This window comes from Ambystoma mexicanum, chromosome 13 (assembly GCF_040938575.1).
Source record: "Ambystoma mexicanum isolate Mex_15411 chromosome 13, UKY_AmexF1_1, whole genome shotgun sequence".
Taxonomy (NCBI): Eukaryota; Metazoa; Chordata; class Amphibia; order Caudata; family Ambystomatidae; genus Ambystoma; species Ambystoma mexicanum.
The window spans coordinates 257,848,115-259,001,547 of NC_090938.1; the positions used below are offsets into that span (position 1 = coordinate 257,848,115).

Consider the following 1,153,433-nt stretch of genomic DNA (forward strand, 5'->3'; position numbering starts at 1 on the left):
GGGGTTTACTGCTGGGTTGTAAATAATTCAGGTGGCAGGCCGTGGCCTTGGGCGCTGCGGGGGAATGTGAATGTTTGAAGCGGCTCCAGCCGAATTGGGGGAGGTGGAGCAGAGCAGCACAGGCCTCTGCTTTTTCATCTGGCAGGCTTCACTGGGGGAAGGGGGAATGGCCTTGCATGTGCTTCACAAAGGTATTTTCCTCGTGTGTTGCAGATTTAGGTGGAAGAGACATAAACATTCACATAATATACAATACTCATTGAGTCTTTTCAAAGCTCACGTTTTTGACATTGCTAGTGCCATCCATATGGCCAATTCGAACATATTACTTATACGCTAAGTATTTAACAACCACAACATTTTGTTACATGTCTATACATGTGCGGTAAGTGAGGTAGTAGTAAGGTTGGTGGAGCGCGCAGGAACAACCCGCCAATAAGACTGACGGCAGTGACACATGGTGAGCTTGGACATACATATGGTGCATTTTCATGCACCCCTTACGTGAGCTCCCAATTGGGTTGCATTTGTCTTCCCTTGCACTCTAGCAGCATTAGTTCAGTTATGGCATGGGACCTTGGGGTGCAGGCTTCTTGGTAGAACACAAAACATGAAAAACCCCCGGGACACTTTTACTGTTTGCGCATAGCTACAGGGCTGTGGGTGCTTCATCCCTAATGTCATATAAGCACACATTCTGCCATTCTTATGGAGGTTACAGGTTTTTAGTCAGAGAGGTCGTGGAGAGAAAAGTTTCATCACAGGTGGTTTGCTCATTAGTATTTGGGGACTCTGCTTTTGTCAGGGGACCATTTTACAGTTCTTTTCCACCCCGGCCCCGCTGGCCGGGTCATACTGGAAACAGCGATACACTGCGGAAGGTGAAATGTTACAGTGTTGGTATCTAACACTAGCTCATGTCCGTCTGTTCATGGGAACGGGCTCTCAGCGGATCTGCCAGAGAGCTGCGGCCACAGGGATAATTGAAACTCTCCAAGGGTGGGGGCCGTGCTGTGGTGCACAGGGCTCAAACCATCTTTATTTCACAAAATGGTTTCCAGGGCCTAGCTAAATTCAGCAGGTTTGGTCAATGTCTTCAGCCAGTGGCCCACCCACCACCTGGGCCCTGGTGGCAGGGGGGACCCCTGACGAGCCATGGACTTCACTGGGGGGGGGGAGGATGAAGGGGAGGGGGGTCTCCTGGACCAATCCTCCCATACACAAGGAAGGAACTTTTTCTGTACATACATACTTTCCTCCTCGTCATCCTCATTCTGCAACTTTTCTAACCCCTTTCTATACCCAAATAACCTCTCGACATGCTCATTTACTTTCTCCACAGTGTCTCTAGAAAACGCTAAAGTATTTAGATCCCTTAACTCTTGCGGGAGATCTGTATTATTTAACTTTCCCCACATTACACATAACTGAATCCCTAAACCTTCAATAAAAACATTTTTCTCAGGAAAATTATCCATATTACAAAGTGTGGCAAAAACATTAGCTTGATCATCCTTCTCCATACAATACTTAGCCCATGCAATTAACTCACGTTTCTTCTCCGGTAGTACAGTATTGCGAGTGACAACCTTTGACCCTGCACCTCGATCGATTACAAGCGGCTCAGGACCACTTGGAAGAGAGGGAGCAGGCAAATTCAATGGAGGTACTGTAACTGGTGCGATAAGAAGAGGTGGAGGAGCTGGAGGAAGGGGAACATTAGGTGGAGCAGGAACAACGGGAACAACAGCAGGTAGAGCAGGAATAACAGGAGGAAGAGGCAAAGCAGCAGGAAGAGGAACATACGAAAGTGGCGCAGAGGCACCAGGCCTTCGTTCATTTAGCAATTTATCCATAAATTCATCGGAAGCATGGAGGTCTTTGGAAGGATGTATTTTTTGAATTCCAAGTGAGAAAGCCCTATCCATATTCCTAGTCGATTCAGAATGCTTATCTTGGTCATACACAATGCTTTTTCGGCGTTCGTCTTATGACGGCACGCATGCTTTTCTCTACTTTTAAGTTGTTGTAACGCTTCTTTTTTCCAATTATGCAAAACATCAAATGCTGCAGGTCTATCCTTTTTCTTTAATAGAATTGACTCTAAATACTCAATACGAGGGATTTCAAAACTACCATTGATTGGCCACTGAAGTTTCGGAGGCATGTCTGGTTTGTCTGTGCCAAATGTCATTAAATACTATACTTCCAATGCCATGCTTACAGTACATAGTACATGCCGGCGACCCCTCCTGTGGTGCCGGACGGCTAAATTCCAAAGATTGTCTATTGCTGCGGAACAACGCCCTTAAGCAGGTAGACAATTTCCCAGGCATATCAAATTATTGGTGTTACCTGGTCAATAATTGTGTCTGCAGATACAATGCGCCAAATTCAAATTTTCAGGGTTGAATTAAGAGTCGGGTCACGACTCACCTGAACAAACCTAAGGAGGTCCGATCGGATTTTAAAGAATCTTACCTAACTAATCTTACCTCGTGTATGGTGATTTCGGCAAATCTGCCTGCCTCGATAAGTGGACCCTCGTCAAGATGCCGTCTCGGACCACAAGCTAATGGTCAAGGGATCGGGTCGTTCAGCGCTGCTGAGGTGTCGCGTCTCATTCAGTGGGGCCCCTTTTTGTCACACCGTCCGATCCCGGTCCGATAGCGTGTGTCAACCTTCAACAATCCGGCATCAATCTTGAGGGTCCCTATTCGGGCGTCAACTGTGAAAACAAAATCAAAATATCGAGGCTGAGTACCCCAAAAGGAAATACACCGAACACGGGTTACAAAGGAACATACAAAGTACTTTATTTTATACTGAATCCAGTTACAAAAACAGAGCAAAATCAGATAGCTATCGGCCCTCAGTACAACACAACGAACTCCCGCGTGGTCCAGTGTGTTCAGTGAGAGACGCTGTACATTAGAATGCATTGGCTTTTTATACACTTTGTGAGCACGATGTCCAGCCCCACTTCGGGTTAATATTCCACTGAATACATCACCAATCTAGGGTTCATGCCAAGTCTCGAACAACCGCACATAACTGGTTCGCTTTTAATACATGTATCAACAAGCCTATACAGCAACTGTGTATTCTGGGATTTTCCATGTTAGTCTTCTGAAACATTAATACAATGTGGTTAAACAGGTGTTCTATGCTCAGTATTTCAATACATTGTTTTTATAGTATACTTGTGGATTAGTTTCTTTACACAAGTAATCCCTTACACATAAGTCAACGAAGGACAAGGTCTCAGTTCACAACCTCAACAAGTGGCCTGCAGGCAAGTTACATATTAGCTATGTACAGAGGTAAAGACGGCCATGTTGTATTTTGGAATGACATCGCCTACCATTTTAACTCACAGGATGACTTTACAAAGCAAATCCTAAAATGGCGGATTGACCTAAAATGGCGGCTTACATTGATTTTAAGTTCAGGACCTTGCAACACGGATTCTTTCGTAAGCGACTTTCGAGCAGCTTGGTGTAGGCCAATATACATATATTTATTGCAATAGGAGGCACGATATAATTTCTCTTTTGACAGTCTGACTGCGAATTCGTCATCCGGGAAGTCTCAGCCGATGGCCATCTCTCGCACGGACCATTGAAGTCGTCAATGCTTTCCTGTGGGTGTTGTCTGGCTTGGCTCATTTTGAACCGCTCAAAGTCCACGCTTATCTGGGGCTTGAATTTTCTCGTGAGGACAGCCTTCGCCGTCTTGTAGTTCCTCATGACAGTTTCAGACCCTCGCATGGCTGTGGCTAGGCCATGCTCTCTATGGGTGATGATCCAAGGAAGGGACTCATAGGCGAGGGCGTACGGTTCTTAACTAGGCCGTGTCTCTTACTTGGAACTGACTGGGTGTCGCTCTTCTTGAGTTATCCACCCTTGCATTGTGTTCTTGTCTCCTTTGTTCCATTTGCTCCAGCTCCACTTGTGAGGGGTGCCACAAGTGGTGAAGGGGAATGCTGCTTGGATGGGTACCCTGAACATCAGGGCTGCAGGGCTGGCCTGGTGGCTGAATGAGGCGTTTGCCGATAGGACCGAAGAAACCGGTATAGTCCCGGTAGCCATGGTCTTTTTTTGTCCTTGGCGATCCTCACACACTTGTTGATAGACGCCATAAATCTTTCTTCGAGGCCGTTAGCCTGGGACCAGTATGGTTTAGGCACCATGTATCTGCCATTTTATTGACTCTGCACTTCTATGCTGCTGCCCCCGTGCAACTTGGGCTAGGCACCATGTATGTTTTTGCAAGCACTTATATAACTAAGTAAGCCTTCTGAAACAGCGCCACGATGCCCAAGGGCTGCTTGTGCGCTTTATAAATGCAAATAAATGGTGTAATATGGTGGTGACGCATTCCCATGTCATCAGTGAAGTGTTTGAACTCTTTGCTTGTGAGTGGAGGACCATTGTCGATCTTTATTCACGATGGAATGCCGTGGACAACAAACATTTTCTCCAGCCCTGTCATGGCAGAGGCCGCGTCAGTGGAGTTGACCGGCTCCACTTCCGGGTATCTTGTGTATTCATCTACCCCTACCAGTAGGTAGGCCTCGTTGGTGATAGTGCAAAAGTCTAGGCTCACGGTGTCCCAGCGGCGCTCACTTCTCGGGGGACAGGCCATGGGCTCTGGAAGTCCTGGTCTGCGGGTGGCTAGGCAAGGCAATCTGTACAGGTCTCGACAAGACCTATGACATTCTATTGCGGCATCCACACTCATGACTTGAAGAAGGCTTGTGTCTTTAAGATGACCTGGTGCCCCTCGTGCGCTAGCTGGAGTACTCTCTCGTCAAGGTTGGTGGGCATTACGATGCAGTGTTCCTTGAGGATCAGGCCTTCCAGAGACACAGACAGCTCATGTTGTATCCCGAACAAGGCTTGCATCATCTCCTGCGCCTGGGGTGTCCGGTGCGTGACAGCAGTGTGGAACGTTTCCCACTCCCCAGTTAGTATCGCTTCTTTGGTCTTTTGCAGGCAGGGGTCTCTGTCTGTCTCTTCTGTGATTTCATCTAGCTGCATTGCCTTTGCTTTGGCACAGGCATGATCTGGCATACGTGCTCCTCTGCCTTCTTGGCCGCTTCACATTCCATTGCCATGGCTAGTCGGGCCGTAGGGCATTGATGGTAGTCATGCTGTTGCGGGGTGTTTCCATGTGTAGTCGTAAGCAGCTAATCATCTGCTCCATTTCTGCCACATGCTCGTCTGTCCTCTCTCATTGTAGTCCCATAGTTAGGATGGTGTCAAGCGGCAGCTTTGACTCTGATAGGATGGATCTCCAGAGCTTCTCGGAGGAGAGGCCTTTTATGACCTGCTGTCTGACTGCGAATTTGTCGCCTGGGAAGTCACAGCCGATGGCCATCTCTCGCAGCCAACCATGGAAGTGGTTGATGCTTTCCTGTGGGTGTTGTCTGGCTTGGCTCATTTTGAACCGCTCAAAGTCCACGCTTATGTGGGGCTTGAATTTTCGCGTGAGGACAGCCTTCGCCGTCTCGTAGTCGTCTTCTGTGCCGTGATTTGGGAGGGTTTTGAAAAGTCTCTGCGCCATCATGCCGAGGTTGAGCATGAGGAATGTCCTCTTCTTTTCGTCGGCAATGATGTCGCATGCTTTTAGGCTCAGTTTGAATTGCTGGACCCATAGCTCCCAGTAGTACCCTGCACGGGGACCAAAAGGCTTGAACATCTTCATAAAGGCATAAAGCCATACATGCCAACCGATTTAGGCGGGAGACTCCCGATTTTGTCATTAAAAACAGTGCTATTTTTTACTGTCTCATGCCTAAAAATAAGACTATATCCCCAATGCATTCCTTTGGGGAAAATGCATTCTCCCGATTTCGGTGCTGAAATCTCCCTCCCAGGGACTTCAGAATGTTGGCATGTCTGTAAAGGTGCCCTGCATGGTATCTAGCCACGTGCTGGTGTCTGGGTTTTGGTACTGCTGCCTGGGAGGCGACGTTGTGGGTTCTTCTGCCATGGCGTGGCTTCTGGCAGGCGTCTGGGTGTGTGGCGCTCAGAGAGGCACATCCAGGTGTACCTGGGGCTGTTCTTTGCAGGGTTTATCTGTGTGGCCCTTGCACTGGGCTGAGCACCGCCTTTGGTGTCCTTGCCGGTTTGTTGCTGGGCCGGGTCACTGATGGGGGTTTGGGGCTGGTTGCAGCACTGTCTGTGGTTGCTGGCTTGCAGGCCGCCAGAGTTCTGTGTTATGGCCTGTAGCCAGGCAAATGGTGCAGTTCAGGTGTGGTTTGTGGGCAGCCAGAGTTCGACATACACTGCTGTGATAGTGTTATGGCCTCTAGGCAGGCAAATGGTGCAGTTCAGGTGTGCCAGTGCCTGAGGATGGCCTGGTTATGAGGGTATGTGGGGCAAATCTGCTTCCTTTGGCCTTGGGTGTCCTGTGAGCACAAGACAGTGCTTGTCGCCGTGGGATTGGCCTGGAGAGTGAGGGATGTGCTCCTCGCGAGCATGTGGCACCTTTCCCCACTTACTTGTGTGCTCTGGTGTACTCTGTCTTCTCCCAGGCACTGTGTTAGGGAAGGCGCAACTCTGCAGTGAATCTGCGGGCCCTGCGGTGTCTGGAGCTCAGGAATCAGCTGATGCCGCATTGCTGGGATTGGAGGGTGCTGCCGCAGGGGGGCTCTGGTTCTCTGCCTCATCGCCATTGTGAGTTGTGACAACCAAGGGGATGGCGGGCCTGCATGCAGGGCACGCCACGCAGCAAAGAATTGAGTTGCTGTGTCAGAGCGGAGACTGCCTTGGCGTGCTTTCTCGCTCTCTTTTATTCTTATCACCTCACGTGATCTATCCTCACTCCATCATCACGTATTACGTGGACATCACAGCCACGGGGAAAGGTCCTTGTGAGACACACTACAAATCAAGCTGCCCCTGCATAGCAACACCAACTCACATCCCCATAAAGCAAAACGACCCGTGACAACCAACAGTACACCAACCCCAAAGGACCCAACCCTTGGGCCGCTCATGGACAATCCGCAAAACCCAACCAAAATGACCTGAACAGCCCAAGTGGCAGCCCCACATAACTCCCGCCAAGTCACCCCCAGAGAGTCTGCCCAGGACACTGCCAATCCCCGATCAGGAAGACCCAAGAATGGTCACTAGGTGCAGTGGCATGAAACTGCAGACCAGACTGATGGAAGAAAGGAGGGTCCCAACGCAAGGCAACTGCCACTGGGAGTACACGCAGAACAGTGGATGACACAGGAAAACTCCAACCAACCCAACTCTGGGGCTAAGGCAACAAGGGACAAAGGCATAAAAGGAGCATCCCACAGGAGCAGGGACCACACTTGATCTCCCCAGCAGAGAATGCCCTCCAGAGCACCCTAAACGTCTCAAATAAGAGGCAGAAAAGCCTCCAACCGGGAGCTCAGAGGACACTGCCATCCCTGTCACAACCCCCTCCAGGAATGCAGACCACAAAGGAGAGGAGATGCAGACGATCCCCAACATCACACAAGAAACCCCTACAGTGCCACAAACAGGTACCCAAGAGGAACCTGCCCCTTGCAAGGAGGACAGCCAACCACCACTGAAAAACCACCCAAGGGACATATTGGGCCCCAAACCCGTGACCTGCCGAAAGAGGGCAAGGGCCCCCCGGGAACTTGCACGTTCCCAGACACCGAAATCCCAGAAGAAAAGGAACTCTCTCATCCAGTGACAAAGGGGAACCACAAGAAGCCAATCACCGCTCCACCAAACCACCGCACCAGCCAGGGGAAGAGGGAAATGGTGGGAAAGCCCACAGCAGACTCTGGGGTCATTCCAGAGTCAGGGCACCTAACCCCCCCAGATGTGATGTTTTCAGGTGACAGACAGAGCGTCATGACGACCGGCGCCATGAGGCGTGTACCCGAAAGGTAATAAATATGGGTAAAAGCCTGGCAAGCGGACTCAGTGACTTCCAGCCCCTAAACATTGTGTGCGCCTCCATTATTCACTAAGGTGTCAGCGAGGCGCACTTCACGCACATCACACAGGTGACGTGGCGGTAAAGGACGCATGCCTGTCACCTCACGAGCACTGCTAACACTACTGCAGCTGCATCCTTGCTCTCAATGCTCTGACGGAGCTAGAAACTGCCAATGCCCCCAAGCATCGGCGTATTACGCACCGCCGCGCAGAAGAGTGGAGTGCCGCTGGAACCTAAAGAAAGGCCGGAAGGAAAAGACAGATAATTTTCCATGGGTTAAGCTTGCCAGGACGAAATAGTGTACTCGGCCTCCTGCACAGCAGGTGCAGCGCAACGCAGAACAGGTCAGCTGTGCTGACTACTTGGCAGTGTGGTCCCCGGTCCCATTCTAGAGCGGGCAGCAGGACGGGCCACGAACACGCAAGGGCCTGACATAACCCTGGAAGGGGAATAAGAAGCGCATGCTGCAAGCGACGTGAGCTCAAAGTGCAGAGAAACGAAAAGTCAAACTCTAACCTGCTATCTGTTGTGTGGTGGTCTAGTGTTTTCTTCTACGTGAGCGTCATGACTGTGCATTAAGCTCCTTTAATAAAAGGGGCTCTGCTGGCACGCGGAGGGCAGTGCAGTAGAGCCCCAGAACGCGGCAACTTGTGTCTGTGGTCATTTCTATATCTGTGATTGACTGCCGTGTGATCACGGCCTAGGCGAGCTGCCTCCGCTTGGTGCCCCCAGCAGTGCAGCAGCCTTGTGTTGTGTGCCCCCAACAGTCCCAGAGATGCTCGGTGATCCGGGCCCCGCAGGGCGCCCCTGCGGTCCAAACACGGTGAGAGCGCCGTGTTCCTGTCCGTGTCGGTGGACCCGACATCTGGTGTGGCACCAACTGATAACCACATTCCAAGGGTAGCGGCTCCCCATGGAGCGCTTGTGCGCCCGCCAAAACATCCATAAAGGGATAGGCACCCCAAGACCCACCTCTGTTTGCCACGTAGGGTATCCGACCAGTGGTCATCATGGCGTACGACGACAATGAAGGGGTATGTTGGGGACAGCTTGCGCCACTACAGCACTTTGACATGGTGGCCAGTCTGGGACCCCGGTGGACAGCCTGGGTAGAGAACCTGGAGCTGTACTTCGAGGCGGTAGAGATGAAGGACACCGCCAAGCGCCTGACCCTCCTGTACTCTGCCGGATTCACTGTTCAAAGGCTATTTAAGACATTAAGGCACGCTGATCAGTCCTATTATGCAGCCATCACCGTCCTGAACGAATACTTCCGTCCCATGGTCAACAGGGACTACGAACAGTTCCGGATGAGGTGCACGAAGCAAGAAGAGGGGGAGAGCCTCGATGCGTTCCATGGGAAGCTGCGCGGCATTGCACTGTCCTGTGCTCTGGGTAGTTTTGAGGAGGACGAAATCAGGGCGCAGATCATCTACGGCTGCAATTCCTCGAAGCTGAGTAAGCAGGTCCTGAGGGACCCAGGGTTGACCCTCGAATGGATCCTAGACCAGGGCCGTGCCCAGGAGCTGGCAGAGGTACGGGACTCTGTCATGGACTCGTCCAGACAACACCTCAAATTGGAGGCCCCCCTGCAGCGGGTTAAGCTGGAGGAGGTGTCGGCCATCGGCAAGTGGCAAGGAGAAAAGCTGGTAAGGCGGGGAGACTGGCCCAGGAGAGACCCCAATGCCACACTGTGCCATCAGTGCGAGTGGGATCTTCCACACCCGCAGGACTGCCCGGCGAAAGGACACATCTGTGGGAGGTGTGGGAAGGTGGATCACTTTGCTCGGGTCTGCCTCGCCCCGACACCAGCCAGCATGGCGGGGACTTCGCAGGGGAGTGAGTCGAGGGGGAAAAGGACCCCTAGAGTGGCTGCAGTCCAAGAGGCTGAGGATCAAGGGAGAAGGCAGTATGATGTGGGAGAGGAGGCAGATGAAGAGAACATATTCTTTCTGTCCTGCAGCAGCGCCACAGGCCAATTCGATCCCGGGATCTTCTGAACTTCAACTGCTCGCTGTTGGGCCTGTGGTGTGCGGACTGAAACACACCTTGTTGTTTTGAAGTGTTAAACAGTGAAGTTTATGTGTAGATATTAGGTGGTGCGTGGACTGGAATGCACCCTATGTTTGCAGTGATGATTTAAGAGCCCAAGGGGTGCTCAGACTAGAATTCACCAAGTTAGACCCTGTTGAGGGTCACGGTTTGTTTGCAGAGGGTAGTGTTTTTTTCTTTGTTATAATAAAGGAGGGATGTTGTGTGGTGGTATAGTGTTTTCTTGTACGTGAGCGTCATGACTGTGTAATGACGCTCCTTTAATAAAAGAGGCTCTGCTGGCACGCGGAGGGCAGTGCAGCAGAGCCCCAGGAAGCGGCAACTCGTGCCTGTGGTCATTTGTGTATCTGTGATTGACTGCCGTGTGATCACAGCCTAGGCGAGCTGCCTCGGCTGGGTGCCCCCAGCAGCGCAGCAGCCTTGTGTTGGGTGCCCCCAACAGTCCCAAAGATGCCCGGTGATCCGGGGCCCACAGGGCGCCCCTGCGGTCCGAACACGGTGAGAGCGCTGTGTTCCTGTCCATGTCGGTGGACCCGACATCTGGTGTGGCCCGCCCCGATGACCGGAGGCGGGCCACCACACTATCCAAATGCTCACCCCGAGCCAAATGAACAGAAGTCTGGGAAAGTCACTGCCAATGAGCAGAGCAGGAATGAGCAGAGCAGGCACCAGGGTAAGAGGTGCACCACCCCAGGACTCAGGTTGTGTAAGTAAATGTGAACAAGATGCATCCAACAAACAAACCAGCAAACCATGCGGTGTGGGCAGTTAGTACATCTGGGAATACCCCTATGCAGCACAAACAAGTAAGCAAATCCGCGGACAGTAAAGCGGAGCTATAGAACACACAGCAATCCCGATGCCGCCCTACAAGAACAACAGAGCAAACTTGACAGATGACGCCATAGCATCACCAGTAAAGGCAGGCGCCCAGGGACCAGCCCCCAAAAGCAACACATGGCTAGACTCGTTCCAAGGGACTTTCATGAAGTCGTCTGCGCTCAGGTGGGAATTATGGCTGCAGTAGTTCGAATTGCACATCAAATCATGGAAAGTAACAGACCATGAAGACAAAAGAACCGTCCTGATGCTCAACCTAGGGATATTGGCCCTCAGATTGTTCAAAGCCTTACCCAAACGGGTTACATAGGACGACAACGACACAGCCAAAGCAGTGGTGACCAACACATTCAAACGCAATGAAATCCCAATTTCAAATGATTCCAAATGGGCCAAGCACGACAGCGGCCCAATGAGAAAATTGACGATTTTCACAGCTTACTAAGAGAGATGGCCATAAAATGTAATTTTCCTGGTGAGGAATTTGCAGTATGCCAACAGGTGATCCATGGACTCTAATCAGAGACGTTACACAGGGCGATACTGTCTGAGAGGAACCTGGCACTAGAGTGCATAATCAGCATGGGACACCAGAGAGAACAGATGGATGCGCATATCGCTGAGATGGAAAAAGTCATGAGCCGGCTACCACTAAACTCAGAGAAATCTGAAAGCACCATTGCAGTAATAACCACCCGGGACAAGAGTCGGAAGTAAGCTCTCTCAGCACCAAGATGGCAAGAAAACTGCAAATGGTGCGGAGGCAGCTGGCACAGGGAGAAACAATGCCCAGCATTAGGAGTTGTCTGTCGAAAGTGTGGTGAACTGAACCACTATGCATCGGTCTGCCTCAGCTCAGGGCCACACAGATTTTCCGAGATCAAGTACCCAGGAGCACAAGAAAATAGGAACACTGACAATCACTGAGACAACAGGAACAGTAACACAAACTGCGGCAGGTACCCCACCAAGTCTTACCAACGACAGGGTAGAGGGCGAGCTTGGGCAGTATTAGCGAAGGACGGTCTAGATGACAGCGACGACAGCAAGCAATCCAGAGATGACTCCTCCCCTGAACAATCGTCATGTCAGCAGAAGACAATAAGAGAGAGGGTATACCGAATATAAGCCATCAAGCTACGGCATGGGAAATGGAAGTCCAGGAAGCACTCACAACCACGCAGATGGCGCCCCAACAAAAATGATGATCACCACCGGGGCCACGGTAAACATGATGCCGGTAATGTGCTATGTAAAACTGTCCCCCGTTCAGCGCTGCAGCACATAAGTACAACTGTATGCATACAGAGCCAAAAAAGCATTGACGGGCGAAAGGCTCATTCAAGTCAGAGCTGGTGTACAATGGAGAGAAATGCAACATCTGAATCTAAGTAGTATATGCAGGCATAGAAACGCTCCTTAGCTGTAAAACTGCAGAGCGCCTGAAGTTATTCGTTTTGCATTTAGTCTACACTATGTGAACCCTGAGTGTATTCTCACTCCTGAACATCTTGGATTCTCTGCACAGGTGGCCAAGGAAACGCCATGGCTATTGGAGCCAGACCCTGACGAGGGAAGATCACCTGGGTGGAGGATCATTGTGAACTGGTAGTGTGGTGCCCTTTTGCGAGACATGGTATGCTCCTTTCCCCAGTGACAACCAACCCAACCCCTCCCCAACCTTTATGGGATATTGTAAGCCAGCTTCCCACATTTCTCCACAATTGACACTTGACAGTACTGGGACGAAGAAGAGACAACAACGAGCAATGAAGACTATGCTCTTTTACCACTGTAGTACTGGGAAGACGAAGATGCCTGCTAAGAGAAGTAAAGGTTAGGCATATCCCCTTAATGGGGGAATAATCATTCGCACCTGCAGCCTTCCAAGGTGATGCATGTGTATAAATGGAGCCCAACCCAGTGGCAGAGAGAATTGACAAGAGAAGGTCCAGGATGTTGGCGCAGGCAGCAGAGGACCAGACAGCATGGCATGGGAGTGGAGACTCCCTCGAGCAGATTAGGAAAGCTGAAGGGAGCCGTGCAGAAAGGCTGACCCGTTCCTTTCCATTTAACATGCTCATTCCCCTGGGTGGTGGACCACCCCAAGAGTGTCTGAAGGGTAGGAACTGGAGCCCCGACACAGAAGGAAGAATGTTGTGTGATCCACGCTGCAGCACAAGCATGCAAAGTGACCAGTGAGTTTCTAGTGCTTGAGAGACCCGGTGCACGTGTGTGTACTGAAGTACTTCCTGAAATACATTGTATCGGTGTGGTCGTGTGTAGCAAGAAAAACACATTTTCAAAAAGGTCTCTGAACATTAATTGAATGGCTCAATTAAAGGGAAACAAATAACTATATCTGTTAGCAATACAACAAAAGGAAATACTTTGGATCAGAGTGGTTGTGTGTGGCAAGGAACACGTTTTTGAAAGTCTCTGAACACCAAACTATTCAATTAAAGTACAATGAACAGTTGCATTTCTTCAATATTAAATAAAAGGGAATATCTTGCATCAGAGTGGTCACGTGTGGCAAGAAGCATGTTTTCGAAGGTCTCCGCACATGCATTTAAAGTGAAATTAACAGTTATTGAACTCCATATTTAGGGAAAACAAACCCTATGCCAGAGGTTTAATTATTGAACACTGAATTGACTCAAGACTTTGCTGTTAAAGACTTTGATACTAAAAATAGTTGAGATCTAAAGCAGGAATGTAAGTTTAAATCCACACAAATCATCATATATATTGAAGCGCTATAAAGTAACCACTGTATGCTGCAATATAACAAGAGGTGTAAAGAACAGGCAAACAAATGATACTGAAGTCTGATTTACAATGTCATTATCAAAAGGTGGAAAGATAAGGACATTTTGTGTTTCTTTTGAAATTGTGCCACTTGGAACTTGGGGAAGGGAACCCTGAGTCCTGACTAGAAGCTTTTCATTTCAAGGTCATTTAAATTGTTTGATTTGGAACTTGGGGAAGGGAAACCCGAGTCCTAACTTGGGGAAGTATACCCTGAGACCTGAAGAGACTATTACCTTCTAATTCTCAAAAATGGCACTTTGAGAATGTATTTGTTTATTTGTTGTTGAACAGTTTTATACTTGTGCAAAGGAGCTGAAAGAGAGCTGTGAGCTGGAAGAAGCTCAGAACTTTGTGTTGAACACTTCTCATTTTGGGTGGTGACATTGGGTGGTGACAGCCCTTCACATTGTATAGTTATAGTTGTGAGGGAAAGTATAGGCTTTTGACACAGACAGATTTCTAAGTTGAACTCCTTGACTCAGACTTTCCTTAGTTTTATTTAGGTAGGGAAAGCCAACCTTCGTGTAGGGCAAGTTAGGCCTTTTTCCATCCTGACATTTAAGTTAATAAAATTGATTATTTTGAATCTGGAATTTGTTGTCTGTGTCCTTCTCCATGATGCCTTCACAACACACCCAGGAGATGGAACGGCTGATGGAGAAACACTCCAACTGGCCCAGGGTATCGGGTGCCTGAAGAACTGAACCATCAAAAGACACATTGAACCGACAGTGGAACCTCGGGTGGTGAGGCACAGGAGAGTCCAGTCCCACATGAGAGCGGCAGTAGAGACCGAGCTAAAGACATTGGAAGACCTCTATATTATTGGAAAATGTAAGGGCCCACGCTGTAGGTATCATCCATAGTAGTAATTGCCAAACCCAAGCAGACGCATGCAGTCTGCATATGCATCGACATGTGACTACCCAATGTAGCCATCGTCAGAGAGTGACACATTACCCCTACCATAGATGAACTCATTGTGGACCTAACAGGAGCAACCAACTTTAGCACACTAGATCTACGATCTGGGCACCACCAGATCAAGCTTGCAAAATAATCACGATACATCACAACCTTTTTCCTCACACCTAGGCCTGCAGAGGTATCAACGGCTCAACTTCAGAATTTCCTCTGCCGCTAAAGTGTTTCAGTCTGAAATCAGAAAGGTACTCCAGGATCTGCCTGGCGTAACAAACATCAGTGATGTAAACAAGAAATGCCAGAGGACCGAGGTTCGTGCTACACTGTCACCATTCAGAGGGGCCCAGGCCCAACAAACCCTCCCCTGGCAATGACAGAGCAATCAGCCACGGGCAAGTTAGAACTGTCCTTCTTCGCCATAATAGACAGGGATCATACAAGAAAACACATTTCTAGCAATCACAGCTGCTGAGCTGTGTTAGCAAAAGTCATCACAACTTAGAACTATTCCCCCAAAACCTATGAGCCCATTCTATTGGGTGGCTGGAGTGGTAGTGCCTATAGAAGGCACCTATAGGTGTTAGCTAACTGGCCCTTCCATGTCAGGTGGTCTAGCCTGAGATTTCCCCAAAAACAATTACATTGATGCAGGATCACAAGACTACCACTGGCCCTTGCCCATTACCCTCCACCCTAGGATTTGTGCTCCCTCATTGGCTGGAGCGGGTCTCCTCAGGCCTATGAACCTGCTGTTATGTCTCATTATGGCCGCTGGTCATGGTGGCGCCGTGGCCATATTCGATACGCTGGTGCATTGTAGAATTCCAACATGGCCGCCAGAATTCGCCGGGTTTGTGCAGCAAGTCTGTCCGCTCCTGCCTTTGGGAGAACTCTGCTTGCCTGGGATCATGTGATGCATTATATTCCACTGGTTAAGTTCGCTACCTAGGAAAACGTATCTTCCTATCCCTTGTGCCTTTCCATGCTTACCTGTCTTTCTTGTTACAGATCTCTCGACTCTGCGGTTACGTCCACTCCTGGTTTCCGTATCTCTCACTGGTCTGTCACCTCTTCCTGGTCCGCTTCTCCAACACAGAAGTGCTACTACCGCTTTCTGTCTTTGGTCACTCATCGAGACGTAATTACTTGTTAGGAATATTTACAAGGATTACATCTTTCGTAGTCTTGACCGAAGAGCTAACCCTTCTCTTCCTGCAGGTAATCCGCAGAAGGAGTTTTTCCCTTTGTTTGTTTGTTTGTTTATTCATTTTTTATGCGCGCCAGACCGAAGGGTAGCAGGGCGCAGTGGCAAGAGAATGCAGAGTTTACACGTTACATCATAGCATCACATACAGTATAAAGTACAATAAGGTCCCTGGAACACAGATCATTTCAAAATATACAAAATTCAAGAAAGGTCAATCAACTTACAGGTTACATCATGGCAAAATGTACAGTAGAAAAAACCGTAAGGTCATGGAACACAGATAATTACAAAATATACAGAGTTCAAAGTGAGGACAATCATGGTTGTAGGTGACATTGTTCAACTAAGGTCAGCTGAGGTCAGTCGAGGTGAGGAATTGGATGACATTTTTTCTAAAGCGAGGGTAGGGCAGGTCCACTCTCATGTCTTGTGGTAGTGAGTTACAGATTTTTGCGGCCTTTACCAGAAAGCTATTTCCTCCGATCGTTTTGAGTCTAAAGTTCGGTATTGTCAGGCAATTAGAATTGACAGCTCTGGTCGGTCTGAGGGATGTTCTCCTGTGGAATTTGTCAATCAGATATCTGGGGGCGGAATTATTAAGGGCTTTGTGGGTCAGGGATAACATCTTGAGTGTTAGTTTGTTCTCAGTGGTCAACCAGTTGTGATAGCGTCTGGAGGCAGAGATATCGGATCTTTTGTTTATGCCTAGTGCTGCTCTCAGGGCATTATTTTGTAATATTTGCAGTCTTTGAGTTATAGTTTTATTCGCTCCGGAGTAAAGAGCGTTGCAGTAGTCAATTCTAGAGAGTATTAAAGCTCTAGCCAGGATTAAGCAGCTCTTATTGGAAAGGAACGGTTTACCAGCTCTTATCAATTTGCACGTGTAAGCCGTGGAGGAGGTAAGGGATTTTAGCTGTTTATCAAGGGATAGGGTAGAATCAAGATAGAATCCCAGGGTTTTTACATCCTTGGACACTTGGATGATATTCCCGTCTATGTTAAATGAGGAAAATGCCTGACCTAGTTTTTTGATATTAGCTTGGGTGCCCAGGATAATCAACTCTGTCTTGTCATCGTTCAGACAGAGGCCATGAGTGGCCATCCATGCCTGGATTATAAGATATACCTTGTTCACCAATTCCGTGTCTTTGGCATGATCCCCAGAAAGCGGGAGGAGGATCTGTGTATCATCTGCATAGTTAGTGTAGGTGATACCGAGATGGTCCAAATCATCAAACAAGGGCTTGGTGAAGATATTGTATAGAGTTGGGGAGACGCAGGAGCCCTGGGGGACTCCGCATGAGATAGGGGTGGGATCTGCCGCTGCTGAAGGGGAGAAGACTCTCATCGTTCTTTCACTCAGAAATGACTTAATCCATCTGATGGCTTCCGGGGAGAAATGGGCGGCAGAATCCAGGTGACTACAGAGGACTTTATGATCCACCAAATCAAAGGCGGCTGAGAGGTCCAAGAGTAGCAAGAGTACTGTTCACCCTTTGTCTCTCAGCTCGTCGATTTGGGAATTCAAGTCGATAAGGGCAGTTTCAGTTCCATGTAAGGGACGGAAGCCCGATTGTCTCTCTCCTAGGAGGTTGTGTAGTTCTAGATGCTTTTGAATTTGGTTATAAGCGGCTTTGTCCAGAATCTTGAGAAGAAACGGTACCGTAGTAATGGGGCGGTAATTAGTGGGGATGAGGGGGTCTAATGTCTGCTTTTTAAGGAGGGGGAGTACCCAAGACTGTTTAAGGCTGGCAGGGATGGTAGCTGAGTCAAAGGAGGCGTTAATCAGTTTAGTGATAAAAGGCGATAATTCTCTGGCAGCGTCTTTTATTAACTGTGCTGGGCAGAGGTCACCTTTACAATTAGATGGTTTAAGCGACAGGATAATTTTTTCTACTTCCAAGGTGGTCATTTTAGAGAAGTGGAAGGAATTACTGTGCGCCAATAAATTATTGGTGTTGGGCATTTTAGGCGAATCCTGAATTTTAAGTACTTCTTTTTTTTGCTGGATTTTATTTTGAAGAGTGATAATTTTATTTGTTAGGGCTTGCTGGATATCTGTGCACCAAGGTTTGTCCTTGGTGCAGGCGTCCGGTGTGGCAATAGGAGACTCAAGTTCCTTTAGAATAGAAAAAAGCTCTTTCATACTGGAGTTGGAGTTGGCTATGCGATCATCATACGAGTTACGTTTTGCCTGGCAAACTTCTTTTTTGTAGAGTGAGGAGAGAGAAGTTAGTTTGGCTTTGTTATTGACTGAGGGGCAGAGCCTCCAGGTAGTTTCACTTTTTCTTTTCAGGATGCGTAAGTCTCTTAGCTGTGGAGTAAACCATTTGTTTAGATGAGCTTTTGGTTTGCTTGATCTGAGTTTGAGAGGTGCCAGTTTATCTAGAGTGATGAGCATGATGTTATTGAATTCTTGTACTAGGGTGCTGGGGTTTAGATTAGCTGATAATGCATTGAGGGTTGGTAATATAGCTGGGATCATTTTCTCTACCGTAATGCATTTTTTATTTCTTGTTAAGCAAGGCGGTGCTATTGGAAGGACCGTGGGGTGAGGTCTGGAAGTAGCTAAATTAAAGGACACTAAAGAATGGTCTGTCCAAGGTAGGGGTTTTATGGATAAAATAGTGGCTGTGCAATTGCAGTCGGCTATCCAATCTAAGGTTCTTCCCTTCAGGTGCGTAGGTTTGTCGACTCTTTGAGTTAGGCCTAGTGCGTGGATAGTGTTGGCTACCACTGTAGCATTAGTATCCGTGGTGTCATGGAAACCTAAGTTAAAGTCCCCAAGGAGGATTAGTTGAGAACAAGGTTTGAGGTTATTAGTGAGAAGGTTGTGGAGATCCTCTTCCAAGGTGCCTAGGGGGTCTGGGGGTCTATATAAGAGGTGGATGGTGAGAGTTTGATTATTATTTATCTGGAATTTAGCAGATAAGGTCTCGCAAGATTGGATCGATTGGGTGGGTACTAGTCTGAGTGAGAGGCTCGTTTTGGAGATTATGGCGATGCCGCCACCTCTTGCACCTACTCGGTCATTTCTGATTATCGTATAGCCGTCCGGGATGGCTAGCATGAGCGAGGGTCCTTCTGCTTTGTGTAGCCACGTCTCTGTAATAGCGAGAAAGTCAAAGTTGCCTTCTGAGATTAAGTCGGCAATGTCTAGGGCATGGGCAACAAGCAATCTCACATTCAGGAGTGCTCCAACGATAGTTGGGGTCTTAGATACGTCTATGGCTTTGGGGGATGGAGTGGTGGGTGTATTAGGTGTAGTGGGCTTATTGTTCTGAGTTGGGCCGGTATTGGAGTTGGGTAGAGGAGGTGGTCCAATATATCGAGGACTACAGATCTGCTGGAAGTTGGTTTTGATGTTGAAAGGGGGAAGAGACCTACGGGGAGGTTCATACAGTTTAGTTAGTCTGGCACGGAGTCTAAGGTTTCTACTAAGTGTATCACATGGAAGTGATACAGAAGTGGCTGTCTCGGGGGATCCATATCTAGGATATAGGAGTTGGCCATGAGAGTTACCAGGAAAGTTGCAGTTCATATGTATTACCGATGTCAAAGGAGGCAGGATGGTAGGTAGGTTAACATCTAGCATGATGAGTAGATGTAGGATGGCCCTCAGTAGGACTGTGTAAATAGCTGGTAGATACATAGTTATATAAAGGAGGCCTATCTAGAGTACCACATTAGTAGTCAGTGGGAGCCGTTGGCAACAAGTACAAGGCACAATGCATGTAGGAGAAATTTGGTAGCAGGAGTCACCTAAATACTTGGTGCTAATGTGAACAGTGACAGTTGACTCAAATCCAATGGGGCAACAACTTGGTTCAGGGTAGAAGCATTAGACTTAAATGCAAATGCAATGGGGCAGCACCTAGGTATGAAGTACAACAGTTGGCTCAAATGCAGTGGGCGACATTCAAATGCAATGGGTGACACAGATTCAGAATAGTAACAGTTGACTCGAATGCAGTGGGCGACACTCAAATGCAATGTGTGACACAGATTCAAAAATAGTGCCAGTTGACTCAAAAGCAATAGGCGACACTCAAATGCCATGTAGGACTAATGAGCCGATATGCATGGGCAGCCTCTGGGTTGGGCAATGCAGATACACTCAGGCTAGCAGTGCATGTGGTAATATCTTGGCAGAGAGCACTGTGGTGTACATGGGCATAAATCAAATGTGTGGCGCAACCACAACCACGTAGACGGCACGGAAGTTCTAAGCTTTGGCTACTGTTACGCTCACCTGGTTCCCACAGGGGCGTCAATAGGACCCGGACAGCTGCGGTCTCCACCAACGTGATGCGTAGTGAAGAGATGACAGTCTGGACTGGCCCACCTAATCTTGTCTGCTGGACTCGTAGAAGTATTCTCCTGCAAGTGGAGAAAGGGATTTAGCAACCCATGGACTTTAGTGATGGCCCACCAGCAGTTCTCGTTCTCCCCACTAATCACCTCCGATATTCCCTTTTGGTAACCTCACCTTATGTTTTTAAATGATGAGCTCTCCATCCTGCATGGCATGCAGGGGTGCGTACATACCAGTTACTTCACTGGGTTGAAGGTACTGGAGGTGTTCTGGAGGAATATTGACTCCAGTGTCTATAAAGTTCAAAGATTTCAATATGTCCGATGTTCACTCTTGTTCTATTCCCTTGTTAGGTTGCAGCTGGGTCCAAAAGAATATTGCCTGGAGGCAGCTGATGGCATTCAGGTAAGAGTCTGTATTACCAAACACTGTCCGGTAAAAGTTGCATGAGTTTAACTTGCTGTTTTCTCTCCCTTTATAGGTGCTGCATAGGAAGATGCGGCGAATTAAAGAATAATACCTCTGGTGGTAAAGCAGGTAAGCCTATGGTGGCAAAGAGATTGTCCTTGTTGGTTTTCTCCGCTCACCTTGTTATTCCTTTTGTTTTCCCCCCAGGTGCTGGGTTTCGACGAAGAAAATGATGGAGGCAGCGCCGAGTCGAAAGATGCGGTGGACTGGTGAGTATAACGCGGCGCTGGTGCTGGCGAAGCGACGCGTGCTGAAATAATGTCCTTTCCAGGTTCGGAGATGTGCTGGGTCCGGAATCAGGTAAGGAATCAAATAATGTCTGTGATCTAACCTCTTCTCCTTTCTTTGCCTTTTGTCTAGGAGCTCCGGATTCGAGGCGGGCGTGGCAGAAGACTGGATGCGGATTTGCAGACACAGTGAGCGTCACGCTGCTGGATGCAGAATAACGCAAAGCATGGGCTGCTGTTCAGGCGTGGTTTAAATAGCCTGCAAAGTAGTCCCAGGTAAGAAGTTCCCCAGAACCACACTCGAGTGAAAAATAGTCCCTGTAATAAAATAGTCCCATCCAGGCCTCACGTTGGCTTGGACTCATTTGCAGCATGGTCTGCATAAGGTAAGTAAAGTCTATGAGCCTGGCGCCTATGGCGCCAGGACTGATTTCTATGATGAGCCTGGCGCCTAAGGTGCCAGGACTGAATCCAAACAGCCCCCAGCCGGGGCTGTTGGGTTTATAATGAGTATCTGGATGCCTGCTCCCGGGGCTGATGGACTCGATCCGGATGCCCGGGGGTAGGCATCATGACGCACTTCCCCCCAAGGCCCCTCCTAAAGTTTTCTTCCCCTTGGCCCTGGCTTGTCTGGGAAGTCTCGATGGAATTTTTTCACCAATCGAGGAGCATGAACGTGGTCACTAGGTTCCCATGACCTTTCTTGTGGTCCGTAACCCTTCCAGTCGATTAAATAAAAAAGTCTTGATTTTACCATTTTAGAGTGCAGGATGTTTTTTACCTCGAATTCAGGTTCTCCATCTATTAGGATGGGGTCAGGTGGTTTGGTTAATCTTGTCCCGGGTTGAACTGGTTTTAGAGGTGAAACATGAAAGACAGGATGAATCTGCATATTAGAGGGTAATTCCAATTTGACGGCCACCGGGTTGATAATGGCCTTAATGGTGTAAGGTCCCAAATATCTAGGATTAAAAGTCTGAGTTCCTTTCAGAGGAATATGTCTTGTAGGCAGCCAAACTTGGTCTCCGATTCGATATGGTGGGGTCTCACTTCTATGTTGATCAGCATTTTTCTTATATTTCTCTTTTGCTTGTTTCAAATATTTTGTTGCCTCTTTAAAGGCTTGTGTATTATATGGTCTTATATTTCTTGTGAAACAATGTGATTTCCAACATCCTATCTTGTTGACTACTTGTGCCCCCCATGCCTCCACGCTATGCTGATGTGGCTACGACTATCCTCAAACAATGCGTCCCATATTATGTGATATCCATTGTCCACATGGCCAGGCCAGACCCAGTGTCTCCAGATTCCCCTCTTCAAGACCGCGTCCCTACAATCAACATATGTTTTTGTCCATTGCGCAGTGTTTTGAGCCTTTTGCGCTCACCTCATCCCCCTCCATCCTCCTCTCTAGTATAAATGGCAGTTGGCACCTATGAACAAGGTCGTACTGGGCCACAAGATTGCCTCGGGCATCAATGAAAACATGGCCCACAGTTCGAAGTCGCTATTCATTCCTTCGCAGACACTGTTTGAATATTACCCAAAGGGGAGTATTTGATGAAAAGGTGATGCAAATTGTACATTAAAAAAATATGTGTTCTCTACTACTAGCTGCATATTGAAGTAACTCATCAAACTGGCCCACATTGCCCAAACAACTTGACTACTTTGATTTAAAAAAAGGCCCAAACAAGCATTTTGCGTTTGTGGTTCAACCCTGGCCCTATTGCCCTGTAGGCAGTACGAGCAGGCCTATGCATGTGCGCTCGCAAGGGTTCTGGGTGGGTAGGTGTGGCAGATGTGAAACATTGGCATTCAGACTGAGTGGGTGTCAACGAACACATCACACATTCACATACACACGCACTTTTCTAAGCCTTTATAAACACCTTGACATTTTCCAGGAGAACATCCATCGAGCTACCTGTTCTCCGGATACCTGTTCCATGGCTACTTGTTGCCCGGCTTGCTGAATCGGCTCATTTATTTGTCTGTGTAAGGGTAGGTCACCTATTTGGTTCTGTATGTTCATAGATCGCTGCTCTGAAAGTTTCTATCGATTTTCACCTAATGTACACAGTATTCTAAGTTTCATTTATCTCAAAGACTTCTCCATTATCTAATGTTTGATGTATTTTGATCTCGGTAAAGAGCATATTGCACATTGCATCACTGTACATTGTAACAGAATGGAATATTTTGTGGTCCATGTTTAAAAGCATGTTTTCTTTTGGTGCTTGAAAGTTCATTCAATGGTCGAGTAATATGTTACAATTTGCGGGATAACAATTCTGTAAGTAAGTGATTGCTGTGTTAATTCGACTAGGGTACACAGGTATTCTTTCTTTCTTTAAAACAAACTTTACAGACAAAGCTGTGTAATTTTTGCTTCATTCACATTCATATATCATTATTTGTAATAATTAATTATATTTTTGTATACAGATCTTACAGACTTTTCAAAAATTCCTTCCTGTATCATTATCGGTTGCCCTTCTGTGAACCTTGTAAAAACTCAGGGTACAGTCCTGAATATATTCCCTAAGGATATTAATTTAATAAGAAGATGCATTACACATTGTGGTTTTCCAGTCGACAAAATTGAAAGTAGAGCCCAGGATGTCTTGGGAGACAGGAGGGCCAATCAATTCCGTGTCTGCAGCCTGCACTTTATCGACGATATGTACGAACAATAAAAGTACACAAAGAAGCATCGACCCAGGGTTCTTCGTAAATTGCTTCCAAATGCAATTCTGACTCAATTTCAGCACACGCTGGCTCAGGTGAGTAGTGGACGATGAATCTGTTACATTTGTTGGTATGTAGGACAGTGGTCTGTATAAATATGTCTTCTCAATGATCAATCGATTATTTAAAATAGTGTATTGAAAAGGTAACTTCATGAACGGTTTAGAGTTTTCTATGTTTATTTCCATCAATTTTGTATTACTCAAGTTTCCCTAGTTACCAGAATCACCCACATTTTAAAGCTATTCACTTAGACTACTTTCTCCAGTAGAAACGTCCATAGTGCCTTTTAAAAGTCACCTAATGTTTTCTAAATGTGTTGGTTGACATGTCCTTTACGTAGAGCTCACTGATGGAAGCACGGACCCTCACCAGTGACGAAACCACTGTCATATCTAGTATCCCAATGGTGAGCCTTAGCGACATGCACAAAGTGATGTTTTAGAGTGTTCGATGTGGCCACATTTCTAATACTAATGTACCTTTTCCATTGTACTCTTTTCTGACAATGTACTGAAAATCAAGGAGCAAGATTCTTCATCAATTACTTTTCCGGAGTCAACATCAACCTCACTCTCCTATCAAGTAATTATAATGTACTAGTCCTTTAGATGCAAATGAACAATACCTGCATGTGTTAAACTTGGAATTTAAACATATTGAAAATTATTATTTATAGCATTGGTTATTTACACAAAGTGACATGTATGGGTGTCTCTCAGTATGTACCATCGTCTGCATCTCATGTTTTCAGTTTAATTTAGCCTTTTCATCTGTATTAAAACAAGTACTATGTTATAGGCGGATGCTCGAACTTCGACTACAAACACTTCCTCCTTTGCAACAGGTCCAGAGTATGAGGTATGCGTACTTACAGTTTCCTTGCGAGAATGAAAGTAAATCCTACAAAGGATAAACTTAGAGATTGAAATGCATGTAACCTTGCACTGTTTCAAACTTTTCTGATTTTGGTTCTAACATAACACTTCCTCCATAATGCAGAATAGATTAGAAAGGAAACATTACAAAGCAAAATACTTTTGAAGGCAACATTCTAAACACTATGTTTTGCAGGGTGATCTCAGATCAAGTCCATGTATCATCTCTGAAGATTATCAGGTGAAATCTGAAATGTATATTATGACCAAATCACGGATACAGTTATCAAGGGTATGCTCATACAAATGTTCTGTTTGCGCTGCAACAACAAACCTTATAGTATAATGTTCGCAATCATTTTAAACTACTTTGTGAGGAGGTGCTCTGTGCGATGAAAGATTTTACATTTCAGTTCGATTGACATTTAACTTTTTTTTAAATTGTTTCTTCTCTTCAAGGAATGTACTCAAGACATCCAATTAGAAGAGGCACATGGACCAGAGGTATACATAACCTAATATGAAATACAATTCAGCATCACATTGGTTTGGGAAAACATTTTTATAATATTGTAATGATTTGAAGTCTGTCAAGTTGGTTCTGTTTGTAGATATGTACATATGTTTGAGTCAAAAGAAATTTGTTTGATTTAAACCATATAAAAACACACTTTTTTCAGCTTGATGTTGCAGTCAGAAAAGCGAAGGCCACGTTTTCAAAGCCAATTAAGAAACCAAGGGTAAAGAACAAACCTGTTTGTTTTGGAGATGTTTTTAAGTGAATGTTTTATTCATATTATGTTTTAGGTTGCAAAACTGTATCTTCTGTATGTGTGCTATAAATTGAGCATGTTTTTCTATAAATCTGTTAGGGGCCCAGAAGGAAGAGGAGTATAAAGACTCAGACAACAACTGAAACTAAAGATGTCTCTTGCCAAATGGATTTCACAATGGAGCAACTACTATTTGAGGCACAGCGTGGTGCAGTCAATATCCAGACATGTGATGCATATGTCCAGGGGCCATAAAATTAATGGAATCTCACCTGCGAACCATACAAACTTACCATGGACCATTACTACATTGTTTAAAATCTCCCAGATGAAACTGAATACAATGAAGATTCATTGCAATTGCTTGCAGACCCTTTGATACAACCTACACCCTCTAAAAATGTTCCAACCTCCAAACAGTCGATGCTACCTGTTTCTCCAATTCATGCGGAAATATCACACCCTGAACTAACAGAGGCTGAAGCTTCAATGCAATTGATTGAAGAATTGGCTCAATATCTCGACTTCAGTATGCCCATTTTGGAGGAATTGTCCACCATTGTCGAGTCGCAAAACTCAGTACTGCAGGATGATTGGCCATTAAAGGAGCAAAAATACATTGTATTGACTGCTGCCTGCTAGAGATTGTACAAATCATTAAATGTGATCATAAATGAAGTGGCAGCCATTGGTGGATTTCGCTCATGTATTACAAGGCACCAACCTGAAAATCCAGGTCAGCTGTGTCCATCTCAATAACCTATTTTCATGTTCTGCTCAACCGATGCTCGGCAAAGTTCCTGTTGGAAATGTACTTTGTTCAGCATCTTTACTGTTTAGTGGATCGGCTTTCAGTAAGATTTCCAGTTTCTGTCAATTTGTGGGACTTGAGTTCCTTGCTAAAAACTTTAATACAAATATCAGGGGGAATTCTTATTCCCCGCTATTATTCTTGCCTGGAAACTCAAACAGATATCAATGGACAGTGCATTGTTTGGCACAAGTGTGAGGCTAGCTGGGGACGGACAGTGTGACAGTCCAGGATGTTCCTCTAAGTACTGCACTTACCACTTTCTAGACATGGAAAGTAAAACAATTGTGAGTTCGGGCATTGTGCAGGTGTATGAATGTACAACGCCTGTGGCCATGCAGAAACAGGGTTTCATTAAATCCATCAAAAATCTGGAATACAGGGGACAGTAAATAGACCTGATAGTCACTGACAGGCATGTTTCAATAGCCAAGGCCATGCATGAGCAGTTCCCACACATTCGGCATCAATATGATGTATGGCACACTGCCAAATCAATCAATAAACAAATTACAGCTACTGGTGGAAAAAAGGTTCAGAAAACCTTTTAAAGTGGTCTGAGTCTATCAGCAACCATCTTTGGTGGAGCTCCAAAACGTGTGATGGATCAGTAGAAATTCTACTTGAAAAATGGCATTCATTGATACACCATTGTTCCAATATACACTCATGGAGAGAAAACAAACATTTCGACGAATGTGCACATGGACCTTTTTCGAAGGAACAGGAACGCAAGAAGAAGTGGTTGGTGCCATGTTCCCCTACACACAAAGCACTTGAGAAGATTGTGTATGATAAAACACTTTCAAGGGACCTGAAGGGACTCACTGAATTCTGTCATCCTGGAGATTTGGAGGTGTTCCATAATACGTGCCTGAAGTACAGGCCCAAAACGTTGCATTTCGGCCTAGACGGTATAGAGGCCAGAGCAAGACTTGAAGTACTTGCGCACAATGAGTACGTTGGGAGGGAACAAGCGAAAACTGCAGGAACTTTCAGGATGCTTCGTTACCTCATGGCCTTTACAAAACAAAGCAAACAATGGGTGGCCAAGCCAATCTACCAGGAAATTGAGTTTGAATTTGTGAAAGATCTGACATTGACTGTGTGGGCCATGCATACTCATGGAATGGCTCCTGATTCTGTTCCCAGGACACATACAATGCCACAGAACATTGCAAACAAGCCTTGTCCTCCAAAATTGGAACTTGTTCAAAAGTTGACTTCCAGATTTAAATGATGTGTAGCTGTCTTCAAAATCTGCTCACAATCAAATTTTCCATATGCTCCCCGATGTCTGGACATTGTACAGAAACAATCTAATGGTATTACACTTGCAATTTCAATGCTAGATAATGTACTAAAAAGTATTTATTTACTGTTTAGAAAAGACACAGCCTTCTTCACATACTTGGCACACCATTAGTAAATACTCAACAGAAGATGAGTTTATATCGACATATATTTTAATGCCCTTTATGAGACACATGTTTCGGCAACTTCTATGCCTTTTTCAATCATGGCTTAGAATATTTTTTATATCACAAATGGAAAGAAAAACAACATAATAAACAAAAAGCATGAAAATGAAAGATGAGTAACGTAAAAATACCACATCCAATGCCGAAATAGCATTTGTACAGTTTGTTATAATGATATATGCGTTAATATCACAGAGAAAAAGGGGGGGAAGGGTGGATGTTTTAGGAATCGGGTGCCATATTTTAGGACCCAGGAGTCCTATTAACCGTTTCCAAATGCCTGTGCTCACTAGGAATGTTCTACTACTGATAATAACAAGATATACGGGGTATATTAATTAAAATGCGATATTTAGTAAATGTGAGGCTGATAAATACTCGCGCAAGAAGTAAAGAAGCATTTATTCATGCCAATATAATCGGGTTTATGATGCATTAATGTACATCTTTTACTTTTCCCTCATTTATATTGCTTACCCTCTGTCTAGAAGACAGGTGTCTGGGGTTGCTATTGGTACTCTTCTTCAGAAGAGAATTGCCCTAGCATTTTGGTGCTGGACTGCCCATTTGGGTGGGAGAAAGACTGATATGCAAATTAATATTTCCCATCTGTGAAAGGTACACTGAGGCGTGGGGTCTATCAAACCCACTGCTAGACCCAAACCCCATGCACACATGCAATCCATGGCACTTGCGCTGATTGCCTCCCCTTAGCAGATGCAATAAGTCATTCGAATAAGGGATATGTTTTTTACATGGACGAAGTGGAGGTGCGCCCGTCAACACTATATGTTTGCTGAAATGGCAATGGAAATGGGTAAGCAAGATTTCATCGCAGACATAAAATCTATGCCATGACTCCAGTTGGCTACATAGATGAAAATGAAGACCCTCAGCAACAATCACAAACCGTTCTTGGTACTGAGACCATGCAATCTCCTACTTTCCTTCCCTAAATAGAACCTTCATGCATCTGCATGCTCCTCTAATTCCAACTCCATGACAGTCTGAGAGTGGGTGGTAGGTGTGATGCTGGAAATGCATCGGAGGGACAGAGCCTCCGTATCCTTGTCCTTTACTGTTTTTTTATTGTGTGTTCTGTTGTGTTTTCCGTGCAGGAGTTCATGTGGGACTCCTGGCGGTGCAGCTCTCTCTCTCTTGGTTTGGTGAACAGACCCATGGATACCCTTATGGCACCCATGGGAAGGGGTACAACCCTGTGCCCCAAGTGTATGTTTTTGGGCACCTGTTTGTGACCCACAGAGCAGGGTATGGGCTGGTGGCAGCTCCATGCTGAAATGACTGGTGCCCTGAGCGTCCTCCATTTTGGGATGCCCAGGCCCTGTCATTGGAATCGGTAGATTCCTGATGGAGACAAAATGGCCCCCATGGCCTCTCTCCTTCCATCACCTGTTACCTTGATCTTCCCGACATCCCGGGAAGCCCTGCCTCTGTCCCTTCCCCCTGACCGGCTGTTGGGTGGAAGTTCCGTAAATGGTAGTGTGGAGAAGTGCCGCCCAGACTGGCTGGGGCCTTCTCAACAACCATATTTTGTGGGTGGGACTTGGGTGAATGGAGTGTGTGAAGAATACGCATTCTATGTCGTGGCTGTCTAGTATCTGGTGTTTGACACAATGGTTGAGACAGTCCTGCCCGAAACGGGAATGAATGCAGCTTGGAGTGTTGAATGGCTTGATACTTGTCCCAATGCGCATAATTTGTCGTGAGTGTCTGGAGAGAAGTGAATGGCCTGAATGCCCTGTGTACCTGATTGGCTGCCTGCCTGCATGAATGACGTTAGTCGTGATTGGATGATTGAGTGTGATCCAGCGGAATGAATGGGAGATACACAGTATATCTGGGGACCTCTCACTGCTAGGAATCGTGTTCAGAAGCTGAAGTCCACTACGACAAGTAACTGGAGTAACTGAAGCTTAATCTTGAAGCCCTGCTGGACGAGAAGAATTGCTGTTGCTCTCCTTCGCAATCTGAAAGCTGCTGTGCCTCAAGGACTGACCCAGAGAGGACCTGGTAAGGTGCCCTCTTCCCAAGCTACGAAGGACCATCGTTTACAGCTGATCTTTGCCTAAGCTCCCTGGTAGACAGACCTTCGACAGGCTGCCGACCAGATACGGGGATTGCTGCGGAACTCCAAGGAGAAGCGCCCGGACTGTTGTCCGCCACTGTCGACGACTGCCGTCGCCGACTGGAGCCGCCATGCTCCCGTTGCCTAAGAACTTCATTGATCCAAGGACGCTCTCGTCGGCATCGTCACCGCTGTATCCTGCTGGAGAAGGCCTGACCGTCGACGTGCCGAGGAGCATCCACCGGTGGGTTTCCCAGCACCCAAAGACCTGTTACGCTCACCTGGATCCCACAGGGGTGTCGATCGGACCGGGACAGCTACGGTCTCCTTCAACGTGATGCGTAGTGCAGAGATGACTGTCTGGACTGGCCCGCCTACTCTTGTCTGCTGGACCCGAAGAAGTATGTTCCTGCAAGTGGAGACAGGGATTAACCACCTGTGGGTTTTAGTGATGGCCTCCCAACTGTTCTCGCTCTCCCCCACTAATCACCTCCAATATCCCCTTAGTAACCTCATCTTCTGTTCGTAAAAGATGAGCTCTCCATCCTGCGTGTCTTGCAGGGGCGCGTAGATACCAGTTACTTCACTGGTTTGAAGGCGTTGGGAGAGTTCTGGTAAGTATTGACTCTGAAGTCCCTGGCGGGATTGGTAAGTATCAAGTTCAAAGAGTTCAATGTGCCCGATGTTCACTCTTGTCCCCTTCCTTCCTTAAGTTGCAACTGAGTTTGTGAGAAGAAGGTCTCGTAGCTGCTGCTGGCGTTCGGGTAAGAGTCTGTGTTACCCAACGCTGTCCGGTAACTATTGCATGCGTTAACGTGTTGTTTTTCTCCCTCTTTACAGATGCGGCATATGAAAATGTGGAGAGTTATGGAATAATACTGCCGGTGGTAAATCAGGTAAGTCTATGGTGGTAAGAGGTTGTATTTGTTGATTCCCTTGGCTCACCTTGTTTTTTCTTGTGTCCCCCAGGTGCCGGATTACGGCGAAGAAATGATGGAGACAGTGCCGGATCGAAAGATGCTGTGAGAACTGGTGAGTATGGCGCCACGCTGGAGCTGGCGAAGCGACGCGTGCAGGACTGATGTACTTTCCAGGTCCGGAGATGAAATGGTTCCGGAGTTAAATGAGGAATTTGAAATAAGTTTGTTTTCTAACCTTGTCCTTTTCTTCTTCTTTATTCTAGGAGCTCTGGATTCGAGGCGGGTGTGGCAGAAGACTGGATGCTGGCTGCAGACACGGTGAGCGTCGCGCTGCTGGATGCAGAATAACGCAAAGCATGTGCTGCTGTTCGGGTGTGGTTTAAATAGCCTCCAAAGTAGTTCCAGGTAAGAAGTTCCCTAGAGCCACGCCCGAGTAAAAAATAGTCCCTGTAACAAAATAGTCCCATCCAGGCCTCATGTAGGCTTGGACTCTTTTGCAGCATGGTCTGCATCAGGTAAGTAAAGTCTATGAGTTAAACTATGCAGAACCCAGGACTGAACCCAGCCAGCCCCTAGCCGGGTCTGCTGAGGTATAAACAAATGTCTGGATGCCTGCTCCCGGAGCTGAGGGCCTTGGTCCTGATGCCCGGGGGTAGGCATCATGACAGCACTCCCCCTTAATGCCCCTCCTAAAGTTGTTCTTCCCCCTGGCCCCGGTTTGTCTGGGAAGTTCCGATGGAATCTTTTCACCAACCGAGGTGCATGAACGTGGTTGCTAGGCTCCCATGATCTTTCTTGTGGTCCGTAGCCCTTCCAATCGATCAAATAAAAAAGTTTTGATTTAATCATCTTGGATTCCAGGATATTTTTTACCTCGAATTCAGGTTCTCCATCTATCAAGATGGGGTCAGGTGGTTTGGTTAATCTTGTCCCTGGTTGAACTGGTTTTAGAAGTGAAACATGAAAGACAGGATGAATTTGCATATTAGAGGGTAATTCCAATTTGACGGTCACCGGGTTGATAATGGCCTTAATGGTGTAAGGTCCCAAATATCTAGGATTAAAAGTTTGAGTTCCCTTCAGAGGTATGTGTTTTGTAGCCAGCCAAACTTGATCCCCAATCTGGTATTGTGGAGTCTCACTTCTATGTTGATCAGCATTTTTCTTGTATTTCTCTTTTGCTTGTTTCAAATGTTCTGTGGCTTCCTTAAAGGCTTGTGTAATGGTAGAGTGCAAATGACTAACTGCGGCCATTCTAAGTGCTGAGGCAAATCGGGATCTGAGGTTCGAGGGTGATGTCCATATATGGTATAAAAAGGGCTTTGTCCGGTTCCTGAATGTACAGAGTTATTGTATGCGTACTCGGAAATCCATAAAATATCTTTCCAATTGCTTTTCGGTCTGGTGTAGCATGCAGCATAGGTACTGTTCAAGGGTCTGGTTGGTCCTTTCCGTCTGACCATAGGTCTGGGGATGGTGACTTGTTGATAGCCTCACGTCGATCTGTGCCCGTTGACAACATTTCTTCCAAAAATGCGAGATAAATTGACTACCTCGGTCAGAAACCAATACGAAAGGGAATCCGTGTAATCGAACAATGTTTTCGAGGAACTCCTTGGCCAGAATCTAAGCAGAAGATAACCCCTTTAAAGGAATAAAGTGGGCCATCTTGGAAAAAAGATCCACAATAACTAAGATGGTGTTAAATCCATTACACGGAGGTATATCTGTAATAAAGTCTAAAGACAACGTGTGCCATGGTGTAGGTGGAATATCCAAAGGTTGTAAAAGGCCAGCAGGTTTTTTCTTCTGGCTTTTGTTTTGGGCGCAAATGCCACAAGACATCACAAATGACTTTACATCTTTTCGCCAAGTGGGCCACCAGAACTGTCTCTTAATTTTCGCTTCAGTTTTTGCGATACCTGGGTGCCCTTCCATCAGTGTGTCATGGTAATTGGAGATGACTAGTTCTTGTATTTCCTTGTGTGGTAGAAATAATCGTCCTTGATAGTAAGGTAGGTCATTGACGACTGAGTAGTCCGGGCCTTTCTTTACCCAGTCCTGCAGGGTTGCTGGATCGAAGAGTTGTTGGATTTTTGAATGAATATCTTCTAGTGTATGTAAAGTAGTTATGCCAAGAATTCTTTGCTCTGGAATTATTGGCACCGGTTTCAGGTTTGCATATGCTTCTCCCATCCCTATTCGGGATAAGGCATCTGCTTTGCCATTTTTGCAGCCTGGTCGATAAGTGATCACGAAATCGAATTCGGCAAAGAACAATGCCCATCGAAGTTGTCGCGATGATTGGGCTTTGGCTGTTTTTAAATACTGCAGGTTCCGGTGATCGGTGATTACGGTAATAGTATGCCTGGCACCAAGAAGATAGTGCCGCCAAGCCTTAAAGGCAGATTTGATGGCTAATAGCTCTTTATCGGTAACCGCATAGTTTAACTCAGGTGCTGAGAACTTTCGGGACCAAAACGCTACTGGGTGAAGTTGACCGGTTTCAGGATCCTTCTGGGACAGGACAGCTCCCATGGCTAAACTGGATGCATCAGTTTATACTATGTATGGAAGCTCAGGGCGAGGATGCTTTAAGACAGGTGCTGATGTGAATTTCGCTTTCAGCTCTTGGAAGGCCTTTTCAGCCTCTTCGGTCCACAAGAAGTGTTTGTTTTTTCGCAAAAGTGCTGTGATGGGGTGTACAACATGGGAGAAGTCCGGAATGAATCTGCGGTAGAAATTAGCAAATCCGAGCATGCTTTGTACCCCTTTGACTGAACTGGGTGATGGCTACTTGAGAATTGCGTCCACCTTTCGAGAGTCCATTCGGACTCCTTTTGGAGTCAGGATAAATCCAAGAAATTCAACTTCTGTAGCATGAAAAACACATTTTTCCAATTTTGCATATAACGTGTGCTGGCGTAGTTTCTCAAGGACTGCATGCACGTGCTTAACATGGTCTGATTCTGAGGAGGAGTACACTAGAATATCATCTATGTACACAACGACACAGACGTCAATGAGTTCACGAAGGACATCGTTCATAAAATACTGGAAGACTGCTGGTGCATTTCACAATCCGAAGGGCATCACCTGATATTCGAATAATCCGTACTTGGTGCGAAAGGCAGTGTTCCATTCGTAGCCTTTCTTGACACGTACCAGATGGTATGCCCCTCGGAGATCTAACTTAGTGTAGATACAAGCATCCTTTACTTGGTCTAGTAATTCGGGGATCAGAGGCAATGGGTATCGTTTTTTAACCGTAATCTGATTTAATGCGCGGTAATATATGCACGTTCTAAGGTCACCTTCCTTTTTTGGCACGAAGAATAAAGCTGAGGATGCAGGAGACTTGGAAGGACGAATAAAGCCATTAGCAGGGTATTGGTCCAAGTATTGCCGTAGGTGACGAATTTCAAGTTCCGTGAGGGCGTAGATTCTACTGCATGGGGGTTGTGTACCGGGTAGTAGCTCGATTTGACAATCGTATGATATGTGAGGAGGTAATGTATTGGCCTGTTCTTTTTGAAAAACTTCCTGAAATTCTTGGTATTCCTGAGGTAACTGCACGATTGGGTTAACGACTGTAGCCAGGCCTTTGTTCAAAGTTTTCTCCGGGTAACAGGTGTGTGCACAATCCGGGAAGGTTATTCCCTTCTCTTGCCAATCTATACAAGGATTATGTGTTTCCAACCATGGCATCCCCAGTATTATCTGGAACTGTGGGGCTTTGATTAGATCAAACACAATAGTCTCTCGATGCCCATCTTGACTCAACAGTGTCATCTCTGTAGTGGAATGTGTTACAGGCCCCAAGGCAATCTCAGTTCCATCAACTGTGATGATGACATTCAAAGTGGTCTTTTTGCAAAGAGGTAGATTCATCCTTGACACCAATTCGTGGTCCATATAGTTTCCTACGGCCCGCTATCTATGTATGCCCTTACTGCGTGCATGCGTGATGGCTGCGTGGGATCAAGTAGGACCATTGGGATGATCAGATGCGAGGTCTGAGTGTCCTTATTTAAGCTCGGCAAGTGGACCTCTACGCTTGTCGGGCGTGGTCATTTCCCGAATCAGGCTGTCATGATGCCTACTCCCGGAGAACCAGTCCAGGACCATCGTCCCCGGAAGCAGACATCATGTTCCCGGGGAAAAGGCCAGCAACCCCTAGTAGGGGCCCTTTGGACACTGTCCTGGCGCCTTTGGCGCCAGGCTCATTTTGGACCTCAGTCCTGGCGCCATAGGCGCCAGGCTCATAAAGGGAGTGTTTATGTGAACTTACCTGATGCAGACCGTGCTGCCAGATCCAGACCTCTTTGAGGCCTGAAAGGGACTATTTTACCTGTGGGACTATTTTGCCACTCGGGCGTGGCCGGGGAAGAATACGTACCTGGAACTACTTTGGGGGCTATTTAAGCCACGCCCAGACAGCAGCTCACGCTTCGCGTTGTTCTGCACCTAGCAGCTGGACGCTCACCGTGTCTGCTCCTGCATCCTGACTCCAGCCACACCCGCCTCCATCCTGGAACACCTGAAAGGAAAGAAGAGAAGGGAAAAGGTGAACAGAAGAACATTACCTGCTTCTACCCGGAGTCCGGAGTCATCACGCCGGCGATCCTAAGGGAAGACATTTATTTTAAAGACGCATCGCGTTGCTCGCTGCAGCGCCGCGTTCCACTCACCTGTTCACGAGGCATCTCCATGCTCCTTAGCGACCATCTGCACGATCCGCCGCATACCTGCGCCTAAGGGGGAAGAGAAGAACAAAAGGTGAGCAAAAGGAACATATTGAGGAAAGCCAGATTTTCGCCATAAGACTTACCTGATTATTGTTGGGAGAATCTTTCTTCATCTCGGGTCGGCGCCGCTTCTTCGGCAGTACCGTACCCCGTCCCCTATGGGGAAAAAAGACACACGCATTAGTGGGTGAATATAAGGACATTAAAGGACCCACCCATCATAAACTCACCTGAGTTTTCCTTCGGCAAATTGTTTCCTCTACGCGAAATCTTCACTCAGCACCTGTGATAAAAGGGATAAGAGACGGACTACTGAATATAAAGGCAAATAGAAAAGGAGGCCAACTCTTGAACTTTTACAACAGTATACTTACGGCATCTTGCCAGGAAAGTCAAGTAAGCTTGGATCGTCACCAATCCGAACACCAGTGAAGTAACTGGATATAATCGCACCCCTGCACCAGAAGCAGGATGGAGAGCTCGTCCTTTCTAACCTTAAGGTGAGAGTTAACGGGGTGGTCTGAGGAGAGTGAAAGAGGAAAGTGGGAGGCCGACGTGCTACTCCGCAGGTAGTTAATCCCCTTTCTCCATCTGCAGAAGGATTCTCCTGCGAGTCAGACAAGCGAGATTTGGGGGTCCTGTCCAGTCGGTCTTCCGAGTTCTGCGCATCACCTTAGAAGAGGCCGCAGCAGTCCAGACCTGGTCAGCGTCTCCGTGGGAGTCAAGTGAGCGTTACAGAACGCGAAGCCTTCCTACAATTTCCCATCCAGGCGCTATGGAGACTTCCGAGACTGATCAGTTGGCCCACCTATTGGAGGAATTACGGGCTGAAGTGCATTCCGCTCGTCAGGAGACTAACCCTCTCAGGAGAGAACTAATTGTATCTAAGGAACGAACTGATGACCTTGCCAGGCAGCTATTGCAAGGTCAGGCTGGACAAACTCCCCTACCAGGTTCAGGGGGTATTCCCGCCCCAGTGGTTTCAAGTAACCCAGTGCAAATGAATCTACCTGGAAATATGCCGTTGGCCCCACCAGAACGTTTTGTCGGGTACCCCAAAAGATTCGCCGTATTCATGAATCAATGCCGATTGCACTTCCTCTGCAGACCTGGGGCCTTTCCTAACAACCAAACCAAGGTAGCTTTTGTATTATCATATCTCAGCGGCTGTGCTGCCGATTGGTCAGTTCCACTGGTTACTCAAGATGACCCAATACTCCGGGATTTTCAAGGCTTTCAGACACGCATGGAAAGATTATTTGCTCGGCACTCTCAGGGACAGGCCCTGGACAACGAACTTCTGTCCCTACGACAGGGTAACCAGAATCTCTTAGCCTATATCGCAACCTTCAATAGGTTGGTTGTGAAGACCGGGTGGCCAGAGGATAAAAGAATCACGTTGTTTCATCGAGATCTACGTGGAGAACTTAAGGATGTCCTGGCCCAAGTTGTAAATCCGCCCCAAGACTGCATGGAATATATAGACTTAGTGGACCAATTAGATCACAGGCTTCAAAACAGAAAGGCAGATCGGTCCAAGTTTGAGACACAGGTGTTGGTCAAGACTCACGTTAACCCCAAGGGTGCCGATGTTTCTGAACCTATGCAAATTGGAGGCGTTAAAGGACCTTTAACTCAAAAAGAACGTGAAAGAATACGGCAGATGCAATTATGTCTTTATTGTGGGGCTTCTGGACACTTTTTACGAGATTGCCCAGTAAAACCGCCCAAGAAGGCGGTAGGAGCCGCCGATAAGAACCATATGGAACCTGATTCGGGAAACGACCACGCCCGACAAGCGTAGGGGTCCGCTTGCCGAGCCTGAAAACTAACTCTCAGACCTCGCACTTCATCATGCCAATGGTCCTCGTAGATCCGGAACAGCCTGGGCGGTTGCATGCAATAAAGGCATACATCGATAGTGGGGCTATAGGAAACTATGTGGATCGTGAATTGGCTTCCAGGATCAACCTCCCTCTTCGTCCTAAAACCAGTAAAGAGGTTATCACCACAGTAGATGGAACCGAAATCGCCTCTGGGTCGGTATCACATTCCACTGCAGAGGTGACACTAGTGGGTCAGGACGGGCATCGGGAAGCTGTTGTGTTTGACGTAATCAAAGCTCCACAGTTTCAGGTAATTCTAGGAATCCCTTGGTTAGAAACACATAATCCTCGAATTGACTGGCGAGCGAAGAGGATAACCTTTCCGGATTGTGCACAAACCTGTTATCCAGGAAATCCAAATATAGGCCTGGCTACAGTAACCTCTGCCACTTTGCAAATACCGCCGGAATACCAAGAATTTCAAGACGTCTTCCAAAAGAAACAGGCCAACACGATACCCTCTCACAGGTCGTACGATTGCCAAATCGATCTGATGCCCGGTGCACAACCCCCTTGTAGCAGGATTTATGCTCTTACTGAACCCGAGAATCTTCATTTGCGACAATATTTAGATCAGTACCTAGCCAATGGTTTCATTCGCCCGTCAAAGTCTCCTGCATCCTCGGCTTTGTTCTTCGTGCCAAAAAAAGAAGGCGACCTCAGAACTTGTATCGACTACTGCGTATTGAACCAGATAACTGTTAAAAACCGTTACCCTTTGCCTCTGATCCCTGAACTTCTTGACCAGGTGAAGGATGCCTGCATATACACCAAGTTAGATCTCCGGGGGGCTTACCATCTGGTGCGAGTAAAGGAAGGCGACGAATGGAAAACTGCCTTCCGCACCAAATATGGACTATTTGAGTACCAGGTGATGCCTTTCGGATTGTGCAACGCACCTGCTGCCTTCCAAAACTTCATGAACGATGTCCTTCGGGAACTCATCGATGTTTGTGTTGTCGTATATATCGATGACATTCTTGTGTCCTCCTCTTCGGAATCTGATCACAAAAAGCACGTCAGGGCAGTTCTTGAGAAATTGCACCAACACAAACTGTTAGCAAAACTTGAAAAGTGTGTTTTCCATACCACAGAAGTCGAGTTTCTTGGTTTCATCCTGACACCTAAAGGAGTCCGAATGGACTCGCAAAAAGTGGATGCCATCCTCAAATGGCCATCGCCCAGCTCTGTGAAAGGCGTTCAAAGCATGCTTGGCTTTGCCAATTTCTATCGCAGATTTATCCCGGAATTTTCACGTATTGTACAACCCATCACTGCACTGTTGAGGAAAAATAAACGCTTCGAATGGTCTGAGGGAGCCGAACAGGTCTTTCAGGAATTAAAAGCTAAATTTACCTCCGCACCTGTATTGAAACACCCGCGTCCAGATCTCCCATACATAGTCGAAACTGACGCATCCAGCTTAGCCATGGGAGCTGTCCTGTCTCAAAGAGATCCCGAAACTAACCAACTGCACCCCGTAGCATTTTGGTCCAGAAAATTCTCGGCACCTGAGGTCAATTATGCAATCACCGACAAAGAGTTATTAGCCATTAAGTCCGCTTTTAAGGCTTGGAGGCATTATCTTCTTGGCTCTAGACATACCATTGCAGTGATCACTGACCACCGGAACTTACAATATTTGAAAACTGCCAAAGCTCAATCATCACGTCAGCTCCGATGGGCTTTGTTTTTTGCTGAATTCGATTTTGTAATTACCTAACGTCCTGGCAGCAAGAATGGCAAAGCGTACGCTCTATCCCGAACAGGAATGGGAGAAACAGATACAAACTCAGAACCTGTACCAATAATTCCCGAACAAAGAATGCTGGGCATGACCTCTTTACAAACACTGGAAGACATTCAAGCTAGAGTTAAACAACTCCTGGACCCTACAGCCTTGCAGGATTGGATTCAAAAGGGGTCTTACTTTACTGTCAATGATGATCTACCTTACTTCCAAGGGCGCTTATTTCTGTCACACAAAGAATTACAAGAACTGGTTATTTCTCGTTATCATGATACTCTAATAGAGGGGCACCCAGGTATTGCCAAGACGGAAGAAAAGGTTAAACGACAGTTCTGGTGGCCCTCTTGGCGAAAGGACATTAAATCCTTTGTGATGTCCTGTGGTGTTTGTGCCCAAAATAAAGGTAAAAAAAAAAGACCAGCCGGCCTTCTTCAACCCTTAGACATTCCTCCGGCACCTTGGCACACCTTGTCACTGGATTTTATTAAGGACCTGCCTCCTTGTTATGGATATAACACTATTCTTGTTATTGTGGATTTATTTTCTAAAATGGCCCACTTCATTCCATTAAAAGGTTTACCTTCAGCTTCTGTCCTAGCCAAGGAATTCCTTGAAAATATTGTTTGTTTACATGGATTCCCGTCCATACTAGTCTCTGACCGGGGAAGCCAATTCATTTCCCATTTTTGGAGAAAGTGTTGTCAGCTGGCACAAATCGATGTAAGATTATCAACCAGCCACCACCCTCAGACCGATGGTCAAACAGAGAGGACTAACCAGACCCTTGAACAATATTTACGGTGTGTGTTGCATCAATCTGAAAGTAATTGGAAGGATATTCTTTGGATTCCCGAATATGCATACAATAATTCGGTACATTCTGGAACTGGGCAAAGTCCTTTTTATACCTTATATGGGCGTCACCCTCGAACCTCAGATCTTGACTCGCCTCAAAGCCTCGAAATGCCCGCAGTAGACCATCTGCATTCTACAATAACTCAAGCTTTCAAAGAAGCAACTACACATTTACAGCAAGCCAAGAGAAAATACAAGAAGAATGCTGATCTCCATCGAAGTGAGGCATCTCTATACCAAATAGGAGACCAAGTATGGCTGGCTACCAGACACTTATCGCTCAAAGGACCTCGAACTTTTAACCCAAAATATTTGGGGCCTTACTCAATTACAGCCATAATCAACCAGGTGGCCGTCAAACTCGACCTACCTGCGAATATACGGATTCACCCTGTTTTTCATGTATCACTTTTGAAACCAGTACAACCTGGAACCCGATTAATCAAGTCACCAGAACCTATCCAAATAAACGGAGAACCTTAATTCGAGGTGAAGAACATTTTAGATTCCAAGGTGTCAAAGTCAAAACTTTTCTATCTAATAGATTGGAAAGGATACGGGCCTCAAGAAAGGTCTTGCGAACCTAGTGACCATGTACATGCACCTCGGTTAATAAAAAAATTCCACCGGAATTTCCCGAACAAACCGAAACCCCCTGAGAGAACAATCTTGGGAGGGGCCTTGGGGGGGAGTGCTGTCATGATGCCTACTCCCGGAGAACCAGTCCAGGACCAGCGTCCCCGGAAGCAGACATCATGTTCCCGGGGAAAAGGCCAGCAACCCCTAGTAGGGGCCCTTTGGACACTGTCCTGGCGCCTTTGGTGCCAGGCTCATTTTGGACCTCAGTCCTGGCGCCATAGGCGCCAGGCTCATAAAGGGAGTGTTTATGTGAACTTATCTGATGCAGACCGTGCTGCCAGATCCAGACCTCTTTGAGGCCTGAAAGGGACTATTTTACCTGTGGGACTATTTTGCCACTCGGGCGTGGCCGGGGAAGAATACGTACCTGGAACTACTTTGGGGGCTATTTAAGCCACGCCCAGACAGCAGCTCACGCTTCGCGTTGTTCTGCACCTAGCAGCTGGACGCTCACCGTGTCTGCTCCTGCATCCTGACTCCAGCCACGCCCGCCTCCATCCTGGAACACCTGAAAGGAAAGAAGAGAAGGGAAAAGGTGACCAGAAGAACATTACTTGCTTCTACCCGGAGTCCGGAGTCATCACCCCGGCGATCCTAAGGGAAGACATTTATTTTAAAGACGCATCGCGTTGCTCGCTGCAGCGCCGCGTTCCACTCACCTGTTCACGAGGCATCTCCGTGCTCCTTAGCGACCATCTGCAAGATCCGCCGCATACCTGCGCCTAAGGGGGAAGAGAAGAACAAAAGGTGAGCAAAAGAAACATATTGAGGAAAGCCAGATTTTCGTCATAAGACTTACCTGATTATTGTTGGGAGAATCTTTCTTCATCTCGGGTCGGCGCCGCTTCTTCGGCAGTACCGTACCCCAGCCCCTGTGGGGAAAAAAGACACACGCATTAGTGGGTGAATATAAGGACATTAAAGGACCCACCCATCATAAACTCACCTGAGTTTACCTTCAGCAAATTGTTTCCTCTACGCGAAATCTTCACTCAGCACCTGTGATAAAAGGGATAAGAGACGGACTACTGAATATAAAGGCAAATAGAAAAGGAGGCCAACTCTTGAACTTTTACAACAGTATACTTACGGCATCTTACCAGGAAAGTCAAGTAAGCTTGGATCCTCACCAATCCGAACACCAGTGAAGTAACTGGATATAATAGCACCCCTGCACCAGAAGCAGGATGGAGAGCTCGTCCTTTCTAACCTTAAGGTGAGAGTTAACGGGGAATTTCGGAGGTGGTCTGAGGAGAGTGAAAGAGGGAAGTGGGAGGCCGACGCGCTACTCTGCAGGTAGTTAATCCCCTTTCTCCATCTGCAGAAGGATTCTCCTGCGAGTCAGACAAGCGAGATTTGGGGGTCCTGTCCAGTCGGTCTTCCGAGTTCTGCGCATCACCTTTGAAGAGGCCGCAGCAATCCAGACCTGGTCAGCGTCTCCGTGGGAGTCAGGTGAGCGTTACAAAGGCTCTATGTGGCTTTTATCAGCAACTCCTACCACCTTCTTGGGTGGTTTTGTAGGGCAATCCCGTAGAAAATGTCCTGAGGTTCCACAGTACAGACACAACTGCATCTGTCGTCTTCTTTCTCTTTCCTTTTGAGTTAAGGGTCCTTTAACCCCCCCGATCTGCATAGGTTCAGATGCATCTGTTCCTTTGGGGGCAACGTTGGGTTTAACAATACCCGGTTCTCGAACTTAGCTCGATCAGTCTTTCGGTTCTGAAGTCGGTGGTCTAGCTGGACCACTAAGTCTATAAATTCTGTGCAATCCTGAGGTGGGTCCACAACTTGAGCCAAGACATCTTTGAGTTCTCCCCGAAGTCCACGATGAAACAATGTAATTCATTTTTCCTCCGCCCACCCGGTTTCCACCACCAACCTATTGAAGGTTTCAATATAGGTTAGCAGATCCTGGTTACCTTGTCGTAAGGATAAAATTTAGTTGTCCAGGGATTGACCCTGTGAGTGTCTGGCGAATAGTTTTTCCATGCTCCTTTGAAAACCCTGAAAATCCCGGAGAAGAGGATCATCCTGGTTGACTAATGGAATGGACCAATCCGCTGCGCTGCCACTAAGATGACAATACAAAGGCTACTTTGGCTTGGTCATTTGGAAAGTCTCCCGGTCTGCATAAAAAGTGCAAGCGGCATTGGTTCATAAACACGGCAAACCTTTTGGGGTCCCCAGCAAAGCGTTCGGGTGGAGCTAACAGAATATTTCCTGGTAAAACCACTTGCACAGGATTGCTTGATGAAACAGGGGTTGGGTTTCCCCCATATCCAGGTAGGGGCATTTGCCCAGCCTGGTTTTGCAGTAGTTGCCTAGCCACATCATCCGTGCGCTCCTTTGAGACAATCAGTTCTCTCCTGAGGGCATTAGTCTTTTGGCGAGCAGCATGTACTTCCGCCCTAAGTTCCCCCAATAATTGGGCCAGTTGGTCAGTTTCTGAGGTTTTCATAACACCCGGGTGGGTATTTGTAGAGAAGCTTCGCGTTCCGTTACACTCACCTGGACCCCACAGGGGTGTCGATCGGACCCGGACAGCTGCAGTCTCCTTCAACGTGATGCCTAGTGCAGAGATGACTGTCTGGACTGGCCCGCCTAGTCTTGTCTGCTGGACCCGAAGAAGTATTTTCCTGCAAGTGGAGACAGGGATTAACCACCTGTGGGTTTTAGTGATGGCCTCCCAACTGTTCTCGCTCTCCCCCACTAATCACCTCCGATATCCCCTTAGTAACCTCACCTTATGTTCGTAAAAGATGAGCTGTCCATCCTGCGTGTCTTGCAGGGGCGCGTAGATACCAGTTACTTCACTGGTTTGAAGGTGTTGGGAGAGTTCCGGTAAGTATTGACTCTGAAGTCCCTGGCGGGATTGGTAAGTATCAAGTTCAAAGAGTTCAATGTGCCCGATGTTTACTCTTGTCCCCTTCCTTCCTTAAGTTGCAACTGAGTTTGTGAGAAGAAGGGCTCGTAGCTGCTGCTGGCGTTCAGGTAAGAGTCTGTGTTACCCAATGCTGTCCGGGAGCTATTGCATGCGTTAACGTGTTGTTTTTCTCCCTCTTTACAGATGCGGCATATGAAAATGTGGAGAGTTATGGAATAATACCACCGGTGGTAAATCAGGTAAGTCTATGGTGATAAGAGGTTGTATTTGTTGATTCCCTTGGCTCACCTTGTTTTTTCTTGTGTCCCCTAGGTGCCGGATTACGGCGAAGAAATGATGGAGACAGTGCCGGATCGAAAGATGCTGTGAGAACTGGTGAGTATGGCGCCGAGCTGGAGCTGGCGAAGCGACGCGTGCAGGACTGATGTACTTTCCAGGTCCGGAGATGAAATGGTTCCGGAATTAGGTGAGGAATTTGAAATAAGTTTGTTTTCTAACCTTGTCCTTTTCTTCTTCTTTATTCTAGGAGCTCCGGATTCGAGGCGGGCGTGGCAGAAGACTGGATGCTGGCTGCAGGCACGGTGAGCGTCGCGCTGCTGGATGCAGAATAACGCGAAGCATGTGCTGCTGTTCGGGTGTGGTTTAAATAGCCTCCAAAGTAGTTCCAGGTAAGAAGTTCCCTAGAGCCACGCCTGAGTAAAAAATAGTCCCTGTAACAAAATAGTCCCATCCAGGCCTCATGTAAGCTTGGACGCTTTTGCAGCATGGTCTGCATCAGGTAAGTAAAGTCTATGAGTTAAACTATGCGGAACCCAGGACTGAACCCAGACAGCCCCTAGCCGGGGCTGCTGAGGTTTAAACAAATGTCTGGATGCCTGCTCCCGGAGCTGAGGGCCTTGGTCCTGATGCCCGGGGGTAGGCATCATGACAGCACCACAGAGACGCGGACGACTCAACGCCCTTGCTGGGCCACAGTTCTTCAACTGTTTGCGGTCCAGAACTATTGACATTCAGGTGCCCCGCACGCCTCTTCTTTGCAGGACATTTACGCTTCCCCGTCAACGAGCACCGCTAGGAATGACGCGGCCACTTCACCGTCATAGCTCGACCTGGTCTTCGTCGGACGTTCGACGACCCGTGTCTCCTGCCTGAAAGGGAGGACACTCAAGAAGGGCCGTCGATTCCCCGACGCGGAACGCTACAATGCCAAGGTACTTTGGGGTTGCAGAACTATTGGGAAAGTCTACTGTGAACAATATATGGACTGGGCTTGTATCTTTCGTCTATAGGTTGCCCAGGTGGGGGGAACTCCAAACAGAACTGTGTTTAACTATAGTTACCAGTATTCTGCCAATTGCTCAACCATCTTGCTTTCCTTCCTCTCTCTACTGCTGGTTAACTCTTTATTTTGATCTGTGTGTCATTCTGACCGTATGCACTTTAATAAGATCTAATAACGTTAGTGGTACCACTTTAGAATTGTACATATTTACCATTGTTGATTTTCGGAGTACAAAGTGAGTTATCGTAATCGTGTATATGACCTTGAATATTAATTATATAAAGACTGTGTTTTAACCGATACAGTGTGTGGACATTCCTTTGTGGGTGCTTGGGGACAACACTGTACTTAAGAACCAGCTCGCATCACTTCCTGAGAAGCTAGGCCTCGATTGCTCTTCCATTGCTACCGTAATAGAGAATCTTGGCAGGGGTCTCTGTGTCTCTCCTCTACCAAATAGAGAGTGGAAGTACAGACCCCCCCTCCGGTCTTTACAGCTGGTGGCAGCGGTGGGATGCTTATGGTTTTAAGACTCAGTGTATAACCGTGCCACTTACGAAGGATATCTGCACTTTGTTAAATTAAGGTTTAGTTGTGTACAAGATAACTGCATTACAAGCAATGGAATCTATTGCGAATGGTAAATTGACTTGGGTGAGCTTAGAGGCTCTTCACAGTTGTTGTGATCCAGGGAATTAGGCTTTGTGGATAAGTCTAGGGCTGAGCTGATAGCTGCCCTGGTGGACTATCAGATCGATTGTGAAACTCTTGAAGGGGGGGATGCAACCAATGAGGAATCTACCCCGGGGGTTATTGCTGAGTCCGATTCTGGGAATGCCACCATTCCTGCTGCCTCTGTTCCGAACACCAGCAGTTCTTTAGAGCTTGAGTTATTAAGGAAGGATGAAGTTGGCCTTTGGAACTCGGTGCTGATCTTAAGAAAGAGGAGTTGGCACAGCAAGTGGAACTCAATAATAGGGATCTTGAATTCAAAGACAAGGACACTGAATGTCAGTGGATCCAGTTGGAGAAAGCTCGAGTGGAGACTTCAGTGAAACCATTTGAGACTGTCAGGTCCCCAGCAACCAAGTTTATGAAAGATTTGGTTGGTGTGTATGCAGAGGGTTCTGATATCCTCCAATGGATTGAAGCGTTTGAAATGGCTTGTGCAATTCACGATGTTGACAAGAGAGATTGGGCTAAGTGTTTGTTAGGCAGAGTGCCTCAAACTGGATATGACTGTATTCTGAAACTGAGTGTGGAAGAAAGGGGTCAGTATGAGTGCATGAAGTCTGCTTTAATTGCCAAGTTTGGCAAAATGCCTGCCCAATATCTTAAACGGTTCAGGGATTTTAAGAAATGAGAGAATGTGTCTTGGGTTGACTGGGTGAGTGCTGCGCACATGAACATGATGGGGTGGATTGATGGATACAAAGTGAAAACGTTAGTTGAACTGTCTCACCTCCTGTTTTTTGAGCATTTTTCGGAAGCCTGTTCACCAGAGCTGCGTCAATATGTTGCTGACCAGAACATTTTGGACCCCTTCAAGCTAGCTAGGTTGGCTAACAAGTGGGTCTCCCACCGGTGTCCCCTAAGGACTCCAGTGGGAAGGATAAGGACAAAGAAAAGGGGGCCTCTCAGAAAGCTGAGGAGTTCCAAAAGCAATCACAGTCGGGTAAACCAAAACCTTCCTCTCCGAAGACCCAAAAACCTAGTGGGGATAAGTCTGTTGTGGGTGGGAGTAAGAGTAGTGGTCCGCCTGCTGCAAAGCAGGGTCTCAGTGGCTCCAGTACCGTACCTCGCACTCCTGGCATTTGTTGGGATTGTGGGGCTCTGGACCACCGAAGGGGTGACCCCAAGTGTAAGGGTAAGGTACTTGGAGTCCAGGCTGCCAGCCTGACCTACCCCTACTCCGTACCTGAGGTGGAGGCCACCGTCCTCCCCTCCTCTACTGGTGCTCCCGTAGAGATTTCCTTAGTGTCCCTTGGGGCCTGGGACCAGTACTATCCCACAAAACACTCGTAGGTTTTTGAGAAGTGTCCTCTTGAATGGCCAGCCTTCTACTGGTTTGAGAGACACTGGGGCAAGCATGACAGTGGTGGAGAGGACCCTGCTCAAGTCAGAGGACTATTTAGGTGCTCCTCTGAGAACCACAAGGTTAGCTGGTGGGCCTCCCAAATTATCGCCTGTAGCCTTAGTCAACATTACGATCAGTGGTCGAAGTGTACAAAAAGAAGTAGTGGAGCTATGTTCCCTGCTGCCCTGCCCCCACTCCCCACAAACCACATCACCACACGCCCTCCTACACACAATCCAAATCCCCAAACTCTTGCACCTGCTGTTTTTAGGGAACGTTCAGTGCAGTGCACTAAAAGTGCAAGCTGCAATGTCTTCCTACACTTTTGTTTTAAAACGAAACCATTCCGGAACGGTTTCTTTTTAAAATAAAAGTATAGGAGCTGTAAAACATAATTAAAAAAAGTAGAGGAGCACCGCTCCCGACCGCTCCCGCTCACTTCGACCACTGATTACGATTAGAGACAAGACAGCAAAGCTTCCGGTCCTGGTTCAGGACAACGTGCCTGTGAACATTTTGTTGGGCAACGATTTGGTCCAGTTGGGGATGATCGCGGATGGTCTACCCATGGCTGCTGTGGCGGTCACCCAATTGCAGGTCACACAGGGTCCGGCTGCGAGCCCGGTACCCTTGCCGACGGGGAAACCCAAGGCACGAGGGAAACGGAAAAGTAAGAAGGCCACCTCTGTGGAGGGAGCCCCTGCTCTTCCCGCTGTTCCGACAGCACCCATTGGGATCCATGCTCCGGACGGGCTGGGTCCAGTGGTAAATCCCATCTCAACTCCTGTGGGAGACGAGCCAGAAGACTTTCCTGTGGGAGAGGCTCTTAACCCAGAGGATCATCCCAACCTTCAATGCTTGTTAGCTGAAGATGGACCCTCCCGGGCAGACTTCTGTAAGGGACAGAGAGAGTGCCGCCCTCTCGTGGGACTGAGGACACAGGCCCTGTCCCAGGCACAAGGAGAAGTGCCTAGGAAATTTCAGATTTATTGGGAGGGTGAGCTCCTTGTTAGTGAGCCCACTAAGCCTGAACCTGGGCCCTCAAGAGGTTGGTGGTACCCCAGGTTTACAGGCCCTTCCTACTGCAGTTGGCGCATGAGGTGCCCTTGGCTGGTCATCTTGGTACCAAGAAGACTAAGCAGAGGCTCTCTGCCCATTTCTACTGGCCCCGGATGGGAGTAGAAGTGGAGTCCCAATGCAGGACCTGCCCAACTTGTCAGTTATCTGGTAAGACTGGAGGCAGAGCCATCGCCCCACTGCAACCATTGCCAGTGGTTGGCACACCATTTGAGAGGGTGGGCATCAACATCGTCGGTACCCTTGACCCTCCCACGTCGGGTGGACATCGGTTCATCCTGGTCTTGGTAGATCATGCCACCAGGTACTCTGAGTCTATACCCCTTCGGACGGTTACGGCCAAGGTAGTTGCCAGGGTGCTCCTGGGCATTTTCACCCGTGTTGTATTCCCATAGGAGGTTGTCTCCGACAGAGGATCCAACTTCATGTTGAGTTACAAGAAAACCATGTGTAAAGAATGCGGAGTAACCTACAACTTTTCCACCTCTTACCATCCCCAGACCAACGGTTTGGTTGAGAGATTTAACAAAACTCTCAAGGGCATGTTAGGCGCTTTGGATGAGCCCCTCAGGAAGAAGTGGGATCTTCTCCTGCCATGCCTGCTGTTTGCCTACAGAGAGGTACCTCAAGAGGGTGTTGGTTTCAGCCCCTTTGAGTTACTCTTTGGGCATCCCATGAGGGGGCCCCTTGCCTTGATCCGAGAAGGTTGGGAGGCCACCCTTCCAGGTCCCGCTAAGCAAGTGGGGGACTATGTGTTAGGCCTCTGACAGAGGATGACACAGATGATGGGTCAGGCAACAGCGAATCATAAGGCCAAACAGGAATTTATTGAGTACTGGCATGACCTTAAAGCATCGCAAGTGGATTGGACTCTGGGACAGGAGGTCCTCGTGATGGAGCCTACCAAGCCTCAGGCTTTGGCAGATAAATGCAGTGGACCCTTCAGGATCATCTCCAAGATGGGCAAGGTCAATTATCTGGTTGACATGGGAGCCTCGGGTTCGCCCCTCAGGTATTCCATGTCAACAGGCTCAAGCCTTTCCACAGGTGAGCCGAAGTCTCATATCTCTTGCTAGCTTCAGGGCAAGAAGAGGTTGAGAGTGAGCCCCTTCCTGATTTGCTGCATAGCAACCCTCAGGATGGCTCTGTGGAGGGAGTAGATCTCTCTCCCGATCTGACAGAAGAGCAGCAGAGGGCCTGCAGGGCTTTGCTTCGGCAGTACACCTCTCTGTTTTCACTGACACCAGGCCTTACACCGTGGTGTAGGCACGAGATTGACACTGGTGACAGTGTGCCTGTCAAAAGCAGGTGCTACCGTATGTCAGATACTTTTAAGAACCACATCCAGGCTGAGGTCGCCAAGATGTTGGATCTGTGTGTTTTTGAACAACCAGTCCCTGGTCCAGTCCCGTGGTCCTTGTCCCCAAGGCAAGTTCCCAGGCAGGTAGCAAGGATTGGAGGTTCTGTGTGGACTACCGAGGAGTCAATGCTGTCACCAAAACTGACGCGCACCCATTGCCCCGGGCTGATGAGCTCATGGACATGATAGGTGCTGCCAAATTTGTGAGCAACTTCGACCTTACCTCAGGCTATTGGCAAATAGCTATGACTGACCATTCCAAGGAAAAGACGGCGTTCTCAACACCAGAGGGACTCTACCAGTTTAGAGTCATGCCTTTCGGGTTGAAGAACGCCCCTGCCACTTTCCAGAGATTAGTCAACCATGCACTTAGTGGGCTGGAAGCCTTTTGTGTGGCGTACTTAGACGACATTGCCGTCTACAGTTCCTCTTGGGAAGAGCATTTGACGCAACTGGATAAAGTGTTGCAGGCGTTACAAAGGGCTAACCTCACTATCAAGGCCACCAAGTGCCAGATAGCTCAGGGGAAAGTCACGTATCTTGGTCATGAGGTAGGAGGGGAGTCAAATCCAACCTCTCCCCAGTAAAGTACAAGACGTACATGACTGGGAGACTCCCACCACTCAAACCCAGGTGAAAGCCTTTTTGGGCCTCACGGGGTATTATCGCAATTTCATGGCAGACTATGGAACCATAGCTGCAACCCTGACAGCTCTGACTTCGCCCAAACAACAGAGGAAAGTTAATTGGACGGAAGACTGTCAGAGGGCCTTTGATGGCTTGAAAGAAAGTCTGTGTAGTGCACCCGTGTTGTGTGCGCCTGATCACAGCAAGCCCTTTATCATTCAAATTGACGCCTGCGACACCGGAATTGGAGCTGTCTTATCCCAGTTAGATGACAAAGGAAGAGAACATCCGATCATATTCAACAGTAGACAACTCAAGGGTAGGGAACTTAGGTGGGCTACTGTTGAAAACAAATGTTTTAGTATAGTTTGGAGCCTTAGGCGTTTTAGGCCCTACCTTACTGGGTCTACCTTCAAAAACCCAAAACTGCTCCGGTGGTCCATTAGTCTACAAGGGCTAGACTTTACCATTGAGCACAGACCAGGGAAGAGTCACAATAATGCAGATGGCCTTTCCAGAAGGTATGTTGACCGTCTGGATGAGGTTGTCTATCTCGTGGGAGGTTAGGCACCCTAACCTCAGTCTGGGGGGGGGTGACTGTGATGCTGGAAATGCATCGGAGGGACAGAGCCTCCATATCCTTGTCCTTTACTGTTTTTTATCGTGTGTTCTGTCGTGTTTTCCGTGCAGGAGTTCATGTGGGACTCCTGGTGGTGCAGCTCTCTCTCTTGGTTTGGTGAACAGACCCATGGGATACCCTTATGGTACCCATGGGTAGGGGTACAACCCTGTGCCCCTAGTGTATGTTTTTGGGCACCTGTGTGTGACCCACAGAGCAGGGAACGGGCTGGTGGCAGCTCCGTGCTGAAATGACTGGTGCCCTGAGTGTCCTCCATTTTGGGATGCCCAGGCCCTGTCATTGGAATCGGTAGATTCCTGATGGAGACAAAATGGCCCCCATGGCCTCTTGCCTTCCATCACCTGTTACCTTGATATTCCCGACGTCCCGGGAAGCCCTGCCTCTACCCTTCTCCCTGACTGGCTGTTGGGTGGAAGTTCCGTATATAGTAGTGTGGAGAAGTGCCGACCAGACTGGCTGGGGCCTTCTCAACCACCGTATTTTGTGGGTATGCATGTGGTGGGACCTGTGTGAATGGAGTGTGTGACGAATACGCATTCTATGTCGTGGCTGTCTAGTATATGGTGTTTGACACAATGGTTGAGACAGCCCTGCCCGAAACCGGTATGAATGCAGCTTGGAGTGTTGAATGGCTCGGTACTTGTCCCAATGCGCATAACTTGTCGTGACTGTCTGGAGAGAAGTGAATGGCCTGAATGCCCCGTGTGCCTGATTGGCTGCCTGCCTGCATGAATGACCTCAGTCCTGATTGGATGCTTGAGTGTGACCCATCGGAATGAATGGGAGATCAACAGTATATCTGGGGACCTCTCACTGCTAAGAATCGTGTTCAGAAGCTGAAGTCAACTACGACGAGTAACTGGAGTAACTGAAGCTTAATCTTTAAGCCCTGCTGGACGAGAAGAATTGCTGTTGCTCTCCTTTGCAATCTGAAAGCTGCTGTGCCTCAAGGACTGACCCAGAGAGGACCTGGTAAGGCACCCTCTTCCCGAGCTACGAGGGACCATCGTGCACAGCTGATCTTTGCCTAAGCTCCCTGGTAGACAGACCTTCGACAGGCTGCCGACCCGATACGGGGATTGCTGCGGAACTCCAAGGAGAAGCGCCCGGACTGTTGTCCGCCACTGTCGACGACTGCTGTCGCCGACTGGAGCCGCCGTGCTGCCCTTGCCTAAGAACTTAATTGATTCAAGGAAGCTTTCGTCGGCATCGTCGCCGCTGTATCCTGCTGGAGAAGGCCTGACCGTCGACGTGCCGAGGAGCATCCACCGGTGGGTTTCCCGCCACCCAAAGACCACAGAGACACCGACGACTCAACGCCCTTGCTGGGCCACAGTTCTTCAACTCTTTGCGGTCCAGAACTATTGACATCGAGGTGCCCTGCACGCCTCTTCCTTGCAGGACGTTTACGCTTCCACATCAACGAGCACCGCTAGGAATGACACGGCCACTTCACCGTCATAGCTCGACCTGTTCTTCGTCGGACGTTCGACAACCCGTGACTCCTGCCTGAAATGGAGGACACTCAAGAAGATTCCCCGACGCAGAACGCTACAATGCCAAGGTACTTTGGGGTTGCAGAACTATTGGGAAAGTCTAGTGTTATCAATATATGGACTGGGCTTGTATCTTTCATCTACAGGTTGCCCAGGTGGGGGGATCTCCACACAGAACTGTGTTTAACGGTAGTTACCAGTCTTCTGCCAATTGCTCAACCATCTTGCTTTCCTTCCTCTCTCTACTGCTGGTTTCCTCTTTATTTTGATCTATGTGTCATTCTGACCGTATGCACTTTAATGAGATCTAAAAACGTTAGTGGTACCACTTTAGAATTGTACATATTTACCATTGTTGATTTTCGGAGTACAAAGTAAGTTATCGTGATCGTGTATATGACCTTGAATATTCATTATATAAAGACTGTGTTTTAACCGATACAGTGTGTGGACATTCCTTTGTGGGTGCTTGGGGACTACACTGTAGTTAAGAACCTGCTCGCATCACCTCCTGAGAAGCTAGGCCTTGATTGCTCGTCCATTGCTACCGTAATAGAGAATCTTGGCAGGGGTCTCTGTGTCTCTCCTCTACTAAATAGAGAGCGGAAGTACAGACCCCCCCTCCGGTCTTTACAGTAGGTCTCTCTCCCCACAGGTGCCTGCCTTCCCTAAAGTATCCATGCCCCTGTCAGACCTCTGGAGCCCCCTCTACAGTTCTGCAAACTGGTAAATAATGTACCCTTCTACACCGATTTCCCTTCACCGGAAATGACCCAACCGCTGGTCTGATCCTCATGATTCCCACGGGTACCCTGCCCCATCCTCAGAGTCAACACTACTCAAACCTACTAGCAACCTCGACTAAACTGGCAGAGTTTGGTCTGGACTGTGCCGAGGGTCGGTAAGTACTTGCATCACTTGCCAGTTTACCCATAGCACAACCAATCCCTTTTACGCACAAATATCTCACAAAGGTATTCGATCTTGGCTGGGTTAGCCTGTGCTTCCAAGCTATTCTCACCTTTTGAAAACTGTTCTGCTGCCAAGGGCACATCCTACTCGAAAAGTTGGAACCAATTCTTCATCGCCTCAAGCCCCTTCCTGACTTGCTACAGCCTTCTCAGGAAGACCTGCCTTTTGCTTCACCTGTGCGATCGTGCGATTTTACGCACAACTGTACTGTTGAGCACAAGGCTCCCCGCTTCTTAGGGCTGGACTAGAAAGTAAGGGAATTACTCCGAAGAATGGTATAATGCTCGTAGTGTGTTAACCAACTCTTCTCTTTACAGGTTGTGGCTGTGTTTTCCTCATTTGTCGCATTAGGAAACCTATTGTATATATGCTGTATAGTAGAGTATTGTGGCCCTAATTTATGGAATGATTTGTGTGGAAACTAGGGGGCTTGCACGTGAAATCACCCGCAAGCGCCAGTTTGTGTATTCATGGAAAACAATGCGCTGGGCTTACCTGGTACTTGCGAGGAATCCGCGCCGGTCCAACACGTCACTGCAACACCACGAACGCCTTGCGTGGGCATCGTAGCGAAGGGGCGTTGGGTTCTGCGCAGTCACCTAAAAAGTGTCAGAAACCGTGGAATGGGGAACAACAAGCAAAAATATGGGCGTAACGAGGGATGTACCAAAGTAAAATCCTTGCAACGCCCATGCATGCTAAAAACCGTCATTCATGGAATTGAACAGGGCACGCTGTAAAATACGTGCAAATCCTGAAACACGTACGCCATGCGATAGCTGGAGGATACGTCAACGTGCACAAAAACAAATGCATAAAAAGCCTGCACGATCAATAAACGATGTATACAGCTACGATGAATGTACCATTTGTCGCAACAGTGATCGTGGGATACTGCAGGAGGAGGAGGATGGCCAGATCCATGATTTTTCTACCTAGGACCAGCATTATTGGGATTCCTGATGACCAGGTCTATGGCAGGTATAGGTTTCCACCTCATATCATATTAGACCTGGTCACGGAGTGGGAGGATGACTGTACATCACCCACCTGAGTCCTTTGGAAAAGCTGCTCAATGTAATGCATTTTTTGGCCACTGGGTCATTTCAGCAGACAACTGCCATATTTGGGGGCATTTCACAGCCCACACAGTCACGCTGCCTACACCAGGTGTTGGCAATAATGACTGCCCGCCCCTCAGTCTGCAGGCACATCTACATGCCCAGAACACCTGCAGAAAGACAAGCCGTGGTCCAGGATTTTTATGGGGTGGCGCACTTCGCTAGTGTGCTTGGTGCCATCGAGTGCACCCATGTGGCTCTACATCCACCTAGGGCTACAGAACACATATATCTCAATCACAAGCACTGGCATTCCATCAACATGCAGGTTTTATGTGATGCCAAGGGTATCATTACATCTGTATATGCAAACTATCTAGGGTCCACCCATGATAGTTTCATATTCAGAATGTTACCCCTACACCGGGCCCTGGAAGCTGGGAGGCATGGCAACACATGGCTCATTGGTGAGTATAAATGCCTGTGCACATGCATGCATGTCACACAAATACACACCAATCACAAAATGTTCGCCTGTAAAGGGGACAGTGTCTACCCTCTGAGCACCTACATGATGACACCAATACGGAACTCTGCCACACCACCCCATATTGCAACGCGGGCATGGTGGAGCACACATTTGGAGTGCTCAAGTCATGTCTCCGCTCTTTTGACCACTCTGGTGGTGAGTTGCTATATGCACCACCACTAGTGTGCAGGATCATTGTGGCAGCATGTGTCCTACACAATGTTGCAACACAGAGTGGCATACCGGTGGACATGGTGGTGCCCCCACACCTGCAACCACATGCACGCCGCTTGCGCACGGCAGGTCAATGGGCACATGCCCTTTGGTTACATGCTAGTGGCTACATTTTTCACCTAAAATCCAACCCCTGTGGAGTGCACACAGCCCTGGCACATTCCAGTTGCCACTCAATGATGACAAAGGGCCAATCATCTGGACCCACCAAACCACCCTGGGAATGTGTCCTTGGAAGTGCAACATTGTGTGCATCCCTTAGAACTAAAACTAATTTCATTTTGTGTTTCCATAAGAAAAACATACAAGAGGGACCATGCCACTACCACCATGCCAAACTAGACATCCAATCACCTGTGTGTCACATAAACTGTCCCATATGTCATGTTAAATAATCACCAGACTGTGCTATGCTATGCAATGTCAAAGGAGACAGAGAAATGGCCAATACATAATACAGGTGTCGTAATGCACTCAACGATGCATGGAACAAGTACAACAATAACACCCTCTCATAGAGATCCATAATACTCTGAACAGGAACAGTAATTTCATACTAAATCTATCAACAGTGCCTGTAACAGTGAATCTGTCGGACAGTGATTCATCATATTTTCACAAGTGCATCAATATGCCATCATGCAGAGACCGAGGACAGGGTGGAACAGACAGACACTGTACCTGCATGGTGCAAACGGAAGGATCAAATGTACATATTTTCAGATGGGTGTGGTATTTGGAGGGTGGTAACAAGTTCAGGGGTGGTTCAAGTACAACCGTCAGTGAATGCTTGGCTAAGTGCAGAAAGATGAACTCTCTTTGGTCATTCCCCAAGTGCAGTGATGATGACACTAGTCCACATCACAGAGGCAACTGCCCCACAAATTGCTGGGGTTGACAGGGGCGTGTGAGACCTTGAGGCACATCAAGCAGACAGTCATCAAGCATCCAGGAGAAAAGGAATGGAGAGAGTGGAGAATGGAGAGAGTGAGAGAGCAGATGGATTGCTTAGCAGGGAAGAGGGAAAGAATTTAATTGATTGTTCATTTGTATAGCGCCTACACGCGTGTTTCAAAGCGCATTCAAGGAGGGAGTGAACATGGGGGAATACAGTTACATTCTTACAAGTCCTTGAAACAATTCAGAATGTGAATAAAAACTATCTTAATCAGCCTGGCAACATTTCAGATAGTGCAAGTGCAAGGAACAATAAGGGAGGTGCAGAGGGGTGTGGGGAGGAAAAATGAGACAAAACAAGCGGTTACATTACTATGCCTGATGACAATTAGATGTAGTGCCGGAATATTAACAAGTGTAGGGGGTATGGCGTGAGGGAGAAGGAGAGGAACAACATAAGCGACTAACATACTAGGTCTGATGACGATTCAGAATAGTGCTGGAGGGCGAAATATTGGGAGGAGAAGACAAGGAGGGAAGTGGGGGAGAGACAGGCAACTATCATACAAGTCAGGAGGCAGGTATGAATATCAAAGTGCCAGAGAACAGATAGGGGGAGAAAAAGGGGGGTAGCAACACACCATCAAGGGAGACCAGAGGGAGGTGGGGGCACAAACAACCATCATGGGGGAAAGGAGGGTTGAGGGGAACACACACAGCCATCACAGGGGTAAGGGGGTGAGGGCCACACACACATCCATCACAGGGGTAAGGGGGGTGAGGGCTACACACACAGTGCCCCATTCCCATGCAAACACCATCAAAGTGTCAGCAAATGCCATGCACTCACTTGTCTGTGGAACTCACCTGCCTTGTATACGATGCACACCACCGGGAGACGCTCTACCTATATGGAATGCAATGCAGAGTAACACCACGGAATACATGCACATACATGATCCCAGTTGACACCAGAAAGAAAATATGCATACAAAGCAGAGTTCAGGAGCAACACAGGGTGAATGGCCATTGACATTGATATGTACAGGAGTACAGTGTCCCACAACCAGGAAAGAGCAAAACAAAATATGACATGCCAACATCTGGCATGGGGGGGGTGGAAAAAAAGAAGAAAAAAGTCTGTCTTGGACCGGGGGAAGGGGTCCACCCAGGAGGGGGTAAGGGCAGGGTGCACGTCAACACCCCATGTGTGGATGTTGATAAAAACAATTCCCTCCATGGGTACATGGACCGCACAGCTATCATGGGTTGGGATGGCTGTCATTGCTGTCACCACCTTCCTGTGTAGAATGCGAAGGTGGTAGTGGTAAGGGAGGTTGACCACAAATGGCCCTGGCCTGATCTTCCTGAATGTCTTCATGAATGCATCTGCAACATGAAGACACTGAGGTCCGTATGTGACACCTCACGGGATGCACAGAGTTCCTCTGAGATGATATGAGTCAACAGTTGCATCTGCTGTTCATACTGTGTACTACAGGCTGCCTCTAGCACTTCCATTGAAGCTCTGAGGGACAGATACTCTTGCCTCAGGGCTTCCCTGTGGGCCAGACCCTCTGCAAGCAGGGATGCCTGCAGAGACCTCAGTTCGGCCCGTCGGCTCCTGCTGCTGGCCTCCATGTGCAGCCTGCGTGAGCGGCATGTGGACCACAATGCCTGCAGCTGGTGCTCTACCTTTGTTTGGTGGGAGAACATGGAATTGGCCACCCTATCCATGCCCTGAGCCAACATCTCATAGGAAGCACCCTGTTGCTGTGCAACACGCAACATTGACTGCTCCCACACTGTCTCCCCAGATGCAACACGTTCACCTCGTGTGCGTGCCCCACGCATGCAGGACCCAAGGGAGCATGGCACTTGATGTCTGCGGCTGCAGTATTGCATCCCTCCGTTGGTCATCCTTCCCAGGACCGGAAGCCAATAGAGTGGAACATGGCCTTGCAGCCATAACCACCACAGAAGGACGTGGCAACACTGACTGGCCCTGTGAGGGGACGTTACCCCCTGCAGATGCACAGGCTCCATCAGCACCATCACTTGATGAACTCACCTACGACAGCGTAGCGGAATGGATGTCTGGTTCACCACCAGAGCCACTGGTATCATTGGAGGTGGACTCATACTGAGTCATTCCCCGGATGGACTGTAGCACAAGTGGATTCTCATGGGCTGCTACAACACGTCCTCCACTGGTACTCTGTTGGGGGTCAGCCTCCTGTTCCTCCTCTACATCCTCCCTGAATCTGGTGGCTCATCACCTGTACATGGACACATAAAGACATGAAGAATCATGTTAATTGCATCTAATACATGCATTCTCATCACAATGTTGTCCTGCAAAACATTTACATGCATGTTAACATGCCACAATTTGCATTCACACACTATGTACGAAAATCCCTGAAATCATGGCATATGCAGACTTGCCAACACATCCCATCTCTCTGACCATGTAAGCAATTCAGACATTGCCAACAGACATGTGTGGTGTCCCAGGTGTGTGATGTGGAGAGAGTGAGGACATGTGCTGGGAGATAGGAAGAGGGGACAGTGACACACAAGAGGGACAGGGTCATGCACCCATGTTCAGTGTGGCAGGTCAACATGTATGACTCCAGACACATTTCTTACAAGGGGCTCAGTGCCATAGCTGCAGCAGGGATTTGCATGGTGTAGTAAAATTCTATGTCACTTATGGCACAATGTCCCACCCGCTGACATTGTTCATGGAAGGTATGTGTAGCATGAAACCACCTATGGACATGTGTGTATGGAACTTCTACTACATGCAGTGCATGATGAATATCATGCACTTCAGACAAAAGCACTTGACTGGCATAGCTGAGCCACTAACATCACTGATGTACATAGCCAGATGCCACGTTGTGTAGGCATGCTGTAAATGTGTATTAGTATCTGACGGTTGTGGATAACTACTGTCCTAAAGCCATGTTCAACCGATGTGCAGCACATGTGTTGTATGCACTCTGCAGTACACTAAGCACGAGTCAGTAGACCATGGCAGTCATACAAATGCAGGCAGAAGTGTCACACAATCATGCCAATTCATTCAATCTACATACACATATTCAGGTTGCACCCACTTCATCACTCACCGGACGTTTCCTCATAATTTGGCAGGTCTCCCACGCTGTGCAGCTGATCCACATCAATCAACTCGCTCATGGCCTCTTCATGTGGAGTGAAGCTCCTCCACCTGTGGTGACCCACCTCCCGTTACCAGATCACAAGCAAGGTTGGCACCCAGATTTTGTTTGGTTCGATGGTGGATCTCATTCCCCCACTTCATGACCTCATGAGTGGTGCGCCTCATTTATGCCATCCATGACTCGTTGCCAGAAGACCATATGCTGAGCAGGTGTATGTGTGCTCCCTGGCCACATGCACATGTCACAGTGGTGGTCGCGCATGTAGTCCACGAGGATCATGAGTTCGTCATCATTGAAGCTCCTCTTCCTCGACGTGGCAGTCTCCTTTGCCATGCTTTGGGATTGAGCCTTTCCCTGTTCTGCATGCTTATGCCTCTTGGAAGGTGGTGCAGACACTGTGTAGCTGGGACTACTAAATGCATTAGGGGCTGGACCACTAGTGGCCTGGGCCTTGCCATCACCCACTGATGTTGGGTCAGCTACTGGCCCTGCAGGTCCCTCAACGTGGGAGCTGGGTCCAGGTGTTTTGCGGTGACGTACCTTCCCCGTGGACACACAGGCATCATCTGCCCCTGCGTGTCCATGTCCCTGGGGGAGACGACTACAGATACTGCTGTTGCTCCCTGACACTGGTTGTTGGGGATAGAAGCTGCCACTGCAGGTGCCTTAACCTGGGAGCAGTGGAGAGCAGATGACCCTGCAGCTCCCTGACCCTGGGTACACAGGACAACAGCATCACTTGCACATCCCTGGCCCTGTTGGGGGTGGTGCAAAGCTCTCCCTGCACGTCCCCAACCTTGGCCACCTCGGCCATCTTTCCCTCTTGGGGCCTTCCCAACCATGGTACAGATGGATTTGTACACTGGGAGGCCCAACAAGCACTTGTCCTGGGCAATAGGAGTGAGGGGGCAGGGTACGTGATGTAAAACGTGCCAGTGTGGTCCTGAAAGGCTCAATATTACCCTTGGTGAAAAAATGAACGGGTCGCGTAACGCACAGGCATCCCAAATATGAAAGATGCGTGTAAGCGACCCCTTGGTAGCTCCCGTGAAAAGAAAAAGCGTTACACGATATGCTGTGGCACCCAGCAACACAAAAAATGTGTATGCGAAGCCCACGAAAGCCACTGTGATGTTAACAATGGGGTACGCGATACACAGGGGCACCCAGAGAATGTATAATGCGTACACAACTCACTATTAGCCTAAAAAAAACAAAAATACACATGCTGCAGGCAAATCCCCCACCAAAATATGAAGTTCGCACTGTCACAGTAGTGAACAAAATGCGTGGCACCCCAAAAATCTCCAAAGCCCACACTTCTGTCCGTTCTCCTACGCACCTACGCACTCCTTTATCCCGAATCTGAATACCAACGGCCAGCGCGTGTCACGTAACTTACGCGATTAGGCCCTTTCCTCCGATTTCACGTGTACGTGCTAATTTTAAACACGCAAAGTAACCATCACTCTGTTTCCGGCTGCACATGCGTTTAACACAGAAGACCCACTCGCCCTTGCCACAAGCCTTTTTACCTGCCTCCTACTGCCCTGAGCATCCTCCTGCGAGCCATCTGCTGCTGCCTGACCACTGTGTGTGCCTGCTGCCCACCTGCCCTGTGACCACCTCAGCTGATTTAGAAGACTCACAACGTGCCAGGACATCACCACCGCTCCACAGCCCAGCCCAAGGACCACCTTGCCCACCCACACCTGCCTCGGGGGTTGCCATGTCTGAAACAACATCTTCTGAGGTAAGTGGCAACCCCATGGCAGTGAGTCAGAGGGCTGGCAACTTCACAGCCAGGGAAGTTGACATCCTGGTTTAACATGTCCTGGGGCATTATGATGCCCTCTTCCACGGACCAATGCGTGTTGGTAAGGAAGGATGGAAGCTGATCTGGGACCAGATCATGGGTGCCATCAATGCGAAGGGGGTGACACCCCATGACTACCACCACGTGCACAAGTACTGGGAGGACCTCAAATCCAGGACCCACAGCAAGGCCCTGCACTTCCTCCAGACTGGTGCCAAACAGGGGGGTGCAGGGGCCAGATTAACACCACTAACATGCGGATCGTGGGGAAATTCTATCTGGCACTGCACACCCAGATCAGCGAGTTACATGTCTGGAGTCGTCAGGTGAGTGCCCATGTGTTGCTGCCCTCCACAGTGCATGTGCATGTTGATGCATCTTGGGAGTGTGCACCTTGGCCTTACCGCAAGTATGCCTCTTGTATGGATGTCTGTGTGCATGTCCCAGACAGTGCTCTTCATGTGTCATATGAACCATGTGTAATTTCAATGTTCTTACTTTTGCATTGTGTGTTGTACTGCAGCATTTCACGACATGCACATGGTTTGTCACATGTGTCTGAATGTGCCTGTGTGAGAGGTTTGACAGATGGGTGGTGTGGTCAACATCATGTGCATGCATGGTGTTCATGTGTATGTGTCTAAAGATGTGAATGTGTGACTGGCCATCACTCCTAGATGCATTTCAGTGTGTGACCTAGTCTTGTTGCGTGATTGCTGTTGAGGGGCCTCTGATGTGATAGATCAGTGCACTGCTTGAGGACTGTCAGGTGATGTGTGTGCATGACATGTGTATGGCCCATGGTGCATGTGTGTGTAGCATGCGCAATGGATAGGTTCTGACAGTGCCATGTCCATGGATGTGATTGTCTGTTATGAAGGACAGACATGTATGTGTATGTATGTACACTGCATGTACCTGTGTGTTGTGGAGGGTAATGATGGTTGTAACCTTTAGCAGTGTACTTCATGCGCATATTTCTTGTGCCAAACACACATCGGTGCAGTACCCTGATGTTTGTGTTCTGTGACTCCTTACCCACAGTTGTTTTGGAAGAAGAGGGCGGAGAAAGTGCTGTGGAGCAAGGCAGCGGTGATGCCTCCACCGGGCAGAGACGCAGGGCTCAGTCACGCCCCCTGGACACAACATCTTTGGGGAGCTAGGAGTCTAGTGCCGCGTCTCAAACATCGGCCACGGCTGCTTAGGGGAAGTCCAAGAGTGTGAAGGTGGATGTGGACTCCTCTGCAGCGGGGGCGGGGGGGGCAGGTGAGAAAAGACAGGGGCCATCCAGGGCGGAAGATGCTGGGGAGGCATCCAGGTTGGCGGGAGAGGAAGATGAGGAGGGAGCGTATTAGCCAGTCCATGGGACCCGGCGGGGGTGGTGAGGTGGGTGTGACTGGTGCAGTCCTGACTCAGGGGCATGAGGTAGTGCAGGACAAATCCTGTCCCTGTGCCAGCGCCTGCATCAGTATGCACCTGCCAGAATGCCTCAGGACAGACCCATCCGCAGGTGTCAGTTGTTTCCACCCAAATCGACACCCCACTGCCTGTGGATGTTGCCATTCGAGACAGAGTGGAACCCCTGTTGGCCGCTATTGCGAGGCATACAGCCATCATTCATGAAGCCTGCACACTTGCAACCGTGGCCTTTCACATCATCACAATGACGTCTGGCATCTCCTGAACTGGCTAGCAGCATTGCTGGACTCGAATTGGATGATTGGATGCATGGGCTGGCCACTTATGCGACCCCCTCCTCATCTTGCTCCTCTGTGCGCAAGTTGTCCTCCCGGGCGCCTTCCGGCCCAGATACCACTAGGGCCCCCCGTGCACCAGTCCCAACCATGTCGGCCCGTCTGGTGCAGCTAACATACCTGCATGAGTTGGGAGTCGCCAGTGGAACAGCTGAGGTGGTCACCACGCTGATCCAGGGAACCACAGGAGTCATGGCAATGGAGGGAGAGCAGGCACCCAGGAGTAGGGCACGGGCCTGACAGCGCCGGGTGATTTCATCAGCCTGGAAGGTGTCCTCACGAAGCAGGCACCGGGCGATTTGGCAGCAACAGGCTCAGAGCAGGAGGCTATTGTACTCAGGGCATCCTATCGCAAGGAGGCAGGTATCCGGCGTCAGGCAGAACTCAAATGCGGACCTCAGAATGACAATGTCTTCTGTGTTCGTGCGATACAGGCAGCGAGTCCGGGTAGAGAGGCAGCGGGCTCTGGAGGCGAGAGTTGCCATCGCCAGGGCAGAGATTGTACTGCGTCGGGCAGAGAGGTGGGCTGACATCCTTGACGATACTTCCAGGGAGTGGGAGGGGATGGAGAGTGCCATGCTGGAGTCCCTGCAAGCCCTCGAGGAGAGAGCAGAGGCCCGACTAGGGGAAATGGACGCAGTTTTCGATGATGCCCTGGCCGAGACAATGAGTGACAAGGAGGACTAGCCTGCTGCCTGTGTACATAGTTTTGTAGATATAAGTTTCCTTGCATTTTTACTTATTATTTGGAGCTCAGATCATGGACATTACTCAATTTTTTTGTACATAGTTCTGTAGGTGTAAGTTTCCTTTAATTTTTTTTTTGTTTTGGAGTGGTGTAACGCTCACCTGACTCCCACGGAGGCGCTGGCCTGGTTCGCGCTGCTGTGACCTCTTCTAAGGTGATGCGCAGGGTTCAGAAGACGGACTGGACCGGGCCCCCAAATCTGGCTTGTCTGGCTCGCAGAAGTATCCTTCTGTAGGCGAAAATAGGGGATTAACTGTCTGCAGGGTAATGCAATCGGCCTCCCACTTTCCCCTCTCACCCTCCTCGAAACCCTTCTGTGATTCCTCGTAGCGTCTCACCTTAGGGTCTGGAAGGACGAGCTCTCCATCCTGCTTCTGATGCAGGGGCGCGTTGGTATCCAGTTACTTCACTGGATTTTCGGATTGGTGAGAACCAAACTTGCTTGGCTTCCAGGTACGTTTTTTGATAAGAGGTTCCCCTTGTGTCCATGGATTAATGTACTACTGCTAGTGTCTTTTTCCCCATAGGGGCCGGGGCACAGAATGCCGGGGAACAGGCACCGACCCGAGATGAGAGGTGAAATCCTTGTAGAAATCAGGTAAGTCTTTAATGAGCGTTTTTTGGTAATGTCTTTTCATTCGCTCATTAACGCTGATGTCTCTTTTTCCCCTTAGGGGCCGGGGTTCGGAAATGCCAGGATGCGGTGCGGACCCGAAATGAAGAGGGAATGAATCAACTGGTAAGTCTTAACATGGAGATTTAGCTTTCCTTATTTCCTTCTCTCTCTCACCTTTTGTTCTGGTCTTTTTCTCCCTAGGCGCTGGGGCGTGACTGCGAATCCGGATGATCGCTGCTGAACATGGAGGTGCCCTGAAAAGGTGAGTGGAATGCGGCGCTGCAGCGATCGACGCGATGAGCTTTTAAATAAAAGTCTTCCTTTTCAGGATTGTCGGCGAGATGTCTCCGGGATGCGGATTTAACAGGTAAGGACTTTTCCTTCTTCTGTTCTCTTCTTCTCTTCCTTTGCAGGTGATCCAGGATGCTGGCAGGCGTGGCAGAAGTCAGGATGCAGGAGCAGACACGGTGAGCATCCAGCTGCTAGATGCAGAACAACGCGAAGCACGTGTGGCTGCTCGGGTGGGGTTTAAATAGCCTTGGAAGAAGTTCCAGGTATGTATCCTTCCTCCAATCAGGTATGTATCCTTCCCGACCACACCCGGATGGTAAATTAGTCCCACAGGTAAAGTAATTCCTTTCAGGCCTCAAGGAGGCCGTGATCCTGCAGCATGGTCTGCATCAGGTAAGTGCACCCAAGCACTCCCATAATGAGCCGGGTGCCTATGGCGCCAGGACTGATGTCTTTTATGAGTCTGGTGCAATAGGCGCCAGGACACTGTCCAAAGGGCCCCTATATGGGGTTGCTGGGTCCTTCCTTGAGGACTGGATGTCCGCTTTCGGGGACGCAGGGCTTGAACCGGCTCCCCGGGAGCGGGCATCATGACAAGTGGACTATCCTCCATATTTTCTTGTAGTGATTTTATCGATGTTTTAGTGTAAATATTTTTGATGCATATGGACTTTTATTTTATCTTCTATTTTTACGTGGGCATATTTTGAGATTATGATTTATGAATCATTTTTATTTTTACAGTATGTATGAATCAAATACAACTGTTAAATATCTTTATTTTTAACTCTCATAGTCATTGTCGGTCACAGTTATTTTTGCACTGTGCCTGTTTGGTAGTCCATTTAGTAGCCAAGATCCTGCCTATTGTTGGTCATGTGTGTGGTTGCTTACTTGCATGTGTTATGTTGGTGGCTTATTTGCGTAGTGAGCACACATGGGGCGGACCGTTGGTGGTGTTTGTGAGGTGGGATTTTGTGTGTGCACAGGCAAATGACATTTCCTTTCACATGTGCAGCATGACTGTGTATTTGTCCTCACTGTGTTTGTGAGTGAGGTGGGTGGGGTAACTGTGGGAGTGTTTCATGTTCAGGACATTTGCAAATTATTTGCTTGATGCTGTGTAACACACAGGTGGTGCTTTCCCCTTTAACAGCACGTGTTTTTGCCGTTATCATCGTCTCTGGTGTTGGTCAACCTCTTGCACTGGGATACACTATTGCCATGTCATGTTATTTACACATTGGCTGCCAATTGCAGCTGTCTGGGTGCGTGGTGCACTGTCTGATTGCCATGTCCTTCACACATGGGCATACCAGTGATGAGTTTATTAAGGATTCTCTCCTAGGAATGGCAGCTCAATGAAGGTCAGGCTGTGGGACACCTGGCCAGTGTTTGTGCATGTGACACACATTGAGGGTGGTTTGGATTCTGTAATTGGTACACAATTTGTGCCTGGGTATTGATGCCATGACATTGTCACATGGCCAGCAGGCACTCACTGTTACATTCAGTTGCTACATGTGTGTGTTGGGGTGTTAGTTGAGGACAGCTATTCTGTTTTCCCAGCTGACACACTCATCGATGTGACCCGGTTGTATGCATTCATTTTCGTTTGCAGGATACATGTTCTGGTGGATATTCTGGCTGGTGTCACTACATGGCAGTCAGGGTGCACGACACACAATGGATGGAGTGATGATGTGTCACTATGTCAGGGTTCATCATGCAGGTGATGTCCCATGTGGAGGGGGCTGCCTGCAGGGTGGGGGCATGGGTGATGGGGGCTGGGGTGACCCATGTAGAGGGGGCTGCCTGCAGGGTGGGGGCATGGATGATGGGTGCTGGGGTATCCTATGTGGAGGGGGCTGCCTGCAGGGGGGTGGCACGGGTGATGGGGGCTGGGGTGGGGGTGTCCCATGTGGAGGGACTGCCTGCAGGGTGAGGGCACGGGTGATGGTGGCTGGGGTGTCTTATGTGGAGGGGGTGGCCTGCAAAGTGGGGTCACGGGTGATAGGGGCTGGAGTGGGAGTGTCCCATGTGGAGGGGGCTGCCTGCAGGGTGGGGGCACGTGTGATGGGGGCTGGGGTGGGGGTGTCCCATCAGGAGGGGGCTGCTTGCCATGCATTGGGAGGTGCAGAAGCACAATTTGACTGTGGTGCAGCCGGGGATCGCAGGGTGTTTCCTCACGATTACGCTGGGGTGCGGCCAGGAATTGCGAGGTAATTTAGCGGAATTATGCTGGGGTGCAGGCTGGAATTGCGAGGTGTTTACGCGTGATTATGCTAGGGTGCGACCGGGGATCGCTAGGGGGGCTGTATGCAGCCCCACGGATGGCGCAGAAGCTTGTGCCTTATTAGGCATTTCACTTGATTTTTACTGTGCTTGGGGGCATGTTGGGGGCGTTACACGTGCAGTTGCTGTTCCTTGCGCCACGGCTATTGATGCCTCTGAAAATCCATGAATATGCGTGCCGCGCAAACATTTCTCTGCGCCACGGCTGGCGCAGACTCCTTCTCGGTACGCGGCCCTTGTGCCTTTTCTGCACCAGATTCGATGAATCGGGCCCGTGTGGTAACTGTTTTCACATAACTAAAGTTTACTTGCATCTATTGGTCCAGTCGACAATAAATGTATAGATATCTTTCGTATACACTTATCTAAGAGCAATTTGTGGTTCATTGCTGTGTGTGCTCATTGTGGGCTTCCGATGACTCTCACCCCTCCCGAGACTTATTCTTGACCACCTGCAAAGCTACCTAGATTGGTCTGGCTTGTCCAGAAAGTTCCCCTGTTTCATTAAACCGAGGGTGGCCTCCTAAACTTCTGCCCATCAAGTCAGAGTTTAGAAATCTATCTTAACACCCTGCTCAAGCACTTGTACACCAATAGGCTCCTCCTTCCATCCCCTATGCACTAGCACAGCCGATTGGCACAAGTCCTAGTCGGAGCATAAATGTAACTTACCATTTCAGAATTATTTTTCACCAACCCGCGTTCCCATTTCAGCTTGTGTCGCTGTGAAATAGAATTTTGTTGTAGAATGCGCGGTGCAAATGTTCACCGTTTGCGTTGTGTGGCAACTTGACATGATAATGAACACACCAGAGACCTATTTATTATGAGCATGCAATGTCACCCCGTCTCTCATGATGGTAAAGAGGGCTGCTTCAGGGGCGCAAAGGAGCAGGAACGGACATGCTTGAATTATAGTAAGGGCCATACAATATATGCCAGAAGTGTAAGAATCAAACAAATGATTCAAGAGTAGAATAGAGACATAGTAATGATGGGTGGTTGGTATATAGCACACTAGGAGTAGGGGTATGCTTTGTGCCATGAAAATGTACTGGACGAGGGAGAGGTGGGGTTTTGATTTAATTTTCTTACAGAGACGATATATCCCCAGAGGTAACAGCAACACAGAATTTTCTGGATTGTCGTTCCTGTGAAGAAACATATTTTACATAGCTGTTTGTAACTGTCCTTGGTTTTCTAAACCACTTGCCCGAAGCAGCGTGTTGTCCATTATTATTATTTTTTGTGGCATTTATTTGGTGGCATTCTTTCACAAAATCAAAAACTACCTGTCTCTTGCTTCAATCACTGAAAACAGCTGCTTTTGTTATTTGGCCTTTAGCGAAAGTCAGCAACTGTTCGAAGGACGCAATGTGTCGAAAGCCCACAAAAAATGATAACATTTACTATATTGAATATGGACACACGAAAATGTATTTTCCATTTCTGCAAGCTGTTGTTCGAATCGGTTACTCAGCGTGACAACGAGAGAATGGAACTTCCTGAAATTATGTAAGCTCAACTATACATAATATTTGTGCGATTAAAAATGGCATTTGTGCTGTATGCACAATGACTAATTCAGCGACTTGCTAATGTGTGATTTCACCAAAAGAATTGACACAGTACGTTATGTTATGTTGAATGATACTTATACCGCGCACTATAAAAAAGCACGTGCGTAACTCACGGTTTATTTATGTGTCTAGTAATGATTGTTATTTGTGTATAGTTTAAAGAGGAGTGAATAGACGTATGATTTGTTGGGACGTATTGCTTACTGCCCTTGCACACCAATATATTCTGTACAGAGTTATGGGTTGTTGAATGGACCATATTGTGTGATTATTCCGCAAAGACCCACAACCACAACCGGTATGCAGGCTAATGATATCTAAACTGCTTTGTCCAGTGGATATCCCGGTGTGCTGTCACCGTTGCATCCTTGTGCATCCTAAAGTGGCAGTTGGGTGGGGTTTGGGGGATGAACCTTTTCCGTGGGCGCTTGGTTCTCTTTTTAACAGTAATCTTACCATACCCATTAAAATGCCAGCAGTCTGTGGTTCAACTTAAAATGTTACTATCTCTGTCCTTATTTTCTGGGAGAGCCTGCTATGTGAAGCGGGTGCATCTGGTTCTCCATCCCATTGGGAGCTATACCTACTTCACAGCTCTAACCTTTGATGCACATTGTGGTCTCAACTACACCCCCTCCCTATGTTGTCATGTCTGTGTTCATTCTGTGTGGTTTATGTTTATGATGAGGTTTTATCTGGTTCTGAATTATATGGTAACTTGTTATATTCCATTACAGAACAGCTCCTAAAATATATTATTTTATTCTGTCATCTACATGGCTATATTGTACCGTTCTGCACATGCCTTAGTTTCCAGCTACCATCGGATGGATTCTTCATTCAACATTGGCGGATAATCATAAATGGTAGTTATTTGATTTTGGTTATGTGGGATAACCGAAAGGGACCAATCTGCCCTTTGGCGGTAAAAGATATAAGAGGCAACCTGTCATTGTTCAGCAGAGCATGCTGAAGCGAAAACGTTGTGCTTGAAAGTTCAAGAATCCATATCTTCTCACAAACGAAACACCATGTGTGACATTGAACGTTTTGCTGATGTAACATAAGGACACACAAGAATTGGAGCACTGGCATTGATCGATCGGTGATCGCAATCGGCGTATCATGAGGAAGTTATAAAGAATATTCGCAGCATGCGATGTTCGCTAGCTATAACTTGTATTCCAAAAAGATATTGTTCATTTCGTGGACTTAATCTTCTCTTGTGAGCGTTCTTTGCAAAATAAAAGCACTTGTTACATTGCAGACTATTGATGATTTTTTTAAAAGAAATGTTTTGCTCTCTTATTTTACTGGTTCTGCGTAAAGTAACGTTATGGCGTGGGTGATGATGGGGCAAGTTTGGCTACGCTGGCCACGAATGTCATGAAAAATAGTTGGAGCATATCGTTTGGACTAGTGAGGTCAGTTTGAGGGGCGGGCAATCTGTATTCTTGCCGCAAGGGCACTTGAATTTAGGGAGATACTTCAACTGATAAGATTAGCACAAGTTAGCAGCGCCCAAGCCGTTGTTTTCGCATTTGTAAAAGTGAGGAAAACAAAGGTAAGATGCATAGGAAAAAATGTTAACACCGATTACAGCATGCTTAAAAATACATGCCCGAATGATCGGAACAATACATTTTTAGCAAACATCCTCTTTAACGCTACAAAGCATAGTTCGGTTTAGGACACATGTCCATTGCTCACCAGGAAGGTATCAGAAAACATTGGTAACATCCATTTACTTGTCGCTGGACATGGTGATCGTGAAGGGTTTATTCATGCCATTCTCCTCCTTGTGCATGGTGCTGGGTAGCAGTTTCTCTGTCTCTTGCGAGTCAGTGGGCTGGGCATTATGATATGATATTGCATTTATAACGCGCCTGTACTCAAGGTTTTCTAGGCGCCACAAGACAAGGGAGGGAAGACAGTGGGAAGACAAGACAAACAATCCTGCTAGGTCTTGTATCATGGGGATCGTGCAAGTGTGACAACACGAGTTGCAGGGGGAAGGGAGCGGGGGAAATGCAGGGGAGAGGGAATGGGGAAGTGCAATTAGGTCAGCAAGCTCTGAGTAAGTGCAGCCAGGGCAGCTTACCTCTGGGTAAGTGCAGGATGCAGATGGCCTGTAGGGGTTACACTTACAGCCCCTAAGTGCGCAGTAGGCCCAGAGGTAGTGCAGGGAAGACTGGTCATGGAGGAGCCTGGTACCCAGTGAACAGCTGAACAGGTAGGTTAGCAAGGAAACGAGAGAGTGAAGGCCGAGGAGGAAAGGAAGGTCTTGAGCTGCTTCCCGAACTTTAGGTGGTGCAGCTCAAGTCTGGGAGGGGCAGGAAGGCCATTCCAGAGAAAGTTACTCGCACAGGAGAGATATCCACCCACCGCTCTCTACTTGGAGAAGCCTCTGACCCTCAGAGAGTTGGTGGTAGCTGAGCGAAGGGCTCAAAAAGGAAGGTATTTTGGAAGAGAGAGTTGGATGTAGCACGGGCGTCAGCCCCAGAAACCCTTGTCGACAATGCAAAGGGTCTTGGACTTGATCCTTGCAGTTACCAGAAGCCAGTGAAGAGATTTCAGGGCTGTAGAGACATGGTCCCTGGGCTTGAGGCCAAGGATAAGTCTTGCAGTCCTGTTCTGGATTAGTTGCAGAGGTAGGCAGATTGAGAATGAGGCTGTGGCAGTAGTCCAGCTTGGAGAGAACCAAGTCTCTGGAGCCGGTTATCTTCTGGGGGAAATTGAGAAAAGGTAGAATACCTCTGAGGAGGTGCAGCTGGAAGTGAGCCTTGTTGACAAGGTCCGTGATGTGAGGAGAGAAGGAGAGAGTGGAGTCGAAGATGACACAATGTTTTTTTGCATCGCAGGAAGGCAAAGGTAGAGGGCCCAACGAGGGTCACAAGAGTAAGAGAGGGAAAGCGGGAGAATGGGTCCCAATGAGAAGCATCTCCGTCTTACTGGCATTAAGGCAAAGAACATTGGAGGCTCACCAGTCCTGAATCACGGATAGTCAGCTAGGGATGAGCAAGGGAGGAGAGGAGGCTGAGGGAAGCCTGAAAGAGAGCTGCGTGTCATCCACATAACACTGAAAGTTAGAGGAGAAGGTGGAGATCAAGCGGACCAAAGGGGCCAGATAGACATTGAAGAGCCAGGGTGAGAGTATAGAGCCCTGGGGGACACCACACGTGGAGAGGGTGGTTGCAGAGAGAAAGCCCCCAAGTTGGATCTGTGAGAGGCGGTCCAGGAGGAAGGAGGTCAGCCATGGCAGGGCCTGGTCTGTGATGCCCAGGTTCTCACAGAGAAATCGGGCGATAGTTTGCCGGACAGGTAGGATAGTCAGAAGGTGTAACGCTCACCTGATTCTCGCAGAGGCGCCGGTCTTGACTGGGCGACTACCGTATCTTCAAAGGTGATGTGTAGCACCCGGTTGGCTCTTTGGGCTGGACCTCTGTGCACTGTATGCCTGACGTGTAGAGTAAGATGTCTGCAGATAGAAAATATGGGGTTAATAAACTGGGGTTATTGGGGTGTCCCTATCTCTTTCCTCTTCTCCTCTCCTGTAGACCCCCAAAGGTTAACGCTCTCACCTTAGGTAAGTGAATGCCGAGCTCTCCATCTGCCTCGGGGCAGGGTGCTGTAACCAGTTTCTTCACTGGATAGGTAGCGCAGGCCTCTTGACTTCAGAGGACTGCTGTCCGTCGTTTACTGCACGAACGGTAAGTTTCGAGTCATTCAAATGTCTTTAAAGTCTTTAGTAATGATGTCTCTTGTTTTGCAGGGTTCCGGCGATGGCGGATGACGGGCTGAAGTGAGTTGAAGATGGAGCCCGTGTGATGAATAGAAGCGCCTGGAAGCACGTAAGTAAGCGCTTGTTGCCTGCTTCACTATGCGCTCTAACTGTCTTTTTATTTTGCAGGTACGAGTTCGGAGCGGCTGCAGGGTGCCGGAATACCCACTGGATTAGATGTGGAAAGGAGTAATGGCACGTGAGTATTAAAGTTCCCCAATGTCTTTAAACGCACCTTGTTTTGTCTTTCAGATGCGGGATGCAGCGCCGAAGGCCTCCGGAGCGTGCGAAGAGTTGGTAAACTTTTGTCTTTCAGATGCCGGAATGCAGTGTGAAGACCTCCGGAGCGCACGAAGAGTAGGTAAGCCTTTGCCTTTCAGATGCCGGAATGCTAACCTGTTCTTTCTTGTCTTTATAGGTGTTGCTGAAGACTGGATTCAGGATGGTAAGCCTTTTTCCTTAGGCCCAGGACCGGATGCAGAAGACACGATGAGCGTTCTGCTGCAGAGGTTGCAGAATAACGCAAAGCAAGATTCATCCACCGGGTGTGGTTTAAATAGCCTCCTGTAGTGCTTAGGTGTCTCCTTCCACAGCCACACCTAAGTAAGAAAAGAGTTCCTGGTAAGAAAAGAGTTCCTGCCTTCCAGAAGAGTTCCAGTGTTCTGAATCTAGGGAGTGGCTCCAGCCCCACCCAACAGGAAAAGTAGTTCCAAACAGAAGAGGATCAGAGGCTCAACTGGCAGGCAAGTAAGCAGCATGGTCTGCTGAAGGTAAGTCCACCCAAGCATTATGAGCCCGGCGCTTCCAGCGCTGGGACTGGGCATATTTATGAGCCTGGTGCCACTGGCGCCAGGACTGGGTCCAAAAGGTCCCAATTGGGACTGGTTGGCACTCGGAACCTGGGTTATGGATCTGCTTCCAAGGGAGTTGGGAAAACCCTGACCTTTTGGAAGCAGAGATCTTGACAGTACCCCCCCTCATGGCCCCTCCCAAACCGGGCTTCTCCGGGGGTTTTGGCTTGTCAGGAAATGTTCGGTGAAATCTTTTGATTAGGCGAGGAGCGTGGACATATTCAGCAGGTTCCCAGGATCTCTCTTGGGGGCCATAGCCTTTCCAGTCAATTAGGTAGAATAGTTTAGATTTGGAGATCTTGGAGTCCAGAATGCTTTTGACTTCAAACTCGAGTTCTCCATCCACTAGGATAGGTTTTGGAGATTTGGTTAGTCGGGTTTGAGGTTGCACGGGTTTTAATAGAGAGACGTGGAAGACCGGATGTATCTTCATGTGCGGGGGCAAGTCCAACTTGACCGCTACTGGGTTTACTATGGTAGTGATGGAATAGGGACCAAGGTATCTTGGGTTGAATGTGCGTGGCCCTTTTAGAGATAGATATTTGGTGGATAACCAGACTTGATCCCCTACTTGATAGTGAGGGGCTTCCTTCCGATGTTGATCTGCTCCTTTCTTGTATTGTTCTTTAGCCCTTTGAAGGTGAGAAACAGCTTCCTTAAAGGCTTGGGTGATTGTAGAATGCAGGTAGTCTACTGCTGGTGTTTCAAGATCTTGGAGGGGATCCAACTCCGAGGTTCGAGGGTGACTGCCGTACAAAAGAAAAAACGGGGTTTTCCCAGTTCCCGAAAGGACAGAGTTATTGTAGGCATACTCGGCTATCCAAAGGATATCTTTCCAAGTTTTTTCAGTTTGTTGCAGCATGCAGCGTAAATACTGTTCCAGAGTTTGATTGGTCCTCTCGGTTTGTCCGTCGGTCTGAGGGTGGTGACTGGTCGATAGTCTCACATCAATTTGAGCCGACCGACAGCAACTTCGCCAAAAATGAGAAATAAATTGACTACCTCGATCCGAAATTAGAACCGAAGGAAAACCGTGCAGTCGGACAATGTTTTCGAGAAATTCTCGGGCCAGAGTTGCTGCTGTTGGCAAGCCTTTGAGCAGAATGAAATGCGCCATCTTGGAGAATAAGTCCACGATTACTAGAATCGTATTGTATCCGGAGCATGGAGGTAGATCGGTGATGAAGTCCATAGAAAGCGTATGCCAAGGGCGAGGTGGGATGTCAATAGGGCGTAAGAGGCCTGCTGGTCTTTCCTTTTGACTCTTGTTTTGGGCGCATACTCCACAGGACATTATAAAGTCTCTGATATCTTTTTTCCAAGACGGCCACCAGAAGTAGCGCTTGATCTTTTCTGAGGTCTTGGCTATACCGGGATGACCTTCCATTAAAGAGTCGTGATAACAAGAGATTACTTTTTTCTGTAAATCTGTGCTGGGTAGGTATAATCGTTCTTGGAAATACAATAAGTTGTCCTTTACTGCAAAGTCCTTTCCCTGCAGATGCCAATTCTGTATGTCTGCTGGAGTTACAAGTTGCCTGGCTTTATCCTTAACTTCCTCTATGGATTCTGTGGCGATTACACCCAGAATTCTTTGTTCGGGAATGATTGGTACAGGTTTAGGGTTGACCAAGTGTTCTTCCACTCCCATCCGAGAAAGGGCATCGGCTTTACCGTTCTTTGTACCAGGTCGAAAGGTAATTATGAAGTCAAACTCGGCAAAGAATAATGCCCAACGGAGTTGTCTAGAGGATTGGGCTTTTGCGGTCTTCAAATATTGCAGGTTTCGGTGATCTGTAATCACAGTAACGGTGTGTCGGGCCCCCAGCAGATAATGCCGCCAAGCCTTAAAGGCAGACTTGATAGCCAGAAGTTACTTGTCAGTAATCGTGTAATTGATTTCAGGAGGAGAGAATTTGCGGGATCAAAATGCCACGGGATGCAACTGATTGGTTACCGGGTCCTTTTGTGATAGAACTGCCCCCATGGCAAGGCTTGAAGCATCAGTTTCCACGATGTAGGGGAGTTCGGGGCGAGGGTGTTTTAAGATTGGTGCAGAGATAAATTTAGTCTTCAAATCCTGGAAAGCTTGTTCCGCCTCGGTAGACCATTCAAAACGTTTGTTTTTCTTTAACAAGGCAGTGATGGGCTGGACTATTCGAGAGAATTCGGGGATAAACCTGCGGTAAAAGTTAGCGAAGCCTAACATGCTTTGCACACCTTTTACGGAGGATGGTGATGGCCATTTGAGAACTGCATCGACCTTCTTTGAATCCATACGCACTCCGCCAGGTGATAATATGAATCCCAAGAATTCAACTTCAGTCACGTTGAAAACACATTTTTCCAACTTAGCGAAAAGTTTGTGTTGACGCAATCTTTCGAGGACCATTTTCACGTGTTTCCGATGTTCAGATTCCGATGAAGAATAAACGAGGATGTCGTCAATGTAAACAACAACACATACATCTATGACCTCTCTGAGGACATCGTTCATAAAATATTGAAAGGCGGCCGGGGCATTGCAAAGTCCGAAGGGCATGACCTGATATTCAAATAGCCCATACTTGGTGCGGAAGGCCGTCTTCCATTCATCGCCCTCTTTTACTCGTACCAAGTGGTAAGCTCCTCTAAGATCCAGCTTTGTATATATGCATGCTTTTCTGACTTGGTCCAGGAGTTCAGGGATCAAAGGTAACGGATATCTATTCTTAACGGTGATCTGGTTCAGGGAGCGATAATCGATACAAGTTCTAAGGTCTCCTTCCTTTTTTGGAACGAAGAACAAAGCTGAAGAAGCAGGGGACTTGGAAGGACGAATAAACCCATTTGCCAGGTATTGATCCAGGTATTGTCGAAGGTGAAGGTTCTCAGGCTCGGTGAGGGCATAAATTCTACTACAAGGAGGAGTAGATCCAGGTATCAGGTCTATCTGGCAGTCATAAGACCTATGAGGAGGTAGAGAGTTAGCCTGATCCTTCCGGAAAACATCTTGGTATTCTAGGTATTCGGGAGGTAACTGGGGAGTCTCTGAAGAAATTGCGGCCAGTGCAACACCAGGTGGAGGGTGACAAGTAGAGACACATTCTGGAAACTGGACCGTTCTTGCTCGCCAATCGATCAGAGGATTGTGTTTCTCTAACCAAGGTATTCCTAGAATAATCTGAAACTGAGGGGCCTTGATCACATCGAACACGATCTTCTCATGGTGTCCATCTTGACTTACTAGCGTCACCTCTTGAGTGGTATGCGTTACTGGCCCGGAGGCTATCTCCGTACCATCCACCGTAGTAATGACGTCCTTTACAGCCTTGGGACAAAGAGTTAGATTCATCCTCCAAACCATTTCATGATCCACATAATTGCCGATGGCACCGCTGTCGACGTAAGCTTCAATTGCATGTAATCGATCCGGATTATCAGGGCTAATGAGGACCATAGGTATCACGAAATGCGAGGTCACGGAACTGGTTTTCACGCTCGGCAAGAGGACCTCTATTCTTGTCGGGCGAGGTCGTTTCCCTGCTCAGAGTTTGTAACTTTGGTAACTGCAGCTCCTACTGCCTTCTTGGCAGGTTTCACCGGACAGTCTCGAAGAAAGTGCCCTGAGTTTCCGCAATATAGGCATAATTGCAACTGTTTCCTCCTTTCCCGCTCCCTTTGTGTTAGAGGACCTTTCAGACCCCCTATTTGCATGGGTTCCCCGGAGTCTACTCCTTTGGAAGGAGTTGGCGGTTTGGAAAATACTCGAGCATCAAACTTGGAACGATCGGCCTTCCTGTTCTGCAGCCTGTGATCTATTTGAACGACCAAGTCTATATAATCCGAACAGTCTTGTGGGGGATTCACTACTTGGGCTAAAACGTCTTTGAGCTCTCCACGTAGACCTCTATAAAACAGCGTAATCCTTTTGTCCTCAGGCCATTGAGTTTCCACTATTAGTCTATTGAAAGATGCAATATAAGCCAAAAGGTCTTGATTACCCTGTCGCAACGAAAGAAGCTCATTGTCCAAGGCCTGCCCCTGTGAATGTCTTGCGAACAGTTTTTCCATACTAAGCTGAAAGGCTTGAAAATCATGGAGAACCGGATCATCTTGATTAACTAGAGGGATCGACCAGTCTGCCGCATTGCCACTAAGGTACGAAAGTACAAAAGCTACTTTTGCTTGATCAGTTGGAAAGGCTGCTGGCCGGCATAAGAAGTGCAACCGGCACTGATTGATAAATACTGCAAACCTCTTTGGGTCACCAGAAAATCGTTCGGGCGGAGCCAGAGGTACATTCCCAGGTAGGTTGATCTGCACTGGATTCATAGAGGATGTTGAAGGAAGATTTGCCCCTGATGCGGGTAACGGGGTCTGTCCGGCTTGTGACTGTAGCACTTGTCTAGCAAGATTGTCTGTTCTCTCCTTGGAAATAATTAGTTCCCTTCTTAGAGCATTTGTTTCCTGACGAGCTGCATGCACTTCTGCCCTTAGTTCCCCAAGTAACCGGGCTAGGGGGTCAGTATCCGAGGTTTCCATAGCACCTGGGCGAGAGTTTTGCGGTAGGCTTTGCGTTCTGTAACGCTCACCTGATTCTCGCAGAGGCGCCGGTCTTGACTGGGCGACTACCGTATCTTCAAAGGTGATGTGTAGCACCCGGTTGGCTCTTTGGGCTGGACCTCTGTGCACTGTATGCCTGACGTGTAGAGTAAGATGTCTGCAGATAGAAAATATGGGGTTAATAAACTGGGGTTATTGGGGTGTCCCTATCTCTTTCCTCTTCTCCTCTCCTGTAGACCCCCAAAGGTTAACGCTCTCACCTTAGGTAAGTGAATGCCGAGCTCTCCATCTGCCTCGGGGCAGGGTGCTGTAACCAGTTTCTTCACTGGATAGGTAGCGCAGGCCTCTTGACTTCAGAGGACTGCTGTCCGTCGTTTACTGCACGAACGGTAAGTTTCGAGTCATTCAAATGTCTTTAAAGTCTTTAGTAATGATGTCTCTTGTTTTGCAGGGTTCCGGCGATGGCGGATGACGGGCTGAAGTGAGTTGAAGATGGAGCCAGTGTGATGAATAGAAGCGCCTGGAAGCACGTAAGTAAGCGCTTGTTGCCTGCTTCACTATGCGCTCTAACTGTCTTTTTATTTTGCAGGTACGAGTTCGGAGCGGCTGCAGGGTGCCGGAATACCCACTGGATTAGATGTGGAAAGGAGTAATGGCACGTGAGTATTAAAGTTCCCCAATGTCTTTAAACGCACCTTGTTTTGTCTTTCAGATGCGGGATGCAGCGCCGAAGGCCTCCGGAGCGTGCGAAGAGTTGGTAAACTTTTGTCTTTCAGATGCCGGAATGCAGTGTGAAGACCTCCGGAGCGCACGAAGAGTAGGTAAGCCTTTGCCTTTCAGATGCCGGAATGCTAACCTGTTCTTTCTTGTCTTTATAGGTGTTGCTGAAGACTGGATTCAGGATGGTAAGCCTTTTTCCTTAGGCCCAGGACCGGATGCAGAAGACACGATGAGCGTTCTGCTGCAGAGGTTGCAGAATAACGCAAAGCAAGATTCATCCACCGGGTGTGGTTTAAATAGCCTCCTGTAGTGCTTAGGTGTCTCCTTCCACAGCCACGCCTAAGTAAGAAAAGAGTTCCTGGTAAGAAAAGAGTTCCTGCCTTCCAGAAGAGTTCCAGTGTTCTGAATCTAGGGAGTGGCTCCAGCCCCACCCAACAGGAAAAGTAGTTCCAAACAAAAGAGGATCAGAGGCTCAACTGGCAGGCAAGTAAGCAGCATGGTCTGCTGAAGGTAAGTCCACCCAAGCATTATGAGCCCGGCGCTTCCAGCGCTGGGACTGGGCATATTTATGAGCCTGGTGCCACTGGCACCAGGACTGGGTCCAAAAGGTCCCAATTGGGACTGGTTGGCACTCGGAACCTGGGTTATGGATCTGCTTCCAAGGGAGTTGGGAAAACCCTGACCTTTTGGAAGCAGAGATCTTGACAGAAGGCTTTTTTAGGAGGGGTGCACATGGGAGTGCTTGAGGCGAGGGGAAAGATCCAGTGGCGAAAGTGATTGCAGAAATTAGCTAAGTCTGGAGCGAGGGTGGCAATGTGGTCCTTGATTGCTCTGGAAGAACAGGGGAGCACCTGTTTAGACAAGACTTTTATAGATGGGACTTGTCTAGAAACATCATCAGGTGTTTTCGGTGAGAAGGAGGAAAAAGAAGGAAGCGAGTGAGAGGCGGCCAAAGGGGGCCTGAGCTGGGTAGAGGGAGAGGAAGAGGAGAGTGAGGACATGATGTCCTGAGTTTTAGTGGTGAAATGAGAAGCCAGAGCCGTATAGAGAGTCTAGGAGGCAACAGGAGAGGTGGAGACTGCATTAGCATTGGCCAGCTCCTTGCAGATTTTAAAGAGTTGGTCCATGTTGTTAGGGTCTGTAGAGATGCAGGCTTGGATGTGGACCCTCTTCTTGAAGAGGACAGAGAGTCTGTATTGTCTTTGGAGCAGGTGGAGGCCAATTTATCAGAGGATGCACCCGAAGCCCTCCACTTCCTCTCAGCCACCCTGAACTTGCGTTTCAGGGCGGCAAGTTCAGAGTCATTCCAAGAGTTGCACTGCGAGGTAGGCATCAGACGGATTCTCAAGACAGGGGCAAGGGGGTCCAGAGTGTTCGAGATAGAAAGATGCAGGTTGGAGAGTGCTGCGTCAGAGTGTGAGTCAGCCAAAGGAGGATGAGGAGCAGAGAAGGTAGAGGCAAAGGCATCCACTGACACTCGCTTCATGGGCTGAATGGCCGAGAAGGAAGGGGGCAGTGCTGGGGTAGACTTTGCATGAGGGACATGAAGTTTCAGGTCAGAGGAGAGCAGAAAGTGGTCAGTCCAAGAGAGAGGAGTGGTGAGAGGGTTAGGGAGGGGAATGCCTGAGGAGATTAGAACATCCAGGGTGTGTCCAGCAGAGTGTGTTGGACCAGAAGGAAGAATTGAGAGGGTGACAGATCGTCCCACAGGTTGTGGAAGCCCAGAGGAGGGATTAGAGGCATCCAGGTGGCTATTAGGATCTCAGAGAAGGAAAGGTTGAGGGGTAGAGGCAAGTAGAGAGGAGCAGATGTCAGCCCACTCTGAGAGAAAGAGGGCAACCTGGCGAGGTTGCTTGTAGATGGTGCCCACAGTCAGAGAGAGACCGGGAGAGACAGAGAGCCTGCAGACAAGGCATTCAAAGGAGGAGTAGGCCTGATTGGGAATGACAGATGCAGGGACTCACTCTGGAAAGATCAAGGGCCTCTACCTCTCTGGGCCGGTGTGTTCTGGGCTCGGAGAGGATCTTATAGCACTCAGGGAGGAGAGTGTCAAAACTTGTGACAGAGCTGGCCATGAACCAGGCCTCTGTGATAGCGAGGACATTAAAGTCAAGGTCTTCTAGGAGGTGACAGATGTCAGAGGAGTGTTTGACAGCGGAGCAAGAAATGAGAGTAGCGATGTGGAGGGGTACAGGAGTGAGGTACACCCAGCAGAAGCGGTGGAGGGGCCTGAGAGTGGGGGGGGGGGCAGTAGCAGGAGGTGGCATATGGGCCAGAGAAGTGGTAGCGGGTGCAAGGGAGGCGATGGAGGGGGAAGGAGGTGGCAGAGGAGCAGAGAGGTGTTAGAAGGAGTAGCAGGCAAAGGGAGGAACTGGATAAGATATGGGAGACATCTATCAAGAAGGAGGAGGTTGGGCTGAGAGCCCTGGACCATGATGGTGCCATTTAGATAGAAATTGATGATGGTCTTGGAGGAATGGAAGGAGGCCAAGAGGACCTCCCACCGGGTACCACCATTAATAGGACAGGAGGAGAAAGAAGAGAGAACGTAGATCATATGAGGAGTCTATAGGTCTGGAGAGGGAACGACAAAGAGGATGTCGGTGAGAGTCTGTCTGGAGGAAGTACTGATGTAGGTAACAGCAATAGTGAGACCTGGGTTGGAGACTAGGATAACCCTCTTGAACTTTTCCCTTCCAGACTTACTGAGAAGGATAGGATGTGATATAGAGGAGCAGTTAGAGAAGATGGGAGAAATGGAGAGCACCATAGAGGTTGCAATGAGGAGTGTTGGAGTAGGAGAGACAGAGGAGAGAGGAGCACAGCCAGTGCCGCTCAACATAGGATGCACAGGGAAGGGGGGATGCAGGTCACACAGTAGGGACACACCAGTAGAAGCACACGCAAGAACACCTAACAAGGGGAACACAGCGAGGACTAAGAACTAGGGTGGGGACACAGAGATCAACCTAGAAGGGGGGAAACCAAGTAGCCACAGGAGTAACCAACAATAACCAGTAGTAGAAGTGGGAACCTAGAGAGTGGGAGAGAGCCTAGCGGAACAGCAGAAACACAGTAACCAGCAAAAAACAACAGTAGTGGGTGAATCTAGAACCGGGGAATAAAACAGACCTAGAGAGCACAGCATCAACCAGCAGTAACCAGCAGTAGAGTGGGAACCTAGAGGGGGTGGCAAAACAGACCTAGAAAGCACAACAGTTAACAGTGTGAAGGCACAGCAGCCTCAGAATACAACCACGACTCACAAAACACAAAGTAATGTTAACGCCAAAAGGGGAAAGCCTAAGGTTGTGCAGAGACAGAGCACGTTAAGCACAGACAGTAAGTAGACGTACGCACAAAGGCTGGGCAGTTTAGTAGAGAGCAGTAGTGGCTATACCCACTGGCTACGCCTTTCTTACATTACGGTTGCTGCTGGTGGACGGCTGGACAGCATGCTCGCACTATGTGCCGCTACCTCTTCTGTCGCCAAACACTGGCAGCACACAACACTGTGGCCTTGTCCTGTGTGGGCTTTGCCACGGAAGGTCCGAGTTGCAGCTCTTAAATGATCAGTAGTGTGTACGTAGCGCAACGTGCTACATGTCAACGGGCAGCGTCTCCTGCGGACCTGTGGCACACAAAACCATGGCCTTGCCATGTGCAGTCTTTGTTGCAGATGGTCCAATCCTCAGCTCTTAATGGATCGGTACCATTTATGTAGCGCAATGTGCTACGTGGCAATAGGCAGCGTTTCCTGTGGATCTGCAGCGCACAACACTGCGGCCTTGGCCTGCGCAAGCTTTGCCGCAGAAGTTCTGATCCACAGCTCTTAAAGGATCGGTAGCATGTATGTAACGCAATGTGCTACGTGTCGATGGGCAATGTCTCTTGAGGACCTGCAGTGCACAGCACTGCAGTCTTGTCCTGCGCAGCCTTGTCTTAGAGCAGAGACACAGTCCGGCAGGCAAGGCTTACTATAAGTAATTTGTCAACAAAGTACTTTGTAAAGGAATACCAGGATTACCATTGAACTATAAATATTCTGTTTTCCCTGAAGCTTACTGATTGGCATTTGTTTAGAGAAGAATAGCAAACTGGTAACTTAATTTAACATTTTTAATGTATCCAAGTTCAGTTGTTCATTTTTTTAATTTTTATTTGTTTATTTATTAATCAGCACAGAGCAGAGCATATACATTAACATTGTTTGTAGCTTCCCACAACATATAAGGCACAATAGCCCCTCCTCCCGCCCCTTGTGTTCCCCAGCGGGCATTGTTCTCAGTCCACATACGGCCTGATCCGGCAGCGGGGGATTGCTCATAGAGTGGAGGGCTCTCACGATCAGGTGTGGTTTATATGTCAGGGCCAGGTAGTTCTGATCATAGTCTAGCACAGGTGCCCAAATATCAGTAAACCGGTGAAGCAGTCCCGCTTTAGCTGCCGTGACCTTTTCGGCTATCAGGATGTCCCAGAGTTTAACCCAGCAGAGGGTCATCAAGGGCCCTCCGCTGATTTCCAGATGCGGGCCACCGTGATTTTGGCTGCCAGTAAAAATTGGGATATTAGCATCGCCCTCCTCCCTGATCTCGGGTAAGCACCTGGGAGCGGGATCCCTAGGAGGAATTGTTCGGGCGTTAGTGGAATGGACACCTGAGTGACGTCCTTTATTATGGCCAAGCATTGGATCCACAACTCCTTCACCCTGGGGCAGGTCCACCACATGTGGAAGTAAGATCCTGGGAGGCCGCAGAGACGCCAGCAGTGAGGATCCAGGGCCTGCTGGAAGTGGTGAAGGCGCAGGGGGGGTAGTACCAGCTCAGGAGCAGTTTGTGGGCGCATTCCCGATTAGTGATGCAGCGGGATGCTGTGCGCGTTCTTGTCCACATGTCCACCCATGTGTGATCCTCTATGGCGTGACCCAGGTCCATCTCCCATTGGGACATATAGGAGGGCTTAGCCTGAAAGGGGTCTTCTTGAAATAATCTATAGAGGGCCGAAATCTTTCCCTGGGCTGGCAGGTCATTCACTGTTAGCTCTAGTGGGGTGAGGGTGTCGCGTTGCCGCTGCTCGGGTCTGGGGGTGGGAGCACCAGTGCCTTAGTTGGGCATAGGTAAATCTGTCAGTTTCCGCTAGCCGGAATGTCATTTTACAGCGTTCGAAGGTTAGGGGATTGTCCCCTTCCCAGAGCTGCCCGAGCATTTCAAGACCTCCTGCGACCCAATTCCTGAAGTTCTTTGGGTAGGCTCCCGGGGAGAAAGCTGGGTTGAGGAAGATTGGGGATAATGCACTCAGGTCTCCCGGGATACCTCCCATTCTGCGGGCCCATTCCCATGTCTTTATCGATTGTTTTGTAGCGGTCAATAGTCCTGGCCAATTCCTGTGTAGGGCAGCGGGAATGAACGGGAGAAAGCGAAGGGGCGAGCCCCCATGCCTGAAGGTGGGCCAGCTGTGCTGCTATTTGGTATTTTTGGAGATCCGGAACCCCTAGTCCACCCAGTCTCGTGCTGGCCATTCATTGTTCTTCGGGGGATCTGTGCTTTCCTGCCCTTCCAGATGAAGTTGATCATCTTCCTTTGGAGCTGCTGTATGGGGGGAAGCGGGATTAAGATTGGGAGAGAGGCGCAGACGTAGAGAAAGCGAGGGAGGAGGCTCATCTTGCATGTCGTGATGCGACCCAACAAAGAGATTTCCTGTGCCTGCCAACGGGTGAGGTCCTTTTCCAGTTCTTCGAAGAGTGAGGGAAAGTTAGCCTGGTAAACTTTGGTTGGGTGAGCAGGGATCTGCACCCCCAGGTATGGGATCGATTGGGTGCTCCAGTGAGAAAAGTCTGCTGGGATTAAATACATTTCCTGCAGGAAAGCGACTGAGGTCCCATCATTTTGTAGCCTTTGCAGAATGGATTTTCTCTTGGGGGGGGGGAGTTCAAGCCCCTAACGTTCAGAGTGGTGAACTTCAGTTGTAGATGCAGGGACTGGCTCACCGAGCACGCTTGCTAGTTCGGGGGAGGGTTGGGGGGGAGTTAAGTCAGCCATAGCCGTGTGGGATTAGGTGCTTTGGGCTCTCCTGTGGCTGAAGGTTTTAAAAGTAATCTCCAACGGGAAATGTGAACTTCCAACATCGGCCTCCAACGGGAGGTCCAAACTGTGGCCAGGGGGACCGATTTTTGAACTATCGGCACCTCCCCTAGCCATCCAGGCTGTCATTCGACAGCATAACCAGCATGGTTGAAAATCTCTCCACGGGTAACATGGTGACATCCACCTTGGAGGAGCGTATGGACCGCATGGGGTCCGTAGGCATGCTTAAAGGGTTTTAGGTGGTTCCCACGCTATGTGTTGAGTCCTCCCACATTATTTGGGCTTGCGGCTCCTCTGCACCCTTGACTAGGGGGCCCGTTTCGGCTTGGGGGAGGTCGTGTTCGGAGCAGGGCTTGCTCGGCCCGGGAGGGTGGGTCTGTGCCCCCGGGGGAGTTCGGGTACAGAATTGATGTTGCGTCGTCAAGGTGGCTGATGGTGCGGGGTACCCTTGTATGAAAATTGTAGTGCCGTGGGAAACAGCCACCGGTAGCGAATCTGCTGATCTCGGAGGAAGAGCGAGAGTGGATGGAGCATTCTGCGCTTCTGGAGCATTAGAGGGGAGAGGTCCTGAAAGATCTGTAGAGGGGAGCTCTGGAAAGTGAGTTAATCTCTTGAGCGGCCTATTGCTGAAATGGACTCCTTAGTGGTGTAAAAGTGGGCTCTTGTGATTACGTCTGGAGGGGGGTTTGTGTCAGTTCCCCTGCGGGGCGCAATCTGTGGGTACGATCAAGTAGGAGCTGAGCCTCAACCAGATCTGGCAGCAGAGATTGGAAGAAGGTGCTTATGTATTCGGGGAGCTCCTTATCGAAGATTGAGGAGGGCACACTTCGGATGCGCAGCTTATTGCGTCGGGAGCGATTTTCCATGTCTTCCTGTTTAAATTCCAGGATTTCGGTTCTCTCCATTAGTGTCTGGACGGTGCGTTGCATCTTCGTTAGTGAGTTGGTGTGATCCATAGCTAGGTCCTCGGCCTCTCCCATCCTTTGCTCGATACTGCTGACCCGTTGCTCCGTTTGCTCCAATTTGGCCGTAAATTCAGTCATACAGGATCTAAATTCCGATTTGATATCGGACATGAAGTCCTGGAGGTCCTCCTTGGTTGCAAGCGTCCCTCTGTCTTCGGTGGTTTTCTGAGGTGTGAGTTTAGGGGGGGTCAGTTTTCTTCCCCTTCTCCGGTGCCAGCAGCATGGTGGAGATGTCTGCAGATTTAGAGGGTTTCAGTGCTTTGGTCATGGCTCTAAAGCGGGGGGCCGGCTCCTGGGGAGATGGCCCAATGACAGAGTGTGGTGATTCCGGCCAGTATCCGCGGGATCCGGAGATGACAGTGGCCGTGGCGGTAGGGTGGGCCGGGGCGCCACAGGAGGTTGTGCGAGCGGGGAGTGATCTACTCCTTCCAGGGGAGATGAGGTTACCCTAGTGGAGAAGAAACGCAGGGTAGAAAGACTGCGGACACGTTACTCGCCCTCTGCCATAGGGCTCCAGGTTGCAGGTGCTGTGGGCCGGCTCTCTCCAGCAGGTGATGGTGGGAGATGGGCAGGGGCGCCCCAGGAAGCTGATGGCGTGGCTTAGTTAACAGGGGGGGCGCACCAGCGGGAGGCCGATGGCAGATTGGGCTGTGGCAGGGAGCAGGAGGACTCTGCAGCAAAGCAAGCCAGGAGGCGAAACCCTTGGGCCCACCAGACTCCGGGGGCGCGTTGTAGGGACTGGCCAGGAGTCCCCCTCCAGGGGGGCACACAGTGGTCGCAAGTTGTCACCACCACTACCAACGGTGGAGGCGCGGTGGCCTCGTTAGTGGGGCCTGGTAGACTCAGGCTTCAATCGGGAGACTTACTTCCAAGGAGGCAAAGGGCCTGGAGGAGCCACAGCAAGATCCCTCAGATCGGGAGGTCCCAGTGGGAGGCAGGGCCGGAGCGTTCCAGCTCAAGCAGGCAGGCCAGACCAGGTGGGGAGCGCTAATGAGGAGGGGCCCACCCAGCGGCCCCTGTAGGTGGACGAGCTCGGGTGGGGGAGTGCTGGTAATGCGGGGCCTCTCCCTCGGCTCCTTCAGGCAGGCGTGTCTGGGCAGTGAGTGCCAGCAATGTGGAGCTATCCAGCAGCTCCCACGGCTCGAGAGATCAGGCCAGATGGAAGTGCAGGCGGCCCCCACACGGATGCTAGATGTGGCTGGCGAGCGAGAGGGAGCGGGTGATGACAGCGCACCGATAGTGTGTGCTAGAGGAGATCCATTCTCCAGAGATGGATCCAGGCAAGCAGGACGAGGCTGGCGGGCTGCGGGGGTGGGGACTCACAGTTGCGGGTGCCATTTTGGGTTGCGGAGCGGGGCCCCGGGGGAGCTTTCCAAGCTGCGTTTTTCATGATCCTGGGGGAGTTAAGCTCCCAGGTTGCAGCCGAGGGTGAAGTAAGAGCCGCGGACCTACACGGAGGCCATCAACGGAGCTGCCGCATCGGTGGTGCTCCAGGCCACGCCCCCGTTGTTCATTTTTTTAAATTGAATATAATTTATTTGTATGTAACTTCAGAATTTTTTGTAGATTGGAAAAGTGGTTTATGAAGCTGTAGTAGTGATTCAAGTGGGATACAAAGCCATGGCAGGAGGGCTAAACGCCCTGGGGCATTGCGAGGGCAAAGACCATAGGGTATTCACAGCCCTATCACGGGACACACAGGATGATGTCATAAAATGATTAGGTTGATGTCCTATTGTTTACAATGATGTTGACTGTGGTTGATAAGTAAAAGTAGTGCTCGGTCGTAGATTCTGACAAGCTGTTAAAAGTTCACTGACTCCTTCACTGTAACATGGCTTCAGACTGATTCTGTGATATGCAATGATATTGCGCATATCAATGATCACAGGCAACTGCTTTCCTCTTTACGTAATACCTGCAACAGGTGAATTTTTAAGGCAATATGACCGAATGTTTTCTCTGAATTCTGAATTCATACAAGTGGTCAAGTGTTGCAAAGAATGCCAAACCAAATGAGGAGGATCTGCCCACCAGAGCATCTTTAAAATAAATGTTTGAAGCAGTGAATTTGTACAGCACAATATTTGTGAAAAATTGTGAACAATCAATACAGTTCAACAACCGTACACAGGAACATTCTACAACACATTTTCATGATGCATGTGCCCACTATATACGCCTATATCAACAAATAGGTGCACTCCCCATCCTCCAGTAGCAACTGAGTATATGAAAGCCGAACAACAACAAATGTGTTCGTCTTTGGTGGGTGATTATTCCTTTTCAAAGTTCCGACAAAACAGTTCCTCAAAGAGGTATGAATCAAAAACTAAGCACATTTTGACATAGACCGTCTTCAGAAAAACCATCAGACTGTAGCAACAGCTTTCAATAAGGAAAGTTATTACAAATGTTATTATATATAAAACAAGAAAGATTTTTTTTCTTCTAATAATTCCTTACATATTTTTCTTTGCACAAATATGTATTTAAAAAAATAAGGAAAAATGAAAATGTCTGCAAACTCATGCATAGCATTATTTCAGTGGTAACATTTTATCATGATTTCCAGGGCAAGTGCTGCCACTGTAAATCACATGTTTATGATGCATGTCTCTACAATGCACGCCAGCATAGCACTGTAAAAAATGTTTTAGGATGTCCCCACAATAAAAGCCAGCAATGCCACGCTAACAAACGTTTTTGTGGTGCCTGTGACACCAAGATTATATGTCATTATTGTCATGTAAAATGTGTTTTCATGCTACAGTGTCAAAATAACAAGCCAGCCTAAACCCAGGCAAAAAAATGCACACACATACAAAAACACAAACACACCAATTATTTGTTTAACTCTACAAGGCATTGTTCGGTTAATGACACATGTTCATTGAACACTGTTATGTCGAGGGCCCGCGGCCTACGCGCGGGGGCTGGCGTCATGCAATTAGGCCGCGCGGCCGGTGGCGCAGCTCCAGCGGGAGCTGCAATAAACACACACCCACGCCGATGTTAGGTCTGCCCCGGAACTGCCTCCCGAACGCGGGGGCGGGGCTTTTATTAGGATGCCCTGCGTCACCGCGTAGCGGGACGCAGGGCGGAACGTAACATTCCTCCTTTATTATAAAACAAAACAAAACACATAGCTATAACTGCCAAACAACGGCGAAGTCCAACAAAAGCTGTCACTCTTCAACACTCAGCCGCCCTGCCATTGGGGTTCATGGCCCCAGTGTACCAGCTACCACACATAGTCACTTAGCTTAGCTGGCGGTCTTGTTGTTGTTCTCAGTCTGTATCGTCCTTCGCGGGGGTCATCCGCCCTTGCTTCCGGCTCTGTTCCGTCTTCGCTGTTCGGGCCCTCGAGGCCGGGTTCATCCACCGGCTCCCAGTCTCCATCCCGCGCTCCATTCTCCTCAGGGATGGCCTCCGGCTCTTCTTCACTGGGAGGAGTGTCCTCGCCTTCCCAATGGCCCTCCTTATCGGTCCACAGTGTACGTGGTACGGCCTTGAACCATGACGCATTCCTCGTCACTTGGCGGCTTCCTCGTGTCACAGTTACCATGGTTCCATGCCGGTTGCTGACGGCCCATGGAAGTTCCTCGTACCTGGTGTCAAGTTTAGACTTGGAGGGGTTTCGTAGCATAATGACCTGGTCACCCACTTGATGATGGGACGGCCTCGCTCTCCGCTTGCCACTCATGTGTTCGTTGGCATCCCTTCTCCTTCTCTCTGTGCGTTCCTCGTCCACCGTGTCCGGGGTTCTGCTTGGGTGATGCGGGATTGAGGATCTGATAACGGTGCCGAACATGAGGTCCGCTGGCGGAACGCCGGTTGTGCTGTGAGGCGTGACCCGGTAATTTCGGAGGAATCGGAAGAGGTCAACCTTCCAGGGGCTGGCGTTAGCCTTAGATACTCTGAGCACCTTATTGATAGTCCTCATAAATCGTTCTACGTCCCCGTTTGCCTGGGGGTGTCTTGGAGTGATGTGATGATACTTCACATTGAGTTCCTGTAGATACTTTTTGAAGTCCTCCCCTGTAAACGGCGGCCCATTGTCGCTTTTGATTGAGATAGGAAGTCCGTGAGTTGCGAACATTTTCTCTAGTGCCGGAATGACCACTTCAGCTGCTGTGGACTCAACTACCTCAACTTCCGGGTATCGAGAGTGATCATCGACGGCCACCAACAGGTGGAGGCCCTCTCGGAGCTTGCAGAAGTCAATGCTGATGGCCTCCCAGCGAGAGCGGCCCCGTTCTGCTGATATGATGGGTTCCGGGTCTGGCGGGGCCCCCGTGATCTGACAGGGTAGGCACGTGGCAACGAGTGTCTCGACCCGCTCCTCGATCTGGGGAAACCATACTCGGTGCCGAATGCGGGCTTTCGTCCTTACCAGTCCTTGGTGTCCTTCATGTGCTAGGGCCACTATCCTGTCCTGTAGTTTGAGAGGGATCACGATGCGGTTTCCCCGTAGTAACAGTCCACCTTCCGTGACTGATAAGTCTTGCCGCACTGTGAATATGCCGGACAAAAACCCTTTTGCTTCCGCTGTTCTGTTGTGTGTGTGTCTCATGAAAGTCTTCCAATCACCGGAAAGGATGGCATTTTTCACTAAGTCACAACACGGGTCCTGGTGCGTTTCCGCCTCGATTTCCTCGATGCTCATCGCCTTGGGCCTCATTGCGCGCACTACTTGGCATATGTGTTCCTCTGTCTCTGCCGCTACTTGGATCTCTTGTTGAGTGGCCTCTCGCGGATGCCTGGAGAGATAGTCCGCTGGGTTTCCGCTGCCTGGTTGATAGACGAGATTAAAGTCATATTGCTGGAGGTGCAGTAACCACTTGGTGATTCGTGCCGGAGGGTGTGCAGATGTTCCCATGAAGATTGGTAGTAGGGTCTTGTGGTCCGTGATCGTCGTGAAATGACGCCCATATAGGTAGAGGTGAAAATGTCGGCACCCCCACAGCACGGCGATGGCCTCCTTTTCGATGTGTGAGTACCTTTGTTCGGTCTCTGTGAGAGCTCTCGATGCATACGCAATCGGTCTCTTCTCCCCTTCCCTCGTGACTTGCATTAGGATGGCTCCGAGCCCTACGGGGCTGGCATCTACGAATAGTTCTGTGGGCAGTTCAGTGTTGTAGTAGGCCATCTTAGTGTCAGCTGAGAGTGAGTCCTTTATGCTCTCGAACGAGTCCTGGCATGTTGGCCCCCATTCCCACTTGACGTTGGCCTTCGTGAGTTCCCGCAGCGGCTCAGATAGTGTGGCCAGGTTTCGGATGAACCTCCCGCAGTAGGTGGCCATGCCTAAGAAACTGCGCACTTCTGTGGGGGTCATCGGTGGGCTTGCCGCCTGGATGTCTGCGACCTTCTGCGGGTCAGGGGAGATGCCTGTGCTGCCAAACTTGTATCCGAAAAAAGTGATCTCGGATTTGAGGAACTCGCACTTTTCCCGGTGTATTGTGAGCCTGACCTCTTGTAGTCGGCCCAGTAGGGCGTGAAGCCTCTTGACGTGTGTTTCTTTGTCGGGGGCGTGAATCAGAATATCATCGCTCACGTTGAGGACACCGGGGATGCCCCGGATGACCTCCTGGATGGTTTGCTGGAACACCTCCGCGGCAGACGATATTCCGAAACTTAGGCGTTTGTATCTCCGTAGCCCCAAATGTGTAGAGAACGTTGTTATGTATCGAGAGTCTCTGTGGAGTTTGAGTTGGTGATACCCCGCCTTGAGATCAATCTTTGAGAATATACTCGACCCTGTGAGGTCAGCCACAATCTCGTCGATTGTTGGGGTTATGTGGCGTTCCCTTTTGATGGCAGTGTTGGGGAGGCGCATGTCTATGCAGATCCGTACCTTTCCAGGCTGCTTGGGCTTCCGTGTTACCACCATTGGAGAGACCCAGGGTGTGGGCCCTGTGACTTCCTCAATGATACCCGCTTCTTCCAGTGCCTTGAGTTCCTGCTCCACTTGTTCTCTCATGTGGAAAGGCGTTCTCCGGTGCCGGACGGCTTTCGGCTGCACTGTCTCATCAATATGAAGTTTGATGGTTTTGCCTTTTAGACAGCCTATGCCTTCTTGCAAGTCAGGGTATTGGTTCAGCATCTGCTCCACTTCCTTTTCATCGTTGACATGGCAGATGAATTGGACCACTCCCAAGTCCTCCGCTGCGTCCCCGCTCAGGAGGCTCTCGACACCTGCCTTCACAACATAGACTTTGGACCATAGTCTGTTTTTTCCGTGTTCCAGCGTGGTGCGGAACCTGCCAATGACCGGCAGGGGCTTTCGACAGCCGTATGCATATAACAGAGTGTCGGTGCTTTTCAGCTCTGGTGTAGGACTTAGAGTCAGGAAAATGCTTTCAGGCATGACGTTCACCGAAGCGCCTGTGTCGATGGTCATCAGAATGCACTGGTTTTGGATGGTTACCATGCATTTGCGCCTTCGGGCGGCTTTTCTGCGAGGTCCTCGGTCTTGGCATAGTGCAGACACCAGGTATACCTTCCTTCCTTTCCTGTCTGTGTCCTTGGAGGGGGCCTGCAGCATCGCCGAGATATCATCCCCTTCATCCTCCGTGGAAGAGCTGGCCACTGCGACCCTTCTGGCACTGGCTTGCTTCTTTTTCTTAGTCGCGGCCTTCTCCGGCTGGTTCTGCGGGGGCTGTATGGGGGTGTCCGTTGATCGGCATACCTTCGCGTAATGGTCCTTCCGGCCACATGCTCCACATGTGGTGCCTTGAGCAGGACAGTTGCGACGGCCATGTCGTGGGCCACCGCACCAGCCACACTCTGTGGGTCCCGGAATGCGCGGTTGCCACCTGTTTTGGCCGTATCCACCACTGTTGTCATCTCTCGAGGATTGTTTGTTGGTGATGCGGGCCACCATAGCCGTGTTGAGAGCAGGTTGCAGCCTGTGTAGCGTAGCCTCCATGTTGGCCGCTCTGGTGTGTGCCAGTTCCCTCTGACGTCCTAGTTCAAGGATCCGCTGTAGGGGAATACCCTTCTCACTAAGTATCAGGCGCCTCAATTTTTCCGAATGAATCCCGTTGATGATCTGCCTCCTGATTTCCCTCTCCACGTTCGTGAATTCACAGGACATGGCTAACTTTCTCATGCGGGTGTGGTACGCATCAAGGGTTTCCTCCGCTGCCTGTAAGGTGGTGCAGAAGAGAAACGTCTCATAGTCTGGGTTTAGTTGAGGGAGGAAGTGATCGGTGAGGGCGTCTTTCGCGCTTCGGTACCCATCCTGGCCATCATCAACGTTGAGGGAATTGAAAATGCGCAGTACCTCGTCACCCACGCTGAGTAGAAGGTGTGCCTTCAGTTTCCTGGGCGCCGTGATCTCTTTGCACTCCATCGCCATCTCGAACTTCTGGATCCACAGCTGCCATCTGGGTCCGCATGACGACGGATCCGTGAAAGGGTCAAACGGCTGGACCAGTGTCGACGAAGTGCCTTGTGTTCGAGGTGGAGGTGGCGTCATGGACAGGTTTGCTGCAATTCTGGACGGCGTGGAGGGCCCAGGCGTGGATGTGCCGGCCGCCATGTTGGCGTGGACCTGATCCGTGTTGTCGTAGGTGCCTCTGACGGCCACCAATGCAGCGACGTTGGGCCTACCTTGGAGGTGCCGCCGTATCCAGGCACTGTGTTACGACTCAGGGCCTGGCATTCCCCACACGCCGTGATGCTGCTCTCTTGTGTTGGATGTCCGATGCCACCTGGTTCTCCCGTTTCTGGAGGGAAGAAGTGTGGTCTTAGTGGCAGAGAGCATGAATGGATGAGGTAGAAAGAGAAAAAAAAAAAATATTTTTTTTTTTTTTTGGGGTGGGGGGGTCACGTGTGTGATGGCACCCCCACCGGGTGTCCAAAAATTTAGCCGCGATGGCTGTGTAGCGTTATTGTGCTTTCCGAGCACCGAGCCTTTCGTGGAGTTCGTCTCTCCTCGTCGCCATTGTTATGTCGAGGGCCCGCGGCCTACGCGCGGGGGCTGGCGTCATGCAATTAGGCCGCGCGGCCGGTGGCGCAGCTCCAGCGGGAGCTGCAATAAACACACACCCACGCCGATGTTAGGTCTGCCCCGGAACTGCCTCCCGAACGCGGGGGCGGGGCTTTTATTAGGATGCCCTGCGTCACCGCGTAGCGGGACGCAGGGCGGAACGTAACAAACACCAGGAAGGTATCAGAAAACATTGGTAGCATCACATGTCGAAGTACATAGACACTGTCCATGAAAGTGATCTGAAACCTTTGTTGTAGGTGGAACATAAGGGATCCACCTTAAATGAAGGACGACTTTAAGAGGCTGAGGGAAGGAGGCATCACGGGAACTGAAGGAGGAAGAAGAGGGGCTACTCCAGCTGGGAGAAAGAACTGTAGAGGGGAATAAAGATGGTTGCACATTTCCGTGGCTCTGTGTCTCTGTCACAAGTGTGGCTATGAGGGTGAGAGGGGTGAGGAGACTGGGCCTCATGCCCCCAACATAGGATATAACAAATGGTGACAAACGGAAACGGCCTTGTGTGCACAAGTATGGCGCAGAGGGCAATCCGGCTGTATTGAAAAGGGCAGTCCCCCCAGGCCAGGATGCCGATCCCGGCCACAGTAAAGTAACAAGGGCACTCTGCCCGTGAAGAGAAGGGGAGTCCGCCCAGTACAGGATACCGATCCCGGCCACATTAAAGTAAGAAGTGCACCCCGCCCTTGAAGAGAAGGGCAGTCCGCACAGTTCAGGATGCCGATCCCGGCCACAGTTAAATTATAAAGGCAATCCGTAGTGAAGAGAAGGGGGGCACCGGGGGGAACGCAAAGCTTTTCCCCCCGGGGAGTTTATGGCGCTGCACACGGCCAGCGAGTGGCCGTGGGGGATGCAGAGCGCCTCCCTGGGGGGTATTTAAGGGCTCAGGGAAGGTTCGGGAGGCAGGCGACGGTTAGGACGTGGCGATTGTCAGTCCCGTTGCCTGCTATCGATGCCTTCCCTGTAGTAGCTGGGCCTAGGAGTGTGCAAGGTAGATCAGGTGAGTTAGGGGAGTGTTAGTATAGTGTTAGTATATTGGGCGGTTAGGTAGTTTGTTAGTCGGTTAGTATAAAAAATAAAAAAAAATATATAGATATATTTATATTGTGTGAATTGGTATTTAGGGGTGCCGTAGATAAGACACCCCCTGCTATTTACCGTATCTCCTGGTCCGCATTGTTAGGGAAGGGAAGGAAGTCGTTGGCGCGAGGGCGCGGGGGTGCCGTGGGCGAGTAACAGAGCCTTTTTTAGCAGGCACATCCTTTCTCCGTTCGCTTGCCGGCGGGGTGCTGGGGCTGTGGGAGAAACGTCGTGCTGCCACGAAGCGAATCCGCACTGGAGCGGGCGGGGGACAGCACATTTTACTGTGCATACGGCATTGCCGTCCCGTGTTGTTCGGCGGGGAGAGGGGAATCGTGTGTGCGGTGTCCGTCGTGGGACAGAGGGGGCAGTGCGCTCCCATTTAAAGGGGCCTCGTCCATTTGTTGGTTGGAGGTGTGGTGGTGCTTACTCGCCGCCAGGGGGCAGTGTGACAGGGAAGAATCTCTGCCTTTATATTAGTTAGGTTTTTTGTTGTTGGGGATTTTCTTTTTCTGGTGGCACTTCTTTGCCAGGGCAGGGGGCTACAGGAGCTAGGGCAGTATCTAGGAGGTAATTAGAGGAGGCAAATTAAAAAAAAAAAAAAAAAAAAAAATACCTAGTTTCAAAGTTATTAGTTGCCAACTGTGGGTTAGGTCCACGGGTAGTTTTCGGCTCGGGGGCTTAGGTTTGCTAGGTTCATTTTCAGGGGGCATATATATCGTGGTGCAAAACCAATTTAGTAGTGCACGATGGTGGGCCAGGGAGCCAACAGGAAGGGGATGGTTGATGCTAAGGCTCTTAGGGAGGCGTTGGAAATTATTAGTATGGCAACTAGGGCCCAGTTAGAGGGGGCAGTGGGGGAGGTCACTGGTGTAGGGGGCACGAGGGAAGGGGAGATAAGTGATGGTAGGCCGCAGCGTAGAGCAGCGGCAGATGGGGCTCTCGCGGCAGTGTTGGCTTGCACCCCATCGGTGGGAAAAGGGGAGGTTTGGGAAAATAGGGGTAGGAAATTGAGGAGGGAGATAGACAGGAGGGCGTCAGGGGGAGAAATGATCTCGGGTGGACAGCCATGGAGGGAGGGAGCGTGTCATAGTGCTAGGGAAGATAGGAATTTTCAGATGGAGGGGGCTCAAAGAAATCACAGTGGAGCCGGTGAAGGGGTGAGAGGGGGGTGACAGGGCAAAGGGGAACAGGGGGTAAATACCTGCGGAAGAGTGCAGGTGGGAAAAGAAGGGAGAGGTCACCGTCACTTGAGGAAGTAGGAGCGGGGCGCGGAACGGCCCCCCTGGGTAGGAGGAGTGAGGGCGGAGGGCGCTGCGCAGCCCCCGCTGGCCAGGTGGAGGTTGAGGGTTTCAGTACGGCCCCTCCTCGGTCAACGCAAGGAGAGCTTAGAGGGCTCAGCACAGCCCCTAGCAATGAGGATTCCAGGGTGGAGGTCGGAACGCCTCGCCCGAGAGAAGAGGACCAGGCAGGGGTTTCCACAACCCCGCCGAGAAGACGTCAAAGGAGTGGCGGGGCGGACGCCCCAGGCTCGCAAGAAGATCATCAACTCAACTCGGGCATGAGCTCGCATCCGCAATGGTATTTAAGGGGTGATGAAGTTGGATGGGAGGAATATGTGGGGCAATGGGAATTGGAAGATTACAGGGCGGAAAGGGAAATGGGGGAGGAGAGAAGAAGGTCAATGTGGGACATGGAAAGGGAAGGGCAGGGGGGACGGGGGGAAGGGGTCAAGGGAACTATTGGCTGGGTGAGTGTGCTGCACCCCATCGGCGGGAAAAGGGGAGGTTTGGGAAAATAGGGGTAGGAAATTGAGGAGGGAGATAGACAGGAGGGCGTCAGGGGGAGAAATGATCTCGGGTGGACAGCCATGGAGGGAGGGAGCGTGTCATAGTGCTAGGGAAGATAGGAATTTTCAGATGGAGGGGGCTCAAAGAAATCAGAGTGGAGCCGGTGAAGGGGTGCAGAGGGGGGTGACAGGGCAAAGGGGAAGAGGGGGTAAATACCTGCGGAAGAGTGCAGGTGGGAAAAGAAGGGAGAGGTCACCGTCACTTGAGGAAGTAGGAGCGGGGTGCGGAACGGCCCCCCTGGGTAGGAGGAGTGAGGGCGGAGGGCGCTGCGCAGCCCCCGCTGGCCAGGTGGAGGTTGAGGGTTTCAGTACGGCCCCTCCTCGGTCAACGCAAGGAGAGCCTAGAGGGCTCAGCACAGCGCCTAGCAATGAGGATTCCAGGGTGGAGGTCGGAACGCCTCGCCCGAGAGAAGAGGACCAGGCAGGGGTTTCCACAACCCCGCCGAGAAGACGTCAAAGGAGTTGGGGGGCGGACGCCCCAGGCTCGCAAGAAGATCATCAACTCAACTCAGGCATGAGCTTGCATCCGCAATGGTATTTAAGGGGTGATGAAGTTGGATGGGAGGAATATGTGGGGCAATGGGAATTGGAAGATTACAGGGCGGAAAGGGAAATGGGGGAGGAGAGAAGAAGGTCAATGTGGGACATGGAAAGGGAAGGGCAGGGGGGACGGGGGGAAGAGGTCAAGGGAACTATTGGCTGGGTGAGTGTGCTGACATGTTTTGTCCCCGCAGTAGGAGCCCTCTAAGAAAGGAGAGGAGGAGCATCGGTGTGGACGCCAGACCGCAAGTGGCAGGTGTGGAAAGAGGTGAGCGGGAAAGGGAATGGTCATATGCATGGCAGAGAGGGATCTCAGGAAGGGGGACAGAGGAGGAAGGGTCTGGACTGCGAGATGTAAGGAAAGAAGTTGGTGTGCAGGCCATTGGAGCCACAGGGGTTGAGAAGAGCATTTGCTCGGTGGAGGTCCAAACGGACAAGGTGGTGGAGCCATTGGTGCTCGGAGTGCAAGCTGGGAAAGATAAGGAGGTTGAAGTGAAGGGAAAGGAGAAAAAATTGCCATACATGGGGTTAACAAAACCATTGGGGGCGCACTTGATGGCAGCGACCAAGGAGAAGATTCAGGCGGGGGAATTTGTCGATGTCTTTAAACTGCTACAGAGAGAAGTGAGAGCAAAAGAGGGGTCTAAGGAGGAAGAGAGGGAACTGGCTTCACGCCCAAGGGTCCCGGTGACTATTGAGAATTGGACGTCAGCTTTTATCATTTATGCCAGTGTGTATTGTGAAAAATTCCCGGAGCGTTGCATGGCCCTGCTTAAATATATGGATGTAATAAGGAAGGCTTTCACGAGTTTTGGGGGCTTTGCCTGGGTAAGGTACGATGAGGAATTCAGAGCGAGAATGGCAGAGGACAGTCAGGCGGTCTGGGGGGAGATAGACATGGATCTTTGGCTGCAATGGATGGCCCCAACGAGGCCTGCCCCGACATTGCACACAGCAAGTGGGCTGCCTGTGCCTTTCCGGCCCTTTCTTGGTCGCCCCGCCCACGAGGGGGCGGGGGGAGGAGGCAGGGGTCAGTCCTCAGCAGCGTGCTGGGGGTATAATAAGGACGGATGCACAAGGACCATGTGTAGGTTCAGGCACGAGTGTAGCAAGTGTGGTGGAAAACACCCTCTCACTCAGTGTTTCCAACAGGGAGACAGGGGGAGGGGGAGAGGTTCAGGAAAAGGGGTTGTGGGGAAAGGCTTTTACTCCAATTAAAGTGGGTGTGTTGGAAAAATGGTTGCAATTTTATCCGGTAGGGAAGGGGCTAAGATCTTGAGTGAAGGGTTTTGTCAGGGGTTCAGACTAGGTTACCAGGGCCCAAGGGTGCAGCGGTGGGCTGAAAATTTGAAGTCGGCGAGAGAGAATGTTGAGGTGGTAAGACAAAAATTGAGCAAGGAAATAGCGGCAGGGAGGATAGTGGGCCCATTTGATGACATGCCAGGTGATTTAGTGATATCCCCATTGGGGGTGGTGCCCAAGAAAGCTCCGGGGGAGTTCAGACTGATTCATCACTTGTCCTGGCCTGAGGGTATGTCAGTTAATGATTTCATTGCCCCGGGAGAATGTGGGGTTGTGTATGCGAGTGTTGACCAGGCGGTTGAGCTGATAAGGAAGGAAGGGCGAGGGGCCTTCATGGCCAAGTGCGACATCAAGGCGGCTTTCAGGTTATTGCCAGTGCACCCGGAGGATTTTTGGTTGTTGGGTTTGCAGTTTGAGGACCGCATTTTTATAGACAAAGCCTTGCCAATGGGGTGCGCAATTTCCTGTGCTTTGTTTGAACGGTTCAGCTCCTTTTTACAGTGGGTTTTCTCATTTAGCTCGGGTTGGGAGAGTGTGCTGCACTATCTGGATGATTTTCTGTTCATTAGCGGGGCAGAAAGAGAGGAGGATTGCAAAGAAATGCTAAGGTTGTTCCAAGAACTGATGGAGGAGCTGGGCGTACCCTTAGCCGAAGACAAAATGGAAGGGCCGGCTGTGGTGTTAACATTTCTAGGAATTGAACTGGATTCAGTGGCCATGACCTCACGCTTGCCGCACGACAAGGTGAGCAAATTGGTGGCACTGTTGGAAAAAGCGGTGGGGGCCAAGAAAATGATGCTGGTGGAGATGCAGAGATTGGTTGGGCACCTGAATTTTGCATGTAAGGTGGTGGCCCCAGGGCGGACGTTTTTCAGGAACATGGCAAGGGCCATGGCGGGAGCAAAGTGCCCACATCATCAGATAAGAGTATCGGGGGCAGTGAGGGAGGATTGCAGAATTTGGCTGCGCTTCTTGGAGAGTTTCAATGGAGTGTCAATGTGGTTGCAGGGAGACCCGGTGACATGGGAAGTTCAGTTACTCTCGGATGCAGCGGGGGCCGGTGGTTTTGGAGTGTTTTGGGGGGGAAAATGGTGTGCGGAAAAGTGGCCAGCGAGGTGGTTGAAGGAAGGGAGGAGTATAGCATTTCTTGAATTTTTTCCATTACTACTGGCATTGGAGTTGTGGGGGAAGGAGTTGCAAAACAAGAAGGTGAACTTCAATGTCGACAACGAATGCGTGGTCCATGTGGTGAACAGACAGTCAGCTAGGGATCAGAGGGTGGCAAGACTGATGAGAGAATTTGTCCTGCGTTGCATGGAATGGAATGTGGTGTTTAAGGCAACACATGTGCCGGGGAAGGATAATGGCATCGCTGATGCATTATCTCGTTTTCAATGGCAGAGATTCCGTGGATTGGCTCCAGATGCAGATCAGGAGGGGCAGCAGATTCCGGAGGAGCTGTGGAAGATAGGAAGATGAGAGCGCTTGCTCTGGTGGAGGGTTCATTGGCCGCGGCATCTAAGAAGTCATACAGGAGGGCCTGGGAGGATTTTATTAGAGGAGGAGCTTGTAGTTGGAAGGGTAGATGGGATGCGGAAGAGCGGAGGAGGGATGATGTCACAAATTTCCTTCTGAGGTGCATGGACAGGGGCTGGTCAAGGGCAACGATAGCAGGAAAGCTAGCAGGGATGGCCTTTTACGGGAAATGGTTTTGGGGTTTTCAACCAAGTGTGGGGGAGATGGCGAGTAGGATGTTGGAAGGATGGGCAAGGGAGAGTAAGAGGGACAAGGATAAGAGGAGGCCGATATTGGCGGAATTGCTGCAGAGGTTGATTGAGGTGGTGGGGGGAGTTTTCTGGTCGGTATGGGAAGGGGAACTGTTTGCGACTTGTTTTACATGGTTATATTTCGGGGCTTTCAGGGTTTCTGAGTTGGTCGGGGGAAAAGGGGGGGTAGGGGGACTGCAATGGGAAGATGTTCAAATTACAGAAGAAGGTTTAGACATCAAGATTAAAAGGTCCAAGACGTATCAGAAGGGAAGGGGCTCTTGGGTTCTGCTGGGTCGAGGGAGCGAGGTTTTATGCCCAGTTCAGGTAGGCAAGGTGTGGAAGGAGCGCTGTGAGGGTAAGTCAGGCTTGGTTTTTCAGCATGCGGATGGATCGCCGGTTTCAGCGGCACAGGTGCTAGGGGTATTGCGGAAGGCGCTGGTGACGGTGGGAGAGAAGGCTGAGGATTTTGGGACTCATTCTTTTAGGATGGGCGCAGCATCTGAGGGTACCAGACTGGTTTTTTCGGAAGATAAGGTGAAAAGATTGGGGCGTTGGAGGTCGGGAAAATACAAGGGGTACGTCAGGGATTTTGAAAAAGGGGAATGTTGAAGAAGGGTAGAGGACTTTGTGGGCAAAATGTTGTTGTTGTAATAATTTTGACTTGTCAGTAATTTGTGTAATTTCTGTTTCAGATGCTGCGCAAAAGAAGGGGGAGTTGGCGCAAGTTTGGATTGTTGGCCATTCAATTGTGAAGTGGGCTGGGAAAGAGGCGGAGAAAAGGGTGTTTGGAAGGCAGTTGGGGTGCAGTTACAAGGAAGTGGTGGTGAGATGGCACAGTGTGGGGGGCCTGCGGTGGGATCAGCTGCTGCCCATATTGGCAGGGATGAGGGAACGCTATGGGGTTCCAGAGGTGGTGATGCTGCATGCTGGGGAGAATGACCTGGTGAGAGATACGGGGGTGGCTCTGCTAAAGAAAATGAAGAGGGACGTAGTGTGGGTGCGGGATATGTGGCCTCAAGCGGTGGTGGTGTGGACTAAGTTGTTGCCGCGAAGAGTTTGGAGGGGAGCGAGAAGTGAGGGAGCAATAGAGCGGGCCAGGAAGGGGATAAACAGGGAAATGGTAAAATGTTGTGCCTCGGTGGCGGTGCAGGTCATGGACTATAAGGAAATAACATATGAGGGTTTCCTTATATTTAGAGAGGATGGGGTACACTTGTCCGTGTATGGGAATAATCACTACCTGGCGGACTTGGGTTCTTGGCTGGGAGACTGGGTAAAAAGTTTGAGGTAGGAAAATTTGGGTGGGGTTGGGGCAGAAAGAACTCCTCGGGGGAGGGTTTTTCTGGTGCCGGGGGCATGGCCCCTTTTGATGTGGGGGGAGGGAAGCACAATGGGGGAATGACACGGGAAAGGAGGGGGTGGCGCTGTTTGCAAAAGAAGGTCACCCAGGGGGAACAGGTATTGAGCCTGGAGGGGCATGGCCCCTGGGAGAAAGCGGGACGCCTGGAAAAGGGGCAAGGAGACGGTAGGATCCAAGGGATCATTAGGGAGGAAATTGGTTATTTAATTATTTAATTGTTGGGGGAAAATGAAAATGAAAATGTTTAAGCTATTTAATTGATTGTTCAAATATCTCTTTAGTTTGTTAGGCCATGGAGCCAGTTAAGCGTTTTGATTGTAAGCTTTGGCCTGTCACATTAAAGCGACCTTTTCCACTTTTAAATGAGTCTGGGTTTTTGTGCAGTAAGCCAAAAGGGGGGGCCCGGGGGGAACGCGAAGCGTTTCCCCCCGGGGAGTTTTTGGAGCTGCACACGGCCAGCTACTATTGGAAGTTTGAGTTTAATTTTGGTGCCTTTTACAAGGACATTGAGTTTATGTATATTTCACACAGAGCTTTAGCTCGACAAGAGTGTACGAGGGAGTTCCTGTTGGCAACCACTGGCGTTGGGGTTTGGATGTCCATAGTGAAGTATACATTTGTTAGGGAGAATTCTCTGTTAAAGCTAATTTCCCAAACCTAGTGAGTGCCCCACCAGCTTTGCTGGATTTTTGGGGTTTATTTTTTTCTCCTGCTAAGAGTGAGACTCTTTTTCTCCCACTCTTATACATGATTTGAGATATCCTTTGATTTTGTAAGGTGTTTAATGGGCTATGGGGTCTTTTACTCCATAGTGTTTCATGTATTTTTGGTAAGTGTGTTAACACAGGGGTGTCATAGTGACCCCCAAACATAGACTCTATACCCTGGGGCTGACTTCTGTCTCCCAGGGCATGTAAAGTCACCATTGACTTTACTAGTCCTAAATTGGGAACAGAACCAGTACAAACCATCATATTGTGGAAGTACTGGTAGGGGTAATTGGATTGCCCCTGGGTCTGTTTTTCAAGGGGGCACTGTGCAGTCCCCCCTCGTCGAGTTTCTGGCTGGTGGCAGTGGTTACCACGCAAAATATTCCACCGGAATATTTCCTATGGGATTTTCCCATTCATTTTAAACGCACCACTTTTTTGGTGCAATGTTAAAGATACCGCCGGGTTATTTATTTAATATTTATTCCCCGGTTGGGTCTTTTTGCCAGGACTTGGTTTTAAAATGGCGTTTGTGTTCGCCTCTGCAACTCCAACCCAAGTCGAGCCCTTTGTTCCACTTTTTGGCAGGCTTCTCCACAGAACCCCCAAAAGTGGTGCCACTCTGTCTGGGTCTACAGGATGTGTGGGAGGGGGGTTTAGGCACCCTGGACTGAGTTGCCTCGGCAACTGAAGTCGCACTCTTGTGTGATGGGCCCAGTGGTGAGCCGCCGGCTCACCACTTAGCATGTTTGAGTGACAGCTAGGACTGATGAATGGGGGTTTTCTGCATAAACGCAGGGCTTTGGGGACTGGAACTTCAGAAGTTGCCACAGGACCAAAGAATCCGAAGAGGGAGAAGCTGAGCTGACCTGCAACGACGACATCACCGGTGGAGCCCTGCTGAACCGTCTCACCACTTTCCAACGACAGAGAAGATATTCATCCCGGAGAGTCTTCTTCCTTTGAGCTGGTGGGAATAACCAGTTCGCCCTCTTTTTCACCTTCCTGGATTGTCTCGTGGTCGAATCGCCCGTGCCAAGCACCCCGGCGGCCGAATAGCCACGCTTCACCACTACCGCAAATAAAAGGGTACTACCTTTTAACCGGGAAACTCTGCGGCTGGTTTCTTCCCTGGCAGTGCAACGACCTCCAGCTTTCCTCCACGCCGAGATCTCCTCTTCCCCTGGACGAAGCACTGACTTGCACCCGCTGCCAGGAACAACTGCCCCCGCTGGAGCTTTCTCACCATTTCAGGTACTGAGTCCCGCCTGTTCTCCCTTGCAACAGACTGTTCAAGGTGTCCCGTAAATCCTTGACTTTCTATCCTGGGGTGACTTGGGACCTACTAACTAACTTTTCCTGACTTGAGCCAACCCTTTTTGAACTCTTTGCAACGACTCTTTAAAAGTACTATTCAACTGTGTGATCTTGGACACATTGCGCCTTGCTCTCTTCAAGAGTGGGCCTGGCCGATGACTTTCTTGCTCCTCAGTAGATTCTGCCTTTTCTGACTTGCTCTGATTCTCCTAAAGTGTCGGTATTGTGTATGTTCCTAATTCTGCCTTTTCCCCTCCCTTTTTAATTAACTTATTGGAGTGCCATCTTAGGTTAAGCGCTCACCTCTGTCTGAAAATAAGTGGTGTTTTAACTAAGACTTGTTCAATAAGTGATCAGGGATGTATATATATTAATAGTGACTGTGTTTGAACATGCTTGCCATATTAGTGTTATTGTATTTTACAAAGTGTGTTTATAAATAAATAATTATATACTTTTATACCCAAGCTCTGGTCAGTGTTTGCTTGTACTACTGTATTTTGGTACCTATCTTGTATACTCTATTAACTGTCTAACACTTCTTGAGAGAAGTCTGGCTGCTCAGCCACAGCTACCAGGTAAATCTGGGTGGTACAGACTGCTACCAATTGGGTTTACTGCCAACACCTGTAGTCTTAAGCCTTTTGCAGTGGTCCCTAAGGGAACTGCACAGGTTTCTGCCTAACACTGGTGTTCAGCGGTGGGATTTGTATTGAGTATACATTTTAGTGTCCTTATAGATACCCTAGTGCAACTAACCACAAAGCTTAGCACTAAAAAGTTTATTTTCTAACCTGTCAACTATGGAAAGTTATAGTCAAGAGTCCCTTTCTACAAAAACTGCTGATTGTTTAAGAGTTCTCTGTAAGCATAACATTCTCCTGACTAAAGGCAAGAAAATGGAGCTAATAGAAAGGTTGTTAGCAAACCAAAGTCTGGATAGTGGTTCAGAGGAACCTACCACTCCAGCAAATGTAGATAACAGTAATGATATTGATATTGATCCTAGTATTGATAATCTGGAGTCAGAACCAGAAGAGGAGGGTGAGGATGATGTAGTTGTCCCCCCTAGGCCTCTACCTGCCCTACCAGCTGTACCTACTGGACCTTTGCCAGGTCGCACATTTAGTCCTCAATATCTGGAACTAGAGAAAATGAAACTTGAATTGGAGTTTAAGAAACTTAATACTCAAGCAGAACAAAGACACCAAGAACTGAATCAAGAACTAAGGCTCAGGGAAATGGAGCTCAAGCATGATCTAGAGATGAAGAAATTGTCTGTTGAAAATGCTTCTCTCTCCGGATCCTCTAGGAGTTCCAGTCCCAAAAGACCCCGGATGCCTAAAGAACTTGTGGGTATGTATGAGCCTAAATTGGATGTGTTGGATTGGTTGAGTTTGTTTGAGTATAATCATGGGCTCCAGAACATTACAGGAAATGATTTACTTTCCTGGTTGTTCTCTAGGCTCCCCCCTGTTGCAACTGATGTGGTAATGGAGTTGGGGGAGGAGGATGAGAAGGATTATGAATGTGATAAGCTAGCTTTGATAGCTAGATTTGGGAAGATCTCTTCCCAGTACCTTAAGAGGTTTAGGACCCTCAAAAAGCATGATGGTACCCCTTGGGCTACCTGGGTGAGTGAAAGTTTGAAGAACTTAGAGGGATGGATTAAGGGTTACAAGGTGAACACCTATGAGGGAATGAAGAATCTTGTGATGTTGGAGTCAATTTATGATGCCTTTTCTCCTGAGCTCAGACAGCACTTGGCTGATTCAAAGGAATTAGATTCCAGAAAACTAGCTAAAGCTGCTGACTTGTGGGTTGCCAACAGGGCTACTCACAAGGACTCTGGGGTAACTCAGAAAAAAGATGAGGGGAAACAGCCAAAAAAGGACTCCAAAGAGAATTCTAATAATTCCAATCTCAAAGAGGGCCCCAAACAAAACAATAAGGGTAAGCCACAAGGGAAACCGAATCAGGCTAGTGTACCTTCTGGTGCCAAACCAGAAGGAGGTCAGAGCAAGTAACCATTCCAGAAAGCATTTGGTAAATGCTGTTTGTGGCTCGCCTGACCATGTGAAAGGGGATCCCAGATGCCAGGGTAAACATTCAGGGGTCCACACTGTCTCCTTAGCCTTCGCTCCAGAGGAGGAAGTACAGATGGCCAGTGGAAACTTTCTGTTACTAGCTGATGAACCCATTGGAGTCTCAGCTAGTGTTTCTTTAGTGTCTCTGGGGTTGTGGGAACAACAGAATTTAGATGTCTATAATTCTATCCCAGATAATACTAAAGAGTATTATAAGGACAGTGTCCAGGTAAATGGTCAGGAGACGCCTGCCATAAGGGACACTGGGGCCAGCATAACTGTGGTGGATAAATCATTTTTTCAGGCAGAGGATGTTGCTAAGGCACCCAAACGCCTCACCAAGTTAGCTGGAGGGCTTGTGCAGATGCTTCCCCAGTTACCAGTTCTCATCCAGTCTAATGACATGGACATGACTGTGAAGATACCTGTCAGCATACAAAGTGAGGTACCAGGAAGGGTTCTGTTGGGTAATGACCTGAAGACTCTTGGAGTAGTGTCACATACCCCCAGACCTAGTAAAAGGTTACAGGAGCTCACCAGACCTGCAAGGGAGAGAACCATGAGAGGTACTCTCAAGGAGATGATGAAGAAGGATATCACTCCTACTCCAGACCTGCAAGGGAGAGAACCATGAGAGGTACTCCCAAGGAGATGATGAAGAAGGATATCACTCCTGCTCCACTGGAGTTACAACTTGCTATCTCGGAAAAACAAGAAGCAAAGGGGAAACCCAAGACTTCTCGGAAACAGCCAGCAGCAAGCACTCCAGTGCTTCCAACAAGGACTTCCCCTAGGTTGTCCAAAGTTACACCTGTAACTCCACCTCTAGCTGAGGCTGAGAGGGAGGTACAACCCTGTGTGGTGGAGCTAGACTGTGAAGAGGAGCTAGTGGAAGGCCAAGAACTCATTGGCGATCTGGATCCTGTTGACCATCCTGAGCTGCAGTCTTTACTGGCAGAAGGTGGACCCAACAGGGCAGACTTCAGTAAGGGACAGTGAGAATGTCCAACTCTGGAAGGTCTTTCGCCAACAGGCAGCTTCTCAGGCTGATGGGCAAGAGCTTGGGAAGTATAGGTTGCACTGGGAAGATGGCCTCTTCTACAGTGAACCGAATGAGTCTGCACCTGGAGACTACAAGCGGCTTGTAGTACCTGAAGAAAACAGACAACAGTTCTTGCAATTGGCCCATGAGATTCCTTTGGCTGGTCACTTGAGTTTCAAGAGGACCAAGGAAAAGCTCTCACTCTACTTTTATTGGCCAAAGATGGGGGCTGAGGTAGATAAGTTTTGCAAGAGCTGCCACACCTGCCAAACTTCTGGTAAAGTTGGTTCCAAGAATGTGGCACCTTTAGTGCCCCTCCCAGTTGTGGGAGTCCCATTTGAGAGGGTAGGGATTGACATTGATGGTCCCCTTGATCCCCCAACCTCCACAGGCAACAGGTATATCCTTGTTGTAGTAGACCATGCTACTAGGTACCCTGAGGCAATTCCTATGAGGACTGTTACAGCTCAGGCTTTGGCTAAGGCGCTCCTTGGTATTTTTACCAGGGTTGGGTTTCCTAAGGAAGTAATCTCTGACAGGGGGTCAAATTTTATGTCCCACTACATGAAAGCCATGTGGAAAACCTGTGGAGTTACTTACAAGTTCTCTACCGCCTACCACCCTCAGACAAACGGGTTGGTAGAAACGTTCAACAGAACCATGAAGAGCATGATAGGTGCTTTAGAAGACCCCCTTAAAAGAAAGTGGGACCTTCTATTGCCATGCCTTCTCTTTGCTTAGAGAGAAGTCCCTCAGGAGGGAGTAGGTTATTCTCCCTTTGAACTTCTTTATGGCCATCCAGTCAGAGGTCCATTGGCCCTGATTATGGAGGGGTTGGAGAGTGCTCCTTCCCCCAAGCCAGTCAGAGTGACTGACTATGTGATAGGTCTCCGGAGGAGAATGTCACACATGATGGCAGAAGCTAGTGATAACCTGAAAGCTGGGCAAGCTTTGGTCAAGCATTGGCATGACCAAAAGGCTAACATGGTTGAGTTCACTGAAGACCAGCTAGTTCTAGTTATGATCCCCACAAAGCAGAGGGCCTTGCAAGATACATGGATGGGACCCTTCAAGGTTGTGGGTAAACTTGGAGAGGTAAACTATCTGGTGGACTTGGGCAATCCCAAGGAGGCTCCCAGAGTCTTCCACACCAACCGGCTAAAGGCGTATGTCTCCAGGCCTGAAGTAGGAGCCTTGCTTCTAGCTTCAACAGAAGAGCAAGAAGAGAGTGAAGCTCTCCCTGATCTCCTCAGAGGGTTACCCTTGGATGAAAAGATTGAAGGAGTAAATCTCTCTTCAAATCTGGCACCTGAGCAACAAGAAGAGTGCAAATCTATGTTAAATCAGTTTGCCTCCTTGTTCTCACTTTCACCAGGCTTGACCCCTTGGGGCCAGCATGATATACTGACTGGTGACTGTCTGCCAGTCAAAAGCAGAGGATATAGAATGTCAGAAAATGTAAGGACCCACATCAAAGGGGAGGCCAAGAAGATGCTTGATCTCGGGGTAATAGAGCCCTCTACTAGTCCATGGTCTAGCCCAGTTGTGTTAGTACCAAAGGCAGGATCCAAAGAATTGAGATTATGTGTGGATTATAGAGCTCTTAATGCAGTCACCAAGAATGATGCCCACCCTTTGCCAAGGACAGATGAGTTGGTGGATAGACTTGGTTCAGCCAAGTTCCTCAGCACATTTGACCTTACGTCAGGCTATTGGCAAATAGCCCTGAAAGACCATGCCAAGGAGAAAACTGCATTTTCTACCCCAGTTGGCTTATACCAATTTAAGGTTATGCCTTTTGGACTGAAAAAGGCACCTGCAACATTCCAAAGGATGGTAAATCAGGTTCTGGCTGGGATGAAGGACTTCTGCATGGCATACTTGGATGACATTGCAGTATTCAGCTAATCCTGGCAAGAGCATGTTAACCACCCAGGACATGTTTTGCAGGCTCTTGGACAGGTCAATCTGACCATAAAGGCAGATAAATGCCAGATTGGTCAGAGTAAGGTGGTCTACCTTGGGCATGAGGTAGGAGGTGGAGAAATAAGGCCTTTGCTCAGTAAGATTGAACCTGTGCAAAATTGCACAACACCTACTACTCAAACCCAGGTGAGAGCCTTCCTAGGCCTCACTGGGTATTACAGGAATTTCATAGAGAACTATGGGACCATAGCTTCTCCACTGAATGTAATCTTCTCTCAAAAATTCCCTAAGAAGTTCAAATGGAATGAGGAGTGCAATCAGGCCTTTTAAAATCTGAAGAAAGCTCTGTGCCAAGCACCAGTATTGAGAGCTCTTGACTATCACCAAACTTTCATTGTGCAGACAGATGCTTCTAATGTAGGTATAGGTGCAGTCCTTAGCCAATTGGACGAGAAAGGTAGGGAGCACCCCATTTGCTTCCTCAGCAGAAAGCTGAAGGATCCTGAGACAAGGTGGGCAACAATTGAAAGAGAATGTTTTGCTATTGTGTGGGCACTGAAGAAGTTTAGGCCATACTTGTATTGTTCTACTTTTGTCATTCAGACTGACCACCACCCCTTGAGATGGTTGATGCAAATGAAGGGGGAAAACCCAAAACTATTGAGATGGTCAATCTGCCTGCAAGGGTTTGATTTCACCATTGAGCACAGGTCAGGGTGTCGCCACCAAAATGCTGATGGTCTCTCTAGGATGTATGTCATCGACTAGAGGTATGAGATTCATCCAGGAGTGGATTAAATCCTCCTGTCCCTTAGTCTGGGGGAGGTGAGTCTTAGGGAGAATTCTTTGTCAAAGCCAATTTCCCAAACCTAGTGAGTCCCCCAGCAGCTTTGCTGGATTTTTGGGGTTTATTTTTTTCTCCTGCTAAGAGTGAGACTCTTTTTCTCCCACTCTTAGACATGATTTGAGATATCCTTTGACTTTGTAAGGTGTTTAATGGGCTATGGGGTCTTTTACTCCATAGGGTTTCATGTATTTTTGGTAAGTGTGTTACACAGCACCCTCAGTGCAGTAACACAGGGGTGTCATAGTGACCCCCAAACATAGACTCCATACCCAGGGATGACTACTGTCTCCCAGGGCATGTAAAGTCACCATTGACTCTACTAGTCTTAAATTGGGAACAGAACCAGTACAAACCATCATATTGTGGAAGTACTGGTAGGGGTAATTAGATTGCCCCTGGGTCTGTTTTTCGAGGGTGCACTGTGCAGTCCCCCCTCGTCGAGTTTCTGGCTGGTGGCAGTGGTTACCACGCGAAATATTCCACCATGCCAAGGAGAAAACTGCATTTTCTACCCCAGTTGGCTTATACCAATTTAAGGTTATGCCTTTTGGACTGAAAAATGCACCTGCAACATTCCAAAGGATGGTAAATCAGGTTCTGGCTGGGATGAAGGACTTCTGCATGGCATACTTGGATGACATTGCAGTATTCACGCAATCCTGGGAAGAGCATGTTAACCACCCAGGACATGTTTTGCAGGCTCTTGGACAGGTCAATCTGACCATGAAGGCAGATAAATGCCAGATTGGTCAGAGTAAGGTGGTCTACCTTGGGCATGAGGTAGGAGGTGGAGAAATAAGGCCTTTGCTCAGTAAGATTGAAACTGTGCAAAATTGCACAACACCTACTACTCAAACCCAGGTGAGAGCCTTCCTAGGCCTCACTGGGTATTACAGGAATTTCATAGAGAACTATGGGACCATAGCTTCTCCACTGAATGTAATCTTCTCTCAAAAATTCCCTAAGAAGTTTAAATGGAATGAGGAGTGCAATCAGGCCTTTGAAAACCTGAAGAAAGCTCTGTGCCAAGAACCAGTATTGAGAGCTCTTGACTATCACCAAACTTTCATTGTGCAGACAGATGCTTCTAATGTAGGTATAGGTGCAGTCCTTAGCCAACTGGATGAGAAAGGTAGGGAGCACCCCATTTGCTTCCTCAGCAGAAAGCTGAAGGATCCTGAGACAAGGTGGGCAACAATTGAAAGAGAATGTTTTGCTATTGTGTGGGCACTGAAGAAGTTTAGGCCATACTTGTATTGTTCTACTTTTGTCATTCAGACTGACCACCACCCCTTGAGATGGTTGATGCAAATGAAGGGGGAAAACCCAAAACTACTGAGATGGTCAATCTGCCTGCAAGGGTTTGATTTCACCATTGAGCACAGACTAGAGGTATGAGATTCATCCAGGAGTGGATTAAATCCTTCTGTCCCTTAGTCTGGGGGGGGGGGTGAGTCTTAGGGAGAATTCTTTGTCAAAGCTAATTTCCCAAACCTAGTGAGTCCCCCAGCAGCTTTGCTGGATTTTTGGGGTTTATTTATTTCTCCTGCTAAGAGTGAGACTCTTTTTCTCCCACTCTTAGACATGATTTGAGATATCCTTTGACTTTGTAAGGTGTTTAATGGGCTATGGGGTCTTTTACTCCATAGGGTTTCATGTATTTTTGGTAAGTGTGTTACACAGCACCCTCAGTGCAGTAACACAGGGGTGTCATAGTGACCCCCAAACATAGACTCCATACCCAGGGATGACTACTGTCTCCCAGGGCATGTAAAGTCACCATTGACTTTACTAGTCTTAAATTGGGAACAGAACCAGTACAAACCATCATATTGTGGAAGTACTGGTAGGGGTAATTAGATTGCCCCTGGGTCTGTTTTTCGAGGGTGCACTGTGCAGTCCCCCCTCGTCGAGTTTCTGGCTGGTGGCAGTGGTTACCACACAAAATATTCCACCGGAATATTTCCTATGGGATTTTCCCATTCATTTTAAACGCACCACTTTTTTGGTGCAATGTTAAAGATACTGCTGGGCTATTTATTTAATATTTATTCCCCGGTTGGGTATTTTTGCAGGACTCGGTTTTAAAATGGCGTTTGTGTTCGCCTCTGTAACTCCAACCTAAGTCGATCCCTTTGTTCCACTTTTTGGCGGGCTTCTCCACAGAAGCCTCCAAAAGTGGTGCCACTCTGTCTGGGTCTACAGGATGTGTGGGAGGGGGGTTTAGGCACCCTGGACTGAGTTGCCTCGGCAACTCAAGTCGCACTCTTGTGTGATTGGCCCAGTGGTGAGCCGCCCGGCTCACCACTTAGCATGTTTGAGTGACAGCTAGGACTGATAAATGGGGTTTTTCTGCATAAAAGCAGGGCTTTGGGGACTGGAACTTCAGAAGTCGCCACAGGACCAAAGAATCCGAAGAGGGAGAAGCTGAGCCAACCTGCAATGATGACACCACTGGTGGAGCCCTGCTGAACCATCTCACCACTTCCCAACGACAGAGAAGATCTTCATCCCGGAGAGTCTTCTTCCTCTGAGCTGGTGGGGATAACCAGTTTGCCCTCTTTTTCGCCTTCGTGGATCTTCTCGTGGTCGAATCGCCCGTGCCAAGCACCCCGACGGCCGGAGAGCCACGCTTCACCACTACCGCAAATAAAAGGGTAGTACCTTTTAACCGGGAAACTCCACGGCTGGTTTCTTCCCTGGCAGTGCAACAACCTCCAGCTTTCCTGCACGTCGAGAACTCCTCTTCCCCTGGATGAAGCACTGACTTGCACCCGCTGCCAGGAACAACTGCCCCCGCTGGAGCTTTCTCACCATTTCAGGTACTGAGTCCTGCCTGGTCTCCCTTGCAACAGACTGTTCAAGGTGTCCTGTAAATCCTTGACTTTCTATCCTGGGGTGACTTGGGACCTACTAACTAACTTTTCCTGACTTGAGCCAACCCTTTTTGAACTCTTTGCAACGACTCTTTAAAAGTACTATTCAACTGTGTGATCTTGGACACATTCTGCCTTGCTCTCTTCAAGAGTGGGCCTGGCCTATGACTTTCTTGCTCCTCAGTAGATTCTGCCTTTTCTGACTTGCTCTGGTTCTCCTAAAGTGTTGGTATTGTGTATGTTCCTAATTCTGCCTTTTTCCCTCCCTTTTTAATTAACTTATTGGAGTGCCATCTTTGGTTAAGCGCTAACCTCTGTCTGAAAATAAGTGGTGTTTTAACTAAGACTTGTTCAATAAGTGATCAGGGATGTATATATATTAATAGTGATAGGGTAAACAGAATCTGTAAGGAATCCAAATAAAAATATATGGTGAAATAATTAATTGAAAACTTGAGCATCCAATGTTAATGTAAATTATCTAAAAGGGTATCAGCTTACCCTATAGTAATCATAGCAATGTAGAACATTCTAATTTAGTAAAGTGGAGGTAATCAGGCAAAGTCTGTAATGACAAGAAATTGGATAAAACCTGTTAGGTTTCTCTGCTACAGTGTTGTGGTGAAAAATAGCACGAGTTACATATGAAAGGGCATACCTGTATATGTTGGTGAATCCCAGATGTCAGTGGTCGGGGCTCAATCCCCAATACTGTAATAGTTCTGGCAGTGTTGTGTCCGTGTATGCAAACTGGCGGCGAATCGATATGACAAAGTGAGGGGTAAGCATTGCCACGTCAGACGCGAGCCGCGCATACGTCGTGGGCCGCACGCACAACGCGAGCCACGCGCATGACGAGAACTTCGTGCATGACGCCAGGCACACAGATGCATGCGCGTGACGTCACGCGTACGTACCCTGCGCCCGTGTTAGCCAATAGTGTGAGAGTGTAATTGGAAGTGGCAGAATAAAAATAACAATGTCAATTAACACTTAAGTCCAAGAAAAAAGGGAATAGACAAAGGAAAAAGTCATAAATTGGATTGGTGTAAGGATATAATGATAGTGGTAACTAATCATAGGGAATAGGATCAAAGTAAATAAGTTTATGGTTGGGGCAAATGGGATGCTCTCATTAGCTATAATAGAATTTAATTTACTGTTAGAACTGCTAGTAGCAATTGAGTGACAAGAAGGGAGGCAGGATAAATTCCAAATAATTGATAGCTAATCCATGTTGAAAAATGCTACTACAGTTAACAAAGAAATTGGTTCACATGTTAACAAATTATACTACTTCTGCTCACAATTGAGTAATGTGCTTGAGGACATTGTAATACGATAATAATAGACATAAATAGATAGTTTTTCTAAATTACATAGATGATCCATTTTTTTGGCGCTGTAATTTATCATGATAATTATGGTGATCATTGTCATATTCAACGGAACAAAAATTACAAAGTATGTTGATTACAAATAACTGAATAGAGATATGTAAAGGAAATGTAATAATGAGATACAAGTACAAGAACAATATAGTACAACAATTGATGATACATCAGAAGTTTGCACAGTGATTCACCAATAATGAATTAGATAGATATTGCTCAAAATATAAAAATACGTGCATTTCATGGTCTCTGTTAAGACCTGTACTAGTACATCGGAAACGACAGATACATTTGGATTCCAGTTGTCTAAGTTTGAGGCTGATATTGCCCCCTCGTTTACCGCACTTAGCTCTGATCAGACCAATAAAGCATATGTCTGCTAAGTTATCCATTTGATGTGTGGTTTGCCAATGCTGCGCCAAAGGCAGGTTGGTATCCTGTTTCCTGAGACTCAAAAGGTGTTCTCTAATATGCACCCTTAGTTGCCTAATAGTACTGCCTATATATATTTTCTGACACACACAGATGATGGCATACACCACCTATTTGGATTTGCAGTTGATAAACAGGCCGATTCATGGAATTAATGTGCGCTGAAAATTCCTGCGCAAGCGTGCGAAACCGTGCGAATCGCAGTGCAAGTGCGAAAATCGCAGTGCAATGGTGTGAGAATCGCAGCGAAACCCGTGCACATCGATTCATGGAAGTCCGTGCCCGAGTAAAATCTGGGATGTGCTCTGAAAATCTGCGTGGTGCACGCCGGCGCACAGGTCATCTAACGGCGTGCGCTACGACCACAGTGAAAGCGCACATAGCGCGGCGCACATATATATTTTTTTTTTCCGGCGTTCCAGTACACTAAGGTACATCTTTTAGGAAATTCTTTTTGCACAAGGAAATGCTATGTCAAGCGATTGTATAGCAGCAATGCTGATCAATATTTTTCTTGCGCTGAAAATTTCACACCATATTTCATCATAGGATCGACTAACATGTTGCCATGTCATTTCTTTTATCAGTTTGAATCGATGTGGAGCAAAAGCATTACATTGGATAATGATATGAGCAAGTGTTTCTGTTTGAGATTTATCATTACAAAACCGACAATAGCTCTGCTTCTTTGTGACCATACCACGTCTTAACAAGATTTCATTGACTGGCCATAGATTAAAAAGCAAACGCAAAATTTTCCATCTTAAATTTACAGACGGACATTTAATGAGATAGTCAGACATACTACCAAATTCCTTGTGACCAAAAAGAAGTCTATTAAAATCTTTTAATCATAGGCACTTTTCTTGAATGGCTAGCCAATCGGTCTGGTACATTTTAGTCTTAGCTCGATTTGGATTTGTAATCAAAAGATCAATTGATATGTGTGCGTCAGCAAGGGCATTCATAACATGTGTCCTCCATTTTTGTGGAAATGAGTGAGTGGAGAACAAAAGGTAGTTTGCTAAAATGGCGAGGCTATCTCGCTTACTTATCCCCATAAGACATTTTCTTAGAAGACTGCACATTTTCCATGTAACTTGAGCGTGAATGGACAGCAAGCCAAGTTCAAATCTCAGTAACATGTTAGATGTGCACTTAGGCAGTCCAAGTATAGGTTTCCAAAATTTTGCTTCAATGCCATTCCAGAACTTGAAGGTTCTTGGGAGCAGAGATTCCAAACCATATATGAGAACAGGTATTACCTTTTGTTGGTAAAATTTCATGATCGGAATGCAAGTAAACTTACCAAATCTTGCACGAATTATTCTGGCCTGCGAAATTAATCCTGCTAATTTGATTTGAATTGTTGTCTCAAGTGCATTTTCTGAGGCAAAGTTGTTAAAACATACTCCTAGATATTTATATTCGTCTACGATCTGTAGTTTTTTATTACATATCGACCATGTATGTTTAGTCCGTAGAGACGATTTTGGTTTCCCAAGAGTAATAATTTGCGTCTTATGTTCATTCACTGTGAGATTATTTTTTGCTACATAAAGATCAAGGACATTCAGTAAGTGTTGGAGCCCACTAGGAGTTTGAGAAATAAGGACTAAGTCGTCAGCATAAAGAAGCCAGGCAACAGCTTGATTTCCCAACTTTGGGGGATCAGATTGAGCCACAGCAAGGTCATCCTGCCAACACCTGTAGTCTTAAGCCTTTTGCAGTGGTCCCTAAGGGAACTGCACAGGTTTCTGCCTAACACTGGTGTTCAGCGGTGGGATTTGTATTGAGTATACATTTTAGTGTCCTTATAGATACCCTAGTGCAACTAACCACAAAGCTTAGCACTAAAAAGTTTATTTTCTAACCTGTCAACTATGGAAAGTTATAGTCAAGAGTCCCTTTCTACAAAAACTGCTGATTGTTTAAGAGTTCTCTGTAAGCATAACATTCTCCTGACTAAAGGCAAGAAAATGGAGCTAATAGAAAGGTTGTTAGCAAACCAAAGTCTGGATAGTGGTTCAGAGGAACCTACCACTCCAGCAAATGTAGATAACAGTAATGATATTGATATTGATCCTAGTATTGATAATCCAGAGTCAGAACCAGAAGAGGAGGGTGAGGATGATGTAGTTGTCCCCCCTAGGCCTCTACCTGCCCTACCAGCTGTACCTACTGGACCTTTGCCAGGTCGCACATTTAGTCCTCAATATCTGGAACTAGAGAAAATGAAACTTGAATTGGAGTTTAAGAAACTTAATACTCAAGCAGAACAAAGACACCAAGAACTGAATCAAGAACTTAGGCTCAGGGAAATGGAGCTCAAGCATGAGCTAGAGATGAAGAAATTGTCTGTTGAAAATGCTTCTCTCTCCGGATCCTCTAGGAGTTCCAGTCCCAAAAGACCCCGGATGCCTAAAGAACTTGTGGGTATGTATGAGCCTAAATTGGATGTGTTGGATTGGTTGAGTTTGTTTGAGTATAATCATGGGCTCCAGAACATTACAGGAAATGATTTACTTTCCTGGTTGTTCTCTAGGCTCCCCCCTGTTGCAACTGATGTGGTAATGGAGTTGGGGGAGGAGGATGAGAAGGATTATGAATGTGATAAGCTAGCTTTGATAGCTAGATTTGGGAAGATCCCTTCCCAGTACCTTAAGAGGTTTAGGACCCTCAAAGAGCATGATGGTACCCCTTGGGCTACCTGGGTGAGTGAAAGTTTGAAGAACTTAGAGGGATGGATTAAGGGTTACAAGGTGAACACCTATGAGGGAATGAAGAATCTTGTGATGTTGGAGTCAATTTATGATGCCTTTTCTCCTGAGCTCAGACAGCACTTGGCTGATTCAAAGGAATTAGATTCCAGAAAACTAGCTAAAGCTGCTGACTTGTGGGTTGCCAACAGGGCTACTCACAAGGACTCTGGGGTAACTCAGAAAAAAGATGAGGGGAAACAGCCAAAAAAGGACTCCAAAGAGAATTCTAATAATTCCAATCTCAAAGAGGGCCCCAAACAAAACAATAAGGGTAAGCCACAAGGGAAACCGAATCAGGCTAGTGTACCTTCTGGTGCCAAACCAGAAGGAGGTCAGAGCAAGTAACCATTCCAGAAAGCATTTGGTAAATGCTGTTTGTGGCTCGCCTGACCATGTGAAAGGGGATCCCAGATGCCAGGGTAAACATTCAGGGGTCCACACTGTCTCCTTAGCCTTCGCTCCAGAGGAGGAAGTACAGATGGCCAGTGGAAACTTTCTGTTACTAGCTGATGAACCCATTGGAGTCTCAGCTAGTGTTTCTTTAGTGTCTCTGGGGTTGTGGGAACAACAGAATTTAGATGTCTATAATTCTATCCCAGATAATACTAAAGAGTATTATAAGGACAGTGTCCAGGTAAATGGTCAGGAGACGCCTGCCATAAGGGACACTGGGGCCAGCATAACTGTGGTGGATAAATCATTTTTTCAGGCAGAGGATGTTGCTAAGGCACCCAAACGCCTCACCAAGTTAGCTGGAGGGCTTGTGCAGATGCTTCCCCAGTTACCAGTTCTCATCCAGTCTAATGACATGGACATGACTGTGAAGATACCTGTCAGCATACAAAGTGAGGTACCAGGAAGGGTTCTGTTGGGTAATGACCTGAAGACTCTTGGAGTAGTGTCACATACCCCCAGACCTAGTAAAAGGTTACAGGAGCTCACCAGACCTGCAAGGGAGAGAACCATGAGAGGTACTCTCAAGGAGATGATGAAGAAGGATATCACTCCTACTCCAGACCTGCAAGGGAGGGAACCATGAGAGGTACTCCCAAGGAGATGATGAAGAAGGATATCACTCCTGCTCCACTGGAGTTACAACTTGCTATCTCGGAAAAACAAGAAGCAAAGGGGAAACCCAAGACTTCTCGGAAACAGCCAGCAGCAAGCACTCCAGTGCTTCCAACAAGGACTTCCCCTAGGTTGTCCAAAGTTACACCTGTAACTCCACCTCTAGCTGAGGCTGAGAGGGAGGTACAACCCTGTGTGGTGGAGCTAGACTGTGAAGAGGAGCTAGTGGAAGGCCAAGAACTCATTGGCGATCTGGATCCTGTTGACCATCCTGAGCTGCAGTCTTTACTGGCAGAAGGTGGACCCAACAGGGCAGACTTCAGTAAGGGACAGTGAGAATGTCCAACTCTGGAAGGTCTTTCGCCAACAGGCAGCTTCTCAGGCTGATGGGCAAGAGCTTGGGAAGTATAGGTTGCACTGGGAAGATGGCCTCTTCTACAGTGAACCGACTGAGTCTGCACCTGGAGACTACAAGCGGCTTGTAGTACCTGAAGAAAACAGACAACAGTTCTTGCAACTGGCCCATGAGATTCCTTTGGCTGGTCACTTGAGTTTCAAGAGGACCAAGGAAAGGCTCTCACTCTACTTTTATTGGCCAAAGATGGGGGCTGAGGTAGATAAGTTTTGCAAGAGCTGCCACACCTGCCAAACATCTGGTAAAGTTGGTTCCAAGAATGTGGCACCTTTAGTGCCCCTCCCAGTTGTGGGAGTCCCATTTGAGAGGGTAGGGATTGACATTGATGGTCCCCTTGACCCCCCAACCTCCACAGGCAACAGGTTTATCCTTGTTGTAGTAGACCATGCTACTAGGTACCCTGAGGCAATTCCTATGAGGACTGTTACAGCTCAGGCTTTGGCTAAGGCGCTCCTTGGTATTTTTACCAGGGTTGGGTTTCCTAAGGAAGTAATCTCTGACAGGGGGTCAAATTTTATGTCCCACTACATGAAAGCCATGTGGAAAACCTGTGGAGTTACTTACAAGTTCTCTACCGCCTACCACCCTCAGACAAACGGGTTGGTAGAAACGTTCAACAGAACCATGAAGAGCATGATAGGTGCTTTAGAAGACCCCCTTAAAAGAAAGTGGGACCTTCTATTGCCATGCCTTCTCTTTGCTTATAGAGAAGTCCCTTAGGAGGGAGTAGGTTATTCTCCCTTTGAACTTCTTTATGGCCATCCAGTCAGAGGTCCATTGGCCCTGATTATGGAGGGGTTGGAGAGTGCTCCTTCCCCCAAGCCAGTCAGAGTGACTGACTATGTGATAGGTCTCCGGAGGAGAATGTCACACATGATGGCAGAAGCTAGTGATAACCTGAAAGCTGGGCAAGCTTTGGTCAAGCATTGGCATGACCAAAAGGCTAACATGGTTGAGTTCACTGAAGACCAGCTAGTTCTAGTTATGATCCCCACAAAGCAGAGGGCCTTGCAAGATACATGGATGGGACCCTTCAAGGTTGTGGGTAAACTTGGAGAGGTAAACTATCTGGTGGACTTGGGCAATCCCAAGGAGGCTCCCAGAGTCTTCCACACCAACCGGCTAAAGGCGTATGTCTCCAGGCCTGAAGTAGGAGCCTTGCTTCTAGCTTCAACAGAAGAGCAAGAAGAGAGTGAAGCTCTCCCTGATCTCCTCAGAGGGTTACCCTTGGATGAAAAGATTGAAGGAGTAAATCTCTCTTCAAATCTGGCACCTGAGCAACAAGAAGAGTGCAAATCTATGTTAAATCAGTTTGCCCCCTTGTTCTCACTTTCACCAGGCTTGACCCCTTGGGGCCAGCATGATATACTCACTGGTGACTGTCTGCCAGTCAAAAGCAGAGGATATAGAATGTCAGAAAATGTAAGGACCCACATCAAAGGGGAGGCCAAGAAGATGCTTGATCTCGGGGTAATAGAGCCCTCTACTAGTCCATGGTCTAGCCCAGTTGTGTTAGTACCAAAGGCAGGATCCAAAGAATTGAGATTATGTTTGGATTATAGCGCTCTTAATGCAGTCACCAAGAATGATGCCCACCCTTTGCCAAGGACAGATGAGTTGGTGGATAGACTTGGTTCAGCCAAGTTCCTCAGCACATTTGACCTTACGTCAGGCTATTGGCAAATAGCCCTGACAGACCATGCCAAGGAGAAAACTGCATTTTCTACCCCAGTTGGCTTATACCAATTTAAGGTTATGCCTTTTGAACTGAAAAAGGCACCTGCAACATTCCAAAGGATGGTAAATCAGGTTCTGGCTGGGATGAAGGACTTCTGCGTGGCATACTTGGATGACATTGCAGTATTCAGCTAATCCTGGCAAGAGCATGTTAACCACCCAGGACATGTTTTGCAGGCTCTTGGACAGGTCAATCTGACCATAAAGGCAGATAAATGCCAGATTGGTCAGAGTAAGGTGGTCTACCTTGGGCATGAGGCAGGAGGTGGAGAAATAAGGCCTTTGCTCAGTAAGATTGAACCTGTGCAAAATTGCACAACACCTACTACTCAAACCCAGGTGAGAGCCTTCCTAGGCCTCACTGGGTATTACAGGAATTTCATAGAGAACTATGGGACCATAGCTTCTCCACTGAATGTAATCTTCTCTCAAAAATTCCCTAAGAAGTTCAAATGGAATGAGGAGTGCAATCAGGCCTTTTAAAATCTGAAGAAAGCTCTGTGCCAAGCACCAGTATTGAGAGCTCTTGACTATCACCAAACTTTCATTGTGCAGACAGATGCTTCTAATGTAGGTATAGGTGCAGTCCTTAGCCAATTGGACGAGAAAGGTAGGGAGCACCCCATTTGCTTCCTCAGCAGAAAGCTGAAGGATCCTGAGACAAGGTGGGCAACAATTGAAAGAGAATGTTTTGCTATTGTGTGGGCACTGAAGAAGTTTAGGCCATACTTGTATTGTTCTACTTTTGTCATTCAGACTGACCACCACCCCTTGAGATGGTTGATGCAAATGAAGGGGGAAAACCCAAAACTATTGAGATGGTCAATCTGCCTGCAAGGGTTTGATTTCACCATTGAGCACAGGTCAGGGTGTCGCCACCAAAATGCTGATGGTCTCTCTAGGATGTATGCCATCGACTAGAGGTATGAGATTCATCCAGGAGTGGATTAAATCCTCCTGTCCCTTAGTCTGGGGGGGGTGAGTCTTAGGGAGAATTCTTTGTCAAAGCCAATTTCCCAAACCTAGTGAGTCCCCCAGCAGCTTTGCTGGATTTTTGGGGTTTATTTTTTTCTCCTGCTAAGAGTGAGACTCTTTTTCTCCCACTCTTAGACATGATTTGAGATATCCTTTGACTTTGTAAGGTGTTTAATGGGCTATGGGGTCTTTTACTCCATAGGGTTTCATGTATTTTTGGTAAGTGTGTTACACAGCACCCTCAGTGCAGTAACACAGGGGTGTCATAGTGACCCCCAAACATAGACTCCATACCCAGGGATGACTACTGTCTCCCAGGGCATGTAAAGTCACCATTGACTTTACTAGTCTTAAATTGGGAACAGAACCAGTACAAACCATCATATTCTGGAAGTACTGGTAGGGGTAATTAGATTGCCCCTGGGTCTGTTTTTCGAGGGGGCACTGTGCAGTCCCCCCTCGTCGAGTTTCTGGCTGGTGGCAGTGGTTACCACGCGAAATATTCCACCATGCCAAGGAGAAAACTGCATTTTCTACCCCAGTTGGTTTATACCAATTTAAGGTTATGCCTTTTGGACTGAAAAATGCACCTGCAACATTCCAAAGGATGGTAAATCAGGTTCTGGCTGGGATGAAGGACTTCTGCATGGCATACTTGGATGACATTGCAGTATTCACGCAATCCTGGGAAGAGCATGTTAACCACCCAGGACATGTTTTGCAGGCTCTTGGACAGGTCAATCTGACCATGAAGGCAGATAAATGCCAGATTGGTCAGAGTAAGGTGGTCTACCTTGGGCATGAGGTAGGAGGTGGAGAAATAAGGCCTTTGCTCAGTAAGATTGAAACTGTGCAAAATTGCACAACACCTACTACTCAAACCCAGGTGAGAGCCTTCCTAGGCCTCACTGGGTATTACAGGAATTTCATAGAGAACTATGGGACCATAGCTTCTCCACTGAATGTAATCTTCTCTCAAAAATTCCCTAAGAAGTTTAAATGGAATGAGGAGTGCAATCAGGCCTTTGAAAACCTGAAGAAAGCTCTGTGCCAAGAACCAGTATTGAGAGCTCTTGACTATCACCAAACTTTCATTGTGCAGACAGATGCTTCTAATGTAGGTATAGGTGCAGTCCTTAGCCAACTGGATGAGAAAGGTAGGGAGCACCCCATTTGCTTCCTCAGCAGAAAGCTGAAGGATCCTGAGACAAGGTGGGCAACAATTGAAAGTGAATGTTTTGCTATTGTGTGGGCACTGAAGAAGTTTAGGCCATACTTGTATTGTTCTACTTTTGTCATTCAGACTGACCACCACCCCTTGAGATGGTTGATGCAAATGAAGGGGGAAAACCCAAAACTACGGAGATGGTCAATCTGCCTGCAAGGGTTTGATTTCACCATTGAGCACAGACTAGAGGTATGAGATTCATCCAGGAGTGGATTAAATCCTTCTGTCCCTTAGTCTAGGGGGTGGGGGGTGAGTCTTAGGGAGAATTCTTTGTCAAAGCTAATTTCCCAAACCTAGTGAGTCCCCCAGCAGCTTTGCTGGATTTTTGGGGTTTATTTTTTTCTCCTGCTAAGAGTGAGACTCTTTTTCTCCCACTCTTAGACATGATTTGAGATATCCTTTGACTTTGTAAGGTGTTTAATGGGCTATGGGGTCTTTTACTCCCTAGGGTTTCATGTATTTTTGGTAAGTGTGTTACACAGCACCCTCAGTGCAGTAACACAGGGGTGTCATAGTGACCCCCAAACATAGACTCCATACCCAGGGATGACTACTGTCTCCCAGGGCATGTAAAGTCACCATTGACTTTACTAGTCTTAAATTGGGAACAGAACCAGTACAAATCATCATATTGTGGAAGTACTGGTAGGGGTAATTAGATTGCCCCTGGGTCTGTTTTTCGAGGGTGCACTGTGCAGTCCCCCCTCGTCGAGTTTCTGGCTGGTGGCAGTGGTTACCACACAAAATATTCCACCGGAATATTTCCTATGGGATTTTCCCATTCATTTTAAACGCACCACTTTTTTGGTGCAATGTTAAAGATACTGCTGGGCTATTTATTTAATATTTATTCCCCGGTTGGGTATTTTTGCAGGACTCGGTTTTAAAATGGCGTTTGTGTTCGCCTCTGTAACTCCAACCTAAGTCGATCCCTTTGTTCCACTTTTTGGCGGGCTTCTCCACAGAAGCCTCCAAAAGTGGTGCCACTCTGTCTGGGTCTACAGGATGTGTGGGAGGGGGGTTTAGGCACCCTGGACTGAGTTGCCTCGGCAACTCAAGTCGCACTCTTGTGTGATTGGCCCAGTGGTGAGCCGCCCGGCTCACCACTTAGCATGTTTGAGTGACAGCTAGGACTGATAAATGGGGTTTTTCTGCATTTTTAATTTATAAAATGAAGTGCCCTGTTACCCTGGATTCCCAGCCTGACTAAATATTCATATAGCATGTGAATCTATGAAAGATACCAATGCTGGAGAACAGGAGTTTGGGGTAAGTAGCATATAACCATTCTTACCACACCCCACGCTTACTCTCTCCTTTACATCACCACTCAACTAGAACACAGAGATACTATGACACCATTCGGTATAACTGTTCCCATACGAACATCCACCGCTTACTCCACATCATTCTATGTAAACACTGCTGGTCTCACACCCCCAGCCAGGCGTTCTCCTCAGGCCTAACGCAGCCACATACGTTCCGGATAAATCCTGCCAGAACGAACACATTCTCCTGATCTCTCAACCACCACACCTACCAATAAGAATCAGCTATTACTTTGTGTACCGCACGAGCTGCACACATATCCGGTGCACACACGCACCTTTTGACTCTCCCTACTCTCTCTACTGATCTGAACTTCGGTTCCCAAGGGCGTTCAACCTACCAGCGCCTTCAGACCATACCAATGGTATATAAGGCGCTATATAAGTGCAAAATAACAATAACAATAACAATAAAAGCAGGGCTTTGGGGACTGGAACTTCAGAAGTCGCCACAGGACCAAAGAATCCGAAGAGGGAGAAGCTGAGCCAACCTGCAATGATGACACCACTGGTGGAGCCCTGCTGAACCATCTCACCACTTCCCAACGACAGAGAAGATCTTCATCCCGGAGAGTCTTCTTCCTCTGAGCTGGTGGGGATAACCAGTTTGCCCTCTTTTTCGCCTTCGTGGATCTTCTCGTGGTCGAATCGCCCGTGCCAAGCACCCCGACGGCCGGAGAGCCACTCTTCACCACTACCGCAAATAAAAGGGTAGTACCTTTTAACCGGGAAACTCCACGGCTGGTTTCTTCCCTGGCAGTGCAACGACCTCCAGCTTTCCTCCACGTCGAGAACTCCTCTTCCCCTGGATGAAGCACTGACTTGCACCCGCTGCCAGGAACAACTGCCCCCGCTGGAGCTTTCTCACCATTTCAGGTACTGAGTCCTGCCTGGTCTCCCTTGCAACAGACTGTTCAAGGTGTCCTGTAAATCCTTGACTTTCTATCCTGGGGTGACTTGGGACCTACTAACTAACTTTTCCTTACTTGAGCCAACCCTTTTTGAACTCTTTGCAACGACTCTTTAAAAGTACTATTCAACTGTGTGATCTTGGACACATTCTGCCTTGCTCTCTTCAAGAGTGGGCCTGGCCTATGACTTTCTTGCTCCTCAGTAGATTCTGCCTTTTCTGACTTGCTCTGGTTCTCCTAAAGTGTTGGTATTGTGTATGTTCCTAATTCTGCCTTTTTCCCTCCCTTTTTAATTAACTTATTGGAGTGCCATCTTTGGTTAAGCGCTAACCTCTGTCTGAAAATAAGTGGTGTTTTAACTAAGACTTGTTCAATAAGTGATCAGGGATGTATATATATTAATAGTGATAGGGTAAACAGAATCTGTAAGGAATCCAAATAAAAATATATGGTGAAATAATTAATTGAAAACTTGAGCATCCAATGTTAATGTAAATTATCTAAAAGGGTATCAGCTTACCCTATAGTAATCATAGCAATGTAGAACGTTCTAATTTAGTAAAGTGGAGGTAATCAGGCAAAGTCTGTAATGACAAGAAATTGGATAAAACCTGTTAGGTTTCTCTGCTACAGTGTTGTGGTGAAAAATAGCACGAGTTACATATGAAAGGGTATACCTGTATATGTTGGTGAATCCCAGATGTCAGTGGTCAGGGCTCAATCCCCAATACTGTAATAGTTCTGGCAGTATTGTGTCCGTGTATGCAAACTGGCGGCGAATCGATATGACAAAGTGAGGGGTAAGCGTTGCCACGTCAGACGCGAGCCGCGCATACGTCGTGGGCCGCACGCACAACGCGAGCCACGCGCATGACGAGAACTTCGTGCATGACGCCAGGCACACAGATGCATGCGCGTGACGTCACGCGTACGTACCCTGCGCCCGTGTTAGCCAATAGTGTGAGAGTGTAATTGGAAGTGGCAGAATAAAAATAACAATGTCAATTAACACTTAAGTCCAAGAAAAAAGGGAATAGACAAAGGAAAAAGTCATAACTTGGATTGGTGTAAGGATATAATGATAGTGGTAACTAATCATAGGGAATAGGATCAAAGTAAATAAGTTTATGGTTGGGGCAAATGGGATGCTCTCATTAGCTATAATAGAATTTAATTTACTGTTAGAACTGCTAGTAGCAATTGAGTGACAAGATGGGAGGCAGGATAAATTCCAAATAATTGATAGCTAATCCATGTTGAAAAATGCTACTACAGTTAACAAAGAAATTGGTTCACATGTTAACAAATTATACTACTTCTGCTCACAATTGAGTAATGTGCTTGAGGACATTGTAATACGATAATAATAGACATAAATAGATAGTTTTTCTAAATTACATAGATGATCCATTTTTTTGGCGCTGTAATTTATCATGATAATTATGGTGATCATTGTCATATTCAACAGAACAAAAATTACAAAGTATGTTGATTACAAATAACTGAATAGAGATATGTAAAGGAAATGTAATAATGAGATACAAGTACAAGAACAATATAGTACAACAATTGATGATACATCAGAAGTTTGCACAGTGATTCACCAATAATGAATTAGATAGATATTGCTCAAAATATTATAAAAATACGTGCATTTCATGGTCTCTGTTAAGACCTGTACTAGTACATCGGAAACGACAGATACATTTGGATTCCAGTTGTCTGAGTTTGAGGCTGATATTGCCCCCTCGTTTACCGCACTTAGCTCTGATCAGACCAATAAAGCATATGTCTGCTAAGTTATCCATTTGATGTGTGGTTTGCCAATGCTGCGCCAAAGGCAGGTTGGTATCCTGTTTCCTGAGACTCAAAAGGTGTTCTCTAATATGCACCCTTAGTTGCCTAATAGTACTGCCTATATATATTTTCTGACACACACAGATGATGGCATACACCACCTATTTGGATTTGCAGTTGATAAACAGGCCGATTCATGGAATTAATGTGCGCTGAAAATTCCTGCGCAAGCGTGCGAAACCGTGCGAATCGCAGTGCAAGTGCGAAAATCGCAGTGCAATGGTGTGAGAATCGCAGCGAAACCCGTGCACATCGATTCATGGAAGTCCGTGCCCGAGTAAAATCTGGGATGTGCTCTGAAAATCTGCGTGGTGCACGCCGGCGCACAGGTCATCTAACGGCGTGCGCTACGACCACAGTGAAAGCGCACATAGCGCGGCGCACATATATATTTTTTTTTTCCGGCGTTCCAGTACACTAAGGTACATCTTTTAGGAAATTCTTTTTGCACAAGGAAATGCTATGTCAAGCGATTGTATAGCAGCAATGCTGATCAATATTTTTCTTGCGCTGAAAATTTCACACCATATTTCATCATAGGATCGACTAACATGTTGCCATGTCATTTCTTTTATCAGTTTGAATCGATGTGGAGCAAAAGCATTACATTGGATAATGATATGAGCAAGTGTTTCTGTTTGAGATTTATCATTACAAAACCGACAATAGCTCTGCTTCTTTGTGACCATACCACGTCTTAACAAGATTTCATTGACTGGCCATAGATTAAAAAGCAAACGCAAAATTTTCCATCTTAAATTTACAGACGGACATTTAATGAGATAGTCAGACATACTACCAAATTCCTTGTGACCAAAAAGAAGTCTATTAAAATCTTTTAATCATAGGCACTTTTCTTGAATGGCTAGCCAATCGGTCTGGTACATTTTAGTCTTAGCTCGATTTGGATTTGTAATCAAAAGATCAATTGATATGTGTGCATCAGCAAGGGCATTCATAACATGTGTCCTCCATTTTTGTGGAAATGAGTGAGTGGAGAACAAAAGGTAGTTTGCTAAAATGGCGAGGCTATCTCGCTTACTTATCCCCATAAGACATTTTCTTAGAAGACTGCACATTTTCCATGTAACTTGAGCGTGAATGGACAGCAAGCCAAGTTCAAATCTCAGTAACATGTTAGATGTGCACTTAGGCAGTCCAAGTATAGGTTTCCAAAATTTTGCTTCAATGCCATTCCAGAACTTGAAGGTTCTTGGGAGCAGAGATTCCAAACCATATATGAGAACAGGTATTACCTTTTGTTGGTAAAATTTCATGATCGGAATGCAAGTAAACTTACCAAATCTTGCATGAATTATTCTGGCCTGCGAAATTAATCCTGCTAATTTGATTTGAATTGTTGTCTCAAGTGCATTTTCTGAGGCAAAGTTGTTAAAACATACTCCTAGATATTTATATTCGTCTACGATCTGTAGTTTTTTATTACATATCGACCATGTATGTTTAGATTTTGGTTTCCCAAGAGTAATAAGAGACGACATTATTACTGTCGAGTAATAGAGATCTCTCTCCGGATCCTCTAGGAGTTCCAGTCCCAAAAGACCCCGGATGCCTAAAGAACTTGTGGGTATGTATGAGCCTAAATTGGATGTGTTGGATTGGTTGAGTTTGTTTGAGTATAATCATGGGCTCCAGAACATTACAGGAAATGATTTACTTTCCTGGTTGTTCTCTAGGCTCTCCCCTGTTGCAACTGATGTGGTAATGGAGTTGGGGGAGGAGGATGAGAAGGATTATGAATGTGATAAGCTAGCTTTGATAGCTAGATTTGGGAAGATCCCTTCCCAGTACCTTAAGAGGTTTAGGACCCTCAAAAAGCATGATGGTACCCCTTGGGCTACCTGGGTGAGTGAAAGTTTGAAGAACTTAGAGGGATGGATTAAGGGTTACAAGGTGAACACCTATGAGGGAATGAAGAATCTTGTGATGTTGGAGTCAATTTATGATGCCTTTTCTCCTGAGCTCAGACAGCACTTGGCTGATTCAAAGGAATTAGATTCCAGAAAACTAGCTAAAGCTGCTGACTTGTGGGTTGCCAACAGGGCTACTCACAAGGACTCTGGGGTAACTCAGAAAAAAGATGAGGGGAAACAGCCAAAAAAGGACTCCAAAGAGAATTCTAATAATTCCAATCTCAAAGAGGGCCCCAAACAAAACAATAAGGGTAAGCCACAAGGGAAACCGAATCAGGCTAGTGTACCTTCTGGTGCCAAACCAGAAGGAGGTCAGAGCAAGTAACCATTCCAGAAAGCATTTGGTAAATGCTGTTTGTGGCTCGCCTGACCATGTGAAAGGGGATCCCAGATGCCAGGGTAAACATTCAGGGGTCCACACTGTCTCCTTAGCCTTCGCTCCAGAGGAGGAAGTACAGATGGCCAGTGGAAACTTTCTGTTACTAGCTGATGAACCCATTGGAGTCTCAGCTAGTGTTTCTTTAGTGTCTCTGGGGTTGTGGGAACAACAGAATTTAGATGTCTATAATTCTATCCCAGATAATACTAAAGAGTATTATAAGGACAGTGTCCAGGTAAATGGTCAGGAGACGCCTGCCATAAGGGACACTGGGGCCAGCATAACTGTGGTGGATAAATCATTTTTTCAGGCAGAGGATGTTGCTAAGGCACCCAAACGCCTCACCAAGTTAGCTGGAGGGCTTGTGCAGATGCTTCCCCAGTTACCAGTTCTCATCCAGTCTAATGACATGGACATGACTGTGAAGATACCTGTCAGCATACAAAGTGAGGTACCAGGAAGGGTTCTGTTGGGTAATGACCTGAAGACTCTTGGAGTAGTGTCGCATACCCCCAGACCTAGTAAAAGGTTACAGGAGCTCACCAGACCTGCAAGGGAGAGAACCATGAGAGGTACTCTCAAGGAGATGATGAAGAAGGATATCACTCCTACTCCAGACCTGCAAGGGAGAGAACCATGAGAGGTACTCCCAAGGAGATGATGAAGAAGGATATCACTCCTGCTCCACTGGAGTTACAACTTGCTATCTCGGAAAAACAAGAAGCAAAGGGGAAACCCAAGACTTCTCGGAAACAGCCAGCAGCAAGCACTCCAGTGCTTCCAACAAGGACTTCCCCTAGGTTGTCCAAAGTTACACCTGTAACTCCACCTCTAGCTGAGGCTGAGAGGGAGGTACAACCCTGTGTGGTGGAGCTAGACTGTGAAGAGGAGCTAGTGGAAGGCCAAGAACTCATTGGCGATCTGGATCCTGTTGACCATCCTGAGCTGCAGTCTTTACTGGCAGAAGGTGGACCCAACAGGGCAGACTTCAGTAAGGGACAGTGAGAATGTCCAACTCTGGAAGGTCTTTCGCCAACAGGCAGCTTCTCAGGCTGATGGGCAAGAGCTTGGGAAGTATAGGTTGCACTGGGAAGATGGCCTCTTCTACAGTGAACCGACTGAGTCTGCACCTGGAGACTACAAGCGGCTTGTAGTACCTGAAGAAAACAGACAACAGTTCTTGCAACTGGCCCATGAGATTCCTTTGGCTGGTCACTTGAGTTTCAAGAGGACCAAGGAAAGGCTCTCACTCTACTTTTATTGGCCAAAGATGGGGGCTGAGGTAGATAAGTTTTGCAAGAGCTGCCACACCTGCCAAACTTCTGGTAAAGTTGGTTCCAAGAATGTGGCACCTTTAGTGCCCCTCCCAGTTGTGGGAGTCCCATTTGAGAGGGTAGGGATTGACATTGATGGTCCCCTTGATCCCCCAACCTCCACAGGCAACAGGTTTATCCTTGTTGTAGTAGACCATGCTACTAGGTACCCTGAGGCAATTCCTATGAGGACTGTTACAGCTCAGGCTTTGGCTAAGGCGCTCCTTGGTATTTTTACCAGGGTTGGGTTTCCTAAGGAAGTAATCTCTGACAGGGGGTCAAATTTTATGTCCCACTACATGAAAGCCATGTGGAAAACCTGTGGAGTTACTTACAAGTTCTCTACCGCCTACCACCCTCAGACAAACGGGTTGGTAGAAACGTTCAACAGAACCATGAAGAGCATGATAGGTGCTTTAGAAGACCCCCTTAAAAGAAAGTGGGACCTTCTATTGCCATGCCTTCTCTTTGCTTATAGAGAAGTCCCTCAGGAGGGAGTAGGTTATTCTCCCTTTGAACTTCTTTATGGCCATCCAGTCAGAGGTCCATTGGCCCTGATTATGGAGGGGTTGGAGAGTGCTCCTTCCCCCAAGCCAGTCAGAGTGACTGACTATGTGATAGGTCTCCGGAGGAGAATGTCACACATGATGGCAGAAGCTAGTGATAACCTGAAAGCTGGGCAAGCTTTGGTCAAGCATTGGCATGACCAAAAGGCTAACATGGTTGAGTTCACTGAAGACCAGCTAGTTCTAGTTATGATCCCCACAAAGCAGAGGGCCTTGCAAGATACATGGATGGGACCCTTCAAGGTTGTGGGTAAACTTGGAGAGGTAAACTATCTGGTGGACTTGGGCAATCCCAAGGAGGCTCCCAGAGTCTTCCACACCAACCGGCTAAAGGCGTATGTCTCCAGGCCTGAAGTAGGAGCCTTGCTTCTAGCTTCAACAGAAGAGCAAGAAGAGAGTGAAGCTCTCCCTGATCTCCTCAGAGGGTTACCCTTGGATGAAAAGATTGAAGGAGTAAATCTCTCTTCAAATCTGGCACCTGAGCAACAAGAAGAGTGCAAATCTATGTTAAATCAGTTTGCCCCCTTGTTCTCACTTTCACCAAGCTTGACCCCTTGGGGCCAGCATGATATACTCACTGGTGACTGTCTGCCAGTCAAAAGCAGAGGATATAGAATGTCAGAAAATGTAAGGACCCACATCAAAGGGGAGGCCAAGAAGATGCTTGATCTCGGGGTAATAGAGCCCTCTACTAGTCCATGGTCTAGCCCAGTTGTGTTAGTACCAAAGGCAGGATCCAAAGAATTGAGATTATGTGTGGATTATAGAGCTCTTAATGCAGTCACCAAGAATGATGCCCACCCTTTGCCAAGGACAGATGAGTTGGTGGATAGACTTGGTTCAGCCAAGTTCCTCAGCACATTTGACCTTACGTCAGGCTATTGGCAAATAGCCCTGACAGACCATGCCAAGGAGAAAACTGCATTTTCTACCCCAGTTGGCTTATACCAATTTAAGGTTATGCCTTTTGGACTGAAAAAGGCACCTGCAACATTCCAAAGGATGGTAAATCAGGTTCTGGCTGGGATGAAGGACTTCTGCATGGCATACTTGGATGACATTGCAGTATTCAGCTAATCCTGGCAAGAGCATGTTAACCACCCAGGACATGTTTTGCAGGCTCTTGGACAGGTCAATCTGACCATAAAGGCAGATAAATGCCAGATTGGTCAGAGTAAGGTGGTCTACCTTGGGCATGAGGTAGGAGGTGGAGAAATAAGGCCTTTGCTCAGTAAGATTGAACCTGTGCAAAATTGCACAACACCTACTACTCAAACCCAGGTGAGAGCCTTCCTAGGCCTCACTGGGTATTACAGGAATTTCATAGAGAACTATGGGACCATAGCTTCTCCACTGAATGTAATCTTCTCTCAAAAATTCCCTAAGAAGTTCAAATGGAATGAGGACTTTTAAAATCTGAAGAAAGCTCTGTGCCAAGCACCAGTATTGAGAGCTCTTGACTATCACCAAACTTTCATTGTGCAGACAGATGCTTCTAATGTAGGTATAGGTGCAGTCCTTAGCCAATTGGACGAGAAAGGTAGGGAGCACCCCATTTGCTTCCTCAGCAGAAAGCTGAAGGATCCTGAGACAAGGTGGGCAACAATTGAAAGAGAATGTTTTGCTATTGTGTGGGCACTGAAGAAGTTTAGGCCATACTTGTATTGTTCTACTTTTGTCATTCAGACTGACCACCACCCCTTGAGATGGTTGATGCAAATGAAGGGGGAAAACCCAAAACTATTGAGATGGTCAATCTGCCTGCAAGGGTTTGATTTCACCATTGAGCACAGGTCAGGGTGTCGCCACCAAAATGCTGATGGTCTCTCTAGGATGTATGTCATCGACTAGAGGTATGAGATTCATCCAGGAGTGGATTAAATCCTCCTGTCCCTTAGTCTGGGGGGGGTGAGTCTTAGGGAGAATTCTTTGTCAAAGCCAATTTCCCAAACCTAGTGAGTCCCCCAGCAGCTTTGCTGGATTTTTGGGGTTTATTTTTTTCTCCTGCTAAGAGTGAGACTCTTTTTCTCCCACTCTTAGACATGATTTGAGATATCCTTTGACTTTGTAAGGTGTTTAATGGGCTATGGGGTCTTTTACTCCATAGGGTTTCATGTATTTTTGGTAAGTGTGTTACACAGCACCCTCAGTGCAGTAACACAGGGGTGTCATAGTGACCCCCAAACATAGACTCCATACCCAGGGATGACTACTGTCTCCCAGGGCATGTAAAGTCACCATTGACTTTACTAGTCTTAAATTGGGAACAGAACCAGTACAAACCATCATATTGTGGAAGTACTGGTAGGGGTAATTAGATTGCCCCTGGGTCTGTTTTTCGAGGGGGCACTGTGCAGTCCCCCCTCGTCGAGTTTCTGGCTGGTGGCAGTGGTTACCACGCGAAATATTCCACCATGCCAAGGAGAAAACTGCATTTTCTACTCCAGTTGGCTTATACCAATTTAAGGTTATGCCTTTTGGACTGAAAAATGCACCTGCAACATTCCAAAGGATGGTAAATCAGGTTCTGGCTGGGATGAAGGACTTCTGCATGGCATACTTGGATGACATTGCAGTATTCACGCAATCCTGGGAAGAGCATGTTAACCACCCAGGACATGTTTTGCAGGCTCTTGGACAGGTCAATCTGACCATGAAGGCAGATAAATGCCAGATTGGTCAGAGTAAGGTGGTCTACCTTGGGCATGAGGTAGGAGGTGGAGAAATAAGGCCTTTGCTCAGTAAGATTGAAACTGTGCAAAATTGCACAACACCTACTACTCAAACCCAGGTGAGAGCCTTCCTAGGCCTCACTGGGTATTACAGGAATTTCATAGAGAACTATGGGACCATAGCTTCTCCACTGAATGTAATCTTCTCTCAAAAATTCCCTAAGAAGTTTAAATGGAATGAGGAGTGCAATCAGGCCTTTGAAAACCTGAAGAAAGCTCTGTGCCAAGAACCAGTATTGAGAGCTCTTGACTATCACCAAACTTTCATTGTGCAGACAGATGCTTCTAATGTAGGTATAGGTGCAGTCCTTAGCCAACTGGATGAGAAAGGTAGGGAGCACCCCATTTGCTTCCTCAGCAGAAAGCTGAAGGATCCTGAGACAAGGTGGGCAACAATTGAAAGAGAATGTTTTGCTATTGTGTGGGCACTGAAGAAGTTTAGGCCATACTTGTATTGTTCTACTTTTGTCATTCAGACTGACCACCACCCCTTGAGATGGTTGATGCAAATGAAGGGGGAAAACCCAAAACTACTGAGATGGTCAATCTGCCTGCAAGGGTTTGATTTCACCATTGAGCACAGACTAGAGGTATGAGATTCATCCAGGAGTGGATTAAATCCTTCTGTCCCTTAGTCTGGGGGGGGAGGGGGGGAGTCTTAGGGAGAATTCTTTGTCAAAGCTAATTTCCCAAACCTAGTGAGTCCCCCAGCAGCTTTGCTGGATTTTTGGGGTTTATTTTTTTCTCCTGCTAAGAGTGAGACTCTTTTTCTCCCACTCTTAGACATGATTTGAGATATCCTTTGACTTTGTAAGGTGTTTAATGGGCTATGGGGTCTTTTACTCCCTAGGGTTTCATGTATTTTTGGTAAGTGTGTTACACAGCACCCTCAGTGCAGTAACACAGGGGTGTCATAGTGACCCCCAAACATAGACTCCATACCCAGGGATGACTACTGTCTCCCAGGGCATGTAAAGTCACCATTGACTTTACTAGTCTTAAATTGGGAACAGAACCAGTACAAACCATCATATTGTGGAAGTACTGGTAGGGGTAATTAGATTGCCCCTGGGTCTGTTTTTCGAGGGTGCACTGCGCAGTCCCCCCTCGTCGAGTTTCTGGCTGGTGGCAGTGGTTACCACACAAAATATTCCACCGGAATATTTCCTATGGGATTTTCCCATTCATTTTAAACGCACCACTTTTTTGGTGCAATGTTAAAGATACTGCTGGGCTATTTATTTAATATTTATTCCCCGGTTGGGTATTTTTGCAGGACTCGGTTTTAAAATGGCGTTTGTGTTCGCCTCTGTAACTCCAACCTAAGTCGATCCCTTTGTTCCACTTTTTGGCGGGCTTCTCCACAGAAGCCTCCAAAAGTGGTGCCACTCTGTCTGGGTCTACAGGATGTGTGGGAGGGGGGTTTAGGCACCCTGGACTGAGTTGCCTCGGCAACTCAAGTCGCACTCTTGTGTGATTGGCCCAGTGGTGAGCCGCCCGGCTCACCACTTAGCATGTTTGAGTGACAGCTAGGACTGATAAATGGGGTTTTTCTGCATAAAAGCAGGGCTTTGGGGACTGGAACTTCAGAAGTCGCCACAGGACCAAAGAATCCGAAGAGGTAGAAGCTGAGCCAACCTGCAATGATGACACCACTGGTGGAGCCCTGCTGAACCATCTCACCACTTCCCAACGACAGAGAAGATCTTCATCCCGGAGAGTCTTCTTCCTCTGAGCTGGTGGGGATAACCAGTTTGCCCTCTTTTTCGCCTTCGTGGATCTTCTCGTGGTCGAATCGCCCGTGCCAAGCACCCCGACGGCCGGAGAGCCACGCTTCACCACTACCGCAAATAAAAGGGTAGTACCTTTTAACCGGGAAACTCCACGGCTGGTTTCTTCCCTGGCAGTGCAACGACCTCCAGCTTTCCTCCACGTCGAGAACTCCTCTTCCCCTGGATGAAGCACTGACTTGCACCCGCTGCCAGGAACAACTGCCCCCGCTGGAGCTTTCTCACCATTTCAGGTACTGAGTCCTGCCTGGTCTCCCTTGCAACAGACTGTTCAAGGTGTCCTGTAAATCCTTGACTTTCTATCCTGGGGTGACTTGGGACCTACTAACTAACTTTTCCTTACTTGAGCCAACCCTTTTTGAACTCTTTGCAACGACTCTTTAAAAGTACTATTCAACTGTGTGATCTTGGACACATTCTGCCTTGCTCTCTTCAAGAGTGGGCCTGGCCTATGACTTTCTTGCTCCTCAGTAGATTCTGCCTTTTCTGACTTGCTCTGGTTCTCCTAAAGTGTTGGTATTGTGTATGTTCCTAACTCTGCCTTTTTCCCTCCCTTTTTAATTAACTTATTGGAGTGCCATCTTTGGTTAAGCGCTAACCTCTGTCTGAAAATAAGTGGTGTTTTAACTAAGACTTGTTCAATAAGTGATCAGGGATGTATATATATTAATAGTGATAGGGTAAACAGAATCTGTAAGAAATCCAAATAAAAATATATGGTGAAATAATTAATTGAAAACTTGAGCATCCAATGTTAATGTAAATTATCTAAAAGGGTATCAGCTTACCCTATAGTAATCATAGCAATGTAGAACGTTCTAATTTAGTAAAGTGGAGGTAATCAGGCAAAGTCTGTAATGACAAGAAATTGGATAAAACCTGTTAGGTTTCTCTGCTACAGTGTTGTGGTGAAAAATAGCACGAGTTACATATGAAAGGGCATACCTGTATATGTTGGTGAATCCCAGATGTCAGTGGTCGGGGCTCAATCCCCAATACTGTAATAGTTCTGGCAGTGTTGTGTCCGTGTATGCAAACTGGCGGCGAATCGATATGACAAAGTGAGGGGTAAGCGTTGCCACGTCAGACGCGAGCCGCGCATTCGTCGTGGGCCGCACGCACAACGCGAGCCACGCGCATGACGAGAACTTCGTGCATGACGCCAGGCACACAGATGCATGCGCGTGACGTCACGCGTACGTACCCTGCGCCCGTGTTAGCCAATAGTGTGAGAGTGTAATTGGAAGTGGCAGAATAAAAATAACAATGTCAATTAACACTTAAGTCCAAGATAAAAGGGAATAGACAAAGGAAAAAGTCATAAATTGGATTGGTGTAAGGATATAATGATAGTGGTAACTAATCATAGGGAATAGGATCAAAGTAAATAAGTTTATGGTTGGGGCAAATGGGATGCTCTCATTAGCTATAATAGAATTTAATTTACTGTTAGAACTGCTAGTAGCAATTGAGTGACAAGAAGGGAGGCAGGATAAATTCCAAATAATTGATAGCTAATCCATGTTGAAAAATGCTACTACAGTTAACAAAGAAATTGGTTCACATGTTAACAAATTATACTACTTCTGCTCACAATTGAGTAATGTGCTGAGGACATTGTAATACGATAATAATAGACATAAATAGATAGTTTTTCTAAATTACATAGATGATCCATTTTTTGGCGCTGTAATTTATCATGATAATTATGGTGATCATTGTCATATTCAACGGAACAAAAATTACAAAGTATGTTGATTACAAATAACTGAATAGAGATATGTAAAGGAAATGTAATAATGAGATACAAGTACAAGAACAATATAGTACAACAATTGATGATACATCAGAAGTTTGCACAGTGATTCACCAATAATGAATTAGATAGATATTGCTCAAAATATTATAAAAATACGTGCATTTCATGGTCTCTGTTAAGACCTGTACTAGTACATCGGAAACGACAGATACATTTGGATTCCAGTTGTCTGAGTTTGAGGCTGATATTGCCCCCTCGTTTACCGCACTTAGCTCTGATCAGACCAATAAAGCATATGTCTGCTAAGTTATCCATTTGATGTGTGGTTTGCCAATGCTGCGCCAAAGGCAGGTTGGTATCCTGTTTCCTGAGACTCAAAAGGTGTTCTCTAATATGCACCCTTAGTTGCCTAATAGTACTGCCTATATATATTTTCTGACACACACAGATGATGGCATACACCACCTATTTGGATTTGCAGTTGATAAACAGGCCGATTCATGGAATTAATGTGCGCTGAAAATTCCTGCGCAAGCGTGCGAAACCGTGCGAATCGCAGTGCAAGTGCGAAAATCGCAGTGCAATGGTGTGAGAATCGCAGCGAAACCCGTGCACATCGATTCATGGAAGTCCGTGCCCGAGTAAAATCTGGGATGTGCTCTGAAAATCTGCGTGGTGCACGCCGGCGCACAGGTCATCTAACGGCGTGCGCTACGACCACAGTGAAAGCGCACATAGCGCAGCGCACATATATATTTTTTTTTCCGGCGTTCCAGTACACTAAGGTACATCTTTTAGGAAATTCTTTTTGCACAAGGAAATGCTATGTCAAGCGATTGTATAGCAGCAATGCTGATCAATATTTTTCTTGCGCTGAAAATTTCACACCATATTTCATCATAGGATCGACTAACATGTTGCCATGTCATTTCTTTTATCAGTTTGAATCGATGTGGAGCAAAAGCATTACATTGGATAATGATATGAGCAAGTGTTTCTGTTTGAGATTTATCATTACAAAACCGACAATAGCTCTGCTTCTTTGTGACCATACCACGTCTTAACAAGATTTCATTGACTGGCCATAGATTAAAAAGCAAACGCAAAATTTTCCATCTTAAATTTACAGACGGACATTTAATGAGATAGTCAGACATACTACCAAATTCCTTGTGACCAAAAAGAAGTCTATTAAAATCTTTTAATCATAGGCACTTTTCTTGAATGGCTAGCCAATCGGTCTGGTACATTTTAGTCTTAGCTCGATTTGGATTTGTAATCAAAAGATCAATTGATATGTGTGCGTCAGCAAGGGCATTCATAACATGTGTCCTCCATTTTTGTGGAAATGAGTGAGTGGAGAACAAAAGGTAGTTTGCTAAAATGGCGAGGCTATCTCGCTTACTTATCCCCATAAGACATTTTCTTAGAAGACTGCACATTTTCCATGTAACTTGAGCGTGAATGGACAGCAAGCCAAGTTCAAATCTCAGTAACATGTTAGATGTGCACTTAGGCAGTCCAAGTATAGGTTTCCAAAATTTTGCTTCAATGCCATTCTAGAACTTGAAGGTTCTTGGGAGCAGAGATTCCAAACCATATATGAGAACAGGTATTACCTTTTGTTGGTAAAATTTCATGATCGGAATGCAAGTAAACTTACCAAATCTTGCATGAATTATTCTGGCCTGCGAAATTAATCCTGCTAATTTGATTTGAATTGTTGTCTCAAGTGCATTTTCTGAGGCAAAGTTGTTAAAACATACTCCTAGATATTTATATTCGTCTACGATCTGTAGTTTTTTATTACATATCGACCATGTATGTTTAGTCCGTAGAGACGATTTTGGTTTCCCAAGAGTAATAATTTGCGTCTTATGTTCATTCACTGTGAGATTATTTTTTGCTACATAAAGATCAAGGACATTCAGTAAGTGTTGGAGCCCACTAGGAGTTTGAGAAATAAGGACTAAGTCGTCAGCATAAAGAAGCCAGGCAACAGCTTGATTTCCCAACTTTGGGGGATCAGATTGAGCCACAGCAAGGTCATCCGCCAAATCAAGCAAAAATAGATTGAAGAGAGTAGAGGTGAGTATGCATCCTTGCTTGCGTCCCCTCTCAGTTGGGATTGTTTTAGATAAAAGGCCCTCTAAATTAAGCTTCACCTGGACGGAAGTGTTAGAGTGTAGCAAACTCACAATTTTTAACAAACTCCCTGGGCAGCCATAATGCGCCAATTTCCTCAAAAGTCGCACTCGGTCAACAGAATCAAATGCCATGCGAAAGTCCACAAATGCGACATATAAGGGTTGCTTTCGCATGGCATAAGATAGTTTAATTGCATTAAGAATGGTCAGATTAATAGCTGTCCCGAGTCCTGCTACAAAACCGGATTGAAACGGGTCTCTTCGCTTACAATAAAGAGACCAATTATTTAGATCACGTAAAACCAGCCTGCAGAAATGTTTTCCCGGAACATCTAATAAGGCTATAGGTCAATAGCTCAAGGGATTTTGCCTATCTCCCTTTTTATAAATAGGGACGATGATGGAGTGTGTCCAGGAGCTTGGAATTTTTTGAAGGTAAATGATCAATTGAAAAAGTGAGTACAAAATTGGAGCCCACATGTCGATGTGTTTCTTTAAGACCGCGTTCGAGAGTCCATCAGGACCTGGGGCTCGCGACATGCTTGTTTTATTAATATAATAAAAAATGTCATCTTGATCAAATTTTAGAGTAAAGGGTGACGATATCATGTCCGAGGTCTCACTCAAGGTTGGAGCAACATATATGGATGAAAAATGGTTGCACCAATCGTTTTCCGACACTCCATTTATATGAGATGATACTTGCGATGCATTAGTAACTGAATTAAGAAATTGCCAAATTTGTGCTGTATTTTTGTTCTTAATTTGGTCTATCATAGCTTCTCCTTCTTTTTGTTGTTTTGTTATTTTGTATTCTTTTATCCTGTTTCTATATGCAGTTCTAATAGCTCTTAATGTTTGAATCTTTAAAAGTGGAGACAATTTGAGAGCTTGTCTCTTTTGTGTTTTAAACAGAGCTTTCCTAGTGCGAATTGCAGTATCATATGGTTGAGCTGACTTTAATTTGATGTTTTGTTTTGTGGCATATAATTGCATAAGATCAAAAGGGACCATTTTGTATGATTCTACTGACATTTGGGAGATTTCTGCATAAGATCTTATATGGTCACGATAGCATATTAAGGACTCGTGAGACCATTTTAATCGGTTTAAAGAGTTATTGGTTTCATATTGGCCCATAAGAGATTGACTTTCTACATTTGGTACTGGGGACAACATGACCTTAAATGTTAATGGGCAGTGATCACTATATTGTGATGACTTGATGGCAAAATCGGTGGTGTGTGCAAAGAGATTTCTGGAAACAAAAATAAAATCAATAATTACTGACTGTTTTTGGCTATGCCATGTCGGTAATGGAGGAGAGTCCGCTGCACTTGTGCCATTCAGCCTAATTAGATTCCATGACTTCATGAATTTGTTCCATAATCTTATACGCTCAAGATCTTTTGAGGTTGCTTTGTTGAGAAGATGCAAATTCAAGTCACCCGCAATAATAAAATGTACAATTTCCCGCACAAGCATAGCATTTTCCAGGACAGCTGTTAGATCTTTCAAAAGTTTGGCAGTTGTAATGCCCATTGGATTCCAATATACATTAATGCAAGCAATTTTAAGAGAACTGACAGAAATATAGGAGCATTGGATAAACGGATTGCTGAAAGGCAAGGGAGAGAGATGAATATTTGCTAGAGAATTAGATGCCATAAGTAGACCTGATATGGGTCTACCTCTCATAGCATTTTCCAGGACAGCTGTTAGATCTTTCAAAAGTTTGGCAGTTGTAATGCCCATTGGATTCCAATATACATTAATGCAAGCAATTTTAAGAGAACTGACAGAAATATAGGAGCATTGGATAAACGGATTGCTGAAAGGCAAGGGAGAGAGATGAATATTTGCTAGAGAATTAGATGCCATAAGCAGACCTGACATGGGTCTACCTCTCAAAGCACGCAATGCTGGTTCAAGTAATATATCGTAATTATTCCAAATTGGTGCAATGGACAGCCAAGTCTCTTGTAGAAAAACCAAATCATAATCGCCCAGTATGCTTTCAGAGTTATTAATAAAATGAGAGAAACCTCGAGTGTTCCAATTTAGCACCGACAAACCCACCTGCTCCTTATTACGATCTAGTTATACTCTAGTAATGACATTTTGACTCTTGTACATGGGTGTATTTGTTTCATTTCTGTGTTTAGGGATATACGGTTGGAATCCATGGGTAGATTTCAGGCAGGACTTAATAGGACCTTCGTTACGTGAGAGCACAAATCCCAATTCAAACAGCTCGTCCCGGGCAGCCCAAATAATGTTATGAATAATTAAAGACCGACACCATATAAGGACTGTTGTTAGATCCTCATTGCTAGGGAATTCAATCTGATCAATATCATTAGAATCAATCTCCCGCAAGGATTTCACATCCGAGAAGAGTTTGAGAATACTCTGTCGATTCATGTTGTATGATGTAGCTAAATCTTCTCGTGCTGTTAAGAGAAAGGAGTGTCTGTTTTCTACTTTTATTTGCTGTTTTCTACCAGACTTCGTTGATTTATCAGAAGAAGGCTTTGGGTCTGCCACTGCTTGGTTATCAAATTGATGTGAACTTGGATGTTTTTTGAGTCTTTCATCTTTCGGATGGTTTTGCATTTGCGGTTTGCAATTTAGCATCCTTAGGCGCGCAATGGACTCTTTGTGTGCAATTTAGCATCCTTAGGCGCGCGATGGACTCTTTAATTTCATTTAAATCTGTTTGTGACATGTTATTATTAACAAACCCCTACCTTGTTGTTTTCTCATCGGCGTATGACATTGAGTCAGCAAACGATACTCGTTTTACTGATGGCTTTATTAGTTTACTAGGCATCACGTGTGATACAAGATCAGGTGAATTGACAGTCGAATATTTGGCTGGACCATTAGTTATGATCGGAAAAACTGGAGGTTCAAATCTACGTGTCTCCAGATATAAGTCAATTTCCTCCCTTAGTGCTTTTCTTGATGATGCAATATCTTCTGTCACTTTTGTAATTGGGTCACTCACTGCGTTTACTTTTCCAGCAGTGGTTCTCAAAGGCACACAAGCGTGTTTATTTGGAGTTCTAAAAGACAGGCTTTCAGCCACTGAGCTAAGATCATTGCTAGATTTAATGGGCGGGACAGAAGATAGTGCACTACAAGCTTTATTTTTGACTGAGGTCTGTTGTCCCTCGGCCAGTTTGATCAAATCATTCAATGGAGGATGATCCATAATCATTCCCACTGATTGAGTGCTGGTGATGTCTTTTAATTTCTTAGATTTTGCTAGAGCAACATATTTTTTAGTTATGAGGCTCGCTGCTGTTGCCGATCTAGAATTCGCCCTTGTAATATTATTGACGAATTGTTTAGCAGATGGAGAGGCTGTCACTTTTACAGTTTTCATATTTTTTGTTTTTTTACAGCCGTTTGTTTGGAACCCTTCTTTTTTGAAGCATTCTCACTCACTTCATTGGTAGCTTTTTTGTCAAAAACAGGGTAGATCGATTTATGTGTTTGAGCCCACTCCAATTTTTTATTATTTTCTGTTTGTACCAAAGAACGTTCAATAGGGGGCAATAGAACGGGCTCTTGGGGTCCAATTTTTTCTACTATGATACCTGGTACAAAGGGAACCGCTGTCTTGGAGATGTGTGAGACACTGGACTCACGTGATTCGAGACAAATTTGAGAGTCCATAATGATTTCTACGATTTGACAGTCTGGGTCTTCGATGGTTTGAGTGCTTGTGCAGGTCCCAGTCACACTTTCTTTTAATGTACAACTCGGCTTCTGGGCCAGAGACTCGGCTATTTTTTGTTGTAAATGAGTAACATTATTTATTTTTTGCATTAATGTCATCATGTAAAAAGGACACCTCTGAAGACAATTTAATTTGATTATTTTCAAGAGTTTTAACATTTGCAGTAAGGCACTTTAAGGTGCTGTCCACTGATTCAAAGAGCTTCGCAAGAGCCATTAGTGCTATATTCATGACTTCCAAAGTCAATTTTTCAGATTTGGGATTGCCAGAATATCTTTCAAGGCTCGTAAGAATATTATTCGATCTTCGTGGAGTTGGTGGTATATATGATACCCCCAAAGTCGATATGTCGCAATCAGGACGATTGAACTTATCTGGGGATTGTGATAGTTTGGAGCCTTCTGCTCTGGCCGAGCAATACGAGTTGTTAGTCTCTAGAACATTTGTTATTTCACTTGTTTTTTCTATAGCCGCAGCAGCTCCAGGCTGCACAACGCCAGACAACGCATTTTTCAAAAGCATACTGTCTGACATTGAGGCAGGCGTTTTAGAAGTTTCCAGATTCTCTTTTAAGTTTAAGTTGTCATCTGATATAAGCACCGGCTCAACCCCACTACCTGTTTCAGAGTTAGCCGGCACAATATCAATAACATCACTAACATGAGCAGCTGCTACCGTCTGATTAGTAGGGAGAGCTGGAGTGCTCGTTCCACTCTGCGCCCCAAAACCATATTTCCGAATGTCAACATTGTCCATTGGCAGCTTTTTCTTTTTATCCTTTGTTTTGAATTTGGATCGAGCAGAGTGTTGAACAGGCGTTGAGCAGGTATTTACTGCAGGACTTGATGGAAGTCTTTCATCCGCCGTCGGGATCAGCATAGACTGCGTTTCCAACATAATTTGTAGCCGTGTGTTCGTGGGCATACCAGTTGTAAGACAATAAATGTTGTTTCTTTTAGTAGACATGTTTTATAAATAACACTATGGGCCAAAAGTTTAGTGGGCAAAACAGACTATGCAATAAAACGCTCTGCCGTTTGAGAGCAGATTTAGAAGTCCCATGGAGCCCGGACGCCGCGGCGAAGCGGCAAAGCAGGGACTCCACGGGGACTCGCGCGCTGTGCGCGGCTCCAGCCTTATAAAGGCCCGCCTCCAACAGGGACCAGCGCAAAGCCTAAATAAATATAAACAAACTATAGTTACTATAGTTCACCTTCTATGTAAGGTAAAGAGAGCTTTCTTGATAGTTGGTTTCACCTGCTGGTAGTTGTAGTCACGTCCACAAAAGTTTTGTATGTCCAAAGAGCAGGAGCAGAGCAGACTGAAGCAGAGTGAAGCGGCAAAGCGGGGACTCCACGTGGACTCGCTCGGGTGCGCGCGCGCGGTGCGCGCGGCTCCAACCTTATAAAGGCCCGCCTCCAACAGGGACCAGCGCAAAGCCTGCTGGTAGTTGTAGTCACGTCCACAAAAGTTTTGTATGTCCAAAGAGCAGGAGCAGAGCAGACTGAAGCAGAGTGAAGCGGCAAAGCGGGGACTTCACGGGGACTAACAAAAGTAGGCGTAACACGGGGCATGACACGCGGAATGGGGAACAAGGCGTGAAAATGTGGGCGTCATAGGGGAAGTACAGGAGGCAAGTGCGCGGAACGCCCACACGCTCACCTACAACACGTATTCATCGAATCGAATAGGGCAAACCAGCGCACGGGCAAAGACGCACACAGGCCTAAACACGTCCGCCACACGAAGGCAGGCGGTAGCGCCCCTGCGCATGAAAAAAATGTGTGCCAAAATGTGCGCTAACAAAAAGCACGTATATACAGCTCTGATGAATGTCCCATACTGTGGCCCTCTTGGACAAAGGACGTGCAAAGGGGTACGTGACAAACACGGACACCCGCTGTGTCAAAAATAGCGTGTGCATGTATTTCGGGGGTGCGTGGGAAGTTTCACACGCGATTGGCCTTGGGCGAGCAGGGTAAGTGTAAATCTGGGGTCCGCAGGAAGTTTCACACGCGATAGGCCCTGTGCGAGTGGGGTGTGTGTATTTCTGGGGTTTGCGTGAAGTTTCACACGCGATTGGCCTGGGTACGTGTAAATCTGGGCTTCGCAGGCAGTTTCACACGCGATAGGCCCTGTGCGAGTGGGGTGCGTGTATTTCTGGGGTTCACGTGAAGTTTCACACGCGATTGGCCTGGGTACGTGTAAATCTGGGGTTCGCGGGAAGTTTCACACGCGATAGGCCCTGTGCGAGTGGGGTGCTTGTATTCCTGGGGTTCGCATGAAGTTTCACACGCGATTGGCCTGGGTACGTGTAAATCTGGGGTTTGCGGGAAGTCTCACATGCGAATTCAGCAGGGTACGTGTATTTCGGGGGTGCCATGGAGTCCTACACGTCAATTGGCAGTGTGGCTCCTCCCAGGTGTTCTCTCTACAACCTCCTCGGCCCCTGCAGGCAGCCCACACCACAGGGGACTACCCTGCACCCCTGGTCATGTCCCGCAGGCAGCCCATCCACCATGGGCATGCCCCCCAGGCAAGCCACATGTCAGCTTGCACTACTGATCACCAATGCATGACCCCCTCCACCCGCAACCCCCAGCACTGAGGGGCACCTGCCAGCAGGCCCCAACTCATGTCCCCTGCACCCCCACCCCCCAGCACTGAGGGTCACCTGCCAGCAGGCCCCCACTCATGTCCCCCAGCACCCCCACCCCCCAGCAGTGCAGGGCACCTGCCAGCAGGCCCCCACTCATGTCCCACTCATGTCCCCTTGCACCCCCACCCCCAGCAGTGCAGGGCACCTGCCAGCATGCCCCCACTCATGTCCCCCAGCACCCCCACCCCCCAGCAGTGAGGGGTACCTGCCAGCAGGCCCCCACTCATGTCCCCAGCACCCCACCCCCCAGCAGTGCAGGGCACCTGCCAGCAGGCCCCCACTCATGTCCCACTCATGTCCCACTCATGTCCCCTTGCACCCCCACCCCCCAGCAGTGCAGGGCACCTGCCAACAGGCCCCCACTCATGTCCCCCAGCACCCCCACCCCCCAGCACTGAGGGGCACCTGCCAGCAGGCCCCCACTCATGTCCCTAGCACCCCCACCCCCCAGCAGTGCAGGGCACCTGCCAGCAGGCCCCCACTCATGTCCCACTCATGTCCCCTTGCACCCCCACCCCCCAGCAGTACAGGGCACCTGCCAGCAGGCCCCCACTCATGTCCCCCAGGACCCCCAACCCCCAGCAGTGAGGGGCACCTGCCAGCAGGCCCCCACTCATGTCCCCCAGAGCCCCTACCCCCCATCAGTGCAGGGCACTTGCCAGCAGGCCCCCACTCATGTCCCACTCATGTCCCCTTGTACCCCCAACCCCCAGCAGTTCAGGGCACCTGCCAGCAGACCCCCACTCATGTCCCCTTGCACCCCCACCCCCAGCACTGAGGGGCACCTGCCAGCAGGCCCCCACTCATGTCCCCCAGCACCCCCACCCCCAGCAGTCAGGGGCACCTGCCAGCAGGCCCCCACTCATGTCCCCCAGAGCCCCTACCCCCCATCAGTGCAGGGCACTTGCCAGCAGGCCCCCACTCATGTCCCACTCATGTCCCCTTGTACCCCCACCCCCCAGCAGTTTAGGGCACCTGCCAGCAGACCCCCACTCATGTCCCCTTGCACCCCCACCCCCCAGCACTGAGGGGCACCTGCCAGCAGGCCCCCACTCATGTCCCCCAGCACCCCTACCCCCAGCAGTCAGGGGCACCTGCCAGCAGGCCCCCACTCATGTCCTCCAGAGCCCCTCCCCCCATCAGTGCAGGGCACTTGCCAGCAGGCCCCCACTCATGTCCCCTTGTACCCCCACCCCCCAGCAGTTCAGGGCACCTGCCAGCAGACCCCCACTCATGTCCCCTTGCACCCCCACCCCCCAGCACTGAGGGGCACCTGCCAGCAGGCCACCACTCATGTCCCCCAGCACCCCCACCCCCAGCAGTCAGGGGCACCTGCCAGCAGGCCCCCACTCATGTCCCCCAGAGCCCCTACCCCCCATCATTGCAGGGCACTTGCCAGCAGGCCCCCACTCATGTCCCACTCATGTCCCCTTGTACCCCCACCCCCCAGCAGTTCAGGGCACCTGCCAGCAGACCCCCACTCATGTCCCCCAGCACCCCCACCCCCCAGCAGTGAGGGGCACCTGCCAGCAGGCCCCCACTCATGTCCCCCAGAGCCCCTACCCCCCATCAGTGCAGGGCACTTGCCAGCAGGCCCCCACTCATGTCCCACTCATGTCCCCTTGTACCCCCACCCCCCAGCAGTTCAGGGCACCTGCCAGCAGACCCCCACTCATGTCCCCCAGCACCCCCACCCCCCAGCAGTGCAGGGCACCTGCCAGCAGGCCCCCACTCATGTCCCCCAGCACCCCCACCCCCAGCAGTCAGGGGCACCTGCCAGCAGGCCCCCACTCATGTCCCCCAGCACCCCCACCCCCCAGCAGTGCAGGGCACCTGCCAGCAGGCCCCCACTCATGTCCCACTCATGTCCCCTTGCACCCCCACCCCCCAGCAGTGCAGGGCACCTGCCAGCAGGCCCCCACTCATGTCTCCCAGCACCCCCACACCCCAGCAGTCAGGGGCAGCTGCCAGCAGATACCCACTCATGTCCCCCAGCACCCCCACCCCCTAGCAGTGCAGGGCACCTGCAAGCAGGCCCCCACTCATGTCCCACTCATGTCCCCTTGCACCCCCAACCCCCTAGCACTGAGGGGCACCTGCCAGCAGGCCCCCCACTCATGTCCCACTCATTTCCCCTTGCACCCCCACCCCCCAGCAGTGCAGGGCACCTGCCAGCAGGCCCCCACTCATGTCCCACTCATGTCCCGTTGCACCCCCACCCCCCAGCAGTGCAGGGCACCTGCCAGCAGGCCCCCACTCATGTCCCCCAGCACCCCCACCCCCGAGCAGTGCAGGGCACCTGCCAGCAGGCCCCCACTCATGTCCTCCAGCACCCCCACCCCCCAGCAGTGAGGGACACCTACCAGCAGGCCCCCACTCATGTCCCCCAGCAACCCCACCCCCCACCAGTGAAATGGTGATCTCATGACACAAACCAAAAGTCAACTATGTACATGAACACACGTCTGCCACATGAAGGCAGGCGGTAGCGTCCCTGCGCATTAACAAAATGTGCGCTAACAAAAAGCACGTATATACAGCTCGGATGAATGTCCCATACTGTGGCCCTCTAGGACAAATGATGTGCAAAGGGGTACGCGACAAACACAGACACCCGCTGTGTCAAAAATAGCGTGTGCGTGTATTTCGGGGTGCGTGGGAAGTTTCACACGCGATTGGGCCTGGGCGAGCGGGTATGTGTATTACTGGGGTGGGCGGGGAAGTACAGGAGGCAAGTGCACGGAATGGCCACACGCTCGCCTACAACACGTATTAATGGAACCGAAGGGGGCTAAGGCATGCGCCAAAAAAGACGCGCCAATCCGGAAAGACGTACGCCAGCAGGAAGCAGGCGTACGTCGACCCGCGCAGCATAAAAGTGCGCGCAAACAAACAAGCTCAGACGCCAGGATGAATATATTGTTCCTAGCAGCAGTGGCCGTGGGATACCGCAGGAGGAGTAGGAGGATAGTCAGGGCCAGAATTTTTACACCCAGAACAAGCCTTTTTGGGATGCCTGATGACCAGGTGTATGGGAGGTACAGGTTTCCACCTCACATAATACTCGACCTGGTCAGTGAGTGGGAGGATGACCTCACATCACCCACTCTGTGCTCCCAAGCACTCAGCCCCCTGGAGAAGGTCCTTAATGTACTGCACTTTTTGGCCACTGGATCATTTCAGCGGACAAGTGCCATAGTGGGGGGGGTGTCACAGGCCACGCAGTCACGCTGTCTACACCAGGTCTTGGCCATCATCACTGCACGCCCCTCAGTCCGCAGGCACATATACCTGCCCAGAACACCTGCAGAAAGGCAGGCTGCCATCCAGGATTTCTACGGGGTGGCACAATTTCCCAAAGTGCTAGGTGCCATTGATTGCACCCATGTGGCTCTACGTCCCCCCAGGGCATCTGACCACATCTATAAAAACCGGAAGCCCTGGCATTCCATCAGCGTGCAGGTAGTATGTGATGCCAAGGGAATCATCACCTCAGTGTATGCCAACTATCCAGGGTCCACCCTCGACAGTTTCATCTACAGAATGTCAACCCTAAAACAGGACCTAGAAACTGGGCGGCATGGCGACACATGGCTGCTTGGTGAGTATAAATGCCACAGCACATGCATGCATGTCTGATACTGAGCAATGTCACAACCCCACTAATGATACCCATCACCACCTCCCCAGGTGACAGTGCCTACCCTCTGAGCACCCACATGATGACGCCAATTCAGAACCCCACCACGCCACCCCACATTGCAACCCGGGGCATTGTGGAGCGCACATTCGGAGTGCTCAAGTCACGCTTTCGCTCCCCTGACCATTCTGGCGGGCAGCTGTTATACGCTCCCCCAGTAGTGTGCAGGATCATAGTGGCAGCATGTGTCCTGCAGAACGTTGCAACATGCCGGGGCCTGCCCGTGGACATGGTGGTGCCCCCACATCCCCAACCACAAGCACACCCGCTGCGCATGGGAGGTGAAAGGGCACGGGGTGAGGCAGCCCATACACAGCTGGTGGATAATTACTTCACCTAAAATCACACCCCTGTGGAGTGCACACAGCCCTGGCACATGCCAGCTGACAATCAATGATGATGACATAAGGGACAGTCAACTGTCACAACCATACCAGCCTGAGATTGGTCACCTGGAAGTGTTACATTGTGTGCCCTACCTACACAAACTCCACCAATGCTGTGTCATCAAAAGACACACTTCTATGCTGCAAAAATCATTACCCCCTTGCAAAATACAACATGATAACAGTGCCATGTCACCCAACCCCTCCCCAGCACCGCCACCCAACACACCATGGCATGTCATGCTATGTGAGAGCAAACAAAGCAATCCCCAAAACATCACACAAGTGTCAAAGTACAGTGTCCTCAATGGAAACTGCCCACACACAATATGCTCCCAGTAATGTAGAACTAACAACACACATGACCAAATACTTACCAACAATACAATGCAGCTACACAACCTCAAACATAGCATAAACATGACAGTACTAAGTTAAAGTAGTGGCAGTCTTACAACCTGATCATGCCAGCACATCAGCCACTTCCAACTGTACAGTGCTGCTGCCACGCAAATGTCCAAATGCACTGCTTACAACATGAACTCCATCTCCAAAGTAGACGGCCTTGTGAAGACATGAGGAATTAACCTGCAAATTAGGCGAAAGACATGGATGCACAAGCACATAGCAATACACCATGCAGTGTACAATTCAACAACAATATCCACTAGGAATGTATACACAGTATTGACTACAGACTGCCCACACAGCTCATGGGAGTCCTACGTCACCGTGTAAGTCAATGTCACTTGGGCACACCCTTTGCAAGCCCATGGAAACGGGAAGCAGGACGGGTGTGTGTCTCATGAACCCAAGCACCTAACCCAAACTCAGGACAAGCCTGCATGTGCACAGCCGGAATACAGTGGATGCCCACGGGAGCCACACAAGGCAACACACTGCAACAAAAAAATAAAATAATCAAAAATCAAAAATGGCCATGTGGGGGACAGGGGGGGGAGGCCACCCAGGAGGTCCGAGGACAGGATGCGCACCAACACCCACCTGTGTGGATGTTGGGGAAAAAAAACACCTCCATGGGCTCATGGCCTGCACGGCTATGCCAATGTGGGAGAACTGCTGCTGTCGCTATCATCACCCTCTGCTGCTGCCACAGGAGGTGGTGCTGCCACAGGAGGTGGTGGTGCAATGGGAGGCAGCCCACGCAAAGCCCTGGTATGGTCCTCCATGGCAGCAAGCATGCGGGTGTGGAAGGTCTCGTTTTGGAGGATTATAGTGCAGAAATCCCCATGCAGCACCTGACGTGATGCACAGATCTCCTCCCGAGTTGCCTGCATCTCAGCTGAGAGCGAACGTGTGAGCCGCTCCAGCTGCTGTTCTGTCCTCAAGTTAGTGGAAGCCTCAAGGTCAACAAGAGTCTCCCTGAGGTGATGGAGTTCTACCCTCAGGGCTTCCCTGTGGCCCTGGGACTCTATTGATATCGATTGGTGTAGAGTCTCCAGTGCCGCCCGTCTGTCCCTGTTGGACGCCAACATGTCCTCCCTGTGTGATTGGCAAATGGAGTCTGTTGCCTGCTGTAGTAGCTCCATCTGCCTTTCAGGGGGGACAATGGAAGTGGCCACCCTCTCCATTGCTTGAGCCATCATCTCAACTGATGCTGCCTGTTGGGTTGCCATACCGTAAATGGATTGTTCCCATGCGGTATTGCCTGGTGGCGTATGGCCACCGCGCCGGCGGGCACCACACCTGGTTGGGGCAAGGCGATCTGCGCCTTGCTGTGCCGGCACTGCCTGAGGCTGCGGGACTGCATTCCCCCTCTGATCTGCTGGCCCAGGAACAGGATCAGATGTTGTGGAGTGTGACCCTGCATCCGTAAACGCCAAAGGCGGACTTACCAACACTGACATCCCCATAGAGGGTTCTACCCCTGGTACAGGTGGGTTGGACAGAACAGAATCCCTGCCAAAAACACTTACCTGCGACGCCACATAGGTCTCATCATCCGAATCAGCACCTGAATAGAGGTCTGGGGAGGTGCACCGAGAGGCACCCCTCGATCGAATGTTCTGCAGCAAGATTGGGTTCTCAGCCACCACCACACCACGTCCCCCACTGGTGCCCGGTCCTGCCTGAGATTCCTCCTGGGTCTGCACCATCTCCTCAACCTCTACAGCATCAAGTGCGTCATCCCCTGCAAAAACATGAAAGACAAAAAATGGAAAGAGGCATTAGCACCATAGCACACAAATAGGCCTGACAAGCTACATAACCAGTACATGATTTACACGATTTACACATGTCCCACGGGACTATAACCCTCCCATTCATGCACTGTCACTGAGTTTGAGGGGGACCCAAAAGGCAGACACTGATGAAACCTACATGGAAGAGCAACACATTTGCTGCATGCTGGGTAGCACTGCCACTACACATTGGCCTGTGAGTGGCATGTCCAATACACATACATGACACATGCCATCACACAGATGGCATGTACCATAGCCATGGTAAATTCCACATGTCAGTGAATGAATACTGTCAGCCATCCATGTGAGATGGACATGATGAGATGAAAAATGCTACATAGTGTGACAAAATAGGCATGTGCCACACACTGCAACACATCCAGTGTACAAAAATACAGTAATTGCAGGCCGATGTACACATCAATGGTTTGTCACTTCAACATGATAGGAAACAACTATCATGTCCCACATTCAAACAGGCCTCATAAATTCCTGTGATCAGGCCAATACTCAATTAGCCTGAATGGTCAAATCAATTATCTAACAAGGTAACACATGTGGTCCAATGTGGGGTTCATCAATGACAGAAGCATGTCACAAATGTGACAATAGGGCTGAGGAATGCGTAGCCAAAGTGGGAGAATTGAAACAATCAGCCTGAACGAACACTGAAAAATACAAACAATGTTGTTGCAAGATGTCACTGCCGTAATGTTGATCCAAATTACTAATGTGGGCAGAAGGGATACTGTCACACCCAAATCCAAGGCCGCTGAATGTTTTGGATGAAGCACATGGGTGACCCATACCACTCAGGCACACACACCCTCACCTGCCACTCAATCAGAACCCGTCACCCAAACAACATACACATGCATTACACACACATGCATGGGCACTCACCGGACAATGCTTCATAATCAGGTAGTCCTCCCACACCTTGGATCTGTTCCTCTGTGACGAAGGCCCCAGCAACAGACTCATGTTCAGTGAGTTTGTTGTCCTCTTGTGGAGACCCACCGCCAGTCATCAGAGTAGCGGCATAATTTGAGGCCAGCTTGTTCTTTGCTCTGCGTTTCAGGTCATTCCTCACAAATCCAAGGGCACTTATGTGGTCGGCGATGGTCTGCCAGTGTACCTTACGTTGACCAGGTGTGGTCTTGCACCCTGCAGTCACCACCAATTCGTGTCTATGTGCCGACACATAGCGCACAAGTACATCAAGTTCCGGATCATTGAAGCAAGGCTTCCTTGAGGTACCGGAGTGTGTAGCCGTGTCTGGGGTCTCAGCCTGTCGTGTCAGAGCACCCTTCTTCCTCTTCTTTAAAGGTGGAGCAGAGCCAGAGTGGCTTACGCCGCTCTGGTCAGTAGGGGCAGAATAACCGGTGGACTGGGTAGTAGGAGTTTGGGAATGCACAATGACCATAGTTCTTGATGCAGGCATTGGTTGCAGGGTAATGTTGGCAGGGGGAATGTCAGTTTGATGGACTGGGAGTGACACTGCCCTGGCTGGGAGAGTCATAGCTGGGGCAGATGGAGCTGCAGCTGCCCTTGCAGCTTCCCCACCCTGCATACTTGGGGCAGCAGATGACATAGCTGCCCCAGATCCACGTGGATTGGTGACAACAACTTGCACCGCCACACGTGACCTAGACTTGCTGACCTGGAAGTCAGCCAGGGAGTCATCCTGTGCCAGGTCAGGTGCCACAATGGGCTGGTCCAACAGGGGCTGAGCTTGGATGGTGTCAGCCACGTTTCCCTCAACCATGGGGGGGGGGCATGGGTGCCCCTGATTGTTCCTCCAAACATGGGGGCATAGGGGCACTCTGCAAATCCCGGCCACGTCCCCTACTGCGCCCACCACGCCCACCTTTTGAGGGTCGGCCACCTTTGCCTCCCTTACCGCTTGGTCGCCTCCCAGCCATGGCACTGATTTTGTTGTGCGTATGGGAATTGCAGTGAACTATTGTCCTGGGAAATTGAGGCTCAAAGGGGTAGGATACCAGATGGAATTCGTACCCTAGTGCTCTAACAAGGCTATAAAATAAAATAAAAAATAAACGTGCACGCAACCCCTCGTAGACCACATGCGTGAAAAAATGAACTCGCACTACGCTGTGGCACCCAGAAACACAAAAATAAGCATACGCGTAATACACGCAGCCTACAATGACCTCTGAAGGGGAACGCGAGACACGGGGCAAGCACAGTTGCTAAGTACGCGCGGAACTCACCGTCTGCCTGGAAAAAGAACGTGAAAAATACGCGCGTGTGCGCGTTGGCAACACCCCCGCCAAAAGAAGAATTGTACGCTGTCTGAGGAGACAGGACAAAAGGAGAAGTGAACTCTGTTTGAGGAAACAGGCCCAACAAAAAATCAGAAAAGAGCTGTAACAGGGAGTACGAACTAGAAACGCTGTGAAGTAATCGCGTGTGAACCGACAAGAAGTACAGATTTCACCCACTCGCTCTCCGCGAAAAGCACGTACAAGGAAATGGCGTCCTACACGCAGCTTTTAAACCGGCCCACACGTACACGTCAGAGACGCGTGTACGCGGGCCTTTCATCCAATTACACGCAATGACACTCGGACATGCAGTTTTTCCACGTGTGCTCTGTTATCACGTGCTATGAGGGAAACGCCCACGCGCGTAATGTAACTTACGCGCCTACGCGCTAAGGGCCTTTGGTCCAATGGAATCGCATGCGTGCGCTGACGCGCTTACGCGCTAAGGCCCTTTCCCCGAATTACACGCTGAGGTGCAAGATTTTCACGTGCCAAATCACTCTGGCCCTCATTACGACCCTGGCGGAAATCGAAAAACGATGGCGGAAATGCAATACCGCCATCGAATAGCGCTCGGTGCGATTATTACCCGTCACCGTAAAGTACGATGCCATTAGCGACACCGTAGTGAACGCCAACGCTAACTGCACCAAGTACGCGCACGCGCGCCATGCAAAACCGTAATTACCACCATGGCGCAACGGTACGCGAATTCTGACCCTAGCGGACATTTACCTAACGCCATCAAGCATGGCGGAAAGTACCATTCCGCCATGGTGAGAAGAACGGCATCGCGAACCAACCGTAAATGGCCCTACTGAGTGCCTGTACACCACTCCCTGGCCACATTGCACAACGCCTCGTAGGTGCAATGAAGTCACACAATGCAACCAGTGAAATGTACAAGTCACCCATGCATGCCAACGAACAAATGAATGTAGGGGCTCCAAGTGCCTTGTGAGTGGCCATCCATATTTGCCATGTCACCATTGCCGTACTGATGCAGCACAGGCATGTGAAGGTTCAAGTACAGCAATATGAACTGAAATATGAGACAAAACAACAACAGGCCCCCATCGCTTGACACCAGTGCAAGGCAACATTCAAAGCAGTATCCTGAGGGAGACTGCACCAGCCCTGTACTCTTGCCAGTTTACAAACCAACCATCAGCATAAGCATGTACCACACAAGTTGGCAGAGTGACTGAGCAGCCAGGCTCATCTCAAGAGGGGCCAATGGGAGCTGCAGGGCACAGATGGCACGAATACAGAAGCTATTCCAATGGACATGACCTCAGTCTCCCTCCAAGAAACGCACGCAAACACAGGCACCTGTGACCAGCCATATTCTGATAATCACATAATTCCACCAATCCACCTGGCTGACCGGCATCTGTTACACAAAAGCTAATCCCCCGCCCCTGAGCATGACATCATTAAAACAGTCATAATGGCAGCCCCTATCCCTGACCTCACTGGGCTTCGTAGGCAAATGCGCCCAGTACAGTACCACGCAACTATACTCAGAAGCCGGAACCCAATGCAGATCTTCTCACAATGCATCGCTCCACAAATAGGAATATGCTACATTACTTGCAAAGAATAACGCTACACGGTTAATATCATAATAGAAATTTAATGCACAACAAAATCACCAAGCCCATACAGCTATTAGGTCATGAACTCCAAAATATATTTCATTATTGTGGGCTGCATCCGCAATAAATGACCAGCTTCTTCTTGTGTGACGCCCTGTTCCTTCATGGTACACAGGGGCTACATTCACGTTCAAAAAGGCAACATGGAAGCGCCTAGAACCGCAGGGCCGTCCCATTAGGTAGGCACTAGTCCAGCTGAAAGGTTGATATGTTGCTCCTAGCCACTAGTACTGCGTAAGGGCATGTGGCCCATTGGCGATCGTCCCATAAGATCGTAATGGTGCTCCACTGATTAACACGAAGCAGCAGGTGTCGGGAGTAAAAGCCATCTGCAGGAGTGGCATACAGATGGCAGCGGCAAAAGGGGAGGAGATACCTGTCACCCAAATGAAATGAAAAAGAATAGTATGGGCATCAGAACTTCATTTGAATTACTCACTTCAATGATCACACTAAATCTACAGCCATATGCATGCTAGCCCACTCAAAAGGATTATTCCCACCCAAAAATCACTTGCGAATCATAACTATATAAATCGAGGTGAAAACACTATTACAAACAAGTCTTTGTGTGCATGCGTCTGTTAAAACAGAATCCATTAGATGGGATTAGTAACGTGCATAGACACAAGTGTTTGAAGGCGCGTCGAGACAGGGAGGGTTCAACAAGGGCAGATAGACGATGGTCCCACTATGGCAGCTCTGCATCACATAGCGCAGGGGAAGGGGATAGATTCCAAAAAGCCATGTACATGGCAAACTCTCAATTAAATCATCTGTCCATGCATCCATACATCATTCCCTCATCCCGGTATGAAAACGCCTGATTATTAACTCACATAACATGTGAAATTTCCATTGAGTCTGTGCGTAATGCAGTCTGCAAAATCCACTGTGCTCCAGCCCGGAATTCCAGTGTTGTGAAGTAACATGTATTTGGGAACGTCCGGCCTTATCGTCCACTACGCTATTGCGCATCCCATACTATTCATATCAATCATTGCATTCTCGCCATGGCCCCTGTCCGAAGGACAGTAAACAATAGAACTTTATATCTGCAGTCAGACCTGTGGGCGTCTCCTCGCCGCTAGCTGAAAACCGAAAGCGCTGTCCTTCGAATTCCTCATTTGCAACATCACGTCGAAAAGGCATCTGTGACCGCCTGAAATCACAAATTCATCCATGTAGTGCGGCAGTGTGTGAAAATGGCAACTGGCTTCACTCACAAATGGGACGCCCCACCCGTCGGTGAACCTCGGTTCAGTGCTGCATGAGGGTCCACCGTTAATCGAGTACTACATTCCACTGACCCTTCACAAGTTTGTTCGCGACTGTAAAGATAGTATGTGAAACAATGGGACCATAGCAGAATGAACATATGAACCAATATTTCACTGCCATCGGGATTAAATACATGATTGTAATAGCAAGATGCCATGCGTCAAATTGCAGCGTTGTGTGCGGGACGTGCTTGCCCAAAGGGGATTGCAGCTTGCACAGGTGGAATGAATCACCACAGGTGGAGGCTATACTGCCTGAAAACACATAAATTGCACACCCAACCCCCTCCCACAACCACACCCACTCCAAAATGCTACCGACAGGACTAGCGATGTTGGCCCTGGGGGACCTGATAGCACTGCAAGTACTCCAACTTCAAGAAGAAGACAAACACCAACTACTACAACAACCGGCCGCACAGAGGAGACGCAGGAGGAGGAGGAGGGCAAGGCAGGGCCAGCAAGGCCCACCAGCACAGCCACTACCACCACGCAGGCAGCCCGCAATCCCACGCCTCCGAGCTCATCCGTTCAACCTCACTGATGAGCAGATCCACACCCTCTACCGTTTGGACCGGGACACCATAACCGCCATTGTGGACATGACACACGCTGACCTTGTCAGCATGATAGATAGCCCAATCGCCATCCCACCCCTACTGAAGGTGGTGTCTGTACTACACTTCCTGGCCACAGGCACCTACCAGCACACAGTCGGACAGTTGCATGGCATTTCACAGCCACTGTTGTCACGGACACTATTGCAAGTGCTCGATGCCCTCCTGAAGCACGCAGACGACTACATCTCTCTACCACGCTCGGAGCAGGAAATTACGAACACAAAAGTGGGATTCCATGCACTTGCCGGCATACCGGGTTGCATTGGTGCCATCGACTGCACCCATGTGGAATTGGTTGTCCCACATGCCATGGAGGTCCAGTACCGCAACCGAAAACAATATCATTCTCTTAATGTACAAATGGTGTGTGACTCCAACAGGATCATTACACATTGTTGTGCCCGATTTCCTGGATCAACCCATGATTCTATGGTCTTGAGGAACTCTACAATACCACGCTACATGGAGCGACACGCAGGGAACAGATCCTGGCTACTCGGTGAGTCTCATTTCATGCATGATAATGTGGGGTATGTGATGCGGCAATGACCTGGCAGGAAGGGGGGGGGGATGCGTACGTAGCAATGTCATTCCACAAACATCCTTTATTGTCCACATACAGGTGATGCCGGGTATCCACTGAAGAGATGGCTCCTTACACCACTCCGGAACCCACAGAACCAGCATGAGGAGGACTACAACCATGCCCACTCACGTACCCGTGTAGTCATAGAACAGGCATTCGGCCTACTGAAGGCTCGTTTCCGCTGCCTCAGCAGGTCTGGCGGGGCACTCCTGTACCGCCATGAGAAGGTTGCAAAGATGGTCATGGCATGTGTCATGCTACACAACATGTGCGTACGTAGAAATGTGCCCATGCCCCCTGACGCAGAACTGCAAGCACCTGAAGATGGTCATGATGAGGGTGGGGATGTGGCAGCACCTCAAGGAGTCCGCGAGGCACAGGAGGGCCGTGAAATTCGTCAGATTATCATAGATTCATGCTTCTAGCACTCACGCCTGGTGGCTGATACATGGACACGGGACTTGTGGCACTGTGTGTGTCTGGAACATGCACAATATGGACTGTACGCCTATAAAGGCCTCGTACACAAAGATCAATGTCCACACATCTCATTGGATGATTGTGAAATGTTTATAGCATATGTGAAATTATGTTACACACCCCATCGACCCGCCACCAAAGAAAGCCCAACACACCCCCTCCACCCTCCTACCTCCCCCCCAAACACCAGTGTCCAAAGATGCTCATTGTCAGTGGGCAGACGCTGTTGCAAGCCCCCTCTCCGGGTATCAGGGGCACCCCTGCCTGTGGAGCGCAGGTTCCTCCCAGATCTACGTTGGGGGCTGCCCTGGACGGAACTTGCAACGGATGATGTCTCTGCCTGCTCACGTCCATGCATGTCCCTAAGGGTTTGTGAGAGCTCAGTGAGCACACGGCGCACAGCGGCAAGTTCAGCACATACGTCTTTGGACGTCGCATGCAGTTCCCCCCTCAGGCTCTCGGTGCTTCTCTCCATTTGTACCCTCAGGCTCTCGGTGCTTCTCTCCATTTGTACCCTCAGGCTCTCGGTGCTTCTCTCCATTTGTGCCCTTAGTGTCTCTGTACTTCTCTCCATTTCTGCCCTTAGTGTCTCAGTAGATGTTTCTATGGCTGCCTTAGTACCCCCACATTCATCAGCATGCTCCTTGAGGAGCGTGGCCAGTTGCTGCTGTTGCACGATCACCTGGTCGAGGGACTGTTGCCTCTGCTGGGCCATGCCCATTTGCGGTGGTGTCACAGAGGGGCTGATCACCTCATGTTGCCTTGCCACAGGGCTTGTGGGGGATGGCCAGTCGTCGTCTTGTGGGTGCCCCTGCGTGGTATCCTCATGGTGTACGGGATGAAACAAACAGGGGGATTGAGACAGGTCATGGATGGATCCTACATCGACAGCACCGTTTTCTGTGTCGGAGCATGCTGCCATTAATGCAGTGTCACCTATGGTGCTGCTGCCACCAGAAGCAGTGCCTTCTGTGGCATCCATTGGGGGGACCTGTGGTGCTGCTGTTGTGGGCATGCTGGCTGCTGGGGTGCCTGTTGAAGTCCCCTCCTGTGTGCTGCCACTTGATTTGTGCTGCTGCCGTGTCTTGATCCGTGCAGCTGAGGTGGAGGGTCTTTGGCCGTTGGTCTTGGCCCTCTTTGCAAGTGTGCTGGTAGGGGTGTCCTGAAGCTCGTCGTTTGAATCGGACCCTGTGTTGGAGTAAAGGAGGGCGAGCGTTATTTATGGGTCTGTGGAAATTGGAATGGCAATGTATCACATGCATTGGGGTGGTACCTGAGGGTTATTTGGGTCAGGGCCTTGGAGGTGGTTTCATTTTTGTGTGGATTGAGGATGCAGTTGTTTTGCAGCCTGCAGTTAGGGTGTGCATGCTGCACGTGTAGAGGGTGTTTTTAGGATTTTTAATTATTTATGTATTTAATGTGACTTTTAAAGTGCGCTATCAGGCCAATGTATGTGGACGTTCTCCTGGACATGTGTTTCTGTTGCACTATGTGGACACATGGTACTTCACATGATTGGACATTGTGGATTTAGCATTGTTTTATTTGGCCCACCTACCTGATTCTTCGGATGTCTGCACTCCTTTCTCCATCCCTCCGACTCCCTCTATACTCTCCATTCCAATGGTGGAGGCACAGATTTCTTCCCAGGGGGTCAACTTGATGGGTGATTCCGATCCTCCCCCGGTAGCTGTGGCAATGTTACGGTTGGCTGATAGTATGCTCCGTACGCGTATCCGCAAGTCGTCCCATCGCTTTCTGCATTGCTGTGGGTTGCGGGGTGCGGTCCCCACCGCACTTACCCGCTGTGCCACCAGGGCCCATATGGCCTTCTTGTTCGCAAGTGCCGTCCTGGTCATTTGCGTCGAGAAGACGACGGCAGCATTCTCCTGGAGGGTCTCTGTGAGCACGGTGAGTTCCTCATGGGAGAAGTGGACCTGCCGCTTGCGGTCGCACGCTTTTTTCGCAACTTTTCCCATTTTTATTGTTTTCACTAGGGTGGCTAACGGGTTGGGATGTGTCTCAGGGTAGGATTTTTAATGGTTGTGTTGGGATTCTGATTTTATAGGTGTACGGCGTGCTGTTTCCCGTTCCGGGACCATGTTTTTACTTCCGTTTCCGTATATTTACGGTCACCGTATTTTGCGATTACCGCTCATTACGGTGACCGCTATGATGGGTGGCGGAATTGCACCTAGGGCGCCGTACGACGGCGGTGAGGGGCGTTTTGGGGACATTTCCGCCATCGCGGACTTTGCACTTCCGCCATGGCGTAGTGCTCGTGCCCGATGGGTCAGAATTAGCCGCACTTTACTCCGTCGTGCAATGGCGGAAATGCTATTTACGCTATGGCGGTCAGGTCAGTTACTTTCCGCAAGGGTCGTAATGAGGGCCTCTGTATCAAGCTAGCCACGTGAAAACACACGGAAGACCACGCTCCTGCCCTGAAGGCCATTTTCCTGCCCCCAAGAGCCCCGAGCACGCTCCCACCTGCCATCTGCTGCTGCCTGCCTGCCTGCTGCCTACGTGCCCTGCTATTTGCTGCCTGCACATCAGCCATCTGCAGGGGTGCAGTTGCTGTGACCACCCCTGCTGGAACTGAAGACTCCCGACTGGGATACCATCGCTCCACAGCCCAGCCCCAGGACCCAGTTGCCCACCCACGCCTGCCTCTGGGGTTGCCATGTCAGGCACACCACCATCTGAGACCACTGGCAACCCCCAGCCAGAGAGGAAGAGGGCCACCAGCTTCACTGCCACTGAAGTTGGTGTCCTGGTGGAGCAAGTCCTGGGGCAAGGAAGGACAGACCAGGATCTGGACGGACATCGTGACTGCCATCAACGTGGAGGGGGTGGCAGTCCGAAAATTCCAACATGTCAAGAAGCGCTGGGAGGACTTCAGGTCCAGGACCCTCAACAAGGTCCGGGGCCTCTTAAAGGCAGCGGATGCTAAGGGGCGCCGGGGCCACCTGTCGGAACATCAAATGAGGGCCACCTGTCGGAACATCAAATGAGGGTCCTGGAACGCATATCCCCAGTGCTGCATGTCCATTTCCTTGAGAGGCAGACCCATCTGTTTTTGTAGGGCCATGTATGGATGTGTATGTACAGGGCCGTGAGGCTCACACATGCAAGTCCTCTCATGTGTGAGACACATGGATTGTGCATGTGTGTGTAAGCTTGCATGCCAAATGCAGATGTGTGAACACACATGCTTGAATGACTGTGTATGTAAGTTGGCATGGTTGTGGTGTCACACATGGATGTCGGTTCCAGCTGCATGTATCTGCACCGTGTACATGTGCATGTGTGTGTATTTCACAAGGGTGCAACAGTGATGCAACATGGATGCTTGGGACACTGATATGTAGAAGACTGATTGCCAGATGTGACATGGATGCCGATCTCATCACTGCGACAGTTGGTGGAGGTGTACACATGCATGTAAGTGTGGTGGCGTGTGTGCATGTCTAGTGCACTCCCTGTGTTTCATGTGATGTCTGGCTCACCTTTGGCTGCTCATGCTGTTGTATGTGTATGGATGGTGCTGGCTGTTGCCATATGGCTGTGGAATTGCTCAGGTGTGTGAGTTGACATGCCATGTGTGTTGGGGATTGTGATGCCATGTCTGAAGTTTGACACTGCCACTCATGTGCAACTGGCATGTGTGTATCAGTCCATTGTACAGTGTCCTGATGCCTGTCTCCTATCTCTCCCTGTCTGCAGCATCAACTGATGAAGAGGGCGGAGAGGGTGCTGTGGAGCACAGCGGCGGGGATCACACCACCAGCCGGAGACGCAAGGCCTGGCTCCCCTCCCAGGTTGTGATCTCGTCAGGGAGTGAGGAGTCCGGCGCCGCGTCCCAGGCCGCAGCTGCCGAGGGTAGGTCCAAGAGGCGGAGGTCGGAGTTGGACTCCTCGGCAGCAGAAGGGGCAGCTGAGACCCCACAGGGTCCGACGAAGGAAGATGGCACAGAGTCATCCAGGTTGGTGGGGGGTTTGGTGGAGGAGGAGGCCGCGCAAGGGACAGAGACGGGGTCTGGAGATGGGGATTCCACTGGTGCCAGTGGTGCAGTGCAGGGGCAGGGACAGGAGGCAGCACAGGCCGCCACGGAGGTGCCTGTGTGTAATCCTGTCCCCGATCCTGTGACTGCATCATCCCGCACCAGCAGGGATGCCTACGTCAGACCCGTTTTCAGTGAGGGGATCCGCTTACAACAACTGGCCTTCCTCTCCCTGTGGACGTGGCTATCCGGGACCGGGTTGAGCCTGTCCTGGGTGGGGTGGCATTGTGTCAACGAGACATGCGAGGTGACCTGCAGTCTTTTCATGGGGAGACTGCACGTCATCTCGAATGGCTCGTTGACCACGTCAGCCTACTGGGACAGGTCACCCAGGCCGGATTCCTCTGTTTGCTGAACCTTGCTTCAACCCCCTCCTCACCTGAACCCCCTATGCGCCAGTCGTCCTCCGTGCCATCTTCCCACCCATGTATCACCTGGGTACCCTGCGGCCAGGCTGGTGGAGGACACATCCCTGCCACAGTCGGGAGTCGGACGTCCAGCAGGGGTGGCCACCTCAACAACGGCACCCCAGCCGGAGGAGGATGTGCAGGCAGCAGGAGCCAGGACACGGGCACAGGCACAGCAGCAGCAGCAACAAGGAGGGGCAGGCATCGGCCGGAAGGCAGGAGGACCCAGGACGGGAAGTGTCTTCCGTGTGGCAGCGGTTAGGCCATGCTATAGATGCGGAGCGGCAGCGGGAAGAAGAGGCACGGCTCACGATGGTCAGGGTGGAGAACTCCATGCAAAGGGCTCTGAGGCGGGCCGAGTGCCTCGAGGCAATTCGCAGGGACCTGGAGGTCCGGATGTCATTGTCCCCGGGAACCCTCGGGGCCTTAGAAGAGGACCGCCTCCGGGACATCGAGCAGGAGTTCGATGATGCCCTGGCCCGGGAAATCAGGAAGTTAGCCGTCGGACTAGCCCGCTGCCATTGTATATAGTTAATTAGTGTTAGGTTTTCATTTCATTTGGGGAGCTTGGACAATGCCCCACCTTTTTGTATATAGTTGTTCATTAGGTAGGGTTTTTGTAGGTTTCCTTTCAATGGTTGGGCTCATGGACCCTGGATTTGTACTTTGTGTATAGTTCTACACTGGATTTCACTTAATTTAAGTTTCTTTTTTACCATGGATCAATGGATGTGTCTTATTTTTACACTTTGGATTTGGTTGGACGGACAAACTCTTTGGACCCATTTGCTTTTGGATTGATTTGGATTCTGCTTTCACACATTTTTTTTTAAATATTTTGGACATGCAGCTTTTTCTTCATTATTTCCATTATTGTGTGTTTTTTTTAATTCATTTGGTTAATTATTGAATAACCATTTATTATATACTTTACTGATGTGGTCTTATCTCTTTTGTTTTGTGCATGTCACAATGTTGATCTTTTCACAGTCATGTGTCCCCATTGCGTGGGTCTGAGGGACACTGATTCATGGCCATGCTTGTTATGTATTCAATGTGGGGTGTTTGGACTGGGGTGGGATTTGGGTGGCCATGAGGGGCATGGGTCTGGAGTGTGATGACCTGTCCGGGGGGACATGTGTGGGGGCTGGGGGTGCTGGGGGACATGAGTGGGGGCCTGCTGGCAGGTGCCCCTGACTGCTGGGGGGTGGGGGTGCAGAGGGACATGTGTGGGTGTTAGGGAGAATTCTCTGTTTAGGCTCAATTTCCTAACCTAGTGAGTCCCCCAGCAGCTTTGCTGGATTTCTGGAGTTTGTTTTTTCCATCCTGCCAAGAGTGGGACTCTTTTCCTCCCACTCTTGGACATGAATGTGTGTAATTCCTTTGAATGTCAATGTGTTCTATGGGCTATGGGGTCTTTTACTCCATAGGGTCGCATATGTTTTGCTATGTGTGTTACACTGCACCCTACGTGCCGTAACACTGGGGCATCCTAGCGGACCTCCATCATAGACTCCATACCCGGGGACTGACTACTGTCTCCCCGGGCATGTAAAGTCACCATTGGCTTTACTAGACCTACATTTACTAACAGAACTAGTACCAACCATCCTATTGTGGACGTACTAGTAGGGGTAATTCGATTACTCCTGGATCTGTTATTCGAGGGGGCACTGTCCCGTCCCCCCTCGTCGAGTTTTGGCTGGTGGCAGTGGAAACTACTTGTTATGTTCGACCCCGAACATAACCCTATGGGACTCTTCCCATTGTTGGAGATTGATACTGTTCCTCGTTAATCTCTAACATACCACCGGTCTACTTATCTTAAATAAGTTTATCGGATGGTATTTTCTGCCAGAACTCGGTTTTTAAAATGGCATCTGTGTTCGTCTCTGTGACTCCTAAACCAAAGGTTGAGCCCTTTGTTCCACTTTTGGCGGGCCTCGGTACAGAGACCCTCCAAAGTGGTTCCATTCTGTCAGGGTTACCACATGGGTGTGGGAGGGGGTTTAGGCACCCTGGACCGAGTTGCTTTGCCAACTCCGGTCGCACTCTGGTGTGATTGGCCCAAGTGGTGAGCCTCCCCGCTCACCACTTAGCGTGTGTTGATTGACAGGTAGGCTGAATGAATGGGGGTTTTCTGCATAAAAGCAGGGCTTTTGGGACTGGATCTTCAGAAGTCGCCACAGGACCTAAGAATCCGACGAGGGTAACGCTGAGCCGACCTGCACGACGACACTCCCGGTGGAGCCCTGCAGAACCGACTCACCACTTCCCGATGACAGAGGAGATCTCCCTGCCGGAGAGTCTCTTCCCCTGACTGGTGGGAACAACCAGTCCCCTTTGCTTTTTCTTCGCCTCAGGACGCAGTGGTCGAATTGCCCGTGCAGAGCACCTCGGCAACCGGATAGCCACTACCCTTGTACCGCGACCAAAAGGTGTTGCCTTGTGACGGAGCACTCCGCGGCTGGTCTCTTCCCTGGTGGTGCACCGGACTTCACTTTTCTTCGACGACGAGTTCATCTCTACTCTTGGCAAAGACCCGACGTGCATCCACCACCATGAACAACTGCCCCTGCCGGAGCTGTTTCTCCACAAACAAGGTACCTTGTCCGCCTGGCTTCCCTTGTGATCGGTTCGAGTGAGGTGTCTTAATCCTCTCCTTTCCGTTGGGTCGCCTACAAGCTTTCTCACGTATTGTTCTGAACTGGTTCAATCTGGCGATAACAATTTGCTACAAAGACTCAAACGCATTTCCACTAATAGACTTTTTGGGACATATCGCCTTGCCTCTCTCCAAGTGGGCCTGGCCTCTGAACTTTATGATCTATTGTGGTTCTTGCCTTGCATTTTTCCGTGAAGTATTGAACTGTGTTGATTTCGTAACCTGCTTATTTTTCTCTCCCATCCTAACTAATATTAGAGTGCCATCTAGGTTGAGGCATACAACTCTGTCTGAAAATAAGTGATGCTGGTAGAACCTAGACTTGTCGAAATATTGTTAGGGGGATTGATCGTTTCTTCATCGTAGAGTAATTGTGATTGAAGTGTTTGCCGTGATTGTGCCATAGTGTTTTCCATAGATGTTCCGTTATAAATAAATACCTTAATATCTTTACACTGAGCCTTGTTGCGTGTTTGCTTGTCTTACTGTGAAGAATTGCCCTATATTGTATACTCCACATACTGCTTAACTCTTCTTGAGGGAAGTCTGACTGCTCAGCCACAGCTACCAAGTGAATTTGTGTTGTACAGACTGCTACCAAGTGGGTTTACTGCCAAACACCTGTAGTCCTAAATCTTTTGCAGTGCACAGGTTTCCACCTAACACTGGTGTACAGCGGTGGGATTTGTATCGAGTATAGAGTTTAAAGTGCTTTTTGACACTTTAGGATAACTAACCGCAAAGCTTAGCACTAAAAAGCAACTCTCAAAAACATGTCTACGATGGAAACTTACAGTCAAGAATCCTTGTCAGGTGAAAATACTGAGAGTTTGCGAGCTCTCTGTAGGCAAGAGAATTTTTCTGTAAGAGGCAAGAAGTTAGAACTAATAGAGAGATTGCTGGCGAACCAAAGTCTGGGTACTGGTTCAGAGGAACCAAGTGCTCCAGCAACTGTAGATAACAGTGATGGTGTTGATCTAAATCGTAATTCTGATGATAGCGATGAAGAGGCTGACGAGGACGGAGAGGCTAACGAAACTGTCTCCCCTGCTCTTCTACCTGCCTTACCAGCTGTGCCTACGGGGCCCATACCAGGTCCCACAAGTAACCCTGCTTATTTTGAACTTGAAAAAATGAAGCTCGAATTAGAATACAAACGGTTCTTGGCTCAATCTGAACGAAACCAAGAGCTCGAGTTCAGACGGATGAATGCCCAGGCTGAGCAGAAGCAAGCTGAGTTAAGACTCAGAGAAATAGAACTTAATCACGAGTTAGAGATGAAAAAGTTGTCTATAGAAAATGCTTCTCTCTCCTCTGGTTCCTCTAGGAGCTCCAGTCCCAAAAGACCCCGGATGCCGAAGGAATTAGTGGGTATGTATGAACCGAGATTGGATGTGTTGGATTGGTTAAAACTGTTTGAGTACAATCATGGGCTCCAAGACATCACCGGGAATGATTTGCTTCCCTGGTTGTTCTCTAGGCTCCCTCCTGTTGTGACTGATGTGGTAATGGAGTTGGGGGAGGCGGATAAGATGGATTACGAAAGTGTGAAACTAGCTTTGATAGCTAGATTCGGGAAGACCCCTTCCCAGTATCGTAAGAGGTTTAGAACCCTCAAAAAGCATGATGGTACCCCTTGGGCTACCTGGGTGAGTGAAGGGTTGAAAAACTTAGAGGGATGGATTAAGGGTTACAAAGTGAACACTTATGAGGGTATGAAGAATCTTTTTATGTTGGAGTCGATTTATGATGCCTGTTCTCCTGAGCTCAGACAGCACTTGGCTTATTCGAAGGAATTGGATTCCCGGAAGCTAGCTAAAGCTGCTGACTTGTGGGTTGCCAACAGGGCCATCACAAGGATTCTGGGGCAACTCAGAAAAAGGATGAGGGAAAACAGCCTAAAAAAGACTCAAAAGAGAATTCGAATAACTCATATTCCAAAGAGGGCCCCAAACAAAACCAGAAGGGTAAGCCATCGGGAAAACCACAGCAGCATAGTGTGTCTTCTGGTGCCAAACCGGAAGGAGGTCAGAACAAGCAGTCATTCCAAAAAGCATTCGGTAAATGCTTTGTTTGTGGCTCGACTGACCACGTGAAAGGAGATCCCAGATGTAAGGGTAAACCTTCAGGGGTCCAGCTTGTCTCCTTAGCCTTCGCTCCAGAGGAGGAAGTCCAAATGGCAAGTGGAAACTTTCTACTGCTAGCTTACGAACCCATTGGAGTCTCAGCCAGCGTTTCTTTAGTATCTCTGGGGTTGTGGGAACAACAGAATTTAGATGTCTATAATTCTATCCCCGATAATACTAAAGAGTATTATAAGGACAGTGTCCAGGTGAATGGTCAGGAGACTCCTGCCATTAGGGACACTTGGGCCAGCATAACTGTGGTGGATAAATCGTTTTTTCAGGCCGAGGATGTTGCTAAGGCACCCAAACGCCTCACCAAGTTAGCTGGAGGGCCTGTGCAGATGCTTCCCCAATTACCAGTTCTCATCCAGTGTAACAACATGACTTTGAAGATGCCTGTCAGCATACAGAGTGAGGTACCAGGACGCGTACTGTTGGGTAACGATTTGAAAACTCTCGGAGTTGTATCGCATACTCCCAGACCTCCTAGTAAACGGTTACAGGAGCTAACCAGACCCGCAAGAGAGAGGACCATGCGCGGTTCTCTCCAGGAGATGATGAAGAAAGAGATCACTCCTGCTCCACTGGAATTGTCGGCAGCTGTCTCCAAGACATCAGAAGCGAAAGGGAAACCTAAGACTTCTATCCCGAAACCAGCAGCCAGCATTTCAGTGCAGCCAACACGGACTTCCCCGCGGTTGTCCAAAGTTACACCCGTAACTCCACCTCCAGCTGAGGCTGAGAGGGAGGTACAACCCTGTGTGGTAGAATTAGACTCTGAGGAAGAGCTAATGGAAGGCCAGGAACTCATTGGAGATCTGGATCCTGTTGACTATCCTGAGCTGCAGTCTTTAGTGGCAGAAGGTGGACCCAGCAGGGCAGACTTCAGTAAGGGACAGAGAGAATGTCCAACTCTGGAAGGTCTTCGCCACCAGGAAGAAGCTCAGGCTGAAGGGCAAGAGCCTGGGAAATACAAGTTGCACTGGGAAGATGGCCTCTTCTACAGTGAACCGACCGAGTCTGCACCTGGCGACTACAAACGACTTGTAGTACCCCAAGAGAACAGACCACAGTTCTTGCAGTTAGCCCACGAGATTCCTTTGGCTGGTCACTTGAGTTTCAAGAAGACTAAGGAAAGGCTCTCTCTCTACTTCTATTGGCCGAAGATGGGGGCCGAAGTAGAAAAACACTGCAGGAGCTGCCACACCTGCCAGACCTTTGGTAAGGTTGGCTCCAAGAATGTGGCACCTTTAGTGCCTCTCCCAGTTGTGGGAGTCCCGTTTGAGAGAGTAGGGATTGACATTGTTGGTCCCCTTGATCCTCCAACCTCCTCAGGCAACAGGTTTATACTTGTTGTAGTAGACCATGCTACTAGGTATCCTGAGGCAATTCCTATGAGGACTGTTACAGCTCAAGCTGTGGCTAAGGCCCTCCTTGGTATTTTTACTAGGGTCGGGTTTCCTAAGGAAGTAATCTCTGACAGGGGGTCAAACTTTATGTCCCACTACATGAAAGCCATGTGGAAAACCTGTGGAGTTACTTACAAGTTCTCAACAGCTTACCACCCACAAACCAATGGGTTGGTAGAACGGTTCAACCGAACCATGAAGAGCATGATAGGTGCTTTAGAAGAAACCCTTAAGCATAAGTGGGACCTTCTACTCCCATGCCTTCTCTTTGCTTATAGAGAAGTCCCTCAGGAGGGAGTAGGTTACTCTCCCTTCGAACTTCTCTATGGTCATCCCGTCAGAGGTCCATTGGCCCTGATTAAGGAGGGGTTGGAGAGTGCTCCTTCCCCCAAGCCAGTCAGAGTGACTGACTACGTGATAGGTCTCCGGAGGAGAATGTCGCACATGATGACGGAAGCAAGCGATAACTTGAAAGCTGGACAAGCATTGGTCAAGCACTGGCACGATCAAAAGGCTAACATGGTTGAGTTCGCTCAAGACCAGCTCGTTCTCGTTATGATCCCAACAAGGCAGAGGGCCTTGCAAGATAAGTGGATGGGACCCTTCAGAGTTGTGGGTAAACTCAGAGAGGTCAACTATCTGGTGGACTTGGGCAATCCCAAGGAGGCTCCGACAGTCTTTCACACCAACCCACTCAAAGCGTATGTCTCAGGACCCGATGTAGGAGCGTTACTTCTAGCATCATCCGAGGAAGAAGAAGAGAGTGAAGCTCTTCTGGATCTCCTCAGAGGCTTACCTTTAGACGAAAAAATGGAAGGAGTAAATCTCTCCACCAATCTGACACCCGAGCAACAAGAAGAGTGAAAATCCATGTTGAATCAGTTTACCTCTCTGTTCTCTCTTTCGCCAGGCTTGACCCCTTTGGGCCAGCACAACATACTCACTGGTGACTGTCTGCCAGTCAAAAGCAGAGGATACAGAATGTCAGAAAAAGTACAAACCCACATGAAAGGTGAGGTCAGCAAGATGCTTGATCTCGGGGTAATAGAGCCCTCTACTAGTCCATGGTCTAGCCCAGTTGTGTAGTACCAAAGGCCGGATCTAAAGAGCTTAGATTCTGCGTGGATTATAGAGCTCTTAATGCAGTCACCAAGACTGATGCCCACCCTTTGCCAAGAACAGATGAGTTGGTGGATAAACTTGGCGCCGCCAAGTTCCTCAGCACATTTGACTTGACGTCAGGCTATTGGCAAATAGCCCTGACAAACCATGCCAAGGAGAAAACTGCATTTTCTACCCCCGTTGGCTTATACCAGTTTAAGGTAATGCCTTTCGGATTGAAGAATGCACCTGCTACGTTTCAACGGATGGTAAACCAGGTTCTGAATGGGATGGAGGACTTCTGCATGGCATACTTGGATGACATTGCAGTGTTCAGCAATTCCTGGGAAGAACATGTAACCCACCTGAGAGATGTTTTGCAGGCTCTTGGACGAGCCAATCTGACCATAAAGGCGAGTAAATACCAAATTGGACAGAGTAAGGTAGTCTATCTTGGACATGAGGTAGGAGGTGGAGAAATAAGGCCTTTGCTCAGTAAGATTGAAGCTGTGCAAAATTGGACAACACCTACTACTCAAACCCAAGTGAGAGCCTTCCTAGGCCTCACTGGGTATTACAGGAATTTCATAGAGAACTATGGGACCATAGCTTCTCCACTGAATGTCATCTCCTCGCCCAAATTTCCTAAAAAGGTTAAATGGAACGAGGAGTGCAATCAGGCTTTTGAAAACCTGAAAAAGGCTCTTTGCCAAGCCCCAGTACTCAGAGCTCCTGCTAACCGCCAACACTTCATTGTGCAGATAGATACTTCAAATGTAGGAATAGGTGCCGTAATCAGTCAACTGGATGGGAAAGGTAGGGAGCACCCTGTTTGCTTCATCAGCCGCAAGCTGAAGGATCCTGAAACAAGGTGGGCAACAATCGAAAGAGAGTGCTTTGCTATTGTGTGGGCTCTGAAGAAGTTTAGGCCGTACTTGTATGGTTCTACTTTTGTACTTCAGACTGACCACCAACCCTTGAGATGGTTAATGCAAATGAAAGGGGAAAACCCAAAACTATTGAGATAGTCGATCTCCTGCAAGGGTTTGATTTCACCATTGAGCACAGGTCAGGATGTCACCACCAAAATGCTGATGGTCTCTCTAGGATGTATGTCATCGACTAGAGGTATGAGATTCATCCAGGAGTGGATTAAATCCTCCTGTCCCTTAGTCTGGGGGTGGCGAGTGTTAGGGACAATTCTCTGTTTAGGCTGAATTTTCTAACCTAGTGAGTCCCCCAGCAGCTTTGCTGGATTTCTGGAGTTTGTTTTTTCCATCCTGCCAAGAGTGGGACTCTTTTCCTCCCACTCTTGGACATGAATGTGTGTAATTCCTTTGAATGTCAATGTGTTCTATGGGCTATGGGGTCTTTTACTCCATACGGTCTCATATGTCTGCTATGTGTGTTACACCGCACCCTACGTGCCGCAACACTGGGGCATCCTAGCGGACCTCCATCATAGACTCCATACCCGGGGACTGACTACTGTCTCCCCGGGCATGTAAAGTCACCATTGGCTTTACTAGACCTAAATTTACTAACAGAACTAGTACCAACCATCCTATTGTGGACGTACTAGTAGGGGTAATTCGATTACTCCTGGATCTGTTATTCGAGGGGGCACTATCCCGTCCCCCCTCGTCGAGTTTTGGCTGGTGGCAGTGGAAACTACTTGTTATGTTCGACCCCGAACATAACCCTATGGGACTCTTCCCATTGTTGGAGATTGATACTTTTCCTCGTTAATCTCTAACATACCACCGGTCTACTTATCTTAAATAAGTTTATCGGATGGTATTTTCTGCCAGAACTCGGTTTTTAAAATGGCATCTGTGTTCGTCTCTGTGACTCCTAAACCAAAGGTTGAGCCCTTTGTTCCACTTTTGGCGGGCCTCTGTACAGAGACCCTCCAAAGTGGTGCCATTCTGTCTGGGTTACCACAGGGGTGTGGGAGGGGGTTTAGGCACCCTGGACCGAGTTGCCTTGCCAACTCCGGTCGCACTCTGGTGTGATTGGCCCAAGTGGTGAGCCTCCCCGCTCACCACTTAGCATGTGTTGATTGACAGCTAGGCTGAATGAATGGCGGTTTTCTGCATAAAAGCAGGGCTTTTGGGACTGGATCTTCAGAAGTCGCCACAGGACCTAAGAATCCGATGAGGGTAACGCTGAGCCGACCTGCACGACGACACTCCCGGTGGAGCCCTGCAGATCCGACTCACCACTTCCCGACGACAGAGGAGATCTCCCTGCCGGAGAGTCTCTCCCCCTGACTGGTGGGAACAACCAGTCCCCTTTGCTTTTTCTTCGCCTCAGGACGCAGTGGTCGAATTGCCCGTGCAGAGCACCTCGGCAACCGGATAGCCACTACCCCTGTACTGCGACCAAAATGTGGTGCCTTGTGACGGAGCACTCCGCGGCTGGTCTCTTCCCTGGTGGTGCACCGGACTTCACTTTCCTTCGACGACGAGATCATCTCTACTCTTGGCAAAGACCCGACGTGCATCCACCACTAGGAACAACTGCCCCCGCCGGAGCTGTCTCTCCACAAACAAGGTACCGTGTCCGCCTGGCTTCCCTTTTGATCGGTTCGAGTGAGGTGTCTTAATCCTCTCCTTTCCATTGGGTCGCCTACAAGCTTTCTCACGTATTGTTCTGAACTGGTTCAATCTGGCGATAACAATTTGCTACAAAGAATCGAACGCATTTCCACTAAGAGACTTTTTGGAACATATCGCCTTGCCTCTCTCCGAGTGGGCCTGGCCTCTGAACTTTATGATCTATTGTGGTTCTTGCCTTCTTGCCTTGCATTTTTCCCGTGAAGTATTGAACTGTGTTGATTTCGTAACCTGCTTATTTTTCTCTCCCATCCTAACTAATATTAGAGTGCCATCTAGGTTGAGGCATACACCTCTGCCTGAAAATAAGTGATGCTGGTAGAACCTAGACTTGTCGAAATATTGTTAGGGGGATTGATTGTTTCTTCTTCGTAGAGTAATTGTGATTGAAGTGTTTGCCGTGATAGTGCCATAGTGTTTTCCATAGATGTTCCGTTATAAATAAATACCTTAATATCTTTACACTGAGCCTCGTTGCATGTTTGCTTGTCTTACTGTGAAGAATTGCCCTATATTGTATACTCCACATACTGCTTAACTTTTCTTGAGGGAAGTCTGACTGCTCAGCCACAGCTACCAAGTGAATCTGTGTGGTACAGACTGCTACCAAGTGGGTTTACTGCCAAACACCTGTAGTCCTAAATCTTTTGCAGTGGTCCCAGAGGGAACTGCACAGGTTTCTGCCTAACAGTGGGGGCCTGCTGGCAGGTGCCCCTGCACTGCTGGGGGGTGGGGGTGCTGGGGGACATGAGTGGGGGCCTGCTGGCAGGTGCCTTTGACTGCTGGGGGGTGGGGGTGCTGGGGGACATGTGTGGGGGCCTGCTGGCAGGTGCCCCTGACTGCTGTGGGGTGGGGGTGCAGGAGGACATGTGTGGGGGCCTGCTGGCAGGTCCCCCTGACTGCTGGGGGGTGGGGGTGCTGGGGGACATGTGTGGGGGCCTGCTGGCAGGTGCCCCTGACTGCTGGGGGTGGGGGTGCTGGGGGACATGTGTGGGGGCCTGCTGCCAGGTGCCCTGCACTGCTGGGGGTGGGGGAGCTGGGGGACATGTGTGGGGGCCTGCTGGCAGATGCCCCTGACTGCTGCGGGGTGGGGGTGCTAGGGGACATGTGTGGGGGCCTGCTGGCAGGTGCCCCTGCACTGCTGGGGGGTTTGGGTGCTGGGGGACATGAGTGGGGGCCTGTTGGCAGGTGCCCCTGACTGCTGGGGGGTGGGGGTGCAGGGGGACATGTGTGGGGGCCTGCAGGCAGGTACCCCTGACTGCTGGGGGTGGGGGTGCGGGGGACATGTGTGGGGGCCTGCTGGCAGGTGCCCCTGACTGCTGGGGGCGCAGGGGAACATGTGTGGGACATGAGTGGGGGCCTGCTGGCAGGTGCCCCTGGCTGCTGGGGGGTGGGGGTGCAGGGGGGCATGTGTGGGACATGAGTGGGGGCCTGCTGGCAGGTGCCCTGCACTGCTGGGGTGTGGGGGTGCTGGGGGACATGTGTGGGAGCCTGCTGGCAGGTGCCCCTGACTGCTGGGGGGTGGCGGTGCTGGGGGACATGTGTGGGGGCCTGCTGGAAGGTGCCCCTGCACTGCTGGGGGGTGGGGGTGATGGGGCACATGAGTGGGGGCCTGCTGGCAGGTGCCCCTGACTGCTGGGGGTGGGGGTGCTCGGGGACATGTGTGGGGGCCTGCTGGCAGGTGCCCCTGACTGCTGGGGGGCAGAGGTGCAGGGGGACATGTGTGGGACATGAGTGGGGGCCTGCTGGCAGGTGCCCTACACTGCTGGGGGTGGGGGTGCTGGGAGACATGAGTTGGTGATCATATTGCAACGTGACATGTGGCATGCCTGGGGGGCATGCCAATGGTGGATGGGCTGCCTGCGGGACATGACCAGGGGTGCAGGGTAGTCCCCTGTGGTGTGGGCTGCCTGCAGGGGCCGTGGAAGGGGTAGAGGGAACAACTGGGGGAACCCACACTGCCAATTCACGTGTAGGACTCCCCGTGCACCCCCGAAATACACATTCCCCGCTCTGATAGCAAAATCGCGTGTGAAACTTCATGCGCAGCCCAGTAATACACGTACCCTACTCCAATCGCGTGTGAAACTTCCTGCGCACCCCTGAAATACACGTACCCAGCCCAATCGCGTGTGAAACTTCCCGCGCACCCCTGAAATACACGTACCCAGGCCAATCGCGTGTGAAACTTCCCGCGCACCCCTGTAATACACGTACCCCACTCGCACAGGCCCTTTCGCGTGTGAAAGTTCCTGCGAACCCTGTAATACACGTACCCTGCTGAATCACGTGTAATTGTACAAGAATTGCATTCTCTTATCAATGAATGGCATACCTCAGGGCATTTAACAGATGACAAGAAAGCTTTCCTTTCCATTACTCACCCTACAATGCCCACCTTATATTTCCTACCCAAAATTCATAAAGACTTTGTTGAACTACCTGAAGTTAGACCCATTATGAGTGGGATTGGGTGGGTAACGGAAGGAATCTCAAAATACTTGGATCAAATATTCCAACCGTTGGTTCTACAGATGACCACATATCTTAGAGATAGTACACATGTTCTGCAGATATTACAAGATATTACTTGGCAACCCAATTTCAGGTTAGCAATGTTGCATGTTACAGCACTTTACTCCAATATTAAACATGATCTAGCTATACGGGCAGTGGTTTATGTTTTTCGTAATTCATCTGTGTCATATTACCAACATATCCAGATGAGCAAATCCTTTCTCAGATTCGCTTTAAAAAACAATGTTCGCCTCTTTAACCAAGTATATTATTTACAATAGAAAGGTGTAGCGATGGGCGCCAAATTCGCGCCATCATTGGCCAATCTTTTCATGTCACATTATGAAGAAACCCATATACTCAAGAACAAAACATTTCATAATCAACTGATTTGTTGGAAGAGGTATATAGATGACATTTTGATCATTTGGAATGGCACTGGTTCCCACTTTGATTAATTTGTGACATATGCCAATAATAATAACTTTTTTATTGCTCTGACAGGACATTCTAATCCCATGACAATCACTTTTTTGGATTTAGAAATCTTTGTCCACCATAACACCTTAAATACTAGGGGCCTCATTACGACCCAGGTGGTAAGGGGTTTACGGCAGCGTAAACAGCGCCGACCCTTACCGCCTGAGTACGAGGTCCCTTAGCGCCATGGAGCTTTTAACACCTGCTTTTAGAAAAACTATCTATTTATGTCTATTATTATCGTATTATAATGTTCTCATGCACATTACTCAATTGTGAGCAGCAGTAGTATAATTTGTTAACATGTGAACCAATGTCTTTATTAACTGTGACATAGTAGCATTTTTCAATATGGATTAGCTATCAATTATTTGTAATTTATCCTGCCTTCCCTCTTGTCACTCATTTGCTACTAGCAGTTCTAACAGTAAATTAAATTATATCATAGCTCATGAGAGCATCCCATTTGCCCCCAACCATAAACTTATTTACTTTGATCCTATTCCCTATGAATAGATACCACTATCATTATATCCTTACACCAATCCACTTTTTGACTTTTTCCTTTGTCTATTCCCTTTTTTCTTGGACTTAAGTGTTAATTGACATCTTTATTTTTATTCTGCCACTTCCAATTACACTCTCACACTATTGGCTAACACGGGCGCAGGGTAGGTACGCGTGACGTCACACGCACGCATCTGTGCGCTTGGCGTCATGCACGCAGTTCTCGTCATGTGCGTAGCTCGCGTTGTGCGTGCGGCCCGCGACGTACGCGCACTTCGCGTCTGACATGGCAACGCTTACCGCTCACTTTTTCATATCGATTTGCCGCCAGTTTGCATACACGGACACAACACTGCCAGAACTATTACAGTATTGGGGATTGAGCCCCGACCACTGACACCTGGGATTCACCCACATATACAGGTATGCCCTTTCATATGTAACTTGTGGTATTTTTCACCGCAGCACTTGTAGCAGAGAAACCTAACAGGTTTTATCCAATTTCTTGTCATTACAGACTTTGCCTGATGACCTCCACTTTACTAAATTAGAACGTTCTACATTGCTATGATTACTATAGGGTAAGCTGATACCCTTTTAGATAATTTACATTAACATTGGATGCTCGAGTTTTCAATTAATTATTTCACCATATATTTTTATTTGGATTCCTTACAGATTCTGTTTACCCTATCACTACTGAGATACTCTTATATATCTCTAGCAACATTGGTATGTTATTTGTTGGCTTTTTTCTGCATTAATTTTTTTAACACCAATTTAATTACCTTTGTTACTAGGCTCACCACTTATTTTTCACCTCACTTTGGAGTCGTACTTTCTATTTTTCATAGGACATTTGGCCTGTCTCTGGCAGCACATTAATATATATCCTGTTCAACCATGGGTGACCCATGAGATGCTCTCATTGTTTATTATCATCATTGTTTCCAAGATAATTTTCTAACAACAATCTTTCAACTTATTTTTCACTTTTATTATACCTATTCTACAATTTTGGATTGATGCCAACACCATCTTTTGTTGACAACTTTCTGCGTTCAACTGAAACATGGTATGGTTATTTACCTAATACAATTTTTTCAAATGGCATGTGAAAATCACGTAATGATTGAACTTTTATTTTATTTTTATTTTTGTTTAACAATTCAAACCACCTTATTTTCATATTTCTCATTGGACGTTTCTAAATTACCTGATTATTTTTGCAATTTCCTGTTTTGTGTTATTGGATATGGATATACTTAAAGCCTTGACAACGACCCAGGGGGTTGAAACACGTGTCGGCTGATTCGTCTATGAGTACAATACATTTCAAGACGTATTACAGACACCAGATCTACTGTGGATTTATATGGAACAATTCAGACCTTTTTTAATACTTTAGATTTGCACGTTGAATATACCTTCTTCCAGCCATACACCTGTAGTCTTAAGCCTTTTGCAGTGATCCCTAAGGGAACTGCACAGGTTTCTGCCTAACAACATTCTGCACCACTCTGCCCGTCTTCTGTCTCTGCATCTATCAGTTTTAAATTCTGTGACAGAGAGTTTTACTGAAGATCCCGACATGGGACAGTTGTTGGAGTGATGCAAAGGACAAGGGGACATCCACAGACAAATCAGATGACAATGCAATGTACCTAGGAAAATTAGCGTTTCGAGGGCTACCTTAGGAGTTAATGGGATGCACATGGTATAGCTCTGGCGTCAGTGAGTCACATGGGGCTATTCATGGGGTAATGGGAGGTGAGATGGAGGCAGTTCTGGTAGAAACGTAGATGCCAGCTTGACTATGTTCTTCAGTGGGACAACACTAGCATGACCTTGTTTCCTGGGGTATGTAGCTGTGTCCACATTTCCTCCCAGAAAATGGTAATTCCACAAAAAAAAAAAAAAAGAGATTTCAGTGTTTCACTAGTAAAACTCATTGGACCTCATTAGTTCTGCATCAATGTACATTTTTGGAAGTAAATCCATATCTGTCACTCTATTCGGCAGTACGGAATTGCCGTCAATTGTACCACACAGCCAAATTCTGAGATTGAAGGTGACGTTAAGGAGCAACTTCACCATACAGCTGGAGCTGATTCTTCAACTTCTCCAAAAACCATTAGATGCACCAGGGAAGAAATACAGCTCACTGTAAATTCGCAAAAATCCACAGCGGCTCCGCAAATGGTGAGCAACACTGACCTACTGTTACTAGTGATCTGGCAGTAAGCACACCGGACCAAGTAGTGGTAAGAGCAAACGAATTTGGCAGTAATTCTGCAGAAAGGTCATGGAATTAACGGGTAATGGGGTAAATTATAATGCATACATGCAGATGTGTTGTACTGCTGCAGGTGGCATTGCTTTGATCAGACTGTATGTCATAACAATTGTCATGGGCTAATTTTGAAACCAGCAAGATAATGTATATTACCCAGGCAACATTGGCTTAACATCATCATTGATAAGACTCATTTTCTTGGAACATTTCAGACATAGCACGAGGATGTGTTTTTGTAGTCTTCAATAGCATGGAATTTGAAGAGACTGGCATCACAATGTTCCATTGGCAACGTAGAGGGCATAGCAATTTATCTTACAGCATGATATTGTGCTTTAAAGTGGCAATAAGGGTATGCATGGCAGTGTTAAAACGGGAATGATGATGACAATCTGTAATTAACTGGATACATTTGAAACAGTCTTGGATATGTTCAACTGACAAGCTCGCATAGTGAGCTGGACCTTGACATATTTCATAGCCTGGCATGTTGGCAAAAACCTAGATTCGAATATTTTCTGGCGGTCCTGCTATTATATTTCTTAACTCCCCTAGGAAAAATGATGTGCATTAAATGACAAATCTCATGCCATGATGATTAAAACTGATAGGAGTATGACTGACATATGACTGGCATTTTCCAGAAGTAGGACACTTTATTAGGCACTGCTGTAAAAATGTGCTTCAGAAATATATTTTTAATGTACACTTTTATCAGTTGCACAATTTTCTGATGCGTGTGCCTATGATTTGCTGCAGTACAATAGTCCTGTGTAGTGTTGTTGAATTTTGCACTTTTTTCACATCATGAATAAGCACCATAGGAACACACATATCCCAGTGTGAAGAACGACCGGAAAATAAACTTGCAAGTCAGGACAAATTAGAGACAGGACCATCTCTGCTTAGTCCCCCCCACAAATTGGGCAATTGGACATAGGTGAGATGACTCCTTTAAAATGGGACAAGAAGTAGAAGAGCACTCGACTCCGATGAACAACAGCTCAACAAACTGACATGCCACTGAACAACAGACTGGAACTAAAATGTAGCATTCTAGGCTTGACACTTAAAGGAAGAGCGTCTACTCACATCTTCTCCTACCATCTCATACTACTCACAGTCAACATTTGCACAAGGCAGGGAGAAAAGTTCACACTAACTGATGATTGACACATCTCTAATTCTATCCCCAGTGGCTAAATGGGTATGACAGTGCTGGTGGCTCCGATTTGATGTCAGGCTATCCAATCCGGATGGAACACATATTCAAGTGATACCACCATATACTTAGGGACACACACACTCAGGCAATCAGTGAATATCGATTTTTTAAATAAAAAATAGTCAGTCTCCAGCCGAAATCGGGAGGGTTTCATGTATGCTGAAGTATTAGAATACTGAACGTGTCCACCAACAGATCTGCCTGCCGATCTAATTGTTTTTTTTTTTCATTTCCTCTTGAAAAAATAAACCTGTAAAATATCCCGATCTGGGTACAATTTTTGAGACGCAACTACCGTAAAGTTTTACTTGACGCAACTGCCTTACATTTAAATAGCACTGTCATAAACTAAAACCAGATAGCCGAAATGCAAAATGGACTCACTTTTTTTCATATTTGATTTGTATTCTGGGAAACATTTGGGAAATGTAGACGTTGCTTAACCTTTTTTTAAGCACATGCAGAGTCGATTTTGTAAGTATAAAGCTAGAGGGGAGCCAGATCGGATACTCAAAAGTCTCCCGCCGCATAGAGAACAACCATGGCACATGACTGCACTGACCAAGCTTAGGCATTCTCAAGAGATTAGTGTCTCTGCTTTAAGCATGCCCATTGAAAATCAGCTGAAGCGTTGTGAGTTTATCAGTTTATGTGCCAGATTTTTAATATCATCGCCCTGGATTGTGGTTTAAATACATTTGAACAAAGGGAGCGTGTCTACGACTCTCACTCTCACTTATTCCTAAACCTGGAAAATAACAATGGAAGTCAGCGAGGGAATACCTCTGCGCGATTCAGCTGAGGTAAGGAATGGCCCATAACATTCACAGCTGTAGAGCTGAATGGCTGCATGGACGTTAGTTGCTTATAATCAGCACGCTCCATGCTTTCTCAATTCAGATTAATGTGAGTGTGCAGGTTGAAAAAGGCTAGCATATGGTTTTATTCAATTGATGACGTTTGTCTATAGAACCAGAGAGAATTTTATGGAAGAAGGGTCTACCGAGGTTTCCTGGTTTACCTGGGTTTACTAATCTGTTTCCTCCCATGGTGCCTCTCCAGACATTCTGAATTAATTTGCTGTTTTTGTATTTATTATGAACGCAATGTGGTGTTTCATGGCACCTGTCAGTGGTAGCCTCCTATATTATCCTATCGTATTCTATACTACCGGACCCTACATACAATATACCCTATATTACAGGGTCTGCGGTAGCAGCCCTGTAGTTATGGTTAAGTTGCTCAACCCATAGGAAGAGCACTTTTAGGCGGCTTATAACTTCACCTCCCCTGGAGGTATCCTTACAAAACTTTGCAAAAAAAGTCTATGGCCCCGTCAGATTGATTCTGCGAAGTTTGGTGAGATTTTGTTAAGGCAGGGGGGCAAAGTTATAGTGGGATGCCAAAATGTTTGTTTTTTCCCATAGACGCAATGGAAAAAAATCAGCTGACGCCTACAGCCCAAACTACCGGACGGATTTACACCAAATGTGCGTCAGGAGCAGTGGCTTGGTCCCGAAAGCGTGCTTTTGTAAATTTTGTGTAAATCCGTCCAGTAGTCTATTTTAAAACGACCAAAAAGTAGGTACAAATACATTTGTGATATCTGGGTTCGGTCTGCAGACCACTCCCTTCTAAAAAATAAAGACTGGTGTACCAGCATACAAAACGCCTTAGCAAACAAAATCTCTACACTCCAAAAGAAAATTGCCTCTAAGAGACTTAGCATAAGGGGCACTGACTCCACCCGGCATCTGAATTCTTCGATCCTCACCAACACTATACCTGAATTCAGTTTTGCCCAAGTCACCACCACAGAGGTCGAAAAAACCATGAACCATGAATTCTCTGAAACCCTCAAGATGCCAAGGTGACATCTGCCCTGCCCAAATGATAAAAGATGCAAGTAGAGACCTCACCGCTTTCATCACCAGGATCATAAACGCCTCCTTCAATTCATGCCAGGTTCCTACCAACCTGAAAGACGCAGGGGTACTGCCCTTGCTCAAAATTTTTTCCCTTGACCCAATTATCCCAACCAACTACAGGCCTATAACGACAGTCCCCTTCCTTCTCTAAATCATTGACAAGGCATCATATCTCCAGATCCAATCCTACCTAGAGCTCAACAACCTCTTAGGGCTAAGAAAATCTGGTTTTTGACCCCTTCATGGAACAGAAACAGCGCTACTAGATCTAAAAATGCAGATGAACCTAATCAAAGACAAGAGACAATGTGCACTACTTCTACTACTAGACCTCTCTGCGGCCTTCGATTTGGTTGATCATAACACACTATGTAAGCACCTAGCATCAGCAGCACATTTCTCCCCTGAGGCCACTACCTGGATTAAATCTTTTCTCAATAACAGAACAATGATAGTATTCTCCCCCAGTGACGCAGTGGACCTCACTCCTATCACTTGCGGAGTCCCCCAAGGATCCTGTGTTTCCCCTACACTATACAATGTGTTTACGAAACCCCTATTTGACATTCTGGATCATCTGGGTGTCATCTACACCAATTATGCAGATGACACCCAGATACTCATCCCGCTATCTGACAACTACGACTTGGACAATGACCGGCTAAATGAAATCTACCTCGTCATTCAGGCATGCATGGCTACCCATAGCTTGTGCCTGAATGACAAGACTGAAATTCTCATACTAGGCGCAACCCCAAATACACCTTCTTCAACATAGACAGCAACGTGATTACGACGGCCAAGGAAACTAAAACATTAGGTTTCTATTTAGACTCGGCCCTAAACTTTAAGAAACAAGCTAATGCCACTGCAACAGTGACAGCTTACACCTGCAAAATAATCCATGCTTGCAAAAGTTATCTCTCTACCAACAGTCGCATGATCCTGGCACATGCACTAATCTTATCCATTCTTGATTACTGCAATGCCCTGTATGCAGGTGCTAATAAAAAAGTACTAAGTAAACTACAAACCCTGCAAAACAACGCACTAAGTACTGCACTGGACATCCCAAGAAAGGACCACATCTCTGAAACAAGAAAAAAACATAAATGGCTCTCTATCCAGGACAGAATATACTTCAAACTTGTCTCCATCACCCACAAATGTCTTCATAATGCGGCCCCTAAATATCTCATAGACAAATAGCTCTAAAAACATCTGCTAGACCTACGAGATCAGCAAACTCCTGCTGTATCGCTTTACCATGCTTCAACCTCAAAAGGGCCGCAGGCACCAGCTTCCTGGTACAAGCAGCCCAAGCATGGAATGCCCTCCCACCCAACCTGCGCACTGACTCTAACCTACAGAGCTTTAGGTTTAACACCAAAGAATGGCTTTTCACGAAGGACATGGCACACTAAAGTGTACTAATCTGCTGCCCATAATCCAAATATACCACCTCATGTAAAATCCTCCCTCACTGGCATCTGTATTGACGTATGCTTAGTGTATTGTGCTCCTACAGACATTGCACTGTATCGATATGCCGCTTACTCTAACTGTATTACCTGTATTTTACTGTATTAATACCATTCTGAAATTACTGCTGTCTTAACTGCACTACGGCATGTAGTGCACTACTGTATGTATATATACCATTCTTCTATTAATTGCTGTCCTACTGTATTATTGTATTTAAGCTGTCATGTATAGCCCCCGGATACCCCAGGGTGCGGCACGCTCTAGAAAAACAATAAACAAACAAAAAAAAAACAAAACTTCCCTGTTAGGTTCCGCGGACATTGCCTCTGGTTGGTCCAGAGGGCGACATGATATCTGCGGACATCGGATGCGCCCGCTGATTGGATGGTGAAAAGCGTGAGGTGCGACAAATTTGTAAACGGTCGCTATGCTGGATTCCAGTGGCTGATGTCCGTGAACACTGCAGTAAAAACATATTAAAAACACAACACTGCTCTTGGCATATGAATGAAACAATATGTGGAGAGGTGAGGGGTGATGGGGATGGGATGGGATATGGCCTTAAAAAGCCCCCAAAACTGACGTTTTTCTTCTCCGATGTCCACCAACAGTCTGGAGAAGTCCTGTGATGTTTGGGAATTACAGGGTTGGTGAAAAGCAGTTTTTGGATGGTTTATAACTTTGGTGCCACTCAATGAAACTGCATGACATTTTGGAATTTCATTGTAGAGCTGATTCTGAATGGCTTTCCAAAGTGTGGTGCTGTTTTGTCAAGAGGGAACAAAATTAGAAGGGGGGTCCTAAAATCTTTTAAAGGCTTATAAATGTGGTGGCATTTGCCAAATCTGTACAAAGGTTTGCAAAACGATTTTAGATCTTGATATAAATGTTACTTCATAGTTTGGTGGGATTTTGTCAAGAGGGGGCAAAATTAGAGGGGGGTCTCAACATTTTTAGATGGCTTATAACTTGGTTGCCGTTTGACGCATGTACACAAAAGGTTTCAGAAAGATTATAGACCCAAACTTAAATGTTTATGTGAAGTCTGAATGGATTTTGTCAAGTGGGGGCTAAGTTATATGATTATTGTGTGGACAGACATTTTGACACTTTTGAAACACGTTTAAGGAGTATTGGCAAGCACCTGAAAGCAAGGTTTTGCAAATGTGTCTGTGTTTTATTTTTTGAAAAGTGTCATAATGTAGGCACAACAAATAGTGATATTCCTTTGGTGACTGAGGTATAGCCTGTGGCCATGGGCAGTGGCCAGATTGTCTGGGTCATGGCCTAAGGTCATGATCCGGACAATCTGGCTACTGGCCATGACCACAGCAATGGGGTAACGTGGGCACAGCTACCAGGGACCAGCTATGTGGTAAAGGTTTTCGAAATTGGGATAGTTTGAAAGAGAAAAAATAATGTGGTTGTGAGTACAGGTTGAAGTACAGGTTGAAGTGCTGGATGAAGTGCTGGATGGGATTGCATCAAATATGCACGAGGAGGGTCAGGGAGAACTGGAAAGCATAGTTTAGCAATATATGTGCTGTGTTATCTTTTAAAGTGTAAAATGTATGTACACAACGCAGTCTGGGCAATGGGCCTGGCCGTGAGCAAGGAGAAATGTGTTCTGTAATTTGCTTATTGGGGCATGCAGCATGGCCGAAGCGGTAGGTTTGAATGGGACAAAATATTCTGCTTGCCGTTACAGCCTGAAATGGTGGACTCGATTACAACAAACTTGCGCGATGAGCATTAGCAAGGACCCAAAATCATGTTTTTGGAAATATGTGTTGTGTTTTTTTTTCCGAAAGTGTTAGAATGTAAGTAGAAAAACTAGTGATATACATTAGTTGTCTGGAAAGTGGGCCTGGTACTCTGATTTGCGCATTGGGGAATGCAGCATGGCCGAAGCCTATGCCCCATGGATTTGGTGACTGGCCATGGTTGCAGGCCATGAGCACTGGCTATTGTTTACATTATTAGGGCATAGTAGACACTGAGCTAGGATCCAGGGTAGGTGCAGTGAATTATAGGGGTGATTTGGTTCGGCTGCGGTCATGGTGGAGCCTTAGGCCATAGGCAATTGAACGATGACTTCCATCACCAGCATGTGCTTCTGATAACGACAAACATAAGTATATATTGCAAAAAATATGTCTCTTAAAGGAGGTTTATAATTCTTTCATATATATGAAAAGAGGAATTATTAATAACTTATATATTGTGATGTAGCACCATGAAACATTTTCACTTATAAAAACCTATTAAATTGACAGAAAAAACATTGTTAAAGGGAGGTTATAGTTAAGATGAATCCCAACCTTGGGACTGCTCTGCTGCAGTAGTTACCCATTGGCGTCCTATCTTGGCATACCTTGGCTTTTGCCTCCTGGGTTCTCATGAGCACGTGTCCATCCGCACTGCCTCTTCTATTTATGCACTTCTCTCATTGCACTATGCATATGTGCATTTATAGGAGCATTGTGTACAATTTATTTGTATAAGTAAGGGAAATGCTGATGCAAAAGATTTGTAAAATATTGTTAAGTGGCAGTTGGTGTGAGGAAGCTTAATATGGTTATAGGGTTATATGTACAGTTTTTGGAAGTGATTGGTGGGTGGATGTGTGACTGTTTGAAAGCAGGCATTGAGGGAGTGTTACAAATATAACATTAAAAAGGGTAGAAGGGCTGCCCTGTGCAATGGTGTGCACATGCCATCCGGGTATTTTAATGATCCATGGCATGGAAAGGGGACTGTGGAGACCGTGGATAGTTATAAAGGTCTATCGATTATGGCCCTTATTGTATGCTAGAGAAATGTATTTGGGACAGAAAATTGGTTCTGTCATTTTATATTTTTCTGTAATATACAATTGCACATTAGCACTCTGGGCGGGGAAGCCAGCCAATCAGGTGGCTAGGAACGTCGGCTTAAACCGCCGGTACAAGCCCACTCCCACTCTCCCCGCCGCCATCTTCCTCCCCACCCTCTGTCCCATTTTTTATTTTTCACCCCCCACCCTCCCTACTTACCTTATTTCGGCAGAGGCTGCATCCGCTCCTTCTCTTCGCCACCGTGAGGCCGCCATGGAAAGGGAAAAGGGCCCTGTACGGAGCTCTGCCTTCCCTTCCCATGTGGCCATCTTGGAAAAGGATTTTCCTTCCTAAATCGGGACGCCGCACGCGTCCCCCTGTAGGATGGAACATCCTTTTTTTATAGCACCCTGTGTTGCCAAAGCGGTAACCCGGGGTGCTAAAAAAAGGATTTTCCTTCCTACAGCGGGATGCACATGGCGTCCTGCTGTGGGAAGGAAAATGGCTAATGGCCATCATCCCTCGTGGCTAGGGCTGGAACGGGCATAATGGTCTGGGGTCCTCGTTATCTGCCCTCGCTTCGCTTGGACTGATAACCTGCGCTGCCGGGCCGTTATCCCCTGTTTCAGCCCGTGCAATGGGAGATAAACGCCACACTATTCCCATTTGCATGACACAAAATGCTAATGGAAATGTTTTAAAATCTTATTGAGTCTATCTACTTTACTGAGATATGTAAAGGAGATGGAGTCTATAAGATTATGTTTGTTAGTTCCATTTTTTAACCGTGAAAGGTGGTTCCTAAAGGAACCTTTTTTTTTGCAGGAGAAATCCAAAATTAAGGTGGGGAGGTAAATGAGGGATGAGGCACCAAGCCAGAGGGGCAGTGTTTCTCATGCTCCTTGATTACAGTTTCAAAAGCACTTCGAAATTGCTCCCCCCTGTGTTGTAGTATGTACAGAGCACTGTTGTCTTCGAAAGATATCGATCCACAGCCTGTTTTATCGCTTGCAGGGTATCTGGTGGGATTTTGTGTCCCACAGAAGCAGGCTTTGTGATTACAGTATTGGTTGAGGAAGATGTTGTGGAGGAAAACAGCCTACTACCTGCTAAGAAAGGAACAACCTCTCTGAGAGCATTGCAGTGGTTGGATTTGGTGGTCCCGTAGGAGTACTGTCCAGGTAGTCTGTGACTGAGTACAACGTTGCACTCAGTGCATTTCACTTTGGTAGCTTTACCCTTTGGTACATTCCCAACAGTGGTTAAAAACTGCCACACCCATGATTCTCTGCGTGCCAGAGGTAGGCACGTCCTTTACCTCATCTTCTTGGCCCTCTTCGTTGTCTTTGGAAGTGCTGCACTTTTTTGTTGTGTAGGTCCTCCTGCAGCTGGTGGTGGTGGCTCTTGGGGAGGAGGGATGGCAATTGCTGATGCCATTTCTAAGTTAAATAATAGTTTTGCTAATTTTCTTCTAAGTATGTGCTCTGTGCTAGATTGATAATGGATGAGTAAGAATAGGTGTAGAAGTTGTGCAAGAGTACATTTTGAGTTTGAAAGATCCTAGATCAGTAGGAAATGCAGTTCCGAAATGTTCACGAAGCACTGACCTGTTCGCGAAGTGCGCCTGCGTTCCTGGACTCGTCAAACTTTGTAAGTTGCAGAAAATTAGCGTGCACTGGTAAAACCCATAAAATTCGCTGAAAAACCGTTGTTAAAGGGACATTATGGTTACGTTGCACTAATAAAAAACTATGAACTTCACTGAAAAAACGTTGTTAAAGGGACGTTATGGTTAAGTTGCACTAATAAAAACCAATGAAATTCTCTGAAAAAACGTTTTTAAAGGGACATTATCATTAAGTTGCACTATTAAAAAACAATGAAATTTACTGAAAAAACATTGTTTCAATTACAATTACATTTGTGATGTCATCTTTGATGTCCTGGGCATTAGTCTCAGCAGTGTGCGGTGGTGCCGCGAGTTATGGTTGCTTAGCTTACCTTAACTGGCGAATTTCTCTGTTTTTTTGGTTTTACTTGTAACCATAACGTCCCTTTAACAAAGTTTTTTCATTGAATTTCATAGTTTTGTTTTAGTGCAACTTAACCATAACGTCCCTTTAACAACATTTTTTCAGTGAATATATACATATTCAAGGAATGTACAACAGTGGGCGCAAAGTTAAGGTGTCTTTAGCTGAATTGCAGGGGTTTTGTTGAGTTAGGTTCTGTTGGATATATTTTGGGGTTATATCTATTACTTTGTGGTATTTCTTATTATGATGGTATTTGGTGATATGTTATAATCCTTAGGAGAAGTTGCAACTGTGCCTGCACTTATTTGCGCCAAGATAGATTGCTGGTGTAAAGCGGACAAGTATCTTGAAACGTGGGCTTCCCTCCCACTCCTAGGCTTACCTGAAAACTCTGATGCTCACGCTACAAGCATCAGGTTTCCTTGCCATGTTCCTCTGTATGTTGGGTTAACATTGCCATCCCAAAATATGGCTGCCACGTTTCCAAAAGAATGGAAAGTGAAGAAGGACTTAATTCCCCAGGGGTTTTAGTAACAACCAGCAAGCCCCAAGTGAGAGGAAACCCGACGCTTGTAGCGCGAGCATCAGAATTTTCAGGTAAGCCTGGGAGTGGGAGGGCAGATACTTGCCCGCTTTAGATCTTGCTGAACAGAACCTCTTATCGTAAACTGAAATGCACTTTGCAAACAATGGGACTATGTCCCAAAGACAACGCATTTAGCATGTCATTTACCGTAATTATGCATTTGAAAATTGTCATGCCAGCACACAGGCAGTACCGCGCCTGGCTTAACAGAAGCCAGTAACTGCTAATAACTGCTGTCATGTGTTATAGTAGTATGCACGCTACACGCTGCAAGTAATTTGAATTTTTACACATGCTTGTTTGCACAGGTGGGATTGAGCCCAAAACGAAAAGTGCTTCATTTACAACAAGAACATTATTCATTGTGTGAACCGCAATGACACATTAAAGGTTAAGAGATGATCTATATGTAACCCACTGGCAGAAATAAAGTAGACAATCTCACTAAGTGACAGCAGTGATACCTTAAACAGCACATGAAATAAGATGAAATATAATTAGTAGGAGTTTCCTAACCTCCCTCCCTTCCACCTATTGTTCCGACACAATGGCACATATATATATTTTTTAGAAGTCTGGTTCTTTAGATTGCACGAGGTGTAATGAGGTTTTTGAATAATGCAGAGTATGGGATAAAACACTGATAAGGTTAGATTTTTTCTTTTTTGAAATTGACATGGTTTTCATTTATGAGTTTCTGAATGTTGTGTTTTTATTTTTTCATTGTCTTAATTAATTAAACTAGCCCGGATTTGAAAAAGGCGCAGGTTATACGCCGAAACATGTGTCATCAAGAGGGGCTGAAAATACAAAATAAAAAACTTTATCAAATACAACGGAATTTTGGATTTGTTATTCATAGCAAGAGGAAATACACCTGCAATCTATCTTGGCGCAGATAAGTGCAGGCACAGTTACAACTTCTCCTATAGTTTACAAACGGAGTAGAGGAACTCAGTGTCTCTGTAGTGACCTACACTCATGCGACAAAGAACCAACCACCAAAGACAAAAACTCTAAAAAGGAAAGTAATCCTAAATTAACCCCAATTAGGTCACAAATGTACAAGCCTATGGTATCTCAAAAAAGTTCCTCAAGGTCAGAAAAATGTTATAATCCTTGACAATATATTGTGGTAATCTGTTGGGGTATTCTTATAGTGGTGAGACTTATTTCAGAATACTGCCTAATAATAATTTTTTACCAGGGTCACTAACAACAAACAAAATACTGCACTTGGTACAGTCTGGATAGATGGCTCATACCCTCCTGTGCTATCATATGTACAATACCACACTACGCCCTTTTGGTTGAGTTGAACAATTGTAAAGCATGCAATTGAAATACCGCACATTCATTCAGTCTCAGATAACCAGCTCACGGTGGCTACTTTATTTTGAGATATTTCTTACCACACGTCTGTCTCCCAAAACATGTCAAATGAAATCGACTGAATGTGGAATAAACGTAATGAGGCTAAGTTAATTTAGAATCTGTTTTTTTTATTATCGTAAAATAGAAATATGCAAGTTAAACAGAATGACACTTATGCCCACATTGTATTTCATATCTTCTTGCAATAGCTTTCATCGCTTTATCTGTGCATAGTCCTTGGCCTTGGAAAATTTAGCAAGCAAATACACTAAAAAACACAGTACGACTTTGAGAAATATAAACACAGGATTCCATGCATGTTAAAAATAGACAGCATGTAAAATGAAGTGAATTACTTAACCTAGACTACCTGGTCTCATTCACAACAGCAGCCCCTCACTTAACTTCATATTTACCTAGATTTGTTGGTAGTATTTCTGATTCATTTTGGTATGGAAATCTTCCCCAATCTTTCTGCCTGCCTCGCACAGGGTCAACACAGATAAGGACAGCTTCAGCATCAGACAGCTTGCGGGCACTGAATTCCATCTGCCTAGTCTGCAAAACCCTTTTTGTCAAACCCCTTTGTCAATCAAGGGAAACACTTCCCCTTGAGCAGATAATTCCACTGAAATGGCACGTGATTTAATTGCTGGAGAGCAAAAGATACGTCTTTCTTGCACTTCCTGCACTAATACAATGCCCTGTTTGCAGTAGAAAGGATCTTCACATTTTTTTTGTTTATCACCCAGTGCAGATCAGTCTGCACGTTTACATTCTTATTTCTAGAGCATCATGCTTTTCCCAATCTGTATTTAGCTTGTTTCATCATAGACTAATGTGCAGTAAATGTTATTATGGGATTCAGTTACATTTTAACTGGGGTTGGCTTAAATTAGTATGTTCATTTATGTTAGTATTATATTTAGTTTAGCTCAGTTCATTGAAATATCATCCTGAAACAAAGTGCAATTTCAACCATGTGCTCTGTGCATTGGCATCTATTTAATTCTGCCTGAGACTCACACTCTTGAGTCGAGTAATGAGTTCCACACCCTCGGCCTCAGTTGCAGTTAAAACCCAAGCTAACATGTGCATGCTGAAATTATGAACCTGTTAAAATTCAGAGCCCCTACTCTTACACTCTCTCCTTTTTTTACTGCTGGGATATAACACAAAGTCACTGCAGGAAAAAACAAACCACAGATGTACTAAAACACACATGCTTCTCCCAATTGGAACTTCTCTTATCAGTCGAAAATAAAGAACACACAAATGGCAAAATCCATACATGAGAAACATTATGTATACATTTCAAGACTTGAGCAAAATTATTATGAGACTTGAGCACAAAGAAGGAAACACAATCTTTTTTAAAATCTCTTGATCACCTTTATCTTTTTATGGTTTTTGGTTTTTAATTGATCTGTTCTTTTTTTCTTGAATTTCTCTTTTTTGTTGAAAGTTTTTTCTTTATTTGTTGAATTTTTATCTTTTTATCGTTTGATCACCTTCATCTTTTCATATTTTTTCAACTGATGATCTATTTTTCTTTTGTTTATTATTCTTTTTTTTAACCTTTGTATCTTCTTTTTTTCAAACATTAAAGGAAAGCATTATCATTTTCAGAAAACATAAATCCAAAACTGTGTCATTGGCTTCAGTCAAATGTAAAAACAAGTAAGAAATTCAGTTTGTGCTAAGAATCAATTTGTGATAAAAAATAGTCTGTGATAAAAATAGTCTCCAAATAATAGTCTGTGAAAAAAATAGTTTCTGATCAAAATAACAAAGATCACACAGGAAACTGTTCTTGGGACTTCATTGGGACTTCTTTGGGGTCATCATCTTCATATCTTTTGTGGTAATCATCTTCACCCCCTTCTTTGGTCCAGGGGGCCTTTCAGGGGACTCCAATCAATTGGTATCCTCAAGGGATCCGGCGTTCCAAGGATCCGGTGCTGACGGGGAAACAATTATTTTTGTAGAGTAAAAAGAAAAGACAAAGTATCAAGAACATCAAACCATTTACTTTCCTTTCTCGCTGGAGCATCTGAAACCAAATTTAGTTGTGCACACAAATGCAAATTATAGAAATAACATGCCATGCAGCCAAGCCACGGAATGATTACTGAAAACAGCATGAAGTAATCACACTAACATCACATGCTATTTTTCAGATAACAGTCTCAAACACAACACTCTTATTTGTCTACTCAAATGCATTTATGTCCACTATCTTCAAATATTTTACTCTTTTGTTTTCCTCTTTATATCTCCTTTTGACATTTCCACACTATTTACACTATCCACCTGCTATGAAAATTCTATTTTTTTTATTTGCTTCTTGTTTCAACTCACTAGTCTTTTCACTTCATGTTTTTGGTGAAAGGGCTTAATAAGATCAACATGGACAAACTATTCCCCTAATAATTCTCCCTCCTTTTGAGCAATTCTGTAGACCACAGGTGAAACCTCATCTACAATTCCATATGGCCCTTATTTAGGAATTTAGAGTTTTTATGTTTCCCTTTCCCGAAATTAAACTTGTATACCTGGTCTCCTATTTCATGTTCTCTCACAGATGCCTTGCTGTCATAATATGTCTTTGCACCATCAGCAGCCTTTTCCAAATTTCGCTGCACAAATGCAAATGCATATTGCAAGTACTTTCTCAATTCCTCCACAAATTCATGAATTGTGGACGCATTTATAAGCACCTGTTCATTTGTTCTGTAAAGTAAGTGTTGTCGCAGAACCATTTTCCTTCCTGTCAATATTTCATGGCGACGGAAGTTTGTTGATTTAGAGGGCGTCAACCTGATAGCCATTAGTACCAATGGAAGACACAAATACCAACTACAAACCTTTTCAACATATCAACTTTCGATCTGTTACACTGTTCCACTCCCCCTGAAGAGGAGGGCGGGTAAGAAATGTGCAGCTTTCTCTGCACACCCAATATTTGCCATATTGATGTCATTAATGCACTCATGAAATGACTTCCACGGTCTGACTCTATTGTTTGTGGTAAACCAAATCTTGAAAAAATATGATTTACAAGTAACGTGCCCGATGTTTGCGCACTGCAGTGTGCTGCTGAAATGCACTCCACCTATTTGGACATTAGACTAGTTACTGTCAGCATGTACATGTTTTCCCTTGCGGATCTTCTTCTGGGCCTGACATAGTCAATTTGTAAATCAGACTATGTGAATGTCAAGCACCTTTTCATCAACAGTGCTCTATGAGCCCGTGACTCGGGTTGAAACTGTGCACACACTAAACACACTTTGGTGTAGAACTCAACATCTTGGGACATGTGTGGCCAATAGGAGTAATCTTTTAAAATTTCCAAAGTTTTTTGTGTATCTCTGTGTCCTGCCGTAATGTCATTGTGGGCATGATCTAACATCCATCCCCGAAATGACAAAGGCACCACCCATTGGATTTGGCCTGTCACAGATTCTCTAATCATCAGTCCGTCTTTTAATCTAATTCTCTTTTTGTTTTTTAATAGCACTCTCAATTCCTCTTTCCAGTTGCAGTCCACTTCAGTTAGAGTATTTTGTTCTGCATCTAGCAAATGGTTGTAAAATAGGCCTAGAATAAGGTCTTCCTTCTGTGCTTTGATCAGGTCCTGATCTCGAGTATCAAAACTCCATTGTGCCACAGGCTGCTCAACTGCTTTTGGAGTTTTGGGGTGTCTTATCGCATTTACCTGTATTTCTCGAAACAGGTGTTGAATAGGAAATAACTCCCCCATTACAGCTGCAATTTTGGCTAATTGATCTGCCTTATCATTTCCCTCCTTATCCTCACTTGGTGTTTTCAAATGACCACGTATTTTCCTCCAATGGATTATCATATAATTTCCTGACACAAGCTTGTCAATAGCTTGAATCATCTTGCCATGTTTAAGTGGCTTCTTGGTATAAGTGAGCACACCTTTCACTTTCAGCCAGGTATATACTCCACAAAAATATTTTGTGCATAATCAAAATCAGTTACTAGAATGATTTCTTTGAGTCTATTTTATACAGCTGTAGAAATTGCCTTATAAATAGCGGCCAATTCTGCCACTTGACTACTTTTGGGTCCTATCCTCATGCTTACTCTTGGAATGTTGTCACATTTAAACCATGTGTTTCCTATTGCTGCTACGCGTTATTTTTCTGTATTATTTTCTACATGGTATGCACAGCAATCTACCTATACAGTTGGTAAATCCTTACATGTTTCTTCGTTGAATGCTTTGTGTGGGGATTGCTCAAATTCATTCATACTTGTTTCTTGCTCTGTCTCATCAGGTGCACATACAGCTGCACAGTCATGCAACTCTTCTTGTCCTTAAGGAACTGGGCTCTTTTTATTTTGTTCATACTTCACTTCTACAGGAAATCCCTGAAGTGCTAATGTCCAGGAAGTAATTCTTGACTCTGACAGGGCCAAATTCGCTGATCTGATTCTCTTAGTTTGCAAAAATTGCAGAGGCTGGTGATTTGTTTCAACAATCACCCGCTCCCCTTGAATTATGGGGCGCAAATTTTGTAATGCCCAGGTAGTGGTCAGAAGTGCTTTTTCACATTAACTAAATTTGTTCTCTACCTGTGACAATGCTTTGCTAGCATATGCCAAGGTATTGTTATTCACATCATATTTTTGATATAACAATGCTGACATGCATTGATCTGTAAATCCTATTTCTACAAAGAAATCCTGGTTTTTCATTGAATATGCCAAACATGGTGCTTTCATTAGACACTCTTTTAGCCTGACTACTGCCTTATGGTGTTCCTTTCCCATTTCCAGGGTACGCCCTGTTTCAGTAATCTCGTTAAAGGTTGTGTATTCTCTACATAATTCTCAATACATTGTCTTTTGTAACATGTAACTCTTTAATCTTTTCAAATTAGTGTGGTGTTTTAGTTTATGAATCACCTCTACTTTTTTCTTTTGTGGGTTTAACCCATGCTCTATCACTTCATGACCTAGTAAGTTTACCTTTTTCCTACACCACTGTGCTTTCTGTAAAGATATGTTTACAGCCTTTTGTATCTGACTAAGCACATGTCTAATCTCATTGAAGTGGCTTTTTAGATGTTCATCTTTGATTAGCACATCATCCACATACACCATTGTCCCCCCTTCAGCTGTATATGGGAGTACCTGGCTGAGGAATATCCCAAACTCACTCCCACTATTGACATACCCAAAAGGTGTCCGGGACCACGCATGTTGTGATTTGTCAAAAGAAAATTAAAAAAATGTTGAATATCTTCAGCTAGTGGCACACACCAGTATCCAGCTGTAAGGTATAATGTGGTAAAAATCTTTGACCTGTAAACCTGTGCAAGATCCTGATCAATAAATGGAAGGGGCCACCTTGAAACAGGTACCTTTTTGTTTAATTCACTAGATATGCACGCAAGCGCCATTGGCCATTAGGTTTTAGCACACCTAACATACGGGTATTTGATGTGCTATTAATAGGGCTAATGATTCCTCAATATTCTAGATTTTTGATTATTGTTATTGATTCCAAACATGCCAGGGGTAACCTATATTGTCACAAATACCGGTTCCCTACCATGTCCTTCTGGTAGTGTGGCAACCTGCAAATCGGTTAACCCACAATCATAGGCATCTTTGGCAAAACCGTGTTTGAATTCCCTAAATATTTTTCTCAATTGGTCTTTTTCTTCTTCACTTGTGCAAGCATCTGCAGCTTGAATTTGCTCCTTTACCATTTTAGAAAACTCTGGAAAGTCCTCTAAAGGAGGAACCTCTGTACTTTCCTCTAATGTGTGGCAGTGTCACTTTGGAGGGTTGCTACACTCAAATATTTTGGAATATTGACCTCCTGCTGCTTTTCTCTTTTAGATTCACTTAATTCGAATAGAATACAATTCATCTTGATGACACCACACTATTTCACGTGGTTCATAAGGGTACAATATGCTTTTTTTCTCTCTTTTAGATTCACTTAATTCGAATAGAATACAATCCATCTTGACAATAGCACACTATTTCACGTGGTTCATAAGGGTACACAGTCTGAACTTTAAAGATTCCTTTAGGTCTAGACTCCAATGATCCTGGCAAGTCACCTTGTGCAGCCACATAGCTTTCAGGAATGTTCCCAATCACTGGTTACTGAAATCGGCAGTGTAATAAGATTTCTGTATTGCCATTCCCATTGCTGAATTCTCTTCCAAATGAATGTCTTCACACCCTTTATTGTCCACCAGGATTTGAATGGGTCCATCCCCAATCTCTATCAGTGGTGTATATTTGCATTCTAGCCCTTGCTGCCTCATGGATTCATTTAGGTATACAAATGCATCAGAAGCCTTTATCTGTTTTCTTTTGCTGTATTTGAATGGTACTGTAACTTGCCTGGTAAATGCAGGAATGGTATCATCCCTTTTCACCTGCAGCTCAACTGCACGTGGTGTCATCTGGGCACAATGGTAAGCCTGTGTTTTGTCTTCAGATACAGGGGCTGCTCCACTCAACCTGGACCAAACCTTTTGATTTAGAAAGTCTAATACCATAGACATTCTGTGCATGATATCATTTCCCAGTATATAATTTATTTTGGGTCCCGCTTACGTTCCACACATTGTGATGAATACTCTTAGGACCCATTGTAATCTTTAACATGCACCTTCCTACAATCCTTTGTCCTGACTCGGGGTCATCTAGGCTAAAAACGTGCTGATTCTTTATTCTGAACTTTGGAGTCTCCTTCCTATCAATTATTTGCTGGACTACCTTTTAATTAATGAAACTCCTTTCATGTTCAAGAGCTAAAGTGGCTTTAATCATTTAAGGATGCCCATTCATATGGATAGGAATCCATGGCTGCCCATCTCCCATGTGTATTTCTCAGATACTTGAAATGTGCTTTTCTTTATTTACCCCTGGAGTGACATTTGGTTTGCGTTTTTCTTCATTTAGATTAAAACGCAATGTATTTTCATCTATTTCTGTTTGCCATTTGTTCTTGGAGTCCAAATAAATCTACGAAGACTGCTTCTCTTTTTCCCCTTGCATTTCATCCTGACACATGAGAATGACAGTGACGCTGGGCACACACCCATTCTGAAGATATACTTCCACTGAACTTTCTGATTTAGCAACTGTGTTGCATTCTTTTACACTGTTGCTTTGTGTCATTATTTTCTTGGATCTCAATGGCTTTTTAGTTAAAGACCACACTACTCCATTTACCCCATCAATGAATGGTGGCAACCCCTTCAGGCAATTCGTCCCTATGAGAAAGGGTATTTCATTAATGGATGCGATCAACACTTCCTGTGTCATCCAATGCTTCACTATCTTTATGTTAACCTCAGTGACACCTTTGATAGATATTTCTTCCCCATTGAAATTGTGCACAAGGGTTTCGTTTTGGGTCTCCTTTGCTTGATTTTGTGGGGATCTCCCTTCATTGATACTTTTCACTAGTTCTTTTGACATTATTGTTGCTTGGGCACCTGTATCAATCATTGCAAATGCATGACATTTTTCCTCAATAGTAATAGGAGAATAGTACCTTCTTCAACCTCTTCTAGATCCATAGAAAGTGTGCATTTTTGCTGATTTCAGAACTTACTTTCCTTAGCTCTTTTTAACCCTTTGCTAGGCCAATGGGCATATGAAATGGCTTCTTCCCCTCCTTTTTGGCCCACTTCATTTTGAATTCCTTTGTCTATTCTCCTGGGCACAGAACCCATTTGGAGTGTAGCCACTGACTTCCCCTCTGACTTGGGACCGCTAGTGTTCACATCCCAATTTCCTATTGTACTTTTCTCATTGTCTGGGTTCTCATCAGTTATTCCTACATTGCAATCTTTTGACTGGGTATGTTCACACTTATCTGTATTTTGAATGCAGTGAGTCATTTCTGTGCCTTGGAATATCTGTGGTTCAACATACGCCTCAGGTGACTGACCTGTACCCTCCTTTTCAGCTACTGTTTCCTCTGTATGGATATCAACAGTATTCTGACTATGAAGTGAGGATAATCTATCTGTTGATCCTAACTCTTTACCTTTTGTTTTATATTCACAATTGATACTCTTTTTAAATCTGTTTCTTCGGTTTTTCTTGTTCATTTTCCCCCTTTTGTTCTTCATTTGCACATACCTGAATAGTCTGATTCAATTCTAAATTGAACCACACTCCTTTTTTGTGTGTGTTGAAATTCTCTGTCCCACTTTCATTCGTTTGTTTTCTTATTTTTAAATCATTAAACAATTCAGAACCGTTATTCAAAGGTGATTCAGAAGCATTTGTGTTTCCATCAGTGTAGAGATTATTAACTAGTCACTTATTGTCAGAATGCACAAGATCGCTCCTATGACATTCTACACCTTCACTTGGCTGTTGCTTTTGAACTGCACATAACCTTCCTATCTGGTCAGACAGGATTTTGACTTGGGCCTCTAGGCATTGAAACCTGTCCATGTCTCTGAATTCCTATCTTTATGGCCTGTGCCGGTAATGGTTAAACTCACACTGATTAGGCCTGTTCTGGTACCTCACAGGAGATTGATTTCTATTTGTGTTACCTCTGAATTCATGTGACATAGGGGGTTGAGAACACAGAGTTACCATCTTTTGACCATGGTCGACTGGTGGTGGTGGTTGGTTATATTGGCGATGGACATAATTCATATTTTGTCTTTCATTTGGTGGGAATTTTCCCCTAAACTGGTTTCCATTTTCAATTAATCTATCCACATATCTTGATATCTTGGTCTTTCTTGGTGGCCATATACCATTGTATTAGGGTCAAATATATTCTGAGACCCTAGTGTCTGGTATGGGCCATTGTACATTTGATTTTGATTGTTATTTAGGCCTGACATATCATGGCAAAATTACACTCTGGGAGAATTAACCAAATATCTAGGGCTAATGTAAAAATCCCTATTGCTGGGATCAATGGATTGAAACATAGGAAATTGGAGTGATGTCCTCTGTGGAGGCATGCCGCTTTGACTAAATCTAATGTTGTTTCTTGCCTGAATTTGGGCTGATTCTAGCAGCATCTTTACAGATTTTACCTCCAAAATTGCTGGTGCATGTTCTTTAGACTTTGGTTTTGTCTCCTTATCCTTAGGTCCTTCCTCTCTCTTACCAAATATCACTTCATATAGTTTGGTCCCCTGTTCCTGTATCTATTCTAGTGGGTTTTCCCTGTCAAATTCATGAATTAACTGGCATCCAATTTCTTTTGGGAGTCCATAAAAGAATATAGTCTTAAATTCTACAGAGTTAGGCCACATCAAAGCGTGAAAATGCTCTTTTCAAAATTTGAAGCTATTCGTGAGGGGACATATCTGGCTTCGCCGTCATAGTATAAGCTGCTTTTTTGGCAGCCTGTATAGACTGATGAGGTGAGAATTGATGTCTAACCTCTTTCTCAAAGTCTGTCCATGACACATGTTCCTGTTCATTAAGACTACGAATGACACTAGCAGCTGCTGAATCTAGGGTTAGGTGAATGTACTGTCTATATTGTTCCCTAGGTATCTGGAGGGCTTTAAATATATCGTGAACAGTTTCTAAATGGTCTTCGATGCAACAATCACCTGCCTTTTTGAATGGTTTCATCAAAGTCTTGATAGATTTCATAATTTTAATAGGACTACATGGTGCATTCTGGTGTGTGTTGTTTTGTCACTCATTCCTGTTCTCTTGTGGGCAGGAATGCCTGTGAGTATTTGTCGTTGTTTCTGACCCCACCATTGAGTTATAACCAGGTCTGGCCATAGTAACAGCTCTTGGTACATTGTTTCCTTGGCTATAGCTATAATTGAGTCCAGTTACATTGAATGTAGTGGATTGTCGTCTTTCCTGAGACTTGAGACTAAATATCCTTTTTTCCAAGTTCTTGCACTTTCCATGAAGTTGTTCTGCCTCATGACAGAGATCAGAATTCTCATCCCTGACCTTATTGATTATTGTGTGCAATTCATTGATTTGTGTCTGATACTGATTAAGAGCATTGGCCTTCTTCCATTATCTTCTTCCATTCTCTTCTCTAATGGTTTGTATTTCTGAAATAGCAACATCTTTGTTTTGTCTTATTTCATCTGAAATTGCTTTTAAGTGGGTTCATTCTTGCTCACTTTCATTAAATTGTTTCTCTCTCTGAGCCAATTAAGTGGGCATATTGCTGCATTAAGCTTGCAATTCCATGCACCTGATCACATTCATTGTCCAAACTGCATTGTAACTTGCTAATAACTTCACTGTCATTCCCTTGCATCTTTATGGACCTGTGTAGCCAAATCTGAAAACTCAGCCTGAATTAGGGACATGCTGACACTATTACCAATTGCACTATAATGAGAGTCAGATTAGCACACAGTACTGCACTACCTCACAGTACTAATTCAATTAGTGAGTGCACAATATGGTTATGCTTTAGAATTCAAGGCCACTCCCATTAACTGTTTTAAAGTTTCCTAATGGCCAACGCACCAAATATGTTGGATATATTTTCGGGTTATATCTATTACATCATGGTATTTTTTTATTATGGTGGAATTTGGTGGTATTTTATAATCCTTGGCAATATATTGTGGTAACCTGTTGGGGTTTTCTTATATTGATGAGACTTATTTCAGAATACAGCTGAATAATTATTTTCACCAGGGTCACTAACAACAAACAAAATACTGTACTTGGTACACTCTGGATAGATGGCTCAAGCCCTCCTGTGGTACCTTATGTACAATACCACACTACAGCCTTTTGGCTGTGTTTCAACAATTGTTAAGCATGCAATTGAAATAATGCACATTCATTCAATCTCTCTAGATAAATAGCTCACAGCGGCTTATTTACTTTGAGATATTTCTAACTGCACATCTGTCTCCCTAAACATGTCAAATGAAATGGACTGAATGCAGAATAAATGTAATGAGACTAAAGTTACTTTTGAATCTGTTTTTTGTTTATCGTACAATAGAAATATGCAAGTTACACAGAATGACACTTATGCCCACTTTGTATTTCATATCTTCTTGCAATAGCTTTCAGTGTTTTATCTGTGCGGAGTCCTTGGCCCTGTGAAATTTGGCAACAGAATACACTTTAAAAAAAACACAGTACGACTTTGAGTAATATAAACACAGGATAACATGAACTTTAAAAATAGTTAGAACCTAAAATGAAGTGAATTACTTAAACTAGACTACATGGTCTCATTCACAACAGCAGCCCCTCACTTAACTTCATATTTACCTAGATTGGCTGGTGGTATTTCTGAGACATTTTGGCTTGGAAATCTTCCCCAGTCTTTCTGCCTGCTTCGCACAGGGTCAACCCAGATAAGGACAGCTTCAGCATCAGGTAGCTTGCCAGCACTGAATTCTGTCTGCCTAGCCAGCCCTGTGCTCCTTCGTCTCCCAGTGCTCGAAGTTGAATGAATGCTAATCTGTCTCAAAACCCTTTTTGTCAAACCCCTTTGTTAATCAAGGAAAACACCTCCCCTTGAGCAAAACATTCCACTGAAATGGCACGTGATTTAATTGCCGGAGAGCAAAAGATACATCTTTCTTGCGCTTTTTGCTCTATTACTATCCCCTGTTTTCAGTAGAACTAATCTTCACATTTCTTTAGTTTATCACCCAGCGTAGATTCAGCCTGTTTAAATTCCCAATTCCAGAGCATCATGCATTTTCCCAATCTGCATTCAGCATGTTTCATCATGCAATAATTTGCACTAAATTTTATTAAGGGATTGAGTTACATGTTAACTGGGGTTAGGTTAAATGAGTATGTTAATTTATGTTAGTATTCTATTTAATGCAGCTCAGTTCATTGAAATAACATCCTGAAGCAAAGTGCAATTGCAATCATGTGCTCTGTGCATTGACGTCTATTTGATAGCCGCAGTTGTCTGCAGACATCGCAGTAAGAACATATTAAAAAACACAACATTGCACTTGTCAAACTAATGAAACAATCTCTGGGGAGGTGAGGGGTGATGAGGATGGGATGGGATAAGATGGGATATGGCCATGAAAAGTCAAAAAACGGGTGTGTTTTTATCTTTGAAGACCACAAACATTTTGGGGACAGCCCTGTGATGTTACAAACATCTCAGATTATCGGGCACAGCTATACATATTTTTGCATTATAGGGTTGGTGAAAAGCAGTTTTTGGATGGCTTATAACTTTGGCACCACTCAATGAATCTGCATGAATGTTTGTGATATCATTCTAGATCAGACCTTGAATGGTTCTACACAGTTTGGTGCTGTTTAGCCAAGAGGGAACAGAATTATAGGGGGGTTTCCCAAAATATTTGAAAAGCTTATACATTTGGTGCTGTTACATGAAACTGCACAGGGTTTGCAAAAGATTTAAGACCCTTATTTGAATGGTTTTGCAAAGTTTGGTGGGATTTTGTGAAGAGAGGGTAAAATTAGAGGGGGGTTTGAACATTTTTAGATGGGTTATAACTTTGATGCCTTTTGAAGAATGTGCACATTTTTTTTAGAAAGATTATAGACCCAACCTTGAATGTTTATGCAAAGTCTGAATGGATTTTGTCAAGTGGGAGCTAAGTTATATGACTATTTTATGGACATACATGTTGAAACTTTTCAAAAAATAAAATAATGTAGGTTTGAAAAATAGTGATATACCTTTGGTGACTGGGGTATTGTCATATGATATGGACAATCTGGCCACTGGCCATCACCACGAGGGACTTGCAATGGGGTTAAAGTGGGCATGGGTACCAGGGACTGACTAAGTACTGCTGCATACACTCCGACACAATGCTAATCAGCAAATAATTACCGAGCACGCCGTACCTGGGGCCCACGTGGTCTCCAGGCCACCCCTTCAAATCATTAACCACCCTTATTTGCAACCATACCGTTACAAGATATTGGGATTACATGCTGGACTCATTTCCACAACCTTGCAGCAATGACTGGCCCACAATCCACATGCCTCGAGAAAGACCCTAGAGACTTACAACACGTGTCGGCTGACTTCTAACAATAAATATAGCACCAACAATGTTTTTCAATACTGCTTTATTATGACAACAGTTACTTATTGAATAACCCAGCTCTCAGGTAAACAGGGCTCACTCTCCTATTCGAAACCTAACTCTGGAAGAAGGAAGGGCACCTTCATAAAAGAACCCATCACCAGCAGCAGGGTAATCCATTTAAAGTTGTAGATGAAGCGCAGTGATCTAACCATTCTACCGCCCTGCAAATACTTGATAATCGTGTACTCTGATTTGAATATTGGTCTGATTTGAATATTGGGGAATACAGCATGGCTGAAGCCCTAGGTTTGAATGGGAAAACATATTCTGCTTGCTGCTACAGCCGGAAGTGAAAGGATGCTTTTGCAAATCTGTTTTGTGTTTATTTTTCTAAAGTGATATAAGTTTGGTGCATGGACATGGACAATGGGCCTGGCCCTTGGCAAGGACAAATGCCTTCTCTGATTTACTTATTGGGGCATGCGGCATGGCTGAAGCTCAAGGTTCAAATGTGAAAAGAATTGTGCTTGTGGCTGCAGACCGGACTGCTGGACGGGAGTGCAGAAAACATCCGCAAGGAGCAGCAGCAAGGACCTGAAAGGATGCTTTTACAAACCTGTTCTGTGTTTTACTTTTTTGAAAGTGTCGAAACTTAAGTACAAAAAATTGTGATATAACTTTTTTGCCATGGGCAGTGGGCCTGGCCCTCGGCAAGTGTCTACTGTGATTTGCCTATTGGGGTATGTAGCATGGCCGAAGATCAGGCCCAGGGATTGTGAAGACTGGCCCTGCAAGCCATGAGCACTGGCCATTGGTTACATTATGAGGGTATAGTGGACACTGAACTAGGATGCTGGTTAGGTGCAGTGGATAACGGGGTGGTTTAGTGGGGTGGGGTCATGGTCGAGTCTTATGCCGTAGGCAATTGAACAATGACTTGTATCCCCAGCATGCACTGCTGATAGCGACACACATAAGTATGCATTGCAAAAAATATGTTTGTTAAAGGTTTATAGTTCTTTCATATGTTAAAAGAGGAATTAATTATTAATAACTTATATACAGTTATGTAACATTATGTAATATTTTCACTTATTAAAACCTATTCAATTGACAGAAAAATCTTTGTTAAGGGGACGTTATGGTTAAGATGTACCCCACCCTTGGGACACCTTTGCCACAGAAGCTAGCTGGTGGCCTCCCACCTTGGCATCCATTGGCACTTCCCTCCTGGGCTCCCATGAGCACTTGTCCATCTGTACTGCCCCATTTATTGATACACGTCTCTCACTGAACAATGTAGAAGCACTATGTAAAAATGTTTAGTATAAGTATGGGAAATGCAGATGCAAATGATTTGTAGAACATTGTTAAGTGGATGTTATAGGGTGAAAGTTTAATATGTTGATAGGCTATATGTAGAGTTTTTTTTAAGTGGTTGGTGGATAAATGTATGAATGGTTTAAAGCAGACAATGTGGGAGTGTTACAAACATAACAGTAAAAAAAGTAAAAGGGCTGTCTTGTGTGATGGAGTCCATGTGCAATCCAGGTTTTCTAATGAGTCATGGGCTAGACAGGGAAATGCAGAGACTTTGGATAGTTATAAACGGCAATGGATAATGGTGTTTATTGAATACTAGAGAGAAGAATTTCAGATAGAAACATTTTTCTGTGCTTTTTTTCTTCTTCTCTAGTATACACTTGTACATTATTTCTATTAGCATTCTAGAAAGTGCTAATGGGAATGTTGGAGAATCTTATTGAATCTAACTACTTTACTGAAAAATGTAAAGTAGATGGAGTCTATAAGCTTATTTTCTTTGTTCTTATTTTTACTGTGAATGGTGGCTCCTAAAGGAACCTTTTTTATGTTTTTTTATTTTGTATTTATTTTGCAGGAGAGGCCAGACAGTGAGGTGGGTAGGGAAACGGGCCAAGTGCACCAACCACAGATATGTAGTGGCAGGTGGACAGGGGAAGATGTTTCACGTGTGTTAAATCTAAGGTAGTGGCAGTGTTTCTCATGCTCCTTGATTACAGCTTCAAAGGCACTTGGAAATTGCTCCCCCCTGCAGAGTGGTGTGTTGCAGTATATACAGAGTACTGTTCTCTTTGAAAGATATGGATCAATAGCCTCTGTTATCGCTTACAAGGTAGCTGCTGGGATTTTGTGTCCCACAGAAGTAGGCTGCGTGGTTACAGTATTGGTTGAGGAAGATGAGGTAGAGGAAGACAGCCTACTACTTCCTAAGAAAGGAATAGCCTTTCTGAGAGCATTGCAGTGGTTGGATTTGGTGTGGCAGTGAATGGAGGTGGTCCCGTAGGAGTGCTGGCCAGGTTGTCCGCAACTGAGTACAACGTTGCTCTCAGTGCATTTCACTTTGGTAGCTTTAGACTTTGGTACATTCCCAACAGTGCTAAAGAACTGCTACACCCATGATTATCTCTGTGTGCTAGAGGTAGGCACTTCCTCTACCTCATCTTCCTGGACCCCTTCATTGTCTTTTGAAGTATTGCGCTTCTTTCGTTGTGTAGGTCCTCCAGTTGGTGGTGGCTCTTGGGGAGGAGGTATGGCAATAGCTGATGCCATTTTTAAAATAAATAGCAGTTTTGCTAATATTCTTCCAAGTATGTGCTGTGTGCTAGATTGTTAATGGATAATGAGTAAGAATAGGTGTAGGAACTGTGCAAGGGTAAATTTTCAGTTTAAAACTTCTTAGATCAGATGGAAATGCAGTTTCAAGATGTTCAGGAAGCACAGACCGGTTCTCAAAGTACAGACGGGTCCGCACACTCGTCATCATGCAGCGTGCGCATTTTCGCGTGACACTGTCTGGAAATTCTGCGATGCAAGCTTTAAGGTGAAACTTTCTAAATTGGACAAAAATGTTGCTATGTATGATATAAGTAAGTTGTAGAAAATTAGGGCGCAATGGTAAAATCCCATGAAATTCACTGAAAAATGTTGTTGAAGGGACGTTATGGTTAAGTTGCACTAATAAAAACCTATCAAACTCAATGAAAAAACTTTGTTAGAGGGAGGTTATGGTTACAGGTAAAACTGAACCCCCCCAGAAATGTGCCAGTTATGGTAAGCTAAGCAACCATAACTTGCGCCACACCGTGCACTGCTAAGACAAATACCCAGTACATGAAAGATGAGATCACAAATGTAATTGATGACATCACGGATGACATCACATATCTGGGCCACTTGTTTTTGTTCACTGACATATCTAGGCTAGTTTTTCATTTTGCTCACAATGAGAATTAAAAAAATGTAAAAGGTGCTTTATATGTAAACATTATCCTTCGTATATCTTCTTTTTGTACTTTCCATTGAGTTTGATTTGACCTCATATTGCACATAGATGGGGCAATAAGCAGGCCTCAAACACAGTTAATTTGTGCACATGATAATCAACTGTGCTGTTATTGTAATGTTTTGGTGCTGTTGTTTCTTTCTTCCTTACTTTAGTTTCCCTGTATGTGACTATAATTTATATGCATTCTGGGTTTTTTATGTATTAAGTGTACGAACACAAGTGTGCCGTAGGTTTGAAATGATTAGCTATTAATTCCACGTTTAATATTACCCAAAACCTTGATACTGTAGTATTTATTATTTTACTATCGGAAAAATGACCAGATTAAAAAATATTGTACTACTTTGGTACATCCTGCAGCCATTGCCTATGTGCATGTATGATCCTGTATTAATAACAACACTCGAATATAATGTTTTCTTTAGATGAAAACATTTGTTAATACATTAAGTAGTTTATGATAGATCTCCCGATCACCCCTAACATCTTGTTACCAACATTATAAACACTTCCCCATGTAGGGATTGTTCAACAAAATTATTTTAAATGTGATGTCGTCAGTGAAATAATAGTAGCTGTTAAAAATATTCATACACTAGAAGACAAGGAGCCTCCTCATGCCGCCCTAGGGAGCTCTGATGGCACGTCTAAGGTGGGAGTGTGCCCTGAAGCCCATTGGGGAAGTTAGAGCCATGAAGCCACTGATGTACTGGGCAAAGCGCTGGAGCACTTTGGAACTTGCCAAATATCGTGAAACATTGCTAAACGTGAGAGGCACAGTGGATATGAGCCCTATGCCCTGGCTGCGATTTATTAAGTGTGGCTTAGAGAAGTTGGGTATAGGGCTTTTTAGGACTAGCCCGGAGAGTCTGACCCTGAGGGATAAGGTTGGGTTAAGGAATAAGTGCAATGATGCCATGATTAACCAGGTGAGAAACTCATGTGAAGTTTTAAGCATTGGGGCGTTGTATATACTACAGACACAGGTTGATGGTTTCGAACCTTATATTGACTTGGTATCTCCTGTTTATGTGCGGTGCTTATATATTCAACTACACACCAGCACCCTCAAACTGGCAAGCTACAAAGCTAGGTGGTCCACGTCTCCTGAGCTGGGCTGTAAGGTCTGTGGGAAACCTGAGGAGTCCACTAAGCATTTTTTATTATTCTGCCCAGGATACCTACACTTGAGAAAGGGCATTCTGCTCCCAGTATTTCACTTAAAGAAGGTTAGATCGCCTACTGAGGCTGTGGGCTGTGTAAAAGCACCACATACCTGAATCTGATCTATTATATTGCAAAATTTGTACACAAAGCCTGGCTGCACAGGGCTAAGTATTGAACATTGGCTCTATAACAGGACTGGCTCGTGAAAACTTTTGTTCTTGTAATTGATGAAGTTTATACTACCCTTGGCTTTTATTAATTGTAATCTTATCGATTTTTGACTTAATGAATTTGTGCTGAAAGCAACGGGATGGGTTGGTGAGAACTTTTGTCCCTATTACTGATTAATTTAACATCCCCTTGGACCATGGTTTTTATCAATTGTAATTTTATCTACGTTTAACAATTGCCACTCAATGAATGTGTCTGTGTTGTTATGTATGGGACTGTTTTTATGTTTTTATGGCTTCTAGCCAAATAAAGTTATGTTCAACCCAAGACAAGGTAGTGCTCCTCCCCTTTCACTTATGTCATCAGTGATGTCATCAATGACATTAGTGATGTCATCTTTCATGTTTGTTTGTTTGTTTGTTTATTTTATTTATATAACGCTCCAAACCCAAAGGTATCCGGGCGCAACCAAAGGTATCCGGCGCATGAACTGGGTGTTTGTTTTAGCAGTGCATGGTGGTGGCGCGATTTATGGTTGCTTAGCTTACCATGACTGACACATTTCTGGGGGGTTTTGCTTTTACTTGTAACCATAACGTCCCTTTAACAAAGTGTTTTCATTGAATGTATATATATATAAATATATATATATATATCTCAATGAAAAAACGTTGTTAAAGGGACGTTAAGGTTAAGTTGCGCTTCTAAAAACCTATGAAATTCAGTGAAAAAACTTTGTTAAAGGGCCGTTATGGTTCCAAGTAAAACCGAAAAACCCCTGAAATTCGCCAGTTATGGTAAGCTAAGCAACCATAACTCGCGCCACCACCGTGCACTGCTAAGACTAACACCCAGGACATCAAAGATGACATCACAAATGTCATTGATGACATCACTGATGACATCACATGTCCTTTACCTTTCATGAAAAGTCTGTACAAGGGATTCTTATTGTAATGTTAATAAAAAAAGTGTCAAGGATCATTGGAATAAATATCATGAGGTACATAGTGCATTACGTAATGCATTAATCCAAATAGCATTGTATTATGAAGTTTTTTGCAATATACTTAGGTACACATGTAATAACATAGGCATCGTGTGCAGTAGACATGAAGATGCAATATTGATAATCTTGCCATGTTAAATACTACAATTATAAATGCTTTCTTATTAGAGTCTTGCATACTGTGAAACATTGAATAAGTACCTAATCAAACCCACTTACTACATTATTGCATTACTGCACACAAAACACAAACAGACAACAACACATACAAATAGAGCATATACAGTGAAAGTGAAGTAAAGAAAAAAACAGCAGTATTACCCGACAATCTTCATAACCTAACTGATTATCTTCATGCACAGAAATGATTGCTCTGCTTCAAAGCTACTACTTCCCTATGTATAACTATCACATATTGTGACGAGACCCTATGGAAAGTAGTGTAAGTGCAATGTGTACAAATATGAGCATATCCAGGGAAAGTACAGTAATAAAAAAACAACAGAACTATAAGACAGTGTTGATAACCTTACTAATCATCTTCATACATAGACATCATTGCTGTCTTCCAAGTCTGTGTTTTCCCCATTGTATATGTTTCATATGCTTTGAGTGCACCCTAATTGAGTTACTGTAAAAACATATTTGAAGTACAAGTCTACAAATATAGTACTTTGTACTAGAGTATAGTGAATTTTTAGTTCCTGACTGTTACTGGCCTAGATACATCAGTAAAGGAAAAAAAGAGTGAGCCAGACATGTGATGTCATCAGTGATGTCATCAATGACATCTGTGATGTCATCTTTGATGTCCTGGGTGTTAGTCTTAGCAGTGCACGGTGGTGGCGCGAGTTATGGTTGCTTAGCTTACCATAACTGGTGAATTTCAGGGGGTTTTCGGTTTTACTTGGAACCATTTTAAAAAAAATATTTGTATTAGTTATTTAAACAAACAATACAAACCAAACTTGCAGTGCATACAATAACATTTCGATTATAGATCACTTGATTGTGTTCACTGCTTCCCATATCCCACCCTCCGTTACGAGCCCACTCAGGGTCGGACTGGGACAAGAAATAAGCCCGGTCAACCAAAAAAATGTGGCCAACCACTCTCCTAAAAAAAAGTGGCCCACCCCTCGCCTCATGACCCTTGACCTCTGACATCACTGGAAGTGATGTAATTTGCCCCCACCCCAAAGTGACAACCCGGGAAGCGATGACACATGACTTTTTACCCCTTGACAAAACAGGAAGTGGCATCAAATAGCATTGGTCCTAAGTACACTAAATTACTATGAATCCAAGCAGACGTCCAAGGCCAAATGATAATGGGCCTCATTCCGAGTACGGCGCTAACCAATGGCGCAATTAACGCCTTGGTTGACGCCGTACCCGGACCGGCAGCGCCTTGGTGGATGGCGGAATCACCGCCCCATTCCAAGGTTGGCGGGGCGGTGATTCCCCATTCACCAAGGCTCTTCCCCATTCCCAAATGAGCCCCCATAGGGCTCAATGGGAATGGGGAAGATGCAAATAACGGTGACCGTTCATTACGGTCACCGTTATTGGCTTGCAGGCCCCTTTGCGCCCTCGACTTTAACACCTGCTCAAAGCAGGTGTTAAGGGCGAGGGCGCAGAGGGAACTCGGAGTATGGCGGTAAGGGAATACCGCCACCGGTCTCGTTACCGGTGGCCGCTATCCCTTACCGCCATACTCAGAATGAGGCCCAATATGTTATTTTATAGCACTTACGTTTAAGCTCTTTTTTATGGAACAAGTAAGGGCCGAAAGGCCGAGGGGTCAATCCGACCCTGAGCCCACTTCCTCTAATGCTCGGTTCCCGCGTCTTGCGCCAGGGTGTTCTCTTCCATGGGTTCCGTTGGGTCACGCATTGACCCAAATAACTCTGCTATTAATAATTTCCATGCCATCAGGGTCTCAGTCTCCCCCCCCTACATTGCTAGCTTCCTGCTATACCATAGTTTCTGCCTCTGCCCATTTCTGCAAATCCTTCCACCATACCTCCACTCGTGGTTTGTGGCATGTCTTCCAGCCCATAGCAATTCTTCTCTTTGCAAGTGCATATGCCAGGTCCTTTAGTTTGCTCACATGGTTAAGTTTCTGTGGCCTAGGGAACCCCCCTAACAAGCAGGCCCACACTGTATCCACCACGATCTTAATACCTCTTTCTGCTAGCTTGTGTGCCCCTTCGCTCCAGAAGCGCTCGATAACCGGGCATGACCAAAACATATGCACCATGCCCACATTCTCTTCATCACATTTAGGGCATGCTTGCCGTCCTGCATTTTTTTAAAACATTTTTTTAAACATGTTTTTATTAAGTTTCTATTGGCACAATGTCATACCATACAAAGATCAAGCATCAAACTTCATTCAAAGAAAACAAAGAAATCCCCCCCCCCAACCTGCATAACTCAGTCTGTATATGTTTTACATCGGAAGATCTTTTCCTCGTTCATGTGAATAAATCCAATAGTCTTATATTGTGTGGGCACCATTGTTCTTTATATTCCTTTTGAAGGAATTCCAGTACCCCTCCCCAGTCCTCTCGGAATTTCCCATGATCCCCTTGAATATTATAAGTTATTAGTTCTAGAGCCAGATGTGACCAGACCCTTTGCGTCCAATCAACAACCAATGGTGGGGATTCGTGCTTCCAGTTTCTAGCAATTTCCAACCATGCTCCTATTAGGAGGCCCATACATTTCTTTTCTGCGGAGTAGTTAGCGTTTTGTCTTTTGGATCCCAAAAGCCCCCTAGCCATATTTCCTCTCCCAGGTGTTCTGTTCCTGGGAACATTCCCATCATTTGATTTTTTATCTCTCCCCAGTATGGGCTTATGCTCGGGCAGTCCCACCAGATATGTTTCCAATCTCCCTGCCTGCCACACTTTCTCCAACAGTTATTCGGGGAGGTAGCATACATCACATTCAGTCTCTCTGGTGTATAGTGCCATTGCACCATCATCTTCACCCACATTTCTCTCGTTTGGATGGCTCTTGTCAGTTTTGGCATCAAGCCCCACAAGTATTCCCACCTCTCTTTGGAGAGTGTGTAGCCCAGGGTTTTCTCCCTTTTCTTCATATATAGCCATGTGGTAGGTTCCTTCAGTGCATTAATACATTTGTAAGTGCTGGAAACAAATTTACGAGATCCAGAGTGCGTCATGATGTAGTTCTCAAAGGGGGTCAAGTCCCTAGTCAGTGCTTCTTTTATACGTGGAGTGCTCAGCCAATGATGTATCTGATCATATTTATATCTATCTTTTGGTGTCAGATTCAAAAGTGTTTTGCAGTCCTCGAAGGATCTGATCTGTTGATTCTGTTGCATATCTCCCACCATCTTGCACCCCCCTTCCTCCCACTTGCGAAACGCTCCCTTGTCCAATCCAGGGGGGAATTCGGGATTTCCAAAAATTGGCATGAACGGGGCGGGATCCTTGGTCAGGGTTTCATTTGTCGTGGCAGCGTCCCATGCCCCCAATGCCGTCTTCATTATTTCGCTAATGTGGGTGTTTGCATGTCGGAATTGTTTATTGATCCATAGCATGTGCCTGGCGGATGTTGTCGCCTCCGCCCTATCCTGCCTCTCCCAAATTTTCTCCCCCTGTTCCGATATCCAATCCCTCATGACCCACAGCTGGGCCGCTTCGTAGTATTTTTTGAAGTGTGGCATGGCACATTCCCCCTCCTTTCTATGAGCTGTCAATACCGCATTTGAAATTCTTGGGGTCTTGTTCTGCCAGACATATTTGGAAACCGCCTTCCTAAGTGCTTTGAAAAAGGCCTGGGGGGGTTTTATCGGGAGCACCTGAAATAAATACATTAGCTTGTGAGAATTGTCATTTTCACTGCCGTGATTCTCCCCCACCAGGAAATCGCTAACGGGTTCCATTTTAGCAGGTCATTTTTGACTTTTTCTAGGATTTGCGGGTAATTGTGGGAATACAATTCGTCTATGTGGTCTGTGAGGGTGATTCCTAGATATCTGACGCCCGAGGTGGCAATTTTCAGTTGACAGTCTGTGGCCGCTGTGTCGATTTTTTCTCTATTCCCCGCCAGAATCAACACCTCCGATTTTTGCCTATTTATTTTCAGCCCTGAAATCTCTCCAAATCGTTCTATGACTCCCATTAAGTGTAGGAGGGACTTCTCTGGGTCTCCTAAGGCCACCAACATACCATCAGCATAGGCCACCCTTTATGGGTCTGCCCCGCCATCTCTATTCCCTTCACCTCCGGCAAATCCCTTATTCTTGCCAAGAGAGGTTCCAAGTATATGGCGTATAGAAGGGGGGAAAGCGGGCACCCTTGCTTCGTCCCTCTTCCTAGGTACACTATATCCAATAACCCACCATTCACTGCTATCCTTATGGACGGGGAGTTGTAGTTGGCCTTAACCTTATCTATAAAACCCTTGCCCATTCCCATCTTTTGAAGAACCCGAAAAAAGTATGACCATTCTACTCGATCAAATGCCTTTTCGGCGTCTAAGGCCACCAGTGCTGCAGGGGTTTGTTTGATGCCCATCTTTTCAACTAGATGTAGGACTCTTCTGAGGTTATCGTGTGTCTGGTGGTTTGGAACAAATCCTGACTGGTCTTGGTGGATTAACCTGGGAAGTACTAGGGCCAGTCTGGTCGCTAAGATCTTCGTGTACAGTTTAGCATCCAGGTTGATTAAGGCTATCGGGCGGTAAGAGGTAGGGAGTTGCTCTTCTTTCCCCTTTTTATGAAAGACCAGCACTTTTACCTCATTCATAGACCGTGTCAGATCCCCCTTCTCCCCAAATGTATTATACAGGGATGTGAGTATCGGGCGAGGATATCCCTATATGTCTTGTATTATATGGCGGTGTACCCGTCCTGGCCCGGGGCTTTGTTATTCGGGAGGGACTGTATTGCTGCATATACTTCTTCTATGGTGATGTCCCTATCTAAGGCCTGTCTATCATCTTCCGTCAATCCAGGGAGGTGAACCCCAGCCAAGAAGGCTTCTTGCAGGTCCTCCTTCGGATGGTTGGAGGAGTACAATTTTTGGTAATATCTACCTAGTATCCTTCCTATCTCTTCCGTCTGTGTTCTAAGTTGGCCTGATTCTTCTTTCAGAGCTCGTATTGTCTGGGCCTGCTGTTTTCCTCTCAGCTGTCTTGCCAGGAGTCTATCTGCTTTGTTTGCCTTTACATAATACCAGTGTTTCGTATAGAGTAATGCCCTTTCTGCTTTTTTCGTTCTAAGTGTTTCCAATTGCCCCTGAACATGTCTCTTCGTTCGCATGAGTTTCCTGGTGGGCGTCTGAATTAGTTCTGCTTGTATCGCCCCAATTTGCTCTTCTAATTCTTTTTCCCACTGGCGTGCGCCTTCTCTTTCTGTGTTTTAAGCGCTATGAGATGTCCCCTAATGACCGCCTTGTGGGCGTCCCATATTGTATCCATATTTGTTCTGGGGAGATTGTTAATGGCCAAGTATTCTTGGATGTATTCTCTTAGCGTCTGGCTCATCACCGGGTCTCTAATGATGTCCTCTGGGAGGCGCCAGTCCCATAAACGGTGGCCATGTCTTGACCAGATAATATCTGCCCACAGCGGGCCGTGGTCAGAGAGTGTGATGGGTTCCATCTCAATCTGTTTTACCCTGCCTAGAAGCCCCACTGATACCCATAGGTCTCTGGGTCCGGATCTGTCTAGGGATGGGTCCCACGGCCATGTTTAAATCCCCACCCAATATGATGTCCCCAACCGCTAGCTGTTCTATTCTATTCAGGGTATCACTCATAAAGCCCTCCTGACCAGTGTTTGGTGCGTATACTGTGGCCAAAGTGAGGGGTCTGCCTTCAATTGTTAGAGTTATTATTAGGCATCTTCCCTGTTTGTCTCTCCAAGACGAGTTAACCTGTGCATGTAAAGAGTGTTTGAGCGCTATCAGTACCCCTGCTTTTTTATCCTGTGCATTCGCCTGAAATATTTGATTGAAACCCTTGAGACGCACCTTCTGCTTATCCCGGTCTCTAATGTGTGTTTCCTGAAGCATTACAATATCATATGCGCCCTGCTTGATGGAATGTTCCACTTTTTTACGCTTAACGGGGTAATTGAGGCCTCTGACATTGTGTGTCAAGATCTTTATCCCCATTGGTGTTTACGGGCTATCTGGCATGTCCTATGATCCTTTCTCCCATTCTCTGTTTTTGAGTTATACTCTGTTTTTCCCCTGTCCCCAATGCCCCCCTTACCCCCAAAACTTGTTCAATCCCCAACTGGCACATTTCCCTCTTCCCTCCCCCAACAACCCTGAGGATGGCATGATTTCCTATTAACGCTCAGGCGTGTCGCCTTGTGTTTCATACCCTCTAACACTCTCAGGGACAACTTTGAAGGGGTTCCTAAACCCTTCCACATGACTTCAGTGACCCCGGGTCCTCACTCCCCTCCCCTCCCGGCACCTGTTATATCAGACTCGCTTTTCCTGCTGTTATATTCTTGGCTCCTTGCGCACCGCCTTATCATGTTTTCTGCTTCACCATTCCTGCCCTCTGTCGGTCTTCATTTCCTTTTACTGGGGCGCCGCACCCTTTTGTTTATCGTTTTCCATTCCCCCTGCTCTTCCTCGCGAATGGGACCGTGCCGCTTGCTTGTGGGGAGTCGTCGTCCTGCTCCTGTAGATTTAATATAGTCAAACCTTCCTCTTTAGTGGTTATCCTTTTTTGCGCGCCGTCCCAGGTGAATAATAGTCCAAATGGAAACGTCCACTTGTACCTAATTTGACGCGTGGTGAGTTCTTTTGTGATTTGGGCCATGTCCCTTCTTTTCTGAAGCGTTGATAATGCAATATCCTGATAGAAATGTACCTCCTCTCCATTCATTCGGATATGGTCCATTGCCCTGGCCTTCCGTAGGATCTGCTCCTTCTGTGCATATCTCGTGGGGGCTACCAGGACATCCCTCGGGCAGTTACCTTGGGTCATTGTTCTCCTTGGGCCCACCCTGTGTATTCGATCTATCGGTATTTCTTCTTCCTCGTGCAGGTCAAGGATGTCTAGGAAAACTTGTTGCACAGCCGATTTAAGATCTTTATCCTCGACCGACTCTGGCATGTTTTTGATCCTGATGTTGGACCTACGCGATCTATTTTCTAAATCTTCGCATTGAATCTCCAGATTATGCGTCTGACGGGCCAGTTGTTCCTGCAATTCTGCCACTTGTTGCGTTTTTTCCTCGATGTTCTGTACTACTTTCTCTAGGGTATCCGTTCTTTCACCCAGTCCATCAACTTCTGTTCTTAGTTCCTGGAGCGCTGATTAAAATTCGTTCTTCATGGCATCTAGATGCGAGTTCATGGAGTCCATAAATTGCAGCTGGAACTCCCCAAACCACGTTTTTAGGTCTTCCTTCGTGGCCATCTCGGCGTGGGGAGCGTCTACTCCCGGGGCGCCTCTCGATGCTTTGTGCGCTCCGGCCTTATCTGGGTTCCCTTTGTCTCCCCCCCAAAGGTGGACCAGGTTCTGGTCCTGTTTCTGCTTGTGGGACGAGGGGGTTGTCTGTTTTTGCTTCCCTCTTGTCTGTGACATCTGGGCTTTAGCAAGTTTATTTCCTATGAAGCTTGCCGGGTGATAAATTAAGTCGCACCCCTCCGAATCTTCTACTTGTGTGTCTGTCCCACGCGCTCGAGGTTCTTCCCGGGTCACCTCCCCTGTCGCCTGCCCCTGTGTTTGGGGCCGACGCGATATTGCCTGGGGCCTCTCAAGTGCTTGTTTCACGTCTGGGGGGGTGGCTTTCTGGTTGCAGTGCAGGCCTTTTGCTTATCAGTCCGGTAGGGAAAGCCCTCCCCCTACTCCGTTACGGGCGGATTCCTCGTCTGTTGTGTTGCCCGTCCCCTGTAGAGGGGGGGCAGGGGTGTTGAAGGGGGCGGCAAGGGGCCATCGTGCCCGCGGGCCCCAAAGACAATGGATAACCTCTAGGAGAACTCGTGACTCACCCGTAGGGGCTACCGATCCTCCGATCCGTTGATGGGGCCTCTCCCTGCCCGGTTACCTCTGGCGGCGACACCGATCGGATCGCTGGAGAGGCGGGGGAAGGAGGCGGTGTTAGGGGGGCTTGCCGGAGCAGCCGTGTCCTCGGCCCGACCACCGCTACAGCCTCGTCTGCAGCGTGTAAGCTTCGCAAATGCGCCACCGGGCTCGGGCCGATGGTGCTCCCAGAGCCCCAGGTCCGTTCCTCGCTCTGGGAAGGGCATCGCCCCTGTTCTTTTTTTCCCCAGTCGGCTCGAGCAGATTACGCTCCCAGAGCCCCGGGTCCGCTCCTCTGTAGCGGGGGGGCGTTGCCACGTTCATTCACCCGCCCGATTCGAGCTGACGGTGCTTCCCGAGCCCCGGGTCCGCGGAGTGCGCAGCCTCTGATCTACCTCCCGGGCGGGTGGATCTCACCTCCGGGTCACAGTTTCAACTGGGTATGTCTCTGGATTCTGGCCCCCGGGCGTAGTGTTGGCGCCCCGGGTCCGTAGACGCTTCCCGACGGAGAGTGAGTCGGAGGGGGCGGACTCTCCCTTGGTCCGATCGCTGCCCTTCGATGAGGACGCCGGTAGTAGTGCTCGGCGGGAGGCCCTCCCGCATCTTGATGCGTCCGCCCTCGGGGTGATGCGCCTGGGGGAGCCGTTCGACTCCTGCCTCAGTGAGGTCCGGCAAGTGCTGCAAGGGCTCGAAGCCCAGTCTAGGTCATTCGTGCAAGCCTTCGTGCGAGCTGAGTTTCTTTAGCAGCTACTGTGGCGCGGAAGGGGAGACGGAGCTCGGCTCACACACGTCCTCCCACCACGGAGGCCATCTTGAAGTCCGTCCTGCATTTTTAAACCTAGATATCCTTTGGTGTGTCACATACACTCTGTGCGTGATATACAGCTGTATCTGCTTTAGTCTAGCATTCCTCGACACCTTCCTATGATACCGTTGGGCTCGTTCCCACATCCCATCATCCATCGGGGCTCCCACTTCTCCTTCCCAGTCTTGCCTCAATTTTACTACCTCCTTCCCCACTTTAGACATCACCATCTCGTATATTCTAGATATCTCGTGTTCCCCCTCTGCTATGTCATATATTAAGTCTATAGTAGCATCTGGTTCTTCCTCCAGTACCAGTTCAGGCCACGTTTTCTTAATTCTCCGCACCAGTCTATGATGCGTGATATACTGGCCTGTATGTAGCCCGGTTTCCTCCCTCAACACCTCGAAATCTATTATGGTCCCCTCTTGCCAAATATCCCCCATGGTCGCTATCCCAACCGGTTCCCAATGGTTTCTGATTCTGAGGTACTCTCCTCTGAGAGCCATTTGGCCACGTATTGCAGCTGGCCTGCTACATAATAGACTTCATAATTAGGCAGTTTAATACCCCCTCTCTCATAGAAATTCTATGGGCCTCATCACGACTTGGGCGGTAACGGTAACGCTATTAGCGCGGGTGGTATTAGTCCTACCGCCGAACTCCCCGGCGCTAATAGTACCGGATCACGAGTTCGGCGGTAATGTAAGTCCCCATTCCCCATTGGGCTCAATGGGGAATCTTCGTGCTAATACCGCCGGCGGATATCCCGGTGGCGGTAATAGCACAAATTTTCAGAGCTGGGGCGAAATCCGCCAAAGCCCTGATTCGGCGGACCCTTAAATCCAGCAGTAATAGCGCTACCGCCGGATTTAAGGCTTACCGCCGAAGACGTGATGAGGCCCTATAGCTTCCAGAGGGCCACTGTGTTCCGTGTTCCATGCCACAGGAAGTCCCTACACATGCTGTCCAATCTAGTGAAGAACTTCTTTGGTATCCAGTACGGGTTGTTCCCAAAGCAGTGTAGAAGCCTAGGCAGGACCACCATCTTCAACATTGCGCCACGCCACATCATTGCTAAAGGCAGCTTTACCCAGAACCTCATGCAATTTTTGATTTTCTTAATGGCTACCTCTGTGTTGTACCTATGCTCCTCTGGTATATATCTATCCCTAGATAGCGAAATGTGCTAACCACGCATGGTATCTGTAACACCGGTAGTTGTTTCAGGGGGATCCCTTTATATCCGCCTAATGGGATCATGCTGGACTTCTGAGGGTTCACCGCTATACCAGACATCCCCGCATATCTTTCCATTACTTCCAAAATATATTGGAGGTTTTCCTCCGGGTGTCGGAGATACAACAGCACATCATCTGCATATAAGGATATCAGATGTCGTTCACCCCCCTCAGCGACGCCTATCGTGTCATACTGTTGCCTCAAGTAGATTGCCAAGGGTTCCAGAGCCAATATATAGAGCATAGGGGACCACAGGGAGCCTTGTCTGGTGCCCCTACCGAGTTGCCACCTTTCCGATATCACTGCTCCAGTTTTAACTCTGGGTAGCGGTTCACTGTATAAAATTTGGGTCTGTGTAGTGGGGGTAGGCCAGTCTTGTACTGCTTGTACTTTACTGGGTAGAGGCTGCATCCTCCCTCCACCTACTTCATGTCTAAGGTAAACCACTGGGCCTTGTCCAATCTGGCATTTGCTAGCCTTTATGGTCAAGTGTGCTTTCTGAAGAGCCTGTAGCACAATCCCGAGGTGTTTCACATGGTCTTCCCAGGTGGCACTGAAAACTGCTATATCATCCAGATATGCAAGACAGAATTAATCCAACCCATTCAACACATGATTCACAAGCCTCTGGAAAATGGCAGGTGCATTCTTCAATCCGAATGGCATTACCCTGAATTGGTGAAGACCGTCTGGAGTGGAAAATGCTGGCTTCTCATTGGCATGTTCTGCTAAGGCTATTTGCCAATAGCCCGCAGTGAGGTCAAATGTGCTGAGGTACTTGGAGGCACCCAAGGTATCCACCAGCTTATCTGTTCGAGGCAAGGGGTGTGCATCTGTCTTGGTGACAGCATTCAGAGCCCTGTTATGTTTGCACCAAGGTGTCAAACCAGGGGACTGCGAAAAACAGGGGGGAAAATTGCCTAAGAAAACTTTTCACCTCAGCCTGCTAATCAGAAGTCAGGTGAGGGGCCACTCGGACACCCTCAAAGGAGCTATCTGAAGGACCGCTTTGGAACAGGTCAGGGAGAGGTTCAGACTCCTCTTCCTCAACATCTGAAGCCAAGCAGTGCTGCGATTTCGACTCTTGGGACGGAAGCCTTCAGCCTATTTACGTGTAACACTTTTGGAGCCTGTCCAGGCCTTCCAAGGTCCACTAAATAGTTAACCTCACCCAGAGGCTCCTCCACTGTGTAAGGGCCTGACCATTTGTCCTGTAAAGCTCTAGGCCTGATGGGATTCATGATCAGGACTTGCTGACCAGGTGTAAAGTTGATGAGGGAAGCTTTCTGGTCGTACCAATGTTTCACCAGCGCTTGTCCTGCCTTCAACTTGTCACTAGCCAGACCCATCAGAAGTACCATCCGTTTTCTGAGCCCTAGCACATAGTCGACTACGTTGGTAGTAACAGGGGGAGTGGGCATCTCCCATCCCTCCTTGACTATGGCTAAGGGTCCCCGCACAGGGTGACTAAACAGAAGTTCGAAGGGGCTGAAGCCAACACCCTCCTGTGGTACCTCTCGGTAGGCAAACAGTAAGCATGGTAAAAGAAGATCCCATTTTCTTCTCTGAGGTTCTTCCAGAGCCCCAATCATGCTCTTTAACATTCTGTTGAAATGTTCTACCAGACCATTGGTCGGGGGTGGTATGCAGAAGAGAACTTGTAGGTGACCCCGCATTCTTTCCACATAGCCTGCATATACTTTGACATAAAGTTGCTGCCTCTGTCAGACACAACTTCTTTAGGGAATCCAACCCTAGTGAAGATGCCAAGTAACGCTTTTGCAACTGACTTGGCAGTTACAGTTTTCAATGGGATGGCCTCAGGATATCTGGGAGCATAGTCGACTAGCACCAGGATAAACATATTGCCTGAGGATGTTTGCGGGTCGAGGGGACCAACAATGTCGATCCCTACCCTTTTGAATGGTATTCCCACAACTGGGAGTGGTACCAATGGAGCTTGGATTGTTGAGCCACTCTTACCAGATAACTGGCAGGAGGCACAACTCCTACAGTGACTTTCTACTTGCACCCGCATCTTGGGCCAGTAGAAGTGCATGGATAACCTTTGCTTGGTCCTCTTAATACCAAGGTGACCAGCAAGGGGCACTTCATGCGCCAGCTGCAGGAGAAAGGGTCTTACAGCAAGGGGAACCACCAACCTCCCATGGTCTCCTTCTGTAGACTCTGTGGGCTCACTATACAGGAGTCCACCTTCCCAATAAATCCGATGCTTCCCAGGAGGTTCACCCTCAAGCTGGGAGCAGGCCTGTCTCCTTAGGCCTTCCAGAGATGGGCACTCACGTTGGCCTCTACTGAATTCTTCCCTGTCAGGCCCACCTTCTACTAACAAGTCTTTTAGTTCAGGATGGTCATTGGGGTCAAATACTTCAGGTATCGCTGCCTCCTCTTCAGGCGATTGACCAACTTCCTCCACCGCAGTGGTAGGTGAGTTCGGGGGAATATTTTCTTTCCCTCGTTTTGATTTTCTGACTCCTTTAGCCTTGGGTTTCCCCTTTGGCTGGGGCAGCGCATTGGTCTTGGCCAGTGCTGCCCGTGTTTGAGACCGTGTGCAGGGTCTATCAGCAGTGTCTCCTACGAGCCCTAAAGCTCTGAGATCGTTGCCCAACAAGACCTTTCCTGGGACGTTTCTCTGAATGCTCACTGGAATCTTGACTGCTGTACCATTTAAAGTAAGATTTACAGGTATTACTGGAAACATGCGAGGTGGGTCGTTAGCCAACTTAGTGGGCATCAGAGTAGCTCTGCCAACTTCCTCTGAGTCTACCAAGGTAGAATCCACTACAGTTCGACTGCACCCACTATCCCTAAGAGCTGGAGTATCTACTCCATTGATCAGCACACTGTCTTTAAAGTAGTGCTTGGTATTATCTGGAATCGTAGCATAAGCCTCTGCCACATTAGGCTCCCAGGAACTCAGGGAAACTAAAACTACCTCAGCTTCTATCCCACTGGGAAAGGAGTCTGAGGAGAAGGATGCTCGTGTAATCTCTTCTTCCTCGTAGGAGGAGAAGGCCAGATTAGCAGAGTGGACCCCCAAAGGTTTAACCTTACACCGGGGATCCCCCTTCACGTGGTCAGTTGCTCCACAAGCAAAACAAGATCCATTGGGTCTGTTTACATAGGGAGGCTTATTGTAACCAGAGTTCTGTTTCGGAGGCTGACCTCCACTACCCTGTGAGTTCTCTTGTGTCTTACCCTTATTTTCCTTTTTGTGGCCCTTTTGAGAAGAAGATTTATCAGATTCTCCACCCTCCTTATCTTTGGACATTTTCCCTTCCTCCTGCTTACCAGGATGAGTTTTGTCCTTATGGGACACTCGATGTGATACCCATAAATCTGCTGCAATGGCAAGCTTCTTAGGATCTATCTCCTTTGAATCTGCCAAATGCTGCTTAAGCTCCGGGGAAGAAGATGCAAAAATATGTTCCAGCATGACAAGACTTATTATGCCTTCAAAGGTAGAAACCTTATAACCTTCGACCCAGCCATTCAAGTTTTTTAAGGATTCGGTTACATAAGATACCCAAGTACCACCTTCTTTTTTCTTATACTCTCGGACTCGTTTTAAATATTGGGCAGGAGTCTTTCCAAACTTTAAAATGAGAGTTTGCTTCAACATTGCAAAATCTGCTCGCTCAGCCTTCGACATTTCCATAATGGCACTGCAGCCAGAATGGGGCAGTCTGCTGAGTAACCAGGCAATCTTATCAGCATTGTCAACTTGTTGAACTTCACATGCATACTCAAACGTATTCAGCCAGTCCATAATGTCATTCTTTTCATCATACACACCGAGCAGATCTTTTGGAAACCGTGGATGAGAGGAGGCACCAGATCCATTTGCAACCTGAAGCTTGGCTAGTTCCAACTGGTGATCCCTGTCTTTCTGTTTTTCTGCCTGTTCGATTTTTAGTTTGGCCATGTTGAAATCAAGCTCCTGCTGCCTAAACAGCAGTTCTTGCTTCTTGAATTCAAGCATGGCCTCCCCATCGACACTGGCAGAGGAAATATTAGACATCTCATCCTCCCTGTCCTAATGGTCGCGGTGGACTAGTGCAGCGCAGAACCGTCGGTTCTGCCAGTGAGAGCAGCCCCACCTCCTTCTGCACTGTCCTTGGAAGTTATTGCTTCAAGCTGAGCTTCTTGCCACGCCACGATTCTTTGGATCATATCCAATTTGGTGCCTTGAGAGGAGACACCTCTCTCCGCACACATCTTTTTCAATGTTTTGGATTTAGAAGCATTTAAAGTTAACAAGGTATTTGTTTCCATACTGTTAGATAGGTGTCAGATCCTCACTCCTCTTGACAGGCGCAGAGGCAGCACAAACTCCTCCCTCCCCATTGGGTCTTGGCACCTGGGAAACGAAAACCACAGGCCACCGCAACCCTCTGGGGAAAGAGGGTTAGGGTTCGTTGAATGGATGGGTAGAGGGAGTTCAGGATCACCGGAAAGAGGCTTAGGGAATCACAATGGATGGGAAAGGGGGATTAGGGGAAACATGCTCCTCGGCTCCGGTTCTCCTCTTGCTGATGGTTGTTGGCGATAATTTTGCTCACACACACTTTCTCACTACCATCCACTCTCACAGAAATTCTCCTTGGAGGCCTTTGTATTGGAGCCTCTAACCAACTTATCCCTAGATCAGTGTTCTCTAGGGCTGCCTTGGTTTTCACACTGCCTTCTCAAACAAGAACTCCGCCCTCATTACTTCATGAAGGCAAACCCTCCCAACATCACTTCATGTTATGGTAACTCCCCACCAATATGCAGATACATGTTCCCACCTTACCCTGTGCAATAGTAACAACAAACAATAACATGCACACGAGGTGCTGAGACACTTAGCTCAGTGTTCTGTGGAGTTCTAGGTCCTTCGGCCTTTTCGTGTTGATGGGCGTGATATGTCTCACCAGACCGTTCAAACAATAAGCTGAAAATAGCCAAAACAAAGTCAGTGCACGTGCGTGCGAAATTGCCATTCCAAAAGAGCGTTCCCTAACGGGTTAAGGATTAGTTAAGGGTGCGGTTGCTTCACCGCCAAGCTAACTCCAACTCCGGGTTAGTATCATGCTCTGCATGCAAAATGTTTAACTCGACTTTTCGTGCTGCCGACAATGCCAACAGAATTATTCCTCAGCGCGTAACACGTTTCCCTCTCACGGGATAAATCAGCTGACTATGGTTAAGACGTGTACTTATCTTTACATGTACGCGGGGCCGGGGGTTGAGCTGGCGGGCGGTGCCCCGCGTAGGCGTGCCTGCAGGAGCTCGAGGCGAACACGTCCTCTCTGGCCGATGGTCAGGATTACGAGCGCTCCTCCCTGGGCGCGGCTCGCGCATGCGCAGTAGCGCGCGTGTGGTCCTTTTCCTCCCAGCAGGCCCGTGAAGCGCATGGCCTGCTGGGCAATGTAGTCTCTGGGCGGTTCTCCTTCCTTGGGCCTTTGTTCTGCAAAATGGAAGGAGAACACGCCTGGACAAGGTGGTTGGACTCCCCAAAGCCCTCTTAACTCCCCCCAAAAACCCCAAAACACTGCCAATTGCCCCAGCCCTGACAATAGGACTATGGCCTTTTAAAAGTTATTTTACGACAATTCACTACGTGTCCTGGTAGGAATAACTTGAAATGCCTTCGCTCGTGCGCAACACTGGATACCTTCAGTCGTATCCACCGCTGTACACCAATTTGTTAAGATGGATTTCTGAACTCTGTCCTGGAGGGGCAGAGGTTCAGAAGGCCAGCCTAGTTTCTTGGAACAGGGTAACCTCTGGACAAGCCAGACCAATCAAGGTAGCGATCGCAGCGGTCAACACTAGGTCTCAAGAGGGGTGAGGGTGACTGAAAGCCCGCAATGAGCACACAAAGCAAGGACTCTTACAAATCACTCCAAGCAGGTGTTATATTAAAAATATAGACACATTTATTAAAAGGCCTTTGTAATATTGACCATAGTAAAGAATCACGATAAAACTCAAGTAAACCAACACATCACAATCAAATACAATATATATACAATTACCGAAGGGTCTAAAGAGTTAGAAGCACGAAATATGCAGACCACCTATATGGGGAGGAAAACAGGTAGTGCAAGTAATCGTTAGACCCAATTCGCCTTCAGAGGCCACCTAACTAGAAGGAAGTCCGAGCCCTACGAAGAGTGGAGCCTTGTGCTCAAAAGTACATGCACACGCTGGTGCAAACGGGCCAAGGGGAGTCTCTTCAAGGAAATCAGGCAGTTCAGAGTCGTGAACAAAGGAGGGCGAACAGATCTCCGCTACTCAAGCACGTCCTCCACTTGTGGGCAGAAGCAGAGCGCAAGTGCGAAAAAGGCGTGCTGTTTAACACAGCGAGGAAAAGCTGCATAGTACTGCAGGAGGGTGACCGGTTCCTAGCGTTGCTACTCACCGGTCACCGATGCAGGCAGACCCAGGCTTCTCCGCATCAGTTTCAGTGCTGGCAGGTTCAGATACGAGCAGGGGATGTCTCGGCATCGTGTAGATTCCACGGCAGCAGAAGTTAGAGTTGAGGATGTCCCAAACGCAGTGAACCCGCACAGATTGTTACCACAGCAGGGCAACGAAGCAGCCGTGTGTATTTCAGCCCAATGCCACTTCTCACTTCAGACCTGGGAATGCCAAGTGTGCGAATCGTGTGAGAGTGGAGGGGACTCGGAATACAACACAACCTGTTGGCGGTAACAGAGCAAGACTCCTGTGTAGGCTGGTCAGTCCACTGGATGGCCCAGAGACGCTTCCAAAGGCTTACATGCAGGAGATGATGAAGATGCCGAGAAAAGTTGTTTCCACTATTCCAAAGGGTCGAAGTACAAGTACAGGCCTTCTCGTTCGATCAGAGGCAGAATGGTTTCATAGAGCGACAGCAGTGCAGAGGAGCAGTCCTTCAGCGGGTCACCAGCGATTCCTCGGTTCAGCCTCTTAGTTGCAGGATACTTGGCTCCTGTATCCGTCGTTCGTGAGAACTCAGGAGATCGACATGGTAGTGGTGTTTCCAGCCTCCTCTTATCCAGAGTTCCCTTTGCGCCAAAAAGGAGAGGACCCAATGGGAGATCTGCTCACAAAACACTCACACCATACGTGGACCTATCACGGACCACTGTGGTCCCAGGCATTCAAGACACACTAGACTCTCTGACACCCAGGATGTGTATTGGGACCAGACATCCCAGCCCACATCCTGGAGGCGCACACAAGGCCTGTAGAAGCCTGCGAAAGCATCTGTGTTTCGTGGGAAAGTACATGCCCAAATAAGGAAGGCCCCAGGTCGGCTCGACCTGGGGAAGGTGAAGGGGGCAAGACAGTCAGCGGGCAGGACAAAGAGCCTCGTGGTCTGGCCATTTTGGGAGCCAGGCCACCATTTTGGGCTAAGCGCGAGAAACGTGCTTAAACAGCCAAAAGGAACTCAAAACACAAAGAAACGATCGCTGCCACCAGTCCCGTACGTAATTCACTTGCACCGTTCGTTAACAATCCAAAGAGAGTGTCTAGGGCCTGTAGAGTGACTAGAGACCCAAGAGAGCAGTAATTTAGCTTACAGTGCCCTCTTGTGTCATGCTGCGCGAAAGCTGCAAGATGATAAAAGAACTACGGAAAACAACGTTTCCCGGTACTGACTGTTTTAAGGGCATGTCAGTTTCCCCGTAAGAATGGAGCAAAAGCCCAGAGGAGTGCGGCAGGAGGCTGTGCTTCTCTGGCAAAGTCTAGATCTTGGTGAAAAACAACAGCAAAAAGTTTAGGGGTTGCCACATGGAAGGAAAATTACCTACAATTAAGAAATCTTTCCTAACACCCGCCGAGTCCACACTGCCAGTATTTGTCTCAAAATAGTTAACAATTTCCTCCCTCATATCCTCCCTAAAGAGAGGGGCTTTCAGCACCTCCGCTCTGAGGCGCAATGTCGGTATCCCCGCCCACGGGGGACGATATTGCCATCCAAGGATCAAAGGCGAGTGGTCCGAAAGGACTCTCGCTTTATATTCAGCATGCGTGATCTCTGTCATTATCTCTGGTGTGACAAAAACATAGTCTAGCCTTCTATGTAATTGCTGCGGGGTAGAATAATGTGAATATTGCCTCTCTTGGGGGTGTCGTGCCCTCCATGTATCTTCAAACCCACTGTCATTCAGCAGTGTCTGCAGCCCTTTAGCAGCTGTGGCAGGTCTATCCATTTTCCCATCTGATCTAGCTACCTTAGGGTTTAATATGCAGTTAAAGTCCCCCCCCAGATCACTGCACTCCCCGCACACATGCTGAGGTTGTTACACAATGTTTTAAAATATGCCGCTGTGTTTTGGTTTGGGGCGTGTATATTTACAACGCTTATCTCCCTATTTTCCACCAATCCCCTCATTATGACCATCCTCCCGTCCTTCTCAACCAGCGTCTGTAGCAGCTGAAAAGGGACGTGTGGTGCCACCCAGATAATCACTTCCCTAGCATACGCCGAATATGACGAACCCGCCATTGTCCCCTTCCATTTCTTCCCAATCATCTCCATCTTGTCTCGCGTCAGATGCGTCTCTTGCAGTAAGGCTATATCTATCTTCTGTCTACGTAGGTATAGCATGACCTTATTCCTCTTCAAATAACTATTGAGCCCCCTGACGTTCCAGGAAACTACTTTAAGGTCCCCCATGGCATGGTAGAGTCCCACTCCTCCTTTCTCCTGTATAGTCCAAAACCAATTGCTTAACTCGTCTATATAGGCTTGTTTCCCAACTTAAACTCCCCTTAACTAAAAACACAACAAACCCCCCAGCCTCCTTCCTTCCCCCCTCCCTTCTCTGTCCTAACAACACTCTCCCCAACTGTTGCCCAGCTCCATCCCCGGATCTCAGGCACCCCCGCATCTAGCCCTTTCTGGCAGTAGCCTGTACTCCTGGCTCAGCAGGGTGAAGTCGCCCTAATGGCCGCCTCACTACTAATTCCTGGGGGTAGGTTGCCTTAATCCTGCTGCTCCTGCTTACTTCAAATTCGCTACGCCTAGTGTCACATAGTTCACTGGTGCATTTTGTTCACTATATTCCAGTCCAACAGGGAAAGTGAGTCCAAAAGTTCCATAATGCAGTTACTGGGACTCCCCTCCCATTTTATCCCCTTAATATTCACTATACGTCCTCCTCACTTATCATGCTCCTGACGGTCCTGCTCTTCATCTAGCTCCGGAGAGCCCTGTAAGTCTAGCCTTGCCGCCACTTCCTCTGGGGTATCAAAAAAGAACGCTTTACTTTTATGCAAGACTTTTAGCTTTGCAGGGTACAGCAACATGTATTTGATACCAGCCGTGCGCAGTCTCCTCTTGACCGCAACATAGCTGTACTGCTGTCTTTGCACCAACATGGTGTAGTCAGGGTACGCCGTGATGTTAGTAGATGCCCTTTCTATCGTTCCACCTTTGTGAAAGTACTCCAGGAGCTTCTCTCTGTCTTTGTAATTCAGGATCTTCGCAATTATCGCCCGCGGTGGGGCCCCAGGTCATGGCTTCCTCATCAGGGCCCGATGTGCACGTTCAACCGTAAACCCCTGTGAACATCCTGATCTTGCAGGATCATATTCTCCACATAATCCGTGGGGTCCTGGCCTTCTCCCTCCGGCAGGCCAACCACCCGGATGTTGTTTCGTCTTGCCCTGCCTTCCGCTTCTTCTGCTCGGTTTTCAAGATTAGCCACCTGCTGCTTTAGTATGTGGACCTCCTTGGCATTACTTGTGCTGACATCTGTATTGGTCTTTACTGCACTCTCCAAGCCACTTGTCCTTTCTGCCAGCGCTCTGACGTCTTGTCGCAGCAGTGTAACTTCAATTCCAACTGCATTTATTTTATTCTCCAGGGCCGTCCGTAGATCCGCCATTGATGTCCCCTATGTGGCCCTAAGCTCTGTTATAGCTGCTAGAACCAGGTGGTTTTCTCCTACTGCGGTATCATCCACGGAGGCCGCCGCTGCACTCTCTGAGCCGAGGCAGTTGGAGTCTTCTACGTCTTGGCGAAGTTCTCCATTGTAGGTTGCTTGCTCTTGGCCCTCGCTTCCTTAACCGACATCATGCAATCCTGCATGCATATCCAGTTCCAGCTCCCCTGCGTCATGCTAGTTTAATTCCTGGTGTTACTGTAACTCCCCCAGGGCAGTCAGGCCCAGGGGCGTCGTCCTCAGGGCGCTGCGATATGTTGTGGCGTGCAAAGTTACATTTCGAGTGGGCTGTGTCCTCCCACGTACCTTTCTGCCTATTGTGATCACTACTCCATTTGCATGTCCTCGAGGATCTGTAAATGCACCTTCCACTCCGCTGCCACTATGCCGGAGGCATATATGGCACTTAGTGTTGTGTATGCACCCTAATGGGAACTTTTCTGCAGTGCCGGCATTCAGCCTGCTTGGCGCCTTCCTTCTTGTTATGCCGTCATATCGCGACAGTCCAGGATAAATTGGGTTCTTGCTCCTTTTAGGTGAAGTGATGCTAATGTCGTCCTATGCTTCCATTTGCATAGCAGCGTGTCCCACTTCGTTGTATCAGTCCCTTCTACTCCTAGGGATGGCCACTTCCGCTCCGGTCTCTGAGCCTATGTCTCCCAACCAAAACAGAAGAACGCCCCCTCTGCCAAGTTCAATGTCTTTTATACACCAGTAATTCACTTCGTGATGTAGAGCAGCCCTCCTGATATTATGAGCCCATGCTGCTCATCATGTGGGGAGCGAGTGGGGACAAAACCTAGGTTCCACACGAGTGTTAAAAGTCAGGCCTCTGAATCATCCGCCGAGGCACGGCTCTGTTGCCTCTATTGTAACTGCTGCGGGCCCTTTGTTGTCCACCATATTGTATTTTGGTGCGTATGCAGCCGTGTACTTAGAAGTTCCTCTTATCTTCCAACTTTCGTTCGCTCTTCCCGTTTCACTCCAGCATCACAGGACACCTCTTCAGGCGACTTTATATGCAATTACGGTGCACTTTGGTCAATATCCCAGCATGCTGTTTCTATGCGAGCCGCGCTGACTGCATCGCTCAGCGCGGCTCCTTTGCCAGTGTTTGTTGGGGATAGCAGCCGCAACAATGTATCCTTTCAGTGAATCCGCGGCTGCCACTGCGCGTACAGGCGCCCGGAACACTACAGCCGTGCCTGCAACTCTAACTCTATTGTAGCGGGCATCCGCTGTACACGTCTGCCGTGCATGCCTCACGGTGCACTCCACCGCCCCAAGCGCCGCGGGTGCCCTCAAATTGCGGGATGCTGTGCAGATCAGGCACAAGAACCAAGCGCCACCCGTGCGTTGAGCGCCGGTCCACTTCCCAGTTTCCCGGGCACGGCTCAGTTTCCTCCTCGATCGCGGGTATGATTTGTTTGTTGTCCGCCATCTTGCCTGCCCACTCGTACATGCGGCCGCATGATTAAAAGTTCCTTTTCTCTGTGGGGCTTTGCTCCGCTCCCTAGTTTCTTGCAGCAATTACTGCCCACCATTTCCGACACCTTTGCTGCTATTCGTGAAGTGCACAGGTTACTTTTACAGCGTATTATTCCGGATCAATTGTCGGATCTTCAGGAGCTGCCTCACAAGACGCGTCCTACTCCATGGCTGGTTAGCCACGCCCCCCTTACTTGGAACCATAACGTCCCTTTAACAAGGTTTTTTTCACTGAATTTCATAGGTTTTTAGAGGCGCAACGTAACCATAACGTCCCTTTAACAAAGTTTTTTCATTGAATTTCATAGGTTTTTATTAGTGCAACTTAACCATAACGTCCCCTTAACCAAGTTTTTTCATTGAATTTCATAGGTTTTTATTAGTGCAACTTAACCATAATGTCTACGAACATCTGACTTCATTGCAGACCTTCCGGAGAGTGCCACATGACCATATGCTGGCGCGCAGCATGATGATGTGTCCGAGAACCCGTACGCACTTCATGATAAGATCTGTGCTTCGCGGACAGTTCGGAACTGCATTTTCTACTGATCTAGGAACTTTCAACTTCAAAATTTCCCTTGCACAGCTCCAACACCTATTCCTACTCATCCATTAACAATCCATTAACAATCTAGTACACAGTACATACTTTTAGCAAAACTGCTATTTATCTTTAAAAAAAAACACTGCTGTAATCAAGGAGCATGAGAAACACTCCCCCTTACCTTAGAAATAACACACGCGCACATTTTCCCCTGTCCACCTGCCCCTCCACATTAGTGTTTGGTGCCTCTTCCCTCATTTCCCTCCGCACCTTTCGTTCTAAGCTTCTAAGCTCTCCTGCCAAAAAAAATACATCCAAAAACAAAATAAATGTTGCTTTAGGAACCACCTTACACAGTTAAAAAATAGAACTAAAAAAAAAGTATAGACTCCATCTACTTTATATTTCTCAGTAAAGTACATAGACTCAATAAGATTTTCCAACATTTCCATTTGCGTTTTGTGTTATGCTAATGGGAATATTGTGGCGTTCATCCTCCGTTCCAGGGACTGGAATGGTGGATACCAGCCCAAGATCCCAAGTTATCAGCCCAAGGGAAGCGAGGGTGGATAACGAGGTCTCTGGACCATTATCCCCCCATTACAGCCCCTGAAATGGGGGATGAAGGCCATTAGCAGCCTAGGTTGCCAAAGCGGGAACCAGTGGTACTAAAAAAGAGGATTTTTCTTTCTACACTGGGACGCCTGTGGTGTCCCGGTGTAGGAAGGAAAATCGTTTTCCAAGATGGCCCCCATGTTAAGGGAAGGTGGGGGTTCCATACAGGGCCCCTCTTCGCTTTCCATGGCAGCCTGCAGAAAGCAAAAAGAGAGCCCTGTGACCATATTACCACAAGCACATTTTTCTTCCCTTTCAAATCTATCCTAATTTTGAATAACTTTACCACAAAGCCAGTCCCAGGTGGACATGGCCACTTTAATCCTATGTTTTGTCCCTTGTGGTCATGGCCAGTAGCCAGATTGTCCGGATCATGACCTTACTCCATGACCCAGACAATCTGGCCACTGCCCATGGCCACAGGCTACCCCTCAGTCACTAAAGGTATACTGCTATTTTTTGTAGCTACATTATGACACTTGTCAAAAAATAAAACACTGGCACATTTCCAAAACCATGCTTGTTTGTGCCTTGCCAATGCTCCTTATGCAAGTTTGCTGGAAATCCACCCATTTTTTATTTTTTCAAAAGTGTCAAATGCATGCTCATACAATCGTCATATAACCTAGCCCGCACTTGACAACATCCATTGAGACTTTACGAAAACATTTATATCTAGATCTATAATCTTTTTGTGTAGATTTGTCAAATGGCACCACATTTATAAGCCTTTACAATATTTTGGGACCCCCCCTCTAAATTTGCTCTCTCTTGACAGAATCCCACCAAAACTTGCAAAAACATTTACATCTAGATCTATTATCAGTTTGCCAAATGAAGTGTAGATTCGTCAAATGGCACCTCATTTATAAGCCTTTTCATTATTTTGGCACCCCCTCTAATTTTGCCCCTTCTTGACAAAATCCCACCAAACTTTGCAAAAACAGTTATATCTAGATCTATTATCAGTTTCCCAAATTAAGTGTAGATTTGTCAAATGGCACCTCATTTATAAGCCATTACATTATTTTGTGACCCCCCTCTAATTTTGCCCCCTCATGACAGAATCCCACCAAACTTTGTAAATTCATTCGGAATCAGGCCAGAAATATACATGCAAAATATCATGCAGTTCTATTAAGTGGCGCCAAAGTTATAAGCCATTCAAGAACTGCATTTCACCAACCCTGCAATGCTGAGGTGTCCGCAAACTTTTCAGGACCGTTTGCGAACATCTGAACTGTTCGCGGAAATCGTGCAAAACACACCTGTTTTTTTGCTTCTCGCAGCCATATCCCATCCCATCCTCATCACCCCTCACCTCCCCAGAGATTATTTGATAAGTTTGACAAGTGCAATGTTGTGTTTTTTTTATATGTTTTTACCGCGATGTTCGCGGACACCGGCAGATGTCCGCGAATCCAAGATGGCAGGCGTTTCCAAAAATCTGACGCACTTCACGCTCTTCACCATCCAATCAGCGGACACGTTGCACGTCCACGGACATGTCGCAAGCCGATTAACCAATCGGTGTCCTGTCCGCCGAGCGAACAGGGAAGTGTGTCCGCGGTGCGGACATAGATATCACACATTTTTTGTGACCTACTTTTTAGTCCTTTTTTTAAAAACTACTGGACGGATTTTCACCAAATTTACAAAAGCACGCTTTCGGGACCAAGCCGCTGCTACTGCCGCAAATGTTGTGAAAATCTGTCCAGCGGTTTGGGCTGTAGACATGAGCAAAGTTTTTTCCCCATTCAGTCTATGGGTAAAAAAGACATTTTGGGAACCCCCCCTATAACTTTGCCGCCCCTGGACCAAACCTCACCAAACTTTGCAAAAATTAAAAGTGGGCCATATATTTGCTAAGTTTGGTGAGGATTCGTCCAGGGGGAGCGAAGTTATAAGCAGCCCAAAAAGTGCACTTCCTATGGGATTAGCAGCTTAACCATAACTACACAGCCACTACCGTGACTGTCTAATATATATATATAGGATGGCCTGCGGTAGCGGCTGTGTAGTTATGGTTAAGTTGCTAAACCCGTAGGAAGACCACTTTTTGGGTGGCTTATAACTTTGCTCCGCCCTGGAGGAATCCTCACCAAACTTTGCAAAAAAAGTATATGGCCCGCTCTAAATTTTTTCGGCAAGTTTGGTGAGGTTTTGTGCAGGGGGAGGGCAAAGTTATAGGGTGGCTCCACATTTTTTTTTTCTCCATAGACTGAATGGGCTGCAGCCCAAACAGCTGGATGGATTTTTAACCAAATTTGCGGCAGGAGCGGGGGCTTGGTTCTAAAAGTGTGCTTTTGTGTGTTTGGTGGAAATCCGACCAATACTTTTGTTGTGAAGAAGTAAAATCTACATCTCAAAAAATGTGTGATAGCTGGCTCTGCTCAGCGGATCCATGTCCCTGTTCGCTCCGCGGACAAAAGTCTCATTGGCTTGCAGTATGCAGCAGTGAATATTGGACGCGGCCGGTGGTTGGCCGGAGGGAAGCGTGCTGTGCGTCGACATTTTTGGGAAAGGTTGCCATGGTGTATCGGAGCATAGTGCCAGCCCGGAGACGGTTGCAAAACATTGCAAAACATGGTTTGCAGGATCTGGTGGGTGAAAGAGGGGATGAAAAGTTTGGGGGAGTGAAAAGCAGAAAATATTTTATATTTGTTTAGGTCAAAGAAGACGGTGGTGTGCGAGTGGTGTAGGCGAGTACTGCAGCAATTATGCAGCGCCGAAAGGGGTTGCAAAACATGGTTTGCAGGATCGGGTGGGTGAAAGAGGGGATGAAAAGTTTGGGGGAGTGAAAAGCAGAAAATATGATATATTTGATTAGGTCAATGAAGACGGTGGTGTGCGAGGGGTGTACGCGAGCAATGCAGCAATTTGCGGGTAGCTCCTCAGGTGACAACCTTCTGTGGCGACTGTGTGAATCTGCTGACCGCATTTTAATTGAACTAGCCTGGTGTTTGATCCTGCCCACCACTTTAATCAGAACGAGCGTTTCATCACAGGCGCTTACTACCAGTGCAACATCAGTCATGAATCTAGACCTAACTAAGATTGTTATTTATTTAATGCTTAATTGCAAGACAAGCACCCTTACTCTCTTCATGCTCAATCTGCCTTCTGCCGCTTCCATATCATCCATCTCTGTGACTTTCACCACTATGGCCAACACTACCTCAAGGCTCTTGTCTATGAAACAACCTTTACCACCATCTAACCAGATTAAGCCAACCTACTTCCTGCCGCCTATCAATCCTACACCGAAACAAACACTCTCAATCAGCAAAGACACCCAACATATGGCAGAGACATTATCGCCAGCCCAATGGATCCTGCACTTCGCAAGTAAGCCTAAGCCCAACCAATCTTGCTCCACTAAATGGAGAAATCACAGACTGGGCTCCAGACTCATTAACCCCCCCCTGAAACATAAGAGAGAACACCCAACCACTGCTTAGGCCATGCACTTTCAACCACAACTCTAAACTAAATCAGGAACCCGACCACTGACCATTCATCCATAAAGATCCCACTAAAAACAGGACTGAGGAATCCCACATAATTAGCGGTGCTCTCATCAACGCCAGATCTCTCGTAGCCCATGCTACAGAAATCACTGACATCATAACAACCAATCAGCTTGATTTCCTAGCCGTTACAGAGACATGTCTCCACAAAGCAGCTGGCCCTGCCCTCTCCTTAGCTTTCCCGTAAAATGCCACCATTATCAGAAGAGATAGAGAAACCTCCAAAGGGGGAGGCATAGCATTCATCTGTAAATCCAACCTTGACATGAGAGCAATTCAATCTACCCCTCTGCTCCCCGCTGAACTACTCTTAGTCAAATTACGATTATCAGCCTCTCGCACTGTATCGATGCATCTTGTATACCGACCCCCAGGACCTCTTGAGACCTTTGAAGGAGACATATCAACCCTCCTTAACACCAACACTAAACCTAGCTCCCAAACTATTATACTCAGAGACTTTAACCTAGGTTTGAACGACCCTAGCGATACCAACTACACCATCCTAGCTAATACTATCACAGAAGCAGGCCTCACTCTCAGGAACAATGGACCAACACACACAAAAGGCCACACTCAGGATTGGATTGCAGATATCAACTGCATATCCTCCATAACAAATACAGAACCCTTTGTATGTACAGATCACCACCTGATCACATTCACCATTCAAGATAGTCCCCAAATTAATTCGTCTAGAATCATGGCCCCACCTGCCCTGACAAGAAACAAAAAAAACATAACAGTCCCCAACCTCTTACCCCTGATCCAATCCAACACAAACTTTGTGAACCGACCTTCTGACCCAACGGTCCTGGTTGACATTATAACAACATCTTCAATTCTGCTATTGACTCCATTGCACCACTTAAACTCAGCAAAGCAAAACCTACAGCTCACTTGAACTCGTGGTTTACTCCCAGCCTGAAAGCTTTGCGCAATGAGAAAAGACATGCTGAAGCTAAATGGAAAAATAACCTGACTGATCAGAACAAGAACTGAAAAACAAAAAATTGGTGTCTCAGAAACACACTGAGACACAAATAGGTGCAACTAAACGCAATGAGTATTGCTCAAAAGGTTCCTCGAATTAATTGCTCATAGGTTATTTTCACACAAGTAAAACAAAAAATAAATAAAATAGAACTTTTATGTTATTTAGCAAATCAATAACAATTCATCACACAAAGTGTCAACTCAATTGATCATTACAGATTCATATAATCACAGTGTCAATTACAATAATAATTTCGCAAAACAACAATAAGATTCACATAACGTAAATTGTTTACAGTCGCAGGTAACTGCATTCATTCAACAAAATCAAAACCCACTGAATTTATGTTCATTAGCTAAACTCAATGTTCATGATACGATATCTTGACCAGGGGTCTGTTGTTGATGTTAAGTTTGACCAACTCCTCTCAGTCTATTAATACTACGCGTTTCGGGCTAAGTGCCCTTCTTCAGGTATAATATCGTGTTAAATTTCCTAAAAATAAATAAAATAATACAAGATGTCAGGATCTATTTCCATGCTAACATAATATTAAGGTTTACAATCTATTCATAAAGATCTAAACTAAAAAGAATCCTGATCAAGTTCAATACACTAACCTGTGTCTCATACACCCCTCTGCCGGACAGGTACATCAATATCTGGCAAGTTTCTGGCTTGCTTCACTGAAATCAAATCAAAGTGATCTGATTATTACCCTATAATTAATTCCTAGTTCAAGTAAGCCAACTTTATCAACCAGCGGTTCTGAGGCGGGACATTTTGTCCCGCACAATAAAGAGAACCACTGTAATATGTTAACTTACTATAGTTATTAGCATACCTGCCGTCATAAATCCATCATGGACTCACCTGTGAGTCGATGTTGCGCCCTCAAAGGGATGTGTTCTACTGATTTTCTGTTGTTTCATGGACAGCCTTTTTCTATTGGTCGAAGACCTTTCCAGCTCTAAATAAGATATATATATATATATATATATATCATTTTTCTGTGTCAAAGTGTAACTCGGTTGCTTAAAGCTAACCATGAAGCGGCATACCTTCTGGTGACTGGAATCGATACTTCACGCTTTGGTAAACTAGCTCTTCTATAGATGCGGGCATCAGTGATTGGCAGTCTGATATATACGATTTCACTCGATTGTGAATTACCTATACATATTCAAATAGAAGAAAGCGAATATCGCTATTCAGTTTTGAGTCAAAAAAATGAATAGACATTCTCTATAGGCATAGTTCGATTCGGATCCGAGAATAAGTATATACCTGTTGTTCGTTTCTGTTTCCCCACTAAGTACTCGCTTCCGTGTCATGAGGCCGTACTCTCACACCGTCCAATTATTAATTACCCCAGCTGCAGTCGTCGGATGTTATGTTACCGACTAGCGCCACGGCAGCAACTCATCTTCGGTTCCACATCCCGTAAACAAACTCATTCTCTACTACTCTTCAATGTATCGGAACTAAGCGTCTGTTAATTTCCTTCGAGTATATCTCAGGAGTAAACAAAGACTAAACCTATTCACAACGATTTTCCGGGCGCCATCTTGCTAGAAAAAATGGCGTCCAATTCCTCGTAAGCAATCGAATTCATCTACATAGTCGTGGCCATCTTCAATGGTCAGAAACCTTACAGGTTAAACCCGTATACATCTAATATCGCTGCCCTCCTATATCTTAGCGGCCGTGGCAGTACCTATGTATAGTTTTATGCAGATATTCGTTTTAGCCGTGACAGTTTCACCATCTGACAAGATGTAATCTACCTCCGTTAGACCATTAACTGTTATTCTATGTCCTTTTTTAATTTCTACAGGATCTTTTATCTTACGGGCTATCCCAACTGTTCGCTGCTTATGTCAAGTGAACGCATAATTCTTTACAATCACAGTCAGCTGTTAATGACAACATTGACTTTTCTATCCACAACTAGAATCAACATCCTTATATCGCGTTGGTAATGTATGCCAATACTTGATCAACTTAATCAATGGAATTTTTGGGTGTATGTACATTTACACTATCCACTATATACTCAATCGGAAAAAGATGTTCATGGGAGAAAACATGCTGTATTACAAATTTTGAATGAAAAACAAAATATAACAACCAGTTCACAAATTAAATTTAAAAAAAAACAACTTATAAAAATTATAAAAATTATAAAAACATAATAAAAAGCATGTAGAAAATTAAAGGAAACAATATAGATCCCATTCCAAATGTATACCCCTTGGGTACATTGAATCAAGATGTTCGATCCAATATGTCTCTCTCTGTTGCAGAAGTTTCTGTAAGTTCCCTCCCCGTCTAGGTAATACCACATGCACAAGGATAACAAATTGCATCTGCGCTACAGTGTGTTTATGGTCTTTAAAGTGTTGTGCTACTGGTGACTTTATCGAACCTGTCCTTACATTAGACTTGTGTTCTACCCATCTTTGTTTTGCTTTTCTGCCCATAAGGCCTACATAATACAGTCCACACGGGCATCGTATGCCGTATATGACACTCTTAGTGTCACATGTTGATGTGTGCCGTAGCAAAATCTTATTTCCTTTATGTGGGTGATGCACGTAGTTGCCTTTAATGATGTTATGACAACAGTTACAGTTGTTACAGGGTAGAGTACCTCTGAATAACGTCATCTTATCCTTTTGGTACCCAAAGTCTGATTTGGTCACATGATCCTTAATGGACTTGCTCTTACTGTATGCAAACAGTGGTGTTGTCGGAAACAATTGCTGTAGTTTTGGATCCAATGATAAAGTTTCCCAGTTCTTCTTAATAATTTTTTTGATTTGGTAACTCTGTTGTGAGTATGTAGTTACAAAAACCAATTTCTCCTCCTCACTTCTACTCTTTGTCTGCACCATGTCAGACCTCGATTTCTCCTTTACTTTTGCAAGATCTCGTTGTACTTGAACCGGATCATATCCCCTCAGCAGGAATTTAGTGGTTAATTCCTTCGCCTTCTTGTCAAACTCATCGTCTTCAGATACTATCCTCCTGTATCTCATTAACTGACTCAATGGTATACTCTCCACTGTTCTCTTTGGATGGAAACTCGAAGCTAGGGGTAAGCTATTCCTGTCAGTCTGTTTTGTGTAGATGGTAGTTGATAATTTGTTTTCTTCAACATACACTAAAACATCCAAGAATTCTAGTGATGTAGTACTGGTCTTGTATGTAAATTGTATCCTGGGTGCCAAGTTATTCATATATTCGAAGAAGATTCTCAATTCCTCCTCCGCTCCCGACCAGATTCCAAATAGGTCATCAATATATCTCACATAGAATTTCAGTATCATTGTTCAGTACCTTTGTCTCTTCCAGATACCTCATATACACATTCGCGTAACTTGGGGCCATTGCCGCACCCATTGAGGTACCAGAGATTTGAATAAAGTAACGATCCTCAAACATGAAGAAGTTATTATTAAGTACAATTGTGAGTAGCTGTATCACAAACAATTTGTCGCTGCCTATTTTGTCATTAGTATTCAACAGTGCCCATTCCATTGCTTCAATTCCTGATTGATGTGTAATATTCGTGTACAAACTGGTCACATCCATTGAAAAAAGTATATCTGTATGTGATGCATAGTCAATTGTTTGAAGTTTAGTTAGAAAGTGATTCGTGTCTTTAACATATGAGGTGGCTTTTTGGGCTAGTCGTTGAAAAATGTTATCCAAATACTGCGCCAGAGGTTCCAATAGACTGTTGGTAGTTGCTATTATAGGACGTCCCGGTGGGTTTTGTAAATTCTTATGTATCTTAGGAAGCACATATATCACCGGCATGATTGGATGTAAATTGGTCAGGAAAGCTTTGGTCTTATAAGAGATATATTCTTCAGTTTCCGCATCATCTAAGACCTTCTTTATAATGACCCGAACCTGTTCAGTAGGGTCATTACAAACTTCCAAATATGTCTCTCCATCATTTAATTGTCTGACAACTTCTTCCTTATATTTGCAAGTGTCCAAAATCACTAGAGCACCGCCTTTATCGGCTGGCTTAATGATTATATCAGAATACAGCCATAGCTTGTCCAGTACTTGTTTTTCCCATATAGTCAGGTTAGTTCTTTGTTTTTTCTTAAAGTTAACCTTCTTGAGATCATTCAGGACTGATTTCTGAAAGGCTTCCAATATGCAATTCTGCACTGGCAGAGAAAAGTTACTCTTCGATTTCATCTCTAGATATTCAGACTCTTTCTTATTCTCCATTATATCAATTGAGTCAAAAAATACTTTTAACTTCATCTTCCGCATTAGCTTAAAGAAGTTGATCTTCTCTTTAAGCAATGTACTGGTGTAATGAGGTACACATGACAGTCCTTTCTGTAAGGTTTGACGTTCAAAGTTACTCAATTTATATTTGGATATATTCACAACTAAGTCTTCTTGACTAATGGACTGGAGAACAAGAACTGTCTCACCTCTTTGGCCGACAAATACAAAAAGGAAATCATTCAAACCAAAAAAGATACATTTAATGAAAAAATAAAAAAGGCCAGCTCGAACACTCGAGAAATCTTGTCCATCCTTAGGGAACTGGAATCCCTGATCACTCCTAGAGACTCTTGCATCAAAAACAAAGCTTGGTGTACTGATATCCAAGATGCCCTCTGCAATAAAATAACCATGCTCCAAGAGAAAATTAGTGCCAAGAAAACCACACTACATAAGATTGCCTTAGAAACACAAGAAGCCATCTTGCAAGAAACGACCTTCAATCAAATCAAACCCAGTCACCAATTTAAATTCAACTCTCTCAACTACGGAGGTTAAAAAAATCATCACCTCCCTCAAACCCTCTAAATGTCTAGGAGATACTTGCCCAGCACCTATTATTAAAGACACCGTCATCAACCTAGCTCCTTTCATCACCACACTCATCAACTTCTCCTTCAAATCATGCTCGCTTGCCACCAATCTTAAAGATGCCTGGGTACTACCCTTACTAAAGAAACCAAACTTAGCCCCAACATCCCCACCAATTATAGGCCAATCACAACCGTACCTTTTCTTCTTAAAATCCTCAACAAAGCCGCCTATCTCCAGATTCAAGATTACTTGGAGATCAACAACCTATTGGGCACCCACCAATCAGGCTTCAGACCCAGACATGGGACAGAGACTACCCTTATTGACCTGAAGAATCAACTAGATGACCGAAAAGACAAAGAAGAAGCCTCCATCCTTCTCCTTCCGGACTTATCTGCTGCGTCCGACCTGGTCGACCACAATGTCCTGTGCAACCACCTAAAAACATCCGCCCACTTCTCCATCTCCAAGGAAGCCACCACATGGATTAGCTCCTGTCTAGATAATAGATCCATGAAAGTCTTCTCCCCCTGCGCCGCAGCAGACCCAGTACTGATTACATGCAGAGTTCCATAGGGTTCTTGTGTATCTCCCACCCTGTATAATATATTTACCAAGCCCCTCTTCGACATACTTGACAAATCTGGGTGTCTCATATACCAACTATGCTGACGACACCCAGATTCTCATCCCCATCCAAGGAGACTACGACAAAAATGTATCCATGATTAACAAAATCTACCTAATTATACAAACATGGATGGCTACCCATGGTTTATGCCTCAACAAGGAAAAGACAGAGCTCTTAATCATCGGGTCTCCTAATAGACTAACTAAACTCTCTCCCCAATATAATGCCGTCATCATTGATGGAATTAAGATCAGAGTCTCCAAGGAAGTAAAGACCTTAGGCTTCTACTTGGACTCTGCACTCAACCTCAATAAACAAAACAACGCCGCAGCCTCTGCCACCAGCTACATGTGCAAACTGATACGGAAAGCTGCACTACAATTGCGAGCACCCTAATCCTCTCCAAGCTGGACTACTGTAATGCCCTATACCTAGGCACCAGTAAACACAATACCAATACACTCCAGACACTTCAAAACAATGCCTTAAGATCTGCCCTAGGCATATCCAAAACTCAGCATATCCAAGTGAGACACTCCACCAACTGGTTATTCATAAATGACAGAATCAAGTTCAAATCATTTAACCTTACCCACAAATGTCTCTCCAACAAGGCTCCACTATATCTCATTGACAGATTTACCAAACACACCTCAGAACGACCTATCAGAAAGGCGCAATAGAATAGCCTTAGAATATCCAATTTGAAACTAAAAAAAACAGGAGGTTCTAGCTTCCCAGTCTTGGCGGCACAATTATGGAACTCTATCCCTGATTCATTAAGAGCTGCATCTCTTTTCCACTCCTTCAAGATTAATGCTAAGAGGTGGCTCCACTTCCGAGGCCTGTGATTTCATATGTGTGTATCCGTGTACCAAATCCTGCATATTGTGACTAAGTAAGAAACTGTAATTAATGTACCTAATGTAAATATGTACATTCTTGCCACAAAATGTATTTGTATGCATTATGTATTTTGTGTCCATGTCATCTGTAACTATGAAACTTGTAATGCGCCCAGATGCACTCTATAAATGAATATACAATACAATATTCTTATCCGGCCCTGCGCACACAGCACTGGACTTATGTCAATTGGATGGAACAAACACTGCACTCACTGGGTAGCCCGGGTGGGGTGAAGGGGTTTGCTCAGGGTTGGTCTCGATTTGTGGGACACGCAAGTCCCATGGCACAAGCCCAAATCTCGTAGTAGAAACAGCAGGACCAGAGACATGGCTTCCTCTGCATACATTTGGTAAAAACAAAATGTTATTTCAAGTTTTAATCTGCATTTGGCAGTCTCTGGAAATTATTTTATTATTTACTTGGCTGAATGTGCATTGCATACACCCGTCACTGCTGAATTAGGAACAGCAATTCTCTATCCAACCATGGGCTGCTGCCGTGTTTGTTTAATTTGGCATTTCCAGTGGGGCCACTGACCTATAGCTTATGCATTAGTAGAAATGCTTCCTCTCGATAATTAGTGAGATTTGTGCATACTGTAGTTATTGTTAAATATTTTTTTGATCAGCTCATGTAAAAATATATCTATTACTTTTCTGGGCTGAGGCTTTAAACCATAGTGTCATTTTTCGCAGCGGGGAGTGCCTGTTGGTGATGGGGGGAGTGCTCGAGTCTAGATCAACAGGTATTGGTGTCACTAAACTCCTGAACTGTGCGCCACTAAGACAAAATACCAACTAATGGTGCAATAAGTGGCACCATGTACAAGTCATGAACACAGAATCGATGATGCAACAATTCATTCAACTTGTGAGTTTTTCTTACATTAGGTCATTTGTAGAGTGTTTACGGTCCTTGGTAGGAGTGGGACAGCAATGGGTCAAGGTACTGTGTAACCGTAACAACCAGGCTGCCAGATTGGTTCTATGTCATTTTACCGACTTTTGTTTTTTCAATTGATTTTTATACCAACAAAAATCCATAGAAAAAATTCATCGAAATGTATTGTTTTTAAATTTGCCCCCAAAAGCCTTCCAAATCCCTATTTTGTTACCCCCAAACCCCTCCCCGCCACTTTTATACCGTTACCCACCACCCATATGCATTTTCAATGTTATTTTTCTGGCAAAAATTACATCGGAAAAACGACCATAGGCAAAAGGACGGTATACGGCCAGATTAGTTGCTAGCTAAGAAAGTTGTTTGAGGAAAACCACTCTCCAAAAGTGCTAAGTCTCCGTGGCATATATACTTATACTTCTTGTCAAATTATATATACTCATGGGTTTGTTTTGTGCAAGGCAAACACGTGTTTTACTCTTCAATGCTTTTTCCAGGGGTGAAATGCTCACAAATGCCTCCAGCGAGGGTGGGGGGCACAAAGCAACGTAGTCTTTTCGCTTTTTGTAGGCCGCCTAAAAGGCGACCTACAAAAAGCGAAAATAAGACCTAGCACCTTTCCAGGCCCATGTATGTGAATCCGTTTTTGCAGTATTTCGAGATGTGCATGCCAAAGGGTAGCATGCTGCTGAATCTTTTATGCCAAACATCTACACATTTCAACAATAAAATCTGTATACAGCCCTGAACACACGATTATTGCCTGAATTCTCAGAGCCTCTTTCCATTCCTGTAGGTTTTGTCATGTGAGCGTATCAAAAATACGTAAAGCATGTATTTAAGGTTTTACCTCATACCACTTCCATATTGCCATACTTATTTCTATTTTATTCAGAACCACCATATTTTTACCTTTATGTTAGACATTTAGGAACCTGGTGATGCTCTGTGAGACTGTGAGCTACTTCTATAAATCAGATCGGATGCAACGCTACTAAAACAAAAACCTAAAAGTCGTTCGTGAGTGGGGTAGTGGACGGCAGCCAGCCTCTCTCCTGGGGTCCCAAACATGTTAGTTAATAACTTACTTCCTGGATGGTTTTGAAAAGATGATTTGTGATTAGTGAAGCATGAAGAAAACGGTGCTCCTGATTACACTTTCATTAGCCCCTCTTCAACTCGAGATGCTAAGTTAGTGTATGCCAGGAAAGATCCAATCTGCAACTTTCTTATGGATTCATGCAAGGGCCCATTTCAAAACCCCCTCACCACCTACTCCTTTACAGCTGGAGAAACCTACCTCCATTAGCATATGTTTACAACGAAAATACATTGATGTGGTTAGTGGAGCATTTTAACGGTTTTCAACAGCAAATCTTCTGTAGAAACATTTTTTACTTTTTGTGGTAGAAGTCTTTTCATTTGGGGAAGTTTTGTACCCCGTCTCCAAACCATGCTTATGTGATCACGGAATCCATGTATTATATAAGGAATGAAAACAGATGAATTCAGTGCAACATAGGTGAAGTACTTCTGTTAGGGAAGGCAGCTGTATGGTTTATAGATATAAGTTGTTCCCCCATGCATATTGCAATGGCTGTTTTCCGTTTTAGCACTGAATTTGCTTAATGTGAGCCACATTGTGCATGAACGTCACTAGTCTCTATAGGCGTTGTTTAATGCCTCCCTTTGCCTCTACACCAAAGGATAGAATATGTGCATATTTATTCACCAACAGCCTTCTTGAATCTGTAGCTCGCAGATTTATAAAGGCAGGAACATACTTGTTGGCTTCTGATGTACACACAGCAGAACAAAGAGCACCAGCGGGGGAGGTAAGACCCTAAATAGCCACTTAAGAAAAACTATAAAACTTTCTTTGTCAGTCACAGCAGGGGGTCCCAAACACATGTGGCAGTTTGTGTTTCAGTTCAAAGTGCTTAATATGCCCTGGGTGCCTGCCCAGCCTTACCTTTGTTCAGACATACTTCTGTTGCAGTGTGGGCGCAGTGCCTCTTTTCCCTGGTGCTTGCCAAAAACCTGCTTTTTGGTCAAATCCCCATTACAGAGGCTAGCTAAAGTCGACCTTCACCTTTCCTGTTATTGGGCCTCATTCCGACCCGGGCACAAAGGGATACTGGGCACCGGTGCCGGTAATCCCTTTGCGCCCTATTACGAGGTCCCCCAACGGGACCTGTAAGGTACGTTTGGTTGGACCAAACGTACCTTACGGTTCCCGTTAGGGGACCAGGGCGCAAATAACGGGCTTGCCATTAGCGAGCCTGTTATTTGCGCCCTCCCCATTGAGTCCTATGGGGGCTCAAATGGGAATGGGGATTGCCATTTTGAATGGGGACTTACCGGTCCCGCAAAGGTCGGAATAGACCGGTAAGTCCCCATTGAACCAGGGCGGACTCTGTACCGTTATTGGAGGCAGTCATGGCGCTAATAGCGCCATGACTACCTCCAATCTCGGAATGAGGATCATTGTCTTTCTAACAAGTAAACAAACTTTGTGTTTTGTATGACAGTCAAACTAGACTACCTGATTAAGTCAATATTTGGCTCAGAATACATTGATCTAAAATGAAAAATTCTTGTTGCTGACTTGTTAATGGTGAGTCTTTGGGACTTTTTTAAGAAAAACAATATTGTTTCTGAGTACAGTTTAATGCATGTGCGATACAGCAATAACCATGGTATACCGTAATTTCTCAAAAAGGTTATCATACCGTCAACAATTCAATACCGTGACACCCCTAGTATAGTATCAGACAATTCTGTCTTAATTTTATTTCTTCTCCCAGATTGTCCTGTCCTGCGCTGTTTCTTCTCTCTACCTCGGCTAATTCTGCTTTGGCTATCAATTCCCCTCTGCTCACCACTTTGAATGTCTCCCATGGAGTACCTACTGCTTTAACGTTTCCCCTGTTAATCTTAAAAAAATTCCTCTGTGTGTTTCTGCACATGTTCTTTGAACGCTGTGTCTAATAGGGTTTCACTACAAAGTCTCCAGGTTGGTTTTGCGGTCTAGGTGCCATTATAACCCACTTCAGTTCTAATGGGGCATGATCTGACAATACTCTTGCTTTATATTCTGCCTCCTCAAATTCCCTCATGTGTTCCTTAGTGTGCAATTGAAGTCCCCTCCCCACAATAGGACTCAATTTCTGTACATACCTAATCTTGTGTATAGGGAACGGAAAAACGTTGTAGAATCATGGTTCGGTGCATAAGTGTTTACTATACATATTTCACCCGGAAGTGGCACGCAAGTGGGCTGTTGGGCTGAGACTCTGCGCTGAGGACTTCGGATCCTTTCATTCATTCAAGCGAAGTCTGTTTTTTGTTTCTACTCTTGAGATCCCGCCTCCCGCCTCCTGCCGCCCGCCTGCTTATTATTCCCAGTGCTAGCGCACCCGTGCGCGCACCCGTGCGCGCTCCCGGAAGTGGCACGCAAGTGGGCTGTTGGGCTGAGACTCTGCGTTGAGGACGTCAGATCCTTTCATTCATTCAAGCGAGTGAGTCAAGTCGAGTCAGCAAGAGGAAGCACAGTTGCCCCCTTTTCCAGCGCAACACGCTGCTCTTTGAGCTGACATTGCCAAACGCACCACTGTTCAGTGCTGTGTATAGTGACTTGGGGAATTGGGGACCTGTCCTGTGAGCTGTCCTGGGACTTGGGACCTGGGGCTTGGGCACCTGGGAACCCTGCTGCATGTTGCGTGTGACGTGTGGAGGTGTATAATGTATCACTGACCTCCTCTGTCTCCCTTATTTGCAGAGTCTGCTTTTTGTTTCTACTCTTGAGATCCCGCCTCCCGCCTCCCGACACCCGCCTGCTTATTATTCCCAGTGCTAGCGCACCCGCGCGCACACCCGGAAGTGGCACGCAAGTGGGCTGTTGGGCTGTTTGGGTGTGCGTGGTTGCGGGTTGGAAAATCTCATTTGTGGTTAGTAGACTCTTATATTGACTCTTACACTGACTCTGTGGAAGTCCATTGTAACAGTGTGTTTGTGTGCGAGCCCCGTTTACTTACTGTGTTGAGTGCCGGACAGTTGGTGACACAAATGAGTAATTGATAGCTGCTAATTGTTTTTAGAGGTTGCTTGGAATTTGTCTCACTATTTTAATTATTCTAAGGTTTTAATGTCTTAACTGATTGGATTTGCTAAATGCTATCTATTACTTGGTGCTCGCTGACTGCTCGTTGCCTGCTTATTCAGAGGTTGTAGTTGACTGCGTTGCAGTTGGCTAATAGATATTGACTCTAATCTCCTATTAGCGCCCCCATTTTTATCACGCTACGGAGATTGTGTTGTATAGTTGCATTGTGTTGTCCATCCCATTCTATCATACTCCGGAGATTTGTGTTAGAGTCAGTCCTAGAGTTTGTTTAGTGATGGATGAGTATAAGCGAGAGATCGCGGTTCATAAAAATCTCAGAAATCGCAGGATATGCATACCAAAAATTATATCCCATCCTAAGAAACAATTACCAATGTCCAAACAAATAACAGAATACTATAGCAAAAAGAACTGTTCACCCATGGATGTCATCTCAATTGAATCTGCAAAAGATACCCTCATTAGGGAATTGACATCTGACCTGAGGTGTCTTTGTACCAAATTATTGAGTGATATGCCATGTAGTGCAGATGTCATTACCACCATGTCAAATGATGAGGGCTGTAGTGAACCCCTAGATATTGTTAGTGTGCCCTTACCTCAAATCATGTCCTGTGATACCAGCACTCACCTTAATCCGAGCACAAGATGTTAAAAATAAAATTGCATATGCATGAATACATTCCTACTACAGCCTTAATTCATGATATCCCAACAACAGGAGTTAAATCTAGTATTGACCTGGCTGTCTCTGCCATGGATGATTCCGAGGTAGAATATATGCGCCTTGATCCTAATAAATCCCTAATGGAGGTAGTATCCAACCCTATGTTTTTTACACCACCGACTAAACCATCTAGCACATTGGGTAATGTGAATCATCCTATTTCGCTGGAAATAAATTTAACTCCAGTGAAGTTCGAACACCCAGAGCATGTCTCCTTCCTCCCGATCTATCCCATTGATATCAAGGCAGACTCTATTTTTCACTTTCCCACGACAAAACCTATTGATGAACGTGATACCACACAGTCAAAAAGTTTAAACAATACTAGTATGAAGTCTGATATGTTTTATGCTATGGAAAACCTACTGACAATACACATCTCTAAATGTGAAAATTTAGAAAAGAAAATTAATATTCAGTCACTAATAATCCATAAAAATATGCGTGGGTGTTGCCATACTATTCAGAATCGCCCTACCAGTGATCTCCAGAAAAAAGTATGTACACCATCACATCAAGTGTCCAAAAAATGCAAGAAAAAGGCGCAAACTTACTTGCTTCCACTAGTTCATCATGCCTTCATGTATCGTACCCGTAAATCGAGTAGACGCATATATCATCATAAAGACAAGCATGTTGTAGTAAATCGAAGTAGTGGGAAAAGTATTAGTCGAGCTACTGACTCTCAGCACCTTAATATTGTAACAATAAATTCATCACTAGACGAGTCATTAGTAGTCGTTGAACACATCACTAATCCTGTAATTGATATTTCTGAAAAATTGCCAGTCACTAACATCACTAATAAATCAAAAAAAATACAAAAGAAAAAAGCCCCTATGAAATCAGCGAAACAAGTAGCCTGTATTCCTAAAGATTCTAACAAACCAACTGACTCTTCCGACCGTGTGGGCACTGCCTAAGAGCAGGTCGGTTGAACCTACTGTGCCAAGAATCGGAAATTGCTCTGAAGAGCCCAAGAAGAAGGCACCTGCTCTTCAATTGGTGCAATTATACCAGGAATTGATTCCCACTCCTTTGAAACGCTGAGCGGTGTTGTGTATATTTAAATCTATTGCCCCATTAAGAGTTATTACATCTAATGACATACATATTGTTGACCAAGTGGAAGCTAGGAACCAGTTTATAATCAATATTTGGTTTGAAACAGAAGCTTCCCTAAATTATGTCTTGAGTTTTGAAGAAGATTTTTTGCGCCTGGGTTACAATATTTACCGTGCTGAAATTCCACTAACTAAAGCTGCCATTGTTGCCCCAGTAATACCTAAAAATAAGACCCAACTAGGTGCCCCGATACCAGTAATCGATGACATACCTGCCCCATCAAATATATCTGAGGAGACAATCGCAGAGGCGATCAAAGGGCCGTGTAGCTCCCCATCTGAACCCACAGTACCATCACCAGAACTGCTGCCCAATCAATGTCCGGATGGATATTGGCAGTGGCTCCCAGTAGCGTTCAAGCCTCATTTTAGTGCTCTATTCCTGGAATACCAGAGGGCATACCCACCTCTTTGAGAATGATGGCCTGGTGAGCATTTTGGACATATTTAGTGTGGTTGCATTGCAAGAAACCTGGTTGTTGGCTGAAGTGCAACTAGATGGTCGATGTACCATCCCCCAGAAGGCCACTAAAGGTCCATTAGGTCGTCTGAAGGGAGGCCTCTTAGTGTCTGTCTTACCTCCATGGAGGATTGTAAAACTCGAATATTCTTCTGAAAACATCCTGGCAACGCGTTTATCCATATCCACAATGGATATTGTACTAATAAATGTGTACGACCCACCTAACATGGTAATGTCAATGGTGAACATAGGGATTGTCCACACACTATTATTACAATATAACCATGAATTACCTGTATGGATAGTAGGTGACTTTAACGGTCTCATCGGAAACCTCCCCTTGGGAAATGATGGCAACTGTAATTTCTTCCCCCTAGCTGCAACTGTGCGGAAGGTTAACCGTCAGGGATCAAAATGGCACTCCATGTTGGCCTCACATGGGATTGTGAAATTGAATGGCATCACACCTAGTGATCGTGACATGGCATTCACCGGAGTCGATGTTCGCTCTGCATCCACTATCGACTTTGCCCTTTCCAACAATCGTGGACTTGCCTACATTAAAGACATGGGCATAGTAGTTAGAGATGAGAGTGATCACCTCCCAATGTGTTGGCTCTTAAAGTTACCTAATTCAAAGGGGTCAGATTTTGATCATGACAAAAATGGGCAGCTATTAATTAACAAAGGTGGAAATCGTATTCTTTGGCACCCATGAAATATCGATAAAGCCAACAATGTTGCAGTAACTCTACTACCTGGGTTTATACAGACCACATATGGTGGTGATGACATCTCTGTAAACATGTCTGATTTCTCTAAGATCATGTCGACAATCTCATCAGAAGTAGCCGAGAAACGCAGGCACATCGGCATGAGTGAACAATCGAATATGCCATTTAAGCGACGTGTCGGTTTTGATGCCGCAATTAGTGCGGCAAAAACAAGGATGAGAAATGAGATCCAAATTGTGTTAACAGAGAACGCAACTTGTCCGCAATCAGAGGGCCTTTCGGCCCAAATTAAAACTGCTAAAAGGAAAAACAATGAATGGCTATCCGCACACAGGTTGGCATGTGGTGCCCACCTATGGCAGCCGATTGATGTAAAGGCTAAATCCATTGACTCTGTTGGTATATGGCAATTACTCTGACAGGCTAAACAGCGTCCATTAACCATCAATTGTATTACTGAAATACAATGGCAATGTCATATTAGTAACACCCTAGGTCGGGCCATTTCATCTGTGACCTTAATATCCATCCCTACTGAGCCTTGGGTTTGTCAAGCAACAATATATGGTATAATGGAGATCATACTTACGCTGAAGAACTCAAGAGCTGCTGGCCCTGACGGTGTCTGCAACATATTAATAAAACAACAACCTGAATTATGGGCCACTGCTCTACATAAATTATTCACCCATATAGGCACTTCAAGTGCAATACCCCCGTCGTGGCAATCTAGTCACATATTAACTGTTCACAAAAAAGGAGCATGGGATTGTCCAGGTAATTTCAGGATGCTTGCAATGTTGGACACTTCATCGAAAATATTTGCAAAAGTCCTATTACAAGAACTGAATATGTGGATTACCGAGAAAAAAATATTACCTCCGAATCAAATCGGTTTCTGTGCAAATTCAAGTACCTTGCACGGGCTCCTGCTCTTATCCACCGCAATTGAACACACATGGACTAGGCAAAATCTTAATGTGTATTGCGCATACATCGATTTCTCTGCAGCGTTCGATACTGTGCAGAGAGACCGGTTATGGAAAAAGTTGTCAGACTGGGGTATACCACTAGGTCTCTTGAGGATGTTGATGCTGTTGCATTCAGACACCACTGTACGCTTTCGTTTGAATGCTGCTGGTAGATTGTCAGTACCAATGACGACATCCAGCGGCGTCAAACAAGGGTGCATGGTTGCGGCAATACTATTCAATTTGTACTTGGCTGATATGGCTAATGTATTTGGTATTGCCGCAGAAAATCCCGTTAAGATCTCGGAAGTGATCATCGGATGGCTGGCCTATGCCGATGACCTAATTTTGCTAGATTATGCACCTGCAGGTCTCCAGTTAATGTTAGATGCACTCAACAGCTATTGTATTCTTAATGGACTGCTGATTAACATCGATAGGAGCAAAGTGACGGTTTTCACAAAAAAACGCTGTCCCAAAAAATATGTGTGGTCAATGAACGGCAACACATTAGAACAAGTCAAAACCTACAAATACCTAGGCATCATCGTAGATGATCGCCTAACATGGCACGCTCATTGGTCCGCACTAAAGGCCCGCTGTTTCGTTGCCACCAACGCTCTGAGTATCTTCATCGGAAGAAATAGCGTCTACTCGCTATCAGCGGTATTGACCATCTATATCGCTAAGATTAGAGCAATATTACTGTATGCCATTATTATATGGGGGCACAACTTTACCAAATTGGCTGTGCGTTTTGAAGCCTTTCTACTTCGGAAATTGTTCCGCCTCCCCAATGTGTAAGTGTGGAATATATGTACCTAGAATTTAACCTGATAGGTCTATCTCATGTATTCATTAACCATTGTGTACTAAACTTTTGAGAAGCTGTTACGTCTCAAGACTGAAACAATTACTAGTGTTTATGTGTCATCATATATGAAAATTGTGAGCAATACTGCGTTTGGAATAATGAGTGAGCTGAAACAACTACATAATAAGTGGACTAGTCCAATTCCCTCATATAGTCAAATGAGTTTATATTCCCTGATGTCTACCCTGAAAAGTATATTGAAAGATGTAAGCTATGAACAACAGATCACTGACCTATCGACCAAAATCAATAGCGGGATATACTGTAATGAGCGTATATCCCGAGGTCAGATTCCAAATTACATCAATGCTTACCCCAGCCCGCAAACAGTGCGGCAATACCTCTTATTGAAATTCAATATATCCGAGGCATTGGAAGTAAAAGGCTCTAAATTTGGTATCCCACGTGACAAGCGATACTGTCGTCTGTGTGGTAATAATGTTACTGAGACGTTACATCACTTGTTAATTGTGTGCGAAAGCCTCCAAGTACTTCGGTATCGTCATATGAAATCATATAATAACACTTTCAAGCCTGATGAAATTGAGACATTATGGTCACTATTTATGAGTGGAAACGATATAAACCTAATGTATGTTATGGTATTATTTTATAATAAAACTGCACTAATCCTACAGTGTTTTGAATGATCATGTGAGACAATCCTAAGCGACACCCTATGAATTATGCGCCATTCTATGGTTTATCGAATGAGTAATGTAATAGTAATCCAGATGTTTTCATTGTAATAGAGTTTGACTAATTGTTTGTTTTTAAAATTGTTTGTTTTTAAAGAATATAATATGCGAAAGCTATGATATATAAAACATTTGTTTTGTTATATGTATATCGATAAAAACTATGAAACTATTAATGGTGAGTCTTTGGGACTTTTTTAAGCAAAACAATATTATTTCTGAGTACAGTTTAATGCCTGTGCGATACAGCAATAACCATGGTATACCGTAATTTCTCAAAAAGGTTATCATACCGTCAACAGTTCAATACCGTGACACCCATAGTATAGTATCAGACAATTCTGTCTTAATTTTATTTCTTCGCCCAGATTGTCCTGTCCTACGCTGTTTCTTCTCTCTACCTCAGCTAATTCTGCTTTGGCTATCAATTTCTCTCTGCTCACCACTTTGAATGTCTCCCATGGAGTACCTACTGCTTTAACGTTTCCCCTGTTAATCTTAAAAAATTCCTCTGTGTGTTTCTGCACATGTTCTTTGAACGCTGTGCCTAATAGGGTTTCACTACAAAGTCTCCAGGTTGGTATTGCCGGTCTAGGTGCCGTTATAACCCACTTCAGTTCTAATGGGCCATGATCTGACAATACTCTTGCTTTATATTCTGCCTCCTCAAATTCCCTCATGTGTTCCTTAGTGTGCAACTGAAGTCCCCTCACCACAATAGGACTCAATTTCTGTACATACCTAATCTTGTGTATAGGGAACGGAAAAACGTTGTAGAATCATGGTTTGGTGCATAAGTGTTTACCATACATATTTCCCTATTATCCACGGTACAATGGAACAATACCATACCGCCTACATCATCAATCTTGGTATGTAGTATCTTCAGTGGAACTGTCAGGGTTACCCAGATGAGAACCCCCCTCGCATAAGCCGAGTATGTGGATCCCGCTACCAAACCTCCCCATTTCTGGGCTAGCTTGACTTGTCTGGATTTGTTGAGGTGCGTTTCCTGTAGTAGGGCAACTCCTATCTTATTCCTGCGACGGCATGTCATTATTATGTGTCTCTTCACATAGTTATTGAGACCTCGGATGTTTTGGGTCATTACTTTAATACTACATGCCATTATATACTTATATACATACTTAGTTGTTCTTTTTTGTTGACTGCCTACTAGTGTATCGTTTCTCAAAATTATGACTCCATGTATGGCAGGACTTAAGAATACTCTATCTGGATTTTCCCCGTACCAATTAACAATGTCCCCCCTTTGCCCAACTGTCCCTTCCCCACTTTAACCACCCAGCTATGCAGTGCCCACCCAGCTATGCAGTGCATGCTCAGGCTAGCCCGCTTCCGCTCCTTCCCCTCCTAGTCAGCCGATGAGGCGTTTGGTGCCCAACAGGTGGGTACTTATAGCATACCCTAACTGAAATGTATGGGGAAGTTTAGTGTCCCCCTGTCAACTGACTCTCCGCCTCCGACAACTGGGGGCCTCATTACGACCCAGGCACTCCCATAATGAAGACCACGGCACTCCCGTAATGAAGCGTGCCGGTACGGGACCGGCACCGTTCATTACGGGACGCCCTATTACGAGGTTCCCTTGCAGGACCCGGTAAGGACGCCTGGTAAAACCAGGCGTCCTTAGCGGGTCCCGCAAGGGGACCAGGGAGCTAATAACGGGCCCGTTGTAAACAGGCCCGTTATTAGCTCCCTCCCCATTCCCATTGAGCCCTATGGGGGCTCAAATGGGAATGGGGATGTTTTTTTTTGGGGATGGGTTTTTTCAATGAGGAATTACCGGGTCCTCCAAGGTTGGAATGACCCGGTAATTCCTCATTGAAGGAACCCGGTACTGGAACCCTGTTCAGGGACAGCAACCTTTGTGTTTAGTCTCAGGTACAATCTCCTCGTCTTGTCCAATTGTGCCCTTTCGGGCTATTGAGAACTTAATTTTCAGGGCCACCGTCCTCCTCGAACAGTCTTATCTCACAGAGCTTGTTCTTTAACCAAACAAGTGTTGCTTTCAATCCCTTTCCGGTGATGGCACTTTCGCACTGTCCATTCAGTCTTGCGTGCGCTTCTTCTAGGTTGTCGAAGTACAGTGTTCGACCGTTATGTTGTATCATCAGCCTGGCTGTATAAATTAACATGCGTTTCAGTCCTGCCGTCCTCAATCTCTCCTTTGTTGCAATACAACAGGGCCCTCCCTTTTTGCACTTGAAAGGTGTAGTCCGGGTTTATAGCCAATGGGCCTCATTACGACTCAGGCGGTAAGGGTTTTACGACGGCGTAAACAGCGCCGACCCTTACCGCCTGAGTATGAGGTCCCTTAGCGCCATGGCGGATTTAACACCTGCTTTTAGCAGGTGTTAAAATCCATGGCGCTAAGGGACCATGGAGTTAATTACGCCACCGTAATTTACGGTGGCGTAATTAACGCCTTCCCCACTCCCATTATGCCCTATGGGGCAAAAATGGGAATGGGGAAGGGTAAATGGGGATTGGGGACTTACCGCCCCGCCAAGGTCGGAATGGGGCGGTAAGTCCGCCAACCACCATGGCGTAAACATAGTTTACGCCATGGTGGTAAAGTCACGGCCCAGGCGGTAACTTACCGCCTGGGTCGTAATGAGGCCCAATGTGTGGGAGGCCCCTCGCATCCTTTACGTCTCAGTACAAAACTCGGACCAAGTGCCTCCAGTGGTGGGTTCGCCCCTTGCCCTTATGCGATGTCGACTTTGGTTAACATTCGCGTAGATGGGACCACCGAGCAGGACACAGGGCATCCATTTTTGTACCCCCTTTCGACTCCATCTTGGTGACTAGGCCTCACTGCGACAGCACAAAACGCTTCTCTTTCCTTTATCGCAATGGCCAGACGCACAGGGCACATAGCCCCCACCATCTTTCCCACTCTGACTGGAAAACTCTGCGGTTCCATTCTCACGCTGAAGCCGGAGGTGCTTGCAAAAATAATAAATGTAACACATCACTCTTCCTCTGAGATCAATGTCCTGCGTGTGAACCAGCATGAGCTAAGCACATAGCTCGTTCCTCTCCACAAACGTGTCCTTGCCCCCGCGCCCTCGCCAGTGGAATCTTACTGCCATTGTGACCCTGTGCCCCTGCAAGGTATTCCTTTTATGTGCCAGACCGCTGACCACGCCATGATGCCCACCCAACAGATCCCCAACTAACATTAGACCCATGATGCAGTATATCGCTATCTACCACTAACAAATGTCAACATAATAAAGATTCTTATGAACACAGACCCTCACTTCAACCAGTGTTATTATGGCGGTCAAGACCCTTAACCTAAGGCCTTTATAATTCGATGTTATTGATAGTATAGATACATGTGTGAAGTTTATAGAGACATGATGAGTTGTTCAAAGACTTCGAACTATTATTATTTAGTGCATGCATTTTAAGAATATATTATGTTAGCTTAGCCAGTGGCCTCCCTGCTTCACAGTGACCTGACCTTCACCCATTCGGAGCACAGATGCCTGACGTCCATCCTCCCGCCAACCAAGCAGCCAACCCGGAGGAAGAGATGCCTCCCACACCATGGGCACCGTATGGACTGTCCAATCCAGGACCAACGTAGTACCCTATGTTAGTTGCGTCATTAGTCCTATAAAATGTATTGTAACCTTAATTCTGGTCAGAGCGCTCTCAGAGGCAACAGAGATCTTTGAATGCCATTTACTTATATAAACCTTGCCTTGAACTCTCGCAGCCTGCTCTCTTTGCCTCATTCCCCGTCTAGGGTGTGTCAGTTTTAATCTTTTGCATGAAAAAGACGGGGAGGGCACAAACGCCAGTTTAGCCAAGGCCCTTTGAATAGTGCTCCCTATATTCGAGAAGGCCAAAATCTTCTCTCTGGCTTTGTAATTTTTATTTTGGCGGTCATGGGCCTGGGAGGTGCACCCGGTGGTGGTTTCCTAACTAAGGATCGGTTTACGCGCTCCACCGTGAATCCCTGTGTGAGATTCCCTGGTCCCAATTCTTGCAACAGCAGATTTTCAATGTAGTTAGTGGGGTCGGTTCCCTCCATGCCTTCGGGCAGCCCTAGGATCCTTATGTTGTGCCTGCGAGCGCTACCTTCTGCGTCAACAGCTCTATCTTCAAGCAGTTTTACTTTTTGCTGCAGTATGTTGACGTACGCAGTTGCTTGTGTCACTTCCCTGGTATTGTCCTTCACTTGCACTTTCAGCTGTCCCGTGCGTTCTGCTAGTGAGCGCACGTCTTGTCTCAGCAGTCCCACATCCACCATTACTGCATCGATCTTTGCTTCCAAGACTGTGTTCAGTGCTGCTATGGTAGCCAGTATTTGCTGATCTCCCTTGTCCAGCGTGTCTTCCGTAACTTCAGCCGGTTCTATCAGCATTCCACCTTTAGGGCTGTCTTGTTCTTTGGTGAAAGATTCCATGGTTGTCTGTTAGCCTTTTGCTTTGTTGCTTTTGATCGCCATCTGGTGGGTAGGTTTTTCTTGTGTCTCGGCTTGCCTTTACTATCTACCTGCTTGATCTCTAGTGCGTCTAGGCTTTTTAGCAGGAAATTCTTCCTGATCCTCAGCACCCTGTGTCCTTGTGCCCCACTAAAGATTGTGCTATTTTCACTGAGAATTGTTCCACTTCTCACTCCTATTGGCTCTTCCTACACTGTAGGCCAGTGCTGTAGGCCAGTCCCGAGCTTGGACCCCCTTGCCTGCTAGTGTGGGACTTGTTCTGCCCTGCTCTGCTCCTATGACAGCGTTCTTTATGTCCTCCTTTAGCAGCATTCTGCTGCCTTCTGTTTATTCCGCTGCTAGTGGCTTCTTGCACCTATTCCCACTGCTCCTCTCACGTGTCGTTTCACTTTCTTGCTCCGTGACCCTCACCCGGCCTTGCTATGTTGACGTCCTGGCTTCGTTGTGTATTTATATTGGCCACTTCCGAGGGCTCCCTTATAATTCTCACACTTTTAGGGTACCATTTGGCCCCCCACTCGCCTTTTTGCCGTGCAGTGCTTCTTCCCGCTTGTGCCCCCCTGGCGCACCTTACCGCTTGTGTTCTGCTGGTTCCTTTCGATCTGGCATTTCGGTCCGTATCTCGGAGGGGTTCTCAGCTGCTCTCCTACCCGTCTCGCCTCTACGCCTTACTGTTCTGCTGGGTACGCAGGGGAACGCCCTTCTCCGCTTGTGTCTGCCAGTCTTCTCATGGTCTTCCGTTCTTCTGACGACCAGGGTTCTCCTTCCTACTCCCGCTCTTCCTCTCCTCACGCAGGTCCTCAGCCCTCTTGGCTTCTCAGCTGAATCTGCGTCACCGTTACTTTCTGCTAACCGCCATCTTGCCTCTTCTTCTTGGGTGAATGCGGCTTGGAGTAGTCGTCCTTCCGTGCTGTCTGGGACTCGGGGCACACCGCAGATTATTCCCCACTGCACTCGCCACTGTTTCACTTGTTCACAGCCCTAGATACTTCTTTTTATTGACACTTTCTACGGATCAGTGCAGGATCAAGCAGGAGCTGCTGCGAGACACGTCTTCCCTGCATCACCCCTTATCTCTACTGCATATGAGGCTGAGGCTAGGGCTTGGGACCAATAAAGCTGGAGAGCTGGTGTGATTGCTCCACCGGTGTGTGAATGGTGGACTCTTCTTATTCCCCTGTTGTATTTCTCCAGTGTTATTGTTCCTGTTGAAACAACTGCATTGAATACACAGGAAAGGACTTGTGCCCAAATCTGAGGTCCGTCCCTATAGAGGTCCACTGGGACTCTGTCAGGGCCTACAGCTTTACTGCCCTTCAGCACCTTAATTGCCCCCTCAACCTCTTTCACCGTCACCTTACTTGAATTTAGTGTTTCTGTTGGTTTAATTGTTTCCCAGCTCACAGGAAGAGGTTAAGTAACTGGATCTGATACAGCTCCCGAAAATGTTTCTTCCAAGATAATGCACTGGAGGGTGTTTGTAGCATTTTCGTCTTTCCCTGCTACCATCCTCCAAAATAGGCAAACATTCCCCTCTTTGCAGGGAGAAGTTAGAGGATCCCATCCATCCCGGTTAGAGGAGGCTCTCTTCCCTTTAATCAGTGCTTTAAAGGAGGCTCTAAGTGTTCATAACTTCGCTTTCTCAACAGACTGACCTCCCTAACACATGATAAAAGTCCCCTTTTTGTCACTCTGCATTCCTCGTCAAACCAGCTCTCCCGCTTAAGGGCCATCTTTTTAATAGGGCTGGCAGGTTTAGTAAAGACAGGTTGCAGGCCTACTATCGTGGCCTCATAGTGGCTCAAGATCCATTTGTTACATGCAGAGGCACCACAAATTACTTCAATGTCGTCCAGTACACGGCCATAGATTTTAGGCGTACAGTTGTTCTTCACAATATTTGCCCATTTCACTTTTTCCATAGCAAGGCCCGCTATGCAAATCTCTATGGCATTCTGCTGTGCCCCAATAGACTTAGCCTTCCCAACCTTACACTGTAGCAAACAAGTAAGAGGCTTGTGACCACTCTCATTATGCTGGATAACTGCAACATTTTCAACCAAAGACCATTCTTCAGCGGAAATGCATATATAATCGATTCTCGAATCCCCATTATGACCAAGGTATTTGCGGCAGGTTGATCAGATTTGAACCTGCCATTACAAGCTCTCAAGAGGAGACTAAATAGTATGCATGTGACTTCAATGGCCAATGGATCCTCTGTGGATAGGTAGCCGACAGGCCTGGGATCCCCCAAGCACGATCGTGTTCGCCCCATAACTCATCAGTGTCATGGAGCGGCTCAAATTGCACATTCAAATCTCCCAGTCCCAATAAAAGGGGCTGGGTGTTGGAATGGACTAATACCCTGAGTATGATTTCCTGGATCAGTAGTAGAGGCTTATTAGGCGGCTTCCCACCTGGTCTGTAATAAATGTTAAATATATGGATATGCTTGTCGTCGGGTGTTGTGTCAGCAAGGTGTCGTAAATCCAGGCTTCCTGTATGACATTCCTTGACAAACCAATTTATGCCACAGGCCACCCACGTCAACAGACCACCCTTGGGTCTACCCCTGGGACCTTTAACTGCAGGAATAGAAAACACGCGATAACCCTGGATCATTGGCACCATCGTTGTCTCGGGAGGATAGCTCAGGGCAACACGTTTGTCTTGGAAGCAAGATGACGTGGAGCAACACAGGTTCGATCCCCGGGTCTGCACTTAGAAACCTCTGTGTATTAAGCGCGTTATAAATAACGAATTACAATTACAATGCCCAAGTCTCCTGTATACAGACAATTTCAAATCCACTGATAAACTCCTGCCAGCCGGGGTCGACCTGATGTTTACCGATGCCAGCAATAGTTCAAGACAAAACTTTACAGCTGCTACAATCTGGGCTCACATCAAAATTTACGGGGAGGGGAATTCCACTTGGACTGGCAGTTAGTCCACCCTTTCCAAACCCTCGTCAAACCTCAGCCCCTTGAGTTGAAATTTTATTTTCACCACTCATTGGGTTCCCTGATGAGTGTGTGAGGGGAGATGATCTGAATGTGATCCTTGAGCCTTTTGGGGAGTAAGTTCTCAATTCTATGGACATTAACCCCTCCGTCAGGCAGGGATGTCATTTTACCAAAATGCCAGGGGTAGTCGAAGTGCCATCACATGACCCTTGCTCTCTGATGATATCACGGGAAGGGATGGCACATGACCTTCTGATGCGTCTAACACCCTTGTTTCCAGCTACTCTCATTTCAGCCAGTTATAAGAACCGAGGCACAGATGGAGGTGTGATTTGTCCACAATCATGATGCAGTACTTGCAACAGGGTAACCGAAATCTCTAACGCAGGCTACAGCTAGTGTATGAAATATCTATAGATTAATGGACACAGAGGTACTCATTATCTGTGGCATTGATATGTTAAACAAACCAAAAAAGCACTGACCTGGGGAGGCGTGCACTGTCTTTTTACCCAGAAGCAAAATGCTGCACAATCAAGGCCTAAAAATGAAATCATTGATCACTGTAGGAGATCTTTTGGGTTATAGTTAGTATCTCGTGGTATTTTTCTGTATTTTTGGTATGGGGGTATTTTCTTAGTTCTTGGCAATATATTGTGGTAAACTTATTGGTGTATTTTTATATTGGTAAGGCTAATTTCAGAATACTGCCTGATAATTATTTCACAAGGGTCACTAACAGTAAACAATTACTGGACTTAGTACACTCTTATCTGCTCACGGTATCTTATGTACAATACCACTTTTATGCCCTTTTGGCTGTGTTAAACATTAAACATGCAAATGAAATACAAAAAATTCATTCAGCCACTCTAAGTAAAACAATTCACTGTGGGTAACTTTGCTTTTTGATTTTTCTTACTGCACGTTTATCTCTCTCTGCATGTCAAATCAATGAGACTGAATGCAGAAGAAACACAGTGAAACTAAATTACCTTTTCGAACTTGTTCTTTATCATCCCGGGAGGATAGCTCAGCGGCAACATGCTCGCATTGGAAGCAAGACGACACGAAGCAACACAGGTTTGATCCACGGGTCTGCGCTTAGAAACCTCTGGGTATTTAAGCGCATTATGAATACACAACTAAGACAAAAAAAAACAATTATGCTACTAAAAAAAAAAAATCCTGTAACAGCGCCTCAATGCCTGCGGGCTGTGTGAGCGCTTTAAAAAGGCATAAATAAATAAATTCAAGTTATTCAGAATGACATGTGCGCCCACGTAGTAATTCACAACATAAACAATGTTTTACCTGCGATAAAGTGCAGCTCTGCCTGTCGCCGCCCTTGACTTTGCAACAAAACTGGCAGGAAAATAAACTCTGAATAACAGCAAAATGTGGAGAAATATAAACACAGTTTTACATGCACGTTAAATCCGTATCACTAATGCAGCGCCTAAAATGAATTGAACTATTTAAGCTATGCTAGATAGTCTCAAACAACCACTTCACACACTTCCCAATAAATAGCTTAGTTACCTAAATCTGTTGGCGATATTCCCGATCAGTTTGGCAGTGACCCAGGGTCATTCAAAGATAATGTCGCTCTAGACTTTGCAGCTCTTCTAATGAATGCCAACCCAGGAGAGAGACAACCTCAGCCCACCAGACAGTTAGCTCAGGAACCAGCCTTCTGCCTCCTCCGTCAGTGAGTGCAAGAATTGAATGCCCAACCCGCTCTCTTCAAAGCTTTTTATTTTTATTTTTACTTTTATTGAATATAGCTGAGTAATTCAACTTTTATATTTGAACATAATTCATTTACATGTTAAATACAACACAAACATCAAATAAAATCTCAAAAAATGGAATAAAAGAAGGTAAACTATAAACAAAAGTGAACATAAAATCTTTAGAAAAGATAAAAGATAAAATCTTAGGAGAGGGCTAAACTTATGCGAAACTTAGCTAAATAAAAAGAGAAATTATAACAATTTGCAGATCACATATGAGGTAAATAAACATGAACATGACTCATAATTTCCAATAGAACATATTTCCATAAGGTATGTCTCTTCAGTGTTCAGTCAAAACAATATATCATATGTTAATTCTACACAGCCTTAGTAAATAAAAGTTTTTGAAACACGCGACTCAACCGAGATTTAACTTTTTCTATGCATTCAAATACAGTCACCGAACTTGAAAGCCCTTATAATTCTGATCCAAAAGAGGACACAAATTAGATTTCAGTTTTATGGCCGCCAGAAAGTTATGAGTGCTAATACGAATACTTATGGAATTAGTTGATAGTATTACCGACCATTGTGTATCAGGAGATATCACACTAAAGTAAGACATGTGCGATTCAAAATATTTCTTTCTCAAATCATTTACAGCCGGGCAATCGGTTATAATATGCTTAAGGGTTTCTTTAACCGCCAAATTCCGACAGAAGCCACAATAGTTCTCCTTCCCCGGCAGCAACCTCCTTCTAACCAAAATGTTGCGAGTAGGAAATAGATTAAATCGCAGACGTAAGATGGTTGTTCTTACTTGTGGAGACGGAGATTGATTTAAATATGGAGCCAAGACTTTGGGCCTAATTACACGGTAGGCGCTGGACCAATGTGCTATTAGCACCTTGGTCCATGCCGGTAAAATACCGGCACCGCCTTGGAGGAAAGGGGAATTACCGCCCTATTCCAAGGTTGTGGGGCGGTAATTCCCCCTTCCCCCATTGCCCTTTCCCATTCCCATTTTTGCCCCATAGGGCTTTATTGGAGTGTGTAAATATTTTCCACAACTGTGCGATTGCGATTGAGCATAGCGAGGGGGCCCGAACTAAGAAAAACGGGTTTGGATGGAGTTCAGGGGTATTCCTACCATCCCATGAGAAAATGTTTTGAATAATGGGTCAACATGTTGCATTGCACAGCACGATTTCTGTGAAAATGTGAGTAAAATGCCAGACAGTTTTCAATTGGTTTTGTAGGGTGTAGGGTAACTCAGGAAAAAAAGTACAATAGATTCACGTCACCAAATGTGCACAAGCACATTTCTCAATGCGTTGTCATGCTGGTCTCTTGAATAAATGCCAATGTAAAAAACATTTTAATGCTGGCTGTGCCCATACATTTCCATATGCTAGTATTCCCATATAAGAACATACTGTTCTGACTTGAGTGTCGTGTAGACCGATGAGACCTCCGTCCCCAAGTGACATACAGGGGAACTAAAAGAAACCCGCTGTACGACCTTTGAGGCCACAGGTGGGAGATGACTTCCCAGATCCACGGAACCTCTGGAACACCGATGCTGCTGTCAAAGAGGAACGAGGTTAAGTACCAGGCAATCACAATACAATTTAAGTAAACCAAAGGATCTAAAAGGTCTTACCTATCGGGTGTTAGGAAAACCCAGGAAACCTAGTAGAGGTTCGAGACTCAGATGATGCGGCGGTCCCTGGAATAGTAGAACCGTAGGTTTAGCGTGGATGTAGGATCAGCCACCTGTAGGAGTGAAGGTGTGACTTGAATCCCCAGAAGGAAATGGCGTTGGAGTTCAGTGAGGTACCAAGGGATGATCCAAAGACAAGTCAGGATATAGTCCAAAATCCGGCAACAGGTAAACAGTTCCAAGCAAAGGTACAAAGGGGTATCCGAAGGAGTCCGAGGTAGAGTTCCGTGATCAAAGGTAACAATGGAGCAATACGTAACGCCAAACAGTGTCTGAAGACAGCTGAGAAGCAATGAGTGTTCTGTCTCTCAGACCTTTATACTGTGCACCTCTGGGTCATGTGACGTCTCTGGGTCATGTGATGTCCACCAAGGTCACGTGAGGAACGCCAGTCTGGATCACGTGATCGACGTGGAGATGTAACCCCGCCCCTTCTGCTAAATGTTCTCCAAGGCAATTGCCAATGCAGAAAGGGTTGCAATCGAGCCCGTACACCATAGCTGGTACGGAGTTTTCGGTCCTTTGGGTTCACCGAATCACTTGAGCCTCGAACCGTGGGAGGAGATGTTGGGGAAATGTGAGCAGTGTTCTGGTGTGTAGTGGACTGGTGTGCAGAGGATCGCCTAACATAGCCCCCCCCCAACGGCCCACGACCCCGTGGGCAGGACGGATGATCCTTATGGAAGCGGGCTACCAACCGAGGGGCGTCTAGATCCAAGGCGGAAACCCAAGAACGCTCCTCCGGGCCGTATCCCTTCCAATCCACTAGATACTGGAGCCTACCCCTAAACCATCGAGACCCCAAAATGGCCGACACCTCAAAGACATCAGGAGAGGCCAGGGACACCGGCGCAACAGGGGCTCGGAGACGGACAGAATCGGGACAAGGCTTGAGGAGGGAGACATGGAATACAGGATGGGTACGCCAAGAACTAGGAAGCACTAGACGAAAAGCCACCGGGTTCACAACCTGAGAGATCACATACGGGCCGACAAAGCGAGGCAGCAATTTCCGGCAACCCACTAGGCGAAGATGACGTGAAGACAACCAGACCCTAGAACCCACCACCAAAGGAGGGGCAGCTAGACGTTTGCCATCCACACGGGCCTTCATAGAAGCCTTTGCTTCAGTGAGATGGACCACAGTACTAGCATGTACAGCAGACAGATCCCTAAGACATGTCGTGGCCGCAGGATTCGAAGAAATAGAAGCATCAGGGACCGGCAAGACCTTGGGATGTTGGCCGTAGAGGGCGTAGAAAGTCGAATAACCTGTAGCTGAATGAGCCGCGTTATTGTATGCGAACTCAGCAAGCCGTAAAACGGCCAACCAGGAGGTCTGGTGTTGCAATATAAGGCAGCGAAGATACTGCTCCATGGATTGATTCGTCCTTTCAGTCTGCCCATCAGTCTCAGGATGATAGGCCGAAGAATACCTGGTATCAATGCCCAACAATTTAGTCAATGACCTCCAAAAACGAGAGGTGAACGGTGATCCTCGATCGGATATAATGACCGAAGGGAGTCCAAATAACATGAACACGTGTTCAAAAAACAAGTCCGCCAAGACCGGAGCCGAAGGAATACCTTTACAAGGAACAAAACGAGCCATTTTTGTGAACGTGTCCACCACTACCCAGATGGAGTCAAAACCTTGTGACTTGGGGAGATCGGTAACGAAATCCATGGACAGTGTATGCCAAGGTCTGGGAGGTACCGGAAGCGGAAGTAGTAACCCAACCGGTCGGCCTCTCCGATGTTTAGCCTGAGCACACACTGCGCACTAATTGACATAACACCCCACATCGCGCTTCATAGAGGGCCACCAACACCAGCGCTTGAGAAGATCTAAAGTGCGCTCCTGACCGGGATGGGCATTAAAAGGAGCATCATGAGACCACTCAAGGGCCAGATTACGAGTGTCAGGTGTGGGAAGAAACAGGCGTTCATGCACGAAAGGCAAACCATCAGAATACACGGAGTCCCATTCTCGCAACTGTTCGGAATGAATGCTAGTCCAGGATCGGACCGAGTCTAATAATGACAAAGAGGGTGTACAGAGACAAATTACATGACTCTTTCCGAGAACAGTGTCAGGGAAGGTTGGCAACTCGACCCCACCCGGGGAACGTGACAAGGCGTCTGCTTTACCATGTGAAGCTCCAGGACGATGCATAATATGAAAATCAAAAGAGGAAAAGAAAAGATGCCACCGAACCTGTCTGCTATTAATGCACTTCAATGAAGCCAAATCCTGTAAATTTCGATGATCTGAGTATACAGTGATTGGATGTTTAGCCCCCAGAAGATGATGACGCCAAACACGAAAGGCGTCCATGACAGCCAGGAGTTCCTTCTCCGTAACGGTGTAGTGAGTCTCAGTACTGGAGAACTTACGGGAATGGTATGCCACTGGGTGTAATTTGCCTGTTGTAGGACATGATTGGGACAATACCGCACCGAGAGCAAAAGAAGAGGCATCCGCCTCAACTATGAACGGAAGATCAGGATTGGGGTGCTGGAGCACCGGTGCGGTAGTGAAAGCGGTTTTCAAAGCCTCAAAAGCCTCCTGATGTTCCCTTTGCCAATGATAGGGTACCTGAGGGCTGGTCAGGGCCGTGAGCGGGGCAACGATTGTGGAAAAGGAGGAAATGAAACGCCTATAAAAGTTGGCGAAGCCCAAGAAGGCCTTCAAGGACTTGAGTGTTTGAGGTACTGGCCACTCTAAGACTGCTTTGACCTTGGAATCGTTCATGGATAACGCTCCCGGAATAATGTGAAATCCCAGAAACTCAACAGACGTTTTATGAAACTGACATTTCTCAGGTTTGGCAAATAAGGAATGTTCTCTGAGACGGGATAATACTTCTCGGACATGTCTCACATGGTCATTAAGATTACGAGAAAAGATCAAGATGTCGTCCAAGTACACAACCATGTATACATCCAAAATATCCCTGAATATGTCATTCATAAAGCGTTGGAATGTGGCCGGGGCATTACACAGACCGAAGGGCATGACTAGGTATTCGTACAAGCCGTAACGAGTACAGAAAGCAGTTTTCCACTCATCACCCTCGCGAACGCGTACTAGATTGTATGCGCCGCGCAGATCAAGCTTGGTGAAAACAGAAGCATGTGATAAGTGGTCCAGAAGGGGTGTGATTAACGGAATTGGATACCTATCCTTTTTTGTGATGGCATTAAGACGCCGATAATCCACACAAGGACGTAAATCCCCCTCTTTCTTAGGTACAAAAAATATAGGGCTTGCAGCTGGTGAAGTAGAGGGGCGGATATGTCCTAAACGAAGGGCGTTCTGTACATACTCTTTCAATGCTTGTTCCTCCGAAGGAGATAAAGAATAAATCCTGCCCGAAGGAATAGTGGAATCAGGGATTAATTCGATTGGGCAGTCATATGGTCTATGTGGAGGTAGTACCTCGGAAGAGCCACGATCAAAAACTGATTCGAATGCTTTGTACTCAGACGGAATCCCAGACACCAACCCCCCAACGGTATTAGGAGTCACAAGCTCAGATCCATCAACACTCAGCGTGAGTTGAGCTAAGGCTCCCAAGGCCCGAGAAGGGGTATCAGTTGTTTGATGGATCGGGAGACAATAATTCTGACAGATCTCGGATTCGAAGAGCACAGTGCCTGATTGGCAATTAATCAGCGGATTGTGTTCACGTAACCATGGTATCCCTAATATGATACCGAATTGAGGTGTGGTGATTAAGTCAAAACTTAAGGTCTCTGTATGAATATCTTGTATGGTCAACAAGAGAGGTGCAGTTTGGTGTCTAACAGGACCAGAAACTAACGCAGAGCCATCTACGGCTTGAACAGGTTCAGGTCGGGTTTTTACCACTAAAGGTAGATTGAGGGAATGGGCTAAAGCAATGTCTATGTAATTTCCAGTAGCACCTGAATCAATGATGATTGTGACTGCATGAAGAAGGCCTGTAGAGGGACACAGAGTAGCGTTTACAGAGACGGGTTGAACACGAGCAAAGGCAAGAGGGGTACCCGGAGATGGAGACTGAACACTCGACCTGCTCTCCGGATCTAAGGTCGAGCTGTCCGAAAAACCTGGCTCTTCTTGGGACGTCGAGGACACTCTTTCACATAATGTCCCGTGGTGCCACAATAAAAGCATGCATTATCCACCCTTCTACGTTCCCTCTCTGATGTTGTAATAGGGCTACGTAAACCTCCCACTTGCATAGGTTCTTCCGTACTGGAAGCAGGAGTACTGGCAAGCGTAGGATGGGAAGAAACCCCCAACTCGGCTCTACGCTCCGATCGCCGTGCATCTACTTGCAGGGCAAGATCAACTAGTTCCTGATACTGAGTGGGCATAGAAGGGATCACTGCTAAAGCATCTTTCATTATGTTACTCAACCCTCTATAAAAGACAACTGCCCGCTTGCTTTCTGGCCTTGATGTTTCAGCAACTAATAGATTGAACCGGGTGATGTATTCTATCAAAGTCCTTTTACCCTGAGTTAGGTCTAACAACTCCAAATCCCTAGACTGTGCCTTGTGTCGGGTAGCAAATACTCTAGACATTTCTAGAACCAACAGATCAAAGTCATAAAGGACTGGGTTATTATTCTCCAACAGAGGATTAGCCCAAGCGGCAGCTGTCCCGGCCAAATGGGAAAGGGCAAAGGCGGCTTTAGCAGTGGAAGTAGGAAAGGCCAAAGGTCTGCACAAGAAATGTAACTTGCACTGATTAACGAAGGTCCTGAATTTCCTGGGGTCACCTTGATAACGTTCAGGAGCGGCCAGGGGGGAAGGGGTTGGGAGGATCACCGGAGTTGGGACTGTAGTATTAGCCAAGGGAGGAGGTGTGGTTGAGGAGCTAGCATCTCCGAACTCAGGGTCTGCAGGAAGGGAATGCTGAACACTCTGTATGGAGTCTAACCTTTGGTGGATCACCGTATTCACGGCGGCCATATCTGCCCTTAATACTGTAATCGCCTGGACTAAAGCAGCTATGGGTTCTTCCGTGGATCCGTGCATTGTCTAACACGACTATACGGCTTCTCAGTCTGTTCTGACTTGAGTGTCGTGTAGACCGATGAGACCTCCGTCCCCAAGTGACGTACAGGGGAACTAAAAGAAACCCGCTGTACGACCTTTGAGGCCACAGGTGGGAGATGACTTCCCAGATCCACGGAACCTCTGGAACACCGATGCTGCTGTCAAAGAGGAACGAGGTTAAGTACCAGGCAATCACAATACAACTTAAGTAAACCAAAGGATCTAAAAGGTCTTACCGATCGGGTGTTAGGAAAACCCAGGAAACCTAGTAGAGGTTCGAGACTCAGATGATGCGGCGGTCCCTGGAATAGTAGAACCGTAGGTTTAGCGTGGATGTAGGATCAGCCACCTGTAGGAGTGAAGGCGTGACTTGAATCCCCAGAAGGAAATGGCGTTGGAGTTCAGTGAGGTACCAAGGGATGATCCAAAGACAAGTCAGGATATAGTCCAAAATCCGGCAACAGGTAAACAGTTCCAAGCAAAGGTACAAAGGGGTATCCGAAGGAGTCCGAGGTAGAGTTCCGTGATCAAAGGTAACAATGGAGCAATACGTAACGCCAAACAGAGTCTGAAGACAGCTGAGAAGCAATGAGTGTTCTGTCTCTCAGACCTTTATACTGTGCACCTCTGGGTCATGTGACGTCTCTGGGTCATGTGACGTCCACCAAGGTCACGTGAGGAACGCCAGTCTGGATCACGTGATCGACGTGGAGACGTAACCCCGCCCCTTCTGCTAAATGTTCTCCAAGGCAATTGCCAATGCAGAAAGGGTTGCAATCGAGCCCGTACACCATAGCTGGTACGGAGTTTTCGGTCCTTTGGGTTCACCGAATCACTTGAGCCTCGAACCGTGGGAGGAGATGTTGGGGAAATGTGAGCAGTGTTCTGGTGTGTAGTGGACTGGTGTGCAGAGGATCGCCTAACACATACTCATGTTCGCTTTGAAATCTTTTTTTATAGTATCATTACTGGCACTAGGCACAAAGCTGACTCTGCCAGTACTCCTATGTAAGATCATAATCACGTTGGTTTGGCCATTAAAAGTGACATGTCACAATAAGAAAACATGTACAAACTGGTTCTAATGTAAGCCAGTCTACACCCATAAGAACACTTATCATCCTTGCTTCATCATAGATGCTCAGTTAATAAAAAGGCATGCTACAGTAAGAAATATACAGGCCGCTACACCGAAATATCAGTCTAGCAAGGTAATACTACTTATCATGCTTGCTTTATCAACGATGCTGAGCAATAAATGTCATGCCACTGTAAGCAATAGCTAGACTGGCTGTACCAGAATGCCAGTCTATCCAGGTATTGACACACACGATCTTGGCTTTGCCTGTAAATTCCAGTAAAACGTTCAGTCAATAAAGGATGACTCAACAATGCTCTAGTGATCGCCCGTCTCCCAGGGCTACACACACACACACACACCCACGCACGCGCACACACACACACAAACACACACACACACACACACTGGCATCCCCTTTCACCCACCCATATATCTGCTCTCACATTCATTCACACTGCATTCACCGCACAGGCATGCACCCATCCAGACACACAATATCACATTCCTGTTCATTTACCCACCACTCACTGGCCCATACACCTTCTCTTGCATCCACTCACACTGGCACCCACCCAGAGCATGTATACACACACCCACACACACTCACATTCATTCTCACTCACCCACCATTCACTCACCCATAAACCTCTCATGTCCACTTGCATTGCATTCTCTACACAGAATGCACCCATCCACCCAGAACATTCAAACACACACTATCACATTTCTACTCATGTATCCAACACTCACTGACCCATACACCTTTTCTCGTATCACACTGCTTTCTCCACACAGACATGTACCTATCCAGAACACTGAAACACACTATCACATTTATACTATTGCACCCACCAGTCACGCACTCATATATTTTCTATTACATCCAATCTCACTGCATTCTCTACACAGGAACACAAGGAGACCCACCCACACAGAACATTCAAAAATACACTATCACATTCCTACCCATAAACCCACCTATCACTCACTCATACACCTTCTCTTACATCCACTCTCGTTGCATTCTCCACACAAACACACACCCACCCAGAAAACCCACCCACACACACTATCACATTTCTTCTCATTCACCCACCACTCACTGACCCATAGCACATACATACATCTTATATGCACTTCACACATGCAAAATACACATGGCACTTTTCTTTTACAAAAGCCTCCTTACCTGTTTTTCCAGCTTCGGTCTGTCACGCCAGACCACCCTGGGCTCCTCCATGCTGCTCACAAAAAGGAACCAAGAAGCATGGAGAACTTCCTGGAGCCTGTATATGAGCCACTAGTAGGCCGGAGGAGAAGGGGTTGGAGCTGAACATGGCAGGTGACAAGTGCCACATGTCACGGTGAGCTTCAACCCCTACTGAGCACTTCCTTCTATTCTGCAACCCCCCGGCCCAGCCTTCACCGTGATGGGTGAGGCCTGGGCTGCGGCCCCCAGACCTGGTGTGCCGGAGTCCCCCGTACCGCAGGTGCTGTGGGGGCCCTGCTACTTCAGTGCCCAGGAGCTTCTGTTTTTTATATTTAAAAAAACAAGTTTTTTGTAATACAAGGGTAACATGGGAAACTGCAGGGGTAGCAAGGGAGACCACAGGGGCCGCGGCTGCGACCCCTGGTGACCCCAAAATGACGTCTCTGCCATCAGGTAGTTACTGGCCACTACCAACCTAATACAATCTCTCTCACCCGTTGGCACTGGGTCGTGGGAACACCCAAAATGGATTTGCATCCCCTGCTCTGCCACAATCAATGAATAGCTTTATTGATGAAGGATGCCTTACTCTTGTGGTGCTCAGGCTCCAGTCTGAGGATTTTTAGCATGTAAACATGCTAAATACCGGGGGTTATGCATAGTGTTCCCAGCTGGGACTAATTGGGGCTCGCAGGGTAATCTATTGTCCTTGCTAACGCTGGCAGCATATTGCTTGAGGCTGAAGTATTCGCTGAGGGGGGTTGGAAATTGCATATCTGTCTGTTGTTTCCGTCAGCATCGCAATCCCCCTAACCCAGATCTACCAGTCGGAAACTTGGTAAGCGGAGGGGGCCGTGATTGACGTTCCCATATTTGGGACAATGGAGCCCTTGCTAAAGTCTGTGCTATATTACTGGCCTCAGAAGGGTTTCCGTGGTTCTTCCTCCTGTCACCAAGCAAGCTGCTCTTGGAAACCCCAGCATCCAATTTTACAGAGTCCTGCGAGACAGGTCAGGTAAGCTGGGTCACCTTTGTCACCTTTGTCAGAATGGACAATATCAAGTCTTTTAACCAGCAGCAGGTCAGTGATGATCTAGGAAATTACTATTTCTCTAACACTGGTACACCCTCAGCTGGTTGGGGTGAGTCAAATTTGCACTTGGTGGTATCGCCATTGAGAGCGTTGGATGTGCCGGTTTGGGTGACTTATGGTCTTGGCTGCTTGTCTGAGATGGACCAGCCTGCCCCCTGTTTAGGTTAATATCACAGAACGTGCCAGCTAAGCTTGCTAATGCACAACCATATTCAGATCCACCTTTTCCACTCATTTTTCTCTTAAGTGGAGGCTCGCCCTCTTCATCGGTTGTATTAGCAAGTGGAGTATTGTTCACCAGCACAGAGTATCTGTTTGTTAATTTGAGATATGTGGCAAAGTTATATTAAGCACCTGTTCCTGTGAATTGTCAGATGCTTTTTCAGCAGGTAGAGTAGCAGGTGGGATATTGGTCAGATGAAAAGACGCTTTTAATGTGGGGCCCCTAATTGACCCTACCCCTTCCCTGGGGCTAGTGCCATTATCCAAACTGTAGTCGGTGCCAAATGAGTCATTGGCAGATAGTCCTAAAATACTCTGCTCCCCATTTCCCTCCACTTGCTGCACTTATGAGCCTGTACTGCTCACAGGAATGCAATAGTCCTTACCAACCTCTTGCCCAGCCCGTTTTCCGACTTCAAATGCCGCCAAGGGGTCAGGGGTTGGGGGCTTACTTCTGCCACACTGTAGGTTAGCTTTGCTCTTAACAACAGGACTAGAGGCATTGTCACAATTAGATTTCACCCGTCCCGTTTTTAGCTCCGGACTACTTTTATTGCCAATATAGTATAACAGATCCTTTATCTCTGTTTTGAGGACATTCACCTCCTTAATAAGCTTACAGAATGTGTACATTTCTTTGGGCCCTCAGGAGGGGAAATTGTGGCAGGCCCTTACGATTAGACATTATAAATGATGGATGGCAGCTGCTTCCTGTGGTAAACAGTAATGACCAGATGCCAAAATATCAATCTGGATTGCACAAGGGAGCAACGAGTGCACAGAGCAACAAGCGCAGAGTCCCCGAGCAACATGACGGGCTTTAAGGGCAACAGGGGTTTAAGTCCTTGGTTGGTATTGATGTTGGTAGGATCATAATACAAGAAAACACGATGACAAAGACAGGTTCACTTACTGGAACGCTGGTACCCAGCAGGCATCAGTTTTTTCTATTACATGTGTCCGATAGATAGCAAACAATGTAGAAATCCAATCAAAAAAGGGAATTAAAGTTTTTTGGCATTTCCCAAGTTCAGCCTTGCCAAACACCAACGGCGCCGAACATCACACTCTTGACCCGCGCAGGGCTAATCAACAGGAGGGCCCCCTTAATGGATATTGTTGTCTATAACCATTAGGGTGGCCCGCCTGTCGATAACAGCACTCTGCCGAAGTTAGGGGCCTGAGGTCACTGAGGCACTGCAACTGTCCACCCTTGCCAAGCATTGCCACCATTAGCACCTGCAGGTTCCTGAAGGGAAACAATGAGTGCTGATGTGTGTGGAAAAAAGAACAGTGAAAACCTACACTTTGGCATATTAACTGCTGCCATGCTGCACCAGACACATCAATCATTTTCTTTATTCATTACACAACTGGAATGAAGATAGAAAAGGAACTAGAGCAACTCATCTATATGGCATCAGGAGATGTAAGGAAGGTATGTTATCAAAGCAAGACAAACACAAATTATAACAGTTCAAGGTTTTTTTATTGAACTGTAAAATGGGTGGGATAAACACTGAATCTAACCCTAAATCTAAGATGTGAGCAAGCTACGACCAACAAATGATAATACAGTCCTATAAGAGTCTAGTCAAATAAAAAGGGACTATACTGAAAAACCTATTGCCGAACCTTAGCGCTATGCTACAAAATAGTGTGGGGTAATGTTTCACAAGAAAAGAAAGAAGTGTTCACCAAATGATAAGTCAGGATGTTATGGCCGGGGTCTCCCTTCCCCACGTTTTTAGCACAGGAAAAGGTGGGACTCTTGAGCACAGCACACTCCTGGGATTCTGGCACAAACTTACAGTTCCTTTCTCTATATCAGGGCCTTCTGTGCCCAGGTCTCTTCTCATGCACAGTTTCTTGCTTCAGAAGGGACTGATATTCCAAAACAACAAAACAAAAACAGTTCCTTCTGGTAACCTTTACGTCGGGTGGTTACTCTTCACCCTCCGATCCCCTTCAGCCTGCCTCTGATCCGTCTTTCAGCGTTAGCCTCGCAAAGCACTTGCCAAATTAAACAGAGGCTTCAGATTGGCGATCACGTCTCGATGGGTCACTTTTATGGCAAGTACATGCTTCACAATATCACAGTTCATACCGCGTTCCCCTCAGCCGAGTAAAAACGCAGTTTCACAATTCCCTCAGTCGGGTTCACACTTTCCATAGTTCACAATGTCTACAACGTGTCAAGGGCTTTCGATTGTACAGTGGGTTTGGCTTGACCCTTGTATGACCACCTTGACACCTCACGCCAGCCTTCTCTATGGCTCTTGGTATTTGTATTTGCACTATCTTTCCGTTCAATATGTTCCTTGTTCAGGGGAGGAGTACCAGCCAGAGACCTTCAAATGAGTGCGAACGTGGCGCTGGACCACTCTATCTCTGGTACCAGGTTCTTCACAAAGACCTCTGTCTCTTAATCTTCATAATGTTGCCACTGCAATCTTGAGTCTAGCACAGTCTGGCCCACTATCAGGTTCTTTCGACTCACCGGCTGTGCTGAACTCGTTGGCATTTCTTTTGGAGTCAAGGAGGTACCACAATGGCACCCGCATCTCTCCTCCCTGCCTATCAGTGTGGGAGGGTTCCATGTACCGCTGACATCCATCACACCATTCGCCTCTGCGATTCCTTGTTTTATGGTTTTTTTGTCGGAGGCTTTGCGGGTTTGGGTTGAAAAGGGCAAGGGTAACTCGCTCCTTGACGTCCTTTCAGGTCTCACCATTTTTCTCATCCATTTGAACTGCTGTCCTAGAATAGCTGCTTCCTTGTGTGTTGGGCCTTGCTCGGAATGTGCTCTTGTGCTCTGCCTTTTATCCCAGTGGGGAAGGGAAAGGGCAGTCAGGTGTGTGTAGGTGTCGGCAATTGCCTGACTCTGCCTGACTCTGCCTGACTCTTGTGTTGGGCCATGTCAGGTAAACGGCTCTGGTATTAGTCCATTGTTGCTCACAGTGTGAGAAAATGTTTGTGTTGGAAGGGGCGGGGGTAGAGTTTCTAAGTATCCTACTTGGCAGGATGGGGAAAAGGTGTCATGAGGAAGGGGCTACTGTGTCTCACCTTTCGGTGTCTCACTTCCACTCCCCGAAGACCCCTCGTCCAGGTGATCCTCCCGCACTGGTCCACCCCAGGAACTAATAGCGATGGCCGTGTCCTTACCACCTGGATGACAGATCCCCGGGGACTAGCGGGTGAGACACACAGAGAACAAAAAGAAACAGATAAATGTACATGTTTATTTTAAAAAACATAATAATGGATGATGGTGAGGAACGAGACAGTGAAGCAAAGAGACTTCTTGGAATGCAAGCTTGTACTGACAAATCCAGCCAACATTCCAAGTAAGCTGATTAACTGGCTTGCCCTCTGCGGGTGCTAAGAGAAGCTGCCATGGTATAGAGTTAAAGAAATCTGTTATGCTAATTGCAAAATCAGCTGGTATCCGCCAATCAAAATCTTGCACAGGCGGTTAGGCCAAGACCATCCTATTTTCCCTAGGGGTTAAATTGTGAAATTGCATCAGTTGATCGGATGAGATAGGCTTGCAAAACTGCTTCTGTTCATGAGTTATCAGGAATACTGCTAACACTGCGCTGATAAGATCACCAAAGAAAACAATGTAATCTTTGGCTTTACTTCCCTTCAGTGAACTCGTTGACACGTTAATCACTGCTTCAAAGAGCACTCCTTGGAAGTGGGCTATCCAATCTTTCAGGGCGATTCAGCCCATATCGCCCTCCTCAACATCGTCAAACTGCTTGCGACCAGCTTCTAAAACGTTTTTTTTAATTCCCTGATTGCCTTGTCGAGCATATCCCATTGTGAATCAATATATTGCCCCTTCTTTATTTTGTGTAGGTTGCTGTAAGCTCTTTTCATGGCATAAAGTGGTCCTGCATTCGCAGATCTCCCCTGTATGGCCAAATGGTGCACACTTTTTTCACGGCTACAAGAGAGTAGGAAGAGGCAGGGAGATGTATAGAGAGACATACGGAGAGCAACATCAGGGTGTGAAAGGAAGAAGCCCATGTGGGGCTTGGGTGTCTGTAAGGCACATCCCTGCAACCCCTTAGAACTAACTTGAATGATAGATTAGGTATAACCTAGGAAGTCCCTGATAGAGTTTAGACAGAAAAGGCAATTGCCTTTAGGCCCCCAAAAGCAAGCCAGGTAGTATTTAGACAGTAGCAGTCCTTAGGCTGGGCTGGAAACTGCTTAATATATACAAGAGAGTCAGGGATGGCCATTCACAACCTGCCAAAGCTTCTAACACAAACCCTCAAACCATATCTGGGAGTCAGTGTGTTTTTAAGCCACTTGTTAGACCAGGGGACATTTCTCTGTATAACGAATCTTCAAAACTGAGATATAAAATGGCTACGGGACTGGATCTCAGCTTTTTTTTTTAGCTCATTTCCAATAAACTCATTGTAGTGGTAGGGATAGCTTCTCTTCCATCTATCCTATTAGATAGGTGGTGCACCACCTCTTGTCTAGGGACAGCACACCCCATAGGGACAGGGTGTGCTTCTGGTTAGGGATAGGTGCAGTGGACACATTGATTGGTTAACTTAATAATTCAATAGCGATGCATGGTCAATTCTGTTTTTGTGTGATACAATAGTAAATATTTAACAGGAGGGTCTACTCCATGTATAGGTGTAGAAACGTAACAAGTATTCCCTGTAGTGGCCTGTGTCTATGGGCTGTAGCCTACTTAGGACCACCCACCCTTTGGTGACTGCAGTGCAGCAGGATTCATCCGTGCACAATCACACAAGCATACTGTATTCAGAACATTTATCATATTTTGATAAATTATCTTGTTTTCATCTTTTCAGACACCAGTTTCATTCCATGATTTTGCTGCCTGTTTCTCTAAAGAGGAATGGAAGCTTTTGCGTGAATGGCAGAGTCAACTTTACGACATTGTGATGAATGAAATTCAACAAGCGTTGACTTCTCTGGGTAAAGTTACACTCTTCTTTTTTTCTAAATGGAATGTCCATGTTTGCTCTTCACTGGTTCCAGAAAGTACTTTTATCCGACTTAAATAAACAAGAAACGTTTGTTTAATTGTAATAATGTTCTGCCAATCTATCAGTGTACGAGTCTGGCCTATATGTAGGTAACACTTTTGACTCTAGTCATTCCCATTTTAGTTCACATTGAAGCATATGGACCTCCCAGTTCTGCAGGCAGTTGGAGTTCAGTTTTCATTGTCAGTCTTGTTTGAAGTATTTTCCATTAATAAACACTGACAGAAAACTACAATATGCTGTAAAGAGCTAAACATACAGCAGCGTGAACTTGCATGACTGGAAACTATCTCCTAAATTGCAAGACCTAGTGACCGTCACTGGCCTGGTAAATATCTTTGAGATAGAAACAATAAAACAAAGTTTCTGGCTGAACATTGGCTAGATTCACAGTAATCCTCTATGTGAGTGATGGAGGGCATTACATTGTGTGCATCATGGAATTAATGTCTTAATTTCTGTTTACGGTGACAGAATGAGAGCATCGGAATTGGGAGACCTCCAAGCAACGTGCTGGGTGTAGTGTGCTCCCCTTAAGAGGATAGAATCCCTGCTAAGGGCTCGTGCTCATGTCATATATCTGTGACCATGTGACCATGGTAATACAAGGGATGATCGGTTTCCCGCTCATCTGTCATTCCCGACAGACTCCTGCCTGATGTGTATTATTGCAGCGCTACGTTCCAGGCACAGGGCCTGCTCTGCCGAGCCCTCCACCATGGCAGTGCCCATGTGAGTCAACGCTGCCTACCTCTAATTAGCAGAGCCCTTGCCGGGCAACTCTGCATCTGGGTCCCTGAACCCCTGAGTGGCAACTCCGGCTTGTGTGTGATGTGATGGGCCGGGAGCCATCAGGCCATGGTGAGCCTGTGTAATCACGGGCTGACAGGGTGCTCCCTGTCATTGTATGTCAGCTGGGTGCCCCCAGCAACCATGTGCCTGGACCCCTGTGCCCTGAGGGTCCAGACATAACCCCGGGCACCTGACCGTTTGCTGCGTGTCGCGGCTCGTACACCATGCACCTACAGTACAAGATGTATGGGCCTATTGTCCCTCCCACTTCTCACACAGCAGTCACTGGCTCGTCTTTGATTGCCATTGGTTTTCAACAGGAGCCTGCTACATTTTTCATGCTGCCACTCGACTGGAGTGGTGTTTCCAGGACAGCTTCTTTGGTGAAGGATACCGTTAGCGCAGTCTCCTCTAGTTTTTGTTTTTCTTCCTACTTTACTGTTCTATTTCAAGTGCGCTGACAAATTAGATTTTGTTTTGCCAAGTTTTTGGTGCTTCCATATGACACCACCACGCTGGAAAAAAGGAGTGCGATATATGACTGTTAGATTTTTATTAAAAGAGGTGGCTGGCACTGCCGAGTAGTTTGAACCTTTGTTTTTTGTCATTTATTTTTAAAGTGTTCTACTGTTTACAAATTTTTAAGAGTGTGTCCATATTCCTTAATAACACAATTGTTCATATTTATATACAAAAATAATCTCTCAGTATACACATGCCCATTATAGCAACAAAGGAAACATTACTCCTTAACTTGAAACTCTTTTTAATCTTAATGCACAGTCAAAGGTGTTGTAATCAATTATCCCTCCAAATCCAAGCAGGGGCCCCAAAGAGAGACTAAAAGCAGGGAAGATTGGAATCCTAGGGAATACTACATTTTTTAGAAGTCCCCTAAAAACAGTATTTTAGATGTGATGCCCTTAGCAGCCCATATGGCTACCTGACTACCTGGGCTAGGGTGCTTAAAGAGCGCTTCATTTTTTTCCCAAGTGAATTTCGGCACCTATTCACTATGTTGCAGAGTAGGCTGGATGCCCTTATGTATTTTACTTAAGGTGACACCACTCTGCAGTCTTTTTACTACTTTCATAACGACTTGCTCTATGAACAGGAGCAAAGTGATTAGCAATGTATTTTTAAAGTCCTACTGTTTCTGTTTATTCTTTGTTTGTTTGAGCCGTGTGCAGTGGCCAAAATGGCCGCCCTAAAAGAGTTCAAAAACAAACTGCTCTATGAATGGGATCTGGTTTAGAATGAGTGAGAGTCATTCGGACACCGCCATCCATATCTGCCCCGGAGTGCCTGCGAAATTTGAGCTTTGCTGTCAATCCTGATTGCATAGCCACCAAAACTTTTCAAGGTGCAATGGTAACGAAATGAGAAGCATCTGTGTGAATTTTTTTACCTCTACCTTTTAGAATTCTATGTAAAGACTGAGGCGGGCATTACACTTAAACTTCTGAAATGCCACCATCCAGCAGCCTTTCAAATCTTATAATCAAACATTTTCTTAGCAGTTCTCAAAAATGTTTTTTTTAAACGAAACTGGAAACTATGTAAGGAAAAACTCATTGAGTCCTTTCCTGCCTCAGTAGTTTCCGTCTTTAAACTCCATCCAATCAGGATCCTTCTGTCCCCTTTATGTCATGTCCCGCCTGGGACCTTTCCTCTTATTTTTTGCTGCTTTCTAGCAGATAAGTGTGGCATATTTAGCACTGCGTTTATGCTTTTATTGTAGGCTATTTCAGAGGTATCGTACACTTAGAGTGTGTTTAATAGCATCAGAGCATTGTGTGGACATTGTGTTAATATTGTTCTTATTGCGCGCATGTTAGCACTGGGAGCGTGTTGGCGGGATCAGCTACCCCTCCACAGCGAGCACTCATCGCTCTCAAACGAGTTACACGGAGCACGCACAGGCTGCAATGAAAAGTGCACGTGGAGAGTACGAGGACGTGGGCTTGGTGTGTGAGCAAGGCTACCCACGTTGAAACGCTGACTCGTATCCTCCATAATTGGCATTGGATTCCATAATTGGCATCCATCCAATACTGCCGCAAGGTGTTTTTTTTCCCTGACTGGAGGAAGCGAAAGCGTTAGGTGTGCCAAATCGTGTCACGACGATGATGCGGCTAGGCACACCAACTCTAGATTAGAGTAAAGGACCTTATGGATGTCCTTTTTTTCACCGGTGCGATCACTGTTTGCTTCGCGTCTCCTTCCTGGAGCATTTATTGCAGTACATAGGACTACGCAGGCTTCACAGCAGGATTATTAAGCCATTGCAGGTGATCTCTCTTAAGGAGATACACAGTCCAGAGAGCAGCAATAGGACTTGCACATTAAGGAAGACATACAAAAAAGAACATTAATAATATAGATATATGTGTTACACAAAACAACTACAGTCAAGTGTCTTGGAAGACAGAGAGCCTGGTACCAAGATGGCAGAGTCCTGGAATGAAGGAAGCCAGGAAATTAAGAGCCGGGAGGAGTGTGAGATGGAGTTTGAGGCTCTTGAGGAAGCTGAGGAGTTCCTCAGGGAGGAAGATGTAGACCTTACCTTCAGATTCAAGATGGTCCTGTGGGATTCCCTAGTGCAAGCCATTTTGCACGGAGTCAAGCCCCTCCAAGAAAGGCTAGAAGCGCTAGAAGCGCTAATTGGCACCAAGAGCCAGGCCAGGCACTAACTGGGCGATGAGAAGGGAGAGACAGGTCCAGAAGATGAGTCAAGCGGCCTGGAAGAAGAAGGCCTCATCTACTCCCCAGGCCAAGATACAGGGATGAGAGCGAAGCCCCAAGAGGCAGCCGATGCGTTACAGAAGCTAAAAGAAGCTTTCAGGGGTGAAAAATATAGGAATTGAAGCCTCAGAGCCAGGATGTAGCCAATCAGCGGAGCCAAGATCCTCCAAGAAGCCCAGACCCAAGGGGACCTGGAGGAGGAGATCTCTGACATGTTTGATCCGGAGGCCATCAGACACCCTAGGTCTTCCGAGTGGTTGCCCTCCCGAAAAGTGACTGTGTATATGGCCCAACGATTACGTAAGCCCCTAGACAAGGGGGCTCGATACGGTATGAAGGCTGAGTGCCCCAGACCTGAGCTGCTGGGCAAGGTAGCAGAGATACCAGAGATAGACCTGAGGATGTTCATCTTCATTACCAAGACGTCCAAAGCTGCCTGTAAAGGAATGGTCAGGACATGGAAGGGGTGTCAGGACAAGCCCTTGGATCTGGCGGGTCCCATTGCTAAAACGACGGACATCGCTGAGAGTGCGAAAGGTACCGGGGAGCCAATAGATGCGCAGACCCTCGCAAGCTGGGCACAAAGGGCAGTCTGCATATTGGGTAACGCAAACTGGGCCCTATCGGCTGAGAGAAGGAGAAGCATGTTGCTCAAGACAGACAACCAGTTGGGAAAATTGGCGTCCCATGAAGCAGGCAACAAAGCCCAGGGCCTTCCATTTGGAGAAATATTTGTGAAGGAGATGAATAAGTTGCTTGGCACATTCACGAAACTCGAGAAGGCACAATCGTCTATCAGGAAGTTATCCCCAAATTGTGTTTTTGCTGGGACTGGTCGAGCATCCGGTCAATTTCAAGGACAAAGATGACCTCAGGGACCCAGAGCCCAATACTGGGAGGCAAGGCAGCAAGATACTTCTTCCCTGCCCTGGGTAGAGGGTCCTGTGGCAGAGGCCTCTACCGACACCAAGTCGCAGGAGCAGGTGAGAACTATTCGGCATGTGTGCTCACCAGTGGGGGAGGAGGCAGGCCAGTGTCTAGGAAGTTGGTGCAGATTATCAAACAATGCTTGGGTTTTACAGACTGTAGGGGAGTTCAAAATGGACTTTGTGGGGTCCACAGCAAGCGCACTGCGTTCCTCGCTTGCGGAAGTGCGATTGCTAGAGATAGAGTTAGAGCAGTTCAGATTGGAGGGCGCCACAGTGATAGGCTTGTCACAGGCGGAGGAATTTTACAGAAATATATTCCCAGTTCACAGGAAATGGGCGGTAAGGCTGGGTTTAAATCTCAAGAGTCTCAACAGTTGGTTAGTATACCGGCACTTCAAGATGGAGGGGATACATCTCATCCAGAACATTCTCAGGAATGGAGACTGCCTAGCGAGATAACATCTCAGGACGCATATCTCACTGTGTCGGTCTCGAGCGAGCATTAACCCTTCTTGCGTTTTCTTTGGAGGGGTCAGCCTTGGCAGTTCAGATGTGTGTTTTTCGGCTGTCTTCAGTGCTCTGGGCTTTTGCCAGGCTGAAGAGGCCAGTTGCAGCAGCGACCCGACAGAAAGGATTGAGAATGATTGTGTATCTACACAATATCCTTTTCCGAGTTGCCAGCGCTTAGCTCATGTCGCTAGGTTTTCTAATAAACCAAGAGAATTGGACCATGTTCTGAGCAAACGCTTGGAGTTCCTGGGTTTCGTCATAGACATATCCAAGGCGATGCTGGGGCTGCCAATGCCCAAGCTCAGAGCAATCAAGAAGGAGTTGAGAGAGCTGATCGCAAAGCAGTTTATATCACTTCAGAGTCTAGCCAGGGTAGTGGGTCTATTGGCTTCCTCAATGCAATCGATCTTCCCAGGCCCTCTGCAATACAGAGTGCTCCACAGGCTGAAGATAAAGCATCACAAGGGAGGTTGGGCTATCACCAACTACTTCCCATAGACAGCGAAGCCAAAGCAGGATTGGAATGGTGGTTCCACAACATGGAAGCGTGGAATGGCCGAGTCATTTTCAGCGATGTTTCAGACCTGACCGTAGAGTCGGACGCAAGCAGGTCAGGCTGGGGCACAAGGTGCAGGCAATTAGAGGCAGGCAGAAGATGGTCACAGGCAGAGTTAGCCCTGTACATCAACTGCTTAGAGCTGCTCGCAGGCTTCTGCGCAGTCCGGGCTCTGACAAAGGACCGAGCAAAGTGTTGCATCCTGCTCAGGATGGACAACATATCGGCAGACAGTTACATCAACCATCCTGGGGGTACCAGGTCCAGAATGTTGGTGGAATTAGCGAAGGACTTTTGGCCTGAGCAATCAGATATCCGTCCCAGCGGAATACCTGCCGTGAGTGCAGAACGTGGTAGCGGGTTGGAACTTGTGTTACTTCACGGACTCCAGTGACTGGAGACTTCATAGGGAGACATTTCATAGGATTCAGAGCCTGTGGGCCCACCTGCACACAGACCTCTTCACGTCTCATCTGAACGTGCAGTTGCCCAGGTACTTTAGCTGTAGGCTGGACCTGGGAGTGCAGGGTACAGACGTGTTTCTTCAAGACTAGATCGGCTCGACACAATACCCCTTTCCCCCGTTTATCATGATGGCCAGAACCCTAGTAAAGATTCGCAGGGAGAAGGGGGAGGCAGTGTTAATAGCACCTGAATGTAAATCACAAGCATGGTTTCCAGTTCTGATGGAACTTTCCTCTGATTTCCTGAGGAAGATTTTGTCCCTGGAGGATCTGCTTTCCGATCCGTCGGGGCAACCTCACCCTCTAATTCAGACAAAGAACCTCTGAGTACTGGCTTGCAGAGTTTCGAGTAACGGGTGCATATGCCAGGCATGTCAGAGCATGCTGCTTGCTTTATCAGAGGGTCCTGGTTCGCTTCCACTCTGAGGAGCTATGGTGCTGCATGACAGCGTTGGGCGACCTGCTGGGAACAGCAACGTGCTCATCCCATTTCTGCCCCTGTAGTTCAAGTGACTAATTTCTTAGCATCCCTATCGCAAGATAGAAGGACTATCTGAATGATAGGAGTTTATAGGTCTGCCATATCAGCCAGACACAAGCAAGTGGATGGCACCCCCGGGGGCGAAAATCCGGCAGTCATCATGCTACTTAAAGGGGTCAAGATGGTTAAGCCACCGGGTCCTAAGTAGACCACGTTGTGGGATGTTAACAAAGTATTGGATCTGTTTTTCCAATGGCCAGAGAACAATCAGCTGTCCGAGAAGCAGCTGTCCAGTAAACTGGCCAGGCTGCTCTGTCTAGTGTCATGCAGAAGAGTGTCTGACTTCAGAGCTTTAGAGATCTACAGGAAGGTGTTTTATCCAGATGGCGTGGCCTTTAGCATCGGCAGGTGGATGAAAGGGAACTCAGATGTCATTTTGTACCCATATTTTCCTAACAACCCAAAGTTATGCGTGGCGCAGTGCATTAAATCCTATGAGAAAGTGTCCGCACAGGTTATGCCGCAAGGAGTATCACAGCTACTGATTGTGCATGGGAAGCTGTTTCAGGCAGTAGCCGTAGCAAACGATTGCAGGTGGGCGAGAGAGATCCTGCAATTTCCAGGGATAGACATTTCGGTTTTTGGTGCACAGGAGCCATGGCGTTGAGAGCGTCCACAGTGGGGGGTTTCGATGCAGGACATTCTCAGAGCAGCCGACTGGTTGAGCGACTCAATGATATGATATGGTATGATAGCTTATTTATATAGCGCCTATACACAATGTGTTTCAAAGCGCTTCAAGAGAAGGGAGGGAACAAGGGAAAATACAATGGGCCTCATTATGAGCCACCCGGTATGGAAATAACAGTGGCGGTAAACCCGCCGCCACCGTTGTTTCCATACCGGGTGATCTCGAGATCTGCAGGTGGGAGGTGTCATTCCCGCCAGGTCTGACCTGGCGGGTTTAACGCCACCCACCTGCAGGCGGACGTGGAAACACCGGCACCATAACAAGATGGTGCCAGTGTTTCCACTTCCCAATTCCCATTGAGTCCTATGGGACTCAATGGGAATGGGGATTTACCATATTCCGCCTCTGGAATTCAAAGGTCTCCGGGGTCGTAATGCCCCAGTAATTCCAGGAATCACGGAGGCGGAATGGTAATACGAGTCCGGCGGTAACCTGCCGGAATTTCAGGCACGGTTACCGCCGGACTCTTAATGAGGCCCAATGACATTTTTACAGGCCATGAACAACAAGAATGTGAAAATTAACTATCATACTCGGCCTGGTGACATTTCAGATAGTGCAAGAGCTTTGACACAGATAGGAAGGGGGTGAGAGGGAAATGGGAACAGACAGGCGACTACTGTACTATGCCTGATGACATTTCTGGTAGAGCCGGAGATTAACAAGAGGTGAGGGAGAAAGGGAGGAGAAAGGAGGGAGAGGAACAAAACAAGTGACTATCGTACTAGGCCTGACGACATTTCAGATAGTGCTGGAGGGGTGGGGGGGAACAAGTAAGGGAAGGGGGAGGAGACAAACAATTGTTGCTATCATACTAGGTCCAGGGACAATTCTAATAGAGTAAGTGATAGAGTAAGTGCATAGAAAAAAGTAAGGGAGGGCGGGAGGAGAGAGGGAGAAGGGAGAAGAGAGAGGAGGAGAGAGAGCAGAGAATAAAAACAGTGAAAAAACAGCGGAGAAGCAGAGGGGAGAGCGAGTACAGTTGCAGAGGTCAATAAAACACAAAATAAAACACAAAATGTTGCAGGGAACATGAACTGTAAGCAAGGATTCAAGATGACAATGGTCACAGAATGATTAAGGGTCACCCGGAGTACAAGATCCAGGGGAGGCCAAGCATGAGAGTTGACAAGGTGAAGCACCAAGAGTCAATTTGTTCAAAAAGTCAAAATCCAAGCGTTGACAACAGGTCGGTGATGGTGAAACCATACCCTCTGAACCTTTTATTTTATGCCGGTGTTGACTTTATTGACGGCAGTAGTAAGGACCTTTAAACAAGTATAATGCTCGCCTCCGGTCTTGGCATAGAATGAAGATTACCTATGCATACAGCACAGGGAGTCTTGATTCTATTAAAGACACAGAGGTGAGCATTATCCCACACAGTAGAATAGGCATAGAGGGTATCAATGGTGAGACCGGTAAGCAAAGGGGGGGCTATGTGAATAGTGTATTTCCAACCTAATTGTATCTTCTCTATTGCAGGGGACGACCAAAAGATGCTGTGAAGTCACTTGTGAAGTGCTGAAGTGCTGTGGTTATGTTTCTGGTTCTGTGTTCAGTTGGATTTACGAAAAAAGAAGAGGAAAGTACTTGGACAGGACATGACATAAAGGGGACAGAAGGCTCCTGATTGGATGCAGTTTAAAGAAGGAAATTACTGAGGCAGGAAAGGACTCATAAGAAATTGAGTTTTTCCTTACATAGTTTCCAGTTCCGTTTAAAATAATAAAAAAAAAACATTTTTGAGAACTGTTTGGGAAAGTTTTGTTTTTGGATTTTACGATTTGAAAGGCTGCTGGATGGTGGCATTAAAGAAGTTTAAGCATAATGCACGCCTCTGTGTTTTTAATAGCATCAAGAGTCCCTGTGCTGTAAGCATATGTAATCTTCATTAGTATCCGTTAAATAAATTAATGATAAATTAAACTATAATCTATTCATACATTATTTGGTTTACCCTGACAACTTGCACATGAAATGGAAGTGTGAAATATTCATAGGATGCGATAATAAACATTCCTATATTTGTCAACTAATTAAGAATCACACCAAGCACTGACAGCAAGGAAGGACAGAAATATGCACCAGTAGCGTTCTGATGACCGATTGAAGTAGAACCATCTCTGAAGATATGGGAAGACAATAGATATTGTGTGGACTACATGTCCTGATGATAGATAGAAATAGAACCAACTTTGAAGACAAAGGAAGGAAATAGATATTGGGTTGATTATAGACCAGTGGAATGTTAGGTGCTGTGATTGTATACATATACTTATAACACAGGTCACACTAAGGGTGTTGGTGAAGGTAATGTATCGAATTGTATTGAAGAAATTATGAAAATATCTATTGTTTTTTATGAAATATGGAATTATATGTTTTGATATGATATGATATTTTGTTTATATTGCGCTCGTACACAGGTGTTTAAGAGTGCGACCAGGCGAAGGGAGGGGAACAAGGGAGAACAAAAACAACAATCTTACTAGGCCCAGTGACATTGAGAACATGCAAGTGCATGGGGAAGGGAAAGGGGGAAAGTGTATGGAAGGGTGGAGAAATTGGAAAGTGCGGAGCATAGGAGAAAACAAAAATAAATTATAAGTAAAAATAAATAAATAGAGGTGAAAGGCAGTGGTAGTGCAGACGGTAAGTGTCAAGGTGCTAGTTTAGTCAGATAGGGTGTATCTGATAAGTGCAGAAAAGAGTGGGCGGGGGACTCTATGGGTAAAGATACAGGCCCCAGTGCAAGGGGTGGCCCGGAGGCAGTGCAGGAGGGTGGCAGGGTGAGCAGGTACTTGGGCCCGAAGACAGAAGGTGGCCAGGTGCACAGTGCCGATAGAGAAAGCAGATCAGCAGGGGAGAAGAGGGACAAAGGCAGAAATGAAGAGGAAGGTCTTGAGGAGCTTCCAAAACCGTAGATGGTTCTCCTCAAGTTTCAAGGTGGCAGGGAGGCATTTCCAAAGGAAGACCCCAGCCGAAGACAGAGATCTACCCCCAGCTCATTTCTTTGAAAAACGACTGACCCTGAGGGTGTTAGAGGAAGAGGAGCAAAGGGCTCGAGAGGGGAGGTATTTACGGAGGGATAGTAGAAGGTATTTTGGACCCAGGCCCCAGAAAGCCTTGCGGACAATGCAGAGGGTTTTAAATGTAATCCTTGCATACACTGGGAGCTAATGAAGGGATTTCGGAGCTGAAGAGATACGATCCTAGGGCTTGAGGCCAAGGACAAGTCTCGCTGTCCTGTTCTGGATTAGTTGTAAAGGGCGGAGAGTAGAGGCAGATAGATTTAGAAAGAGGCTGTTACAGTAGTCCAACATAGAGAGAATCAGAGCTTGGGAGACAGTGAGCTTCTGAGGGAAGGAGAGTAAATTAAGAGTACCTCTAAGGAGGTGCAGTAAGAAATTTGACTTTTTAGTGACCTCAGAGTTGTGTGAGGAGAAGGAAAGTGTGGAATCAAAGATGACCCTGAGGTTCTTAGCCTCGCAGGTAGGGGCAGGAGGAGGGCCAAAGGAGGCCGGCCAGAAAGTGAGGGGAAAGGATGGAGAAGGTGAACCAATGAGGAGGATCTCAGTCTTGTTGGCATTTAAACAAATCTATTTCAATCATGATTTTGAATAAATAAGTATTAGGCTGTATATGATGTGCTATAATGTCTTAAGACACACATGATTTGATATGGTGTTGCTTGTTGTAATCAATCTAATTCAGAGTGGATTGAATGTTATTTATACTCCACATTGTGTATTATTATGGATGCATATTTGTTCATTATATTTGGGCTGTCTTCTAGAGTGAGGCAACACAGAACAGTATTTGTTGAGATAGAATGATCACTAGGACTCCAAGTCAGTTTTGGAGTAATGTACTGTTAACCTTTCTAGACAGCTGTAGCTCAGGGAAAGGGTTTGGAAGGGCTGGTTTATATGCCCAGTATTTAGTATTCCCAGAGGAGCCCAGAAACCACTGGTCACGTCTCCACCACAACCAATGAGCACTGGTATTCAGTTATGGAGTATTATATTATACAGATCGTGTAGTGTTCGGTGTGTGAGAGGTTCGAAAGTGTGCTGGCACAATGCCTGTAAATGTGAATGCTTAAAGTATGTGCTGGGTCTATTAAAAGTATCCCGAATTATAATTCTGGGACTGCCAAGCTAACTCAGAAGGCAGCATACTCCAAGTGTAGGGCGTGCAAGAGGTAAATGTTGTTGTGGTCAAAAGGCAAGGGAGTGGGATTGGACAGAAATAGTAGAGAAACTGTGTTATGTATGGGCCGAGAGGTAAACAATGGTGTGGTCTGTATAGTACTTTATGCTACAGTAGGGCCACCTCAGAGCACTGAGCAGTAGGGAGGGAATCTTTCAGGCTGTAAGCCAACAGTATAAGTAAAGATCAGCACTGAAGGGCCCCTCAGCCCAGAATGGCCAGCAAGAGGGTGACCCAGAAGACACCTTTAGGTTAGGGTTTCTTCCAGGATGCATGTTTCCTTGTGAGGATGTGGCCCTATGCTACTGCCCAAACTATCTGTATTCCATGCCAGCAAACCTTTCAGGATTCCTTGTTTTATTTATTTATGTATTTATCCATTTATATACCACCGGAGGCTGCAGACATCAGGGCACAGAGAGAGAGGGAAAGTAAGGTAGAGAGTCTAAGTCGAATATCGGGAAACCAAGTTAGACTAGGTGGAGACTTGGCCGGTGGTTTCTGGGCTCCTCTGGGAATAATAAATACTAGGCATTTAAACCACCCCTTCCCTGAGCTATATGCTACAGCGAGCGTGACCGGGAGCGTTTAATTGTAATTTTAAATGCTGCCTGCCATGCTCGCATGACGGGGCGCCTTTTCAATCATTTGTATGGAGGAGAGGAGGGGCGTAACGTCACCTTCCTTCCTCTCTGCCATGCCAATGCTACAGCATTTGTGCCAGCCAGCATGAAAATGCATTCCGGCACAAATTCTGCAGTGGTTCTGAAGGTGACAATGAGAAGACAGAACAAGATGGAGGAGGCACCCCGAAAACCGGGGCAGGCTACTCCTCCTCCCTCCTCCCTGGGTAAGGGGGAGGTATAAGCCCAAATGCGCCAAAAGTGCTGGGAAAGCCCGCGCAAGGGCAATAAAAGAAAGGGGCGGCCACGCCCCATATAAGTGGTGGGCGCTGGCTGCATAGACTACAGTCTGCAGCAGAAGGACGCTAGACGACGTCAAGATGGATTTTTCGTTTTCGTTTTGTTCCAGCTTCTTGTTCGCGTGGATTGGAATCATGGAGGCTGGCGTTCCGGCACGGATGTTCCAGTGTTCTTGGTGGAAAATCCCAGTGTTCTGGCATGGGAGTTCGGTTCCTGTCGGGTAAGCAGCTTCGGGTCATGGCACATGAGTGTGAAGGGAACAGTGAGGGAGAGAGCCGGTTAGATAGAACAGCGAGGAGAGGGCTTGCTTTGACTTTAGTTTAGAAGGGGGAGTTACCCGGAGAGCACACGGGTTATGCGGGCGGCGGACAATATCATTGTTATTGAGCAGGCTACGACTATAACTTACTGCCGGCGCTATTTATATTCAGAAGTTGTTGCAATAGCACAGAGTAGGACGTGCTGCCTCTGCACAATTTGCGTTTGCATAATGCATTACAGTCTTTTTCGAATTGTGGGGAATATCAGGATTTGGACCGCAAATTTCATAACTTTCATTTCTTGATGGCTATTAAATGGGGAATGTTACCGCTTGGCGGGACGTGGAGGCAAGGTAATGGCCACACCACGTTGGTGGTCAGATCGCAGTTTGGAAACGGCGAAAGAGTGCATTCGGAAACTGTTTTTGTTGGTCTTCGGGACGTTTCCATATGTTTGTTCCTCCATAGCTATATGTCGAATAATGGAATTTTAAGGCATTCTGAGCACTTATACGTTGTTTTCTTTTTTGTTTTGAGGTCGTTTTCGTCTTTGACCTAACAAGGGGTGGTAATCCTTCCTCTAGTTAACGATGGTTGCGTGGCTGAGCGGGCTAAGGCGCTGAATTTAGGCCCCCGTCTCTCTGGAGGTGTGATTTCGAGTCACAACACTGCCGAATACATCATGATTCTAATTTCCAGAAAGCACAGAAACTATATGCATAATGTGGCTGTAGAGTTCTTAGAAACCTTCCAGAATTATTGGCCAAAACGCAATGACATAAGGAAGGAAGAAGGCGGCAGGAAGAGGCATGTGAGAAGAAGTGAAAGGACACAGGGACAATAGCGTCTAAATCAGAGCAGGGAAGCGAGGGGTTGCAACGCGAAGCTGTGCGGTGAGCAGGGACAGAAAGGAATAATACTTCGAAGGAGGGGCAACTGGTAGTTAGCCCTCGTATGGTACCCTGTACGGCAGAGCTGAAGCACAGAACACACGCACACACAGCAAAATGGGTGGTCCGGTGCTTCAGGGTTACATTCAAAGCGCAGGGTAATGTAAGGCAGTAGGCTATGGGATTGTGCATCAGCAACAGGCATCGAGGTAAAATCGGTCGGCATAAAGAGAAAAGAAACAGGCTTAGGTGTAGTTGAGAATGGGAATGTGGGAAACAGACGCACAAATATCCCTGGGAATGTTTGGTGGCAATCGTACAGTGTGGGACGTGTAGATGTTTCAGTGGATAGCCAGCCAGCCAAAGATGCGCCGTAGGATGCAGTGCAGGTTTAGGTGACGGAATGCAGTGAATGCGGGGTCGAGACAGCACTACGTGGTGTTGGGGCAAAGCAAGTAAGCCAGGGATTGTACAGTAATCAGGGAGCAGGCTATGGTTGATTTCGATTGGGAGCTAACTTGCGGGTTTGTTGCTGTGCAGCCATTATGCATCTTTAGGCTTAGGGTCGTTGGCAGGCTCCCGTGCCACAGGTGCAAGAACACATTTTGTCAATGTAGCACATTTCGGCGTACTGCAGGGGAAATGTAAATGTGCTATAGAGCAAGGTGTAGCAGGGGAATAGCATTGGAACTGCTGTGGCTTTGGCGCCGCATTCTCCTGTATGGTTGATGGGAGCATTTCACTAACATATGGCCTTTTTTAGAAATACAAATCGGGTACCTCTCAAATAACACCCAAGGGGTGCCAGATGTAACAGCATAGCGCATGGGTATGAATATTAGGGCGGATATGTTTAGAGCTTGATTGGGGCTAGGTTTGGAGCAGCTTAACAGGAAAGGAAGTAAAGACGGTGCTGGAGGGGCGCTGAAGCACGCAATACTCTGGGAAAAGTTGTCTCATTCAAAAAACAGATGTTAACTTTGTGAGGAATAACTCAGCGGACTGGTGATGGGGCACTGGGGGTAAACTGGTTAAGCTAGTTTGGTTAAGTGGGGAGCAAAGGAGCATGAGCAGAAATGAAGTCAGCAGGTGGATGACACAGGCGTTAGCGAGATTACTAAAGTTATGACGTGGGGTCATGTGTCCAGCATTGCCAAAGCTACATGGTAAATTGGGAAAAGGCATCATTCTCTAAAATAAGGTGTTAGGAGAGGCATGGGGGACATCGTTAGCATTGGAGCTAGGGTTCTATGGGTGAACAGGTCGGCAAGGCCAACCCAGCCGTTCAATCCATCGGGGGTCAATAAAAGAGTACCATTGGCCGGGGGACGTGAGGTAGGTAGCAGTCTGGGTTTTGGTAAAATGCTACTATGGCTGGGAAGCCCTGGCCTACATAATGAATAGAAGAGAGGAAAGGGGTCTGTTTTAAGGGTAAGAGGTTGGCCCAGCAGCTCTCGTTCATGAATGGCACTCCCTCAGGCCGTTATTACTCCCGCATGGGCAGGCAAGCCACAGAGGATCAGGGTAGGGGAGATTGGGCCTACATGACAAATACAAATGGAATTAAAAGGTCAGCTTCTCCTGTCGGAAACAGCACAAGACCCGGGATTCTTGAGGGGGCAAGTTTAGCCTGATAAAAAAGGAGAGGACTGAGGCAAAGGGAAGTAAGGCAAAGGTGGTGTCTGGAAGTCTAACTAAGGAAAAAAAGCTCTACTTCACCCATCAAAAACAGCCCTCCCCCAGCATGGTAGCTCCTGCAGGGGCAGGCAGAGCAAGGATAAGTTGGTTGAGGAGCTTTAGCCGGATAAAATAGGGAGGGAACTTACTGCGGGTGCAGTTGGGCGCACGGGTTGACCGGACAGCCGTGTTAAAAGCAGGAGCCGGTGGATGAGCTATTGCAAAGCCGGAAGGGTCTTCACTCTTTCGGAGCAGCGCCTCTTGGGAGCCTAAACGGTCGGGGCGTCTGGTGGTTGCAATGAGGGCTTAGCTTCCTCCCAACAAGCAGCACTCTCTCAGCCCAGGAACATCTGCAGGGCAGGTGGGTCTCAGACACGAAGGGCTGAGTGAGTTGTGGCTATTATGGACTTTGGAAAAAAGGGGGAAGCAGATTTTGGATGGGGCATGGAGGTTTTAGAGAAATTGTGCACAAAGTGCACTAAGCTCCTGGAACTAAGAAAGAGGAAAGGGAGGAGCCGCGGTGGGCGGTAACCCACCTTCGGTGTGGCGGTGTTGCGGAGACCAGTGACAAGAGACTGACTCCGAATGAGCCATTGCACAGCCGGAAGGGTCTTCGCTCTTCTCAGACCAGCGCCTCTTGGGCGCCTAAGCGGCGGGGGCGCCTGGTGGTAGCAATGAGGGCTCAGCTTCCCCCGAACAAACAGCGCTCTCCCAGCCCAGGAACACCTGCAGGGGCAGGCTGGTCTCGGGCACAAAACGTTTGGAGAGTTTGGCCAACTGTGGACTTTGTTGGGAAAAGGGGGAAGCAGGTTTTGGAAACGAAGGAGTCGCCTCACCTTTGGAACTATGTTCACAATTGTTTGCTGTGTTTTGTATTATGTGTGAAAATAAATCTGCAGTCTTTTATGCCAAAAAGAAGACAGGTCTCATTCTGCACCTTACTGATGGGGAGAAGAAAGGGGCTGTGATGAATGAGCAAGAGTAATGTATATTGGTATACTAAATGGACAAATGCCCAGGTTATGACACTGCTGACTCCCAGCAATATCTAGCTGCTTGGAACTTCCAGAAACCATCTCGCAACGCTGGTGTGTTGCTTTTGGGCTCAACGCTCTTTCTGTTCCTGTTCTGTCCTTCCTCGTTCCTTCCTTGCTCCTTATTTTCCACCCTTGTCTCTCTCTGCTCCCCTGTTCTGCTGCCTTCTGTTCTGGCTTCCCAAGTCCTTCCATGAGTCTGCATTGATTCCGTGCTGCTGTCTGGACATCCCTCACTCCGGCTGTACCTAAATTCCTCATCTGGCTCACTGCTGCCCACAGGGTTTCTTCCACCCTCCTTAAAGAGTTTCTATGTTCCTTGGGACGACACCCAAGTGGTCACCAGGTTACTCCTTGTGTCTTTTCTCCAGGGGGCAACAAGGTGGCTGCAGGTAGGGGTCGACCATAGATCTTCACTCCTCGATGGACTCTGAGGAGTCAGTTAAAGTCGCCTTTTGACACCACCGAAAACACATCCTTCTGGGATCTCCTTGAGCTAGCTTTAGAAAGCAGCAATATAAAACGTTGGCTGGTCTTTGTTATTTCTAGGCAGTCTGCTCAGAGTTAATGCCTTGATTGCAGTTGCAAATGCACTACTCGGCAAACAAAAATGTCTTAACCGAGTGTGCCGTTTGTTTTAGGCTGCTTTCTGTTTCTTGCTTGTTACTCCTAAAATGAGCCAGGCAATGGGTGGTACAGTGCACATCGGTTTGACCCTGCTCAGGTTTGCTGTAAATAGACACCGGAACTTGTAAATGGCAATTACTGTAATGAGCCGTTCATAAATTAGTACGACCTGTTGGTGCTTGCACTTACTTCAGCGCCAATGGAACACCAAGGCCATGATTCATGGAATTAATAATTTGCGTGTAAAACAGGGATTTGCGTGCCATTCTGCAGCAAATCCCATTTGTCAAACAGGGATTTGTAGGCAGAATGGCACGTTCTGCCCGCAAATCCCCCCCATTTTACACGCAAATAATTCCATGAATCAGGGCCCAAGTATCTGTAGCTTTTGTGAGACCAGGGGTACATGCCCAGTGTGAGCATGAGCACCTCTTCTATACTTGTGTAAAATGTAATATTGCCGAGACCTGGATGAGGTAGGACAGGTGTCTGCAACTTTTGGCTGTACAGATGTTTTGGACTACAGCTCCCATGATCTCTACCAATTGATTATGCTGGTTAGTGCTGATGGGATTTGTAGTCCAAAACATGTGGGGAGCCAAAGGTTACAGACCCCTGGGGTAGGAGAATGCAGTGTGATCAGATTACATAAACGCAGTGTCTGTCAGACCACTGCGGGTAACGACTGGCTATCTAAACATGCACGGGGAGATGCGCTGCAGCTTGCTTATCACTTTCGTTTTGTGGTTACAGTGGTTATTGATCGTTTTTGGATAACAGATTGATTATACTTTGTTTTTGCACTATTCTTCCAGTCGCCCTGCACTCTAACAGACCATCACCCTGCTACAGTTTCTAGTTTATATCTCCCTTTCTCTAATGAACTCCTTAACCTCCAGCATGATGGCCACTTTGCCCGCCTATCCAAGTATGGGCTTGTTAGGGAAGATTGTATGCAGTACCCTTTGGGTGCACTACAACAACCCTGACCTCCTGGCAACAGGAACCCAACCTTTGGTATAAGTCTGTACTACACAGGTTGGTATCATTTTGAGCAGCCAGGCTTATCTCAAGAGGGGTCAATGTGAGCTGTAGGAGAGTTACACAGAGATTCACAGTGACAAGTATTCAAATAAACACTTACACACAATGGGGGTCATTCCGAGTTTGGCGGTAAGTAACTGCCCTTACTGGCATGCAGCAAATAGCGTGTCCGTGTAGTCACGAGCCCGCTAATAGAGGGCTATTACAACTTCGCGGGCACAAGCTTTGCGCCATGACGGTAAGGGCATTACCACCATGCCGTAAAAGGGCCGTAAAAGGGCCGAAAAAGGCCCTTAGCGGTATCATGTATAGCACAGATTGCACTACCGGCATGAACCAATGCGGATTAGAGGCCACCGCTATTAGCAGTGACTGCTAATAACGGTGACCATAAATAAGCGGAACCGGAAGTAGCGTCATCGCACAGGAACGGGAAGAGCATGGTGGCCATCTTTAAAAACACAATCCATTGCCGTCCTCAGCAGCCAGGACCTGTTGTATACTGCTGTTCATGAAAACTCATCCTCTAACACACCACAATGCCTTAGGCTGTGAAGAAGGGCGCCTCCCGCCAGCGCAAGGAGCGATTCAACGAAGATGAGCTGACCATGCTAGCTGACACCCTGCAAGAACATGCAGACGTGTTTGCACAGAGCATGAAGAGGGAAGCCATAATACGGAAAAAGGAGATCTGGGCACTTGTGGCGCACAAAGTAAGCACGGTCGGCAACACACCCCGCACTATCAAGGACTGCAGGAAGCGGTGGGACGACTTGCGGCTGCGAGTCCGGAACATACTCTCTGCCAACAGGAGCCAGGCAATGTCAACTGGCGGAGAAGCAAGCTCCCCCATAAAGCTGTCCCGGTGGGACGACATCTGTGCTAGCCTGATCAGTATGGAGGGCATAGAAGGTGTCGGAGACATGGAGTGTGGCTCCACAATATCAGCAGATGGAGGTGAGTGTCCTAAGAAAACACTGTAATGCAGATTCTGATGAAAGTCCACCAATATGTCTGTCCAAAGAGGCAAGCCACGGCCCAACACACACACATTCCCAGCAAAGTTGTCAGCCGCAGCACAGACACAAGCAGTTGCCTTCAGCAAGGCAATGCCGTACCTTACACATACCACACAAAGATGTAAATGGCATAAGTCACACTGCATGCAGGCCCCAACAAATATGCATGACACATACCATACGTCTGCCCCAACATGAGTGACCCCGACGTATGCCTGCATCACCAACCCATGTAGCAAGCAACGTGATCATCCAAACTCAAATGCCTATTACCCTTGATTGTGTAGATGATCAATTGTACAAATGTATGCATGATGCGTATCAAATCATCACTCATGCTGTCCCTCTCTCCGACCCCCACAGGCTCAGACCATGACAGCAATGTGCAGGACTCACCCCCACAGCAAACCACACCCCGGAAGAGGGCCCGGGATGAGGCCAACAGGCCTTCCACCTCAAAGGGCCAACCCAAGTACCGCTGTGCACCACCAATGAAACCACCTCAAGTCACTAGGGCACCGGTGCTGCCAAGGGCAGTTGAGACGGAAGCACCAACACCTGTTGCACTGTCACAGGACACAGCTGAGACTCCACACTCGGCAGAGTCCAGTTCGGTTGGGGAGGTGGCAGCCACAGCACCCTTGGCTGAGAAGGAGGCACAGGAAGAGGTGTGGGTGCCCATGCAGGACGATTCCTCTAAACTGCCCCACACACCCAGTCCACTTCCATCCGCCCAAGTCACATCATTGAGTCTGACCACGGCACCACCCCGGAGGCACCACCTGGGGGGGGAGTTAAATCAAGGGGCCATGAGTCCCATAGTGGAGCGCATTGAAGCCGAACATGAGACCCAAGCACCGTCCACCTCCACAGGTGCACCGGTCGGGCCACAGCGGCATGAGGAGCTGATTGCCCTTGTGCGTCAGTTTGTGGATGACAATGCACAATCAAGGCTTGAGTGGCGTGAAAACACTGCCTCCCTGGGGAGGATAATTGCAGACAACACCGCCTCCCTGCGCAAGATATTTGCAGACAATACTACTAGACTGTGTGAGGAGGTATCCGCCCTGCGGCAGGTCCTCGGCCGCATTGCTGATGCTATGGAGATTGAACGTCCAGCACCCCAGATGGAGCAGGCGGCCACACCATCGTCCTCCAGCTCAACCCAGACAAGCCCACTCCACAGGTCGTCGCGCACCCTGCGCCGGCTGGACATGCCGTCACCAGGTCCAGGGAGTGCCAAACAGTAGACTGGCCAGCCTGATGAAGGCATTAGACACTTGTTGGGACATGTGTGGGGGAGTTGTGGGGGGAGTTGGAGGGGGGTGAGGGTGTGTGGGGGAGGGGGATGGGGGAGGGTGTGTGGGAGAGTTGTGGGGGGAGGGGGGAGGGTGTGTGGGGGAGTTGTGAGGGGAGGGGGTTGCGGGTGTGTGGGGGAGTTGTGGGGGGAGGGTGTGTGGGGGAGTTGTGGGGGGAGGCGGAGGGGGTGAGGGTGGTGTAGCGTTTTCATTGTGATTTTCAATACACCCGTTGTGTCAAAAGGAAGACCTGAGTGGACATTCCTCATTGCGCATGTGTTATTTATTCATATACAGTGCATAGTGTACATGTACCCCCACACCCAGTACCCTCTGTCCAACTATCAGGTCACCCTCTGCAGCCATGTGTGGCAGTAATAATGTGCAATCACTGACTGACGCACAGCACGTCCCTCCTGTGCATCAGCACCACAATGATGTGCAGCCACTTCTTCTTCATCCCCTTCATCATCACTAGGTGGTTGCAGTTCAATGTCAGGGGGCAGGGGCACGTTGCGTCGTATACACATGTCGTGCAGCATGACACATGCCATGATGATCTTGGCCACCTTCTCATGCCTGTAGAGGAGTGCACCACCCGACGGGCTAAGGTAGCAAAACCATACCCTCAACAGGCCAAAGGTCTGCTCAATGACCACACGGGTACGGGTGTGGGATCGATAGTAGTCCTCCATGTGCCTGTTCTGTGGGTTATCGGGCAGGGGTGAGGAGCCACGTCATCAAGGGATAGCCACTGTCACCTGCATGGTAGGCAAACAAAAAGGTATATGTCAGTCGATTCATGATGGACAGCTGTACTAGTCACACATGCTGGCAGATTATCGTTGGTCACATGCACATGTCTCTGCTTGTATGCATGCCATTTTTAGGCCCTCAATGTGTCCTGTGCCATGGAATAATGGTGTGGGTTGCATCTTCAAGATGATACACGGTGTGCTCTGCTGTCTTGTAGCTCATGCATGGTGTACGCATACAGCTGAGTCTGTGTCCATTTAGTGATGTGTTGTGTTCTGCAGGATTTTCTGATTGGGAGCGTTGGCAGTAGGCTCTGCAATATTAAGCATTCAGCACTGATTCTTTCTATGGTGACATGCAGCATTCCTATGGTTGATCCGGGATATCGGGCATAACAATGTGTGATGATCTTGGTGGCGTCGCATACCATCTGCACTTTGATGGAGTGGTATTGCTTGCGGTTGCGGTACACCACCTCCATGGCATGCGGGACCACCAACTCCACGTGGGTGCAGTCAAGGGCACCTATACAATTTGGCATGCCTGCCAGTGCTTGGAAGCCAACTTTTGCTTCAATGATCTCCTGGGGAGTCCATGGTAGGGATATGTAGTCCCTTGTATGCTTGAGGAGGGCATCCAGCACTTGCTTCAGAATGCGAGAAAATAAGGGTTGTGATATGCCATGCATGTGCCCCACTGTGTGCTGGTAGGTGTCTATGGAAAGGAAGTGGAGCACAGACACTACCTTCAATAGAGGGGGGATGGCGGTGCCTATTTCAATGAGGCTGACAATGTCGTTGTGTATCATGTCCACGATGGTGGTGATGGTGTCCCGGTCCAGAGGGTACAGGGTGTGGTTCTGCTCCGGGGTTGGGTTGAAAGGACTGGCTCTGATGCAAGGGATTGGGGGCTACCTGCGTGGTTATGCTGGCTGCACTTGTGGGGCATGCTGGGCCTGTCTCACCCTCCTTCTCCTGCTGCGTCTCCTCTGTGGTGCCTGCTGTTGCTGTTGTTGTTGTTGTTGTTGCTGGTGTTGCAATGCAAGCATGTCCTCCAGCTCAAGTATTGATACTACTATTAGAATTATCTTGGTGTTCAAAGGGGTGTAGTGTGTGGGTGTGCTCCTTTTGTACAGGCCCAGACTCCATTGCCTCCACCTGTGCTGATTGTGTGTACCTGTGGCAGTTGGGAACACTGCACATAGCATTTTACGGTTGGTTCGTGATGCCGGTATTTACGGCATGCCGGTATCCACTATTTGCGCCTTCATGATGCTGGTATTTGCTTGTCCGCCTGACTTGTGATTTACTCCCTTTAGCGGCATGCCGCTATTGCTGGTATGATGGCCCGCGTGCCCGCGCCCATGCCGCTATTAGAGGCACCGTTATTTACTGTGCCGATAATGGCAGGTTGGCAGGTCGGAATAGCCCGGAGCGGTAAGCAATGCCGGTAATCCGTTACCGGCATCGTTTTTCCCTCACCTCCAACCTCGGAATGACCCCCAATGTTTCTTAAATAAACAATTATTAATTTATTTATCAGTCAGTTAGAATAAGCCTTCTTCAGTAACAGTAACACTCAAATACACTTAAGAAATACACACTCTTAATATTTCTTAATCAGTAAGTACCCTTTTGGGATGGCCCACAGATACTACCTACACCCTCAGGTGACTTCAATAGTTAAGCTGCTGGGGACATTAATATATCACTGTTGCATATAGAATCGGATTTAAGAGTTTGTCAAAGAGAAAGGTTATTATAACACAAAAAGACATCTCATAAATATTTCTCAAAGCAGGTACGTACTTTTGTAAAAAAAAAAAACCAATGCAAAGTTAGTTAACTCTTTCCTGGAAGGAAGACCAAACACATTCACAGAGGGAAGAAGAGTCATTCAGGGAGCCAGGTTAAGCCAAAGTCAATTGAGCAAAAGTCTAGGTGAAACTGAAACACTTCTCAGAGGTAGATACAAAGTCTTGCACAATGTTTTAAAAGTCATTGTAGAATAGCAGAATTCAAAGTAGGGCCACAAGCTGTTTAGGCTTGTGAGGTAAAGAAGCTGTCAGCAACTTAATAGAGCAACCACGACAAATCTCACCAACAGAGAACAAGTACAGTTACACGACAAGAGGTAAGTTATCTTACACTTTACAGTACCTTTAGGTTGAAGAAAACTGCAGCAGATGACTTGCTCTGCAGATCTCACTGTTCCTGGGCATCAGTCGTGGGGACAAGAGGGAGGACTTCTGGGAACTCCTGCACTGCAATGGGACGGTCACCGACCGCAACCGGCAACCTTCAAACAAGTGGCACTTCAGAGTTTCAGCTCTTCGCGTCTACCGCAAATAGCAACACTGCGATTAATGGCTGTCGAAATGGACTTTCCTTGCATCTGGGGTCCAGCACTCTGTTGAGGTGGCTCAGACTCGGTCAGTCCTGCTTCCCGGGAGTCCGAACGATCTTCCTGGAGCTCTTGGCCAGTTTAAAAGCAACGCACATAATCTGATGTTCCTCTCCCTGGCGTGTCGGTTTCCAGCAGCAACTTTTTGGAAATTCAACCAGCTCCAAGAGGATGTCCAGATGGCTTACTTTGGAGTTGATTGGTCCCACCAACTCAAGGGGAGAAGTCATCTTTGCTGGGGCTTCTCTGTCAATACGAATTTGGAGTTTCAGCACAGCAGCAGGGCTTCACGGGGCAAACCAACGGTCCAGGAGTTGCAGCAGGCGTCCTCTTCAGGTTCTTCTTCGGTTCCTTCGACCAGTGGTCGACTCTGCCTTCCAAGCCAAAATGCCTCACCTTTTATGCAGGTTTCTCCCATTCACTCCAGCCTAGCTGTCAATCACCCAGCAGGGTGGCTGTCCTTGCCGGACAGTCAGCCGGCCAATCACCACAGAGTGCATGTGGGTCTCCTAGGAGACTAAGCACAGGGAGTTTCGGGCTACTCGCTCACTTCCTGCCCTTACTAGACACCCTGGAATCACTAGTGAATCCCGCCAAAGGCAAAGCGAACAAAGGGACCAAACCTGGTTTGGCACGCTGAGTAAATTTCAAGAAGGACCTTTCCAGAAACAAATGGCATAAAAAGAAGACCGGGACAAAAATTGCACCTTTGGGTGCTTTACTGCAGCTGCGAACGCAGCCCGCGGTAAATGCACATCTCAATAGTTAAAAGTAAACCACTGCCACCAGCCATTCAGTGAGGAAAGGGTAACATAAACATGTTACATGAGAAGCTAGACAAACTATTGTAAGATAGTGTGTGCTGGGTCTACAAAGTTACAATTGTAAGTAAAGTAAATTTCACTTTACTTCTCTTGGAAGCAGTAGTTTATCCAAGAAAAGGTATTTAAACCTTTGGGAAATCTGAAAGACTTCCCTGGGCCACTGCACTGAAGGTGCTGTGTGACACACCGTAAAAGATGATGCCTATGGAGTTTGTCAAACTCCACAACAAGAAGAAACAGAGAGTTCAAAATCACATTAAAATACATGAGACAGTGGGGAAAAAGGGTCTCACTGTCTCTCCAGGTAAAAAAATCAAGTCCTCAAAATATAGCAAATTTGCTGGGGGTCTCTAAGGTAGAGAGGAATTAGCACATTTTTGAGAATTCTCCCTAACAGGGCTCACCACTCACTCCATTTTCTAACATGTGCTATATACATTTAGCATCCATCCATTAATCCAATCATTCTCATTCACTTGCTGTCTGTCCCTATATCCAGCCATTTATCCACTCTGCTGTCAGTCATCCACTCATATTTTCTAAAAGGCCACAAGCCAGCACCAAAACAGATAAAATGCCTTGGTATGTGCTCTGCATTTTACATTTACACGCAACAAGCTCAGACATGCACGGTACCTATTGGAAGCTCACAGTAAACCAATATAAAGATGTAAGCATGTATGACAGTCATTGGAAAGGTGGTAGGGAATGAGTGAGGTGAATGACAGGTCTGGGGAAGAGACGGTATAATATAAAAGGTAACTAATGCAGTACAGTGATGCACATTTTTAATAAAAAGTGGGTCCCAGGGCAAGTATTTAAAAAATATCTCCTTCATCATCTTCATCAGCATTGCTTTATTCGACATAAGTCTTTCAGTAACAACGGTTTATACAATGGTTAAAACAATATCATGATCTATCTATATTTCTGGGGCTTGTGGATCTGCTTAGATTCATGCTTTGCATAGGCCGACATCAAGTGGAGGTAGCAGAGAATTGCATGTGAAGTTTTTTAAAGTACCCTATATCCATGATCCCGCACACGTCGAGGTCCCTCATATTATTTGTTTCCACTATTGTGGATAGTTGTATTCTCGCAGAGTCCATAGAAAAAGCTACTTTTGGAGTTAATTCCATTCAATTTCAATTGCTGGTTACCGATCAATGCACTTCATCGACGTGGTTTAAGCCTACACCTGGTTTCGGCCTATCAGTAGGGATACCGACGGGACTAATCCTTTCGGTTTAGAATGCCTGCCCCCTTTCATCGCCCTACTGCCTTTGTCTTGCTGCCTCAGTGTCCTCCTCCCATTATGGTACCTACTCGATTCAAATTTTGCCCCAAGTGCAATATGAAACGTCTGTGGTAAGGCACACACAGGGTGTGTAACCACTGCCTTCCACGTGATCATTCGGAGTCCTGCTGTGCACTGTGCAAACTCTTTAGGCCCCTCTCCACCTCCGAGGGCCCTCCGAACAAGGAATGTAAAAGGCTCTACACGCTAGGCAAGCGTATCACTCCTTCTGGTGCATTCATGACCCGAATCGCCAAGAATACTACCCTACTTGCCAGCTATAACAGCAATGAGGGGGATGACATTCGCAAAACATCTAGACTCTGTGCAAGAGCCTGCTCTTTCACACCTCCTCAAGATGGCCATGGAGGGAAAACAAGTGTCTCAGAACATTCTGAAAAATGTTCTAGATTCTGCTGACACCTCAGGGAGAGTAATCGCTGCGGGAACTCTGCTAAAGAGGCACCATTGGCTCAGGGACTCCGGCTTTAAGCCAGAAAGACAGGCAGCCCTCATCAACATGCCATCGAAGAGGGAGTCCTCTTTTGCAAAGCTGTGGATGAACAGCTGGAAACCACTAAGAAAGAACATGAGACCATAAAAATGCTGGGACAAATATGAAATAAACCCTTCATACAAAAGGGAGTATTCAATACGCACAAGAATTTTCGGGCACAGGGATTCAGCAGACCAAGCCAATCAGACTTGGATACCTCTGGGTCAATCGTCCTACCAATACCAGCAACAAGGGTTTTGCCACAGAAAAAGATGAAGCAGAGTTGCAGCCTCTAGAGCCAGTGCAACCTCTGCCTCCAAATAGCGGGCTGATTCATATTCCCTCCGATGCATCCCCAGTTGGGGGTCATATAACACTCTTTGTCCAGTAATGGGAGGGAATAACTTCAGACTGCTGGTACTCAACACAGTGATATGATATGATATGATATGGCATTTGTAACGCGCCTATACACAAGTGTTAGTGTTAGTGGCCAAGGGATACTATGTGCAGTTCCTAGAAACACCTCACTACCATCCATCTCAAATAAGAAAAATGTCCTCAGAACACTTCAACATCCTGCAGGAAGAAATCGAAATACTACTCCAAAAGGAGCAATCGAAATGAGGCCATTTCTGGAACAAAATCAAGGTAATTATTCAATGTACTTCCTTGTTCCAAAGAAAGATCTAACAATGCACCCAGTGATGGACCTGCGCCCTGCAAACACGTATGTCAAACCTCAAAAATTCTGGATGACAACATTGTAGAGGTCATCCCTCTACTGAAACAAAGGGATTACATGGCAGCATTGCACATGAAAGATGCATACGTTCATATTTCAATGTTGCCAGAGCACAAAAGATACCTAAGATTCAAACTGGGAGACAAGCACTATCAATTTAAAGTGCTACCATTCGGCATTGCATCAGCCCCAAGGGTGTTCACCAAGGTCCTAGCAGTGGTAGCCGCCCACTTGTGAATGCAGTACATTCCAATGTACCCTTACATAGACAACTGGCTAATTACCGGGAACACACCCCAGATGTGCCTTCAAAACACACAAAATCAATCTGTTGTTCCAATTGGGCTTCTCCATAAACAAAAAGAAGTCAAGTCTGGTGCCCAGACAAGTAAAGCAGTTTCTGGGAAACATATGACAGGTTAGTCTTTCCCTCCAAGGAAAGTGTTCAAAACATGTTGTTTTAAACACATCAGTATTTAGGGTATCCCTACAAAATAACCCCACCAAAAATATTGCCGTACATACGGCCGTTTGTCTCGCCATAGGAGATATTTTTGGGGAGGATATTTTGTGGGAGCGGGGGTTGCGGGGGTGTCCCTCGGCACATTTTAAAATAAGGCAGGGGCTGCGGGGGTGTCCCCCGCAGGGTCCATGGGTCAATATCTCTGCAAAAATATGGCGATATGTTTGTATCGTGATATTTTTGCAGGGATATTAACACATGGAACCGTATTTAGCTGGTTATCAGGTGATGGTATGAAAGGCAATGCACCTGCTAGGAATGATGGCTTCCTGCATCTACCTGGTGCCCCACGCCAGGCTGCGCATGCGTCATTGCAGGAGCGGCTAGCGAAATAATGCTTGCAAGCAAGCGGGTTGTGGTACGATCTAGTGGTGGTTTCACAACCACTTCTTCAGTCGCTTCAGTGGTGGAACAGGAGCAATCTTCCAAAGCGCAGGCCTTTCAATATACCAGCGATCGAAGCCAATCTAACAACAGGCACGTCAATGACAGGGTAGGCAGCTCACTTCCTCCATCACACTGCCCATGGAATGTGGACACAGGCACTAACCAGGAAACAAATAGACCTTCTGGGTCTGCTAGCGGCCCTCAAAGCACTTCAAGTCTTCAGGTCTAAGTTAGCACACAAGACAACTAGCCCAGAACATCTGGCTGTGGGCACTACATCACAACATGCTCCTAGTAGCACAACATGTTCCAAATAAACTTAATTCTCTGGCAGTTATACTAATCAGGGGTACAATGCTACCCTCAGAGCACGAGTGGCGACTAAACACAGACGTGCTAGATAACATCATCTCAAGCTAGGGGTACCCAGAAATAGACCTCTTCGCAAAACTGGAGAATGCACAATGCCCAGATTACGCTTCCAGGTTGCCCCAGAAAGGCTCCAAGCAGAATGCACTTCTGATGAATTGGTCAGGGAAATTTGCCTATGCTTTTCCGCCAACACCTCTTCTCAACAAAATTATATGATATGCTATGATAGGTTATTTATAACGCGCTTAATATTCAGAGGTTTCTAAACGCGGACCCAGGGATTGAACCTGTGTTGCTCCGTGTCCTCTTGCTTCCAAGGCGAGTACGTTGCCCCTTAGCTTTCCTCCTGTGTCCAAATAGTCACAAGCTACACCGGGAACAAGTAATACTGATCCTAATAGCTCCCATGTGGGTGTGGCAAACTTGGTTCTCCCACCTTCAAACGAAATCAGGATTAAGGGATAACGTTTCACCCATGCCCTCAGATGCTGAACTTAGCAATTTAGCTCCTGGGGTCATAGAATTTGGTCACCTAATTCTAGACCAGAGGTGCATGGAAATACTCAAAGAAGCACGTAAACCTAATACAAGACACTGCACTGTAACAAATGGAAACGTTTTGTGTTCTGGTGCAGGACACAGTCTCTTAATCCAACTGACTGTTCACCGTCCAATATAGTAAGCTACCTTCTGTCTCTACTTGACTCAGGATTAGTATTTAACTCACTTATAGTACACCTAGCTGCTCTCTCCACTTACACACATCTCAAAGTAACATTTTGTGGTGGGAGGTGTCTACAGTTAAACCCTTCATGGAAGGTGTTAAAAAACAATACCCTCCAATTTCTAATCTTACTCCTGGCTGGGACCACAATATCGTTCTCACAAGGGTCATGGGGGGCCCCATGCACAAGGCCAGCCTTAAACATCGGACATACAAAATAGCCTTTCTTATAGCCATTACCTCTATCATAAGGGTTAGTGAACTACAGGCTCTGTCAGAACAAGACCCCTTTGTTGTTACAAACAAGGACAAAGTGGTGCTACGCACCCATCCTCGATTCTCACCAAATTTCACAACAAATGTTCATGAAAACCAGACTATAGAACTTCCCACATTTTTAAAAAAACCAACAAACGCAGCAGAAAACAGCCATCATAGACTAGATGTATGCAGAGCTGTCATGTTCTACCTTCAAAAGACAAAGCCTATCAGAAAAAAAGATCTTTTTTGTGTCTGTAGCTGCTGGAAGAGAAGGGCACCCTTTCTCTAAGGCAGCAATTTCTAAATGGATTGTCAACTGCACCCAACTTTGTTATTCTCTTGCTAAGAGACCATTGCCATTTAAGCCTAGAGCACACTCAACTTGAGGCACAGGGGAAACTCTAGCCTTCATAGCAAATGTACCCCTAGATGCCATTTGCAAGGCTGCCACTTGGAGTTCAGTACACACCTTCACCCCACATTACTATTTGGACACACATTCCAAGGGTGATACACAGGTGGGACAAGCAGTGCTGAAACATCTCTTTGCAGTGCTACCTTCAAACAACCCACCTCCTTCTGCAAGTACTACTCTTTAATCTTTGCAAAGCATGTAATTCTAAGCAGATCCACAATCCTCAGAAAGGGATAGATTAATCACTGTAATAATATTGCTGATGCTTGTATCTGCTTAGATTCACATGCGCCCGCTTTTCCTCCCCTCTTGGAGTTGAAGGTTCTTGGGAATCTTTCACAACTCATGGTCTCTACCTACACTTCACTCTTACAACTTACACCCCCTCTTGTCAGAAACAAATAATCGGAGGGACTTTGACGCGTGAAGGATCATAAGTACAGGGTACGTCACACTAGGGATAGCATTACAGTCTCGCCCTATCCTATGTCCCTTTTTCGAACTTCGAAAAACGTAATGTGCAATACTCTGTAACTTTCACTAGATGTCGGCCTACGAAAAGCATGTGATTTTAAGCAGATACAAGCATCAGAAATACGATTTCGCTGAGTAATGTATCCCATATATCATAGGGCGGCGGTCGCCGGCCTATAGTTAAGGTGAGTCAGACTCCCATAGGAACCCTGAAAAAATGAATTGCTAAGAACTTGTGACTTGTGCAACGGATTTGGCCAACATTGTGAAGTCAATTAGGGATGCATGGGCACCCCCAGACTGCAAAGCTTGTTAAGGATGCATTAAAAAAATAAAAAGTTGTTAAGAAAGAAAAAAGAAAGTTGCTGCCTATTTCCCATTCATTTTCCCATAGACAAAAAAGGTCAATTTTTGTCGGTCAGCCCATTCCAAACCGCTGGATGGATTTACACCAGGTCCAAAACAACTTGAGCAGGAAGCGTTGACTCACGATCCATGTGTGGTTTGGGGTTATTCTGTGCAGTGGTTATTTAAATATTTGACAGGGTAAGGGGAGACCCCCTTCTAAAAAATGGATAGTTGTATCTCCCATGGTGCATTGCAGGATCATGGTTTCCAGAAATGAAAAAGCTGCTATCTTGTTTTTCTCTCGATGCGAGAGATAACCGTGTCTATAACCGTGGATATGGGAAAATGAAACGCAGGAAAAAAGCTATTTGTAGGTGAAAAACATGTAAATGTCATCAGGCTAGAGGTGGGGGGGAGGGGTGGCTAGAGGGCACCAAGTGAAATTTGGGAGTTGGAGAGGGTATGGGGACTGAGTTTGCAACACAAAGCTTTTTGTAGCCTCGGCTATAGCTGCAAATAGCCGACATCTCAAAGCAAATTGCGTCACAGAAACTGTGTGTTGTGGGGGAAAATGGAGAGTGCAGGGGAGGTGAGGAGGCTAACTGAGGAGTGGGGGAACTTGCAGAGATGAGGGGGATGCTTGGTGAGGGCCTGGGGGGCAGGAATGCATTTCTTTTCCAGCAGTTTTTTCGATATTCGCAGCTATAAAGGACTACAGATAGCCGAGGGTATGTGTCGTTCAGTACACGCGGTTAAAGGTTTTTTAAATGGAATTTTTACAGTTATGGTGCCATCCAGGTACCCCATCCATGCAGTAACCAAGACAGATGCTGCTTAGCTTCAAAGTGAGGAAGAGGCCAGCCTCTTCAGGCCAGGTGTCGAAGGCAGTACTGAAATCAATGAAGGTTGCATACACTGGTTGGGAGCGAAAGATCCATGCATTTTCGACTAAGGTGATTCATGCTAATATGTTATGTAATGTACTAGATTTCTTGTGAAAAACTGACAGGTTGTAGGGAATTATGTTGCTTAAATCAATACAGGAAGTTCAGTCAGTAAGTAGGATTCTAGCAAATACTTTAGAAGGAGCATCGAGCATTGCTAGTAATCTATAATGTCCTGGATTTTTCCAACTGCCTTTTTTGTGTATAGGGAAAATAATGCTGTTAGTCATTAGGTAGGAAGCAGACTAGTGTGAGTGATGACTGTAAAAAGCGCATGAAGTGCATCAGCCAAGCGGCAAGAAGTGATGCCTTTGATGATTAGTTTGAGATCCAACAAAGATAGCGACTAAGACCAAGAATCCCTAATATGGACATAGCTTGAGAATTCTGAAAGAAAGGCTCCAAAATTGCATGCAGTATACCTGATCCAGTCTTCATTAGACCCGCCATTTACTAATGATAGGGTATTCCTGGTGTACTTTATTGTGTTCCACATGATCTTTAGTCATTACTGTCTGCACAATAAGTTAGATAAAGCCAAAGATCCGTATCCTTTGTCTTAAAATAGGCCCACAGCCATTGTTGATATTCTTTTTTCCTGTTCGTGGTTAAGGCAGGGAGGGTATCACTACGTTCCTTAAACTGTAGCAGTGATTCCAAGTCTCACCTTAATTGTCTCTTTGCCTGTTTTATGGCACTATTGTGTCTGCGTACCTTCCTTCGTGTGATATTATTCAAAGCTGAGGGTTTCTTATTACTTCTATGAGTATGGACCTGTAAGGTAATTTCGGATATAGCTGCCTCGCCTTTTAGCAACGCACATTTTTCCTGGGTGAGCATGGTCTCTTGTGCCAAGTTTAGAGAAAGAGAGTGTATATATTCGCCTAGGATACTACTGGTAGTTAGATTTGCTTTGGTCATGTTAGGGGGGCGTTTCCAATTTTTTCATTTATGTCCAGAGTTAATGGTTAATGTACCAATATTGTCATATTCAGGGAAATTGTATATAAAGGGAAGTGATCACTCTCCTCTCTAGAGACAATGCCCATGTCTATAATGGAAGTACTATTTGATTGACAATTATATAATCAATGGTTGAGGCATTTTTGCCACTAACTCTAGTGTAACGACACAGGGGGACCGCAGGACAATAGCCATTGAGCATTTTAAGTTTAATGTGATATAATAAGTTAGCCCACGAAAAACTTTTCAGATTATACATAGGATCACTAGTAGGTGAGTAATTTTTGCATTTAAGTCACCAGAGATTAACAGGCATGAACTCAGAGACTCTGAGACTTTTTGCAGTTATGCTTCCACGGTTTTCAAATTCAAATTCTTATAGTGAACCCCAAAAATAGTGGGATCGTGTACATTAATGATGTAAATGGAATTACTCATATCATAATTCTTTTTTTTTAAATGTATTTTTATGGTTTTTCAATACAGAAACTAGAACATTACTAGCCCTGCCCCACACAATATCTATATGAATCCCAACTTCACACATCTCGAGCAGCACATACAACTTCCCTCTTCCCCCAGCCTCCCAATTCCCACCCCAAACTTTGTCTGCAAAACCATTATACTCACTCCACTATATCACTTTCATGATTGGTACACCGCTTTCCGTCAATGGGGATCTGTTCCCTTCACATCTTTCTCAAATCCCCCTTCAAACAGAGTGTGTAATAAGGCTTCCCATTCCATGACTCCCATTGTGGGCTCAGCCTGACGTCCCTGCACCGCCCTCCCGCCATGCTACAGTTTCAGCCATTGCCCACTTTCTCAAATCCCACCACCACTCCTCCACCCTCAGACCCTCGGACCCCTGGTGGACCTCCATGCCATGGTGATCCTGTGTTTGGCTAGTATATACGCTAAATCCTTCAATTTGCTGATATGCTGATATGTTTTGCTCTCTTAGGACGTGGGAAGCAGCCTGCAGGCATGCCCCGGGGGAGAGAACGTCTAACCGCACCCCTCTATTCAGTCTGCCCGCCACCTTCTGCCAGTATTGCCCACCACCGGGCACACCCAGAACTTATGTAGCATCCCAACGTCTGCTGGCTTACACCTGGGGCATGTCTGCTCCTTCTCGCGCCTGGGAACCTGGAGATCCTCTGATGTGTCATGTATGCCCTATGTGTTATCAGTAGTTGTATGAGCTGCAGTCTCGAATTCCGTGACACCTTCTTATGATAACGCAGTGCCACCCCCCCCCCCACTGTGCGTCGGTGAAGGGTGCTCCCAGGTCCTCCTCCCATAATCATATCATAATCCTTAGTACAAGTGAGGAGACCAGCCAATACACTGTCAGTACTGGATTCCACGTTAATTATTGTTTTAATGGAAATACTCTACTCTTGCAGGCGTGAAATTTGGTAGGTTCATAAGGCAGTAGCACCCCTTTCCCATGGGCTGGTTTGTAGTAATAGTTCAAGGCTTTTGCCATCTGCTGGCAACAATATGAGTAGGATGACATAAGGTGCTATTGGCACACAGCCTGGTCAAGAGGTATAAATACCTGCTTGTAGAGCAAGTGAGGGCCACAGAAAAGGGCTTTTGAGGTATTCAGTGGACGCTGGCTCTGGTAGCATATATTTAGACCTCACCATTAGGGTGAGGCATTAGGTGGTAATACTACCTGGTACAATATTCTTGTATCAATGCCTGGAGCTGGCGATAGCCTATCACTATTTTCACAAGTGGCTTCATTATAATATCATGTATTTATATATCGCTTTTGCTGGATTTCTCCCGCTTCCAAGGCCTGCCATAATAAAGTATTATTGCCCGGTTGATACAGGATTTTATATAGCCCCAAAAAAGCAAGGGCCAATAAGCGGGTAGCCAATCATAAGATCCCTTGTTGTCAGGGGTGGACTGGATACCAAAAGAGGCCCTGGAAATAATTTTCAAAGTGGCTCCATATTACACATTTTACGCAAGCCCAACTCTTTTCCTTTGAGAACATTAAGTAATACCACACAAAAGAGTCCCAGGGTGCAGTGGCTTCCGGGGAAAACTCCAGGGGTGCCTATAGGGCAGTCCACCCCTTCTTGTGGTACCACAGCACCCAGAAAAAATCGGCCGGGTGCTATGTCGAAAGTTCAAAATTGCAGGGGAAATGAAAAAGAAAGAATATCCATTGTGGTTTGGCGACAAAGCAACGAATGCACAGTTTCCTGCGGGCACCAGTCCCATTTCTTTTCCAGCACTCTGCTGGTGACAGAGCAGAAGGGAGGCACTGGCTACAGTCATGTTGCAGAGCACCTGCAAAAAAAAGCAAGAAGGTCACTGGGACATGGGGGAATTGGGAGGGAATCGAGCACCAGAAAGATGGCTCAGGAAGGGGGGCATTGGAGGCATTCTGAAAGCTAAGCAAAGGGTGGTGTGAGGGAGCAGAGGCAGTAGGAGCAGGCAAAGTGGCTGAGAGAATCCCTGCTAGCCAGTGGAAATCATTGCCACAGCAGTGGACAACGCTCGGAATGCCAGGATACTGACTGACTCAGAGGAGTCTAGAGTTCCATTCCTTATGTTAATTAAGCACTATTGCCTGGAGCTGCCTCTAATGCAGGATCATACTCTGGAGAAGGAGGCACAATGGCAGCAAATGTTCGCAGTGCTCTGTACAGGCCAAATTAGATCAATCTGGCAAATATTGTCCCAGGCAAAAGGCAATACTAGGTACGCAGTGGTTACCCTATAGCAGAGCCTGAATGGATTCACTTCATAGGGTCCAAATACGATGCTGTAGGGGAGACAGACACAGGAGAAATTGTAACTGTGCCTTGTAGCTTGCACCCTACCTTGGTGGATATACGAGAGGATATAGTCAGTTTGAAAGGCTCTCGGGCGCCAGGCCCAAGTGGCGTATCTAATGTGATGCTGAAAGAAGATCCTGAGGCTTAGGCTATAGTGCTAAAATTGCTGTTTGACAAAGTGTGTGCAGAGAGGAGAGTTCCTGTTTCCTGGCAGCAGTCACATCTGCTACCTGTGTCCAAAAAGGGAGATAGGCTATGCCCAGAGAACTATAGGCTCCTATCTGTGCTCGATGTACCTGGGAAACTATTTTGCAATATTGTATTACAGGCGCTGCAGCAATGGGCAGATGAAAACAGCATATTACATTGTACCCAAACAGGCTTTCGACCTGGCTCTGCAACGACAAATAACATCAGAGTGATGGAGGCGCTGATTAGGGAATCCTCCACCAAACGTAACCCAGGCTTGTATATAATACATGTAGATTTCAGTGCCGCACTCAACACTGTCTGTTGCCCGCGAGTATGGCAGAAATTGCGTACCTATGGTTGATCTCAGTACTGAGACTTCACCAGAACAGTAGCATGCAAATAAGGCTAACCAATGCTAGTTTGTTGTCAGTGGCTGTGGAGATTGACAGGGGGCTCAGGCAAGGGTGTGCCCTAGCCCCCCTGTTGTTTAATTTATACTTGGCTGATCCCCCGGCACTCTTACTTGCCATATCAGGCTGCTGTGTTAAAATGGGTGACAATGTCATTGCTAGCCTTCTCTATGCAGACAACCTCATTTTTTGGGACCGCCCTCACGTGGAGTAAAAAATAGGTTTACAACCCTCACGGAATATGCAAAAGACACTGGGCCTCATTACAAATCTCCCGGTATGGAAACAACGGTGGCGGTAAACCCGCCGCCACCGTTGTTTCCATGCCGGGCGATCACAATTCCTGCAGGCGGGAGGTGATGTTCCCGCCAGGTCTGACCTGGCGGGTTTAACACCGCCCGCCTGCAGGCAGACGAGGAAACACCGGCAGCATTACGAGATGCTGCCGGTGTTTCCATGATCCCCATTCCGGATTAACACCATTCCGCCTCTGTGATTCCTGGGAAACCGGGGTTGTAATGCCCCGGTAATTCCGGGAATCACGGAGGCGGAATGGTAATACGAGTCCGGCGGTAACCAGGCGGTTTTACCGCCCTGGTTACCGCCGGACTCGTAATGAGGCCCAATGGGTTGGTTATTAATACTGTGAAAACAAAAATGATGGTTGTCTCTAGTAGGTCATTCAGCACAGTAAACATCATAACTGACTCACAAACTGTTGAATATGTCCCAAATTACCTGTACTTAGGTATCCCTCTGCAGGCAGACAGTGATTATAGACCAATTATTGCTGGCAAACAAAGCAAAGCCGGGCAACTCACCTTTGCTATCAATACATTTGCAAACCATACTGCAGGCTATTCTATTGAGGAGATTATCAGGCTATACAAAGCTTTCCCCCAGCAATATTGTATGGTCTTGAAGCCCTTGCTTTGCCTGACTTAACGTGGCTAAACATAATCAAGGGTTTCTTTTGAAGGACGCTCCTAAGGCTGCCCCCTTCAACACTAATGGCTTACCTCCGTCTGGAGTTGGGCCTGGTGTCTTTACGTAGCCAGGCTTTGATCAGAAGAGGCACCCTTTTCATTAAGACGAGAACTGGTCCTAAGTACCCGCTTCTGAAAACCTTTGGTGAAAAGACTGTGGCAAGTTGGACATGCAACACTAAAGGTTCTTAAGTGAATCAAAATAAATAAATAAATAAATAAATAAATAAGTAAGTAAGTAATGCGGGATCTTATGAGCCGGGGACTTTGAAAGGGTAAAGCATCATAGGATTCCGTGTTGCCCATCATCTCTGGATATTATTGCTATTAGCAGATAGCTGGGTACTAGCCTTGCCCCTTAGGAGTGAGACTTGGGCAGTAGGAAAGAATTAAAATGAAGAAAAAAAACACCTGAACATGGGTGTAGAAAATCATGAAAATGAAAAAACATTTCATATGGCCACTTAGCAACGGATGCTTGGTGGACAGGAGTCTGGGGTCTTTCACAAGTTTCCTGCAGACTGGCAAAGAAGGAAATAAATCTCCGGGAAGTGCTGGGTGTGTACCGTCCGTGGTGCGGAAAGAGAGACAACCCCAAGTACGATCGGGTATTACGTGTGGCGGGCACCTGGTTGCTAATTTTATACTGAAAAACATCTGTATCCATGATCACAATAGTGATTAATGCCCAGAATGTCGCTATGCTGATTAGTTCACTGTATTCCATAGCCCCATTCTGGGGGCTAATATGTATTATTAATATGTAATTTAATGGCACTCATTGAGTCAACCAGTTGTAACCCCTATTTCCCTAAGGTTAGGTGGGGTGAGGGCACACAGCATCACCTTGCTAAACATTGTTCATTAATGCCAGGTACTCATGTCATTTTGCACCAGGGACCATCAATGGCCAGTTAATAGCACTTCAGCAGTGCCTGGAAAGTGCCTTTCCCATGCCTACACAAAAGCCCAAACTTGACGTTGCCACTGCTTGTTTTATAATTGTACCTTGCTCGGGGCGCCAGGGGTTAACAAAAGCTAAAGTGCATCAACTATAGTCATAGACCCAGTTAGGCCCCCTTAAAATGGGTACTATTTTCTCTCAATCCACTGAAGATCACTCAGAGTTTACAGTGGAATTGCATTCATGCTTTGACCTCCAAACTCTGAAACAAGCACTACTTCTCATTAGAGCTTTCCTGTAATGATATGCTAACGGCATGCTGGCAGAAACACTCCTGGTACTTTCTGAAGAGTTTCCTCATACTGTCATAACGTACCTTCCCGTACAACTGTGAGGCATTCCCTCTCATGACACTTCAGCCTCAGAACCTGCCACATTAGTGTCTGCATTGCACTGCCACTCCCTGATATCCACGCAGCCTTACAGCCATGTAGAACAAGGCGATACACCGCCAAGAATCGGACCACACAGCGTACAGTGTATATAGTCAGTCATCCTGAAACAGCAACATGCGCGTCAAGAGACATTCAGCCCTAATGAGTCCTTCAACAAATCCTCCTTGAATCGCAACACACATCGCAAAACAAACACTCCAGAGTTGACCTTTGCTGAGAGAAAAAACCAATCCCTACACACTTCAAAACATCAAACCATCACTTCATTTCTCCCACCTTATTCTGTTAGACATCTTGTCAGTAAGAAAGAATCCGTGGGAACTCTGTGACCATCAGTTCGCAAAGCTTAACAGGGACTAGGCTCTGCCTAGAACAGAATCAGCCCACCTCCTTAAAGGCTGTGCTGATGGCCAATGAGCCATCCAGGTGCTGTTTAAACACCATGTAGTTTTATGCATGGGGCTCTCCTTCCCATAGCTAAAAGGAGGGGAAGCCCCTGTAATTTAGGAATAATAACTCACAATCCAGCCACATAGTTGTAGAGCCTTTGAGGAGGTGCCCTGCCTTAGGTTCAGAGACGAGGGTTGGTAGACCATGGGGCCTGGGTGCTACCATCCTGCTCCATGATGCAGGGTCCGGAGAAGGAATAGGGAGGGTCCTCCAGTTTCCCATGCCCAGCTTTAAACTGTGCTTCTTGTCCCATCACGTTGGCCCTCAGCCTTGAATCGTAGCAGTCACCAACCGCATTAAAATCCTTGTCTAATACAAGTCCCAGTAATTGGCAAGGACCACAGAAATCACCATGCCCAGTGCCAAGTCGAAAGTCTGATGTTGCAAGTACTGTATTTGTACATTGTTTGATCAACTCTGGTGGCCAGCGGGCTTGTGCACCAGCAAGTGGATTAATAGCAGCTGGACCAATGGAGAGGAGTGCATCTGCAGGCTCTCAAAATGTGCGGCTGGCTAACACTTTGCATGGGAGGCAAACAGCAAGACACTTCCCTGATGTGGCTGAAAGGAGTTTAGAGAGGCCATCAGAGAACTTAGATGGGAGCCTCATCGACCAGTGGCATGCTACAGACAAGCCAGAGGGTGCTGGGTTTTTTAGAGCATTGCGAAGGAGAAGATGGTTACAGAGGTTCACTCCCTATTGTGGCACAGTGAGGCCCAGCCGGGACCCAATTTGAATTTCAAAAGCCAATGCGTGCATGCTTTGGCTTCTTCACCACAACTGATGGCTAGCTGTCATTCACAGAACCATGGGGCCGGTCCGAGAGAGCGTAAAAGATGCATACAGTTTCAGCTAGGCATGGCTTGTGTTGGAAGGAAGACAGCATCAGTTGGGAGAGGCAAGGAAGGTGAGGGGCCTGAAAGTAGAGTGAGGAGGAAAGGACAGGAGAAGCACTGATAGCGACACATCCCGAGAGTGCGCAAGGAGATGACGAAGTGCGCTCTCTAGAAGGGGGAAGGAGAGAGGAAACCAAATGGCATAGTTCTGGAGTGGAGGGGTGGGGGCAAATAGAGACAGAACAATCCCAGAGAAGAGAAGAAGGAACCACTATGGAAGGCAGGACAGTGAGTAGAGTGGATGATGTGGACAAACCCAGAGAAGGGTGCAGAAACGCATAGGAAAGCTGAAGGCAAAAAGGCCACCAGAAAGACCTGAGGCCAAGTAAAGTGCTAGTCACGGAAGAGGAAGCGAGAATGCAGGGGGGCGTAAATCAGAGTCTCCGAGAAGTAGATTAGAAACCAGCAGGCGAGGTGCAGATGGGCACTTCATTTTGGGGCATCGAGCTGGAAAAAGAAACTTGAAGCGCAGAAAGAGAATCAGTCAGAGAAGTTAAGAGTAAAGAGGTTGGATAGAGGGGTCGCTTGTGTATCCTGAGATGGCTGCAACGGTGGCATAGTCAGCTTGCCAACCCTCCTGGGCTCACACCAAAGGCTCCTTGGTCCCTGTGAGCTCGGGAGCAATGTGAACCAAGTGTGGCAAGACATGAAGCAAGACCAGACCCACATGCCCAGGAGGGGGGGAGAAAGACTATAGAGACCTCAGCATCCTGCCTACAGCGACTGAAGCTAAGCGACACAAGCCAACCAAGATTCAAGTGCATGAGAGACTTCAAAACCCATTGACTGTGAGTGACGCTTGTTGGACTGCTAGGAGGCAGAGCCCGGTGGAAGGGAGGGAAGACATGATGGACTACGTTTCTCACGCAAGCTGAAATTGCTCCTTTTTTGTTTTTTTTGAAAATGCCTCACTCTTCTGTCCAGTCCACGTAGTACGGGTGTCCATTTGTGCTGTAAAATAAATGTGAATCCTTTTAATTGAATTTATTCCCTCTTACCTAAAACATCTACACCTTCAGGCTTCTTCTCAATTCTCCTCACAGAACAGACTCCTTTCTGAACCAACTGTCAAAATACCTCACGCTGATGGGTCAGCCACCTATAAGCCAGATGCATTCCCGCCTGGTTTATTTGACCTCACAGGTTACTGCACAGCCCACTCCAGCAAAACGGCTATGCTGCAGTCACCTTCGGTGACCAATGAAATGCAACACGGAGAAGATGTAACTGTCAGACAGAGAAAGGAAATTACGAACTCTCCGAATGCCAGAGTGCAGCTACCAAAGTGGAAGGTCACGTGGCACACAATAGAGTCTTATGTAAGGTCTCTAGTGCTTTTAGAGCTTGTGTCGAGGGGACCAAGGCAATCATTACTCTTGCTTCCAGTAAAAGAGCTAGTCCTTGTCTCCTTGCTCAGTGCACAGTGTTTACACTTCAAAAAGAAAAGCTTGGAAGGCTGCGTTTACAGGTTGTTAGAGCCTCCATTCCAAGCTTGCTAGTTGGCTAGAGAGCTGGGAGCTGTGACAAGAACAAAGGCAAAGAATAGAATGAGGGCGTCTACTGTAGCCAGAGCTTGGATTCCATACTTTCTGGTTTTCTAATGGAGTGGATACATGCTCCAATTCTCATTATCTGTTATTCCATCATTAACTATCGCCAATAGTAAGGATTCCAGAATACTCTCCTGTTTGATGATGTCTGGTAGGTTCTTGCATACCTCACTTATTAGCTCCATTAAATGATCATCAGTGGTCTCGTGTCGCTCTTTATTGAAACACTTCAGATGCGTTTTGTGATTTCTTAATGAGACTTATATGTATTTTTCATGTCTTCTTTTAAAAACAGGTCCTTCTATTGCCACCTCTATCTTTTCATTAAGACCCAAAGAAAAGAAAATTATGCTCCCCCTGGATGATAAGGAAACAGCAATAAAGCGCGGTCTTAGTCATTACCCAAGTAAGTGAGCCATTATTTATGCTCTTGTACAATCTGAGAGAAATGGTTGTCTGTCGTCCACATTCGGCATCATTAAGTGCTTCGTGGTATTACCTACCAAACTAGCATATTGTTACTGCAAGCATAAGGGCAATGTTCTGCATGATTTAGGGTTATTCAGACATCACCATTTATTCTAGATGTTCAAGTTCCATTGTTTTGGTAAATGTTGTATCGAGTTCTGTTTGTGAGTGGGTTCCAAACCTGGGGTTGCTAGGAGTTATTTTGCTCTTGCTCGTTGCCTAGAATAGCCCGGTTAGCTTGATACCAGCATCTACAAGGAGAACGTTGGGCTCCCCAGGCAAAGTGATGTGCGTTCAGGATAATCTATAATTAAACATCAGAACACAATTATATAACGTTTAAACAAAAGGGGTTAGAAATAATGCACAACATGATTTGCACCCCACTGTGCAAATGGCCAAAATTTGACAGCAGTGACCCGCTTACATTACACTGCAAATGTGACGGGTCCTGGCCTTCAAATTACGGGGAACTCGAAAATGAGCCCCTCAGGGTGTCATTGTTTTTGGTGATTTTTTGTGGTGCAACCATTGTTACAAAAGCGAGAGAGAGGGAAATGGAGTTCTGAACTGAGAATATCTGGTTGCCATAGCAACCAGCAATGCCACGGCATGAAATGGCTAACTCACTAAAAAGTATTTTTTCGTAACTCCTCTACGTACTACCCAATGAGTATCTCCCTAGCAAGAGCTGCTCCAATCAGCAGCTTAAAAAAAAAACAAGTTGGACAAGCTTTCCATTTACCAGCTGCATGGTGATTTGAGGTATTGAACTATTTTGGCATGTTTCAAGTACACTCTGGCTGTTTTAGGCTACTTTCAGAAGCAATCTTTTTTTATTAGTCCCGAGGCTGCCTCTTGACTACCACCCATCCACTCTCTCTGGCCCCACCCCCACTATCTTTACCCTCACCCTTCCCACTCCCACTCTCCCTACCCCCATCAACCCCACCCCATTACACGTGCTGGTTGGGTTATGTTGGGTTATGTTTGGGCTATTTTTGGCTACTTTTGAAAAGTCCTCCCAAGGCTGCTGTTCATGTTTCCTGCCCCAACCAACTTCCACCACTCAGCCACTCCACACCCATTCTTTCCACCCCCACCCACTCAGCCACCCCACCCCCACTCTCTCTACCCTCCACTCTCTTTACAGCCTCTCTCTCTACCCCCACTCACTCTGCCTTCACCCACCCACCCTAGCCCCATTCTCTCAAACCCCTTACCCTCCCTAACCCCGCTCTCTCAACCTCACCCCCTACCCACCCTGCTCCGACTCTCTTTACCACCACCCCATCCCTAACCATCATACCCACACTCTCTACATCTACCCTACCCCCACTTTCTCTACCCCACCTACCCACCCACACTACCCCACTCTCTCTAACCCCAGCCACCCACCCTGCCCCCACTCTCTCGACCGCCACCTTCCCAGTTCCCCCCACTCTCTCTAACCCCACTCTCTCTACCCCCAGCCACCCACCCCACCCCTCACACTCTCTACCTCAACCCACCATACCACCACTCGCTCTACCCCCACTCACCCAACCCCACTCTATCTACACCCACCCACTGACCCTACCCACACACTCTCCACCTCCACCCACCCACTCTACCCCATACACTCGCTCTACTCCCACCCTAATCTAAACATCTAAACCCCCACCCACCCTACCCCTGCTCTCTATCCTCACCTGCCATACCCCATCCACCCAACGTACCCCCACTCTCCCTACCCCAACCCACTCACCCTACCCCCACTCTCTCTACACCCACCCACAAACCCTACTCCCACTCTCACCCCTACCTTACCCCCACTCTCTCTACCCCCACCCTTCCCACCCTATCCACACCCACCCACCCTACCTCCTCTCTCTCTATCCCCACTCTCTGTACCCCCACCCATTGACCCTATCTCTTCTCTATCTACGCCCACTACCCATCCTACTCCCACTCTCACCCCACCCACCCTCCCTGCACTCTCTCTACCCACATCCTGCCCACCCTAACCCCACTCACCCACCCTAATCCCACTCTCTCTATCCTCACTCTCTTTGGCCCCACCCACCCTACCCCCGCTCTCACTACCCCACCCACCGACACTATCCCCACTCTCTAAACACCCACTCACTCCCCCTCCAGTACACACACTCTCTCTTCCTCTACCCACCCAATCCACCCCTCACTCTCTACCCCTACCCACCCACCCCTAACTTTCTCTACCCCCACCCGCCCAATCCCCAATCTCACTCTACCCCACATGCCCTACCCTCACCCTCCCAACCAACCCCCACTCTCTCCACACCGACCCACCAACCCTACTCACCACCCTCACCCAACTCTCTCTACCCTCACCCTTCCCACCCTATCCCCACCCTATCCCCACTCACCCACCCTAACCCCACTCACCCACCCTACCCCAATCTCTCTATCCCCACTCTCTCTACCCGCACCTGCCCTACCCCCACTCTTTTGACCCCACCCACCAACCCTATCACCACTCTCTCTACACCCACCCACCATACTCCCACACTCACCCCCATCTGCCCACCATGCCTGCACTCTCTCTGCCCCATCCTACCCCCACTCACCCAGCCTACCCCCACTCTCTCTATCCCACTCACCGACCATATCCCCACTCTCTCTACAAAGGTCCACTCTCACCCACTCCCACCTACCCTACCCCCACTCTATCTACCCCTAAGAACTCACACCAACCTCAATCTCTCTACCCCCACCCACCCTACCCCCACTCTCTCTACCCCCACTCTCCCAAACCCCTATTTTCTACCCCACCCACCAACCCTACCCCCACTCACCCATGCTATCCACACACTTTCTATCTCCACACACCCACTCTACCCCCACATACCCTGCCCCCAAGTCTAAATGACCGACCACACACCCTGCCCCTGCTCTCTCTACCACCACCTTCCCCACCCTCACCCACCCAACCTACCCACATGCTCTCTACCCCGACACACAACATACACGCTCTCTCTACCCCACCCACCCTACCGCTAATCTATCTACACCTTCCCACCAACAGTACTCCCACTTGCACCCCAGTCTCTCTACCTACACCCTTCCCACCCTACACCCACTTACCCACCTCACCCCATTCCCTCTAGTCACACTCTCTCTACCCCCACCCACCCTACCCCACTCTTGCTACTCCCACCCTCTCTACAACCACCCACCCACCCAACTCCCACTCTCATCTCCACCCACCCACACTACCCCATTCTCTTTACCCCTACTCTTCGCACTGTACCCCAACTCCCCACCCTACCCCGACTCTCTCTATCCCCACTCTCTGTACCCCCACACACCCAACCTACCCCCATCTCTACCTCCACTCACCAAATCTAACCCCCACTCTCTCTATCCCCACCCACCAAACCTAGCCCCTTCACCCAACTTACCCCCACTTTATGTAACCCCACTCCTTCTACTCCCACCAACCACCACTCTCTATACCCCCACTCTCTCTACTCCCGCCCACCCCACTCTCTCTCTGCATACCTCCCTCTCAGTACCCCCACCCACCCTACTTTCACTTTCGCTACCCCTGCTGACCCACTCTACAGCCACTCTCTCTATCACCACACACACACCCTACCCCACTGTCTCTACCCCACCCATCCAAGTCTCTCTAAAAACCCAACTCTCTCTAGCCCCACCCACCCATGAAATCAACAACGCCCTAAAATACCAACTTGATTCATTTTCCAACATAATAAAGGGTCTTGCATGGCTTGAACCGTCGATTAAAACCTTAGCCAACACCAATCTACAAACCACCAACACATAAAATGCAGACTTGTCCATCTGTTCTTGGAATTGTTGTGGATTTAACAACTACTATGCATGGTTTAAATCTTTAACTCCGGCTGCTCATCCTTCTATTATAATACTACAGGAAACAATGGCCTTGAAAGACATTGTATCAGATGGCTATACAGCTCATTCCCAGCATGCCGAAAGAGGCCGTTATGGGAGACCCTTTGGTGGGCTTGCTGTCTTGATAAAAAATAATTTGCAAGTTTCTTCTCAAGTGATTTCCTCTTTATCACACGATCTGGCCATTGAACTTTCCTTGCTCACTAACCCGCCGCAAACAATTTTGATTATCTTGCTTTACAGGAACCCAGTTTCCTGCCCGATTGAGATCATAATCGATAAGCTCAACGCGGCATTTAGCGATGCTTTTCTTTGTAATCCTACTCTAGAAATCATTATTGGAGGCGATTTCAATTCGTCTCTTCATACTTCATCTAATCTAAACTCACACTTTTCGCAATTACATTTAAGAGGACTTTCATGGGTTCACTTCTTTGAAGACTGGGATCTTCAAATTATTCTACCAGACAAACAATCTCTGCCTTCACTTGGCAGAGAAGTTCTCGTAGATCCTATATTGACATTTCATTATCATGCGGTGCAGCTATGAAAGAAGGCCCACTTACTATAGTCCACGCAGGGTTCAATCATCATCTTCAGCTACACTGCACACTATTCATTCCCAGTGCCACATTTATGGTAGATTCCATTCTTACATTACCAGTCATTGATAGGCAGTTGGTTTCGGTCAGATGGCATCCGAGAACCTGTAGGAACCTCAATAGATTGGTTAGCCGTGATCTAGTGACTTCTAAAGATGATTTCGATGGAGGTCTCAACAATAAAGAAATCGACACTTGGAATCTAAATATGATTCGTAAACATGTTTTGGACTTAGCCAGGCAGGATGCGTCTAACACGCAAGTAATCCATGTGAATCACTTGAATAATTTCATTAGTGTATTGAAAAAACACAAAAACCGTGCAATAAGAGAATCAAAAGGCTCTATCAATTACTCGAACAAAAAAAAAACGAATTTTCTTAAAATATAAAAACGATATAAAAAAAATTAAATTCGAAGTCCATTTGAAGGACAATCAAAACATGATCAATTTGATCTGTAAAAAAAACACAAGACAAATTTGGACTTTGTTAAGAAATCCCTGTGAGAAGCCGAAATGAGATTTTCAAACAACAATTTCGGGTGTCACTTGGTCTCTATATTATAGAGCTAAATACACTCTTCCACACGGTTTTTGTACATTCAATGCCCATGAATATTCAAAGTTTATTCTACCGGCTTGTCCATGGCAAACCAAAGACATTCTTGATGCCATAACCAGGCTCAAATCTTCCAGGGCGGCAGGGCCTGATGGACTTCCTCCTTGCGTTTTGAAGGATGATCTGCACTTCTGGGCTTCAATTCTCAAAAGGCGATATGACATTATATTTCAAACTAGGCAAATCCCCAGCTCATGGCTAACATCTATCATCGTCCCATTGTACGAAAAAGGTCCAATGGATTTACCATCCAATTACAGACCTATTGCAATAATAGACGTCGTTGCAAAACTCTTTGTTTCACTAATACTCCAAGATCTAAATCATCATATTCTCACGCACATAATCCTCTCACGTTACCAAACTGGATTCAGAAAATCGATGGGTATGCAACTAAATGCAACCATACTTGCGCATATGCTAGCATCTTCACAACAATCTATAAATGGACCCATATATATGGCATTTTTAGATGTATCCTCTGCTTTTGATAGTGTTATTAGAAGTGTGCTTTGGGCCAAAATGCAAAAATATTTATTTATTTATTTTGCATTTTTAAAGCGCTCAAACAGCCCGTCGGCATCGAGGTGCTGTTACAGGAATCTTTTTTTTTTGTTGCGTAATTGTTTTTGGTCTTAGTTGCGTATTTATAACGCGCTTAAATACCCAGAGGTTTTTAAGCGTGGGCCCGGGGATCGAACCTGTGTTGCTTCGTGTCGTCTTGCTTCCAAGGCAAGCACGTTGCCTTCCAAGGCGAGCACGTTGCCGCTGAGCTATCCTCCCGGGCATACCGCATCATCTTATAGCCATTATTGCCCTTTTACATCACAAAACAAACTATCAAATCCGAATTAATCAGACTGGTTTATTAACCGAGACAATTCCTACTGAAATAGGAGTTAAACAAGGTTGTAACTTGGTGTCTGTCCTGTTCAATCTCTATTTGGCTGACGTCGATGCCCTATGGCTCAATCACCACACCTTTCCGGCAAATTTAGGCGAGTTTCGCTTAAACTGGCTCGCTTTTGCAGACAATGTGATATCTTTGTCCGCACACCATTTGGTCTCCAGAAAAAAATGGACTTCTTCACTGGGTTCTCTACACAACATAATTTTGGTTATCAATGCTGAGAAAACTAACATTCTTGTATTCTCAAACAAAAAAAGAGGTGTTGTCTATAAATTGATTTTAGGGGGTAGACCGATTGAATGCAAGTCGGGTATAACATATTTGGGTTACAACCTAACCATCTCTAATTCCTTGACAAAATGGTACAACTTCGTAACCATTAAAGCAGCCCCGCTAATAGCACAAATGAGAATCATCTACATCAAACTTTGCAAATTTTCCTTAATTCCTCTGATAGACTTCTACCTACTTAAAGTGGAGTCCATCCTTTTGTATGGAATAGATCTTTGCAGCTTGAATATCGATAAGCATCTAAACAAGATTCAAGGATCAATCTGGAAAACGGTACTACATCTCCCCAAAAGTTTACCTAATGTTTGCATAAATCATGAGCCTGGTATTTCATCACTTGCTATGAGGTTGCAATGGCGCGGACTTAGTAACTTTGGTAAAATGATACAAGCACCGACCAATTCCCTTTATGAGGACTTGGCTGACATGATGACTAAGGCATCTCCAATTTCAATGGCCAGATTCAAAGAATAAATTATATCTATATTGGCCATGTTGGGGGTCGCTGAACACGATTTGGTATTACGGCCTGGAATTGAGAAGAAAAAACCTTTTCAATTAGATTGGGCGTGTATTTCAGACCAACTAGCAAATTATTCTCTATTAGTGGAATATGCCAAATATAGGCCTAAGCACACTCCTAGGCTATCTTATCTCAAACGTTGTCCTAGTGATCAAGTTAGACAAGTCTTTAGCAGGTTTAAATGAAATCTTTTTTGTATTTGTACCTTGTTTCCCACAGGTTGAACGAAACAGAAACGTTAAAACATCTAACTCTCTACTCACTGTGACACCTTTGAAAACCAACGTCTGTGCCATTTGGGTCATTTTATGGTCAACCTCTCACCCTTTTCCAGGGAATTGTTGTGGATCGCTTGTATGTGGGGAAACAGCAAATCATTGCTTCTTGCTCTAACGCGCTTGTTAATGTATGTTCAAACAAAATTAGCTGAAGAGTATAATTAGCCTGGTAAATCGATTTTCGACAATTAGCGATGTCATGTTTAAATGTTTTAACATTCATTTGTGTCACAATGCAATAATTCAACTGAGCAAACTAGAAAAATGTTGTTGTTTCTTGGATATTTGGATTGCTTGTATCATTAATGATAACTCTTGTCACATCCTTTATCCTATTCTAGGCCTATGTTCAATCTTTTGCATGGCTTCTAAATCCTTCGACAAACTTAATTGATCTATGTGTTTAGATAATCAAGTAACAAATCTTTTGGCAAACTTTAAGTTTTATTTGTTGTTGCAATATGCTTTGTGTATTATATTCAAGTGAAAAAGGTACTAGATCCTCTGGGAATTGTATCGAAAGATATGCATTGTTTTAAAATGTCAATTGATCTAATTGTTTCTTTTAATTCATTGTAAAGGTGCTTGCACCAAACACAATTTTAATTAAAAAAACACTCTAGCAACTCTACCCCTACCCACACAGCCTACCAATTCTCTCTACACCTAGTCACCCAGTCCTTCAACTCACTCCACCCACACACCCTACCAACTCTCTCTACTTCCACCCACCCAACCAACGCGTTCTACCCCCCACCCTGCCAACCCTCTATACCCCACCCACAGACCCCACCCTCACCCTTTCTACACCCAGCAATCCACCATACCCCCTCTATACACTCACCCACAGTACTGACTCTCTCTACCATATCCCTACCCTCTCTACCCCTACCAAACCACCCTAACCCCTCTCTCTCTACCCTCCCTACCATCACCCAGCCTACCTCCTCTTTCTCTACTCAACCATACCCTCTCTCTCTTTACCCCCACCTCACACCTACTCCCTCTCAGTACCGCCGCCACCCATCTTACCCTCTCTCCCCTCTCATCCTTCCTCTTACACTCTCGCTTTATTTCCTACACTCTTACTCTCACCTTTTCTTGCTCATATTTCCTCTTGCTCATCATTAATGGCACCCTCTGTCAATGTCTTCGTCCCTTGCTCTATTCCTCTTCTCATTCTATTGTTCCCCTGCACCAATTAAAGCATCCTCCTTTGAAATTGTGCACTCTCCTCCTTGCACCCTGGTGCCTATAAATGCAAAATGAAAAAAACAGCAGAAAACAACAACTATTGGCATTGCCATTGCTTGTTTTAAATTGTGATGGAGCATAAAGTGAAAGTGTAAAAGAAAGGCGTATTACTTGTATACCCTCATCTTGCTTTTCAGACAATTTTCATCCCCTTCCAAGATATAGGAGGGGCACAAACAGAGTTTGCATTTCTGCCGCACCTGCATGAGATTGTCAAAGAGAAATGTACAGGTAGCTTTTAGAAGATAGAACATAAATGTAAAGAGTAAAAGCAAATTCGCCTGGTTTTGCTCTTTACTTCTGCACTCTGCTTTAAAAAGTTGAAAATGCCAATTTTCGTTTAATGTAAAATGACCTAATCCGACACAAGCTCAGTTAGCATTTCTGGTTATCTGGGTCAGTATGGAACACAATCTGCTCTGTGTATTCGCCGCTTCATGCAGAGAGTCTGTATACGCCTTGACCTACAGCACTATTTTGAAGCAATTGGAGAGGCATAAATCCTTGCTGATTTGGCCTACAGTTTTGCGTTTGACAATAGCAGGCAGATTTAGCAGAGGTCTGCAGGCATAACAGCTATCATGTTTTTGCAAGGTGGCTTCCATTACCTTTCACTGCAGTGCAGGCTGGCAGATTATCCACATGGAACAGATTTAATCATGTACTCCTGGGTCTGCCCAGATTTCTAGGCCTAAATCCATTCATCGTGGATTATCACATAAACCCTGCATAGGGAACCCCGAGTGCAGAAGTTATATTTATTTATTTGTTTATATACAGGGAAGAACAATGCACTTTTGATCAATAAGATATCAGATTTGATGGCAAGCAGAGTGCTACTTACATTGGGGTGAGGTTGATTGACTTTCTGACCAGCTTGTGGTGTGGAATAAATGGAACAGTAACCGGGGACAATACATGGGTGGACTTACATAGATTTTAGATAAAGGACAATCAACATTAGACATTTTTAAGTGCAGGTTAAGTGGTACAGACAGCTATGTTAGGGATGTGACCATGATGAAAGAAGCGTTAGAGTGGAGGAAGAGAATGTGAGGGACAAAGGCAGGCTAGAGGTGAGGTAAAAATGTTAGTTCAAAGGCAGACGAAATGTAGGTTAAGAGCATAACTTGGAGGAGACTTTTTAAATTTGGCTCTGAACAAATTGGTGTGGACTGTTTTTTGGATGTCTTGGGGGAAAAGAATTGCATGCAAGTGGAGAAAGAAGAGCAAAAGAGCAGAAAGACCAGAAATGAAAGGAAGCACATGGAGAGCGAGTTTCTACAAACGTAGTTGAGGAGGCAGAGTGAAGATTATGAGAAGGCTTGTAGAGTTGGATAGCGGAGGAACGATATAGTGGTGCCTTATTGTGGATAGATTTGTGAACCAGGAGAAGACATTTTAATCTGGCCCTGTGTTGCATCGCCAGCCATCCAACCCGGTGACAGTAAGGGGAAGTAGGTGTGAAGTGAGGGAGTTCAAAGAGAGCCCTGGTAGCGAAGTTAATGATCTTGTTGAGAGGACAGAAAGCATAGTTGGGGAGACAAAAGAGGTTGATGTCACCGGAGTCCAGTTTAGTTGATAATAGATGCTAGACAGTGCTGAAAGGAATGAGAGCATGATTTTCCTAATGTTTAAGAGGTTCAGGCGTGCCACAATTGCAGTTCTGTATATGAAAGTAGGGACGTTGTCACAAAAGTAATAGATACCACTGAGTTTCTAGCTGAAGAGGAGTAGGGGAGAGCGTCAGCTGGAAACTGGAAAGGCAAGGGAGGAGATGAGAGAGAGTATTGGGCTGGCAACAAGAGCACCTCTGTTTTGAAAGAGTTTAACATCAGAGAGTGTACAACCATTCAATATTTAATGGCAGAGAGACAGTTTGAAATCTTTTTAGAGACATCAGAGGAGAGTCCAGGAAAACAGAAGAATATTTGGGTGTGTACGCAAAGAGTTGGTATGAGAATCCAAAGGAGAAGATTAGTGCCCCAAGAGCAGAGGTGTAGAGTGAAAAGAGGAGAGGATCCAAGACAGAGCCTTGTGGGACATCAATAGTTAGGAGAGTGAGTTGAGAGGTGTTGTTGTTCCAGGAGACACAGAATTGGCGTGGTGGTAGGTAGGATTCAATCACGACAAGGGCTCAATTGTGAATCCCAAGAAGAGAGAGAGTATTAAGGAGATCAGAGTGATCAACATTGTCAATGGAAGCAGAGCGGCCAAGGAGAATTAGGATAAAGGATTGGTTGGAGTGCTTGAAATTAGAGGCCTTCTTGACAGAAATTTCAGTGGAGTGACAGGTGTGAATCCTACGTGTAGGGGGCATCAAAGATTGTGGATGTCTGAGAAATTGGTAAGATGATTGAACACAACCCTTTCCAGCACTTTAAAGTAGTGTGGAAGGAGAAACACAGGGTGAAGGTTCTTTGGCCGTTTCTGGTCAGCCCCTTTCTTCTTTAGGAGAGGGATGACTGGCGAAGATAGTTGGCGTGAGAGTCAGTTTGGGTGAGGTAGAATTCCCTTTTCACTTTATCAAGAGGGTTCTTGGGAGAGGTCAGGGCGGAGAGATAGAGTTGCAGGTCCCCATGTGAGTGGCTAAGCCTCCCTTTGCACAGCAGCCAATGCATGCCTGTGCAGAGACAACATATGAATGGGGTGAACCATTGTTGAGCATGCTGAGGTTTAGGGTTGAAAATAACCAGTGGGTAGTGAAAGGAGAATGAGTCATATACTAGGGGGTTGGGTGGTGGAGAAGGCAGTAATAGTGGAAGAGGCATCAGACGTGAAGGAGGAGAGTGAGAACCGTAGCTCAGAGAGAATGGGAGGAATGGCAGAGGGTTTACATTTCCTTTTAGTAAAAGGTGAGGCAAGTGGTGAGGAGAGGTCCGAGGGTGGAAAGTGGATAGTGGTGGAAATAATTGAGTGATAAGATGGATGGTTTGAAAGTAGTATTAGTGGATGAGAGAGAGTAGGTGAATAAAAGATGAATAAAAGATCCAAAGAGTTATTCCCGGTGAGGGTTGCTAGGTTTTGGGTAGAGTGGAGAGTGAGGTAACTAAGAAAAGACTGAAGTGGTTGGACATTGGAAAGGGAATGTTTAAAGTCACCTAAGAGAATGAGGTGAAGTTTAGTTGAAAGAAAATCAAGTTGTCCAAGTTCATAAAAGAAAGATCCAGTGGGACCAGGAGGGAGATAGATGTAGATCATGTGAACCGAGTGAGGAGGGGCAATAGTAAAGATGGTGAATTGAAATGAGTTAGAATAGGACGTGGCATTGGAGACTTTTGAGGCAACGAATCAGGAAAAGAGTAATTCTCCGACGCCTCCACCTCTGCCAGTTAGATGAGAACGAATTAAGGATAATCTGGAATCGTGTAGGGATGCCAGGGTGGCGGTGTCAGATGCAGAAGTCCAGGTTTCAGTGATAGCAAGGAGATCTAGGGGAGGAGAGCTGGCATGAAAGTTGTCAGTGATAAATGTCGTTTTGTTGCATCCAGACTGAGCATTCCAGAGTGCAATGTTCAGTTGATGCAGTAAGGAAGACTAGAGATGTTGAGTCTCAGAGAAAGAGAGGCAAGAAGAGTAGGTGTTTGGGGAGGTGTAATGTGCTTGTTTGCTTTGTTTGGCAGAAGTAGGAGGTGCAAGAGAGATGGAGTAGTGTGAGTTTTGAGGTGTGAGTTTCATGATAGGGAATAGACAGGCGGATGTTGTAGCGTGATTGGAGAAATCGAAAAGGAGAGGTGAGTAGGAGGAGCAGCAGGAGAAAATGCATTATATGTAAGTACAGCAGGGTGGAGAGGCAGCACAGTAATTAACAAGTTCGAGATGCTCACAGGTGCAGCAGGTAGAAGCCCAAGTCCTTTCTGTTGGACTCTCTGTACCCATGAAAATGAGGCCTTTAAATAAAGTCCAAAATTATCTTACCTGACACCTCAGCCAACAGCCTTATTACCATCTTATGTTCACGTACCCATGGCTTTGTCTTAGGGGTCTTGCCCACCAGTTCAAACACCACTTTTAGTTTTTCAACATACTTGCTTGTGTTAAATTTGAGCGCCTACCCATAGTTTCATTTTTCTGTCTTCTAATAGTTTCTTCCTACCCCTGTAACTTAAACTCATTGATTGCTTGCCGGTTACGCATCATGCTGTCTGAATACTACTTCTACATTTGTAATCCTTCTAACTGCATATACATACCTCTTCTTAAGTGTGGTAATTTTGACTCCAGGGCTTGTAAGCGGTTTCGTCATTGTTCATCTCTTCTGTAGTTCCATATCTTGAGCAATACTTGTACAGAATGGCTACAAAATGTGCATTTATGTAAAGTGTTGATTCTATGGAGGGGCTAGGATAGAAAAATAAACGTCTGCAGGTACACACGCGCACGGTTTTTATTTGAAAATTTGACTGCTGCTTGTGTGTTTTTGTAACAGGTGACACCATTAGCAATTATGATGATGTGGTACCCAGGAAAAAGACAAATTCACATTTTTCCCTGACGCCTACGCAGGATATAAACCAAAAGGAAAGCCACCATTGTCCCAATGCAGGTCAGAAATGATTAATGCAATTTTGTTCCATTATATGTAATTATAAAGGTTGAATTGGCACACACGTATGATTTGTGGGTTGCAATCCAATGAAGAGGCTGATGCCTCAGTTGCAGAGAAAATGTGGAAGGGATTTAAAGCCAATTCTACAGAATAGTTAACAGATATATTAGAATAAAGCAAGCCTGCAAGATAAGCAGAGCAGAGTTTAAAGAAGGGAAGGTGATTTTGTTCCCATGGCAATGGAATTTATTTACAAAAAAAGCCATGTGGTGCATTTGGGTTTGCAGCACAATATGTCCACTGTTACGTTCCAACATGCTGTCACCACATGTACCACTCAGCATGCCAAATCACATCAAAGTGATCAAATTCGAAATATAGAGCTTTTAAAGGCCAGCTTAGTGTACAAAGTATAGGTTTTAAACATAAAAGATGCCATTCCAAGAGTTTCTCTTATAAAACAGCGAGAGGCTGTGGCCCTGGGCATGTGCTTCAGGAATCAGAGTTACTCATTCGGCAGAATGCATTTATGCCTACCAGTGTAACATACAAATCTCAAAGGCATTGGACAAGGTATTAAAAAGTGAAGTGCTACAGATGGTCTCAAGAACACACCAACTCCCAGATGGGGTTCAAGGAATTACATTTTTTATGTTCAACAGGCCTAATGGCCCCGTGATTGGTTCTAGTGATCACGAATCCCTATTATCTGAAATCTGTCTACCTTCTTGCAACGGCCTAAAGTTAAGTCCTTTATCTATCTAGCCTCCCTCAGGGAATAGTATAGGGTTCCTGTCCAGGATTTTCTCAGGACATGGTTAGGGTTGTGCCTTGCAGACACCCCGCACTTCACTGTCTCTGTTCCTTCTTTGCTCTTATTTTCTTCTCTCTCGATCTCTCTCTCTCACTCTTCCTTTCTCCTTCTACAGTCCTCAAATCTACTCCACTGAATGTCTGTCTAGTCTCTATCTCTCTCTCCCTAGTTCTACCTCTTCTATCTGATGTTCTCTCTCTACAGCATACCTCCACCCTTTGATTTTATCCTCTGCTATTTCTGCTCCCCTTCTTCTCATCCATACTACTCTCAACTGCACTAATTCTCACCCCTCTACTACATTCTACTACTATTTCCCTCTTCCACTCCACTACTACCCTCGCCACACCGCCACTACTCTATTGTTTCCACTTCACTACTACTCTACCCTCTCAACTCCACTACTACTCCTCTCCCCTCTCTACTCTACTACTACCACTTCTACTGCACTATAACTGAGCCACTCTCCTTCCACTCTCTGTCACCCTTTCTGCAAATACCTACCTTCGTAATACTACTCTAGCTCAAACCGCTTGAACGCACATTGACTAGAGTACCACTTTCTCTCACCAACCAATACCTCAGCTTTTCTAGAAATTGCCTTGACGCTCCTCCACTGTACCATCACTCTTCCTTCCCCTAATCCCCTTCCCACCTAAGTACGTATTGAACACATAACATATCCCACATTTCTTTCTTGAGTGTGCATGTTTTTTTTGCCTTTCATGCGATTTGTCAGAATGTTGCAGTTCTTCTCCTTGGCTTCTGTAGTAGTTCGCACCACCACCCCTTTTGTCTGGGGCTGTCTCAATGTGGGCTAGGCGCCAGACTCTTAGAAATGCAAAGGACGCTGCCCTTCTCTGGCTTAACCCATTCTGCATGCTCTCTGGACCGCCCCTGGTTTCTGCCCCTCCACCAATTTAGGAGTCTCTCAAGGCACTTGGCTCTCAACAAGCTGCCTTTTTTACTGTCCTCCTTCTTGGTCTTACCACTTACAATGTTTTCCTTTTCTGGGCTTTTAATTCTTTCTCCTTTCCAAGGTCATCTCCCTTTATTCTCTCTTCAATGTTCTGCCATGCTCCTCCTCCACTCCTCTCGTCCTCTCCTCTCTCTCATTGACTCTACTCTTCTTCCTTCCCCTCTAGTCTCTTTTTCTGTTCCTTGCACTTCCTCTTTCATCCCTCTCCTTCCTTCTACTTCTCCATCCATCACCTCTACTCCTGACTTTCTGCACTTTTCCTCATTAACTGCCATGTGATAGTCCGCCCCAAATATTTAGTACACCTGACTCCCACAATCTACGTTGTCTGTCCCCTTTTCACTCTGCTTGGGATGGGTTGAGGGACTCCTATGTTTTAAGTGTGTGTTAGTGTGAGAGTGCTTTGTGATTGAAGCTTGGGCAAAGGCACTACCTAATCAACATGGGCCTTAATTGTCCAGCGGAGTCCAAGGCTATTTTACCTGGGGCCCTCATTTTGAATCCATATTGCGAACCATGGTGGTCATTGCTGTGGCCCCGCTAATGTAAGCAGGAAGAGCCTGAGAAATGGTACGCAAGCAACACTCAGGTACTTGCTTCTCTCAGTAAGCCATTTTTCTTCATTGACATTAAAGGCTCTGCTGACAGTCACAGTTGTGAGTCTATGGACCGCCACAGTCTTTACATAATTTTCTCATGGACGTTCAGTGGAGACATTCCGTCCATCTGCCAAAGGATTGCCAGGGATAGTAAGGAGGGTGACGCCATGAGGCTCTGGATGGACTGGGAAGCCTTTGGGATCTTCCAAGTACCTTCTGCGTAGCCTGCATCTTGGAGCAGGTGGCAGTCTCCAGCCCCCAGTGGGCTTCTCAGTCCCCTTCTCTAGCTTCCAGTATGAGTCATCAACACACTTCCAAACCCCAATTCTTGGTGTTTCCTCAATAAATACCTATGTGTCCCTGTAGAGGATCGGGTGTAGTGGGCACTCAGAAAGCACTCAGTAGATGAAGTGGCCCACTGGTAAAAGAAGGGGTGTTACATTCCAAAGGAAACCATCATTTTGTTGCCAGGACTGAGTGTAGAGGATAATGGCATCTTAACTAATATTGTTTTTTTTAAAACTTTTCTTTATTGGCAAGAAGTAGCAGCTGGTACAGTACAAGTTACAACAACGACACACATTTCATATTTGAAGCGTGAATGATAAAGCACACGTTCTACAGAAGGTCACATGCAATCCTAACAGAGGTTGAGTACAACAGAGGCATTTATCATATAGTGTGATGCGCCCCTTGATCAGGATAAGGAGGGGATGACAGAAGCTCCAGGTCCACCTTGCGGTTTAGATAACTACAAAACTCTGTCCATATGTTTTTAGGGCGAGCATTACTAGGCAACATGTTAATGTAGTCTTCGTCACAGGATTGTGTCCAGGTGAGGGCCTTCAGCCACATTTCTAGGGAAGGGGGGGATCTGCGCTTCCAGCATTGCAGAATGCACTTCTTGGCCACAATCGCCGCCACATTCAGAAACTTAGCTTCCCGTTTCGCCTCAGCCCCCTCCCAGAGCCCAAACAGAAGAGACAGAGGTTCAGGATCTACACAGAACCCTACTATTTCGGAGAGGGTCTCAAGCACCGCATTCCAGAACGGGGCCAATGCCCCACAAGACCAGAACATGTGTGCGTGGTCCGCTTCGTTAGATCTACATCTTTGACAGGGATGGGATTGATCCCGGGCAAATTTCCCAATCGCGTAGGGAGTGTAGTACAGGCGATTGAGTAGCTTGTATTGAACACATCTAACTCTGGAATTAAGAGAAACCTTGCGAGTATGCATGCACATTTTGGTCCACATATCATCCGTGATGTCTAATCCCAGATCCCGGCTCCAGGCATCCCGAGCCGTGTGGGGGGGTTCAACAGCACGCGCCATCAACATTTTATACAAGGAGGATACAATGTCCCTACCACCAGTGGAATTGGCAATGTAGCAGACCTCGGGGGACTCAGGGGGTTCGTCCGGATACGAAGGCCACATGTCTTGGACTGCCGCCCTAAATCGAATGTATTGCAGCAGCTCCAGTGAGGACCTGGAGTGCCCTGGCTTCCACATATCTGGCGTGATGAATTTCCCATCGGGGAACAGGTCAGAGAATGATCTGTATCCCAGGTTCGACTAGTGATGCATGAGGAGCTTATCCTGTGTGGGGGTGAGGCCAGGGAAAGACCAGAGGGGAGCCATTTGTAATACGGGGGGAGCCGGAGCCAGGCATCAGAATATGCCACCACACCCTTATAGTGGAGGCCACTGGGTCAGCAGGGGCCTCCGATCGATACGAGTGAAAAAGGATCAAGGACATGACATGCACCTCCTCAGTCGCCAGGATTTCAAGCTTAACATGCGGGGGGGGTTCCTGGTGATGGTACCAGTATGTAGCATGCTGGGTCTGAGCGGCTATCCAATACTGGGTGAGATCAGGTGCACTGAAGCCACCCCTCTCGTAAGGTAGGGTCATATGCTGCCACTTTCTGCGCACGGCCCCCGAATGCCAAAGAAAATGGGCGCACCCCGCGTGCAAGTCCGCAAAGTACTGTTTCCCGGGCCAAAGTGGAACGTTAGCAAATATGTACAGAAGTTTTGGAACGATTATCATTTTTATGAGGGACAGTCCCCCTGATAGTGAAAGGAGGAGGTTTCGCCATCTTTCCATCCTGGTATTAGCATATTGCGCGGCAGCCCCATAGTTATCAGACAATAAGGAGGATTTTGAGAGGGACACCTGGACCCCTTAGTATTTGATGCCCTCAGGTGCCCATTTGAGAGGGAATTCGCATGCAGGTATGAGGTTGCAGGAGTAAGGGGAAAGATTTCTGATTTAGAGTAATTTATGGCGAAGCCCGAGAATGTGCCAGTTTTGATAATTTCACGCATGATCGGGTCGAGGTGGACTGAGGGGTCCCTAATATATAGAAGCACATCATCGGCGTACAGTGATATAATTTCGGGAGTATCCCGCAGACGAATACCTTTGCGCACGTGGTTGTTTCGTACACTATCAGCTATGGGCTCGATGGCCATCGTGAATAACAAGGGAGAAAACGGGCACCCCTGTCATGTCCCCCTGTGGAGGGAGAAGGGAGCCGACAGGTGAGAGTTAACCGGGACTCTGGCCACGGGGTTGGTGTATAGCAGTTTAATGCAGGACATCATGTATGGGCCTATCCCCATCCTCTCCAGCACCGCCCACAGATATTGCCACGAGACCATGTTGAACGCTTTTTGGGCGTCCAGCGTCACGGCCACCGCGTTGGCTTGGGGTCAATTCTAGAGATGACGTTAAATAGTCGCTGAATGTTTAAGGCAGTGGAACGGGCAGGGACAAAACCGCTCTGGTCTGGGTGAATCAGATATTTCATGATGGGGAGGAATCTATTTGCTATGATTTTGGCGAAGATTTTAGTATCAGTGTTGATGAGGGATAGAGGTCTATAAGAGCCACACTCATCCAGAGGCTTACCCGGTTTGGGGAGCACGGTAATGACAGCCTCACGCAGGGACCGGGGGAGGGTAGTAAGATGCATCGACTCCTCCCAAACCTCGTGAAGGCGTGGAGCAAGGAGGGCAACATCTTCCTGATAGAACTTGGCGGTCAGGCCGTCTGGACCGGGGGCTTTACCCTTAGGGAGGGCCGAAATGACAGCGGTGATCTTGTCAAGGGTGAAGGGAGCGTCTAATTGTTCTTTGGTGGCTAGAGATATAAGGGACATTGGGATGCAGTCTAGGTGGTTGTCAAGATCCTGCGGGCTGTGCTCTCGTTGCTGGGCATAAAGGGTAGCATAGAAATCTGCGAAGGTCTCAAGAATGGGCCAGTCAGACCAATGTCGCACTCCGTCATTGTCAATGAAACTATCAATCCGAGCTCTGCCTCCCTCGGCCCGGGCGAGGCGGGCGAGGGTACGGCCTGGCCTCTCTCCTTCACCATACTTTCGGGCCGCAATGGGCCGGCCAAGGTATCTTATCTCGCTGTGGGCGAAGGACTCAAACGTGTCCAGTTCAGTTCTAATCTGTGCCAGATTGGGCGGAGAGGGGGTGGTCGCATACTCGCGCTCTAGCTCCCCAAGTCTGGACTCAGAACGGCGCAGAGAGTCTCTAATGTCTTTCAGGACCCCAGCCTCCCTGGAGATACACATGCCCCTGATGAAAACCTTAAAGGCCTCCCATCTCACCCCATCCGTTGTGTCGTGGCGTTTGTTATTTTCAAAAAACGAGGTGATATCTGCAAGGATGTCAGCCTTGAAGACAATATCGTGCAGTGCGTCTGACTTAAACCGCTAGTTAGAGTGCTGGGGGAGGGCCGGATGCAAGGCAATGTCCAACGTGATCGGGGAGTGATCGGATAATGTGCGCGGCAGAATCTGTTTGGTACGTGTTTTGTCCATGAGCCCCGCGGAGAGAAGGAAAAGATCAATTCTGGAATGACTGTCGTGGACGGAGGAATAAAATGTAAACTCTTTCGACATTGGGTGGAGTACTCTCCAGGCATCTACCAGACCGGCAGTGAGCATGTGTGCATGGAGGCAGCGAGCGGCTCTGGACAGTGTTCTAGGTGCAACACCGGATCTGTCCAAGTCGGAGTCCAGGATGAGATTCATGTCCCCCCCCAGATGATGGGAACCCCAACATAGCCTAGGAGGATGTCAAGGATGTGGTCGAAAAAATCGGGTGCATCAATGCATGGGGCATATGTGTTGACCAGGAGGCATTCTGTATTAGCAAGGAAACAGTGGAGGATCACATATCTACCCTGGACATCTATATGGCTGGTGCAAAGGGAGAACTCCAAGGACTTGTGAATCAAGGTGAGGACCCCTCTGGATTGTGAGGAGAACACAGTGTAGTATTTGTTGGGGCCCCATGCCGGGGCAAGAGAGGACGATAAATGTGCGAGGGCGTGAGTTTCTTGTAAGAGAAGTATTTTGACCCCGTGCCTCTGGACGTAAGCCGTGACCCTGCGTGCCTTCGTGAAGTTGCTGAGCCCCCTGATATTCCAAGACATTAGCCTAATGGCCATTCAGTAGCAATTTAGGGGGGATCCGAGTAATGTGTGTCATAGTTCGTCGCTGAAGTGCCGGCAACTAGTGCAGTGACCAGATGTGTCATACCAAAAGCTACCACTGTCTCACCATTTTTATTAAAACATTCCCCAACAACACCTCCCCCCTCCCTCACTGCCTCCCCCAGCACAGCAGTGCCCAAAAACCCACCCAAAGTCTCATGGCTTTTGTGCCAAACTCAACGGGGCTGGACCAGCCCCCACACCAAACAGGGGAGCAACCAATGAACAAAACAAGCCAAACTCGGCGTTGCAACTGCAGCGGGGGCAGCTGCTGCCGTGAGCCCGATTAAAATAATTGAACGGTGGAATACACCAAATAACGTACAGCGGTAACTAAGTTAAGTTTTAGAGGAGACAACATAGTAGGGTACGATAAGCAGGGGGTATAGGAATAGAGGATCCCAGTATAGGTGCAATATACCGTAAACCATACAGCTGTGACCCATATTGCGCTTCATGAAACTTCACAATGAGTTACGACAATGAGTGAATACACAAGGGAAAGAATACATGAGATTACAAGGAGAATGCAAATGACAGGTGCGGTAATAGTACCACGATGATTCGAGTAACGGGTGCATGGCAGGCCGGCTCAACCCTCATCCACAGGGTCACCCTCAGGGCCTGGGACAGGAATATGGGACTCAATAAATTTCACCGCCTCCTCTGGGACTGTGAAGAAGTACAGTTTATTACGGTGGGTGAGCTTCAGCCTTGCAGGGAACAACATGGCATATTCCACCTTCCTCTCTCTAAGCATTTTTTTCATACCATTGAATTGTCTGCGCTTCATTTGAACGTTGACCGAGAAGTCAGGAAAGATGAGGATAATCTGGGACTTAAGTCTCAGTTCCCCTTTTTCACAGGCCAGCTGTACAATGTGGTCTCTATCTCTGAAGCTGAGAACCTTGGCAATAATTGGTCTGGGGAAGTCACCCGGCTTGGGGCGTGGGGCCAGTGAACGATGGGTGCGCTCAATAGTAAAGAAAGGGGAAAGTTGAGGATCACCCAGGAGGTCTCTCAGAAGGGTCTCGACTGCAAGTTCCATTTTGCCTTTGAGGGCTGCCTCAGGAACCCCCACAATGCGGATATTATTCCTGCGGGATCTGGACTCTTAAGTCATCGCACTTCGCCTTGACCTGCTTCATATCTCGCACCAAGCCAGAGACCGTATTCTGGAGCACGTGTACCTCATCCTCAGTGGCCCCAATTCTGGTCTCGGCCTCCACCAGCCTAGTGCCATGCTGATCCAATTTGGTGCGTAGTGAGGCAACATTGGCATTTATGTCATCTAATTTTTCATGAAATGACGCAAAGTTTTTGGCCATAGACTCCATGAGTGTCGTAAGGTCCGGCTGAGGGGAACATGAGGATGCATCCGGGTCGTCTTGGAGGAGGGCAGCCCAAGCCTGGTCTTGATTAGCAAGCGATTTGGCAAACTTGTCCATTGCTCCAGCCTTGTTGGCCCCACGTGCTTTGCCGGACATCTTTGGGGGCACTCTGAGAGCAGCAGAGAATGTATTGTAGAAAGACAGCAATCGGGCCCAGGGGGTTTATAGAGGGACTTGGCCCACAATCAGCGATGGGTCGGCAACTGCCTAGGAGGCAGGAGCAAGGAGCACTCCCAACAGGCGTGTTCTAGGGCGGTGGGCCCACTTTGAAGGGCAAGCGAGGTGTCCAGCGGCAGTATTGGCTGGGGGGGACAGTATCATGCGGCACCCGCCTCTGAGCCAGGAGGGCCTAGGCAGAGGGAGCCAGTAATGGAGGGCAGCACAGTCAGGGGCGCCTGGTGCACCCAGGGTGTAGCGAGTAGGTGCGCAGACTGGGGAGAGGAGAATGGTGGAACGCCCAGGGTGGCATCAGCGCAAGGTGAATGGTCGCGGGGGAGCCTGGTGTGCGTGGGGGCCACTGTCCCTCATGGAGTGGGACAGGTGCAGCCCAAGGATGAGGCAGTCACAGATGGGCTCAGTGCGCAGCGACCCGCACCCCGACCTCCTCACCCCGGGATATTGCGGGACAAAGTGTGGATGACGATACGGGTGGGAGCAGGCCTCCAACCTGTAGCTGAAGATGCGGGCGGGAGCGGGGTCCCAATCAATAGCAGGAGCCCGATCACCAGGAGGCTCCGGCACGGCTGCCAGTCCCAACTGTCCCACGGAACCAGAAAAGTCGGTGGCGGAGCCGCAAGGCAGGATTGACAGGGTGTTGTCAGTGTGGGGGCCCGCTCCAGCAGCCCCCGCCATATTCCGGAGTGAGTCCGCCCGTCAGGGGGCCGGCGCCGTCACCGCCACCCACGAGCAGGAGCGGGCCGGCGAGAGAAGCCGCGCTGACAGGCCGCGAGCCCAGGCGCACCGCCACGGGGAGAGTGGGGGCGGGGAGAGCAGCGCCACTCAGCAGCGCACAACGGTGAAGTCCAGGGTGGGAGGGCAGAGAGGAGGGAATCTCAGTTCCTCAGGCGGCGACGCACCGCGCCGGCAGATGCAGAAGCCAGGCAGCCGGCTGCCGCCGTAAAGTGATCCTTCGGAGGGCGCCGGGGGGGATGGGCTACGGAGGAATCACGTGGCCCAGGAGGCCTCAGCCGGCGGCGAAGCAGACCCAAAGCTCCGATTTCGCCCCAAAACAGGGCAGGATGATGTAGAGGCGGTGGGCAGCGGATTGCTTAGGGTCTCGGCTCCAGTATGTTCGTAGAACCGCTGATTGAGGCGGATTTGCAGCTAACAGGCCACGGAGCGTTAGAGCTAAGCAGCCATCTTGCTGGCTGCTCAACAGCGCCCCCCATCTTAACTAATATTGTAATGAAATAATGAAGATATTGTTGTGTAAGCAAGTCATTACTGTAATTTTACTCAAATATGAGCAACACGTGGACCACCCTATAGTAGAGAAAAAAAAGTGATGGTAAACTGTATGTACAGCAAATTTAATCTGTTACACAACCAGTGACACAATTAAATGCACAATCTTCAGCATTGTGTTACAGGTTGCTTTCCTTTTTTAAACACACCTTCATACATTTCTATTTATTATACACAGGCCCTGCACTTCTTGCACCAGTTGACTCGTTCAGTGTTGATGAGGAAAGTGACGCCTGTACCTTTGACAATCATCAGGGTTCAGAACGATGCAGAGTCAACAGTACTTTTACAGGTGAGGTAATTGAAATGGGCATTTTGAAATAACCTAAAGATGTTGTGTTTCTCACATTCTCCATCATATCCCACTACTGGAAACTTTCATCTAACATGTGTTAGGCTAATCTCTCCTCATCCACTGTTAGACTGCTCAGATGAATGGTCCATTATTTCTAAAAATGTCTTATTCCAAATTTGTTTTGTATGTCTGCACAGTAGCAAGGCAACATTGGGTGAATTAGGAGGGTTTCTAATACTCCATCAGGTGAATTAGGAGGGTTTCTAATGACAAATTAGTTCTCTATGTATATCTGCATTCACTCAGTCTACCTTATTCCATACGTTGGGAAAGGATTTCTTTTTGCAACTTTCCTCCTTTGGCTGCAATTGTGCCCCCCAAGTGTACCTTAATTTGGTCGGTAACCTTGCTGATTTTTAGGGGAGAGTGAGGCCCTTTTGTCTCACTCACCTGCTTCACTCATTTCGTTTGTGGTGCATGTTATGGAGTTTTTCTAAAGTCCACCTGTGTTAGGACTTTATAAAACTGTCTCCTTGGTATACAGACCGTCCCTTTGAGCTCCAACTTCTAGTCTAGGCCAGTATCACTCAAGGTTTTGGTAGTGTGGCAGAGCTGCAAGGCTTATTTTAGGCGGAAGATGTGAGTTGTAGTTCAGTACAGAGAACTTAGAATATACTGTTTGGGTTGATTCCCTCGAATCGAAGAATTGGTCAAATCCGATTTGGTTGAGGTTTTTATTTCTCTATCTTGATTTTGCTGCAAATATATGAAGCCCCCCCCCACAACCCCTTCTGACCACCCTCTATATTTAGATATTTAGATTCACACTCCCACACATATATTTACAGTCATTCTCGATTCAAAAACTGCAACCAAATCAGATTCGACCAATTTGGATGCACAGTAATCTGCTAACACCAAATATACATAGGCCCAAACAAAACATACACACTTGGAGTGATATCATAATAGTTATTTATTTTATATATACACAATGCAAAGATAGAAAATCTTCATATAGGTAAGTACTTTTCAAAGCTAGTAAACACAATGGAAAACCAATGCAATAATTCAGGTGAGTAAACCACAGTGTAAAATGTATAAGGTTAATTAATGCAATTCAAAGTTAAGTAAAATCACTTTTATAGGAACTCAGAATATTTTGTTGTAGGAATAAGATGATATATTGCAAGATGGTCGCAGGTCTCAGAGTATTGGGCCTTTGCAGACCAGGAAGGTGATAGGTCGTCATGGGATGGCTGAAATTGCAGGTCATTTTAGGATTAATTAAACCCACCAGCGCAAGGGAGGAAGTCATCCTCTTCACAGCTTCACTATCGATTTCAAATCAGGGTCAGGATAACAGCGGTCACTTCAGCAGGCTTCTCCGGTTGTTGGAAGGTGCTGCAGGCGTCTGGTCGACTTCTTCTTCGTGTGATCCAGTGGTCGACTCTGTCTGTGCACCAGGAATCCAGCCTTTTATCCAAGAACCCAGCCAATCAGCACTCATGCCACATTCAAACTTTGGGGGTGGCTGTCCTTACAGGATAGCCAGCCTCCCAGTTGGAACTGGTTCCAGGCGGGCATGTCAGAAGACAAGACCAGCTGAGTTTTGGGATCCTTCATTGCTTTCTGTCCTCACAGACACTCTGCAGCCTTGTTGGGCCCTTCACAAAGGATTCCTGCCGGAGACAAAACTCAAAACAGCACCTCCCCCACCCAGCACGGCAGAAGAAGGACCAAAAAAGGACAAGAAACCAAGAAATGGCAAAAAAGAGTGCAGCCACCATTTTGTGGCAATGGTGATCCTTATGTGCATTAATGCGGTTGTGAACACAGCCAGGTTAGGAAAAATACTCAAAAATCGGTAGAACACGCCCACTGCCACCAGCCATTCAGGTATACTTGTCACTGTAACAGAAATGTTACTGGAGCAGTGAGAAAGCAGATACAGTGTAACCCTCAGCACTCCACATACACTGGTGTGTATTGAACTCACAAAAGAAAAGGTAAGACGGATAACAAGTATACCCTTATCCTTTGGAACATATGTTCCTAAAAGGAGAATACAATAAAATGAAAAAGGGAAGGCCAAAGGGGTCCCAGAAAAACTGCACAGTGTGCTGCATGCTGCAAAAGTAAATTACAGATGCCTTAGAAAAGATGGAGGACAGCATGACTCCAAAAATGAGGTATACAAAGAAATATAAAAAGTTCCCAAAGGTAGAGTAAAAGAATGAGTGAGTAGGGAAAAAGGTTCCCACTCACTCAGGAGAACTGACAAAAAATCCAGTAGTCCAGCAAAAAGTGCTGTGGGGCTCACAGGTGAAGGAGATTTGGCATGAAAATGAAAAATCTACCTAACAGTGCACTGGTAAGTCCCTATGGCTACACGTTCAGCCCATTATTTTTCACTTTTGATTTGACTTGGTAGCTCAGGCACCTTCATTGCAGTGCTGTAGGACACTTTGGAGCTCATTTTTCTCCTCTCCAGAGCAAAATTTGGCAGCGGGGAGCCCTTACGTGTAGAGATACACATAAGTGGTTAACCACCTCCAAAGTTTGTACATTTGCATGGCGGAGTGCAAATGTGCAGGGCAAAAGGCACATACACACATATAGTTAAGTCAAGGAGTAAGGTAGGAGGAGTGGCGGGGAGCTTCCAATGGTGGAAGAGCGAGGTACAGCAGTCGGAAGGTTGGGAGCAGGGGAGGCAATGAGATGTAATCCATGCCCATTCTCCATGGCCAGTCCTCACTCTTTGGGTTGATGCTGTGGTGGTGGGAGTGGGAGTCAGCTGGATGGTGGAGCGGTGGGGGCGGGCCAGATGGTGGGGTACGCATTTGCTGGCAGGAACACTTGAGGAGCAAGGCAGCCAAGGAGTAAAGATAGTAACAAAGCCTCACCTCAGGATTGTAGTTCGGGCCCAGAAGAAGCCTGTGCCGTCTCAAGCAAAGCGTCTGATGGTGGTAGGAGGCAGTTGGCAGGTCAGGAGCAGGGCAGGCCGGGAAATTTAGTCCTGGTCCGGCCTCTCTGTTCTTTCTTCACTCGGAGGGTTGTTGCTGCCTCACGTTGTGGATTGTGGATCGGACCAGAATAAGGTACAAATAAAAAGACTGATCTTCCATACCTAGCCCAGCCCTAAAGCCATGTTGCGATGCTGAAAGGATTTCATTTGCATCTACCCAATCTTGGAGTCTATTGCGTACCACACCACCAAGGGTTTTATTATCCAGCAAAAAAGTAGGCCTATAATTGTTTGGGAGAGTTTTCTCGCGTATCTTATAAATGGGGCCTATGATGGCCTTTTTCCAGCTCAGAGGATATTGTTCTGTCTTGAGTTAATAAATAGTATATTTGTGTACTTATCCGTGTGCGCATCAGTTCCTTAACAGACTTTGTAGCTGTTAACTGTACTTCACACGTAGCCTTCCTCCTACTGAGTCTAAACCTAATTGTTCAGCTAAGTTATGTGAGGGAGGCATGGTATCTCAAATAGACACTGACACAAGAGCTGCAAGTTTCAAAACCATTACTGATGGTTTAAAATGGGTTGGAAAACTCCTATCCTGCCCTATAAGTAAGATGGGAGTATTATTGACCATAAAAAAACAAACAAAATACAGTCCTAGTCAGTCCTTAGTCAAAATAAAATGGCCTTTACTAATAAACCTAATCCCTGCCCTCTTTATAATACAAAAGGGAATGTGTTATGCAAAAAGGAAAATCAGTGTACACAAGAAATGTCAGTATGGCTGAGTAAACTCCCTTCCCCACGTTTTGTATAATGGGGTAAGGTGGCACACTTGGACCTTGCAACACACTCTGGCTTCGGACACAAGGATGCAGTTTGTTTCCTGGACCAGGGCCCACTTGGCCTTCCACGAAAAGTCACTAGTTTATCCACTGGACCTCTCTCTGCTTTCTCTCACTCCAGCCCAGGTCACCTTTTAGCTTGTAATACAGTTCAACAAAAGTTTGTTTCCTTCTGGTTACCACAATTCAGTAGAGGTTTCCCTCTGCTGGGCTCAAACCTTTCAATCACAATTTGTGTGGCTTCCCTTCACCATGTTTCAATCACAACTTCATACGCTTCCCTCCATCGGGGTCAAGCCTCCTTTCACTTTCCTTTCAGTGTTGAAGACTTTTGAAACTGCAAGGCTTTTGCTCTTAACTCGGCAAGACCACGTCAATCTTCTTTCCTCAAACATCACTATTCCTCTCCTACACCAAGGCCTCTTGGTAAATGTAGTTTCGAGTACATTACTTATTTCAAAGTTCAAAGATATCTCTCACATCCAGGATTCCCTCTGCTGGGATCAAACCTTACAACAGTTCAAATCTTGCATCTCAGTTTCTTTCTCTTCCCGCTGCTTCTATGGCATCAGCCATTCCACAGAGACCTTGGCTAGGGCAATCTTCTTTTGTATCTTCTTTCTGGCTGGGCTTCCTTGCGCAAGCTTCAAGGACCTTTAGAGGTAACAATCTTTCACTGGGTGTCCAAGGTTTCTCCGTACCTCGGTTCCGTCCTGTGGCCTGGCACTCTGCTCTGTCTGGTTCGCCGTCGCCCTGGAAGAACTGCTCCTTCTCGTGCATCACCTTGCTCAGAGTGTGTCTGAGTGTTCCACCTTTTAACAATGTGGGGAGAGCTAACAGGTACCAGGTGTTTGTAATTAAGATCAAGTGCCTGACCCTGCCTGATCCTATTAGTGGGACATGTCCAATGTATTGCATGGGGGGGTACTCCTTTCAGCCTCAGACCTCTTTTTCCTCAGCTCAGTGTTTGTGTAGAAAAAGGGTTGGATCTGGGAAGTTGTAATATCCTATAAAATAGGATGGGACAGGGGTATTTGGAAAGGGGGATACCATGTCTTGCCATTGTTCCTCCCCCACCCCCCGAGGACCCCTCACCCAGGTGATCCTCCCGCTCTTGTCCACCCCCAGGGTCTGGATCCAAAGGCGAGAGCCGTGCTCTGGCCACCTGAGTAAGGGATCCCTGGTGCCTAGGCAGTGAAACACCTTCTTTTTTCACAGTTATCACTGAGAGTTTGGTAAAGACAAAAGTGTTGGCGTCACTGAATCCTTCCTCAGAGTTGGTTCTGAAAGACCCTGTTAAAATATATTTGATAATGTTACTGGTGATATCCTGCCCTCTCCAATGCAAATTTCCTGCTACAAGATGAGGTAGACCCCCCCGGGGGTTGGTTCTTGGAAACCTGCAGCAATAAAGGAGACAAGACAACAAAGCTGATGAGTACAACAAGCTTCTTATTGGATAGAAAATAAACAGCATATGCTGAATTATCAGCTTGCGTTTAGGTTAGCACAGGACGAGAAGTGTCTGCAGTTGTCAAACAGAGCTTCGAAGTGTTGGCCCCAGAGTACATGTTATATAGGCATGTCATAAGCATATCACTTATATGTTATGGCAATTTCATAATGGTAGGTGGTACTTTCCATCATATTGTATACATTTTTTAATAACTGAAAGCAGCTGACTTGTGATGAAGCCTTGCGGTTCCATGAACTGAATCAGCATTGGCGAAAACAACTGTTAAATGTCAGATAATGCAGAACATAAAGCGAGTAAGTGGAAGAAAAGTACCTGCCATGTCCCTTTAGTTGTTACTGGGCTGTAGCGTATTCTGCAAAGGCAGGGTCTGGGTATTTCAGAGGAGTTGGGTGCAGGAGGAGGCCTTACGCTCAGCCAAGATGGAAGATCTAAGGCCTGTATGTAAGGCTGTGGTAGTAGCATAACAATCCTGCCACATCAACCTCCCCATTTGGTTGTACCTGGGACAGGGTGTAGATCAGAGGGCACAGGATTGGTGCGATGCATAGCTGAAACATACATTAACTATAATGGGTATGCATAGGTATGGCCATAATTATGCAATTGGAGGGACTGGGCCCCTAATATTTGGTACATCTTCTCGTCAGACAGTTGTCCTAGGATACCTAGCATCTCCTGTTCTTCTGAGGGGTCGGCCTGTTCGGGAGGCAGTTCTACAGCCAGGGGCAGCAGCTTTTTCTTGACGGGCAAGTGAGACGCTTGTTTTGCGCAGCATGCTAAAAGGCAGTAGATAAAATATGCTATCATTGTAAAGGCAACACTCATAACAATAATGATCAAAATACCACGTAGAATGGATGAGCCTAGAGAACCTAAAGTGTCTGGATCCATGTTAATAAGGACCCAGCATAGCCGTCGTTAGTTTAATGTAAGGTGGTACCAACCCCCTGGAGGTGCTTTATGATGTCCTCAATCTAGCATGAGTTATTGGGTATCCATGTGCGTCATTCTTGTCCTATTATTTTACATGTTCGCCCTTGGGCTGCCAGTAAACGAGGGGCATTCTATTCTGGAGTACCATAGTTCTGAGTGTTACTTGTTCTGCGCTGAGAATTGCGATGCCTTTAGCTGTTTTGTTTGCTACTTGTTCAAGGAGGAGTGATAGGGCATGTAGATCGGCTCTATTCACTACAGTGCAAATGTTAGGCACCAGAAATCTTAGGTGCCCTTTGAACCATTCCCAGGTGTGCCGTTTGCGATGCTGGGGTGTGTACTGGGCGACTGGAAAAGAGATATGTGGTGGATTGGCAGGGAGAATTAACCCGATGGTACACTGACCAGTTCAGTTCTGTGGCAGCCATTGGTAGGTGTAGAGCCACAAAGGAAATATAATCTTCTGTTGGTGTATTGTGCGCTATATTCCTTGATGTTACCACTGGGGATCGTGATATTGTGGTGTTGGTGGCGGGTGAGATTTGTTTGACGTTCAAATATGTAGGTGGCTGGCGTTGTTCCCATCGGTATGGTGCCATTATCGAAAGAAATCATGGCGGTTCGAATGGATGCCATTGGGATCTTGGGAGGTCAGATATTTCTGCCGCTCAGGTAGAAGTATGTACGTGGGAAGGGATGATCTATTGTGGGGCAATTAGAATAATTCAGGAGGAGGAAATAACACCATTCTGCAAGATTGAACGGGACAGGAATACAGGGGAACCCCTACTTGCATACATAAGGGTGTGTGAGCATACCTAGCAAGCAGAGGCATTCATTAGGTTGACATAGGACCAGGAGAAGTTTAGGTAGGTGTTAATATCCGGGTGTAGGATTGCTGGTGTAAGTTGTGGCAGCGCCAATAGCACGGCAAGGAGCAGCAGCATGGCAGGGACCCGTTGGTGTCATATGGCAGTGCACCTGGAGGTCCTATCAGTTCAAGAAGTCTACTGTCTGGTCTGCATATATTATAGCAGTGCACATAGAGAGAGCATTATGCAGAGCACAGAGGAGGGAGAGAAAGAGCAGGGTCCAGTAATGTAGAATAAATGGAGCTGCACAGTAGGCAATCAGATCAAGTAAACTGATGGCAATAAGAAATCGGGCCCACCAGTCGGGGCAGTATCTTCTCCACAGTATATTAGCTTGGGTAGCCTGCGAGCGGTAAAAGTGAGCAGTAATCATTAGGATACCATAATGGGCATCTATTGCACGTAATGAGTCAGGCAACTGTATGGCAAATGCAATTATAACGAGATATTCCTAGCTTGTGCAGTCCAGCCCTATGGCGATTGGGGCCTTGTGCCCAAATGTTCCAAAGAGTACTGGATGTTATAGGGCCTGATAGATTGCAGAGATTGATGCTAAAGTTCAAGATGCTGACAGAAATAATGATGATGCTGGCGTAGAGCTGGAAGAAATAAGGCCACTGTTCAGCTATGATCGTCTGGTGGGCTGTGATTAGAAAGCACTGATGGGCACACCAGACGGTTCCTTCATGGTGAAGAAGGCAGAAACTGCATAGCAGGTAGAGACACCAGCGAGGAGTAGACCCTGATGCTTCACAAGGGTCTGGTGTGGGTGGCATATGATGAAATGAAGAACTTAAGAAATGAATCCTACAGCTGAGCCGCTGGACTCAGTCAGCTGGCCCCCAAACCCCTTGGGCTGGAGGACTTATGCACCTATGCTCTAGGTGCGCAGCGTTATTGTAGCTGCTTGATAACAAAAAGTATTGAGAGCGTTGGGTCACGCGTAGGAGACAGGCAGAGCAGTAACATGCTTCTGCTTGGTAGGTTCACCTGCTGGGGGAAGGTGAGTTGGTAGCAGCACTCTGCAGGTTATACCTCGGGCGAGTAGCAGAGTTTTATCATTGAGTGGAGCTGGCTGCAATGCTACTGGGGTTGTGTTTGCTGGGTGCCCGGTAGGTAGCTGAAAATGGGTTTCATTATCCTGGACCACTGGAGATGGCAGCTTGGCTGAGTGTTTTGCGCTGGCAGACAGTTGGGTGTCTTTGTCCTGGACCCTTTGCTGTTTGTCGTCATAGGTCGGTGGCAGAGTTTTCACACACTAGCTGGTGTGGACCCCGAGTCGTGGCCTTTGCAGCAAACAGCTGTGTGGGTTGTCAGCAGGACCTTGAAAGGTCCTTTCCAGTGAGGATGCAGTGATGATTTTCGATGATGACCTTTCAGGACAACCCAAACCGCTAGTAGGAGGATGTGGCACAGTATCTCAGGTGGTCGATGAAGGGCTTCTTCTATTTGTTGTAAGTGAGAACTGACAACCAGCATTAGTCTTTTGTAATAGGAAACAAGATCATCATTCATTTGTAAATCACAAAGATCTGGAGATGGCGGGGGAGTTACTGGCATTCACATTGGCCTTCCCATAAGTATCTTGGGGGGTGGGGGAAGGCCATGGGCCCTATTGACAGTATTTCTTATGTCCATAAGCACAAGAAGGAGGGCATCAGGCCAATTCAGGCCAGTCTCATGGCACACTTTGGCAAGGTGGTTTTTCAGGTCCAGGTTCCGATGTTCCACACTTCTGGAAGATTGTGGGTGGTAAATACAATGAACGCTCTGGAGGATGCCTATGGCATTGCAAATATTTTGTACAATTTGTCCTGTCAAATGGGTGCCCCTATCAGAGTTCATGGAAACTGGAAGGCCAAAGCGTGGGATGAACACTTTCAGCAATGTCTTTGCTACTGCAATGGAATAGGCATATTTACAGGTGTAGGCCTTAGTCCACCCAGAAAATATATTGATGACAACAAGAATGTATTTGAAGGAGGCACACTTGCTCATGGATATAACATCTATTTGCAAATTCACGAAGTGGCCATGAGGGAGTTTGTGCGCCCTGGGAGCAGTTTTCAAAGGTTTTCCTATTTTAAATGTGAGACATGTAAGGCAGTGAGCACAGTATTACTGTGCAATGGAGGAGAATTTAGGAGCAAACCAATAACTCTGGACCTCTGAGGTCATCTTCCCCTTACTTGAATGAGACACAAGGTGAGAAACACATGCTAAATAAGGTAACAAAGACATTGGGGCCACTAACTGGCCCGAGTTATCACACTATAGGCGATCAGAGCAAGAAACACATCCTTCACTTTCCCAGCTTGGTTTCTCAGCCTGGGGGGCCGCCTCTTAGAGGTCCGCCAGGATGGAAAGGGATGCTAGGGGATCCTCAAATGAGAGGAGAAACAGCGGCACATAATCAGGTGCCTGAAGGCCATGTAGGGCTGCATTTTTTGCATGACGCCTGCCAATGCATTTCCCTGCGTAAGGCTGTCAGAAAAATGAGTGTGGGCCTTACATTTTACAACGGCCATCTCAGAGGGTAGCAAAATAGCATTTAAGCAGTGCTTCAACATAAGGCGCATTAAGAATGGGAGTACCTTGGGCAGTCAGGTAACCTCTTTGTTTCCAGAGGGTTCCGTAGTCATGTGAGATACCAAAAGCATAACAGGAATCAGTGTATATAGTGGCTGTGCATTGTGTGGCAATCATGCATGCTTGAGTAAGGGCAATTAGCTCAGCAACTTGTGCTAACCGCACTGAGGGTAGCTGGAAGGCTTCTAACACTTCAAAGGAAGTACAGACAGCAAAGCCTGACTGGAGAGCCCTGTGGAATCCCTAAGACATGAACCGTCCACGAAGAGGACTAGGTCCGCATTGGGGAGGGGGATATCTTTGAGGTCGGGTCATGGGGATGACACTACGTCACCCGCTGTGAGGCAGTCATGCAGGTGACCGTCATCTAGAGTGTGTAGAAGGGATGCAGGGTTGAGTGGGGCACATCGAATGCGAGTGATGTTGGTGGAAGAGAGGAGCAGTTTCTCACATTTAGTGAGAGGTGCAGCAGATAGGTGTTGTGTTTTTCCCCTGAGAAGGAATGCTAATACAGAGTATGGTACTGCTACATTTATGTGGTGGCCGATGGAGATGTTGTCTGCTTTTGCAAGGAGAAGGGCTAGGGCAGCTACCTCTCTGAGACATCGGGGAAAGGGGGAAGCTATAGGGTCTAACTGTGAGCTGAAATATGCCACAGGGTGTTGTAGGTCCCAGTGCTTCTGTGTGAGTATGCCTAAGTCATACCCCTCTTTCTCATCACAGAACAGGGTGGAACATTTGGAATAATCCAGAAGGGCAAGAGCAGGGGTAATGGAGAGGGCAGTTTTGATTTTGGAGAAGGCTGTAGCAGCCTCAGGAGACCTTGTGAATGTGTCAGGTTGGGAATCCAAGAACATCTTTCGCATAGGAGGATCCAAGGGAGGCAGAAATTGCTCATTCCTAAAAAGGAGTGGAGCTGTCTTTTATTGGCGGGCATGGGATATTGCAAGATTCAGGAGACACAGGAGGGGCGAGGTGCCTAGCACCTTGGTAAGTAACATGTCCTAGATAACGGTTGTGGGGAGGCACAGTTGCAGTTCTGCTTTGTTTACTTTGTGACCTTTGACGGCTAGTGCAGTGAGGAGGACCCTGGACTCTTGAGAGTGAGTTCTTAAAGGAAAGAGATGGTAGGAGTAGGTCATCAACGTATTGGATCAAAGTGGATCTTCCAGGGGAGGTGATGTTTTGGAGGTTTTCCTGCATAATCTGGCAGAAGAGGGATGGGGAGTCCCCAAAGCCTATGGGAAGTGATCTATAGTTGAGCTGGTGTCCCTTGTATGTGAAAGCAAAGAGGTTCTGAGAGTTACTGAGAGTCGGGGTGGATTGGTACAGAGAAAAATGCTGAAGCAAGATCAATACATGTGAAAAATTGAGTCTTGGGCAGGATACATGATAGGATGGTAAGGGGGTCAGGCACAACAGGATGTGAGGGGATGACAGCCTTATTATGGGCTCTCAAGTCTTGCGCAAAACAGAATGTATCTGTCCCCTACTTACAAAGCGGCAGTATTGGGGTATTGCACAGGCTAGTGGTATAGTTGAGGATGCCCTGGTCAATGATAGAGGAGATGACAGGCTTGATACCATCCTTTGCTTGTGGGGAGATCCTATACTGAGGTACCCATGGCAGAGGACCCATGGCAGAGGAACCTCAGGATTAAGGGTGATGTGAACAGGTTTAGCACAGAGAATATGGCCTACACCATTGGCATGTGCTTCCCAGAGGGCAATGGGTAATGAGTCAATGATGTGTTGTACCAGTGTAGCTTGTGCGGGCGTGAGGAGTGATGGAGGCTTCGGAGGAGGCTCCCGGCGAGTGGGCTGTTGAAGAAGAAATAAACATTCAGCTTGTCTAGACTGTGAAACTTCTCGGTAAATACCAACTGGAGAACAATAAATGGTAAAATGCATCTTGCATAGAAGGTCAATACCCAACAAATTTTCAGGTGAGCAATGGCTCAATAGAAAGGCATGTTGGTCCGTTATGGATCCAATAGAGGGAGATAATTGACATTGGGTGAGGAACGGTGGTGCCAGACATACCAATGGCATTTGCAATTTCTGTATAGACATTAACATATGTAAATTTGCAGCTCGTAGCGTTGATCGGCGTGCACCTGTACCAATTTAACAATTTACACTTTTTCCTTGAAGGTTACATTGGAGATAGGGACCTGACTGGTCCAGCTGAAGCAAAGCAGCAGCGAGCACAGCAGTGTCTCTCTGGCAATTCTATTATGGGCCATACGAGATATGCATATCTTGGTAGTCCATGTTGGGAGAAGGAGGGGGGAGGCTGTGGCTTTGGAGGGGGATGGAAATTAGAATTGCCAGTGGTGATGTGGGACCATATTGCCGTGGTCTGGCAGGTTTGGTAGGGCAGTGCTGGATGGGGTGCCCCGCTTGTTTACAATATCTGCGAAAAGTTTGTCCTGGTTGTGGTTGTTGGGCGAGCAAAAATGAGTGTGCAAAAGTCTGTTGTGGCTGCTCGCCCTTTGTAAAAGGAGGGGGTTGTTGGGCATGAGGTTGGTGTGGGTTACCCGGGCGTTCGCGGGTTCCCTGATTCAGTCTTTTGTTGAGCATGCTGTATTTGTAAAACCATAAGGCGGGTGACACAATCTTGTTCTTGTCTTTTCATCTTGTCATAGAAATGTTGAGCAGCTTTCAGTGCCTTTTTAATCAATTCAGCTTGCCAGCCTATTTGAACGTTTTGAATATTGTTGGAAATTCCAGGGAGGAGACCAGAAACAAAAAGAGACACCAGTGCAGGTTTAGCTTGTTTACCAGTATTTGCAATTGCGGAATATTTGGTGAAACAGTCAGTCAACCTAGACAGATAGTCATAGGGTGATTTGGAGTGGCTCTGTTTGCAGATTTTGGTCCAGTCGGATTTGACAGGGTACTTCTGTTTAATGAGGGAGTCAAGGGCATTAACGCTGGCAGAAATCTCAGTACCACTATCCAGAGTGTCCCATTGCAGTTTGACCATAATTTGTTTGTATAGGGTGTCTTTTGGTACTGCACATAAGAGCTGTTTGAGGTCAGCAATGGTAGGATCATAACAGGAGATCACTGTATTCAAATGTTCCATTAATGCTGTGGGGGTTGTCAGACAAAGCGGGGAACTGTTGTGCCATATGATATGGAGTGTGAAGCGTCATAGGTGGTGTCTGAACATCAACATCAACTGGTTGGTATGTGCGAACGGGCATAATGGTAGTCTCGGAGGTGGCGGATGAGGAGGCATCCATCACGTGCAGCGAGGGCCGCTCAGACAGGGAGGAATGGGACATTTGTATGTCTTTCTTGGTTAGGGTGGACATAGCAGCAATGGCAGCGGGGGAGCCCGGGTATGCCGAGGCAAAATATCTCCGTAGGAAGGCCTTTGAACACTGGGGCTTCAGGCTGTGACAGCATTCGAGATGGGCAGCAGCAATGGGGGTGGAAGAAGCAGGGGGAAGTTTAGCGGCAGCACATGTAAAGTGTGGAGAATAGTGCATGGGTAGAGAGGTGGGGCTAGAGGTGGGGAGGCAGATATGTCACCCTGAGGTGTGGCAGGTGAAGGTGCGGTGGTGGAGGGAAATGGGGTGGCTGGAGATGCGGGCAGAGGTGATATGGTAGCGATGGCGGTGTTGGAGGTGGTGTGGCAATGCCCAGTGGTGGTGTGGAAGGTGGTAGCTCATCTAGAAAACCTACAGGTGGTGCGGTAGGGGCCTCTAGTGCAGTGTGTTTATGGGTGTCTGCTGGCAAGCTGGGGTAGAGGCCTTTGTTTTGGGTGCATTTAATGTGTGGCTGGCCGGCCGACTTTCGAAGACTGCTTATATTGTTCGAGTTCCTTCTCTAATTTCATTGCATATTCTTGAGGGATCTAGTCTGAGATTTCATGAGGCGCTTTGTCGATTCTTGGTACCATGCAAAGTACCCACTCCAATGTGCTTGCAAAACCTTAGACTTTCTTTGTTCCAAAGCCCTGCACAAGACAAAGTGATCCATATCAAACGAACCATCAAGAGGCCATTGAAATGTCTTTTGAAACCTTGTTAAAATATGCAAATAAGTGAGATACTGGCCGTTGAAGGCCCCAAAAGTAGAATACATAAAGAAAACATTAGTTCCTACAGTGGATGTTTAGCGGTCCTCTCTTGGAGGAACCAGAGCCCATGGCGTAGTCTAGGAGTAGAAAGAGCAGGAAGACACAAAGAGGAGATGAGTCTGCAGGTGGTGCAGCTCAAGACGGGTGTGTACACACAGCCAAACGATCATTGGCGTTCACCGTTGGTGACAGCAGGAAATACAAACAAGGGAGTGGGAACACAAGGGCAGATAGTTACAAGCAAGTAGTGACAGTGGTTGCAGAATATAAAGTAAAAGTAATGCACAAGATGGGACCAGGGGAACAGCTTAAGTCACCCTAGCTAAATTTGAAATCACTTTCCTGGCTGGGTCTTTTCTGCAGCTTCGCCCCTCCAGTGAGAAAAGCGAGTCACATGTACATAGACGTCAAGGCTCTGGTTGTTGGAATAGACAACACTAGAGAAGGGGGTTGGAAAGAATGGGACTTTAAAATATATGTATATATTTTTTGCCAATCAGGTGCAACCCCTCGAGCGTGCGTAAAGCGTGTGACTATCTATGGTCACTAGTGTATATGTAGCAAGAAAAGTCTGAGAAAACAGTTCAGTGGCAAAAGGGCGAGAAAACACTCTAGTGATAAAAGGCAATGCACAGTAGAAGTCAAGGTATCATCCCAGAATCCACTGTCTAACTCAAAAAATCACAATGGCAAAGAGAAGTAGGTGCACCAATGGATATGACAATTCGAGTGTATGTGGAAATTCCAAGATAATACGGGCCTGCAGGGAGCACTTAAAAGACATCTTGCGGAAAGAAAGGTAATGTGTGAAGCTAACCTTGAATGTGTGGCAAAGGCAAGCCATGGTAACCAAAACCTCAAAATGTGCACAGACACGAACGTGCCATGAATGAGAAACCACAAAGATCGGCGGCGACCGGCAGAATGGAAGTTTCACAAAATGTGCAAGACAGCAGCGGCGCGCTGAATACAAAACCTGAAAATCAATCGAGAGACATTGGCATGTCCCCAGCCTTCCCTAGTCCAACCATCAGACCGTGGTCCATCTGACAGTACATATGGACCGCAGCTAGCAATTAAAATTAATACGAACAGATGCAAGAATTCATAAAATGAAACCACCTTTTACCTAGGGACAGGGACCCCACACAGGGAAAGGGTGGTCTTCTGTCTAGGGACTGGTAGTTTACACATTTATTGTTAAAAGAAATTAGCTCTCAAGAAATGTCTTTTCCTCAAAGTGTTTTTGTGTGTTAAAACAGTCACCTTAACTAACACTTAAGGCCACTCATTACTCCGAATCAGAATCCATGATTGTTTTTTGGTTAGCTATATGCAGACAGCCAGAGGAAGACTTCTGTGAAGCAGAACTGTGAAAGTCCCTGCCAACATTTGCTGTGTGCAAAAGGGGAAGTAGGTGTATGGCGTTGACTTTGCTCGCTGGAGTGTGGAGAGTGCACAGGGGATGTGGGTTTGGCTGGTAACTTTTAAATTAATTACAACAGGGAATATTATTATTTTAACTTTTGTGCCAAAATCATTTGTCCTATACCCGGAATCCTAAGGATCTCTCAAATGTGGCAACACTACGTGGTAACTACGCACAGGAGAAGCCTGTGGCCCTAATGGAATTGTGGGCACCCTATCGAAAAGATATTTCTACACTGTAGCCAGGAGACCCAACAGATTACAATGAACATAAGAAGCATCACACAGACAATAATGATGATGGAGAGAACTAAAGACATCTGAAGTTGAAATTGACAATGCAATTCACAAGCATGACAAGTATCACAGGTGAGACAATGCTCACAGTGGACAGAGACACTACCTATAAGTGTAAAATTAACAGAAGGTCACTGACTACTGTGGAAAGAAAAGGGAGAAGATACAATTGTGTCTTGGCAATGAAAAATGCAGTGATGTGGCTCTCAGGAGGAAGTAGACAATGAATGCAATATGCACAGAGATTAAGAAAATAATGAAAGGTTGTGTTACCCATCAGCTGGCAGGGAAGTGAAAACAAGTTCTCAGCCATGCTGCAATGCTGCAAGAGAGATCATCTACAGATCGTCGACTCAACCGAGGTGATCATTCTGCATATTCGACAACAGGTCATGTCATGCCTCGCCTCTTAGGAAGCAATCTCCTTATCAAGAGGACCGATTCATGGTGGGCCTTTGTGGCTTCTTGTCAACAACCCCAGAGATCTGAGACGCAGACAGGTCAAACGACGAGTCAGACAATAAAGGAGACAAGACACCAAAGCTGATGAGTACAACAAGCTTCTTATTAGATAGAATATAAACAGCATGTACCGAATTATCAGCTTATAGTCAAGGAAGTACAGGACGACAAGTGACAGCAGTTGTCATACAGTGCTCTGAGGTGTTGGCCCCAGAGTACATCTTATATAGGAATGTCATAAGCATTGCATTGATAGGTTATGGCAATTTCATAATGGTAGGTAGTACTTTCCATCATGTTGTATACATTTTGTAATAACTGAAAGCAGCTGATTTGTGATGAAGCCTTGCGGTTACATGAACTGAGTACATTGTGTTGCAATATGGGTAAGCTCTATCGAAAGTGGTCTCTCACAGGTCAATAATTTCAGTTTCTAGGGCTTAGGCCAAGTTCATGGATCAGTTCAGGCAAAAATGTGAATATAGAATATTTATTAATTCAGAATGATATCAAATAACAATTCCACAACATATACACATTAGACAAAGACAATATAAAAAATTGAATTGTATACATCATCCAACGGATGTTGTGCAAAATCATGCATAAAGTGTGCAAACATGCATAAAGGGCAAAGTAACTCATGTGTTTACAGTAATCACTTCAATGATTCTGGACTTGTCCGCCGATTTCGACCTGGTGGACCACTCATTGCTGTCCACCCGGTTGAGGGAAGTGGCACATTTTTCTTGCAATTCTTTCTTATGGATACATTCCTTTTTAACCAACAAACAATGTAGAGTAGTGAGCAGTGATGTTGAGGTTAATCCCTTTACTCTACTGTATGGTGTCCCGCAGGGGCCATGTGTTTCTCCTTCACTGTACAATTTGTTCATGGTCCCTTTTTTAAATATGTTGACAAGTTATGGTATTTCTTTTACTAACTATGCAGATGACACGCAATGTGTAAACCCGCTCACTGGAGTATATGAGGAGGATGAGCGTAAAGTTATTCAGGTCTATGAGATCATCCGCTTATGGATGATTCATAATGGCTTGACACTCAACAAGGAGAAAACAGAGCTCATGATTGTGGGTACTTCAAAGAAAAAATCCAGAACTTGGGACCAATCTACAATAGTTTCTCCACATTGGACTCAAAAATTGAGCTACAACGTAAAGTTAAAACGCTCTGTATTATCCTTAATCAGAACCTTACAATGAGAGCTCAGATAGGTGGGATGCTTTCAGGACCCGTCTATCACATTAAACTACTGACATCACTTAGACCCTTCATCTCACAGGAGAATGCCGAGACAATAGCCCAGGCAATTATTGGGTTGAAACTTGACTATTGCTGAAGCTTTCTGATTGGTAGTTCACAATCTGACTATGATCGCCTTCAGGTGATTCAGAATGGTGCTGTGATGGTTGTCACAGGACTTAATTGGCGCAATCATGTCTCTTATGCAGGACGCTCATTGCATTGGCTTCCGGTGAGAGCCAGAATTCAGTTTAGGCTCCTGCTAATAACTCAAAAATGTTGCCTGGAACTCAAGCCTCTGTATCTCACAGAGCATCTGGCTATCAAATATAGCGTAAGGACCTTAAGATCCAATAACAGGAATCAATTAAATATTCCTAGATGTAAAACCACAAAATCTCAGACCAGATCTTTTTTTATTGCTACTCCAAGGGATTGGAATGCCCTGCTGGTAGACTTGAGAGAAATATAGTCAGTTCAACTTTTTAAAAAGAGATTAAAAACATTTCTCTTGTTAGATGGTGTATGGACAAACTGAAAAATCTATTTTATGGACATACTGGATTCTGACTAGATAGACTTGCTGTTTCTATGTGTTCGTATTCTCGCGGTATGAATACTTGAACATAAACATAAACATAAACAATGTTCTGTGTTGTAAAATTCTGAATAATGGGTTTGCCCAGGGGCCACACTTTCAGGATTAGTTTGCTGCAGGGAACTCCTAGTGTGGGATAAGTCGAGACAACCAAGATTACCCTGTGGTGCAGCCCTGTGATTATCCCCTGCAGGTTGACCACTGGCCAACGTGGGGTGACTCAGTGATCCTCCCCATTCCTCTTTCAAGAGCAACATCTACTGGCTTTGGATGGCAGCTAGCACCATGAGTCACCACCTCAGTGGTCTGAAGAAAGAGACAAAGGACTTCATGACAGACCAAATATAGTCTTGGCCTTGCAACGTGCATTGACAACGTGCTCTCTTTTAACCTCATTATTTGATGAGCTCTGTTAATATCCCTAAATGCGTCCAACATTGCTCGACTGCATCGTGCCATTACTGAGTTAGGCATCCATAGCACTGTGCCAACATTTGCATCATGCGGAACTTAAAATCGATCACCCTGCTGAGTTTCGGGGACCAGTTGGATTAAAGTTCTTGAACTGGAAGTCAAAAGTGCTGATTTTAACTGGCATGTCAGTGTCCTTGCAGCCACAATGGGCCTGTTTTTATTTCCGCAATTGTGAAGCAAACAGACGGAGCCCATGTTCTAAGTTTATTCTGTGCTCCCCTCTGCTCCATGTAACCCCTCAACTCTTTAAAGCACCAGACCAGTGACCAATGAACGGCACCTGGTGCATCTATTGTGGCATGAGAAGTAAATGCTCATTTAATGGCACTTTCCAGTCAATGCCCATGATCAATTGCCCAAAAAGAAAGTTAGAAACAGGGGCATTTGCTAGGATTCATCATATGCCATTCCAGCTGACTTGCCATTTCGACACCATCTACATTACAATGGGGACGCACTTGATGCAAGGATATGATGAAGGTGGCTCGTGCCCCTCTGCTGATGGTGCCATAGGCAGCGGACTGGAAATGCATTATTGTAGTAACAGGGGTCGGCTGGTTCATTGGGATGGGCCCCCAGAGGTATTGATACCATTGGCATGTGGTTACAAATCCAAATCTAATAAGCAAGGGACGCTGTGGTTAGAGTTTGCAAAAAGCAGAGACGTTGCTGGGGTGGGGGGCAGAGAGGGATATAGCCTTGGCCCCGAATCCCGACAGTCCCGACATTATTGTAACCCCAGATCTTTTCCAGACCTAGCAACAGCCCTGGCAACAAGGAACAATCATTGAATGCTAATGGCAGGGTCTCGGGGGACATACCCGGTAGACCTACTTGGGTCATGGGTAACAAGCAGGCAGCCCTGGATTCTCTTTTTTTAAGTTGGAAGGACTTTAATAGGGCAACTACCCTACAGATCCTATGTAATCATGTAAGTGACCATGCCCTTATGTCCCTGACCCTATTGGCAAATACTAAGAACTTGCCAAAAGGTTAGCCCGCTTAGGCTCAACAATCAGGGCAACAGGATTAGTTGGGTCGCTCGCAACATTAGAAGGATTTATGCATACTTAGATACAATTTTTTAAAAAAAAACATTTTTATTAGTTTATTCAAAAAACAATACAAACCAAACTTGCAGTGAATTTGATAACTTTCCAATTATACATCGCTTAATTGTGTTCACTGCTCCCCTTATCCCTCCCCCCCATTCCTAGCCTATTACTTCTCACATTCTGTTCCCGCATCTTGTGGTGGGGTCTCTCCCTCCATGGGTTCCATTGGGTCTTGTATTGACCCGAACAATTCTGCTATTAATAATTTCCAGGCCATCAGGGTCTCTGTTTCCTACTCCCCCCCAGCACTGCTCGCTTCTTGCCATACCATAGTTTCTGCCTCCGCCCACTTCTGCAAGTCTTTCCACCACACCTCGAATCGTGGTCTGTGGCATTTCTTCCACCCCATAGCAATTCTCCTCTTTGCGAGCACATATCCCAGTTCCTTTAGTTTGCTCACATGCTTAAGTTTCCGTGGTCTAGGGAACCCCCCCAACAAACGAGCCCACACCGTATCCACTACAATCTTGACCCTTCTGTCTGCTAGTTTTTGTGCCACTTCGCCCCAGAAGCGTTCAATAACTGGGCATGACCAGAACATGTGCACCATACCCGCATTCTCTTCATCACACTTAGGGCATGCCTGCCGTCCTGTATTTTTAAACTTCGATATCCTCTGGGGTGTCATATACACCCTATTCGTGATATACAATTGTAACTGCTTTAGTCTCGCATTCCTGGACACCTTCTTGTGATACCTTTGGGCTCGTTCCCACATCCCATCATCCATCGGGGCTCCCACTTCCGCTTCCCAGTCCTGTCTCAATTGTACCACCTCCTTTCCAACTTTAGACATCATCATCTCGTATATTCTGGATATCTCAAGTCCCCCCCTCTGCTATGTCATATATTATGTCTATGGCAGCATCTGGTTCTTCCTCCAGTACCACTTCAGGCCGCGTTTCCTTAATTCTCTGCACCATTCTGTGATACGTAATATACTGGCCTGTATGTAGCCCAGTTTCTTCGCCCAACACCTCAAAATCGATGATAGTCCCCTCTTGCCAAATATCACCCATTGTTGCTATTGCTATCCCAACCGGTTCCCAGTGGTTTCTGATTATCATCCTTAATTGCTCTTCTCCTCCCGCCAGTGCAGCTAGTGGTACCTGTGGGGAATACGGGGCCGGGTTCTCCATCATCTAGCATGCCCTACGCCACATCTTCCACCCAAGCACCATCATCTTAGGGCGCCCTTCCATTTCAGCCTTGGGCAGCCACATTACCTCTTTTAAATAGAACGGGGCGCAGTCCTGACCAAACAACCTGAGTTCAGAGGTCACCTCCTCTGAGAGCCATTTATCAACATACTGCAGTTGGCTTGCTACATAATAGGCTTCATAGTTAGGCAGTTTTATACTCCCTTTCTCATAGAAATTCTGCAGCTTCCAGAGGGCCACTCTGTTCCGTGTGCCGTGCCAAAGGAAATCCCTGCACATACTATTCAATTTAGTGAAGAACATCTTGGGTATCAAGTGCGGTATATTCCCAAAATAGTGCAGGAGCCTGGGTAGGACCACCATCTTCAGGATTGCCCCACGCCCCATCATTGCTAAAGGCAACTTCACCCAGAACCTCATGCAATTTTCAATTTTCTTAATGGCAACCTCCGTGTTGCACCTATGCTCCTCTTCCACTGTGTGGTAGATATCTATCCCTAAATAACAAAATGTGCTGACCTCCCATGATATCTGTAACACCGGTAGTTGTTTCAGTGGAATCCCTCTATATCCTCCCAACGGGAACAAACTAGATTTCTGAGGGTTCACCGCTATACCAGACAGCCCTGCGTATCTTACCATCACCTCCAAAATATATTGGAGGTTTTCCTCCGGGTGTCACAAGTACAACAGCATGTCGTCGGCCTATAGGGAGATCAGGTGTCATTCCCCCACCAACGGCAATGCCTATCGGATCGTATTGTTGTCTCAAGTATATCGCTAGGGGTTCCAGGGCCCATATATAAAGCATAGGAGACCATGGACAGCCTTGTCTGGTACCCCTACGGAGTTGCCACATTTCCGATATCACCGCTCCTGTTTTTACTCTGGCCAGCGGCTCACTATACAACATTTCCCATAGCCAGCCAGGGCCGCCAGCAGCCATGGCCATTTGACCGAGTCAAAGGCTTTTATTGCGTCCAATGACACAATTGCCAATTCTCCTTCGTTCTCGTTCCCATATTCAAAAACTCGATGGAGTAGTCTGTGATTATTGGAGATGTTCCTATTCGGGACATAGTCCGTCTGGTCGGGATGTATTAGTTTGCCAATAACCCTCCTCAGTCTCTTTGTCAAAACGGCCGTCAATATCTTACTGTCTTGATTTAACATTGACAGGGGTCTATATGAACCGAAGTTATGCCCGGGCTTATTAGGTTTGGGGAGCGGTATTATGATCGCTTCTCTGGCAGTCTACCCAGCTCATACACCTCATTCAGCATTTCTAACAGTGGGGGGAGCACCTCTCCTTTAAATACTTTATAAAATTCAGCTGGGAGTCCATCAGCCCCTGGGGTCTTACTAGTGGGCAACTGTCTCACCACCTCTTCTAGCTCCTCCAAGGTAATCGGTGCATCCAACTCCTCTCTTTCCTCAGCACTTATCTTCGGCAATCCTATGTCCTCTAGTGTTTCTATTATCATTGTGTGACTGCTCTCCCCATCATCATCATATAGTAGCCTATAGTAATCTGCAAATTCCTGGTTAACTCCCTCTTGGGTATCCGCTACGCTACCGTGTTCCCTCGTTATTGTTCTAATCGTGGGTCTGGGGGTTTCACTCTTATATAGCCATGCCAAGAGCCTTCCTGGTTTAACCCCTCCCGCGTGCTGTTTCTCTATATATTTTTTATAGTTAAGGTTACACAGTCTTTCCCAATGCCCAGCACATTTCTGCTGCAGCTTGTGTATTAGTTCAGTATCCTCCTTGGTATTGTTTCCTCTCTTCAATGCCCTTTCCAATTCTCCCTCTGTTTCCCAGAGGTCCGCCAGGATCCCTCCTTGCAATCCTTTGGATTTTGCTATGGCTACCCCTCTCATCACAACCTTAAAGGCTTCCCACAACGTGCCCACCGAGTCCACACTGCCAGTATTTGTCTCGAAGTAGGTAACAATCTCCTCCCTCATATCTTCCCTAAAAAGGGGGTCTCTCAGCGCCTCCGCTCTGAGGCGCCATGTCAGAATCATCGCTCTTCGGGGGTCGGTATTGCCATCCGAGGATCAAAGGCGAGCGGTCCGAAAGGACCCTTTCTTTATATTCTGCTTGCGTGATCTCTGCTATTACCCCTGGTGTGGCAAAGACATAGTCCAACCTTGTATGTAACTGCTGCGGGGCAGAATAATGTGAGCATTGTCTCTCTTAGGGGTGTTGTGTCCTCCACACAGCTCCGAACCCAAAGTCATTCAGCAGTGTTTGCAGCGCTTTAGCGACCGGGGTAGGTCTGTCCATTTTCCCATCCGATCTATCGACCTTGGGGTTTAGTACACAATTAAAGTCCCCTCCCCAAATCACTGCACTCCCCACACACATGCTGAGGTTGTTACATAGTATTCTGAAATATGCTGCTGTGTTTTGATTTGGAACATACGTATTTACAATGCTTATCTCCCAATTTTCCACCAATCCCTTCATTATGACCATCCTCCCATTCATCTCAACTATCGTCTGTAACAGCTCAAACGGGACATGTGGCGCCACCCAGATAAGTACTCCCTTGGCATAGGCCGAATATGCTGAACCCACCACAACCCCCCTCCATTTTTTCCCAATTATCTCCATCTTGTCCCGCGTCAGGTGAGTCTCCTGCAACAGGGCTATATCTATCTTTTGTCTACGCAGGTATAACATAACCTTGTTCCTTTTTAAATAGCTATCAAGCCCCCTGACATTCCAAGTAATTATTTTAAGGTCTCCCATGGCCTGTTAAGATCCCACCCCTCCCCCCACCAGTGCAGTCCACATCAAGGTTTCTGTATAGGCTCGGTTCCCAACTCAAACTCCCCTTAACTAAACACACATCAAACACCCCGGCCCCCCTCCCTCCCAACTCTCTCCCCTGCCCCAACTTTGTCCTCCCCAACTGTTGCCCCAACTTCCCCAACTGTTGCCCAGCTCCATCCCTGGATCTCAGGCGCCCCTGCATCTAGCCCTTTCTGGCAGCTGCCTTACTTGCGGCTCAGCAGGGAGATATTGCCCTAGTGGCGGTCCTCCTAATCTAGCAGCTACACATTCTATATTCCAGTCCAACAAGTTCAATTGTCTCATAAGGCAGCAACCCCCCACCTCCAGTCTTATTCTCAATATGCATGGTTACAGGTCACTTATCGCTACTTCCAGGACCCTGCTCCTCGCCCTGCGCCGGACATCCATGTGCGTCTAGCCACGTCGCTGCATCCTCTGGGGTGTCAAAAAAGTGCACTTTGTCTTTGTAAAAAATCTTGAGTTTGGCGGGGTACAGCAGCATATATTTCAATCCGGCCGTGCACAGTCTCCTCTTAATAGCCACATAGCTGTAGCGTTGTCTCTGGACTAGCATGGTATAATCAGGATATGCAGTGACGTTTGCAGCTGCTCTTTTTATTGTCCCTCCCTTCGTGAAGAACACCAAGATCTTTTCCCTGTCTCTGTAATTCAGGATCTTCGCTATGATTGCTCTCAGACTGGTTCCAGGTTGCGGTTTTGTCATCAGTGCCCTGTGCGCGCCTTCGAGCTCAAATCCTTGGGAAAGCTTGTTTGCACCTATCTCCTGCAGGATCATGTTTTCCACATAGTTCGTGGGGTCTTGGCCCTCTTCTCCTTCCGGCAGGCCGACCACACGTATATTATTGCATCGTGCTCTTCCTTCCGCCTCCTCTACTCGATTCTCCAGGTTAGCTACCTGCTGCTTCAGTATGTGGACTGCCTTGGAATTGTCTTTGCTGGTGTTTGTGTTAATTTTCACAGCACTCTCCAGTCCACTGGTCCTTTCCGCCAGCGTCCTTACATCCTGTCTTAGTAGGTTGACCTCGACTCCCGCTGCATCTATTTTCATTTCCAGTGCAGTGCTTAGTTCTGCCATTGTCATCTCCCACGAGGCTTTCAGTTCCGTTATGGCGGCCAGTACCATGTGATTGTCGCTCGGTGTCGCCGCACCAATCGATGCAAGTGCTCCACTTTGCACTGGGGCTTTGGGCAACTGCTGCGGTTTAGCCAAAATATCCATTATGGGCTGCTTTCTTTTAGGCTTACCTCCTTTCGCTGACATTTCTGTCCACTTCTTTACTTCAAGTCTGGCGCACAGGCCGTGTTCCAATCTGTATTCCTTCACTGTTGCCCACCCGACTTTAGGTAGCTGGGTTCCCGGCCGCCTCCACTCGTCTGCTCTTCCCCCACCGCTCTCTTGCGATCCGTCGTGTCGTCTTATTTACAGCATCATAGCATGTCTGTACCTCATCAGATGCTGTCCGGAGCTCGGAATTAGTGTGAGGGAGAGCTGCTGACCTTAGAGCACTGTCTGTTTGCCCCCACGTGGGTCTCCTCTTTGTTCCGGCCGTCCGGGCACGCGCCCGCTGGATCGTTCTCCTCTACCCCGGCAGTTCGGGCGCCCCTACACCTTGCTCTCCTAGTGTATGCGCTGACCATTTGTCACCTCGGTTGCCCGCACCTCTCCGCCGCTGTGCCTGTTACAATTTATGTGATGCAGGCCCTGAAAGTTTCTTTTGTTCATGCTCCGCCGCCATTTTGTCATCGGCCTGTCCTTCTCTGGCCAAAGTTACTATGGTGCATAACTTCCTTTTCCGACCGCCGCTCTTCATACAAGGCGATGCGTTCAGCTCCGTTCCCTTTCCCATTGATCCTTGTTCACTTTTTTTCCCAAATCGCCGGCTTAAGTGTGTGCGATTCCACGGATCAATTGTCGGATCCGGGAGCTCCAAAGAAGAGCAGCCTATTCCATGGCTGCCAAGCCACGCCCCCCACTTAGATACAATTGATACTGCCACGTACCACAAGCTGCAAACCTGCACAGTGGAGGAGGTATCATATTGGATTTCTGGTATGTCCGCCGCATTTGGTAACCATGTGGCCAATGGCGTACTTGTGGGTGAGAATAACTGGTTGTCTTATGATGTTATTATCTCTGATCGCAAGCACAATATTTTATATTATTTTTTTTATGTAACATTAGTTTGTTCAAAAGAAAGACAACTTTAAGTTACAGTTACTGTCTTCTAGTATCCACTCATACTCAATCTCAATCGCGGAAACCAAGGGATGCTCAGCCCTCAGACCAGGCCCTCCAGATTGGATAAATCTAAAGAGTCCAGAAAGTTTATGGTGGCACAAATTAACTGGGTATTTATGCCACCAATCAAATAATTCCACCATGCATCCATGTTTCCAGATAAAGGAGCAAAATGGATTAAGTGCAGATTGCTCTGCTCAGCAATCGCCTCACAAGCAGTGATTAAGTGCCGTAATGATTCTGTTGCATGATTACAGAAACGACATCGAGCCTCTGCTGGAGATATCTCACGCCGCAGTATGAGGGTCTCTTTGGTTTTATAGATATTGAGGCGAAATCGAAGGAACATGTTCCTATGGTAGTTTGAAGGAAATCTGTCCAGGAATTTTGGCAAAACGTCCAATTTGTTCAAGACACTTCCAAAGTCTAAGGACAACGCCATTTTGTTTCTAGCCTCCTCATTTACAATCCAATTTTGTTGGCGCAATTTTTGTTTTGCAACTTGCGGTCTCAGGATTACGGTCTCAAGAGAAATGTCGGCATTATGTAAAATGCTAATCAGCTTGTCCTTCCACTTGTTTAGCAAACCAGCAGGAGGGTGCTCTGAGACTGTCTGTAAAATTTCGTATGGTATTGTGGCATGAACCAGCAGCATTTTTCTCAAGGTGGAGATGGATTTCCACAGGACTATGCCGTAGAGTGACTCAGTGCATAATTCGTATCGTATCGCTGTCATTGACAAGTGTTTTGGCAGCCTTAGGACTTTCCGCCAAAAGTTTCCCTCTAGCTTATTCCACAAGGCCTGGGGTATGTTCCAGCCTGATTCACTTCCAAAGAATATCGCAGGCGTCACTTTTTGTAGGTCGAAGGTTATGATTGGTTTGAAGGAAAATTTGCCATATGCCGCGTGCAGTTTGGCTCCTTGCATTGCAAACATTTGCATACGGGCCACCAGATCTTGTGTCCAATCCCACTCACGAATCGAATTGTTAAATTGCACGCCTAGGTATCTTATGCTATTTGATATTTCCAGTTGTTTGTCCATTATTTGCCAGCGAAATTTATGAAGGCGTGCTTTCGAACCACCTCCAATCACTATTATCTTTGACTTGTTGGAGTTGATTAGTAGGTCATTTAGCAGGCAGTAGTTTTGAAACGCAATCAGTAGTCTCTGGAGCCCAATTGGAGTGGAGCCTATAAGCACAATGTCATCAGCGTAAATGACCCAGCTTATTTGTTGGCCGTTTACTAATGGCGGAAAAATCCTTTGATCCTTAAATGCCAAAGATAAGTCTGAAATGAAAAGTTTGAAGAGTAGAGCAGCAAGCGGGCAACCTTGCTTCACACCTCTTTTTGTGACTATTTCGTCTGACAAGTCCCCCTGCTGATTTAATATTACTCAAAAGGACGTCTTTGAGTGGAGGGCAATCAAAGGCTCCAATAGATCTTTTGGACAATTCCATTTGTTTCGTTTTTTCCAAAGGAGGTTGCGATTTATGCTGTCAAATGCCTGACTCAAATCTATAAAGGCAAAATACAGCATTTTCTTTCTCTTCAGGGCATCAAGTTTTCAACAGTTTAGAAGGACCAGATTTAGTTCAACTCCTACTCCTTTGGTGGACCCTGTTTGTCTGGGATCGCACACTGCAGCCGCAGTTGCCCAATTGGATAACCGCTTTTGCAGGAAGGCACCAAAGACCTTACCGATTGTGTCCAAAACGGCAATCGGGCGATAGTTGTTAGGATCGTCTCGATTGCCCTTTTTGAATATTGGGACCACCACTGCTCTTAACCAAGACTCCGGCAGAACTTTTTCGTGCGAGATTCGTTCAAACAAGGAACTCATCATATTGGCCCATAGGGTTTTGTGAGATTTTAACATCACGTTTGAAATACCATCAGGGCCTGCAGCTCTGGATGCCTTTAGCTTCGAGATTGCCCATTCAATGTCTTCTGCAGAATCAGCTACATTCCACCTTGTAGAAGATATTAATAGCGTGGGTATAGCGATGCATTTGCAATCATCAAAAACAGCGGAAAAGTGAGCGACCCAGCTGGCTCCATTCACTCCATTCGCCATTGAATAAGTTTTATTCAAGCAACCATTATTAATTATCGCCCAAATGTATCTACTGTCCTTCGTGATAATCAATTTTAACATCTGTTCAGCTTGAGACTGCAATCGCATGGTATTGAAGGATTTTATCCAATTGCGATATTTCTGGCGTCTAGATTTTATATTGATGGTAGCATTTCTTGGATCGACTTTTTTCAGGAGCCTTATATCGTCCCGTAGCTTTTTCTTTTCCTGGCTTATTGCTGCATTGAAAGGATGTTTTGCTTCACTTGCAGAACCTTTATGGATTGTATTCCTCCCTTTGAAGTAGTGTATTAACAAGGGGTAATTTATCCTTGAGGTTATTGAAGGCGCTTTTTCCAGGTTGTTTGTCAACATTAGCAACTGAGGTGCACTCATTCGCAGCCTGTTTGCTCTGTTATTTGTTGTTAAATTCTCAAGATACTTAGTTGGGACAGATCTTGTGGTTTTTTCCCAATTTAGCAGCATTGCACTATGGTCACTCTTTTCAGTCTTTTTTATTTCGAATGACAAGATTGTTGCTAGAAGATTTTTAGACACCCAGATATAATCAAGCGTCTTTTTGCTCACGCCACTTATCCAAGTAAAGCCAGGTGGAATATCGCCACGGGTCGCTCCGTTCAGCATTATGCACTTTCTTAATGCCATTTCTTTTTTCCATCTGACACCTCGATCTTGCAGATTACCATTGAACATACTGCCATCTTCCTTGCATTTAGATGTTGGCCTATTTAACCAGGCATAGTTGAAGTCACCACATATTATGATTTCCGGATCATCATCCGCTAGAAGACACTTGTCAATTTCCACCAATACAGCCCCAATGAATTTTGCTTGCGATATCATTGCAGTATTCCAATATATATTGATAATCAATAGCACTTTATTCCTAAATGGAAGAGATCGTTTAATCTGAATTTTTGTTGCTTGTACAAACATATTCAGGTTATCAGAAGATATCATCATCCAATCATTATTGTTCTTGGTCATTGTAACCAAGCCAGCGAAGGGACGGCCGAAAAGGTTTTTTCCAGCAGGATTCAGAAGGACAGTGTACCCATCACAACCAGGGCACTCTCGCAACCATGTTTCTTGTAAGCATTTAATTGACAAATCCATCGGAAATTGCCACTTTCTGTCAAACAAATGTTTAATGCCGCGAGTATTCCAGGATAGCAGCTGGTAATTCTCTTCGCTGCTATCCACACTTAGCTACTGGTCTTGTTGTTTTGCTGTTTTTATGCACGGTGAATATTTAATGCTCATGTGGTACCACAGAACTTTCCTTCTTTTTTCATTTTCTGTTTGTTCCACTGATGAATGGTGTAGATTGACCTCGTCACCAGCATCAACATTTAGTATTTCGAAGCCGAAGAACAGGAAGTCATCCGCGGCATCCAGTATGGCCACCTTGGGGGCACTAGAGTATAGATGTAAATTTACCCAGTCCGAGAAATCCTCAGACATGTATTCGACAACTGCGATCTCTTCTGATCTTATAGCACGCAGCGTTGGTATACACTGCATCAGATTCAAGAAGTTCCTTCTGTTTAGATTTACCTACTTCTGTTCTGGCAAAGCATTTTTGATTTGGATTTTCCATAGGGTTTTGTCGAGTTTTTCGAATTGTGCAGTTGTCATTTTTGGATTTAATTTTCCCGTCAGGGGATTAGGGAGGGCATCCACCCCTCTTTTAATTACCTTCAACACTGAGCTTTCATCGTTGGCAATTGGTATGAGAGGAGCTTTTGCGGGTATCTTAGAGACCTGCACAGCAAGGCTAGATGAGGTCATTAGTGACTCGCTTTGCCGCTTCCTGAGATCTTTATCAGTTCTTTCAGCAATTGGCTTTGGTGCTACAGCAGTGTCAACACTCTCGTTGATGTCATCATCGTCTATCGAGTAGGTTGAGTACTCACATAACTCCAAGGAAGCATCAGAACCTGATTCAATGTCATTACTGGAGGCGACTTTTGGCATTTGGCTGAGATGGTAACTTATTCACCAGAGCCGGTTTGGGTTTTGATTGCCCCTCCAATCCTTTCTCCGGCCGCTTGAATAGAGATAGAGCTGGCGGAGTCGAAGTTTCGGATAAATTTGTTCCTACAAGATGTACGGGCACGTTTGTCTGCTTGTGTCTGCGATATATGAGTACGCAAACCTTTTGTGCCGCAAGACTTTTTTTGCTGGGTTTGCTTTTCGCTCACCTTTGTCAATACTGTGGGTTGTTTGAAAATCCGAAAGGAGAGTTTTTCCGTTAGGTTTCTTTGGTCTTGTGCTTCAGTGCCTTTTTCTACCTGAATCACCACATCAAGCATGGCAGGCGGGGCAGCACCATTGGCAAAAGTGTCTATATGAGCTTGCTGCGGCGTATGCGTGTTGTCATCATCAGGCAGTGCCCCGTTGTTTTTGGCGCACACCACCACACTTTTTGCCTGCCTACAAGGGGTTCCTTTTATTTTACAGTGTAAACATCCCACATTGCTGCTGCATGCAGAACCACCCAAGCTCGACAGGTCCTTCTGTAAGGCCTGGCTGGCCTCCAAGGGTTGATCCTTCATCAAGTTGGTTTGACAGCATGGAGCATGAGGATAATCACAGGCTGAGCTCCTGGCTGTGGAGGTATTGTGTCGCATCCACTTTGTGCCCTCAATTACTGCGTCCATTAATGCGAAGTTCTCACTGTGTGACTGGCGCGCTAAGTCACTTAATCTTGTTTGCCATTTTAAGGAGTTTTCCGCTTCAGTGTCCAGTCTAGAGGCTATAACATTCGCGAAACTTTCTAAACTTTTCACTTTTACATTGATGTCCGCTATCAAGGTCATTTAATCAGTAATGGCATCATGTATGGATTCGTACAGCTTCATGAATGGAAGTAAAGCGACTGATGTTGCAGCTAATACGTTGTTATGTATTTGGATTCCAGCCGCGGTAGATATGGAGCTTTTAGACGGTTGGTCAGTTTTGATCGTGTCAGGGACAGTTTTTATCGTCCCGGAAGATGTAGTAATCTTCTTATTCAAGTCGTCCACGGGTAGAATACACGTTACAGCTCTTTTTTCTACATCGTCTGTACCAGAAACCTCAGGGTTTTCATGTAATGATTGATTGAAGGAGTCGTTTGAACTGGACAGTAACGAAGTATCAGATCTTTCAGGGCAGTTGTGTGTTTCGCTCGCAGAACGACTTTTTTTCTGAATTAGAGACTTGCTTTTCCTTATGGACTGATTTTTCAAGAAACTGGTGTTCAGTCGTTCATATGTAGCTAGACAGTATGCTTTCAAACGAGCAGTCAGACGAGCTTCACGAGCCGAAAGATCAATAGAGTTTTGCTTTGTTACTGGTACAGATCCTAGAAACGATTCTGAAAGAGCCCCCACGCCAGATTTCGTGTTCCAATCGGAGTCCTTACAATTGTCATTTGTGTGGCTATGGGCAACACAGGTAATCTCTCCTTCAGTAGATGGCAAGAAAAGCGGGGGTGCGTCAGCCTTTCTAGACTTTTCGGCGGGAAAGAAATTTCCCAGTGACGCTTTTACCCGAACCGCTTCCTGCGGTAAAACAATTGGTAGATTGATTCCCATCAGGTCTGAGTCAGGTATTTCAAATGGAGATGTCTGCACAACATCGCACGCATCAACATACACTGAGGGAGAAAAAGGTAGTGACGATTCCACAATGCTAAGATCGGAGCTTGGGTTTTGAGTACATGTGTTGCTAAGACAATCAGTCGGTTTTCTCAGAGGGGCCAACGATGTTTGTGCCAGTGTGGCTAATGACGGCACCGAGCCTTTGCCCAAGCAAGTAACCACCTCCAATTCGCTCTCAATGGCATACTCAATTAGGTCTACATGGGATTTTATCTCCACCGGGTGAGCTGCGCTTACCTCCTCTGCGAGACTTGAAATCGCTTTTCTTTTGTAGATCAAGGATTTCTGGCGAGTCTGAGGACCATCCTTCGTCGTCATCATCATGTCAATTACGAATCTTTTGCTCCCAGCGCTTCAGGGAAGGTGTCCAAAGAGCTAAATAACTGTGACCACGCTCCTCCACCGCCGAACAGCCGCACAACAGCCGATGGACTTTACTCCGAAGGGCTTCACGCCGCAAGGGTACACTCGCCCTGATTTTGATGGCAGGCAGTGTCACGTGAGCAGTCACGTGTGCGGCACGAAGCTCCTCCCCCTCCAGGAACTGAGAGTCGAAGCGCGAGTCACGGAAACTCCCAGCGCTATTCTCTCACAGCCAGCGCAGGTACCCGTGTTTACTTCCTTTTTGGAAAATGTTCTCTGTAAGGGGAGAGTTTGCACAATATGAAGAAAGACATACATTGTATCTGGTCTAATCCCTGCTTATCTCTTGAGGACAAACTGGGCCTAATAAGGAGAAGTAGTTTATTTTATCGGAATTGGCTCTGCTTTTATCGCCATTCGGAGTCTACTGCAAGATGGCGGATTATGCTTCATACAATGGCCAGTAGAGATAGTAAGAGTTTATGGAATTTAGTCAGTAGCGTGGATAAACCTGTGAGTATGCACCTAATGAATGCTGTGGAAGCGGGCTCGCAAATTTATCAGCTTTGCATTGCATTGCATGATTGTGCGCCTGAGCAGGACGTTTCCAGATACATCACTCATTGCTTTGACCTCAGTTGGTACACGTCAGATGTTATCGCTGGTTACATAAAGAGGATCAAGAGCTCCAGGGTGCCAGGACCAGATGGGCTGGCCAACATGGTTCTTAAGAACAACCCTGAAACATGGGCTAACATTCTAGTGTGTTACTTCGATAAAATAGTCTACTTCAACTTAATACCCATGTCCTGGAAAGATTCATGCATATTGCCAGTAAACAAGAAACATGATCATCAAAATCCGGCTAATTATCATTTGATGGCACTATTGGATGTACCAGAAAAGATATTTACTCATATACTTCTAAGGGAACTTGACATGTGGGGAGAGCCGAAACAGCTACGTAGTCCTTTCGAAAGCGGGTTTTATGAAAGTGAACGGGAGCGCTCAGAATGTCCTAATGCTCAGACTGAGATTCGAACATGTGACTGCAAATTGCACTCAGCTATCCCAGATGATCGCTTAACTCAATTAGCTGTTTTACCCATAATAATGTACGATGAAGGTCATTACAAACAGCTCTGCAGGATGATTTAAAATCATACTTGTCATCGCTGAGGTCCTGCACCTTCCACATTTAGGCATCCTTAAGCTTATAGAGAATGAACTGTGAGGAACGCGCAATGCATACTTTATGATGTATGAGACATGCACTTCCTAGAGACTATGATTGAGCCAGGGCTCGTGTTGGGCTAACAGTCATAATCTCAGTCCTTCATTTGCCCTTGTAACACAGGGATAGGTGGAGTGTCTACTAGTGTCTACTTCACTTTTGGTTTTCTCAGCTGTGAGAACGTACGTCTTCAGTTCTTAAAAGGATGTGTGAGTGTTTTGAGTAGAAATGCTAAGCGAGTGCAGAGGTGGTTGCGCACTGATACATGAGTATCGAGTGTTGACATTCTCCTATTGAAGTTAAAGTTTTTTAACATAAGGATTCTGATTCTGCTTAAAACTCTTGCCTCCGCTCAGATCATCAAAGCATTGTCAATGAGGTAATTCTGGGACTGAGGAACCTTTGTTCTAGTTCCATAGGTCTGTGGGTGATGCGTAACCAGGCACAAACACAGCAAATAAAGAGCTAGATACCTCAATGTGTTCATGGTGTTTTGAAAGGAAGCATGCTCTTCACATTAGAGCAATGTGATGCAGGTTTTACACTAATTGAGCCCACAGTGCATGGCCCTGCTATCTTGATTTAGAGTCTGTTCCTCAGTTTAGTAGAGCAATATGAACTGTGGCCCTGTGGTGTATGTGGCATGTGCAATGGAGGTGTCACTATCACCAAATGGTCATGAATGCCAGCTCATGCCAACCAGCATTCAGTGGTCTGCTTGGAATTTGCCAAGTGCTGTTTTCCCTTTTACTCCCCGGTTCCAAATAAGCCCTCATTTTGCATCTTCGAATCAGCATTTGAGAAGGTCTAAAACCTATATTTAAAGAAAGAAATAAATAAACAACTTTCTTAAGTTGTTTATAGCAAACATCTTATTTTTGGAAGGCACAGACACTAAATGTTTAAATAGGGGCTTAAAAAGAACAGGACTCTGCCTAGAAGGACAGATTACTACTCCCTTCATATAGGTTCTATTTAGGCAGGTCATTTACTAGTTCCCGAAGTGGGAGTTGGATATAGTTCTCAAAGACACCCATAAGGTCTTGACTGTGGGCCTAATATAAAATCAAAGAATATTCATCATCCAAATTGACCATTACTAGATGCAGGACATTCATGCGTGAATATTCAGTTTTGCTGTTTCTTTGATCGATGGTTCCCCTTTATTGGACACCCTATAACCACCCTCACCATGTCTCCACACCTCAGATTTCTCCTTGGTCTGTGTGTTTATGCTTCTAGCCCTTCCTCTGCCAGACCCACCTTATGTAACAGCATACATTGAGCAGGTACATCATCATCATCATCAGTCATTTGTATAGCTCCTTTCACCATTGGTATGGTCCCAACGCGCTGAAGGTTGAACGCCCTTGCAGGACCGAAGTCCAGATATGGGAAATTTGTCAGAGAGGAATAGAATGCGTGCGTGCATTTTAGCCAATATACAAAGGTAGGTGGTGTGGCCAAGTGCCTGCTAGACACCCATGTTGAGCTGGCATGTGGACCGGTGCTCAGAGGTGGTCTTGGAGAGTCTGCGAGAGCAGGCGTGTTATTATGTGTGCAGCATGACTGAATATTAGTGCAGCTAGATCGAATATTAAATCAGAAAAACACGGTTTGGCATTTGGCATACCTGTCTTAAACGGTCCCTCTGGAACTGTTCTTTAATCAGTGCCCACGCAAGCTTTGGTCATGGGATTAAATCCAACAAACGAACATTTACAACAAAAGAATACGTTGTACATATGTTGAGCTGGTGGCAGGAGTGAACAGTTGCAGTGTTCTATGAGTCTTCTGGCTTCACACAGTTTAGCTGCTAAGGCACATCATCCAATGTTACCTCTTGATGGTACTAAGGTTCCCAATCCTGAGTATAGGAAATGGCTGAAAAGTACTTTCAGTGCCATAGCTAGTAGGCATAAATACTTTTTACTTTACTGGTTTTTCCCAACAGTAAGACAGTATAATGTTCGATACTAAAGAAATAGTACTATGTGTAAATATTTTTTATTTTTCTTTTAACAGAAACTGCTGTTAACACGTCAGTTGTTCCATTCAAAATAAAGGAAGAAGACGTGTCCTATTATTCCAACTATCAGAACACTGAAAGAGGAGAAAGTAGCAATAGCCTGACAGGTAAGCAGATAGCCTTAATTGTTTTTATTATTGGTGAATAAATCTGATAAAACTTGTTTATAAAAAAGGACCATTTTATTTATTAGCAACCAGGGTGTGTTGCAGCATTCATTTGATATGCTGGGAGAACAAGCTGAATAAGTTGCATGTTAAGGAAACATTAGGTGTCTCCCTTCCGCTCCTCCCATTGATTAACCGGTCAATTCTTTCAAAAAGAAAAAGTAAACCTTGCACCTTTTTTTATTTTGCTTCATGGTGGGCTGATTCTCTACAAGTCTTTTGGTGAGCACCTTACAAGACTACACAGTAGTATTTGACACCATTTCCCTTGAGTTATTCTTGACTCTCCCAATGGTAGTGTGACTGAGCAGTCCAGCTTCTCTCTCTCTCTCTCTCTCTCTCTCTCTCTCTCTCTCTCTCTTTCTCTCTCTCTCTCTCTCTCTCTTTCTGTCTCTCTCTCTCTCTCTCTCTCTCTCTCACACCCCCCCCCCCAGCGCACAATAAAGGAAAGACTACAAAGTATGTGTCTGAAAATAAAGTCTTTGTATAAAGTTGTGCATGAAATTATACCTACAAAATACCTACAAAACAGTTCAGTACTATAAAAAGTGGATAGCACGAGTGTAGAAATCAGTAAAATGCCAGTAAAAGACACAACCTGCACTCTAAGCAAGTATTGAACACCTGCTTATAGGTAAGTAAGGTTTTTAGATACTTTTGGGAAGTTTAGCTAGCTCAGAAAATGAATCCATAGACATGAATACGGCAAAGTCAAAAGGCAGCTCCTGGTTTTGGGATAAATACAAGAAGGAGCTGCAGCGCAGGCAATATTCTGGTAGCCAGTGGGAGGTAAAGGGTGCCAGTGTCCGCAACCTGCGGGGGGGCGCAGCAGGTCCTATACCCTGCTTCATCCTGATTGTGCATTCCGGGTTATTTTGCGAGAGGCGATAGTTTATCGCCTTTTTTGAACACCAACAATACTGAAAATGCGCAATAATGCTTCAAGGAAGTAATTGAAAGGGAATTCAAGGAGTCTTCATGAAGTGAGTTTTCCTCATCAGTCGTAGCCTTCATATGCTCCCAGGCTGCAATGTATTCCTACATTGCAGCCTGTATGTGCAGTACCAGTGTGCTGTGATTATTGCTTAGCGACACCGTACTGAGAACGCTCAGACTGTTGCGCAACGAGGTGGAGGCTCGTGGAGGACAAGATTGACATCCTGTATATTTGTGTGCTCTGATTTTCTCTGGCTATTTGAAGATTACTAATCCTTCTTAATTTGACTGAAGGCTATAGATGCTCAGCGGCTGAGCATCAGGATGATTTGCCCAACTCAACAACTTTGTGGTGTATCAGCCAGAGGAAATGCCAGGGCGGGAGGTGGGGGGGGACGGACTTTGGTGGTCCCTTGAGCCATCGGTCATGCCTTACTCTGGGCCGAGTTGAGTTGACACAATGGCTGACATATTAGCTGCCTTAGCTTACCTCCCTTAGACGTATTTGCTATTTTGTTACTCAGTTACTGTTCCTATACACAGAGATTAACTTTTTGATATTTCTGAGATCAATTGATTTTAATTAATTGATTTTATCTGATCTAGCAATTGTGGATAATTTTGGATTTGTTACTTGTTTTGGCTTAGGCTCTTAGGACTTTTTATGAAATTGGTTTTAAGGTTGTTTTATCTAGGTTTTATAACGTCACGTGTTTTACTCTGCAGTTCCTTTCGTGAATCCATTTCGCACTGGCTAAAAGATGCAGGCACATGCAATCTACATTGATTTTTTATAAAGTTGTGTGTGAATAAGGTTTTCCCCTTGACAATTGCGTATTTGCACATTAGCATTGCACTTTAGCTCTGCACTGTAATTCCTTTTTGGTCTTGACGTTGCTCTTTGCACTTTCCATTTGCATTTGCATTTATACTTGCACTTTGTGTCATAGAAGTATTTCTTCCCAGTGTGGCATAGGGAGAATGGCGAAGCATAAAGCAAACTCGACTATCTCGCCTGGGGTTGGTCCTAAGAAGGTATACAAACTGAGCCCATCAACGAAGTTAATGTACTCATATATGAAATAAATGGGTTCCTACATGATATAGAGGGGGTAGGGGGCAAGGATTAGCGGTCCTAAAAGATTCCCAGATCTAATTGTGTAATTCTAGAGGGGGGTAATGCAATTAGAGCCACTGAATTGGCAGATGAGGGTGAAGTTCTTTGTAGCAAGGAGAGAACCCGCTGGCTAAGTCTTTAGTAGATAATGCTTCAGGCCAGGATGGGGGTAGGAACTACCAAATCCCAATACATAGTACTAAGACAATAGGTTCCCCGACTAATAATATGATCTTAGTGTACTCACAACGGGACCCAGATGAAAATCTCGCAAATGTTGAGTTGTCCCCACCAGTTTTGATATCCAATGCTATGGAGGAACATGTTGAAACGGGAGCAGGAGAAAGCAGTTCTCAACTAATAGACTTTACTGACCCCCACATTTCCTCCATCCTTGCTCCAGATGTTATTTTACAGCACAGGTTCTCACCCCTGGTGGGTGGCTGTAGTGGGGACAAGCAAAATAGAGAGGTAATATGCAGCCCTAAAATCGGGGGAAGACGCTTGCTGTGGTGTGGGTAAACACGGTCAAGCTTTGGGAGAGAGTGCAAGCCTAAAGAAATTACCACCTAAACCTAAGGTAGGAGCCCCAGCAGGTACTTATGGTTAGCCAGTGTTCCCCAAACACAAACATCTGATAGGACACATGTCTATCGAATGCGAATGCAATTTGAGAAGTGACATAAAAGTCTAGACGATAGAAGTTAGGGAACTTAAAGAAATGGTAACTAGATTACTAAATATTGTTAGCGAATAGGGGAATCAGCTTTTAAGGCTAGAGAAAGTACATTTGTCATCTGTGCCTTCTACTCAGCCAATAATTGAAGCTAACCATGTGAAGGATGGGGGGAACCCATTAGCCGGCACATCAGGTTGGGGCCAATAGCAACAATAGAGGGTGTGCTAAGTTAATAGCAAACACGAAAAGGCCTGCAAAGGACCCCTTATGGGTCAAACCCATAATGGATACTATCAACAAGCATATAGCCACCTTTCTGATAGCTAAGGTGACAAGCATTTCTGGGAAGTTGTCAACTGGGTAGGCACCAGAGAAGCTTTGGCCAAAGCCTCTGGGTTTACAATTTTTTACAGTTAGGTGGGGACCAGTGTTACTAATAGCAGAGGTGTTTACACCACCTACCAGTACACTATCTTGAACATAATTGTTGGTGTTAACAGGCATGCAAGCAGAAGCTCCAGCAATTCTAGAATCCCAGATTCCCAGGGAATCTAAATCTACTTCAGATCCAACAGCATTGGGCAACGTATCTGAAGAGAAGGATACTCCTATGATAATCACTGCCTCATCATAATGAAGGGACAGATTCACAGAATGCACACCCAATTTCTTACCTTCACATCTGGGGTCCCCCTTCATATGGTCACCTGCTCCACAAACTACACAAGATCCTCTGGACCGTTGTATATAGGAAGGCTTAGAGTGTCCACTTTCATGCTTGGCATGTTGAGTCCCACTACCATTAAATGTGACATACCACCATTATTAAACTTTTTGTTGGCCTCATGAAAAGAAGTTTTATCAGTATGCCCCCCCTCTTTCTCTTTTTGCTTTCCCCTCTCTGCATTCTTACTAGCAGCATGTTTGTCCTTATGGGATATTCTATGCAAAACCCACAAATCAGCAGCAATTGCCAGTTTCTTAGGATCTAACTCCTTTAAATCTGTCAAATGTTTTTTCAGCTCAGGGGGATATGGAAGCAAAAAGGTGTTTAATCAGGACCAAATTGATCAAGCCCTCAAAAGTGGTTACCTTATGGCCCTCAACCCAGCCAAACACGTTCTTCAATGAGCCAGTTACAAATGACACCCAAGTATTACTTTATTTTTTCTTATGATCTCTAAATCTCTTTAGGTATTGGGCAGGAGTGTCCCCAAACTCCAGGAATAGCTCCTGTGTCTATGTATCAAATTCTTTTCTGTCAGTGTTAGACATTTCCATAATGTCATTGCAGCCAGAATGGGGCTGTCTGCTGAGCAACCATGCAATATTATCAGGCTCTCCCACTTCTTGCACTTCACAGGCATATTCAAAAGCAGTCAACCAATCAATGATATAATTTTTCTCATCATACATGCACAACATATCCCTTTTGAATATTGGTTGAGAAGAGAACTCGGAGCCACTCCAAGGCCCTCTGGAGGAGTATTGAGACCTATTCAATCTGGCCAACTCCAGCTGGAATTCTGTGTCCTACTGCGTTTCAATTGTATTAAACTCCAGCATAACTCAAGTTCCTTCTTTTTGAGCCTATGTTTTTCTTTCTTTAACTCAAACAAAGTTTCATCAAGTAGTCAACGAAACATGAGAAGACCTCTCCTCCTCCTCATCTGTGGTCTCCATGATAGTTGTTACTACCATACATTGCTACTGCTAGACCTCGACTCAACATCCCCTCATCACTAGCCACCAGTAAAGGAATGATTCTAGATTCCTGGCGATCCATCAGTCTTCTTTCAGATCAGCTTTTACACCAGATGCTGTCAATCCTCTGCCTAATCACAACTTTGTCTTATTTCCTACGTTGAGCGTAGCAAGAGTAGTCATGGTGAAAGTGTTCATTCTATATGAAGAGTAGGCAACTGTTTCAATTGTATTAAACTCCAGCATTACTCAAGTTCCTCCTTTCTGAGCCTATGTTTTTCTTTCTTTAACTCAAACAAAGTTTCATCAAGTAGACAAAGAAACATGAGAAGACCTCTCCTCTTCCTCATATGCGGTCTCCATGATAGTTGTTACTACCATACATTGCTACTGCTAGACCTCGACTCAACATCCCCTCATCACTAGCCACCAGTAAAGGAATGATTCTAGATTCCTGGTGATCCATTAGTCTTATTTCAGATCAGCTTTTACACCAGAGGGTGTCAATCCTCTGCGTAATCACAACTTTGTCTGATTTCCTACTTTGAGCGTAGCAAGAATAGTCATGTTGAAAGTGTTCATTCTATATGAAGAGTAGGCAACTGTTATACAACTTATTACAATGTAAACAGAATTATAGCACTACACCAGTTAACAATACTGATTACCCAAGACCTTATCCTCATAGCAGAGCACCAATTTGTTAAGATGGATTTCTAGAATTCGGCCCAGTGGAGAGATTTTAGGAGGCCACCCTTGTTATAATGAACAGGAGACTCTGAGAGGTTAGCCAAACCCCAATCAAGATAGCAACAAACAACAGTAAATTATAAAAATACACGTATTTATTATAAGTCTTCTGAACACACTGAAAATGAATCTTACAGTATCACACAACACTCTAAGATACAAATATATGCAATTCACCATAGGTTCAAATATGCATCAGATAACTTAAGCAGTTAAGCAGGTAAATATTTTAGATACAGCAAATGATGGGAACCAATTTGCACGTCAATATCCTAACTTAAGTCCAAATGCTAAGAAAATGGGGCCTTGCGCCCAAAAGTCACAGGAGCCACACAATGGTTCTCACTAGAATGATGTCTCTGTAGGAAGGATTCAATAGGCTTGTGTTGGAGACTAAAGGGACTGGTTACCACTGTTATCCTACAGACCACAGTGGGGGACATGCACACTGATGCTTCTTTATCCCCCTGACTCTGATTTTCCCAGATGACTTTGTGGATCGTCAGGGCCTTGGTCTTCTGCTGTTTGCTCCAGTGAGAGGTGGACAGGAGTTGGGTTTGAGAATTCTTCTGGCTGAATGGAAATGCAAGATGCAACCCTTTTCGGAGAAAAAATGCAGAATCCACCTATGCAGACCTCTTCAGGACACTTCACAGGTTGTAGGAAGGCAAGTTGCAGAGATGGTCACTGCACAAAGGCAACAAGTGTCCATCTAGTTGCAGTCACAGCAGCTGCTCCAGGACAGATTCCCTTGTCAGTGGAAAGGTGAAATTCAGGGAGAAGGCTACTTTTGGCACAATCTGGTGACCACCGAAGATCCGGACTCAAACACGGAACTGTGAGGCTTCTGACGGGGTAGCCCACGAGAGAACTGTTGTGTCCACTGGGCGGTCTAGGGACACTTCCGAACGCTATGAAGGGCTGCATTCTTGAAAAGGCTTCAGGGCTAATTGGTCCTGGTAGTCCAAGAGTTGAAGCACCACTTGGATCTTCAACAGGCTGTTCTTCTACGAGGGATTCCTGGCTCCAACGCAGATCTGAAGAAATGGCTCTAGAGGTCCTCTTCTTATACAAAATCCGAGCTGGAAGCAAGTCCAAGCCCACCAATTGTAAGGATCTGCACCATTCAAAATGCCAGTAGTTGTCCAATCAGGGACAACTACTGGTTTCACATTTGCCCCACACCCTTACTTTCTGGCACCAAGGATGTGTACTGGAGCCAGACATTTCTCGCCCCCTTCCTGGGTCCACATACACAAAGGCTCACTAGCCTGTGAAAACTGCAACTTTCCCAGGCAAGTGCATGACCTTATATGGGCTTTGTTGACCCGAGAGGGCAGAAAGAAGGCCAAACTACAATATGGGCAAAGAACAAGCAAAAATCTTGTGTCACAGTCATATTAGGGCACTAGCTACGTTTAGTAGACATACATGATTGACGTGAAAGTGCACAGCAAATATAATGCAAAAACAGTAAAAATGTAACTGCTGCCATCAACTTGTCTTTAAGAAAATTTAAAAAGTAACCAAAAATACCATGTGTAAAAAGCTAACGTGATACAAAAGTATCCCTGCACTGTAATGTCCTGTGTGCAATGTTATAAAGTACAAGGGAAACATAGTTTCTCAGTGCTGATAGACTGAAGGACTGATCAGTTGCCCCATATCAATTAGCAAAATGCAAGGGACGTGAAGCTGAAGGCTTTACTTCCCTCGAAAAGTCAGAACAGGATTAAAACAGCAAAAAGAATGGGATTCCGTAGGAAACTATGGAGGGAAAGATTACAAAAACGAAATCTCCCCTAACAGTACAATTGCGAAAATGAGTTGTAGGAGTGGGCACACTTTTTAATATGCCAGATTGATGTGAGAATGTATGTGATTTTATCAGGCAATGCACTTGCAAAATGGGAAATGTATGACACATAATGACAGATTCACTAAAACCATCTTGTTGAAATGCATCCCAAATGTGTATAATTTCTAGGCAATATGGGAGAAATGTATTAGACCTATTGTTCTTCTCATCGCATGATCACGGCCTCATTATGAGGTCTGCGGTAACCAGCCGATGCACTGGCGGGTTGGCGGCGACCTCGTAACACTGTTTCTGCCGCCTGATATCCCGGTGCCACTGGGATATTACAAGTCCTGGTGGCCCTGGATGCCAGGCACGGGAACTGCAAGTCCCCATTCCCTTGGAGTCCCATAGGACTCCACAGGTATGGGGACACGGAAGCACCGGCACTGTTGGTAACGGTGCCAGTGCTTTTGTTTAAACCATGCCTGCAGGGAGCAGTGCTCCCGGCAGGTCAGACCTGCAGGGACCACCAGCCCCTCCAGGCTTTCTTGTAGTCTGGGGGTCTAGAAAGGGTGGCTTCCGGCATTTTTATTTACAGACCGCCAGACTTGTAATGAAACCCTATGTCTGCTTTGTTGCAAAACAGTTGGTGCAGCTATTGTTTTATCTGGGCAGAAGCTATACATCATTCTGCGTCAGGTGTATGGGAAACTATGTGAGGGGAGGTGATGTGAACAAATAGGACTGGGAACTAGGGATATAACACTACGTGCAATCATGTAGACACACTGCTGGTCCATTGAGAGCATGACCCTCCAATTGGGCATGATAGTAGAGAAGCAATCTCAGAGAGCGACCAGCCAGGCAAAGAAGGAGGAGTAGGAGGGCAGATTGAAAGAGAAGAGGTGAGGTTTGTGCATGGAGGAGGCGAGTTATAGGGAAACACTGCAGTGGTGCATCTTGTGGGTTAATTGATTGTAAACACATGTATAAGAACAAATATGGTATTGCACACTTTATCTGTGACCTTTATTTTTAGCTGACTGCAATGTAGGGTTCAACAATGTTATATTTCAGGTCAAGAAAATGGTTTTCCAAAATCAACTGTTTCTTTATGTAACACGTATAAAGGAGCTGTTCTACTGATGTGCAGCGACAATTATATGCACAACATGTGTTCCTTTTTTAGTTGTTGCTGTGAGATGTAACCATATTTCGCCTGTTGCATAATCTCATGTTTCACTTTATGAAAGGCAACTCAAGTATGCAGGTATGGGCCATCACTCTCTTCTAGAAGATCAGAACATTGCGGAAAGCACCCAGGAAGGTTCCCGTAAGTCCTAACAAGGGGTGAAACCTAACAACTCCTGGGCCCAATGCGATCTTTAAAGATCTTAAAGTGCCTGGCTCTCGCCCTACATTTATGCAACCCAAGACATTAGAGGTGTTGCGCCTGGTTCTCCTAGAGGTGACAAAAAGGAGCAGCAGAACATCCTGACAACTTATACGGTTATAAGCTTATACTCTTTCTTATCCTACATGATATCTGTCAGATAATGGCGTGTTGTGGTTTTGAAGGTTATATTGGTGCCATCATCTCCCACCTTGTAAATCACTAACAAGGCACTATTGGCATAACATTTGCAAATACAAAAACATATTCATAAATATCCACACCATATTAACAAATGTATATGTTGAAGCAGAAAAGGGATTCTTGATGAAAACATGGTGAGCAAAGTCCTTTTAAATTAACGTATTGGTTCATGTTAGACAAAAAAGAGTTGTTAGGGAGAATTCTCAGAAATGTGCTAATTCCCTCCACCTTAGAGATCCCCAGCAACTTTGCTGGATTTTGAGGACTTGATTTTTTTAACCTGGAGAGAGTGTGACCCTTTTTCCCACTCATGTATTTTATTGTGATTTTGAACACTGTGTTTCTTTTTGTTATGGAGTCTGACAAACTCCATGGGCATCATCTTTTACATTGTGTCACACAGCACCTTCAGTGCAGTGGCACAGGGAAGTCTTTCAGATTTCCCAAAGGTTTAAATACCTTCTCTTGGATAAACTACTTTTTCCAAGAACAGTAAAGTGAAATTGACTTTACTTACCATTGTAACTTTCTAGACCCAGCACACCCTATCTTACAATAGAGTGCTGGAGCAGTTACTTAGTATCTACTTTGTCTAGTTTCTCGTGTAACATTTTTTATGTTACCCTTTGTGCACTAAATGGCTGGTGGTAGTGGTTTCGTTTGAACTACCATGGTGTGCCTTAACCGCGGGCTGCGTTCGCAGCTACAGTAAAGCACCCATGGGAGCCATCTTTGTCAAACGGGCCCACGGTCTTCTTTTTTCGCCATTTCATTGTGTAAAGGTCCTCTTGAGATTTACTCTGCACGCCAAACCATGTTTGGTGTCTTTGTTCATTTTGCCTTTGGTGGGATTCACATGTAAAGCCCGCCTCTGGCTCCAGGGTGTCTGGGGTAGGCAGGAAGTGAGGGAGGTTCCCGGAACTCCCCGTGCTTAGTCTCCTAGGAGACCCAAATGCACTGTGTGATGATTGGCAGGCTGACTGTCCGGCTTTTGGCTTGGAAGGCAGAGTCGACCACTGGACAAAGGAACCGAAGAAGAACTTGAAGAGGACGCCTGCTGCAACTCTTGGACCGTTGGTTTGCCCGGTGAAGCCCTGCTGCTGTGCCGAAACGCCAAGTTCACATCGACAGAGACGCCCCTGCACAGACGACTTCTCCCCTTGAGTTGGTGGGACCAATCAACTCCAAAGTAAGCCACCTGGACATCCATCTCGGAGCTTGTTGAATTTCCACAGAGTTGATGCTGGAAACCATATAGCCAGGGAGAGGAACACCAGATTGTGTGTGTTGCTTTTAAGCTGGTCTTGAGCTTCAGGAAGATCCTCCAGACACCCAAAAAGCAGGACTGACCGAGCCTGGACCCCCTCAACAGAGTGCGGGAGCCCAGAAGCAAGGAACGTCCATCTCGGCAGCCAGGAGCCGCAGTATTGCTATTTGCGGTAGACGCGATGAGCTGAAACACTGAACTGCTACTGAAAGTGAAGTTTGCCAGTTGCAAGTTTACACCATCCCAGTGCATTGCAGGAGTCCCCCAACGTCCTCCCTCTTGTCCCCATGACTGAGGTCCAGGAACAGTGAGACCTGCATAGCTGCACAGGAACAGAAGTCATCAGCTGCATCTTTTCTTCATTTTTAAGGTACTGCAAACAATCTGAGAGAACCTACCTCTTACTGTAGAGGGCTTGCCATTTATGCAACTCACAAGTCTAATGAGCTTGTGGCCCTACATTTGATTCTTATTTTCATCAAAGACTCCTAAGAATGTGTGCAAAGACTTTTCCATTTACTTACCAGAGGTGCTTCATCCTATACAAGACTTTTTCCCATTGACTTTGGCTTAGCCTGCTGTACTGAATGACTCTTCTAGGAAAATCTAAAAGTATTTGCCTTCTTAAGGATATCTGTGGTCTCTTGTTGTTCTAATAACCTTCGCCTTTTACCAACTTTTAAGAGTATTCTAAATGCCAACAGTAAGATATTAATGTCCCCAGCACCCTAGTTATTGAAGTCACCTGTGGGTGTAGGTTGTGTCTGTGGGCCATCCAAAACGGTTCTTTACTGATTATGAAACTAAAAGTGTACAGTATTGAAGTGTATTTGTGTGCGACTATTATATTGCTCCCTTCTGAAGAAGGCTTAGGACTAATAAATAAACTAATAATTGTTTATGCAAGAAACCTTGAGGTAAGAGTTTATTTGAATTCCTGTAACTGTAAATCTCTGTGTAACTCCACTACAGCTCACATTGACCCCTCTTGAGATAATCCTGGCTGCTCAGCAACTGTGTAGTACAAGCTTACACCAAAGGTTGGGGTTCCTATACCTGTAGTCAGAGTTGTGTGCAATGGCCCCAGAGGGTACCGGATACAAACTTTGCCTAACAAGGGTTCAGTGGTGCCAGTGCTCTGTCCTCCCCACAAACAAGCAGCATTGCGTTTCTCCATGTTATTGCGCTTGATGGTCTAAAGTACTTGTGACCAGTCCAATGATAAGGGCGCACAAGGCTGGCTATTGTCAATAGCTTCTAGAGGGCGGTCCTTAATGAGGAAATAATAGTCTGTGCAGGATAATCTGGCCGGTAATGCCCTGCTGGCCCAGATTGTTACGCCAACAAAGGCATAAATGTAGTTTCTCTTTTATGCATGATTATTTTAGACCATGTAACAGTTGACAGCAGCACTTCAGACAAGACTTAAGTAGGAGTATCATCCTACCCATTTTTCAAGTTGAGACTAAAAGATTTTTTTATGGAGTTAAAAAAAATGAATTCCTATTCTTACATTTTTTTTAAAGTAAGTTTAAACATGTTCGTAAAAAACGACATATATTTGTAGTTCCATTTATCTAAACATTTGTCTATATATCTGTGCAGCTGTGTGGGTAGAAGCAGGGGATATGCTCCGATGTGCCTGTCAGGGCTAGTACCAACTCACAAGAGTAGCATGCACTAAACACCCTGCTCAGGGTTAATAATTCCCCCAGAGTAGCGCTGACTGATTGCCAATGTCACCCCAAAGTTGTAAGGCGGCTAGAAAGAGGAAGTGGATGGATACATATTTTAGTGAATCCAGAAGAAAGCTTAGGGAATTGTACCAGATAGGTATGGGGAAGAACAGGTTTAGCTTGCTGACTCCTGCGTGCCTTGGAGCATTTTAGTTTCTAAATGCTTATTTTGTCTCAATTACTACTGTACTCACTCTCATTCGCTACATGATATTGGTATTGATATTTTATTTGTATAGCGCTCATACACAAGTGTTTCAGAGCGCCACATGAGTCCAAGTTCCATCACTCACACTTACTTGCATAGGTCATGTGCCCCCAAATTGACCTGACACATCTCTTCTACATTCAGTGTGTTTCAGTACACAGTTAGAGTAGTTACATGCACATCTAAATAATCAGTTGCAGCAATATGATTCATGCAGTATTACTGCCCATCCTAACCGGTAATCGTGCAACAATAAAAGATTCTTAGCATTTGCTGGAGTTCTCCAGTGCAGAGTGCAGCCCTTTCCATGTGCTTTTCCAAGTGCTTTCCCTCGAATTCTAAAAAGCAAACGTCCACTTACACAACTGTGTGTGTTTTGCCTTAGTCCGCGCCCAGGTATATCGTCAATAGATGATCAAATAGTAGTAACATTCATGATAGCACTGTGACAGGATAGCCATGTGAAAAGTAGAAACGTATTGACACATCTTTTCTTAGTTCTCATGATTGTTTTTTTCAAAGTAGACATAGAAGTAAATATAAAGAATCGGTAGCAAAAACTTGAAGTTTTCTTTTAGTGTTCAAGGGCTTGATCTCTGCTGGCTCTGGTTTGCAGTTTGTATCAGAAACTGTGTCTTTGTTCTAGGTTTGCCTGGTTTCTGAACCCGTTTGTGAATGCTCCATGTCGGGGACCCTACAGGGTCAGCGGGCTGTGGCTTGGCAAATTCCTCGGGATTTCAACAGGTGGGTGGAAGAATGGATGCACTGTCCATCTCAGATGCCAGCTCTTTCAGGAGCCAAAGAGCCAGGTATGGGGTTTCCATATAGGGTGACTACCTCTCTGCAGTCTGGTCTTGGTATGAAGGTTGCTCTGCTCCTCTCTATCACTGCTAGAAATGCCCGTCCGCCTGATGAAGCAGCACTGCCACCTTCCTCATAACTTCCCTTCAATCTGCCTTGCATCAGCCTTGTTCACTAGAACCTCCTTAGTGTGGCTGGTTAGTAGGGGATTTCTGTCCTACTCCCTCCAACTCTTATTGGGCCGGACCTATATCCTCCTCTAGACAATCAGCCTATTCTTTTTTCAGCCTAGTAATGTTCCTTCTCTACTAACAACACTACTCCCTCGATGTTAATAATTCCCTTCCACCAACCATCTCAATATTTCTCTTCAGATGGTCAGAGCTTTCTCTCCCTCCTCAATATAACGTTTGCCCTCCAGCCTCCTTCTCTTAACTCGTTGCTAGATGCCAGAGCTATCCCCTCCTAAGGGCTTACTTCCACCTCTCTCCTGGGCCAACTCTTTCTCCTAGCGCAGAAGGCAGCCTATACAGCCTCTTGGTTGTCCCTCTCAGAGTCCTACTCTGTCTTAAGGGAGACCGCTTGCTCTAGCTCTGCTCCCTCTCTTCTTGCTGGTGGGTGTTGGCCTACCAGCCACCCCCAGTCTCTCAGTCCTCCTAGGCATCTTTTCTCAAAACAATGAAAACAATTCTCCAGTGCTTTCTCTCCCTCCTTAGAATGATCCTCCTCCTCCATCCCAAAACCATCTTTACTCTGGTGGTAACAACCCTTCCCCTACCCTTCCTCCAAACAATTTTCTCTCTGATGGTAGCAACTTTCCCCCTTCTTTTTTTCAAATAGCTCACCCTCTCTCTCTCTCTTTCCAACCTCCGCTAGAATGTTCTTCTCTCAATACTCATCAATCTCTCTCCATTCTCCACCAAACTGCTTCTCCCAGGTTCTACTAGAACTCCCCACAGGGAGAGATTGAGCAGGCTGGATTATATAGCGCCTGACCACCTCCCCAGGTGTGCCCTCAGCAAAAAACAATTTCATGCCCAGCTGGTGAAAGTGCGGCTGTTTGCAGCCGAGGCTCTTGCTGTAGCTGAGCTCACCTGTGTTGCTGCAGACCCGCCCACCTGCCTCTTGTGATACATTATTTGAGCGTTCCCCCCAGTGGTGGAAGCCCGGCTTGTGAAAGGATGGCTGTTTGCAGCTGAGGCTCTTGCTGTAGCTGAGCCTATCTGTGTTGCTGGAGACCCGCCCACCTGCCTCCTGCCATAAATTATTCTAGTGTTCCCCAGAGAGGTGGAAGGGTGGTTGTTTGCAGCCGAGGCTGTTTGCAGCAGAGAGCTGAAGGGGGGAGGTCTGGAGCAATGCTTGGGAAAGACAGACTTAAGATACACAATATTGGAGACCGGTACTCTGTCACGTGTATATTGTGAGCTTGGGACCTCTGAGCTCTTGAGTGGAAAACACTAGCCTCGCCTCCAGTGAGGAAGACCACGCAGACATGGGACGTGGGTTATTCACAAACCTGCTTTATTCCCTGCTGCATAATAACTAAACCCCAATCCCCCATCAGATCCTGTTTCCCCTGCCCTGCACCCGCCTCCCTAACCCAAACGTCACTTCCCCAGTCTCTCGGCCCAAACATGGCATGTCCTCTCCAACGATGTGACCACTCGTTGGAGAGGAGGGAGATGTCATGCTCACGACATGACATCTCCCCCTTTTAACGTAACAGATCACTTATAGTTTGTCAGCCCATTTCCTCGATCAGGCCTCGATTTATGCGACATCGATGAGGCCTCGCGGGAAGACGTGGCATCGGCAGAGACAAGGGTTCTTCTTCACTGCTAGCTTCTTCTTCAGATTGTTCGCCATCCCCTTAGTATGACTCATCTGAGTCCCTGTCATTTTGACTGTCGTATGCGTGCTCCCACGCGAGTGGTGAAGTGTCCTTAGTGTGACAAGTTCCTCGTTATGGCCCGTTGTCGGTTTCCGCTGGCTATTATCATGATGCCCTTTTTACTGGTCAAAATTAATGGTTCTGGTGCACATGTAGGGTCCTCCTTCAAGCCCTTTGGCTGGCATAGCAGCACTTGGTCTGCGGGTTCAATGACACACTCTTGGGCTCTTTGTCGGGCATACGCCCTGTCCTTCATTTTGCTGTTCTCTTCCTGGTCACGGTTCTCCGCTTGCTGCTCAAGGAGGTTTTGCGATGGTTGCGTGTGTCCCTCGGGTAGCCTTGTGTTGATGTGTCTGCGGAACACTAGGTCGGAGGGACAGACTCCTGTGGGGCTATAGGGTGTGTGTCGGTATTCGCACAGGAGTTGATTTAAGGCTTGTTCGAATGGTTTGTTGAGATGGGTGGATATTTGTAGTGTCCTCTTGATGCTGGCCATTAATTTCTCGACTATGCAATTGGCTTAAGGCCAGCGTGGTGTTATCTTTGTATGCTGGAACCCCATGTACTGTGCGCAATTTTGGAAATCCTGGCTGGCAAATGGCGGTCCGTTGTCAGACGTCATGATTTTTGGGATCCCATATGTTGACAGCATGCAGTCCAGGGCAGGAATCACACATGTGGCTGATGAGCTCTCGTCCAGCTGGGCATCTGGAAAACGTGAGTGTTTGTCGATTAACAGGAGAACATAAGCTCCATTGTGAAGTGGTCCAAGGAAGTTGACGGCAAGTTCTTCCCAGACATTCTCAGGGAGCTGAGACATTTGCTGGGGATTTGGATGTGGAAGCTGAACAACTTGTTCGCATACGGCGCACTTGCCGATAATCTATTCTACTATGGCATCTAGCTTGGGGAATCAGAACTTTTGACGAAGGAGGCACTTCGTGGATACCTCCTCCTGTTGGCCTTCATGCACAAGCAAGACCGTCTTTTCCCGTAGTGCATCCTGTTTGATTACCTTGCAACCCTTCTGGACGATGTGATCGTCGATGATTGTCAGTTCGTTCCTTACCAGGTCTATGCATCTTTATATCGACCTTCACCACCTCACTCTTGTGCCTGGCTTGATGTTTCAGATGGGCGGGTTTCCCTGATTTGATGCAGTCATTTACGATTGTGAGGGCAATGTCTTGTTCTGACACGGTTGCAATGTCAGCCCAGTCCACTAGGAGTGGCTGTAGGTGGTGAATGATATAATTAATGCAGGCATCCGCGATGGATGGTCTCGCTTGAACTGGGTCTGTAAGGTGATGAGACAGTCTGCTGGGTTTTCCTCCTTGCCAGGGCGATGTACGATGTCGAATTTGTAGTCCTGTAACTGCAGACCCCATCAGGTTATCCTGGGGGGCCTTCTGGCCTTTGGGTCTCCGTAGATTGTCAGGAGGGCTTGGTGGTCTGTGATGACCATGAAGGCCTTCCAGTATAAGAACAGTCGGAAATACACACAAGCCCACACAATGACCGCCAGGCTCTTCTTCTCCACCTGTGAGTATGCTTGTTCTATGGCTGTGAGGCTTCTGCTGGCATATGCGACTACAAACACATTGGACAAGTCAGCCGGGTCCCTCTGCGCTAGCATGGCTCCTAGCCCAACAGGGCTGGCGTCAACTATCACCTTGGTCTTTCTTTCCGCGTCAAAGTATGCCATATCTTCTGCACTGGCAATGTTGTTTCAGATGGTCTAGAAGGCACGCTGGCAGTCCACTGACCACTTGAACAGTTGGTCTTTGCGGGTCAGTAATCAAAGAGGGTTGCTGACCGTGGTGCAGTCTTTGAGATATCGTGAGCAATAGCTTGCGAGTCCTAAGAAGGAATGCAATTCGGTGGTGGTTTGGGGTGGTTGGGCTCACCTTATCTGGGTCAGGCCGCATCCCTCTCTCCGAAAAGATGTGGCCGAAGAATCTGAGGAAGCCTTTGCTGACCTCGCATTACCTCATGCACTTCTTTTGGTTTGCCGAATACAAGAACGTCATCCGAATAGTTGAGGCAGTTGGCTACTTGTCGAATCACTTTATGAATCTCCTCCTGGAATATCTTGGCGCCGGCCTCGGCTCATTGTTTGAGTCTCGTCTGGCTCCTCATCGCCAGTGTGAGCTCGGGACCTAGGAGCTCCTTAGGGGAAAACACTAGCCTCGCCTGTGGCGAGAAAGACAATGCAGACACGGGACGTGGGTTAAGTGCAAACCTGCTTTATTCACTGCTGCGTATTAACTAAACCCCAATTCCCTGTCCCATCCTGTTCCCCCGCCCAGCGCCCTCCTCCATAACCCCAATGTCACTTACCCAGTCTCTCGGCCCAAACGTGCGCTGTCTTGTCTTCTCCAACGATGTGAGAGGGCTCCATATCTGGCATGCTCACGACATGACATGTATTTTCCCTTTCTTCTTTTTTCCCAGCAGATCTTGGGAGAACGGCTTGTTCGCAAGTGTTTTACTCTTCCAGGTATTTGCTGCTGCTGTTCTCATCAGCCCGGGAAAGTTGGTTCAAGTGATGAGGTGGGGCTTGAGATGGGTGAGGGAAGGGGGGGGCATCTGACTTTGCGTGCCTCTCAAGCTATCAGGCGTTCCTTCCCTGCCCACGGCAGTTCCTGGCTGGTGACACCTTCCTACTCTTCACCTTTGAACGTCATCTGCTGACCGTGTATTCTTTAACAGCTACTTCACAGCAGGAACTGGGCCCACGGCCTGCAGGGCTTCTTACTACCCATCTCTTTGATCAATTCCATCAGGGTCGGACTCTGAATTAAGTGGCTTAAATGTGCTCACCAAGTGCCGAAAGTAGCACTGAAGTTGCAGGACTGCCCCCCCCCCCCGGAAATTGGGTGATTGTGGTTACTGTGGATTACTATTGGCTCACTTGTCTCGACCTTCTTGAATTTGACGTGAATTTTACTGGTACTTTGACAATGAGACTAGAAGCGCAACCCTAGTGATCTATGCATGCATTTCATTTTAAAAACATTCAACTTACGCAAGTCTTTGGGTATCTTGTGTTTAATTCTATTTTCCCCCTGACAACTTGGGGGATTTTTTTTGCCTGATTTAGAGTGTTTTATAGTATATTTACATTGTGCTGGGCTTTTTATCTAATTTTGACCCTTGACAACTTTGGGAACTCTCATGGTGCTTTGCATATTCCTTGCATTTTATAGTGCGTTTTATTGCATGTTGACTAATCTGTGGTAGAATCGCAATACTATCTAAATTAAGTTCACTGAGGTCCTCAATCTATATAGCTAGTATCAATGCCCAAAAGGAAATCAGTACAGTCGATTTCACCTAGAGGAGAGGCAAAAGGGTATTAACCTATAAGGGACGTAAACTTTCTCATAACTGAAATGAAAGGCTTACTGCGTGCCCCCAAATGCTGCCACCAAAAGCGTTCCAAAAAATCGGCCGGTGGCAGTTACATCAAACTGTGTATTGGTTACAGATGATATTGAAATATTCCCAGAGAGCATAGCACCAATCTTGAAACCTTTAGCACCATCTAAAATATGTAGATGCACGGAGAAGTTAAAAGACCCCATGATTAATAATGAGATAGGGCAGTTCGAGGGGCAGGAGGGGGGGGGCGAACCTCATCCTGACCACTGAGGCAACCAGAGATACAGGAGCCCCCATTGTAGTTTTGCACCCAGAAACATCAGATCTATTGTTACTGGATGCTCTTAATAATGAACCGCATGCGGGGGCGTGGCCAGCCTGCGAGCAGCAAGGACGTGAGTCCCGTGAGCTCCCTCTGGCCGCCCGCAATATCCTGTTTAAATATCCTTTGGACGGACCGAAACGGCCTGGAAAGACCCCCGAGCCGACCGAAAGCAGCATAGCACGCCTGGAAGAAATCCTGACTCACGGACGAAATCCGCTCCGCATCTACTTCGACAAGCCCCATGGGCGCGAGGAAATGCCTGACAAAATGGCCGCCGCTGACAACGACTGAGGAAGACACGGGTGCCGAAGCACTGCAAGTAGGGGAGGAGGGACCCGGAACCAGCTCCTTCGTACGGGTCCGCGGAACACAAGCGTGCACTGGCCCGGCAGGATCCTAGATTGCCAGCTGGACCTACGCCTTGTCGGAGACACACGCACAAATGGGTCGAGGGGTGAGTTAAGCGCTGGTGCCCCGGACACATCCTGCTGCACCACGGGGCAACAAATGCCACCCGATCCGCTGGATCCCCTGCGCCACCGACCCGTTGATGATCTGGGAACCTGCATATAAGCCTGAAACGAGGTGAGCCACCAACCTCACGTAAACACTAGAGTGGGCTCTGGGCCCAAGCATGGAGGGAACCGGCCAGATACCACGGCGAATATGGCTGCCACCTTCCCCAAGACCCTAGGCGGGAGGCGCAGGGGACGTATAGTGGTAGCAACAGGCGGACTGCCACGGGGCGGTGCGGAAACCCGGAATGCAATCCTGTACCCAGAGCAATACCATAGACTTGAGCACATACAAACCGGGGGGGCCCCAAAAAAGGGACCCTAAACTGTTTATTTAGCACTCGCCGGAGCTCACACTCTGACAACTGGAAGAGTTGACTCCCACACGTACCCGGAAGGGTGGCCTTACTGGAGAACAGCAAATCCGGATATACAACTCTGCCGTGGCCCGGAGGGCACCCGATCTCAAGCCTGCAAGAAGTGTCCCCCCCATGGCACTCATATGCTGATTGACCACATACATATGAAACCCCGGCGTGGCACCACATACCTACTGTGGAGTAGATAAGAGGAGCCTATAACGGGTGCCATCACAAGAACAGTGAGGATGTGACTAAAGGCCTGGTATTGGGCAGAGCAGAAAACACAAGGCCCTGCTACCTGTTGTCTGGCCGCTGTGGCACAGATCGAAATTAGGCCGCCTGTTGTCTAGTACACAGGCGGGGGGAGGTGAAGATCACCACAGGCCGCACACACAACGAACGAGCAGGGGACCCACAACGATTCCCACATCATGGGCAAAGATAAAACGAAACGGGGAACTACACAAAGCACCATGGACCAATACGGAACTAGCACCCCCACCACTGCAATGGAGGTGGAACCACTGACGGCCTCCCCCTCTGAGGCTGGAGACCTGACATTAAAGGATGTGATGGCCGCCATCGCTACTTCTCGCTCCTCAATGGAGAAAAAAATGGATGGCATCTCAGCAGAGGTCTCATTCCTCCGACACAACCTCCAAAAGTTGTCCTCTCACACAGGGGAAGTAGAACAGAGGGTCTCAAACGTAGAGGACGATCTTGGCGGGGTCCACCTGCAGCTATCACAGGCAATCACACGTCTAAAATCTATGGAAGCACGAGTGGAGGAGGGTGAGGGCAGATCACACCGTAACAATATTCGCATTCTGGGACTGCCGGAAGGGGCAGAAGGTCCCAGTATGGAACTCTTCCTCGAGCAATTGATGGCGGACCTGGCGGCACCGAAATCCTTCTCTTATTTCTTTTCAATAGAGAGAGCCCATCGAGTACCATCAGGGCGCCCAATACCTGGTGCCCCTCCAAGGACTGTCATCGCAAAACTATTGAATTACCGAGACAGGGACGCAATACTGCAGATGGTCCGATCCGTATGCCCGACTACATACAACGGCTCCAAAATCGCATTCTTCCCTGATTACACCCGGGAAGTGCAAAAAGCCAGGCAATCCTTCGAACATCTAAAGAGGAACTGCACTCCATGAACATCAAATATGGACTGCTTTTCCCGGCACAACTCAAGTTCCAGCACTACGGCACTACGGTGCACTTTACAGACCCAAAAGAGGCTTGGAAATGGACCGAGACACATATCGCCGGGAACTGGGACCCGAGGATCCCGGACCCTGGGGGCAGGCCCAGACTCCCGGGAGACAGAGGGCGACGAGGGCAGCTCCCCCCTCGACTGGAACCGAATGATCCGGCACAAGAGATAGAAAATTGACGCAGTAAACCAGGTATGGAAACTGATATACACCCAGCGAGACTACACCAGGGCACGCACATGCAAGGGTACTGTGAAACCCTGTTAACACTTTGCTGTAAATCCGTCAAAGGAACATGATGTAAGTAGCGGGCCCCTAAGGGCCACCACCTACGATCCCGAGTTCCGTGAGGATTGTGAACAATCTGGGTGGGTGGCAGAACGAGTAGAGAAAAGAAAATAGCATAATAGTTATTAGTTAATGAGTTGACTGTCCTTTTGACGACAGTGTGTTGAATTTGTTATATTGGGCAGATGCTTCAAGTTTGCTGGAGTATGGGGTGGGGGTGGGGGGATCAAAGTTGTAATGTTAAGCACCGCACCAGTTCCGACACACGCATGGTAACATCTTCCTGGCTAATAAGCCACGCAAAACACTGGAGTACATATGTCTCGACAGAAAACCACCTTACGCACGATCACAACCAATCCCTGGACAGACCGCTGTATCACGCAGCATCTCTAGATACCCAACACAGTGTCACTATAGTCACACAGCTCAAATGGCAGGGACCTCCAACATGAACAGCAATAGAACCATCCAGGTGATGACATGGAATTTAAACGGGCTCGGTAATAGCATCAAAAGGCGACTGGTCCTGCAGGCATTGAACCGAAACTCCCCAGACATAGCTTTCCTAACGGAGACACATCTCGCTGATACAAAGTGCACATTATTTAAACGCTCGAACTACAGATTGGCATTACACGCCGGTTTCACGATGGGATCGCGAGGGGTATTAATCCTAGTACACAAAAGACTCCCATATATACCCAATACTGTTATACAGGACACGGGAGGCAGATTTGTGCACACAACAGGAACCCTCTGGGAACGCACCATATCCATGACCGCTGTATATGCACCACCCAATCTATTAACCTCTCTGACCAAAGACATTACGCCCCTACTCCCTACCAACTCTGCAGATCTTACACCAATTGGGGGAGACTTCAATGAAGTAATGAATGTCGACATTGACAGAACACATGTAAGGTCCAGAAACCCAGAAGCACGCACTAAACTCGCCACATTCACTAATGCTCTGGGGATGCAAGACGTATGGGGATCATTGCATCCCAACACAAGAGAATACTCATACCACTCTGGAACACATAATAATAATAATAAAACATGCCTCACTGTCCAGGCTAGATTATTTTTTCCTACCATTAAGCAAAATACATGAAGCATGTGAGGCACACCTACTCCCCAGAGGTATATTGGATCACTCTCCACTCACAATAAAGATTAAGACCAACAGATCAATCCCCCCACCCAGCTGGAGATTAAACAGTTACTACCTAGGATTCCCAGAACTGGTAGAACATATTCAAAAGGTCACCGAATCGTACTTTGAAATGAATATTGACTCTGTAGACAACCCGATAACGCTATGGGAGGCACTAAAGACGGTATTAAGAGGTGAGATCATAGCCTGGACCTCAGCTCACAGAAAAAAACATCTAGAAGCAATACGTGAAGCCGAAATAAAGGTACAGAACGCAGAGGTTGAGCATATAACCCATGACCAACCCGCAACGCACCGTACTATACAATTAGCACAAAAACAGCTGCAACACATAACTTTAAACAACGCTAAACAAGCACACGCAGCGATGCGAGCAAGGGTATACGAGACAGGGGACAAAGCCGGGAAAATACTAGCATGGCTAGAACTTAGGGAGTTGGGCCCTACCCAAGTCAGGAAACTAATAACGGAAGGACCAGATCCACTAGTAACAGACTAGGACATAGCGGAGGGGTTTGCAGAGTACTATACAGAACTGTACAGAGCACAATCCTCACCGCTATCGACTGACATACTGGACAAAATCACTCTCCCTACTTTAAGTGTGCAACAGCTCAACATATTAGAACAAGAAATCACTGAGGAAGAAATAACCCAGGCAATGTCAGAACTCCAATCAGGGGAAACCCCAGGTCCAACCGGCTTCCCAGTCGAAATATGGAAGAAAATTGGCGCGAATGTAATCTCCCCGCACCTGCTATGCCTTTTTCAACACTCACATTCACAGGGTTGCCTCCCCCCAGACCTTAGGAAAGCCACGATAATAGTTTTGCCAAAAGCGGATAAACCACCCGACAGGTGCAGTTCCTACAGAACCATCTCCCTAATAAACTGCGAGGCCAAGATACTTGCAAAGGTACTCGCCAACCGGCTACAGCAAGTTATACACACACTGGTACATCCAGACCAGTGTGGGTTCATGCCGCAGAGATCCACTAGACAAAATATATATAGACTACATACAGCACTGGAAAAAATACCTGGGTTGCAGAGCCCCCTGGCCTTGCTGGCTATAGACTTTGAAAAGGCTTTTGACTCTGTTTACTGGGAAGCAATATGGGCGATTATGCAACGAATGGGTATAGGACCGTACTTCATGAGCTGGGTTAAGCTGCAATACCACCTTCCCGAAGCTGTAACCAAGATAAACGGGCATGTTTCAAATCCTTTCCGGCTGGGTAAGGGCACAAGACAGAGTTGCCCCCTGTCAGCTTTGATATTCGCATTAGCGATCGAACCTTTAGCAATCCTACTAAGATCCACACAAACATGGAGTGGATTCAGGTGGGCAGAAGACTGGGAGGACAAGGTGTCCTTATATGCAGATGACCTGCTAATATACCTACAGGACCCGCGTGACTGTTGCCCTATCGTGACGCAATTGTTAAAAAGATACGGCATGTTCAGCGGCCTTCGTGTCAACTGGTCTAAATCCACACTGCTCCCAGTGAGGCAGATAGACAATGCAGTGCCAGACGAATGCCCATACCACATTGAAAAGGAGCAATTTAGATACTTAGGCATACAAGTTACACATAAACTAACAGACTATGTGTCCAAGAACTTACTCCCTATAAAGTTAAGGTTCAAAGATGACGTCCAACATTGGATGTCCTTACCACTTACACTATTAGGAGGCGCTGCACTATTCAAAATGATGGCACTCCCCCGCTTTCTTTACATATTACAAAATGCTCCACTACCCATAGCGCCCAGTGAGTTTCATAGAATATATCAAACACTCAGGAAACTTTTATGGAAAGGGGGACGCCCACGTCTGGCACTCACAACCCTACAAAGATCCATATGGGAAGGCGGTATCGGACTCCCCTGGCTACAAACATATTACTGGGCCAGTCAAATGGCAATAATAAATGATAAACTACACGGGGACACCACACTACAGCACAATAGAATGCCAGATTCCAACCCACAAGAAAGACCCATCATGAAATACCTCTATTGCCAAAGAGACCGGGCTGCAGTCCCATCCATGCAGGCACATATAACTCTGATATGGTCAGATACTCACAAATACGTAGGCTGGGATGGAAAGCTAACCCCAGCACAACCACTGTGGAATAACAAACACCTCCCGGGAGTGAACAAACTCCCTAAATGGCACTCCTGGTCCCAACTAGGCATTACGAAAATTGGGGACATAGTGAGAGAAAACAAAATAATACCATGCGAAGTTTTAGATACCACCTTTACACTTCCCCCTAATGAACAGTACCACTATGTGCAGCTTAAACATGCGCTACAGATTCATCTCCCCGATATGATAGACATGCCAAACTACTCCCCGCTGGAACGCAACCTATTCCCAGAAATGGTTAAACACAATGTCACGTCCACCTTATATGGTGCCATAACTTCTTTCGCCACGAAAGAACTGTCAGGTTTGAAGACCAAGTGGGAAAGGGATGTGGGCGCCATACTTCCAGAGGACTGGGTGGCTGCACTAATGTTCCCCAGAGAGGTGGCTATCTCCTCCAGGTTCAGGTTAATACAACTGAAGATACTGCATAGAATCTATTACCCGAGGGTAGCACTATTCAACCGGGGGAAAACCACTGACCCTCACTGCTTGAGATATAAAAGGGAGGAAGGCTCCTATTATCACATACTGTGGGAATGTGCCGTCATCCAACAATACTGGTAGCAGTGCTGCAGCGATCTGTCAAGGGTAATGGGCAAAGGAATTCACATGAGCCCCAAACAACTACTGCTGGGAATAGAAGAGGATATCGAGCTAACACGTTATGAAAAAGCGTTTTTATCTACCACCTCTGCAATACTCAAAAGAAATATAGCGCAACTCTGGGGCTCTGCAACAGCACCGACTTATGAACAATGGATCACAGATGTGGAAATTTGTATTGCAATGGAAAAAAGAGTATATACAGCTCGGGGATGTCCTGAGAAAGCTCAGAAAATATGGCAAAAATGGGAAGATGCACACTGAGCAGTAACCTATATGGATAGACTGTGCTAAAACCCAAGGACTCGTAAGGGAACCAGCCTGTGTAATATTAATGTGGTAAAATGTCCGGTTATGCTAAGCTCCTCTGTATGTAAAGCAAGGTGTGGAACTACGAATGGGCGGGAAAGGGAAGTATTGGTTACGTCATTGGTCGGGGCTGTATGTTTTCTTTGTGTTAATAAAAAACAATAAAATGTTATATTAAAAAAAAATAATGAACCGCATGCGCTTGACAGACATAGAATGCAGAGAGAGCTCACAAGGGGGGGATCCACTATTGGTGCAAATGAAGATGTGGAGTTTAAAATCATGGTACTGGTATCTAACACATATCAGGCTTTGGGGAAAGAGAACTCACTGGAAGCCTGTGCAGATGGAGTAAAGGTACCAAGCGTGGACTTGGGCATATGTGGGGGAGAGGTAGTTGGTGTTCAAACCTGCAGGGCCGTTAGTTGTGGCACCCAGACTGTTAGTGTATATGACCCCACAGAAACCCCTGTGGGCCCAGGAATAGATCCACTGATCGGGGAGACCTCCTGACATTAACAACTATGTGTGGGTCGTTGGAAAAAGTGACCGGTGCCAATTTCCACTCTCTCAGTGCCAATCTGATTTGCATAAAAGAGAGATTGGAGAGTGCCCTTTCAACTAAAAGTACACCTATCAATGAAACCAGTAGTACTTGAAGTAGTAGTGTCATGAAAGCACCCACTGCACGATCAGAGTCGGCTTATCCCCGTTTCTCAGCTGTTCGCCGAATCTGTGTGCATGTTGGTCCTGTCACACATCCCATTGGTGCCTCGTTTCACAGGAAGCAGCGAAGGACGCAGCAGAGACCATTGCTGTTGCGGCGCATGACACGTTCTCGGTGGCGGTTGCCCTGGCGACTGCAGGACGCTCGAAGAGCGCCTGCAGTTACATTCAGGCACCGTCGGAAGTCACATGCTCTGTTGCCTTCGGAAGTCACATGCTCTGTTGCCTTGGTAACACTATAAAAACATTTATGGCGCCATGCACACTAGGCTCTTGGATTAGCCCTTTGGACTTGGTTTGGATCGCTACCCTCATTTGAACTCGGGCTGTTCTACGGACTGCATTTGCATTTTCCTTTCAGCGCCACGCATTTGGAACATCACCACCGTTGGGACTAGTTCCTCTGCTCTGCCGGTGGGTCTCCCTGCTCTCCACTACTTAAGGGCTCCATTGGCTGCTGAAACAATCATCCACTTCCCCAGCACCACGTTGGGTGGGTCAAAGCCTCCTGCACTGCGGGAGCTTTAGTATTTTTGTCCACTTCAACGCCTGTTACAGTCTCCTATTGGGTAGGTTAAGATTGGTTACTTGTTTCCTTATCTTATGACACATTCTGCCTAAATACTTACCTTCTCTGTTTCCTTTTCAGCCTTGGCAACTCGGTGCCCTTGCTCTAGCCACCTGTGGCCCCAAGGACTGGTTAGTGAGTGACATTTTTCTCCCTGACTTGTACTTGGGGACGGATGTATTCATACTCCACGCAAAAAACCATGACTTGACAAGTAGCATGACAAAGGAGTTTATACCTAAAACGACCCCACCTCCAGCAAACACAACTGTCACCAAGCAAAACTTCAGGCCTCAGTCTAAAATGTGTACATCAATTCCCCAATGGATTGACAGTGGGAATTGTAACTCCAGCAAACCATATAGGCCAGGTCATTTTTCTGGTAGAACCTGGTAACAACCTAATCCACGTAATTTAACCCACATAAGTCAACCCACCAGATTCGACCCCCCTGGGTCACAGGGGAACCAATCGGTGAATAAATGATCCACGTGAATGCCATTTAAATCAACCAAGGGGCCATCAAGTGCCTGGGCCTCGACAGAACAATTCTTCAGTAACATTACACAATGGACCCAGAATCCAAATTGGATACCATGAAACGCAAGTGTCATGCCTGCGCCATGGGCGCATTCATTGGTGATCAATATGGACTAATTATTATTCATTTATCTGCGGAGAACTTTTGGATCAACCGTTGTTCACTTTTTGGACCTTGTTTCCCATTTGCGAGACTTTGGTGCTTTTCTATTTTTCCCAACAAACTACACTTACCCCAATGCCCTTGGCTATATCTATCTATTCCTGGCAATTCCTATTTGTAATCTTCGGAACTACAATCCCCAGAAGCCCTAGGGATCAGCTCTGCTTCCATCAGCTCAGGAACAGAGAGGGAGGAGGCAGATTGTATGCAGGTGGCTGATCCAGGTTTGACCAATTAGCCTGGCTCTGTGCTGGGCTGAGCGGTATAAAAGCTGCTGCCTGCAGGGGCTCAGTCTCTTGCATTAAGTGTCCTACCGGCACCTTTTTGCTTCGAGCTACGGATCTTTGTATGCGGTTCCTCCTTACTCCGGCTTTGGATCCAGTACCCTGCCGGGCTCTCTGCTTTGCAGCCGATCACGCTCTGCTGCTTTCCAGCCTCTGCCTTTGCCCTTCTGGGCTTCTGCCTTGCAGCCGATCATGCTCAGCTTCTACCTTCCGCCCTTGTCTTCCGGGCTTCTGCCTTGCAGCGGATCACGCTCAGCTGCTACCTTCCGCCCTGGTCTTCCAGGCCCCTGCTCTGCAGCCTGCCGCACTCCGGCTGCCTACAGTCCTTGTCCTCTGAACTCCTTGCTCTGCAGCCTGCCTCACTCCGGCTGCCTACAGCCCTTGTCCTCTGGGCTCCCTACATTGCAGTTTACAGTCCTCTGCAGCCTTCTACATTCAGCGGCCCTGCTCCTCTGGGCTTACTCCTTGCTGCCGGTCCTTCTGGCTCCTTGCCGCGCAGTCTGCTTCTCTCCGCTGCCAACAGCCCTTGTCCTCGGGGCTCCCTACCTTGCAGCCGATCACGCTCTGCTGCTTGCTACCTACAGCCTTAGTCCGCTGGGTTCTCAGCCTAGCAGCCCTCTACAGTCCTCTGCAGCCTTCTACGGTCAGCGGCCCTGCCCCCCAGGGCTCACTCCTTGCTGCCCGGCCCTTCTGGGCTCCTTGCTGTGCAGCCTTCTTTACTCCGCTGCCCTAAGCCCTTTCCCTCTGGGCTCCCTACCTTACAGCCCTGCTCCTGTGGGCTTGCTCATTGGTTTCCTGCTCCTCTGAGCTCTCAACCTTGTTCCATACCGTCCTCTGCTATCCAATCCTGTTATACAACTTTCCCTTCATTTCCTTCTGCTAGTTTGCTATCAACTTCCTTTTCCTGGATTTGTCTGTAAGTATCTTCTCTTGTACTGTTTGTAGACCCTTTTGTACAGAGTTTGTCTGTTGGTTTCCATCAGGCAACCTCTGCCCCTTCCCTTGTCTCGTTTCTACGTTACAGACACCCATAGCTGTTGTTCCAAGCCATGAGCAAACCGCATGGGCCTCGGTTATAGCAAACTGTGCAGAAGGCTAGAGTTTTTCCTAAGTTTCGTGGAATACTCTTTTCCTATATCTGCATACATCCCTAGAGGGAATCAATTCCATTGTACCTTATTCCTTGCTACACTTGCCTACTCTTTGTTCTCATTACTTTCAGCTGTGTGTGTACTTATCTGTCCACCTTACTTCGGCACAACCACCCAAAACCCTTCCTGGGTGTCCTGTGCCTCTCCTAACAGAGTGCCATCCGTGACAGCAAGAGTCCCTGATTAATAAGTGCACACTCTATCTGAGGCATGTAAGAGGGTGTGTATCCATAATGAGAAGTTATATTGTATGCTGTGTGAGACAGAGTAAATCACATAGCAAGGACAACATGGTTGTGAATCATCTGCAAAGTGCTTGTCTAATATAAGGGTTATTAGTCATCGAGCATCGAGTATACCCCCCCGGGACTAAAATATCGAGTAACAGCGAGGGACAGGCACGGCCCAGGCTGGCATCAGCCTGGAAGAAGTAGACTGATGTTTCGGGGACATGATGTAGTATGCATAAAGGATACCTGGGAACTGGGTATAATGGACTTTCAAGGGTACGAGGTGTTCCAAATTCTGGCAGTAAAGGGCAAGAAAGGAAGACTGTCTGGCCATATGGTTTGATATTGGCCTTGATTGGCAGGTTTCAAACACTGAATCAGGATCCCTAGATGTACAGCATTTAATACTTGTGTATCTGAGTGTCCAACTCATCTCCTTGTTTAACATATACAATCAAGTGGACTAAAAACAATCTATCCCTGTCATTGAATTGGTAAGACGACTTATAGAACCCAGGGGGATAAAAGAGGGCTTAGACCCTCAAATCATTTTGGTCGGGGATCTAAATTTACAGATAGAGCCCCTGATGGATATTGAGGGGACCTGGGATGACCAGGATGAAGTCCAGTTCCTTCAGAAATCGCACCAATTCAACTGTCAAAAATGCCTCATGGCCAGCAGATATGGTCATCCAGAATTCTTTTGTGTCCAGCCAAGTTTTATTTCCCACAAAAAGGGAAAAGTATTTTAGTCACAACAATCTTTTTGCATGGCACAGTGTTACTAAATGTCTCAGAATTTGTGTTACATACTCTTTACATAGATTACAATTTTTATTAACAGTATTATTTTTGCTACGAAAATTACAGATCTTATTAGTTCGAATTAAATTTAGCCTGAATCTCAGATATTTAATTTCTTACCCCAAAATCAGGGCAGCGTTGCAAATATGGGAGAATATAGCCACTTGGCTTATCTACACCAGGAAAAGCCCCAAATAGCTTCTGATCACAAAAGCTTTCTTTAGTTGATCCAGTCCATTCTCATCAGTAATTTTCTATTTTTGTGGTATTACCAATCAAAGTTTTTTCTGTCAAACTGCAGGTTTACAAAACCCTATAAACCTTGTTCTTTAAATCCCTTAATGTTTCACTCTTACCTAGTATTAAATGGTCACCTATATCAGTGTAGAGTGAGTTTTTCCTAGGTGCAATGATCAATCTTAAGAGGGATATCAACCTCCAGTCCACATAAACTCTTAAAGACTGGAGTCCAAGCTCATATCTCAGATGGGCAATTGTCAATGATAATGGGAGGCTTAATACTCTCTTCCACAAAAGACCATCCATTCTACACCAATCAGTCTTCCAGGCAGATGAATCTATATCCACACCATACAAGATGGACTGGATAACTTTGCTTTCATAGAATTTAATCAGCAGTAGTATGGAGAATGTACAAAAGGAATGTAGGATTTTCTTCATCTGACAAGCAAACGGATTCACTTTCCTTTCCATACCAATCTCCTAGGATTTTATAGTGCGATTAGTTCTTATTTGAGACTCTAAGTTTATTAAGTCTCTAGTCATAGGTAGCCTACAACCCACTCATTTTCCCCTGTTACTGCAGATCTTTTTCTTAGGGTTGCAAAAAACTAGAATTTTGTTTTATTAGGATTTATTTCCAGGTTATTACAATGGGAGTAATATTCAAAGGCGGTTAACAAACATTGTAGACCCCTAGGAGTGCAATCCAGCAGCACTATGTCATTGGCATAGACCAACCAATTAATGGAGCAATTACCAACTCTAGGACTAGCAAGGACCTGCGACATCAAGGACTTAGCCAAATCAGATAGCTATAGGATGAAGAGGCAGGGAGCAACAATGCATCCCTGGCTTACTTCTCTGTCCATTGATATCGGTTTTGCCAGATGTCCAAGTGAGGCAAGCCTTATTTGAATGGTAGTTTTTTCATGGAGATAGATCACAATAGCCAACAGATTTGGTGGAATTCCCCTCTTCTTTAATTTAGCCCATAGCTTGCCTCTGTTGATGGTATCAAAGGACTCAGACAGATCTATCTGCACTCTATAAACTGATTGCCCACTCTTCGCACAAGCACTACCTTTCACGATGTTCATACTTTGCCTGTTCAATGAGGTAGACAGCCCTTTTCGAAAACTAATCTAATGTTTAGTCAAGATACCTGTTGTCTCTGCCCTGCTCTCCAGATCTTTTAAAATAAGCCCACAGAAGATTTTATTATCTGTATCTAGTAGGGCGATAGTTAACAGGAGCAGCCCGGTCTCCTTTTTTGTATATCAATATGATAATATGTACAAATATGCAACAATAAACATTCACCACCTCCTATCAGCTGTCCTGCAGAGCACTGAATTCTGGCTCCGGAAGCTGGCAACGCCACATGGAATGCAGGTAAGGCACAATGGAATCCAGGTCAGATACATATAAAACAATATAGCATTAGGCTCCCACATTAACCACTACAACACTTCTCCCCCATAGCACAGTAACTAAAGAAAAGTTAAGATAAAGTGAGTCCCAAAATAAACACTGCTAGAACAATAACCATTTGCCACTTCTGCACTCTGATTCCCCAGCAAACCCAATTTATTGGGAGCATACATAATGTCTCAGCTTCCATGAAATACTCCTACTTGAACGCTGCATCCATACTCTTGACCATCCTTCCTCAACATCCCACTTTCCCCCATCGACTGCTTCACCTTTTCCGCACATTCGCCATCCACATGTGCATCATCAGACACATAAGCACCCCACCATCATCCATTTCTCCTTCCCTTTCTTCTCCACAATGTTCTTGCCCACATCATCTATCCACCGCACACCTTGTGTTACCTGTACAGATATACGTCTTTTGCTCCACACCGTGCCATCATCCAATTGTCATACCCCACAGCATTGGCAACCACCCTGCAAGGTGGTAAGTATACTGGTAATCCTTTTCTTACAAATCTCGGATGCATGCTGACAAGATTATCGTCTTTCACTTGCACCTCCTTGAGACATTATTTGCTGTTCATTTTGTCTGAACACTCCCTTTGTCTAGTCCACCACAGCCTTAAAGTCAACACATAACTGCAAACCACCCTCAAGCCAAATTAGCCTCAATTTGTACCCCACTTTCCTTCCCTTCATCAACTCAAATGGTGTGCACTTTGTAAGACCTTTGGAGTGTGGCTAATGGCCTTAATTGCTTCAGGTAACCCACTCCAACATTTCAATCTGCTTGTCAAAGCTAGTCGAATGATATCCTTAATACATTGTTTTTTTTCCCCAATCGTTGGCTGTTCAGGAAGGAGATCCTTTAGCTGGTCAGTTATTGGGCAGGCAGATTGGCTTCCTTCCGTGACAGGCCATTCTTCCACAATGAGAGACCTACTTCTACAAAGAAGAAGAAGAAGACCCAGAAGACACATAACAGGCTTCCCAATCCCTGTCACCAGTGGAAGATTCAGGTTAGGAGGAGGAAGGGAGTCTACGGTTTGACAGTATGCTGATGACAGATCACACATGAAAATCAAGACACCCGACCTATTGTAGATAGGTAGATAGATAGATAACAGCTCATTGATATTTGGTAACGTGTCTGTCCATCCAAATATTGCATTTTACTCACGTACGTCTACACGCCCACACACACACATGCAAACCCCCATCTTGTTTATGAGAAAGGACTACAGGGGGTAACCACTCAGAAGGCTCTATCCCTTCACTTATTCCTGCCAGTTTGGGTTTATCTAATTTTGCCTTGAGCCCTCCCTCAAAAACACTGGTACATTCCTCAACCATTACTGCCACTTTTCCTGCACCACCAAACTATCATTTTTGGCAGATTTGCTGCGGGCGGTATTACTGCACGGTAAATCCACCGACTTTCAGAGGTAAAGTGGAGGATTTACCTCTAGCTTGTTGCTGGAGGTAAATCCTCTGCTTAACTTTAAAAAAGCTGCAGATTAACCACGCGATAAATACCTCTGGAGTCCTATGGGACTGAGGCTGCAGGAATCTCATCTACTGCTAGACAACCAGGGAACATGCAAAGATGCCCCACACCTTCTTTCTCCAAACTGCCTGGCTTCGCCTGGAGAGGCAAATCGGTTGATTACTCAGCCTGATTGGCTGTTGCCCCCAGCAATTGCTGAGGCCCAGCTGAGCCATGAGGCGAAGCCGGGGCTGGCATTAAAGGCCATGTTTAAGGCCAACTCCTGTCTTTTTCCTGTCCTTGCCCGGGAGTCGCCTGAAGTTACATATAGTCTGCCTGATCCAGCTCACCACATGGTCTCCGGGACTCTTCTGATGTTTCCTCTGTTAATGCATGTGTACTTGCGGTTGCGACTCTATCCTTGACTCCACCCTCCCTTTCTTAACTGTCTACTGTCCGTCTTCTTGATGCAAGAGCGTATACTCTGAACCCTAGTCGCTCCTTCCTTTGCGAAACCTGCACAACGCCTGTTTTACTTTTACCAAGTGGCCTTATTCTTGACCCCTTTTGGAACACTGCTTTCCTACATCTCTAAGATCTGTACTCTACAAGGGTGATAGGCTGGCCGTCATGGACTTTACAATGTTGGCTTTTTATTGCCCTGCTGTACTACATCCGCTTGTATTTACTGCTGTGTCTGATCATGCAATACCTAATGTTCAAAATATGCCACTGCTCCTAGATATCGCTCCGTAAACTGTTCCTACACAACTGCCTTGCTGACAAAGTGCCACACTCTCCATACCAGTGCATCGTCAGATAACAACCTCTGCCCATAGTCTTGTCACATTGCAGCTGGTTTCACTATATAGAAGTGTAGGCCCTGTATTTGTATTTAACCATTCAAGTCTGCTTCTTTCAATCCTAAGTACATGCTAGTTAAACACTCGATCCTGCCGTAACCACAATAGCCTGTATTCATGCATTTTCATGCTTCTTTCGATCCTAAGTACATGATAGTTAAACACTCGATCCTGTCGTACCTGCACTGGCCTGTTTTCATGCATCTACTTTAACAGTTTTCTGCGCCACATCATCTTTAGTAGTGCATGTGCGTTCAAGGCGTTAAGGGGTTAACGGCGCCGTAAACGGCGCCGACCCTTAACGCCTGATTCCGAGGTCCCTTTGCGCCATGGTGAGTTTAATGGGCCTCATTACAACCCAGGCGGTAAGTTCCCTACTTTACCACCATGGTGTAAACTCCTGGGTTGTAATGAGGCCCAATGTCTGCTTTTTGCAGGCGTTAAAATCCATGGCGCTAAGGGACCATGGTGCTAATTACGCCACCGTAATTCACGGTGGCGTAATTAGCACCTTCCCCACTCCCATTATGCCCTATGGGGCAAAAATGGGAATAGGGAAGGGCAAATGGGAAATGGGGATTTACCGCCCCACTCACCTTGGAATGGGGCGGTAAATCCATCATCCACCATGGTGTAAACATAGTTTACACCATGGTGGTAAGGGTACGACCCAGGCGGTAACTTACCGCCTGGGTCGTAATGAGGCACTATTGGCCTCATTCCGAGTATGGCGGTAAGGGATAGCGGCCACCGGTAACGAGACCGGTGGCGGTAATCCCTTACCACCATACTCCGAGTTCCCTCTGCGCCCTCGCCCTTAACGCCTGCTTTGAGCAGGTGTTAAAGTCGAGGGCGCAAAGGGGCCTCCAAGCCAATAACGTTGACCGTAATGAACGGTCACCGTTATTTGCATCTTCCCCATTCCCATTGAGCCCTATAAGGCAAAAATGGGAATGGGGAAGGGCCTATGGTGAATGGGGAATTACCGCCCCGCCAACCTTGGAATGGGGCGGTAATTCCGCCATCCACCAAGGCGCTGCCGGTCCGGGTACGGCGTCAACCAAGGCGTTAATAGCTCCATTGGTTAGCGCCGTACTCGGAATGAGGCCCTATGTGTCTATGTCTTCTTAGATATTTGCACCTTACCGCCTTTCATGCTGGCACACCCGCTTCATTTCAATGCTTCATGCAATGTACTTCCTTTAGTATGTTTTATTTACGTGCTCCACATGTACCCTGTTTCAAGTGGCTAGCGTTCCCTATGTTCATACTTACTGCACCTTTATGTTCTAACTATGTACTGATTATAGCTCCCCGCAACAAGAGGTGAACACTCCCATGCATATACTTGCTACCTTATTATGTCCTCATATGTACTGGATGTAGCTCCCCGTAACAAGAGTTGAGCTGTCCCATGCATATACTTGCTGCCTTATTATGTCCTCATATGTACTGGATGTAGCTCCCCGTAATAAGAGGTGAGTTCTCCCATGTATATACTCAGTACCTTATTATGTCCTCATATGTACTGGATGTAGCTCCCTGTAACAAGGGGTGAGTTCTCCCATGCATATACTCGCTACCTTGTTATTTCCTCATATGTACTGGATGTAGCTACCCATAACAAGAGGTGAGTTCTCCCATGTATATACTTGCTACGTTGTTATGTCCTCATATGTACTAGATGTAGCTCCCCGTAACGAGATGAGCTCTCCCATGCATATACTTGCAACCTTATTATGTCCTCAAACGTATGTAACTGATCTAGTTCCCCGAGGTGAGCTTTCCCATGCATATACTCGCTACCCTATTTTGTCCTCATATCTACTGGATGTAGCTCCCCGTAACAAGAGGTGAGCTCTACCATGCATATACTCGCTACCTTATTTGGTCTTCATATGTATTTGATGTAGTTCCCAGTAACAAGAGGCAAACTTTTCCATATATATATTCTATGTACCTATTTGGATTCTACATGTACCTGATGTAGCCCTTGATCAAGAGGCGTAGCTCGTCTTTTCTCCATTTATGTTTTCCACAGCGCTACCCGACCCAATGGATGCCGGATTTATATCCTTTATACTGCACTTATTGTATCCATTGTCTTAAGCAAAGTGTCGAGATGCCCATCGGCTTTGTGCGCTATATAAATAAAAAACCAAACCTCTATGTGCCTGCCATGGCTGCTTATCCTTTGCACTCAATGTCAGCCATTCATAGCCCAACACATTTATGGGGACTTGCTCATACGTACTGGGATTAACGTTTTACAGTACCAGTGCAGAAACTGATTTTCTGTAGCTGCTCTCATACAGCTCATGCAACTTGAAATCCTAGTGTATGGGGAACCTCAGACAACAAAGATTTCCATGTCTACCCCGTTGACTGTCATGCGATCCAACGGACCATGCGCTTTTCACCCCTGAACTTGTAAAAGTTCCCTTTCCCTTCCAACGCCTTGTTACTCTCACGGTCCACCATACCAAAGCTAGCCTTGCTTACAAATGGTTTGGGCCTCATTACGACCCCGGCGCTATTAGCACCATGGTCCATGCCGGGGTCAGCCATGGTGAATGGCGGAATTACCGCCCCATTCCAAGGTTGGCGGGGCGGTAATTCCCCATTCACCATGGGCCCTTCCCCATTCCCATTTTTGCCCCATAGGGCTCAATGGGAATGGGGAAGGCTCTAAGTACGGATTGCGGCACCGTTCTTAGAACCAAGGTCCCTTTGCGGCACCCTACTTTAATGGCTGGTAAAACCAGCCGTTAAGATCTGGTCCCGCAAAGGGACCTCGTAATCAGGCATTAAGGGTTTAACGGCGCCGACACCTTTTATGGCGCCGTTAAACCCTTAACACCAGGGTCGTAATGACCCTGTGGGCCTCATTACACGGTAGGCGGAGGACCAAGGTGCTATTAGCACCTTGGTCCATGCCGGTAAAATACCGGCACCGCCTTGGAGGAAAGGGGAATTACCGCCCTATTCCAAGGTTGGCGAGGCGGTAATTCCCCCTTCCCCCATTGCCCTTGCCCATTCCCGTTTTTGCCCCATAGGGCTCTATGGGAATGGGGAAGGCGCTAATTACGGTGCCGCAAATTGTGGTACCGTAATTAGCACCCTGATCCCTTTGCGGGTTGGTTTTTAACGCCTGCTAAACAGCAGGCGTTAAAGTACCAACCCACAAAGGGACCTCGTAGTAAGGCAGTAAGGGTTTACCGGTACCGGTGCCCTTACTGATACCGGTAAACCCTTACCGCCGTCCGTGTAATGAGGTCCTTTGTCTTGCATAGGATTTCAAAACACCACACTGGATGTTCTACAGTGTGGCTAAATGCCCCTTTATTGCCTGCACTCCGCACCCATAGCACGACATTCCCTTGCTTGGCCATCCGCATTTACTACATGACATGCTTCCCTTTTTACCACCCTTGCCCTTTGCTCCCTTATGTTTACAAAAGACACTGGGCCTCATCACGACCCTGGCGGTAAGTTACCGCCAGGGCCGTGACTTTACCGCCATGGCGCAAACTACGTTTACGCCATGGCGGTAAGGGGATTTACCGCCCCATTCCGACCTTGGCGGGGCGGTAAATCCCCAATCCCCATTTACCCTTCCCCATTCCCATTTTTGCCCCATAGGGCATAATGGGAGTGGGGAAGGCGTTAATTACGCCACCGTAAATTACGGTGGCGTAATTAACTCCATGGTCCCTTACCGCCATGGTTCTTTACACCTGCTAAAAGCAGGTGTAAAAACCGCCATGGCGGAAAGGGACCTCGTAATTGGCGGAAAGGGGTTGGCGCAGCTAACGCTGCCGCAAACCCCTTTCCGCCAGGGTCGTGATGAGGCCCACTGTTAGATGCTGTATACATTTTTACGCCTTCCCCTTTCTTGGCCGGCTGAAAGGCCTGCACCTCGTCCCCAACCACGCCTGTACACTGTTAGTACACCCTCATTCCCATTAGCCATTTCAAGCGCCTTATCCAGTGTACGGTCTTTGTCTGTCCAAAGCTGCTCCCTTTTTTAATTGTATTTTTTCATCTTGACTTGATCTTTGATGTATTCGTCTATAACGCCTGTAAAGTTTCTTGCAAGTCGCTATTAAAGTCCTTACTGCTATAACACAAGCATCTATAAACTCACCTGCCATTCGTGATCCTGAAAAGAAACAGGATCTAGTACCACATTGGGTTCTTGCCAAGTGTTTTCCTAACATTGATATAAGCTCTTTGATACGTGCTAACCATGGCCTCTCCCTCACAGCTTCTTGTTTCCACCATTATTTCTTCACCTGGCAAATGCCTCAAAATGCATAATTCTTCAGTGCCCAGGCAGTTGAACAAAGCCGCTTCCTTCTGGTTGCCTGAATAATTAGCACCCTCTGCTGCTCTGAGATACTAAATGTGTCAATCCACAACTTTCAATTAATAGGAGGAGCACCCAGACTTGTTATGAAATATGGTGGTGGATTTACATTATTGCATTGCATGTTTATTCACTGCGCTACTGTCACTTACAGTACTTGCGCCTTTCACCTCCTGCACGTGTTGAAGTTTAATTTCTAATGAAACCTGGTGCTACAGCGTTACTATCTTCTTTGACCACACGATGTCGCTCTTGCCAAATTCGTTGAAACCTTTATTAGCCAGGCTTCCACCACCATTTCAGATTTCCCTTGCGTATCGTTTAGTGCTGAGGGGCTTTCCCCTTGTCCAGAGAGCGCATCGTGAGCAGCGCTGCGCTCTTTATGTGCACTCGTGCCTAGGCGGCCCCACTGTTGTATATGTGGGCTCGCGTAGGTCTTCCGCTCAAGACCGTCGTGAGCCACCCCAAAGTTCGACCGGTGACGGTTGGGAAAGATGGGTCAACGGCTCCAGGCAGCGGCCTCCTCTCTCCCATGCTCCTTATTTTTTGATAAAATAATACGTTTTTATCTTAGTGGCTCTTCTTTATGACTTCCCACACCCACCTTGTTTACCGGTCCACTCGCTCTGCTGTATGTGCGCATTCGGGCCCGCCATGATTTCTTGCCTTGCTGCATACTTGCCAACATTCTGTGACCAAAAAGATGTAGGATTTTTAAAGTTTCAAAAATAATAATTCACATAACAATGACATCACAGGAAAATAAAAAACGTACATTGTTGGCACCATTGAAGCATTCTAAAATACACAACCCAGCAAACAGCACAACATGGAAAGATGTTCAAATGTTAAAAATGTATAATTCTGAATGGATAAAGTCTAACACGAAGGTCTATCTAGCTTTTATAGACTTTTCATATGCTTTTGACACCATCAATAGAGAGATCCTGTGGGAAAAACTGAAGCGTTGGGGATGCCCGTCAGATCTATTAGCGGCAATTAGAGAACTGCACACAAACACCTCTATCCGTGTAAGGCTGGATCAATTAGGGCAATTATCCAAAGCAATAAACACCTTCAAAGGAGTCAAACAGGGGTGTCCGTTAGCTGCAGTACTATTTGGCCTTTTCATATCGGACATAGGCGAAGCAATTGGAGTAACAAAATCATTTCTGCCGAAAGTGGCCAAATCACACTTAAATTGGCTACTATATGCTGATGATTTGATCATCTTGGACCGGACGCCTATTGGGCTGCAAAGAAAGCTAAATGCAGTTCGACAGTACGTTATTTCTAATCAACTACTGATCAACATGAAAAATGTGAAATACTGGTCCTGCAAAACCTAAAAGGCGGCTGGGTGGCACGGAAACGCGCCCCAAACTGGAAGCTAGGCCACGAACCATTGCAAATATCTGCCAGTGTTAAATACCTGGGAATGATCATAAGTTCTTCAATAACGGATGGACCGTGGCAGGCTGACATAAGTAGAAAATGCAAACAACTAGCTAACCAGGCACTAATTATCCACAAAAGATATGGAAAATTCTCGTTAAAACCTGTGCTGGCCTTCTACCATCAGAAGGTAATTCCCGTACTGACTTACGGGGCTGAAAATGCTTTTGGCTGTTCTTATGAAATTTGGGACTCTTTAGAGAACTGCGGTCCAAAGTGTTAACACTCCCGAAAGGCGTGAAGACTGCCTGTATAAGATATGAACTGTCGATAATATCGATCCATGCCAGGATCTGCTGGAGTCTACTAAACTTGTACCGTAAAACATGTCCTAGAGCACAAATTCCTCAATTTGACATCTTCTATGATGGTTCAGTTGGTAACTCCAACGTCATCACAATGTGGTCAAACAGGTGCGAAGAGTTACTACAGAATTTCGACATCAAGAGCCAGTTGCTCCATGAAAATCCGGATGCGGCAAAGCTTAAAATCTGGCGTGTCGACTGGGAGCTTACATGCACAAAGAGAGCGATGGCCAAATCGATGTGTGATGTGCCACTAGAAGCACGTGCCCTCAATACCCAGCAGCGTTACATTACTCTGTTTCCAGATCCACAAGCAAGAAGGCTGTTCTTACTGCTCAGGCTAAATCTGTTCAAAACTACTGAACGTCTTCGCTTATGGAAGAACAATGAGCACTTAAAACCCGAATGTCTGTTAGCCAAAGAGTTCCTAAAACACTTAGTGCTATTTTGCCCTAAGCTGAAATCTGAAAGATCAATCCACCTGGGCCCATGGAGTGTAATCCATCCATCCTTTTGTGCCGATGACTGGTGGAACCAGATGTACCAAGGAACCGACTTGAAACTGATACTTCCATTAACACGTTTTTCGGAGCAAATTGAAAAATGTCTGATGATGGCACCATTAGGGGAATCAAATTAGTAAAACCTGTCACGGTATAACCTGTACAATAACTTTGTGAATGGAACTCGCACAAAAGGCTAATACTGCTGATTGTTTGTTTGTATGTCTAAGTGTTGTTGTGTTGTTTGTACATATGTTGTCACTTTTAAAGGTTTGAAAAAACCAAAAAAAAAAAAATATTCTGAATGGTAAGTTTAGACCAAATTAAATTACACAGAAGGTAATCACACAGAGCTGGCAGGCAACGTTTGCCACTGCTCTGTAGCAGCAGCCTGGGCAATACATAAGTATTCCTGCAGTGCAAGTTGAACACTGGATGACGTGGAGGCTGATACCCTCCTCAGTCTGAGAGGCAGATGCTGGGTGATGGCATTACGCTCCGCCACTTGCCTTCACTGGTGGTTCACCTAAGGGTTGTCCAGGCGAGAGTGCAGGGCAGTGTCACATAGCTGTCAGGTCAGTGGATTGGTCTGAGCACAATCAAAGTAATCACCTACTAGCGCACTGCACATACAGACTAATTAATGTGTTGCATACTTTGTTCTGCAGCCTGCTTTAGAGTCACATAAATTACCTGCCACTTTAAAAAGCAGTAGGATCGGTCACCCAAATCTGTAGGCGGTAGGATTGCTTAAAAAGCAGTAGCCTACTGCCTAAATCTGTAGGGTTGGCAAGTATGTTGCTGCTACATACCCACACAGCCACTACTATCCGCCCTTGATCAGTACCACCAGTGCCTCAATACGGCACCCTGGCATTTTATTGGTTTTGCCAGTAATCGTTGACTCGCCCTGTGCTCAGTGTTTCCGTAGCACAGGTCCAGACCCGTGGAGTGTCGCTTGCTTTTCACAAAAATGTAATGAAGACTGTTTCAGGTATCCTTTTAGGTAAAATGCTATACATTTAATTTGTGACACCCCACGGACACCACCTTATAACCGTCCTCCAGTGAACCGTATTCTGGTTCCAGAAAGTGAGGATGCCACAGGGAATGCAAGTAAGACAGCATGGAATCAAGGTGACATACATATAAAACATTACACGATTAAGCTCCCACATTAACCATTACAACACTATTGAATTTAAAACTCATATTTAGACCGGCATGAGCGAATATGCAGCGAGCTGCGTGTAGCTTCTGCTTCCTGTGGCGCTGGCCCTTTAAGGACGCGCACGCAACGGGGTGATGTTCACTCCGTCGCGTGCGCTGTATAAATAAACGGGGCGTTCCCGGCGGCCGCAGAGCCACCGGGGAGCCCACACGAAGGACATCCAGTCTCCGTGTCATGGTGTATGCGAGTGGGGGGCTCATGGGCGGGCAGTCTGTGTAACTGCTAACAGTGGCGACGAGCGATTGGACCAAACCCCATGATAGGCGGTGATTTTGCTGAATGCGCGGATGATGATACGTGAGTGCATTTTGCAAAAACATGCCGCGGAGAGGGGAGTGAGACACGCGGTCGGCGGCCATTTTGTTAAACAGGCCCTGGGAGGTCACAGCTTCGTAATGAAGCGCCAGTGAGCCATCAAGCCTAATTTTTGGACGATCCAGTGGCGGATAGCCACTAGAAGCAGCACATGTCATTTTCATAGTGAGTTATTGACATTTTCACTGTTTTTCACCGAGTACTTGGGTGAAGCACCAAGGAAGGCCTGCTGGATGCACACCTTGGGCCCACCCTGCTCAATTTGTGGATCCTCCACATCTGCCTGGTCACCTGATCTACCCATCGTGGAACTGCCGTTGCCTGGCTGCATCTGAGGAACATTGGTATCTGTGGGCTGGTTGTGGCTGCATTTCAGGACCATTCTCTGCAGAAGAACACTGGTGTGTGTGGTGGTGAGTTGCGGCCCCATTATTTGTATATCCCTGGGGTGCCTGTGTGCTTACCACCATGAGCCAAGCTGCAGCGGCTGCGGCTGCCCCTAAACAACCGGCTGCTCCTGCACCACACCCACCACCCATCCTGCCGCCAAGACCGTTGCTGAAGCCACCTGGAGCCCTACAACCAATGCCTGAGTTTGATGTCTCAGGCACGCCATCCAGTCTGGGACCGAGGTGGAAGATGTGGATAGACAGACTCGAGATGTACTTCAGGGCCACAATGGAGACTAGTGATGACAGTAAGTTGGCCACCCCTCCTGTACTCTGCAGGCCCTGCGGTATATGAGATATTCTTATCCCTGCAACCTGTGGATGGGTCTTTTTCGGCGGGGAAGGATGCGCTCCACAACCATTTTCTGCCGATGGCAAATGCAGATTATGAACGTTTCCTCATGGGGGCGGCGAGTCAAAAGGATGATGAGACCCTTGATGTCTTCTATGGGAGGTTGCGCAGACTGGCGGTGCCGTGTGCGAGGAATGACCCAGACACCATGATTCACTACCAACTCATACAAGGGTGTGTGTCTGGCAAACTGCGGCGCCAAATCTTGCGAGAGCCTGGCATCACCCTTCCCCGCATCCTAGAACTTGGCATATGCCATGAGGTGTCCGAACTGCGAGCAACCAGAATAAGAAGCCACAGTGCGCCCCAGCAAGTCGGATGACATCTGCACGGTCGGCAGAGGCCGTGGGCTTAGACGCCCCACAAGTGGCCAAGGACCTAGAGTGCCAGCAGGGAATAACTCCTGCATGAAATGCGGATACGATCTTCTGCACCCAGCAGAGTGTCCAGCCGTGGGTGTGAAGTGTGGCCGGTGTGGGGGTGCGGACCACTATTCCAGGATGTGTAGGACCACATCTCTGAAGGTGGTTCCCAGAGGACCTGTCCGGGCTGGTTTCTTCCGCCCCCAGAGGTCATCAAATGTCGCCCAGGTGGACCAGGGTGATGATGGTGCCCCTCAGGAGGGTGATGAGGAGGCGGAGGACGACGAGGAAAACGTGTTTTCTGTGTCCAGCATTACCGTCCTGAGAAACCACTCCAAGAGACAGCCCAGGTGCAACGTGCTGGTCAACGGGGACTCAATACCAATGTTAGTAGACACTGGGGCATCCGTGAATGTGATGGCCAGACAACACTATGACTCGATGCAGACCCTTCCGGCTCTGACGACGCCGAAGACACGAATCTTCACTTTTGGGGGCGACCAGCCAATCCCCCTGGACGGCGTGTTTGTGACAGGAGTCAAGTATGGCAACACATCACTCCGAGCCAGGTTCTACGTCACACTGGTAAGCAACAACACACTGCTATGCTGTGCGGCGGCCGAGGCCCTCGGAATTATGACATTTGCATACTCGGTATACCTGGACGACATACAGGTATTGCTGGGCAAGCACGCTTCCCTGTTTGAAGGAATTGGACAGATGGTGGGTGAACCTGTAAGGCTACACATAGATTAGTCGATCCAGCCAGTGGCGCTCAAGCATCGGTGGGTGCCATTCCACCTTAGAGAGCTGCTGGACCAGGAGTTGGACATCCTTGTCGGTTTGGGCATCATTGAAAAGGTGGAAGGCCCCACCCCGTGGGTGTCCCCCATTTTAATCGCCCGCAAGCCCAAACAACCAGATGCGGTGAGAATCTGCGTGGACATGCGTCTCACCAACAAGGCCATAAAGAGGGAGCAGCACCTGACCCCACCATTGATGACATCATAACAGAACTGCAAGGGGTGAGGTTCTTATCTAAGCTGGATCTAAGAGCAGGATATCATCAGGTGGTCCTGCACCCCGAGTCCCGCTATATAACGACATTCACCACTCATCGGGGGTTGTACAGATATAAAAGGCTGAGCTTTGGGGTCTCATCGGCGGCGGAGGTGTTCCAGAACATCATCAGAGGGGCGTTGGCAGACCTGGATGGAGTCCTTAACATTAGCGACGACATCCTGGTGTACGCCAAGTCTGAGGCGGAACATCTGGCGTGCCTCGCCAAGACATTTGGACGCCTTCGCTGACTGGGACTCACGCTGCATAAAGACAAATGCGAGTTTCTCAAAACGACAGTTCAGTTTTTCGGATTTGTTTTCAAGGCGGACGGCGTGTCCCCTGACCCCCGCAAGGTGAGGGACATAAAGGAGGCCAGACCACCGGAGAACGTAGCCGATTTGAGGAGTTTTCTGAGCATGTGTCATGATGCCTACCCCCGGGGACCCAGACCACATCCAGCAACCCCGGAAGCAGGCATCAAGTTATCCTAAGCAAGCCCAACAACCCCTGCTAGGGGCTATTTGGGTCCAGTCCTGGTGCCTATGGCGCCAGGCTCATATGGAGAGTCAGTCCTGGTGCCATAGGTGCCAGGCTCATAGATTAAAACTTACCTGATGCAGACCATGCTGCAAGCTTACCTGATGCAGACCATGCTGGAAGAGCTCCAAGCCAAAAGAGGCTTGGAAGGGACTACTTTACTTAGGGACTATTTTTTACTCGGGCAGGGCTGGGGAGGAATACTTACCTGGGACTACTTTGGGGCTATTTAAACCACGCCCGAAAAGCAGCACACGCTTCGCGTTATTCTGCATCCAGCAGCCTAACGCTCACCGTGCCTGCAAGTCTGCATCCAGCCTTCTGCCACGCCCACCTCCAGTTTCGAGCTCCTAGAAAAAGGGAGAAAGAAGGAGAAAAGGTTAGAATAAGAGCAATACCTTTAATCCGTACCTGAATTCCCATTCCATCGCGCCTGCGAGCTGGAAGAAAGAAGTTATTTTATGCCCGTCACCTCACCTGCTGCAGCGCTGCGCTGAACTCACCGGCCTTCGCAGCATCTTCATATTCCACTGCATCCTCCTGCATGTTCCCGCCGCACTCCGGCACCTAAGGAGAAGACAAGAACAGCAAGTTGAGCCAAGGGAATACACAGAGGAATATTAGTTACCCCCCCATAGACTTAATGATTTTACCACCAGGGGTACTATTCCTCTTCACGGTTCGGCGCAGCTTGCACTGCATCTTTGCCGAATCCCAGTCCGTAAGGGGAAACAAAAGGACAGCAAGGTGAAACAAAGGGACTAACAAGGGGAACCCTCCTCACCTCAATAGACTTACCTGATTTTACCGCCGGAGGTATTCCTCAAGACTTCATACTTTCTCTAAGCGCCTGAATAAGGGAGAAAGCAACAGGTTACATATTGACATTATTTTATCGAACTGTGTTGGAAAATACAAATCCTTACCAGAATACCACCGGTTGCCACGACAAACTCTTCATTAGGGTCAAGCTGCAACCTGCAAGGAATCGGACAAGAGTGAAAGTCAGGCATTTGAACTCTTACAAACTTTGTACTTACGGCGTCTTGCCGGGAATCGCTGAGTCAATATTGTTCTGGAACTCACCAATTCCTTCGAGCCAGTGAAGCAACTGGTTATCCACGCGCCCCTGCGCTCAATGCAGGATGGAGAGCTCATCTTTTCAAACCATCAGGTGAGACTATAAGAGGGGACATCAAAGGAGATCTGTGGGGAGAACATCGGGGGTGGGGGGATTTACGCTCAACTCCACGGGTGGTTAATTCCCTTTCTCCATTTGCAGAAGAATATTCCTACGGGCCAAGCAAACGAAGCTAGGTGGGCCAGTCCAGTACGTCATCTCTGCCCTACGCGTCACATTGGTGGAGAACGCAGCTGTCCAGTTCCGATCGACGCCTCTGTGGGAGCCAGGTGAGCGTAACAGACCGCGAAGCCTAGCCACAAATTCCCACCCGGGCGTTATGGATAATTCAGAGACTGACCAATTGGCCCAATTACTAGGGGAACTGAGGGCTGAAGTGCATTCCGCCCATCAAGAAACCAATGCTCTTAGGAGAAAACTGATTTTGTCAAAGGAGCGAACTGATGACCTTGCTAGGCAACTATTGCAAAGCCAGGCTGGACAAGCACCCCTACCTGGTCCCGGGGGAAATCCAGCTCCTGTGTTATCGAGTAACCCTGTGCAAATAAACCTACCAGGAAATATTCCATTAGCTCCACCCGAACGCTTTGCCGGAGATCCCAAAAGGTTTGCCGTGTTTATGAACCAATGCTGCTTGCACTTTTTATGCAGACGTGGAGCCTTCCCTAACGATCAAGCCAAGGGGGCCTTTGTATTGTCATGCCTCAGCGGCAGTGCAGCTGATTGGTCAATTCCACTAGTTACTCAGGATGACCCAATTCTTCGGGGTTTTCAGGGCTTTCAAACGAGCATGGAAAGACTATTTGCCCGGCACTCCCAAGGACAGGCCCTGGATAACGAACTTTTGTCCATACGACAGGGTAACCAGGACCTTCTATCCTACATCGCAACCTTTAATAGGTTGATAGTGGAAACTGGATGGCCTGTGGTAAAACGAATCACGTTATTTCATTGAGGGCTTCGAGGAGAACTCAAGGATGTCTTGGCTCAAGTCGTGAACCCACCTCAAGACTGCGCTGAATATATAGACTTAGTGGTCCAGTTAGATCACAGACTTCAGAACAGAAAGGCTGATCGAGCCAAGTTTGAGAATCGGGTGTTGGTCAAAATCCAGGCTAACCCCAAAGGAGCAGATGCTTCAGAACCCATGCAAATCGGAGGGGTTAAAGGATCCTTAACCCAGAAGGAAAGAGAAAGGAGACAGCAAATGCAATTGTGTCTATATTGTGGAACTTCTGGGCATTTTCTACGGGATTGCCCTGTAAAACCACCCAAGAAGGTGGTAGGAGCTGCTGATAAAAGCCATATGGAGTCAGACTCGGGAAACGACCACGCCCGACAATTGTAGAGGTCCGCTTGCCGAGCTTGAAGAAGGATACTCAGACCTCACATTTCATCATACCAATGATCCTCGTAGATCCAGGGCAGCCATCGTGTATGCACGCAGTAAGGGCAAACATTGATAGCAGGGCCATAGGAAAGTATGTGGTCTATGAATTGGCTTCCAGGATGAATCTACCGCCCTGCCGAAAAACCACCTCAGATGTCATCACCACAGTCGATGGAACTGAAATTGCCTCTGGGCCTGTAACTCATTCCACCGCAGAGATGACACTATTGGGTCAGGATGGGCATCGAGAGACTATTGTGTTTGATCTAATCAAAGCCCCACAGTTCCAAATAATACTGGGGATACCTTGGTTGGAAACACATAATCCTTGTATTGATTGGCGAGAGAAGAGAATAACCTTCCCGGATTGTGCACAAACCTGTTACCCAAAGAAAAGTCAGAACGCAGGCCTTGCCACAGTAACCACAGCAGTCATGCAACTACCTCCAGAATACCAAGAATTCCAGGATGTCTTCCAAAAAGAACAGGCAAACACCTTACCTCCTCACAGATCGTACGATTGTCAAATCAATCTCATACCCGGTGCACAACCCCCTTGTAGCAGGATCTATGCCCTTACGGAACCTGAGAACCTTCACCTATGACAATACTTAGACCAGTTCCTTGCCAATGGCTTTATTCGCCCATCCAAGTCCCCTGCATCTTCAGCTTTGTGCTTCGTGCCCAAAAAGGAAGGTGACCTCAGAACGTGTACAGACTACCGCGCATTGAACCAGATAACTCTTAAGAACCGATACCCATTTCCTCTGATGCCTGAACTACTAGACCAAGTGAAGGATGCTTGTATATACACTAAATTAGATCTCCGGGGGGCATACCATCTGGTACGTGTAAAAGAGGGCGACGAATGGAAGACTGCTTTCCACACTAAGTATGGGTTATTCGAATACCAGGTGATGCCTTTCGGGTTGTGCAATGCACCAGCAGCCTTCCAATACTTCATGAACGATGTCCTTCGTGAACTCATTGACGTTTGTGTTGTCGTATATATTGATGATATTCTAGTATACTCCTCTTCAGAATCTGACCATGTGAAGCACGTCCGAGCAGTCCTTGAGAAATTGCGCCAGCACAAACTATATGCAAAACTGGAAAAATGTGTTTTTCATGCCACAGAAGTTGAATTCCTTGGGTTTATCCTGACCCCAAAGGGAGTCCGAATGGACTCACGAAAGGTGGACGCAATCCTTAATTGGCCATCACCAAGTTCAGTTAAAGGAGTACAAAGCATGCTCGGCTTTGCCAATTTCTACCGCAGATTCATCCCGGATTTTTCACATGTTGTACATCCCATCACAGCACTCTTGCGAAAAAATAAACGCTTTATGTGGACTGAAGAAGCTGAAAATGCCTTCCAAGATCTGAAAGTGAAATTCACGTCTGCACCTGTATTAAAGCACCCGCACCCTGAACTTCCATACATAGTGGAAACCGATGCATCCAGTCTAGCCATGGGAGCTGTCCTGTCTCAAAAGGACCCTGAAACTGGCCAGCTTCATCAAGTAGCATTTTGGTCCAGAAAGTTCTCGGCACCCGAGTTAAACTATGCGGTTACCAACAAGGAGTTATTAGCCATTAAATCCGCCTTCAAGGCTTGGCGGCACTATCTTCTCGGTGCCAGGCATACCATTACTGTGATCACCGATCACCGGAACTTACAGTATTTAAAGACAGCCAAGGCCCAATCGTCACGTCAACTCCGATGGGCATTGTTCTTTGCCGAGTTTGATTTCGTAATAACCTATCGACCAGGTTGTAAGAATGGTAAAGCAGACGCCTTATCCCGAATAGGGATGGGAGAGGCAGAAGTGAACCCAGAACCAGTACCTATAATTTCCGAACAAAGAATTCTTGGCATGACTACTCTACAGACACTAGAGGACATTCAGGTAAAGATCCAGCAACTATTTGATCCTACAGCCCTGCAGGACTAGGTAACAAAAGGCCCAGACTACTCTGTCACCAATGATCTGCCTTATTACCAAGGGCGGCTATTTCTGCCACACAAGGAACTACAAGAGATAGTCATTTCCCGTTATCATGATACCCTAATGGAGGGGCACTCAGGTATTGCAAAAACTGAAGCTAAAATTAAAAGACAATTCTGGTGGCCCACCTGGCGAAAGGATAGTAAATCATTTGTGATGTCTTGTGGCATTTGCGCCCCAAAACAAAAGTCAAAAGAAAAAAACCAGCTGGACTCTTACAACCTTTAGACATTCCGCCTACAACATGGCACACCTTATCGTTAGACTTTATTACTGATCTACCCCCATGCAATGGATTTAACACCATTCTAGTTATTGTGGATCTTTTTTCCAAGATGGCCCACTTTATTCCTTTGAAGGGATTACCTTCAGCTTCAATCCTGGCCAAGGAGTTCCTCGAAAACATTGTTCGCATACACAGATTTCCGTCCATATTGGTCTCTGACCAGGGCAGTCAATTCATTTCACATTTTTTGAAAAAATGCTGTCAATTGGCGCAAATCGATGTGAGGTTATCGACCAGTCACCACACCCAGACCGATGGTCAAACGGAGAGGACCAACCAGACTCTCGAACAATACCTGCGTTGTATGTTACATCAGACTCAGAGTAATTGGAAAGACATTCTTTGGATCGCCGAATATGCATACAATAATTCAGTACACTCTGGAACTGGACAAAGCCCCTTTTATACCTTATATGGGCACCATCCTCGAACCTCAGACCTTGACTCACCCCAACACTTAGAAATGCTCGCAGTGGACCATCTGCACGCTACGATTACACAAGCCTCTAAGGAAGCAACTACACATTTAAAACAAGCGAAAGAAAAATACAAGAAAGATTCCGATCGGCATAGAAGTGATACTCCACAATACCAGATAGGGGACCAAGTATGGTTAGCCACAAAACATATACCTCTAAAGGGAACACGGACCTTTAACCCCAGATATTTGGGACCTTACTCTATTAAGGCCATTATCAACCCGGTGGCTGTCAAGTTGGACTTAACTGCTAATATGCGAATTCACCCTGTCTTTCATGTGCACACTTGAAGCCAGTTCAACCAGGGACAAGACTAACCAAGCCACCAGACCCTATCCTTGTAGACGGAGAACCCGAATTTGAAGTTAAGAACATCCTGGACTCCAAGCTGATAAAGTCAAAACTCTTTTATTTAATCGACTGGAAAGGTTACGGACCACAGGAAAGGTCATGGGAACCTAGTGACCATGTTCATGCACCCCGATTGGTGAAAGAATTCCACCGAAATTTCCCAGACAAACCGAAACCACAGGGAAGAACGACTTTAGGAGGGGTCTTGGGGGGGAGTGCTGTCATGATGCCTACCCCTGGGACCCAGACCACGTCCAGCAACCCCGGACGCAGGCATCAAGTTATCCTGAGCAAGCCCAACAACCCCTGCTAGGGGCTATTTGGGTCCAGTCCTGGCGCCTATGGCGCCAGGCTCATATGGAGAGTCAGTCCTGGCGCCATAGGCGCCAGGCTCATAGATTAAAACTTACCTGATGCAAACCATGCTGCAAGCTTACCTGATGCAGACCATGCTGTAAGAGCTCCAAGCCAAAAGAGGCTTGGAATGGACTACTTTACTTAGGAACTATTTTTTACTTGGGCGGAGCTGGGGAGGAATACTTACCTGGGACTACTTTGGAGGCTATTTAAACCACGCCCGAAGAGCAGCACACGCTTCGCGTTATTCTGCATCCAGCAGCATAACGCTCACCGTGCCTGCAAGTCTGCATCCAGCCTTCTGCCACGCCCACCTCGAGTTTGGAGCTCCTAGAAAAAGGGAGAAAGAAGGAGAAAACTTTAGAACAAGAGCAATACCTTTAATCCTTACCTGAATTCCCGATCCATCGCGCCTTCGAGCTGGAAGAAAGAAGTTATTTTATGCGCGTCACCTCTCCTGCTGCAGTGCTGCGCTGAACTCACTGGCCTTCGCAGCATCTTCATATTCCACCGCATCCTCCTGCATGTTCCCGCCGCACTCCGGCACCTAAGGAGAAGACAAGAACAGTAAGGTGAGCCAAGGGAATACACAGAGGAATATTAGTTACCCCCCTATAGACTTACCTGATTTTACCACCGGGGGTACTATTCCTCTTCATGGGTCCGCGCAGCTTCCACTGCATCTTTGCCGAACCCCGGCCCCTAAGGGGAAACAAAAGGACAGCAAGGTGAAACAAAGGGACTAACAAGGGGAACCCTCCTCACCTCAATAGACTAACCTGATTTTACCGCCTGAGGTATTTTTCCCCAAGACTTCATACTTGCTCTCTGCGCCTGCATAAGGGAGAAAGCAACAGGTTACATATTGACATTATTTTATCGAACTGTGTTGGAAAATACAAATCCTTACCAGAATACCACCGGTTGCCACGAGGAACTCTTCATTAGAGTCAAGCTGCAACCTGCAAGGAATCGGACAAGAGTGAAAGTCAGGCATTTGAACTCTTACGAACTTTATACTTACAGAGTCAATATTGTTCTGGAACTCACCGATTCCTTTGAGCCAGTGAAGCAACTGGTTATCAACGCGCCCCTGCGCTCAATGCAGGATGGAGAGCTCAGCTTTTCAAACCATCAGGTGAGACTATAAGAGGGGACATCAAAGGCGATCTGTGGGGAGAACAGTGGGGGTGGGGGGATTTACGCTCAACTCCACAGGTGGTTAATTCCCTTTCTCCATTTGCAGAAGAATATTCCTACGGGCCAAGCAAACGAAGCTAGGTGGGCCAGTCCAGTCCGTCATCTCTGCCCTGCGCATTACATTGGTGGAGACCGCAGCTGTCCAGTTCCGATCGACGCCTCTGTGTGAGCCAGGTGAGCGTAACAGCATGGTCACGTATTGTGGCCGTTTCATCCGAACTTGGCATCCCGCTTGGAGCCATTGAGGGCACTAACGAAGAAGTACACCGTCTGGCAGTGGGGGCGGCTTGAACAGGCAGCCTTCAATGACATCAAAAGCGCTCTGGCTGCCGAGGACACCATGGCGTTTTTTGATCCGAGCCTACAGACTGAGATCGTTGTGGATGCCAGCCCCTATGGTCTGGGGGCAGTCCTCACCCAAGTCGGGAGTGATCAGGAAATCCGCCCGATAGCATACGCCAGCAAGACGCTCTCCGACGCCGAGCAACGGTATTCACAAATCGAGCGAGAGGCCCTGGCGGTGCTGTGGGGCTGCAGACATTTTCACCTGTACATCTTGGGGCGACCAGTGACTGTGGTTACGGACCACAAGCCTTTATTGCCCATCATGGCTGGGTCCTCATCGAAGCCACCAGTGAGGATAGAGCGCTGGATGCTCGTGCTACTCGAGTATGGAGTTTCGCTGATCTATGGTCCGGGAAGTAACAACGCTGCTGACTATCTCTCCAGACATCCGAGAGGGGGCTCCCAGGTGTCCACGTCGGCTGAGGAAGCAGATGAACATGTTCGGCTTGTCATTGAAACAGCAACCCCAAACTCGATGCAGGTGGAGGAGTTGGAGCAGGCGTCTGAAAATGATGAGTGTTTTGAAATACTGAAGACGGCCATGGGGCAAGGTGCCTGGAAGACTGTGTTGGAAGCTTTGGGCCGAAGAACAAATGAGGCCAAAGTGGCGCTGGAGCAACTCTGGCGGGTGCGCAAAGAATTGACATTCTCAGAGTCTGGGCTCCTGCTGAGAGGAGACAGGATTGTGGTCCCCCAGGCCAAGGTTCAGCAAATCATCGCCTTGGCGCACCAGGGTCATCAAGGCGCCCCCAAAACAAAGGCTCGTCTCCGCCAAAAGGCGTGGTTCCCGGAGCTGGAAAGGAGAGTGGAAGAGTTTGTGTCATCTTGTGTATGGTGCCAGGCTGCTTCACCGGCCCAGCGCGAACCATCCATCGAAACGATGCCCCAAGGGACCAGGCCATGGGAAGTGGTTCATGCTGATTGTGGGTCCACGACCAGGGGCACTCACTTCCTAGTGGTGGTGGACGAGTGGTCTCAGTACCCCGAGGTCGAGTTTGTGTAGTCGGTGGCATTCGACAAGGTGGTGATAGCACTCGAGAAGATCTTTGCCACCCACGGCCTACCCACTGTCCTGTGCTCCGACAATGGGGCGCCCTTCCAAGGAGAGAGCTTCGCAGACCTCAGAAAGGACTACGACATCCATCATAGAAAGGTCATTCCACTCTGGCCTCGGGCCAACGGGGAGGCGGAGCGCATGATGCGCACACTAAACAAAGTGTTTAGGATCGCTCAAGGAAAGGGCGAGTGCCTACAAAGGGCACTGTATGTGGATACCGGACGACACCCCACTCCTCTACGGGTGCGGCACCAGCAGAGGCACTGTTCCAGCGTTGCCCAACAGACATTATACCTGAAGTGGGGGAACGAGAGCCGGCTGTCATTGCCAATGATCAGGTGGAAGAGGAGAGAAGGGCAAGGACTGAAATGGAAAACAACAGAAGAGGTCTGAGACCACCAAGGATTGCTCCTGGAGACGAAGTGCTGGTGCGGAATCGTCACCCACAGGGCAAATTGTCTCTCACGTATGAACCAGCTTCTTTAGACATGGTGGCGGTCAAGGGGTCCATGGTGACTGCATCTGATGGAACAGCATCAGTGACTAGGAATGCCAGCTTCTTTAAGAGACTGGGTGAGCCGAGGGCGGAGGCCATGGAGGACATGGACCTCGAAGAAGCACCGGACGAAGGAGGGGGTCAAGCCCCCACAGTGGACTCTCCGGCCCGTGGGGGGCCAAGCGAAGGGACACCGACCAGAGAGGCTGGCACGAGGTACCCCCTGAGAACAGGGTGTGGGAAACCTGCCCATCTTACAGACTATGTGACAGACTGAGATGGGAAGGCTGGTCGGTAGATACGCCCAGGCCTTTGGGCAAAGTGCCATCGGGGGATCCAGGGTGGCTGCCAATGAACGGGGGACGTGTGGGTGCTCTAATGTGTGCTGTTAAATGTGTGATAGTTTTGACCATCCTTTTTCAAGTTTTGTTTTTATGGAAAAGGAGGAGTGTGGCACTGGCCCTTTAAGGGCGCACACGCGACAGCGTGACGTTCACTTCGTTGCGTGCGCTCTATAAATAAACGGGGCATTCCTGGCGGCTGCAGAGCCACCGGGGAGCTAACACGAAGCACATCCAGTCTCCGTGTCATGGTGTATGCGAGTGGGGGGCTTACGGGCAGGCAGTCTGGGTAACTGATAACAATGACTTAGTCTCCTGCTCCCTGCTCACAGTGAAAGTCGGAAGTTAACACTACAAGATGGAGTTTACAGCATTTCTATACAATATGCAAGCTACTAAAGGCTTGGCTCAATGCACATGTGTTCTCTGCTATTGGTCAGTATTTGGCCAATTTTAGGGAGTAAAAGCAACAGGCATTAATACATAAAAGGTAGCAGGCACCCCTCTCTAGAAAGAACATGGCATGATAACCTGTTCAGTGTTTTTTACCCACTTTGAGAGTCCGCAGCCATTCCTTTTTGTTCACTGTACTTTCCCCAAAGGAGGAATAACCATTTGCATATCAGTCTTTGTCTCGCCCACAAGGGCAGTCTAGCACAGAAATGCCAGGCAAACCTCCTTTGAACAAGAGTACCAACAACAACTCCAGACACTTGTTTCAGCCTCGTTGGGCCTCATCAGTGAGGTGGAGCTGTGCCTCTCTGAGCACAGTGAGCAATGGGTCCATGATTGGGTTCCCCAGGTAACTTAGGGTGACAAACCCCAAGTCCTTTGCATAAAACCAAGAAAGGTAGCAGGCACCCCTCTCCAGAAAGAACATGGCATGATAACCTGTTCAGTGGGTTTTACACACTTTGAGAGTCCGCAGCCATCGCTTTTTGCTCACTGTACTTTCCACAAAGGAAGAATATCCATTTGCATATCAGTCTTTGTCCCGCTCTCAAGGGCAGTCCAGCACCGAAATGCCAGGCACACCTCCTTTGAACAAGAGTACCAACAGCACACCAGACACGTGTTTCAGCCTTATTGGGCCTCATTTGTGAGTGGAACGCTCATATGTTGGGCTTATTTCACTTAGACGTCATTTGAAGTAGTTCATTCATCTGGATGTTTACTTCTTTACTTGTTCAGGGTGATTTTTTACATATTAAAAGATTGCACAAGTCTCACCCCACCAGCCACTTTTTGAATTTTGTATTTATTTGTAGTTATTTGTATTTGTGGATGTCCATTTTGATCAGAAGTTACTTACAGGTGGTGGGAGCTTTCCCACTAGGGGTACCTGTACAATAGCCTGAATATGACAACAAGTAATGAGCCAGTTTATGAGAGTGTGAACAACAAGAGCATATACCACGAAAAAACAAAAACAAACAGAAACAAAATGTATTTAAGAAAACAGGTGACTTACAAAACGAACAACATGAAGGGGCAAGTGCTTCAAATTAAAGAGGAGGGCTAGTTAAATAATCAAAACAATATTATTATGCACCACTGTAGACAATAGTGGTTTCAGGTAGGGAGGAGGTGAGAGAGGGAAGGGGGACCTTCCTCTTTACCAAGTAAGTGAAGTTTAAGCTGAACTTTGAATAGACAATATTGGGCTGGCTTTCATTGTTATGGCCATTAGGTTCCAATAGAGCGGGGCGAATAGGTAGAAAGAGAGGAAGCAAGAGGAGGTACAGGGAGGGTATGGAACAGTGAGGTTGAGTGCAGAGGAGGATCGGAGAGAAGGAGATGTGAGTAAAGTGCGATACAATCCGGCGCAAGACCATTGATAGCTTTAGAGACAAGGAGAAAGAAGTTGAAAAAGAGAGTGGTTATTGATGGAGAACCAACATGCATGGTGTCAGTAAATAGAAGTTGGGTAGGATCTGGGTAGGTTGTCGAGAGTGTGGATAGCAAAGCTAAGGACTTTGTCTAGAGAGAGGAAGGCCAAGGAGTAGGCTTAAACAGTAGTCCAGTTTGTTGAGAAAAAGAGTGGAGATTGGAGTTTTGGTAAAGTGCTTTGTAAGAAAAGGATGCGTTTTCTGAATGTTAAGGGGGTTAATACGAGCAGCAGAGACATTGGTAGTGATGAATTGCTGCAGTAGTAGCTCCCTATCAAAGAGGATCACAAGATTGGGAGCCTTGAGTGAGCAAGAAGATATGAGAGGGGAGGGATGACATTGGAAACTGTTGAGAAGCATGACTTCAGAATTCAGCATGAGGCAGCAGAGAACCACCCAGTTACGAATTGCAGTGAAACAATTTGGGAGAAAAAATATTTGATTAACTTTAGCAAAAAGGTGATATTGAACGCCAAAGGATGAGATAAGTCTTCCTAGGGCAGAGATATACATGGGGAAATGCAGAGGTCCACAGACTGATCCTTGGGGGGTGCTGCCAGTGAGAGGGGTGGGGTCAGGTTTATGAGCTCCAAGATATTTTAAAGGATGGACCTTCCATGTAGGAGGTGATCCAGGCAAGAGCAGATTTGTGAAATCCCAGGTCCTGGAGAGTGAGGAGGAGAGAGAATAGGCTGACAGTGTCAACAGTGGCAGAAAGGTACAAAAGGAAGAGTATAGAAGATAGTTTGGAGTGGTGAGCATTACAGGGAAAGTTGGAGGCATGCATGAGTGCAGTCTCGGTGGAGTGTTTACTGCAGATGCAAGATTTAAGTGGATCTCTAAGGCCATTATCCTCATAGGACTTAGTGATCCAGTCAAAGACCATCCGTTCAAGTCGTTTTGAATTATGGTGAAGGAGAGAAACTGGGCCATGATTTGTTGCAACATTTCGATCAGCAGAGATTTTTCTCAATAGAGGTAAGACAGTTGAAGATTTGAAGGAGGCAGGGAAGAGTCCAGCAGAAAGAGATGGGTTAAAGAGCTCAAAGAGATAATGACAAGTGATTGAGACTAAGTCTTTGACTTTTTGGGGAGGAAAAGGATCGATATGAGCACAGGATGGGTTAGCACTGCGAAGGATGGGTGCTAATTCAATAGGAGAGGTTGGATGGATGTAGTTGAGCATAGACGAGGTATAGTGGCGAGGTGGTGGACAGAAGGATGGTACGAGTGGGAGAGAGAGGAGGGCTGTGAGAGTGTCATGAATTTAGAGGAAAAGTAGTGAGCCAGGGAGGATGTGATGGATATTGGCTTCGGAGGTTTGACCAAAGATTGGAGGGTAGATGAAAGCTTGTAGGGGAGATTGCGAAGGGAGGAGATTAGGTTTGTGAAGTAGGAGGATCTGGAAGAGTCTAGTGCAGAGTTTAGGACAGTAAGAGAATTTTTGTAGGCTAGGAGTAGGGAAGGTGTTCATAATTATTGCTGGCATTAGCAGTGAAATTCCATGTTGTTTTGAGGGTCTACATTCGTGCCTAGAAACACTTGTTTACAGGCGTGTTATAAATGCCATATCATATCACATCATACATTCCAGAGATGATCCAAGGCTGAAGATGGGGATCGGAAGGTGTGATTGTGTAAGCAGGATAGTGTTGGTCAAGTGGAGTCGAGTCATACATGTATAGTGAAAATCAGAGAAAGCACTGTCAATGGAAGAGGCATGAACAGGGGAAAGAGGCAGGAAAGAGTTCCTCACATCATCAAGATAAGCAGCAAGAGTGTCCTGCCTGAATTTCCTTAGTCATTGGGAGACGAAGAAGGTGAAGGGGCCAAGATGTTTAAGTGAAAAAAGGAGTAATCAGAGGGAGAGGGGTCAATAGAGAGGCCAGAGGAGGAAAGGGAAATAGAGAGAAAGACAAGGGGCCTCATTACGACCCAGGCGGTAAGTTACCGCCTGGGCCGTGACTTTACCACCATGGCGTAAACTACGTTTAAGCCATGGTGGTTGGCGGACTTACCGCCCCATTCCGACCTAGGCGGGGCGGTAAGTCCCCAATCCCCATTTACCCTTCCCCATTCCCATTTTTGCCCCATAGGGCATAATGGGAGTGGGGAAGGCGTTAATTACGCCACCGTAAATTACGGTGGCGTAATTAACTCCATGGTCCCTTAGCGCCATGGATTTTAACACCTGCTAAAAGCAGGTGTTAAAAGCACCATGGCGCTAGGGGACCTCGTAATCAGGCGGTAAGGGGCGGTGCTGTTAACGCTGCCGTTAACCCCTTACCGCCTGAGTCGTAATGAGGCCCAAGGTCAAGAGAGTTCCCAACAGAGTGGGTAGGCTGGTTGTGGACGGAGTGGTTACATAGGAGTAATTTAAGTTTGAGGCAGGTAGCTGCAGAGGGCTTGGGAAGGTTTAAGGCCCCCAGCATGACAATGGGGATGTCAGTAGGAAGTGACTCAAGGGGAAGGGTCAGACCAGGGAAGAAGGAGTTGAGAGGACGAGGGGGGCGATAGAGAGCCATAACAGTGAGGGGAGTAGGAGGGAGGACTTACTGTCATGCCTGCCAGGATTGCCTTAGCCACTCCTTCATGTGCTCCCTCTAGGATAAATAAAGCATCCACTTATAAGCAGCACTTTGCCCATACAATTGCAGCCAGGCCGTTCTATTCACAATGCAGACTCACCGGGCGGTTCCCATGGAGACAGAGCTTGTTGCTGGGACGCCGTTCTCACTGTCCGGTTGTACTTCCCTAAAGAACATGCATCACGTGGATTCGTATCAGATGCCTGGGGGTGTGTTTGTACTTTATTTAAGCACGGCTGTGGCAGGAGCCCGGTGCTTCTAATTAATGTTTTTTCATCGACACTCAGGTTGCCTGTTTGCGTTTTCCGCTTGGCAACATTGTTTCCAGTTGCTTTTCTATCCCTTGCAAAGCATTTGCCATCACGTTGGCATTCGCTCGACTCTTCCATTCCTTGAGGCGGAGCGCTGTGTTATACTTGGAAGAACGAGATTCAGCTACTTCGTTCAGCCGCGTGTCTCCCGCGGCTACTCCATACTCCTGCATCCGGCCGTGAGACCCTTGCGGCTACTCCATTACCCAACTTCTGATCCCAGCCGCAAGGCTCCCGCGGCTACCCCAGCTGATCATTATAGCCGCTGCTACAAACTCCAGCCGCACTTTTTACTGCAGTCTTCAGCTGAAGGGTTCAGCCGTGAGGCTCCCGCGGCTAATGTTATCTTGTGTGCTCAGAGCAATTCCTGGACTCTGCTTCATTACATTACTGTAGCAGTACAGCTCCGTCTGCCGCTCTGTTCTCGGCACTCTTTGCCTCTACAACTACTTCCATTTACCTACTGGAGGTACGACTACATCGCTTGTTTGCTCACCTGCTGGCAGCACTCTTTTTTCAGGGTTCACCCATTCTCAACGACCTTCGGCCTCTCCTATGCTTTGGGATTCCGCTCTTCTCTCCCAAGTTGGATTCTGCCTCCACCTTACACCACAGGACATAGTTGCTGTTTCCTTGAACCTAATCTTTTGGCGTACCTCCATATTTCTGTGCACTGGACTAATAGTCGCTATTCAGAGGATATTGTGCACCACCTCGACAATAGAGCGCCCCTCGTGCAGTACGGTTTCAAGGCCCTAACTAACATCCCTTCCTTAACCGTTTGTCTAGACCTTCCCGCAACATCGGAGATCAACTGTTCTCAGTCTAAGGTAGGACACTTATGAGGGATTTGTTGTTCATATGAAAGTAGAGGGTTGGGGGCTAGTTAGTTGGCAATCCCATACTTCTCTTCCTAGGAGAGGATACCGTCCAATAAGAAGAAACAGCTCTCATCACCAGCTATCCCCGTAATAGGGATCGCAGCGCCCTTTCCAGTGATCCACTGCGCTAGCCTTAGGTTCATCTCGGCTAGTGGGGTTGGTCATTAGGAAGGTCTTAATTCATCCTACGATCCCAATCGCACAAGGGCACTGCAGTTCAAACCATGACAAAGCTACATTCCTGGTAAGCCACATTCTTCTAATGAATCATCTGGTTGTTTTCTGGGTGCCTAGTGTAACACTTGAATAGTGGCATATTCAAAAGAGGAACAGTTGATGTCATAGAGCGGTGGCAGTGTTGAGGGCTTATTGATAAGAAACCCCACACCCCCACCCTTCCCAATTGGTCTGGAAGAGTGGGAGAAGGTTTCAGAGTCAGTGTGTGGAGCTGTTAGTGTACAAGAGTCATGAGGAGAGATCTGTATTTTTGTGATAGCAAGAACTTAAAGTTGAGGGTGATAAGTGTCGAAATGGTCAGTGATGTAGGAAAACCTGTTGCAGAGGGGTTTTGCTTTCCAGAGCACAAGTGAAAGAGGAATAGGAGATGGGTAAGAGAGGCAGGTGTTGTGCGGTTAGGTGAGGGGCTTTGATGAAGTTAGAGATCCTGGGAGCAAGGGAGTGTCTTATTTGAGGGGTGCAGGTTCAGGGGGAAAGAGGGAGATGGGGAGGCCGGAGATTGATGTAGATGTTACACCAAGTTGAGGCTCAAGGCTATGAGATAAGGGAAGGAGAAGAGTGAGTAGAAGGAGGAAGAAAGTGAAATCAAGATGCATGATGTAAGGTAGAAGAAATAGGCACATGAAGAAATGAAGAAAGGGTGCAGCCCATGAGAGAGGGAGGGTAGGTGGGTGAGTGAAATGAGAAGCGGTTGATGCATGGTTGAGAAAAAGCAGGTGTAAATTCTGAGTTGGACTAGAATGGAGCTATAGGAAACCAAACAACAGTTAACAGATCCAAAACAACAATGTTCCTTCGTCCTGTTAGGGAACAGAAGCTCAGCTGAGAATGGATAGTCAATGAATGGAATGATCCCTATGCGTGGAAGAATATGTCAGGAAAAGGGTGACCTTGGTTGGTGATGTCCTGGATTGAGCAGGAGGTCTGGCCATCGGCCTTTAGCGGCCCTAACAGGCACAAACAGGGAGCTGCTATTTGCTGCGTTTGACCTTTGGCTGCAGATGACTGGTCTGAATGACCAAGGTGGACTGATTAAGTGTGTCATAGGTTTTGCTGGGAGTCATTCACAGTGTTCCAGATGGCTTCCACGCTTGCAGGCAGAGTCCCGGGTGTTCTAAACCCAGGGGGCCTATTTTTGTAGTTAGAACCCGCAGATTGGGAACCGGGTCCTCTGGCAAAGCAGGATGTAGGCAAGGAAAAAAAACGTTTTGAAGAGAAACCTCCAGGCAAACACATGTCATTCTAGGCACCAGTCACAGTTTTCCAGATTACTTCCACACCGAGTCCTGGGTATTTTAGGCAAGGCAACTTCATTTTGTATGCAGGAACCTCAGATGATGCACAGGGCGCTTGGGACTGTTCTGGTGGTTGGTGTACCACAGAATTCTTCACACATAGGAGTAGTCCTCCTGCAGTGAAGTGCCATGGTACACACCCCTTCCTTCTCGGAGCGTACCCCTATCCATGCTTTATCAATTTGTGTTTCTCAATAATGATATGGTTGCCTAACAGCCATTTTTCTAATTCTGTCACCCCCAGTTCTTCTTCTGTATCAAAATCAGTCTTTGTTTTGAATAAATCTATCTGTGATTTTAGTATTTGCCAAAATCTTTGTAATGTAATGCAGTTCTTCATTGCATGTTATATTATGTTACTATGCTTTTGTACTGTGCCAAATTACCAGAGTAGGCTCTTGGGAAAATAAATAACTTTCCGCCAAAGCTGGGAAATCTGATAATAAGTTATTTAGCATATACAGATTATATTGTTCTGTTTGATCTGACTCCAATCGGCCTTCAAAAGTCACTGACAGCGATAAACTCCTATCTTACATTCCTGAATGTACCATTGCATGTGCCTAAATCAAAAGTAGTAAGGTTAAACTACACTAAAAAAAAGGAGACAACACCGAAAATGGTTCATTAATGACACACGTTTAGAAGTGGTTCCTAGCTTTAAATATCTAGGAGTCGAAATCTTTGAAAGACGATCAGCTCGAATGGACTTAATCAAGATGAAAAATAAAATTAGATTTAATTCTTTTGAACTATCAACTTTTGATAAAAAGTATGGAAGATTTTTGTCTCTTCCCATTTGGAAATATTACCATCAGAAGTCAATTCCACATTTGCTTTATGTTGCTGATACAGGGCTTTTAACAAATCAGTGGTACAGACTGGAATCAATGCTACTGAAGAGGCTTCTCTGACTCCCAAAGGGTACGCCCATTTCAGTTCTCCAACACGAGATGGGCCTGATCTCTCCTCAGCAACTGCAATTTATGAAAGTTATTATGCAGCCCCCTGAAAATTCTGTAATGTTTGAATTGTGTACAGTATTGTTACACGTCCTTGCAAAGTTCTGAGAGAATGGGTACAGGACTCCTTGAAAACCATGAGAGGATATAATTTAGATCCGTTGGCCCTGATGGTTCTATCAATCAATACCAAAAGGCTCCTTTTTGAATCTGACTGGATTAGGAACAGAGATATAGCTATTAATTATCATCTTTTTTATCATCTTAAATATGGAATAAGAGCTTTTAACACTCTGCCTTCCTATCTGATACAACAACCATCCAGAAAACGTAGATTTGATATGTTACGTTTTAAATTAAATCTTCTCCTGACTAAAGAAGTTGGTGGTGCAAGACAGAGCATTCCTCGTTCAGAGAGAGTTTGTAGGTACTCTGCACTGGATTTCACCTGATTATAGAATGCCTTGTTTTGGCAGATTTACAACATCATTTCTTCAGCCGCTTTGTGCGTGACCACTGTTTTTTGTAAATACTGAGTGGTTCTGGGCCAGAATTTTAAATAGTAATGAACTTCTGTTAGACATCTCTATTAAAAAATGTACACCATTGTATTGCAATTATCAAATTGCTGTATCCGAATTGTATAACTTGATTTAATCTGATTTATCTTCCTTTTTAGCATCATGTGTTATGAATTTTAAAATGATTGAATAGCACTGTTTGTGTATCTTGTTTATATTTGTATTTTTAACAAACTTTTCTATTTGCTGTTTTTATGATTGTTTTATTTTGCAAAGGTTTTGTATAACCATAAGCAATTAATACAATAAAATAAAGGGCAGCATCCTTACCAGAGATGTATTGTGCCTCCACATGGGGTATCCCGGCCTTAGTCTGCTGGAAGGATTAGTATGAGCAAGACTGTAGTAAGAGGGAGGAAAATCAGAACAAGAGTTTGCAGACACCAGGAGGGAGGCAGGACTAAATGCTTGCATTTCTATTAATATTAGATTTGTGTTAGTCCATTATATATGGACTATCTTCTCGAGAGAGTCAAATCAGAAAACACTAGAATTCCAAGACAATTTTGGAGTATTATAATATAGAGGTCAAGTAGTGGTGTGTACATGAGAGACTTAAGAGTTTTCACAGGCAATCCTGGTAGGTATGTAGGTTTAAAATACACCCAACTTCAATTCATGGTATTGGTTATAGCATTTTCCAAGCAGCAGAAAGTGCCTGCCCTTCTGTATCCCATATGGATAACTGACATAGCTAGTGGTTGGGTTCAACTAGGCGTTTGCCTTCTCGGCAGTACCAGTTCTGCTATCTCTAGTGACACAGGAAAGGCCTGCTCATTGAAATTGTTCTTACATTGTGGTAATTTGTGATTTCAGAATCAGGCCTAAAGCAAACTTTTCTATCTGCCCAACTTTCATCAAGTGCATGAGTAAATGTGTTACCACCTTTGCCTCTTCGTTCAAGGCACAGTCTAACATGGAATGAATATTGAGCAATGGTTTCGCCAGACCAGTCAAGGCTGTGCCTGCTCATCTGGTTTCTGCGACAGGGCTGTTTTGGGCCCCTTCACCAAGGCTTCACTAAGGGACAATTCCAAAAGCGCTACTTCTTTGCAACCTCTCCCATATTCACCCCGCTGCGGTGGCAATAGAGACTGGAACCTTACACAGTAACAGCGAATTGTCACTCCAAATAAGCCTTTTAATGGTCATCCTTCAATCCATGAAGATGGGGTGCAGTTAGCCCTTCTACATCTAAATGGGGCCAAAATCATGTTGGATCGCTGAGTGCTTTTGGTTAGTATCTGTATTCCTGATAGAATTTTACAAGCCTCCCCTTCAGACCTCTCTTCCTCAACCTATACTTTTCTCTATGAGGTCATCTTCTGGTCTTCATGGAACTCGAAGTATTGGCATGAAAATGTGCCATAGAATAGCCCCTCTACATGCCACCAACTTCCACAGTGACATATTCTGTGTGAAGAAAAAGCACAAAGGCTATGGCTTATCTTAAATCTCAGAAACTTTCATCCTTTGTCTCTTACAGACACTTCAGAATGGAGATTATTCATCTCCTCCAGTATCTATTACATTCTGATCATTGGTTTTTTCACCTAGACTTGCAGGATGCTTACCCAGTTCAAATTCATCCAGATCACTAACATTTTCTTCAGTTCACTTGCGAGGAGCAAATATGGCACTTTTCCTATACATCCTCTACCACCTGTTGCTTCCCCAAATTATTAAAGCCTCTGGTAGCAGCTGTTTGTACTAGGGGGTCAGGTTAATTATTTATTTGGCCAACATAATCTTCTCTTCATGTGCCAATTGAAGCTCCTACTGATTCAGCAGGTAGAGCAGACAATTTTGCTTTTCCAGGACCTCGGATTTCACATCAACCTAGAGAAATCAGCTCTGTCCCATTGCTAGGCTTTAGAGTTGCTCAGGTTTTCAACAGATTTCATCCAATCCGTTCTTTAGCTCCAGAGAAGGATGTTGCAAGCATTTCAAGGAGACTTTTTCACAGTGTTACTTCTATGTTTTTACTTTCCATCAGACACCTAGTTGGCCCCCAACGCTCATTGATCCAAGTCATCTTTCCAAGTCCTCAAATCTCGCCGTCTTTGTAGCGGATTGTTTCATGCCAATGTAATCTCCCTGATGCCTGATGCAAAATAGTAGCTCTTCTGGTAGCTCCAACACATGGAGGGGGGTTGTGGCAGGGCTGTTTTTTTGGCTCTCCCAGAGATTGCTGTAGAATCAGATGCCAGCAGTTCAGGCTGGGGCATCCATTGCCTGGACTCACCCACATATAGCATTTGTTGCCCGGAGGAGAAACCTTCATATTAATGTCTAGCAGGTTCTTTTGCCAACAAGGTTTATGAAAAAACATTTCTTGGATTCTCCTCCACATGGACAACATTGTGTCAGTCCAGTACATCACCAGACTTGGTGGAATCAGGTACAAAGCCTTGATGCATCTGGCCAAGACATTCTAGCATTATAATCTCAGAGGTACCCACAACAAGTTGAAAGACTGGGACTCTGGTTTCCTCAGGGACCATGATGATAGGATGCTTCAAGTGTTCCAGGCTTAGTTCACCCTTTAGGGTCTCCCGTCCCTGGATATCTTTCCTTTCCCCTCAACCACCAAATTCTATTTTTCTGCTAGCACCCCAAACTGAAAGGCACTATAATTATAATAATAATTGTTCATTTATAACGCGCTTAATACCAACAAGTGGTTTCAAAGAGCAGGATCGGGATTCAAACCTGTGTTGTGCTGATTTGTCTTGCCTCCAAGACAAACACTTTGCCCCTGAGCTATCCTTGCTCCCCAAGCAATAGCCATTGCTTCCTCCCACTAGCAATGCACCTGTTCCTTCCAAATTGGATATGAGACCTCCTGTTTGCCTTTCTCCCTTCCTTGTGTTCTTGTGTGTCCTTCAGAGGTCAGAACATACAGATGATTCTCATATTGACTCTTTGAGCAATGCAATCTTGGTTTCCATGCCTTCTCATGGTTCTCCATTTCAGTTTACACTCTTTCCTCTTCTTCTCACAAATCCAGAAGAGCTTACCATCTCCCATAGCTCCTTCTTCTGAGCTTGTCACACACTTTTGCTTCATTTTTGTTTTAGTGTCTCACATGTCAGATCTTCAGATATTACCACTAAATCTTACATCTCAGAGAGGGTTTGGTTCTGTTACCACAAGAACAAAATGAGGATCTAGCTCCATTTTCCACCAACTGTTTATATATGTTGGTAAACTATAGGCCTCATTACGAGTTTGATAGTACATTGATAGTAAATCTATAAATCTACTGCCCAAAACGATTTACTGTGACTGTCACTTGGTCCCGTAATTTGGAGTGGTATGGTGGTGTGAATCTCCATTTTTGGAGTCTATAGGACTCCCTGGGGATTATTGGCAGATTAACTGTGAGCGCTAATTCTGTGCAGTAAATGTTATGGTTTTTGGCCTTAAATTAGAGGATTTACCTCCAGCAATATGCTGGAGAAATGCTCTTTTCAAGGTCAAGTTTGGATTTGATAAAAGTGGTGGCAATTTTGATACTGTCAAAAAAGATGCAACTTTTTTTTACTGCATCTCAAACTTTTAATGTGGTCATAAGTAAAGAAATGCAGGTATATGAACTCCACTCTGTACCTCTTCTTGACCTTCTCTCAGTACAAAAATGGGCCAGAGGGGAAAATTGAGGCATAAAACCAAAACACCTTGCTTTTATGGCCTCCATTTTCTATTCTGCCCGGTACAAAATGACTGCCTTAAACTTCACCTTTTTTCTAGGGTAAAAGGTAATTCACAGTATTTTGGGTTTGAAGTATATTGCACTTCTTTCTTGGATTGGTGAGAGTTCTTCTTTGGCTCTCAAAGAACTTGCCAGGATGTTGCTCTTCTTGTGAATCACCCCAGTGCCTTGCGTTGCCGGTCCGTGGTTTAGGCTTGTAGCACCCAAAGATCGTATTGGACCCTGGGGCTTAACCCCTTCATCAGGCTTTTGGGATGTTCCCTTGGTGTTTCTCCTCCATCAGTTCAAAGGCTCTACCAGGATTCTAGGTTTTGACCAGCATATTCTTCCTGATGTCCTATTGTTCGGCACCTCCGTATCAAAGTCCCTTCCACCATCCTCTTGCCTGGCCTTTATCTCATTATTGCCTTCCACATTTGCTCTTTCCCTTTATTTCTTTTCTCCTTGACTTTGCAAACACTTTTAATTCTTCCCCCTCCACCTCTTGTCTGTCCTCCCTTCCACTCTAGAGGTAACTCTACCTCCTTTGCCTTCTTGTCATGCTTCAACTTTCTATCCCTGTCCTTATGTCTTAATTGTGTCTCCTCCTCCTTCCTAATACTCCTGCTCTCCTCCTCTTCAGTTCTACATTATTTCTTCTTCTCAAACCTCACCTTTCTTGTGTCTCCTCCTCCTTGATGTTCCAGTGTTCCTCCTCACAAATTCTCCACTGAGCCTCTGTCTCAAGGCTCAACTCTCTCCACTCGTCCTTGTTGATGTTCACCAACTCCGCCTCAATCTTCCACTTTCCTTTGTCTCCTCCTCTCTCATTGACCTTAACTTCCTCTTCTGTCTTCTCTTTGCTTCTCTTTTCTTCTGCCACTCCTGCTCCTCTCATTCTCCACACCTTTACACCTTGGTGCACCACCATGCACTGTCTTTCACTCCATGCAGTAAACTCCCATGTCCTCCTATGTCTTCCACTTCCTTCTATCTTTCGTTGGACTACCCTATGAGGCACCTCATTGTATATGGGTTTTCAGGTGTGTAAGTGTTATCTGCATGGGCTCTGTTTGGTACTCATATCATGGAACTATGAATCTCTCATTTTGTTCGATTGGCTGTGGTAATTTCCTTCTTGGATTTAGATTTCATATTATGTTGGCCGGTCCAGCTCAGCAGCATCAGGTCTCCCCTATCTTTTGAATGGAGTAAGTGCTTGTTTTTCTGATTAACACAGAAGCCTTTGAATGCTGGAAAACAGGGTCCACAACAGGGAGCATGATTAGAAGTCGCACAGATGTGCCCTCTCTGAATTCAAACCTTTTCATTACTAATGGGGCATCCATGAAAACTCATGGCCTCATCACCAGTTGGGTGCGCCGCCAACACTGTTCTGCTGGATCATGAGTCGGTCAAATACTGCTGTACCTAAATCATATCGGCGCTATTACAGCCAGCTCTAACATCGCCGACAACAAAAAGCGCAATTACAGCCATATCACAAGTCCATGCACAGCGGTATTAGCCCTGAAAACCGGAGCTAATACAGCTGAGAATTACCTTCAGCCACCCAGGTACCAGGAATCAAGCCACAGGTGAACACAATGCACACCAGAGGGCTATATAAGACCCACCCAGGCCCCGAACACCATTTTGAACACCATGCTGCCATGATTTGCTGCAAGCTGGGACAGGCAGCTGTTCATGCTGCACCTGGACCTTGAGATGCAGGCAAACCAGGCCAGGGCACAGGGAGTACAGGGTGTAGGGGCGAGGAGGAAGAGGAGAAGGAGAACAGGGGATAGGGGTTAGGAGGAAGAGGAGAAGGAGAACAAGCAAGGCGAGCACCCATTCCCAGGGTCAGGCCATCACCATGGGCCCTCATGGACACCCAGTTGGTAACTGAGTACCGCCTCAACAGGGAGACCATCACAATCCATGAAGACATTGGGAGCAGGATCAACATCCGTACAGCTGTGCCCTCACTGGTGAAGCTGGTGGCAGTCCTACAGTTCCTGGGGACAGGCACCTTCCAGCTCTCTGTGACATGATGCAGGGCATGGCACAGTCCACATTTAGTGAAGTCCTGGGCCAGGTGCTGGATGCCCTCCTGCACCATGTCAACCAACACATTGCACTGGCCACCACCCAGGCCAAGGTCAACGACATGAAGGCACAGTTTATGCCAGCGCACAACTGCCCAATGTAATAGCAGTAATCGGCGGCACCCATGTTGTGTTGGTGGTGCCCCAGGCCCACTAGGCCGTATTCAGGAAATGTAAGCATTACCACTCCCTCAACGTGCAGGTGACATGTGACCCTGATCTCATCATCATCCACTTCTGTGCCCGCTACCCCGGTTCCACACATGACTCCATGGTCCTACGCAACGGCACACTGCTAGGCACAGAGAACAATGGACCTAGATAGTGGGTGAGTAAAAAGCCTGCCAGATATGCACAGTGAGGCACAAGACCAAAACAGGGGTAGGGGGGATAGGTAGGGGGGATAGCCACAAAGAAAGGAAGCATTGCATATCAAGAGGATGCACTGGCAGCACGTGGGCAGCTAAAAACAACTGAAGTTGCAGGGTATCACAATCCTGTCTCTACCCATATACTTATAACACATCACAGACAGAATTTCATTAATTTAGGAACATTATTCCTCAAACTTTGTTCCCTATATCTATGTAAAGAATTCTCGCTAGCCCTTATGGTGTAAACTAACCCTAGTGGGGCGCTGGTGTGTCGCCTGTCTAGGAAGGGGATAGCTTGCCCTAATCTCTGTCACTACCTTCCTGAATTGCTAAAAGGTAGGAGCACACAGTGTGGAAGTCAAACTTAATTGCATTCCTTTTGCTTCCACCTAGTGTGGCTTATCATACATACAAAAATTCATTAATAAAGCAGTGGGTGTGTGCCAACCACTGTCTCTACACCCCCTGCTAGTATTTAAAATGATGCACTAACTGCCATGTACACTTGTTGTTCAGTGAATCATGTAAGCCAGGACATCACCCTGGCTATTTATTCTGTCAACCGGTTTCAGCGGAATTACAATTACTTCTACTGCTTTCTTCAGGACTCGACAATGTGACTAAATATGACATAATACATTAAAAAGATAATTGCAATGTTGTCTGATTTTCATTTCCAAATTTCTTGACTGGAGAGGGCATCATCGACGTCTCATGGGACGTCTAATGTTTTGAGACCTGGTTGGAGTTCCCATGCAGGTAAGATTGGTGGTACTATGATACATACACTGGGAATATCTATAGATATAGAGATGGGTTCCTGATACGTGTATTTTTCTCTCTCCTTGCCCCCATTATAGGGTTGGGAGTAATTGGCTTAGACGTCCCATGAGAAGTCGATGATGGGAACAAAGTTTGAGGAATAATTTTTCTAAATTAATGAAATTCTGTCTGTGATGTGTTATAAGCACTTGGGCAGCACTTGCACCAATGACGGGGGGCATCCAAGGGTGCATGCACACGTTTGATACTCTTGGACACACACATGGTGACAGACATACACTGCTGCCATCACAATGACATATCATACCACATCAACCACAATGCATCATGAAGGTGGCACAGCGCATATCCACACACAAGCATCCAAAAACATGTACACCCATGCCACACCCGTTTGCCCATGTGCAGCCACTTGGGACACACCACACAACACCTGCCACTATAACAAAGGGTGCATGTACAGGACAAGGGATGCATGGCATAATTAACGTAAGCTGCACACCCATCGCACATACACATTGCATGTCTGGGATGCACATATGAATGCTCACGGCCAACATTGGCCAGACACATTAAGACAGCAGACCCATGCATGAGACAATTGACTGATGTCTGTGTTCCACACCATGCAGGTGACTCTGAATATCCGCAGCTGGCGTGGCTGATGACTCCTGTGAGTGACCCACGTACACTGCGAGACCACCTACAACCATGCCCACAGCCAGACTCACATATGCATTGAGTGCACCTTCATACTCCTCAAGGCATGATCCTGGCGCCTTGATCACACTGGGGGGAAACCTAATGTATGCCCCTGACAAAGTAGAGAAAATAGTATTGGTGTGTGCAATGCTCTATAACATTTGCCTGTGCAGTAATGTGCCACTACCCCCCGAAGCAGACAGGACACACACAGAGGAAGACGCAGATGATGAGCATGCGCCATAGGAAACCAAGCTGCACCTCACTGAGGAGGCCCAACCAGGCCAAAACATGTCTGGGGTTGCTTGTGTTTCCGTGCATAGGGGACCTAACCTAGCAGATTGGGCAGGGCTTCTCCCATTGGTGGTAGTACCTGACAGGTTTACATATGGCTGGACCCCTTTTGCAATGGCGCAGACGGGTTAAAAAACGGTGGTGTGGAAGGTTGCCCAGAGCAAGTCCAGTGGTTCAGATTAATTCAAAACCTTCCACCCATCATTTGTTTGGTTGCAGCAGCCAGAGCAGACACTCAAAGGGATGACCTGAGGGAAGGGAGAGAGGCCTGATAGGCACTAATAGACATTTTATTCTAGTACGCTGACCTGACTCAGGCCACTACCAGCACAGTGTGAATATAGTGCACAAGAACACAATCATGAATGTCCTTGCATGTTTTGAGTTCAACTGATTTTTATGTAACTTCTTCAACCAACACTACCCACTACCCCTGCCCACCACCAATACCCCTCCACATTATCCCCACAAACACATGCCCACCACCAACATCCCGCACACTATCCCCCATCCACCGCCCACCAGCGTTTTGATAGCAAGGCCACTCAGGCCAACAGGAGTCATGCCATTCATGATGGCCTTGCCCTCTTCTCCTGACCCCAGCATTCAGTGACCGTGGGCACAGCTGGCGCAGGGAACGCTGCCTATGGGTGCTCTGGTGCGATTCCTCTGTTGGCGTGGTTGATGTAGATGGTATTGATGCTGCCCCCTGCTGCCATTGGAGGGCATTGCTCTTCCTGATTTGTTCTGCAAGGGCTGAGACACCCTCATAAAACTCACGCACCTTTTGCCCAAACCCAGTCAGTGAAGCAGTGCATGCTGTGACAACTCTCCTTGTATGTGCACTGTTGCGCGCCATCCTCCTTGTGGCTCCATGGATGGCGTCATGGATGGCCTGCATGTGTTCACTGTGTGCATTGGCAATGGTCTCCATCTGCCTCTGCCTTGCTTCAATGCCATTCAGTCTCTCCATGGCCATGCCCAAAGTGTCCGTAGGTTGGGATGGATATGGGGTGCGTTGCCAGGATGGGCTGCCAATAGGGGGTCCATAGGAGGGAGTGTTCGTGTTCGGTTCGGGGGGGAGGTGCGCTGGTGGTGTGGTGGGCTCTGTGGGCTCTGGCTGCGTTCTCTCACACGAGCTGGGCTCTCGGGTGTGGTAGGTGTTTGACGGCACAGACTGTGGCCTGGAGTTGGGGGCACTGCTGCATGGTGGCTGTCACTGCTGCTGCTCTCCCCTTGTACCTCCAGAGACATGGTTTGCAGTGGTGTATCCTTGCTGGTGGTGGTGTCATTAGTGGCAACTGGTGTGCTACTGTCGGGCTGTGCTGGGGGTCTAGGCGTGCCCCGGCTGCGGCTGAGTATGGTGGGATGCGTCTTGCGCCTAGGGGTTGCATGTCACCCCTTTGCATGGTGGTGGTGGTGGCGCCGCGGGAGGGCACACGTTCAGACGGGCCCCGCTGCATCCTCGCCCTCTGATGCCTCTGGAGATGCTTGTGTGCCTGTAGGGGAGATAGGGGATGGCATAAGGACACATTCTCCCACGTGTTTTGGCATACACAACAGTAACTACATGGTGATGGGTGTGTCACCGAGCTGTAGGACTGATGCACAGGCCTGGTCTGGTTTCATTTGGTATTGGATTGGCAATGATGGGGACATGTGCGGGAAGGGTGTGGGCCACTTGGGGGATTGAATTTGGCATGCTGGCATGGCAGGGATACACTGCTGGCCTAGCTGTTGATTGACTTGCATGCATTTGTTCCTCATGCCCCAAATTTGAAGAGACATGTGGTAATGGGGCATGGGGCCTGGTACTTGTCACTGCCAGGGACTGATGGGGCACTGTTGTGCCCCCGCCATGGCTGTGTGGTGCATGCCACTTGGTTGTGCCCTCAACACTGCTCTGACTCACAGGGGGGACCTTGGTGCACTGGCACATGGCTGCTGTGGTAGGAACCTGTAGTGGCTCCCATACAATGCCCCCAGTCATAGTGCCCGGCACATGGGTCGTTCCACTGGGGGATGCTGTGCTAGGCTATTGTGGTTACATGCAAATGTGGAGGTGGGGTTGACTCACCTTCTACATCCTGGCTGCCAGTACCCACCTTGGCACCTCCGACACCCTCAATATCCTCCATGTCGAGGACCGAGCTGCACTTTTTGTCCCACAGCGTAAGGTCAAGTTCCGGTGGTGGACCTCCCCCGGTGGTCAGGGTGTCCTGTCTGTGCTCGGCCAGCATTCCCCTAACCCGCACACGCAGGTCATTCCACCATTTCCTGCAGTCTTCCCCGTCCCAGGAAACACAGGCGACAGTAGAAACCTTCCAGCTCACCGCCTGCCAGATTTGGGTGCACCGCTGGGAAGAGGTTTGCGCTGGTGGGCCACAACCTCATCCACCAGCACCACCAGTTCACCCTCTGTAAATGTGGGCTTTCGCAGGTCCTCTTGGGCTGCCTCGCCCCTAACCGTTTCCTGTGACATTTCTGCGACTGTGGATGGCTGCCAGGGGCTCTGATTTTTAATGGATTGTGATTTTCAGAAGGGCAGCTGCAGTGCTACCAGATCCAGCACTAATAATGTTAATAATGTCGGCAGCGGTAGCACTAATAGCACCTGGATTTTGGGTGGTAGCCCGCTGTCCGGCACTGTTTCTGCTGGGCACAATTAGCGTCAATGCCGGAGCTGTGTGCACGTGCACGTATATTTGTGATTCGGCGCGATTTGCGCCACGGTTCCCGGTGGTAACGCTTACCACCCAACTTGTGATGAGACCCATGGTAGCAAGTCAGCGACTGTCATGATTTACCACTGCAGTCCCAGGCTTGCCATATGGTCTCTGTGGAGACGCTGGCGATGCTTCCCTTTGCAACATAGGGGATTGCATTGCGGCTGCACATTACGTGGCATCGTGACATCGCTTCCCAGCAAACCAGGAAGTTAGCAGCCTATTTCTATGTCAGGAACCGAGTGAGCCACGTGTCCCAATGGTTCTTTCTTGAAAGACGCTAGTTTTGTTCTTTTCTTCTTCCTTCCATGTGCCTACTCCCGCCTGCCTTTAGCCTTCCTTGTTGCTCGCTCTTGCTTCTACCTGCCTGCAGTCCAGCTCCAGTCCTCCTTCTCTACAGCGCTTCTATTTGATTAGCTTTCCTCCTTGATTTCCTTTGTCCAGAGTTTGCTTCGTCTGTGGATCTGTATATTCTGAAGCCTGCACTCTGCAGTCCATCTACCCGCTATTGACCAGCACAACATAACACCCTTCAGCCTTTACATCCTGTAGGTTTTTCCCTAGAAAAAGGGTTTTCTCACTTTTTTGGCTCTGTGTCGCCTAGGCAGTGCCAAAATCCAGTTGCATCTCCTGGGTCGCAGTGGCTGCCCATGGGACTGGAAGCCACTCTCCTCTACAGACACTGTTACCAAGAGCTAAGGTAAGGCGTGATCTTGACAGCAGCCCAACAGGGCCTGAACCACAAATTCCACTCAACATTCAAAGTTTTTCTTAGCGTATATGGGGATGTCAGTGTTGATTGCATAATCTGTCTGTGTCAGGGTGTTCTGCTAGAGATGCATCTGTTCATGATACTGACCGTTTCAGGCAGATGTGGGAGCTTTTAAATGTCTCAGACTCTACCAGATTACTCTTGCTTTGTCTAGTGCATTCCCCTTGAATGGTGTATGATTTAGGTATATTAGAGTCACTGTCCTAGTTTGTCACTCTGACTACTTCTTATTGGTCACAGATGGTTCTGGGATGGGCAGAATACAGGAGGCTGGTGATGGACTTGGGTGTTTGGGAGTACCCTCCCTGTATCTCACCTGGAGCCTGCAACATGGAGCAAGTGGAGGCTACCATCCCTCAAGGTCACCACCTCCTAATCAATGAGACCCTGACATGTAACTTTGTCACAGAAGCCAGAGTTTGTCCTTTGTTTTTTTATCTTCATTACCAATGTGTTCATTTTCACTGTTACTTTCCTAATTCCATCCATTGCATGTTTACCATTGGTAAACTCAGATTGAGATATCTGATGTATTGCTATTATTGATAGTCAATGAGAATTGTGACATTTGAGAGTGCCTCCAAATGAGAGATTATCTCAAATTGCTTCACAGCGGTCTTGCATGACCGGATGCTTGATGACTGTAAAAATACTATTCTGCCATTTGTATCGTTACTATAGGAAAAACAATGTTGACAGTATTTGAGAGAGAGACTGGAAGAAGAAGCCCCTATTATCTAAGTGTGTCCTGCTCCAATAGTACATTGAAAGGCAGATGTCACTGAATGAGTACCTGCTGCTATTATAAAAATAAATGGGTTGCAAGAAGTTGAATCAACATAATAAGATGGTTTCTGCATAACCATGACTAAACATAAATGACTCTGTGATACCCTGGGCATCACAGAACAGGCACTGGATTGGTTGACCTCTTTCCTTCTGAAGCATCCCTCCTCTTCAACCTCGTCTTCCTCTCTCATCCCCGACTGTCTGATTGCTATTCAGGCATGGTGTGCTACTAACAATCTCTGCCTTAATGCCTGTAACACTGAGATGCTTCTCATTGGGACTCCTGCCCTCTCCTTCCCTCCTATTCTCTGGCCGTCCTCCTTGGGCCCCCTCCCCTCACCCTCATGTGATGTTAAAAACCTGTGTGTCATCTTTTGACTCCTCTCACTCCTTTTCACCTCATATTGCTGACCTCAAATTCAAGACCCTCTGCATCATCCCCAAGGCTTTGTAGGGGCTGGGACCTTGCAACATCCAACTCTCTCTCTCCCTAAATACCTCTCTGCTAGAGTCCTTCAATCCTCTAACTCCAACTCTCTGCAGATCAGACGTTTCTCCAAGCAGAGTGGGGAGTAGATCTCTTTCTTTGGCAGCAGCCTCCATCTGGAACAGCCTCCTGCCCCTCTCCGACTTGAGCCGGATCTCCTTAAGTTCTGGAAGCTTTTCAAGGCCTTCATTTCCTCCTCCTCCTTCCCTCTCCCCCTCCCTTGCTAGTCTTCACCCGCTGCTGCGACTGGTTGCCTGTATCCCTTATGAGTCTTCCAGAGAACCCCTCTTTACCAGCACTTGCCCTCGGGCACCCTTCCCTGACTAGCCTACTGAGTCTGGTCCAACCCCATCCTTGCACTAGTTGACCCCAACCCTGGTTCCCCGGGCCCTTGCCCTTCTGGGCACCCCTTAGCACTTACCCCGCCACTGCGGCCCCCTCCCTCCTGCACTTCTCCCTCTTCACCCTCTCCCATCCGTTCACCCTGATCTGCACCCTCCATCCTGCACTTCTTGATACTGCACTTGCACGATTCCGAATGTCACAAGGCCTAGTAGGACCGTTATTGTTATTTTCTCCTCTGTCCCCCCTCCCTGTCTTATTCGTCTTGTGGAAACACTTTTTGCTGTATATTTATGGTTGGGCTTTTGTCTCATATAGAACATGATGACATCGCACAAATTGTCTCTTTCATCATTAAAGAAGATGGGATGAGCCACACCATGGACCCGCCAGAATTAACGAGAAGTAACAGCACTAACACTCCCACAGGTGAATATTAATAGCTTCTTCGATTGGACTGGCAATAACATTATGTTGCTCTTGCCCACTCATTAGCATTCCATTTAAAAAAAAAGTTATATTAAGTTGCTATATTCATTCCTTATGATATCTATTGGGTGTAATGTTGCCTATATATTGGAATGCAGTCATTTACCTAGGCCTTTAGGTGTGTTTTGGGTGAGTTGGATCAACTAGCATGCTTCGCTTGCATGAAATTCAGACTGGTAAACGAGTGCCTCACAGTTCCAAAAAAGTATAAAACAGGGCTGTAACACTGCAGTTTATACTGAGTTCCAAATTAAAACTAAGTGGACGTCAGTAGCAAAGACATGTGTAATTCTATATTTAAAGGTCAATAGCGACACACTAGTGGGCCTCATTTTGAATTACCAAACTGAATTACCATTACCGCCACCTGACCGGATAACAAGTGGCGGTGGTGCTGTAAGTCCCAATTTCTTTTAGTCCATAGGATTGAATGTTTTTTTTGGGTGGAATACAGCAGCAGTAATTCTGCCGATTTTGCCGATTTTTCTGCTGAGAGTTGGAGGTTTTACCTCCAGCATGATGCAGGAGGTAAATCCTCCACTCAAGGGCCATACTTGTAGTATGGTGGAGTGGGAATTACCGCCAATTCTTTCCCGCTCTGCCATACTCGTAATGAGGCCCATGTGGGCTGGCAATTTGTTCCATAGTTTGCAGCCAGTGGAGCCCAGCATCCTACCCGATAGCGAGCTGTATTGTACCTTCCAACCACTAATCGCTCGTTTATACGTGTGCGGGCAGGAACATAATGCTATGCCACAACATGTTGTCCTTTATGTTACGGTCAATATTAGGTAGAATAGAATCTAGGGTCGAATGGAGAGTATGTAAGAAAATTGAATGTATGGAACAAGAGACGAAATGAAACAGTCATAATAACTATAGAGGTTTTCCTATAGAATAATATTGGTTTTAAAAATAAAAAGTAGAGAAAAATTCTGATGTGCACTACAGATCGAAAATCCACCTAATCCTTAAATGTGGTAAATATTTGAATTGTACTGTTGAAAATATTTATTGAAAGAATTCAAACATTGCTTATTAAAAAAATTGAACAGACTGTATCTCGAAAGAGGAACTAGAAGTTAGTCAATCGTGTGTAGACCTAGAACGACATATGACCACCCAAAGATTGAGTAGTGCGAGTATCGATATGACGGGTTGTTTGGTTTGGTCATTAAAAATACTCTGTAGTCTCCAATAAATGTTTTGCAGTTTGCGGTCAATATTATACCTATATTATTTTTTTTGTATTTATTTTTTACAAGTGGTATAGCTCAGTGGCATCGTGCTTGTCTTTAGCAACATGGGTTAGAATCCCAGGTCTGTGCTTAGTTATTTCTTTGATATTAAGTGCGTTATAAAAAAAACAATTATACACAATTAAGCGTTTGGCTCGAAAACAAACCTTTCAGCACGGACTAGAAAACAGCATTATAAATACAGTACATTTAAAAATCTAACTGTAACTAAAACCAGGCCAGTGCATTCCCCACTACATACAATCTCCCACCATTCTTCCGTGTCAAGCGCTCCATACTGTGCTAAAAAGCAATCGAATTGCAAAATCCTCAGCTCTGCCAGATTAGGAAACAATAATAACAAATGTCACAGTTTCATTTCATTTGCAGTAACAACTTTACAGAATCTATAACTACTATTCTTCATGTCAAGTTTATTACGTACACCTAGCACCGGTAATGAAGGATATAGATTAATGTGTACTCTTAAAAACGGATGATTATTTACTGAATTAGGAAATTTCTTTAAATAATGAGGAAGCTGATTCATAACCCTAGTCTCATGTTTAAAATGATAAAATAATGTATACTTTTTACAATCTGACTGTGTGTCTATCCAGTCATTCGTCCAAAGTTTATTTTTTAACAACGGCCGGATGAGCAACTAGGCGATCTGTCGCCATATTTAATGTTTAAGATCTCTTCACATCCTAATTCCCATAAATAAAGACTTTTATCCATTTTATGGATCAGAGTGTCTTTCAATATCTGAAACAAGGAGTACCCTTCCACCATTCGGCATTTCCTGTAGATTTAGATGGATTTCCAGTGTATGATAGCTTGAGGAGATAGTAAACCCAACTTGTACCGAATAAGCTGGATGGGAGCGCTCTTTGGTAATTCCAAAACCTTCTTCCAAAATAACCCCTCTTACAAGTTTCACATAGTGGAGGCGGTACATAATGACGTTTCTGCCCTGTACGGTAATGCTGGTATTACCTTCATTTTGTAAAATTGAAGGCTTGGTATCAAAGAAAAACGCACAAACGCCTATTTAGGACCATCCTTTGGGCAGCAAAGGCAATTGCCTTGCGCCTTAGTATATTAATATTAGGAATATCGGTTGGGCTACTGTTCATGCAAAAGCTTAAGTATATTAAAGAATCGATCCTGGTCAAGTGCCATTTATAGACAGATTTCTGCTTTCTCTTTCTAGGACTCAATATGATAACGGTCAACTTCGCTACATTCACAGTTAAGTAATTTTTGGTAGCGTAATGAGGCAACATATGTAGTTGTCACTGCAGGACTATTTGGGTTTGGTCCAGTAAGACCAGATCATTTGCGTATAAAATGCCAGTTGATCGGATGACCACTTATAGGCGGAGGAAAAGATCTCGCCTCACATAAAGTCTCACTGAGGTCTAATATAAAAAGCTCAAAAAACACGGGAGCAAGTGTACATCCCTGTTTCAGTCCTCTGAAAGTAGCAATTGTTTTGGTTAGATAGCCACTTTGATTTATTCGAACCTGCAGGGAAGTTAAACTGTAAAGGTCCATCTGAATTTCTGCTAGGAAAAATCGGCAGCCCCATTGTAAACGTTTATTCCATATTAAGGTGTGATCGATGCTATTGAAAGCAAGGGCGAAGTCTATGAAGGCCAAATAGACTACCGACCCCTCTGACAAAGCTCTTTTAAAACAAAAGTTTAAGATAAACCCATTTAGTGTGGTCCCTAAACCCTTGACTAGAGATGCAAAGATTTTTCGGGTGTGTCGAGTAATGCGAATGGGTGATAATTCTTTTGGGTTTGCCCGATGGCCCTTTTTAAATATTGGGATCACAACTGCTGATTTCCAAGAGAGGTATACACTTGTTTTTCAACACTTGTTTAAAAAGGATGGACAAAAATATAGAAATATAGTCCAAAGCTCAGAACATTTTTTCAAAGCAAAGCTAGAGAGGCCATCGCAGCCAGCTGCGCAAGAGTTGTTACTTTTCTTAATTAAATGTAAGTTGTCCTTGTCTTCAAGTTTCTAGCATTGACAAAGGAGACTAGTGTCATTTCAGATGCCATATGGCAAACGTTAGCTCGAATTATGTCATCCATGTGGCTTCAGAGACAGGATTAATCTATAGGGCTAATTGACGAGTATCGAGGACTTTAGTAAGCTTCCATACATCCGATGTACGCTTAGAGGATAAGGCTTCTAGCATTTTCTCCTTCTTATACCGATATTCCCTATGTTTATTTTAAAAATATATTTGTATTGTTAATATTAAATGGTTGGAGCATACAATAACATCATCACAACATGAGAGGGCAATCGTTACATATGAGTCAGCCGCTAAAGCCAACAAGAGTCACCTAGCTTCATTCTTAGCAAGGAAATCCCCCAGAGAATGTCGTCACCCCATCCCCCCGGTCCCATTCAGTTCACCATGTTGCTTTTCTTCCAGAAAAGCCACTGTCACCATTCTCTCCCAGGCCTAAGTATAAACGTGCCAGACAGGGGTTGAAGGTCACAGCTCTAGTAGTGGCGACTAGATCAGTTGAAATTGTTGGAGTTTCCTGTCCTTCGCCACAGTCACCTTCTCTGCCACCAGGACATCCCAGACCTTGATCCACCATGGAACCAAGTCCGGACCTTCCGCTGACTTCCAGCACCGAGTGATGGTAATGTGTGTGGCCAATAGCAAATGTGTCAGGAGCCTCGCACGCACCCTATACTTCGGGTATACTTCTTCCAGTGGGTCCCCGGAAGCAATGTTTTGGGGCAGACTGGGAGTTTGCCATCCATGATATCTTCCATGGTTTCCACAATGGCTTTCTAGAAAGAACGTACCCAGGGACAGTCCCACCGCATGTGGAAGTAGGAGCCATGGGCCCCCTGCAGTTTCGCCAATAGTCAGGGGGAATTGCGGACTGAAAATTATATATCTGTGCCGGGGGATAGTACCATCGAAACAGCAGTTTTAAGGTTTATTCATTGTTTGTCACACACCTGGACGAGGAGTGACCCCTGGCACAAATGTCTAGCCATTCTGTATCGTCCAGTTGGTGGGCCAAGTCTGCTTCCCATCTGGACATATAGTCCGGGTGGTGGGAGGTCAGAGTATCATCTCTTAAGAGTTTGTACAGCTTTAAAATTCCACCTTTGCCTGAGCCCTCCCAGATCGTTAGTTCGAGGGGCCTCAGAAAATGTGTGGCCTTTTGCCTTATTTCTGGGTGTGTAATCCAGTACCGTAGTTGAGTGTATGGGAACCTATCTGATTCTGAAAGATGGAATTCCCTTTTGCAATCCTCGAAAGTGCATGGCTGCCCCTCCTTGAATAGTTGTGCTAGTGTGAGTAGGCCCACTTTTTTCCAGTTCCCAAAAGCCCCCGGGAGCATGCTCGGTGTAAAGGAGGGATTGCCAAAGTCTGGGGAAAGCGGGCGCGTACCCCTGGTAATCTTTTTCCTTTTTAGCGCCTTGTCCCAAGACTTTAGGGTGGCCTTTGTTGATGAGAGGAGGTGCGGCCATTGTTTTCCCGTTGTGTGGGGGACACAGGGTAGAAAGTGGAGTTGGAGAGAACTTCGAGATTGCTGGATCTCCATCCATTTTGGGGCCGGTACCTCGGCCGTCGATGTAAGTAAATGTGTAAGCTGGGCTTCCTCAGCATATCTCCGTAGGTTGGGAACCCCTAAACCCCCTAGCCGGAATCCACCCATCATCACTTTCTTGGGGATTCTATCTTTCTTGCCCCACCATATTAATCCTAGAACTTTACGTTGGAGCTGGTCCAGTGCCATTTTCCAGACTGCAACCGGGAGGGATGAACAAAGGTAAAGTAGGCAAGGGAGCAAGTTCATTTTCACTGCAGTGATTTGGCCCATCAAAGAGATCTGCTGGCCTGCCCATCTATCCAAGTCCTTTCAAGCGATTTAATGAGAGGGGGTAAGTTTAGCACCTTGAGGTCCAATGGGGGAGGCTGTAAGCTGGACCCCCAGGTATTCAACCGATTTGGGATCCCAGTGGATCGGGCATAGTGTTTGAAGAGGACTGATGTCTTGTGGTAATAGCCCCCCCATTAGAGCCATGGATTTCCCAAAATCTATTTCAAATACTGCAACCCTACTGAAAGCCTGGAGCTCTTGTAAGGCCGCTTGGAGAGAAGGTTGAATGTTAGTGATGGAGAGGAGTACGTCGTCTGCATACAGGGATACCTTTTGGGAGGAGTCATGGACCTCCACCCCCTGTACTATTCCTACGTATATGTTGCACCATAGGTTCCATAATGAGGGCCGAACAGAAGGGGGGAGAGAGGGCATCCCTGTTGCGTGCCACATGTTAGGGGGATTTGGGATGAGTGCTCCTGGTTGACCTGGAGTAGGGTATTCGGGGAGACATAGTTGAGGTTATCATCTTCCTAAATTGGGGTCCACAGTCAAAAGTCTCCAGGGTTAAGTGCATAAAGGACCAATATACTTTTTTAAAGGCCTTGGTTACATCTAGTTCTAGGAGGGCCATCTTCCCTCTACTCAAAGTAGTGTATTCTATTAGGTTTAATTCCCGCTTGATGTTATCTCCCGTCTTTCTCCCCTGGATGAAGCCCGTCTGATCAGCGTTAATTAGTGTGGGAAGTAGATGGGCTAAGCAATTTGCTAGCACCTTCGAATAAATGTTTGCGTCGATATTCAGGAGAGCGTTCGGGCTATAGGAGGCACACTCTCTGGGATGCTTGCCAGGTTTGCCAGTAACAGGATTGTTTTAGAGGCTTGCATGGAGGGAGTCACACCAACCACCTCACCAAAAGAGTTGAAAAGGGCTGTTAAGGGGGAGAGCAGCTGGCTACTAAAGACTTTATAAAATTTGGGTGAAAACCCATCAGGGCCAGGGGCCCTGGGTTTTAGTGAATTAATTTCCTCTTCCACTTCTTCCTGTCTTCAAGTGCCTCCACTCTTCCTGGGCTAAATGAGGCAGGACCGCCTCTGCAATATATTTTCTCAGGGCCGAGACAGATCCCCCTGAATTAGACATGGTCTCCAGTAAGTGTGCCTGTCCTAGGTGGAGTTTATCCCGCTACCCTTATTGGGTTACCCAGTGATGATCTTTTAGGCCTACGATAAAGTTCGTTTTTTTGGCCTGTGCCAGTTTTCTAGCTAGAAGCTAGTTGGCCATGTTGCTCTTCGCATAGTACACCTGTCTAACAGACATCAGGATTTGTGCTGTTTCCTCAACATATAGGGCCTCTGGTTTTTTGCGAGATATGCGGAAGGTGGAGTCGGTTTTGGGGGGACCACCCCTGCTTATATATGCCTTTGATCTCTGAGATTTCCTGCTCCAGATGTGACATAGTTTGTTTTCTCTGCTTATAGTATGCCGCAGTATGAGCAATCAATATGCCCCTGATGACTGCTTTCATGGCATCCCATGTGATCACTGGGGAGGTTAATTCGGTGGGGTACTCGCGGAAGTAGTCCCTGATCGCCTTCGCTTCCTCATCCCTTAGGGTCATATCATTCAGAACTGGGTCATATAAGCGCCATGGTGGTCTGGTTGAAGGGGCTGGATTCCAGGCCCTGATTTGTAGCAGGCCTAGGGCATGGTCCAAGAGAACCTTCAGTGCAATGTCCACTTTGTTTGTGAATTAAATCAATTGGCCGTGGCCAGGATTAAGTCTATCGAGATGAGGAGCGGTGGACCTGCAAAAAGAATGTATAGTCCCTTTCCTCTGGATGCAGGACTCTCCAGGCGTCCAGAACACCCAGCGATCTGAACAAATGAAGAATGCTCAGAGCTATCTTGAAGTCTTTGGGGGCAGGGGCGTTCATTTTGTCTTTGTCCGGATCAGGGCTGCCATTAAAGTCCCCCCGAATGACAATTTGGCCTTCCAAAAAGGGGAAGAGACAGGCTTGCAAGCCCCTAAAGAAGAGTTCTTGGCCCTCATTCGGGGCGTAGATTGCGACCAGCAAGTATAGCTGCCCCAATACCTTTTACAGCAATGAACCGGCCTCCCGGGTCTCTGATAGTGTCCAACTCCTCAAACTGGACTCCTCCTGCCATTAGAATTGCCGTCTGCCTTTTTGTTTTGTTGCTCCTGAAGCCAAAAATTGTATGGGAAAGTTTCTGCTTCGGAGGCGGGTGAAATCCTATGGGAGGAGGTGAGTTTCCTGGAGGAAAGTCACTGTATCAGACATATCCTTCAGGCGCTTCAGAATAGATTTTTGTTTCAGGGGGGAGTTCAGGCCTTTGACATTTAGTGAGACAAAATTCAGAGTCTGGTGAGGTGTCTCTGGGTTATCCTCATCTGCCGTGGTAGATAGGGGAGGGGGTCAGGAGGGTGGTTGCTGCCATCACAAGTGTGAGAATTCCTGCATTCGTGCACCAACCAAAGTTTTTAAAAAAAAACTGAAAAGTAATAACGAACTGAGTCCAAATGCCAGAAACTGTCAACAAAACACCTAAAGGGTTCTTAAGTGTCATACTCCTTGAGGTTAGGCTTGGGCCGTGTGAAGCCTGTCTTGCTGGCTATAGTTTGCAATGTTTTCTTGACGCCAGTGAATCAGATATCTAAATGTCGGGATCGGGCACCTGGGTCTCCATAGATACTGGTACCTTGTGTGTCAGGAGTGAGGAGGCAGTTTATTCCGGTTTTGACCATGCAGAGTGCCTTGCTTTTGGTGGGAGGGCTTCCACTCCCGTGAGGGTGTCCTGAAGGGAGCTGTTTCTTTTGTCTGATGAGGACGTATTTAATATTCCCTCAGTGTCTTCCAAGCATGAGATTGACTGGGAAACCCCTTTATAGGAGAACTGTAGAGCGGTGGGAAACAGCCAACCGTATCCGATCTTCTGGTCCCGTAAGAAGAGAGTCAGGGGCTGGATAGTCCTTTGTTTCTGAATTGTTGCAGTCGCTAGGTCCTGAAAGATCTGTAGGGGAGAACCCTGGAATGATAGTTCGTCTCGGGTGTGGCCCACCTCCAGGATCTCCTGCTTTGTTGGATAAAAGTGGACACGGGTGATAACATCCGGTGGATGTTCTGATTCGAGACCACTGCGGGTGCTCAATCTGTGGCGGTGATCTAGGAGCAACTGTGGTCTCTCCAGATGTGGCAGGAGGGATTGGAACAGAACCCCTATGTATTCAGACATATCTTGGTTTCGGACTAAAAGGGCACTCCTCTAATCCTCTTATCCGGAGATTATTTCTTCGGGCCCTGTTTTCCAGGTCCTCCTGTTTATACTCCAGGATCTCATTTCTATCCACAAGGTATCTTTTGGTGTACTTCAAGTTGAGTAGCCACCTTTTCCCTAGTTTGGTCCTCCAACTCCCCCAGTCTTTGTTCCATTTCCGTCACTCTTTGGTCTGTATGCTCAATTTTGGTGGTTAGCTCAATCGTATAACTGCAGAATTCCGTCTTGATGTTGAGCATAAATGACTGGATGTCTTTGTTGGTGACTAGCTGCTTCAAGAGGCCGAATGAAGTTTGAGATGGGTACTTTGCTGTTTCTGATTTCTTCCGTTTCTCTGCCGGGAGCAGCATTGTGGTAATGTCCCCGCTCTTCTGAGATTTAAGGTGAGGCTCCAAGTCCCATTGTGCACGTAGCTGTCTGTCCCCAAGTTTAGTCCCAGAGGCTGCTACTAGGGCTCTGAAGGCCCTTCAATCTAGACCCCCTGAGGACACTTCACTGCCCAGAGGATCTGGGTTATAGCCTGCGCAGGGGCCGCCAGTAGGTCCCAAAAGAACCTTGTCTCTTGTATGTAGCTTGGGGGGGAGCTGGGTTCCGGGAGCTGTGTGCACCTTCACTTGCTGGGGAGATTATGTTGTAGTATCCACTAATTGGGGAAGTTGAGGAGGCAGGCTGTTTAAGTTGAGGCCTGTTTCGAGGTATGGGCGCATATGGCACCCCCTGTGTAGATCCTTCCTGCTGGGGGGTGTGAGGCCCTATCCTGAGGGAATGTCCGTGCCTCCTACCTTAGGGTATGGGGGCCCTTGGATGCTTGTGGGGGTTCCGTAGCTGTGGGGCACCTCCGGGTGTTTCTGTCTCTGGAAAGGCATCCCCCGCTCCTCCAGGGGAGTGGTGTATGGCTCAGGAGCTGATGCGTGGTGCCCTGCTCTGGGCGGGGACTGCTGGGTCACGTTGTGGCTTTTACACTGGGTATAGGAAGCAAGGATCACGTTGAGAGAGCCAGGAGTACATTGGGAAGAGGCGCGGGGCTGGAGGCACAGCCAGCGGACTTACTGTCACAGGGTTGTTCGGGTGCACCCCTGGTGTCAGCGCCGCCTGTCCCTCAGCATCTCATCGCTGGTACCAGGAGAGTGGTAGTAGCTTCTTCCACCAGACCTTCAGTCCCCCGCCGGTTGGATTTGTGTGGGGGAGACCGAGCGAGTTATCTTCGGTCCGCTCCACTCCGGGGGCATCACTCTCTGCTGGTCCGCGCTGTCTGCCGTACCATGGCGCCATCTTGGAGGGACGCCGGGGGACACATGCAATTGCGGTGTTTCGCATTTCCACCATGGTCAGGGCTGCTCCCGACCTCTATATGCGAACAAAGGCTGCCCCACACATTCCAACAACATTGGTTTGTGGTCTGATCAGCGGCATCAGCTTGGAAACGCCATTCGCTAACGATTCGGCGGTCTTCACCCAGAGGCCATCAACAGAGCTGCCACATCTGTGGTGCTGCTGGCCAAGCCCCGATATTCTCTAGTTTTAAATTTCTGGAGGAGTCATTTACAAATGATATTTGATTAAACTCTCCACACTTGAGCAGAGCAAAACGAAATATTTGCAATGATTACTTTGATTGTACATTCATTTCAAATTATGATTAAATACATGTACAGTTTATTATCTCGTGCGGGACAAAGACTTTAGGTGACTTCCGCATTCTGAATCTAAGTTAGAGTTTCTTAACACACAGCTCTCGTTTTGAAAGGGAACATGGCATTACCATGGACAGTTCAGATACCAGCATCTCTTAACGCTACTTTAGTCAGATCTCATAGCTGTTTCTTGTTATGGCTGTTTACAGGCTATAAGACATAACTTTGTTTGTTTGTTTATTTATTTATATTGCGCACCAGACCCAAGGGTATTCGGGCACAGAAGAAGGAAAAGAGGATTGTTCAGCTTAGGTTACATTGCTGTGCATTATGATGCGAAAAATGAGTAAACATTGCAAGCTATATCATACAAATGAGCAAAATATTAGAACATAAAGCAGCATTGATATACAATATACAGTATATACAATTTATACACAGTAGTGGGCAATGTGATGGAGAGTTAAACATCATGCTCCTTAATCCATTGGATTAGGTTGGATCTGAAGCGTGGGAAGGGCATGTCTTCTCTTAAGGAGGGTGGGAGTGAGTTCCAGTTTTGTGCAGCTTTGACCGGGAAGCTACTACCACCGGACTTCGTCCGTTTGAATCTAGGCACTTGAAGTAGGTTAGTATTAGCTAATCTAGAGGGGCGGATGGTAGATTGTCTCCGGAATCTAGAGGTAAGGTATTGGGGGTGGCCATATGCAAGCATTTGTGAGTGAGGGAGGCTGATTTGAGGAAAATGTTATCTTAAATAGAGTCCGATATGTGGACCTTCTTAGGAATGTTGAGGGCTGCTCTTAAAGCATTGTTTTGTAGGATCTGGATCTTTTTAGTGATGTATTTATTGCAACCTATGTATAAGGCGTTACAATAATCCAGTTTAGATAATACCAAGGCTCTTGCTAGAGTGAGGCAGTTGTTAGGTGTGAGGAAAGGCTTGGCTGCTCTAATTAGCTTGCACGTGTAAGCAGTGGTCGAGGCCATGGAGTTGACTTGTTTTTTGAACGTTAGGGTGGAGTCTAGGTAAAAGCGCAGAGTTTTCACTTCCTTGGCTACTGGGATATTGTTATTATCTATGGTGAAGTTGGAATATAGATGGCCTAATTTGTTGAGATTGGCCGTAGTGCCCAGAAAGAGGAGTTCCGTTTTGTCATCATTCAGGCATAGTCCATGGGAGGCCATCCATGCCTGGATGATAAGATATACTCTGTTCACAAAGGCCAAATCCTTGTCGTATTCTCCCGTCAACGGGATGAGGATCTATGTATCATCTGCATAGTTAGTGTAGGTGATAACCAGGCCATCTAGATCATCAAAAAGGGGCTTTGTGAAGATGTTGTACAGAGTGGGCGAAAAACCTGAGCACTGAGGCACACCACAGGTGATGGGAATAGGGTGTGAAGCTGCTGCAGGTGCGAAGACCCGCATGGTTCTATTATCTAAGAAAGATTGGATCCATCCTATGGCTTCTTGTGAAAATTGGGTGGCCGAGTCTAGGTGGTGGCAGAGGGTCTTATGATCCACCAAATCAAACGCCGCTGAGAGGTCAAGCAGCAAGAGTAGTGCTGTGTTTCCGTTGTCTCTCAGGGTATCTATTTGTGCTTTGAGGTCAATCAGTGCCGTTTCAGTTCCGTGTTGCGGTCTAAAGGTTGACTGACGTGCACCTAGAAGGTGGTTACATTCCAGGTATTGCTGAATTTGGAGGTATGCTACCTTGTCTAGAATTTTAAGCAAGAAAGGCACTGTCGTAATGGGACGATAGTTAGTAGGAACGGATGGGTCAAGTGATTGTTTTTTTAATAGTGGGAGGACCCATGACTGTTTCAAATTGTTGGGAACGGTGCCGGTAGAGAATGAGGCATTCATAAGTTTGGTTATGAATGGTGAGAGGTCCCTTGCAGCATCCTTTATGATTTGCGCAGGGCAAGGGTTGCCGTGGCAGTTGGAAGGTTTAAGAGTTAAGATGAATTTTTCGACTTCTAGAGTGGATACTTTCTTGAAGTTGAAAAGGGGTTTCGGTAGTTTGGACATGGTAGGAAGTGAGGTGTTTGGGTGAGCAGAGGCTGTGATGTTGTTGGAGTTAGAGGCGAGGAGGAGAGATTCCTTTTTGTTACTAATTTTAGCCTGCAAGGTTGTTATTTTATTAGCTAGATTAGCTAGGGCGCTCTGAATACTAGTGCACCAAGCTTTGTCCTTGAGGCAGGTGTCCAGGGCTTGGGTAGGTGTTTCCAATTCTTTGAGGATTGTAAAAAGTTATTTTGTGTTAGAGGTAGCTTGGGTGATACGCAAATTGTAGGATTCTTGCTTGGCTAGGATTATTTCATTCTTATATAAAGAGGCTGATTTTGTAAGGTTGTTGTTGTTAATATCAGAGGGTTCTAATCTCCATATCTGTTCACATTTTTGTTTCTCAAGTCTAATAGTTTTTAAGTGAGGAGAGAACCATGAATTAAGATGTTTTTTCTGTTTGCATTTTCTAATTTTCAAAGGTGCTATTGTATCCAGAGCGGATAACATTACCTTATTGTATTCTTCAACCAAGGTAAGTGGGTCTGCCGAGTCAGGGGTAGAGTTCATGGTAGGCATGATCAGAGGAATCAGTTTGTCAGCAGTAATGTTCTTTTTATTCCTTGTGGGAATAGCAGGAGCTATACTGATGGTATGGTTGGGGGCTGTAACATCAGGGGAGAAAGAGATCAGGCAGTGGTCAGACCAAGGCAAGGGTGTTATGGCATTGATGGAGGTTGCACACTGGTGATCCGCTATCCAATCAAGTGTTCTACCCTTATTATGAGCAGCACTTGTTACCTTTTGGGCAAAGCCTAATTCCTTGATAGTGTTGTTGATCAGTGTAGCATTAGGATCTGAAGGGTCAATATATCCAAGATTAAGATCTCCTAGGAGAAGACTTGGTGATGTGTTTTTGAGGTTGTCCGACAGGATATTAGTGAGATCTTCTTCAAAGGAACATAACGGGCCTGGGGGTCTGTAGATAAGGTGGATGGATAAGGTTTTCGTAGTAGAGATGGTTAATTTGGCGGTGAGGATTTCGCAGGAATCAGTCTTTGGTGGAGGAGCAAGTCTCAAAGCTAGGTTCGTTTTTGCGATTGTGGCAAGGCGTCCGCCTCGAGAAGTAGTGCGGTCTATTCTTAAGAGAGTATAATCCTCGGGAATGGCTAGCATAATTGCTGGGCCAGCTGCTGGGTGCAGCCAGGATTCCGTGATGGCAAGGAGGTCCAATTTTTCAGTTTTGATAAGGTCTGCTATTTCTGTGGCATGTGCCACCAGAGACCGGGCATTGATTAAGGCTCCTCTTATACCTGGGAGTATGGGCTCAGAGGGTGGTATCGCAGTATTGTGGTGGGGCTTAGGGCCAGTGATAGGGTCTCGATAGAGTCGGCTGTTGAGTTGAAGTGGGTGTTGAGTATTAGTACGGTTGAGCGAAGAAGTTTTTGTGTTTAGCTGGGCACTTGCTAGGTTGCCAAACCGGTTGTTAGAGAGGAGGTGTAGAGATTTGGCTGTGGGTTCATACATTTTGGGGAGTCTGGCGCAGAGTTTGAGGTTTCTTTGGGAATGATTGCATGGTCTAGTGATCATGTCATTTAAGTATTTAGGCTTGTTCAAGGGAGTTGCAGACACCACAGAGGGCAGAATATGAGGCATGTTGATATCTAACGTGATGAATATGTGTAAGATAGTCCTCAATAGGACTGTGTAGGTAGCTGGCAGATACATAGTTATGTAAAGGTAGACTCGCTAAAATAACCACTAGGCAGTAGACGGGGGCATAAAAACAAATAGCAGCAAAATAACACATTAGATAGTGGGCGAGAACAGTGTAGCAGCAAAGGATCACCTAAATTCAAAATCACAAGAGTGCTAAAAATGCAATGTGCAAATAGCAGTGGAACAAATAATTTAGCAACAAAGTTCACCTAAATTCGAAATCACAAAGAATGCTAAAAATACAGTGTGCCAGCAGGTAAGGACAGTTTTAGCAGCAATGGTCGCCTGGGTTAAAAATCACAAAGTATGCTAAACTGCGATGTGCAAATAGTAGTGGAACAAATAATTTAGCAGCAAGATTCACCTAAGTTCGAAATTGCAAAGAATGTTAAAAGAGCAGTGTACCAGGTAAGAACAATTTCTATATTATTTAAGCTAGGGTACAATATGTTCAAACATGTGTAGGGTAGGAGCATAGCCATAGATGAGACTTCAGGAGAGGCAGGTACTATGAGGATGTGATTAAATACTAGTTGATATACATGTGGGAAGTGCAACAATGCTAATAAGGAGCAGTAATGGATTATGGCGACATTTGCGAATATGCTTAGCAGGTTGGACATATGTTCAAATTTAAGGTTAGCGAAGGTAAACGTTGGGGTACATGCATGCGGTAAGAACGTACTCACTAAGTCAGCGTGTCTCTAATGCAGATGACTGAACAGGACACGGCTAACCAGGGGGTATAGAGACTTGGCAGTGGTGGAATGTCCGGTGTCTCCAGAGAAGGCTCCATTTAGAGAGTCTTCAGTAAGAAGCATTAATGTTACAGTTATAATGATGTTGAGTGCAGTGGAATCTGGATGAACCACCGCAGGTGCACTCTAACAGCTTCGCAATAGGGATTGGTCACATAAATAGGAGCTAAGAGAGTGGGCCATGCCACGCTCCCATTAGCAAACAGGCGCAGAACAGGCCTTTTCTCCGTGGCCTTCTCTGCAAGTGACCGGCTTCCGCCGGCCGGTGTGGGCTTCTGGGATAAGTGAAGCTTATAACTAGGCCTTTTGTCTCCCATTCAGAAATCTCAAACTTAGGTGTACTTTCTCTCCTTATTACTATAACTTGGACTCTGCCAGTATTTAAAAAACTTAACATCTGCGCTGTGTATACTAGGCCTTTTGTCTCCCATTCAAGAATCTCAAACCTAGGTGTACTTTCTCTCCTTATTGCTATAACTTGCACTGTACCAGTATTTAAAAACTTAACATCTGCGCTGTGAATACTAGGCCTTTTGTCTCCCATTCAGGAATCTCAAACTTAGGTGTACTTTCTCTCCTTATTGCTATAACTTGCACTGTACCAGTATTTAAAAACGTAACATCTGCGCTGTGAATACTAGGCCTTTTGTCTCCCATTCAGGAATCTCAAACTTAGGTGTACTTTCTCTCCTTATTGCTAGAACTTGCACTGTACCAGTATTTAAAAATGTAACATCTGCGCTGTGAATACTAGGCCTTTTGTCTCCCATTCAGGAATCTCAAACTTAGGTGTACTTTCTCTCCTTATTGCTATAACTTGCACTGTACCAGTATTTAAAAATTTAACATCTGCGCTGTGAATACTAGGCCTTTTGTCTCCCATTCAGGAATCTTAAACTTAGGTGTACTTTCTCTCCTTATTGCTATAACTTGCACTGTACCAGTATTTAAAAATCTTAACATCTGCGCTGTGAATACTAGGCCTTTTGTCTCCCATTCAGGAATCTCAATCCTAGTTGTGTCCCACCTGTCTTAGCAATAATATGCTTTTGGTAGCTCCTTATCCTGAGAGCTGCCACCTCGGTCCTGCCAAACTTGCCTACCTCTCACTGCCTTGCCTGCCTACTCTTCATCCTCACCAGTGCCTCCCCCTCTCCCTTTCACCTTTTTCCTCTCCCGCCCCACCTATGGTGCTCTCTGTCTCTCCTATCTTCTCTAACTGCTTCTCTATTGACTATCCTGCTCTCCACATTAAATCTGGTAGGAAGAAGTTCAAAAAGGACATCCTGGTATCCAACCCAGGCCTCCCTATCGCTGACACCTACACCAGTGCCTCCTCCAAGGAAACTCTCACTGACATCCTCTTTGTCGTGCCTTCGCCGGACCTATGGACCCTTCATATGGTTTCCGTGCTTTCACCTTTCGCCTCTTCTCTCATTAATGGTGGTACCCGTTTGGACGCCCTCCTGGCCTCCTTCCTCTCCTCCAAAGTCACCATTAATGTTTACTCTAATGGGACCGTCCTGGTCCAAGGCCCTCAGGCCAACCTGCACCTTTTTGATAGACGCTTCATCAACTTCCTCTCTTCTCCTGCTGTTCCCCCTCCCCCTTCCTTGGCTACCTTGCCTTCCCCCTCCCTCTCTGCCCCCTCTCGGGCTCCATCGACACCTCTGCAGGGCGTACCTCTGATCTGTACCCCTCCTCGGAAGTCCCTCAAGGAGGGAAACCTTCCCCACATTGCCACTCTTAACGCTTGCTCCGCTGTCAAGCATTCCTCTGACATCTGCCGTCTTCTCGAAGAACTTGACCTCGATGTCCTCGGTCTTACCGAGACATGGTTCACGGCCAGCTCTGTCACCAGCTCCGAAACGCTCCTTCCCGACGGCTACAAGATCGTTTCCGCACCCAGGCCCGACCGCTCCGGTGGGGGTGTAGCCCTTATCTTCCCCGAGTGGATTCCTGCCTCTGACACACCTACGCAGGCCTACTCCTCTTTTGAATGCCTCGTCTACAGGCTCTCTCTCTCCCCTAGCCATTCCCTTACTGTGGCTACTATCTAACGCCCATCTGGTCAGATTTCTCCCTTCCTCTCTGAATGGGCAGACCTCTCCTCCTCACTCCTTGCCTCTACCACTCAACTCCTCCTCCTTGGAGACTTCAACATCCACCTGGATGCCTCCTGTCCCCCCTCTGGACACTTTCGTGACCTCTGCGACTCTCTCTCTAACTAACCATTTTCCCCTCTGGCCTGACTCATTCTGCAGGGCACACTCTCGATGCTCTGATCGCTTCAGACCTTCCCCTCTCTGCCCCTCTCTCCACATCTCTCTCCTGGAGTGACCACTTTCTCCTATCCTCCCACCTCACCCTCCCTACCCCTCAGGCCAAGCCTCCTCCATCACTGCCACCCACCTTCTCGGTCATCCGACCCATGAAGCGCGTGTCAGTTGAGGCTTTCGCCGCCACCTTCTCACCCCCTCCTCCCCCTTTGGCTGACTCTCACCCTGACACAGACCTCTCCTTGCTCCACTCTTCTATATCTGATACTCTTGATATCCTTGCCCCTGTCGTGAGAATCCGCCTGAAGCCCAAAGCCAAGTGTAATTCCTGGTATGACTCAGACCTCGTCTCCCTAAAACGCAAGTGTCGGGCGGCTGAGAGGAAATGGCGTGCTTCAAGTTCATCCTCTGACAAAGTGGCCTACCGCCTACTGCAAAGACAATACCGGCTCTCTGTCCTCACCAGGGCCATCTTAAGCACTTTTGGGGCCCTGGGCACGGACATCTTTGGGGCCCCCCTCCACCAAACCAAAGGAATTAAGTGATCAAGAATATCTGCCCCCCGTCGCAATCACAACCCATAGGTTGATATGCTGCCTCCCAGAATTAAAAATAAGAATGTTTACTCCCTTTAAATCCCCTTACCCTCTTCATTCTTGCTCTAATAAGACTGAAAAACAAGTACCATGTGAAGGCCAACCTTATCAGTCTACGAAAAGAGGTTACTTCTGTTCTAGCATAGATACAAGAGACTTTTTATCAATAGAATCCAGAAAGGTGTGCAGCCTGTAGTAGTAATGCAGGACTGTGTGTAAAAGGTACATGTAACCCAGAATAGACAGATAACTCACATTTGCTGCCTCACAGAATGGAAATGTGCTCATGCATGGATAGAGCAGATCAATTGGGAGGAAGGAGAAAGCTACACATACCATAGCATGGATAGTGGATGCAGATTAGAAGCTACCAGGAAGGTGTCAGTATGCAGACAGACTGAGATAATAAGTGGGACATGGTTTTCAAATAGTGTTGCCATTAGAGATCAAAAGAATAAAGTGCCTGTGGTGTGCAATATATCAATGCTCACTATTATAGTGGAAGCAACACTATAGCCAGTGAAACCATGAGTGAGGTTGTTTTAAAGATCATACCCTGAGAAGGAAATCTCTCTGAAGGGCTGACAATCTGACAATTTTGAAAGGTTTAGGGACTAGCAATTTCGAGAGGCTAGGCAGTACAAGATTAAATTAGATGCCCAGTGTTATACAAACTGGTTTAGGGGTGAATCTGGTATTTGTGCCAACCCTGCAATTTCTGCATTTGAACACTTTCATTGCCAGTTCTTACCATGAACTAAAATAATCTCATTTTATAAAAACAAACTTGGAAGTACACACAGCACATTACCAAACATGACAATTTCTAAAAACAAAATACTATGGAAGGGTGTAACACATATTGATTCTAGCTTCATTCTCTCCATCATCAAGAGACGTATATAAGTACCAGCATACCAATCAGTGTGATTTAACAGATTGATTCTGGGTTGGACTTTTGTATTTTAAAGTTTTACATACTTCCAAAACACTGGCTTGTCAAATTGTCATTTATAAATGTCATTTATAAACGTGCAGAAAAACATTTGACTTTTACAAAAATGCAAAGATTTATTTTGTGTCAAACGAGCAGACTTTAAAATATGCTTGCCCGAGTCCTTCACCATCTGGTCCGCTCCTTTCTGTCTACAACCCCTTCCACTCAAATGGCCTACATAAGAAGAAAGATCAAGTAATGGGCTAAACGATGCCACCACCATGCAAGGAGGCAAACTTCACAGAAGACAGTACAATAATGTACGAGATATAAGATGATTGATCAGGATCACTGTATTGTCTGCTGGCAAAGCCAGGATATAAGCATGAATGCTTTGGTTCCAAATTCTGATACTTATTCATCTCTTGGACTAACAGTTTCTGCTCATCGTTGGAGGTGATTGCCTTGATTTTACAACACCCCATCTGAGCACACCAATTTCTAGACCTTCACCATAAGGATGACATGTTTGTTTTTATAGCAACCCCTATCTGGTGCAGGCATATTCCTGATTATAGCACCTGTTGTGCTGTAAGACCAAGTACATATGCAGGCAGGTTTATAAACTTCAGACATAGGAAAGGCTCAGCCAGCCTTACAGGAATGTGCTATTCTAATCTTGCATAGTAACACATATCACTGCAATGAGTGCTTAACACACTGAGCTAACTTCTGAACCATTGTGGCACTCAATTTACCAGTATGCATTTTAAATGTGGCTATTGCACATGATCAACTTAATTCCCACAGAAAGGAAATAATGCTACAGGAGTTGTGCTGCAAGGAACACACAAACTATATATACCACAGTGAACACAGAAAGCATTACATGATGAATTGATCGAGGCAGAATGCACTTGCCAAAACAGATAGGCAAATAGGTTTAGAGCCTCAGCACCAATCAATACAACATTCCGATGTGTTCTATTTAAGTCTGGTGAACAAAGGAATCATACTTTTTTAGATCAGTCTGCCTTGGAGGCCCCCTCCAAGGTGGGGGGCCCTGTGCAAGTGCCCCTTTTGCCCTCCCATAAAAACGTCTCTGGTCCTCACCAAGAAGAGAGCTCACATCCAAGCCTGCATCTCTGCAGCATCTAACAACTCGGCTGAACTCTTTAAAATATGCAAGGAACTGGCCAATCCTGCCGCAGTCTCTACCTCTCCTGTCCCCTCCCAGGCCCTCTGCGTGGCACTGGCTTCTCTCTTCATTTCAAAAACTCAGGACATCCTGTCCTCACTCTCCTCTTACCCCCTCCATCCCCCTATTCCCTGCTCTTCCGCCAGCTCTTCTGCAGCCACCCCCCCTCCCTCCTTCTCTGCCTTTCCCCTTTTCTCTGCTGACAAGGTTTCCAGATAAGTCCGATCTATGAAGGTCTCGTCAAAACAGGTTCACCCCTGTTCCTCCAAAACTATCAAGGACCACATCGACTCCCTGGCTCCTGCCCTGGCTGACTTCTGCAATCACTCCTTCGCCACTGGAGTCTTCCCATCCCCCCCTTAAGCACTCCCTTGTGCACCCTCTTCTTAAGAAACCCTCTTACGACCCCTCCTGCCCGGCTAACTATCGCCCAATCTTCATCACTCCCTTCCTGGGCAAGCTCCTGGAGAAACTGGCCATCTCCAAGCTTAATCTCCACACTGAATCTGTGGGTTGTCTTCATGAGCATCAGTCTGGCTTCAGAGCGGCCAGAAGCACTGAAACTGCTCTCCTAAACATCCGTGAAGACCTGCTCTCCAACCTTGACTCTAACACTCTGTGTGTTCTCATCTTGCTTGATCTCTCTTCTGCTTTTGACACTATCAACCATGCCATCCTGCTCAACTGTCTCCGTGATAACCTGGGTATCACTGGTCAGGCTCTGGCGTGGCTGACTTCTTTCCTCTCCAATCGACCCTCCCAGGTCCAACTTGGGTCCTTCCTCTCTGACATCTTTTTCTCTACCTGTGGTGTCCCCAGGGATCTAACCTCTCTCCCTGGCTGTTCAACGAATATCTGGCACTCCTTGCCCACCGCATCGCCGCTCTCTGCCCTAACTTTCAGTGCTATGCGGATGATACCCAACTCATTTTCAGGCTACCCTCGGCCTCCTCCTCTCCTTCCCTCATCTCTGACTGTCTGTCTGCTATCTAGGAGTGGTGTGCCGCCAATGACCTCTGCCTTAATGTCAGTAAGACTGAGATTCTACTCATCGGCACACCCACTCCCTCCTTTCCTGCAGCTCTCTAGCCGGCCTCTCTAGGCCCTCTCCCTGCTCCTACCTGCAAGGCAAAAAACCTTGGGGTCATCTTCGACTCCTCACATTTCTGACATCTCTAAGAAGTCACACTACCAGCTGCACCTCCTTAGAGGTATTCTTCCTTTCCTCTCCTTCCCCCGGAAGCTCACTGTCTCCAGAGCCCTTGTTCTCTCTAAACTGGACTACTGTAACAGCCTCTATCTAAATATGCCTGCCTCTGCTCTCTGCCCTCTGCAACTCGTCCAGAACAGGACTACGAGACTTGTTCTTGGCCTCAAGCCCAGGGGCCGTATCTCTCCAGGACTGAAATCTCTTCACTGGCTTCCAGAGGCTGTGAGGATTAAGTTCAAAACCCTCTGCATTATCCACAAGGCCTTCTGGGGCCTGGGGCTGAAATACCTTCAACTCTCCCTTCCTAAATATCTTCCTTCTCGAGCTCTTCGCTCATCCTCCTCCAACACCCTCAGGGTCAGCCGCTTCTCCAAGCAACGAGTTGGGGGTAGATCTCTCTCCGCAGCAGGGGCCTCCCTCTGGAACAGCCTTCCTGCCTCCCTGAAAACTTGAGGAGAACCATCTCCGGTTCCGGAAGCACCTCAAAACCTTCCTCTTTGCTTCTGCTTTCTCTCCCCCTCTCCCCTGCTAAATTCCGGATTGAAAATGCACTGAATCGGCACCGGGCAACTCTCACTGATCTCGGTCCCTTGCCCAGCCACCTGCCCCTGGCACTGCCTCCCTGGCAACCACTGCACCGCGGGACTGTCTCTGTATCCCTACAGCCCCCCTCCGAGCACTTGTTCTGCACTTACCTTGCACTTGCCACCAGCTGGCCCCTTATTTATTTATCTTATTTTCCACTATCCCATGTACTGCACTTTCCCCTCTCCCTTGCCCCTAGCACTTTCCCTTCCCCCCTTCCCATGCACTTGCGCGATCTGAATGACACCTGGCCTAGTAAGATCTTTGTCTGTCTTCCCCATGTCCCCCCTCCCTGCCTCGTCGCGCCTTCAAACACTTGTGTAAAGGCGCATCATAAATGCAATATCATATCATATCAAGCTCTGTTGCTTAGTAGCAGATGGAAAGCCTCGCTTCCATGCCGCTCGTGGTGTCCACCATCTTACGATCAGGCATGCATCGGGCAGAGCAACAGCTGATCGTGTGTGCGCTCGGGACCGCACTCAAAGCAGGGCTCACCTCTCTGCTGATAATGAAGAGGGAGATCCTGTGTGGGCAGACTGGGGGCATCAGTTGGGATAAGCAGGTGGAGGGGGGCTCCTCTACCTGGGATGCAGGGTCAGGCGAGCAGGGCACTGCTCACACGCGATGAAGATCCTTGGCTGGGGAGGGGCTCCTGCCCGCTCCAGGGCTCTGGCTGCAATGGAGGAAGCTGGCGCAGAAGTGGCATTCTCTGCAAATGGCCGGCTTCTGCCTGCCGATGTGGGATTCTGGGACAAGTGAAGCTCCGTTGGTTAGCAGCAGATGGAAAGCCTTGCTTCGGGCAGAGCAACATCTGATCGTGTGTACACTTTGTTTGACTTTAATGTTCTACTTCCAAGTAGTGTTCCTTATTTTGAGTGATACTATTGCCCACCAACTACAGTTGGCACTATTTCCAACCTCTATTGAAATAACAAAGGGGATTGCTCACGTCTGTCCTCATTGCTGTTGTACAGAAACTAATGTGCAATATGCAATGTGTACTTTTGGTGCTGCACAACAACAGTTAGGATAAAATATGTCCTCTCTGCCATGTTATGGGTTAATGTTCCATCTTCCCTATGTCCCGACATTATTAATATCAGCCCCATTTTAAATGGGACAGTGCGTGAAATGGAGGCCTAATAGCAAGGCGTAATGTGTTTACACCTCCATGTAACACTGCCCCATTTTGAAGCAGTGACCAGGTGGAGATCTCAGCCGTGTATTCTTCCTCTAACTTGTCAATATGTTTTACATGGTTTAGCTTCACCACGCTGATGAGGCACAACTAGGCCGAAACACGTTATTGTACTCTTGTTCAGAGGAGAATTGCCAAGCATTTCAGTGCTTGACTGCCTGTGTGGGTGCCAACAGACTGATATGCAAATGGTTATTACTCCTCTGTCAAGGGTGTGGTGAGCTAAAATGTGGTTCTAAACTCTCTGAGTAGAATACATTCCATAGAACAAGTTATTTGAACCATGTTCGTTTTCAGTGGAGGGTCTCCCACACTTTTGTTACGTTTTGTTTTAAACCTGCGTGACATTTTCATGCAGATTTAAAACAAATGGTTTCCCATGGAATCTGCCTTGGTTTTGCACGTGTGTTAAATGCTGCCTACAAAGCGCTTTTGTAGGCCGTGTTTAACTATTTCGCAAGAGGGACGGGAAAAAGAATGAGTACAAGTGGGTTTGCTGTGCTTTTATTCTTTTTATCTCCAGACTGCCACATGAATGTGTAAAAATTGCGTTCAGGGGAAACCAGTTTGTAAGTGCTACCGCATGTGGTCCCCTGCATGCAATTAACATTTCCTTTCAAATTAAGCTGTTTGTATTCCTGCTTCCCCGTTTCCTCAAGTGTGGATTGTCTTTCATTTGCTACCTAACTCTTGCGTACTTCATGCACGAATTACCCACATTTATTTCCTGCCTCCTCCTATCAGGTTTACTATTTACTTTCCTCCTCATAACGGTTACACTCACATCCTCTTTCATCAAATCAATTGCTCGTCCTCTACCTACTTGCATCAAGTAAATATTTATTTCTGATCTGTTCTGTTCCGAAATTTCCAAAGTCCACCCATTTCCCAAGGAATTCTTAGAATTGTAACCTTTGTGATTAGGCTTTGGACAGATTCATAAAATATGTAATCATTTTAACTGGCATTTCTGTTTCCTTTTGAAGGTGTGCTGCAGCTTACTTTAAAGCCAGAGGAGATGCCAGATTCCAAGCAATGCATCCAACTCAGACACCCCAGATCCATGTTCATTGGTGAGATCAATGACAGTGTCATGGCCAGGCTGGTCATGGTGCGGCCTGGTATGTGCCATTTACCAGTTTTACCAGTTTTGTTTTTCTAGTGTTATATAATCAAAGTTATGGAGTCTGAGCTAGACATCCAATGTGCATCCTATTCGCAAGAGAATTTTGAATTGGTAATGCTGGATACCAGTCAAAATGAAGGAGATGAATGACATTTTAAAACAAATGGAGTACAAAATGAAAGCGTAAAAGCAAGGCAAATGCTTATATGCCTTCATTTTGTGCTCCTATTCATTTTTCCCTTACAAGGCATGGGAGGGGTACAAAGTGGAGTTTACATTTCTGCTGTGCTTTCCTCTTCCCTTCCGACTTGTAAGAACTGCACGTTGTACACCTGCTTGAGGTTTTGATGCAGGCATACAAAAATGGATTCCTATAACATCCACCATAGGTAGCACCTGCAATTTGCATGCAGACCTTTTTACAAAGCAGAGAATACAAGTGAAAAGTACAGGCAATTTTGCCTGGTTTTACACAATGCTTTGTAAATGTTTAAAATTGCATGCAGTGACTTCAACTTCATGTAAGTGCTAACACTGGTGGTCCCCTGCATGCAAGTACAATTTTTTATAAAATGACCCTCTATGTATTTTATTGAACACTGTAGCATTGTTGCACTAAAGGTAAACAAGAATTCATCCATGGCTCAGACAGGAGTGGGTGTTGAAATGAAATGAAATGATATTTTATTTATATCCCGCTCGTACACAAGTGTTTCAGAGCGCGAGTGATCTATCGCTACCATACATTAGCATTATAATTCATCATCTGCCCCTCAATATTCTGCTTTAGGCAACAAAAAACATTTCTATTTCTGTTGGATTCAAAACTACAAAAAGGCAACTCATCATAAATTGTCTACCTTACGTTCACCAGTTCATTTCTGCATTTAGACCTTAAAGAGACCAGAATCTGAAACCCGCATCAGAGAAAAGTGCCGGTTTCTGGATGACAGTTAATGGCAGTGATAGCTTTTAGGTGGCAACCTATTTGTACTTTATCAACATCAATGCAGCAGGTGTGTATAAAATGAATATTTATTAGTATTGTAAATTATGTATTGCCTGAGAGGAAGCTCTGCAGGACGCGTTACTTAACGGAGTAGCTCTCTGAGGAATTGTATTAGTACAATGGACAGGGCATGTATTTTTCAACAAATATGAATTGATCACATTTTTTTCCCAATACATCTTACCTTTGATTTTCTGACATTTAGACACACAAACCGCAGGCTTAAGAAATTGCCATTTTATGATAATCTTATCTGTTGAACAATTGCCTTAAATTCAAGTGCCCTGGCGGAAGTAAATCATGTCACGCGCCCCTCAAGCTGACATTGCCATGACAACCGATATGCTGTGCCCCTTCTCAAGATGTTGTTTCACAGCACAGCCAAATGTACGGCAACTATGCCATTGCGTTACCTAACGCAAAACAATGAAGATACACACATAATTAATGTTTACTCGCTTTTCACAAAAAGAAGATAACAAGTTACATTTTTCAATAATTACTCAGAGTCGGGAATGCAGTAAGTTATATTTCTTATTCCAACAGAAACAAGGCCATTATACATTTTCTAACAAATAATCATGGGAAAAACAGATTGTTTACTCCAAGACATAGTAATCATGTTTCAGTCGACGGTCACATTACGTGAACTCTTTGAGATTTCATTCTTCAATGTTTCAATGCCAGTACTTGAATTGTGCAAGGAAATGTTCAGTGGAGTGAAAGAGAATTCGGAAAAGTTCCATCATCTGATTTCTCTCAAAGCGCATGGTGTTCCGTTTGGGAGAAAAGATTATTCTGTTTTCAGTTTCTGTTACCCATCTGAAATAAAGCATTGCTCTCATGAAATGCGGGCATGTTTGTCCTGATGACAGGCACAGGAAATGGGCAAAAAGCAGTTTCATCCCAGAATACTGATTATATTCCAGTTAGTGATAGCGATGTTCCAGTTTTAGAATCCATCCAACAGAAAAGGGCTTTCATGGCAGACACATATATTTAGGAAGTAACTAAGATGTACAAAAGAAAAAGATGTAACTAAGATGTAAAAAAGAAAATATATAATTTAACCCATTGTCAAAAGCAGTAATTCTATTACCTGGTTATAAATAAAACATAACTTTTTTTGTATTCCGCAAACACAAAGAAATCATATAACTGCATCAGTAATTGAATTGTGCTTTTAGTAAAGATATAAGGGTTATATCAAAGTGTGGCAATCCATTATTTCCAGATTTTGCACCTTGACTGCAAATCAAACTATTATAACGATGTGGGTTTTATTTGTTGTTGCAGGCACTTTCTGCAGTCTGGACAATAATATCCCTATTGTTCAAACTAATTTAAAAACACCTTTTAAACAGAAAAGTATGTACATTTTATTAAACTTATTTTAGTGTAGAAAATATATCAATAAAACGTTTTTATGGAGACCGCGAGGGGGTGGGGAGCAAGATGGCCACGTAGGACCGGAGCTCCACACCCCACCAGCATTTGCTAGCCTGCCCGAACCCCCCAAGGTGCAGTGCCAAGCCCCCAGTCGGCCGAGAAGCAGGAGCGCAGAGTGGGGTGGCCTCTGCCGTGTCAGGCGGAGCAGAGTTCACCAGAAAAGTGAAACGTTGTAAGTGGTCAGCAGGCCGCCAGCGATATACCGAGACGCACCAGCAAGAAGCGGCTGGAGTGGAGGGGAGCCACGGGGTTCCGTTGCTACAAAAGTTACCATGCACCGCGAGTCCGGAAACTCAGAGAGGAGGGGATGGGGATGCAGCAGTGAAGGAGAAGGAACAGCAGCGACCCGGTAGCAGTGAGCCCGGGCCAGAGAGCGGTGAGCCGGTAGCACGCCCCGGCAGATGGGGTGAACCTGGGCGCAAAGGCAGTCATCGCAGAAGCTCCACAACAGTGCTACGGCGAGCCTGGGCCTCAAGGTGGCACAGGCTTCAAGAACTAACATGCACCGAGACCAGCTCGGGCCTCAAGGTGGTGATTGAGCAATACACTGGCAAAAACAGCAGCGAACCCGGGCTAGAAGGCATCACGGAAGTGCGAGGTGGAGTGTGGCAGCGACCAGAGGGCTGGGTGCAGGCAGTGGCCCCAGGGAGCAGCTGGAAGAGCCTGGACTCTGACCCAGAACACAGCAGGGGAACCAGCAGGAATGTGAGGAGGAGATCAGCAACCCAATAGACGGAGGCATCTCCAGAGACCGAGGGCGGGCCCCTGGTGAGATACCTGGCACCCAGGTAGTGGAGGTAGGCCTCCACAGTCATAAGTGGGCTCAATAGTGTGGATCCTAGGGGACGTGGTTACCCCACTGGTGCAGGAGGGAGAGTTGCACCTCAAAGGCGGAATTAAGGAGCGCATAGCTGCTGGTCTGTGCCACTGTGAACCAGGGAGGCAAGGGCAAGGAGAAGGAGCCCTGCATTTGGATCCCAAGGGCAGTGGGGCCCAGACATGTTACTTAAAGGTGAGGGCGCCATGGCAGCAGGAGGGCTGAGAACCCTGCGGGATGATGTGCAGACGATCCTGATGGAACTGAAGACATTCAGGGGGGAGGTGCAGACCTTGACGGGTCACCAAGTTTGAAGATAGAGTGGAGGCCCTGAAGCATAATCAAATAGCCACAGACATAGCAGATGTGGGTCTGGAGATCCAGATCAAGGAACTGGAGAACAGGGAAAGTGAGCTCTGAAGCACACTAGATGATGTGGAAAACCGGGAGAGGCGGAACCATCTATAGAAATGGAGCCTCCTGGGGAAGGCTGCTGAGTCTCCCAGGACCTGGAAGCCACACTGTCAGGGGTGCTGAAGAAACTCATGGGTGAGACTTTCAATAAGGAAATATGTTTTTACTGGGTTCATCGTGGGGCGGGGGGAGCAAAGGGCCCTGTTCTGTCGTGGTGATTTGTCATAACTATAGAGATAAGGAGGACATCCTAAGGAGTGCCCGACGGGTGGCTGACCGCAAATCGGATGGGGCCACTGTAAGGATTTATCAAGATCTGTCAAATCACATGCTGGAGCAGAGGAGAAAGTGCAGACCCCTGACACAGTGGCTACAGGAAGAGGGGATGGGCTACCGCTGGCGCTTCCCCTTTGCCCTCTCTTTTGAACAGGGGGGAGCAGTATGAGCTAAAGCTTGGGGAGGAAGCAACCTGGCTACTGGCAGAGCTGCGGAAAGAGGGGACTTTCCAGGAGAAGGATGGCCAATGCAGGCCGCGAGAATGATTCAATAGCGCCTTTGCACAACCAAAAAGCCATAGGAAGAAATCAGCCTACAAAAATTCAAGAAATCTCAGGCAAACCAGTCAAAGGCCGCAAGTTGAAGAAGGGGGCTCACGTTGAAACGATTGAATGTCGGGGGGGAGTTTGTGTGGTTCTTAAAGTTGATGTTGTGGGGCTGGCATGCTCATTGTCACCCTAGTGACTTGGGGATTCCCAGGTGTCTCAGAGAAATGGGGTTGGGAGACCCTGGTTGGGCACGATTGCCCAAACATGTTGGATAGTGTTTACAGGTTGATGGGGGGAATGGGAGGGGGTTACATGCATAGTACAGTCGCAATGGCCAAAGGGAGATGGTGTCTTCCTTGGGCTGCAGTGGCGGACCCAAGGGTAGCCTGACAAGGGCTAACTGGAAGGCAGCCACACTTAATGTAAAGGGTCTGAGCTCTCCAAACAAGCTGGCTTGTTTCATAAGGCCCAGCTACAGGTCCTCTTTCGGCAGGAATCCCATTACAAACAAGGGGCGGAGCGGCCACTGAAGAGGGCGGATATTGGATAGCTGTATTGGGCCTTCCACAGAGCCAGTAAGGAGTGGGTGGGTATTGTCCTAGCAGGCTCTGTGCGGCTGATAGAGGTACAGAGGGGTTTAGGGGGATGATTTGTGGCAGTGAAGGGTCACCTGAATGGGACTATGATCACTCTGGCCTCTTTGTATGCCCCCAATGTCCACCGGCTGGCCTTTCTAAGGAACATTTTCTTAGTATTGGAAGAGTCGGGGGAAAGGCCGACCATGGTGGGAGGCGACTTCAATGCTATAGTGGAACCGGCTGTAGTTTGGTGGTCAGCACGGAGGGACCGAGTCAAACCACAGGGGAAGTGAGCACAAGGCACTGGTGCAGCTACTTCAGGACCACTTCTGGGAGGTTGTGTGGAGATCCAGATACCCCCAGCCGGGTGGCTATCCCTTTTTCTCGCCCCCACATCAAACCTACATGAGAATTTACTGCCTGCTGGTCCCCAGGGAGCAGATGGCCATGTTAGAGTCCCTGACAGTGGAATCAGTTACATGGTCATACAATGAGATGGTGGTAGTGGGGTGGTGGGTGGAGGAAGATCGGCGGGGTACCCCAAGGTGGAGGTGTAATGATGGTCTCCTCAAGGACACAGTCTTTAGGGAACATCTCCAGAAAGAGATTGTCACTTCTTTGAAACCAATGCCACAGGCGAGGTGCAGCGGAAAGTGGTATGGGAGGATGCCACGGTCACGTTTAGGGACCTCCTTTTACAGGAGGGTGCCCGGAAGAAGAGAGAGAGAGGGCTGCTTGAAGAGAAGTTGAGGGGGACCTTAGAGGGATGAGGCCACATCTTATGTGACATGGGGTGGACCGAGAGAAATTGCTGGCAGGGATGCGAGACAAAAGACAGGAGCTGCATTCACTCTTGATCGGGGAAGTGTTAAAAAGATTGCGTTACACCAAACAGCGATACTATGAAAAGGGGGACCGGGTGGGGACACTACTAGATAACAGAATAAAAGAACCAAGGGTGCAGAGATGAGTGACACGTATACGAGGGACAGAGGGGGGCCTTTTGGGAGGTCAGGACGACATTCCTCAATGGTTTGCTCAGTTTTACGAGGTCTTATACAAGCATCCCCTGGGAGAAGAGGGGTGGGCAATACAGGAATACTTGAGGGGCTTAAAATATCAAGATTGACCGATGGTGAAAGGGCTGTGTTAGAGGGGGAAATTACAGAGAAGGAACTGCTGGGTGCCATAGCCCACCTTAAGCCAGGAAAGGTGCTGGGGGAAGGTGTTTACACCTCAGCCTTTTAGGAACTGCTAGCGGGTCCCATGGATAGTCTCTTTAACTCGATCTGGAATGCAGCAGAAATCCCCCTCTCCTTTCTGGAAGTTCTTATAGCAGTCATACCTAAACAGGGTAAGGACCCTACACATTGTGGTTTGTACCGTCCCATTTCCCTGCTAAACACTGATGCCAAGGTGTTCGCCAGGATACTGGCATTAACGCTGGAGGTGCTTATGCAGCGTTTGGTGCATGCGGACTAGTCAGGATTTATTCGGAATAGCCAGGACTCGTGACAATCTGTGCAAAACTCCACATATACTTCATGCTGAGAGAGGGAGCAGTGCTCCTTTCCCTAGATGCCGAAAAGGCTTTCGACCGAGTCAACTGGTCGTTCATGATGGGGGTCCTGTAGAAGATCGGAATGGGGTACGTTGGATGGGGTGGGTTGCGGCCCTGTACTCCACTCCGCGGGTCAGAGTGGCTGTCAAAGGAGGGGTCTCGAGGGCGAAATCAACTTGAACCGGGGCAATAACCAAAGGAGTCCCCTCTGCCCCCTGTTATATGCATTAGTGATGGAACCTTGGGCAATTGAGCTAAGGATCAATCCCGAGGTAAAGGGTGTCTGCCTAGGGGAAGAGAATACAAAGTGAGTCTGTTCGCAAACGATGCACTCTTCTTTATTACCAAGCCGAAGACATTGATCCCAGCGCTCTTCCAGGTTCTCCAAACATACGGGGAACTGTCGGGGTACAAGATCAACCTTGAAAAGTCAGTGGTATTGGGATGGGAGAGGATGGGGATTTCCTGGGGGGTATTGGGTTCCAATTACAACAGGAGGGATTTCGATACCCGGGAATTAAAATCACAGGGGTTGTGGCGGACCTCTTTGACAAGAACTACACCCCACTCAGGGATAAAATACAACTTTACCTATCTCACTGGGGGAGACTCAAGCTCTCCTGGGCGGCCTGCCTTAATTGTATTAAGATGACAGTCCTTCCCACATTTCTGTTTTTGTTTCAGATGCTCCCAATAGGGTTCCCGGAACCTTTTTTGGCCAAAATCCAGAAGGCCTTGCTATGCTTCCTGTGGGCAGACGCAAGACCAAGGGTGGCATATAGAACACTGTCCCAGCTCAGGGGGTAGAAGGGGGGGTGTGTTTTCCTGACTTGGCAGCAAATTACACAACTACGGATCATGGTGGACAACTTAGACATGACAGCGGAGAAGCAATGGGTCCATATGGATAATCAGGCCTTGGCATGGGTCACACTAGGCAAATGGTTCTGGGACCCTCAAAAAGATATATCCCAAAGGGCGCTGTTACATCCAATCTTGGCGGTATTTTGATTGGTGTGTCAGAAGGGGGGAGGTACTCGCTGGTTCTCGACATGGCCATCACCACTCAGCTGTATATGGGCATGGCCCCTGTGGGACTGGATCATTGACACGGCTCACTACCGGGCTTGGTAGGAGGCGAGATTATCAAGAGCAGGACGGTTGTAGGAGGGTGGGGAATTCATGCCCCTGGCCAGGCTGGAGGAATGTCTGTGTATAAGGAAACTCTCAGTCTTCCACTGTCTACAACTTAAGGGGTGATGACTAGTAGCAGATGGGGAGAGAATGTCTTCAGGGAACAGACTCCCTTTGAAGGGATCCTGCTGCAGGACAGTGGCACCAGAGGGCGTATATCTAGACTATACGCCGAACTGTGTCGGCCGATGTCGCTGATTACATACCGGCAAGGGAGAAGTGGGCCAGGGATTTGGTAACAGACATTACTGACCAGAAGTGGTCAACCATCTCTAGGGGCGTCAGGAAGTCCACGCGGTCCTTGCAATATACAACACAGGCCTACAAGATAATCCACCGTTGGCAGTACCCACCGGCATGACATGCAAAAATGTGTGCGGGGGCAGACTCGAGATACTGGTGATGCAAACACCTGCAGGTTGACTATTACCACATGTTTTGGGGGTGTTCCTATATACAGAGATACTGGGCAGAAGTGTTGTCTTGGCTTAAGGGCTTCGATGAAATACAAAGAGAGCAGACTCTGAGTTTGCTGCTGTTCGGGTTAGAGGTGGAAAACGAAGGTGCAGGGGTGGAGAGTCATATGGTGCGCACTCTGTTGGTGGTAGCACAAAGCTGCATGCCTCAAAACTGGAAAATGGTGGGGCTCCCTCGGAAATGGAGTGGGTGCGGGAGGCGCGAACATTATATGATATGGAATACCTTACACACATGCTGGATGAAGCTTGCACGGACATAGAAGGCGAGTGACTTCCATTTTTCACCAAGTACGGACACTGAACTGTTTGGTAAAAGAGGTTGGTTAAAGGAGGTGTAAGGCTGATGCGACTGTTACGGTGGTTGTTGTTCTATATTATGCACTATGCATGGGGTGAGGGTAAGGAGGGGGGGCATTTAGAACACTGACATGAACCACAGATGTTTCTATCTCGGGTGTAACAGATTAATGGTGATTTGATGTGTCACAAAAATGACAATAAAATTTGATTTAAAAAAAGTGTTAATACAAAATCATTAACATCACAATATATCTACAGGTACATTTCAATTTGCAATTTCGTTCAAGTTAATATACTGTTAATTATTTCTTTCAAGGAGTGAGAATTGATGCAATCTCACTGTTTCTCGTATTATGTTGCCCACTCCTATAATGAATCACAGTTAGGACTTTAACTATTTGCTCATTACTTTCAGTACAAACTCATTGTTGTCCCTAATTGAACTGGGGCATGGGCATGTAACAAGGTGGGATACAGAGGCAGAGTACTTGTTTCTGATGAATGTTGTTAAAAAAAAAATTGTCACAATTTGCAACGCCTGATTAAGGTTCTATAATTATTTAAGGAACCAAAACATGTTGACGTGTCCATGGAAACAATGAGGTTGTACTGAAAGTCATGAACAAATAGTGCAATTCCTAACTGTGGAGTGGGTAAAATAATACAACGGTGAGATTGTGTCAATTCTCACTCCTTGAAAGAAATAACAGTCCATTAACTTGGATGAAATAGCAAGTTGACATGTATCAGCAGATACCATTGTGATTTTAATGATTTTGTATAAAAACATTTGTATTGATATATGTTTTACAATAAAATAAGTTTAATGAACTATACATACTTTTCTGTATAAAGCTGTTTTTGAATTAGTTCGAACAAAAGGGATATTATAGGCCAGACCAAAGAAAGTATATGCAACAACAAATAAAACCTGTGCAGTTATAATAGTATGGTTTGTTCAGTTTTTCCCAGAATATAACCCACTGGGTTGGAAATAACATTTCCGGAACCCTCCAATAGGTGTCAGTAAGTGTCACTTTTACTGCATACCTCAAAATCTTCTCAGTTACATGGGGATGTTTTCAAGCCAGTCCTGGGTTTTACTCGCACTACGTGCTGCCAAGCTTAGCATAGTTCTTAAAATTTGCATCCACCATTCAATTCGAAGCTAAAACCATGACTTGCAATAAAACGACCAAATATTTTGGAGATATCTGTTGCGTGTTGCGCTTGCATTGGAATGTATTCCCTATTTAAAAATTCTTTGTACACGTTATATTCTAATGAAATAATTATCTGTGTTTGGTTTGCGTCAAGTCAAAGATAAATGTACATTATTGGTTTGCATCAAGCACACAGTTGCATAATTATAATTATGAAAGAATACACTTAAATGCATTTTTGGCAGTACATTCTTGCAATGTAAATACAGTTTGTTCACTTTCGAGCGCTGTCGAGAAATGAAACTTGTATTTCAGCCGATTTGTTGCTTTGAAGTTCATGTTATCGATTTTATTTCTGCTTGGTGACTAAATGTTATCCTTGGAATTTCTACTCTGGCAATTTTAGGGACATCTTACAATGATACTCTTCTTTCATTCTTGATCACTCCAAGGTCCCCTTAGCTTTCGGTTTCACATTTACGATAAGAAATGAAAAATATGATGTTCCTGTTTCTATTTAGATATCTAGATAAAGATTATGACAATTGTTTTTCTCCTCATTAAAATAGATTTTTTTAACGTTACTATTAATATACATATTTTGTATACATAATGGAAAATAATTAATAAATAAAGATAAAAGGCTAAATGCAGAGAGTCTTCCAGTTTTATTTCTAGTCTGCCACTTTTACATAGCAAAAAGATTAGTGCTGGTTTTCCCTGTCAAATTGTTTTGGCACAATGAATAACGAGTAATGAATAACTTGTTTGTAACCCAAGGAAAACCTGTTACTTTACTAACAACAATAAATGAATATAATTGTTACTGGTATGTGAAGAAAATAGTAACATATCACAAAATAGAGTCATCATGGCCGACAATTGCAAAAACAAGTACTCTCTTACACTGTGACAGAGACAATGAAGGCATGGGTAGCGTCAGATGGGACTGGCAGGCGGAGGGGAGCAATGAATAGTAACTGTGGGGCGAAGATGTGTCTACATGAGCTGGACCTAATCGATACAGAGCACAAAGGCTAGAGCCATACATGAAGTTTTTTAGTATGTACTCTGACTGTACAACCGTGTATTCTAGTGATCTGGTGGGTACAGAGTTACAAACAGAGATCGATACAATCAGACAACACTTCAAACAGACATACAGACAGACATACATGCACACAGATTGTGGGGACAACAGGTGTATCGAGCAAGACATAGTTAAAAACAAGCATTGGCAATGCCAACAATTGTGCTTTTGTGTGACAGGCACTTGCCAGGCACAGCTGTAGTGCTATTAACTAGCCATTGATTGTAGCGAGTGCAAAATGGTGAGAGTACCCAGTCATCTAATAGCAGTGCCTGGCAAATGCCTAGTATTTATACACAAGCCTAAACGGTTGGCTTTGCCAATGCTTGTTTTTACCAGGACTTCCTTGAAGGACACTGTAATGTGGCCTATTACAGTCAAGGAAAGGGTTAATGTTGTATGCCAAATCGGTGAGGAAAGGGTTAAGCTAATTTCCATTGCATAAGCTTAGCTCTCTGTTTTTTTTTTGGTTGCTGGGAGACGCCAGACGTGCTGTCAGTAAAAGACGTCCATTACTTATTTATTTATTTTATTGTGCATGTGTAAGGCGCTTTAAAAGCAAGTAAATTGTGTTTCAAAGCGCCCACAGGGCAGCAGGGAGCGAACAAGGGAATGGAAATCGGATCCAACAATGAAAGTTAGTGGCAAATCTAGTAGGCCTTGTTGTGAGCATTGTAAGCGATATTCAATCAACACTACAGCTAAGTCAATGCCTAGTTTGGGATGCTGAGGAAAACCCTTATTGATGTATTTTTCTATCCAGTTCAGTACTCTGGATGACAACCCTTGTCTAACACCCCCCTCTTAGAATCCCCCTGACCCCACTGAGCCAAGAAGTAGGTTTGTTTTGCAAATTAAAAGGTGTATTTGAAAATGTAAACAATATATATATATATATATATATATTTATATATATATATATATATATATATATCACACTTCTATAAATAAATTGATAATGGATATTACACTTGTGAATATGAGCAGTAGTCAGCAAGAGATAACTTATGAATAGGAACAGAAGAATAAGGTGGGAAAGAATGCTTTATATGGTTCAAGGAAACGCAAGGTGGAATAAAATGCAGTACAGAAATAACTTGTTATGATTTTAGCAAAAGGTGATATGATCACTTTTTCTTTTGACAATTCACTCCCCCCCTATGCAATACAAGAAATGGAAGGAGAGCACACAGTCTTCAAGAATTCCAACAAATCACACTTTATAATGCAATACACAGTTCCATTTCTCCCAGCAAGCTTAGGGAAAACGGGGATGAGTTTTAAACACAGGCAAATTACTTTAATGTGGTTTGCAAGGAAGTGAAAAGGTGCTAAAATTGCTTTTAATTCCCTCTGGAGGTTCAGGGTAGGTGATGGCTACTTTATATTAGTTCAAGCTCACTTTAACAATACTCTATGAATGATTAGCAGATTGCACACAAATTTTAGCAAAGAGAAGCAAAAAGCTGCTGATTTCTACAGATGAAGAAATCGGGCCAAATCGCAAATCGCGGTAAATTTCGCAAGTGTGTGTCTCGCGATTACGGAACAAATATAGGGAGTAGGAAGTCGGTCCTAGGTTCGTTGGAAAGCCAAGGTCCTAAGCTTTCAGATGAAAGTTAAATCACGTTCCTAGCTCAAACGGTCCCGGAGATACGGATGATTTAATAAAGGTAGATTTTTGGATTTAAAGTAAAACTCAAAATGACAGGTGACAGCTTGCAGCTGCAGAATTGACAGGTGACAGTTGTGCAGCTTTAAAAATGACAGATGACACGATTTCTAGGAGGCTGTTCTAATTAGGTTAAAATAGCTTGAATTAGATTATTTTAACTAAGAGATTGGGTTCTGCACAGTTCTGGCGGATACTCACTCCTACTTTTGAAATTAATGGGCCTCGTCACGGATCTGGTCAACTGGACTGGACTTCGGTTCTCTCTGCTCGGCAGGTCAAACAGGCACCGGTTCTGCTCACCGTGGTCTGGGTCTCTCTGGATCTCTGGTCTGGTCAAGTTCTTGGCAAAGAATTCAAACAGCTCGCCCGGCTGTTGAATAGTTTGGTTAGGTTTGCTGGATTCTGAAGGCCTGCTGAGAATACTTTTGCTTGCAGTGGGCTTTCTAGGTTCAAAGTTCTGTAGTCTATGTTTAGCTTGGAAGTCTAAGTGTTGGATCTCTGGATGTGAAGTCGTCGGTCAGCATGCTCCACAGCAAATGGAATTGAATCTCCCCTACCTGGGTTTCTGTGGCCCTTTTTATGTGTTTTGAAAATGGGTGTGTGCCTGGGCCTAGCTAAGCCTGCCCCTCTCACTTATCATTGGCCAAGCTTTCCTCTCTTCCTTGATTGGGGGGAAGAAATGGAGTGTCAGAGTGATGCTGTAGGTTGTATGGTCAGAGGAACCTCCCCTTGTCGAATTGCACACAAATCTATTTCTGATCCAAATACATATTTATCTATGTACCATTTTTCTCATAGGTCCAGTTTACATATTTTCTGTAGCACCAAACCATCCGATCCCTGTCTTTGTACGATGTCGTGTCCACTGATGACAGAATTCTCCCCTTTCATCCAGATAACGACCTCTAAACCTTTCCAGATTTTACACAAATGTGCACCAGGGAGATGGGTTTCAGATGATAAAGTGTCAGATTTTTAACATGCATACATTTGGAGTGAGACCCTATTTTCCGCTAGCAACCGCCCAGAATACACCACAGGGTACTAACGCCTCTTAAAACGTGCACAGAAAAATCACAAGAATAATGATATTACTTATATATTTTTTACCAGTCCGCACTATGAGTTATCTATCTTTTTAACTTATGTCCTGGTCAAAAAGGGGGTGGCTTCCCACATCACAGGGTGGAATAACTGGTTTATCCACTTCCCCCAAGCTCAGCTGCTAGCAGAGGCACTGACCCGCCCAGTTTCCCCCAAGAGGAAGTCACTTTACGCCCCCACCCAAATATAACATTTGCCTGAGTCCATTGTTCAGTTTCCTGCAGTTGCCCCTCCCCTAATCTAATCAGAGAGGTGTCAACTCCTTTTGGTGGGGAAGCAGGATGCAGCTAGGCCTGGGAAGAGTGGCTGAGCAGGTTTCTCCTGTCGGGGGTAGTTGTCAGGCAGAATTCAGCTAAATGTCACTTTAGTTCCCAGTTTAAATCAAACTTACACTTTTTACATATACATTAAATTATTACTTCCTTCAAGTAATTTCAGAATATAGTTTTACATTGTATCCACCTCTTAGCAAGTCTTTCCTTGGCCTGGTTTCGGTTCATTTGTTCAGTTTTACACAAAAGTCTGGTGGTTTTAAAACACCGGCTTTCTGATAGTGGTGAGTACCCGTATTGCAACCATTTTTGGGATTAAGAAAATGAATTCCCCACAGTTCTGAGTTGCTTTTTGGCAATCAGCATTGCCATTCCCAATGGTTTCAGGCTACTGTGTGTGTAGCCCAATGGTGGTTTTAGGCAGTGCCCTCCTTTGCTCACAACATAGGCACAAATGGGTGGCAGCCTATTCTTCATGTTTTCCCTGTGCACTCTCTGGGGAGTTCTGGCCATCATGATGTTTTCCATGCCAGTACTGCACAGTTTTATGGTAGGGCTTGGATGAATGGGTAAAAACATCCCACAAGCCCCCCCTCTTGCGATGGCCATTCTCTCCTTTCACTAATGGAACTCACAAGATCTGGGATGTTCGCCTCCTCTTCTTCCAACTCCATAGGTGGCACAGTTCAGCATCTTTTCCTCCACCCAGTTGGATCGATCGGTTCTCCTCGCCGGTCCTGATGGGAATATTGGGCGGTACCCCGGGCCCCTTGGGTCTCTGCTCCCGGTCTCCGGATCGTCCTCCTTGGCCAGTCTCCAGGTTTTCTTTCTCCTAGGACGACAAAGGAAAGCGGCAATAACTATTCGTAGACATTTCTTCCCCACCATTGATATAGTGGGGTGGCATATACATTTTATAGTCAACACATTTGCGTTCTTATTTTAACAAAAAATAAGATACAATTATAAGACATTTTTTTTTTCCCAAATCATAATATTTTAGAGACTATATGTGGGACATTTTAGGGTTGGAATTGAATTACTCTGGAGCGGTACCCTCTGGTATTGCAGAGGACTCCTCCAGTTGTTGCAGAGTGTGCCTGGGATGGCAACACTTTAGCTGATTTATATGTACCCACTTGTCTTCCCCTTCCGCCAAACCGCCTTTGGGGATGAGGATCTTGTAGGCAACAGGGGAGATCTTGTCTATAATTTCAAATGGTCCCTTCCATGAAGGCAAGAATTTTCGCTGTTTGGCCTGGTTCCTTTGGAAATTGTATAGATAGACCCAGTCACCCACCTTATTTTCCTTTCGGGTAGTTTTTAAATCATAGTGGGTCTTCTTGCTCTCGGCTGATCTTTCTAGATTCCGCTGAGCATAGGCAAAAGCATGCTAAAGGTGTTTCCTTAAATTCTCCACATACTCATGAGTTGTGGAGGCATTTATCAACGTTTGCTCTTGGGTTCTGTAGAGCAAATGCTGGGGAAGCACCATCTTGCGTCCAGTCATCAACTCAAATGGTGACATTTTAGTTGCAGATGAAGGGGTAGATCTGATGGCCATTAGGACCAGAGGTAATCGGATATCCCAACTTGGCCCAGAATCTGCCACAAACTTTTTTAAGATGCTCACAATGGTTCGGTTATATCTCTCCACTGCTCCAGAAGAAGCTGGCCTGTAAGCAATATGTAGCTTCCTTTTGACCCCCAGTATCTCCCACATCTTTGTCATTACTTCACTGGTGAAGTGGCTACCCCAAAGCGGGAAAAGATGTGGTTAATCATCAGGGCTGCTGCTGTTTCTGCCTTGCAGTTTGGGGCTGGGAGACATTCCACCCACTTGGTAAACAAGCATGTAACGGTCAACATGTACTTGTTTCCTCTAGACGAGCGAATCACAGGGCCTACAAAGTCGATTTGCAAATCTGACCATGGCAGTGTCATCCCCTTCTTTTGGAGAGGTGCACAGTGTGTGAGGGATGATGGCTGAAATTGTGCACACACAAGACACCCCTTCAAGTATTGGTCGAGGTCCTGCCCCATGTGTGGCCAGTATGCAACCTCTCTTAAGATTTCCAGTGTTGTGTGAAACCCCCCTATGACCAGCGGTGGAGGCATCATGGGCGTGACTTAACATCAGGCTTCGGAATGAGGTAGGAACCACCCACTGATCGTGGCCAGCTTTGAATTTCCTTACCAGCAAACCGTCTTGAATTCGGAACATTTTTGGACATTTCATCAACACTCTTAGGTCCTCTTTCCCAATGTAATCGGTATCCGTCAGGGAAAAGTTCTCAGGTTCCTCAAGGTGTTGGTAAAACTTACCAATAATTGGATCCCCCTTCTGAGCTGTAATTAAATCAGAATCAGGGGGCTCCTTACTCCATTGTGCAGTTGAAAGATCATTGTGAGCATTTGTCTGGGACCTAGTGATAGCAGTGACCTGGATTTCCCCCAATAGGGACTCTATTTCTATTAGATCCCCTTGGATGGCCCCGGTTTTGGCCAGCTGATCAGCTAAGTCATTTCCAGTTTTGTCTGGTCTCTCTACTTTGGAATGACCCTTGATCTTTTTCCAGTAGATGGTCATCCCATTCGATGTGACCAGATCATCAATGTTTTGGATTAACTTCCCATGTTTCAGGGGTTTGTTATTAGCACATAACATGCCTCTGGTTTTCCAATTAACCAGGTGCTCCGTACATAATCCGAATCTGTGATTATGACCAGTTTGTGGAGTTGATGTTGGACAGCAGTGAGGATGGCCTGATGCACAGCCATCAATTCTGCCACCTGACTACTTCGGGGACTAATTTTGTATCCAGCGGAGGGTTCTGCATTCCCTACGCCGGCCACCAGTTCTTTCTCCCCGTTGTCGTCAACATGGTACGAGCATCCATCCACATAGACAGTGGGCATTCCCTCACACTTGTCTTCTTCAAAGACTTTGTGTGGGGAATTAAGGTATGCCTCCATGTAGTCCTTGATTTTTAGACTTTCGTCCTCGAGACAGTTTTCTCTGGCACAATCATGCAAGTCAGCCAGACCTTGCGCGAGGGGACTCTTCTTGTTTTGGCCATATCTGACCTCCACAGGAAAGCCTTGCATTGACAGAATCCAGGAAGTAATTCGGGAATTACTCACATTTCCGGCCCGGATTCTGTCACTTTGGAGATATTGCAGAGGCTGGTGTGGAGTCTCCACTATGATGTGTTCCCCCTGGATAAACGGGCGGTAATTCTTCAATGCCCACACCGTTGCCAGGAGTACCTTCTCACAATCGTTGAATTTTTCCTCCACAGAGGATAAAGTTTTGCTCGCATAGGAGATTACTTTATTGACCTTGTCATGCTTTTGGTATAATACTGCCATCAAGCACGTATTAGAGAACCCTGTCTCCAGGAAGAACTCCTTGTTTCTGACAGGGTAAGCTAGGCAAGGCGCTTGTGAGAGGCTTCCTTTGAGTTGTCTTACTGCCTCGGATTGTTCTGGACCCCATTCCCACTTGACCCCCCCCTTCAAGAGATGAATCAGGGGTCTAGTGATCTCTGCGTAGCCCTCAATGAACTTTCTGCTGTAATTAGTCAGTCCAAGGAGGTTCCGTAGTTCCCGCAGAGTTGTGGGATCCTTCAGTTTCTGGAGTGCTTCCACTTTCTTTTCTTGGGGACAGAGACCCTGAGGAGGAATCTCATGCCCTAAGAAATTAACACGGGTTCTACACCACTGTGCTTTCTGAAAGGAAAGTTTTGCTCCGGCGGCCCTCAACTGTGTCAGAACATAACGGATCTCTGCTATGTGTTCCTCCACCAATGAACTTTTGATGAGAACATCATCTACATAAGCCAGGTTACCCCTCGCACCCAGGTCGGGCATGGCCTTATGTAAGAAAATGTTGAATTCATTGCCGGAGTTGAGGTATCCAAAGGGAGTCCGGGTCCATGTGTACTGCTGGCCCCCAAAGGTAAAAGCCAGTTTGCATTGGTCCTCCCTACTGACAGGCACGGTCCAGTCTCCATTGGTCAGGTCTATTGCAGTGAATACTTGTGACCCTTGAATCTGGGCCAGCCATTGGTCAATGTAGGGCAGAGGCCATCGGGAAGTATGGACCCGTTTGTTGAGCTCCCTAAGGTCGGCACAGAGTCTCCACTGGCCGTTTGGCTTCAATATTCCCAACACCGGATTATTGAAGGTGCTGTGTACTGGAGGGATTATTCCCCGGGACTCAAGGTTCTTAATTATTTCAGTAAGGGACTCCATGGATGCGAGAGGCAAACGATATTACGTCACAAACACTGGAGTCATTCCAGGGTCCGTGGGAATTGTTGTGGTGTGGATGTCGGTGCGACCACAGTCATATGAGTCTACCGCAAAGAGATCTTGAAAATCCAAGAAAACTTGTTTCAACTTTTGCTTCTGTTCCAGAGTCACACAGGCATCAGCTAGGTTGACTCTCTCTTCCACCATCTGCCTGAACCCTGGAAAGACTTCTGGTTTTGCTATATCAGCGTCCTCCTCCAGCTGGGTGGAGAAGTCCCTGGTCAGAGTGCTGATTTGGACCGGAGGCTTCAGGTGGGCAAGGCAGCCCTCATGGACCTGGAAAATCACCTCATCCCCTCTGAAGTCACAAGTCACATCTTCCTTAGAATAAGGGCAAGAAGTGTAGACCAGGAAGTTCCCCCCATGCCGGGTAAAAATCCTGTCTGGTGCTGTATTGTCCTCACTGTCACTGTCAAAACAGTCCTTGGGGATCGGTCCTAACAGTTAATTTCCTAAATCAATGGAGAAATGTCGGTCATCAACCGCCATTCCAATAATGGTGCCTGCGGCTAGAGTAATACTCTTTAAGTCGATGTTATCCACCTCTATTGGAATGGTGTCATGTTCTATGTTGACTTATGGTGTTGGGTTTACCCCTAATCCTTGCTGTTGGAGAGAAGCATTTAGATGAATATAAGCATCAGGGTTTTTCAATTTTTGTTCTCTTTTAACTTTCACTTCCAGGGAGAATTGTCGGGTCCTTTCTGGGCTGGTCACTTCCTCTTTAATCTGAATTTCAACTGCATAAGGTAGCAATTGAGCTGACCTAAATGCTTTTTCTGGATCATCAAAGCCCATGGGATTATCCGCTAATCGGGACCAAGCTTTGAAGTTTATTAGGTCCAAACTAATGGCAATGCGATTGAGAATGTCCCTGCCTAAGTAAAAGGTGGCAGAGACATCTCGCGCGACCCAACAATTATGGACTATGCTCTTGTTGCCAATGGAGATTTTGAGCATACACCTGCTTGGCAGGAGATGTTTCGAATTGGGTGCTTCCAGGTCCATTTCCCATTTGTCTATCAGTTTGAATGTGGGAATGGCTGGATCTTTTGGGAGTTGGCGGAACATGGCTTTGCTGATGAAGCTCTTACCGTTGTTCACACACACTCGAGCGAGAACAGAGTCCTTCCCATCATTTAACTGAACAGGGATGAGCAACTGCTCTCCAATTTGCTGAATATCATCCAGGCTCTGAGCTGATTTCACATCTTTCTGGACTATAGGAGTGGGAGTGTCTGATTGTGGATTGGTAAAGAATTTCAGAGTGTTTCCTTCCAGTGTGGAATACCACCTTAAACTAGAAGGAAGGTTGATTTTCAGAAATAGAGAGGACCCCCCATCACCAGTCTGTTGTACTACTGCTATTACTGTCACGTCTGGAATTTGGTTGTTCTGGAAGTGAAATTCTACTTGGTCAAATTTTTGTTCAACCATGTGGCAGGTGCCGTTTAAACTAACATGGTTGACACTCTGTTTTAATTTTATTGGTCGGCTAGTCTGGGGCCAGAGGACCTTGTTTACGCAATCTATTAGGGGTGACAACCTTCTCAGGAGGTCATTCCCTAGTAACCAAGGGGTGCCCTCTGGAGTCACTACTATGACCGGGCGTTTCACCTTGTGTCACCCAATTTTGATGTCCAAATCTGCAGTCCCCTCGACAGGAATTGCCTTCCCATGAAAGTTCTGCAGTTGTCCTGGAAGAGAGGTGAGAGGAATACGGTAATTCTCTCCCCTTCCTGCATTCAGTTCATCAAAGGCCCTTTTGGACAGAAGCGTAGCTTGGGATCCAGTGTCCACAAGTGCCGAAATTGTACCCTGCCCCTGTACTTGTACCGGGGCATAATATCTTCCCTCCTTCTCCTCAAGGGGGCACAGATAATGCACATTTTTGGACAACTGGTGGGCTAACTTTCTGGTTTTGGACATTGCTATGCGCAGAGATTTGGGCAGAATTCTGTGAAGAGCCTGGGGAATCTGAAAGAAAAAGTTGGCAACTGGAAATGGTTTCGGGTTCTGGGACACCCCCCCCCCCCCTTTGGAGGCAGCCATCAGGATGGGTTTGACCCATGGGATTTTGGTATTGTTGGTTCTGGGATGAGATGGTGGACGGCGGTAGCTCAGTCTCCACATCTCCCCAGTCTGAATTGGCATCCCTTGGGACCCATTTCTCCTTGGGAGGAGTTCCCCCATCTCTGAAGGAGAAGATCCTTTTCCCAGGATCTTCTGAGGATCCCTCTCCCTCAAATTGGAAGACCTGTACCTCCTCCACAAAGTGGGTCTGTTTGGGTCCTTTGTTTCTCCTATCCCCCTCTGCTTCTTGGGAGGCAGGCTTTCAGGGGCAGGAGATTTTGTTTCCGGTTCCTGGTTTTCCAGGGGCTGTTTACAAGTGAGGAAGGAAGCTTCCTCCAAGGCTTTACACGCCTCTTCCCCTTGTGCCTCCTCCCTGGGAACCGGTGGGTTATCGGGGTGCTGCCCCGTCATTGTTCTGGAGCACCAGGTCCAGAGTTTGGGGCATTCTGCGGTGGCATGCTCATCTGAGGGTTCTGTTGAGCCCTCAGTATGTGACCCAGATCTTGTGCCATATTTTGGACTTGGCGCTCAAGTTGTGAAACCCGCTTAGGCTGGTACGGGGCTCTATTTTCTCCCCTGGGCTGATCCCGGGAAGGGTAGCTATCCCTTCTTTGGTAATACCCCAGATTGGGAATATTTGGGTACCCCTCCACCCTTGGCCTCCCCTCTCCCGGATTAGGTGGTCTGGGCTCAGGGAATTGGGGAAAGAAGGTTGGATGGTTTTGGGGTTGGAAATTTGGCAGATACCTGGGGAAAAAGTTCTGCCCAGGATTTGTAGAATTTCTGCCCTCCTGGGGGAAGTTAGGAGGGAAGTTCCCCGGGTCGGGTGCTTGGCTGGATCCCCCCCCTTGGGCTGGAGGAGTCCACACATAACCCAGGATTGGTCGGTTTCCCTTGTAGCGGGGACTTACATAGTCAGGGGAGCGGGGGACCCCATTTGTGGGACTACCTCCTCGACTCCCTGTCTGTGACTGGGCCGAGGGCTTTCTGGGCTCTGAATTATTTGGTGCAGGCAGGTTTTTAGGCCCCCCCATCTCTAAATCTAAAACGGGGGCAACCCTTACCTCCGCCACCTTGGCAGCAGCAGGGGTGCTTTGGGGTTTTCGGCGCGTTATTTTTATTTTCGATGGGCTTCTGCACCTCATAGATCCAGGTAGCCTGTTCAATGACCCAGTCTAAAGATCTTTTCTCATGAAAATCTCTCACGAGCTGGGTCATTATGTATTTGGGTAAGGCATGGAAAAACATATTGATAAATTCTCTGCTATCCGTGCCCACCTTCTGGTGGTCTGCGCAAAAGCATGCTTTAATTCTTGCACAAACTCTTGTGGGGCCTGATCCTCCCCACATTGCAAATTGTAGGCTGCCTTGCGAGCCTCTTGAGGATTTCTGTGCACAGAAAAATGTTTCAAGATAGCCGCCCTGTATGTGGACCACCTTGAATGGTTTTGATCCTCCAGCCCTGCAAAGAGACTGGAGTATTCTGGTGAGAAGGTCCATTTGACGTACTGGATGCAGCTACTGCTGTCCTTCAAATGGAAAGTCTCCATCATTTGCTCATAGAGCTCCAAGTGTTCCCAAACAGAATACTTGGCGTTCTTATGATAAGGCGTGATGACACTCCTTATTGCCTTTATTTGTTTCAATGGGTCCTTAAGCAAGGCCCTTTTTGCCTTATTGGCCTTCTTGGTTTGGGTAACCCTGGTCCATTCATCCTCTGACTCAGAAGCACTGCTCCCAGAGGTGCCCGTCAGGTTTTCCCGGATTCTGCAAGCCTGGGAATGGCTGGCAGAATGTGGGGATCTGGTCTCCTGTGTCCTGTAATGCTCAGAGGAGTCTTCAGACCCCTGCTTGCTGCCAGGATTTGATGGCTACGCCCCCACTGACCTAACTGGGCAGCGGTTTTCAGGATGCCCTTAATGGGCCTACTCTCCTGGGGTTCCCCACTAAATTGCACTGTGCTTGGGTGCCCATACCCGGATGCCCGTCCATCCATTCCTGGGAGGTACTGGCTTATGAGCCCCATACTTCTAGCTGGATAGTAATCTGCCATCCCCGTGGCCCTGGGCTCATGTGCGCGAGGGGACATGGGGGTGGCAGGGTCCAGGGACTGGGAGAGATAAAGGCCTCTGGTACTAGGGCTCCTGAGGTTATGCTCAGGAGTTTCTCTTTCCCAGCGAACCTCATCTATATCCGCCCCTGCTTCCTGTTGCAAAGCAAGAGCCTGCGCTTTCAGTTCCTCAGTTAAGGCCTTACTAGACTCTATCAGTCTCTCCTGAATGGCTACCTGTTGCTGGAGCCTATCATTGTGCTGACAGAGAGCCTAATTTTCTCTCTGTGCCTCCTGATTGGTCCTGGAGCACTGAGCCAGTCTCTGCTGCAGGAGGGTTACCTCCTCAGTCCCATCCCTACTGGCCTGCTCCTTTCTTGCCAGAGCCTCCTCCACCCTCCTGGTGTGATCTAGCAAGCCCTGATGCTCTTTTTGGAGGTCACCCAGCCCCTGGCGGGCCAAGTGATTTTCTTCAATTTTTCTTTTTAAATGGCAGACTTCCTGGCCTAAGGTATCCCTTTCCTGACCAAGAGCCTGCATTTGTGACGCCAGGTTGTCCCTCTGCCTTTGAAAGGCACCAGCTTTCTGGCGTTCTTCATCAAACTCTGCCTGGGTATCCAGGTCTTTCAAAATCAATTTATTGCTTTCCTCTTTCTCTCTGTCTAGTTGGATTTGCAGGGTGGCTACCTGCTCTGTGCATGCCCTGTTGAAATTGATCTGTTGCTCCAGCTTTTTCTGGCTCTGCAGTAAGGAGTCCAAACTGTCTTGGTGCTCCTTCTGCACAGCCAGGATTCTGGTATCCTGGTCTGTCTTTTCCTGTTGCAGTATATCCATGTCCTCTTTTATTTTAATGATATACTGCCTACTATCATTTTCTGACTCCTGGCTCCTCTGCAGCCTCTGCTCAGAAGAGACCAGGTCAGATTGGGCCTTTTCTAACGCCATCTGTTGCCTATTTGCCAGGTCTTGGCCTTCAGCACATTTGTCCTGCATGGCTCCCATATATAGATACAAATAGGCCGCTATCCTGGCAATCTTATTGTGTTCATCTTTGGCCTTAGAAGCCATATATAATTCACTCAGGGCCACATGTAATGGACCCTGATCTCTCCATATATCTGACCCTGTTTCAGTGACCTGTTGCGCGATTGCCTGCAACCAGACCGTTTGGTCCTGATGAGTCCACTCACCTCTCACAAATAGCTTATGTAAGAAGTGCTCTCTGGCTATTTTCATATCTACCAAGGTCGTCATTCTGGAATTTCAGTTCCTTCCTGACTTACAGAAGTTTGTATTTTATTTTGCAAAACAGACCGTTTCCTTAGAGCGGTCCTTTGAGGGATGCTTTCACAGTGTAAAACAGCTTGGTGATCTAACCGGATATGTGTATCTGGTCAGTTGGCACACTGTATTAATCTGCACAAGTGGTAAATCTAACCCAGAATATCCCGGCTCCGAGACCCCACTTTTGTAAGCGATATTCAATCAACACTACAGCTAAGTCAATGCCTAGTCTGGGATGCTGAGGAAAACCCTTATTGATGTATTTTTATATCCAGTTCAGTACTCTGGATGACAACCCTTGTATAACACCCCCCTCTTAGAATCCCCCTGACCCCACTGAGCCAAGAAGTAGGTTTGTTTTGCAAATTAAAAGGTTTATTTTAAAATTTAAACAATATATATATATATATATATATATATATATATATATATATCACACTTCTATAAATAAATTGATAATGGATATTACACTTGTGAATATGAGCAGTAGTCAGCAAGAGATAAATTATGAATAGGAACAGAAGAATAAGGTGGGCAAGAATGCTTTATATGGTTCAAGGAAACGCAAGGTGGAATAAAATGCAGTACAGAAATAACTTGTTATGATTTTAGCAAAAGGTAATATGATCACTTTTTCTTTTGATAATTCACTCCCCCCTATGCAATACAAGAAATGGAAGGAGAGCACAGTCTTCAAGAATCCCAACAAATCACACTTTATGAGGCAATACACAGTTCCAGTTCTCCCAGCAAGCTTAGGGAAAACAGGGATGAGTTTTAAACACAGGCAAATTACTTTAATGTGGTTTGCAAGGAAGTGAAAAGGTGCTGAAATTGCTTTTAATTCCCTCTAGAGGTTCAGGGTAGGGGATGGCTACTTTATATTAGTTCAAGCTCACTTTAACAATACTCTATGAATGATTAGCAGATTGCACACAAATTTTAGCAAAGAGAAGCAAAAAGCTGCTGATTTCTACAGATGAAGAAATCGGGCCAAATCGCAAATCGGTTCTAGGTTCGCTGGAAAGCCTAGATTCTAAGCTTTCAGATGAAAGTTAAATCTCGTTCCTAGCACAAACGGTTTATTAAATGGATGATTTAATAAAGGTAGATTTTCGGATTTAAAGTAAAACTCAAAATGACAGGTGACAGCTTGCAGCTGCAGAATTGACAGGTGACAGTTGTGCAGCTTTAAAAATGACAGATGACACGATTTCTAGGAGGCTGTTCTAATTAGGTTAAAATAGCTTGAATTAGATTATTTTAACTAAGAGATTGGGTTCTGCACAGTTCTGGCGGATACTCACTCCTACTTTTGAAATTAATGGGCCTCGTCACGGATCTGGTCAACTGGACTGGACTTCGGTTCTCTCTGCTCGGCGGGTCAATCAGGCACCGGTTCTGCTCACCGCGGTCTGGGTCTCTCTGGATCTCTGGTCTGGTCAAGTTCTTGGCAAAGAATTCAAACAGCTCGCCCGGCTGTTGAATAGTTTGGTTAGGTTTGCTGGATTCTGAAGGCTGCTGAGAATACTTTTGCTTGCAGTGGGCTTTCTAGGTTCAAAGTTCTGTAGTCTATGTTTAGCTTGGAAGTCTAAGTGTTGGATCTCTGGATGTGAAGTCGTCGGTCAGCATGCTCCGCAGCAAATGGAATTGAATCTCCCCTACCTGGGTTTCTGTGGCCCTTTTTATGTGTTTTGAAAATGGGTGTGTGCCTGGGCATAGCTAAGCATGCCCCTCTCACTTATCATTGGCCAAGCTTTCCTCTCTCCCTTGATTGGGGGGAAGAAATGGAGTCTCAGAGTGATGCTGTAGGTTTTATGGTCAGAGGAACCTCCCCTTGTCAAATTGCACACAAATATATTTCTGATCCAAATACATATTTATCTATGTACCATTTTTCTCATATTATCCAGATAACGACCTCTAAACCTTTCCAGATTTTACACAAATGTGCACCAGGGAGATGGGTTTCAGATGATAACGTGTCAGATTTTTAACATGCATACATTTGGAGTGAGACCCTATTTTCCGCTAGCAACCCCCCAGAATACACCACAGGGTCCTAACGCCTCTTAAACCGTGCACAGAAAAATCACAAGAATAATGATATTACTTATATAATTTTTACCAGTCCGCACTATGAGTTATCTATCTTTTTAACTTATGCCCTGGTCAAAAAGGGGGTGGCTTCCCACATCACAGGGCGGAATAACTGGTTTATCCACTTCCCCCAAGCTCAGCTGCTAGCAGAGGCACTGCCCCTCCCAGTTTCCCCCAAGAGGAAGCCACTTTACGGCCCCCCCAAAATAACATTTGCCTGAGTCCATTGTTCAGTTTCCTGCAGTTGCCCCTCCCCTAATCTAATCAGAGAGGTGTCAACTCCTTTTGGTGGGGAAGCAGGATGCAGCTAGGCCTGGGAAGAGTGGCTGAGCAGGTTTCTCCTGTCGGGGGTAGTTGTCAGGCAGAATTCAGCTAAATGTCACTTTAGTTCCCAGTTTAAATCAAACTTACACTTTTTACATGTACATTAAATAATTACTTCCTTCAAGTCATTTCAGAATATAGTTTTACATTGTATCCACCTCTTAGCAAGTCTTTCCTTGGCCTGGTTTCGGTTCATTTGTTCAGTTTTACACAAAAGTCTGGTGGTTTTAAAACGCCGGCTTTCTGATAGTGGTGAGTATCGGTATTGCAACCATTTTTGGGATTAAGAAAATGAATTCCCCACAGTTCTGAGTTGCTTTTTGGCAATCAGCATTGCCATTCCCAATGGTTTCAGGCTACTGTGTGTGTAGCCCAATGGTGGTTTTAGGCAGTGCCCTCCTGTGCTCACAACATAGGCAAAAATGGGTGGCAGCCTATTCTTCATGTTTTCCCTGTGCACTCTCTGGGGAGTTCTGGCCATCATGATGTTTTCCATGCCAGTACTGCACAGTTTTATGGTAGGGCTTGGATGCATGGGTAAAAACATCCCACAGCATTCAGAACATTCTTCACGTTTTATTTTCATTTTATTTATAACAACAAAACATGAAATAACAAAGAAATTCGTAGCAAAAACTATATACATAATTACAAACATATAAATACCCCCTCCCCCCTTACAGATGCCAGGTACACATCATATAATATGAAATTGTCAGAATCAATACAATGTCAGAAATTTGCCCCAATTTTTTCTAAACCACCCATTCTTGCCTTGTTTCCTATATATACATTTTTCCACATCCGCCAGATCAAGCATTACTCGTGGGCGTATTGAGTAGGGGATTGAAAAAATGAAGAGGAGATGAGAAGCTGACGTTAACAAGTGCCGTTGCGCTTGTTCCGTTCATTGTTGGTGTTTATATTGCAAAGTTGAGAACTGCCAGAGAAAGTATGCTGCGAGTGATTCCTTGACTGAGAGGCCGGGCCGAGCAGATGAATCACAGCGAAGGAGCCGTAGGGAGAGAGGCCGCCCACCCGATTCCGCAACGTATGATCATGGAGACGGAGATTAAGCGAAGGGGCGGGGTCCAGCAACTGTTACGATCCGCCCTTCACACGAACAGCTGATGCTCGTCATGAAGACGGAGCGAAGGGGCGGCGATAACAGCCAGGCTGAACCGCCCTTCCATTACATACAGCCTACGCACAGCTGATCGTCACGGAAAAAGAGAGAAGGTGCGGCGACAACAGCCGAACCGAACCAACCCTTCACATCTTCAAAGTACTCTCAGCTGATCAAGTCCGCCCAGCAAGGCTTCAATATATGCTCCAAGGTGTTCAACAATTTCTCGGTGAGAGGGAGAAGGAGCCAGGAGGCGGGGCTTAAAACAAGACTGTAGGAACGAGCGGTTGTTAAGCCCATAACACCGTCTCCTCCTAGTGAATAAGGGAGGGTGGTTAGTAGAAGAAAAGAGGCTAATGAAAGTCAAGTGGTGCTCAACTTGGAACAGAGAAATTAGCACCCGTAGTTTTTTTAAGAAAAAAGAGAGTCTTTGGCATTAAGTACTGTAAAAGGGACTGCCTCTCCAATAGAGAAGCCTTTGGCCTCAGGCAGGAAACACTAGGAAGTTCGGCATCCTTTAAAGAGATTCTGAAGAGAAGTGGGACTTTTTCTGAAGATACAAAAGTCTTTATACTGGAAAGTTCCCCCCATATACTGATCGCAAAGAACAGTTATTGACCACTCTGAAGTATAAAGAAGAGTTGGTCTAGTGTTTTGACCAGTAAAGTCAAGATTCCCTGCTACAGTATCCTTTTTCTGGCTCATACTCAGTTATATATGTTTATTCCTTCCTACCTTCTTAGTTAAATAAAGTTGACTGACACTCCAACTTGTAGTCCGCGTGTCTCTTATCCCGCACAAAACATAACAGACACACAACATGCTTATAAATCGAGTGGCGGGAGCCAGACCTCATTAAGACATCTTTATTACACCAGTAGTGAATTTACAACTCCAATTAAGCTATCACATCTCAGAAGACTACTTTGAAAGAACACTGCAGGCATTTTGAGAACACAGTTTGATGGTAAGGCTTCATTAAAGTGAGCTCACAGAGTTCCAATGAGGAGGTTTTATGGGTGGCGAGGGGCAGGAACTTGGTGGGAATAGCCATAGTGATTAGCATGCCGTTGACAGTCAATGGGTGGGCAAATAGCCAAACAACAGCTACAAGCTGTCTGCACCATCTCATATGCCATGTCTCCCAAACTGTACTCCAATGCTATAGTTTCAGTAGTTTTGGTTTATAGGTGTCGCAAGTAACACCTAATAGCCCAAACAAAAAAAGGTTAATGTTAACAAACAAATAGTGGGACCCTAGCGCACTAAAGATCCCAAGTTTTACTCTCCCCAGGAAACTCCCCAGAACCTCCACCAAAACACAGATTTGTACTCTGTGTGCAATATTTTTCTTGAGCTGTCATATCTTGATACAGTTTTTTTAATTAGAATTGTCTTGTTTACAAGTCATGATTTTCTGCAAACAAGCCCAGCTTCATTCATCACCATGTTTGTTTACTGTGATGGATTTTAGTATATGTAACATTCCACATATTGATTTAAGGATCTCATTTAAAATTTACCATGACTGATTCCAGTGATGAGTCTTGGCATGTTTGTGAGGTCCTGAGAAAATGCATCAAAAGCATTATTTTTTCCTGAGCTTTAGAACATTCTTTATTTCAACTGTAGCGCAAATTTGATAGGAACAGCAGGTCAAGAATAGGGGCTCTGGCAAATATAAGTGTGTCAGGTAGTACTTTATAGCTATACTACTTTTGATATCAAAGGCCGGATTTACAGAAATTGTTTAACATGGGACAGTCCCATTGAAAACATTTTTAGTAAATCAGGCCCCAAGACTTTTTTAGAGGATCTTTCCAAAGATGATGTCATGGTGATTGAGGTGAGAGCTCAGTTCCAGTGTCAATCAAGAATTTAGGAACGATATGGGTGAGCATGAAGAATTGCCTATACATTTATTTATTTATTGTTTGCTTTTAAGCGCTTATATAATAAGAAAATACTGTTTCAAAGCGCCCACGGGGCACTGACCTAGAGGGTGGGAAATGCATCACAACACAATATTTAAGAGAAGAGTGGGAAGAGGGAGAGAGAACAAACCTACTATGCCTTGTGAGTATTCAGAACGTGCACGTGCAGGAAGGAGAGGGAAGAGGGGGTAAGTGCTCGGGAGTCTAAGCTCGTTGATGAACCATAGACGAAGTGCTAGGAATGTTGAGTGCTACACAGCCTGGGCCGCGGGAGGTGTAAGTGCAAGCCTCCAGAGCGAGGGTGTGCAGATGCAAAGTGCAGTGGATAGACAGGAGCTGGCAAGAATTGGTGTGGGAGGTCAAGTCCCCAAGGATGCATACGGGCCAAGGACACCGATTAAGCAACTTTGGGATTAGCAGAGAAGAGAGGGAGGGAAGGAGGCGGAAAAGAAGAAGGTCTTAAGGAGCTTCTGGAATTTGAGAGGATCCTGCTCAAGGCACAGGGGGAGAGGGAGGATATTCTAAAGGTGGGAACCCACAGAGGAAAGTGAGCCACCCCCTGCCCTCTGTTTAGCAAAATGCTTCACACACAAAGAGTTGGTGCCAGAGGAGCGAAGTGATCTAGCGGGAGAGTATTTATTGAGATAAAGTTGAAGATAGTGTGGTCCCCTGGCCCAGACAGCTTTGTGGATGATGCAGAAGGATATGAATTTAATCTGTGCAGCAACCAGGAGCCAGTGAAGACTTTGTAGTGCAGGAGCGATGCAGATCCTGGGCTTAAGGCCAAGGATAAGTCTTGTTGCCCTATTCTGGATAAACCCGAGGGGTCACAGAGTGGAAGAAGGACGATTAAGGAGGAGGCTGTTACAGTAGTCAAGTCTAGAGAGAACCATGACTTGAGTCACATTGAGCCTCTGAGGGAAAGTGAGAAAAGGTAGATTTCCTTTGAGAAGGAAGAGCTGATAGTTGGACTTCTTGGCAATGTCCTGGGCGTGACAGAGGAAGGAGAGAGAGGAGTTGAAGATGACCCCAAGGTTTCTAGCTTCAGTTGAAGGCGCAGCGAGAGAGCCCAAGGAGGAAGACCAGAGTGAGGGGAAAAGGAGGGAGCAGGGGTCGCAATGGGAAGGATATCAGTTTTACAGACATTGAGGCAGAGATCATTGGAGGTGCAACCGGACTGGAAGGCAGATAGGCAGTCAGGGATGATAGAGGGTGCAAGAGGGTCATCAGGGAGTCTAAAGAAGAGATGTATGTTGTCTGCGTAACACTGGAAGTTAGAGGAGATGAGGCGTGCAAGGAGAGCAAGGTAGATGTTAAAGAGCCAGGGGGAGAGTATATAGCCTTGGGGGATATCACAGGTGGAGATGGAAGTAGGATAGGAGAAGGGGCCCAGGATACCTTGGGAAGAGCAGTTACTGAGGAAAGAAGACAGCCAATCCAGTGCCGGTTCCGAGATATCGATTGTACCTTGGAGGCTGTGTTTGGGGATGGAATGGTTGTCAATGCAGAGGCGAGCTCGAAAAGGTTAAGGACAGCTGGGGAGTTGGAGTCCAGAGATGCAAGCAGTTCTTCACGGGTGTTCAGAAGAACATTAGTAGACTGTTTGAAAGCAGCTCACACCAACACCGGTCTCCAACCCAATACCAACCCCATCAAAAATAAAATAAGCATGTTTATTTATTTAATTTGATGATAGGACTTTAGGGTATTTCGTCCATTGTCAAAAATAAAGTAAAATAATTAACTTCACAAAGAATATCTAGAGGAAGAAAAGATTTGCAGTTCTAAAAAATGCTATTGAATACAGAAAAAAAGGACAGCAAAATGTTTCAGTAGCAAGCACTAAAAAAATGAGTAATATGCACATATAGTACATATAACACGTTGAAAGTAAATCGTAACAAGCAGAAGGTAAATAATTGCCATTACTTTCGTACCACGTAGGGCTTTGCATTAATGCAGCCCTTAGCCGTACCTAAATCTAACATGGGTCTATGGTAGTGACTTGGTGAAATCAGTAAGCACACCCTATTTGGCGACACAGGACTGGCAGAACATGCACGCTGTATGAATGGACAAGTATTTAAAAACAGCCTAGCATGGTCCATTAGTGTGTGTAAGTAAATGCAGTCCATTCAGCTCTACGGATGATGCCCACTAGCTCTATCATTGGACGTAAGTGGTGTCTGCAAAACTATAGTGAATGTGTCTATAAATCGGGGCCCTTGCAAGACGGAAGATGGCCGGGTTTGTGTATTGCTGGCAAAGAGCATGCACAGTATGGTACCACAGAACAGGTGCCTATAACAGACTCTACATCCAAGAATTTGCTATTTCAAAAGGTACCTAGTGTGCACCTGTAATATGGTTCTCTGTATGGCATCTGCTTACAGTGGGAGTGACTGCAGCGCATACATGTCTACTGTGGGCTTCTGCAAATGCAGCACACAAGGAGATACTGTGGCAACATGCAAATGCAGCACACGTGTGTCCATAGTAGCTATGTTTAAATGCAGTGCTTGTGTACTTACATTAGGTGCCTGGATGTGGTGCTTATGACCAGGGCCGGTCTTATACCAGATTGCATCCCAGACAGGAATCATCGTTGGCGCTCCTGCCCACAACAAAAAATGACAACATCAATTGGGTGCAGATCAGCACAGACCCTCTCACTGTAATATTTTGGCGGCGTGATTCAGGGTAGTCCAGGGTTAGAAATCATAAACTAATTACACCTGCATAATCTTCCCTGCAGAATATTCCTACCATACAATGCATTAATTACCAACATAAATATGTTAATCATTCTCTTGAACACTGGTTATAAAAAGAGGCATGTTAGTATGATTTCAATTCTACAGTTCACTAAACAGATATGGCTCCTGCACCAACTAAATGTAAGGTTAGTAAGATGGAGCGAGGTAAAAGGTATGGGTAAATCATATTGCTTGGCAATCCTGATACAAGCGTCCTTGCAGGTGTTTGGTGGGGGCAATGCCTACATGCCCTTACAATACACAGTCATTTACAAAAGGAATGCCACTGAGTTCTCGGTTGAGGGGGTGCACACTGCAAGCCTACTTATCAGACTTTCTGCAAATATGTTCTATACCTGCGAAGATGCCAGCATTTTCAAACACGACAAAGGAGTTTTTCTGTGCTAGAAATGAAGTTGTTTTAATGCATATACACCAATGCTCCCAATCACTGCATCACTAACTAGTCTCCAAAATATTGGTTTTAGTCCGATATGCCTCGCGCTGCATTTAAAGGTCGTCTTCCTATCCTGTTGTCCAGTCAGACCCTTGCTTCCATTTCCAGACTCCCGGCCACTATTTGATGTCCAAATGCATTGCATTGCTGCCATGTCAGCCACTTAGAGCCATTCCTGGCTTTTCTTGCATCATTGGATTTCATGTTTCATGTTTCATGTTTCCCTTGCCAAGTATGGGCCTACAAATTCCAGCATGCAAAGTTAAAAGCAAAAACAGGCTCATGGTATCAGGCATGATATGGGACCACTTGACAGTTATGCAAGTGTTCATTAAGAATTCATGCTCCCAGCACGTTTTGCGACAGCTCTTCACACTCTGCTGTGCCCAGCCGTGTGCTTTTAAATGATCCTGTAGCAGATGTGTTACCACAAGTGGGTTTTTCGGTAAACTAAAGCATGTCTGCGCCCAATATTTTTAAGAAGACTGTCCCTTATTTCTGAGAACACCCCATGGTGCCCACAGTAGTGAGACTTTCACCAAATTGCTATCCATTTAAATTCTGGTTCTTAGTGTTTTCAATTCCCGTTATACATGCATGATAGGACATATTCTAGAAGGCACAGAGATCTCAGTTACGTGTCACAAGATGAGTGACTAGGCATGTTCAACCTGATAAAGAGATAGACAGATGCATACAGAGAGATAGGGATGAAGATGTAGAGAGAGAGAGAGATATGCATAGAGGGAGATGTATACAGAGAGATATATAGAGATGGACAAATGGAGATGGATATAGGTAGAGAACGATGAATGGATAGATTGATAAAGATATACACTGAGTTTGTAGGGAGAGATGGATAGCAAGCCATGGAGAAATGAATATATTGAGATGTTTAAAGGTATATAGATAGAAAGAGATGGATATGTAGATTGATATATATAGATAACGAGTAACATTTATAGAGGTAAACAAATGCATAGATGGGGATGTACATAAATAGAGAGATGGATAGGTAGCTATAGAGGATGATGGATATAGACAGATAGAGACATGCATAAACAGAGAGAGATGGATAGATATATCGAGAAGGGAACATAGATGTATATAAATATGCGTGTGGACATAGAGAGATGAATAGTAAGATTGCTAGAGATGGAGACAGATAGAAGGATGGGGGTAGATGAACAACCATGAATATCCATTGATCAATACCTGCATAACAAATGAGCGATACATTCTGACAACATAAAGTGATTTTGCGATTGTCTTTCAGCAATGGGTATATGCAGTGGGGGGGTCTGGGAAGTGGTTTTATGGTGGCAATGACCTCACAGTCTCGCTGGTCTGTTGATTCTTGGTTCAGAGATACTCCATGAAAAAAAATGTAAACAAAAAAAGTCTTCATGATCCAAGGCTGCTTTGAAGGAACAAAATACTGCAATCACTTGCTAGGCTACTGAGAATATGGAGTGAATGACTTGTCTCCATTTTGACAATGTACTGGTGTACCTGGTTGGCCCCTACACATAGGCATACACATTGAGTGATTAGGACGGGGAAGAGGCTATGCCTCAGGCCTATGGTTATTGCACCCAATGCCAACCATTTTAGCTAAAATTAGCACCACTGTGTCCCATATAATATTGATCAATTTAAATCCTCATCATTTTACCACGACTACAACTTGCCAAGTAGGTCACAGTCCATATATCCTTTAGTTGGTTCTCATTTTCATATTTTAAGATTGCATTCTCCATGCTTTTTTGTTTTGAAATGTGTTGCTCAATGGTGACTTCATTACACAAAGAATTTAGTATAATCTTCAATAGGACCCATCAATGTTATTTCATGGTGCTTAAAGAAAACAGTTTTTTAATATATTGATGTTAATCCTAGCAAAACAAATTCTGTGCAATTTGAATATATATTCGACCTCTTCTTAGATGTAGTGAAATATAAGTAGATTTCAAGCAGAAGGTCAGCCTATAATACAGCTCCAAATATTCACATGTAAGAATGAATCTGATCAAACACAGAATGTTTCAGATGGTAACATCTCAGGAATTTTCCAAATTTCAATCATTTTAACATTACAACCCAACTCGAAATGACTACACCACGATTCAATTTAATGTCTCATCCACAACAGTCTTATGTGACCAAGAAAAGACACATTCAAATCAACATATTCAAATATAAAAAACATAATCACTTGAACAGACACACCTACTTTGACCATTCACAAGTACTCTCAAACACACACACACACACACACACACACACACACACACACACGCACACACACACACACACACACACACACACACACACACACAACACACAACACACACACACACACACACGCGTGCTCTTAATCCATTTAAAGTCATTTTGGTCAATTGTGCAAATCTAATGCTTTGAATGTGTCAGGGCTGTCATTGGCACCTATGTGCCCTTTCCGGTATATGACTATTGAAAGAAACAATAGAAAATACACAAACGTACATTTCATTTTGATAATCAATATACTCTATAACATGTGTGACCAAAAAGTACAGTAAAATTATATTTTCCCTTCATATTTATTCTGGAAATGTAAAACATATTTTGGTTAAAAAATTATGCAAACATTGCTACTAAGAAAAATAGACTCAATTGTTTTGCAAATACAAAAAAAGTTTAAAAATACAATAATTTAATTTAAAGAAGCATTTTAATGTTTTTTTTTAAAATATGGTCACTAAACATTTTTACAATAACAATGATTTTTACCAGCAAGAGTAACAATGATTTAAACAAAAAGAGGAAGAGCTTTTATAGACCACACCACCTGACTTGAATTTTGATGCCAAATTTTCCACAATTTCAGATTTTGGAGGACAAACCACATTTGCAATATACTTCAGCATCAACTGTACTCTTAGAACATAATCTGTTGTCAGTCTGTGTATTTGCGTGGCAAGGGCAGTCAAAGTCAGATCTTTCACAAAGTCAAATTGCATCTGCTCTAATATAAGCTTAGCCACCCATTGTGTTTCCTTTTTGTAAACACCATGGTGAACAAAGCATACCAAAAGCTCCAGTTGTTCTTGCTTTTTATCTACTACTTGTTCTCATTGCGAGCAAGTGAAGGCCACTGTGTTCTGTCCCCCATGCTAACTATGCTGAAATGCAAAACTTTGATGCCTGTACTTTAGACACATATTGTTGAAAACCTAAAAATCCCCAATGTGGCAAAGTTCAGTGAGACCCTTAATTCTGTGGTAAGCATTTTGTCTCCCACTATCTTTTGAAGGGTTATGTGAGGAGGGGAGCCATGCACCAACCCCTTTTTCTTAAAATCATGCTCTTCACTCAAAGGTCCATGTACGCACTTGTGATAATGCTCGGTATCTATCCATGAGTATATGTTTTAAATATGATGGAGTAACGAAAGCCACTTTCCAACCAGGATTTGAACTGAACCATCACAAGTTTTTGAGCACCACCATAGATAGTTGCAGATGGACTGTGACCATTTTAAAATTTCTTCTGACCCCTTTTTTACTAGCAGCAGTGACTTTTTTTATATTGATTTGGTGAAGCTTTATAACAGGGAACTGCTCTTGCATGACCTTTGTTGTTCTCACATGCCTGTCCATGGCTATCAATTATATTTGCAATCCCCTTAGTTGCAGAAGTTCTATTGATTTAAGGAAACCATATTTCTCCATGGCAACAGAGGATGTACATTCTGAGAGTTGCACCACAAGAGAAGTCACTATTTATTGGGTGTGCATGTCCTGGAATCTTGCACTGTCCATCACCAGCATGCCAGAGCCTTTTTTCTGCCAGAGCATTGGCAATGGCTATCCGTTCGAGATTCTAGACCTGACTAATATTAGGAAACAAGGACTGTGTCTGATATTTGTAGTGTCCAGTTTTAGCAATGAACTCAAGTCTTAAAAACTTACTGGAACATGAGATCTTACTAAATGTTGATCCACTAAATAAAAGAGAGCAAGTCCTAAGTACATTTTTAGCTGGTACTTTTTCAAGAATGGGTTAAGCAGTCCACAAAAATTTTGAATGGTCATGCACACAGCTCCCCTTGATGTTCAGGTTGGTGCCTTTGACTACTCGAGTAAACTTCACCAATGGCTCCCCACAAATCCTCCCACGTTTTCCATAGTTGCACTGAATCTTTTTGTATAATCTCAATCCGGAAGCTGTCAAAAACAACGTATTTTGGTTCCCTCAACAGCCAATCGCCCTACAATATAGTGGTTTCAGATTCTATACTAGTGAATACTTCCTCTGCATTACCCATGGTGTAGTCAGGGTCATGCACATGGTCGTCAATGAATTCAGAAGATGCATCAGTGATATCTGTGATATTTATAGATTTTCAGACTATGTTTGTGAAACTGGGAAGATTTTGCCTTTCTTTGACAGAAAATGTTTCAAAGGCGTAGATTGGGTGAGCGGATCGGTAAGTAATGATGAAGCATCTTCTGTGTTGCTTGCCAGCTATAGTGGACATTGTGTGCTGTAAGAAAGATCCATCGTTACTTTCCATGACTTGTGGGTGATACTCATTTCAAATTCAGGCCACTGCACATCTGCATTCTGATTATCAACCTTGGAATGAGCATTTGCACCCTCAAACAATAGTTGCTCCAAAATGATATTGGTTTGACAAGCAACATCATTTGTTAGTGAGTCTTCCTGATCTTTGTCTTCCTAGGACTCCAATAGAAAATAAAATAAGCATTATTTATTTCCCACCTGCAAAACATATGAATATCAACCTTACAATGTAATACCAATGAACATATTGCCGAATAACGACTTTGAACAAAATTTTAAATCCAGAGTCGTATTTACCCTCATATTTCTCGTGCATTTTGAAACATCAATCTTGATGTTCCGAGTTCATCCCCCATCTGTAACCGAACACTCACATTAAGTTTTAAACAAAAGTACATTACATTTTTGGGACAATCAAATAGTAGCCTGTTTAAACAGAGGATAGCACAGGGGCAACGTGCTGGTCTTGGAAGCAAGACCATGCAGAACAACAGAGGTTTGTATCCCGAATCCGTGCTTAGAAACCGATCTTAGGTACGGTATTAGGTGCATTATAAAATAAATTAATACATCCATGCACATTTCAATGAATGAAAAATATTGCATGGCAAAGTGTTTGCCATTTGATTAGTATTTCTCACATTTATGTTTAATATATCACTTGTAATCATTTCTCATATTGTGATGACGATTGGGAATATTCTGGATCTAAATATCATAGTTACATACATGGACACCTACATAAGTTGCTGTTTATCCTTTTCATCAATTGGATCATTCAGTAGTAGACTCCTTGTACATAAAAACACATGTAGTAAACATTGTTTTAATAAAGAGCTATTTGAAGGTTAAACCTATTTATTAACAACAATTACATCTTCATAAGTGACCTTTTATACATGACACATTTCAACAACAAGTGATGCAAAGACAATTTAATGATACTGAAAACGAGGCACATTTCTATAATTGAAAAAAACATTTAATTGTTATTGTTATAAAGAGAAAGTCAACCATCATTATTATGCATAATTGTGGACAATAATTCATTATGAAATATATGTGTTGAACTTTACTGGTGCCACTGGGAAGTGATGTTGGAGTTAGCACAATACTCTGCTCCTTTAAATAAAATTAGATATAATTAGTTACACATGAACGGGGTAATTCATGGAATTTCACACAAAAGTGGCGCGCGCGGCTGGCGCAGTGTTCCCGTGCGATAGACTGCGCCAGCCTCATGCGATAAAATACATTTCATCGCACAGCGTATTCATGGATTTTAGCCTCCAAAACCAGCCGTGGCGCAGAGTGGCGAAGCGACCCTGCAGCAGTGCCAGTTACGCCCCCAAGAACGCCCTCGTGCAAGGAAAATCCATCAAAAGTCCCAATTCAGCGCAAAGGGCTGCGCTAACCCAGGACGAGTTTACGGGGCTGCCAAACAGAAAACGCCAAGCGGGGAACGTGTATTTTAGGGGTGCGCGGGAAGTTCCACACGCGATTGGGCTGGGTACGTGTATTTCGGGGGTGCGCGGGAAGTTTCACACACAATTGTGCTGGGTACATGTATTTCAGGGGTGCGCGGGAAGTTCCACATGAGATTGTGCTGGGTATGTGTATTTCAGGGGTGCGTGGGAAGTTCCACACGCGATTGGGCTGGGTCCGTGTATTCCAGGGGTGCACGGGAAGTGCCACACGCGATTTCAGCAGGGTATGTGTATTTCGGGGTGCGCAGGAAGTTTCACACGCGATTGTGCCAGGTACGTGTATTTCAGGGGTGTGTGGGAAGTTTCACACGCGATTCCAGCAGGGTAAGTGTATTTCGGGGTGCGCGGGAAGTTTCACACGCGATTGGGCTGGGTACGTGTATTTCAGGGGTGCGCGGGAAGTTTCACACGCGATTGTGCTGGGTACGTGTATTTCAGGGGTGCGCGGGAAGTGCCACACGCGATTTCAGCAGGGTACGTGCATTTTGGGGTGCGCGGGAAGTTCCACACGCGATTGGGCTGGGTACGTGTATTTCAGGGGTGCGTGGGAAGTTTCACACGCTATTGTGCTGGGTACGTGTATTTCAGGGGTGCGTGGGAAGTTCCACATGCGATTGGGCTGGGTCCGTGTATTCCAGGGGTGCGCGGGAAGTGCCACACGCGATTTCAGCAGGGTATGTGTATTTCGGGGTGCGCGGGAAGTTTCAAACGTGATTGGGCTGGGTACGTGTATTTCAGGGGTGCGCGGGAAGTTTCACACGCGATTGTGCTGGGTACGTGTATTTCAGGGGTGCGCGGGAAGTTTCACACGTGATTCCAGCAGGGTACCTGTATCTCAGGGGTGCGCGGGAAGTTCCACATGCGATTTCAGCAGGGTATGTGTATTCGGGGTGCGCGGGAAGTTTGACACGTGATTCCAGCAGGGTATGTGTATTTCAGGGGTGCGCGGGAAGTTCCACACGCGATTGGGCTGGGTATGTGTATTTCGGGGGTGCGCGGGAAGTTTCACACACAATTGTGCTGGGTATATGTATTTCAGCGGTGCGCGGGAAGTTTCACACGAGATTGTGCTGGGTATGTGTATTTCAGGGGTGCGTGGGAAGTTCCACACGTGATCGGGCTGGGTTTGTGTATTCCAGGGGTGCGCGGGAAGTGCCACACGCGATTCCAGCAAGGTAAGTGTATTTCGGGGTGCGCAGGAAGTTTCACACGCGATTGGGCTGGGTACGTGTATTTCAGGGGTGCGCAGGAAGTTTCACACGTGATTGTGCTGGGTACGTGTATTTCAGGGGTGCGCTGGAAGTTTCACACGTGATTCCAGCAGGGTACGTGTATCTCAGGGGTGCGCGGGAAGTTCCACACGCGATTTCAGCAGGGTACTTGTATTCGGGGTGCGCGGGAAGTTTCACAGGTGATTCCAGCAGGGTACGTGTATTTTGGGGTGCGCGGGAAGTTTCACACGCGATTGTGCCGGGTACGTGTATTTCAGGGGTGCGCGGGAATGAAGTTTCACACGCGATTCCAGCAGGGTACGTGTATTTCAGGGGTGCGCAGGAAGTTCCACATGCGATTGGGCTGGGTACGTGTATTTCAGGGGTGCGCGGGAAGTTTCACACGCGATACGCCATGTGCGAGTGGGGTACGTGTATTTCAGGGGTGCACGTGAACATTCACACGCGACTGGTCCTGGGAGAGCGGGGTACCTGTATTTCTGTGGTGGGCGGGAAGATTTACACGGTCGCCTACAACGCGCCAAAAAAGAAGGTCCAATCTGGAAACTCGTATGCCAGCATGAAGCCGGCGTACGTCAACTCGCAGGAAGCAGGCGTACGTCGACACGCGCAGCATAAAAGTGCACACAAACAACAAACAAGCTCATACGCCAGGATGAATATACCGTTCCTAGCAGCAGTGGCCATGGGATAGCGCAGGAGGAGGAGGAGGATAGTCAGGGCCAGAATCTTCACACCCAGAACAAGCCTTTTTGGGATACCTGATGACCAGGTGTATGGGAGGTACAGGTTTCCACCTCACATAATACTAGACCTGATCAGTGAGTGGGAGGATGACCTCACATCACCCACCCTCTGCTCCCAAGCACTCACCCCCCTGGAGAAGGTCCTCAATGTACTGCACTTCTTGGCTACCGGATCATTTCAGCGGACAAGTGCCATAGTGGGGGGGATGTCACAGGCCACGCAGTCACGGTGCCTACACCAGGTGTTGGCCATCATCACTGCACGCCCATCAGTCCGCAGGCACATATACCTGCCCAGAACACCTCCAGAAAGGCAGGCTGCCGCCCAGGATTTCTATGGGGTGGCACAATTCCCCAAAGTGCTAGGTGCCATTGATTGCACCCATGTGGCTCTACGTCCCCCCAGGGCATCTGAGCACATCTATAGAAACCGCAAGCACTGGCATTCCATTAACGTCCAGGTAGTATGTGATGCCAAGGGAATCATCACCTCAGTATATGCCAACTATCCAGGGTCCACCCACGACAGCTTCATTTATAGAATGTCAACCCTAAACTGGGACATGGAAGCTGGGTGGCATGGCGATGCATGGCTGCTTGGTGAGTATAAATGCCACTGCACATTCATGCATGTCAGATACAGAGTAATGTCACTACCCCACTAATGATACCCATCACCACCTCCCCAGGGGACAGTGCATACCCTCTGAGCACCCACATGATGACGCCAATTCGGAACCCCATCACGCCTCCCGAGGTAAGATACAACACAGCCCATATTGCAACCCGGGGCATAGTGGAGCGCACATTCGGAGTGCTCAAGTCACGCTTTTGCTCCCTTGACAGTTCTGGCTGGCAGCTGTTATACGCTCCCCCAGTAGTGTGCAGGATCATAGGTGCAGCATGTGTCCTGCACAATGTTGCAACACGCCGGGGCCTGGCTGTGGACATGGTGGTGCCCCCACATCCCCAACCACATGCACGCCCGCTGGGCATGGGAGGGGAAAGGGCACAGGGTAAGGCAGACCGTACGCAGCTGGTGGCTAATTACTTCACATAGAAATCACACCCCTGTGGAGTGCACACAGCCCTGGCACATACCATCTGACAATCAATGATGATGACATAAGGGACAGTCAACTGTCACAACCATAGCAGCCTGAGATTGTTCACCTGGTAGTGTTACAATGTGTGCATCCCTACCTACACAAACACCACCAATGCAGTGTCATCAAAAGACACACTTCTATGCAGCAAAAATGAATACCCAGTTGCAAAATACAACATGAGAACAGTGCCATGTCACCCAACCCCTCCCCAGCACCGCCACACAACACACCATGGCATGTCATTCAATGTGAGAGCAAACAAAGTAATCCCCACAACATGACACAAATGTCACAAAGTTCAGTGTCCCTAATGGAACTGGCCACACATGAAATGCTCACAGTAATGCAGGACCAACAACACACATGAGCACATATTTAGCAATAATACAAATCAGCTACACAACCTCAAACCTACCATAAACATGACAGTACGAATTTTAAAAAATTGGTAGTCTCACTACCTGATAATGCCAGCACTTCGACCACTTCCAACTGTACAGTGTTTGCGCCACGCAAAAGTGTAGGTGCACTGCTTATAACATGGACTCCATCTCCAAAGTAGACGGCCTTGTGAAGAAATGAGGAATGGACCTGCAAATCAGGAGGATGAGATGGATGCAGAGGCACATATCAATAAACCATGCAGTGTACAATACAACAACAATATGCACTAAGAATGTATACACAGTATTGACTACAGACTGCCCACACAGCACATGGGAGTCCAACGTCACTGTGTAAGTCAATGTCACTTGGGCACACCCTTTGCAAGCCCATGGAAACGGGAAGCAGGAGGGGTGTGTGTCTCACAAACCCAAGCATCTAACCCAAATTCAGGACAAGCCTGCATGTGCCCAGCCAGGGTTGTGGGGGAGGCCACCCAGGAGGTCCGAGGACAGGGTGCACACCAAAACCCACCTGTGTGGATTCTGCGGAAAAAAAACACCTCCATGGGCTCATGGCCTGCAGTGTTAGGAAATATTTCTTAATTGTGGCTAATTTTCCTTCCATGTGGCAACCCCGAAAACTGTTTGCTGTTGTTTTCACCACGATCTAGACTTTGCCAGAGAAGTGCAGCCTCCTGCCGCACTCCTCTGGGCTTTCGCTCCATTCTTACGGGGAAACTGGCATGCCCTTAAAACAGTCAGTACCGGGAAACACTGTTTTCCGTAGTTTCTTTATCATGTTGCAGCTTTCGTGCAACATGGCACAAGAGGGCACTGTAAGCTAAGTTACTGCTCTCTTGGGTCTCTAGTCTTCTACAGGCCCTAGATACTCTCTTTGGATTGTAAATGAACGGTGCAAGTGAATCACGGACGGGATTGGTGGCAGCGATCGTTTCTTGTGTTTTTGAGCTCCTTTTGGCGTTTTAAGCACGTTTCTCGCACTTTGCCCAAAATGGTGGCCTGACTCCCAAAATGGCCAGACCACGAGGCTCTTTGTCCTGTCCGCTGACCGTCTTGCCCCCTTCAACTCCCCCAGGTCGAGCCGACCCGGGGCCTTCCATATTTGGGGATGTACTTTCCCGCGAAACACAGATGCTTTCGCGGGCTTCTACAGGCCTGTGTGTGCCTCCAGGATGGGGGCTGGGATGTCTAGTCCCAATACACATCCTGGGCGCCAGAGAGTCTAGGGTGGTGTGAATGCCTGGGACCCCCGTGGTCCATGATGAGGTCCACAGATGGTGTGAGTGTTTTATGAGTGGATCTCCCATTGGGTCCCCTCCGTTTTTGCCGCGAAGGGAACCGTGGATAAGAGGGGGCTGGAAACGCCATTACCATGTCGATCTCCTGAGTTCTCACGAACAAAGGAATACAGGAGCCAAGTATCCTGCAACCAGGAGGCTGAACCGAGGAATCGCTGGTGACCCACTGAAGGACTGCTCCTCTGCACTGCTGTCGCTTGGTGAAACCCTTTCTACCTCGGATCGAACGAGAAGGCCTGTACTGGTACTTCGACCCTTGGAATAGTGGGAACAACTATTCTCGGCATCTTCACCATCTCCTGCACGTAAGCCTTTGGAAGTGTCTCTGGGCCATCCAGCAGACTGACCAGCCTACCCAGGAGTCTTGCTCTGTAACCGCTGTAAGGTTGTGTTATATTACGAGTCCTTGTCACTCTCACATGATTCGTACACTTGGCATTCCCAGGTCTGACGTGAGGAGTGTACATTTGGCTTGAATACACACGGCCGCTCCGTTGCCCTGCGGTGGTAAGAAACTGTGTGGGTTCACTGCGTTTGGGACGTCCTCAACTCAACTTCTGCTGCTGCGGAATCTACACGACGACGAGACATCCCCTGCTCCTATCTGAACCTGCCAGCACTGAAACTGACGCGGAGAAGCCTGGGTCTGCTTGCATCGGGGACCGGTGAGTAGCATCGCTAGGAACTGGTCGCCCTCCTGCAGGAGCCCATAGCTTTTCCCCGCTGTGTCTAACAGCACGCCTTTCCGTACTCACGCTCTGCTTCTGCCCCCAGTGGAGGCTGCGCTTGAGTTGCAGAGCTCTGTTCATCTTCATTTGTTCACCGAACTAAACTGCCTGATTCCCTCGAAGAGACTCTCCTTTTTGCCCATTGGCACCAGCGTGTGCAGGTACTTTTGAGCACATGGCTCCACTCTTCGTAGGGCTTGGACTTCCTTTTAGTTAGGTGCCTCTGAAGGCGGACTGGGTCTAATTATTATCCGCACTGCCTGTTTTCCTCCCCATCTAGGTGGTCTACACATTTCGTGCGTCTAACTCGTTAGACTCGTTTGTATTTGTATATATATTGTATTGGTTTGTTATGTGTTGGTTTACTGGAGTTTTATTGTGGTTTCTCGCTACGGTCAATGTTACAAAGGCCTTGTAATAAATGTGTATATATTTTTAATATAACACCTGTTTGAAGTAATTTGTAAGTGTCCTTGCTTTGGGTGCTCATTGCGGGCTTGCAGTCACCCTCACCCCTCTTGAGACCTAGTCTTGACCGCCGCGATCGCTACCCTGATTGGTCTGGCTTGTCCAGAGGTTACCCTGTTCCAAGAAACTAGGCTGGCCTTCTGAACCTCTACGCCTACAGGACAGAGTTCAGAAATCCGTCTTAACAAATTGATGTACAACGGTGGGAAACGACTGAAGGTATCCAGTGATGCGCACGAGCAAAGGCATTTCAAGTTATTCCTACCAGGACACGTAGTGAATTGTCGTAGTATAACTTTAAAAAGGCCATAGTCCTAGCTAACAGTATGGAAACAAATACCTTGTTAACTTTAAATGCTTCTAAATCCGAAACATTGAAAAAGATGTGTGCGGAGAGAGGTGTCTCCTCTCAAGGCACCAAATTGGATATGATCCAAAGAATCGTGGCGTGGCAAGAAGCGCAGCTTGATGCTATAACTTCTGAGGACAGTGCGGAAGGAGGTGGGGCTGCTCTCACTGGTAGAACCGACGGTTCTGCCGCTGCACTGATCCACCGTGACCACGAGGAAAGGGAGGATGAGATGTCTAATGCTTCCTCTGCCAGTGTCGATGGGGAGGCCATGCTTGAATTCAAGAAGCAAGAGCTGCGGTTTAGGCAGAAGGAGCTTGAGTTCAACATAACCAAACTAAGAATCGAACAGGCCGAAAAACAGAAAGACAGGGATCACCAGTTGGAACTGGCCAAGCTTCAGGTTGCAAATGGATCCAAGGGTCCTGGACATGGGTCTGGGGCCTCATCTCATCCATGGTTTCCGAAAGATCTGCTCAATGTGTACAAAGAAAGGAATGACATTATGGACTGGCTGAATACGTTTGAGTATGCATGTGAAGTTCAACTAGTTGACAATGCTGATAAGATTGCCTAGTTACTCAGCAGACTGCCCCATTCTGGCTGTAGTGCCATTATGGAAATGTCGAAGGCTGAGCGAGCTGATTTCGCAATGTTAAAGCAAACTCTCATTTTAAAGTTTGGAAAGACTCCTGCCCAATATTTAAAACGATTCCAAGAGTACAAGAAAAAAGAAGGTGGTACTTGGGTAACTTATGGAACCGAATCCTTAAAAAACTTGACTGGCTGGGTCGAAGGTTATAAGGTTTCTACCTTTGAAGGCATGATAAATCTTGTCATGCTGGAAAACATTTTTGCATCTTCTTCCCCGGAGCTCAAGCATCATTTGTCCGATTTGAAGGAGATAGATCCTAAGAATCTGGCCATTGCAGCAGACTTATGGGTGTCACATCGAGTGTCCCATAAGGACAAAACTCATCCTGGTAAGCAGGAGGAAGGGAAAAAGTCCAAAGATAAGGATGGTGGAGAATCTGATAAATCTTCTTCTCAAAAGGGCCACAAAAAGAAAAATAAGGGTAAGACACAAGAGAACTCACAGGGTAGTGGAGGTCAGCCTCCGAAACAGAACTCTGGTTACAATAAGCCTCCCTATGTAAACAGACCCAATGGATCTTGTTTTGCTTGTGGAGCAACTGACCACGTGAAGGGGGATCCCCGGTGTAAGGTTAAACCTTTGGGGGTCCACTCCGCTAATCTGGCCTTCTCCTCCTACGAGGAAGAAGAGATTACAGGAGCATCCTTCTCGTCAGACTCCTTCCCCAGCGGGATAGAAGCTGAGGTAGTTTTAGTTTCCCTGAGTTCCTGGGAGCCTAAAGTCGCAGAGGCTTATGCTAGGATTCCAGATAATACCAAGCACTACTTTAAAGACAGTGTGCTGATCAATGGAGTGTATACTCCAGCTCTTAGGGATAGTGGGTGCAGTCGAACTGTAGTGGATTCTACCTTGGTAGACTCAGAGGAAGTTGCCAGAGCTACTCTGATGCCCACTAAGTTGGCTGACGGCCCACCTCGCATGTTCCCAGTAATACCTGTAAATCTTACTTTAAATGGTACAGCAGTCAGGATTCCAGTGAGCATTCAGAGAAACGTCCCAGGAAGGGTCTTGTTAGGCAATGATCTCAGAGCTTTAGGGCTCGTAGGAGACACTGCCGACAGACCCTGCACACGGTCTCAAACACGGGCAGCATTGGCCAAGACCAATACGCCGCCCCAGCCGAAGGGGAAACCAAAGGCGAAAGGAGTAAACAAGTCAAGACGAGGGAAAGAGAACATTCCCCTGAGCTCGCCTACCACTGCGGTGGAGGAAGTTGGTCAATCGCCCGGGCCTGACGAGGAGGTGGCGAAGCCTGAAGTATTTGACCCCAAAGACCATCCAGAACTAAAAGACTTGTTAGTAGAAGGTGGTCCTGACAGGGAAGAATTCAGTAAAGGCCAACATGAGTGCCCATCTCTGGAAGGCCTAAGGAGACAGGCCTGCTCCCAGCTTGAGGGTGAACCTCCTGGGACGCATCGGATTTATTGGGAAGGTGGACTCCTGTATAGTGAGCCCACAGAGTCTACAGAAGGAGACCATAGGAGGTTAGTGTTTCCCCTTGCTGTAAGATCCTTCCTCCTGCAGTTGGCGCATGAAGTGCCCCTTGCTGGTCACCTTGGTATTAAGAGGACCAAACAAAGGTTATCCATGCACTTCTACTGGTACAAGATGGGGGTGCAAGTAGAAAGTCACTGCAGGAGTTGTGCCTCCTGCCAGTTATCTAGTAAGAGTGGCTCAAGAATCCAAGCTCCATTCGTACCACTCCCAGTTGTGGGAATACCATTCAAAAGGGTAGGGATTGACATTGTTGGTCCCCTTGTCAGGCATACATCCTCAGGCAATAGGTTTATCTTGGTGCTAGTCGACTATGCTACCAGATATCCTGAGGCCATCCCATTGAAAACTGTAACTGCCAAGTCAGTTGCAAAAGCATTACTTGGCATCTTTACTAGGGTTGGCTTCCCTAAAGAAGTTGTGTCTGACAGAGGCAGCAACTTTATGTCAAAGTATATGCAGGCTATGTGGAAAGAATGTGGGGTCACCTACAAGTACTCTTCTGCATACCACCCCCAGACCACTGGTCTGGTGGAACGTTTAAACAGAACGTTAAAGAGCATGATTGGGGCTCTGGAAGAACCTCAGAGAAGAAAATGGGATCTTCTTTTACCATGCTTACTGTTTGCCTACCGAGAGGTACCACAGGAGGGTGTTGGCTTCAGCCCCTTCAAACTTCTGTTCGGTCATCCTGTACGGGGACCCTTAGCCATAGTCAAAGAGGGATGGGAGATGCCCACTCCCCCTGTTACTACCAACATAGTAGATTATGTGCTGGGGCTCAGAAAACGGATGGTACTCCTGATGGGCTAGTGATAAATTGAAGGCAGGACAAGCGCTGGTGAAACATTGGTACGACCAGAAAGCTTCCCTCATCAACTTTACACCTGGTCAGCAAGTCCTGATCATGAATCCCAGAAGGCCTCGAGCTTTACAGGATAAATGTTCAGGCCTTACACAGTGGTGAAGCCCCTGGGTGAGGTTAACTATTTAGTGGACCTTGGAAGGCCTGGACAGGCTCCAAAAGTGTTCCACGTAAATAGGCTGAAGGCTTTCATCCCAAGAGTCGAAATCGCAGCACTGCTACTGGCTTCAGATGTTGAGGAAGAGGAGTCTAACCTCTCCCTGACCTGTTCCAAAGCGGTCCTTCAGATAGCTCCTTTGAGGGTGTCCGAGTGGCCCCTCACCTGACTTCTAATCAGCAGGCTGAGGTGAAAAGTTTGCTTAGGCAGTTTTCCCCCCTGTTTCCACAGTCACCTGGTTTGACACCTTGGTGCAAACATAACATAGACACAGGAGACAGTATACCTACCAAAAGTAGGGGATACAGGATGTCAGACAAAGTACGGTCTTACATTAAGACCGAGGTCAACAAGATGTTAGACCTTGGGGTGATTGAACCCTCTAGTAGTCCTTGGTCCAGCCCTGTGGTTTTGGTTCCAAAGGCAGGCACTTCTGAATTGAGGTTCTGCGTGGATTACAGGGCTCTGAATGCTGTCACCAAGACAGATGCACACCCCTTGCCTCGAACAGATGAGCTCGTGGATACTTTGGGTGCCTCCAAGTACCTCAGCACGTTTGACCTCACTGCTGGCTATTGGCAAATAGCGTTAGCAGAACATGCCAAGGAGAAGACAGCGTTTTCTACTCCAGATGGCCTTTACCAATTCAGGGCAATGCCGTTCGGGTTGAATAATGCACCTGCCACTTCCCAGAGGCTTGTGAACCATGTGTTGAATGGGTTGGACGAATTCTGTCTTGCATATCTGGACGATATAGCAGTTTTCAGTGCCACCTGGGAAGACCATGTGAAACACCTCAGGATTGTGCTCCAGGCTCTTCAGAAAGCACACTTGACCATAAAGGCTAGTAAATGCCAGATTGGGCAAGGCTCAGTGGTTTACCTTGGACATGAAGTAGGTGGAGGGAGGATACAGCCTCTTCCCAGTAAAGTACAAGCAGTACAAGACTGGCCTACCCCCACTACATAGACCCAAGTGAGAGCCTTCTTAGAACTCATGGGGTATTGCCGCAACTTCGTGGCAGACTATGGCACCATAGCTGCCCCTCTGACTGCCCTCACCACTCCAAAGAAACCCAAGCAGGTAACTTGGACCGACGAGTGTGAGAAGGCCAAGCATCGGCTTAAAATGATCTTTGTGCCAGGCCCCTGTCCTCAGGGCTCCTGATTATCAAAGACCTTTTATTGTGCAGACGGACGCCTCTGACACTGGGATAGGAGCTGTACTATCGCAAGTAGATGAGAAGGGTAAGGAACACCCTATTGGTTCTATTAGTCGCCAGCTTAAGGACAGAGAGCTCAGATGGTCCACAGTGGAGAAAGAATGTTTCTCTGTTGTGTGGGCCCTACGGAAGCTGAGGCCCTACATCTATGGGACCCACTTCACTGTGCCTACCCCCACTACATAGACCCAAGTGAGAGCCTTCTTAGAACTCATGGGGTATTGCCGCAACTTCGTGGCAGACTATGGCACCATAGCTGCCCCTCTGACTGCCCTCACCACTCCAAAGAAACCCAAGCAGGTAACTTGGACCGACGAGTGTGAGAAGGCCAAGCATCGGCTTAAAATGATCTTTGTGCCAGGCCCCTGTCCTCAGGGCTCCTGATTATCAAAGACCTTTTATTGTGCAGACGGACGCCTCTGACACTGGGATAGGAGCTGTACTATCGCAAGTAGATGAGAAGGGTAAGGAACACCCTATTGGTTCTATTAGTCGCCAGCTTAAGGACAGAGAGCTCAGATGGTCCACAGTGGAGAAAGAATGTTTCTCTGTTGTGTGGGCCCTACGGAAGCTGAGGCCCTACATCTATGGGACCCACTTCACTGTGCGAACTGACCATAAGCCTTTAAAGTGGCTAATGAACATGAAGGGAGAGAATCCAAAGTTGCTTAGGTGGTCCATAAGTCTACAAGGCTTCGACTTCACTATTGAGCATAGGCCAGGTGTCCAACATAGCAATGCTGATGGGTTGTCCAGAATGTTTAACCGACCTGAACACAAGACTCATCCAGGGGTGGATTAGTTCCCCCCTGTCCATAGTCTGGGAGGGGCGAGTGTTAGGAAAGATTTCTTAATTGTGGCTAATTTTCCTTCCATGTGGCAACCCCTAAAACTTTTTGCTGTTGTTTTCACCACGATATAGACTTTGCCAGAGAAGTGCAGCCTTCTGCCGCACTCCTCTGGGCTTTCGCTCCATTCTTACGGGGAAACTGACATGCCCTTAAAACAGTCAGTACCGGGAAACGCTGTTTTCCGTAGTTTCTTTATCATGTCGCAGCTTTCGTGCAACATGGCACAAGAGGGCACTGTAAGATAAGTTACTGCTCTCTTGGGTCTCTAGTCTTCTACAGGCCCTAGATACTCTCTTTGGATTGTAAATGAACGGTGCAAGTGAATCACGGACGGGATTGGTGGCAGCATTCGTTTCTTGTGTTTTTGAGCTCCTTTTGGCGTTTTAAGTGCGTTTCTCACGCTGAGCCCAAAATGGTGGCCTGGCTCCCAAAATGGCCAGACCACGAGGCTCTTTGTCCTGTCCGCTGACCGTCTTGCCCCCTTCACCTCCCCCAGGTCGAGCCGACCCAGGGCCTTCCTTATTTGGGCATGTACTTTCCCGCGAAACACAGATGCTTTCGCGGGCTTCTACAGGCCTGTGTGTGCCTCAAGGATGGGGGCTGGGATGTCTGGTCCCAATACACATCCTGGGCGCCAGAGAGTCTAGGGTGGTGTGAATGCCAGGAACCCCTGTGGTCTGTGATGAGGTCCACAGATGGTGTGAGTGTTTTATGAGCGGATCTCCCATTGGGTCCCCTCCGTTTTTGGCGCGAAGGGAACCTTGGATAAGAGGGGGCTGGAAATGCCACTACCATGTCGATCTCCTGAGTTCTCACGAACAAAGCAATACAGGACCCAAGTATCCTGCAACCACAAGGCTGAACCGAGGAATCGCTGGTGACCCGCTGAAGGACTGCTCCTCTGCACTGCTGTCGCTTGGTGAAACCGTTTCTACCTCGGATCGAACGAGAAGGCCTGTACTGGTACTTCGACCCTTGGAATAGTGGGAACAACTATTCTCGGCATCTTCACCATCTCCTGCACGTAAGCCTTCGGAAGTGTCTCTGGGCCATCCAGCAGACTGACCAGCCTACCCAGAAGTCTTGCTCTGTAACCGCCGTCAGGTTGTGTTGTATTACGAGTCCTTGTCACTCTCACACGATTCGTACACTTGGCATTCCCAGCTCTGACGTGAGGAGTGTACATTTGGCTGGAATACCCACGGCCGCTCCGTTGCCTTGCAGTGGTAACAAACTGTGCGGGTTCACTGCGTTTGGGATGTCCTCAACTCAACTTCTGCTGATGCGGAATCTACACGACGACGAGACGTCCCCTGCTCCTATCTGAACCTGCCAGCACTGAAACTGACGTAGAGAAGCCTGGGTCTGCTTGCATCGGGGACCGGTGAGTATCATCGCTACGAACTGGTCGATCTCCTGCAGGAGCCCATAGCTTTTCCCCGCTGTGTCTAACAGCACGCCTTTCTGTACTCGTGCTCTGCTTCTGCCCCCAGTGGAGGCTGCGCTTGAGTTGCGGAGCTCTGTTCATCTTCATTTGTTCACCGAACTAAACTGCCTGATTCCCTCGAAGAGACTCCCCTTTTTGCCCGTTGGCACCAGCGTGTGCAGGTACTTTTGAGCACAAGGCTCCACTCTTCATAGGGCTTGGACTTCCTTTTAGTTAGGTGCCTCTGAAGGCGGACTGGGTCTAATTATTATCCGCACTGCCTTTTTTCCTCCCCATCTAGGTGGTCTACACATTTCGTGCGTCTAACTCGTTAGACTTGTTTGTATTTGTATATATATTGTATTGGTTTGGTATGTGTTGGTTTACTGGAGTCTTATTGTGGTTTCTCTCTATGGTCAATGTTACAAATGCCTTGTAATAAATGTGTATATATTTTTAATATAACACCTGTTTGGATTAATTTGTAAGTGTCCTTGCTTTGGGTGCTCATTGCGGGCTTGCAGTCACCCTCACCCTTCTTGAGACCTAGTCTTGACCGCCGCGATCGCTACCCTGATTGGTCTGACTTGTCCAGAGCTTACCCAGTTCCAAGAAACTAGGCTGTTCTTCTGAACCTCTGCGCCTCAAGGACAGAGTTCAGAAATCTGTCTTAACATGCACGGCTACCCTATTGTGGGAGAATCGCTGGTGTCGCTCTCCCCACCCTCTGCAGCTGCATCAGGAGGTGGTGGGACTATGGGAGGCAGCCCACGCAAAGCCCTAGTCTGGTCCTCCATGGCAGCAAGCATGCGGGTGTGGAAGGTCTGGTTCTGGAGGATAATCGTGCGGAGGTCCCCATGCAACAACTCACGGGATGGTGACGGAGTTCCACCCTCAGGGCTTACCTGTGGCCCTGGGACTCTATAGAAATGGCTTCCCGCAAAGTCTCCAGTGCCGCCCGTCTGTCCCTGTTGGACGCCAACATGTCCTTCCTGTGTGACTGGTAAATGGAGTCTGTTGACTGCTGTAGTTGCTCCATCAGCCTTTCTTGGGGGACAATGGAAGTGGCCACCCTATCCATGGCCTGAGCCATCATCTCAGCTGATGCTGCCTGTTGGTTTGCCATACCTTATATGGATTTCTCCCATGCAGTATTGCCAGGTGGCGTACGGCCACCACGTCGGCGGGCACCACACCTGTCTGGGGCAAGGCGAACTGCGCCTTGCTGTGCTGGCACTGCCTGAGGCTGCAGGACTGCATTCCCCCTCTGATCTGCTGGCCCAGGAACAGGATCAGATGTTGCGGAGTGTGACCCCGCATCTGTAACCACCAAAGGCGGACCTACCAACACTGACATCCCCATTGAGGGTAATACCCCTGGTGCAGGTGGGTTGGACAGAACAGAATCCCTCCCAGAAACACTTACCTGCGACCGCACATAGCTCTCATCATCTGAATCGACACCTGAATAGAGCTCGGGGGAGGTGCACCCAGAGTCACCCCTTGAGAGAATGGTCTGCAGCAAGTGTGGGTTCTCACCCACCACCACACCACGTCCCTCACTGGTGCCCGGTCGGTCCTGAGACCCCTCCTGGGTCTGCACCATCTCCACATCCCAGCAGTATCAAGTGCGTCATCCCCTGAAAAGACATGAAAGAAAAGAAATGGGAACAGGCATTAGCACCATGGCACACAATTAGGGCTGAGAAGCAACAGAACCAGTACTTCATTGACACATGTCCCACATGACTATAACCCTCCCATGCATGCACCGTCACTGCGTATGAAGGGGAGGCAAATGGCACACATTGATGACACCAAGATGGAAGATCAACACATTTGCTGCATGCTGGCTAGCAGTGCCATCACACATAGGCCTGTGATTGGCATGTCCAATACACATACATGACACATGCCATCACACAGATGGCATGTACCATAGCCATGTCACACATGTGAGAATAGGACTGAGAAATGCCTAGTGAAAGTGGTGGAATGCAAACAATCAGCCGGAATGAACACAGAAAAATATGCAACAATGTTGTGGCAAGATGACACTTCAAGGGCAACTGGCGTGATGTTGGGCTAAATGTCTACTGTTGCCAGAGGGGATACTGCAATACCCAAATCCTGGTGCGCAGAATGTATTGGATGAAGCACATGGGTGACCCAAACCACTCAGGCACACACACCCTCACCTGGCACTCGATCAGAAGTCCTCACACACACACCATGCACTTGGATGACACACACATGCATGTTCACTCACCGGACAATGCCTCGTAATCTGGCAGGTCTCCAACGCCTTGGATCTGTTCCTCCGTGACGTAGGTCCCAGCAACATACTCATGTGGAGTGAGTTCAATGTCCTCTGCTGGAGACCCACCTCCAGTCACAAGAGTAGCGGCATGACTTGAGGCCAGCCTTTTCTTTGCCCTGCGCTTAAGGTCATTCCAGCGCTTGTAGCAATCATTAGCTGTGCGCCTCATGATTCCAAGGGCACTTATGATGTCCGCGATCGTCTGCCAGTGTGCCTGACGTTGAGCAGGTGTCGTCTTGCACCCTGCAGTAATCAACATTTCCCAGTCATGTGTGGACACATACTCCACAAGTGCATCACGTTCGGCCTCACTGAAACTAGGCTTCCTCGAGGTGCCGGACTGTGTAGCCGTGTCTGGGGCATCAGCCTGTACTGGACGAGCACTCTTCCTCTTCCGCTTGGAAGGTGGTGGGGATCCTGATTGTTCTACGCCACTCTGGACACTATGGGCAGGAGCCCCAGTGGACTGTGTACTAGCAGTGTGGGAATGAACACTGAGCATGGGACTTGGTGCAGGCATTAGCTGAAGTGTGATGTAGTCAGGGGGAACGTCAGCAGGATGGACTGGGACAGACACTGTCCTGGCTGGGTGAATGAGAGCTGGGGTGGATGGAGCCGCAGCTGCCCCTGCAGCCTCCACACCCTGCCTACTTGGGGCAGCAGATGACATAGCTGCCCCTGATCCACGTGGCCTGGTGACACCAACGTGCACCGCCAAACGTGGCCTAGACCTGCTGACCTGGTAGTCAGCCTGGGAGTCACCCTGTGCCAGGTCTGGTGCCACAATGGGCTTGTCCAACAAGGGCTGAGCAGGGATGGTGTCAGCCACATTACCCTCAACCAGGGCGGGGGAATAGGTGTCCCTGACTGGTCCTCCACACATGGGGCGCTAGGGGCACCCTGCAAGTCCTGGCCACATCCCCTACCGTATCCACCACGCCCACCAATTGAGGCTCGGCCACCTTTGCCACCCTTACCGCTTGCTCGCCTCCCAACGATGGCACTGATGTTGTTGTGCGTATGGGAGTTGCAGTAAACTATTGTCCTGGGCAATTGGGGGTCAAAGGGGTAGGGTACTGGATGGAATACGTACCACAGTGCTCTAGCAAGGCTGTATGTGACCCCTGGGGAAAGATGACAGGTCACGCAATGCACAGGCACCCCAAAAAAGGGAGATAACGTGCACGCAACCCCTCCTAGACCACGTGCGTGGAACAATAAACCTGCACTACGCTGTGGCACCCAGAAACACAAAAATGAACGTATGCGTGTCACACGCAGCCTAGAATGACCTCTGAAGGGGTACGCGACACACGGGGCAAGCACAGATGTTAAATACGTGCACGACTCACCTTCTGCCTGGAAAAATAGCGTGAAAAAGACGCGCATGTGCGCGCTGGCAACACCCCCGCCAAAAGAAGAATTGCACCCTGTCTGAGGAGACAGGACAGCAGAAGAAGTGTACGCTGTTTGACGAAACAAGCCCAGAAAAAAGACAAAAATAGAAAAAGCTGTCAGAGGTAACAGGGAGTATGAACTTGAAACGCCGTGAAGTAAATCGCGTGTGAACCGACAAGAAGTACAGATTTCACCCACTCGCTCTCCACGAAAAGCACGTACAAGGAAATGGCGTCCTACACGTGCCTTTTAAACATGCCCACACGTCCAGCGTCACTTCCGTGTGTACGCGCTAAGGCCCTATCCTCCAATTACACGAGCTGACACTCTGACGTGCAGTCATTGGACGTGTAACATGCACCCGTGTACAGGGTAACGCCCGCGCACGCATGTCACAGACGCGCATACGCGCTGAGGTCCTTTACACCAATTACACGCTTTGACACTCGGACGTGCTTATTTTATCCACACGCCATGGAAAATGCCTGTGCGCGTAACGTCGTAGACACGCCTACACGCTGGGGGCCTTTTGTCCAATGAATTTGTGTACGTGTGCAAACACGCTTACGCGCTAAGGGCCTTTCCTCGAATTACATGCAGACGTGCTGGATTTTCACGTGCCAAATCACTCCTTATCAAGCTGGCCACTCGTAAGCACACGGAAGACCACGCTCCTGCCCAGAAGGCCGAATCACTGCCCCTCAGAGCCCCAAGCACGCTCCCACCTGCCATCTGCTGCTGCCTGACTGCCTGCTGCCCACGTGCCCTGCCATTTGCTGCCTGCACATCAGCCAGGGGTGCTGTTGCTGTGACCACCCCTGCTGGAACCGAAGACTCCCAACTGGGATTCCATCGCTCCACAGCCCAGCCCCAGGACCCAGTTGCCCACCCACTCCTGCTTCTGGGGTTGCCATGTCGGGCACTACACCATCTGGCACCACTGGCAACCCCCAGCCAGAGAGGCAGAGGGGCACCAGTTTCACTGCCACCGAAGTTGGTGTCCTGGTGGAGCTAGTCCTGGGGCAGTATGATGCCCTCTTCGGAAGTTTGCACGCCGACAAGGAAGGACGGACTCGGATCTGGACGGACATCGTGACTGCCATCAATGCGGAGGGGGTGGCAGTCCGACAATTCCATCATGTCAAGAAGCGCTGGGAGGACTTCAGGTCCAGGACCCTGAACAAGGCCCGGCGCCACTTGTCAGAAGATCAGATGAGGGTCCTGGATCGCATATCCCCAGCGCTCCACGTCCAGGTCCTTGAGAGGCAGACCCGTCTGGAGTCGAGCGGTAAGTGTACATGCATACTGATTGTAATCTGTGCGTGTGGTGGTGTGCCAGTAGTGTGCAGGTTGCACATGTGGTTTTATGGGGCCAAGCATGGGGGTGTGTGTACAGGGCCGTGAGGCTAACACATGCGAGGGCTCTCATGTGTGAGACATGGATGGTGCTTGTGTGTGTAGGCTTGCATGCCAAATGCAGATGTGTGCACACATGTTTGAATGAATGTGTATGTAAGTAGGCATGGTCGTCATGTCACACATGGATGTTGGTTTCAGCTGCATGTATCTGCACAGTGTACATGTGCATGTGTGTGTATTTGACAAGGGTGCAACAGTGATGCAACATGGATGCATGTGACACCGGGATGTGGAAGACCGATTGGCAGATGTGACATGGATGCCGATCTCAACACTGCGACAGTTGGCGGAGGTGTACACATGCATGCAAGTGTGGTGGTGTGTGTGCATGTGTAGTTCACTCCCTGTGTTGCATGTGATGTCTGGCTCACCTTTGCCTGCTCATGCTGTTGTATGTGTATTGATGGTGCTGGCTGTTGCGATATGGCTGTGGTATAGCTCATGTGTGCGAGTTGAAATGACATGTGTGTTGGTGATTGTGATGCCATGTCTGAGGTTTGCCAATGCCACTCATGTACAACTGTCATGTGTGTATGAGTCCATTGTACAGTGCCCTGATGCCTGTGTTGTATTTCTCCCTGTCTGCAGCGTCAACTGATGAAGAGGGCGGAGAAGGTGCTGTGGAGCACAGCGGCAGGGATCGCACCGCCAGCCAGAGACACAATGCCCGGCTACCCTCCCAGGTTGTCATCGCGTTGGGGAGTGAGGAGTCTGGTGCCGCGTCCCAGGCCACAGCTGCCGAGGGGAGGTCCAAGAGGCAGAGGTCGGAGTTGGACTCCTCGGCAGCAGAAGGGGCAGCTGGGACCCCACAGGGCCCGACGGGGGAAGATGGCACGGAGTCATCCAGGTTGGTGGGGGGTTTGGTGGAGGAGGAGGCCGTGCAAGCGACAGAGACGGGGTCTGGAGGTGGGGATTCCACTGGCGCTAGTGGTGCAGTGCAGGACCAGGGACAGGAGGCAGCACAGGCTGCCGCGGAGGTGCCTGTGTGCAATCCTGTCCCTGATCCTGTCACTGCATCATCTTGCACCAGCAGGGATGCCTACGTCCAGACCCGTTTTCAGGCAGGGGATGAGCTTACAACAACTGGCCTTCCTCTGCCTGCGGACGTGGCTATCCAGGTACGGGCTGAGCCTGTCCTGACTGGTGTGGCGTTGCGTCAACGGGCCATTCGAGGTGACTTGCAGTCTTTTCGTGAGGAGACTGCACGTCATCTCGAATGGCTCGTTGACCGCGTTGCCCTACTGGGACGGGTCACCCAGGCCGGATTCCTCTGTTTGCTGGAGCTTGTTCCGACCCCCTCCTCAACTGAACACCCTATGCGCCAGTCTTCCTCCGTGCCATCTTTCCACCCATTTGTCACCTGGGTGCCCTGTGGAGCTGCCTCTGACCGTGCGGCCAGGCTGGTGGAGGACACATCCTTGCCACAGTCGGGAGTCGGACGTCCAGCAGGGGTGGCCACATCAACGACTGCACCCCAGCCGGAGGAGGATGTGCAGGCAGCAGGAGCACGGGCACAGGCACAGCAGCAGCAGCAACGAGGTGGGAGCCATGATGGCTTGGGGCCTTCGACATCGGAGGGGCAGGCATCGGCCGGAGGGCAGGAGGATCCAGGACGGGAAGTGTCTTCCATGTGGCAGCGGTTGGGCCATGCCATAGATGCAGAGTGGCAGCGGGCGGAAGAGGCACAGCTCACGATGGTCAGGGCGGAGAACTCCATGCAGAGGGCCCTGAGGCGGGCCGAGTGCCTCGAGGCAATCCGCAGGGAGTTGAAGGAGAACATGTCGTCGTCCCTGCGGACCGTCGGGGCCATGGAAGAGGACCGCCTCTGGGAAATTGAGCAGGAGTTCGATGATGCCCTGGCCCGGAACATCCAGAAGTGAGCCGTCGGACTAGCCCACTGCCCTGGTAAATAGTTCTTTAGTGTTAATTTTCCTTTCGTTTTTTTTTTTTGTTGGGGCGGTTGGACAATGCCCCAACTTCTTGTATATAGTTCTTCATTAGGTAGAGTTTTATTTCATAGGTTTCATTTTAAGGATTGGGCACATGGACCCTGGATGTTCACTTTGTAAATAGTTTGACAATGGATTTGGATTATTGATTTTTTTTTTCATGGATCAATGGTTTTTTAATTATTTTTGCACCTTGGATTTATTTTCTCAGACTAACACTTTGGAGACTTGCTTTTGGATTGCTTTTTATTTGGATTTCATGCATCTTTTTCATTTATTGGACATGCAGGATTTCATTTATTTCCATTTTCTACTGTTCCATTTCATTCCCTTGCTTTTCTGTTTAATACATTATCATTTGGTACTTCAATGTGTGGTATTCTCTCTTTGGTTTCATGCATGTCACAATGTGTGTTTTATCATTCACATGCTCTCATTGTGTGGGTTTGACGGATATATGTTGATGTGCAGACTAGCCATTTGGGATGCATCATGTGGTGGTGATTTCTTTGTGGGGTGGATGTCATACCTGGTGGTGTGTTCGGACTGGGGTGGTGTGGGGGGTGTATTGAGGGGGCATGGGGACCATGATTGTGGATCGTCATGAGGTGTTGGGGGGACATGTGTGGGGGCCTGCTGGCAGGTGCCCTGCACTGCTGGGGGGTGGGGGTGCAGGGGGACATGAGTGGGGGCCTGCTGGCAGGTGTCCCTGACTGCTGGGAGGGTGGGGGTGCTGGGAGACATGTGTGGGATATGAGTGGGGGCCTGCTGGCAGGTGCCCTGCACTGCTGGGGGGTGGGGGTGCAGGGTGACATGTGTGGGACATGAGTGGGGGCCTGCTGGCAGGTGCCCTGCACTGCTGGGGGGTGGGGGTGCAGGGGGACATGAGTGGGGGCCTGCTGGCAGGTGTCCCTGACTGCTGGGGGGTGGGGGTGCTGGGAGACATGTGTGGGACATGAGTGGGGGCCTGGTGGAGGGTGCCCCTGACTGCTGGGGGGTGGGGGTGCAGGGGGACATAAGTGGGGGCCTGGTGGAGGGTGCCCCTGACTGCTGGGGGGTGGGGGTGCAGGGGGACATAAGTGGGGGCCTGGTGGAGGGTGTCCCTGCACTGCTGGGGGTTTGGGGGTGCTGGGAGACATGTGTGGGACATGAGTGGGGGCCTGGTGGAGGGTGCCCCTGGATGCTGGGGGGTGGGGGTGCTGGGAGACATGCGTTGGTGATCAGTAGTGCAAGGTGACATGTGGGTTGGCTGGGGGGCATGGCCATGGTAGATTTGCTGCCTGCGGGACATGACCAGGGGTACAGGGTAGTCCCCTATGGTGTGGGCTGCCTGCAGGGGCTGTGGAGGGTGTAGAGGGAACACCTGGGAGGACCCACATGGCCAATTCATGTGTAGTACTCCCTGGCACCCCCGAAATAAACGTACCCTGCTGTAATCGCGTGTGGAACTTCCCGCGCACCCCGGAATACACGTAGCCTGCTGTATTCGCGTGTGGAACTTCCCGCGCACCCCAGAATACACGTAGCCTGCTGTGATCGCGTGTGAAACTTCCTGCGCACCCCGAAGTACACGTACCCTGCTGTAATCGCGTGTGGAACTTCCCGCGCACCCCGGAATACACGTAGCCTGCTGTGATCGCGTGTGAAACTTCCCGCGCACCCCGAAGTACACATACCCTGCTGTAATCGCGTGTGGAACTTCCCACGCACCCCGAAGTACAGGTACCCTGCTGTAATTGCATGTGGAACTTCACGCGCACCCCGAAGTACACGTACCCTGCTGTGATCGCGTGTGGAACTTCACGCGCACCCCGAAATACATGTACCCTGCTGAATTTGCATGTGGAACTTCCCGCGCACCTTAAAATACACATACCCTGCTGCATTTGCGTGTGACACTTCACACGCACCTCGAAATACATGTACCCATGCCAATCGGGTGTGGTACTTCCCGCGCACCCTGAAATGCACGCACACGCTATTTTTCATGCAGCGGGTGTCCGTGTTTGTCGCGTACCCCTTTGCACGTCATTTGTCGTAGAGGGCCACAGTATGGGACATTCATCATAGCTGTATATAGGTGCTTTTTGTTAGCGCACATTTTGGCGCACATTTATTTCAGGCGCAGGGACGCTACCGCCTGCATTCTTGTGGCGGATGTGTTTGGGCCTGTGCGCGTCTTTGCCCGTGCACTGGTTTGCCCTATTCGATGCCATGAATACGTGTTGTAGGCGAGCGTGTGGGCGTTCCACGCACTTGCCTCCTGTACTTCCCCCGTGACGCCCAGATTTTCACGCGTTGTTCCCCATTCCGAGTGTTACGCCCCGTGTTACGCCTACTTTTGTTATGTGCGCCGCGCTATGTGCAATTTCGCTGTGGCCGTAGCACACGCCGTTAGATGACCTGTGCGCCGGCGTGCGCCGCACACTTTTTCAGCGCACATCCAATATTTTTCTTGCGCACGGACTTCCATGAATCGATCTGTGCTGGTTTCCCTGCGATTTTCGCACTTGCACTGCGATTCGCACGTTTTTGCCCGCTTGCGCCGAGATTTTCGGCACACATTCATTCCATGAATCGGACTCAAAATATGTAGTATTATCCATTTACTTTTCATGTATTGCTCTTTGGTTCTACAGTGTATAAGACCATACATAGAGCAATTAGAGAATAACTGAATCCATTAAATTGATCTACAATCATACTTTTCGAGAGGGATTACTGTCCGTGTTTCATGTTGGAAAGTGTACGACACTACATTGACGATTGCATGTATTCATATTTTTTCAAACTGTTATTCATCTCAAAAACATGTAAAGCATTGAATTAATTCCACAATCCAACAGCGCCTTGAATAATTTCTCATACATTTTAGTGTGTGGAATAAAATAATTCAAATTTAACTCAATGTCATTTAGTCATCGATTTATCACTTGTCATACCTCCTCTGATTGACCGGTTTGAAATGAAAAGGAGTATGTTGCTGAAGTTCCTGCATCCTCCTGTATGTAAAATTTGGTTATATCCAATTATAACATTTGATGAAAATAATAGCAATATCAAAAAAACTCTAAAACAAAAGCTAACTGTGGAGAGATACTAAGTTCCAAATCTTGGCAAAAAGTACAAAAAACAATAATATCAATCAATGAGTTTAAAGTACTTGACATTAGACATTTGTTCTTACAGACAAAAGTATAATTTAAAACATATTACATGAAAAGGAAGTGATCTTTCTGTTGATTCCGGAATAGTTGTTGATGCTGAAGCTTGATCCATTATTCAATTGATATTTTCATGACAGAAGTCAATAGAAACAATATTTTATTTATAAAGTTTAGACAATCTAATACACTATCTAGTCATTTATGGCACTATCAGTAGGGCTCACAGTTTGGTTTGTGGAATTGTCAGTCGTTTCTTCATAGGTAACGGTCTGCACATCTATCAGTGTGGTCTATGTAATTAAAGACATTTTAATCAGTAAATTATCAAAATAAGCCAAAGTTCAATGCTACAATTAACATTTGACAAAAAGGGTCACATTGGAGAATTTTGTGAATCCAAAAATTCGGAATATATTCTAGCTCAAAGTGTAAAATTGAAAGACATTTGTATATCAAACATAAATACAAAATTGACAATAAAAATATACTACAGTACTTTGTAAAAATAATGGCATGCTATCATCACAGTAGAACTTGGCACAGAGCTTGTGTGATCTCCATATATATGAACAAGCACCCTATGTGGGTGCGAAATGAGTTGCTGTTTCTTCTCTCATTTAAGTGTGGACATTGTTTCCAATAAGTATATATTTCTTTCACACCATGTTTGTGCCTGTTCTAGTACATTTTGCTGCTGTGTTTGCTGAGTGGCCTGGCATCTCGTTGATGTTATGTTCTGTATATATATTTATATATTATAGGGCGGCGGTCTATATATATAACTATGAATTATAGTTAAGGTGAGTCGGACTCCCATAGGAACTTTGAAAAATTCTATTGTTAATAACTTTTGACTTGTGTGACGTATCTGGCTGAAATTCTGAAGTTAATTAGGGATGTGTGGGTCCTCCAGACTGCAAAGTTACGGAAAGATTTGTTAAAAAAAATAAAAGTTATTAAGAAGGCAAAACGAAATCAAAGTTGCGGCCTGAGGGAGCTGACCCCTTCCTCACTTTCAAGCTAAGCAGGGTCAGTCCTGGTTATCACATGGATGGATGACAGTCCAGTCCACAGTCCCAGATGTCATGTTTGCATTTCAAGTTATCTTTATAAAGGAGAGTATTGTTGCAATGTGACAAGAGAGTTTGCAATCCTGGACACTGTTGCAGTTATTTTTCCACTGATTGTGGCTGCTTTTCACGGCACAAGTAAAGGACACATTTAGTTGGACAGAGTAACTTTTTTCATAAGGCGGATGCAACCGATTGGTTTTTGGCTACCAGTATTTTAATCAAAGTCAGTGAGTTTGGGGAAACCAGGTATGAGGGCGCTGTGGCTAAAAAGAATATGTATGAAAACATGGTATGTTGGATATGTTATCAGCTGCAGACTATGGAACTCTAGGCTACCCCTACCTAGTGTGAGAAACAGGTAAGAAGATTGTTCTGTGTACTTTCGCTGATATTCACAATGCAGATATAGTAACAATACAGATCAGCATAAGTGAGTTAAATTGTCAATATTTATTCAACGGTCATCAGAAAACAAAACTTTGCCGACACGTGTTTCGACCACACCAGTCTTTTTCAATGCAAATTGTTAAGTCTATAATCATAATATTAATATTGCATATACGTTAAAGGTTAATCGTATTCGAAACAATTTGTCATGATCAAACAGAACAGAGCAACGAAAATCCCAAATAAAAATTTTTAAATTCATATGGCAATGTGACCAATATTTTTGTTCCAGAATTCAGCAAGCGAGGAAAGAAAAAAACAGGGAAAGGGGGGGGGGACAAAAGAAACCAAAAAAGTGATGAAGATATGTAATTATTACAGAAGATACACTTTATCATGTGCTGTAACATTCACAGGCATTGACAATAATATTCAATATGTTGTTCAAACACACCATTGTATTTCCATTATCATTGTGGACTTGACAAAATGTTTAAGGAACTATTGAAAATATAATCGTTAATACGCCATAGAACTAGCCAAAATGAACTCAGTGAATTCATGACTTTTTATTTTTTTTATTTTTTATTTTTATTGTTGGTTTGGTCATGAAATAAATCAGACCTTTCAACAAAATGTATACAAAAATACAAATATTCTCATAAAAATTAAATTACATACAGTAGAAATATTTTTACATTCAGTTACATTCACATTCAGTTATTTAAAAGATTATAACCAGGAATAGTTACCATCAAATTGCCATCGTCTAGTTCTTGTTTATTACCATAGACTTTGATCTTCAACTGATGTAAATAATTCACAACAGCATATCTCATGCGCTTCAAATTCCCGTTACACATCTTTAACCATAATTCATCAGTGCATAGTATTTGATCAGCTTTAAATAGTTGCTTGAAATGAAAGATTTGCAGGGGCAACTGAGTTGTACACTCAACCATAAGATGTTTCATGGTCTCCAACATTAGATTGCAGAATCGGCATTTAGTATTATCTTCCAAGATTTTCCCCCATTTATACATTATTTCCTTTGTTGGCCATATATTCAGCCTAAACCTCATAAAATCAGATCGATGGTTCGGATTAGGAGATTGTTGCAAATATTTTTCAACTTGACCATAAGGTTTAAGTGCAAATGGGTTCCGATTGAATTTTTGTATTTTCATAAATGCGATTCTTGTCTTAATCCAATCGGATTGCCATAGTTTGGTTTTGGCTTTATTTGGATTTTGTATTAATAATGATTCAGATATGCTTGCACCTGTCAAGATTCTCCTAGCAAAAGCACACCAGGTCTTTGCAAATAATTCTTCAGATGTTAATAGATAATTGGATAGGATGAAGAGCAAACCATTATTGTTTTCTCTCATTATGCATTTTCTGTACATTAAGCATATTTTCCATTTATAAATTGCAAAGACTGATATGAGACCCAACTCATGCCTGATAACCGGCATGGACTCAGATATCGGTAGTAATAGTGATTTCTTCCAGTATTGTTTTTCATTCTTTGACCAATAGGTATAATTTTGACACTTTTTTGATCCGGAGCCATATAGTATGGATGGGATGTATTTCTGCTTGTAATATAGAATCAGAGGATCAATGGAAAATTTACAATATTTAGCTCGGATAAGTCTCATTTGGGAGAGAGCTGTGGTCTGTTTCAGACGAAGATAATCTTCATACGGACTGTCAGACTTGTGATCATTCACACAAATTCCAAGGTAGATCTATGTATGCACTACTTGCAGATTAGTGTTTTGCAACCTCCACTGATAACTTTTTTGTCTGTTTTTTATTTCAAATTGCATTACTTGTGTTTTTTTAAGATTAATGCTAATGCAGTTTTTAGAAGCATAAACATCCAAAGCATTCAGCATATTAGGCAATCCGATTGGGGTTTTTGATATAAGTACCATATCATCAGTGTAAAGAAGCCAGTTGATAGCTGAACCTTTTAATTTGATTGGATCTGTTATCAGGCTACGAAACCCAAGACCAATATCAAGAATGAAAAAATTAAACAGAGCGGAGGCCAGCAAGCATCCTTGTTTGAGACCACGGGTAGTTTCTATTGGGTCTGACAATAGTCCATCATTGCTCAAACGAATTTGAATGGAGGTGTTCGAGTGAAATTCCAGGATCCATTTTAGAATGTACCAGGGACATGCCAAATCTGCTAATTTCTTTAATAATAATTCCCTAGGGACAAGATCAATAGCCTACCTAAAGTCGACAAAAGCAGTATATATCGGTTGTTTGCTCTGTCTACCTTGAGAAATAATGGCATTCAGAGTCATTAGATTAATGGCCGTGCCAAAACCTGGAATGAAACCCGTTTGAAACGGATCACGATGGTTCAATTTATTTAGCCAATTATTGAATTCACCTAGAATCATAAGAGCAAAGATTTTTCGCGGACAATCCAGGAGAGCTATGGGTCTATAGGAAATTGGATTTGCACAATCTCCTTTCTTAAATATGGGGAGAATCACAGATGTTTTCCCGGATGGAGGGAGATTCCCAGTTCTCATAACCTCAGAAAAAATAAGATGTAATATCTCAGCCATCGTAATTTATTCTGTTTGACTGGTGAATTATGAAGCCCATATGGACCGGCAGCCCGGGAGGTGCTCAACTTGGATATAAAATGAATAATATCTTCTAGATCAAAGTTGACAGTATGGTCGGCAGCTTTACCATCCCAAGCAAGACTAATCTCCGGGAATGGAGTACGATAGATATTATCAAAATAGGTTTTCCATTCACGTTCCGGAATGGGATTAATCTGTACAGATAACTGGTGTGGTGTTTCCGACAGGCAGTTTTTAATAACGCCCAGATGCCCCCAGATGATTTAACAATGATCTGTTTCAGCATGGCTTCACCATTATGCTGGTATTGTAATGTACGCCGACCCATCTTTTATACGTTTTTTTTAACAGTTTTATCTGTTCATACTTGTAACTTAAATCCTTAGGAAGCCTCGACAACATCCTTATATGTTTTCTTAGCTCCCTCTTTTTAGATTTTACCTCTAGATCATAACTGTGGCGATGATTAGAGTGGCTCCCAAGAGCAGTCACTCCTCTAGATGAAAACACCTGCATTGCATGGATATAACAAGGGCTGTCAGAAACGTTGGATCCACCATACCCAACACTCAGATTTTGTTTAAATCGAAGTAATTTGGATCTAGACCATTTTATGCGGTTAACCCCATTATTAACGACCAAATTTGCTATATTATGATTTGGAACTCTAAGTTGTAATAAAGGCCAATCACAGGTCATACTTAGCTGACTATGGTCACTCATTATTGTGGATTTTATATTGAATGATAGAATTTTTGAGAAATACTGGCTATTAACGTAAATGTAATCCAGCGTGGAATGACAGCCATTGCTATGCCATGTGGGTTTGGGGGGAACATCTCCCTGAACAGCACCATTCAACATCACAACATTTCTGTTAGACATTAACATTGTCCAACGGTGTTCATCAATTGTTCTAGATGACATAGGGTTGGACATTAAATGTAAATTCAAATTACCCATAACAAAGGAGACCATTATAGTATTGTCCAATAATAGCTGATCCAATATAGCATTGAATTGATCAAAAAATTCCTCTGAGGTAAGATGTTTCCTACCCCAATAAACATTTACAATGGCACAACAAGTGACACCTCTTCGTATTTTTGTGACTTGAAAGCAGGGAGATGGAGATTTATGCCAAATAAGATCAAAATGTTTATCCTTACGGAAAGCCATCATTAGACCTACCATTGGTCTACCTGTAAGAGCTACAATGGCGGGTACCAAAAATATATCATAAGAATCCCAAAGTGGGGTAGTTTGAAGCCACGTCTCCTGAAGGACTATAATGTCATATTGTAAAAGATCTCTACTTTTATTGTTAATGAGATGTTTAAAACCCCTCATATTCCAGGAGACAAGGATGACAGAATTAACTACCTGGGATTGTTATGATATTCCACCATTGTTACAGTTTATTCAAGCATCGTTAGAGGTTGCCCCAACATTCAGGTGTATGACACTTTTATCCCCATAAATTCTGGTTTGTGATATGTTTGGTTTTACCATCATTTGTTCTGGCTCATACACATCTTGACTTAGAATAAAGCCCAAATTGTAAAAAGCTGTCTGAGCCAGCCATAAGGTATTAAGTATGACTCCCGATTGAATATACAGTCGCGTCTTGGACAGCTCGGGAGGATTTATAAATTCAACTAAGTCAATATCTGTGGAGGTAAGATCTTCCAAAGCCGTTATTTCTGCACAAATATTAAGCACACTGGCACGATTCATGTCATATTTGGTAAAAGGATAACCTCCACATTTAATCAGCAAACAGTGGTGTTTTTCTATATTGTGCACGACCCTTAATGGTGGAAGGAAAGGTACTAGGTTCCACATTATGTACTGAAGTTGGCCTGCCATCCGCTGCATGGGAAGGAACCCTATTGAAGGTCATGGACACAGGAGTATCATGGTCTCTACTTGTCAACCCCGGGCCTTTCAAAAGTGATTTAAAATTTGGATAGGTCGTTTGTAGCATATGACTAACTTCGTTGGATATCTCTTGCTTAGAATTCAACATCATCTGTTTGATTTTTTCATTCTTCTTGTTATAATTTACAAAGGAGGCTCGTATTTCATCACGTAAATCTTGTAGTGCACAATCTTTGTTTAAAATTGGACCTTCTTGTACATGATGAATCGCAGGACGCAGATTACATGGCGATATTTTAGGAGAGTCAGTAACCACTACAATTGCTTGCATGCCTAAGGACGTTTGTATAGGTGGATTCTTCACTAAGTCTACAGATGTAATATCAACTATAGAATTTGAATTAAGGTGTAGAAGCTTTTAAAAAGGATGATGATGCCAAAACTGCTAATAAATCATCTAGTGGTTGGTATACTAAAGATGCCTTGTATTGCGACTTAGAATCTTGTTTAAAGGTCAAACACCTTTTTTTTTTTGTTGCTGCTGTAAGTAATCTAGTGGCTTTTTTGTTTTTGTCCTGGTACTCGTTTCACTAGTAAATTGAATCAAACTAGTGAGATCAGTATGATTTGGTGCTAGACAAGTCCGATCTATGAAAGCCTCTTCAAAACAGGTTCATCCCTGTTCCTCTAAAACCATCAAGGACCACATTGACACCCTCGTTCCGGCCCTTGCTGATTTTTGCAACCACTTTGCCTCTGGATCCTTCCCCTCCCCTCTGAAGCACTCCTTTGTGCATCCTCTTCTCAAGAAACCCACAGCTGATCCTTCTTGTCCAGCTAACTATCACCCAATTTCCATTACTCCCTTTCTTGGCAAACTCCTGGAAAAGGTGGCCATCTCTCAGCTTAACCTTCATTCCAATTCTGTTGGCTGTCGCCATGACCACCAGTCTGGCTTCAGAGCTGCCAGAGGCACGAAGACTGCTCTCCTAAACATCCGTGAAGATCTGCTCACCAACCTTGACTCTAACATTCCCTCTGTCCTCATCCTCCTCGATCTCTCTTCTGCCTTCGACACTGTCAACCATACCATCCTGCTCAACCGTCTCCGTGAAAACTTGGGTATCACTGATCAGGCTCTGGCCTGGCTGACCTCTTTCCTCTCAAATCGACCCTCCGAGGTCCAACTTGGGTGCTTCCTTTCATGTATCTTCCTCTCTACCTGTGGTGTTCCCCAGGGGTCTAACCTCTCGCCCTGGCTTTTCAACCAATACCTGGCAATTCTCGCCCACTGCATTGCCATTTTCTGCTCAAATTTCCAGTGCTACGCTGACGACACTCAACTCATTTTCAGGCTGCCCTCTGCCACCTCCTCTCCCTCTCTCATCTCTGATTGCCTAACTGCCATTCAAGATTGGTGTGCCGCCAATGATCTTTGTCTGAATGCAAGCAAGACGGAGATCCTCCTCATCAGCACACCTTCTCCATCCTTTCCCCTCACTCTCTGGCCGGCCTCCCTTGGCCCTCCTCCTACCCCCACCTGCGAGGCTAAGAACCTCGGGGTCATCTTTGACTCCACCCTTTGCTTCACCGCCCACATCTCTGAGGTCTCTAAAAAGTCACATTTACGACTGCACCTCCTCAGAGGTACTCTGCCTTTCCTCTCTTTCCCCCAGAAGCTCATGGTATCTCAAGCTCTGTTTCTCTCTAGCTTGGACTATTGTAACAGCCTCTTTCTAAATCTACCTGCCTCTACTCTCCGCCCTCTGCAACTAATCTAGAACAGGACTGCAAGACTTGTCCTTGGCCTCAAGCCCTGGGATCGTATCTCTCCAGCTCTGAAATCTCTTCACTGGCTCCCAGTGGATGCAAAGATTACATTCAAAACCCTCTGCATTGTCCACAAGGCTTTCTGGGGCCTGGGTCCAAAATACCTTCAACTATCCCTCCGCAAATACCTCCCCTCTCGAGCTCTTCACTCCTCTCCCTCCAACTCACTCAGGGTCAGTCTTTTTTCAAAGAAACGAGCTGGGGGTAGATCTCTGTCGTCGGCTGGGACCTCCCTCTGGAACAGCCTCCCTGCCACTTTAAAACTTGAGGAGAACCATCTCTGGTTCCGGAAGCACCTCAAGACCTTCCTCTTTTCTTCTGCCTTCGCTCCCCCTCTCCCCTGCTGATCTGTTCTCTCTTGGCACCGTGCACCTGGCCACCCTCTGTCTTTTGGGCCTAGGACCTGCTCATCCTGTCACCCTCCCGCACTGCTTCCGGGCCACCCCTTGCACTGGGGTCTGTATCTGTACCCATACAGCCCCCCCTTTTTCTTCCTGCACTTATCGGACCTACCCTGTCTGCTGCCTTAAACCTAGCACTTGCAAATTGCTGGCTGCATTACCACTGTTTGTTGCCTTTATTATTTATTTATTGTTATTTATCTGTTTCTCCTCTGCTTCGCACTTTCCACCTCTCCCCCCCTTCCATGCACTTTTCCCCTCCCCCATCTCCCATGCACTTGCGCGTTCTCAATGTCACTGGGCCCAGTAAGATCGCTGTTTTGTTCTCCCCTGTTCCCCTCCCTTGCCTTGTCGCGCTCTGAAACACTTGTGTACGAGCACGATAGAAATAAAATATCAATCAATCACTGGAGGAGGAGATTTTGGTATTAATGAACATCGGTGCAAAAGTTGTTGTCAAAACCTTCTTAGGTAATTCATTTGTTGAAGAAGAAACGTCCTTCAGGTTTGGTAATGTAACTGCAGGCAAACCATCAAACAAGCCAATGTCAGGGCACGTAGTAGATGATGTACACACTTTTGAAACAGGATAGATAGGTCATCCTTATCTAATATGCTCGTCTGAGTCCCCTGACTAATGAGGTTGGCTGAGGATTCAGTAACCGGATGAGATTTTGTGCTTATCTCACAAAGAATATTTGCATGAGATTGCTGAGTAAGTTCCATCTGATTTTTGATTTTCTCGTCCAACGTCTCATATAGCTGTTCATTGCTGTTAGAGTCCTATTAAGAGCAGGCGCTTCAGGAAAGGAAAACCTATTATTATTGAAATTGGCTTGGGGATCACGTATAAAGTATGGATGGTTACCAATGGGTTCCTGAAATTGTGTTTGCCTAGGTGTGGGTGCTACAAAGGAGAGCAACCGGTTAGACATACTAGATGGTGATTTGTCAAACAATACTGGCGATTTGTACAACTCTTGGTTGGCCTTATCTTCATATTTATCTTGGAGGGCAGAGCTACCTTCGCTAACTGGCAGACTCTGCCCAACAGATCCATCATTAAGATGTATCAAGTCACCTGAATTGGAGCAAATATATTGTACATCAGAGGCAACGTGTTCGTGATCACATGATGAATTCATGAAGTCAATTGCCTCATCATCAATTTCACCCATTATTGTCAATTTCTCATGGGCTTCTCTTAACAAATACTGTGCCTGTACTGAACATAAAGGAGGATTTATAAGAGATGTACCAATTGGACCCGATGGTGGATCATTCAAAGCCTCAGGAATTTGTGTAATACATATGTCACCTGATTTGCTTGCCAGTGCAATGGAAGCATCAGCTATTTCTTTACAGGGTATTTTCACAATGGTCTTGTTCAGCTCAGGTAATTTTCCCTTATCTGGAGCTTCCTGAGTATGTGTAACATTTGACAGGCAGCACAGGGAATTTAAATTAGGAACACTACTTGTTTCCTTAGACAATGTTTTTTGCGCCTTTATAGCATCTAGTTTGCAAAAATTACGAATATCAACATTTAGAGAAATAGAACGTTTTTTCTTTTCTTGGTTCTCTTTAAGTCTCCTTGCAAAAAATATCTTACGAGATTCCAATGGTGATATATTGTACAAATTTGCATGAATTTTGGGCATGCCGGTTTTTAAAGTCATGGTAGCTGTGGACATGATGCAAAGTATTACCTTGAGACTAAAAGTCAGCAAAGTGAATTGAAAACCAACAGCGTGACAGCTACTGTACCGCTGGAGCGTAGGTGAACTAGAAAACAAGGCTTACCCGTTTACACCCACAGCACATTAGAAAACACAAGTACTATATATAGAGAGCACTCTCCACTCTCCGTTCACCGTTAACAGTGAACAGTTTACTTGCAGGTACTTTGAGGTGAGCGCGCAGGTGCGCCGCACCCTGGGTAAAAGTACCTGTTTGGAGGCTGCTAGGAGTAGGGGTTGAACCAAGCACACCAATCACTGACTCTCTAGGTCAGGCAAAGTCCTGTGTAACACAGAAAGACGTCCTGTCCTTGTACGGAAGTCAGCTGGTTAAATGAGAGTTCAAAGTGAAAGCATGCCAAAAGAATCCACACCCGGCGAAAGCGGCTCCAGAAATGCTGCATCCAGTGAACAGTGTACTTGCAGGTACTTCGAGGTGACTTTTAAGCTTGAAACAAATCTTAGACATCAGTAAGTTTAAGGAACTATTAAAGCGCTGTGTTAATACGCCATAGAATTGGCCAAAAGGAACTCGGTGAATTCATGACTTTTAAGCTTGAAACAAATCTTAGACATCGTGTCACTGACACTAGAGAATGCCAAACTGAGCATAACAGGACAAACTATGCCAAAGGTGCATGGCAAAACTGCTGTATATGAGCTCCATTCCTTACCCCCTTGGTAAATGTGTGCTTTCCGAATTGCACGAATGTAAGTCAAATTCTGGCTGCTGTTAGGATGCAGACATCCTGTAATATCATGGCGCTAGAAGACAACCCCCACAGAAGATGGGTTCAGTGGTGACATGTTGCAAAGTTAATTGGTCTCAATGATCCTGTTAACGATAGGGTTTGTACCTTTTCCATTGCCATTGAAATTTCAAATCATGCAGATGCGTGAATATAATTCAAAGGAGAGTGTGACAAATGAAATTGCACCTGGGATGTAGCTGTCAAACGGTCCATGCTTGTGCAAGAAATAGCACCACAGATCCAAAAAGTGATGATTACAGTCAGATAATTGCATGCTGTGCAAAAACCCATGCAAATGGCTCGGTTTCGCCACAGAGGGATCTCACCTAAATATGAATGCACCCAGAGTCTAGCTATTAGAGAATCATATCGAGTAGATGGTGTATGCTAGAGATTAGCATAAGCAGCTTCTTTGTTACTGCGTTGTAGGTCCGATTACTAATGATTCAGAAAAGTGACATTAAGATTGAAATCAGAATGTTGCATGCAGTGCAAAACCCATGCAAAAGACTTGCTTTCCTTACAGAGTAAACTCGCCTAAAAAACGAGTTCCTGTTGTTTAGTATGAAAAAGGCGCAGTTTCCCTCATTAGCAAAGTAAGTTGCAGATATCTTCAAAAAAGCACATAATGCATCCATTAGAAAGTCTATTGGGTATGTCAACGTGGGAGAGATAATATGTCTTCTAAAAACATACCAGCAGTCATTTTGTGTCTGGTCTGCTCCCGACCCTGCCATCGTCCGGTTATACATGTTGGAGAGTAACACGGGCGCTGGAACATGGTTCATTAAAAAAGGTTCGGATTGAAACACGTGTTCTCTGGGGTCCGAGAATCACGTGATGCTTCATGCGCATTGTAAATGTTATGGCTGGAGATTTCTTAAAGCGCCAGTGCTGTTGTGCACAGTTGCCATATAATTGCTCCAGCTCTTGTTGTATGAACCGGAAAGCAAATGATTTCATAACGTGAAGGGCTAAAATGGGTAGCACTTGTATAGTCAGATGAGGGTGGCATTAGAATGGATTAGTGAACGTAACTGGTTTTAGGTTGTGTGTATACAGCTGAATAGGATATTATGATGTGGAAATGACTAGGTATAAATGGATTACCAGCATTATGGCTGTGTTTCATGATGGATTTAAATAAAAATACAGCCAAATTGGGACCATAATATGTTATGATGCATGAAAATATCAATGCCTTGTGTCAAATGGTGGCGACTTAGACAGAGGAAGGCCTATCTCAAAGTGGGCCTATCTCAATGTCGCACAGTAATAATATTGTTGATGTTCGCCTAAGTCATTGGTCTTTAATGGTATGGGGCTTGGGGCACTTGGCCTTTGAGTTGCTTGTGTTTTTCCCCAACAATGTGACTTCCCTCAAAGATGGGACCACTGATGTGGTCAGTCTTCATTATATCGAACTCTGCAGCACGTGGCATACCATTATATTTTTGCCTTGGCTAGAATGCCCTAGTTATTGCTCAGTTGGCGCTTTCTCATATTGACTATAGATCAATTTGTATGTTAACTCATTGGGGCTTGTCATGGTGAGAGACACTGGAAAAAGCAAGTAATCACATATAATGAAAACGAACACCACAGATTGATGCAAATTGACTAGAATGGGCAAACAAAAGGAATCCATGTCAATGATCGATGTTATCTTAGCTGGTAAAAGTTTGTTGCTTAATCACAGGAAGATATTGATTTAATGTTCTATGTTTTAACCAAATTTGGTGCAGCGTAGTTTACAAATCATACGCAATGCGAGTTGCCTTGGTGATTGTCTTGCCAATGGACTGCCAAGGGCAATTTAGGATCTTGACTGCTTAGGCTCGGTAAGTGTTCTCGTATCCGTACTCATAGTTCACGAATGGTGCTCCCTACATACACTTTACCACAGACACATGATAAACTTAGATCTGCAATTGATGAAGTCCTTAATTACGGTCTTGAGACCTCCATGGCAAGTAAAAGATGTTCTCCCTGAGAGAGCAAAATTACAAAGATTACAATTCCCATATGTATGGAAATCTGTTAAGGTATGCTTTAGCCAATTAGTTTCAGACCTAGTATCAGGCACTGGTTTAAGAAAAGAGGGACTTAATTTATCCTTTAAAGTCAGAGTCTTAGTGAAAATCATTTGGGGTCGACTGGCAATGTATTTGTGCAAATCCGAATGTAACATAAGTAAATGCCAATGTTTGTTGATTATTTTATATAGACAATTGCTGTCATGAGAGAATTTAGTAATGACGCTGACTCCTCAATGGGGTTCATGCAAGATTTTTGGTTTCCCTTTAAACGTGTCGTCTCTTTGCAGAAGATTGCTCTTGATGCAAGCATTATTATGCATTTGTTGGTGTACCCTTGTTCCTGGAATGTTCACCCAAGTTAGTCACACTCTTGTGTATAGATCTCATCAGAGCTGCAATTTCTTTTGCTATGGTAGAACTCCCCTAGCAGGATATTATTGATTACAGTTTTCTTGTGAAAACTCGTCGCATACGAAGTCGAATTGACTTTAGTGGATTTTATATAGGTTTGTGTATGTAATAAATTATTCTCAATTTTAATCTTCAAATCCCAAAAGTTAATGGTAGACATATCTGCATTGTGAATATCAGCGCAAGTACACGGAGCAATCTTCTTACCAGTATTTTAATCAGGTTGTCATGATCCCAGTGCAGACAGTTACCCACAAGACCACAAGCACTTGTTCCGTATTGGGATTTTGTTTTCCAGGGATTATTTCACAACAGATTGCTGGGTTTAAAAGGTGTGCACCTTTTATACTTTGCCAGCATATTTATTGGAACCTTTCCTCTCTTAGGTTATTTTCAGGTGTTCATTACTTTCCATGTCCAATGCTATTGGTCAATTGAACTACATTTGTATATTTCACTTTAAGACATATGTTCACTTACTGTGCATATATTCATGTGTGCCAGCTTTTGATTTTCACAATGGCGGCAAAATTATCTGGACATATGTTTTTCTTGCAGTTGGTCATTTTTTTATCTTTTCCGTGCTGCTTAAATGCAGTTCGTTGGGGTTGTGCAATGTATCACAACAGTCACCAAGAGACTGGCCATAAAACAAGGGGCTTGTAGCACGCTGCTTAACCAAAAAGTTTGATACTCTGCAAATAATTGAATCTCGCTGCACATTGACTAAAAACATTGTGAGTTCTCAAAGCCTGCAATCTTCTATTCCTAACAACACCAGTGTCAAAAAAGGTCAACATCTTTTATAACTAACAAAACAGGTCATAATCAGTTTGTGATTGATGAACATCTTTGGGTAATGGGTTGCAAGTGTTTTAAAATATAGAGTGGCCTTGCCCGCTGGCCATAGCAAAAGCCCATGGCTAGTGATCTTGTCTAAAATATATGCAAAAAAATGTATGGAATAACAAAACCCTTGAAATTCGAGGAAACTAGTTTAGTTGCAGGGACATTAAGGTGAGCAAATACATTGTAACAAAACCTTTGAAATTCAAGGAAGAAATTTGAGTTGCAGGTATGTTAAGGTGAGAACTTAACACACCAAGCCCCTGAAATTCAGCTAAAACCACCTAACATCACCACTGACATCATCTATGGCATACACAAAAGTCGATGTATTAAAAAATGGGATCATATTTAAAGATTCCTTTTACTTTGTACAGTATGTGTTTCAGTTAAATGTTAACATGTTAATCACTTACACAAGACAGACAGAAAGGAATATTCCTCTATGTACATGGTTTCAAGCACATTTTGAATTTTAAAACATAATTTATTTTCTATACATATATAAATTTAGAGTAATAATCACTTTTTTCAATACCCAAGTATGGAAATCTTAACATATATTCTAATACATAGTTGTTTCTTGTTTTAAATGACTGCTCCTGCCATTTAGACAATCATATGTGTAAAAATGTATCTTACAATAAAACAATTGAGTATTTACATATGTTTAAATTTTTACTTTAAAAAGTAGTCAATAATTAGGGTTCACCATGTGTCTCTTTCTATTTATTACTACTTATTTTTATGGGAAAATGTCTACACAAATTATATTATAGTGAACATGTCTTAGATATATTTGGCCCACACATGCACATTCTAAGCAGTGTACTATTTATAATTCAGAAATCATCTTTTACCAAGGTGCTACAAAAGAAAGCTTCACAAGAAGATGATATGATGCATGTGTAGCTGTTTACTGTTTTAAACAATGTACTCATTGTTATGAACTATTCTAAAATACTTATATAACATATGTAGAAACGTAAGCATGGTCTAAATATGGGCAAACGCCTAGCGTGATCGTATGCATGATGCCATTAATTAAATAATCATTGATGTCATATACAATGCTATTAGCGATGTTATCAGTGATGTCATCAGTGATGTTGTCTGTGTATAAATAAACATACAATAAACATTCATGGTTACTATTCGCCTGAGTATGTGTGTGATGAAACACAGTTGTAACTTACGAGTGAGTCTGGGGCGACCCTTTTTAGTTGTTTCATACAGATCATCTGAGAAGTGCATGCGGCAGACACAGAATCAATTGCCCCTCACGTCCTCTAAGACATCCTTGGCTCTGCCATCAATCTCGGATACTGGAAAGCCACAGTTAAACAACCATGTTCGTATTAAAGACATATCCTTAGGGAAAATGTGCATCACTGTACTAGGAGTCTGTATTGCTCTCCCCAAAGTGCACGGAACAAACATACATCACTAATGCAATTACAGAGCAAATACTTTGAACGTAGACAGATGCAATAACTCACAGCCACGCATTCTTAAAAGATAATCAGCTCTTATATGGCTATTTATTCAAAGCTTAGAAGTACATAGAAATAACTCACAAAAATAATATGGACATATATCACAGAAGAAGTAAAGAAGTCAAAAGGAAATACATCACCGTGAGCGTAACAGAATTCCTCATCTGGCCCAGAGGCGGTTGGAAGACCCCGGGAACAGCCAGGCCGAGAGCACCACAGCTCACAGGAGGGCCGGACGTAAGCGTCCTTCTCTGGCTGAAGTCTCACCTGACCATCTCCGGACTTCCGCAAGTGTACACACTCCACAGAGGGGAGTCAATTCTCGAACCTCCAGGAAATTGCACTTGCGTAGTTGAGGAACAGCTGTCGGTTGCCACCTGGGTCAATCGAGAGCTCCCCCCAAGAAGCACAGTGCCTCCCTTCTCAAAAAACAGGCACCACGGAGAACAGTAGCAAACCATAACAAGTTAGCTTTCCCAGCAGAAATGTCCTTGACCGCATACCAGGTTTGGAAAGCATGTTTTTCTCAGCATCGTGAATCTAACACTCAGCAGAATGCATGGCACTCGCGAACACAGTTGTCTCTCGAACATTGTACGATTGTGCTGATTGGTCAACTCTATTTGTCGGCATTTGCCAATTTCTTGTGCTTTGCATGTCATAACGTAACATACATCACCTTGGGTTATATTGTAAGTAATAACACGTGTCAAATTTCTCCATTTACGGTCAGTCTCTTGGCAGAACTACAATATTCATAAACTGAAAAAGATTGTCTAATATCTGAGTCTTGAACTAAAGAGTCATTGTGTGTGACGCCGAAGATATGCTTTAAAACCGGAACAGGGGTTGGCACCGCTACTAAACACGTAGTCAATAAAGCTTCAGCATTGGGCACATTAGTAAGACAAAAGTGTGATATGTTCAGTACTTGCTGTGCCAGATATATCCACATATTTTCGTCTTGAGTAATCATAGGAGAATGTTTTCGCCTTCCTGCAAACGTATCCTGCACGACTGGTATCGAGGTTGTCTTTACTGGCTCCTGATGTGTCTGTCACATTTCACGAATCCATGTCTTCTGTCTGGTTGGCTTTTCGGCACTGGCATAAGGCTGCTTGGGGACAACATTATTCATCACTATCAATATCCCTTTGATCACTGGCGCAGATGTGACATTTTTCGTTGGTAGCAGCAGACTGTTTAACTCTCCCAAATGGAGTCCATTTAGTGCCACAATTACACCAACCAGACACATGATCTACAAGGCAAACCCAGAAAAGAGATATCAGTGTTGCACATCACTCTCTCAGATAACATTTGTCTGCGGGTACATATTGTCTTTCTACCAGGCTCCATAACTAAAACTACTTGATCTTTGCCTGATGCAATGACATCTGCAGGCACTGGTGGGCCACTTGGGTTTTCCACCCACACCTTTGCACCCGGTACCATACTGTCTGAAGAGCCAAAACCGCGGTCCCCACAGGTAGTTAACACTGTAGGAGGCTCCCCCTTCTTAATCATGGACAGCTTAATGGGAATGACTATTAATTGGGCCACTCGATCACCCTTGTGGATTGATAACAATTGATCCCCACTATTCATTAGGATGACTTTAATCTCGCCCTGGTAATCAGCATCAATTACCCCTCCCAACACTTGAACTCCCTTCAATGCTAGGCCAGATCTAGGGGCAATCCATCCCATATGCTCTGGGGGAATCTGTACTCCAATCCCTGTTTCAATTACAGCTATTCCTCTTGGATCTAATCTGATTTCTTCATGGGAATGCAAGTCTACCCCTGCTGACTCTGGAGTTGCTCGATAGGGAGCTAAAGAACCTGGAGTAATCTCCCAGTACAATAGTGTTTCTCTGACTGAATTGGGTTGAACCTGTAAAGTAGGAGTCATTAATCGCATCAAAGGAGTTTCATGTTCATACACAGGCCTATTGTTTAATACTTGCACCACATCAAACACACGATCACGCCAGCCTGCCAAACTGCCGTCTCCAGATTTGCGCAACTGTTCTTTCAATAACCCATTCATTTGTTCAATTAACCCTGAAGCAGCTGGGTGATATGGGATGTGATACACCCACTCAATGCTCTTCTCCTGACAAAACTCCTGGATTAATTTGCCTTTGAAATGTGACCCATTGTCACTTTGAATCTGCAAAGGCACTCCATAATGTAATATGATCTGATCTAACAACCTGATGGTGTTCAGTTGGGTTGCACGTTTGCACGGCAAAACCATCAAATATCCTGAGTATGTATCCACAATAGTGCATGCATACTGACAACCTCTACTGATTGGCATGGGACCGATATAATCAATCTGCCAAATTTGACCTGGTAATTTTCCTCTTCTCAATGTGCCTTGAACAATTTGAGGGATAGGTCTATGCAATTGGTGTTGGCACACGGGACATTGCAAAATGATCGTTTTCACTACTTCTAAAGGAATACTGATTCCTCGAGCTTGTGCCACCTGATAGTAGCCTTTTCTCCAAGGTGCCCACATTTCTGATGGGCCCATTTGGCCAAACCCTCCAAATCGTCTTTCTGAGCCTCTGCATCCACAGATGAAATCTTGGTGTGTTCGTCTGCAACAGAATTAAACCAACGTTCTGATGAGTCTGTGGCACAGTGCGCGTCCACATGATATACAGTGACTTCACTTTGTAATAACATTTCTGCAATATCTTGCCACAGTTCTTTTCCCCACAACTCTTTTGAATGAATCTTCCAGCCATTCTTTTGCCAAGTTGGCAATCACACTGCCAATCCATTCACCACTGACCATGAATCTGTTTACACGTAACATTGACCAGGGGTCTCTTGTTTCAATGCTTGGTAAACTGCGTAAAGTTCTGCAAACTGACTGCTCTTCCCTTTCCCTATCGTCGTCAACATTTTTTTTTTGTTGAGATTGTACGACACTGCTTTCCAGTACCGCTCAGTTCCCACATATCGAGCTGAATCATCCGTGAACCATGCATGCTTTGTTTGCTCCACGGTCAAATCACTGTAAGGTACTCCCCATTTAATGGGAGACTCACGTTTTTCAGGCACTTCCGGTGGTATGTAATCTGAGGGCGGTATGTTGGCTACTTGCTCATGTAATTTTGCCACTCCACCCTTTCCTGATTTGGCTCTGTCTTGAATGTACCATTTCCACTTAATTATGCTGGCTTATTGAGCATGTCCTATTCTATGCGTTTTAGGAGAGCTCAGTAGCCATTGCATGATTGGTATTTCTGGTCTCATAAATACATCATGGCCTACCGTCATCTGCTCGGTATTAACAAGAGCCCAATAACCCGCCAGAAATTGCTTCTCAAACGGAGTGTATGAGTTACCAGCGTCAGGCAACTTACTGTTAGGCAGAAACCTGTGCAGTTCCCTCTGGGACCACTGCAAAAGAATTAAGACTACAGGTGGTTGGCAGTAAACCCAATTGGTAGCAATCTGTGACACCCAGATTTACCTGGTAGCTGTGGCTGAGCAGTCAAACTTCTCTCAAGAAGAGTTAGGCAGTATACAGAGTATTCACAATAGGTCAATAGAACACAGTAGAACAAGCAAACACTAAAAGATATACACTCCCTTTAACGATTATTAGAACAGTCTTAAAGTAAAGCAACACTTATTTTCAGACAGCGGTGAGCGCTTAACGAAGATGGCACTCTAATCAATCGGTTTAAGAGGGAGAGAAAGGCAGAGCAAAGATAGCAACAGATCCAAACACTTTCGGAGAACACAGTAGGAGAAGAAGGCAGGTTAAAACCGTACATTCAAAGTTAAAAAGGCCAGACCCACTTGAAGAGGCTCCGGTCGAAATGTGTCCAAGGTCACACGATTGAAAGTGCCCAAAAGTCTCATAAAAGGTTCAGAAAGAGTTGGACCAACAGAAAGGGACCAGTTAGATGGTCAAGGCAGCCAGCCCAGTCCAGAAGGTTAAGGGGTTATTGTTACCTTGTAGCAATCTTTAGAAAGGGAGGACTGGCGGACACTGTACCTTAAAATGGTGAGAACGCTCCAGCGGGGGCAGTTGTTCCTGGCAGCGGGTGCAAGTCGGTGCTTCATCCGGGGGAAGAGAGGATCTTGTCTGGGAGGAAAACAGGAGTCTGTTGCACTGCCAGGGAAGAAACCAGCCGCGGAGTTCTCAATTAAAAGGAGCGGTCCTTTTATTCACGGTCCAGTGGTAAGTGGCTATCCGGTTGCCGGGGTGCTTGGCACGGGCAATTCGACCACAAGACGTCCTGGCATGCGAGAAAAGAAGGTAAACTGGTTGTGCCCACCAGTCAAGGGAAGAAGACTCTCCAACAGGGAGATTTCCTCTGTCGTTGGGAAGTGGTGAGTCGGCTCAGCAGGGCTCCACCGGTGGTGTCGTCGTAGCAGGTCGGCTCAGCTTCTCCCTTGTCGGATTTTCAGGTCCTGTGGCGACTTCTGAAGTTCCAGTCCCCAAAGCCCTGCTTTTATGCAGAAAACCCCCATTCATTCAGCCTAGCTGTCAATCAAACATGATAAGTGGTGAGCGGGGTGGCTCACCACTTGGGCCAATCACGTAAGAGTGCGACTTGGGTTGGCAAGGGAACTTAGCCCAAGGTGCCTAAACCCCCTTCCACACCCCCTGTGGTACCCAGACAGAGTGGCACCACTTTGGAGGGCTTCTGTGTAGAAGCCCGCCAAAAGTGGAACAAAGGGCTCGACCTTTGGTTTGGAGTTACAGAGGCGATATCTTAGAGTCTATGTAAAAAAGTATTAGCCTCGAACAATGAGAAAATCCCATAGAGATATATTCGCGGTTGAATATAAAAAGTAGTATCCACTGCCACCAGCCAAAACTCGACGAGGGGGGACAGGACAGTGCCCCCTCGAACAACAGACCCAGGGGCAATCGAATTGCCCCTACCAGCACGTCCACAATATGATGGTTTGTACTGGTTCTGTTAGTAATTTGGGACTAGTAAAGCCAATGGTGACTTTACATGGCCTGGGAGACAGTAGTCAGTCCCAGGGTATGTAGTCTATGGTGGGGGGTCACTATGACACCCCAGTGTTACTGCACGGAGGGTGCTGTGTAACACATATAGGAAAAACACATGAGACCCTATGGAGGAAAGGACCCCATAGCCCACGAAACACATGAACATTCAAAGGAACACCACAAATCATGTCCAAGAGTGGCAGGAGAAAAAAACTAACTCCAGAAATCCAGCAAAGCTGTCTGGGGACTCACTAGGTTAGGAAATTCAGCCTAAACAGAGAATTCTCCCTAACACTCACGACTTCAAAACCCTAATGGCACACATTTCCTGTCTTGTTTCTGCCACATACTCCAGTTAGCATAATTGTCTTGTACAGACACATTTAATTCCACTTCTCTTTCCTTCAAGGGCCATAAATCAAGCACCTGCTGCACGGTGTATTTCTCCATCTCAAAGGCTTTCTGCTGCTCTTCCCCCCACTGAAACTCATATTTCTTTCGTTTCACCTTGTAGAGGGGGGCCAATATCTGCCCTTAATGAGGAATGTGCTGTCTCCAAAACCCAAACAGTCCTATAAACTGCTGAGCTTGCTTTTTGTTCATTGGAGTGGCGAATTCAAGTATTTTCTGTCTGGTTTTTGGCACCATTTCTCGATGCCCATGATGCCACTGAATCCCTAGGAATATCACTGTTTCAGCTGGACCTTAAATTTTACTCAGATTAATCTCTCACCCTTCCTTTTTCAATCCTTCCATAAGGACATCTAACTGGCTTTGCACACTGTGCTCATCCTGGCCTTGGATCAAAATGTCATCAATTTAGATGAAAGATTTGTATGTTAGGTTTACACGGTATCTTGTCTAAGTGCTCTGCCACCAGCCGGTGACGGATAGTCGGGCTGTGTCTGTACCCCATAGGTAGCCTCGTGAAAGTGTACTGACGTCCACTCCACAAAAATGCAAACTGTTCTTGACACTCGTCAGCAATTGGCACAGAGAAACATGCATTAGCTAAATCGATCACTGCATACCAAGTCCCCTCAAACTTTTGGACATTTTCAATCAAGGTAATAGCATCTGGGACTGCGGGCACTAAGGGAGCAGTGTGTTTATTCAACTCCCTGAAATCCATCGTCATCCTCCACGACCCATCTCCCTTTTTAATAGGCCAGAGAGGATTGTTCCATGAGGTGGATATAGGGCGTAATACACCCGCCTCCACATACTCTTTGATGGTGTCTTTCCTTGTGCCCCCCAGGAATGCGGTATTGTTTCATTGCTACCCGCTTGTTTGCCACTGGCACCTGCACTGGGGGCATCTTCAATTTGCCTACAGTAATGGGTGTACAGATTAATTCACTCACCCCAAACTGGTACGTTTTACCGCCAAGTCCCAAGGTTAACTCTTCCAAAATTTCAAAGCCAATTATATATTCAGGTATCAGGACAATCAACACTTGGTATTTTTGCCTATTCAAATTGCCTATTCTCATCTCCACTTTCGTTTGTACTGCGGGGGTCTCCTTTCCCCCTAGACCTGTAATAGTAAAGTCTTTGCCTTTAAATCGTATTGGATTACCATGAATCAAAGAGGCCTCCGCCCCGGTGCCTATGAATGCTCGCACCCCTTGTGTATTTCCCGGCCCCCAAAAAATCTTAACATCAACATGAGGCCGCCTATCCACTTTTATGCGGGCAGACGCTGCCGGAGCTTGGCCGAAGCCCTAGTCAAACTTCGAATGAGTGTGACTCGACTCCACCTCTAGCATCGCACTCACCACCTTTCTCAAATCAGCGTATGTTGGCTGGTACGGGGAAGGTGTCCCCATAGACCCTTCGTCTTGTTCTTCCGCAGGGGGAGCAGAAGGTGAGGTGTCCCCCTGTGGCGTGGTGACTACTTGTTTCTTAACCTGTTTATAGCGCTCTTTGGCTGCAAGTCCTCGTTTTTTGTATAATTCATACATTACTCTGGTTTCAATGTCATCAATTTCTTCGTGTGGCACACCATCTTTTAACAAATCCAAAAACATGTCTTTTCGGGACACTCGGGAGTCTCTGCTATCTTGTCGCCTGCCTTCAGTTCTTCTCTCACTACGCCCCTCTCTCTCTCCCGTGGCTTGTTATTGCTCTTATCCCACTCCCCCAAATCTGCAAGTTGCCGAATGGCATCTGCTACCTCATCAGTGGGTTTGCCCGTCATACCTACGAGCAAAGTCATAATGACACTTTTGTATGCGGGTGGCGCAGTCCTAATCACAATATTTCGAGTGGAAACTGAGAGCGGCACGGCTCCCATGTGATCAGGAGCATCTATGTGAATAGCCTCTTTCATAGCATGCTCCCAGACTTTTTGAATTGCTTCTCTCAACGTATACCACTTTGTTTCTTCACTGGGCCAATCTGTGGTAATAGGGTATTTACGATTAAATGCTTGGGCTACCAGGTGCAACAAAGACACCTGCGTATCTTGACTATTTGTATCAGGAGGTGGTCCTGCTCTTAAGACTTCCTGTACATTGGTGTCAATTGACAGGGGTAAAAAACGCGGTGAATCCGTAGAATCTACCAACAACCCTGTAGCACCCCATCTAGTAATCTCACCATCCATGTCAGTAAAGCTTCCCCTGACTTTTGCCTCAAACGGGTAATAATTTCCCCAACCTCCTTTTGTGTGTAATCCTCCAGCGTGGTTAAATCCACCATTCCGCCAGCAGGATTCTGCGGGTGGGGTCCAGCTCGCCGTCTTCTAACGGGTTTAGCCGCCACTGTTTTCTGTTTCACTTCCATTTTAGGGTCAGACTCATCTGCGGAACTACTTTCTAGACTGGTCGAATCAAAAATATCACCATCCCACTTATCCGGATCCCAGTCTACGCCAGCGGTAGCGATTACAGTTGCCACCTTTCTTTTGTTGACCCCTCCCCGTCTTTTCCTATACTTATACCGGGCTACTCTGACTGCTGCCCTCTCGGCCACCGCCTGATATGTGTCTGCCTTATCTTTAAACAGTTTCATTTGAATCTGCTGCATTAACGAAGTCTGCCGTTCGGTAGGCTAGCTCTCTTTCTAATCGCAAGACCTCATTTTTCATTTCCACCTTCATTTGATGTATTTTCCTATAAGCATGCAAAAGAACCCAACCTCCCCTACCTAATGCCGCACATTCTTTACCACGTTCTACTGGAACTTGTTGCAAGCATGCCATTACATCAGCCGGATCGGCATCTCCCAATCCTTGATCCCATGTTTCACTTAGACCTGCACCACATGCCCACGCCTGAGCCAATTTATTGATTGATTGATTGATTGATTTGTTTATTTATAGAGCGCCTTACACCAAGGCACTGTACAATGGAACAACTAATACAGAGAACAACAACAAACATTGGGAGCAAAAATTACATCATGAATCATTCTACAACAAAACAGTGCAAAGAGCAATTAACTGAGGGGGAGGGGAAGTGGAGTTGGAATAGGATTGGTGAGGGGGGACATGAGAAGGATAGAACGAGTGAAAATGGAAGGGAGATAGAGTGAAATAGGAGTGGAAAGAGAGGAATTAGAAGAAGGAAAGAAAGGGGGGGAGAAGAGAGGACGGGGGGCCTTCAAGGTGGAGAGTGGAGGAGGAGGAGGGATTTAAGGGAAGTGCGAAATGAGGGGAGGGTCGTGGAAGAGCAGATTGAGAGGGGGAGAGAGTTCGAGTGCAGAGGAGCAAGGAGTTGGAAGGAACGGAACCGGGAGGAAGCGCAGGGGGAAGGAGGTACAGTGAGGAGGAAATGGTCAGTGGAACGAAGGGAGCGAGAGGGGGAGTAAAAGATGAGAAGGGAAGAGAGATAAGGAGGAGCAAAACCATGTAGGGATTTGAAAACAAGGCAGAGAAAGCAAAATTTTAGCTGTAAGTGGAAAGGTAGCAGCAAAGGTGAGAGAGCGAGGAGGAGATGGAGTCACGGGAGATAAGGAGACAAAGGGTACGAACAGCGGAGTGGTAAATGGATTTAAGGGGGGCAAGCTGGGATGCAGGAAGTCCAAAGATTAAGGAGGGGCAGTAGAAGAAGCGGGAAAAGATGAGAGGAAATAAGGAGTTTGGTAGCTTGGAATGTGAGGGAGGGACGGATTTTGCGAATATTGTAGAGGTGGTATCGGCAGGAGCGGGAGGTAAGTGAAATATGTTGTGAAAAGGTGCGAGAGGAGTCAAATAGAATGCCTAGATTACAAGCATGGGAGGAGATAGGGAAGTTGGAGGGAGGAAAGTGGATGAAAGGGGGAGCAGAGGGAGGAGGAAGTGTGTTAGAAGGGAAGAAAAGGACTTCAGTTTTATCAGTGTTAAGAGAGAGGAAGCGGGAGGACATCCAGTTCTTGATGGCTGTGAAAGGAGAGTTTAAGCTGGAGGTCAGGTGTGAAGGAGGAGAAAGAGAGAAAGAGTTGAGTATCATCAGCATAGAAGTGATGGGAGATACCAAAGGAGGAGATAACAAGGGCAATGAGGGAGATGTAAAGAGAGAAGAGGAAAGGACCAAGTACAGAGCCTTGAGGAACACCGTAGATAAGAGGGAAGGAAGGAGAGGTCTGGCCTCCCCATGAGACGGCAGAGGAACGAGAAGAGAGTTAAGAAGATAACCATTTCAGAACAGGGCCTTTGAATCCAAAGGAGGAGAGAGTGTGTAGCAGGAGTGGGTGATCGACAGTGTCAAAACCTGCAGAGAGATCAAGAAGAATAAGGATGGAAGATTGCTTGGCATGTCATATCATATGGACTCTTAGTCCAGCCTGGAATAGCAACATCAGAACAGTCACCGCCAGCGGTAACGCTCTTCTTCTTGAACAAACTACTCATTATCGCAAACAAAACAAAACCTTGTTGAATCTATATATTTTTTCTCTCCACATTACAATCACTCCCACAGGCACTCACACTCTCACTCTGACTCACACTCTGACAAAAAGGAAAAAAAACTTCACTATTCAAAAACTTCACTTACAAAACAACCAAATCCTATCTACGTTTCAACAGATTCTTGAATACTCGGCACAACTCACCACAAGTATCCTGTTCGTGACGCCAAAAATGTATTGCTCTACCCAAAGTGCACGGAACAAACATAAATCACCAATGCAATTACAGAGCAAATACTTTGAACGTAGACAGAGGCAATAACTCACGCATTCTTAAAAGATAATCAGCTCTTATACGGCTATTTATTCAAAGCTTAGAAGTACATATAAATAACGCACAAAAATAATATGGACATACATCACAGAATAAGTAAAGAAGTGAAAAGGAAATACATCACCGTGAGCGTAACAGAATTCCTCATCTCGCCCAGAAGCGGCTGGAAGACCCCGGGAACAGCCAGGCCGAGAGCACCACAGCTCACAGGAGGGCCGGACGTAAGCGTCCTTCTCTGGCTGAAGTCTCACCTGACCACCTCCGGGCTTCCGCATATATACACACTCCACAAAGGGGAGTCAATTCTCGAACCTTCTGGAAATTGCACTTGCGCAGTTGAGGAACAGCCGTCGGTTGCCAGCTGGGTCAATCGAGAGCTCCCCCCAAGAAACGCAGTGCCTCCCTTCTCTAAAAACACGCTCCACGGAGAACAGTAGCAAACCATAACAAAGTTAGGTTTCCCAGCAGAAATGTCCTTGACCGCATACCAGGTTTGGAAAGCATGTTTTTCTCAGCATCGTGAATCTAACACTCAGCAAAATGTGTGCAGCTTTTCACTGCGGCATGAAGTAAATATCCATCATGGCTCCGAGCGCTCCCAGAATGCATTGCGCACTAGCGCAATTTTTTAGTTCAAGCATAACAGAGTCTTATCATGGCTAATATTAGGACAGCCCAAAACAATACATTAAGGCATTGTCTTATGCTTAGGAAGATCTAGTAAAACAATTACTAATAGAAAATGATTATATGACAGTGATGTATTCAATAAGACAAACATCTCAAATACAAAGCGCTTTAGAGTTTGTTAACTGCCCTATAAGCAATTCTGACATGCCAGGGGGAACCCAGATGTGGACCCCTTGCTCACTGTGCTCTAAGAGGCACTCCTGATGAGGCCCAACAAGGCTGAAACATGTGCCTGGGGTTGCTGTTGGTACTCTTGTTCAAAGGAGGTTCACCTGATATTTTGCTGCTAGACTGCCCTTGTGGGTGGGACAAAGACTGATATGCAGATGGATATTCCTCCTTTGTGAAAAGTAAAGTGAGGAAAAGCGATGGCTGCGGACTCTCAAAGTGGGAACAAACAAAGAACAGGTTATCATGCCATGTTCTTTCTAGGGAGGGGTGCCTGCTACCTTTTTTGTAATTTTGCAAGGAACCCGGGATTGGTCACGCTAAGTTACCTGGGGGAACCCAGATGTGGACCCCTTGCTCACTGTGCTCAGAGAAACACATCTCCACATCGTTGATGAGGCCCAACAAGTCTGAAACACGTGTCTGGGGTTGCTGTTGGTACTCTTGTTCAAAAGAGATTTGCCTGGCATTTCGATGCTGGGCTGCCCTTGTAGGTGGGACAAAGACAGATATGCAAATGGTTATTCCTCCTTTGTGAAAGGTACAGTGAGCAAAAAGCGATGGCTTCTGACTCTCAAAGTGGGACAAAAACACAGAACAGGTTATCATTCCAGGTTCTTTCTAGAGAGGGGCGCCTGCTACTTTCTTTGTATTTTTGCAAGCAACTTGGGGGTTGGTCACCCTAGGATACCTGGGAGAACCCAGACGTGGACCCCTTGCTCGCTGTGCTCAGAAAGGCACAGCTCCACCTCACTCATGAGGCCCAACAAGGCTGAAACTCATGTCTGGGGTTTCTGATGGTACTCTTGTTCAAATGAGGTTTGCCTGACATTCCGGTGCTGGACTGCCCTTGTGGGTGGGACAGAGACTGATATGCAAATGGATATTCCTCCTTTGTGAAAAGTACAGTGAGCAAAAAGCAATGGCTGCGGACTCTCAAAGTTGGAAAAAACCACAGACCAGGTTATCATGCCATGTTCTTTCAAGAGAGGGGCTCCTGTTACCTTTTTTGTATTTTTGCAAGGGACCTCGGGTTGGTCACCCTAAGTTACCTGGGGGAACCCAGACGTGGACCCCTTGCTCAATGTGCTCAGAGAGGCATAGCTCCACCTCACTGATGAGGGCCAATACGGCTGAAACACGTGTCTGGGGTTGCTGTTGGTACTCTTGTTCAAAGGAGTTTTGTCTGGCATTTCAGTACTGGACTGCCCTTGTGGGTGAGACAAAGACTGATGTGATATGATAGGTTATTTATAATGCGCTTAATACCCAAAGGTTTCAAACCTGTGTTGCTTCGTGCCGTCTTGCTTCCAAGGCAAGCACGTTTCCCCTTAGCTATCCTCCTGACGTGTCTGCAGCATGCACTTCTCAGAAAATCTGTATGAAACATCAAAGTCCACTAAAAAGGGTCGCCCCAGACTCACTCCTTAGTTACAACTGTGTTTCATCACACACAGACTCAGGTGAGGAGTAACCATGAAGGTTTATTGTATGTTTATATATACACAGATGACAACACTGATGACCTCATTGATAACATCTCTAATAGCATTGTATATGACATCAATGATTATTGCCTATGCAAATGGATATTCCTCCTTTGTGAAAAGTACAGTAAGCAAAAAGCGATGGCTGCAGACTCTCAAAGTGGGAAAAAAACACAGAACAGGTTATCGTGCCATGTTCTTTCTGGAGAGGGGCGCCTGCTACACTTTTTTGTATTTTTGCAAGTGACTTTGGCTGGTCACCCTAAGTTACCTTGGGGAACCCAATCATGGACCCATTGCTCACTGTGCTCAGAGAGGCACAGCTCCACCTTAGTGATGTGGCCCATCAAGGCTGAAACACGTGTCTTGGGTTGCTGTTGGTACTCATGTTCAAAGGAGATTTGCCTGGCATTTCGGTACTGGACTGCCCCTGTGGGTGTGACAAAGACTGATATGCAAATGGTTATTCCTCCTTTGTGAAAAGTACAGTGAGCAAAAAGCGATGGCTGCGGACTCTCAAAGTGGGAAAAAAACACAGAACAGATTATCATGCCATGTTCTTTCTAGAGAGAGGCATCTGCTAGGATACCTTTTTTGCATGAAAGAGAAAGTCTAGCTAGCCACTGGCTGGTACGATGACGCGTGTGCCATAGCAAAAAAGAACTTAATAAGGTGTGTCCAGCCAGATAAGGCGTGGGGATAAGAATGAGCTAGATCTGAGCTAGACAGAGATCATGTCACATTCTGGAAATTGGTCATGGGGAAAGAATCGAATGGGGACAAATCAAACCACTGCATGATATCTGCTGTCCCATGGCATTCCCACTTCAGTGCTGTGTACAAGAGCAAGGAGGGAACAATACACCAGGTCAGTGAGCCGTGCTCTCCAGGGTGCTCGATACCCTGTGGGTGGCTAATAATGATTGATGAAGTTGCAAGGGCGCTGAAGGAGCAGAGAAGTGGTCACGTGGCAGGCCCTGATTTGATCCTGTCGGATCTCTACTAGGGCGAGCCAGAAATTTGGGCCCCGTGCTAATGTAACTCTTTATTGCCATGATTAGCATAAGGTCCATCCCCAGGTCTTGGCTGAACGCAGCTATAATCCCAATATACCAAAAAGGGGGCAGAGAGTTGCCTGGGAATTACCGCCCGATCTCCCTACTAGATTGCACGTGGAAGATATTCGGGAAGGTAATCCTCAATCATTTGCAAGAATGGGTTGATGATAACCATGTACTGAGTGACCTGCAAGGTGGATTGCGTGCCAAAAGAGTGACAATTGACCACTGTTTCTTATTGTTTACAGTGATCCAGAAATATACGCCATTAGGGAAAATTGAACTATATGCCCTATTTTGGCACCATGTCGAGGAACACACTATGGGCGATTCTAAAAAACCTTAACATCCCCACTCAACTTTTGACTTCTATAATGCTGCTATATGCGGAAAACCAAGACACTGTACGTTATGGCTTGGGGGGGGCAGACTGATGTCTTCTCTGTTAACAAAGCCCCCCTCTTGTTTTGCATCTACATTCAGGCGATAATAAACGCCCTGGTGAAGGTCTGCTTCAGATGGCATCCCTGGAGATCCCTGCCATCTTCTATGTGGACGACGCTGTCATCCTGGCCAGTACACCGATGGGTCTGAAAAACTAATTGAACATCTTTCTGTCAAAATGCAAAGACTTGCACCTAGAATTGAACACAGGAAAAACAAAAGGTTTATGGTGTTCAAACCACAGTCTGTCAAGTACTGCTCCAAGCCGATCCAAGCCAAAAATGTCAAGCTGGAGCAGATTAAACACTTTGACTATCTGGGTGTAAGATTTCAAGAGGATGAAGTTCAAACCACTCTGCATTTTCCACAAGGCATTCTGTGGCCTGGGGCCTTAATACCTTCAACTCTCTCTTCCTAAATATCTTCCTTCTCGAGCCTTCACTCATCCGCCTCCAACTCTCTCAGGGTCAGTTGCTTCTCCAAGCAACGAGTTGGTGGTAGATCTCTTTCTTTGGCTGGGGCCTCCCTCTGGAACATCTGCCCTGAAACTTGAGAAGAACCATCTCCGGTTCCGGAAGCACCTAAACAACCTTCATCTTTGCTTCTGCTTTCTCTCCTCCTCTCCCCTGATGAATTCCTGGCTGAAACTGTACTGGTTACCTGGCCACCCTCTGATCTCGGACCCAGATCCCCTCTCCCGCCAGTTACACGCCTGCACTGCCTCCTCTAAAACCCCTGCACTTGGGGACTGTTTTCTGTATCCCTATAGTTCCCCACCAGCACTTGACACCAGATGTCTGCAATTACCCTTGCACTTGCCACCAGCTGGCCCTACTTCTCTTATTGTTTTTATTTATTCTATTATCCCATGTATTGCACTGTCCCACCCCCTCCCACTCTGCACTTTTCCCCTTCCCCTGCACTTGCGCAATCTGAGTGACACTTGACCTAATAGGATTGCTGTCTCTGTCTTCCCTCTGTTCCCCCTTCTCTTGCTGCGTCGTGCCTTGAAACACTTGTGTATCGGTGCGTTATAAATTCCATATCATATCAAGACTCAGGGGCATGGTCACAACACATTCTCAAATCTGGGATTACTCTGGAAAAATACAGCAGGGCAATTCAACTATCACACAGAAGGCACAACACAATATCCCCGGCTTTGGAACTATACAAGAAACAAGCTGTATCTGCAGCACTTATGGCTCTGAACATTGGGGATATGCCAACATTAGGAAACTAGCAAGTATAGAGCACACATTCTTAAATAAACGTGTGCTTTTGCCGGCTAGCACTCCTTGCCTCGCTATGTGATCTAATTGAGTTCAAATTGGCATTATACTGCGAGCACCTATGGAATCCAGATGAATTTACTAGTTTCGCGAAGCAGCGAACCACTTGTTATCTCTGAATGGAGTGTATAAGGTCAAATAGGTTACACATCTGAAACACACATTGAGTGTGGTGGGCGATGCTAAAATTAAGAAGCAAAGAGATTAATGGACAGAGCTGCCATGCTAAATCTGGTCCTGGATCATCTATCTTGGCGGCCGACAGGCGTCGGTACACCTGGCCACATTTTGCTTCCTTTAGGACAATCATTGTACATTAGCCTAAAACTTGGCACCCTACAGATCTGAACGTTCACCAGAGGGTGGCCCGCAAATGCTTCTGCACTGTGCCTGATGTGCAAATTAGCAGAAGAAATGCAAACTCAGTATTTATTGGCATGCCCCTGCTCAATCATTCTGAGACAATGTTATCTGAAGCCAATACTAAATAATTTGAGGATTCGCTGCACAAGTGATGGTGTCAAGCTCCTGAGAGAGTCTCGGCATCCACATGTCATTTTAGCAACTGCCAGATATACCCACAGAGCGTGGTTGCACAGATCAAAAGATCTAAAGACTCCAGGGGCAGGATTCTAGCCTACTTAGCCTTATAGTATAGCTACGAGGGCTGAAAGTGTACTCTCCCCACTAGCACCCACTTGGTGGTGACGAGTTAGGATCCCTGGTCCACCTCAAGCAAGACTTAGTCTGTGTTTTTATTACTCTTACTGGCGTTTGGGTATTTACTTATTGATGCTGTTATTTGAATGAAGGTTTTTTTATCAGACACTGCACCATCTTTTTTTAAAATATTTTTAGTCAATTGCACATTTATAATCTTAACTTTGAAAACTTTATTGTATTTTTGCTACAGCATAACGTGAAGGTGTTTTATACCGAATAAAAGTTTGTTTGATTGATTGTATAGTATGTGAACCCATGATATCTCAATGGCCTTGTAGAAAAACATCAAAGGCTAAAGTGCAAAGTTTGCACAGATCAAACACATATACACAATACTTAGTCATTACTAGGAACACTAAGGCCGGACTGTTGCAATACATTTGTGCATCTGCACCATCAGCATTCTCAACATGCATATTTTAAGGCAGGCTACCCTGAAGTCTTGCTGCCTAGTCACGCATAGTGGTAGAGGTTCTTCTTCAGCTATGTAGACCAAGCAGCCAGAGTTTTCTCAGAGCAAGTGTTCTGTGCCAAAGTAGGCATTACTTCACATCAATGGCATGTAAAACAACACTAGGCCCTGCAGAACAATGCAGTAACATGTCAGCAACACATATTGTGCAAGCACATAACTGATTCACAAAGAGAGGACTACAGGTACCACAATGCACAGAGAACGCATACCTACCCAACCACTAGCACAGTTCATCACTGCACAATGATAATGCAACAGTGCCAGACAGTGATGGCATTTAAGTTGCAAACCATGTATCTCATTCCATAACAGCAGGAATGCTGAAACATCAAACATGCACCACAACAACCAAATGCCTATCAGGGCACATGCATGAAAGCACTGCACAGGACCACCACATAAAACATGGGCATAGCTAATCACATCACAGGCGATGATCATAACAACAGGAGTTTGTGAGATGTGTTCACATGGCACCTGAAAGCGAGAATGCATTAGTTCCCCCAGTGTATGATACATCATTACATTTAAGAGATGCACAACCATGTTATCCAACAACACGCCATAACTGCATCAAGAAATTGTCCATCAACATGCCATGAAAAAGGCCACCCATCCTCCTTTCATTGGTACTGACATCTGTGAACTTTGCCCTTGTAGGTGACTCTGGATACCTCTGCTTCCCTGACTGATGACACCTGTGCGTAATCCACATACCCCACAGGAGGTGGCCTAGAATGAGGTACACGTTGGGACAAGGCTGTGCATTGAACAGACATTTGGCTTTCTGAAGGGACGTTTCTGGTGTCTCCATCAGACCGTAGGGGCCCTGATGTATAGGCCAGAGATGGTTGGTAAAATCTTTACTGTATGTGCCATGCTGCACAACATGTGCATCAGGTGACATGTCCCTCTATCTCTTGATGACATGCCTCCCCTAGAGGTCAACAATGCACATACTGCAGATGAAGTTCTTCCATACAGTGAGTGTGAGGAAGGCATGGACGCCCGTCTAGTGCAGCAAGAGCTAGACTTTTTTTAGACACATTTCTTAGCACCTGCTTCACTCATTTGTACATAGCCACATATTAATTAGTTCCCTCACACTCAACAAGTATTGTCCTTTCATGTGTTCAAGTGTACATGTGATTGAATAATAATTGTACAAAACACCCATGCACTCCCACCTCTCCTGTCTCCCGTGAAATAGTCCAATCACAAATTGTGTTCCAGCTGTTAACGGACCACATTCCTCAGTGAATAGCGAAATGGGCGCTCAGCCAATGAGCCCTCCGTGGGGGTGATAGAGGTGGATGGTTCAGAGCCCCTGGCCCCAGATATGCTGGAGGGTCAGGAGCATGGTGGTGTGTATGGATTCTCAAAATGCAGATATTCCCTTGTGAGCTCCCTCACCCTCTGGCCCACAACACTAATGGCAGCACTTGCCACTGCCAATTGCCAGCACTGCCATTCCATGGACCTGGCAATCCTGTGGGATGAGAGATGGACAGAGTCACACATTTCCTGCAGATGATGGGAAGGCCTTTCTGCAATATCCTATATCTGCACTTGACGCTGTTCGATTGTGTCCAGCCTCTTCCAGATGGCATTGAGGCAATGCTGAGGGACACACTGAGGGCTATGGACAGGGCTTGGGCTGAAGCAGGGGGACCTGAACCCGTATTACCTGCATTGACTTATCCAATACCATCGTCATTGCTCCCTGTGTCATGCTGCTAATGTCATTGGATCAGGACTCAGGTGAGGATGGGAGTCAGGGGGCAATTGGGTGGGTGTGCGTGTCAACACATGGGTGGCACTGGTGTCATGTAGCTCCTCAACTATCTCCCCAGGGGCTGGATGTGTAGTGGCCACTGCAGCTGATGGGGGGGCAGTTGTGTTGGCTGTACTGCTGTCAGGTGGTGTGCAAGCAGTAGCATGTGCACTGCTGGTGGAGGGTCCAGTTGCCACATTTGTGGGAAGGGTTGCAGCCTGTCTGCTTGCCACAACTTCCCTGCTGCTGCTGTGCCCCGTGCCAGGTGTTTAGCCAGTGGTGTAGCACACAATTTGGGATCCCCTCTGCGAGCCATGCTGGCCCCTCACCCCCTTCAACCCTAGCTCGGAATCAAATCACGGGTCGCACCACACTCTGGGCCGGCGTAGATTACCATGCCTGCGCAATACGCACAAACTCACTGCAACAGAGGTTTGAATCCACTGATGCGCTCTTAGAAACCAAACTCAGTTAAGGTATTAGGCGTGTTATAAAAAACAATTAAATAAATAAATAAAATAAATAAATGCTTTCTTTAATGTAATGCTTTACTATTAAAAATGCCATGTCACAATATGTCCCACTGGCTGCACAATGTAGACCAGTCGACACACTTAATAACTTATTACAGTAAAGCATGCCAGGCCACATTTAGACATACCTAGACTGGTACAGAGTGTGAGGCTGAGTTACAGTCGAGAGTGGTGAAGATGGGGACCAAACCGTGCCATGCTTGCCAACATTGTCATGACATCATTCAAGGTGCCACGATAAAGCATCCCTATACTGGCAAGGATATTAGGATTTGATCCTATTGCACATGTGACTCAATAAATGTGATTTATGGATTGAAATTTCCATGTGGGATCTATTATGTTGGACTGACTACACGTAACAGCGATGCCAGAACACAAGTCAATAATAAGAACGCAGAACCAACGATCGGCGGTTGCCAGGCAGTTCATGGAAAAGAAACACATCATTGCACAACTACAATGCGTTATTTTGGAACGAGTCAAGAAGGGCAATTGGGCAGGTGATATAGTGACTCGACTGCATCGACGTGAAAGTTGGTGGATTGAAACCCTGGCAGCCCCACATCCAAGAGGAATGAATAGTGAACTGACTGGCATGATGTTTTGAAGCAAACTGGAGATAGGTTTCCACATGGTGGTAGAGCAACTTTTTCTTTTCTCAGGGTCACCAGGTCCATTTTGGGTTGGGTTTAAGTATCTTGGGACACAGAGTAACCCCCACAGGGGTGCATGACATAAGGGCCATTAGTTGAACTGTTCTTCCTTTTCCTCTGTGTAACCTTTTTTTTTTTTAGTGTGTCCTTTGCGCGTGTTGCCACATTGGCCTCTGGAGGGCACCGGGCGCCCGAGGGCTGGGTATTGCTGTAGTATGCAATTGGTGTATTTTGAGCCTTTTACTATTTTTTATCAGCTCATATCATGTTGTCACCACTTGGCACCACAGACGTGAAGTGTATCCGGGGCAGGCAGGGGCCACATGATGCACAGGCGGCCTGGCAAGTCCCTGGGCACCCGAGCACTGCGTCCATCGCGATACTCTTGGGCTCTTCAGTTTATGTGCATTAATGATTTTTTCTTTTCAACTGGCACATCGCTATGTAATTTATTTGGGCTAAGCATACCCATAGATGGCGCCATATGGCACACTTTTGGGCTTATTTATATTATTTATATTTCCTTTGTATTAGTTCATTTTTAGAATATAGATGAGATGCATGAACGTCTATTTAAAACAGAGTTTCCCTTTCCCGTTCATGGGAAGTAGTGTCAGGCAACTCCACTCGAGCACTGAGAACTGTATTGGATGCAGCGGCGCCCGCTTTTCCAGGTAAAGCATTTTTCTCCTCCAAAGTGTTTGAGAGATATTCATTAGCTAAAAAGTAGCTAAGGAGTGCTTTTGGATTGGACGCCTGAGTGCATGTTCTGTTGTTTTTGCAGACACGAAATACAGGAGACGTTTCCTCAGTGTCAGCTTTCAGCTGTTGATACATTCGGTTTTTGTAACCAGCATTGTGCAAGGCGCTAAAGGATTCATAGTGGGACACAGACGGTGGGCTGGGATTCCAGTCTGGACTAATTCCCTAGAGCTGCATTCTTAACAGCATTGAGGTAATGGAGTACTTCTTTTACCGCACAGGTGATACCATTAATTTCTCTTCCATAGAGGTTAATCTTCTGAACTAACTACTTATTTTTCTTTCTTTCTTTGCACTTTCTACCCCTCTCTCTAGACTCTAGAGCCGAACCTGTTGGGTGGGCTATGATATGCTGTCAGTCATCATGCATACTTGTACGTGGTCTAACAAGGCAGTCATGCACTATGCTATATGCTTATCCAAGAGTGTTTTCACGGTTGTTGAACGTACTGCAGGAAGTGTTCATAATCTCATCCAGATATGCCCTTTGTGGCACCTACACCTAACAGGATGTGAGGCCTACATCTCTATGGACGTGGTGCTTTGTGATGGGTGTCATCTGTCCATTGGGCAGTGGGATGGGCAGCAGTCATGGCCATTGTTAGTTGGTGGGGAACGAACAGACCTCATGGAAGGTGGGACTAGGATCTTGGATAGGCATGGGCTCATTGTCAGTTTGCTTTCCAAAATGTCTTTTACATGTGCTTTCCATGTGGATTTATTGGCCTTTTGGTGTGTCAGTGGGGGGACTTCAGTGCAGGTGGTTCACTTTGCAATTTCCGGCACACATGGGTGCAATTTATTTTTTCATGGTGGTCACATGCACATTTGCATGTATGTGTATGTATATATGCACATTGTCCCACCTTCCCTTGCACATGCATGTTGTGGCAGTGACATTGTCCACATTGCCATTTGGTAGGGCATTACCCTGTACATTGTACATGTCTATGCTGGGAAACACATGCATGGGATGGGGATTTGGGCTGTGCATTCACAGGGAGACTGGACATTCATACACACCATCCTGATTGCTGGCTGCAACTGTGACTTCTCTGACGCCCTCAAGGCTTTTCATGTGGAGGATGCAGCTGGCTTTTTCCTCTCATGGTGTGAGGGCAGGGGTCTCAACAGTGCTGTCTCCTGCGGCAGCTGTCTCCTGCCAGTGTTTAGACAGGAGGCTGCAGACCCTGGCCTTCAGGCCATCCCTTATTGATGCCCAGAAGGCAGTCTTCCTCTGATATCTTTTATTTTTTTTATTTATTTATTTAATGTGTTGCAGTTTAGCTAATAAACTTTACACATGAGTAACAACATAGTGCATTTATAAAATTAAGATTACACAACTAAAATTTAACATTCTTAGTAAAATATCTATAGATAAATAAATATATGATGAATAATTAAGTCTATCTATCTATCTAGACTAGACACAATCAATCATACTAATACCTCATACTTAGTTCTAACAAATACCTAAAACCCAATAACCTAAAGGATCTATAAAACAACCAGAATCATCCTACAACAGCCCTATGGGAATTACATCAGAGTTTCACCATAATTGACAATATTAACAATGTACCGGGGAATGGTTAACAAATTAAAATACATGCTTACGGAATACAGCATAGGCAAATAATTCTAACCCAGGCACAGTAGAGCATAAAAGGACCGGGAGCAGCCAAGAACGCCTTGGATCAGGACCTAAAGTTGGCAGTTTAGAATTCATATTCACAGAAATTACAATATACAGATGCATCTGGCCTAAACACCATCGTGCATGATAGAATCAAACACACCCATAGTCGCCCTACATCAGACCCTGCAAGAAGCACATCGAAACTCACCAGGATACAGAAGACTAAAAATATTTAAAAGAGCGGATAGGAGTTGGAGTTCTTACTTACAGGATACACACTTACATAGTCTCATATGGCCAAAAGGAGATACTAGTAAAGATGTAAAAAAGAGTCCGAACTCCATACCAAGGTGGAGATAATGCCACTTATTCAAATCCTGATATCCAACTTTCCCTCTATGACCAGCCAGATGTTGTATAAAGCAGTGAAAATATGAATATTTTCAGCATTTATACAGTGATGCCAAAATAATGACTTAGGGATTGTAGCAGAGTCATGCGAATATTTTCCCATATGTTGATGTATTATATTTGTCATACTTCTGCATTGGGTCAAAACATGGCTTGCAGTCTCAGGTACATTATTGATTTTGCACAATCTGCAGGTCCTTGATGTCGATAGCAATCGGTCTCTCCTGCCCGTGACCCAAAGGGTCGGGAGTTGGTCCAGTCTTAGAAGGAGTACAAAACGTCGCAATCTTCTGCCCGGACACAAATTAAGGTATTCTTGCGGTCTCATATAAGTATACAGCCTGAATTTAACAAATTCATAACTTTTCAGTGAACTAAGGTGGGCAAAATTTTCCAACCAATCCCACATATCTCTGATATCTTCATGTGCCTTACCCCAAACAGCTCCTCATCATTGTTGACAACCTCATCAGCTGGAACCTGCAGCTCTGCCTCGCTGCCTCGCTGAATGTTTGCTTGTGCATCCTCATTTGGGGCACTTTTGATTTTCCCTTGCCCTGGTACATTTTGGCCCCCACTTCTGCCTTTGGATGCCTACAAAAAATGTGAGATTCAGAACGGATTGGATTATGCAAGATGGCCACCGTGAGAATTCCCATTTTCTGCATGACGCTATTGTTGCCCAACGGTAATTCTGCCTGCAGAATTTCCACCGATTTGGTTGACAGTAACAGTGATTCAATAAAAAATTGGCAGATTTACTGTTCGTTTGGAGGTACAGTAAAGGGCTTACCTCCAGCAAAATGCTGGAGTAAACTCTCCTCTCTCAACTTGGAGTTCAGGGCCACGTTAAAGTGAGGTAATGGATTACCACCACTTTACAGCCATTTTTATCTGCACTTCCGAACTCTTACTGAGGTTCAATGTATCTGAACCACATGAGCAGGTTACAACACCCAGACATGGTTTTGTGTTGCAAAATGAATTGTAATGGTATTTTTACTGTGGTGAAACTCCTTTCTTTTGTTATGACCTGTTTGTACAATTTGCTAACTTGTTCTGTTTCATTTGTTTTTCTTTCCACAATATATACATTATTTGAGCAAAGATGAAGAACCAAAATTACTGCTCACTGATCACCTTGGCGATGAAATCGGAAACAGCAGACAGGCGCAAAATACAGGTACAAAACAAATTGCATTGCATTTCCAGTGGTATGATTAAATGGAGAAAGATTCAGTTCATCACGTTGCTGAGCCTTCTATTTTTAAATATTACCACATTAGGCCAGTGAGTGATCTGATAAAAAATGGTTACAAATATGTTTTGTGTTTCTCGCTCATGGACATTGCTTCCTCTCAGCCTGTTACAAATGCTCAGTCAGCCCTTTATAAGCTATACACATAGCTTAAGGTAGTCTTTCTACAAGTGTTCTTGGAGAAAGAGAATTGTCCGCCCACGTTGAATCTAGCTCGGAATATTGATTGATTTATATTTTATTTGTATCACGCTCATACACAAGTGTTTCAGAGCGCGATGAGGCAAGGGAGGGGAACAGGCGAGAACAAAAACAACTATCTTACTAGGTACATGCAAGTGCAGAGGGGTATATAGTAGGAGGACTATCTTCTGTATTGTCCATAGATGGCAGACAGAAGTATTTCTCCTATGATGAAAAGAGGAAATACTATATATAATGCCTGCTATCTTCTCACTATAGAAACAGCATAAGTTAGTATTTCTACTATATTTATGGCAAAGCCAGGAGGAAGGGTCAGAATGAAATTACTGTATTATATCCAGTAGTATGCCTTCCTCTTCATGACTGTTGATCCAAAAAAGCGTATTCTTCCTTACAGAGCTTTACATATTACAATATTGTAAAGCTGCACCAATTGTCACCAGAAACCACCACCATACATGCCAACCCTCCCGAATTAAGGCGGGAGACTCCAGATGATTCAATTGAAAATATTGCTAATTTTTAAAGTCTTTTCCTAAAATAATTGTAAGCCTAATGCAATCTAATGGGAGAATAGGATCTGTGGCAAAATCTCCTTCTGAGGTGCCCCAGAATGTTGGCATTTATGCATCACTCTGAATTCCCCAAACATGCTAGTGATTCAAGTGAATTTGGAATCATCCGGAAATTTGTGTGATTGCGAATTATGTAAGAATTATTTGTCCAGTCTTAGCAATGAGTGACCCCTTCTGTAAGGATTTTTATTTGCTACAGTGTAGGGAATTAGGTTATCGTTCTCCTCTTTATTGCTATTATCTTATTTGGGATATATGGCTAACAAAATGTCAGACCTAGCACTATACTAAGCACACTATGGGCCTCATTCCAAGTTCGGAGGTAACCACGCAGCTATTTGCGTCATGGTTGCCTCCGAACTCGTCCAAACCCCGGCCTGGTGAATGGAGTAATTACCGGTCCATTCCGAGGTCGGAGGGACCGGTAATTCCCCATTCACCAGCGCCATTCCCCATTCCCATTTGAGCCCCCACAGGGCTCAATGGGAAGGGGGAAGGCGGCAATAATGGTACTGTAAATTACGGTACCGTTATTGACCCTGGAGTCCCTTTGCGGGTCCTGTCCTTAACGCCTGCTAAAAGCAGGCATTAAGGAAGGACCCGCAAAGGGAACTCGTAGTAGGGCTGTAAGGGTTTAACGGCACCGGTCTCGTTACCCGTGACCGTTAACCCTTACCGCCCTACTCGGAATGAGGCCCTATGTTTTCATATCGACTATACTGGGTACAACAGACTTCACCACATATCACAAAATGATCAAGTCACGCAAAAATAAACCATACACAACTTCCACAATTATGCCCTCTGGCGCTTTATCTTCATTTAGCAAATCAGATTAAAAATAAATGCAGAGAAAAAAAAATCAGCATTTCATCTCACTGAACACATGCAAGAAACAGGAAGAAAGATGCAGTTTTCATAGCTTGTCAGAGCATTTACATTCACAGTATATTTGCATAGACTTCCTTAAAATCCCCCTACCAAGACAATGATTTCTCTTTTGCGTCCAGCAAAATTAGCTTCTCTTTTAGCAAACGTGGCAGACCGCATGCATTTTCATACGCAACCTTGGAAGTGTGACTGATAAACTTTAGCAGTGCTGCAAACTCCCCCTTTCCAACAAGTGACTATTTGCGCACAGGAAAACACTTTTGTTCTCCGGTGCATAGAGAACAAATGGGTCTTTGTCCTTTCGTGACTAATTTGTCACTACACTAATTAGAATATGAGTTATCTCTAGTTAAATATTTCTCTTTTATTTTGTGACCTATACACACCAAGAGTTTAGGGCCACTCTACATGGCTGGACCCTCTCTCGTTTCACGGCCACTCTCTCTCTCGATCAGCTGCCGCCGGGATTATAGCCAGCTCTCATGCAGCCCTCATCTCCCTCCTCTGCAGTGCAGCCTAGCCTAGCGCTGCTCAGTAAGCACCCATTCTGATCTCCTTCATTTTCCTATTCTTCCATTCTCTATTCTCCCTCTTCTTGCTCCTTCTGGGGCCAACCCCTTTCTCTCCTCTTCACTCAGCTTTTAAGGTCTCCTCTTTTCACCTCTCCTCTGCCTATATTTCATAAAGATTCATATTGGTTCACCACTATAAGATCATTTGTCTTATTGGGGTAAATTTGGGGTTTGGCGGTATTTTCTTACCATAAAAATATTGGTGGTAATTTGGTGGTAAATTAGCATTTAGATTGGGTTTGGCCTCATATTATTTTAGTGACCATACCTTGTTAGCTGATATTGGTGGTAATTTTAGTGGTATTTTGTTTTGCAGTATTTAGTGATGAGCATAGTTTTCTTCCTTATATTACCATCATAAAACAAAACCTTCCTTTCTATTAGAATACCGCCCAGTGGTCTATAGAGAGCCTTGGACCTATGCACTGTTATAACACAATAATTATATTCAGAGCGCCATCTACAGTCTGTGGCTGGTATCACTGGCTTATCTACATCCAGTAATCTATGTGCCCTTAGGTATTACTGGCTCATGGACGTCCAGTAATCTATATACTATATCAGATTCCTTCCAATCAGCATGCAAGGAAGGCACACACTCACACACAACCCTTTGCTTATTTGTTACTTGACTTGCATTGGCAACTTGGCAAATGCACTACTGCACTAATATAAGCCTCCCACTTAGACCTTGTCTACTGAAAATGATTCACAGAAGCATGAATGACACAAACCCACATTTCTTTTCATAGATACTCATTATATTGAATTACATATACATGTCATCAAATCTTACCAGGGTTATTTACAGCAGTCTCTGGAATACAAAAAGAAAACAAAGCAGAACAGGCAGGTCTATTTGAAATGTAGATTAATATTCCCACATCCTGAAATCCCAAAATAAACATGCAGTGATTTTCTAACCTTTCTACACTATGAATTGTAGCCAAACATACAACGTTCAAAAGATCCTCACTTGGCACATATATATCTTACCAAGATTAGAGTTTCTTTGAAGTTATCAGCACAACCTCGCTCCACTCGCAAAGGCAGGCCCAGGCAGTGTGGAATGCTTCTGTAAATCCTGTGTGTGGGGGGAGCGCCGGCGAGATATCTTCTCTAAGCCAGCACTCTGTAACCCCTTGGAACTCCATCTGTCTTCACAGCCCAGTCTCCATTAGCAAAACTAAGAGCCTTCCCACTTTATTTACGTGGCATGTCTGCCTATAATTCTCCCCCAATCAGGTTGACAAGAATTCATACTGTATCAAACCTCATGTTCCAAACAATGAGTTTCAGAACCGAATAATTGTATCTCTTTGGTTTCCTGCTGCCTCTTGCCTCTTCTCTCCACAAGCTAACACAGAAGAAAAAGAAAATAAAATGCCAGTATGCATTTAAAAAACGAATTACAGCAGTGCCACCAAATTATGTATTGTCACCTTATTTTGCACATGAGACTACATTATAATGTTAGGGAAGTTAGAATTTGGGCCTCATTACACGGTAGGCGGTGGACCAAGGTGCTAGTAGCACCTTGGTCCATGCCGGTAAAATACTGGCACCGCTTTGGAGGAAAGGGGAATTACCGCCCTATTCCAAGGTTGGCGGGGCGGTAATTCCCCCTTCCCCCATTGCCCTTCCCCATTTTTGCCCCGTAGGGTATAATGGGAATGGGGAAGGTGCTAATTACGGTACCGCAAATTGCAGTACCGTAATTAGCACCCTGGTCCCTTTGCGGGTTGGTTTTTAACGCCTGCTAAAAAGCAGGCATTAAAGTACCAACCCGCTAAGGGACCTCGTAATCAGGCGGTAAGGGTTAACGGTCACCGGTACCATTACCGGTGAAGGTTAACCCTTACCGCCTTCCGTGTAATGAGGCCCTTAGTGTTTAGTAATGTTAATTAAGTTAGTCAGTTATATGAATAATGTAGACTTCCATGTATGAGGTATCCAAAAAAAAAATGGTGCTCTTCATTGTTTGGCCTGGCAGCACTAAGCTTCTATGCGTGCATTTCATCTGCAGTTTCAAGTTGGGCTTGGCTGTCTTATAAATCCTGTACTCTGCGTGTCACCAACAACACCTTTATATGTCATACTGGCAAAAATCTATATATATATATATATGTGCCATATTACTGCTGGCAACAAAATGCCACTACATTTTGTAATAAAAAATGTCATTACATTTTGGTAAAATATATATGTTCTTACACCACCCATTTTCATGCATTCTGGCATGATGTCATGGATGATGACTCTGGTCAATCACTGCCCTTTTAGCCAACACCCCCAGTAACCTTCCAAACTTTTCTGGCTTTTTCTACAATGACCTTTGTACAGCACTACTGTTGAATATTTCACTGAGCCCGTATGGAATGTGCAACATGACATCCTTTGCTGCCTGATTTGTACCAACTTGAATATTTTGTTCTTTCAAGCGCACATTCTGCCACCCCATTGTGCTCTGAATCTAACATCTGCAAAACACTCTTCAGCTTTCAATGTACATATTTATTTTCCTAGGCCATATCACAGTGTGAATTCATGCACTTACAGCCTCCAGTCCAATTACTAATGTCAGTAGGAATATAATTAGTTATTGTTAGTGGTGTTACTAGTTAGTAATGTTAAGGTTGTAAACACCCTACACTGCACTATTTTATGTTATGCTATTATGCTATGATATGCTCCAGATCAACCCCCTCTTTAGTTTACCTTCAATGCCACACATCAGCATTAAACCACACTCCTCATGCTACTATATTAACATCCTTGATTGAAATTAGTACACGGTTGGAATTTGTGCACGCATTACTGCAACAGGCTCAATATGTTTCCAATTAATTTGGGTTCTTGCAATACTGATATTGCATGCAGCAGCATCACATGTTTTATCCCATTTGGGTACATTGTTGGCCTTGATGGTGAATAATCTTTCTTTTGCATGTATGAGGAAGGCATGAGATCAACAGTAGACACAGACACAAAAAGATGCACGTTTTCAAAACCTTTATTTTGTAATTTCAAAGGGTTGGGAGAGTTCCTAAGTGGCACTAACTCTATAATGGGAGTAGTATCGATCATTAAATAAAAGAAAATAAGTCCAAGGCAGTCTAGTCAAATACATTGTCTGTGTTATAACCCTAACCTTGCCCTCACTCTTAAATAAAAGATGTGAAAACGGGAATATGTTTCAAAAGAAAATAGTGTTTCAAAAGGATGACAACCCCCTTCCCCAAGTTCAAGGCACAGGGTCTCAAGAGTTAAGAAAAGGATAAGTGGTTGGCACAGTTCTCTCAATGTGGCACACCTTGGTTTGCTGGTACAATTCAACAGTTCATTCTTGAGCATTAATCCTTTCTTAGTTCAACAGTTTCTTTCGGCTTTTCTGCCTTGCATCAAATATACAGTTCAACACTTTCTCAAATAGACCTCTCAGGTTTCCCTTACTCAAGTCTGGGTCTTTCTTGACACTTTTACTTTGGTATAATTCACTTCGGCTTCCCTCGTTAGGGCTTGAGCCTGTATTTGCTCTTTACAGTTCACTTTGTAATTCACTTTCTTTTTAACATACTTTCACTTAGGCTTCCCTCAGTCGTGCTTGAGCCTTCTTTCTTTTTCACTTTATAACTCTGATTCTCAATATTCACTTTGTAGGGTTCCCTTCCCCACGTTACTTCTCATTAGTGTCGAAGATTTTCAAAACTACACAGATTTGAGATATTCCTATGCATGACCACTTCAACGTCCCGTTCAATATGATAAACAGTTCCCACTTAATTTCACAACATACTAAAGCTTTCTGGTATTTGTCGTTCCTTTCACAAACTTTCATAGGCTTCCCTCGGCTCGGCTCACGCTGTCCATTTCTTTATTATCAACATGCTTTCAAAATGTTTCACAGTTTTCTTCATTTAGCCTTGCGCTACAGTTCCAACACATTTCACAGGGACTTTCGATAATGCAATTCTTTTCTGCAGAATCACTCTGTTACTTTGCAATAACCTGTGTTGCTTTTAACAATCAAATCCTTCTTCACGCGATTATCATCATTTGCGTAACCTTCGCTTGATATGGTTTCACTCACTTGCAGCACAAACCAGACTTTTGTTTCTTTAGGCAACTCACCGTTTGTGTTTATCTTGGTTCTTTCTTCTTTGCCTTGAATGTGGCTATCAAGGTCTTTACCATTGACTCCTCTGCTCCGTCATTCACCCGGGAGGGGAACAGGCAACCTTGGAATACTTCAAAGGAAGGCTCTCTCTATATTCTGGACCTCACTTTGCAAACCCTTGTGGCCTCTTGGAAATACGGTTTGTTCGCCTGACTTTCTTTCGCTCCTCTCAGCATTCAAATAGCCTCTTGGCCTTCCAATCTCCAGAGCCTGGTTTGGAGCAGCTCGGGAAGAGCAGTTCCTTCTCATACTCAGCCTTGCTCAAAGTGTGCCTGTGTGCTCCACCTTTTATCCTCACACGATAGCTAATGTATGGCAGGTGTGTATGATTGAAACTAAGTGCCTGATTCTGCCTGGCCTCATAAATGGGACAGGGCCAGTGAAAAGTGCTAGTGGTAATCTCCATAGTCTGAATCCTCATCTTCTTCGGCTCAGTATTTGTGTCAGCATAGAGAGGTTAAGGATCATGGGAGTTGTAGTGTCCCAGAAAATAGGTAGGGATCGGGGTTAGATAATGGTTAGGAAAAGGGGGATACCATGTCTCACCAGTGGGTGTCTCTCCCCCACTCCCCAAGGACCCCCTATCCAGGCGATCCTCCCTCGCTTGTACACCCCCATGGTCGGGACCCAAAAGTGATGGCTCTTCCCTGGTCACCTGAGTAAGGGATCCCCGGGGATTGGGTTGTGAAACACCCTCTGGTTTTTCACACATGTTGAAGATGGTACAAATCAGGCTTAGTGGTGCATTCTTGCAGCCAGTTGGAGTAGATGGCAGTTAAGTCGATTATTGAGTTACTTGAGTGCTGGACTAGCTGAGGGTGTATTGTTTGTAGAGGATAGTATTTGTTAACTCCTTTAAGTGTTAAGTGTAGGATGGAAGGAATTGCATAGTCTTATGGTAGAAGCAGCAATTTATTTTGTTAATTATTTTGGTGTTAACAATGACACATGTTTTCTCAGCTCACAGCTGTTCCAGTTGAAATTGTTATATTGCTGACATGGGCTGTGATTCGTCCATAGTTGTTTGCTCCATACTTTTATTGCAGCTGTGCATACAAAGCTAACCTGGCAGAAAGATGGAATTCTACCGACGCCTTATCAAGCATTCTAATTCATTTTTATAGGATGATTAGATTAGGAGCAAGTAAGGTTATCACATCTGTGATACACCTGACCACCTTTCATCAGACACCAGTGGTGGCTATCAGTGCTGGCTGGACTATGTAACATGAGAAAGTGGGGAGATCAAGCAGAAGGATATTTCCCAAACACTGAGGGTCACAGGGATGTCTGCCATGAGAACTGTTCAGAGGCGTTGCTACGGGGGGGCTAATGGGGCTATAGCCCAGGGTCTTTTGGTTGTAGCCCTGGATAGAAGCTTAGGTGCCACAGCCAAAACGCTAGCTAGCCCCGAGTCCCGCCAGTCCTGACATTAGCTTAGCCCCTGATCTTTTCCAGACTTAGCAACACCCCTGGAACTGTTTATAAGCAAAGACTGTGGGCCTGCACTGTGAAAGTACACTATGATAAGTGCAGAATGGGTGGGAGCAGCAAATATTCTATATTGCGGCCATTTAACAAAACAGGTTACAGGTGGGACCATTGAGGGGATGAGCCAGTGTAGGCTTTCTTGCTTTGCCAACACTTGATAATTAACTTCCTCACATTTAAGGGATATAACAAATCAACTTACCAAAGAAAATCTTACAAGGCCTTTTCTCCTCCCATTCCTTCCCATTGCCTATTGTGCCTTTCTGTCTATAGCAGACCTACATGTCTAGGGATCGTCCCATGCTCTACCTCTCCTCCTTCCAGATTATGCTTCCAAACTACATCTTCTTCCTTCTTCTTCACTGGTGCCCTGCTCTGGCTCACTCTGTGCTAAACATTCCTTCCTGATACTTTACTACAACTTCTGTTCTACCACTTCTTCCTTGATGTTCTCCAACCTCTGTACTCTCCCAATTTGCTAAAAGTTTCCTTTCTCAACATATTCTTTCCTGGCCCCTGCTGCTTGATGTTCCCCTCCTCCAATCTGTTCTCTCCTTTACCTTCTTTGTTGTTCTCTTCCAACCTCTTATGCCCCTCCCTCCCTGCTTGATGTTTATTTATTTATTTATTTGGCATTTATAAGGCTCACTTAGCCCAGAGGCATCAAGGCGTACATGCTTAAGTGGATGGTTACAATGTGTTGCTGGTACAACGTACAGGTTTCATAATGCAAGTTGCTTAAGTACTGTCACATGGGTGCAATGTATTATTGGTACGACGTAAATTTGCATAGTGCATGTTATTTACATATATTTACGTTCATATGGCAGATGCAGACATGTGTACAGAGAGTTCAATTTCTGGTGTATGTACATGAAGAATACATACTGGGCTGGTTCGCTTATCACTAGTGATAAGGCTGAATAGTCCAGTTTTCATTATTTTTTTGGAATGACCCAAGGTTGGGTCATTTCTTAGGTGTGGTGGTAGGGAGTTCCAAAGGTTGGCCGGACTACCGAGAAACTGGACCCACCTGCTTTTACTCTCTTGGGATAGTGATACGGTTGGCGAGGGAGGATCAAGTAGGTCTGTTGGATTGGGTTCTGGTGATTTGGTTATTGAGATAGGCCGGTGCCTTGTTGGCCAGGCATTTGTGGGTAAGGGTGAGGGTTTTGAATTTGATTCTGTCATGGATAGGGAGCCAATGTATGCATCGTCTGGTAGATGAGATGTGCTAATTCTTGGGTATTCTTGGGTATATTCAAGGCTGCTCTAATAGCGTTATTTTGAACTACTTGAAGTTTATTTATATTCCTTTTGTTAGTACCTGCGAATAGTGAGTTGCAATAATCTATCCTAGATAAGATCAAGGCTCTTGCTAGTGTGATCCTAGTGTCAGTTGAGAGGAAGGGTCTGCTGGATCTGATAAGTTTAGAAGGGTAGGCTGCAGACGAGACAATGGAGTTGACCTATCTGGTGAGGGATAGAGATGAGTCTATGTACACTCCCAGTGTTTTTATTTATTTGGTGACTTCGATCTTGTTGCCATCAATATTAAAGGAGTGGTATTTTGTTTGGCAAGTTATCTAGTTTAATTTTGTTTCCTATTAGAATGAGCGCCATTTTGTCATCGTAAAGGCACAATTCATTTTGGGCCATCCAGTCCTGGATGGCAAGGTATATTTTGTTAATGTTGTGGGTGTCAGTGTCATTGCATCCTGTTATGGGGATGAGTATGTGTGTATCATCCGCGTAATTAGTATATGTGATACCCTTATTATCTAGTTTGTCAGGTAAGAGCTTTGTGAAGGCATTGTACAGGGCTGGTGATACACATGAACCTTGTGGAACACCACATGTCACTGGTGTTGGGGAGGCTGCTGCTGTGGTTGAGAACACCCTCATTGTGCGATTGGAAAGAAAGGATTCGATCCATTTGATGGCTTCTGGTGAAAAGTGGACTGCAGTTTTAAGTTGGTGGAATCACATTTTATGGTTGACCAGGTCAAACGCAGCCGAGAGGTCCAATAGAAGAAGAATACATAGGTCTCCTCTGTGTTTGAATTGGTCCATATGTATTTTGAGATGCAATAATGCTGTCTCTGTACCAAGGCCAGGTCTAAACCCTGACTGTCTTAGTCCTAATAGTTTGTTAATTTCCAGGAATTGTTGGATCTGCAGCATCTGCAGGAAAGCTGCACGGTCAAGGATTTTTAATAAGAATGGTACTGTCGTGATTGGCCAAAAATTGGTTGGGATGTTAGGGTCAAGGGTAGGTTTTTTCAGCAAGGGTAGTACCCAAGCTTCTTTTAGGTCATCCGGTATAGAAGTAGAGGCAAAATAACTGTTGATTACGGCAGTGATGAAAGGAGCTAGTTCATGTACCCATTGTTTTATAAATGGGACAGGGCAAGTATCACCTTTACATCTAGATAGTTTTAGGCCTTTAATGATGTTAATAGTTTCTGTTGTAGTCACTGGCCTAAATGTAAATTTATTAGGCATGGATGGTTCTAGGGTCACAGGTGTACAAGGTTAAGTTTGGATCTTTTAATTTCTATGTTACTTTGCAGGAGGGTAATTTTGTCTGCTAGTGCTTTTTGCACGTTAGTGCACCATGGCTGGTCTTTGATGGAATGGTCAGGGGCCAGGGCAGGCGTTTTGAGTTCACGGAGGATGGCAAACAGATCCCTCGATGGTGATTGATCATTCTGGATTCTGGTGTTGTAAAGATTGCTTTTAGCTTTAGTGATAGCTTCCTTGTAGTTATTGGCTAGGGATTGGAAGATTACTTTGTTGGTGTTGGTTATTTCCGCCAGTTGCATTCAGCAGATCTTTTGGCTGCACGCAATGTTTGAAGTTCTGATGTGAACCATGTGTTAGTATGAGCTTTGTGTTTCATTTTCTTAGATTTCAGGGGGCAACTATGTCCATAGCTGTTAGCAAAGTTTTGTTATATAGTTTGACTAGTGGGGATGGGTCGTCTTCTGAGTAGGTGGGATTTGTCAGGGGTGCAAGAAGAGGGAGCATGTTGTCACGGTTGACATTTTTAGAGCTTCTGGAAGGTAGCATGGGTGGTGGTCGAGGTGCTTTCGTACCTTTGGTAGCTATGCTGGTGGAGAAGATTATGCTGTTGTGGTCAGACCACGGTGATGGGGTATTTGAAAAGATATTTGTGGCGCAATTAATATCGGCGAGCCAATCTAAGGTACAGCCTTTTTCATGTGTGGGTGTGCTAATACGATGGGAGAAACCTTGGGCTTTCATAGATTCAGCAGGGACGCCGGCTTGAGTGTCAGAAGGATCGTTCAGGCCAAGGTTGAAGTCACCTAGGATGATAACTTTAAATTGTGTTTTCATGCTGTACGCTAAGAGTGAGGTGATATTGTCTTCAAAGGTGGATGGGGCACCTGGGGGGCTGTATATAATATGTAGGGTGCAGGTGCAGGAGTGGGTGAGTTCCATTTTTAAAGTGATCACTTTGGTCGAATTGATGGTTAGTTCTCCTATTGTTCTGATGTTGAAGGAATCTTTAGCTATATGAGCCACTCCACCTCCTTTGGAGGTAGTTCTATCCTTCCTGCATATTGTATATCCCTCGGGGATAGTTAGTGAAAGGGTAGGGCCTGAAGCTGGATGGAGCCAAGTTTCAATGATAGCCAGTGGGTCTAGATCATGGACTTTGATGAGGTCTGCTATGCCGCGAGCATGGGCTGTGATTAATCTTCCATTAATAGGGGCTCCTTTCAAGTTTATGACTGCGTCGATGTCATCAAGTATTGTGGTGTATATGTAATGGGGTGTGGGGTTTTGAGTCTTATTTGTAGTTGAGTTGGATGGTTGTTGAAGTGTTAGTACTCGGTCGGCTAGTCTTGTCAGGTGGTGTTCTGTTGATTTGCGTAGGCAACGTCTGAGCTGGGGGCTCCGAGGTCTGGTGTCTAAAGGATGTTTGCAAGGTGGGTGGTGTGGTGGGCAGTATACGATCACACTTATTCCTACATATGTGGTGTTGAGGCGTTCGTGAAGAAAGTCTATATTTTCTTATAAAGCCAGTTATAGGTTGAGTAGGCTGAGTTTTGAGCAAAGCAGATGGACGTAGAGTCTCTCGAGTAGGGGCAGGGTTAATGGTTTGGGGTAGGGTGTGTGGACGTGGGGAATAGGCTTAAGGTGGGAAGGAATGGGGTTGGACAAGGGAGGGCAGAGTGACGTGTGCAAAATAATCGGGCAAGGCCGTTCTCAACATAAGTGAAGGAACCAAGTGTGCACGGTGTGTCTCTTAAGCTGAGAGAGACCATGATTAGTATTGGTAGGATACTAGTTATGGGCATGGTTGGCAGAACACTGGTCAGGATCAGTTGTGAATAACTATCACTGGATGCAGTCAGTGAGGTCTGTTATCTAGTCAAACATCTAGTGAGGTGTAACAATTATCTGCATGTAGGCGAAATAGTGTATTAGGTGGTCGATCTGGCTGAGCAGTGGGCAAAGAATGCAGTGTTCAGGCACACTTGGCTGAGCAGTAAGCAGAGAGTGCAGTGTAGAATATCGAGTTGAAAATTAGATACAGTTCATTCAATTAGCAATGACAATTGGGGCAGACAATGGTTATCAGGATTTCAGCATTTGTGGTTCCATATGGTGCATTCAGGGTGGTGCAGCAGAGTATGTTCGATAATATTGATGACTCCACATTCAATGTGGCACAATATGGCAACAAGGACAGTACGCATATGGTATGATTGAATACACGGCGAGTAAGGCGAGCAGTAAACGGCGAGTAAGGCGAGCAGTAAATCAGACAGTATTTTAGAAGTGTACTAAGTTCTACTTAACAGGAGTGGGCAACAGTGAGTTCCATGGTTCATACAGTGAGGCCGGTGTTGCGAGCTTAGTGTCCATGTATGCATGGGGAGAACATTTTAGTCATATCTCAGACATACTTGCGGGGTCTAGATCGGGATTGGTCTTCTGGCACAATTTAGCACAGATGAAGTTACAGCCAGCTTTATGTGAGAGGAACAGCAGCATTTAAATCTTCCGGGCAGAAGGGAACATTTAGACAGGGAGGGATTGGAACACCCTACTATCTGAAGTTTACTTACAGCTGACGTAGTAGTCAAAAAGATCTAGAGGCAACTGTGTCCCTGTGTCCTGCCCAGCTCCAACAGGCTTGTGACAGGAGCCGTTGTTCTTTCGCCTTCGTTGCGGATGCCGGCTTGCGCCTGCCGGTGAGCCCTGCAGAGGGATAGGCTGTTCACCAGTCAATCTGTGGCATGGAATGAAGAAGTGCACTATAGGTGCAATGAAATTCAGAGGTCGGCCATCTTGGCGTGGTTGGAGCTCGCGGTTTAGCCTAGCAAAATTCAAATATTAGTGTGATTGTTGCCTTCTCTATCCTTTCCTAGTGGGACAGCAGCACAATCAGAGTAATGCAAAAGTGAGATTGTTTATTCTAGGAGAAATATATGAAGGAGCTTTAATCGGCTGATGAGTAGCATTTTGGCATCTACGCTTACCACACGCCTTCTATTAATCGAGTTCCTTCCTTTGTGCACTGCTCCTGCAGCGCACCACGGTGGATGAGCTCCTGCTCCTCCAGGTTCCGTGTTGCCCTCTTCCATCCTCTACTCCTTTAACTCTATCTCGCATTTCTGCAACTCCTGTACTTTCAGCTCCGTTATCCTCGACTTCTCCTACTGCACTTTCAACACCTCCTCCTCCATTCGGACCTTCAGCTGTCCCTCAACCTCATCCTCCACCCCATTGACCCTCATCACTCGTTCAGAGCCTCCTCCTCCTGCACGTTCTGCTCTCTTTGCAGCTGCATCTCTCCATGCCACTTGATTCTGCTGCTCTGAACACCCACATTCACTAATGCTTTTTTCTGGCTTTTATTGAAACCTATTTCCTCCTCCTGGGCAATTCTGCGAATTGCACCCTTGTGAGTGTGTCTGTGTGTGTGTATTTGTAATGAGGAGTCTGAGCTGGGGTTCTGCTATGCAGCACATACTCATGTCAATCCAATGTGTCCTTAACTACGCATTCCACCCTGTGGACTAAGCCTTTGATAGGCTGGTTGACCATCTTGGAATTTCCACTTATGCATATGCATAGTGGAATGCACACTCTGCATTCCCATTGGAGCCGGGACGGAAAGCAATACTCTTTGGAGACCTCAGGATGGTAATTGTTACAGTCTCCTCGTCACTACCCCTCTCTTGTTACAACCCTCTCCCTGGGGTCGCCTGTCTCCAGCCCACTGCAGTTGCTTTTACATCACACAAAAACCGAGGTAAAGGCCCACTAGTTCCTGTTTCCTTATCACCATTCACCTGGAGAGGGATCACCTGAGTGTGGGCCGCAGTGGAGTCTTCAACCCCACATACTAGTTGATTCAGCAGACCTACAAATGTAGAAGGGCTCTGGTGATGTGGGCAGCCGGTGTATCTTCACATATCACCGCAAAGCACCACATCCCAAAGTGTGTGGTGGCCCGACCCCCTCAGTCACTCAACCACACACTGTTGTGGCCAAGCAAGGGACAAAGTCAACATTTCTATTCCTTTTCCTAAAAGTTTGAAATCAGTAAGCAAACATAACTGTCATGTTTACAAGTCCTCCTTTCTGATTTCTGATACAAATACACCAGAATGTTTAATAATGTTAATTGTTATGTCTGCCATAATACATTTATATGTGTGTTTTGAAGCCAAATGGGCAGACTTTAAGAGCCAAATCAGAAGTAGAATGTTTAAACATAATATTCTCAAATACAATTTTGATTAAAATATTTGGTAAAACAATGGGCCTCATTACAAGCCTGCCGGTCCGGAAACAACAATGGCGGTAAACTGCTGCCACTGTTGTCTCCGGAACCGCAGACTACGAGTTCTGCAGGCGGGTGGTGTCACTCCCGCCAGGTCTGACCTGGCGGGAGTAACGCCACCCGCCTGCTGACGGAAATGGAACCACCAGCACCGTTATTTACGGTGCCAGTGTTTCCATTGTCCCCATTTCCATGGAGTCCTATGGGACTGCATGGGAATGGGGATTAACAGAATTACGCCTCTAGAATTACCGGGTCACCGCGGTTTGGAATGCCCCGCTGATTCCGGCAATCACTGAGGCGTTAATTCATTCCGGGTCCGACGGCAGCCTGCCGGTTTTTCCGGCACGGCTGCTGCCGGACTCGTAATGAGGCCCAATGTGTTCAAATGCACTCAAAGGTGAGTTTTATATTACATCCAACTGTTGGTAAACTGATTCACCTAAGCAGTGAGCATTTTCATCTTATTTTTCCCAGTCTGATATTTCATCATTTTATTTATTTACACGTGACATTTGAAGCGTAGCCTCTATACATTTGTCCAAAGTTCACTCCCATAAAATCAAGTTCAAATGAGAGATAGAGATTTCCTTAAAAAAACTTTTATTAGCAGAATATTAGAATATCATAACCAACAACCTTATACTACCGGTAAGTGGGTGCCAAAGCATGAATGCCAAAGCCACAGAACGCATTTTAAATACTCTCCCCGTCCTGATTTAGGAAAAATTAATTGTGAGATCCATTTCCATGTATTCTATTGTAAAACCCATCACAACGCAACAACAGATGGGGAGAAGCGCGGGGGGGGGGGGGGGTGGAGGTGATGTGTGGGACACAAGGAGAGTGTTGAACAGTAATACAAAATAATTGCGTTTTCCCATTGATCTATTCACTTGTGTAAGTCTTCCCTGAGTCTGTGACCAAAGAAAGAGGATAAGGATTGAGCAGGCGGCACAGACACCGCCCCACCACCCTCGGTGAAGAAACAGCAGTGCTCCTTAACCAAACGATAACCTTCAATAAACTCAACAACATCAAATTACAATTCTGGCTATAGGATGCTGCCAAACATACCAAGTTTACCCTTTGAACAGTCCTCCAGAAAATATGTTTCAGTGGCTACTTGCATGAAAATATAGATTTTCCGCTCTAACAGAACTCTCAATCTTGATGGTTGAAGCAGAGAGGTTTGCAGTCCCTTACCACCTCTACCTTGTTCAGAGCATCACCTGTCTCGTAAGCTGCGATTCATTACATAGGTCGGCAAAAACCTGAGGTCTCCAAACTACCAACATAGTGCGTTTCACTCTAGCAGCAGGCACCAACAATAATGTCTTTGCTTCAGAGTATGCGGTACTTCCTTCACTGTGCCACCCGTACCGTCCCCCCATAAGGGCTACTTAGATTTGTTGTAAAAAAATAAACATTGAACGATCTATAATACCCAGACGCAGATCTTGACCGAGAACATCCTGAACCAAAGACCTTAATTCACCATCAAGAATATCATGGGAAATTCCCAGGTACGCAATTCTTAGCTGTAGTTGTATTTCCAGGATTTCCATCCTTCCCTTCACGCTGAGCACAAAGGTTTCCTGCATTTCAGATGTTTTTTGCAGAGTCGGTTGTAATGTTGAAACTGTAACTTCCAAATTACTCTTTTCAGTTTGTGCTTTTCCTAGAAGGGAGAGACTCAGTTTGCTTTCCATGCACACCATTTTTGCATCCCAGGAATCAGAGTTTTTGTGGAGCTTGTCAAGGAATTCTAAATTTCCATTTTCTGATAATCCTTTTGAACTCTGGTCTCATTGTCCTTTCCCAAGGTCTCCCTTGCACCCAGAAGCCTTCTGCTAGATGTCAAATAGAATAGTTTGCCCGTTTGTTCTCTCTTTCTTCCTAGCCATGTTTTTGTGGGAGAGGTCAGAAATGAAAGCATATATTGAAAGATAGAAGCAATGAACTGCACTGACTGCACTGACCCTCCCATGCTGAGTAGCAAAAGGAGTTCAGAGCCTGCTGGCATCCACCAATGCCCAATGAATCACCATCTCAGGGTCTTCAACTTTCATCCACCCATATTCATAATCCAGTGCCAGTGGTGCCACACTTGCCTCCGTTTGGTACAATCATCACACCTCCTCACCTCCCTGCTCACACAACTGGGCCTAACATACAAAGGCAGTAATTAACTCTGTCCTCTTAATACCGTCCTCTTAATACCGGTATTGCCATCTTGTTAAGTTACAATGTGGCCCGATGAGGCAGGGCTGAAGTTGCTTTCACTTTAATTGAGAAAGCATGGGTGAGGGGGCATATTGAGTGGCCATCTGGGAACTGCTTGAGCACCACAAATCACCCCATTGGTTTCTTCTAAACTACCCCAGTAACTCATGCTGGGTGTAGAATTTTGCAGTGGAGTCCTCGCTGGAAGCTCAGGCAAATGCGGGCATCTTGTGTCTGGTCAGAGTATGCTACCTCATATATACGTTTTGAATCCATTAGTACATTGAGTTAAAAGGGAGCTAAGATATTTCTTTTAATTTTAAGCCAATGAAGTGTATTACTGTGATGCTTGTTTTTAAGCCATGAAGAACAATGCCTTCTGCAATAGAACAAAATAAGCAAGATCACCTCCCCCATTCTTTTTTAATCTTTGTTTCTTGATAGTAACACGTGGCATTTTCTGATCCAAAATAAACCTAAAAAGTATACTATCTGTACATTTAAAATTGTGGCAGTGGATTAAAAACTGAGCAAGTGAAGGTAATACAACATTTTTGGCTAAGAAATATTTTTACTTACAAGTTTTTACCACCAACAATTCCAAAACAATCATGTAAATCCTCACCACAAAAAAAGAAATGTAAAAGAAAGAAAAATATTCCTCACACTCCCACCACCCACACCCAAGCGCTGGTGAACACTTAACACCACAGTACTGGTCAATGTCACAATGTAACTGATGAGATGGTACCTGGAGACAGTTTCCAGTCTTCTTGACACTTCACCACCAAATCCAAAAGAGGAGCCCCATTCTAGAAGACACTTAACCCCCTCCTATCAACCCGCAAGCTCATTCGGGATGAACATCATTGACAGCACCATACATTTGGAAAAATTGAATTCTCTCGATTTCCCTAGAGGATCGCACATCATGGAACATCCTCGTGATATTCTCCATCTCATGTATCTCCTTATGCGCCCACTCCCTTTCCTCTTCCAACCAATAGTCAAGCAAGCACATGCTGCCAGCAAAGAAAAATGAACCATGCTAGATAAGGACCTCCATCCGCAATCAGTCTCCTCCAAACCGAACAGAACCAATATTGGATCTAAATTCCTCTGAATCCCATCCGCCGCCCTTACCCACCCAAGCATCTCTTTCCAATAGGCTTGAACTTTAACACAGCACCACCACATATGCCAGTAGGATGCCCTCTCCCCACAATTCTTCCAACACCCAGGGCATACTGTGGGAAACATCTTTCATAACTGTACTAGGTCACAATGCTATCTGTACAATAATGTAATCCTGTGGAGGCAGGAAATTGCACTTCTATGCGCCCCAGTGGACATTTTCTGTGACAAGTCTTCGTCCAAGTCTCTATCCAGGTCTCGTTCCCATTTACTTCTCAAACTCTTTGCTTCCCTTACCTTAGCCACCACAAGCTCTCTATAAAGGACATAAGCCCCCCCAATATTTAATATGCCCCCCAAGGTTGTCAATTCTCAGTGAAGAGCCATCTTATATTTATGCACCATAAGCCCACCCTAAAGCTGCAAATACAAGAAAACGGACAGTCTACCCATAATAAGATGTCCCTCCAGTTCTTGGATATAAATTCTCCATTCAACCACAGCCACCGTACCCTCTCGACCCCCACCTCAATACAGGACTGAAATCTGGGAGGGTCTGGTATGTCGTTGCATATAAGGGGCGCCCATATGTTCCTCAGAGACGGCCATTTTGCTACCCCCAACATCAGCTTATTATTTTTCTAAACCTCCCAATATATACCTACAATAGAGTGTTCCACAATACTCTTTGGAATCATTTTCCACTGGACCACAGCCAATCCCCAATGGTCGCTGGTTTCAGCAAAAAAGTTCCCAAGACCGACCCATTGCTTCTCCACATCCACTCTTAAATGTGGCAAAATCACTCTAATTTGTGCCGTCCATTAATAACACTGCAGGTCCACGGCAAAATCAAAGTATTAAAGGCCACTTTGCTTCTTCTCGTGCCAAAGGAATCGCAAAGTGAGATGTCTGGGAACACCCTTCCTGGTACCCTCTGTGGGAGCATCTGTAACAGATACAATATTTATTTATTTATTTGGGTAATATACATATAAGCAAGTTGGTTTTTGTATATACAATATAGAACAATACAATTTGATAAGAAACATTAACACAACAAATACAATACGACAATTATACAACATTACAATCTAAAAACATCCTGTGTGTATTAACAATGTATCAGTTTCACAAGTTCTAGATTTATAATACTACAAGTAGAAAGAGCATCTCAAACAAACATGAATATTAAAAAACACCTTCTAGCAATTGATTTAAAATATCACTAACTTTCCAATAAAACTTAGTAATACAATATATAACATTCATATTGCTACCTTCCATAAACAAACTCCACAAGTTAGAGAGATCATCACAATTAAACAGATTGTAATAAGATTTTAAAAAGATGTGCAAATACAATTCAGACGTTCACATTCGCATAGCACATGCTTTAATGTTTCCAATTTAAAATTGCCACACAGGTGCCACCACCTCAGGGTCTGGGTAATGCCGAAAGTTGCACCCTTTATTGCCCAAATTTCACCACAATTGAATTTCATTAAGAGGTACTGGCGTATGATCTTCGGAAAGAGGAACGCCTGAATATATGTAGGAACAGAGACTCGGTACATGTAATATTGTAGATACATGATTTTTTGTAATCACCATGGTTTTGCTCTTCTCTATATTAACCTTTAAGTTATTAGCTTTAGCATAAACATTCAAGGTATTAAGAGCCAACTGGAAGCCATATGGAGTGTGATCTAGCAAAATCAGTTAATCTGCATATGCTAACCAATTAAAGGACATAGAACCTGCTTTAGCAGCACAGGTATCTCTACTTATCATATTTTCTGCAAGGTCTGCCAAATACAAATTAAAAAGTGTAGCCGCCACTTTGCATACTTGTTTGACACCAAAAAAGGTAGGAAATGATTTAGAAAGTTTCCCTGTAGCATTTATGCGAACTTGCACAGTGGTCCCTGAGTGTTACTCACCACCGTATGAACAGGCTGGGGCGATGATTAGAAGAAGCTATTCAGGACTCTTCTGTCACTGCTGAGACAACCCCTTAAGAAAGGGTAACTCAGGCCGGACTCCCACTCACTGAGGTAGCTCTTTTTGCCAATATACCACCCTGTTGTATATATAAGACAGACAGGGCAGTGGATTACCCTAAATAGCGGGATACCCACACCAATCTGAGAAGGAATTACAAGGCTTTAGTGCAGTGTTCAGTGCAATAGTAAGCAAGCCAAAGTTAAACAGTACTCTAAGTATAATAACTACTTGGTGGGGGGGTGACGGTGCCTATGGAGGTATCCTAAAGGAAAGGACAAACAACTTAGCCAACTGTGTATACCACTACATATTATAAGGACAGTAATTGTAACAAGTCTTACCCTTCAGGAAGAGTGGAAACTCCAATAAGAACAACAACGACAGGAGAAAATAATAAACAGGTAGGATAAGTATGGGGTGACTTCCCGGGCGGAACGAAGGAAGCAACTAGTTCCAGGGTGGTGCAATAGGCAGCAGAGCGTTCAATATTGCATAGGGATCCAATCCTAATAGTCCCAAATTAAACACCCCTGCAGAGTTTGGAATAATTGAAGTATGACCGATGAAGTTCAGATGAAAGGCTTTGGTGTAATTCACAATGGAAGTAATAAAAGCAACTGCATACCAATGTGCTGAGAAGTTTGTAGAGTGAGTCAGGAACAGTTGTTAAAGTAAACGTCACAGGCAAGCCGCTTGGCTGTAATCCGGTGTTTGGAGGGCAAGGGGTGCTCCCTGTAATGAGGAAGGGATGAAGATGATTCCAGGAATGGATGTGGATTAATACACAGGCGGAATAATTCAGGAATGAAAAAAAAGTGAGCGCTTTAGAGGGCCCTGTAATCGATACAAGGCCGGAGGTCCCCCTCCTTCTTGGGAACAAAAAAGAGTGGGGAGGCAGTTGGGGACATGGATGGCCGAATGAAGCCCATAGCCAACGCCTTGTCGAGGTATTCCTTAAGGACTTCCTTTACTGTAAGCGAATACACTCTACCTGATGGAATGCAAGACCCTGGAACCAATTCGATTGGGCAATCATAGATGCGATGGGGAGGCAAGGATTCAGCCATTCTTTTGTCAAAAACATCAGAGAATGAGGAGTATTCAGGTGGTATCTGTACCGTTGGTTCGGCTGCTATTGCACCGATAGAAGCAGAAACCTGCACCAAACCCTGACTGGGGGAAGCTATGACAACACTGTGGTCGGTTAGACAGTGGTCGTTGCAAAAAGCAGAGGAAAACTGAACACTGCCCAGAGACCAATCGATTGTGGGATTGTGCAGTTGCAATCACGGTACACCTAGTATGAGTTTGAAAGCAGGAGCCTTAATAATGGCGAAGGATATCTCCTCAGTATGTCCATCTGAGGTGCTCATAGTGAGAGGCACGGTATGTTGCGTTACTAACCCGGAAATAAGGGCAGAACCATCAACAGCATTAACCGTCTCCGGTTGTGATTTCATTCTAAGATCAATACAAGAGCTGTCCACTAATCCCTGGTCAATGTAATTACCAGTGGCCCCTGAATCAATGATGGTCGAAACCGAGAAAGCAGGTTTTGTTGCCCTCGAGAAAGTAACTGGGAGGTGGAACAATGAAGGCAAAGCAGACATAAATGAGTCCAAAACAGGCGTTCCCGACAAAGGGACTCCATCTATTGTCGGGACTTGGCGTTTCCCGCCTTCTTCTTATGTCTTTTGGGACACTCTGGTAACATGTGATCTGAAGCCCCGCACTACATGCAGAGGTTGTTTTTCTTGCGGTGTTCCCCTTGAGTGGGTGTCAGAGGACCCCTGATGGTAGCGATTTGCATAGGCTCAGAAGTAGTACCAGTCAATTGAGGTGGCTCTGTGAGCGAAGGACGAACGGCTAACCGCTTCTCGCCTTTACGCTCTGCTCTACGAGCATTGATCTAGAGGACATGATCCAATAGTTCACAAAAGACAGTTGGCACCACAGGGACAGTAGATAGCGTGTCTTTTAACTCCTCAGAAAGGTCCTGATAGAAATTTTTTTCTCCTCTGGCCAATCAGTTTCAGCGACAAGCTGATTAAAACGAGCCAAATAGGTGAGGAGAGATGAAGAACCCTGTCTGAGTTTGAGGAGTTCTAAATCGGATGCCTGAGTGGTATAGCGGGTGTCGAATACTCTGCCCATGGCTGTAAGGAGGGCATCACAGTCATACAACACATGACTGTTTGCCTCCAATAGAGGGTTGGCCCAAGCGGCCACTGTACCCCCTAAATGTGAAAGGACAAAAGTGGCTGGAGGTGGGAAACGAACTGGGTCGACACAAGAAATGCAACTTGCACTGGTTTACAAATGTGCAATACTGTTTTGGATCCCCTGTGAATCATTCCGGCGGCGCCAAGGGGAACTGGGTAGATACCACAACAGGTGTTGGTTCCTGTCCGGGCTGAGGAAACCCTGAACCGGATGTTGAGGCACCGCTGGCACCAGCTCCTGATACCCCTGGCAAAGACATCATGCCTTGAAGTGCATCAACCCTAGCACGGAGGGAATCCTGAGCGAATCCCAGAAGGAAACTGCAGAGTGAAGTGAAACACGTTCCGGGTCGACAACAGGCGGACATGATCAAAGGCAGACAAGGATAATCCAATACAATGGTCGGGTCAGAAGTTCTGAGTCGGGGAGCCAGAGAATAGCAGTCAGTAAGCAAGACGGAACGGGGTGAATAATAACGCTAATTAGAAGTGCCGAACTCGCTTCCTGCAACACATTTATCCTGAAGGAGGGCGTGACTATTGACTCCATGTTGGTCAGCCGTAGTCAAGAAGTCATATGACGCGTAATGGTGAGTTTACACTGCTTTGGATTTCCCCTGCAACCGCCAACGCCACCACATCGGGGAGGTCCGATGCAAGGTGCGCATTTTGTACGAGAAAGGCTTTGGTCTGGATTCAACGGTACGAAGCCTATGTTTAACACTGCGTATAACAACATTAACATTTTAAGTAAGCCTGAGTGAATTTTCCATTTAATTAGTTTAGCCCAGAATCTGTTCCTATTTATTGAATCAAAGGCTGCACTAAAATCGATATATGCAGCATACATATTAGAATCACTGGACTTCCAAGAATATTCCACATCAGTTGTGAGTAAAATTATATTGTGCAAAGTATTCGATTTTTCAATAAACCCAGTCTGATTCGGTGGCAGGATCTTACATTCACGAATCCAGGATTTAAGTTCACCCAATAAAACTCTAGTAAATATTTTTTTTGCCGGTATATCGAGCATGGCCAGCAAGCGGTAGTTTGCTAGGTTATGCCATGCACCCTTTTTATATACCGGCAAAATATAACTTTTCTTCCAAGTAATCGGGAGTACACCTCTCAGGCCAATATCATTGAATAGTATAAACAGTGCCGCAGCCCAGCTGCCAGGAGAGGCCTTAATCAAATTATTACAAACCACATCACGGCCAGCGGCTCTAGAATTATTCAGACATATAATAATATTATAGATATCATGTGGAGAGGCACAACACACCCAGGTGCTTTCAGTGATCTTTACCTTTTCACAAGCGATATCGCTAGCGCCCAGGGTGGACTGAATATACTTTTCCCAGTCTGATTCAGTAATACAATTTATCGGACAATCCCGTTTTTTTTGCAGACCGTATTACTCGCCATATTTCTGTCAAATTATTTTGAGTCACTAACCAGGCGATTTTATTCCATAATTCAATCTCATGTGATTGTTTATACGCTTTAAGCCAAGAACAATACTAGCGCTTAATCGCTTTCATATAGGAAGAAGTCAGCATACTCGCATTAATCCCCAGGGTAGGATACATTATTGTTGCAATCACGCTGCGCATGTTTTATTTGTCTACAGCTATTTTATTATCATAATGAGGTGTTTTGTCAGACGCCATATTAGTCCGCTCATGCAGGAAATTGTACTTTTGCTTATTCGAGCAAGTTGCAACAAGTTTTGTCATCATATTAGAAAATGCAGTGACATAGCCTTCATGGCAAGCCGAGCTGGGCTCATAAAACTGGGCTATAAACACAGTCAACAACTCTTGAGCAATAGCATTAACTTTTAATACATTACTGCCATTCCAACAAATACGGTTTTGAGCATCATTGAGGACGATTTTACTCTTCAGGTCAAGAGCGGGGGAGGGACCGACCACCTCTAGTGGTTTTAATAAAACACATAGAGGAAAATGGTCGCTCTCCTCTCTTGGAACTATACCCATGTCAATCATCAAAGGAAGCCCCACCGAATTGACAAGAACATAGTCAATAATTGACACACTTTTGCCCGCTGTCCGTCTGAATGCCAGGTTTGGATAACCTGGGCAAAAGCCATTAAGCATGCTGAGCTCATATCTTTCGAATAGGTTAGCCCAAGTTTTCCCTTGGCAATTCAATTTCAATTTGTTCACAGGGGACGAAAGATTATCTACCTTGTGTTAAAAAGAGTTAATGATTATTTTTGCATTGAAGTCACCCATTAACCATATGGGATGAGAGTGGGAGTATTTTTGAAGCCACTTTTTGACAATTTTAACATTGGCTAGAGTGTTAATGGAATTGGGAGGGTCGTAAATATTTACAACCAGAATCTTCCACTTATCATATGTAACCATAGCTAGTTGTATGTTAGGGGTACTATCTTTAATGTCAACCAATTTGCAGGCGTGTTTTGCTGAAAGTAGACGCCCGCCTTTAGGGCGGCCACGCAATCCTTTAGTAGCTATCTGTTGTATAGTGATACGATGGTCAGTTGAATTTCCTCCATAAGCCAAGTCTCTTGTAACGCAACCAACATGAAGATATCCATATTCACGACAAAACCCTCCTCCTCAAATATGTAGCTAAACCCTCTTGTGTTCCATGATAATATCAGATTCTCAACATCGAGGCTCAGAAGAAAAGTGACTTTCGAAGGCAGAGGAGAGCCATTGACAATAACCATCTAATACTGTCTCATTTATCACATCGGTTTTGTGTATTAAGTTCTCCAGTGACAGCGCTCTGTTTCTGATTGTTACCACTGTTCTGTACAGAGGAGACCTTAGTTGGTACTAAGGGGTGTATGTTATGAGGTCTAGATGCAGCAGGGATAGAAGGAACATTTTTTATCTCAGTTAATATTGGACAAGGTTTAATTTGAGGGAGCTGTACCACTTTTGACAGGTATCCTAGTCTAAACAGATCATCTTCAAATCCCAATACATAGTCAAGGGTGGAAGGTAATTTAAACCATATAGTACTGATATCTTCCTTTGTATGCTCCATCGGATCAACAATCTGGGTATTGTCAGATTGAAGGCCTCTAAGTGGCACAATCAGGTGAAATATATGCAAAACTGCTGCTCTATTCAAAGGCGAAGAATTTCCATTACTCGAAACAGATTTACAATATTTTCTGGAGGAAAGTCATCTTTATGGCATTCACCCACCAACCCCCCCTTCCATGAAAGAATCAGGTGGGCCCAGGATTCAAAACCCTCATAGAGGTTAGTCAAAAGGGCTGGATAATTTGCCTCATATAATTCCCCTATTCTCCTAATAATCTTCACCCCCAAGTACCTAGGTCCCACTCCATGAATCTCAACCCCAAAAGGCTCCAGATCATGAACACCCTCATCTTTTTCAGGGTTTACCTTAAACCCAGGTAGTGCCCCATATTCACGGATGAACTGGAACACCTCTGGCACCGACGTAATAGGATTGCGTAAATGCAACAGGATGTCATCTGATATAAACCCAACTTGTACTCCTTGTCACCAACCACAATTCCCTCCATAGCTGCCTCCCTCCTTATTCGTGCTGCTAAAGGCTCCAACAATGAAGCAAACAAAAGCAGTGATAGGGGACAACCCTGTCAAGTACCCCTCTTTAAATTAAAAGAAGCCGAGCGCTTACCATTCACTACCACCTAAACCTTCAGTTCCAAATACAATGCTCGATACCCCTGCAAAAATCTACTTCGAAAACCAAACCTTTTTCCAAAACTTCAACAAAAAAAAAAACAATCCACGCTATCAAAGGCCTTCTTGGCATCAAGAGACAGGAACACCGGATCTCCACCCTCGCCCCTGGAATGAACCATTAAATTCAATGTTTTTCATTAGAGTGTCTATCTTCCTGACAACCCCGAATAAACCCCACAAAAGTGAAATGGGGTGATACAAGGCACAACATGCAGGGTCTCTGCCTTCCTTATGGATGACCGATATCAGGGCCTTACTAAAATAAGAAGGGGTGGGCCCAGTATCTAGGATATTGTTGAAAAGCCAAATGGTGAAACCGTCCTCCCTGGGAGACTTGCCTGCAGGCATCCTATCAATCGCCATCCTAGCCTCCTCCATGGTAATTGGAGAATCAAGCTCCAGTACCTCCTGCCCCATTAAGACTGGTTGAACAAACCTCTCTAAGTACTTCCGCACCATGTTCAATCTCCCCTTCCTTCACTATCATATAGCTTAATGTAAAACTTATCAAAACCTCCTGTAATACCATCCGGAGTAGCGAACATCAAAGTCCCCCCCTTACGTATCCCATCCACCCATCTCTCCATCATTTGTTTCTTCAATCTAGCTGCTAACATCACACCCTCCTTGTCCCCTTTCTCATAAAACGTCCACTTAAGAAATTTCAATTTTCTGACCGTGTCTCCCACACCCAGTGTTTTGAGCTCCAAGCTTTTTTTTAAGCCCCAAAATTAACTTCTCTGTGACCTCCCTACCATTATGGAGCTTGCACTCCAGCCCATTTAACTCTCTTTGCAAAGAGTCCTCCAACCCCGCTTTCTCTCCTCTTCTTCCTAGCACCCTCCCATATGAGCACACCTCTCCACTTCACTTTAGCCACCTCCCACAACATACACGCCTCCACCCCCTGTGTCATTCAGAGCAAAATGCTCCCTAATCTCCTTTTCCAGCTGTTTCCCAAAGACTTGTTCCTTTTAAAGGGAGTCATTACCCCTCCATTTAGTATTACAGCGATTAAGACCCACAATTGAAATATTCATATTGTGGTCCGATCTTCCCACCGGCTTTATCTCACTGCCCAATATTCTGTTCTCAAAAGCTTTTCCCACCAGTAGATAATCAATCCTTGTATATGTACAGTTCTACGTGATCTGGTCGAATCCATTTGATCGAATTCGATTTCACCAGAAAAGATAATAATTTGGGCAGACCCCATGCAGGCCCTTCATATGTCCCCCACATTATTTATGACCCTAACCACACACCCCACATATTCGTGAGGCAACATTAGTTGAGAAAAATGGAATGAAATTGTATTTGATGAAATCAGCTGCACAGTAATCTACCTATCCCATATGTACCATGGGAAACAGAGAAGGAAGTGAAACCTCTATTAAACCTCTATGCCGAGGATACATATATTTCTACACATCTGTCAGTGCTCAAACATCCAGAATATGTTGGAATTCTTCCACATACCATGACACACGATGACCACCGCTGTCTCTCAACGCGTGCCTATCCCATGCGGGATCAGCCCATGAATTAAAGCCCCCCCAATTATCATTTCTCTGTTTCAAGCCAAAACACTGTCCAAGATGTGCCCGCTGAAGGTGGTCTGTCCCTGATTGGGAGCATACACCGATGTCACCACCACATTAACCTCTCCCAGTTCCCCCTGCACTGTTAGTAATCAACATTTCATAGAGGAGACCACCTTGCGGTTTGTGAACTTCAACGCCTTAAGCATTAAAATCCCCACCTGACCTTTCTTAGTGTCCCCATAAGCCGAGAGGCACTCTCCCACCATCCCACCAAAAATCCTTTGTGCCTCTCCTACCTTCTTTGGAGTTTCCTGCAAAAATAAAATATCCAAACCCACACTAGAAAACTTGTTTTTTTTTATTCTTTATTTATTCATTTTAAGTGAACAGTAAACAATAACCATTAGCAGATAAACATATCACAATTTGAAATGCAATAAAATACCTGTATAGAAATATATAAACAGAATAAGATTTAAAAAAAAATGTAATTTCATAGAACTAGTACATATTCAAGAAGCTGTCCCAGATTTTCATATAAGAGTTCAGTTTTCCCTGTGTTCTGTAAATCACCCTCTCCATGCTTGCAAGGCAATTCATTTCCCCAATCCAATTAGTAGATTGCGGTGCGATTTGAGACTTCCAGCCTCGTAAAATCATTTTTTTGCAGATTGACACCCCTCTGAATAGTAACTTTTTTTGAGATGTAGAAAGGGCCTCTAGTAAATCATCACATCCTAGGACCATAGTTTTGAAATTCAAAGTGATATCCAAATCTAGAACTCTCAAACACATTTTACAGACATCATGCCAGAATCCTCGTACTCGTACATAATCCCAGAGCATATGCTCAAGACTGCCCACATCATTCCAACAGTTCCAACACACATCAGAATCCAGCAAAGCTCTCTTCATCAGTCTTTCAGGGCTCCAATACACCCTATTGAGGATCTTTATTTGTCTTGACCGTTCACTCAGACTGAGTGAACACAGATTTACATTTGTACACATATCACACCACATCTCTTATGAGATCTCATACCTCCATTCATCTCTGAGTTTGGTATTTTCTTTATATTTAGTCACAATTTGTTTTTATACTCTGTGCTCCAGGCCACCTCCCTAAAACATGTTTTCAATTTTCTGAAGTCTGCGTCTGAATAATTATCAATGTCATACTTTGCACACAACGCTTCACCTTTAATCCATTTTCCATCCTTGCAAATGTCACTGATCCAAGTTATCCCACCAACAAACCAGTCCGGCCAAAACAAAGTGTTCCCTTTAACAATGATTGCAGGATTCAGCCAGATTGAAGCATCCAGTGATTTCAAAGCGAATGAACCTAATATGTCATACAGATTTTTCCATGGATCCCGCAAGAACTCTGTCAAGGGGACTTTCTTAGTAGTCATGTTCGTTGTCGTCAGAATCGCCCTAGAAACAAGTGGTCTTGAAAGATTTGCCTCAGCTACTACCCAGCTATCTGGCTGGTTTCTCAAGAAAGGTACAATAAATTGACTAGGAAATGCCAGATGGTATGCTCTGAAGTTGGGCACACCAAGACCTCTGTTCTCCGCCAGAAGCTGAAGCTTTCATAACTTAAGTCTAGGGGGTTTCTGATCCCAAATAAATGATTGTAGTAAGCCATCAATCATTTTCCAATAATGTTGACTCATTTTATTGGGATAAAGCATGGTTAATATTTTAATTGATTTTTGGAGCGGAGTTCACCTTCAGAGCGTTCACTTTGCCCCAAAGAGATAAATGTAAAAGAGACCACCTCTCAAGGTTCATTTTGAGATCTCGGCACATATCACCCATATTCTCTTTCACCATATTACCAATCAAAGGTGTCAACCATATGCCCAGGTATTTTATTCTTTTCTCACACCACTGGAAGCCCCAACTAGTTACCAAAACCTTATTACAGAAATGTGTTATAGGCATACCCTCTGATTTGGACCAATTAATTTTGTATCCAGCTACCTCGTGAAATCTTTCTAGTGTATCCATCAGTACGGGTAGTGACATATCTAGATCTCTTAGCACTGGCAATAGGTTATCTGCATAAAACCATATTTTTTGTTCATCTCCTTGAAAGCTTATCCCACTCATACCCTGATCACACCTCAGAGCTATTGCAAGTGGCTCAATGGCTAAAACAAACAACAATGGAGATAAAGGACAGCCTTGCCTTGTGCCTCTCTTCAATTCGAAAGAGTCAGACTGCAGTCCATTTGTCTTTACATCGGCCGTGGGATGGGCATACAATAGGGCAATCCACCAAATGAAGTAATGTCCTAGATTAATGATACATAAAACCGAAAACAAGTATTCCCAGTTCACTTGGTCAAACGCCTTTTCGGCATCAAGAGAGAACACAGTTATATCTTCTTCCGAGTTCTGGGCCTGAGATATAGTCAGCAGCAGGTTTCGTATATTGCTGGAAGTTCTACGGTTCTTACCAAACCTTGATTGATTATCATGTACCAGAGTCTGTACCAAGTGCTCAATTCTTAAGGCCAGCAATTTTGCTAAGATTTTGTTGTCTGTATTAATCAAGCTTATTGGACGGTAGCTACATGGTAGATTACTATACTTGCCCTTCTTAAAAAAACAGAGATAGTAGCATGGTTGGTAGATGCTGTTAACAGACCCTCCTTCCTAGACTCAATGAACATTCCAATTAATAAGTACAGTGCTGACTCTGGCAGTATCTTGTAAAACCTAACTGGTAAGCCATCTTCCCGCTGTTCAATTTGCTGTTCAATTTGCTGATTGCATATACCTGATCTCTTCAGTAAACAGCATTATTAGGTTTATCCATATATGTAATCTTTGGAACCTCCAAGTCACGGAGAAACATTTCTCCATGACCTGTAATGGCTGGTTCATTCTGGTTTAAATTTGTGTAGTATTATTTGAAAACATTATGGATTTCACTGGGGTTGAACATGACAAGGCCATTAGCTCTCTTAATGTTATTGCCCCCTGAGCTTGTTGTTGCCGAAGCCTGTAGGCTAGCCAACAATCGCATTTCTCTCCCTTCTAGAAGTAGGAACACTTGATTCTATACAATTCCTTCTCAGACCTTTCAGTTAGAATAACATTCAATTTTTTGTTTAATTTACATAAATCTTTTTTCTTTCCTGTGTCAGTTGGGTCACGCACTAACTCATTTGTTATCTCCTTGATCCATGTATTCAAGTGTAGCCTAACTCACTCAATTCTCTTCCTTTTATGACTCGACAAACTTAATGCAAGTCCCCTCATAGTACACTTGAATGCCTCCCAAGTAGTCTTCTTGCTCAGCTCGTCTGACCGATTTTCTGCTACAAAAGGATCAGCCTCAGACCTAATCTTTTCTAGCAACCCTATAAAACTTGTGTGAAACCAACAACCCCTTTGTGGGGGTATTAGGGCCCTTAACATTCAGTGAGCCCACCCTTAGACTTATTCGAGGCCCCTAACCTCACCACTGCATCTCATCACCATGTACATTTCGCTACCACCTATCCCTCCAGCACCACACTCCTCATATTACAGTTTGCCCAATGAAAATCAATCCACAACCCATCCGGCTGAACCACTCAACAACCCCAAAACACTGCCCACCCCCAACAACATAGCTCCCAAAAACATATTGCAAAACCCAAACCCCCAAACACGCCTTATGTTACATCATGGGCCAACAGGAACCCCCCATAAAACACTTCCCCTCAGCTGTGCAAATGTCCCCCCTAAGGTTGCCCAAAGCCACAGTTGCAGCCACATGTGCCCCACATGATCAAAAACCAAGACAAAAAAGAATGAACATTACTATTCCTTCCCTGGTGAGAGAGTGCCCAACCTCATAAATGTCCTCACTTTCCCTCCTTTTTCTTTGCACTGTGTCACTGGGCAGGTCTCGTTTGCCCTCCAATCCAGTGGCCGTGGCCATCTGTTCCCTAGGCCATCCAAAATGTTCAAGATGCTCCAATTCCTGTGCAGCTTCTTCTGCTGTTGTGATATGATATTCATCCGGTCTATACTTAAAAAGTAATGCAAAAGGGTACTCCCAGTGTAGGCGTGGACCTATAGCTCCGCTCCTTTACCCAAATTAAGCCCACCTCTAAAATTAGTAGGTGCGCCTTTTGTCCATAAAGCAAATATTGTACAACAGCCGGGAGGGGTCTTAGATGACATCTAAGAGTCAAACTAACCGTGGTCTCCCTGAACCACACAAAGAACACACATCATATACAATTGGCAACAGTTAATACACTCCCCCAGATAGCGTTACCAAGTCAACCCCCAAACATGATTGGTTGTCCTGTGCAGAGAAATCTAAAACCCACACTGTTCATTGAACATAGTCCTTATAACACAATCCCCTAAAAACGTATAATTACAAGGTTTACATTTCCAACACACACATTCCCAAAGACCTCTCCAAATTTGGTGGCAGCCTTGCCTCTTAGTTACACAACAACAGAATTCCTATCAATGACGCACACAGACCTACCCCAAAAATACCTAAGGACTTGAAGACGAGAAAAAGACACCAAGATTCCCTTTTGACCTATTCATGTTTGCTAATTGTATTGCCCACTTCTACGTGGCTGACCTTTTTCTATTCACATGAGTTTTTCCCACTCTCTGACAACCCAATCGTTCTCCTAAAATGTATTACTACTGGTCACTGTAGGTGCCCAAGGAGAAGCCACCTTCCTCCAACAACCCAATGAATTCACAAGATGGCTATTTTTTACAACAATATGCTCTCCAGTTCACCAGAGATATCTTCCCTTACCCTGCAGCACTCAAGCCATCTGAAAAATGATTGCAGCTATCCCATTGGTCAACTTAACTTGAAAATCCAGTTCCCCAACTGATGACAGAGCCTTTGCAAACCTTTGCCATGATGGCAAAAAAAAACTTCTGATTAATGCACAGTGCGTAGACCCATGATACACAGAGCAATCCCTCATATATTTCAGAAATTTGAAAAACACTTCCCATACATGTATACCATTATGTGTGCATTTTATACCTATTATGAGCACCATTCATGTAGCTATTCATACAGCTAAGCTCCATGTGCGCATATTGATTGCCTGCTTTACCTGAGTGTGGAGGGACTCTCAGTGTGACAATGTTTCATTGTTATGTTTCTGCGAGTATGTAAATCTACAAATGTATCGCCTCTACACAAAATAACACAATGGGCCTCATTCCGAGATTGGAGGTAGTCATGGCGCTATTTTTATGGAACAAACCTTCACAACCGTTTTTCCCATAATCGTGCCCTAGACAACCCCAATTTGACTCATCATTAGTTCTGCAATCTACCCATTTTCTTTACACATTCATTCCAACCTGCGGAAGGACGGAACCCCCCCCTTCAATCATTCCAAAATCAGTTTGAGTGCCCATGTGAAGAGAATTGGTCCTATACCTAGTCGTAGACATGGTTATAAGAAACATGCCAGTACTCATAGGCATCTGAGTCGAGCAGCATCAAAGACATAACTGACAAGAACAAAAATGTGCTAAAGAAAAAATCAAAACAGGTGAAAGTACTTTTAAGATTATGTTCCTCCACTACAGCATCCAAGAGGAAAGCGAGTTCAAAGAAGTATTGTCAGTAATTCCTGCATCCCTCTCCATGACCCCCTTCAAAGTTTGAAGTTCAATAATTGTCCGGGCCAAAGTTCTGTTATCCGAGTCATTAGGAGGCACAAATGTGCAGCAAGTCTTGCCCAATTTATGGGACACGCCACCCTCCACAGCTGTTAGGAGGTCCAGGATATAACGATTCTGCAGGGCTACAAGATGCAAAGCCCTAAATTCTTCTTTCATGGCACTGAACGATAACATAGAGGAATTGACAAATAATAGCAACTGGTAACGGGTTATCTGAAGCCATTTTGCATTGGCAGAGGATTACATGACTGGGCACAATAGAAAAGAGAAAAAAGTTTCAGTACGGCTAAACACCCGAAAACTATCAGGAATGTTCCTTAGAGTCTCAGAAGATGCTGATGTTTCATTATCCTCAAAAAGTCTGTTTCTCCAGAGTCCTGCAAAGTTTGTAGATTCTCCATATCCGATGACACAAGAGATTCAGGGGGAACGGGGGACAAAGGGCGCACAAATGTGGATTCAGACGGTCTTGGTTGGCTCTAGAGAACAATGAGGATGGGCACGTGCAAAGTGGTGATGCTGTATACACCTCTCCAGGCTGGAAGTAATTGTTTGTACAAAAAGGGCCCACATGCCCAGATTAAATCGAGGATTGCTGCCCTGCCATACCTTCAGCCAAATCAGGAATATGCAGAATGGTGCCACAGTTTTGATTTGTGCACACAGGCACCGTTCCATTGCCCTTAAACCACAGAAAAACAGGTAAGTAACCAGATCTTAACAGGTTTCTCAGGCTCCTTGAGCCATGTCAATAAATTCACATAGTTCTTCCAAACATTTCCATAAAGCAAATTAGTTTGTGCCACCCCTTCTTCAGAGAGTCCCACCATCCCTCCAGCCTTGCAATTAATGACCCCTTGCTCTCATTTGTTGTTTTGTGAGTATCAGGCCCTCAAGGTTAAGCTGCACTTTTTGCGTACAACAAACATCTTTATGATCTTCCCCAGTTGAATTTGAACATTTTTCATCGAAGGACAGAAGCTGCTACAGATTGCCCCTGAAACTACCCTCAAACCCTGCATAGGGCTAGGTGCTCCAGACAACGTGCATCTGCCACTTCTACCTCACCAGGAATAAATAATTCTACAACCAATTCCTACTAAAACAAGTCTACATTTTAAGATCATTTTTACAAAAAAGACAATTTATTAAAAAATTCTTAGGTTTTGTATGCTCTGCTCTGCTGTCAGCTGCAAAGAACCGTGGTTTCTCAGATTCTCTTTAACTTAATTATTAGTCGACTCCTGTTCCTCAGGCATCAGTGGTGGTGTACCAGTGTCCCTCCGTACATAGTGGTGATGCACCCAAGATTTAATGTCTTGCACTCTTACAGCCGTAGGAGTGGAGAAGATGACCTGGTCTGTGGAATTAATGGACAACGGATGCTGATGTTTGTTTGGTCCCACGCTGCCTTCGATCTTGTTTTGCTGATGACACAATTCTGACACTTGGTAAAAGCCTTAAGATAGTCTCCAAATTAATTCCCCAGAATTTCTGCTAACTTATGTCACGATAGGTGCTGCACCTTTGTACCATGTTTGACAATATTGCAGTCTTTCTTTCTCCACTTTGTACCCCTTCTCCGCGAGCAGCGTGAGGAGTCTGACTGAGTCTCTTCTACACTTTTTCTCTGAAGCACTACAAACAAGTAAATCATCCACATACTGAATTACACTACTGGACATTTGTAAGTTCCCCAAATCCTTCTAAATAACTGTGTTAAAAACACTTGGAGATTCACAGTATCCCTGGGGTATCCTTGTGTGATCAAATCTCTGTCCATGATACGTAAATGCTGTGAGGTACTGGGAATCGGGGTTCAAAGGAACCGAGAAAAAGGCATTTTTCAAATCAGTAACTGTGAAGTGGGTCCACCCAGCAGGGATGTTACAGAGAATGGTATCAGGATTTGGTACGACCAGAAATTCTGCTTCAACAATGTTGTTCAGAGGCTGCAAATCCTGAACCATCCTCCAACATGACCCCTTTGCCTTCTTCACAGGGTAAATGGCTTTGTTACATGGGGACTCGGAAGGTTGTATAATGCGTTGCTTCAACAACGCCATAATGGTTTCAAAAATACCTTCATCTGCCTCCATAGACATGGGGTATGGCCTAACCCTTGGTAAAATTGCTCCTTGTTTTAATTGTATTTACACTGCCCCTACACTTTTCTATATCCCCACATCATGGGGATTGCTGGTCATTAAGTGGTTCGGCACTTTCTCCAAATCCTCCTTCCAGTATGGTATTGTTTTTCTCACGATTAATATAGCATGTGGTACCTGCCTTTGCTCCACCATTAGCTGACAAGGCATCCCAATCTCAAAAACCATTTCACCTGTGTCTTCCGCGTCCTCGAACAATTGCTCATCGGACACGTCTCTTAACGATGAGGTTGGATCAATACACAACACTGTGTGCCAATCGCCTCCTTCCTCATCGCTGTCTGAAAGAACTACCCTGTCCTTCTTTACAACCACGGCTTCTAGAAGAATGGTAACGATAGCCCCTGGTGTAATCTCCTGTGACTTGGCAGACCGGAACAAAAATTCAAGTGGTATACACCATGTCTGATCTCTTATTCCAGGTACCCACTTTAACACTATCATCACCCCATACAAGAATAATGCAGAATGTACTTGCACCCCCCTAATCACGCTGCTGATGCAATATGCAGGAAAGCGCTGCTTCTCGTAATGGGTACAATCCTGGAGTTGAGCATACTATGCCGTCCTTTGAAAACGTGATCGACATATTAAGATTGCTCAGGAGGTCCATTCCCAAAAGGTTTGCTGGAGTATCTTTGCAGTATAACAAGGGAGCAGATAAAATGTGATTACCTACCTTCAGTGTATGGAACCAATCGGACAGCCCCAGAAAATCCCTGCCAGTGTCCATTGCTTTGCCTGATAGGGGAAATCCACCTTCTTTAATACAGGATATCATGCCCCTGTGTCGATCATGAAAGTCGGACTCGTATTACCATTCCGCCTCCGTGATTCCCGGAATTACTGGGGCATTACAACCCCGGTTTTCTGGGAATCATGGAGGCAGAATGGTGTTAATCCCCATTCCCATTGAGTCCTATAGGACTCAATGGGAATGGGGATCATGGAAACACCGGCAGCATCTCGTAATGCTGCCGGTGTTTCCTCGTCCGCCTGCAGGGGGGCGGTGTTAAACCCGCCAGGTCAAACCTGGCGGGAACATCACCTCCCGCCTGCAGGATTCGGGATCAGGCGGTCCGGAAACAACTATAAATAAATAAATAAATAAATAAATAAACAAACTGTGGCGGCGGGTTTACTGCCACCGTTATTTCCGGCCCGCATTATTTGTAATGAGGCCCAATGTCTCTTTACCTACCTTTACACCTATCCGGGGTTCCTCTTCTGGATCTGTACTAATGAATAGAATTGGACACATCAGAGATGCCTGTGGGCTGGCCTATTTCTGATACATTTGAGCACCAGGGTGTGAAAAAGGGTTTCCTCCAAGTACACTTGCTCCAGTGCAATGGGTGACTGTCCCATTCGGTAGAGGATTCTTCTCGCAAGCCTGTACTGGTGCCTGGGCTGACATGATCGGTATGTGAGTCTGTGTCATTCCAGCTCCCCGGTTCTGATCGTCCTGTACTTGCTGCAATGGCCCAGAGTTCAGGGCATATGGTGATATTTGGGCATTCGTCTGGAGAGGACCATTGTTAAAATACTGTGGTCGACTTCAACAACCCTGTGACACATGCCCCATTCTTTCACACACCCAACACTGCACTCCATACATTCCTCTATACCCCCCTCCAATAGGCCCATTGAACCGGGGCCCAATTCCCCTAAATACGCTGAATGACCCAACGCCTTGCCAAAATCCTCCCCTGCCCTGTGAAAATCCCCTCATCGGTTGTGGTGCAGGTACATACCAGTTCGTCCGTGCTTGTCCCATTCCAGAGTCTATTTGCCCTTGTTGTCCCAACTGTCCCTGTTGTCCCTCTATGGGGTTGGTTATCATTGCCCCCTCTAAACAAATCCTTGCTAGTTTTTTCTGGACCAGCTTGGCCTCAGCCTTTTGTGCCTGGTCCGTACTCTCCTTTTCCTTTACCTGTAGCCTTTTACAAAAATGCACAATATGCACCTGTATCTCCTGCCAACTCTTCGCCTCCATTCCTAGGACCTTGTCTAGGTCATGCTGTACTTCTTTAGGAAGTCCCTTTTTCAACATGTGATGTGGGCAGTGGGATCCTCATCTAACTTCCTTGTTTTTGCCAAAATGGAATGTATGTCTGGCATATCAGGATACAGTATCCTCAGTGCTCCCAAAACTTGTGCCCTATAATTATTGAAAGCCGCTTCATCGTGGGTATTCGTGTCTAGATACCCCGCTTTCTTCCACAACTAATCTGCTCATTCTTCGGGTTACCTCCAACCTCCTAATGAGGCCACCTGTATCCACATTTCGAACATGGGAGGGCCCAACCAACAGTAATGAGTCTGGGAGGCAGGGGAGGGGCACACTATTTCTGCACGCAGTACCCAAGTTGCACCCCAGACAGCAGGAATCTAGAGAAGCGCTCCTAAATAAATGCATGTACTGGCTTCTTTCAGTAAGGGGTTGCCTATTTGTAACACGGGAAGCCATATTGTCCGGTATTAGACTGTATTTTGAGGGTGATATCACCAGTGACTCTGTGAAAATGAAATTCAGGGGCCGGAGAATGGCCAATGGGGTATTGGGTAGTAATGTGAGCCATGGTTGGAAATTACCCAGTAAGATCTCCACTAGCCCAAATGCTAATTAATTAATCATCATAAACCTGCTCTCTCAGGTGCTAACTTAATTCCACTGGGGAGCAGACATTTGGGGAAGTATTTTGGTACAAGGACCGTGTGTTTCTCAATGCTTAAGCGAAAATGAAGAGGGACCTGCTTTTTCGTGTTTCATTATCTTTTGTTATGTAAATCTGCAGTTTTGTATTATATTAGGATTATCATTGATGACCCAAGGCCGAAAAAAAGCTATTTGATGATTATGATGATGATAGAGGCTGAGACACATGTTGTTCTTTGATTCTCCAACATGACTTACAGGAACGCCTGCTAATAAGATATAATTTGTATTTTTGTATTTGTATTTGTTGATTTATAGAGCGCCTTACACCAAAGCGCTGTACAATGGAACAACCTAATACATAAAAACATAAACAATATAATGGTGGAAGCAAAATTACAATATGAATCAATCAACAAAACAGTGACAAGAGCAATTAACTGAAGGGGATAGGGAGAATAGGGGAGTGGGACAGGGTAGGGGGGAGGGGTAGTGAGTATGAGGTGGGAAGGGGAAGGGTGAGATTGGGGAGGCAGGAGAGGGGAGGGAGATAGTCAAGGGGAAAGAATAAGGAGGGAATGGATGCAGAAGGGGTAAGGGGTTTCAAGGAGGAGAATGGAGGAGGAGAGATTTAAGGGAAGTGCGGAATGATGTGAAGGTGGGGGTAGAGTGGATTGCAAGAGGAAGGGAGTTCCAGTGCAGAGGCGCTAGGAGTTGGAAGGAGCGGAAACGGGAGGAGGCACAGGGGGCCAGAGGTACAGTGAGAAGGAAATGGTCAGCGGACCGAAGGGAACGGGAGGGGGAGTAGAAAGAGAGAAGGGAGGAGAGATAAGGGGGAGTGGAGAGATTTGAAGACAAGGCAGAGAAAGTGAAATTTAAGTTGGGAGTGAAATGGAATCCAGCCAGGGTATGAGAGGGAAGTAGAGATGGAGTCACGGGAGGTAAGGAGACAGAGGGTACGAACAGCAGAGTGGTAGATGGATTTAAGGGGGGCAAGATGAGAAGTAGGTAGTCCAAAGAGTAGGGATGAGCAGTAGAAGAGGCGCGAGAAGATGAGGGAGGAGATTAAGAGTTTGGTAGCATGGAAGGTGAGAGAGGGATGCCTGAGAAGGGCTATAGACCGGAGTGGATGTATGTGAGTTCTTCGAATATATTTCACCTAATGGAGATTTCATCGAATACATTTCATTGAAAAAACAACATCTGCTTTTTACTTTTTCTTACTTTTTTTATGTGGGGGTAGACCACACCAGACCTGAGAGGAAGGGTGTATACCATTGAAGCGAGGATGGACGGTATGGAAAATAACCAACTATGTGCGGATCTGTTGGAAATGAAGTTCAATGCAAGGTTGACAATCCTGGAGACTAGAGAAGAAGAGATCTTGTTGAAGATAGATGATTTGGAGAATCGGGAAAAGAGGAATACCCTGAGGATCCTTAGACTGAGGGAAAGAGATGGGGAAATGCTGGCAGATGTGGAAAAAAAGAATGTTGTTAGTATCCTCTTCATGAAGTAAGGAGGAAAGATGTACAGGCAAATACAGCTCACAGAAGGGGTGTGCTCACCACTAGAGGTCCTCGATCAGTTGTGGTACGGTTTTCACAGCTACATGGATAAAGCTGCAGTCTTGGATGGAGATCAATATTAGCAGGAGTTGGTATATGAAGGAGATACGTTGAAAGTGTTGCAAAACCTGTCTAGGAGAAGGGATTGCTGCCAACTCACACTTTGGCTTTCCTGCAAGATTTTCTACTGCTGGTGTTGGGAAATTGGAAAAGTTCAAACTTTGCGTGCCATACCACTGGCGGGGGGGTTGACACGTCATCATCGTCATTTCTGTCACTTTTGCAAATTGCTAAAAAGATTACAATATATATGGTATATGGGATAAGTGTTACATTTAGGGTACTTTGGTTTATTTGATGTAGAGGCGATACATTTGTAGATTTGCATGAACACAGAAACATAACGATGAAACATTGGGCCTCATTACGAGTCCGGCGTTAACCGAGGCGGTAAAACCGCCTGGTTAACGCCGGACTCGTATTACCATTCCGCCTCCGTGATTCCCGGAATTACCGGGGCATCACAACCCCGGCTTTCCGGGAATCACGGAGGCGGAATGGTGTAAATCCCCATTCCCATTGAGTCCTATGGGACTCAATGGGAATCGGGATCATGGAAACACCGGCAGCATCTTGTAATGCTGCCGGTGTTTCCTCGTCCGCCTGCAGGCGGGCGGTGTTAAACCCGCCAGGTCAGACCTGGCGGGAACATCACCTCCCGCCTGCAGGGGTCGGGATCAGGCGGTCCGGAAACAACGGTGGCGGCGGGTTTACCGCCACCGTTATTTCCGGACCGCAAGGGTCGTCATGAGGCCCATTGTCTCACGGATTGCCCCTCCACACTCAGGTAAAGCAGGCAATCAATATGTGGACATGGAGTTTAGCTGTATGAATGGCGCTCATGATAGGAGATTATAATAGGTATACAATGCACACATAATGGTATACATGCATGGCAAGTGTTTTTTGAATTTAGTAAATTATATAAAATATATGAGGTGGGATTGCTCTGTCTATCATGGGTCTCTGCATTGTGGATTAACCATAAGAGTGTTTTCACCATCATAGCAAAGGTTTGCAAAGGCTTGGTCAGCAGTTGGGGAACAGGATTTTCAAATTGATCAATGGGCTATCTGAGGTCAGTTTGCAGATGGCTCAAGTGCTGGAGGGCAAGGGAAGATATGATCTCTGGTGAACTGGAGAGCTGGTTGTTGTAAGAGATAGGCATCTTGTGAATTCATGGGGTTGTTGAAGCAGGTGGCTTCGCCTGGGGCACTTGTGGAGATCAGTAGTAATACATTTTTGGAGAACAGTTGTGTTGTCAGAGAGTGGGCAGAACTCATGTGAATAGGAAAAGGTCAGCCACGTAGAAGCCATAAAAATCGGACACCACACAGGTCTGGGCAATGCAATTAGCAAACATGAAAAGGGAATCTAGGTGTCTTTCTCTCGTTTGCATGTGCTTAGGTATTTTTGGGGTAGGTCTGTGTGTGTCATTGATAGGAATTCTGTTGCTGTGTAAGTAAGAATCAAGGCTGCCACCAATAGTCACTTGATGTAGTACCAACCGGCCGGCTAATGGTAGCTACCAGATGTAAGTACAATACTAAATGTACCTAACAAATTTCTGTGACCTGCCATATGCCTTTAGACTACAGTACCTATCCACATTCGAACCTGCTCAACCAGCCCCATCCTGCTCATGCCTGTATGTCAGCATAGTGCCCTCTTAAGTTCTACTATCTGTGCCCCACCATACTACAACCCGGCACCAGGTCGAACAAACTTACCTCCTCCATGTACCCCTTCTCCCACTACTGTGCCTTATGGTCGCTAATGGACCACTTTTGTTCTATGCTATGCCTTATGGTCGCTAATGGACCACATTTGATCTATGTTATGCCTTATGGTCGCTAATGGACCACTTTTGATCTATGCTATGCCTTATGGTCGCTAATGGACCACATTTGATCTATGTTGTGCCTTATGGTTGCTAATAGACTACACTTGATTTATGTTGCACCTTATGGTCGCTAATAGGTCACTGGGTGTCCCATTCCAGACCTCCTGGTCGCATGCCAGTTAACAACTCGCAAGTCATATATTTTAATCATTATAGTGAATCTTGAATCTAGTCAGACCTATCTGCACTCTACACACTTAGACTTCTAGAATACTAAAACTCCTGACTATCACTAGATAACTGGCTAACAAACACTGTTATGACATCCTTCACGCCTAACACATCCATTGGCTACCTAGCCATACTCTCTACACTCTCTGCCTTAGCTTTTACAATAGGCCCTTGCCAACTTCTGACTACAGAAAGGCAACCTATCAGAAAGATGTACACACAGCCACCACCTAAACAGACTGCTCCCCCAACCTGGACTCAGCTGAATCAGGCTTGTCTCACCGAACTAAGGAACTCTAGACTAGGTACTAGACTACCCAAACAGACTGCCCCCCTATCCCAGACCCAACTGAGACAGGCTGATCGTATCGCACTAAGAAACTCTAGACTAGGCACTAGACTACCTAAACAGCCTGCGCCCTTCTCCCAGGCCCTACAGAGCCAAGCCTACCCTACCGAACTACGGAACCTCAGACTAGGCTATAGACTTCGTAAACCACCTAGCACTCACATACCCTTCAGCCACGCTAAGAAGGAGTTCAAACACACCAGCCGAAACAGGCACACAAGGAAACCTAGCTGCAATCTAACCCTTTGCACCAATTCCACTGAAACTCTGCCCAACAAGGCCACACTAGCAATAATACGCAAATAACTCAAAACCTCAAGGGTGGTCTCATCAACGCTAGATCCCTAATAGCTCACGCCTCGGAAATTGCTGACATCATCACCTGTAACCAACTTGACTTCCTAGCAGTTACCGAAACATGGCTTCACAAAGCCGCTGGCCCTGCCCTCATGATAGCCATACGCCCTAACTTCACCATCTTCAGAAAAGACAGGGAAACCTCCAAAGGAGGAGGCACAGCTTTTATTTGCAGAGACAATCTCACTATCAAAGAAATAGACAGCCTCACTGTGCCGTCAGCTGAACTACTCTCCCTTAAACTAGAAATCTCGGCCACACGTACTATCATAATACACCTGATCTACAGACCCCCTGCCCTGGTCCACTAGGCACCTTTGAAGAGGACTTAACCACCCTACTAAATACTAATGCCAAACCGGGAACACAAATCATCCTATTAGGCGATTTCAACTTAGGCTACAAAGACCCAAAAGATTCTAATGCCTCCACTATAGCTAACAATATTGAGGAAGCAGGCCTCACTATTCGAAAGAACGGCCCTACTCATTCTAAAGGCTGCACACTGGACTGGGTCGCAGACATAAATTGCACCTCCCTCATAACGGCAATTGAACCCTGTATCTGGACAGATCACCATCTGATTTCTTTGACTATCTCGGACCTCCCACAACCTAAATCTACCAAACTTCATGCTCCAGCTGCCCTCACCCGTTGCAAAAAAAATATAACACTCGCTAATCTTCTCCCCCTGCTCCAACCCATCACTAATCACTCCAGCCAGTTCTCTAACCCTAACGATCTAGTCGACCTGTACAATAACACCATCAACTCGGTGATCAACGCCATTGCGCCGATGAAAACCACTAAATCAAAACCTATTGCCCATCTGAACACTTGGTTCACCCCTGCACTAAAAGCATTACGCAAAGAGGAACGACATGCAGAAGCCTGCTGGAGAAAAATCCCTCCTCCCACAACAAAGACCTTCTCACTGCCCTCTCAAACAGCTATAAAAAACAAATCATTCAGGCTAAAAAAGAGACCTTCAATGACAGAATCAAAAAAGCCAATTCAAACACTAGGGAAATCTTCTCCATTCTGAGAGAATTAGAATCCCCAATTGCACCCATAGACTCTTGCACCAAAGACAAAGTCTGGTGCACTAACATTCAAAAAGCCCTATGCAACAAAATCACAATGCTACAAGACAAAATACAAGCTACAAAATCCGCCCTCCACAACATCGCCCTCTCTACGCAAGAAACCATCCTCCAGGAACTTGGCACTAACCAAACTAAACCCCCTAACCAATTTAGCTTTAGAGCCATCTCTACTGCAGAAACTAAGAACATCATCTGGTCCTTGAAACCGTCCCGATGCCTCGGGGATACCTGTCCAGCCCCAATTATTAAAGAGGCTGCACATGAACTAGCCCCCTTCGTCACATCATTCGTTTACTCCTCATTTAAATCATGTTCTGTGCCAGCAAACTTTAAAGACGCATGGATACTACCTCTACTAAAAAAAGTTAACCTGGACCCCAACATCCCAACAAAATACAGGCCAATAACAACTGTCCCGTTCTGCCTTAAAATCTTAGATAAAGCCGCATACCTTCAGATCCAAGATTATCTGGAGAGCAACAATCTACTAGGGTCAAGACAATCTGGATTTAGGCCAAGACATGGAACCGAAACGGCTCTCCTTGATCTTAAAAACAAGCTAGACAAGAGTAAAGACAGAGGAGATGTATCTATTCTCCTACTCCTAGACCTATCAGCTGCTTTCGACCTGGTAGATCACAAGGTACTGTCCAATCACCTCAAATCAGCAGCCAACTTCTCCACAAAAGCCACGGCATGGATAAATTAATTCCTGGACCAGAGAACCATAAGAGTCTTCTTTCCTTCATCAGCAGCGGATCCAGTCCCCATCACCTGCAGAGTCCCTCAAGGGTCATCTGTTTCCCCCACGCTATACAATATTTTTACAAAGCCTCTCTTTGATATATTGGACAAGCTAGGGGTCTCATATACCAATTACGCCGATGACACCCAAATCCTTATCCCAATCCAAGGTGACTACGAAAAAGACACCAGACTCATAAACAAAATTTACCAAATCATCAAAACCTGGATGGCCACTCATGGCCTATGTCTTAACGATGATAAGACCAAGCTCTTAATCATTGGTTATACCAATAAACTGAACAAACTACCCCAGCGTTACAATTCCATCACGATTGATGACATCAAAATAAAGGTAGCTAAAGAAGTAAAAACCTTAGGCTTCTACCTAGACTCAGCTCTCACTCTCGATAAGCAAGTAAATGCTACAGCCTCAGCAACCAGCTACACTTGCAAACTCATCCATGCCTGCAAACCATACCTTTCCACAGATAGCTGCACCACCATTGCGCGAGCCCTCATCCTCTCCAAATTAGATTACTGCAATGCACTGTACCTAGGCACCAGTAAACATAACACTAACAAACTCCAAACCCTGCAGAACAATGCTCTCAGAACAGCCCTAGGCATACCCAAAGGACAACACATTTCTACCCACAGAAGAGCCGCCAACTGGCTAGCCATCAATGACCGTATCAAACTCAAAACCCTGAACATTACACATAACTGTCTGAACAACAAAGCTCCTGCATACCTGTCAGAAAAATTCACAAAGCATACTTCTGAATGTCCCATCAGAAAAGCCCTCTCAAATAGCATCAAAGTCCCTAACTTTAAACTGAAAAGAGCTGGTGGGTCTAGCTTCCCGGTTCAAGGAGCGCAGCTCTGGAACTCCATCCCAGATGCACTTAGAGCCACCCCCTCCTTCCATGTGTTCAAAGCCAACGCTAAACTCTGGCTTAAAAATAACGACCGCTAAATGCCCCAACTATACCAAATACTATGTATATTCATTGCAAACATCTTACTTATCTATACCGTAAGTCATCCGACAGTGCTACATAAAAGATTCTGATAAAATGTAACATATCTCTCTTGTAAGTAAAAATGCCTTGTAAGTAATGCTCGACATATGAGCCTGTAATATATGATACTGTAACCTAAGAAATGTAATGCAACTGTAATATATGATCCTGTAACCTAAGAATTGTAACGTATTCATGTACCTGTAACCCAAGATGTATTTCACTGCAAGAGCCCAGTTGCTTAACGGCTAGGCGCGCTCTATAAATAAATAAACAATACAATATAGAGAGGTCTTTCGGAATGGTTGTGTTGGAAATGTAAAGCTTGTAATTATACATTTTTAGGGGATTGTGTTATAAGGACTATGTCCAATGAACTGGGTGGGTTTTAGATTTCTCTGTACAGGACAACCAGTCATGTTTGGGGGGATGACTTTGTAACGCTATCTGGGGTAGTGTATTAACTGTTGCAAATTGGATATAATGTGTGTTCTTTGAGTGGTTCAGGGAGACCAGGGTTAGTTTGACTCTTAGATGTCATCTAAGCCCCCTCCCGGCCATTGTACAATAAACAAGCTTTATGGGTAAAAGGCAAACGTATTGATTTTAGAGGTGGGTCTAATTTGGATAAAAGGGCAGAGCTTAAGGTCCACACCTACAATTTGGCGACCCAGGTAGGAGCCTTAGGTTCTCTGAAAATTTTGGGGGTCTCCTGTTTGTCCAGCTCGACTGTGGTCCTTCACTGCAGAGACCAGCTTGTGCTTGAAAAAGAAGCGGTTTTCAGGCACCAAGATGCCTGCCTGGTCCCCGAGGTGGAAGTTACGTAGCCCGGCTGTGAAGCAGAACTGATTGGAGAGCACCAGTTCGGAGTGCTTCAAGGTTTTGATGTCCATGTAAGTGCATCTTTGTCAGGTAAACCAAATGGGGTCTAATAGGAGAAAAAGGAAACAGGGTTTTTAGGTAGGGCAAGAAATGCATTTGTGGGATTAGAAGGTTGTAGAGTGAATGTGTTTAGGAAGTGTATGAATCATTTTATGCTGTTAAAACATTTGTTTTTTATTATCTAGATTGTTATTTTAGTGGTGTAGTCTTTCAGCGCATTGTGTTACTCGTGGGGATAGGCTTGATACCCTTCAGGTTGCTCTTCTGGTTGGCTGGAGCCCTCACTTTAGATTAAGGTGGCATCTTATGGTAACACCGCCCGTAGATACCGTTCTGAGGCATATCTTAGTAAGGCCTTACTTGTACTAATTGCGCTGGCAGACCCAGCACCTAGAGTTTCTTGCTTAGTCTAACATAGTGTGGGTCTCCTCTGGTAGTTTCGGAGAAGATGGGCCATACTAGTGAAAAGAGGGAGGGATAAAGCAGTGTTGTAGTGGAAAACATTGTGTGCCTTCTATGCTTGAGTGAAGGTGAACTCTCAAAGGAATGGAAAGAATTTGGCCCGGCGTGTTTTAATAAGATGTTGTCCTTTGTTCGTGGTTGAGGAATAAATAGGTATTGGGGCGGTGATGATAAAGCAGTGAGTTCGGAGAGAGAGTGTGTAGAAAATCTTCTAAGGGACAGAAAAGGAATTCTTTGGTAGTCATTTTTGTAATCACAGGTTGTTGTTTTTTTTTAATAATATTGGGATTTAGGGGATTTTGTTGAAACATGGAAACTCCACTGAATCATTTATGCCAAATGCTCCCCGGACATAAAATAAAAAAGCATGAAGAAGAGTCAGCCAGGAGAGAATTGCCCCCCAGTTCCAGAATAGAGGATAGATTACGGAGAGTATTGGAAAGGCAAGAACAGCAGAATAGGGAGGAAGCAGCAAAGTTATTAGAGAGCAAAGTGGCATTGGTATAAAAGGATAGCAGTAAAAAACAGGAAGATGAGAAAAGGGAAACACAGGAAGTGGAGCAAGGACGATGGAGACATGGTCCGATTCTCGTACGGCTTGATAAATGTGTCATAAAAAGAGCCTGTGTGGACATGCAAAGGGAGAGCACTGCTATAGATGCAGAGTTAGAATGAAGGAGAAGAGAGGTAGGCTGCTATGACACTCCCCTAGGGTGTGGGTGTCCCACAGAAGGATCAGGGGATGTGATAGAAGGGACAGAGGAGGAAGAGGAGAATGACTGGGAGACAGACAACAAGCAAGGAGGATGGAAAGCAGAGGCTAAGCCTCCTGCTCTAGGAAGGACTCAGCAAAGTATGCCATGGGGTCTTCGGACGCGCTTTGGAGCCCGCATGGCCATAGGGATAGGGCAAGGACAGCTAGGGGAAGCCCTAGTAAAAGCAAAAGTGACTCCATACCTGCGACTCCAGAAGGGTCCGGGGAGGGCGTATTATGTCCCATGGTCACACATGGACCAGAATAAGTTAATTAAGACGCTTCCTTCACTCACTGCAGGGGCGGGAAGTGGATTTATGCTCTAGAAAAACAAACCGCTGGTGTCATGTTGGCAATTGGGGACATTAAAATCCTGTTCACTGCATTGATGGGGCCTTGATCTATATATACCATGCCTGAGAACTTGGAACAGGCCCAGGATTCTGTGGAGCCACACATTCCACTCCCCGTGTTTGGACCTGGGCTTGGCTTGGGCTTTGGACTTAGCCTAGGGTCCAAAAGGAACATTATTTCTCTAAAGCACAACAAACAAACTAGAATCTTGATCTGCCCAGGCGACGCTGACCCTACACCCTATTTCAGTTTGGACATTGCTGGCACCTTTGGGAACAAACATTTACTAATCTCTGAGATCTAACAATTCCTGGGTACTCCCAATGGCTTTAACAGCTTGCTCCAAGGAGGGGGAACAACTGATGAAACCGCAGCCTTTACTGATACTGTGTCCAATGTCCCAGCTCCAGGTGCTAAAACCCTTGGCATTTTATCTAGCATCTCATCCTCTCTAGTAGTGAAGGCTGCTCCAGGATTAAAACCCCAGCCCCAATTGGATCAGCAGGCCCATCTGGTCTAACATCTGGGTACATGGGGGCTTCCAAACAAATGGGGCATGGTGGGCCAAGCCTTTATCCAGTCACATGGCTCCCCGGCCCTATGCAGAAGGAGACACCCATTGCCCCCCTTTCCTTGATGGAGGGGCGGGAGGGCCTCCATACCGTGGGCCAGGTCTTCCCATGAGGTCAAGGAGGCCAAGCAATCCTCAACTGGGACTAATGATGACATGTCTAACCAACACCTTCGCCACTATGTATGGGCAGCAAGGCCCAGTCCAGATGTTCCAAGATCAGGAGGATCTCTTGCTCATGGCATTTGCTCCACCCTTCCCGAGGCAAACAAGGGGGCAGGCGGGAGCCTAGAGGGAATGGAGCACTCCACTTTAATGCAATTGCTCTAAATGAAAAGAAGCTGACACGTGGATTGCAGGTTGGCAAAAACCCAGGGGCTATTAAGACACAAGGGAATGCAACCAGGGGCCGCCCTGAAAATCTACCTAACTCTTTTCATAAACCTACTGTGCCCCCTTCCCCCCACGCAACTCAATATTTTTGCATGAAGGTGCCAAAACCACCCCCCAGACGAAACCAAACCAACCATACTAAGCAATTTGAAACAAATGTTTACACTGGTTACACTTGGTAAGAGGGTGCCTTTTTGTAACTATGGACCACATTGTGGACTGCACTAGGATGCCCAGGACGGGGTGGATGAGACTGACTCCGTCAGGATAACATTAAGAAATCCAGTTGAGTTGGAGATGGCAATGTAACCCACTGTCAAACAGTATGATTGTAATGAGCCCCTTTATCTGTGGAAATCCACCCTCTGGGTCTGTCCTTACGAGAGCAAATGCTGCTCCCCTGGGGATGAGGCAAGAGGGGTTTTTGCGGCTCATGGTCACTAGTAGGTATCAAGACATCACATGAAAGAACTATCTGTGTACTAGCCCAATTTGTCTTTGATTCCTGAGATGTCTGTGTTTCCTGTGATTTATGTATGTGTATGTCTGTTTTGGATATGTACTGTGATGCTTATAATTTGTGATGTTGAAATTTGTATGGCTTTGAGCCGAACTAAAGTTGAATAATGATGAGAAACTAAACAAGCAGCAGCATTAAAGACTGGTTTTATAAGTGGGCAATGAGGATTTAGGGAGACCAATTAAAAGTGAATTCCCAAAATCAAAACATGAAAGAACTAAAGATTACACAAGTACATGAAATTGTGACTCAGAGAGGTGTGATTTCACTGCTCTCCAAGAAAACAAATAATAATTTTCTGATTTCACCAATAAGTATTATGTGGGACTAATGATACATGGGAATCTGATTAATTAGAAGAACAAATTACTTACCTCTGGTAATATTCTCTCTGATGGATGTTCCTCCCACAGATTCCGAGCTTACCCCACAATCAGGGACCTCTCAACCGTTGCTGTCTCTTTCAATGCTAGTAGGTGCCTCATTTAATTCGTGATCCACAACGCAGTTGAGCATGGGGAAAAAACAAGTAACTGAGGTGATGGGGCACAGTGCAAGATTTTGGACGAATGTCAGTTTCATGTCCGGGCCTCGAAGATGAACGAGGGACATTGATGCCAAAGCCGCACAGCACTTCCTGCTGTCAAAGGCTTCAGAGATCTACTTCTGCAGGAAAGATATATCCAAGATGAGGGAGCTTTGAGATGAACATCCATCAATAAGAACATTACCAGAGGTAAGTTATTTGTCTCAGAGGTGTACTTCATGGAGAAACCTGTCTTGATTAGGCATGATATGGGGCTCATTCGGTAAACAGTATATCAGTCCATTGAAAAGCACAGAAGGATAGGTGACTCTCGCCAGTAGGTGCATAGTTTCGGTTGGAGTGGGGCGTCACATCGCCTCCAGTGTGGAGCCTTGTCAGTTTTATGATGCTCTGTCAGGTTGTGTGTGAACCAGATCAATGGCTCACCTTTGAAAGTGTCATGACTTTGGTGTGCCACTATAAATGGTTCTTGCCATGCTATCAGACAGCAATTATTGGAAAATGACTGCTTGGTCATATTCAGAGGAACCTTTTACCCTTTAAGTTATATGATAGGGCATTTGCATTTTAATGGCAATTTACTACTACAATCTGACCACAAAACAAAAAGGTATGTATGTTTCTATTGCACTTATAAAGTACAAACCTATTGGCAAGCAATGTAGCCCTGCACAAAACAGACACACCAAGCTAGTTAGAAATACGGTGCTGGGATAGCCAAAAAGCAGGGTTGGGTTACGGGAAGATAGGAATGGGTGACTGAAGTGGGGGAGATAAGGGGTAGAGTGGAGCGACCAGCGATTGGTGGGATGTTCTTTTAATAGTAGGGTCTTCAGAACCTTTCTTAATTGTATGATGAGATGAAAAGTTGCATCTGAATTGATAATGTGTTCAAGAGACTGGGTGCATGGCAAGCAAAGGCTGGTTTTCCTTCTTGCAGTTCTTTGTTTCCAGGCTGCATCTGGTGGTGCTCTGGCCTCCAGAGATGGGGAGTTTCTCAGCCAAGTAGAGTGGTGTTTTGGTTGTGACTGTTTTGTAGGTCATGCAGACAGTTTTGAACATGATACATGATTGAAAGGTGGCAAGTGTGGCTCCTTGAGGATGTTGGTAATGTGGTTGAATTTTTTTAGCCATGTTATGGGGCATGCTGCAGCCTGGTGGATGGCCTTCAGAGGTGCTAAGCGGACATCTGGGAATTCTACAAGTAAGGCATTCCCACCGTCCAGGTGGTGAGATGTCCAGGGCTTGGATAACTTTTCTGAAACTCAGAAGAGAAATGAAAGACTTCACTTTGCTGAGGAGTGCAACCTGGTACCATTCTGCTTGGAAAGGAGCAAAGTTGGGAGGTGCACAACAAAGTTTTCAGAAAGGTGTGACAATATCAAATGATAGCTACTCACTCTTTTGATTATTACAACTATTTTGTGTGCAACTGGGTATAGTTCCCCGGTCAAGGAGAATATAAAAGAGACAAATAAAAAATAGCCTGCTGTTGCCAGCAGTTAACCCAAATGTACTCCTTATGGATATGGCTCCCTCCAAATTTAAGCAGGTAGTTCCTTTTGAAGTGTCAACAACTTTCATGTATTTAACAATAAAACTGCAGATAGCTAACTTTCAACACTAAATGCTAATCGTTGCATACAGCTTTTACAAAAAGCAAAAAAATAGTTGATTTTTTTAAAGACTTATCTGAAACATAATTTACAATTGGCAAGACACAATTTTCACAAGTTATTCACAGCCACACGGATGGTGCTAAGCCGGCAAGTTCCTTAAACATGAAGCAGCTCAACAGTAACAGTTAATAGTCTGGTGATGGGTTGTTAAGTTCTATTAATGCTGACACATTTCTGATTATGCAGCCGTCTTCAGAACTTGTTAGCTGTCTTTCTCATATACATTCAGATTACAATTCTTCAAAAAGCCTACTATATATATATATATATATATATATATATATATATATATATTTAGTGAAAAAACTTTGTTAAAGGGACGTTATGGTTAAGTTGTGCTAATACAATAGGAAGCTCTCGTAGACAGTATAATGCTCCTCAAAAGGAAATTGTTTATATTAATTTCAAACAGAATGAAACCACTAACAAAAGTAATTAGTAAACTACAAGAAGTACTTCGCAACAAACGCAATATCAGCAGAAACCTTTGGAAACATCTTTACAGGTGAGTGGAGTCACACCACCAGCACAGAGCCATATTTCAATGAAGAGGCATACAAACAAGAGCAAACAAACCAAATTGCCATACATAGCAGTGGGCGAGGGTATAAAAAGGTAGACATTAGCATTATGGAAGAAGAAAGTCTGCTTTCAAGAATATCCAGAGCAAACTTAGCATCAACTCTCCAATACACCAAACCAATACGCCCTGTCTACAAATGGCTGTGCACATCAAAGTGCGCAAACAAACTTTCAAATCTTTGCAGCAGTTCCTCAATCAGTATGAGAAAGGCAAAGACAAAGTAACAATTAAAATACTGCAAACTATGGACTCCTGTCCAGTGCACAAATACACAGGACTACGAGGACATTCATTAGCCTGCATTTCTGTACCTGCTTGCAAAAGCACCTTCCACCATTTCAAAATGTTAGCAACACACCATTCGGCTGTAAGAAATCTCGTTCACAAACTGTACTATACAAAAAGTCCTGCTTTAGGACTGGTCCATTTAAATGACATTCTCCGGTACAGCCAAACAACTAATCAAAGAAATAGACGACACCCAAAGCAAATATTTTGGAACTGAAGAGCACTTTCAAAATCCAGTAACTTTACAAAAGAATAGCGACACCCTTGCCAATGTTAACCTTCTATTACACACATACCAAAAAGAATAACAAAGTTTAAGCACACATCTGCTGAAGTACCAAACCAAGTTTGTGTGTGTTGCTGCAGAACTTTTTATACAAAGAGCACCAAAACTGCAGATATAATGCACAAAATAGAAGACAATGAGGAATCCCAATGGTTCCAAATAGCTCTCTACATTCTAGCAGAAAGCAAATACGAAATTACTAAGCCCTGAATACGGTGCATATACTGCACTGCAAAACTTGAAAATAGCGAAATGCCTTCACAGGCTATCACTAATAACTTGGAAATATTTCCACTGCCAAAACAACTCAAACAGCTTAATTTATATGAGAGCATTATAATCCAAACAGTACATCCATTTCAACTGATAATACGCCTTCAACCAAAACAGCAAAGTTGCCTCCCTCTGAATTACCCGAAGGCATTTGTGGCAATGTAGTTTATTTGCCATTAGATCCAAAGAAAATATAGACACTCTAAGAGTACAATGACCACTAGATCAATCTTTGATTATCCCTCAGAATGGTGTACCTACAAAAGACAAAAACATTTGGCAGAAACATGTAGACTTAAACAAAGTAAGGCTAGCCCTGCAATATTTTAAAGACAACAATGAATACTACAAAGAAATAAACATTGAAGAAAACCTGAGGGAAACCACCAAAATAATTCGGAATTCCTCAGCAACTGGACAATTTGAACTTCTAGATCCTACTGCAGCCTCCAATATTTTAGACCACTAAACAATTCATCCACTGCACTCCAACGACACCATAGATGAAATGCAACAAGCCAAAGGATCTGCAATCAGCATATAAGTGTAGAAGCACACGCCTTTCCTCTACTTTTTCCTACTGGAAAAGGAGGAAGGTACGATGAAAGATCCACTCAGATAACAGCATCAGAATACTGCTCTTTACGAATATATTCTGAAGACCCCAGATTCAGACAAAACGTTGAATATATATTCCACCTCCTGTTTGAAAGGGAACTAGCAACTCTATGTTACAGAGTTGCAAACATATTGAAAACTGGTTCCAATTTTCAAAACATGTCTGCTATGCAGCTACTTCAAAAGGTGCACGAGAAAGATAAGTTTTACAGTCCAGTATTACAAATCTCTTGGCAAAAATGCATGGTATGAAAGAATACTGGTTCCAACAACATGCATATGTACAGTATATGCTACGCAACCATGGCCCACCCACATGGTTTGTCACTTTAAGTTGTGCAGAGTATGCATGGGAAGACTTGCACGACGTCCTCCGTATAGCAAATGAAAACAAAGCGTGTATAGACATGAAAGCACCAGGAGAACTCTTCTCTGTTGGTCCTGTAAATGGAGGTATTCCATCATCGCTTTATTGCCATGCTGCACTTCATTTGTAATAAAACAGTTCCTTCTCTTAGAGAAATGGAACACTTCTTTTGGAGAAAAGAATATCAAGCCAGAGGAGCACCACATATCCACATGGTTTTGTGGATTAAAGATGCTCTTAAATGTGGTCAGGGCAGTGATGGTTCTGTTTTGCAGTTAATTCACAAATATGTCACTTGTGAAATCCCTTCAGAAAGTACACATAGCGACCTGCATGCAGAAATCATGCAGTTTCAAAGACACAAGTGTGGCAAGTATTTTCGGCGCAAATATAAAAACAAAGGGAAATACTACACCAAATGCTGCTTTGGTTTCGCTAGACAAGTTTCCCCAACAGGACAAGTAAACAGCTTCATATCTTCGGTTAGACACATTGTGAAAGGCAAATCACCTAAGAACACATACTGCATAAAAAGAACAGAAGCATCAAAGTACATCAATGATTACAATATAATCATTGCCCTCCTATGGAATGCAAATACAGATGTGCAGTCGATTGCAAGCAATCCCACTGCAGTTGCATGATATGTCACAGCCTACTTAACCAAAGCAGAGAAAACAGAGCTGAAAGACCTCTGGGATGACATATCATCTGACAAAACACTGTCACAGAAATTGTACAGCTTTGGCATAGAATGCTCTCCCATAGAGAATGTGGCTGCTACGAAGTCACAGGCCGTTTAACCGATACAGCCTTGTAGGGGAAATCTGAAACCATAGTCTGGCTAAGCCTTGGTCCTGCTGCATGCAGAAAAAGAGTTCTCAAATCATATTAAGACATAGAATCAATAGCCAAAAACAATCCCAACAGCCAAGACATTTTGAAAAACAACTTATTGAACACATACTACCCAAACAGGAGTACTGCTTTGGAAACCATGTGCCTATACCATGTGCCTATGCCACATAGCCCAAAACCTCTTATACAAAAATAATATTTACCCAGATGAGAAAAAAAGTAAATATATAGTCAAAGGTTGTGAGGGCAGCCTGGTTAAACTTACCAAATGCAGCCTGATTAATCATATGAAGCTATCATTAAAAACTCCTCAACATAAAGAACTGTACTACATGGCCCTACTGCAACTTTTTAAAACATGGAGAAAAGAAGATGTATTAGACACCCATGCCTAATTTGAAGATGCTTTCAATGCAAGTGAAAGCACTGTAAAAGATATACATTTTATGCAGTACAAAAACATGTTGGACAATGAACCACAACAAGAAGAAGAACTCCGGGCACAACTAAATATAGACACTCCTGAGAACAGTCAACCTCCTCTAACAAGACAGCCACTCATAGCAAATGAGGCAGAAATATCCATGACTGAATTAGAAAACACCATGTGTCAGTATGAGGAATCTGCAGAAGATTTAGCTTAATGAAATCACAATTAAACAATGAGCAGCGTAGCATTTTCCTAGAAGGAACTAATGAAATTGAATGTGGTGTGCAGCACGAAACTAAAAATTGTACCTGTCAAGACTATAAACCTATACTGCTGTATGTAAATGGTCAAGCTGGTTAAGGCAAACCATTCTTAATAAGAAACATCAGCGAGTTCCTCCACAATTGACAAACAATAAGCTTTCAGCTGTTGTAACTGCCCCCACAGGTTTGGCTGCCTACAACATAGGTGTTGTCACTTTACACCGATTGCTACTCCTTCCAGTAGAACACCAAAACAAATTAGACTACTACAAACTTTCAGCAGAAGCTGCTATGAAGCTATGGAGAGTTTTAAAACACATGAAAATGCTGCTAATAGATGGGGTGAGCATGCTCTCCAAACTAATGTTGACTTTGATTCACCTAAGACTGCAAGATATCCTTAAAACAGACTAGAAAGAACTCTTTGGAGGAAAACATGTTATTGTTTTTGGAGATCTTCTTCAATTAACACCAGAGAAAGGTAAATCTATTTTAAAAAAACCTTAGGACACAACCTGTGCCATAAAACTCTTGGCAGCATAGGAAATGTAAATCTCTGGCAACATTTCCAATACAAAGAACTAACTGAAAACATGTGTCAGTCTGCCGAACTCAGCTATGTCAACATTTTGAAAAGTATTCTGATTGGTCTACTATCTAAGGAAGCACACTCTATATTAAATACCAGACAGATCCATGAGCTATACGGCCATAAAACATGTGCTACTGATGTCATGGAACAATTAGCACCCAAAAATGTCAACTGTATGTCCTTAATGCCAGCTCTAGCAAGCTGTGCACAGTTCAACGAAACAATGCTGGAAAAAGAAATGCAACCACTAGTGAAACTTTACTCCCCAGACAAACCGGACGTGCACAGTATGACAGTACCTATGTGTGAACAAGCCACAGCATGACTAAATACTTTAGAAAACTCTATCTCTAACACAGCTGTTAACATTGTGTTTAAACTGTAGGGTGATGCTAAAGCGTAACCTTGACATGGAGCAAGGTTTCGTTTATGGAGCACTTGGTACAGTTGTTGGCTTCCAGACATACCCATGTGACAACAGCATTCAGTTTGTCAATGTTCCTTTGATAAACTTGCAGAAGTTAAAAGGTTAGGACACTCAACAGCCTGATTCCTTCTTTATAAAGACATGTATGTTCACTGAGACCAATTTTCTCTGTCTCTATCATACGCAATTACTATTCATAAATCACAAGGTCTAACCCCAGATCAAGCATTGATTGATATTGGCAGCACAGTTTTTAAAGAAGGCATAAGCTACGTAGCACTGTCACGCCTACATACACTTGAAGGACTATTTCTAGTCAAAATTGATGCAAGGAAAGTCAACGCTGACATTGCTTGCATCATAGAGCACAATAGATTATGTGCCCTCTACACACTGCATCTCAAAACGTACCCTGTTCCTCAAATAGACAAACTTTGTAAAGGAAAACTAATGCAACCAAAACTAATACAAGATCTCCCAACAGTACCACCAAAGAAATTTAAAGCAGTTGGTACTCCATCAATTACCACAACCACAGAAGGATGAACTGAAATGTCAAATGCATACCCAACTGCACAAACAAAGACAACTACCACTTCAAAGAAACCACGTGGACTTCCATCAAATGACTCAGACACAAAACTGTCTGGTCCATTCAAATTTTCCAATACAACTAGTGTAAATTGCTATGCAAATGTAGCAATCAATTTTCTATTCGAATTGCCACCAATTCTTGAAAACATTTACTTAAATGGCGAGGACCAGTTGTGTTTGCAACTGTTACTCCTTCACAGAAATGCCATAAACAATCCTGACAACACTTACAGTGTTTCTGGAATAAGGCAGTAATTGGACTACTGTGCAGGAATGGTGAGATTCACTATAAACACACTAGAGGATCCACAAGAATTTCTAATGCACTTACTGCAAGTACTGGAAAGCAAATACATACCTATAAATTAAATTTTCCAAATTTCATACATGTGGAAACAAACATGCATTTTCTGCAGCCATGTGATGCAGGAACAAGTCCTTAACGAGTGCTTTGTGTATGTATCTATACCTAACTGAGAATCCATTCCATTTCAGCAGCTCGTACAAAATGCAAACAATAGCATATTATGTACTACTTGCAATTCCGATAATTGTTCCACCTTACAAACACACAATCACATAGCAAATACGTAATAATAATGCTATTACGATACAATGCAGATGGTACCAAAAACAACTGCAAGCTTACTAGCTTCACACATGGGCAAGTATCACTGGGCAAGAAAACCGTCACAACAGTAGGCATAATCTACCACAGGCACCACAACCAGTGCAGGTCACTATACTACATACATTAAAAAGAAATGTGGATGGTTTGAATGCAATGATACTTCCATTACTCAGAAGCAGAGATTACCTGCAAATCTTGCAAATGCCTACTTAATATTCTTGAAACCAAAATGTACTCACCAATCTACAAAAGTAGAATAACCTACTGCCCAATACCCACCATCTCATATGTAATTGCAAAAGGAAAATAACCTTCTACCCTGTGAAATTGGAACCATACAGCAACTATCCAACAAAGACATCAGTTGTGCTGCTATACAATTTTCCCCAATGACCCAATGATTATAGTCATAGAAACAACTGTAGTAAAGACACACTAATATTGTTTCCCACATAGTACTTAAAAAGAAAAGTACTGAGTATGAGGGTCTACAAACTGTCCTCAATAACCTCTGAAACAACCAACTGGTAGATTAAAGCAACAGCTGTCTAAAAAGGCCCATGCCAATGCAAGAAATACGCAAATAAATTAACTACACCCATATTGCTGCAAAGGCACTTCACAATAGTGAAAAATATAAAAGAAAATGAGCGTGCTTGAAAAAATATCCTGCAGAACTCAAAAAACTGTAAACATTTAGAATACGCCAACTGGTATCTAACTGCAACCACAGTACTTCAATATTACTTCCAGCAATCAAATGAACTGCCAAAATCAACCTTCAGCAACCACAGTGCTATAAACAAACCCTCAAAAATGTCCAAACTATCAACAGTTAGAATACACCAACAATACCCCCACAATTCCGCAATATTACTGTGCAATTCCACAGTACTTTGAAAACATCAACAGCAACCAAACACATAAAGAAATACTGCTAAAAAGAGGAAACAGATAGACAGTTAGAATACACCAACTGGTATCTAACTGCAACCATAGTACCACCACTTCCAAAAGGAAAATCATACACCGTAAACAGTTAGAATACGCCAAATGGCGTATTCCAACCATAGTACCACAGCTTCCAAAAGGAAATTCATACACCATTTCAATTCCTCCTACTGCAAACAGTGCACCTTAAACATTGCTGTAAATAGTGCATACGTCACTAAACCAGACTATGCAATATAACAACAAATAAACGTAGATGTTTTTTTTAATCCTACATGATTTTTTTCCCCACAGACCCAATGATTATGCGAACAAACACAGGAACTGAGCACTTTGCACAGTACACTTGTTTAAAGCATAGTACTTGTGAAGTACTTACTATTAGGGTCCACAAAGTATACAAATGTCTGCAATGCAATGCAATGCGACATTACAAAGTTCCTACCCTAACATGTTATGCTTTCTTTTTTCACAGAGAATGAAACAACGATTTCTCCTAAATTTGCACATACCATGCAAAGAAACGGCATAGACCCTCAATAATACAAATAGTAAGTATACAATTATTGGTGTCAGACTTCTTTGTAATCTACAAATATGCATTCTGTACACATATTTCTCCAATCCATATACCAGTATCACAATGTTGAGTGCATGGCTGTATTATGCTGCGGCGGTTGTGGCCATGGCCACAACCGCCGCAGCATAACATAGCCACGCATGCAAATATCTGCCTAAGTACCACAGCCCACAAACATAACACAACCACCTTAGACCCTATCCACTTCAATTCACATACTAGTACAGTACTTCCAGTCAATTGACAGACTCTTTAATGCATGGCCTCTGCACCCAAGACTCTACAAAATGCCTGCAATAAATACATCATAATACAGTAAACTACCGCAGAATCTGCCAGTGGCCCCAACCCAAACAAATAAGGCATCCACTGAGGACCCTGTCCACTTCTGTACACATAGTATTCCAGTACGTACAACCAGTCAGCACACTCACTAATCCAATCATCCAGCCACCTAAGGCCCTGTAAACTTTAGTAAACATACTATTACAATACTTCAACCAGTGTACAGACTCTTAGGTGCATGCCCTTCGGCCATGCACCCAAGAGTCTACTACTTACCCACAAACACAACAGCACATTACAGCCTATACAAACATCCTCATATGAACTACAATGCACTCCCCTACCCTAATAAAGCCTGCTTGCAGTCACCAGATGAAATGCTCGCCTGAGGACCTACCCGCAAACTGCCACAGTGTCCGCGGACACCACGGACACAACTCCAACGTCTTGCACCTAAACAAATACATCATATGAACCATCTTTTGCTCCCCCATCTTTTCAGACCCTCTTCCCACCACCAGATGGGCAAAACATGTTTTTGGTCCCCTTTAGCCGCCGCGCTGTCCGCAAATATCCATGGATACAACATGGTGGGCATTTCCAAAAATTATGACGCACATCACGCTTCCCTCCATCCAATCAGCAGGAGAGTTGGAGCGAAGAGGGAAATGGGTCAGCAGAGGGGAGCCAAATATCATAATTTTGTTTACCTATATTTTACCTCTTTTTAAAAAAAAACTACTGGATAGATTTTCACCAGATTTACAGAGGCACGCTTTTGAGACCAAGCCGCTGCTCCTGCCGCACATTTGATGAAAATCCGTCCATTGATTTGGGCTGTAGGCGTGAGCAAAGTTTTTCTCCATTCAGTCTATGGAAAAAAAAATATTTGGGGGACCCTGTATAACTTTGCACCCCCTTGATGAAACCTCACCAAACTTAGCAAGCAAACCATACACTTTTTTTTCGCAAAGTTTGCTGAGGATTTGTCCACAGGGAGCGAAGTTATGAGCTGCCCAAAAAGTACTCTTCATATGAGTTGAGCAACCTACCATAACTTCCCGCCCGCTACCGTTAATGGGACGTTATGGTTAAGTTGTGCTACTAAAAACCTATGAAATTCAGTGAAAACATTTTGGTAAAGGGACATTATGGTTACAAGTAAACCGAAAATCCCCTGAAATCTAAAGCCTTCCATGATCCAGATATACCCATCATAAATGCGTCCGCTCACTGAACTCTCTCTGTACATTATATGTATATTGTATATTGCATGCCACTGGCCACTCACTGACCTTCTTTGTATATTATATGTATATTGTATATTTCCTGGTCCTTTATAGTATATTCTTTAATCTGTGTGTACTTTATAACTGTCTGTATTTGTAACATGAAAGCCTAGCGCCCAGCTGCCCAAGGGCGCGGTGCGCTCTATAAATAAACTAAACTAAACTAATCTAATCTAAACTAAACTAAACTAAACTAAACTAAACTAAACTAAACTAAACTAAACTAAACTAAACTAAACTAAACTAAACCAGGTTGAGTTCCTCTGCAACATCCTCTGGTTCTGTTCCTGCCACCGCAAGAGACACTCCTGTGGGGCAGCGCATCCCTCGAGCTGCCTCGCAGGCCATGCATGATTCTGTAGACCCTTACCTTTCAAAGGTCACAGTATTGTGTAAGTACTGCGACGCAGTACTCTGCAGGGTGGACCCTTCAAAGTGCTTTCGAGGCTGCGGTCCGGGAGCATGAGAAGGACTGCCACCTACCCGATTAAGGCCCACCCTACATCTCCCTCTCTCCACCTGCCTTTCTTATCCCCGTGGTCGGTGCCCCTTCCTTACCCTCCTTTCCCTTCCTTTCCTTATGTGTCATGTCTGAAAACCCCCCCAAAAAATACAAAACAACAAAAACAAAAAAAAGGCTCTTTTCAGAGCCGTCTTTCACAGTTCAAAAATAGAAGTGCCAATGAAATGCTGCAGGGCCCAGTGCATTTTTAGAAGTCCGCAGACAGTCTGTGGACATTTAAAATGTTTGGGTGCTGCCCTATCAAAGCCATTGCACTCTTCTCCGGGAGGAAATGGTGGCTCTGAAAAGAGCCTTTTGGTGTTTTTGTTTTGTGTTTCGAAAACTTCAGATGGTCAACACCTACTGGAAAAAGGATTTCTATAATTCCAAAAAGGGTTGCAATGCATTTTGTATATTTCGCAGAAAAATCTGATTGGCAGCCTAAGTAACTATGAAACATGACATTTTTATTGTGAAAAGAGGATAATGCAACATCTCTAAAAAAGGCACAAACAGCCTTGTTGACAATGCGCCTTGCTTCCTCCATTTGTAGACCAAATGAAGAAGAATGCAGCCACTTTTGTCACTTACACATCACACCCAGTAAAATGTATTGACCAATCCCTTGCCCTGCTAAGTATCATTTGCATGCCTCTCAGCCTCAAAATCCCTGTATATAATGCGTGCTGTCCGCAGACAACTGCAGTGTCCGCGGACAAATCGTAAAATCTGAGAGTGGGTAATAAAAATTTAAATAGTGTTCCCCGCTTCCCCCTTGAGGTTGGCTCTGAAAAGAGCTTTTTTTGGGAAACTGCTTATAAAAAAACAGCTTTAATTTTGTAATTTTTTTTTCACTTATTTTCTTCCTGATGTCTTCACATTATCCTGTGTAAAGCACTCCTTATATTTTGAAATAACATAGCATTTCCCAATATGGATAAAGAAATGCCATCTGATTTAAAATAGTCACCATTGACATAATCAATATTGTAATTGTTACAAGACAACATTCCACTTCTCAACAAAAAAGCAGACATCCCTCTGTTCACCAAACACCTTGCACCATTATGCTGGGGACAGAAAACATTGGAATTGTCCCATAGTGCCCTAGACACTATTTGAGAAAAAATCACTTTCCCATTTGAAACAATCTCCAACACTGCCTGAACCAAGTTTTCAAGATTACTCAACAAAGTAGCAGCACTGGTGTATCCCAAATGTACACCACCTCAATGCAGTACCAGTACATGTGGACTCTTCCACATGCAGAATTTTTTACAAGCTCCAATAACTGCCTGCATATTGCAACCAGGCACAGTTCACCAGTAAACCTCCACTCCTTCAAAACCAAAACTGGCAGCCTTATGTTTAAAGATAGCATACCTCTCTAAACCATCTACAAACATATCTCCAACCACCAACACCCTGAGTTTCTCCACATCTGCCATCCTCACTACACACAGCCTCTCTCAATACAGAGCAGAACTTCAACACCTGATTGGCTAATCCCCAAAATACACTCCCATTTCAAGCTCAGAAGCCCCGGATGGGGTACGCCCTGTCCACGAACACCGGAGCGCGTAACACTGGGGCAGTCTTTCTACCCTTTCCACTTCACTCTCTGCACCATTCCGTTATTGGCTACTGTTAAGAAGTCACACAACCATCCACCAATTACATCCAAGAACTCTACATCTAACTCTGTCATCATAGTTCAGCACTTTAGATGCACTGGTGATCACTCTGAGCACAATTGGGCTGTGATTGCAAAGCACCTACATCAACAACTACTGTAAAACTCTCCAAGATTTCTGCTTGCAGATTCATGCACATCCACATGCATGAACACAAAATACAGGTTTGAATATTTTCTGCACAGTACATGTACAGCTCTTGTGTAAATGCACATAAACAGGGTAACTGCCACTTATCCTGTATAACCTGTAAGAAAAGCTTACGGTCATTTCTCCCATGTGCTATGATCAAGTGTCACTTGCAAAGCTATCTGCTCTCCAAATTTGTATTTACCCATATTACTAACTGCAATGTGCAAACTATTATTCTCTTCATTCATTCTGTCATGTATGTAACCACTGCCACCTATCTATCCACATTTCAACCATAATAGCATTGAATGCACTTTAGTGCATAGGATGTACATACAATTTCCTTTCTATACATTCTGGATATTTTACATACAATCTATCATTTGAACTCCCTCTAGGAATGATTATAATAGTAATCAGACACAACACACACAGCTGTCTAACAAAGTGTCATTTCATGTTAAAAGATGGGAGAAATAACAGTATAATTGTGGGAAAAGGCTTTGTAAGGTGTTATAAAGTGACACACAGTCAGGATGAGTACATGCATCTTTATTCGTGCACACAGACAGCCAATATCAATGTAAAGGCTCCCAACTGAAACAACACCACTGCCTCTACAACTGTTCTTCACATCTTCACATCAAATCTAGACAGCGGTCCCATTCCAGCTCTAGAATTTACAACAGCATTCAACTATACACAGGTGCAGCCATGTCTATCACATCATGTACACGTATATACAAACAGTGTATTAACCCAACACATGTAACATCTCCCCCCTTCCCTTCTGTCTACAACACAAGCACCAGACCCTTCATTGAAACCCTTACTTTATTTCAGACTCTTCCATCTCTAAGCACCACAAGATCACCCAGGAGTTTGCTAATCACCTGCACTCTGGTAAACTTGCTTTGTCCCTTTGCCACTTTTCCAGGTGTTCATATTTGAACCTTCTCCCCTACAACTATCCTAGAGAGTAATAAGCTGCTGAACCCATCAAATCCTTCTGCTTTATTTCCCACACCTTCACAAATGCATACATTGCATGCTTTTCCCCACAGTTCCTGCCATTTACCCTGCATAAATAGTAAGAAAAGCATACAGTTGTTTCTCCTATCTCCTAACATCCAATAACACTGCCTTAAAAAACCAATTGTGCTCTGTGTGCTTACTCTCGTAATCATTTCTAAGGCAAGTTGAACTGACAGATTCTAAGGAAAATATACAGAATGCACATAGACAAAGGAAACTGCATCTACATGCTATGCACAGTTATCAGAAAGCACTACTACTGCAAAAACAAACAAATTCATGTCTACATTAACAACAGTGATATTACCACACATATTTACTAACTTCTTCCTTTGACAATTGCAGTGAAGACCACTCTCCTAAAAACCAGCAGCGTCTAAAGTACAAACCAGAATTCAGAAGAAACCTACTCTTTCAATCCAAAAAAGTAAGTGCGATACAGCCATAATGTTCTAACTGTTACTCAAACACTGTAGAATTCTAGTATTGTAGAACAAACTATTGTATTAACCCTGTAGCGTTAGATTCTGTATTACTGCTTGCCCCACAGCAGGTGCATACTTTGTATTGTCATCTGAACACCAGTATAGTAAAACACAAATACAAGATTAGCCTTCCCAACCTGAAGTAACAGCCCATTGCACAATCACACACCTCTACATACATGCTTACCATCATACTCAGACATTCATGCACAAAACACACATACACTGCACAACATCCCAATTCACACTTTCTTTTTTCTCCAACAGACCCCAAAGAATGCCTACCAAAAGGCAACTCTGTAGAAAGCAACACAGAAGTAGACAAAATCAAAATAAAAATCTAGCAGAATGTGTACAAAAAGTTCAAACAAAACAGCTAATACAGTCACTAAGCGAAACAAAACCAGCTTCCAGTAATGAAACGTTGCCTCCTCTTTCAAAATGTAAAATGAAAGTGATTAACAAGACTGCAGCTACCACTAGTGCTAACACTGCACCAGAAATCTCGATGTAGCTACAAATAAGCATACCAAAAAAAATATTTTACAAAAAATGTTCCGCCACAGAGTCCTTCAGAACATTTTAAAAACAGATGAGAAATCACGCACAACCCTTAAAATCTAACGTAAAAAATGTATCCTAGAAGCTCTCATAAACTGTGCAATCCTTCTCAAAAGGAAATTATTTATTTTAGTTTTAAACAGAATGAAACCACTAACAAAACTAACTACTAAACTAAAAAAAGACTTCTCAATAAATGGAATAAAACAAAGGTAGCTTTGCAAACATCTGTGGAGGTGAATGGAGTCACACCACCAGCACAGAACCATATTTCAATGAAGAAGCAAACAAACAAAAGCAGATAAACCCATTTGCCATACATAGCAGTGGAAGACGGTATGAAAAACTTAACAATACCATTATGGAACAAGAAACGCTGCTCACAAAAATATCCACAGAAAACTTAGTATCAACTCTCCATTCCACTGAACCAATGCGTCCAGACTACAAATGGCCGTACACATCAATGTGTAACATAGGCAATAAATGTTTCACATCTTTATGCCAGTTCCTCAATCAGTATGTGAAAGGCAAAGACAAATTGAAAATAAAACTATTACAAAGTATGGACTGCTGTCCGGTGCGCAAACACACATGACTGCAAGGACATTCATTAGCCTGCATTTCTGGACCTATATGCAAAAGCACCTTCCACCATATCAACATTATATCAACACACCATTCAACTATAGGACATCTGGTTCATAAACTGTACTATGCCAGATGTCCTGCTTTAGCACTAGCCAATTTAAACAACAATCTTCTATATGGTACAGCCAAAGAACTACAAGAAGAAATAGAGCATATCCAGAGAAAATATTTTGGAAGAGAAAGCCACTTACAAAATGCAATAGCTTTACAACAGACTAGCAACAACTTTACAGACGGCAATCTTCTAGTACACACATACAAAAAAGAAATACTATAGTTTAAAAGTACATCTGCTGAAGTACCAAAGCATGTGTGTGTGTGTGTTGCCGCAAGACTTTTTATAAGAATAGCACAAAAACTGTAGACATAATGTAGAAAATAGAAGACAATGAAGATTCCAAGTGGTTCCAATTAGCTCTCTATTTTATATATACGAAATTACTAACCCCTTAATACTTGGCAGTTACTGCACTGCAAAAGTTGACAACAACCAAACCCCTTCACCTGCTATCACAAATAACTTGGAACTATACCACTACCAAAACCCCTGCAACAACTTAACTTGTATGATAGCATCATAATTCAAACAGTGCACCCATTTCAAGCAATAATACGTCTTCAACAAAAAACAGCAAAATTACCTTCCTCTAAATTACTGAAAGGCATACATGGCAAAGTAGTTTATTTGCCATTATCAAAGGACATGTACACACTCTGGGAGTGCAACGTCCAATAGATCAATCTTTAATTATCTTAGTAAATGGCGTACCTACAAAAGACAAAACAATTTGGCAACAACTCGTGGACTTACATAAAGTTAGACAAGCTCTGGAATATCTAAAAGACAACAATGAACACTACAAAGAAATTAATATTGAAGAAAACCTGAGGGAAACGACCAAAATAATTCAAGACTCATCAAAAACTGGTCAATTTCAACTTCTAGATCCTGCTACAGAATCCAATATTTCAGACCATTATACAATTCACCCATTACACTCTAAAGACACCACAGATGATGCACTGGAAACTTACCAAATGCGATGAGCCAAAAGATCTCCAATCAGCATATGGGAAAAAAGTATAGAAGCACGTGCCTTTTCTTTACTCTTTCCTACTGGAAAAGGAGGAAGGTACGATGAAAGATCCACACAAATAACATTATCAGAATACCTCTCTTTACAAATGTATTCTGAAGAGTCCAGATTCAGACAAAATGTGGAATACATATTCCACCTTCTCTTTGAAAGTGAACTAGCAACTCTATGCTACGGAGTTGCACACACATTAAAATCAGGTACCAATTTTCTAAATATGTCAGCTACCCCCTTGTTAATTTGCATATTTAAGTAACTTTGGGTCTTACTATGGGAATCCAGATGTGGGCCCCTTTATCACTATTCTTAGAGAGGCACAGCTCCACCCTACTGATGAGGTCCAACCAGACCGAAAGACGTGTCTGGGGTTGCTGTTGGTACTCTTGTTCAGAGGAGAATTGCCTAGCATTTCAGTGCTGGACTGCCCCAGGGCAGGACAAAGACTGATATGTTTGGGATATTTCTTCTCTGTGAATGATAGTGAGCTAAAGACTCTGGGCAAGTCTCTCGTAACCAGGACTAATGTCTGGCAGAGGGACTCCTAGGACCCCCCTTGTTAATTAGCTACGGAATTACTACAAACAGTGCAAGAAAAAGATTAGGTTTTACAGTCAAGCATTACAAATCTTTTAGCAAACATTTGTGATACAAAAGAATACTGGTTCCGGTGTCACAGAGATGTACGCTGTATGATAAGAAACCTTGGCCCACCCACTTGGTTTGTGACATTAAGTTGTGCAGAATATGCATGGGAAGATTTACACGATTTCCTACGCATAGCAACCAAAAACAAAACAAATATAGATATAAAAACACCAGGAGAACTTTGCTCTCTAGATCCTGTAAATCTATCAAGATATTTTCATTATCGCTTCATTGCTATGCTACACTTCATGTGTAATAAAACTGTTCCTCCCCTCAGAGAAGTGCTACACTTCTTTTGAAGAAAAGAATACCAAGCCAGAGGAGCATCGCATATCCACATGCTTTTGTGGATTAAAGATGCTCCTAAATTTGGTCAGGACAGTGATGCCACTGTTTTGCATTTCATCCAAAAATATGTCACTGTGAAATCGCTTCACAAACGACACATAGTGACCTTCATGCACAAATTTTACAATTTCAAAGACACAAATGTGGGAATTAATGTTGTTGCAAATATAAAAACAAAGGTAAATACTACACCAAATGCCGCTTTGGTTGTCCTAGAGCAGTTTCAACAACAGTTCAGTAAACAACTTCATGTCTTCAGTTAGACATAGGGCCTCATCACGAGTTGGGCGGTAACACCGGCGGTATTACCGCTGGCGGTATTAGCCCTACCGCCAAACCCCCCGGCGCTATTAGTGCGGGATCATGGGTTTGGCGGTAATGGAATTCCCCATTCCCCACTGAGCCCATTCGGGAATGGCCCATTCCCCATTGGGCTCAATGGGGAATTTTCGCGCTCTTACCGCCAGCGGATTTCCCGCCGGCGGTAATAGCGCAAATTTTCAGTGGATTTCCGCAGAAGCCCTGATTTGGCAGACCCTTATATCCGGCGATAATAGCGCGACCGCCGGATTTAAGGGTTACCGCCAAACTTGTGATGAGGCCCATAGTGTCAAAGGTAAATCACCTAAGAACACATATTAAATAAAAAGAACAGAAAGATCAAAATACATCAATCATTACAATGCAATCATTGCCCTCCTATGGAATGCAAATATAGATGTGCAGTACATTGCAGACAATTCCACTGCAGTTGCACGATATGTCACAGCCTACTTAACCAAAGCAGAAAAAACAGAGCTCCAAGACCTCTGGGATGACATATCATCTGACAAAACACTATCACAGAAATGGAACAGTTTAGGCATAAAAATGCACTCCCATAGAGAATGTGGCTGCTTTAAAGCTGCACACTGTTTAACCAGTACTGCCTTGTAGTATGGATAAGCCTTGGTCCTGCTAAATCTAGACAAAGAGTTCTCAAATCATATGAAGACATAGAATAGAAACAATAGCCGAAAATGATCCCAACAGCCAAGACATTTTGAAAAGCAACTTACTAGACACATACACTCAAACAGAAGTGCCACTTTGGAAACCATATGTCTATACCACATAGCCCAAAACTTCACATACAAAAATAAAATTAAACCAGATGAGAAGAAAGGTAGATACAGAGTGGAAAATTGTGAAGGCAGCTTAATGAAACTTACCAAACGAAGCTTAATTAATCATATCAAATTGTCATTAAAAACTCCTCAATATAAAGAACTGTATTACATGTCCCTGCTACAACTTTTTAAACCATGGAGAAAAGAAGATTTACTAGATACCTATGACTCCTATGAAGACGCTTTCAAATCAAATGAAAGCACTATAACAGATGTAAACTTTACACAGTACAAAACAATGTTGCACAATGAACAGCAACAAGGTGAAGAATTCCAGGCGCAACTAGATGTGGTCACTCCTGACAGTAGTCAACCTTCTGTAACAGGAAGCCAAGAACCACTTGGACAGCCACTAACAGCAAATGAGGCAGAATTAGCCATGACTGAATGAGAAAACACCATCTGTCAGTATGAGTAATCTACAGAAGACTTTGCTCTACTAAAATCACAACTAAACAATGAGCAGCGTAGCATTTTCCATGAAATGACAAAACAAATTGAACATGGTGTGTAGCATGAAAGTTAAAATTGTACTTGCTAAACCTATACTGCTATACGTGAATATTCAAGCTGGTTCTTAATCAAAATCATCAGCAAGTTCCTCCAACAATTGGCAAACAACAAACTGTCCCAACGGGTGTAGCTGCCTACAACATAGGCAGTGTCACGTTACACCAATTACTACTCCTTCCAGTAGAACCCCAAAACAAATTAGACCATTACAAACTTTCACCAGAAGCTGCAATGGAACTATGCAGAGTTTTCAAACAAATGAAAATGCTCCTAATAGATGAGGTAAGTATGGTTTCCAATCTAATGTTAGCCTTCATTCATCTCAGATTACAAGAGGTCCTGAAAACAGTCTATGAAGAACTTGTTGGAGGAAAGCACAATATAGTTTTCAGAGATCTTATTCAATTAACACCAGTTAAAGGTGAATTTATTTTAAAAACCTTAGGGCACAAACTATGCCATAAATCTCTTGGCAGCATAGGAAATGTCAACCTTTGGCAAATTGAATACGTGAGTATTCAAGCTGGTTCTTAATCAAACTATGCCATAATCTCTTGGCAGCATAGGAAATGTCAACCTTTGGCAAATTGAATACGTGAGTATTCAAGCTGGTTCCTAATCAAAATCATCAGCAAGTTCCTCCAACAATTGGCAAACAACAAACTGTCCCAACAGGTGTAGCTGCCTACAACATAGGCAGTGTCACGTTACACCAATTACTACTCCTTCCAGTAGAACCCCAAAACAAATTAGACTATTACAAACTTTCACCAGAAGCTGCAATGGAACTATGCAGAGTTTTCAAACAAATGAAAATGCTTCTAATAGATGAGGTAAGTATGGTTTCCAATCTAATGTTAGCCTTCATTCATCTCAGATTACAAGAGGTCCTGAAAACAGTCTATGAAGAACTTGTTGGAGGAAAGCACAATATAGTTTTCAGAGATCTTATTCAATTAACACAAGTTAAAGGTGAATTTATTTTAAAAACCTTAGGGCACAAACTATGCCATAAATCTCTTGGCAGCATAGGAAATGTCAACCTTTGGCACATTTCCAATACAAAGAATTAACTGAAAACAGGCAGACCTCAATTATGCCAATATTTATAAAAGTATTAGAGTTGGTGTACTATCTCAAGAAGCACAATCTATATTAAAAACCAGGCGCACTCATGCACTCTATGGCCATAAATCATGTGCTACTGATGTCATGGAACAATTAGCACACAAAAATGTAAACTGTATGTACTTGATGCCACCTCTTGCAAGCTGTTCAAAATTTTATGAAACCATGTTAAAAAAAGAAAAACAACCAATACTTCAAATTTGCTCCACAGACACTACCCATGTATCAACAAGCCACAACAAGGCTAAATACTTTAAACATCTATATCTCTAACATAGCTAGTTTGGGGAAAATATTAAAATTATCTTTAAACTGTAGAGTAATGCTTAAACGCAACCTTGACGTGGACCAAGGACTAGTTAATGGAGCACTTGGTACAGTTGCTGGCTTTCAAACATACCCACATGACAACAACATTCAGTTTGTCAATATTCTCTTTGACAAACTATCAGAAGTTAAAAGGATAGGACGCTCAACAGCCTGCTTCCTTTTTTTCAAAGATATGTATGTATGCAGAGAACAATTCACACATCACAAGGTCTTACCCTAGATAAAGCATTGATAGATATTGGTAGCATAGTGTTTAAAGAAGGCATGAGTTTTGTAGCACTATCACGCTTACGTACACTTGACAGACTATTTCTAATCAACTTTGATGCAAGTAAAGTAAATGCTGATATTCCTTGCATTCTAGAATACAATAGAATGCGTTCACTCTACGCCCCCACCTAAAAACCTATCCTGTTCCGCAAAAAGCAAAACTTAGTAAAATAAAACTACTTCAGACTCAAATTATGCAGGATCTCACAGCAATTCTTCCAAAGAAATTAAAAGAAGCTAATACTTCATCAAGGACCACAACCAAAGAAGAATCTACTGCACAAACAAAGTCAACTATCTCTTCAAAGAAACAACGCGCACTCCGAACAAATGACTTGGACACAGAACTGTCAGGTCCATTAAAATTTTCAAAAACAACTGGTGTAAATTGCTATGCAAATGTAGCAATTAATATTCTATTCCAATTGCCACCAATAATTGACAACATATACTTACACGGGACAGGCCAATTGTGTTTGCAAATGTTAGTCCTTCACAGAAATGCAAACAACAATCCTTACAACACTTACAGTGCTTCTGTAATAAGGCAGGAACTGGACTACTGTGCTGGAATGGTCAAATTCACTATAAACACACAAGAAGATTGACAAGAATTTCTAATGTACTTACTACAAGTACTAGAAAACAAAAACATACCTATGAATGAAATCTTCCAGATTTCATACATGTGGAAACATACATGCACTCTTTGTAGCCATGTCATACAAGAAGAAGTTCCTAATGAACGCTTTGTGTATGTATCCATACCGAACCCATACCTAACTGTGAATCCATTCCATTTCAGCAACTTGTACAAAATGCAAACCATGGCAGATTATGTACTACCTGCAATTCAGATAATCGCTACACCTTACAAATACAGACACATAGTAAATACGTAATAGTAATGCTTTTATGTTACAATGCAGTTGGTACCAAAAAAAACTGCAAGCTGACTGGATTCACACATGGACAAGTATCACTTGGTAAGAACACCTTCACAGCAAGCCACAACCAATGCAGGTCACTACACTGCATATATAAAAAAAGAATTGTGGATGGTTCGGATGTAATGATACTACCATTACTCTAAAACAGAGATTACCAGCAAATCTTGTAAATGCTTACTTAATATTCTTAAAACCAAAATTGTATAACTAATCTCTGTATGAACATCAGAAAAACTTCAACTTCAAAACTATAAACAGTTAGAATACGCCAACAGTTATCTAACTGCCCCAAGATTCTGCAACAAGCAAACAGATAAATGAATACCACTAAAATGAAACAAGAAATAAACAGTTAGAAAATGCCAACCGCTATCCAACTGCCCCACGATCATTGAACAAGCAAACAGATAAATAAATACCACTAAAAGAAACAAAAAATAAACAGTTAGAATACGCCAACAGGTATCTAACTGCCCCAAAAATCTGCAACAAGCAAACAGATAGATGAATACCACTAAAATGGAAAAAGAAATAAACAATTAGAATACACCAACTGCTATCTAATTGCAACAATACTACCACCACTCCCAAATCAAAAACCATACACCTTTTCAATTCCTCCTATTGAAATCAATGAAAGAAATATATTATACCACAACGTAAAAAGGTTTTTTTTAATCCAGCATGGAATTTTTTCCCACAGACCCAATGATTTAATGAACAAACACAGGATCTGAGCAAATTGAACAGTGCGCTGGTTTGAAATATAGTACTTCTAAAGTACTAACTATGAGGGTTGACAACATATAGAAATGTCTACTATGCAGTGCAATACCCATTATAAACTAAACTACCTATACTAACATGTGATCTTTTCTTTTATCACAGTGATACACAACCACAACCACAAAAAGTCAAACAGTTAGTATATAATGATTGGATTCACAAACACCACAGCATAACACACCCATTCAAGCAAACACCTGATCATAGACCACAATCCAAAATGTTTGGTTCCATGGGTATCTTATGCTGCAGTGCTTGTTGCCAAACCCTACAATCTTGACTGCATAGCCTGGCCAAAACTGTACATACAGCCTCAACAAAGGAAACAATAAGTATATGATAATTAGACTCACAAACACTGCAACATAACACAGCTATGCAAACGAACACCTCACCAATAAATGCAACTCAAAATGCCTACAGTCTTCAATACCAACATTCTAAACACAATCCAACAAACAAACTAACACACATCATCTCACTATCCTTTAAACACTATTACACTACTGCCAATCAGTACTCAACTTTTTAAAAACATATCCCCTATGCAGCCCACATACCACAATCCAAATGTTTGGTAGCATTGATGTGTTATGCTGCGGTGGTTGTGGCCAGGGCCTAGAGTTTTTGGGTGCCTGGCCGAAAGGCCTACCTCCGGCCATCCACCGAAGACTCTAGGCCCTGGCCACAACCTCTGCAGCATAACACACCCATAGAAGCAAGCACCTACCGAATGAGCACAACCCAAAAACATCACACATCCACCTCAAAACCTATCCACTTCAATTAACATTCTAAAATAATAATTACAACCAATGCACAAACTCTTCAATACATACCCTCTTCACCCAATGCTCTACTAACGACCCAAAAACCAACATCATAGTAAAGTAAAATAGCCAGTTGTGCGCCCAGTGTTTAGTATGTCCACGGACAACCGCAGTGACCGCAGACACCGGGAACACATCATGCCTTGTCCCACCTAAACAAATACAGCATTTGACCCATCTCTTACTCCCCCACCCTCTCCAAACACTCCTACACACCAACACCCTCCCCAAAATTGGATTTATGCTCACTTCCACGCTGTGCTGTCTTGCGATCCAATATGGCGGGCGCATCGAAAGAATGTGAGCATCTCACACTTCACCCCAACCAATCAGCGAACCCGTCATATGTCCGATTATCCAATTGGTGTCCTGTCCGCAGAGTGAACAGGGAAGTGTGTCCGCGGAGCAGACATAGATATCAATAGTTCTTTTAGACCTACTTTTTGGTCGTTTAAAAAAAAACTACTGGACGGATTATCACAAAATGTACAAAAGCACACTTTTGGGACCAAGCCTCTGCTCCTGCCGCAAATTTGGTAAAAATCCATCCAGTGGTTTGGGCTGTAGGAGTGAGCCGAATTTTCTTTCTGTTCGTCTATGGGAAAAAAAGACATTTTGGGACCCCCCCTTTGACCAAACCTCACCAATCTTTGCAAATGATTACATAGTGGGCCATGTACTTTGTTTGGTGAGGATTCGTCCAGGGTGAGCAAAGTTATAAGCCGCCCAAATAAGTGCTCTTCCTATGGGTTTAGGAAAACTTTAACAACATTTTTTACTGAATTTCATAGGTTATTAGTGCAACTTAACCATAACGTCCCTTTAACAAAGTTTTTTAATCAAATTTCATAGGTTTTTACCAGTGCATTCTATTTTTCGACAACTTACCAATATCATACTTGCCAAATATAACAATATTTGTGTCCAATTTACAAAGTGTCACCTTAAAACTCTGCCATTTCCCACCTTCTAGAATCATTTTTAACACTTCTATACACTTTTTGCAACAATTTCAACTAGTTGTACATCCGTAGATGTCTACGAACATCTAACTTCATTGTGGACCTTCCGGACACTGCCACATGACCATAAGCTGGTGCTCGGCATGCTGTCGTGTCCGAGAACCCGTCTACACTTCACGATAAGATCCATCCTTTGCAGACAGTTCGGGACTGCATTTTCTGCTGATCTAGGAACTTTCAACCTCAAAATTTCCCTTGCACACCTCCTACACCTTTTCATACTCATTATCCATTACCAATCTAGTACACAGTACATACTTGGAAGAATTTTATCAAAACTGCTATTTATCTTAAAAATGGCATCAGTTATTGCCATCCTTCCTCCCCAAGAGCCACCACCATCACCACCTGGAGGGCCTTCACAACAAAAAAGCGCAGTACTTTCAAAGACAATGAAGAGGACCAAGAAGATGAGGTAGATGAAGTGTCTACTTCTAGCACCACGATCAAATCATGGCTGTTCCAGTTCTTTGCTACTGTTGGGAGTGTACCAAAAGCTAAAGCTACCAAAGTGAAATGCACTGAGTGTACTCAGTCGCAGACTACCTGAACAGTACTCCTATTGGAACACCTCCATGCGCCGCCACACCAAATCCAAAGACCGCAATGCTCTCAGAAAGGTTGTTCCTTTCTCAGCAAGTAGTAAGCTGTCTTCCTCCACCTCATCTTCCTCAACAAATACTGTAACGACACAGCCTGATGTCTGTAGGCATTGGTGCGTTATAAATAAATAAATAAATAAGGAGGGCTACGGACCATTATCGTCCATTGCAGCCCCTGAAATGGGCGATAAAAGCCATTACCACCCCTGGTTCCCAAAGCGGGAACCTAGAGTGCTAAAACATAGATTTTTCTTCCTATAGCAGGATTATTCTTCCTACAGCGGGGCACCTGCGGCGTCCCGCTGTAGGAAGAAAAATCCTTTTACAAGACAGCCAACATGGGAAAAGAAGGCGGGGCTCCGTACACAGCCCCCCTTCCCTTGCCATGGCAGCCTGCAAAACCCTATGAACATATTACCACAAGCACTTTTTTTCCCTTTCAAACCTATCCTTCCTTCGAATAACTTTACCACATAGCCGGTCCCAGGTAGACATAGCCACCTTAACACAATTTTTCACCCATATCGGTCATGGCCAGTAGACCTTATGCCATGACCCAGACAATCTGGCTAGTGCCCACGGCCACAGGCTATACCTCAGTCACCAAGGGTATATGACTATTTTTTGTACCTACATTATTACACTTGTAAAAAAATAAAACACGGGCACATTTGCAAAACCATGCTTTAATGTCCTTGCCAATGCTCCTCACGAGTTTGCTCAAAATCTGCCCATGTTTTATTTTTTTTTAAGTGTCAAAGTGTATGTACATACAATAGTCAAACAACTTTGCCCTCACTTGACAAAATCCATTCAGTCTTTACACACACATTGAAGGTTGGGTCTATAATCTTTCTCAGAACTTTTATCCACATTCGTCAAATAGCAAGAAAGTTATAAGCCATCTAAAAATGTTAAGACCCCCTCTAATTTTGCCCCCTCTTGAGAAAATGCCACCAAATTTTAGAAAACTATTTATATCTAGATTCAAAATCGTTTTTCTAAATGTTGTGCAGATTCATCAAATGACACCACATTTATATGCCTTTACAATATTTTGGAACCCCCCTCTAATTTTGCCCTCTCTTGACAGAATCCCACAAAACTTCAGGATTAGTTCTAAATTAAATTTGCAAAATTCCATGCAGTTTCATTGGATGGCGTAAAAGCTATAAGCCATCCAAAAACTGCTTTCCCCCAACCCTGTAATGCAGAAATAGGTACAGATGTCCTCGGACATCTGAAGTGTCCGCCAACACCACAGCACTGCCCCAGGACATCTGGAGTGTTCGCTGACTTTCGGGGGTGAAACAACCCATTTTTTGGCTTCTTATGGCCATATCCAATCCAATCCTCATTCTCCCCACATCCCCAGAGATTGTTTGACGAGTGAAATTCTGCTTTTTAAAAAATGTTTTCACTGCGCTGTCTGCGGGCCCCAAAAAAAGTCTGTGAATCCAAGATGGCGGGCGCTTCAGGAAAACCAACGCATTTCATATTTTCCCACCAGCCAATCAGCGGGCGCGTCCCGATGTCCACAGACCACGCAAAAGTCAGTGAATTTTCTGGCCAATCGGTGGCCAGTCCGCGGACAATACAGCCAATAAGAGGCCAGTCCACGGACTGAACAGGGAAGTGAGTCCGCGCAGAGGACATAGATATCACAATTTTTTTTGCCTCACGTTTTGATCATTTAACAGAAAACTACTGGACGGATTTACACCAAATTATCAAAAGCTTTTGGGACCAAGCCGCCGCTCCTGCTGCACATTTGGTGAAAATTCGTCCAGCGGTTTGGGCTGTAGGCGTCAGCAAAGTTCTTTCCCATTATGTCTATGGGAAAAAAAGAAATGTTGGGACCCCCCCTATAACGCCCCCCCAGCACCCCAGCAGAGGAACCACGAGCGAGACCACGAGGATCAACACGGACAGGGCCTGCCTGACCCTGTCCCCACACGCCGCCTGACCCACGTATGCCGGGCGCAGCGCGGGATGAAACCGAGGCTGAGCCTCGTTGAAATCAGCTGTATCCGCCGGCAGGCGGATCACGCCGGCGGCCAGCTACAAGGCCACTCTAAGGCCTGTTGAGAGCCTGTTCACCCCCATTCACTTTTCTTCACCGTGGGGCGAGGGCAGGAGCCCCCCCAGCACCCCAGCAGAGGAACCACGAGCGAGACCACGAGGATCAACACGGACAGGGCCTGCCTGACCCTGTCCCCACACGCCGCCTGACCCACGTATGCCGGGCGCAGCGCGGGATGAAACCGAGGCTGAGCCTCGTTGAAATCAGCTGTATCCGCCGGCAGGCGGATCACGCCGGCGGCCAGCTACAAGGCCACTCTAAGGCCTGTTGAGAGCCTGTTCACCCCCATTCACTTTTCTTCACCGTGGGGCGAGGGCAGGAGCCCCCCCAGCACCCCAGCAGAGGAACCACGAGCGAGACCACGAGGATCAACACGGACAGGGCCTGCCTGACCCTGTCCCCACACGCCGCCTGACCCACGTATGCCGGGCGCAGCGCGGGATGAAACCGAGGCTGAGCCTCGTTGAAATCAGCTGTATCCGCCGGCAGGCGGATCACGCCGGCGGCCAGCTACAAGGCCACTCTAAGGCCTGTTGAGAGCCTGTTAGGAGCATCAGGAGCCAGGGGCCACAAACTCTGCCCGTGCTGCTCCAGGTGGAGTGCACCATCGAGCCTAGAGCCAGGACCCCTTGCAATCCACCTACAGGGTAAGCATACTGCCCCCTCCTCCACTATCCACTCCCGACCCTCGAGCTAGAGCCCTGACCTAGCACCTTCTAACATTGCTACGCCCAAGGTCCCACATGCACCGTTGTGCTTCTGAACTGCAACAAAATATTTAATGCACAATCCATAGCCAACCAACCATGCTCTTGCCTTACTCTGTAATATGCTGCCATATGACAATAGTACCGTTACCACGGTCGCCCAGAGACCACTGTGATACTGTGTAGTGCCTTATGGTCGCCCAGCGGCCACTGTGATACTGTGTTGTGCCTTATGGTCGCATAGTGACCACGCTATTGTGTTGTGCCTTATGGTCGCATAGTGACCACACTACTGTGTTGTGCCCTACGGTCGCATAGTGACCACGCTACTGTGTTGTGCCTTATGGTCGCATAGTGACCACGCTATTGTGTTGTGCCTTATGGTCGCATAGTGACCACACTACTGTGTTGTGCCTTATGGTCGCATAGTGACCACACTACTGTGTTGTGCCCTACGGTCGCATAGTGACCACGCTACTGTGTTGTGCCTTATGGTCGCATAGTGACCACGCTATTGTGTTGTGCCTTATGGTCGCATAGTGACCACACTACTGTGTTGTGCCTTATGGTCGCATAGTGACCACGCTATTGTGTTGTGCCTTATGGTCGCATAGTGACCACACTACTGTGTTGTGCCTTATGGTCGCATAGTGACCACACTACTGTGTTGTGCCTTATGGTCGCATAGTGACCACGCTATTGTGTTGTGCCTTATGGTCGTATCTAGACCACACTATTGTGTTGTGCCTTATGGTCGTATCTAGACCACACTATTGTGTTGTGCCCTATGGTCGTATCTAGACCACACTACTGTGTTGTGCCCTATGGTCGCATACTGTGCCCTATTTTGCTGCCCACATTGCATTCTGATTCTAGTTGTGCCATGTTGAACGATACCATCGCCATGCCTCAACAATCCACCAGCTCACCAGCTGCCCCACTGGCATTCCTCTCCAACATTCCTCCCACCTACTTCCTACCATCATTCTTCACTGAAAGCATCCCCACAGCACGTCATCCTCCACCCAGCATAACTTCCTACACTAGACCCATCCACACCAGGAACCAACTCCTAGGTCTCCGTTCTAGATACCCTAGACTCACCCACCAAGCACCTCCCACCACTCTTAACACGACTAACACGCCACCCCCTACAGTCAAAACACCCTTACCTAAACCCACCATGCCGCACCCCATCCCGGCAACACCACTCAACACCACCCCTACCTCGGCCCAACGCACACACAACCTACAGTGTGCCCTCATAAACGCCAGATCCATCCCTGCCCATGCCATTGAAATTCACGAACTCCTAACTAGCTTGGACCTCGACATCCTAGCCATCACCGAGACATGGCTGCACAGCGCTGCAGGGCCAGCCCTCAACCTTACTATCCCACAGGGGTACGCCATTATCCGGCAAGACCGCCTCTCCTCAGTAGGTGGTGGGGTAGCATTCATCCTGAAAGATCACCTCGAGGCCAGACAAATCACCTCCAATCTAGGTGACAACATAGACTCTCTAGCTATAAAAATTGCCCTCTCCCCTAACTCCACCATCACTTTCAACCTAGTCTACCGCCCGCCCGGCCCACTAACAGAGTTCCATGAGAACCTTGTACACCGCCTAACAGAAAACCTAAAACCCACCTCCAAAAGCATCTTTCTAGGTGACCTTAACCTGGGGTATAACGACAAAAAGGACAAGCCTGCTAAATCTCTTGCACTAGCCCTAAAAGAACTAGGCTTCGACCAAAAAATAACCTCACCCACACACAACAAAGGCCGTATCCTGGACTGGATAGCTGACCACAACTGTCACGTCGACATTAGCTCCATCACCCCGACTCCTTGGTCAGATCACCACCTCATTCACTTTTTTATTCCCGCTGTATCTAACACAAACAAACCTAACCCCATTCCCCCAGCACTGGCAAGATGTGTAAAAAATCTCACTAAAGATAAAATTACTCCCCACCTTCACATCCTCTCCACAGACCTCAAGTCATCTGACCCGTCAGAATTAGCAGATATCTACAAGAGCACCATAAGCACCGCCATTGACGCCATTGCCCCCTTGCAGACCAAAAAAGCCAAAGCTATCAAACACTCAAACACCTGGTTCTCCACTGAACTCAAAGAACTCCGCTCACAGAAAAGAAAAGCTCTAAACTCCTGGCAGAAATCGCCTTCCCCAGCCACCCTATCCTCCTACAAAAAAATCACTGCCCAATACAAAAAAGCCATAATCACAGCTAAATCAGTCTCTTATAATGATAGAATTGCTAATGCAAGCTCCGAATCCAAAGAACTCTTCGCCATTTTCAACGAACTCACCACACCGGCCACCAAATCACAAGACATTGTTAAAGACCAAATCTGGTGCAATTCCATACAATCTGCCTTGTTAAATAAAATTGAACTCCTACAAACAAAAATTAAGGAGCACCACAAAAACCTATCACTGCACCTCAAATCTCACACCACCACGAGCCACATGCCCACCCCTAGCTCGGGAACCACATCCACCAAAGCCCCCACTACCCCGTTCAAATTCAGGGAAGTCACAGAACACGAAGTTATTGAGATAATGAACAAGATCAAACCATCCAATTGTAAAGGAGACCCCTGCCCCGCCAGCCTGATCAAAGACTGCACTGAAACACTCGCCCCTTTCCTTAAATCATTCATCAATGCCTCTTTCAAAGCCAACACTGTCCCTGACAGTCTAAAAGAAGCCTGGGTGCGCCCGCTTCTAAAAAAAACCACCCTCGACCCTGAAGTAGCTACCAACTACAGGCCCATCACCACTGTGCCTTTCCTGCTCAAGATTCTGGATAAAATGGCCTACACACAAATCCAGGATTATCTCGAAACCAACCATATCCTAGGAAAAAGACAGTCAGGCTTCCGACCAGGTCACGGAACAGAGTCAGCCCTACTTGATCTGAAAATACAGCTTGCAGACACTATGGATAAAGGCAAACCGGCACTCCTTCTCCTACTGGATCTATCTGCCGCCTTTGACCTTGTCAACCACGATATCCTAGGCATGCACCTAAAAAATGAAGCACACTTCTCCCCGGAAGCCATTGCATGGGTTGCCTCATTCCTAAATGGCAGACTCATGAAAGTCTTCTCAGACACTGCCTCGGCAACCCCTACCACCATCCACTGCGGCGTCCCACAAGGCTCCTGCACCGCCCCCACTCTCTATAATATATTCACCCTTCCTCTCTTCAAGGACCTCGACTGTCGTAACATAGCGTACACCAACTACGCAGACGATACGCAGGTACTACTCCCTCTAACTGGGACCTACGAAGAAGATGCTACTGCATTAACCAAAATCTACACAGCCATCCAAACCTGGATGGCGGCCAACGGCCTCTGCCTAAACGGGGACAAAACCGAAATCCTCATAGTAGGGACCAATGAAATTCTCAACAAACTCCCCCCCCAATACAAATCCTTCAACATTGACAACTCCACCATCTCAGTCTCCAAGTCTGTTAAAACCTTAGGCGTTCACCTAGATGCCTCACTATCTATGTCTCGCCAAGTCAACGCCATTGCCTCTTCCTCAGCACTTACCACCAAGATGATAAATGCTGTCAAGCCGTTTCTCTCCGCCAAAAACTGCCTGTCCATCGCCAGAGCCACTATAGGTACAAAACTAGACTACTGCAATGCACTGTTCCTAGGCACCTCCGCCCACAACCTAAAAAAACTCCAAATCACGCAAAACAATGCGCTCCGGGCAGCACTGTCCATTCCAAAAAGAGAACACATCTCGCAAGCAAGGAGAGATGCCCACTGGCTACCTGTGAAGGAACGCATACTGTTCAAAGCCATGACCATCACACACAGATGCCTATCCCTGGATGCCCCACCCTATCTCGCAGAAAGAATCACACCGAAAGCCTCCATCAGACCCACCAGAGCTCACCGCACCAACATGATTGATGTCCCCACGTTTCAAAGATCCAGGGCGGGAGGAACCAGCTTCCAACACCTCGCACCAAAAAACTGGAACTCCCTACCTACCTCACTAAGGAACGAAAAATCATACCATACCTTCCGTAAAAACCTCAAAACCCTCCTATTCCGCTAAAGTCTGCCACATTCACTCTCATGCTTGCATTGTATCCACAGCATAGCATAACCTTTAAGCTCAATGTTTATTACCAATGTGAAATGTACTATGTAACTCGGTTACATCTGTAAACACATTCCTATGCTTGTGTTCATGACTAAGTCTGCTGTAACAGCGCCACGATGCCCCAGGGCAGTTCTGTGCGCTTTATAAATGCAAATAAATAAATAAATAAAAAATAAATATAACCTTGCCCCCCCTGGACCAAATCTCACCAAACTTTGCAATTCAGAGTGGGCCATATACTTTTTTTGCAAAGTTTGGTGAGGATTCGTCCAGGGAGAGCAAAGTTATAAGCCACCCAAAAAGTGCTCTTCCTATGGTATTAGCAACTTATCCATAACTAAACAGCCACGACAAAGTTATAGGGGGGGTCCCAAAATCTCTTTTTTTCCCATAGACTGAATGGGGAAAAAACTTTGTACACGTCTACAGCCCAAAACGCTGGACGGATTTGCACCAAATTTGCGGCAGTAACAGCGGCTTGTTCCCGAAAGCGTGCTTTTGTAAATTCAGTGAAAATCTGTCCAGTAGTTTTTTTTACAACAATCAAAAAGTAGGTCACAAAAAATTAGTGATATCTATGTCTGCTCCGCAGACACACTTCCCTGTTTGCTCCGTGGACAGGGCAACGATTGGCTAATCGGCTCGTGTCATGTCCGCGGACATGTGGCGTGTTCGCTGATTGGATGGTGAAGAATGTGAAGTGCATCAGATTGTTCCGATGCGGCCGCCATCTTGGATCCGCCGACAACGTGGCGGTGGACAGAGGCAAAATGCAGTTTTGGGGAGTGTTTTGGTGTACAATAGTGCTTGGGGAGGTTTGGGGAGTGAGAGATGGGTAAAATACGGTATTTGTTTAGGTGGTAGGTGCCCCTGATGTATTCGCCATGCCCGCTGTGTCCGGGATGTCTGTAATTAGCCAAAATGAGCGGTCTCCTAAGGACACTATTCCCGTCCGTGCTGTCCGCAGGCAAGTTGAAACTGTTCCAAGGACACGCGCGATGTCCGCGAACATAAAAATTGCCCATATGACACACTTAAAATGTTTGATTTTATAGGTTCGCTCTCCCTGGATGAATCCTCACCAAACTTTGTAAAAAAGTGTGATCTGGGTGGGGCCATATAGACAGTTAAAATGTTTGATTCTATGGGTGTGATCTATGGGTGTGATATGCTGCCGTGGTTCTAGCCAGGGCCTAGAGTCGACCAAAGTTATAAGCACCGAAGTTATATGCTACCATGGGTGTGATATGCTGCGGTGGTTGTGGCCAGGGCCTAGAGTTGACCGAAGTTATATGCACTGAAGTTATAAGCCACCATGCGTGGCTTATAACATCGCTCTCCCTGGATGAATTCTCACCAAACTTTGCAAAAAGTGTGATATGGGTGGGCCCAGTTAGTCAGTTAAACTGTTTGATTCTATGGGTTTGATATGCTGCGGTGGTTGTGGCCAGGCCCTAGAGTTTTGGGTGCATGGCCGCAGGACTCTCAAGACTCTAGGCCCTGGCCACAACCACTGCAGCACATCACACCCATAGATCACACCCATAGAATCGAATATCTATCAAATATTTGCAAATCTACAGTTTGTGTACTATTTGATTTGTATAGTTTGTATGTGAAGTTTTGGCTACGTCATGTCATTAAGATTGTAGAGTTTGGTAACAAGGACTGCAGTATAACATATCCAAGGAAGTAAACATTTTGTATTGTAGTGTATAGTTAGATGTCTGCTTCAGTGGTTCTGTTATGCATCAGTATTTATGTGTTCTATTAGAATATACTTACTGTTTGATTTTTTGAGATTTGATATATTTTTTTCATGAGTTGGGTAACTGGAGCACATATTCTTTTTCAATTTCTGTGATAAAAGAAAAGTTCATGTTAGTGTAGGTCTTTTATAAACATTGCAAACTAGGCATTTCAGCTTTTTTTCGAACCTCATATTTAGTAGTTTACAAACCAGTGTACTGTGCAATTTGCTCAGTTTCTGTATTTGTTTTTAAAATCATTGGGTCTGTGAGAAAAAAAACCCTTTTTTTGTTATGCTACAGTCTATTTGTTTGTTTGTTTTCAGTGTTCACTTGTTGTTTCTGGCTAATGTTCTATCTAGTGGCTCGTTGCAGATTTTTGGAGCAGTTAGATACCTGTTAGTGTATTATAACTATCTATTGTTTGTTATAATTTAGTGGTATTGATTGATCTGTTTGTTTGTTGCAAAATCTTGGGCAGTTAGATACCTGTTGGCGTATTCTAACTGTTTATTTCTTGTTATAATTTAGTGTTTTTTAATTGAAGTTTTGATAATGTTTAAGTTATTAAATTTTGGTTTTAAGAAGATTAAATAAGCGTTTGTAATATTTGCTGGTAATCTCTGCTTTAGAGTAATGGTACTATCATTACATTTGAACCATCCACATTTCTTTTTTATATATGCAGTATAGTGACCTGCATTGGTTGTGGCTCCTGCGTGGTAGGTTATATCTATTGTTGTGAAGGTTTTCTTACCAAGTGATACTTCACCATGTGTGAATCCAGTCAGCTTGCAGTTGTTTTTGGTACCATCTGCATTGTAATGTAGAAGCATTAGTATTACGTATTTACTATGTGTTTGTATTAGTAAGGTGTAGCGATTATCTGAATTGCAGATAGTACATAATCTACCATGGTTTGCATTTTGTACAAGTTGCTGAAATGGAACAGATTCACAATTAGGTATGGATGCATACACAATGCGCTCATTAGGGATTTGTTCCTGTGCCACATTGTTGCAGAGTGCATATATGTGTCCACATGTATGAAATCTGGAAGATTTCATTTATAGGTATGTTTTTGTTTTCCAGTACTTGTAGTAAGTACATTAGAAATTCTTGTGGATCCTCTTGTGAGTTTATAGTGAATTTCACCATTCCAGCATAGTAGTCCAATTCTTGTCTTATTCCATGAACACTATATGGGCCTCATTACGATTTTGGCGGTAGCCATGCCGCTATTGGGGCCATGGCTGCTGCCAAAATCAGGTCCGGGTTCCCAGAATGGGGAATTACCGGGCCATTCCGAGTTTGGAGGGCCCGGTAATTTCTCCCTCCAGGAACCCAGGCTCGGACCTTCCCCATTCCCATTTCAGTCCCCATAGGGCTGAAATGAGAATGGGGGAGGGAGCAAACAACGGGCCGATTATGAGCGGCCCGTTGTTTGCTCCCTCTTCCCTTCACGGGACCCAGTAAGCACGCCTGGTTTGACCAGGCGTTACTTACCGGTTCCCGCGAGGGGAGCTTATAATGAGACGGAACGGGTTTAATGGGTCCGCCTCCTTTACCGTGTCCCGTTAACCTGTTCCGCCTCACTTGTAATGAGGCCCTATGTGTTGTCAGGATTGTTTGTTGCGTTTCTATGAAGACTAACATTTGCAAACACAATTGGTCTGTACTGTGTATGTAAATGTTGTCAACAATTGGTGGCAATTGAAACAGAATATTCATTGCTACATTTGCGTAGCAACTTATACCAGTTATATTTGAAAATTTGAATGGACCAGATAGTTCTGTGTCCAAGTCATTTTTTAAGTACCTAAGTTACTTTGAGTAATAGATACTTCTTTGATTGTGGTAATTGATGAAGTATTAACTTCTTTTATTCTCTTTGGAGGATTTAAAGTGAGATCCTGTTGCATTTCTGTTTGAATTAGTTTTCTTTTACAACGTTTTCCTTTTTGTGAACAGGATATGTTTTTAGATGGGGGTGTATAGTGAACGTAGTCTATTGTATTCTAAAATGCTAGGAATATCAGCGTTTACTTTACTTGCATCAAAGTTGTTTAGAAATAGACCGTCAAGTGTACTTAAGCGTGATAGTGCTACATAGCTCATGCCTTCTTTAAAGACTGTGTTCCCAATATCTATCAATGCTTTGTCTAGGGTAAGACTTGTGAATGGTGACTGCGTATGCTAGAGTTAGAGAAAATTGTTCTCTGTGCCCTATCCTTTTTACTTCTGAAAGCGTGTCAAAGAGAATATTGACAAAGTGAATGTTGTTGTCACGTGGGTATGTTCGAAAGCCAACAACTGTACCCAGTGCTCCATTAACTAGTCCTTGATCCACGTCAAGGTTACGTTTAAGCATTACTCTACAGTTTAAGGATAATTTTAATATTTTCTCCAAACCAGCTGTGTTGGAGATAGAATTTTCTAAGGTATCTAATCTTGTTGTGGCTTGTTGACACATGGGTAGTGTCATACCATGTGCGTCCAGGTTGTCTGTGGAGAAAATTTCAATTATTGGTTGTATTTCTTTTTTCAACATTGTTTCATTGAATTTGGAACAGCTTGCAAGAGTTAATTGTCTGTATTGGAAATGTTGCCAAAGGTTGACATTTCCTAAGCTATCAAAAGTTCTACGCCTAGTTTATGTCCTAAGGTTTTAAAAATAGGTTCACCTTTCACTGGTGTCAATTGGAGAAGATCTCTGAAAACAATAATGTGTATTCCTCCAAAGAGCTCTTCGTAGTTTGTTTTAAGTACCTCTTGCAATCTGAGGTGAATCAAAGCCAACATTAGGTTGGAGACCATGCTCACTTCATCTATTAGTAGCATTTTGATTTGTTTTAACACTCTGCGTAGTTCCATTGCAGCTTCTTTAGAAAGTTTGTAATATTCTAATTTGTTTTGGTGTTCTACTGGAAGGAGTAGTAATCGGTGTAAAGTGACACCACCTATGTTGTAGGCAGCTAAACATGTGGGGGCAGTTACAACATCTGACAGTTTGTTGTTTGTCAATTGTTGAAGGAACTTGCTAATGATTTTGATTAAGAATGTTTTGCCTGAACGAGCTTTACCACTGACGTATAGTAGTATTGGTTTGTAATTATGGCAGGTACATTCTGTATTTTCATGTTATGCACCATGTGCAATTTCTTTTGTTACTTCTTGAAAAATGGTATGGTGCTCTTTGTTCAGTTTTGATTGTCGTACTGTTAAGTCTTCTGGATCTTCTTCATAAGGACACGTGGTGTTCTCTACTTCTGTCATAGCTAATTCTGCCTCATTTGCTATTAGTGGCTGTCCCAGTGGTTCTTGGTTTCCTGTTACAGAAGGTTGACTACTGTCGGGAGTGTCCTTATCTAGTTGGGCCTGGAGTTCTTCTTCGTGTTGCTGTTTAGTGTGCAACATTGTTTTGTACTGTGTAAAGTTTACATCAGTGATAGTGCTTTCATTGCTTTGAAAGCGTCTTCATAGGAGTCATAGTTTTCTAGTATCTCTTCTTCTTTTCTCCATGGTTTAAAACGTTGTAGCAGGGACATGTAATATAGTTCTTTATGTTGAGGAGTTTTTAATGACAATTTCATATGATTAATTAAACTTAAACTTAGCAATCTCTCACTATTTATCTACCTTTTTTTCATAAGGTTTTATATTATTTTTGTATGTGAAGTTTTGGGCTATGTGGTATAGACTCATGGTTTCCAAAGTGGTACTCCTGTTTGCATAGTATGTGTCTAGTAAATTGTTTTTCAAAATGTCTTGGCTGTTGGGATCATTTTTGGCTATTGTTTCTATGTTGTTGTATGATTTGAGAACTCTTTTTCTAGATTTAGCAGGACCAAGAGTTAGCCATACTATATTTTCAGATTTTCCATACAAAGCAGTACCGGTTAAATGATCTGCAGCTTCAAAGGAGCCACATTCTCTATGAGAGAGCATTTTTATGCCTAAGCTGTAAAATTTCTGAGATAGTGTTTTGTCCGATGATAGGTCATTCCAGAGGTCTTGAAGCTCTGTTTTTTCTGCTTTTGTTAAGTAGGCTGTAACATATCGTGCAACTGCAGTGGAATTGTCTGCAATGTACTGCACATCTATGTTTGCATTCCATAAGAGGGCAATGATTGAATTATTGATATATTTTGCTTCTTCTGTTCTTTTTATGTAGTATGTGTTCTTAGGTGATTTAACTGAAGACATGAAGTTGTTCACTTCACCTGTTTCTGTAACTGGTCTAGGGAAACCAAAGCGGCATTGGTGTAGTATTTCCCTTTGTTTTTGTATTTGCGACGACAATATTTGCCACATTTGTGTCTTTGAAATTGTACAATTTTTGCATGAAGATCACTATTTGTTGCTTCCGATAGAATTTCACAAGTGACATATTTTTCGATAAACTGTAAAACAGTGGCATCACTGTCTTGACCAAATTTAGGAGCATCTTTAATCCATAAAAGCATGTGGGTATGTGGTGCTCCTCTGGCTTGGTATTCTTTTCTCCAAAAGAGGTGTTGCACTTCTCTGAGGGGAGGAACAGTTTTATTACAAATAAAGTGTAGCATAGCAATGAAACGATGATGGAAATATCTTGAAACATTAACAGGATCTAGAAAGCAAAGTTCTCCAGGTTTTAGTATATCAATGTTTGTTTTGTTTTTCTTTGATATGCGTAGGAAATCATGTAAATCTTCCCATGCATATTCTAAACAACTTAATGTAACAAACCGAGTGGGTGGGCCAAGGTTTCTTATCATACAACGTACAGCTCCATGATGTCGGAAACAGTACTCTTTCGTACCACGCATGTATGCTAACAGATTTGTAATGCTTGATTGTAAAACCTCATCTTTTTCTTGCACTTTTTATATTAATTGCGTAGCTAACATATTTTGAAAGTGGTTTCCTGATTTTAATGTGTGTGCAACTCCTTAACAGCTAGTTCACTTTCAAAGAGTAGGTGGAATATGTATTCCACATTTTGTCTAAATCTGGGATCTTCAGAATACTTTCATAACAAGCAATATTCTGATGCTGTTATCTGAGTGGATCTTTCATCGTACCTTCCTCCTTTGCCAGTAGGAAAGAGTAGAGTAAAAGCATGTGCTTCTATACTTTTTCCCCATATGCTGATTGGTGATCCTTTGGTTTGTCGCATTTGGTACATTTCTAGTGCATCATCTATGGTGTCATTTGAGTGTAATGGATTAATTTTATAATGGTCTAAAATATTGGATACTGTAGCAGGATCTAGAAGTTCAAATTGACCAGTTTCTGGTGACTCTTGAATTATTTCAGTTGTTTCCCTTAAGTTTTTTGCAATATTTATATCTTTGTAATATTCATTATTCTTTTAGATATTGCAAGGCTTGTCTGACTTTATGTAAGTCTACGAGTTGTTGCCAATTCTTTTTGTCTTTTGTAGGTACACCATTTACTAAGACAATTAAAGATTGCTTTATTGGACGTTGCACTCCCAGAGTGTGCACATTTTCTTTCAGATCTAATGGTAAATAAACTACTTTGCCACAAATGCCTTTCACCAATTCAGAGGGAGGTAATTTTGATGTTTTTAGTTGAAGACGTATTATTGCTTGAAATGGGTGCACTGTTTGAATTATGATGCTCTCATATAAATTGAGTTGTTGCAGGGGTTTAATAATTCCAAGCTATTTGTGATAGCACGTGAAGGAGTTTGGTTGTTGTCAAGTTTTGTAGTGCAGTAACTGCAAAGTATTAAGGGGTCAGTTATTTCGTATTTGTTTTTTGCTGTAAGGTAGAGAGCTAATTCAAACCATTGGAAATCTTCATTGTCTTCTATTTTGTATGTTATGTCTACAGCTTTTGTGTTACTTTTATAAAAAGTTCTGCAGCAACACACACACACATGGTTTGGTACTACAGCGAATGTACTTTTAAATTTTAGTATTTCTTTTTGTATGTGTGTAGTAGAAGATTGCCATGAGTAGAATTGTTGCTAGTCTGTTGTAAAGCTATTACATTTTGTAAGTGGCCTTCACTTCCAAAATATTTTTTCTGGATATGGTCGATTTCTTTGAGTAGGGCTTTGGCATGTAGAAGATTGTTATTTAAATTGGCTAGTGCTCAAGCAGGACTTTTAGCATAGTACAGTTTGTAGACTAGATTTCTTATAGTAGAATGATGTGTTGATATCATTTTGATATGATCGAAGGTGCTTTTGCAAATAGGTCCTGAAATGCAGGCTAATGAATGTCCTTATAGTCCTGTGTATTTGTCAACTGGACAGGTATCCATATTTTGCAGCAGTTTCATTTTGATTTTGGCTTTGCCTTTCACATACTGATTGAGGGATTGTCGTAAAGATTTTAATTTTTTTTTGGGAATGTCACACATTGACGTACATGGCCATTTGTATACTGGACGTTCTGGTTCAGTCGAATGGAGAGGTCATTCAGAGTTTTTTGGGGATATTTTTATAAGCAGTATTTCTTGTTCCATTATGGTATTATTAAGTTTTTCATAACCTCTTCCACTGCTACGTATGGCAATTTTGTTTGTTTGGTTTTGTTTGTATGCTTCTTCATTAAAATATGGTTCTGTGCTCGTGGTGTGATTCCATTCACCTCCACAGATATTTAAGAAGTTATTTTTGTTGACATTCCGTTTATTGAGAAGTCTTTTTTGTAATTTAGTAATTAGTTTTGTTAGTACTTTCATTCTGTTTAACACTAAAATGAATAACCTTCTTTTGAGAAGGATTGCACTGTCTATCAAAACTTCTAAGATTAATTTTCTACGGTAGGTTTGAAGGGTTGTGCATGATTTGTCTCCTGTTTTTATAAGATTCTGAAGGATTCTGTGGCGGAACATTTTTGCTAAAATACTTTTTTTTTGGTATGGTTACTTGCTAGTATATCAAGATTTATAGGAGCAGTTTTAGCAGTAGTGGTAGCCGAATTCTTGTTAATCATTTTCTGTTTTGTTTTACATTTTGATAGGGGAGGCAACGTTTCTGTACTGGAAGCTTGTTTTGTTTTGCTAAATGACTGTATTAGCAGTTTTGTTTGAACTTTTTGTACAAACTGTGCTAGAGATGGATGCTTATTTTAGACACTTTTATTTTCATTTGCTCTATTTTTGCATTGCTTTCTACGGACTTGCTTTTTGGTAGGCATTCTTTGGGGTCTGTTGAAAAATAAAAGAAGGTATGGGTTGGGGCGTTCTGCAATGTATGTGTGTTGTGTGCATAAGTGTTTGAGTATGATGGCAAAGATGTATTTGGTGGTGTGTGATTGTGCAACGGGCAGCTACAATTAGTTGGGAAGCCCCTCAGCCTATTAAAGCTCCATCCCTCCCCCTGGACACCTCACTGTTGAATCGAACGCTTTTAAATACTAGATCCCTGGTTAAGCATACCTTAGATGTTCGGGATTACATCACTGATAACAATATCAATATCATGTGTTTAACAGAGACCTGGCTATCCGAGGCGCATGGACCTACCATAGAACAGGTCACACCACCAGGCTATGCCTTCTTTGGGAAACACCGTAAGGAGGGCCATGGTGATGGTGTTGCAGCTATCTGTAAGGAGAACTTGAAAATGTATGAGACCCAAATTGGTTTTGAAGGATGTGATATCCTACATACAAAATGTATCCCGAATCACAATTTTAGCATACACCTGGTAACTATATATAGACCACCTGGAGTATCACATCATTTTAATGCAGAACTCACAAATGTACTTAATACCATCCAAACCGCAAACTGTGCTATTATTCTAGTAGGAGCTCTGAACCTATGGAAAGGAAACTCCACAGATAAAAAAGCTAAAGAATTAGAAAAATTGTTAAAGAAAAACAACATCCTGGTGCATAACAACGATCACACGCATATTAAAGGGAATACTTTGGACTGGAGGGCCATCCATAACATCACATTATCAGGGGTTACTACTACACCATGCATTTGGTCCGACCATTCTTTGGTTTCAAGCCAAATACTACTCCCTAACTCTAATAAGATTAAACATGAGCCACTGCACAAAACTTTACATAGAAATTATAAGGCACTTACTACAGATAACTTGTCTGACTGTATGAATTCCCTTATGCATAAAACCAAGGAATCAGATCACCCTGATATACTTATGGAAGAATATAATACTGAAATGATAAATCTATTGAACGATCTGGCCCCAATGAAGTCTAAAACTATCAGGAAATCTGCACGCCAACAAAAGTGGTTTACACCAGAGTTAACCAAATTGAAGGCCAGCAAAAGACGCGCAGAACATATCTGGCTCAAAGACCAAAACTCAAATAATAAGGCCACTTGGAAACTACACGAAAAGGCTTATGAAGAAGCAATCCTGGAGGCCAAGCGGACCTATTATAAGGAGAAAATTTAATTAGCAGACAATGATACTAAGGAACTCTTTCGCCTTTTCAGGTCTTGGGAGAAACCAGAAGTTCTTAATCATACTATCATACCCACTGAAGAGGACTGCATTAGGACACAGAAAGCCTTCGCAAATAAATAGTTATGTGCTCAAGATAAAATCAGGAGAGAATTACAGAGCCAGACTCTAGGTACAAACTCCCCCAACTTAAAGCATGAAGAAACAAAATATTTCACTGATCATCTATTATCTATAAATGAGGAATCGGAATCCAGTTACATAGGATTTAGATTCCCAGCGATCTTAGTTGCTGGGATAGAGGATATTATGAGAACCATGAACCCGACTAGTTGTCCGGGAGATCTCATACCTTCTAAAATTATTTTGGACCACTTGACCATTTTTGCTCCATTCCTATGCAGATTTGTGAATGCCTCTTTTAGACACTGCATGGTCCCTCAGGCCATTAAAACAGTGGCAGTCACACTACTTCTGAAAAAGGCAGGCTTAGACCCCAAAGATGCCACCAATTTTCGGCCGATTACTAATACATTATTTTTTCTGAAATTGGTCGATAAGGTAGCTACAACTCATCTTCAACTCCATATCGAAAATTCAGGCCAGCTACATGAAAGCCAATCTGGTTTCCGCCGCTTTCACGGCACAGAGAGCGCTCTGGTAGACCTCCAAACCCACATGCTCACTTTAGTTCCACTGCTAATTTTGTTAGATCTTAGTGCAGCCTTCAATCTCTTGGATCATAAGATATTATTAGAAAGGCTGCTAGATACGGGTGGTCTGGCTACCGAGACTACAAACTGGGTTAGATCCTTTCTGGAGGGCAGAAGATCCAGGGTGCACTGTGGAGACGCATTCTCTGAGATAGAAACCATCATGTGTGGCGTCCCCCAGGGAGCATGCCTAACGACCTTACTTTTTAACATCTATATCGTCCCCCTCTGTAGAGAACTGGAAAAGTTGGGCTTTTTCTTTACTAATTATGCAGACGATTTCCAGTTGTCTATGGAACTATCGGGAGATCACCAGGAAGACCAGTATAAACTTAATGAAGTCTATAAAGTAATAAAGAACTGGATGACTACAAACTGGCTATGCCTTAACGCCAGGAAAACGGAACTCATGATTTATGGGTCTGGAGGCCCCGTTGGACGCTCGAGCACAAGTAGATGCTATTGAAAGAATACTCAATACCATCTGCGTGTCTTGAGACAAGTTGCTCCACTAATCTCCAAAGAAAATCGAGCCAAGTTAGTAAGGACAGTCATTTTGCCACAACTGGATTCCTGCAACGCGTTACTAGGGGGTGCCAGCAGAGAAGATGTTCTAAGATTGCAGAAAATTCAGAATACCTCTGTGCGGATAATTTATGGCTTGAAAAGGCATGAACCCACTTCATTTGCCAGAAAGGAATTAGACTGGCTACCAATATCGGCCAGAATCTTGTTCAAAATGCTGACCCTGTGCCATAAATGTATACATGGGACAGCTCCATCCTATTTAAGGGAAAAAATTACCATATATCAGCCCACAAAAAATCTTCGCTCCACTTCCTCCTGGACTAAGAGAGCTTGTGGAAATACTTCCCAGTGCTCGCGTCCAAGGCGTAGAACAATTTACCGTTGGCTCTTTGAGAACAAAGTAATCTTTTGGCCTTTCGAAAACTGCTGAAAACGATGCTTTTTATCTAAACTTCGGCTCAACTTTCACTGAACCTTTTTTCTGCTTGTGAAGGAGCTTTTAGATGCCCGAGGGCGTTGGCGCTATAGAACTATGAAAAAAAAGACTATTATTCTATTTGTGTGTTACTATACTGCGGTTCAGATGAGAGTAGAAAGTGAGCTAGTGGTGAGGAGAAGCATTAATAGTAAACCTAATGGTATAAAATGAAAATAACAGGTGTCTGTCAAGCATCTGCAAAACCCCCCAAAAAAAACGGTTCTTTTCAGAGCCAACCTCAAAGGGGAAATGGGGCACACTATTTAAATTTACATTCACCATGCTCAGATTTTTGATATGTCCGCGGACATGGCGGTAGTCCGCGGACAGCGTGTATTACATACAGGGATTCTGGGGTGGAGAGGCAAGCAAATGAGAACGATCGGAGCTAGGGATTGGTCAGTAAAGTTTACGGGGTGTGTTGTGTAAGGAGAGATTTTGTCAGACGTCTTTTTCCTGAGAGAAGAGCAGATAGCTATGGCTGTGTGTTTCCGAAAACAGATTATATGGATTTTGTGAGACTCATAGATACATTGATTGGAGGTGCATGCGGAACACTGTGGAATAGCTGCAGATCTTTGATTCCGTCATGTGGAAGTGCACTGGCATGGAGTGTGTGGAATGAAGTGGCTGGACTTGGTACCTCTCTGTGCTACTTTAGAGACAGAGCATCATCCAGACATAATAATAATTCATTGTGGAGAGGACAGTTTAGGACATGTGTCTGGAAAGAAACACTTGAGAAGGTCATGGACATGTTTCCAAATTCCCAAGTCATTTGTTCTCATATTGCGCAAAGACAAATGTGGCTGCGTTCTTCTTCATTTGGTCCACAAATGGAGAAAGTGAGGCGCAGTGTCAATAAGGCTGTTTGTGCCTTTCTAAGAGATATTGGCATGTTCTCTTTTCACAATGAAAATATTATCTTTCGTAGCACATACATTTTTCGCAGAGATGGAGTCCATCTTACTTATGCTGGCAATCAAATTTTTTCTAGGAAATGTACAAAATGCATTGCGACCTTTTTTGGAATTACAGTCATCTATTTTGCAGTAGATGTTGACGATTTCAAGTTTTTCACACACACAAAAACACCACCAAAAGGCTCTTTTCAGAGCCACCACTTCCTCCCACAGAACAGTGCATTGGTTTTGCTAGGGCAGCACCCTAAAACCTTGTACGTCCTAGGACTGTCCGCAGACTTCCAAAAAATGCACAGGACCCTGCACTGTTTATTTGCCACTTCTATTTTTAAACTGTGAAAGGTGGCTCTGAAAAGAGCCTTTTTTTATTTTTGTTCTTTTATATTTTTTGTATTTTTTACACACAACACACTAGGAGAGGAGGGAAAATGAGGGTAATGAAGGGACACCAACCACGGGGATAAGAAAGGGCAGGTGGAGAGGGGGAGGTGTAGGGTGGGCCGTACTTAGGTAGGTAGCAGGTCTTCTGGTGCTCTGTGACCGTAGTTTCGAAAGCACTTTGAAGACTCTCCCCCCTGCAGAGTACTGCGTCACAGTACATACACAATATTGTGACTCTCGAAAGGTAAGGGTCAACAGCATTGTGAATTGCCTGTGAGGTAGCTGGAGGGATGCTCTCTCCCACAGGAGTGTCTCTTGTGGTGAGAGGAGCAGAAACCGAGGATGTGGTAGAGGAACTCAACCTACTACGTTGATCACAAGGTACAACCTTGCGAATGGCCCCACTGTGGAACGACGTTAGGTGTCTATTCATGGATGTCGTACCAAAGCTGTATGAACCACGTCTACCACGACTCAGCACCATTTGACACTGTTTTCAGGTGACCTTGTTCACACATGCTTTTGGTAAGTTACCATGAATGGTAAACAACCGCCACACCCAAGACTCCCGGCGAGTGCTGGTAGTAGGGAGTTCCTCTACCTCATCCTCTTCATCCATTTCATCCTCGTTCTCTACATCCTCATGCCTGTTCCCCTCTGCAGGCCCTTGGGGAGGTGGTGGTGGTGGGGGGTTTGGGGGTGGTGCTGAGGCAGATGTAGCAACAACAGCCATGGATGCCATCAGGGTTGATGAGATAATCTTAGCAAGAACAGCAAAGGCAGCAAAGTCAATCTGCAATAGCCAGAAGTACAATGAAGATCAGCTCTGGGGTGTGGCCTCTTATAGGGGTGGAGGGGTGCGCTTCGCGGACCGATTGAACACCCAAAAGGTTCAAAAAGTTCCAAAAAGAATGTGGAAAGCCATGGTATTTGTCTGGGACATGTGCAATGGTGGTTTTTTACTGTAAAATAATTTGGATTGTCTGAAAAAGTTCTTTTAAAATGTTGTGGAACTGGACAGTGTCCGCAAATTAGGACACACGCTCAGCGTGGGTGCAGTCACATGATGACATCGGGAACACGTCCGCGAAGGGAACGGGTGTCCGCAGGACACCAAATGCACGGGAACAGTCGTGCACATGTGAGTGGGTGTTCTACGGACAGACAGTGTTTGGGTCCTCAAACAAATTAAAAGTGCGACACAAGTGAGACGGACGGTTACGGACAAGCGCGATGTACGCAGGACTTACGGGTGTGGTGCGCATGTGCATAGATGTTCTGAAGACTGTACGGACAGGTATAGTGTCCTTATGACACCTCCATTTTGTTTGACTACAGACATCCCGGACACCGCGCGTGTTCTTAGGACAGTTTCAACTTGGCTGCGGATGGTACAGACAGATATAGGGCCTCATTACGAACCCGGCGCTAAACCATGGTGCTATTAGCACCATGGTCCATGCCGGGGTCCGCCATGGTGAATGGCGGAATTACCGCCCCATTCCAAGGTTGGTGGGGCGGTAATTCCCCATTCACCATGGCCCCTTCCCATTCCCATTTTTGGCCCATAGGGCTCAATGGGAATGGGGAAGGCGCTAATTACGGCACCGTAAATTACGGTGCCGTAATTAGCTTCTAGGTCCCTTTACGGGTGGTTTTTTAACGCCTGCTAAAAGCAAAGGGATCTCATAATCAGGCGTTAAGGGTTTAACAGCGCCGACACCTTTTACGGCGCCATTAACCCCTTAACGCCTGGGTTGTAATGAGGCCCATAGTGTCCTTAGGATACCTCCATTTTGTTCACTTATGGACATCCCGGACACTGGGTGTGTTCTAAGAACAGTTCCATCTTGGTTGCAAAAGGTACGGACAGCTATAGTGTCCTTAGGACACCCCCATTTTGTTCATTTACAGACACCCCGGACAGGCACGCTGTCCGCAAACACTTTAACTGCTTTTAAAAAAAAATAAGACACAAATTATTTAATTAAAAGGCACATTATATATTTTTTTATTATATACAGATACACAATTTATGAAAGAGAGGGGGAAGCAGAAACTGATTCAAATACAGAGGAATTAGGGGTTTGGAGAGGATGGATGGGAGGGGATGAAGGGATGGAAGTCTCATCAAAATGTTTTTCTTGGTGTTGAGGGTTTGGGGATTGTTGACTGGAACATGGAGAGGGGAAACAGGTACATGTGGGACAATGGTGTTTAATTTTTTCTTTTATGTGGTCCTCCACAAAATGTTTCAAAAGATTGACATTTTCCATGAGCATGTCCATTTTTTGTTCCATGCACTGCAGAGTATTTTCCAATGTGTTTTTCGGTGTATTATTTTCAATTTTTGTATGGTCTATTAAAATATATATATATATATATGTTAAGTACACATAAAGTAATGATTAGTAATTTGCACATACAGAGAAGTCTCTACCATTAGTATCACTGTCTTCAGACATTTCCTCACGTGGAAAATGTTCCTCAAGCCATTCCAAAGTACTGTACACTTATGTGTAAAAAACACAAATATATTAATTTTAGTGTACCTAATACAAAAAGTTTAGAAATATATAAGAAAAATGAAGTTTACTTACTAGTTTGTGGTAAGTTGTATTCTTACTGTTCTTTATGTCTACTGTTGCTCCTAGCTGTGCAGTTTCTGTGAGGTAATTATGTTGGAGGCATATCTTTTTTGTCTTGGTATATTCCATTTTAGTACATATGGTATTTAAATTGATGGTTGATATGTTTCATATATAGGTTCCACTTCTTATTTATTATTACATATAATGTGTTTTTTGTGCTGCTTTTTTAACGTGTGCAGTGTTTATATGGCATGATAGAACAATTTAGATACCCCCTGAGTGTTTGGGTAGTGTTGATGTTGTACGAATCCATTCGCGGACATACGCACAGTCCGCGGACATCAAAATCACTAGCAGGGGGTTCGGTATATTCCATGTTACATGTATATAAAGTAAGGGAATCCTAGTAAACATCTATCAAATTCACACTATGAATATGTATATTCAGTAAAAAAAACTTTGTTAAAGGGACATTATGGTTAAGTTGCGCTACTAAAAACCTATGAAATTCAGTAAAAAAACTTTCTTAAAGGGACATTATGGTTAAGTTGTGCTCCTAAAAACCTATGAAATGCAGTAAAAAAACGTTGTTATGGTTCCAAGTAAAACCGAAAAACCCCTAAATTCGCCAGTTATGGTAAGCTAAGCAACCATAACTCGCGCCACCACCGTGCACTGCTAAGACTAACACCCAGGACATCAAAGATGACATCACAAATGTTCTCATTATTATCCGGTTAGGCTTGTCAAAAGGCATGAGATAGCTCACTGAGTTGGTTGGGGGCCTCTGCTAAGAGATCTAAGCAGACAATGAGTTTATCCCTACTGGGAACCTGATACTCGTGGGGGAAAAATAGATTACGTATGTTCCTCTCCACCTTTCCTCTCACGGGTAGAATGGCGTGTGTCGTCAATGGGAAAAACTTGACTGCCATTTGTTTGACCAGCTGATAAGTGTGTCATTAAGTTCTATCTCTGGGATCTAGCCCACTAGACGAAAATATAATCTATGGTGAGTTGTTTCCAGAAATACAGTTTGCTGGACTGTCATTGAAGTTAGTCACTTTAGCAATCGCGGGGTACCCAGTTTGTTTCAGCTGAGCCGGATCCCACCACTGACACCATATGTAAGGGATCAAGAGTAAGACTTGGACACAGTAATCGGTTTAAATCTGCCTTTTGGCATCTATTTTCAAATCAATGAGAGGGTTGGGAAAAATCCTATCTACCCCTAATCCTAGGGGGGGTTCCCCTCCCTCTACAAAACTAAGGAACGTCTGTGTCAGGATGCCAAACAAAAGAGCGTCCTCTGTCCTGTGTCCATACTCTAAGCTGACCCTTACCTTCTATACTCAATAATATGTCTACAAGGGGATTATACATAAGCTATCTACTCGTAGCTTTCTTTTAGAGTACCAAAACATTCTGTAGAAAGAAAAGGAATAACAAAGTTCCTCTAGTGAAATGTGTCATCCCTTCCCCTATGTTTCCTCTGGTTGTTTAATGTCTGTTTGGCCTCTCTGGATAAATATTTAACAATGTTCCACTTTGTCAACAGAGGTGGGGGTTCCTCTTGTCAACCCCTGCTTTTCTTCCTTCCAAGACTTTACTGTACAACTTCAACTTGTACAACCTCTCCCTTGGCTTTCTCCATTTTTTAGGCTTTTTAGGATTTCACAAGTTTAACGAAAATTCCTCTTTCTCTTGGCTCCTCTTACACGTACAGTTCTCTTATACATTCAATTTCTCACAAACTGTATTTATGTTGGCTTCAAAGGGTAACAGTTCTTCCCTTCTCCACTGATTATTCCACTTGCTATTACTGGTGTATTCCCCTTGCCAGGATATTTATGACTTTCTCATTGATCCTCCACAAAGGCGATTCCTCCCTTTTACACTTACTACAGTTTTATAATTCCACATTCACTTTGCTTTCTACTCCTGGTTTACTCTCCTGCCAGGCTATTACTTTTTCGCAAATTCAATTACACGTTCCAGTTTACTTCTCTTGTTTCTCTCCTTTATGTGAGTCCCAGACTCACGGTTTGCCTGGTTCACTAACCTGCCAGGGATTCTCTAATTATTCATTCTTTTATCCAACCGATAACACTTATCCAATTCTGGGTCACTGACTCTTTCAGAGCAAAGTTTGTTTCAGTTTCAACACTTTCTTTCAAGCATTGGGCCACTGCCCCTTTTCCAATACTGTTCGTATTCACTTTAACTTCTCCTGTTAAACACTGGGGGCTTCATCACGAGTTGGGCGGTATCCCTGCATATTTTCCATTGAGCGCTATTTACGCTAACACCACAATGTCTGGCGGAAACAACGCCATATCATGAGTCAGCATGCACGTGCACACGGCCATGGCATGAATGGAAATAGCGCCCTCTGGAAAAAGTGTCTAAGAACCCGGAAATCCAGTGCACATTGCGCTACCGGTGAGCCGCGGTGCTAAAAGCACACACTATTAGTGTGCGCTATTAGCGCCATGGCAAATGCGTCACCGCCGGAATGGGAAATAAAGCAGTGGCCATCTTGGAAATCACAATCCGCCGAAAATCGCAGCCCGTGTAAGTCATCCACTCCTCTAACGCTTGGAAATGTCAATGGAACGTACCAGGGGCAAGTTTGCCTTGGACAGGGTGCGAAAACCCAAGTTCACAGATCAGGAGCTTGCCATAATGGTTGAGGAGGTTTTGGACTATCAAGAAGAGCTGTATGGCCCCCAGCAGCGCAAGACAAGTGCACAGTGGCAAGCACAGATATGGAGACAAGTTAGCCAGAAGGTGTCAGCAGTGGGCCGTGTGCCCAGGGATAAGGAGTATTGCTGCAAGCGGCAGAATGACTTGCGGGTCCGTGTCTGTGGTCTCCTGGCCCAGCACAGGAGCAAGAGCATGGGGACTGGAGGAGGGCCAGCACCACCACCACCCGAGTTCAGATCTTGGGAGGAGCATATGACCACCCTGATAGAGATGGGCACAATCGAGGGAGTCGGTGGAGCAAAAGTAGGCACTGGTACCCAGGAAGCTGCAGATGAGTACTCCCACCGCCTGAAAACTAAATAATCATGTTAGGCCCACCCTTACAATCCCAGTATGTGTTTGCAATGCGTGTGGTGCACCGCAGCCACCCATAAGTGTCCGCTCGTACCACCGTACCCTAGCGCCCCCTAGTATCATGAGTACCTACAATGTATCAACCTAAGCGCCAAGGGAAAGTTATCCATGGGCATGGCACAGCAACGTGATGTGTGGGTGCGTATCAAAGCCCCCCCTCACGTACAGTGACATGGGAGCTTTGCATTCACAACAGACATCTGAAGATGTCACACCAACATGTCTAAGCAGTGTCCCTCCCCTGTAGCACATTCCAACAATCATAACATGGGGACTGACTAAAATGCAATGGGCAAGCATGATAGAAACTGTGCCCTAACCCACTGTAAGGCATGAAATGCATGATACAAATGTAAGCTGCCCTCAACTCATATAACACCCTATGTACGCCACAGGCACGCAGCGATCATCACAGGGCAATGATGATGAGGAAGAAGTATCCACATACAGCCGCATTTCCCGACGCGCATCAACCAGCACCACCACCCTGCAAAGGCACCGGCATAAGAAGGCAAGACGCAGGACTCATCCTAAGTCACCCCACCGGAGCCCACTCAGACCGGCACAACTTCCACAAGGCTGCAGGGCATCAGCGCCTCAGATGCCAGAATCCACCATGGGCATTCAGGATGTGGAGGGAGCCACCAGTGGGTCTAACTCGGATGAGGGCCACACATCCACTGCAGTACGATAAACTGCACTGGTGTTCTCACCCAGCCAGAGTGCCACTCATGAGATGGGTACACCCCAAGGGAGCCCGGAACAGATGCCAGTTGGAGCACACACTCCCCATGTACCTGTGCATGTACGACGTGTCCGCACACCTGTGCCTGATGTGGACACACCTTCTTATGGTTCCCCTGAAGGCAGCCCCTACAACCGCAGCAGCCCCATCATAGATGCCAACATGTCCCAAACAGCTCCCCTGCCACCCCACGTCGACCTCTCAGTCAAATCAATATCCCACCTGACAGACCCATCGTCATGGGAGCTGCTGTGATGGAGCGGCTGGATGTGATAGAAGATCGACAGCAGAGAATTGAGGCCATGTCGGCTGAGCACAACCGCCACATCAAGGCAATAAGCAGTGCCATACAAAATTCTGCCAAGACCATGGCACATGATAATGCGTGCACCCAGTAGTGGAGGGCTGTATAGCAGCCCTGACAGGATTTGCACAACGAGTATGCGAGCTGAGTGAGGGCCAATCTGCACATGCTGGGCAGATACGGGAGGCAAACAATCTGCTCCACCAGCAGCTGCAGTTTTCAGGAGCTATTCCATCTACCTCTACAACACCCACAGAGGGATCCCGAGAGGCTTCGCCCAGGCATCGTTCTCTGCGCAATCTTCCACGCTGCTCACCAGAGGCACCCGGACGTGGGAAACGCCCATGACCATCCTAGATGGACATAGCACAGTTGTGCCGAGCCCTGGGCACATAGACCCACTGGCACTGTTTTGGGTTGTTCTGAGGGGCGAGGGGGGATTGTGTGCTGCGGTGTTCTGCGGGAGTAGAGGGGAGCTGTGGTGTTCACAGGGGCAGGGGGATTGTGTGCTGGGATGTTCACACAGGGAGGGGGGATTGTTCAACTAATTATGCATCCTGTTCATTATGCATTCAAAGCATGGAAATTCATGATTGTGTTAAAGTGCTTTTTATTTATTTATAGAGCGCACCTAACCCTGGGGCATTTGAGCGCTTGTTCTTAAAGATATGTTTACAGGTGAGACAAAGGCAGTCTAGGGCATTATGAAATTGGTTACATCCAGTTACTTTCAAGCTTACTCATAGGGAATTGCTTAGTAAGATGGTTACATCCGATTACAGGTGATAATGGCAGACATAGGCATCATGATATTGGTTACATCCAGTTACTTGCATCTTAGCCATGAGGCATCACGAGATTGGTTACAACCAGTTACTTGCATCTTAGTCATGATCTCATACATACTAGCAGCATGCGTTTGTGCTTAAGGAGATTGGTTGCAGGGCATTCCAGTAGATGGTGGCCAAGACCGGGAAGCTGGAGCCGCCTGCTTTTTGTCTTTTGAATCTTTGGATGGCAAGCTGACCGAGATATGGTGATCTAGTGGGTCTGGATGTTTGAGATTTGGTTATTTGGCTGGAGAGATAACGGGATGCGGTGTTGGACAGACATTTGTGCGTCAGTGAAAGTATCTTGAATTTGATCCTTTTCTCTGACTGAGAGCCAGTGGATGTCTCGTCTGGTGGAGGTTATGTGAGCAGATTTGGGGATGCCGAGTGCCACTCTAATACCATTGTTTTGAACAATTTGAAGTTTGGAGATGTTGTTGGCTGTAGAGCCTGCAAATATGGCATTGCAATAATCAATCCTAGATAGGTATAGAGCTCTTGCCAGTGCAATGCGGTTCTCTATGGTAAGAAGTGGTTTGCAGGCTGTAATGAGTTTAGCTGGGTAGGCGGAAGCTGATGTTATGGTGTTTACTTGGCGCATGAGAGTTAGAGCTGAGTCAAGGTAGACCCCCAGGGTTTTGACCTCTTTAGATACTGTGATTGTGTTCCCATCAATGATGAAGGATGTGTAGGAGGAGGGGAGGTTTTTTAGTCTAACAGGATGTCCAATGACCAGGATCTCCATTTTTTCGTCGTTCAGGCAGAGTTCGTTTTCAGCCATCCACGCTTGGATGGCGGAGTAGATGGCGTTCAGGGATTTGGAATCAGTGTTGTGGTTGCCTTTGATAGGTATGAGTATCTGCGTATCGTCAGCATAGTTTGTGTATGTGATGCCCAATTTGTCAAGTCAGTCAAAGAGTGGTTTGATGAATGTGTTATAGAGAGTGGGGGAGACACATAATCCCTGTTGGATCCCCCATGTGACTGGAGAAGGGGGTGCCGCCGCTATTTGGGAGAAACTCTCATGGAGTGGTTTGATAGGAATGATTTAAACCAGTTTATGGCATTGTTGGAGAATTGGGTATCGCTGGTCAGGTGATGGCATAGGATGTTATGGTTCACCAAGTTGAACGCTGCTGAGAGGTCCAGTAGGAGGAGTAAGGCCAGGTCGTCTCTATCTCTAAATTGATCCATTTGGGTTTTGAGATCCACCAGGGCTGTTTCCGTGCCATGGCCCGGTCTAAAACTTGATTGACGCAAGCCAAATACGTTGTGTTTTTCGAGGTAGTTCTGAATTTGTACATAGGCCACTCTGTCTACAATGTTTAGTAAAAAGGGCACTGTGGTAACATTGAGGTCCAAAAAGGGTTTCTTCGGTAGTGGAAGTACCCATGCTTCCTTCAGGTTTGTAGGTACTTTGTTCGATGAAAAAGAATTGGTGATTAGTGATGTGATAAATGGGGCTAACTTGTCAGCACAGTCTTTGACTAGGGTAGCCTGGCACGTGTCACCTTGACATTTGGAGGGTTTCAGGCTTTTTAGCTTTTCTTTTGTCTCTTCTACTGTAATGGGCGAGAATTCAAACCTGGGAAGGGATTTTGTAGTATTGTGTTCTGGGGTAAGCAGTTGTGGGGTGAGTTTCATTTTTTTTTAATTGATCTTCTGTTGTAGTGAGGCAATTTTATCTATGAGTGCTCTTTGTGTGCTTTCACACAGGCCTGATCTTTGGTGGTTGTGTCAGGGGCTTGGGAGGGTGATTGTAGTTCTCACAACACAGAGAAGAGCTCTTTGGGGCTGGATTTGGCATTTGTTCTACGCATTGCTCTTGGCTAGGAGGGTGGCTTTTTTGTATTCTGAGGATAAGGAGGCGAATTGTGTCTTGTTATCCAGGGTGGGGTTGGATTTCTATTTAGATTCTGCAATTCTTTTGCAAACCAGTGGTTGAGATGGGCTTGAGGTTTGGGTTTGCAGGAGGCTAGGGGGGCTATTTCGTTAATGGCCATTTCCATAGTTTGATTGTAGATGTCTACAAGAGCTGTGAGGTTGGTAGTTATGTTATTGTGGTCAGTGATTGTGCTGAGTAGTGGGAGCATGTTGGCAGGTGTGATGTTGCGGAGGTTGCGTGCTTGGGTAGCAGGTGTGATATTGGTGGATGTACTAGAGTGCAAGGGTGTGTTTTTTGGTGAACAGTATAGTGTTGTGATCTGACCAGGGGCAGGCGTCGTTGTTGGAAATGTTAATGGTGCATTTGTGATCGGCTAGCCAATCTAGGGTGCGGCCTTTGGAGTGAGTGGGGTCAGTGGATCGAATGGAGAAACCTAGGGCTTCCATAGTGTTGGCTACAGTGGAGGCTTGACGGTCGGTATTATCGTTAAGGCCTAGGTTGAAATCTCCTAGGATGATGACCTTGGATGTGGGCTTTATTTTACAAGTGATATGTGTTACATGGACCCATCAACGGGATCACAAAATAATGTCAATTAAGGCCTCTCTGGCCAACCTGCCCTCCCTCACCCCATCCCTGTGTGCATGGGCCCCGGCTTCGGGCAAATTTTCATCATCACTCCCATCCCCAGATGGCTGGCCATCAGCATTGGGGGGCAGTGGTACATGCCTGTGACAGCAAATGTTGTGCAGCATGGCACAGGTAAGAACGATTTTGCCAACTTTCTCTTGTGCATCCATCAATGCCCCTCCCTTATGGTCTTGGCACCGGAAGCATGCCTTCAGCAATCCAAATGCCATTTCCACACAGATGCGTGCCCATGGGCAATGTTATATGCCAGTTTAGCTGGAGTGTGTGGATTACACACGGAGGTCATGAGCCATTTGTACTGCAGGTACCAAGAAGCACCTGCAGGGGAGAGAATGCAGACATTAGGCCAAAGTTGGCTTAGTGGGTGTACAAGGCTCAGACATCAGTGACATTGGCAGCAGAGTCAAATATGTGTTGAAAAGGTTCATGCTATCTCAGTACAATGTTGTCATACATCCTTCGCCTTCCGAGGCATGCATGGGCTGAGGTTTATATGCAGTAGTGCATAAATTAATATGTGAATACTTATGTGTGCCACACTCATGTAGTACACATACAATATTTTTCATATAGCTACTTCATTGTGGTGTTTGCTGTGCAAGGTGCAGTATTCAATCAATGGGCCACTTACTGCATGCACCACCCCTGTCTCTAAATGCCACAGTGCTCTGTCCCTTATTTCTGGATGAGGGTACACTTATATCTGCATGTTCAGGCAACATGTTAGGCCATGTTTTGTGGCATTCGCTATGGCTGGTGTTGCGTTTGGTACTTGGCACAATCATGTACATTTGACCAGGCATGTGATTGGCCAATCAGTGGTCACCATCTCAGGGATGCTCACTGTTGTGACTTCAACTACATGTGTATAGTGGTTTTGTTGATGTGCCTGCATTCAGACTCTAGTGGCATGACTGTCTGGTGGACAGGGTGGGATACTTCTTCTTTGTCAGGGTGAGGAGCAGCACTGCGACACACACAAGATGCTGTGTGGTAGTTGGGCTTCCATATGTGACTGTGCTTTCACAAGTGTGTGCCATTCAGGGTGTGTTCTACTATGTGGAACGTGTGTAAGGGTTCTCGTGCGAGGTACATGCATGGAAATGGTGCTGTGCTAGTGCTGCCTGTGTCTCCTGCTGGCATGCAGGGATTCCTGTGTGTATGCCCACCTCCAACAGGTGTGATTTGGCATGCATTTCAGGCAGATTTGTACTCACCCAACATCCATGTGTTTTGGCCATGGTGCCTCTCCATGTAGGCTGGCAGGGAATTGTTGCGCAGGACCATGGCGTGGTCGGTGGATCCCGGGTAGCGGGCTCAGCAGTGGGTGAAGGTTAGGTCAGGGCTACACATCATCTTCAAGTTCATGGAATGGAAACTCATCCGGTTCCTGTAGGCTGCCTCATGGTCCCGGGGTGCTACTAGTGCTTCATGTGTGCAGTCTAGGGCTGCTATGACGTTCGGGACTTGGGCAATGGCATGGAACTGTGCCTTGAGCTGGTTCACCTGTGCCTGTGTGGCTGGCAATGCAATGTGCTCATTGACATGGAGCAGCAGTGCATCCAGCACCTGTCCCAGCATGGCACTGAAGGTGGACTGGGCCATACCATGCATCATGGCAACGGTGTGTTGGAAGCTGCCAGCCCTGAGGTACTGTAGAACGGACACAAGCTTCACAAGTGGGGGCACAGCAGTGCTGATGGCTATACTGCTGCCTTTGTCAGCCTGGATTGTGTCCAGCAACTGGCTAATGGTTGCCCTATCCAGCCGGTACTCGGTCACCAGCTGCCCATCAGTCAGGGCCCACAGTGTTGGCCTGACCCTGGGGATGGCTGGCTGCCTTGCTGGTGCTGGTCTCCTCCTCCTCCTCCTTCTCCTCATCCCCAGCACCCCCTGTGCTCCCAGGGCCCTGGGCCGGTTGGCAGGCCTCTGTGGCTCCAGGCGCAGCAAGTGCATGTCCACATCAAGGCTCCCGGCTCCAAATGGCAACATGGTGTTGGGAAGGGTGTGTTGTACATGGGTGGGGCTTTTGTAGGACTCTGGTGTGCATTGTTTTCACCTGGGCCCTTATTGCTGTCTCCTCCCTGCTCCTGATGGTGAAATGGTGTTGGGAAGGGTGTGTTCTGCATGGATGGGTCTTTTGTAGGCCTCTGGTGTGCATTGCTTTCACCTGGGCCCTTATTGCTGTCTCATGTGTTCTTTTACCTGCAGCATTTGCCCGGGGGTATTTTTGGTGGTTTACCGCCAGTTTTCTGGTGCTAAGAGCACCAACGCCGGACTTATAATTGCGCGTTTGGTTGCTGGCGCTATTACAGCTGGCGCTATTACAGCCGGCTGTCTTACTGCTGGCTGTTATTGCGTCAGCGGGATTTACAGTCATGATCCAGAGGAGCAGTATTGGCAGCGCCAATACCAGTTCCACCGGATTTAAGGGTTACTGCCCACCTCTCGATGAGGCCCTGGTTCACCGACCTCTTCTTAGTACTGTTTGCAAATGTATCCATTTCTTCACAGGTTTCACTTTGCCTCTCTCTCGCTATGTCCCTGACACAGCATTCACTTGCAGATGCTCTGGTAACACATGTGTTTTCTTGGGGCTTACCAGATAGCTTGTGTGCTCCCTTTCTCTGCCTTCTTCGTCTTGCTGACTTGAAGTGCGTCCTGTCAGCCGATTTGCTCCTGCTTTGCATTGCTCTGCAGCATACGGCTCCTGCTGCTTCAGGCTCTCAAACAGTGAGCTTCCTTCAGTCAGGCACCCCAGCATGCTGCTTGTGTCAACCCCAGTGCTACTGCTTACGGTGTGCTCGCACTCAGCGTTCTGACCGTTGTCAGAACAAATCACCAGGCCCTTCAGTTTCTGCCTCTCTTTCAGCCACTTCTGTCTGGTCGGTCTGTCAGTTAAACTTCCTAGCATTGCTGAGCAATTTCCATAGACTAGGCCGTGATGGTGGCTTCCCGGTTCTAGTCATCTTCATTGCACCATACCTCTTCCTCGTCTCAGTACACAAATAAGGTATTTGACTGCAAATATTACAATTAAGCCATATAGGTATTTGGTAAGTGTACATGGATGTCATTAGAAATTATGGTTCAAGATGATTTTGATCCAATATGTTCTTGTCCCCTTGGAGCTTGTCTTCCCCTATGTGGTCCTCTTGCAGATAGTCACCCACAGGGTCAGAGTTAGGTAGCTTCTGTCTTTCCCTGACCACGTAAGGGAAGCTTCTCTCCAGGGAATCAGTGACGATAGTGCTAGATTCGGCACAAGGCATTTACACTATTAGCACCTGGCACATGCCAAAATGCATCTAGTGTGCTTACTATTGTTGCTTCTGGCACCTTGGTCCAGGGTCCTTCAATGTATAATTTGGTTGCATGAGCGGCTACAGATGCGCTCTGTCAATACATACTGTATTTGCTAAAAATGCCAAAAAGGTGTTTCTAATTATTGTTACTCATCAGAATTGTTTCAGCTTGAATTTTCAGAAATAAATATCACCTTTGTTAATCCTTGATTTAAAACCCATGTTTTTCAAATAATATCAAATAGCAACATGACTCACTAATGTCTGAACAACAACGCCCCACCTTACCTGTCCACTCGCTTCTCACGCCACACCTCCACTCGACCTACCAGAGCAGCCCAAACTCACAGACTCATTGTGCCTGGATGCAAACTCCAAAAAGCTGGTGGGGTGAGCTTCCCCGTCCTGGCCTCGAAACTCTGGAACACCTTGCCCACACCTATCAGAATTGAACCATCATTCCACTCCTTGCTAAATGCTAAAACATGGCTGCTCTCCCAAGACTCATGAGACCTTGACACAGTCCAGACTCCATGTGGGGTACAGAACTGAATATACATTTTTTCTCTGCTCTGTCCCTGTATTATACGCTGTTAATGGTACCCTTTAGTACATGTATATATGCTGTATATTTTTGTAACTCACTGTAACTACTGCTTTTTGTAACATGTTTAAGAGTATGTACATGTATATATGCTGTATATTTTTGTAACTTCTGTAGCTACTGCTTTTTGTAACATGTTTAAGAGTATGCGCCCGGTTGCCCATGGGCCTGGTTTTTTGCGCATTATAAATAAAATAAAATAAAATCAAAACAATAAAAAAAAGAAGGCCACATCATGGGTTGAAATGAGCACTGTTATCCTTCTGTCCACAATCCACAAACATCTTTACTGACTCATTGTTTTGATGATTTCATTTTTTTGGTCAAACATTTGTTATTAAATTTCAGCATTATTTAAGCCAAAGCATTACAGTAACATTTATTACAGTAAAGTACACCAATGTTTCCTAACCCCTAACAGAAAAATCCCACCATCAACCTCCCCAGGTCAGAATAGTGTCAACAGATGAATCTCAATGCTAAGAAGAGTTAAAGAAACAGTTTTCCCCGCCCACATCCAGAGCCCAAATCTAAGGTTAGCTCCCCTATCAAGGTGAATCTCCCGTCCAAGCTGCCAGTTGCAATCATATTATGTCAAAACATGCATCATCATTTACAACCATTATTGGTTCTTGTATATCAAATAAATTGAACGCTCTAAGCTGATGCGTACATGTCGGTAAATAAACTCTGAGGATATTCTGGTCATCTCCAGTCCCCATCTACCAGTAAAAATTGGCCCTCCTATCGGTTTGGTGTATCTTTAAACTTTCCATCGCCAGCCCGTTCCATAGTCGGATACAACAAAGTTTCAGGTGAGGTGTCTCACAATCTCTCTGTTTCGAGGTCACAGCGTTAGCGAGTCTACTTCTTTTGAGAGTAGTGGGGTAATTCACTTAGCAGGGATGCCTTGTAGCACCAGCCCAGCATTGAAGCCGAAGGTGCGACTCAGTACTTGAGAAATGTGAGCTACAACCACTTCCCAGAATGGCTTAATCCTGGGGCAGCCCCATCATATATGAAAAGAAATCCCCTCTTCTCCTCACTCCTGCCAGCACAACCCTTGTGTCCCGGGACTCTACTTGCTGTGTTGTGCAGGGGTCAGGTACCACCTCATGAAAACCTTATAATCCTCCTCCTTCAGCCGCAGAGGCTTTTTAGTTCTCAACCAAATACCCCACACTATTCATCTGTAATCACCCCACCTATATTGTTTTCTCATGGTCTCATGTGGGACAAATGTTTTTCCCCCCTGGCGCTTAGTAAGGTGTGGCATAGATTAGCTATCAGCCCTTTGGTTGAGGTACTGCTAATGGCAATTTTTCTGAAGGACGTCAACTGTCTAGTTGACTCCTCCCTCATTTTTTTTATTTTGAGCCCAGAGTCTAGTCTGAAAATATTGTAACTGGTCTTGGTCTCTTTGGTGATATTCTTGTTTCCTTTCTACACGAAGTTTGAGAACACCATTCCTAAATAGGCCAGAAAAGTATCCTCTATTGTCCCTTCAATTTGAGAATGCACCATTATCTAATGCTGGGGTGAAGTCTGGATGATCATGAATCTGCGAAGTAAGTGGAGAAGGAAAAGAAGCAAGCCCCTGCCAGCCTGTCCCACGTGTGCAGTATTATTTCTGTTACTGGGTTAATGTATAGCAAGCCGGGTCTGTTTTGATCATTTCTGATTTATTGAACGTTACTCTTTAAAGGTGATTGCAGGTTATGGTACGCCAGCAAGACTGCTGCATCAGATGCTTTGGAACCTACAACTGAATTGTCTCACCTTAGGCAACAGCTGCTTTTTCACAGCTTCTTCTCAGTTATGTTTTAGCTTATTCAAATGAGTGGTGGAGTATTCTTCTCATAAATTAAGCTGCTCTGCACTATTGCCAATTTACAGAATTCCTTGTAGTTATCACCTTCATTGTGTGTTATTTTAATATTGGATATTTGTGAAGAATAGACCCAGCTTTCAGAAGGAACTGAATGCAGTACAAAGAACAGGGAGAGTGGTAGAAATAAGACTTTGGTTGAGTGCAGCAGGAACTTAAGTGTGTGGCATGCACATAGTTCTTTAATTTCAGATGGTTCTTTTTCTGTGTATAGATATGCTCTGTTCTGGCACAGTTATTACTTTAACAGGGATGTCTTAAATACATTCTTAAATAACACGAGGAATCTGGGCTAGTCTGAATTGGAGGGGGATATTGTTCCACAGCATGATGGGTTGACTGAGAAGGTATGCCTTAAAGTCTCTCTTAGTTACACTCTGGCAAGGGATTTCCTCCTAATGTTCTGGTTTCGCCTGTTGTTAGAGAGTTCCTAAAACAGGAATAACAGTGTTTTTGTTTTTACTGCCTTGTATGTGTTGCTGTACGATCTGAGAATGAATCAGACGTTTAAGAGGAGACAATGACCTATTAGGATCGTTGAAGTGATGTGGATAGAGTGATGTGTTCTTTGATGAGCTGTACAGCTGCATGTAGTGAGGCAATTCACAATTTCTTCAAATATGATTATTTCTAGTTCCTAATGTTTACATTTTAAATGTTGGTTAATTGTAAAACTACTTTCTTTGACGATTAGGGATTACGTTAAACCTAACGTGAAAAATATATGATCCACATTATTAAAATTGTGTTTTGTTTAGTTCAACTGCACGAATATGGGTTCTAAACAAGTTTTTGTATCTTTCACGTATGTGCTTTGGGTCCTAAAATATAGAAACTAAAAGTAATCATATCAGAGGACATTTTTATCTTAACTATTTGGTTAAGGAGTATTCTAGGGACTATCATTTTTTTTGTTGGGGTTTCATACCTCTTTTGTCTCTTTCTCAGTATAATGACAGATGTAGATACTAAATGTATTAGGAAATAACTAAGTAAAATGCTTTAACATAGCAACAACTTCAAAATACATGTCAGATGAAGCATGTTTAATCTTGTGACAAATAAAATTATATTTATCTAAGAAGAATTTTGCCTGACATCCAAGTCTTATAGAAACCCAATGACTTCACTTTTTTATTTAATCCAACAGGTGAACGAAATGAGAAAAGGATAAGAAAAGCTGGAGAGTCTGCAGCAGGCCTGGACTTAAAAGTTAAATGCAAAGGTTTGCATGGGAGATCAAAAGTAAATGCTCATAAGAAAACTGGGAAAGGAACACATTCTAGACTTCAGTTGTGGGCACCATTTAATCGAGACCTGGGAAAAGGCGGGGCCCCTCCATATGAAAGTAGTTGCATGAATCCAGAGCACACCGAGCGGCATACCTCTAACATACAGTGGTCCAATAACTGTAGCGATATTGAGAGTAATCAATGTAATGAAAATCTTGTTACAAGTCAGCCAATTTTCCAGATCAGTTCCAGACCATATGCATGCTCCATATGTGAAAAATATTTCAAGACGAGGACTGAACTTACAAGGCACCAGAGAACACATTCTGGGGAGAGGCCCCATCATTGCCCAGTTTGTGGAAATAGCTTTGGCCTGAGGCACCATCTTATCCGGCACCAGAGAACTCACACAGGAGAGAGACCTTATCAATGTATCATATGCAAGAAAAGGTTCAGCTTTAAAGAAAATCTCAATAGGCACCAAAGAACACATCTGGTTGCGTAAGAAACAGGGTAGAGCAAAGGCATTGATGCCATGAGGAAACCAACTCGAGGAATTGACCAGTAAACAGACCATATCTATTTATTTACTGTTATGGATACAAATAACAATTTAACTCTGGTGGAAAAACTATCTTTCACCGACTCAGGAAGGACAGTTATCCTGTGATCGGAGCACAGGCAAATATAAAACCCGAGGTAACATAGCAATCAGCAGTCATAATATCGTAATATACTGTGCCACTAAAATTAGGTTTATTATTGCTATGACATGTTTGTAAAAACATAACTTGTGAAGGCACTATTTTAAATAACATCATCTAGTCGTTATAATATCAGAGCTGGATTTTGACCATAAGTGTACACGTCATTACTTCCATGTGTATATTCCATTCAATGTAATAAAAGTCTAGGTCATCACAAACGGGTTTTGAAAGACACCTTTAAGGTAATGTCTTGTGCAAGTCTGTCAATTGCATATTTGTTGAATGTTGTCATCATCGGACAGTGAAATGTGACTAAAGGAGGGGATGCCTCTAATTACCCATATTTGCAGTTTGAATTTAAGTAGTATTTTTCACGGTTTTTTTTAATTTATATTTCTGAATGTTTACTATTGGTGTGTGTATTTATTTATTTATAAATCCTTTTAAAATGCATTTAAAATGGAGTCTTATATAATGTGGCAACTTTGTCACAATTTACTTTCACACTTTGCAAAGAATTGCTAAATGTGATAGTTTGGAAAGGTGTACTACAGTGGTTGGTGAGTCCTGAAGGGAGTGCTTATTTGTGAGGTTGTTCGTGGGTATGAGTTTGGTGCCTTCGCATAGGGGAGGGAAGAAGTTAGAGAAGGGGCTGTAGTTAGAGATTGGAGGTTAGAATTGTGTGCAGTGGGTGAAGGACAGTTACTTTCTGCCCAGTGTGAGTGTTGATTTCCTTGCTCTGCATTTTTCATCACTATTGATCTCATAACAAATTTTCCTGTATCCTGCGGGTAATGCAAACTGTAATACCCTTTCCGCCACTTGATCTGCCAGAATTACTGGCAGATTCCAAGTGGCAGAAACACTGGTAAATCCCCATTCTATGGAGTCTCATTCCGCCCGTTTTTTTCCAGTAGGGTGGCGGTAAATCCACCACCCTACCAGGAAACTTGGATTGCGCCAATGCGGTAAGATGCCAGTATGCAGTAATACCGGCATGTTATTACCTCACACCACACTCGTAATGAGGCTGTACCGACCAACTCTTAATGAGCGTCATATGTCTTGTGACAAAGTGGCATCCAACGTTTACATATTTATGTTTATGTTTGAGTATGTATAACGAGCCTTGGGCCCGAAGGCAAACGGGCGAACACAAATGCCAAAACAAATATGCATTATGGGTACAAACACATAAGTCACAAACACAGAAAAATAAGAAAAAAATAAGATAAAAGCAACAGATAAAAAGCCACTAAAATAAGACAACAACAATGAAAACAACAAACACCTCAGTTAAAAATAGGGATTATAAAATCAAGGCTAAGGAAAGATCTGGGCCGACTACTAACATTAAATAAAAAGAAAGGTTTCAGCACCTTCTTAAAGGATAAATGAGAAGAGTCCAATCTCATATTACTAGCTAGTTTATTCCAAAGGCCATACAATTGAAAGAGCTTCTCCCTGCCCCCTTAAGACTTTTCTTGTGTACTCTGAGGCAATTTATCATGACTTGATCTCAAAAATCTAGGACATTGTCTATCCTGGATCCTCCTATTCAAATAGATAAGACTTTTTCCATAAATACATTTGTGTATGATGGCCAAGATTATAAAATTCAGGCGAACTTTTACTGGAAGCCAATGCAGTGCTCTATGGGCTGGTATCATATGTACTCTTTTTAAATGGTAGACACAATTCACTCGGCACCATTTTGTAGTACTTGCAACCTCTTCATATTCTTCTGTGCAGTGCCAATCAAAAGACTACTGCAGTAATCTATTTCTGCGCCTATAATGACACGTGCAATGATGGCACAGTTCCCAATAGAGAGGAATAGAGAGGAACGGCTTAATGTGACATAGAGGCTTCAGATAATATGTTAATGATGAAATAATCACATTAATGTGATCCTGCATAGATAATGTAAAATCAAGGACAACTCCTAGGGTTTTGACCTTTGCTAAAACAAGAATTCTGCAATCAACAATCAGAAACGTTTTTATAGGGGTCTGATAGCTTAGATAAACTTTGTTCTGTACCCACTATTAGCAGTTCTGTTTTTGCATCGTTCAGCGCCAGGGAATTGAACGAGGTCAGAAATGCCATTTACTTTCTTAACTTCAGTGGAGTGGAGTAGTCGCTGTTAAGCTGTATCAGGATTTGCATGTCATCAGCATCATCTATTGTACACAATGTTAAAATCAATCAAGTCAAAATCTGTGGATAAATCCAATAAAATCAGCAGCAACATCTACCACTGTCCATAGATTTAATCATTGTCACCTTCAAATCAAGAAGTACCAACTCTGTGCTGTGGTAGGCTCTAAAACCAGATATCAAATGGTTTGGGCGACGGAAGGAATAGTCACGGTTCAAGCTTCCTCTCTTGCCACATTACGAGATCTGCAGCACCACATATATAAATGTTACCCACCATGGAGGAAGGGGGGTTGATTGGGAATGGTGGAAGGATGTGCTAGACCTTCCATAAGCCTCATTGTGGCACCAGAGTGAGGTGCTGCGACAGAGATGTCAGTACACTGTAAAGGGAGATGCCTAGAAGAAGGCACAGTATATAGTCAGCAATAGGTTGGACACTTTGGGCCTCATTCCGAGATTGGTGGTAGTCATGGCGCTTTGCGCCATGACTGCCACCAATAACGGGTCCGACACCGATCTAGTTCAATTGGGACTTACCGGTGTAGTCTGACCTTTGCGGGACCAGTAAATCCCCATTGAAAATGCCATTCCCAATCCCATTTGAGCCCCCATAGGGCTCAATGGGAATGGGGAGGGTGCAAACAACTGGCTCGCGTATGTGAAGTCCGTTATGTGCGCCCTGGTCCCTTAACTGGTCCCGTCCATAACGCCTGGTCAGACCAGGCGTTACTGGAGGGACCCGCTAAGGGACCTTGTAGTAGGGCGGTAAAGGATTAACGGCACCGGTCTCCTTACCGGTGCCCGCTATCCCTTACTGCTCACCTTATAATCACCCCCTGTGTCTTTGATCGGTAGTCAGACAGAAGGCAGTTAGCCCAGACCCAAGCGTATGAGGGTGCTATTTTGGTATTTGGTGCACCAAAATAAATGCTGGAGGGACCCGCTAAGGGACCTTGTAGTAGGGCGGTAAGGGATTACCGGCACCGGTCTCCTTACCGGTGCCCGGTATCCCTTACCGCTCACCTTATAATGACCCCCTGTGTCTTTGATCGGTAGTGAGACAGAAGGCAGTTAGCCCAGACCCAAGTGTATGAGGGTGATATTTTGGTATTTGGTGCTAAAATCAAGTCTGACTGATATAAGTGTAATTAATTACCATGACTTGATATGGAAGGATATGGAAAGAATGATAATGTGGAGCATGTTTTAGTTTCTTTGAATTATAAAAAAAAGTTTTTGACAGCTGAGGATACCCATGGTTGTAGTGATAATCTTAGTCCAACAGGATTCCCAAATTTCTAACTACTGCCTGCCGATGGGCAGAGGTCAATTTATGTATGCCATAACACATCATTCCAGGGTTTTAAAGTTCCATTGACCACAAGAAATTTAGTTTTGCTCAGGTTTATTTTTAAATAATTGTTATCAATCCAAATTTCTATCTCTGATGACCAGGATCTAAACCTTTGAGCTGTAGCCTCCCTTTCTCCAGATAATGTACAAAATATTTGGATTTAATTGGCATTGTTTAAAATATAACAACTGTTTTTCCGTATCAGGATTGTGAGTGGTTGGATATATTAATTAAAAGGTAGGAGCGAGATTGCTGATCCCTGAGGCACCCCACAGTCGAGGAGCTAATCTCTGGGTACAAATTTGTCAAAAGCAGCTCCCTGTTTTCTATTGTGAAGAAACGATGTGAACCAGACAACACTTGGCTACTAAATCTAGCATCCTTCAGTATTTCTAGCAGGACAACATGGTCCACTGTGTCAAGGCTGCAGATAGTTCAAGCAATATTAGGTACCCTGCACTGCCTGCATCTGCCTCCTCTTGTAGTTGGTACATGATAGCGAAGGTAATATTTTCAAACCCACAGCCAGACCTACACCCAATTGTGCTGGATCTAGAAGCTTAGAGTTCTCCACAAACATAGTTCTGTGTTGCAACACTACTCTTTCTAGCTTTTTGCGAGGGAAGAAATCTCAAATACAAGACGATAATTTCTTAAATCCTCAAGATTTCAAGTTGTCCTTCCTAGCAATGGCAAAGCTATCATAGTCTTCCATTGTCATGGTTCTTGGCCCATGATTAATGTGGAGTTGAGTAAATGCAGGATATACTTGATGGAAATTGGGTGAAAGTCTTTAGAGGTACTTTGTGGTATAATGTATAGATGTGCCCAATAATTTCCCTGTAGTAGGTCATTCCTCATTTTCTTTACTGGTTTCAGAGCCTTGAATGAATAAACAATTCCTTGTGAGGTTCTTTTGTGAATAGCTTTGTATATATATTGTTGGCCAATTCTGACATGGCATTTTGCGCTAATGGAAGTGCTGATCTTATTGTCTGAATCTTTTCCACAAAAAGTCATATAGGTTGTCCACCAGACCTGGTGGTGTAATTTTGGCAGTCATAGCCCGAGGATTGACAATCTAGTCTACTACCGAGGACAATTCTCTTGCAATCTCTGTTGAATTACTAATTTATGATTGAAAGAAAGCCTGTTTATCCTTGCAAATGCGTTTCGTGTACAAATATAACTGATTCTTGGCTGCAATATTGGCAGTGGGATTCTAATGTATACTCCTTTTTGTTTCTAGATTTCTTAAAGTACGTCTTTGCAAGTTAATTTCTTATGCAAACCATTTATCATGCCGTTTGTCATGATGTGTTGATTTAGATTTTATTCCTGCTTTAATGTCGCCGTAGAGCAGTAGATATCTGTGTGGTAGCTACATCTAGAATCTCTTCAGGATCTGTTAAACTGGCTGTATTTGTTATGCCCCTATTCTGGATTGCATTACATCCTTTCCCTAGTGTTCTGTTTCCAAGGACATATGTTCTGTACTTTAGGGGTTGATGTACATTTCAGCATTGCTGCTTTAGGAAGGGAAAAGAAAATATCCAAATGATCTGACCATAGGGTCTGAAGGCAGTTAAGGTCAACTGACAATTTGGTGTGAGTGTGAAGATTTCCTCTAATGTGTTACCCACTATATGTGATGCAGATCCACAATGGGGATAAATGCTACATCAGTCATTGATTCGCTCAACAATTTGGTGTGTGTATCAGAGGTCATCTCACACCGAAGTTTAACATGACCAAGAATTACGAATTGGGATTAACATAGAGCTAATTGAGATGCATCCTCAGAAATGTTTTGCAGGGATAGAATTTTTGCTCCTGGTGCCCTGCATATCACTAGCAATGAAATACAATTGGTAAGTGTTGCATTCATTCAAACTAAAATGCCCTCAGGGTTGGGAATAGATGGAGTCTAGAGTGGAAAATGTAATTCATGTTTGTAAATTATAGCAACCCCACCCACTTGGGCGCAGACAGACTTTCATTTGGGACACCCCCTTTGTGCGTTTCGGTAAGTGATGCTTCTGGGTGGTCCTATTACCACCCCCAGCGGCCGATGAGTAATAGACATACAAAACAGACCTTTGCTTATCACCTCCATGTAAGTCTTGCCCTTCCCCCAAATCATGTGCAGCGTGCTCATAACCAGCAGATTAGCAATAAAATATGAAGCAGACAGAATTACAAAAGTATGTTTGAGCTAGCTAATACGATCTAATGTAAAATCAAAACAATACATATTTATCTCACTGATTATAATTATAATTGTTCTTTCATAATGCGCTTAATACCAGAGATTGGTTTCCAAGTTTGGGATTGGGATTCAAACCCGTATTGCACTGCGTTGTCGTGCTTTCAAGACAAATGTGTTGCCCCTGAGCTATATTCCTCCCCAGATGAAAAACAAACCTGTAGTTTTTTTATTCCTTTATTCATATTTGTATTTATTTGAAGATAAGGCATGTCCATTTAGATCAGGAATGACTTAGAATAACATATTTACAAATGACGGAAGCATTCCCATGAGGACTGCCTGTACAATAAGATAAAGATGACAACAAGAAGTGAGCCAGTTGATGAGGGTGTAGAAAATTAGGACATATATCAGTGACAAAAACAAAACAAACAGAAATGAAATGTATATAAAAACAGGCGGCTTACAAAGGTAAGAATAATTAAAGGAGGCAAGTGCTTCAAACTAAAGAGGAGTACTAACTAAATATACATTAAATTCCTAATCATCACTGGAGGCAGCGTTGGGGTCTGGTACGAAGGATGGGGAGAGAATAGGGGGTTACCTCTTCAGCAAGTAAATAAGTTTAAGCTAAGCTTTGAAGCAATCCACAGTTGGGCTGGATTTGATTGTTATGGGCTGTGGGTTTCAGTGGGGCGGGGCAAGTAGGGAGAAAGAGCGCAGGGCACAGGGAGGGTATGGGACAGTGATGTTGAGTGCAGAGGAGGATTGGAGGGAACACAATGATGAGTTAACAGACAGGTACTGAGGAGCAAGACCATTGATAGATGTGTAGACTAGGAGAAGGAACTTCAAAAGAGATTGGTTGTGCATGTAGGGCCAATGAGCATGTTGTTGGTAGGTAGAAGTCGGGGAGGATCTGGGTTGGTTGCAGAGAATTTGGGTAGCAAAGTTGACAACTTTGTCTAGAGTGAGGAAGGAATAGAGAGGAAGCCCAATGAGTAAGCTTCAGCAGTAGTCCAGTTTGCTCAGCACAAGAGTGCAGATTAGAATTTGTGTATAGTGGTTAGTAAGAAAAGGATAATTTTTCAGAATGCTGAGGAGGTTAATACTAGCAGCAGAGGTAGTGAAACATTGTTGCAGCTGTAGGTCGCTATCAAAGAGGACCCGAAGATTGCAAGCCTTGAGTGAGGGAACAATTTGGTCAGATAGGAGGGGGGAGGATAGAGATGGCATTGCAATGACTTACATTTTGGTGAGTACAGCATGAGTAGTTCTTAATCTCTTCCGAGATGGCTATGATGAAGGAGGGAAACGAGAAAAATCTTTGAGTGTCATCAGCAAACATGTGATAGTGAAAACCAAAGGATGACTCTTCCTATGGCAGTGGTATAGTGGATGAAGAGCAGAGGTCCAAGGACTGATCCTTGAGGGACACCAAGAGGGAGAGGGGTTTAAGGTCAGAGGTTTGCAAGTAACAAGATATTTTAAAGGATTGACCTTCCATGTAGGAGGTAATTCAGGTGAGAGAAGATTTGCGAAACCACAAGGTCCTGGTAGGTGAGTACCAGAGACAAGCGGTCAACAGTGTCAAAAGCAGCAAAACGGTTCAAAAGGATGATTCTGTTTCTCAATCTCCATAAAGGAACAAATTGAGCTGTTGGGGAATTGAAGCCACGTTGTTACATTTCATTTAGGCACCTCGGTAGTAGTGCGATTAAATGAAGAAGTGTTGTTAACGCAACATATTCCAACGAACCGAGGTCTTAAGCAGGGGTTTGTACTCGCACGCCTGCCATTTTATTTATATGTTTTAGATATGGTTCTTGTATGTGGAGAAGCTTGTCATTTTCCCCCATCAATTGGGAATATGCCGGTAGCATGGCTGGGCTATGCAGCCAATACAGTCCTGCTTGACTATACCCCAACATTATATTGATGCCTTGCTACTTGATATGAAGAAGAATAACCTTAAAATAAATATCACTGAAACCAAAATTGTAATCATTTGTGGCAGAAAAAAGAACCCTACAGATGGACCATTAACCAAAAACCACTGCAAATGGTAGAGAAATACATGCATCTCTGAATCCCAATCAAATCTTGTCTGTAACAGAATTCTTATAGTGATATGACTATGCCCAAAGTTTTAAAGAAATGGTTAGCCTTAAAAAAGTGAATTAGTAACAAGGGAGGTTATAACATTGAAAGTCTCATTACTGTCTATATGACTAGCATGGTCCCAGGAGTTCTTTATGGCTTACCAGTCCTTCCTGAGTCTAGAGCAATGTGGCTAGAGAAATTGGAGGGGCTGCTTCTTCGTTCTGTACTTGGTGTACCATCATCGGTTCCAGTGGAAGCATTAAGATGTGTGCTTGGACTTTCTTCTCTGAGATCTTTATGGCTTTTACAATCCTGTAAATTGTCACACTCTCTGTATTCTTCCCAACTGTCAGTAGAATCGTTATTGCGTTTAATTTCTAAATATCAGCATGAGGAATCTAACCGATTTCTACAAGAACAACATGCTGCTATAACAAACCATTTGAGTAATTTAGGACTTTCTATAGAACAACTGATTGACCTCCTGAATGCTCTGGTGATGCTTAAAAATAAAATTAAAGTTTGGGTTGCAGATAACAATTTGAGAAATCTCCATAACAAAAATAATTATGCATTGTGTAGTATCCAATGCTTTCACCCTAATTTTCCATGCACAAACCTTACCAAATTATGTTCTATGCAGCTGAGAAGATTTATCACTTATATGCGGTTCACTATTCTCCCAACTCGGGAGCACACTTGTGGCTGGATTGGGATCCCATTTAAGCATAGACTCTGTCGCCTATGTAATTTGACAGTAGAGTCTACCCGAGATATCCTCATCGCTTGCCCTAAACTAAAAAGTGCATTTTAAAGGGTAATATAGATCGCAGTCCAACTATAGAGTTTGTCGAGAAGAAGCAATTCTGGAGTAGTATCTGTGGACCAGAATCTCTTGTGTTAACGGCTGCAGCCTTTTATATTTGGAAGGAGGCTTTGCATCTATTTCAACTACTGTTCGAGTCTAAGTACTAAGGCATGTAGATGAGTATATGGTCTTCCCCTTGAGGTCTGTGAATGTTTTAACCTAGAATCCTGTGTTCATTTTATTATAATGGATTTTGATTATTTATACTAATTGTAGATACAATGTTATTACATTTTTGGTATTATTGATTTATGATGGTTATTGTTGAGTAGTGATGCTAAGAATATCTTTGTAATACCCATGGAATATGTTTTTATGTGAAGTATTTATGGAATATTTGTTTTATGTCAAGTAACTCTAGATATATGTGTGTTTGAAAGTATTTTCTTTATGTGCTAAAAGTTTCTTTGTTCAACCAAATGCACTATTAAAAAAAGAAGACTATAGAAGAGAATTTGAAGTGGTGAGCATTAGATGGAAAGATGGAGACATGAATGAGTGCAGTCTTGGTGGAGTGTTTACTACGGAAGCCAGATTGAAGTGGATCTCCAAGGCCATTATTCTTATGGTACTTATTGATCTGGTCGCAGACCACTCGCTGAAGGACTTTTGAATAATGCGGGAGGGTGAGAAACTGAGTGATAGCTAGCTAGGAAGTGTGGGTCAGCAGCGGGTTTCTTCAATAGAGGTTAGATAGTTGCAGATTTGAAAGCTTTGCAAGCAGCAGGGAAGAGTTCATTGGAGAAAAAGATGTTAAAGAGGTTAACGTGCTCAGAGAGACAGGGGCAATGGATTTAGACTAAGGGCCTCATTATAAGTGTCCCAGTCTGGAAATAAAGGTGCCTGTAACATGTTACGGGTATCTTTTCCATACTGGGTCACTGCGAGTCCTGCCGGTACGGGCACTGAACCCCCAGCAGGCCTGACCTGACGGGAGTTCACGCTCCTACTAGCAGGTTTTTCACTGCAGCACCAACACAGTTAACAACGATACAGGTGCATCAGGGTTCGCACTCACACAGAGTCCTATGGCACTCCATGGGAATGAGAATTTACCGTACCGCCGCCTGTACAAGCATGTCAGGCGACAGTAACAGTAATACGAGGTTGCCAGCAATCTCGTAATGAGGCCCAAGTATTTGACCATTTGGGTAGGAAATGGTTTGATAGGAGTGCAAGATGGATTGGCACTGCAAAGGATGAGTGCTTATTCAGTAGAAGAGGTAGAGGAGGAGTAGTCAAGCGTACAACAGGTAGGGGAGAGGTTTTGGATAGAAGGAAGATTGGGGAGGGAGAGAGGGGAGGGCTGTGAGAGAGTCACACATTTTAGAGGTTTTTGAGGAAAAGTCAATACCAGAAAGGGAGCAGGCAATGGCTATTGGCTTGGAAGTTCTGAGCACAGATTGAAGGGCAGATGCTTTGTGAAGTAGGAGGATGTGGCTGAGTCCAATGCACAGGTTGAGTAAGCAAATTAATTTTCATAGGCTAGCAGTAAGGAAGGTGTCCATAATTTGCATCAGCTTCGTAGATTGCAGTGTATGTTTGTTTTGGGGGTCTGAATTTCAGAAGTGATTTAAGGTTGAGGACGGGGAGGGGAAGATGTGAATTTGTGAGCAGGTTAGTGTTTATGAAATGAGTCATAAGTATAAATTGAAAGTCAGAGACAGCACGGTCAATGGAAGAGGGATGAAGAGGTATTCATGGGTATGTTCACTGTTAGGAAAGATTTCTTAATTGTGGCTAATTTTCCTTCCATGTGGCAACCCCTAAACATTTTGCTGTTGCTTTCACCATGATCTAGACTTTGCCAGAGAAGTGCAGCCTTTTGCTGCACTCCTCTGGGCTTTCGCTCCATTCTTACGGGGAAACTGACATGCCCTTAAAACAGTCAGTACCGGGAAACGCTGTTTTCCATAGTTTCTTTATCATGTTGCAGCTTTCGTGCAACATGGCACAAGAGGGCACTGTAAGCTAAGTTACTGCTCTCTTGGGTCGCTAGTCTTCTACAGGCCCTAGATACTCTCTTTGGATTGTAAATGAACGGTGCAAGTGAATCACGGACGGGATTGGTGGCAGAGATCGTTTCTTGTGTTTTTGAGCTCCTTTTGGCGTTTTAAGCGTGTTTCTCGCGCTTAGCCCAAAATGGTGGCTTGGCTCCCAAAATGGCCAGACCACGAGGCTCTTTGTCCTGTCCGCTGACCGTCTTGCCCCTTTCACCTCCCCCAGGTCGAGCCGACCCAGGGCCTTCCTTATTTGGGCATGTACTTTCCCGCGAAACACAGATGCTTTCGCGGGCTTCTACAGGCCCGTGTGTGCCTCCACGATGGGGGCTGGGATGTCTGGTCCCAATACACGTCCTGGGCGCCAGAGAGTCTAGGGTGGTGTGAATGCCTTGGACCCCCGTGGTCCGTGATGAGGTCCACAGATGGTGTGAGTGTTTTATGAGCGGATCTCCCATTGGGTCCCCTCCGTTTTGGCGCAAAGGGAACCGTGGATAAGAGGGGGCTGGAAACGCCACTACGAGGTCGATCTCCTGAGTTCTCACGAACAAAGGAATACAGGAGCCAAGTATCCTGCAACCACGAGGCTGAACCGAGGAATCGCTGGTGACCCACTGAAGGACTGCTCCTCTGCATTGCTGTCGCTTGGTGAAACCCTTTCTACCTCGGATCGAACAAGAAGGTCTGTACTGGTACTTCGACCCTTGGAATAGTGGGAACAACTATTCTCGGCATCTTCACCATCTCCTGCACGTAAGCCTTTGGAAGTGTCTCTGGGCCATCCAGCAGACTGACCAGCCTACCCAGGAGTCTTGCTCTGTAACCGCCGTCAGGTTGTGTGGTATTACGAGTCCTTGTCACTCTCACACGATTCATACACTTGGCATTCCCAGGTCTGACGTGAGGAGTGTACATTTGGCTGGAATACACACGGCCGCTCCGTTGCCCTGCTGTGGTAACAAACTGTGCGGGTTCACTGCGTTTGGGAAGGCCTCAACTCAACTTCTGCTGCTGCGGAATCTACACGACAAAGAGACGTCCCCTGCTCTTATCTGAACCTGCCAGCACTGAAACTGACGCGGAGAGGCTTGGGTCTGCTTGCATCGGGGACCGGTGAGTAGCATCGCTAGGAACTGGTCGCCCTGCTGCAGGAGCCCATAGCTTTTCCCCGCTGTGTCTAACAGCACGCCTTTCCGTACTCACGCTCTGCTTCTGCCCCCACTGGAGGCTGCGCTTGAGTTGCGGAGCTCCGTTCATCTTCATTTGTTCACCGAACTAAACTGCATGATTCCCTCGAAGAGACTCCCCTTTTTGCACCGTTGGCACCAGCGTGTGCAGATACTTTTGGGCACAAGGCTCCACTCTTCGTAGGGTTTGGACTTCCTTTTAGTTAGGTGCCTCTGAAGGCAGACTGGGTCTAATTATTATTCGCACTGCCTGTTTTCCTCCCCATCTAGGTGGTCTGCACCTTTCGTGCGTCTAACTCGTTAGACTCGTTTGTATTTGTATATATACTGTATTGGTTTGGTATGTGTTGGTTTACTGGAGTTTTATTGTGATTTCTCGCTACGGTCAATGTTACAAAGGCCTTGTAATAAATGTGTATATATTTTTAATATAACACCTGTTTGGAGTAATTTGTAAGTGTCCTTGCTTTGTGTGCTCATTGCGGGCTTTCAGTCACCCTCACCCCTCTTGAGACCTAGTCTTGACCGCCGCGATTGCTACCTTGATTGTTCTGGCTTGTCCAGAGGTTACCCTGTTCCAAGAAACTAGGCTGGCCTTCTGAACCTCTGAGCCTCCAGGACAGAGTTCAGAAATCCGTCTTAACATGCACAATTACACATTTGCCATGTCTCATCGTGAAAGATGGGCATTCGACCAGAAAAATTAATTGTTCATCACTATTACATTATTTTTATTGTGTCTGTTTAAGTTATTCTGTTGAATATGTTGTGTGATTTATTTATTTTTCTTCTTTTATTCTTATGTTGCTCTTCGGTGCTTATACAAAAGTGACATGATTTTCTGAAATTGAATGAATTGTGTCGACATTATATAATTTGGTTTATAAAGGGGAAGAAAGATAGCTCAGCTGCAACATGTTTGTTTTGGAAGCAAGACAATGCAGCGCAGCGCAACACAGGTTTGAATCCTGATCCTGTACTTAGAAACCACTTGTTGGTATTAAGCGCTCTAGCAAATAACAATTATAATTATAAGTAATGTTATGTAATATGGATGTGTTTTGTACTCAACTCTAATAGATCAGGCGATTGTTATATGCCTACAATCTATAGCTAGACTAGTTATTAGATATTGTAATTGAAGTAGTGAATAATGAAATATTGATGAACAATGAATTTTGCAGTTTTGTAATATTCTCCGAGTTCCCCTGAGGGGTACTTCACCTTTTTGATTTGTATATGTGTGCAGAATATGGAAGGGTATTAATGAGGATGTTTCCCGAAGAAAAAAAATGGCTGCCGCGGACTGGGAAACGTAGTCCGTTTTCCCTTTCCGTGAAGGCCAAAGAAAACACAGAAAATGTACGACATGGAAGGTGAGATGGGACTACATGTATTCCCTTCTGCCTTTCCATGCTGGCCTGAAAGAAAAAAAAAAAAACAACCGAAGACCGGCAGAAGGGACGCGCAAGAACGTGTCGGGCTTACAGTGTGGTAAGGCTCACAAATGCACCAATCGGTGTGTTTGTTTCATTTAACATATCCCGCGCCGGGTACAGAAGTTTTATAGAGCACTGGTATGTTGTCTTAAAGGCACTTATGGGCACCCTTCTACCAATATGATTTCAAATGTTTTAGGTCATCACTGTGTTGCACTGGATAAAGGTCATATCAATGTAGCTTGAATTAAGTTAGCTGGAGACATTGACTGAGTTCATTGTCCTTCTAGTATAAGCAGATGACAAAGGAAAACTGTAGGCCACACATTTGTGGACACCTGAAGGATGAAAATGAGCTCAAGGTTTTTTGACCATAGGTAACTGTATTTGAGAGAATCACTGTGTTGTTACTTGTTTAGTTCGTATGAACAGAGAATGTGGTAAATTGAGGGATCAATTTGCACTTTGACAGATTCAAGAGATTGTGAATTCACGTGGCAAGAAGTTTCTTAAATTGAAAAGAGGCAACCAGGACTACATTAATAGTTTGTGTCAGTTCCATAAGGCTGTAGGAAACCTAATAGATTTGTGGTTCAAGAGCTATAGCCTCAGGAAAGGAAAACACTTATTTGGCTGCGGTTGTGAACAATGATGCTCGAGAACCCGACAATTGAGTGATCTCTGATGCAGTGGTTTGGTGAATGGGGTACACTGCCTAGAGAGAAACCTTTGCGTTGTTGTCCATGGCAGGGCATTCTCACTTCTGTAGCTCAAGCCAAACCTTTAACATAGAGACTGGAGAAGAGTGATGTGATTAGGAAAGCAATGGCATACCTAAAGCGCACACTCACTAAGCATTCAAAAGAAGAAAGTCTCCACACAAAAATTCATGTCACTTACAGGTCATGAGAGTATCCTAATGCTTGGGATCATGGTCTGTTTGTTATATTTCCCATTTCACTTTATTGCTTGTAAGGTAACTCAGCAGGTAAAGTGCTCGATGCTGGTTTTCGTCCCTCCGAGCTTATTAAATAAGTACCAGCTGTGATTTCGTAATCTTATTTTCATATAAAAAAAAATCTATGTACAGCACTTTGGTGAAAGCGCTAGATAAGTACATTAATATATTATTATTATTGCAAATGCTTCATGTCCCTGCTTATGAAATTATTTCTACAGAGTACTACTGGCGTCATTTTGTGAGTCCAATTGCAAGGCAGCCACTTCATCAATAATCATGAGGTCCCGAATAAAATTAATTCTCCAGCATCGGATCTCGCATGAATTCACATGCTCATGAATAGTCCCCGTCGTCAGGCCGGTAATCCTCAGTAAAAGAAAAAACGTTCTCTTAACTGTATTTTTCCTCTAAACCAATCACTGTACTCTGGGTCATACTGCCCCCAGCCATTGACTGCCTTCTCCCTAAGTCCCTCCTCTGGCAGCCATCTTCGGATTTTTACAGCACATTCAAGTGCTGGGAGTCCTCGTGTTTTGCTCCATGAGCTATTCTACGTTTTTCATGCTTTTTCGATAAAAAGTACTATTTTAGTTAAACAGAGCCTGTGTGCTCCTTCTCTCCATCGGCCGACAAACAGTTGCACTTCTGCCACGATTGGGAACTTTGGCAGGACCAGGTGGACCGAATCTTCCTCAAGTGGGGTAGACCCCAGATCAATCTGTATGCAACGGCGATGAACTCCAAATGACGGAGATTCACCAGCAGGTGCCGAAGGGCATGGGGGACGTGTTCTCCTTCCTCTTGGAAGGCCTGTTCCTGTACGCGTTCCCGCTGTTGCCTATTCTGCTGCGAGTCATCAATCAACATAAACAGTGCCAATGCAGGATGATTCTTGTCGCCCAGGTGTGGCCGAGGCAGATTTGGTACCCAGACATTCTCAGCCTATCAACATTGCCTCTGGTCAAGCTTCCAGTGGTCGCGGATCTGGTCACCAGCGAAGGAGACGCAATCTTGCATCATGACCCAGGACCACTGAACCTGAGGGCTTAGCTCCTGCAGCCCTAGAGTTCGGAGGGTATGAGTTGCCGGTGGACTGCAAGGAGGTCCTTGCCAAAGCCAGAGAGTCATCAATACTTAAGTGCTACGGACACAAGTGGAAGCGTTTCGCTACGTGGTCACGGTCCCACAGATTCTTCCATACTTGTTGTCCTTGGCCAATGTGGGGGTGGTGCACACCTCTAATAAGGTGCATCTAGTGGCTATGTCCCGCTACACCAGGTCTCTAGGATGATCTTCTCTTTGGTCCCACCATCTTGTTAAGGAGTTCCTCAAAGGACTATTCCAATCTTTCCCACCGGTGAAGGCTCCTGCCCCGTCGAAGGAACTCAACGTGGTGCTGACAAGGCTCAATGGGTCCCCCTTCAAGCCTATGCATCAGGCCCCTCTCAAGTTCATCTCATGGAAAACGGCTTTCCTCATGGCCATCACCTCTGCCAGGAGGATGGGTAAGATTCAGGCCCTATCTTGCAAGCAGCCATATGTGACTTTTCATGAACCGAGGGTGGTGTTGCAGACACACCTCTCGTTCATGCCAAAGGTTCCATCGGAATTCCACCTCAACAAGCCTTTGGTCTTGCCTGTGTTCTTTCCCAAACCTTAATCAACGGCTGAAAGGACTTTGCACTCACTGGATGTTGCTCATGCTCTGAAGTTCTATGTGGCACGCACAAAAAGGTTTCGGAAGACGTCTCAACTGTTTGTGTACTTTGGTCCTGTGAACCATGGGAAGGCTGTATCCAAGGCTTCCATCTCCAGGTGGCTCTCCGACTGTATCACACACTGCCATCAGTTGGCGAACCAACCACAGCCCGGCCATCCGAAAGCCCATTCCACCAGAGCAATCGCTGCAATGATGGTGTTCCTGTCTGGTGTGCTCCTGCAGGACATCTGCAGGACTGCTACATGGAGGTCCACACACATCTTCATGAGATTTTACAGCATTGACAGGGATTTCAGAGAGGAGTCCACGGTCAGCCAAGCAGTGCTTCGCAACCTGTTCGCTTGAAGGTGAGTCTGTTCCTGAGGTAAGATAAATTGCTTCTGTTGAGCCTAGCCAGCTCCCGTAGTTGTGTATTGTTGTACTGCTATGTATTCTTTAATCATGAGCATGTGAATCCATGCCAGACCTCATGCTGGAGAAGGAACAAGTTACTTACCTGTAACTATTGTTCTCCAGCATGGGTCTGGCATGGATTCACATCAAACCCTCCCTCCTAACTCTCTGCGGCTCTCTTGGTCATACCCAGGGTACAGTGATTGATTTAGAGGAGAAACACAGTTTGTAAGTGAAAGTGAAACTGTTCATACTTTCACAGAGGTTTCACAGCCTGACGACGGGGAATATTCATGAGCCTATGAATCCATGCCAGACCCCTGCTGGAGAACAATAGTTACAGGTAAGCAACTTGTTCCTTACATTTTATTTGCCGCAGCCAATAGAAAGAAAATATAATTCTGCAACCGGACAGAGGGAGAGGGAAACCAAACACTTGTACACATAGTAAATGGAATGTGATCAGTTTTGTTCTGAAAGAAAAAAACATGTGAGTAGGGTAGCAGTGGAACCGAGCAGGGTTTAACATAAACGGGTGGGCCTATTTGGCAGGTTGGTTATTCAAATCAACAAAAACACAGTTTTCTAAACTTAAGGGATTTACTGATGAGATATGGGATCTATGAAATATAAAGCTAACAGATCTCTAAGGGTTGCCAGTCAAAGGATTGACAGTGAAAGGGTCAACAGGTCAAAGGATCGACACCAAAGGGTCGACAGGTCAAAGGATCAAATGTTTTTTTTTTTCACGTTTTTTTTTGGGGGGGTCCCCACAACCCCCTTTTTTTTGCTAAAATCCACTTTTTTACCCTAAACGAAAACCTAAAAAAATATATATAATTTTTAAAAAAATTCAATCCTTTGACCTATCGACCCTTTGGTGTCGATCCTTTGACCTGTCGACCCTTTAGATTCGATCCTTTGACTAGACACCATCTCTAAGGATAGTTCTCCCCTCTCTTGAGCAATGTGGGTTACTCGTGGCGGGTTCCCCCAGAATGTGTGATTCTTTCATGTGAGTGGTAGGTTCAGGGCAGAATGAGATAAACTCCTACAGGGCCTATAAAAGGCCTATCAATAACATAGGGCGATTCCTCTTGGCAAGAAGTGTCAGAATGTGAGACATAGCTCAAGTGAATTGTCTATTTTAGGAGGAACAAACCTTCTTAGTCTAATGTCCAGTGGTAAGCTAAATCACAAGCTCCTGGGGCTTCTACGCCTAGCTAAGAATAGTTTTAATACAATGGATAGACTGACCATTGCCCCACAAACTATTTATTTATAGGGGCAAGAAATAGGTATTGTCAAAGTCAATATTGATACCATGTATTTACACATGTCATATTCAATTTGTCATAACATTAACCATCATACTGGCTTAATCTTTATTCTATTGTCACGGATGGCCTCAAGAACACACCAACTTTCAAAGATGGTTTAAGGGTATTTTTTTATTTTTATATTTGTGTGTTTTGGTTTACAATTAAACCTGTCATAATGTATAAAATGTACAGATGACAGTTTATAGCAAAGCTTGTTCAATAAATATAATGACATGATTTCCATTAAGACACATATATAGATAGATATTATCATAATTAGTTCATTATAATTATAATTATAAAATATCAGTTACAAATGTAATTACTGCAATAGATCAAGTCAGAGATTCACCATTTATAATATTGTACTATATCTCCTCCTGCATTATGTAACTAAAAACTCCAAACATTTTCTAAATAAGCTACACACTTTGGAGAGTATTGTAGGGTATTTTGTATAAATTTGGGGCCTAGTGGTATTTTCTTACCGCCAAAAACAAAGGTAATTTAGCAATAACTACTCCTTGCATTTAAATTGGGTTTGGCTTTATGGTGGTATGGTGATGATGCATTTTTCCGTACACAAATACATTTTGTTGGTATGCATTTTGTTGTGGTATAGTGATGAGCATAGCTTTCTTTTTATTTGTGGCCCTAATATACAAAAACCCCTTCTTCTTGCTTGGTCTGTTCGTGTGATCACTAGAGAGGCCTTGGGCCTACATTATTCAGAAACACCACATTTTCATATAGAATGCCACCTACGGCTGTTATCACTGATTTATCTACACCAGTGAGCTATGTTTCCATAAATTATTCACAATAACATGTGGTATTATCACTAATTTATGTACATTAGTGAGACTATATTTCTATAGAGTATTCACAATAACATGTGGTATTATTTACATTAGTTAGACTATGTTTCCATAGGCCTCTCCCTGCTGATTCATATACGCTCAGCAGACTATTGCATTATATTCCACTCAGAAGCCACACACACATACCTTGAGTGGAATAACGCGCACAACTATTTATAATGGCTCATAACATTGCTTCATCTGTATGGGAAACTTGGCACATTAAACATCATTCCCTCCCCTACAGAGTATTTTCTTTTTTTTGTTTTTTAGAAGCACCAAATGAAGAACAGAAGCAAGAACACTCTTAGGCAGACTGTGTGTTATCACAATTTCATTTCAAAATGATACATTACCATTCTGGTTAGACAATCCTTTCTGAAATAAACATAAGAGAAACAAATGCAATAATACCACAAATTTCATTTTACATTTTCAAGAAGAAAAAGAAATATTACATCATTTGTCTTGCAACATTAAAACGTGGCAGTTAAACACAGGAGAATTCCCTATCGCTACACTGCCTGCCTAATAGTAGATCATTTGTCCGGCAGTCACAGCAATCTCACTCCATTTGTATATTTACCAGCTATTTGTAGCTCTCCCACACGCGATCTCCCTTGGCCAGTCGCCCTCGATGAATGAGCCCAGGGTTTTCTTTGTGTTTGAAGTTTGAAGTGCACAGCGAGAACACAGAATTCTCAAGCCAGTGCCAAGTGACTAGGAAACCCCAATCTCTGAAGGTCAGCAATGCAACTGGGACGTCCCCTCCCAGCAGCCCAGCCAGGCGATCTCACAGCAGCTCCAGCCAAGTGACCTCACTGTCGCTCCGCAACATGTCTTCTCCCTGTAATTCTGTCAGAGCTATTCCAAAAGACCTCTGTTACCCCCCTAAGTTTACGCAGCACCAATCAAAATTCATAGTATCATCTCCTCCTTCCTCAACAATAGCTCACTTTTACAGAAAGCAACTGTATCTAACTGATTTCCTGGCATTCAAATTTTGCTTCCTGCAAAGACAGTGAACAGGGCAAAGAAAAATTACACGTTTAAAAATGAATCTCAGCCTGCCTCATTTTGCACATGAACACATTATAATGTTAAGGAGTTAGAATTGTGTTAGTATTTGTTAGTTAAGTTAATTAATCAAGTATTTAATGTGTCTCCTGTAAGTGAGGCATTTCAAGTGAGAAAAAAAATGGTGTGCTTTTAAGTAGGTATTGATAAAAAAAATGGTGTGCTTTTAAAATAGATAGCCTGTCTTCATATACATGTCCATATGTTACCCTGGCAACACAAGGCTTTCTGTACCACATCACAGTAATAATGTGACCTCATGCAGTGGCGCTGCACTCCAAAACATGCTAAATGATACTACATATCCCCTCCTTTTTCTGAGAATTTGGCCATGGGTCAAGCCACAATTGGAAGAAACCCAACTTGCTCTCTTTCTTCTTTTAAAATGTATGCGTATTGGGATATCTTTCTCTCCCCGGTGTATCTACTAACATGAGCAACATCTTCATCTTCACTGATAAAACAATCAACCATCCTCCCATTATTAGCACCAGGACAGCTAAGCCCACTATAGAGCATTCCCCCCAGATTCCCCAATTAAACCTTTGCACTTCTATTATACCCAAGTTACTAACTGTAATATTGTTCTTTATTAGATTCATTTTCACCCCATGCTTCTCTTTATGATTCAATAAGAACTCCACATCCGGGTCTATTGGAAATGCATCCCTTTGAAAAAATTTAATATTTTCTACTTGGCTTTCCCAAATGTCATTCGTAACATGAAATAATGTTAAACCTCCAATCGAAACAAAATACATTATATTTCACATGTTTGACCACAAATGTTCCAAGTGTACGACCGTAACATTCTTCATACAGGTGCTGACCAACCATTTACCTTTGACCATCTTAGCCTGTGCCAATTCTTCACCCCTCATATTGCAAATAATTACTTCACATCCTTCTGATATACTTGGGTCAAATTTCAAACCACAAATAGCATCTGTAGCATCAGGAATAAACGGTTTACCTGGGCACATATAATTATGTTCTTTAAATTTCACACAAGTTTCCAAATTTGGTATCAAGTAAACCTCAGGCTCCCATGACTGAAATGCCACCACTTCTGGAGTCTTAATCTTAATAAATTTATCCTCTTGCCAAAATCCCACATTGTGTACCCACTTAGTTTGATAAATGGGTTCAGGGGCATATGGGATGCATAGTAAAAACCATATTTCTAACCTTCCAGGTCCACATATAAGGGCATTGCATTACCCATTTCAAATGCAATGTTTACCTGTACCACATCAATCTCCCTCCTGGTCAACCTTTCAATCATTTGATGAATAATATCCTGTGAAACAAAGTACAATGGTATATGTCCTTGAATCAATTGTAAAATTGCAGTTTGAACTTCTCTCATATAATTTGTTAACAGTCTATCAACATGACTCATTATATTCAAAATCTCACTCAATGTTCTGTCATGCTTAATAATAAATTTAGTTGCTCGTTGAATTACATCCGCTTGTTCATTCAATATGATCGCAGTTTCATTTATGAACCTTACTTGTTCATCTAAACCCCCCTCTAATTCCATCTAAAGTTTTTTGTATTATTTCTAGGTCAACACTCAATTGTTGTGCTTTAGTACTCAGCGTCCCTACTGAAATGGCATTGGCTGTTGACATTGTGGTACCTATTATGGCTCCAATTATAGACATTACCAATGAGACTGCAAGCATTACTGCTCCTCTTTTTCCTCTCCTCTTCTTAATGTCTGCTGAATTCACAAATGTTTTCTCCAATTGCATCAACATATCTCTTATTGACTGCTTAGTGTCTTCTTTCCTTAGTTCCAGCCACTCTTTAGTCTGCTCAGCTTTAATTCCAGTTTTATTAAAATGTTTTTCCATCAGTGGATCAGGATTCAATGGTATGTAAATGTTCTGGAAAATCATCCTTCTATCACTCATGATGAATCCTGGTGCTTCTTCTACCGCAATACCAGATGCTGGTACAGGCTCTTTGACAACCTGTGCTTCAAAAGTTTTGAAGTTCCCTCCGAATGTCATCATAATTATTCATATTATTGGCGTCATCATCAATGCTGATTGCTTTGTAGCCTTGGTCTTCGCCCCGTTCCGGGGCTTCTCCAGAATCCGTCCGCGTGGACTCCAGGACTCCATCGTCTCCCGTGTTCTCCGATCCCGTGACCTCCAAGCCAAAATGTGTTAATCAATAGTCTAAATCAAATAGAAAAGAAACAAATTAAGTACATAGCACAATACTAATTTCACCCTTTTGCCAAAAATAAAATTATATATATCCATGCACTCCATAAATCACTTTGCCCTCTTCCTCTCGCTTTCTGAAATTAAGCACATGTTAAAGAGAAAACAAACATACATAAAATATCATTCAACATTTAATACATTTTCATTTTGGAAACCAACTCCATTAATTTCAGCTTCCATTTTTTCTTTTTACATCTATACATATGTAATAATCAATACTCTATTTTATTTCTCTGCCATTGCCCTTTGACTAAACCCATTTATCTTACCTTCTTTTATGTATTCAAGGGACTTTATCTGTTTCTCCACGCTCAAGCCTTTCAATTTCGTGTCTGGGGTGCCAGGGTTTAATTTGGTTTACATGAACAAACTGTTCTGTTGCTGTTTCACCTTTAGTTTTCAAAATTGTGTACACTACGGGAGATATCTTATCTATAATTTGAAATGGCCCCTGCCAGGCTGCCAAAAATGTGGAATTCTTCTGTTTAGCTTTTCCAAAATGAAATTTAGACACCTGATCGTCCACACAATACTCTTTCAATGATGTCTTTTTATCATAATATGACTTTGCACTGTCAGCAGCTCTTTCTAGATTTCGCTGTACAAAAGCAAACACATGTTGTAAATGCTTCCTCAGTTCATCAATGTATTCATGAACTGTGGATGCGCTCACAAGTGTCTGCTCATGTGTTCTGTATAGCAGGTGTTGTGGTAATACAATTTTCCTACCTGTCAAAACCTCATGTGGGCTAACACCTGTTGCTTTGGCAGGAGTTGACCTGATTGCAATCAAAACCAAAGGTAAACGTAAATCCCAGCTGGAACCTGCTTCTGTAGAAATATCTTTAATATGTTCACAACAGACCTATTCCAGCTTCAACTCCCACAGAAAAGCAGCTCGATATGCAATATGTAATTTCCTTTTCACACCCAGTTTTTGCCATACCTTACTCATTAGAGCACTTGTGAAATTACTTCCTCTGTCTGATTCTATTCTTTGTGGTAACCCAAACCTTGAAAACACTTGATTCACCAGTAATGTAGCTGCTGCTTGCGCACTACAATCTGGTGCAGGAATACACTCAATCCATTTCGACATCAAACAGACCACTCTCAAAATATAACAATTCCCCTGCTCGACCTATTTACAGGTCCTACATAGTCTATTTGCAAATCTGACCATGGAAGAGTTAAGCCTCTTTTCATTAATGGAGCTCTATGCATTGGTGAAGCATGTTTAAATTAGGCACATACTAGACATCCTCTAGTATATAATTCCACATCTTGGGACATATGTGTTTTTTGTGAACCTCTGTGGCCTGCAGTTATTGCATCATGTGCATGGTGTAGCATTAACCCTCTGAATGAAAGGGGTACCACCCACTGTATCTGTCCTGTTATGGACTCTCTAATCATGAGTCCATCCTGTAGTCTAATTTGTTTTTTATTCTTTAATAGCACCCTCAACTCTTCTTTTCCGATGCAATCATTTTCTGCTAAAGGGTTTTGTTCAGGATCTATCAAATGATTATAATAGATTCCCAAAATTTGATCATCCTTTTGTGCCCCAATCAGCTCTTGGTCTGGTGTATCATAACTCAATTGCGCTACTGGTTGATCTACCTCCTTTGTTGCTTTAGAACGTTTTACTGCATCAATTTGTATTCTACCAAGTAAATGTTCAATAGGTAGCAATTCTCCCATCACAGCCCCAATTTTAGCCAGTTGATCTGCCTTATCATTCCCCTCCTTATCCTCTCATGGAGTTTTTAAATGCCCACAAATTTTCCTCCAGTATATTGTTAAATCATTCTCTGACACCAATTTGTCTATGGCTTGTATCATTTTTCCATGTTTAAGTGGCTTTGTCTTGAATGTAATCATGCGTCTCGCTTTCCAGCCAGGCAGCCAGGTAAATATTCCACAAAGCTATTTCGTGCATAGTCAGAATCAGTCACCAGGACAATTTCACTACATTTATTATCAACTGCAGTAGCAATTGCTTTATAAATGGCTGCCAATTCCGCTACTTGACTGCTCCTAGCTCCAATTCTCATCCCTATACTGGGGCCACCTTCACATTTCAACCAGACATTTCCTATTCCTGACACTAAGGGGCCAATTCATAGAATTCGGCGCACAAGTGGCGCACGCGGCTGGCGCACAGTGTGCGCGTGCGGTAGTCTGCGCCAGCCGCGTGCGCCGAAACACATTTCCGCGCACAGCGTATTCATGGATTCCAGCCACCAAAACCAGCCGTGGCGCACAGTGGCGCAGCGACCTTGCAGCAGCGCCAGTTACGCCCCCAAGAACGCCTTCCGCGCAGGGAAAAGCCATCAAAATCCCCAATCCAGCGCAAAGGGCTGCGCTAACCCTGTACCAGCACGGCAAGCGGGCTACGTGTATTCCAGGGGTTCGCGGGAAGTTTCACACGCGATTTCAGCAGGGTACGTGTATTTCAGGGGTGCGCGGGAAGTTCCACACGCGAATAGCCTGGGCGCGTGTATTTCAGGGGTTCGCGGGAAGTTTCACACGCGATTTCAGCAGGGTACGTGTATTTCAGGGGTGCGCGGGAAGTTCCACACGCGAATAGCCTGGGCGCGTGTATTTCAGGGGTGCGCGGGAAGTTCCACACGCGAATAGCCTGGGCGCGTGTATTTCAGGGGTGCGCGGGAAGTTCCACACGCGAATAGCCTGGGCGCGTGTATTTCAGGGGTGCGCGGGAAGTTCCACACGCGAATAGCCTGCGCGCGTGTATTGCAGGGGTGCGCGGCAAGTTCCACACGCGAATAGCCTGGGCGCGTGTATTTCAGGGGTTCGCGGGAAGTTTCACACGCGATTTCAGCAGGGTACGTGTATTTCAGGGGTGCGCGGGAAGTTCCACACGCGAATAGCCTGGGCGCGTGTATTTCAGGGGTGCGCGGGAAGTTCCACACGCGAATAGCCTGGGCGCGTGTATTTCAGGGGTGCGCGGGTAGTTCCACACGCGATTGGCCTGGGTACGTGTGTTTCGGGGTGCGCGGGTAGTTCCACACGCGATTGGCCGGGGTACGTGTGTTCCGGGGTCCCGTGAACTTTCACACGCGATTGGTTGGGATCCACGTGTGTACTGTCATCACGTGCAATGAGGGATACTCCCTCGCACGTCACGTCACAGACGCGCTCACGCGCTGAGGGCCTTTGGTCCAATGAAAATGCGTATGCGTGCAGACGCGCTTACGCGCTAAGGGCCTTTCCTCAAATTACACGCTGACGTGCAGAATTTTCACGTGCCAAATCACTCCGTATCAAGCTGGCCACGCGTAAGCACACGGAAGACCACGCTCCTGCCCAGAAGGCCGAACTACTGCCCCCCAGAGCCCCGAGCACGCTCCCACCTGCCATCTGCTGCTGCCTGACTGCCTGCTGCCCACGTGCCCTGCCATTTGCTGCCTGCACATCAGCCAGGGGTGCTGTTGGTGTGACCACCCCTGCTGGAACCAAAGACTCCCGACTGGGATTCCATCGCTCCACAGCCCAGCCCCAGGACCCAGTTGCCCACCCACTCCTGCCTCTGGGGTTGTCATGTCGGGGCAAACTCCATCTGTGACCACTGACAACCCCCGGCCAGAGAGGCAGAGGGGCACCAGCTTCAGTGCCACCGAAGTTGGTGTCCTGGTGGAGCAAGTCCTGGGGCAGTATGATGCCCTCTTCGGAAGTTGCCGCGCCGACAAGGAAGGACGGACTCGGATCTGGACTGACATCGTGACTGCCATCAACGCGGAGGGGGTGGCAGTCCGCGACTTCCAACATGTCAAGAAGCGCTGGGAGGACTTCAGGTCCAGGACCCTGACCAAGGCCCGGCGCCTCTTGAAGGCAGCGGATGCCAAGGGGCGCCGGGGCCACTTGTCGGAAGAACAGATGAGGGTCCTGGAACACATATCCCCAGCGCTCCACGTCCAGGTCCTTGAGAGGCAGACCCGTCTGGAGTCGAGCGGTGAGTGTACATGCATCCTGATTGTGAGCAGTGCGTGTGGTGATTGTTCAGTAGTGTGCAGGTTGCACATCTGTTTGTATGGGGTCGAGTATGGGTGCGGGTGTACAGGGCCGTGGGGCTGACACATGCGAGGGCTGTAATGTGTGAGACATGGATTGTGCCTGTGTGTGTGGGCTTGCATGCCAAATGCAGTTGTGTGGGCACACAAGTTTGTATGAATGTGTATGTGAGTAGACATGTCCGTGATGTCACGCATGTATGTTGTTTTCAGCTGATTGTATCAGCGCTGTGTACATGTGCATGTGTGTGTATTTGACAAGGGTGCAACAGTGATGCAACATGGATGCATGTGACAGCGGTATGTGGAAGCCTGATGGGCAGATGTGACATGGATGCCCGTCTGAACACTGCGACACTTAGCAGAGGTGTACACATGCATGCAAGTGTGGTGGTGTGTGTACATGTGTGGTGCACTTCCTGTGTTGCATGTGATGTCTGGCTCACCTTTGGCTGCTGATGCTGTTGTATGTGTATGGATGGTGTTGGCAGTTGCAACATGGCTGTGGTATGGCTCGTGTGTGCAAGTTGTAATGACATGTGTGTTGGGGATTGTGATGACATGTCAGAGGTTTGCCAATGCCACTCATGTACAACTGTCATGTGTGTATGTGTACATTGTACAGTGCCCTGATGCCTGTGTTTTGTTTCTCCCTGTCTGCAGCGTCAACTGATGAAGAGGGCGGAGAAGGTGCTGTGGAGCACAGCGGCGGGGATCCCACCGCCAGCCGGAGACGCAAGGCCCGGCTCCCCTCCCAGGTTGTCATCTCGTCGGGGAGTGAGGAGTCCGGTGCCGCGTCCCAGGCCGCAGCTGCCGGGGGGAGGTCCAAGAGGCGGAGGTTGCAGTTGGACTCCTCGGCAGCAGAAGGGGCAGCTGGGACCCCACAGGGCCCAACGGGGGAAGATGGCACAGAGTCATCCAGGTTGGTGGGGGGTTTGGTGGAGGAGGAGGCCGTGCAAGCACCGGAGACGGGGTCTGGGGGTGGGGATCCCACTGGTGCTAGTGGTGCAGTGCAGGACCAGGGACAGGAGGCAGCACAGGCCGCCGCGGAGGTGCCTGTGTGCAATCCTGTCCCTGATCCTGTCCCTGCATCATCTTGCACCAGCAGGGATGCCCATGTCCAGACCAGTTTTCAGGCAGGGGATGAGCTGACGTCAACTGGCCTTCCTCTGCCTGCGGACGTGGCTATCCAGGCCCGGGTTGAGCCTGTCCTGGCTGGAGTGGTGTTGCGTCAACGGGCCATGCGAGGTGACCTGCAGTCTTTTCATGAAGAGACTGCAGGTCATCTCGAATGGCTCGTTGACCACGTCAGCCTGCTGGGACAGGTCACCCAGGCCGGATTCCTCCGTCTGATGGGGCTTGCCACGACCCCCTCCTCAGCTGGACCCCCTACGCACCAGTCGTCCTCTGTGCCATCTTCCCACCCATCAGTCACCTGGGTGCCCTGTGGAGCTGCCTCTGACGGTGCGGCCAGGCTGGTGGAGGAGGCATCCCTGCCACAGTCGGGAGTCGGACGTCCAGCAGGGGTGGCCACGTCAACGACTGCACCCCAGCCGGCGGAGGATGTGCAGGCAGCAGGAGGCAGTGCAGGGGCAGAGGCACAGCAGCAGCAGCACCATGGTGGGAGCCATGAAGGCTCGGGGCCTTCGACATCGGAGGGGCAGGCATCGGCCGGAGGGCAGGAGGACCCAGGACAAAAAGTGTCTTCCGTGTGGCAGCGGTTGGGCCACGCCATAGATGCGGAGCGGCAGCGGGCGGAAGAGGCACGGCTCTCAATGGTCAGGGCGGAGAACTCCATGCAGAGGGCCCTGAGGCGGGTCGAGTGCCTCGAGGCAATCCGCAGGGCTTTGGAGGTGGACACGTCGACGGCCCTGCGGACCCTCGGGGCCATGGAGGAGGACCGCCTCCGGGACATTGAGGAGGAGTTCGATGATGCCCTGGCCCGGCACATCCAGAAGTGAGCCGTGGAACTAGCCCGCTGCCCTTGTACATAGTTATGTAGGTAGTGTTAAGTTTCATTTTTGTTTTTATTTCATTTGGACCTTTTGGACATTGGCCACATTTTTGTATATAGTTTTTTTAATTAGTTAGTGTAGTTAGTTAGGTTTCCTTTATTTTGTTGGGATGATGGACCCTGGCTTCTTGCATTGTACATAGTTGTGGACTTGTACATACTTTCTTTTTTGACATTATCCATGGATCAATGGCTTATAATTTTTTTTTTCACATTGGATTTTGTTTGGTGGACATTGACTTTGTACTACATTACTTTGGATTTCTATATTCTTTAATTTTTTTCTTTTTTTGAACGGACATGCTTCTTTTCATTTTTTTCCATTCACATTTCTGTTTCTTCATTTTTGTTTCTATTCATCTTTCCTTTAATACATTATTTATTTGTTGCACTTCAATGTGTGGTGTCTCATTGTTTTCATGCATTTCATGTTATGTGTTTAGAGAATCACTGACACCCATTGGGTGTATGTGAGGGACATGCGTTTGTTTTGGAACTTGCAATTGGTGTTCTATGATGTAATTGCAGAATATGAGTGGGTGGATGCAATACTCGGGTGGGTGTTTTGCATTTGGGGGCTGACCATAGAGACCAGGGATCTGGACTGTGATGACATGTTGGGTGGGGAACATGAGTTGGACATGGGTGGGGGCCTGCTGGAGGCTGCCCCTGGTGGCTGGGGGTTGGGGGTGGTGGGAGACATGGGTGGGGGCCTGGTGGAGGGTTCCCCTGGATGCTGGGGGGTGGGGGTGCAGGGGGACATGTGTGGGGGCCTGGTGGAGGGTGCCCCTGCACTGCTGGGGGGTGGGGGTGGTGGGAGACATGTGTGGGGGTCTGGTGGAGGGTGCCCCTGGATGCTGGGGGGTGAGGGTGCAGGGGGACATGTGTGGGGGCCTGGTGGAGGGTGCCCCTGGATGCTGGGGGGTGGTGGGAGACATGAGTGGGGGCCTGGTGGAGGGTGCCCCTGGATGCTAGGGGGTGGGGGTGCAGGGGGACATGAGTGGGGGCCTGTTTGAGGCTGCCCCTGCACTGGTGGGGGGTGGGGGTGGGGGGAGACATGGGTGGGGGCCTGCTGGAGGCTGCCCCTGGTGGCTGGGGGTGCAGGGGGACATGCGTTGGTGGGCAGTAGTGCTAGTTGATATGTGGGTTGGCTGGTGGGCATGGCCATGGTGGATGGGGTGCCTGCAGGACATGTGCTGGGTAGGCCCCTGTGGTGTGAGCCACCTGCAGGGGCCGTGGAGGGTGTAGAGGGTACACCTGGGAGGACCCACACGTGCAATTCAGGTGTGCTACTCCCCGCGCACCCCCGGAATCCACGTACCCCGCTCAATCGCGTGTGGAACTTCCCGCGCACCCCCGTAATACACGTACCCCGCTCAATCGCGTGTGGAACTTCCCGCGCACCCCCGTAATACACGTACCCCGCTCAATCGCGTGTGTAACTTCCCGCGCACCCCCGGAATACACGTACCCCGCTCAATCGCGTGTGGAACTTCCCGCGCACCCCTGGAATCCACGTACCCGGCCAAGTCGCGTGTGGAACTTCCCGCGCACCCCCGAAATACACGTACCCGCCCAAATCGCGTGTGGAACTTCCCGCGCACCCCTGGAATCCACGTACCCGGCCAAGTCGCGTGTGGAACTTCCCGCGCACCCCCGAAATACACGTACCCGCCCAAATCGCGTGTGGAACTTCCCGCGCACCCCTGGAATCCACGTACCCGGCCAAATCGCGTGTGGAACTTCCCGCGCACCCCCGTAATACACGTACCCCGCTCATTCGCGTGTGGAACTTCCCGCGCACCCCCGAAATACACGTACCCGCCCAAATCGCGTGTGGAACTTCCCGCGCACCCCTGGAATCCACGTACCCGGCCAAATCGCGTGTGGAACTTCCCGCGCACCCCCGTAATACACGTACCCCGCTCAATCGCGTGTGTAATTTCCCGCGCACCCCCGGAATACACGTACCCCGCTCAATCGCGTGTGGAACTTCCCGCGCACCCCTGGAATCCACGTACCCGGCCAAATCGCGTGTGGAACTTCCCGCGCACCCCTGGAATCCACGTACCCGGCCAAGTCGCGTGTGGAACTTCCCGCGCACCCCCGAAATACACGTACCCGCCCAAATCGCGTGTGGAACTTCCCGCGCACCCCTGGAATCCACGTACCCGGCCAAATCGCGTGTGGAACTTCCCGCGCACCCCCGTAATACACGTACCCCGCTCATTCGCGTGTGTAACTTCCCGCGCACCCCCGGAATACACGTACCCCGCTCAATCGCGTGTGTCACTTCCCGCACACACCCGGAATACACGTACCCCGCTCAATCGCGTATTTTACTTCCCGCGGCGCCACTTTTTTGATGCGCTGGGACTCTACCGCCTGCCTTCGTGTGGCTGACATGTTTCAGCTTGTGCGCGGCTTTGGCTGTGCGTGGGTTTGCCCTATTCCATTCCATGAATACGTGTGGTTCGTGTGCGTGTGGGCGTTACCTCTGCTTCCGTGCAGTGCATCCCCAGTTACGCCCTTATTTTCGCGTGTTGTTCCCCATTCCGCGCGTTACGCCCCATGTCCCGCCCACTTTCTGCTGTGTGCGCTGAGGTTGTGCGCTTTCACTGTGCGCGTCGCGCACCGTCGCGCACGCCTTTCGCGATGTTGCAGTGACTTGTGCGCCATGCACGGGTTTGGCGCACATCCCGCGGTGGACACGCGCAGGGACTTCCATGAATCGCACGCGTGCGCGTGCGCCTGTTTTTTTCCGCTTGCGCATGCTTGCGCATGCTTGCGCCTAGATTTTCGGCGCACGTTGGTTCCATGAATCGGCCCCTAATTGTTTATTACTGTCATTTTCAATGTGAAAAGCACAACCATCAACATATACAGTTGGCAAATCCTTGCATGTCTTTTCATCAAAAGCTTTGTGTGGCGATTGGCCAAAATCCTGTAAACTAGATTCCACTTCTACTTCGTTTGATACATGTTCAGCTGCACAGTCATGTAGATCTGCTAAACCTTGAGCAACTGGGCTTTTTTATTTTGGCCATATCTCACTTCTACAGGATAACCTTGTAATGCTAGCGTCCATGAAGTGATTCTGGACTGTGCTAGGTTACCTGACCTGATTCATTTACTCCCTAAAAACTGCAATGGTTGATGATTGGTCTCAATAATTACCTTTTCTCCCTGAACAATGGGGCAGAACTGCTGTAGTGCCCACACAGTGGTCAAAAGGTCCTTTTCACATTCACTGAATTTAATTTCAACTTGGGAAAACGCCTTACTTGCATAGGCAATGGTTTTGTGATAGCACTGCTGACATACACTGTTCAGAGAAACCTATTTCTATAAAGAAACCCCTATCTTTTATGGGGTATGCCAAACATGGTGCCTTAACAAGACATTCCTTTAATTTAGCCACTGCCTCAGACTGCTCTTTTTCATATTTCCAGGGTGTATTCAGCTTTAACAGCTTAGTTAATGGTTGAGTAATTTCAGCATAATTTTCAATGAACTTCCTGTTATAGCCCGTCATTCCTAATAAACTTTTTACAGCTTTCACATTTTTACACTTTTAGTTTTTGTATAGCCCCCACTTTCTTCTTTTGTGGGTTTAATCCATGTTCAGTCACTTCATGGCCTAGAAAATTCACCTTTTTTCTTGCACCATTGTGCCTTTTGTAAAGATACGTTGGCGCCTGCTTTCTGCAATTGCCCAAGAACATGTCTTATTTCATCAAAATGGTTTTTCAAGCTTTCATTTTTTATCAGTACATCATCCACATAAACTATGGTACCTCTTTCCGCTGCATGGCCTTTCTCAAAAATATTCCAAATTCACTCCCACTATTGACATACCCAAATGGAACTCTAACCCATGCGTATTGAGTCTTATCAAATGAAAATGAAAATAAATTCTGTATATCCTCTGCCAATGGCACGCACCAATATCCAGAGGTGAGATCTAACGTGGTAAATACTTTTGAACCATGTATCTGAGCTAGGCCCTGATCAATGAATGGCAGTGGCCATCTGGATACTGGCACTCTTTAATATAACTTCCTCAAATCTGCACATAGCCCCCATTGACCATTGGAGTCGCGGGGAACCATCAGGCCCATTCATAGCACATCCAACACACCTATATTAGGTGTGTTGAAGCCCAATGGTCAATGGCGGCTATGGGCAGATTTGAGGGAGTTATATTAAAGAGTGCCAGTATCCAGATGGCCACTGCCATTCATTGATCAGGGCTTAGCTCAGGTACATGGTTTAATCTGGTTTTTAATTCTACATTTCAGGATCTCCTCCCTCTCCATTATTTTTTGCAACAATTTCTCATTAATGAAACTCCTTTCCTGTTCAAGTGCTAAAGTGGCTTTTGTTGTTTTAGAATAGTCATTTATACCAATGTGAAACCATGGTTGCTCATCTTCCATGTGTATTTCAGCAGGAGTGGTGATGTGTTTTTCTGAATCTGCTTTAGGAGCAATATTCTGTTTGCATGTTTTCTCTTTTAAATAAAAGCGTAATGTGTGCTCATCTATGGCAGTTTGCCATCTTTTCCTTGGGTCCAAGTATATCTGTACAGATTGTTTCTCATCTTCACTCTGCATTTTATCTTGGCACATCAAAATGACAGTGACGCTAGGTATACAGCTATTCTGGAGATATACCTCTACTGCATCATTTGTTTTGGCAACGGTGTGACATTCATTTATATTGCTGTTTTGTGATTTTATTTTCTTAGGTCTCAATGGTTTTTTGGTTAAGGACCACAGTACTCCATTCACCCCATCTATGAGAGGAGACAATCTTTTCTGGCAATCTGTTCCCATCAGAAATGGAATTTCAGAAATGGATGTGACCAATACCTCCTGTTTCATTCTGTGTTTACCTATCTTTATGTCAACCTCAGTGACGCCTATAATAGGCACCTCCTCCCCGTTAAAATTATGCACTGGACCTTGATTTTCCCTCACTGTGATCTGATTCTGTGAGGATCTCCCTTCATTGATTCTCTTTACCAATTCTTTAGACATAATTGTGGCCTGTGCACCAGTGTCAATCATTGCAAATGTATTGCATTTTTCTTCTACAGTGATGGGAGCATAATACCTGTCTTCAACTTCCTCTAACACACATAAGAAGGGCGAATTCTTACTGATTTCAGGGCTCACCTTTCTCAGGCCTTTTTCACTTTTGGCTAAGCACATTGGTAAACGGAAAGACATTTTTCCCTCCTTTTTGCCCATTCCTGTGTGAGAGACTTTATTCATTTTCCCATGTTCAGAGGTTTTTTGGAGTTTGACCCCTCCATCCAGGTATCATCAGAGACCACATTACAACCCTCCAACTGAACATGTGTAACAACATCACTTGGCAATTTGTCATTGTCTAATTCTGTGCATTTGTGATAATTTAGGGGGTAATTCATGGAATTCAGCGCACAAGTGGCGCATGCGGCTGGCGCACAGTGTGCGGGTGCGAATCCCTGCGCCAGCCGTGTGCGCTAAAATACATTTCCGCGCACAGCGTATTCATGGATTCCAGCCACCAAAACCAGCCGTGGTGCACAGTGGCGCAGCGAGCCTGCAGCAGTGCCAGTTACACCCCCAAGAACGCCCCTTGCGCAGGGAAAAGCCATCAAAATCCCCAATCCAGCGCAAAGGGCTGCGCTAACCCTGTACCAGCACGGCAAGCGGGGTACGTGTATCACTGGGGTGTGCAGGAAGTTTCTCACGTGATTTCAGCTGGGTACGTGTATTACTGGGGTGCGCGGGAAGTTTCACACGCGATTGGCCCTGTACAAGCAGGTTACGTGTATTACTGGGGTGCGCGGGAAGTTTCACACGCAAATTCAGCAGGGTACGTGTATTTCAGGGGTGCGCGGGAAGTTTCACACGCGATTCCATCAGGGTACGTGTATTTCAGGGGTGCACGGGAAGTTCCACACGCGATTCCATCAGGGTACGTGTATATCAGGGGTGCGTGGGAAGTTTCACACATGATTTCAGCTGGGTACATGTATTCCAGGAGTGCATGGGAAGTTCCACACGCGAATGTCCTGGGTACGTGTATTTCGGGGTGCGCGGGAAGTTACACACGCAAATTCAGCAGGGTACGTGTATTTCAGGGGTGCGCGGGAAGTTCCACACGCGATTCCATCAGGGTACGTGTATATCAGGGGTGCGCGGGAAGTTCCACACGCGATTCCATCAGGGTACGTGTATTTCAGGGGTGCGCGGGAAGTTCCTCACGCGATTTGCCCCGTGCGAGCGGGGTACGTGTATTACTGGGGTGCGCGGGAAGTTTCACACGCGATTTCTGCAGGGTACGTGTATTACTGGGGTGCGCAGGAAGTTCCACACGCGATTGGCCCTGTGTGAGCAGTGTACGTGTATTACTGGGGTGCGCGGGAAGTTTCACACACGATTTCAGCTGGATACGTGTATTTCAGGGGTGCGCGGGAAGTTCCAAACGCGAATGTCCTGGGTACGTGTATTTCGGGGTGCGCGAGAAGTTACACACGCAAATTCAGCAGGGTACGTGTATTTCAGGGGTGCGCGGAAAGTTCCACACGCGATTCCATCAGGGTACGTGTATATCAGGGGTGCGCAGGAAGTTCCACACGCGAATGTCCTGTGTACGTGTATTTCGGGGTGCTCGGGAAGTTTCACACGCAATTTCAGCAGGGTACATGTATTTCAGGGGTTCCGTGGAGTACTACACGTGAATTGGCCGTGTGGGTCCTCCCAGGTGTTCGCTCTACAACCTCCACGGCCCCTGCAGGCAGCCCACGCCACGGGGGACTACCCTGCACCCCTGCTCATGTCCCGCAGGCAGCCCATCCACCATGGGCATGCCCCCCAGCCAAGCCACATGTCACCTTGCACTACTGATCAACAATGCATGTCTCCCAGCAACCCCACCCCCCAGCAGTGCAGGTCCCCACTCATGTCTCCCAGCACCCCCACCCCCCAGCATCCAGGGGCACCCTCCACCAGGCCCCCACACATGACCCCTGCCAACATGTCATCACAATCTAGATCCCTGGCCCTTATGGTCAGCCTTCAAATGCCAAACACCCACCCGAGTATTGCATCCACCCACTTAGAAATGGCAATAACATGATAGAACCCCAATTGCAAGTTTTGAAATGAACACATGTCCCTCACATACACCCAATGGGTGTCAGTGAATGTCAAAACCCATATCATGATATGCATGAAACCAATACTACACATTGAAGTTTGAAGAAAAAATATGTATTAAAAGCAACATAAATTGAATCAAAAATAAACAAACGAAAATGTGAATTAAAAAAAAAAAAACAGCATGTCCGTGAAATAATGCAAAACCACAAATCATAATCCAAAGGAAAGGTGTCCAAAGTCACAGTCCACAAAAGTAAATCCAATGGAAAATTAAAATTGAAAACCATTGCTCCATGGGTAAATCATAAAAAAAAGGAAAATCCAACAGTCAACTATATACAGATAAACAATCCAGGGTCCATGATCCCAACAGAAGAAATGAAAACTATCTAATAACACTACCTAATAAAAAAAAGCTATATACAAAAATGTGGCCCATTGTCCAAAAGGTCCAAAAAAAATGCAAAACCAAAGGAAACCTAACACTAACTACAGAACTATTTACAAGGGCAGCGGGCTAGTCTGACGGCTCACTTCGGGATGTTCCGGCCCAGGGCATCATCGAACTCCTGTTCAATGTCCCGGAGGCGGTCCTCCTCCATGGCCCCGAGGGTCCGCAGGGCCGTCGACATGTTCACCTCCAACTCCCTGCGGATTGCCTCGAGGCACTCGGCCCGGCTCAGGCCCCTCCGCATGGAGTTCTCCGCCCTGACCATCGTGAGCTGTGCCTCTTCCGCCCGCTGCCGCTCCGCATCTATGGCGTGGCCCAACCGCTGCCACACGGAAGGCACTTCCCGTCCTGGGTCCTCCTGCCCTCCGGCCGATGCCTGCCCCTCCGATGTCGAAGGCCCCGAGCTATCATGGCTCCCACCACGTTGCTGCTGCTGCTGTGCCTCTGCCCGTGCACTGCCTCCTGCTGCCTGCACATCCTCCGCTGGCTGGGGTGCAGTCGTTGATGTGGCCACCCCTGCTGGACGTCCGACTCCCGACTGTGGCAGGGATGCCTCCTCCACCAGCCTGGCCGCACCATCAGAGGCAGCTCCACAGGGCACCCAGGTGACTAATGGGTGGGAAGATGGCACGGAGGACGACTGGCGCATAGGGGGTTCAGGTGAGGAGGGGTCTGAGCAAGCCCCATCAACCGGAGGAATCCGGCCTGGGTGACCTGTCCCAGTAGGCCGACGCGGTCAATGAGCCATTCGAGATGAAGTGCAGTCTCCTCATGAAAAGACTGCAGGTCACCTCGCATGGCCCGTTGACACAACGCCACACCAGTCAGGACAGGCTCAACCCAGACCCGGATAGCCATGTCCGCAGGCAGAGGAAGGCCAGTTGTTGTTGTGAGCTCATCCCCTGCATGAAAACAGGTCTGGACCTAGGCATCCCTGCTGGTGCAAGATGATGGAGTGACAGGATCAGGGACAGGATTGCACACAGGCACCTCCGCGGCGGCTTGTGCTGCCTCCTGTCCCTGGTCCTGCACTGCACCACTAGCACCAGTGGAATCCCCACCTCCAGACCCCGTCTCTGTTGCTTGCACGGCCTCCTCCTCCACCAAACTCCCCACCAACCTGGATGACTCCATTCCATCTTCCCCCGTTGGGCCCTGTGGGGTCCCAGCTGCCCCTTCTGCTGCTGAGGAGTCCAACTCCAACCTCCGCCTCTTGGAGCTCTCCCCAGCAGCTGCAGCCTGGGACGCGGCACCGGACTCCTCACTCCCTGACGAGATCACAACCTGGGAGGGGAGTCGGGCCTTGCGTCTCCGGCTGGCGGTGCGATCCCCCCCGCTGTGCTCCACAGCGCCTTCTACGCCCTCTTCATCAGTTGACGCTGCAGACAGGGAGAAATAAAACACAGGCATCAGGGCACTGTACAATGGACACATACACACATGACAGTTGTACATGAGTGGCATTGGCAAACCTCAGACATGGCATCACAATCCCCAACACACATCTCATTTCAACTTGCACACATGAGCCATACCACAGCCATATCGCAACTGCCAGCACCATCCATACACATACAACAGCATGAGAAGGCAAAGGTAAGCCAGACATCACATGCAACACAGGGAGTGCACTACACATGCACGCACACCACCACACTTGCATGCATGTGTACACCTCTGCCAACTGTCGCAGTGTTCAGATGGGCATCCATGTCACATCTGCCAATCAGGCTTCCACATCCCGCTGTCACATGCATCCATGTTGCATCACTGTTGGACCCTTGTCAAATACACACAAATGCACATGTGCACAGTGCTGATCCATGCAGCTGAAAACAACATACATGCGTGACATCTCAAACATGCCTACTTACATACACATTCATCCAAACATGTGTGCCCACACAACTGCATTTGGCATGCACACCTACACACACAAGCACCATCCATGTCTCACACATGACAGCCCTTGGATGTGTTAGCCTCATGGCCCTGTACACCCCCACCCATACTCGGCCCCATACAAACAGATGTGCAACCTGCACACTACTGGCACATCACCACACGCACAGCTTACAATCATGATGCATGTACACTTACCGCTCGACTCCAGACGGGTCTGCCTCTCAAGGACCTGGACGTGGAGCGCTGGGGATATGCGTTCCAGGACCCTCATCTGATCTTCCGACAAGTGGCCCCTTAGCATCCGCTGCCTTCAAGAGGCGCCGGGCCTTGTTGAGGGTGAAGTCCTCCCAGCGCTTCTTGACATGTTGGAAGTCGCGGACTGCCACCCCCTCCGGGTTGATGGCAGTCACGATGTCGTCCAGATCCGAGTCCGTCCTTCCTTGTCGGCGTGGGAACTTCCGGAGAGGGCATCATACTGTCCCAGGACTTGCTCCACCAGGACACCAACTTCGGTGGCAGTGAAGCTGGTGCCCCTCTGCCTCTCTGGCCGGGGGTTGTCAGTGGTGCCAGATGTTGCAGTGCCCGACATGACAACCCCAGAGGAGGAGTGGGTGGGCAACTGGGTCCTGGGGCTGGGCTGTGGAGTGATGGAATCCCAGTCGGGAGTCTCCGGTTCCAGCAGGGGTGGTCACAGCAACAGCACCCCTGGCTGATGTGCAGGAAGCAAATGGCAGGGCTTGTGGGCAGTAGGCAGTCAGGCAGCAGCAGATGGCAGGTGGGAGCGTGCTCGGGGCTCTGGGGGGCAGTAATTCGGCCTTCTGGGCAGGAGTGTGGTCTTCCGTGTGCTTACGCGTGGCCAGCTTGATACGGAGTGATTTGGCACGTGAAAATCCTGCACGTCTGCGTGTAATTCGAGGAAAGGCACTTAGCGCGTATGCACGTCAGCACGCATATGTGATTTCATTGGACGAAAACCCCTTAGCGCGTAAGCGCGTCTGTGACGTATGGCGCACGGGCGTTGCCCTGGCAGGGCTTGCAGATCCCACGTGGATTTCCACCAATCGCGTGTGAAACTTCCTGCACACTCCTGAAATATACGTACCCAGGCCAATCGCGTGTGGAACTTCCCTCGCACCCCTGAAATACACGTACCCAGGCCAATCGCGTGTGGAACTTCCCGCTCACCCCTGAAATACACGTACGCAGGCCAATCGCATGTGGAACTTCCCACGCATCCCGAAACACACGTACCCAGGCCAATCGCGTGTGGAACTTCCCGCCCACCCAGAAACACACGCACACGCTATTTTTCACACAGCGGGTGTCCGTGTTTGTCGGTACCCCTTTGCACCTCATTTGTCCTAGAGGGCCACTGTATGGACCATTCATCATGGCTGTATATGGGTGCTTTTTGTTAGCGCACATTTATTTCAGGCGCAGGGACGCTACCGCCTGCTTTCTTGTGGCGTACTTGTTTGGCCCTGTGCGTGTCTTTCACCGTGCGCTGGTTTGCCCTATTCGATTCCATGAATACGGGTTGTAGGCGAGCGTGTGGGCGTTCCGCGCACTTGCCTCCTGTACTTCCCCCGTGACGCCCATATTTTCACGCGTTGTTCCCCATTCCGAGTGTTATGCCCCGTGTTCCGCCTACTTTTGTGATGTGCGCCGCGCTATGTGCGATTTCGCAGTGGCCGTGGCGCACGCTGTTGGATGACCTGTGCGCCGGCGTGCGCTGCACACTTTTTCAGCACACATCCAATGTTTTTCTCACGCACGGACTTCCATGAAACGATGTGCGCTGGTTTCCATGCGATTTTCGCACTTGCACTGCGATTTATGCAATTTTACTGCGAATCGCACGTTTTGGCACCCCTGCGCGGGAATTTTCGGCACACATTAATTCCATGAATCGACCCCTTAGTGTAGTACCAGCCCTTTTAACCTCTTCAAAAATATGTGGCTCAAAGAATTCTTCAGGTTATTGACATGTACCCTCCTTTTGAGTATTTCTTTTTACTGCCTGTGTTTGGTTATTGTTCTGATTGCCCAGGGAAGGAGTTATAGCATCGCCACTTACTCCCTGTTCACTGGTATTCCCCACGCATGAGTCATTTTTCTTAAATCTGTCACTTTGTTCAGGTGTTTCTTTTTCATTTGTAGAAATCTCCAATGTCTGATTTAGCTCTAGGTTAAACCGAACTTCTCTTTTAGAAGTACTTGCACTTTCTGTTACATGTTCATTTACTGATACTTTCACTTTTAAATCATTAGGTATCTCAAAGTCATTATGCAAAATTACATCAGAGCAATCTGTCTTTTTGGCACTGCCGGTATCATAATTACTTAGTCACTTTTCAGAAACCCCCCGGTCATTGCTACGGCCTTCTGACCCCTCCTTGGATGACTGTTTTTGCGCTTTACAGAGCTTTCCTATTTGCTCAGCTAACATTTTCACTTGGGCCTCGAGGCACTGGAACCTTTCCATCTCTCTGGAATCCTCTCTCTGTGGCCTAGATCGATATTGGTTGTTTTCCCCCTGATTGGATCTATTCTGATAACTCTCAGGTGAGTGATGTCTATTGGGATGGTTCCTGAACTCTTGATTCATTTGTGGAGGGGAGCGGGGTGCACCCATCCTTTGGTTGTAGTCCCCTGGTGGGGAATCATTGTACTGACATGAAGTGTAGTTCATGTTCTGCCTCATGTCCTGTCTCTCAGGTTGTGGGTACTGGCCCCTATGTTGATTCCCATTATCAGCAAATCGATCCACATATCGGGGTCTATCCTGATTACCATATATCATGGTATTGGGGGGTCAAATCTGCTCTGTGCCTCCAATGTATGATAGGGACCATCATTTCTTTGATCCTGATTTTGTCTCTGGTTATTGTTCATACCTGAAATATCAGGCCGATAGCCTGCCCGGGGCCTATCTCCTAAGTACCTGGGGCTGATGTAGCTCTCCCTATTACTAGGATCATGTGATTGAAACATTGGTACAGGGTCTGATGACCTTTGTTGATTACCCCTTTGTTCAGGTGCCAAATTATTTTTACTTGGACTTTGAGCAGACTCAAGGGACATTTTGGTTGACCTCGATCACTGTTGCTGAGGGTTCTTTAGATTTAGGTCTAGTATCTTTCATTTTATCACTTTCTCTACCCTGACAATAGAGTACCTCATATAGTTTTGTGCTTTTGTGTACAATCCATTCAAGGGACTTGTCACGATCAAATTCACGAACCAGTTGTGATACACAGGGCGATTCATGGAATTAATGTGCGCCGAAAATTCCAGCGCAGAGGTGCCAAAACGTGCGAATCGCAGTGCAAGTGTGAAAATCGCAGGGAAACCAGCGCACATCGATTCATGGAAGTCTGTGCGCGAGAAAAACATTGGATGTGTGCTGAAAAAGTGTGCGGCGCACGCCGGCGCACAGGTCATCCAACGGCGTGCGCCACGGCAACAGCGAAATTGCAATAGCGCGGCGCACATAACAAAAGTAGGCGGAAGAAGGGGCGTAACACTCGGAATGGGGAACAACGCATGAAAATATGGGCGTCACGGGGGAAGTACAGGAGGCAAGTGCGCAGAATGCCCACACGCTCGCCTACAACTCGTATTCATGGAATCGAATAGGGCAAACCAGCGCACGGTCAAAGACGCGCACAGGGCCAAACAAGTCCGCCACAAGAAAGCAGGCGGTAGCGTCCCTGCGCCTGAAATAAATGTGCGCCAAAATGTGCGCTTACAAAAAGCACCTATATACAGCTATGATGAATGATCCACACTGTGGCCCTCTAGGACAAATGAGGTGCAAAGGGGTACCGACAAACACGGACACCCGCTGTGTGAAAAATAGCGTGTGCGTGTATTTCGGGGTGCGCGGGAAGTTCCACTCGCGATTGGCCTGGGTACGTGTATTTCTGGGTGCACGGGAAGTTCCACACGCGATTGTCTGTGGTATGTGTATTTCAGGGTGCGGGTGAAGTTTCACACGCGATTTCAGCAGGGTACGTGTATTCCAAGATGTGCAGGAAGTTTCACACGCAAATTTGCAGGGTACGTGTATTTCGGTGTGCGCGTGAAGTTCCACACGCGATTTCAGCAGGGTATGTGTACTCCGGGTGCGCGGGAAATTCCACATGCAAATCCAGCAGCCTACGTGTATTTCGGGGGTGCCGGGGAGTCCCACACGTGAATTGGCTGTATGGGTCCTCCCAGCTGTTCCCTCTACACCCTCCACGGCCCCTGCAGGCGACCCACACCACAGGGGACTACCCTGCACATGTCCCTCAGACAGCCCATCCACCATGGCCATGCCCCCCAGCCAACCCACATGTCACCTTGCACTACTGCCCACCAACGCAGGTCTCCCAGCACCCCCACCCCCCAGCATCCAGGGGCACCCTCCACCAGGCCCCCACTCATGTCTCCCAGCACCCCCATCCCCCAGCAGTCAGGGGCACCCTCCACCAGGCCCCACTCATGTCCAACTCATGTCCCCCTGCACCCCCACACCCCAGCAGTCAGGGGCACCGTCCACCAGGCCCCCACTCATGTCTCCCAGCACCCCCACCCCCCAGCAGTGCAGGACACCCTCCACCATGCCCCCACACATGTCACCCAGGACCCCCACCCCCCAGCATCCAGGGGCACCCTCCACCAGGCCCCCACTCATGTCTCCCTGCACCCCCACCCCCCAGCATCCAGGGGCACCCTCCACCAGGCCCCCACCAATGTCTCCCAGCACCCCCACCCCCCAGCATCCAGGGGCACCCTCTACGAGGCCCCCACTCATGTCTCCCTGCACCCCCACCCCCCAGCATCCAGGGGCACCCTCCACCAGGCCCCACCGTTGTCCAACTCATGTCCCCCTGCACCCCCACCCCCCAGCAGTCAGGGGCACCCTCCACCAGGCCCACACTCATGTCTCCCACCTCCCCACCCCCCAGCAGTCAGGGGCACCCTCCACCAGACCCCCACTCATGTCTCCCAGCACCCCCACCCCCCAGCATCCAGGGGCACCCTCCACCAGGCTCCCACTCATGTCTCCCAGCACCCCCACCCCCCAGCATCCAGGGGCACCCTCCACCAGGCCCCCACTCATGTCTCCCTGTACCCCCACCCCCAGCATCCAGGGGCACCCTCCACAAGGCCCCCACTCATGTCCCCCTGCACCCCCACCCCTCAGAATCCAGGGGCACCCTCCACCAGGCCCCCACCCATGTCTCCAAGAACCCCCACCCCCCAGCATCCAGGAGCACCCTCCACCAGGCCCCCACTCATGTCTCCCTCCACCCCCACCCCTCAGCATCCAGGGGCACCCTCCACCAGGCCCCCACTCATGTCTCCCAGCACCCCCATCCCCCAGCATCCAGGAGCACCCTCCACTAGGCCCCCACTCATGTCTCCCTGCACCCCCACCCCCCAGCATCCCAGGGCACCCTCCACCAGGCCCCCACTCATGTCTCCCAGCCCCCCCACCTCCCAGCAGTCAGGGGCACCCTCCACCAGGCCCCACTCATGTCCAACTCATGTCTCCCTGCACCCCCACACCCCAGCAGTCAGGGGCACCGTCCACCAGGCCCCCACTCATGTCTCCCAGCACCCCCACCCCCCAGCAGTGCAGGACACCCTCCACCATGCCCCCACACATGTCACCCAGGACCCCCAGCATCCAGGGGCACCCTCCACCAGACCCCCACTCATGTCTCCCTGCACCCCCACCCCCCAGCATCCAGGGGCACCCTCCACCAGGCCCCCACCAATGTCTCCCAGCACCCCCACCCCCCAGCATCCAGGGGCACCCTCTACGAGGCCCCCACTCATGTCTCCCTGCACCCCCACCCCCCAGCATCCAGGGGCACCCTCCACCAGGCCCCACCGTTGTCCAACTCATGTCCCCCTGCACCCCCACCCCCCAGCAGTCAGGGGCACCCTCCACCAGGCCCACACTCATGTCTCCCACCTCCCCACCCCCCAGCAGTCAGGGGCACCCTCCACCAGACCCCCACTCATGTCTCCCAGCACCCCCACCCCCCAGCATCCAGGGGCACCCTCCACCAGGCTCCCACTCATGTCTCCCAGCACCCCCACCCCCCAGCATCCAGGGGCACCCTCCACCAGGCCCCACCAGGCCCCCACTCATGTCTCCCTGTACCCCCACCCCCAGCATCCAGGGGCACCCTCCACAAGGCCCCCACTCATGTCTCCCTGCACCCCCACCCCTCAGAATCCAGGGGCACCCTCCACCAGGCCCCCACTCATGTCTCCAAGAACCCCCACCCCCCAGCATCCAGGAGCACCCTCCACCAGGCCCCCACTCATGTCTCCCTCCACCCCCACCCCTCAGCATCCAGGGGCACCCTCCACCATGCCCCCACTCATGTCTCCCAGCACCCCCATCCCCCAGCATCCAGGAGCACCCTCCACCAGGCCCCCACTCATGTCTCCCTGCACCCCCACCCCCCAGCATCCCAGGGCACCCTCCACCAGGCCCCCACTCATGTCTCCCAGCCCCCCCACCTCCCAGCAGTCAGGGGCACCCTCCACCAGGCCTCACTCATGTCCAACTCATGTCTCCCAGCACCCCAACCCCCCAGCAGTCAGGGGCACCCTCCACCAGGACCCACTCATGTCCAACTCATGTCTCCCAGCACCCCCACCCCCCAGCACTCAGGGGCACCCTCCACCAAGCCCACACTCATGTCTCCCTGCACCCCCACCCCCCAGCAGTGCGATTTGCCTGGGTACGTGTATTTCAGGGGTGCGCGGGTAGTCTTACACACGATTTCATCAGGGTACGTGTATTATGGGTCCGCGTTAACTTCCACACGCGATATCAGCAGGGTACATGTATTACGGGGTTCGCGTGAACTTCCACACGCGATATCAGCAGGGTACGTGTAATACGGGTTCGCGTGAACTTCCACATGCGACTGGGCCTGGGAGAGCGTGTTACGTGTATTCCTGGGGTGGGCGGGAAGATTTACACGGTCGCCTACTGTTAAGCGGAAAACCTGTGCAGTTCCCTCTGGGACCACTGCAAAAGATTTAGGCTTACATGTGTTGGCAGTAAACCCACTTGGTAGCTGTCTGTACCACACAGATTCACCTGGTAGCTGTGGCTGAGCAGTTAGACCTCTCTCAAGAAAAGTTAGGCAGTATGTGGAGTATACAAAATAGGGCAATTTTACACAGTAGAACAAGCAAACACAGACAGAGCTTGGGTGTAAAGATATATAGGTATTTATTTATAACAACACATCTATGAAAAACACTCTGGCACTAATACGGCAAACAACTTCAATTACAATTACTTCAAGTAAATCAATCCCCCTAACAATAGTTCGACAAGTCTAGGTTCAACGGCACCACTTATTTGCAGACAGAGGTGAATGCTTTAACCTAAATGGCACTCTAATATTCATTAGGAGGGGAGAGAAAAGGCAGGGTATGAAATCAACTCGGTACCAACACTTTTACGAACAAATGCAATGCAAGTAAGGCAGGGTCTACTGTAGATCGCAAAGTTCAGAGGCCAGGCCCACTCGGAGAGAGGCAAGGCGATATGTTCCAAAAAGTATCACAGTGGAAATGCACTTCGAGTCTTTGTCGCAAATTGTTATAGAAAGATTGGACCAGTTCAGAACAGAAAGTTAAGAAAGCTTGGTGGCGACCCAATGGAGAGGCGAGGATTAAGACACCTCACGCTACCCTTCACGAGGGAAGCCTGGCGGACACGGTACCTTGAATGTGGAGAGACAGCTCCGGCGGGGGCAGTTGTTTTTGGTGGTGGATCCAAGTCGGGGCTTTGGCAAGAGAAGAGGTGCTCTCGTCGTCGAAAGAAAGTTGAAGATCGTTGCACCACCAGGGAAGAGAGCAGCCGCGGAGTGCTCCGTCACAAGGCACCACCTTTTGGTCGTGGTATGGGCTAGTGGCTATCCGGTTGCCGGGGTGCTCAGCACGGGCAATTCGACCACTATGCCCTGGAAGCGAAGAAAAAGCAAAGGGGACTGGTTGTGCCCACCAGTCAGGGGAAGAAGACTCCCCGGCGGGGAGATCTCCTCTGTCATCGGGAAGTGGTGAATCCATTCAGCAGGGCTCCACCGGAGGTGTTGTCATTGCAGGTCGGCTCAGCTTTACCCTCGTCGGATTCTTAGGTCCTGTGGCGACTTCTGAAGATCCAGTCCCAAAAGCCCTGCTTTTATGCAGAAAAACCCCATTCATTCAGCCTAGCTGTCAATCAAAACACGCCAAGTGGTGAGCGGGGTGGCTTACCACTTGGGCCAATCACACCAGAGTGCGACTTGAGTTGGCAAGGCAACTTAGTCCAGGGTGCCTAAACCCCCTCCCGCACCCCCTGTGGTACCCACACAGAATGGCACCACTTTGGAGGACCTCTGTGCAGAAGCCCGCCAAAAGTGGAACAAAGGGCTCAACCTTTGGTTTAGGAGTCACAGAGATGAACACAGACGCCATTTTAAAAACCGAGTTCTGGCAGAAAATGCCAACCGATAGATTTGTTTAAGACAAATAAACCGGTGGTATGTTAGAGATTAACAAGAAAAAGTATCAACCTCCAACAACGGGAAGAATCCCATAGGGTTATATTCGGGGTCGAATATAACAAGTAGTTTCCACTGCCACTAGCCAAAACTCGACGAGGGGGGACGGGACAGTGCCCCCTCGAATAACAGACCCAGGGGTCATCGAATAACCCCTACCAGTACGTCCACAATAGGATGGCTTGTACTAGTTCTGTTAGTAAATTTAGGTCTAGTAAAGTCAATGGTGACTTTACATGCCCGGGGAGACAGTAGTCAGTCCCGGGTATGGAGTCTATGGTGGGGGTCCTCTAGGACTCCCCAGTGTTACGGCACGGAGGGTGCGGTGTAACACACATAGCAAAACATATGAGACCCTATGGAGTAAAAGACCCCATAGCCCATAGAACACATTGACACTCAAAGGAATTAACCACATTCATGTCCAAGAGTGGGAGAAAAGAGTCTCACTCTTGGCAGGATGGAAAAAAACAAACTCCAGAAATCCAGAAAAGCTACTGGGGGACTCACTAGGTTAGGAAATTCAGCCTAAACAGAGAATTCTCCCTAACACTCGCCCCCCCCAGACTAAGGGACAGGAGGATTTAATCCACTCCTGGATGAATCTCATACCTCTAGTCGATGACATACATCCTAGAGAGACCATCAGCATTTTGGTGGTGGCACCCTGACCTGTGCTCAATGGTAAAATCAAACCTTTGCAGGCAGATCGACCATCTCAGTAGTTTTGGGTTTTCCCATTTCATTTGCATTAACCATCTCAAGGGTTGGTGGTCAGTCTGAATAACAAAAGTAGAACCATACGAGTATGTCCTAAACTTCTTCAGAGCCCACACGATAGCAAAGCACTCTCTTTCGATTGTTGCCCACCTTGTTTCAGGATCCTTCAGCGTGCGGCTGATGAAGCAAACGGGGTGCTCCCTACCTTTCCCATCCAGTTGACTGAGTATGGCACCTATTCCTACATTTGAAGCATCTGTCTGCACAATGAAAGTTTGGCGGTAATCAGGAGCTCTGAGTACTGGGGCTTGGCAAAGAGCCTTTTTCAGGTTTTCAAAAGCCTGATTGCACTCCTCATTCCATCTAACCTTTTTAGGAAATTTGGGCGAGGAGATGACATTCAGTGGAGAAGCTATGGTCCCGTAGTTCTCAATGAAATTCCTGTAATACCCAGTGAGGCCTAGGAAGGCTCTCACCTGTGTCTGAGTAGTAGGTGTTGTCCAATTTTGCACAGCTTCAATCTTACTGAGCAAAGGCCTTATTTCTCCACCTCCTACCTCATGTCCAAGATAGACTACCTTACTCTGTCCAATTTGGCATTTACTCACCTTTATGGTCAGATTGGCTCGTCCAAGAGCCTGCAAAACATCTCTTAGGTGGGTTACATGTTCTTCCCAGGAATTGCTGAACACTGCTATGTCATCCAAGTATGCCATACAGAAGTCCTCCATCCCATTCAGAACCTGGTTTACCATCCGTTGAAATGTAGCAGGTGCATTCTTCAATCCGAAAGGCATTACCTTAAACTGGTATAATCCGACGGGGGTAGAAAATGCAGTTTTCTCCTTGGCATGGTCTGTCAGGGCTATCTGCCAATAGCCTGACGTCAAGTCAAATGTGCTGAGGAACTTGGCGGTGCCAAGTTTATCCACCAACTCATCTGTTCTTGGCAAAGGGTGCGCATCAGTCTTGATGACTGCATTAAGAGCTCTATAATCCACGCAGAATCTAAGTTCTTTAGATCCGGCCTTTTGTACTAACACAACTGGGCTAGACCATGGACTAGTAGAGGGCTCTATTACCCAGAGATCAAGCATCTTGCTGACCTCACCTTTGATGTGGGTTCGTACGTTTTCTGACATTCGGTATCCTCTGCTTTTGACTGGCAGACAGTCACCAGTGAGTATGTCATGCTGGCCCCAAGGGGTCAAGCCTGGTGAAAGTGAGAACAGAGAGGCAAACTGATTCAACACTCTTTGTTGCTCAGGTGTCAGATTTGAAGAGAGATTTACTCCTTCAATGTTTTCGTCTAAAGGTAAGCCTCTGAGGAGATCAGGAAGAGCTTCACTCTCTTCTTCTTCCTCAGATGATGCTAGAAGCAACACTCCTACATCAGGTCTCGAGACATACGCTTTGAGTCGGTTTGTGTGGAAGACTGTCGGAGCCTATTGGGATTGCCCAAGTCCACCAGATAGTTGACCTCTCCGAGTTTAACCACAACTCTGAAGGGTCCCATCCATTTGTCTTGCAAGGCCCTCTGCCTTGTTGGGATCATAACGAGAACTAGCTGGTCTTGAGTGAACTCAACCATGTTAGCCTTTTGATCATGCCAGTGCTTGACCAATGCTTGTCCAGCTTTCAAGTTATCGCTTGCTTCTGTCATCATGTGTGACATTCTCCTCCGGAGACCTATCATGTAGTCAGTCACTCTGACTGGCTTGGGGGAAGGAGCACTCTCCAACCCCTCCTTAATGAGGGCCAATGGACCTCTGACGGGATGACCATAGAGGAGCTCACAAGGAGAATAACCTACTCCCTCCTGAGGGACTTCTCTATAAGCAAAGAGAAGGCATGGCAGTAGAAGGTCCCACTTTCGTTTAAGGGGTTCTTCTAAAGCACCTATCATGCTCTTCATGGTTCGGTTGAACCGTTCTACCAACCCATTGGTTTGGGGGTGGTAGGCTGTTGAGAACTTGTAAGTAACTCCACAGGTTTTCCACATGGCTTTCATGTAGTGGGACATAAAGTTTGACCCCCTGTCAGAGATTACTTCCTTAGGAAACCCGACCCTGGTAAAAATACCAAGAAGGGCCTTAGCCACAGCCGGAGCTGTAACAGTCATCATAGGAATTGCCTCGGGATACCTAGTAGCATGGTCTACTACAACAAGTATAAACTTGTTGCCTGAGGAGGTTGGAGGATCAAGGGGACCAACAATGTCAATCCCTACTCTCTCAAATGGGACTCCCACAACTGGGAGAGGCACTAAAGGTGCCACATTCTTGGCGCCAACCTTACCAGAGGTCTGGCAGGTGTGGCAGCTCCTGAAGTGTTTTTCTACTTTGGCCCCCATCTTTGGCCAATAAAAGTAGAGAGATAGCCTTTCCTTAGTCTTCTTGAAACTCAAATGACCAGCCAAAGGAATCTCGTGGGCTAACTGCAAGAACTGTGGTCTGTTCTCTTGGGGTACTACAAGTCGTTTGTAGTCTCCAGGTGCAGACTCGGTCGGTTCACTGTAGAAGAGGCCATCTTCCCAGTGCAACCTGTATTTCCCAGGCTCTTGCCCTTCAGCCTGAGCTTCTGCCTGGTGGCGAAGACCTTCCAGAGTTGGACATTCTCTATGTCCCTTACTGAAGTCTGCCCTGTTGGGTCCACCTTCTGCCAGTAAAGACTGCAGCTCAGGATGGGCAACAGGATCCAGATCTCCAATGAGTTCCTGGCCTTCCAATAGCTCTTCTTCAGAGTCTAATTCTACCACACAGGGTTGTACCTCCCTCTCAGTCGCAGCTGGAGGTGGAGTTACGGGTGTAACTTTGGACAACCGCGGGGAAGTCCTTGTTGGCTGCACTGAAATGCTGGCTGCTGGTTTCGGTATAGAAGTCTTAGGTTTCCCTTTCACTTCTGATTTCTTGGAGGCAGCAGCCGACAACTCCAGTGGAGCAGGAGTGATTTCTTTCTTCATCATCTCCTGGAGAGTACCTCGCAAGGTTCTCTCCCTTGCAGGTCTGGTTAGCTCCTGTAACCGTTTACTAGGAGGTCTGGGGGTATGAGACACAACTCCGAGAGTTTTCAAATCGTTACCCAACAGAACGCGTCCTGGTACCTCACTCTGTATGCTGACAGGTATCTTCACAGTCATGTCGTTACACTGGATGAGAACTGGTAATTGGGGAAGCATCTGCACAGGCCCTCCAGCTAACTTGGTGAGGCGTTTGGGTGCCTTAGCAACATCCTCAGCCTGAAAAAATGATTTATCCACCACAGTTATGCTGGCCCCAGTGTCCCTAATGGCAGGAGTCTCCTGACCATTCACCTGGACACTGTCCTTATAATACTCTTTAGTATTATCGGGGATAGAATTATAGACGTCTAAATTCTGTTGTTCCCACAACCGCAGAGACACTAAAGAAACACTGGCTGAGACTCCAATGGGTTCATCAGCCAGCAGTAGAAAGTTTCCACTTGCCATTTGAACTTCCTCCTCTGGAGCGAAGGCTAAGGAGACAAGCTGGACCCCTGAAGGTTTACCCTTACATCTGGGATCTCCATTCACGTGGTCAGTCGAGCCACAACAAAGCATTTACCGAATGCTTTCTGGAATGGTGGCTTGTTCTGGCCTCCTTCCGGTTTGGCACCACAAGGCACACTATACTGCTGCGGTTTTCCTTGTGGCTTACCCTTCTGGTTTTGTTTGGGGCCCTCTTTGGAATTTGAGTTATTAGAATTCTCTTTTGAGTCTTTTTTAGGCTGTTTTCCCTCATCCTTTTTCTGAGTTGCCCCAGAATCCTTACGAGTAACCCTGTTGGCAACCCACAAGTCAGCAGCCTTAGTTAGCTTCCTGGAATCCAATTCCTTTGAATCAGCCAAGTGCTGTCTGAGCTCAGGAGAACAGGCATCATAAATAGACTCCAACATAAAAAGATTCTTCATACCCTCATAAGTGTTCACTTTGTAACCCTTAATCCATCCCTCTAAGTTTTTCAACCCTTCACTCACCCAGGTAGCCCAAGGGGTACCACCATGCTTTTTGAGGGTTCTAAACCTCTTAAGATACTGGGAAGGGGTCTTCCCAAATCTAGCTATCAAAGCTAGTTTCACACTTTCGTACTCTTTCCTATCCTCCTCCCCCAACTCCATTACCACATCAGTTGCAACAGGGGTGAGCCTAGAGAACAACCAGGTAAGCAACTCGTTACCTGTGATGTTCTGGAGACCATGATTGTACTCAAACAAACTCAGCCAATCCAACACATCCAACTTCGGTTCATACATACCAATTAATTCCTTGGGCATCCGGGGTCTTATGGGACTGGAGCTTCTAGAGGAGCCAGAGACAGAAGCAGTTTCGACAGACAAATTTTTAATTTCTAACTCATGCTTGAGCTCCATTTCTTGGAGCCTAAGAATTTGTTGCATTTCTTGGTGCTTCTGTTCAGTTTGAGCAGTAATCCTTCTGAATTCCAAGTCTATTTTCATTTTTTCTAGTTCAAGGACTTGAGGACTTAGTGTGGGACCTGTTATAGGCCCTGTAGGTACAGCTGGTAAGGCAGACAGAGGAGCAGGGGAGAAAGTTTTGTTAGCCTCTCCTTCCTCTTCAGCCTCTTCATCACTATCATCAGAACTTTGATTTAGATCAACACCATTACTGTTATCTACATTTGCTGGAGAAGTTGGTTCCTCTGAACCAGTACCCAGACTTTGATTTTCCAGCAATCTCGCTATCAGTTCTACTTTTTTGCCTCTTACAGAAAGATTCTCTTGTCTACAGAGAGCTCGTAAACTCTCAGTATTTTCACCTACAAGGACTCTTGACTGTAAACTTCCATAGTAGACATGTTTTTGAAAGTTGCTTTTTAGTGCTAAGCTTTGTGGTTAGTTATCCTAAAGTGTTGAAAAGCACTCTAAACTGTATACTCGATACAAATCCCACCGTTGTACACCAGTGTTAAGCGGAAAACCTGTGCAGTTCCCTCTGGGACCACTGCAAAAGATTTAGGCTTACAGGTGTTGGCAATAAACCCACTTGGTAGCTGTCTGTACCACACAGATTCACCTGGTAGCTGTGGCTGAGCAGTCAGTCCTCTCTCAAGAAAAGTTAGGCAGTATGTGGAGTACACAAAATAGGGCAATTTTACACAGTAGAACAAGCAAACACGACAGAGCTTGGGTGTAAAGATATATAGGTATTTATTTATAACAACACATCTATGAAAAACACTCTGGCACTAATACGGCAAACAACTTCAATTACAATTACTATAAGTAAATCAATCCCCCTAACAATAGTTCGACAAGTCTAGGTTCAACGGCACCACTTATTTGCAGACAGAGGTGAATGCTTTAACCTAGATGGCACTCTAATATTCGTTAGGATGGGAGAGAAAAGGCAGGGTATGAAATCAACTCGGTACCAACACTTTTACGAACAAATGCAAGGCTAGTAAGGCAGTGTCTACTGTAGATCGCAAAGTTCAGAGGCCAGGCCCACTCGGAGAGAGGCAAGGCGATATGTTCCAAAAAGTATCACAGTGGAAATGCACTTTGAGTCTTTGTCGCATATTGTTATAGAAAGATTGGACCAGTTCAGAACAGAAAGTTAAAAAAGCTTGGAGGCGACCCAATGGAGAGGCAAGGATTAAGACACCTCACGCTACCCGTCACGAGGGAAGCCAGGCAGACACGGTACCTTGTATGTGGAGAGACAGCTCCGGCGGGGGCAGTTGTTTCTGGTGGTGGATCCAAGTCGGGGCTTTGCCAAGAGAAGAGATGCTCTCGTCGTCGAAAGAAAGTTGAAGATCGTTGCACCACCAGGGAAGAGAGCAGCCGCGGAGTGCTCCGTCACAAGGCACCACCTTTTGGTCGTGGTATGGGCTAGTGGCTATCCGGTTGCCGGGGTGCTCAGCACAGGCAATTTGACCACTATGCCCTTGAAGCGAAGAAAAAGCAAAGGGGACTGGTTGTGCCCACCAGTCAGGGGAAGAGACTCTCCGGCGGGGAGATCTCCTCTGTCATCGGGAAGTGGTGAATCGGTTCAGCAGGGCTCCACCGGAGGTGTTGTCGTTGCAGGTCGGCTCAGCTTTACCCTCGTCGGATTCTTAGGTCCTGTGGCGACTTCTGAAGATCCAGTCCCGAAAGCCCTACTTTTGTGCAGAAAACCCCCATTCATTCAGCCTAGCTGTCAATCAAAACACGCCAAGTGGTGAGCGGGGTGGCTCACCACTTGGGCCAATCACACCAGAGTGCGACTTGAGTTGGCAAGGCAACTCAGTCCAGGGTGCCTAAACCCCCTCCCACACCCCCTGTGGTACCCAGACAGAATGGCACCACTTTGGAGGGCCTCTGTGCAGAAGCCCGCCAAAAGTGGAACAAAGGGCTCAACCTTTGGTTTAGGAGTCACAGAGATGAACACAGACGCCATTTTAAAAACCGAGTTCTGGCAGAAAATACCAACCGATAGATTTGTTTAAGACAAATAAACCCGTGGTATGTTAGAGATTAACGAGAAAAATATCAACCTCCAACAATGGGAAGAATCCCATAGGGTTATATTCGGGGTCGAATATAACAAGTAGTTTCCACTGCCACCAGCCAAAACTCGACGAGGGGGGACGGGACAGTGCCCCCTCGAATAACAGACCCAGGGGTAATCGAATTACCCCTACCAGTACGTCCACAATAGGATGGTTTGTACTAGTTCTGTTAGTAAATTTAAGTCTAGTAAAGCCAATGGTGACTTTACATGCCCGGGGAGACAGTAGTCAGTCCCCGGGTATGGAGTCTATGGTGGGGGTCCTTTAGGACGCCCTGGTGTTACGGCACGGGGGTGCGGTGCAACACACATAGCAAAACATATGAGACCCTATGGAGTAAAAGACCCCATAGCCCATAGAACACATTGACACTCAAAGGAATTAACCACATTCATGTCCAAGAGTGGGAGAAAAGAGTCTCACTCTTGGCAGGATGGAAAAAAACAAACTCCAGAAATCCAGCAAAGCTGCTGGGGGACTCACTAGGTTAGGAAATTCAGCCTAAACAGAGAATTCTCCCTAACACCTACAACGCGACAAAAACAAAGGTCCAATCCGGAAACACGTATGGACTCCATTTCCAAAGTAGACCGCCTTGTGAAGACATGAGAATTGGACCTGCAAATTAGGAGGATGAGATGGATGCAGAGGCACATATCAATACACCATGCAGTGTACAATACAACAACAATATGCAGTAGGAATGTATACACAGTATTGACTACAGACTGCCCACACATCAAATGGGAGTCCAACGTCACTGTGTAAGCCAATGTCACTTGGGCACACCCTTTGCAAGCCCATGGAAACGGGAAGCAGGAGGGGTGTGTGTCACACAAACCCAAGCATCTAACCCAAATTCAGGACAAGCCTGCATGTGCCCAGCCACAATACAGCGTATGCCCGCTGGAGCCACACAAGGCAACACAAAATGTCAAAAAAATCAAAAATCAAAAATCAAAAATCAAAAATCAAAAATCAAAAATGGCCATGAATGGGCCAGGGAGTGTGGGGGAGGCCACCCAGGAGGTCCGAGGACAGGGTGCACACCAAAACCCACCTGTGTAGATCTTGCGAGAAAAAAAAACACCTCCATGGGCTCATGGCCTGCACGGCTACCCTATTGTGAGAGATTTGCTGCTGTCGCTCTCCTCACCCTCTGCAGCTGCATCAGGAGGTGGTGGCACTATGGGAGGCAGCCCACGCAAACCCTAGTCTGGTCCTCCATGGCAGCAAGCATGCGGGTGTGGAAGGTCTGGTTCTGGAGGATAATCGTGCGGAGGTCCCCATGCAACAACTCGCAAGATGCCCGGACCTCCTCCATAGTTGCCTGCATCTCAGCTGAGAGCGTACGTGTGAGTCGCTCCAGCTGCTGTTCTGTCCTCGTGTAAGTTGAAGCCTCAAGCTCAACAAGAGTCACCCTGAGCTGACGGAGTTCCACCCTCAGGGCTTCCCTGTGGCCCTGGGACTCAATAGAAATGGCGTCCCGCAGAGTCTCCAGTGCCGCCCGTCTGTCCCTGTTGGAAGCCAACATGTCCTCCCTGTGTGACTGGCAAATGGAGTCTGTTGCCTACTGTAGTTGTTCCATCAGCCTTTCTTGGGGGACAATGGAAGTGGCCACCCTATCCATGGCCTGAGCCATCATCTCAGATGATGCTGCCTGTTGGTTTGACATACCGTATATGGATTGCTCCCATGCGGTATTGCCAGGTGGCGTACGGCCACCGCATCGGCGGGCACCACACCTGTCTGGGGCAAGGCGAACTGCGCCTTGCTGTGCTGGCACTGCCTGAGGCTGCAGGACTGCATTCCCCCTCTGATCTGCTGGCCCAGGAACAGGATCAGATGTTGCAGAGTGTGACCCTCCATCCGTAACCACCAAAGGCGGACCTACCAGCACTGACATCCCCATTGAGGGTTCTACCCCTGGTGCAGGTGGGTTGGACAGTACAGAATCCCTCCCAGAAACACTTACCTGCGACCGCACATAGGTCTCATCATCCGAATCGACACCTGAATAGAGCTCGGGGGAGGTGCACCCAGAGATACCCCTTGAGATAATGGTCTGCAGCAAGTGTGGGTTCTCACCCACCACCACACCACGTCCCTCACTGGTGCCCGGTCGGGCCTGAGACCCCTCCTGGGTCTGCACCATCTCCACAACCCCAGCAGTATCAAGTGCGTCATCCCCTGCAAAGACATGAAAGAAAAGAAATGGGAACAGGCATTAGTACCATGGCACACAGTTAGGGCTGAGAAGCAACAGAAACAGTACTTCATTGACACATGTCCCACATGACTGGGGCATCAGCCTGTAATGGATGAGCACTCTTCCTCTTCCGCTTGGAAGGTGGTGGGGATCCTGAGTGTCCTACGCCGCTCTGGACACTAGGGGCAGCAGCTCCGGTGGACTGTGGACTAGGAGTGTGGGAATGAACGCTCACCATGGGACTTGGTGCAGGCATTAGCTGAAGTGTGATGTAGTCAGGGGAAACGTCAGCAGGATGGACTGGGACCAACACAGTCCTGGCTGGGAGACTCAGAGCTGGGGTGGATGGAGCCGCAGCTGCCCCTGCAGCCTCCCCACCCTGCCTACTCAGGGCAGCAGATGACAAAGTTGCCCCTGATCCACGTGGCCTGGTGACACCAACGTGCACCGCCACACGTGGCCTAGACCTGCTGACCTGGAAGTCAGCCATGGAGTCACCCTGTGCCAGGTCTGGTGCCACAATGGGCTGGTCCAACAAGGGCTGAGCAGGGATGGTGTCAGCCACATTACCCTCAACGAGGGGGGGGCATGGGTGTCCCTGACTGGTCACCCACACATGGGGGGCTAGAGGCACCCTGCAAGTCCCGGCCACGTCCCCTACCGTATCCACCATTGCCACCTCTTGAGGCTCGGCCACCTTTGCCACCCTTACCGTGTGCTCGCCTCCCAACCATGGCACTGATGTTGTTGTGCGCATGGGAGTTGCAGTGAACTATTGTTCGGGGCAATTTGGGGTCAAAGGGGTAGGGTACTAGATGAAATTCGTACCCTAGTGCTCTAGCAAGGCTGTATATGACCCATGGGGGAAGATGACGGGTCACGCAACGCACAGGCACCCCAAAAAAGGGAGATAATGTGCACGCAACCCCTCCTAGACCACGTGCATGGAAAAATAAACCTGCACTACCATGTGGCACCCAGAAACACAAAAATGAACGTATGCGTGTCACACGCAGCCTAGACTGACCTCTGAAGGGGTACGCAATACACGGGGCAAGCACAGATATTAAATACGTGCGCGACTCACCGTCTGCCAGGAAAAATCGCGTGAAAAATACGCGCGTGTGCGCGTTGGCAACACCCCCGCCAAAGAAGATTTGTAGGCTGTCTGAGGACTCAGGACAACAGAAGAAGTGAACGCTGTTTGAGGAAACAGGCCCAGGAAAAAGACAAAAAGAGAAAAAGCTGTCAGAGGTAATAGGGAGTACGAACTTGGAACGCCGTGAAGTAAATTGCGTGTGAACCGACAAGAAGTACAGATTTCACCCACTCGCTCTCCACGAAAAGCACGTACAAGGAAATGGCGTTCTACATGCACCTTTTAAACATGCCCACACGTCCAGCGTCACTTCCGCGTCTAAGCGCTAAGGCCGTATCCTCCAATTACACGAGCTGACACTCTGACGTGCAGTCATTGGACGTGTAACATGCACCCGTGTACAGGGAAACACCCGCACACGCACGTCACAGACGCGCATACGCGCTGAGGCCCTTTCCACCAATTGCACGCTATGACACTCTGACGTGCTTATTTTTTCTACGCGCCATGGAAAACGCACGTGCGTGTAACGTCATAGACGCGCCTACACGCTGGGGGCCTTTGGGCCAATGAATTCGCGTACGTGTGCTGACGCGCTTACGCGCTAAGGCCCTTTCCTCGAATTACACGCAGACGTGCTGGATTTTCACGTGCCAAATCACTCCGTATCAAGCTGGCCACGCGTAAGCAGACGGAAGACCACGCTCCTGCCCAGAAGGCTGAATTACTGCCCCCCAGAGGCTCTATGATCACTTTCCCGGCCTGCAACGCACCATAAATATGTAGGGTATTTTGTGTAAATTTTGGGCCTAGTGGTATTTTCTTACCGCCAAAAACAAAGGTAATTTAGCAATAACTACTCCTTGCATTTAGATTGGGTTTGGCTTTATGGTGGTATAGAGATGATGCATTATTTCAGTACACAAATACATTTTTCTGGTATGCATTTTGTTGTCGTATAGTGATGAACATAGCTTTCTTTTTATTTGTGGCCCTAATATACAAAACCCCCTTCTTCTTGCTTGGTCTGTTCGTGTGATCACTAGAGAGGCCTTGGGCCTACATTATTCAGAAACACCACATTTTCATATAGCTTGCCTTCTGCAGCTGCTATCACTGATTTATCTACACCAGTGAGCTATGTTTCCATAAATTATTCACAATAACATGTGGTATTATCACTAATTTATTTACATTAGTGAGACTATGTTTCCATAGGCCTCTCTCTGCTGAATCATATACGCTCAGCAGACAATTGCATTATATTCCACTCAGAAGCCACAGACACATACCTTGAGTGGAATCACGCGCACAACTATTTATGATGGCTCATAACATTGCTTCATCTGTATAGGAAACTTGGCACATTAAACATCATTCCTTCCCCTACAGAGTATTTTCTTTTTTTTTTAGAGGCACCAAATGAAGAACAGAAGCAAGAACACTCTGAGGCAGACTGTGTGTATCACAATTTCATTTCAAAATGATACATTACCATTCTGGTGAGACAATCCTTTCTGAAATAAACATAAGAGAAACAAATGCAATAATACCACGAATTTCATTTTACATTTTCAACAAGAAAAAGAAAGATTACATCATTTGTCTTGAAAATTATAACGTGGCAGTTAAACAAAGGAGAATACCCTATCGCTACACTGCCTGCCTAGTAGTAGATCATTCGTCCAGCAGTCACAGCAATCTCACTCCATTTGTATATTTACCAGCTATTTGTAGCTCTCCCACACGGGATCTCCCTTGGCCAGTCGCCCTCGATGAATGAGCCCAGGGTTTTCTTTGTGTTTGAAGTTTGAAGTGCACAGCGAGAACACGGAATTCCCAAGCCGGTGCCAAGTGACTAGGAAACCCCAGTCTCTGAAGGTCACCAATGCAACTGCGACGACCCCTCTCAGCAGCCCAGCCAGGCGATCTTACAGCAGCTCCAGCCAAGTGACCTCACTGTCGTTCCACAAAATGTCTTCTCCCTGTAATTCTGTCAGAGCTATTCCAAAAAACCTCTGTTACCTTCCCTAAGTTTACGTAGCACCAATAAAAATTCATAGTATCACATCCTCCTTCCTCAACAATAGCTCACATTTACAGAAAGCAACTGTATCTAACTGATTTCCTGGCATTCGAATTTTGCTTCCTGCAAAGACCGTGAACACGGCAAAGAAAAATTACACGTTTGAAAATGAATCTCAGCCTGCCTCATTTTGCACGTGGAGAACACATTATAATATTAAGGAGTTAGAATCGTGTTAGTATTTGTTATTTAAGTTAATTAATGAGGTATTTAATGTGTCTCCTGTAAGTGAGGCATTTCAAGTGAGAAAAAAAATGGTGTGCTTTTAAAATAGACTGTCTTCATATACATGTCCATATGTTACCCTGGCAACACATGGCTTGGTGTACCACATCACAGTAATAATGTGACATCATGCAGTGGCGCTGCACTCCAAAACACGCTAAATTATACTACAGTATGGCAATTAATTTTGATCTTGGTAATGTCTCCACAAAATATGCACATACTCTTCTGGCATAAAGTTTTATTTCTTGTGCTACTAAACTCATGGGTAGTGAGAAGGTTCATACTTAATCTTAAAAAGTTGGTCCGCCAATCTCTGTTAGGGGATTTCCACAAATAAAGAGGCCAATTTTCCATTGCTTTCTCTCTCACACAAGTACATTGGAACAGTCTGCACTTGAAGTTCCCAGATCTTGTGTTGATCCGATCCATCTGGGTCAATGTTGTTTTAACTCTTGATGGGAAATCCACCAACTCATGTTCGCTTATATAGACTGTTTTTAGTATTCATAGAACTGTGTTCCTCCAATTATTGAGTGCAGCACATGACCGGTGCTCTTTTAATTCAAACAATTTGATGAAGAGAGTGTGAGGTGGAGGATTTGACACCTTATCGTAAAGAACTATTGCCTTCCAATCAATGTAACCCTTTTGGGATTGTAAGCCTAGTTCATAATGTAAGGCTTGAGTGGGAACTCCCTTAGGTTTTTTTAAAGTGTGTCTCCATAATTGGCCTTCCACTCTCTATTTTGGCCAATCTTGCTTCGCCTCCCAAAAGTTAGACAGGGTACAATTTTGTGGGGAAACTCCTCTTAAAGAGGAAAGACAACGTTGTATAATATTACGTGTGTATTGACAAATTATTGAGGTGAAGTTCCCCTTTAAATGGAAAAAAACTGTTGTGTAGTGAAAAATTATTGTGTCCAAGCTCCTCCTAAGCGGGCAAAGACAACGTTGTGTGGGATATCCCACAGTTTCAAAGAGGGGAACATGAGGAGGTTTTAATGCCCTTGTCCCGAGGTAAGGGGACAGAGGAAGGATCTACATTATTGTGTAAATAAATGTCTATTGCAGGTTTTAGTGAACATTGTATGAATAAGGTGGTTTGTTGTTAGAGACCAAGAGCAAGTGAATATACCGTCGGGGGTACATGCGGTGGCTGCAGGGATCAGTTTCAAGACTATCGTCTCCAAGGCTTTCTGAGGCTGTGGGCCACACTTCATCCAACGCTCTCTTCCAAAATACCTTGCTTTTCGAGCCTTTCACTCAGCTACCTCAAACTCTCTGAGGGTGAGATGCTTCTCCTGGCAGAGAGTGGGGGAGGGGTAGATCTCTCTCTCCTCTGCAGGTACCTCCCTCTGGAATGACCTCCCTGCCCCTCTAAAACTTGTGCCAGACCAACTGAAGTTACAGAAGCAGCTCAAGACCTTCCTTTTTTTCTCTGCTTTCTCTCTCTCCCCTGCTGACTTACCTGTCTGCTGCGCTGACTGGGCTGCTTGGCAACAATCAGAGTCTTACTGGGTACCAGGCTCCTCCAAGATCAGTCTCCCCTGCACTGCCTCTGGGTCTACCGTGCACTTAGGGGCTGTAACTGTAACCCCCACAGTCCGCTGCATCCTTGCACTTACCCTGAACCGCGCTACCCTGGCTGCACTTGCGTAGAGCAATGATTGCCCTTCTCTCTCCCTGTAACTTACCCCTCCTCCCTTCCCCGTGCACTTTACATCCTTGCACTTGCACGATCTGAATGACACAAGGACTAGTAAGATTGTTTGTCTTGTCCTCCCTCTGTCTCCCTCCCGTGTGTTGTTGCGCCTTGAAACACTAACAGGCGTGTTATAAAAGACATATCATATCAGGTAAAAGATATAGGGCTCCATTACGGGTCCGGCGGTAACCGTGCCGGTGCTACCGGCAGGTTGCCTCCGGACCCGTCATGATTTACCGACACCTGACTTCTCAGTAACACTAGGGGATTACAACCCTGGCGCACCGGACAGCCAGGCGCCGGTAAATGGTAAGCTTACCGGCACTGTTGTTGCAAACATAGAATGAGGCCCATAGTATCCCTCTGGAGCTGGATGACTAACCTAGAAACAGTGAGGATACACCAGCACACATGAGTCCATCTGAACGTAGTGAGGGCCCTGCTCTCCTGCCTCCTCCCCCTGACAGTATTCCAACTATCCTAACCTCAAATAGGTTTGATTTGCTTACAAACATGGATAAACCTTTGTCAGGTCTTGTTGGTAGTATTGAGAGGTTGTCAACTGGGCCCCCAGAGCTACCAAAGCCCTGTTCTGTTGTTGATAATGCACAGGTTTTAAACTGTCCCAGCTGCTCATATATGGAGTCTATACTTAGAAAGACTCTTAGGCTGACCTGTCTGCTTTATCCAGAGAGTTTCTGAACCTAAAAGGTGTCTTGAAGATGCTGGTGGAGGGTCAGATCTTGATGGAGGAAAGTAGAAAGGCCTCCGTGAAGGGGAACTTGGTGAATTCACAAGTATCAATTCCAAACGCCCCCAAACGCCCCCAAGCAATCCTGCAAGCACCTAGCGGGCCATTGTAAAACAGAGTGATTAAAGCCCATGAACTCAGACTTCCCACCATCAGGTCGTACTGTACTTTGCATGTAAACCTAAATACATTTACCAACTCAGGATCCCCTATTGCTCAAGCCCATGGCCACTCGTGCTTCCCTCTTTTCATGCTTAATGTCCTGATGGTCTCACCAGAGTAAACACTTGTGTATGAGCGCGATAGAAATAAAATATCAATCAATTTAGATTCCAGGGACAGTTTGATTACCAAAGTAATTCATTGGATTCAAACCCAGCGGGGGTGCTGCTCAATAATCAGCAGAAACATTCATAATTTTGAGTGAAAGAGGGGTGACTGTCGGAGAGACTACATTGAAGTACAACTCATATCCGAAGCATTGGTCGAGGGACTCCTGATCTTGGAGCAGAGGATTCCTCCACCTAAGCAGTTTAGAAATAACAATATCCTTTACCTGCCCCCGGCGGGATCTGCATGCTGTCTCAACAAATGTAACTAGAGGTCTATCCCAATAGCTAAGATAGGACAAGTTAGCATTCCGGAAAAAGCCACTCCTATTGTGGGTTTAGCCTCTCACCCCTTAGCAAGGGAGTGCCCTCTGAGGGCAAAACCCCTACTTTCTGGTCCCCAAAACCCAGTGGTAAGACCCCCAGGACCCTCTGTGTCTATACTGGTAGGTTTGCCGGTGCTGAGCCTCCGTAAACTTCAAAGGAAGTCCCTGAGATATTAATGCCCTGTCTGTGGTCCAAATCTTTCAGTTCTGGGCAGTGTTGACTGATGGGGCGTACACCCCATCCTGGTGTTACCTACCCCTCCCCTGTGGCTGTCTCCTCAGTTTGCAGGGGGACTGTTTGGTCCCCAGGAGGTGGGGAGGCGGAGATCACATCAGACCACGTCTGCATACTATAGTGGAATCTTGCAGGGTTAAACTTGCACATGGAGGACCACGAATGGTTATCATTCGTCCAGGCCCATGAAATTATTGGGCTTCAGGAGACATGGACAATGGCTGCACACAGTATTCCAGGATTTACAACATTCCAGCTGACTGAATCCAAGGGTAGGGGTGGAATACCTAGTGGCGGGGCTACTCTTTTGGATTTGTATTGAAATGTATAGTAGGATAAGGGTTATCGACATTGCTCCCATGGATCTGCTTGAGCTACATCTAACAGGACTGGATGGGTCCAGTATTATGTTAATAAATCTCTATAACCGCAACGATATAGCAGCCAGTGGGGGGATGGGTCTATTTTTTTATTTGCATGCTTCTACAGGGAGCTGGAGATCATCCCAAATTCTTGTAATTGGCGATTTCAATCTTCAATACAAGCCATTGGATATTATGATAGGTCTTACAGAAGAGGAGGATTCAATTTGGGGGTTTGCAGAACCAGAGGCTCCCTACCCCAAGTGGAAGTATAAAAACTCAGAAAAAGTGGCATTGGTACTCCTGGCATGCAATCTAAGGCCTTGTAATGAACGCTTTGTTGGGGACCTGCCAGCACATAAAACATTTCAAGCGGGAAACCGCTCAGTTTGATAGACTATATTTTAGTGAACCTTGACGCATGGCAATATATTGTTGTTTTTAGAGTCCCCAGTAGGCAGGAGAGTGATCACAACCCGCTGTCACTCTGGGCATGCTAAGCGTGCACTAAAATTGGCATACGTGGACCTAGTGGTGACCCACCTGTTAACATACAATTTTATTTTACCGGAGCTGACCACTTTATTTGGGGATTCAGAGGCAGGCTTAATGGATATAATTGATAGGCACACTGAACCAATGAGTAGGGTGGGAATGTTTTATTCCAAGCCCCGCAAAGACTGTGGGGAATTTGGCCCTTTGTAAAAACCCCTAGCATTATCTTGACTGCCATAGGGCAAAGGCAATTGTTATAACCTAAGCAAGTAAAGTAACCACAGAGGGGATGTTACCCTTCCACAAAGCTCATAAGAACTATGCTTGGCTGTTGAAAATCAAAAATTTTGAGTTCCAATAAAATCTTTGGACTTCCCTTCTCAGTGCTATAAAAATGGCGATCCCAAGGTGTTTTGGGAACTAGTTAGTAAGGGGCAACCAGCAGAGCAGAACGTAGTCCAGGGGGCTATCCCTTAGGATGCCTGGACCACTCACTTTCAAAGTCTTTATAAGGAAAATAGGGATTGGGATGCAGTTGATCATGTTGACCCAGTCGCAAACGAAGGACTAATCCTTGGCGAGACTGAAGTAAAAATGGCATTGAGTTCCCAAAAGAAGGGTAAAGCCCCTGGCCCTGATATGACCCTGTTTGATTTCTTTGCCAATGATCCCCTTGTTTGGGTGCCTTACCTGACCAGACTCTTCAATGCAATATTGTATCTTGAACACTTACCAATGTCCTGGACTGAGGCATCCCAGTTTTCAGGAAGGGGGACAGACACCTCCTGGCCAACTATAGGCCAATCTCCCTTCTTGATGCAGGTGGGAAAATATTCACAAAGACATTATTGGTCCATTTGGAAACTTGCGTTGCTGAGGCTAGTGCCCTGAACCATCCCCAGGTGAGTTTCCAAAGGGGCATCCGCACTGTAGACCAGTCCCTACAGCTTCGCCTACTTTGAGACAAGTATATTGCCCTGAGGCAAATGGCTACCTCTTCAGTTTTCATAGACCCCAGGACGGCTTTTGGCACAGTTCCTAGGGCCAGACTATAGAAAATGTTGTCAGATTTTGCATTTCCGGCAGCACCGCTTAGAGCTATTATGTTGCTATACCGGGAGAATGGGGCCAGGGTGCGCTTTGGTACGGGTGGGGCTTTGTCCAGAAAATTGAATATTGAGCTAGGAGTCCACCAGGGGTGTGTTTTGCCAACCATTTATTTTGTTTATAAATGGAGTCATCCGTGAACTTCTGGCCTCACCTAATGAAGCCCCAGCACTGGCACGCAACAGGATCCCAGTCTTGATGCTCTTTGACAATGCCATCCTCCTGTCTTTGACCCAGCTGGACATATTCTCAGGTTTCTGTAGCAAAAATGGCCTAGTAATAATAATGGGTAAGACAACGGCCATGGTTTATAGTGGATGTCATGGAAAAAAGCACCCCAAATTCGATCTTGTCCTTGATGGGTCACGAATTGAGCAGGTTAAAATGTACGACTACTTGGGTATAAGAGTGCTTGAAGATTGTTCTTGGGGTGAACAAATCACTAAGGCAGGGTTGACTCTGTCTAGATACAGTGGCTCAATAGCAAATTTTGCTAAATCCTACGTGGGTGATGCTGTGCATGTGGCACTAGAGGCCTACAAGGCCCAAGCAAGGCAAGCTGCTGTTTATGACGCTGAACTATGGGGGTAGAGTAACTGTCTGCGGGCGGGAATGTCTTTCTTAAAAATCTGCTGGGGCTCCCACCTAGTGCCCCAACTTCTCAAATTCTTTTAGAATTGGACCAACAGTCCATCAAGCAGTTAGTTAGAGCCAAACTGCTCCTATATTGGATTAGGATGTGGAAAAATGAGAATCTTGTGCAATTTCGGAGATCTTTGGAAGATGTAATGGCCCAGGATGGTGCTCGAGCCCTTCCTTGGTTGCTGCATGTAAATACTGAATTCCTAGACCTGGGTCTTTTGGATCTTTGGGCCCACGCTATGAATATTGATCTAAACTCAAAAGAAAAAGTTCAACATGCCCTTAAGTTAGACAGGGTGTCAGAAATAGCTAAGAAAATGGAAATATCATCCCAGTTCAGTTCCTACTGGGCTCTTAAGCAGGTCTAGGTTTATGAAGACTATCTGGATGTTATGAGCCCCAAAGCAATGTGATTTTTGTTTCAAAAGCTTCATTTTGGCATTCTACTGTAAAGTCAAAATGGAATGCCAACACCATCCCATATTGTCCAATTTGCCCTGGGGATAGAGAAGATTGAGTTATTTGTTGCTTCTCTGCCTTGTCTACAGGGACCTTAGAAGAATGTCCTTAAAAAATGTCTTTTGCAGAATCAGGTCTCAACTATTATTGGGAGACAAGGTACTCCTGACCACATTTACCACAGGTTGGTTTTTATACAGGCTTGGTAAGGGAGAGCGAAACTAACTAATCTTCTTCCATAAACTGTAATCATATTCTTTCATCTGTATCTCTGCCCGGTCTGAGGGCCTGAAGAGATGTATAGACATTCATGTCTGACGCATGTCAAAACCAAAATCTTTATACACTGCATGCATATGAGCACTTTTCTCTTCTGATTTGGCACTGATCAACAATTGTTTTTATATTAGTATTGGTGATTTTTATTTTATTAATTGGTCAAAATGCTACCAAATCCTCTATTAAGGAGGGGACATTCCCCATGTCGGACAAAATAATGGACATGCAAGGGTTTTCTGAGGCTGTCAAATTGGTTACATTTACTGACAACTTACCCATCACCATAGGCACACACGAATTATCAGTCCCTTTATTGTATTCGCTGGACACCCCAGTTAATCTCCTGAGTAGGGATACCATGAGCAAACTGATCATGACCATTTCATTCTCAGGGGAGGGTATAGTGTGTTCTACCCCCGGCAGGTACCACGCTAGGGCTGTCACAGTAATACAAGCACTCTGCAAGCAGTAATTATCAAAGCAGACATGGTAATCCTGTCTGGTTTGGATGAGGAGGAGCTTGAAGGCTGTGTTTTTATTTGCATTGACCCAACCCAGCAATTGAGGGCTGTGTCCAATGAACATCTGTTCGAAGTCAAAGAAGACAAGTGTTAGAATGTATTTCTAAACTATGCTGTGGAGGACCGATGTTTAGGAGATCACCTTTGTTAGATGAACAGGGGACCACTTCTGGGAAGATAGCCAGTCCAATTCACAGTAGCTTTGAGAGCAGTCAAGGCTAAATCTCAGGAGGAGTGAGGGGGTCTCCAATAAGCACACGCAGTAAAACACCAGATTTACAATTAGACAGTTGTATACGAAAAATAATTATTTATTATAGGCCTAATAGAAAGACAAATGAATCATGAAATGCAATAGTAAAACACCACTCAAGCAAAAAAACTATGTAATATATATATACATTCACTGGAGTCAGGGGGAGAAAGTTAATAACTCCACCAATACCAGTAAAGGAAAAGGTTGACTAACTTAAGCGCACAGACATGCGTAAAGTTAACAAAGTATTTCTTAGAGAGCTGGAAAAAGTTAGGGGAAGAATTCTGAAGGGGTGAAATGGATTCCAAAAGTCAGGTGAGGATCTGTTGCGTTGAACAAAGCTGTTCCCGACTTTCGAGGGCTTTAGGAAGCAAATACTACCCAAATAAACATGAAGGCCAAACAGAACCTTCAATGCGTACATGCGTTTGGATGAACAAAGGGCCACCTGTCAGTGACTTCACTACTCACATCCCTTAACTTGGTTTTGGTCCAGACTTGGCAGGTCGGGGGTCATCAGAGATATGATTTGCCACTCTCGAGTTGGTTTCGAGATGCACAGGCCCTGCAGGTGCGGACACAGGTCTAGTATGGGACAGGAGCTGCTACTCTTGATTTGGATATAGGATGAAGGAACACTGATGCAGCCAGCATCAGAGCACTGGAAGGAATGCAGAGAAACCACCTTCAGCGACCGTCACTGTCGCACAGTGATGCAGGGGAGCCCAGATCTTGTGATATGATGCAGCCTCCTATCGCATGGGCCAAATGTGCTAGAACGATGAAATTTGGCAGAACAGTGCTTTGATGGATAAGCTGAGATTTTCCAGAGTCTCTGGTCGAAACTTGAAATGGCGACGCTTCTGCATGGCAACCAAGAATTAAGCTTGAAGACCAGTTAGGACTGGTTTACAGTACCTATAGTTTATAAAGGAACTTTCTATACATTCCAAAACACTTGGACATATAAACCATTTGTATTGTCTTGAATCCAAGGGCAGCACTTTACCTAACTGCTTCCACACTGCTTCTTTTTTCAGCTGACAAAAGGTAATATCAGTCCAAGTTAGGCCGATGCAGCAAGGATTCAGCTATATTCTCTATATTCACCCACTTAATACAGAGTGATGCACAGGCACAATAATCACTTACCTTCCTAATACTATTACTCTACTACACCAGTGCAACCTCCAAAAAGACACCAAGATGTCAACCTATCACACAAATGGGATGAGGATACAAAGGCACTCTTTACCCCTAGAATGAGTACAGACAATGCCTTTAGCAATCACACGCCCAATATCGAAACACTAAGAGAGACATTTGTAAAACTAGAGAGGCTATCCATAAACGAAATTAACTAAGCGCCACTGGTAAGTGATTTCACTACTCACTGCCCTTAGCCCGTTTTTGGTCCAGACTTGGAAGGTCTAGAGAAGGTTGTCAGAGGTATACTTTGCCTCCCTCGGTTCAGTTTCCAGATGCACAGGACTGTGGGTGCGGATACAGACCCGGTATGGGACAGGAGCTTCTATTCTCAATTTGGATGAGGGACGAAGAAAACAATGATGCAGCCAGCCTCAGAGCACTTGAAGGAATGCAGAGAATCCACCTTCAGCGACCATCACTGTCGCAGTGATGTAGGGGAGCCCAACTCTTAGAGTATAATGCAGCCTCCTATTTCGCGACCCAATGGTACTGGGACAACAAAGTTCGGCAGAAGGGAGCTTTGTTGGATAAGCTGAGATTCCCTAAAGTCTCAGGTCAAAACTCAAGACAGCAACACTCCTGCATGGAAACCAAGGGTTGAGCTGGACAGCCCACTGGATGGCCCAACAGCACTTCCTAAAAGGCTTACTTGCAAGGTTGTGTGATGAATCCTACAGAGTCCGCACTAAAACCATACCTGAAGTCCCCTCTCAGGTGGCCATGGAAAGGCAGACGCTTTCTGATCCAGACCCTGGGGGCGGTGTTAGCCGGGAGGATCACCTGGGAGGAGAAGGGTCCCAGAGTGACAGTTGGACTTTGTGGGATGAGACACAGCATTTGTCTTCCTCAGTAAAGGGAATATCATTAATACTGGCACATGTAAAGGCATGCTGCCACAGAGAACTATTATTCCCTGAAGTTAATTTTGAGAATATGAATGGAGGCAATCATAACTGGTCATGTTTTAGGAGTGAGAAAAAACACTTGTAAAAGCTCTGATACTTTTAAAAACAGGAACCTCTAAATGTCCCTGGGAAACTTGGCAGATACATCTTTAAAGGCCACCAATGTACATTCTGAAACACCCCCTTACACTGTTAAACCAAATGTATTCTTTTAACCTCATGGTATTCCTTTAATTAATCTACATGGGGAAGAAAAGACCTTGGTGATGAAAATATTATTGTGCAAATTGATTTTCATGCTAGGGACTTCAAGTCCCAGAATCCCCATAGTACTGGGATGAAGAAGAGGGCTGCTGAGGCACCAAGCTGTGCAATGCAGCTCATTAATGTTAATGATTCACATCTCAGAGTAGCTGTGAGCCATAAAAGGTCACCTCAGGTGCTGGTCATTAGAAAGAGATCAAGACGGTGGAAGCATAAAACGTTTCAGCAGCCCTTTGCAAGGTGGGTGACACCCGCCAAAAGCGGGTGAGTTGAGGGCTATGGAGGGCAGTAGTAGTGGGTGGAGTTTTGTACTCTCCACAAAACTGCAGTGGAAGAAAACGTGCTGGAGTCGAGGCGCCGGGACGACTGTGGCAAAAGAAGTGAATGTCGGTCCTGAGCGGGTCTATGGGGCTCAAGATTTCATCTGCAGAGGTCTCACAGTGGAAAGCGCACCTTGTTTTCATTCTTTCCCTTGTGAAGCGTTTGCAGGTGGCAGGCGAGCACCTGAAAACTGGGAAAGTTGTGAGCGCATTGTTTGCCGAGGTTGCGCAGCGGAAAGAACACCTTTGTTTCACCTCTCCCCATGCAAGATGTTTAGATGTTAGACGAGCCCCGGAACCTGGGGAGAGTTGTGGAAGCTATAAAAGTGAAATACGCGAGCTGCAGGAAGCCGTACCAGAGAGATTGCAGCATTGTGTAGCATCTGCGAACCGGAGGAGTAGGAATTGACGAGGCAACTGGACGAGCAGACCAGGAACCAGTGAGTTCACTGTAGAACTGTGACCCCGGAGTGCTACACAGTGCCCGTTGATAAAATCCTGACTCATACTAAGATCGATGCATTCGCAAGAGAACAACTTAAACCTGTGAGCGAAGGACTGTAATTATAAAACATTGCATTACAGTAAAAGTAAACCACTCGATGGAGCAATATATTGAAATACATTATAAACCACTATTGGCAAATTTAATAAAGACTCATAGAAGGCAATTGACAGTCAGTGTTGCCCAAGCCAAAAGAAGACCATTGAGCCTTTGTAGGTGTAGAAAAACACATTGCCCATATGTAAAAAGACATTATACTGAGAGGTGGTTTAAACACACATTGCCAAAGCCAAAGAAGTGTTAAAGAGAAGAAGAACTGTTGTCAACACTTGGTAAATAATGCAGAGGTGAAACAAGAGTGGCAGAAAGGCTGCCCTTCTTATAAAAAGAGATTCAGGAGGATGAGAGCAACGCCTGTCTTGCGTGTAGCTGTATTGAATAGGACTGGTGTGATTATTATTTCCTTTGAAGAAATCCTTAAATCTAATTGTGAAGCAGACGACATTAGTAAACCCTTTGGAGTTAACCCTTAACACAGAAATACTTGAAGCTAGTAGTATGGTCTGGCCAGCGAATATACCATGCGGTGGAACTTGGTACCAATTGGTCCTGTTTGGGCAGCACATATACCCAAGCAGAGAGCTGAAGTGGTTTGTTTGGGCTAGCAAGAGAGGATACCAGGTCCAAGAACTGTTGCAACAGTTGGTTCTGTTCTGGCATGAGTGCACACCAGAATGAAGAGTGGCAGAAGTTATAAACCTGGCATGGAAGTAAACAAGGTGAATGTTGTTCAAAGTATTGTCGTGGGGTAAAAACCTATGACACGGCCATTTGAAGAATTACTTGAGAGTTTTTTATGAAGTAATATTGAAACTAAAAGTGGTGCCAAATTATCCTGACAAAGACACTCGTTTTGAAATCAATTAAGCTTTGAAGAATCCTTTTTTTGTTGAAGTATTGTTTATTCATGACGAGAAACTGTTTAAAAGTATTAAATCGCAATTCACATTGTTAATGACAAGAAGCTGTCTCAATACTTTGAGACCAAGTAGTAAGGAAGAAGTTGTGTTAACAATTGAGTGTTATAAACTTGGATGAAGAGATCTAACTTTTTAATGAGACAGGATTTCTTTATCCTTTTTGAACAATCAAACAAAATTCTGCTTGAATCTGGGGAAGAGGCATTCACCCAGGTTATCAAAAGAAGAGGCTATTGGAATGTGAAGTCAACTGTTATATTTGTCGTTGAATTGCCATATATGTCCTTATTGATTTGCTATATATTCAAGTGTGAGGGACAGGCAACCTTTGTTAGAGTGGTTACTTTAGTTTATTTTAGGCAAGGAAATCATTGTCAGGATATGTAAGGATATTTGGCGTGTTACAGCACAGAGTACAGCACTACTGCACAGGTAGCAATCAGCACAGAGTACAGCACTACTGCACTTTTTTGCATTTTTTTTCTTTTCGTTTTCTCTGCTGCCCTGTCCACATAACTACAGGAAGCAAAAGGGCTTGAAAGAACAGGAAATCAGTTGGTTACAAGGTATTACTATAAAAATGAGCCATTGTGTAGAGAAGGAGGAGATGGCATGATTGATTCTGATTGGAGCAGCGTCATAGCAAGTATCATGCTAGAGGGAGTGATCAGAGTTTTGCTGGGGGGAGTTTGAGGAGAGAGAAGGACAGTCAAGATTTGGCAGAGCTGGGAGAAGGACCTTTTCCTGGCTGGAGCATTCCTATCTGCAAAAGCTGAGAATTCCAGGCAATGACCCCGGTTTGAGAAGGAAAGGCGCTCCTTTTCAATGGGGTTAATCTTCAAGGGAGCCACATTCAGAAAGAGAACAGCTGAAGAAAACTCGGCTGAACAGATAAGGTAATTACATAAGTGTGGGAGCTGAGTGTGTACGAGAATATTCAGTCAGAGTAGGAAAGGAGATTCCGGTGCCTTAATCACATGTTAATGTTGCAAATTGGGTTCTGTTCTCCGCCACTCTTTTTTCAGTGTATCACAGACAATGCTGTTACTGTGCTATTTTATTTATTTCTGTAAAGAGTGAGATCGTGTTTAAATGCAACTTTTATAATACACAAGAATATTTGAAAGCAGACGTGTGGTGTGTTTTATATTTACCAATACAGTGCTGATGATGTGGGGAGATGTTTAGACAGTGCAATTGTCATTTTCAAGGTAGCTAAACATCAAATTTGGCTGCAGCCGTGTGCACAATGTAATTTAGTATGAGCAATTATAACTAACTGTGTGTGTTGTAGTTTGTCGGAGGTCTATGAGTCGGCAAAAAGGGAGGCCCGGGACATAGTTCACTACCGTATATAAGATAGTGAAAATACCACATGATAGCTCGCTGCCGTAGATAAGACAGAGAGAAATTGCCCATGGTGGCACACTAAAAATGAAAATGTGGTGTTCCTGAAATGCAAGCCTGAGGTCTCTCTAGTGATTACACGAAAAATCTAAACAAAAATAAGGGGTTCTGGATATTGGGGCCACAAATAAAACAAGGGAATTATGTTCACCAAAATACCACCAACCACGCATACCAACCACGCATACCAAATACGCATGTCTGTGTGCTGAAATAATGCATGTCCACTGTATTATTGTTGTACATGGCCCAATCTGAATACAAGGAGTGATTGTTGCTAAGTCATTTTTCGGCGGTAAGAAAATACCGTCAGGCCCCAAATCTCCACAAAATACCCTACAAGTCCCACACAACCCAGTCGATCAAACTGGTCACATTTTATATAATCACGTAGATAGTCTGTCATCATAGTACCATTTTTTAGGTGCAGTATTTTCTTGAAACACATTGTTACCTTACGTATGAAGATCAGTGGAGTACCTTATAAATTAAATTCAAGTCTCAAGAACTCCCCCGACAATGACTTTGACATACGAAAAAAAATCCAAAGTAATTTCGCCTCAGATTTGTGTAACTCATAGATCAATTTGTGACCCCATACATCTACTCCATAAATCAAAACAGGTTCAGTGTTTGCCGTATAGAGCAGCAGGATGGTCTTCATAGAACAACTACCATGTCTATCAATAAATGAAACAATTGTGTGCACAATAGTAAGACATTTATACTTGGTGTCTTCCCAATGTCTCTTCCTATTAAGATTTTTGTCCAAAGTGACTCCCAGATATTTATATGCACCAACACATTCAACCACAGACTCGTTAATGTGCCACTTGTATTTGCATTTGTGCATTTATTCTTACTGGTTAGGGCCATGATCTTTGTTTTAGTGATATTACTATTGAGACCATTACTTTCCCCATAACCATAAAGTGCATCTAGCATAATCTGTAGACCTCTTGGTGTATGGTCTAGGAGTATAAGATCATCAGCGTAACCGAGCCAGTGGATTATTTGAGCTCGCACTTTGACCGTAAGTGCATTCAGGTTAGCAAATGCATCAACCAAATCCGCTAAATATAGGTTGAACAGGGTTGCCGCGACTATGCAACCCTGCGTAACACCTCGACTTGAGGAAAAGATATTAGTTTGTCCTGGCCATCAAGGCACACTCTTACACTGGTACCTTTGTGCTACAGCATCAACATAGATAAGAGACGACTTGGAATATCCCACAGAACAAGTTTAAGCCATAATCTATTTCTCATTACAGTATCGAATGAGGAACTAAAATCACTAAATGATACATATACTGGAACTTTACGTCTGTTCCATGCGTATTCGACTACAGAAGAGAGGATAAGAGATTGTGAGCGGTTTCTGCGTTCTTTCTAAATCCAATTTGGTTAGGAGACAATATGCTCTTTTCTGGTATACATTCATTAAGTTCGACAAGGAGAACTTTAGTGAAGAGTTTAGCCGGGATGTCTAGCATTGCCAGCATGCAATAATGCGCTGGACTGCTCCAACAACCCTTTTTATGAACTGTGAGTATATGGCTTTGTGTCCACGACTTGGGCAGGACATGACACTGGCCTATATGGGAGAACAGGAGATTCAACGCTTCTGCCATTAACTTGGGGAACAGTTTAAGCAAGTTTTTACAAGTCCTGTCAGGGCTAGCTGCACGAGAATTGCACAATTGTTCAATTATGGTAGTAAGATCTGCCACAGTCACTTTACATGTCCAAGTAACAAATGCCAGGGTCACTACAGAATCATCAGGGGGATTTGTCCCCAAGGTGGCCACAATATGTGTTGCTCAGTCCTCGTCCTTGTCAGTGTTATCAGTTTCTTGTACTTGGACCTTCCTAAACACAATGCACTGCTGTCCGTGATGCCCACATTTTTAACACAGTGAAACAAATATTGTTTCACATTCGAGCAATCATCGCCATACCACATGACCCTTTCAGTTCATTTTCTGACCACTTTACATGGCCTGGTAACCAAGGGCTGGATTTGATCAACATTTACTTTGTTGGATCCCAATATTACTTTGTTAGTTGCTAATGGATCCATATGCACCAATGTCATAGGAGTCTGCATTCCTTGATATATTCTAGGAAATATCTTCTCTTTGTCACCATCGTCACATTTTACTAAACACCTATCATGCCCAGATATGTTAATTGGGATACTCCCGCAATTTTCATTTTTGGGCATGGTATTATTGGTGTGTATATTTAGTGAGAGCATCTACGGGCAATGGCCACTGCCAGATCTTACAATGACCCTAAAATCCTTCAATAAAGTTAATTCATGAACACTAAGTAAGATGTAATCAATATGGCTACTCTGGGTACCACAAGCAAAAGTTGATTTTGTATGTTAACCACCGTTTGCCCTTGCATTGCATGCTCAGAGGTTTGAAGAGAAGCACACACTCGCTGTCTCTTGAGCATTCTTATATGGATATGCTTTTGTTGTGGCAGAATATATATATGTTTTCCCTAGGCCCATTCTGTATTACCCATTTCTGCACAAGGTGCAGACTGCAGGCCTGAGGCTTGCAGATCTTGCTAAGCCTCAGCAACCTGATATCACACCTTGCTCTTTTCTTCTTGTTCCATGACCTTATTTGGTATTTAGTTACTGTTATGTTGTTTTCCAAATAGAATAAGCAAAAGCTATGCTAGCTGAACCCAAGTTACGAAAGGATTGAAACCGCAAGGCCTATCTGCTGTTTGGAAGCCATATGTTGTAAAACACATTACCATTATGCAAACTTTCTGGTAGCGCCAACCTGGATTAGGGCCAATGTCACATTATATTACTGATATGTCTATATAAGCCAATGCTTCTGTGTAATCCTCAGAGATGGTCATAGCAATTCTGTGAGACTTGCTGTCAAATTCTTTCCAAATCTCAGCTGTCATTTCTGTCTAATAACATACGATTATCACTCAGAGTTGTCAGTGATTCATTATTTTTCATTATTACTCATACAAAACATATTTCTTTTGTAGATGGTGCTGTGTTGAACTCATAGACATCACTCCTGCTGGATTAGGTAAGGGATATCCCATGCCAGATATTCATCGTACAATAGACCATTGATTATTTCTAGGGGTTCATATTGAAGGCTCAGGGATACCTGCCATGACTTCATGAGGATCATTTAAATGTTTTTCCTTCCAGGCCTCTATGTAATATTTCGTGAGCTGGATGGATTTGATTCCATAAACGGGGACTCTGGGGTTCTACAGTGCGGCAAATATAGGGATGCACTGAACAATCTCCTTGTCCAAGAGGATGAAGCATCAACATCATGGTGCTTATATGTTAAAGTGGCATTGTATAATATTGGACATGCAGAATTGTGAACACACCGTACTGTTACAGTACTCTGATATTTGTTAATTATATACGTTTAATAACAATCGTTCTGGGCCAACCCTATTATTTCGGCAGTTCTGCACCACCGCTCTTTACTACCTTGATTGAAGCATTCATGGATGAGTTTATCCAAGTCATAAGACTCCAACCTGGCCATCCTACGTGTCTTTTAATTCGTGGTATATCTTAACTGGGATATCACTAAAAGTCAATCGGTGTGGTGATATCATCTGGTGTAATCTTATAAAATCACACGAGCTATCATCTAGGGTGATCTTGGCTAATCTAACAATATTCCATGAAAGTATACAACCTTCAATTCAGTGGAGATCTCATACCCCTGAATTAATGGCATAATGTTACACAATTGACCGCCTTCAGTCTTAAATCCCTGTTATTCCCTATGTTTACAGCTAGATGATCTACACTAGCTAAACTGGTTACTTGTTGGCCTACCAGTCAGCCATACTTAGAGATGCCTTTTTACCATTACCCCTTCACAAGGATTAGATTTCCGTGATATATTAACAGGGGTAAACGCTCTCAGTTCAATATTTCCTCCCATGGCGGATACATTCTATATGCCAATGAGAGTAACGCACCAGCAAGATATTTATTCTTTAGCTCAAACCAAATGTAGTATTTTGTAGGGTCATTCTGCATGGGGAAACAAGCCCAATCCACAATATCATCCCAAAATACTAAAACACATCCCCTCCTATGTGAATCCAATGAATGGATGTATTCATCAGTGCTTTCCTTGACTATCTTGTGCCATTATCTAGTTTAGTAACATCCACTGTACAACCAAAGTGCCTGTTCCTACAGCAGTATTGCGGATTTCATTAGCTCCCTCCCCGCTTTTGCTACATGGGCAGTTTTGCTTGTAAGAGATCACCCTGGTACATGACTGCTTCCAGTAGGCAATGCTCCGTCCTCTGCTATATGTAATTTTAAATTTGCCTCCTTTCTTCTCATAGGGGCGACTAGCAATATCTGAAGAAGTCTGGCTGCACCACTTTGACGAATTATACTTGATTCCTAACTTCGAGAACTCTGATACCTCAGAACTCATGTGCGTAGTTCCGCACAGGAAACAGTGGGCACTAAACGTCACCTTGAAAGAGGCCAAAGATGCAATCAGGCTCCAGAAATGGGGGAAGGCAACTGGACCAGATATAATATTTGTGGACCTTTTTAAGAAGAAAATTCATGTCTGGGCACCAGCCTTTATCAGCTTATTTAATGCAGCAGCAGATTTGAGCGGTTACCAGTGATATTTTCACTGGTAAAAACATCGAGGCTGACTCAATATTTTTTTAAAGGAACTAAACACCCTCCCCATCATATTTTAGGACTGGTGCAATTCTATAAACAAACTCCAGTCCTAGAATATTTGGGGAAAGTGTTGGATAGTGCTTTTAAAAGAAATATCGAGTCACCTCTCATGTTTTCACCAGCATTAATATTAATGGATACCATGTGGGCATGTTCCTAAGCTCTTGAACTTGGGATCCTATTGTCCCCACATATGAGAAAGTGGGTCGGGAGAATCTGGCAAATAACAGGCCAATTTCTTTACTAGACACGACAAGTAAGACATATGAACAGGTTTTACTGTTACGTTTGGCTGATTGGGCTGTGGGAGAAAAGCTAATAAGTCATCTACAGGCAGTCTTTCAGCCAGGCCTGAGTATGATTGATCAGTCTTTTAGAGTATTTTACTGCACCAAAAGTATGTCTCCCTTAGGAAGATTAATTTATACATCATTTTTCTCAACCTCAGAGCAGTGTTTGATGGGTCCCAAGGAATAAACTCTTGAAAAGACAGAATGAGATGTATATACTGAGCCCCTCATGCGAGCTATAATCAGCCTATATAACAATAACAAAGCTAGAGTGAGATGGATCCTAGCTGGATACAACACTGCCCCTATCAATATTAGAATGAGTCTGTATTTTGGCCCCCACGCACTTTTCTATTTATATAAATCGCCTAATCGACGAGCTTGAGAGACTCTGATGCACCATGGCTGGGGCAGGGTAATAGCACTCTTACCTTTTGCTGATGATGCGATTATGATCTTGCTGCTCCTTACTGGCTTAAAGAAACAAGATGTAGCTTTTTATGAAGGGTGTACTTTGAGTGGTCTTTCAATCAAGTTTGAGAAGATAAAATCAATGGCTCTGCACCCTCCCACAAAAAAAAATACTAAGATTCCATTTAACAATTGAGTGTCATACAATTGAACAATTTGATAGATTTTGCTATGTAGGCCTTAAGTTTATGAGAAAGGTTGCTGGTTGTGCCAAATGTATGAATCAGTACTTACCCTTGAAAGGTCCAGTAATGCTGTCCTGAAATGTGTTTTTAGCCATAGGAATGGTGCACTGTCTCTGTTTACAACATGCAGGCTAGGACTTGCCCCCTGTGTATTGAGGGTTATCATATCCATCAAGAACCGGCAAAAAAGGGGGATAAAGGTAGACTCTATGGTGGGCTTCTAATAGCAGTTGGTCAGAAAATATCGCTCAATGAGCATGTCAGTGGACTCTGCCAATGGCATCTTTATGGTGGTAGTGGTGGACCAAGAGAGGAACACTGATTGGGAGGTGCTTTTGATAAATGTGTACGCTCTCCGGGACTGATGGTTTATAAGGACATTCAAAATAGTATTGAAGATGCATTATCAATACTAGTTGGTGTGGGGGAGACACAATTGAAATTAGTGGCTGGTGACTTAAATTCTTGCTGTGTCGATACTAAACTTAGGGGAACCTATAATAACATTGTGCCTAGTAGTGTGATGGTACAGGAGAAAGGAAATAACAAAGGTGACAGGTTGGTCTCTTTTTTAATTGAGTGGGATATGTGGATGTTGAATGGGAGGACGGTGGGTGACATCCCAGGAGCCTACACATGGAGGGGCTACAAAGGTGATGCCACCCTGTACTACATATTTGGCAATAACGCGTGTTTGCAGTTGGTGAATAACTTATCAGTAAAACATACAGATCATAGCGACCACGGTGTATTGGCTCTAGAAATCAATATACTCTCACAGGAAGGGAGGATTCAGTGGGACTAAGAACATCATGGTAAATCATGCCGGAAATGTAGTACGCTGGACAGAAACTAATCTTTCAAAGGTCGAGGCTACACTAGGGGACCATTTTGTGTCCTATATAAGTAATATTGAAGGAATGAATGCTGCCAAGATCGAAGGGTGGATCCAACAGTTAACCAAAAAGGTGGGGATCAAAAAGAATATAGGACCTGCTATTTTTAATAAAACCATACACCATTTATGGGTACGATAAGACAATACGAGATGAAAAACGTAAGATGCGTAGTGCACTACGTAATCTTCGTAGAAATGGGGTGAAGAGTTTGGAGTTGGCAATACGATATAAAGCGATCAGACGGAGATATCAAATATAGCTTAGACACCGGAGAACCTCCATCCGCAACTGCCCTCGAAAAATATTGGGGAAATTGTCAAAAGTAAAAGGTGATGTAAGAAAACTGACAGTAAACTGTAGGGTATTTTGTGTAAATTTGGGGCCTAGCGGTATTTTCTTACCGCCAAAAACAAAGGTAATTTAGCAATAACTACTCCTTGCATATAGATTAGGTTTGGCTTTATGGTGGTATAGTGATGATGCATTATTTCAGTACACAAATACATTTTGTTGGTATGCATTTTCTTGTGGTATAGTGATGAGCATAGCCTTCTTTTTATATGTGGCCCTAATATACAAAACCTCCTTCTTCTTGCTTGGACTGTTCTTGTGATCTCTAGAGGCCTCAGACTTCTACATTATTCAGAAACACCGCATTTTCATATGGAGTCCCACCTATGGCTGTTATCACTGATTTATCTCTACCCGTGAGCTATGTTTCCATAAATTATTCACGATAACATGTGGTATTATCACTAATTTATTTACATTAGTGAGACTATGTTTCCATGGAGTATTCACAATAACATGTGGTATTATCACTAATTTATTTACATTAGTGAGACTATGTTTCCATAGGCCTCTCTCTGCTGATTCATATGCGCTCAGCAGAGTATTGCATTATATTCCACTCAGAAGCCACACACACATACCCTCAGTGGAATCATGCGCACAACTATTTATAATGGCTCATGACATTGCTTCCTCTAGATAGGAAACTTGGCGCATTAAATATCATTTCCTTCCCTATATAGTATTTTCTTTTTTTTTTAGAGGCACCAAATGAAGAACAGAAGCAAGAACACTCTTAGGCAGACTGTGTGTTATCACAATTTCATTTCAAAATGATACATTACCATTCTGGTGAGACAATCCTTTCTGAAATAAACATAAGAGAAACAAATGCAATAATACGACAAATTTCATTTTACATTTTCAACAAGAAAAATAAAGATTACATCATTTGTCTTGCAACAGTATAACGTGGCAGTTAAACACAGGCGAATTCCCTATCGCTACACTGCCTGCCTAATAGTAGATCATTCGTCCGGCAGTCACAGCAATCTCACTCCATTTGCATATTTACCAGCTATTTGTAGCTCTCCCACACATGATTTTCCCTTGGCTAGCTGCCTTCGATGAATGAGCCCAGGGTTTTCTATGTGTTTGATGTTTGAAGTGCACAGCAAGAACACAGAGTTCTCAAGCCGGTGCTAAGTGACTAGGAAACCCCAGTCACTGAAGGTCAGCAATGCAACTGGGACGACCCCTCCCAGCAGCCCAGCCGGGCGATCTCACAGCAGCTCCAGCCAAGTGACCTCACTGTAGCTCAGCACTGCAAAAAACCTGTTACCTCCCCTAACTTTACTTAGCACCAATCAAAATTCATAGATTGCCTCCTCCTTCCTCAACAATAGCTCACCTTTACAGAAAGCAACTGTATCTAACTGATTTCCTGGCTTTTGAATTTTGCTTCCTGCAAAGACAGTCAACAGGGCAAAGAAAAATTGCACGTTTAAACAATGAATCTCAGCCTGCCTCATTTTGCACATGGAGAACACATTATATTGTTAAGGAGTTAGAATCATGTTAGTATTTGTTAGTTAAGTTAATTAATCAAGTATCTAATGTGTCTCCTGTAAGTGAGGCATTTCAAATCAGAAAAACAAATGGTGTGCTTTTAAATAGGTATTGAGAAAAAAAAATGGTGTGCTTTTAAAATAGATAGCCTGTCTTCATATGCATGTCCATATGTTACCATGGCAACACATGCCTTGCTGTACCACATCACAGTAATAATGTGATCTCATGTAGTGGCGCTGCACTCTAAAACACTCTAAATTATACTACATATCCCCTCCTTTTTCTGAGAATTTGGCCATGGTCCAATCCACAATTGGAAGAAACCCAACTTGCTCTCTTTCTTCTTTTAAAATGTATGCGTATTGGGATATCTTTTTCTCCCCGGTGTATCTACTAACATGAGCAACATCTTCATCTTCACTGACAAAACAATCAACCATCCTCCCATTATTAGCACCAGGACAGCTAAGCCCACTATAGAGCGTTCCCCCCAGGTTCCCCAATTAAACCTTTCCACTTCTATTATACCTAAGTTGCTAACTGTAATATTGTTCTTTCTTAGATTCATTTTCACCACATGTTTCTCTTTATGATTCAACAAGAACTCCACATCCGGGTCTATTGGTTGGAAATGCATCCCTTTGAAAAAATTCAATATTGTCTACTTGGCTTTCCCAAATGTCATTCGTAACATGAAATAATGTTAAACCTCCAATCGAAACAATTGTGTCCTTCGGGAACCTGTAAGTAAAATACATTATATTTCACCTGTTTGACCACACATGTTCCATGATTCAAGTATACTACCGTAAAATTCTTCATACAGGTGCTGACCAACCATTTACCTTTGACCATCTTAGCCTGTGCCAATTCTTCAGCACCCATATTGCTAATAATTACTTCACATCCTTCTGATATACTTGGGTCAGATTTCAAACCACAAATAGCGTCTGTAGCATCATGAATGAATGGTTTACCTGGGCACATATAATTTTGTTCCTTAAATTTCACCCAAGTTTCCAAATTTGGTATCAAGTAAACCTCAGGTCCCATGACTGAAATGCCACAACTTCTGGAGTCTTAATCTTAATAAATGTGTCCTCTTGCCAAAATCCCACATTGTGTACCCACTTAGTTTGATAAATGAGTTCAGGGGCTACATATGGGATGCATAGTAAAAACCCTATTTCCATCCTTTCCAAGTCCACATATAAGGGCATTGCATTACCCATTTCAAATGCAATTTTTACCTGTACCACATCAATCTCCCTCCTGGTCAACCTTTCTATCATTTGATGAATAATATCCTGTGAAACGAAGTACAATGGTATATGTCCTTGAATCAATTGTAAAATTGCAGTTTGAACTTCTCTCATATAATTCGTTAACAGTCTATCAACAGGACTCATTATATTCAAAATCTCACTCAATGTTCTGTCATGCTTAATAATCAATTTAGTTGCTCGTTGAATTACATCCGCTTGTTCATTCAATATTATCGCAGTTTCATTTATGAACCTTACTTGTTCATCTAATCCCCCTCTAATTCCATATAAAGTTTTTTGTATTATTTCTAGGTCAACACTCAATTGTTGTGCATTAGTACTCAGCGTCCCTACTGAAATGGCATTGGCTGCCGACATTGTGGTACCTATTATGGGTCCAATTTTAGACATTACCAATGAGACTGCAAGCATTACTGATCCTCTTTTTCCTCTCCTCTTCTTAATGTCTGCTGAATTCACAAATGAATTCTCCAATTGCATCAACATATCTCTTATTGACTGCTTAGCGTCTTCTTTCCTTAGTTCCAGCCACTCTTTAGTCTGCTCAGCTTTAATTCCAGTTTTATTAAAATGTTTTCCATCAGAGGATCAGGATTTAATGGTATGTAAATGTTCTGGAAAATCATCCTCTATCACTCATGATGAATCCTGGTGCTTCTTCTACCGCAATACCAGATGCGGGTCCAGGCCCAATGACAACCTGTGCTTCTAAAGTTTTGAAGTTCCCTCCGAATGTCATCATAATTATCCATATTGTTGGCGTCATCTTCAATGCTGATTGCTTTGTAGCCTTGGTCTTCGCCCCCTTCCGTGGCTTCTCCGGAATCCTTCCGCATGGACTCCAGGACTCCATCGTCTCCCGTGTTCTCCCACACCATGACCCCCAAGCCAAAATGTGTTAATCAATAGTCTAAATCAAATAGAAAAGAAACAAATTAAGTACATAGCACAATATTAACTTCACCCTTTTGCCAAAAATAAAATTATATATATCCATGCACTCCATAAATCACTTTGCCCTCTTCCTCTCGCTCTCTGAAATTAAGCACATGTTAAAGAGAAAACAAACATACATAAAATATCATTCAACATTTAATACATTTTCATTTTTGAAACCAACTCCATTAATTTTAGCTTCCATTTTTTTTTACATATATACATATTTAATGATCAATCCTCTATTTTATTTCTCTGCTGTTGCCCTTTGACTAAACCCATTTACCTTACCTTCTTTTATGTATTCAAGGGACTTTATCTGTTTCTACACGCTCATGCCTTTTGATGTTGTGTCTTGGGTGCCAGGGTTTAATTTGGTTTACATGAACAAACTGTTCCGTTGCTGTTTCACCTTCAGTTTTCAAAATGTTATAAACCACAGGAGAGACCTTATCTATAATTCGAAATGGCCCCTGCCAGGCTGCTAGAAATTTGGAATTTTTCTGTTTACCTTTTCCAAAATGAAATTTATACACCTGATCGCCCACACAATACTCTTTCACTGATGTCTTTTTATCATAATATGACTTTGCACTCTCAGCAGCTCTTTCTAGATTTCGCTGTACAAAAGCAAATGCATGTTATAAATGCTTCCTCAGTTCATCAATGTATTCATGAACTGTGGATGCGCTCACAAGTGTCTGCTCATGTGTTCAGTATAGCATGTGTTGTGGTAACACCATTTTCCTACCTGTCAAAACTTCATGGGGGCTAACACCTGTTGCTTTGGCAGGAGTTGACCTGATTGCCATCAAAACCAAAGGTAAACGTAAATCCCAGCTGGAACCTGCTTCTGCTACAAATTTCTTTAATATGTCCACAACAGACCTATTACAGCGTTCAACTTCCCCAGAAGAAGCAGCTCAATATGCAATATGTAATTTCCTTTTTACACCCAGTATTTGCCATAACTTACTCATTCGAGCACTTGTGAAATGACTCCCTCTGTCTGATTCTATTCTTTGTGGTAACCCAAACCTTGAAAATACATGATTCACCAGTAATGTAGCTGCTGTTTGCGCACTACAATCTTTTGCAGGAATACACTCAATCCATTTCGACATCAAACACCCCACACTGAAAATATAACGGTTCTCCCTGCTCGACCTCTTTACAGGCCCTACATAGTCTATTTGCAAATCTGACCATGGAAGAGTTAAGCCTATTTTCATGAATGGAGCTCTATGCATTGGTGAAGCAGGTTTAAATTGAGCACATACTAGACATCCTCTAGTATATAATTCCACATCTTGGGACATATGTGGCCAGTAAGCATAACCTTTTAGTATTTCCAATGTTTTTGTTAACCTCTGTGGCTTGTAGTTATTTGATCATGTGCATGGTGTAGCATTCGCCCTCTGAATGAAAGGGGTACCACCCACTGTATCTGTCCTGTTATGGACTCTCTAATCATGAGTCCGTCCTGTAGTCTAATTCGTTTTTCATTCTTTAATAGCACCGTCAACTCTTCTTTTCCCATACATTCATTTTCTGTTAAAGGGTTTTGTTCAGGATCTATCAAATGATTATAATAGATTCCCAAAATTCGATCATCCTTTTGTGCCTCAATTAGATCTTGATCTGGTGTATCATAACTCCATTGTACCACTGGCTGATCTATCTCCTTTGGTGCAACTCACCCTTGGCATCTACATACTTTCCAGGTATATTTCCAATCACCATGTTATTCACATCTGCAGTATAATGTGATTTTTGTATGGCCATTCCTAATGAGGAGTTTTCCTCTAAGTTAATATCTTGACAACTTTTATTATTCACCATAATTATTACAGACCCTTCACCAATATCTACCAATGGAATGTATTCATAATCCAGGCCTTGCTGTTTTACGGATTCATTCAGGCACACAAATGCATCAGAATCTTTCATCTGCTGTCCATTTTTGCACTTCAATGTTATTGCAACCTGCTTGGTGACTGCAGGGATAATAGTATCCTTCCTCAGTTGTAATTCAATTACATATGGGACCAGCTGTGCGCAATGATAAGCCCTTCTTCTGTCTTCAAATTCAGGTGCAGGCCCACCTAGGCGGCACCATATTTTTTGATTAAGGAAATCTAACACCATACACATTCTGTGCATGATATCATTGCCCATGTAAAAGAAATTTTGTGTTCCACTCACTATCCATACATTATGGTAAATTGTTTTCTGCCCAATGCTAATTTTTAGCATGCATCTTCCTGCAATTCTGTTTTCAAAGTCTGGACTGTCCAAACCAGAGACATATTTGGTTTTAATTCTAAATTTCGGGATCTTCTCCCTCTCCATTATTTTTTGCAACAATTTCCCATTAATGAAACTCCTTTCCTGATCAAGTGCTAAAGTGGCTTTTGTTGTTTTAGAATAGTCATTTATACCAATGTGAACCCATGGTTGCTCATCTTCCATGTGTATTTCAGCAAAAGTGGTGATGTGTTTTTCTGAATCGTCTTTAGGAGCAATATTTTGTTTGCATATTTTCTCTTTTAAATAAAAGCGTAATGTGTGCTCATCTGTGGCAGTTTGCCATCTTTTCCTTGGGTCCAAGTATATCTGTACAGATTGTTTCTCATCTTCACTCTGCATTTTATGTTGGCACATCAAAATGACAGTGACGCTAGGTATACAGCTATTCTGGAGATATACCTCTACTGCATCATTTGTTTTGGCAACGGTGTGACATTCATTTATATTGCTGTTTTGTGATTTTATTTTCTTAGGTCTCAATGGTTTTTTGTTAAGGACCACAGTACTCCATTCACCCCATCTATGAGAGGAGACAATCTTTTCAGGCAATCTGTTCCCATCAGAAATGGAATTTCACAAATGGATATTACCAATACCTCCTGTTTCATTCTGTGTTTACCTATCTTTATGTCAACCTCAGTGACGCCTATAATAGGCACCTCCTCCCCATTAAAATTATGCACTGGACCTTGATTTTCCTTCACTGTGATCTGATTCTGCGGGGATCTCCCTTCATTGATACTCTTTACCAATTCTTTAGACATAATTGTAGCTTGTCCGCCAGTGTCAATCATTGCAAATGTATTGCATTTTTCTTCTACAGTGATGGGAGCATAATACCTGTCTTCAACTTCCTCTAACACACATAAGAAGTGCGAATTCTTACTGATTTCAGGGTTCACCTTTCTCAGGCCCTTTTCCCTTTTGGCTAAGCACATTGGTAAATGGAAAGACATTTTCCCTCCTTTTTGCCCATTTCTGTGTGAGAGACTTTATTAATTTCCCCATGTTCAGAGGTTTTTTGGAGTGTGGCCACCGTTCGCCCATCCATCCAGGTATTATCAGAGACCACATTACACCCCTTCAACTGAACATGTGTAACAACATCACTTGGCAATTTGTCATTGTCTGATTCTGTGCATTTGTGATCATTTAGTGTAGTACCAGCCCTTTTAACCTCTTCAAAAATATGTGGCTCAAAGAATTCTTCAGGTGATTGGCATGTACCTTCATTTTGAGTATTTCCTTTTACTGCCTGTGTTTGGTTATTGTTCTGATTGCCCAGGGAAGGTGTCATATCATCGCCACTTACTCACTGTTCACTGGTATTCCCCATGCATGAGTCATTTTTCTTAAATTTGTCTCCTTGTTCCTTTGGAATTTCAGGTGTTTCTTTTTCATTTGTACAAATCTCCAATGTCTGATTTAGCTCTAGGTTAAACCGAACTTCTCTTTTAGAAGTACTAGCATTTTCTGTTACATGTTCATTTACTGATACTTTCACTTTTAAATCATTAGGCATCTCAAAGCCATTATGCAAAATTACATCAGAGCAATCTGTCTTTTTGGCACTGCCGGTATCATAAGTACTTAGTCACTTTTCAGAAACCCCCCAGTCATTGCTAGGGCCTTCTGCCCCCTCCTTGGATGACTGTTTCTGCGCTGTACAGAGCTTTCCTATTTGCTCAGCTAACATTTTCACTTGGCCTCGAGGCACTGGAACCTTTCCATCTCTCTAGAATCCTCTCTGTGTGGCCTAGATCGATATTGGTTGTTTTCCCCCTGATTGGATCTATTCTGATAAATCTCAGGTGAGTGATGTCTATTGGGATGGTTCCTGAACTCTTGATTCATTTGTGGAGGGGAGCGGGGTGCACCCATCCTTTGGTTGTAGTCCCCTGGTGGGGAATCATTGTACTGACATGAAGTGTAGTTCATGTTCTGCCTCATGTCCTGTCTCTCAGGTTGTGGGTACTGGCCCCTATGTTGATTCCCATTATCAGCAAATCGATCCACATATTGGGGTCTATCCTGATTACCATATATCATGGTATTGGGGTCAAATCTGCTCTGTATCCCCAATGTCTGATAGGGACCATCATTTCTTTGATTGTGATTTTGTCTCAGGTTATTGTTCATACCTGACATATCAGGCCCATAGCCTGCCCGGGGCCTATCTCCTAAGTACCTGGGACTTATGTAGCTCCCCCTATTACTAGGATCATGTGATTGAAACATTGGTACATGGTGTGATGACCTTTGTTGATTACCCCTTTGTTCAGGTGCCAAATTATGTTTACTTAGACTTTGAGCAGACTCAAGGGGCATTTTGGCTGAGCTGATTTCCATCACTGTTGCTGAGGGTTCTTTAGATGTTGGTCTAGTGTCTTTCATTGTATCACTTTCTCTACCCTGCCAATAGAGTACTTCATATCGTTTTGTGCTCTGGCGCACAATCCACTCAAGGGACTTGTCACGATCAAATTCACAGACCAATTGTGATATAATGTCTTTCCCCATAGAAGTATGCAGTTTTAAACTCATTAGAATTGGGGTCAAAAGATACAACAAAGCGAGAAAATGCTCTTTTTAAGTCTTGTAAAAACTGGCCAGGGGATGTATTAGGCCCAGCAGTGATTGCGTAAGCGACTTTCTTTGCCTCCTGCAATGACTGGAAAGGAGAAAAATGATGCCTAATCTCTTTTTCAAACTCTGCCCATGTCATATTCTGCTGTTCATTCAATCCTCTTATGATACTGGCCGTCGGAGCATCTAAAGTTAAATGAAAATACTGCCTGTACTGTTCCTTAGGTATTTGGAGGGCTTTAAAAATGTCATGAACCGCTTCTAAGTGACCCTCTATGCAGCATTCCCCTCCCTTCTTAAATGGTTTGATCAGGGCTTTAATGGAATTCATTATCTTTATGGGGCTACTTGTTGCAATGCATGGAATTGCACTACTTGGTGACTCAACCCTGGTTCCAGGTTTATAGGATTGGTGGCGGCCCCCAATGGGAGTATCAAATCCCCCAAGGGCGCTGCAAGCAAGTTAAGTCACCGGCCCAGTCACTGGGGCACTAGCTCTTTGGGTAGAAATAGAATTCACCTCAACTCCATTGAATGTGGTGCCCTTCCGCCTCTCCTGGGACCTTGCAATGCACATTTGCTGTTCCAAGTCCTTACACTTTTTAAGGAGCCTGTCTGCTTCATTTTGCAAATAGTTGTTTTCATCACTCATTTTATTAATTACCTCCTGCATGTCGCACATTGGCATTTGGCATTCATTAAACTCTTTGTTTCTCTTGTCTCTTTCTTGACACATTTTAACAATTTCCTGTTCTGCATTTTGGAGATCACTTTCTTTTTCATAATGTTCTTTTTGTAAAATCTGCATTTCTGAAACCATCTCATTTTTATCTTGTCTAATGTGGTCCACCAATGCCTTTAAGTGTACCAATTCTTGTTCACTGTCCTCAAACTGTTTCTTGCTTTTGGACAATTGAATATCAAAATCTCTGTATTTGAACTGCATGTCTTTCTGACATCCTTCTAATTCTGCTCTTAACATTTCCTCCTTTTTACTTGCCCCATCTAGGTCAGCCTTTAACCTGTTAATCAGCTTGGTGTCATTTTCTTGCATTCTCAGGGACCTATTCAAAATAAACCAGATCTTTCCGCATAGCCGTATAAGACAATCTTTATCTGCATGTTTATCAGCTGCATTTAATAACCTTAGAAGGCAGACCTGAATTATGCTGCCTTCTGCAAAAATAGTGTCTAGTTTTTCTTTCTGCACCTCAACAATGGGGTCATGCCATTCTGAGCACTGTTTGATGACCATGTCCCATGTGCATATAGCTTTGCCTCCAGATATTGCACTAGCTCTGAGAATGTTGCCTCCCTTTGAGACATTCTCAAATTAGTTTTTAGTGACACACTGTTATTATGAAATGGGTTCCCTTTAATGTACAGATGGCAGTGTGAGACACACTTGCCATGCCCAGTAGGTGCTCTATGATCACTTTCCTTGCCAACGCACCATAAATATGGAGGGTATTTTGTGTAAATTTGGGGCCTAGCAGTATTTTCTTACCGCCAAAAACAAAGGTAATTTAGCAATAACTACTCATTGCATTTAGATTAGGTTTGGCTTTATGGTGGTATAGTGATGATGTATTATTTCAGTACACAAATACATTTTCTTGGTATGCATTTTGTTGTGGTATAGGGATGAGCATAGCTTTCTTTTTATATGTGACCCTAATATACAAAACCCCCTTCTTCTTGCTTGGACTGTTCTTGTGATCTCTAGAGGCCTCGGACTTCTACATTATTCAGAAACACCACATTTTCATATGGAGTCCCACCTATGGCTATTATCACTGATTTATCTATACCAGTGAGCTATGTTGCCATAAATTATCACTAATTTATTTACATTAGTGAGACTATGTTTCCATAGAGTATTCACAATAACATGTGGTATTATCATTATTTTATTTAAATTAGTGAGACTATGTTTCCATAGGCCTCTCTCTGCTGATTCATATATGCTCAGCAGACTATTGCATTATATTCCATTCAGAAGCCACACACACATACCCTGAGTGGAATCACGCGCACAACTATTTATAATGGCTCATGACATTGCTTCATCTGTATAGGAAACCTGGCACATTAAACATCATTCCCTCCCCTACAGAGTATTTTCTTTTTTTTAGAGGCACCAAATGAAGAACAGAAGCAATCACACTCTTAGGCAGACTGTGTATTATCACAATTTCATTTCAAAATGATACATTACCGTTCTGGTGAGACAATCCTTTCTGAAATAAACATAAGAGAAACAAATGCAATAATACCACAAATTTAATTTTACATTTTCAACAAGAAAAAGAAAGATTACATCATTTGTCTTGCAACAGTATAACGTGGCAGTTAAACACAGGAGAATTCCCTATCGCTACACTGCCTGCCTAATAGTAGATCATTCATCCGGCAGTCACAGCAATCTCACTCCATTTGTATATTTACCAGCTATTTGTAGCTCTCCCACATGCGATCTCCCTTGGCTAGCCACCTTCGATGAATGAGCCCAGGGTTTTCTTTGTGTTTGAAGTTTGAAGTGCACAGCAAGAACAAAGAGTTCTCAAGCCGGTGCCAAGTGACTAGGAAACCACAGCAGCCCAGTCAGGCAATCTCACAGCAGCTCCAGCCAAGTGACCTCACTGTAGCTCAGCAAAATGTCTTCTCCCTGTAATTCTATTTGAGACACTCCAATAAACCTCTGTTACCTCACCTAAATTTACGTAGCACCAATCAAAATTCATAGATTGCCTCCTCCTTCCTCAACAATAGCTCACTTTTAAAGAAAGCAACTGTATCTAACTGGTTTCCTGGCATTCGAATTTTGCTTCCTGCAAAGACAGTGAACAGGGCAAAGAAAAATTTCACATTTAAACAATAAATCTCAGCCTGCATCATTTTGCATATTGAGAACACATTATAATGTTAAGGAGTTAGAAACGTGTTAGTATTTGTTAGTTAAGTTAATTAATCAAGTATCTAATGTGTCTCCTGTAAGTGAGGCATTTCAAGTGAGAAAAAAAAATGGTGTGCTTTTAAATAAGTATTGAGAAAAAAATAGTGTGCTTTTAAAATAGATAGCTTGTCTTCATATACATGTCCATATGTTACCCTGGCAACACATGGCTTGCTGTACCACATCACAGTAATAATGTGATCTCATGCAGTGGCGCTGCACTCCAAAACACGCTAAATTATACTACAAAACCCCATACAGGAAAATACCTGGAAAGCCTACCTTGCGGATGGGGCTCTCGCGCAATTACCAAATGCTTACCCAGAATATGAAATTGGGTGTTGGCCACTCAAATTTAATCAGGAGTTAGTGGAGAAAGTAATTGTCAATCTGAAAAATTCAAGAGCACCAGGCCAAAACGGTCTGGTAAATCTTGTGCTTAAGAAAAACCCAGATCAATGGGCCTATATATTAAAGGTCCTTTGTTTCGAGAAGGTTTGTTATACACAGTATATCCCTCTGTCATTGCAGCAGGCAATATTACTACCGGTTTACAAAAAGGGGGATAGGAATCACCTGGAAAATGATAGATTATTATCTGTGTTAAAGGTAACGGGCAAGATATTCTCTACCTTTGTGTTGGAAGTGCTGCAAGTATGGGTGGAAGAATCCAAGATACTACACTTCACCCAAACTGAGTTTTGAGTGGGCTCGGTGACGTGCCATAATATTAGAACACTTGATATAATAATCAGAGGCACTCTGGGCCCAGGGAGCCAGACTTTGTACGCAATATTCGTGGACTTTATGGCTGCTTTTGACAGTGTCTTTCCTGGTTGATTAATATCCTGAAAGGTTTTCATTAGCACACAAAGGCTGGGGTTAGACTTATGGATGAAGGTATGGTAACAGCTTTGGTAGAACTGCAAAGGGGAGTAAACCAGGGTTGTAACTTGGCTCTGACCCTATACAGCCTTTATATGTCAGATCTTCCAGAAGGTGGGATGTTGACCGAGGGTTGGGGGTCGTCCCTTACCCTGTCTTTTACATGCCGACAACCTTATACGTTTAAACCACACATACTCTGGTGCAAAGGCCATGTTTGAGACATTGTGCAGATATGCAATACTTAACAAACTAACTATTAACATGGTGAAGACCTAAGTTTTGGTTGTATGTGCAAAAAAAGATATTCAACCTTCCTTTAAGACGTCATTAGGAAATTTAGAATATGTCGACTCCTACCCCTATCTATTATTGGACATAAGTGACCCCAAAACATACAAGTAGAAGATAAGATTAGAGCCTCTAGGCTGGTCCAGCCTGTATTTAAATTTGTAATAGAAACAGCTGGCTATTCTTTAGAGGGTATACTAATCATCTATAAACAATGTTACTGCCCTATAGTACTCTTTGGGCTGGAAGCTCTTGCCAGACGAGATGTAGCTTAGTTAGATACGATTGAAGGTGCTTTCTGGAAACGGATGTTGAGTTTCAAAGCGGGGACCTCAATACAATACATTAGACTTGAATTGGGTCTGACATCATTAAGAGGGGAGCGCTTGAGAAAACAGGGTTTACTATATATGAAAATTCCCGCAGGCCCTAAATGTGAGCTACTTGGGTTATTAGCTGCCCTTGGCCATGGAAACGATAGCTTTGAATGTCTGGTCACTGACCTGTTCGATCATATAGGTTGGCACCCAGATTTCTCCAGGGGCTCTTCCTATGACACATTGCAATGCGTTTTTACAAGGAAAATAAAGCAATTGGATTGGGTGGCCAACTATTCGTATGTGGAGACTTTGAGTAGCCATACCTATATGGAGGGTGTAATGTATAGTTATTTAAAACCTCACCTATGTATTAGACAATGTCGGTTTGTGCCTTTAGGTTGAGGCTGAGGACAAACCATCTCCAAATATTGGCTCTAGTGGGCCCCAATTCAAAGACAAACCCTCCTTTTCCACTCTTTCCCCCCTCTTGATTTTTCCCCAAAAATGGCACTCACATGAACCTCAAGCTCTCCGATGTGGTGCTCCGTCAATTTGTCCTGCAAATCTGGACCATGGTACCCCGCCTCTGGAGAACAGACAGGCCTTTAACCAATATGGCACCCATAAACCTCTCTTTTTCACTTTGCACATGTGACTGGTCCCAGCATAGAGGGGCCACAGCCGGGTTGTGCAGACATGAGACCCCCAATGTCTCAGAAATCCTGGGTCCCCTTATTGCTTGCCAAAAATGTAGGCGCAGACCTCCAATCACCTTCACCCAGAGTAGGCCCACCTCTTAAGAAGCAAGTTCATGTTTTGTCCATAGAGCACGTTTATTGTACAAACAGCCGGTATGGGCTACATGACCCTATGCAGTCAAACTAACCCAAGTCTCCCTGAACCATACAAGTTGATACATTATATACATTTTTGCAACTGTTAAAACACTCCTATCTACTTTATTACAAACCACCCCGCACACATGATTGGTTAAAACCTATACAGAGAAATTCCATCTTTCTCCAATTCTCCCATTCTCATTGGTGGTCGTTATCTTAACTACCATCTTCAGCTCATGTGTAAAAAATACCTCTTTTTAGGATTCATCCGTGGTAAGTCATAACACCATCATACAGTTATGCATTCACATACAAACATAATTCATTACAAGTTCCAGCTGGTCTGAAACCTCATCATTCTAAATTTAATTTGCACATGGTTTGCAGAGATACTTCAAATGACATGAGAGAGAGCAGAGTAAAGAGGTTCTCTTTGAACTGTCGATAACCATCTCACCCACTCCTGCTAACTGGCGTCATTGGAAAATTCTAATCTAACAACTACCAATTCAGCATGCATGGCACATCCTGAAAACAATCGAAACACAGACTATCGATCAACCCTGGCCTCAGGCGTCCTTCACTCCACAATTATTGTTCATCAAAAGCTAATGTTTAGATCCCTCCACATGCCCTCATGCACTTAAAAAAGATCACATCTGCCTTCACGATATTACCAGGCCATAAAAACCCTGGCCGGTTTGTTAGGAGACGCAGCATGTACTATGTTGCCTGGCAACCAGTCAACCCATCCAGGGAGACGATTGGAAGTGGTAGAACAAAAGAATGGCTTGTTCAGCAGTCGCTTGTAGGAATATTAATATGTCGTGTTAGCAATTATATCCAGGCACACTGCCTCACATAAAACAGGTAAGAAACGATTTCACCATTTTGTGCCAGCAGTTCATGGGCCAAATTACTCAAGCGAATGGACAAAATAACTTCTGATACACTGCATGGGAGACAACAATTTGAGAATCTTCCAGCTTCAAGTCAGGAAGAGTCAGAGGGGCTGACAGAATATGAGAAATGCACTAAAAGGCTGGGTAACAATTACGACAAGGAAGTCAACATTGTGTTAGAGCGGAATCATTTTGGCAAAATGGTGCAAGAGCAGGGGGAAACCATCAAACAATATATCACTGCAAGCAGAGGACTTGCCACTACAAGTGATTTTGGGAACATGATAGAAGAGCACCTCTGTGATCAATGTATGCCAGAATGTAATGATAGGAAGGTACGAGAAGCTCTATGGTCGAAAGGAAATCCCTCTTTAGATGAAGTCTTCAGTGCTGCCCAGGAAGTGGAGCACACCAGTAAATATGTGAGGGAACTAGAGAGAAGAGCGTACTCTTAGGTGAAAAAGGTGAGTCACAAACGTCATCAGAGATAGTACCAGTGCTAACGAAGCAGTATGAAAAGAGTATGAAAAGAAACAGTTTATGTAAGAAAAATATTTTGCAAGGAGAAAAGTGAAGAAGAAAGGAAAAAATGCTTTGATGTGACAGCTTATTTAATTTAGCTAATAGTGAAAAGTACCTGACTTTGAAGTCTTTGTGCAAGAAGTTTAACCGTAACGGTAATTTACAAGTTGCTGCTGGAGCAGAATAGAATCAAATGACTACCTGCTTGAGCTATGTGAAGAATAGGAAGAGTCCACATACATGATTGGGGAGATGGTGGATGTGATCATGGCGATCCAAGTCAATGATGCAGATACTCAAAAGCCCATGTCGCAGATAACGTTGCAAGGAATTACTATAGACATGGTTGTTGACTCTGGTGTAAAATACGCTCATGCCAAATAAAGTACCTGAAGAAGATTTGATGGGCAGAGATTACCTGAGCAAAATAGATATTAATTTCTTGGCATATGTAGATAAACACATTCAGTTGTTAACATGTTTTTGGGCCTCCATAGGGTTTAAACAGCACACAGAAAATAGGAAGGTTTATGTGTTAACCAAAGGGAGCTCCCCTCTGCTCAGTTGGTCTCACCAGAAAAGGCAGAACATCAAATTGGACCCTAATGCTGAAGAAGCTATGTTTGTAATTGAGGGCCAGGGGAGACACAATGAAGTAAGTGATATAACGCCATGGATTGAGGGATCAACTTAAAGAACATTGAGTGTTCAGGGATGAGTTAGATTGTCTCAAACTTGTCACACAGGATAAGGGCAGAAGCAAATGTAGTTCCAGCAGCTCATAGAGTTAGGAACATTCCGATTAGTGTGAGGGGGAAAGTTCAGAAGGAATTAGCACTCACGTAGAAACAAGGAGTTATAGAAACTGTTGATTCATTGGAATGTGTTTCACCATTAGATATCGTGATAAAGCCTAATGGAAAACTGAAACTATGCATCAATTTGAGGACAGTGAATACATGTATTATTTCTGACAGACATACTCTTCCCAATATAATAGAAGTGCTTGGCACTATTGGGGAAGCAGTTTGGTTTTCCACTTTAGGTTTAAAATCAGCTTACCACAAAGTTAAGCTGCAACCCTCATAAAAAAATCATGCTGTTTCATTACACCAGGAGGGTTATTTCAGCATGCTCACATGCCCTTCAGGTTAGTGTCTTCAGTGGCTGTGTTGCAGTGCATAATGTACAAGATATTTTGTGATGAACCAGAAATCAAGTGTTTCCAAGACGATAGTGAATGGGAGAAACCTAGATGAAAATAACAGGAGATTTTTGCGAGTTTATGATATACTTGAAACAGCTTGCTTTACATTGAGCAAGGAGAAATGCAAGCTCCATAAAGATTCCATACAGCATCTAGGGCATGACATTTCCAAACAACCAATTAAGTCAAAAGCTGATCTTGTGAATCACATGAGTGGATTTCCAAGTCCTCAGTGCAAGGATCAACTTTCGTTGTTTGTTGGTATGGCTGAATACAATGCCAAGTTTATTCCTGCATTTGCTAGCAAGACATATCACATGACAACATTAGCAAAGAAGGCTATGAACTTAAAGTGAGATGTCCAATGTGAATTGGAGTCCCAAGAAATCAAATGTTTGTTCAATAAAGCACCAGCTCTGAGCAATTACAATCCTATAAGGATAAATGTTGTAATGACGGATGCTAGTAACAAGGGTTTGGGTACAGGTTTGTCGCAGAGAGAGAGTAAACAGGAATGTATTGTGCTTTGCGTATAGGGTCTTGACTCAATCTGAATTTCACTATTCTACCACAGCAAAATAATTTTTAGCCGTGAAGTGGGCTGTGGAGAAATTCAAGCCATTTTTGTGGGGATCGAAATTTGTACTGCAATAGTACCACACGCCTTTGAAAGAGATTTGAATGTCTAATGGGCTGGGCAAAGTCTCATTCCGCATAAGAAAATGGATCACTAATCTCTAAGAACATATATGGGATGTGGAATATGTAACAGGCATTCCGAACAAGACAGTTGATTGCTTAATGAGACTGACCAATGCAATAGACAATGTGGATGAAGAGCAGAAGGGCACCAAGTCCTTAGCATAGAACAGAATACATTATCTTAGGAATAGTGGAAAGAGGTCATGAATTATGATGGGATGTTGAAGAATTTGGAAGCTGTTTTTGACATAGGTTCTCATAAACTGAAAACTGCAAACAGAGTCTGCTGCAATAACAGTGAATGCCGATGTATGGATTCAGCTGTCCACTTGTGCTTACATAACAAGTTTTAGCAAATTGTATAGCCTAGCAACAGCTGCGAAAGAGTAAGCTGATGCCCTGGACGGAATGCAGATTTAGCCAGGGTCAAAGAACTTTTGTAAGGCTACACTAGTTGTAAAATGTATAAAATGCTCTCCTCCGAATGGCAGAGGGCAGACACAGACAGATAATGAGAGGGCAGCAGTGAGTGGTTCAAATTGCAGATTGTACGACCATGTGAAGATAGGTGCAGCTATAATAAATAAATGTGTGTCTCTGACATTAAGACAAGATTCTGTTTCGGTGTTTTATTTTTGTCTTAAGTTATTTTCTGAACACAGGTGGGAATACGAGTAAGTAAGTTATTCGTCCTCTTTCTCCATGTACTATCACCAGGACTCCATGGGTGTTTTGGGGGGCAGAGGGTGGCAGTTTCAGCTGCTGTGGGGGTAACATCGGCGAAGGGTATTGCAGTTATGGCCTGTACTTGTGAATTAGTAATTGGGCAACATGCTTGCCTGTGGTCAGGTGGGTTGGAAAGGAGCTGACCCAAGCGTACCTTCAGGCCTGCTGCCATTTTAGTTTAATCAGGTGTCCTAGTCATGTGTGGGGTCCTCTTTATACCCCCACAAAGGGTCTATTGCCATGCATGTTTCCAAGTGGGATCCCTCATCACTTTCACCATGAGAATTCAGGCCTTCTGGTGAGCTTGGGAAGCTGTACAATGTAATTGTAATCAGTTTGCTAGGAAATTTCAACTTTGTAACTCCAGCACCATTATCCAGAGAGGAAAAGTTGGACGTGTTTATTTCCTTACCCTTGCATACAATGCCGGTCAGTTTTACATTAACTTCCCACAACCTTGTATCCACAGGATTCATCTAGTCTATGCAGGAATGACTCCTAACTCAAAAGTTACTTTTGGCATTGTTGCCAAAGCAAAATATGTAGTTCCTCTATCATCAGGGACTTTGAACTGAGGCAACTCTGTTTCCCTAATTTGGAAACATTTCTTCCCATAAACCATGTGCTTGGTTGTAGAGCTTCAGGCCCTTTCCGTGCAAACAGGCTTTCTTGTCTTGATTTACTCTGGCCCTGGGAGCCGTGGGGACACCAAAGTAGCCCAATTTTAGTCTGGCGAGCTATGCTGTCACTTTCCCGTGCCCAAGTGCAGTGGACCTCATCACAGCTATATAAATAGCACCTCGTTTCATGCATCACAAAGACACACAGTTTTGTAAATATGCTTGAGCATGGTCCAGAAGGCAAAGAGAAGGATTATAGGAGGCCTTCACAGTTATAACATTAAAGTAAAACACATGACTACAGTGTGAGGAGCATAAATTGGAGGATTGTAGAGAGGCCAGACCAGGGGAATATCAGGTGGCCAGTAAAAGGAAAATGTTTTAAACATACATACGCATAGGGAAATGCATTGCACCAAGAAACCAACAACAGAAACATTGTGCTCAGTTTATGTTGTCTTTAAGTGGATTAACAGTGCATAGGTGCCCCCCCTTCTGATTGGCATGTCAGGGAAAGGGAAAGAGGCAAGGGCAGGGCCAAATTGAAGATAAAGATGGGGAAAAGAGATTTGTTGAAAAAACATTGATCCATCTGGAATATTATCAATAATGGAAGTGTGAAAGGGCGCCCTAGATACATGAGCCCTCAAGGTCCTTTAACAGATGGTGCATGAAGAGCGGTACTTCTTTAGGTTATACTCCAAGCAAAATGAAGATTGATAACAACTGGTCATGCATTTTCCCAGTAGTCAGATGAAAATTGACCATCTCCATTGCAGTTTTCTGGAAGGTTTATGGTAGTAATAATTTCTGGAAGGTTTATGGTAGTAATAATTGATAACACTTTCTCCTACTCCCTTTTACATTCTACAGTGCAATATAAAGGACCTCTTTCCACTATAAAGGAAGGTCCACCCCATACCCATGTGCCTGAGAAACGACACACTCTTCAGTGCTGTATAGGTCCTATCCAGCTGCACCAGCAGACACTAGAGGAAAGTATGGCTGCGGTGCTCACTTTAACCATTTTCATCACCAGGGTGTTTTGTCAAAGTGGGACATGTGTATCAAATCTAGTAGTTCCCACTGTGTGCCCTGTAGGGATCCATTGAAGACACAGAAGTAACCTGTGCAGTTCAACCCCTTCTTTTAATTAGAACAGGATTGCTTGGGATAAACCCTATATGAACTAGACAAGTAATGCTAGACATCATAAGGGATACTTGTATTAAGAGTTTCTGGATGGGTGAACTCAATGTGACTCAAAAAGATAAATGTGGGAATACCGGTCTTCCCCTGGATTTCCTAACAAATGGACAGGTCCCCGGGGAAAAAAACACCACAATTCTCTGCTCAAACTTATCTCAAAGATTTAGCACTTACCTCTTCTTTGCTTCACAATCACCGGATAAAGACCCCATTAGGTTCTTACCCTTTAACCCGCAGCTGCAATGTTATACTACCAGTTTCTTTTTTAACCTTGCCTGCCAGAAAGTACTTTTCCCCACTTGCCTTGCGGTATGCATCAGGCTCAGATATGTTCACCCCTTAGCAATGAGTCTCCCTACTGGACTGAAATAACATTTTTCATCAATAATATTACTCTTACATGTATTATGCATGATAAAGTGTTATAATTATTAGTTGCAATCCATTTGAGGTCTTGGAGTACCAATGTAACCAAGTTATCATTGTAAATTCTGTTAAAGTGGTAGAATGTGTTACTAAAATCTGTAGACAGAAGGTCCAGTTAAGCAGTTGTCTACTGCGTATTTCTGCAAGGTTGGCAAGTATGGCACTAATCCATCAGCAGAAGCACACAGAACTCATTTAAACATCAACCCATCAACATAAACACACTCTCGCACACATATCCATCAATAAATTAACGCTTTCGCCTATGAAAAAGTAACATTTGTTAGCTTTCACAATGCTTGTTTCACTTTAAAGGAATGATGGATTGCAATTCTTTTGATACAATTGCAAAATTAATTGTAGCTTGGCCATAAAGCTATGGTCATCCTCTGTAACTGACTCACCGATAATCGACTGAACATTTTATATGTGCAGCCTATACAAAAACAAGAAAATAGAATATTTTTGGATGATTTCAGATGGTTGGAAGAACTTGGCCACGTATTTCGGTGCCTACATTTGTATTCTTTTTATTAGTTTTGAAACAATTTATCATTTTCTGATGGCTATTATGATTATCCATGAGCTATGAAATACATGTAGTTGACTGATTGACTCAGAACCATATGTCAATTAAGGACAGAGTGAACTAACATGCCCTCTGCTAAATCCCAAATCCCATTCTTGAACTCGAATATTACTATTATGCAGAGATGTTTGTTTATCGAAACATCAGGACCTTTGGGATTACACGAGGTTTTAGCTAAATAACACCCATGGGGCTATTCAGAAAAATATGAGTTACTTCTGACTTTCCATCTAGTGTTTAATTAGTTAGATAACATTGTAATTTAAGCAGGTACATAGGTATTAGTATGTGCTTACAGCACCTTTCGAATCCGTATTTCTAAATTGAACATAATTGCACTTGTGGGCTAATGAGCATGGGTTTGTTTTAGTCATTTTTACATCTTGATATACTAACACATTTACCAACACTGCAAGTGGCAAACCATGCCTGGGAGTTATGGTTCTTATAAACTATCAAAAAGCTAAAAGCTTTTCATTGTTTCTATCAGCACAATTACAGACACATTAAGGCATCGATTTGAGCCCTTGTTCACAAAAGCAGAAGTTAGGGGTAGGAACAGAACCCCTTTAGAAAGAGTAAGTGGCGTATGATGAGTTGGAACACGCGGGGCTCAAATTCCTTTAAAAACAAAAAATATGAAGGACAAAATATTTGGTCGCAATACTCTTCCAGGAAACATGGCTGGTCAATTCTCTGCAAATAGAGGGTTTTGCAATCTTACACCAACCAGCGGTTCAGCAACAAAAGGGTAGGCCCATGGCTGGATTAATGATAGCCACCCGAAATACTACAGTAGTTGAATCAGAATTAATATTTAGTAGTAATGTGGATATACAGGCATCTAAAATAAAATTGAGAAGTAGTGACCCACAACTAAAAGTAATTACGATCAATATTTATTGAACCACGCCTGTATCGGTCTCAGATCCTTTCTGGAAATCTTGGTAACCCTACTAACTAGGGTGAACCTAAAATACCCTGGAAATCAAGTGCTAATTGTGTGAGATTTTAATACGCAATGTATCTCGACCCAGCACAGAAAGGATAGTTCCAATCTGATAAAGTATCTCCACCATGGGAAGGAGATGGTGTCACAAGTTTCTCCCCTTCTCACCTGTTTTTCCTTTCTTGTGATGCTCTTGGATGTAGCTTCCTTCTTTCTTACTGTCCGGGATTTGTATAAACCTGGACACAGGTCTTCGGAGGAACCAGGAGGCAGACGAGTCGGCTTGAAGGAGTCGGGGCTCCGACTCCGAGCAGGAGGAATTTCCAGGAGTAGTCCCACGAAAACAAGGTAAGGGGAAAGGAATAAATGAGTACCAGGTAGGAAGGAAGTAAATAAGGTATCAAGGAGAGCGCAAAGCGAACTTCGGAAACGCACATCTAGCTACACCAAGCAGTAGCGTTGAGATGCGTGGTGCCACCGAGGCGTGGCCTTTTTCTAGGAAGCCGAATGTAGCATAAAAAGGCTGGTGTGCAGCGCTTCGGGAGCGCTGGCCATGTTGGTAGAACCGCAGAGTTTACACCGCGGTACATCATGGACCATGAAGTCCAAAATGGACGGGTTTGGTGGATCATGACAGATTTGTGGATTTCCTTACTGGTTGGAATGTAAAAATGGTAAATGGTACAGTGGAGGGTGAAATTCTGCCCGCAGAAACAGGGCGGTAAAGCATCCTCCGCGATTGATTATATCTTCCTTTCTCCCTTATTCTTCACCATGTGTAAGTCCTTTAGGATTGAAAATGGAGGGTCAAGTGACCATGCTCGACTGGAGGGGGTTTTCTCTGGCATATCCATAATAGCTATGGAGCGGCAGTATCAACCATTAATAGTCAACAAGGGAAAAACAGACTGGTCAAATACAAAAAGGATAGCAAACATCTAAATGATCAATTAAACTAGTAGTGTTAGAGGATAGAAGTTGTCTATTAGATGTATGGGACTTTCTATGGTGAGCAAACTCCCCTACAGTAACAAACACATGCAAGCAGAGTATATATCATCATGTGTTTGATGAAGAAACCTGGTCCAAGAAGAGAGATTTGAGAAAAAACTTCAAAAACTAGGGTGGACCATTTTGAACCCTTTACAGGGTAATTCATAGAATTTCGCAGAAAAGTGTCGCAAGCGGCTGGCGCAGAGTGTCCGCGTGCGATTGACTGCGCCAGGCACGTGCGATAAAACCGATTTCCGCGCACAGCGTATTAATGGATTTCATGCTCCCAAACCAGCCATGGCGCAGAGTATCGCAGCGACCCTGCAGCAGCGCCAGTAACGCCCCCAAGAACGCCCTCGCGCAAGGAAAAGCCAGCAAAATCGCTAAATCATCGCAAAGGGCTGCGCTAACTCTGGACCAGTTTACAGGGCAGCCAAACAAGGAACGCAAAGCGGGTAACGTGCATATCAGGGGTACACGTGAAGTCATACACGCGATTAGCCAGGGTACGTGCATTACAGGGGTACGCGGGAAGTTCAACACGCGATTAGCCAGGGTAAGTGTATTACAGGGGTACACGTGAAGTCATACACGCGATTAGCCAGGGTACGTGTATTACATGGGTACGCGGGAAGTTTAACACGCGATTGGCCAGGGTACGTGTATTACAGGGGTACGCGGGAAGTTTAACACGCGATTAGCCAGGGTAAGTGTATTACAGGGGTACGCGGGAAGTTCAACACGCAATTAGCCAGGGTACGTGTATTACAGGGGTACGCGGGAAGTTTAACACGCGATTGGCCAGGGTACGTGTATTACAGGGGTACGCGGGAAGTTTAACACGCGATTGGCCAGGGTACGTGTATTACAGGGGTACGCGGGAAGTTATACACGCGATTAGCCAGGGTACGTGTATTACAGGGGTACGCGGGAAGTTTAACACGCGATTAGCCAGGGTAAGTGTATTACAGGGGTACACGTGAAGTCATACACGCGATTAGCCAGGGTACGTGTATTACATGGGTACGCGGGAAGTTTAACACGCGATTGGCCAGGGTACGTGTATTACAGGGGTACGCGGGAAGTTTAACACGCGATTAGCCAGGGTAAGTGTATTACAGGGGTACGCGGGAAGTTCAACACGCAATTAGCCAGGGTACGTGTATTACAGGGGTACGCGGGAAGTTTAACACGCGATTAGCCAGGGTAAGTGTATTACAGGGGTACGCGGGAAGTTCAACACGCAATTAGCCAGGGTACGTGTATTACAGGGGTACGCGGGAAGTTTAACACGCGATTGGCCAGGGTACGTGTATTACAGGGGTACGCGGGAAGTTTAACACGCGATTGGCCAGGGTACGTGTATTACAGGGGTACGCGCGAAGTTATACACGCGATTAGCCAGGGTACGTGTATTACAGGGGTACGCGGGAAGTTTAACACGCGATTGGCCAGGGTACGTGTATTACAGGGGTACGCGGGAAGTTATACACGCGATTAGCCAGGGTACGTGTATTACAGGGGTACGCGGGAAGTTTAACACGCGATTGGCCAGGGTACGTGTATTACAGGGGTACGCGGGAAGTTATACACGCGATTAGCCAGGGTACGTGTATTACAGGGGTACGCGGGAAGTTTAACACGCGATTAGGCTGGGTGGGTCCTCACAGGTGTTCCCTGTACACCCTCCATGGCCCCTGCAGGCAGCCTACAAAACAGGGGACTACCCTGCACACCTGCTCATGTCCCCCTGCACCCCCACCCCCCCAGCAGTGCAGGGGCAGCCTCCACCAGGCCCCCACTCATGTCTCCCACCACCCCCACCCTCCCGCCACCAGGGGCAGCCTCCACCAGGCCCCCACCCATGTCTCCCACCACCCCCCGCCACCAGGGGCACTCTCCACCAAGCCCCCACCCATGTCTCCCACCACCCCCACCAGTGCAGGGGCACCCTCCACCAGGCCCCCACCCATGTCTCCCAACACCCCCACCCACCAGCACTGTGGGGCACGTGGCCAGCAGGCAGTCAGGCAGCAGCAGATGGCAGGTGGGAGCGTGCTCAGGGCTCTGGGGGGGCAGTAATTTCGCCTCCTGGCCAGGAGCGTGGTCTCTCGTGTGTGAACGCGTGGACAGCCTGATGGGTAGTGAAATCCCACACGTCAGCAAAGGCCCTTAGCGCGTAAACCCGTCAACAGCATATGCGCGCCTATAGTCACCTGCACGTGCAGGAAATTGTTGCGTGACACGTCCCAGTGTCAAAGCGTGTGATTGGTGAAAATGGATGTACACGTAGAAGTGACAAAGCGTGTGATTGGTGAAAGTGGATCTACACGCAGGAGTGACAAAGCGTGTGATTGGTGAACGTACACGCCGCGTAAGTGACGCTGTACGTGTGGGCCTGTATATAAGGTACATGTAGAACACCATTTCCTTGTACGTGCTTTTCGTGGAGAGCGAGTGGGTGAAATCTGTACTTCTTGTCGTTTCACACGCAATTTACTTCACGGCGTTTCCAGTTCGTATTCCCTGTTACCTCTGACAGCTTTTTCTATTTTTTCTCTATTACTGGTTTACCTGGGCCTGTTCCCTCAAACAGTGTCCCCTTCTACTGTTGTCCTGTCTTCTCAGACAGCGTACACATCTTCTTTTGGCGGGGGTTTAGCCAGCCAAACGCGCTCATTCTTCACGCTCTTTTACCTGGCAGACGGTGAGTCACGCACGTATCCAACTTCTGTGCTTGCCCCGTGTGTTGCCTACCCCTTCAGAGGTCATTCTAGGCTGCGTGTGACACGCATACGTTCATTCTTGTGTTACTGGGTGCCACAGCGTAGTGCAGGTTTTTCTTTCTGCACACGTGGTCTAGGAGGGGTTGCGTGCACGTCATCTCCCTTTTTTGGGCCTCCTGTGCGTTGCGTGACCCGTCATCTTTCCCCAGGGGTTACAATCAGCCGTGCTAGAGCACTAGGGTACAATTACCATCTGGTACCCAACCCCTTTGACCCCCAATTGCCCAGGACAATTGTCTACAGCCACTCCCATACGCACATTAATATCAGTGCCATGGCTGGGAGGCGAGGATTCCGTAAGGGTGGCAAAGGTGGAAGAGCCACAAGTGGTGGCCGTGGTGGATCCGGTAGGGGACGTGGTCGTAACTTGCAGGGTGAGCCTGTCCCCCCATGTGTGGAGGACCAGTCAAGGGCACCCATCATCCCCCCTCCTCCCCCCCCTCCCCCCCTCCCGTTGAGGCTGAAGTGGCTGACACCATCCATGCTCAGCCCTTGTTGGACCAGCCCATTGTGGCACCAGACCTGGCTGACTCCATGGCTGACTTCCAGGTCAGCAGGGCTACGACACGTGCGCTGGTGCACGTTGATGCCATCATGCCACGTGGATCTGGGGCAGCAAGGTCATCTGCTGCACCAAGGAGGCAGGGCGGAGTGGCTGCAGGGGCAGCTGCGGCTCCATCCACCCCAGCCCTCACACACCCAGCCAGGACAGTGTCGGTCCTAGTCCATGCTGCTGACATTCCCCCTGACACCATCACACTAGAGCCAATGCCTGCACCAACTCCCATGCTGAGTGTGCAATCCCACACTCCTGATACAGAGTCCACCAGGGCTCCTGCCCCTAGTGTCCAGAGCGGCGCAGGACACTCAGGATCACCACCACCTTCCAAGCGGAAGAGGAAGAGTGCTCGTCCGGCACAGGCTGATGCCCCAGACACGGCTACACAGTCCGGCCCGTCCAGGAAGCCCAGCTTCACGGATGACGAACTGAATGCACTTGTCGAGTATGTGTCCGGACATGACAACGAGATGGTCATTGTTGCAGGATCCAAGACCACACCTGCACAACGCCAGGCACACTGGCAGACCGTTGCGGACATCGTAAGTGCCCTTGGAATCGTGAGGCGCACAGCCAATGATTGCTATAAGCGCTGGAATGACCTAAAGCGCAGGGCAAAGAGTAAGCTGGCCTCAAGTCATGCCGCAACTCTAGTGACTGGAGGTGGGTCTCCAGTAGTAGACATGGAACTCACTCCACATGAGTCAGTCGCTGGGACCTACGTCACGGAGGAACAGATCCAAGGCGTGGGAGATCTGGCTGATTACGAGGCATTGTCCGGTGAGTGCACATGCATGTGTGTGTCATACATGTGCATGGTGTGTGTGTGAGGGCTTCTGTTTGGGTGGCAGGAGAGAGTGTGTGCGCCTCAGTCGTATGGGTCAGCCATGTGCTTCATGCAATACTTCCGGCGCAGCTGCATTTGGCCATAGCAGTATCCCTTCTGCCAACAGTAGACATCTAGCACAACTGCACTCCAGTTGCCCTTGAAGTGTCACCTTGACACAACAGATTTGCTTATTTTTCACTGTTCATTCAGTCAGTTTGTTTGCATTCCACCACTTTCACTAGGCATGTCGCTGTCCACTAGTCACATGTCTGACATGGGTATGGTAAAGGGGAGTGACTTTGTTACCTGGATATCATTTGTACACACATGTCCCTGTGCAATTTGACCATTACAGACTGGCAGCTCCAGGTGAAAAATCTGACCTGTTAGAATCAGAAAAGCTATTACATGCGGGAACTGGACTGAATGAATAGGTGCTGCCCTCCTCTCCATCTTCACTCAATAGCAATGGTACATGCCATCTGTGTGATGGCATGTGTGTTTCACCTGCCAATCACAGGCCAATGTGTGATGCCACTGCCAGGCAGCATGCAGAAAATTTGTTCATCTTCCATCTTGGTGTCATCAGTGTGTGCCGTTTGCCTGCACTTCATACGCAGTGTGGGTGCATGCATGGGAGGGTTTTAGTCATGTGGGACATGTCAATCAAGTACTGGTTCTCTTGCTTCTCAGCCGTCAATGTGTGCCATGGTGCTAATGCCTGTTTCCATTACTTTGTTTTCATGTCTTTGCAGGGGAAGACGCACCTGATACTGCTGGGGTTGTGGAGATGGTGCAGACCCAGGAGGTGTCCCAGGGCCGACCAACCACCAGTGAGGGACGTGGTGTGGTGGTGGGGGAGAACCCACAAGTGCTGCAGGTCGTGCTCTCAAGGGGTGTCTCTGGCTGCACCTCCCCCGAGCTGTACTCAGGTGTTGATTCGGATGAGACCTACGTGCCGTCGCAGGTGAGTGTTCCAGGGAGGGATTCTGTTCTGTCTCACCCACCTGCACCAGGGTCAGTACCCTCCATGGGGATGTCAGTGTTGGCAGCTACGCCTTCGGTGGTTACGGATGCAGGGTCACACTCCGCGACATCTGATCCTGTTCCTGGGCCAGCAGATCAGAGGGGGAATGCAGTCCTGCAGCCTCAGGCAGTGCCGGCACAGCAAGGCGCAGTTCGCCTTGCCCCAGACAGGTGTGGTGCCCGCCGACGTGGTGGCCGTACGCCACCTGGCAATACCGCATGGGAGCAATCCATTTACGGTATGGCTACCCAACAGGCTGCATCATCCGAGATGATGGCTCAGGCCATGGATAGGGTGGCCACTTCCATTGTCCCCCCAGAAAGGCTGATGGAGCGACTAGAGCAGGCAACTGACTCCATCTGCCAGTCACACAGGGAGGACATGTTGGGGTCTAACAGGGACAGGCGGGCGGCACTGGCGACTCTGCAGGAGGCCATCTCCATTGAGTCCCAGGGCCACAGGGAAGCCCTGAGGCAGGAGCTCCTACACCTCAGGACGACTCTTGTTGAGCTTGAGGCTTCAACACACCAAAGGACAGAACAGCAGCTGGAGCGTCTCACCCGTACGCTCTCAGCTGAGATGCAGGCAACGAGGGCGGAGGTCCGGGCATCCCGTGAGTTGTTGCATGGGGACCTCCGCACACTCATCCTCCAGAACCAGACCTACCACACCCGCATGCTTGCAGCCATGGAGGAGCAGACTAGGGCCTTGCGTGGGCTGCCTCCCATAGTGCAACCACCTACGGATGCAGCTGCACAGGGTGATAATAGCGACAGCAGTGACACTCCCACAATAGGGTAGCCGTGTGGGCCATGAGCCCATGGAGGTGTTTTATTTTCCCAGGATCCACGCAGGTGGGTTCTGGTGTGCATCCTGTCCTCGGACCTCCTGGGTGGCCTCCCCAACCCCCCCGGGCCCATCAATGGCCATTTTTGATTGTTTCTTATTTTTATTTTTATTTTGATTTCTTTTATTCCCAATTTTTTTGGGAGGATCTGCTCCGATCTGTTGGCTCCGATCTGTTGGCTCCGATCTGTTGGCTCCGATCTGTTGGCTCCGATCTGTTGGCTTCCGTGGTTCCTGTGGGCATACGCTGCATTGTGGCTGGGCACATGCAGGCTTGTAATGTATTTGGTTCAGATGCTTGGGTTTGAGTCACACACACCCCTCCTGCTTCCCGTTTCCATGGGCTTGCAAAGGGTGTGCCCAAGTGACAGTGAATTACACAGTGACGTTGGACTCCCATGAGCTGTGTGGCCAGTCTGTAGTCAATACTGTGTATACATTCCTAGTGCATATTGCTGTTGTGTTGTACACTGCATGTTGCATTGATGTGTAACTCTTCTTCTGTGTCTACCTCCCAATTTGCAGGTCCCTTCCTCAAGTCCACACAAGGACCTCTAGTCTGGCGATGGGGACCATGTTGGCAGCAGTGCACCTACAACTCTACATGGCGCCAACACTGCACAGTTGGTAGTGGTGGGAGTGCAGGCATTTCCAGGTGGTGAGACTACTAATATGTTACATTTTTGATGTCATGTTAATGGTACTACGTGCTCAAGTATGTTGTTGGTCCGGCATTGCTGTGAGCATTTCAGGTGTTGCAGGTTTCTAATAGTGCCACTGTACATAGTGAGAGTGATGTCATGTTGTGGGGATTACTTTGTTTACCTGCAATTAGCATGACATGGCACGGTGTGTCGTGTGGCAGTGCTGGGGTTGGGTTGGCTGACATGGCACTGTCCTCTTGTTGCATTTTGCAAGTGGGTATTCATTTTAGCTGCTTCAATGTGTAACTTCACAAAACTGCATTGGTGGTGTCTGTGTGGGTAGGGATGCACACATTGTGACACTTCCAGGTGAACAATCTCAGGCTGACATGGAATTCCCGGTTCATTCTCCACACATTCAGGATCAGTGTCAGGTTGAGTCATCATTGATTGTCAGATGGAATGTGCCAGGGCAGTGTGCACTCCACAGGGGTGTGATTTCTATGTGAAGTAATTAGCCACTAGCTGTGTACGGGCTGCCTCCCCCCGTGCCCTTTCCCCTCCCATGCGCAGCGGCTGTGCATGTGGTTGGGGATGTGGGGCCACCACCATGTCCACGGCCAGGCCCCGGCGTGTTGCAACGTTGTGCAGGACACATGCTGCCACTATGATCCTGCACACTACTGGGGGAGCGTATAACAGCTGCCCGCCAGAACGGTCAAGGGAGCGAAAGCGTGACTTCAGCACTCCGAATGTGCGCTCCACTATGCCCCTGGTTGTAATGTGGGCTGTGTTAAATCTTACCTGGGGTGGCGTGGTGGGGTTCCGAATTGGCGTCATCATGTGGGGGCTGAGAGGGTAGGCACTGTCCCCTGTGGAGGTGGGGATTGGTATCATTGGTGAGGTTGTGACCTTGCTCAGTATCCAACATGCATGCATGTGCAGTGGCATACATACTCACCAAGCAGCCATGTATCGCCATGCCGCCCAGCTTCTAGGTCCCGGCTTAGGGTGGACATTCGGTAAATGAAGCTGTCGTGGGTGGAGCCGGGATAGTTGGCATATACTGAGGTGATGATTCCCTTGGCATTACATGCTACCTGCACGTTGATGGAATGCCAGTGCTTGCGGTTCCTATAGATGTGCTCAGATGCCCTGGGGGGACGTAGAGCCACATGGGTGCAGTCGATGGCACCTAGCACTTTGGGGAATCGTGCCACTGCGTAAAAATCCAGGGCGGCAGCATGCCTTTCTGCAGGTGTTCTGGGCAGGTATATGTGCCTGCGGACTGATGGGCGTGCAGTCATGATGTTCAAGACCTGGTGTAGGCAGCGTGACTGGGTGGCCTGTGACACCCCACCCACTATGGCACTTGTCCGCTGAAATGATCCAGTGGCTAAGAAGTGCAGTACATTGAGGACCTTCTCCAGGGGGCTGAGTGCTTGGGAGCACAGGGTGGGTGATGTGAGGTCATCCTCCCACTCAGTCACCAGGTCCAGTATGATGTGTGGTGGAAACCTGTACCTCCCATACACCTGGTCATCAGGCATCCCGAAAAGGCTGGTTCTGGGTGTGAATATTCTGGCCCTGACTATCCTCCTCCTCCTCCTTTGGTAGCCCACTGCCACTGCTGCTAGGAACGGTATGTTCATCCTGGCGTCTGAGCTTGTTATTGTTAAAGTCCGCAATTTATGCTTAGCGCGTGTTCTAGGCGAGCGTGTGACCCGCGCAGCCCTGGAATCCTGTTCCCAGTCCAATAGCGTGTGGAAATTCACACGCACCACGGGATACAGCGTGTGACCCACGCAGCCCTGGAATCCTGTTCCCAGTCCAATAGCATGTGGAAATTCACACGCACCACGGGATACAGGTTCGCTGACGTACTTGCGTGTGTAAGTGGCCGCGCACCCATTAAATACACGTACATAGGCCAATCGCGTGTACGCGCACTTTTGTCCAATTACACGCGATGACACTCTGACGTGCAGTATCTCCACGTGTGCCCCGTCATCACGTCCTGAGTGGGGAACACCCGTGCGGGTCACGTCACAGACGCGCTTACGCGCTGAGGGACTCTGGTCCAATAGAATCGCGTATGCGTGCTGACGCGCTTACGCGCTAAGGGCCTTTCCTCGGATTTCACGCTGACGTGCAGGATTTTCACGTGCCAAATCACTCCGTATCAAGCTGGCCACGCGAAAACACATGGAAGCCCACGCTCCTGCCCAGAAGGCCGAGTTACTGCCCCCCAGTGCCCCGAGCAGCCTCCCACGTGCCATCTGCTGCTGCCTGCCTGCCTGCTGCCACCGTGCCCTGCCATTTGGTGCCTGCACATCAGCCATCTGCAGGGGTCCAGTTGCTGTGTCCACCCCTGCTGGAACTGAAGACTCCCGACTGGTATTACATCGCTCCACAGCCCAGCCCCAGGACCCAGTTGCCCACCCACACCTGCCTCTGGGGTTGCCATGTCGGGCACTTCCACATCTGGCACCAGTGGCAACCCCAGGCCAGAGGGGCAGAGGGGCACCAGCTTCACTGTCACCGAAGTTGGTGTCCTGGTGGAGCATGTCCTGGGGCAGTATGATGCCCTCTTTGGATCGTCCCGCGCCAGCAAGGAAGGACGGCAGAGGATCTGGGCCGACTGTGTGGTTGCCATCAACGCGGAGGGGGTGGCAACCCGCGACGTCCTGAAGATCAAGAAGCGCTGGGAGGACTTGAGGTCCAGGACCCTTGTGAAGGCCCGGCGCCTCGTGGAGGGGGGCCGGGGCCGCATGAGTACCATCCAGATGAGGGTCCTGGAACGCGTACGCCCAGCGCTCCACGCCCAGATCCTTGAGAGGGAGGCCCGTCTGGAGTTGAGCGGTAAGTGTCCATGCATTACTGTGTGAGACAGGGCATGTTGCGGTGTGCTGGTTCTATGATACTTGCCTGTATGTGTGCCATAGCCCATGTATGCATGTATGTGTGCAGGGACATCATGGTAATGCATGTGCGACCAGTGATGTGTGATGCACATGGTTGTTGCATGTGTTGATATGCCGCATGGGGAGCCCTAATCAGATTATGAACATGAGAGCATGCCAGTCTCTGTACCTGAACATGGGTGGGGGTGAGGGATGGGTGCTGATGCCAGGTACATATATGGTAGCCATGTCTGTGCGCCTGACCTGCGTGTCTGTGACTTGTGCATGCCATGGATGCATGACACATGTGTGTGACAATGCAGAGATTCAGTAAAGCAGCAAAATTACCCTTGTATCCGCTGTGTTTGGTGTGTTTGGGGCCAGATGGATGTGACTGAGGTGATGTGTGTGCATGTGATGGGCATGAGGCATGATGCATGTGAGTTACATATCATTGAATGTTTCAAGAGTCCATTGGACATGCATGGAAATGTCCATGGCATGCACCATGCCTGTTACTGTGTGTGTTTTGCCTGGACTGGCCCATGTGTTGTGGAGGGACATGATGGAAGTGTACTTTGACAGTGGTGCTCATCTGCTATTGCTTCCTGTCTAGGGGACCATTGTACAGTGCCCTGATGCTTGTGTTGTTTGTCTCCCTCTACGCAGCGGCTAGTGAAGAAGAGGGCGGAGACGGCGCTGTGGAGCAAGGCGGCGGGGATGCCCCCACGGCTGCAGCGGAAGGGGTGGGTGAGCCCCCACAGGGGCCTGCTACGGTGGGAGACGGTGAGGAGCCATCCAGGTTGGTGGTTTGCACAGAGGAGGAGGAGGCCGCCACTGGGGCACACATGGGGCCTGGTGGGGGCATCCCTGCTGGTGCAAGTGGTGCAGTCCAGGGCCAGGGGCAGGAGGCAGCACAGGTCACCGTGGAGGGGCCTGTGCATGTCGCTGTCCCTGACCCTGTGAGTGCACCACCATGCACCAGCAGGGATGCCCCGTCCCAGGCCTGTCCGCAGGTAGAGGGGATGTCCATGTCACCTGACTCCCCTCCACCTGCGGACGTGGGAACCCCTGGCCGTGCGGAGAAGGTCCTGATTGGGGTCGCGTTGCGCACGGCTGCGATTCGTGATGCCGTGCGTGCTTCCCGGGAGGAGCACGCACGTCATCACGAAGTGCACCGTGCCGACGTGGCCCAATTGGGATCGGCCATGTTCGGGGGTTTCCTGCATGTGTTGGCCAATGTGGCGGCCCTCTCCTCCTCTGTGCAGGCTATCCACCAGTCGTTCTCCTTGCCGTCTTCCAGCCCAGATGCCACCAGGGCCCCCTGTGGACCTGCCCCGACCAATGCAGCCAGCTCGGTGGGGATCCCATCCCTGCCACAGTCGGGAGTCAGAGATCCAGCAGGGGTGGACACCAGAGCAACTGGACCCCAGCAGATGGAGGATGTGACGGCATCATCTGGCAGGGCACGTGCACGACGGCGTCGGTGGTTTCCATCAGCCTGGATGCCGTCGTGCTGGCACAGGCAGTTGCGTCGGAGGCAGCAGCAGGCTCAACGTGGGAGGCATCATGGCTCGGGGCCATCAACATCAGGGGTGCAGGCATCGGCCGGAGGGCAGGAGAACCCTGGAATGGGAGTGGCTTCCGTGTGGGAGAGGTTGTGCCAGCGGATAGGTGCGGAGCGGCAGCGGGCAGAGGAGGAACGGCTCACGATGGTCAGGGCGGAGGACTCCATGCGGAGGGCGCTGAGGCGGGCTGAGTGCCTCGAGGGTCTTCGCAGGGAGTTTGAGCTTGACACTGCGTTATCCCTGCGGGACCTCGGGGCCAGGGAACATGCCCGCCTCCAAGCCATTGACCAGGAGTTCGAGGATGCCCTGGCCCATGACGACAACCAGTGAGCCGTCCGAATAGCCCGCTGCCTTTGTATATAGTTGTATAGTTAGGGTTAGGTTTCCTTTGTTTTTTTGAATTTTTTTTGGGTTGCGATTGGACAATGCACCACTTTTTTGTATATAGTTCCCTTTTTAGTTAGTAGTCAGTTAGGTTTAATTTGGTAGGGCTCATGGACCCAGGATTATCTTCTTGATTGGCTTATTTTAATTTTTCATAATTTTTTCTTGGACATTCATCTTGTTTTGTTTGATTTGCTTTGTGTTTTTTCTTATTTGCTGTTCAATACATATTATTTTTTTAATCTTCAATGTGTCGTATCATCTCATTGCTTTCAGGCATGTCATGTTGGGTGTTTTGTCATTCACTTGCAGCCATTGTGTGTGACAGACATGTGTTAAATTGCATTATTTACATTGGGGGTGTAACATGTAATTGGCTTTGATATGTGGGTGGGTGTGATAGTTGGTTGGGCCTTTTGGCAGGGGAGGATGGGCATTACGGACATGATTGGGGAATGTTGGGACCCAGGTGCAGGGGGGCATGGATTGGACATGGGTGGGGGCCTGCTGGCAGGTGCCCCACAGTGCTGGGGGGTGGGGGTGGTGAGAGACATGAGTTGGACATGGGTGGGGGCCTGCTGGCAGGTGCCCCACAGTGCTGGGGGGTGGGGGGGTGGGAGACATGGGTGGGGGCCTGCTAGCAGGTGCCCCACAGTGCTGGGGGGTGGGGGGGTGGGGAACATGGGTGGGGGCCTGCTGGCAGGTGCCCCTGCACTGCTGGGGGGTGGGGGTGGTGGGAGACATGGGTGGGGCCTGGTGGAGGGTGCCCCTGCACTGCTGGGGGGTGGGAGGGTGGCAGACATGGGTGGGGGCCTGGTGGAGGGTGCCCCTGCACTGCTGTGGGGTGGGAGACATGGGTGGGGGCCTGGTGGAGGGTGCCCCTGCACTGCTGGGGGGTGGGGGGGTGGGGAACATGAGTTGGACATGGGTGGGGGCCTGCTGGCAGGTGCCCCACAGTGCTGGGGGGTGGGGGTGGTGAGAGACATGAGTTGGACATGGGTGGGGGCCTGCTGGCAGGTGCCCCACAGTGCTGGGGGGTGGGGGGGTGGGAGACATGGGTGGGGGCCTGCTGGCAGGTGCCCCACAGTGCTGAGGGGTGAGGGGGGGTGGGAGACATGGGTGGGAGCCTGGTGGAGGGTGCCCCTGCACTGCTGGGGGGTGGGGGGTGGGGAACATGGGTGGGGGCCTGCTGGCAGGTGCCCCTGCACTGCTGGGGGGTGGGGGTGGTGGGAGACATGGGTGGGGCCTGGTGGAGGGTGCCCCTGCACTGCTGGGGGGTGGGAGGGTGGCAGACATGGGTGGGGGCCTGGTGGAGGGTGCCCCTGCACTGCTGTGGGGTGGGAGACATGGGTGGGGGCCTGGTGGAGGGTGCCCCTGCACTGCTGGGGGGTGGGGGGGTGGGGAACATGAGTTGGACATGGGTGGGGGCCTGCTGGCAGGTGCCCCACAGTGCTGGGGGGTGGGGGTGGTGAGAGACATGAGTTGGACATGGGTGGGGGCCTGCTGGCAGGTGCCCCACAGTGCTGGGGGGTGGGGGGGTGGGAGACATGGGTGGGGGCCTGCTGGCAGGTGCCCCACAGTGCTGAGGGGTGAGGGGGGGTGGGAGACATGGGTGGGAGCCTGGTGGAGGGTGCCCCTGCACTGCTGGGGGGTGGGGGGGTGGGAGACATGGGTGGGGGCCTGCTGGCAGGTGCCCCACAGTGCTGGGGGGTGGGGGTGGTGGGAGACATGGGTGGGGCCTGGTGGAGGGTGCCCCTGCACTGCTGGGGGGTGGGAGGGTGGCAGACAAGGGTGGGGGCCTGGTGGAGGGTGCCCCTGCACTGCTGGGGGGTTGGGGGGTGGGAGACATGGATGGGGGCCTGGTGGAGGGTGCCCCTGCACTGCTGTGGGGTGGGAGACATGGGTGGGGGCCTGGTGGAGGGTGCCCCTGCACTGCTGTGGGGTGGGAGACATGGGTGGGGGCCTGGTGGAGGGTGCCCCTGCACTGCTGGGGGGTGGGGGGTGGGGAACATGAGTTGGACATGGGTGGGGGCCTGCTGGCAGGTGCCCCACAGTGCTGGGGGGTGGGGGTGGTGGGAGACATGAGTGGGGCCCTGGTGGAGGGTGACCCTGGTGGCTGGGGTTTGGGGGTGGTGGGAGACATGAGTTGGACATGGGTGGGGGCCTGCTGGCAGGTGCCCCACAGTGCTGGGGGGTGGGGGTGGTGGGAGACATGAGTGGGGCCCTGGTGGAGGGTGACCCTGGTGGCTGGGGTTTGGGGGTGGTGGGAGACATGAGTTGGACATGGGTGGGGGCCTGCTGGCAGGTGCCCCACAGTGCTGGGGGGTGGGGGTGCAAGGGGACATGTGTTGGTGTTCATTAGTTCAAGGAGACATGTGCCTTTGCTGGGGGGCAGGCCCATGTTGGGTGGGCTGCCTGCGGGACATGACCAGGGATGCAGGGTAGTCCCCTGTGGTGTGGGCTGCCTGCAGGGGCCGTGGAGGGTGTACAGGGTACACCTGGGAGGAGCCACACTGTCAAATCACATGTGGAACTTCCCGCGCACCCCTGAAATACACGCGCCCAGGCTATTCCCGTGTGGAACTTCCCGCGCACCCCTCAAATTCACGCGCCCAGGCTATTCGCGTGTGGAACTTCCCGCGCACCCCTGAAATACACGCGCCCAGGCTATTCGCGTGTGGAACTTCCCGCGAACCCCTGAAATACACGCGCCCAGGCTATTCGCGTGTGAAACTTCACGCGAAGCCCTGAAATATACGTAGCACGCTCCCCCAGGCCCGATCGCGTGTGGAACTTCACGCGAACCCCTCAAATTCACGCGCCCAGGCTATTCGCGTGTGGAACTTCCCGCGCACCCCTGAAATACACGCGCCCAGGCTATTCGCGTGTGGAACTTCCCGCGAACCCCTGAAATACACGCGCCCAGGCTATTCGCGTGTGGAACTTCCCGCGAACCCCTGAAATACACGCGCCCAGGCTATTCGCGTGTGGAACTTCCCGCGAACCCCTGAAATACACGCGCCCAGGCTATTCGCGTGTGGAACTTCCCGCGAACCCCTGAAATACACGCGCCCAGGCTATTCGCGTGTGGAACTTCCCGCGCACCCCTGAAATACACGCGCCCAGGCTGTTCGCGTGTGGAACTTCCCGCGCACCCCTGAAATACACGCGCCCAGGCTATTCGCGTGTGGAACTTCCCGCGAACCCCTGTAATACACGCGCCCAGGCTATTCGCGTGTGGAACTTCCCGCGAACCCCTGAAATACACGCGCCCAGGCTATTCGCGTGTGGAACTTCCCGCGAACCCCTGAAATACATGCGCCCAGGCTATTCGCGTGTGGAACTTCCCGCGCACCCCTCAAATTCACGCGCCCAGGCTGTTCGCGTGTGGGACTTCCCGCGCACCCCTGAAATACACGCGCCCAGGCTATTCGCGTGTGGAACTTCCCGCGAACCCCTGTAATACACGTAGCCCGCTCCCCCAGGCCCGATCGCGTGAGGAACTTCCCGCGCACCCCTCAAATTCACGCGCCCAGGCTATTCGCGTGTGAAACTTCACGCGAACCCCTGAAATATACGTAGCACGCTCCCCCAGGCCCGATCGCGTGTGGAACTTCACGCGAACCCCTGTAATACACGAAGCCCGCTCCCCCAGGCCCGATCGCGTGAGGAACTTCACGCGAACCCCTGTAATACACGTAGCCCGCTCCCCCAGGCCCGATCGCGTGAGGAACTTCACGCGAACCCCTGTTATACACGTAGCCCGCTCCCCCAGGCCCGATCGCGTGAGGAACTTCACGCGAACCCCTGTAATACACGAAGCCCGCTCCCCCAGGCCCGATCGCGTGTGGAACTTCACGCGAACCCCTGTAATACACGTAGCCCGCTCCCCCAGGCCCGATCGCGTGAATAACTTCACGCGAACCCCTGTGATGCACGTACCCTGCAAATCGCGTGTGACACTTCCCGCGCACCCCGGTATACATGCACACGTATTTTTTGTCAGCGGGTGTCCGTGTTTGTGGGTACCCCTTTGCACGTCATTTTTCCTGGAGGGCCACAGTATGGGACATTCATCATGGCAGTATATAGGTGCTATTTGTTGGCGCACCTTTTGGCGCACATTTCTTACAGCCGCAGAGACGCTACCGCCTCCTTTCTTGTGGCGGTCGTGTTTGTGCCTGTGCGCTGGTTTGAGCGTGCGCTTTTTTCCCCTATTCTATTCCATGAATACGTGTTGTAGGCGAGCGTGTGGGCGTTCCGCGCACTTGTGCCCTGTACTTCCCCCGTGACGCCCACGTTTTGGCAAGTTGTTCCCCATTCCGAGTGTTACGCCCGTGTTCCGCCTACTTTTATTGCGTGCGCCGCGCTATGTGCGATTTTCGCTGTGGCCTGTGCGATTTTCGCTGTGACCTGGCGCACGCTGTTAGATGGCCTGTGCGCTAACGTGCGCCGCGCACTTTTTATCGCACATCCGCTGGTTTTCTCGCGCACGGCCTTCCATGAATCGACGTGCGCTGCTTTTCGTGCGATTTTCGCACGTTCACTGCGATTTTCGCTATTCCACTGCGATTCGCACGTTTATGCCCACTTGCGCCGCGCTAATTATTCCATGAATCGGCCTCTTAATCTATAAGGAGGAAACCACAATACTAAAAAGAGAGCAAAAAAATTGGTCACATAGCCATCGAATGCTCTGCCTTCAAAGAGACGGAGTGTTGATTTTGGGACTGCTTTCAAGAACAATTCCCGCAATTTGTGGGCTGTGGTGAATCAAATGGAACTCCAGCAAAACAGTGTGCAAAGTAACCTTGTAGCTGAGGTAGAGTGGTTCAAACATTTGTCCCTCCAATAAAGGAAACCTTGGTTAAATCCCTATTTTAAGAGCCCAGACTTATCCTGGGGGTTGAATTTCAAAGGAAAAGGTATAATAGAGCTTATACAAAATACATAATCGTCTAGGGCGGCAGGCCTGAATAGGCTAACCTACCAGGTAGTGAAAAACAACTTGGGCCTATGGTCTAGGTTACTAATGCTACTGTTTAAGGAGACTCTGAAGGGGAAAATATTTCCTCCATCATGGAAGACTGCCATTGTAATCCCTATCTTTAAGGGGGTGATCGGTTAGATCCAGCCAACTATCGACCGATTGCCCTCCAAGACATAGAACGCAAGATATTTATGAGTCTACTGCTGAAAGAGCTGGAGAATGGGTCAAGCGAAAACATATCCTGCTACAATTTCAGACAGGATTTCGTTAAGGGCGCTCTACAGCATTGAATGGAGTGGCACTAGGTATCCTCATTGAAAACGCAGTTAAGGAGAGGGACGCTATTGTATGAAGCCTGGATAGACCTCTCGAAGGCATTCGATCAAGTCAACAGGGATCGCATCTGGGGCAAATTGGAAGGTTGGGGTGTACCAAAGCCCATTTTGGTAATGTTGGTAGATCTTCATAAAGAGACCACTGTAAGAGTTAGATTGGATGAGCAGGGCCACCTCTTGGACTACATAAGAGTGGACAACACTAGATGCATCAGCGTTGGCCAGCCCTAAAATGAACACTTGTAAGATCCTTTGGCTGGCCTACGCTGATGATATCGTGTTGATGGATAACACAGCAGTGGGGCTTCAGCGTCTACTAAATGAAAAAACTACTGATAAAATATTGCAAATATTCTATAATCCCAGTGATCAAATTCTATATAGCGAAAGTAATCCCTGTGATCCTTTATGGCCTAGAGGCAAAACAATTAGCTTGGGATTCAAAATGGCATAAGTTGGAGGGTCAAATCTGGAAGAATGTCCTTGGTCTTCCCCAGAGTGCTGAAAGAGCTGGAGAATGGGTCAAGCGAAAACATATCCTGCTACAATTTCAGACAGGATTCCGTTAAGGGCGCTCTTCAGCATTGAATGGAGTGGCACTAGGTATCCTCATTGAAAACGCAGTTAAGGAGAGGGACGCTATTGTATGAAGCCTGGATAGACCTCTCGAAGGCATTCGATCAAGTCAACAGGGATCGCATCTGGGGCAAATTGGAAGGTTGGGGTGTACCAAAGCCCATTTTGGTAATGTTGGTAGATCTTCATAAAGAGACCACTGTAAGAGTTAGATTGGATGAGCAGGGCCACCTCTTGGACTACATAAGAGTGGACAACACTAGATGCATCAGCGTTGGCCAGCCCTAAAATGAACACTTGTAAGATCCTTTGGCTGGCCTACGCTGATGATATCGTGTTGATGGATAACACAGCAGTGGGGCTTCAGCATCTACTAAATGAAAAAACTACTGATAAAATATTGCAAATATTCTATAATCCCAGTGATCAAATTCTATATAGCGAAAGTAATCCCTGTGATCCTTTATGGCCTAGAGGCAAAACAATTAGCTTGGGATTCAAAATGGCATAAGTTGGAGGGTCAAATCTGGAAGAATGTCCTTGGTCTTCCCCAGAGTGCTGAAAGAGCTGCAGAATGGGTCAAGCGAAAACATATCCTGCTACAATTTCAAACAGGATTTCGTTAAGGGCGCTCTACAGCATTGAATGGAGTGGCACTAGGTATCCTCATTGAAAACGCAGTTAAGGAGAGGGACGCTATTGTATGAAGCCTGGATAGACCTCTCGAAGGCATGCGATCAAGTCAACAGGGATCGCATCTGGGGCAAATTGGAAGGTTGGGGTGTACCAAAGCCCATTTTGGTAATGTTGGTAGATCTTCATAAAGAGACCACTGTAAGAGTTAGATTGGATGAGCAGGGCCACCTCTTGGACCACATAAGAGTGGAAAACACTAGATGCATCAGCGTTGGCCAGCCCTAAAATGAACACTTGTAAGATCCTTTGGCTGGCCTACGCGGATGAAATCGTGTTGATGGATAACACAGCAGTGGGGCTTCAGCGTCTACTAAATGAAAAAACTACTGATAAAATATTGCAAATATTCTATAATCCCAGTGATCAAATTCTATATAGCGAAAGTAATCCCTGTGATCCTTTATGGCCTAGAGGCAAAACAATTAGCTTGGGATTCAAAATGGCATAAGTTGGAGGGTCAAATCTGGAAGAATGTCCTTGGTCTTCCCCAGAGTGTGTCAACATGTAGTTTGAGATGCGAATTAGGTTTGAGATCACTGAGATTTAATGCAGAATGAAAACTGGTATCTCTTTATCACCTGATAATAACAGCACAGGCTGATACACTATACATAGACATAAATGATCATCTGAAGCATTCCAAATCGGCTCTCCTATCTAATCTAAAATCCATGGTACTTGGAATACTGAAGGAAGCAGACAGTGTTGTGGCAACATTATTGTATAATCCATTGAAAGCAAAAAATGCAATGGAAAGATCCGACTGGATTACAACAATTGAAGCAATGCGTAAAGCCATCTTGGCGAGATCTCATTCCATTTTATTTTTCAAATTCAATTTTTATTGGTGCATTGTGCAATTACAATTCCACGCAGTATTCCTGCAGACATTACCATAACGTAAAACACCAAGCAATTTTCTCTATATTCGCCCCTTCCCACCAACATGTACAACCCCCTCCTCCCTAACCCCAACTGTTCTCAGAAGGATCCAGAGCAATTACATCATAGATCACTCTGGGTCATGAAGTCCAGTCCTTGTGGGTGCACTCTATAATATCCAGGTGTTGGTGGCAACACAAACGTTATGTTCATTATTCCAGTTCCCCCCAGGCTCTCATATGGTTCTTCAGTGGTGCCTCACACTTGTCATTCATAGGGGTGGTGGGGCAGGCACTTACTCCCTCCCTCAGCCCTTCAGTGGCCTCCTCTCACCTCTATCCCCTGCGGGTTTTCAGGGTCGTATTTTGGCAAGAAGGGTGCCCATTCAATGGCTCTTGTCGAGCCTCGATTATGTATTTGCCTAGTCAGTTCCTCCATCCTGTACTGGTCTGGCACTTTCGCTGGCCATTCTGTCTCGCTTGGGAGTCTCTCTCTCTTCCATCCCCCTTCCAAGCATGCCCTAGCTGCTAATAAAAGATAGTGCAGCATATGTGGGAGGCTCATCTACTCATCTTCAGATTATTCCACCCCAAATAAGACCAGTAGGGGGTCCATACCTCTTTCTATTCCCTCCAAGCCCTTTATCCACCCTAGCACCTCCTTCCAAATCTGTTGTACCTTTTCGCAACTCCACCACGTATGCCAGTAATCGGCTATTTGTCCGCATTTCCTCCAGCAGTGGGGTTCCGCCCCTGGAAACATTTTCCCAATGTCGCCGGGTCCCACTGCCATCTATACAGTAGCTTGAGACCATGCTGCTTATATTGAAAGGCCACTGATGTGCAGTGGGCATTCACACATAACTTCCTCCAATGATCTGCGTCCATTTCCATCCCCAAGTCCCTATCCCATTTTATCTTGAGAAAGGACTAATCCTCCCCTTTGGCTTCCAGCAGCGATTGGTACATTCTCAAAATAAGACCCTTAGTGCCCCTTGCTGTGTCCAACCCTCTTTCCGTATGTGCCAAATCCCTCTGAAGTCCCATCTTTCATGCCTCTGCCATTAGTACTCCCTTTAACTGTAAATACCTAAAGACTGAGATGTTCCCTATCCCGAGGGCTCTTTCCAGGTCTGCTACATCTATGAATTTGTCCTTCTTTAAGACCTGTCCCTCCCTCTCCAATCCTGCTTCGAACCAGTCTTGGAACCTCTCATGGTCTGGTATCTTATCCCGTATTGGGGGCCCATATATGGCTCAGTGGTGACGGCCATGTCATAACCCCTTCCATCTCCTTTCTGACCCTCCATAACCTCCACAACGGGCCCAAGATTCGATGTATATGGGCTCTACTTGGAATCGCCTTGGGCGGAGCCCAGATCCATTCCCCCAATGTGAGCGTTCAGAAGAGGAAGTTCTCTATCTCCACCCACTGTTTGTCATTGTCCATGCACAGGTGTGGGACCAGGGCTCTAAATTGAGCTGCCCTATAGTAAATTTGCATCTCTGGCAGTCCCACCCCTCCTTTCCCTTTGGGTTGGACCAGTAGTTTGCAGGCTACACTTTTTCCCCTGCCACAGGAATTTTAACATTTTCTTTTTTAGTTCTGCAAAATGTACCTCCGGAGCTTCAAGCAGGAGTGCCTGGTATAAATATAACATTCTAGGGAGAAGTGTGACCATTTCTCTAGGTCTTCAGTGAGCTTGTGCAGGAGTGGGGGGAAGTTGCGCTCGTACAGTTTGTCTAGTTCCCTCGGTATTTGCACCCCTAGGTATCGTATGCTATCCCTTTCCACCAGTATCCCGAGGTTGGACCATCTCCTAAGCTGTTCCTCCGTGCCCTCACTCAGGGGGAAGAGGGTGGGTTTGTCAACATTTACCTTAAAGCCTGACACCTTTCCATATTCCCCTATGACTGTGAACACCCTTTGCACCGACTCCCTTGTGTCAGATAGGTACAGAAGAATATCATTTGCATACATGCTTATTTTGTGCTTCTGCTCTCCCACTTCAATCCCCTTTATCAGGGCGTCTTTCCTTATCCTTTCCCCCAGGGGCTCCATCGCCATGGCAAAGAGCAAGGGCGACAGGGGGCATCCCTGCCTAGTTCCTCTCCTCAGATAGAAGTTCCTCGATCTAGTCCCATTGACCACAACTCTGGCTGTTGGTCCCGAATAAATCGCCCTAATTGCCCTGCACATTCTGTCTCCTGACCCCTATTTTGCACAGAATTGCAAAGAAAAAGCCCCATCCCACCCTATCAAAGGTCTCCTTTGCATCTAAGCTTAACAGCGCTTGATCCCCGGACCGCCCCCAATATGTTCCATGAGGTCCAGCGTCGTCCTAATTGCATCTGACCCTTGTCTGCCTGATATGAAGCCCATTTGGTCACGGTAACTTTTCCTCAAATCTCGTTGCTAAAATTCTCGTAAATATCTTCTCATCCACATTTAAGAGTGAGATTGGGTGAAATGAGGAGCAGTGGGTTGGGTCTCTTCCTTCCTTTGGAATAACCAATATTAAGGCTCTACTAAATGTTGCGGGGACTTTATCAGTATCCAGGATGTGATTGAATAACTTTGCCATGTGTTGTGTCAGGATTCCGGCACATTTCTTGTAAAACCCTATGGAATAGCCATCCTCCCCTGGGGCCTTCCCTTTCGGGAGGCGTGATATTGCTTCTTGGACCTCCTCGGCTGTGATCGGGCTCTCCAAAGTGCTCTATTTCTGGGCGTGTACATTTGGTCACGTGTATCTCCCTTAAGAATTCCGCTACTTCCTCCTCTGTGCCTTGAGCTTCGCTTGCATATAGTGTTTCATAATACTGAGCAAATCTCTCAGCTATATCATTCGGGTCCTGCTGTTCTCCCTTCCCTTCCCCTTCCCCGGGTCTCCCAGATTAGTTACCCACTGTTCCGCTCTCTGGGCTCTGAGTCTGGCTGCAAGAAGTGTATCAGTCTTGTCACCCTTCTCATAATACTTTTGCTTCAGGTATCTGTTAGGCAGAATCATATGCAATACCCTTTGGGAACACCACACACAATTAAGACTACAAGTGTAAGTACAATTTCACCTTTGGTACAAGCCCGTACTACACAGTAAAGTGGTAGCGATGGCTGAGAAGCCAGACTATCTCAAGGGTAAAATGAGCAGTACAAGAGGTTACACAAAGGACAACAATTACTATGCTTCAAATAAACACTGATTCAAGGTTTCTGAGTAAAAGAATATACATTTATTTACACCATCAGTTATAAAACACATCCCTATCATAAAGCAGCAGAAAATCACAATCTTAATATACTACACCACACCCAATCAATTCGGGACAAGTTAAGCTCAAAATGAAGTGTGAGCAAAATGGCACTCCAGCAATTTAAAAAGGGAGGGAAAGACCATGTTACTCCAAATCAAAAACACCAACAAGTAATAGGCAGGGCAATCTAGAAAAGGCTTACTTACTACAACTAGGATTCAAGTCAATAGACCTGAGCCAATGTTAATGGTTCAGAGTCTTTGCAGAGGATCACACAGTTCAGAGTAGTTTGCGGTTAAGTCTTTGCCAAGAGTTCAAAACAAAGTTGGTCAGAGGAAAAGATATTCAAAGGAGAAGAGAAGGACAAGCCTTCAGAGAGGCGAAAGATTTCAAACACTTTCACTGCAGTCAGTAGGAACGAACAACCGGATTTGCACAGTACCTTAAATGAAGCAGAATGCTGTAGCTGAGGCAGTTGTTCCTGGCAGTTCCTGCAGCGACTGTTGAGGTGACAAGAAGGAGGAAGACTGGAGGGTCCTGCACTGCCCAAAGAAGAAGCTAGTAGCAGAGCAAAGCATCAAATAAAAGGTGTGCTCCTTAAAACCCAAACAGGTTCCGTTCCTCCTGGCTATCCGGTTCACTGCAGCGAGGCACAGCAAATTTGACCAGGAGAGGGAGGCCGGCATTTGACGTTTGGCGAGCTGGTTGGTTCCACCAAGCTCAAGGGAAGAAGATTACTTGCAGATCTTCTCTGTCGTCGAAGTTTCGGGTGATTCGGTACTGCAGCAGGGCTTCACTGGGATGTCCAGAGTAGTTGCAGCAGTCGTCTTCCTTCAGATTCTCTTCTGTTCTCTCGATCCAGTGGCAACTCTGCCTTCCAAGTCCCAGAGACCTGCTTTTAAGCAGTTTTCCCCCATTCACACAGCCTGGCTGTCAATCACACAGCAGAGTGGATGTCCTGGCAGGACAGCCACCTAGCCAATCAAACTAGAGTTTGACTTGGGTCTAAAAGGAGACCCTGTGCAGGGGGCCTCATACCCCTCCCTCACATCCTGACCACCCAGATACTCAGGCGCCCAAGGAGGGCTTCTGTGCAGAAGCCCGCCAAAGGACGGCGAACAAAGGAACTAAATCAGGTTTGCCGTGCAGAGTAAAACGAGAAAGACCTTTACAAAAAGAAATAATGAATAAACCCTGCCGGAACCAAATAAAAATAAAAGGGGTCCAGCAGGTTAGAATTTGAGGCTACCACCATAGCCTCTAATGTTACCGAGGCTATTTTCATAGCTCGCAGTAGAATAAAAATGGTAGATACCACTGCCACCTGCCAAATCTTAGAGAAAGGGGAACATAAAAATGTCCCATGAGAATCAGATAAAAGGGGATAACTATTAACCCCTCAAGTACTCTATTGGAAGATAGGTTGTACTGGGTCTGTACATTTAAAAAGACTAGTAAAGTCAATAGCACCTTTACATGTTCTGGGAGACAGTAGTCAGTCCCCTAGAAATGGAGTTTAAAGTGGGAAGTCTGAAAAGACAACCCTGTGTCACTGTACTGAAGGTGCTGTGTGACACATAGTAAAACGATGATGCCTATGAAGTGGGTGAGACTCCATACCCCATGAGCAGAAAGGTACAACACATAACAAAAACCCATGTAAGAGTGGGAAAAAAAAGGTTCATACTCTTACCAGGTAAAAATATTAAACCCTAGAAATCCAGCAAAGCTGCTGAGGGACTCAACAGGTACGAGAAATTAGACATTCTGAAGAATTCTCCCTAACAGTATCTCAGTTTCTATAGGGTTTCTCCCATACCAGCGCCTGTAGCTCCGCTCTTTTGGCCATTACCAGCTACCTTAATTCCTCTACACCATAATTTGCGGTGTGCATCCTCCCTTCCATTTCTATTAATACTTTACTGAGTTTGTCTTACACAGGCCTCTCCCCCTCTTCTTCCCTCATTCAATTTTTGATTAAAATCTTGGCTTTCTTCCAAAATATCTCAGATAATTTCCTGATTGGACAGTGAGACAGACCTTCCTTAAATTTCTGTTAAGTCTAATCCACTCAGGAGAAGTGCTAACTAAATGGGGCCATGGTGGAGAGACACAAAAACGTTGTCTTACATGTAAAGACCCAAGGAGACAGACCATTAGACATCTTTTAATGGGCTGTAGGGGAACCTGGGACATAAGAGTGAAATATCTCCAAAGGTTTGTAGATAGAGAAGATGGCCTACTATCAGAAATGTTTTCGGATAGAGTAATCGCAGGCCATGAGACATCACTAATGCTAAATGTGATCCAGGTACTGCAAATGTGTGGGCTAATAGATAAAACTACAAATGAGGGTATGTAATTGCATAAACCATAGCTCTTAGAGGAAAATACTTTAAATTTGCTTTAATGATATTGTCACTCAATAATGAATTGTATTAATATTTAAATGATGATTGTTTATGAATTTGTGATAAAATGTGTTAAAAAAACCAAAGGTGGTTGGAACACGCCAGTGTCTGAAGTGTGGCACTTCCGGTTGAACTAAAGCCAGCCAAAAAAACACAAACAACAAACATTTTAGCAGTATGGCTCGACAAATGTACCTTGTCCAAATGTGATTTTGACATACTTTAATTCTAAATTAAAATCACTAGTAAAATGCCAGCCACTGTAATTTCATAAAAATGCTTTTCTCACTCCAAAAAAAAATTACCATTTTGAAAAATATAGCTACCTTTTTAACATTTTTGTTTTAAAATATTGATGTGTATTAAAGGGATTTTATTTTTAGAAAACAAATCAATTCGATATACAAAGAATGCATGTGTTACACTCAGCTTCTTAACTTTAACTGAAAATTCTCTTGAATCTGCTTTAAGGCCAAACTGCAATTTCTTCAGTTTTTTTAATCAATTCACTGTAGAACTTGACATTATAATATTGATGGAATCACAATGACCCTTTGCCCCATACAAGACTTGGCCCTGATTCACATAGCGTTTTCCAATGGGGTTTTGCCATTACAAAATGCTACTATGAATTAGGCCCTTTTGTTTCTGCGAGTGACTGCTTGTTGATTTATTTCTTTTTTACCCATTTCCAGTAGGCCCACAGAGAAACGAATATTACCTGTCCATTCACTCTCTTTGGTGTAGTTTTCGCAGTCAAGTGCTTTATCTACTCTTCTACAGGCTTCATAGTTGAGGGTAGGTTGTAAAGTTATGTGGATGCTTATTTCCGAATAAGGAGCAATTGTTGAAGTTGGGGTTGCATTCCAACTCCTCCAACGCATTTTTCAAATGTTCTTGTTTTTATTGTATTGCTTTTTCTTGCCCATTACAAATGGAACACAAAATACCTCCTGTATAGACGTGCAGGAATTTAACTAATATGTTGAAATGAAAAGAATGTGTGCTGTTCTGTCTGATGCTGGACAGGTTTGGACTTTCTAGCAGTCAAGAATGTGCAACTTTTTAGTTCCCCTCCACAAACAGTAATACTTTTGAAATACTACAAAATTTATGAAAATATGAAATACTGTTTGCAACACTTTTTCTTATTTATTTTGAAATTTGGATTGGGTTGAATAATGGCAAATTGTTTGCTCTGTGCTCAGCATATTTTATCTTGCAAGCTTTAACTTGTTGATTTTGTTATCCCTGACACATATGTAGGCAATATAGAGTTCAAGCTTTTGTACTCTTGGGGAGTATTTACCCTGATGGCTTGATGACCAAGGGGATATGCTGCAGCCTGTGCAACAGCCATTGCCAATTCAAAATAATTCATCCATAAAAGTGCACAGTAACAGAGATTTGCCATTCAACACTGTTTTATGTATGTATGTACTATTTTTAATGCTCAACGGCATCTCGCCACTGATGGGGCATCAAGGTGCAGAATGTTAAGAGACATAAAGCATGAAACTAAATACAGAGACAACATGTATCGAATATCTGGTGAAATGCAGCATTTTAAATGTTTTTCCTAGAGGCGAAATGACCTTCCAAAAACTGATAAGGTGGGGCAGGTTTTTCCGCAATTTATCAACTGAGAAGGCCTGTCTGCCCTACTTCGGGAGTTTATAATTAGGAAGAATAGGAGGACATCAGATGACATTGAGTCAACCAAGGGAGCAGATCCTACTTTATTAGAGCAGATACATATGTCTGTTTTCTGGGTGTATAACTGCAGGAAGTTGGAGTTCATCCAATTTTTTAACTGTACCATGTAACGTTTACATCTCTGCAAGTCTGATTCTTCCAGGCTACCCACATGGAGAATCAGTTGGCTGTCGTAAGCACCATCTACATAGGCAGTCATACATTTTAATTCATATAATTTATTTTTTAAATGCTTCTTTATGCTGTTTTTTTATCTGCTTTTCAAATTTCTTTTCTTTGAAATTTGGGTTCAATTTGAGAACCGGCAATTCTGTTACCACTTGCATAGCACTTTACACTTCTGAGTAGTCTAATGCTGTCCCTTTATTGAAATGTGAGGTAGTGTTTGGGCTGCATTTGGGAACATTTTGTTTCTTTGATTTTTTGTTTGGGATGCTGTGGGCTGAGGGTGCCCAAATAATATGGAGATGTTTCCTCCTGCAGCCTCTTTGAAGATGTTTGCACAATTTCACGTGCCAATTTTTGGTGCACCCACGATTTAACATGTAAATAGAATCTTGGTTCCCAATCACTGATGGCTGTGCTTTATACCGTACTCTATTAAACATTATAAATGCATATTTTACCTACTGTGTTTGCCAACCTCTTAAATTGACATAATTAGCTCAAGCGGCACGACTCCACACCACCAAACTCCCACTCCCTTACACCTGTACACCCCAACCACCACTCCACCATGCTACACCACCACTCTATGCCATCATGCTATAACACTACTCTCGACCCCATCACTCCACATGACCCACACCTCTACAGCCCCATGTTACATCATCTACTCTTTCACCCTGTAAGAATATTTAGCAAACAGTACAGAGTACAGCACTACTGCACAGGTAGCAAACAGCACAGAGTACAGCACTACTACACAGGTAGCAAACAGCACAGAGTACAGCAATACTGCACAAGTAGCACATTTTTTTTGCAGCACCACCACCACAAGGGTGCGGTGCATTGCTATATGGGTTAGCAGATTAACAAGGAAAGACAGGGTATTCAGTCAAAAACGATTTTAACATATAAGATGCAAATCTATTTTTACAGTTAAAAGCACACGTGCTCATTTAAAAATGCACACTATTTTTCACCTGAAATGCCTATGGTGCGAGAGACACATTTGAAAATTAACAGCTAACCTATTAACCATTAACCTGACTAATAAAACCTTATTTAACATAACCCACTAATAAAATGTGTTCTCCACTGCAGAATTAGGCATACTCTGAAAACCATTTAAATGTGTGTGCAGATTTTTTTTTCTTCTCTTCTCTGCCTGATTCTCCGTGTTTTTGTGCACAGTAACTGCAGGAAGAAGGAAGTCAGATTTGCAACAATTGCAAATGTATAAGCGAAGCTATTGTTGAAGAGTAGGAGGATGAGAGATGATGGATTTCATTGGGACACGTCATACAGAGGGCTGAGAGGAAAGTTTTAGTGGGCAGTAACGGGGAAAAAGAGAGGAGACATTTTTCTGCACTATTGGGGAGAAGACCTGGCTGTGGGGCTCCTGACTGAATGCAGATTCCTGTGTCCTGCTGCAGTCGAGATTGGGGAGAGCTGAAAGAAGGACCTTTCCACTGGCTGAGGCATTCCTATCTGCAAAAGCTGAGAATTCCAGGCAATGACCCCGGTTTGAGAAGGCAAGCGTTCCTTTTTGCTGGAGTTAATCCAAGAGAGCCACATTCACAAAGAGAACAGCCAAAGAGAACAACTAAAAAGATAAGGTAATGAGAAGTGTGGGAGCTGAGTGTGTACGGTAATATGCAGTCAGTGTAGGATTCCTGTGCGTGTCTTAATCAAGTGCTAATGTTGCAATTTGAGTTCTGTTCTCCGCCACTCTCTTTGCAGTGTGTCACAGACAATGCTTTGACTGTACCATTTTATTTCTGTAAAGAATGAGATCGTGTTTAAATACAACTTTTATAATACAGAAAAATATTTGAAAACAGACGGGTGATGTTTATTGTTTACCATTACAATGCTGATGATGTGGGGAGATTTTTAAACAGTGCAATGGTCATTTTAAGACAGATGTGTGCATGTCAGAATCAGTATGAATAATTGTGAGTGACTGTAGCATAGCTTGTTGGAGGTACATGAGCCAACGGGAAGAGAGACTCTCTGAACATAGCTCCCTACCGTATATAAGGTAGTGGAAATTACCACAAGACTACCACATATAGCTCTCTGTCGTAAATAAGTCAGTGAGTTCGCCCATGGTGGCACACCAACACTATCACTGGAAAATGTGGTATTCCTAGAATGCAGGTCTGAGGTCTCTCTAGTGATCACACGAAAAATCTAAGCAAAGATAAGGGATTCTGGACATTGGGGCCACAAATAAAACAAGGGAATTATGCTCACCAAAATACCACCAACCACGTATACCAAATATGCAGGTCTGGGTGCTGAAATAATGCATGTCCATTGTATTATTGTTGCACATGGCCAAATCTGAATACAAAGAGTGATTATTGCTAAGTTATTTTTCGGCGGTAATAAAATACCGTCAGGCCCCAAATCTCCACAAAATACCCTACATATTTATGGTGCGTTGCAGGCCGGGAAAGTGATCATAGAGTACCTACTGGTCGTGGCAAGTGTGTCTCACACTGCCATTTGCACATTAAAGGGAACCCATTTTATAATAGCAGTGTGCCACTAAAACGAATTTCAGAATGTCACAAAGGGAAACCACATTCTCAGATCTAGTGCAATATTTAGAGGCAAAGTTATTTGCACATGGGAAGTGGTCTTCGAATAGCACGTTAGAATGGAGTAACCGCATTCAGGGTGAGGTGCAGAAAGAAAAACTAGACAACATTTTTGCAGAAGGCAGCATAATTCAGGTCTGCCTTACAAGATTATTGAATGCAGCCGATAAAAATGCAGAGAAAGACTGTTTAATACGGCTATGCTGCAAAATATGGTTTATTTTAAACAAGTCCCTGCGAATGCAAGAGAATGATACTCAGCTAATTAACAGGTTAAAGACTGAATTAGAGGGGGCAAGTAAAAATCAGGAAATGTTGAGAGCAGAATTGGATGTATGCCAAAAAGACATGCAATTAAAATGCAGAGACTTTGATACTCAGTTATCCAAAAGCAAGAAACAATTTGAAGATAGTGAGCAAGAATTGGCACACTTAAAAGCCTTAGTGGATCACATTAGGCAGGATAAAGATGAGGTTGTTTCAGAAATGCAGATTTTACAAAAAGAACATTGTGAAAAAGAAGGTGATCTCCAGAGTGCAGAACAAGAAATGATTAAAATGATTCAAGAAAGAGACAAAAGAAATAAAGAGTTCAATGAATGCCAAATGCAAATGTGCGACATGCAGGAGGCGATTAATAAAATGAGCGATGAAAATAATTATTTGCAGAATGAAGCAACCAGACTCCTTAAAAAGTGTAAGGACTTAGAACAGCAAATGTGCATTCCCAGGTCCCAAGAGAGGCGGCAGGGTACCACATTCAATGGAGTGGAGGTGAATTCTAGCTCTGCCCAAAGAGCTAGTGCCCCAGTGACTGGGCCGGTGACTGAACTTGGTTGCAGCGCCCTTGGGGGATTTGATACTCCCATTGGGTTCAGTCACCAATCTCATACACCTGAAAACAGGATTGACTCACAAAATAGTGCAATTCCATGTATTGCAACAAGTAGCCCCATAAAAATAATGAAATCCATTAAAGCCCTGATCAAACCATTTAAAAAGGGAGGTGAATGCTGCATTGAGGATCACTTAGAAGCGGTGCATGACATTTTTAAAGCACTCCAGATACCTAAGGAACAGTACAGACAATATTTTCATTTAACTTTAGATGCCCCGACGGCCAGCATCATAAGGGGATTAAATGAACAGCAGAATATGACATGGCTGGAGTTTGAAAAAGAAATTAGGCGTCATTTTTCTCCTTTTCAGTCATTGCAGGAGGCAAAGAAAGTCGCGTACACAATTACTGCTGGACCTAATACATCCCCTCGCCAATTTTTACAAGACTTAAAAAGAGCATTCTCTCGCTTTGATGTATCTTTTGACTCAAATTCCAATGAGTTTAAAACTGCATACTTCTATGGGCTACAGAAAGACATCATATCCCAATTGGTCCGTGAATTTGACCGTGACAAGTCCCTTGAATGGATTGTACATCAAAGCACAAAGCTATATGAGGTACTCTATTGTCAGGGTAGAGAAAGTGATAAAATGAAAGATACCAGGCATAAATTTAAAGAACCCTCAGCCACAGTAATGGAAATCAGGTCAGCCAAAATGTCCCTTGAGTCTGCTCAAAGTCAAGGTAAAAATAATGTGACACCTGAACAAAGGGGTAATCAACAAAGATCGCCATTTCCTGTACCAATATTCCAAACACATGATCCTAGTAATAGAGAGAGCTACATCAGCCCTAGGTACTTAGGGGATAGACCCCGGGTAAGATACCGGTCTGATATGGCAGGTATGAACAATAACCATAGACAAAATCAAGATCAAAGAAATGATGGTCCCTACCAGTCATTGGGGACACAGAGTAGGTTTGATCCCAACACCATGATATATGGTAATCAGGATAGGCCCCGATATGTGGATCGATTTACTGATAATGGAAATCAACATAGGGGCCAGTACCCACAATCTGAGAGACAGGACATGAGGCAAAACGTGAACTACAGTCCACGCCAGTACAATGATTCCCCACCAAGGGACTATAATCAAAGGATGGGTGCAACCCGCTCCCCTCCACAAATGAATCAAGAGTTCAGAAACCATACCAACCGGTATCAATCACCTGAGGGGTATCAGAATAGATCCAATCAGGGGGAAAACAACCAATATCGACCTAGGCCACAGAAAGAGGATCCTAGGGAGATGGAAAGGTTCCAGTGCCTTGAGGCCCAAGTGAAAATGTTAGCTGAGCAAATAGGAAAGCTCTATACAGCGCAAAAACAACCTTCCAAAGAGGGGGCTGATGGCCATAGCAATGACCGGGGGGCTTCCGAAAAGTGACTAAGTACTCATGATAACTGCAGTGCCAAAATGACAGATTGCTCTGATATAATTTTGCATAACGACTCTGAGATGCCTAATGGATTAAAAATGAAAGTACCAGTAAATGAAATTGTGACAGAAAGTGCAAATACTTCTAAAAAAGAGGTACGGTTTAACTTAGAGCTAAATAAAACAGTAAAGATTTGCACAAATGAAAAAGAAACATTAGGAATTCCAAAAGAACAAAGGAACAGATTTAAGAAAAATGACTCATGCATGGGGAATACCAGTGAACAGGGAGTAAGTGGGGATGCCATAGCTCCTTCCCTGGGCAAGCAAAACAATGACCAAACACGGACAGAAAAAGGAAATACTCACAAGGAGGGTACAAGTCAATCACCTGAAAAATTCTTTGAGCCACATATTTTTGAAGAGGCTGAAAGGGCTGGTATTACACTAAATGATCACAAATGCACAGAATTAAAAAATGACAAATTGCTGAATGATGTTGTTACACATGTTCAGTTGGAAGGTTGTAATTTGGTCTCTGATGTTACCCAGATGGATGGGCGAACAGTGGCCACACTCCAAAAAACCTCTGAACATGGAGAAATGAATAAAATATCTCGCACAGAAATGGGTAAAAAGGAGGGAAAAATGTCTTTTCATTTACCAATGTGCTTAGCCAAAAGTGAAAAAGACCTGAGAAAGGTGAGCCCTGAAATCAGTAAGAATTCACATTTCTTATGTGTATTAGAGGAAGTTGAGGACAGATATTATGCACCCATCACTGTAGAAGAAAAATGCCACACCTTTGCTATGATTGACACTGGTGCACAGGCCACAATTATGTCCAAGGAGCTGGTAAAGAGTATCAATGAAGGGAGGCCTCCACAGAGTCAGATCACAGTGAAGGAAAATCAAGGCCCAGTGCATAACTTTAATGGGGAGGAGGTGCCCATCATAGGTGTAACTGAGGTTGACATAAAAATAGGAAAGCACAGAATGAAACAAGAGGTATTGATCACATCTATTTGTGAAATTCCATTTCTGATGGGGACAGATTGCCTGAAAAGATTGTCTCCTCTCATAGATGGGGTGAATGGAGTGCTGTGGTCCTTAACCAAAAAACCATTGAGGCCTAAGAAACTAAAATCACAAAACAGCAATATAAAAGAATGTCACACCGTTGCCAAAACAAATGATGCTGTGGAGGTATATCTCCAGAATAGCTGCATACCTAGTGTCACTGTTATATTAATGTGTCAAGACAAAGATCAGAGCGACAATGAAAAACTACCTGTACAAATATACTTGGACCCAAGGAAAGATTGGCAGACTGCCATAGATGAGCACACATTACGTTTCTATTTAAAAGAGAAAACATGCAAACAGAATATTATTCCTAAAACAGATTCAGAAAAACACATTACCACTCTGGCAGAAATACACATGGAAGATGAGCAACCATGGGTTCACGTTGGTATAAATGATTATCTTAAAACAATAAAAGCCACTTTAGCGCTTGAACATGAAAGGAGTTTCATTAATGAGAAATTGTTGCAAAAAATTATGGAGAGGGAAGAAATCCCGAAATTTAGGATTAAAAACCAATATGTTTCTGGGTTGGACAGTCCAGACTTTGAAAACCGAATTGCAGGCAGATGCATGCTTAAAATTAGCATTGGGCAGAAAACAATTTACCATAATGTATGGATAGTGAATGGAGCACAAAATGAATTTTACATGGGCAATGACATCATGCACAGAATGTGTATGGTGTTAGATTTCCTTAATCAAAAAATATGGTCACGCCTAGGTGGGCCGGCACCTGAATTTGAAGACAAAAGAAGGGCTTATCATTGTGCACAACTGGTTCCTTATGCCATCGAATTACAAATAAGGAAAGATACTATTATTCCTGCATTTACAAAACAGTTTGCAATAACACTGAAATGCAAAAATGGGCAGCAGATGAAAGGCTCTGATGCATTTGTATGCCTGAATGAATCCATAAAACAGCAAGGCCTGGATTATGAATACATTCCATTGGTAGACATTGGTGAAGGATCTGTAAAAATCATGGTAAATAATAAAGGTTATCAGGATATTCATTTAGAGGAAAACTCCCCATTAGGAATGGCCATACAAAAATCACATTATACGGCAGATTTAAATAACATGGTGATTGGGAATATTCCTGAAAAATATGTAGATGCCAAGGGCGAGTTGCCAGAACACCTGGACTCTCAGCCCAAAGGAACATTTAAAATTCATTCTGTGTATCCTTATGATTCAAATGAGACAGTGTGCTGCCATCAGGAGGATTGCATAATATTTAATTTAAATGAAAATGAAACAGGAAATCAGCCCATTGAAGTGGAAGCTGATATGCCAAAATATTTAAAAGTGGCAGCTCTACAAAAAGACACAGCCACACAGTTAGAGGAAAGCGCTGAGATTCCTTTACCAGAAGAGTTTCCAGAATTTTCCAGAATGGTAGAAGAGCAGATCTCCTTAGCGGATGCATGTGGCAGCGATGAGGATCGACGCAATCTGAGGGAAATATTTATGGAGTTTAAGGATGTATTTGCAAAAGATGCTTATGATTGTGGTTTAACTGATTTACATGTGGCAACACTACCAGAAGGTTGTAGCAGAAATCCAGTGTTTGTACGCCAGTATAGACTACCGCTGGCATGTTTAGAATCATTGGCAGAGATTATTAAAAATTTGGAATCACGGGGAATAATCAGGCCCATTCATAGCACATCCAATACGCCTATTTTAGGTGTGTTAAAGCCAAATGGTCAATGGCGGCTGTGTGCAAACTTAAGAGAGTTAAATAAAAGAGTACCAGTATCTAGATGGCCACTACCATTCATTGATCAGGGCCTAGCTCAGATACATGGTTCAAATGTATTTACCACGTTAGATCTCACATCTGGATATTGGTGTGTGCCATTGGCAGAGGAGATACAACACTTATTTTCCTTTACATTTGACAGGACTCAATATGCCTGGCTTAGAGCTCCGTTCGGGTACATCAATAGTGGGAGTGAATTTGGCATATTCTTGAGAAAGGCCATGCCGGATGCAGCGGAAAGAGGAACAATAGTTTATGTGGATGATGTCCTGATAAAAAATGAAAGCCTAAAAAGCCATTTTGATGAAATAAAACATGTACTTGGCTAATTGCAGAAAGCAGGCGCCAAAGTATCTTTGCAAAAAGCACAATGGTGCAAGAAAAAAGTGAACTTTCTAGGGCATGAAGTGACTGAACATGGGCTAAATCCACAAAGGAAGAAAATAGAGGCCATACAAAGATTAAAAGATCCTAAAAATGTGAAAGGAGTAAAAAGTTTATTAGGGATGACAGGCTATAACAGAAAGTTCATTGAGAATTATGCAGAAATCACTCAACCATTGACTAAACTGCTTAAACTAAATACTCCCTGGAGATGGGAAAGAGAGCAGTCTGATGCAGTGGCTAGATTGAAGGAATGTCTTGTAAAGGCACCATGTTTAGCATACCCCATACAGGACAGGGATTTCTTTATAGAAATAGGTTTTTCTGAACATTGTATGTCAGCAGTGTTATCACAAAAACACGATTTGAATCACAAAACCATTGCATATGCAAGTAAGGCATTTTCCCAAGTTGAAATGAAATTTAATGAATGTGAAAAGGCCCTATTAACCACTGTGTGGGCGCTACAACATTTCCGCCCCATTGTTCAGGGAGAAAAGGTGATTATTGAAACAAATCATCAACCTTTGCAATTTTTAGAGAGTAAAAGAATTAGATCAGGCAATCTAGCGCAATCCAGAATCACTTCATGGACGCTGGCATTACAAGGTTTTCCCGTAGAAGTGAGATATGGACAAAATAAAAAGAGCCCAATTGCTCAAGGGTTAGCTGACTTACATGACTGTGCAGCTGAACAAATACCAAATGAAATGGAAGTGGAAACTAGTTTGCAGGAATTTGAACAATCATCACACAAAGCTTTTGATGAAAAAACATGCAAGGATTTGCCAACTGTATATGTGGATGGTTGTGCTTTTCACATTGAAAATGACAGTAATAAACAGTTGGTGGCAGGAATAGGAAATGTCTGGTTGAAATGTGAAGGCGTTCCTAGTATAGGGATGAGGATTGGGGATAGGAGCAGTCAGGTGGCGGAATTGGCAGCCATCTATAAAGCAATTGCTACTGCAGTTGATAAAAAGTTCAGTGAAATTGTCCTGGTGACTGATTCTGACTATGCACGGAATAGCTTTGTGGAGTATTTGCCTGGTTGGAAAGCAAGAGGCATGGTTACATACAACAAAAAACCACTTAAACATGGAAAAATGATACAAGCCATAGACAAATTGGTGTCAGAAAATAATTTAACAATATACTGGAGAAAAATTCGTGGGCATTTAAAAACACCAGGAGAGGATAAGGAGGGAAATGATAAGGCAGACCATATGGCTAAGATTGGGGCTGTGATGGGAGAATTGCTACCTATTGATTATTTAATGGGTGAAATACAAATTGATGCAGTCACACGTTCTAAAGCACCAAAGGAGGTAGATCAACCGGTGGTGCAGTGGAGTCATGACACGCCAGACCAAGATTTGATTGAGGCACAAAAGAATGATCAAATTTTGGGAATCTATTATAATCATTTGATAGATCCTGAACAAAATCCTTTAACAGAAAATGATTGTATGGGAAAAGAAGAGTTGAGGGTGTTATTAAAGAACAAAACACGAATTAGATTACAGGATGGGCTCATGATTAGAGAGTCCATAACAGGGCAAATACAGTGGGTAGTACCCCTTTCATTCAGAGGACTAATGCTACACCATGCACATGATGCCATAACTGCAGGCCATAGAGGTTCACAAAAAACATTAGAAATACTAAAAGATTATGCTTACTGGCCACATATGTCCCAAGATGTGGAATTATATACCAGAGGATGTCTAGTATGCGCCCAATTTAAACCTGCTTCACCAATGCATAGAGCACCATTGATGAAAAGAGGCCTAACTCTCCCATGGTCAGATTTGCAAATAGACTATGTAGGTCCTTTAAAAAGGTCGAGCAGGGGACACCGTTATATTTTGAGTGTGGTATGTTTGATGTCAAAGTGGATTGAATGCATTCCTGCACCAGATTGTAGTGCGCAAACAGCAGCCACATTGCTGGTGAACCATGTGTTCTCAAGGTTTGGGTTGCCACAAAGAATTGAGTCAGACAGAGGAAGTCATTTCACAAGTACTCTAATGAGTAAGGTATGGCAAATACTAGGTGTGAAAAGGAAGCTACATATCGCATATCGGGCGGCGTCTTCAGGTACAGTTGAAAGAAGCAATAGGTCTGTTGTGGATATTTTAAAGAAATTTGTGGCAGAAGCAGGTTCCAGCTGGGATTTACGTTTACCATTGGTTCTGATGGCAATCAGGTCGACTCCTGCCAAAGCAACAGGTGTTAGCCCCCATGAGGTATTAACAGGTAGGAAAATGGTGTTACCACAACACCTACTATACAGAACACATGAGCAAACTCTAGTGAGTGCATCCACAGTTCATGAATATATTGATGAACTGAGGAGGCATTTGCAACATGCATTTGCTTTTGTGCAGAGAAATCTGGAAAGAGCTGCTGACAGTGCTAAGTCATATTATGACAAAAAGACATCAGTAAAGGAATACAGTGTAGGGGATCAGGTGTACAAGTTTCATTTTGGAAAAAGTAAACAGAAACATTCTAAATTTCTAGCAGCCTGGCAGGGGCCATTTCGAATTATAGATAAGGTCTCTCCTGTAGTGTATAAAATTTTGAAAAATGAAGGTGAAACAGCAATAGAGCAGTTTGTCCATGTAAATCAAATCAAACCATGCCATCCCAGGCATGAGATCAGGCAGCTTGAGCATGTAGAAACAGATAGAGTCCCTTCAGAAAATAAATGGGTGTAATCAGGAGGCAGTGACAAAGAAGTTAAAAAAAAGTTGATTGTTATGATGGCACATAAACACTGTAGTATATGTAAAATATAGCATAAAATAAACATCAATAAATAAATAAATAAATAAATGCACATATTTGTGATTGTTTTCTTTTAACTTGTGTTTAATTTAAAAAAAAAAAAAAAATGAAATATTTTTACCAAGCATGTTTTATTTTTGGCAAAAGGATGAAGTTAGTATTGTGCTATGTACTTAATCTGTTTATTTTCTATTTTGATTTAGACAATTAACATTATTTGGTCGGAGGTTCCGAGATCAGAGCCCACGGGAGAGACGATGGAGTCCTGGAGTCCCCTGGATGAAGACCAAAGATGCCTGCCTCCAGGTGGAGGTGAAGACAAAATAACCGGGATGCCAAAAGAGATGCCTACTGTGGATTCAAGATTGCCAAGATGAAAGCGTACTTGAATGAACTGAATAACATCGCTGGTCGGGACGTGTCAGAAGCGGACAAGAGTACTGACATATGGAGTTCCACGTATTTATTATTTTAATTATTTATTTTAATTTGTTATATTAATTATTTGTTTTAGTTAGTTGTTTTATTTCTTTGTTTTTAATTGACTTGGAAAATCTAAACTTAAGGTAATGCCACTTCAACTGAGAAGGCAAATGTGGAACATTTTATGAACTGATGGACTCAGATGAAATGTTGATTGCAAATTTTTCATTGATGCACATGAATATTCATTTTGCTGGATTGCTATATTGTAAAAAAAAAAACAAGTTGTTTTTAGGAATTGGCTTGGATTATAGCCAAGTTCTAAAAACAAAAGGAGGGTATATGTAAGAATATTTAGAAAACAGTACAGAGTACAGCACTACTGCACAGGTAGCAAACAGCACAGAGTACAGCACTACTACACAGGTAGCAAACAGCACAGAGTACAGCAATACTGCACAAGTAGCACATTTTTTTTGCAGCACCACCACCACAAGGGTGCGGTGCATTGCTATATGGGTTAGCAGATTAACAAGGAAAGACAGGGTATTCAGTCAAAAACGATTTTAACATATAAGATGCAAATCTATTTTTACAGTTAAAAGCACATGTGCTCATTTAAAAATGCACACTATTTTTCACCTGAAATGCCTATGGTGCGAGAGACACATTTGAAAATTAACAGCTAACCTATTAACCATTAACCTGACTAATAAAACCTTATTTAACATAACCCACTAATAAAATGTGTTCTCCACTGCAGAAACCATGAAAACCATTTAAATGTGTGTGCAGATTTTTTTTTTCTTCTCTTCTCTGCCTGATTCTCCGTGTTTTTGTGCACAGTAACTGCAGGAAGAAGGAAGTCAGATTTGCAACAATTGCAAATGTATAAGCGAAGCTATTGTTGAAGAGTAGGAGGATGAGAGATGATGGATTTCATTGGGACACGTCATACAGAGGGCTGAGAGGAAAGTTTTAGTGGGCAGTAACGGGGAAAAAGAGAGGAGACATTTTTCTGCACTATTGGGGAGAAGACCTGGCTGTGGGGCTCCTGACTGAATGCAGATTCCTGTGTCCTGCTGCAGTCGAGATTGGGGAGAGCTGAAAGAAGGACCTTTCCACTGGCTGAGGCATTCCTATCTGCAAAAGCTGAGAATTCCAGGCAATGACCCCGGTTTGAGAAGGCAAGCGTTCCTTTTTGCTGGAGTTAATCCAAGAGAGCCACATTCACAAAGAGAACAGCCAAAGAGAACAACTAAAAAGATAAGGTAATGAGAAGTGTGGGAGCTGAGTGTGTACGGTAATATGCAGTCAGTGTAGGATTCCTGTGCGTGTCTTAATCAAGTGCTAATGTTGCAATTTGAGTTCTGTTCTCCGCCACTCTCTTTGCAGTGTGTCACAGACAATGCTTTGACTGTACCATTTTATTTCTGTAAAGAATGAGATCGTGTTTAAATACAACTTTTATAATACAGAAAAATATTTGAAAACAGACGGGTGATGTTTATTGTTTACCATTACAATGCTGATGATGTGGGGAGATTTTTAAACAGTGCAATGGTCATTTTAAGACAGATGTGTGCATGTCAGAATCAGTATGAATAATTGTGAGTGACTGTAGCATAGCTTGTTGGAGGTACATGAGCCAACGGGAAGAGAGACTCTCTGAACATAGCTCCCTACCGTATATAAGGTAGTGGAAATTACCACAAGACTACCACATATAGCTCTCTGTCGTAAATAAGTCAGTGAGTTCGCCCATGGTGGCACACCAACACTATCACTGGAAAATGTGGTATTCCTAGAATGCAGGTCTGAGGTCTCTCTAGTGATCACACGAAAAATCTAAGCAAAGATAAGGGATTCTGGACATTGGGGCCACAAATAAAACAAGGGAATTATGCTCACCAAAATACCACCAACCACGTATACCAAATATGCAGGTCTGGGTGCTGAAATAATGCATGTCCATTGTATTATTGTTGCACATGGCCAAATCTGAATACAAAGAGTGATTATTGCTAAGTTATTTTTCGGCGGTAATAAAATACCGTCAGGCCCCAAATCTCCACAAAATACCCTACAACCCCAATCCACTCCATTAGTCCACCCCACTGCTTTACACCACCAACACCACCAGACAACTTCTCAACACCTCACTATGCACTACCACCCTACCAGTAAACCCTACCACATCCACACCTGCACACCTCTACACCGTCACACCTCAACCCTCAAACCTTCAACCACCATATCCCCACTCTACACCTCTCTATGCCACAACTCTAAATCACCATGTTACATCATCACCACACCACCAAATATGCATTTCATATCACTACCCCAAACCACAACACTTAACACAAACAGACCATCTGTCATCATAAATGGAACCCCACAACTGTTTCCTTAAAGCAAACTGATGGTTGACAACTGTGGACTGTGCTGCTTCTTGCAGTATGGGGAAAATCAAAGACAAATGAAGACTGCCTCAAGTTTAACTGAGAAAGGTGCCAGAAAATGCATAAGTTTATTCATGATTTACACCTCTCACATGCTACTACAAAGGTGCATGAATGGGATACCAATAGTTCTTTGCTCCATTAGGAAATAGCACCCCACAACCTGCATGGAGTTTCACACATATACCAGCAACTTCCATATGAACTTACCCAAAATGCTGGGATTTTAATGGCATTAAGTGAACAGTAGGTCAGACTTAACTCTCATTCCTTACAAATTATGGAAACATACATCTGAAAATAACAAGGCCTAAATGTACAAAAACTATAGTTTTTCTAAGCAGAGAACACAGCTTTCGTTACAGAAATATCTTTCAAAATGACAACAGTGAAGAGGTAGAATGTCAAGTGCTCTGAATGGTGTGTTTATGTATTATCTTTATTGTGCAGCAAGTGAAAACATATATAATTATTTAATTCAGGGTCCTTCTAATGTAATGTTTTATTTCTTTCCCAACCACTGATGGATTATCATGCAAAGTTTATGAAAACATGGTGATTATTACATAATATTTCATATTTTGCAATGTAAATGAAGGCAAAAGCAATCGTTCTGTACTAGTTTGAATGTATTCATGTCAGTTCTATATTATGCTGACTTCAAGTTGACCTGGGTTTTAACACAGAGCAAGCAAGCCCTCCATCCTTGGAAATCCTCCCCCTGACCCCCAGAGGAAGCTCATCTAGATACATTCTAATACCGAATACTGGAGATTTGCAGAGTATGTTGAGATTAACATCTGCTGGAGAAACCTGTTCTTCTTTATAACTCAACTTCAAACATCTTTTTCCACTTAGCATATCACCTTTTGAGCTCTGCCTGGAAAAATATCTCACCATCTGACTAATGCCAGATAATAAAGCAGACCTTCCATCAATCATTCACAGAACCTGGGATATAGATTTATTTACATGAGTCATGTGCTGAAGCATGAGGTATTGGTGGTCACTGGGCATGATTGATATATAACCTTATTAATGTGAAACAGTTGTGGCTCATAACTTTGGAAACATATGTCTTATACATATGGGAGTGGGTATGTGTAGACTCCTCTTTTATTTGACACAAAACTCACATTCATTATTATTTTTAATAATTCATTACGTGAGTAATCATAAAAAAAGTATAAATATCTATTTCACAAGTTAATGTTGCATATGCAAGCGTGCGTCTGCGTGGATGTATTTTAGAAATTCATATCTCATTTATGTGGCAGGCTGCTAACGGAAACTATAAAAGTAAAACAAATGTCAAGTTTTAATAACAGGTAGGGTCTCCTCCTTTGTGTGAATTAATATACAAATTCTATTTATCCAATGAATTTCTGGGATTTGTATTCAATAGGAATGTCTGACTATGATCAATAGAAATGTTGTGCCAAACACATGGTGTGGCACAATTATGACATGCGCATGGGAATATTTTGCACTTTAAAAGTGTAAGCACATGGGTATATTATTCTGACTCTGGAAAAAAGCTGCAGAAAGGAAATGTACATGTTCTTATTGAAGGGGTGGCCTAATGAGAGAGATCAACTTAATGGTTACAGATGGGAAGATTCCTGTGCTAAGGGAATGAACCCTGTCCACAAGGGAACCAGAGGCAGTTCCAATGTCATGGAAGCAGACCAGGAGGGGCCTGCTTACTGTGTCTTCCATGGGAACACTTGAGGGTTTATTCCATCTGCTTGCCTTTAAAGACTAATCCAAAGTGGGTATGACTATTCCCCAAATCAGATATCACCTGCTCTTTAGCCAACACGTTTATTTTTGTTATGTCACAGCAAGGTGGGAAAGGGTTCGTACAGGAATGTGATACCAACATGCATTGTTTACATGGGAAATGTACAGTTTGTGCAGTTTGTGATATGCTCTTGGCAGAGTTGGTATGAAAGATGATCATTCATTCTGGGGTGCACAAAATATAAATAGAGCATATCTCCTAAGAGCGAGGTGCAGTAGCAGCGTGTTTCTAGGAGTGCATTTTGTAGCAGCGTGTGTTGTGGGAGCACTTGTTGTGGGAGTGTGTGTTGTAATTGTGTGTTGTAGCACCATGTGTAGAACCATGTGTTGTTGGAGTGCATGTCATAGGAGTGTGTGGTGAGAGGGTGTCATAGGAGCACCTGTTTTAGGAGCACATGTTATGGCATATGTGGTAGGAGCCTGGGGTTGTTCGAGCATGTTTGTGAACTGTGAAACTCATATGTGCTTTGCACAGTTCCTATGAAAAATGTAAGCTTATTCTGGGCATGCACAATATATATAGATACATTTAAGTATTTAATAACTCAAATTTGGCCATGTCGATTTTCAATTTTCTTTACAATGCACCAATTCCTGATGAAATCTAAGTGCATGCCAAAAAGTGTGAAAATCAAAGTGGACAATTTTGAGATATTTGGGCTGAAAACTTTATTTTCTTCCCATGGGAAAACCCTATGTTAAAAGCTGTTCCAAATGCAGTCAAAGTAAACATTTTGAATGGACTGTGTCCTCCCACGTATTCCTTATCTATGATATCGCCTACATACAGCTTCAGCACCTAACAAATTGCATGGGTTTCATGGCATCAAATCAGCACCTCAATGTCACTTCAACTAAAGATTTTTCACCAAATGTCAAGATTTTCATTGCATCAGATAGTTTCACCTTAACGTCTCTTCAATGAAAGTTTTTTCACTGAATGTCATGGGTTCTGTTCCACTGATCATATTAACCTTGACTGTCCATTAACTAAAGTTTTTTCACTGCATTTCAATGGTTCTGTTATGCTATACCTCCCACCACTTGCAATTCTTTCTTTTTTTCTGATAACCTACCTGCAGTCATTTGCAGGCCGATTCATGGAATTAATGTGCGCCGAAATCTCTGCGCAAGCGTGCGAATCAAAGCGCAAGCGCGAAAATCTAGCGCAAGCGTGCAAAAGCCGCGCACATCGATTCATGGAAGTCCGTGCGCATGTAAATCCTGGGATGTGCGCTAAAATAGTGCGTGGCGCACGCGGGCGCACACGTCATCAAACGGTGTGCGCTACACGCACAGCGAAAGTGCACATAGCACGGTGCACACAACAAAAGTGGGCGGAACACGGGGCATAACACGTGGAATGGGGAACAACGCGTGAAAATGTGGGCGTTACGGGAGAAGTACAGGAGTTAAATGCGCGGAGCGCCTACAACACGTATTCATGGAATCTAACAGGGGAAACGCGTGTGCCAAAAAAGACATGCTAATCCGGAAACACGTATGCCAGCAGGAAGTAGGCGTATGCGGCCCCGTGCAGCATAAAAGTGCGCACAAACAACAAACAAGCTCAGACGCTACGATGAATATATACCGTTGCTCGCAGCAGTGGTCGTGCGACACCGCAGGAGGAGGAGGATAGTCAGGCCCAGAATTTTCACACCCAGGACCAGCCTTTTTGGGATGCCTGATGACCAAGTGTATGGGAGGTACAGGTTTCCACCTCACATAATACTCAACCTGGTGAGTGAGTGGGAGGATGACCTCACATCACACACCCTGTGCTCCCAAGCACTGAGCCCCTTGGAAAAGGTGCTCAATGTACTGCATGGGAGAGGAAAGGGCACATGGTGAGGCAGCCCGTACGCAGCTGGTAGCTAATTACTTCACCTAAACTCACACCCCTGTGGAGTGCACACGGCCCTGGCACATACCAGATGACAATCAATGATGATGACATAAGGGACAGTCATCTGTAACAACCATACCAGCCTGAGATTGGTCACCGGGAAGTGTTACATTGTGTGCATCCCTACCTACCGAAAGACAACCAATGCTGTGTCACAAAAAGACACACATTTATGCTGCATGAATGACTACCCCCTTGCAAAATACAACATGAAAATAGCGCCATGTCACCCAACCCCTCCCTATCTCAGCTACCCACACACCATGGCATGTCATGCAATGTGAAAGCAAACAAATGAATGCACAACACATGACACAAGTGTCACAGAGTGCACTGTCCCAAATGAAAACAGGCCACAGACAAAATGCTCCCAGTGATCAATAACAAACAGCACACATGACCAAATACTTACCAGCAACACAATACAGCAACACAGGATGAAACAATGCTAAAATATGACAGTACAAAATCAAAGTAGTGCAAGTCTTACCACCTGAATAAGCCAGCACATTGACCCCTTCCAACTGCAGAGTGTTGCTGTCAGGCAAATGTGTCAGTGTACTGCATACAACATGAACTGCATCTGCAAAGGAGACGGCCTTGTGAAGACATGAAGAAGGTACCTGTGAGTAAGGAGGAAGACATGGATGCACAAGCAGATATCAATACACAATGCAGTGTTCAATACAACAACAATCCTCACTAGGGATGTCCACACAGTTTTGACTACAGACTGGCCACACAGCTCATGGGAGCCCAATGTCACTGTGTAAGTCACTGCCACTTGGTCACACCCTTTGCAAGCCCATGGAAAGGGGAAGCAGGAGGGGTATGTGTGTCAGGAACCCAAGCATCTAACCCAAACACAGGACAAGCCTGCATGTGCCCAGCTGGAAAACACAGTGGATGCCCACGGGAGCCACACAAGGCAACACACTGTAAAAAAAAAATACTAAAATCAAAAATGGCCATGTGAGGGCCAAGGGGGGGAGGGAGGCCACCCAGGAGGTTCGAGGACAGGGTGCACACCAACACCCACCTGCGTGGATGTTGCAAAAAAAAAATACCTCCATGGGCTCATGGCCTGCACGGCTATGCCAATGTGGGAGAACTGCTGTCGCTCTCTTCACCCTCTGCTGCTGCATCAGGAGGTGGCGGTGCTATGGGAGGCAGCCCACGCAAAGCCCTGGTATGGTCCTCCATGGCAGCAAGCATGCAGGTGTGGAGGTCTGGTTCTGGAGGATGATAGTACGGAGATCCCCATGCAGCACCTCACGGGTTGCCTGCATTTCTGCACGCATGTCCTCGCGTGATGCCTGGATCTCCTCACGGGTTGCCTGCAGCTCAGCTGAGAGCTAACGTGTGAGCTGCTCCAGCTGCTGTTCTGCCCTAAAATTTCGGGAAGCCTCAAGTTCAACCAGACTCTCCCTGAGGAAATGGAGTTCTAACCTCAGGGCTTCCCTGTGGCCCTGGGACTCTACAGATATGGCTTCGCGCAGAGTCTCCAGTGCCGCCCGTCGGTCCCTGTTGGACGCCAACATGTCTTCCCTGTGTGATTGGCAAATGGAGTCTGTTGCCTGCTGTTGTTGCTCCATCTGCCTTTCAGGGGGGAGAATGGAAGTGGCCACCCTCTCCATTGCCTGAGCCATCATTTCAACAGATGCTCCCTATTGTGCTGCTATACTGTACATGGAGTTTTCCCATAAAGTATTGCCTGGTGGCGTACGGCCACCGCGTCGGCGGGCACCACACCTTTTTGGGGCAAGGCGATCTTCACCTTGCTGTGCTGGCACTGCCTGAGGCTGCAGGACTACATTCCACCTCTGATCTGCTGGCCCAGGAACAGGATCAGATGTTGTGGAGTGTGACCCTGCATCCGTAACCGCCAAAGGCAGAGTTACCAAAACTGACATCCCCATAGAGGCGTCTACCCCTGTTGCAGGTGGGTTGGACAGAACAGAATCCCTGCCAGAAACACTCACCTGCGACAGCACATAAGTCTCATCATCCGATTCAGCACCTGAATCATAGAGGTCTGGGGAGGTGCACCCAGAGACACCAGTGGACAGTATGGTCTGCAGGAGGATTGGGTTTTCACCCACCACCACACCACGTCCTCCACTGGTGCCCGGTCGTGGCTGAGAGTCCTCCTCCACCTCAACAGCATCAAGTGCATCATCACCTGCAAAAACATGAAATACAACAAATGGAAACAGGCATGAGCACCATAGCACACACATAGGCCTGACAAGCCAGAGATCCAGTACATGTATTACACATGTTCCACATGAGTATAACCCTGGCATGCATGCACTGTCAATGATTTGGAAGGGGAGGTAAAAAGCAGACACTGAAGACACCAAGATGGAAAAGCAACACATTTGCTGCATGCTGGGTAGCACTGGCATCACACATTAGCCTGTGAGTGGCATGTCCAATACACATACATGACACATGCCAGCACACAGATGGCATGTGGCATAGCCATGGTACATTTGACAAGTACAGCCATATGTCAGTGAATGAGTACTGTCACCCATCCATGTGAGATGGACAGGATGAGATGAAAAATGCAAAATATTGTGACAAAATACACATTTGCCACACAGTGCAACACATCCAGTGTACAATAATACATTGATGGCAGGCACATGGATACATCAACGGTTGGTCACTTCAACATGACAGGAAACAACTATCATGTTCCACATTCAAACAGGCCCCAAATATTAATGTGAGCAGGCCCTTACTCTATCAGCCTGAATGGTCAAATCATTCCCATAACAAAGTAATAAATGTGGGCCAATGCGGGGTATAATCTATGACAGAAGCATGTCATATATGTGGCATTAGGGCTGAAAAATGCGTTGCAAAAATGGGAGAATTGAAACAATCAGGCTGAATGAACACTGAAAAATTCTGAACAATGTTGCTGCAAGATGACAGTTCAAGGGCAACTGCAGTAATATGGTGCTAATTGGCTAATGTGGTCAGAAGGAATACTGTCATACCCAAATCCAAGGCCGGTGAATGTTTTGGAGGAAGCACATGGGTGACCATTACCACTCAGGACTACACACCCTCACCTGGAACTCAATCAGAACACGTCACCCAAGCAACATACACATGGATTACACAAACATGCATGGGTACTCACCGGACAATGCTTCGTAATCTGGTAGGTCTCTCACGCCTTGGATCTGTTCCTCTGTGATGAAGGTTCCAGCAACAGACTCATGTTCAGTGAGTTGGTTGTCCTCTGGTGGAGACCCACCGCCAGTCACCAGAGTAGAGGCATGATTTGAAGCCAGCTTGTTCTTTGCTCTGCGTTTCAGGTCATTCCACCGCTTGTAGCGAGCATCAGCTGTGCGCCTCACAAATCCAAGGGCACTTATGTGATCCGCAATGGTCTGCCAGTGTGCCCTACATTGACCAGGTGTGGTCTTGCACCCTGCAGCCTCCACCATTTCGCGGCTATGTGCCGACACATAGGCCACAAGTGCATCAAGTTCGGCGTCATTAAAGCTAGGCTTCCTTGACGTGCCGGAGTGTGTAGCCGTGTCTGGGGTCTCAGCCTGTAGTGCCAGAGCACCCTTCTTCTTCTTCTTGGAATGTGGTGCGGATCCTGAGTGGCTTACGCCGCTCTGGTCAGTAGGGGCAGAAGCGCAGGTGGACTGGGTACTAGAAGCCTGTAAAGGCACAATGACCATAGGTCTTGGTGCAGCCATTGGCTGCAGGGTGATGTTGGCAGGGCCAACGTCGGTGTGATGGACCTGGACCGGCACTCTCCTGGCTGGGAGACTCGGAGCTGGGGTGGATTGAGCTGCAGCTGCCCCTGCAGCCTCCCCATCCTGGCTACTTGGGGCAGCAGATGACATTGCTGCCCCAGATCCACGTGGCCTGGTGACAGCAACTTTCACCGCCTCACATGGCTTAGACTTGCTGACCTGGAAGTCAGCCTGGGAGTCATCCTGTGCCAGTTCAAGTGCCAAAATGGGCCGGTCCAACAAGGGCTGAGCTGGGATGGTGTCAGCTACGTTTCCCACAACCATTGGGGGGGAGTGACATGGGTGTCCCCGATTGGTTCTCCACACACGGGGCTCTAGGGGCACCCTGCAAATCCTGGCCACGTCCCCCACCACGCCCACCTTTTGGAGGTCGGCCACCTTTGCCTCCCTTACTGCTTGGTCGCCTCCCAACCATGGCACTGATGTTGTTGTGCGTATGGGAGTTGCAGTAAACAATTGTCCTGGGCAATTGGGGTGGAAGGGGTAGGGTACTAGATGGAATTCGTACCCTAGTGCTCTAGCAAGGCTGTATGTGACCCCTGGGGGAAGATGACGGGTCACGCAATGCACAGGCACCCCAAAAACAAAAGCACATGTGCACGCAACCCCTGGTAGACCACGTGCGTGGAAAAATAAACCCACACTACGCTGTGGCACCCAGAAACACAAAAATAAGAATACGCATGTTACACGCAGCCTACAATGACCTCTGAAGGGGTACGCGACACACAGGGGCAACCACAGTTTGGGGGGAACGCCCGTGTGCGTAACGTCACTTACGCGCTTACGCGCTAAGTGCCTTTCCTCAGATTTCATGCTGACGTGCACTTTTTTCACGTGCCAAATCACTCTGTATCAAACTGGCCACGCGAAAACACATAGAAGACCACGCTCCTGCCCCCAAGAGCCCCGAGCACGCTCCCACCAGCCATCTGATGCTGCCTGCCTGCTGCCCACATGCCCTGCTATTTGGTGCTTGCACGTCAGCCATCTGCAGGGGTCCACTTGCTGTGTCCACCCCTGCTGGAACAAAAGACTCCCGACTGGGATACCATCACTCCACAGCCCAGCCCCAGGACCCAGTTGCCCACCCACACCTGCCTCGGGGGTCGCCATGTTGGGGCAACCACCATCTGAGACCACTGGCGACCCCCAGCCAGAGAGGCAGAGGGCCACCAGCTTCAGTGAGAAGGAAGTTGGTGTCCTGGTGGAGCATGTCCTGGGGCATTATGATGCCCTCTTTGGAACATCACGCGCCAACAAGGAAGGACGGGAGAGGATCTGGGAGGACGCAGTGGTTGCCATCAACGCGGAGAGTGTGGCAACCCGCGACCTCAAGCACGTCCGGAAGTGCTGGGAGGACTTCAGGTCCAGGACCCTCTACAAGGCCCGGCGCCTCGCGGAGGGGGGCTGGGTCAGCATGAGCAACATCCAGATGAGGGTCCTGGAACACGTAGGCCAAGCACTCCACGCCCAGATCCTTCAGAGGCAGATCCGTCTGGAGTTGAGCGGTAAGTGGCCAAACATTGCTGTGTGAGACAGGGCATGTTGCAGTGTGCTGGTAGTCTGATACTTGCCTGTATGTGTGACATAGGCCATGTATGGATGTGTGTGTGCAGGGACATCATGGTCATGGATGTGAGACCAGTAATGTGTGCACCACATGGATGGTGCATGTGTTCCAATGCAACATGGGGAGCTGTATGCGGAATTCACACATGAATGCATGCCAGTCTCTGTTCTTGGACATGGAGGGGGGTGAGGGATGGGTGCTGCTCTCATGTACATGTGTGGTGCACATGTGTGTGTGTCTGAGAAGTGTGTCTGTGACTTTGAAACACCATGGATGCATGACACATGTCCGTGATGATGTGTAGATTCACTCATGCAGTGCAGTCACTGTTGTATCCACTGTGTCTATCCACTGTGTCTGTGGTGTACAAGCCATGATGTATGACCCTCCGGTGATGTGTGTGCATGGGATCAGTGTGAGCCATGATGCATGTGAGTTTGAAGGCAACATTTTGGTTAACAAAGGCCCTTGTACATGGATGCTGATGTTGATTGCAGGTGCCGGGACTGTTTCTGCATGTGTGTTGCGTGCATTCACCCATATGTTGTGGAGGGACAGGATGGAAGTGCCATTTGACAGTGCCACTCATGTGTTATTGCTTCCTGTCTAGGGGAATATTGTACTGTACCCTGATGCTTGAAGAGGGCGGAGACGGCGCTGTGGAGCCAAGCGGCGGGGATGCCTCCACCGGGCGGCGACGCAAGGCCCAGCCACCCTCCCAGGAATTGCCATCATGCGGGAGCGAGGGGGCTGGTGCCGTGTCTGCCACTACAGCTGTAGCGGAAGGGCTGGGTGAGCCCCCAGAGGGGCTTCCAATGGTGGAAGACGGTGCAGAGACATCCAGGTTGGTGGTCTCCACAGAGGAGGAGGAGCCCGCTACTGAGCCGCACATGGGGCCTGGTGGGGGTAGTACCACTGGTGCAAGTGGTGCATTCCAGGGTCAGGGTCAGGAGGCAGCACAGGTCACCGGGGAGGGGCCTGTGCATGTCGCTGTCCTTGACCCTGTGACTGCACCACCATGCACCAGCAGGGATGCCCCGTCCCAGGCCCGTCCGCAGGTAGGGGGGAGTGCCACGTCATCTGCCTCTCCACTACCTGCGGACGAGGGGTCCCACAACCATATGGGCTCCGTCCTGGTTGGTGTCGCATTGCACGCGCTTGACATTCGTGATGACATGCGTGCTTCCTGGGCGGAACACGCACGCCATCACGAACAGCAGCGTCGCGACGTCGCACTGTTGGGAGGGACCCTGGTCGTTGGGTTCCTACTTGTGTTGCGCACTCTGGCGGACCTCTCCTCCTCTGTGGAGACTATGCGCCAGTCGTTCTCTCTGCCGTCTTCTGGCCCAGATTCCACCAGGGCCCCCTATGGACCGGGCCTGACCAACACAGCCAGCTTGGTGCAGATCCCATCCCTGCCACAGTCGGGAGTCGGCGGTCCAGCAGGGCTGGACACCCCAACAACTAGAGACCAGCAGATGGAGGATGTGCAGTCATCGGACAAGGCACATGGACAGCCGCAACAGCAGCAGGCTCTAGGTGGGAGCAATGATGGCTCGGGGCCATCGACATCAGAGGGGCAGGCATCGGCCAGAGGGCAGGAGGACCCTGGAATGGGTGTGTCTACCGTGTGGCTGCGGTTGGGCCAGCATATAGATGCGGAGCGGCGGCGGGCGGAAGAGGCGCGGCTCCCCTTGTTCAGGGCGGAGTTCTCCATGCATCGGGCGTTGAGGCGGGCAGAGTGCCTCGAGGCAACTCGCAGAAAGTTGGAACAGGCCATGAGTGCATCCCTGCAAGACCTCGGGGACAGGGCAGAGTCCCGCCTCTGGGACATCGACATGGAGTTCGATGATGCCCTGGCCCGGGACATCACAGAGTGAGCCGCAGGACTTGCCGGCCGCCATTGTATATAGTTAGATAGTGTTAGGTTTCCTTTGTTTTTCTTTTAATTTGGAGTTAATGGACATTGCTCCATTTTGTGTGTATATAGTTTTTTCTTCATCTGACTTTTTTGTAGGTTTCCTTTTGTTTGTGGATCATGGACCATTTGGACTTACATTGTATATAGTTGCAGACTTGTACATACTTTATTTTTCTATATTCCCATGGATCAATGGTTATTTTTTATTTGGATTATGTTTTTATTATGGACATTGGCAATGGACCACTTTTTTATTGTACATGATTTTTCTTTTTTTTTACTTCATTGGATTTACAATATTTTTTTTCTAAATCGTTCATTGTACATTGATTTTCATTTTAATATTCCTCCAAGTCAGTTCATTATGTTTTTAATACATTTTTTATAACTTCTGAATTGGTGTTGTGTTCTGTCATTGGTTTTGTGCATGTCTCATTGAACATTTCCCCAGTCACGTGTTGCCACTTTGTGGCTACGTTGTGGATTCCTGCATGGGCATGGTGGTTCATTTAGACTATCATGGCATGGGTAATTTGGGAGTGGGTTCTGTGGATGGTTGCATGCTTGGATTGGGGGGCAAGGGGGATTAGGGTTGGCTTTAGGGACATGGGTCTGTTTTGTTAGAACATGTTGTTTGTTGGGACATGAGTCGGGGCCTGCTGGCAGGTGCCCCTCGCTGCTGGGGAGTGGGGGTGCTGGGGGACATGAGTCGGGGCCTGCTGGCAGGTGCCCGTCAATGCTGGGTGGGGGGGTTGCTGGGGGACATGAGTCGGGGCCTGCTGGCAGGTGCCCCTCACTGCTGGGGGGTGGGGTGCTGGGGGACATGAGCTGGGGTCTGCTGGCAGGTGCCCATCAATGCTGGCGGGGTGGGGGTGCTGGGGGACATGAATCGGGGCCTGCTGGCAGGTGCCCGTCAATGCTGGGTGGGTGGGGGTGCAGGGGGACATGAGTTGGTGATCACTAGTGGAAGGTGACATGTGGGCTGGCTGAGGGGCATGCCCATGGTGGATGGTCTGCCTGCAGGACATGACCAGGGGTGCAGGGTAGTCCCCTGTGGTGTGGGATGCCTGCAGGGGCCATGGAGGGGGTAGAGGGCACACCTGGGAGGACCCACACTGCCAATTCACATGTGGGACTCCCCGAGCACCCCACTGGATACACGTACCCCGCTCTGACAGTGAAACCGCGTGTGAAACTTCCAGCGCACCCCAGTAATACACGTACCCCGCTCTCACAGGCCCAATCGTGTGTGAACATTCCCGTGCACCCCAGTAATACACGTACCCCGCTCGCACAGGGACATTCACGTCTGAAACTTCCTGCACACCCCAGTAATACACGTACCCCGCTCGCACAGGCCCAATTGCGTGTGAATCTTCCCGCGCACCCCAGTAATACATGTACCCCGCTCGCACAGGGACAATCGCGTGTGAATCTTCCCGCGCACCCCCGAAATACACATACCCCGCTCGCACAGGGCCATTTGCGTGTGAAACTTCCCGCGTACCCCGCCCGCACAGGGCCAATTGCATGTGAAACTTCCTGCATACCCCCGAAATACACGTACTCTGCTCGCACAGGGCCCATCGTGTGTGAAACTTCCCGCGCACCCCTGAAATACACGTACCCCGCTCACACAGGCCCAATCGCGTGTGAAACTCCCCGTGCACCCCAGTAATACACGTACCCTGCTCGCACAGGGCCAGTCGCGTGTGGAACTCCCCGTGCACCTCAGTAATACATGTACCCCGCTTGCTCAGGGCCAATCGCATGTGAATCTTCCCGCGTACCACCGAAATACACGTACCCCGCTTGCAAAGGGGCAATCACATGTAAAACTTCCCGCGTACCCCAGTAATACACGTACCCCGCTTGCACAGGCCCAATCGCGTGTGAATCTACCCGCACACCCCAGTAATAGACGTACCCCAATCGCACACGGCCAATCGCGTGTGAAACTCCCCGCACAGCGGGGTACGTGTATTCGGAGGGGTGTGCAGGGAGTTTTACATGCATTTTCGTGGTTGGGGGCCTTTGCGCCATGTACGGGATTTGTGCACTGTACATGGCTCACGGGGAGGGGTTGGAGGGGTAACTGGCGCTGCTGCAGGGTCGCTGCGCCACTCTGCCCCACGGCTGGTAATGGATGTTAAAACCCATTAATACGCTGTGCGCGGAAATGGATTTTGGCGCACGCGGCTGGCGCAGACTGTCGCACGGGCACACTGTGCACCAGCCGCGTGCTCCACTTGTGCGCTGAATTCTATGAATTACCCCCATAATTTGTTATGGACTGTGATGAGGAAGAATTAAGTTTTTCTAGTTGGTCATTTTGACAAAGAAAAGTGTGGTAGAAACTGTGACAAGAGTAAGGTGGGGCTGTTGGGGACTGTGATGATGAATAGCATGGCATGATTAGGGTGGACTGTCACAAGGAAGATTAGGCTGTACACAAATGTACTTTACACATATATAGAGAATACAACTTTCCATTCCTGGGGGGCCTGGGGCCCAATATAGGAATGTCAAACACTGTGCTAGGGCTCAAAAGTTATTAACCATAGATTATTTGCTTTTCCTATGGCTCATAGGTTTCACTCAACTACAGGGCAGCCTCGCCACCCTATAATTTATTTATATATATTATGCCTTCGTGCTAGTGCTATGCACAGTTACGTTTAAGACGAAATCTCTATGGACTGTCACTAAAAAAGTAACTTTTCGGAATAATATTTGAACCCTTGCATGAATAATTCTGAAATATTCATCAGTAATATTTTGAGGCAGCCTGTGCATGCAACATTTCGGAATTTTACAATAACAGCTACAAAGTCTAAAAAGAACAGGTTACTTACCCATGGTAACATTTTTTCGACTGGATGTTCCTGCCACATATTCCTCATCTATTATATCTACATTTCATCACGGGGCTCTGTGCATCAATGCGGTCGACTCAATGTCCCTTGAGGGCCTCCATTTCGAGGATGATGTCATCAAAGTTATATATGGAACGCGCAGTGCCCGCTGGCTGCAATTGCGTTTTTCCAAGTAAGCTATCGCTTTGTGACCTACGGCGCGATTCATATTATTACTTTGAAATGTCTTCGACTCTGACAACCCCGAAGACTGGGTTAAAGAAATCCCAAGAACGCAGCGCTAAAATGTCGCTGACAAACCCACATCGGGTGTGTTTGTGGTGCCTTGGTGTGGAGCACAAGACCTTGGCCTGTCAGTCGTGTCAATCGATGACGGGAACAGCTCTGAAGGAGCGTAAAGGGAAATTGGCGGTATGTAAACTCCCCAAAAATCCCCTTCAACTGCCCCATTGAAAAGACATTACTCTGACGAAGCAAGAGACGACTCTCCTTGATGGAAGAAAATTAAAAGTCTAGGTCACGGAGTGTCTCTCACCACTCCTCGTTGCTGTCGAGAAAATCTAAGAAAAGGTATCATAAATCGGCTACTTCGTCTTCCTCATCCGACTCATCTCCAGAGAAGAGTATATCTTGCCCTACTAAGGCCTTTACTGTGACTGAATGGGAATCACTCAGGCAGGAAATTATTAAAATATTCAAGAATCAGAATCCCTCCAAACAAGTAGGCCATGCTCCTAGCGCACCTTCTTAAGCCAGTAGAGAAAGGGCTAAAGCCAAATCCTGCACGCCCTTCAGCCTGGGGCGAAGGCCAGGTTTTCGTTGAGAGCCGTCAAGGCCTCAAGACGATGAAAAATCATTGAAGACTCCATCAAGTCATCGAAGTCTGTCATGAACTAGGTCCACGGACAAATTGACGTAAAAACCATTGACGTCATTGGTGCCCACGATGACTTCTTAGACGACATTGATCTCAAAATCAAGTTTGGCGAAGATTCCATCGGCATCTGGCTTGAAACCACTGAAGCCATTGATGCCTTTACCAAATATTCAAAAATTCTTTACACCATTGCCAAGAAAGGATTTTTTTAAACTCTCACATCGATTTATGAAGACAATGAGCCTTCAGACCACAACGATCCACCTATTGGATTACAATATGGCATATCTAATGTTCCTGATAGTTGTATATCGGAGGAAACTAGGTTGCAGGACAAGCTTGATAGTTTACAAACAGCCAGTGGGGTGGACACCTCTCCAGAATTGGATTTTGGCAAGCCAGACCCAGATGATCATGCAGATGCCTCTTACAGGCAATTCATGACAAGGGTCAATGATTTTATGGGATGGAGTAGGCCTGCCCTTCCATCCGAACGGATGACCTCACGAATATCCTGGACAAAGGTCCTCAAAGATTTCCAATCCTACCATTTCATGTTGCTCTACAGAAAAGATTAAGTGCAAACTGGGAAGCACCAGAATCAAGTCTGACAGTCAATGAAATGTGACAAATAAATATAAGCCGTCAAGTAGTGACCCCAGCTATTTGTCTAAGCACCATAGCCCAGGAAGCCAGGTGGTGCAAGCAGCAACCACTAACTCCAAGCAAGCAGCCTATCCAACCATTCCACCAGATCGGGATGATAAGCATATAGACGCCTGTTCAAGGATCGTCTTTTCTGCCAGGAGCATAGCTCTCATGTTTGCCAACTCTACATGTGCCCTTGCAAAATGCACCTTCACCCTATGGGACAGTGCATCCATGGCGGTAGAACATATTCCTGAAGGGGAAGAAAGAGAAGGCTACCTGGCCATTGTAAAAGATGGGCAAGAGGCCATGTGTGAGTCTCTACAGTCAGATTTGGATTCTGCTGACAGTATCAGCAGAGCCATGGGGGCAAGCACCACAATACACAGGTTTGCGTGGTTAAGGAAGTCTGGATTTGCACCAGATGTGCAGTCTAGACTCCTTAATATGCCTTTTGATGGGTCTCATATTTTTGGCAGCAAGACAGACAAAAGCCTTGAGAAGCTGCAGACCTGGAAGGCAGCAGCCAAGCGTCTAGGTGTCGCCATCATGCAGGTTAAGCCTTTTTACCCCAATGGACCTTCTTGAAGGGGTAGATCCTTTCGCGACTACTCCTCAGTTAGAAGAGCGAGAGAAATGGCTGGTCAAAGAGGCCAAAGAAGATTCCCTGATGGCGAATGAGGGAGAGGTGCAAAGCCCGTCCAAGCAGCGTCATCTTTACTACCAGCTGCTGCTTCAGCCGCCTCAAAACCTCTATGAGGACTTGACTCATAACACCCTGGTGTGAAGCAGGCTGTCAAAGCAACTGAAAGAATGGCGAGGAATTACTTTGGATGCTTGTGCATTAGAAACCATAGCCTAAGGTAACTGCCTCCCCTTTATTCAGAGACCTCAGAATCTTCCACCGGGAAACCATTCGCTAAAGGATCCAAATTCATTCCTTTTTGCAGGAAATGTTGGGCCTGCTAGAGAAAGGTGCTATAGAGCCAGTACCTGTAATGGAGAGAAACAAAGGCTGGTATTCTCCATATTTCCTAATCCCAAAGAAGGGCGGAGGACTGAGACCCATCTTGGACTTGAGATACTTGAAAAAGTTCCTCTGGAAGGACAAGTTCAAGATGGTCAAATTTTCTCAGATCCTCCAGGCCCTCCAGCTCCAGGATTGAATGTTGTCATTGGACCTTCAGAATGCTTATTTTCATGTGCCAATCCATCTCAAGCACAGAAAGTTCCTGAGGTTTGCTGATGGCGGTTCTCATGATCAGTTTTGAGTTATGCCATTCCGGCTGACCTCAGCCAGAGGGTTTTCACCAAACTTATGACGGTGGTGGCAACAAGTCTCAAGAGAGGGGGGATTCACGCCTTCCCCTACTTGGACGATTGGCTGATCAGGGCACATTCTCCTGAACAACTCCTGGATCATCTCATCGTGACCTGTCACTTTTCTACACAGACTGGGCTTCTCCTTCAATTACAAGATGTCCCATATGATACCATCTCAAAAGCTCCAATTCACTGGGGCTGTACTGGATACATCCTTGGGAAAAACCTCACCACCCCAGATGAGGGTTTAAGACATTCTGTAGATGGTCTCCAAATTCCAGAGGGCCCAACATCTCCCGGCCTTCAACTTCATGAGTTTGCTCGGCCTCATGGCATCCTGCATTTTCCTGGTGCCGGAGATTCGCCTGAGGACGAGATCCCTTCATGGGGCTCTCAGGACACAAAGGTCTCAATTCTTCAGGCTCCAAACAGGGTCCTGTGGTGGGCCTGCAAGGACAATAATCTGAAGGGAGAACATTTTTAGCAACCATGGCCGGAGATAACAGTAGTGACAGACGCCTCACTCACAGGGTGGGGAGCCCACGCCAAACGATCTGACAATCAGCGGTTGTTGGTCTCCATCAGAGTCCAAACTACACATTAATCTTTTGGAGCTGAGAGCAATCAGACTTGCACTGAAGGCTTTTCTGCCCTCTGTACGGGGAAATAATGCCCTGGTAATGACGAACAACACAGTGGCCATGTACTATTTCAACAAGAGAGGAGGTGTGCAGAGAGGCAATTCAGCTCTGGTTCTGGGCAATTCAAGAAGGAATCTCTCTATCAGCAGTTCACCTAGCTGGAGAGGAGAACACAACGGCGTATGCTCTGAGCAGACAGAGCACAGTCTCCCATGAGTGTGGAATTAGCTCAGGAAGTCCTTCAAGAGATCTTCACCCTTTGGAGAACATCTCAAGTTGATCTGTTCACGACCAGTGTCGACTGGAAGTGTGAACAGTACTGCTCCAGGAACCTTCCCCTAAGAGGAGCTTTTCCTCCAAACCTCGTCATTCCTCATGTGATCAGGAGGTTGTGAAAGTTCTGGAAATACATGATCCTAATTGCCCCGGATTGGGCCAGGAGGACGAGGTGCGCAGACCTTCTTGACATGTCCATCTGCCCTCCAATACAGCATCCACAAAGTGAGAATGGATGTTCCTCCCATGTATTCCTCATAGCCCCTCCTAGCCTGAGCCACAGTAGAATTTCTGTAATTGCAGTTTCCGCTCCTTCAGAGTCTGACATGGTCTGAACCACATTAATACTGATATTTCTACTGTAAGTAAAACCCAAAAAACAGAACTGAAGCTAGTGGGTGCTGCATGTTCCATATATACCTTCAATGATGTCATCTTTGAGACGGAGGCCCTTGAGGGACATCGAGTCGACCGCATTGACGCACAGTGCACTCTGCCGAAAATATTTTCCGAAACAACTGAAGCTGGATATAGGAAACATCATAGATGAGAAATACATAGGAGGAACATTCAGTCGAAAGAATGTTACCACGGATAAGTAACTTGTTCTGTTTAAACTTTGAAGCTGCTATTGTCCAATTCTGAAATGTTGTACGCACAGGCTGCCTTGAAATATTACTGATGAATATTTCAGAATTATTCATTCAAGGGTTCAAAAGTTATTCATAAAAGTTACTTTTTGAGTGGAACTCCATAGAGACTTTGGGCCTCATTCCAAGTCTGTCGGTAACTATGCTGGAAAAACTGGCAGGTTGCCGCCAGACCTGGAGTGAATTACCGGCTCCGGACTTCCCGAAATTACCAAGGCATTACAACCCCAGTGATCTGGTAATTCTGGGGCCGGCATTCTGTAATTCCCCATTCCTGTGTAGTCCCATACGACTCCATGGGAATGGGGAAGGGGAAACACTGGCACCATGCTCTAATGGTGACGGGTTTTCCACCTCCGGAAGCAGGCGGGTGTCGTTACTCCTGCCAGGTCAGACTTGGCGGCCATAATGCCACCCGCCTGCAGAACTCATAGTTTGCCGGTCTGGAAACAATGATGGCAGCGGGTTTACCGCCACCATTGTTTCCGGACCAGCAAACTCTGAATGAATGTCTTTGTCTTAAACGTAACTATGCTTAGCACTAACACAAAGGCGCTCAGTAGCTGAAGTGAAACCTATCATCCATAGGAAAAGCAAATATTCTATGGTTAAAAACTTTTGAGTCCTAGTACAGTGTTTGGCATTCCTATATTGGGCCTTGGGCCCCCCAGGAATAGAAAGTTTCGTTCACATCCATGTTACGATTAAAAAGATATAAAGGGTAAAAAAAAATATGTTTTTCACTTTTAGATTCATTTCCCCACAGGGAAAATGTTCAATTGTTGCTCATGCACACAGCCCAAACTGCTGGACGAATTTGTGCCAAATAAGAGACAAATCAGACATAAAGCTCTCATAGGAAATTCTTTCAAGTTTTGCTGCAGATCTGAATAATTTGTAACATTGTGACTTCTCAATTCACATATGTCCTTGTTTGTTATTTTTTAATCTCAATAGTCAAAGACATAGATGTTGTTCATGAATCTAAATCTCATATCAGCACATCCCTCTTCCTGTCTCAGTACTTTCATAGTTCTCAATCTGAGTATTATTTTTGAGAAAAAAAGTTCATATTTATAGGTAGTCTTTAAACAGAGTTGTGTGTTTATGTGTACGGTATATGTGTGTACAGCCTAGTCTTCCTTGTGACAGTCCCCCTCCAATCATGTCATGCTATTCATCATCACAGTCCCCAACTGCCCCACCTTACTCTTGTCACACTTTCTAACTACCTATCTCACTCTTCTTTGTCACAGTGCCCAACTATGTAATTCTTCCTCATCACTGTCCCCACCAACCCTACCTCACACTTCCTCGTCACAGTAAAACATTACTGTCCACTAGTGGACACACAAGAAATGAAAAACTAGATCAACCTGATGTTGTGTAGCTCATTAACAGATATTAATAACAAATTATATGACAGCAGGTAGGTTATCAGAAAAAAAGACAGAATTACAAGCGGTGAGACATATAGCATAACAAAGCCATTGAAATGCAGTGAAAAAACTTTAGTTAAGAGACAGTGAAGGCTAATTTTTTTTTTATTTTATTGGTTTTTAGATCAAACCTTTAAATTATTACGACAAACACATGAGACAAACATTTAACACAACCTTTCAACGAAATCATGATTCCAACATTATCCTGTTTACTTCTAGTGACCTCTTATGCCAGCATACTCAGATAACACCTAAGGTCACTGAGTCAAACATGGCTTTACACAACCTCTTTAGCTCACAGCCTATCAAGAGCATTTAGTCTCTCTTCAATTACTGCCAAGAAGGAAGTCAGAGGCAATATTAATTTCATATCCAAACCATTACACATTATCTGCCATGATTGCTCCGCACATATGGACTGATGGACATTATACCACTGGCTCATATGAATTGATTTTATGTCTTTTAGTGCTGGACAGAAAAGCACAAGATGTTTAAGTGACTCCAGATCTTTTTCACAAAGGCGACAGGTGGAATTAGCACCTACATTACATGGCCAATGACTGGTCCTCTCCTTTGTTTTAAAGGCATTTAACCGGAATAACATAAACAGTCTTCTTGCTTTCGAAGTTAGAGAGCAATTCAAATACTTTTGAGGCACGTTGAAGGCTCTTGCTTCGACCGGAGAGTCTTTCATGGCGCTAGCCGACATTCGCTCACTACATGTGGAAATCCAGTCGGCACGCCAGAGCTTCTCCTTTGCTGCCGTTGGATTTGCTAGAAGAGTTTCGATACTGATGTTATATAGTGCCAACAGATCTTCACAACGTTTCACCCACTGAGATAGAATGTCACACCCTTTTACCGAGGCCTGATGTAATATCTTGAATTGCAAGATTCCTTCCTCTATTCTGGATTTCCGAAATAAGGTTAGTTGATTCCAGCTGACTCGAGCATGCAATGAAATTAACGCCAGTTCGTATCTTATACAAGCAGTCGATACCCCAATCGGTAGACTTAACGCTTTCATCCAGAACATGTGCTCCAAGGATGCCCAATGCTTTGACGAGCATCCAAACGCATTTTCCGCACTGTAAATCAGGATAGGTACCGCTTTCTGTTCATAAAAGTTACGCAGGGGGTACATCGAAAAACTCCCTAACTTTCTGTGTATCACTAGACCCTGACAAGCTAGCTGGCCACATTTCCTCTTGGATTCTACTACCCAGGGCTCATCACAGATACTAGAATTCAGTATCATACCTAGGTACTTCACTCTTTTTGAAACCTTTAGCTGTACTTGATCTAGTTTCCACATGTACTTTGTCGCATTTGCAGTTTGAGTCGTTCTTGAGTTCCCAAACACCAGTATTTCCATCTTTGCTGCGTTGATCTTGAGATTGTTCAAGCTTACATAACTTTGTACTGCGTCTAGTTTCCGTTGAAGGCCAATCGGGGTTACGTCTAAGATTACTAAATCGTCGGCATACAACAGCCAATTTATCCGTGAAGAATTGAGTTTAGGTGGAAACGCTCTCACGGAATAGATAGCCTCGCCGATATCAGAAATGAAGAGGCTAAAAATTGCTGCTGCCAACGGACATCCCTGTTTGACACCCTTATGTGTCTTAATTTGTGCCGACAAGGAGCCTGATTGATCTAGGCAAACTGTAATGGAGGTATCTGTATGAAGTTCTTTAATCGCCGCTAATAGACCCACTGGACAACCCCACTCCTCCATTTTCTGCCACAGCTTCTCGCGATCAATCATGTTGAAGGCGCTAGAGAAATCAACGAAAGCTAGGTACACCTTCGTGTTTCTGCGGAGGGCTTCCATCTTCAGTAGGTTAAGGACCAGCAGGTTCAATGAGCATCCGACCGATTTTACGAATCCGGCTTGTCTTTCGTCAACTCTCTTTGCTGTTATAGCCCAGTTGAGCAATTTAGTTTTCAGCAACGATGCATAAATCTTACCCAAGACATCCAGCAGCGCCACAGGTCGATGGTTTTTTGGTGATAATCAATCTCCTTTTTTGAATATGGGGACTATAATCCCAGTTTTCCATGAATTTGGCACTTGTTTTAGTGTATTAATTCTTCCAAATAGGTCGAAACAAAAATCGGTCCAGAGATCAGGGCACTGTTTAATCATGAAATTCGACAGGCCATCAGGGCCTGGTGCTCTGGTATTTTTCGCTCTCATGATTGCCTCTCGAATCTCATCCTTCGCAAAGTATAAATCCCATGGTACTGAATTAAGTCTTGAAGTAGTAGGAACTGTTTGTGGTATACAGCAGAAAAATGCTGCACCCACTCAGATTCAGATATCAGACTTACTTGCAAGGCCTCTTGCGGTGTTTCCATTTGATTAATAGTTCGCCAGAACTCTCTACTGTTCTTAGTGATTAGGATCTTCAACATTGCCTCTGCGTCTTGCTGAAGCAATATGCATTTGTGACTTTTTATCCAGTTTTTGTAGGATTGTTTGGTTATCCGATTTTTTGCTGTTATTTCATGGACTGGCCCTTGCTTGTTTTTCCGGATTTCCGCCCTCATCAGTCTTTTGCGCTGCATTACCAACAGGTCGAAGCGATGTTTCTTCTGGAAAGACCAGTTTTTCATCCCAATGTTTTTAGCTTTGAATTGAGACAGAATGGACGCATATTCAATCTCCTCGGGAGTTGATCTGAATTGAGCGCATATGTTGGCCATGTTCCTTTCATCCAGTCTCACCCAGAGTCAATTTGATTCCACCAGCACTTTTGATTTCCATTTTTGGTTTTGTTCCTCTTTTGAGTCACGGAATGTTAATTCCAACAAATCGTGGTCGCTGTTGCTCATGGTACGGATTTTCAAGGATTTTGCCCGCGCCTGCATGATATCTGAAGCAAAAATATAGTCGATGGTCGAAAAGTGACATTCACGCCGCCACGTAGGCTAAGCTGGAATGTCTCCTTGTGTACATCCGTTTAGCATTGATAGACCGCTTACATTCAGTTCTTCTACCCAGGTATTCGCAAGTTGTCTCTTAATTGCATTCTGTGGCTTGCAAATATCAACATTTAAGTCGCCACAAACTAACAAGCAACCCCCTTTGTTTGACTCCAGTAAATTGTCAATTATTAATGTCACCTGGTCGATGAATGAGTATGTTCCAGTCCGGTAATGGTTCCAATATAGATTAATTATATGGATCGGCTCCCCCACTTGTCGTGTTGCGTTGCTTTTGCCAATCTCACAAACTTGAATATAAGGCGTAACATTGGCGGAATTTAATAACCGGTAACCTGAAGATCGTTTGATCATCGTTAAGATTCAGAAGACACTGGCGTTTCACAAAACCACGTTTCTTGCAGGCAAATCAATTGTAAATCATGCAGCCAATCATTTTTTAGCAGATGTATGAACCCTCGTGTGTTCCATGAGGCAAAAGAACATAAGTGCACCGTGCTGGCCTTTAGGCATTAGCTGCGAGTATTAACGTTCAGCGCCGAGGCCAACCACTTCCAGTCCTGCGTCGTATCTCTGTCCGATGGACTATTTACCATTGTCGGAGTAGTCATGTCTGCAGAGCCACCGTTGTTTATGGTGATTTTAATTTTCGCCATTGGACTTGTTCTCGCAATCTCTTCTTTATTGCCTGCGCTTACACTTCTTCGCGCAGAAACTGATGACCCCTCTCTAGACGCCGGCTCGTTCACGACAAGTTGCTCCTGCGGGATTTGTTCTCTGGATTCAGCTCTATTTAATCTTTCTTTGACCCCTAAATTACCTTTTTGTGTTAACTGAGCTTGGGCGGTTCCATCTTTCATCACTACTTTTTTGCACCTTACAGGATCCGATAATTTATAAGTGTCGAAACCTAGAGACAATAGCTCCTCAACAGATTCCAAAATTACGTTTGCGATTATGTTGGAATTTATATGTAGGATCACCTTATCCGTGCGTATCTCCTCCGGAAATTCAATAATACGCAGATCTTTAGAGCACAGGGATCGTAGCCTTGGCACATGATGAAGCAGCCTTAACACATTTGATCGATTCAAAATTAATTTTTCACCACGTTCCAACCTCTCCAGCATCAATTTAATTACGGGGCTTAACCCTACTGGTTGGGCTGAGTCGTGTTCGTTCCTGTATTTAAGTTTGATCTCCTTCACCTCAGGCTGCTGGTACTCGGTTTTCCGTGATCTGGGAAAATCATCAACCACCAGTGCAGCGGCCAGCTCACTTATTCCTTTTACGGCATTTATCCTTATCAAGGGAGGCACACCTGTGCCACCAACGTTTTGACTCATTGTTGCCGCGCTTCTCGCCAGCCGCTCTCGTTTTTCTTGTAAGGTGACAAACTCCGGGCTCTTAGGCCCTTGCTCCCCCTCTACAGCCTCTCCTACGGGTAAGGCTATCACACATACCCTGTCACGGGACTCCGATGTTGAGATATTAGGTGGAGCTTGTTGCTTTCCCGGCAACTGGTCGTGAGAATTAGCAATGCCTACTACTGGCATTCTGAACTCACAAATCCTTCCTGAGTTTGAAGGCAACGTGACTGATTTCTGATCACCCGGCACGACAAGAGGTATTACCACAGGGACCTCTGGAATCGGATCCTCGTAAACTGATAATTCCAGTAGCTCCTGATCGTCCAGCTCGGATTCGTCTTGTAGAGCCTCGGATCGTGGCGTGATGGTTCCTGTCAAGTTGACCTCAGCTTGTTTATTCACCTTGATTGTGTCTGCTAATTTTAGACTAGATGTGATCGCTTTGTCGACCAGTTGGAACATGTTGATGTTGCGAAGAAATTTTCGGGCTCCCTTTTGTTTCGACTTCTTACGAGCAGGCATATTCTTTTCTTTTTTCGCTTGAGAGGGATTTTTTTTTCTTACTTCCCCAGTGTTTTTATTTTGGGCTTCTACCAATGTACCTCCAAAAATGGGGAATAGGCCTGCAGGCTTTGTCGTGTCAACAGCCGCTTCATACAGGCATGAATCATCAGCCACCGCCTGTTGTATAAACAGCGAGCCAGATGCTTGTTGACCGTCATGCAAGGCGGGGTTTGATATATTTTTAGTTTGCATGAACGCTGAATGGAACGAACATTCCAGTGAGCATAGCTGGTCTTCGCCTTTTTCAGATTCTTCACTGATGTTCTTCGAATTTTCTTCACCAGGTGCCTCGTGGAAAGCGGCATCGTTAGTTGAACTTTTTGGCAAGCCAATTGATTCCATTTGCCGGCTTGTCGGGTTCAAGTTGGTTTGAGGGGACTGATCTTTCCTGTGGGATAGTGGCGTTTGTTGACCGATATGCTCTGTGGATGTTGCAATAGTGAATGGAAGTGAGAGAAGAGTCGACTGCTCATTCATGTCCGTGTGATCCATGTTACTTGCTCTGCCCATCTCCTCTCCTTTTAGGTGTTTGTTTGGTTTATGGAAGAGCGCCAACGCTTCTTTTGCAACCTCCGCAAACAGTTTTTTATCGATCATGTCATTCCGTTTGGCTTCATTAGCTGCTTCAATTCCTGCCAGTATATTTTGGTTTATCTCCTCTTGTTTTGACACCTGGCCTCTGTGCATTAACTCTAGGTGAACGAGTTTTGAGTTCACGAGAGCCAGCAGTGTTGTAACATCCTTCACATTTTCGTTTAATGTTTCATACAATTTAGTAAAAGGTGTCAGGGAGATTGCCATCGCGGATGTCAGGGCCATTAGTAGGTCATTCGATGGTACATGTACACACGGGGCTACAGATCCGCCACCAGAAATGTGCTGCGCATCGCGTGCAGATCGTGAGAGCCGAGCGCGTTCTCTTATTTTTGGGAAGGGACGCGCCACAAACGATGAATCTCTTGACATTGGCTCGGCTGGCTTATCACTATTTGAGTTTAGACTTAACTGTGATTGATGTGTTTGATGTTGACTCTCAACCTCATGACCTTCAGTAGAATGACAGGGCAATCTTTTCTGGGAGTGAACCACCTTTTCCTCTGATGATTGAGCTGATTCCTCAGAGGATCCACTTCTTAATTTTTTATAGTTACCAGCTCTCCATAAATCTCTATTGTCAATGGTCATGGTTCTACATTGACTACTCTGGGAAAATTTTTGTGTCACATTTGGATCTGGGGTAGCCATCACCGACAGATTGCATGAACGTGATTTATTTAAATCGATCAGATTTTGCAAGACCGCAGAAACCACCTCCAACGAGTTCCTTCTATCGTTACAATTTACATTATCACTTACCGCACCTAGGCTACATTCACTTTGTAGTAATGTGTTTGGTGCTAGTAATGGCAAATAGGGATCCATTGTATCTAAGGGGGTAGCAGGAACATTTTCAGATGTTGATGGAGCATTCATGACCACGCCTTGACCAGCTTGTGGCGTGCCATGCGAGTGCAAGTGCGTGGTTGCGTCATTCTGTCTCTCAGACTTCGTACATGCTTTGGTTACTTTCATCACTTTAGTCATGCCAACTTTCCGTGAGTCACGAAAGGCCGCGGATGGAGGATCTACCGCGTCAGCAAGGACGGTTAGTCTGCTATCCAGACATGCCTCTTCCAAGTCCAGCTGACGCTGCCGAGCCTCCGCGTCTGTGCTGTCATCACTCGCGGCCGCATCGGTCACAATGCCGCCACGCCCACCTGCGTCATCGCTCGTGGCCGGAGTCGGCGCCACCATGGAAGACGCCCGGATCTCCACGGCACCCTCCTGCGGCGAACCCGCGAAGCCCGCGCTCCTCTCACCATCTCCAGGCAGCGCCTGCGGGTCCGCCGCGGTCGACGGAGGGGCAAGCGCATCACCCAGTATGTTATCCATCAACTCATTACCCGTCGTGTGATCAACGATGCCCATCCGAGTCGTGAACTCAGTGGGTTGGGTAAGATTAGGAGGCGGGGGCGGAGATAAGGAAGCGGAAAAAGTAGATGAGTGTAAAAGCTCATTGGCTAGTAATGTCTCGCCCGGGGAGTCTTCAAAAACCTCTTCAACGAGCACAGCTGTCGTATCCTCACAAGTTTCTGATAATAAGCCACATGAATAGTATTGGCTCACCTGTTGTTGGCGGGCCCGCTTGACAGGGTGGTCCTCATATGTTGCCAAGCGTTTGACTTGGGCTCTCGTCCTCAAGGCTGGTGTAACTAGATCCATCAGGCCAAATTACAGTGACCCGGCGCCCTGCGCCACTCGCCAAACAGCAAACAGTATAGTCCACAGCCCTTTGGTCCTCAGGGCTTAGCAGTGAAGGTTAATATGATCAGTGCAACAGAACCCATGAAATTCAGTGTAATAACTTTAATTGAAGTGAGGTTAAGGTGTAATTATCTGATGCAACGAAATTCTTGACATTTGGTGAAAAATCTTTAGTTGAAGTGACATTGAGGTGCTGATTTAATGCCATGAAACCCATGCAATTTGTTAGGTGCTGAAGATACTCCACCATAAGTATGATTCCACCATTGTGCTGCCCCGAAGCACATTGATGACATCACAAATGACATAATTGATATTACACATGGCATAATAAGTGACATCACTACTACAGCAGATCATATGTGCAAGAGAGATGCATCATTTGAATAGTGTGTTTCAGCATATATGGGTGCATGAAAAGGATTGCCCCTCCCCTAGTTACCTCACAAGTGTCGAACATCTTCCCCTCTCTACATGTCACTCCTTTATAATGGTTAGTTGGTGCCCCTCCGCCATCCTCCCTCCCTCGCTCCTACAAAAAAGCAAAAAAAGCCTAAAGAAATTCTAAAAATAGAATTAAAAAAATACTTGTACAGTAGATCTTTATGGAGTCCGCCTGCTTTATGTTGATGCATAAAGAAAGCAGACTCCATGAGAATCTCCAGCATTTCCATTGACAATAAAATCAATGCCAGTGCAATTACAGGAGCATTTGTACAGCACAGAGGAAACACCCTTTCTGTGTATTTTAACTGTAGATTAAAGTAAAAACCCTCTGCATTGTCCACAAGGCTTTCTGGGGGGCTAGGTCCAAAATACCTTCAACTATCCCTCCATAAATACCTCCCCTCTCTTTGCTCCTCTACCTCTTACTCCCTCAGTAAGAGGTAGAGTAGCAAAGTCAGTCGTTTTTCAAAGAAACAAGCTGGTAGATCTCTGTCTTCGGCTGGGGCCTCCCTTTGGAACTACCTCCCTGACACCTTGAAACTTGAGGAGAACAATCCGAATATAGCAAAGAAAATGCTAATTTCCAATATTTGTAAGATTTGTAAGATGTACTACATCTTTTTTTTAAAAAATGCACTCCATGTCATATGTTATCACTTTCAAAAGATGACATTCCACAAAATGCACATATAGCTTTATTCACATTCTGCCTCACATTTTCTATTTGTGGACAAAACAGCTTGTTTCTTTTCCACACTTGTCTCTGTGGATTTCGTGAAAAAATAAACATTGTTTGAGGGAAAAGTTTCAACAGACTTTTGAACGTATCTTTCATGGCAAACTGCAAAGATACACTAGTTACATACCCTAAACTATACCTCCACAATGCATTATAATCATATCTTCACACAGGGGTAATAGTTGGCTCCATTTCATACCACAAACTCCACACCATACCACTTCCAATGTTTCATACAGAAGATTATGTGAGATACAATGCTGACTGCATTTATCTGCAGCCAATTAACCCACAAATCTCCTATAATCCAAGCACTTGGAGCTGTTTTTATAGGTGAAAAGGCTGTGCAGGTGCCATCGAGTCTGCGGTCAATTTCACTGTCTGCCGGGGTACACCAGGCTTCGAACACGAACATTTGTCTGCGGACACCTACATGTGTCCATGGATGCTCTTGGGATTGGGAGAGGTTCTGTGTTTTTGTAGATTTAAACATATTTTATTACAGTAGTGAGTGTGAGTAATATGTGTGTTTTTGGAAAACAAATATCATTGTTAGTTCTTGCTGAAGTGGTTGTACAATAGCTAAAATGTAGAGTTGCATGTGCAGTGAGGTTATAAATATTTGAAGAGTATAGTTATGATGGTGGTTAATCTGTATATTTTTGGGCACATGGTTGTATAGTTGTAGAACTGCCTACTATGGTTGTGTAGATGTGGAATACAACAGTAAAAGCAAATGGAGTGAGTCATGTTATTTGCATACAACGTCCTTTTCCTGGCGCTGGTTTTTTTGATAGATTTTTTGCAGAAACAAATCCATCGATAAATCTCATTAAAATGTATATCGTGGGTGGGTAATGGTAAAAAAGGGGTGAGAAGGGGGCTGGCGTTGGGGTAACAAAATAGGGAAATGTGGGGTTTTGGGGAGGACTCCCCAAATTAAAAAAACACATTTTGATGAGTTTTTTCAATGGATTTTTGACAGCAAAAAATCTATCGAAAAAACATATGTCGGTAAAATGACATAGAACCATTATTTGAAGGTGTATTGTGTGTATTTATGATATGGTTGAATTTTCTTGTTGTGGCAGTGGCTTTTGTCCATATTTTTGGGGGCATGATGAAGGTAAGCCCCTGCATGCTCACATAAGAAAAAATACAACCCGCTAGGGAAAAAAGCCCAAGACACTGCTTGCAAGGATAACAAGTTCCTACAAAAGGAAGTGCATCAGCAAAGAACTCTGCTGCTGGCAAACATTCTGCCAAATTAGGGGTGTGCATTAAGCTAAAAAGGCACCTGCCGTCATCTATGTCATCATTATATACAGTGAAAACCCGCAAGGCTGCTTGGCGAGACCCTATATATGGTTGGCCCACTCCATAGGGGATGCTAGGCCATTGGTACCAGCCCTCTTGTCCATCTCCGTCCATGTGGGTGCTGCTGGGCTCATCATCTGCAGTAGAACAGAGCCTAATAAGCAATTAGCTATTTAGAAAACAATGCTACTCCATCACTATAACAGGGCATCTGGCAGCCACAGATATGGACCTGTGGGAGAGCTGAGGTCATACCAACTTGCATACTTCACTCATTCCCATATGCACCAGCAAACTCCCAAGGTCTTCCACCCTAGTTTTGAGCTATAATTTCATCCCTCCCGGCATCTTGCAGCACAAATCACGTGACCAAAATGTGAAGGCGAGATAGCCTTGCTTTGTGGTCTTTTTGATCGATCGAGGCTCTTACAGATTTATGTTCGGTGGTCTGGGCCTGGCTGGCACCGTGGTATGTGGAGGTCTTGGAACAAAAGTATAGGAGGGCTACAGCTTTGACGCAAGGGTTGTTGGGGCTGATGGGCCATGCTATCTGTATTGTGGGATGGTAACTGACAATAGGCACTCTGCTCCCCTTCTCGTGGCCTTGCAGAGCACATTCTTCCCAGGGCATGAATGCCTACAGCCTCTGAAACAATGAAAGACTTGTAACTCCCTGAAGCTCACTCGTGGTGTGGGTTATGTCTGTGCTAATAATGTGTGCCTAATACTAACACATTTGGTGCTTATCTGTTCTTGCGCCTATGTTAAAAAATGGCTGTCAATAACTAAAATGGTGTTTACACTTGCTTCTATTATATAGCTCCTAATGCATGCACTATGTGATCCTGTACTTTCCTGTGTGAACACACCCCTCCCCCCTGCTCTCCCAAAGTGCGGTCTATCAATTGTTTCTCATTCAGAATCGCCTAGGGGGGTGGGAAGACCCTCTCTCCTTCCCAACATTCCCCCATTTTGTTAATTTTATATTATCAAAATCTCCCGCATGGTCACCCATGCTTATCCCCTAACAATGGTCCTCTTCCAATCTCTGTACCCTTTCTAACCATTCAGCATCCAAATATTATGGCGATCCCTCCTTAGGAACCCATGCTCTACACACATTGTGCAAACTTGCTCCAGATCGGGCATGCTTCTAACGGGTGCAAGTCATATTTATACGTCTCCCATCTCCAGCAAAATCAACCCAACGTTCTCAGGGTCTGGTGGGGGTGTAGTAATAGTGCCATGGGGTTTAAACGCTGTTCAAGTCAGACCATGCAGGGCTTATTTGGGTCATCTGTCTGGGTACTGCGTTCTGTGCTACGGTGAGGTGCGCTGGATACCCCAATTCAGACCATCATCATAGCGCCATTAGGGACTGTTTTGGCACAGCATCTGAGGCCCAGCTGGCAGGTGCAGAAGATGACCAACACAATCACGATCACAGGTACCAACATCTTCACTATTGCTCCCATCCAGGACGGTGTCCAGGAGAAAATACTATCAAACCAGTCCTCACTTTGTATTCCAGGTTCTTTTTTCATGTGCACTCCCAGGGTGCCTATGGCTCCTATTGTTTACAAGAGGGAGCCGTTTTATGCATCATTAGGAGACACGAGCATGCAACATTAATCTCTGATCTTTTTGCACACACTTCCTTCCATAGCTGTGAGGAGATCAAGAACGTAGCAGTTCTGCGTCATCATCATCAATCGTAAGCCTGCAACTCCATGTTTAAGACGTTGAACTCTTGTGCCACGTCATTCTCCAGCTGTATCAGTTTCCAGGGGACAATCTGGAGCCATTTGGTGTTACTTTTCTGGTGGCCCTCTCCCCCCCAAAATGGATGGGGGGCTCTCTGGGGGCAGATGCCTCTTTCTAGGGGCAGAAATTTGCCCCCAGGGAGGGCAACAGGAGGTGCCCCCCACCTACTTATGGGTGAGGGGAGAGGGCCACCCTCCTTTCAATAAAAAATTCACCTGGTGGTCTAGTGGGCCATCCCCCACCATCTCAAAACCACCCATTTTCTTTTTTGGTTTGGGCCCTTACCTAGGGCAGATGGGCACCCATCTGGCCAATGGGGGCTCAGACCTGCAGTCCCATGCATTGGGGGCTGGGGAGGATTGGGCTGCTTACACAGTAAGCAACCCCTCCAGCCCCCCACTTTACAAACACATCCATGGTGGTCTAGTGGAATTGCTGGCCACGGATCGAGCGCACTGCGCCCGATCCTTGACCAGCAATGCTTCACAAAAGGTGTTGTTGGGAAGGGGAGAGACTCCCTTTTCAAACAACACCTCCCTTGATCTCAGCGGCTCAATAAAGCTGGAGATCGAGGTAGAGGGAGAAGGGCACTCACCTTCTCTGTTCACCGCAGCAGCCAAAAATAGCTGCCGCAGTGAATTTGCTTTCAGTTTCATGTCGACGTGCGTTACACAAGCCAACGTGAAACGGAAAGAAATCCAAGCCCTGGGCCGTGAGGAAGAACCTCCCCCTCACATAGCGCGGGGGTTGGATTTAAGTGCACGCCAATGTGAAACTGAAAGAAATCCAACCACCGGGCCGTGAGGAGGAACCTCCCCCTCACATAGCCGTGGGTTGGATTTAAGTTTTGTGCGATTGCACAAAACAGAATGCCAAAAAAAAAACGAGCTATCTCGTCCTTGGCACTGCATATGTAATGAGATAGCTCGTCCTTGGCATTTAAGAGTTAAACAATTAATTAAAAAAGTGTGTGCTGTTGTCTGATCTCAATACATCGCATACACCCCATTGAGGGAAAACCCTGCGCACTAAAAATGTAGCTTGGCATTTTGCATCTGGATGTGCACAAGGTTCTGCCTCCACCCACCGGGAGAACGGGCAGACGATAATGATCAAATATCAGGAGCCATTGCACTTCTCGCCCATATCCATGTAGTGGATATGCAACTTGCGGAATGGCCCAGTATGGCAGGGCAGAGTGCCTCTTATTGTTCGCAGTGTTATTCCTGTGCTGTAACTCTGACATGTGATACAGTGGATAACCAAATTTGATAAATGCTCCTGGAGATTTGGAACACACCAGTCTTCATGGGTGTCCACGGTGATGTGCTGCTTAGAAACATGGGATGGATCATGGAGCTGGTCAAATGCTATTACCAGTAGTTCATGTGCCACAACTGCTTTTCTCGTTACCTCCCGTCTCCATAATAAATCAGAAGGGTATTTTTTTACACCCTCTTTTTATCCACAGTTGCTTTTCCTCTTCGGGTGCTCATCCCTGTAACTCAATGATTTGTGCAGTTGGCAGTGAATTATAGGGAACAGGGGGTTGCTTGATGTTGGATGTTAACAATTGTAATTGTCTCAGGAGGATAGCTCAGGGGAAAAGCACTTGCCTTGGTTGCAAGATGACGCAGAGCAACACAGGTTCGATCCCCCGGTCCGCACTTCGAAACCTCTGGGTATTAAGCACTTTATAAATAACCAATTATAATTACAACACATGCTATTCTGCTGGTTGAGGTACTGAAGGTATGCAGCTATTTTGGCTGCTGCATCGGTGGCAGCGTTTCCGAGGGAGTCTTCGTCTGTGTTACTGGTGTGGCCGGCGCATTTTATGACAGCCAGTATGGTTGGTTGTGACAATGTGAAAATTAGCCTATCTATTAACATGGCATGTTGAACTGGGGACCCATCAGCCCTCCTGAACAACCCCTCTTCTGACGTCTGAGACTGGCGTGCACTGTTGTAGTGATCTATGCCGAATCTGAATAGATGGTCAGGTGGCACGCCTGTGATGCTTGTAGCGCTTCTATGGGTGCTATGAGCTCCGCTGCCTGAGCTGAAAAGTGCATTGGAAATCTCTTTTGCGCTAATGTTTCATATCAATCATCCACTAGGTGCACCTATACCACCTCAGTGTGTCTCAAACCATTGCCTTGGTCAATTACTGCTGACCCATCAATGATGAGGAGCCCCCCCTACCCTTGAGTGGGCTATCTTTTGCTTTGGGAATGTCATCCTCCTCTCCCTCATAAGATACACAATCGTGTCGGGCCATGTCTTTGTCTGTAGCAGGGTTTACTGTTTTGCATCTTACACTGTTGATATGTGTGCAGGATAGGATGATTTCATATGCAGATGTTCTTTGTGTTGTTAATGTGGACTTTGACCTATCAAGGATAGCGAATACTGAGTACTCCACATATAGGGTGACAGAGCCCCCCCATTACTATAGTGGAGCTCTTTTCAATTGCAAATGCCAGAGCAGCGAGTGCCTGTTTGTATGCAAATTGTCCCTGCATTGCTTAGTCTAACATGCCGCTGTAGTAGGACAAAGGTTTGTGGCCTTTGTGCTTTTATGTGTTAATACTGCAGTCATAAATTGGCCATTAAGTGAGAGAATAGGTACAATTCTTGTGTATAGTCTGGGGTGGTCAGCACTGGGGCTGTAGATATTACTTCTTTGAGGGCATCGAAATTGGTGAGTATGTCTTCTGTCCATACAATCTTGTAATCGGTCCTTTGGGCATCCTTGAGGCCCTGCAGAAGGGGCCCAGTGCCGGCTGCATAGTTGAGAGGCCAGGCCCAACAATAGTTACACAAGCCTAGGAACTTTTGCATCTCCTTCACTGTGTTGGGCCGTTAAGTGGCACGCACAGATGCGGCACGATCAAGTAATATCCTTTTTCTGTACACAGATATCAATCGCCTCATGTACAATACTTCCTGCAAGCAATACTGTAATTTGGCCTTGTCAACCATATACCCCTTGTGGGCCAAGAGCTGTAAGAGTGTTATCAAATCTTTCCTACACTGGTGTTCGCTGTCACTGCACACCAGTAGACCATCTATGTACTGATGGTGCTGGGCACCTGGATATTTCCTAAATCTGCATGGAGAATGTTGTTAAAAATACTCAGGGACTCGCAATATCCTTGAGGCAGTCTTGTGTTAAAATCTCATCCCCACCATGTGAAAATGCGGTGAGGTATTGTCAGTCAGGATGCAGTGGAATGGAAAAGAAAGCATTTTTGAGATCCACAGTAAAGTTGATTGTTTCCTTAGGGATTTTACAAAGCATCGTCGCAGGGTTTGGAACCACAGAAAATTCAGCCTGTACAATGTCGTTTAGGGGCCGTAAACCCTGGATCATCCTCCTTTGCCTTTTCTATAGGATACATAGCCATGTTGCATGGGGAGGTAGATGGCACTGTTATTCCCTGGTTTACTAGGGCAGTGATGGTGTCGCGAATACCTTCCTCCACCTCCCTTGATAGAGGGTACTGTCTCACTCAGGGTAGCACAGCTCCTTGTTTCAGTGTTATTCACACCAGTTTCACCCCTTGTAACAGCTCTAGCTCATGGGCATTTGTTGTTCAAAGTCTTTCGGTTACCTGTTCTAGGTCTCCTTCAATGAAGTGGGGCAGGGCTGCAAGGGCCATGAGGGGACATTGAACTTTCCGGTACTGTACCATAATTTCACAGGGGATACAAATAGCAAATACAATTTCACCATTGTCTGTGTCATGATGCCTACCCCTTGGGACCCAGACCAAGTCCAGCAACCCCGGAAGCAGGCATCAAGTTATCCCAAGCAAGCCCAACAACCCCTGCTAGGGGCTATTTGGGTGCAGTCCTGGCGTCTATGGCGCCAGGCTCATATGGAGAGTCAGTCCTGACGCCATAGGCACCAGGCTCATAGATTAAAACTTACCTGATGCAGACCATGATGTAAACTTACCTGATGCAGACCATGCTGCAAGAGCTCCAAGCCAAAAGAGGCTTGGAAGGGACTACTTTACCTAGGGACTATTTTTTACTCGGGTGGGGCTGGGGAGGAATACTTACCTGGGACTACTTTGGAGGCTATTTAAACCACGCCCGAAGAGCAGCACACGCTTCGCGTTATTCTGCATCCAGCAGCGTAACGCTCACCGTGCCTGCAAGTCTGCATCCAGTCTTCTGCCATGCACGCCTCGAGTCTGGAGCTCCTAGAAAAAGGGAAAAAGAAGGAGAAAAGGTTAGAACAAGAGCAATACCTTTGATCCTTACCTGAATTCCCGATCCATCGCGCCTTCGGGCTGGAAGAAAGAAGTTATTTTATGCGCGTCGCCTTGTCTGCTGCAGTGCCGCGCTGAACTCACTGGCCTTCGCAGCATCTTCATATTCCACCGCATCCTTCTGCATGTTCCCGCCGCACTCTGGCACCTAAGGGGAAGACAAGAACAGCAAGGTGAGCCAAGGGAATACACAGAGGAATATTAGTAACCCCCCCATATACTTACCTGATTTTACCACCGGGGGTACTATTCCTCTTCACGGGTCAGCGCAGCTGCAACTGCATCTTCGCCGAACCCCGGGCCCCTAAGGGGAAACAAAAGGACAGCAAGGTGAAACAAAGGGACTATCAAGGGGAACCCTCCTCACCACATTAGACTTACCTGATTTTACTGCCGGAGGTATTATTCCCCGAGACTTCATACTTTATCTCAGTGCCTGAATAAGGGAGAAAGCAACAGATTACATATTGGCATTATTTATCGAACTGTGTTGGAAATAAAAATTCTTACCAGAATATTACCGGTTGCCACGAGGAACTATTCACTAGGGTCAAGCTGCAATCTGAAAGGAATCGGACAAGAGTAAAAGTCAGGCATTTGAACTCTTACGAACTACATACTTTTCGGAGTCAATATTGTTCTGAAACTCACCAATTCCTTCGAGCCAGTGAAGCAACTGGTTATCAACGCACCCCTGCGCTCAATGCAGGATGGAGAGCTCATCTTTTCAAACCATCAGAAGAATATTCCTACAGGCCAAGCAAACGAAGCTAAGTGGGCCAGTCCAGTCCGTCATCTCGGCCCTACGCGTCACATTGGTGGAGACCGCAGCTGTCCAGTTCAGATCGACCCTCTGTGGGAGCCAGGTGAGCGTAACAGAACACGAAGCCTACCCACAAATTCCAACCCGGGCGTTATGGATACCTCAGAGACTGACCAATTGGCCCAATTACTAGGGGAATTGAGGGCTGAAGTGCATTCCGCCCGTCAAGAAACCAATGCTCTTAGGAGAGAACTGATTTTGTCAAAGGAGCGAACTGATGACCTTGCTAGGCAACTATTGCAAAGCCAGGCTGGACAAGCACCCCTACCTGGTTCCGGTGGAAATCCAGCTCCTGTGCTATCAGGTAACCCTGTGCAAATAAACCTACCAGGAAATATTCCATTAGCTCCACCCGAACGCTTTGCCGGAGATCCAAAAAGTTTCACTGTGTTTATGAACCAATGCCGCTTGCACTTTTTATGCAGACCTGGAGCCTTCCCAAACGATCAAGCCAAGGTAGCCTTTGTATTGTCATATCTCAGCGGCAGTGCAGCTGATTGCTCAATTCCACTAGTTACTCAGGATGACCCAATTCTTCAGGATTTTCAGGGCTTTCAAATGAGCATGGAAAGACTATTTGCCCGGCACTCCCAAGGACAGGCCCTGGATAACGAACTTTTGTCCCTACGACAGGGTAACCAGGACCTTCTATCCTACATCGCACCTTTAATAGGTTGATAGTGGAAACTGGATGGCCGCATGTAAAACGAATCACGTTATTTCATCAAGGGCTTTGAGGAGAACTCAAGGATGTCTTGGCTCAAGTCGTGAACCCACCTCAAGACTGCGCTGAAAATATTGACTTAGTGGTCCAGTTAGATCACAGACTTCAGAACAGAAAGGCTGATCAAGCCAAGTTTGAGAATCGGGTGTTGGTCAAAACCCACGCTAACCCCAAAGGAGCAGATGCTTCAGAACCCATGCAAATCAGAGGGGTTAAAGAACCCTTAACCCAGAAGAAAAGAGAAAGGAGATGTCAAATGCAATTGTGTCTATATTGTGGAACCTCTGGGCATTTTCTACGGATTGCCCTGTAAAACCACCCAAGAAGGTGGTAGGAGCTGCTGATAAAAGCTATATGGAGTCAAACTCGGGAAACGACCATGCCCGACAAGCGTAGAGGTCCGTTTGCCGAGCTTGAAGAAGGATACTCAGACCTCGCATTTCATCATACCAATGGTCCTCGTAAATCCAGGGCAACCATTGCGTATGCACGCAGTAAGGGCATACATTGATAGCGGGGCCATAGGAAACTATGTGGACTATGTATTGGCTTCCAGGATGAATCTACCTCTCTGCCGAAAAACCACCTCAGATGTCATCACCACAGTCGATGGAACTGAAATTATCTCTGGGTCTGTAACTCATTCCACCGCAGAGATGACACTATTGGGTCAGGATGGGCATCGAGAGACTATTGTGTATGATCTAATCAAAGCCCCATACCTTGGTTGGAAACACATAATCCTTGTATTGATTGGCGAGAGAAGAGAATAACCTTCCCGGATTGTGCACAAACCTGTTACCCAAAGAAAAATCAGAACGCAGGCCTGGCCACAGTAACCGCAGCAGTCATGCAACTACCTCCAGAATACCAAGAATTCCAGGATGTCTTCCAAAAAGAACAGGCAAACACCTTACCTCCTCACAGATCGTACGATTGTCAAATCGATCTCATACCCGGTGCACAACCCCCTTGTAGCAGGATTTATGCCCTTATGGAACCTGAGAACCTTCACCTACAACAATACTTAGACCAGTACCCTGCCAATGGCTTTATCCGCCCATCCAAGTCCCCTGCATCTTCAGCTTTGTTCTTCGTGCCCAAAAAGGAAGGTGACCTCTGAACGTGCATAGACTACCACGCATTGAACCAGATAACTGTTAAGAACCGATACCCATTGCCTCTGATCCCTGAACTACTAGAGCAAGTGAAGGATGCTTGCATATACACTAAGTTAGTTCTCGGGGGGGCATACCATCTGGTACGTGTAAAAGAAGGCAACGAATGGAAGACTGCTTTTCGCACTAAGTATGAGTCATTCGAATACCAGGTGATGCCTTTTGGGTTGTGCAGTGCACCAGCAGCCTTCCAATACTTCATGAACGATGTCCTTCGTGACCTCATTGACGTTTGTGTTGTCGTATATATCGATGATATTCTAGTATACTCCTCTTCAGAATCTGACCATGTGAAGCACGTCCGAGCAGTCCTTGAGAAAATGCGCCAGCACAAACTATATGCAAAACTGGAAAAATGCGTTTTTCATGCCACAGAAGTTGAATTCCTTGGGTTTATCCTGACCCCAAGAGGAGTCTGAATGGACTCACGAAAGGTGGACACAATCCTTAAGTGGCCATCACCAAGTTCAGTTAAAGGAGTACAAAGCATGCTCGGCTTTGCCAATTTCTACCGCAGATTCATCCCAGACTTTTCACATGTTGTACATCCCATCACAGCACTCTTGCGAAAAAATAAACGCTTTATGTGGACTGAAGAAGCTGAAAATGCCTTCCAAGAGCTGAAAGCGAAATTCACGTCTGCACCTGTATTAAAGCACCTGCACCCTGAACTTCCATACATAGTGGAAACAGATGCAACCAGTCTAGCCAGGGGAGCTGTCCTGTCTCAAAAGGACCCTGAAACTGGCCAGCTTCACCCAGTAGCATTTTCGTCCAGAAAGTTCTCGGCACCCGAGTTAAACTATGCAGTTACCGACAAGGAGTTATTAGCCATTAAATCCGCCTTCAATGCTTGGCGGCACTATCTTCTCGGTGCCAGGCATACCATTACTGTGATCACCGATCACCGTAACTTACAGTATTTAAAGACAGCCAAGGCCCAATCTCACGCCAACTCCGATGGGCATTGTTCTTTCCCGAGTTTGATTTCATGATAACCTATCGACCAGGTTGTAAGAATGGTAAAGCAGACCCCTTATCCCGAATAGGGATGGGAGAGGCAGAAGTGAACCCAGAACCAGTACCTATAATTTCCGAACAAAGGATTCTTGGCATGACTGCTCTACAGACACTAGAGGACATTCAGGTAAAGATCCAGCAACTCTTTGATCCTACAGCCCTGCAGGACTGGGTAAAGAAAGGCCCAGACTACTCTGTCACCAATGACCTGCCTTATTACCAAGGATGGTTATTTCTGCCACACACGGAACTACAAGAGCTAGTCATTTCCCGTTATCATGATACCCTAATGAAGGGGCACCCAGGTATTGCAAAAACTGAAGCTAAAATTAAGAGACAATTCTGGTGGCCCACCTGGCGAAAGGATATTAAATCATTTGTGATGTCTTGTGGCATTTGCCCCCAAAACAAAAGTCAAAAGAAAAAAACAGCTGGACTTTTAGACATTCCGCCTAAACCATGGCACATCTTATCGTTAGAATTTATTACTGATCTACCCCCATGGAATGGATTTAACACCATTCTAGTTATTGTGGATCTTTTTTCCAAGATGGCCCACTTTATTCATTTAAAGGGATTACCTTCAGCTTCAATCCTGGCCAAGGAGTTCCTCGAAAACATTGTTCGCATACACGGATTTCCGTCCGTATTGGTCTCTGACCGGGGCAGTCAATTCATTTCACATTTTTGGAAAAAATGTTGTCAATTGTCACAAATCGATGTGAGGTTATCGACCAGTCACCACCCCCAAACCGATGGTCAAACGGAGACGAGCAACCAGACTCTCGAACAATACCTGCGTTGTATGTTACATCAGACTGAGAGTAATTGGAAAGACATTCTTTGGATCGCCGAATATGCATACCATAATTCAGTACATTCTGGAACCGGACAAAGCCCCTTTTATACCTTATATGGGCACCATCCTCGAACCTCAGACCTTGACTCGCCCCAACACTTAGAAATGCCCTCAGTGGACCATCTGCACGCTACGATTACACAAGCCTTTAAGGAAGCAACTGCACATTTAAAACAGGCGAAAGAAAAATACAAGAAAGATGCTGATCGGCATAGAAGTGATACTCCACAATACCAGATAGGGGACCAAGTATGGTTAGCCACAAAACATATACCTCTAAAGGAACGCGGACCTTTAACCCCAGATATTTGGGACCTTACTCTATTAAGGCCATTATCAACCCGGTGGCTGTCAAGTTGGACTTACCTGCTAATATGCGAATTCACCCCGTCTTTCTTGTGTCACTTTTGAAGCCAGTGCAACCAGGGACAAGATTAACCAAGCCACCAGACCACATCCTTGTAGACGGGGAACCCGAATTTGAAGTTAAGAACATCCTGGACTCCAAGCTGATAAAGTCAAAACTTTTTTATTTAATCGACTGGAAAGGTTACGGACCACAAGAAAGGTCATGGGAACCTAGTGACAACGTTCATGCACCCTGATTGGTGAAAAAATTCCACCAAAATTTCCCAGACAAACTGAAACCACAGGGAAGAAAGACTTTAGGAGGGGCCTTGGGGGTGAGTGCAGTCATGATGCCTACCCCCGGGGACCCAGCCCAAGTCCAGCAACCCCGGAAGCAGGCATCAAGTTATCCCAAGCAAGCCCAACAACCCCTGCTAGGGGCTATATGGGTGCAGTCCTGGCGTCTATGGTGCCAGGCTCATATGGAGAGTCAGTCCTGGTGCCATACGCACCAGGCTCATAGATTAAAACTTACCTGATGCAGATCATGCTGCAAACTTACCTGATGCAGACCATGCTGCAAGAGCTCCAAGCCAAAAGAGGCTTGGAAGGGACAACTTTACCTAGGGACTATTTTTTACTCGGGTGGGGCTGGGCAGGAATACTTACCTGGGACTACTTTGGGGGCTATTTAAACCATGCCCGAAGAGCAGCACACCCTTCGCGTTATTCTGCATCCAGCAGTGTAACGCTCACCGTGCCTGCAAGTCTACATCAAGTCTTCTGCCACGCCCACCTCGAGTCTGGAGCTCCTAGAAAAAGGGAGAAAGAAGGAGAAAAGGTTAGAACAAGAGCAATACCTTTGATCCTTACCTGAATTCCCGATCCATTGTGCCTTCGAGCTGGAAGAAAGAAGTTATTTTATGCACATCGCCTCGCCTGCTGAAACGCTACACTGAACTCACCGGCTTTCGCAGCATCTTCATATTCCACTGCATCCTTCTGCATGTTCCCGCTGCACTCCGGCACCTAAGGGGAAGACAAGAACAACAAGGTGAGCCAAGGGAATACACAGAGGCAATATTAGTTACCCCCCATAGACTTACCTGATTTTACCACCGGGGGTACTATTCCTCTTCACGGGTCGACGCAGCTTCCACTGCATCTTCACCGAACCCCGGCCCCTAAGGGGAAACAAAAGGACAGCAAGGTGAAACAAAGGGACAAACAAGGGGAAACCACCTCACCACAATAGACTTACCTGATTTTATCGCCGGAGGCATTATTCCCCGAGACTTCATACTTAAGCAACAGGTTACATTTTGACATTATTTTATCGAACTGTGTTGGATAATACAAATCCTTACCTGAATATTACCGGTTGCCACGAGGAACTCTTCGCTAGGGTCAAGCTGCAACCTGCAAGGAATCGGACAAGAGTGAAAGTCAGACATTTGAACTCTTACGAACTACATACTTACGGCGTCTTGCCGGGAATCTCAGAGTCAATATTGTTCTGAAACTCACCAATTCCTTCGAGCCAGTTAAGTAACTGGTTATCTACGCGCCTCTGCGCTCAATGCAAGATTGAGAGCTCATCTTTCTAAACCATCAGAAGAATATTCCTTCGGGCCAAGCAAACGAAGCAAGGTGGGCCAGTCCAGTCCGTCATCTCGGCACTATGCGTCACATTGGTGGAGACTGCAGCTGTCCTGTTCAGATCGACGCCCCTGTGGGAGCCAGGTGAGCGTAACAGTTTGGTTTGTCTCTGCATCCGTCACCTCCCTAAGTGGCATTTTCTATCTGCTTTGCAAGGTCTGGTGGTTTTCGGCAAAGCAAATTGTTGTCATAGGGATTGACCCTGATGGGTGCGAGTGACCTTGCAAATCTAGGAACAATATCGTTCCAGCCACTAAATCGGGTGGTCACCAGAGGGCAAAAAATAAAATCAGTTGGCACTCACCAGCAACCTCTGTCAATTTGGGGCACTGCCTCAAGGAGCAGTGTGTACCTGTACATGAACATGTCTGGGTCCCACGAACCACTTCTTCTGCCTGTCTTGCATATATGATAACCATTGCTCTCATTGCACACATTCCTGGGGTGGAACATACTATCCAAATGTCTGTAAAGGAGATAGTCATGTTCAATTTGCTAAGCAGGTCGGGGCCCAGCAGGTTTATTGGGGAACTTTCAGAATAAAACAAGGGAGCCCCCCTATTTTAATGTCAACCTTTTTAGTGTATGGCACTGTGGTGACAAACCCCGGAAAAGCCCAACATGTCAAGAGTTTCACCCAGTAGCCGGAACTTTCCCTCACTGATGCCTGGTTTAATGGCACCTCCGTGAAACATACAGATGAAGTGTTTGTTTCATTTCTCGGCGCCCACCAAGGGTTCCTTGTCAGGGTGGACTGTCATGGGTAGTACTGGGCATGCAAGAGCTTTCTATGGGCTGTCCTAGTCAGGGTAGGTGTTCGTACCAGGGGACAAAAAGGGTTACCTCCCATGGAGCTGACCCCCTGGTAAGATACAACAGTGCCATTAGGCACATCATCATTTGCAGCATTTGTCCTCTGTATAAGGCTTTGGGTGGGGCATATATGGCTGGGCAGCTTGTGGGTTTTGCATTTGTGCACCTCAGGGTCAACGGGGCAACTGGGTATATGCCTGATGAATCTCATACGGTATGGAAGTTGGTATTTGGAGCTGTCCTTGTGGCTAGGGCTGTGGAAAATAGTTATTATATGGGTTATATCACACCCCCGGCCGCCTCCTCGATTCTCTTGCAAAGTGCCCCCATTTCCTGCAGGTCAAACATATTAAGGACCCCATACCGCCAGCTTGAGGTCCCATACCTTCAAACCCTCCAAATCCCTCTTCTCCCTCTGAACCCACCTCTTCCCTACTGCTGACCTCCTTGCTGCCACTCAGGCCAGGGTGGAGATGCCCCCTCCCCATTGTCCTCCTCCTCCTGGCCAAAATGCAGCTGTCCTCACATCTACTGGCACCCGTGTGTGCCCTTTCGTTTCAATGGGAGCAGAGGCGGGTGCTGTCCGCTACTGTTATTTTTGCTTACTTTTTCTGTACCAGTTTCGCTTCTTCTGCCTTTATCTGCTGCGCTGCTTCCTTTTCACGGTCCTTCATTCTTTTACAATGGTTCATTACTATCGTCTGAATCTCTGCACACCCTTTTGCTCCTCTGACCACTATTTTGCCAAGTGCCTTCTGCACCTCCTTGGGTAAGCCCCTTTTTATAACGAAATGAAAAAGACGAACTAATCGGTCCCACTGGTCCCCCACCGTCCACATCTCGTGAATTTGAATAATGTACTGGCCAGGGTCCTCATCCTCTCCCATAATGTATTACAATATAGACTGTAAGTCTAGGGTGTCGGGATATATTTGCCATTGCGCGCCCCACGCTTGTGGCCTATTGTTGTTGAAAGTTGCCCCATTGTGTGCATCATCGTCCAATTTCACTCCCAGATATCCTGCCTTGACCCATATGTCCTCAGCCTGAACACCAACAATTGCCACTAGCAAACTTTTCATATCCCTAACAGCTAGAGTAACGCCTGCAGTCTCTTTTTCAAATGTATAAATCCATTTCCCAGCCCCAGGAATAAGGAGCGGGAGCACCTTGATGAAAATATTTTGATCCATTTGTGCCCAGGGCACATAATGTGCTCTCCCCGCACCTTTGTGTAATAGTGGCATCTGCATGCCCATCCCCTTTCCTTCCTTCCTCCCTTCCATCCAACATGCGGCTATATCTATTCCTTAATCACGCCCAACACAAGCTCTCTGCTCGGAGTGTTATATCTGGTTCCCATTGTCACTCCTCTTCATCATCCTCAAACTCGTCTATTGTGTCACATTCATCCTCCCTCAACTCTGTCTGTTTCTCTTTGGGACTCAGTGTCCCATATATTGTGCTCTCTGCTCGCCCACCCTCACCCCAGGTCGTCTCAACGTGTACATCCTTTATGGCTGTACTATCCAATCTAAATAAAATGTTTACCACTCGCTATTCATCTACTCTGCTCCCCTTCACCCTTCCCTCACTCTGTGTTGTTCTCAGTCGTGCCAGCACTACTGGCACTGCTTCCAGCACCTCCTCTAACTCCTTCTGCCCCTTTTACAGTCTTGGGGTGGGCAGTTATTGGGTGGAAATGTACGCTGTGGCGTGGCAGTGACTGGGGTGGGCCCATAGGTCGGGTTAGTGTATCCCATTGCTGGGCGAGCAGCTAATAGATATAATCACTTAAGTTCTTTTGGGATTCCAACCCCCGCAATTAAAGTGGCCCTTCCTTGAGTATCCCACAGCCGTCGCTCGTTGAGGTCCTCTACATCCTCAAACATCTTCCAAAGATCTAAAATCTCTTTCCTCTTCTGCAGTTGCTTACCTTTGTACTTTGCCACTAAAAAGTGCTCATGTGTTCTAGCACTCCCCTATTGTGGGTGACCTGCTATGGCCAGGAGCGGGGCCTCCCCCCTCATGTCTCTACCATCCATTGCTTGTGGTACCTTTTGATGTTGTACCTATATAATGGCAGCACACATACATGTATTCTAAACGCGCTGAAATCTCCTAAACTTACACTTGCGTGCTGCACACGCTGCAGTTGTCAAAACCAAAACCAGTCTTCTGTCCCCTACTCCCCATGGCCCCCAGTCACAGTTCCCTCCCCTTCACGCACACTCAATACCACGCTACAATCACTCAATATACTTAAAATGCCATACCTACAATGACCCAATTTGGGCCTCCACTCCTTGCAAATAAAAAATCGCAATACATTAAAACAACAGGCTAAAATAACAAACTAAAACAGCAAATACTACTATATCCAAGTCCACTAATTAATGCGTAGCTCCTACTTGTTTACCTTTGTGTCACAAAACAAATGGTACCATCATCTCCCCTCACTCGGGAAGTCTCCCTACACAAAAATTCATAATTAAAAAGCGAAATAATTCTCTGTCACCACACAATCAAACACACCTTTTCGTCATTCGCACAACCCCATTTTCCACACACACAGTTACACTCACAGTTCCCCTACTTGTTGTCACTTGCAAGGGTATACTCACAAATGCATGTTCAGATGAACTCCTCCATCACGGGGCCCCAACAATGGCCTGCACTCTCCCCGGAGATGCGCCCCGCTTCAAAGATCAGACAGGAATTTTCTAAAAATGACGCCTGCACACCTCTGGCACTGCCGCGTTTGGGACTAGCCACTGCAGGTCACTGCAGGTGGGAGCGGCCCCTTTGGAGAAGCGGCCTGGAAGCCACTATGAGTGATGGGGTCACTGTGGATCACGCCAGGATCTCCAAATGGAGGCGAGCCCCTGCATGCTTGTTGATATGGTTTTCTAAACTCTGACCTGGTGGGCAGAGGTATATGAGGCCACCCTAGTTTAGTGAAACAGGGGAACCTTCTGGACAAGCCAGACCAATCTAGGTAGCTTGGCAGGTGGTCAAGACTGAGTCTCAGAAGGGGTGAGAGTGATTGGAAGTCCACAATTAGCACACACAGTAACAAACCACAAATTACACTTAGAAAAGTGTATATGAAAAATATCTATACATTTATTGTCGGCCGGACCAATTGACCCAAGTAAACTTCAGTTGTGTAAAAACAGTTACCACACAAATACTATACTAGATAATCCATATACAATACGTTTCCAACCTGTAAAGGGAAGGGTGAGTGAACACAGTAGGAGCATGAGGCAATTCTTCTGAGTCATTCCTTAACTTTTGAGTACAGCCCTAAGAAGTGGGGAGCCTTGTGCTCAACAGTACAGTTGTGCTTAAAAACGCATGATCGCAAAGGTAGAACAAAAAGCGGGTCTTCTTGGGAGAGCTGGAGCAAGTCAGGGAGGGGCTTGAGGCAATGAAGAATTGGTTCCCACTATTTGAGTAGGGACTGCCCTTGGTGGCAGAGCAGTTTTCAAAAGGTGAGAATAGCTAGGGAGCACAGGCTAACCCAGCCAAAAGCGAATACCTTTTGAGGGATATTTGTGCGTAAAAGAGATTGGTTGTGCCACTGGGCCACCAGTAAGTGTTACAAGTACTCACCAACCCTAGGCACAGTCCAGACCAAACTTTGCCAGTTTAGTCGAGGTTGCTATTAGGTTTCAGTCCTGCATTTTCGCAGCACTCTGGCGCTCAGCAGCTGCGGCATAGAACGATCGTCCGTGACAGGACAGTTGCCTTTTCTCCGCTTCTGAAGGAGATACAAAGACAATTCCCGTGTAGCAGGCTTCAGGGCAAAGGAGAGCATGTCAGCAAGGCACTGCCATCGCTATTGGATCCAGTTCCGGGGGTGGACCAGTGTGGGAGGATCCCCTGAATGTGGGGTCTTTCGGGAGTGGAAGTGGGCCAACGAAGGGTGAGACACGGTATTTCCTTTATTATGACACCTTTTCCCAATCCAGCCCAGTAAGTGGAGAGCCTTGTGCTTAAGAGTACAGTTGTGCATAAATACGCACGATCACACAGGCAGAACTAAAGCGGGTCTTCTTGGGAGAGCTGTAGCAAGTCAGGATGGGGCTTGAAGTGATGAAGAATTGGTTCCCACTATTCGAGTAGGGTCCGCCCTTGGCGGCATAGCAGTTTTCAAAAGGTGAAAATAGCTACAGAGCGCACGCTAACCCAGCCAAAATCTAATACCTTTTTAGGGCTTTTCGTGCCTAAAAGAAATCGGATGTGCCAGGGGGCCAACGGTAAGTGATACAAGTACTCACCGACCCTCTCCACAGTCTGGGCCAAACTTTGCCAGTTTAGTCGAGGTTGCTAGTAGGTCCGAGTCCTGCAGTTTCGTGGGCTCCAGCTCTCAGCGGCTGTGGTATAGAATGATCGTCCGTTATGGAACAGTTGCCTTTTCTCATCTTCCGAAGGCGATACAAAGACTATTCAGTACAGCAGGCTTTAGGCCACAGGAGGGCAGGTCAGCAAGGCTCCTACAGTGTCTGTCAATAACAGGTAGTGATGCAGGAATCACAGATGTCTGCAGCATTATGCGCTCTCCTAATTTGGCTTCTAGAGGAGCTAGGCCTGCGGAACTTGGCAGGAGAGGGCACCAGACTACAAGCAAGCAATGTCCCAAGTCTCGGGTTTCAACTCAGAGCCGGCATCAGTTGTGCAGGATAGCCTGAGGTAGAGCTGGCCAGTTCACTGGATGGCTCAGGAACACTTCCAAAGGGGCTTGTTCGGTGGGTAAGCAGGGGACACCAAGAGTAGTTGTTCCCACTACTCGAAAGGGGCAAAGTGCCCTGGCAGGTTTTCTAGATCAATGAAGAAAACAGGACTCCGACGGGACAGCAGAAAGCGAAGGGTGCCAAAATCTTTGAATGCGTCTCTGTGGTTTCACAAGTCAGTTTCTTTGTGCAGGATACTTAGCTCCATCTGTAGTTCGTGGAGAACTCAGGTGACCAACCTGGAATGGATGCAGAGTCCCTTCTCTTATCCAAGATTAGCTTTTCGCCAAAATCGAGGACTTCCAATTGAAGATCTGCTCTCATGCAGGCATCCCAGTCGTGGACCAATCATGGTTCACAGTGATCCCAGTCATTCAGGCACTTCAAACGTCCTAGCACCAGTAGTGTGGATTGGGACTAGATAGTCCCAGCGGGCTTCCTGGGCACACACACGTGACATGCAGAAGCCCGCAAAAGAGATTGGTTTTGCAGGAGGCTGCATGCCCAAATAAGGAAAACCCGGGTTACTCGACCTGGGTGAAGGCAAGGGACAAAATGGCCATGGGACAGAACAAAAGACTTTGCAGCTTAGCCATTTTCTGACCTGGCCACAGTCTTGAACCAAACACGGTAAAAGCAATGTGATCCTTTAAAAATAAGTAAAACACTGCTGCCATCAGTTCATCCCAGGTACACTTGTATAATCACTGAACAATCCTTTGTGGGTGTCTAGGGCCATAAAACAAAAAGGACCCTAGTGCACAGTACTCGAAAGTAAATTGTGCACTGTTACAAAGTTACCAAGAAATGGCATATAGTCGAAGACAAAGGGAGACATAGGGCCTCATTACACGGTAGGCGGTAGTGATTTAACGTTACCGGTAATGGAATACTGGTAACGTTAAATCCCCATGCGAATTACGACCTGGCTCACCGCTATTAGCAACACCACTAAGTACGGTGCCACTAATAGCGGGCAGTATGCATGCTTGTGACCCTCCATCCCGATAATAATGCCATGCCGCTAATAGCACAGCATCACAAGGCAAGCGGACATGCCAATAGCGGCATGGTAAAGCCCCCAAAACCCCTTACCGGTCATGGTACTAATACCGGCATCGCAAACCACCCATTAAGAGAACTGAGCAGTGTTCCCACCTGCCACAGGTGGACACAATCATCACAGGTGGAGGCAATGGAGACTGTGGCAGCTCAAAAGGAGCACACCAAACCCCTTCCCACTCCCCTTCCCACACCAAGATGGTTCCAATACTAGCAGCATGGGCTGGAGGACATGATTGCAGCGCAGCAGCAACAACAACAGGCGGCACAGAGGAGACGCAGGAGAAGGAGGAGGTGGGCAAGACAGGCACAGCAAGCACCACCACGGCACCTAATCATACCACAGAGGCACCCACCAATCCCCAGGATCAGAGCCAGTCCATTTAACCTAACCCCTGAGCAGATACACACCCTGTACCATCTGGACCGGGATACCATCACCAGCATCGTGGACATGATACACAACGACATTGTGAGCCTCATAGACATCCGAACTGCCATTCCCACTCTACTCAAGGTGGTGACTGTGCTCCACTTCCTGGTCACAGGCACCTACTAGCATACAGTGGGGCAGATGCATGGCATCTCACAACCAGTATTCTCACACACGCTGAACCAGGTACTCGATGCCCTCCTGAAGCATGCACCTGAACACATATTCATGCCACGGACTGCCCAGGAGATTGCAAACACCAAAGTTGGGTTCTATTCACTGGCAGGCATCCCAAGTTGCATCAGGGCCATCGACTGTACCCATGTGGAATTGGTGGTCCCACATCACAATGAAGTAGTCTACCGAAACAGGAAGCAATTCCACTCCATCAATGTCCAAATGGTATGTGACGCCAACAAGATAATCACACATTGCTGTGCCCGATTTCCCGGATCAACCCATGATTCCATGGTCCTGCGGAACTCAACTATCCCATGCTACATGGAGCGACAAGCCGAACAACGTTTGTGGCTACTTGGTGAGTAGCAGGACAAGCACATGGCAGTGTGACTGAGGGGGGGGGGATACATACTCCAACTGGGTGTGATTGGGGGGGAGAGATACATACTCCAACTGGGTGTGATTGGGGGGGGATACATACTCCAACTGGTTGTAATTTGGTGGGGGGGAGAGATACATACTCCAACTGGGTGTGATTTGGGGGGGGAGATACATACTCCAACTGGGTGTGATTGGGAGGGGAGATACATACTCCAACTGGGTGTGATTGGGGGGGAGAGACATATATACTCAAAATGGGTGTAGCTTGTTGTCCGTCGGACAAATGCACATACAGATGTATGCCAATGTCCATCTGGGAAGGCCGCAAGGTACTTGAGATGAACGGACATGCAAATATAAGCTACACAACATAGATGACAATCCAGGTCTAGAAACATTAAACATCCATCCACATCCACATTGCACAACATTTCACGCCACAAAATACACAAATGTCATACATGCCATCAAGATAGTCATACAGAATTAGTCCAGCACAGCATCAATAATGCAATGTGCCCTTGAATGCATGCAAAGGGATCACCCCTAGCCATAGCATTGCACCACGCACCTATAGCACCACTGAAGTGATGCCTCTCAGCATGGCAACATCAATGTTGGAATGGCAGTACACCAGCAGTGTGGTACCAAATCTGCCTGGGCCCAGTGACACCTAAGACCTGGCCTCACCCAAGACATGTCAATTACTGTTGGAGGCATTAATGGGGCATGTCTACTTGCATGGTCGAGCTCACCTTTTCACATTGCAGTTACACAGACCATCTGCATGTATGCTGTTAATTGTGTACTTCAATCACAATGCAAAGTCAATTTGTGTGATATGAACAGGCCGCTCTTGAGGTGAACAATAACAGGACCCCATTCGTCCCCCCCAATCAGGTGATGCCGGCTATCCCCTGAAGAGGTGGCTCCTCACCCCTGTACGGAACCCACAGAACAGGCACGAAGAGGAATACAATCGTGCACATACCCGTACCCGCATCGTGATCGAGCAGACATTTGGCCTTTTGAAGACACGGTTTAGGTGCATTAGCAGGTCTGGTGGCGCTCTCCTGTATGGCCGTGAGAAGGTGGCCAAGATCACCATGGCATGTGTCATGCTGCACAATATGTGTATCAGATGGAATGTGCCACTGCCCCCTGACGTTGAAATAGAAGCACCTGATGAGGATGATGATGGTGATGAGGACGGAAGTGAAGGGGACGCAGGTCATGCAAGAGGGGATGGTCAGGAGGGACGTGCTGTGAGACAGCATCTGATCAACCAAATATTCTGAGTAACATGGTTTCGTACTGTCACATGGATATGGGTAGTAATGCACTGGTGTCTGTTTGGAAGCGCACAATGGACCCTGGTGTCAATAAAGTACACATATTTTGGAATCAAAGTGAGTGTGAGCAGTGAACTATTTTGACTGACCTTGCATCTATCTGCCATCATCCAGGCACTGCGAGCGTTGCTCTTGCCTGGCTTATATCGCTTCCTGGAGGAGGTGGAGTCAGTCAGACCACGTGGGAGATCACATGACTGGAAGCGTGTTGAAAACTGCGCTCGAGCCGCCCGAGCGGCGCTCTATTTTGGAATCAAAGTGAGTGTGAGCAGTGAACTATTTTGACTGACCTTGCATCTATCTGCCATCATCCAGGCACTGCGAGCGTTGCTCTTGCTTGGCTTATACCGCTTCCTGGAGGAGGCGGAGTCAGTCGGACCACGTGGGTGATCACGTGACTGGAAGCGTGTTGAAAACTGCGCTCGAGCCGCCCGAGCGGCTCTCTATTTCGGAATCAAAGTGAGTGTGAGCAGTGAACTATTTTGACTGACCTTGCATCTATCTGCCATCATCCAGGCACTGCGAGCGTTGCTCTTGCCTGGCTTATACCGCTTCCTGGAGGAGGCGGAGTCAGTCGGACCACGTGGGTGATCACGTGACTGGAAGCATGTTGAAAACTGCGCTCGAGCCGCCCGAGCGGCGCTCTATTTTGGAATCAAAGTGAGTGTGAGCAGTGAACTATTTTGACTGACCTTGCATCTATCTGCCATCATCCAGGCACTGCGGGCATTGCTCTTGCCTGGCTTATATCGCTTCCTGGAGGAGGCGGAGTCAGTCGGACCACGTGGGTGATTACGTGACTGGAAGCGTGTTGAAAACTGCGCTCGAGCCGCCCGAGCAGCGCTCTATTTTGGAATCAAAGTGAGTGTGAGCAGTGAACTATTTTGACTGACCTTGCATCTATCTGCCATCATCCAGGCACTGCGAGCGTTGCTCTTACCTGGCTTATACCGCTTCCTGGAGGAGGCGGTGTCAGTCGGACCACGTGGGTGATCACGTGACTGGAAGCGTGTTGAAAACTGCGCTCGAGTCGCCCGAGCGGCGCTCTATTTTGGAATCAAAGTGAGTGTGAGCAGTGAACTATTTTGACTGACCTTGCATCTATCTGCCATCATCCAGGCACTGGGAGCGTTGCTCTTGCCTGGCTTATACCGCTTCCTGGAGGAGGCGGAGTCAGTCGGACCACGTGGGTGATCACATGCTTGGAAGCGTGTTGAAAACTGCGCTTGAGCCACCCTTGCGGCGTTCAGCCCGACGGCGAAAAGCCCATTGGCTGTTGTGCGGCTGTTTGGCGGCGTATTCAGAAGGGAGACTGCAGTGATTAGTCACTTTGATCCCTGAGGATTTCTATTATTAATAGTGTTAATGTTCAGGTAGTGAACCTAATTATATATTCCTAGTCCATGAAGATTTTATGATCACTTTATATGTGCTGGTGAGTGAGGGTGAAGCTCTATTATTATAAACTGCTGAAATTTTACTATAAAGTGCTAGGTGCTTGTCACCTTATAACGTGCTAATTTGTATTTTATTAGATCATGGGTGTAAAGCTAGATTAGTTTTTATTCGATATTGTCTATTTCTGAGATTTATTTAGCAGGTCGAGAACTCTGTCTCCTTACTAATACATTGTACAAGAGCCATATACTGTATTTTAATAATGGCTCATGGATTGCGTAGCGGGCGGTGTACTGAGGCAATACTGAAAGCTTGTACTGAAACTAATAATGACTCTTTAGGTCTCAATAGGAGTATTTTTAATAATGTGCCATTCGATAATAATACTTCAGCAGAGGTAGCTAAAGTTGACAATTTGAATCGTAGCGATATTCCATCACAAGCTACCTATTTGGCTCAAATTCATGCCGACTCAACCGCCACTTTGCATAATTCCATAAAAGAGGAAGAAAATGATGATGCTAGGGTGAGTTTGGGGCGCTGTACAACCCCACTGTTACCTTGCATTTTTAACGAAGATCCGTTTAGGATAACTATGAGGAAAATGGCTGAATTAGACGAACAGGTCAATCAATCAATTAATATGATGACCCCACTTGTTCATAGATCATCTAACAAGGAGATTTTAAAAACAACTTGCAGAGAGGACATTATGAAAACTCACAATGAAACCATAGGCGAAGGAGGTTCTGAAGGGATGTTGCATGCTTTATTGTACTCTCCTGAGCAAATTGAAGATCAAAGAAGGTTCAGTAATGATGATCCTGAGGGGAATATATCTGAGAGGGGTAGTGCTGAACATCAATCTCCTTCCCCCCTTCCAGTGATTACAAAAATACTAGATCTTCTCGACAAGGGCCATGAACTTACCCACTTGGAATTAAAGGCAATTATGCATTATCTTTGTTCCAAGATGGATAAAATTGAGGGCTTCATAACCGCAATTGATACCCTGAGATCTATGCAATATGAAATATGTGGCCAAAGATCTAGAGAGGCTACAAATGAGAGTCATGAGAAAAGCATGCAATGTTCGCTACCTGTTCACCTAGAATGTGACAATACTAGACAATGACATGGGGTATCATCTGAGCTGCTGAAGTGCAATTGTGAGAATGATCTGAGAGAGATTAAAGCATCGATAATAGCATTAAATGATACAATAGTTTCACAGCAATTGAATAAAGCACAGCCTTTAGATATGCCGCCTAGTCCTATTGCCAAAGCTCCGATTTTAGATCTGCCTGATAGCCCTTCTGTCTTGTTGGATGAAATCGAAAAACAAAAAAAGGCAGAGAGTGAAAATATTTGCACCGAAGCAACCCCCACCTTTATGTCTCGCCGGGCAAAAAGGATGCATATGCGTGCTGTGAAAAGACTTGCTAAAAGAAGGAGGGAGGCAAAGGACATAAAATCAACTTCTATCCTAGAAATTGCAGATGAGGAGCATATTGACTTGGATCAATTGTCCAAAGAGAGACAGGGTGCCCTCACACCTGCAATTGAAGTAAGAGTGGACAAAAGAGGTGGAGGCGTTGGTACCTCTTTGCTATTGAAGGAAGACGTGTACACCAATTCGGGAACGATAAAAACTAGTACTACACAATTGGCAAATTCAAATTCTCAGAAAACCATAACTTCCAAAACTGTGTCACATCAAAAGATAGCCAAGTTTATTCCAAAAGACCACGTAACCCAGGAAAAGGAAAATGAAAAATCTAACATAGATCTCACTATTCAAAACTCGGCAAAAGCCCCCTTAAGTAAATATTTCCCTATAGTAGGCAGATGCTGTACGTCAAAAAGTCAAATGAAATATCAGGACGGAGGAGATAGCGTCTCTCTAAAAACACCTATGAGGAAATCCTATAGTGAGATATGTACTAATGTTCCAAACAATCGCACACATGTAAGTAATGTATGCATGCTGAGTAATGAAATACAATTAGAAGTAGGAAATAGAAATAGTAGTAAAACGAATGTAATATGTGATGATTCTATAAGGCTTGAAAATTGTTTAATGGATAAAAAGAAAAATGTAGTGATGGCAAATGGCCAAGGGAAAAAAGTGGAAATAGTTGAGGCACTTCTGAGGACTCAGTCTGGGAATTTATCAATAAATGAAGTAAATAATGCAAATCATACGGGTACTCTTCATGCCCCGAGCCATATATCTATCCATGGTTCTGCATTAAGAAGGTCCTTATCTGAGAACCAAATTAACATGAATAACTCATATAAGGAACACGATTTATACAATAGAAAGAGTACATTTTCACTTGAGTTAAATCCCCGAGTGGTTACTAGGGCATCTCCAAAAGCTGTAACATTAACAAACACAGAAAAAACACTCCTTTCACTAGGCCACAACAAATTGAATTGGAAACACAGTACATTATTGGATTTGAGGGGGATGAAAGGACATTGGCGGATAATCGCATTAACCGATCCTATACATTCTCCGTATTCTCAAAAATACCTCAATTGAGAATAATTAAATCTGAAGATATTACAAGGGTTTCTTTGGCCAGTGTAAATAATCACAGGGCTATTTGTTATCTTACCTCTGAGGCCATAATGAAATTTATTTGGTTTAATCGCGAGGAAATAAAAAAGGAGCGTTTGACGCTGTTTACTTTTGATTGTGAGTCGGAGGCCATACTATTCTTAGAAACACCGGGCAAGGGTACTGAAAAGATTGAAGAGGCAGGCAGGCCTTGTACGCAATCTGAAGCAGGGCTGGAAGGAGGAATGTTGGAAATATTGAAGTTTGTAGCCAATACAAAAGGGCTACCGTGGTTGGAACCTATGCTTTCGGCAATCCTATGTCCAAAAATATCTATTCCTGCTAAATAGCCATACAATGATACGAGTATGCAAATTATATCTTGGAACTCTTGCGGACATGTAAACTTAATGAAGTGGCACTCTGCTTTAACCTATGTAGACCAACCAACAATAATAATGGTACAAGAAACGATGAAAACTGAGCCATTTGTGCTTCCTGGGTACTTAACTTTTACTTCACCTGCAAGGAGATCTCTGCTAGGGCGTCCATCTGGGGGTCTGTTGGTTGGAGTTAAGATATCCTTGCAGGATCAAGCAGAATTAGTTTGGGAATCTGCCAGTATATTGGGGATCCATTTTATAATACCCTCATTTAGATATTCCTCACTCATGATAATCTCCCTATACTGGAATCCAGCTGCCTTGACAGTTGACGAGATGTTGGACGAATTAGATGCATGTTTATTATATATATCTGCCAGATTCCAAACGTGTGAAATCATCATAGGTGGTGACTTCAATTGTGATTGTAGAGATTTGACTGAAACCCACGAACTCAAATCGTCCACTCTTTCTCGCAGTAGAGGAGTTAAATTTAGAAACCTCCTCACAGAGTGGGATATGGATTTAATGGTCAGAAATGATATGAAACTTGGAAATACATGGGCAAGAGGAACGATGTATTCAATGATAGATTATATATTTGTATCCCATTATCTTATCATGCATATGGCACCGCTAGTAATCGGACAGATTGAGATTGGAGATCATGCACAACTTTCTACCTTTTTTCAATTGAAATGTCATTCGCTCATGCCAAATATAACCTTGGCAGTGATTGAAATCGATCGTCCTCTGCACTCCATTAGATGGAATCGAGGGACCTGTAACTTTGTTGTTAAACAAATATCCTCAGAGATTGAGAGGATTAAACAAGCAGGGGGAAATTATGAAAATACATTGTGTACGCATTATTCTGATATAGTTGCCACAGCACTTGAGCGGTTTGGCAAAATACAAAGTAATGTGCAACATACACATTTATACGATCACACATGTAAACTATTAAAAAGGGAGAAGAATAGGGCGTTGAGATATTTAAAGAAAAGCAACTTGGGCCTCGAAGATAGCAAGGCAAGGAGGAATAGAATTTTGTCAGCATATAAACACAATTTGAGATCTGCTCGGATTTCAAGATATAACGACGCGAATTGCACATTAATTCGTGCCATTTTGGCTCATGACACTCAAGTAATTTGGCGCACCTTGAAAGCTGATAATAAATGTGTGGCATTGTTTTCGTCAAACTGTATTCCGAGCAGACATGGCAAACATTTATAAAGCTTAAATACCAACTGCCTTGCAAATTTCGTTCTGTCCCAGATGTTTCTCTGGAATATTCTAAGATCCCAAGGCTGAAGTGGGACTGCAGCGATATTATTTGGGCAATTTCCAGGTTGTCATATTCAAAATCTGCAGGACCTGATGGCCTTCCCCCATGTCTTTATAAGGCGGATCCCGTGTTGTGGGCTGGCATCATAAGCAATAAGATCGACTCTATCATCAGGTCCGGGGAGGTGCCACCCTCATGGTTAACCGCAAATATAGTACCCATATTTAAAAAGGGTGATCCATCTCGCCCAGAAAATTATCGTCCAATATCATTAATTGATACTGAGGCTAAGATTTTTTCAATTCTTCTCTTAAACGAATTAGAGTAAGTAATTGGGGTCAATGGTATGTACTCGAAATACCAAACTGGATTTAGGAAAAACATGAGTACAACCCTAAATGCCTTTATCATGTCGCATGTTATTGCTGGAACAAAGGAAAATAATTCTAATCCTGTTTACATAGCAATGATCGATATGAGTTCAGCCTTCGACACGGTTGTCCGCAATTTATTGTGGAAGAAAATGATGAAGTTAGGGATTCCAACTGTGTTGATGTATTGGATCATTAAGTTGCACAGGAATACATCGTATAGAATAAGAATCTCGCCAGAAGGTGGAACTACTGTTCCCATATGCACAACAATTGGTTTGAAACAGGGTTGTAACCTGGCGGTTACCCTATTTAATTTATATCTATGTGACCTGGGTGGGAACTGGGAAAAAGGGAATTTGTTTTCTGTCAAAGTGGGGAGTATTCATTTGAAATGGATTGCATTCGCTGACGATATTATTTTGTTTGACTCTACCCCGGTAGGGCTTCAAACTCAACTCTCATTATTTGAGACTTTTGCAAAAGCTCATAATTTGACACCTAATCCAGCGAAAACTGCCATTATGACCATTGGAGTTAAATCAAAAAGAGCCAATTTTAGATGGCAAATAGTGAATACAGAAATTTGTTGTGTGAATAATGCTATCTATCTAGGGTATTATCTATCAGCCCTCAACTCCATTAATTCTTGGTTAATTATTATTAAAAATAAAACTCGACCACTTTTATCTCAAATGAAAAGGATTTATATACAATATTGCAAATTCTCTTTAATCCCGCTAATATATTTTATGACATTAAAAATTGAAAGTGTCATATTGTATACATTAGATATTTGTCTATGTGATATGACAAGCACGCTTGATAGTTTACAGGGCTCTCTTTTGAAATCTGCAATGTTTCTTCCAATGTCGGTTCCAAATGCCATTATTCGACATGAATTGGGGCTGGTTTCACTATCGTATCGTTGGACATGGAGACAGCTGTCCAATTATGTTAAGATTCACTATCCTCCAACAAATTCACTGTATATGGACTTGAACAAAATGTTGGGTTCTCAAACTCCTAAATCTTTTTTAAATTATCAATTGAAAATGCAACAGATTTTAGACAATGTAAATATAACTATTGAGGATATACAATATCGTCCTGGTTATGCTAAGAGAAAACTCTTTGAAATGGATTGGTGTACAACAATTGATTTAATTAAGACCTATGGGCTATATAAAGAATACGGTCTATATGTTAAAGAGCACATTCCACGTTATGATCATGTCTTGTTATTTCCTTGTGAAAATATCCGAAAGGTATATATTCGCTTTAGAATGAACCTATACCATACAAGAGAAAGAACTAAGAACTGGGAAATGAATAAATCAAATAATTGTGTGGGATGTCGATTTGCTGAATGCAATGAATCCTATGAAACGTTGAAACACCTTATACTGTATTGTCTGCATTTTAAGAACATAAGGACACTTAAATTGAGGAAATTCGTGAAAATTGAATTTGAGGACTGCCTTGAAGTTTTGTGGTCCAGAATGATGCAGGGATTACACAAACCCTTAATTTATGAATTGGCAAGGTTTTGTAAGCACATTGAGAATGAATTAGAGCTATTTTTGTAGTTGTAATGATTGATTAAAATGATATCTGTCAGGTTTTAAATTTTGTAAAGGTTCTACATGAATTGTTATGTATTTTTGAACCAAATGCAAATAAAAAAAAAAAAGAAAGTACACATACACAATGAAGAAGTCCAAGCCTGTGTTTTGATCAAACACCAGTGTATTAAGGAACGTAAAGAAGAAAATGTGCATGTTCCCAAACATCCCACCACCCTTCCCCCACCCCCCACAACAGTCCCATAAAACCCTTCCCCCCACCCCCCACAACAGTCTCATAACACCCTTCCCCCCACCCCCACAACAGTCCCATAACACCCTTCTCCCAACCCCCCACAACAGTCCCCTAACACCCTTCCCCCCACCCCCACAACAGTCCCATAACACCCTTACCCCCACCCCCCACAACAGTTCCTCATGTGTCTGCCACAATGTTTCCGTCCAGCCATGCACGCGGAAGCTTGACCATGCACTCCCTATTGGCCATTGCCAACACCAGCATTGGGAGGCTGCCTAGACGTGCGCCTGGTGGTGCGTGAGGAGCGGCGGAGGGGGCTTGTTTGCCTCGAACTGGCGGATGAGGAAGTGGCTGACTGTCCTGGTGGTGGTGGTGGGAAGTCACGGTCCATTGTGTCAGATATCAGTGTGAGGACCTCCCTAACTTGGACAATCTCCCCACACAGCCTGTCTGTACAGGCCTCCATCCCCTCCCTGGAGTGCCTTGCTGTCTCCGTAATCTCTGCCCTGAGACGGGCAGCCACTTACACATGCTGCCCAACCAGCACAGTTATTTCCTGTTGCCGCTGGCTGATGCTGGCCAGGTCGGGGGCAGTGTTGGGTTCTGGTGGTGTGGCTGCTGTGCCCTGTCAAGTAAACAGGTCAACAGATGAAGCTACCGGGGGGCTACTAAAAGCTCCCATGTTGTCATCGCCAGTGACATTAGACCCAGGTGTCTGCTGTGGTGATGGCTCGGAGGTACCAGGGGGGGTTGGGGTGTGCATCTCCATGTGGAAATCGGTTGTATCCTCCACATCTGATAGTGGTGCAGTGGCTGCTGCTTCTCCTGCATCCTGCGGAACTAGCTGCAGGTGAGGGTGGGCCCTCCGTGGCTGGTCTCGGTGGTGGTGGGTTAACCTCCGGAGGTGGGGCAGTTGTTGGTGGTATGGCAACTTGTGTCTTGGCAGTGGCGCTCCACCGATGTTTCACACTCTGCATCTGGACCCTTCTACCTTTGCCCCTTGATGTTGTGGGGGTGTCCTCTGTGTCCTGTGCCCTTGTTTTCTTATGCGCAGGTGGTGCCTGAGATGCATTGCCATCATCCTCACTGTCTGTATGTGAGCCTGTCGGGGACAAGAAGGGGGATGGCATTGGTTACGGTTCTATGTACTTAATGCAGTATACATCAATAATGCAGTTGTGGGCATTTGGACTTCATTGTAAAGGATGTAGGTGATGTGTCAGTTCAGTGGCTCATCCATGCATGGTTTTATGTGGCACTTGTCTCTGGTGATGTGTGCATGTGTGTGTTTTTAGCGGTGACTGCTATTTGCATGCAGTGTGAGGGCAGAGGTGCTATCTGCACTTTCGTCGAAGCCGGTAAGAGACTTTTTGGGGACTTTAGCGGCATGGCGGTAGGATCATTACCGGCATGGTGCTATGCTCGTGTCCGCGTACTCGTAATGGTACGCTATTAGCGCCCTCTTGCGAGGGTGGACACGTTGAGAGCGCCATGCCGGTAATTTGAGATTTTTAGCGCACAACGTGTAATGAGGCCCATAGTTTCCCAGTTCTGACAGTCTGAAGGATGTGTCAGTTTCCCCATAACAAGTGAGCAAAACCCTAGGGAGTGCAGCTGAAGGCTGTGCTCCACTGGCAAAAGTCAGGATAGCATAGCCAAACAAAAGCAAAAAGGTTGGGGGGGTCCATAAATGGAGGGAAAAATACACATTGATGAAATCTTTCCTAATAACGATCACACCAGAAAAAATGCAACCCGCTAGGATAACACTTTTTTTTATTCCTCCAAAAGGAAGTGCATCAGCAAAGAACACTACCACCGCCGAACGTTCTGCCAAATTAGGGGTGTGCAGTAGGCTAAATAGGCGCCTGGCGTCATCTATGTCTCATTGCATACAGTGAAAACCTGCAAGGCTGGTTGGCATGACCCTATACATGGGTGGCCCACTCCATAGGGGAGGCTAGGCCATTGGTCCCAGCCTTCTTGTCCGTCTCCATCCACGCGGGTGCTTCGGGGCTCATCATCCGCAGTAGAACACGCCTAATAAGCAATGAGTTACTTTGAGAACAATGCTACTCTATCACTGTAACGTGGTACCTGGCAGACACAGATATGGGCCCAGGGTGAGAGCCGAGGTCATACTAACTCACATACTTCACTCATTCCCAGATGCGCCAGCAACCCCCCAAGGTCTTCCACCCTCATTTTGGACAAAATTATCGTCCCTCCCCGGCACCTGCAGAGCACATTCTTCCCAGGACGCAAAGACCCTAAGCCTCTGAGACAAGGAAAGGCTTGTAATACCCTGAAGCTCACTCATGGTATGGGTTATGTCTGTGCTAATAATGCAAGCCGAATACTAACACATTTGATGCTTTCGCTGCGCTTGGGCCTACATTACAAAATGGCATTTATACTTGCCTCTACCATATAGCTCTTAATGCATGTACTATGCAATCGTGCACTCTCCTGCGTGCACCCCGTCTGTTCTCTCGAAGAGCAGTCAATCATTTTTTTCTCAGTCGGAATTGCCTAGTGGAGTGTGAAGACCCTTTCTCCTTCCCAACATTGGTCAGAGGCCAGGCTCACAAGAATCTGGACACTATCCACTGCCAAATTAATATGTGTATAGTAATTACAGCTACTCTAAGGTGAGTATACAGTATTTGTAATATGGTGGAAGGATATTATTGAAGTGTATACAATATTTATAATCCTACCAGAATTGTGGACACTGCGTATGATTACAATAGTTTGTCCTTAGTGATTTTGGCTACAGTAGTATCTTGATAGAAATTGATAATGGGGATGGATGCTTACTTCAATAGTGTAAGAAGTGTAAGAAGGCTGTAATGTAGAATTGTAGACACTGGCGAAACGTCCTTAGTAATTATGAGTACAGAAATATGTTGAGAGTAATTGATACTGGGTGTAGATAATTACTTTTTTTAAATTAACATATTTATTAATTTTATAAACATAAGATAGAAAACAATTAAGAAAACAGCAATACAAATAAATTCATCACAAGCAGTATTTCATCAACCACCACCCCCTGTCAAATGTCAAATATACCATGTTTTCTGAGAGACTGAACAGAAAATGACTAAGAAACTTCAATATCACAACTCCAAAAAACGACCCCACATTTGATCAAACAGGTTCATCTTCTTCTCTCTGTGAAGAATTATTCTCTCAACCCTGGACACCTGTTTCAAATTCTCCACCCATTCAGAAAACGTTGGCCTCTCCACAGATTTCCATTTCCTCAAAATGACTTTTTTTTTGCAGAATTTGCTGCCCTGAAAAACCAGCACCTCTGTGGATAAGTAAGCTCCTCCACCATGTCATCCTCACCCAAGATAATAGTATTGTAGTCAAAGTCATCATGTAATAGGATCTCATTAATTCTCATGGTGACCTTCCTCCAGAACGACCTTACTAGTAGATCATTACTTGAATATTGTAACAAGACTACAGTCTGTGGTTATTTCTCTATGAAGAAATAAAGGTATAATTCTTTAAACAACATACTTTGAAGCATTTTATTACATACAGCTGTACATAGAGATTTACTTTTTGACCCTCATCAATAGTACATTGTATGAACTATGTTCGTTACAACATTTGTGCTTGATACACTATTGTTGTATTAACATGTAGTAATCATTGGGAAACAAAAATCCATGGCGGGTTGAAAAAACTTAACTGTATATAAATACAGTTTGTGACATTTAGATGGCTTTGTGATATCATGTTTGACGCATATTGTAACAAAGGGTATGTTTAAAGTTGTTAGATAACCAGTGGCATATTCTAACTGTATTGGATTTTAAATTACCATTTTAGTACTATGGATGTATTTTGTTAGTATAACCATGATGGTATGTTTGAAGTGTATGTTTGAAGTAGTTAGGGACCCATTGGCGTATTCTAGCTGTGTATTGTAATGCACTTTAGTGAGTTTATTTGTGTTGCAAGAATATTAGGTTGGCATTTTTTTAGATTTGCTCGTAACCTATGTTTTGGAGGAATAGAAGTGTTGTTACATTAAAAAAAAACACTTTTTTGTTGTTGACATGTGCAGTATAATGGCCTGAAGTTGTGGCACTAGAGATACTTGGCCATGTGTAAAGCTGGTGAGCTTAAAGTTATTTTTGGTACCATCTGCATGGTACCCTAGTTGCATTAGCATGACATTTTAGGCATGTGAATTTATTTGTATGCTGGATCAATTGTCTTAATTGCAAAAAGAGCATACTATGCCATGATTTACACTCTGCAGGAGCTGGTGAAATGAAATGCATTCAGATTTTGGTATGGATACATACACAAATCGTTCATTAGGGAGGTGCTTTTATGAAACATGGTTGCAGAGAGTGCATGTATGTTTCCACAGGTCTGAAATCTGGAAGATCTCATAGGGATGTTTTTGGTTTCTATTTCTCCTAGTAAGTACATTAGGAATTCTTGTGGATCTTCCTGTGTGTTTATGGTGAATTTTATCATTCCTGCACAGTAGTACAATTACTGCTGTATACCTGAGAGACTGTAAGTGCTATTTGGATTATCTTGTACATTTGTATGAAGGACTAGCAATTGCAAACACAACTGGCCCGAGTGGTTTAAGTCAATGTTGTGAACTATTGGTGGCAATTGGAAGAGCTGATTGACTGCTACATTTGCATAGTAATTTACGCCGGTTCTGTTGCTGAATTTAAATGGACCAGAGAGTTGTCCCTCTGTATCATTTGATGGGCCTGCAGTTGTGTTTCGAAAAGAGACATTTGTCTCTGTGTCTTTTGATGGACGTGCATTTGTTTTTGGACTCGAGAGTTTTGTGTGTGTATAATTTGATGGACTAGCAGTTGTTCTTTATTTTTTTAGTGGTATTGCAGGTAGATCTGGTATAATTTCAGTTTTTGTTCATTTTATTTTTAAAGGTTTTGTTTTCTGAAGTACAGGCTACATATCTAGTATGGGTGTACAGTGCACATAGCTGGTTGTGTTGTAGGATGTAAGGAATGTCAGCGTTGACTTTGTTTTCATCAAAGTTAACTAGGAATAGACCATCAAGTGTATGGAGACTTGAAAGTGCTAAGTAACTCATACCTCTTTGAAGGCCATACTGCTAATGTCGATCAGTGCGTGGCCTAGAGTTAGACCTTGCGACTTGTGAATAGTGACAGCATATGCAAGAGATGGAGAAAATTGCTCTCTCCATACATACATGTCTTTGTAAAGAAGGAAACATGCTATTGTGCTGCCTATTCCTTTAAATTCTGCAAGTTTGTCAAAGTGGATGGTCACTGAATGTTGTTGTCATGTGGATATGTTTGGAAGCCAACAACTGTACAAATTGCTCCATTGACTAAACCTTGTTCTATGTCAAACTATGTTTTAGAATTACTCTGTAGTTTATACAAGTTATACACAGAGTTAATAAGGTTTCTAATCTAGCTGTGTTGAAGATACATTTTTCTAAGCTATTTAGTCGTGCTGTTGCTTGTTGACACACAGGTAGTGTCATGCCATGCACTTCTACTTTGTCTGTGGTGGGGATATGCACTAAGTGTTGCATTTGTTTTTTCAACATTGTATCGTTGAATTGGTTAGTGCTTACCAGCGTTGGCATTAAGCACATGCATTTTAGATTTTGCTCAGTTAATTGTTCCATGACTTAAGGGGCAGATGTGTTTTGTGCATAAAGCTCATGTATTACTCTAGTTTTCAGATGGATTTCACATCTTTAGTAAGCAGACTAGTTCTAATGCTTTTTAAAATGTTAGTATAGGCGAGATCTGCAGACTGATGCATGTTTTGAGTTAGTTTTCTGTAGCAGAAATGATGCCAGAGAATGTCATTCCCAATGCTGCTTAGTGTATTATGGTATTGCTTGTGTCATAATGTTTTGAACACGGGTTTATCTTTTACCGGTATTAACTGTAGGAGGTTTCCAAAAACAATAAGGTGTTTTCTTCCAAACAGTTATTTGTAGTGATTTGTAGGACTTCTTGCATTTTGAGATGAATTAAAGCCAGCACGAGGTTGGAAACCATGCTTACTTCATCAGCCAGGAGGAAATTTGTTTGTTGCAGAATTCTGCGTACTCAGTGGCAGGTTCGGCTGGCAATTTGTAGTATTCTAATTAGTTTTGGTGTTCTACTGGGAAGAGAAGTAGTCGATGTGCATTTACACCTTGCATGTTGTAGGCAGCTCGACCCGTGGGAGCTGTTACAACAGCCGAATGGTTATCTGTTAAGTCTTATGTAAATGTCTTTATTATTTTATTAAGAAGGTTTTTTTACATCTGCAAGTTTTAATTTCATGTTTAAGTCCAAGTTCAATTTCCTCAGTGATTTCTAGGCAAATGGTGAGTTGTTCATAAGGTAGCTGTGATTTGAGCACTGACAAATCTTCTTCATATTGTTTAACTTAGACTGATACATGATGTTTTCTACCTCAGTCATGGCTATTTCTGCTTCATTTTGAATGAGGGGTTCTCCAAGTGGTTCTTGGCTTCCTCTACGAAAAAGCTGAATGCCTTCAGGAGTGTCTTTGTCTAGTAGAGCTTCAATTCCTTCTTCTTGCTTGTGTTAATTGTCCAACATTCATTTGCCTTGAATGCAGCTTCAAATGTGTCATGGTCACCTAATAATTATTCTTATTTTCCCCAAGGTTTGAAACGTTGCAGTAGTGCCATGTAATAAAGTTCTCTATGTTGTGGAGATTTAAACAATCACTTTACATGATTAATTAGGCTGGAACTGGTATGTTTTACTGGGCTTCCTTCACAAGTTGAGACTGAAAAATTGCCAGTTGCTTCATCTGGCATACCATTGTTTTTGTAGGAGTAGTTTTGAGCTATGTCATACAGGAACATGTTTTCCAAAACAGTACTTCTGATTGAAATTCTTTTCTCCAAAAGAAGTGCTGTACTTCTCCGAGTGGAGGGGTAGGTTTATTGCAGATGAAGTACAGCATGGCAATGAAGTGATGGTGAAAGTATCTTGAAACATTGACAGGGTCATGAGAACAGAGTTCTCCTAATGTTTGTATGTCTATTCCCTCTTTATTTTGGTTTGCAGTGCATAAGAAGTCATGCAAGTCATCCCTTGCATATTCTGCAAACCATGTGGGTGGGCTTAGGTTCCTTAGCATGCAACGTAAATCAGCATGACGTCGGAATCAGTATTCCTTTATACCACGAATGTATGCCAAGAGATTTGTGATACTTGACTGCAAAACTTAATCTTTGTCTTTTATTGTCTGAAGCATTTGGGTAGCTGACATTTTTAAGAAATGAAACCCTGTTTTTAATGTGTGTGCAACTCTGTCACATAGTTCACTTTCGAACAGGGGTGCAAAATGTATTCTACATTTTTCTGAATCTTGGGTCTTCAGAAGACATTTGCAAAGAGTGATATTCTGATGCTGTAATTTATGTGACTCTTTCATGACATCAATCTCCTTTTCCTGCAGGAAATAGTAGAGGAACAGAACATGCTTCTACACTTTTTTCCCAGCTGCTCATTGGACACATATGATATGTTTCTATTGCATCTTCTATGGTGTCTTTGGAATGTAGTGGGTGAATTGTATAAAATGTTGGCTGCAATAACAGGATCCACATGCTCAAATTGGCCAGGGTGTAATGAATGTACAATTATTTTGGTATTTTCTCTTATGTTTTCTTCTATGTTTATATCTCTGTAGTATTCATTATTTTCTTTAAGATATTCTAGGGCTTGCCTACCTTTGTTTAAGTCGACTAGTTGTTGTCAAATTGTTTTGTCTTTTGTTGGTATAGCATTAACTAGTACAATCAAATATTGTTCTATTGGCTGTTCTACTGCTATAATTTCTACATTTTATTTAAGATATACTACTTTGTCACAAATGCCTTCGAATAACCTGGACGGAGGTAATTTGGCATTTTTTGTTGAAGGCGTAGCATAGATTGAAATGGGTGTACTGTTTGAATTATGATGTTTTTATACAAGTTAAGTTGTTGGAAGATTACTAAGTTATTAGTGATAGCTTGTGATGGCATTTGGTTATTGCCTTTTGCCAAGCTTTGTATTGCAATTTGTGCAAACTATTGAGGAGTCAGTTATTTTGTATTTATTATCTGCTGTTAGATATAAAGCTAATTGGAACCATTGGGATTCCTCATTGTCCTACATTTTGTAGGCCATACTGCGACAACAGACACATACTTTTTCTGTTATTTCAGAAGATATTTTGAAATGTTACTATGTCTTTTTTGTATGTGTTTGTAAGGAGGTTGGTGTTGGTGAGGTTTTTGTTATTTTTTTCTAAATTAACTGAATTTTGTAAGTCAACTTCAGTTCCAAAATATTTTCTTTGAATGTTTTGTATTTCTCGAAGGAGTTCTTTAGATGTTCCATGTTGGAGAATGTAATTTCATGTTTAGCAGTTCTAGAGCAGGACCTTTTGCATGGTGCAATCTATGGACAAGGTTTTCACATTGCAGAATGTTGTGTTGCTAACAATTTGATGTGATGGAAGGTGATTTTGCAAGCAGTTCCAGAAATGCAGGCCAATGAATGTTCTCACAGTCCAGTGTGGATGTGTACTGTGCAGGAGTCCATGGTTTGTACCATTTTTTTTCTACATGTGTCTTTTAGTTTCACATAGTGATTGAGGAGTTGTCGTAAATATTTGAACAATTGTTGGCGTACGTTACATTTTGAGCTGCAGGTCCATTTGTACACTGGATGACTTGTTGGGACAAAAGGAACATTTGATTGAAAGTGTGTTTGGGAACTTATTTCTATAAGGGTTTCTTTTGCCATAATGGTGTCTGCTACAACTACTTTGAAATACGGTTATTAGAAGTCGTGTTTGTAGTTTATTCATTAAATTAGATAGTGGTTTCATTCTGTTCAAAATTAATATAAATAACTTTTTCTTTAGTTTAAATGGGCTGTCAATCAGAGCTTTGAGGATTTGTTTTATGCAGTAGTTTTCAAGCATAGAACGTGACTTCTTAAAATAAAAAAATACATTTTTCTTTATTGGCATTTTTTAGAACACAACAATCACTTCACAAAAAACAAGGAGATATCCTTTGTGAGGACACTGCTATAAAGGTCATAACAATTACTAGCAAAACCAGACTAGCCCATGGCCATGAGCCTTCGAGAACAACTAACAAACTCCTCTGATACCTTCTTTTCCCTCCTCCCCCTTTCCCTCCCACTCCACATCCCTCCTCCCCCGAACATTAACTCTTTCTTTCTTTTTGGTCCCATGAGGATCAAGTATTGTCCGTAGTCCACTTGGGTTGGAGTCCCTTGTAAATTATAAAGAATCTACTGGCCTTGAGAAAGACTTTTAGTCGAAACACGTGTTGTCTTTGTACAAGTTACTACCAGAAAATAAACTGTACTAGCAACTGACTGAAGACTCTGGGACACAGATTTCATGGCCAATTTTTTCAAAGATATTGCACAATCATATTGGCCGAGCGCAAAGTGCGAGGGGTTCTAACTTTACTCATTTTGCTTAGTGGTATAAGGTTTTACCACTTACCACTCACCACGCAGCTGGCACGCTGTATTTTTAGTACCCCAGCGCAATAGGACACAGTTTACCCTTCCACAACTTTTTTCTCGGATACCCCCTGCCCTCCTTCCCCACTCCTGTATCTCTCTCCCACTCCCACACCACCCCTCCCCCAAACATTGGCTCTTCCTTTCTTTTTGGTCCCCATGAGGATCAAGTATTTTCTGTAGATTGCTTGGGTTGGAGTCCCTTCCTGTGCCGTCCCTTTTGGGTAGCACCTGTGTCCAGTTTGACCAGGTACATTCAATTCCCATTGATCAATTTGCCCCTAGCGCTATTGTATATACCCTTACAGTTCCCATTTGGCATGTTAGTTCAGGCTTCTTTGATTGTTATGTATTTCTTGGCAAAGTCCCCCCATGCCATCTCCAACACCGCCCGACCCCATAGTTATTCGCTCTATTGTATACATGCTTTTGGTCACGCTGATCCATTCCTTTTTACTAGGGCCATTCCTTTTTAGTAGGGAGCAGCACATTATTCCAACGAGTTGTAAGGCATGCCCTGGCTACTAGCAATAAGCCCACTGCCATCAGGGGAAGTCTAGTACACTCCTCTCCTGACTTCTCTAAACAAAACAGGACCAACAGTGGTGGGGTTTCTAGCGATTCTGTCCAGTTCTTTGATCCAGCCCAGAAACTCATCCCAAAACACCTGCAACCTAAGACAACCCCACCACATATGCCAATAGTCCACCCATAAACCATATTTCCGCCAACACAAGGGGCTGACATTCTGGTACATCTTGGAGAGCCTCACCGGGTTGTACCTCCACCTGTGCAGTAGTTTGATGTCATGGAGTGTGTATTGGCAGGAGACTGAGGTTCAGGAGAAACCCCTGCAAAGCTTGTCACACAAAGGTGGTTCCAGCCCCTCTGGCATATCTCTTCCCCATCTCTCCCAAAGTTTGCGCCTGGACCCCTTGCCAGAATCTTCTAGGGCTCTATACATGGCAGAGATCAGGCCCTTCCCCTCATTTCTCTTGTCTAAGACTTTTTCGAAGGGGGGGTCAGTGCTCCCCTGAGTTGAAGAAATAGGAGGATGGGCAGTTTACCTATGCCCAGTGCCTCTTCTAGTTCTTGTATGGTAATACATTTGCCCCCCCTCCCCTCTCCAGAGCTGTCCCACTCTCTCCAAGCCCTCCTCAAACCAGGATTGGAATTGTTCAGGGTTTTGTATGGCATCTCTCACTCTCGGTACACAGATATGTCCCAAAGGAGAGGGCTGATTGTCACACCCTCCATTTCTGCGCATTGTTTCCAAACATGCCTGATCGTTCCCACCACCGGATTCTACGGAGTATCTTGTTCTTCGGGACAAATAATCATTCCCCTACTGTGGCCGGGTGCAAGTGAACATTGGGCCTCATTACGACCCTGGCGGTAAGCGCCCGTCATTACCGCCATGGCGTAATGAGCGTTTACGCCGTGGGACGATGGCGTAAAGAGCGCCACATCACGACCCATCGCGCACGAGCATTACGCCATGGCGGTAATGCAAATAACGCCATGGCGGAAAAGGCCCCTACCGGCATCGCTAAGCGAGCAAGGTGCCCTTCCGCCAGCGTAAGTAGCGGCCACCGTAATTTACGGCCACCGTAATTAGCGGCGGCCGTAAAAGGCCAAACCGGAAATAGCGTCATCGCGCCGGAACGGGAAGCAGCCCGTCGGCCATCTTTAAAAACACAATCCATCGCCATCCTACCAAACAACACCAGACCCAACCCTGACACCTGTCCCAACAAAACACCCACCCATCCAAGTTCCCGAAAATGCCAAAATGCGTGAAAAAGGCCTGTGACCGCCTGCGCCAGGAGCGATTCAGCCGGGAGGAACTCTGCATGCTAGCGGAGACCCTGCAGGACAACGCAGGTGTTGTTTTCTCCCCTGAAATGACCCGGACAGCAATCGGGAAGAAGAAGGCCATCTGGGCCCTGGTGGCTGAGCGCGTCAGCGCGGTGGGGACCGTACCCCGCACCCCACAGCAGTGCCGGAAGCGCTGGGATGACCTGCGCATACGGGTCAGAGCCGTCATCTCGGCAAACCGCAACCTTGCCCAGGGAACCGGTGGAGGGTCAGAATCCCCCCTGAAACTCCAACCGTGGGAGGAGATCTGTGCTGCCACCATCGTCATGGAATCCATCGAAGGCGTTGGAGGGATGGAAAGGGGAGCCCCGACATCAGGCGATGAAGGTAGGTGCCTCATACAAGACATGCCATAGTCACAGCAGTCCAATCATGTGTAGCACAAGGTTGCCCTAGAGTGTAGATGCAACACAAATCAATACTGCCCATACCCACATGCGAGCACCACCCTGCATACACTGCTGGCACCCGCATACCTGCATCCACATACCACACCAAAAGGAGACAACCTGCATGGCACTGCCTGAAATCTGCCTCATCCACTGGCCAAAATAATGTCAACCATTGTCATTCAAAAGTCCGTATACCCATCAATAACGCCCTCCCACCTTTGCTCCACCACAGGCACAGAATCACACCCAGAGGACCAGGACACCCCTGCGCCGAAGAGGGCGAAGTCCACCAACAACCTCCCTGCACCCTCAACCTCAGCTGCAGTGAGGCAGACCCCACGACAAGCAGGTCCCACTGCAGGCATACCGGAGGTCCCACCGGCAAGCACCCCTGTTGGCAGCAGGCCAGCAGCAGCTGCTCCACCTCCACCGACATTGCCTGCCACAGAAGGCAGGGGGTCAGCGGCCAGCAGCAACATCGGGGAGACAGCTGCAACAGCTGCATGTTCTGACTCGGACATGGAGCAGGAGGTCAGAAGCCCCACTGACCAACTACATTCCCCCTGTTTCTCAGACGCCAGCCCCCATGAGGCCGACACACAGGGGCACACTGAGGCAGAGGAGTGGCCTTCCACCCCATGCCCTGTCCACACTCCACAGGAGGGGACCAGCCCCTCCATCACTCCACCTGCACTGGCCATGGGCCAGCACGGCCAGCCGTCCCTCGAGGACATCACTCAACGGCAGCATCAACTGTCCGCAATGCTGGATGAGCATGCCGCGGAATGTGTGGGGGCTAGGTTTAGCATTGAACAGGCCACGGAGACACTAAGGGCGGAAGTGGCGCAGAGCACTGCCACCCTGAGGGATGCCATGCAGGCCATGTCCAGGGACATCTGTGCAGAACTTGCGGCCTTGCGTCGTGCGGTCATTGGCCTCACCCACACACGACAGGACGTGCATGCACAGGAGCAGCCAGGGACATCCTCCACTGCCAGTTCTGCGCAGAGCAGCCCCGTGCGCCATTCCGGACGCAACCTGCGCTCCACAGCCAGGGGTGCCCCGGGTGCCGGGAGAGGGGGCTTGTGACGGCCTGTGGACACTGTCACAGGCATCTGTTGACAGCTACTTGGGGTGTGTTGGGGTGTGCAGGGGGGAGGTGGGAGGTGGGAGGGGGTGTGTTGGGGTGTGCAGGGGGGAGGTGGGAGGTGGGAGGGGGTGTGTTGGGGTGTGCAGGGGGGAGGTGGGAGGTGGGAATGGGTGTGTTGGGGTGTGCAGGGGGGAGGTGGGAGGTGGGAGGGGGTGTGTTGGGGTGTGCAGGGGGGAGGTGGGAGGTGGGAGGGGGTGTGTTGGGGTGTGCAGGGGGGAGGTGGGAGGGGGTGTGACACGACAGTTCATAGTTCAAATACACTTTTTTCTTTCAAAAAAAGGAAATGTGTGGACATTTTCATTGCGTATGTGTGCTTTATTGGTGTACAGTCCACAGTGTGCATGCCCCAGAGACACACAGTGCCCCAAGTGCAGTCTCCATGCGATGAACACCAGCCGTGTGTGCTAGAAGCAGTGGTTGATGATACTTTGGCGCATGGCACGCCCCTCCTGTGCATCGCCTCCTCCATGTGGTGGCGCCCCATCTGCACCCTCCTCATCCTCATCCTCATCGTCAGGTGGTTGCAGTTCTGCGTCAGGGGGCAGGGGCACATTCCGTCTGACGCACATATTGTGCAGCATGACACATGCCATGACGATCTTTGCCACCTTCTCATGGCCATACAGGAGTGCCCCACCAGACCTGCTGAGGCTTCGGAACCGTGCCTTCAGGAGGCCGAATGTCTGCTCTATGACCACACGAGTACGTGTATGTGCACGGTTGAAGTCCTCCTCGTGCTGGTTCTGCGGGTTCCGGACTGGCGTGAGGAGCCACCTCTTCAGGGGGTAGGCTGCATCACCTGTATGTAGGCGAGAATGTATGTGTCAGTCATGTTGTCTGATCAGGAACATGATGTTCCACCATGGCTGGCATGGAACTGTTACCTTGGCTCACTTCTACATGCACTAATTGATTCACACTATGCAACCAGTATATGCTCATTGCTGCCATGGCCTGTTTTGCATGCCATCACCCTATGTATGCAGAGGGGTTTTGTGCATTGTGAGTGGCCTTCCTCTGTATCCGTTCTCTGTGTTACTCACAGCCAGGTGGAGTATGCATCATCCCCCCCCCTTTCTGCCAGGTGGAGTATGCATCATCCCCCCCCCCCTTTCTGCCAGGTGGAGTATGCATCACCCCCCCCCCCTTTCTGCCAGGTGGAGTATGCATCATCCCCCCCCCTTTCTGCCAGGTGGAGTATGCATCATCCCCCCCCCTTTCTGCCAGGTGGAGTATGCATCATCCCCCCCTTTCTGCCAGGTGGAGTATGCATCATCCCCCCCCCCTTTCTGCCAGGTGGAGTATGCATCATCCCACCCCCCCTTTCTGCCAGGTGGAGTATGCATCATCCCACCCCCCCTTTCTGCCAGGTGGAGTATGCACTGGTACGTCATTCCCATGCCCACTTCCATGACATAGCACTCACCGAGTAGCCAGGATCTTGGGCCTGCATGTCGCTCCATGTAGCGTGGTATTGTGGAGTTCCTCAGGACCATGGAATCATGGGTTGATCCGGGGAATCGGGCACAACAATGTGTGATGATCTTGTTGGAGTCACAGACCATTTGCACGTTGATAGAGTGGAACTGTTTCCGGTTGCGGTACGGTACCTCCATGGCACGTGGAACCACCAATTCCACATGGGTGCAGTCGATGGCACCAATGCAACCGGGTATGCTGGCTAGTGCATGGAAACCCACTTTGGTGTTTGCAATCTCCTGGGCACTCCGTGGTAATGAGATGTGGTCGTCTGTGTGCTTGAGGAGGGCATCGAGCACTTGGATGAGTGTTTGTGAGAATAATGGTTGTGAAATGCCATGCAGGTGCCCCACTGTGTGCTGGTAGGTCCCTGTGGCCAGGAAGTGGAGTACAGCCACTACCTTCAGTAGGGGGGGGGTGGCGGTTGGACTTTCTATCATGCTGACGATGTCGTCGTGTGTCATGTCTACGATGGCGGTGATGGTGTCCCGGTCCAAACGGTACAGGGTGTGGATCTGCTCAGCAGTGAGGTTGTTTGGATTGGCTCTGATGCGTGGGATTGGGGGCTGCCTGCGTGGTGGCACTGGCTGTGCTGGTGGGGCTTGCTGGGCCTGCCTTGCCCTCCTTCTCCTCCTGCGTCTCCTCTGTGCTGCCTGTTGTTGTTGTTGTTGTTGCTGTTGTAGTAGCACATGCATTGCTATCAGGTCCTCCAGCCCCAACATTGCTAGTCGTATTGGCATCATTGTGGAGTGTGACTGGGTGTGGGTAGGGGTGGGGTGTGCTCTTTTTGTACTCCCCTGAGTCTGTATTGCCTTCACCTGTGCTGTTTCTGTGCACCTGTGGCAGCTGCATTCACTTGAATTGGCCCTTTACGGTTGGTTCGCGATGGCGTTATTTGCACCATGGCGGTAAGGTACTTAGCGGCCTCGGTGATGGCGTTAGGTGCATGTCCGCTTGGGTCGGCATTTGCGTGCCTTTCCGCCATGGCGCTAAGTACGGTGTGGGCGGTCGCGTGCGCGCACCCTTAGCGCAGTTAGCGGCAGCGTTAACTACGATGCCGCTATTGGCATCGTAGTTTACGGTCAGGAGTCATGATCCGACCTGGCGGAAAACGATGGCGGTAAGCATTTACCGCCATCGTTTTTCACTTAGCGCCAGGGTCGTAATGAGGCCCATTGTCTAGGGTGACCCACTGGAGGTCTCTCTGCGCTCTGAGGTGCGGTATCAGGACTCTGATTTGCAGAGCCTTATAGTAAAGTTTTTATCCGTTGCGCCCACCCATCCGTTTTCTTTGTGTAGTGTAAGGGTTCCTTCCTGCATCCTCGCCTTTTTTCCCTGCCATAGGAATCTCAAAATGGTGCCCTTGGTATACCTAAAAAATGAGTCTGGGATCTGGCTGGGAAGCATTTGGAGCAAGTAGAGGAGCCTCGATAGGAAGGCTATTTTGAGGGCATTAAGATGGTCTATCTAAGAGACCGTGAGTTTACTCCACTTCTCCAGGTCCTCTATAAGCCTGGCCATCAGATGGGTCAAATCAGCCTCAAAGAAGTCTTCTAGGTCCCTACTGAAGAGGAAAAATCCAATAGTCCCTTCCCTCTAGATGGGACACCCAACAGGAAGAAGCGTTCTCGAGAAATGATCACCGACCAATGATTTTATATGTTTGGATACGATTAACACGCAGAGAGGTGGCCCAGATAATGTCAATGGCACTAGAAGCACCACTCCCAGCACCAACCCCCTTCTGCAACGAGAACTTAGCAAAGGTACCAGCTTCACTATGGACAACAAGCCCCTACGATGTGGGGTGCATCAAAAGCAAACGGGGGAGTAAAAATAAAACTGAAGAAAGGAGCAATTCTGCCCAGAGTTGGACAATACCCACTGTCAAAAGAACCAGATGAGGGCATTTACGAGACGATAAGCGCATTGATAGAGAGAGGCATCCTGGTCCCATCAGAATCACTATGCAACACTGCTGTGCACCCCGTCCACAAGGCAAATGGGGGTTCATGGCATTTTATACAAGATTTGAGACCCTTAAAGCACATTGTGGAAGCAGAATACCCATTAGCGGCTAACCCAGCTACAATACTTTGCGGCATTCCAGCGAAGGCTACACGGTTCACTGTGATTGACCTCAAAACGCCTTCTTCTCGATACCACTACACCCAGATTCCCAAGACTTAACAAGCTTCATGTATCGCAATACAAAATGTAAGCACACAAGACTTCCCCAAGGATATTGCAAGTTGCCATCAATTTTCAACAGGGTGATCCAGATGGACCTAGAGAACATCGAGACAGAGAGTATGATCTTACAATATGTGGATGACATCCTCTGCAGTACAACAGAAGATGAGTGCAGGAAGGACTCGGTTAAAATGCTCACTGCATTAGCTGAAAAAGGATACAAGGTAGACAAGGTTGCAACTGCAATATTGCCAGGAGGAGGTTATATACATAGGCCAAATGATATCTCAGAAGGGCAGGCACTTAGCACCACAGAGGGCACAGACTATACTAAACACACCACAATCCCAGACAGTGCGAGAATTACAACAGTTCCTCTGCCGTTGCAACTATTGTAGGGCATGGGTGTTTGATTACAGCACATACACAGGAGCCCAAAGGGGAGAGAAGAAACTGGGATGGACACGGGAAATGACGGAGGCATTCAACGAATTAAAAGAAACAATATAAACAGCACCAGTACTGGGCGCCCCCGATTATAAGAAGGATTATTTTATATTCTCACACTCTGACGGGGTGGTAATGAAAGCAGTACTTACACAAAAAACAAACATGGGCCATAAACCAATTGCACACTATAGAGGCCAATTAGACCCAATAATGACAGAGCATTTTCCGTGCAAACAACACTTGGCTGTTGCAGTATTCGCTGTAGAAAAAACATCATCAATAACAATGGGATGTTCCACAACGCTTTATGTGGAGCACGCCCTTTTCGCAATTCTGCACAAGCCAAATAGCACACTGACTACACGGAGAGCAAAGGGAATGAAATTATCCTACCACGGCCAGAGCTAAAAATAATGAGGTGCAAAAATGTCAACCCAGCACACTTCCTGGCAAAAGAAGTTGAGGAAAGGGAATATGTCCACGATTGTACTAAGGCAATAGAATACTATTCAGAAACACGCAAAGTGGAGGAAGATGCCCTTGAGGGGGGAGAAGTACTGTACATTGACGGGTCATCAACAATTGATCAAGGGGATGGGATGAGGAGAACAGGGGCTGCAGTGGTAAGACTAAGAGAGGGTTGGACAGGGGAAGCAATAAAGTGTGACAAATTGACTCCCCACTATTTGGCCCAAGCAGCAGAACTAGTGGAACTAATATTAGCCCTCAGGGAAAGTGAAGGAAAACAAGTAACTATCTATTCAGATAGCGCTTATGTCACATCAACAGTACATTTTGGCTTAGCAAGATGGTTGAGAAGAGGGTTTAGATGGGCAGATGGCACACCAGTACAGCACACTCTCCTCCTAGGGGAACTAATAGACGTTATAACATACCCTACTGAACTCGCATTAGTGAAGTGCCAAGCACATACTAATTCAGAAGACCCAATATCAAAAGGAAATGAAGCAGCAGATTTTTATGCAAAGCATTCTTCATTTTTTGGGGAATTATGGGACCTCCAAGAAAAACAAAAAGAGAGGGGAGGGCCATTAATGATTGCAAAGGGGCTGTCAAAATATTTGGAAGTGAAATGCATTGCATGAATATGTTACTTCACTGGTTACTAGTGCCTCATTTATCTCTCAACAGATCCGACGGACACAGGGGAGGTCGGACAATGATCTACAAGAAATCAGCAATCCCCAGGATCCAACAAAGGTATTACCCATAAAAGAAGGAGACAGTTTCCTCCTATGTAACTATTGCAGATTGTGAAACACCTCCAGATTCACAGGGCCACATACTGTTGAAGCGGTCGGAGACAGAGCAGTGAAACTAACGGGTAAAAGCGTATGGCATCACACCCATGACGTCAAGCCGTACAAAGCATCAACCTCTCCACAGCTCAGCATCGACAGGGCAATGCTACATCAGCGCAAAATACACAAGATAATAACAGTGCCCCCCTAGCAATAACACCAAGCTCAGACAAACACATGAGCACAGATGAACAAGAGTATGTCCATCACCCGATGACTAGGCGGTCATAAGCACTTGATCCCTTCCATTGAATTAACTAAATATCATAGAATTACAGAAGAACTACCCACTGGAAAATGTATGATTCCCTGATGTAGATCTGCACATACAGCACACACACAACCACAAGGAATACACTGTGTTAACACTGTCTTAGCATATTTTCTTTTTTTTCTGCACCTGCAGGGTTCTGCGTCTATGCAAAATGTGTATGAATAAATGTTAGAGGAAAGTTGAAGAATTGATCTAGATGTTACCCCCATTGAACACCCTGAACCACTATCCCATCAACACATTCAGTCGATACGATGGCCTGCACACTTCCGACCAAGACCACTATGCGTTTATTGGGACTGGACTGTTCTCATGGCATTAGCAAAGACCTCATTGTTACACACTGTCACATAATCACACCTTGTTGTTACACATTGTACGAGAGCAGGTGTCCTGCGGGCTGGGAACAACGGTGGTCCCAGGCTTGCGGGCCCACAGCCTGACTAATCAGGATACTGGGGGATAGGGGCTGGCGGCCGGAATCTCCAGCCAATCATCAGGGGTTCTAATGTAACTTTTCTTAGGTAGCAATTTTTAGGAATGAACCAAGTGCACCACCTGACATCGTGACCACCAATAATCGAGCATCCTATATGTCCCTATACTGGACCTACCACTCTGGGAGCCAACCCAGAGTGGCGTTAGGTTTGGGGATGGATTTTTGGTGAGTGACACTAAATGTGATGTCACATGGATACAAAAAGGGCCTGCAAGCCTAAAATCAATGAGATGTGCTTGGGCTGGATTTGGCTCCTTGTATGTTGTCCCTGCTCGTTTGATATAATAAAATGATAGTTACCCTTTGCTCCTTGTGTGGACCTCGACTTCTTTGGGACATTGGAAATTGTTAGGGCCTTCCGTGAGCTGGAGGTCAGCGGACCCTAGGTACGGCTCTGCCGGCACCAGATATTACCCTAATACTACTAACACTACTAATACGGTTGCATAGCAGGAGTCAAGATCAATATATCCAAGTTGGTCCTTCTCCCACTGGACAAGAAGGAAGATCTACATGTAGCCAGATTTGCTCCCCTCGGAATGCAGTCACCCTTGGACCGCTTAGGTATCTGGGGATACCTTCCCTGCCTCCCAGACTACTCTCTTCGGTACTTAACCTGTGTGGTTTATGTCAAAGTAAGCCTTGATTTCGGCCTGCAGCGCATCCCGGAACACCAAGTCTTTCATTAAGGATTTGTTGCACCGCCATCTCAAATGCTTGGGGTTCATCCCCAGCCAGTCCAGGTCCACAGTGACCAGTTTGTGGTTGGACCAAGATATAGTTCTGAATTTCAGAGCCCCGGGCAGCTTCCCTTATCTCCCTGGAGATATACAGGTAGTCTATCCTTGTAAAAGGTCTGTGGGGGGGTGTGAGAAGAATGTATAGCCCCTCTACTTTGGGTGGAATTTGCACCAGATGTCCTGTAGCCTGTGTAATTCTAATATTTCCCCAATTTCCCCATGACCTGGTCTAAGGGGCACCTGACCCCCACTGTTGGTCACCTGCCTATCTATTGCCATATCCGCTCAAGAGTTGAAATCGGCCCAAGGTTTCGCTCAGCATCTTCGGGAGGGTATCCTTCATGAATCTGAGTTGTCCCTGGTTGGGGACATAAATCGTGGCAAATGTAAAGTTTACCACCTTAATACTTCCTGCAACTAGTAGTGCTCTCCCATGAACATTCGACCAGACCTTAGGCACCATGATTCTGAGTGTCTTACGTACTAGGATACCCACTCCACTTTCCCTCAGGGTCCAGAGCCCCAATATTCATAACCCACAATACCACTCAGGATCCTCCGTTCTTCTCCCTTCATGAATATTGTTTCCTGGAGGAAGAGGCTATCCAGCCCGGATCGACGAAATTCCCTGAACACCAAAGCTCTCTTCGTAGGGGAATTCAGGTACTTTACATTCAGGGTACCGACCCTTAGGGAGGCCAGCAAACCTCATCACTGATCCAATAAGGTTAAGAGCCAATAAGGTTAAGAGCCAATATCCCCCCTCCCCCTCCTTCTATGCTCCCCTCTCCACCCTCCCACTCTTCCCCCGGTGGGGCCACACCTCCTGGGGTCCTTGGCACTCTCCCTGCATCCTCCACATGTCACTAGACCACTGGGCGGTCACTGGGTCCCATTAGGTCATGAAGGTTCGGAAAAAAAGGGAGTCCAGTGGCCCCAGGACCTCTCCACCCTGCGCTTTATCTTGAAGCAATTGTCAGGACCAATCTGGTGTCTAGCCGTATGTTGGTCCTTCTACTGCATCTCCAGGGTCACACTTATTCCCTGTTCTCCCGATCCTGGGGCACAGGAAGGTGTAACTTTGCCCTCCTGAAATCCTGTGGGGCAGGGAAAGCTCTTCTGTCCCTCTCCCGCGTCATTGCGGTGTCCCTGGTTCTCTGCTCACCAGGGACCGATTTCTTCACTTTTTGTGACCACAGGATTCTGGGGGTCACTGCCGCACAGTTCCTAGAGGTTCCCTTCTCAGGGGGGTCAGGAGGTGGGGACTCAAGCCACTTTCAGGACTCAATGGGACCGGAGCGCACTTTCAGGCTTCCGTCATCCATGCACCCTCTGGTGGCCTCCCGTCTTATATTTTTTTAATGCGATTGTTAAGAACTCTACAGTGGACATTTTTTTGTAAAATTGACTTTCTGGAATGTTTTACTGTGGCTACATTAACATTGATAGATATAGTGTTAGGTTCATGTTTAGGTCTAGTTTGATTTGTACACCTTTTTTAATTATTTATTTTTAAGTGGGCTTACTTTTTGTACTGCTGGTTTTGTTTCGTTCAGTGAGGTTACTAGCTGTTCTGTTTGAATGTTTTCTATAAATTGTTTAAAGGCAGATGACTATATGGCTTGTTCTTATTTTTATCTGCTATATATTGTCTTTGTTTTCTATGGAGTTGGTCTTAAGTAGTCATTCTATTGTGTATGTTGGGAAAAAAGAAAGTGTGCATTTGAAAGTTGTGGAAGGTTTATCCATGTGTTATTGTATATCAATGATGGGTGTGACTTTAGCTGGATGAAAAATAATGATTTATGATTATGTAGTAGGATGATAGGTGTGGTTGGGGAGGTTGTATAGTTGTGATGGGTTTGGGTAAATATGATATTGAAATCGGGTGGTGATGCATAAAATAAGTATATTCATGTGATGGGGACTGGGTGATAAAGTATTGATAGTAGAATGTATTGAGCAGTATTGGTGTTAGTGAGTGAGTAGTGGTGTGATTCAATAAGTAGGAATATTATGCCGTGTTGTGGAAAACAGTGGTTGCTGTAATGGTGTGATTTAGTGTACAGATATGAGGGTTGTATGGTTGTAATTGTAGAGGGGTGAGGAAGAGTGTGTATGAGTGATAATGTGTGTTAGTAATTTGGAATGCAATGAGTGTGAACATTTTTGGGTTGGAATGAGGACTTGAGGTGGATAGGGGTATGGAATAGCAGAAAAAATGAAATTGTGGTATGCAGGTTCATGAGAGTTAGTTGTGTTTTTAGGCAATAAGAAATTGTGTATTGAATAAAGAGCAATGTTGAGATAGGATTAAAAAGAGTGTGAATGCTGCAATCGAATGAGTAAGAGTGAAATACAATATGGTTGCATAGAAAGGAATACTTTAGGCTAATATATAGTGAAAGTACGTTATCGCAATTGGAGAGATTTTACATGCTATATTAATAAACTTACTTTGGAAGGCGTGAAGAGTATTCTTGGTTCGGTAGCTGTGTTTGTAAATCTTCTTTTTTCCTGTAATTGTAAAATAACGTTAGTTGTTATATGTGGTAATGGTGAAGTAGTTTAGTAGCAAAGGTTGTTATTTATTGAGGTAGGAGCAGTTATTGGAAAAAGGATTGAATAAAGTTGTGTTATGCATGGAGGGCTAAAGTATGCTAACTTTGTTGCTACAATCTGGGGGAAGATAATATAAACTTTGCACTGGTTGAAGTGGAAAGTTGCACAGTTTCAGCAGTAGGGTAAAGCAGTGGGATACATTAGGAAATGATTGAACTGTGACAAGTGGAGTTGGCCTATTATAAGCAACAGGGTGAAAATTGGTGTAGCGTAAAAAGGATGCATTTTTAGTGCATTTTTGCAGCAGAGGAAAGTTTGACGTAGGGTCAATATTGAAGGGTATTAGCTGTATAGAAAAGTTTGCCTTGATGCAAAAATACATGTAACATGTATTTTTGTTGCAGTAGAGCAATTATTCTCCTGGTGATTTTAATATGGAAACTGCACTTGTCATAGTGGAATGGATTTGTAATGTGTAGGAGTGTTTTTAAAAAGTAGGGAAAACTGTCACCTAGTGGTAATACTGTGTAACTTTGCAGTTACGGCAGTGTATGTTTTTAGTATATGGTGTGTTATAGTAGTGGTTGGAAAAGAGTAGTCTTTTTTATGTAAGGAAAAGTGTTGTGTTTAGGTCTGTGTGTTTTTAGTATGAATTTGTTGAAATGGCAAAAATGTAAATGTGTTCCATATTTGTGTGTTTGTAAAGTAAAGAACATGGTTTTGCAAAATATTGTAGCCACTTTACTAATTGGCACTTGTAATGAGGTGTAATATTGTGCCAGTACTTGAAACGTGATAGCAAAGGGTATAAAGCACTGTAAATTTAGATGTAAGGAAAGCTGCTGTTTTTTTGTAATGCCTATGTTCATTTGTATTTTAATAAGAAATGTACAGTGTGTAGTTACAGCAGTTGTATGAACATGTTAATATTTTTGTATAGGAATGTACATTTAGTTGGTAAACACTAGCATGATGCTACTAAGTGGAAGTTAATGTGAGCAGTTGAAAATGGTGGTACTGTGAGGGGTGTGATAGCAAAGGTTGAAAAATCTGACTTTTATACATAAGGAAAAATGCTGTTTTAAAAAACGTTCTTTTTCGGAACATTATTGAAGATAAAAAAGCATAGGAGCATTTAGAGCTGCACCATTTGTAACTTTTATTTTTGCAAGTACGGGAAATGCAGTTGCAAAAGATTTGTAGAACACTGTTAAGTGGCAGTTGGTGTAAGGATGTCCAGTATGCTATCAGTACATGTAAATAAATGCCACTTAATGTGAGCAGGAGCAGAATGTTGCAATACATGGCATTTGATAGCATTGGTTAAAAAAGGGCATATGCTTATTGAGATGCTTATTACAGGGTAAGTGGCAGCAACCCTGTATACATATTTATAAAGGTGGTGAAGAAAATTACTTTTAAAAATGGAAGCATACCTATACCATGTCTTCTTAGATGTAGATAAAGTTGAATCTGCTAATTTAAATCTGGAAGTGTTTTGCAGTACATTTTGATGCAGGAGACTGTGAATGACAGTAGACAAGTAATCTGAGAGTTGAAGTGTACATCTGAAGTGTTGAACTCAGGTGACACAGTTACATGTAAAGTTTTTGTTTGTGTGTTGGTGGATGGATGTGTGACTGTTCGAAAGTAGCCAATGAGGGAATGTTACAAACATAAAAGTAAAAAAGGTAGAAGGGCTGCATTGTGCGAAGGTGTCCACAGAGGTCCGTGACGGTCCGCAGACAGGCACATACCAACTGGGTCTTTTAAGGATGCCCTACATGAAAAGAGGACTGTAGAGACTGCGGAAAGCCGGAAAGCCGCAAACCTACATGGACTTTGGGGATAGCCAATGAGGTTTTGTGGTTGTGGAGGAGGAGGTGAAGTGTACAGGACCACAGGATAGCAAGTGTTTTATTTCTTGTGTGAATTGCTGGAAGTACGGCTATGGCTATGAAGAAGCAGAGTGAGTGGATTCTGGGAGATTCATGGATACAGTGGTTGAAAGTATTCACAGAGCACAGTGGCCTCTCTGCTAATCTTGGATCAGAACAAGTGGAGGTCTCCTGGTATGGAGTTCGAGGATTAAACTAGATGGCATTATTACCGTTGTGTGAGAATATGGTTTGGTTTGAATATCCAGACATCATTATAGTACATTTTGGAGGCCACAGTTTGGGGTGTGACTGTAGAATCGATGCAGTTTGCCATTAAGGATATTTTTAAAAGACTAATGTAACTGTTTCCAGATTTGAAGATAGTTACACGGATAAGTGAAAGACAAACGTGGAATGGTTCAAACTTGCTTTGTCCACAAATTGAAAACGCCAAACATACTGTGAATAAAGTTGTATGTGCTTTTTTACAGGATGTAGAAATGGTATCTTTCCACAGTGAAAATATAAAGTTTGATGGCGTGAACATTTCTTGAAGAGATGGAGTACATTAAACAGATGTTGGAAATTAGATTGTTCCTTCAAATGTTCAGAATGCCTTGAAGCTGTTTTTGTGAAAATGAATGTAATCGGAACACGTAATCGGAACTGTTAATAGGCATAGTACATAAAAACCAAAAAACGCAAACAAATGTTTGAAGCAGTTTTTGTAAAAGTTATAAAAAAACAAATTAGTACAGTACAGCAGTTTTTAGTATACTACATACAACCAAAAAAAAACAAAAAAATAAATTTTTAACAGCCACCATTGTAGAATGAAAAAAAAAAGTAAATTGAGTTTAAATCCCGTCCTTCAATTCTACCTGAAGTCCACAGACAGTAAAAGTGTCCACAGACTATATGACTGCAGAAAAGGGTGGTGAGTCGTTTTTTGATGGTAGTGTAATATGAGTGGGAAGTGTAAAAGATGATTACATTTTGTATGGCAGAGAAAAGGGGTTGGGACAAAAATGTATTGCTGTCACCTTTTCTTTTCTTTGCTTGGCAAATTACCTACAATTTTCATTAGTATAAAATGTAAAGCTAATGAAAAATTTGGATATTCTACAAGACTCTTACTACTTTAAGTATAAATATAAAGTAGATGGAGTCTATGAGAGTATGTATTTCTCATTCTATTTTTAATCTTTGAAAGGCTGTTTCATGAGGAACGTTTTAGTTTTTTTGATTTATTTGGGGTTTCTTTTCACAGAAGCAAAGTGGGAGCAAAGCAGGGAGGGATGGAGGGAGGGATGGGGCACCAAACACCTTAAGGAGGGGATAGGTTGACAGAGGATGATGTATGGCCTGCAAAAAACAAAGGTTGGGGCAATCCATTTCATGCACCTTCATAGCCGCCTCAAAGGCACTTCGGGTTCCCTCCCCCCTGCAGATGATTTTGTCATAGTACATACAAAATACTGTTGACTGAGCAAGGTATTGGTCAACATCCTCCTGTATGGCCTGTGAGATGGCAGGAGAAACCCTCTGCCCCACTGCAGTGTCTCGAGTGGTGACAGGAGTGGTCAAGGAGGGTGTAGTGGCTGAAGTAATCCTACCTCCTGTGTGTGGAATCACCTTTCTCAGGTCAGCTGGGTGGAATGTGCGGGTGTGGAAGTTCATGGAGGTAGTAGCAAAGGAGTACTGTCCTTTTTGGGTGCAGCTGATGTTAGCATGCACGACAAGGCTCCACCCCTCCGAGACGATTTAGAGTGTGAAAAATATATATAAAAAATGGAAATGAGCATGGGACGGTTTAGAGGGACGGGGTGTGTTATGGGTGGGGATAAATGGCGGGAGTGGGAAATTGTACAAGGGGAAGTTATTCAGTAGTGTTGCAAATTAACTATGCTGGATGTAGAATACATGTATAGACGCCAGTCATAATGAAAACTACACTGCATTTTCGAGTTGGCCTGAATCCTCGCAGGCCGTGTTCTCACAGAAACACAGAACAAGGAGGCCTTATCCCTCATCTCACCATTGCATCACGATTTCCATGCGTGGCAGAGAACACACATATGCCCCTACATCAGTTGGGCCTTTGAACTAATTAGGTAGGAATGTTTGCAGCTGAAGAGGTGAAGGGCTGTGGCCCAGTACCAAGATCGTATTCCTGAGAGCAAAGGCAGAGGTCTTGGGATGCCAAAACATGAACCAAGATTTAAGACACTGGCGCCCCCCAGAATGATGGTCACTCTATTTGAACTACCAGATGTGCAGGGAAATGGGCTCTAAATCCTTTGTGAACCAGATTGATTAGTGGGACGCTAGGTTTACGCTTGGGGAGGGGAACTGATAAAGGGGAAAGCAGAGAACGACGTAATCTATGTTTTTTGCCAAGCAGAGATAACCTCCACCCACGTTAGCGCAATATAAGAATCTTCCCAACCCCATTGCGTCCATAGCTAGGAGGTGTAAAGGGCTGGAGAGAGATGAGATTAAACCACAAAAAGAGCTGGTGTATGCATTAAAGAAGGTGGAGATCTAGATGGGGTGACTAAAAGGGAATGACAGGATGGACATCGGGCACCATTAGGGGTAGAAGAATGGAGGGAGGGACATTCTGTTTCGTATAGATAGCACAGCTATCAGAGATGCGCATATAGAAAAGGAACTTGAAGATAGAAGGAGGTGAGAGGGGTGTGTGGATTATGGAATGGCAAGGTCAGAGGAAGAACACTTGTGTATAGGCGCGTTACAAATGCCATATCATATCATATCATATCATAATATGTTTATCCATGCACAGGAGAGGAGGAGTGGGATACAGTAGATGAATTGGAAGAAGCAGAGAAGTCACCCGTAATATCACCACAAGTAGAAAGTTTGTGGGGACCTAAGTTACATAACTTGGTTTGGACGAATGGCAGTCGCTAAGAGATTGGTGTTGGAAAAAAAGAAAGTTGGAAAGACGCTAGGGGCACAGTTTCCGTTGTTACAGAAAGGAACTGGGGAGAGCACAGTATATCCCTGGGGCACACATGGACAAAAATAATCTTAAAAATACACTAATGTCCCATAAAACTGTGGGGGTAATGCACACAGCTGGGACTACTTTGGCTGTGGGGGATTTGAAAAGCTTATTTGGGTCGATACTGGGATATCAGGCAGACAACATATGGGTTAAAGCAGGGTATTGGGTGTGAAATTGGGGGGATGACAGTAATTATGGAATGTATTTTAACGATATTAGGCCTCAAGTATGGGCAGCATTACAGCTGGTATATCATATGTTACACCTGATCTTCAGTCGATTATGCAACGAACAATGCCCGTTGATGAGGATCCTTCCCAGTACATATTACACATACAAGAGAAGTGGCGGGCAGAAACAGGGGATTCATGGGATCGAGCGATTGCATTTTTCTATTTTGTGGTCAAAAGAGGTCTCTTGAAGAGGTACAGAAGGCACTCAACAAGATAGTGGGGATTGAAGCAGAGTGTTGGGTGGAAATTCAGCCTATAATTATTCACCATTGTAAACGGTTTATAGAAAAGAAGAAGGAATCAGCGCAGTGAGCACAAGCAGGGGAAGTGAAACTGGTTCAAAAGAAGTTAGGAAAAGTTGCACTGCAAGGGGTTGCAGCAGCAGTGCAGACGGAAGGGTTGGCAGACCTTACGGAAATCCAGGCGGATGTGCATGCAGCACCTGTGTGGGGAAGAGAAAATGGGTGGACAGTGGGTGTCAACCTTAAAATCAAGGAGGATTCCCAGGGGGGTTTCAATGGGGAAGAGGGGGATTTTTAGGTGCCTGGTGAGGCAAGGGGGCTTTAGAAGTATGGGACCGCGAGGAGGAGAGGGAGAAGGCCAGTGTTGGACGTGTGGACGCATAGGTCATTTTTCTAGAGAATATTAGGAGTAGGCAGGCATACTCATATCTCCAAGAACAGATGTATCATTATTCTCAGGGAGATCCGGTCTCAGAACCCTCAGTCATACGGACAGATGCCCCCATCTGCGCATTATGGTGCACCAATGTCTACGGCCTGGCCTGATACCCCACCAACTTTTCTGCAGTTAGCCACCTCAGGATCTAGTAATGTGCTGCCATATGCTGTGTATCATTGACAGCAACAGGGCCCCCACATCCCGAGCAATAATACTGTTCTGAATGGTACAGCAACCCTATATCAGGGAGCCACTGTGACCGAGAGGAACCTATTCATTTTTCCAGGGACAAATACATACTTGCATTAGGACAGCCCACAGAGAGCTTCTGCATGTCCATACGATTGCTCACTGTCGACCCAGAAGATGAACCTTTGGTAGATGCCGATAGAGCAAACAAACCATTTATCTTTATGGTAGATACAGGCGTGACTAAATAATGCATTAGTGAGGGAGGAATCCCTTTGTCAGGTGAGGTTATGGAAACACAGGGCTTCTCTGGGGCAGTTCAGTCGGTTCCTTTCACAAAGAAATGACCCATCCAGATAGGTGGCAGAGTGGTGTGGTACCCTTGTTGTATTCCACTACAACTCCAATCATTTTTTTGGTAAGGGATATTTTGAGTAAGCTCAACATGACCATCTCGTTCACAGAAAGGGGTGTGGTTGTTCCATGCCTGGTATGTGTGTCATGAGGGTAATGTTGGCTTTGCATGCATTAGGCATTGAGTCTGTGGCAAGGGGAATACCAGAGGCCCCCGATTCATTTCTATATGGTGTCACCATATTTCTCAGTGCAGTGCCACAGGTGGCAAACAAATACTGGTGCGTACCCTCTGAGTTTCTGTTCAGGCCCACCCACTTTCAGGAAAAAGTTGCAGACACCATCATTGAACTGAATGTAGAGGGAATCTTAGTGGCAGAAGAACTAATTGTTTTGATAGCAGTTGATTCCAAAAAAGGGAAATGGTGCACAGTCTTGTGCATTGACCGCATGATACCAATGAAAAATGTCTGAGACGAGGAGTTGTTTGAGAACAAAGAAAATGATGGAGAGATTATATTGGAAGTGTGTGTCCCTTGTGAAATAACGATACAGTACAGACATGTAGTTTGTCCTATGCTGCTAGTAGGGACTGCTCCTCCATTTATCTCTGCAGATCTGGCTCAAGTTGCCTACAAGTTGTGAACAAACAATCCACACAACGTGGGACTCTTCAAAGGTGTCACGCCAATATGCATCACCTTGAAGGCCGGTGCTGTGTTGCCGCAAGTAAATACGTTATTGAAGGCAGCAGAGGAGGGAATATATGACACTATTATGGTCCTTTTACATCAGGGCATCATAGTCCCCTTAAACTCATGCGGTAACATGGCTATTTATCCAGTGAAGAAATCAAAAAGGTGCTAGTTGGAGGATGATTCAAGATCTAAGCCCTCTTAATGACAATGTAGAGGCAGAGTTCACAGTGGTTCCGAACCCCGCTACAATATTGTGTAATATACCTGTTGAGGCCATCCACTTTACTGTAGTGAACTTAAAAAATGCTTTTTTCTCAGTCCCCTTGGATGCTGATTCAAAGTACTTCACTGTGTTTACATTTTGCGGGAGCTGATTCCAACATACTAGACTTCGTCAGGGGTACTGTAAGTCCCAGAGTTTTTTTTTAATAGGATGCTACATGAAAATGTGGGTACATTGCATTCCCTACTACCATTACTTAATATGTTGATGACTTGTTGCTATGCAGCAGGACGGAGCATCTATGCAGAGGAGACTCAATAGCACTGTTACAATTGTTGGCTGACAAAGGGAACAATGTGGATAGAACAAAATTACAATATTGTCAACAAGAGGTGTTGTACTTAGGAAGTTGATCTCAGTGAATGGTAAAAGAGTAACTCCAGAACGTGCGGCAGCAGTGTGCGCCACACCCCAGCCAGTGAAAGTAAAGGATATGCAAACATTTCCCAGATTGTGTAATTACTGTAGAGCATGGATTTTTGATTACCCATCATACATTTAACCATTGCTTCAGGCCCTCAAGGGATCTCAGCCTATGAAAAAACACTATTATTTGGACAGATGAAATGATTACTAAGTTCCAGGAGCTTAAATATGTTATTTCCACCACCCCAGTATTGGCTATTCCTGGTTATACACAAGAGTTGTATCTGTTTTCACATTCTGATGGTCAGATGATGACTGCCGTGCTAACACAACACAGCACTATGGGGCATAAACCTTGGACATATTACAGTGGCATCTCAGATTCTGTTATGCAAAGGTTCTCGTGCAAACAAGTGTTGGCTGCTGCTGTATTCGCTGTTGAAAAATTGACGACTATTGTGATGGGATGTTCAATGACATTGGGCCTCATTACAAGTGCAGTGGTAACCCACCGCTGCTACTGGCGGGTTGCCACCAACCTGGTAACACTGTTCTGCCCCCTGAGATCCCAGTGCCTCTGGGACATTGCAAATCCTGGTGACCCGGGATGTCAGGCAGCGGACAGTGTAAGACCTCATTCAACTATGCTCTAGATGAAGGAGAAGTGTACTTCACTGACAGCTCATTAACTATTGGCCAGGAGACATACTAGGGGTGGCAGTGGTGCATCTGGTTGAGGGAAAATATGAGGTTGTTTTGCAGCTGAGGCTGCCAGGACATTATTTAGCACAATCAGCAGAACAGTTTGCCCTCATCAAAGTGCTTGAAATAGCACAGGAGTGCCGAGTAATGATATATTTAGGCTCGGCGTACGTCACGACAACTGTTCATTCAGGGCAGTCAAGATGGATGAGAAGTGAGTTCTGCAAAGTAGATGGATCGCTGTATAGCATGCAAAAATTGTTAGACACACTGATTGCCGCACTTGCACAACCTACGCTTTCCACAATAATAGAGTGTGCCGCCCACACAAGTGGTGTGAACTTTGTCTCCCTTGGGAATGAGGCTGCAAATAATACAGCGAAACAGGATGTACCAGACATTCCGGAGCATCCAGAATTCGTGAACATGCAGTCACAGTTAGAGGTTCCATACACGGCCCTCCCTGTTACAGAAATTATTGAGATACAAGGCCAGACCCAGCAGAGTGAAACGTTAGTATGACAAATGAGAGGGTGTGCACTGTCGCAAACTGACTTGGTGTGGAGACAGATGAGTACAGGGAAGGTTGTGATGCCTCACGTATTGGCTTTGGTGCCGTTTGACCAGCTCCCCTACCACGGGCATGTATCCAAACAACATATTGCAGCTGCTATTCTGGAAGATTGGTATGTGCCTATTATTCAGGAATTGTTGCCCCTGTTTATGTCTAACTGTGAATTGTGCCAAACCTATACTATGGGACAAACTTCAAAGACACTGAAAGGCACTCTGGCACACCCAATTGGCCCATTTTGTGATTTACACATAGATTTTGCTGATATGAGAGAGAGGTACAAATCTTTTTGTTACTTAATAGTGGATGTTTATCCTTTTTCCCATTGGATTGAGGTTGGTCCATGTGCACATCCTGATGCAAAATCGGCTGCCAAGACATGTAGATTTGATGAGTGTGGCGCTCAGGAATTACTACTTCCAGTACACCAATCAGTTCTATTTACAATTCCGTGGAACAGCCATGGGGGTGGCCTTTGCGCCCAGTATAGAAATACTGTATATGGCAGCTTTCAAAGATGAATTTGTCCTCACTGATAGAAATCTGCATAGACCACAGATTTCAAACTGGTTCAGAGACATAGATGATATCATCTTTATTTGGACAGGCACCCAGTAATCTTTGCTCAATTTCTTCAACTTTTTAAATGGGCACATCCAGTGATTACATTTATCATGGAATCTGATAAACTTCTTAGATCGTATCATCACAATTGAGGCAGGCCAACTCAAATGCTCATTGTATAAAAAAATGATGCATCGAAATATTACACTTCACTTTTCGATTTTCCGTCCAAGATCACTTAAGGAGAATCTGCCCTTCAGTCAATTCTTACATCTTAGATGTAATTTTACCTCCCTAGAAGATTACTTTGAACATACCAACCTGAAAGAGAGGGGACACCGAAGAGAATTGGTGTCCCATGCCTTGAATAGGGCCAGATTTGTGCCAAGAGAGACTCTATTATAACGAAAGGGGAGGCGTGGCATGGAGAACAGACTTACATGTGTCACCACATATAATACTGATTCCTTTCATATTAAAAAAAATGATAAAGAAATACTGGCCGATGGTTAAAACATGCATAAATAACAAAACCATTAGCTTTGTTTGCAGATAAACGGTCCCAGAATTTGAAGGACAAATTGGTACCTTCTAGATCAAAACAGATGAGGGCATATGCCCGTTAAAGGGACACTTTTTGTGTGGTAACTGTAAAGCATGCAGGTATACCACAAAGATGCAATCGTTTAAGATGGAGGATAGGACTTGGGAACTCAGGTTTTTGTCGAACCGCAAAACATCTAATGTTGTTTACCGTATAGCGTGTCCGTGGGGCCTAAGGTACGTGGGACAGACAACAAGAGCAGTACATATTAGGATTAATGAGCATAGATCAAGAATCTGCTGCAAACACATGTTGGCTCCGCTTGTGTCCCACTTCTTAGAACACCAACATTCAGTTTAATATCTATAATGGTGGGTGTTTGACATAGTGCAGCATCTACCAAAACCCCAAAGAATCTTTGCGATCAAAGAGGCATGTTGGATATATCGTTTGAACACTCTTGAAAAAGGACTTAATGGTGACATTTCAATGTACTATGAAACACGTTCGACATAGAAATCCCCCTGTACATCTCTTGCATTGGGACTGTACCAATGACATGCTGGACAAGACCCACAGTACATATCACACATAGGCCCAATGATAGCCCTTGGGTTGTACCTCTGGTTGGTTGTGTACACCAAACATAGTCCCCATGAGTGCCACTGAATCTCAGCAGACCTCTTATTCCAGTTAGCATCTGCTTATTCAAGCATTGACTTTTGTAAGGTAGTTCCATTATCCATTGGGGGTGTTCACGCAAAAAAGGGTCTACCTTGCATCTTAGTCCCTTCCCCAATTTATCAGCACAGGTGCCATTCTTAGCTGGTAAAATCTGTAAGATTAGGCAACCATTTGTATTTTTACTTTATGGCGACCAGCCAACAGAGTCTCATTAGATCCATTATGGGGCTACTAGCCCAAGCACATCCATGCCTGCACACTTCAAGATGGCGCTCCAGCAGACTGGGTTCTCAGACCTGCTGCGCCATACCATGATATGATATGATATGGCATTTATAACGCACCTATAAGTGTTTCAAGGCGTGATGAGGCAAGGGAGGAGGAACAGAGGGAAGACAGAGACAACGATCTTACTAGGCCAGGTGTCATTCAGATCGCGCAAGTGCAGGGGAAGGGCAAGTGGACAGTGCAGTACATGGGAAAAACTAATAGAATAAATAAAAGCAATAAGTAAAAGTGCAGCTTGCTGATGGCAAGTGCAGGGGTAAGTGCAGACATCAGGTGTCAAGTGCTGGTAGGGAACTGTAGGGATACATAAAGCAGTCCCAAGTGCGGGGTTGCCAGGGAGACAGTGCAGGTGTGTAAATGGCACAGGAGAGGACCTGGGCTCGAGATCAGAGGGTGGCCAGGTAACCAGTGCAGTTTCTGTTTCAGCCAGGAGTTCAGCAGGGGAGAGGAGGAGAGAAAGCAGAAGCAAAGAGGAAGGTTTTGAGGTGCTTCCGGAACCGAAGATGGTTCTCCTCAAGTTTCAGGGACGCAGGGAGGCTGTTCCAGAGGGAGGCCCCAGCCAAAGAGAGAGATCTTCCACCAACTCGTTGCTTGGAGAAGCAACTGACCCAGAAGGAGTTGGAGGCGGATGAGCGAAGACCTCGAGAAGGAAGATCTTTAGTTGAAGGTATTGATGCCTCAGTCCCCAGAAGGCCTTGTGGATAATGCAGAGGGTTTTGAACTTAATCCTCACAGCCACTGGGAGGCCGGTGCAGAGATTTCAGTCCTGGAGAGATACGATCCCTGGGCTTAAGGCCAAGGACAAGTCTTGCAGTCCTGTTCTGGATGAGTTGCACAGGGCGGAGAGAAGAGGCAGGCAGATTTAGAAAGAGTCTGTTACAATAGTCCAGCCTAGAGAGAACCAGAGCTTTGGAGAAAGTGAGCTTCTGGGGGAAGGAGAGAAAGGGAAGAATAGCTCTGAGGAGAATCAGCTGGTAGTGTGACTTCTTAGAGACGTCAGAGATGTGAGCAGAGAAGGAGAGTGTGGAGTTGAAAATGATCCCAAGGTTTTTAGCCTTGCAGGATGGAGCAGGAAGAGGGCCAAGAGAGGCCGGCCAGAGAGTGACAGGAAAAGAGGGAGCAGGTGTGCCGATGAGGAGAATCTCAGTCTTACTGGCATTAAGGCAGAGCTCATTGGTGGCACACCACTCCTGGATAGCAGACCGACAGTCCGAGATGAGAGGAGAAGACCATGTACCATGCACAGCCTCGCAAGTTTATGTGAGATCATTGGTGGCACACCACTCCTGGATAGCAGACCGACGGTCCAAGATGAGAGGAGAAGACCATGTACCATGCACAGCCTCACAAGTTTATGTTTATAAACACTTGTGGCAGCAGCAGGCTTGCTGTTTCCATGGTTATGGGCTTACCTATACAGTTCACTCGACCCTGTGAACCCACTTCGTGTAAGTTGACTGCCGATTCATAACAGCCAATGTTTTGGGAATATGGAAACAGGCAATTCGGGATTCATTTTTAAGATAGTTCCTTTCCTTTGCAGTTGTGTGATTCAAAGTACGAATATCTCTCTACAGCATGCAAGCACAAGCATTGCTAAGTTACCTTAACGTGTGCTCACTGCCAAACATTACAGTGACAAGACCGCTTGTAGTTAAGAGAAGGGGGTTGTCTTTGCCAACTTAGAGACTTGGAGAATTAGCTTACTGTGACAATCATATTTCTGTTGTTTGTTTTATGTGCATCAGATATGCAGAAAGTTCCCTTCAATCACGAAATATTAAGTCAGGTGAGAGTCGGCAACACGAGATTCCCGTTTGCACTTCAACCAAGCTGGTGACACATTCCTTATAGGTGCTCACAGGTAATTATTTTCTAAGGCCAATGTTACTCAACCTATGCAAGTCATGGGAACAAGGCAATGATTCCCTCTTTTATTTTACTTCATCCCATAGCTGGAGCTACATTCTGAGAGCGGGGACTGCCCGTGATTCGTATACCTCTACAGAGGTCTATAGACCTCACCTTAGAGGGTATGTCTGCCCTTTAGGTAATCACTCACATGACCCTCAGAGAAATAAATCATATGAGCTTGGTTTAAGGTGTAATGAGTGTTGTCACCAGTGATGTCATCAGTGATGCAATTTGTGATGTTATCAGTATTCTCCTAAAACATGTAATTAGTGATGTCATCATTGATGTTATCTGTGATGTCAACATTGTGGTCATAGGCTGCTCAACAGAGGGTGTAAAGTTAAGGTGGCTTTAGCTGAATTTCAGGGGTTTTGTTGCGTTAAGTTCTCACCTTAATGTGCCTGCAACTGAAATGTTTTCCTTGAAAATATGATACAGGGCCTGTGGTAGTGGACCTGTAGTTATGGTAAAGTTGCTCACCTCATACAAAGAACACTTTTTGGGCAGCTTATAACTTTGCCCCCGCCCGCAGATCAATCCTCACCACACTTTGCAAAAAATGTATATGGCCCCCTCAGTATGATTTCGCGAAGTTTAGTGCAGTTTCATCCATGGGGGGAAAAGTTATAGAGCGGGTACCAAAATTTGCGGAAATCCTCATTGGTGCAATGGAAAACATTTTTTGCTCGTGCCTACTGCCCAAACTGCTGGATGGATTTTCAACAAATGACCACTAGGAGCGGTGGCTTGGTCCCGAAAGTGTGCTTTTGTAAATTTGGTGTAAATCCATTCAGTATTTTTTTAAAAAATGGCCAAAAAGTAGGTAAACAAAAATTAGTGATATCTGGTTCCGGTCTGTTTACTCATTTACTGATTCAGACAAAGAACAGAGTGACGTCTGCAGACATCATACAGGCCCGTTGATTGGATGCTGAAAAACATGAGCTGTGTCATATTTTTTGAAACGGTTGCCATGTTGGATCCCTGGGCAGCTATTGGTGTCCGCGGATAGTCCGGTGAGGAAAAAGTGTGGAAAGCACATTTGGGGTTATTTGGTGACTGAATGAGGGGCTGCAAAGGATGGCAGAGTGGAATAATGTTGGTACGGAGCTGTTTTTATAGGTGAAAAAAACTGTTTGCAGGTGCCACTGAGTCCACGCACATCGCTGCTGACCGCAGACAGCGCAGTGAGAAAAAAGTCTGGGAAACACATGCAAGGTTATTTGGTGGCCGAAAGAGGGTCTGGAAAGGGCGGGGAAGTGGAATAAAGTTGACATGGAGCTGTTTTTATAGGTGAAAAAAAGGTATGTCAATTTTAGTGTCTGCAGATATTATTGGGATGGGCACAGGTTCTGGGTGAGTCTTGTTATTTGAAGGTGTATTGCACATACTTGTTATGTGGTTTAATGTTATTGGGCCTCATTACGACCCAGGCGGTAAGTTACCGCCTGGGCCGTGACTTTACCACCATGGCGTAAACTATGTTTACGCCATGGTGGTAGGCGGACTTACCGCCCCATTCCAACCTTCGCGGGGCGGTAAATCCCCATTTTCCCATTTTCCCTTCCCCATTCCCATTTTGCCCCATAGGGCATAATGGGAGTGGGGAAGGCGTTAATTACGCCACCGTAAATTACGTTGGCGTAATTAACTCCATGGTCCCTTAGCGCCATGGATTTTAACACCTGCTAAAAGCAGGTGTTAAATCCGCCATGGCGCTAAGGGACCTCGTACTCAGGTGGTAAGGGTCGGCGCTATTTACGCCGCCGTAAAACCCTTACCGCCTGAGTCGTAATGAGGCCCATTGTGGTGGTTGTGGCCAGAGGCCAGATTATTGGGGGCATGGCCGTATGCCATGCTCCCAGGAATCTGGCCACTAGCAACACATAGTATTGCAATGTGTGTAGTAATTATAGGTGCTGTTGGGGGAGAATACAGTATTTGTAATATGGGTGGAATTATATAATTGAAGTGCATATGGCATTTATGATTATAGTAGAATTGATGACAGTGCTGATGGAATATGTATTTGTTTATTTGTGAAGATAACAAATAGGATAATACTACGTATAGTTACTTAGTTGCATACGGTAATAAAGCAGGAATCTCTGGTTCTTTTTCTGTGAAAAAAACACTATAATTTGTTAAACAGGATAGTTGAAAAGCTTTAATTGGATTCAATTTTACAAATACATAAAATAAATGGATAGAGGATTCAAAATTTAAAATAATATTATAAATATGTGAGTGCAAGTGAGATAGTATGCTTGTTTAATCCTCTATGTTGTAATTAAGGGTGGATTCTAACTACATTGGACTTAACAAGAAGTGTTGCAGTAAGAATAACTGTGATCCATATTTGAAGTGTATTGCATGAATTGTATTTTAGAAGTAGTTAGATACCTGTTGGCATATTCTAACTGTCTTGGGTTTTTAAAGTACTATTGTAGTATTTTAGATGTAGTTAGATACCAGTTGCCTTATTCTAACTGTTTATTGTACTATCATTTAGTGAGGTCATCTGGGATGTGGGAATATCTAGTAGGTATTTGTTAGATTCAGTGGTAACTGCAAATTGTAATTATAATTGGATTTTGCAAGAGGTATTGCAGTAACAAGAACTGGTATGGCATATTTGAAGTGTATTGCAATCGAGGGTGGTTTTGAAGTAGTTAGATACCTGTTGGTGTATTCTAGCTATCTTGGCTTTTAAAAGTACAATCTTTTTCTATATTTAACGAACTTTGTGTTGGTCACCCTAAGTTACCTACGGTTATTCAGACGTAGACTCCTCACTGATGAGGCCTGGCTAGGCCTCAGCATGCTTATGGGGTTGCTGTTGGTTGGTATTCTTGTTCAAAGGAGGATGGCCTAGCATTTCGGTGCTGTACTTCTCAAGTGGGTGGGAACAAGACTGATATGCAAATGGATATTCCTCCTTTGTGAATGGTACATGTGTCTGGGTGAAAGGTACAGTGAGCTAAAATGAGGCTCCGGACTCTTGAGTGGGTACCTTCCCATAGAACAGGTCATTAGTCCGTGTTCGTTCACACAGAGTTGCGCCTGTACCTCAATTTCTGTATTATGGATGTAGTTAGATACCCATTGGTGTATTCTAACTGTTTATTGTGCTACAGTTTAGTGACTAAATTCAGGTTGAAGGAATATTTAGTAGGCATTTGTTAGATTTGTTGGTAACCTATGTTTTTGAGTAACAGAGGTGTTGTTACATTCAAACCAACAATTCTTTTTTTGACATATGCAGTACAGTGGCCTGAAGCGGTTGTGGCACCTGTCTGCTAGATTATGCCCACTGTTGTGAAGGTTTTCTTGCCAAGAGATACTTGGTCGTGTGTGAAACTAGTAAGCTTACAGCTGTTTTTGGAAACATCTGCATTGTACCTTATTAGCATTAGTATCACATATTGGCTATGTGAGATTATGTGCATGCTGGAACGATTGTCTGAATTACAAAAAAGGCATAATATGCTATTATTTGCATTCTGCAGATGCTGGTGAAATGGAATGGATTCAGAATTTGGTATGGATACATACACACATCGTTCATTAGGGATGTGCTCTTGTGAAACATGGTTGCAGAGAGTGCATGTATGATTTCACGTGTATGAATATTTTATTTATAGGGATGTTTTTGGTTTCCAGTACTTGTAGTAAGTGCATTAGGAATTTGCGTGGATCTTCCTGTGTGTTTATGGTAAATTTTACCATTCCGTACCGTAGTCCAATTTTTGCCTTATACCTGATCAGAGTAAGTGCTGTCAGGATTATTTGTGGCATTTCTATGAAGGACGAGCATTTGCAAACAGAACTGGTCCGAGCCGTTTAAGTAAATGTTGTGAGCATTTGGTGGCATTTGGAAGAGAAGACTGATTGCTCCATTTGCATAGCAATTTACTCCAGTTGTGCTGCTGAATTTAAATGGAGCATAGAGTTGTGCCTCTGCATCCTTTAATGGGCCTGCAGTTGTTTTTGAGAAGAGACATTTGTCTTTTTGTCTTCTGATGAATGTGCAGTTTTTTTTTGTACTAGACAGTTTGTGGTTGCATTATTTGATGGAGTAGCAGTTGGTCCTTGTTTTTGTTTCTTTAGCAGTATTTTTGGGGGTTCTGTTATATGTTCTGTTTGTATTAGTTTTCATTTTAAAGGTTTTCTTTTTTGAGGTGCTGGGTACATATCTAGATGGTGTGTACATTGCACATAGAATGTTGTATTCTTGGAAGCAAGGAATGTCAGCGTTGACTTTGTTTACATCAAAGTTAACTAGGAATAGAGAATTGAGTGCACGCAGATGCAAACATGCACCCTAACTCATAGCTTCTTTAAATACTGTGCTGATAATGTCAATCAATACATGATCTAGGGTTAGACCTTTCGTTTTGTGAATAGTGACGGCATATGCAATAGATAGGAAGAATTGTTCTTACGTAAGTACATGTCTTTGAAAAGAACATGCTATTGTGCAGCCTATTTTTTAACTTTTGCAAGTTTGTCAAAGTGGAGTTGAACAATTGAATGTTGTTGTCATGTGGATATGTTTGGAAGCCAACAACTGTACCAATTTCTCCATTGACTAAACCTTGTTCTACATCAAGGGTACATTTTAGAATGACTTTGCAGTTTAGATACAGAGGTAATACTTTTTATAATCCAGCTGTAGTGGACATACATTTTTCAAAGCTCTTTAGTTGTGATGTTGCTTGTTGACACATAGGAAGTGTCATGCCGTGCACTTGTAGTTTGTCTATGGAGCTGATATACAGTATCTGTTGCATTTATTGTTTAACATTCTATCGTTGAATTGATTACAGCTTGCAAGGGTTGGCATTAAGGACATGTATTTTATATTTTGTTGAGTTAATTGTTCCATGACATGAGGAGCAGATGTGTTTTGTCCATAAAGCTCAATAAGTAGTCTAGTATTTAAGATAGATTTTGCATCTTTAGTAAGCAGACCAGTTGTAATGCTTTTTAAAATGTTAGCATAGGTGAGATCTGCAGACTGACACATGTTTTGAGCTAGTCCTCGGTAACGAAAATTTTGCCAGAGATTTACATTTCCAAAGCTGCTGAATGTGTTACAGCATTAAAAAAAATGATGTATTTTCCTCCAAACAGTTCATTGTAGTCAGTGTTTAGGACATCTTGCATTCTGAGATGAATTAATGCCAACCTGAGGTTGGAAACCATGCTTACTTCATCTATCAGGAGTACTTTCATTTGTTTCAGAATTCAGTAGCAGCTTCGGCTGATCATTTTTTAGTATTCTAATTTGTTCTACTGGGAGGAGCAGTAGTCAGTGTAAAGTAACACCTCCTATGTTGTAGACAGCAATACCTGTGGAGGATGTCACAACAGATGAAAGGTTGTTTGTTAACCCTTCTATAATTTTTCTGATTATTTTAATTAAGAACGCTTTACCAGAACCAGCTTCATCACTTACATACAGGAGCAGAGGTTTATCATTTTTACAGCTACAAGTTTTATTTTTATGTTCAAAACCATGTTAAATTTCTACAGTGACTTCCAGATAAATGTTGAGTTGTTCATCATTTAGCTGTGATTTGAGCACTGACAAGTCTTCTTCAGATTATTTAGATTGATGCATGGTCGTTTCTACCTCAGTCAGGGCTATTTCTGCTTCATTTAGAATGAGTGGTTCTCCAAGTGGCCCTGGGCTTCCTGTAAGGGAAGGTTGACTGCCCTCAGGAGTGCCTTTATCTAGTAGAGCTTCAATACCTTCCTCTTGTTGGCGTTCATTGTTCAACATTGCTTTGTATTCTTTAAAAATTGACAAATGTTGTTCTGCTTTAATTTGCTTTAAATGCAGCTTCAAATGAGTCATGCCCCCCTAATAATTCTTCTTCTATTCTCCAAGGTTGCAGTAGGGCCATGCAATGAAGTTATCTTTGTTGCAGAGATTTAAATGATAACTTTATATGATGAATTAAACTGGGTTTGGTAAGTTTCACTAGGCTTCCTTCACAAGTTGAGACTTATTATTTTTCAGTTGTCTCATCTGGTGTGACATTGTTTTTGTTGGAGTAGTTTTGGGCTATGTTGTACAGGCACATGTTTTCCAAAGCAGTACTTCTGTTTGGGTAGTATGTGCCAATTAAATTGCTTTTTAAAATGTCCTGGCTGTTGGGATCATTTGTGGTTTCTATCTCTTGGTAGGATTTTAGTATTCTTTTTCGGGATGAGGCTGGACCGAGATTTAGCAAGATAACGGGCCTCATTACCAGTTTGGAGGTAGCCATGCCGTCATTATCGGAAAGGCTACCTCCAAACTCATGTCTGGGTCCCGAAAAAAGGGAATTACCGGGCCATTCTGACTTTTGCAGGCCCGGTAATTCCCATTTTCAGGACCCAGGCCAGGTAGGTCCCCATTCCCACTTGAGCCCCTCTAGGGCTCAATGGGAATGGGTAGGATGCTAACAACGGACCCGTTAATGGCCAGACCAGACGTGCGTACTGCCACCCACGAGCAAACTCGTAATGTGGCGGCCCGGTATGAACGGTGCCGTTACCTTACTGGCACCATTCATACCGCGACAGCCAGGGTCGTAATGAGGCCCAAAGTGTTTAGATTTTCCATATAAGGCTCTACCAGTTAAACGGTCTGCAGCTTCGTAGCACTTGCTTTCTCTATGAGAGAGCATTTTTATACCAAAGCTGAACAATTTTTGTGGCAGTGTTTTGTCAGATGATATGTCATCCCAGATGTCTTTTAGCTCTGTTATCTCAGCTTTGGTGAAAATGGATGTGACATATCTTGCAACTGCCGTGGAATTGCATGCAATGTATTGTATGTCTGTATTGGCATTCCACAAGAGGACAATGATTGCATTGTAATCTTACTTGGATGCTTTGTCCCTTTTAATGTTGTATATGTTTTTAGGGGATTTGCCTTTTACACTGTGTCTAACAGAAAGCATCATGCTATTTGCTTGTCCTTTTTTGCAAACTGTTCTAGGGAAGCCAAAGTGACATTTGGTATAGTATTTACCTTTGTTTTTATATCTACATCGGCAGCATTTGCCACACTTTTCACTGTCATGGCCAAATTTGGGAGCATCTTTTATCCACAAAAGCATGTGAATGTGTGATGCTCCTCTGGATTAACATTCGTTTCACCAAAAGAAGTGTTCCACTTGTCCAAGTGCAGGGGTAATTTTATTGCAGATGAAGTGTAGCATGGCAATGAAGCGATGGTGAAAGTATCTTGCTACATTGACAGGGCCAAGAGAACATAGTTCTCCTGGTGTTTTTATATCCATTCACTCTTTGTTTTGGTTTACAGTGCATAAGAATTCACGGCAGTCATCCCATGCGTATTCTGCACAACTTAAAGTAATAAACCATGTTGGTAGGCCTAAGTTCCTTGGCATACGAAGTACATAAGCGTGACGTTGGAAACAGTATTCTTGTGTACCATGCATGTTTGCCAAGAGATGTGTGATACTTGACTGCTAAACTTCATCTTAGTCTTTTATCTTTTGAAGCAAATGGACAGCGGACATGTTTGAAAAATAAGAGCCTGTTCTTAAAGTGTGCAACTCCACAACATGGAGTTGCTATTTCACTTTAGAGCATGAGGTGGAAAATGTATTCTACTTTTTGTCTGAATCTGGGGTCTTCAGAATACATTCATAAAGAGCGATATGTTGATGCAGTAATTTTATGTATCTTTTATCATATCTTCCTCCTTTTCCTGTAGCAAAGAGTAGAGGAAAAGAACATGCTTCTACACTTTTCTCCCATATGCTCATTGGGGATACTTTGTCTTGACGCATTTGGTATGTTTCTTGGTGTCTTTGGAGTGTAGGGGGTGAATTGTATACTGGTCTAAAATGTTGGCTACAGTAACAGGATCTAAATGTTCAAATTGGCCAGTTGATGGTGAATCTTGAATTATTTTTGTGCTTTCTCTTAAGTTTTCCTCTATGTTTATATCTTTGTAGTGTTTATTGTTTTGTTTGAGATATTGTGGGGCTACTCTAACTTTGTTTAAGTCGACTAGTTGTTGCCAAATGTGTCTGTCTTTTGTTGGCACACCATTAACTAGTACAATCAATAGATTGATCTATTGAGCATTGTACTAATACAGTTTCTACATTTTCTTTAAGATATAATGGCAAATATACTACTTTGCCACATATGCCTTTTAGTAAGTCAGAGAAAGGCAATTTGGCTGTTTTCGGTTGAAGGTGTATTATAGCTTGAAATGGGTGCACTTTTTGGATTACAATGCTCGCATACAAGCTAAGCTGTTGGAGAGCTTTTGGAAGTGGGAAGATTTCTAAATTGTTAGTAATAGCACGTGATGGTATTTGGCTATTTTCAAGCTTTGTATTGCCGTACATGCAAACTATTGAGGGATCAATTATTTTGTATTTATTTTCTGTTATTAGATATAAATCTAATTAGAACCATTGGGATTCCTCAATGTCCTCTATTTTGTAGGCCATAGCTACTATTTGTGTGCTCTTTTTATAAAAGGTTCTGCTGCAACAGGCACATCCTTGATCTGGTGTTTCAGCAGATTTGTTTTGAAACTTAGCTATTTCTCTTTTTTGTATGTGGTACTTAGGAGGTTGGAGTTTGTGATGCTTTCGCTAATGTTTTCTGAAGTTACTGAATTGTATAAGTCAATTTCAGTTCCAAAATATTTAGTTTGGAGGTGCTCTATTACTCAAAGGAGTTCTTTGGCTGCTCCAAGTAGGAGAATGTTATTTAAATCTTGGAGTTCTACAGCCAGACTTTTTGCATAGTACAGTTTATGCATAAGATTTTGTATAGCAGAATGGTGTACTGCTAACATTTTCATGTGATGGAAGGTGCTTTTGCAAGCAGTTCCTGAAATGCAGGCTAATGAATGTCCCCACAGTCCAATGTGGCTTGCCACTGGGCAGGAGTCTATAGTTTGAAAAGTTTTGACTCTACTTTTGTCTTTTAATTTGACATAGTGATTGAGGAATTGCCATAAAGATTTGAAGGATTGTTGGCTTACGTTACCTATTGAGCTACATGTCCATTTGTACACTGGACGATTTGTTTGGGTGAAAGGAACATTTGATTAAAAGTTTGTTGGCAATGTTTTTCTATAAGGGTTTCTTTTGCCATAATGGTGTCTCATACCATTTCATACCCTTGGCCATTACTGTCTGTGGCAATGTTTTTTTTTTGTTGTTCTTGTTTATAAGTCTCTTCATTGTAATATGGTTCTGTGCTGCTTGTGTGAATCAATTCCCCTTCAAAGAAGTTTGAAAAGGTATCTATTTTGACATTGCGCAGTACTTTTTGTAATGTATTGATTAATTTAGTTAGTGGTTTCATTCTGTTAAAAATCAATATAAACAACTTTCTCTTTAGTAGAAATGCCTTGTCAATTAGAGCTTCGAGGATTAGTCTTTTGAAATAGTTTTTAATAATAGTTCATGACTTTTGAGCTTTCTTTATGAGATTGTGAAGAACTCTACGGTTTAATTTTGTTTCGTAAAATTATCTTTTTTGGAATGCTTTACTGTGGCTACGTTAACATTGGTAGATATAGTGTTAGGTTTATTAGTAAGTCTGCTTTTGCTTGTACATGTTTATTTACTTTTAGTTTTTGCAAGAGGTGCTTTACTTTTTTTAGTGGTAGCTGGTTTCGTTTTGTTGAGTGAGGTTACTAGCTGTTTTGTTTTAAAATTTCTATAAATTGTTTTAGAGGTGGATGACTATATGGCTTGCTTTTATTCTTATCTGCTCTATTTTTTCATTCTGTCTGTCTGCTGGGAAAAAATAAAGTTTGTGTTTGAAAGTGGTAGAATGTACATGCATGTATTATGCATGGGTGTGATTGTAGAGATTAATAGATTGTTGTGTGATTGTGTAGTGGGATGATATGTGTGGTTTTGAAGGTTGCAAGAGTACAACTCTATATAGGTGTGATGGGCTTGGGTTAGTGGGTGGGGAGTGGTGGCGTGATTGAATAAGTAGGGACATTATGATGTTTTGAGGAAAAAAGCTGGTGTTGTAATGGTGGTGTTTAGAAGGGAATAGAATTAGCGTGAATGTTGCTATATAATGAGTAAGAGTGAAATAAATGTTGTTGATTCGAAGAGAATACTCTTGGGTTATATATAGTGAAAGTACATTGTTACAAATAGAGAGATATACATGCTACATTAATGAACTTACTTCAGGGTTCGAAGATGAGATTCTATCAGTAGGAGCTAAAACCAGCTCCTGGGTGTCAGGCATCACCCTGTAGGTAGGAGCTACCGCACGGGAACCAGGAGCTACCAGAGGGGCTTCTTTTAGCCTTTTGTCTATTTCTTATGAACCATTGTATTTATACGTGTATTAGGTGGGTTCTTATTCTTCTTTATTAACATTCTCAAATACTCAAAGTTAATGTCACTTTTAAATGTTTTGAAAGAACCAGTTGGCTGTAGGAAACAAAAGTAGCTCCTGGTAGGTGTTGGTTTCAAGCTAACCAGACTCTACTATGCTTGAAACAGGAGTTAAATAGCTCCCAACCAAATCAATTTCGAACGATGTACTTTGTAGGATGTGAAGAGTGTTCTTTTTTTGGTAGCTGTCTTCAGCAATCTTCTTCTTTCCTGTAATTGTAAAAGAAAGTTAGTTTGTATGTGTGGTAATGGTTTGGTAAGCAAGGTTGTTATTTATGAAATTAGAAGAAGTTGTTGGGAAAAGGATTTAATAAAGTTGTGTTATGGGTGGTGTACTGAAGTGTGTTAACTATGTTGTTTGAACAATTGGAGTATGAGTATCGCTGTTTGGCACATTGGAAGGAACAGGGCTAAAATGGCTGTGAGAAGAGGTACATATGTAGGTTATTTTTGTGCTTCTGATTTTAATAAAAGAAAGGCTGTGCTTGTGGTGTAATGTATTTCTAAGATGCTGCAGTGTTTTTAAAGAATAGGGAAACTGTGGCCTGGTGGTAATACAATGGTGGAGTGTTGCTGCAGCAGAGTTTGGTGTCTTATAGTAGAGGTTGGGAAAAAAGAGTACTTTACATGTGAGGTCAAGTGTTGTATATAGATACTTTGGTGGTATACACATATGTGTGAGGCTTCAAAGTTATATCACAATTGTGTTACTTACTTTTTGACATTTCAAAAAGTAAAACACAGGACAAAATTGCAAAAACATGCTTTCAGGTCCTTGCTGATGTTCATCGGGCAAGTTTGCTGCAATCCCAACTAGCACTTCAGGCTGCTGCCGCAAGCCACATTTTTTTTCCCATTTAAACCTAGGTCTTCAGCCATGCCACATGCCCCAATAAGTAAATCAGAGTAGGCATTCGTCCTCTCTGAGGGCCAGGCCCACTGTCCATGCACCAAAGTTGCAGTACATGCATACTTGCTAACACACAAGCTAACATGACCCAATCCACTCTGTAGTTGCTTATCCAGTCCGAATTTTTACTCTGCATTCTGGTACTTGTATTCTATGTTTTATAATGGGAAAGTGGAACTGCAAGTCCCAGAACGGTCAGCATTTTCCATTTTTCTTTCCATATAAATGTCACACTTTCCATCCTCACTCATTACATCCATTACACTGCCACCGTTCTCCACCTGCTCACACATATGTGTATACCACCAACGTATCTATATACAACACTTGACCTCACATGTAAAGTACCCTTTTTTCCCAACCTCTACTATAAAACTCCAAACACTGCTGCAACAACAATCCGCCATTGCATTACCACCAGGCCACAGTTTCCCTATTCTTTAAAAACATTGCACCACAAACACAGCACTTCTTTTATAAAAATCACCAGCACAAGCATAACCTAGATATGCATCTTTGCTTCACATCCATGTTTACCCTATTCCTAGTAATGTCCCAAACAGCACCATACTCCAATGGTTCTAGCAACATAGTGAACATACTTTACAGCACCACACATTGACAACTTTTTAACTCTTTTTCCCAACAACTCCTCCTATCTTCATGAATAACAACCTGTCTTACTAAAAGTACTTTACCATTACCACGTATGCCCACTACCTTTCTTTTACAATTACAGGGAAAAAAAGATTGCTGAAGATAGCTACAGAAAAAAGAACACTCTACACCCCCTACACTACAAGTACATTAATATAGCATGTATATCTCAGTAATTGTAACAATGTGCTTTCACTATATATTAGCCTAGAGTATTCTTTTTGAGTCAACAGCATTTATTTAACTCTTACTCATTATATTGCAACATACACACTCTTTCTATTTCCATCTAAACATTGCTCTTTATTCAATCATTTAATCATGCCACAGCCTCTAACTCCCCTGTCCCTTCCCAGGCCCTCTGCATGGCCCTGGCCTCCCACTTCATCTCCCAAACCCAGGACACCCTGTCCACCCTCTTTGCCTCTCCTGCCTCTACCGGCACTCTCTCCACTCCCTCCGACCCCCAGCGGTCACCCCCACCCTTATCTGCCTTTCCTCACTTCTCCCCATATGAGGTTTCAATACAAGTCTGATCTATGAAATCTTCTTCCAAACAGGTTCTCCCCTGTTCCTCCAAAACCACCAAGAACCACATTGTCACCCTCGCCCCAAACTTGGCTGACTACTGTAACCATTTGTTCGCTTCCAGGACCTTCCCCTCCCCCCTGAAGCTTTCTCTTGTTCACCCTCTTCTCATGAAACCCTCAGCCGAAGGTTCCCTTCACTCCTTTCCTGGGCAAACTCCTGGAAATGTTGCCCATCTCCCAGCTTAATCTTTACACTGAATCTGTTGGTTGTCTCCATGACAATCAGTCTGGATTTAGAGCAGTCAGAAGCATGGAAACTGCTCTCCTGAACATCTGTGAAGACGTGCTCTCAAGCCTTGATTCAAATCTGCCCTCTGTCCTCATCCTACTTGATCTCTCTTCTGGCTTTGACACAGTCCACCATGCCATTCTGCTCAACCAGCTCCCTGATAACCTGGTTATCACTGATCAGGCTCCGGCTTGGCTGATAGCTTTCCTCTCTGACCGACCCTCCTAGGACCAACTTGGGTCCTTCCTTTCCTCAGTCTCTCTCTCTCCACCTCTGGTGTTCCCCAGGGGTCTAACCTTTCTCCCTGTTTGTTTAACCAATACCTGGCACCCCTCACCCACCGCATTGCCACTCTCTGCTCCATTTCCAGTGCAATGCGGATGACACCCAGCTCATCTTGAGGCTCCTCTCTGCCGCCTCCTCGCCCTCTCTCATCCCTGATTGTCTGATTGCAATTTAGAAATGCTGCACAGCCAGTGATCTCTGCTTGAATGCAAGCAAGACTGAGATCTACCTCATCGGCACCCCTGAACCCCTCTTTCCCGCCACTCTGTGGCCAGCCCCACTTGGCCCTCCTACTGACCCTACCTCTGAGGTAGAGAACCTCTGGGTTATCTTTGACTCCTCTCTCTCATTCTCGCCTCATATTTCCAATGTCTCAAAGAAGGCCGATTTACAACTGCACCTCCTCAGAGGTATTCTTCCTTTCCTCTCCTTCCCTCAGAATCTCACTGTATCTAGAGCTCTGGTTCTCTGGATCTGCCTGCCTCTACTCTCAGCCCTCTGCAATTCATCCAGAACAGGAATGCGAGACTTGTCATTGGCCTCAGGCCCATTGATTGAATCTCTCCAGCACTGAAATCTCTCCATTGGCTACTTGTGGCTAGCAAGGATCAAGTTCAAGACCCTTTGCATTATCCATAAGGCTTACTGGGTCCTGGGACCAAAATATCTCCAGCTTTCTCTTCAGAAGTATCTTTCTTCTCAAGCACTTCACTCCTCCACCTCCAACTCCTTGAGGGTCAGTCACCTTTCCAAGCAATGTGTTAGGGGAAGATCTCTCTCTTTTGTTCTGGTGCCTCTCTCTGTAACAGCCTCCCTGCCTCTCTGAAACTTGAGCAGATTCCGGAAGCAGCTCAAGACTTTTCTCTTTGCTTCTGCCTTCTGTCTTCCGCTACCTTACTGATCTCCTGTCCTATACTTCAAAGGTTAATTGGCCACCTTCTGAAAGCACAGGCCCAGGCTCCTGACCTCCCAGCTGCACACTTGCAATGCCCCCTTGCAACCAATTTGGGGCTCCATCTGAAACCTTACAACCCCCTTTCCTGCACTTATCTATCACCTGTTTTCTGCACTTAACACTGCAGTGCTACCTGTTGGCCGCACTTCTTGTTTACATTGTCAAATCTTATGTCTTGCACTTGCTCCTGCTCCCTTTCCCCCGGCACTTCTCCCCCTCTGTCTGCCCTGCACTTGCGCAATCTCAATGTCACTGGGCCTAGTAAGATTGTTGTCTTGTTCCCACTTGTTCCCCTCCCTTGCCTCACCACACCTTGAAACACTTGTTTGTAGGCACAATATAAATAAAATATCATATCATATCATAATACACCACCCATTCTTTACTAGCTAACAACACATCCATCTCTCATCAACTTCTAGTCCAAAATGTTACTTCCTTAATATTCCATACGCCTATCCACGTGAGGTCCTAATTCCAACCCAACAAGTTTCACACTCATTGCATTCCAAATCACTATCACACATTACCACACATACACACACTTTCTCACCCATTTCCACTACACCCACACAACCCTTATACTGATGCACTAAATCACATCATTATAACAACCACAGTTTTCCTCAAAACATCATAATATCCCTACTTATTTAATCTCACCACCACTCCCTTACTCGCTAACCCAAGCCCATCACACCTGTACAGACTCTTACAACCTTCCCAACCACACCTATCATCGCACTACACAATCACACATCATTCTATTAATCTCTACAATCACACCCATGCACAATAGATGCATATACATAATATAACTTTCAAACCCAAACTTTCTCCTTTCCCAACAGACAGACCAGAATGCCTACTAAAAAGCAACTCTGCAGAAAACAAAGGAAAAATACAACAGATAAGAATAAAAGCAAGCCATATAGTCATCCACCTCTAAAACAATGTATAGAAATATTCAAACAAAAAAGCTAGTAATTTCACTCAACAAAACAAACCAGCCTACATAAATAAAGTAGGGCCCCTCTTGCAAAAGTAAAAGTAAAAGAATATAGAAACAAAAGCAGATATACTAATGAAACTAACACTATATTTACCAATCTGAACATAGCCACAGTAAAGGATTCCCACAAAGTCATTTTACAAATATTTTTCCACTGTAGAGTTCTTCACAATCTTCAAAAGACAGCTAAAAAGTCACAATCTATCCTTAAAAACTACTGCAGAAGACTAATCCTTGAAGCACTAATTGACTGTACATTTCTACTAAAGAGAAAGATGTTTATATTGATTTTAAACAGAACGAAGCCACAAACTAAATGAATCAATAAATTACAAAATTTACTTCAAAACATGCTCCATGTCAATATAGATAACTTTTCAAACTTCTATGAAAGTGAATGGATTCACACAAGCAGCACAGAACCATATTTCAATGAAGGGACTTATAAACAAGAACATAAAAAAAAACATTTGCCATAGACAGTAATGGTCGAGGGTATGAAATGGTAGGAGACACCATTATGGCAAAAGATACCCTTATAGAAAAAACGTCCCCAACAAACTTTCAACCAAATGTTCCTTTCATCCCAAACAAACTGTCCAGTGTACAAATGGACATGCAGCTCAATATGTAACGTAGGCCAACAATCTTTCAAATCTTTACAGCAATTCCTCAATCACTATGTGAAACTAAAAGATGAAGGTAGAATGAACACTTTACAAACCATAGACTCCTGCCCAGTGCGCAGCCACACTGGACTGCAAGGACATTCATTAGGCTACATTTCAGGAACTGCTTGCAAAAGCACCTTCCACCACATCAAAATCTTAGCAATACACCATTCTGCTATGCAAAATCGTGTGCATAGACTGTACTATGTAAAATGTCCTGCTCTAGAACTCCAAAATTCAAAGAACATTCTCCTACAATGAACAGCCAAATAACTCCTTTGAGAAATAGAGCACATCCAAAGTAAATATTTTGGAACTGAAGTTGACTTAGACAATTCAGTAACTTCAGAAAAGATTAGTGAAAAAGAAATAGATAAGTTTTCGAAACACCTCTGCTGAAATACCAGATCAAGTATCTGTATTTTGTCACAGAACATTTTATAAAAAGAGCACAAAAATAGTAGATATGGCCTACAAAATAGAGGTGAATGAGGAATCCCAATGTTCCAATTAGCTTTATATCATAGAACAGAAAATAAATACAAAATAACTGACCCCTCAATAGTTTGCACGTGCTGCAATACAAAGCTTGATAATAACCCAATGCCATCATGTACTATCACTAATAACTTTGAAATATTCCCTCTTCCAAATGCTCTCCAACAACTTAACCTGTATGAGAGCATTATAATTCAACATTTTAGACCATTATACTATTCACCCACTACACTCCAAAGACACAGCAGAAGATGCATTAGAAACATATCAAATGCGTCAAGCCAAAGGATCCTCAATGAGCATACGCGAGAAAAGTGTAAACACACATTCTTTTCCTCTATTCTTTCCTACAGGAAAAGGAGGAAGATATGATAAAAGATTCACACAAATTACTGAATCAGAATGTCGCTCTTTACGAATATTTTCCAAAGACACCAGATTGAGACAAAATGTAGCATACATTTTCCACCTCCTGTTCGAAAGTGAACTAGCAACTCTATGTTATGGAGTTGCACACACATTAAAAACAGGGTCTAATTTTTTAAACAAGTCCACTACCCAACTGCTTCAAAAGATAAAAGAAAAAGATGAAGTTGTGCAATCAAGTACCACAAGTCTAACACGGCAAACACGCGTGGTACAAAAGAATACTGTATCCAACGTCATACTGATGTACGTTGTATGCTAAGGAACCTAGGCCCATCCACATGGTGTGTTGCTTTAAGTTGTGCAGAATACGCATGGGATGACTTGGATGACTTCTTACGCACTGAAAACCAAAATAAAGAGGTAAGAGATATAAAAACACCAGGCGAACTCTATTCTCCTGACTCTGTCAATGTATCAAGGTACTTTCACTATCGCTTTATTGGGTGTCCATTCATAATTTCGAAAACATAATTTCGAAAGTAAAAAAAGTCGAATCAAAAATGTCGAAAAAAAAAATGTCTAATTGTTTTTTTTTCGATATTTTTTTTTGGCTCTAGTTTCTGTGAAACAATAGGTAAAAATAAAAAAAGGGGGTTGGGGGAACCCCCCATTTCGAAAAAAAACGTCATTAAAAAAAAATTCGACATTTTTTTTTTCGACGGTTTTTTTTCGACTTTTTGACTTTCGAATATTTTGTATTCGAAATTATGTCTATGAACCGCTTTATTGCCATGCTGCATTTCATCTGCAATAAAACTCCCCATCCACTCAGAGAAGTGGAACACTTCTTTTGGGGAAAAGAATATCAATCCAGGGGAGAACCATGCATCCACATGGATTAAAGATGCTCCCAAATGTTGCCATGACAGTGATGCCACTGTTTTACAGTTTATAGAAAAATACATTACTTGCCACATCCCTTACAAAATCACACAGGGACCTACGTACATAAATCTGACGCTTCCAAAAAAATAAGTGTGGCAAATATTGCTGACCTAGATATAAAAACAAATGTTAATGCTATACCAAATTTCACTTTGGCTTCCCTAGACCAGTTTCCACCAAAGGACATGTAAATAGCTTGAGGTCTTCTGTTAGACTCATTGTAAAAGGGAAATTCCCTAAAAACGCATATAACATTAAAAGAGATGAGGCATCCATGTATATCAATGATTACAATGCGATCATTGCCCTCTTGTGGTATGCAAATATAGACATTCAATAGAGTGCAGACAATTAAACTGCATTTGCAAGATATGTCACAGCCTATCTCACCAAAGCTGAGAAGACAGAATTAAAAGACCTTTGGGATGACATATCATCTAACAAAACCCTGTCACAAAAAATGTACAACTTTGGTATCAAAACGCTGTCACATAGAGAATGCGGGTCCTGTGAAGCTGCTGACCGTCTAATAGGTAGACCCTTATATGGGAAAACTGAAATCATTGTCTGGCTAAACCTTGGTCCAGCTTAATCACGGTACTATAATCCTACCAAAAAATAGAAAAAATAGACACAAATGATCCCAATAGCCCAGACATTTTTTAATTGACACATAGTATCCAAACAGAGGTACTGCTTTAGAAAACATGTGCCTGTATGACATGATATGATATGGCATTTATAAGCGGCCTGTACACAAGTGTTTCTAGGCGTGACAAGACAACAAAGGGGAAACAAAGGAATGACAAAACAATGATCTTACTAAGCCTTGTGTCATTCAGAATGTGGACGAGCAGGGAGGGGAAAGGGGAGAAGTGCTGAGGGTAAGGGGTGGATGTAGAAGTGCAGGACAAAGGAAAACACAAGATTGCAGCCAACGGGTGGTAAGTGAGTGTACTCATAAGTGCAGCCAATGGGTGGCAGATAAGTGCAAGAGGGGACTTTAGGGTTGCAGATAGATGGTTGCAGGGGCACCAAGGGGCAGTGCATGATTGCAGCTGTACAGGCAAGGACCTGGGCCCAAGTTCAGTGGGGGACCAGTGCGTGAAACAATGCAGGAGATCAGCAAGGGAGAGGAATTGAGAAGGCGGAAGCAAAGTGAAAGGTCTTGAGTTGCTTCCGGAACCGGAGATGGTTCTGCTCAAGTTTCAGAGAGGCAGGGAGGCTGTTCCAGAGGGAGGCCAAGAAAGATATCTGCCCCCTCCTCTTTGTTTGCAAAAGCGACGGACCCTCAAAGAGTTGGAGGTGGAGGAGCGGAGGGCTCGAGAAGACAGATTTTAGGAAGAGAGAGTTGGAGGTAGTGCGGTCCCAGGCACCAGAAAGCCTTGTGGACAATACAGAGGGTCTTGAACCTGATCCTTGCCACCACTGGCAAACAGTGAAGAGATTTCAGAGCTAGAGAGATACGATCCCTGGGCTTGAGGCCAAGGATACATCTTGCAGTCCTGTTCTGGATGAGTTGAACAGGAAGGAGAGTAGAGGCAGGAAGATTTAGAAAGAGGCTGTTGCATTAGTCCAGCCTTGAAAGGACCAGAGCTGTGGCAACAGTGAGCTTCTGGGGGAAAATGAGGAAGGGAAGAATACCTTTCAGGAGGTGTAGCCGGTAGTTTGACTTCTTAGAGACGTCAGAAATGTGCAGAGAGAAGGAGAGTGAGGAGTCAATGATGACCCAGAGGTTTCTAGCCTCCCAGGTAGGAGCAGAAAGAGGGCCCAGGGTGGACAGAGAGTGAGAGGAAAGGAGGGAGCTGGTGTTCCAGGGTGCTGGTGTTCCCATGAGGAGAATCTCAGTCTTACTGGCATTAAGGCAGAGGTCATTGGTGGCACACCACTCATGAATTTTTGAGAGACAGTCAGGAATGAGAGAAGGAGTAGAATTGGCTGAGGGGAGCCTGAAGGAGAGCTGAGTGTCATCTTGTCGCAAGGGTCTGCAATGTCCTCTTCCTCGAAAGAGGGCTCGGTCTCACCTCCCTCCCCTTCCTCCTCACCTTGTCTTTTCTCTTGGGCTTCCTTTTCTCTTTGCTCGGGGGTCTCTCCTTTTATTTATGCAGGCATGGGCATCCACGGAAGGACGCCACAGCGCCACCGTATAGGTGGGGCGATGGACAATCCTCTGTGACCGTCAATGAGGGGAAAAAGCCAGCGGTACAAAAAACCCCTATGAGATTTCCAAAGGCTGTAACGGGGCAGTCTTAGGTACACGGGAAGGCAGCAAGATGCAAGATGTTGGCAGAAGGCAGTCCAAAGGCAGGCAGCAATTCTGATACACAGGAGAGCAGCCCAACACTCAGGTGAAAGGCAGTGGCAGTCCAAAACAGGCAAAAGGATTCCGGTACACAGGTGAGTAGAATGGCGCAAGTCCCAGATGGGGAGCAGGTGCAAGTGGATGTAGGTTGCCTGGCCTAAGCCCCGCCCACCTGGTGCCTTCCTGCCTGCCGCTCTTTTTCACCACTTTGCAAGCCCCACCCAACTGGTGCTTTCCTGCTTCCCGCTCTTTTTCACCACTTAGCAAGCCACGCCCACCTGGTGCCTTCCTGCTTGCCGCTCTGTTTCCCTACTTAAGGAGCCCTCCAGCTTCTTTTCCTTTGCAGATGGGGAGCAGATGCAAGTGGATCTAGGTCACCTGACCTAAGCCCCGCCCACCTGGTACCTTCCAGCCTGCTGCTCTTTTTCACCACTTAGAAAGCCCAGCCCACCTGGTGCCTTCCTTCACCATCACTGTCTTGTGGCCAATGCTGGATTTGACTTTTATGGACTTCATTCATTCACGATGCGTCACACTTTCTCAACTCTCATGCTGGACTTCCTTTGCATCTTGTACTCATGGTGGCCCTGAATCATGCTGTTACCATCTTCATCTTGTATCCTGGCTTGCAGCATTATGTGTTACTACTGACTTCTGCGATTGTGTTCGCTTTCCACTCTTGCTTCTCCACTCTTTTTGACTGCTTACTCTCTTTTCTATCTTCCTTTCCCTTCTCCCTTTTCCTATCTCCTCCCCTTACTTTCTTCTATGCACTTACTCTATCAGAATTCTCCCTGGACCTAATATGATAGCAACCTTGTCTGTTTCCTCCACCCTCCCATTACTGTTTTTTTCCTCCCGACCACCCCTCCAGCACTATCTGAAATGTCATCAGGCCTAGTATGATAGTTGCTTGTTTTGTTCCTCCCCTCCCTTTCTGCACCCCTCTCCCTCACCTTTTGTTTTTCTCCGGCTCTACCAGAAATGTCGTCAGGCCTAGTACGGTAGTCGCCTGTCTGTTTCCATTTCCTTCCGACTCTCCCCCTCCCTTCCTTATCTATGTCTTAGCTCTTGCACTATCTGAAATGTCGTCAATCTGAGTACGATAGTTAATTTCACATCCTTACTGTTCATGGCCTGTAAGAATGTGGTTGTATTTTTCCTTGTTCCCTCCCTTGCCTTGAAGCGCTTTGAAACACATTGTGTATAGGCGCTCTATAAACAAACAATCATATCATATCATAAAGCAGTCCAAAAGCAAGCAAGGGTCCAGTACACAGGTGAGTTGAATGGTACAAGTGGAATGGCAAAGGCAGTCCAAAAGCAAGCAAGGGTCCAGTACACAGGTGAGTTGAATGGTACAAGTGGAATGGCAAAGGCAGTCCAAAAGCAAGCAAGGGCCCGGTACACAGGAGAGTTGAATGATAAAAGCAGAAGAGGGATGAGAAAACAAAGGAGGAAGAAACGGGAAGAGATACGGGAGGCAGAAGATGGACAGAAGGTCTGGAAAAGAAGGGAAAGGAACAGAGCGAGGAGGGGAAAATGAGGAAGGAAAAAGGAGCGAGCGGACAGCAGCAGAAGTTGAAACCAAAAAAGGGAGCAAGGGAGAGGACTAGAAGGAAGCAGGCGAACCGCACAAGGAAACCACACGAGCGAAAGCAACACAGGCGAAACCTAGGCAACGTTGCAACACGCCCGTGAACCGGAAGCAGCTGACTACGCACGCGAAGCAAAAGAACTAGACCCGTACGTGTCGCAAGGGGAGACGTGAAGGAACATTCAATGTCGGACCGCAGTGCCAGCGATTCCAAACACGCCATCTCCCCCAAGGCGTGACACATCCACATAACACTGGAAGTTGGAGCAGAGGGCAGCTATGCAGTGGGCAATAGATGCCAGATATTGTTTGAACAGCCATGGAGAAAGATTAGACCCCCGGGGGACCCCACAGGTAGAGAGAGAGAGATAGAAGAGAGGATAGACCCCAGTTGAACCTGAGAGGGTCGGTCAGTGAGAAAGGAGATCAGCCAGGCCAGGGCCTGACTAGTGATACCCAGGTTATCACGGAGGGGGTTGAGCAGGATGGCATGGTTGACCGTATCGATAGCAGAGGAAAGATTGAGTAGAATGAGGACAGAAGGAAGGTTAGAATTGAGGTTTGAGAGCAGGTCTTCACGGTTGTTCAGGAGAACAGTTTCCGTGCTACTGGCCACTCTGAAGCCAGACTGATGGTCTTGGAGACAACCAACAGATTCAGTGTTGCGATAGTTGGCCTGACAGGAGGGATCAGCAGAGGGTTTCATAAGGAGGGGGTCCACAAGGGAGTGCTTCAGAGGGAGAGGGGAAGGTTCCAGTGACAAAAGAGTGGTTGCAGAAATTGCCCAAGGCTGGAACAAGAGTCTCAATTGGGTCCTTGATGGTTTTGGAAGAACATGGCATAACTTGTTTTGATGAGACTTTCATAGATCAGACTTGTCTAGAAGTGTCGTCAGGGGTGAACAGACGAAAGGAGGAGACGGGAGGAGGAGAGATGGCCGCAGCGGGGCCAGGAAAGGAGGAGGAAGATGGTGAGGAGGAGAGGGTAGACAGAATGTCCTGAGATTTAGTGATGAAATGAGAAGCCTAGGCCCTGTAGAGTGCCTGGGAGGGAACAGGAGAAGTAGAGACTGCAGCAGGATTGGCTAGCTCCTTGCAGATTTTAAAGAGTTCGGGTGAGTTGTTAGATGCCGCAGAGACGCAGGCTTGGATGTGTGCTCTCTTCTTAACAAGGACAGAGAGTCTGTATTGCCTTTGGAGGAGGTGGCAGGCCATTTTGTCAGAGGGTGTACCTGTTGCTCTCCAATTCCTCTCAGCCACCCTACACTTGCATTTAGGGTGATGAGGTCTAAGTCCTACCAAGAGTTGCATTCGGATTTGGGCTTCAAGCGGATCCTCATGACATGGGCACACACATCAATAGTGTCAGAGATAGAGCAGTGTAGGTTAGAAAGAGCTGTGTCAGGGTGTGAATCAGCCGGAGGGGCGGAAGGAGGAGAGAAAGTGGCTTTGAAAGCCTCAACTGACACACGCTTCATGGGCTGGATGACCGAGAAGGTGGGTGGCAGAGAGGGAGTTGGCTTGGCCCAAAACTACTCCTACAAAAACAATGATACACCAGATTAAGCAACTGCCAATTATTCAGTCGCAGCTTGTGAAGGAATCCTATTAAAACTTACCAAGCTCAGCCTAATTAATCATGTTCAGTGATCATTTAAATCTCCACAACATAGAGTACTTTATTAGATGGCCCTACTGCAACTTTTCAAACCTTGGAGAAAAGAAGACTAATCAATAGGTGACCATGACACAAGGCAAATGAAATCAGTATAACAAATGTCAATTTTAAACAATACAAGCAAATGTTTGACAATGAAGAGCCACAAGAGAAAGACATTGAAACTCTACTAGATGAAGACAATCCTGAAGGCAGTCAACCTTTTCTTACAGGAAGCCAAGAACCACTTGGAGAACCTCTCATTCAAAATGAAGCAGAAAAAGCCCTGACTGAGGTAGAAAACACCATGTATCAATGTAAACAATCTGAAGAAGATTTGTCAGTGCTCAAATCACAGCTAAACGATGAACAACTTAACATTTACCTAGAAGTCAGTGAAGAAAGTGAACATCGACTTAAACGTGAAGCAAAAACTTGTGGCTGTAAATATTATAAACCTCGGCTCTTGTATGTAAGTGGGGAAGATGGTTCTGGCAAGCCTTCTTAATTAAAATAATCAGGACATTTCTATAAGACTTAACAAATAACAACCTTTCTGCTGTTGCAACAGCCCCCACAGGTTCAGCTGCCTACAAGATAGGAGGTGTACATCAATTACTTCTCCTCCCAGTAGAACAACAAAACAAATTAGAATACTACAAATTGTTAGCAGAAGCTGCTACTGAACTAAGCAGAATTCTGCAACAAACAAAAGTCCTCCTGGTTGATGAAGTAAGCATGGTTTGTTATGAAGGCCTAGTAAGATCATTGTTTTGTCCTCCTTCTGTCTTCCCTTCCTTTTCTTGTTGCGCCGAGAAATACTTGTGTACAGGCATGTTATAAATGACTTAGCATATCATATCATAACTTATAGAGCGCACGTTCACCCAAGGGCATTGTGGCAGTACAAGACAACCTAGAAGACAGACCAACAGTCTAGAACAGGAGTGGTTTTAGAAGACGCCTTAAATACAAACAGCTCTGAGTAGTTCTAAGTAACAGTGGCAAAGAAGTCCACACCTTCCCGGCAGCGATGGAGAAAGCATGACCACACACACGGAAGAGACGGAACCTAGGGATCACCACCAGGCAAGCATTAGCCTAGCAAAGGTTTCGACCAGGACAATTCGGGAGAAACATTTCCTAGGATAATACGCTCCCTGCTGATAAAAAGATTCATGGACTAAGTAGAGAGCCTTGAATTCAATACGCTTAGCCTCCGTAAGCAAGTGCAGGGAATGTAAAACTGGCAAAGTGCAAGTTCCATAAGGAGAGTTGGTAGCCATGCAAGCAGCTAAATTTAGCAGAACCTGAAAATGAGGAATTGGTCCCACTGGTTGAGCCAGGAACAGGGCATTGCAATAGTCCAGCTGACTAAGCACAAGAGCAGCCACTGCAGAGGGATAAAGGTGCGCAGGAAGTTTTACACACTGCCCCTGCCTGCAGTGCCATCAAAAGAGTGGAGGACAGAACCACTGTCAACGGAAGAGGAAAACTACCCAGTGAAAGAGGCCAAAAATAGGGAGTCCAAAGAGTGGGAATGGGAGGGGAACCCAGCATCAGGACATCCATCTTGTCCCCATTAAGCTTCAGCCAATTGGTGTTCATCCACTCCTCCACTGCCAGCAGGCACCTGCGCAAGCATGACAACCTCTCAACCCGGCGGAGAACAATCCTGACCAGAATTTGTGTGTCTTCGGCATTCGAGTAGCACTGGAGGCCAAAGGAGCAGATTAGTCAAAGAAGAGGCTGCATATAGATGTTAAAAAGCAACAGTGGCAGAACAGAGTCCTGAGGAACCCCACAGGAAAGTGTAAAGTAGGAGGAAGAAAAAGGGAAGAGAGAAAGTGTCTGTCCATATCCGCAAGAAAGGAAGAAACCCAAGCAAGGACAGGTCCGGATAGGCCACGCATGGCCGGACAGGACAGCAAAATGGAGTGGTCAACAGTGTCGAAAGCTGCTGGCAGATCTAACAAAATCAGAGCACCCATTCCATCGCTGTCAACCAACCTGTCCATGTTGTCGGTCACAGAAACCAAACCACACTCCATACCATAACCAGGCCGAAAACCAGGCTGAAAGGGGTCCAGAACCCCAGAGGAGTCAAGAAAAGAAGACAGAAGAGGGGAAAGCAAAGCCTCAAGAAACTTAATAGAAAAAGGCAGAAGTTAAATAGAATGTAAATTAGCAGTAAAAACGTGTCCAACAAGGGCTTTTTTAGAAGAGGTATGACCACAGCTTGTTTGGTCTTCCGTGGAATGCGACCAGATTCACAGGACACATTCACAGCCAGTGCCACCTGCACAACAATATTGAGCAAAAACTTTTTAAGCACATCCAGTGGCACTGGGTCAGATGGGGCTGCAGATTTCAAGTGCAGCAAGGTTTGTCCCACCATCTCCACAGAGAATACAGGAAGACAGACCAAGTATGCGGACTATCTCGCACCACTGGGGCCAAGGAATCACTCAGCACTGCCTATTGGGCAGTTTTATGTTGGCACATATAATAATCAATAAACAAACAAAATCGAAGACTAATGAATCAAAGAGCACCTGAGTGGGTCAAACTGTTGGAGTAAGAGCGGTGGAAGAGGACAAGGATTTAACCACCGATAAGAGCTCTTTGGTTTGATTAAGGGCTTTCTCGATTTTATGGGTCAGTTGAACCTGCTTAGCTACATCAATAGCAACATGATAACTTTTAAGCAAAAGGTGAAAGCCACCTTTTCCAATGCGCCATAAGCATGCCGCCAAATGCGTTCGGCCTGTTAAGCTGGAGGCGGGTAGATTTAAGTTCATCAGTAAACCAAGGCTTTGATAGGCATCTCCGCAGCTTTGTCAATTTGAGGTGGCCACCACATCAGCTGCTAGCCTGAGAGAGTTGGTTAGGTAAGCAAAATCTGGTAATTAAAGGTGGCTGCCAAGATATTCCGATCTGCCTGGCGGCAGTAACGCTACGGAACAGTAAAAGGTGCAGCTTTAACCAATGGTACAGGATGTTTAAGTAAGAAGTGAACCAAACAGTGATCAGACATCACCAAATCAAGAGCATTACCCAAAACATGGGTGGTTCCTTAATAAACTGATAGAGGCCAAGGCCCGATAATGCATCAAAAGAACTGGTGACAGTCGGAGGACATGGCTTATTGAAATTAATGTTAAAGTCACCTAGGACCATCAGATGAGTATATATAGAAAATACCACAGCAGAGTAGATGAAACTGTTGGGCAGATTAATAAAGCTTTCATATCGATATCAAACCCAATAGCTGAGCGGTTTTAAAAATAATTCCCACCCCACCACCAGGATGAGCAGACAATCTGTCCATATGAATAATTGTATACCTCTCTGGAAGGGCAACATGGAAGGCAGGGGCAGCTGCCTCCATCAGCCAGGTCTCAGTGAGGCACATAAGGTCTGGCAAAGACTCAATAAGTACATCCTGCACATGGACAGCATGAGCAACTAACAAGCAGATATTAGACACAATGATTTTAAGATTGGCGTTCATGTCTCCCACATGTGGCGATTGTACCTCTTTCGAATGAGCCCAATTTGCCAGGAACAGTGTAGCACCACAGGCGTGCCAAAGAAGCATCTGGAGCGTAGGCCCAGTCACATCTTGAGCACCCAGAACACCTGGGACCGGCGTGACCACTGCGCCTGCCCGCTGCATCTTCGTCTCCCCAGGGCACATATGTGCAATGGGTCACGTGCGGCATGCAGAGGGCTACAAAGAAGAAGGAAGAAAGACTTCCCAATATCACCCACAAAGTCAATAAAAAATATGTATTCCCCCAATTTAATAAAAGGTCCTCATAAAACGCACACAACATGTTAGCTGAATCTTACTAATAACCTTACAAGCACACAAGTAAAATGTATTCACAGCTTCCAGTATTTAAATGGCAAGCTTTCAAAACAAGAGGCAGCCTTACCGGTTTTTTCCGCCATGCCCGTTGTCTCCCCAGGCACATATGTGCAGTGGGTCACAAGCGGTACGCAGAGTGCTACAAAGAAGAAGGAAGAAAGATTTCCCGATTTTGCCCACAAAGTTAAAAACGTTTCCAACCTCCTGCTGGCTTTAATTCATCTCAGAATGCAAGCAGTTCTAAAAATCAACTACGAACAACTTTTTGGAGGATTATTGTTTTTGAAGACCTCCTACAGTTAACGCCAGTAAAAGGTGAACCCGTTTTCGAAACATTAGGACACAAACAATGCCTTAGTACACTTGGCAGCAGCATTGGGAATGTAAATCTCTGGCAACATTTTCGCTACTGAGAACTAACTCAAAACATGCATCAGTCTGCAGATATAACTGGTCTGCTTACTAAGGATGTAATCAATAGTAATCCATTAGCTGTATGGACAAAATACATCTGCCCCTAATGTCATGGAACAATTAACTCAGCAAAATCTGAAAAGCACTTGCGTAATGCCAATGCTTGGAAGCTGTAGCCAATTCAATGATACAATGTTGAAAAAAAGAAATGCAAAACATAGTGAATATCACCACCACAGACAAAGTAGAAGTGCACAGCATGACACTCTCTATGTGTCAACAAGCAACAGCACGACTAAATATTAATTATTAACTCTGTGCCTACACTGCAGAGTAATTCTAAAACATAACCTTGACAGTTGACTTTCAAAAATATGCACATATCCAAAATATCAAATAAATCCACATGATAACAACATTCAGTTTGTCAACATCCACTTTGAAAAAAGAATAGGCCACACTATAGGACCTTTCATTCTTTTCAAAGGCATGCATTTACACAGACAACAATTCTCTCTATCTTTTGCATATGCTGTAACTATTCATAAGTCGCAAGGCCTAACTCTATACCACACACTGATGGACATTGGCAGCACAGTCTTAAAAGAAGGTATGGGTTACATTGCACTTTCAAGTCTCTGTACACTTGATGTCTATTCCTAGTTAACTTTGATGCAAACAAAGTCAATACAGACATATCTTGCAACCTAGAATACAACAGGCTATGTGCACTGTACACCCCATATAGATATGTAGCCAGTACCTCATAAAACAAAACTTTTCCTCTATAGACATGCCACAAATGATCCTGACAGCACTTACAGTGTATCAGGTATAAGGCAAGAATTGAACTATTGTACAGGAATGGTAAAATTCACCATAAACACACAGGAATATCCACAATAATTCATAATGCAATTACTCCAAGTACTAGAAACCAAAAACATCCCTATGAATTAAATCTTCCAGATTTCATACTTGTGACAACATACATGCACTCTCTGTAATCCAATCATGTTACAAAAGTGCACATCCCTAATAAACGATGTGTGTATGTATCCATACTAAATTCTGAATCCATTCCATTTCACTAGCTTCGGCAAAATGCAAATCATAGCATATTACGATGTTTGGAATAGAATTAGGGCCATCCGCCTGAGAGGATTTTAGGATTTTAATGACAGCCACAATGTCATCCACATCAAAAGTACCAAGCACTCGCCACACACCGTACTGCACCACCCCCTCCAGAGGGGATTATTAAAGGATTGAAAAAGACTTATCCCATATATGTCAGACAAGTTTCTTCTGATATAGCGTTCAATTCCAGAGGAGAGTGACCCGACAGGTATGACCTGAAAAATGACCAAAACTTGGCATTATCATTAGTGTGGAGCAGGTCAAACATGTTGACCCATATCACACTCTATAGGGACCCTTTGTGTTGGCGGATCCAGTTCTTGTACATCGTGGAAAGTGCTCTGAGTTTGCTTTCCCACACAGGAGTAGCGAGTTCAGCATGTCTTTAATGGCTGTCAATTCTGCCCGAAAAACTCTTTTCCTCTTTTGAATGGCTTGGTCAAAATGAGCTAAGCCACCTCTGGTCCTCTGGGATCCAGTTTTTTTTCATTTGAGATGGTTAAAGAAGTCAACCAAAGTGGTCCGCAAGTCTCCCTCCGCTGTGATCAGGCTGTTGGTAATTAAATGACCCTGGTTCTCGAGCAGACGATTCATCGTATTGATCACCATACCGACCAACAAAGGCGGTTTCCCAGGATATTGACCATAACACTGGGATAGGTCGGCTTGGTCCCCCGCCTTCCCACTTCTATTGTCCACTCCGATCCCCTTCTTGGTAATTTAGACAATTGTTCCAGCATACAAATAAACCCACATGGTCAATATGTCATACTAATGCTTCTAAGGTGAAATGGCGATGGTACCAAAAACAACTGTAAGCTTACTAGCTTCACACATGGTCAAGTATCTCTTGGCAAAGAAAACCTTCACAACAGTGGGCATAACCTACAACACTGGTGCCACATCCACCTCAGGCCACTATACTGCATATATCAAATAATGAAGTGGTTTGTTTGAATGTAATAACACTTCAGTTACTCCAAAACATAGATTACCAGCAAATCTAACAATGACCTACTTAATATTCCTTCAAGCCATATTTAGTCACTAAAGTATAGAACAATAAATCGTTAGAATACACCAAAGGGTATCTAACTACATCCATAATACTTCAATAGTAATTTTAAAACCAAAGACAGTTAGAATACGCCAACAGGTATCTAACTACTTCAAAAATACCCTCCATTGCAATACACTTCATATATGCCATCACAGTTCTTGTTACTACAATACTTCTTGTAAAATCCAATGTAGTTAGAATACACCAACGGGTATCTAACTTCTTAAAACATTCCCTTAATTACAACACATTTCAAACATAATATCACACTTGCACTCACATAATTACAGTAGTTTTTTTTTAATCCACTATGGATTTTTTTCCAATTGACCCAATGATTGTTTCATGTCAATACGACAACAGGGTAGCACACACTAATGTTATACCAAACAAAGTACATAGGGCCTCATTACGAGGCTTGCGCTCCCGTAATGAAGGGTGCTGGTACGGGACCGGCACCCTTCATTACGCGATGCGCAGTTACGAGGTTCCCTTTGTGGGACCCGGTAAAGACGCCTGGTGAAACACACTAGTATCATTTAGCATGTTTTGGAGTGCAGCGCCACTGCATGGGCTATCTATTTTAAAAGCACACCATTTTTTTTATTTAGCATGTTTTGGAGTGCAGCACCACTGCATGGGCTATCTATTTTAAAAGCACACCATTTTTTTTCTCACTTGAAATGCCTCACTTACAAGAGACACATTAAATACTTGATTAATTAACTTAACTAACAAATACTAACACGATTCTAACTCCTTAACATTATAATGTGTTCTCCATGTGCAAAATGAGGCAGGCTGAGATTCATTTTAAATGTGCAATTTTTCACTGTCTTTGCAGGAAGCAACATTTGAATGCCAGGAAATCAGTTAGATACATTTGCTTTCTGTAAAAGTGAGCTATTGTTGAGGAAGGAGGAGGCAATAGTATAAATTTTGATTGGTGCTACATAAATTTAGGGGAGGTAACAGAGGTTTTTTGGAAAGAGATTTTGCGGAGTTGCAGTCAGGTCACTTGGCTGGAGCTGCTGTGAGATCTCCTGGCTGGGCTGATGGGAGCGGTCGTCCCAGTTGCATTGCTGACCTTCAGTTGCTGGGGTTTCCTAGTCACTTGGCACCGGCTTGAGAACTCTGTGTTCTCGCTGTGCACTTCAAACTTCAAACACAAAGAAAACCCTGGGCTCATTCATCGAAGGCGACTGGCCAAGGGAGATCGCATGTGGGAGAGCTACAAATAGCTGGTAAATATAAAAATGGAGTGAGATTATTGTGACTGCCGGACAAATGATTTACCATCAGGCAGACAGGGGAGCGATAGGGAATTCTCCTGTGTTTAACTGCCACGTTATTATGTTACAAGGCAAATGATGTAATCTTTCTTTTTCTTGTTGCAAACATGAAATGAAATTTGTGGTATTATTGCATTTGTTTCTCTTATCTTTATTTCAGAAAGGATTGTCTCACCAGAATGGTAATGTGTCATTTTGAAATGAAATTGTGATAACACACAGTCTGCCTAAGAGTGTTCTTGCTTCTGTTCTTCATTTGGTGCCTCTATAAAAATACTCTTGCAAGAGAGGGAATGATGTTTAATGTGCCAAGTTTCCTATACAGATGAAGCAATGTCATGAGCCATTATAAATAGTTGTGCGCGTGATTCCACTCAGGGTATGTGTGTGTGGCTTCTGAGTGGAATATAATACAATAGTCTGCTGAGCGTCTATGAATCAGCAGAGAGAGGACTATGGAAACATAGGGCCTCATTACAACCCAGGCGTTAAGGGTTTAACGGCGCCGTCAGCGCCATTAACCCTTAACGCCTGCTTACCATTTTAACGCCTGCTTTTAGCAGGCGTTAAAATGCAAGGCGCTAACCTGCCTTGGTGCTAATTACGGCACCGTAATTTACGGTGCCGTAATTAGCGCCTTCCCCACTCCCATTATGCCCTATGGGGCAAAAATGGGAATGGGGAAGGGTAAATGGGGAATGGGGATTTACCACCCCACTCACCTTGGAATGGGGCGGTAAATCCGCCATCCACCATGGTGTAAATGGAGTTCACACCATGGTGGTAAAGTAGGGAACTTACCGCCTGGGTTGTAATGAGGCCCATAGTCTCACTAATGTAAATACATTAGTGAGAATAGCACATGTTATTGTGAATAATTTATGGAAACATAGCTCACTGGTGTAGATAAATCAGTGATAACGGCCATAGGTGGCACTCCATATGAAAATGTGGTGTTTCTGAATAATGTAGAAGTCGGAGGCCTCTAGAGATCACAAGAACAGTCTAAACAAAAGAAGGAGATGTTGTATGTTGGGGCCACAAATAAAACAAAGAAATTATGCTCACCAAAATACCACCAACAAAATGTATTCCACTATAAAGCCAAACCCAATCTGAATGCAAGGAATAGTCATTGTCAAATTACCATTGTTTTTGTCGGTAAGAAAATACTGCCAAGCCCCAAATTTATACAAAGTACCCTACATATTTATGGTGCGTTGCAGGCCGGGAAAGTGATCATAGAGCACCTACTGGCCGTGGCAAGTGTGCCTCACACTGCCATCTGTACATTAAATGGAACCCATTTCATAATAACAGTGTGTCACTAAAAACGAATTTCAGAATGTCTCAAATGGATGCAACATTCTCAGAGCTAGTGCAATATTTAGAGGCAAAGTTATATGCACATGGGAAGTGGTCATCGAACAGTGCCTCAGAATGGCATGACCGCATTCATGGTGAGGTGCAGAAAGAAAAACTAGACAATATTTTTGCAGAAGGCAGCATAATTCAGGTCTGCCTTCTAAGGTTATTAAATGCAGCTGATAAACATGCAGAGAAAGATTGTCTGATACGGCTATGCGCCAAGATCTGGTTTATTTCAGTGTACATGAGTGTATGGCTTCTGAGTGGAACATAACACAATAGTCTGCTGGACATACATGCGTCAGCAGGGAGAGAGGCCTCTGGAAATATAATCTCACTAATGTAAATAAATTAGTGATAATACCACATGTTATTGTGAATACTCCATGGAAACATAATCTCACTAATGTAAATAAATTAGTGATAATACCACATGTTGTTGTGAAAACTCCATGGAAACATAATTTCACTAATATAAATAAATTAGTGATAATACCACAGGGGTTGGTGAATGCTATATGTGAAAATTGTGCTATCCATAAAATGTAGGCCCAAGGTCTCGCTAGTGATCACACGAACAGACCAAGCAAGAAAAAAGGGGATTTTGTATATTGGGGACCACAAGTAGAACCGAAAATCATGCTCATCACTATACCACAACGAAATGTATACCAACCAAATGTATTTGTGTACTGAAATAATACATAGCCACTAAACCATTATAATACCAAACCCAATCTAAATGCAAGGGGTGATTATTGCTAAATTATTTTCGTTTTTGGCGGTAAGAAAATACCGCTAGGCCCTAAATCTACACAAAATACCCAACATATTTATGGTGCGTTGCAGGCTGGGAAAGTGATCATAGAACAACTACTGGGCGTGGCAAGTGTGTCTCACACCGCCATCTGTAAATTAAAGGGAACCCATTTGATAATAGCAGTATGTCACTAAAAACGAATTTCAGAATGTCTCAAAGGGAAGCCACATTCTCAGACCTAGTGCAATATTTAGAGGCAAAATTATTTGCACATGGGACGTGGTCATCGAATAGTACCTCAGAATGGCATGACCGCATTCATGGTGAGGTGCAGAAAGAAAAACTAGACAATATTTTTGCAGAAGGCAGCATAATTCATGTCTGCCTTCTAAGGCTATTAAATGCAGCCGATAAAAATGCAGAGACAGACTGTTTGATACGGCTATGCGCCAAGCTCTGGTTTATTTTGAATAGGTCCCTGCGAATGCAGGAAAATGATACCAAGCTAATTAACAGGTTAAAGACTGACTTAGATGGGGCAAGTAAGAAAGATGAAATGTTAAGAGCAGAATTGGATGTATGTCAAAAAGATTGGCAGTTAAAATGCAGAGATTTTGATATTCAATTGTCCAAAAGCAAGAAACAGTTTGAAGACAGTGAGCAAGAATTGGTACACTTAAAAGCATTGGTGGACCACATTAGACAAGATAAAGATGAGATGGTTTCAGAAATGCAAGTTTTACAAAAAGAACATTTTGAAAAAGAAAGTGACCTCCAAAATGCAGAACAAGAATTGGTTAAAATGCTTCAAGAAAGGGACAAGAGAAATAAAGAATTTAATGAATGCCAAATGCAAATGTGCGACATGCAGGAGGTAATTAATAAAATGAGTGATGAAAACAACTATTTGCAAAATGAAGCAGACAGGCTCCTTAAAAAGTGTAAGGACTTGGAAAAGCAAATGTACATTCCCAGGTCCAAGGAGAGGCGGCAGGGCACCACATTCAATGGAGTTCAGGTGAATTCTATTTCTACCCAAAAAGCTAGTGCCCCAGTGAATGGGCCGGTGACTGAACTTGGTTGAAGCACCCTTGGGGGATTTTATACTCCCATTGGGTGCCGCCACCAATACCATACACCTGGAACCAGGGTTGAGTCACCAATTAGTGCAATTCCATTCATTTTAACAAGTAGCCCCATAAAGATAATGAAATCCATTTAAGTCCTGATCAGACCATTTAAAAAGGGAGGGGAATGCTGCATAGAGGATAACTTAGAAGCGGTTCATGACATTTTTAAAGCCCTCCAGATACCTAAGGAACAGTACAGGCAGTATTTTCATATAACTTTAGATGTTCCGACAGCCAGTATCATAAGAGGATTGAATGAACAGCAGAATATGACATGGGCAGAGTTTGAAAAAGAGATTAGGCGTCATTTTTCCCCTTTCCAGTCATTGCAGGAGGCAAAGAAAGTCGCTTACACAATCACTGCTGGGCCTGATACATCCCCTCGCCAGTTTTTACAAGACTTAAAAAGAGCATTTTCTCGCTTCGATGTATCTTTTGACCCCAATTCCAATGAGTTTAAAACTGCCTACTTCTATGGGATACAGAAAGACATCATATCCCAATTGGTCCGTGAATTTGACCGTGACAAGTCCCTTGAATGGATTGTACACCAAAGCACAAAACTGTATGAGGTACTTTATTGTCAGGGTAGAGAAAGTGATAAAATGAAAGATTCTAGACCTAAATCTAAAGAACCCTCAGCAACACTAATGGAAATCAGGTCAGCCAAAATGTCCCTCGAGTCTGCTCAAAGTCCAGGTAAAAATAATTTGACACCTGAACAAAGGGGTAATCCACAAAGATCATCACTTCCTGTACCAATGTTTCAATCACATGATCCTAGTAATAGGGAGAGCTACATCATCCCCAGGTATTTAGGAGATAGGCCCCGGGCAGGCTCCCCTCCGCAAATGAATCAAGAGTTCAGGAACCATCCCAGTAGAAACCATTCCCCTGAGAGGTATCAGAATAGATCCAATCAGGGAGAAAACAACCAATATCGACCTAGGCCTCAGAGAGAGGATTCTAGAGAGATGGAAAGATTCCAGTGTCTCGAATGCCCAAGTGAAAATGTTAGCTGAGCAAATAGGAAAGCTCTGTGCAGCACAACAACAGTCATCAAAGGAGGGGGCAGAAGGCCATAGCAATGACCGGGGGCTTCTGAAAAGTGACCAAGTACTTATGATACCCGCAGTGCCAAAAAGACAGATTGCTCTGATGTAATTTTGCATAATGACTCTGAGACGCCTAATGATTTAAAAGTGAAAGTAACAGTACATGAACATGTAACGAAAAGTGCAAGTACTTATAAAAGAGAGGTACGGTTCAACCTAGAGCTAAATCAAACATTGGAGATTTGTACAAATGAAATAGGAAAACCTGAAAATTCAAAAGAACAAAGAGACAGATTTAAGAAAAATGACTCATGCATGGGGAATACCAGTGTACAGGAAGTAAGTGGCAATGCTATAACTCCTTTCCCGGGCAATCAAAACAATGACCAAACACAGGCAGAAAAAAGAAATGCTCAAAAGGAGGGTACAGGTCAATCACCTGAAGAATTCTTTGAGCCAGATATTTTTGAAGAGGTTAAAAGGGCTGGTACCATACTGAATAATCACAAATGCATAGAATCAGACAATGACAAATTGCCAAGTGGTGTTGTTACACATGTTCAGTTGGAGGGTTGTAATGTGGTCCCTAATGATACCTGGATGGATGGGCGAGCAGTGGCCACACTCCAAAAAACCTCTGAACATGGAGAAATGAATAAAGTCTCTCACACAGAAATGGGCAAAAACGAGGGAAAAATGTCTTTCCATGTGCCTAGCCAAAAGTGAAAAAGGCCTGAGAAAGGTGAGTCCTGAAATCAGTAAGAATTCGCATTTCTTATGTGTGTTAGAGGAAATTGAAGACAGGTATGCTCCCTTCACTGTAGAAGAAAAATGCAATACATTTGCAATGATTGACACTGGCGCACAGGCCACAATTATGTCTAAAGAATTGGTAAAGAGTATCAATGAAGGGAGATCCCCGCAGAATCAGGTCACAGTGAAGGAAAGTCAAGGTCCAGTGCATAATTTTAATGGGGAGGAGGTGCCTATTATAGGCGTCACCGAGGTTGACATAAAGATAGGTAAACACAGAATGAAACAGGAGGTATTGGTCACATCCATTTGTGAAATTCCATTTTTGATGGGAACAGATTGCCTGAAAAGATTATCTCCTCTCATAGATGGGGTGAATGGAGTACTGTGGCCCTTAACCAAAAAACCATTGAGACCTAAAAAACTAAAATCACAAAACAGCAATATAAATGAATGTCACACCGTTGCCAAAACAAATGATGCAGTGGAGGTATATCTCGAGAATAGTTGCATACCTAGCATCACTGTTATATTAATGTGTCAAGATAAAATGCAGAGTGGAGATGAGAAACAATCTGTACAGATATACTTGGACCCAAGGAAAAGATGGCAAACTGCCATAGATGAGCACACATTACGCTTTTATTTAAAAGAGAAAACATGCAAACAGGTTATTGCTCCTGAAGCAGATTCAGAAAAACACATCACCACTCTTGCTGAAATTCACATGGAAGATGAGCAACCATGGGTTCACATTGGTATAAATGACTATTCTAAAACAACAAAAGCCACTTTAGTACTTGAACAGGAAAGGAGTTTCATTATTGAGAAATTGTTGCAAAAAATAATGTAGAGGGAGGAGATCCCGAAATATAGAATTAAAAACCAATATGTCTCTGGTTTGGACAGTCCAGACTTTGAGAACCGAATTGCAGGAAGATGCATGCTAAAAATTAGCATTGGGCAGAAAACAATTTACCATAATGTATGGATAGTGAGTGGGACACAAAATGACTTTTACATGGGCAATGATATCATGCACAGAATGTGTATGGTGTTGCATTTCCTTAATCAAAAAATATGGTCACGCCTAGGTGGGCCTGCACCTGAATTTGAAGACAGAAGAAGGGCTTATCATTGTGCACAGCTGGTCCCATATGCAATTGAATTACAACTAAGGAAGGATACTATTATCCCTGCATTCACCAAACAGGTTGCAATAACACTGAAGTGCAAAAATGGACAGCAGATGAAAGATTCTGATGCATTTGTGTGCTTGAATGAATCCATAAAACAGCAAGGCCTGGATTATGAATACATTCCATTGGTAGATATTGGTGAAGGGTCTGTAAAACTCATGGTGAATAATAAAAGTTGTCAAGATATTAATTTAGAGGAAAACTCCTCATTAGGAATGGCCAACAAAAATCACATTATACTGCAGATCTGAATAACATGGTGATTGGAAATATACCTGAAAAGTATGTAGATGCCAAGGGTGAGTTGCCAGAACACCTGCATTCTCAGCCCAAAGGAATATGTAAAATTAATTCTGTGTACCCTTATTATTCAAGTGACACAGTGTGCTGTCATCAAGAGGATTGCATAACATTTAACTTAAATGAAAATGAAATAGAAAATCAGCCCATTGAAGTGGAAGCCGATATGCCAAAACATTTAAAAGTGGCAGCTTTACAGAGAGACACAGCCACACAGTTAGAGGTAAGCGCCGAGATTCCCCTTCCGGAACATTTTCCAGAATTCTCCCAAATGGTAGAGGAGCAGATTTTATCAGCGGATGCATGTGACAGCGAAGAAGATAGAAATTAACTGAGGAAGATATTTATGGAGTTTAAAGATGTATTTGCAAAAGATGCTTATGATTGCGGTCTAACTGATATACATGTGGCCACGCTACCGGAAGGGTGTAGGAGAAGCCCAGTATTTGTGCACCAGTATAGATTACCACTGGCATGTTTAGAGTCATTGGCAGAGATTATTAAATATTTGGAGTCTCGGGGAATCATCAGGCCCATTCATAGCACATCCAACACACCTATTTTAGGTGTGTTGAAGCCAAATGGTCAATGCCGGCTATGTGCAGATTTGAGGGAGTTAAATAAAAGAGTGCCAGTATCCAGATGGCCCCTGCCATTCATTGATCAGAGCCTAGCTCAGGTACATGGTTCAAAAGTGTTTACCACGTTAGATCTCACCTCTGGATATTGGTGCGTGCCATTGACAGAGGAGATTCAGAATTTATTTTCATTTTTATTTGATAAGACGCAATACTCGTTGGTTAGATCTCCATTTGGGTATATCAATAGTGGGAGTGAATTTGGAATATTTTTGAGAAAGGCCATGCCTGATGCAGCGGAAAGAAGTACCATAGTTTATGTGGATGCTGTACTGATAAAAAATGAAAGCTTGAAAAACCATTTTGATGAAATAAGACATGTTCTTGGCCAATTGCAGAAAGCAGGTGCCAAATTATCTTTACAAAAGGCACAATGGTGCAAGAAATAGGGGAATTTTCTAGGACATGAAGTTACTGAACATGGATTAAACCCACAAAAGAAGAAAGTGGATGCTATACAAAAACTAAAAGACCCTTAAAATGTGAAAGGGGTAAAAGGTTTATTAGGAATGACGGGCTATAACAGGAAGTTCATTGAAAATTATGCTGAAATTACTCAACCATTAACTAAGCTGTTAAAGCTGAATACACCCTGGAAATGGGAAAAAGAGCAGTCTGAGGCAGTGGCTAAATTAAAGGAATGCCTTGAAAAGGCAACATGTTTAGCATACCCCATAAAGGATAGGGATTTCTTTATAGAAAGAGGTTTCTCTGAACAGTGTGTGTCAGCAGTGCTATCACAAAAAAATTATTTGAATCACAAAACCATTGCCTATGCAAGTAAGGTGTTTTCCAAGTTGAAATTAAATTCAGCGAATGTGAAAAGGCCCTTTTAACCACTGTGTGGGCGCTACAGCATTTCCGCCCCATTGTTCAGGGAGAAAAGGTAATTATTGAGACCAGTCATCAACCATTGCAGTTTTTAGAGAGTAAAAGAATCAGGTCAGGTAACCTAGCACAGTCCGGGATGCTAGCATTACAAGGTTTTCCTCTAGAAGTGAGATATGGCCAAAATAAAAAAAAGCCCAGTTGCTCAAGGTTTAGCAGATCTACATGACTGTGCAGCTGAACATGTATCAAACGAAGTAGAAGTGGAATCTAGTTTACAGGATTTTGGGCAATCACCACACAAAGCTTTTGATGAAAAGACATGCAAGGATTTGCCAACTGTATATGTTGATGGTTGTGCTTTTCACATTGAAAATGACAGTAATAAACAATTAGTGTCAGGAATAGGAAATGTCTGGTTGAAATGTGAAGGCTTCCCCAGTATAGGGATGAGAATTGGAGCTGGGAGCAGTCAAGCAGCGGAATTGGCAGCCATTTATAAAGCAATTGCCACTGCAGTTGATAATACATTAAGGGGCCAATTCATAGAAGTCGGCGCACAAGTGGCGCACGCGGCTGGCGCACAGTGTGCGGGTGCGGTAGTCTGCGCCAGCCGCGTGCGCCGAAACACATTCAGGCGCACAGCGTATTCATGGATTCCAACATCCACAACCAGCCGTGGCGCAGAGTGGCGCAGCGACCCTGCAGCAGCGTCAGTTACGCCCCCAAGAACGCCCCTTGCGCAGGGAAAAGCCATCAAAATCCCCAATCCAGCGCAAAGGGCAGCAGCAAACGCAAAGCGGGGAGCGTGTATTTCAGGGGTGTGCGGGTGTCCCCACACGCGATAGGCCTGGGTACGTGGATTTCAGGGGTGCGCGAGAAAATCTACACGCGATTGGGCTGGGTCCGTGGATTTCAGGGGTGCGCGAGAAATCCTACACGCGATTGGGCCTGTGCGAGTGGGGCAGTGTATTACGTAGGTGTGCGGGAAGTTGAAGAGGTGAATTGCCAGTGTGGGTCCTCCCAGGTCTCCCCTCTACCCCCTCCACGACCTCTGCAGGCAGCCCACACCACAGGGGACTACCCTGCACCCCTGGTCATGTCCCGCAGGCAGCCCATCCACCATGGGCATGCCCCCCAGCCAAGCCACATGTCCCCTTGCACCCCTACCCCCCAGCAGGCCCCCACTCATGTCCCCCTGCACCCCCACCCCCCAGCAGTGCAGGGGCAGCCTCCACCAGGCCCCCACCCATGTCTCACACCACCCCCACCCCTCCAGTCACCAGGGGCAGCCTCCACCAGGCCCCCACCCATGTCTCCCACCACCCCCACCCCCCAGCAGTGCAGGGGCAGCCTCCACCAGGCCCCCACCCATGTCTCCCACCACCCCCACCCCCCAGCAGTGCAGGGGCAGCCTCCACCAGGCCCCCACCCATGTCTCCCAGCACCCCCACCCCCCCAGTCACCAGGGGCAGCCTCCACCAGGCCCCCACCCATGTCTCCCAGCACCCCCACCCCCCAGCAGTGCAGGGGCAGCCTCCACCAGGGCCCCACCCATGTCTCCCACCACCCCCACCCCCCAGCACTGTGGGGCACCTGCCAGCAGGCCCCCACCCATGTCCAATCCATGTCTCCCAGCACCCCCACCCCCCAGCAGTGCAGGGGCAGCCTCCACCAGGCCCCCACCCATGTCTCACACCACCCCCACCCCTCCAGTCACCAGGGGCAGCCTCCACAAGGCCCCCACCCATGTCCCACTCATGTCCCCTTGCACCCCCACCCCCCAGCAGGCCCCCACTCATGTCCCCTTGCACCCCCACCCCCCAGCACTGTGGGGCACCTGCCAGCAGGCCCCCAACCATGTCCCCTTGCACCCCCACCCCCCACCAGGCCCCCACTCATGTCCCCCTGCACCCCCACCCCCCAGCACTGTGGGGCACCTGCCAGCAGGCCCCCAACCATGTCCCACTCATGTCCCCTTGCACCCCCACCCCCCAGCACTGTGGGGCACCTGCCAGCAGGCCCCCAACCATGTCCCCTTGCACCCCCACCCCCCAGCAGGCCCCCAACCATGTCCCACTCATGTCCCCTTGCACCCCCACCCCCCAGCACTGTGGGGCACCTGCCAGCAGGCCCCCAACCATGTCCCCTTGCACCCCCACCCCCCAGCACTGTGGGGCATCTGCCAGCAGGCCCCCAACCATGTCCCCTTGCACCCCCACCCCCAGCAGGCCCCCAACCATGTCTCCCACCACCCCCACCCCTCCAGTCACCAGGGGCAGCCTCCACCAGGCCCCCACCCATGTCTCCCACCACCCCCACCCCTCCAGTCACCAGGGGCAGCCTCCACAAGGCCCCCACCCATGTCTCCCACCACCCCCACCACCCAGTCACCAGGGGCAGCCTCCACAAGGCCCCCACCCATGTCTCCCACCACCCCCACCCCTCCAGTCACCAGGGGCAGCCTCCACCAGGCCCCCACCCATGTCTCCCACCACCCCCACCCCTCCAGTCACCAGGGGCAGCCTCCACCAGGCCCCCAACCATGTCTCCCAGCACCCCCACCCCCCAGCAGTGCAGGGGCAGCCTCCACCAGGCCCCCACCCATGTCCAACTCATGTTCCCCACCCAACATGTCATCACAATCCAGAACCCTGGTCTCTATGGTCAGCCCCCAAATGCAAAACACCCACCCGAGTATTGCATCCACCCACTCATAATTTGCAATCACATCACAGAACACCAATTGCAAGTTCCGAAACAAACACATGTCCCTCACATACACCCAATGGGTGTCAGTGAATCTCAAAACACATAACATGAAATGCATGAAAACAATGAGATACACACATTGAAGTTCAACAAAAAAATAATGTATTAAAGGAAACATGAATAGAATCAAAAATGAAGAAACAGAAATGTGAATGTAAAAAAATGAAAAGAAGCATGTCCATTCAAAATTAAAAAAAAAAAAAATATTGAAATCCAAAGTAATGTTGTACAAAGTCAATGTCCACAAAACAAAATCCAATGGGAAATAAAAATAAAAGCCATTGATCCATGGAGAATGTTAAAAAAGAAAGTATGTACACGTCTACAACTATGTACAATGCAAGAAGCCAGGGTCCATTATCCCAACAAAATAAAGGAAACCTATCTAACTACACTAACTAATAAAAAAAATATATACAAAAATGTGGCCAATGTCCAAAAGGTCCAAATGAAACAAAAACAAAAATGAAACCTAACACTACCTACATAACTATGTACAAGGGCAGCGGGCTAGTTCCACGGCTCACTTCTGGATGTGCCGGGCCAGGGCATCATCGAACTCCTCCTCAATGTCCCGGAGGCGGTCCTCCTCCATGGCCCCGAGGGTCCGCAGGGCCGTCGACGTGTCCACCTCCAAACCCCTGCGGATTGCCTCGAGGCACTCGGCCCGCCTCAGGGCCCTCTGCATGGAGTTCTCCGCCCTGACCATTGAGAGCCGTGCCTCTTCCGCCCGCTGCCGCTCCGCATCTATGGCGTGGCCCAACCGCTGCCACACGGAAGACACTTTTTGTCCTGGGTCCTCCTGCCCGCCGGCCGATGCCTGCCCCTCCGATGTCGAAGGCCCCGAGCCTTCATGGCCCCCACCATGGTGCTGCTGCTGCTGTGCCTCTGCCCCTGCACTGCCTCCTGCTGCCTGCACATCCTCCGCCGGCTGGGGTGCAGTCGTTGACGTGGCCACCCCTGCTGGACGTCCGACTCCCGACTGTGGCAGGGATGCCTCCTCCACCAGCCTGGCCGCACCGTCAGAGGCAGCTCCACAGGGCACCCAGGTGACTGATGGGTGGGAAGATGGCACAGAGTACGACTGGCGCGTAGGGGGTCCAGCTGAGGAGGGGGTCGTGGCAAGCCCCATCAGACGGCGGAATCCGGCCTGGGTGACCTGTCCCAGCAGGCTGACGTGGTCAACGAGCCATTCGAGATGACGTGCAGTCTCTTCATGAACAGACTGCAGGTCACCTCGCATGGCCCGTTGACGCAACGCCACACCAGCCAGGACAGGCTCAACCCGGGCCTGGATAGCCACGTCTGCAGGCAGAGGAAGGCCAGTTGACGTCAGCTCATCCCCTGCCTGAAAACTGGTCTGGACATAGGCATCCCTGCTGGTGCAAGATGATGCAGGGACAGGATCAGGGACAGGATTGCACACAGGCACCTCCGCGGCGGCCTGTGCTGCCTCCTGTCCCTGGTCCTGCACTGCACCACTAGCACCAGTGGGATCCCCACCCCCAGACCCCGTCTCTGGTGCTTGCACGGCCTCCTCCTCCACCAAACCCCCCACCAACCTGGATGACTCTGTGCCATCTTCCCCCGTTGGGCCCTGTGGGGTCCCAGCTGCCCCTTCTGCTGCCGAGGAGTCCAACTGCAACCTCCGCCTCTTGGACCTCCCCCCGGCAGCTGCGGCCTGGGACGCGGCACCGGACTCCTCACTCCCCGACGAGATGACAACATGGGAGGGGAGCCGGGCCTTGCGTCTCCGGCTGGCGGTCGGATCCCCGCTGCTGTGCTCCACAGCACCTTCTCCGCCCTCTTCATCAGTTGACGCTGCAGACAGGGAGAAACAAAACACACGCATCAGGGCACTGTACAATGGACACATACACACATGACAGTTGTACATGAGTGGCATTGGCAAACCTCAGACATGTCATCACGATCCCCAACACACATGTCATTACAACTCACACACACGAGCCATACCACAGCCATATCGCAACTGCCAACACCATCCATACACATACAACAGCATGAGCAGCCAAAGGTGAGCCAGACATCACATGCAACACAGGAAGTGCACCACACATGTACACACACCACCACACTTGCATGCATGTGTACACCTCTGGCAAGTGTCGCAGTGTTCAGACGGGCATCCATGTCACATCTGCCCATCAGGCTTCCACATACCGCTGTCACATGCATCCATGTTGCATCACTGTTGCACCCTTGTCAAATACACACACATGCACATGTACACAGCGCTGATACATGCAGCTGAAAACAACATAGATGCGTGACATCACGGACATGTCTACTCACATACACATTCATACAAACTTGTGTGCCCACACAACTGCATTTGGCATGCAAGCCCACACACACAGGCACCATCCATGTCTCACACATTACAGCCCTCGCATGTGTCAGCCCCACGGACCTGTACACCCGCACCCATACTCGACCCCATACAAACAGATGTGCAACCTGCACACTACTGAACAATCACCACACGCACTGCTCACAATCAGGATGCATGTACACTCACCGCTCGACTCCAGACGGGTCTGCCTCTCAAGGACCTGGACGTGGAGCGCTGGGGATATGTGTTCCAGGACCCTCATCTGTTCCTCCGACAAGTGGCCCCGGCGCCCCTTGGCATCCGCTGCCTTCAAGAGGCGCCGGGCCTTGTTCAGGGTCCTGGACCTGAAGTCCTCCGAGCGCTTCTTGACATGTTGGAAGTCGCGGACTGACACCCCCTCCGCGTTGATGGCAGTCACGATGTCAGTCCAGATCCGAGTCCGTCCTTCCTTGTCGGCGCAGGAACTTCCGAAGAGGGCATCATACTGCCCCAGGACTTGCTCCACCAGGACACCAACTTCGGTGGCACTGAAGCTGGTGCCCCTCTGCCTCTCTGGCCGGGGGTTGTCAGTGGTCACAGATGGAGTTTGCCCCGACATTACAACCCCAGAGGCAGGAGTGGGTGGGCAACTGGGTCCTGGGGCTGGGCTGTGGAGCGATGGAATCCCAGTCGGGAGTCTTTGGTTCCAGCAGGGGTGGTCACACCAACAGCACCCCTGGCTGATGTGCAGGCAGCAAATGGCAGGGCACGTGGGCAGCAGGCAGTCAGGCAGCAGCAGATGGCAGGTGGGAGCGTGCTCGGGGCTCTGGGGGGCAGTAGTTCGGCCTTCTGGGCAGGAGCGTGGTCTTCCGTGTGCTTACGCGTGGCCAGCTTGATACGGAGTGATTTGGCACGTGAAAATTCTGCACGTCAGCGTGTAATTCGAGGAAAGGCCCTTAGCGCGTAAGCGCGTCTGCACGCATACGCATTTTCATTGGACCAAAGGCCCTCAGCGCGTGAGCGTGTCTGTGACGTGACGTGCAAGGGAGTATCCCTCATTGCACGTGATGACAGAACACACGTGGATTTCAACCAATCGCGTGTGAAAGTTCACGGCACCCCGGAACACACGTACCCAGGCCAATGGCGTCACGTACCCAGGCCAATGGCGTGTGGAACTACCCGCGCACCCCGAAACACACGTACCCAGGCCAATGGCGTGTGGAACTACCCGCGCACCCCGAAACACACGTACCCAGGCCAATGGCGTGTGGAACTACCCGCGCACCCCGAAACACACGTACCCAGGCCAATGGCGTGTGGAACTACCCGCGCACCCCGAAACACACGTACCCAGGCCAATCGCGTGTAGAATTTCTCGCGCACCCCTGAAATCCACGTACCCAGGCCAATCGCGTGTAGATTTTCTCGCGCACCCCTGAAATCCACGTACCCAGGCCAATCGCGTGTAGATTTTCTCGCGCACCCCTGTAATACATGTACCCAGGCCAATCGCGTGTAGCATTTCTCGCGCACCCCTGAAATCCACGTACCCAGGCCAATCGCATGTAGATTTTCTCGCGCACCCCTGTAATACACGTACCCAGGCCAATCACGTGTAGAATTTCTCGCGTACCCCTGAAATCCACGTACCCCGCTCAATCGCGTATTTAACTTCCCGTGCGCCACTTTTTTGATGCGCTGGGACTCTACCGCCTGCCTTCGTGTGGCGGCCGTGTTTCAGCTTGTGCGTGTCTTTGGCTGTGCGTGGCTTTGCCCTATTCGATTCCATGAATACGTGTGGTTCGAGTGCGTGTGGGCGTTCCGTCTGCTTCCCTGCAGTACATCCCCAGTTACGCCCTTATTTTCGCGTGTTGTTCCCCATTCCGTGCGTTACGCCCCATGTCCCGCCCACTTTCTGGTGTGTGCGCTGAGGTTGTGCGCTTTCACTGTGCGCGTCGCGCACGCCTTTCGCGATGTTGCAGTGACTTGTGCGCCATGCACGGGTTTGGCGCACATCCCGCGGCGAACACGCGCAGGGACTTCCATGAATCGCACGCGTGTGCGCGCACCTGTTTTTTTCCGCTTGCGCATGCTTGCGCATGCTTGCGCGAAGATTTTCGGCGCACGTTTGTTCCATGAATCTGCCCCTTAGTGAAATTGTCCTGGTGACTGATTCTGACTATGCACGAAACAGCTTTGTGGAATATTTACCTGGCTGGAAAGCGAGAGGTATGATTACATACAACAAAAAGCCACTTAAACATGGAAAAATGATACAAGCCATAGACAAATTGGTGTCAGAGAATGATTTAACAATATACTGGAGGAACATTCGTGGGCATTTAAAAACTCCAGGAGAGGATAAGGAGGCGAAGGATAAGGCAGATCAGCTGGCTAAAATTGGGGCTGTGATGGGAGAATTGCTACCTATTGAACACTTACTTGGTGAAATACAAATTGATGCAGTAACACGTTCTAAAGCACAAAGGAGATAGATCAGCCAGTTGTACAATGGAGTTATGATACACCAGATCAAGATCTAATTGAGGCACAAAAGGATGATCGAATTCTGGGAATCTATTATAATCATTTGATAGATCCTGAACAAAACCCTTTAACAGAAAATGATTGTATGGGAAAAGAAGAGTTGAGGGTGCTATTAAAGAATAAAAAACAAATTAGACTACAGGATGGACTCATGATTAGAGAGTCCATAACAGGACAGATACTGTGGGTGGTACTCCTTTCATTCAGAGGGCTAATGCAACACCATGCACATGATGCAATAACTGCAGGCCACAGAGGTTCACAAAAAATATTAGAAAAACTAAAAGATTATGCTTACTGGCCACATATGTCCCAAGATGTGGAATTATATACTAGAGGATGTCTAGTATGTGCCCAATTTAAACCTGCTTCACCAATGCATAGAGCTCCATTAATGAAAAGAGGCTTAACTCTTCCATGGTCAGATTTGCAAATAGACTATGTAGGGCCTGTAAAGAGATCGAGTAGGAGGAACCATTATATTTTGAGTGTGGTGTGTTTGATGTCGAAATGGATTGAGTGTATTCCTGCACCAGATTGTAGTGCGCAAACAGCAGCTACATTACTGGTGAATCATGTGTTTCCAAGGTTTGGGTTACCACAAAGAATAGAATCAGACAGAGGGAGTCATTTCACAAGTGCTCTAATGAGTAAGGTATGGCAAAAGCTTGGTGTGAAAAGGAAATTACATATTGCATATCGAGCTGCTTCTTGTGGGGGAGTTGAAAGCTTTAAAAGGTCTGTTGTGGACATATTAAAGAAATGTGTAGCAGAAGCAGGTTCCAGCTGGGATTTATGTTTACCTTTGGTTTTGATGGCAATCAGATCAACTCCTGCCAAAGCAACAGGTGTTAGCCCCCATGATGTTTTGACAGGTAGGAAAATGGTGTTACCACAACACCTGCTATACAGAACACATGAAAAGACACTTGTGAGCAAATCCACAGTTCATGAATACATTAATGAACGGAGGAAGCATTTACAACATGCATTTGCTTTTGTACAGCGAAATCTAGAAAGAGCTGCTGACAGTGCAAAGTCATATTATGATAAAAAGACATCAGTGAAAGAATATTGCGTGGGCGATCAGGTGTATAAATTTCATTTTGGAAAAGGTAAACAGAAAAATTCCAAATTTCTAGCAGCCTGGCAGGGGCCATTTCGAATTATAGATAAGGTCTCTCCTGTGGTTTATAAAATGTTGAAAACTGAAGGTGAAACAGCAACGGAACAGTTTGTTCATGTAAACCAAATTAAACCCTGGCACCCCAGACACGAAATTAAAAGACTTGAGCGTGTAGAAACAGATTAAGTCCCTTGAATACATAAAAGAAGGTAAGGTAAATGGGTTTAGTCAGAGAGCAACAGCAGAGAAATAAAATAGAGGTGATTGATTATTACATATGTATATAGGTGTAAAAAAATGGAAGTTGAAATTAGTGGAGTTGGTTTGCAAAAATAAAATGTATTAAATGTTGAATGCTATTTTATGTATGTTTGTTTTCTCTATAACATGTGCTTAATTTCAGAAAGCCAGAGGAAGAGAGCAACGTGATTTATGGAGTGCCTGGATATATATCATTTTATTTTTGGCAAAAGGGTGAAGTTAGTATTGTGCTATGTACTTAATGTGTTTCTTTTCTATTTGATTTAGAATATTAACATACATTTAGTCAGAGGTTCCAGGACCGGAGGACACGGGAGATGATGGAGTCCTGGAGTCCCCTGGATGAAGATCAAATGATGCCTGCCTCCGGGCAGAGGTGAAGACAAAGTGACCGGAATGCCAAAAAGAGATGACTCCTATGGAAAAAGGATCCAAGAGTGCCAGGATGAAAGAGTACCCGAATTAACCAAATGATGTGACATCGCTGGCCGGGACATATCAGAGGCAGACAAGTGTCTTGGAGTATGGAGTTCCATGCATTTATTATTTTAATGAATTATTTTAATCAGTTATGTTAATTCTTTATTTTAACTATTTGTTTTATTTCATTGTTTTGTGATTGACTTCAAGTATAAAAGTAAGACACTGGACTATGGACACTTCCATTGGTAAGAAATATGTAAAATATTTTATAAGAACTGATGGACTCAAAGATGAATTTTGATATTATGATGATTGAACAGTGATTTTTCAATTTTCATTTTTCACATATGAATATTCATTTTGTTGGATTGGGTTTCTTCCAATTGTGGCTTGGACCATGGCCAAATTCTCAGAAAAAGGAGGGGATATGTAGTATCATTTAGCATGTTTTGGAGTGCAGCGCCACTGCATGGGCTATCTATTTTAAAAGCACACCATTTTTTTTTCTCAATGCCTATTTAAAAGCACACCATTTTTTTTTCTCACTTGAAATGCCTCACTTACAGGAGACACATTAAATACTTGATTAATTAACTTAACTAACAAATACTAACACGATTCTAACTCCTTAACATTATAATGTGTTCTCCATGTGCAAAATGAGGCAGGCTGAGATTCATTTTAAACGTGCAATTTTTCACTGTCTTTGCAGGAAGCAAAATTCGAATGCCAGGAAATCAGTTAGATACAGTTGCTTTCTGTAAAAGTGAGCTATTGTTGAGGAAGGAGGAGGCAATACTATAAATTTTGATTGGTGGTACGTAAACTTAGGGGAAGTAACAGAGGTTTTTTGGAATAGCTCTGACAGAATTACAGGGAGAAGACATTTTGCGGAGTTGCAGTGAGGTCACTTGGCTGGAGCTGCTGTGAGATCGCCTGGCTGGGCTGATGGGAGGGGTCGTCCAAGTTGCATTGCTGACCTTCAGTGACTGGGGTTTCCTAGTCACTTGGCACCTGCTTGAGAACTCCGTGTTTTCACTGTGCACTTCAAACTTCAAACACAAAGAAAACCCTGGGCTCATTCATCGAAGGCGACTGGCCAAGGGAGATCGCGGGTGGGATAGCTACAAATAGCTGGTAAATATATAAATGGAGTGAGATTATTGTGATTGCCGGACGAATGATTTACTATCAGGCAGGCAGGGTAGCGATAGGGAATTCTCCTGTGTTTAACTGACACGTTATTATGTTACAAGGCAAATGATGTAATCTTTCTTTTTCTTGTTGCAAACATGAAATGACATTTGTGGTATTATTGCATTTGTTTCTCTTATGTTTATTTCCAGAATAGTAATGTATCATTTTGAAATGAAATTGTGATAACACACAGTCTGCCTAAGAGTGTTCTTGCTTCTGTTCTTCATTTGGTGCCTCTAAAAATAATACTCTGCAAGAGAGGGAATGATGTTTAATGTTCCAAGTTTCCTATACAGATGTATGTTGGGGCCACAAATAAAACAAAGAAATTATGCTCACCAAAATACCACCAACCAAATGTATTCCACTATAAAGCCAAACCCAATCTGAATGCAAGGAATAGTCATTGTCAAATTACCATTTTTTTGGGCGGTAAGAAAATACCGCCAAGCCCCAAATTTATACAAAGTACCCTACATAACTTAAAACTGTGGCTTTCCCCACTTCCTAGGAACATTTTTAACAGTTCTTTACAGTTTTTTCAACTTTTTCCACTTGTTTGCGTTCGCCGATGTTAGAAAATGTCTGATGTCACCAGTTACTTTCCGAGCAGTGTCACGTGACCTTGCGCGCATGCAGCATGAAGATGTGTTTCGGAACAAATCCCCCCTTCGTGGATTGGTCCATGCTTCGCGAACCGTCTGAAACTGCATTACCATCTGATCTAGGAAGTTTTAAACTGAAAATGTACCCTTGCACAGCTCCTACACCAATTTTAACTGATTATCCCTTTGCAATCAAGGATACAGCACTTGCTTGGAAGAATATTAGCAGAGCTGCTATTTATCTTCAACAATGGCATCAACTATTGTCACCCCTCCTCCCTAGGAGTCACCACTACCACCAGCTGGAGGGCCTAGACAATGGAAGAAGCGCAATAATTGAGAAAACAATCAAGAGGACCAGGAAGATGAGGTAGAGGAAATGCCTGCCAGGGAGAATCAAGGGTGTGGCAGTTCTTTACCACTGTTGGGGGTGTACCATAGGCCAAAACTATCAAGGTAAAAGGCACTGAGTGCAACGTTGTACTCAGTCACAGACAACCTGTGCAGCACTCCTATGGGACCAACTCCATGCGCCGCCACACCAAATCCAACCACTGGGATGCTCTGAGAAAGGCTGTTCCATCCTCAGGAAGTAGTAGGCTGTCTTCCTCTACCTCATCATCCTAAACCAAAACTGTCACCATACAGGCTATTCCTCTGGGGCACAAGATCCCACCAGATACCGTACAAGCTATAAAAGAGGCTGTTGATCCATATTTTTCAAAGGGTAGTGTACTCTGAATAAACTGCAACACACCACTCTGCAGGGGGAGCAGTTTAGAAGTACTTTCGAGGCTGCAATCAAGCAGCATGAGAAACACTGCTCCCTACCTTAGATTTAATGCAAGCCCCACATCTTCCCCTGATAACATGCCCCTCCATAGTTGTGCTTGATGCTGCTTCCCTTACTTCCCTCCCCACCTTACTTCCTGGCCTCTACTGCATAAAAAAATGGAAATATCAAAAAACACCCCCAAAAAGGCTTCCTTTTGGAACCACCTTTCACAGTTAAAAAATAGAAGTCAAAAATATAAGTTTATAGACTCAGTCTACTTTACATTTTTCAATAAAGTAGTTAGACACAATACGATTCTGCAACATTCCGATTAGCATTTTCTACTGCTAATGGAACTAATGGACAATAGTGTACTAGAGAAAAAGAACAAAGCACAGAAACACTTTTCTGTCTCAAATACTTTTCTCTAGCATAAAATCAGGACCCTAATCCATGGCAGTTTCTGACTATCCGTGTTCTCTGCAGTCCCCCCTCTAGGCCATGCTTTATTAAAAAACCCAGATTGCATGTGCACACCATCGCACAAGACAGTCCTTCTATCCGTTTTACTGTTATGTTTGTACCACTCCCTCATTGCCTGCTTTGAAACAGTCACACATATATCCACCACTTAGTTTAAAAAAAACTCTTCAGATAACCCTATCAACATATTCAACTTCCACACAGCAACTTCCACTTAAAAAAGTACACATCTTTTGCATATGCATTTCCCTTGCTTATCCAATAGAATTGTACACACTGCTGCTATAAATGCACATATGCATTGTGCAGTAAAGGAAGTGCATGAATGGAAAGAGGAGTATGGATTTCGAAGTGCTCAGAGAAGCCCAGAAGGAAAGCAACAAAGGCATGCCAAAGTGGGAGGCCACTAACTACTTGCTGGGGGAAAAGGAGTCTCAAGGGTGTGGTACATAGCCGCCAGGCTGTACACCCGAAAGGGCAGTGCTGAAGGGTGGAGGGCTGTACTGGTGTCGACTAGATATAGTGCCTGGAACCTGTGAGGTTTATGACGGACCAAGACAACAGTGATAGTTGCAGTGGTATGAGTTAGCAAGGAAGGGATTAAGCAAAACAGGAACACAAAAGTACAGTTTTAAGATGTTTTCTGAATTTAAGGAAGTCCAGCCAATGTACAAAAGGAGCAGGAAGGCTGTTCCAAAGAGAGACACCAGCCAATGACAGAGACATGCCTCCCATTCTCTTTTTGAAAAAACATTTCACTTGCAGAGTATTGGAGTTACAGCAGCAGAGTGCTGTAGCAGTGCAGTATTTAGAGAAATAAAGTTGGACGTATTATAGTGTACACATATTTGGGCTGCAGCAATACTATCCCTGGGCTTCAGGCCAAGGATACGTCTTGCAGCCCTATTCTAGATTAGCCGAAGGCAGTATAGACAACAAATGGGGTGGTTAAGGAAGAGGCTGTGGTGGAGTAAAAACAGCCCAGGTGCAGCTGGGAAGGGCGGTTACTCAGGAAAACAGATGAGCCAGTCCAGTGCCCTGTCCATGAGGCTATGTGTGAAAGATGGATGAAACATCAAGGAGCACTATCCTCAATTGTCCAACTATCATAAATACCAACCCCCAAGTATCTGACCACTGGCCACAGCCACTACAATATAATTAACCATATAACCATATAACAAGTATATACAATACACCTTCAAATAACAAGACTCACCCCGACCCCCTGCTATCCAAATGATGTCCGCGGACAGTAACAGGTGAACGCGTACTCGGTGTCACCTGCACAACTCTTTTTCACCTAGAAAAACAGCTCCATATTATTTTCATTCCACTCCCCTACCCTTTCCACGCCCTCTTTCAGTCATCAAATAACACCAAAAGTGTTTTCCAAATTGTTTGCTCTCAGCGCTGTCCTGGGATTACCACAGTGTCCGCAGACGGGGCGGCACCCACACTCACTTTTCCACCTAGAAGAACAGCTCCATATCATCTTTTTTCGACCCCTCACCCTCTCCACCCCCTCGTTCAGCCACCAAATAATCAAATGTGTTTTCCAGACTTTTTCTGGACACAGACAGCTGCTTTGGAGCCAACATGGTGACCGTTTAAAAAAATATGATGCACCTTGCGCTTTTCACCATCCAATCAGTGGATGCGTACAATGTCTGCAAACAGCACACTGACCCCTGATTGATCCAGACATGTCAGTGGGCCCCAAATCAGGAAGTGAGTCCATGGACAGGACCCAGATATCACACATTTTTTGTACCTACTTTTTGGCTGTTTTAAAAAAGACTACTGGACGGATTTACACCAAATTTACAAAAGCACACTTTTGGGACCAAGACACTGCACCTGGCATAAATTTGGTGAAAATACATCCAGCGGTTTGGGCTGTATGTGTGAGCAAACAAAATTTCCATTGTGTCTATGAGGATTTTCCACACTTTTTGGGATCCCCCCTAAAATTCCCCCCCTTGATGAAACTGCACCAGACTTTGCAGAATGATTCAGAGGGGGCCTTATACTGTTATTGAAATGTTTAGTGAAGATCCATTCGGGGGGGGGGCGAAGTTATAAGCCACCGAAAAAGTGCTCTTTCTACGAGTTGAGCAACTTAACCATAACTAGAGGGTAGCTACTATAATTATAATATAATTATATTTTAGTGAACATATCTTACATATGTTTGGCACAAATAGGAACATACTGAGCAGTGTACTATTTATAATTCCAATATCATCTTTTACCAAAGTACTGCAAAGGAAAGCTTCACAAGTAGTGATATTATACATGTGTAGCTGTTTACTGTTTTAAAAAATGTACTCATTGTTTTGAACTATTCTAAAATGCTAATGTCATATATGTGGAAACGTAAGGGTGGTCTGAATATGAGCAAATATGTAGAGTGATCTTATGTCTGATGCCATTAGGTAAATAATCATTAATGTCATATATGATGCTATTAGCGATGTCACATAGTGATGCCATCACTGATGCCATAGATGTCATTAGTGATGTCATCAGTGATGTCATCATTGTGGTCATAGGCTGCGCAACAGGGGGCATAAAGTTAAGGTGGCTTTAGCTGAATTTCAGAGGTTTTGTTGCGTTAAGATCTCACCTTAACCCCCCTGCAACTAAATTACTTTCCTTGCATTTGAACGGTTTTGTTACAATGTACTACTCACCTTAACGTCCCTGCAGCTAAAGTGTTTTCCCTTGAATTTCAAGGGTTTTGTTATTCCATAGGTTTTTCCACACACGGCCAGTGGCCACAGACTTTGGCCATGCCCACCGTCTATTTTAAGACACTACCAGACCATTAGCCTTGACCTTCAGCCATGACCGGTGAGTATGGCCACTCTATACTTTAAGATACTGGAAACCCATTACTCAAAGACGTTCATCAATCACAAACTGGTTTTGACCTGTTTTGACAGTGGTATTGATATGTAAAAAAGATGGCAGGCTTTGAGAGCTCACAATGCTTTTAGGCAATGCACAGTGAGATTAAATTATTTTCCATCGATCACACACTTTGGTTAAGCAGCGTGCTACAAGGTCCTTGTTTTAAGTCCGGTCTCTTGGTGAGTGTTGTGATACATCGCGCAACCACAACTGACTGCATTTGAGCAGCACAGAAAAGGGAACAAAATTACCAGACTCAAGAATAACATATGCCCAGGTACTTTTGCCTCATAGCGAAAATCGAAAGCTGTCACCCATGAATATAAACACAGTAAGTGAACATATATCTTAAAGTGAAATATAAAAATGTAGTTCAATTGACCTTCCCGTTAGAAGAAAGTTGGTAAGACAAGATAGCATTGGACTTTTAAAAAAAAGTAATGAACACCAGAAAATAATCCTGGAGAGGAAATGTTCCAATAAATATGCTGGCAAAGTATAAAAGGTGTTCACCTTCTAAACCCAGCAATCTGTTGTGAAATATCCCCTTGAAAACAAAATCCCAATATGAAACAAGTGTTTGTGGTCTTGTGGGTAAGTGTCTGCACTGGGAACATGACAACCTGAGTAAATTCCTGGTAGCCAAATACTTGAGCAAGCTTGCCAACCTCAAAATTATCATTAACCCAAGTTACGTCGCCCGTCCACATGTGTTCTTTACTTGTGCCTTGAAAAGCCATCACAATCACAGGAGAATAACTGCACCAGTGTCGTCCAGCAGTGCAAAATCTCTTGCCACATTGTTTGGACTGATTTTCTATACCCTGGCCTGGTGGACAGATGTATAGAAGGCACATCTATATTGTGACAGGGACAACTCTGGGGAGCTGTAGCCAAACTAGTTCAGGTAGCAGTGACAGGTGGTCTAGGCTAAGATCTTCAGAGGTGGAGAGCGTGTAAGGGGTCCACAATGAGGTCACACAATTGGAATCACAGATTAGACCGGATGTATACAAATACAGTTATTATTTATTGGCCAAAAACATACTATGAGAAATTACTACTAGCAAGTAGAATTATCACACAAGGCTATTCAACTAAATACATACATACATTCATTTTGTTATAGGGCATGATACATCAGAAACTCCTGCAAAGGAAAAGTTAGAATGGTATTATGCACTTAAGGTCCACAGAGATAATCCCTAACTAAAATTGTCAAGCCCTAAATTGTCTGGGGCCTTTTGCCCAATAGTTCTGGTAAAAGTTCCACAGAATTTATGAAGCAGGGAGGGCCTCTGGGGTCCAGTGAAGGGTTCTTAGGGTACAAGTTAGACTAATGCCCAAAAGTAGCCCCAACACTCCGATGTCTTGTGCAAGCAAGCAATGGCAAAGCCAATAATGTTAGGATTAAGGTTTTTTATAAACCCATTGATTTACAATGGGATTATAGAGGTAGGTTAGAAGCTCTGTAACTTACCTCTGTACTCTGATTCTTACCCAGACTTGGCAGGACAAAGGAAGAGGGTCAGAGGTTTCTTTTCCCACCAAAGGTTGCAGTCCTCGATTTGCAGGGAAATAAAGGTTCGAGCTGATCTGTGGGTGCTGTCGTTCACAGTTGCAAGGACTCTCGATTGAAGATTGCAGCAAAACTCAATGCAAGGCCGCTCTCAGGACTGGATTCGGGTCAGGTAAGCAATTTTGGACAGTGGTCACTGCAGCACAGTGACTCAAAGGGACTCAGCAGCTGTGGTCGTACATTCCCTCCTATCCCGGGTGCCCTCAATGCCACAATTAGTAGCCAAATGCAGTAAACACAGTAAGGCTAAAACGAAAATTCCCAAAAACTGGGAAAAAGTCACTGCTGCCACCAGCTTATCCTTTTAGCACACATGGAGTAACCAACAATCCTCTGAGTGTTAGTCTAGGGCAAACCAAAATGCACCCCATTGTACTGCAATGTAAGCTGCTGTGCACAATGATAACAAGTTACCACAAGTGATACAAAAGTAACCAAAGGTAGTAATACAGTAACACGACTAAGGGAAACAATGTTTCCCAGTACTGACAGCCTGAAGGACATGTCAGTTTCCACATGACATATGAGCAAAAGATAGTGTAGTGAAGCTTAAGGCTTCACTGCACTGTAAAAAGTACAGGACAGATTAACAAATAAAAGCAAAAAGTTTGGGGGTTCCAAAAAGATGGAAGCAAAGGTGCAGTAAAGATAAATCTTTCCTTACACACATCATGGGCAAATACTCATGACTTACTTGCCCTCATCATTTCCCCTCCTCACCCCCATGCCTGGCTTTCAACAATACTCTGCTTCATAAAGATAACTTGAAAAGTACACATTCCATAGTGTTACGTAAATATATTAATATTTATAGAACTATGCTAGGCAATAAACATACAAGTGTGGCATTATTCCCCACATCTTGACTGGAATACTACAAATACCAGAATACAATTTTGCATGAGGCAAATACATTTTCTCTGAGTGCAATAGTTTCAAGGATTGACAGTAGCACACAGTTTTAAAAAATAACGTGGATACTGTGTGTTTTCTTAGTGTATTATGAGATATTTCAAAACACTCAGCATCCGGGACTGTGGACTATATCCCATCCATGCAGTAACCCGGACCAACTCTGCTTAGCACCCATCAAGCCATGTTGCTCTAAGTGGTTATCTATATTCATTTATGTCATTCATGTATGGACTACAGATAGCCGGGGCTATCTGTAGTTTATATATCCGTGAATATCAGAAAAACTGCTGGAACCAACATGCTTTCTTGCCCCAGCCCAGGGCCTCCATAAGTGTCCCGCTCATATGTGCCAACTCCCCCTGCTCCCCAGAAGGCCTTCTCACCTCCCCTGTCCTCTCCGATTCCCCCCACAACCCACGCTGTTTCTGTGACACAGTTTGGTTTGAGATGTCTGCTATTCGCGGATATAGCCATGGTTACAGAAAAGCGTTGTTTCGCAAACTCTGTCCATAACCCCCTCCAACTCACAAATTTCACTTGCTGTCCCTTAGCCACCATCCCCCCTCTAGAGTGATGGCATTTGCATGTTTTTTTACCTGAAATTGGCTTTTTAAAACATCGAGCAAAAACAAAGACGGCGGCTGTTTCATTTGTAAAAAAACTAACCCCGTTTCGGCAATTTGCCTAAGATATAGCTACCTATTTTGGAGAAGGGGGGCACATTTAAAAAACTACTCCACAGAATAACCCGAAACCACAAAGAGGCCGCCAGTAAACGTTTAGTGCCCATGTTGTTTTGAACCTGGTCCAAATCCATCCAGCGGTTTGTGCTGTGCGGTCCAGCAAAATGTACCTTGTTTGTCTATTGGAAAAGGAATGGGAAGTACGGCGCAACTTTGAAGTCTGGGTGAAAGCGGGGGTGGCAGCGCATCTCTAATTGATTTTGAAGCATTAACATTTAGGTCTCTCACTTGCGTTTAGTGGGCCGGAATCTATTTAAGAAGTAAGAATTACATGATGTGAACCGAATAGAACAGAGCCAGGATAACCTGCCACTCATGGTGCATCAGCAGACACACAATGGCCCTCATTACGAGTTCGGTGGTAACCATGCCGCTATTGGCGGCAGGGCTGCTGCCGAAATCGCGTCGGTGTCCGGGTCCTCGGAATGAAGACTTACCGGGCCATTCCGAGTTCGGAAGGCCCGGTAATTCCTCCCCCCAAGGAAACGGACACGGTCCTTCCCCATTCCCATTTCAGCCCCCATAGGGCTGAATGAGAATGGGAGAGGGAGCAAACAACGGGCCATTACGAGATGGCCCGTTGTTTGCTCCCTCTTCCCCTCGCGGGACCCGGTAAGCACGCCTGGTTTTCCCAGGCGTGCTTACCGTGTCCCGCGAGGGGAACTCATAAAGCGGTGGTAAGGAGTGAACGGCGCCGGCACCTTTTACTGCGTTGTTCACTCCGTACCGCCTGGGTCGTAATGAGGCCCAATGTCATCTAGGTATTTGAAATACATGTTAATAAAAGCATGGTTGAAGTATTCACACAGCGCCCCTCTTGATGAAGTATAAAACAATCACTGGATGGTTACCATATTTACCATTTGTGGACACCTCCCCTGCTTTCGCTTGGATGTGGATTCACGAATTGAATTCCAGACACCATTTAAAAAACAGGTCATATATGTTTCTTCCAACTGTGGCTTTTTCTTTCCCAGGTAGATCGTAGCAATTACCATTCATGGCAACATCTCTAACGCATTATTTATTTTAGAAAATAACATCTGGCTGCAGGACCCAGTACATAATTGACATATGAACTTCACTACAGAAGCCTCCAGGATACATCTGGCAGTTCCTGTTCACAGATGCTGAAACAAACTAGTACATCCGACTGTGCCAGGAGACTCACTGAGGTTTCTCAGGTTGCTCAAATGATATTTGCATGCCTGATGAAGCCCTCAACGAGGACTCACCATGGTGAAGTTGTGTAAACCACGTCAGTGAAAATCAAAGATATTCAAGGCCTTACAGCACAAGTGCAGGATTACATTTTCGTCTCCCACTCCTAATATGTGATTGACTCTGCACCAGGAATACCAGCCTTTAAAGCAACTGCCATGTGATAAACCCGAGAATGTCCTTGCATGCCACTGTAATCAAGCATGAGGAACACTTCTTAGGTCAGAGTCTTGCAGAAGTATATGCTGCAGGGTGTTATGATGGAAACATGTTCCCCAGTGAATAACAGAGAACAGGCAGTTGAAAGCTTTCATTTCAAACCCCCACGCAGCATCAGTGCTACCATCCCACATCTCATGCTCAGTGACACCTCCCCCACCTTATTCTGCCAGGAATGTAATCAGGTGTGTTAATTCCAGTGAGTACCTTCGTAAAGTGCAACCGGCCCTCCCTTTTAATTCCACAGAATGTCTCCCCAGAGCTCTGTCTGTGGAATTAAAGGGGAGGACCAGTTGCACCGGTTACGTTAGTTGCTGGTGAGATCCAGAAACAATGGAAAGTAGCAATTATCACAAACTATGGAAAACTACAAGAGTGTCTCCAATGAGAGTGGCACAGCTGCTATTAGATTATATAAGGCCAACATCAGGAGCAGTAGGTATATACATCTAAATGATGTCAATCTGTTTAGGTTAGGAGTACAGTTAGGTCATGCATAAGGGGATGAATATTGTGCCGTGTCTGCTGCTTGGTAGTGCTGTGGAGACGAACCTCATGAACACCAGTATCCCATGATGAGAAACAGGCTGACCAATCATCCTGCGAGGTGGCTACAATTTGTCCGGTAGTGCTCATTGTGGTGTTGGCAAATATCGCATGGCCTGCAGTGAATAGTGGATGCTGCAGCTTTACCAGTAGCGTACACAGTAGTACCCTATTTATCCTTTTAAGGAAGCAGCACATTGCAGTGCCAAAGGGAAAACAACCTAGCAAGCAAGAGTTGAATGTCGATCACAAAGTCACGTGGGACAAATGTCCCCTTGTGCATCACCAGTGAGTATTGCTCTGTAATCTTAGAGCTGTTTTACTCCATAAACTTTCATAACCGTGAGCAAATGTGATATACAAAAAGCATGGTCTATACTACTGTTATTTTAGTCATTTGTATTAATTTATTTTGAGATCATTTTATTATTATTATTGTTATTATAATTATTGTTATTAGGACAGAGAACCCCCAATGCTACATTATAAAGATATTACAAGCCAATTTTATCAGGTCTTAGAAATAGAAGGCGAGTTGCAAAATCTGATTCACGTCTAATGGTGCGTTTTTATTCCTTACTAGCAGAAGTACCCATTCCCCTGAAGGGGTTCTGTAAACAGACATAATAACACCGATCCTGTATGTCACTGTTCCAATTCACTTATGGCTTGATGTGCTTTGCACCCTGAAGTAAACTGCACTGAGAATGGGAGCGTGTGACTGGCTGACATACCCTGGAGCAGACGTTTGGGGGAGGCGACAGTTGGTGTGCTGCTGCATACTGGGACCTTCTGTGCTATCTCGTGACCTTTCTTTCCGCCTTGGCGTGGTTCAGTTTGTTGTGGTGCATTGTGGTGCAAATATCTTGGAAATTGTGCATTATAAGGCCTGGAGTTGTGTTCCTCGTGTCGGGACCAGTCGTTCTACGACCACAGTGATGTCTGCCTATTTCAGGCAACCGTCTCATGTGTGAAGATGCTGAAATCTGGGGAAAGGGGTGGGGTGTCAAATATCATGTAGCTAGTAATGTCCAGAGGATCCTAACAGGTAACTATGCAAAATGTGGTGCAGATTGGTGAAACCGTGTGGAATTGTATATGGAACAACACATCTCAAAGCCACAAACCCACAAAAAAAGTTGGCTTTTGCAGAAATCCGGGGAAAGTAGTGGGGTGTCCAAATGTGCGGAGGGTCCTAATGGGCAACTATGACAAATTTGGTGCAGATTGAGGAAACAGTGTGGAATTGTACAAGGAAGAACGCTTTGCCACAAATCCTGCCACAAACAAATTTTGACTTTTATATATATATAGATAATATATGGTCACCCCATTACCCCTTTCATTCATGGCCTCTTGCTCCCTGTGGTGCAAGGCATCTTTCAACTATGGATACGTAGACGCCATGTAGATTCTTCACTGTAGGAATAAACACATTTAATGTATTTCAAACTATGATTTTTTTAGCAGTTTAAAAAACATTTGGAACCGAAATGACTGCAGATAATTATAAGATTTGGCCTGCAAGTGAGATTCAGACAATTTATGTAGAAAAACTGAAGGTTGTTGGCAGAAATGTGATTTTAAGCCTTCCTGTTAGCGTATTTAGACTGTGAGAGATACATGGGAAATGACATATTTTGCCAATCAAGTAACGTTTTCAAAGTGTTTCTAAAATATCATGAAATTATTTTAACTTACTATGTCCGATTTTTTGTTCCCTTGTGCCTCATTTCGTGAACACATTACATGCAAATGTATTTCCCAACTTTACTGGAACACGAATTGTTTGCCATGAATACTGTTATATGTCGTTACTTGTGACACATGACTGCCTCAGACTTGCGTTCCAAGCATACTCTGACTTCTCTGATTGAGGTGAAATTGAACATTATTTTATTTTCAATGCAAAGGAATTGCCCAGTGTGTATATTGTGTTGCTCATTTCATTCGGTAGTCAACGTCTTATGAAAAAGTCTATGGGACCTTCGCAAGTTGATGCAATGTACAATCAATGCATAATATCATCAGCTAGTACGATAAAGGGTTATCATCATCAAATCAGATTATTTCATATCTACAACATTCCTAAAACTTTTTAGAAATAAATAAATGATACATAAAATCAGCATTTTATTTCCAGCACATATTTCATGCTTAAAGATAAAATATACCCTGAAGAACAATGCAGTTTGCACAGAACATGAAACCAGTCTGACCTGATGTCAAAAGTCATTGCTTCAAATCAGTCAAGAAGTGTCACTATTTTTATTTAATATAATGAGCTATTCATTTCAAGAACTATTTAACATAACTCACTTCCATCACAAAACATTACATCATCGATAACATATATTTACACATTTTCAGGCAGGATTCACATTTGCCCTTACAATTTATCTAAAATTTCACGTGCTACTTTCCACACATTAAATAAGGCAATTCATAAACGACTATTACCAGAATGTATACAATATTTCCAAAAACATCACTAGTAATTGCCATAGGGTTATGAACAAAAGGCCCAAAAACCAAAAATATACTCCTCACAGTTTTCCACATCCTGTAAGCACTTGTCATGCACTTTCTTGTGCACACAAATCTTTACATATTCAACATGATTGTAAAGTGCGATGAATACCCTTGACTGGGCCCAGTGTGGTCAAAGTTGGTAAGTGATCAAACCTTAATAGCAGATAAAAACTGTTAAAATCTGTGTACTTGCACAGCAGGACATTTCTTTAAATACAATTGTGGTTTGAGATATTTATATTCGATCACATTATGTGATGGGTATCTTCTCAAAGATTCCATATGGGTATAGTTGTTGACCCAATCCCAATCTTTACATTTTTGTTCAAATTCGTTTTTTAGTGCAAGTAATATTGTGACCAGTCAGGTGACCAGTCAATTTTCACAAATAATTCCAATACTAGATTGACCCAAACAAACAGACCTGTTCCCTTCGTTTCTTTTTCCATTAGTTTGCCCATTTCGTTCAGCAATGCACTATTTGTTTTTTTCATAGCCTTAATATTCATAAGACCGCTATTTTTTAATACCACTGCTGCTAGTAACATTAGGCCGAACTCCAAACGAATAATTTCCATTGGTATCAATCATGCAAGGCCCAACATTCATTTCCAAAAATGACCTTCTATTATCTTTAGCCATCAGAGGCAACTCAAATTCAATGACTCTAGGCAGTAGACAATTGCAGGAACCAAACTTTGTCTATATAACATATTTATACCCGTATAACTGTACCCAGCAGTATCAGTGGCAAATGTCTTGATCAGCAACGTCTGGACAATGGCCCTCTGTTCTCTATGTGTCTTTAGATCAGTGTACCATATTCCTCACCTAAATACCTTTATGAAGTTACCCTCTCCATCTTCCACCTCCTACAAACAAAGGGGCTGCACTCCAACCTTTTTCATAACAAACCTATTTTGTTTCTTCAATGTTGACTACCAGCTCGTTGGTTTTTACAAATGTATACAATTCATAAACCGCCCTAAGCAGACCCAAAAATGTATGATCAAATAATACAATGTTGTCTGTGTATGACAGCCACTGCACATGCTCACCACCCAACTTGGGTGGAGTACAGTTGACATGCTCCAACTGAATGCGAAGGTCTGCTATATATATGTTGATCAGTAGGGGAGCCAGCACACATCCCTGCTTCACACCCTTGTTGGTTTGTATCTCTACCATGCTGGCTGCCCCACAGTCCAACCTCACATGTACTCGAGTGTATTCGTGCAACAGTACAATTGTCGGCAACAGCCACGGAGCAATACCCATCATCTGCAGTTTCCTCCACAATATCTTTCGGTTCACAATATTCAAAATTAAAATTCCATCACAGTTCATACACATCTTAACGGGTCTCTGACATTATAGACCATAATAAAAATACAAAATCAACATATTGCATCCCTAGCGAACCAGCAAGTTCAGCAGTGCGCAAACCATATGGTTGAACAGACAGACGGTACAAACGCTTGGATTAAGCAAGCCTTTCACTTATAAAATGCCTGTGTGCTTTAAAGAAAATGACAACATGCAAATAAATAAGCTTTCAGTGCATTAAATAAGCCTAAAACTAAAAATAACCTTTTATAATCCAATGACTACGAATTCCCAGAAAAATATATTTCAGAATAAAACAATGTTGAAAGGTTTTAATTAAGTGTTTACGTGCTGGCTGGTATTCGGTTCAAAGCAGTGTCTTTCACAATCCTCTGTTGTCTCAGCTAAATGAACTGTAACATTTCGTCTATTTCTTTACACTTAATAGAGTGCAAATGTTCACATTGAGGTTACTTGGCACTATAGAGCATATACCATGTATCATTGATGCAAACCAAATGTTTGGTGAAAAACTTAGGCTAACAGAAAAGAGACAATTATTTACTAAGTTACACCATTCGGGCAGATCTGCGGTTTGCCTAATGAGCCTGAGCAGATAGTTGTGCTATGTTGTAAGAGAACCATCCTACCCCCAAGTCTTGCTTGATTGTGCCTTGGAACTTGCAGTGGGCTACTTGTATACTAGCTCACTTCAAGAGAGGTCAGAGAACAACGGTTTGGTAGCTGGAAACAGAGCTAGTGCTTATTACAGGTGAGTGTCAATGCCACAACTCCAGCAACATATGGGAAGACGTACCCCCTACTAAATGTCATGAGGTTATTGGAATTCACTGAGCAGTACTGTTAACAAATAAAGGAACACGAAACGGAAGACATGCTTGCTTTATCAGAATCCGAATGAACATCATTTCGGAAATCAAACTCCCTAAAATCATGTCATATAACACAAATAAATACATAATATAATTGCATAGACCGTAGTACATGACACCTCTCATGATTCCAAATCAACAAATCATTCAAAACAACATTCAAAATTAATTTAGAAGGACTAGGACCAATGGCTTCGAGGATGGAGTTGCCAACTCGCATCCCTTTTTGACCTTTACAAGGTCATGGAACCTCGAGGTGGTTTGCAATACCCTATTACCAAACAGTAGGCAGCACTTTAGTCCTTATTCCTGTAAGGATATTTGGAGTGCTTTAAAAATGTCATGCACCGCTTCTAAGTGATCCTCAATGCAACATTCACCTCCCTTTTTAAATGGTTTGATCAGGGCTTTAATGGATTTCATTATTTTTATGGGGCTACTTGTTGCAATGCATGGAATTGCACTACTTTGTGATTCAATCCTGTTTTCAGGTGTATGAGATTGGTGTCTGCCCCCAATGGGAGTATCAAATCCCCCAAGGGCGCTGCAACCAAGTTCAGTCACCGGCCCAGTCACTGGAGCACTAGCTCTTTGGGCAGAACTAGAATTCACCTCCACTCCATTTAATGTGGTACCCTGCCGCCTCTTCTGTGACCTGGGAATGCACATTTGCTGTTCTAAGTCCTTACACTGTTTAAGGAGTCTGTTTGCTTCATTTTGCAAATAGTTGTTTTCATCACTCATCTTATTAATCACCTCCTGCATGTCGCACATTTGCATTTGGCATTCATTGAACTCTTTATTTCTCTTGTCTCTTTCTTGAGTCGTTTTAATCATTTCTTGTTCTGCACTCTGGAGATCACATTCTTTTTCGCAATGTTCTTTTTGTAAAATCTGCATTTCTGAAACAACCTCATCTTTATCCTGTCTAATGTGGTCCACTAAGGCTTTTAAGTGTACCAATTCTTGCTCACTATCCTCAAATTGTTTCTTGCTTTTGGATAACTGAGCATCAAAGTCTCTGCATTTTAATTGCATGTCTTTTTGGCATACATCCAATTCTGCTCTTAACATTTCCTGATTTTTACTTGCCCCATCTAATTCAGTTTTTAACCTGTTAATTAGCTGGGTATCATTTTCCTGCATTCGCTGGGACTTCTTCAAAATAAACCTTTTTTTGCCGCATAGCCGTATTAAACAGTCTTTCTCTGCACTTTTATCGGCTGCATTCAATAATCTTGTAAGGCAGACCTGAATTATGCTGCCTTCTGCAAAAATATTGTCTAGTTTTTCTTTCTGCACCTCACCCTGAATGCGGTCACGCCATTCTAAGGTGCTGTTCGACGACCACGTCCCATGTGCAAACAACTTTGCCTCTAAATATTGTACTAGGTCTGAAAATGTGGTTTCCCTTTGTGACATTCTGAAATTCGTTTTTAGTGGCACACTGCTATTATAAAATGGGTTCCCTTTAATGTGCAAATGGCAGTGTGAGACACACTTGTCACGCCCAGTAGGTACTCTATGATCACTTTCCCGGCCTGCAACGCACCATAAATATGTTGGGTATTTTGTGGATATTTGGGGCTTTGCGGTATTTTCTTACCGCCAAAATACCTTTAGCAATAATTGCTCTCTGTATTCATATTGGGTCACACATGACAATAATACATTGCATTATTTCAGAATTCAGACCTATTTAGATGATATGCGCGGTAGTTTGCGTGGTTGGTTGGTATAGTGGTTGGTTTATTTGTGGCCCCAATATCCAACATCCCTTGTTTTTTATCTAGATTGTTCTTGATCACTAGAGAGACCTCAAGCCTACATTTTAGGGATACCACATTTTCAGTGTTAGTGTTATGTGCCACCATGGGCTATTGTGGTATTTTTGTGGTAATTTCCACTACCTTATATACGGTAGGGAACTATGTCCAGAGAGTCTCAATTCCCGTTGACTCATGTACCTCCAACAGGCTATGCTACAAACAGTCACTCACAACTGTCCATACTGAATAGAATCATGCACACATCTGCTTTAAAATGACAATTGCACTGTTTAAAATCTACCCACGTTTAAACCTTTCCCCATGCAAAATGAAAGAGAGAAATAATACACACTAGCTATCTGTTTTCAAATATTTTTGTATTATAGAAATTTCTTTTAAACACAGTTTAACTTTTTTTACAGAAATAAATGAAATGGTACAACATTATTTGTGATAAAATGATTAGAGAGCTGCGAGAATATATATTCAATTGGTAACATTAAATATGCTGATAAGAGACTGAGACTCCCTCTACTACACTGACTGAACAGTTTCGCGCACTTTCGCAAAGCTCCCACTCGCTTCTGTAATTACCTTATCTGTTCAGCATGAGTTTTCTCCGGCTATTCTCTTTCTGAATTTGGCTCCCTTGAAGATCAACCCCAGTGAGAACAAGCGTCTGCCGTTCTCAAACCGGGGTTATTGCCTGGAACTCTCAGCTTTTGCAGCAGGAATGCCCCAGCCAGGAAAGAGATCCTTCTCCCAGCTTTGCCAGATGTTGCCTCCTTCCCCTTCCTCTCAAGCTTCTCATGACAATGCATGAAAGGAGACTGAAAGTATGCAACAGTCTAAAAAGTGCTCAAACGGTTGGATGTGAGGTGCTTCAATTAGATAAGCAGAGAGAAGAGGAGCTAAACGTTGCCAGTACTTTGGGAGCTGGAGGGGTAGAGGGCAGATCTACCACCAAAAAGGCAAATGAAAGCTTGTTAACGAAGCAACTTGACCTTCGGGTGAATTCCCAAGGAAGTAACAGAAGTCAAGTTAAAAGAGAGAAAAATATGGCGCCTGTTTTTAAGTTAATGATCGAGAGGATGGACTCCAAAGACAAGTTGATTTTAAATCGAGCGAACATTATCAGGCTATTTGATCTGATTCCTAGCCTTCAAGCAATCACGTGCAATGATTTAAAGATCGTAGAATTTTCAAAACGAAAGACGGAACGATAAAATAATTCTTCACGTGTCCTTGTCATTGATAGACAACACAATTCTTGATGCGAATGTAGCTCTATTCTTGTTGAGGTTCGAAGTCTATACACTGGAAGCTCCCTGCTCGAGTCACATGGAGCAGGACGCATGAGGCAATCACAACAACTTAAGCTGTCCACAGCAGCAGATAGTGTTGTGTTCTCAAAATAAAGAGGGGATTACACGCCCCCAGTCTTCTGAAGTAAGGAAAGTAGCTAGTGGACAGCCTTCGAGTTCCTCGTGCGAAATTACACAGACATAGAATAAAAAGTTGAACCCAAGGACGAATGAGGATGTGAGGGCTCTTGAAACAATCAAAACTGACTTCAGAATTACCATACAAGGAGCTCAAAACTCCACAGTGTTGACAGACAGTGCTTCCAGGCGCCCGCACGCTATGGTGGGTACTTCTGACTGGGGCTGGGTAGCACCAACACTCAATATGAACGCCCAACAATAATGCCAGGCGCCTTCAACCTTGAGTGGGTGCCTAGTGGCTACCTGGAATTCGCGAGGGTTCATACACCTTTTCAACACGAACTGGCTGGAAGGACTAACTATCGCCTGCTTGCAGGAAACATGGTTGACTGAAATTCTCGAGTGACTACGAAGTGGCCCTGAACCCAGCAATAAAATTGGAGAAAGGGCATCCAATAGCTGGTATGCTATCACTGGTAAATAGGGCTTCGTTCCCCGTTCATCCAAGAAACTATGATCACAAAACATAAGATGGGTTCGGAGTTTCCTGATGAAATAACTCTTTTAAATGTGTATTGGAATCACCAGAGGGCAGGTAGAATGGACTTCATAGATCATATTGCATATAAAATTGTGGACGCCCTATACGAAGAGAAGACTACGGTGAATATCATGATATGTGGAGATCTGAACATTGACCTCCTCAAACTTGCGGCAGATGATAAAAATGTGTTAGCTAAGGAATGGCTCAAAGAAATGGACTCGAGGCAATTACTAATGCTGAATGGGAACACTGCAAGGGACTTGCCAGCCGCCACAGCTTGGCAGCGTGCCAATTCAGCCACTACAATTGACTATGTGTTTGTGCCAATTGATTTGCATGCCCGAATAAAATCCTTTAAAATCAAGAAGCAACCCAGCAGCAACCACAACATGTTAATAACAGAGTTTATAACGTTTACTAAGCAGGGCCCGTTGAGGTGGCAGCATACCATCTCTGTTGCTGCAAACAGAGTCAGGCTTCGCCTTGAAGAACGTGAGGTTGCACAGTTGTCAACTGCATATTGCCAGAACAGTACTGAACTGGAATATGAACAGCTACTGCTTCAGTTCAAGACCAAGAAAGTGGGGCTGAAAAACTTAAACCATGTCCGTAAGCACTGGTTTGATCCAGAAATACAAAAACGTAAATGGCAGATGAGACAGGCTATTCAACAGTCAAGACCACTAGATCCATTATCTCGAAATTCGGAAATCAAAGCGGCAAAGCAGAGGCATAAAATCTGGATAAAGGCCCATGTACATTTCACCATCCAAAATGACGCCGAAAAAATGTTATCCATGCTTAACAATAAAAACACAAGGGACTTTTGGCGAATAATTAATAACATGCAAGTGCCGCAAAAGTCCCTGCAGATGTGCGTTGTGACAGAATCAGAATGGATCTCTCACTTTATATAAGGCCTCTCACTTTGAGGCCTTATCTAAGGGCACATGTACATTTCACCATCCAAAATGACGCTGGAATAATGTTATCCGTGCTTAAGAATAAAAACACAAGGGACTTTTGGAGAATAATTAATAACATGCAAGCGCCGCAAAAGTCCCTGCAGATGTGCCTTGTGACAGAATCAGAATGGATCTCTCACTTTAAATAAGGCCTCTCACTTTGAGGCCTTACATAAGGGCAATAGGACATCGGACAGCGAGGTCAAACTTATTTTTCCACCTCATGCACTCGATTTCTGCAAAAATGACATTGTGTCTATAATCTTGAGAGCCAAAAATTCCAGGGCTCCTGGTCCTGACTGCCTAACTAACCATACGATCAAACAATGCGTCGAGATCTGGGCTGAGTTTTGTGTAGCACTATTCGAAAGGATAAACAACTCAGGTCAATCGCCCAAATCATGGAAATCAGCGATTATCGTACCGATATTTAAAAAAGGGGACAGATCAAACCCGAGAAACTATCGGCCGGTGGCATTGTTAGATGCATTGGGAAAGGTCTACGCAACCATTCCACAACAAAAGCTGGTAGAATGGGCAGTAAAAATGGGGCGTATTGATGCCCGATATAGTGGATTTGTCAAATATGTTGGCTGCTCCCTAAATTTTCACTACCCAATCTGGCTAAAATGGAGAGCTTAAAAACAAACACAGTGGTATATTTGGCATTTATTGATTTTTCCAGTGCCTTTGACACTGTTGATCGAGAACTTTTGTGGTCGAAACTGAGGCTTTGGGGATGCCCTGAAGATCTAGTAGCCATAATTCAGGAGCTCCATACTGACACATCTATTAAGATCCGCTTAGACCAACCTGAGGCGTTGTCAACGACAATTAAAACACACAAAGGCGTAAAACAAGGTTGCCCGCTTGCTGCAGCTATATTCAGTTTCTTTATATCGGACTCGATAGAGGCTGTAAAAGCATTCCCACCGAAGATAAACAAATCTCATGTCAGCTGGCTCCTTTGTGCTGACGACCTTGTTGTGATGGATTCAACACCTATCGGTTTGCAAAGAAAACTCGACGCCATACAGAGCTATGTAAGGGAGAATCGGCTGCTAATTAATACCAAAAAAAGCGAGATCCTAAAACTCAAGAACTTGAGAGGCTGTGTCTCGAAGAAAGCAAAAAAATTCAGATGGCTCCTAGGTGGTGAACCGATGAGGATATCGCACAGCGTCAAATATCTAGGAATGGTACTGAGTGCTTGCATTACTGATTGGCCCTGGGTGATTGACACAAAAAGGAAATGCACACAGTTAGCTAGTCAAGCACTAATTACGAAAAAGAAATTTGGGAAATTTTCGCTTGAACCTCTGCGACTTTTTTATCAACAAAAAGTCGTTCCAGTACTGATATATGGGGCTGAAAATGTGCTGGGTTGTCCTCATAAAGTATGGACTTCTCTGGAGAAGTAGTTCTGGATGAAAGTGCTGGGCCTACCGAGAGGTACAATGGCATCTTGCATTAGATATGAACTATCCTTTATATCACTTCAGGCAAGGATTACTTGGAACTTACTATCCTTGTTTCGAAAGACTTGTGCCCGAGAAAACATCCAACAGTTTAAAATTCTCCACAGTGCAACGGCTAAAGGTCAGAACTTGGTGGCAATGTGGATGCAAAGATGCGAAAGCTTATTGGTGAATTTGATATCAAGATCAACATGCTCCACGAAAACCCGAATGCTGCAAAATTGAAAATCTGGTGCCTAGACTGGGAACGAACTTGCTCGCAAAGAGCCTTAGCGAAATTGATGATTGATGTGCCTTCGGAAGCACGTGCCTTCAATACGGCACAACAATATATCAACCTGTTCCCAGACCCCAATGCACGGAGACGCTTCATGCTATTTCGTATGAATTTATTAAAAACCAAAGAACGTTTACAAACGTGGAGGGGCAACAAAAACTTAAATCTTACGTGCAGATTCTGTGCAAAGGAAAGGGAAACGTTGAAGCATTTGGTTCTATTTTGTAACAGTCTTCGCATTGAAAGATCTTTGCACTTGGGTCCGTGGAGCGCAACCCATCCTTCCCTGTGTGCAGATGAATGGTGGGGCCATATGTTTAATGGAACTGATTCGAGTTTGTTAATTCCACTGATGCACCTTCTGACGATAATTGAATTTCGGCTAAGTATGGTCCCTGGCGTTTAGGAAGCAGAACGCAAACTCGGGAGTACTGGGGTTAATGGAAGTTGGAAGGACTTGGAGGAGGGGCACTAAATGTAGCGTGATGAATGTTAATTGTTGTGTTGTTTGTTGTCTGTTGTTATGTTTAAAAGATTTTAAAGGTTTGTATAAACCGAATAAAATTAAAAAAATTAAAAAGAAAGTTTTGCATGGCACAAAGGCACTTTGAGTAGAAAAAGTGCACTTTGCGCCACGCCAAACTCATGTAGTTGATTCATGCATTGGATCTGCCCTCACTTTGCGTGGGTCCTTCTCTTCTTTGCATGGTGCTCAGCGCTTTCGCGACACACAGCACAAAGTGTGGGAAGGGCCTGCATAAAGAAACAAATGGGGCCGGAGAATGCATGTTCCCTATTCCTTGCAGAAAATGAAGAAGAATGAGGAATAATGTGGGCGTAGTGGGGAACGCGCCACATAAAATCTAACATGCCCAATCAGGAGCAAAATCACAACCCAATTCATGGATTCCAAACCGAAACTTTCCAGACTGAAAAGGCACACGCACACCTTGCGATCTCACCACCAGATGATACGTGACACAATGTATAAAGCTGAAAGGCCAAGTATAAAAGCACGTAATGCACACCATTATAAAATTTCACTTCCACGATGAATCCCACAGTAATGGCAGTGATCGTACATGTTCAAGGAAGAAGGAGGAGATGCCAGATGACGAGGTTTAGACCTGGTTGTGACTTTGCATCACCCACCATCCGCTCCCATGCACTTACACCCTCCTACATTCTTTGGCTAAAGGCTCATCCCAGTGCACCCCTGCCATTGTTGGGGGCATATCGCAGGCCACGCAATCCCGGTGCATACACCAGGTATTGCTAGATTAAATCACATGTGCGTAGGCACATATACATAACATGCACACAGCAGGCAAGGCAGAAAGTGTGCCAGGAGTTTTGTGCGATAGCACACTTCCCCACGGGTACTGGGAGCCACTGATTGCATGAATGTTGCGCTAAAGCCCCCCACCCCCCAAGCAAGCAAGCACATGTACCGCAACCGGAAGTATTGGCATTTGATCAATGCACAGGTTATCTGCGATGCAATGGCAGTCATCATGCATATGAATGGAAATTTCCAAAGAAGCACACGTGATAGCTTAATTTATTGCTGTTCTCCACTATACCAGTCACTGGCATCAGGAACCTTTGGCGACACCTGGCTCATCGGTGAGTATCAACTATCACGTACATGCTAGCAGTCATATGACACACAGAATAACAACCTATGACAATCAATACTAACAACATCTATTTCCACATTTGAAGGGGACAGTGCCTACCCGCTCTCACCATTCCTGCTCATGCCATTCAGTAATCCTGCCCTCCTAGCTGAGATAAGGTATAATGCAGCAACCACAGCCATTATGGTTATAGTGGAGCACACATTCAGGGTGCTCAAGTCATGCTTCATTCCAGTGACCACTCCGTGGCCTATTGCTATATGTCCCACCAGTAGTACGCAAGATCATTGTGGCGTGCCATACCAGTAGACTTCCAGGAGGTAAATAACCCTCAGACAAAGGCAACACTCATCCCCTTGGTAGGCCAGATGCCACTGGGACAGGATGCATGCAATCAGGTTGTGCAACCTACTTCACCTGAATAGCAGCCCATGTGGAGCACACACGGCGGAGCCACATTCCTGGTGCCCTTCAATGATGAATAAGGGCTAATCCACTTTGCCCATAACAACACCCTGAGAAGGTGTCTGGGAGAGGCAACTGTGTGTGTCCATAGCCATCCAATCAAGTGCACAAATTACTGGCACAGGCATAGTAAGTGGAACAAACAGTATCCTTGTCGCTCACACAAAAGCACACAATCAATGAAATATGTTACCACGTTCACATGCTCACCAACAATAAATGTACACTAATACATGCAACAACACACAGAACACAAGTAGAAATGCATATAATGTAAGCAGAAACAAGCACTTGTGAGGACTGCTCGGGCCATCCTAGGTGTGAATCAACCTAATATACAGGTGGAGTGGCTACTCCATTCCCTACCAACAATACAGCTCATAAAACACATCTACATAGAAATAGTCATACAGACTGAGAAAAGTGCAGTTCAGGAAAGATGCCCATCTCACATCAGCTTTTTCCCTGAAACCAGCTTAGACTGCCTAGGTGTGGCATGCAGGCATTCTACAGTGCTGTGTCATTGCATAGCAGTAACTGACTCCCCTAGAAGAATGCCTCAGAGCAAAGCTCGGGAGGATAGCTCAGGGGCAATGTGCTTGCCTTGGAAGCAAGACGAAGCCGAGCAACACAGGTTCGATCCCCGGGTCCGCGCTTAGAAACCTCTGTGTATTAATTGCGTTATAAATAACATATCATATCATATCATTAAAGGAAAACACGTCAGAGCAGGTAACACATCCCCCCAGCCCCTTGAGTGCCATGCAACAACTGCAAGCAGTGACACGCCAGCCTCCCACCTCTATGTCTCTGTCTGCATCAATGCAACTGGGCTTGCTCACGTCTGGCCAACACACTGAAGAACACCCAACACAATGACACCATCCCGTCCACAACACCACCACCATGTGCCCCCCTGAGTGCCATGCAACAACTGCAAGCAATGACTTGCAGCCTCCCATCTCTGTCTCCCTCCACACCCATGCAGCTGGACCTGCTCACCTCAGAACTAAGCACTGAAAAACACCCCACACAGTGGCACCATCCCCACTCACAACACCACCTTTGTGTGCCCCCCCCGAGTGCCACAGCTGGAATCATTTGCCTCACAAGATTAAACAGGAGTATCAGAGTGCCAGCTATCCTAAGTGAAACGTCAGAGGGAACCAGATACCAGATGGTCTGAATGTTCATCTGGCCCCATATCCATGTCTGACAAATGATTAGCATGTCAGGACTGCTATGGACCACCACAACAGAACCCTCTGCCATCATCCGGGGCAGACATATTGGACCAGGTCTTGGGTCATGTCACACAAGCTCATGCAACACCTCCACAACAGAGTGGATGAGAGGTGCAGGTGGCATGCACGTTGCAATGGGATCACACTTCAGCTTGTGTACGAGGGCCCTCACCTGTATCGTGCAGCAGGCTTTGATTTAGCTCACCAACTTGTACACGTTGGTCTGTGTCGCAAGCTGAGTAGGGTAGGTAATCGACTTCACTGCAGACCCCTGACACCCTTTGTGGGCATCCCCACCTGGCAGTGATACGTGGTCAGGTAACACAGAGGACAGTCCACTCCAGTTGACAGCCACACTGGGAGCTGGGGCCTCCTTCCAATGTCTCTGTCCTGGTGTCCCTTGAAAGATGCTGGGATGGTTGCCAGGGGAGTGTGTGCTGGTGGTCAATCGCCCTTGGCTACGTGAACATGTCGAAACTGGAGCCATTGGTCAGTAACACCCTTCTTCAGAGTGGATAGCCACCTGCCCCCAGCCTTTCTCTGCCAACCTGGAGCCAGTTGCAGTGCACCACAATGTGTTGGCTGTATGTACCTCCATGTATGTACCTGCATGGCGATCAGCTGTGTCGAGTGACCAGACTGCCCACTGTGTCAACTCCCAACATGTTGATCTTTAGATGGAATCATGCCCTTTACAACTCACTCTTCAAAGTATACTTCATCTATCACTCTTGTATATTGGTCTCACAACTGTTGTCATCCTTGGATGGAGTCAACCACCCAGTTTGTGTGGCATTCCCAAGTACCTGTCTCAGAGTTGGCCTGATGCCACCATGCCGGTGGGTGCTACCAGCCTAACACCATTTATGTGGTGTGCCCTGACCAGAAGGACTTGTGACCCCTGTGTGATTCTGGGGAGTCGGTCTAATGTACACCACATTTCCTGCACCCACTGCTGGATGTGTATGCAGTGCTGGGCTCTTCACTCTCCATGTACTGTCACTGCGGGAATCCTGGTCAGTTACTTCATCCCCGCCCAGTGAGATGGTCACATTCAGCATCTACCCACATCTGTTCTGAGTCCATACAAGACCACCAGCCAAACTAGGGCCAATTATAAGGGCAGCAACTGTAACATACGCATGTGGACCTGGACTTACCATGGTTGCTGCCACCAGACTTACCCCCAATGATTCCCCATTAAAGGATGGGAACTGAAAACATTCCATACACAGGGACTCGAAAGAATCCAGTGACATTGATCGTCACTACCTCCCCAAATTGGGAGTGACCAATCAGCAGGCCTTCTGCCTTCGCTGGATGTGCTGGCTGTTTGTCAGGTTCACTCACTTGAACTGAAACATGATTCACCCTTTACTGTGAGCACCATGGTAGGCACAGGAAGTTGACTGGCTAGACATCACTATGCATGTTTGCTGTTACAGGGATGTGCAAATTGAACAAGTGCAGCTACTACAGTCTCTGAAGTAGCCATGATATGACATATTGGTCGAGGTTTCAATAATGCATCCCAGAATGTCAGTCTCTGCTGCCATGTATTAGCTGTACATCCACCACGGAAATCAACATACCAGAGCCATCCATCAAAGGGGACATCACTAACTCAATGAGCCATTTGCACTGTCATCTTGCTATCCATGCGAAGAAACACATGTATGGCTCACTCATTGAGGTAAGTAAATGCCACTGGCTGGATCCTCACAGTAGCTGCACCTGGCTGTGGGACAGAAGCAACAGAGCATGCAAAGCCCCAACACTTGGGGGTTGAACAGGTCAACAACATGTGCACCGGCAGGCTTGCCTGCACTGGGGATGGTGGTGGAAGGGGAGAGACTGGCCTCAGGTACAACTGAAAATGGGAGGGTCACATCACGCACCACCACCAGTGTGATGATGGGGGGTTGGCACCCTACAGAATGGCCCCAGGCAGAGCCACAGTTCAGGACGAGGGATCAATCAAATCTATGAGGGTGCATTGCATGCACAGATGGAATGGGTTCCCCTTCTGACAGGAATTTTACAACAAAGAGTGTGAGCACCAATGAATACACCAAAATCGAAACTCAGGAACAGAGTAAACACTGGCACCAAAGTAAACTCATTGCCACTAGAGTACGTTAGGCACTCAGGCACATGGTGGGGCATTGATGGAAGGCATACAAGTCTGGCACACCCACTGTGCCAGGTTGCCCAGGGACCTTTGGGGTACCCCTGGATTCAGGCTAGGGAAAGGGACACCAAGAGAGTAGGGTAAGGGCTGGAGAGTGAAAGTACAAGTGGCAGAGCTGATGGGAAGGGAGAAAGAGGGCGAGAAGAACTGGGGAGAGAGGAGACAGCAGGAAGAATGGGCAGCTGGGGAGCAGAGAGGGAGAAAGTGGGAGTTGGGAGCAAGGAGGAGATTTAATGAGGAGAGAGAAGGGGGCTGTTAGAATGGTGAAGGCCTGAGAGAAGTGGGGAAGAGAGCAAGACAGAGATAGAAGCAGAGGAAAAAAGGAAGCTGGGGAAGAAAGGCTGGGAGGCACACTGATGGAAAAATAGTACACGTTGAGGTGAATCAGGACAATAGGGGGAGAGTGCGAAGGGGATCTTGGAAAGGAAGTGGGTGTCATCTGTATAGTTGTAGCAGGACAGGGCATGTGATCGGATTAGTGTGGGGAGGGGGCTCAGGCACAGGCTGAAGAGTACGGTGGATAGGAAGTCCACATGCATGACCCTGTTGGAGACAGGGCGGGGGGGAGGAGAAGTGTGGTGGGAAAGATTTGTGAATGGTCAGCAAGGTAAGACAGGAACAATCTAAATGCAGAGTCCATGATGCCTAGAGAGTGGAGTCTGTCGAAGAGGATGGTGTTGTTGATAGTGTCAAAGGCATCCGAAGGATCAAGGAGGATAAATGCAGCACAGCCTTCTGAGTCTGCTGTCCTTTTTGGAAGTTTACCCAGAAAACCAAAGCACATGCATGCACGATCAGGGGGGCATACACACACAGACATGTGGCCCTCACATCTTTAGTGACAGTCACCATCACCAAATCACATGATCCAGCCAAACCCTACATGTGCCACTGCATGCCAATATTGGGGTGCAAACATCACCAGCCATGAACATGATTGACAGTGCACAACCTTACCTGCTGACAGAGCTGTTCTGCTGTGATTCTCTCACCACCCGCACCTAACACCAGGCCACTGCATTGGGGAATGGAAGGCCAGTGTCTGACAGAGGGTATGGGGACTAGGTTGGAGAAAGCGGGCTGGGTGAACCTCTCAGGGAGTGCAGATACTGGATGCGGCAAGATACCTGTAAGAACATATGACACTGGATTGGACCAGCTAGAGGACTCATTCATGCTCACTGCACATGTGTACATCAATGTAGAGTGGATTCTACCCATATGTGTGATGTGTGATGCTGTTGCAGAAAAGTTAACCATGGCAGTTAACTCCACTGTGCATGAGTGCATGCCCAGTCCTCCACTCAGGAAGACCCAGAGAGGGCATTTGCACGTCACTGAAGGTGAACAAAAGATAAAAGAGGTGTCACTCTTGGATGGGGTAAAACAAAATATGTCCACCCTGGGGGAAGGAGTAGGTGAGGGGGATGTCCACATTAGTGAAGAAAAAAGAGTCAAGAGAAAAACAAAAAAATCATACACCCTCCATGGGCTCATGGACATCAGTGCACAGGTGGGAGTGCTGGCGTGGGTGGTCTGGGACTGCCATCCTCTCTTCTTCATCCTCATATGCAAATTGTTCTACATACTGTTTTTTCTGGTTTGATTCATGTATATTATTATTGCTTCTACTGTTCATGTTCGATGTATTCTTGTTAAACTGTAATGTGCCTTGGATTAAGGCGCTATATAAAAATAATCAATACAAATACAAATCCTGTGGTGGATCCTCAGGTGGTGGTGGTTCATCCTGTACATGCAGTGCCAACGCCTGGTCTCATTGGCTAGGGCCACTCGTGACACAGATGAGTCCATGAGGAACCCAGTGGTGGAGAGGTCATGATGAACTTTATCCCAATTGGCCACAGAGTCTGTATGGGCAACCTCTCATGATGCATAAGAGTACTGGGAGAGCGTCTGCCTCAAGGTGTCCATCTTGATATGGAGGTGGAACATTGAGGCCAGCAGTTCATCATAAGGTGCATGATATGATATGATATGGCATTTATAACGCACCAGTACACAAGTGTTTCTAGGGGCAACAATACAAGGAGGGGGAAACAAAGGGAGGACAAAACAACTATCTTACTAGGTCTTGTGTCATTCAGATCGCGCAAGCTCATGTAGGGGGAGGGTAGAAGTGTAAAAAAAAGGTGGGTGTGGAGAAGTGCAAAAGGAAGGGGGGATGGAGAAGTGCAGGTACCAGAGTGCAGCCAGCGTGTGGCTATGAGATCTGCCTCCAACTCTCTGCTTGAAAAAAAAAATTGCTGACCCTCAGAGAGTTGGAGGCGGATGAGCGGAAGGGCTTGAGAAAGGAGATACTTAGGAAGAGAGTGTTGGAGGTAGTGCATATTGATGCCTCAGAAAGCCTTGTGGACAATGGAGAGGGTCTTGAACTTGATCCTTGCCGCCACTGGAGCCAATGAAGAGATTTCAGAGCAGGAGAAATGCGATCCCTGGGATTTAGACCAAGGACAAGTCTTGCAGTCCTGTTTTGGATAAGTTGTCGAGGACAGAGAGTAGAGGCAGGAAGATTTAGAAAGAGGCTGTTGCACAAGTCCAGCCTTGGGAGGACCAGAGCTCTGGAGACAATAAGATTCTGGGGGATAGTGAGGAAGGGGAGAATACCTCAGAGGAGGTGGAGCTGATAGTTTGACTTCTTAGAGACGTCATAAATGTGAGGAGAGAAGGAGAGGGTGGAGTCGAAGGTGACCCCAAGGGTCTTAGCCTCACAGGTAGGAGAAGGAAGAGGACCCAGAGTGGGCATCCAGAGAGCGAGAAGGAAAGAAGGGAGCTGGTGTTCCGATGAGGAGGATCTTCGTCTTACTGGCATAGAGGTAGAGATCATTAGAGGCACACCACTCCTGAATTGCAGACAGACAGTCAGGAATGAGAGAGGGAGTAGAAGCGGCCGAGGGGAGCCTGAAAGAGAGCTGGGTGTCATCCGCATAACACTGAAAGTTGGAGCAGAGAGCAGCTATGCAGTGGGTGAGAGGAGCCAGGTATTTGTTGAACAGCCAGGGAGAGAGGTTAGACCACTGGGGAACACCACAAGCTCACCACATCTCTCAAGCTCTCTGTGTCACAGCGATGGGAGATTTGAGACGCCAACATCTCCAGCTGCAGGCTTTTCTCCTGTGCCGTTGCAACTGCATGAAGGGAATCCCACAGAGATGCCATATCAGTCTGCTGGCTTTTGATGTTGGGTACCACACTCAGTCTATGGAAGAGCCTTGAGGACTGCATCTCAGCATGCAGTGTCCTTGTCAAGGTGTCCATCAACCGTTGCTGCTGAGGGAATGTTCTCAGCTAGGTGATCGATGTCCCCAGCCATCTCCTGCAGGACCTCACCATGTCGGATGGTCACACACAGCATCTGCTGCTCCCACTCTGCCTATCTGACATGCACATGTCCACCATGTGTACAGGACGAACAGCGGTCGAATGCTGGGGTCTGGGCCCATCCCAGTGGGACCCCTGTCATAGGCTCCAGGTCTGCAACCCTGCATTGGACAACAGTCCCTGCTGCTGATTCCAACACAGGAGAAGGCATCTTGAAGATGTGACCATTGAAGATGCAGGGATTCCCAATGACTGGACCCGTGACTCCTGGCTCACCTCCTCTGACTCAACAGCTCCATCCACACTGCCCATTGAGGAACCCTCCATGTCACTCAGTGATTCCTCCACATCCGATTGAGCAGAAGAGTCTGCAACCATACCAAGAAGGGCCTGCCGCACCGTGAGATTCTCATGGAGTACGACAATCCAGCCTCCACTTGGTGGTCTGACGTGTTTCCTCCTCCACCTCTGCATCTGCTGCACCATCACCTACACAAAAACAGACAACGACATTCTGAGGTATGCATCAAAATACAGACATGAAATGGCTAGCCACACATACGTCACACATTGTAACTGAGCACACTGTGATCTGTACGGCATAGATGAATGGCATTCGGTGACCTAGGTAATCATGTAAGGGCATATCAGGCCATACAACATGGCATGGTTTGTGGGATCAAGAGTACATACATACACATGGACATGATTGACAATGATTCCCATCAGTGGGACGATGGAGGTCTGTGCATAATCAGTGAGCCCCTACTCTACTCCAAACTTGTCTCATTGCAACATGTTGAAGGGTGACCTGTACATCTGCTGACCGTAATTGAATGCAGGCATTTGTGTTGCCATGATCTCCCCAACCACCATTGCAACATTGCCCCCGGGCGATATGTGGTTGGTCTCGATCACATGCATCTCAACCATGTGTGAGGAGAGTGCGACATGGAAAAGACCAAGGCACGCTTGCAGGTCCACTGCTTCAGTGACACTCCAAATGTGGAATATATTACACTGAAACAACTATTGGCCATCCACATCTCGTCCCATCTAGTCACAGCCTCATGCGTCTATGCACATACATTATTGCTCATCCCTGTTCACCGGCAGCCAGGGCCAGGGAATGGATGACTGTGACATCATGCACACATTGCTGTGATTCTCTGAGTCATGATTAGCATTAACAATAGCTGATACGCATGCAGGACACTGAATATATCTGATGAGATGTGTGTTGCATGCCATTGCCACGCATAGGATTAATGGCACAGCAGTGAAGCCCAGCAGACAGTGATGTGTACTGTGACACCAACATGTACCACACACAGAAACCACACATCTCCTTCCCTAAATGCAGGTCATGTGATGGAAGTGTACACGGTAGCATTCATGCAGTGCCCATGGATGGCTGCCAACTGCAGCCAACTGTACTCCAACAAATATATGAGCACATCAACACATATGATACTTACAAATGCCACTCACAAGATGTGTCGACATAGGCATCCATGCCTCCCACACCATGCACCTGCTCACAGCTGATTGTTACCCTTGTGACCTCTTCGAAAGGAGTCAGCTCCTCCTCCTTTGGTGGCCCCCTCCAGTGGCCTGATTGCATGGGCATGAGTGTGTGTATTTGTCAGTTGCATGTGTGTGTGTGTGGCAGTTGCTAGTTGACCGGTGCTGACTTAATGGTACTGTTTATCTTGTGCATATCACACATGCATTGTCACTGTTGACTGAAGTCAATGTTCTTTGTTCACTTTTCCACAGTTGATGCAGCTGGGGAAAAGTGAGGATGCCATGCTGTGGAGCTGAGAAACAGGGACAGTGCCTCCAGACCCAGGTGCAGCCACTCACCATTGACACTCTATGGAGATCGAAGTGACTGGGGGAGCACCCGTACTATCAGACGAGGCTACGCCCGAGGAGTGGTGTGGCTGGGGACACCTCAGCAGCTTTGGACAGGGTGCTGCCACACAGGGGCCATCAAGGCCAGAAAACGCTCTGGAGTCATCAGGGTTGATGGAAGTGGAGGTGGAGGACATTGCAGGCAAGCACACAGGTTCCGGTGGGGGCATTGAGGAGGGTGTTCAGTTGATGCAGCTGGGGAAAAGTGAGGATGCCATGCTGTGGAGCTGAGAAACAGGGACAGTGCCTCCAGACCCATGTGCAGCCACTCACCATTGACACTCTATGGAGATCGAAGTGACTGGGGGAGCACCCGTACTATCAGACGAGGCTACGCCCGAGGAGTGGTGTGGCTGGGGACACCTCAGCAGCTTTGGACAGGGTGCTGCCACACAGGGGCCATCAAGGCCAGAAAACGCTCTGGAATCATCAGGGTTGATGGAAGTGGAGGTGGAGGACATTGCAGGCAAGCACACAGGTTCCGGTGGGGGCATTGAGGAGGGTGTTCAGGCTGTACCTCTGGACCAGAGACATCAGAATGTGCAGTCCACTGTGGAGGGTTATGCACAACCTCCTGTCCCTGTGCCAACTGCTACAGCAGTGACCACCTTTGGGGATGCCTCCACCGAGGCAGAGGCCCTGCTTGAGACCGAGGTGGCCATCCGAGATGTAGTGCTGTCCCTGCTGGCTGATATTGTGAGGTGGACCTTGTGAATTTGTGAAGCTGTTCAAGCTTCTCGTGAGGAGATTGTTTAGCACCACTAGCAGCTGAGACACTTCATGGGCCAGCTGGCAACTGCACTGCTCCTCTGTGTTCAATTTCCCTCTCCCCTACCTCCTTGTCTGTGCCCCAGTTGTCTTCCATGGGGCCTTCCATGCCACATACCACCATAGCCCCCTATGCACCAGTACCATCAACAACACAGCTCAGTCTTGTTTTGCCTACATCCCTGCCTGAGGTGGAAGTCCCAAGAACACCACATGAGGTGGTCACTGTGCCTGCCCTGGTACCTACACAGGAACAGGCAGTGGAGGGACAGCTGATACTTCAAGGCAGTGCTGGTTCTGTACCACCCGACAAGTGTCATAAAGTCGGAGGGGGTACCTACACAGCTTACACTCTGTCAGGCAGCAGCAGATGAGCAGTTTATGCAGGGCCATTCCACCCCGAGGAGGCAAAGTGGCAGACATAGGGCAAACATCTGGCAGGAGGAACAGAGGTGGCTAAGGGAGAAGGTATGCATCCATGCACATTATGAGAGGCAGCTGATGGTAGAGAGGCAGCGGGCTAGAGAGGCCACCATTGCCAGGACCAGGGCCAATGTAGCAAAGAGTACAGAACAGGAGACGGGCAGCCATCTTGGATGACACATGCCGGGATGCGGATGAGGACGAGAGGCAGATGGTTGAAGGCCTGCAAGCCCTGCAGGCAAGAACGGAGGCCCGGCTACAGGCAGAGGATTAAGGGAGTGACTTGGCCCTGGTTGAAGTACTGGCAGACATTAGAGAGGAGTAGCCTGCTGCCAGTGTATATAGTTGTATAGTGTTAGGTTTCATTTTGGACTTTACTTTTATTTTTATCCCTGGACATGTTTACCCTTACCCATATCTTAGAATTTTAGTGTACATATTTTGAATACAGGTTTTATGAAACTTGATACCACAATTCTTGCAGTCTCTTTGTCCATGTGCAAAATCACTTTTTTAATGCTATCCAAAGATATCTAAAATAATGATTTTATTGTGATATAGTACAAAATCTGAACTTTACACAAATAATATAAATACATCCATTAACTTAGTACATATAATTACAACTTTGTGAAGAATAGAATCATATGCATAAGGTGAGGTTTAGAAAAATTCACAAAACATAAGCTTAAAAAAACATAAGGACATAAGAATCATAAAAAGTGTGGCACAAATGATAATGATACAATCAGAGAGAGAAACCAATTACAGGAGGTATTAAACCAGGTGCTCCTCCAGCCCTCATAGTAACATCAAATTAATGTGCATAATATCCCTAATCTTGTTCCACGCCTGGCACATTAGGATATGGATGCTTCAATAGCAAGCTTTTAACGTTGGTCCATACCCTATATAGTGCCAGTTGCGTCCCAATAGAATCTGAATTTAAGCAGTAATCCCAGAAGGGCTCTCCCATAATAGAGTCATACTTATTTACCAGACTACACAACAGACACATATAGAGTGGACCCAATTGGGGGCACTGTGTTAACGCATGCCTAGTTGTCTCCAAGCTGTTCCCTGTCCCACAAATGCAGTAATACCTATCTTTGGGCAAAATGCCCAGCCGAGGGCCGACAACAGTTAGTACATGTAGTTGGTTGGTACGCAGCTTAAGCATAAATTGTCGCACCTCTGGGTCAGGACAGATCATCATGTAGTGTTGGGTCTTCCTATACCTATGGATGACGTGTGTGACAGCCTCATACCCCTTCAGGGCAGACAAGTGAGAATAATTCTGGTTCCAGTCCCATCTATTCATTTTGTGCATAAAAGATTTTTTCAAATGCACAAATGGCATTGTTCTCCTCTTGTCGTGGGACCAGTCTATTTCAATGAATAAGGACTCATTTAGCTGTTTATAGCTAAATCCATGGGGGGCCTTTTCAGCTTCAAAGTTATTGCCTGCCAAGCCAAGTAATTTACAAGTTGGTGTGGTGAGCGCCTTCAAATAGAACACACCTCGTGCTTGCAGAGCCATGCCCTTGAGTGAGGTTAAACCCAACGCCAACCTTAAAAATTGAAAGGGGCAGGCAAGTCCCATACCCAGTACGGCCCCCAACGATAAAAGATATTTTATCAATATTTATTCTATTACTGTCATGTGGGTTGCAGCCTCATGTTGTTACTGTGATGTTTGCTGTGGACATACGCGCATGCTATGCTCCCTTTGTGTGATAAATGTTGCATCCATACTTGGTGACCATGGGTGGTCGCTTGTGGGTGTGGGGATGTTCTTTGGTATTTAATTTTTTGACAGCTTTGACATTCACATGTGTTGCTTGCCTACTTATATGTTTTGCATTACAGGCATGTTGTTGAATTGTGTAGATTGTGTGGATGTGTGTGTGATAGTTGTATGCTGTGGATGAGTATGCACTCCATTGTTGCATGTGTTCATGTGTGTTTGGTGATGTTGTGTGTTATACATTCTTGACATTCTTTGGATTGATTTGAGCATGTGCACATGTATTTCACATGTAGGGGTGGGGCCATCAGATGGCTCGAGGTAGCAATGGCTGTTAATGTGACTCTGTTCCTTGTGTGGGGAATCTTTGTGTTTGGTGTCAGTGTGTTTGTGTTGTGGGAGTGAGGTTTTTGGTTTTGTGTGTAATCCTGATGTTGTCCCTGTTCTCTCATTTGCAATGAATACTGACGTGTTCATGTTTATTGCCACATGATCCACATGGTTTTGTTGTATCTTATGACAGCTCATGAACCTCTGCACATTCGCTACTGAAAGTTGAGTTCACTGTACATTGAGTTCCCTTCTGGTCCACTGATGTTTAGGTGTTCCTTTGGCACGTGCTTGACAATGTGGATGTGACAACACTTCATTCACTGGTATGGGTATTTAGCATTGTGGGTGTTGAGGAGGGATGTGGCCTCACATCTGCCACTCAAATGCTGCATATTCACATGATTGATTAATCTGTCTGGCTGTACACATTATCTGTCTCCTTGATTTGAACCCTCTCTGACAGCAATCTGATCACCCAACCAAACGCCTGTTCTACTTTTGTTACTTGGAGAGACTTTGGCACCCTTGCACCCAAGGTAGGCACAAAGGTTGTTTGTTGGTGCTAGTTTTTGATTGTGTGGGGCGTGTTGCGGGCGTTCTCGGCATAACTCGTTGTTTGTGCTGTGGGTTACTTTGCGGTTTAGAATCCATGAATCAGTGAACAACGCTAAGCTTTTCACACACACAGGTAGGCGCAATGCTTTTTATGGCGCAAAGTAGCTTGCATAGACGTATTACTTTTTCTTTGAATTTGGCTCAATGTGTCCTTTTTCTTCATTTATCTTGATTGTCACTCCACCCCACTTTTGTTTCCGTTTCCTACCCTCTTGGTTCTGAAATTTAGGAATTACATACTTGTATATGTTTATCCTTATCCTAAGATTCCTATTTTTCATTAATCTCTTAAAAAATGTTTTGTTTCTCATGTGCTCCTGAATGTAACTGGTTCTTCATCAATCTGTAAATATTTATTTTGTAAAAGTTTAGTTAATCTTGAACAGCACTTTAGCAAAAGTGTATTATGATTCTAAATAAATTAATCTAAATGAATAAATAAAATTGACAATCCACTTCTGTGAACATGAACAGCTTTCACAGCCCCGCTTTCTCTTACAATTCGTCAATTCGTCAATTAGCTATAAGTATACGTGTAATGTTCGCGCCCAGCTACCTTTGGGTTTGGCAGCATTATATCAAATAAATAAACAAACAAACAAACAAACAAACAATGAGTGACAGATGCTGGTGGATGAAGCGACCAAGGGGAATGTTGTTGTGACTAGCTGACAGTAATAATATATTACAGATGTTTACCCGGTGATCATCTCCTCACATAAAATCTGTGATGTCTCAAATTGCTTGTAATAAGACCATTACCTTGTAATGTCAGGCTTTTATAGGGCTATTACAATCTCCCATTAGTCCTCAAGTAGTTCTGTGAGCATATATAGGTAAGAGGCTAGAGCCTGAGTTCCTTTAAAGACCATTGAATCACTAGGTGGCTTGCAATATTCTTAAACGCATGGTGGGGTGGGGCGGTGCTATATTCCTTATGATAAACTTAGGATATGTTTGGAGAAAAAAAGAATGTCTATAAAGCAACCATTTATTTATAATACAAAATTCGTTTTATAAAGTTTTTTCAAAGAAAGTGTGTGAATTTGAGATGCTAATGGCAATTCGTAAGCGCATATTTGCAGTTTAAATATTAATCATGAAAAAAATGTTCTTTATTTTAAAGAATTACTTTAGAACATGGCCTTATGCATGTTGTTTCCTTTGTGGTGTGTGTACGTCTTCGGTTCTCATTTATTTCTCTTATTGTTACAGCAGGTTTTTTCTTTTGGAGAAATTAGGTGTGGAAATTTGATCTGTCTTGGGGTGCATCCTGTGTGTGTGCAGAGCCAGTTGAAGCACCTCTGTTTTCACAGTTTTCTAGTAAATGACACCTTTGGGAACTAGTAGTATTAGTAATATAGCAATACATTTGAGATTTTGAGCCTCATCTAAACACCATCAGTTGAATTTCTTGTAAAAAGCTATTTGTAACAAGAAAATCACGTGACTATAGAAATTACATCACAATATCTTATGCCAGCTCCAGCATCCTGCTATTATCAATAATAACTGATTTATTTTGGGACATTGTGCTGCCCTGAAAGAGCTCTTGTTGGAGCGGTAAGAGATTTAAAAAAAGTGAAGACTGAAAGTGAAAGAATTGTGGAAAAGGAAAGTGTAATTATGGAACAAGAACAGAGCAAGAAAAGGGGTGAAAAGAAAAGGAATTTTAAAAAAGACAATTGCGTAAAAGAGTTGCACGAGGGGCAACAATGAAAAGAGAAGTAAATGCTAGGAAAAAACAGGAATAAAAGAGAATCTAAAATGATGAGGAATTAGAAAGTAAATGGAGGAAGAACATTTTTAAAATAATGGAAGAACAAGAAAATAAATGTAGTTTTCAAAAGAACAGATTGATGCAAACAGGCAGACAATAAGAGCACAGAAAAGAGAAGAAAAGGGAAAACCGGAGAAAGTGCAAAAATTAAGATAGAGAAGAAATGACCCACTGACAGTGTGTAAGGGTTTCCATTGGGAAAGTGAACAGACCTGGCTTGCTTAAAGTATGTGGATATGTAAAGGGAAGCTTGTAGGTAGGTGAAGTGGTGGAGAGTGGATGGATGAGTCTTACGAATGTACTTTGGTTTGTCTGACTTTTGATTTGGACTGCTCGATTTGTAAATGTGAGTCCCTTGACACAGTGCAACTGATTGATCTAGCATTCCATTCCCCTTAAATTCTACAGCAGTTCTATTCCTATGATTGAACACGAACATCATTGTTTTCAGCAAGCAGTTTGATCAGCCTCCCTTTTACTCTTTCCCTGTTCACTCTGCCTCCTTAACGTTTAAAACTGCACGCAGGGGACCCAAATGCTGACCTTGGTGGTCCACTGCATGGAATTTAGATTTCATGGGAAATTAGCTGTAAGGCATTTCAAGGATCCATTCCATTCATGTATAATATCACCCAACGTTGCAACCATTTGTAATTCCTGCAAAAATATTGCAATCACCTTTCATTGGATTATTTTTCTTTTGGGGCAAACCTCTAATTGCAATGGGGAAGATTGCCCTCAAAACTTTCCTCCATTATTCCATAATATCTCACCCATACATTTCTACTATGTTTTCCCAGTGTATTTCTATAGAATTTGACATCACCAGACATCCTTAAGGAGGCGTTTTCCAAAGCTGCATGATGTTCCTGACACCAAACCTAGTTTCCACTCTGTGCTTTTATCTTGACTTCCAATTCCTCAAAGCTCCCTTTTAGCACACACTGCAACCCTCAAAATCCATTGCTTCTGGTTCTTAACTTTCATATATATGATAGTCAAATCACCAAATAGTACCAATGTTCTATCTGATAAGAAACGGTTACCTATTGCCAGTTGCAATCAACTTGTACAATGTCACCTAGTGAACATCTGGAAAGCTAACCAAAAGCCTCCTAATATTGTAGCTTTTGAAATAACAATAATTTTCAGGCTCTTTACCTTAACCCATACAGACACGTCAAGTAGGGCTCTCCTTCCCAAATCCTTTATATTGAGCTATTAACTAGTGTGCCTGAAACCTGGCCCGGCAGGCATCCACATCGTTGGGGTATGTGCGCACCACCCCATCTATCACTCGGCCGACAGCGAGGCTCGTACTTCCTCTGAATTACCTACCCCATAACACCTCTGCATGGTTAGGAATGGTCTCAGATACTCCATATCTCGGACAATCCTCTAATGTACTGCAACGTCACACCAGTCAATATCAACCACTTCTAACACCTTATCTGGCCGACAATAACAACCTTCGCCTGCACCTACATTTGAGCCCCCTGTCATACACCACCAATGCAAAACTATTTGTTACTACTGACTTCTGCCATTGTATTGACTCTCCCCTCTTGCTTCTCCACTCTTTTTGACTGCTTACTCTCGGTTCTCTCCTCCCCTCCACTCTCCCTTTTCCCATCTCCTCCCCTCCTCTCCTCACTTTCTTCTATGGACCTACTCTATCAGAATTGTCCCTGGACCTAGTATGATAGCAACCTCGTCTGTTGCTCCCTCATCCCTTTACTGTCCCCCCCCTTTCCTCCAGCACTATCTGAAACGTTGTCAGGCCTAGTACGAAAGTCGCCTGTTTTGTTCCTCCCTTCCCTTTCTGCACCCCTCTCTCTCTCCTTTTGTTTGTTTTCCTCTGGCTCTACCAGAAATGTTGTCAGGCCTAGTACGGTAGTCGCCTGTCTGTTTCCATTTCCTTCCTACTCCCCCCCCCTTCCTTATCTATGTCTTAGCACTTGCACTAGCTGACATTTCGTCAGGCTGAGTACGATAGTTAATTTCACATCCTTACTGTTCATGGCCTGTAAGAATGTTGTTGTATTTTCCCTTGTTCCCTCCCTTGCCTTGAAGCGCTTTGAAACACATTGTGTATAGGCGCTATATAAATAAACTATCATTCATATCATACCTATTTTTCAATACTCCTTTTGCCCCACTGATGTGGCCTCAAACCCCCTGGAACGGCCATTCTTAGTGGTGTCACCCTATATCCTGCCCTGTTTCAAATAGAACCACCTAAATTACAATATTGCTTTTGCTGTACTTGATCTTGCCCATACCGGTCTTGACCTGCAGCTCAGTGCTGCATACATACTTTACTGTGAATTTGCAGCCCTCGTACCATGAGGTGTGGCCTTGCCAGACTGCACATACTCTAATTTTGTCTTTTTGTAATTGTATACCTGATGTAGCCCCAGTACCATGAGATGTGGGTTTGCCAGAGTATGCACCTACCCCAATTTTGTCTTTGGGTATTTATACATCTGACATAACCCCTGTATTGCATTTCTGTGCACTTGCAATAGCCTCCCTACCATGAGGCGTGCATATGAACAATTACAATTCTCTACATTATTTTTTTATTTTTACACAAGGGTTTCCAGGTGCCATAAGACAATGGCTTGAGGGGAGGTTTGGGGGGGCAAAGGAGAAAAACAATAATAGTAAACGGTCCTACTAGGCTTTGTAACATTCAGACCATTGAAGTGCAGTGACACAAAGTGGAGGGGGCAGGTCACAGCGGAAGGGCTGAGATGAGGCAAGGGGGGAGGGAGAAGTGCAGGAAGGCTGGGGCCCGAGGGGCTGGGCAAGTGCTGAGCTGAGGGGAGCCCACAGATTCAGGCTAATCTGGGAAGGGTGCCCGAGGGCAAGTGCTGGCTAAGGGGTGCTGGAGTGGGGTGGACGAGCAGGGCCTGGACCCAGTAAGGCACAAAGGGGACCAGGAACCAGCCACAGTGGCAGAGGGAGATTAGCAAGGGAGAGGGAGAGGGAAGGAGGTGGAGAAAAGGTAAGTCTAGAGAATGTTTCCGGAATTTAAGGAGATCCGGCTCAAGTCTGAGAGGGGCAGGAAGGTCATTGCAGAGTGAGGCTCCTGCCGAATAAGAGATCTACCTCCCACTCTCTGCTTGGAGAAACGTCTGACCTGCAGACAGTTGGAGTTGGAGGCCAGAAGGACGATAGCAGGGAGGTATTTAGGGGAAGAAAGTTGGATGTATAAGGGTCCCAGGCCCCAGAAGGCCTTGTGGATGAGGCAGATAGTCTCGAATTTGATCTTTGCAGCCACAGGGAGCCAGTGAAGAGATTTTAGGGCTGGAGAGATGCGGTCCATGGGCTTGAGGCCAAGGATAGCCAACAACCTTTCCTGGGGGTGTATGAACGATGTCTGCTGCCCCGGGGCCTTAGTTTCTATCAGTGCCCTGTGCCTCAGTTAGGGATTGGGATTGTATTAGATCCGGAGAGCAGTGGATATTGCGTGGTTCCCAAGGGATGGAAATTGTTATGGTATGGCAAGTGTGAGAAACTTGAGGAATTTCTCCTAGGCTATTCCCGGGGATCCTTTGTTCAGGTGGCATAGGGAGTTCCATCGCTCTTGGATCCCAACCCTGGGGGTGGATGAGCGAGGTAGGATCACCTGGGCAGGGGTCCTTGGGGATTAAGGGAGACACGCACTTGGGCGAGACATGGTATTCCTCCCGTTCCGATACACCCTTACCCGACATCTCCTCAGTTGTCATGGGATACCATCATACCCCTGTACCTTCCTATAAGAAAAAGGAGAAATTGACCAGGGAAATTAAAATCCAATAGAAAATCCAGGCACCTATCACAATACATTTACCCCCTTCATTCCACCAAAAATCTACCTGGTTTTTTCATGATCTCCAGGAATATCTACAACTCCCACAATTCCTACTTCCATTCTAGAAGTCCAAGTACTAGAATAAAGAAGAGGCAGATGGGAGTCATGAGGATTACCCATAGGAATCAATGGGCAATCTATTCCTATGGGCAGTCTCCATGTTGTCCCGATAATGAGATTAGGCAGAGTCAGGCAGGGAAGGATAACTACTCACATCTGACTCCAATCAACTCTTTCAAAGAGTATAAACAATCATCCACTCAGGCACACTCTGAGTGAGCTGGCGATGCTGAAGGAACTGTGAAGACCAGAAGGAGAGGTCAGCAGCTGGGAGAGCCTCTGGAAACCAGAAGGGGGGATGTATTGCCAAGACACTGAGGTCAGCGAGTACAAAGGGGGCTACAGTGTAGTAGGAGAGCCATGCCCCAGGGAACCAAAACTCTAGCTACACTTTTCTGGTAGTTTTTAAATCAGTGCTTGCTCCCTGTGTGAGTTCCAGAAACCCAGGTAGTTGAGTGGCAGGTGCTGGGAGCCTTACCTCGAGTGAATCTCCATTGAGGACCCGCTAACACCTCATCACTGGGGATAAAAGATGGATACCCTGTAACTCGATGGAAGCTAAGGCAGGATAACCTGCTGTGTCAAGAACTTTGAGTAAATACCAAAAGAGCCTGTAACTGGCGAAGTAGAAGCAAAACCTTGAATGTGCATCCTGGGACTTGAAGTACAAAGCAGTGAGACAGAGTGGTCCGGCACCGCGTGTGTGCCCAATCAAAGGTCACCGTAAGGTAACCTGCTGAGAAGTGGCAGAAGTGAAAGTTAAAGAGTTGTAAACAATTGTAAATCGAATTGGTCCTGCGAAGGGTCAAGCAAAATCCTGCACATAGTCGAAAGTCTTTGATTCTTGTGTCAAAAGGGATCTGAGCCCAGAAGAGGGGGATCCATGGTTTGAGCCCGGATGCAGGAGACCAAATTGTGAACATTGTGTGAAAGTTTATCTGAGTCAGACAAGGGGGATCCATGGTCCGAGCCCAGATGAGGGACATCAAGTTGTGAAAATTGTATAAAAGGGGTCTGAGCCCGGACGAGGGGGACACGTGGTCCGAGCCCGAAGGAGGGAGACCAATCGTGAACTTATGAATGTGAGAATCTTGACAAAGGAAAGGAACTTTTGGCTTTTGTTTGCTACATCAGACCCTCTGTAGTAAGAGACTTTGAATGGAAAAGAGACTTTGGCACAGAAGGTCCTGATACTGAGATATTGAACTGTACGAGTAACAAAAGGAACTACGAGTACCAGCAGCCACTGGGAAAGAAGGTAATACTGTGTGATTTGACAAGTAAGGTGACCTTCTGTTTCAAGGCAGAGGAAGGTTGTATTCTGACAAAGGAAGTCTGTGTTTGACAAGCAAAGTGAACTTTGTTTCAAGTTAGAGGAAGCCTGTGTTTTGACAAGAGACATTTCTTTTGAGAATCCTTTTTATTTCTTAAAGACTTTGCCAGAGTGGTGTGAGACCAGCTGAACCATTGAATTGTGTCCTCGTGCTAAGGAAGCCAGAGTGTGCAGAAAGCTCAAGCGTGCTGCCTTGTATCATGCAGAAAGCATAGGAAATGGAAGCCAGCTGCTCAATTGATCTGACATATTGTTTCTTGAACACTTTTCCTTTTTTGCATACACTACTGTCCCACACCATTTTGTATTTAGAAGTAAGGATTGGCAATACATTTATTATTATAGGCCCTTTTATTTTGACAGACTCGACCAGGACTGCATTATTATTATTTGATGGTTGTAGCTTGCTCCCATCCTTAGATTTAGGTTTAGATAGGTGTTTAACCAACCCTTTAAACTTCAATAAACACCCTTGAACTGTCTCTCATTTGTTTCAGTCTTCATTGATGATACCAAGCCTTTCCTTACACAAGGCACTGATAACAATCATGCTACCAGTTGGTGAACAGCGTCTCTTTCCAATTCCAAAGATGCCATTAGCCACTCCCTCAGTTCAATTTGTATGGTTTCCCAGGTGCTTCCTCCCTGGTGATGTAGTCTTTTACAATCTACAATGTTTTCCCATATTAGGGATAAACAGCCATACACCATTCTGAACCAGTGGGTGCACTTGCTAATTAGCGATTCCCAGGATTTCGGGAGGGTAATGTCTGCTTTGAGTGCTCTTTGTTGATACATCAAACCCCCTTTGTTAGACCCTTTCATGATACCAAGTTCTTCCCTGTGCCCATGCTGTCGTCTCGATCCCCAGTAGCTGGTTTCATGAGGGACAAGTTTGGGTTCAACACGGGCTACCCCTTTGCTTCACTTACCATCCTGGTATATCGTCTCAGCCCGCTAGTCTGCCTGCCCTACATTTAGACGCAACATTCTAAATTGGTTACGAACAAATTACCTCTAACACTCACCCTACCTCACAAGGACTGTACCTGATACTTGTTACCCTTCTCTGCTCTACTTCCTATCTTGCTGCCTCACGGTAGTTGTGGCCTACGGCTCTACCACGCTCACTGTACCTGTTACCCACTGCACTACTTGACTGTAATATGGAATAGGTGACCTACAGCACCACTCCCTCACTGTAACCTGCTAGAAGTAGCAAATCATATCTCTGTATGTATGCTTGTACCCATTGTATTTGTTGTAACTAACCTTTAAGTTTACTTGTCCTGTTGCACCCAGCTGCCCAAGGGTTCGGTGCACATTACCAAATAAACAAACAAACAAACAAACAAACAAACAAACAAACATTGTCAGCTCTAGTGGCAGGGCATTTTTGCTCCAGGTGCTCGAGGTTAGGTTAGCTGGTATCAAGGCCCCCATCTTGGGCTGGTTGTTTATAGGACCAGTGTTAGCGCTTATATTATTGGGTGGTTTGGGGTTGTGCATCGAGCCACTATGGGCTTCGTCCACTGGCTGGGGGACCCTTATGCACCCCCCCATATTGGATTGACCCTCCCCCGGGGATTATTCATTTCTTTGGCCTTCCAAAATAAGTAAAAGCAGCTTCTTTAAAGCTGTTAGTTCTTCAAGGACTAGGTTACATGTGCATCCCGCCAGAGAATCCAGGTCTGTACCATCAAGGGTGGTATTAGTTTATTTTACTTTATTTATTTCATTTATAAAACACACAAATGGCCATTCTCAGGAAAAGACACAGACAAGTGGATGATCAGAAGACATTCTATTTGAATAGCAAGTTTTTGAGGAATTTTCTGAAAGCTCAGTAGGAGGATTCGGTTCTTAGGGCCGGGGGCAGGGAGTTCCATTCTTTAATAGCGATGAAGGGGAAACTAGCACTGCCAGCTTTGGCTCTTTTGACTTTGTGTTGGAGCAGGCGATGGGTATAGGGTTCTGACGGGTCTGGCTGATTGAGGTTTCAAGGTTTCCATGCAGAGGTATGGCGGCGCAGAGTTGGAAAAGCATTTGTGGGTAATTGAAAGTATTTTAAAGCGGATATATTCACGTATGGGTAGCCAGTGGGCAACTCTCCTGGCAGCGGAGATGTAATCTCTTCTGGGAATGTTGAGTGCTGCCCTCAGTGCATTATTTTGAATGATCTGAAGCCTGTCTAGGTTTTTATATGAGGTACTGGCGAAGAGCACATTGCAGTTTTCAAGATTGGCACCTATGTCCGATCTGGCAATTGTGAGGCAACTTACTGTGGAGAGGAAGGGTCTTGCGCCGTTGAGAAGTTTGGTGGCATAAGTAGCTGAGGTGGCGATGGCGCTCACTTGCCTGGTCATTGAGAGGGAGGTGTTGAGGTAGACACCCAGTGTTTGCACAGAGGCGGAGATTGGGATGCAGTGTCCTCGATATTAAAAGCTGTTTATTGAGCACTGAGGTTTTTTAGGAGAGCAGGGGGCCAACTGATAGGAGCTCGGTCTTATCTCCGTTCAGTCACAGGCGGTTGGCCACTATCCATGCCTGGATGGGGAGTAGGCATTGTTGAGGGTATGAGAATCATCTGTGTAGTTGCCTGTGAGTGGGAGAAATAGGTCGTGGGCATTCTGGTTGAGGAAATGGTACAGGGAGAGGTGGGACACAGTTGTGACTTAATTTCTGGGTGCCTACCCCCCTCATCTCTGATGGCTATTGATAATAGAGGGATGTTAAACCTTGGAATCAGCAACCCTCCCACCCCCCCCCATTGCCCCTCTTGTTCTCCTGTTGGCAGAGGGGTAGTTGTTGGGTTCTGGGTCTCAGTTTCAGTATCATTGGTCATGTCGGCCAGATTGGCCACAACAAAACATGGTGTAGTGGAATGTGCACCTATATCCGCAATATCGCTGTCTGGGGTGTCACTACATGTTACCAGGTTAACTCTGTAGATGGCAATCTCAGGGGTTACCGGGACTACAGCGATGGGATCACAGAGCATCGACTTGTCCTCTCCTAGGTTTTCGGTGATCTGAGGGGGCATATCCTTGATCTTGATACTGCAGGCAGAATGGTTCTCTAGCACTCTGTTGGCATGACTATAGCTCTCTGGGGTATGGGTAGTCGCTCCACCGCAATCTCTGGTTTCTATGTATCATTGTTGGATAGGGCCTGCTTTGTTGTTTGTGGCATTATCTGCCATTAAGTTCAAGTTACCCTCCAGGAACTGATTTATCTCCTTAATCAGTTTGTAGGCTTCACCAATAAGTTTAATGGGGCTGCAGAGCTGCACTTTTGCACTGCCAGGACTATGTTTATGTTAATGTTAAAGGCTTTTATACCGTGAAAAGGTGCCACTTGCGTGGTTTCTCTGTGCTCTGGTGGTTCTGTGAAAAAATAAATAAGGAGGGGAGATGGTACGATTAGTGGGAGGAGTGGGAAAAAGAGCAAGAAGCTGTGATGTGCTGTTGGCAGCTTCAGTTTGGATACACCGTTCACTGAGTCTGGGTGTGTGATTCTGTGGCAGCCGTTGTGTGTTGTTGGGCAAGGTTATGTGTGCTATGTTTTGTTGTTGCAGTGTTGTGAAGTATGTGAGGTTTGCTGTGCTGAGGAGTTCTGGCTGTCTTTAGTGCAGTGTGTGAGAGGTGTTTGCAAAGGGTTGAGTGTTAGTATTAGTTCACCGAGATACGAGCGGTGGCTAAGCAACACAGTTTGCCCAGAGATGACAAATGGTTAACTAACACAGTTCACCTAGGTGTGGTGAATGGCTAATTGACACAGTTCACCCAGAAGTGACAAATGGCTGATGAACACAGTTCACCTAGATGTGACTAATGGCTAATATTCACAATTCTCTATCGATGTGACACAGGCTAATATGCATAATTCTGTCTAGATTGACAGAGGCTAATATTCACAATTCTGTCTGAACATGACGCAGGCTAATGTACACGATTCTCTCTAAATGTGACATAAGCTAGTAAGCACAATTCTGTCTGGATGTGAGGGAGGCTTACATGCATGATTCTGTCTAGATGTGATGCTGGATAATATTCACAATTCTCTCTAGATGTGAAGCAAGCTAGTATGCACGATTCTATTAGGAATATCTGGTACTCCGTGCATTTTGTGTCAGACTGACCAGACGTCAGAAAGCTGCACAGTAAGTCGTGCGAAGGACCGCTTGGCAAACAGGTCTCTGCCACAAGGGCCAGTGATGCTGCCATGCCAGATTAGTACTGGGTAGGAAGCACAGGAGGATTGGGGTGATCGAGAATAACAATGGGTGGGTAGCAATTCAGATGGCAATTCGATGCAATAACAGTTCAGTTCAGTTTGGTTCTGTTCAGTTCAGGTAAGCAGTACAGGTCCCAGCCCCTCCGTTGTAGCTTCTCACCTGAAAAGAGTGCTCTGTCAGCCAGTAGCTTCTCTCTCCTCCACGGCATATAGCACAGCTCTGCAGGTCCTTTTACCTGCTCCATTACACTCGCTGGTGCCAAACACCGTGCAGGCTACCCAACACCCATACACTTTCCCCCACGGGCTTCACCCTGTGGGCGTGGCTTAGCTGGAGCAATAGCAAGTTCTAAAGGACAATCCTCAGATGGGGTGCATGATTCTCAACACCTGCACCCTTTCCCACGTGACCTTCGCCCTGTGGACCCACAGGGCCTGGCTTTCTTTGCTGGTTGGCGTGGTTTAGCTGGAGCAACGGCAAGCTCCAAAGGACAATCCTCAGATGGGGCATCGATTCCCAACACCTGCTCCCTTTCCGCTGCGGGCTTCGCGCCGTGGGCTCACAGGGCCTGGCTTTCGTTCCTGGTTGGCGTGGCTTAGCTGGAGCAACGACAAGCTCCAAAGGACAATCCTCAGATGGGGTGCAGGATTCCCAACACATGCACCCTTTGGCCAGCGGGCTTCGATCTTACTGTAACTAGAGCCTAGATGTCTGAAGGTTTTGTGCCCTGCTATAAATGTAAAAATAAATACAAATAATTGATCTAAATTGACCTGACAGATGTGTTCACCATCCCTCTAGGAGCAGATGCCCAGAGTCTTGAATGAAGTATCATTCCACTTCATCTGTCATGCCTGAAATGTGTTCTATCATGAGTAGCACACCAGCGTACATGGCGGCTATACTTCACATATCTGGTGGGACACACTCCTTGCACAGCAAATCGACCAGCCAGATTGAATCACAACTTATCTGCTAGGAAAGGAGCTCGATCCCGGTGTCTTCTCAGAATGTCCCCACATTCCTTCAATTTTGGAAATCTCTCAAAACATGCATTTGTCAACAATCCCTGACCAAAGACCAATTTCAATGGATGCACATACTGATGCAGAGACCTCAACTCATAGTACTGTGTTACTGTTAAAAAATCCCAGTGCATATGCCATCTGCCCACACCCTGTACAGTCTTCTGCTGCTCTCAAGCTCGGTCTGCGCTTTAAACAATAAAGTAAAATATAAAATGACACATCCCTTTAACAATGGCAACAGCTCCTATTACTAACAGTTTATTCTATACCTGGAATGTCTTATTTATTTCTAGTGGTCTGATGATTTATCCATTTGACTCTCTTTTCAAACAACAGAGCATTATCTACAAAGGCAGATATGTTTACTTAGTATCATTTCATTGAATACCCAGGGCTGACTCCTCCTTATGTATCCCTCTCATCAAAACCTTGTTTTACTAGATCAAACACTAATGTAAACGGAGGGCATGTCGCGTGTGTGCCCTTCAAGATCTGGAATACATCACACATCACTCTCCTCATGATTACTAGATCCCGATCTGTGTCTGATAGTCTGCCCTTCTCTTCTTATCATACTCTATTTGATGATGCACTTCTTTCTTCTAAACATATCTATTACTCTGATCTCTTGGACCCTCAATCATCTCACCCCAACTGTCGTTTCCAATCCCTTTCTTGTTTATTGTCTCCCCCATGCCTGATCACTCCCTTCTCTCCACTCTTACTGCATCTGATTTTGCTAATGTCTTCAACTGTAAAGTGAATTCTCCTTTTTCTGCCATTTCTCTCTCTAACTTCTCTCCCTTCTTCTTGCCCTGTTTCCCCTTCCTTTTCTGCTGTGCTTTTTTCTTCTTTCTATACGATTTCTAATTCTGATACTTATTTACTCATATCTCAGGCTCATCCTATTGCTTCTCCAAAAGATACTGTTTCTTCTACTCTTATTTTTAAAAATCTATCCTTCTCCTCTTACATTACCAGTCTCCTCAATATCTCTCTCACCACTTCTTTCCCTCTTCTATTCAAACATGCTATTATTCTTCCTGGACTGAAAAAACCCTCCTTAGAATCTGCCATTCCTTCTAACGTTCGTCCTATTTCTTTTCTTCCTTACCTTTCTAAATTGTTGGAACGTCTTGTTTACTCCGAGGTTTCTTCCTTTGTCACTCTTAATTCTATTTTACCTCAGTTCCAGTCTGGTTTTTGACCCCTTAATGCCACGGAAACTGCTCTTCCTTTCGTTTGTGACTCTCTTCGTTCTGCCCGCTATGTTAAACACTTTTCTATTCTTGTACACTTGGATTTATCTGCTGCTTTTGATACAGTGGATCACACTCTACTTCTTCAATCCCTTTCCTCCTTTGGATTTTCTGGTTCTGTAATCACATGGTTTCAATCTTATCTATCTAACTGCACTTTACTATCCTGGGCTAGTGTTTGTTCTGATCCCCTTACTCTTTTGCGTGGTGTTCCACAAGGGTCTGTTCTTGGCTCATGTGTTTTCTCTCTCTATACCTCTCCCTTGGTAAATATTATCACTTATTTTGGGTAGTTTCATTTTTATGCTAATGACACCCAACTATTTCTACTTTGTTTTCTTCTTTTACACCTACTATACACATGAATCTCTCTGCCTGTCTCTCTACTATTAACATTTGGATCTCGGGCAACTTTCTTGTACTTAATCCATCTATACCAAAGTTCTCTTTGTTCCTGCTAATAATATTCCTCTGCCTGATCCTCCTCCCTTCGTCATGTTTTCCCCTTCTCATCTGCCTTTTTCTCTAACTGCCCACAATATTGGCTTTCATCTTGACACTAATCTTTCATTCGCTCATCACATTTCGATCACATCCCGTTCCTGTCGTTTCCATCTTTTTAATATTCAGAAAGTTAGACCTTTTCTCACTTTCAGTGCAGCTAAACGTCTAATCTCTTCTTTGATTTTTTCTCAATTTTTCTATTGTTCTGTACTCCTCTTTGGTCTTCCTGTCTCTCTTATCGAGCTCCTCTTAAACATGTTTTTAATTCCTCTATCTGTCTCCTGATTCCTTACCTATTCACATCTCTATCTCTCCCTCTTTGGCCTCTCTTCGATGGCTACCCTTCCACTCTCAACTTAAATTCAACTTTTTCTGCATAGTATTCAAATCCTTTTATGGACTTGTGCCTATTTATCTTACTCTCTTTTCTTTTTATTTTCCTTCCTGTACTCTCTCTTCTCAAACCCACTTTCTTTTAGCGGTACCTCACCCTTCATGTGCTTCCTCTCACTTTCGTTGTTTTTTTATTGGCTCCTCTTTCCTGGAATGCTCTCCCTCACTCTGCGGTCTATTCACTCGTATTCTATTTATTTATTTATTTATTTATTCAAATTGATTTAAAGCGCACATCAGCCCGGGGGCATCGTGGCGCTGTTACAGATAAACATTATCTGGTTACAGTGGAAGGAATAATCTGTGCTGCCCTAAAAATTATTTTACCGCAATCTTAATTGTATTTTGTGTCTTATTGTAAGTTATATTTTTTATTGTACTCCCTTGTTCATTTCAATTAAATTGGTTTTGTACAGCGCATTGGTATAAGGTGCTTTATAAATAACAAATAAATACGAAAAATATGAAATACGACTAGTGAATAGCTCCAATCTCCCATAAAGTAGTCTAACATTTCTCAGGACGTGTTCTCCAAATCCAAGTACCTCCAATGTCTTGAACATGATTGGCCACTCAATTCTTTCCCCAACAATTGAAACTGTTCTGGTCTGTTCAATAACATTTTTACACAGCAATTGCCAGGCAATCAACATTCTAGTTTTGCTTGTGCCTTTAATGCCTTTTATGGAGCCATCCTATTCTCTTCTCTTGCCACCATATCTGTCATCATTGCCACTATTCTGGTAGTCAGAAGTTGTGCTAGAATCGTCCCATTAATATAATAAATGATATCAGTCTGAAATGTGTGCAGAGCTCCTGATCCCTTTCTGCTCAAGGCATCAGAGCTACCAGCACACAGTGTATCTCTCAGTTCTCCATCAGTCAGACTCTCTTCATAGACATCTTCTTGCAAGCAACAATCCATCATTTTATATTTTTATTGTACTAAGCAGTGAATCTCCCAAATCATGGCAATTTCAGCTTATAAAATCTGACTATTGCAGATGCCACAGTTTCCTCTGATGTGTGAGTCTTACTCTAATCCCTCAAACCGATAATACTGTATTATGTTTGCTGATCCCAACCTATGTTTTGTACAATTTGCTGAAATAATTGTCTCTAACAGAACAAACCTTATTCACCTGTGTTTGTATATGCCACATTGCCTATTAATTTGAGATGGAGTAGGCACCAGAAAATGTGTCCTGTCAAACATTGTAAAGTTCAGCTGTCATTTTTATGGGGAAAGTTCCTCATCTACTACGTCCTTTTCCTTCTTTTTTTTACAATTTGAAGTGCAAATTGTTATCTTACACCTCTCAGACCTCTTCATTGCATTTCATAGCAACCCCATATCATCAATCGTCCCCATCTTACTAAAATCTATTTTTATCCAGAAGAGAATCATTCAGGTGGTTGCACTGTGGTCCTTTTGGCAGAAATCCTCAGTCAATGGTCAGATAGAAAGATTGGATTTATTGTAGCAGGCCCTACCAAGTCTGCAACATCAGACAGTGATATATTCTAGAAAATATGTAGTGGGACACTGAGCAAAAACAAGACTATCTTTCTTTCATATTAACTGTCCTCCATTAACCAAACCCAAGTTTGTCATCCTCATGTTAGCTTTTTCTCTTGTCGGGGATCCTTTTGTAAAATTATGCTGTCATACTCTGCCACTCTGTGGAAAAAATGTGCCTTCTCACAATTCAGCACAGATATTGCCCAGCCAAAATACTATACCATCCAGATTGATTTGAATCAGTAAAACCACCCCACCATCCATGTCTGTATACGTTCTAAAATCATGTGTTGCAGGTGCTTAACAAATATATTGTTTATTACATCCACAAACTGTTTTTATTTTCATACTTATAATGCTTCATCATCTACTAAATCAGTCAATTGCACAACAACTGTCTACTTTTTATTTCTTCTTGTGCATCAGGAGTTGATAAGCCTTAATCCAATTATTAATACGGTTCAGGTTCCATATAAATATCCCCAACAATGGAAAATGGCCACCAGTCATCAACCGTTACACAGTTCATCGGCCTATTTCTTTTTTTGCTTCTATCGAGGTATGTGCAAGGACATCTCTCATGGCTGGGGCAAATAGGGGGCATAGGGAAAGGGTGAAAAGGGGTGAATTCATCTCTCATGGCTGGGGCAAATAGGGGGCATAGGGAAAGGGTGAAAAGGGGTGAATTCTTTCCAATAGCCTTAAACATTGTACAATGCATGCAATATAAAAGCCTCTATGTTTCTGTTGACAGTACGATAACAAATAATCTCACATGCTGACAAATTGATGATTTCTAAGAAAGAGGGTACGCCTGGCCTACACTTTTTCTTCCCCAAATAGAACAGATATGAGAGTGTTTTCAGTCAGTAACTCCATCCATTAAATATTTAGAACAACTGTTCTTAATAACTAAATAAGTCATCTTTTGTGCAGCAATGACCATTATATATGTAGAGTTCTGTCTGTAAAAATAATTTCTGATGCAGGTGAGCTGTTAATGACACCTTAATGAGACTCCAAATGTGGCCTCACAGCAGGGGGTGCATCATGAGGTAGCAGAGGAGGAATTTGTGGTGGCTAGAAGAAGAGTATGATAGTTTTGGGTGATATTGGGCAATGGAGTAGAGGAGGAGGTTGTGGTTGGAGGTGGAGCATAACCAGGGGATTGTGGGCCCTCGGATGTACATACACTGAACTTGAGGGCTAGGGTCCAATAGATGAGTTGTAGAAGTGGATGGGGCTTGGTGACTTTAGACAGTGAGTGTGGTTTTCGCTGAATTGGAGCAGTTGTGGGGTCTGGAAAGGGTGTGACAGTACAGGTGGTGGAGCGGATGGTAAGTAGGTGTGGGTGAGTTTGGAACAGTAGTGAGGGATTCATTTATGGCAAGAAAAGGTGTATGCAAGGGTAATAAAACACACACAGGGCCTATGGGTGCTTCAACATCCATCCATATCTCCAAACATGTTAACACAAAAAAAGATGAAAGTTATTTGATTTCACTAGTTACTTTATCAAGTGACCTCAAGCTCACTACGTTGCCCTCACGAAAACAACAAACAATCCATAGTGTGCTTATCTCTCCCTAGATAGCCTGGTATGCTGCTTAGCTAGGTAAAGGGATAGAGCAGAGGTTAGCCCTAATCTCTCAATCTAAATTCCAAATCTTATATGTATCAATTAAAGATAACTATAGCTTATCTGTAGAGATACTTGGGCATAACAACCTTAAAAAGCCTTCACCATTGCATCAAGGGTAATGACGCTGGGGGAGGAACAATATAACTTTATTATGTGTCCATTAAAAACACACAAATATCTGCGACATGTGTGAGACAGGCATGGCATCAAGAGAGACACAGACTCAAGTGGGTTTAATCAAAAACCTTTATTGGCTAAAGTTCTTGGGTTGGTGTAATGCCTGACGGCCCTAACTCTAAAAAGGGATACTTCCCTCGAATGATGTTTCTTAGGGCTGTCGCTGTCTAAGAGTAAAAAAAAAGTCTGTCTGTGTCTAAACCTATTCCTGCCCTCACGTTATACAAAAATGTGATAGGAAGTCTTATAAAAAATAATAAAAATAGTGGTTCAACAAAAATGAAAACCAGGGTTTGTTTCAGGTGGTCTTCTCACCAGGTGCTGCTGGGTCAGTGTCACATAAATACGTTCAATCCACAGAGCTGTTTGTAAGACCTTCTTCACAGGTCCCTTGTGGTTATCCCAACTACATTCAGCATCTTTAAGTCCCTATGGGTTCCCTTCCCAAGCTTGAGCTTCATCAAGTTTCAAAACACCATTAAGAATAATAACACAGTTCCTTTTTCAAGCTTCTCGGGGTTCCCTTCCCCAAGCTTCAATCCTTTCACCAGTTCAACAAAAATGAACAAGCCTCTTAACTTGGTTGGGCCTCTTATGGTGCCCTTCTCCAAGCTCAGGCCCCTTTCAAAACAAAATGCAGTTCGTTATCAGGATGTACTTTGATTTCTTAAACAGGCCTCTCAGGTCTCATTCCTCAAGCACTAGGCCTCTTCCAGCGTACAGACACAACATATGATTTATTACAGTTGTGTCTTGAATTCATAAACAATTTTTCAGGGGGTAGCTTCAGAGGTTTTCAAAAAGGCCACGCTCTTTACTTTTCCTAGGCTCAACCACTGAGATCCTCTTGACCCTCTCCATTCTTCTGTTACCCTATGTTTTCTTGGGATGCTTTCTGCAACCCTTTCCTTCTATTTTCCTTTCTGTCCACACTTGTACCTTCTACTTTTCCTTCTGTTCACACTTGCACCTTCTTTTATGTGCCTTTGGCACTTTACTAAGTTGCTGTCCTTTCCATATAACTTGTATCCGCTTTTGGTTCTGTGCACACTTGCACCTTCCTTCACGTGCCTCAGGCACTCTTTTTTTTTACCTTTCCTGTGCCCCTCGGTTACTATGGGCCACTCACTGCTTCTTTCCCACTTTTTCTCACTTTCCGCTTTCGGTTGGGCTTTTCCTTGCCTTTCGCCCTAATCTGCTTTCTTACTGCTTATCTGTCGCTTTCTGTCGTACTGCTGCACTTTCAGCCCTTTCACTTTACTTTCATGCTTAACTGTCACACTTTTCGTTCTTTCTGAATTTGTGCTGCTTTTCCTCTTTAAAACACATGCTCCCAAGTTTCTCTTGAATTCCTTATGAAACTCACCGGGCAGCATTGCGTTGAGAGGCGGCTCCTGCGGCATTGCAGGATTTAGGTCAGGATTTCACCACCTGCCTGTCAGGCACCCATGGGTTCTGTACTGGCCCCAATGGAACAAGCCCTTTGCTGGCCCAAGCCTGCAGAATTCAGGCAGCACTTCTCCGCCTACCTGGAGGTATGGCTCCCTTGCCACACTGCAGCCCAAACACACAGGGCCAGTGCCATCTTCCTCCTGCCTGAAGTTCCTGATACTCTCCGCTCCTGGGCTTCATGGGTCCCCAGCTCGTTTGAGCCTCTGTGACTGACCACACCTTTTTATAGATTAACACACAGTAAAGTGGAGTGAGGTGTGAATGGTTTTCTACCCATGCTTGATTCTGACTATTCTCTATTAGTGGGACAGTAGTTCTTTCTAAAGTATGTTTCTCTTACTTTCCCCATGTTATTCCTATGGGTAGTCTCCATTGATCCTAGTGGCCTCCTCCTTGTCTCAGTATTTCTTGGAAATGGGGAGGGGTGGATGGTGTGAGAGTGCAAAAACCCCACCAAGGCTGAGGGAAAGTAGGGTAAGGTATTTTCAGGATTTGGAAAATACCACGTCTCGCCCTTGCGTATGGAGTTTGCATTTGTTGTCAGTATGGTATGTGTAAGGAAAATTTCTGATTGTCATTTTGACCTTTTCTATTGCAGTATTTAATGTTTCATGTGGGTGCTCTTCGACGAGGGGATATTGTGGAATTGAGCGGCAAATGAATAATGTTATGCATATTATTTCAATAGCACTGAACAAAGATGGATCTTGTTTAAATATTTTGTTGAAAATTGTGCAATGGTGTATTTTAAGAATGTGAGATTATTTACTTAGGCCAAAGTATTTAAAGACTAACGTTGGCAGAGATTTAGAGTTTTTTTGTTATAATTTTTCTGGAATTAAGTCACTTGCAGAATACTTCTTCATTAAAATGGCTTTTAATCATCAACATTTAAATTATGATGGCTAGAAAAACAAAAACAAAACAACTGTCTCTCTGTTACAGGCCTCTTCAACACTGCCAGCACCACATACCCCTCAGGTGCTCAGGAGCGCCACACAAACATGGATGTGATTCTAACTCTTAGCCTGGCCTTAGAGGTTTGTTATTCTTGTGCTCCACAGGCCAATTCCCATCCAGGCTCATCGAGCAATGTGTCCGCATTGGAAGAGGTGCCCAGTGTCCACAGTGGATTCAGGAGACTCGTGCTAGAAACATCTTTCAAAGGCCAAGCTCCCACATATTCCTACATAACCACGAGTCTGTTTCGGATTGACATGCACTTGCAGGTATGTGCCTAAAAAAGGGTTCACCAGATTGAATAAATGAAAACTCAACAACAAGTATATTATAATTTGTGGTTTTTTACATGTTTGCAGAAGGTTCTGGAGAAGTTGTGGCAGAGCTTAACATGGCAAAACCGTTGTACAGGTCTGGAAGAATCATTGGAGAGACACGTTTTGGAGAGGAAGCGTTGTACTTTGGGACAGGCATAGCTGTGTTTCAGGAATGTAGGGATGACTCTGATCCAGGCAGATCTGAGCCAGAGGCTGGCATGCATGCTTTACCAAGAGCTGTCAAGTCACACAGGGGTGGCACATGACGCATACTAGTCTACCTGCACGAGGTCACACTTTGTATTACCATTTTGACAGTCGGTCATGCTAAACAATCTGGTGCAGAGTATCAGAGACTCTTAAGGAGACAACATGCACATGGCATCCTCAAGAAAAACAATAGGAGATGAAAGCAGTATTGGAAAAAAAGTCATTCAGCACGAATTTGCTTGAAAGTCTAGTAGTGAAAATACAGCGGTGACAAAACATCTATGTGAAGTTCAAATGTAGCAGGACGAAATCTCGTGCTAACTGGCTCTACATGGTGTTGTTAGATGATTAGTGAGAATTAACTCCTGGTGTAGAACTTCTATTAATGGGCTCCAACCTCAAAGATGAAATTGATTGCAACATCTTCACCACATGCTCTTTCTGAAACCATTGATTCTCCGACGCTCACTTAACTATTCTGGCAGCTACATTTAGTAAGGCGTGTGATAGGTAAATGTTCCACCAATTGTCTAAGTGTCTAATGAGGATGACATTGCTGGGTGGCAATGAGAACTGGTCCAGGACTGCTCATGCCATGATGATGATAGTGTAAGGGGGACTTGTGGTGTGCTAAAGCAATGTTTTTGATACTGGGGCCCTTAAAAATTTGGCGGGCTATTTTAAAAACATGCAGTATTTCAAATACTGCTTTTTTACCGCCCACTGTAACCTGGGCAATGCATTATTCCAGCAAACACCATATGAAGTCAATATTACGTGCACTATTCCACAAAGAACTAAATGCAGCAATTACTACGCTATTAAGATAATGAAATTCGCCTGAAAAATACCAAAAATACCTCTACAATTTTACTCCAGACAAAATTTGGTGCTAAAGCTGAAGAGTATTGTTCCTGAGGGGATGCATTCATCTAGAGATTCACCTATTCCTATATACACAAATTAGTGAAAGAAACAGGCCACAGAAAGTAGTGATAATCAAAATAGATAATTTTCTAAATACATTTAGAATTGCATTGTGTAAAAACAATTCATACAGAAAACGGAATTCAATAAAACATTATATCAATGCCCTTAAATTGATTAAGTTCGTAATAGCTGATTAAACCAAGACGTTGTAGCGTCTCCTCTAGGCAAAGCTAAATTAAGAAAACTCCGTACACATAGAAGAACAAAGCCTGCATGCTGCTAAAGGCGGGTGTCCCCCACTTATACTGCTGAGGCCACGCCCCTCTGTGTTTAAATTCACAAGAGCCACCGAGAGTTTAAATTCAGGAGCTGCTAAGAGCGCTGTGTTAGGTGCCGTTTCTCTCCCTTGGAAAGCAGAATTCCTCCCACGTGTAGTGCTTAGGCCACGCAACCCTGTATTTAAATAAAATGCCTCACAGGAGCCCGGAGTGGCAAAGCCCATGAGCTGCTAAGGACGCAGTGTTGGGTGCTGCAAGGTGTTGGGGGCCCAAGTGTGAGGTGCAGTGTCCTGTATGTGCCCCCGAAGGAATGCTGTGCTGTGAAGACCTTCGTGGGACAAGCATAGAAATATTGCCAGCAAGTTATGAAATTAATAGAATAGCAGCACAGAAGTAGTCATAGAGGAGGGCTTGGATTGCCCATCCATACTGCTTTGCACTGCATTGTAATGGCTGAGTGATTCTAAGGCCGAGTGTGGAGGTGGGGGCGGACTCACATATACAGTATACAGTCCTTACATTAATCAATAGACCTTCTATGCGTTTCCATATATTATAAAGTGCAATCTTAGGTGCAAGACTTTTGGCATTTACACAGAATACCCAGAAGTCATCTGACTTTATGTTGTCATATTCATACAATAGTTAAGGTGAGTCGGACTCCCATAGGAACCCCTTCAAATTCTATTGTTAATAACTTTTGATTTGAGTGATGGGTTTGACCGAAATTCCGAAAGTGATTAGAGACTCCTATCCTTCCCCTCCACACCCCCGACTGAAAAGTATCAAAAAGATAAGAAAATTATTAAGAAGACAAACCATTTATTTTCCCAATGTTGCGGCCTACTTCCCATTAATTTTTCCATAGACAAACAAGGTACATTTTTGCCAAAGCACAAAGCCCAAGTCACTGGACGGATTTGGAACAGGTCCGGCACAAAGTGTTGACTTGCGATCCATACATGATTTGGGGTTATTCCATGTAGTAGATATTTAAATATTTGATGGAGAAGGGGGTGTCCCTTCTCAAAAATAGATAGCTATATCTCAGGGATTTATCCAAAACTGGGTGTTTTATAAATGAAACAGCCGTCATTTTTTTTCTCTCGATGCGAGTGATATTGGAAGTTATAGCCAAGGATATGGGAAAATGAAATGCAGGACAAAAGCTATTTGCAGGTCAAAATACATGCAAATGCCATCAAGCTAGAGGTGGTGGGGGGTGGTTAGAGGGCGCCAAGTGAAATAAGGGAGTTGGATGGGGTTTAGGGAATGAGTTTGCAACATGAAGCTTTCTCTAGACTCGGCTATAGTTGCGAATAGCCGGCATCTCAAAGCAAACAGCGTCACAGAAACAGCATGTACTGTGGGGGAAAGGGAGAGGGCAGGGAAGATGAGGTGGCCACCTGGGAAGTGGGAGAGCAGGCACAGATGAGGGTCTGGGGAGGCAGGAAAGCAATTTTGTTTTGACAATTTTTCTGATATTCGCCAGTAAATTCAAGGCTACTAAGGACTACGAATAGCCACCGGTACAAGTAGTTCTGTGCCTGCAGCTAAACATTTTGGGGTGTCTGTGTTTTATTTCTTTTGAAAATATATTTTTATAGGTAAAGTGATATCGGGGGAAAAATCAATGTCCATGGCCAAAGGCCATAGTCAATGATACAGTAGGTATTTGGGGGTCTTATCTATTTTGGCTGTGTATTTTCAGACTTACCTACATGTGAGACTGTGGAGAAAAAAAGAACATTGTTTCAAAAAAATCAATACAAAAAGGAGCCAGGCTACTCTAGTTTTACATGCCCCATCCACTGTATTTTAGCCTGTGTATTGTCACTCATGCTATAATTATAAGTTATGTAATGTTACCCATTAAATGCATCCCCAATGAGTTTACTGTCATGTATACTTTGCTTTCTTTATCATCATCTACCTTACATAACTACGTAATGTAATGTAATGTGAGCTTATATAGCGCCGGTAGCCCGCAGGCATCAGGGAGCGTTACACAAACAAAACACAAACTATCTAGTGATCTTAGTGGTGCAGCTAGAGGAGTAAAAGGTCTAGAAAGTGGGATTACTTGAAGAGGTGAACTGAACTGCCTGCACAGCAAAGGATCTGCCCATCGCTAATTTAGGATTATGCTTGAGGACTGCAAGCACATTTTTTCCAGCCGAGCGCAGCTGTCTCTTCTGCGTATAGGGTACGATACTCTTCTTCAGATAGTTGGGTGCTTTCCCAAAAAGGCATTTATGCACGAGCGTGAGGGATTTAAACTTAATCCTGCACGGTGTCGCAGTCTTCTTTTCAATGGTGACAAAGGCGGGGTAAGGTTTTGCGGTTTCTCTACACTCTTGATTATTTCAAAGAGTTTGCTGGTCTTGTTATCAGCTAATTCAATTTCCTTGTTAAAATAGTTGGCCTTGGCTAATCTTATTTTATCTTTATAATTTTATAAAGATAAAATATATAAATTATATATATAATTATATATATAATTTTTATTTTATCTCTACATGAGCAGCCTTTTACTGTATTGATCTATTAACTTCCATTATATCACTAATGTCTCTTTCTTCATTCATATTGCATACTCTGACCTTCTTTAAAAAAAAAAGAAATGTAATAGCCACGGCTATACATAAAGAGGAGCGATTGGTTTATTGAGGATCACGTCTAGCAATGGCAACAAAAGTGGGGTGTTTACTTGTGGCTATCCCAAACCCATCACACACCAGGGGATGTTACCCACAGATACACCCTTCAGCCACTATAAAAATGTATTAAAAGAAATAAACATGTGTGTGGGTAGTCAACTTGGAAAGTTTTTTTAAGATGTGTGGAGTGTAGTATTTGATAACAGTTATGTAAAAATGTTTATACTTTTTATTTATTAATAACACATAAGTGTACATACTTTAAAAAGGTAAATAAATATGCAAACAAACTTTGTTAAAAAAGGTTTCTTTTGGGCGGGTCTAGTTGTGGCTTTTCTTTTTCTTTTAGTTTGAACACATGATACATCTTTTTCCTTAGCAGAATTATTTGGATTCTTAATGACCATGATTTGTCTTGAATTTGCAATGTCCTTTTTCATTGATTGTACTTTGTTTGACATTAGTAGTTGTTTTAATTATTTTAATGAATCCATGATTAGTTTAGTGGGTAGTTCTTGTGGTGTTTCTTGTTTAAGCCAATGGGACCTCATGTATTTTTGGCAGGTGCAGTCGTGGCTATAACTATCGCCCGAGCCGTGGGTATAGCGATACCAATTCTTGTGCATTGATCATGATATTTCATCGAGTGTACACTACACAATTTTACATGTGTTTCTGATTCTATGCCCTAATGTGTACCTTTGTGTTGTTTGAATTTTTACACCTTGTTGATATGTCTTTTTGAATCTGTAAAATTGTTACGGGTAGCTGCGGCTATTAGCAGTTGTCCACACCTGCGCCTATCAGCGCTCCAATTGGGTGTCAAGCATTTTGGCGGGCTGGTGTAGCTTGCATGTCCTACCAGCAGCTACAATTGTTTGTATTTTGGTGCAGTGATCAGATTATTTTATGAATGTTTTACCACATAATTTTACATGTCTTTCTGTTTGGATGTTCTCACCTCAAGGCATGTGTGATTCAAATCTGAAACCTTTGCAATACATGTTTTTCAATGTATGGGAAAATGTATGTGTTCCCGAATCTATGTGAGGGTCCTCCCAAAGCAACCGGGGTAATAGCCGTCGTTATATAATTTGTGTAATTTAAAAACACTTTTTTTGTTTAATTGTGTTCCCACGTGTTCTACAAAGTAGTCTTTAGAAGGATTCTTTTGGGGTTTATTGACTGTTATAGGAGATATGAGTGTCATAAAAACTTGAACATTTAATTGTGTTTCTTAAAGTGTGTGTGTTCTCTAACTAATTATGTTTTCCTTCTTTTATAGATAGAAAGATATTATTGTATGTTCCCTTTTCTATATGTAATGGATCTATTCACAGCTTCTATACCTTAAAGATTAACTATACTTCCACCTCTTTATTTTGATTGACTTTATACATATATGTAGATTATTTTCTTGTATTTTAAACATAGATCCATAACTGCGGCTACTGTATCATCCAACGTGAAGCCAGAATTTGGAGGCACGGGTAATCGCAGCAATGACTGGGGGGGTCATAGCTGCGGATTGGAACTTATCTGCAGCTATTAGGGAAAAAAGTACTCTTTGTACCTGAAAGAGGCCTTTTTAAGAACCATCTATTACATAAATGTGTATATATATATATGTATTGGCAATTCTACCTTCAGGTAGCAAATTTGAGCTGCACTCTCCACAATCCCATACCCGCCCAAATTTTGCATATATATGTATAAAACCCTATATGAGCCCCCCCTTTAACTAACAATGTGTAACCACTGCTTTACAAAAGTCAACAAACTCTAGCCACGGTTATACAAAAAAAATATTTTTTGGGGGGTATTATTAGATTGCATTTGTATATTTATATGTGATACACAGTCCTTAAAAGGATGGTTTTGGGGTACATTGAGTGTAGAATTTTAGAACATTTGGAGTACTGTTTTGAAGTTATGAAGGGACTCTGCATTTCCTCCATCATAGGTGTTCTCCATCATGTCTATTTAAATTGGCCATGTAGAACTGAATGTTGTTGTTTGAAATCCATAATTGGTTGTGGTCTCTCATGAATTCTGAAATGACTTTATTACCATTTCTCTCAGATTTTTCAATTTTACCATTAAATCTGGTGGTCCGTCTCAATTTCTGCATCTGAGTTAGATTGGAAAAGATAAAGATGGTGTGAGGAAATGGTTACATTAGTTTTCCCATGTCTTGTTTCAGCATTAAAGTAAGGGATCCTCCTCGTACATTCCCCAAATCATTGCCTCCACAATGAATTTGTATGACATTTAGCTGCCTTGTACTTCTCAGACTGAACAATTTTGGAAAAACCTGGAACCAATGCATTCCACGCAATCCAAACCATTTAATTGTAAAATCTCTCACACATAGGTCCATGTTAATATTTAGTATTTCACAAAAAGCCAGTAACCAAAACAGCCAACTGTCTCTGATCAGTCACACAGTTTTTAAAACAGCCATGATATCTGCAGTCTTTCTCTGTTTTCAGGAAAATGATTCCTAGTTTGAATTTCTAGTAATTTGTATGAGTAGGGTATGTATGATCTGTGTGTGTTTTGGTGTTTGTAATTGGTTGATGTTACTGTTGTAATTCTGTGTTTGTCTGTGATGGGTTACACTCAAAATGTGTTGGCTATTTTTGTATTTTGGTTAGTAAATATAGTCCTTTTTTTGTGGTTTTCATTTTGGAAAGTATAAAAGCTATCATTTTATGCAGTTTTGTCCTTCTGATTGTAGAAATCTTTATGCAGTATGCTCTCATTATTTGTGTCAAACCCATACTTTGCCTGTTTTTTAACCGTATCCACCCTACCTAACCCCAATCTTTTATATCCTAACTACTATATATACTTTATCATCATCCACTTTAAATAACTCCATGAGCAGTCATTTATTGTATTGACACCCTTCCAGTACCGTTTTATCACTACTCTCTATTTTGTCATTTATATTCCATACTCATATTTAAAAAAAAAAAAGAATTCTTATAGCTGTGGCTATAGGAAGGAATATAGTGAATGTAGGTTAGCACTGGGGCAACGCACTGGTCTTGGAAGCAATACTATGCAGAGCAACAGAGGTTTGAATCCCTGGTCTGTGCTTAGAAACAAAACTCAGGTACGGTATTAGGCGCTTTATAAAAAAAAACAATTAAATGAATACATATATAAAAAGGAAGTGATTAGTGTATTGAGGATCGTGCCTAGCAACGGTGGAGAAGTGTTTACCCATGGCTATTGCACGCCCACCGCAGGCTCTGCCCACGGGTATAAGTGGTGCTCTGTGACTATATACCGGCACATTGCATGTCGTCTGTTGGTTGATGTGTGGTAGCTGCGGCTACCTAACATGTTGGGTGGACTAGCATCATAGATTGAGTGTTATGGGGATTGGGAGAGACCAGGGGAGTGGAGGAGGGCCATGAGGAGTGTAGGGGGGGGGCTGCTAGGGCTGTTAGTCATACTTGTTTGGTGTTTCGGGGAGTGGAATTTCTTTATTTTATTTGATGTCTTTTTCGTATTGGCTAATAGCAAACGGCCATGAAGGGGTTTGTCTATAAATGGGTCTATAAAAAAGTACAAGAGTAGGCGCATCAATGCTTTTCATCATTTTATTAGTTGCACCTGTAGGCACAATGTTAGGCAAGATTGTATGCACTACCCTTTGGGTGCATTACAACAACCCTGACCTCCTGGCAATAGGAACCCAACCTTTGGTACAAGTCTGTACTACACAGGTTGGTAGCGTGTTGAGCAAGAGGGATCAGTGTGAGCTGTAGGGGAGTTACACAGAGGTTCACAGTGACAAGTATTCAAATAAACTCTTACACACACAGTTTCTTGAGTAAACTATTATTAATTTATTTACCAGTCAGTTATAATGAGCCTTCTTCAGAAGGGAGCAATATACAACAATTCACAAATACACCCCAAAAATACACACTCTTAGTTATCTAAATCATCGAATACCCATTTGGGATGACACACATGCACTACCTACACCCTCAGGAGACTTCAATAGCTAGGGTGCTGTTGGCATTAATACATCACTGTTGCATTTAGAATATTCTTGGGGGTAGTGTTAAAGAGAAAAGAGTTCAGAATAAAACAAGTATTCACACAGTTATTCTTAAATAGGTCAGTTCTTTCAAAACAACCCCCAATGCAAAGTTAGTTAACCCTTTCCTGGAAGGAAGGCAAAACACATAAGCCGAAGAGAGAAGAGTCATTCAGGGAGCTAGACCTGCCTACATGAGAGGCTAGACAAAAGGGATACTAAGTAACCCCTCAGGACCCTATTGTAACATAGTGTGTGCTGGGTCTAGAAAGCTACAAATGTAAGTAAAGTTAATTTCACTTTACTGCTCTGGGAAACAGTAGTTTAGCCCAGAGAAGGTATTTGAACCTTGGGGAAACCTGGAAGACTTCCATGTGCCACTGCACTGAAGGTGCTGTGTGACACAATGTAAAATATGATGCCTATGGAGTATATCAGACTGCACAACCAAAAAGAAACATGGAGATCAAAATCACATTAAAATACGTGAGAGAGTGGGATAAAGGGGTCTCAATCTCTCTAGGTAAATAAATCATGTCCTCAAAATCCTGCAAAGTTGCCAGGGGTCTCTAAGGTAGAGGGAATTAGCACATTTCTGAGAATTCTCCCTAACACGCTGCTATGGTTATAGCCGTGTCTATTTACATTTTCTGTGCATTAATCATATTGTTATGTGGATGATACAGCACCAAATTTAATTTGTGTGTGTTATTTAATGTGCTTAGGTGTTCCCTTGTTTTATTTGATGTTTTGAAGGTTTGCTTAGTTTGTTTTTGAGTTTGCAAAAAAAAAAAAATCTGTAGCCGCGGCTAAACAGCTTTGGCTTTGAAAGATGTTAGGTAGAGAAAAAGAAAAAAAATTCTGTGGTTACTGATCTATTTGTCTAGTTCTCAGTGATAGGTTATAGTGGAAATGTGTCATCCAGTAGTTTTATTGGTATATAGTCCTTTTTATTTTGGTATTCATTCTGGAAAGTATAAAAGCCACCACTTTCTGCAGTTGCATCCTTTTTATTCCAGAACTCTCACTGTGCACATGGCAGAAGTTTGGCTGATCTGAAAGTGTTAATAGATATTTACATATTTGAAGGGCTATTTGCAGTCTTGTGTGTGTTATTTATATTAACCACTGCTATCAGATGGTGTTCATTATAATTTTGTCCATCTGCTCTGATTCTGTGGCAAGTAATTCTTAATGTATTTTTTAACGTTCAGTAGCATGGATCTACAAAATTTGATTTGTCAATCAATGGCATTTATATGCAGGTTTTTGTATTCATGTTAGTGAAGTTGAACAATTTTTTTATTGCATTTGTTGCAATTTTAATGCACTTTCACTATGCAGTACTTTGAGCTATTTTCAGTTTTCTGTGAGGTAGTACAATTGATGGTGTTTTGCAAGTTTATTTTAGGTCATTTTTTTATTTTTGCATTTTCTTGTAGTTGCATCATTCTCATCATCCTGATGGACATGCACCACATGTTGTACAGTTAACTCTAAAATCCCTTTTAAGTGCATTCATTCTTGCTCACTCTCATTCAATTTTGTCTCCTTCTGAGCCAATTGAGTAGCCACATTGCTGCATTTAGCTTGCAATTCTGTGCCCTGTTCTAATTTTGCTTTTAGTTGCTGCACTTGATCACATTCATCATCCAAACTACACTGTAACTTGCTAATCATCTCAGTGTCATTCCCTGCATTTTTAAAGATTGGTGTAACAGAAACCATAACTTTGCACATAATCTAATAATGTAATTTCTGTCCTCCTTTTAGTGTGATGCTCTAAACAGTCTCATGAGGCATTCCTGCACAATGCTCCCTTCCTCAAAGATGTTTTCAAGTGGCTCTTTTCCTACCTCAATGATAATCCTGTCCTTCTATATGTTGCATTTTCTGAAGACCAAACTGCATGGGCAAAAAGCATTGCCTCAAGATAGTTTGCCAAATCAAAAAACTCAGCCTCAATTTGGGACATGGTCACAATATTGTGTGAATCAAATGAGTACACAGGGCTGCACCACTTCCCACCACTAATTCACTCAAAAAGTGCACAGTATCGCTGTCCAGCACTGTTTTAAAGTTCCCAATGGCCAACACACCAAATGTGTGGGATATATTCTGGGGGTTACACTAATGTTGTGGTATTTTATGGGAGTAGTATCTATTGTGGGAATTCATTGGGATGTTTCTTTTTACATTTGTGAGACTAACCTCCGGATATAACCTAACAACTGTTCTTTTTGCCAGGGAACTTTCTAGCCCAAATTACTGGACCTGGTACACTCAGTAGGGTAACTAATATTTTCACACCTCACAGCATTTTATTTACAATGATGTTGTATGCCCTGGTGGCTGAATTGCAAAACATATGAATCATATCATAAACAAATAATTGTACACACACACACATGTCTGGCACTCCTAAAAACTCAATTCACAGAAAACACCCTATTTCAGATTTTACCACATGTGGCAATATGAATTACCGCCTGCAGTAAAATAAGCCTGTCACCTGTTGGACCTCAGTCTATGTGCTAATAAAAATGCAGACACAAAATAAGAGCAGAAACCCAATTTTATTTTTTAAACATTTTGATTTTTTTTATAGAAGGTTAAAATTCACAGCTGTTCAAACTTTTAAACAGAAACAACAACCTGTTACTGTTATAAAAACCTGTCCCAGGCACACAACATGCATCTCAATTTAAAACTGCATATTCACCTAAATCTGATGGTGATACTTCTGTCCCAACTTGGCAGGGAAACCAGGGTCGCGTAGATGAGCACTGACGCAGATAAGCCCATCAAAGAGCCCTCAGCTCTGGAGTCTGTCTGCCTGCCAGCTCGCTGAAAATCACTGTCTCTCTCTGCCCAGCATTCAAAGAGGTCTCCAGAATGTCTCTCTCTGGATGCATCTGGATGTCTGCCATTGAAAAGAAGTGTCCTGCTGAAAAACAAATGTTACATCTCTTCCTGACTCTACACTAGTTTTTTCAGCAGAGCAAAATTTCATGTTTTCACCACTCTGCATGAATCTGGCTTGCACATTTATTTTCTATTGAAACAGAGCTTCGTGCATGGATATTTGAATTCAGGTTATTCGCATATAGACTAATTTGCACTCAAAGTTAAGGACATGGGATTCAGTTTGTTAATTGTGATTGGATTGAGGTTGTATGTTAATGTATATTCATAATTAAGTTTGGTGCAAATTCAATCAAATGGAATATTATCCTGAAATCAAACAAAGTTAGAGGATGCTGTGCATTTCTGGCCATTTGGCATGCCAGTTGCATTGGCAACCTATGCCCTGCATATGTTTGTATTTCTCTATTTCTGTATAAAGCCCACACTAAAACTACACGTGCATGCTAACTTAATAAGCCCTTGTAATTCAAACCACCCAACTATTCATAGCCCCCCATCAACTCCTACACGTAATAGTCCAACCCATATTGACACCATAAGAGTGGATGGAGGTGGTTGTGGAGGAGGTATTGCTTTTGTACATTCATTGTCCTAGTGCACCTGCAACAGGTGGTTGATCAGTACAGATGTTCCTAAGCTTTGGGATGGAACACTGGTCACTAAAAAAGACTGTTTGCAATGATGAATGTAAAGTTATATTTTTGGGTGTGGTAGATATCGCATCTATGGCATCTCGGGTGTCCTGATTGGTCATGGGCATCTGTGTGACTGTTTAGTATCCTATGTTCTCTAAGTTTACTTAACCTACACTATTATCTCTTGTTTTCCAAATTTACTTAAACTACACCCTTCACTCTATTGTAATTCCTTAGCATAATCTCCCTTGTGTGTTCTCACTCAGTTTATATATGTATATTTATTGATTATAGTAACTGTTTTTATACTTTTATTGTACCCCTTTTGTGTTAGTGAATTAGTGATGGCATTGTACATTATATTTGGAGAGAGTCATTTCTCAATGTGCTAGTGTGGCATCTCTTTGGAGAAGCCAACTGTGGCATAGGCAGCACATTATTCTCATAACTGAACTATTGGGCAAGGATGTGTTTAAAGTACTGGTGTTTCTTCCTGTGTGATTGTTTTCTATTATCTTTTCTCCAAGTTGACTTATTCTGCCCTATTCTCTCTTGTTCTAATTCAAAACAAACTTTGGTACACAAATTTGGGATGAAGTGGACGGAGACTTCTGACAGATGCATTGGCATTAGAAAGAAAAGATTTTGGGAAGGCCTATTGCTCATCCAAGTGGTACTGCTGGAGATAGGAGCAGAACATCTGTAGAAACTTCATGAAAAGCCTCCTTTCTGAACCTCTCTAGCATTTCTGATGACTCTTCAAATGGAGTGCCCAACTGCTGCAGGTGTTTCAAGACTTTGGCTGTTGGTGGAAACACCTTTATTGTGTGAAGGTTGATTCTGCACAACCACTGCTCATAGCTCCAGTGAAGAGTGAAAACCACGTGTAAGTCAAAAAAGGCTGCAGCCCAGTATGAGGCAGACCATCCAGAAGTATGTTTTTTAATCCAAGTTGCATGTATTTTCTCAATGACCCAATGATCAGTATGTGCAAAGAGAACAGCAGTGTACTGTGCACCAATGTTGTATTTTATATTGTGTATTGATTGCACTATACATGAGGGTCAAAACATGTAATGAATTGTTTTTCATGTAGTGTGTTCTTTAACTAATTGTGCTTTCTTTTTTTCAGATAGAAGGATACTAATGTATATGAACTTGCTTGCATGCAACCAAGTTAACCCCATGTTCTGTACCCTAACAACTATGTATACTGTGCTTTTCTTTTCATCATCCACTTTACATAACTCCATGAGCAGTCAGATACTGTAGTGACACATTTTAACTACCATTGTATCACTACGACTCTTGCATCATTCCTATTTCATCCTCAGATTTCTTTTTTTATCTAAAAACTGTGGCTTACCAGCACCCACCCGTTGTGCAGCATTGCTACCCTTGGGTAAAAGTGGTACCCTGTGCAACCACACCTATGTACCCACAATTGGTATGTCGAGTGTTTGTGGACATGTGATAGCCCTGGCTATGGGCCTCATCACGACTTGGGCGGTAACGGTAACGCTATTAGCGCGGGCGGTATTAGCCCTACCGCCGAACTCCCCGGTGCTAATAGCGCCGGATCACGAGTTCGGCGGTAATGTCAATCCCCATTCCCTATTGAGCCCATTCCCCATTGGGCTCAATGGGGACATTTCGCGCTAATACCGCCGGCGGATTTCCCGCCGGCGGTAATAGCGCAAATTTTCTTGGATTTCCCCCCAGCTCAGAGCTGGGGAGAAATCCGTCAAAGTCCTGCTTTGGCAGACCCTTAAATCCGGCGGTAATGTCGCTATCGCCGGATTTAAGGGTTACCGCCAAAGTCGTGATGAGGCCCTATGAGAGGGCTTTTATATAAAGGAATCGTATAACCGTGACTGTACAGAAAAGGAGTGTTTGTTGTTTTGAGGATCGCACTTTGCCACAGCAAAGGATGCAGTGTTTACCCATGGCTACCGTGCTCCCATCTGGTGCATGGCATTGCTACCCATGGCTAAAAGTGGCACCCTCTCTCCAGCCACAGCTACACACCAGCAAATGGCATGTTGAGGATTCTCTATAACCGTGGCTATAACAAGCACGTGCGTGGGCGCGTCAATGCTTTTCACCTTTTCCTTTGTTCTGGTGGTAGACGTGGCTGGCTATTGTTATGGCTGTGTCTATCGGACTATACATTTTCTGTGCAGTAATCAAATTTTGATGTGGATGATACAGGCCAGAATTGTATCTGCATTTTTTATGTTATGTGCTTAGGTGTTCCCTTGTCTTATTTGAAGTTTTGAAGGTTGTCTTAATTTGGTTTTCAGTTTGTAGAAAATGTACATGTAGCTGCGGATACAATTTAAGATTTGTAGCTGCGTTGAATAGCTGTGGTTACTAGAGATGCTGGGCAGAGTTTTGCATGTGTTTTGGTGTTTGTAATTGGCTGTTGTTCATTTCTTTGTAATCCTTTGCAGTGAATATGTGTCAGCCGTTTATTAGTTTTCTCACTATATAGTCCCCTTTTTCTGCTTTTGATTCTGGAAAGTATAAAATCCACCATTTTGTCTACTTTTCTCATTTTGACTGCAGAACTCACACTGTTCTTATGGTGCAGTTCATGTTACCTTTGACTAAATATTCTTGCAATTCATCAGTCGTTTGTTATTGTTTTGTTGAAAGTTTTATTTGATGATATGTTGATAATGGGGATTTTTTGTGTATCTTACTGTATTTTTTAACAATGAAGTGGTAGTGCTGTATATGTAGAAAATGGGTGGGATTAACTGTTGGAAGTTGTTTATTAGGAAAGAAAATGTATTTTAGTGAGGTGATAAATAAATCTGATCACAGAGCAGTAGAAATGCGATTTTATTTATAATGCTTTTATAATCTCTTATGGTGTTTAACAAATAGTTTTTGGGGGTGATCTGAAAATGTGTCTGCTTTAAAGCTATATTTTATCCTTGAGTGTGTTACTGGGCCTCATTACGAGTCCGCCGGTCTGGAATGCGGTGATTCTGTGACGATGGTGATACAGTTTCCGCGACAGCAAGGTTGCAGAATGAATGGCCAATTACGGCTGGTCGGTCGCACGCCCCACACCAACGCGGAAACGGTGTCACCATTGTCACGTAAACACCCACGCAAACGGACATTCCGCCACAAAAAGCAGTGCAAAACCCATGGCCCCCCCGCCGTCACGGACACAGAATCACCGGAAGCAGAAATACCATGACTGCGAAAACTGGAAACAGAGAGGCGGACATTATTTAAACCACAATCCACTGCCATCCTCAGACAGCACAGGCCAGATCACCTCCCTGAGCAGCAAAACCATCAACCTCTATGGCATCCAGGATTCCAGCACAAAGACAGCACAAGCAGCGGTTCAGTGAGGCAGAGCTGACAGTGCTTGTGGAGCATATAGTGCAGCATGCGGAAATGCTTTTCAGTGCAGACCAGCAGCGCGCCACCCAACAACGCCATAAGGAGGTGTGGGCTGAAGCAGCATGCAAGTGCACAGCAGTAGGGGTGACAACACGCACCGTAAAGGACTGCCACAAGAGGTGGGATGACATCAGGCTCAGAGTGCGCAACCTCATTGCTGCACACCGCCAGAACAGTATTGGCAATGGCAGAGGCCCTACAACCCCACTGAAACTGCAGTCGTGGAGGAGCGCAGCAGCAGTGTCCTGCACCTTGAGGGCATACACAGCATTGGCGACACAGGGGCAGGAGTGAGCCCACCTGTAGATGCCGTTAAGTGCACAGAGTACAAAGCTATAAGTGTGAATGGACCCCAGGAGTGACCCAATGGACCCACTGATAACCCCCCCACCCCAGCCATGGCAGGAGTGACCCAATGGACCCACTGATAAACCCCCCCAGCCAGGGCAGGAGTGACCCAATTGACCCACCAATCACCCAGATGTGAAGCAACACACCCCCACTACATGGCCCCTGGACATGCACACAGTGTGTAACTGAGTACAAGCAGAGACACATACACCTGAGTGCATCAACAGTCATATGTATGTAAATGCAAGTGGTCACAGATCGTTCATTTTGATGCATATGATGGACCCATCAAGTACCACCACACAACTAACAGCATGCCCTCTGTATCCCCACAGCCATGTCAAGTGACAGCGACAATGCCCAACAGGCAAGACAACGTCCACCTGTACGTAGCCAACGCAGCACTCCTGCCCGGGAGGATGAGGCAAGCTGCTCCAGAACACAGATGCACCAGCCGACGGCACCATCCCCATATAGCCTGCCCCCACACAAGTGGCACACACTCCCACCATGGCCACTGAATCCATCGTGAAGACCATCTGCACTGCGGAGGAGCGTGCATCCAGTGACAACAGTGCCCCAGCCATGCAGGCTGAAGTTGGAGGACAGGGGGGGGGTGACAACATGGATGACCTGTCATCCCTCCACAACCTACAGTTCAGTTCCGCCTCAATGCACAGCCCCATGAGGTCACCAAAGCGCTCCATGGCAGAGCTAAGTGCCCGCATGCAGCGGATGGAGGAACAGCAGGCCACCTTAATGCGGCTTATGGTAAGGCAGCTGGTGGAGGCTAGGCTGCAGCGGGAGGAGGCTAGGCTGCAGCGGGAGGAGGCTAGGCTGCAGTGGGAGGAGGCGATGCAGCAGTGGGAGGAGGCAAGGCTGCAGCATGAGAGCAATGCCACATCAGTGCCTCGGCTCTCCAGGGCCATTGGACGTTTCGCCACCACCATTGTCACCTTGGCATGCCATTTCCGGGAAGGCAACAGTGTGACATCCACCATTTTATAGTCCATGTTGGTTGCCCAGCAGGCGTTTCTTGGATGTGTGCCAACAGTCGCACCACCAGTGCCGTCCACCATCACCACCCCATCACCACTGCCAGCCCACGGAGGCGCTCTAGTCGGCTGACTGGACACTTCGGCAAGGACGCTCATGCACATATGCACCCCCGGAAATAGTGCCATGTGGGAATAGCTGTCCACAAGACATTCTGGGACACAAAGGGTGTATGGGGGTGGGTACGTTTAGGTGGTGGGGGTGGTGGATTATGGGGTTAGTGTTTTGGGGTCTGGTTGAGGGTGGGTACGTTTGGGTGGTGGGGGAGATGCAAATTAGGGAGTTAGTGTTTTGGGGCCTGGTTGAGGGTGGGTACGTTTGGGTGGTGGGTGGACACGGGTGTACAGCTTTCCTATCCAATACACCTTAATTCTGGCTTTGTTTAAATTAAATCACCTTTGAAAACTCTTTCACGAGTGGACCACTGTTATTTCATTTGAAATCAATCTATTTGTTAACCAGCATCTTCATATACATGCAATGCTGTTTATGTGCAGTCTCTGAAATGTAAATGCAAATGAGTGTATCCCGTTCATGTTGACCATCTTGTGACCCCTGCGAGGGAGAGGAGCCATCCCCATCTTCATCTTCATTTTCATCATCAACTCCATCATCATCCTTTGTGTCTGGGGGCATCGGAATGTTACTGCGCATGCACAGATTGTGCAGCATGGCACACATGAGCAATATTTTACCAGTCTTCACTGGGTTGTACAGCAGTGATCTGCCAGATCTGCTCAAGCAGCGGAACCTGGCCTTAGTAGGCCAAATGTCCTCTCAATCATGCCACGTGTGCGGACGTGTGCCCTGTTGTACGCCTCCTCATACCTGTTCTTTGGCCTCCGTACGGGCGTCATCAGCATGGCGTGAGTGCATATCCTGCACCACCTACATGGAAGGTAAATGGAGGGGACATGTCAGTGTTTGTGGTATACATGTCTTCATCAGATGCAGTGCAATCATGTGTCATTAGTCAATCATCTATATGGGCCAAGAAGTCGTCTGACCAGTGTGTGATTACCATTCCTGGTTCATTGTTGTCCACATTGGTGTTTGGACATTGCCCAACAACTTGCTGTGCATATGGAGTTGCCCTTGCGGCCAGTAGTGGTTTGTGAGTATAGCATTGTGCAGTGATGTACACACATTGAGGAGTCAGTCAATAGACTGTGATGATGTGGTAGATGCAGAATGTCTCATGTGCACACATCATGTGCATTGGGGGGACAGTGGTGCATAATGTGGGTGGCTGTATCAAGTGGCTCAAGTTGATGAGCTTGTACTAGTCTTGGTTGTGCATCTCCTTTAGCAGGGTGTGTACGGGCACACTTTGGCAACCTGTCATGTGTAGCTTTGTGATGTGTGTGTTGTTGTGACTGTCCATTACATGGGCCAGGGGGTGATGCATTTGCTGTTGTAGCAGGGTAGTCACACAGGTCATTGCCCTGGACAACCCCCTTTCACAGGGCCCATGCATTGGCAGTTGTACGCACCCAATAGCATGTGCTTTGTCCAGCATAGCATTCCATGTACCGTGTCAATGTCGAATTCCGCAGGACTATTGAGTCATGGGTTGAGCCTGGGAAACGTACGCAGCAATGTGTTATCACTTGTCCACCGTCACATTCCATCTGTACATTCAGTGAGTGGTACAGTTTCCTATTGCGGTACACCATCTCCATTTCACGTGGCACTGTGAGCTCTATGTGGGTGCAGTCTACTGCTCCAATGTAATTTGGCATGGCCACAATGGCATCGAAGGCCAATTTGGTGTCAAAGACATGGGCAAGGGTACGGGCTAGGGCGATGTGTTCCGACACATGGCGCAGCAGGGCATCCAGGACCTGGCCCAATATTCTTGAAAAACAGGGTTGTGAGAGCCCGTGCAACTCACCAACAGTGTGCTGGTACGTTCCAGTGGCAAGAAAAGGCAATACCGACACCACCTTCAGAAGGGGGGATTGCGGTCGAAATGCCAATGCGGCTTCTGATGTCATCCTCAATCATGTTGGTGATGTGCATGATTGCTGGACGGTGCAGCCGGTATAATGTGTGAATCTGTCCTGGGGTCAGGTTCCAGGGTGAGTTCCTGATGCAGGGTATTGCAGGCTGCCTGTGGGGTCATGGCAGCTGCACAATTGGGTTTGGCATGGGTGCAGGGTTTGCTAACTTCCGCCTGCGCCACCTTTGCCTCTGCCTCCTCCACCTCTGGACCATTACTGCCACAATGTGCAGTGCTGCCTGTAGGTTCAATAGCCCCAGTTCCAATGCTGCTACAGCAGCTTCCTGCATAGTTGTGTTTGGCGTTTGCCTGGGTGTGGATGGGGTCCTTTCGTAGGCTCCCAGTGGCCTACTGGGTCCAGCTGGGCTCATTTGTTGCAACTGTGGCCTGATTCAGCTCACCAGGCACTGTTTAACGTCATATCCGCGGTGGTGTCGATACCGCCACTGTGTCCACAGTGTTTACGCCATTTTTGTGGCAGAGTTTCCATGCCTGTGCTACTTGTAATGCACACAGTGTTACATATTGCCAGTAAATGAGGGTTTTCTCTGCCGATGCAATTTTCAGGTGCATTGACTCCACGGTGGCGGTTTCTGGTGGTGGTATTTCCGGGATCGAAGGTTGGAATTCGCTGATCCAGTAAACGGTGCTGGTATGGTTATACCGGCAACGTTATATCCGGACCGGCAGACTCGTAATGAGGCCCACTGTTTGGTTTTCCTTAAGAGAAAATACATTGTTTTCATTTGTTGGTTGTTGTTTTGTGAAACCTAGTGTTTAATTTCATGAAAAATATGTTTGGTTCTATTTTTAAAGATACACTTAAAAAGAATATAAGAATGGTATTAACTGTGCAAACACCTATTATGCAAAAAAGAAATAGAACGTTTTTTTCCGGTGCTAATTGCCCAAATAAATACAGGCGTACCATGGGCTTCAGCAATGCAATTTCAATTTATAATTAATATTTGAAGTATGAGTTTGTTGTGGTTACTCTTTTCATGAGCTTTTTACTGTTTTCATTTTTGTAAAATAAGGGGATTAAATAACATTGTCACTGAAAAAATGTATACATATTTTTAGTGGCAGAGCAATTGCTTTGTTCTAAAATAGCTCTTCTGTAACCATTTAGGGTGCAATATCACACCATGATGAAGTTATCATATTTGAAACACATTACTTTGTAGTCGTGCTGATTGGGTATAGGTAGGATAGGAAGAGGTTGGGTGGACGTGGCTGGAACAGAGAAAGCGATGGAAGTGCAAGAGAGTAACGCAGAAGTGCTTTTCTATATCAGATACCTGTACACAGATTATAGGCCTTGAGTTTGTTCATTTTGATGGAAATTAGCCTTCTTAGAGGGTTCCTCTATATTATCATAATGGAACAAGTTGGAATGGTTTATTGGAAGCTTCTATCTGCAATAGCTTGCAATAGGAAACACACTGAACTTGTTTTATGTCCTTTTCACTCCAATGCTACTTGACACAGAAATACTGGCAGCTGTCAGGGACAGTTTTCTGGGCACACTGGTTCTTCCATGGAGTTAAGGCGAATATTTAGCATACCCATACACATCTTCATAACTTTCTTTGATTGCTTTTTCCTCTTTGTGCTAAGCAGGTTTCCTGTAAGATTTGAGCAAGTGATTCGCAAATTCCCCAAGAAAGTAACAATGTCCAATGCAACTTAGGCATATCCTTGGTTTTTATGTAGTCAAAGATTTTTAAGCTAATGATTTATATAAAAAACAAACAAAACAGAACTAGTAACAAATGTTTATTTTTCACCAAAGTGGTGTTTCTTAAATAGGGGATGAACAAAGTCTGAAAGAATGAATAAAAACAATTATTTTAGGGTTTTCCTTGATGAACGATATGCCAAATAATTTGCCCTTGGCTGCTGCTGCCTTCGATGTTGCTAGCTCGCTCAGTTTAGGATCAATTTATACTATGATGGACCTTTTCCTTTCCATTGTGATTGCACTGTTGGCATTACGTGTGTGTTCTGAGCCTCCTCATCAGGTATGCCGTTATTTTCGTTGGCGGCTCCCATTCTGATGACCAGGGATGAATGAGAGTGTATGGGTCAAAGTCATCTCTATTCTCCTTCTGATTTTACTCAGTCTTTGTTGTCTTGAGCGCTCTTTTGTCTTTATCTTCACTGGAAGATGATAGTGTTTCTGCCTCCTCTTCACTGGACTGCTCCTGCTAAGTGTTGTTTTCCTCGACCAACCTGGGTGAGGATATTTTCAGCCATCTGCTTTCTTTCAACCTTGACCTCAGTGCTTTTCCTCTTGCCACCTTGCTCCTTCTGTGGCGTACTCAGAGGTGTATGGCCATCATGTGCCCTCCGGCCTTTTTTTCTTCCTTCCCCCTTTTTCTCTTCTAGGATCTCCTGTACTTCTGATCTTGCTCATGCCTTGGGAGAACTTTAACAAATTCTACATGAGGGATAGATGCTTTGAACTATCTCTCAAAGTAGCACCTAACGCTTTCTGGATGTCTGCCCCACAGTGGGATGCAGCCTTTTTTGGCTTGCATGTGCTCCTACCTCTTCACTGGAGCTGTGATTGTGCAGAATCAACCTCCACCCATTAAAGGTGCTGCCAGCAACAGCCAGAGGGGCTCATTAAGAGTTTGGCAGTCTGGAAATAAGGGTGCCAGTAACAGCATACTGGCACCCTTTATGGATCACCTAACTAAGAGTTTGCCGGTAGAGGTACGGAAATCCCAGCAGGCCTGATCTGACGAGAGTTCAGGCCCCTACCAGCAATGTTTTTATTGAAGCACTGGCACTGTTAGCAACAGTGCTGGTGCTTCATATACCCTATACCATGGAGTCATATGTGACTTCACAGGAATGGAGATTTACTGTTTCCACCGCTAGCCATAATATCCCAATGGCACCAGAAAGTCAGGCGGTAGAAACAGTGTTACAGGGTTGCCGGTAACCCAGCACCTGCTGATGGGTTTTACCGGCAACCCTGTAGTGAGGTCTAGAGTCTTGAAACACCTGCAGCACTGGTGCGCTCCTTTCGAAGAGTCATCAGAAATGCTCGAGAGGTTCAGGGAGGAGGCTTTTGATGAAGAGTCTACAGATGTGCTGCTCCTCCCTCCAGCAGTGCCACCTGGATGAGTTAAAGGCCTTCCCAGTATCTTTTCTTTCTGAAGCAATACATCTGCTGGAAGTCTTCATCCACTTCATCCCGGGGTACTAATAGTTTCTTTAATTGCAAGACACTCTGGCATTTCGCAAGTGAAAAAAGAAAAAAAAAAGATGTCTGCCAAGGAATGGGATATGAAGTCTGTTCACCCTTTCGATGACGGACATTAATTTCTTTTTTTTTAAAAGTAAACAACGAAGATGGCCACCATGGAACGGGAGACGGGACTATATAGTATCTTCTCCCTTTCCATGGCAGCCAATAAGAAGATGGAAGAAAAAAACCCAAAGAAAATAGCCACCATGGAAAGGGAGAATGGAGTGCATGTAGTCCCTTCTCTCTTTCCATGACAGCCCCTCGCAGAACGAACACCAAGGTACGTAGTGGTGCCTGGTGCCTTGCCAGGCTGCTAAGGATCCAGCAGTGTGATTGGGTCTTTCCTCAACGTGGCTACGGCCAGGTGCAGGTGTGTTGATTTAGGCAATTGATCAATAATTTAGGGGGGAACATGCCATTGTTTTCCGTATGGAAAATACAATCTGGTTCGCTATATCGCGCAACCGCGGTTATACCCCTCCCCCAAGCACCTCTTTCCTGTTTTCTGTCATTGCTTTTTGTCTCTTGGTGAGTGAACTTCTTTGTAAGACTTCAGGAACTTTTAAAAGCAGTACCATGATTTATCCGTTCCTTTTTACCTTTCTTCTTCCTAAACCTTTGTCTTGTGCTTCATAGTTTGTCATTTTGTGTTATTTTAGCTTGTTATTTTTTTGTTTAATGTTTTTTGATATTAAGTGTTTACCAAAGTTATTTCTTATGCTCTAGTCCCTACAAATGGCTATGGGGTTCATTACGAGGTTGGAGGTAATGGAAAAACAATGCCGCTAAGGGTATACCGGCACCGAGTACCGCTCCGGCCTATTGTGAGTCAGCCCCCGGTATCAGTGCACCACTGATACCGTGCACCCCTGCACCGGCATGCGTGCGGGCATGCAGCCCTACGGCCCGGCAATACCGGGATTGCGCAAATAGGAGGAGATCACAAGTCATGCGGACATGCAAATACCGGCATCATGAAGGTGGTAATAAGGGATACCGGGATGCCGGCATTACCAGCATCATGAACCACAAGCAAACAGCAATGTGTAGTGTACCCAACTGCCACAGGTGCACACAATCAGCAGAGGTGGAGGCAATTGAGTCTGGCACAGCACAAAAGGAGCACACACCACACCCCATTCTACATCAAAATGATTCCCCTTTCAGTAGCAATATTGGGGCTGGAGGACATGCTTGCATTGCTACACCAGCAACAACAACAACAACAGGCACCACAGAGGAGATGCAGGAGGAGAAGGAGGGTGAGACAGGCTCAGCAAGCCCCACCAGTGCAGCCACTCGTACCACACAGGCAGCCCCCAATCTCTTGCATCAGAGCCAGTCCATTCAACCTAACCCCTGAGCAGATCCACACCCTGTACCGTCTGGACCGGGACACCATCACCACCATTGTGGACATGATACACAACAACATTGTCAGCCTGATTGAAATACGGACCACCATCCCACCTCTACTGAAGGTAGTGTCTATGCTCCACTTCCTGGCCACAGGCACCTACCAGAACACATTGGGGCACATGCATGGCATTTCACAACCCTTATTTTATAGCATGCTGAACCAAGTGCTGGATGCCCTACTGAAGCACTCAAGGAACTACATATCCCTACCACAAACTACAGAGGAGATCTTTGACACGAAAGTTGGCTTCCATGCACTGGCAGGCATACCAAATTGTATTGGTGCACTTGACTGCACCCATGTTGAATTGGTGGTCCAGCATGCAGCGGAGGTGGTGTACCACAATCGTAAGCTATGTCACTCCATCAATGTACAGATGGTACATGACTCCAGCAAGATCATCACATCGTTGAACCCGATTTCCTGGATCAACTCATGACTTAATGGTCCTGCGCAACTCCACGCTACCACGCTACATGGAGCAACATGCAGGCCGATGTACCTGGCTACTTGGTAAGTTGCATGACAGGCACATGGCAGTGTAATGGGGGAGAGCTGCACATACCACCATGGCGTCATTGTTGTGGTGACAGCACGAGGTCCACATCCCAAAACACTGTGCCCCAAAGCATCCCAAACTGAACATGACAACCAATCCCCATAGCAATGATGGAAGCTGCACACCAATCACAACATGCCTTACTTTCAACCACCCCATATCCCACAACATGTCCACCACCCATCATCAGACCTCACCCTCCATAACACAATCCAGCAACATGCTGTGAGTATGCAGAATGTAAATGTCTGCAGCAATTCCGTACACAGGACAAGCATCCATGAGAGTGCACAAATCAAAACCACCAAGGGAATACACTACTTGTCACAGGGCCACCACCACAGTAGCGCTGCATGTCACCATGGGAATAATACGCGCTGAATGATAAATAATGCTGAGACTACTGCCAACGCTGCCAGTAATAAAATCATATTGATCACCACACATCACATATTTGAAACAAACACAGCGGTATGTGTCCACAGTGCATGAGCAATATCAAGGCAGTGTACCTTGTGTATCATCTTGAAGATGCAATCCACACCATAAGACCATGGCGCAGCACACATTGTGGCAAGGTAAAATGGGTGCATACCACCAGGGGCATGTGCATGTGAACAACAAATATCTGAAGGCATGTGTGATAACTGCAGGTGTCCATCATGAATTGACTACCACATACCTTATTTTGCACCCATGCAGGTGATAGTGGCCATCCCTTGAAGACGTGGCTCCTCACCCCTGTCTGGAACCCGCAGAACACGCATGAAGAGGACTACAACCGTTCCCATACCTGTACCCGTTCGGTCATCGAGCAGACCTTTGGCCTGTTAAAGGCACGTTTTTGTTGTTTTAGCCAGTCGGGTGGGGCACTCCTCCACAGGCATGAGAAGGTGGCCAAGATCATCATGTCATGTGTCATGCTGCACAACATGTGCATCCGACAGAACGTGCCTCTGCCCCCTGACATTGAACAACAACAACCAGGTGATGATGAAGAAGATGAAGAAGATGTGGGCGCACATCATCGTGGTGGCGATGCACGGGAGGGACGTGCTGTGCGCCAGTCTGTGATTGGCCAATACTTCAAAGACACATGGGTGCAGAGGGTGCCATGAATGTGGGACTGAGGGTACTGGGTGTGGGAGTACATGGACACTATGCACTGTAAACCAATAAATGACACATACACAATAAGGAATGTCCAGTCAAGTATTTTTTCTGGTACACAACGGTTGTATTAAACAGTAAAAAATAAAAAGTGCACATACCCTCCACCTCAAACACATACCCTCCCCCCGCCCCAACCCCCATAACTCCCCCACATACCCCATCCCCCTCCCCCTGCCCCCACAACTCCCCCACACACCCCATCCCCCCTCCCCCTGCCACCACAACTCCTCCACACACCCTCTCCCCCCTCCTCCTCTCCCCACAACTCCCCCACACCTCCCCCACACATGGTGTGCAATTGAATGCTGCAGGTGTCTGCATCAATTGCCATATTCAGTGTGCCCCAGCTACTTTTGGCAACTTCCTGCCTCTGGTGGTGGCATGTCTGAGCACCGCAAGGTGCACACAGACCTACGCAGGGGACTGGTCTGTGTGGACCTCGAAGAGGAGGCCATGCCTGCTTGCTCCAGTCCCGGGGCAGGACGCTGTGCCTCCAAGGCAGCCACAATTCAGCTAAGGACCTGCCTCACTGCAGACAACTCCTCACAGATGTGAGTTGTGCTCGCCTCAATGGCCACTTTCATGGACGCTGTGTTGTCCCGGCCCTCCTGCCTTGCCAGGGCACCATCAGATATGAACTGTCTGACTAGCCCTGTCAGCTCCTCCTGGAGCTGCTCCGTCAGTGCCATTCGCTGCTCCCCATCCCGGACACCAGTGGAGGTGGATGCTGAATGTGACAAGGGTCCCAATTCATGTGGGTCTCTGTGGGGCTCCAGCTCTCTGGCCCTGGCTCCCCTCCAGATGGCTCCTGTGTGCTGCCATTGGGAGTGCTGATTGAGGTGATCTGTGGTGATGGCTGGGGCCTGGGTGTGCCAGGTAGGTCTGATGACACGTCCTCCACAGGGATACACACCTGGTCTTGACTTTGTACCTCGTTGTCACTCTGGGGTGCCGTGGCAGCTGCCTCCCCAACAGAGCCGTTGGCAGCCGACAGGGCCGCATCAGCCACTGGCTCCTGTGTAGTGGATACAGCTGTTGTGGGCACTGGTGCTGTGGAAGTTGCCCTTTGCCGCCCCAGTGACTTTGCATCTTGTGGTGCCTTCGCCTTCTGTGGCAGATGTGCCTTTCCTGGGCCTTTTGATGTAGAAGGCCTGATGCCGTCTTCCCTGCCCTGGCCTTCTTCTTGGGAGTTGTTGCCTGCGCCAGAGAGTTCCAGGCCTCGCTGTCAGGATCTGAACCTGTGGGGGACCGTGAGAGGGACGGCATCAGTGATGGTTCTACATGCATCATGCATACATTGGTATTGTTGATGTTCTACACATTTGAGGGGATTTGGTATTGGAGTTGTGACATTCAGGTAGCTTACTATATGGGGGATCATACAGGCATACGTCTGGTTCACACATGTATGAGGTGGTATATGCTGTGTGACATACCTTTCTGTTGTGGAATGCGTGCAGTGTGACACATGCCGTTTCCAGGTTTGTGGGGTGTGTCTCAGGTATGGCATTGGCATGCTGAATGCATGTGGATGTGTCAGTGCTGAGGGCAGCATCTAGGCAGGGATGTGTCCATGTGTGTGTAATGGGCCATGCATTGCCTCATGGCACGGTCACATTGGTGGACTATCTTCATACTTTGCAATACAGTGTTTTCTTGGGGCACTCACCTCCATCAGCCGATGACGTGGCTCCATGTTCCATTTCTCTCACACCTTCAATTGATTCCAGTCCGATAGTGCTGGCGCAAGTTTCCTCCCAGCGGCTGAGTTTTATCGGTGAGTTAGGGCCACCGCCAGTAGCCATGCCCTGGCTCCGGTTGGCAGATAATATGTTCCACACTCTGAGGAGCAGGTCGTCCCAACGTTTTCGGACATCTTTTACTGTGCGGGGTGTTGCCTACCGCACTCACTGTCTGGGCTACTAGCTCCAAAATCTCCTTTTTTTTTCCTGTGCTGCTCTTTTTAGGTCATTGGCAAAGACCACCTCTGCATTTTCAGCCAGTGTGAGCAAGCATGGTCAGTTCATCTCAGAGAATCGCTCCTCGCTCTGCCGGGAATGCCCCTTTCTTAACAGCCTTTGGCATGTTGCTGGTGTAGTAGATGTTCTGGTCTTGGATTGTGGCTCCAGGTCCTGTGTACCGAGGATGGCAATGGATTGTGTTTTTCAAGATGGCTGCTGTGTCATTTCCCGTTCCGGCGTGATGACGTTATTTCCGGTTCTGGCATTAGCAGTGGCTGCTATTAGCGGTGGCTGCTAATGCCGGACCTCTTATTTAGAGGTGGACGGAGGCGGAAAGGCTGTCTGCACTTTCCATGATACCACTAAGGGAGGTTTTGGAACTTTTGCGGGAATCCGGTATTGTCAATACCGGCATGCCGCTAAGTGCATGCACGCATACACGTAATTGGCCGCTGTTAGTGGCATCATTGCTACACGGACACGGTATTGCCTCCATGCCGGTGAAAACTGTTTTTTTACCGCGAATCTCGTAATGACCCTCCATGTGTCCCTGAAAGCAATCTAAATATCCCTACGGAGATGTTCTGACCCTAGAGAGCGTAACTTGGATGCCTATCTAGTGTGAGGGGTAGAGAGAGAAAACTAGCCCTAACCTACTTTCACTGAATGCTAAAAATAGTGCCCACTGTTTGGAAGTCAAAACTTTCTAATTTATTTCATCGCTTCCAGACTGTGGGGGTCATTACAAGTTTGGAGGTAGCCATGCCACTATTAGCAGCATGGCTACCCCCTTATCAGGTACTGGGTCTGGGTTCCTCGAATGAGGAATTACCAGGCCATTCCAACCTTGAAGGGCACGGTAATTCCTCATTCAAGGAACCCACACCCGGTACATCCCCATTCCCATTCCAGCCCACATAGGGCTCTATGGGAATGGGGAGGGTGCTAACAATGAGCCTGTTAATAACGGGCCTGTTGTTAGCACCCTGGTCTGCTCGCGGAATCCGCTAAGGACTCCTGGTTTTACCAGGCGGCCTTAGTGGGTCCAGCGAGCAGAACTCGTAATGTGGTGGTAAGGGGTTGACGGCCCCAGTGCCTTTACCGGCGCTGTTAACCCCTTACTGCCACACTCATAATGACCCTGTATGTCTTATTGATCCCAAAGTTTCTCCATTCACAATGGGCAAAAGTTAAAAAACAATCCGCTCCATGGTATGGTTAAGTGTCTAAATTTCCTTAGCACTCTTCTGTGAAATGATGGGTTTTTTACCAAGCACGCTGTTTGTTGTGTGTGCCAGGGAGGTCAGGTCATGAACCTGAACATAAATGTGGCAACCGGTTTCAGCGGATATAGAAACACTTTCCGCTTTCTTCAGGACATGTGGCATGACATTATTGCATCATGATAACTAAAAAAGACAATGTCCTCATTTCTTGTCTTGATCCTCATTCATTGGATTAAGGAGGGCATCTCATATTCACCCAAAAGGACATCTCAGATTTTCTTCCACGTGTCCTAAAAGAGAATGCACATAAGGGGATATCATCAACATCTATCTCTTGTTATTTTGGGCATCTTTCTGCTGACAGGGGAGTGTACAGTTACAAATCCTCACTGTTACGCTCATCTGGTCTCTGCAGAGGCGTTGCCGCACGGTTGCAACCCTCCCATGGGTGAGGTCGCTCAGGCCCGACTTCACCCTCTGCGCTTATGTGGTGACTGGTGGTAATAGGTGATGCTGATCAGGACTGCTTCTGCGTGGAGAATAGGGGGCGTGAGTATGCCAGCTTGTGCGCCTGATGCCCTTCCAGACCCCTTCTCCCAAACCGTGGTACCTGTGGGATGTGCTGTCCCTGGAAAGCTCGGCTGTTGATTAGTTTTGGCAAACACTCCGTCCTGCTGCTTCTGGCAGGGGTGCTTGTATGATTAGACCGAGTTCCATCAATGGCCCTTGCATGTGATATTCCAGTCCTGCGGTGACTAAGCCACTACACTTCAGGTAAGTGTTCCTGTTTGCCTTTGTCTTTCCTCGTCTGTTTTTGTTTTATTGTAAAGTTTGTTGTCTTGTATTGCTGTCTGTTTCACTTTTGATGTTTGCTCTTTTGCTTTCTTCACGTGAAGCTGATGTTGCCAGACAAGTAACAGCTGCGGAGCTCGAGGCAGCAGCCGGAGGAAATGAGGAACGAAGCTGCAGCGGTACAGTAGCTGGTAGGTTGTTAACTAGGAGGTGCGCGGGGGTCAAATGTGGCACGGCCTTAGGACGGATATTCTAACCTTGTCTTTCTTCTTCTTCACAGGGTCCTAGTTCGTGGATGCGGAGTGCAATGCTGTGGCGTCGGGATCAAGATCACTGGATGTCAGGAGATCAGTCTGCAGATGAAGCATCGGTTTCCTGAAGGTGAGTATGCAGGAGAATGCCTGGTTTCAAAGGTAGGTAAACTAGTCCAAGCGGCGGTTCATGTCATGTTGCACGCGAGTGCACAGTAACGCGAAGCACCAGCCTTAAGGATGGAGCAGCTTATATAGCTGAGCTTCTGAAGCCATGCCCACCAGGTTCAGCCTGCCTGCTACACCCTGCCACACCCAATGGGTTAGCACATGGAGACCAGGCCTAGGGAGCCACACCCAATGAGTCAGCCCATGAGAATGTTCTCTGGAATAAAGGTTTTCAGCTACTGGAAAGTTCTTGTAAAATAAAAGCACTCCTGCACTGAAATAAAGTAACAGCACTCCTGCACTGAAATAAAGTGTTCCTGCTCACATCTCTATATGAGACTGGTGCCATGACTGAGCCCAGCCAGGGCCCCTTTGTTTATGGGTCAGCAAGGGACATAAGTGAGTCAAGTGACCCATTGCCCCCATCACTAGATGGTGTGGTTTTTGTGTTCTGGGGCCTGTGACCATGACACTCACCTATTTTCGTGTGGTACTTGAATACGTTCTTAACTGCTGGTAGTTCATCCGGAGAGTTGACCAGATCACCTACAGGTCAAGAATCCGAGTGTTACTCTCTATCTGAGATGGTAATAAGTCTTCATTTGCATAATTGGCCAGGTGTCTGTAAGGGAACATAGATCTTACCCATTCTCTTATACTGGGTCTGGCACTGCTTCCCATGCTGTCTCTTGATCCCTCTCTTTTCTCTGTTTCTTTCCTTATAAGGACATGGTCTCCTGTAATGGAGAGTGGTGCACTGTTACTGCTGCTTACACCCATCCTCTCTAATCACTTGCAAATCCACGTACTTCTCAACAAGCATCTCTGTGTTTGTTTATCACACAGTTGTTATGAGCATAAGGCATTGCCCTGGGTAGTATGTTCCTAAGGCCTCTCTTTCCCCGTATTTCTTATTCATTATTTATATAGCAAAGAGTCTATACAATCCCCTCCGTATTGATTTTATTGACCGGCAGAGCCCTGGGATGTGAGTATCTTAAACCCTCTCATTCCCCAATTTTCTTCAAGGTACCTGTGAATCTTATCGCGTGTGCATCTCTGTACATTGTTAGATCAAAATGTTGCTTACCTAATGCAACGCCTTCTACGCCCTCTCTCCTTAATCTGATGTGGTTCCAATTACAAAATGCCATCTTAGAGGTCCGTGCTATTTATATATACGATCACGTGATCTACTACGTGATCCTTGGTTGATTAATGAAACACTTGTACGTATTGTTTACTCACTCTCTAATGATGGTTGTGTAACTATTCTATTGCGGAAGAGGATGCTCTTTGCGATTCCAAAGCTCATGCATGTAATTATTTTTGTTATTCTTTGCTCCGTGTGTTATAGCCACCTGCAATTGTGGGTAATGTAGTTTTCACGGCTGTGTTCTAGATCCTCATGCCAAGGAATATTCAAGACTGTTTCAGTTACGATATATAGGCAATTCTGAAGTCTTATATGTGGCCACTCCCCAATGATGTTAATATTTGGATATTTAAACTTGATATGATTCCATTTGTGACAGCTCGGCCTACTGCAGTTGTAACCCAATTTTAACGTCTGTTGCCAAAGGTGCATTGTGGATAATGTGGTTCACTTGCATGTAGTCCTCAACTCTTAACCACCTTAAAGCTTAACATTATATAAGATATGTAAATCTTGTATTCATGAATGAAATGCTCTTAATTAGACCTACCTTGCCATATAGATCAAGGTTCCATGGGATATGATATGTATTGTGAATATTATATTAATACATAAAGTACATTTTTGGGCTTTCCATCTAGTTCACATTATTTTTAACTGGTTCCTCCCATCATTTCCCTGGTTCTCCTCTGTTCTTCTACTGCTAATCTCTCAAAATGAAAAGTTTTTGCTAAACTTGTGTATACACTGCCTTCGCTGCATAGTAGATTATTTAATTGATCACAGGGTCTACCTACTCTGCTATGATTGCATGTTTACTAGTGCACATCTGAGTGTGTGTCAGCTCTACAGTCTTATATTGGCATAATGCTGCTTGTTGTCATGTGCACTCGAGTGGTAAAGGATCTATCTAGATAGCTCTAAGATTACAGTGTGAAGGACTGTTCACATCCGCGACTGGTACTTCACTCATGTGTATACAGTATGTGGGATGAAACCCATTTCTCTGTTCCTTTCTGGCCAAAGTCGGACTTATCTATTGGGCTTCCAAATTTGGTACCCTTATAAGGTCACTAGGGTTTGCCAACAGATTTCCTCGTTAAGGCCTATTTGATGGCTTTTTATTCTATAAATCTATGCTCGTTCTCTAATCAGAAGTAGGTGTTACGCTCACCTGGCTCCCACAGAGGCATTGATCTGGACTGGACAGCTGCGGTCTCCACCAATGTGACGTGTCGGGCCGAGATGACGGACTGGACTGGCCCACCTAGCTTCGTTTGCTTGGCCCTTAGGAATATTCTTCTGCAAATGGAGAAAGGGAATTAACCACCTGTGGAGTTGAGCGTAAATCCCCCCGCCGTTCTCCCCACAGATCACCTTTGATGTCCCCTCTTATAGTCTCACCAGATGGTTTGAAAAGATGAGCTCTCCATCCTGCATTGAGCGCAGGGGCGCGTTGATAACCAGTTGCTTCACTGGCTCGAAGGAATTGGTGAGTTCCAGAACAGTATTGACTCCGAAAAGTATGTAGTTCGTAAGAGTTCACATGTCTGACTTTCACTCTTGTCCGATTCCTTGCAGTTAGCAGCTTGACCCCAGCGAAGAGTTCCTTGTGGTAGCTGACGAAGTTCAGGTAAGGATTTGGCTTATCCTACCCAGTTCAATAAAATAAGGCCAGAATGTAACCTGTTGCTTGCTCCCTTATTCAGGTGTGGAGAGAAAATATGAAGTTTGGGGAATAATGTCTCCAGCGGTAAAATTAGGTAAGTCTATTGCGGTGAGAAGAGTTCCCCTTGTTTGTCCCTTTGTCTCACCTTGTTGTCCTTTTGTTCCCCTTAGGGGTCGGGGTACGGCGTGGATGCAATGGAGATTGCGCCGACCTGTGAAGAGGAATAGTACCCCTGGCGGTAATCATGTAAGTCTATGGGGGTAGTTACTATTGCCTCTGTTTATTCCCTTGGCTCACCTTTGCTGTTCTTGTGTTCCCCTTAGGTGCCAGAGGGAACGTGCAGAAGGATGCGGTGGATCGTGAGGATTCTGCGAAGGTCGGTGAGTTCTGCGTAGTGCTGCAGCAGGCGAGGTGGCCCGCGCAAACTGCTTCTTTCTTCCAGCTCGAAGGCACGGTGGATCCGGAATTCAGGTAAGGATCGAAGGTTTTGCTCTTATTCTAACCTTTTCTCCTTCTGTTGCTCCCTTTTTCTAGGAGCTGCAGACTCGAGGCGGGTGTGGCAGAAGACTGGATGCAGGCTTGCAGACACGGTGAGCGTTACGCTGCTGGATGCAGAATAACGCGAAGTGTGTGCTGCTCTTCGGGCGTGGTTTAAATAGCCTCCAAAGTAGTTCCAGGTAAGTATTCCGCCCCACCCGAGTAAAAAATAGTCCCTAGGTAAAATAGTCCATTCCAAGCCTCATTTGGCTTGGAGCTCTGCAGCATGGTCTGCATCAGGTAAGTTCCACTGTATGAGCCTGGTGCCTATGGCGCCAGGACTGACTCTCCATGTGAGCATGGCGCCATAGACGCCAGGACCGCACCCAAACAGCCCCTAGAAGGGGTTTTTGGGCTTGCTCAAAATAACATGATGCCTGCTTCCGGGGTTGCTGGACCTGGTCTGGTTTCCCGGGGGTAGGCCTCATGACAGTAGGGCTCCGATATTTCCCCCTCTCTTTGGGACTACTACCTTTTCTAGTATTGTCCAAAAGATGTCATTTTCTGAATGTTGCTTCTGTACAAAGTGATCAACCCGTGGGCATTACCCCGTTGTGTCCTGTTGTTTGACCTGTGTTTGCATATTCTAATTCTTATGGCTCTTGTTGTCATTCCAATATAAATATTCTCACAAAGGCATTTAATAAGATAAACCCCATTGGTTGTATTACAGTTGGTGAGCGATCTCTGTTCCCATGGGGTACGCCCTCCTATGTTCATGGATGTAGTACACTTGGTTAAAGAGCATACTGAACATCCTCAGCATGGTGTGTGTCCACTTGCTTTTGGTAGATTCCACAACGTATGTTGGTTCTCATTTTCTATGCTGTTTTCCCTATATGTATGTACTAACATATATCTGATATTTTTTCTCCTTTTAATGGCAAATAATAGGGGATCCAAGTCGGTATCTCCTACATTGAGGATATGCCAAAATCTCCTCACTTCTTTTCTTATTCGATTAACCACCGGTAAATGGCTAAACACAGCCATTATTTGGTTCTCACCTCTTTTCTTTTTCACTTGTTGTGAAAGGGTTACTTCTCTTGGTATATTTCTCGCTCTTTTTCTTGCATGTTTGATTGTCTATCTCTCAAATTCTGTGTGAGTCTTTCTGCTTGTGAGTCATATTCTTGTCGGGTAGTGCAGTTTCTTCTAAAGTGGAGAAATTGTCCAAAAGGTAAGTTTTCCTTAAGAGTTCTTTGGTGGAAACTGTTGAATTCCAAAGCGAATTCCTACCTGTAGCTTTCTGGTATAGCGTTGTTTCCACCTTGGGGCCGTTCCTGGTGATCTTGAGGTCAAGGAAAGTGGATTCATTTTTGCTATATTCAAAGGCAAATTTCAAGAAAGGGTTAAGGAGGTTTAGCCACTCCATACAGCCAAGTATGGTTGCATCGTCGCCTTCAAGGAATAGTAAAATGTCATCTATATAACGACGCCAACACAAGATGTTCGATGAGTAAGGATTTGACTGGTGTAGAATGTGTCTTTATTCAAAATCCGCAACATATAGATTTGCTAAGCCGGGGCAAACATTGCCCACATTGCTGTCTCGGACACCTGTTTGTAATATCTGTCTTCCACCAGGAAATCGTTTTTGGGCAACGCTATTTTGGCGAGTTGCAGAATGAATAGTTAGTTAGGTAGTTTATTCTGAAGTACCTTCTCAATGACTTTTTTAGGTTTCCACTTGTGGGATCTTAGAGTAAAGGGACTCAATGTCCATGGTGACAATATATACATTTTCACTCCTCAGTACCGTTTCTTCTAGATGGATTAGTACTGTTGTGGTGTGTTTCGTATATGATCTCATTAGGAGTACCTTGTTTTTCAAGAAAAAATCCACAAACTGGGACTGGGGTTCAAGAATTAAACCTATGCCCGAAACAATCGGACATCCTGGGGGTGGTGTAATGCCCTTGTGGATTTTAGGTAGTGAGTAAAAAGCAGGACATTTTGGATGGATCGGTCAGAGGAAGTCCGCTTCTTTTTGGCTTCTCAATCTTCCTGTGTGATCGCTCCTCAGCCTTCTGTATGTTGGTCTGTCATCAACCAAAGTGTTAGCCATCATACAATAGATCTCCTTGTCCATTACTGCTATTGCCCCTCCCTTATCAGCAGGTTTTATTACAATAGCCTCATTGTTTTGAAGATCTTTCAATGCTGCAGTTTCTGTCACAGCTACTGTGCTAGTTATAGTCTTAATCCAGCCTTCCAGCTCAGCCTTCCTAGCAGACATATCCTGCAATTGGGTCCATTCTGGCCAGTCCAGGGATGCCATAAATCTACTCATAGGTAGAATATTCCCCGCCGACCAGCGGATCATATTTCCGCCCCATTTATTTCGACTTCACTGACCTGGCAGCTACGATGGTCCTTGGCATCAATAGCTAACGTTAATTCAACTGTGGCATGTCACTATATTTACATACACTAACTTTCATGTATGACGTTACCTTAGTGAGCTTAATTCTAGCAAAGTAGTGATTGAATGTAGCTTTCCCTCCATTTCCATACCAATTATAATTCCCAGACACATCCCCTTTACCCTACCATTCAACATTACAAATTCGCAAACATGCGCGAACCCCATCCTTCCGCGGCCCTGAACATAGGTCCCACTCTGCTTCATTACACTTACAGCACTTAGGCAGTCAGATGTTTCTACCTGGGCAGAATCCATACACTGTGCATTAAGATCTCCTCCCAATAAGACCCATTCACCATAACCACTATTAGCCCAAGTTATAATTACTTTTGTTATAATTTCCTGCATCCGCTTGTGTGTTCGCCAATTAAAGGATTGCATACGTTAAAGAGCTACAATCTTTTGCATGAAGGCGATGTCAATATCAGTTCTACAGCCATTAAGTTTGTTTTGTTTTGGAGCAAATCGATTAAGCTGGCTGTAATACTTTGATTAACTCCTATAATTAATCTGCCAAATTGGTGTCTACTTTTGCACCTTTTAGCAAGTCTACAATAAACCCTAAAATCCTCTAAATAGAATTGATTGATCATCCAGCTTTCCTGGAGCATAAATACATCAGACTTTACAAGTAAAGAGAGAGAATCACCTTTACTAATAAAATGGTTGTTCCCTTTAGTGTTCCGAGGCATTATATTAAGAGTTCATGGTCTTTTATCATTTTTCACAGGTAAGAACCCAGATAGCCAGTTCCATTTGTTCCCCCATGGCACTCATTAACCCATCACCTGCAATATCCCTACAAACAGTTCTTCCTTTAACCCCAGCCATGATTTTCAAGTCAACAAATGCGGGGCCCAGTTTCCGTTCCACACAGGGAGTAGCAGGTAACTTGACAGCATCAATATCGTAGCCCATCCTTTGGAAGTTGGCCAAATATTTCTTAATTATGCCTACAGTGTCCCCAGAGTAGCAATGCACTTTTGTCGCCATTGTCCTCGAGCAGTCAGACAGTTCTACATAATCGAAATCATTTGATGTTAGTATGCTTAGAGGCAGATTAGTATGCAACAAGTTCAAGAGAAATGCTTGATTTATCCAAGGGGTCCTATCGTCGTAAGATATTACTAATTATAAATGATCTGGAATCATACTTACACCCTTTTCCATTTGCCAGATCCTTTATATCGTTTTCAAGACTGTTCCCCTCAGCCCGATGTTTGATGGTACCCGAGGTAACTCTCCATCTGAACGATCATCATTGACTACCTGTACCGACAGTTCACTGCTTACCTCTGATATAGTATATAGAGGATCTTCAGGTGACTCCCTATTGTCTTCAGAGGCGGGACTGCTGGCAGGTTTCAGCCACCAACTCATCAGTGTCCCTCATTGTGAGTTTTGTGCTTTTTACGCTGATTTTCTCTCTTCCAGGCTTTTCTAGTAGTAATGGTTGTCATGGCTGAACTTCATCTCCATCAGTACCCTGTACGTTATTGCAGGAGCATGTTTGGATATCAGGACATACACCTTTTTTTGCCATCTACACTATCGCCAAGAAGTATACCATCCTGCATCTTCTACTTCAAGTGGTACAGTAACTGTACCACTTGAAGTAGAAGCGCCATCAAGCACCATTTCCAGACGCTGATCCTGCTACAGCCCGCCCTGACCTTTGCAGGGCGTTCTTTACAAACTGCACTCGTGTTTTCCAGCCTTGATGACTCCACCGTAAGCTGACACTGACTCAGCCCTCATCGTACACTTGGGCTGACTACCATAAACATCATCAGGCCCACATGACCATATCACCAGCCAAACCTGGGCCCCATCCCTAAGACATCCGGACCTGCATCCTCCTTTACTAAGATATGCCCCACGCGGCTACTTCAACTTCCCTCACCGGCCCATGATGAAACCTCTTAGGTTCATCCACCTATACTCACAGCACTTCCAGCGAGTTTTCTGACTCTCTTTGCCCCAGAAGGAGGCGCTCATTTTTTCTGCTGAAACATCAGCAGCACACAGACCCAGAATCTTTATGGACTGTATTTTATGCTGCACTCATACCTCTAACATCTTCTATAGACGTAGACCAAATATGAGGTCAGACTTCAGCCGGGCACTTGAGACCTACAACCAAGATCTCTTCTAACTGTATTTTCATTTTCATGTTTTGATGCACCTAACCATTTGGCATGTTCCACTGAATATCAAGCTGTCTGTTGAAATCACTAGTGGATCATGTATTTGTAAATACTTCAATACTTGCGCTAAAAGTAAAAAAAAAACATTAATTTATGAATTAAAAAAAACTGAAAACTTTACATGTGAATAAGAGATATGTGTTCATTATCAGCAAATATGGTGTTTCCAATAATAGCTGCCTCAGTTGTATGGGCACCCAAAAGGGTTTAAAAACCAGTTTGCACTTAAACTGTTGTTGCATTACATTGACTCATAGAGGGTAGGACAACCCCCTAGTCATAGACAGTAACTGTATTCACCTCCCCACTGTGAGCTGGTATTGGATCTGTGGGCTAATTTTCATCCATATTATCTTCACCTGGCAGGAGGCTAGGGTAACACATTTCTCTGTTTTTCAGATCGTTCACAGGCTGATCGAGCCTTTCGATTTCAGTTGCAATATGGTATAGTATGTTACCATGTGTACATACCTCTGTATGAATTTTGTTACATAACTTTAGAAAAACTTTTACAGAAACTGGAGACTGCCCAATGAAGATGTAGAGATTCTCGAGCTCTCTAATACTGACGGGTCTACGTTCGTACCACTTCAGTCTGCAGACAGAAAAGAGGAATCAGATAATCTATGATTGTGATTTTGAATAGTTCATTCCTGGGTTGCTTCCTTTGTCATATCCACATCCTGTTCTCTATTCACAATCGTCTGGTGCCCATCCCGCATTATTTCTGTTTGCATTCAGAGACATAAGTTCAATAGGGAGTTATTATCTATAATTGTTGACTTCATATTTGCATTGTCACTAGCCTCAACTGTAACAATGGTTAGCTCTTTCTCCCTGTTTTCCTGATTTCTTAGGCAAAAAAGGCTGTGATTTTCTTCTTATGTGCCGAATTAAGTGAAGGTCCCATGTTATTCACTGGTTTTTCTGGGGGGTTGGGCGTACTAACCGGCATAATGACCTTCTCATTCCCAGGTCTCTCCTATCTCAGGCCGTTTTACTACAGAGTGCATATGCATCCTTCACTTTGGTTGTGGATTTGACCATGGTGTGTGCACACAACCACTTGTCAATTGTATAAGTACCAGGTCAGCAACTACGTATATGATTAAACCTCTAAAGCGAAAGCTCCTCTGAAAAAAACCTAATGACCATGCAGCTCAGGGGATCATCATCTCATCTATCCTCTATGGATCATCTAGCGCATGCCTTGTACCCCCACCACCACACCTTACCTCAAGATCACCCTTCCTGCACTTCTTAGTGTTGGAAAATTATTGCCAGGTTATGCTGTACCAAATCCCTCCTCTCAGTGTGTAGGGAAGTGTTATAACATTCCGGTAGAGGTAATTGGTATTCTCTTACCCACTGGTAGTAGCCTGAAGGGAGATGCAGTACAGGGGACTGAGTGGGAAGAGTCTGGGCAGCAGGGTTATACATATTTCTCAGCATTATCCATACAGAACAGGTTTAACCCATTCCTTGAGGAAGATGTTGCAACAGCTTCATGTAGAGAAGGTAGTAATGTTCAGAGCATGGCAAGAATCTCCCCCAGGACTGACCGTTGGGTTAGCATAGAGCAGGAAATAATAGGTATCAATTGTAAATATTCACACTGCAAGGAATGCAGAGAGCTCCTCCAAGCAATTACTGAACTCCAAGCTGATAATGATGCCTTATGCAAGGATCTTGATGCTCTAACTAAAGAGGCGAGATGCAAGCCCTTTTGGGCAACAATAAAGGCATGACGCCACTAATCCCTTCTACTATGCCCTCTAGTTTACCAGCAGCCCCCTCTGCACCAAGTATTGTGGCTAATATGGCAGAAGTAATTTTTGTATTTGCAGCGAAGAACCAGTCTTTGATCCAGCCTAAAGATTATAACCACAATTGGGCAGGGAGAGGTGAGGAGCTGACTCATGGCCAGAGATGAGTTGTGAGGTTCCCCTGAAGCACTGCATCTATTTAGTGAATGTGCCCAAAGTGGACTCAAATACTAGGGAATCAAGGGATTCACTAGTTACCAAAGTAACTCATTGACTAAGCTTGAAGAGAGGCTGCTATAGTATCATAAGACATGATATTGTGTGATGTGAGCGTTTACCCACGCCCTGTCATGGATTATATTAGGATGTAATTAGTTTCCGAAGATCTGGTCAATGTGGTATTGCCGATGGAGCAGAGATTCCTACTACCCTGCTTCCTGGAGATTGCAATAAAACTAAGCCCTCCTATGACAGATGGTATCTTTCCTAGTGGCACTTGGGTTAGTGAGGAAAAAGCCACAGGTCATATAACAGCCAAATTGGGCATTGGCCCGCACAGAGCTCCTGTCGTAAATAGTTATAATACACCTACAACACCTCTAACACAGTTGACAGATGTTAGTGCTCCAATGCAGAGCAATAATCAGAGTAATAACCAGATCTTGGTGCAAAGGACCATGAGGGGCCCTGGCACCAATGGGAGGCAACGTACATTGACACTCTGGCTGACAAGCCGAGCACCATGATCCTGAGGTGGAGGTCCAAGGTTTGGCTGAGGAGGCTCCTGCAGGGTTGATGGTGTGAATTCTCTCCTGTAATATAGCAGGGCTCAAGAAGTATTTAAGTGATGAAGACTGGTTAATGTTCCTGTGGAAATACGCAGGTAGGGTTCACCCCTTCTCCCACTGGTTGCTGGTGGAAGGCACTCATGCATACAAATATTAGTTCCACCATGGGGCCTTATTAGTTTACTCTTTTATGAATTAGATTTCATAGGTTTGGGTATTCATGCCAGATATCCCATGGAATGTTCCTGGCATGTTTACAGGAAATGTCAGTCTCCTAGATTGGTGACTTCAATGTTCAAAAGTTCATTTTTCTAGGTTAGAATCTGCCTAAAATGGAGACTTCAATATTCTAAATATTCTTAAGTTCATTTTCCTAGTTTCGGGTCTGCAACTTTGTCATGATTTTTGTCACTTTGGCACCTCACTTCCATGGTTCCCGCACCTGAAAACAGAGCTCCAAAATGTAGGACGAATGGAATACTGGGAAACCCCTAATTGAAGTTAGCTCAGTAGTTAATGGGCAGCTAAGCAAGACTTTGGGTGTGAGGTTTATTTGGACAGTATCATCCAGAAACCAATGAGAGTTCTTTATATAAAGTTGCGACTAGGAATTCTTCCTCTGGTGCATTTGCATCATAAATGGAAGAATAGCTACTCCCCTGTGTAGCTCAAGAAATTGTGCACACTTTCTTATAACATCATCAGTTCATCTTCTTAGTTCTTTCTCATATTCCTTCAGGGACTTCCTTCTGGAGGCCGTCAATACCTCATGCGTACATTCGATACGGTTGTCTCAATAGATATCTCCTTCCAAATACCCGCTGCAGTTTTGGTACGATAGCTTGTGTCAGACAAGACATGGTCTCATGTCTCCATTACAGGGGAGGTAGGGGGCGGGATCTCCTGCAGATGTATACATCTGCTCCTCTACATATATCTCCCTTTAACAAATGGAGCTGGCACACACCCGATGCTTGTTGACTTCATTATAGCAAGGCAAGTGTGGAGAAACTACAGGGGGTTTGAAGGCCTGCTGTTTATGATGAGCCCTCTCATTTAAGGAGTAAAAACTGATTGAAAATTGACTGATTTCATTGAATTGAACCTTTGCATCCTGTAAAGACAAACACCACTGACACTGCTCGATTACCGGCCCTTATCTTCCATTGTCATTTCAACTGAAACATAAATTCTGACATAGAACTGTGATGGAGGAAATAAAACGGAGGAGGGTTATAGGAGGGAGGAGATATGATATGGCATTTGTAACGCGCCTATACACAAGGGTTTCAAGTGTTTCAAGGCATGACGAGGCAGGGAGGGAGCAACAGGGGAAGACAGACAATGATCCTACTAGGCCAGGTGTCATTCAGATCGCGCAAGTGCAGGGGTAGGGGGAAGGGAGAAAGTGCAAGGGGAGGGGAGGGGGGAAGTGCAGTACACGGTAAGTAGAATAAAATAAATAAGGGACAGCTGGTGGCAAGTGCAAGGTAAGTGCAGACAAGTGCTGGGAACGGGGGCTGTAGGGATACAGAGACAGTCCCGCAGTGCAGGGGTTGCCAGGGAGGCAGTGCAAGTGGAGAGTGGCTGGGCCCAGGACCGAGGTCAGCGAGAGTGGCCCAGTTGCAGATCCGGTGCAGATTCTGGAGAGATACGGTCCCTGGGCTTGAGGCCAAGGACAAGTCTCGCAGTTCTGTTCTGGACGAGTTGCAGAGGGCGGAGAGTGGAGGTAGGCAGATTAAGATAGAGGCTGTTACAGTAGTCCAGCTTTGAGAGAACCATGGCTTGTGAGACAGTGAGCTTCTGGGGGAAGGAGAGGAAGGGAAGAATACCTCTGAGGAGGTGCAGCTGGTAGTGTGACTTCTTAGAGACGTCAGATATATGAGGAGAGAAAGAGAGTGTGGAGTCGAAGATAACCCTGAGGTTTTTTGCCATGCAGGTAGGAGCAGGAAGAGGGCCAAGAGAGGCCGGCCAGAGAGCTTCAGGGAAGGAGGGAGTGGGTGTGCCGATGAGTAGAATCTCAGTCTTACTGGCATTAAGGCAGAGGTCATTGGCGGCACACCATTCCTGGATAGCAGACAGACTGTCAGAGATGAGGGAAGGAGTGGAGGAGGCCGAGGGTAGCCTGAAAATGAGCTGGGTATCGTCCGCATAGCACTGAAAGTTGGGGCAGAGAGTGGCGATGCGGTGGGCAAGGAGTGTCAGGTACTGGTTGAACAGCCAGGGGGAGAGATTTGATCCCTGGGGGACACCACAGGTGGAGAAGAAGATGTCAGAGAGGAAGGACCCCAGTTGGACCTGGGAGGGTCGATTGGAGAGGAAAGAGGTCAGCCATGCCAGAGCCTGACCAGTGATACCCAGGTTATCACGGAGACGGTTGAGCAGGATGGCATGGTTGACAGTGTCAAAGGCAGAAGAGAGATCTAGCAGAATGAGAACACACAGAGTGTTGGAGTCAAGGTTCAAGAGTAGGTCCTCACGGATGTTCAGATGACCTCTGGATGCCTCCCAAGGCAGTCGGTTTTGCCCTGTCACCCCACCCATTTGAAGCCTGGTTGTGCTTGTAGCTTTGACTCTGGATGTTTGATCAGCCAAACAGTGATTCACCCACATGGCTTTGCTTGTCGTAATTGATTAATTGATATTAACATTCTACCAGTTGGTACACGGTTCTATAACCCTTTTTAGGTCTGCTAACATGCCTGAGCGGCACTTTCACTGTGATCTTGGCAGACTTATCTGTCTACATATTTGAAGTTTTTCCTTAGTTTAACATTTTGATATTTTTAAACATTTTATCATTTTTACCATACCAATTGTACATTTTGTGTATATACACATTATTGATATCAATTGACACATGTACCTTGCACTTTGCATCATGTCCGAAAGAAAAGCTACGTCCTTTATTTCACCTGAGGACTGCCAAAAACGATTTCCCAAATGTTTGGCCCTATTAAGTGTGTCAATGTTTTGATAACTGAAAATAAGAACTTAATTCAGGATATTGACTGCTTGGACTCTAGTTTCGAGCAGTGGGATGAGGATCGTAGATAAAATAACCACAGTTGAAACAACTAACTGTTCCCTGAACCCTGCTTAAAACTGTGTACTAGTTGGGGCTGAGGATGAAATCACTGTATGCGGAAATGCTGCAAAAAAAATCCCTATGAATAGCACCTCGATCATTAGCTAGCCGGTTGGAAGTAGATTTCTGAAGAATGCTGAGGACGAAATTGAAAAAGAGATGGGCAGGAGGGGGGAAGGAATTTCATGTTAGCTGGGAATGTGGTTGGGATTGTGGATCTGAATAAATGTGACATTATTGAAGCTCACTCTCTACACGCTGTGATGGTGGCTACCGGCATCTTAAGTACAGACAAAATTACTGTTTGTTACAATTTAGGAGTTAATCATTAGCAGGAGTCATTGTTAGCAGAAACCATGATAATTGACCCTAGTGTCCGAATGTTTAATAGGGTCTCTGCCCTGACCCCTCAGGGCATTGTCATGGCACAATGAGGCTGCTTAAAGGGAAAGTAGAAAGAGAGTAGGAAAGGCTTCCTTGGTCCCATTCATAAGAAAAATAAACCACTGTATGCAAAGATCCTTAAAGTCCTCAAACAAAGTGTGAAGAATTACTAGGGTGTGGACTCCCAACTGTTGAGCCAGGCCTGCCATAACTTTATGAGTTCGGGAACGAACAATGCTGGGTTGAGCGGCCAGAGTGCAAGGACGGAACTGACAGATATCCTGAACATAGGGCAGTTAATAGGTGCTATTCAGGAACGTATACTGCAGATAAGATACCTGGATGGCAGTATAAAGGAACTGGGTACAAAATTAGGAGGTGGGGAAGGACCTGGGTGTAAGGCACCTGTGTTGATAAAGACTAATGAAGGAGGACTGGCTGTCACCAAGGGGCCAACCTCAAGCAACCGACACCCCAGGCTGCTATTGGCAATCATACCACCACTTCGTTAAAGTGAACAAGCCAGATAGAAAGGCAGGACTGACAAAACTCACCCACCTCGGATAAAGACCGGCCAGTCCCCAACTGCCTAAGGCCCATCATTGAAGTTATTGATTCTCATGTGGCCAGGAAAACTCAAACGGCTGGGCTATGGAGCATTGAGGGGATTTGGAGGGGAACAACGGCCAGTAAGCCGCTAGACTTTACAGGTAGGGTAGAACCCAGAGGGGCCAATCATTTGTGATCATTCACAATGTCCTTGGGTTTGCATCTGACTAATTTGAAAGTAAAGCATCCTTAACAAATAAATGTATACATTGGATCAGGAATGCGAAAGGTATCAGGTAATAATGTCCCTACATATTTGGGCGCCGTAAAAGGTAGTGGTGACATTATATAGGTGACCATATACATAGGGAAGGGGGTGGGGTTGTGGGGTGCCCCCGCTCCACTTGGAAAAAAAAAGGTTTTGGGGGTTGCAGAGTTGTCCCCTGCATGTTCTATGTAACAATGTCCCCTAAAAAAACAGCCATTTTCCGGTGATTTTTTTGCATGGCGATATTTTTGAGGAGCCACATGCGACCATGTGAAATGGTGCCCTTCTATTATTCAGGAAGACTTAGTTAGGTGTGCAAGAAGGAGGGGATTGGATGGTCTGTCTGAATGCATTAAAATCTTTTTTCCAACTGCCACTTGACAGAAGGGTTGCTATGTATAGATTACAGAACACACTCACCTAATATGTCTGAGGGCGTATCTGCCAGGTTATGAACAGCCAGGGGCTACCACAGATTAGTGTGCGGGTCTAAAGGGTACACCTGGAGGGATTCCTGGAAATACAAAAATGACGCTTGCATGTCCTGTAATAAATAGACCCAACCAGGGTCCGGGTGATAAAGGACTTAACGGCATGGATTGACTTGGTAGTGTTATTGATGATGTAAACCCCTCCATGAAAATGATATCCGCCAACATTGCAGATCTCTTTAAACATCTACACCTAGCGGGATCGGTCACATTAGGCAGTCCCAGCTCATTCTTTTTAAAGGAACCTGGACAACTGTTATAGTTGAAACAAGTTCTGCAGACGTACAACATGCAGTAATAACGACCACAGATGGACAATGTATTTTATTGTTCAATGTCAGGCCAATCTCTGCTAGTTCTTGAATCAGAGGCCTCTAACTCGTCCATTGCAGTACCCATTGTCACAGGGTCAGTTTAACATGCAATTGGAACCACTCGCAGACTTGGACGGGATCTGGGAGGATCTGGGATCTGGGAGGATCAGGATGAGGTCTCGGATATTTCGCCCTTAATAGCCCTCCTCTCTACAAAGCTTTAAAGCTAGCAATTGATACAATTAGGATTGTATATAAATTAGCGCTAAGAGCTTGTCATGGGCGTGTTCTGCTGGTAATGGCTCAACACTGATAGATCTTTATATCAGTTGGGACTTGGAAGATGGTAGCCATGTTTGAGATCCTGGATAAATATGAAAGCGAGCACAGGCCCCTGGTGGCTTTTCTTAAGGTGCTATCCTCACCAATGTTGACCCAGGTCACCTGTGCCGCAAATCAGGCTTTATCTGTATCTGGTCACGCCTGTAGGGACATTCTATTTCTATTTTCATTTGTACATTAGATGGGCAAAGCTGGAACAGAATGATTTCAGACCCCATCTGAATAAGGCAGCACTCCCCTACATTTAGACCATCTGTTCAATGAGAGCCCAAGACAGGGAAATCTTCCAAGAATTTGAGGAAATTAAACGAGTCATCTCTCCTCTCTTAACATACACAGCTCATCGAGTTAAACAAAAGGCTTTCATTAAAGTGCAATAGTATGACCGGGATTGTACCTTGGGAAAGCAGGCTCTGGTGGCCCCTCTAGCACAGGGACCTCTGGTTGAAAGAGAACTATTACGCCCTGGGCGTATTGAGTATTAAAAAATCACAAAACAAAAAATGAAAACTATCGCAAATCAAAATGGGACTGTCTTGCAGCAGCCCTGGAGAGTGGGGATAGTTTAACCTTCTGGAACTGGTAACGGGTAAAGAGGTTAAAGAGGACAGTAACATGCAGACCAGCAGAACTGCTGAGTCTTGATTGAGCTATTTCTCTGCATTGTATAGAGGGGTTTTTTGATTGTGAATCTTTGGAAGGGTCACAGCCACCATCCCATCCCAAGGCCAAGAGAGAGAGTGAGTGTTCAGCGTCACAGACGTGGAATCCTCCATTATGGCACAGAAGGCAGGGAAGGTGGCAGGATCCTGGTGGTCTCAGTAGACAGCTTCAGAGACGAATCGACTGTCTGGGCACCGGTCCTCTAGAAATTCTTTAAAGTATGTGACAATGCCATTTTTGTCCCTGATTGCTGGTGATTAGCAGAACTAGTGCCCATCTACAAAAAGGGCAGAATGGAGCATTCAGCAAATTATCGTCCTATATCCTTGCTCGATAGCTCATGTAAAATCTTTGCAAAAGTGGTCTTGAAGCACTTGCAATCATGGGTTGGAGGCATAATGATAACATCAGTTCATAGCAGGCAGGTTTTCAGTGCAGAAAAGGCACAGTAGATCAAAGCTTCTGTCTGTTTGTCCTCACCCAGAAATACACTGTACTAGTCAAATAAAACTGTATGCCACTTATGTGGCTCTAAGGACACCATTCGACTGTGTGCCACGCGACCTCCTATGGCAAGTATTGGCAAATAGAAATATTCCCAAGCACTGGATCTCCATTATGCAATCATTGTATATGAACAACAAGGCAGTAGTCTGATTAGGACTGGAGGGAAGAGGTAACCACAGAATTTGATGTAACCAAATGAATAAGACAAGGTCGTGTCTTAGTTCCCCAACTGTTTTACATATATATATATATAGAGGAGATTATAAAATTCCGGCTGGGGGAAGGCAAAGACCCCCCCAAAACTGGTCCAACACAAGTACCCTGTGCTTTTCTTTTTCAGATGACGTCGTAATCTTGTCAACCACCCCTGGTGGGTCGAGACAATCTTTAGTGACCTTTGTGCGCAAATGTGGGGAACTAGGGATGAGCCTGAATACCGACAAAGCAAAGACCATGGTCATGCCAAGGCTACGGAAACAACAAAAACTAGAAGTAAGGGCTGAGGGCATTGGCAAGTAAAGTCATATTACTGTCTTGGTGTATGATTTAATGAGAATGTACACTGGACGAGTCTTGTAGCAAAGCTGTCAGCCACCTTAGAAAAATACAATGGCTGGACACACGGTTTTTTAACAGACACAGTAAAGGGGCAAAAAGACGAGCATTGGATTTGTAGATGAACCGGGCCATAACAGCAGCTCTTTAGAGGGCAGACATTTGGGGGTATGCAAATGCAAGGATGCTAGCAATGGTGGGGAATACATTTTTAAAGAGCCTCCTCTTGTTACCAAATGAAACACCCAGTGCATTACTGTATCTAAAAAGTTGCGACCTCTATCCAATTGATGTCATCACAGAAGCAAAACAAATTGTATATTGGGTACGTCTATGGAGTACCCCGGATCTCATGGTGTTCTTCAGGAACGATTTAGTGCATGTCTTAAGCTTGGAAGGTGGCAGGAATTTGCCATGGCTAGTCCATGTTAAGAAAGGCTTGCAAAACCTGGGTGAGCCGAATTTATGGACATGCCCTGACTCAATTGACAAAGCTACTGTTACTAGAATAAAGAGAAAGTTCTGTGCAAACAATTACAGGGAAAACATGGTGGCAGCATGCAGACACCTGCATCTGGCCCCCTGTTATTTAAGGAACAAAGGTGACTTTGAAAAATACTTTGATTGCCCTAATCCTCCATATGCTTGAACCTTGTTCATTAACTTTGAATTGAGCACATTCATGTTTGCTACGTTTACAAGGGTCTCTTTATTGTTTTACATTAATTAACCAACACAACAACAAACAAAACATAACAGTCATCCTGGCACTTCTTCGTGGATTCCGCCTCACATCATAACTTGTCGTGATCACTTGTTGTGCCGCGATTCTGTGGCGTACTGCCCTGGTCGATCATTGTCTTTCCCATCCAATACCACATCTGGCTCGTGTCCTCTTTTCTTCTCCATGTCGGGGTAGTCTTACTCTTTAACAAGTATCCTTTTACGGCTCTCCCGCACCTTCGGGTCCATCATTACTGCTTCCTTCTCCTTGTCCAAACAAGCCCTGTATCAAAGAGTTCCATGCAAGTATCTTGTGCCCACTTTCCCTTTATCCCCTGTAAGCAATATTCAATCAACACTACAGCTAAGTCAATGCCTAGTCTGGGATGCTGAGGAAAACCCTTATTGATGTATTTCTATATCTAGTTCAGTACTCTGGATGACAACCCTTGTATAACACCCCCCTCTTAGAATCCCCCTGAGCCCACTGAGCCAAGAAGTAGGCTTGTTTTGCAAATTAAAAGGTTTATTTGGACAATTCAACATTATATATCTATCACACTTTTATAATATATTAATATCTGATAGTACACTCAGACATATGATGTGGATCCACAATGAGTAATGTTACAGTGGTACACTTGATTACTTGGGAGTAGTATAGAGGATGAGGTAGCTGAAAATGCTTTATGGTTTCAAGGAAATGCAATGAGGAATAAAATGCAGTACAGAAATACTTGATATGATTTAAAAAAAGATAAGATAATCACTTTTTCTCTGGCAATTCACCCCCCTCCCCTATGCAATGTAAGAAATGGAAGGAGATGGAAAGAGGAGCACACAGTTCTCAGGAATGCAATCAAATACAATACGAAATTCAGTTCCCCCCAGCAAGCTTAGAGGAAACAGGTAAGAGTTTGAAACACAGGCCAAAAATGCTTTTTAAATGTGATGGCAATGGATGGGAAAATGTGCCAACTGATTTTAATTCCCTCTAGAGATTCAGGGTGAGTGGGAGATGCGTGTTGGTATTAGTTCAGGCTCACTTTAGTAATGCTCTATGAGTTATTACCAGGTTTCAAAGGGATTTTAACAAAAGAAAGAATGGAGCTGCTATTTTGACAAGTGGGGAAATTGAGCCAAATCGCGGTAAATTTCGCGAGTGCGTAAATCGTGATTGCGGAGAAAGTATAAGGAGTAGGAAGTCGGTTCTAGGTTCATTGGAAAGCCAAGAATCACAGCTTTAAAATGAAAGTTAAACCACATTCCAGAGAAACTGTTCCAGAGATACGGACGAATTAATAAAGGTAGATTTTCGGATTTAAAGTAAACTCAAAATGACAGGTGACAGCTTGCAGCTGCAGAATTGACAGGTGACAGTTGTGCAGCTTTAAAAATGACAGATGACACGATTTCTAGGAGGCTGTTCTACTTAGGTTAAAATAGTTTGGATTAGATTATTTTAACTAAGAGATTGGTTCTGACAGTTCTGCTAGGTACTCACAATATCAATTTGAAATAGGCCTCGTCAAGGATCTGGTCAGGTTTTGGACTGGACTTCGGTTCTGGTCTCGGCACTTCACAGCGATCTGGATCTCTGGTTCTGCTCACAGCGGTCGGGTTTGTGGTTCTCTCAGGTTCCGGATACAGCACTGCTTTCTGGATACTGCTACAGGTTCTTGCAAAAATTCTTGGCAAAATTCAAACAGCTTGCCCGGCTGTTGAATAGTTTGGTTGGTTTTGAGGCCTGCTGAAGAGGATTCAGCTGTTGGATTCAGGCCTCTCTGCTACAAATTCTGGAGTTAATTTCTGCTACAGGTTCTGGAGATTGATGGATTTGAAGTCTGGATCTCTGGATGTGAAGTCGTCGGTCAGCATGCTCCGCAGCAAATGGAATTGAATGTCTCTACCTGTCCCAGCAGTCTCTTTTTATGTGTTTTGAAAATGGGTGTGTGCCTGGGCCTAGCTAAGCCTGCCCCTCTCTACTTGTCATTGGCCAAGCTTTCCTCTCTCCCTTGATTGGGGGGAAGAAATGGAGTGTCAGAGTGATGCTGTAGGTTTTATGGTCAGAGGAACCTCCCCTTGTCAAATTGCACACAAATCTATTTCTGATCCAAATACATATTTCCCAGGTACACAGTTGTTTGACATCACATACACACATCATATATTACTAAAGATAGCCCCTGTCCCAACTCTGGCGTTTCTAGGAGCTTGCATTCAAAAATTGCAACTTATTTTTTCGATTTTAGTGGTTTTTGCAACATTGGTTTTTCATCAAAAATTATACAAAGGTACATTTCCCTTCCACATATATCCCAGTAACTTTCCATGTCTCTAGCTTAAACACATTGTCTACAATAATCATAATTAGCAGGGTTTTGCCCCAGAACATGGTACAATTTGGAGTTTGGACTCAAATCGTGAGGGCATTTTTCAAACTAAGACTCTCAAAGTTGTACATTCCTGTCATTTCGTTACAATAAATTATCACTGTTTCTATAAAATATATATTTGTTGCAATTCAACTCCCCCAAAGTGTTTGGGTCCGCCTCCAGGAGTCTGGGTGGGTCAGTGATCACATGTCTCTCCTTGCTGGCAGAGGGCTGTTGACAGGAAACACTCAAAATTAACATCCCCATTCAACAGAAAGAGCCTTTTGTGTGGGCTCCAGGAGGCTGCCTGGAAGTCTCTCCTCAATCAATCAACAGGGTCATGTGATATCCTGCCTCCTGTGGTGTGTCTCTGGGGTGTTAAGAGTTCTCAGCCTCTTGGCCTCTGGCAACATCAGGTGGCTAAGATTTCCAATTAACTAACAAGCTTTGAAGTCCCTGCCCCTCTTGCAACTCCTAAATACAGTTTCTCTGTCAGAGTTTAGACCGCTAGCGCCACCTTGGGGAATTTGTCGGTACTGCATCCATTTTTGAGTTGTCTTGAATTACTGCATTTCAATAGAGTGGTCTTTTGCTTGATAGTATAGGACCCTTGCTTAACATTGTTTTGATGGGATCCTCACAGTGGAGTGGTGATGTGGAATCCCCCAAAAGAAGGTTGCATCTTTGGAGTGGTCTTGTGCCAACTGCGCAGTTCTCCTAGTCTGGAGTTGTCATGATCTCTGCTTCCAAAAGGTCAGGGTTTTCCCAACTCCCTTGGAAGCAGATCCATAACCCAGGTTCCGAGTGCCAACCAGTCCCAATTGGGACCTTTTGGACCCAGTCCTGGCGCCAGTGGCACCAGGCTCATAAATATGCCCAGTCCCAGCGCTGGAAGCGCCGGGCTCATAATGCTTGGGTGGACTTACCTGCAGCAGACCATGCTGCTTACTTGCCTGCCAGTTGAGCCTCTGATCCTCTTCTGTTTGGAACTACTTTTCCTGTTGGGTGGGGCAGGAGCCACTCCCTAGATTCAGAACACTGGAACTCTTCTGGAAAGCAGGAACTCTTTTCTTACCTAGGCGTGGCTGTGGAAGGAGACACCTAAGCACTACAGGAGGCTATTTAAACCACACCCGATGGATGAATCTTGCTTTGCGTTATCCTGCATCCTCTGCAGCAGAACGCTCATCGTGTCTTCTGCATCTGATCCTGGGCCTAAGGAAAAAGGCTTACCATCCTGAATCCAGTCTTCAGCAACACCTATAAAGACAAGAAAGAACAGGTTAGCATTACGGTCTTCAGTGACAGCTCTTCACTTACCTGGTCCATCGGCTGTCACCAACGCCTCGCGCTGCATTCCGGCATCTGAAAGACAAAGGCTTACCTACTCTTCGTGCGCTCCGGAGGTCTTCACACTGCATTCCGGCATCTGAAAGACAAAAGCTTACCAGCTCTTCGCACGCTCCGGAGGCCTTCGGCGCTGCATCCCGCATCTGAAAGACAAAACAAGGTGCGTTTAAAGACATTGGGGAACTTTAATACTCACGTGCCATTACTCCTTTCCACATCTAACCCAGTGGGTATTCCGGCACCCTGCAGCCGCTCCGAACTTGTACCTGCAAAATAAAAAGACAGTTAGAGCGCATCGTGAAGCAGGCAACAAGCGCTTACTTACATGCTTGCAGGCGCTTCTATTCATCACACGGGCTCCATCTTCAACTCACTTCAGCCCGTCATCCGCCATCGCCGGAACCCTGCAAAACAAGAAACATCATTACTAAATACTTTAAAGACATTAGAATTACTCGAAACTTACCGTTCGTGCAGTAAACGACGGACAGCAGTCCTCTGAAGTCAAGAGGCCTGCTCCCCTTATCCAGTGAAGAAACTGGTTACAGCACCCTGCCCCGAGGCAGATGGAGAGCACGGCGTTCACTTATCTAAGGTGAGAGCGTTAACCTTTGGGGTTCTACAGGAGAAGAGAAAGGGAAGAAGAGAGAGACATTCAATAACCCAGTTCCTTAATCCCATATTTTCTATCTGCAGACATCTTACCCTTCGAGTCAGACATACAGTGCACAGAGGTCCAGCCCAAAGAGCCAGCCGTGTGTTACACATCACCTTTGAAGATACGGTATACGTCCAGTCAAGACCGGCGCCTCTACGGGAATCAGGTGAGCGTTACAGGCGTGAATGTGGGCGGCGATAGATCATCCCCACATCGACCCAGTCTATTGATTTAGTTTGTTCTGGGATAGAATAATGGGCGGCGACAGCTCATCCCCACATCTACCCAGTCTATTGATTCAACATGGGTCAAAACCCTTGACAAATCCCCCCACCCGACTGCGCTTTGATTCAAGTTGAGGGGAAGTCGGGTGCAAAGGAGGTTTTGAGCCATTGCACTGGTATGTCCACATTATCTTCTTCCAGTTCTGTAGATGGCACAGTTCAGCATCTTTTCCTCCACCCAGTTGGATCGATCGGTTCTTCTCGCCGGTCTTGATGGGAATATTGGGCGGTACCCCGGGCCCTTCGGTCTCTGCTTGTCACACTCCGTAGTCCGTGGCGCAAGTGGGTTCAATGGCGCTTAAGCGGCCATTGAATCGCCCCGCCACGTTTCTCCTCTCACTGCTATGCAGCGCTCTAGTCTTGGCGGTCCCGCCACCAATCGCCTTTTTCCTTCGCTTCCATCCGGAAGCCTGCGCATTGCAACCCTTCGCGCTAGGCTTTCGGGTGAGACGCTCCTCAGTTTTTCCTCCGTTCTGTTTCTTCCCTCGAGCTAACCTTCTTCTTCTCCCCTGGCCCTGCCGGCCGTTATTCTGCTTACCTGTCTCGTATGCTCTTCTCCCTCTCGGCTTGTCAGCTTTCTGGCTCTTTCCCTGGGCTTCTTACCTGTATTCGTGGCTTCTCCCTCTGTGCTTACTACGTCGCAAGGCTCACTTCCAGACGGCGTCTCAAGGCTCTCCTCCAGGCTGCATCTCCAGGCTCACCTCCAGGCTGCATTACCAAGGCTCCCACGCACTTCACTCAGAGGGGGTTTTTTATGCCGTAAGGCTTTTTCCCCGATAGTTTGTTCCGGTAGAGGGGCCCCCCTTGACCTCTTTAATTTAGGTCAGGGTGGCTTCATACCGAGGCAGACCCTATCCGCCTCAGAAGAAAAAGGCCCTTTGGAAGAAAAGACTCCAACAACCCACAGACTCTGAGATACCAGGTGAGGAGTGGGTGGAAGGGCTGGATCAGGAAGCAGGGTCGAATCCTACTAGCGTTGACAGTTTGCAACGCCCAGAAAGGATCATGGCTTCCCCTGAACAATTTCAGGAGCTGGTTACAGCGGTTCAAGGGATGAGTTTTGAATTGCAGAACATTAAGGCGGAAAATGCAGCTCTAAGGCAGCTGGTTTCCGCACGGGAACCCAGGGAGTTGGATCTCCCTCCTATGGCCTTGTCTTCCAGAAAATTTGACGGTACACCAAAACGACTCAAGGAGTTTTTGGAATCTTGTGCCATTTATTTTGCCTTTCGCCCCCACTCTTTCGCCAGTGGTCATTCCAAGGTGGGATTTATGATATCTAATATGACCGTTAATACCCTGGCTTGGGCATCCCCAATGGTAATAGAGAATAATCCAGTGGTGCATGACTACGGAGCCTTTTTGACCTTATTAAGGCAGACCTTTGAACAAGAAGAGATTACCCATGTAGCCGCCGAAGAACTGCTCGATGTTCAACAAGGGAACAATGATTTACGGACATATATCTCTTCATTCAAATGCCTGGCTTCTGATGCAGGATGGCCAGAACACGTCCAGTACACTCTCTTTCGCCGAGGATTAAAAGAAGAGCTGAAGGATGAATTGGCTCGTATAGCTCGTCCCACCACCCTTTCAGACCTGATATCCATCACACTCCAGATAGAGTATCGCCTGAGCGAGCGACGGGTTGAAAGGAAGAAACATCGCAATCCAGTCCTTCCAGCCTCCCCAACTCCTCCTGTTTCATCACAGCCACTGGGCCGGAGCAAGGAAGAACCCATGCGATCAGATCCGCACGAGCTCCTTTGACTCCAGAAGAGCGAAAGAGACGTCAGGATGCAGGCCTATGCATGTATTGCGGATCGAATTCTCATCTCCTTCGTAACTGTCCGGAAGTCCCTCCTCGGCGGTCAGGAAACAACAAACCTCAGAACTAGAAGGGACAGAGTTCGGAGGTTGTAGCTCTAGTCCCTATGTTACTCTGACAGTAGCACCCCCTCCTAATACCTTGGATTCTCGTCTCATGGTGGTATCCATTCAGCTGCAAACTCCTCAAAGTCAACTCTCCACTTTGGCCCTAATTGATTGTGGAGCTGCTGGGGTCTTCATGGATACCGAATGGGCAGGACACCAGGGACTCACCTTGGTGCCACGAAAGGAAGCTCAGAAGGTAGAGGGCATGGATGGATCCCCGTTATCTTCCGGACCCATAACTCACACCACTGAACAGATGATGATCATTATACAGCAGCACTCGGAACTCTTAATGTTCGACCTCATTCGAGCCGCCCATTTCCCTGTGATTCTGGGTGTTCCTTAGTTGAGGAAACATAATCCACACATTGACTGGGCCAGAAATTCTATGACGTTTGATTCAGAGTTTTGCCAGGAGCACTGTTTACCTCTTCAATCTCCCGAACAGATCCAGATCATTCCATAAGGAGTAGCTACTACAAGCGAAATTTGTTGTGTTCCATCTGAACTGTCTGAATTCCGAGAGGTTTTTAGAGAGAGAGCTGTCCTTGAGTTGCCCCCGCATAGACCCGAAGATTGCGCCATTGATCTGGTATCTGAAGTTTTGGTACTGTTTTGGAGGATGTTTCCTTTATCACTCATTGAAAAGAAGGCCTTACTGTCATATTTGGATTCCCATCTAGCCAATGGCTTGATAGAACCGTCAAAATCCCCGGCGGGCGCATCATTGTTCTTCATTCCCAAACGTGATTCATCAGAATTAAGCCCTTGTATAGATTATTGTGGCCTCAAAAAGGTCACGGTTCGGGACCGATATCCCATGCCCCTCATTAATGACATCTTAGAAGCAGTACAAGGCTCCACTATTTTTTCGAAGTTGGATTTACGAAATGCTTACCACCTACTCCGAATCCGCAAGGGGGATGAATGGAAGACGGCTTTTCAGACCCCTTTTGGTCTTTACGAATGTAGGGTGATGCCCTTTGGACTTGTTAATGCACCAGCAATATTTCAACGCTTCATGGATCGCCTTTTCTCTGATGTCTTATTCATCAATACCATAGTCTATTTGGATGACATTTTGGCATATTCTCGCTCCCCCCAAAAACATCTTCTACATCTCAGAACAGTATTACAACGTCTTCATTCCAATGGTCTGTTGGTGAAGCCCGAAAAATGTGTCTTCATGGCTGATTCCGTTCCATATTTAGGATATATCCTTTCTAAAGAAGGAGTAACGATGGAACCAAAGAAGGTTGCCGCCATTTTAAAGTGGCCTATACCCACTACCCAGAAGGAAGTCCAACGCTTTTTAGGCTTAGCCAACTTCTATCGAAAATGTATTGACCATTTCTCGCAAGCTGTCTTGCCCATTACCGCTCTGCTCAAGAAGGAGGCTAAACCTTTTCTTTGGACTGAACAGGCTAACACTGCTTTTGTCCAGTTGAAGAAGTTGTTTTGCTCTGCACCTATTTTATGCCAACCGGATCAGGGCAAACCATTTGTGGTTGAGGCAGACGCCTCTGCCGAGGCATTGGGGGCTGTGTTGATTCAGGAATATAGGGGTGTGGAACACCCAATAGCCTATCTGTCTAAAACTCTATCCGCTAGTCAAAAGAATTATTCCGTGATTGAAAAGGAACTACTCGCCCTCAATTCGGCCTTTGAGGAATGGAGACACCTATTACAAGGGTCCGTATATCCATTTGTTCTGCGCACTGATCACAAAAACCTGAAAATACTTTGTGGGATGGAATGCGTTAACACCAGGCAAGCACGCTGGGCTCATTTTTTCAGTCAATATGACTTCACCATTACATACATACAGGGGACTCAGAATGGTCTAGCTGATGCTCTATCCCGAAGAGATACCCCTGCTACACATGTCACCCCTCCTTCTGAGTATTTGTTTCCACGCAATAGGATTGTAGGTGTCATCTCAACCTTCCTTCAAGACATAAGGTCTGCCTCTACGCCAGATCTAGAGAAGACAATCCCTCGGAGGGATTTACGGGGTGTGCAATGGGCAGAAGGCTTGCTGCTAGTGAACTAAAGACTCTTTGTACCCACTAGAGCCTTACAGTTGAAGATATTGGAATGGTGTCATGATCATGCCACAGCAGGTCATCAAGGTCAAAGAGGCACAATGGAACTGATCACTTGTTCCTTTTATCGTCCTACACTAAACAAGGATGTTAAGGATTACTGCAAGGCCTGTTCCATCTGTGCTCAAAGTAAGACTCCCACTTGTAAACCCTTGGGGCTATTGGAGCAACCAGAGATACCTTCTAGACCTTGGTCCCATATTTCTATGGATTTTATTGTGGATCTACCGGCCTCCCAAGGCTCTACCTGCCTCCTGGTAACTGTGGATTCCTTCACCAAATTGGCACACTTCTCTCCGCTAGCAGGTGTCCCATCCGCTTCCAAGATGGCGGAGGTTTTCCTCAAGGACATTTTTCGTTTACATGGACTACCCGATAAAATCATCTCTGATCGAGGGAGTCAATTCACATCACGGTTCTGGGGAGCCCTGTGTAAACGTCTTGGCATTGATAGAGCATTATCTTCAGGGTTTCATCCCCAGACTTATGGCCAGACAGAGCGCCTTAACGCCACTCTGGAGCAGTACCTCCGATGCTACATAAACCGTCACCAAGACAATTGGGTGTCTCTTATTTCCACCGCCGAGTTTGCTTATAATAACACTGATCACTCTGCTACCAAACTTAGTCCTTTTTATTGTACTTATGGGATTCACCCACGTGGGGTATTACCAATTCTCCATTCCCCCTCTAATGTGCCTACCATCGAGTCCACTTTAAGCGAAATTATAACTGCACATAGAACAGCTCAACTTAGTTTGTCTGCAGCCAAGACAAGGTACAAGGCCCAGGCCGATTCCCATCGCCTACCTTGCCCCCAGTGGAAGAAGGGTGATAGGGTTTGGCTTTCCACCAAGTTCCTTCTCCGTTGGTTACGCCCAACTAAGTTGTCCTTTCGCTACGTGGGGCCTTTTAAGATCACCCATAAGATAAACCCAGTAGCATTTAGACTCGAGCTTCCCAAGAAGATGAGTCGCACACACCCGGTCTTCCATGCTTCTTTGCTACGCTCTGTAGATCCAAGTATTACTGGTAATAAGAAACCCATCTTACCTGCCTGTACCAAACCCAGTTCTGCTGAATATGAGGTTTCACACATCCGAGATTCCAGGTATAGAAGAGGACGTCTTGAATACTTGGTGTCCCGGAAGGGTTATCCCCAATCGGAGGACTCATGGGAACCTGATTCCTACGTCCATGCCCCAGTACTCACTAGAAGGTTCCACCGTACCCATCCGGGCACGCCGGGAGGTGTGAGGTATAGAGGGGGGCATACTGTCACACTCCGTAGTCCGTGGAGCAAATGGGTTCAATGGCGCTTAAGCGGCCATTGAATCGCCCCGCCACGTTTCTCCTCTCACTGCTATGCAGCGCTCTAGTCTTGGCGGTCCCGCCACCAATCGCCTTTTTCTTTTGCTTCCACCCGGAAGCCTGCGCATTGCAACCCTTCGCGCTAGGCTTTCGGGTGAGACGCTCCTCAGTTTTTCCTCCGTTCTGTTTCTTCCCTCGAGCTTCCCTTCTTCTTTCTCCCCTGGCCCTGCCGGCCGTTATTCTGCTTACCTGTCTCGTATGCTCTTCTCCCTCTCGGCTTGTCAGCTTTCCGGCTCTTTCCCTGGGCTTCTTACCTGTATTCGTGGCTTCCCCCTCTGTGCTTACTACGTCGCAAGGCTCCCTTCCAGACGGCTTCTCAAGGCTCTCCTCCAGGCTGCATCTCCAGGCTCACCTCCAGGCTGCATTACCAAGGCTCCCACGCACTTCACTCAGAGGGGTTTTTTTATGCCGTAAGGCTTTTTCCCCCGATAGTTTGCTCCGGTAGAGGGGCCCCCCTTGACCTCTTTAATTTAGGTCAGGGTGGCTTCCTACCGAGGCAGACCCTATCCGCCTCAGAAGAAAAAGGCCCTGTGGAAGAAAAGATTCCAACAACCCACGGACTCTCAGATACCAGGTGAGGAGTGGGTGGAAGGGCTGGATCAGGAAGGAGGGTCGAATCCTACTAGCGTTGACACTGCTCCCGGTCCCCGGATCGTCCTCCTTGGCCAGTCTCTAGGTTTTCTTTCTCCTATGACGACAAAGGAAAGCGGCAATACCTATTCGTAGACATTTCTTCCCCACCATTGATATAGTGGGGTGGCATACAGATTTTATAGTCAAAACATTTGCTTTCTTATTTTAACAAAAAACAAGATACAATTATAAGACATTTTTTTTTTTAAATCATAATATTTTAGAGACTATATGAGGGAAATGAATTACTCTGGGGCGGTCCCCTCTGGTATTGCAGAGGACTCCTCCAGTTGTTGCAGAGTGTGCCTGGGATGGCAACACTTTAGCTGATTTATATGGACCCACTTATCTTCCCCCTCTGCCAAACTGCCTTTGGGGATGCAGATCTTATAGGCAACAGGGGAGATCTTGTCTATAATTTCAAACGGTCCCTTCCATGTAGGCAAGAATTTTCGCTGTTTGGCCTGGTTCCTTTGGAAATTGTATAGATAGACCCGATCACCCACCTTATATTCCTTTCGGGTAGTTTTTAAATCATAGTGGGTCTTCACGCTCTCGGCTGATCTTTCTAGATTCCGCTGAGCATAGGCAAAAGCATGCTGAAGGTGTTTCCTTAAATTCTCCACATACTCATGAGTTGTGGAGGCATTTATCAACGTTTGCTATTGGGTTCTGTAGAGCAAATACTGGGGAAGCACCATCTTGTGTCCAGTCATCAACTCAAATGGTGACATTTTGGTTGCAGATGAAGGGGTAGATCTGATGGCCATTAGGACCAGAGGTAATCGGATATCCCAACTTGGCCCAGAATCTGCCACAAACTTTTTTAAGATGCTCACAATGGTTCGGTTATATCTCTCCACTGCTCCAGAAGAAGCTGGCCTGTAAGCAATGTGTAGCTTCCTTTTAACCCCCAGTATCTCCCACATCTTTGTCATTACTTCACTGGTGAAGTGGCTACCTCTGTCTGACTCAATCCTTTGAGGTAGACCAAAACGGGAAAAGATGTGGTTAATCATCAGGGCAGCTGCTGTTTCTGCCTTGCAGCTTGGGGCCGTGAGACATTCCACCCACTTGGTAAACAAGCATGTAACGGTCAACATGTACTTGTTTCCTCTAGACGAGCGAATTACAGGGCCTACAAAGTTGATTTGCAAATCTGACCATGGCAGTGTCATCCCCCTCTTTTGGAGAGGCGCATGGTGTGTGAGGGATGATGGCTGAAATTGTGCACACACAAGACACCCCTTCAAGTATTGGTCGAGGTCCTGCCCCATGTGTGGCCAGTATGCAACCTCTCTTAAGATTTCCAGTGTTTTGTGAAACCCCCTATGACCGGCGGTGGCCGCATCATGGGTGTGACTTAACATCAGGCTTTGGAATGAGGTAGGGACCACCCACTGATCGTGGCCAGCTTGGGATTTCCTTACCAACAAACCGTCTTGGATTCGGAACCTTTTTGGACATTTCATCAACACTCTTAGGTCCTCTTTCCCAATGTAATTGGTATCCGTCAGGGGAAAGTTCTCAGGGTCCTCAAGGTGTTGGTAAAACTTACCAATAATTGGATCCCCCTTCTGAGCTGTAATTAAATCAGCATCAGGGGTCTCCTTACTCCATTGTGCAGTTGAAAGATCATTGTGAGCATTTGTCTGGGACCTAGTGATAGCAGTGACCTGGATTTCCCCCTAACAGGGACTCAATCTCTATAAGATCCCCTTGGATGGCCCCCGGTTTTGGCCAGCTGATCAGCTAAGTCATTTCCAGTTTTGTCTGGTCCCTCTACTTTGGAATGACCCTTGATCTTTTTCCAGTAGATGGTCATCCCATTTGATGTGACCAGATCATCTATGTTTTGGATTAACTTCCAATGTTTCAGGGGTTTGTTATTAGCACATAACATGCCTCTGGTTTTCCAATTAACCAGGTGCTCCATGAACCCGTTCCGTACATAATCCGAATCTGTGATTATGACCAGTTCGTGGAGTTGAAGTTGGACAGCAGTGAGGATGGCCTGATGCACAGCCATCAATTCTGCCACCTGACTACTTCGGGGACCAATTTTGTATCCAGCGGAGGGTTCTGGAAACTCCCTCACCCATGCATTCCCTACGCTGGCCACCAGTTCATTCTCCCCGTTGTTGTCAACATGGTAAGAGCATCCATCCACATAGATAGTGGGCATTCCCTCACATTTGCCTTATTCAAGACTTTGTGTGGGGAATTAAGGTATGCCTCCATGTTGTCCTTGGTTTTTAGACTTTCGTCCTCGAGACAGTTTTCTCTGGCACAATCATGCAAGTCAGCTAGACCTTGCGCGAGGGGACTCTTCTTGTTTTGGCCATATCTGACCTCTACAGGAAAGCCTTGCATTGACAGAATCCAGGAAGTAATTCGGGAATTACTCACATTTCCGGCCCGGATCCTGTCACTTTGGAGATATTGCAGAGGCTGGTGTGGAGTCTCCACTATGATGTGCTCCCCCTGGATAAACGGGTGGTAATTCTTCAATGCCCACACGTTGCCAGGAGTGCCTTCTCACAATCGTTGATTTTTTCCTCCACAGAGGATAAAGTTTTGCTCGCATAGGAGATTACTTTTTTGACCTTGTCATGCTTTTGGTATAACACTGCCGTCAAGCACGTATTAGAGAACCCTGTCTCCAGGAAGAACTCCTTGTTTCTGACAGGGTAAGCTAGGCAAGGCGCTTGTGAGAGGCTTCTTTTGAGTTGTCTTACTGCCTCGGATTGTTCTGGACCCCATTCCCACTTGACCCCCCCCCTTCAAGAGATGAATCAGGGGTCTAGTGATCTCTGCGTAGCCTTCAATGAACTTTCTGCTGTAATTAGTCAGTCCAATGAGGCTCCTTAGTTCCAGCAGAGTTGTGGGATCCTTCAGTTTCTGGAGTGCTTCCACTTTCTTTTCTTGGGGACAGAGACCCTGAGGAGTAATCTCATGCCCTAAGAAATTAACACAGGTTCTACACCACTGTGCTTTCTGAAAGGAAAGTTTTGCTCCGGCGGCCCTCAACTGTGTCAGAACATAACGGATCTCCTCTATGTGTTCCTCCACAGATGAACTTTTGATGAGGACATCATCTACATAAGCCAGGTTACCCCTCGCACCCAGGTCGGGCATGGCCTTATGTGGGAAAATGTTGAATTCATTGCCGGAGTTGAGGTATCCGAAGGGAGTCCGGGTCCATGTGTACTGCTGGCCCCCAAAGGTAAAAGCCAGTTTGTATTGGTCCTCCCTACTGACAGGCACGGTCCAGTATCCATTGGTCAGGTATATTGCTGTAAATACCTGTGACCCCTGGATCTGGGCCAGCCCTTGGTCAATGTAGGGCAGAGGCCATCGGGAAGTATGGACCCGTTTGTTAAGCTCCCTAAGGTCAGCACAGAGTCTCCACTGGCCGTTTGGCTTCAATATTCCTAGCACCAGATTATTGAAAGTGCTGTGGACTGGACGGATTATTCCCCGGGACTCAAGGTTCTTAATTATTTCAGTAAGGGACTCCATGAATGCGAGAGGCAAGCGATATTGCTTCACAAACACTGGAGTCATTCCAGGGTCCATGGGAATTGTTGTGGTGTGGATGTCGGTGCGACCACAGTCATATGAGTCTGCCGCAAAGAGATCTTGGAAATCCAAGAAAACTTGTTTCAACTTTTGCTTCTGTTCCAGAGTCACACAGGCATCAGCTAGGTTGACTCTCTCTTCCACCATCTGCCTGAAGCCTGGAAAGACTTCTGGTTTGGCTATCTCAGCGGCCTCCTCCAGCTAGGTGGTGAAGTCCCTGGTCAGAGTGCTGATTTGGACTGGAGGCTTCAGGTGGGAAAGGCAGCCCTCATGGACCTGGAAAATCACCTCATCCCTCCTGAAGTCACAAGTCACATCTTCCTTACCATAAGGGCAAGAAGTGTACACCAGAAAGTTCCCCCCATGCCGGGTAAAAATCCTGTCTGGTGTTGTATTGTCCTCACTGTCACTGTCAAAACAGTCCTTGGGGATCGGTCCTAACAGTTAATTTCCTAAATCAATGGAGAAATGTCGGTCATCAACCACCATTCCAATAATGTTGCCTGCGGCTAGAGTAATACTCTTTAAGTCGCTGTTATCCACCTCTATTGGAATGGTGTCATGTTCTATGTTGACTAATGGTGTTGGGCTTACCCCTAACCCTTGCTGTTGGAGAGAAGCATTTAGATGAATATAAGCATCAGGGTTTTTCAATTGTTGTCCTCTTTTAACTTTCACTTCCAGGGAGAATCGTCGGGTCCTTTCTGGGATGGTGACTTCCTCTTTAAGCTGAATTTCAACTGAATAAGGTAGCAATTGAGCTGACCTAAATGCTTTTTCTTGATCATCAAAGCCCATGGGATTATCTGCTAATCGGGACCAAGCTTTGAAGTTTATTAGGTCCAAACTAATGGCAAAGCGATTGAGAAAGTCACTGCCTAAGTAAAAGGCGGCAGTGACGTCTCGCACGACCCAACAATTGTGGACTATGCTCTTGTTGCCAATGGATATTTTGAGCATACACCTGCTTGGCAGGAGATGTTTGGAATTAGGTGCTTCCAGGTCCATTTCCCATTTGTCTATCAGTTTGAATGTGGGAATGGCTGGATCTTTTGGGAGTTGGCGGAACATGGCTTCGCTGATGAAGCTCTTACCGATGTTCACACATACTCGAGCGAGAACAGAGTCCTTCCCATCATTTAACTGAACAGGGATGAACAACTGCTCTCCAATTTTCTCAAAATCAGGCAGGCTCTGAGCTGATTTCACATCTTCCTGGACTGTAGGAGTGGGAGTTTCTGATTGTGGATTAGTAAAGAATTTCAGGGTGTTTCCTTCCAGTGTGGAATACCACCTTAAACTGGAAGGAAGGTTGATTTTCAGAAATAGAGAGGACCCCCCATCACCAGTCCGTTGTCCTACTGCTATTACTGTCACATCTGGAATCTGGCTATTCTGGAAGTGAAATTCTACTTGGTCAGATTTTTGTTCAATCATGTGGCAGGTGCCATTTAAACTAACATGGTTGACACTCTGTTTTAATTTTATTAGTCAGCTAGTCTGGGTCCAGAGGACCTTGTTTACGCAATCTATTAGGGGTGACAACCTTCTCAGGAGGTCATTCCCTAGTAAACAAGGGGTGCCCTCTGGAGTCACTACTATGACCGGGTGTTTCACCTTGTGTCACCCAATTTTGATGTCCAAATCTGCAGTCCCCTCGACAGGAATTTCCTTCCTGTCAAAGTTCTGCAGTTGTCCAGGAAGAGAGGTGAGAGGAATACAGTAATTCTCCCCCCTTCCTGCATTTAGCTCATCAAAGGCCCTTTTGGACAGAAGGGTAGCTTGGGATCCAGTGTCCACCAGTGCCACAACTGTACCCTGCCCCTGTACTTGTAACGGGGCATAATATCTTCCCTCCTTCTCTTCAAGGGGCACAGATAATGCACATTTTTGGACAACTGGTGGGCCAATTTTCTGGTTTTGGACATTTCAAGAGAATAGATTTGGGCAGAATTCTGTGGAGAGCCTTGGGAATCTGAAAGAAAAAGTTGGCAACTGGAGATCAGAGCCATTGTGGGTTCCCCTGGTTCCGGTTCTGGGCTGCCCCCCCCTTTTTGGAGGCAGTCACCAGGATGGGTTTGAACCAGGGGATTTCGGTATTGTGGGTTCTGGGATGAGATGATGGGCGGCGGTAGCTCAGTCTCCATATCTCCCCAGTCTGAATTTACATCCCTTGGGACCCATTTTTCTTTGGGAGGAGTTCCCCCATCTCTAAAGGAGAAGATCCTTTTTTCCAGGATCCTCTGAGGATTCCTCTCCCTCAAATTGGAAGACCTGTACCTCCTCCACAAAGTGGGTCTGATTGGGTCCTTTGTTTCTCCTACCCCCCTCTGCTCCTTGGGAGGCAGGCTTTCAGGGGCAGGAGATTTTGTTTCCGGTTCCTGGTTTTCCAGGGGCTGTTTACAAGTTGGGAAGGAAGCTTCCTCCAAGGCTTTACACCCCCTTCCCCTTGTGCCTCCTCCCTGGGAACCAGTGGGTTATCGGGGTGCTGCCCCCGTCATTGTTCTGGAACACCAGGTCCAGAGTTTGGGGCATTCTGCGGTGGCATGCTCATCTGAGGGTTCTGTTGAGCCCTCAGTATGTGACCCAGATCCCGTGCCATATTTTGGACCTGGCGCTCAAGTTGTGAAACCCGCTCAGGCTGATACGGGGCTCTATTTTCTCCCCTGGGCTGATCCCGGGAAGGGTAGCTATCCCTTCTCTGGTAATACCCCGGATTGGGAAGATTTGGGTACGCCTCCACCCTTGGCCTCCCCTCTCCTGGATTGGGTTGTCTGGGCTCAGGGAATTGGGGAAAGAAGGATGGATGATTTTGGGGCTGGAAATTGGGTGGATACCTGGGGAAAAAGTTCTGCCCAGGATTTGGAGAATTTCTGCCCTCCCAGGGGAAGTTAGGAGGGAAGTTCCTCGGGTCAGGTGCTTGGCTGGACCCCCCCTTGGGCTGGAGGAGTCCACACATAACCCAGGATTGGTCGGTTTCCCTTGTAGCGGGGACTTACATAGTCAGGGGAGCGGGGGACCCCATTTGTGGGACTACCTCCTCGACTCCCTGTCTGTGACTGGCCCGAGGGCCTTCTGGGCTGTGAATTATTTGGTGCAGGCAGGTTTTTAGGCCCCCCCATCTCCAAATCTAAAACAGGGGCAACCTTTACCTCTGCCACCTTGGCAGCAGCAGGGGTGCTGTTGGTTTTGGGGTTTTTCGGCACATTATTTTTATTTTCGATGGGCTTCTGCACCTCATAGATCCGGGTAGCCTGTTCAATGACCCAGTCTAAAGATCTTTTCTCATGAAAATCTCTCACGAGCTGGGTCATTATGTATTTGGGTAAGGCATGGAAAACGTATTGATAAATTATCTGCTATCCGTGCGCACCCTTCTGGTGGTCTGCGCAAAAGCACGCTTTAATTCTTGCACAAACTCTTGTGGGGCCTGATCCTCCCCACATTGCAAATTGTAGGTTGCCTTGCGAGCCTCTCTAGGATTTCTGTGCACAGAAAAATGTTTCAAGATGGCTGCCCTGTATGTGGACCACCTTGAATGGTTTTGATCCTCCAGCCCTGCAAAGAAACTGGAGTATTCTGGTGAGAAGGTCCACTTTACATATTGAATACAGCTTTGGTTGTCCTTCAAATGGAAAGTCTCCATCATTTACTCATAGAGCTCCAAGTGTTCCCAAACAGAATACTTGGCGTTCTTATGATAAGGCGTGATGACACTCCTTATTGCCTTTATTTGTTTCAATGGGTCCTTAAGCAAGGCCCTTTTTGCCTTATTGAACTTTTTGGTTCGGGTAGACCTGGTCCATTCATCCTCAGACTCAGAAGCGCTGCTCCCAGAGGTGCCCGTCTGATCTTCCAGGTTTTCCCGGATTCTGCGAGCCTGGGAATGGCTGGCAGAATGTGGGGACCTGGTCTCCTGTGTCCTGTGACACTCAGAGGAGTCTTCAGATCCCTCCTTGCTACCAGGATTTGCTGGGTATCCCCCCCCACTGACCTAACTGGGCAGACGTTTTCAGGATGCCCTTAGTGGGCCTACTCTCCTGGGGTTCCCCACTAAATTGCACTGTGCTTGGGTGCCCATACCCGGATGCCCGCCCATCCATTCCTGGGAGGTACTGGCCTATGAGCCCCATACTTCTAGCTGGATAGTAATCTGCCATCCCCGTGGCCCTGGGCTCATGTGCGCGAGGGAAATGGGGGTGGCAGAGTCCAGGGACTGGGAGAGATGAAGGCCTCTGGTACTAGGGCTCCTGAGGTTAGGCTCAGGAGTTTCTCTTTCCCAGCGAACCTCATCTCTATCCGCCCCTGCTTCCTGTTGCAATGCAAGAGCCTGCGCTTTCCTTTCCTCAGTTAAGGCCTTACTAGACTCTATCAGTCTCTCCTGCATGGCTACCTGTTGCTGGAGCCTATCATTGTGCTGACAGAGAGCCTCATTTTCTCTCTGTGCCTCCTGATTGGTCCTGGAGTACTGGGCCAGTCTCTGCTGCAGGAGGGTTACCTCCTCAGTCCCATAGCTACTGGCCTGCTCCTTTCTTGCCAGAGCCTCCTCCACCCTCCTGGTGTGATCTAGCAAGCCCTGATGCTCTTTTTGGAGGTCACCCAGCCCCTGAAGGGCCAAGTGATTTTCTTCAATTTTTCTTTTTAAATGGTAGACTTCCTGGCCTAAGGTATCCCTTTCCTGACCAAGAGCCTTCATTTGTGACGCCAGGTCGTCCCTCTGCCTTTGAAAGGCACCAGCTTTCTGGCGTTCTTCATCAAACTCTGCCTGGGTATCCAGGTCTTTCAAAATCAATTCATTGCTTTCCTCTTTCTCTCTGTCTAGTTGGATTTGCAGGGTGGCTACCTGCTCTGTGCATGCCCTGTTGAAATTGATCTGTTGCTCCAGCTTTTTCTGGCTCTGCAGTCAGGAGTCCAAACTGTCTTGGTGCTCCTTCTGCAAAGCCAGAATTCTGGTATCCTGGTCTGTATTTTCCTGTTGCAGTATATCCATGTCCTCTTTTATTTTAATGATATACTGCCTACTATAATTTTCTGACTCCTGGCTCCTCTGCAGCCTCTGCTCAGAAGAGACCAGGTCCGATTGGGCCTTTTCTAATGCCATCTGTTGCCTATTTGCCAGATCTTGGCCTTCAGCACATTTGTCCTGCATGGCTCCCATATATAGATACAAATATGACACTATCCTAACCATCTTGTCGTGTTCATCTTTAACTTTAGGAGCCATGTATAATTCACTCAGGGCCACATGTAATGGACCCTGGTCTCTCCATTTATCTGACCCTGTTTCAGTTACCTGTTGCGCGATTGCCTGCAACCAGATCGTTTGGTCCTAATGAGTCCACTCACCTCTCACAAATAGCTTATGTAAGAAGTGCTCTCTGGCTATTTTCATATCTACCAAGGTTGTCATTCTGGAATTTGAGTTCCTTCCTGACTTACAGAAGTTTGTATTTTATTTTGCAAAACAGACCGTTTCCTTAGAGCGTTCCTTTGAGGGATGCTTTCACAGTGTAAAACAGTGTGGTGATCTAACCGGATATGTGTATCTGGTCAGTTGGCACACTGTATTAATCTGCACAAGTGGTATTCTAACACAGAATATCCCGGCTCTGAGCCCCCACTTTTGTAAGCGATATTCAATCAACAATACAGCTAAGTCAATGCCTAGTCTGGGATGCTGAGGAAAACCCTTATTGATGTATTTCTATATCTAGTTCAGTACTCTGGATGACAACCCTTGTATAACACCCCCCTCTTAGAATCCCCCTGACCCCACTGAGCCAAGAAGTAGGCTTGTTTTGCAAATTAAAAGGTTTATTTGGACAATTCAACAATATATATCTATCACACTTTTATAAAATATTAACATCTGATAGTACACTGAGACATATGATGTGGATCCACAATGGGTAATGTTACAGTGGTACACTTGATTACTTAGGAGTAGTATAGAGGATGAGGTAGCTGAAAATGCTTTATGGTTTCAAGGAAATGCAATGAGGCATAAAATGCAGTACAGAAACACTTGATATGATTTTAGCAAAAGATAAGATAATCACTTTTTCTCTGGCAATTCACCCCCCTCCCCTATGCAATGTAAGAAATGGAAGGAGATGGAAAGAGGAGCACACAGTTCTCAGGAATGCAATCAAATACAATACGAAATTCAGTTCCCCCCCAGCAAGCTTAGAGGAAACAGGTAAGAGTTTGAAACACAGGCCCAAAATGCTTTTTAAATGTGATGGCAATGGATGGGAAAATGTGCCAACTGATTTTAATTCCCTCAAGAGATTCAGGGTGAGTGGGAGATGCGTGTTGGTATTAGTTCAGGCTCACTTTAGCAATGCTCTATGAGTTATTACCAGGTTTCAAACGGATTTTAACAAAAGAAAGAATGGAGCTGCTATTTTGACAAGTGGGGAAATTGAGCCAAATGGCAAATCGTGGTAAATTTCGCGAGTGCGTAAATCGTGATTGCGGAAAAGGTATAAGGAGTAGGAAGTCAGTTCTAGGTTCATTGGAAAGCCTAGAATCACAGCGTTAAAATAAAAGTTAGACCACATTCCTAGCCCAAACCGTTCCAGGGATACAGACGATTTAATAAAGGTAGATTTTCAGATTTAAAGTAAACTCAAAATGACAGGTGACAGCTTCCAGCTGCAGAATTGACAGGTGACAGTTGTGCAGCTTTAAAAATGACAGATGACACGATTTCTAGGAGGCTGTTCTACTTAGGTTAAAATAGTTTTGATTAGATTATTTTAACTAAGAGATTGGTTCTGCACAGTTCTGCTAGGTACTCACAATATCAATTTGAAATAGGCCGCATCACGGATCTGGTCAGGTTTTGGACTGGACTCCGGTTCTGGTCTCGGCACTTCACAGCGATCTGGATCTCTGGTTCTGTTCAAGCGGTCTGGTTTGTGGTTCTCTCGGGTTCTGGATACAGCACTGCTTTCTGGATACTGCTACAGGTTCTTGCAACAATTCTTGGCAAAATTCAAACAGCTCGCCCGGCTGTTGAATAGTTTGGTTGGTTTTGAGGCCTGCTGAAGAGGATTCAGCTGGTGGATTCAGGCCTCTCTGCTACAAATTCTGGAGATAAGTTCTGCTACAGGTTCTGGAGATTGATGGATTTGAAGTCTGGATCTCTGGATGTGAAGTCGTTGGTCAGCATGCTCCGCAGCAAATGGAATTGAATGTCTCTACCTGTCCCAGCAGTCTCTTTTTATGTGTTTTGAAAATGGGTGTGTGCCTGGGCCTAGCTAAGCCTGCCCCTCTCTACTTGTCATTGGCCAAGCTTTCCTCTCTCCCTTGATTGGGGGGAAGAAATGGAGTGTCAGAGTGATGCTGTAGGTTTTATGGTCAGAGGAACCTCCACTTGTCAAATTGCACACAAATCTATTTCTGATCCAAATACATATTTCCCAGGTACACAGTAATTTGACATCACATACACACATCATATATTACTAAAGATAGCCCCTGTCCCGACTCTGGCGTTTCTAGGAGCTTGCATTAAAAAATGGCAACTTATTTTCGATTTTAGTGGGTTTTGCAAAATTGGTTTTTCATCAAAAATTATACAAAGGTACATTTCCCTTCCACATATATCCCAGTAACTTTCCATGTCTCTAGCTTAAACACATTGTCTACAATAATCATAATTAGTGGGGTTTTGTCCGAGAACATGGTAAAAATTGGAGTTTGGACTCAAATCGTGAGGGCATTTTTCAAACTAAGACTCTCAAAGTTGTACATTCCTGTCATTTGGTTACAATAAATTATCACTGTTTCTATAAAATATATATTTGTTGCAATTCAACTCCCCCAAAGTGTTTGGGTCCGCCTCCAGGAGTCTGGGTGGGTCAGTGATCATATGTCTCTCCTTGCTGACAGAGGGCTGTTGACAGGAAACACTAAAAATTAACATCCCCATTCAACAGAAAGAGCCTTTTGTGTGGGCTCCAGCAGGCTGACTGGAAGTCTCTCCTCAATCAATCAACAGGGTCATGTGATATCCTGCCTCCTGTGGTGAGTCTCTGGGGTGTTAAGAGTTCTCAGCCCCTTGGCCTCTGGGAACAGCAGGTGGCTAAGATTTCCAATTAACTAACAAGCTTTGAAGTCCCTGCCCCTTTTGCAACTCCTAAATACAGTTTCTCTGTCAGAGTTTAGACCGCTAGCGCCATCTTGGGGAATTTTTCGGTACTGCATCCATTTTTGAGTTGTCTTGAATTACTGCATTTCAATAGAGTGGTCTTTTGCTTGATAGTATAGGACCCTTGCTTAACATTGTTTTGATGGGATCCTCACAGTAGAGTGGTGATGTGGAACCCCCCAAAAGAAGGTTGTATCTTTGGAGTGGTCTCGTGCCAACTGCGCAGTTCTCCTATTCTGGCGTGAATGTGCGCGGCGATAGCTCATCCCCACATCCACCCAGTCTATTGATTTAGTTTGTTCTGGGATAGAATAATGGGCGGCGACAGCTCATCCCCACATCTACCCAGTCTATTGATTCAACATGGGTCAAAACCCTTGACACCCCTCTGCACCGCTCTAGTCCATACTACTGTCTCCACCACTGAACATTTCTTGAGATCAGTCGACCACAAGTCTATGCTCGGACCCGAACTGGAGTTCCATTGGTATGCACCTTTTTCCAAGATGTTCACTAGATCCTTCATTTTGTCCAGATGTGTTCTGTGCCTTTCTCCCCTGGGGAAGAGGCCCAATAGGTACGATTCTGGGGTCCATGCTCGCATGTGGATTCCGGCCTCATCCACCCTTTTTTTGATCCCCTCCCAAAATGTCCTTATAACTGGGCAGGTCCAGAACATGTGCAGTATGTCAGCCTCCCTTTCGGTGCAACGTGGGCAGCCCTGCGGCTCCCCAATATTCATTGCAGTCATCCTCTTAGGTGTGAGATATGCTCTATGTGTGAGGTATAGCGTTGCCTGCCTAAATTTTGCATTCCTAGAATCTTTCTTCGGGTATCGCAAGATTCTCATCCATTCCTGGTTGCTGAATGTCCTTTGGAGCTCCTTTTCCCATTGGTCCCTAATTCCCAGCTCCTGCTCATTGTTTGATTTCAGCAGTGGTTCGTACAGTCTAGAGACTGCATGTCCCCCTTCTGATACATTGTACCGCGCGTCCAGCCTGCTCTCCGAGTCCCCATCATCTGACGATTCCGGCCATCTTCTTTATTGTCCGGACCATGCGGTTATATAGGATGAACTGACCCCTGTGTAGATCGTGCTCCTCCATCGTGTCCGAATTCCACCCATTGACCTTTCTTCCTCAGGTCCCCTATCTGGGCTACGCCCTTTGCTTCCCACTGGGTTTGGTATGTTGCAAGGGTCCCTGTATCCATGCCTATGAACCCTGCGAGAGGAATCTGTGCTGAGTAGGGATTCTGCTCCCCCTGAAGTTTCCACGCTTTGTGCCACAGGGTCTGGCCCAGTTTGACCATGTTGGGTAGAGTCTTGATCAGGGGCTTGTCGGTCGATAACATTTCCCTCAGGTAATATTGCTTCAACACCGGCTTGAAGAGTAATGAGTCTATTGATGTTTCATCTCTAGCCATCTGACCACAAACTGCAGTTATCCTGCAAAATAGTATTGTTCAAAGTCTGGGAGTCTGATACCCCCAGCTTAATAGTGCCTTTGTAAAATATTCAGGGCAATCCTGTCCCCCCATAGGAATTCACGTGCTATTGTGTTCAATCGTGTGAAGAAGGCCTTAAGTACAACATGTGGGATGTTAGTGAAGTAGTATAGTAAGAGTGGCAATACCAACATCTTCTGTAGGGCTGCCCTTCCTATCATCCCCAGCGGAAGTGTCTCCCAGAAGGTCATTGTCTTGCGTGTCTTCTCAAGGGCTCCCAATGTGTTGGATGTGTGTGTAGCCTTGGTATTGTGGTGTACTTCTATCCCCAAATAACGGAAGGATTTCGGCACTGATGTGAGTCCCAGGTCTGGCAGTTGGTTCGAGGGGACCCACCTTAGATCGGCCAGGGGGAAGAGAGAGGACTTGTCTTTATTAATAGATATACCTGACAGTCTGGTATATGCATCTATTGCTTCCAGCAAGCATGGAAGGTTCACCCGCGTGTTCCCCCTGAAGAGGAGCATATAATCTGCCCCCATATTCTGCCATCAGGAAGGCCGCCAGGCACTCGAGGGCCAGTACATACAGCATTGGTGACAGTGGGTATCCCTGCTTTGTGCCTCTATAAATCTTCCATGACCCTGAGATGTGTCTTCCAGTTTTGACTCTTGATCTAGGGTTTTTATAGAGAAATTCCACCCAGGGGAGAAACCTCTCCCCCATCCCAAAGTGGGCAAGGACCTTCAATAGCCACTCCCAATTTACGGAGTCGAAAGCTTTAGCAGCGTCTAATGATGCTATTGCACAATCCCCCAATATGTTATTCGTCTGGTCTACCACATGGTGTACTCTTCGCAGATTCCACGTTGTGCTCCTCCCTGGGACATATCCCGTTTGGTCCCTAGGGATTAACGTGGATATCACCCTTTAAAGTCAGTTGGCTAGCAATACTGTAAGAATCTTAGTGTCCTGATTGATGAGGGAGAAAGGCCTATGGGCAACGCACTCTAGTTGTGACTTCCCTGGTTTGAGGATGGGTAAAATTACTGATTCCGACATACTGTCAGGCAACTGCCCCTTTTCATACGCCTCTTGATATGTTCCCAGCAATCTCAGTGCTAAGGTACTCTTAGGACGCACCTGGGAGCCCGTCACGTCCTGGGATTTTGCCCGATGGAAGCTCGGAAATTACAGTCTCAAGCTCCTCCACCGTAAGCGGAGTTTACAGTATCTGAACCTGGTCTTCCAAGCTTTGGTAGTGTAATCTCTGCCAGTTAGTCAGATATATCGCCCCTTTCTACCGCCGGGTTGGGAGCATACAATTTCTCGTGAAATTGTGAAAATATATTGTTAATGCCCTCTTGGGTCCCGACTTCCTCCGCTGCTTCGTCTCTTACCGCATTAATAGCGTCTCTCCTACATTCCTGCTTGGTGATGCAGGCCAAAAGCCGGCTGGGTTTGTCCCCCTCCGCATGCAATCTCTGTATATACCTCCCATAATCCAGTTTCCCCAGTCTCTCCCAGATTGCTACACATCTCATTCTCAGCTACCTGAGTTTTCTGGATTCCTCCCCCACCAGGCCGGCTTGGTGTTCAGCCCGCTCTATCTCCTTGTCCACCTCCCCCAGGTAGAAGGGAACACAGCCGTATGCCCATGTTGTACAATTTGTGAGGCGACAGTCACTCATTTTATGTTTTTTTGTCCAATGACACTATACATCAAGCTGCTCTTAAGAACAGCAGGAACTCACACAATATCAGGTGCACTGGACTTATACAAAAGATCTGATAATAGGGAGACAATCATAATTGCGGCTAAATGTATCCAGTGAGCATGGATGGTGAGGTCTAATGTGCGAACTGGGTAAAAAGTACCTGGTGTCATTGATGAAAAGTCTGTACTATGGTTTCTCCCTTCGGTAGTTTGTGTTGACCACAGCAGTCAAAATCCATTAAGCCCATTTGGTCCTTTAAATACACAGGAAAATATGCTAAGTATATGTACCATGAGCAGGTCAGATAAAGTAAATTTAGTAGTGGGGGCTGCAAGTATACACTCTCCCCACTAGCCAACTATTTAAATCCTGTGACTAACTGCCCCAATAATGTAAAGATGAATCCTTGTTGCAAACAATTTTGTAAGTTTTTTAAGCACATGTATTTATATATGAACAGTACTTTACATTGTATTTTATATCGTGTGTTTTTATTATGAAAGTATATCTTCGTTGTGTGTACTTGAATGGCTCTGTGCCAAAATAAGTAGTATTGAATGATAGATTAAATAATGTCATGCCTTATTGATAATTATTTTTCAGGACTTCAGACCAATGCTATCACTACAAGAGGTATTAGTGTTTTGTGTGGCTTCGTATTTTTGGCAAAGTTCATCGATCAATATGGCCCTGTGACAAAGACCAGGTTGAACAATTTGGAACCCTAGAAAATGTGTGTGGGTACTCCTGCTGTAGATAATTAACTCTGAGTCCATAAACAATGGCAAACCTATTGGGGGAGAGGAACCAACAAGTACCACTTCATGACAGATCAGAGGAAAAGATGCTCTGCTCCTAAAATGTAAAAAGCAGTTACAAAAATCCATGACAGGAAGGAACAAACTCACCATAGCTGGGGAGGCAGTGGGGTCCTATCGTGTGTCAGTGTGGAATCCATACAACGTTGAAAAGTAGCATTCTTGAACACTGTCATTGTGGATGAAGGTTCTGTCATCAGCACTGAAAAGTTCATATAGGCCGAATTAAGGCAGCCATATAGAGAGAGATACTAATACAGAGAAACTCAACTAGAACCATTCAAGTGAAAATGTAACTACATTATTTATTAGTACACTGGCACTAAGTAGATTGACACAACATGGCCACCCTAACTGTGGTGCCTCTCATCAAGAATGGAGAGTTTCTTATAATGACTGCCATGCTCACATATCATAAATTCGAGCCTACATGGTACAATGAGAAATTTAGATCAGTCCCAAAAAGTGTGCATAGGCCTACAAATGACAGTCATGTTGGAGGAAACATTATGTCATTAGGGCCATTCATTTCACCAGCAATTAACGCGTTCCTCTACAAAGGATATCTCTGTGGAGTAGAAGGCTATCCTATTAGGGTTATCATGCTCAAATATGCACTTAGGTTTGGAACTGTCAACACCCCTACTACCATTGCTCTGCCTGGGACATCAAGGCCATGGGTCATGGTGTTTCTCTTGTACATATCGTTATGAGCCAGAATTAATAGGAAGAGGGTGATTTTCAGAACAATAGCGCTGGGCATGTAATCACATATGTGAGGCCATGCATATGCCACTAAAGCAGAAATATACATTTTAGTTTTCCCCTGGAGAGACTAAAACAAGGGTCAAGTGCAACTAATCATCTGAAAAACCGGAGGCGGGGGTTATGGTGGGGATATGAGAAAGAGCAATGGAAACACTGCATGGAGAAATATTGATGGACTGGAGTTCCCAACATGCATGATGGTGTTTGTGAAGGAACAGTGGTGCACCATAGAGGGTTTCAAGGAATATTATCACCTATATCATCTAGCTGGTGAAGGCTGGCATTAATCAATAAGGCATGACATTATTTAATCTATCACACACTGCTTTAACCCCTCTGTACAATCTGCTGGCAGTCCTCCAGGGATATTGAAGCTCACTACTGGACTACTACAAGGTGTCTCACAGTAACTGGTGTACTGAGCCAGGTCATGTATGTCACTTTGTCCCATGACAACAGCAGCATCTCCCAGCCCATCACACAGGCTGAAATCACTGCAGCCTAAGTTAGCTCCTTAAACATCTTCCGCTTTCCAAATTAACTGTGAATGCTGCACTGAACATATTCTGCATTGACCCTCCCAATTTGGGTGAGAGCAGATGTTTAGAAAAAGCAAACAGCAGCACTGCCTCAATGTGTAGATGTCATGCAATGCCAGTCTGTGCATCACACTTTGTTGTGCTCGCATTCCATGACGCCAAGATTCCAAGGAACAGCACTTTTTATTGGTTTATGAGCTCACGGAATCCAGACATGGCCCGTTAAGTATGTGACTTGAGCAAATCATTTTGACCCCACTCTCTCCCACTCCCTACCCCTTCACTTATTACAGTCATTACATACCTACAGGGCATACCCATTCCTTGTGCAATTGCATGCCCATGCACAGCAATGTGTGCTATAAGCACAAAGCATACACAGTCACTGCACACACAATGCATCTGATAAAGACCACACATTTGTACCACGCATCACCACAGCCATATGAAACTGAACCCTACAGGTGATTCTAGATACCCAATCATGTCAAGGCTCCTTATCATGATCTGTCATTAGAGGAAACAGCATGAAGAGAACTAAAATAAGAATGAGCGATAATCGGCAAATCTCACCAGCAATAAGAGCATTGCAAACTGTGGGTAAATGTATGACCAGAGTCATAGAAAAAGCATATCATGATCTCACCACAAATGGATACATTCGTTCAAGCCAAGGATGGAAGTATGGGGAATATGGAGCAAAGTCTTGATAAAACAATTATTGAAATGTAGTGAATAAAGATGAAGGTCCCGTTCAAAGGCGTCCCAAATGCCACTTTTCCAGTTGAGCCTGCCTTCATTTCTGCCATGCACAAAGTAAAAAATTGTCCCCGAAGGTATGAGTTGAAGAGATCCTTCCTAGTAGATAGGAAATTGTGGATTGTCTGGAAATTGACTTTAACCAAGCCAGTCTTTCCTTACTTTTAAATGCAGGGGAAATATCCTTTCTGCATTGAATTAAGTTTGCATGACAAACTGACAGGATACATTTCAACTCTGCTGGTACACAATAGCTTTAGAATATTGTTCATACGGCAACATTAATTTTCCAGTGATATTCATAAAGTCATAAGTGAGGTCCTTTGTGATGTCATCCGTGATGCCCCACCATGATATCATATGGGATGTCAACACTGAACTCTTAAACTAGACAGGAGGGTGTTCAGAGTTTAACATGTTTACTTTATCTGACTTACGTATCACATGTCAGATGTTTTCGGATATGCAAGTCCATCTGCAAGAGAAATACCTACAGAGATTGGACCATAAACCAGATGCACAGGGGGAAGCTCTTGCCACTACCAAGCTCTCCAATGAGCAGATTGGACAGACAAACTGCTACCATCAAGTTCCCCGATAGGCAGATTGGGTATAAGCAAACTTGACCCAACACTGTTTTATCAACATGTAGTTAAGTATTAAAATTGAATTCACAGGAATTACAGTGTGCTGCTTCCAAAACGTTACGGTAAAAAAACAAATATTTTGGATAACCTATTAGTTGTCTCCTTACCTGAAAAATGATTTCTTGACAATCACCCCAGTTGCCTGCAAATAATGAACTGGCAGTGTGTGCAGCCATTTCTTCTTCCATCCCCATCAACATCACAGGAAAAGAAAAAGAAAATCAGTCCTATTATTATTGCAGGAGCTCTCCCTCTGGCCACATCTACCACTTCAAGTAACATTCACGATGCTTGGATTTAAAGTGTAGATGCAGTATCACAGACATTATTTAACGTTTGGATCTTGACATAAAGTGGGGGCAGCAGTGTTATGAACCTGATTTAAATGTTTGGCAAAAAGAATACAACCTTCTATTCATGTTCTCATGCGGACAAGTAGGTAGTCTAGAATGCGCCTGTTAAAAAGACTGATATGTATGTTGTGTCACATGGTGCTATATATAGGGATGTCATTTCACCAAAATGCCTGGGGTAGTGGAAGTGACATCACATGCTCCTTAACCCCTGATGACACTACAGGAAGTGATGTAATTTGACCCCACCCCCATGTGGCATCACAGGAAGTGATGGCAAACAACCTTCAGATTTTTTAGATGCATCTAACTCCAGTGTTTCCAGGTGCTCTCATTTCAGCCAGATATAAGAACCGAGATACAGAGGGAGGCATGATTTGTCGATTATACATTTGGGGAATGCCATTTTCCAGCTCGATTTGGGCTCTAAATGTAAAACATATTTAATACAGTACTTCTAACAGGGTAACCGAAATCTGTAATGCAGGCTACAGCTAGAGCATGAAACATCTACAGATCAATGGACACAGAAGTACGTGTTATCGGTGGCGTTACTGGGTTAAACAAGCCAAAAAAGCACTGACCTGGGAGGCGTGCGCTGCATTTTAACCAGGCGAAAAATGCAGCACAAGCAAGACCTCAAAATTAAATAATTGATCAGGATTTAGTATTAAAAAATTTCCTGGTTATAAATGTATATATATTTCAGCTACCACTACCATAGAAGAAACCTATTAGACTGGTCTGAGTGCAGGGAGGGGAATGCACCTGATAATGTTATCTTTGCGGCAGTATAATACCTGCAAATGTTTCTTTCAATATACTCAAGAGCCCCCCATAGTTGTTATTATCTAAGCATAATACTGGGTGCCAGAGGACTTTAAAATAAAACCACCATTTAATGTAATATCATTGCTGTACACATACATTCTTAGCACCACACAGTTATTTAAAATTGAAAATACCCACAAGTTGCTTCTCACCCTGGGACTCACTGGCAGACTTCAAGGAGCACACTGCACACTACCCCTTTGTCAGACCCAGTGGTGCTCAATTGGCATAGCACAAAATTTGGCAGCTCCCCTGCGAGCCATGCTGTGGGGACACCCCAAGCTCCTTAAGAAAGCACACGGCACGCCACACCATGCCTGGTCTGGACCACCACGTGTGCAGAATGTCCATGATGAGTATGCCGCTGCAGGGGCTTGCACTACTGTAAGTGAAAGAAGCAAATATGCTTTTCAACCAAAGCTTACATTTTTAATGTAACATAGAGAGAAGGGGCGATGCCTGGTACGCAAACATACCAGCCACCAGCGGTTGCTGGTGAGTTGTTTTTCTGGAGGGTGTAAATATTTACCACAAGTATGTGATTGCGACTGAGCATAGAGAGGGAGCCCAAACTAACCAAAATGGATTGGGAGGGTGCCAGGGGGATACTTCTCCCTCCCCAGAGTTAATGTTTTGAATAATGGGTTAAAATGTGCATTACAAAGCACACTTTCTGGGGAAATGTGGGTAAAAGGCCAATAATGTGGGTAAAAGGTCAACCATCGATTTTGTAGGATGTAGGGTAAATCATGAAAAAGAGTACAATAGATGCAAGTCACCAAAAGTGCACAGGGCATTTCCCAATGCATTATCATGCCGGTCACTGCAATATATGCCAGTATAAAAACATTTGTATGCTGGCTGTGCCCATACATTTCCATGCTGGCTCCACCAACATATGCTAGTATTCCCATATAAGACCATACTTATGTTCGCTTTAAGACGTTTTTCTTTTATATCATTACTGGCACTGGTCACAAAAATGGCTCTGCCAATATATGCCAGTACTCGTATGTAAGTATATACTCTCGTTGGTTTGGCCACTAAAAGAGACATGTCACAATAGAAAAACCTGTCCAAACTGGTTCCAATGTAAGCCAGTCTAGACCCATAAAACTCTTATCCTGCTTGATTCATCATAGATACTCAGTTAATAAAAAGTCATGCTACAGTAAAGAATATACAGCCTCTACATCAAAACATCAGTCTAGCGATGTAACACTACTTATAATGCTTGCTTTTTTTAAAGATGCAGAGAAATAAACGTCATGCCACAATAAGCAATGGCTAGACTGACTGCACCAAAATGCCAATCTAGCCGGGGAATGGCACACATGAACTTGCCTTTGCCCAAAAATACCAGTAAAAAATGCATAGTCAATGAAGGATGTAGCAAAAATGCTCCAGTGATCCCCAGTCTCACAGGGCCTTACACGCACGTGCATCCCCTTTCACTCACCAGTCACTCACCCATACATCATTTCTCACACTCGCTCACACAGGATTCACCACACAGTCACACACCAAACCCCTCACAGAACATTCAAACACACACTACCTCATGTATGCTCATTCACCCACCATTCACTCACTCACACCTTCTCTTCCATACACTCTTTGCATTCTCTACACAGGAACCCCCCCACCACCAACCCAGAACATTCAAAAACACACATCATATCACTTCTCACTCACCCACCAGTCACTCACTCCTTCTTTTACATTCAACTCATTGCATTCTCTACACAACCACAAACCCACCCACCCAGAACACTCAAAAACACACATCACTTCTCATTCACCCATCCACCAGTCACTCACACCTTCACTTACATCCAACTCATTGCATTCTCTACACAACCACACAAACACCCATCCACCCACCCAGAACACTCAAAAACACACATCGCTTCTCATTCACCCATCCACCAGTTACTCACACCTTCACTTACATCTTCTAATCACATTGTCTACGCAGGCGCACACACACCCACCCAGAACAATCAAAAACTCACATCACATAACTTCTCATCCACCCACCAGTCACCCACACCATCTCTCACATCCACTCATTGCATTCTCTAGACAGGCACACACCCATCCACCCAGAACATTAAAAAACGCACACCACATCACTTTCATTCACCCACCATTCACATACATACACCTGACACGCACTTCACACATGCAAAACTCACATCATATTACAAAAAAAGCCTTCTTACCTTTTTTGCTTGCAGCTTCGGTCCATCCTACCAGGCCCGCTAGGCTCCTCCCAAACAGGAACCAGGAAGCTGCAAGAGTTTCCTGGTTCCTGTATGTGAGCTGCAAGGAGCAGAGGGAGAAGGGGTTGGAGCTGAACGTGGCATGTAATATGTGACACGTCAGCTCCAACCCCTACTGAGTGCCTCCCCGGCCCAGCCTTCACCCTGATGGGCGAGGACTGGCCCGGGGACCCACTAGACCTGGTGTGGTGGGTCCCTACATGCCGCGGCAGGGCACACTACACCAGGAGCACCTGGGTTTATTTGGCAAAAAAATCTTTTTATAATAAAAAAGATGTTTTTATTGTTTTTATTTGGAGTTGCAAGGGAGTCCCAGAGGTTGCAACTGTGGCCCCCAGGGGTCACAGTTGCAACCCCCAAATGACGTCCATGGCTATATAGAACACCAAATATTACTATGTATATGAAATATGAAATCGACTATTCAATTTATAATGCTTATCAGTGCTGGTCACAAATAATTAAAATAGGAACCAACAATGATATTGACGATGAATGTTGTACATATTTAAAAGCTTGTTCTAGTTATTTCATACTTACGGTGGGAGATATCGGATTAGGTAATCAGGAACTCTTTCATACACTTATATCGATCTGCATATTTACGGTGGGAGATATCGGATTAGGTAATCAGGAACTCTTTCATACACCTATATCGAGCAGTATCTACACTGAATTGGCAAACTGAAAACCTAAATGTATGCTAGGTGAACGTACTTGCAGGATTTTACTGGTAGATTCTAAACTCACTTCAGAAAAATATAAATACATACATTCAAGGTTGTCACGTTTGTTCCACAAATTTAGTTCTACACGTCATATATCCCAGTCATTGTTAATTCAAAATCTATAAATCAAATACAAATATGAATTAAATATGAGCAGAACACAAGGTTTTATGTAGGTGTTGTTCTATTAAATCGAACATCGTTTTCGTTGTAATTCTATTATTAGAAATAAGTGCTGACCACTAAGCCTGGACAAGTGTGTACCCCCATAAACCTTTATATCCTAATTGTTGGTATTTTTGAAAAATCAAGTTGTTCCAAACCTAACTAGTGTGGGGCAATGAGTTGTGGGTGGTGAGGATTCAAATAGTCTAAATGTGGCATATATGGTTCGACTTTGGGATCAGTCTTTTTTGGTTGAGGCAGGAGGTTACAAGGGCAGTTGTGGAAATAGTTGAGGAAGAGGAACAGTGTTGATAGGATTTGCTTGAGGGAGATATAGAAAATGAAAATAAGATTTAGCTGAGGGAGTGGTGGACAATTCTAATAGGCGTTAGTTGAGGGACAGATAGAAAAGTGAAATAGGATGCAACATTTTTTGTCACTACTTCTACATCCTGGTAACCAACTTGCATTCTTAGCCTTCCTGAAAGGCAAGAGAGGGCATTCTGTGGCTGTCACTGAGTGTGTCCTGTAGGGTATTTTGTGGAGATTTGGGGCCTGACGGTATTTTATTACCGCCGAAAAATAACTTAGCAATAATCACTCCTTGTATTCAGATTTGGCCATGTGCAACAATAATACAGTGGACATGCATTATTTCAGCACCCAGACATGCATATTTGGTATGCGTGGTTGGTATTCGTGGTTGGTGGTATTTTGGTGAGCATAATTCCCTTGTTTTATTTGTGGCCCCAATGTCCAGAATCCCTTATCTTTGCTTAGATTTTTCGTGTAATCACTAGAGAGACCTCAGACCCACATTTTAGGAATACCACATTTTCAGTGTTAGTGTTAGTGTGCCACCATGGGCGATCTCACTGACTTATTTACGACAGAGAGCTATATGTGGTAATTTTGTGGTAATTTCCACTACCTTATATACGGTAGGGAACTATGTTCAGTGAGTCCCTCTTCCCGTTGGCGCATGTACCTCCAACGAGCTATGCTACAAACAATCACTCTCAACTGTCCATACTGAATATGATCATGCACACATCTGTCTTAAAATGACAATTGCATTGTTTAAAAATCTCCCCTCATCATCAGCACTGTATTGGTAAATAGAAGACAAACCACCTGTCTGCTTTCAAATATTTTTCTGTATTATAAAAGTTGCATTTAACCCTTTAAGTGCCATGGGTATTTCTCCCCAGTGCCAGAGCCTTTTTTGGTGATTTTGGTATGTGGCCATTCAATGGCTTGTAACTTTTTTGTTACATGAGATATCTCGGCCAAATTTGGCTCCTTTTCTTCCCACATGTAGGCGGTCGTAACGCCATCCAGGAATCCCAGGTTGCTGTAGGGGGGTGAGAGAAAATAAGGAAAATGTGCGAAAATTTTGGGTTTTTTCAAAAAATGCCAATAAAATGATGCACAAAGAAGCCTGTGGTTTTTTCCTTGTAAGAGCTAGGAACAAATGGTTTGCTGTGCTGAGTTCCCCAATGTGTTGGCTTTCAGGAACAGGTTGAGTGGAAATGGAAAAAAATTATTTTGATGGGGATATCAACCGTTTTGTGAGAGGTAGGCGATTTTTGCCATTTTTGCCAATTGGACATGCATGGACGGAATGGAAGAAAAGGGCAGGAAAGCCAAATTGGAGGACAGAAAGGCATATATTTCTGAAAAGTAGACAAAATTCCAAGTTTAGGAAGGGGTGATTTGTATAGGTCAGGCAACAACTAGGTAGGGGAAACTGCCATCGAATGGGGGAAAAGCGGGAAAATGACTGAAAAAAAAGGTATGTGTTGGACATGGTTGGCTTGGTACGGCAATGGCTTCTATGAATTTTGAGAAAAGCAATGCTCCGCTACATTCCCCCGACTCTTGCAGTTAGGAGAGCATACCATTTTTGTAGTGTTTGTACAAAACAAGCAATACCACAAGCCAAACACTGAGCCATGGTACACAGGAGTTTTACGCTCACGGCCTGACCAGACGCACTTAGCATGTGTAAATTGGGAAAACCAATGTGGTGAGGAACGGCAGCCATACATTTTTTGAAAGAGCACAGGCAGACCTTTTCAAGGGTAGGTGACTTGTGCAGGTTACAAAAGTGTATGGTGGCTAAAGCAGCGACTAAATGTAGGTCACATTTGGGAAAAGAAAGGGTTGTGAGACAAAGGGCTCCAGCAAATGGGTCAAAACGTTATGAAAACCACACAAACACAACACATGGCCTACCGTCCCGCGTTCCCACAGGTGTCCCGATGAAAACGGTACCTCACATGTGTGGGTGCACCTACCTGGCCGCCAAGGGGAAAGCCCAAAACACAAGTAACCCCAAGTCTGTTTTCACACCGGAAATGTCACACTCTCCCATCATACAGATATGGGCCTCGGGTGTCCAAGCCACCGAGGAAAACAGGGAACCCCATGCATTTCCGAAAAGAGGACACCCGTGGGAATCCGCAGAGGTATGATATGCCCAAAATGCCCCAGAATTTATTACCCAGACACCCCTGCAAAGTCGGAAATGTGGGGAAAAAAATGCTTTTTCCGCACATTTCGCTCGACGCACCCATTGAAACACGCCCCCAACAACACATGGCCTACCGTCACGCGTTCCCACAGGTGTCCCGATGAAAACGGTACCTCACATGTGTGGGTGCACCTACCTGGCCGCCAAAGGGAAAGCCTAAAACACAAGTAACCCCAAGTCTGTTTTCACACCGGAAATGTCACACTCTCACATCATACAGATATGGGCCTCGGGTGTCCAAGCCACCAAGGAAAACAGGGAACCCCATGCATTTCCGGAAAGAGGACACCCGTGGGAATCCGCAGAGGTATGATATGCCCAAATCGCCCCAGAATTTATTACCCAGACACCCCCGCAAAGTCCGAAATGTGGGAAAAAATACGCATTTTCCTCACATTTCGCTCGACTCACCCATCGAAACACGCCCCCAACAACACATGGCCTACCGTCCCGCGTTCCCACAGGTGTCCCGATGAAAACGGTACCTCACATGTGTGGGTGCACCTACCTGGCCGCCAAGGGGAAAGCCTAAAACACAAGTAACCCCAAGTCTGTTTTCAGAGGGAAAACTCAGACATTCTGCCGACCGGCACAAGGTACAGATATGGGCCTCGGGTGTCCAAGCCACCGAGGAAAACAGGGAACCCCATGCATTTCCGAAAAGAGGACACCCGTGGGAATCCGCAGAGGTATGATATGCCCAAATTGCCCCAGAATTTATTACCCAGACACCCCTGCAAAGTCCGAAATGTGGGGAAAAAAACGCTTTTTCCGCACATTTCGCTCGACGCACCCATCGAAACACGCCCCCCACAACACATGGCCTACCGTCACGCGTTCCCACAGGTGTCCCGATGAAAACGGTACCTCACATGTGTGGGTGCACCTACCTGGCCGCCAAGGGGAAAGCCTAAAACACAAGTAACCCCAAGTCTGTTTTCACACCGGAAATGTCACACTCTCACATCATACAGATATGGGCCTCGGGTGTCCAAGCCACCAAGGAAAACAGGGAACCCCATGCATTTCCGGAAAGAGGACACCCGTGGGAATCCGCAGAGGTATGATATGCCCAAATCGCCCCAGAATTTATTACCCAGACACCCCCGCAAAGTCCGAAATGTGGGAAAAAATACGCATTTTCCTCACATTTCGCTCGACTCACCCATCGAAACACGCCCCCAACAACACATGGCCTACCGTCCCGCGTTCCCACAGGTGTCCCGATGAAAACGGTACCTCACATGTGTGGGTGCACCTACCTGGCCGCCAAGGGGAAAGCCTAAAACACAAGTAACCCCAAGTCTGTTTTCAGAGGGAAAACTCAGACATTCTGCCGACCGGCACAATGTACAGATATGGGCCTCGGGTGTCCAAGCCACCGAGGAAAACAGGGAACCCCATGCATTTCCGAAAAGAGGACACCCGTGGGAATCCGCAGAGGTATGATATGCCCAAATTGCCCCAGAATTTATTACCCAGACACCCCTGCAAAGTCCGAAATGTGGGGAAAAAAACGCTTTTTCCGCACATTTCGCTCGACGCACCCATCGAAACACGCCCCCAACAACACATGGCCTACCGTCACGCGTTCCCACAGGTGTCCCGATGAAAACGGTACCTCACATGTGTGGGTGCACCTACCTGGCCGCCAAGGGGAAAGCCTAAAACACAAGTAACCCCAAGTCTGTTTTCACACCGGAAATGTCACACTCTCACATCATACAGATATGGGCCTCGGGTGTCCAAGCCACCAAGGAAAACAGGGAACCCCATGCATTTCCGGAAAGAGGACACCCGTGGGAATCCGCAGAGGTATGATATGCCCAAATCGCCCCAGAATTTATTACCCAGACACCCCCGCAAAGTCCGAAATGTGGGAAAAAATACGCATTTTCCTCACATTTCGCTCGACTCACCCATCGAAACACGCCCCCAACAACACATGGCCTACCGTCCCGCGTTCCCACAGGTGTCCCGATGAAAACCGTACCTCACATGTGTGGGTGCACCTACCTGGCCGCCAAGGGGAAAGCCTAAAACACAAGTAACCCCAAGTCTGTTTTCAGAGGGAAAACTCAGACATTCTGCCGACCGGCACAATGTACAGATATGGGCCTCGGGTGTCCAAGCCACCGAGGAAAACAGGGAACCCCATGCATTTCCGAAAAGAGGACACCCGTGGGAATCCGCAGAGGTATGATATGCCCAAATTGCCCCAGAATTTATTACCCAGACACCCCTGCAAAGTCCGAAATGTGGGGAAAAAAACGCTTTTTCCGCACATTTCGCTCGACGCACCCATCGAAACACGCCCCCAACAACACATGGCCTACCGTCACGCGTTCCCACAGGTGTCCCGATGAAAACGGTACCTCACATGTGTGGGTGCACCTACCTGGCCGCCAAGGGGAAAGCCTAAAACACAAGTAACCCCAAGTCTGTTTTCACACCGGAAATGTCACACTCTCACATCATACAGATATGGGCCTCGGGTGTCCAAGCCACCAAGGAAAACAGGGAACCCCATGCATTTCCGGAAAGAGGACACCCGTGGGAATCCGCAGAGGTATGATATGCCCAAATCGCCCCAGAATTTATTACCCAGACACCCCCGCAAAGTCCGAAATGTGGGAAAAAATACGCATTTTCCTCACATTTCGCTCGACTCACCCATCGAAACACGCCCCCAACAACACATGGCCTACCGTCCCGCGTTCCCACAGGTGTCCCGATGAAAACGGTACCTCACATGTGTGGGTGCACCTACCTGGCCGCCAAGGGGAAAGCCTAAAACACAAGTAACCCCAAGTCTGTTTTCAGAGGGAAAACTCAGACATTCTGCCGACCGGCACAATGTACAGATATGGGCCTCGGGTGTCCAAGCCACCGAGGAAAACAGGGAACCCCATGCATTTCCGAAAAGAGGACACCCGTGGGAATCCGCAGAGGTATGATATGCCCAAATTGCCCCAGAATTTATTACCCAGACACCCCTGCAAAGTCCGAAATGTGGGGAAAAAAACGCTTTTTCCGCACATTTCGCTCGACGCACCCATCGAAACACGCCCCCAACAACACATGGCCTACCGTCACGCGTTCCCACAGGTGTCCCGATGAAAACGGTACCTCACATGTGTGGGTGCACCTACCTGGCCGCCAAGGGGAAAGCCTAAAACACAAGTAATCCCAAGTCTGTTTTCACACCGGAAATGTCACACTCTCACATCATACAGATATGGGCCTCGGGTGTCCAAGCCACCAAGGAAAACAGGGAACCCCATGCATTTCCGGAAAGAGGACACCCGTGGGAATCCGCAGAGGTATGATATGCCCAAATCGCCCCAGAATTTATTACCCAGACACCCCCGCAAAGTCCGAAATGTGGGAAAAAATACGCATTTTCCTCACATTTCGCTCGACTCACCCATCGAAACACGCCTCCAACAACACATGGCCTACCGTCCCGCGTTCCCACAGGTGTCCCGATGAAAACGGTACCTCACATGTCTGGGTGCACCTACCTGGCCGCCAAGGAGAAAGCCTAAAACACAAGTAACCCCAAGTCTGTTTTCAGAGGGAAAACTCAGACATTCTGCCGACCGGCACAATGTACAGATATGGGCCTCGGGTGTCCAAGCCACCGAGGAAAACAGGGAACCCCATGCATTTCCGAAAAGAGGACACCCGTGGGAATCCGCAGAGGTATGATATGCCCAAATTGCCCCAGAATTTATTACCCAGACACCCCTGCAAAGTCCGAAATGTGGGGAAAAAAACGCTTTTTCCGCACATTTCGCTCGACGCACCCATCGAAACATGCCCCCAACAACACATGGCCTACCGTCACGCGTTCCCACAGGTGTCCCGATGAAAACGGTACCTCACATGTGTGGGTGCACCTACCTGGCCGCCAAGGGGAAAGCCTAAAACACAAGTAACCCCAAGTCTGTTTTCACACCGGAAATGTCACACTCTCACATCATACAGATATGGGCCTCGGGTGTCCAAGCCACCAAGGAAAACAGGGAACCCCATGCATTTCCGGAAAGAGGACACCCGTGGGAATCCGCAGAGGTATGATATGCCCAAATCGCCCCAGAATTTATTACCCAGACACCCCCGCAAAGTCCGAAATGTGGGAAAAAATACGCATTTTCCTCACATTTCGCTCGACTCACCCATCGAAACACGCCCCCCACAACACATGGCCTACCGTCCCGCGTTCCCACAGGTGTCCCGATGAAAACGGTACCTCACATGTGTGGGTGCACCTACCTGGCCGCCAAGGGGAAAGCCTAAAACACAAGTAACCCCAAGTCTGTTTTCAGAGGGAAAACTCAGACATTCTGCCGACCGGCACAATGTACAGATATGGGCCTCGGGTGTCCAAGCCACCGAGGAAAACAGGGAAACCCATGCATTTCCGAAAAGAGGACACCCGTGGGAATCCGCAGAGGTATGATATGCCCAAATCGCCCCAGAATTTATTACCCAGACACCCCCGCAAAGTCCGAAATGTGGGAAAAAATACGCATTTTCCTCACATTTCGCTCGACTCACCCATCGAAACACGCCCCCAACAACACATGGCCTACCGTCCCGCGTTCCCACAGGTGTCCCGATGAAAACGGTACCTCACATGTGTGGGTGCACCTACCTGGCCGCCAAGGGGAAAGCCTAAAACACAAGTAACCCCAAGTCTGTTTTCAGAGGGAAAACTCAGACATTCTGCCGACCGGCACAAGGTACAGATATGGGCCTCGGGTGTCCAAGCCACCGAGGAAAACAGGGAACCCCATGCATTTCCGAAAAGAGGACACCCGTGGGAATCCGCAGAGGTATGATATGCCCAAATTGCCCCAGAATTTATTACCCAGACACCCCTGCAAAGTCTGAAATGTGGGGAAAAAAACGCTTTTTCCGCACATTTCGCTCGACGCACCCATCGAAACACGCCCCCAACAACACATGGCCTACCGTCACGCGTTCCCACAGGTGTCCCGATGAAAACGGTACCTCACATGTGTGGGTGCACCTACCTGGCCGCCAAGGGGAAAGCCTAAAACACAAGTAACCCCAAGTCTGTTTTCACACCGGAAATGTCACACTCTCACATCATACAGATATGGGCCTCGGGTGTCCAAGCCACCAAGGAAAACAGGGAACCCCATGCATTTCCGGAAAGAGGACACCCGTGGGAATCTGCAGAGGTATAATATGCCCAAATCGCCCCAGAATTTATTACCCAGACACCCCCGCAAAGTCCGAAATGTGGGAAAAAATACGCATTTTCCTCACATTTCGCTCGACTCACCCATCGAAACACGCCCCCAACAACACATGGCCTACCGTCCCGCGTTCCCACAGGTGTCCCGATGAAAACGGTACCTCACATGTGTGGGTGCACCTACCTGGCCGCCAGGGGGAAAGCCTAAAACACAAGTAACCCCAAGTCTGTTTTCAGAGGGAAAACTCAGACATTCTGCCGACCGGCGCAACTTACAGATATGGGCCTCGGGTGTCCAAGCCACCGAGGAAAACAGGGAACCCCATGCATTTTCGAAAAGAGGACACCCGTGGGAATCCGCAGAGGTGTGATTTGCGCCCATCGCCCCAGATTTTTTTACCCAGACAGCCCTGCAAAGTCGGAAATGTGGGGAAAAAAACGCTTTTTCCGCACATTTCGCTCGCCGCACCCATCGAAACGCGCCCCCCACAACACATGGCCTACCGTCCCGCGTTCCCACAGGTGTCCCGATGAAAACGGTACCTCACATGTGTGGGTGCACCTACCTGGCCGCCAAGGGGAAAGCCTAAAACACAAGTAACCCCAAGTCTGTTGTCAGAGGGAAATCTCCGACATTCTGCCGACCGGCGCAACTTACAGATATGGGCCTCGGGTGTCCAAGCCACCGAGGAAAACAGGGAACCCCATGCATTTTCGAAAAGAGGACACCCGTGGGAATCCGCAGAGGTGTGATTTGCGCCCATCGCCCCAGATTATTTTACCCAGACAGCCCTGCAAAGTTGGAAATGTGGGGAAAAAAACGCTTTTTCCGCACATTTCGCTCGCCGCACCCATCGAAACACGCCCCCCACAACACATGGCCTACCGTCCCGCGTTCCCACAGGTGTCCCGATGAAAACGGTACCTCACATGTGTGGGTGCACCTACCTGGCCGCCAAGGGGAAAGCCTAAAACACAAGTAACCCCAAGTCTGTTGTCAGAGGGAAATCTCAGACATTCTGCCGACCGGCGCAACTTACAGATATGGGCCTCGGGTGTCCAAGCCAGCGAGGAAAACAGGGAACCCCATGCATTTTCGAAAAGAGGACACCCGTGGGAATCCGCAGAGGTGTGATTTGCGCCCATCGCCCCAGATTTTTTTACCCAGACAGCCCTGCAAAGTCGGAAATGTGGGGAAAAAAACGCTTTTTCCGCACATTTCGCTCGCCGCACCCATCGAAACGCGCCCCCCACAACACATGGCCTACCGTCCCGCGTTCCCACAGGTGTCCCGATGAAAACGGTACCTCACATGTGTGGGTGCACCTACCTGGCCGCCAAGGGGAAAGCCTAAAACACAAGTAACCCCAAGTCTGTTGTCAGAGGGAAATCTCCGACATTCTGCCGACCGGCGCAACTTACAGATATGGGCCTCGGGTGTCCAAGCCACCGAGGAAAACAGGGAACCCCATGCATTTTCGAAAAGAGGACACCCGTGGGAATCCGCAGAGGTGTGATTTGCGCCCATCGCCCCAGATTTTTTTACCCAGACAGCCCTGCAAAGTCGGAAATGTGGGGAAAAAAACGCTTTTCCCGCACATTTCGCTCGCCGCACCCATCGAAACACGCCCCCCACAACACATGGCCTACCGTCCCGCGTTCCCACAGGTGTCCCGATGAAAACGGTACCTCACATGTGTGGGTGCACCTACCTGGCCGCCAAGGGGAAAGCCTAAAACACAAGTAACCCCAAGTCTGTTGTCCATTCTGCCGACCGGCGCAACTTACAGATATGGGCCTCGGGTGTCCAAGCCACCGAGGAAAACAGGGAACCCCATGCATTTTCGAAAAGAGGACACCCGTGGGAATCCGCAGAGGTGTGATATGCCCAAATCGCCCCAGAATTTATTACCCAGACACCCCCGCAAAGTCCGAAATGTGGGAAAAAATACGCATTTTCCTCACATTTCGCTCGACTCACCCATCGAAACACGCCCCCAACAACACATGGCCTACCGTCCCGCGTTCCCACAGGTGTCCCGATGAAAACGGTACCTCACATGTGTGGGTGCACCTACCTGGCCGCCAAGGGGAAAGCCTAAAACACAAGTAACCCCAAGTCTGTTTTCAGAGGGAAAACTCAGACATTCTGCCGACCGGCACAAGGTACAGATATGGGCCTCGGGTGTCCAAGCCACCGAGGAAAACAGGGAACCCCATGCATTTCCGAAAAGAGGACACCCGTGGGAATCCGCAGAGGTATGATATGCCCAAATTGCCCCAGAATTTATTACCCAGACACCCCTGCAAAGTCTGAAATGTGGGGAAAAAAACGCTTTTTCCGCACATTTCGCTCGACGCACCCATCGAAACACGCCCCCAACAACACATGGCCTACCGTCACGCGTTCCCACAGGTGTCCCGATGAAAACGGTACCTCACATGTGTGGGTGCACCTACCTGGCCGCCAAGGGGAAAGCCTAAAACACAAGTAACCCCAAGTCTGTTTTCACACCGGAAATGTCACACTCTCACATCATACAGATATGGGCCTCGGGTGTCCAAGCCACCAAGGAAAACAGGGAACCCCATGCATTTCCGGAAAGAGGACACCCGTGGGAATCCGCAGAGGTATAATATGCCCAAATCGCCCCAGAATTTATTACCCAGACACCCCCGCAAAGTCCGAAATGTGGGAAAAAATACGCATTTTCCTCACATTTCGCTCGACTCACCCATCGAAACACGCCCCCAACAACACATGGCCTACCGTCCCGCGTTCCCACAGGTGTCCCGATGAAAACGGTACCTCACATGTGTGGGTGCACCTACCTGGCCGCCAAGGGGAAAGCCTAAAACACAAGTAACCCCAAGTCTGTTTTCAGAGGGAAAACTCAGACATTCTGCCGACCGGCGCAACTTACAGATATGGGCCTCGGGTGTCCAAGCCACCGAGGAAAACAGGGAACCCCATGCATTTTCGAAAAGAGGACACCCGTGGGAATCCGCAGAGGTGTGATTTGCGCCCATCGCCCCAGATTTTTTTACCCAGACAGCCCTGCAAAGTCGGAAATGTGGGGAAAAAAACGCTTTTTCCGCACATTTTGCTCGCCGCACCCATCGAAACGCGCCCCCCACAACACATGGCCTACCGTCCCGCGTTCCCACAGGTGTCCCGATGAAAACGGTACCTCACATGTGTGGGTGCACCTACCTGGCCGCCAAGGGGAAAGCCTAAAACACAAGTAACCCCAAGTCTGTTGTCAGAGGGAAATCTCCGACATTCTGCCGACCGGCGCAACTTACAGATATGGGCCTCGGGTGTCCAAGCCACCGAGGAAAACAGGGAACCCCATGCATTTTCGAAAAGAGGACACCCGTGGGAATCCGCAGAGGTGTGATTTGCGCCCATCGCCCCAGATTATTTTACCCAGACAGCCCTGCAAAGTCGGAAATGTGGGGAAAAAAACGCTTTTTCCGCACATTTCGCTCGCCGCACCCATCGAAACACGCCCCCCACAACACATGGCCTACCGTCCCGCGTTCCCACAGGTGTCCCGATGAAAACGGTACCTCACATGTGTGGGTGCACCTACCTGGCCGCCAAGGGGAAAGCCTAAAACACAAGTAACCCCAAGTCTGTTGTCAGAGGGAAATCTCAGACATTCTGCCGACCGGCGCAACTTACAGATATGGGCCTCGGGTGTCCAAGCCAGCGAGGAAAACAGGGAACCCCATGCATTTTCGAAAAGAGGACACCCGTGGGAATCCGCAGAGGTGTGATTTGCGCCCATCGCCCCAGATTTTTTTACCCAGACAGCCCTGCAAAGTCGGAAATGTGGGGAAAAAAACGCTTTTTCCGCACATTTCGCTCGCCGCACCCATCGAAACGCGCCCCCCACAACACATGGCCTACCGTCCCGCGTTCCCACAGGTGTCCCGATGAAAACGGTACCTCACATGTGTGGGTGCACCTACCTGGCCGCCAAGGGGAAAGCCTAAAACACAAGTAACCCCAAGTCTGTTGTCAGAGGGAAATCTCCGACATTCTGCCGACCGGCGCAACTTACAGATATGGGCCTCGGGTGTCCAAGCCACCGAGGAAAACAGGGAACCCCATGCATTTTCGAAAAGAGGACACCCGTGGGAATCCACAGAGGTGTGATTTGCGCCCATCGCCCCAGATTTTTTTACCCAGACAGCCCTGCAAAGTCGGAAATGTGGGGAAAAAAACGCTTTTCCCGCACATTTCGCTCGCCGCACCCATCGAAACACGCCCCCCACAACACATGGCCTACCGTCCCGCGTTCCCACAGGTGTCCCGATGAAAACGGTACCTCACATGTGTGGGTGCACCTACCTGGCCGCCAAGGGGAAAGCCTAAAACACAAGTAACCCCAAGTCTGTTGTCCATTCTGCCGACCGGCGCAACTTACAGATATGGGCCTCGGGTGTCCAAGCCACCGAGGAAAACAGGGAACCCCATGCATTTTCGAAAAGAGGACACCCGTGGGAATCCGCAGAGGTGTGATTTGCGCCCATCGCCCCAGATTTTTTTACCCAGACAGCCCTGCAAAGTCGGAAATGTGGGGGAAAAAATGCTTTTTCCGCACATTTCGCTCGCCGCACCCATCGAAACGCGCCCCCCACAACACATGGCCTACCGTCCCGCGTTCCCACAGGTGTCCCGATGAAAACGGTACCTCACATGTGTGGGTGCACCTACCTGGCCGCCAAGGGGAAAGCCTAAAACACAAGTAACCCCAAGTCTGTTGTCAGAGGGAAATCTCCGACATTCTGCCGACCGGCGCAACTTACAGATATGGGCCTCGGGTGTCCAAGCCACCGAGGAAAACAGGGAACCCCATGCATTTTCGAAAAGAGGACACCCGTGGGAATCCGCAGAGGTGTGATTTGCGCCCATCGCCCCAGATTTTTTTACCCAGACAGCCCTGCAAAGTCGGAAATGTGGGGAAAAAAACGCTTTTTCCGCACATTTCGCTCGCCGCACCCATCGAAACACGCCCCCCACAACACATGGCCTACCGTCCCGCGTTCCCACAGGTGTCCCGATGAAAACGGTACCTCACATGTGTGGGTGCACCTACCTGGCCGCCAAGGGGAAAGCCTAAAACACAAGTAACCCCAAGTCTGTTGTCAGAGGGAAATCTCCGACATTCTGCCGACCGGCGCAACTTACAGATATGGGCCTCGGGTGTCCAAGCCACCGAGGAAAACAGGGAACCCCATGCATTTTCGAAAAGAGGACCCCCGTGGGAATCCGCAGAGGTGTGATTTGCACCCATCGCCCCAGATTTTTTTACCCAGACAGCCCTGCAAAGTCGGAAATGTGGGGAAAATAACGCTTTTTCCGCACATTTCGCTCGCCGCACCCATCGAAACACGCCCCCCACAACACATGGCCTACCGTCCCGCGTTCCCACAGGTGTCCCGATGAAAACGGTACCTCACATGTGTGGGTGCACCTACCTGGCCGCCAAGGGGAAAGCCTAAAACACAAGTAACCCCAAGTCTGTTGTCCATTCTGCCGACCGGCGCAACTTACAGATATGGGCCTCGGGTGTCCAAGCCACCGAGGAAAACAGGGAACCCCATGCATTTTCGAAAAGAGGACACCCGTGGGAATCCGCAGAGGTGTGATTTGCGCCCATCGCCCCAGATTTTTTTACCCAGACAGCCCTGCAAAGTCGGAAATGTGGGGAAAAAAACGCTTTTTCCGCACATTTCGCTCGCCGCACCCATCGAAACGCGCCCCCCACAACACATGGCCTACCGTCCCGCGTTCCCACAGGTGTCCCGATGAAAACGGTACCTCACATGTGTGGGTGCACCTACCTGGCCGCCAAGGGGAAAGCCTAAAACACAAGTAACCCCAAGTCTGTTGTCAGAGGGAAATCTCCGACATTCTGCCGACCGGCGCAACTTACAGATATGGGCCTCGGGTGTCCAAGCCACCGAGGAAAACAGGGAACCCCATGCATTTTCGAAAAGAGGACACCCGTGGGAATCCGCAGAGGTGTGATTTGCGCCCATCGCCCCAGATTTTTTTACCCAGACAGCCCTGCAAAGTCGGAAATGTGGGGAAAAAAACGCTTTTTCCGCACGTTTCGCTCGCCGCACCCATCGAAACACGCCCCCCACAACACATGGCCTACCGTCCCGAGTTCCCACAGGTGTCCCGATGAAAACGGTACCTCACATGTGTGGGTGCACCTACCTGGCCGCCAAGGGGAAAGCCTAAAACACAAGTAACCCCAAGTCTGTTGTCCATTCTGCCGACCGGCGCAACTTACAGATATGGGCCTCGGGTGTCCAAGCCACCGAGGAAAACAGTGAACCCCATGCATTTTCGAAAAGAGGACACCCGTGGGAATCCGCAGAGGTGTGATTTGCGCCCATCGCCCCAGATTTTTTTACCCAGACAGCCCTGCAAAGTCGGAAATGTGGGGAAAAAAACGCTTTTTCCGCACATTTCGCTCGCCGCACCCATCGAAACGCGCCCCCCACAACACATGGCCTACCGTCCCGCGTTCCCACAGGTGTCCCGATGAAAACGGTACCTCACATGTGTGGGTGCACCTACCTGGCCGCCAAGGGGAAAGCCTAAAACACAAGTAACCCCAAGTCTGTTGTCAGAGGGAAATCTCCGACATTCTGCCGACCGGCGCAACTTACAGATATGGGCCTCGGGTGTCCAAGCCACCGAGGAAAACAGGGAACCCCATGCATTTTTGAAAAGAGGACACCCGTGGGAATCCGCAGAGGTGTGATTTGCGCCCATCGCCCCAGATTTTTTTACCCAGACAGCCCTGCAAAGTCGGAAATGTGGGGAAAAAAACGCTTTTTCCGCACATTTCGCTCGCCGCACCCATCGAAACACGCCCCCCACAACACATGGCCTACCGTCCCGCGTTCCCACAGGTGTCCCGATGAAAACGGTACCTCACATGTGTGGGTGCACCTACCTGGCCGCCAAGGGGAAAGCCTAAAACACAAGTAACCCCAAGTCTGTTGTCAGAGGTAAATCTCAGACATTCTGCCGACCGGCGCAACTTACAGATATGGGCCTCGGGTGTCCAAGCCACCGAGGAAAACAGGGAACCCCATGCATTTTCGAAAAGAGGACACCCGTGGGAATCCGCAGAGGTGTGATTTGCGCCCATCGCCCCAGATTTTTTTACCCAGACAGCCCTGCAAAGTCGGAAATGTGGGGAAAAAAACGCTTTTTCCGCACATTTCGCTCGCCGCACCCATCGAAACACGCCCCCCACAACACATGGCCTACCGTCCCGCGTTCCCACAGGTGTCCCGATGAAAACGGTACCTCACATGTGTGGGTGCACCTACCTGGCCGCCAAGGGGAAAGCCTAAAACACAAGTAACCCCAAGTCTGTTGTCCATTCTGCCGACTGGCGCAACTTACAGATATGGGCCTCGGGTGTCCAAGCCACCGAGGAAAACAGGGAACCCCATGCATTTTCGAAAAGAGGACACCCGTGGGAATCCGCAGAGGTGTGATTTGCGCCCATCGCCCCAGATTTTTTTACCCAGACAGCCCTGCAAAGTCGGAAATGTGGGGAAAAAAACGCTTTTTCCGCACATTTCGCTCGCCGCACCCATCGAAACGCGCCCCCCACAACACATGGCCTACCGTCCCGCGTTCCCACAGGTGTCCCGATGAAAACGGTACCTCACATGTGTGGGTGCACCTACCTGGCCGCCAAGGGGAAAGCCTAAAACACAAGTAACCCCAAGTCTGTTGTCAGAGGGAAAACTCCGACATTCTGCCGACCGGCGCAACTTACAGATATGGGCCTCGGGTGTCCAAGCCACCGAGGAAAACAGGGAACCCCATGCATTTTCGAAAAGAGGACACCCGTGGGAATCCGCAGAGGTGTGATTTGCGCCCATCGCCCCAGATTTTTTTACCCAGACAGCCCTGCAAAGTCAGAAATGTGGGGAAAAAAACGCTTTTTCCGCACATTTCGCTCGCCGCACCCATCGAAACGCGCCCCCCACAACACATGGCCTACCGTCCCGCGTTCCCACAGGTGTCCCGATGAAAACGGTACCTCACATGTGTGGGTGCACCTACCTGGCCGCCAAGGGGAAAGCCTAAAACACAAGTAACCCCAAGTCTGTTGTCAGAGGGAAATCTCCGACATTCTGCCGACCGGCGCAACTTACAGATATGGGCCTCGGGTGTCCAAGCCACCGAGGAAAACAGGGAACCCCATGCATTTTCGAAAAGAGGACACCCGTGGGAATCCGCAGAGGTGTGATTTGCGCCCATCGCCCCAGATTTTTTTACCCAGACAGCCCTGCAAAGTCGGAAATGTGGGGAAAAAAACGCTTTTTCCGCACATTTCGCTCGCCGCACCCATCGAAACACGCCCCCCACAACACATGGCCTACCGTCCCGCGTTCCCACAGGTGTCCCGATGAAAACGGTACCTCACATGTGTGGGTGCACCTACCTGGCCGCCAAGGGGAAAGCCTAAAACACAAGTAACCCCAAGTCTGTTGTCCATTCTGCCGACCGGCGCAACTTACAGATATGGGCCTCGGGTGTCCAAGCCACCGAGGAAAACAGGGAACCCCATGCATTTTCGAAAAGAGGACACCCGTGGGAATCCGCAGAGGTGTGATTTGCGCCCATCGCCCCAGATTTTTTTACCCAGACAGCCCTGCAAAGTCGGAAATGTGGGGAAAAAAACGCTTTTTCCGCACATTTCGCTCGCCGCACCCATCGAAACGCGCCCCCCACAACACATGGCCTACCGTCCCGCGTTCCCACAGGTGTCCCGATGAAAACGGTACCTCACATGTGTGGGTGCACCTACCTGGCCGCCAAGGGGAAAGCCTAAAACACAAGTAACCCCAAGTCTGTTGTCAGAGGGAAATCTCCGACATTCTGCCGACCGGCGCAACTTACAGATATGGGCCTCGGGTGTCCAAGCCACCGAGGAAAACAGGGAACCCCATGCATTTTTGAAAAGAGGACACCCGTGGGAATCCGCAGAGGTGTGATTTGCGCCCATCGCCCCAGATTTTTTTACCCAGACAGCCCTGCAAAGTCGGAAATGTGGGGAACAAAACGCTTTTTCCGCACATTTCGCTCGCCGCACCCATCGAAACACGCCCCCCACAACACATGGCCTACCGTCCCGCGTTCCCACAGGTGTCCCGATGAAAACGGTACCTCATATGTGTGGGTGCACCTACCTGGCCGCCAAGGGGAAAGCCTAAAACACAAGTAACCCCAAGTCTGTTGTCAGAGGGAAATCTCAGACATTCTGCCGACCGGCGCAACTTACAGATATGGGCCTCGGGTGTCCAAGCCACCGAGGAAAACAGGGAACCCCATGCATTTTCGAAAAGAGGACACCCGTGGGAATCCGCAGAGGTGTGATTTGCGCCCATCGCCCCAGATTTTTTTACCCAGACAGCCCTGCAAAGTCGGAAATGTGGGGAAAAAAACGCTTTTTCCGCACATTTCGCTCGCCGCACCCATTGAAACACGCCCTCCACAACACATGGCCTACCGTCCCGCGTTCCCACAGGTGTCCCGATGAAAACGGTACCTCACATGTGTGGGTGCACCTACCTGGCCGCCAAGGGGAAAGCCTAAAACACAAGTAACCCCAAGTCTGTTGTCCATTCTGCCGACCGGCGCAACTTACAGATATGGGCCTCGGGTGTCCAAGCCACCGAGGAAAACAGGGAACCCCATGCATTTTCGAAAAGAGGACACCCGTGGGAATCCGCAGAGGTGTGATTTGCGCCCATCGCCCCAGATTTTTTTACCCAGACAGCCCTGCAAAGTCGGAAATGTGGGGAAAAAAACGCTTTTTCTGCACATTTCGCTCGCGCACCCATCGAAACGCGCCCCCCACAACACATGGCCTACCGTCCCGCGTTCCCACAGGTGTCCCGATGAAAACGGTACCTCACATGTGTGGGTGCACCTACCTGGCCGCCAAGGGGAAAGCCTAAAACACAAGTAACCCCAAGTCTGTTGTCAGAGGGAAATCTCCGACATTCTGCCGACCGGCGCAACTTACAGATATGGGCCTCTGGTGTCCAAGCCACCGAGGAAAACAGGGAACCCCATGCATTTTCGAAAAGAGGACACCCGTGGGAATCCGCAGAGGTGTGATTTGCGCCCATCGCCCCAGATTTTTTTACCCAGACAGCCCTGCAAAGTCGGAAATGTGGGGAAAAAAACGCTTTTTCCGCACATTTCGCTCGCCGCACCCATCGAAACACGCCCCCCACAACACATGGCCTACCGTCCCGCGTTCCCACAGGTGTCCCGATGAAAACGGTACCTCACATGTGTGGGTGCACCTACCTGGCCGCCAAAGGGAAAGCCTAAAACACAAGTAACCCCAAGTCTGTTGTCCATTCTGCCGACCGGCGCAACTTACAGATATGGGCCTCGGGTGTCCAAGCCACCGAGGAAAACAGGGAACCCCATGCATTTTCGAAAAAGAGGACACCCGTGGGAATCCGCAGAGGTGTGATTTGCGCCCATCGCCCCAGATTTTTTTACCCAGACAGCCCTGCAAAGTCGGAAATGTGGGGAAAAAAACGCTTTTTCCGCACATTTTGCTCGCCGCACCCATCGAAACGCGCCCCCCACAACACATGGCCTACCGTCCCGCGTTCCCACAGGTGTCCCGATGAAAACGGTACCTCACATGTGTGGGTGCACCTACCTGGCCGCCAAGGGGAAAGCCTAAAACACAAGTAACCCCAAGTCTGTTGTCAGAGGGAAATCTCCGACATTCTGCCGACCGGCGCAACTTACAGATATGGGCCTCGGGTGTCCAAGCCACCGAGGAAAACAGGGAACCCCATGCATTTTTGAAAAGAGGACACCCGTGGGAATCCGCAGAGGTGTGATTTGCACCCATCGCCCCAGATTTTTTTACCCAGACAGCCCTGCAAAGTCGGAAATGTGGGGAAAAAAATGCTTTTTCCGCACATTTCGCTCGCCGCACCCATCGAAACACGCCCCCCACAACACATGGCCTACCGTCCCGCGTTCCCACAGGTGTCCCGATGAAAACGGTACCTCACATGTGTGGGTGCACCTACCTGGCCGCCAAGGGGAAAGCCTAAAACACAAGTAACCCCAAGTCTGTTGTCCATTCTGCCGACCGGCGCAACTTACAGATATGGGCCTCGGGTGTCCAAGCCACCGAGGAAAACAGGGAACCCCATGCATTTTCGAAAAGAGGACACCCGTGGGAATCCGCAGAGGTGTGATTTGCGCCCATCGCCCCAGATTTTTTTACCCAGACAGCCCTGCAAAGTCGGAAATGTGGGGAAAAATAACGCTTTTTCCGCACATTTCGCTCGCCGCACCCATCGAAACACGCCCCCACCAACACATGGCCTACCGTCCCGCGTTCCCACAGGTGTCCCGATGAAAACGGTACCTCACATGTGTGGGTGCACCTACCTGGCCGCCAAGGGGAAAGCCTAAAACACAAGTAACCCCAAGTCTGTTGTCAGAGGGAAATCTCCGACATTCTGCCGACCGGCGCAACTTACAGATATGGGCCTCGGGTGTCCAAGCCACCGAGGAAAACAGGGAACCCCATGCATTTTCGAAAAGAGGACACCCGTGGGAATCCGCAGAGGTGTGATTTGCGCCCATCGCCCCAGATTTTTTTACCCAGACAGCCCTGCAAAGTCGGAAATGTGGGGAAAAAAACGCTTTTTCCGCACATTTCGCTCGCCGCACCCATCGAAACGCGCCCCCCACAACACATGGCCTACCGTCCCGCGTTCCCACAGGTGTCCCGATGAAAACGGTACCTCACATGTGTGGGTGCACCTACCTGGCCGCCAAGGGGAAAGCCTAAAACACAAGTAACCCCAAGTCTGTTGTCCATTCTGCCGACCGGCGCAACTTACAGATATGGGCCTCGGGTGTCCAAGCCACCGAGGAAAACAGGGAACCCCATGCATTTTCGAAAAGAGGACACCCGTGGGAATCCGCAGAGGTGTGATTTGCGCCCATCGCCCCAGATTTTTTTACCCAGACAGCCCTGCAAAGTCGGAAATGTGGGGAAAAAAACGCTTTTTCCGCACATTTCGCTCGCCGCACCCATCGAAACACGCCCCCCACAACACATGGCCTACCGTCCCGAGTTCCCACAGGTGTCCCGATGAAAACGGTACCTCACATGTGTGGGTGCACCTACCTGGCCGCCAAGGGGAAAGCCTAAAACACAAGTAACCCCAAGTCTGTTGTCCATTCTGCCGACCGGCGCAACTTACAGATATGGGCCTCGGGTGTCCAAGCCACCGAGGAAAACAGGGAACCCCATGCATTTTCGAAAAGAGGACACCCGTGGGAATCCGCAGAGGTGTGATTTGCGCCCATCGCCCCAGATTTTTTTACCCAGACAGCCCTGCAAAGTCGGAAATGTGGGGAAAAAAACGCTTTTTCCGCACATTTCGCTCGCCGCACCCATCGAAACGCGCCCCCCACAACACATGGCCTACCGTCCCGCGTTCCCACAGGTGTCCCGATGAAAACGGTACCTCACATGTGTGGGTGCACCTACCTGGCCGCCAAGGGGAAAGCCTAAAACACAAGTAACCCCAAGTCTGTTGTCAGAGGGAAATCTCCGACATTCTGCCGACCGGCGCAACTTACAGATATGGGCCTCGGGTGTCCAAGCCACCGAGGAAAACAGGGAACCCCATGCATTTTTGAAAAGAGGACACCCGTGGGAATCCGCAGAGGTGTGATTTGCGCCCATCGCCCCAGATTTTTTTACCCAGACAGCCCTGCAAAGTCGGAAATGTGGGGAAAAAAACGCTTTTTCCGCACATTTCGCTCGCCGCACCCATCGAAACACGCCCCCCACAACACATGGCCTACCGTCCCGCGTTCCCACAGGTGTCCCGATGAAAACGGTACCTCACATGTGTGGGTGCACCTACCTGGCCGCCAAGGGGAAAGCCTAAAACACAAGTAACCCCAAGTCTGTTGTCAGAGGGAAATCTCAGACATTCTGCCGACCGGCGCAACTTACAGATATGGGCCTCGGGTGTCCAAGCCACCGAGGAAAACAGGGAACCCCATGCATTTTCGAAAAGAGGACACCCGTGGGAATCCGCAGAGGTGTGATTTGCGCCCATCGCCCCAGATTTTTTTACCCAGACAGCCCTGCAAAGTCGGAAATGTGGGGAAAAAAACGCTTTTTCCGCACATTTCGCTCGCCGCACCCATCGAAACACGCCCCCCACAACACATGGCCTACCGTCCCGCGTTCCCACAGGTGTCCCGATGAAAACGGTACCTCACATGTGTGGGTGCACCTACCTGGCCGCCAAGGGGAAAGCCTAAAACACAAGTAACCCCAAGTCTGTTGTCCATTCTGCCGACCGGCGCAACTTACAGATATGGGCCTCGGGTGTCCAAGCCACCGAGGAAAACAGGGAACCCCATGCATTTTCGAAAAGAGGACACCCGTGGGAATCCGCAGAGGTGTGATTTGCGCCCATCGCCCCAGATTTTTTTACCCAGACAGCCCTGCAAAGTCGGAAATGTGGGGAAAAAAACGCTTTTTCCGCACATTTCGCTCGCCGCACCCATCGAAACGCGCCCCCCACAACACATGGCCTACCGTCCCGCGTTCCCACAGGTGTCCCGATGAAAACGGTACCTCACATGTGTGGGTGCACCTACCTGGCCGCCAAGGGGAAAGCCTAAAACACAAGTAACCCCAAGTCTGTTGTCAGAGGGAAATCTCCGACATTCTGCCGACCGGCGCAACTTACAGATATGGGCCTCGGGTGTCCAAGCCACCGAGGAAAACAGGGAACCCCATGCATTTTCGAAAAGAGGACACCCGTGGGAATCCGCAGAGGTGTGATTTGCGCCCATCGCCCCAGATTTTTTTACCCAGACAGCCCTGCAAAGTCGGAAATGTGGGGAAAAAAACGCTTTTTCCGCACATTTCGCTCGCCGCACCCATCGAAACACGCCCCCCACAACACATGGCCTACCGTCCCGCGTTCCCACAGGTGTCCCGATGAAAACGGTACCTCACATGTGTGGGTGCACCTACCTGGCCGCCAAGGGGAAAGCCTAAAACACAAGTAACCCCAAGTCTGTTGTCCATTCTGCCGACCGGCGCAACTTACAGATATGGGCCTCGGGTGTCCAAGCCACCGAGGAAAACAGGGAACCCCATGCATTTTCGAAAAGAGGACACCCGTGGGAATCCGCAGAGGTGTGATTTGCGCCCATCGCCCCAGATTTTTTTACCCAGACAGCCCTGCAAAGTCGGAAATGTGGGGAAAAAAACGCTTTTTCCGCACATTTCGCTCGCCGCACCCATCGAAACGCGCCCCCCACAACACATGGCCTACCGTCCCGCGTTCCCACAGGTGTCCCGATGAAAACGGTACCTCACATGTGTGGGTGCACCTACCTGGCCGCCAAGGGGAAAGCCTAAAACACAAATAACCCCAAGTCTGTTGTCAGAGGGAAATCTCCGACATTCTGCCGACCGGCGCAACTTACAGATATGGGCCTCGGGTGTCCAAGCCACCGAGGAAAACAGGGAACCCCATGCATTTTTGAAAAGAGGACACCCGTGGGAATCCGCAGAGGTGTGATTTGCGCCCATCGCCCCAGATTTTTTTACCCAGACAGCCCTGCAAAGTCGGAAATGTGGGGAAAAAAACGCTTTTTCCGCACATTTCGCTCGCCGCACCCATCGAAACACGCCCCCACAACACATGGCCTACCGTCCCGCGTTCCCACAGGTGTCCCGATGAAAACGGTACCTCATATGTGTGGGTGCACCTACCTGGCCGCCAAGGGGAAAGCCTAAAACACAAGTAACCCCAAGTCTGTTGTCAGAGGGAAATCTCAGACATTCTGCCGACCGGCGCAACTTACAGATATGGGCCTCGGGTGTCCAAGCCACCGAGGAAAACAGGGAACCCCATGCATTTTCGAAAAGAGGACACCCGTGGGAATCCGCAGAGGTGTGATTTGCGCCCATCGCCCCAGATTTTTTTACCCAGACAGCCCTGCAAAGTCGGAAATGTGGGGAAAAAAACGCTTTTTCCGCACATTTCGCTCGCCGCACCCATCGAAACACGCCCTCCACAACACATGGCCTACCGTCCCGCGTTCCCACAGGTGTCCCGATGAAAACGGTACCTCACATGTGTGGGTGCACCTACCTGGCCGCCAAGGGGAAAGCCTAAAACACAAGTAACCCCAAGTCTGTTGTCCATTCTGCCGACCGGCGCAACTTACAGATATGGGCCTTGGGTGTCCAAGCCACCGAGGAAAACAGGGAACCCCATGCATTTTCAAAAAGAGGACACCCGTGGGAATCCGCAGAGGTGTGATTTGCGCCCATCGCCCCAGATTTTTTTACCCAGACAGCCCTGCAAAGTCGGAAATGTGGGGAAAAAAACGCTTTTTCCGCACATTTCGCTCGCCGCACCCATCGAAACGCGCCCCCCACAACACATGGCCTACCGTCCCGCGTTCCCACAGGTGTCCCGATGAAAACGGTACCTCACATGTGTGGGTGCACCTACCTGGCCGCCAAGGGGAAAGCCTAAAACACAAGTAACCCCAAGTCTGTTGTCAGAGGGAAAACTCCGACATTCTGCCGACCGGCGCAACTTACAGATATGGGCCTCGGGTGTCCAAGCCACCGAGGAAAACAGGGAACCCCATGCATTTTCGAAAAGAGGACACCCGTGGGAATCCGCAGAGGTGTGATTTGCGCCCATCGCCCCAGATTTTTTTACCCAGACAGCCCTGCAAAGTCGGAAATGTGGGGAAAAAAACGCTTTTTCCGCACATTTCGCTCGCCGCACCCATCGAAACGCGCCCCCCACAACACATGGCCTACCGTCCCGCGTTCCCACAGGTGTCCCGATGAAAACGGTACCTCACATGTGTGGGTGCACCTACCTGGCCGCCAAGGGGAAAGCCTAAAACACAAGTAACCCCAAGTCTGTTGTCAGAGGGAAATCTCCGACATTCTGCCGACCGGCGCAACTTACAGATATGGGCCTCGGGTGTCCAAGCCACCGAGGAAAACAGGGAACCCCATGCATTTTCGAAAAGAGGACACCCGTGGGAATCCGCAGAGGTGTGATTTGCGCCCATCGCCCCAGATTTTTTTACCCAGACAGCCCTGCAAAGTCGGAAATGTGGGGAAAAAAACGCTTTTTCCGCACATTTCGCTCGCCGCACCCATCGAAACACGCCCCCCACAACACATGGCCTACCGTCCCGCGTTCCCACAGGTGTCCCGATGAAAACGGTACCTCACATGTGTGGGTGCACCTACCTGGCCGCCAAGGGGAAAGCCTAAAACACAAGTAACCCCAAGTCTGTTGTCCATTCTGCCGACCGGCGCAACTTACAGATATGGGCCTCGGGTGTCCAAGCCACCGAGGAAAACAGGGAACCCCATGCATTTTCGAAAAAGAGGACACCCGTGGGAATCCGCAGAGGTGTGATTTGCGCCCATCGCCCCAGATTTTTTTACCCAGACAGCCCTGCAAAGTCGGAAATGTGGGGAAAAAAACACTTTTTCCGCACATTTCGCTCGCCGCACCCATCGAAACGCGCCCCCCACAACACATGGCCTACCGTCCCGCGTTCCCACAGGTGTCCCGATGAAAATGGTACCTCACATGTGTGGGTGCACCTACCTGGCCGCCAAGGGGAAAGCCTAAAACACAAGTAACCCCAAGTCTGTTGTCAGAGGGAAATCTCCGACATTCTGCCGACCGGCGCAACTTACAGATATGGGCCTCGGGTGTCCAAGCCACCGAGGAAAACAGGGAACCCCATGCATTTTTGAAAAGAGGACACCCGTGGGAATCCGCAGAGGTGTGATTTGCGCCCATCGCCCCAGATTTTTTTACCCAGACAGCCCTGCAAAGTCGGAAATGTGGGGAAAAAAACGCTTTTTCCGCACATTTCGCTCGCCGCACCCATCGAAACACGCCCCCCACAACACATGGCCTACCGTCCCGCGTTCCCACAGGTGTCCCGATGAAAACGGTACCTCACATGTGTGGGTGCACCTACCTGGCCGCCAAGGGGAAAGCCTAAAACACAAGTAACCCCAAGTCTGTTGTCCATTCTGCCGACCGGCGCAACTTACAGATATGGGCCTCGGGTGTCCAAGCCACCGAGGAAAACAGGGAACCCCATGCATTTTCGAAAAGAGGACACCCGTGGGAATCCGCAGAGGTGTGATTTGCGCCCATCGCCCCAGATTTTTTTACCCAGACAGCCCTGCAAAGTCGGAAATGTGGGGAAAAAAACGCTTTTTCCGCACATTTCGCTCGCCGCACCCATCGAAACACGCCCCCCACAACACATGGCCTACCGTCCCGCGTTCCCACAGGTGTTCCGATGAAAACGGTACCTCACATGTGTGGGTGCACCTACCTGGCCGCCAAGGGGAAAGCCTAAAACACAAGTAACCCCAAGTCTGTTGTCAGAGGGAAATCTCCGACATTCTGCCGACCGGCGCAACTTACAGATATGGGCCTCGGGTGTCCAAGCCACCGAGGAAAACAGGGAACCCCATGCATTTTCGAAAAGAGGACACCCGTGGGAATCCGCAGAGGTGTGATTTGCGCCCATCGCCCCAGATTTTTTTACCCAGACAGCCCTGCAAAGTCGGAAATGTGGGGAAAAAAACGCTTTTTCCGCACATTTCGCTCGCCGCACCCATCGAAACACGCCCCCCACAACACATGGCCTACCGTCCCGCGTTCCCACAGGTGTCCCGATGAAAACGGTACCTCACATGTGTGGGTGCACCTACCTGGCCGCCAAGGGGAAAGCCTAAAACACAAGTAACCCCAAGTCTGTTGTCCATTCTGCCGACCGGCGCAACTTACAGATATGGGCCTCGGGTGTCCAAGCCACCGAGGAAAACAGGGAACCCCATGCATTTTCGAAAAGAGGACACCCGTGGGAATCCGCAGAGGTGTGATTTGCGCCCATCGCCCCAGATTTTTTTACCCAGACAGCCCTGCAAAGTCGGAAATGTGGGGAAAAAAACGCTTTTTCCGCACATTTCGCTCGCCGCACCCATCGAAACGCGCCCCCCACAACACATGGCCTACCGTCCCGTGTTCCCACAGGTGTCCCGATGAAAACGGTACCTCACATGTGTGGGTGCACCTACCTGGCCGCCAAGGGGAAAGCCTAAAACACAAGTAACCCCAAGTCTGTTGTCAGAGGGAACTCTCCGACATTCTGCCGACCGGCGCAACTTACAGATATGGGCCTCGGGTGTCCAAGCCACCGAGGAAAACAGGGAACCCCATGCATTTTCGAAAAGAGGACACCCGTGGGAATCCGCAGAGGTGTGATTTGCGCCCATCGCCCCAGATTTTTTTACCCAGACAGCCCTGCAAAGTCGGAAATGTGGGGAAAAAAACGCTTTTTCCGCACATTTCGCTCGCCGCACCCATCGAAACACGCCCCCCACAACACATGGCCTACCGTCCCGCGTTCCCACAGGTGTCCCGATGAAAACGGTACCTCATATGTGTGGGTGCACCTACCTGGCCGCCAAGGGGAAAGCCTAAAACACAAGTAACCCCAAGTCTGTTGTCAGAGGGAAATCTCAGACATTCTGCCGACCGGCGCAACTTACAGATATGGGCCTCGGGTGTCCAAGCCACCGAGGAAAACAGGGAACCCCATGCATTTTCGAAAAGAGGACACCCGTGGGAATCCGCAGAGGTGTGATTTGCGCCCATCGCCCCAGATTTTTTTACCCAGACAGCCCTGCAAAGTCGGAAATGTGGGGAAAAAAACGCTTTTTCCGCACATTTCGCTCGCCGCACCCATCGAAACACGCCCCCCACAACACATGGCCTACCGTCCCGCGTTCCCACAGGTGTCCCGATGAAAACGGTACCTCACATGTGTGGGTGCACCTACCTGGCCGCCAAGGGGAAAGCCTAAAACACAAGTAACCCCAAGTCTGTTGTCCATTCTGCCGACCGGCGCAACTTACAGATATGGGCCTCGGGTGTCCAAGCCACCGAGGAAAACAGGGAACCCCATGCATTTTCGAAAAGAGGACACCCGTGGGAATCCGCAGAGGTGTGATTTGCGCCCATCGCCCCAGATTTTTTTACCCAGACAGCCCTGCAAAGTCGGAAATGTGGGGAAAAAAACGCTTTTTCCGCACATTTCGCTCGCCGCACCCATCGAAACGCGCCCCCCACAACACATGGCCTACCGTCCCGCGTTCCCACAGGTGTCCCGATGAAAACGGTACCTCACATGTGTGGGTGCACCTACCTGGCCGCCAAGGGGAAAGCCTAAAACACAAGTAACCCCAAGTCTGTTGTCAGAGGGAAATCTCCGACATTCTGCCGACCGGCGCAACTTACAGATATGGGCCTCGGGTGTCCAAGCCACCGAGGAAAACAGGGAACCCCATGCATTTTCGAAAAGAGGACACCCGTGGGAATCCGCAGAGGTGTGATTTGCGCCCATCGCCCCAGATTTTTTTACCCAGACAGCCCTGCAAAGTCGGAAATGTGGGGAAAAAAACGCTTTTTCCGCACATTTCGCTCGCCGCACCCATCGAAACACGCCCCCCACAACACATGGCCTACCGTCCCGAGTTCCCACAGGTGTCCCGATGAAAACGGTACCTCACATGTGTGGGTGCACCTACCTGGCCGCCAAGGGGAAAGCCTAAAACACAAGTAACCCCAAGTCTGTTGTCCATTCTGCCGACCGGCGCAACTTACAGATATGGGCCTCGGGTGTCCAAGCCACCGAGGAAAACAGGGAACCCCATGCATTTTCGAAAAGAGGACACCCGTGGGAATCCGCAGAGGTGTGATTTGCGCCCATCGCCCCAGATTATTTTACCCAGACAGCCCTGCAAAGTCGGAAATGTGGGGAAAAAAACGCTTTTTCCGCACATTTCGCTCGCCGCACCCATCGAAACACGCCCCCCACAACACATGGCCTACCGTCCCGCGTTCCCACAGGTGTCCCGATGAAAACGGTACCTCACATGTGTGGGTGCACCTACCTGGCCGCCAAGGGGAAAGCCTAAAACACAAGTAACCCCAAGTCTGTTGTCCATTCTGCCGACCGGCGCAACTTACAGATATGGGCCTCGGGTGTCCAAGCCACCGAGGAAAACAGGGAACCCCATGCATTTTCGAAAAGAGGACACCCGTGGGAATCCGCAGAGGTGTGATTTGCGCCCATCGCCCCAGATTTTTTTACCCAGACAGCCCTGCAAAGTCGGAAATGTGGGGAAAAAAACGCTTTTTCCGCACATTTCGCTCACCGCACCCATCGAAACGCGCCCCCCACAACACATGGCCTACCGTCCCGCGTTCCCACAGGTGTCCCGATGAAAACGGTACCTCACATGTGTGGGTGCACCTACCTGGCCGCCAAGGGGAAAGCCTAAAACACAAGTAACCCCAAGTCTGTTGTCAGAGGGAAATCTCCGACATTCTGCCGACCGGCGCAACTTACAGATATGGGCCTCGGGTGTCCAAGCCACCGAGGAAAACAGGGAACCCCATGCATTTTCGAAAAGAGGACACCCGTGGGAATCCGCAGAGGTGTGATTTGCGCCCATCGCCCCAGATTTTTTTACCCAGACAGCCCTGCAAAGTCGGAAATGTGGGGAAAAAAACGCTTTTTCCGCACATTTCGCTCGCCGCACCCATCGAAACACGCCCCCCACAACACATGGCCTACCGTCCCGAGTTCCCACAGGTGTCCCGATGAAAACGGTACCTCACATGTGTGGGTGCACCTACCTGGCCGCCAAGGGGAAAGCCTAAAACACAAGTAACCCCAAGTCTATTGTCCATTCTGCCGACCGGCGCAACTTACAGATATGGGCCTCGGGTGTCCAAGCCACCGAGGAAAACAGGGAACCCCATGCATTTACGAAAAGAGGACACCCGTGGGAATCCGCAGAGGTGTGATTTGCGCCCATCGCCCCAGATTTTTTTACCCAGACAGCCCTGCAAAGTCGGAAATGTGGGGAAAAAAACGCTTTTTCCGCACATTTCGCTCGCCGCACCCATCGAAACGCGCCCCCCACAACACATGGCCTACCGTCCCGCGTTCCCACAGGTGTCCCGATGAAAACGGTACCTCACATGTGTGGGTGCACCTACCTGGCCGCCAAGGGGAAAGCCTAAAACACAAGTAACCCCAAGTCTGTTGTCAGAGGGAAATCTCCGACATTCTGCCGACCGGCGCAACTTACAGATATGGGCCTCGGGTGTCCAAGCCACCGAGGAAAACAGGGAACCCCATGCATTTTTGAAAAGAGGACACCCGTGGGAATCCGCAGAGGTGTGATTTGCGCCCATCGCCCCAGATTTTTTTACCCAGACAGCCCTGCAAAGTCGGAAATGTGGGGAAAAAAACGCTTTTTCCGCACATTTCGCTCGCCGCACCCATCGAAACACGCCCCCCACAACACATGGCCTACCGTCCCGCGTTCCCACAGGTGTCCCGATGAAAACGGTACCTCACATGTGTGGGTGCACCTACCTGGCCGCCAAGGGGAAAGCCTAAAACACAAGTAACCCCAAGTCTGTTGTCAGAGGGAAATCTCAGACATTCTGCCGACCGGCGCAACTTACAGATATGGGCCTCGGGTGTCCAAGCCACCGAGGAAAACAGGGAACCCCATGCATTTTCGAAAAGAGGACACCCGTGGGAATCCGCAGAGGTGTGATTTGCGCCCATCGCCCCAGATTTTTTTACCCAGACAGCCCTGCAAAGTCGGAAATGTGGGGAAAAAAACGCTTTTTCCGCACATTTCGCTCGCCGCACCCATCGAAACACGCCCCCCACAACACATGGCCTACCGTCCCGCGTTCCCACAGGTGTCCCGATGAAAACGGTACCTCACATGTGTGGGTGCACCTACCTGGCCGCCAAGGGGAAAGCCTAAAACACAAGTAACCCCAAGTCTGTTGTCCATTCTGCCGACCGGCGCAACTTACAGATATGGGCCTCGGGTGTCCAAGCCACCGAGGAAAACAGGGAACCCCATGCATTTTCGAAAAGAGGACACCCGTGGGAATCCGCAGAGGTGTGATTTGCGCCCATCGCCCCAGATTTTTTTACCCAGACAGCCCTGCAAAGTCGGAAATGTGGGGAAAAAAACGCTTTTTCCGCACATTTCGCTCGCCGCACCCATCGAAACGCGCCCCCCACAACACATGGCCTACCGTCCCGCGTTCCCACAGGTGTCCCGATGAAAACGGTACCTCACATGTGTGGGTGCACCTACCTGGCCGCCAAGGGGAAAGCCTAAAACACAAGTAACCCCAAGTCTGTTGTCAGAGGGAAAACTCCGACATTCTGCCGACCGGCGCAACTTACAGATATGGGCCTCGGGTGTCCAAGCCACCGAGGAAAACAGGGAACCCCATGCATTTTCGAAAAGAGGACACCCGTGGGAATCCGCAGAGGTGTGATTTGCGCCCATCGCCCCACATTTTTTTACCCAGACAGCCCTGCAAAGTCGGAAATGTGGGGAAAAAAACGCTTTTTCCGCACATTTCGCTCGCCGCACCCATCGAAACACGCCCCCCACAACACATGGCCTACCGTCCCGCGTTCCCACAGGTGTCCCGATGAAAACGGTACCTCACATGTGTGGGTGCACCTACCTGGCCGCCAAGGGGAAAGCCTAAAACACAAGTAACCCCAAGTCTGTTGTCAGAGGGAAATCTCCGACATTCTGCCGACCGGCGCAACTTACAGATATGGGCCTCGGGTGTCCAAGCCACCGAGGAAAACAGGGAACCCCATGCATTTTCGAAAAGAGGACACCCGTGGGAATCCGCAGAGGTGTGATTTGCGCCCATCGCCCCAGATTTTTTTACCCAGACAGCCCTGCAAAGTCGGAAATGTGGGGAAAAAAACGCTTTTTCCGCACATTTCGCTCGCCGCACCCATCGAAACACGCCCCCCACAACACATGGCCTACCGTCCCGCGTTCCCACAGGTGTCCCGATGAAAACGGTACCTCACATGTGTGGGTGCACCTACCTGGCCGCCAAGGGGAAAGCCTAAAACACAAGTAACCCCAAGTCTGTTGTCCATTCTGCCGACCGGCGCAACTTACAGATATGGGCCTCGGGTGTCCAAGCCACCGAGGAAAACAGGGAACCCCATGCATTTTCGAAAAGAGGACACCCGTGGGAATCCGCAGAGGTGTGATTTGCGCCCATCGCCCCAGATTTTTTTACCCAGACAGCCCTGCAAAGTCGGAAATGTGGGGAAAAAAACGCTTTTTCCGCACATTTCGCTCGCCGCACCCATCGAAACGCGCCCCCCACAACACATGGCCTACCGTCCCGCGTTCCCACAGGTGTCCCGATGAAAACGGTACCTCACATGTGTGGGTGCACCTACCTGGCCGCCAAGGGGAAAGCCTAAAACACAAGTAACCCCAAGTCTGTTGTCAGAGGGAAATCTCCGACATTCTGCCGACCGGCGCAACTTACAGATATGGGCCTCGGGTGTCCAAGCCACCGAGGAAAACAGGGAACCCCATGCATTTTTGAAAAGAGGACACCCGTGGGAATCCGCAGAGGTGTGATTTGCGCCCATCGCCCCAGATTTTTTTACCCAGACAGCCCTGCAAAGTCGGAAATGTGGGGAAAAAAACGCTTTTTCCGCACATTTCGCTCGCCGCACCCATCGAAACACGCCCCCCACAACACATGGCCTACCGTCCCGCGTTCCCACAGGTGTCCCGATGAAAACGGTACCTCATATGTGTGGGTGCACCTACCTGGCCGCCAAGGGGAAAGCCTAAAACACAAGTAACCCCAAGTCTGTTGTCAGAGGGAAATCTCAGACATTCTGCCGACCGGCGCAACTTACAGATATGGGCCTCGGGTGTCCAAGCCACCGAGGAAAACAGGGAACCCCATGCATTTTCGAAAAGAGGACACCCGTGGGAATCCGCAGAGGTGTGATTTGCGCCCATCGCCCCAGATTTTTTTACCCAGACAGCCCTGCAAAGTCGGAAATGTGGGGAAAAAAACGCTTTTTCCGCACATTTCGCTCGCCGCACCCATCGAAACACGCCCTCCACAACACATGGCCTACCGTCCCGCGTTCCCACAGGTGTCCCGATGAAAACGGTACCTCACATGTGTGGGTGCACCTACCTGGCCGCCAAGGGGAAAGCCTAAAACACAAGTAACCCCAAGTCTGTTGTCCATTCTGCCGACCGGCGCAACTTACAGATATGGGCCTCGGGTGTCCAAGCCACCGAGGAAAACAGGGAACCCCATGCATTTTCGAAAAGAGGACACCCGTGGGAATCCGCAGAGGTGTGATTTGCGCCCATCGCCCCAGATTTTTTTACCCAGACAGCCCTGCAAAGTCGGAAATGTGGGGAAAAAAACGCTTTTTCCGCACATTTCGCTCGCCGCACCCATCGAAACGCGCCCCCCACAACACATGGCCTACCGTCCCGCGTTCCCACAGGTGTCCCGATGAAAACGGTACCTCACATGTGTGGGTGCACCTACCTGGCCGCCAAGGGGAAAGCCTAAAACACAAGTAACCCCAAGTCTGTTGTCAGAGGGAAAACTCCGACATTCTGCCGACCGGCGCAACTTACAGATATGGGCCTCGGGTGTCCAAGCCACCGAGGAAAACAGGGAACCCCATGCATTTTCGAAAAGAGGACACCCGTGGGAATCCGCAGAGGTGTGATTTGCGCCCATCGCCCCAGATTTTTTTACCCAGACAGCCCTGCAAAGTCGGAAATGTGGGGAAAAAAACGCTTTTTCCGCACATTTCGCTCGCCGCACCCATCGAAACGCGCCCCCCACAACACATGGCCTACCGTCCCGCGTTCCCACAGGTGTCCCGATGAAAACGGTACCTCACATGTGTGGGTGCACCTACCTGGCCGCCAAGGGGAAAGCCTAAAACACAAGTAACCCCAAGTCTGTTGTCAGAGGGAAATCTCCGACATTCTGCCGACCGGCGCAACTTACAGATATGGGCCTCGGGTGTCCAAGCCACCGAGGAAAACAGGGAACCCCATGCATTTTCGAAAAGAGGACACCCGTGGGAATCCGCAGAGGTGTGATTTGCGCCCATCGCCCCAGATTTTTTTACCCAGACAGCCCTGCAAAGTCGGAAATGTGGGGAAAAAAACGCTTTTTCCGCACATTTCGCTCGCCGCACCCATCGAAACACGCCCCCCACAACACATGGCCTACCGTCCCGCGTTCCCACAGGTGTCCCGATGAAAACTGTACCTCACATGTGTGGGTGCACCTACCTGGCCGCCAAGGGGAAAGCCTAAAACACAAGTAACCCCAAGTCTGTTGTCCATTCTGCCGACCGGCGCAACTTACAGATATGGGCCTCGGGTGTCCAAGCCACCGAGGAAAACAGGGAACCCCATGCATTTTCGAAAAAGAGGACACCCGTGGGAATCCGCAGAGGTGTGATTTGCGCCCATCGCCCCAGATTTTTTTACCCAGACAGCCCTGCAAAGTCGGAAATGTGGGGAAAAAAACGCTTTTTCCGCACATTTCGCTCGCCGCACCCATCGAAACGCGCCCCCCACAACACATGGCCTACCGTCCCGCGTTCCCACAGGTGTCCCGATGAAAACGGTACCTCACATGTGTGGGTGCACCTACCTGGCCGCCAAGGGGAAAGCCTAAAACACAAGTAACCCCAAGTCTGTTGTCAGAGGGAAATCTCCGACATTCTGCCGACCGGCGCAACTTACAGATATGGGCCTCGGGTGTCCAAGCCACCGAGGAAAACAGGGAACCCCATGCATTTTTTAAAAGAGGACACCCGTGGGAATCCGCAGAGGTGTGATTTGCGCCCATCGCCCCAGATTTTTTTACCCAGACAGCCCTGCAAAGTCGGAAATGTGGGGAAAAAAACGCTTTTTCCGCACATTTCGCTCGCCGCACCCATCGAAACACGCCCCCCACAACACATGGCCTACCGTCCCGCGTTCCCACAGGTGTCCCGATGAAAACGGTACCTCACATGTGTGGGTGCACCTACCTGGCCGCCAAGGGGAAAGCCTAAAACACAAGTAACCCCAAGTCTGTTGTCCATTCTGCCGACCGGCGCAACTTACAGATATGGGCCTCGGGTGTCCAAGCCACCGAGGAAAACAGGGAACCCCATGCATTTTCGAAAAGAGGACACCCGTGGGAATCCGCAGAGGTGTGATTTGCGCCCATCGCCCCAGATTTTTTTACCCAGACAGCCCTGCAAAGTCGGAAATGTGGGGAAAAAAACGCTTTTTCCGCACATTTCGCTCGCCGCACCCATCGAAACACGCCCCCCACAACACATGGCCTACCGTCCCGCGTTCCCACAGGTGTCCCGATGAAAACGGTACCTCACATGTGTGGGTGCACCTACCTGGCCGCCAAGGGGAAAGCCTAAAACACAAGTAACCCCAAGTCTGTTGTCAGAGGGAAATCTCCGACATTCTGCCGACCGGCGCAACTTACAGATATGGGCCTCGGGTGTCCAAGCCACCGAGGAAAACAGTGAACCCCATGCATTTTCGAAAAGAGGACACCCGTGGGAATCCGCAGAGGTGTGATTTGCGCCCATCGCCCCAGATTTTTTTACCCAGACAGCCCTGCAAAGTCGGAAATGTGGGGAAAAAAAACGCTTTTTCCGCACATTTCGCTCGCCGCACCCATCGAAACGCGCCCCCCACAACACATGGCCTACCGTCCCGCGTTCCCACAGGTGTCCCGATGAAAACGGTACCTCACATGTGTGGGTGCACCTACCTGGCCGCCAAGGGGAAAGCCTAAAACACAAGTAACCCCAAGTCTGTTGTCCATTCTGCCGACCGGCGCAACTTACAGATATGGGCCTCGGGTGTCCAAGCCACCGAGGAAAACAGGGAACCCCATGCATTTTCGAAAAGAGGACACCCGTGGGAATCCGCAGAGGTGTGATTTGCGCCCATCGCCCCAGATTTTTTTACCCAGACAGCCCTGCAAAGTCGGAAATGTGGGGAAAAAAACGCTTTTTCCGCACATTTCGCTCGCCGCACCCATCGAAACACGCCCCCCACAACACATGGCCTACCGTCCCGCGTTCCCACAGGTGTCCCGATGAAAACGGTACCTCACATGTGTGGGTGCACCTACCTGGCCGCCAAGGGGAAAGCCTAAAACACAAGTAACCCCAAGTCTGTTGTCAGAGGGAAATCTCCGACATTCTGCCGACCGGCGCAACTTACAGATATGGGCCTCGGGTGTCCAAGCCACCGAGGAAAACAGGGAACCCCATGCATTTTCGAAAAGAGGACACCCGTGGGAATCCGCAGAGGTGTGATTTGCGCCCATCGCCCCAGATTTTTTTACCCAGACAGCCCTGCAAAGTCGGAAATGTGGGGAAAAAAACGCTTTTTCCGCACATTTCGCTCGCCGCACCCATCGAAACACGCCCCCCACAACACATGGCCTACCGTCCCGCGTTCCCACAGGTGTCCCGATGAAAACGGTACCTCACATGTGTGGGTGCACCTACCTGGCCGCCAAGGGGAAAGCCTAAAACACAAGTAACCCCAAGTCTGTTGTCCATTCTGCCGACCGGCGCAACTTACAGATATGGGCCTCGGGTGTCCAAGCCACCGAGGAAAACAGGGAACCCCATGCATTTTCGAAAAGAGGACACCCGTGGGAATCCGCAGAGGTGTGATTTGCGCCCATCGCCCCAGATTTTTTTACCCAGACAGCCCTGCAAAGTCGGAAATGTGGGGAAAAAAACGCTTTTTCCGCACATTTCGCTCGCCGCACCCATCGAAACGCGCCCCCCACAACACATGGCCTACCGTCCCGTGTTCCCACAGGTGTCCCGATGAAAACGGTACCTCACATGTGTGGGTGCACCTACCTGGCCGCCAAGGGGAAAGCCTAAAACACAAGTAACCCCAAGTCTGTTGTCAGAGGGAACTCTCCGACATTCTGCCGACCGGCGCAACTTACAGATATGGGCCTCGGGTGTCCAAGCCACCGAGGAAAACAGGGAACCCCATGCATTTTCGAAAAGAGGACACCCGTGGGAATCCGCAGAGGTGTGATATGCGCCCATCGCCCCAGATTTTTTTACCCAGACAGCCCTGCAAAGTCGGAAATGTGGGGAAAAAAACGCTTTTTCCGCACATTTCGCTCGCCGCACCCATCGAAACACGCCCCCCACAACACATGGCCTACCGTCCCGCGTTCCCACAGGTGTCCCGATGAAAACGGTACCTCATATGTGTGGGTGCACCTACCTGGCCGCCAAGGGGAAAGCCTAAAACACAAGTAACCCCAAGTTTGTTGTCAGAGGGAAATCTCAGACATTCTGCCGACCGGCGCAACTTACAGATATGGGCCTCGGGTGTCCAAGCCACCGAGGAAAACAGGGAACCCCAAGCATTTTCGAAAAGAGGACACCCGTGGGAATCCGCAGAGGTGTGATTTGCGCCCATCGCCCCAGATTTTTTTACCCAGACAGCCCTGCAAAGTCGGAAATGTGGGGAAAAAAACGCTTTTTCCGCACATTTCGCTCGCCGCACCCATCGAAACACGCCCCCCACAACACATGGCCTACCGTCCCGCGTTCCCACAGGTGTCCCGATGAAAACGGTACCTCACATGTGTGGGTGCACCTACCTGGCCGCCAAGGGGAAAGCCTAAAACACAAGTAACCCCAAGTCTGTTGTCCATTCTGCCGACCGGCGCAACTTACAGATATGGGCCTCGGGTGTCCAAGCCACCGAGGAAAACAGGGAACCCCATGCATTTTCGAAAAGATGACACCCGTGGGAATCCGCAGAGGTGTGATTTGCGCCCATCGCCCCAGATTTTTTTACCCAGACAGCCCTGCAAAGTCGGAAATGTGGGGAAAAAAACGCTTTTTCCGCACATTTCGCTCGCCGCACCCATCGAAACGCGCCCCCCACAACACATGGCCTACCGTCCCGCGTTCCCACAGGTGTCCCGATGAAAACGGTACCTCACATGTGTGGGTGCACCTACCTGGCCGCCAAGGGGAAAGCCTAAAACACAAGTAACCCCAAGTCTGTTGTCAGAGGGAAATCTCCGACATTCTGCCGACCGGCGCAACTTACAGATATGGGCCTCGGGTGTCCAAGCCACCGAGGAAAACAGGGAACCCCATGCATTTTCGAAAAGAGGACACCCGTGGGAATCCGCAGAGGTGTGATTTGCGCCCATCGCCCCAGATTTTTTTACCCAGACAGCCCTGCAAAGTCGGAAATGTGGGGAAAAAAACGCTTTTCCCGCACATTTCGCTCGCCGCACCCATCGAAACACGCCCCCCACAACACATGGCCTACCGTCCCGCGTTCCCACAGGTGTCCCGATGAAAACGGTACCTCACATGTGTGGGTGCACCTACCTGGCCGCCAAGGGGAAAGCCTAAAACACAAGTAACCCCAAGTCTGTTGTCCATTCTGCCGACCGGCGCAACTTACAGATATGGGCCTCGGGTGTCCAAGCCACCGAGGAAAACAGGGAACCCCATGCATTTTCGAAAAGAGGACACCCGTGGGAATCCGCAGAGGTGTGATTTGCGCCCATCGCCCCAGATTTTTTTACCCAGACAGCCCTGCAAAGTCGGAAATGTGGGGGAAAAAACGCTTTTTCCGCACATTTCGCTCGCCGCACCCATCGAAACGCGCCCCCCACAACACATGGCCTACCGTCCCGCGTTCCCACAGGTGTCCCGATGAAAACGGTACCTCACATGTGTGGGTGCACCTACCTGGCCGCCAAGGGGAAAGCCTAAAACACAAGTAACCCCAAGTCTGTTGTCAGAGGGAAATCTCCGACATTCTGCCGACCGGCGCAACTTACAGATATGGGCCTCGGGTGTCCAAGCCACCGAGGAAAACAGGGAACCCCATGCATTTTCGAAAAGAGGACACCCGTGGGAATCCGCAGAGGTGTGATTTGCGCCCATCGCCCCAGATTTTTTTACCCAGACAGCCCTGCAAAGTCGGAAATGTGGGGAAAAAAACGCTTTTTCCGCACATTTCGCTCGCCGCACCCATCGAAACACGCCCCCCACAACACATGGCCTACCGTCCCGCGTTCCCACAGGTGTCCCGATGAAAACGGTACCTCACATGTGTGGGTGCACCTACCTGGCCGCCAAGGGGAAAGCCTAAAACACAAGTAACCCCAAGTCTGTTGTCAGAGGGAAATCTCCGACATTCTGCCGACCGGCGCAACTTACAGATATGGGCCTCGGGTGTCCAAGCCACCGAGGAAAACAGGGAACCCCATGCATTTTCGAAAAGAGGACCCCCGTGGGAATCCGCAGAGGTGTGATTTGCACCCATCGCCCCAGATTTTTTTACCCAGACAGCCCTGCAAAGTCGGAAATGTGGGGAAAATAACGCTTTTTCCGCACATTTCGCTCGCCGCACCCATCGAAACACGCCCCCCACAACACATGGCCTACCGTCCCGCGTTCCCACAGGTGTCCCGATGAAAACGGTACCTCACATGTGTGGGTGCACCTACCTGGCCGCCAAGGGGAAAGCCTAAAACACAAGTAACCCCAAGTCTGTTGTCCATTCTGCCGACCGGCGCAACTTACAGATATGGGCCTCGGGTGTCCAAGCCACCGAGGAAAACAGGGAACCCCATGCATTTTCGAAAAGAGGACACCCGTGGGAATCCGCAGAGGTGTGATTTGCGCCCATCGCCCCAGATTTTTTTACCCAGACAGCCCTGCAAAGTCGGAAATGTGGGGAAAACACGCTTTTTCCGCACATTTCGCTCGCCGCACCCATCGAAACGCGCCCCCCACAACACATGGCCTACCGTCCCGCGTTCCCACAGGTGTCCCGATGAAAACGGTACCTCACATGTGTGGGTGCACCTACCTGGCCGCCAAGGGGAAAGCCTAAAACACAAGTAACCCCAAGTCTGTTGTCAGAGGGAAATCTCCGGCATTCTGCCGACCGGCGCAACTTACAGATATGGGCCTCGGGTGTCCAAGCCACCGAGGAAAACAGGGAACCCCATGCATTTTCGAAAAGAGGACACCCGTGGGAATCCGCAGAGGTGTGATTTGCGCCCATCGCCCCAGATTTTTTTACCCAGACAGCCCTGCAAAGTCGGAAATGTGGGGAAAAAAACGCTTTTTCCGCACATTTCGCTCGCCGCACCCATCGAAACACGCCCCCCACAACACATGGCCTACCGTCCCGAGTTCCCACAGATGTCCCGATGAAAACGGTACCTCACATGTGTGGGTGCACCTACCTGGCCGCCAAGGGGAAAGCCTAAAACACAAGTAACCCCAAGTCTGTTGTCCATTCTGCCGACCGGCGCAACTTACAGATATGGGCCTCGGGTGTCCAAGCCACCGAGGAAAACAGGGAACCCCATGCATTTTCGAAAAGAGGACACCCGTGGGAATCCGCAGAGGTGTGATTTGCGCCCATCGCCCCAGATTTTTTTACCCAGACAGCCCTGCAAAGTCGGAAATGTGGGGAAAAAAACGCTTTTTCCGCACATTTCGCTCGCCGCACCCATCGAAACGCGCCCCCCACAACACATGGCCTACCGTCCCGCGTTCCCACAGGTGTCCCGATGAAAACGGTACCTCACATGTGTGGGTGCACCTACCTGGCCGCCAAGGGGAAAGCCTAAAACACAAGTA

The 1,153,433-nt window shown here is 45.9% G+C and overlaps 1 protein-coding gene across 4 annotated transcripts; it reads left to right on the forward strand.

The window, feature by feature from the left end:
- The first annotated feature begins 179,849 nt into the window (after positions 1–179,849).
- LOC138521163 (zinc finger protein 282-like) lies at positions 179,850–691,439 on the forward strand. 4 transcript variants are annotated; one of them, XM_069633752.1, is made up of 10 exons: positions 179,850–180,034; positions 276,797–276,923; positions 318,085–318,195; positions 331,065–331,181; positions 341,129–341,242; positions 376,256–376,366; positions 452,287–452,397; positions 475,988–476,122; positions 576,379–576,453; positions 689,375–691,439. In XM_069633752.1, exons 1-10 carry the CDS (start codon positions 179,993–179,995, stop codon positions 689,959–689,961), a joined length of 1,530 nt encoding a protein of 509 aa, XP_069489853.1. In that variant the 5' UTR covers positions 179,850–179,992; the 3' UTR covers positions 689,962–691,439. The 4 variants fall into 4 exon arrangements, with proteins under 4 accessions (XP_069489853.1, XP_069489854.1, XP_069489855.1 ...); XM_069633753.1 differs by having other exon boundaries at positions 475,988–476,074; XM_069633754.1 differs by lacking the exon at positions 331,065–331,181.
- The last annotated feature ends 461,994 nt before the right edge of the window (positions 691,440–1,153,433 follow it).

Bases quoted from the DNA above. Each gene is read 5' to 3' on its own strand.
- LOC138521163 (XM_069633752.1), top strand. From the start codon at position 179,993: ATGGAAGTCAGCGAGGGAATACCTCTGCGCGATTCAGCTGAG. The intron at 376,367-452,286 runs GTAAGCAGATAG...TGTCTCATATAG, and splicing joins AAGTAGCAATAGCCTGACAG to AACATGATGACATCGCACAA. The intron at 476,123-576,378 runs GTATGTGCCATT...ATTTGAGCAAAG, and splicing joins GCTGGTCATGGTGCGGCCTG to ATGAAGAACCAAAATTACTG.